This window comes from Tamandua tetradactyla, chromosome X, assembly GCF_023851605.1.
Source record: "Tamandua tetradactyla isolate mTamTet1 chromosome X, mTamTet1.pri, whole genome shotgun sequence".
Classification (NCBI taxonomy): Eukaryota; Metazoa; Chordata; class Mammalia; order Pilosa; family Myrmecophagidae; genus Tamandua; species Tamandua tetradactyla.
In genome coordinates this window covers 98,139,478-99,282,802 of record NC_135353.1, presented here as the reverse complement: position 1 = coordinate 99,282,802, position 1,143,325 = coordinate 98,139,478, and the positions used below count along the sequence as shown (strand labels likewise).

At 38.4% G+C, this 1,143,325-nt stretch overlaps 6 protein-coding genes and 17 pseudogenes across 16 annotated transcripts; 11 read left to right on the top strand and 12 right to left on the bottom strand.

Annotated features, from left to right (window-relative positions):
* Positions 1-4,027: 4,027 nt before the first annotated feature.
* Positions 4,028-5,931, top strand: LOC143670422 (DENN domain-containing protein 5A pseudogene; annotated as a pseudogene).
* Positions 5,932-19,075: 13,144 nt separating this feature from the next.
* LOC143672335 (U6 spliceosomal RNA) lies at positions 19,076-19,166 on the top strand (annotated as a pseudogene).
* A 32,306-nt stretch (positions 19,167-51,472) lies between these two features.
* LOC143670712 (uncharacterized) lies at positions 51,473-52,347 on the top strand (annotated as a pseudogene).
* A 7,481-nt stretch (positions 52,348-59,828) lies between these two features.
* On the top strand, positions 59,829-82,414 carry LOC143671960 (developmental pluripotency-associated protein 2 pseudogene; annotated as a pseudogene).
* Positions 82,415-90,934: 8,520 nt separating this feature from the next.
* Positions 90,935-111,362, top strand: PIN4 (peptidylprolyl cis/trans isomerase, NIMA-interacting 4). Of its 2 annotated transcripts, XM_077146755.1 has the most exons (5): positions 90,935-91,069; positions 95,937-96,010; positions 110,079-110,198; positions 110,601-110,669; positions 110,811-111,362. In XM_077146755.1, exons 1-5 carry the CDS (start codon positions 91,027-91,029, stop codon positions 110,841-110,843), a joined length of 339 nt encoding a protein of 112 aa, XP_077002870.1. In that variant the 5' UTR covers positions 90,935-91,026; the 3' UTR covers positions 110,844-111,362. The 2 variants fall into 2 exon arrangements, with proteins under 2 accessions (XP_077002870.1, XP_077002869.1); XM_077146754.1 differs by lacking the exon at positions 110,811-111,362 and having other exon boundaries at positions 90,938-91,069; positions 110,601-110,782.
* LOC143671540 (general transcription factor II-I pseudogene) lies at positions 96,025-101,326 on the top strand (annotated as a pseudogene).
* Positions 111,363-127,439: 16,077 nt separating the features above from the next.
* ERCC6L (ERCC excision repair 6 like, spindle assembly checkpoint helicase) lies at positions 127,440-184,155 on the bottom strand. The gene is made up of 2 exons (XM_077146775.1): positions 184,068-184,155; positions 127,440-131,456 (listed from the first exon to the last, which is right to left on the bottom strand). The coding sequence occupies exons 1-2, from the start codon at positions 184,133-184,135 to the stop codon at positions 127,754-127,756; spliced, it is 3,771 nt and encodes a 1,256-aa protein (XP_077002890.1). The 5' UTR covers positions 184,136-184,155; the 3' UTR covers positions 127,440-127,753.
* On the top strand, positions 141,974-142,421 carry LOC143671183 (RNA-binding protein 3 pseudogene; annotated as a pseudogene).
* A 32,262-nt stretch (positions 184,156-216,417) lies between the features above and the next one.
* RPS4X (ribosomal protein S4 X-linked) lies at positions 216,418-222,103 on the bottom strand. The gene is made up of 7 exons (XM_077146614.1): positions 222,082-222,103; positions 221,013-221,090; positions 220,384-220,564; positions 219,666-219,763; positions 217,460-217,631; positions 217,030-217,187; positions 216,418-216,593 (listed from the first exon to the last, which is right to left on the bottom strand). Exons 1-7 carry the CDS (start codon positions 222,082-222,084, stop codon positions 216,492-216,494), a joined length of 792 nt encoding a protein of 263 aa, XP_077002729.1. The 5' UTR covers positions 222,085-222,103; the 3' UTR covers positions 216,418-216,491.
* A 48,230-nt stretch (positions 222,104-270,333) lies between these two features.
* Positions 270,334-276,041, bottom strand: CITED1 (Cbp/p300 interacting transactivator with Glu/Asp rich carboxy-terminal domain 1). Of its 3 annotated transcripts, none has more exons than XM_077144903.1 (3): positions 275,908-276,041; positions 271,504-271,628; positions 270,334-270,940 (listed from the first exon to the last, which is right to left on the bottom strand). In XM_077144903.1, exons 2-3 carry the CDS (start codon positions 271,561-271,563, stop codon positions 270,413-270,415), a joined length of 588 nt encoding a protein of 195 aa, XP_077001018.1. In that variant the 5' UTR covers positions 271,564-271,628; positions 275,908-276,041; the 3' UTR covers positions 270,334-270,412. The 3 variants fall into 3 exon arrangements, with proteins under 3 accessions (XP_077001018.1, XP_077001017.1, XP_077001016.1); XM_077144902.1 differs by lacking the exon at positions 275,908-276,041 and adding an exon at positions 274,760-274,893; XM_077144901.1 differs by lacking the exon at positions 275,908-276,041 and adding an exon at positions 274,206-274,326.
* A 15,342-nt stretch (positions 276,042-291,383) lies between these two features.
* LOC143672301 (U6 spliceosomal RNA) lies at positions 291,384-291,484 on the bottom strand (annotated as a pseudogene).
* Positions 291,485-293,000: 1,516 nt separating this feature from the next.
* HDAC8 (histone deacetylase 8) lies at positions 293,001-810,539 on the bottom strand. 2 transcript variants are annotated; one of them, XM_077145822.1, is made up of 11 exons: positions 810,099-810,539; positions 809,485-809,537; positions 807,021-807,151; positions 806,050-806,191; positions 628,159-628,271; positions 624,343-624,420; positions 623,644-623,752; positions 533,072-533,244; positions 530,433-530,527; positions 338,174-338,279; positions 293,001-293,576 (listed from the first exon to the last, which is right to left on the bottom strand). In XM_077145822.1, exons 1-11 carry the CDS (start codon positions 810,207-810,209, stop codon positions 293,554-293,556), a joined length of 1,134 nt encoding a protein of 377 aa, XP_077001937.1. In that variant the 5' UTR covers positions 810,210-810,539; the 3' UTR covers positions 293,001-293,553. The 2 variants fall into 2 exon arrangements, with proteins under 2 accessions (XP_077001937.1, XP_077001938.1); XM_077145823.1 differs by lacking the exon at positions 809,485-809,537.
* Positions 379,841-416,560, bottom strand: LOC143670976 (mitochondrial import inner membrane translocase subunit Tim17-A pseudogene; annotated as a pseudogene).
* On the bottom strand, positions 486,322-494,625 carry LOC143670788 (alpha-endosulfine pseudogene; annotated as a pseudogene).
* On the bottom strand, positions 551,534-561,496 carry LOC143670974 (ribonucleoside-diphosphate reductase subunit M2 pseudogene; annotated as a pseudogene).
* LOC143670210 (pre-mRNA-splicing factor CWC22 homolog pseudogene) lies at positions 670,226-672,227 on the top strand (annotated as a pseudogene).
* On the bottom strand, positions 683,686-687,509 carry LOC143670226 (copine-3-like; annotated as a pseudogene).
* Positions 810,540-816,240: 5,701 nt separating the features above from the next.
* Positions 816,241-1,140,076, bottom strand: PHKA1 (phosphorylase kinase regulatory subunit alpha 1). Of its 7 annotated transcripts, XM_077146159.1 has the most exons (33): positions 1,139,878-1,140,074; positions 1,139,534-1,139,630; positions 1,138,624-1,138,782; positions 1,130,489-1,130,536; positions 1,128,223-1,128,391; positions 1,105,691-1,105,773; positions 1,087,329-1,087,409; positions 1,043,211-1,043,309; positions 1,042,019-1,042,165; positions 1,027,708-1,027,761; positions 1,026,637-1,026,759; positions 996,004-996,099; positions 995,161-995,268; positions 980,388-980,466; positions 975,029-975,163; positions 947,794-947,903; positions 946,697-946,841; positions 886,493-886,571; positions 883,910-884,079; positions 870,417-870,593; positions 868,777-868,868; positions 868,274-868,413; positions 853,430-853,586; positions 852,895-852,974; positions 851,113-851,191; positions 850,829-850,958; positions 841,837-841,938; positions 840,795-840,910; positions 840,637-840,675; positions 827,017-827,187; positions 821,610-821,663; positions 819,296-819,496; positions 816,241-818,522 (listed from the first exon to the last, which is right to left on the bottom strand). In XM_077146159.1, exons 2-33 carry the CDS (start codon positions 1,139,609-1,139,611, stop codon positions 818,349-818,351), a joined length of 3,675 nt encoding a protein of 1,224 aa, XP_077002274.1. In that variant the 5' UTR covers positions 1,139,612-1,139,630; positions 1,139,878-1,140,074; the 3' UTR covers positions 816,241-818,348. The 7 variants fall into 7 exon arrangements, with proteins under 7 accessions (XP_077002274.1, XP_077002276.1, XP_077002277.1 ...); XM_077146161.1 differs by lacking the exon at positions 1,087,329-1,087,409 and having other exon boundaries at positions 1,139,878-1,140,076; XM_077146162.1 differs by lacking the exon at positions 1,138,624-1,138,782 and having other exon boundaries at positions 1,139,878-1,140,076.
* Positions 939,925-940,495, top strand: LOC143671174 (small ribosomal subunit protein eS8 pseudogene; annotated as a pseudogene).
* Positions 966,318-973,173, bottom strand: LOC143670973 (ERO1-like protein alpha pseudogene; annotated as a pseudogene).
* LOC143670844 (thiopurine S-methyltransferase pseudogene) lies at positions 983,129-984,140 on the bottom strand (annotated as a pseudogene).
* On the top strand, positions 1,071,503-1,073,730 carry LOC143671173 (ATM interactor pseudogene; annotated as a pseudogene).
* On the top strand, positions 1,092,151-1,093,846 carry LOC143670972 (E3 ubiquitin-protein ligase Mdm2 pseudogene; annotated as a pseudogene).
* Positions 1,140,077-1,143,325: the final 3,249 nt, after the last annotated feature.

Below are 1,143,325 nucleotides of genomic sequence, written 5' to 3'. Positions count from 1 at the left end.
TTAACAAGGGAAGGGCGAGAGGCAAGCACTAAAAGCAAGACAATAGCAGGTATTGAAGTCTGAGATAGAAGGTGGAGAAAGAGGCTGGCTCAAGGTGGGCCTCATGCAAGCAGCACCTTGGTGGGACCTGGAAGTTTAGAACCTCCTTCTGGCACTGCACCATGAGTTGAGGAAGCTTTTGGAACTAACCCACACTAACCAAACTCGGGGAAAAACCATGTAAAAAGCCTGCTCTGCTGGAATTTTTACTAACTAAAGAGAATATACCCTTCAAATAAAGCTCATAAAGGAGACATCCAGGCTGAATTTAACTCATTCATATTGTCTGGAGTACATAAGATTTTTATGTTTTTTTTGAACTTAGACTGGGCATGATCTCTCAAATTGACTTACTTCTCCACCACTCTCTACTATATTAAACCCAACCGGCTTCATTCATTTATGTAATTACCAGGACCCTGAAGCATTTGAGTTCTTGATTCCCACATTATGGTGTTGTTGCAAGTGGGGTTCTCTGGGAAACAGACTCTGAGATGGAGTTTTTCAGGATGTTTACTAGGGAATTGCTCTAGGGATCAACATCTGTGGAAGGGAAGGGAAAGGAAGGAATCAGGATTAAACAGGAGAAGAGAAGGCAATGCCAGTGCAACAAACCTTCAAGCTCACCCCAGGGCAAGCTCAAGGGCTAAAATGACCCATTAGGGTTATCCTGCTTTGAGCCAAAGGTCAAGTGTTTATACCCCTACTCAATCAGTTATTGGATGTGAGCCACCCCAGGAAGGTCATGACCTTAGCTCAGGTGTCTCTGTAGAGCTGAGGCAATCCCTGAAGGGGCTGACACCTGGATGCTATCCTCCAACAGCTCCAAGCACTCCTGTACAAGTCCTTCCTTGGAGGGGGGTCTGAGCAACGTATTTCTGTGTCCCTCAAGGGATACCTACACCTATTATGTGTTAACTCCCCATTCTCCTTCCCTCCACCCCCACCTCACCCCTGGTAACCTGTCTCTGTGTGTTTGTATAGTCTAGTTATTTCATGTAAGTGAAATCATAATATTTGTAACTTTGTCTCACTTATTTTACTCAATATGATGTGTTCAAGGTTCATACAGGTGGTGCCATATATTAAACTTCATTCCTTTTTAAGGCTGAATAATATTTCATTTTATATATCATGTTTTGTTTATCCATCTACTGGTGGACATTGGGTTAGGTCCACCTTTTGGCTATTGTGAATAACGCTGCTAAGAACACTGGTTAACAGATATTTGTCTGAGTCCCTTATTTCAATTTTTGGGGTACATACTTAGAAGTGGGATTTGCAGGTTATAATGGCAGTTCTATATTTAAATTTTGAGGTACTTCCCAACTGTCTTCCACAATAGCTGTTCCATTTTACATTCCCACCAACAACGTACTAAGGTTCTTATTGTTTAAATAATAGCCATGCTAGTGGGTGTGAGGCAGAAATTTTTGTGATTTTGATTTTTATTTGCCTAATTTCCAATGATATTGAACATCTTTTCATGTGCTTACTGGTCACTTGTACATGTTCTCTGGGGAGATGTCTATTCAAGTCCTTTGTCTATTTTTTATTGGGTTGTTTCTTAGTTTACTAAAGCTGCCAAAATGCAATATACCACAAATAGACTGGGTTTTAACAATGGGGATTTATTAGTTTACAAGCTTATAGTTCTGAGACAGTGAAAATGTCCAAATCAAGGCATGTGCCAGATGGCAAGGCACACAACAGTGTCTGCTGTTCTCTCCCTTTTCTTCTGGTTTCATTGCTTCCAGCTTCTGGCCTCAGTGCCTCCCTCTCTGTTTCTGTGACTTTCTCTCTTGCCTTCTTTTTCTCTCTGAGCTTTTCTGTCTTTTTTTCTGAGCTTCGTTGTCTTTTTCTCTGCACTTCATCCTCTTATAAAGGACTCCAGGAAAAGGATTAAGACACATCCAGAACGAGGTGGGTCACAACTTAAGTTCCTACTCACCAAAGATCCTACTTATAATGGGTCACACACAGGAGTGGATTAATTTTAAGAACATAATTTTCTGAGTTCCACAGAGCCTACAAACCATCACAGATTTTTCTCTTTTTGCTATTGACTTGTAGGGATCTTTTATATATTCTGGCTATCCTTATCAAATATATAGTTTCCAAATATTTTCTCCCATTCTGCAAAGTGTCTTTTTTTTCTTGGTAATGTCCTTTGAAGCACAAAAGTTTTTAATTTTTATGAAGTCTGATTTATCTATGTTTTATTTTCTTGCTCATGCTTTTGGTGCCATATCTAAGTATCCTCTGCCTGATACACAGTCTAAAGATATTTTTTCTGTATTCCTCTAGAGTTTTATAGTTTTAGTTCTTACATATAGGTTTTTGAGCCATTTTTTAGTTAATTTGGAATACGTTATGAGGTAGAGATCCACCTTCCTTCTTTTGCATGTGGAAATCCAGTTTTTCTGGCACATTTTTTGAAAAGATTGTTCTTTTACCAATGAGTGGATTTAGAAACATTGTCAAAAATCAATTAGAGAAAAAAAATCAATTAGCGAAAGAAAGTTTACCAGCAGAAGGGGCTGAGTGCAACAAAATTCTAATTGTGAAATTAATTAACAATTTCTGACTACTAAAAATAGGCCCCCAGCTCAGCTGAACCTCCAGTAAAAGCGGAGGTCGCTGGCTTTTGCCCCGGCGCAGAGGGGGCAGGGCTGACGAAAAAAAAAAAAAAGAGAGTTTTTCTTGGATTTGAAAACATCTGGGCCCTGAAGGAAAGGAGGGGGCACATAGGACCTGGAGATACACAGAGCAATGTACTTGATTAGCAAACCCAATCAGAGCACAGCTCTTGATTGGCCAACCCAAGGAACTGGGGTCCTGCTCTGAAAAGAATTTTTCTCTTTCATTTTGGTAGCTGTGTTTCTATGGCTTGATTGCTCTTTGGATACAGCTGCAAGGCTTTTCGGGCTCCATTGCCCCAGGCATAGGCAGAATTAAGCTTGTTTGAGTGCTTGTCTGGAGCCTGTGTCTTCCCCAGGAGAGGGGTGGAGTTCAGCTCAGATGGAATCCCTCCCTCAAGGTGTTCAGACCCCAGGGTCTGGAAAATTGAAGCGATTAAAATCAGACTACAACCTCTCTTCTGTCTCCACTGCCCCCAGCAGGGAGAGTGTGCCGAAATTAAAGGTACCGCATCACCTTTTGCTGGTGGGACCTGCAGGCAGAAAAGCGCCACATACTGGGCAGGAAAGGAATAACAGAGAGCCCAGAGGCTTCATAGGAAAGTCTTTCAACCTACTGGGTCTCACCCTCAGGGAAAACTGATGTAGGTGACTCTTTCCTCCTGACAGGAGGCCAGTTTGGTCTGGGAAAATCTGGCTGGGGTCTATAATACCTAAGTGGACCCTCCTAAGGGTGGGGGGGAAAGGCACCATACAGGCAGGGCAAGAAACAAGAAAACAAGAACTAAAAGATTCTGATCTGTTTAACAAAACCTAAACTAGAGGTACAGAATAAGCTGAACTGAAGGTCAAAGAACAGATAGACAACAAAGTCATCCAGCAAGAAAATCCTAAGTAAAAAAAAAAAGTGAAAACAATCTCCAGAATAAACTAATTAAGGTAGCTAAATGCCTAGAGGCCAGAAAAAATGACGAATCATTCTAGGAAAATTGAAGATATGGCCCAGTCAAAGGAACAAACGAACAATTCAAATGAGATACAGGAGTTGAAACAATTAATTCAGAATGTTCGAACAGACATGGAAAACCTCATCAAAAATCAAATCACTGAATTGAGGGAGGATATAAAGAAAGCAAGGGATGAACAAAAAGAAGAAATTGAAAGTCTGAAAAAACAAATCACAGAACTTATGGGAATGAAAGGCACAGTAGAAGAGATGAAAAAAAGACAATGAAAACCTAGAATGTCAGATTTAAAGAGGCAGAAGATAGCATTAGTAAACTGGAGGACGGAACATCTGAAATCCAGCAAGAAAACGAAAATATAGGGGAAAAAATGGAAAAATATGAACAGGGATGCAGGGAACTGAATGACAACATGAACCACGTGAATATAGGTGTTGTGGGTGTCCCAGAAGGAGAAGAGAAGGGAAAAGGAGGAGAAAAACTAATGGAGGAAGTTATCACTGAAAATTTCCCAACTCTTATGAAAGACTTAAAATTACAGTTCCAACAGAAGCAACACACAGAACACCTGCATTTAAACAATGACCAAAGGGAGAAGTACATCCAAGAAGCCAGGAGTATAGGCAGCACCATCTGCCAGCCAAAATTGTCCAACCTTTCCCCATCAGTGATTGCCAAAACCGACTCTAAGTTTATGGAGGTCCTCTTGAAAGAATGCTGCAACAAGACCAAAAGGATGCTCGTGGAGAAGGGCCGAGAGGCTGTGGAGCTAGGGCATGGGGAGGTGAACATCACAGGGGTAGAAGAGAATACCGTGATTGCCAGCCTGTGTGATCTCCTAGAAAGGATCTGGAGTCACGGGTTACAAGTGAAACAGGGGAAATCAGCACTGTGGTCCCACCTGTTACATTATCAGGAAAACCGGCAGAGAAAACTCACATCAGGAAGCCTCAGTACCTCAGGAATACTTCTTGACTCAGAACAGAGGAAGTCTGATGCCAGCTCAGTCATGTCTCCCTTGAGAATCTCCCTCATTCAAAATATGAGGCATATCCAGAACATCAGTGGGGAAAGCCAGAGCATGGGTGCAACTGTCCATGGAAAAAAAATTACTTTCCAGACATCTGAAGCAGCTTCTCTCAGAATGTGAGCTTACCAAAAAGTTATACAAGCATTATGCCTTCCTGTGTTGTGATGACAAGAAGGAACAGTTCCTGTATCACCTCCTCTGTTTCAGTGCTCTTGATTACGTTTGCTTCATCAATGTCTTCACAACTATCTTGATCCCATACCATATCCTAATTGTACCAAGCAAGAAGCTGGGGGGCTCCATGTTCACTGCCAATCCATGGATTTGCATCTCAGGAGAACTGGGTGAGACACAGATCCTGCAAATTCCCAGCAACGTGTTAGAGATGACCTTTGAGTGTCAGAACTTGGGGGAGCTCACTACTGTACAAATTGGCCATGATAACTCTGGGATATATGCCAAATGGCTGGTGGAGTATGTGATGGTCAGGAATGAGATCACAGGACATACCTACAAGTTCCCATGTGGCTGGTGTTTGGGAAAGGGCATGTATGACAGAAGCCTGGAGCAAGTTCTTGTTGGGGAGCTGCTGACATCCCAGCCTGAGGTGGATGAGAAGCCATGTTGGACGCCACCACTGCAGCAGTCTCTCAGTATCATCCAGGAGCTTGTTACCACCTCACCCAACAATAAGTCCAAGCTGAACACTGGGCAGATCCAGGAGTCCATTGGGCAGGCAGTCAATGGCATTGTGAAGCACTTTCATAAGCCTGAGAAAGAGCGAGGTAGTCTAACACTACTGCTCTGTGGAGAATGTGGCCTGGTCTCGGCCCTGGAACAGGCTTTTCAGCATAGATTTAAATCACCACGGCTCTTCAAAAATGTCTTCATTTTGGATATCCTGGAAAAAGCACAAACCTACTATGAGACATTGGAGCAGAATGAATTTATCCCTGAGGAAAACTGGCAGAAAAGGGCCCGGAACTTCTGCTGATTTGTCACTGAAATCAACAACACTCCTCAAAACATCAGCAAGGATCGCAAGTTTCAGATGATGGTGTCCTTGGAAGCCAGAGATCACCTCCTACACCAGTGGATTGCCCTGCTGGCTGACTGCCACATCACCGCACACATGTATGAAGATGTGGTGCTAATCAAAGACCACACACTTGTCAATTCCTTCATCCATGTGCTGCAGACATTGCAGTAGTTCAACATCACACTGGAGACATCACTTGTGAAGGGCATTGACATCTGATCTTCCAGTACTTGCTAGCAGCAAGACTGAGAAAGACTCCCATCCTGTAGCTCTGATCCTTCTTCCCAAAGGAACTTAGGGGAGCTGTGCAGGAAGCAGAGAGGAGATGTACACTCTGTAAAAAGAAAACTAGAGGATTTTTGGAATAAATAATCTATTTTAGAGTTTAAAAAAATGACAGATCCAAGAAGTGCAGAGTACCCCAAACAGAATAGATAAAAATAGACGTACTCCAAGACACGTACTAATCAGAATGTCAGATATCAAAAAGAAAGAGAGAATCTTGAAAGCAGCAAGAGAAAAGCAATCCATCACATACAAGGGAAACCCAATAAGACTATGTGTAGATTTCTCTGCAGAAACCATGGAGAAGAGAAGACAGTGGGATGATATATTTAAATTACAAAAAGAGAAAACAGCCAATCAAGAATTCTATATCCAGCAAAATTGTCCTTCAAAAATGAGGAGAAATTAAAACATTTTCAGAAAAAAAATCACTGAGAGTATCTGTAACCAAGAGACCAGCTCTGCAAGAAGTACTAAAGGGAACACTAGAGACAGATAGGAAAAGACAGGAGAGAGAGATGTGGAGAAGAGTGTAGAAATGAAGACTATCAGTAAAGGTAAAAAGAAGGAAAATTAGATATGACATATAAAATCCAAAAGGCAAAATGGTAGAGGAAAGTACTACCCATACAGTAATAACACTAAATGTTAATGGATTGAACTCCCCAATCAAAGGACATACTATGGAGGGGAGAAGGCAGAGTATTCTATATTTACGATACTGAAAGAGAAAGACTTCTATCCAAGAATTATGTACCTAGCCAAATTGTCCTCCAAAACAGAGGGAGAGATTAAAATTTTCACATGCAAATAAAGACTGAGAGAATATGTTAACATGAGACCAGCCCTACAAGAAATACTAAAAGGAGTTCTGCAGGCTAAAAAATAGACAGGAGAGGGAGGTCTGGAATAGGGAACAGAACTGAAGAGTATTAGTGATGGTAACTTAAAGGATAAAAAGAGAAAGAGGGAAATTAATATAGATATCTGACAAATGAAATCCAAAGGATTCAAGAAATGCCTTTACAGTAATAACTTTGAATGTTGACTGACTAAACTTACCAATTAAAAGATACAGATTGGCAGATTGTATATATGCTGCTTACAAAAGTCTCATCTTAGACACAAGGATATGAATACATTGAAAGTGAAAGGATGGAAAAAGATGTTCCATGCAAGCTGTAACCAAAAGAAAGCAGGAGGAGCTATACTAATATTAGACAAAATAGACTTTAAATGTAAAGACATCATAAGAGACAAAGGAGAAAATTATATATTAATAAAAGGAATAATATACCAAGAAGAAATAACAATCATAAATGTTTGTGTTCCCACAAACATTGGCAAAACTGAAGGGAACAATAAATGTTTCAACAATAATATTAGGAGACTTCAATACATCACCCTCCTCCATAGATAGAACAACCAGACAAAGGACCAGCAAGGAAATAAAGGATGCAAATAATTTGATTAATGAATTAGACCTAATAGACATAAATAAGTCATTATACACCAAAACATCAGGATATACATTCTTCTCTAGTGCTCATGGAACATTCTCGAGGATAGATCATAATATGGGGCACAAAATAGGTCTTTATAAATTGAAAAACACTGAAGCACTTTCTCTGATCACAATGGAATGAAGCTGGATATCAATAACCACTAAAGAATGAGAACTTTCACAAATATATGGGGATTAAATAACACACTCTTAAGCAACGAGTGGGTCAAAAAGAAAATTGCTAGAGAAATTAGTAGCTATCTGGAGATGAATGAAAATGAGAATACAACATATCAGAACTTTTGGGATGCAACAAAGGCTGTCTGAGAGGGACATTTGTTGTCCTAAATACCTATATTAAAAAACAAGAGGGTGGGCAATGGTGGCTCAGTGGCAGAGTTCTCGCCTGCCATGCCAGAGACCCAGGTTCGATTCCTGCCCATGTAAAAAAAAGTGCCTGCCCATGTTTTTAAAAAAGTTAAAAAAAAAAAAAAAAACAAGAAAGAGCAAAAATTAAGGACTTAACTGCTCGCCTGGAGGAATGTGAGAAAGAACAGCCAGCAAATTAACCCCAAAGCAAATAGAAGAAAAGAAATAGCAAAGATTAAAGCAAAGTTAAATGAATGGGAGAACAAAAGAACAATAGAAAGAATCAATAAAACCAAAAAAATGGTTCTTTGAGAAAATCAATAAAGTCAATGCACCACTAGCAATGCGGACAAAGAAAGAAAGAGGATGTAACTAAACAAAATCAGAAATGAGAGGGGGATTGTTACCACCGACCCTAAAGTAATAAAAAAAATCATAAGAGGATACTATGAACAACTATATGCCATTGAACTAGACAACTTGGATGAAATGGACAAATTCCTGGAAACACATGAACAAGCTACATGACTCAAGAAGAAATAGAAGATCTCAACAAACCGATCACAAGTAAAGAGAGTCAAACAGTCAACAAAAATCTTCCTACAAAGAAAAGCCCTGAGCCAGATGGCTTCACAGGGGAATTTTATCAAACATTCCACAAAGAACTAACACCAACCCTGCTCAAACTTTTCCAAAAATTTGAGGAAAAAGAAATACTACCTAATTCACGTTCTGAAGCTAACATCACATTAATACCAAAACCAGGTAAAGAAGCTCTGAGAATGGAAAACTACAGGCTAATCTTCCTAATGAACATACATGCAAAAATTCTCACTAAATACTAGCAAATCAAATCCAACAATACATTAAAAGAATTATATACCACGACCAAGTGGGGTTTATACCAGGAAAGCAAGGATGGTTCAACACAAGAAAATCAATTTTACACGACATTAACAAATCAAAAGGGAAAAATCACATGCTCATCTTGATTGATGCTGAAAAAGCATGACAAAATTCAACATCCTTTTCTAATAAAAATACATCAAAAGGTAGGTATCAAAGGTAACTTCCTCAGTATGATAGAGGGCATATATGACATACTGACAGCCAGCACTGTACTCAGTGGAGAGAGGCTAAAAGCTTTCTCTCTAAGATCAGAAATCAGACAAGGATGCCCTCTGTCAGTACTCTTATTCAACATTGTACTAGAAGTTTTAGCTAGAGCAATCAGGCAGGTAAAAGAAATAAAAGGCATTTAAATTGGAAAGAAAAAAGCAAATTTTTCATTATTTGCAGATGGCATGATACTCTACCTGGAAAATCCTGAGAAATCTACAACAAAGTTACTGGAGTTAAATTCAGCAAGGTGGTGGGATATAAAATTAATGTGCAAAAATAAGTAGTAATGTTCTTGTCAACAGATGAGTAGAACATATGGAATAAAAATAAATAATAGGGGGAACAAATGTTAAAATAAATTTAATTTGAAATGCTAGTGATCAATGAAAGGGAAGGGTAAGGGGTATGGTATGTATATATTTATTTTTTTCTGTTTTCGTTTTATCTCTTTTTCTGTTATCTTTTTATTTCTTTTTCTGAATTGATGCAAATGTTCTAAGAAATGATGATGATGATGAATACACAACTATGTGATGATATTGTGAATTACTGATTATATATGTAGAATGGAATGATCAAAATAGGAATGTTTGCGTTTAATTGATTTTTTTGTATTTAAAAAATTAAAAATAAATTAAATAAGAAAAAACCAGTAATGTTTCTATATACAAGCAATGACCTAACTGAGGAGTCAATTAAGGAAAAAAACTTATTCAAAACAGCAACTAAAAGAATCAAGTATCTAGGAATGAACTTAACTAGGGATATAAAGGGCTTGTACACAGAGAACTGCATTACACTGTAAAAGAAATCAAAGAAGATCTAAATAGGTGGAAAGACAGTCCCTGCTCATGGATAGGAAGGTTAAATGTAGTTAAGATGTGAATTCTACCAAAATTGATCTACAGATTCAATGCACTGCCAACCAAAATTCCATTAACCTACTTTGAAGACTTGGTCAAGCTAGCTACCAAATTGATCTAGAAGGGAAAAAGACCCCAAATAGCTAAAAGCATCCTAAAAAATAAGAATGGAGTGAGAGGATTAACACTTCCTGACTTTAAAACTTATTACAAAGCCACAGTGGTCAAAACAGCATGGTACTGGCACAAAGATAGAAGTATTGACCAATAGAATCAAATCGAGAGTGCAGAAATAGGCCACCAAATCTGTCGTCAATTGATCTTTGACAAGGCCCTCAAATCCACTGAACTGGGACAAATAGTCCTTTTAAAAAATGGGCATGGGAGAACTGGATATCAATAGCCAGAAGAATGAAAGAGGACCCTGACCTTATACTCTTATATAAAAATTAACTCAAAGTGGATCAAGCACCTAAACATAAGAACTAGAACCATAAAGCCCCCAGAAGAAATTGTAAGGAAACATCTTCAAGACCTAGTAATAGGTAGTAGCTTCCCAAACTTTACACATAAAGCACAAGTAACAATAAATAAATAAATAAATAAATAAATTGGAATTCCTCAAAATCAAAAGCTTTTGTGCCTCAAAATATATTGTCAAAAATTTGAAGAGGCAGCCAACTCAATGGGAGAAAATATTTGGAAATCACATATCAGATAAAGGTTTGATATCCTGAATACAAAAAGAAATCATACAACTCAACAAAAAGAACAAGCAAACCAATTATAAAGTGGGCTAAATATATGAACAGGTATTTTACTCCAGAGCAAATACAGATGGCTAAAAAAAACACATGAAGAGATGCTCAATTTCCTTAGATATGAGGGAAATGCAGATCAAGACTGCAATGAAATACCCCCATCACACCTAAAAGAATGGCTGCTATTAAACAAACAGGAAACTACAAACGTCGGAAAGGATGTGGAGAAACTGAGACACTTATGCACTGCTGGTGGGGATGTATAATTGTATAGCTCCTACTGAAGAGAGTTTGGTGGCTCCTCGGAAAACTAAATATCGAGTTGTCCTATGATCCAGCAATGCCACTACTCTGTATATACCCAGGAGAGCTGAGAGCAGTGACACAAACAGAGATTTGCACACCAATGTTCATAGTAGCACTATTCACCATTTCTAAAAGATGGAAACAATCCAAGTGCCCATCAACAGAATAGTGGATTAACAAAATGTGGTATATACACATGATGGAATATTATGCAACAGTAAGACAAAATGATGTTCTGAAGCACATTACAAGATAGATGAGCCTTGAGGACATAATGCTGAGTAAAATAAGCCAGACACAAAAGGATAGCTACTGTATGACTTCACTTTTATGACCATGGTAAAAGGTAAAATCGGAGGCTTATAATAAAGAATATAGGGGACCTAGAGATATTCAGAAGCTTGAGATGGGTAAACAGTTAGCTAGTGAGGTTGAACTCAAGTGTAAGGGAATAGAGAGAAGTGAAGGCAGTTCACTAGTGGGTCTATAAGTAATGTTACCATATTGAAGGTGAAAATAATTGAAAGGGGTTATAGAAATTCATGTGTCCCACCGATTAACACTATAAATATAAATAAGTTCTTGCATGAACTACTGCAAAGGTATGAATCTTGTACAAAGATTGTATAATTTGGGGGCATAGGGGGATAATGCTGTTGCATGGTATGGGCTATATTTAACAGGAAAACATCAACAATACCACAGCAATACCCATGGTACATAATCGGGGGAGGGACAGGAGTTAGGGGGAGGTTTTGATTTTCTATTTGGTGAGGGTGTGTTTATTGGCTATCTTTCTCTTGGGAACAATGAAATCATCTAAAATTTATGGACAGTTGACTTTGGACCTTATACATGAGTTCCAGTAGATGGAGGTGGCTGTAATATGCACTGACTGAGAAGTAGATTGGTGAACAATGGCATATACATGTAACTGAATACTGTGCTGCTACTAAAAGGAACAAAGTTGTGAGGCATGCAATGATGCAAATGAACCTATGGGACATTTGGAGAGGCAAAATAAGCCAGAAACAAAAAAGTAAATATTGTATGATCTCATTCAGAAAATGTGTATAAGAAAACTAGGGCCTAGATTGTAAATTTTAATAGCAGTCACATTTATCCCAGAGTAGTAATTGTTATTTCTTGATTTCGAGGGGCAGATTTTTATAATCTGGGATTTAGAGATAAGAACAAAGCCAACCAGGTCGGGATTAAGGTAATTCAGAATACAGAGGTAAGGAAGACATTGCCTGTGTTTTAGAACTTTACCTACTCTTTGAGACAAAAGGAAGAAAGGTTTATTTTGTCCAAAACCTAAATTTTCTGTAGGACATAATCTAATTCAACCTGTCTGGATAGATCATTTGAACAATCCAAACACAGGGAGCCCAGAATAAGAATGAGTGCCTTTAATCCTATATAGCTTAATATAATGCCTGGATACATCCTAGAATATATTAAGCAGATAATCAATAAGTATTGGCAAAGTTCCTTGAGGGGTGGGAGGAAAAAATATGGAACTATTAAACTTGACCACCAGGAAAACCATGGATATTGTGTCAAACATTAGGGACATCCAATTCAATAAGACAAGCCCTTGATCTTGACTATTGCTCTTGTGAATCTTTATGTATGTAGCAGAGAAGCTTAGCCTATCTATAGGTATGCCTAAGAGTCTCCTCCAGAGGACCTCTTGTTTCTCAGATGTGAACTTTCTCTCTCTGAGCCCAACTCTGCAAGTGAAGCCATTGCCCTCCCCCTCTATGAGGGACATGATAACCAAGGATGAAAGTCTCCCTGGTGGCATGGGAGATGACTCCCAGGGATTGAGCCTGGCCCTGGTACCATGGTTCAACAATGCTATCCTGACCAAAAAGGGGGAAAGAAGTGTAACAAATAAGGTATCAGTGACTGAGAGAGTTAGAATAGAGTTGAGATGCTACTCTGGAAGCTACTCTTACCCACCCTTCACCTAGATATTGCTACCTATCATAGTTAGACAAACCCCAATCAAAACCATTCCTGCCACCCCAAAAGAACCTCTAGTGGATGAACCTGGCCCTGGCACTATGGGATCTACAATTCCATCCTGACCAAAAGTGGAAAAAGAAGTGTAACTAATAAAGCATCAGTGACAAAGAGAGTTCAAATAGAGTCAAGAATCAAAACGTGAGAGCCAGGACTTCTGGGCCAAGATGGCGGCTTAGCAATGTGTGTGTTTTAGTTTATCCTCCGGAACAACTACTAAATAACCAGAAACAGTGCAAAACAGCTCCTGGGGCCATGTCAGTGACCGAACACACAGCGTACCCCAGTCTGGACCGGATGGACTGCCTGCAAGCCCCCAAGAACCGTGAGTTACCCCAGCCATGGCAGCTGGTGCCCCTCCCCCACAGGCTGCTTCCCAGAGGGAAAAGGAAAGAGACTTTACCAGCAACAGGGGCTGAGCCCAACCAAATGCCAATTGTGGAATTAATTAACAAATTCTGACTACTGAAAATAGTCCCCCAGCTCAGGTGAACCTGGTCAAATCGTAGGTCGCTCATTTTTGCCCCAGCACCAAGTGGGCAGGGCTGACGGAAAAAGAAAAAAAAAAGGAAGCAGAGGTTTTTGTGGCTGTGTTTCTACAAAGTCTTGACTACCTTTGGATACAACGGCAGGTCATCTCAGGCTACAACTGCCCCAGGCATAGGCAGAAACAAGCTCGCTTGAGGGCTTGTCTGGAGCCTGTGCCTTCCCCAGGGGAGGGGTGAAGCCCAGCTCAGGTGGAATCCCTCCCTCAAGGAATTCAGACACCAGGGCTTGGTAATTTGAAGCCATTAAAACCAGCCTACAACCTCTCCATGGTCTCCACTACACCCCCAGCAGGGAGAGTCTGCCAAAGTTAAAGGTACCGCATCATCTTATGCTGGTGGGACCTGCAGGCAGACAAGCACCACATACTGGGCAGAATAAGAAAAACAGAGCCCAGAGACTTCACGGGAAAGTCTTTCAACCTGCTTGGTCTCAACCTCAGGGAAAACCGATGCAGGTGACTCTTTCCTCCTGATAGGAGGCCAGTTTGGTCTGGGAAAATCCAGCTGGGGTCTATAATACCTACATAGACCCTCCTAAGGGGGGAGGAGGAAGGCACCACACAAACAGGGCAAGAAACAAGAAAACAAGAACTGGAAAATTTTCCTCTGTTAAACAAAACCTAAGCTAGAGGCCCAGATAAATGCTGAACCAAAAGTCAAAGAACAGATAGACAACAAATTCATTCAGTAAGAAAACCCTAGGTAAAAGAAGTGAAAGCAATCTCCAGAATAAACTAATTAAGGTAATTAAATACCTAGACACCAGCAAAAAATAAGAAATCACACTAGGAAAATTGAAGATATGGCCTGAAAAAACAAATCACAGAACTTATGGGAATGAAAGGCATAGTAGAAGAGATGAAAAAAAATGGAAACCTACAATGGTAGATTTTGAGAGGCAGAACATAGGATTAGTGAGCTGGAGGATGGAACATCTGAAATCCAACAAGAAAAAGAAAATATAGGGAAAAAATCGAAAAATATGGGCAGGGATTCAGGGAATTGAATGACAATATGAATCGCATGAATATACGTGTTGTGGGTGTCCCAGAAGGAGAAGAGAAGGGAAAAGGAGGAGAAAAACTAATGGAGGAAATTATCACTGAAAATTTCCCAACTCTTATGAAAGACTTAAAATTGCAGATCCAAGAAGTGCAGTGTACCCCAAAGAGCATAGATCCAAATAGGCATACTCCAAGACATTTACTAATCAGAATGTCAGAGGTCAAAGAGAAAGAGAGAATTTTGAAATTGGCAAGAGAAAAGCAATCCATCACATACAAAGGAAGCCCAATAAGACTATGCACAAATCTCTCAGCAGAAACCATGGAGGCAAGAAGACAGTAGGATGATATATTTAAATTATTAAAAGAGAAAAACTGCCAAACAAGAATTCTATATCCAGCACAATTGTACTTCAGAAATGAGGGAGAAATTAAAACATTTTCAGACAAAAAATCACTGAGAGAATGTGTGACCAAGAGACCAGCTCTGCAAGAAATACTAAAAGGAGCACTAGAGACAGATACGAAAAGACAGAAGAGAGGGATGTGGAGAAGAGTGTAGAAAGGAAGACTATGAGTAAAGGTAAAAAGAAGGAAAATTAGATATGACATATAAAATCCAAAAGGCAAAATGGTAGAAAGTACTAGCTGAAATGGATTAAACTCCCCAATCAAAAGACATAGACTGGCAAAATGGATTAAAAAAAAAGGACCCATCTACATGCTGTTTCTACTCAAAGAAAATGAGGGCAAGGACACAAATGGACATTTACACACCAATGTTTATGGCAGCATTATTTACAATTACCAAGAGACGGAAACAGCCAAAATGGTATCAACAGATGGGTGGCTAAACAAACTGTGGCATATACATATGACGGAATATCATGCAGCTGTAAAGCAGAATAAAGTTATGAAGTATGTAACAACATGGATGGACCTTAAGGACATTATACTGTGTGAGATTAGCCAAAAACAAAAGGACAAATACTGTATGGTCTCACTGATATGAACTGACATCAGTGAATAAACTTGGAATACTTCGTTGGTAACAGAGACCATCAGGAGATAGAAATAGGGTAAGATATTGGGTAATTGGAGCTGAAGGAATACAGATTGTGCAACAGGACTGAATATAAAAACTCAGAAATGGACAGCACAATACTACCTAACTGTAATACAATTATGTTAAAACACTGAATGAAGCTGAATGTGAGAATGATAGAAGGAGGAGGACTGGGGGCACAAATGAAATCAGAGAGAAAGATAGACAATAAAGACTGAGATGGTATAATCTAGGAATGCCTAGAGTGTATAATGATAGTGACTAAATGTACAAATTTAAAAAATGTTTTTGCATGAGGAAGAACAAAGGAATGTCATTAGTGCAGAGTGCTGAAAATAGATGGTAATTAATATTCTAAAATTTCAACTTATATGTGAGACTAAACAAAAGATGTTTATTTGTTACAAAATTTCTATTTTGACTAGTGCATCTCCTAATATAACTTATGTAGATAGTTGGTTGAACAACATAAATACATGGAACCTTGGGTAGGACATGAGATTTTGTTGGTTTGTCCAGAGTGATGCCCCCATGAATCCCAGAGTGATTTGATCAGTGACTGGAAAAGTATTTGCAAGCCCCCTTCAGGGAATGGTGAGAACAGGGGAAAATTCAACTTCCCCAAATTGAATTCTTGATATTCTCACAAGCAGTGTGGACAACCAAAGCTATAGGCTGAGCCCCCGGTCTTGGGGTTTGTTCATATGAAACGTAACCCCACAAAGGATAGGTCAAGTCTACTTAAGATTTAGGCCTAAGAGTCACCCCCAAGAGAGCCTCTGTTTTTTTGCTCAGATGTGACCTTTCCTCTAGCCAGCACAACAAGCGATCTCACCACCCTCCCCCTGTCTACGTGGGACATGACTCCCAGGGGTGTGGACCTTCCTGGCAACATGGGACAGAAATCTTAGAATGAGCTGAGACTCAGCATCAAGAGATTGAGAAAACCTTCTCGACCAACAGGGGGAAGAGTGAAATGAGACAAAGTGGCAATGGCTGAGAGATTCCAAACAGAGTGGAGAGGCTATCCTGGAGGTTATTCTTATGCATTAAGTAGATATCACCTTGTTATCCAAGATGTAATGGATAGGCTAGAGGGGACTGCCTGAAAACGCAGAGCTGTGTTCCAGTAGCCATGTTTCTTGATGATGATTGTATAATGATACAGCTTTCACGATGTGACTGTGTGATTATGAAAACCTTGTGTCTGATGCTCCTTTTATCTGCCTTTCAACAGATGAGTAGAACATATGGAATAAAAATAAATAATAGGGGAAACAAATGTTAAAATAAATTTAGTTTGAAATGCTAGTGATCAATGAAAGCGAGGGGTAAGGGATATGGTATGTATAATTTTTTTCTGTTATTGTTTTATTTCTTTTTCTGCTGTCTTTTTATTTCTTTTTCGGAATTGATGCAAATGTTCTAAGAAATGATCATGATGATGAATATGCAACTGTGTGATGATATTGTGAACTACTGATTATATATGTAGAACAGAATGAGCAAATATTAAGGATGTTTGTGTTTCTTTCTTGTAATATTTTTCTTTTAAAATTAATTTTAAAAATACAGAGTCAAGAGGCTACTCTGGAGGTTGCTGTTACACGTGCTTCAGTTAGATCTTGCTACCTATCATAACCTGCAGAACTTCAACAAGGACCATTCCAGCCAATCCTAAATAACACTTAGGGCAATATATAAGATTCCACAAGGGTTCCATGCCATAGAGTAACTTTCCAGAAACCTACAACCTCCAGAAGGGGCCCTGGAGCAGATATGTCCTGACCCTAGAGGGCCCAGCATGACCAGAACATCAGATAGTTCTATCTCCCTATCCCATATAGTGACAGACCCTTCCAACATGAAAAAATTAGAATTGTCATAGCCCAAACACCCCTAAAGAGAGGGATGGAAAGATCAAAGGTGAGGGTGGCATTATACAGAGAAGATATGATTTAACAAATGAATATGAATGCTGAACCATTAAATTGATATATCTTTTCATCTTCTGTATCTTAGAGTAGCTAGAAGTAAAAACTTAAAATTGTGAAATTGTAACCCATGTCAAACTCTGAAATATGTTCTACAACTAATTGTGATCTGGGCTTTGAAATTTATTGCTTTTTTTGTATATATGTCATTTTTCACAAAAAAAAAGCAGAAAGAAAAAAGTTGATTGTGATGATTAAAACATATTTAAGCCTTCTATCCTCCTGTATTCTGGAGCAGCTAGAAGGAAAAATCTGAGAGAAGCACATGGTAGTCCATGACAAACTCTAAGATCTGTCCTGTAACTACTTGTTGAAGAGAGTTTTGAAAACTGTTGCTTTTTTATTTCTTCGCTTTGTATATATGTTATATTATACAATAAAAAGTAAAAAAAAAAAAAACATTGCAGTCAAATATAAAATAATAATAATAATAATGCAAACTAGGGTATATAGTTAACAGTACCATTGTGATATGCTTCTAATAAATGTAACAAAGGCAGTATACCAAACCTAAATATCAATAAGAAAGGGATATAAGGAAGGACTATGGGATTTCCGTTGTTGTCTTTCCTTTTTTTCTTCTTTTGCTTTATTCTTTTCTTTTTTACTCTTCTTCTTTCTTTACCAAATAAATGGAAATTTTCTCATAAAAAAAGAATCCCTAGGACTTTTTATGAGATATTACAAAGGTTCCATGCACTAGGATTACTTTCTAGAAACCTACAACTTCCAGATGGGTTCCTAAACCAGATGAGTCCTGAATTGCAGAGGGGCCAACCTTTCCAGAACATCAACTAGTTCCATCTTTCTATCCCATGTTATTGACAGCCCCTTCCAACATGAAAAAATTAGAATTGGTATACCCCAAATACCCTTAAAGAATAGAAGAAAGATCAAAGGTGATGGTGGAGTTACACAGAGAAAGTAGGTTTTTAACAAATGAGCATGATTGCTGAATCATTATACTGATATTTCTTTTAGTCTCCAATGTCTTGGAACAGCTAATAGTAAAAACCTAACATTGTGCAATTGTAACCCATACCAAATTCTGAAATCTGTTCTACAACTAATTGCTGCAGTGTACTTTGAAATTTATTGCTTTTATATATATGTGTTATTTTTCATTAAAAAAGAAAAAAGAAAAAGTCAATTGTCATAATTGTCAGCTATATGATGATACTGTGAACCATTGATTGCACACTTTGGCTAATTATAAAATAAAATTTTATTTCAATTTTAGTATATGTGCTGCCAAAGTGAGCACAGAACTCTCTTTTTAAACATTTTTTCTTTTTAAAAATTTAATGTATTTTATTGATATATATTCACTATATCAAAAATTTATATTTTGACTAGTGCATTTCCTAATATAACTTATGTAGACAGCTTAATTGAACACCATAAGTCCATGGAACCTTGAGTAAGACATGAGATTTTGGTGGTTTGTCCAGAGTGATGCCCCGATAAATCCCAGAGTGATTTGAACAGTGAATAAAAAAGTATTTGCAAAGTCCCCTTCGGGGAATGGTGAGAAACGGGGAAAATTAGCATGGTCTCTGCACAAGGATGACACACAAATTCGTGAAGCTTTCCATATTTTTAAGAAAAAAAAAGAAGAAGTAAAAAAAAAGTTCTTGGTTGGCAATTTCTGCTTTCAGCACTTTAAATATGTCATCCCACTGCCTTCTTACCTCCATGGTTTCTTTTCTTTATTAGGTAAGTTGTAGATTTCTAGAAAATTCATGCATAAGGTACAGAGTTCCCATATATCTCACCCCCCATTATAAACACCTTGCATTAGTGTGGTACATTTTTTACAAATGATGAAGGAACATTATTATAATTGCACTATTGACTATCATCCATGGTTTACATTAGGGTTCACTATTCTTGCTGTACAGTCCTATGGGTTTCTTTTTTAACTTTTATTCTGATAATATGATAAGAGATCGGCAATTAATCTTATTGAGTTCTCTTGTACATGACACATTGCTTTTCTCTTGGGGCTTTCATTATTCTCTCTTTACCTTTGACTGTAGGTGGTTTGATTATTATATGCGTCAAAGCAGGTATATTTGGGTTTATCTTATTTGGAGTTTGTTGTGCTTCTTGGATGTGGATATTTATGTTTTTCATTACATTTGGGATGTTTTCAGCCATTATTTCTTTGAATATTCTTTCTGCCCCTTTCTCTCTTTCTTCTCCTCCTGGGACCCCAGAGTGCATAAATTGGTACACTTGATGGTGTCCCACAGATCTTTCAGTCTCTGTTCACTTTTCTTCATTCTTTTTTCTTTTTGAACCTCAGAATGAATATATTCAATGGTCTCATCTTCAAGTTCACTGATTATTTCTTCTATGCGCTCCAATCTCTTGTTGCACCACTCTAGGGAATTTTTTTTATTTCTGTTACTGTGTTATTCAGCTCTGTCTGGTTCCATTTCAAATTTCTATCTCTTTAATGATTTTTTTGTGTGTTCAACTATTGTGTTCTTGATTTCCTTTCATTCTTTGTCCATTTTTAATTTAGCTCTTTGAGCATATATAGGTCTACTTTTAAAAGTCTTTGACTAGTATGTTCAAGCTCTGGTCTTCCTGATTGATATTTTCCAAATCTTATCCTGCACCTTTGCATAAGTCATAATTTCCCATTTATTTATATGTTTTGTAATATTTTGTTTCAACCTGGACATTTTGATATTGAGACACTTAAGTGTCTGTTCCTTATGCTTGTATCCACTTAGTGTTAAGACAGATATTTCCTTGAATGTCAGCAGCTAACAACAACAATAAAAATATTTTTCCAGTCTTCACCAATTGGTGTGTGCAAGTGCTGTCCTCCAAATCTTAGCCATACAGTGTGTTTAGAGAACTGCACAAGGCAAAAGTATAAAGTCCTTTCCAGTCTTTTCTTCAAATGCATATTGTACTGGGCATGTGCATGTGGCCTTAGGAATTCCCCTCATTTGCATGGATCTGAATGGCCCCTTTACTCTGGGAAATAGTGTTTCCTCACAGTCCCAGGCTGTATGTCCCACACCTGAATATCAGGCTGCTGCAGTTTGACTGTTATCCTACAGTGCTCTGTAGGAGATCTCTGTGACCTGCCTCTATGTGCAGGGCAAATTCTGGGGTGGCAAGCCTGCAACAAGCATCCTGGTTCAGTCTTTCAGGTCGCCAACAGGCATACACATGCCCTAGTATGTGACCAAGAGTTGCTCTGCTACCTCTAAAATCAGGACAAGGAACTCAGACTGACAGTGCAGAAATCATGCCAAGCCACTGAGAGGCTGGGGGAAGAGTCAGCAAGGGAATGATGAGATCCTACTGTTTTTAAGTTGCTTTTTTCTTGATTCGGTACTTGTCTTTTTGCTGAACTCCTTTAACTATTTTCCAGAGCTCTGAGAAAGATGATTCTGAAAGCCTTGCTTGATGCTTAAAGCTTTTGTGTGGGGATAGAGCCCTGGGCCTTCTTACTCCATTATCTTTATGATTTCATCCATTCCACCCACTTCTTTTATTCTTCTATTTAGAAAACATGTATTGAGTTCCTACTACATGCTAGGCAGGATGTTAGGTGCTGAAGCTGGAGTAGTGACCAACACAGACACCAAGGCTGGAGCTTAGAGGGACTTCCTGGAAGATGGCGGCTTGGTAAGACGCGCGGATCTTAGTTTCTTCTCCAGGACAGTTACTAGGGGAGTAGAAACGATACAGAAAGCGCCCAAAGCCACAACAGAGATAAAAAAGACAGCGTACCCCATCCTGGAACGGCTGGCTGACTGAGAGAAGCAGCTCGGGTGAGATTGCCGAGGCGCGCGGGCCTCACCGGGCGGGGTGGGAAGCGGCCGGAGTTATTCCCTTCCCCCTTCCCGGGCCAGCTGGGAGAATTGGAGAGGCGGTCCCCTGAAACCAAGGCGGCTGGCGCCCACACCACGCACAGCCCCCCGGACCAACTGAGAGAATTGGATCGGAAATCCCCAGGCCATGGAGAACGGTGACGGGTGGGGGAGGCCCCTTCCAAACCCGTGACTCCCGGGGAACGTGCACTCTCTCGGGCGGGCCGCTGCCGCTGGCGCCCTCCCGCCACGCTTGTCGCCCAGGGCCGACTAGGAAATTCAGACAGGCTCTTTCCCGGGCTGCGGCGACCAGCAACCCTCCCTGCGTTCGGACCCCGGGCCGGCTCAAGCCGCTTCGGCTAGCGAACCCCCCGGTCGGCGAGAGTTTTCCAAAATTTAAGGTCCCACAGCACCTTTTACTGGTGGGACCCGCGGACAAACGTGTGCCACGAGCGCCACCTACTGGGCAGGATAAGAAAAACAGAACCCAGAGATTTCACAGAAAAATCTTCCAAACTTTTGGATCCAATACCCAGGGAAATCTGTCTAAATGTGCAGACGCCAACAGAAGATAACGGATCACGCTCAAATAATTGAAAATATGGCCCAGTCAAAGGAACAAACCAATAGTTCAAATGAGATACAGGAGCTGAGACAACTAATGCTAAATATACGAACAGAAATGGAAAACCTCTTCAAAAACGAAATCAATAAATTGAGGGAGGACATGAAGAAGACATGGGCTGAACATAAAGAAGAAATAGAAAAACTGAAAAAACAAATCGCAGAACTTATGGAAGTGAAGGACAAAGTAGAAAAGATAGAAAAAACAATGGATACCTACAATGATAGATTCAAAGAGACAGAAGATAGAATTAGTGATTTGGAGGATGGAACATCTGAATTCCAAAAAGAAACAGAAACTATCGGGAAAAGAATGGAAAAATTTGAACAGGGTATCAGGGAACTCAAGGACAATATGAACCGCACAAATATACGTGTTATGGGTGTCCCAGAAGGAGAAGAGAAGGGAAAAGGAGGAGAAAAACTAATGGAAGAAATTTTCACTGAAAATTTCCCAACTCTTATGAAAGACCTAAAATTACAGATCCAAGAAGTGCAGCGCACCCCAAAGAGATTAGACCCAAATAGGTGTTCTCCAAGACACTTACTAGTTAGAATGTCAGAGGTCAAAGAGAAAGAGAGGATCTTGAAAGCAGCAAGAGAAAAACAATCCATCACATACAAGGGAAACCCAATAAGACTATGTGTAGATTTCTCAGCAGAAACCATGGAGGCTAGAAGACAGTGGGATGATATATTTAAATTACTAAAAGAGAAAAACTGCCAACCAAGACTCCTATATCCAGCAAAATTGTCCTTCAAAAATGAGGGAGAAATTAAAACATTCTCAGACAAAAAGTCACTGAGAGAATTTGTGACCAAGAGACCAGCTCTGCAAGAAATACTAAAGGGAGCACTAGAGTCAGAACCGAAAAGACAGAAGAGAGAGGTATGGAGAAGAGTGTAGAAAGAAGGAAAGTCAGATATGATATATATAATACAAAAGGCAAAATGGCAGAGGAAAATATTATCCAAACAGTAATAACACTAAATGTTAATGGACTGAATTCCCCAATCAAAAGACATAGATTGGCAGAATGGATTAAAAAACAGGATCCTTCTATATGCTGTCTACAGGAAACACATCTTAGACCCAAAGATAAACATAGGTTGAAAGTGAAAGGTTGGGAAAAGATATTTCATGCAAATAACAACCAGAAAAGAGCAGGAGTAGCTATACTAATATCCAACAAGTTAGACTTCAAATGTAAAACAGTTAAAAGAGACAAAGAAGGACACTATATACTAATAAAAGGAACAATTAAACAAGAAGACATAACAATCATAAATATTTATGCACCGAACCAGAATGCCCCAAAATACGTGAGGAATACACTGCAAACACTGAAAAGGGAAATAGACACAAATACCATAATAGTTGGAGACTTCAATTCCCCACTCTCATCAATGGACAGAACATCTAGACAGAGGATCAATAAAGAAATAGAGAATCTGAATATTACTATAAAGGAGCTAGACTTAACAGACATTTATAGGACATTACATCCCACAACAGCAGGATACACCTTTTTCTCAAGTGCTCATGAATCATTCTCAAAGATAGACCATATGCTGGGTCACAAAACAAGTCTTAACAAATTTAAAAATATTGAAATCATACACAACACTTTCTCGGATCATAAAGGAATGAAGTTGGAAATCAATAATAGGCGGAATGCCAGAAAATTCACAAATACCTGGAGGCTCAACAACACACTCTTAAACAACGAGTGGGTCAAAGAAGAAATTGCAAGAGAAATTAGTAAATACCTCGAGGCAAATGAAAATGAAAACACAACATATCAAAACTTATGGGATGCAGCAAAGGCAGTGCTAAGAGGGAAATTTATTGCCCTAAATGCCTATATCAGAAAAGAAGAAAAGGCAAAAATGCAGGAATTAACTGTTCAATTGGAAGAACTGGAGAAAGAACAGCAAACTAATCCCAAAGCAAGCAAAAGGAAAGAAATAACAAACATCAGAGCAGAAATAAATGAAATTGAAAATATGAAAACAGTAGAGAAAATCAATAAGACCAGAAGTTGGTTCTATGAGAAAATCAATAAGATTGATGGGCCCCTATCAAGATTGACAAAAAGAAGAAGAGAGAGGATGCAAATAAATAAGATCAGAAATGGAAGAGGAGACATAACTACTGACCTCACAGAAATAAAGGAGGTAATAACAGGATACTATGAACAACTTTACGCTAATAAATACAACAATTTAGATGAAATGGATGGGTTCCTGGAAAGACATGAACAACCAACTTTGACTCAAGAAGACATAGATGACCTCAACAAACCAATCACAAGTAAAGAAATTGAATTAGTCATTCAAAAGCTTCCTAAAAAGAAAAGTCCAGGACCAGATGGCTTCACATGTGAATTCTACCAAACGTTCCAGAAAGAATTAGTACCAATTCTCCTCAAACTCTTCAAAAAAATCGAAGTGGAGGGAAAACTGCCTAATTCATTCTATGAAGCCAACATCACCCTCATACCAAAACCAGGCAAAGATATTACAAAAAAAGAAAACTACAGACCAATCTCTCTAATGAATACAGACGCAAAAATCCTCAATAAAATTCTAGCAAATCGTATCCAACAACACATTAAAAGAATTATACATCATGACCAAGTAGGATTCATCCCAGGTATGCAAGGATGGTTCAACATAAGAAAATCAATTAATGTAATACACCATATCAACAAATCAAAGCAGAAAAATCACATGATCATCTCAATTGATGCAGAGAAGGCATTCGACAAGATTCAACATCCTTTCCTGTTGAAAACACTTCAAAAGATAGGAATACAAGGGAACTTCCTTAAAATGATAGAGGGAATATATGAAAAACCCACAGCTAATATCATCCTCAATGGGGAAAAATTGAAAACTTTCCCCCTAAGATCAGGAACAAGACAAGGATGTCCACTATCACCACTATTATTCAACATTGTGTTGGAGGTTCTAGCCAGAGCAATTAGACAAGAAAAAGAAATACAAGGCATCAAAATTGGAAAGGAAGAAGTAAAACTATCACTGTTTGCAGACGATATGATACTATATGTCGAAAACCCGGAAAATTCCACAACAAAACTACTAGAGCTAATAAATGAGTACAGCAAAGTAGCAGGCTACAAGATCAACATTCAAAAATCTGTAGCATTTCTATACACTAGTAATGAACAAGCTGAGGGGGAAATCAAGAAACGAATCCCATTTACAATTGCAACTAAAAGAATAAAATACCTAGGAATAAATTTAACTAAAGAGACAAAAAACCTATATAAAGAAAACTACAAAAAACTGCTAAAAGAAATCACAGAAGACCTAAATAGATGGAAGGGCATACCGTGTTCATGGATTGGAAGACTAAATATAGTTAAGATGTCAGTCCTACCTAAATTGATTTACAGATTCAATGCAATACCAATCAAAATCCCTACAACTTATTTTTCAGAAATAGAAAAACCAATAAGCAAATTTATCTGGAAGGGCAGGGTGCCCCAAATTGCTAAAAACATCTTGAGGAAAAAAAACGAAGCTGGAGGTCTCGCGCTGCCTGACTTCAAGGCATATTATGAAGTCACAGTGGTCAAAACAGCATGGTATTGGCATAAAGATAGATATATCGACCAATGGAATCGAATAGAGTGCTCAGATATAGACCCTCTCATCTATGGACATTTGATCTTTGATAAGGCAGTCAAGCCAACTCACCTGGGACAGAGCAGTCTCTTCAATAAATGGTGCCTAGAGAACTGGATATCCATATGCAAAAGAATGAAAGAAGACCCATCTCTCACACCCTATACAAAAGTTAACTCAAAATGGATCAAAGATCTAAACATTAGGTCTAAGACCATAAAACAGTTAGAGGAAAATGTAGGGAGATATCTTATGGATCTTACAACTGGAGGCGGTTTTATGGACCTTAAACCTAAAGCAAGAGCACTGAAGAAGGAAATAAATAAATGGGAACTCCTCAAAATTAAACACTTTTGTGCATCAAAGAACTTCATCAAGAAAGTAGAAAGACAGCCTTCACAATGGGAGACAATATTTGGAAATGATATATCAGATAAAGGTCTAGTATCCAGAATTTATAAAGAGATTGTTCAACTCAACAACAAAAAGACAGCCAACCCAATTACAAAATGGGAAAAAGACTTGAACAGACACCTCTCAGAAGAGGAAATACAAATGGCCAAAAGGCACATGAAGAGATGCTCAATGTCCCTGGCCATTAGAGAAATGCAAATCAAAACCACAATGAGATATCATCTCATACCCACCAGAATGGCCATTATCAACAAAACAGAAAATGACAAGTGCTGGAGAGGATGCGGAGAAAGAGGCACACTTATCCACTGTTGGTGGGAATGTCAAATGGTGCAACCACTGTGGAAGGCAGTTTGGCGGTTCCTCAAAAAGCTGAATATAGAATTGCCATACGACCCAGGAATACCATTGCTGGGAATCTACTCAAAGGACTTAAGGGCAAAGACACAAACGGACATTTGCACACCAATGTTTATAGCAGCGTTATTTACAATTGTAAAGAGATGGAAACAGCCGAAATCTCCATCAACAGAAGAGTGGCTAAACAAACTGTGGTATATACATACGATGGAATACTATGCAGCTTTAAGACAGGATAAACTTATGAAGCATGTAATAACATGGATGGACCTAGAGAACATTATGCTGAGTGAGTCTAGCCAAAAACTAAAGGACAAATACTGTATGGTCCCACTGATGTGAACAGACATTCGAGAATAAATTTGGAATATGTCCTTGATAACAGAGTCCAGCAGGAGGTAGAAACAGGGTAAGATAATGGCCAATTGGAGTTGAAGAGATACAGATGGTGTAACAGGACTAGATACAAAAACTCAAAAATGGACAGCACAATAATACCTAATTGTAAAGTAATCATGTTAAAACACTGAATGAAGCTGCATCTGAGCTATAGGTTTTTGTTTTGTTTTGTTTCGTTTTGTTTTGATTTTACTATTATTACTTTTATTTTTTTTTCTCTATATTAACATTCTATATCTTTTTCGGTTATGTTGCTAGTTCTTCTAAACCAATGCATATGTACTAAGAAATGATGATCATGCATCTATGTGAGGATGTTAAGAATTAATGATTGCATATGTAGAATGGTATGATCTCTAAATGTTGGGTTAATTTCTTTTTTTCCGTTAATTAAAAAAAAAAAAAAGAGAAGGAGTAATTGGAGCTGAAGGGATACAGACTGTACAACGGGACTGGATATAAAAACTCAGAAATGGACAGCACAATACTACCCAATTGTAATGCAATTATGTTAAAACACTGAATGAAGCTGCATGTGAGGTATAGGTTTTTTGTTTTTGTTTTTGTTTTTGTTTTTTTTCTTTCTATTATTGTTTTAATTCTTATTCTGTTGTCTTTTTATTTCTTTTTCTAAATCGATGCAAATGTACTAAGAAATGATGAATATGCAACCATGTGATGTTATTAAGAATTACTGATTGTACATGTAGATTGGAATGATTTCTAATTGTTTTGTTAATTCTTTTTTTAATTAATAAAAAAAAAACTAAAAAAAAAAAAAAAAAAAAAAAGGCTGGAGCTTACAGCCTAGCAGGACCACTGCTGAGGCTAATTCATTTGGCAGCCATGGAGGCCTTGACTAATAGACCTCATGTTCCTGTTATCTAGGAGTCACCAGCCTAGATTTGAATTTCTCTGGCCATCTCTTTTCCATCAGTACTTAACTTAATGATGCTTTAAATTGCCATTCCACTACCCCACTTCACACTACTTCCCCCCCTGCCATCTTTTCCAACTATGCCTGCTGGACTCCCATCCCAGGTATCATATATACCTCTACAACCCAAGTAGAAATCTCCACTTATACTTTCCTTCACTGAGACCTGGAACTCTCCTGAGAACTCCACATCCTCTCACATTCTTCCACTTTCCAAATACTTCTGCATCTGGAGGTAGAGTGGGCTACCTCCTTACTCCCCACTGCACCTTCCAGAGCATGATTTCCACACCTCACAATCAATCCTTAATTCCACCCCAAGTTCTATCAAAATCTAAGGATCACTTTCAACATTTATATAGAAGACACATTCCATATTCCTGGTTTTCCATTTCATTGGGCTACTCACTTCTCTGATGACATCATTGTCTGGTCCAGTAACCCACTCCCAGGCAATAAGTAGACCTTGTTATTACCCAAAATTGCTGTTCCTCTGAAATCTCAACTTCGATCACAAGCAACCTCACATCTTTCCAACTCTCTCACTCAATTACTCTATTACACTGTTCAACTTCATTGAGACCTCCAGTACTTTGGCCCATTCATTAATTCATTCAACCAATATTTCATAGCCATCTACCACACACCAGACACTGAGATACATCTTTGAAGGAACATAATCCTTGCTCTTGTGGCACTCACAGTCTATTTTTTCCTTATCTCTTGGCCTTTCTCTCTATTTCAATATATCCAAGTAGTTCGACTCAAGCATTTTGATCACTCTTTTGCAAATAACCTCAACTACCTTTGTTCTACTATCCTTCCTCCCACCCACCAGGCATCACCACATCTGAATCAATCCAACTGTTCATCTTCTTTTTTCTCAGGCTGCTGAATGCTACTAGAGATCACACGGATATGCAAAATTGGTGTTCTTTTACTGTGAAAGGGACTTCTACTCCAATAAACAGTTCCTTCCATGGTTGTGCAGTCAGATCTTCCCTGCTTATCTCGTCTTCAAACCTCCACCCTCTTCAGACTCCCCCACTACTTCCTCCTCCCTTCTACTTCTCCAGCAGATGACTTTGCCTCCTGCTTCCCAAAGGAAGTAAAAACCATCAAGTAGTTCTTTACTTTTTGACAAAAAAAATCTATAATCCTTCCTTTCCTCCTTTCTGTCCAGTTCCTTTAACTTCTCCCTTTCAATGAGCATTTATTCAATAAATATAAATTGAGCACCTACTAAGTGATAGGCACTATATTAGCAACTGGGAATATAGTGGCAAACACACCAGTTAAGCTTCCTGTCTTTAAGGGCTTACATTCTAGTGTGAAGGAACAGATAATAAACTTGTAAACAAACAAGCAAGACAATTTCAGATTATAAAATAATATGATAGGATGATATAATAAAATGTAATGGGGAGCTATTTTGGTTAAGGTGGTCATGTAAGGCATTTCCCAGAAGAGGACATTTGAGTTGAGGTAAACAACAGTTATGCTTTGAGCACATTAAGTTTGAGATTTCTATTAGTTATAGAAATGGAAATATCAGGTTGGCATCAGATTACATGAACTTAGGAGAGAAATCAGGGCTAAATATATAAATGTGGGAGCCATAAGCATATAGATATATTTAAAGTCTAAATACTGAATTAACTCAATTAGGGAGAGAATGAAGATAGAGAAGAGAGAGAACTATGAGAGCGTTATGTTGCCCTTGAAAACTGAGAAGTTTTGGTAGAGGAGTAGAGACAGTAAGGAAGACTGAGAAGAAGCAGACAGAGGGAAAGGAAGAAAAACAGGAGAGTATGGTGTTAAGAAAGTTGGTATTTATAAGAGGAAGGGGAATTGAATTTGGTCAGGACACGTGGTGAGTTTCTGGGATGCTGACAAAGTTCTGCTTTTTGACCTGGGTAGTGATTACACTGATGTTCACTTGTAACTCCTTTTACAAGTGTACAAACGTTAGTTTGTTTTAAGCACTTTTCTGTGTATGTATGCATATGCTACAATAAGACCGTTAAAAAAATAAGGACAGTTCTGAGTTATACCATGTGCCAGTTTGAAACTGTTGTGTACCCCCAAAAAGCCGTGTTCTTTAATCCTCATTCAATATTGTTGGATGAGATCTTTATTACTGTTTCCATGGAGATGTGACCCACCCACCTGTAGGTGGTAAATTTCGATTAAGTAGTTTCCATGGAGATGTCTCCACCCATTCAAGGTGGGGTTGCTTACTGGAGCCCTATAAGAGGGAACCATTTTGGAAAAATGTTTAGAGCCCATGCAACCAAAGATCTTTGGAGAAGAAGAAGGAAAATGCCCCCAGGAGAGCTTCATGAAACAAGAAGCTGGGAGAGAAAGCTAGTAGACTTTGCCATGTGCTGTTCCAGCTGAGAGAAAAACCCTAAACTTCATTAGCCTTTTTTGAGTGAAGGTAACTTCTTGTTGGTGACTTTGGCATTTTCACAGCCTTAGAACAGTAAACAAACAACTAACAAATTCCCTTTTCAAAAAGCCATTCCAGGGGGTGGAAAGGTACTACAGTGGTAGAACTCTTACCTGCCATGCAGGAGACCTGGGTTCGAGTCCCAGCCCATGCACCTCCCCCGAAAAAAACAAACAAGCAAACAAAAATCAAAACAAATGAACAAAAATTCAACAAATGGTGCTGCAATAACAGGGCACTCACATGGAAAAAGAATGAAATGTGATCCCTGCCATACAGCATACAAAAAAAAAGCCATTCCATTCCGGGTATATTGCATTCTGGCAGTTTTAAGTAAAGGGCTGCTGAAAAAGATGTCCAGGAAGGAGATAGGGAATTGAGAGCCAGAGGCTGGCAGAAAAACAGGAGAGCATACTGTTAACAGAGCTAAGAGAAGATTCCAAGTTTCCAAATGGAAAGTGGACAGTGGTTTCAACTCATCCATCCCTGTTCTGCTGCATACATTAGACCATGTCTAAGAGCCACCAGCCTGTGTCCTAGAAGTCATGACAAGAATACCTTCACACTATAGAAAAATAAGCAAAGGCACAAACAAACAAAAATAAATATTATTAGGAGGCAAATATATGGTAAAAAGTCTACTCTTCCTAATGAGCAAAGATATACTTTTATAAAAATGATGGTCCATTTGTTATGTTTGCAAAAATTGGGGGAAGAAGAAATTACAGTATTTCAAACTGGAAAGAGTGCCACTCCTTTAAAATAAAATCTAACATTATGAATCAGGAGATTTTAAATGTTCATACCATTTGACTCAATAATCTTACCTCTAGGAATCTATCCTGAGGAAATTATGCAAAGGAAGGAAAAGGCTATATGAATTAGTCTGGAAGCAACCCAAGTATCCTGCAATAAGGAAACCATTAAATAAACTTTGCTAAGTACCACAAAGTAAAAATCATAATTATGATAATGGGGAAGGAAGTAAACTAACATTTATTTATACTTTGCAACACACATTGTACCAAGTGTGTTACCTCATCTAGTTTAATGGAACCACCTCAAACATCTTTTATTGTTACCTCCATTTAAATATGGAGAAACTGAAATTCAGAGAAGCAAATTAACATGCAAGGAAAACACAGCTTGTGAGGAGCAGAACTGAGATTTGAGTACACATTTGTCTGAATATGAAATCTCTATGATTTTTACCCCTTTATACTGCAATATGGAAAAATACTTCTCCTAACATTACCTGAAATATTTTTTCCAAAACATGTAGGATGTTAATAATTTGGAATATATCAAACTAAAAGTTTTATCTACTGCTGGCCATAGATCCTTTAATATATATTCATTCATTCAACAAATATTTATTGGGTATTTACTATGTCAGACATGTAAGTGTTGAGGATACAGCTGTAAACCAGGGATACAAAATCTTTTTCTTCTTGTAGCTTATATTCCCTTGAGAAGAAAGAGAAAACAAAGCAATGTACTAATAAATACCCCAAATTACTTCAGATTTTGGTGAGTACCATTCAGGAAATTAACAGGGTGATATGATAGCTGGTAACTGGGAGAGAGAGGCTACTTTAGTTGGGTTATCAAAGGAGGTCCCTCTGAGGGAATTTTTTAGCTGAGACCTAAAGGATGAGAGGAAGCCAGCCATTCAAAGAGCCTGGAAGGAGAGTGTCCTAGGCAAGGAGAACAGCAAGTTCAAACATCCCAGAGAGGGAAAGAGTTCATTGGTTTCAAGGAACAGAAAGGAGCCCAGCATAGCTGAAGGATAGTGAATGAAGCAGATGACCATGGTAAGGAGTTTGGGCTTTATTCTAATAGCAAAGGAAAGTCTTTGGAAGGTTTTAGGTGAGGCACTGAAATGACCTAATTTACCTTCCTAAAAAAAAAAAAACACTACTCTTGGTGCTGTGTGGGGAATAGATTTGAGTGAGGAGAGAATGAAATTAGAGACCAGTAAGCAGATGATTGCAGCAATCCAGGCAAGAGAAGAAAGTGGCTTTGACTAGATGAAAACAATGGAGATGGAAAGTAGTGAAAGGATTGGGGCTGTATTTTGAATATTGAGCCAGTAAGATAGAGTAATTAGTGGTTTTATGCATATTAAGTCTGAGCTGCTTATCAGACATCCAAGTGGTAACACCAAGTGGACCACTGGATATACAAATCTTCAGCTCAGGGCTGGAGAAAGAAAGTTAGAGTCCTTAGACTATTGGAGTAAAGCCATGAGACTAGATTACCCCACTTAGGGAGTGAGTGCAAATAGAAAAGAGACAAGGGCTCAGGATGAGCTCTGGGGCCATCCAATGTTTAGACATCAAGAAAAAAAACTGAGTTGTGAATTGCCAAAAGAATGGCTCTCAGCTGTGATGTTCCCAAGCCTTCTTGTTTAAAAATACTTTTATTGAGAAATATCCAAACACATACAGTCCAACCACATTATACAATCACTGGCTCACAATATCATCACATAATTGTATGCTCTTCACCATGATTATTTTTAGAACATTTGCATCACTCAAGAAAAAGAAATAAAAAGGAAAAAAAAGAACTCATACATCCCATGCCCCTTACCTTCCCTCTCTATTGATCCACAGTATTTCAAGCTACTCAACTTTAACTCCCCCATTATTTATTTTACTCTTATTTTTAAATTTATTTTTAAAATATTTTCACTGAGAAATATACACACATGTACAGTCAAACCACACTATAAAATCAGTGGCTCACAATATCATCATGTAGTTGTGTATTCTTCAGCATGATCATTTTTAGAACATTTGCATCACTCCAGAAAAACAAATAAAAAGAAAAAAAACTCACACATCCCATAACCCTTACCCCTCCATCTCATTGACCCACAATATTTCAATCTACCCAATTTATTTTACTCTTTGCCCCCCATCATTTATTTTCTTATCTTTATTGTTTTTCACTCATCTGACCATACCCTAGAAAAAAGGAGCATCAGGCACAGGGTTTTCACAATCACACAGTCATTTTGTAAACACTATATAGTTATACAATCTTCTTCAAGAATCAAGGCTATTGGAGAACAGTTCAGCAGTTTCAGGTATTTCCCTCTAGTTGCCCCAATATACCATAAACTAAAAAAGGGATATCTATATAATATATAAGAATAGCCTCCAAGATAACCTCTCAACTCTGTTTGAAATCTCTCAGCTACTGAAACTTTATTTTTGTCTCATTTCTTGCTTCCCCCTTCTTGTCAAGAAGGCTTTCTCATTCCCATGATGCCAGGACCTGGTTCATTCTCGGGAGTTCTGTCCCACATTGCCAGGGAGATTTACACCCCTGGGAGTCATGTCCCACATAGGAGGGAGGGCAGTGAGTTCACCTGCCAAGTTGGCTTAGAGAGGCCACATCTGAAGAACAAAAGAGGTTCTCTGGGAGTGACTCTTAGGCATAATTATAAGTAGGCTTAGCTTCTCCTTTGCAGAAATAATCTTCATTGTGGTGAGCCCCAAGATTGAGGGCTCAGCCTATTAAATTTTTTGTCCCCACTGCTTGCAACAATATCAGGAATTCCCCAGATGAGGTAGTGAACATTTCCTCCTTTTTCCCCAGTCCTCCAAGGGGACTTTGCAAATACCCTTTTATTCTCTGCCAAAATTACTCTGGGATATTATCAGAGCATCACACTAACCTGTACAAACCAACAAGATCTCATGACCTATTCAAGATTCCATGGAATTATGTTGTTCAAGTAAACTGACTATACCAGTTAAATTAGATTATGTGCTATCCAAAATATAAATTTTGCACCAAATAAACGTCTCTCCCTTTGGTCTCACACAAAGGTTGAAGTTTGAAAATATGGGCCATATCATCCTTTACCCAGTATTCTGATTTACTTTAGTCTCCTGTCCAGATCAGATTCACTCATATTTCTAGACATAGTCTGATCACTTTTCCAGCTTCTTTGACATTTGCTAAATGGGTTAATGCTGACTTTCATAGCATCAGTGCTCTAACTTTGAGTCTCAGGTATCATATATATGCCCAAAATTTCAGGGAACCACCGGGTTATATACAAATAGCTCAGTATCTCCGAATTTAGAAATATCAGTTACAACTCCTAAATATATGTGACAGCTGTAAGAGTTTATAATCTAGGAAACTTTAGAATAGGCCCCAACCTGATAATCCATGTTCTCAAATCAGTTCACCCAGTTTTTGTATTAGAGTTAGTCCATATACTTGAGGCATAATATTTGTCTTTTTGTTTCTGACATTTCTTTCAATGTACTGTTCTTAAGGTTCATTCACCTAGTTTCATGCTTCACAACTTCATGCCTTCTTGCAGCTGCTCAGTAGTCCATTGTACGTAAACACCACAGTTCCCCCTTCCGTACTCAGTCATCATACCCTTAGGCCACCTCCATCATCTGTGAATCACAAACACTACCACCATAAGCAGCTAGCTGCAGAACAGATTTCAGAGTTTGGTAAGGGTTACAATTCCACATTTTTAGGTTTTTCCTACTAGCTGCTCACAGACACTGGAAAGTAAAAGAAATATAAATATAATGATTCAGCAATCACACTCATTTGTTAAACCCTACCTTCTCTGAATAATTCCACCATCACCTTTGATCATTCTCCCACTCTTTAGGGGTATTTGATCTATGCCCATTCTAGCTTTTTCATGTTGGAAGGGGCTGTTGATAATATGGGATGGGGGATGGAATTAGTTGATGTTCTTGAGGGGCTGGCCCCTCTGCATTTCAGGACTTATAGTCGAGGGATCCATCTGGAGGTTGTACATTTCTGGAAAGTTACCCTGGTTCATGGAACCTTTGTAGAATCTTATATAATGCCCTAGATGTTCTTTAGGATTGGCAGGAATGGTTATGATTGGGGTTTGGCAAGTTATGGTATGGTGCAATGTCTAACTGAAGCTGATGTAAGAGTTACCTTCAGAGTAGCCTTTCAAGTCTATTTGAACTCTCTCAGCCCCTGATACCCTATTTGTTACACTTCTTTCCCCCTTTTAGTCAGGATGGCATTGTTGATCCCAAGGTGCCAGGGCCAGATTCATCCCTGGGAGTCATCTCCCATGCTGCCAGGGACTTTTACCCCAGATGTCACATCACACATAGGGAAGAGGGCAATGATTTCACTTGCAGAGTTGGGCTTAAGAGAGAGAGGCCACATCTGAGAAATGAACATCATTTACTGAAGAAGCTATGTTTCAGGTGGGTTAGCTTGAATGTCTTATCAAAGATCAGTTGTCCATAGATGAGAGGGTCTATTTCTGAACACTCAATTCAATTCCAATGGTCAGTATATCTATCTTTATGCCAGTATGCTGCTTTGACTGTAGCTTTATAATATGTTTTAAAGTCAGGTAATGTGAGACTTCCCACTTCATTTTTCATTCTCAAGATATTTTTAGCTATTTGGGGCACCCTGCCCTTCCAAGTAAATTTGGTTATTGATTTTTCTATTTCTGTAAAGTAAGTTTTTGGGATTTTAATTGGTATTACATTGAATCTATAAATCAATTTGGGTAGAATTGACATCTTAACATCTTCCAATCCATGAACACAGTATGCCCTTCCATTTATTTACATGTTCCATCATTTCTTTTAGCAATTTCTTGCACTTTTCTGTGTACAGGTCCTTTGTATCCTTAGCTAAATTTATTCCTAAATATTTTATTCTTTTGGTTGCTATTGTAAATGCAATTTTTTCTTTACTTCCTCCTCAGATTGTACATCACTTGTGTATAGAAACACTACTGATTTTGGGGTGTTGATCTTGTACTCTGTCACTTTTCTGTACTCATTTATTAGCTCTAACAGCTTTGCCATAGATTTTTTAGGGGATTTTTGACATACAGTATCATGTCATCTGCAAACAGAGTGAGTTTTAGTTCTTCCTTTCCAATTTGTATACCTTCTATTTCTTCTTCATGTCTAATTGCTCAGGCTAGGACTTCCAGCACAATGTTAAATAACAATGGTGACAGTCGGCATTCTTGTCTTATTCCTGATCTTAGAGAGAAAGTTTTCAGTCTTTATCCATTGAAGATGATGTTAGCTGTGGATTTCTCATATATTCCCTTTATCATGTTGAGAAAATTCCCTTCTACTCCTATTCTTTGAAGTGTTTTCATGAAGAAAGGATGTTGAATTTTGGCAAATGTCTTTTCTGCATCCACAAGGTGATCAAGTGATTTTTCTACTTTGACTTATTGATATGGTGTATTACATTAATTAATTTTCTCATGTTGAACCATCCCTGTATACCTGGAATAAATCCCACTTGGTCAGGGTGTATAATTTCTTTGATGTGTTGTTGGATTCAATTTGCAAGTATTTTGTTGAAGATTTTTGCATCTATATTCATTAGACAGATTAGTCTGTAATTTTCTTTTCTTGTAATATCTTTGTCTGGCTTTGGTGTTAGGGTGATGTTGACATCATAGAATGAGTTTGGTAGCTTGCACTCCTCTTCATTTTTTTTGAAGAGTTTGAGCAAGAGCAGTACTAATTATTTCTTGAATGCTTGGTAGAATTCACATTTGAAGTCATCTGGTCTTGGACTTTTCTTTTTGGGGAGCTTCTTGATGACCAATTCTATCTCTTTGCTTGTGATTGGTTTGTTGAGATTGTCTATTTCTTCTCAAGTCAATGTTGGTTGTCCATGCCTTTCTAGGAAGTTTTCCATTTCATTGGCATTGTCTAGTTTATTAGCATATAGTTGCTCATAGTATCCTCTCTACCTCCTTTATTTATACAGTGGTTATGTCACCTGTTCCACTCTGATTTTATTTATTTGCATTTTCTCTCTCTCTCTCTCTGTTTTTTTTTTCTTTTCTTTTCTTTTCTTTCTTTCTTTTTTTTGTCAATCTAGCTAAAGGCCCATCACTTTTATTGATTTTCTCAAAGGACTAACTTCTGGTTTTGTTGATTTTCTCACTTGTTTTCATATTCTCAATTTCAGTTATTTCCACTCTGATCTTCATAATTTGTTTCCTTTTGTTTGCTTTGGGGTTAGTTTGTTGTTCTTTCCCTAGTTCTTCTAGATTAACAGTTAATTCCTCGATTTTTGCCCTTTCTTCTATTTTAATATAGGCACTTGAGGCAATAAATCTCCCTCTCAGCACTGCCTTTGCTGGATCCCATAAATTTTGATATGTTGTGTTTTCATTTTCATTTGCCTTGAGATATTTACTGATTTCTTTTGTAATTTCTTCCTTGACTCACTGGTTGTTTAAGAGTGTGTTGGTTAGCCTCCATATATTTGTGAATTTTCTGGCCCTCTGCCTGTTATTGATTTCCAACTTCATTCCATTATGATCTGAGCCAATGTTTTGTATGATTCAATCTTTTTAAATATATTGAGACTTGCTTTGTGACCCAGCATATGGTCTATCCTTGAAAATGATCCAGGAACATTTGAGAAAAATGTTTATCTTGCTGTTGTGGGGTGTAATGTTCTGTAAATGTCTGTTAAGTATAGTTTGTTTATCCTATTATTCAAAATCTCTGTTCTTTATTGATCCTCTTTCTAGATGTTCTATTCATTGAGAAGAGCAGGGAATTGAAATCTCCAACTATTATGGTAGAGATGTCTACTTCTCCCTTCAGTATTGTCAATGTTTGTCTCATGTATTTTGGAGCACTCTGGCTTGGTGCATGAATATTTATTATTGTTCATTTTCTTGTTGAATTTTCCTTTTATTTATACATAGGGTCCTTCTTTGTCTCTTTTAATTGCTTTACATTTGAAGTCTAATTTATTGGATATTAGTATAGCTACCTCTACTCTTTTCTGGTTGTTGTTTGAATGAAATTTCTGTTCCAAACCTTTCACTTTCAATCTATTTTTGTCCTTGAGTCCAAAGTGAGTCCTATAGACAGCATATAGATGGGTCCTGTTTTTTAGTCCATTCTGACATTCTATGTCTTTTGATTAGGGAGTTTAATCCATTAACATTTAATGTTATTACTATAAAGGCAGTCCTTTCTTCTACCATATTGTCTTTTAGATTTTACATCTCATATCTAATTTTTCCCTCTTTTTACCTTTACTGATAGTCTTCATTTCTACATTCTTTTCCAGACCTCTCTCTCTTGCCTTTTCCTATCTGCCTGTAGTGCTCCCTTTAGTATTTCTTGCAGAGCCAATCTCTTAGTTGCAAATTCTCTCAGTGATTGTTTGTCTGAAAATATTTTAATCTCCCCCTCATTTTTGAAGGAGACTTTTGCTGGGTATAGAATTCCTGATTGGCACTTTTTCTGTTTCAAAATCTTAAATTTATCATACCACTGCCTTCTTGCCTCCATGGTTTCTGTTGAGAAATCCACACATAGTCTTATCAAGCTTCCCTTGCATATGATCTATTGTTTTTCTCTTGCTGCTTTCAAAATTCTTTGTCTTTAAAATTTGAAAACCTGATTAGTAAATGATCTATTCTGTTTGGGGGATGCTGCACTTCTTGGAACCATAATTTTATGTCATACATAGGAGATGGGAAATTTTCAGTGATAATTTCCTCCATTAGTTTTTCTCCTTTTCCTTTCTCTTCTCCTCCTGGGATACCCACAACATGTATATTCATGTACTTCATGTTGTTACTTAATTCCCTGAGACACTGCTCATATTTTTTCATTCTTTTCCCTTATTTTCTTTTGTATGTGGCATTTCAGATGTCCAGTCCTCTAGGTCACTAATCCTTCTTCTGCCCCTTCAAATCTATTGTTGTAGGTTCCCATCATTTTTTATTCTCTTCTATTGTGTCTTTCATTCCCATAACTTCTGTGATTTGTTTTTTGAAACTTTTGAGTTCTTTATATTTGTTCAACTTCTTTATATCCTCTCTCGACTCATTGATTTGATTTTTGATGAGATTTTGCATGTCTTTATGAACATCCTGAATTAGTTGTTTCAACTCCTGTATCTCATTTGTAGTGTTGGTTTGTTCCTTTGACTGGGCCATATCTTCGATTTTCCTAGTATGACTAGTCATTTTTTGTGTGTGGCATCTAGGCCTTTGATTTCTTCAATTAGTTTATTCTGGAGGGTTTTTTTTTCACACTTTAACCTAAGGTTTTCTTGCTGGATGGCTTTGCTCTTTATCTGTTCCTTGACATTCAGTTCAACTTATTCTAGACCTTTAGCATAAGTTCTGTTTAACTGATCAGAATTTTTTCAGTTCTTGTTTTTCTATTTCTTGTCCTGCCTATATGGAGCCTTATTTTTTAGGAAAGTCTCTTTAAATATTATAGACCCTGGTCAGATTTTGCCAGACCAGACAGGCCCACATCTCAGGAGGAGAGAGTAGCCAGTATCAGTTTTCACTTAGGGTGAAACCCAGCAGGTTGTCAGACTTTCCTATGAAGCCTCAAGACTCTGTGTTCTTTCTTCTGGGGCAAGATGGCAGCTTAACAATGTGCGCATTTTAGTTCGTCCTCCAGAACAACTACTAAATAACCAGAAACAGTACAGAACAGCTCCTGGGGCCACGCCAGTGACCGGACACACAGTGTACCCCAGTCTGGACCAGCTGGACCGGCTGCGAGCCTCCCCAGAACAATGAGTTCCCAAAGCTGCGGTGGCCAGCGCCTATCCCCCACAGGCTGTTTCCCAAAGGTGAAAGGAAAGAGACTTTATCAGCAGCAGGGGCTGAGCCCAACCAAATGCCAATTGTGGAATTACTTACAAATTCTCACTACTAAAACTAGGCCCCCAGCTCAGGTGAACCTGGTCAAAGCGTAGGTCGCTCATTTTTGCCCTGGCGCCAAGGGGGCAGGGCTGATGGAAAAAGAAAAAAAAAGAAAACAGAGGTTTTTGTGGCAGTGTTTCTACAAAGGCTTGACTGCCTTTGGATACAACAGCTGGGCGTCTCAGGCTGCAACTGCCCCAGGCATAGGCAGAAACAAGCTCACTTGAGGGCTTGTCTGGAGCCTGTGCCTCCCCCAGGGGAGGGGTGAAGCCCAGCTCAGGTGTAATTCCTCCCTCAAGGAATTCAGACACCAGGGCTTGGTAATTTGAAGCCATTAAAACCAGCCTACAACCTCTCCTCTGTCTCCACCATGCTCCCAGCAGGGAGAGTCTGCCAAAGTTTAAGGTACCGCATCATCTTATGCTGGTGGGATCTGCAGGCAGACAAGCACCTCATACTGGGCAGGATAAGAAAAACAGAGCCCAGAGACTTCAAAGGAAAAGTCTTTCAACCTGCTGGGCCTCACCCTCAGGGAAAACTGAAGCAGGAGACTCCTCCTGATAGGAAGCCAGTTTGGTCTGGGAAAATCCAGCTGGGGTCTATAATACCTAAACAGACCCTCCTAAGTGTGTGTGTGGGGAAAGGCACCATGCAAACAGGGCAAGAAACAAGAAAACAAGTACTGAAAATTTCTCCTCTGTTAAACAAAACCTAAGCTAGAGGTCCAGATAAATGCTGAACTGAATGTCAAAGAACAGATAGACAACAAATTCATCCAGCAAGAGAAACTAGGTAAAAGAAGTGAAAGCAATCTCCAGAATGAACCAATTAAGGTAATTAAATGCCTAGACACCGGCAAAAAATAACAAATCACACCAGGAAAATTGAAAATATGGCCCAGTCAAAGGAACAAACCAACAATTCAAATGAGATACAGGAGCTGAAACAATTAATTCAGAATATACGAACAGACATGGAAAACCTCATCAAAAACCAAATCAAAGAATTGAGGGAGGATATAAAGAAGGCAAGGAATGAACAAAAAGAAGAAATTGAAAGTCTGAAAAAACAAATCACAGAATTTATGGGAATGAAAGGCATGGTAGAAGAGATGGGAAAAACAATGGAAACCTACAATGGTAGATTTCAAAAGGTAGAAGACAGGATTAGTGAACTGGAGGACAGAACATTTGAAATCCAACAAGAAAAAGAAAATAAAGGGAAAAAATGGAAAAATATGAGCAGGGACTCAGGGAATTGAATGACAATATGAAGTGCATGAATATACATGTTGTGGGTGTCCCAGAAAGAGAAGAGAAGGGAAAAGGAGGATAAAAACTGATGGAGGAAATTATCACTGAAAATTTCCCAACTCTTATGAAAGACTTAAAATTACAGATCCAAGAAGTGCAGCGTACCCCAAAGAGAATAGATCCAAATAGATGTACTCCAAGACATTTACTAATCAGTATGTCAGAGGTCAAAGAGAAAGAGAGAAGCTTGAAAGTAGTGAGAGAAAAGCAATCCATCACTGACAAGGGAAGCCCAATAAGACTATGCATAGATTTCTCAGCTGAAACCATGGAGGCAAGAAGACAGTAGGATGATATACTTACATTATTAAAAGAGAAAAACTGCCAACCAAGAATTCTATATCCAGCAAAACTGTTCTTCAAAAATGAGGGAGAAATTAAAACATTTTCAGACAAAAAATCACTGAGAGAATTTGTGACCAAGAGACCAGCTTTGCAAGAAATACTAAAGGGAGCAGTAGAGACAGATACGAAAAGACAGAAGAGAGGGATGTGGAGAAGAGTGTAGAAAGGAAGACTATCAGTAAAGGTAAAAAGAAGGAAAATTAGATATGACATATAAAATCCAGAAGGCAAAATAGTTGAAGAAAGTACTACCCATGCAGTAATAACACTAAATGGTAATGGATTAAACTCCCGAATCAAAAGACACAGACTGGCAGAATGGATTAAAAAATAGGAACCTGATGGTATCTTTAAAACTATAGCAAGTGAACTGAATGTGGCTGCTGTTGATGCAGACCTCACTTTAGTGGTATCTAAAAATGTGGCAAAGATTATCCAGTTGTATGGTGTAAAATCTGAGCAGCTTGTAAGTGATTTCCCTTACCTGTAAACCTTCATGATGTTTGTTAAAAATTACTACTTATACAATACTTAACTAATTATAAATATTGTGTTTCTTAACTATTAATTTACTGGCATTTTTACTTTAGTGAAATTTGTTAACTATTATATCTTTTAATAACAAATGGCCCTCTGACTCACTGTTGACATATTTTCAGAATGCAGGAAGGTTTTATAAGACTTTTTAAAAAATACATGTCACAAATTATGGGCTAAATATTTTTTTAAAGATATTATTCATTACTGATTGAAGTTCTCCTCTTATGTGACCACTCACTCTATATATTGTTCATGCACTGTTACCAAATGTGAAATTGACTTGAACTGTTAGAAAATAATTGGAGGAAGTAAAGTGTTAAAATTGAGAGAAAAAAAAAACAGGAACCATCTATATGTTGTCACTACTCAAAGGACATGAAGGCAAGGACACAAACGGACTTTTGCACACCAATGTTTATAGCAGCATTATTTACAATTGCAAAGAGATGGAAACAGCCAAAATGTCCATCAGCAGATGAGTGGCTAAACATATATACATATACATATGATGGAATTATGCAGCTGTAAGACAGAATAAAGTTATGAAGTATGTAACAACATGGATGGACCTTGAGGACATTATGCTGAGTGAGATTAGCCAAAAAACAAAAGGACAAATACTGTATGGTCTCACTGATATGAACTGACATTAGTGAATAAACTTGAAATATTTCATTGGTAACAGAGACCATCAGGAGATAGAAATAGGGTAAGATATTGGGTAATTGGAGCTGAAGGGATACAGATTGTGCAACAGGACTGAATATAAAAACTCAGAAATGGACAGGACAGCACTACTTAAGTGTAATACAATTATGTTAAAACACTGAATGAAGCTGCATGTGAGAATGATAGAGGGAGGAGGGCTGGGGGCATAAATGAAATCAGAAAGAAAGATAGATCATAAAGACTGAGATGGTGTAATCTAGGAATGCCTAGAGTGTATAATGATAGTGAATAAATGTGCAAATTTTAAAAATGTTTCTGCATGAGGAAGAACAAAGGAATGTCATTACTGCAGGGTGCTGAAAATAGATGGCAATTAATATTTTAAAATTTCAACTTATGTGTGAGACTAAAGCAAAAAATGTTTATTTGGTACAAAATTTCTATTTTGACTAGTGCATCTCCTAATATAACTTATGTAGATAGTTGGTTGAACAACATAAATACATGGAACCTTGGGTAGGACATGAGATTTTGTTGGTTTGTCCAGCTGATGCCCTGATGAATCCCAGAGTGATTTGATCAGGGAGTGGAAAAGTATTTGCAAAGTCCCCTTCAGGGAATGGTAAGAATAGGGGAAAATTCAACCTCCCCAAGTTGAATTCTTGATATTCTCACAAGCAGTGTGGACAACCAAAGCTATAGGCTGAGTTCCCAGTCTTGAGGTTTGTTCATATGAAACTTAACCCCACAAAGGATAGGTCAAACCTACTTAAAATTAGGCCTAAGAGTCACCCCCAAGAGAACCTCTTTTGTTGCTCAGATGTGGCCTCTCTCTCCAGCCAACACAACAAGCAAACTCACCACCCTCCCCCTGTCTATGTGGGACATGACTCCACGTTGTGGGCCTTCCTGGCAACGTGGGACAGAAATCCTAGAATGAGCTGAGACTCAGCATCAAGGGATTGAGAAAAACTCTAGAATGAGCTGAGACCCAGCATCAAGGGATTGAGTAAACCTTCTGGACCAAAAGGGGGAAGAGTGAAATGAGCCAAAGTGTCAATGGCTGAGAGATTCCAAACAGAGTCGAGAGGTTATCCTGGAGGTTATTCTTATGCATTAAGTAGATATTACCTGGTTATCCAAGATGCAATGGCGAGGCTGGAGGGAACTGCGTGAAAGTGTAGAGCTGGCTCCCAGTAGCCATGTTTCTTGATGATGATTGTATAATGATACAGCTTTCACAATGTGACTGTGTGATTGTGAAAACCTTGTGTCTGATGCTCTTTTTATCTACCTTGTCAACAGATAAGTAGAATATATGGAATAAAGATAAATAATAAGGAAACAAATGTTAAAATAAATTTAGTTTGAAATGCTAGTGATCAATGAAAGGGAGGGGTAAGGTGTATGGTATGTATAATTTTATTTCTCTTTCATTTTATTTTTCTGTTGTCTTTTTATTTCTTTTTCTGAATGGATGCAAATGTTCTAAGAAATGATCATGATGATGAATATGCAACTATGTGATGATATTGTGAATTACTGATTATATATGTAGAACGGAATGAGCAAATATTAAGAATGTTTGTGTTTCTTTCTTATAATTTTTTTAATTAATAAAAAACAAACAAAAAAAAAAGACTGTGCTTTTTCCATGCAGCCCAGCATTTGGTGCTTGTCTATTCACCCTTTCTCACCAGTTTAAAGTGATGCACTGCCTTAAGTTACAGCAGACTCTCCCTGCCAGGTGCGTGGGTGAGACAGAGATAAGGTAGTATGTAAGATTTCATTGCTTCTGTTCTCCAGCCCTTGGGGCCTGAATTCCTTGAAGGAGGGATTCCACTTGAGCTGAACCCCAACCCCATTTCTTGGGGAAGATACAACCTTTAGGGAAATAATCCCTTTCACCTGACTACTTACTTCATCTCTCAGACATGGGTTAGGCTAGCCCTTGCCTGGGGCAGTGCTGGAGCCTGAAAGTGCTTGCACTGTTAAGGAGTTTTAAAAAAAAAAGCACAAAAGCCTTTTTAGAGCCAGACAGCTGCTCCTTGGGTTTGCCAATCAAGAGCTTGAGTTGGTATGTGGCTCTATGTATCTTCAGGCTCTATGTGCCCATTTTTCTTGGGATCAAGCCCTTTTCCAGTATTTTGTGCTGTCCAAAACAAAAAGCCTTTGTTTTTCTGTGTGTTTTTTGTTTTGTTTTGCTTTGTTTTTTCCTTCAGCCCTGCCCACTCTATGCCAGGGTGAAAACTCCTAGTTCCTTTAGTTCTTACTCCGGGTTTATTTCTTCTGAGAGACCTGTTTTCAGTTGTCAGTATTTATTAATTAATTCCACAATTGGAGCTTAGTTGAGCTAAGCCCTTGCTACTAGTAAAGTCTGTTTCCTTCCCCCTCAGGGGACTAGCCTGCTTTGCCCCTGTGGGAGGGACATTGGTCTCGGTGGCTTGGGGCTTACAAGTTCTATGTGGGATTTCAGCCATTCCACCTGGTCCAGACTTATGTACACTGTGTGTTCAGTCACTGATGTTCCCCTAGCAATTGTTCTGTACCATTTCTGGCTATTTTCTAGCTGCTATAGAGGATGAACTAAATTCCACACCTCACTATGCTGACATCTCGCCCCACTTCTCCCCAAGCCTACTTGATCATGGAAACATTTTTGTCACAGTCAGCTTTTTCTCAGCAAAACACACTGAGGAAAATGCTGGCTTATGCTACAGGAAGTAGAAAATGGTGTGCAAGCTCTGATTGCAACCATGCATCACCACGTGCAGGACACGCCTGGCAAATGTGCTCAATAAACATTTGTTGAATGAATTAATGGATGAAAAGTACTACACATAAGTACAATGACTATATGGAAATAAGCAAAAGTGACAGTGGTTGTTAGTAAGGAGATATGATTAGAAACAGCTTCTCCAAATTTTCTGTAATGTTTTGCTATCTTTTTTTTTTTTTTTTTTTTTATTAATTAAAAAAAGAATTAACAAAACAATTAGAAATCATTTCAATGTACATGTACAATCAGTAATTCTTAATAACATCACATAGTTGCATATTCATCATTTCTTAGTACATTTGCATCGATTTAGAAAAAGAAATAAAAAGACAACAGAATAAGAATTAAAACAATAGAAAGAAAAAAAAAACAAAAAAAACAAAAACAAAAAACCTATACCTCACATGCAGCTTCATTCAGTGTTTTAACATAATTGCATTACAATTGGGTAGTATTGTGCTGTCCATTTCTGAGTTTTTATATCCAGTCCCGTTGTACAGTCTGTATCCCTTCATCTCCAATTATCCCTTCTCTTTTTTTTTTTTTTAATTAACAGAAAAAAAGAAATTAACCCAACATTTAGAGATCATACCATTCTACACATGCAATCATTAATTCTTAACATCATCACATAGCTGCATGATCATCATTTCTTAGTACATTTGCATTGGTTTAGAAGAACTAGCAACATAACCGAAAAAGATATAGAATGTTAATATAGAGAAAAAAATAAAAGTAATAATAGTAAAATCAAAACAAAACAACACAAAACAAAACAAAAACCTATAGCTCAGATGCAGCTTCATTCAGTGTTTTAACATGATTACTTTACAATTAGGTATTATTGTGCTGTCCATTTTTGAGTTTTTGTATCTAGTCCTGTTGCACAGTCTGTATCCCTTCAGCTTCAATTACCCATTGTCTTACCCTGTTTCTAACTCCTGCTGAACTCTGTTACCAATGACATATTTCAAGTTTATTCTCGAATGTCCGTTCACATCAGTGGGACCATACAGTATTTGTCCTTTAGTTTTTGGCTGGATTCACTCAGCATAATATTCTCTAGGTCCATCCATGTTATTACATGGTTCATAAGTTTATCTTGTCTTAAAGCTGCATAATATTCCATCGTATGTATATACCACAGTTTGTTTAGCCACTCTTCTGTTGATGGAGATTTTGGCTGTTTCCATCTCTTTGCAATTGTAAATAACGCTGCTATAAACATTGGTGTGCAAATGTCCGTTTGTGTCTTTGCCCTTAAGTCCTTTGAGTAGATACCTAGCAATGGTATTGCTGGGTCGTATGGCAATTCTATATTCAGCTTTTTGAGGAACCGCCAAACTGCCTTCCACAGTGGTTGCACCCTTTGACATTCCCACCAACAGTGGATAAGTGTGCCTCTTTCACCGCATCCTCTCCAGCACTTGTCATTTTCTGTTTTGTTGATAATGGCCATTCTGGTGGGTGTGAGATGATATCTCATTGTGGTTTTGATTTGCATTTCTCTAATGGCCAGGGACATTGAACATCTCTTCATGTGCCTCTTGGCCATCCGTATTTCCTCTTCTGAGAGGTGTCTGTTCAAGTCTTTTTCCCATTTTGTAATTGGGTTGGCTGTCTTTTTGTTGTTGAGATGAACAATCTCTTTATAAATTCTGGATACTAGACCTTTATCTGATATATCATTTCCAAATATTGTCTCCCATTGTGAAGGCTGTCTTTCTACTTTCTTGATGAAGTTCTTTGATGTACAAAAGTGTTTAATTTTGAGGAGTTCCCATTTATTTATTTCCTTCTTCAGTGCTCTTGCTTTAGGTTTAAGGTCCATAAAACCGCCTCCAGTTGTAAGATCCATAAGATATCTCCCAACATTTTCCTCTAACTGTTTTATGGTCTTAGACCTAATGTTTAGATCTTTGATCCATTTTGAGTTAACTTTTGTATAGGGTGTGAGAGATGGGTCTTCTTTCATTCTTTTGCATATGGATATCCAGTTCTCTAGGCACCATTTATTGAAGAGACTGCTCTGTCCCAGGTGAGTTGGCTTGACTGCCTTATCAAAGATCAAATGTCCATAGATGAGAGGGTCTATATCTGAGCACTCTATTCGATTCCATTGGTCGATATATCTATCTTTATGCCAATACCATGCTGTTTTGACCACTGTGGCTTCATAATATGCCTTAAAGTCAGGCAGCGCGAGACCTCCAGCTTCGTTTTTTTTCCTCAAGATGTTTTTAGCAATTCGGGGCACCCTGCCCTTCCAGATAAATTTGCTTATTGGTTTTTCTATTTCTGAAAAATAAGTTGTTGGGATTTTGATTGGTATTGCATTGAATCTGTAAATCAATTTAGGTAGGATTGACATCTTAACTATATTTAGTCTTCCAATCCATGAACACGGTATGCCCTTCCATCTATTTAGGTCTTCTGTGATTTCTTTTAGCAGTTTTTTGTAGTTTTCTTTATATAGGTTTTTGCTATCTTTTTTTTTTTCTGATGATGTTTTGCCAATTCAGTGCATCCATCCATATATCTTTGCTGCATTTAGGGAGACTGTTCCCAGACTCCCTGTAGGAATCCACTCTGCCTGTTCTCTCCTGTTCTTGAAATTCTTGATGCCATTCTTGGCATGTTGAATTTTAATTCCATTCAATTCCATCAACAAATATTTACTCAGTCATCTCCAGGCTACAGAAGCTAGAGAGATGATTACTACATGGGCCACCTGCTCTCAAATTGCTCACAGTCTACAGGGAGATAGTTATAGAAACCTCACTTGAAAGCCATTTCCTCTCTTGTCACTTTTACTTAGCCTGACTGTGTTCTTTGACCCTTGACTGTTTACACTTCCTTACTTCCTGTCAGTTTCCTCCAGCTTCCAGCTGTGGCCCTAGCCCCACCCCTCAAACTACTTAGTCACATGTTAACCAAGCTAGCTAGCATTTGGTTACATTGGAGTTTTCACTGCCAAGGTGACATTTCTCTGAGTCCCTGGTTAAACTATGTTTACAGAAATTTGTTCATTGTTGTTAAATGTGTGTGTGTGTGTTCTTATTGCTTCTCCTTGTTTTGGGAATAGCTCTTAGAAGGTTTTATGGGGTTTGCTGGAAGAAGACAGCTTACACTGTTTCAAATCCTACCATATACTAGGATATCATCTCATAGAGTTTTGATTATTCTACTTGATGCATTCTGGAAAAAAATGAAAAGACACGGGTTATGCAAACATAATAATTGTTTATAGTTTGGGGCAGCTTACCATATGTCAAGCACTGTGCTAGTTGCTTTATTAAATAAATTCATTTATTTCTTTCAAAAAACTCTATGAAGAAAGTACTGGTGTTATCTCTGTTTTACAGATGCAGCCCAAAAATGTTAAATAACTTATCTGTGATGATACAGCTGGTAGGTGGCAAAACGAGGATTTACACTCACATGATTGGATTCCAAGGTCTATATCATTATACTCATTATACACTTATTCCCATATGCAGACACATACATATACTACTTTTTCCAATGTCTTAAGTCAATTAACAATGATTACTACTTGGGTCATACTAACCTATTAAAGCATTCCTAGTGCACATTCACACCATTAAATTTGAAAGAGCAAAACTTTAAGACACCAAAATACCCATTAGACCATGTGGACTTCATATCCCCTTTGGAGAAATATTTTGTTCAGATTACAATAAAGTAACATTTCTAACATTGCCAAAAAATTACTCTCTTGAAAGGTGCATTCTTAGTTCCAGAAGAGGTTAGGAATGTTTGCATATTTCTAATCTGGATTAATCCCTGAAGACCTGTAAAGTGATTTAATTACATCACTTAAGAAATGCAGTTTCTGCAGTTTCAAGGTTTCTACCACTTTGAAATCTTGCCTTGGTATTTCTTCCTATAAATGCAATTCAGTATTAGGCCACATGCTTTGGATGGCATTCAAGGGAAGTCACTTCTAAAGTGATCAGAGACCCTTGCTAGCTGATAACCTCCCCTCCGGGGCAGTACTGTGGCATGGATATAGAAGGAAGCTTTATGAGAAGGTCTTGTTACACTGTTAGCTAATTAAGTAATCAAGGGAGCACCTTAACCATAACAGGCTGGTTGAGAAATAGGCACCCACTCAGTGGGAGTATTGGCTAGGCCTCCCCTTTTGGCAAAAAGTTTGACAATCACTATCAAAATTCAAAATGCTATATCCTTTGACCCAACTAGTCCATAACTAGGTATCTACCCTAAATGTATCTCACATCTGCAAATGTACATTCAATATGGCCATTGCAGTACTGTTTGTCATAAAGACTAGAGATAATTTATAAATGTAAATCAATAGGAAACCAGTTAAATAAATTATATATCTGTACGATGGAATTCTATGCAGCCTTTAAAAAATGAGAAAATTCATGGTGATGAATATACAACCATGTGATGATATATTGTGAGTCATTGATTATATACCAAGAATGGACTGTTCATATGTTAAGAATGTTTTTGTTTGTCAATAAAGACATTTTTAAAAAAGAAAAATATATAAATGTGGAAATGGTGCTTTCTTATCATCTCACAATTGCCTAAGTTGGAGTTTCCCAAAGCACTTGGTAAAATTAAATAAAGTGGAGTTGTTCTAAAAAAAAAAAAGTACAATGTAATAATACCAGCAATTAATAAAGAGCAAACTGCAAATACTTACAAAAGAAGCCAGAAGAGTACATACTGTATTATTCCATTTATATGATCTTCCATATCTTGCCAAGATAGAGTAACAAGGGCCAGATTTACCTTCCTACCTGAAATGACCAAAAAAAAAAAGTAAAATGAAAAAGACTGAATATATGAAACCATGAACTATGGTTTTGAAAATACTAGGCAGCAGACAGTGAGTGATCTGAGAGATGGAAAACAAGCTATATGAGCTCTACAACTGCCCAAATTTACTTTCTCCCCTGCACAATAGCCTGGGAACTCTCACAGCATACAGCAAGAGTCCCAGAGATCTGCAAAGGGTGCTCTTTGAGTATTCAGATGAGTACTACGCAGCTTGGAAGTTGCAATATGAAAGGAGCAGAGCTCAGAGTTCATGTTCCCATATGTTTCAACTCTTACATGTTCAACAGTAGAATTGAAAACCTTCCTAATAGGGGATTAAGTAAAGTCCTCAGAAGGCCATTGCCTCAGTAATGAGGTCAAATTAGGCCCAGACTAGGGTCCCACTTAAGAAATCTTAAAAATAAGCCTCAGTCCAGATGTCGTCATCATCAGCACCTGAGGCTCTAGGACAGAGGAGCCCTTTCTGTTGCCAATGCCAGCCTTGTGGCCTGTGATTACTTCACTCAGTGACTCAACTGTGCCAGTCTCCTCCCATGTCTGCTTTTATTCCATGATCCAGACTCAGCAGTTGTGGCACAGCATCTGACAAACACTGTATTCATTGACAGAGCTATGATAGCTGTACCATATGCAGAAATGAAGCAGCCAACATGAATCATTGTTCATAAAACAGCTTTTGAAAGTTGAGAGCAACACCCCTGGAGAACCAACTGTGCTTGCTTACATTTGGTTCATGACTTAAAAATCAAGTACAGGCTTTGATTAGACTAAGGCTTTGTCTCTGTAGGCACCAGCTTTGTCTCTGTAGGCTAAGGCTTTGTCTCTGTAGGCACCAGCTAATGCAGTGACAGGTCTTCTGCCTGGTGGTGGACTCCTGCCTACTCCTAACCCACTTACCCAGATTGGCACTGTTCCATTGTCTGCTTTGGGAGCTCCTACTCTTGATCCTGCCCTTGCTGCACTCGGGCTTCCTGGAGCAAACTTGAACTCTCAGTCTCTTGCCACAGATCAATTGCTGAAGCTTAATGAATACTGTTGATCCCAAGTTGAATCATGTAGCTGCTGGTATTGTTTCACCAAGTTTGAAATCAAATACCTCAGTTAAAGAAATAGAGGAAGCTATGAAAAGAGTACAAGAAGCACAGTCCCTATTTTCTGCTGCTATAGAAGCAGATAAGAAGGAAGAAAAACAAAGGCATTCAAGGTCAAGATTACATTCTGGAAGAACTCCCTCATCTTCTAGATACAGGTGATCAAGAAGCAAATCGAGAAGATCTCATTCCAAATCAAGGAGTAGGCAACAATCCAAAAGTCCTAGACAGAGAAGATCTCATTCCAGAGAAAGAGGTAGAAGGTCAAGAAGCATATCAAAAAACAGGGACAAAAAGAAAGAAGACAAAGAAAATAAATGTTCTAAAACACCACCAAAAAGTTTTAGTACAGCCAGACATTCTAGAAATGCAAGTAGAGAGAGGGACAATGAAGAAGAAGCAGGAGTGGAGCAAGATCTCCTAAAAAGCCCAGGTGTCCTAAAAGAAAATTGTCTCACTCACCATCCCCTAGGAGACATAGAAAAGAGAAGAAGAAAGATAAAGACAAAGAAAGAAGCAGAAATGAAAGAGAATGATCAACAAGTAAAAAGAAGAAGAGTGAAGATAAGGGAAAAGATTGGGAAAGAAAATCAGAGAGTGATAAAGATGTAAAACAGGTTACAAGAGGTTATGATGAAGAGGAACAGGGGTACAACAGTGAAAGAGATAAAAAGGAGAAGAAACCAACAGAAGCAGATTCCCCTAAAACAAATGAATGTTCTGTGGAAAGGGGAACTTGTGATTCACTAAAAGAATCCAAAGTGAATAGGGATGATCATCATGAAGAAGACATGGATATGAGTGACTGAATATCCTCTACAAAGAATCCAACTGTATACATGCATCAATGTCATTCCTTTATATGATTTCTTAATGTTGTATTTGTTCAACTCATACCTAGACGTGTACAGCTCTGAGTTATAAATGGTTATAAAACTCCTGATATTGGTATTACTTACATCAAAAACTTGTAGGAAATGGTACATGAATAATCGGTTCTTGTCATGGTGAAATCTGATCGAATAACCAAACAGTTTTACTATCTTGGTCCTGCTGATAACAAAAATGAAAAGTTGCATGCATTTACAGCAGGCATAGATTGTTTATGTTATATTATTTCCTTTATTAAGTAAGTTCACTTATAGTATTTCTAGAATTTGATTCATTGCCATAATACAGCCATGTAGGGAATGCACTGATTGCATGTTAATTGTGGCAGGAATATCCTAAATGTTATTAAAATCCTCCAACATGATGGATCTATGTATGGTCTTGTTTGTTGACATGACAAATTAGCATTCTTATAGTTACACCTGGAAATGAACATTTGAAAATAGATAATCCTTTAAGCCTTGTGGGTAAATTATTTTGGATTTTGTTTAACTTGGAAAGGTTATATATGCACTAATCTTTTTTGGTGGCTGATTAGGCTTTAATTACAGAAACAGAAGATTCCAAATAAAACTGTCCTTGGCAGTGAGTGAAGAGCAGCATATATTGAAATAGAGTTGTATACTTTTTCCATAAGGTGTTTGGGAGGATTTTTTGTTTTTTGTTTTTTCCCTGAAAGAATTTATTCCACAACATCAGTGAGTGCTATCTGTCTATCCTAAGTCCATCTCTGAAAGAAAGTTATATTTTGTCCTGACTTTCAATTTTCCACTCTTTTCATGTTATAGGCTCAATGTTGGTAAAAGGGGGAAGTACATTTTAAATTGACCATTCTAAATTGACCTTCATATACTTTTAAAATAAGACAAATCTACTTGATAATGTACTTTTTATTTGATCCCAAGATATATAAAACCAATAAATTTGTGTTATTGTTACTGCAATAGTAATCTTATGCAGTCAGTGATTCCATGTTATATGCAAAGTAGTTAGGTAACTTTCCTTAGTTATAGGAGTTTCAAATTTCACTTTTGTGCAGTAAATACAAAAGTAGGCTACAGTCTGTATCATGCTGATGTAAAGCTTCTGGATTTGTTTTAAAAGACTTTGAAAATAAAACCCTTAAACTTAAAAAAAAAGCCTCAAAAAAATCAAACTGTCTCCAAATACCTTAACTGTATCCCAGAACAAAATTCAAGAATCTTTAAAAGATTACAAAAAAAATCTAGTATACACAACTTAAAATTCACAATGCCTGGTATCCAATAAAAAATTAACATCGTATTAATGGGATTCCAAAATGATGCCCCGGATTCCCTGGACTAATCCTGAGGCCTATGAATAAGGTATGGTAACATGCAACATGCCCATCATTATATAATGTTTACATGGCAAAGGGGATCATGCAGATTAATTAATATTACTAATCAGTTCACTCTGAGTAAATCAAAAGGGAGATTATCCTGGTGGACCCAATATAATCATATTGCACAGAGAATTTTCTCCAGCAGAGGAGAAACTCAGAGTGATCCCATATGTGAGAATGATTCAACACAATATGTCTGACTTGAAGATGAAGAGGTCAAGTGTCAAAAAATGCAGGTGGCCTTGAGAAACTGAGAGGGGCCCTAGGCTGTCAGCCAATGTGTTAGTTTGCAAGCTGCCAGAATGTGATATACCAGAACAGGAAGAGCTTTTAAAAAGAGGAATTTAATAAGTTACAATTTATAGTTCTAAACCTATAAAAATGTCCAAACTAAGCCATCTGGAGAAAGATGCCTTAATTCAAAGAAGGCTGATGGGTCAGGAACACTTCTGCCAGCTGGGAAGTCATGTGGCTGGCATCTACTGGTCCCTTGTTCTGGGCTGTGTGCTTTCAGCCTCTATTCCTGTGGGGGTCCTTCACTTTGCTTCCCCAGGGTTGGCTTTCATCTCTTGGCTTCCCTTGGCTCTCTCCAGGTTCTGGCTTACTTAACATCTCATGGCAATGTCTGCTGGGCACCAAGCAGCTCCAAATATCCATGTCTCTATTCTCCAAGTGTTGGTATCTATGTCAGCTCTGTTATGAAGTTCCTGTCAGCTCCGTTGTTTCTAACTCTCCAAAATGTTTCCTCTTTTAGAAGTCGTAAAACATGACTTAAAACATTTCAGAAACTAAGATCACCCTGGAAAATTATTCTATTATCATCTAAACTTTTAAGTTGATTTAAATTGTTGCAAATGATATAATTTCCTGTAAAATTATATGTATTTAATTTTTAAAATTGGTCTGCTATTGTTTTAAACGTATTTTCTATAATTTGAATATTTTTGTGGTTGATACTGTCATTCATTTGAAAAATACTTGCATAAAAATTTTCCCTAATATTGGAAAATTTACTTTATTCTTTTTCTTTTTAAATGCATGTTTACATTGTATTTCCATTCTAGAATTTATCACAGAGTAATATGTAACATTACAATGTATATTGTTATATCCTTAAAAATTATTTATCTTATCCAATTAAATATTCTTTCATTTTTATACTATAAAATAAGTATATAAACTGAAATTTGATTTCATAAAAAAAAATGTTTCCTCTTTTAAAAGGATTCCAGTAAACTAATCAAGACCCACCTGGAATGGATGGAGTCACATCTCCATCTAATCAAAAGGTCACACCCACAATTGAGCTTGTCACATTTTTGTGGAGATAATCTGATCAACAGTTTCCAACCTACAGTATTGAATCAGGATTAAAAGAAACAGCTTCTCCCCTGAGACTGGATCAAGATTAAAACATGGCTTTTCTGAGGTACATAATAGATTCAAACTGGCACAGCCAGCAAGAAAAGAGACTTCAGACTTAAAGGTGCAACTAAATGAATTCTGCCAGTGACCTGAATGAGTTTGGAAGCAGATTCTTCCCCAGTCTCTAAATAAGCACTTGGGCCAGCTGATATCTTGGTTTTGGCCCCATGAGAGCTTAAGTAGACAATACAGCTGTGCCAACCTGGGCTTCTGACCTATAGAACTGGAAGACAATAAATAACTGGCTGTAGTTCAAACAGTCATACATGAAATTTGCAGAAAAATTTGACCATAATAAAGAAAATCAATTAACAGAAACAGAACAAAAGGACATATTTAGTAGCCAAGGATTTTCAAAACAGCTATTATAAATAAAATACTCCATATATTCAAGAAGGGAGAGGAAAGCATAAGCACAATAAGAAGATAAATGAAAGATATGTTTAAAGATCCATATTGAAATTCCAATAAAAAACTAAGGTGAAAAATGCACAGATGGAATTAGCTGCAGAGTAGACAACACAGAAGAAAATATTAATGAACTTGAAAACACAACAATAGAAACTACCCAAACTAAAACACAAAGAAAAAAAAAAAGAAGTTTGCCACAGTGGTCAAAACAACATGGTATTGGCATAAAGATAGATATATCAACCAATGGAATCGAATAGAGTGCTCAGATATAGACCCTCTCATCTATGGACATTTGATCTTTGATAAGGCAGTCAAGCCAACTCACCTGGGACAGAGCAGTCTCTTCAATAAATGGTGCCTAGAGAACTGGATATCCATATGCAAAAGAATGAAAGAAGACCCATCTCTCACACCCTATACAAAAGTTAACTCAAAATGGATCAAAGATCTAAACATTAGGTCTAAGACCATAAAACAGTTAGAGGAAAATGTAGGGAGATATCTTATGAATCTTACAATTGGAGGCGGTTTTATGGACCTTAAACCTAAAGCAAGAGCACTGAAGAAGGAAATAAATAAATGGGAACTCCTCAAAATTAAACACTTTTGTGCATCAAAGAACTTCATCAAGAAAGTAGAAAGACAGCCTACACAATGGGAGACAATATTTGGAAATGACATATCAGATAAAGGTCTAGTATCCAGAATTTATAAAGAGATTGTTCAACTCAACAACAAAAAGACAGCCAACCCAATTACAAAACGGGAAAAAGACTTGAATAGACACCTCTCAGATGAGGAAATACAAATGGCCAAAAGGCACATGAATAGATGCTCAATGTCCCTGGCCATTAGAGAAATGCAAATCAAAACCACAATGAGATATCATCTCACACCCACCAGAATGGCCATTATCAACAAAACAGAAAATGACAAGTGCTGGAGAGGATGCGGAGAAAGAGGCACACTTATCCACTGTTGGTGGGAATGTCAAAGGGTGCAACCACTGTGGAAGGCAGTTTGGCGGTTCCTCAAAAAGCTGAATATAGAATTGCCATACGACCCAGCAATACCATTGCTAGGTATCTACTCAAAGGACTTAAGGGCAAAGACACAAACGGACATTTGCACACCAATGTTTATAGCAGCATTATTTACAATTGCAAAGAGATGGAAACAGCCAAAATCTCCATCAACAGAAGAGTGGCTAAACAAACTGTGGTATATACATACGATGGAATATTATGCAGCTTTAAGACAAGATAAACTTATGAACCATGTAATAACATGGATGGACCTAGAGAATATTATGCTGAGTGAATCCAGCCAAAAACTAAAGGACAAATACTGTATGGTCCCACTGATGTGAACGGACATTCGAGAATAAACTTGAAATATGTCATTGGTAACAGAGTTCAGCAGGAGTTAGAAACAGGGTAAGACAATGGGTAATTGAAGCTGAAGGGATACAGACTGTGCAACAGGACTAGATACAAAAACTCAAAAATGGACAGCACAATAATACCTAATTGTAAAGTAATCATGTTAAAACACTGAATGAAGCTGCATCTGAGCTATAGGTTTTTGTTTTGATTTTACTATTATTACTTTTATTTTTTTCTCTATATTAACATTCTATATCTTTTTCGGTTATGTTGCTAGTTCTTCTAAACCAATGCAAATGTACTAAGAAATGATGATCATGCATCTATGTGATGATGTTAAGAATTAATGATTGCATATGTAGAATGGTATGATCTCTAAATGTTGGGTTAATTTCTTTTTTTCCGTTAATTAAAAAAAAAAAAAAAGAGAAGGGATAATTGGAGATGAAGGGATACAGACTGTACAACGGGACTGGATATAAAAACTCAGAAATGGACAGCACAATACTACCCAATTGTAATGCAATTATGTTAAAACACTGAATGAAGCTGCATGTGAGGTATAGGTTTTTTGTTTTTGTTTTTTTTGTTTTTTTCTTTCTATTATTGTTTTAATTCTTATTCTGTTGTCTTTTTATTTCTTTTTCTAAATCGATGCAAATGTACTAAGAAATGATGAATATGCAACTATGTGATGTTATTAAGAATTACTGATTGTACATGTAAAAAAAAAATTCTGATATGTAAAAAAAAAAAAAAAGCTGAATATAGAATTGCCATACGACCCAGCAATACCATTGCTGGGAATCTACTCAAAGGAATTAAGGGCAAAAACTCAAATGGACATTTGCACACCAATGTTTATAGCAGCGTTATTTACAATTGCAAAGAGATGGAAACAGCCAAAATGTCCATCAACAGACGAGTGGCTAAACAAACTGTGGTATATACATACGATGGAATATTATGCAGCTTTAAGGCAGGATAAACTTATGAAGCATGTAATAACATGGATGGACCTAGAGAACATTATGCTGAGTGAGTCTAGCCAAAAACTAAAACACAAATACTGTATGGTCCCAATGATGTGAATCGACATTCGAGAATAAACTTGGAATATGTCATTGGTAACAGAGTCCAGCAGGAGTTAGAAACAGGGTAAGATAATGGGTAATTGGAGCTGAAGGGATACAGACTGTGCAACAGGACTAGATACAAAAACTCAAAAATGGACAGCACAATAATACCTAATTGTAAAGTAATCATGTTAAAACACTGAATGAAGCTGCATCCGAGCTATAGGTTTTTGTTTTGTTTTGTTTTGTTTTTACTATTATTACTTTTATTTTTTTCTCTATATTAACATTCTATATCTTTTTCGGTTGTGTTGCTAGTTCCTCTAAACCGATGCAAATGTACTAAGAAACGATGATCATGCATCTATGTGATGATGTTAAGAATTACTGATTGCATATGTAGAATGGTATGATTTCTAAATGTTGGGTTAATTTCTTTTTTTCCATTAATTAATAAAACAACAAAAAAAAAGAAGTTTGAAAAAAATGAAGAAGCCTCAGTGAGTCAGGGGACATCTTCAAGTAAGCGCTATACATATAACTGTAGTCTTAGAAAAAGAGAAGAGAAATGGGGGACAGAAAAGACATCTGAAGAATTAATGACTGAAAATTTTCTAAATGTGTTGAAAACTCTAAAGCCACATATACAGGAAACACAACAAACTTCAGGGAGAAGGAAATTTAAAAAGAGAAAGAAACCCACACACAAATACATAATAATTGAATTGCTGAAAAAGAGCAGCAAAAAGCAGTAAAGAAAAGCAGCCAAAGGAAAAAATACTATGTATAGTGAAGCAAAGATAAGAATAATAATAGTCTTATAAGGAACATTGCATGCCAGAAGAGTATAATGGCATCTCTAAAGATGAAAGAAAAAAATTTAACCTAGGTTACAAAAATGAAGACACTGAACAGGACTTCAGAGAAGATGGCAGAATAGAGTAGCTCAAGATTAGCCCTGCTCCATGGAAAAGTTAGAGAAGGGACAGGAGTGCTACTAAGGTGGTGATTCAGGAGTATAGCTGACCTGGGAGAGCCTTTTACATCACATGGAGAAGCCCTGGTTGCAGAGGCTGAGGAACTGAGAGGCAGAAAGCTGGAGCCTGGCATGGAGGTGCAGAGCTGCAGAGTCCATGGGAGTGCACGGACGGGAGACCTGGACTAGGAAGTAAGCAAGGCCATGTTCCTTGGGCACATTACCCTCACCAGCACAGCCCCATTACCGGCGACTCACCCCACACCACACGCACCTGAACCCCATCACCTGCTCCCATTCCCTGTGCTCCAGGAACCCCCACCCACAAGCCCCCAGTGCATGTACCTGCCCTACACCCCCACTCCAAGTGCAGCCCAACCCACCTCTCCTGCACCCCTCCTGAGCACTACCTCCCCCTCCCTGTTCCCTGTAGGATATTGCCAGCACATAAAGGCTGCAGACACTAACCTCCATACCTAAGCTACTCCTGTCTCACCCCTCACCCCCCCACCCACTCATAGAGTTGCACAGCCTCACTCTGCCCTGCCTGAGCTCTGACCTCTGTGCATCTATTTACAGCACTCCCAGGCCCATGCATGTGCACAGACCCCCAATCACGTCATTCAGCTCTGGGAATCACACTTTACAGAAGTCCTAGAACTGTGCATGCGCACAGCCCTCAGTCACACTTCCCAGCTCTGAGAGAGTGCTGACCTGTGCAGCCAGGTCACATCTGCCCCCAATCCATGAAGGCATAATGCCGACCTGCTGTCACAGCTCTATGCAGGCACATGAAGGCTCCAATGCTGTAGACCAGTGCACATCAGGGTTACACACTCCAGACTGGTGCACCTGCACAGCTACATCCTCCCTGGCCACTGGGTGCCTATGTTCACAAACATCAATGTAACAGCCCCAATCTGCACCTATACCTGCATTGAAACAAATCACTGCACTGAGTGCCCCACACTGTACCATGCTCCCTGCTGCACAACCATTCCGCAAACACAAGGCCTTAGACTACTGAAAGAAATCAACTCCCAAAGTAAATCAATCAAGATATTTACATGCCATGAAGACAGCAGAAGAGCACTAAGCATATCACAATGCATACAGATTTAGCCCTGCCTAATGACCAAATTGAAACTCCAGAGGAGACACAGACACTGGAACAACATCAAAGATGTTCATACAACTCTACTTAATAAAATAAGGGGGATAGCAAATGACATAAAGGAGATCAAGAAGACAGTAGAAGGGCATAAAGAGAAATTTGAAAGAATAAATAGAAAAACAGCAAAAATCACAGAGATTAAAGTCTCCGTGGACCAAATAAAAAACATACTAGAGGCATGCAACAGATTTGAAGAGACAGAAGAAAGAATAAGTGATCTAGAGGACAGGATAATTGACTTTGAAGACTCAAAACAATAAATGGCAAAAAGGATGGAAAAGATTGAATGGGAACTGAGGGAAATGATAGACAAACCAAAGTGCTCAAATATAAGAATCATTGATGTCCCAGAAGGAGAAGAAAGGAGTAAAGGGCTAGGAAGAGTGGTAGAGGATATAATGGGGGGAAACTTCCCAAATCTCATAAAGGACATAAACATAGACTCAAAGAATCCCAACAAACTCCAAACAGAATAAATCCAAATAGGCCTCCCCCAAGGCACATACTACTCAGTCTTTCAAATATTTAAGAGAAGCAGAAAATCCTGAAATTGGTAAGAGAAAAACAACCTACTATGTACAATGGAAATCAAATAAGACTGAGTTCAGACTACTCAACTAGCACCCTGGAGGCGAGAAGGCAGTGGTATGATATATTCAAGATCTTGAAAGAGAAAGACATCCAGCCAAGAATTCTGTACCCAACTGTCATGGTCAGGTTCATGTGTCAACTTGGCCAAGTGGTGGTACCTGTTTGTCTGGTTGGGCAAATGCTGGCCTGTCTGTTGCTATGAGGACATTTCATAGAATTAAATCATGATCATGTCAGCTGCATCCCCAGCTGATTCCATTTGTAATCAGCCAAAGGGGAGTGTCTTCTGCAATGAGTGATGCTCAATCTAATCACTGGAAGCTTTTTAAGGAGGATTCAGAAGAGACAGTCTCTCTTCCTGCATCAGCTGGCGAGCCTGTCCTGTGGAGTTCGTCCAGACCCTCCATCAGAATCGTCGGCTTCACAGCCTGCCTGTGGCTTTTGGACTCTGCGTTCCTGTGGCCACGTGAGACACCTTTATAAATTTTATATTTGCGAGTATTCCCTGTTGATTCTGTTTCTCCAGAGAACCCTAACTAATACACCAGCCAAATTGTCCTTCAAAATTGAGGGAGAGATTAAAGTTTTCACAGACAAAGAAGTCCTGAAAGAATTTGTCAACAAGAGACCTGCCCTACAAGAAATACTAAAAGGAGTTCTGCTGACTCAAAAAAAAAGACAGGAGAGGGAGGTCTGGAGGAGGGCACAGAATTGAAAAGTACCATTAAGGGTAATTTAAAGAATACGAAGAGAAAGGGGGGAAATAATATATAGATCTGGCAAATAAAATTAAAAAGAAAAGATGGTGAAATCAAGAAACCCATTTTCAGTAATAACTTTGAATGTTAATGGACTAAACTTACCAATTAAAGGATATAGATTTACAGAATGGATTAAGAAACATAATCCAGCTATATGCTGCTTACAAGAGACTCATCTTACACACAAGGATACAAATGGGTTGAAAGTGAAAGGATGGGAAAATGTTTCCCATGCAAGTTGTAACCAAAAGAAATCAGGAGTAGCTATACTAATTCAGACAAAATAGACTTTAAATATAAAGACATCACAAAAGACAAAGAAGGGCACTATATACTAATTAAAGGATCAATTCACATAGAAAATATAACAATCATAAATGTTCATGCTCCCAATCAAGGAGTCCAAAGCACATGAGACAGTCATTGGCAAAACTGCAGGAAGTGATAGATGTTTCAATAATAATAGTAGGAGACTTCAATACACCACTCTTCTCTATAGATAGAACAACCAGACAGAAGATCAACAAGGAAATAGAGAAGTTAAGTAACTTGATAAATTAATTAGACCTAACAGACATATATAGGTCATTGCACCCCAAAGCACAAGGTTATACATTCTTCTCTAGTGCTCATGAAACATTCTCAGGATAGATCATATGCTGAGGCACAAAACAGGTCTTTATAAATTTAAAAATATTGAAATTATTCAAAGCACTTTCTCTGATCACAATGGGATGAAGCTAGATCTCAATAACCACCAAAGAATGAGAACATTCACAAATATATGGAGATTAAACTCTTAAACAACCAGTGGGTCAAAGAGGAAATTGCTAGAGAAATCAGTATCCATCTGGAGATGACTGAAAATGAGAATACAACTTATCAGAAGTTATGATAAGTTCAGGGAAAGGCTGTGCTGAGAGGGAAATTTATTGCCCTAAATGCCTATACTAAAACACAAGAAAGAGCAAAAATCGAGGACTGAACAGCACACCTGGAGGAACTCAAGAAAGAACAGCAAACTAACCCCAAAGCAAATAGGAGAAGAGAAATACCAAAGATTGAAGCAGAGATAAATGAATGGGAGAATAGAAGAACAATAGAAAGAATGAATGAAACCAAAAGTTTGTTCTTTGAGAAAATCAATAAAATTGATGGGCCACTAGGAAGATTGACAAAGAAAAAAGAGAGAGAGGATGCAAATAAACAAAACCAGAAATGAGAAGGGGTGCATTACCACAGGCCCTGAAGAAATAAAAGAAATCATAAGAGTATACTATGACCAGCTATACACCAACAAACTAGTCAACTCACATGAAATGGACAAATTCCTGGAGACACACAAACAAGCTGCACGGACTGAGGAAGAAACAGAAGATCCCAAGAAGCCAATCACAAGTCAAGGGTTTCAATCAGTCACCAGAAATCTTCCTAGAAAGAAAATTCCAGTGCCAGATGACTTCACAGGGGAATTTTATCAAACATTCCAAAAAGAACTAACACTAATCCTGCTCAAACTTTTCCAAAAAATTGAGGAAAAAGGAACTCTATCTAACTCATTTTATGAAGCTAATATCATTTTAATACCAAAACTGGGTAAAGATGTTATAAGAAAGGAAAACTACAGGCTAATTTCCCTAATGAACATAGATGCAAAAATTCTCAATAAAATATTAGCAAATTGAATCCAACAGCACATCAAAAAGAATTATATGCCATGACCAAGTAGGGTTTACACCAGGAATGCAAAGATGGTTCAACACAATAAAATCAATTAATGTAATACAGCACATTAACAAATTGAAAGGGAAAAATCACATGATCATCTCGATTGATGCTGAAAAAGCATTTGACAAAATTCAGCATCCTTTTCTGATAAAAATGCTCCAAAAGATGGGAATCAAAGGTAACTTTTCAATACAATAAAGGGAATATATGAAAAACCGATAGCCAGCATTGTACTCAATGGAGAGGGACTGAGAGCTTTCCCCCTAAGATCAGGTACAAGACAAGGATGCCCACTGTCAACACTATCATTCAACATCGTGCTAGAAGTTCTAGCTAGAGCAACCAGGCAAGACTAAGAAATAAAAGGCATCCAAATTGGAAAGGAAGAAGTAAAACTCTCCTTATTTGCAGATGATATGATACTATACTTGGAAGATCCTGAGAAATCTACAGCAAAGTTACTTGAGCTAATAAACAAATGTAGCAAGGTGGTGGATATAAAATTAATGTACAAAAATCAGTAACACTTCTATACACAACCAATGACCTACCTGAGGAGTCAGTTAAGGGAAAAATTCCATTCAAAATAGCAACTAAAAGAATCAAATACTTAGGAATGAACTTAAATGGAACATAAAGGACTTATACACAGAAAACTACATAATGTTGCTAAAAGAAATCAAAGGAGATCTAAACAGGTGGAAAGACATTCCCTGTTCATGGATAGGAAGGCTAGATATAGTTAAGATGTCAAGTCTCTGCAAGTTGATTCAACACAGTACCAATCAAATTTCCAGTTCAACACGGTACCAATCAAAATTCCAACAACCTACTTTGAAGATTTGGAAAAGCTAACTACAAAATTCATCTGGAAGGGAAAGACAACCTGAATAGCTAAAAGCATCATAAAAAAAGAAGAACAAAGTGGGAGGACTAATACTCCCTGACTTTAAAACCTATTATAAAGCCACAGTGGTCAAAAGAGCATGGTACTGGCACAAAGACAGAAGCATTGACCAGTGGACATTTGTGCCCAATGAATGCAAGTGGCTGAAGGATGCACTGACTTAGAAGTAGATTGGTGAACAATGGTGTATACTTATGAATGAAATTTGTGCTGTTACAAAAAAGGAAGAATGTCATGAGGCATGCAATGATGTGAATCAACATGTGGGACATTTGGTAAGACAAAATAAGCCAGAAACCAAACAACAACAATGGTATGGTCGCCATTAGAAAATGCTTATAAGAACACAGGGGCCTAGATTGTAAGCTTTTAGAGCAGGCACATTATGTCTGGAGTGGTAATTATTATTTCTGGACTGTCACTTTCTAAAGCCCTGAAGATAAATGACTCTCTAAGTTTTAAATCTGGAGTTTGCCCTGCAGTTTTTGAAACTGGTTGGGTCCCATAACCCCTGTTTTCCTTCCAATTTTTCCCTATGCAAATGGGGGTATTTATCCTATGACTGTCCCTCCTTTGTACATTGACAGCAGATAGCCTGTTCTGAGTTTTACAGGTCCATAGCCAGAAGGGAATTTTGCCATAGAACAGATCATGCCTGTTACTAACATTGATGAGAGTTCGTACTGTTTTCAACCTTGTATTGTATTTGTATTGTTACTGAAATGGCTTAAGGCTTCCTGATACTGTGATGTAGTGAATATATTTTGTATATGGGAAAACATGTCTTTTTAGGGTCCAGAGGGTGGAACATGTCAGTTTTAAAGGATTATGTGCTCTAGAAAAGCCACGTTTTAATCCTGATCCATTTCATGGAAGCAGCCATTTCTTTTCATCCCTATTCAGTATTGGAGGTTGAAATTGACTAGATTATCTCCACAGAGATGTGACACACCCAATTTTGGGTATTAACCTTTGATTATAGGGTGATGTGACTCTATCCATTCCAGATGGGTCTTTATTAGTCTACTGGAATCCTTTAAAAGAGGAAACATTTTGGAGAAATCTTGAGAGACACGAGAACCAGGAGACAGCCCATGAAGCCAGAGACTTTTGGAGATGAAAAAGGAAAATGTCCCCAGGGGAGCTTCATCAAACAAGAAGCCTGGAGAGAAAGCTAGCAGATGTCACCAGGTTTGCTATGTGCCTTTCAAGTTCAGAGAGAAACCCCGAACGTCATCGGCCTCCTTGAACCACGGTATCTTTCCCTGGATGTCTTAGATTGGACATTTCTATGGCTTTGCTTTAAATCAGATATTTTCACAGGCTTATAACTTATTAAATTCCCCCTTTTAAAAGCTACTCCATTTCTGGTATATTGCATTCTAGGAGCTAGCAAACTGGAATACCATATGACCCAGCAATCATACTTCTGGTTAATTATCCCAGAGAAATGAAAGTTTATGTCCACACACAAAAAATTTATATATTTTTTGTGTGGACATAAATATTCATTGTATTTTATTTTTAGTAGGCAAAACTAGAAACCACCAAAATGTTCCTCAATAGATGAATGGTTAAACAAGCTGGGGTACATCATACTACTCAGCAATAAAACAGAACAAAATATTGATATATGCCACAATTTGGATAACTTCAAGGGAATTATGTCTACTGGGAAAAAAAAGGCAATCTCAAATGATCACATACTGTATGATTCCATTTAAATAACATTCTTGAAATGATATAATTATAGAGGTGGAAAACAGATTAGTTGTCTACAGGAATTGGGGGGGCATTGACTATAAAGGGAATAGCATGAGGGAGATCTTTGTGGTGATGGAATAGTTCTGTATCTTGATTATGATGGTTGTTACAAAAATCTACATATGTGATAAGATGGCATAGAGTGATACACACATGTTATACTGGTATCAATTTCCTGGTATCAGTAGTGTATTATAATTATACAGTACACTATATAGTTATATAAGATGTAACCATCAGGTGAATCTGGGTAAATGGTACATGAAATTTCTCTGAACTACTTTACAACTTCTGTGAATCTATAATTTTTTTAAAGTAAAAAGGTTTAAAAATTTAAAAAGAATTAAGTGTTTAAAGCAAACATTGTTACAACATATTCTGGGGTTTATGACATATGACTAGGTAAAATGTATGACAACAAGAACACAAAGGTCATGGGGGAATGGAAGAACCACTTTGTACGATTCTTATGGTATGAATGAATGGTATAATATCACATCAAGGTATACTGTGGTGGTAGATTGAATTATATACCCCAAGTTAGTAATGTTCTCAGTCTTAATTCACATTCCTGTGGGTGCGAACCTATATTAGTTAGGGTTCTCTAGAGAAACAGAATTAACAGGGAACACTTGCAAATATAAAATTTATAAAAGTGTCTCAGGTGACCACAGGAATGCAGAGTCCAAAATCCGCAGGAAGGCTGTGAAGCCGACGATTCCGATGGCAGCTCTGGACGAACTCCACAGGAGAGGCTCGCCAGCAGAAGCAGGAAGAGAGCCTGTCTCTTCTGAATCCTCCTTAAAAGGCTTCCAGTGATTAGATTAAGAATTACTCATTGCAGAAAACACCCCCCTTGGCTGATTACAAATGGAATCAGCTGTGGACGCAGCTGACGTGATCATGATCTAATCTATGAAATGTCCTCATTGCAACAGACAGGCCAGCATTTGCCCAACCAGAGAAACAGGTACCACACTTGGCCAAGATGACACATGGACCTGACCATGACAGAACCCATTGTGAATAGGACCTCTTGAAGACGTTACTTTTAGTTAAAGTGCAGACCAACTGATTGAGTGTAGGTCTTAGCTACTGGAGGCCTTATAAAGAGAAAGTCAAAGGAAGGATTTGGAAACAGGAAGTAAGCAGGAACCTGGAAGAGAAAGGAGAGGACATAACCATGTGACATGAGGCACAAGTGCAAGCCAAGGAACCCCGAGGATTAAGGAAAGCCAGCAGCAGATGCTATCAATCCCAGGAGGAAGCAAGCCTTCTAGCCTCTGAATCCATGAGACAATACATTCCACATTTAAGCCAACCCATTGGGTGATATTTGTCATAGCAGCCAGGCAAAAAAGACAACTCTGAAGAATTAAAAATGTATACTATAAATTCTAAAGCAACGACTAAAAAACAACAAGAAAGAGTTACAGATAATAGCTAACAAAGGCAATAAAATGGAAACATAAAAAATCTTCAATTAATCTAAAAGAAGACAGGAAAAGAAAAAAGTAAACAAAGAACAAATGAGAGCAATAGAAAATCTATAGGACGAAGGCAGATTTAAATCCAACCATATCAATAATCACATTAAATGTAAGTGGTCTCAGGTCTTCCAATTAAAAGACAGAGATCAAATTAGAGTATTAAAATACCCAATGAAACCCATCCATTTAAAGAAAGACAGATCCAGCTATATGCTTTTTAAAAGAAACCCATTTTTTTCTTTGTTGTTTTATTTGCTGCTGAAACCCTGGAACAAACCAAGGAAACTCACTTTAATATAAAGACACAAATAGGTTAAAAGTGAAAGGATAGAAAAATATATACCCTGCTAACAATAATCAAAAGAAAGCAAGAATGCCTGTATTAACGAATAGACTAAAGTACATTTCAGAACAAAGAATATTACCAGAGAAAAGGTTATTTCAAGAAGATAAAATGGTCAATTCATAGGAAAATATAACAATTCTAAACATTTATTCATCTAATAATTGAGCTGCAAATTACATAAAGCAAAAACTGGAAGAGCTAAAAAGCGAAACAGGCAAATCCACAATTATTGGTGGGGATTTCAATACCCTCTTATCAACAATTAATAGAACAAATAAACAAATTCAGCAAGGATACACAAGAACTCAATAACACCACCAACCAACAGGATTCAATTGACATTTATAAAATACCAATTCTATATAAGTTCTAGAAGTTGCTTTGAAATGATTTTTAAAAATCAGATGGATCAGTGGATGAATATGTGATAAAGTAAATCCAGCAAAGTGTTCATTATTCACTGTAAAATGATGGTGGGGAGAAAACCATTAAGAGGCTGGACCACTAGATGTTGAGACCAATTCCTGAGGGGGGATGATGCAGAAAACTCTTCCCCCAATGTCCTCTTTCTGTCTTGACTAAAGTGGTCTGCCCACTCTCCCAAATGCACTGTATTCTTTCTCCTTGCCTCTGTGCTTTTGTGGTTTGGGAGATCAGGTCCAGCACAGGAAAGGTGATCATATTCCAGATTACTCACAACCAACACATTGATGCTTAAGCTAAAGTATAATTTATTTATATCTCATGGAAGGAGTATGAGTTGATCCTGGTGTTTTTTGGCCAGGGTTCACCCTTCCAGGTCTCAAGGTCCTTGAGAAGCTGACTTAGTTGTCAGTAAGTTGAATGATGAACATACATTCAGAACAAAGTGAACTGCGTATTCTTAGATTTCATTTAGGGAATATCAAAGCCTGAGGGAGCATGGAATTGTTGAGAGGTGTGATGGTTTGGAGGATTTATGAACCCCAGAAGATCATGTTCTTAAAGTTAATTCATTCCTGTGGGTGTAGACCTATTATGGGTGGAACCTTTTGAGTGTGAACATTTATAAGTGTGAAATTCAGAGAAAGAACACAGAGAAAGCCACAGATGAAAGAGAAAGCCACCAGAAACTGAAAGCCATGAAACCAGGAAGAGAAGGGAGAAACCAGCAGATGCTACCACATGTCTTGTTATCTGCCAGAGGAATCGCTGACAGCCTGTCTTCAGGAAGACAGTATTATCTTGATGATACCTAGATTTGGACATTTTCATGGCCTCAGAACTGTAAGCTTGTAAACTAATAAATCCCCATTGTAAAAGCCAATGCATTATATGGTGTCTGATTTCAGCAGATTTAGCAAACTAAAATAAGAGGGTACCAGCTTGGAAGTCAGACAGACCTGAGTTTAAAACCTGACCCTGCCACAGACCCGAGCTGTATGTTTCATAGCTTCTCTGAGCCTGTTTATTCAGTTCTAAAGTAGCAACAGTGATACTTCACAAATCAGGCTGTTGTGAAAACTAAAAGAGACCAAGAAGAGAAAACACCTGGCCCACAGTACAGATTCCTCTCCACTGATTCTGAAACACTGCCTCTGAAAAAAATTTCCTCAGTAGAGACTGGAGTGCTGTCTTCCAGAATCTATAGCTCTTTTGCTTACACAATGCTGGACAAACACTTATGGAATCTTCTTTTCTGAATCCCTTAAGATAACAACAACAAATAGGAAATAAACTGTAGCCCTTTGGTTGTGGAGCAGGTGGGGTGGGGAAATGAGTCTGGACCAAGGTCTATAAACCTCTCTGCCCTGGGAAAAGCGCTGCCAGCTTCCTTTTTCTGGTGTTCCTAGTTTGAGTATTGTTTGGAAGAATCAGTCTGAAGTGATAATTCATAGAAAATACAACTGGCAGCCATTACTGGCTCTGACTCACTGTGTACCCTCCTGAAGTCATTACCATGGTTGCAAAGCTGCATTTTCTCCCCTCTGTTTCCCCTGCCCTCTCTTTAATTTGTCACTCTCCTCCACAGACTCCCCCATCATCTGCCTCCATAGACTGCATGCTGGTTCAGATTAACCTTGCATAGAAGCTGGCATTTTTGTTGTTTATTTTTCAAACATGTATTGCCTTTTTCTTTCCTGAATAAAAATTTAATGATGCATGTCATTTGATGTTCACAGAGTATAAACAGAAGAAAATGAAAATTATCCACAATCTCACATTCTAGAATGAATACAATTTTATATATATATATACATATTATTTTTTCATGGCAAATTTCTTTATTGGATAAGAAAGTGGCTTTCCTAGCTTTTTTTTGTATATTCATCACTATGATCATTTCTTAGAACATTTGCATCAATTCAGAAAAAGAAACAAAGAAAAAAGAAAAAACACTCATACATACCATATCCCTTACCCCTCTCTCATTGATTGCTAGTATTTCCATCTATCCAATATATTTCAGTCTTTGTTTCCCCTATTTTTTTCTATACCCCTTTCACTCCCTTTCATTGATCTCTAGCATTTCAATACACTAAATTTATTTTATTTGTTCCCCCTATTATTTATCTATTCTTAATCCATATGTTTTACTCATCTGTCCATAAGGTAGATAAAAGAAGCATTTTCTGGGATACATAATAGCTTCAAACCAGCACAAGAAGTAAAGGCACATGCTGTGTCTCTTCACCCAATGAATGTGAGGCTAGCCTGCCATTGTCAGCTCTTCCCCTCACCTCTCAGCTGGGTCTGGAAAGTTAGTATCAGGCATGGCGTGAAACACCTCAAAAGTGTGGAAGGTGGCAAGCAATGATTTCCTCAGCACAGGGTGTATTCCACAGAGTTGATTGCCTTCAATCTGAGACAAGGAGTGCCCAAGATATGTCCAGAGGTCACATCAGAATGATATGATAGGAGCTGCTTATCATATCTGAGTTGTGGATGAGTACAATTTCAGAAATACTTCCAAAGCTGACCTCCTGGTTTGCCTATGAAGCATCCCCAAGTCCAGTCAGGTTGTGTGGTGATTTGAAGCTCTATGAACCTCAGAAAAAACATATTCTTAAACTTAGTCCATTTCTGTAGGTGTGAACCCGCTATAAGTAGGACTTTTTGTTGCTGTTCAAGTATTTTATTTCTAATGTCAAATTACATTTTCTAAGTATTTTTATAAAGAGATGAAAAATGCCACAAACAGCTTTGTTTGCCACAGTCCTACACCATAAAGTAAAATACAATCAACTGAATTTATCTATGTCTCCCTCTAATCCAATGTGACTTTTAAAAATTTCTCTATATATTTTATTCTAATTCATTTATGCGAATTAGGGAAAACTGATTTATAACGGGTTGTTTTCTTCTTTAAAATTACCTTCTATAAAATGTTCTAACATTGTGGTGATGGTTGCATAACTCTGCATATACTAAAACCACTGAATTGTACACTTTAAATGGATGAATTGTACGATATGGGTATTATAGCTCAATAAAGCCATTAAAGAAAAAAACATTATCTTCTATATATTGCCTCTGTTTACCAGCAAATCTAGTGCTAAAGTGAACAGTGTTGTAATGTACTATTTCAGGGGCCCAAGCAATCTGTAACCTTAATTTCCCAAATATCAATTTCAAATTTCTGCCAATATAAACAAAATGATTTTTAAAATGGCCAAAAATCATATAGTAAACAGGAAGAAAAATGGATGAGATGAAGATTATTTAACTAGAACTTCATTTATGCTTTCCCCCCAAGCTACAGGGACTCTTTAGACTGGCATTAAACATACACAACTAAAGAGTTTAGATTGTCTCAGGAAAATAATTACATGAAAAATAAATAATCTCCAAGCTATTCATAGTTTAATTGGCTCTTAAATATTTTCAGGAGAGGGGAATCCAAAGCACTTTGTGTTCTTTAAGAAACTGGTATATACAAATGAACTACTATTTGTTCAATTATATCTTGAAGAAACCTAAGAAGTTTTTTTTCTAAAAGTGCAATGCAGATATGCATGACAATCACTGTTCACATAGTGAAAGGATGGAATGGTAAAGACAGATCGAATCTCCTGTAAGTGTACAGTTGTAAGCCATTCTAAATGGCAACAAAACAAAACTCAACATTGACAATCATTTAAAGAAAAAAAGAACCAATCAAGAAAAATGTTGAAAAACAAGAATATCTCCTCTTAAAAGGGAGAAAAGTACTATCCAACATAAAAATGAGAACTACTGATTTGAAAAATCCATCAACAGAGGAGTGGCTAAGCAAGCTGTGGTATATATGTACGATGAAATATTATGCAGCTTTATGACAGAATAAAGTCATGAAGCATGTAACAACAAGGATGGACCTTAAGGACATTATGCTGAGTGAGATTAGCCAGAAACAAAAGGACAAATACTTTATTGTCTCACTGATATGAACTGACATTAGCGAATGAACTTGGAGAATTTCAATTAAGAACAGAGACCATCAGGAGATAGAAATAGGGTAGCTATTGGGTAATTGGAGCTGAAGGGATACAGATTGTGCAACAGAACAGATCGTAAAAATTCAGAAATGGATAGCACAATACTACCTAACTGTAATACAATAATGTTAGAACACTGAATAAAGCTGAATGTGAGTATGATAGAGGGAGGAGGCCTGGGGGCACAAATCAAATTATAAGGAAAGATAGACAATAAGGACTGAGATGGTATAATCTAGGAATGCCTAGAGTATATAATGATAGTGACTAAATGCGCAAATTTAAAAATGTTTCTGCATGAGGAAGAACAAAGGAATGTCAATAATGCAGGGTTTGAAAATAGATGGTAATTAATATTTAAAAGCTTTAATGTATGTGTGAGACAAGCAAAAAATGTTTATTAGGTACAAAATTTATGTTTTGACTAGTGCATTTCCTAATATAACTTATGTGGACAGCTTAATCAAACCACCATAGTACTTGGAACCTTGCATAGGGCATGAGATTTTGTAGGTTTGTCCAGAATGATGCTCAGATAAATCCCAGAGTGATTTGAACAGTGAATAGGGAAGTATTTGCAGAGTCCCCTAGGCGAATGGTGAGAAAGAGGGAAAATTCAACTTCCCCAAGTTGAATTCTTGATATTCTCACAGGCAATGGGGACAGCCAAAGCAATAGGCCAAGTCTCCAATCTTGGGGTTTGTTCATATGAAACTTAACCCCACAAAGGATAGACTAAGCCTCCTTAAAATTAGGCCTAAGAGTCACCCCCAAGAGAACCTCTTCTGTTGCTCAGATGTGGCCTCTCTCTCTTGGCCGACACAGCAAGCAAACTCACTGCCCTCCCCCTCTCTACGTGGGACATGACTCCCAGGGGTGTGGACCTTCCTGGCAATGTAGGACAGAAATCCTAGAATAAGCTGGAACCCAGCATCAAGGGATTGAGAAAATCTTCTCAACTAAAAGTGGGAAGAGCAAAACGAGACAAAATGAAGTGTCAATGGCTGAGAGATTCCAAACAGAATCGAGAGGTCCTGGAGGTTATTCTTACACATTAAGTAGATATCACCTGTTTAAGTTAAGGTGTAATGAAGAGACTGGAGGGAACTGCCTGAAAATGTGGAACTGTGCTCTTGTGGCCATGTTTCTTGGAGATAATTGTATGATGATATGGCTGTCATAGTGTGACTGTGTGGTTGTGAGAGCCTCGTGTCTCATGCTCCTTTTGCCTATCTTATTGACAGGCAAGTAAAACATAAGGATAAAGATAAATAAATGATAGGGGGAACAAATGTTAAAATAAATTTAGTAGATTGAAATGCTGGAGATCGGTGAAGGGGAGGGATAAAGGGTATGGTATGTATGAATTTTTTCCTGTTTTCTTTTTATTTCTTTTTCTGAATTGATGCAGATGTTCTAAGAAATGATCATCATGAATATACAACTATGTGATGATAGTGTGAGTTATTGATTATATAATAAGAACAGAATGATCATATGATAAGAACGTTTGTTTGTATGTGATCATGTACATAAATTAAAAATGAATTAATTAAAAAAAGGAAATGAACTGGAAAAAATGTTGGAAGGAGGGAGTCAAGTCCATTTAGAATTGAAGCAGGTCTGTACAAAATTTGAATAGAGTACAATGATTTCACCTCATGGAGGAAATGACAAATGAAATTTCACAAGTCTTTTATAAATACAATAAAATATATTAATGCAAAAAATCAATACACAATTATAAACAAATACAAAGTTTGGATTTTTCCTTTTAGGTTTATAATAAACTATCAAATGTCTGTTTAATGCATTTACTTCTACAAGCCTTCTCTGTTTAGAAGCACATGCTATACAAGTACCTACATACTTGGTATTCCACACTTATATATGTTTTATTTCCATCATAAGAAACCTAAGACCTTCCCAGTGGTACATTTTGGAAAGCTTTGTTCATATGAAACTTAACCCTGCAAAGGATATGCAAAGGATAGGCTAAGTCTTCTTAAAATTAGGCCTGAGAGTCACTCCCAAGAGAACCTCTTCTGTTGCTCAGATATGGCCTCTCTCTCTCTCAGTCAACATGACTGAGCTGGAGGCCTATTTTTTTTTATTAATTAAAAAAAATTAACTAACACAACATTTAGAAATCATTCCATTCTACATATGCAATCAGTAATTCTTAATATCATCACATAGATGTGTGATCATCATTTCTTAGTACATTTGCATTGATTTAGGAAAAGAACTAGCAAAACAACAGAAAAAGATATAGAATGATAATATAGAGAAAAAATAAAAAAATATATAAAAAAGGAAAAAAAACACAAACAAACAAACAAAAAACTATAGCTCAGATGCAGCTTCATTCAGTGTTTTAACATAATTACATTACAATTAGATAGTATTGTGCTGTCCATTTTTGAGTTTTTGTATCTAGTTCTGTTGCACAGTCTGTAACCCTTCAGCTCCAATTACCTATTGTCTTACCCTGTTTCTAACTCCTGATGGTCTCTGTTACCAATGACATATTCCAAGTTTATTCTCTAATGTCGGTTCACATCAGTGGGACCATACAGTATTTGTCCTTTAGTTTTTGGCTAGTCTCACTCAGCATAATGTTCTCTAGGTTCATCCATGTTATTACATGCTTCATAAGTTTATTCTGTCTTAAAGCTGCATAATATTCCATCGTATGTATATACCACAGTTTGTTTAGCCACTCGTCTGTTGATGGACATTTTGGCTGTTTCCATCTCTTTGCAATTGTAAATAATGTTTCTATAAACATTGGTGTGCAAATGTCTGTTTGTGTCTTTGCCCTTAAGTCCTTTGAGTAGATACCTAGCAATGGTATTGCTGGGTCGTATGGCAATTCTATATTCAGCTTTTTGAGGAACCGCCAAACTGCCTTCCACAGTGGTTGCACCATTTGACATTCCCACCAACAGTGGATAAGTGTGCCTCTTTCTCTGCATCCTCTCCAGCATTTGTCATTTTTTGTTTTGTTGATAATGGCCATTCTGGTGGGTGTGAGATGATATCTCATTGTGGTTTTGATTTGCATTTCTCTAATGGCCAGGGACATTGAGCATCTCTTCATGTGTCTTTCGGCCATTTGTATTTCCTCTTCTGAGAGGTGTCTATTCAAGTCTTTTTCCCATTTTGTAATTGGGTTGGCTGTCTTTTTGTTGTTGAGTTGAACAATCTCTTTATAAATTCTGGATACTAGCCCTTTATCCGATATGTCGTTTCCAAATATTGTCTCCCATTGTGTAGGCTGTCTTTCTACTTTCTTGATGAAGTTCTTTGATGCACAAAAGTGTTTAATTTTGAGGAGCTCCCATTTATTTCTTTCTTTCTTCAGTGCTCTTGCTTTAGGTTTAAGGTCCATAAAACCATGGAGGCCTATTTTTTTTAATTAATTTTTAAATTTTTTTAAAAAAGTATGACAAGAAAGAAACACAAACATTCTTAACATATGATCATTCTGTTACATATACAATCAGTAATTCACAATATCATCACACAGTTGCATATTCATCATCATGATCATTTATTGGAACATTATCATCTATTCAGAAAAAGAAATAAAAAGAAAACAGAAAAAAATTCATACATACCATACAAGCGCCACATACTGGGCAGGATAGGAATAACGGAGAGCCCAGAGACTTCATAGGAAAGCCTTTCAATCTGCTGGGTCTCACCCTCAGGGAAAACTGATGTAGGTGACTCTTTCCTCTTCATAGGAGGCCAGTTTGGTCTGGGAAAATCTGACTGGGGTCTATAATACCTAAGTAGACCCTCCTAAGGGGGAAAAAAGCACCATACAGGCAGGGCAAGAAACAAGAACTGAAAAATTCTGATCTGTTAAACAAAACCTAAGCTAGAGGTCCAGAATAAGCTGAACTGAATGTCAAAGAACAGATAGACAACAAAGTCATCCAGCAAGAAAATCCTAGGTAAAAAAAAAAAAAATGAAAACAATGTCCAGAATAAACTAATTAAGTTAATTAAATGCCTAGATGCAAGAAAAAATAATGAATCATTCTAGGAAAACTGAAGATATGGCCCAGTCAAAGGAATAAATGAACAATTCAAATGAGATACAGAAGTTGAAACAAGTAATTCAGAATGTTCAAACAGACAGTGAAAACTTCATCAAAAATCGAATCTGTGAATTGATATGTTAAAACACTGAATGAAACTGAATGTGAGAATGGTACAGGGAGGAGGGCTGGGGACACAAATAAAATCAGAAAGTAAGATAGACAATAAAGACTGAGCTGGTATAATCTAGGAATTTCTAAAGTGTATAATGATAGTGACTAAATGTACAAATTTTAAAAATGTTTTTGCATGAGGAAGAACAAAGGAATGTCATTACTGCAGGGTGCTGGAAATAGATGGCAATTAATATTTTAAAATTTCAACTTAAGTGTGAGAGTAAAGCAAAAAATATTTATCTGGTACAAAATTTATATTTTGACTAGTGCATTTCCTAATATAACTTATGTAGACAGCTTAATTGAATACCATACGTACATGGAACCTTGAGGAGGACATAAGATTTTGTTGGTTTTTCCAGAGTGATGCCCTCATAAATCCCAGAGTGATTTGAACAGTGAATTAAACAGCATTTGCAAAGTCCCCTTTGGGAAATGATGAGAAAGGGGGAAAATTCAACTTCCCCAATTTAAATTCCTGATATTCTCACAAGTAGTGCGGACAATCAAAACTATAGGCTAAACCCCCAATCTTGGGGTTTGTTCATCTGAAATTTAGCCCCACAAACGATAGGTCAAGCCTACTTAAAATTAGTCCTACGAGTCACCCCCAAGAGAACCTCTTTTGTTGCTCAGATGTGGCCTCTCTCTCCAGCCAACTCCACCAGCAAACTCACCACCCTCCCCCTGTCTGTGTGGGACATGACTCCCAGGGGTGTGAACCTTCCTGGCAACATGAGACAGAAATCCTGGAATGACCTGAGACTCAGCATCAAGGGATTGAGAAAAACCCTAGAATGAGCTGAGACTCAGCATCAGGGGATTGAGAAAACCTTCTCGACCAAAAGGGGGAAGAGTGAAACGAGACAAAATAAAGTATCAATGGCTGAGAGATTCCAAAGTCAAGACGTTATCCTGGAGGTTATTCTAGCGCATTAAATAGATAGCACCTTGTTAGTCAAGATGTAGTGGAGAGGCTGGAGGGAACTGCCTGAAAATGTGGAGCTGTATTCCAGCAGCCATATTTCTTGAAGATGATTGTATAATGATATAGCTTTCACAATGTGACTGTGTGATTGTGAAAACCTTGTGTCTGATACTCCTTTTATCTACCTTATCAACAGACGAGTAAAACATGGAATGAAGATGAATAATAGGGGTAACAAATGTTAAAATAAATTTAGAGTGAAATGCTGGCAATTGGTGAGTGGGAGGGGTGGGGGTATGGTATGTATGAATTTTTTTGTTTTCTTTTTATTTCTTTTTCTGAATAGATGATAATGTTCCAAGAAATGATCATGATGATGAATATGCAACTATGTGATGATATTGTGACTTACTGATTATATGTGTAGAACAGAATGACCAAAAGTTACAAATGTTTGTGTTTTCTTGGTGTTTTTTCAGTATTTTAAGAAAAAAAATTTAAAAATTAATAAAAACAGTGAATTGAGGGAGGATATAAATAAGAAATGAACAAAAAGAAGAAATTGGATGCCAGAAAAAAAAATCACAGAACTTATGGGAATGAAACGCACAGTAGAAGAGATGAAAAAAAAAAAAACAACAATGGAAACCTACAATGTCAGATATCAAGAGACAGAAGATAGGATTAGTGAACTGGAGGACAGGATATCTGAAATCCAACAAACAAAAGAAAATATAACAAAAAGGCTGGAAAAATATAAGCAGGGACTTAGGGAATTGAATGACAACATGAAGTGCACAAATATTTGTGTTGTGGATGTTCCAGAAGGAGAGGAGAAGGGGAAAGGTGGAGGAAAACTAGTGGAGGAAATTATCACGGAAAATTTCCTAACTCTTATGAAAGACTTAAAATTACAGATCCAGGGTGGCCAAGATGGCGGCTTAGCAATGTGCGCATTTTAGTTCGTCCTCCAAAACAACTACTAAATAACCAGAAACAGTACAGAACAGCTCCTGGAGCCACATCAGTGACCGGACACACAGCATACCCCAATCTGGACCACCTGGACCAGCAGTGAGGCCCCCCAGAACCGTGAGTTCCCCAAGCCGTGGTGGCCGGTGCCCCACCCCCACAGGCTGCTTCCCAGAGGGGAAAGGAAAGAGACTTTACCAGCAGCAGGGGCTGAGCCCAACCAAACGCCAATTATGGAATTAATTAACAAATTCTGACAACTAAAAATAGTCCCCCAGCTCAGGTGAACCTGGTCAAGGTGGAGGTCACTCACTGGGCTAATGGAAAAAGAGGAGAGGGGACGAAACGGAGGTTTTTGTGGCTGTGTTTCTATGGAGGCTTGGCTGCCTCTGGATTCAGCAGCAGGACTGCTCAGGCTGCAACTGCCCCAGACATAGGAAGAAATGGACTGCTTTCAGGGCTGTCTCCCACCTGTGCTTTCCCTAGGGGAGGGGAAAAGCCCAGCTCATGTGGAATCCCTTCCTCAAGGAATTCAGACCCCAGGGCTTGGCAATTTGAAGCCATTAAAACCAGTCTACAACCTCTCCTCTATCTCCACCATGCCCCCAGCAGGGAGAGCCTTCCAAAGTTAAAGGTGCCACGACATCTTTTGCTGGTGGGACCTGCAGGCAGACAAGCGCCACATACTGGACAGGATAAGAAAAACAGAGCCCAGAGACTTCACATGAAAGTCTTTTAACCTGCTGGGTCTCACCCTCAGGGAAAACTGATGCGGGTGACTCCTTCCCCCGACAGGAGGCCAGTTTAGTCCAGGAAAACCCGGCTGGAGTCTATAATACCTATGTAGACCCTCCTAAGGGTGGGGAGGGAAAAGGCACCATACAAGCAGGGCAAGAAATAAGAAAACAAGTACTGAAAAATTCTCCTCTGTTAAACAAAACCTAAGCTAGAGGTCCAGAAAAAGCTGAACTGAAGGTTAAAGAACAGATAGACAACAAATTCATCCAGCAACAAAACCCTAGGTAAGAGAAGTGAAAGCAATCTCCAGAATAAACTAATTAAGGTAATTAAATGCCTAGATGCCAGCAAAAAATAACAAATCACACCAGGAAAATGGAAAATATGGCCCAGTGAAAGAAACAAACCAATAGTTCAAATGAGATAAAAGAGCTGAAACAATTAATTCAGAATATACGAACAGACATGGAAAACCTCATCAAGAAGCAAATCAATGAATTGAGGGAGGATATGAAGAAGGCAAGGGATGAACAAAAAGAAGAAATCAAAAGTCTCAAAAAACAAATCACAGAACTAATGGGAATGAAAGGCACAGTAGAAGAGATGAAAAAAACAATGGAGACCTACAATGGTAGATTTCAAGAGGCAGAGGATACCATTAGTGAACTGGAGGATGGAACATCTGAAATTCAATGAGCAAAAGAAAATATAGGGGAAAAATGGAAAAATATGAGCAGGCACTCAGGGAATTGAATGATAATATGAAGCGCATGAATATACGTGTTGTGGGTGTCCCAGAAGGAGAAGAGAAGGGAAAAGGAGGAGAAAAACTAATGGAAGAAATTATCACTGAAAATTTCCCAACTCTTATGAAAGACCTAAAATTACAAATCCAAGAAGTGCAGCATACCCCAAAGAGAATAGATCCAAACAGAAGTTCTCCAAGACACTTACTAATCAGAATGTCAGAGGTCAAAGAGAAAGAGAGGATCTTGAAAGCAGCAAGAGAAAAGCAATCCATCACATAGACGGGAAACCCAATAAGACTATGTGTAGATTTCTCAGCAGAAACCATGGAGGCGAGAAGACAGTGAATTATATATTTAAATTATTAAAAGAGAAAAACTGCCAACCAAGAATTCTATACCCAGCAAAATTGTCCTTCAAAAATGAGGGAGAAATTAAAACATTTTCAGACAAAAAAATCACTGAGAGAATTTGTGACCAAGAGACCAGCTCTGCAAGAAATACGAAAGGGAGCACTAGAGACAGATACGAAAGCACAAAAGAAAGAGGTGTGGAGAAGAGTGTAGAAAGAAGGAAAATTAGATATGACATATAAAATCCAAAAGGCAAAATGGTAGAAGAAAGTACTACCCGTACAGTAATAACACTAAATGTTAATGGATTAAACTCCCCAATCAAAAGACATTGACTGGCAGAATGGATTAAAAAACAGCATCCTTCTGTATGCTGTCTACAGGAAACACATCTTAGACCCAAAGATAAACATAGGTTGAAAGTGAAAGGTTGGGAAAAGATATTTCATGCAAATAACAACCAGAAAAGAGCAGGAATAGCTATACTAATATCCAACAAATTAGACTTCGAATGTAAAACAGTTAAAAGAGACAAAGAAGGATACTATGTACTAATAAAGGGAACAATTCAACATGAAGACATAACAATCATAAATATTTATGCACCGAACCAGAATGCCCTAAAATACGTGAGGCAAACACTGAAAACACTGAAAAGGGAAATAGGGACATCTACCATAATAGTTGGAGACTTCAATTCCCCGCTCTCATCAATGGACAGAACATCTAGACAGAGGATCAATAAAGAAACAGAGAATTTCAATATTACAGTAAATGAGCTAGACTTAACAGACATTTATAGGACATTACACCCCAGAACAGCAGGATACACCTTTTTCTCAAGTGCTCATGGATCATTCTCAAAGAGACCATATGTTAGGTCACAAAGCAAGTCTCAACAAATTTAAAAAGATTGAAATCTTTCTCAGATCATAAAGGAATGAAATTGGAAATCAATAATAGGCAGAGCACCAGAAAATTCACAAATATGTGGAGGCTCAACAACACACTCTTAAACAACCAGTGGGTCCAGGAAGAAATTACAAGAGAAATTAGTAAATATCTCGAGGTAAATGAAAATGAAAACACAACATATTAAAACTTATGGGACACAGCAAAGGCAGTGCTAAGAGAGAAATTTATTGCCCTAAATGCCTATATCAAAAAAGAAGAAAGGGAGGGCTTTGTTACAATAGGGCCAGGATGGAGTTTCTTCACCCTTGGGTTTGAGAGCAAAGAATGTCTCTGAGGAGGAAGTAGATGAGGAACATGTGATAATCACTTTAGTTCCAATAAAAGAGGAACCTCAAGAAGACTATCAAATGAAATCAAGTACTTCTACTGCAGAAGTTAAACCAAAGAAATCTCGGAAAAGGGATAAAGTTCCTCTTCCTCAAACGAATGAGCAATCCAAAGCTTGCTCAAAACCTAAAGTACCAGCATTCCCTTGCCAACCATTTTGCCTCCCATTAATAAGGTACACTGGGACATTTTGTGGAAGTAGTGCCAGCATTTTGAGTACTGATGGCCCAAAAATAGAGGTTTATCTGAGACTCCACCAACATGCTTACCCTGAGCAAAAACAGGATATTCCTGACAAACTGCAGAAGGCCAAGTTGGAGTTACGCTTGAAGAACTGCAAGACAATGACCAAGACAGGAAAGGGTTAGAAAAAGGAGAAAGAAGAAATGACTAAAAAAATTGAAGTAATAACTTCTGCTCAGGAGGCAATGTTGGCATCATGGACAAGAATTGCTGCGAGAGAAGTTCAGCCTAAGACTGTGAATTCATGTTCCATACTTACTTCTGTTGAGATCTTTTTGCTACAAGCCTCAGGTGTCAGATAATGTGGGGTCCATGGCAGAGTTCTCCCTGCAGACACAAAGTGTTGGGTTCACCTACAGTTCCATGCAGGTCAGGCCTGGGTACCTGACACTCCCAAGAGATGATCTCTCTCTTTCTATTACCAGCCTGTACTTTTGCATCTGCATACGTAGAAGACAATATGTTGTGCCCAGAATGTGTGAAGAGGAACAAGAAGTTAATGAAAAGATTAATTTTAATTGGGAAGGGGAAGCGATCTGCTTTGAACACATCACCATCTCTATTTTTGGAAGGGCAATGTTTTAGTAAAAAACAAGTGATGGAGAGTCCATAGCTAGATTGACTTGCATCCAGATGATTAATGTGCTGTGTCCTAAACATCCTCAATGCTGCCTGCTTTTTTGAGTAAAAATGGGAATTTCTGGATTCTGGACTTTGGGTTTACCAAAAAGTGACTGCTACTGCTACTTTTTATGAATTGGGTTTAGTAAAAGGTAATCCTGTCCACGTCAATTAAAACGTTTCTCCATGTGTTGGTTCCATAGGAATTACTGCTAGAGGAGAGCTCAAATACAGTAAAGGTATCCGTAAATATTTTAACATTCTGTGTAGCTATATAGACTATGTCTTTGCTACCTTAAAAGTCTTTATATGGGTAGATCCATAATATTTAAAAACTACTTTGATATATTGTGAAATATTTCTCATTGTAATATTGGCACAGATAGCCTTGTTCAATCATATTGTGTGTGTGCATTTGTACAACGAAATTTCTACACGTGGATCTGTTGTTAAATAAAATTTGTACAAGTGGGAAAAAAAAAAAAGAAGGGCAAAAATTCAGGAATTAACTGTCCACTTGGAAGAACTGGAGAAAAAACAGCAAACTAACCCCAAAGCAAGCAAAAGGAAAGAAATAGCAAAGATTAAAGCAGAAATAAATGAAATTGAGAACATGAAAACAATTGAGAAAATCAATAAAACCAGAAGTTGGTTCTATGAGAAAATCAATAAGATTGATGGACCCTTAGCAAGATTGACAAAAAGAAGAAGAGAGAGGATGCAAATAAATAAGATCAGAAATGGAAGAGGAGACATAATCACTGACCCCACAGAAATAAAGGAGGTAATAACAGGATACTATGAACAACTTTATGCTAATAAATACAACAATGTAGATGAAATGGACAACTTCCTAGAAAGGCATGAACAACCAACTTTGATTCAAGAAGAAATAGGTGACTTCAACAAACCAAAAACAAGGAAAGAAATTGAATCAGTCATTAAAAAGCTTCCCAAAAAGAAAAATCCAGGACCAGACGGCTTCACATGTGAATTCTACCAAACATTCCAAAAGAATTCGTACCAATCCTACTCAAACTCTTCAAAAAAATTGAAGTGGAGGGAAAGCTACCTAATTCATTCTATGAAGCCAACATCACCTTCATACCAAAACCAGACAACAATATTACAAAAAAAGAAAACTACAGACCAATCTCTCTAATGAATATAGATGCAAAAATCCTCAACAAAATTCTAGCAAATCGAATCCAGCCACACATTAAAAGAATTATACATCATGACCAAGTAGGATTCATCCCAGGTATGCAAGGATGGTTCAACATAAGAAAACCAATTAATGTAATACACCATATCAACAAATCAAAGCAGAAAAATCACACGATCATCCCAATTGATGCACAGAAGGCATTTGACAAAATTCAACATCCTTTCCTGTTGAAAACACTTCAAAGGATAGGAATACAAGGGAACTTCCTTAAAATGATAAAGGGAATATATGAAAAACCCACAGCTAATATCATCCTCAATGGGGAAAAACTGAAAACTTTCCCCCTAAGATCAGGAACAAGACAAGGATGTCCACTATCACCACTGTTATTCAACATTGTGTTGGAAGTTCTAGCCAGAGCAATTAGACAAGAAAAAGAAATACAAGGCACCAAAATTGGAAAGGAAGAAGTAAAACTATCACTGTTTGCAGATGATATGATACTGTATATTGAAAACCCTGAAAAATCCACAGCAAAACTACTAGAGCTAATAAACGAGTACAGCAAAGTGGCAGGTTACAAGATCAACACTAAAAAATCTGTAGTGTTTCTATACACTAGTAATGAACAATCTGAGGGGGAAAATCAAGAAACAAATTCCATTTACAATTGCAACTAAAAGAATAAAATACGTAGGAATAAATTTAACTAAAGAGACAAAAGACCTAAACAAAGAAAACTACAAGAAACTGCTAAAAGAAATTACAGAAGACCTAAATAGATGGAAGGGCATACGTGTTCATGGATTGGAAGACTAAATATAGTTAAGATGTCAATTCTACTTAAATTGATTTACAGATTCAACGCAATATCAATCAAAATCCCAACAACTGGTATTGGCATAAAGATAGATATATCGACCAATGGAATCGAATAGAGTGCTCAGATATAGACCCTCTCATCTATGGACATTTGATCTTTGATAAGGCAGTCAAGCCAACTCACCTGGGACAGAACAGTCTCGTCAATAAATGGTGCCTAGAGAACTGGATATCCATATGCAAAAGAATGAAAGAAGACCCATATCTCACACCTTATACAAAAGTTAACTCAAAATGGATCAAAGATCTAAACATTAGGGCTAAGACCATAAAACAGCTAGAGGAAAATGTAGGGAGATATCTTATGAATCTTACAATTGGAGGCGGTTTTATGGACCTTAAACCTAAAGCAAGAGCACTGAAGAAGGAAATAAATAAATGGGAGCTCCTCAAAATTAAACACTTTTGTGCATCAAAGAACTTCATCAAGAAAGTAGAAAGACAGCCTACGCAATGGGAGATAATATTTGGAAATGACATATCAGATAAAGGTCTAGTATCCAGAATTTATAAAGAGATTGTTCAACTCAACAACAAAAAGACAGCCAACCCAATTACAAAATGGGAAAAAGACTTGAACAGACACCTACCAGAAGAGGAAATACGGATGGCCAAGAGGCACATGAAGAGATGCTCAATGTCCCCGGCCATTAGAGAAGTGCAAATCAAAACCACAATGAGATATCATCTCACACCCACCAGAATGGCCATTATCAACAAAACAGAAAATGACAAGTGCTGGAGAGGATGCGGAGAAAGAGGCACACTTATCCACTGTTGGTGGGAATGTCAAATGGTGCAACCACTGTGCAAGGCAGTTTGGCGGTTCCTCAAAAAGCTGAATATAGAATTGCCATACGACCCAGCAATACCATTGCTAGGTATCTACTCAAAGGACTTAAGGGCAAAGACACAAACGGACATTTGCACACCAATGTTTATAGCAGCGTTATTTACAATTGCAAAGAGATGGAAACAGCCAAAACGTCCATCAACAGACGAGTGGCTAAACAAACTGTGGTATATACATACGATGGAATATTATGCAGCTTTAAGACAAGATAAACTTATGAACCATGTAATAACATGGATGGACCTAGAGAACATTATGCTGAGTGAGACTAGCCAAAAACTAAAGGACAAATACTGTATGGTCCCACTGATGTGAACGGACATTCGAGAATAAACTTGGAATATGTCATTGGTAACAGAGTCCAGCAGGAGTTAGAAACAGGGTAAGATAATGGGCAATTGGAGCTGAAGGGATACAGACTGTGCAACAGGACTAGATACAAAAACTCAAAAATGGACAGCACAATAATACCTAAGTGTAAAGTAATCATGTTAAAACACTGAATGAAGCTGCATCTGAGCTATAGGTTTTTTTTGGTTTTTTTTTTTTTTACTATTATTATTACTTTTATTTTTTTCTCTATATTAACATTCTATATCTTTTTCTGTTGTGTTGCTAGTTCCTCTAAACCGATGCAAATGTACTAAGAAACGATGATCATGCATCTATGTGATGATGTTAAGAATTACTGATTGCATATGTAGAATGGTATGATTTCTAAATGTTGGGTTAATTTCTTTTTTTTCCTGTTAATTAATAAAAAAAAATCCCAACAACTTACTTTTCAGAAATAGAAAAACCAATAAGCAAATTTATCTGGAAGGGCAGGGTGCCCCAAATTGCTAAAAGCATCTCGATAGAAAAAAATGAAGCTGGAGGTCTCACGCTGCCTGACTTTTAGGCATATTATGAAGCCACAGTGGTCAAAACAGTATGGTACTGGCATAAAGAGAGATATGTTGACCAATGGAATAGAACACAGTGTTCAGATATAGACCCTCTCATCTATGGACATTTGATCTTTGAGAAGGCAGTCAAGCCAACTCACGTGGGACAGAACAGTCTCTTCAGTAAATGGTGCCTAGAGAACTGGATATCCATATGCAAAAGAGTGAAAGAGATCCACATCTCACATCCTATACAAAAGTTAACTCAAAATGGATCAAAGATCTAAACATTAGGTCTAAGACCATAAAACAGTTAGAAGAAAATGTAGGGAAATATCTTATAAATCTTATAATTGGAGGCGGTTTTATAGACCTTACACCCAAAGCAAGAGCACTGAAGAAAGAAAGAAAGAAATGGGAACTCCTCAAAATGAAACACTTTTGTGAATCAAAGAACTTCATCAAGAAAGTAAAAAGACAGCCTACACAATGGGAGACAATATTTGGAAATGACATATCAGATAAAGGTCTACTATCCAGAATTTATAAACAGATTGTTCAACTCAACAACAAAAAGACGGCCAATCAATTACAAAATGGGCAAAAGACTTGAACAGACACTTCTCAGAAGAGGAAATACAAATGGCCAAAAGGCACAAGAAAGGATGCTCAACGTCCCTGGCTATTAGGGAAATGCAAATCAAAACCACAAGGAGATATCATCTCACACCTCCCAGAATAATCATTACCAATAAACCAAAAATGACAAGTGCTGGAGAGGATGTGAAGAGAGAGGCACACTTATCCACTGTTGGTGGGAATGTCAAATGGTACAACCGCTGTGGAAGGCAGTTTGGTGGTTCCTCAGGAAGCTAAGTATAGAATTACCATATGACCTGGCAATACCATTACTAGGTATTTTCTCAAAGGACATGAGGGCAAAGACACAAACGGACATTTACACACCAATGTTTACAGCCACATTATCTACAATTGCGAAGAGATGGAAACAGCCTAAATGTCCATCAACAGACAAGTGACTAAACAGCCTGTGGTATATACATATGATGGAATATTATGCAGCTGTAAAACAGAATAAAGTTATAAAGTATGTAACAACATGGATGGACCTTACGGACATTATGCTGAGTGAGATTAGCCAGAAACAAAAGTACAAATACTCTATGGTCTCACAATGTGAACTAACATTAATGAATGAACTCGGATAATTTCAATTAAGAACAGAGGTCATCAGGAGATAGAAACAGCATAGATATTGGGTAATTGGAGGTAAAAGGATACAGATTGTGCAATGGGACTGATCGTAAAAATTCAGAAATGGATAGCACAATACTACCTAACCATAATACAATAATGTTAGAACGCTGAAAGAAGCTGAATGTGAGAATGATAGAGGGAGGAGGCCTGGGAGCACAAATGAAACCAGAAGGAAAGATATATGATAAAGACCGAGATGGTATAATCTAGGAATGCATAGAGTATATAATGATAGTAACTAAATGTACAAATTTAAAAATGTTTTGCATGAGGAAGAACAAAGGAATGTCAATAATTCAGGGTATTGAAAATAGATGGTAATTAATATTTTAAAACTTTAACTTACGTGTGAGACTAAAGCAAAAAATGTTTATTTCTTACAAAATTTGTATTTTGACTAGTGCATTTCCTATTATAGCTTATGTGGACAGGTTAACTGAGCACCATAAGTACATGGAACCTTGAGTAGGGCATGAGATTTTGTAGGTTTGTCCAGAGTGTTGCCTCGATAAATACTAGAAGGATTTGAACAGTGAATAAAAAAGTATTTTCAAAGTCCCCTTGGCAGGATGGAGAGAAAGGGGGGAAATTTAAGTTTCCCAAGTGGAGAATTTTTTATATTCTCACAAGAAGTGGGGAACAACCAAAGCAATAGCTTGAGCCCCCAATCTTGGGGTTTGTTCACATAAAACTTAACCTCACAAAGGATAGGCTGCAGCCTACTTAAAATTAAGCCCAAGAGTCACCACCAAGAGAACCTGTTTTGTTGTTCAGATGTGGCCTCTCTCTCTCCAACGAACACAACAAGCAAACTCACCACCCTTACCCTGGCTACGTGGGACATGACTCCCAGGGGTGTGGACCTTCCTGGCAACATGGGACAGAAATCCTAGAATGAGCTGGGACTCAGCACCAAGGGATTGAAAAAACTTTCTCAACCGAAAGGGGGAAGAGAGTAATAAGACAAAATAAAGTGTCAATGGCTGAGAGATTCCAAACAGAGTGGAGAGGTTATCCTGGAGGTTATTCTTACACATTAAATAGATATCACCTGTTTAGTTAAGGCATAACAGAGAGGCTAGAGGGAACTGCCTGAAAATGTAGAGCTATGTTTCAGTAGCCATGTTTCTTGAAGATGATTGTATATTGATATAGCTTTCGTAATGTGACTGTGTGATTGTGAAAACCTTGTGTCTGATGCTTCTTTTATCTACCTTATGGACAGATGAGTAAAACCTATGGATTAAGAATAAGTAGATGATGGGGGAACAAATGTCAAAATAAATTTAGTAAATTGAGATTCTGGTTATCAGGGAGGGGGAGGGGTAAGGGGTATGGTATGTTTGAATTTTTTTCTGTTTTATTTTTATTTCTTTTTCTGAATTGATGCAAATGTTCTAAGAAATGATCATGATGATGAATATACAATTATGTGATAAAAAACAATGTTCATATTGCATGTTGATTGGTTTTATTAATAAAAATTTAAAAAAAAAGAATTCCCCTCTTCGGGAAGTTGAATTTTTCCCCTTTCTCACCATTCCCCCAAGGGGACTTTGTAAATGCTTTTTTATTCGCTGTTCATGATTTGGACAATTTTTGCCTGAAAACCAGGGCCTAATAAATTTACTATGCATGGCATTTGCTTGAGCAGCCAAGGAAACTTGAACAGGTTGTGTCCAAAATTTGAACTCTGAGCTGGAGTTCATACATATTCCAGCTGGTAGTGGAAAGCTGGGACAGCTATGGACTCCTGGAGTGGAGCAAAAGCCTTAACATTATATAAAAATTACACTGGTGGATGGTGGTGCAGGGAAGGAGAGAAAGAGTATGAGGCCCAAATTAAAAAAGCATTCTCTTTAAGCTAACACTAAGTATAAGCTATTCATTGTTTTATGTGCTTTACAAAATATAAATTGTTTCATTCTCTTAACACCTTATAATTTTGTACTATTTTACAGATGATGGAACTGAGCCATAGAGAGGTGAGGACACTACCCCAAGGTCACAGAGCTAGTAAAATAGTTGGTACAGGATTTGAAGCCAGGCAGCCTGGCTCCAGGAATTCAAACTTCTGAAGCTGGTTAGATAGGGAAGGAGGAAGGGGGACGTGATCCTAAGCCCCATAACAAAAAGTTCCTTTTAGTGCGCACATACCTAGCCCTCACTTAGGTGGGCACCTGAAAAGAACAGATGAAAAGTGCATCTCATCAATCCCTTATTAGCATAGCCAAAGGGGGAAGGGCCCCTCCAAGATCTTACAATGCAAGGATCTCGACCTCAAACTGCTTATCCTTTGGAAAATGCCTGCGCTCATCTTCAAGCAGGTACCTTTGCTGAGCATTAACGTTTAACCACTGGCTAGTCTTTGGATTCTTTGGCTGTACATACTGACTAGTCCTCAAGTTCTTTCATGCTGCTGAGTCAAGAACCTTCACGGCATCAGCCCTTGCTCAGGGTCTAGATTTCTCTACGAATTTCCCGGGGTGCTCCGGCATCGAACTTATTAAACTATTTGTCTGTACACATTGACTAGTCCTTACATTCTTTCCTGAGACTGAGTCAAGAACCCTCATGCGCAAGCCCTTGGCTGAGGTCTCGATTCTTCTGAGAACTCCCAGGGTTGTCCAGCTTCACTTCTACATTATGCTGCACCATTATAGAAAGGTTGAAAAATACACAGAAGAATATACAACCATCTCTGTACTAGCACCACTGGTCATATTTTGCTGTAGAACCTTTCTGTCTTTTATATGCAGGTATTATATAGTACATTACATACTTTAAAAAAAACGGAATCATATTCTATAACTTGGTCTGTACCTTCCTTAAGGGCATATCTGTACACACTACCTTACAATCACTATTTTAAATGGCACGTGGTATCATTTTGTATGGCTGAAACATTTATTTAAGCAGAACCCTACTGAGGGACGTTTAGACTGTTTCCAATTTTTCTCCATTACAGAGTTCTGCAAGGGTGATAGACTTTTTGAAAAATTACCTTTTGGACCCAATCGGCTACAGCTGCAAACTAAAACTGAAAACCGAAAAACCTCAAGGGAGGGTAGGTCTTTGTGTGACAGCGAGTGGGACAAGGGGACTACCACGTTGCCTCTTCTCGCTCTCGTTTTGTCTGGCAGCCTCACCGTACAACCCATACCTGGCGCTTAGGGACTGCTGCTTCACTACTCCGGCGGGGAGATGGGGGGCGGGGGAGCGAGGAAACTGATGCAAACAAAGCTGTGAGAAAGACATAACAAAAATCGCCAAGGCGGAGTTTGCCTGCCACGATTCTACTTTTGGGTCCGCCCCCTACTCGGATCCAAGCTTCTCATTGGTCAGACCTCTTCAGGCTCATTGGTCAGAGGGCCAAAGGACTGGGCCTGCCCTAGGCTGTGCCTGTTTCCGGAGCCGCGATAAAAATGGCCAATTGCGATGCTGCTTTCCGGCATTGTTTAGGACATGCCCATGAGGTCCTAAGGGGCTTTGTACGGCAACCTGAACGGTCGAGAGTTCATCAGCAAGTTTCGAAGATGCCGCCGAAAGGAAAAAGCGGTTCTGGAAAAGGAGGGAAAGGTAGAGCGGCCAGACCAAAAAGGGAGAATCTGGGCGTGTGAGGAGCGAGTGGAGGGAGCGGACATGCAAACCCCAAGGTCCGTCGGGACAAAGGCAGCTAGTGGCCGAGGACCCGTAGAGCTGCCATAGATTGTGTCCGGAGCGGCACCAGTGAGGCTGAGAAGACAAGTGGCGGGAGGGCCTTCTGGAGTTGTAGAAACACTTGGGGTACGATGCAGGTACTGTCCTGATAGGTAATAGAAGCCGATGAAGATGGTTCCTCGGAGGTGATGACAGGAGACTATATCAAGGGGTTATTGGGGCTCTAAATGTAATCTTATCAGAAGTCAGCAATCAACCCGAGTCCGCATTGATCGCGTTCCGTAAAGTTCCCTCTAATGCTTACGGAATGATGTGCCTATCATCGGGAAAAGGCTCATTCATCCATTGAACAGAAATGTGTCAAGCGCCATGCTAAACGCTGAGGATATAAAAATAAGACACATGGGGGGAAAAAAGAGGCAGATGAAGCAATATAGAGAGGAGACTAATTAGAAGCATTGATTGGGATTGGGGCTGCTCCATAGTTTGAAAAGGGGAAAATACATCAAGGAGCTTCATTAACTTCTATAGATTTAAATATAATAGCTCTGAAATGTATTAAGAAAATGAGATAGAAATATATGGGGAAATGTTTCCTAACGTAATTGTAAATTTATTATACTGCTCGCAGATATGGAAATACCAAGTTTTAAAAAAATAAATAAGACTTATTTGTTCTGCAAAAAAATAATAATCTTATCTCCCAAAATAGTGGGGAAGGAAGACGCATAGTAATCATAAAGTATTGTGCTGAATGCAGTGCTGAGAGATGCGTACGGGATATTATGAAAACTAAGGAAGTGCTTAGTTAGGCAGGCCCAAATAGGCGGTAGAGGGTAAGGCAGAGCCTTCCTGACAGAGGGTTCATCAGGAGAAGCACTGAGATGAGAAACAGTCTGGTGTGTGCCTTACAGTGTTGCTGGAGCAAAAACTCAGGACAGATGGTGAGTAGTGAGAATGAAGATAGTGACAGAAATTAAATCATACACAGTGCAAAGAGCAGTGGTTAAGAGTGAGGAGATGGCAGCAATGGTCCTGGTGAGAGATGAGGGTAGCCTGAGCTAAGGTAGTGACTGAAATAGAGAAGAAAACAAATTCTATAAATATTTAGGATGTGAAATAGGTTAGACTGGTGACTTATTGGATGGCAATGGGGAGGGACCAGGGATAGTTTTCAGTTTTCTGGATTGGATTTCTAACTTGATGCTAGTTCTGCAAACAAAAATCAAGAATACTAGAGCAGGGTTGAAGTTGATGAGTTTGCTTTTAGATATGTTAAATTTGGGGTGTCTGTGGGATATCTAAGTAGAGACTTTGTCAGGAGGTAGTTGGATATTTGAGTCCAAAGGAGAGGTATAAGCTATACATGTAGTTTGAGGAGTTTTTAACATATAGATGATATATGAGAGTGTATGAGATTACCATGGAGAGTTTACAGAATAAGAAAAGCAGAGGGCAGAGGCTGTGATCCTGGAGCAGGCAGAGAAAGAGGCAACCAGGTACAAGGAATGCAGTAGAGTGGTGTCCCAGAGGCCAGAGAGACCAGAAAGCTTCAAGAAAGAAGATATGGCCTATCTAGCACAGCAAAGAGGCCAAATCAGATGAGAACCCTAAAAACCTCTATTTAATTTTGGAAATGGGAGGTGGCCTTAGGCAAGAGCAGTTGGTTTCTATGGATGGGGAATGTAGGAGCCAGATTGCAGTGATTATAGGACTGACTGGGAAGTAGTAAGGCAGAGACAGGCAGTGTAGACTTTTCTGGAAAGTTTTCATTTAAAAAACATGGAAGTTGGATAGTAGATAGAGGAGGACAAAGGATAAAGGGAAAGCTTTACTTTGTTTCTTCAGAATGGAGAAAACTTGGGAGTGAGTCTAAGATGAAAGAGCCAGTAGAGTTAGGTGAAGGTATGGTGGAGTGAGATTTAGGAGATAATGGGGTCCAGGACAGAGGTGAAACAATTGACCTTTGAATAGGAGAAGGAGCACCTTATACTTGGGATCACAGAGAATGAAGCAAGGATGGGTGTGTTTGTAAAAATTGGGGCTAGGGAGGGGGAAGAGGTAGAGATTATAGAAAATAAAGTAGAAGGCAAGGGTAATTGTTAAGACCGAAAGATAGGGACTGAGTAGGGGTCTTGAGGAGAGTGATAATGGTTTGGAATAGTTATTGAGAGTAATGGGAGAGAGAATGAAAAGAAACAAAATAAAAGGATTACTTTTGGGGCTGAGAGCCTGACTTAGATTGAAGGCCATGGATTTGGAGGAGACACCATCTACCCTGATCATGATTTACCACCTAACTAGCACATGATATGACTGAAAAGAGCTAGATGTTGCTTTGAGTCAGGTTTGAGGTTTTTTGGGGCAATTCTGGTAGAAGGAAAGCAATACAAGGTAATTAAATATGCCAGTGGAATCACAGTTCAGATGTCCAAGCTTGTGGTCCAGACTGGGAAGGAGAAATCTGCTAGTTTGGGGGAACATAACTAGAGAAAATACTGGGGAGAGGGAGTTCTGTGAAGTCCAAGAGCCAGTGTTGTGAGAATGAGGCACAAGAGAGCTGAAAGGACAGGAGGGCATAGGCAGAGACTAAGCTGTGTGTTCTGGGTGGCACAGTTCCATTGCATGCCCCTAGAAACCAGTGGCCTGGAGTAGAGGAACTGGGCATTTGGGAGGGAGGTCCAGAACCGTGAGGTTTGGTTGTTGGATGATTCCTTAACATAGAGAGTTAGATCATCAAGGATGATGGCAGGAGTGAGGTTAGAGAGGAAACCTGAAGCTGATGCCAGAGTCCTCAGTAAATCAAAGGGAGTGAGGTGGCAATCAGAAGATGACCAACATCTGGAAGTGGGGAGGATGGGATAACTGGAAGGCATCATCTTTAAGAGTGAATATTCTGCAAACCCACTTAAGAATTTAGTTCAATAAAACTCTTTCTCAGGCTTTTGATAATCAGTACTTCATGTTTTCAGTTTAGTTGAACCTGCATTGGACACTTGTGTGCCAGGCCCTGTGCTAGGCATTAGAGATATTAAGATGAGTAAGATGGAGTTCTCCACTAAGAACTTTCCAGTGACTCCCTATTACCTATAGGATAAATTCCAAGTACCTTAATGGGGCCCAGAGGTCCTTCATGCCCTGCTCCTTGTCTACCATTCCCAGGCTCATCTCACAGCACTTCCCCTTCATACTTGCTTCAGCTGTACAGTTTCTTGCCTATGCCATGCTGGTCTCCCATTGTGGAGTGACTTCTCATCCTTGTCCTTTCTTCAGCTGATCAGCTCCTATTTATCCAGGAAACCTTCCCTGACTGGCTAAAATGTCCCACTGTGCTTCCACAGCCCTCTGCCCATACTTGTCTCTTTTTTCTTTTTCAGGTTTGACACCTTTATTTGCATATTTTAAATTGTACACTCTAATAATTAAAACCATATGAACAAAAAAAAATGGCACTGTGATTAAACTGCATTTTACAACCTGTAGGATATCTTGAACCAGCTTAGTATTTACTCTGGATTCACTGTCATTCCACCCAGCTTCTTCCTTCACCAACATGCAAGTTCTTTTCCTTCCCTGCCAGTCAGACAGGCAGATGGGAGAGACAGGCGTGGATTTCCATATCAGTAGTTCTTGATTCTTTGATGTGAAAAGGGGCAGTGCAGTCATTTAAACTTGATCCATCCTCTTTGCATCTTACAAAGTTAACGGCTAAAAGAAGTAAAATAAGAAGGCCATGCTTGTGGAATATACAGTGCATATTTGTAGCTCATGCCTCATTACAATTTACCTGCTTGCTTTTGTTCAGTCATTTCTTTGGAAGGCAGTAGATTTTTCTCTTTTATTTCTGTCTTCTTTAATTTCAACTTATCTAATTTCTTAAACTCAGTCATACTAGATTTATCAGATATGGTTGTAGAGGAAGCCAAACAAGGCACATGAATGAGGGAAGTCCGGTCTGCACAGTGGCCGCTGCCATGCCCATAACTCTTTGCACCTAATGTGTTCTACTGAAGTTATCTGTTTACAGATATGTTGATGTATCTGTCATCCCCACTAGAATATGAGTTCTCTGAAGCAAACCATGGCTTCTTTATCTTTGTATTTCCAGTGGCTGGCACTTAGTAGTTACTTAGGAGACGTTTATTGAACTGAACACTTAATCTGGCAATAGCACTAAAGAACATCAGCCTCGTGCAATTGGTGTGCTGCCTTTGATACAGAAGCTGACGTAGTAAAGTGACATAGTGATAAGTTGCTGCAAGTGGTCATTAATGTGAATATCAATTACTTTTCTTAGGAAGACATCAGTAGGCAATGTATCAGTGCTAGGGATTTGGAAACAAACATTCTTTAGTCAAATATATGTGGTGAGAAATCTTATCTTAAGACATATTCTTGGAAATTTTTACTTTTGGGAATTATGAGTGCTTGAAGGCATAGTTACAGTGTTTATTGGAAATCTTTCAGAGCTTAGGGGTTTTCCCTTTGAAAGCAAGATATGAATTTGGGTTCAGAGAATCAGACTCGGTTTCTGGAGCTCTCGTTCACCCTTTAGGACACTTCAGTTGTGTATCCATTTTCAGTGAAGGGTTTATATAGGGCATGAATTTCCTGTTTTAGGAGAGGTGAGTCACAGATTAATTTAGCTTGATGCAGTAAAGTGTTTGGCAGAGTTCCCTTTTGGAGCTTGGTACTCTGATGGAAGTTTCAACTTTTGTTGTGTGTTGGAACTTTCCATAAATATGAGGTGCAGTTTAGATGAATACCTGTCATCTCTTCTCCAAAGGGGGAGCAGCCTCTGGGAGTGACAGTGCTGACAAGAAGGCTCAGGGTCCTAAAGGTGGTGGCAATGCAGTAAAGGTGAGTTACTATTTCCTTTTTTTATTTCCATGTTAAATATAAATAATATGTATTTTAGTTTGCTAAAGCTGACGAAATAGAGTTCCAGAAATGGATTGGCTTTCACAATGGGGATTTATTAACTTACAAGTTTATAGTTCGGAGGCTGTGAAAATGTCCCAATTAAAGCATCAACAGGCAACGCTTTCTCCCCAAAGACTGGCTATCAGCGCTTTGGGACCTCTCTGTCACATTACAAGACACATGGCAACATCTGCTGGTCTCTCCCCTCTCTCCCAGTTTTTGTTGCTTCCAGCTTCTGGCTACAGTGGCTTCCTCTGTGTTTCTGTGGTTTCTGTGTTTTCTGTGTGTCCTTCTCTCTCAGCTTTTTTGGCTTTTCTTTCTCAGTTTCTCTGAATTTCATCTCTTATAAGAGGATTAACACCCACCTGGGGCATGCCTCAACTGAAATGACCTAATCAAAAGGTCCCACCCACAATAGGTTTATACCCACTGGAATGGATTAGCTTTAAGAACATGATCTTTTCTGGGGTACAACAGCTTTAATATATATTGGTGCACAGAAAAGGAAAAGACATTTTGCTTTATAACTCAATGTTAGAGACTAGTCTAACACTGAGGTAAAATCAAGATAAGAAAAAAATTGGAAAATATAGACCAGTCTCACCTATGAATAGTAATTCCTTTAAAATATTTTCTCAAATGCTTTCTCAGAAGTCCAGAATTTCTTCATACTCTTAGTGTTGTTCTTTAAAAATGTACCAAGTAACATCTTCCCAGTAAGTGGTGAGTTATTTCAAGTGCTTAGCTCAGTGTTAAGAGGTCCCTCTGCTGAATAAATAGGCTTAACAAGGGCTTAGGTCTCATTAGGTAGCTCTCACACTGGTGAGCTAAAAGTCAGGGTTCTCACCATGAAAACGGGGGTAGGAGACAATCAGCAAATAACTTCTTAAAGTGCTAAACCTAGTAGTCCCAGAAAAGTTCTTGCCCATAGAAATTATTATCTGCAGACATAGAACTACACAGCTTAGTGTTACATAACAAGGCGACTTCAATGTTTTAGCCAGGATTGGGGAGCCTATACATTGATTGATGTATTCAACAAGGATTTGGTGATACCCGCTCTGTACCAAGTTCTGAGGATTAAAAAATAACAAATAAGAGATGGTCCCTGTCATTACAGTCTATTAGGGAGCAGTTAGGTAAATAAATTTTAGTGCTGAATGATAAGTGCAGTAGTGGAATTGCATCATACAAATCCAGTAATATGTATACACCAGAATATATATATATTGCCTACCTTTCTACTCAAGGAATATATGCCCCAGAGAGAGAGTGAAATGGGAGACTTTAATCTGCTTTTCTTAGCCTCCATTCTTGTATGAACTTCCAGCCATGTTCAGTGGGTTTCTGGTATACAGAGATAAGTTTCCATAAAGCATGTCCCCTAAATACAACCCAGCTACTTCATCTGGTGTTGTAGATTAGCACAACACTGGGAGGCCCTGGAGAACTGACCTTTGTCTCCAGTACGGCATCCTTATAAGGGATGTTCTAGGTTAATTCTGGCTATATACGATTTTCACCTTATATGCAAACTTTTACATTCTAATTTAAGAGATTATTCATCTGCTGCATATGGCTTTAAAGAGGCATCTTGCTGTCTCTGGAAACAAAATTAAAAGTTCATTGTAGCTATAAATGAGGTATATGGAAAGGAGTGGCATGTGATTAATAAGACAGTAGGATTAGGGCTTGTCATTCAGTATTGTATTTTGAGAAGATTGTAGATTAACATGCAGTTATAAGAAATAATACAAAGAGATTACATGTATCTTTTATCCAGTCCCCCCACCCCACCCCCAGTAGTAACATCTTACCAAACTAGTTCAACAGCATAACCAGGATATTGACATTGATACAGTCAAGATACAGAACAGAGAGAAAAGGGGCCGCTAATTGTGCCCTTCCCCTGCTTCCCTGCACACGCTCTTTAGCCATGGCCACCCACTTGCCTCCATTACCCCAGCCTCTCGCTCCATCTCGTGATCAGGTCAGGGCACAGAGAGAGGCCCTTGCCTGGGCAGCCATGTGGTGGTGACAGGAGCTGGTTCTCGAGATGTATGGGCCCCTTGCGCTCTTACCTGCTCGCTCCCCAACTCAATTTAGTCCAAAGCTTCTCCGTAGTGGCCCACATTCACTTCCTTTCAATACCCCTAGCCCTAGCATTGCCTGTAGGGAGCTGGTCTTGGGGATCATGACCCAAGTAGCAGTGTCTTCTCTGCCTGTTGAAGATGACTCTTTGGAGAGCAGGATGGTGGCGACGTTCCTTATGTATGCTCTTGAGTCATAAGTCCAAGGCAGAATTGATCTGCATTACAGTGTGTGAAACAGATGTGTTTGTTGTTGAAACATAGAAAAGACATACTTTTGTCAATACCTGGGAGGATCTTCAGAATGATTTCATAAAATTGCTGTTTCAAAGAAGAAAAGGCTGTAGATATACATAAAATGAAGTCTACAACCCAGACAAATTGGATAAGTGTGGATTCTGTGGAAATCAAGACACCAAAAAAAAGTCCATATGAGAAGATGTTAAGAGACCAGTCAGCTATGGTAGTGCAGGGTCTTCCTAAAGGAGTTGCCCTTAAACACCCTGAGAATTAGGATCTTGCAACCCTGAAATGGATTTTGGAGAGCAAAGCAGGTATTTCATTTATCATTATTAGACATTTCCTGGAGCCAGAGAAGCACTTAGGTGGCCATCTGATGATAACAGAGATGCCAAAAGGTTGATACTGTCTCCGTGTGGAAGTTGTGGGCCCATCAAATTGAAAACTGAACCCCTGGAAGATTTCTGGCATTTCCCTAGAAATGACAGCTGTGACAGTAAAAGAAGAATCAGAAGATCCTGATTACTAGCAATACAACATTCAAGAAAGCCATCATTCTTCAGAAGGCAATAAAGAAACAGAAATGGAAGTATCAGCTGAAGATTCTACTCAGCATGTCCCTTCAGAAATAAGTGGGTACTCAGAAGTTGAGGTGACTATTGAAGACAGTGATTATTCTCCACCTCCCAAGAGACAAAAGAACAATGACCACCATAGCCACCAGCTACTGAACCTACCTGTGCTGGAAAATGAAAAGGGAGAGAGTTCACCTTTGAGAAATGGAATGCTGGAATTACTGATCTATGTAAGCAAGTCCAAAAGTTATTTGAAAGAACATATGTTCATGCTATAAAAGCCAAATGTCCTGTGACAATCGCGTATCCCCTTTTCCAGTCACATGTTGAAGATCTTTATATAGAAGGACTTCCGAAGAAATTCCTTTTAGATGGTCCTCTACTTATAGAATTCCTCTCCTTGAGAGGATATTACTTGCAAAGAAAAGGATTTGTTTTGTGATTAAGAAGCCTGAACTTCTGAATTCAACATGTGAAGATTTACAGCTTATTAAACAAACTTCAGAAATGAAGGAAGAATGTTATGTAAGAATTATTAAATTAAGAAAAATGATAGATCGGCTTTTCTGCAAAAAAAATTCTGAAGCCTTGGAGAGCGCTGAAGCCAAGGCTGTACCTTACCAGAAATTTGAGGCACATCTAATGTTCTCTGTGTGGAAAGTCTACCACAAAACATTCCTTTTAGAAGTCCCTCATGATATGGAATCCCAAGGCTGGAAAAAAATCAAGTGAGCAATTTAATTAAATTTGTTATTAAAAGAGCAGAACTTCTGACTCACAGTGCAACTGAAGTTACTCAGCCAAGAATGAATATACCAGTCAAAGAAGATTGGAATATCAGAATTACCAAGCTACACAAACAAGTGGAAGAGATTTTTTATTTAAAATTTGCTCAATCTCTTGGACTCATAGAGGTAGTAAAAGTACCATACCCTGTGTTTGAATCAAATCCTGAGTTCAAAGCCTTGTCAGGAAGAATCCCCTTTCAAACACCTACCTGGTTTGAAATTCCACGACTTGAAAGGATTGTGCATGGGCGTAATGAAATCAGGTTTATTGTTAAAAAAATCTGAACTAGTTTTCTGTTGGCCTCCTGGAATAGTTAATAAAATAAGTACTAAAGCATTGCAGTCCCTGAAAAAAGAACCATGACGCCTTGGAAGCAATTCAGAGATTCTTGAAATTGAGGTCACTGTGAAAAGTTAATAACAACAATCCTCAAACCTCCACTGTTCGAACTCCTATCCAGACTAAAGGTTCTAATGTCCCCTTCAGGCCTCGAGGAAGGGAGTTTTCCTTTGAGGCCTGGAATGCCATAATCACAGACCTAAAACAGAAAGTTGAAAATCTTTTCAGTGAAAAGTATGTGGTGAAGCTCTTGGCCTTAAACAAGCTGTGAAAGTGCTATTTGCATTATTTGAATCTTTCCTAGAAGACTTTTATGTGGAAGGCTTACCTGAGGGTGTGCCATTCCAAAGACCATCTACTTTTGGCATTCCAAGACTGGGGAGGATCTCAGAAATAAAGCCAAGTTTAAGTTCATCATTAAAAACCCCGAATTGAGACAGCAATTAAGGAGAGCACCTCCTCTAAGAGCCTTCCAAGAAAAATAAATTCATCACCTAGTGTTAATACTACTACGTCAAGAGTTGAAGATCTTAATGTCATTCAGGTAACAATTCCAGACAATAATAATGAAAGACTGTCAAAGGTTGAAAAAGCCAAACAGCTAAGGGAACAAGTGAATGACCTCTTCAGTTGAAAATTTGATGAAGCAATTGGTATGGGTTTCCCCTGTGAAAGTTCCCTACAGGAAAATTGCTATTAACCCTTGATGTGTGGTGGTCGATGGCATGCCCACAGGAGAGTCATTCAAAGCCTCCAGTTACCTGAAAATCAGCTCCATGAGAAGGAACTTAGATTCTGCAGAGCTTATCAAATTTACAGTTATTAGACCATTTCCCGGCCTTGTGATCAATAACCAGTTGGTTGATCAGAGTGAGTCAGAAAGCCCAGTGATACAAGAATCAGCTGAGCCAAGCCAGTTGAACTGTCCTGCAACAGAAGAAATAGAGAGTAATGGAAGCTCTCAGATCAAGCAAGAACCAGTCCCAACGTGGTAGACCTCTTCCCTGCTAGGCTTAAAGTATCAGTGGTTGAGAAGAGCTTTTCGGACCTGTTACTGCCCCAAACTGTGTAATATACTTGTATAACAGAAATACCTTCTATACAAACCTTTTTTCTACCTTTAGATAGAAATATCTACTTTTTCAGCAGTTCTGTGAATTAAAGAGCAAAATGACTGTTAAAAAAAAAAGATACAGAACAGCTGCATCGCCAAAAGGATCCATCCAGTTACTCTTTTATAGCTATACCCACTTACCTCCCACTCCTACCACCACCCCCTCCTTAACCTCTGGGAGCAACTAATCTGTTCTCCATTTCTATAATTTTATAATTTCAGGAATGTTATATAAATGGAACTGTACTATATGTAACCATTTTGGGATTGGCTTCTTTCATTCAGCATAATTCTCTGGAGATTTCATTCAAATTGTGTGTATCAATAGTTTGTTCCTTTTTATTGCTGAGTAACATTCCATGATATGGAAGTACCAGAGTTAGTTTCAACCACCTGTTGAGGGGCAGCTGGGTTGTTTCCAGGGTTTTTGAAGGCCCTATTCAAGGAGGGACCTAAGAATCTTCCAGCTTTTTAAAGTGTCTAGATTTCTTCCACATCCTGTCATTCTCCTTTAGACCCCACTCCTGTGCACACATCCTACCCTGGTCATCATTATGAGCTGTTCAGCTTCTGAAAACCACCTGCTGACCACAGCTTTCCTCCTTTCCCTTCACTTCCTGCCTCGCAAATCCTGTTCTCCTCACGCGGCCCACCCTGTTCTCCCCACTTTCTCCCAAGTTTCATGTTTTTACCCTATTCCCCATATTACCAGTAAACTGAAATTAGATCTAAGGCCTTAATAATTGAATTGAGGTACACTAACTCCTTTTCCTTTTGATCTTTTCACTACATTCACTTGCAAAATTATAACTTCAGAATCAATTCAAAAGTCTACTTTCTTTGCACTTAAACTCCAGTTGTTGGGCCCACCAGAGTCACACAGCCATACCTGCTACCCAGATACCCATATTTATTATATCATTTTAATGATATATTATATGATTTATTATATCATTTTAATCTGTCTTCTAAACCTTTAAGAGTAGGTTATACACTTCCTTATCATCAATCAAAGTCCAAGGGCTCATAAGCCCTAGGTTCACATACCCATCCCAGAATAAAATACCATGGCTAGGGGGATTGAATGCACTAATTCTCTAAGTGTGGGTCATGTGCCCACCCCTGTAGTCAGGGTATAGTCAGCTTCTCTGAAGTCATATAGATGAGTATAGGAAGGGTGGTTCCTAAGGCGAAATCAGGGTATTGTTTCCAGAAAGGGAAGGATGCTGGAAAGATGAACCCACCATATACCCATTCCCCTCAGCTAGCTAGGGGATGTTCAGGGACTAAAATCTAGTTCCGTAGGAACCCCTGCTCAGTGTTGTTACCACTGAATCAACATGCTTGTCCATGTAATTCAGAAGCTATGTTAGAACTCAAAGCTTCTTCAGCTGGTAAAGGTGTTCAGTAATCACATTCTAACCCGCACTTGACAGGCTCTGGGAAAACAACCAACTCAAGGGGCTACAGGAGGCTAGAGTCAAAGCAACAACTGGCTTCACAAGCCAATGGTGAGGTAACCTTTTGCTAAAAAGCCTCTGGGTGGGAAGTGCTAAGATGGGTTAGAAAGGGCCCCCAGAGATCGTCTAGTTAACCCCCTTGTTGTAGAGATGGGAAAACTGAGGCCCAGAGAGAACTCACTTATGTAAATTCATGTGGCTGAGGTAGTGATAGTGTTTAATGGTTAGAACGTGGGCTCCAGCACCTAGAAGGCCATTGTTTAAATCCTAGATCTGCCACTTACTAACTGTATCACTTAGACTGATTTATATCACCTCTCAGAGCTTAAGAGTCCTCCCCTGTAAAATTGAGAAGAAACTGTTTACCTGACATGGTTCTGAGGATGATTTAATAATATGTGTGAGGAGGCCCTTTGTCCCTTTGTAAGTTACCTGGCCCATAGTGACAGGAAAAAAAAAGAGTAGGTTGCATATATCATGCACATTTATCATTTAATGGTGCCATATATATTTCCTAAGAGCATGTATATAATCTTACATTAAGTACAGTTATCCAGTTAAAGAATTTTAACATTGATATAAAGCAGCCTATATTCCAATTTTTTCAGATGTTCCAGTAGAAGCTTTGAAGGTGATTCTAATTTGCAGCTGATATTGAGAAACATTGAACCAGTGTCACGGGTTTGGTATGAGGATTTAATGAGATAATATATGTAAAGCACTTAGCACAATGCCTAGTAGATGTTAAGTACTCAATAACTTTTTAATATTTTTAATATTTTCACAGAGAAAATGGAAACCAGACCTATAGTCAGGAACTTCTTGGCCTTCCAGCCCTCTACCAACAATGTTATCTTCACCCACACTTCCCCTTCTCTCATCTCACCTTTCTTCCTCTAAGGCTAATTAATTAGTCCCTCAAAGAGTGCTTTCGATTCCAGACCTTGCTCCTTCAGTTATCCCCACCCTCCTTTGCTCTGCCTTCCAACTTTCCCTCTTTACTGGGTCTTTCCCTACAGTCTGAAAATATGCCCAGGGATCTTCCATCTTCAAAATACATGCATGACTTCAACCCTTTTCATTTAACCATAGCTCTTTCTTCACATAATTAATTGAGTACCCCCATACTCATTATTTTCCCACTTTCCATTATTTTCTCAGTCCATTACTGCAGTCCGGTTTCTGCCCCTCTTTTGAAACTACTTTTGCTAAGGTCATCAATCAGTTATTGATAAATTTATTCTATGTCTTACCTGATCTCTCTGAAGCACTTAACATTGTTGACCATTTCCTCCTCAAAACCCTCTCCTGCCTTGGTTTCTGTTAATACACCTTCTTCTCCTCCTTATTCTTGGGTCCTTCCTTTTAATTTTCTTTTGGAGTTTTATTTGGTTGTTGCTTAAACATTAATATTCTCCACGGTTGCCTATAACCAGCCTTCTTTCCTCATCCTCTTTTCATTCTGCACAACTTCCCTGGGTAATCTCATCAACTCCCCCCACTTCCATGCTGATCTGTAGCTTGGCTCTCTTCCAAGTTGGAGACCCAGATATACAGTTCCCAGTTAGTCAATTATACTTGCAAACCTCACTGGTACTACAAACTTTGTCTAACTTGTCAAACTGTTCAAACCAAAATACCCATTTATTCATTTATATAATAAAGATGGGATTACCTTTATGTGACCATGAATGCTCATGTGCACCTTCCCACTAATTGAAATAGAAAGTTGCTTCCTCATTGTGAAGGCAGAAAGAGCAGTCTGGAAGCTGTTTTACCCAGGCATAATCAAGGTCTGATGTGCCATCCTTGTCCCCCAACAGACCATCTCTCTAGTATCCATATTGCTTATCATCATCTCTACTGGACAATGCTGTGCACATTCCATGCAAATTTGTTTTTCTGAGCTCTGCTTTTTTAAAAAAAATTTTTTTTTCATTGACATATCTTCACACACATACAGTCCATCCAAAGTATACAATTAACGGCTCATTAAATGCTATTAAAGTATACAATAGCATTACTTGTACATTCATCACCATGATCATTTGTAGAACACTTGCATCACTAAAGAAAAAAAAATAAAAAGAAAAAACGCATATATCCCATACCCCTTACCCCTCCCTCTCATTGATCCTTAGCATTTCAATCTACCCAGTTTTTTTATCCCTTCCCCCCCCAATTATTTATTTATCTCTTTTATCCTTATTTCTTTACTCATCTGTACATACCCTGGATAAAGGGATCATCAGACTGAAGGTTTTCACAGTCACATGGTAATATTGTAAAAGCTATATGGATACACAGTTGTCTCCAAGTATCAAGTGAGCCCTACTTTTTGACACATTGTTTTGTTTGATGTCTTTATATTTTCACTGTAACTCCTCTGGCCAGAAAATTATTCCTTTGGCCTTAGGACACTGTCCCTTCCACCATCACCCTCAAATTTCAATAGTTTGGCACTAAGGACCTTGATTTCTTGTCTCTGAATTTATGAGGGAAGTACCCCAACCCCGTCCTGCCACACATCACCTACAATTTGAAACAGATTCTATGTGAATGAGAAATGGTAGATCCTACAAAACAAATTTTGACAAAATCATTTTAAAGGATGCAGTCTTTTTTTAGACCTTGACTTTATGTAAACATTGGTAAAATTTGAATACTTTTATAGGGTTGAGTACTCCTAATATTCAACAGATGATACATTTTTCAAAGTGGTGAATTGTAGGTGGTAGGGGAGATTTTTATATATGGGGCCTTGTGATGAAGTGCTGGTATGCACGTCCAACTTTATGGTTTGGTGGGTGAAACAACACCCAGCTCATGATAGGCAGCTCAGGGCTCATGGTAACTTGGTAGCCCATGGTTAAGCGTTCAGTCTCTACTAAGGCCCAGTAGCGGGCCAAAAGCTGTTTTTTAAAAGGAGTAATTATCTAAAAAATTAATTTTAAAAATGTGACTATGTGATTGTGAAAACCTGTGTCTGATGCTCCTTTTATCTACCTTATCAACAGACAAGTAAAACATATGGCATAAAAATAAATAATAGGGGTAACAAATGTTAAAATAAATTTAATAGATTGAAATGCTAGTGATCAATGAAAGGGAGGGGTAAGAGGTATGGTATGAATTTTTTTCTGTTGTCTTGTTATTTCTTTTTCTGAATTGATGCAAATGTTCTAAGAAATGATTATGATGATGAATGTGCAACTATGTGATGATATTGTGAATTACTGATTATATATGTAGAACAGAATGATCATATGTTAAGAATGTTTGTGTTTGTTATATTTTTTTAAAAATTTTAAAATTAATGTAAAAAAAGGAGTAATTATCTGCAGCAAATGGTAAGGCTTCACTTCAAAATCCTAAGGGTCTGCATTGTGATTCTCCTATAGGGGCCTGCCAAAGGCTCCAGACAACATCTCTAAATGCCATTGACACTTCTAGCAGCGTTGGATCTGCTGGATCATACGGCCCAAGTGGCAGAGAAGCTTGTACAGCAGCCTGGACGTGTCATAGCGCCTCCTTTTGTTCAGGTCCCCACTGAAAATTAGCAGCTTTTCTGGTCACTCAGTAAATGGGTTGGAGTAGCACACCCAAATGGCATATTTGGAGGCAAATATGTTGCCTCCAAAATCCAAAGAGGCCAACTAGGCATTGTGCCTCTTTCTTGGTTGTAGGAGGGCCAGATGCAACAGCTTATCCTTCACCTTAGAAGGAATATCTCAACATGCCCCACACCACTGAATACCTAGAAATTTCACTGAGATGGAAGACCCCTGTATTTTTGTTGGATTTATCTCCCATTCCCTGACACACAAATGCCTTGCCAGTAAGTCTGGAGTAGTTGCTAATTCTTGCTCACTATGTCCAATTAACATGATAATCATCAATATAATGGTCCAGTGTGATGTCTTGTAGGAAGGAGAAATTATCAAGTTCCCTGGGGACAAGATTATGAAAATAGGGCTGGAGAAGTGATATATCCCTGAGGTAAGACAGTGAAGGTATACTGCTGACATTGTCAGCTGAATGCTGTTTCTGTGGTCCTTACTGACAGCTATTGAGAAAAAAACATTTACCAGATCAATATCAATACATTTACCAAAACACAGTACCAGGTACCAGGTGATGTGTTGATTTGTTCAAGCAGTGATACCACATCTGGAACAGCAGCTGCTGTCACCACCTGGTTAAGTTTATGATAATCAATTATCATTCTCTAAGATCTATCTGTTTTCCACACAGGCCAAATAGGAGAGTTGAATGGGGATGTGGTGGGAACCCCTGCATCCTTCAAGTCCTTAAGAGTGGCACTAATCTCTGCAGTCTGTCCAGGAATCTGGTATTGCTTCTTATCTACTATATTGTTAGGCAGGGGCAGTTCTAGTGAGTTCCACTTAGCCTTTCCTACCATAATAGCCCTCACTCCACAAGTCAGGGAACTAATGTGGGGATTCTGCCAGTTGCTGAGTATGTCAATTCCAATTATGTATTCTGGAACTAGAGAAATAACCATAGAATGTCCAGACCCACTGTGAGACAGACCTGAGCTAAAACCCCATCAATAACCTGACCTTCATAAGCCCTGACTCTGACTGCTGGACCAGAGTGATGTTTTGCATCTCTGAAGTTAATGTCACTCTGAGCCAGTGTCTAATAATCCCCAAAATATCTGATCATTTCCTTTTCCCCAGTGTACAGTCACCCTGGTAAAGGGCCGTATGTCTCCTTGGGGAAGGCTGGGAGGAAGGTTAACAGTGTAAATTTTGGGCAGTATAACAGGGTCTTTCTCCAAAGGTATCCAGCCCTCCCCTCATTCAAGGGGCTCTGGGTCTATAAACTGTCTCAAGTCTGGGAATTGATAAAGGGGCCGTGACTCTCTGTTTTTTGTAATTCAAAATAGAATTCTGTTCACTTGACCTAAAATTCTGCTTATACAGCTCAAACAAGAATTTAGTAGACTGCCCATATATTTTACTTCTATGTACCCCATAATCTACCAGCTAATACCATAAGTCTCTGTGAGTCAGATTATTTTGACTGCTGCTTTAAGTCTGCTGTCCATTATGGTGACCATGCCCACCTTTTCTGTGGCGATTAACTGTCACCACATGGCTTCTGCCAACTCAGGATCCAGTCATCCCCATTGTGTTTAAGGATTCCAGCTCAGTGACAGCACTTCCCACACCAATATCTAACCTACAGAGAAGGGCGACTACAGAGCTCTTCAGGGACAATAGAGCTAATCTCACAAATTTACTTCTCAGAGTCCTTGTGAAAGGTGTGTCCTCTGGACATTCCTGGGGTATGTGAGCAGGTCTTCCATGATAAATCCACTGTAACATTCCAATCTCTCTAAGCCTCTGGATCCCCTCATTTACATTATATCGGGTAGTTCTGGCATTTTGACCTCAGGTAATTTCAACCACCTTTGGATCCATGTTTCAGCCAACCACCCAAACAAGCTGTTACCACCCTTTCTAACCCCTCGAGCTACAACATTGAATGCAGAATCTCTGCTTACTGGGCCCATATCAATAAATTCAGCTTGATCCAACTTTTTATATTCCTTCCGCCATTATCCCACACCCTTACTATCCATTCCCACACATATTCCCCCAATTTCTGTCTCTGTAAATTGAAAAACTCATGCAGTTCTTTTGGAGTATAGTATATTTCCTCATGGGTCACACTTTGAACTTCACCTTTCAGGGCCTGGTGGAGTTTACTCTAGTTATAGGTCTTAAAGAAAAGAGGGGTGGTTGGGGTAGGCATGAAAAGAAATTGAAGTGTCTTTCAAGCCACTTAACTCAAGGTAGTTCATTGCAATTTCATCTGGTGAAACAGGATTAATTGCTCCAGATAGAGGAGTGAGGTCCATTTCCCCGGGAGAGGTGGTTACAGGTGTTGCAGGCACTGAAAGGGTTAATCTCTTTAGGTGGAGGTTGGATGGCAGACTCCTCTGGGCAGACTGGAGGCCAAGAAGCTCTTTCTTTAGGGCAGGTTGGAGATTGAGTGGCTGTTTCATCAGGACAGACCATTATAGGTCTATCTAGCAAAGACTCAGCAGATCCAGGGTTTCCATGTCCCTCCTGCCATCATTAACAACACTTATGTCCCCATCCCAAGTTTTAGGATCCCATTCTTTTCCAATCAAAGCCTTTGCCTTAACAGCAGACACCCTGCAAGGTTGAGAATTTAGTTTATGTTGTAAGTCTACTTGCACAGTACTACTCTGGGTCTGGTTTTCAGAGATCTCAAGTCGCCACAGGAAATAAGATTTTCTTTCAGGGCACACACAGAAACTTTTACATCTTTCATACAGCATTTAAGTTGCAAAATTGAAGCCTTCAGCTCATACCTCTCCCTCATAATTGTATCTAGCACATCTAAGAACAACCAGGCAGCATCATTAAACCACTTAACTCCACAAAACTCTGCTAAGGTGTCAAAACACTCTCACCCACAGCCTTGTCTCATTTAAGGGTACAGTTAGAAGATTCAAATGGTGATATTTTGTGTATCTCCATTGCCAACTCACACCAACTGTCAATGCCATCGTGATTAGTGGAGACAGTGTCATTAGTGCCTGAGTCTAATCAGAGTAGAAAAACAATTGTAAAAACCCATTTTTAAGTTTGTTTTTCAAGAACCAACTGATACCAAGCTGCATTAGTCAGGTCTCAAGGAACTCTACAGGAGAGGTTCACTGACTGAAGAAGCGGTGAAAGTCTCTCTTCTTCCTTAAAAATCTTCAACTGGTTGAATTGAATCTAGTTGATGGATTACTCATTTGTGGTAGACTGCCCTTAGTTGATTACAGATGTAACAGCTACAGATGCAGTCTACTAATTGATGATTTAATACACTAGCCTTCTGGTTTATCAACCAGCCATGAAATATCCTTGCAGTAACAGGCCTTTGCTCACCCAACCAGACAACTGGGCACCATTACTTGGCCAAGTTGATACCAGAACCTAACCATTAGAGGCCTCTTTTGGTAAAGAATATTTCCTACTGAGTTTTTTAATCTGAAATAGCAGCTACCCTCTCAATCTTCACAGCTCTAAGAGACTACATAAATACTCCAGTGCACAAATGGGTTAACACTTAGAGGTTTAAAGACTTGCTGAAGGTCATATAGCAGAGTTAGAATTTGACTCCAAGCTCTTAACCATTATGACGTTTCCTTTTCTTTTACCAGTGATGTACTTTCCTGATACAGGAAATGGGATTGTAGTCCTCACCCAACTGGGCAGACTTCCAGGATTTTCAGTTGCCTGTTGTGCTAATATGATTTTTCACTGGTGGGGGTAATCCAGACTTAATTGCTCGACTATAAGGAGTAATTTGGGCCTCATAATATGTGTACATACTTTTTTCTTATAGGTCAGACACATTCTATGTGAAAAACACAGCAGAATCATGGAAGCCATGGAAAAGTTGAAGTCTGGAATGAGATTCAATGAAGTGGCCACACAGTATAGTGAAGATAAAGCCAGGCAAGGGGTATGGTGGCCTTATTTAAAATTACATTTCCCCCATAGTGGAAACGCAGAAATAGGGATTATTCCTGTGTTCTGCCATTGATTCTAGCCATGTCTTTCTTGGTTTAAAGATCTTGAAAGCAGGAATTTTCAACTTTTAAACAATTGAATAAGGGTCCCCTTTGTCTATAAAATTAAGTATGGCCAAACTGACACAGCCATCTTTAAAAGTCCAGTAGTATTATGTGTTTATGTATTCAGTTTAGGATTAGACCTCTTCCACCAATTTGTCTTTATTGAGCCTATTCCCATACAGCTCAGATGAATAAACCTTATCATTCATGTTAGGAGATTCTCTCATGCTACTGCAGAACTGTTCCATCTTCAGTATCACTTGACATCATGTATCTTTTGGATTTTTCAGGGCGACTTGGGTTGGATGACCAGAGGGTCCATGGTAGGACCATTTCAAGAAGCAGCATTTGCCCTGCCTGTAAGTGGGCTGGATAAACCTGTATTTACTGACCCTCCAGTTAAGACAAAATTTGGATATCATATTATTATGGTTGAAGGGAGAAAATAAAATCATATGAAAGACTGAATAAATTTTCTACATTGTTTATTTCTTTAAAAGGTATTGGATAAGATGGGTCCTCAGACCAGATAAGTCCTGAAATGCAGAGGGGCCAGCCTCTCCAGAACATCAACCAGTTCTATCCCCCATCCCACATTATCCACAGCCCCTTCCAACATGAAAAAGTTAGAATAGCCATAGCCCAAATACCCCTAAACAGTGCAAAAAAGATCAAAGGTGATGGTGGAGTTATACAGAGAAGATAGGGTTTAACAAATGAGTATAAGTGCTGAATCATTATATTGGTATTTCTTTTAGTCGCCAATATCTTAGAGCAGCTAGAAGTAACCTAAAATTGTAGAATTGTAACCCATACCAAACTCTAAAATCTGTTTTACAACTAATTGATACGATGTGTTTGAAATTTATTGCTTTTCTGTATATATGTTACTTTTCACACACACAAACACAGTTTGATTGTGATGATAAATGCACAGCTATATGATGATATTGTGAACTATTGATTGTATGTACACTTTGGATGATTACATGGTATGTGAATATATAATATATATCAATAAAAATAAATAATTAAAAAAAGGTATTGGATAGTCCTTATGAACTATGTCAGTATGGGTTTGTGGGTGTATGTTAGTGTATAATACAGTAGGTATTCAGTCAATAGTTTTCAAAGGAAATCAGGTAGGCGCCTTTTAACCTATATCCCTTTTCCTCTCAGAACAACTATATCAGATTCTCAGCAAATGCCTCATAACTTAATTCAGAAACCATGTCTGGGAGGGCCAAATAGCTCACACTGTTGATGCAACTGAAAATACTCAGCATCAAATGAACAGATTATTATACAAGATCCATATAAGTTCCTGGACAATACTTGTTTTACAAGTTGGCCAACTTTGCCCTGCCAGGAAAGAAGCTATTAGCTCCATGTTTAAAATGTTTAGCATAGTCCATGGCACATAATAGCCATTCAACATTAACTCTTTTTTAAAAAAATGAATGTTTATTGGAAAAACAGGCATTTAGTTGACCCTGGGTTGTTTGTACCAGACAAAGCAGCCACTCACCAAATGCTGGTTAAAGGGAGAAACATCAGCATAAAAAAATATAAGGGACTCTTAATTGTCCCTTCTGGGGCCAACATTCTATGTATCTACATTTTTAAAATTTTAAATGCAAGGGCCATGGTGGCTCAGCGGCAGAGTTCTTGCCTGCTGTGCTAGAGACCTGGGTTCAATTCCTGGTGCCTGCCCATGAAAAAAAAATTTAAATGCAGTATATACAACATACAAAAAAGCATAAGTACTATACTGTGCATCTGCTATACTGCTTCAACAATAAAACTGTCAACACAACTATGTGACTCTCAACAGTGATTCTTTTTTTAAGTGTTCCCTCCCTCAGCTGCATTTAATTTGGCATTATACCCTGTGCTGGTTTGAAAGGATGTATATCCCCTGGAAAAGCCATGTTTTAATCTAAATCCCATTTTGTAAAGGCAGAATAATCCCTGTTCAATACTGTATGTAACTAGATCATCTCCCTGGAGATGTCTCCCAATCAAGAGTGGTTGTTAAACTGGATTAGGGGAGGTGTGTCTCCACCCATTTGGGCAGGTCTTGATTGGTTTACTGGAGTCCTATAAAAGAGGAACCATTTTGGAAATTGAGTGATTCAATTTCCAAATGCTGCAGCACTACAAAGCAGAGAGTCTGCTAGCCAGTGCTTTGGAGATAAAAAAGGAAAATGCCTCCCTGGGAGCTTCATGAAACAGGAAGCCAGAAGAGAAAGCTAGCAGATGACGCCATGCTCGCCATGTGCCCTTCCAGCTGAGAGAGAAACTGACTGTTCACCATGTGCCTTCTCACTTGAGAGAGAAACCCTGAACTTCATTGGCCTTCTTGAACTAAGGTATCTTTCCCTGGATGCCTTTGATTGGACATTTCTATAGACTTGCTTTAATTGGGACATTTTCTTGGCCTTAGAACTGTAAACTAGCAATTTATTAAATTCCCTTTTTTAAACATGCCCACATAGTGGCAACTTCACCTAGAGATCTGGTTTAATGTTTCCTATTTTAAAAAACACAAGCACCCAGCAGGTTATGCCTCAATGAGATTTTCCCCACTGAGCAGACTAGCAGATAACCCATTCCCAGGGATACTCAGATATGCCAGTAGGATATTGTTCTAGTTTGCTAGCTGCCGGAATGCAATATACCAGAAACGGAATGGCTTTTAAAAAGGGGAATTTATTAGGTTGCTAGTATACAGTTCTAAGGCTGAGAAAATGTCCCAGTTAAAGCAAGTCTATAGAAATGTCCAATCTAAGGCATCCAGGAAAAGATACCTTGATTCAAGAAGGCTGATGAAGTACAGGGTTTCTCTCTCAAGTGGAAAGGCACATGGCAAACACAGTCAGAGTTTCTCATCTGGAAAGGCACATGGTGGACACAGTCAGGGTTCCTCTCTCATCTGGAAGGGCACATGGCAAACACAGCGTCATTGCTAGCTTCTCCTGGCTTCCTGTTTCAAGAAGCTTCCCGGGAGACGTTTTCCTTTTTCATCTCCAAAGGTCACTGGCTGGTGGACTCTGCTTCTCATGGCTATATCATTCTGTTCTGCTCTCTCTGAATCTCTTTCATTTTCCAAAATGTTTCCTCTTTTATAGGTCTCCAGAAATTTATCAAGAACCACCCAAATGGGTGGAGATGTGTCGTCACCTAATCCAGCTTAACAACCACTCTTGATTAAATCATGTCTCCAGGGAGATGGTCTGATTACAGTTTCCTGTAATCACAGAATAGGGATTATTCTGACTTTATGAAATGGGATTTATATTAAAACATGGCTTTTCTAGGGTCCATACGTCTTTTCAAACCAGCACAGCTATATAGAGATGTTTAAATTAATAGGTACGAGTGGGCCACAGTGGCTCAGCAGGCAAGAGTTCTCGCCTGCCATGCCGGAGACCTGGGTTCGATTCCTGGGGTCTACCCATGCAAAAAATTAATAAGTACAAGAGTAATGATGAAACTACTTTAAAAACCATGTTGAAAATGGCTTTAAATAAGGTCTATAAATTCTGAAAATCTTAAAGAAAAACTATAAAAAGCTAGAATCCTTGCTCAGGAATTGGCTTACTCAGGATACTAACCTGAGTAATGTTACATGGATGTTATCCACAAAGAAAGGAAGCCAAAGTGCTAGAAAGATGGACTAGAAAAAATAAACGAACTTGTCACACAATGAGAGAGCAATTATGGCTAGTGTATAAGAAAGTAGGGTGGGAATGGGCCTCTGATGATACCAAACCTTTGAGAATTAGCTTTTGACTGGCAACTAAGATTCTGAAAGAGTTGGTAAATGAAAAAACTTAAGGATACACATCTACATTATATATGCAGCATAAGCATTTAATTTTGCTTTGAAACAGCATATTTTTCATTAAGTTCAGTGTTAAAGAACAAACCTCATTCATAGTAAAATAATTGCAAATTAAAACCAAAATGCGATAGCACTTTTCAATGATCAGATTGGCAAAGTTCACAACATTTAATATATTAGGAGGGTATAGGAAAACAGGCACTCTTTCACTAGTGATGGGAATTTGCATTATCATAATCTCTATGGAGAACAATTTGGCAATATCTATCAAAATTATTGACATCCAGGGTTGCATGGGTGATTCAGTGATAGAAAGCTCACTTTTCATGTGGGAAACCCGGGTTTGATTCCCAGACCATGCACCCCCCCCCAAAAAAAAAAATTAACATCCATACCCTTTGACTCAGCAACTGCATTTCTAGGAATTTATCCTATAGATAGAATCACACATATAAAAGGTACAAGGATATTTGTTACACCATTATTTGGCAACAAGTGAAACTTCTATCAATAGAAGATGGTTAATTATGATACATTCATTCAATAGAATACCATGCTGCTGTGATGAAATTTTAAAAAGTGTGATGCACAACTTCGTGATGATACTGTGAGCCATGGATTGTATACTTTGGATGGATTGTATGGTGTGTAAATATATATTAATAAAACTGCATTTTGAAAAAAGTTCCCTTGCTATTAAAAGAACTATTAATAAAAGTTAACTAAGAAAAACACCTAGGGCCTTATCTGAGATTTTACAAAGCTTCCATGCACTATGATTACTTTCCAGAAACCTACAATCTCCAGATGGATTCCTAGGGTAGATAAGTCCTGAAACCCTGAGGGGCACAGCCTCTCCAGAACATCAACTAGTTCCTTCCCTTTTTCCACATTATCAACAGCCCTTTCCAACAAGAACAACCAAAAAAACTAAAATAGTAGAATTGTAACCCATACCAAACTCTGAAACCTGTTTTACAACTAATTGTGGTATGCTTTGAAATTTATTGCTTTTTTAATTATATGTTATTTTTCACAATAATAAAGAGAAAAAAGCATTGTTTCAAGCCATAAAAAAAAGCTAAGAAATCTTTTAAAAGTACAAACTGCACATAATACACTATTATTGGGGTAAAACCATAAATATATATATATATACATATACATTTGTGTTTGTCATAATGTATGCAGACTATTTCTGAGACGAGCAATTCAGAACTGGAATAGGGTGGGTGGAGAATGTTTACCTTATATCATTAGATCAGGGTTCTTTATGGTTTTCTTGTACCATGGAGCCCTTCTCAGAATATTGTTTCTAAATGCAAAAAATAAAATACATAGGGTGGGCCACAGGGGCTCAGCAGGCAGAGTTTCTGCCTGCCATGCCGGAGAGCCGGGTTCGATTCCCAGTGCCTGCTCATGCAAAACAATAAAAAAATAAATAAAATACATAGATCCAGTTCTCCCAGCGCCCTCGCCACCGTTGCCAACAGCTGAGGCAGCGGGAGCTGCTGCAGCGGCCAGCGGCCAGCAGCCCTGCTTTGCAAAGCATCTGGCACATGCCCTTTCTGCTTCCAAGGTGACCAAAAGGAAGGTCATCTCGGCCAAAATAGCAGGAAAGGAGGAGGCAAAGAGGAGGTTGGCGAGGTTGTCAGCTACACCTGCTCCTGCAAAAGTGGAAATATTTTTTTTTAAAAGCCTGTGGGAAAGGATAAATCTTCTAATAAAAAAGCACAACCTCTGATGTGGACTCTGTCAAACCCAACTCTGCAATTGAAATCATTGCCCTCCCCCCTACATGGGACATGACACCCAAGGTGAAAGTCTCCCTGGTGGCATGGGAGATGACTCCCAGGGATGAGTCCAGCCCTGGCACTGTAGGATCAACAATGTCATCCTGACCAAAAGGGGGGAAAGAAGTGTAACAAATAAGGTCTAGTGGTGGAGAAAGTTCAAATAGAGTAGAGAGGCTACTGTGGAGGTCACTCTTATGCAAGCTTCAGTTAGACATTGCTACCTATCATAACTTGCCAAACCCCAACCAAAACCTTTCCAGCCAATACTAAAGAACACCTAGGGCAATAATATAAGATTCTACAAAGGTTCCATGCACTAGGGTAGCTTTCCAGATGGGTCCCTGGACCAGATAAATCCTGAAACCTAGAGGCCCAGCCTCTCTAGAACATCAGGTAGTTCCATCTCCTGGCTCCATATTATTGACAGCCCCTTCCAATGTGAAAAAGTTAGAATGGCCATAGCCCAAATACCCCTAAAGAGTGGGATAGAAAGACCAAAGGTGATGGTGGAGTTATACAGAGAAGATAGGATTTAACAAATGAATATGATTGCTGAATCATTAAAAAGATATTTCTTTTAGACTCCAGTATCTTAGAGAAGCTAAAAGTAAAAACCTTAAATTGTGGACTTGTAACCCATACCAAACTCTGAAATCTGTTCTACAACTAATTGTGGTGCTGTGCTTTGAAATTTATTGCTTTTTGTATATATGTTATTTTTTCACAAAAAAAAGAAGGAAAAAATCAGTTGTGATGATAAAAAAATATTTAAGCCCTCTAGCCTCCTATATTCTGGAGCAGCTAGAAGGAAAAATATGAGAGGATCTTATGGTAGCCCATGACAAACTCTAGGATCTGTCCTGTAACTACTTGTTGAAGAGTGCTTTGAAAACTGTTGCTTTTTTATTTCTTTGTTTTGTATATATGTTATACTATACAATAAAAAAAAGTTAAAAAGTTTTTTAAAAGTTTAAAAAAAGTATCCATATAATATTTCCTAATATGCAAACATAATGTAATATTCTTGAACAAATACAGATAGGATTTACACAGAGATTTCATATCTTCAGGTTTATATCATATTTATACACATGCTTAACGTGTATAATCTAGGGTGCTAATTTCACTAGGAGCAGAATTCATCTATAAAAGGATCCTTAGGACCTGTAAAAATTCATGGAATATTTGAAAATTATCTCTTTACTCATATGTCAGGAATTGTTTCTGAACCTTGGTAAGCGAAATAATTGTTCTTGGCAAAATGTATATATGTGCATTTGTATACCGAGCTACTGAATGAGATTCATTAAACTTCTGTATTAGATTTTTTTTAAAAAGTGCAACCTCAGATGTGGCTTCAGTCTAAGCCCAACTCTACAAGTGAAATCACTGCCCTCCCCCATACGTGGGACATGACATCCAGGGGTGAAAATGTCCCTGGCAGGGTGGGAGATTATTCCAAGGGATGAGTCTGGCCCTGTGACTATGGGATCAACAATGCCATCCTGACCAAAAGGGAGTAAAGAAGTGTAACAAATAAAATATCAGTGGCTGAGAAATAAAAAATAGTCGAGAGCCTACTCTGGAGGACATGCTTATGCAAGCTTCAGTTAGAAATTGCTTCCTGCCATAACTTGCCAACCCCCAAGCAGAACCATTCAAGCGAATCCTAAGGAAGACCTACTGCGTTCTAATTAGCTAGCTGTGGGAATGTAATATACCAGAAATGGAATGGCTTTTAAAAAAACGAATTCAATAAGTTGCTAGTTTATAGTTCTAAAACCATGAAAATGTTCCAATTAAAGCAAGTCTATAAAAAGTCCAAATAAAGGTACCAACAAGAGGTTCCTTCACTCAAGAAAGGCTGACGATAAATCCCAGAGTGATTTGAACAGTGAATAAAAAAGTATTTCCCAAGTCCCCTTGGGGGAATGGCAAGAAAGGGGGAAAATTCAACCTCCCCATATGGAAAATTCCTGATATTCTCACAAGCAGTGGGGACAACTAAAGCAATAGGCCAAGCCCTCAATCTTGGGGCTTGTTCATATGAAACTTATCCCCACAAAGGATAGGCTAAGTCTACTTAAAATTAGGCCTAAGAGTCACCCCCAGAGAACCTCTTTTGTTGCTCAGATGTGGCCTCTCTCTCTCAGCCAACACAACAAGCAAACTCACCACCCTCCCCCTGTCTATGTGGGACATGACTCCTAGGGGTGTAAACCTCCCTGGTAACTTGAGACAGAAATCCTAGAATGAGCATCAAGGGATTGAGAAAACCTTCTCGACCAAAAGGGGGAAGAGAGAAATGAGGCAAAATAAAGTATCAATGGCTGAGAGATTTCAAACAGAGTCAAGAGGTTATCCTGGAGGTTATTCTTACACATTATATAGATACCACCTTTTTAGTTAAGGTATATTGGAGAGGCTGGAGGAAAGTGCCTGAAACTGTAGACCTATGTTCCAGTAGCCATGTTTCTTGATGATGATTGTGTAATGATATAGCTTTCACAATGTGATTGTGTGATTGTGAAAACCTTGTGTCTGATGCTCCTTTTATCTACCTTGTCAACAGACAAGTAGAACATATGGCATAAAAATAAATAATAGGGGGAACAAATGTTCAAATAAATTTAGTAGATTGAAATGCTAGTGATCAATGAAAGGGAGGGGTAAGGGGTACGGTATGTATGAATTTTTTTCTGTTGTCTTTTTATTTATTTTTCTGAATTGATGTAATGTTCTAAGAAATGATCATGATGATGAATATGCAACTATGTGATGATATTGTGAATTACTGATTATATATGTAGAACGGAATGATCATATGTTAAGAATATTTGTGTCTGTTTGTGGTTATATATTTTTTTAATTTAAAAATTAATTTTATGTTCTAAGAAATGATCACCATGATGAATATACAACTATGTGATGATATTGTGAGCCATTGATTGTACACCAAGTACGGAATGTTCATATGTTAAGAATGTTTGTGTTTGTATGTTGTTTTGTCAATAAAAATATTTTTAAAAAATTAATTTAAAAAAAAGTCTCTTGCTGGTGGATCTCTGACTCTGGAAATCTCAAGCTCTCTTCAAAATGCTTCCTTTTTTAAAAGATTCCATTAAAGTTATCAAGACCCACCTGGAATGGGTGGAGTCACATCTTCCTCTATTCAAAAGTTAATACCCACAACTGGGCGAGTCACATCTCTGTGGACATAATCTAATCAAGTTTCCAACCTATAGTCCTGAATAGGGATTAGAAGAAACAGTTGCTCCTAAAAGACTGGATTAGGATTAAGGCATGGCTTTTTTTTTTTTTTTTTCTTCTTTATTAAAATACCAAAAAACACCAAACACAAACATTTGTAACTTTTGATCATTCCGTTCTACATATATAATCAATAATTCACAATATCATCACATAGTTAAGGCACGGCTTTTCTAGGGAACATAAATCCTTTCAAACTAGCACAGGTGCTATGTAAGATTCAATAAAGGTTCCATGTACTAAGGTAACTTTCCAGAAACCTACAAGCTCCAGATGAGTACTTGGATCAGATAAGTCCATGAAATGCAGAGGGGCTAGCCTCTCCAGAACATCAACTAGTTCCATCCACATATCCCATGTTATTGACAGCCCCTTTCAACATGAAAAAGTTAGATTGGGTGTAGCCCAAATACCTGTAAAGAGGGAGAGAAAGATCAAAGATGATGGTGGAGTTGTAAAGAGACAGTAGGATTTAACAAACGCATATGACTGCCAAATCATTATATTGATAGTTCTTTTAGTCTCCATTATCTTAGAGCAGCAAGAGTAAAAACCTAAAATTGTGGAATTGTAACCCATACCAAACTCTGAAATCTGTTTTACAACTAGTTGTTGCAATGTGCTTTGTAATCTACAGCTTTTTTTTTGTATACATGTTACTTTTTTCACACACACACACACAATTCTTCTAGCCTTCAGTGTTTTTGAGTAGCTAGAAAGAGAAATCTGAAATAGTGGAATGGTAACATAACAAACTCTGAAATCTGTTCTGTAACTACCTGTTGAGGTGTACTTTGAAAATCATTGCTTTTTCTTTATATTTTTTTCATATTTAACAATAAAAAGCATTTAAAAAATAAAAAATATCCCTGAATGTTATTTTTTATAACGTTCAAAAAGCTATAAAAAAAAGCTAAAAAATAAAACACAATAAAGGAGAGAAGTATTGTGCTGGTTTGAAAGGATCATGAACCCTAAAAAAGCCATGTTTTACTCCTGATCCATCTGTGGAGGCAGACATTTCTTTTAACTCCTGTTCAATACTGTAGGTTGGAAACTTGGTTAGATTATCTCCACGGAATGTGACATGCCCAATTGTGGGTATTAACCTTTGATTAGAGGGAGATGTGGCTCCACCCATTTCAGGTGGGTCTAGATTAGTTTACCGGAATCCTTTATAAGAGTAAACATTTTTTTTGGAAAGAGCAGCAGAGCCATGAGAACCCTGAGAGCCCACACAGCCAGAGACCTTTGGAGATAAAAAAGGAAAACACGCCTGAGGGTGCTTCAGGAAGCAGGAGGCCTAGAGAGAACAGTATGGACAGATGAGTAAAAAATATGGATAAAAAGTAAACAAATAATAGGGGGAACAAAGGTTAAAATAAAGAGTAGATTGAAATACTAGTGGTAAATTAGAGGGAGGGGTAAGGGGTATGGTATGTGTGAGTTTTTTTCCTTTTTCTTTCTTTTGCTGGAGATATGCAAGTGTTCAAACAAATGATCATGGTGACGAATACACAACTATTTGATGATATTGTGAGCCATTGATTGTACACCATGCATATAATATTTGTATATCAAGAATGTTTGAATGTTTATTTGCTAAGGTTTACAATAAAAATATTTTTTAAAAAATTTTAAAAGGGAAGCCTGGAGAGAAAGCTAGCAGACATCGCCATGTTTGCCATGTGCCTTTCCAGTTGAGAGAGAAACCCTGGATGTCATCGACCTTCTTGAACCAAAGTACCTTTTCCTGATGCCTTAGATTGGACATTTTATAGCCTTACTTTAATTTGGACATTTTTGCAGGCTGAGAACTGTAAACTAGCAACTTAATAAATTCCCCTTTTTAAAAGCTGTTCCATTTCTGGTATATCGCATTCTGGCAGCTTGCAAACTAGAGCAAGTATCAACTCCCCTCTCCCCCCACAAAAAAGTGCAACCAAAAGTGAAGGGGGGAAGCAAAAAAAAAACAAGCTGAAATGGCAACTAAGAAACTAAAGATTTACCAGCAGAAAATGGAGAAAGTGAAAATGCAGAGAGTTCAGCCTCTGATGAAGCAGGGGGGACAGAAGCGAAGTCTGATTAATGTCATATGCCATGTCTTATCAGTGGTCCTTTTCTTCTTTCTTGTATACTCCAGAGGAACATCTTTTTTTTTTTTAACATGGGCAGGCACCGGGAATCGAACCCGGGTCCTCGGGCATGGCAGCCAAGCATTCTTGCCTGCTGAGCCACCGTGGCCCACCCCAGAGGAACATCTTTATCAACTATTTTGTAAATGCAAGTTTCTTAGTAGCTCTAGAAGAAACATTTTTAAGAAGGAGAATCCCATCTTATCCCATTTTTAAAGTGTAAATGCTTTATTTTTTGGCACAATCAGAAAATAGTGGGATATTAAATGAGACTTTGACGTCTTGGAGGTCAACTTAACATTCCAAAGCGTGGAGCATGGTGGTTTTTATATCCTGTAATACAACCCATACTAAATGGTGATTTGTATTCAGTCATGTATTTAATATCGGTTGAACATTTTACATTACGTCTATTCCCATGGTTTTTTTTAGTAGAGATCTTGGGTCTCCCTCTCAGAACTGTGTGCTCTCTAATGTCCTTGGTTGTGGTCATTCAGTTTTCCTCATAACATTATGTGCTGTGAAAGATCAGAAATGCGAGTATGTGGTGAATATGATATTAAATTGTGAATTAGCGGGACTTATGAGGTAATGGCTTATCAACATTTGAAGAAACTGCTACTTGATATCTTCTAAAGGAGAACTTGCCTCCAAATATCAAGCTGTAAAGTCAGTGAATGACTTTAGAAATGAATTACAACTACACGGCTTTTTAGATTTGCACTATGGACATTAAGAATTGTGTACACATACTTTGAAGTTCTATAACTACATGTTAAAATGTACTTTGAAATCTATCATTTTTCTGCATTTATGGTATATTTCACAATAAAAAATGTTTAAAAAACAGATTTGCATACAAATTATTCAGATCTGTGCTGACCTTCAAACAAACAAAATCTCAATTATGAAAATAATACATAGAATTACGAACGGAAATCAATTATACTGAAAATGAATAATCAAAATAAGCTTTTAAAATGATCATAGTGAAGAATACATAACTATGTGATGATATTGTGAGCCATTGAAGGTATGATTATGGTTGGACTGTGTATGGATATTTCTCAATTAAAATATAAAAATAAAATTTTAAAAATAAGCTTTTAAATTTTATTAAAGATAAATATATATACTTTGTTAATATATTAAGTAACAAGATCTAAGGGAAGGAGGTCTAATAACCACAGTGATTTTGCAAATGGTATTTTGAGGTATCTGCAGTAACAGATACATGATTTCTATGAGTGACAAAATTGCAGGTATTTGCTAATATTACTGCAGTTTCTTGCCTTAAAGCAAATGTTAAATCTTAGAAACAGGGTAGTGGGGAGGAGGGGGATATGTAAATTTTTCCCATCCAAACTCAGACACCCTGAATTGTATTCATGAACCCAAGTAAAAAAAATCCCTGCCTTAGAGACTGTTTGAATATTTTGCCGTGTGTTCACTTATTTCTTTTCCAAATAAAAAGTGTCATAGTACACACTCAAACGGAAAGAACATTTTGTTTTCAGTGAGAAATACACCTAGGACTCACTGTTCAGATCACATGGACAGAGTCCTCTAAAGGTTCCTAGCAGGCAAATTAATCATGTCATGGCTTTCTTACATCAGGGAAGAGAGAAATTTATTAGGTGAATTTCAACAAACGTTTGTATGCTTGATGGAAGGGACTGAAAACCCAAGATATAGAGCACAGCCCCTTATAAAGCATATACCCCCTTCACCTAGATTAGGGTGGCCATTAGATCGACATAGGGAAATGATGAGCTGAACTTAGGTGCAGACCTGTGGATTGCTGAATCATGAAATGTTTTTTAACGATTTTAAAGATTTTTAAACTAATGATATATATATTCAGTCACATTACCGTTCCTAAAATATTACTAATAATTGCTTTTGTAAGAGCAAACTTTTGTGTCATCCGTTACCTACTATGTAAATTTTAGCTCCTCTTTTTTCAAGTTTGTGTATATTTTATAATATGCATGAGAATACTGTGCATATACAAGCAACTTACACATGTGAATATTGTAGTAGCTTTTCAGTAGGTAACACGCACTTAAAAATACCTGTTTTGGGGTAAAGGATGATTATGGCCCATATTTTAAAATTTCAACTTTGGTATGAGACCAAAGAGAGAGATGTTTATTTGGTGCAAAAATTTTATTTTGGGTAGCACATTATCTAATTTAACTTGTATGGTCAAATTATTTGAACGGCATAGTTACAAGGGATCTTGAATAGGACGTGAGATCTTGTTGGTTTGTACAGGTTAGTGTGCTACCCCTATATATCCCAAAGTAATTTGGGCAGAGAATAAAAAGGTAATTTGCAAAGTCCCCTTGGGGGACTGGGGAAGAAAAAAGGAATTCCTGATTTCCTCACAAGCAGTAGGGACAACCAATTCAATAGGCTGAGCCCTCAATCTTGGGGTTCACCCCTATGAAAAAACCTAAAGTTGTGGACTAGTAACCCATGTCAAAGTCTGAAATATGTTCTACAACTAATTGTGGTGCTGTGCTTTGAAATTTACAGCTTTTTCATAGATGTTATTGTATACAAAAAAAAAGAAGGAAAAAAAGTCAATTGTGATGATAAAAAAGTATTTAAGCCCTCTAGCCTTTTTTCTGGAGCAGCTAGAAGGAAAAATGTTAGAGGATTGTATGGTAGCCCATGACAGACTCTGGGATCTATCCTGTAACCACTTTTTGAAGAGTGCTTTGAAAACTATTGCTTTTTTATTTCTTTGCTTTGTATATATGTTATACTATACAATAAAAAAAGTTAAAAAAGAAAACAGAAAGAGAAAGAAAAGGAGAGGGTGTGGAGAAACAGGAACACTTATTCATTGCTGGTGGGAATGTCAAATGGTGCAGCCACTGTGGAAGACAGTTTGGTGGTTCCTCAAAAAGCTGAATATAGAATTGCCATATGATCAGGCAATCCTGCTACCAGGTATGTACCAGAAGAAGTGAAAGCAGAGACTCAAACAGATATGTGCACACTGATATTCATAGCGGCATTATTCACAATTGCTGAAAGATGGAAGCAGCCCAAGTGCCCACCAACCAATGAATAGATATACAAAATGTGGTATATATATATGATGGAAAATTACTCAGCTGTAAGAAGGAACAAAGTCCTGATGCATGCAATAACATGATGAATTTTGAGGGCATTATGTTGAGTAAAATAAGCCGGACACAAAAGGACAAATATCGTTATGATTTCACTGATATGAACTAATTATAATAAACAAACTTCTAGAGAAATAATCTAGAACATATGTTACCAGGGGATAGAATGTGGGTAGAGAATGGAGAGCTGATGATTAATTTGTGCAGAATTTCTATTTAATTTGATTGTAAATATTTGGAAATGGATAATGTTGATAGTAGCTTATTATTGTTAGCGTGATTAACAGTGCTGAATAATGTTCATAATTATGTTTGTAAATGTAGTTGAAAGGGGAAGGTTTGGGTTATACGTTACTAGAAAGAAAGAAGACAAAACCATATCAAACAGTGAACACTGTTGTAGACAATGGACTGTGGTTAATATAAAAATGTGGGAGAACAAAGGAATGTCAATTTTGCAGAGTGTTGAAAATAGATGGTGTCATGGTCAGCTTCATGTGTCAACTTAGCCAAGTTGTGGTAACTGTTTGTCTGGGCAAGTGCTGGCCTGTTGCAATGAGGACATTTCATAGAATTAGATCATGAGCATGTAGGTTACATCCACAGCTGATTCCATTTGTAATCAGCCAAAGGGGAGTGTCTTCCGCAATGAGTGATGCTTAATCTGATCACTGGAAGCCTTTTAAGGAGGATTCAGAAGACAGGCTCTTCTTGTTTCGGCTGCTGAGCTCTCCTGTGGAATTCATCCAGACCCTTCATCAGAATCCAGAATCTTCGGCTTCACAGCCTGCCCTGCGCATTTTGGACTCTGCATTCCCGCGGTCACGTGAGACACCTTTATAAATTTTATATTTGCAAGTGTTCCCTGTTGATTCTGTTTCTCTAGAGAATCCTAATACAGATGGTAATTCATATTTTAAAACTTTAACTTATGTGTAAGCCTAAAGCAAAAAAATGTTTATTTGGTACAAAATTTATAATTTGACTAGTGCATTTCCTAATATAACTTATGTGGACAGTTTAATTGAACACCATAAGTACAGGAAACCTTGAGTAGGGCATGAGTTTGTAGGTTTGTCCAGAGTGGTGCCCCGATAAATACCAGAGTGATTTGAACAGTGAATAAAAACGTATTTGCCAAGTCCCCTTGGGGGAATGGTGAGAAAGGGGGAAAATTCAACTTCCCCATGTGGAGAATTCCTGATATTCTCACAAGCAGTGGGGACAACCAAATCAATAGGACAAGCCCTGAATCTTGGGGGTTGTTCGTATGAAACTTATCCCCACAAAGGATAGGCTAAGTCTACTTAAAATTAGGCCTAAGAGTCACCCCCCAAAAGAACCTCTTTTTGTTGCTCAGATGTGGCCTCTCTCAGCCAACGTGACAAGCAAACTCACTGCCCTCCCCCTCTCTACGTGGGACATGACTCCCAGGGGTGTAAACCTTCCTGGCAACATGGGACAGAAATCCTAGAATGAGCTGGGACTCAGCATTGAGGGATTGAGAAAACCTTCTCGACCAAAAGGGAAGAGAGAAATGAGACAAAATAAAGTGTCAATGCCTGAGAGATTTCAAACAGAGTCGAGAGGTTATCCAGGAGGTTATTCTTACACATTATATAGATACCACCTTTTTAGTTAAGGTATATTGGAGAGGCTGGAGGAAAGTGCCTGAAAATGTAGAGCTGTGTTCCAGTAGCCATGTTTCTTGAAGATGATTGTATAATGATATAGCTTTCGCAATGTGACTGTGTGATTGTGAAAACCTTGTCTGATGCTCCTTTTATCTACAGTATAGACAGATGAGTAAAACATATGGATTAAAGATAAATAAATAATAAGGGGAACAAATGTTAAAATAAACTTAGTAGATTGAAATGCTAGTGGTCAGTGAAAGGGAGTGGTAACGGGTATAGAAAAAAATGGGGAAACAAAGGCTAAAATATATTGGGTAGATGGAAATACTACCAATCAATGAGAGGGAGGGGTAAGGGGTATGTTAGTATGAGTTTTTTTTCTTTTTATTGCTTTTTCTGAATTGATGCAAATGTTCTAAGAAATGATCATGTTGATGAATATACAACTATGTTTGATGATATTGTGGTTATTGATTATATACCAAGAATGGAATGATCATATGGTAAGAATGTTTGTATGTTAGTGTTTAAAAAAAATAAAAAATTTAAAAAATATATACATATAAATGTTCTTTCATGAATTATAAATTATAACAAATGTACAACACTATCACAAGGTGTTAATAATAGGGTGGCATATGGGAAAAAGTACACTTAATGTAAACCATGGACTATAGTTAGCAGTAAGATTTTAATATTCTTTCAGCAATTATAACAAAGGTACCACACTAATACAAACTGTCAACAGGGGGGTATGTAAAAATGTTGTAGTTTTTACATTTCTATTCTGTAAACCCACAACTTCTCCAATTAAAGAAATGAAAATAATAATAAAAAAATTATACTAAGTGAAAGAAACCAGAAAAAAAAAAAACATAGGTCTCTGTGGTGAAGGAGTACTATATTGCACATTACATTTCTGAGAGCAGACCAAACTCCTTTTCGGTGTATAACCCAAAGATATAAAATGATAGCATATGTCAAAATAAAAAAGACACATGGTTTTGGAGAAAGTAGAATACTTGTCAATAAAGTGACTCTAGGACAGACTACCAGTGATAATCATAGCATCAAGAACCTTATCTCAGCGTTTTGCTGTATTAATCTGAAAGCAAAAAATAGCACTTTAATATGTGTGTCTTAGATTTGTAATATTGATGACAACTACTGCCTAAACTAAGGCGTTTCCATTATGTATTTGTCAAAATTATCCCAATGAAAGAAAATGAATGGAAAAGAAAATACTTGAGTAAAGTAACTTTATTTTTTTATGTGAAGCATATTATAAAAAGGTGATCACTTTCAAAGTAAAAATAACAATGGCCAGAATAATTTTACAAAAACTTTTCTAGAAATAAAATAGTTCTATTACATTTGTAGTATATCCATAAAAGAAAAGAAATATTAACCTAGTACTCAGAATCTAACAATATATGTATTCCAGGGGTAGGGGTCAAGATAAAGGCAGAACTTCCACAAGAGTTAGAAACAAAAATAGGTTCTTTGAGAGCTTTCTCGCCCTTAAATGTTTCGCACTTCCCCCAAATTCAATTATGGAAAGACAAATTACCTCAAACTCAGTTTCACTTTAAAATGCAGTAAACAGTTCATATACTCAAGTTTTATTAAGTTGCTTATACAAACTTAAAGTCATGAGCATGACTTCAGGATCTGCGCTTTTTATGTCAAGTGCTTTAACTAAGCAGTTGAGGGCTTCCTGTATTTTTCCACATTCTTTCAGTTCTTTTCCACGCATTACAAGAGTCTCATAGTCATTCATAGCCTCCACTGTCCTATCCTGGGGAGAATTAACCAAAGGTTTACCAGACAAAGGCTCAGGGTCACCAACTGAGGCCTCCTGAGCTAAAGCATCAGGCTTAGATGTAGCTAACCAGCTGGACCTATTTTCTGAAGACAGGATTTCTCTGGAAGTATCCTCTTCTGTGTACTCTGAGGCTTCTCTGCTGCCTTCCTCTGCTCCTTCTTCCAGATAATCTCCAGTACCATGTGCTTCGCTGCTGTTGTCAAGTCTTTCCTCCATATCCTCCACATGATCTAAAACCACATTAATAAGAGACCTCCTAGAAGCCAGAGATCTTCTAGAATTTATAGACTTATTTCCACTGTCAGATATTTTAGGTGAAAAGAACCTTCCAGGTAGACTGCCATTATTTTTGGGAGTTGAAGCATCAAATTGTTTCACAGATAAGAACTGAAAGGGAGATGTACTGAATGAAGTTGTGCTGAAAATACCTTTAAAAGAATCACCTTCATCTTCATCATCTGAAACAATCCTTCTAGCTTTACTTCTGATTTTCACATTAACTACTTCTTCTTCTGGTTCATCATCTTTCTCAGAAAACTCAAAACTGAAACATGCTTTGCTGTGCACAAAGTCTTCTCTAGAATTAACTGCAGCACCACATAAGCTGTTTTCTTTATCAACATGCTCCAAAGGCTGACTGGAAAGATTTTGTCCATTGTCTGCTGAATCTTCCAAGAAAAGATTGAAATCACATGCATATTGTGGTGAAGATGCTAAAGGTTCCTGCTCCAACTTGACCTCATTTGCTTCAGCATCCTGCAGTCTACTATGGGATGCTGACAAGTCATCAGTTATTTCAATAACGGGTGTATTAGAGTCTGTATTTCGATTTTGACTTGTTATAGGATTAATGGGCCAGAGATTACAGTGCTGCAAACTCTCATTATCCTTTGGTTGATCTTGATCTGGCTCAAGATCAGCTCTGACTGATTTGCTAAATAAATAACTACATCCTCCCAGAGGGTCCTCCTGCAGTGTCTCCTGCTTAGGCCCATCTTTCAGTGCTTCTTTTTGCAAAGTCTCATTTTCAGTTGTAAAGCTTCTTGCCACTTCCAATAAAGAGTCAGTCCCCATTTCTTCAACACTTCCACATTCTCCGGGTAAAGTAACTATAAACTGAGCATCAAATTTACTGTCATGTGTATGCCTATCATCTTGCAGGACAGTAGGGTTCATCTGTATATTGGAGAGATCTTGTTTCTCACTCACTTCAACCAGATCGTCAATAGTTACACTTGCCATTTGGGAACTGATATCTTCTTCTTGGGTACGATGAATAGTAATAGGAGGTGAAGGCCGAGGCTGCGGTTTATTCAATTTGGGGCATTTCTTTTTTGACTGAGAAGGAAATACAGGTTCTCTTAACCAAGCCTCTTCATTTCCAGTTCTTTGTCTTTCTATCAGGAGCTCTGTATTTTGAGACTCAAATTCAACAAGGAATTGAGCTTTCTGAACCCTTTGTTGAATGTAATGAGATTCTTCTATCACATCAAGTTCTTCATTACCAGATAGATCATGTGTATACATTAAATCATGGTCTGAGATTCCAGCTATCCCTAAAGAGTGCAGATAAGCAATATGTTCATCTAGTTTCTTATCGGATCTCCTCTGAGCAGCATGCAATGACTGAAGCTGCAGCTGGGTTGCAGAGTTCTGAAAATCCTCAATGGTAAAAAGCTCTCTTAATTCTTGTTTACTAAAATATCTGAAAGGGTTCTTCTTGTCACCAGTAGTTTGTCTTACTAATGAGTCTTTGAAAACTTGTCTTCTGTATATTTTTTCCTCTACAGTCCCACAAGTGATGAGCCTATAAACTACAACATTTTCTTTTTGTCCAATTCGGTAAACTCTATCCACAGCTTGAGCATCAGTTGCAGGATTCCAGCTAGGGTCAAAAATGATCACTCTAGTTGCTGCAGTTAATGTTAAGCCCACACCACCTACTTGCGTGGTAAGCAGAAAAACAGAGTAATCTTTATTTTTCTGGAATAAGTTAATTCTTTTTTCTCGTTCCAAAAGTTGAGTAATTCTTCCATCTATTCGCAGGGTCTTAAAGTGCCTATTCTTTAAAAGATGTTCGATAATGTTTAGGATTTGTCTGGATTGGGAAAACACCAGAGTTTGATGCCCTTCATCTCTTAGTCTCTTAAGCAGATCCATTAGGAATATCATTTTTCCAGATTCTTCCATCAGTGTATCATCAGTTGCTTGATCAATATAGTCCACATCAGGGGAATCCTCCCCCTCATTTTCATCTTGAGCAGAAAATCTACGCCCCCCTAGATTCAGCAAACGACAAGCACGTTCAGACAGCAGCCTAGGATGATCACACAGCTTCTTTAAGACACTTAGCTCAGCCAAAGGTGAGCGTGTCTCCATCAATAACTCCTTGATATGATCTAGAGACACAAATTTCCTGTATATTTCTTCTTGTAAAGGTACAAGACGTATCCAAATAATTAAATCATTTTTCCTGGAAAGGGAAGGCATTTCACAAATAGCATCAGCATCCGGATTCTCTTCACTAAGTCTGATCACTGGGTTGTATGACTTTTTCTTCTGTACTTCTTCTTTTGTCCTCCTGAGAAAATAGGGTTTAATGATTGCCATTAAGTTTTCAGATATTTTAAAACCTAAGGCTTTTTCCCCTGGGGTAGCATCCTTTTCTCTTGCTCTAGTAATAGGATTTTCATATTCCATTTTAAAAGTTTTTAATGTTCCTAGCAGGGACCCTTGACAAGCAAAATCAAATAGGGACCACAATTCCTGTAAATTATTCTGCACTGGAGTTCCTGTGAGGAGGATACGATTATTTGCAGGAATAGTACGAGCACATATTGCTGACTTAGTCGATGAGGTTTTTATTTTATGTGCTTCATCAAGAATAACATAGTCCCACACAAACTCTTGGCCATTCAAGCTTGAAAGCTGCTGCCAATTATTGATTAACATTTGGTATGTAGTGATAATGACGCCATTCCTTTGCTGAATCCGACTGAGGTTTCTGGTGCGTTCATCTTTGCTAGGACCATGAAAGACTTTGACTCTCATTCCTGGAGTCCACTTGACAAATTCTTTTATCCACGTGCTAATAAGACTGGTTGGCATGATCAGCAGCACATGATTCACAAGTGCAGCATCAAACATACCAGAAAGGAAAGCAATGATTTGAACAGTCTTCCCTAATCCCATATCATCTGCCAAGATACCACCTTTTCTTCCTTCCTGATATAGGCTATAGAGGAAAGCTACACCTTCCTTCTGGTGCTCAAACAACTGGTTGTGCAATTCTCGATAGAGCAGCAAGCCACAGTTGCACACATCTGTGAATTCATCATCTCCATGTTCAGCCAACTCCTCCAAGGCTTCTTGTATTTTTTGGATTCTGCTCATTACCTTTTCATTGGGAAAAATGTCCTTTGCCAAATTGAAAAGTTTAAGAGCTTCTTCCAGATCACCATTTTTAGTTGCTTCTTTGGCCTCTCTCACATATCTGTAAAAAATATTTTTAAAAATACAGAAGATTAGAAAGGAAGGAAGGAAGGAAGGAAGGAAATTGAACATTTAGTTTAAAAACACTATTTAGATTTCATTTTGGAATCCAAACTACAGTGGGGCTTTTAACATCCTCATTTCAGGATGAAAAAGATTAGTACAGAAGATGCCAATGAAAGCTGGCATCACCTAAGACCCAAACTAATATCCAACAGACACTGCCAGCAACACTTTCAGGCAGAAGTTGTGGGAAATGAATGTGCAAAGGTTAGTGATTCCATAGGATTTTAAAAAATTGTCACTCATAAAAAGTATAGAGACATATTTTTTTGTGAAACAAACAAACCTATACCTGTGGGGGAATGTAAAAAAGAAAGATAGATGGGAACTTCTCAGACTCTATTTTTCTGGATCTCTGTAATGCATTTGATCCTTAATCATTCCCTCCTTAAAATTCCCTCCCCTTACCAGATTCTTATAGGTTCCTCCTACATCACTGGCCATTTCTTCTCCATATCCATCTTGAGCTCCTAGACTTGCTCCCAGGGGGGCTCAGTCCTGGAACCCACTTCTTACTCCTTACACTCTGCTCCAATTCTCCCAGAGCTTTGGTTCCCACCCATGTCCTCATTGAATATCAAATCACTCTCTCCAACCTAGGTATCTCCCTCAATCTTTAGTCTACACTGAGATTTCAATTGCCTTCTGGGCATGTCCACTTGAAACCCTCATGGGCACCTCAAATACATTTGTTTCCAAACTAAGTTCATTTCCCCACAAAAACTTGCTTTTCAGTCTGTCTGGTAGTAAATGACAGTACCAATCACTTAGCTACCCAAGCTAGAAATCTGAAGGTCTCCTTGACTACAACATAAAAATCTAAATTATCCTTGACCTCTCTCCTCTTTTGGGGAGATTCTTACCTCCTACTCACAACAGTCACGCAGTCACTAAATCCTACCAATTTTATTTCCCAAGTACAATCTAATTGTCTCCTTCTCGTCATCTCTATTGCTACTACTGTGGTCTAAGTCACGTTATTTCTTGCCTGGACAATTGGAACTCCTTACTCACTAGTCTCCCTGCATCCACTCTGGTCTCTGCCAATACATTCTCTCCATACAGAAAGCAATATTATCTTCGAACATAAAAGTAATCACAGTACTCTACTGCTTAATATTTACAGTTGATTGAATTTCAACAAGGTGGCCAAGACAATTCAGTGGGGAAAGAAAAGTTTTCACTGGACATCCCCTTGCAAAAGAATGAAATAGGATCCCTACTTAACACCATATACAAAATTTAAATTCAAAATGGATCAAAGACCTAATTTAAGAGCTAAAACTATTAAACACTTTTTTTTAAAACATAACAACATACAAACACAAACATTCTTACCATATGATCATTCCATTCTTGGTATATAATCAATAACTCACAATATCATCCCCACGATCGTTTCTTAGAACATTTGCATCAATTCAGAAAAAGAAAAAAATTCATACATACCATACCCCTTACTCCTCCCTCTCATTGACCACTAGTATTTCCATCTATCCAATATATTTTAGCCTTTGTTTCCCTATTTTTTGTATACCCCTTACCACTCCTTTTATTGATTACTAGCATTTCTATCTACTAAATTTACTTTAACCTTTTTTCTCCCCATTATTTATTTGTTTTTAATCCACATTTTACTCATGTGTCCATATCATATATAAAACGAGCATCAGACACAAGGTTTTCACAATCACACAGTCACATTGCAAAAGCTATATCATTATACAATCATCTTCAAGAAATATGGCTACTGGAACACAGCTCTACATTTTCAGGAAGTTCCCTCTATCCTCTCTGCTACACCTTAACTAAAAAGGTGATATCTATTTAATGTATAAGAATAACCTCCAGAATAACCTCTCTACTCTGGAATTTCTCAGCCATTGACACTTTATTTTGTCTCATTTCTCTATTTCCCCTTTTAGTTGAGAAGGTTTTCTCAATCCCTTGATGCTGAGTCCCAGCTCATTCCAGGATTTTTGTCCCACGTTGCCAGGAAGGTTTATACCCATGGGAGTCATGTCCCATGTAGAGAGGGGGAGGGCAGTGAGTTTGCTTGTCGTGTTGGCCAAGAGAGAGAGGCCACATCTGAGCAACAAAAGAGGTTCTCTGGGGGTGACTCTTAGGCCTAATTTTAGTAGGCTTAGCCTATCCTTTGTGGGGATAAGTTTCATATGAACAAACCCCAAGATTCAGGGCTTGGCCTATTGATTTAGTTTTCCCCACTCCTTGTGAAAACATCAGGAATTCTCCAGATGGGGAAGGTGGATTTTCCCCCTTTCTTGCCAATCTCCCAAGGGGACTTTGAATCACTCTGGGATTTATTGGGGCATTACTCTGGACAAACCTACAAAACCTCATCCCTACTCAAGGTTCCATGTACTTATGGTGTTCAGTTAAACTGTCCACATAAGTTATATTAGGAAATTCACTAGTCAAAATATAAATTTTGTACCAAATAAACATTTTTTGCTATAGTCTCACACATAAATTACAGTTTTAAAATATGAATTACCATCTATTTTCAACACCCAGCAATACTGACATTCCTTTGTTCTTCCTCATGCAAAACCATTTTTAAATTTGTACATTTGGTCACTATCATTGTACACTCTAGGCATTCCTAGATTATATCATCTCAGTCATTATCATATATCCTTCCTTCTGATTTCACATGTGCTCCCAGCCCTCCTCCCTCTATCATTCTCACATTCAGCGTCATTCAGTGTTCTAACATTATTGTATTAGGTAGTATTGTGCTATCCATTTCCGAATTTTTACAATCAGTCTGTTGTACAATCTGTATCCCTTCAGCTCCAGTTACCCAATATCTACCCTATTTCTATCTCCTGATGGTCTCCGTTCTTAACTGAAATTCTCCAAGTTCATTCACTAATGTTAGTTCATATCAGTGAGACCATACAGTATTTCTCCTTTTGTTTCTGGCTAATCTCACTCAGTATAATGTTCTTAAGGTCCAGCCATGTTGTTACATACTTCATAACCTTATTCTGTCTTACAGCTGTATAATATTCCATCGTATGTATACCACAATTTGTTCAGCCATTCATCTGTTGGACATTTGGGCTGTTTCCATCTCTTGGCAATTGTAGATAATGCTGCTATAAACATTGGCGTGAAAATGTTCGTTTGTGTCCTTGCCCTCATGTCCTCTGAGTAGATACCTAGCAATGGTATTGCCGGATCATATGGCAATTCTATACTTAGCTTCCTGAAGAACCGCCGAACTGCTTTCCACAGTAGCTGTACCATTTTACATTCCCACCAACAGTGGATAAGTGTGCCTCTTTCTCCATATCCTCTCCAGCACTTGTTGTTTTCTGTTTTATTTATAATGGCCATTCTTGTGGGTGTGAGATGATATCTGTATTAGTTAGGGTTCTCTAGAGAAACAGAACCAACAGGGAACACTTGTAAATATAAAATTTATGAAAGTGTCTCACGTGACCGTAGGAACGCAGAGTCCAAAATCCACAGGGCAGGCTGCAAAGCCGATGACTCCGATGGATGGCCTGGACGAACTCCACAGGAGAGGCTCACCAGCCAAAGCAGGAATGCAACCTGTCTCCTCTGAGTCCTCCTTAAAAGGCTTCCCATGATTGGATTTAGCATCACTAATTGCAGAAGACACTCCCCTTTGGCTGATTATAAATGGAATCAGCTGTGGATGTAGCTGACGTGATCATGACCTAATCCTATGAAATGTCCTCATTGCAACAGACAGGCCAGCTCTTGCCCAATCAGATGAACAGGTACCACAACTTGGCCAAGTTGACACCTGTCCCTAACCATGACAGTCCACCCCTTGTCAACTTGGCACATATATATATATATATATATATCACCTTAGACCATACTTAATTTCCAAATGAAAACAAATAAGCACACATTTTTCTTTTACCTGACAATACTCAACTGTCCTGCATATAACTGGAAACACATTAAATCTCTCCAGAATAGCGTGCAAATCCTTGGGCAACATTCATTCTTAAACTTGATATCTTACAACTTAAATAGTATAACACAAACAAAACAGCATTACAGTCCTCGTTTCTGTAACTGATCACGTGGTCGAAGTTCATATTTATCACTACCTTCTTCCACTACCCATTCCATGTTCCCTTTCCCCTCAGCAAGCACTTCAGCTGGCCGTGGTTCTTTGCCTGGTGGGGTGACCCAAACCTTCATTCCTGAAGTCTCAGAGCCATTAGTGGTACTGCCTGGATTGTGTTGTTGCAGTTTTCCATTGATTTTAATCACAGGGCATGGTAGTACTAATAGACGCCCCAGGGGATCTCCTATATTCCAAGAAAACTCTTCTTTACCTCCATTATGTAGTTGCAGTCCTACTTCCTTCTGATAGTCAGGGTCAGTTACCCCAGACAATAATGTAATCCCCTTCTTGGTGTGTTGATCCAGAGGCATAAGTAGCCCAAAGTGGCCAGGTGGCAATCTTAACTTCCAGTTCAGTGGTATCACTGTTGTTTCTCCTGGAGAAAGCACACCCCGTTTTGGAACTAAAACTTGTAGACCAGCAGAACTCAGGGTAGCAGGGACAGGAAGCAAAAATTTTCCTAGTGGATTACTAGGAGTAATAGTGAGTGGCACCACACCCATTTCCACCCCTTGGTTCCTGGACCCATGGATCCTGGCTATGGGAGAAACAGCACCATACAGTGGACGCTGATTCAGAGCATACACAGCTTCCTGGAGAACATTACCCCAGCCTTTCAAGTTTTTGCCACCTAGTTGGCACCGTAATTGAGTTTTCAAAAGGCCATTCCACCGTTCTATCAATCCAGCAGCTTCTGGATGATGGGGAACATGGTAAGACCAGAGAATTCCATGAGCATGTGCCCATTCCCGCACTTCATTTGCTGTGAAGTGTGTTCCTTGATCTGAAGCAATGCTATGTGGAATACCATGACGATGGATAAGGCATTCTGTAAGCCCACGGATAGTAGTTTTGGCAGAAGCATTGCGTGCAGGGAAAGCAAACCCATATCCAGAGTATGTGTCTATTCCAGTTAGAACAAATCGCTGCCCCTTCCATGAAGGGAGTGGTCCAATGTAATCAACCTGCCACCATGTAGCTGGCTGGTCACCTCGGGGAATGGTGCCATATCGGGGGCTGAGTGTGGGTCTCTGCTGCTGGCAGATTGGGCACTCAGCAGTGGCTGTAGCCAGGTCAGCCTTGGTGAGTGGAAGTCCATGTTGCTGAGCCCATGCATAACCTCCATCCCTACCACCATGACCACTTTGTTCATGAGCCCATTGGGCAATAACAGGAGTTGCTGGGGAAAGAGGCTGACTGGTATCCATAGAACGGGTCATCTTATCCACTTGATTATTAAAATCTTCCTCTGCTGAAGTCACCTTCTGGTGTGCATTCACATGGGACACAAATATCTTCATGTTTTTAGCCCACTCAGAAAGGTCTATCCACATACTTCTTCCCCAGACCTCTTTGTCACCAATTTTCCAATTATGGTCTTTCCAAGTCCCTGACCATCCAGCCAAACCATTAGCAACAGCCCATGAGTCAGTATACAAACGCACCTCTGGCCAGTTTTCCTTCCAAGCAAAATGAACAACCAGGTGCACTGCTCGAAGTTCTGCCCACTGGGAAGATTTCCCCTCACCACTGTCCTTCAAGGACACCCCAGAAAGGGGTTGTAATGCTGCAGCTGTCCACTTTCGGGTGGTACCTGCATATCGTGCTGAACCATCTGTAAACCAGGCCCAAGTTTTCTCTTCCTCAGTCAATTCACTGTAAGGAACTCCCCAAGAGGCCATAGCTCTGGTCTGGGAAAGAGAAGGTAATGTGGCAGCAGGAGCGGAAACCATGGGCATTTGTGCCACTTCTTCATGTAACTTACTTGTGCCTTCAGGACCTGCTCTGGCTCTATCTCGTATATACCATTTCCACTTTACAATAGAGTGCTGCTGTGCACGCCCAACTTTATGGCTTGGTGGGTCAGACAACACCCAACTCATGATAGGCAACTCAGGTCTCATGGTAACTTGGTGGCCCATGGTTAAGCGTTCAGTCTCTACTAAGGCCCAGTAGCAGGCCAAAAGCTGTTTCTCAAAAGGAGAGTAGTTATCTGCAGCAGATGGTAAGGCTTTGCTCCAAAATCCTAAGGGTCTACGTTGTGATTCTCCTATAGGGGCCTGCCAAAGGCTCCAGACAGCATCTCTATTTGCCACTGACACTTCCAGCACCATTGGATCTGCTGGATCATATGGCCCAAGTGGCAGAGCAGCTTGCACAGCAGCCTGGACCTGTCGCAGAGCCTCCTCTTGTTCAGGTCCCCACTCAAAATTAGCAGCTTTTCTGGTCACTCGATAAATGGGCCGGAGTAGCACACCCAAATGAGGAATATGTTGTCGCCAAAATCCAAAAAGACCCACTAGGCGTTGTGCCTCTTTTTTGGTTGTGGGAGGGGCCAGATGCAGCAATTTATCCTTCACCTTAGAAGGGATATCTCGACATGCCCCACACCACTGGACCCCTAGAAATTTTACTGAGGTGGAAGGCCCCTGTATTTTTGTTGGATTTATCTCCCATCCTCTGACACGCAAATGCCTTACCAGTAAATCTAGAGTAGTTGCTACTTCTTGCTCACTAGGTCCAATCAACATGATATCATCAATATAATGGACCAGTGTGATGTCTTGTGGGAGGGAGAAATGATCAAGGTCTCTGCGAACAAGATTATGACATAGGGCTGGAGAGTTGATATACCCCTGAGGTAGGACAGTGAAAGTATATTGCTGACCTTGCCAGCTGAAAGCAAACTGTTTCTGGTGGTCCTTACTAATAGCTATTGAGAAAAAAGCATTTGCCAGATCAATAGCTGCATACCAGGTACCAGGGGATGTATTGATTTGCTCAAGCAATGATACTACATCTGGAACAGCAGCTGCAATTGGAGTTACCACCTGGTTGAGTTTACGATAATCCACTGTCATTCTCCAAGACCCATCTGTTTTCTGCACAGGCCAAATAGGAGAGTTGAAAGGGGATGTGGTGGGAATCACCACCCCTGCATCTTTCAAGTCCTTAAGAGTGGCAGTAATCTCTGCAATCCCTCCAGGAATACGGTATTGCTTTTGATTTACTATTTTGCTTGGTAGGGGCAGTTCTAGTGGCTTCCACTTGGCCTTTCCCACCATAATAGCCCTCACTGCACGAGTTAGAGAACCAACGTGGGGATTCTGCCAGTTGCTCAGTATGTCTATGCCAATTATACATTCTGGAACTGGGGAAATAACTACAGGATGGGTCCGGGGGCCCACTGGACCCACTGTGAGACGGACCTGAGCTAAAACTCCATTGATCACCTGGCCTCCATAAGCCCCCACTCTGACTGGTGGTCCAGAGTGACGTTTTGGGTCCCCTGGAATTAATGTCACTTCTGAACCAGTGTCTAATAATCCCCGAAATATCTGATCATTTCCTTTTCCCCAATGCACAGTTACCCTGGTAAAAGGCCGTCGGTCTCCTTGGGGAAGACTTAGAGGAAGGTTAACAGTATAAATTTGTGGCAGTGTAACAGGTTTCTTCCCCATAGGGACCTGGCCTCCCCTTCATTCAAGGGGCTCAGGGTCTGTAAACTGTTTCAAGTCTGGAAATTGGTTAAGGGGCCGTGACTCTGTGTTTTTGTAATTCAGGTTAGACTTCTGTTCCCTTGACCTAGAACTCTTTTGTTTATACAGCTCCAACAAGAATTTAGTAGGCTGCCCTTCTATTGTATTTCTAGGCACCCCATGATTTACTAGCCAATGCCACAAATCTCTGCGTGTCATATAATTTTGATGCCTCCTTTGAGTTTGTTGTCTATTATAATACCCACGTCTACCCTGTCTTTGGTGATTAAGTGCTGCCATCTGGCTTCTGCCAACTCGGGATCCTGCCATCCCCATTGTGTTTAAGGATTCCAGCTCAGTGACAGCAGTTCCTACAGTAATATCTGACCTACAGAGAAGTGCAACCACAGAGCTCTTGAGGGATGATGGTGCTAGTCTCACAAATTTATTTCTCACTGTTCTGGTAAAAGGTGCATCCTCTGGACATTCCTGGGGTGTAAGAGCAGGCTTTGCATGATAAATCCACTCTAACATCCCAATCTCTCTAAGCCTCTGGATCCCCTCATCTACATTATACCAGGGCAGTTCTGGCATTTCAACCTCAGGTAATGTTGGCCACCTTTTGATCCATGTTTCAACCAACCACCCAAACAAGCTGTTAACACCTCTTCTAACCGCTCTAGCTATAACATTGAATGCAGAATCTCTGCTTAATGGGCCCATATCAATAAATTCAGCCTGATCCAGCCTTATATTCCTCCCACCATTATCCCACACTCTTAAAATCCATTGCCACACATATTCCCCTGATTTCTGTCTATATAAATTGGAAAACTCACACAGTTCTTTTGGAGTATAACGTACCTCCTCATGTGTGATACTTTGTACCTCACCTTTAGGGGCCTGTTGGGACTTTAGTCTAGTTATAGGTCTAGAAGAAATGAGGGGTGGTGGGGGTGGGTCATGAAAAGAATTAGAAATATCTTCCAAGCCATTTGCTTCAGGGCTTTCATTTGCAGTTTCATCTGGTGAAACAGGATTAATAACTCTAGGGCTAATCCCTTCAGGAGGAGGTTGGGTGGCCAATTCCTCAAGGCAGGCTGGAGGTGGGGCGGCTATGTCCTCAGGGCAGACTATTACAGGGTTATCTAAAGAAGGCTCAGCATGGTCTAGGGTTTCAACCTCACCCCCAACATCATTATCAATCCATATGTCACCATCCCATTTTTCAGGGTCCCACTCCTTTCCAATCAATGCCCTCACTTTAACGGCAGACACCATGCAAGACTGAGATTTCAGTTTACGTTGTAAAGTTGCTACTCTAACAATAAGATTCTGAGTCTGATTTTCAGAGATCTCAAGTCTACGGCTACAGGAAATAAAATTTTCCTTCAGGATACTCATAGAAACCTCTACATCTTTCAGACGGCACTTAAGCTTCTTGTTTGAAGCCTTAAGCCCATCCCTTTCACCCTTTAATGTAGACAGTGTATCTAACAACAACCAACCAACATCTCTATAACTCTTATTCCTACAAAACTCTGTAAAGGTGTCAAAAACATTATCCCCCAGAGTCTGGCTTCGTACAAGCGAAGCATTAGGAGAATCGAATGATGATATTTTGACTATCTCCTTTGCCAACTCAGTCCATGGATTGGGAGTGTCATTCTGATTACGGGAATCAGAGTCCTTAGTGTCTCTGAGCCCAGTCAGAGTAGAAAACCATTCATAAAAACCCATTTTTAAGATTCTGTTCCTTAAGAACCACTCCTGGTACCAAGATGTATTAGTTAGGGTTCTCTAGAGAAACAGAACCAACAGGGAACACTTGTAAATATAAAATTTATGAAAGTGCCTCACATGACCGTAGGAACGCAGAGTCCAAAATCCACAGGGCAGGCTGCAAAGCCGATGACTCCGATGGATGGCCTGGACGAACTCCACAGGAGAGGCTCACCAGCCAAAGCAGGAATGCAACCTGTCTCCTCTGAGTCCTCCTTAAAAGGCTTCCCATGATTGGATTTAGCATCACTAATTGCAGAAGACACTCCCCTTTGGCTGATTATAAATGGAATCAGCTGTGGATGTAGCTGACGTGATCATGACCTAATCCTATGAAATGTCCTCATTGCAACAGACAGGCCAGCTCTTGCCCAATCAGATGAACAGGTACCACAACTTGGCCAAGTTGACACCTGTCCCTAACCATGACAATATCTCATTGTGGTTTTGATTTGCATTTCCCTAACAGTCAGGGAAGTTGAGCATCTTTTCATGTGCCTTTTGGCCATTTGTATTTCCTCTTCTGAGAAGTGTCTGTTCATGTCTTTTGCCCATTTTGTAATTGGGTTGTCTGTCTTTTTGTTGTTGAGTTGAACAATCTCTTTATATATTCTGGATACTAGACCTTTATCTGATATATCATTGCCAAATATTGTCTCTTATTATATAGGCTGTCTTTTTATTTTCTTGACAAAGTTCTTTGATGCACAAAAGTGTAAAACTATTAAATCTTAAGAGAAGATATAGGTGGTATATCTTCATGACCTTGGATTTGGCAACGGTTTCTTAAATACAACGCCAAAAGCACAGGCAACCAAAGGAAAAAAATTTAAATTGTACTTCATCAAAATTAAAATTTTTTTGTTCTTCAAAGGACACCAGTAAGAGAGTAAAAATATAAACAACTAAATAGAACAAAAATTGAAAATCATATGTCAGATAAGGAACCTCTATCTAGAATATATAAGGAACTCTTAAAGCACAATAATAGCTCTGCTCCTCAGTGTTGGCTATTGGTCGGGCTGTCTTTTCCAGTTACCAGGACTCGAATTTCCTGCCATGTCATCTGAAGAAAGGAAACTCTTTGTGGGAGGGCTCAACTTCAACACTGATGAGCAAGCGTTGGAAGACCACTTCAGCAGCTTCGGGCCTATGTCTGAAATGATTGTTGTCAAGGACCAGGCAACACAGCGGTCCTGGGGTTTGGGCTTCATCACTTTCACCAATCCAGAGCATGCCTCAGAGGCCATGGAAGCTATGAATAAAGAGTCCCTGGATGGCTGCCAGATCCATGTGCACCATGAGAGCAAGTCAGCCTGGGGAACCCTGAGGGGCTGCCTTTGGGGGGCATGGGTGTGGTCACAGCTACTCTAGAGGTGTTGGGAACCAGGTACATAGGAGCAGTCAGTATGACAGTCGGCCGGGAGGATATGGATATGGAAGGCAGAAGCCAGGGTGGCTATGACTGCTACTCTGGAGGGAATACAGAGACAATTATGACAACTGAGATGAGGCATACACATATATAATTTTGGAAGCAATTTTCAAATATACCTACAAGAAATTTTCGTCAAGAACATGATTGCTAGGAGGTGTTTTTTATTTCACATTATGAGACCACCACCCTGATTATATAAAAAAACTTCTTAAAAATGTTGGTGAATGTCATCTTTTTAATACTGGAAGGAAGAAATATTCTGTTGTGTTTCATATGGTGTTTAGGATGGCCTTCATGGAGCTGATTAAGAAGATGGAATTTGGGGAAAAAACACAATAATACAAAGAAAAATAAGGGCAAAGGATTGGAATAGACATTTCTCCAAGAAGATATATACAAATGGCTGATAAGAACATAGATAGATGTTCAACATCATTAGTAAACAGGAAAATGCAAACTAAATCCACAATGAGATAACACTTCACACCCATTAGGAGAGCTATAATCAAAAAGTCAGCAGAGAATATCAAGTGTCGCTGAGGATACGGAGTAATTGGAACCCTCATTCACTGCTGGTGGGAATGCAGAATGGTACAGCCACTTGGGAAAACAGTCTAGGAGTTCCTCAAAAGGTTAAACATAGAGTTACCGTATAACCCAGTAATTCCACTCCTGGATATATACACTCAAGAGAAATGAATTTCAGACAGAGGTAAGTGGTTATCCTGGAAGTTATTCTTATGCATTTATATAGACATCCCTTCTTAGTTTAAGGTGTATTGGAGTGGCTGGCTGGAGGGAAGTACCTGAAACGGTTGAGTTGTGTTCCAGTAGCCTTAACTCTTGACGACAACTGTGTAAGGATATAGCTTTTACAATGTAACTGTGGGACTGTGAAAACCTTGTGGCTGATGTTCCTTTTATCCAGGGTATGTACAGATGAGTAAAACATATGGATTAAAAATAAATAAATAAATAAGGGGAACAAATATTAAAATAAATTGAGTACACTGAAATACTAGTGATCAATGAAAGGGAGTGGTAAGGGGTATAGGAAAAAATAGGGGGAACAAAGGTTAAAATATATTGGGTAGAAGAAAATACTAGCAGTCAGTGAGAGGGAGGGGTAATGGGTACGGTATGTGTGTTTTTTGTTTTTTCTTTTTCTTTTCCTGGAGTGACACAACTGTTCTAAGAAATTATCATGGTGATGATTATACAACTGTGTGATCTTATTATATTGTTAGTCATTGATTATATACGAAGAATGGAATGTTCATATGCTAAGAATATTTGTGTTTGTATGTTGTTATTTGTTGTCAATAAAAAGTAAAAAAAATGGATAAAAACTAAAGAACAGGGTAAGGGGTAAAACAAATGGGATAGATTGAAATACTAGTGATCAATGAGAGGGAGGGGTAAGGTGTATGGGATATACATGTTTTTTTCTTTCCTTTTCTGGAGTGATGTAAATGTTCATAAATTGATCATGGTGATGAATATACAAATATGTGATGATATTGTGAGCCATTGATTGTACACTATGTATGGATTGTTTATGTTTGTCAAGATTGGTCAATAAAAATATTTTAAAAAATAAAAGAGATGGTGCCTGCCCTTGTGAAAAATTGCCTGCCATGCTGGGGACGCGGATTTGATTCCCGGTACCTGCCCATGCAAAAAAATAAATAAATAAATAAATAAAAATAAAATAAAAGAGAAATGACAACATATGCCCATACAAAAACTTGTACACATGTGTTCACAGTAGCACTATTCACATTGGCCAATGGTGGAAACAACCCAAATGTCCTCCAATCAACAGACAGATGGATAAACAAAATGTGGTAACCATACAATGGAATATTATTTGGCCATATAAAGGGATAAAGTGCTGATGCTTGCTACAACGCAGATGAACCTTGAATACATTATGCTAAGTGAAAGAAGCCAGTCAGAAAATGTCTCCTATTATATAATTCATTTTATATAAAATGTCCAGAATAAGCAAATTTATATAGACAGAAAGATTAGTGGTTGCCTTAAGCTGGGGGAGGGAGAAGTAAAAGCAAAAGGTAATGAAAATATTCTAACACTGATTGTGGTAATGGCTGCACCGCTCTGTAAACTGTAGACTCAAAATAGGTGAACTATATGGAATGTGAATTATACCTCAATAAAGCTGTTAACAAAAAAAAAATTCTTCAGAGGCCTACAGTTAAATAAACTATAAAGTTTAATAAGCTCCTTAGCCTGGCATTCCAATCCCTCCCTGATACAACTGCCAATCTTTAAGTCTTGCCATTTCCTCCCTCAAACATTTATTATAACCACACCAGACACCTATAACCCTCTATACCCATAATGATACTTTGTAACCTCTAAGCTTAGGCTCAGACTACCCTCTTTTTCCTGGAATGCTCTCCACTCCTTTCACAAAACTAAATTCACTCAATTCATCCTTTAAGGCAAGGATTCTCAAATTTCTCAGAATCTCCTGGAGTGCTTATTAAAGCACAGATTACTGCATCTTACCCTCAGATTTTCTGATTCTGGAGTGGAGCCCAAGAACTTGCAGTTCTACAAATTTCCCAGGAGATACTGATACTTCTGGTCCAGAGACCACACTTTATTTATTTTAAACTTTTTATTTTGAAATTCGTTCAAGCTTACAGAACAGTTACAAAAATAATACAACCCCCCCCAAAGAGAGAACTTCCACTCCTCCCCAGATCCCCAGATCCATCAGTTTTAACTTTTGCCATATTTGCTGTATCATTCTATCTCTCCATTTTCTGAACACTTGGGTGTAGGTTGTATACATCATGCTTCTTGAACACTTAATACTGCCATGTACATTTCCCAAGAACAAGGATATTCACTTATGTGTACTTACTCAGCTCAAGCAATTTGATTGATATAAAACTTACAGTCAATATGCCAATTTTTTTTCTTATGTCCCAATAATGTCCTGCAGTGGTTTGGAATGGTATGCACCCTAGAAAAACATGCCCTTAAAGTTAATCCACTCCTGTGGGTATGAACACATTGTAAGTAGGACCTTTTGATGAGGTTATCTCAGTTAAGGTGTGACCCACCTCAATTAGGATGTGTCTTAAACCTATTACTGGAGTTCATCTTTATAAATAGAATAAAACTCAGACAAAAAGAGAAAGCCACAGAGAGCAGCCAGAAGTTGAACATAAATGGAATCTGGAAGAGAAGGGAGAGGCCTGGATAGGCCATGTGGATTGCCATGTGATAGAGGAGCTGAGGACCAAGGATCACCAGCAGCCAGCCCTAGAATGTCACAGTCTTCAGGGAGAAAGCATCCCCTTGATGATGTTTTGATTTGGACATTTTCCCAGCCTCAAAACCATAAGCTAATAAATTCCCAGTTTTAGCCTACTGAATGTATTTGCTTGAGCACCCAAGAAAACCAAAACACGTCCCTTTGAGCCTTTTCTCCTTTCTTGCTAGTTTCCATCCAGGGTCATATGTTGCATTTAATTGCCATCTCTTTATGTGCATTTTTTAAATTGTGGGAACATATATAAAATATAAACCTTTCTCATCTTAACCACTCTACAGTACTATGTTGATAGTATATACCCCTGATATGATGTGATGACAATGGCACTTTACCTCTGTGATCTTCTCACAAAAACTCATAACCCCAGTCTAATCATGAGAGAAAACATGAAACAAATCCCAATTGAGGAACATTCTAAAAATAGCCGACCAGTACTCAGAACTGTCAAGGTTATCAAAAACAAGGAAAGTCTGAGAAACTATCAAGACCAAGAGGAGCCAAAGGAGACAGATGACTAAATGTAATATGGTTTCCTGGATGGGATGCTAGAACAGAAAAAGAACACTGGAAAATACCTAAGGTTACCAGAATAAAGTATGAACTTAAGTTAATAATAATAGATCAGTGTTTGTTCATTACCTATCAAATTTATCATACTAATGTAAGATGTTAATAATAGGAGAAACTAACTCTGTGCTGTTTTCAATTTTTCAGTAAATCTGAAATTAATTAAAAGTCTCTTAAAAAAAGAAAAATATGCATTTGTGTATCTGCCCATTTTACTAGACTGTGAGGTCCTTGAGGACAGGAACAGGGATCAAGTCTTATAGCAGATACTTAGTAAAAGTTGACTAAACATAAGTAGAGAAGGGGGGAAAGAGGAAGAAGAGTTTGCTGGCTCCAAAGCTTTGCTGTTCCAACCCTGGCGAGGCAGTTTTCTCCCTCCCTGGTGGGGTTTAGAATTAAATTACATTCTTTGTCACTCTGACTTTAAATATAAGGCCTCAGAGATGACCACTGGACTTGTTCACCTAAGTGCCAGACCCTGAACACTATTCTCCACTCTCCCCTTCCTTCTTGGCCCTTTCCACTACCCAGTGTACATCCACCATAACTGGTCTTCTAGTTTGGTCTATGTTCCAGGATTTGGAGGAGAAAATGTGTCACTTCTTTTTTTTATTACTATTAGACTGTTTCCAAGTTCCTGAACTGGTAACCTGCCCAGTATCCTGGACCCCTGTGGAGCCTAGAGTTTCATCTAATTCTAGCCAGGCCTCCTCCCCAAAGACTAAAATGCTGTCCCTGAATCCCAGCTCTGGGTCCGAGTCCCCCGCTAATTATACGCCAACCTTTTAAATAGCAACTGTCTGCCTGGACTTTTTACCACCAGCCTAAGATTCCTATTGCTGGGCTCTACCCATCTACAGAACCCCCCACATTTACCAAACTGTTGCTTGAAACACAGTTGGAGTTGATAGAATTCCTTGGACACCACCACTTTCTGGCTGGATTGAACCACTGCTGTCAGCCAAACTGAATTTCCAGTCCCTGGTCCACCCTAGTTAACAGGTCTAATGCTGCACATCTCAGCTTTTCTCCTCCTCCTGGCCTGCTCCACCAACAAAGTTGGAACTATGACCATACGAGTTTAACTTCTTTCCCTAAATGGAATGAGGGAAGAAAAAGAAGTCTGCTTTTTATAGCACTACTTTCAAGACCAGAATGCTTTCTGCAATGCAGTTTCATTTAGCCACTTACCTTTAATCACTTCCATTTTCCAGGGCTTGGAAGGAAAACATGTCATTCTTACTACTAACATAATCATTCATACATTTAAACACATAGGATCCCTAAGGGTCTGGAGAACTTAGTTAAAACTTCATTAGCTCATTTTTTTCCCCCAAAAAACTGCTCCCCTATTCTCCTTGGACATGGATAGGGAAAAGCCAGGCCTGTTTGGGAGCCAAGAGAACAAGTAAAGAATAACCAGTTAAGGAGAAAGAACCACTCCTCTTAAACAAGAGAGGAAGGAGAAAAAGGGCTAGAACATGGGAGAAATATCAATATCCATTTTTATCAACTTAACGATTTTTTAAAAAGACACTTATAGCTAGTGGGTCCAAGATAGCAGCTTAGTGAGGTGTGGAATTTAATTCGTCCTCCAGATCAGCTAGTAAATAGCCAGGACCAGTACAGAACAACTGCTGGGGCCACATCAGTGACCAGACACACACTGTACATGAATCTGGACCAGCTGGACCACCAACGATCTTACTCAGAACTGTGAGTCCCCCAAGATGTGGTGGCCAGTGCCCCTACCCCAAAGGCTGGTACCAAGAGGGGAAAAGGAAAGAGAATTTTACTAACAGCAAGGGGCTGAGCTCAACCAAGGTCCAACTGTGGAATTAATTAACAAATTCTGACTACTAAAGATAGACCACCAGCTCAGCTGAACCTCGAGTGAAAGCTGAGGTTACTGATTTTTGCCCCAGCACAGAGGCAGCAGGGCTGTCAGAAAAAAAAGGGGGGGAAGCGGGCTTTTTTCAGATCAGAGAGCACAAAACACCTGAAAAGAGCTGTGCCCTGAAAGAAAGGAGAGGGCACATAGGACCTGGAGATACATAGAGCAACATACCAACTCAAGCTCTTGACTGGCAAAACCAAGGAACAGGGGTCCTCCTCTGAAAAGGATTTATTTTCTTTTCTTTTTTGTAGCTGTTTCTACAGCTTGACTGCTCTTTGCATATAACTACAAGCCTTCTCAGGCTCCAAAAGTCCATTAAGTTTCTCTGCGAGGCAAAGAGGTTGGTCAGGTGAAAGGAAGAAATTCCTTGGAGGCTGTGCCTTCTCCAAGAGAGGGGTGGGGCTTAGCTCTGAGGGAATCCCTCCCTAAAGGAATTCAGACCCTACGGTATGGAAAACTGAAGCGATTAAAGCAAGCCTAGGAGCTCTCTGTTCCAACCATGCCCTAGCAGGGAGAGTCTGCTTAAGTTAAAGGTACTGCATCACTTTATGCTTGTGGAACCCACAAGCAGACAGGCGCCACATACAGGACAGGATAGGAAAAACACAGAGTGTAGAGGCTTCACAGGAAAGTCTTTCAACCTGCTAGGTCTCATCCTTAGGGAAAACTGATACAGGTGGCTCTTGCCTCCTGAGAGGAGGCCATTCTGGTCTGGGAAAATCAGACTGGGGTCTATAATACGCAAGGAGACCCTCTTAAAAAAAAAGAAAAAAAGGTACCATACAAGCAGGGCAAGGAAAAAGAAAAGAGCTGAAAAATTCTGATCTGTTAAACAAAAACTAAGCTACCAGTCTAGAATTAGCTGAACTGAATGTCAAACAAGAGACAGACAAAAAAGTCACCCAGCAAGAAAATACTAGGTAAAAAAGTGAAAACAGTCTCCAGAATAAACTAATTAAGGAAATTAAATGTCTAGATGACAACAAAAAAACTAATAAATCATATTAGGAAAATTGAAGATATGGCCCAGTCAAAGGAACAAACCAACAATTCAAATGAGATAAAGGAGTTGAAACAATAAATTCAGGCTGTTTGAACAGACATGGAAAATCTCATCAAAAATCAAATCAATGAATTGAGGGAGGAAATAAAGAAAGCAAGGGATAAACAAAAGGAAGAAATTGAAAGTCTGAAAAAACAAATCACAGAACTTATGGGAATGAAAGGCACAGTAGAAGAGATAAAAAAAAAAAAAAGGAAACCTACAATATTAGATTTCAAGAGGCAGAAGATAGGGTTAGTGACCTGGAGGAGAGGATATCTGAAATCTGACCAGCAAAAGAAAATATATGGAACAAAATGGAAAAATATGAGCAGGACTCAGGAAACTGAACGACTACCTGAAGTGTACGAATATATGTGCTGTGGGTGTCCCAGAAGGAGAAAGGAAGTGAAAAGGAGGAGAAAAACTAATGGAGGAAATTATCACTGAAAATTTCCCAACTCTTATGAAAGGCTTAAAATTACACATCCAAGAAGTGCAGCATACCTCAAACGAATAGATCCAAATAGACATACTTCAAGACACTTCTTGTCAGAATGTCAGATGAGAAAGAGAAAGAGAATTTTGAAGGTAGAAAGAGAAAAGCAATCCATCACACTCAAGGGAAGTCCAATAAGACTATGCGTAGATTGCTCAGCAGAAACCATGGGGGATAGAAGACAGTGGTGTGACATATTTAACATACTAAAAGAGAAAAACTGCCAACCAAGAATTCTATATCCAGCAAAACTGTTCTTCAAAAAATGAGGGGAAGGCAGTGGTACGGACCTTCCTGGCAACATGGGACAGAAATCCTAAAATGAGCTGAGACTCAGCATCAGGGGACTGAGAAAACCTTTTCGACCAAAAGGGGAAGGAGCAAAATAAGACAAAATAAAGTGTTAATGGCTGAGAGATTCCAGAGTCGAGAGGTTATCCTGGAGGTTATTCCTATGCATTATATTGATATCACCTTGTTAGTCAAGATGTAATGGAGACGCTGGATGGAACTGTCTAAAAATGTAGAGCTGTGGTCCAGTAGCCATGTTTCTTGAAGATGACTGTACAATGACATAGCTTTCACAATGTGATTGTGTGATCTTCACGTGAAAACCTTGTCTTATGCTCCATTTATCTACCTTATTGACAGGCAAGTAAAACCTACAGATTAAAAATAAATAAATAATACAGGGAAAATGTTAAAATACATTTTGTAGATTGAAATGCTACTGAGCAATGAAAGGGAAGGGTAAGCGGTATGGTATATATGAATTTCTTTCTGTTTTCTTTATCCGAATTGATGCAAATGTTCTGAGAAATGATCATGATGATGAATATACAACTATGTGATGATATTGTGAGTTACTGATTATTTATCAAGAATATAATGATCATATGGTAAGAATGTTTGTGTTTGTATGTTGTCATGTTTAATGGATTAAATAAATAAATAAATAAAATGAGACAGATGGCAGAGAACAGTGGCTCAATGTCAGAGTTCTCGCCTGCCATGCTGGGGACCAGGGTTTGCTTCCTAGAGCCTACCCATGCCAAAATACAAAAAAATCAAGAACAAAATAAGGGGGAAACTAAAATACTTTAAGACAAAAAAATCACCAAGAATTTGCAACCAAGAGACTGGCTCTGCAAGAAATATTAAATGGAGCATTAGAGATAGAAAGGAAAAAACAACGGAGAGAGGTGTGGAGAAGACTGTAAAAACAAAGAGTATCATTGAAGGTAGAAAGAAGAAAAATTAGATCTGACATATAAAACCCAAAAGGTAAAATGGTAGAACAAAGTACTACCCTTACAGTAATAACACTAATGTTAAAGGATTAAACTCCCCAGTCTAAAGACATAGACTGGCAGAATGGATTAAAAAACAGGACCCATCTATATGCTGTCTACAGGAAACACATCTTAGACCCAAGGATAAACATAGGTTGAAAGTGAAAGGTTGGGAAAAGATATTTCATGCAAATAACAATCAGAAAAGAGCAGGAATAGCTATAATAACATCAAACAAATTAGAATTCAAATAGAAAACAGTTAAAAGAGGCAAAGAAGGGTATTATGTATTAATAAAAGGAACAATTCAACAAGAAGACATGAGAATCAAAAATATTTATCACCGAGCCAGAATGCTCTAAAATACATGAGGCAAACACTGAAAAGAGAAATAGACACATCTACCATAATAGTTGGAGACTTCAATTCCGCATTCTCATCAATGGACAGAAAACCTAGACAGAGAATCAATAAAGAAACAGAGAATTTGAATAATACAATAAATGAGCTAGACTTAACAGAAATTTATACACCATTACACCTCACAACAGCAGGATACACCTTTTTCTCAAGTGCTCATGGATCATTCTTAAAGACAGACCATATGCTGGGTCACAAAACAAGTCTCAATAAATACAAAAAGATTGAAATCATATAAAACACTTTCTCAGATCATATAAGAATGAAGTTGGAAATCAATAATAGGCAGAGGGGCAGAAAATTCACAAATATATGGAGGCTCAACAACACATTCTTAAACAACCAGTGGGTCAAGGAAGAAATTACGAGAGAAATTTCTAAACACCCTGAGGCAAATGTAAATGAAAACACAACATATCAAAATTTATGGGATGCAGGAAAGGCAATGCTAAGAGGGAAACTTATTGCCCTAAATGCCTATATCAAAGGACAAGAATGAGCAAAAACCAAGGAATTAACTGTCCACTTGGAAGAACTAGAGAAAGAACAGCAACCTAACCCCAAAGCAAGTAAAAGGAAAGAAATAATGAAGATTACAGCAGAAATAAATGAAATTGAGAACACAAAAATAATTGAGAAAATCAACAAAACCAGAAGTTCATTCTATGAGAAAATCAATAAGATTGATGGATCCTTAGTGAGGTTGACAAAAAGAAGAGAGAGGGTGCAAATAAAATCAGAAATGAAAGAGGAGACATAACCACTGACCCCACAGAAGTAAAGGAAGTAATGAGAGGATATTATGCATAACTTTATGCTAATAAACTAGACAACATAGATGAAATGGACAACTTCCTCGAAAGGCATCAACATCCAACACTGAATCAGGATGAAATAGACAACCTCAATAAACCAATCATAAGTAAAGAAACTAAATCAGTCATTATGAAGCTCCCCAAAAAGATAAGTCAAAGACCAGATGGCTTCGCATATGAATTCTACCAAACATTCTAGAAAGAATTAGTACCAATCCTGCTCAAACTCTTCAAAAAAATTGGAGAGGAGAGAAAGATATCTAACTCATTCTACAAAGCCAACATCACCCTCATACCAAAGCCAAAGATATTACAAGAAAAGAAAATTGCAGACCACTCTTTCTAATGAATACAGATGTAGAAATCCTCAACAAAATTCTTGTAAATCGAATCCAGCACCACATTAAAAGAATTCTACACCATGACCAAGTAGGATTCATCACAGGCATGCAAGGATGGTTCAACATATGAAAATCAATTAATGGAATACACTATATAACAAATCAAAGCAGAAAAACCACACGATCATCTCGATTGATGGAGAAAAGGCATTTGACAAAATTCAACATACTTTCTTATTGAAAACACTTCAAAGGATAGGAATAGAAGGGAATATCCCCAAAATGATAAAAGGAACATATGAAAAACCAACAACTAACATCATCCTCAATGGCGGAAAACTGAAAACTTTCCTTAAAGGATAAAAAAAAGAGGAAAAATAGGGGCAGTACAATGGTGGCTCACTGGCAGAATTCTTGTCTGACATGCCAGAGACCTCAGTTTGATTCCCGGTGCCTGCCCACACAAAAAAAGAGAGAAAGAAAAAAATAGATCTGACAAATAAAAACTAAATGATAAGATAGTTGAATCAATAACTGCCTTTACAAAACGAAAATTGTGGAATCATAACCCATACCAAGCTCTGAAATCTGTTCTACACTAATTGTTGCAATGTGCTCTGAAATTTACTGTTTTGTATCTATGTTATGATTCACAAAAATTAACAAGAAGTTGATTGTGATGACAGATGCACAGTTCCACGAAAAAATACATAAATAACTGCCTGATCCTTTCTTCTTTAGCTCCCGATACCTTCTGCTTTAGCTCCAAGATATCGTCCTCCAAATTGTACTTGACATCAGGAAGCAAACTATATTGACTGTATTTTACAAAAGAACATGCATTCCATGATTTTCTAAGAAAGGCAAAAAACAAAAATCTTTAAAACAGTCAAATGTGAATATGAATACTGACAGTTAATATTACTATCATACTATTTCAATTCACTATCTTAATGTATTTATCTTTATATTTATGGTATATCATATATTTAGTTGTTTTTTGACAGTTTAGCCTTCCCGTTAGAACTAAAACTCCTTGAAGGCAGCGACTTCATTTCATTCGCTACAAAATGTGTTAACTGAATGAATGAATTCCTGAGAGTTATCAGCACATACTTATATATCATATTTCTTTTGTTCTAGAAAAATAATTAAATTAATTGTATTATAATAGTAAGTTACAAAATAAAATGTTTATTTTTGTAAAATAAAATAAAAAGAATTGCCTTTACAGTAATAAGATTGAATGTTAATGGATTAAACTTTCCAATCAAAAGACACAGATTGACAGAATAGATTAAAAACTATGATCCATTTATATGCTGTATACAAGAGACTTATTTTAGACCCAAAGATACAAATAGGCTGAACGTGAAAGGATGAGAAAAAATGTACTATGTAAGTAGTAATAAAAAAAACCTGGGCTCTGTTACCAACGAAAAATTCCAAGTTTATTCACTAATGTCAGTTCATATCAGTGAGGCCATACAGTATTTGTCCTTTTGTATTTGGCTACCCTCACTCAGCATAATATCCTCAAGGTCCATCCATGTTGTTACATACTTCATAACTTTATTCTGTCTTATCAAGAGATAGAAATAGAGTAAGATATTGGGTAATTGGAGCTGAAGGGATACAGATTGTACAACAGGACTGAATATAAAAACTCAGAAATGGACAGCACAATACTACCTAACTGTAATACAATTATGTTAAAACATTGAATGAAGCTGCATGTGAGAATGATAGAGGGAGGAGGGCTGGGGGCATAAATGAAATCAGAAAGAAAGACAGACGATAAAGACTGAGATGGTATAATCTAGGAATGCCTAGAGTGTATAATAATAGTGACTAAATGTACAAATTTTACAAATGTTTGTGAATGAGGAAGAACAAAGGAATATCATTACTGCAGGAGGCTGAAAATAGATGGTAATTAATATTTTAAAATTTCAACTTATGTGTGAGACTAAAGCAAAAAATGTTTATTTCATACAAAATTTATATTTTGACTAGTGCATTTCCTAATACAACTTATGTAGACAGCTTGATTGAACAACATAAGCACTTGCAATCTTGGGCAGGACATGAGATTTTGTTGGTTTGTCCAGAGTGATGCCCCGAAAAATCCCAGAGTGATTCGATCAATGAGTAGAAAATTATCTGCAAAGTCCCCTTCGGGGAGCGGTGAGAACGGGGAGAAATTCAACTTCCCCAAGTTGAATTCTTGATATTCTCACAAGCAGTGTGGACAACCAAAGCTATGGGCTGAGCCCCCAGTCTTGGGGTTTGTTCATATGAAATTTAACCCCAAAAGGATAGGTCAAGTTTACTTAAAATTTAGGCCTAAGAGTCACCCCCCAAGAGAGCCTCTTTTGTTGCTCAGATGTGACCTCCCTCTCCAGCCAACACAACAAGCAATCTCACCACCCTACCCCTCTGCATGGGACATGACTCCCAGGGATGTGGACCTTCCTGGCAATGTGGGACAGAGATTTTTGAATGAGCAGAGACTCAGCATAAAGGGATTGAGAAAAACCCTAGAATGAGCTGAGACTTAGCATCAAGGGATTGAGAAAACCTTCTCGACCAAAAGGGGGAAGAGGGAAATGAGACAAAGTGTCAATGGCTGAGAGATTCCAAACAGAGTCGAGAGGTTATCCTGGAGGTTATTCTTACGCATCAAGTAGATATCATGTTGTTATTCAAGATGTAATGGAGAGGCTGGAGGGAACTGCCTGAAAATGTAGAGCTGTGTTCCAGTAGCCATGTTTCTTGAGGATGATTGAATAATGATATAGCTGTCACAATGTGACTGTGTGATTGTGAAATCCTTGTGTCTGATGCTCCTTTTATCTACCTTGTCAACAAAGAAGTGGAACATATGGAATAAAAATAAATAATAGGGGGAACAAATGCTAAAATAAATTTAGTTTGAAATGCTAGTGATCAATGAAAGGGAGGAGTAAGGGGTATGGTAGGTATAATCTTTTTTTTTCTTTCCTGTGTTCATTTTATTTCTTTTTCTATTGTCTTTTTATTTCTTTTTCTGAATTAATGCAAATGTTCTAAGAAATGATGAATATGCAACTAAGAGATGATATTGTGATTTACTGATTATATATGTTGTTTTATTTTGTTTCTTTATTTTTTAATTAATGAAAAATTTTTTTAAAAAAAGATGCAATGGAGAGGCTGGAGGGAACTGCCTGAAAATGTAGACCTGTTTTCCAGTAGCCATGTTTCTTGAGGATGACTGAATAATGATATAGCTTTCACAATGTGACTGTGTGATTGTGAAAACCTTTTGTCTGATGCTCCTTTTATCTACCACATCAACAGATGAGTAGAACATATGGAATAAAAATAAATAATAGAGGGAACAAATGTTAAAATAAATTTAGTTTGAAATGCTAGTGATCAATGAAAGGGAGGGGTAAAGGGTATGGTATGTATAATTTTTTTTCTGTTTTTGTTTTATTTCTTTTTCTGAATAGATGCAAATGTTCCAAGAAATGATCATGATGTTGAATATGCAACCATGTGATGATATTGTGAATTACTGATTATATAGTAGAACGGAATGATCAAATTTTTTTTTAAAATGTAAAAAGAAAAAAGTTGGTTCTTTGAGAACATCAACAAAACTGACAAACCCTTAGCTGGGCTGACAAAGATGAAAAGAGATAATCTGCAAGTAAATAAAATCAGAAACAGGATGAGGTGCATTACCACGGACCCCAAGGAAATAAAAAAGGTAAGAGGTTACTATGAACAGCTGTATGCCAACAAACTAGACAACTTAGATGAAATAAACAACTTCCTAGAAACACACAAACAACCTACACTGACTCGAGAAGAAATAGAAGACCTCAATCACAAGTAAAGAATCACAAGTTTGAATCAGTCATCCAAAACCTACCTAAAAGGCCAGATGGCTTCAAAGGTGAATTTTACCAAGCATTCTAAGAAGAATTAACACCATTCCTGCTCAAAGCCTTCCAAAAAATTGAAGAAGGAACACTACCTAATTCATTCTATGATGCCAACATTACTCTAATCCCAAAACTAAATAGACACAATAAAAGAAAATTACAGACCAATCTCTATAATGAATATAGATACAAAAATCCTCAAGAAAATATTTGCAAATTGAATTCAACAGCATATTAAAAGAATCATACACCATGACCAAGTGGGTTTCATCCCAGGTATGCAAGAGTAGTTCAAAACAAGAAAATCAATTAATGTAATATAACACATTAACAAATCAAAAAGAAAAAATCATATGATTATCTCAATTGATGCAGAAAAGGAATATGACAAAATCTGGCATCTTTTCATGTCTCTTCCGGAGTAATAAAAATGTTCTAAAAATGATCATAGGGTTCTATGTACAACTATGATGATAGTGTGAGCCAATGATTGTATATTTTGGATGGCTTATAAGGCTTGTGAATATATCTCAATAAAACTGCATTTAAAAAAAAGAACTAAACACAAAAGTAGACAATAATGGAAGAAATGAGGGACAAAAAGGTATAAAATATACAAAAAAACAAGTAGCAAAATGGTAGAAGTTAATCTTGCACAGTAACTATTTTAATGTACATGATTTAAGCTCCCCAATCCAAAGGCAGAGATTAGGAGAATGGATAAAGAAGCATGACCCAATTATATACTGTTTACAAGAGACTCAACTTAAATTCAAAAATACAACAAGGGAATAGGCTGAAACTGAAAGGATGGAAAGAAATACTTCATGCAAATAGCAAACAAAAGAGAACTGGGGTGGGTATACTAATAGTAGAAAAAAACAGATTTAAAGACAAAAATTAAGAGAGAGAGAGAGAGAACAAAATATACTAACAGGATAAATTCAGCAAGATATAATGATTATCTAGGAATGCCTAGAGTGTATAATGATAGTGACTAAATGTACAAATTTAAAAATGTTCTTACATGAGAAAGAACAAAGGAATGTCAATATTGCAGGGTGTTGAAAATAGATGGTAAATAATATTTTAATTTTTAACTTATGCAAGAGACTAAAGCAAAAAATGTTTATTTGGTACAAAATTTATATTTTGAGTAGTGTAGTTCCTAATATAACTTACATGGATAGCTTAATTGAATGCCATACGTACATGGAACCTTGAATAGGGCATAAGATTTTGTAGGTTTGTCCAGAGTGATGCCCCGATAAATCCCAGAGTGATTTGAACAGTGAATAAAAAAGTATTTGCAAAGTCCCCTTGGGGGATTGGGAAGAAAGGGGGAAAATTCACCTTCCCCAAGTGGAGAATTCTTGATATTCTCACAAGCAGTGAGAACAACCAAAGCAATAGGCTGAGCCCCCAATCCTGGGGTTTGTTCATATGATACTTAACCCTGTAAAGGATAGGTTAAGCCTACTTAAAATTAGGCCTAAGAGTCACCCCCCAAGAGAACCTCTTTTGTTGCTAAGATGTGGCCTCTCTCTCTCAGGCAACACAACAAGAAAACTCACCGCCCTCCCCCTCTCTACATGGGACATGACTCCCAGGGATGTGGACCTTCCTGGCAACGTGGGACAGAAATCCTAGAATGAGCTGGGTCTCAGCATCAAGGGATTGAGAAAACCTTCTCGACCAAAAGGGGGAAGAGAGAAGTGAGACAAAATAAAGTGTCAGTGGCTGAGAGATTCCAGAGTTGAGAGGCTATCCTGGAGGTTAGATATCACCTTGTTAGTTAAGATGTAATGGAGAGGCTGGAGGGAACTGCCTGAAAATGTAGAGCCATGTTCCAGTAGCCATGTTTCTTGAAGATGATTGTATACTGATATAGCTTTTGTAATGTGACTGTGTGATTGTGAAAACCTTGTGTCTGATGCTCCTTTTATCCACCTTATCAACAGATGAGTAAAACATATGGAATAAAAATAAATAATAGGTGAAACAAATGTTAAAATAAATTTAGATTGAAATGCTAATGGTCAGTGAAAGGGAGGGGTAAGGGTTATAGTATGTATGAATTTTTTTCTGTTGTCTTTCTATTTCTTTTACTGAATCGATGCAAATGTTCTAAGAAATGATCATGATGATGAATATGCAACTATGTGATAATATTGTGAATTACTGATTATATATGTAGAACAGAATGATCATATGTTAAGAATGTTTGCATTTGTTGTTATATTTTTTTAAAAATTTAAAAATTAATTTTAAAAAATGATCATGGTGATGAATATACAACTATGTGATGATATTATGAGCCACTGATTGTATACCATGTATGGAATGTTTGTATGTTAAGAATGTTCATGTTTGTATGTTGCTTTGGCTTGCCAATTAAAAATAAATAAATAAAATTTTAAAAATAAATAATGGGGGAACAAATGTTAAAAGAAATTTAGTAGATTGAAATGCTAGTAATCAATGAAAGAGAGGGTAAGGGGTATGGTATGTACGAGGTTTTTTCTGTTTTCTTTTTATTTCTTTTTCTGAATTGATACAAATGTTCTAAGAAATGATCATGATGATGAATATTCAACTATGTGATGATATTGTGGATTACTGATTATATATGTAGAATAGAATGATCACATATTAAGAATGTTTGTGTTTGTTGTTATATTTTGAAAAAATTTTAAAAATTAATAAAAAAAGAAATGATCATGATGATGAATATACAACTATGTGATAAAAAAGGAGAATGTTCATATTGTATGTTGATTGGTTTTATTAATAAAAATATCTAAGCAAAGAAATGTATAAAAAAAAAATTTCAGTATCCTATCCTGCAGAAACAGAAAAAAGAGTCATCAAATTCGTATGGAATGGCAAAAACCCAGAAAAGCATTATCAATCTTTAAAAAGAAGAACAATGTTCAAGGACTCACACTTCCTGATTTCAAAACTTATGACAAAACTATAACAATCAAAACAGTATGTGTTTTCATTTGCTAAAGTTAGAGGAATGCAATATACCAGAAATGGATTCACTTTTACAAAGGGGATTTATTAGGTTACAGCTCTAAGGCCATGAAAATGTCCAAATTAAGGGATCAACAAGAGGATACCTTCACTCAAGAAAGGCTAATCATGTTCAGGGATTCTCTGTCAAATGGGAAGGCATATGGGAAGTCAGCTGCCCTCTCCCATGGTTTTAAATATCTCTCTCAGCTTCTGGCATCTCCTGGGGCACTCTCCTTCTGCATCTCCAAAGTCTGTGTCTCTTAGTTTCATCCCTCTACCTTCTGTATCAGCTCTCTTAAGGACTCCAATAAACTAATTAAGACCCATCTTGAATAGGTAGCCACGTCTCCATGGAAATAATCTAATAAAAAAATCCTGCACGTGGTGAGTCTGCAACACAAGATTGGATTAGAAGAACATGGCTTTTCTGGGGTACATAACAGTTTCAAACCAGCACAGCATGGGACTGGCATGAAAGGAACATGAAACAATGAAATATAATTGAGAGCTCATAAATATCCACATTTCTATGGCAACTTGATATTCAATAAGGGTGCCAAGTCCTCTCAATAGGGAAAGAACAGTTTCTTCAACAAATGGTGCTAGGAAAACTGATGTCCACATGCAAAGGAATGAAATTTGACCCTTACCTCACACCATTTAAAAAAATTAACTCAAATTCATCAATGTCCTAAAAATAAGAACTAAAACTGTAAGACTCAGAAGAAATCAAAGAGGAAAACTGTCAGGACCTTGCAGTAGGCAATGAATTCTTAATTATGTAACCAACCGTACAAGAAAAAAATAAATAAATTGGACTTCATCAAACATAAAAACTTTTGTGCATCAAAGGACATGTTCAAGAAAGTGAAAAGACAATCTGAAAAGAAGAAAATATTTGGAACTCATATATGTGACAAGGGTTTATATATAAAGAACTCCTACAACTCAACAACAAAAAGACTAAAAACCCAATTTAAAATGGGCAAAGGACTTGAATAGACATTTCTCCAAAGAAGATATACAATTGGCCAATAAGCACATGAAAAGATGCTCCATATCATTAGTCACTAGGGAAATGGAGAAAAAAAAGCAAAATGAGATACCACTTGACATGCACTAGACCCTGCAAGAGCAATAAGACCTTTAAACTCTTTCTCTTGTTGTGGTAACATATATACAACACACAACTTACAGTTTTAACCAGTTTCAAGTGTACAATTCAGAACAAGCCAGGCAAGGATGTGGAAAAATAGGACCTGTCATACATTATTGGTGGAAATGTAAAATGGTGCAGCAACCCAAGTGTCCATCAACAAATGAATGAATAAAACAAAATTTGGCATATACATACAGCACAATATTATTTAGCCATAAAGAGGACTGATGCTTCAACACATGCTACAACATGAATGAACCTTAAAGACAGCAGATGGAGTAAAATAAGGCAGACACAAAAAGACAAATATATCATTTCATTTACATAGGAAATACCTAGAATAGACCAATCCATAGAGACAGAAAGAACATTATCAGTACCCAATGGTTGTGGGGATGGGGGAGAATGGGGAGTTATTGCTCAATAGGTGAACAGTTTCTGTTTGGGGTGATGACCAAGTTTTGGCAATGGACAGTGGTGTTCATAACACAATATTGTAAATGCAATTAAAACCACTGAATTGAAAAAAAAACCTCAAACACTGAATTGTACATATGAAACTGGTTAAAACTCTAAGTTTTGTGTTGCATCTGTTACAACAACAACAACAAAAAAAACAGATCCAAGGTCTTACTGCTCTTTCAGGGTCTTGATAACCTGCCATGAAGAGAATACAGGAGGATAGGAAGAGCAAGGCCTATTTCTAAGTTGGTGAAGGCAGTCAGGCTTCTAGTCCCCCTCCTTTATAGTTTTGACCTGAAAGATTTAGTGATGCTTTTGGTTGAACTGAGCAAATATTCTTCTGCCAGAATTAACAGGAAGACAGCATCTTTCTACAGGCAAACAACATGCCCTCAGGAAACAGCTGAATATGCTGCCTAATTAGTCCGGAAAAAGAGCTAATTAATAATTATGCCAAAACCGAAATTATCATTTTTTCTGGCACAGCAGATGTTCTTTGGCATCCAGAAAAATCATACCAGCCAATTCTCCTCAGCAGGAAAAACAGCTGCATTATTTGCAGGAGCATTTAGTAGTTAACATCCTGACTAGTCTAATAGGACAAAATATAACTAAAAATGAAAAATTCTCTACAAAAAAAAACATTAAGTTCTTTTACAATATGTATAGACCCTCCTTACATCCAGCCCCTTATCTTCCAGCCCAAGGTTATCACTGAATTCAGGTATAGAACCCCCAGGCTTCAAACAAACATAATTTGAACAAACTTAGTGCTGTTTAGAAAGAAATCTTGGACCTTTTAGTCCATCTCAGTGAGGAAGAAGATGAGACTTTCCATTAAGATAAGGATATAATTCTAAAATTAAACCATGACTGTGACGGTTAGGTTCTGGTGTCAATTTGGCCAAATGATTATGCCCAGTTGTCAGGTCAGGCAAGCACTGGACTGACCATTGCTGCAAGGATATTTCATGGCTGGTTGATAAACAGGAAGACTGATGTATTAAGTCATTAGTTAGTTGAATGCATCTGTGACTGATTATATCTGCCATCAACTCAGGCATGCCTCCCACAATGACATAATCCTATCAGTCAAAGACTTTTAAGGGAGAAGAGACTCACTGCTTCTTCAGCCAGTGAGCCTCTCCTGTAGAGTTCATCCAGACCTTTCATCGAAGCCGGCAGCTTCATAATCTGCCCTAAGGATTTTGGACTCTTCCATCACACAACTGCATGACACACCTTTATAAATCTCATATTTACAAATCTCTCCTGCAGGTTCTGTTTCTCTAGAGAACCATGATTAACACAATGACTGTTTCAATCTCCTTATTTATGGTTGGTTTGTTGAGGTGTTTTATTTCTTCTAGACTCACTGTAGGTTGTTCCTGTGTTTCTAAAACACTCCCTTTCATCTAAATTGTCTAATTTGTTGGCATACAGTTGTTCATACTATCCTCTTTGATCTTTTTTCTTTTATTTTTGTGGTGCTAGTAGTAAGTAATGAGTCAAGGGGGAACACTACACCTAACTTATTCTATGAAGCCAACATCACCCTGACACCAAAGCCTGATAAAGATACTACAAGAAAATAAAAATATAGATCCATATTTGTAATAAATATAGATGTAAAAATTTACAACAAAATATTCGCAAATCAAATCCAATAGCACATTAAAAAAAAATGATACACCATGATCAAATGGGTTTTATCTCAGGTATGCAAAGATGGTTCAACACAAGGAAATCAATTAATGTCATGTACCATATTAACAAATCAGAGGGGAAGAAATGCATGATCACCTTGATTGAATCAGAAAAGGCATTAGTCAAAATCCAGCATCCTTTCTTGATAAAAACACTTCAAAAGATAGGGACAGAAGGAAACTTCCTCAACATGATAAAGGGCATACATGAAAAACCTGCAGACAGCATAGTATTCAATGGTGAAAGACTGAAAGTGATCCCTCTAAGATCTGGAATAAGACAAGAATGCACACTGTCACCACTGTTACTCAACATTGTGCTAGACGTTCTGGCTAGAGGAATTAGGAAAGAAAAATAAATGGCTCCAAATTAGAAAGGAAGAAGTAAAACTTGCACCATTTGCAGAAGACATGATCTTACATATAAAAAGTCCCAAAAAGGAGGAGGGGCCAAGATGGCGGCTTAGCAACATGTGCATTTCAGTTCGTCCTCCAGAACAACTACTAAATAACCAAAAACAGTACAGAACAGCTCCTGGAGCCACGTCAGTGACCGGACACACAGCATACCCCAGTCTGGACCAGCTGGACCAGCTGCGATCCTCCCCAGAACCGTGAGTTCCCCAAGCAGCGGCAGCCAGCACCCTTCCCTCACAGGCTGCTTCCCAGGGGGAAAAGGAAAGAGACTTTAACAGCAGCAGAGGCTGAGTCCAACCAAACACCAATTATGGCATTAATTAAGAAATTCTGACTACTAAAAATAGGCCCCGAACTCAGGTGAACGAGGTCAAAGCAGAGGTCACTCATTTTTGTCCCGGCGCCAAGGGGGCAGGGCTGACGGAAAAAGAAAAAAAAAAAAAGAAAACAGAGGGTTTTGTGGCTGTGTTTCCACAAAGGCTTGACTGCCTCTGGATTCAGCAGCAGGACTTCTCAGGCTGCAACTGCCCCAGGCATAGGCAGAGGTGAAGCTCAACTCAGGTGGAATCCCTCCCTCAAGGAATTCAGACACCAGGACATAGTCATTTGAAGGCATTAAAACCAGCCTACAACCTCTCCTGTGTCTCCACCATGCCCCCAGCAGGGAGAGTCTGCCAAAGTTAAAGGTACCGCACCATCTTATGCTGGTGGGACCTGCAGGCAGAAAAGCACCACATACTGGGCAGGATAAGAAAAAGAGTACAGAGACTTCAAAGGAAAGTTGTTCAACCTGCTGGATCTTACCCTCAGGGAAAACCAATGCAGGTGACTCCTTCCCCCTGATAGGAGGCCAGTTTGGTCAGGGAAAATTCGGCTGGGGTCTATAATACCTACGTAGACCCTCCTAAGGGTGGGGGGGGGGGAAAGGCACCATAGAAGCAGGGCAAGAAACAGAAAAACAAGAACTGAAAATTTCTCCTCTGTTAAACAAAACCTAAGCTAGAGGTCCAGAAAAATCTGAACTGAATGTCAAAGAACAAACAGACAACAAATTCATTCAGCAAGTAAACCCTAGGTAAAAGAAGTGAAAGCAATCTCCAGAATGAACTAGTTAAGGTAATTAAATGTCTACATGCCAGCAAAAAATAACAAATCACACCAGGAAAACTGAAGATATGGCCCAGTCAAAGGAACAAACCAACAATTCAAATGAGCTACAGGAGCTGAAACAATTAATTCAGAATATACAAACGGACATGGAAAACCTCATCAAAAATCAAATCAATGAATTGAGGGAGGATATGAAGAAAGCAAGGAATGAACAAAAAGAAGAAATGGAAAGTCTGAAAAAACAAATCACAGAACTTATGGGAATGAAAGGCACAGTAGAAGAGATGAAAAAAACAATGGAAACCTACAATGGTAGATTTCAAGAGGCAGAGGTTAGGATTAGTGAACTGGAGGATGGAACATCTGAAATCCGACAAGAAACAGACTATAGGGGGAAAAATGGAAAAATATGAGCAGGGACTCAGGGAATTGAATGACAATATGAAGCACATGAATATATGTGTTGTGGGTGTCCCAGAAGGAGAAGAGAAGGGAAAAGGAGGAGAGGAAGAAATTATCACTGAAAATTTCCCAACTCTTATGAAAGAATTAAAATTACAGATCCAAGAAGTACAGCATACCCCAAAGAGAATAGATCCATATAGACGTACTCCAAGACACTTACTAATCAGAATGTCAGAGGTCAAAGACAAAGAGAGGATCTTCACAGTAGCAAGAGAAAAGCAATCCATCACATACAAGGGAAACCCAATAAGACTATGTGTAGATTTCTCAGCAGAAACCATGGAGGCGAGAAGATAGTGGGATGACATATTTAAATTACTAAAAGAGCAAAACTGCCAATGAAGAATTCTATATTCACCAAAATTGTCCTTCAAAAACGAGGGGGATATTAAAACATTTGCAGACAAAAAAATCACTGAGAGAATTTGTGACCAAGAGACCAGCTCTGCCAGAAATACGAAAGGGAGCACTAGAGACAGATACAAAACGACAAAAGAGTGAGGTGTGGAGAAGAGTGTAGAAAGAAAGACTAAGAGTAAAGGTAAAAAGAAGGAAAATTAGATATGACATATAAAATCCAAAAGGTAAAATGGTAGAAGAAACTACTACCTGTACAGTAATAACACTAAATGTTAATGGGCTGAACTCCCCAATCAAAAGACACAGACTGGCAGAATGAATTAAAAAACAGGACCCATCTATACGCTGTCTACAGGAAACACATCTTAGACCCAAAGATAAACATAGGTTAAAAGTGAAAGGTTGGGAAAAGATATTTCATGCAAATAACAACCAGAAAAGAGCAGGAGTAGCTATACTAATATCCAACAAATTAGACTTCAAATGTAAAACCGTTGAAAGAGACAAAGAAGGATACTATGTATTAATAAAAGGAACAATTCAGCACGAAGACATAACGATCATAAATATTTATGCACCGAACCAGAATGCTCCAAAACACATGTGGGTAACACTGAAAAGAGAAACAGACACATCTACCATAATAGTTGGAGACTTCAATTCCCTACTCTCATCAGTGGACAGAAATCAAGACAGAGGATCAATAAAGAAACAGAGACTTTGAATATTACAGTAAATGAGCTAGACTTAACAGACATTTATAGAACATTATACCCCACAATAGCAGGATACACCTTTTCCTCAAGTGCTCATGGATCATTCTTAAAGACAGACCATATGCTGGGTCACAAAGCGAGTCTCAATAAATACAAAAAGATCAAAATCATACAAAAGACTTTCTCAGATCATAAAAGAATAAAGTTGGAAATCGAGAATAGGCAGAGTGCCATTAAATTCACAAATATGTGGAGGCTCAACAACACACCGTTAAACAACCAGTGGGTCAAGGAAGAAATTACAAGAGAAATCAGTAAATATCTCGAGGCAAATGGAAATGAAAACACGATATATCAAAATCTACGGGACGTAGCAAAGGCAGCTAAGAGGGAAATTTATTGCCTTAAATGCCTATATCAAAAAAGAAAGGGCAAAAACTGAGGAATTAACTATCCACTTGGAAGAACTAGAGAAAGAACAGCAAACTAACCCCAGGCAAGCAAAAGGAAAGAAATAACAAAGATGAGAGCAGAAATAAATGAAATTAAGAACAAGAAAACAATTGAGAAAATCAATAAAACCAGAAGCTGGTTCTATGAGAAAATCAATAAGATTGATGGACCCTTCGCAAGACTGACAAAAGGAAGAAGAGAGAGAGAGGATGCGAAGAAATAAGATCAGAAATGGAAGAGGAGACATAACTACTGACCCCACAGAAATAAAGGAAGTAATGAGAGGATACTATGAACAACTTTATGCTAATACAACAATGTAGATGAAATGGACAATTTCCTAGAAGACATGAATGACCAACTTTGACTCAAGAAGAAATAGACGACCTCAACAAACCAATCTCAAGTAAAGAAACTGAATCAGTCATTAAGAAGCTTCCCGAAAAGAAAAGTCCAGGATCAGATGGCTTCACATGTGAATTCTACCAAACATTCCAGAAAGAATTAGTACCAATCCTGCTCAAATTCTTCAAAAAAACTGAAGAGGAGGGAAAGCTACCTAAATCATTCTATGAAGCCAACATCACCCTCATACAAAAGCCAGACAAAGATATTACAAAAAAAAAAACTACAGACCAATCTCTCTAATGAATATAGATGCAAAAATCCTCAACAAAATTCTAGCAAATCAAATCCAGCAACACATTAAAAGAATTATACATCATGACCAAGTAGGATTCATCCCAGGTATGCAAGGATGGTTCAACATAAGAAAATCAATTAATGTAATACACCATATCAACAAATCAAAGCAGAAAAATCACATGATCATCTCGATTGATACAGAGAAGGCATCTGACAAAATTCAACATCCTTTCCTGTTAAAAACACTCCAAAGGATAGGAATACAAGGGAACTTCCTTAAAATGATAAAGGGAATATATGAAAAACCCACAGCTAATATCATCCTCAATGGGGAAAAACTGAAAACTTTCCCCCTAAGATCAGGAACAAGACAAGGATGTCCACTATCACCACTGTTATTCAACATTGTGTTGGAAGTTCTAGCCAGAGCAATTAGACAAGAAAAAAAATACAAGGCATCAAAACTGGAAAGGAAGAAGTAAAACTCTCACTGTTTGCAGATGATATGATACTCTATGTCGAAAACCCGGAAAAATCCACAGCAAAACTACTAGAGCTAATAAATGAGTACAGCAAAGTAGCAGGTTGCAAGATCAACACTCAAAAATCTGTAGTGTTTCTACACATGAGTAATGAACAATCTGAGGGGGAAATCAAGAAACGAACTCCATTTACAATTGCAACCAAAAGAATAAAATATTTAGGAATAAATTTAACTAAAGAGACAAAAGACCAATACAAAGAAAACTACAAGAAATTGTTGAAAGAAATCACAGAAGACCTAAATAGATGGAAGGGCATACCGTGTTCATGGATTGGAAGACTAAATATAGTTAAGGTGTCAATTCTACCTAAATTGATTTACAGATTCAATGCAATACCAATCAAAATCCCAACAACTTACTTTTCCAAAATAGAAAAAACAATAAGCAAATTTATCTGGAAGGGCAGCATGCCCCGAATAGCTAAAAGTATCCTGAGGAAAAAAAATGAAGTCAGAGGTCTCATGCTGCCTGACTTTAAGGCATATTATGAAGCTACAGTGGTCAAAACAGCATGGTACTGGCATAAAGACAGATATATTGACCAATGGAATAGAACACAGTGTTCAGATATAGACCCTCTCATCTATGGACAACTGATCTTTGATAAGGCAGTCAAGCCAACTCACCTGGGACAGAACAGTCCATCCAAGAAATGGTCCCTAGAGAACTGAATATCCAAATGCAAAAGAATGAAAGAGGACCCATATCTCACACCCTATACAAAAGTTAACTCAAGATGGATCAAAGATCTAAACATTAGGTCTAAGACCATAAAACAGAGGAAAATGTAGGGAAATATCTTATAAATCTTATACTTGGAGGCGGTTTTATAGACCTTACACCCAAAGCAAGAGCACTGAAGAAATAAATAAATAAATGGGAACTCATCAAAATTGAACACTTTTGCGCATCAAAGAACTTCATCAAGAAAGTAAAAAGACAGCCTACACAATGGGACACAATATTTGGAAATGACATATCAGATAAAGGTCTAGTATCCAAAATTTATAAAGAGATTGTTCAACTCAACAACAAAAAGAATGGGAGAAAGACTTGAACAGACACTTCTCAAAAGAGGAAATACAAATGACCAAAAGGCACATGAAAAGATGCTCAACCTCCCTGGTCATTAGAGAAATGCAAATCAAAACCACAATGAGATATCATCTCACACCCAACAGAATGGCCATTATCAACAATACAGAAAATGACAAGTGCTGGAGAGGATGTGGAGAAAGAGGCAGTGATTCACTGTTGGTGGGAATGTCAAATGGTGCAACCGCTGTGGAAGGCAGTTTGGCAGTTCCTCAAAAAGCTGAATATAGAATTGCCATATGACCCAGCAATACCATTGCTAGGTATCTACTCAAAGGACATAAGGGCAAAGACACAAATGGATATTTGCACACCAATGTTTATAGCAGCATTATCTACAGCTGCAAAGAGATGGAAACAGCCCAAATGTCCATCAACAGACGAGTGGCTAAACAAACTGTGGTATATACATATGATGGAATATTATGCAGCTGTAAGACAGAATAAAGTTATGAAGTATGTATCAACATGGATGGACCTTGAGGACATTAAGCTGAGTGAGATTAGCCAAAAACAAAAGGACAGATACTGTATGGTCTCATTGATATGAACTGACTTTAGTGAATAAACTTGGAATATTTCGTTGGTAACAGAGACCATCAGGAGATAGAAATAGGGTAAGATATTGGGTAATTGGAGCTGAAGGGATACAGATTGTGCAACAGGACTGAATATAAAAACTCAGAAATGGACAGGACAACACTACTTAACTGTAATACAATTATGTTAAAACACTGAATGAAGCTGCATGTGAGAGTGATAGAGGGAGGAGGGCTGGGGACATAAATGAAATCAGAAAGAAAGACGATAAAGATTGAGATGGTATAATCTAGGAATGCCTAGAGTGTATAATAGTGACTAAATGTGCAAATTTTAAAAATGTTTTTGCATGAGGAAGAACAAAGGAATGTCATTACTGCAGGGTGCTGAAAGTAGATGGTAATTAATATTTAAAACTCTCACCTTATGTGTGAGACTAAAGCAAAAAATGTTTATTTGGTACAAAATTTATATTTTGACTAGTGCATTTCCTAATATAACATGTAGATAGCTTGACTGAACATCATAAGTACTTGGAATATTAGGTAGGACATGAGATTTTGTTGGTTTGTCCAGAGTGATGTCCCGATGAATCCCAGAGTGATTTGATCAGTGAGTGGAAAAGTATTTGCAAAGTCCCCTTTGGGGAATGGCGAGAAAGGGAAAAAATTCAACTTCCCCAAGTTGAATTCTTGATATTCTCACAAGCAGTGTGGACAACCAAAGCTATAGGCTGAGCCCCCAGTCTTGGGGTTTGTTCATATGAAACTTAACCCTGCAAAGGATAGGTCAAGTCTACTAAAAATTTAGGCCTAAGAGTCATCCCCAAGAGAGCCTCTTTTGTTGCTCAGATGTGGCCTCTCTCTCCAGCCAACACAACAAGAAAACTCACCATCTTCATTGCAACATGGGACAGAAATCCTAGAATGAGCTGAGTCTCAGCATCAAGGGATTGAGAAAACCTTCTCGATCAAAAGGGGGAAAAGTGAATTGAGACAAAGTGTCAATGGCTGAGAGATTCCAAACAGAGTCGAGAGGTTATCCTGGAGGTTAGTCTTATACATTAAGTAGATATCACCTTGTTATTTAAGATGTAATGGAGAGGCTGGAGGGAACTGCCTGAAAATGTGGAGCTGTGTTCCAGTAGCCATGTTTCTTGAGGATGATTGAATAATGATATAGCTGTCACAATGTGACTGTGTGATTGTGAAAACCTTGTGTCTGATGCTCCTTTTATCTACCTTGTCAACAGATGAGTAGAACATATGGAATAAAAATAAATAATAGGAGGAACAAATGTTAAAATAAATTTAGTTTGATATGCTAGTGATAAATGAAAGGGAGGGATAAGGGGTATGGTATGTATAATCTTTTTGTGTGTGTTTTTGTTTTATTTCTTTTTCTGTTGTATTTTTATTTCTTTTTCTGAATTGATGCAAATGTTCTAAGAAATGATGAATATGCAACTATGGGATGATATTGTGAATTACTGATTATATATGTAGAATGGAATTATCATATATTAATGTTTTTGTTCATTTATTGTCAAATTTTTTTAATTAATAAATAAATTAATTTAGAAATTTTAAAAATTCACATGATTGTGTATACATATATATGAGCATAGGAAAATGTGGGAGAATATACACCAAACTGTATGAGAAAACCTTAGATTAGGCAAGTTTCTTAGCTATGACATCAAAAGCACAAGCAAACAAAACAAAAAAATAGATAAATTGGACTTCATCAAAATTAAGTTTTAGAGCCTCAAAGGACACCATCAAGTAAGAAGACAACCAACTGAATCAGGGAAAATATCTGAAAATCATATATCAGATAAGGAACTTACATCTAGAATAATACAACTCAACAACAAACAGACAACTCAATTTAAAAGTCGGCAAAGGATCCAAAGAAGATAGACAAATAGCCAATAAGCATATATAAAGATGCTCAAAGTCTTGACGCTTACAACAATATGGATGAACCTTGAGGGCATTATGTTAAGTGAAATAAGTCAGACACAAAATGACAAATACTACATGATCTCACTGATATGAAGTAATTATAATATGTAAAATAAAAAAAAAAGTTCAACAGCTCAGTCAAAAAGGTCCCACCCAACAATATTAAATCAAGATTAAAGAACATGGCTTTTCTGCGGTACACAACAGTTTCAAACTGGCACAAATGGTAACACTTCTTTATCAGGGGTATAACATATAGATATTGATAAGATGGCATTAACAGTAAAGATGGTGGGAGTGTTGATAAAGATGTATTATTTCATTGTCCTTATTTTAAAAAATTCAACATCATCAGCAATTAGGAAAATGTAAATCAAAACCACAATGAGATACCACTTCATATCATCAAAAAGACAGATAATAAGAAGCACTGGTAAGGATGTAGAGAAATTGGAAATTTCACACTGTTGAGAATGTTGTATTATTCCAGAACAAACAGCACAGGTGAGCAAGAGCAACAGAGCAAGTATAAGAAAACATGTTACAAATAGAGTGAATGTGAAAAACAGAATGGGAGTAAGACAGAGACAGTGAATTTATGACAGAGAAATTGAGAGTGTACATGTATTACAAAGTCAGAGAAAATGTGAAGGGGAATGGGTTTCGAAGAGTGTTTTGACAAAAAAGTGCTGTGAGAAAAGTGTAAGAGGAAGTATATGTTAACAAGTGAGGCAGTATATGTGTTTGTAATACAGAGTGCATGTGGGCAAATCAGAGTATGTGTGACAATGAGAGAAATATCATGATAGAGAATGGGCAGAAAGAGTACGTGACAGAGAAACAGAGAGTGTGCTGGTTTGAAATGATGTATGTACCTTAGAAAAGCCATGTTTTAATCCTAATCCCATTTTGTAAAGAGAGCCGTTTCTTCTATTCCCTATTCAATACTGTATGTTTGAAACTGTAATCAGATCATCTCCCTGGAGATGTGATTTAATCAAGAGTGGTTGTTAAACTGGATTAGGTGATAACATGTCTCCACCCATTCTGGTGGGTCTTGATTAGTTTCTGAAGTCCTATAAAAGAGGAAACATTTTGGAGAATGAGAGCAATTCAGAGAGAGCAGAGCAGAATGACATAGCCACGAGAAGCAGAGTCCACCAGCCAGCGACCTTTGGAGATGAAGAAGGAAAATGCCTCTCGGGGAGCTTCATGAAGCAGGAAGCCAGGAGAAGAAGCTAGCAGATGATGCCGTGTTCACCATGTGCCCTTCCAGATGAGAGAGTAACTCTGATTGTGTTCACCCTGTGCCCTTCCACTTGAGAAAGAAACCCTGAACTTCATCGGCCTTCTTGAACCAAGGTATCTTTCCCTGGATGCCTTAGATTGGACATTTCTATAGACTTGCTTTAATTGGGATATTTTCTCAGTCTTAGAACTGTAAACTAGCAACTTATTAAATTCCTCTTTCTAAAAGCCATTCTGTTACTGGTATATTGCATTCTGGCAGCTAGCAAATTAAAACAGTGAGTGACAGAAAAAATGTGGTAAACACAGAGAAAGGGTGGATGGAAAGATGCAGGTGATGAATGAAACAGAAGGAGAATGAGCAAAAGGGAGGGTGGGTGACAGAGAGAGGATGGGAAAATGAAAGATGGCAAAAAAGAAAGAGTGAACAACAAAGAGAACAAGTGAACAAGAGAGAGAGGATGGGGGCAGAGGGAGCTAGAAGGAAGGTGACAGAAAGTGGGCAATTGAGAGAGCAACTGAGTGACAAAGAGAGAAAGGATAGTTGACAAAATGAGGAAGTAGACAAGAGAGAGGGCAAAAGAAAAATATAGCAAGCGAGTGGGAGACAGAAAAGGTAGATGACACAGAGGGTGGGTGACAGCAAAAGAGTGGACAAAGTGTGAGCAGGTTGGTTAGAGAGAGAGAAGGTAGGCAACACAAAAAGAGGGTGGGGACAGAGAGAAAGAAAAGGGGGGTGACTGCCAGTTATCGATTAATTGCCACTCGGTTCCAAATTCATCCCTCAATACCTGCTCTGCTATAAGATACAGAATTTCCTTAAGTATATCTCGATACTCTAACAATGTTCAACTTTCTTGACAGAGGGCACTGGAGGGACACTGCAGGAAGTACTCTCCTGAAGCTTCTGGGTTTTTCACAGTAGGTCATCAGTGTGGGAGTGAGGACATCCAGTGGCACTCTGCCCCAGATGCCCTCTGAACATGTGGTCCCCTCAATGACCTGGCCTGGCAAAAACTTGTTGCAGCCCTCTCTATGTGGACACCAACACCTGAAGGCCTCCTGCCTGCTCTGTTACCCCAATTCCTTCTGCAGGATCCACCCCCTCTGCTCATCCATGCCACCATTTGCCAACTGCCTGCTCCTCTCCTGCACTCCATAGGGTTGCTTCCTGCTTGCCCAGTGAATCAGACTAGCACTGGCATGGGCCAACAGCAAACTTTGCTTTCCAATGGGCTGAACTACAGCTTCTCCAAGAGGTCTGAACCCCAGCCTGGGGAGAGGGCCTACTTCCTTCCTTGGTACTCTCCCTTATCCCTAGGATATCATATAGAGTTTTCTTATACCTTCTAGTCACCCATTTACAAGTTTAATAATTCTTTATGTTAAACTTGCACTGATTAACACCCTGTGTGGTTACTAACTCCTGACTGGACCCAGAATAAAAAATACAGTAATAGAGAGAAAAAGAGGGTGAGTGACAGAGAGAATGGGTAACCAAAAAAACTCATAAGTGACAGAAAAAATAGACAACAGAAAGAGAATGGTGTGCCGATTTGAATCTGTGGTGTACCCCAGAAAAGCCTTGTTTTTAATCCTGATCCATCTTGTGGAGGCAGCCATTTCTTTTAATCCCTATTCAGTACTGTATATTGGAAACTTGATTAGATTTTCTCCACCAAGATGTGGCTCTCCCAATTATGGGCACTGACTTTTGATGAGAGGGAGATGTGACTCCACCCATTCCAGGTGGGTCTGGATTAGTTTACTGGAATCCTTTAAAAGAGGAAGCATTTTGGAGAAAGCTTCAGAATGACCAGAGAGCCACGAGAACCATGAGAGCCCATGCAGCCAAAGACCTTTTGAGATGAAGAAGGAAAAGCCCCTGGGGGAGCGTCACAAAACAAGAAACTAGGAGAGAAAGCTAGCAGATGTCGCCATGTGGCCTTCCAGCTGAGAGTGAAATCCTGAACTTCTTGAACCAAGATATTTTTTCCCGGAAAAATTTGGACATTTTTATAGGCTTGCCTTAATTTGGACAGTTTCACGGCCTTAGAACTGTAAACTTGCAACTTAATAAATTCCCCTTTTTAAAAGTCATTCTGTTTCTGGTATATCACATTCCGGCAGCTAGCAAACTAGAACAAATGGGTAAGAGAGACAGAGGTAGAAAGGGGGTAACAGAGTGTGGATGAAAGAAAGGGAGAAGGGTGATAGAGGGATACAGAGTAGGGAAGATGATAGAGAGAGAGGGAGGGATGACAAAAAGAGCAAGAGGGCCACAGTGAGAGTAGACACTAGTGTGAACCAAGTGGGTAACAGAGAGAGGAGTACTGGGTGACAAAATGATTCAATGAGTGTCAGAGAGACAAAGAATTGGCAACATTGAGAGAGAATGAGTGCCACCAGGGACAGCAAGTAGGTAATAGAGAACACAGGTGGGTGACAGAAATACTGGGTAAGAGAGAGAGAATAGGTGATCGAGTAAGAGAACGTGTGCCAGAGGGAGAGAGAATGGGCAACAGAGAGTGCAAGTGGGCATCAGAGTAAGGGGGGGGCAACACAGAGAGAGTGAGTGGGCATCATGGAGAACCTGAATGACACTAGAGAATGGGTGATGGAGAGTGAAGACTGTTGTAGAGGAAACCTGTGCTGGGTGTTTGAGTGACAGCGAGTTTCAGAGAGTTCTTTTAGTGAGTCTGCAGGGAAGAAACAGAGAAAGAGATATAGAGGGACAGGGACAGAAAAGAGAAAGGCAGAGGGAGGGAAAGACAGATTGGGTGAGAAGGAGTAAGATTGTGCCAAAGAGCAGAATTATGAGCAATAGAGAAGGGAATATTTTGTGCAAGGGGAGTGGGGAAGGGGGAGTAGATTATGTGAGAAATGGGGAGAGATTGAGAAAGAGTAGGAGAAATGAAAGAGGGATGGTAAGATACAAAGGATCATGAGAGACGGGGAAATGATAAAAGACAAGGAAATTGTGAAAGGGATAAAAGTAGGGATTTTGAAAGTGAAAGATGATGATTGTGAGAGAAGAAATGATTGTTGGGGGAACTGGAAGAGAGAGATTAAGAATGTTCTGGAGAGGGGAGATTCAAGATGGCGGCTTAGTAAGGTACATGCGTCTTAGTTCCTCCGACTCCAAATCAACTAATAGGTGAACAGAAACAGTACAGAACAGCTCCCGGGGCTACAGCAGGGAATGGACACACAGCGTAACCCAGTCTGGACTGGCTAGTCTGACTGCGAAACTCGGCTGCGGTGAGATCCCCACGCGGCGCGCGATTTCCCGAGCAGCCGCAGCTGCGGCAGTCCGAGCTAATCCCTCCCTCCTTCCCGGGCCAGCTGAGAGTATCGGAGAGGCAAGCTTCCCAGCCAAGGCGGCCGGCGCCACACTTTTGTGGGCGGCTTCGAGTCTCGGTTTCGAGTCCGCGGCTACGAGTCTTGGATCAGAGGGCTATCCAAAGTCTGGGCTGGCTAGTCTGACTGTGAGACTCGGCTGTGGTGAGACCCCCGAGCGGTGCGCAATTTCCCGATCAGCGGCAGCTGCGGCGGTCCAAGCTACTCCCTCCCTCCTTCCCGGGCCGGCTGAGAGTCTCGGAGAGGCAAGTTTCCCAAGCCGAGGTGGCCGGTGCCCCTCTTTTGCGGATGGCTTCGAGTCTCGGCTTCGAGTCCGCGGATACAAGTCTCGGATCGGAGGGCTATCCAAGCCACGGTGCCCCCCCCCCGCGGGAGGCTTCCTGGTCCGGTGGGGAATCCCCCAGGCCCACTGTGGCACACGACCAGCCACAGGGTCCCCTCAAGCCGCGGCAGCTGACCCCCCCACTACGCGAGGCCCATGAACCAACGGAGAGAATTGGATCCGAAATCCCCAGGCCGCGGAGATCGGTGACTGGGGGTGACCCATTCCAAACACTTGAGACAAACGTGTGCCACGTGCGCCACCTACTGGGCAAGATAAGAAAAACAGATCCCAGAGATTTCACAGAAAAATCTTACAACCTTGCTGGGTCCGACACCCAGAGAAATCTGAATAAATGCCCAGACGCCAGCAGCAGAAGATAACTGTCCACGCTCAAAAGACTGAGAACATGGCCCAGTCAAAGGAACAAACCAATAGCTCAAATGAGATACAAGAGCTGAGACAACTAATGCTGAATATACGAACAGAAATGGAAAACCTCTTCAAAAATGAAATCGATAAATTGAGGGAGGACATGAAGAGGACATGGGCTGAACATAAAGAAGAAATAGAAAAACTGAAAAAACAGATCGCAGAACTTATGGAAGTGAAGGATAAAGTAGCAAAGATGGAAAAAATAATGGATAACTACAATGATAGATTTAAAGAGACAGAAGATAGAATTAGTGATTTGGAGGATGGAACATCTGAATTCCAAAAAGAAACAGAAACTATCAGGAAAAGAATGGAAAAATTTGAACAGGGTATCAGGGAACTCAAGGACAATATGAACCACACAAATATACGTGTTGTGGGTGTCCCAGAAGGAGAAGAGAAGGGAAAAGGAGGAGAAAAACTAATGGAAGAAATTATCACTGAAAATTTCCCAACTCTTATGAAAGACCTAAAATTACAGATCCAAGAAATGCAGCGCACCCCGAAGAGATTAGACTCAAATAGGCGTTCTCCAAGACACTTACTAGTTAGAATGTCAGAGGTCAAAGAGAAAGAGAGGATCTTGAAAGCAGCAAGAGAAAAACAATCCATCACATACAAGGGAAACCCAATAAGACTATGTGTAGATTTCTCAGCAGAAACCATGGAAGCTAGAAGACAGTGGGATGATATATTTAAAATACTAAAAGAGAAAAACTGCCAACCAAGACTCCTATATCCAGCAAAATTATCCTTCAAAAATGAGGGAGAAATTAAAACATTCTCAGACAAAAAGTCACTGAGAGAATTTGTGACCAAGAGACCAGCTCTGCAAGAAATACTAAAGGGAGCACTAGAGTCAGATACAAAAAGACAGAAGAGAGAGGTATGGAGAAGAGTGTAGAAAGAAGGAAAATCAGATATGATATAAATAATACAAAAGGCAAAATGTTAGAGGAAAATATTATCCAAACAGTAATAACACTAAATGTCAATGGACTGAATTCCCCAATCAAAAGACATAGATTGGCAGAATGGATTAAAAAACAGGATCCTTCCATATGCTGTCTACAGGAAACACACCTTAGACCCAAAGATAAACATAGGTTGAAAGTGAAAGGTTGGGAAAAGATATTTTATGCAAACAACAACCAGAAAAGAGCAGGAGTAGCTATACTAATATCCAACAAATTAGACTTCAAATGTAAAACAGTTAAAAGAGACAAAGAAGGACACTATATACTAATAAAAGGAACAATTAAACAAGAAGACATAACAATCATAAATATTTACGCACCGAACCAGAATGCCCCAAAATACGTGAGGAATACACTGCAAACACTGAAAAGGGAAATAGCCTCATATACCATAATAGTTGGAGACTTCAACTCACCACTCTCATCAATGGACAGAATATCTAGACAGAGGATCAACAAAGAAATAGAGAATCTGAATATTACTATAAATGAACTAGACTTAATAGACATTTATAGGACATTACATCCCACAACAGCAGGATACACCTTTTTCTCAAGTGCTCATGGATCATTCTCAAAGATGTACCATATGCTGGGTCACAAAGCAAGTCTTAACAAATTTAAAAAGATTGAAATCATACACAACACTTTCTCGGACCATAAAGGAATGATGTTGGAAATCAATAATAGGCAGAGTGCCAGAAAATTCACAAATACGTGGAGGCTCAACAACACACTCCTAAACAACGAGTGGGTCAAAGAAGAAATTGCTAGAGAAATTAGCAAATACCTCGAGGCGAATGAAAATGAAAACACAACATATAAAAACTTATGGGACGCAGCAAAGGCAGTGCTAAGAGGGAAATTTATTGCTCTAAATGCCTATATCAGAAAAGAAGAAAAGGCAAAAATGCAGGAATTAACTATCCATTTGGAAGAACTGGAGAAAGAACAGCAAGCTAACCCCAAAGCAAGCAAAAGGAAAGAAATAACAAAGATTAGAGCACAAATAAATGAAATTGAAAACATGAAAACAATAGAGAAAATCAATAAGGCCAGAAGTTGGTTCTATGAGAAAATCAATAAGATTGATGGGCCCTTAGCAAGATTGACAAAAAGAAGAAGAGAGAGGATGCAAATAAATAAGATCAGAAATGGAAGAGGAGACATAACTACTGACCTCACAGAAATAAAGGAGGTAATAACAGGATACTATGAACAACTTTACGCTAATAAATACAACAATTTAGAGGAAATGGACGGGTTCCTGGAAAGACATAAACAACCAACTTTGACTCAAGAAGACATAGATGACCTCAACAAACCAATCACAAGTAAAAAAATTGAATCAGTTATTCAAAAGCTTCCTAAAAAGAAAAGTCCAGGAACAGACGGCTTCACATGTGAATTCTATCAAACATTCCAGAAAGAATTAGTACCAACTCTCCTCAAACTCTTCAAAAAAATCGAAGCGGAGGGAAAACTACCTAATTCATTCTATGAAGCCAACATTACCCTCATACCAAAACCAGGCAAAGATATTACAAGAAAAGAAAACTACAGGCCGATCTCTCTAATGAATATAGATGCAAAAATCCTCAATAAAATTCTAGCAAATCATATCCAACAACACATTAAAAGAATTATTCATCATGACCAAGTAGGATTCATCCCAGGTATGCAAGGATGGTTCAACATAAGAAAATCAATTAATGTAATACACCATATCAACAAATCAAAGCAGAAAAATCACATGATCATCTCAATTGATGCAGAGAAGGCATTTGACAAGATTCAACATCCTTTCCTGTTGAAAACACTTCAAAGGATAGGAATACAAGGGAACTTCCTTAAAATGATAGAGGGAGTATATGAAAAACCCACAGCTAATATCATCCTTAATGGGGAAAAATTGAAAACTTTCCTCCTAAGATCAGGAACAAGACAAGGATGTCCACTATCACCACTATTATTCAACATTGTGTTGGAGGTTCTAGCCAGAGCAATTAGACAAGAAAAAGAAATACAAGGCATCAAAATTGGAAAGGAAGAAGTAAAACTCTCACTGTTTGCAGATGATATGATACTATACGTCGAAAACCCGGAAAAATCCACAACAAAACTACTAGAGCTAATAAATGAGTACAGCAAAGTAGCAGGTTACAAGATCAACATTCAAAAATCTGTAGCATTTCTATACACTAGCAATGAACAAGCGGAGGGGGAAATCAAGAAACGAATCCCATTCACAATTGTAACTAAAAGAATAAAATACCTAGGAATAAATTTAACTAAAGAGACAAAAAACCTATATAAAGAAAACTACAAAAAACTGCTAAAAGAAATCACAGAAGACCTAAACAGATGGAAGGGCATACCGTGTTCATGGATTGGAAGACTAAATATAGTTAAGATGTCAATCCTACCTAAATTGATTTACAGATTCAATGCAATACCAATCAAAATCCCAACAACTTATTTTTCAGAAATAGAAAAACCAATAAGCAAATTTATCTGGAAGGGCAGGGTGCCCCGAATTGCTAAAAACATCTTGAGGAAAAAAAACGAAGCTGGAGGTCTTGCACTGCCTGACTTTAAGGCATATTATGAAGCCACAGTGGTCAAAACAGCATGGTATTGGCATAAAGATAGATATATCGACCAATGGAATCGAATAGAGTGCTCAGATATAGACCCTCTCATCTATGGACATTTGATCTTTGATAAGGCAGTCAAGCCAACTCACCTGGGACAGAACAGTCTCTTCAATAAATGGTGCCTAGAGAACTGGATATCCATATGCAAAAGAATGAAAGAAGACCCATATCTCACACCCTACACAAAAGTTAACTCGAAATGGATCAAAGATCTAAACATTAGGTCTAAGACCATAGAACAGTTAGAGGAAAATGTAGGGAGATATCTTATGAATCTTACAATTGGAGGCGGTTTTATGGACCTTACACCTAAAGCAAGAGCACTAAAGAAGGAAATAAATAAATGGGAACTCCTCAAAATTAAACACTTTTGTGCATCAAAGAACTTCATCAAGAAAGTAGAAAGACAGCCTACACAATGGGAATCAATATTTGGAAACGACATATCAGATAAAGGTCTAGTATCCAGAATTTATAATGAGATTGTTCAACTCAACAACAAAAAGACAGCCAACCCAATTACAAAATGGGAAAAAGACTTGAATAGACACCTCTCAGAGGAGGAAATACAAATGGCCAAAAGACACATGAAGAGATGCTCAATGTCCCTGGCCATTAGAGAAATGCAAATCAAAACCACAATGAGATATCATCTCATACCCACCAGAATGGCCATTATGAACAAAACAGAAAATGACAAGTGCTGGAGAGGATGCGGTGAAAGAGGCACACTTATCCACTGTTGGTGGGAATGTCAAATGGTGCAACCACTGTGGAATGCAGTTTGGCAGTTCCTCAAAAAGCTGAATATAGAATTGCCATACGACCCAGCAATACCATTGCTGGGAATCTACTCAAAGAAATTAAGGGCAAAAACTCAAACAGACGTTTGCACACCAATGTTTATAGCAGCGTTATTTGCAATTGCAAAGAGATGGAAACAGCCAAAATGTCCATCAACAGACGAGTGGCTAAACAAACTGTGGTATATACATACGATGGAATATTATGCAGCTTTAAGGCAGGATAAACTTATGAAGCATGTAATAACATGGATGGACCTAGAGAACACTATGCTGAGTGAGTCTAGCCAAAAACTAAAAGACAAATACTGTATGGTCCCAATGATGTGAATCGACACTCGAGAATAAACTTGGAATATGTCATTGGTAACAGAGTTCAGCAGGATTTAGAAACAGGGTAAGATAATGGGTAATTGGAGCTGATGGAATACAGACTGTGCAATAGGACTAGATACAAAAACTCAAAAATGGACAGCACAATAATACCTAATTGGAAAGTAATCATGTTAAAATACTGAATGAAGCTGCATCCGAGCTATAGGTTTTTGTTTTGTTTTGTTTTGTTTTGTTTTGTTCTTATTATTATTACTTTTATTTTTTTTCTCTATATTAACATTCTATGTCTTTTTCGGTTATATTGCTAGTTCTTCTAAACCGATGCAAATGTACTCAGAAACGATGATCATGCATCTATGTGATGATGTTAAGAATTACTGATTGCATATGTAGAATGGTATGATTTCTAAAAAAAAAAAAAAAAAAATGGTCAGCACAATACTGCCTAATTGTAGTGTAAATATGTTGGAACGCTGAATGAAGCTGCATCTGAGCTATAGTTTTTTTTTTTTCTCTTATATATTTTTGTACTTTTTATTTTTATTTTTGTTTTCTCTGTGTGTTATCACTTTATTTCTTTTTCTGTTGTCTTGCTATTTCTTTCTCTAAATCGATGCATATGTACTGAGAAATGATGACCATACACCTATGTGATGATATTAAGAATTACTGATTGCATATGTAGAATGGAATGATTTCTAAATGTTGTGTTAATTTTTTTTAATTAATAAAAAAATAAATTAAATTAAAAATAAAAAATAAAAAAAAAAGAATGTTCTGGAGAGGGCACACGGGAGCCAGTAAAAGCAACAGGTGTTGGTGTATGAGAGGCAGTGTTGGAGAATCAGTGCAAGCTGAGAGAGGCTCACTTGCTTGCTTAGGGAAAGGGAGGGGAACTAAAGGTTCTAAACCCCATTTCCCCTATTTTCCGGATGAGAAAATTGAAACTCAGGATAGTCAAGTGACTTGCTTGAGGTCACCAAATTAAGCAAGTGACAGAGCCATAATTTGAACCCCAAATGACCCAACTAATTGCCTACCTGTTTTCCTCAAGTCTTCCTTAAGAAAATCATGTTACTAGTCCAAAGGTGTGTTTTACTCCTCTGTAAGAGCTTTTGGTACCAAGGGCACACATTTTAACAACCTTAAAAACACTTTTTTTAGAAAAGGGAGACAGAACTATTCCACCACCCAATTCATTTCTTGAAGCATTTACCATCCTTGGAGCACTTATCAATATGGGGATTGAGTTCTAATCTCTTAGCAGGCAGGCATCCATGTAATCAGCAAGCAGTGTGCACCAAGATTATTTTGGTTCCAAATTAAACATAATGACAACTCCCTTCACAGTGTCAATGATTGAGCTGACAGTCTTCATACCAACAACTAGTATGTTATGTTAAAGAAAGAGCACAGCAAAATTTATATTTTGGGTAGTGTATTTCCTAATTTAACTTGCATGGTCAGTATAGCTGAACACCATAACTACATGGAATCTTGAATAGAGCATGAGTCCTTGTTGGTTTGTCCAGATTGGTATGATGCCCCAATATATCCCTCCCCCTCCCCCTCCCCCTCCTGCAGCAGAAGCCTCAGCATATACCCCCAAGTCCCTCCAACCATGATAAAGATTGCCCTCCCACCACACCCTGGTATTCCTCTGTCCCCACCCCCAGATTTTGGGAAACACAAGTTCCACACAATGGGACCACTCCCTCCTTCTCTCTAGGTCCAATCCACTATCCTTTTCAGGACCCTCAGAGGATGGGAGCTCATCCTGGGAAACAAAGCAGCCCCTAGCACATTATCACCACACTTGGGCTCTACAGAAAGAAAGGGCGCTTAAAAATCCCAGTAAATCAATCTTGGAATAAAAACTAAAATTAGAAAAAAAAATTTTTTTAATCCTTCGAGGCTACCTGTCCACAAAAGAATAGGTTATAATCCCCTTCGGCCATCATATTCATTTCTCCAGTTCAACTTGAGACCGCCTCCCCTATATACTTGACTTTAGCAATAGCACACTACAAATCCGTTAAGGCACTAGGACCCCATTATGCCACAGGAACTTTACCACATACCGTATACTCTCGGGCAAAAATGCTGATCCTTGCACAACAATAGCGCCCCTTAGCCATCTGGTAAATGTTTACTAAATTACTTTAACACATAGCTCAAATGTTTCCTCCTCCGTGAAGCTTTCCCTTCGCTCATCAACCCACACATACCCCTCTGGTCAGCCATTCCCTCCTTTGTATTAACACTATGCCCTGCACGTTATACCCATTATAGCGCTTATCAAACGTTATAACAATGATTAGTTTACCATTCTTTTCCAGTACTAGATCATAAGCAATTTGGGAGCAGGGCCGTGTTTTACTCCTCTCTGTATCCTCTAAGCCTAAGGCTTGGTAGACCAGAAAAACTCAAGGGCTTGATCAATTGAAAACAGAGTCCTGGCTCTTAAAGAGCTCGTACCCGAGGGCTATGTAAACAAAAATGGGGCCATCGGGATATTGAGAATTACTGATTATATATGTAGAACGGAATGATATGTTAATGTTTTTGTTTGTTCTTAATTTTTAAATTAATAAATAAATAATTTTTTTTTTTAATGGGCCATCGGGAGGTCCCCGGACATTAGAAATCTGGTCAAGGTCCACAGCTGATCTCCACGCCCTACTCCGAGGAGAGCGCGTAGAAATATCTCACAAGGTTCCGCCTCAGCAGTTTGGACTCAACGAGGGTTCAAGGACCACTCCCAACACCGGGGCCGCAAGGCGGCACACGCATACCTCAGGTAACTGGCAGCCTGCTCTGGGTTCACGGCCTCCGCTTCCGCAAATACTCTAGATGCCTCCATGATCCTCGGCCGCGGTTTGAATTTCGCTCACTCTCGCCCTGCCCATGCGCGGTGCTCTTAGGAGGCGGGGCCAACCAGCGGCCTAATGGCCGGCCAATCCACGGCTCCGCGCGCCGGCGCCACCGCCTGCGCCCCGCCCACGAGGGTCGCGCGCCTGAGCCTACGCGCGCCGGAGCTAGGAGGCGGTCGTGGCCCGCGCAGGGCGACTTGGGAGGAGCGCTTGATAGGATTTCAAGTCATTTTAGCAGCCCCTAAGGACTTCTTCCACCGCCTACGGGCACCGGCGCCGCAGATATCCTCCCTTCCCTCTTCGAGAAACCTAGCACTGAGCGTGCTTTGAATTCAAATAACCTTGGAGGCGTGATCCCCTGACTTACACATTTGAAAAAGGTCTGAAGGACCAAGTCAATGCTCTTATTTAAGAAATGGTGTTATGGTATATAGTCACCGTTTCTTAAGAAGTACCAACTGAGTTGCAGTCACATTTTCAAAGACAGGGGTCAGGGCTTAGGAAAGTGTGACCATTGAGTTTAAGTGTCTAGTTAGGGCGCCACTAAACAGCAGATTGTGGACAAACAAAAAACTTATATGCTAGAGTTTGGGATTCCTCCAGCACTAATTAGCTTTCCGTATTTGAAACTCATCTGTTGGCCCAGGCATATACCGTATGTCCAGAGGATTTTAAGCTTTTCCTAAAATTCGTAGGTTGTTGGAAATTAAAAAGGGATCTTGGAGAAGATTTCCTGTTTTATCATGTTTATATATATGGCTTTTTTTTCGGGTATGAAATAATATTTGCTTTATTTATTTAATTAAGGTTAAGGAAAAGACCTTGCTCTTTTAAAAATGAGAAGTCTTGGTCTTCTGGAACAGCTAAATACATGCTAGTGTTAACACAAAACACAAGAAGTTATTCTAACAAAACACAAACCTTTTGCTCTTTACACTGACTACTTAAGAAAAACTGTTACCATATATATACGGCTTTAAACCCTCTCTTAAGAGGGTTTTAAATATAATACTATTGTCTCCTTTTTTCAGACGAGGAAACTGAGGTTCAGAGAGATAAAGAGACTGCCTAAGGTATCAGAGCTGGGAAATGGCTGAGCCAGAATTCAATACCAGGTCTGTACTGACACAGATCTGTGCTCCCTCACTGTGTTGGCTGTTGCTGGAAAGAGAGAAGTGGTGGGAAATGAGATTGACACGGTAATTGAAGGGCAATTTGTGAAGGAGATTGTTTACCCTGCTGAAGTATTTCATTGCATCTTTTCCTGGAGGCAGAATTGGACTGGGGTGGACTCAGTGTCCAGGTATCCTGAGTACCCAAAAGATGAGTGTGGTAAGAAGACAGACTGCTGGAGAAAATTCCAGAGAAAAGAAAGGTGGAAGCATAAAATCTTCATCTCGAGCCTGGAGAAGGCCATTTCTAGTTGTGTTTTGGCTTAGGATCCGTCATCATCACTCATATCCTTGAATGGATTGAAAACTCAATATGAAGCAAAACAGGCAGGCCCCGATTGCTGTTGCAGGCAGGCAGCTGGCCCCTCCGTGGGCTCTGGAGAAAAGCTAAAGGGACCCCCCTCAGGATGGTGCCTTGCTACCACCTCCCTGCCTCCCTGTTCCCCTCCTTCACAGCTGGCAGTGATACCCAAAGCCCCAGCTCACTAGAAAGGAAAGACCAACCCTCTTGCTGGCCTGCCTTTTGGCTATTGAATGTTCTCAGCCTCATTTTCACAGAGCCACAGAGCCTCCCCTTCTTTAAATCCACCAAAGCCCTCTAGCTCTGGGTGCTGCCCTCCTCTCCCTCAGTTCCTGCACCTTCCTCTAGGCTCTTATAGGTGACTTCTGGAGCCCCAGCTCACACCCCAGGGAATCAGTGACCCAGGAAACCCCATCCCCGCCCCAGGCCTCTGGTCCTTCTTTGTAAATGGTCACCCTTACTCATCCTGAAAATCAGAGAGGGGCTGAGAAGGGGTAGGTTAGAGTGGGTAAATGGAAAGATGAATTGAGAGAGAACCAAAATATTAGTTATTACTATATACTACTTATTATGTGTCAGGCCCTATTCAGTGTACTTTACATATATTAATTCTCTTCTTTGTTTCCCATTCCACATCTATTCCCAAGTGAGGGCTCCTACCACCACCCTGAGCTTCTCTCAAGGGAATGGGATTTAAAAAGCCCTCCCTAATTATGGTTAATTTTTTTAAATGTGATAATGGTATTGCTGTGGTATTGTTTTTTTGAAGTCCTTCTCTCTTTGAGATACATATTGGCATAGTTTCAGACAAAATGGTATAATGTCTGGGATTTACATTAAAATACCCCGTTGAGAAAAAAAATGAAAGCAGAATAGATTAATAAGATTGACAAAATGTTAATAATTTTTGAAGCAGTTTTCAGGGATTCATTATCCTCTTGCCTCTATCACTTTTGTGCATGTTTGAAAATTTCCATAATTGAAACTAAAAAAAAAAAAACAACAAAAAAAGGCTACATGACCTACTCTGCAAATTACATTGAGTCACCTGCACTCACAGGCCGGAAATACAATAATAGGGCTTTGTGGGGGTGTTCAGAGTGGATAAATGGAGAGATGGATGAGACAGAATCAGAATAATAGCTATTACTTATATAGCACTTCAGTGCAAGGCCTTGTTCTACGCCATTGACATGTACTAAGTTATTTAATCCTCACAACTTTGTTAGATAGTGTAAACTATTATTCCCCATTTTACCCATGAGAAACTGAGGCACAGAAAGATAGAATAAGACACAAATCTGAACAGTTTGTGATGGTGAAGCTGGGATCCAAAGCCAGGCAGTCTGGCTTTTGAGTTTTTGCTCTTAACCACTATCCTAGTTAGCTATGCAGAGTGGCTGATAGGCCAAGTAAAGGTTTCATCCATCCATTTAGCAATGCATTTATTTAATAAATATGTGTTTCATCATTACAAGATGACCAGGCACTGTACTAGGTGCCAGGGTACAGTGGTGAGCGAAGACAGGTCCTTGCTATCAGGGAGCTTTAAGTTTGATGGGGATGGGGGGTATAGATACGAAAGAATCCCACAAAAACATGGATCATTACAAGCCATGAGGAGGGCTCAGAAGGAAAAGCACAGGAAGTTATAAGAGCATATGATGAGGTACCTGACCCAGTTTGGAGGGGCCAGGAAAAGTTTATCTGAGGAAATAGCATTTGCGCTTGGAGCCGAAGAATAAGAAGCACTTTACACAAAAAAGGAAAGGGAAGAGCATTTCAGGCAGAGGGAATAGCATGACCAAAGATGCTGAGGCAGGAGGGAGCTTGCTGCATGGCATGTAAAGAACTGAAAGAAGAATAAGGTAGTTGGAGCAAAGCCTACAATACTAGAGTTGGAACAGCTTTTTGGAGTCCAGCTCAATGCCACAGGCAATAAAACTGTGTCTGGAAAAGAAAGAAGTGACTGGTCGAAGGTCATACACTAAATCAGTGGCAGAAACAGGACAGAAACTTAGGTTCCTTGACTCCCAGCCCCGTGCTTTTTCCAGCACAGATCATGGCTTCCCTGCATATGGGAGGAAGGAAATCAATGGGGTGTCAGCAAAATGCTATTCTTGGGGACTGAAAATGTGAGCAGATGCTTTGGAGATAGAAGAAACTAAGTGAGGTCTTCACGGTCAAGGAGATCAGGAGTGGGTCTAGGGCAGAAAAAACGAGGTAAATGATTAAGATATTACAGTTCAAGGCCCAATTAGGCAGAATTTAATCTGTGCTTCCCAGATATCTAAGTTAGTTTCCCACCCCCCATATTTCTGGCTAGGTATCTTCCAAAGTGGGTGTGAATTTTATGGGGGAGAAAGAAGATCTGGGACTGCGGTTTTTTGTTTTTTTTTTTTTTCCGAGGCTTACTCTTTTTTTTTTTTTAAATAATTTTTAAATTAAAAAAAAAATCAACAAACACAAACATTCTTAACTTATGATCATTCCATTCTACATATATAATCAGTAATTCACAATATCATCACATAGTTGCGTATTCATCATCATGATCATTTCTTAGAACATTTGCATCAATTCAGAAAAAGAAATAAAAAGACAACAGAAAAAGAAATAAAACAAAAACAGAAAAAAGGAAGATTATACATACCATACCCCTTACCCCTTGCTTTCATTGATCACTAGCATATCAAACTAAATTTATTTTAACATTTGTTCCTCCTGTTATTTATTTTTATTCCATATGCTTTACTCGTATGTTGATAGGTAGATAAAAGGAACATCAGACACAAGGTTTTCACAATCACACAGTCACATTACAAAAGCTATATCATTATACACTCATCTTCAAGAAACATGGCTACTGGAACACAGCTCCACATTTTCAGGCAGTTCCCTCCAGCCTCTCCATTACATCTTGACTAATAAGGTGATATCTACTTAATGTGTAAGAATAACCTCCAGGATAACCTCTCGACTCTGTTTGGAATCTCTTACCCATTGACTCTTTGTCTCATTTCACTCTTCCCCTGTTTGGTTGGGAAGTTTTTCTCAATCCCTTGATGCTGAGTCTCAGCTCATTCTAGGATTCTGTCCCACGCTGCCAGAAAGGTCCACACCCCTGGGAGTCATGGGACTGAGGTTTTAATCCCCTCTTTCTGGATGAGAGGCTTGGGCCCTTGGGACACAGGAAGGAGGGGGGAAGGGATAGGAGTGAAGGTGCTGTCCAGCTCTGTGCCACAGGGGCAAGCCATATCCAGCTCGGCCAGCAGGAGGAGCAAGAAACCGAATTTCCTAAGAATCGCTGCTGACCTGGCCGCTGGGGAGACAGATTCACTGGTCACTAGTCACGTGAGCTCAGGAACTGTTGGGAAAGGAGGGAGCTAAGGGTTAGGATTATCTGCAGGGTCTTTGCCCTAAATTGCATAGTCTTCAATGAGTGCCCTAAATTGCATAGTCACAATGAGTGCTTTCCAGGATTTGGGGTTAAACAGGCACCAGAAGGTAGGGAATCCTTAGGACACTGCCACTGCACAAACTATGACAGCCTCCACTCCCTTTGGGCTACCTCATCTACTCCTAAGACCTCACGATTCTGTGCCTCTAGGCTCATCCTTTCTCCTGAGTTTCAGCCCTAGGTGGCCAACTGGCTACAGGACATGTCCTCCTGGAAGCTCAAACACAACCCAGCACTGAACTCATCTCCCACCCTCCCCTCATTCTTCCCCAACTCCAAGATCAGCACTACCAACTGCCCAGTTGTCCAAGTCAGAAACTGGGAGGCACCTTTGAGGCCTCCCTCTCATTTGCTCCTCACATCCATTCCATTAGTAAATCCTGTTGGTTCTACCTCCAGAATATATCCCAAATCCCACCATTTCTCTCCATCTCCACTGCAACCCTTCCGGTCTAAGTCACCATCATCTCTCCCCTGGATGACTCCAGGATCCTCCTGACTTATCTTCCTGTTTTTATTCCCCACACTGTCTAATCTCCTCCCAGAAACTGTAGTGATCTTCCAAAACCACCAATCTGGTGATGTCCCAACCGTGTCTAAATCCTTCACTCTCTCCTCCCTACACACACACACACACACACACACACACACACACACACACACACACACACTTCTTCTAATCTGAACCACTTCCAGACACTCAAATCACTCAAAATTTTGCCTCCAGGCATTCTTACATGCTGTTCCCTCTGCCTGGATGCACTTCCTTTCCTTTTGACCTCACTATCTCCTTTTCACTCCTAGGGTTTCACTCAAGGTCTCCCTTCTTACCTTGACCATTCAGCTCAAGTTGACCCTTGACCATTCCCAACAGTCTTCCATTATCCTACATCCTGCTTTTATTGTTAGATTTATTTAATGGAATGTAGCTGCCTGGTTACCTATCCAGCTTCCCCAAGATTATATGAGCTCTGTGAAGGATATATCTATCTTTTTCACAATTGCCACCTCATATTGCTTAGCACAGTACCTATACATAGTAATTGATCTGTAAAAAATTTGTTGGGTGAAATTGTCAATCTACTAATCCCCAAAAGGGGCAGTGGGCACCATGTTAGAAAGCTAGAATGAGGCAATAAATAGGGAAGGTGGAGGACTGAGCATGCCCATCCCAGCAACTCCTTTTGCCAGCAGTGGCCCTTTCTACTTCTTGTATCTACCTCAAGATGGACATGGAAGTAGCACAGAGGAATCTGATTTATACCTAGCAACTTGACTCCCCTCTTCCATTTCCAACCCAGTTCTTGTGCTGGAGCAAAGACATCGTGCTTGGCAGTGGGATTGAGGGGCTCCTCAGATGCCCTATACCCACTCGTTCCCCAGTTCAAGGAAATCTCTGAGAACTCCCCATGAGCAATTCCTGAGCTTCCCTACCCTCCTCCTGCAGGAGCAGACAAAGCCTCCCCACACAGCTTGTGGGTGCCTCTTCCAAAACCTGTAGTCAAATCTTCTTCCTGGTGCCAGCCCTAGCAGTACTCCCATGGGACACCTAAGCTTAATGTTTAGGGTCCTTTTCCCTTCCTCTTTGTCACTAAAAGAGACAGTCAATAAAAACTACAACCTCTTGTGTGTTGCGGGGGGGCAGCAGTTAAGTTTTCCTACAGCCCTTTGAAGGCCTTGGCCCCCTGCCCAGATCTGAGTCAGGAACTGTGCGTCCCAGAGCATTGGCTTCCCAGCCATCTGCTCTGAGGTTAAAGACCCCAGGGGCCCTTGTGGGATGCTCTGTTCAAATAGCCAAGAAGAGCAGGGGGCGCATGACATAGCAGGAGGGTCACTGGCCAATCTAGACCTCTGAAGACTTGGAAAGAAGGGCCAGATACATAGCCCCAGGGCACATCAAGGTCATGACCAGTCCCAAAACAGACAGTTCCTCCCACAGCCCAGTTCCACTGCCCCAGAGCTAAGCCAGCTTTCAATGGAATTCGTGCTTCATGAACATCTACTGCATGCCAGGCACTTTCCTATCCAGTATTCCCCAGAACAAGGGAGATGCTACTGTGTTTGTTTACCAGTTGCAGGAACCAAGGCTCAGAACCAAAGCAAGGTCATGCAGCAAGTATAGGGCAGATTCCATGAGACCAGGCCCAGGCTGTCAATTTCCAATCCCCTGGTGAATGGTTGCCAAGGCTGCTGGGAAATCATTTTCCTTTTCAGTGAGCAGATAAGTAGCCTGAGGACAATGGTGGCAGGAGATACCGAAAGCCATGCTCCTTCTATGCCTAGGGCACAGCTTGCTCTATCTATATTAAAACATCTTTATCCCTGTGACACATACTATCCCTAGGTAGTAGGAATGGGTCAGGGAATAAGGGCATGATTTATACTTGGAACATTTTAAGGAAGAGACAGGAAAAGACAAAGGCCTCACAGTCAGAAGGTGAGAGACAGCTCAGATGAATGAAGCTGGTCCAAGAAGCCAGGAAGACTGTCAAGCCCTTAAATCTCCACAGCCATGGGAATTTGCATAGACTGAAGAACCAACTCCCAGCCATAGTTGCCAGGGAGCAGATTTGGTGACTTATAAAAGTAGGAACCCTCTGAAACTAACTTTTACTTTACCAGGGGTTGTCAATCCTGGATTTACGTTAGAATCACTGAAGATATTTTAAACAATGAATTATTTACAATACATATATCTGATAAAAGATTAATATACAGACTACATAAAGAGCACCTACAAACCAATAATAAAAAGACAACCCAAAAATATGGGCAAAAGACTGAAACAAAGAGAGGCTAGATGAATGGTCAATAAGCACATGAAAAGATGATCACTATAATTAGTCCTCAAGGAAATGCAATTAAAAGCACAATGAGATACCATTACATACTCATGAGAATGGCTATAATATAAAAACAAACAATATAAAGTATTGGCAAGGATATGGAGCAACAATACCTCATATTTTGCTGGTGGAAGCATAATTTGGTAGAACCACTGTGCTGGTTTGAAAGGATGTATGTCCCCTAGAAAAGCCATGTTTTAATCAAAATCCCATTTCGTAAAATGGCAGAATAATCCCCATTCAATACTGTATGTTTGAATCTGTAATTAGATCATCTCCCTCGAGATGTCTCCCAATCAAGAGTGGTTGTTAAACTGGATTAGGGGAGATGTGTCTCCACCCATTTGGAAGGGTCTTGATTAGTTTCTGGAGTCCTATAAAAGAGGAAACATTTTGGAGAAAGAAGGGGATTCGGAGAGAGCAGAGAATGCTGCAGTACCACGAAGCAGAGACCAGCAGCCAGCGACCTTTGGAAATGAAGAAGGAAAATGCCTCCCGGGGAGCTTCATGAAACAAGAAGCCAGGAGAGAAAGCTAGCAGATGACACCGTGTTCGGCATGTGCCCTTCCAGCTGAGAGAGAACCCCTGACTGTGTTCACCATTTGCCTTCTCACTGGAGAGATAGACCCTGAACTTCATCGGCCTTCTTGAACTAAGGTATCTTTCCTTGCATGCCTTAGATTGGACATTTCTATAGACTTGTGTTAATCTGGACAATTTCACAACCTTAGAACTGTAAATTGGCAACTTATTAAGTTCCCCTCTTTAAAAGCTATTCCGTTTCTGGTATATCGCATTCCAACAGCTAGCAAACTAGAACAATCACCTTGGAAAATGATTTAGCAATTTCAAATAAACTCAAACATAAACCGAATAATTCTACGCCAAGAAAAGTTAATGCTTTTGTCCATAGAAAGTCTGGTATAGAAATGTTTATGGTAGTTTCATTCTTAACAACCCCAAACTGGAAACAATCCAAACGCCCTTGAACATTTAAATAGATAGACTTTGGTCTATCCATACAATGGAATACCAGTTGGCAATGAAAAGGAATGAACTACTTGGATCAGTGGAACAACTTGAGTGACTTTCAAAGGCATTCTGCTACGTGAAAGAAGCCAGTCTCAAAGAGTTATACCATACTGTTTGATTTTTATGTGAAGTTCAAGGACAGTCAAAACAAATCTATGATAGAAATCAGAACAGTGGCTTTTGGGAAGAGGGGGGTAGTTGAATGGAGTGATAGAAATGTTCTGTGTTTCTACTGGGGCGCTGGATACATAGGCACCCACAATTATCAAAATGCCTTGAATTATATAGTTAAGATCCATACACTTGATGTGTGTAAATTATTGCCCATTAAAAAAGAATTTCATGCCCAGGCCTCACCTCTGACTAAATTAAATCAGAATCTCTAAGGGTGGAGCCTGAACAAGGGCATTTTTTTTAAAGCTCCCCAGTGATGCTAATAAGCAACCAGCGATGAGACTCGCTGATTAACATTACCACCACCACCTTTTCCTAGCAATGGACTCTCCCAGCTTCCTGTGTTCCTGAGACATTCAGAAAAAGTCCCTTCTACTACCTACAGAGGTTGACAGGTGGGGACAGAAGGTGAGCAAGGATGGCTCTTGCCAATATATATTGGAAATAATTCCACATCAAAACATAAAGATACTGAGTTGTACCCTTTAAAATGGTTAAAATGATGAATTTTGTGTTGTGTGAATGTCATTGCAGTAAAAAAAAAAAGTTTTTTTTAAATGAGCTTCCTTAGTTTTAATGGTTGCATTTATTCCATAGTAAAGCTATACTTTAATTTATTTAGCCAGTCCCCTAGTGATGAAAACTTTCCCCGGTCTTTTGTATAACAAACATTGTTGCACTAAATGTCCTGGTACAAGCATTTCTGTGAATATGTGTGAGCATATCTGTAGGCTATATTCCTAAAAGTGGAATTATTAGGTCAAGGATTGTAGGTCTTTCTCATTTTGATAGAAACTACCAAATTGCTCTCGCCAACAACATATGAGGGTGCCTAATCCCCCAAATCTTTGCTAACAGTATTTTCTAACCTTTTGATCTTTGCCCCTCTGATTATTAAAAAGTGATATTTAAAAAGTTTTATTTTGCACTTCCCCTGTCAGTAAGTGTTGACTGAGACAAGTCAAGGGCATTCAAGTGGAGGGCAAGTATGTCATTTGGGAGGGAGGAACAGAAGGAGAGAAGCAGTGAGGCAGGTGTTCCTGTTCTAACCCAGGATTAGCTTTGAACAAGTCACCAAGAATCCCAAGAATTTTTAACCGAATATTAGGGACTCCTAAATGTCAGTCTTAGGTTCAAACCTCTCATTTGGGCCCCAGACCCTATAACAAGGCTTCCCTGGTGCCTCACACTGAAAACATCCAAAAGAGAGTTATTAATTCCCAACCCCACTGTCAAACTAGATCTTCCCCAGTCCTCCCCATGTCCATAAATGGCACAGCCTTCCACTCAGTTGCTCAAGCTCCACCCAACCCTAGAAACTAGAAACATTGCCTCTTCTCTTTTCCTCTTCCAATCCATCACCAGGCCCTATCGGCTCTATCTCCAAAATAAATCCTGAATCCCTCCACTTCTCCCCACTCCCACTGCAACCACTCAAGCCTAAACCACCTGGAATTTACCAGTGATTTTAGAACTAGTCTCCCTACAAGGCCCTGCCCAATCTAGCCCTTCCAGACCTCACCCTGTTTGTCAGTTTCACTCCAACCACACTGGCTTTCTTTCTGTTCTTTGAATAACCAAGCCCATTTCCATCTTTGGAAAACCAAAGGCAATTTCCCGTCTTTACATTTGTTGCTCCCTCTGCCAGGAACACTTACACGTAAAATCTTAGCCAGGCCAGCTTCTTCTCATAATTCAGATCTCAAGTCTGTCTCCTGAAAGACCTTCTCTAACCCACTTTTTCTGAAATAGCTATCACCACCACCACCTCATTCTGTTTATGTCTTCTAGAGCCCTTATTACTATTTAAAATCATCTGTTAATTGATCTGTTTACTTCTTTATTGTCTGTTCCTCCTCTAGAACCTCAGCTCTACATTTGATTCTCTCCAGTTTGGGGCATATAGTAAGTGCTTAAAGAATATTTGTAAAGAATGAATAGTTCAATAGTGCTTTTTTATTTTCAAAGGTTTCTTCCGGTCAGAAGCTCAGATTTGGATTGGGGGGGACAGGAAATTCTGGAAGGAAAGGTTATTCTTCAAGTCCTTGAAGGGAACAAAACTGATTTTAGAGACTTGAGGTCTGCTTCTCTACAGATAATTAGCGAAAAAAGTCTTATCTATTCACTAAGTAAAGCTCGCTTTGGAAACACACGGGTAGTCTCCTTTGAGTTATCACGTGTCGCGCAAGCAGTAAAACGGCCTTTCTTTGTCAGTATTCTCTGCTTCAAATTTGTCACTAATTCCAGCTGGCCTCATCCCAGCTGATCTGAATGACCGAATGGTAGAGCGAATACAATTTAATCAGTGGCTCAGCCCCCAAGGGATGAGCTTAGAGGGTGTCTCTGCGGGCCTCCTCTGTGAAAGGTGTTTCAGGGGCCGTGATTTTATTATTATTATATATTTTTTGCACGGAATAAAAGAGCACCCGCAGGGAACTTCGCTCCTGCGGAGCGGAAGTCTGGCAGAGACTCGCTCGAGGGCAGGGGCGGAGGCGGGGCGGGCAGGGGGAGAGAGCAGCCAAGCCGGAAAAGGGACACTACCACGCAAAAGAATAGTCATTGCAATAACAAACAGCCCTCATTTTACCATTTACAAACTGTTCCTGCCATTATCTTGATGCAGCATCACATCAATCTGCGTGCAAGCTATTATTCCCCTGTTACAAATGGGGAATCCGAGGCCCAGAGAGGCTGCAGGCAGAGGAGGCAGAGAGCGACGCGGTGGTCCAGAGACCTCCCTGCAAGCACGGTGCCCTCGGCCCTGCCCGCCAGTCTTTGTGGCCCATGGTGTGCTCGCCGCCCCCCTTCCCTTACCCACCTCCTTATCTCCTGCAGGCAATGAGGCCGGCTGTGCCCCTGCCGTTGCTATGGCATTTCTGGAGTGTCAGAAGTGCCCAGGAAGCATACAAATCGACCTGCGTGAGACCCAGTCCTGTGCAAAACAACTTCCAATTTGCTCGCAATAATTATCACCCCCAGATAAAAGCGTGTACCCAGGCGGGCGAGGAGAGGTTGGGTGGGGGAAGGGAGAAAAGAGAGGAAGGGAGGGAAATAGGGCACGCCAGGCAAGCAGCCAGGGCCAAGGCTGTAGTGGAGGGGCTGGCTGACTCCTGAGAGAGGAAGACACACAAAGTATAATTTTAAGGGCCGTTCATTCATCCAACAAATAATTATTAAGCACCTACTATCTGCCTGGCATTCTAAGAGCTGGGGACACAGTACTGAACAAAACAGTCCCAAATGCCTGTCCTCATGAAGCTTATGTTGTGATGGAGGGAGACAACACTTTTTTTTTTTTTAATAAGTAAACTATTTTCGTTAGTGGGGGTAAAGTGCAGGGGAGAAAAATAAAACAGGAGCGCAAGAATCGGAAGTGTTAGTGGGGAAGGGGTTACAATCTAAAACAGGGTGATGCGGAAAGTCTCACTGAGAAGGTATCATTTGAATGAAGACTTGAAGGAACTGAGCTGGTGAGCAATGTGGATTTGCAACAGTGCTCCAGAAAGAAGAAACAGTAGGTACAAAGGCCCTGAAGAAAAACAGTGCCTGCAGTGTTGGAGGAACAGGAATGAGTCCAGTATAGCTGCAGCAGAGTGAGCAAGAGGGAGTGGACTAGGAAATGAAGTCAGAGGTAACTTAGCAGCAGATCACACAGGCCTTGTAGGGCCTGGTAAGGACTTACTCTTTCAAAGCCATTGCAAGATTTTGAGGTGAAGTGACATGATTTGACTTGTGTTTTAATAGGATCCCGCCAGCTTTTCATGTGGTAAATAGATGGTAGCAGGAGCAGAGGAAAAGCCAGGAGAGCAGTTAGGAGACTGTTGAAGCCATCCAAGAGAGATGATGGTTAGGTAGGTTAGATAAGGAAGGAAGGAGCAGGAAGTTTCCCTAAACCCCATAACAAAAAGTTCCTTTTGGCCCGCACACTCAGCCCCCACTCCCACATCCCCACACACTTAGCCTTCTCTCAGGTGGGCACTTGAAAAGAACCAATGAAAAGTGCAGCTCATCAATCCCTTATTGGCATAGCCAGAGGGGGAAGGACCCCTCAAGTCCTTATAAAGCAAGGATCCCCACTTCTCCTTTGGAAAATGCCTGCCCTTATCTTTGAGCATGTATATTACATTAAAGTTTTAAGCTGTACACACTGGCTAGTGTTGGATTATTTGGCTGTACACACTGACTAGCCTCAAGTTCTTTTCTGCAGCAGAGTCAAGAACCCTTACGCCGCCAGCCTTTGGTTGATGTCTGAATTTTTCCAAGAACTCCTGGAGCTGTCCGCCTTCAATGATGGCTTAGACCAGGGTAGTAGCTGTGGAGCTGGTAGGAAGTGGTGGATTCTGGAGGTATTTTGCAGGTGGAGCCAACAGAATTTGCTGATGGATTAGACATGGGGTGGGATGAAAAGCGAAGTCTACATGCTTAAAGAGCAAAGTGTCATGGGGTGCGGTACGGACTGGAAAGAGTTCGAGTTCTTAGGGACTCGGGAGTCAAGCTGGACTATAACCCTTGCCCTTCCTAGCTGTGTGACCTTGGGTAAGTTACTTCCCATTTCTAAGCCCAGTTTCCTTGTCCGTAGAAATTCAGGGCTGTAGTGAAGATTTAATGTGGCAATGTGGGGAAAAAATCCCAGGTCGATGTCTGGCAGAGGAAATACTCCCTGAGCCCTTACTTCCTTGTTCTTACCTTTCTGGAGAAGTTGGAGAAGCTTCTCAGCAAAGTGGAGATTGGAAGGGGCTCTAATGGATGAGTGTGGCGTTTTTGGTGAAAAAAAGGGGTGAAGGGGCTCATACTTCACAACAGGCAGGAGGGAAATGAAGCTAATGGCCAGGCAGGCCTTAATGGAAGTCCTAGGGGTGGGGAAGTCTGCAGGAGGACACGAGCACCTGGGTGTGAAGAGAGTGTGATAGAAAAGTCATGTGGAAGGAAAGGGGCCCCAACAGGAAGGTATGAGGGGATAGGAGGCCAAACTCCAGCCTCCCCAGTTCTGCCTTGGACTGGGCCGGCCCAGAGGACCTTTGAAACCTTCTGAGTTATGGGATGAAGTTGATTGTAACTATGGCACACAAAATTCCTAGCACATCAAGGACTAAGGTTTTCACTGTGTGGAGTCACAGAGCAAACATCTGGCTTGGCCACTGGCCAGGACAAGCCTTCCCCCCGAGGCATACATGCGCTGATTGCAAACAGATGGTCCCCAAAGAGAAGGCTTTCTAAAAGGCCTCGAGAGCCAACTGGCTGGACTTGTCCCAGCCTAGGGCTTGCCACCAGGGCGCCCTTGCTCTCTTACTCCTCACACAAAAGCATGAATCCCCCTTACACAGGACCCTTAGACCCATGCAGTGGAAACTCCCCTCCAAAACTATGAACCCCAACCCTTCACCTTATGGGTGCTCTGACATCAGACTACCTGGTTCCCATCCTAGTCCCCTTCCTTATTAGTTGTGGGAACATGGGCTGGGTTCTTGACCTTTCTAAGGTTTATTTTCCCACCTCTACAAAGAAGGCTGCAATGATACCTCCCTCCCAGGCTTGATGAGGGGCTCCAATGGGATTACTGGGGCCAGATTAAGATTCAGAGGCTCTATGTACTGAAAAGAATATGGATCCTCCCTCACCCCTCCCCACCCCTACCACTACCATTTTGTGATTCAAAATAAAAATTATACCAAACTGTCGAATGACTGAGAAACTGCAACCAAATTTGGATTTTTCCTGTGGTGACTTTGATCGAGTTCTTTGAAATATCAATTATCAAAGTATTTTCCAAAACACTTTTGTTGCCCTGATTTATGGATTCCCTAAGCATTTTTATTGAGTAATCAGGTCTGAGAGAATATGGATTTGGAAACCATAAAGGGACAGACACATTCTTGTTGGCCAGGATCAGCTAATCCTCAGTAGAGTTTACTGCCTGCTGGGGAATGTTCTGATTATTTTTTCCTTACAGTGAACCCTATAAAGTTGGGACAATAATTAATCCCCTTTTACAGATAGAAAAACTGAGAGACGGGGTGGGGGGAGAACTGACTTGCCCACAGTCAAACAGCTAGGAAACATTGGTGAAGTCTTTGAATCCAGGCAGTCTGGCCTCAAACACCATATGCTTAATCACTGTGCTATACTGTCTTTTCAAACTGTCAGATCAAACCTTTGTCACACTTGTGAGAACCTCAGATTCTGATGTGTTGAAGGAGTGGAATTGGCTCTCAGTAACCCTCCTCACTGCTGGACACCCAGTCCTGAGCCCACATACTCACTGCAAAACACAGGAGTGCTCAAATTGGCAATGGTGACTTCCAGTGTCCCTCTCTCGGACATCTATAAGTGAGAAGTTTGAACTAAGCAAACTTCCAAAGTTCCTTTCACTTCAAGAAGTTGAAGTCCCAGTCCTATCTCAGGCTGTGGCCTCTCACCTATCTCCTCCCATAGGGGCAAGCCACTCCTGGACGGTCCTCACATGCCATTCAAGCATTAGCCATTCTCTCAGAGGTGCATTGAAGGCCTGACTGCCCCCAGAAGACCTCCAGGAGCCTTGGGTTTTCTTTGCACACCCTTCTCACTCTGCCCTACTTAAATGGTGGTGTTCAGCAGGCTTTGCTCAGCCCATACCCTTTCACTCTTATTTTTTTGTTGTTGTTGTTGTTAACATTTTTTATTATGAAACATGACATATACACAAAAAAGCTATACATTTCAAAGTACATTTTTTTAATTAAAAAAAAATTTTTAAACATAACAACATATAAACATGAACATTCTTACCATAGGATCATTCCATTCTTGGTATATAAACAATAACTCACATTGTCATCACATAATTTTATATTTATCACCACGATCACCTATCAGAACATTTGGATCAATCCAGAAAAACAAATAAAAAGAAAACAGAAAAGAAATTGTACATACTATACCCCCTCCCCCTCACCGATCACCAGCATTTCAATCTACTAAATTTATTTTAACATTTGTTCCCCCTATTGTTTATTTTTAATCCATATGTTTTACTCATCTTTTGATAAGGTAGATAAAAGGAGCATCACACACAAGGTTTTCACAATCACACAGTGACGTTGCGAAAGCCATACCATCATACACTCATCTTCAAGAAACATGGCTACTGGAACACAGCTCTACATTTTCAGGCAGTTCCCTCCAGCCTCTCCATTACACCTTAACTAAAAAGGTGATGTCTATATAATGTGTAAGAATAACCTCCAGGATAACCTCTCCACTCTGGAATCTCTCAGTCATTGACACTTTATTTTGTCTCATTTTACTCTTCCATCTTTTGGTCAAGAAGGTTTTCTCAATCCCTTGGTGCTGAGTCCCAGCTCATTCTAGGATTTCTGTCCCATGTTGCCAGGAAGGTCCACAGCCCTGAGAGTCATATCTCACATAGAGAGGGGGAAAGCAGTGAGTTTGCTTGTTGTGTTGGCTGAGAGAAAGGCCACATCTGAGCAACAAAAGAAATTCTCTTGGGGTTGACTCTTAGGCCTAATTTTAAGTAGGGTTAGCCTATCCTCAGAGTACATTTTAACAAGTGGTTATAGAACAAATTTCAAAGTACGGTATGGGTTACAGTTCCACCATTTCACATATTTCCTTCTAGCTGCTCTAAGATACCGGAGACTAAAAAGAAATATCAATATAATGATTCAGTAGTCACACTCATTTGTTAAATCCTATCTTCTCTATTGCAACTCCTCCTTTGATCCTTCTCCCAATCTTTAGGGATATTTGGGCAATGACCATTCTAACATCTTCATGTTGAAATGGAGTATTGACATTATGAGGCAGAGGGATGCAACTGGTTGATGCTCTTAGAGACTGGTAACTCTGGGTTTCAGGGTTTATCTGGCCTAGGAACCATCTGGAGGGTTTGAGTTTCTGAAAAATAAACTTAGTGAGTGAAACTTTATTATAAAGTCTCATATAGAGCCCTGGGTATTCTTTAGGGTTTACAGGAACACTGTTTGTTGGGGCTTGGCATACCATGGCAATTAGCAATATCTTGCCGAAGCTTGCATAAGAGTAACCTCCAGAACAGCCTCTCAACTCTATTTGAAATCTCTTAACCACTGATACCTTATTTTCTTACATTTCTTTTCTCCCTTTGGTCAGGTAGACATTGTAGATCCCACAGTGCCAGGGCCAGGCTCATCCCTGGGAGCCATGTCCTATATTGCCAGGGAGACGTATACCCCTGGATGTGTTGTCCCATGGAGTGGGGAAGGTAATGTTTTTGCTTGCAGAATTAAGGAAGAGAGAGGCCACATCTGAGCAACAAAAGATGTTCTCTGGAAATAACTCCGAGGCTAATTATAGGTAAGCTTAGCTTCTCTGTTACAGAAATGTTTCAGAAAAGCAAGGCTCAAGATCAAGGGCTTGCTACTTATAATTATGCATAAGAGTCACCCCCAGAGACCCTCTTTTGTTGCTCAGATGTGGCCTCTCTCTCTAAGCAACTCAGCAGGTGAAGTCACTGCCCTCCCCACTACATGGAACATGATTCTCAGGGGTGTAAACCTCCATGGCAATGTGGCACAGGCTTCTCAGGATGAGCTGTGATGCAGCATCATGGGATTGAGAAAGCCTTCTTGACCAAAAGGGGTAAGAGAGAAATGAGATAAAATAAAGTTTCACACTGTAAGTACATAGAACCTTGAGTAGGGCATAAGATTTTGTAGGTTTGTCCAGAGTGATGCCCCAATAAATCCCAGAGTGATTTGAACAGTGAGTAAAAAAGTGTTTGCAAAGTCCCCTTAGGGGAATGGTGAGAAAGGGGGAAAATTTAACTTCCCCAAGTGGAGAATTTATGATATTCTCACAAGCAGTGGGGACAACCAAAGCAATACGCTGAGTCCCCAATCTTGGGGTTTGTTCATATGAAACTTAAACCCACAAAGGATAGGTCAAGCCTACTTAAAATTAGGCCTAGGAGTCACCCTCAAGAGAACCTTTTTGTTGCTCAGATGTGGCCTCTCTCTCCAGCCAACACAACAAGCAAACTCACCGCCTTCCACCTGTCTACGTGGGACATGACTCCCAGGGGTGTGGACCTTCCTGGTAACGTGGGACAGAAATCCTAGAATGAGCTGAGACTCAGCATCAAAGGATTGAGAAAACCCCTAGAATTAGCTGGGACTCAGCATCAAGGGATTGAGAAAGCCTTCTCGACCAAAAGGGGGAATAGTGAAATGAGACAAAATAAAGTGTCAATGGCTGAGAGATTCCAAACAGAGTCGAGAGGTTATCCTGGAGGTTATTCTTACGCATAAAATAGATATCACTTTGTTAGTCAAGATGTAATGGAGAGGCTGGAGGGAACTGCCTGAAAATGTAGAGTGTATTCCAGTTGCCATGTTTCTTGAAGATGATTGTATAATGATATAGCTTTTACAATGTGACTGTGTGATTGTGAAAACCTTGTGTCTGATGCTCCTTTTATCTACCTTATCAACAGACGGGTAAAACATATAGAATAAAAATAAATAATAGATGGAACAAATGTTAAAAAATTAAGCTTGAAATGCTAGTAATCAATGAAAGGGAGGGGTAAGGGGTATGGTATGTATGAATTTTTTCTATTGTCTTTTTCTGAATTGATGCAAATGTTCTAAGAAATGATCATGATGATGAATATGCAACTATGTGATGATATTAAGAATTACTGATTATATATGTAGAATGGAATGATATCTTAATGTTTTGTTTGTTGTTGTTAATTTTTTTAACTAATAAATAAATTTTTAAAAAGGAGGGAAAAATAAATTATACTTGAAATGCTAGTGATCAATGAAAGGGAGGGGTAAGGGGTATGGTATGTATGAATTTTTTTCTATTGTCTTATTCTGAACTGATGCAAATATTCTAAGAAATGATCATGATGATGAATATATTGTGAATTACTGATTGCAAATGTAGAATGGAATGATCATGTTAAGAATGTTTGTGTTTGTTTGTTGTTATATTTTTAAAAAAATTAATAATAAAAAAAGAAAAAAGTTTCAGTGGCTGAGAGATTTCAAACAGTCTAGAGGTTATCTATGAGGTTATTCTTACGCATTTTATAGATATCTCTTTTTAATTTATGGTATATTGAAGTGGCTGGAGGGAAGTACCTGAAACTGTTGAGCTGTGTGCCAGTAGCCTTGATTCTTGAAGATGATTGTATAAAGACATAGCACTTACAATGTGACTATGTGATTGTGAAAACCTTGTTTCTGATTCTCCTTTTATCCAGTATATGGACAAATGAGTAAAAAAGTAAGGAAAATAAATAACTAGATAAATAACAGGGAAGGATATGGGGTAAAAAAATTGGGTAGATTGAAATACCAGTGGTCAATGAGAGGGAGGTATAAGGGGTATGGGATGTATGAGTTTTTTCTTTTTTCTTTATATATATTTTTCTGATTAATGTAAATGTTCTAAAAATGATGACTTTATGAATACACAACTATGTGATTATATTGTGAGCCATTGATTGTATACTATGGATAGACCATATGGTAAGTGAAGATGTCTCAAATAAAAATATTTTTTAAAAAAATCAGGTACTTGGTCTTTTAACTTGGGAGCTCCTACTGTTTAAGAGAGTGTCAAGGATTTCCTAGTTGGAAATGTTTACCAGTTCCATATTTTTTCCCCAGTCCTTCAAGGGACTTTGCCAATACTTTTTAATTATTTGCCCAACATACTTTGGAATGTATCCAGGTATTATATTAAGCTATACAGACTTGCAAGACCTTGTTCCCAGTTCTAGGCTCCATGTGTTTAGGTTGTTTAACTGAACTGGCCAGTCAGGTTAAGTTGGATTGTGTGCTACAGAAAAGATAGGTTTTGGATGAAATAAACCTCCCTTCCTTTGGTCTCATACAGTAAATGAAGTTCTAAAATACAGACAATATCATTCATTACCCTGTATTCTGATTTATCTTAGTCCCAACAAAATCAGCTTTGTTCTTATCTCTAACTGAAGCCTGATCTCTTTTTCGGCTTCTTTTACAGTTGCTGTATGTAAGAATGCTTACTTTCAGAGCTGCAGAACTCTAACTCTGAATCTTAGCTGTCACAAAGTACCTAAAGTTCCAGGAAAATACCAGATAACACACATATTGCACAGCATCTCAGAATTTAGAAATAAGACTTAAAGCTCAGGAATAAATGTGCCTGCTGTAAGAACTTACAATCTAGGCCCCAATTTTCTTATAAGTATTTTCTAAAAGAGACCATATAATATTTGTCTTTTTGTTTCTGGCTTATTTTACTCAACAAAATGTCCTCATGGTTCATTCGCCTCGTTGCCTGCTTCATGACTTTGTTCCTTTCTGTAACTGCACAATATTCCATCATATGTATACACCACAGTTCATCCTTCTGCTTCTCAGTCAATGTACCCTTCAGCCATTTTCATCCATTGGGTAACATGAATAATGTTGCCATAAACATCAGTGTGCAAATATCTATTCAACTCCCTGTTTTCAGCTCTTTTGAGTATATTCCCAGTAACAGGACGGCCTATTCATAGGATGACCCCTTCCACTCATTATACCTGGGCGACCTCATCCCTACACAGCTGGAGTTGCCTTCTTTATCGTGATGTACTGTAATACTTTGAAGCTATGTACCTCAGAAAAGGCCATGGTTTTTAAATCCATTCCTTTGGGTGCAGCCCTGTTGTAAGTGACAACTTTTGCATATTATTTAGGGTTCTCTAGAGAAACAGAATCAACAGGAAATATTCATAAATATAAAATGTATAAGTGTCTCACATAACCATGGAAACATAGTGTCCAAAATCCGTAGGGCAGGCTGTGAAGCTGACGATTCCGACGGAGGGTCTGGATGAACTCCACAGGAGAGGCTCGCCGGCTTAAGCAGGAAGAGAACCTGTCTCTTCTGAATTCTCCTTAAAAGGCTTCCGGTGATTAGATGAAGCATCACTCATTAAAGAACACACTCCCCTTAGCTGTGGATGTAGCCAACGCGATCATGACTTAATTCTATGAAATTTCCTTGTGTCAGTTTGAATCTGTGGTGGACTCCAGAAAATCCATGTCCTTTAATCCTCATTCAATATTGCTGGGTGGGAGCATTTTGATTGTTTCCATGGAGATGTGACCCACCCAATTGTGGGTGGTAACTTTTGATTAGATGATTTCCATGGACGTATGTCTCCACCCATCGAAGGTCGAGTTGCTTGCTGGAATCCTTAAAAGAGGAAACATTTTGGAGAGAGTCCTTTTCGTGAGCCACGAGAAAGCCAGCAGATGCCGCCATGTTCGCCACGTGCCCTTCCAGCTGAGAGAGAAACGTTGAACGTCATCAACCTTCTTGAACCAAGGTATCTTTCCCTGGATGCCTTAAATTGGACATTTCTAGAGACTTGTTTTAATTGGGACATTTTCTCAGCCTTAGAACTGTAAACTTGTAACTTATTAAATTCCCCTTTTTAAAAGCCATCCTGTTTCTGGCATATTGCATTCTGGCAGCTAGCAAACTAGAACAGTCCTCATAGCAAGAGACAGGCCAGCACTTGCCCAACCAGACAAACAGGTACCACCACTTGGCCTAGTTGACACATGAACCTGACCATGACATTTTGGTTAGGTTATTTCCATTGAGATGTGACCTTGATTAAGATCAAGGTGGGTCTTAGTGCCTTTTACTGGAGTCTTTTATGAGAGGATACCAAGACAGAAAAAGCTGAGAGAAGCTCATGGAGAAAAAGCCCCAGAGAAGCTAAGGGAGGACCCACAGAAGTTCAGAGAGGAAGTCACTGGAACCAGAAACTGAAAGCAATGAAACCCAGGAGAGAAGGACCAGCAAACACAGGCCATGTGCCTTCCTATGTGACAGAGGTGTCCTGGTTGCCAGCAGCCTGTCTTCAGAGTTCAAGCATTGCCCTGTTGATACCTTGAGTTGGACATTTTCACGGCATTAGAATTGTAACTTGTAAGTTAATAAATCCCATTGTTAAAAGCCAGTTCATTTCTGGTATATTGCATTTCTTAATTGTCTGAGCTCTAGAACCATATCTCCAACTTCTTCCTTAGTGTCTCTCATGTGCATCCCACTCCACCTGCAGTGTGAGTTGGGTGGATGTCTTCCTTCTATGTTCCTCTCCTCTGTTCCTGTCCTCCTGTTTTCCTCTTTTCCAGGAATGGCCCCATCATCCATCCACTTACTTAAGCCAAAACCCCAGGAGTCATCCTTCCCCATATATCATCATTCACCAAGGTCTTTCAATTTTACCACCTACAAATCTCATGAATCCACCCCCTTCTCTCCACCCCCATCACTACCTTCCTAAATCCAAGCCACCACCACCTGGGATGAAGTAAAAGGCTAAGCTGTCTCATTGCCTTCTCTGACCCTTTTCTCTGCTATAAGTCTATCCTCCACCTGACAGTCAGAGTGAGCTTTTTCAAACAAAAAAAAAGTGTTTGATAAGTGGGTGACTCTTGCCCTGCCGAAAGCTCTCCGGTATCCTTACCTTTGTTTTTATTAAAGTCCAAATTCCTGTATAAATCTGATGAGCTGCTGTGCTGTTAGGAAAGAAGTTTTGCAGGATGGATTCTGGAGTCCACATAAGCCTTGATCTTGATGCCAGGTGGGACTTTGGGTACATTTCTTAGCCTCTTTATTTACTCTTCAATGTTCTCATTTGTAAAATGGGATAACAACAGTCCCCTACCTTGCAGAGTTGTCGTGAGCGTGAGAGGGGACAGGGCATATAATGCACTGAACTCAGTGCCCTTCACCTACGCACTTTAAGCATTTGATGCAAGGTAGAGCTTATAAAATTATTATAAATTTATCATTATTATCATAAATATAATATATTAATATATAATATATTTTAAGCTATTGTTGATTTAGTCAGCGAGTCATAATTATGATTGATAATATTAAGGATATTGTTATATTGTATTAGAAGTTTTTATTATGAGGTTATTATTAAATTAATTTGGATTTTATGGTTATGCTTCCAACTTCACCTCCCCCCATCCACCACCTTCACCCCTCATACCCTTGCCTAATAAATTGTTTGTGTTCCTTTAATGGCCACACAGGTGCATTCCAGGCTCTCTCACTTTTTGATCTCTCTCCCTGGCAAGTCTTGCCTTCCCCTTTCTCTGATACCTCCAAGCTCATTTTGTCTTGCTAATTCCCTTCAGGTATCAGCTCAGGCATTGTGTCCTCTGGGATGCCTCTTCAGACCCTGTGCCTGGACCAGTGTAGCTGGCTTGTGCTTCCCTTCTCAGAGCATCTGTCACACCATCTTTGTAAAGATTTTCTTGTCAGACTCCTGAAATTAGGCCACCAGCTTGATGAGGAGCTCTGTGTTATTCGTTGCTATATCCCAAGCTCATAGCACTCTGCCTGGCACATAATAGTTGTTCAATGAAGGAACAAGAGAGTGACATGGTAGCAGACAGCACCACCATCACCACCACCCCTGCCTCCTCTCAGGAGGTCCTAGGCCCTAAGCCAAAACCTAAGCCAAACCTCTTCAAGTAGAAAGCTGCTAACTGAGCACAGAATCAGACTGAACAAAAGTGGGTGGGTAGACTACAGGGTCACTGCAAGAACTTTCTATTTCTGCCCTAGAGGTATTTCTGGGTGGTGAGTTCATAACTCTCTCACTCCCTGTAGACTTAGTGAAGATTTGATCATTAGTGAAGAGACAGGCACCAGCTCTGCCCCTTATTATCTCGGGGATTTGGGACAAGAAAATTCGCCTCCCTGAACTTAACATTCCTCATCTGTAAACAGTCAATACACCCCACTTTACAGGGTCCTGGTGGAGATTCACTGGAGGAACATATGAAAATGATTTGTAAACTGCAAAAGGGCTGTATGCTGAACTTAATGACAATCGAACACAGAAAATGTGTTGCTGTTTGGCTCAGTTATTTTCCAGACCTCATGCAGACAAGGGCCCTTCTGTTTATACAGCATTATCTAGAGCAATCGGATTACCATTGATTGACATTATCCCTTTCTTTATCTTTGGCAGATTCCTAGCCTGCAGCAATGTGATGGTCACCATAGAGACACTTGTCTCATTGGTACCACATTAATAAACCAATCCTTAAAGTGGATTATTTTGCAGATGACTGATCTCATCTATTCAATGTTGATTCTGTTAGTTCCAATTGCAGAAGGTGACATTTTCTGATCTTGTCCCCTTAAGCACAAGCAAAAACTATGGGTTTTATTTTTTGAAAGGAGGAAGTAGAAGGTGTACTTGGGGTAACAGTGAGGAAATAAACAGATGAAAGGGAGGGTTTGTAGAGAACCGCAGGATATGCCTTTCATCCATCCATCCATCCATCCATCCATCCCAGCCAGCACCCACAATATGCCAGTAACTGTGAATAGATCAGTGAACAAAATGTCTTATGGACCCCACAGTCTCCTAGAGGAGACAATTTAAAAAAAATTTTTTTATTAATTTTTAAAAAACTATGACAAGGAACACAAACATTCTTAACATATGATCATTCCATTCTACATGTATAAACAGTAATTCACAATATTATCACATAGTTGCATAGTCATCATCATGACCATTTCTTAGAACATTTGCATCAAATCAGAAAAAGAAATAAAAAGAAAACAGAAAAAAATTCATGCAAACCATACCCCTTACCCCTCCCTTTCATTGATCACTAGCATTTCAATCTAAGTTTTAAATAGACAATTTTAATACCATGTGATAAGTTCTATGATGAGAAGAACAGGAAACAATTTGCTGTGAGCCTCTAACCCTCCCAGAGGTTTTCCAGAGGAAGCAACATCTCAGTTGAGATCTGAAGGAAGGGTAGGAATCAGCCAGAAAACAAATTAGACGAGGGGGACAAGCAGGGAGATGAAGTGGAAGAAAAAATGTTCCTGGAAGAAAAAAAACACTTCCAAAGAATCTGAGGAAAGAAGGGAACAGGGGGCCTAAAAGAAAATCAGGGGCTATAGGAATAGAAGCACCTTGGGGGAGGGAAGGAAGGAGGAAAAGGGTGAGTTTGGTTTAGGACACATTGAATTTGAGATGTCTGGGGACCACCCAAGAGGAGATGTCCAGGTGGCAGGTGACTATATGGATCTGACATCCAAGAAGGAAGTTGAGGTGGTGAATAGAGAGTTAGGAGTTGGGAGCGTCTCTGTTCTCCTTCTATCAAGAGACCAGTTTAGGAGTTTGGACTTTATTCTACAGGCAGTGAGTTGGAACAAGAGGTTTTGGAAAGGAAGTGGCACAACTCAAGCTGAGCTCTAGAAGGATGACTTGGGCAGCAGTGTGTAGAGGAGAGGCTGGGGTTGGGAGCAGAGGAAGTGGCCCATGGCAGAAGTGGCTTAAGGGATGGAAAAGGAGGGCACCCATAAGGGGTACTGAGAAGGTACACTCACAAGACAGAGGGCAGCCTACTGGGTCTCATGGCATGGCACACAGTGATGGGCTGGAACTGGCTCATACCAGCTTGTGAGAGCCAATTGTTAAATTTTCATGAATTTTTGGAGCCACTTATTAAAACCAAGCTGTTATTAAACGTTTAAAAATATATATTAAAGATTTACAATCTTCTTCAAAATAAAAAGTATATGAACTTACAATTAAATAAATTATATTAAAATAAAGGAAAGATGTCATCAGAACTACTTTGACGGAAGAACTTTTACTATATGCATGTCTGACCTCTCTGATACATGAATAAATTACAGACACTAATCCTTATGCAGATACTGTGGTCAAAACATCTACTTTTTTTTTTTTTAACTTTTTTTATTGTATAGTATAACATATATACAAAACAAAGAAATTAAAAAAGCAATAGTTTTCATGCACTCTTCAACAAGATCTCAGATTTGTCATGGGTACCATACCATCCTCTCATAGTTTTCCTTCTAGCTGCTCCAGAACATAGGAGGCTAGAGGGCTTAAATATTTTTTTATCATCACAATGACTTTTTTTCCTTCTTTTTTTTGTGAAAAATAATATATACAAAAAAGTAATAAATTTCAAAGCACAGCACTAACTAACTAAATATGTTAGTTGTAGAACATATTTCAGAGTTTGACATGGGTTCCAATTCCACAATTTTAGGTTTTTACTCTTAGCTGCTCTAAAATACTGGAGACTAAAAGAGAAATCAATTTAATGATTCAGCATTCACATTCATTTGTTGAATCTGATCATCTATGTATAACTCCACCATCACCTTTGATCTTTCCATCCCTCTCTTTAGGGGTGTTTGGGCTATGGCAATTCTTAATTTTTCATATTGGAAGGGTCTGTCACTAATATGGGATAGGGAGATGGAACTGTCTGAAAATATCTACTTTTTTAAAAATAAAATTTCAACCCATGGCTGAGGAAAAAAATAAAAGAAAGAAACCCTAAAAACGTAACTCTCCCTAATTATTTTACTATCATCTATGCCCTTGGGCTCTACTGCAGTGGTGAGGTGGAAATGGTAGCTATAATGATGTGCTACTGCGTATCTGGTTGGCAGCTTGAAATCTGTCACAGAAATTGGCAAACACTGCAAATCAGAACTTAATTGTTTTGTTGATTGCCTAGTGCAGAAATTGTTAGAAATGCAGATTAAACTCAGAAATGTGTCGTGTCTGTAGCCATTACATTGTGAAAATATTGTTTCAGTATTTGAAAACGATTATCCAATTTAGTAAATAAGATATTCATGCCATTGATGATTGAGCAAACATAAGTCTTTGTCATTTCATTATTGTCTTGTTAGTGCAAACAAAATGTCAACAAACACTCTTGTCAGAACTATATTATTTTATCAATTACTAGCACAGGTTAGCTGCAGGTACAAGAGTCTGGCAAAAATCAATGAAAGCATTCTGTAAGAATGAACTGGCTTCTACAACTAATTGTGGTGCTATGCTTTGAAATTTATTACTTTTTAGTATATATGTTATTTTTCACAAAAAAGCAGGGAAAAAAAGTCGATTGTGATGATAATAAAAACATTTAAGCCCCTTCTAGCCTCCTATATTCTGGAGCAACTAGAAGGAAAAAAATCTGAGAGGATTGTATGGTAGCCAAAGACAAACTCTGGGATCTGTCCTGTAACTACTTGTTGGAGAGTGCTTTAAAAACTATTGCTCTTTTTTTTATTTCTTTGCTTTGTATATATATTATACTATACAATAAAAAAGCTAAAAAAATGAACTGGCTATATGGAATTCACAATAAAGTGTATTATATACTTTATAATTTGTAAATTCTGTGGTACACATCATTTACATCAGCAAAACTTGTAAGAAACTTATGTATGCATCTAAATACACAACTTTTTTCTGAAGAACTGGTTGTTAAACATTTATTAGCATACTACTAATTATACATGTTCACTATTGCTAGAAAGGCTAAGAAAATAATGAACACATCACTAGAAAGCCTAGGAAATAAATAGAAAGGCTTTGACTCTTGGGAAAGTTGTTTCTGTTTATTGCCCAAGCAGTATAACATTTTCAGAAATAAAAATGGAAAAGAAATTTTTTTCTTTTATTAATTAAAAAAAAACTAACAACAAACAAACAAAACCATAAGATATCATTCCATTCTACATATATAATCAGTAATTCTTAATACCATCACATAGTGGAAAAGAAAATTTATCCACAAACTCCTGCATGAGCAAATGAAGCCTTTTCATTTTTCACTGCTTTCTTTAGGCTTTGGCATTGATCTTTGTGTTTGGGAAATTACCCAGGCTCAACAGCCTGGGGCACATGAATGGATCCCCCTGATTCAGGGTGGAAAAGTCCTAACTGAAAAGTTAGCATCTTTCTTGGATGTTGTAGTGGTTTGAAGTTGTATGTACTCTAGAAAAACGTATTCTTAAATCGAATCCATTCCTGTGGGTGTAAATCCATTGTAAGTAGGACCTTTTGATGAGGCTACTTCAGTTAAAGTGTTACGCACCTTACTCAGGATGGGTATTCCTATTACTGGAGTCTTTTACACAGGAAATAGAGAAAGAGAGAGAGAGAAAGAGAGAGGAGAGAGAGCGAGAGAAAGAGAGATAGAGAGACAGAGACAGATACTAAGAGAGAGACACTAAGAGAGAGCTACAGAAGTAAGAAGCTGTTCTAGTTTGCCAGGTGCCGGAATGCAATAGACCAGAAACAGAATGGCTTTTAACAACGGGAATTTAATAAGTTGCTCATTTACAATTCCAAGGCCGAGAAAATGTCCCAATTAAAACATGTCTATAGAAGTGTCCAGTCAAAGGCATCCAGGTAAAGATATCTTGATTCAAGAAGGCCGACGACATCCAACGTTTCTCTCTCAGCTGGAAGGGCACATGGCGAACATGGCAGTATCTGCTAACTTTCATGTGGCTCTACAAAAAAGGGACTCTCTCCCAAACTCTTTTAAAGGATTCCAGTAAGCAACTCCACCTTCAGTGGGTGGAGACACACCTCCATGGAAATCTAATCAAAAGTTACCACCCACAATTGGGTGGGTCACATCTTCACAGAAACAATCAAAATGCTCCCACCCAGCAATACTGAATGAGGATTAAAGGGCATGGCTTTTCTGGGGTCCACCACAGATTCAAACCAGCACAGAAGCTGAGGGCAATAAGCTAGGAAGAGAGGGTAGAGACCAGTAGATGCCACCATGTGCCTTGCCATGTGGCAGAGGAGCCAAGGATCACCAGTAGCTAGTCTTTGGCAAGAAAACATACCTTAATGATGCCTTGATTTGGACATTTTCTTGGCCTCAAACTTTAAAATAATAAATTCCCACTGTTTAAGTCAACCCATTTCCTGGTATCTACTTTGAACAGCCTAGGAAACTAATACAGATGTCTTATTTATACCCAAGGTATCATGGAAATTAACTTTCTGAGACCCAACATTTGTCATCTCTTGGCACCTGGAATGCTAAAAGGATGGAAAGCCAAGGACAAAGAAATACAGCTCATACCAAGGTCATAACGTCTGCAAATTACTTTCAAATGGTTCAGAAAAATAGAACTGTGTGTGTACATAGATACATATATAGATAAAACAAATGTGGCGATATGTTAACAATTGTTGAATCCAGTTTATGTGATCATTGTACTAGTCTTTCAACTTTTCAGTATATTTGAAAATGTTTGTAACAGAAATTATTTAAAAAGGAATAAAAGAATTAGTGTAAAGGTGCTAAGGCAGAAGAGTACTTTTCCTGTTCAAGAAACAGCAAAGAGGATGGTGTAGTTGGAAGAGGGAGTCAGGGAGAGAGAAGTGGGAGATCAAAGAGGCCAGATTGTGAGGGCCTGGAAGCCTCGTGATGACTCTGGTTTTCAGTCTGAGTGAGATGGGAGTCATTAGAGGATTCTGAGGCGTGACATGATCTGACTTAAATATGTTAGCAGGATCCCTCTGGCTGCTGAGTTGAGACTGTAGGGGGCAAGGATTGAAGCCAGACCAGTTAAGGGCTACGTGCTATTTATAATTTTGACAAGAGTTGTTGGTGGCTCACCAGTGCAGGGGATGAGAAGCAGTTAGGTATTATTTGGGCAGAAGACAGACACTGTGCTATTTATTTCTTGTTCATTTATGTTGACTACAAAAAATTTTGAACATATACAGAAAAGAAAACATATACAGAAAATGTTCCTATCCCTGTACCTATCCTCCAGCTTCAACAAATGTCAGTACATGGCCAGTTTTGTATGTTGTTCCCCCACCCATTCCCTCACACGCTAGATTATTTAAAGCAAATTCCAGATCTGTTGTCATTTCTTCTGCAAATCCTTCAGGATGTACCTCTAAAAGATAAAAAGATAAGTACTCTTTAAAATATATGTATATATAGTAATATGATTATCACACAAAGAACTTACAATGATATCCTTATTCTGGATGTTTTGAAGATAAAACCAACAGGATTTTCTGATAAATTATATGTGGAGTGTGAGAAAAAGAGAGGAATCAAGAATGTCTTCAAAGTTTTTGGCATTAACTCGTAAGGTGGAATTTGCCATGACATGAAATGAGGAAGGAAGACTATGGATAGGACATTGGGGTTTGGGGTGGAGGGGGCTGGGTCAGGGGAATGAATATCACTCTTTCCATAATGTCTGGTTTAGCAGAAGGAACACAGGATTTGGGTATCAAAAAATCAAGATGGCTTTGTAAATTCTAAAGTACTACATAAGTCTTAGCCATTTGTATTGTCATTCAAGGCTGTGCTGTGCTGTGCTGCTGACTGGAGTGTGAGGCCCAGCCTGTTGGAGGCACAAGGGAAGTCCATAACCAAGAAAGTTCTACTTGCTTCAGTTTGCCTCATCTCAGGGCCATTTCTACCTTCCTGCTGAGATGATCTGTGAAGGTGATTTTATAAATCAAACTAGAAGCCTTAAAAAGTCCTACAGTCACAAACTGTTTTATTTGGAAATTCGTATCTCGTTCCAATGATACAGACCCCTTGCCTAAGTCTGCTACTGCAACCTGGTGTTAGGATGGAAGTTGTCTCCACCTTGGGACTAGCTACCAATAAAAAAAAATCCTGTGCTAGTTTAACAAATAAACGAAAAACCAAAACAAATTGAAAATGTTAAAAAGGAATTCTCCTGGTGATTCAGAGACTGCAGCCAAACACACCCATTCACCAGCTGGCCAAGATGGCCAGCCCACTAGCATCTAGGAAATCACTGCATTTGTGGAAAGAACCAACTTTGAGGTTTCTGATTTTTCATATTTGCTTTGGTTCCTTAACTAAAGTTCAAGACATTTCCATCTTCTGCTGAACTGAGATTTACAGCAAACCAAGAAAGTGCAACACAGTGTGTTGAGTAGGGTTGCAGCAAGAGAATCCACGAGCATTCAGGGCCCAAGCACTCAGGTTTGCTTCTGTCTTGTCCCCTCATCAGTACTACTTCCCCGGAGCTAGCTTAAGTATTTGGAAGCCCAGTTTAGCTCCCCTCTCCCATCGCCGATTTAGCTGGACCCAGTTCTTGAAATTTCTCCTGCTTAAGCAAGCAAGGTTCCTGGGCCCCAGCCACTTGTCCATTAGTTAGCAACAGGGAGCTTTGTGGGGCCAAATCTGGTCCTCAAAGACCCCTAGGCACGCCCCCTTAAAGTTACTTTGGACCTGTTTTTTGACACAGCCAAGTTCCCTGTGGCTCATAACTCTGCCCAGGACCCATCCAGGTGGACAGGGCCCCAAGCTACAGTTCAGGTCTCACCACAGGCCTGAACACTAGTGATGAGCATTTTACATGCCCCAGTAAAATATGCAGGAAATACAAACATGCTTAATAGGGGACAAAAAGATTACTGCTTACATGTTTTGTGCGTCAGATGGAGAAATGCATGCCCAAATTACCTCTGCTAAATTTGTGGCGAGATGACCTGAATCGTCTGCAGGCGAGCTATACATAGCAAATTGTAGGCCATGATTAATTCAGGCTGATTTCGTTCCCCAAGAGCCATTTGTTGGTTTGGCACTTTTTATCACAACTTGGAGCAGGGGGTGCTACTAGCATCCAACTGGTATAACCCAGGGATCATACTAGACAGCTCCTCTATGACAAATGTGTTTCAAAACACCAAGTGTTGAGGTTGAGAAATCTATAAGCAAGGAAGGACACCCTTTACAAGGTACAGGAAAAGAAGTAGTTGAGTTGAGGTTTAAAACAGGTTAATTGAAGAACCTGGAGGGCTTGGGACAGGTAGAAAAGGATCCATGTAGCAGGAAAGTACACCTCTGAGAATGACAGAGGACTACTAGTTCACTTCTTTGCAACACAATTTATAGCGACCCCCATATGCAGGTAGAGATTTTTACCCCGCATTTGGCTGGTCCCAAATTAGGCCAGAAAAAAAAAACGAGGCTACTGATAAAAAGGCCAAGAGGATTATCACTGGCAAAGCAAAAGGGGCTTGCCACGAAAGGACCTCTTGGCTCTCTGGTTGTTATGTAGTTCTGTGCCCTTTTCTAATCCCTGTCCTACAATGTTCTGTGTGACCAAATACTCTCAATTCTGGTCCTACCCCAAGCCCAGGCTTACTGCTATGCCTATGGTCCTTGTTCAACAGTCCCCACCACACACCTGCTTGATTTATGGTACTAGTCCCCTGGGGCCACGCTTTATCCACACTCCCAGGTCTGGTATGTTCTATTGCCCACCACCACCTCTGCCCAACCTATTAGAAACAAGGGAAGATCCAGATCACAGAATACATGAGAATTTAACCTTGTCATCGTATTATAAAATAAAATACCACAAAACCGTAAAAAAAAATCCAGGAGCAATTAATCATACTTTATTATTAATTAGCCACATAAAGAGTTCTTTCTCCATCCATGTCACCTAAAGATCATTTCACCCACTGCTCTGTTTTGCTGCCAGCCTCTTGTCTCTCTCTTCAGCAATTGTGAGGCGGATACCTTTTCCTCGTGGAAGAGAAATCCACGGCTTGTTGCCCTGGAGGAGAAACAAGAATAAAAGTCTGCCAAAGCAGCCAAGCACGTGCCATCTCCTTTAACAGAACTGAAACCTACTTGTGAAAGCATTCAGCAATGAGTTTATCAGAATACAATATTTATTGGAGTTGAGTCAAAGTTAAGTAGTACCCAAGACCTATCATTAATCTCCAATAAAACACAGCTACAAATAATTTAAGAACCAACAAAGTACATTTACTCCATCACTGACACTTTTTACCCACCCAGGTGGATCAGGTCCCCTGTTGATATTGTGCTAGTGAAAAGTGCATGTTTGATACAGCCAGAGTTCTCTGTGAAGCCCCACCCAAGGTTTTGTACTTGGTTTGGCAGAGTGAGCAAGCAGTCCAGGTGCTGCAATCCCACGGATAAATGAATTTACATTTCTGAGCTAAATGAGGGAAACCCAGACTCACTTTGCCAATAACAAAAATGTTGGAAAGCCGGGTGGCAAAGCTGTTGCCGTTGGCATCTTTCACGTGAACCACATCAAAAGAACCAGGATGTCTCTCTCTGTTGGTGATCACACCAATTCTTCCCAGATTAGCACCTCCAGTAACCATACACAGGTTACCTAGGTAGGAAGGAAGAAATGAATTATCTCCAAGTAAGGCCTCATGCAAACTCATAACCCAATTAACACAACAACAAGCAGCTGAGAGACAGAGGCCTAAAACTTAAAAGCTGTCCCCCCTTCCCAACCGTTTACCACATCAAAGACATCTAGCTTTAGATAAAGGCTTAGAAAAATACCCATACCCAGGACTAAATAGTTTAGACAAGTTCTCATGCCTGTGCCTAAAATGGTGGTACAAAGAGGATGCACACATAGCAGAAGCTGCTTACCAGTATCAAATTTTATGAAATCGGTAATCTTGCCTGTCTCCAAATCAATTTGAATGGTGTCATTCACCTTGATGTGGGGATCAGGGTAGCGGATGGTACGAGCATCATGGGTTACCAGATGTGGGATTCCTTTTGTGCCTACAAAGATCTTCCTCACTTTGCACAACTTGTACTAGAAATACACAAGACATTTTTAGTCTAGCTCATATATGCTGTGCTCCAGAGTGAACAAAATAGTTCCTTCAAAGTTACAAGTAACCATTTTGAAAATGTAATTAGTAGCTAAAGGAAACAATCTCATACAGGATTCCTGGGTTTCCCGAACTGTAGCAGACTGTATCCCTGACGGTTTTTCCCACCCTCCGTAAATTTACCTTTATCTTGCACATTGGCATCACCCTCTGTTAGAGTCCAAGGGCATCAAAGGGCCCCACAACTCCCCTAACAAAGACATTCTTAAAAAAAAAAAATTTCCAGGCTGCTGAGCTGGTTATCAGCTCTTCCTCCAATACAAACCACACTCCTTTCCCCAGGCTGCTTTCAAAGCATTCTTACCCTTGAAATTCTACCCACCTCACCCTGATCTCTCCTAACAACTGCCTCTTAATTGCTCTCTGTACATTATGCTTGAGCCTTGTCTCACAAATATCTATTGTATTACAGGCCATCCAATCAAATATTTCACACTGCATTTCAATTTTGGATTTTCATTCATATCCTTAAAGTAAATCAAATCACCATGAGGCCATTGGACATGCCCCTCCAGCATAACAAGGCAGGACAATGAAATTAGGAGCTGAACCTCTCAATTGAATTGACCTTCATTTACAGCCAATAATTCAAGCTTTAAACTTTTGTGTAAAACCATCACAGCAAACTGGATTAATTAAGCAAAGACTGTAAGTTATTTCAAACTGAATGCCTCAAGGATTATCAGCCTCCTCCACCAACAGCTTCCCTTCCCCAAAGTAAAGCTAGACCCACAAACGGAAACATGGCAAAGGGCCAAGTGGATTTGACTAGATTGGATTTTGGGACTTTTAAGGAATGTTTATGGGTACTTCAGGTACCCATAAACATTCCTAGAAATCATTTCCAGAGCCTCTAAAAACACAGTCAGGAAGTCACTGTTCAACTGGAATTCATTTCCGCCATAAAATAGGAAGGAAACAATCTGTTCAGCAATGGAGTGCTACTCAACTATTATCAATTATCTTTATGAAAACTTAACATAGGCTCATTACAGATTTGTGAATTAAAAAAATATAGAATACAAAATTATATATGCAATAGGATCAACAAATCGTCAAGTGGTTATTTTCATGTGAGATTATAAGTAATCTCAAAGTTATGCTGTCCCAGTATTTTACAATTGTCTACAACAACCATGAAATGGTTTAAGTGGAAAATGGTCTTATGTTTTTTTTAAAAAGCCAGAAAACCACCTACAACTGCTGTAATAAATTAGAAAACATCAGTTCCTCAGCCCTATTCTATATATGGCTGAGAGATTTCAAACAGCCAAGTGGTCATTCCAGAGGTTATTTTTAAGTATTATACCTGAAACTGTTGAACTGTATTACAGCAGCCTTGATTCTTGCACGACTGTATAACTATATAGCTTTTACACTGTGACTGTGGAAACCTCACGGCTGACACTCCCTTTATCCAGTGTATGGACAAATGAGTGAAAAAAAAAAAAGGACAAATAAATAAATAAATGAGGGAGGGGAGGAATAAGACTATGGAATGTTTCGGGTGTCCTTTTCCATTTTTATTTGTATTCTTATGTGTATTATCTTGAAGTAATGAAAATGCTCAAAAGTTGTATGTGGTGGGCGGGCAATGATAGCTCAGAGGCAGAGTTCTCATCTGCCATGCTGGAGATTGGAGTTTGGTTCCCAGTGCCTACCCATGTAAAAAAAAGTTGATTGTGGTGATGAATGCACAACTATACAATACTGTGAACCACTGATTTACACTTTGAATGATTATATGCATGTGAATATCTCAAAACTGCATTAAAAAATTTGCTCCTAGTTCTTGCTCAGCAGTAAGCACCTTCTGAAGCATGTTTCCTCACCATGTGAAAAGGGGACAACTACACTTGGCTCCACATACAAAACTCAGCCCATGTACTTAACTCAGGCTATAATTTAGCACCAAGTAATTTTACTGAGCAAAGACCCAGGCTGCTTGCACTTACCTTGGCCTCCTCAGGTGTAATACGATGAACAGCAAAACGACCCTTGGTATCATAGATCAGACGGAAATTCTCTCCTGTCTTGTCAATGCTGATGACATCTGATTTCAAACAGTAACCAAGGTTACCACAATGATCTTTCACTACGCAACGACCATCACTTGAGGATTCCTAAGATGAATGATGGGTAGCTAATCTATTTCAAAACCATTTTTAGGACTCCATTTAAAATTCAAAGTGACCTGAATTCATGATTATATGCAGATTTCATTACTTAGGTCATGCTTTTGTCTGCCTAAAACATAAAACCAAAAGTTTGTGTTTCCAAGCCAGCTACCAGTTACATTATGACCAAGACACCATTTGTTTATCATATTGGCCTCCCACTAATAAGTGTCTTCTGAGTACTTATAATCCCAATGCTACTTAATCTAGAAAAAGAAAACACCCCAGCCTGTTTATACAATTTCAAAGAACTAATAACTTTCAGAAGGATACCCAAAATCCCTACTCCCTTAAATCTAGCTGTAGGAAAAGAACATAACACTTTCTTTTCTCCCCACACTCCACTTTATGTGTAGGCGGACCCTGGCTGTTCTCCAAATTCCTGTAACCAGTCATGGGAAACCAAAAAAGCACATTAACCATTCCATAGAATCACCGTTTTGGAGAGGGAGATAAATCAAAAGGAGCCACCACCTAGTGCCTACTCACTACTTACCCATAAAGCCAGCAGGATAAGTTATATCAGTTCGGACCTTGCCATCAATTTTTATGAACCGCTGCATACAGATTTTCTTTACTTCATCTCCTGTTAGGGCGTACTTAAGTCTGTTTCTTAAGAAAATGATGAGAGGGAGACACTCTCTCAGTTTATGGGGGCCAGTGGATGGACGAGGAGCCTGTAAACCAATTTAAAAAATATTTCGAACCACTGTTAAGTTTCACTCAAGCTGACCTCACAAGTCTTAGTATCCAATAAACAAAACACTCCACCATGGGAATTTAAATAAGAGGTGTTCAAATCTTAGAAAAACTATTTCAGACAATAAGCCCTTACAGCATTTCTTTTAAGGTAATCAGGCCCACCAAAACTAACATTTTGAATCCGGAGTACATTTACATATACTAGATTTTGTGTGGAATGAGGCACAAAAACATTAAAGGTGAATTACAGCTAGATAGCATAGGATCTTCAAGAGCAGATGAAGCCAAGAACAGTACTCTTCCCCTAGCCCCCAAATGAATTGTGGGAAACATTTTAATAGATAACAATAAATATTTATGGATACAGAAATCAGGGACATAAAGGAGACTATGTTCCTTAAGAGTCAAAGAAATGATACTTACAAACACACCCGTCAGTTTGTCCAGCATCCAATGCTTTGGAGCTGCTACACGCTTCAAATGCTTCTTTGGACCACGAGCCTGAAGGAGGGTTTTAGATTGAAATGCTGTTAAACGATTTCAAGTTTTCCCAGAACGTACAAAGTCTAGCGTGGAACTTTCTGAAACGACTAAGACTCGGTTTTCTCTTTGGCAAAATGTGGACAATGTTAAAATCACAAGGGCTCTGGTAAAAGGTAGGGAAGAAAAGGTATAGGCTACCTAGCAAATATCACAGGCTCCTTAAATCGCAACCAGCCCTTCATTGTGTACTGGTGTTTGTCACATTACTGCTCAAGAGCAGCGCTGGGATTTGAACCTAGTTGTGTCTGCTGCCAGAGGTCATGTTCCTTTTCTAGGATACCATGCCGGTAAAATTACCAGATGTATCCGCGCAGCACACAGCTGGAGAGCAACAGAAACAGATCAGAACCTCACCTATGCTCTTAATTGTTAATAAGTAGCATAGTTAAGTTTTCACGATACATATCTGACACGTGTAGGGTGAGATTAAACTGACTTCAGCATAACCACGTGTCAAGAGCGGCTCTTTCGCACACTGAAACCAATCTTCAATTCAAAAAGCGGAAGGAAGTCTCTTTAATGCGGTGCAGGAACTTACTGGCCACACAATATATGTCAGGCCGTACCAAAAAGACAATGGCTAAGAAAATTCCACGTCAGGAGTATCCAGCGTCCTCCCCGGGCCCCGTGTCTGTCTGCCCTTGGGGCCCACACCGGGCTCCAGCCCGTGAGAAATGTCGCTTGTTCCGGGCTCGCGGGCTGCGTGGCCGGGCCAGAGACTGAGGCCTGCCTGTTGGCGTCGCCGGCCTCCCTGCCCTCGCCCGCCAACACCCACCCCCGGGACCGCTAGTCACTGTCGCCCCGGAGACCGCCCGGGTCACCCCTGGAGCTCGTGTTCTCTTCGCCTCCGCTCCGCCACCCCCTGCAGGAGCCCAGGGACCCGAGCAACCCCGGTCCAGGAAGGATGGCAGCTGATGCGTCCCAAGAGCTCGCCAAATACAAGTCTTACCATGGCTGCGCTAGGCACGGAAAGAGGGCCGTCTTCTTCCGGTGCTACAAGAAAATAGAGTCGAAGGCTGCGCGCGCCGAAGCCTCAAATGCTCCGCCCAGCGCAGCACTTTCCCGGAGCGCCGAAACTCAATCCTGCCACCTCCTGGTGGGAGGTCAGAGGTCCCGAGATGAGGATGAAAGGTTGAAAGCGTGGTTTCCTAAAAGCAATTTCCTCCTTCCCTCCCTCTTCGCTGCTTTCACTCATCAGGTATTTGTTGAGCCACTCTCGGGTACCTGATTCTGTACTAGGGGCTGGAAATACATAGACGAGTTCCCCCTGCCTTCAAGGAGAGTGGAAAGTGAGGCGACGAAAGTCGCATGATTTGTATCCATGTACACATGCTAGTATAATCAATAGAATATATTTTAATGAATTTTTAACTTTTTTCTTAAACATTTTGTCTGTTCAGTCTTTCGGGTTTCTTCGAGCCAGCCAGCTTGCCCATACCACGAGTTGCGAAGAGCCAACAACGTTTTTTTCTCTCCTCCTCTGCAAACTATCATGGGGGGTGGGGAATAGGGGGTGGGGGTGGGGTCCCTGCTTGAACCTTGGCACTCTGCCCCTATCTTTCTGTACAGCTCATTTGGCACTTATCATAGAGTCTCAGGGAAGAGAGGGAACATTAGAGATTATCTGGTTATCTAGCTTAAACCTAGATCTGATCACGCTATTCCCGTGCTTCTTAACTGCCCTTGTCTGGTACCCCCTCCCTCCTCCCCAAACACGCACACATTTCCTGCCCTGCTGGAGCAAGTCCAAACTTTTCCTGGCCCATCACCTGTCACCTTTCTCACCTAAGTCACTCCAGGCTATTACTGCTCTGGGAAAGCTGACTCTTCCAAGCCTCCTGCCTTTGAACCTGATGATTCCCCAGGTTGGAACTGCTGTGCACAACTCAACCCCCTTCAGGGGCACCTAATCCTACTCTTTGGAGGTACAGCTCAAATCCTTCTGGCTCTGTGAGCCCCTGGTCCCCTCAGGTGGGGTAAACGTCATGCTTTTCCTGCCCCAGAGCCCTCCACTCGAACTCATTGACAACACTTGGCCCCGTTGGGTTGTAGTAACTACTTGACTTGTCTATCCTCCATTAGACTGTGAGCATCTCCTGCACTTATTCATCTGGGCAGACCCTTTGCCACCTCGTAGAGACTGGGCCTGTATCCAGGACTTGGGAAATACTTGTTGAATGAATGAATGGAGTCAACATTCACTCCTTGTGCCAAGTCCTACTCTACCATCCCTGAGAGAATCTAGCCTGTGTTCCAACTTCTTCCTCCTCTGGGGTCAAGATCCTAATTAAAGGTTATGTTTTACATGTCTCTTTCTCTATCCCCTCACTTCCCACTTATGCAGTCTGCAGAGGAGCAAGAGAGAAAAAACGTTTATTCTTCTCAACCAGACAATATTAACTAGGAGGGCAAAGATTCCTCTCTGTCTAAAACCAGGGTACAGCCCATAATAGATCACTTTATAAATGATTATTGCAAAGAAGGGGCAATTGATTATAGGTAGGGATTAGAGAGAGAGAATAAAGGTTGATGAGACTATTGGAGGTTGATTCTGAAGTTTCCAGTCTGGGGGCCCTGGGAAGATGGTGGTGTACCTAACAGACATGACCTAGGGGTTGATTTCAAAGTGAAAGATAACCATGGGACTTGCAGTTAGAGAGGACAAGAAAAATGACTAGTTAGAGCTGCAGATTTCATTTAACTGAGATCACCCAGTCCCTTAGGGTCAGAGGGGAGGGGGCCTGGTCGCTTGCCTCTCAGGTCAGGGATTGGTTTGGTTTTATATTACAGCTTGTCAAAGGATTTGAGAGAATCAAAGCACCTTTTTTTTGGGTATATTTTTTTCCTCTTTCATATTTTGTATATAGGCACAAATGACATTCTAAAAACAATTTTAAAAATGTGGAAGAAGCTAAGGAAATGACAAACACCCTAAATACATAATCTGTATTCATTTGTTCCTGTTCCTGTTCTCATTCTGATCGGTTCGTGTGCATGCATACTTTTACATAATTTTGGTTCTGGCATACAGACCATTCAGTTTCCTGCTTTTATTATATTAAAAACAGTTTCTGCATTGCTTCATAGGCTTCATAATTATTATTTTAACAGCTATATCATACTTCATTTAGTGGATGTCCCATAATTAATAAAACAAATCCTTTATTGTTGGACATTTAGTTTTTGCACTTCTTGATTATTATGAGTGTTGCTACAGTGAACAACTTCCTCCATATAACTTTTTCCTTCAGTTGAATTATTCCCTTAGAATAAATCCATTCCTTAAGCCAACGTTTGTTGGGTGCCTACTCTATTATGAACTAGGGGTGGTTAAGATCTAGTTCCTTCTCTCAAGGTACATACTTTTTTTTAAAAAAAGAAAGGTTTATTTTGTCCAGAACCTAAATTTTTTTCTTAAACTTTTAATTTTGAAGTAATTTCAAACTTACAAGAGAGTTGCAAAAATAAGATAAAACCCATACAAAGAACTCCAACATACCCCCACTCCCATACCCAAATCCACCAATTTTAACATTTTGTCACATTTGGTATATAATTCTATCTACCTATCTATCTACCTGTCTGTTTGTCCAGCCAACTGTTTGTTTGTTAATCCATTATCTAAACAGTTGCATGTAGGTGGTACATACATTAAAAAATATTTTTATTGAGAAATATCCACAACATACAATCTAACCATATTATATAATCAACACTGACAATAACATCACATAGTTGTGTATTTTTCATCATGATCATTTTAGAACATTTGTATCACTCCAGAAAAAGAAATAAAAAGAAGAATAAAGAACTCCTATATCCTATACCCCTTACCCCTCCCTCTCATTGACCCACAGTATTTCAATCTACCCAATTTTTGCCCTTTATCTCCCCTATTATTTATTTATTATTCTGATTTTTTTTTTACTCATCTGTCCATACCCTGGATAAAAGGAGCATCAGACACAAGGTTTTCACAATCAAACAGTTACATTGTAAAAGTTTTATCTTTATATAATTGTCTTCAAGAATCAAGGCTCCTGGAACACAGCTCAATAGTTTCAGGTACTTCCCTCTAGCCACCCCAATGCATCATGAACTAAAAAGGGATATCTATATAATGTTTAAGAATAACCTCCAGGATAACCTCTTAACTCTGAAATCTCTCAGCCACTGACACCTTATTTTCTCTCATTTCTCTCTTCCCCGTTTTGGTCAAGAAGGCTTTCTCATTCCCATGATGCCATGTCCCGGCTCATTCAGGGATTCCTGTTCCACATTGCCAGGGAGATTTACATCCCTGGGAGCCATGTCCCACGTTGGGGGTGGGGGTAGAGAGGACAGTGAATTCACCTGCCAAGTTGGCTTTGAGAGCGAGGCCACATCTGAGCAACAAAAGAGGTCCTCTGGGGGTGGCCCTTAGGTATAATTATAAGTAGGATTAGCTTCTCCTTTGCAGGAATAAGCTTCATAGGGGTGAGCCCCAAGATTGAGCATTCAGCCTGTTGAGTTTGTTGTCCCTACCAGTTGTGAGAATATTAGGAATTTCCCAGATGGGAAAGTTTAATATTTTCTCCTTTCTCCCCCATTCCTCCAAGGAGACTTTGCAAATACTTTTTTATTCTCTGCCCAAATCACCCTGGGATATATCGGGTCATCCCACTAATCTGTACAAACCAACAAGATCTCACGCCCTATTCAAGATTCCATTATGGTGTTGAAATAAACTGACCATACAGGTTAAATTGGATAATGTACTACCGAAAATATAAATTTTGCACCAAATAAACATCTCTCACTTTGGTCACACACAAGGGGTTGAAGTTTGAAAATATAGGCCATATCATTTTTTACCCAGTATTCTGATTTATCTTAGTCCTATCCAGATCAGCTTCATTCATTTCTCTAGATGAAAGGTACACACATTTTAGCAGGAGAGGGGAAGCTACGAGAAGCTCATCAGAGAAAGCATGGTGGTGAGGCAGGTCAAAACACAGGGCTGCTAAATCGTAAGGATCTTGGACTTTAGTCTATATGTAGACAATGGGGAGCCATTGAAAGATTTTGAGGACAGGATTAGCTCTGTGCTTTGGAAATATAACTGACAGCTCTCTGCAGAATGGTTTGCAGAAAGTGTGAGTAGTTTGAAGGAGAAGGGTCAGAGTTATTTCAAATAGCCAAGCAAGAAACAGGAAGGCGAGTCCCAAGTCTGTGACTGTGGGGATGAAGAGGAGAGGCCAGATTCAAAAGAGATTGCAGAGTAAGTATTGATTGGCAGGATCTGACTAGAAAATGAGGAGTGTTGAGAGGGAGGGACAAGGGGGTAATTAAGATGACTCCCAAGTTTCTGACTCAGTGATATATATTCACAGGGATTGAGCAAAAGGCAGAGGAGCATGTTTGGGAAGAAGATGAGGAGGTCAGTCTGAGATGTGGGGCTGAGAGGGAGGCCAGAGACTAGAGAGGTCTTATAGGCACGACTCTGAACTCAGGTGTATGATCAGGGCTGGGGATTCGGATTTGGGAAGCACATCTGTGGTTAGTTCATGGAAGCTGTTGGAAAATGTGAAAGAGTTGGAATGGCTTCATAGTAGCACATATGTATTGCTGGACAAAACCTTTTTCCAAAGAACCTTGCAATTTGACTACACTTGTGCCAGCTTGGTAACTTTTATTTTTAACTTTGGCTAATGTTATTGTTTTAATTAGCACTTAAAAAAATCACTAGTGAGGTTGACCATTTTGCTATATGATTGCTAACTTGTTCCATTTTCTCATGTGTGAAGTACCTCTGTCCATTTATTTTTGGGGGTCTTGTTTTTCTGATCTGTTTGCATGAGTGCTTTATAGAATACAGAAGTTAATCCTTTGTCATATTTGAGGCAAATACTCTCACCAATTGGCTATTTTCCTTTTAGTTATATTTTTCAGTGTACAAAGATTCAATATTTTTTATAGCCAAATCTGTTGATCTTTTCTCTTGTGATTTTTTCTTGTCATTCCCAAGCTTAGAAAGCTATTGTTAGTCAAAAGATCAGCTAAATACTCAATTCTATTTAACAACATATTTAATTATTTAATCAACTTGGAGTTTTGGTTCTATTCTATTTTTTTCCCAAATGGCCAACCAATTTTCTCACTTGAAACGCTGAATGATCTTTCTCTCCTCTGTCACTTTGTAAGAACTGTTTTAGTATACATGATAAATGAAATCCTACACTACATGGTTCTGTTTCTGTAAGGGTGGGCATAGAAGATGGAGTCTGTGGTGAGTGCGGTACTACAGTGTGTGTCCCCAGCATCCTGATTCAGACTACTAGAGGGAAGGGGCATCCATGAGTGATTGATTCATGGGTGGAGCAGTTCAAACCCCCTTCCTACTCCTCATCTTAAAGAATAGTCCTTCATACCTTGCATTCACTGATCAACTTACTGTCAGCAATCTATGAATCAACACAGTCTACTCCCTCCATGTCTCACATTGCTGGGAGGCAGGAAGGCCAAGTGGAAGGAGCGCAGTTTGAATCTGGCTCTGTGTGATCTTAAGCAAGTGGCTTTACCTCTCTGACCACAGATTCCTTATCCGGAAGATGAGGCTAATCATACTCACTCCTTAGTTTGTTGCAAGAATTAGAGAGGATATATTAAGTACATAGAAGATAGCAGTGACTCAATTAAGGAGTTAGTATTCCAATACCCTCCTGGCCACTTTGGGCTACTCCCTTCTTAAACACACACACACACAACACACACACACATACAGCTTTATTGAGGAATAAATAAATACCATCCGTTTAAAGTATAACATTTCACAAGTTTTGACATAGTTGACACACGCTCATGACCTCCTCACCATAATTAAGATCATGATGGACATGTCCATCACCACAAAAAGGTTCCTTGTGACCCTTTGTAATTCCTTACTCCAGCTCCTCCCACTCCCCATTCCCAGCAATTGCTGATCTGCTTTCTGTCACTATTGATTAATTTGTATTTTCTAGAATCTTATGTAAGTGAAATTATATGGCATGTACTCTTTTTTTTTGGTCTGCTCTCTTTCAGCCAGCATAATTATCTTAAGATTCATCCATGTTGTTGCATGTATTAATTAGCTTGTTGTTTTTACGGCCGAGTGGTATTCCGTTGTATAGATAGACCACATTTTATTTATCTACTCATTAGTTGAAGGACATTTGGGTTGTTTCTGCCTTCTGGCTCTTGTAAATAGTGTTGCTATGAACCTTCATTTATGAATATTTTTTTGAATACCTATTTGCAGTTCTTTGGGATATATACCTAGGAGTGGAATTCCTGGTTTAAATGGTAGTTCTGTTTAACTTTTTTTTTTATTGTATAGTATAACACATATACAAAGCAAACAAATAAAGAAGCAATAGTTTTCAAAGCACTCTTCAAAAACTGGTTACAGGATAGATCCCAGAGTCTGTCATGGGCTACCATACGATCCTGTCATATTTTTCCTTCTAGCTGCTCCAGAATATAGGAGGCTAGAGGGCTTAAATACTTTTTTATCATCACAATCAACTTTTTTCCCTTCTTTTTTTTGTGAACAATAACATCTATACAAAAAAGCTATAAATTTCCAAGCACAGCACCACAACTAGTCATAGAATATATTTCAGACTTTGACGTCGGTTACAACTTCACAATTTTAGGTTTTTACTTCTAGCTGCTCTAAAATACTGGAGAGGAAAAGAGATAGCAATTTAATGATTCAGTATTCATATTTATTTGTTAAGTCCCATCTTCTATGTATAATTCCACCATCACCTTTGATCTTTCCATACCTCTCATTGGGGTTGTTTGAGCTATGGCAATTCCAATTTTTTCTTATTGGAAGGGTCTGTCACTAATTTGGGGTAGGAAGATGGAAATATTTGATGTTCCGGAGAGGTTGGGCCCTCTAGATGTCAGGACTTATCTGGTCCAGGGACCCATCTGGAGGTTGTAGGTTTCTGGAAAGTTACACTAGTGCATGGAACCCTTGTGGAATCTTATGTATTGCCCTAGGTGTTCTTTAGGATTGACTGGAATGGTCCTGGTTGGGGGTTGGCAGGTGTGGTAGTTAGAGTCAGTTGCCAACTTGACCAGGTGAAGGTGCCTAGTTCAATTGCTGTGGACATGAGTCAATGGCATGTGAACCTCATCTGTTGTTGATTATATCTGCAGTCAGCTAGGAGGTGTACCTGCTGTAATGAATGATGTTTGATTTAATTGGCTGATGCTTAAATGAGAGAGAGCTCAATGTAGCACAGCCCAAGCAGCTCAGCATACCTCATCTCAGCACTTGCAGCCCAGCCCAGGCCTTTGAAGAAGCAGAAAGGAATCACCCCAGGGAAAGTTGTTGGAACCCAGAGCCCTGGAGAGAAGGCCAGCAGAGATCACCTTGTGCCTTCCCACGTAAGAAAGAACCTCAGTCAAAAGTTAGCTGCCTTTCTTCTGAAGAACTATACATTAACTAAATAAATCCCCTTTTATTGGAATCCAGTCAGTCTCTGGTGTATTGCATTCCGGCAACTAGCAAACTAGAACAGCAGGTTATGATAGGGTGCAAGGTCTACCTGAAACTTGTGTAAGAACAACCTCCAGAGTAGCCTCTCAACTCTACTTGAACTCTCTGCCACTTCTTTTCTCCCATTTGGTAAGGATGGAATTGTTGATCCATGGTGCCATGTCTGGATTCATCCCTGGAGTCCTCTCCCACATCGCCAGGAAGACTTCCCCCTGGATATCATGTCCCACGTAGGGGGAAGGGCAATGATTTCACTTGCAGAGTTGGGTTTAGAGAGACTGAGGCGACATTTGGGCAACAAGAGAGGTCCTCCAGAAGTAACTCTTAGGCATGCCTATAGGTAGTCTAAGCTTCTATGCTACCTACATAAGCTTCACAAGACTAAGTCTCATGATTGAGGGCATGGCCTATTGATTTGGGTGTCTCTAGGATTTGACACAGTATCAGGGGATTCCCTGATCATAAGGTTTAATACTTCCACAGTCTTTCTCCCCTCCTTCAAGGGACTTTGCCAATACTTTTTGATTATTTGGTTAATATACTCTAGATGTTTCCAGGCATTATAATAATCTATATAGGATTAAAGGACCTCTTTCTCTAGTTTGATTGAACACTATAAGTACTTGGGATCTCAGGTAGGACATGAGATTTTGTTGGTGTGTCCAGAGTGATGCCCCGATGAATCCCAGAGTGATCAGTGAGTGGAAAAGTATTTGCAAAGCCCCCTTCAGGCCAATGGTGAGAACGGGGAGAAATTCAACTTCCCCAAGTTAGAATTCTTGATATTTTCACAAGCAGTGTGGACAACCAAAGCTATAGGCTGAGCCCCCAATCTTGGGGTTTGTTCATATGAAACTTAACCCCACAAAGGATAGGTCAAGTCTACTTAAAATCTAGGCCTAAGAGTCACCCCCAAGAGAGTCTCTTTTGTTGCTCGGAAGAGGCCTCTCTCTCCAGCCAACAAGACGAGCAGTCTCACCACCCTCCCCCTCTCTGCGTGGGACATGACTCCCAGGGGTGTGGACCTTCCTGACAATGTGGGACAGAGATCCTGCAATGAGCTGAGACTCAGCATCAAGGGACTGAGAAAAACCCTAGAATGAGCTGAGAATTAACATCAAGGGATTGAGAGAACCTTCTCGACCAAAAGGGGGAAGAGTGAAGTGAGACTAAGTGTCAATGGCTGAGAGATTCCAAGAGAGTCAAGAGGTTATCCTGGAGGTTATTCTTATGCATTAAGTAGATATCACCTTGTTGTTCAAGATGTAGTGAAGAGGCTGGAGGGAACTGCCTGAAAATGTAGAGCTGTGTTCCAGTAGCCATGTTTCTCGATGATGATTGAACAATGATATAACTTTCACAATGAGACTCTGTGAATGTGAAAACCTTGTGTCTGATGCTCCTTTTAGCTACTATATCAACAGAAGAGTAGAACGTATGGAATAAAAATAAATAATAGGGGGGAACAAATGTTAAAATAAATTTAGTTTGAAATGCTAGTGGTAAATGAAAGCGAGGGGTAAGGGGTATGGTATGTACAATCTTTTTTTTCTCTATTATCATTTTATTTCTTTTTCTGTTGTCTTTTTATTTCTTTTTCTAAATCGATGCAAATGTTCTAAGAAATGATGACTATGCAACTATGTGATGATATTAAGAGTTACTGATTGTATATGTAGAATGGAATATCTTAATGTTTTGTTTGTTAATTTTTTTTAATTAATAAAAAAAGTTAAGGGACTTCGGGAGAAGATGGCGGCTTAGTAAGACGCACGGGTCTTAGTTCCTCCTCCAGAAAAGCAACTAAAGAAACAGAAACAATACGAAACAGCTCCCGGAGTCACGACAGAGACCAAAAAGACAGCGTACCCCATTCTGGAACAGCTGAACGGGCAGGGAGAATCTGCTGCGGTGAGATACCCCAGGGGCGCGCGTTTTCCCGGCCGGGGCGGCTGGCCACTGGGGTCCCCTCCATGCACGTGACTCCCCGGTCTGACTGGGAACGTTGGATAGCGGGGCCCTCCCGTCACGCTTGGCGTTTCGGGCCAGCTGGGCAATTAGGACCGGCACTCTCCCAAGCCGCGGCGGCCAGTGACCCCCACCTCCACGCGCGGTTTCCCGGGCCGACTGCCGTGCAGACAGACGAGCGCCACGAGCGCCACCTACTGGGCAGGAAAAGAAAAACAGAACCCAGAGATTTCACAGAAAAAGCTTTCAACCAGCTGGGTCCCACACCCAGGGAAATCTGATCAAATGCCCAGACACCAGCAGAAAATAATGGATGATGCTCGGAAAATTGAAGATATGGCCCAGTCAAAGGAACAAACCAATAGTTCAAATGAGATACAGGAGCTGAGACAACTAATGCTGAATATACGAACAGAAATGGAAAAACTCTTCAAAAACCAAATCAATAAATTGAGGGAGGACATGAAGAAGACATGGGCTGAACAAAAAGAAGAAATAGAAAATCTGAAAAAACAAATCACAGAACTTATGGGAGTGAAGGACAAAGAAGAAAAAATGGAAAAAACAATGGATACCTACAATGGTAGATCTAAAGAGACAGAAGCTACAATTAGTGAACTGGAGGATGGAACATCTGAATTCCAAAAAGAAACAGAAACTATAGGGAAAAGAATGGAAAAACTTGAGCAGGGGATCAGGGAACTGAATGACAATATGAAGCGCACAAATATACGTGTTGTGGGTGTCCCAGAAGGAGAAGAGAAGGGAAAAGGAGGAGAAAAACTAATGGAAGAAATTATCACTGAAAATTTCCCAACTCTTATGAAAGACCTAAATTTGCAGATCCAAGAAGTGCAGCGCACCCCAAAGAGAATAGACCCAAATAGGCGTTCTCCAAGACACTTACTAGTTAGAATGTCAGAGGTCAAAGAGAAAGAGAGGATCTTGAAAGCAGCAAGAGAAAAACAATCTGTCACATACAAGGGAAACCCAATAAGACTATGTGTAGATTTCTCAGCAGAAACCATGGAAGCTAGAAGACAGTGGGATGATATATTTAAATTACTAAAAGAGAAAAACTGCCAACCAAGACTTCTATATCCAGCAAAATTGTCCTTCAAAAATGAAGGAGAAATTAAAACATTTATAGACAAAAAGTCACTGAGAGAATTTGTGACCAAGAGACCAGCTCTGCAAGAAATACTAAAGGGAGCACTAGAGTCAGATACGAAAAGACAGAAGAGAGAGATATGGAGTAAAGTGTAGAAAGAAGGAAAATCAGATATGATATATATAATACAAAAGCCAAAATGGTAGAGGAAAATATTATCCAAACAGTAATAATACTAAAAGTTAATGGACTGAATTTCCCAATCAAAAGACATAGAATGGCAGAATGGATTACGACCCAGCAATACCACTGCTAGGTATCTACTCAAGGGACTTAAGGGCAAAGACACAGATGGACATTTGCACACCAGTGTTTATAGCAGCATTATCTACAATTGCAAAGAGATGGAAACAGCCAAAATGTTCATCAACAGACGAGTGGCTAAACAAACTGTGGCGTATACCTACGATGGAATATTATGCAGCTTTAAGACAGACTAAACTTATGAAGCATGTAATAACATGGATGGACCTAGAGAACATTATGCTGAGTGAGTCTAGCCCAAAACTAAAGGACAAATGCTGTAAGGTCCCACTGATGTGAACCGACATTCGAGAATCAGCTTGGAATATATCATTGGTAACAGAGACCAGCAGGAGTTAGAAACAGGGTAAGATAATGGGTAATTGGAGCTGAAGGGATACAGACTGTGCAACAGGACTAGATACAAAAACTCAAAAATGGACAGCACAATAATACCTAAGTGTAATGTAACTAGGTTGGAACACTGAATGAAGCTGCACCTGAAATATGGTTTTTTGTTTGTTTGTTTGTGTGTTTGTATCTTTTGTTTTTGTTTTTTTCTTTTTCCTTTATATATATATATTATTAGTATTATTATTTTAATTCTCTTCTCTATATTAACATTCTATATCTTTTTCTGCTGTTTTGCTAGTTCTTTTCCTAAATCGATGCAAATGTACTAAGAAATGATGATCATACATCTATGTGATGATACTAAGAATTACTGAGTGCATTTGTAGAATGGAATGATTTCTAAATGTTGTGTTAATTTCTTTTCTTTTTTTTGATTAATAAAAAAATTTTTAAAAAAATTTAAAAAAAAAAAAAAGAAAAAAAAAGATGTAGTGGAGAGGCTGGAGGGAACTGCCTGAAAATGTAGAGATGTGTTCCAGTAGCCATGTTTCTTGATGATGATTGAACAATGATATAGCTTTCACAATGTGACTGTGTGATTGTGAAAACCTTGTGTCTGATGCTCCTTTTATCTACCATATCAACAGACAAGTAGAACATATGGAATAAAAATAAATAATAAGGGAAACAAATGTTAAAATAAATTTAGTTTGAAATGCTAGTGATAAATGAAAGCGAGGGGTAAGGGGTATGGTATGTATAATATATATTTTTTCTGTTATTTTATTTCTTTTTCTGTTGTCTTTTTATTTCTTTTTCTAAATCTATGCAAATCTTCTAAGAAATGATGAATATGCAACTATGTGATGATATTGAGAATTGCTGATTGTATATATAGAATGGAATGATATGTTAATATTTTTGTTTGTTGTTAATTTTTTAATTAATAAATAAAAAAATTAAAAAACAAAACAAAACAAAAAACCCAAACAAACAAACAAAAATGTTGAAGAGAAGCAGAATTTCTTGTAGGGCCAGTCTCTTGTTGAGAAATTCTTTCAGGTGTTCTTTGTCTGTGAAAGCTTTAATCTCTCCCTCAATTTTAAGGGACAATTTGGCTGGGTACAGAATTCTTGGCTGGATGTCTTTCTCTTTCAGGATCTTGAATATATCATACCACTGCATTCTCGCCTCCAGGGTGCTAGTTGAGTAGTCTGAACTCAGTCTTATTTGATTTCCCTTGCATGTAGTAGATTGTTTTTCTCTTGCTGATTTCAGGACTTTCTGCTTCTCTTCAACATTTGAAAGACTGATTAGCATGTGCCTTGGAGAAGGCATATTTGGATTTATTCTGTTTGGAGTTCTTTGGGTTTCTTTGATGTGTATATTTATGTCTTTTATGAGGGTTCGGAAGTTTTCCCACATTATATCCTCATCTACTCTTCCTAGCCCTTTACTCCTCTCTTCTTCTTTGGGGACACCAGCAGTTCTTCTATTTGTGTGCTTTGTTTTGTTCATCATTTCCCTGAGTTCCTGTTCAATTTTTTCCATCTTTTTTGCCATTTGCTGATTTGAGTCTTCAAAGTCACTTATCCTGTCCTCTATATCACTTATTCTTTCTTCTGTCTCTTCAAATCTGGTGTTGTGTGCCTCTAGTATGTTTTTTCATTTGGTCAACATGGTCTTTAATCTCTGTGATTTCTGCTGTTTTTCTATTTATTCTTTTAAATTCCTTTTTATGCTCTTCCATGGTCTTTTTGATCTCCTTTATGTCATTTGCTATCCCACTTATTTTATTAAGTAGAGTTGTATGAACATCTTTGATTAGTTGGTCCAATGTCTGTGTCTCTTCAGGTGTATTAATTTGGTCATTAGGCAGGACTATATCTAACTGCATTGTGATATGTTTAGTGATTTTTTGCTGTCTTCATTGCATGTAAATATTTCGATTGATTTACTTTAGGAGTTGGTTTCTTTCAGTAGTCTAAGGCCTTGTGTTTGCGGGATGGTTGTACAGCAGGGAGCAGGGCATGGGGTGGAGCACTCAGTACAGTGATTTGTTTCAGGGCAGGTATGGGCACAGGTTGGGTATATTACGCTGGTGCTTGTGAACATGGGTGCCCAGCAGCCAGGGAGGAGGTAGCTGTGCGAGTGCACTGGTTCAGAGGACATAAACCTGGTGTGCGCTGGTCTAAGGTATGGGTCCCATTGTGAGCGTGTGTAGAGTTGTGGCAGCAGGTTGGTGTTATGCCTTTGTGGATTGGGGGCAGACGTGACCCAGCTGTGCAGCTCGGCACTTTCTCAGAGCTGGGAAGTGAGGCTGAGGGCTGTGCACATGCATGGTCGTAGGATTGCTGTAATATGCTGTTTCCAGAGCTGATAACGTGATTGGGGGCCTGTGAGCATATTTGGGCCATGGAGTGCTGTAAACGGATGCGGTGTGCTCAGGGAGGGTGGGGTGAGGCTGTGTGACAGTATGTGTGTGTGCGGGAGCAGCCTAGGTGTGGAGATTAGTGCCCACAACCTTTATGTGCTGGTAACAGCCTGCAGGTAACAGGGATGGGGAAGCCGTGCTTGGGAGGGGTGTAGGAGGGGTGGGTTGGGCTGCACTTCAGGTTGGGGTGAGGGGCAGGTATGTGCACTGGGGGCTGGTGGGGGTGGATGCACGTGGAGTGCAGGGAATGGTAGCAGGTGAGGGGGTTCAGGTGCATGGGGCATGTGGTGAATCACGGTCACGGGGCTGCACAGGTGAGGGTAGCACACCCAAGGAACGCAGCCTGGTTTACTTCCTAGTCCCATGTACCCATCTGTGCATGCCCATGGGCTCTGCTCCTCCACGCCTCCATGCCAGGCTCCAGCTCTCTGCTTCTCAGTTCCTTGGTCTCTGCAACCAGGGCTGCCGCATGTGATGCAGAAGGCTCTCCCAGGTCAGCTGCACTCCCGAATTGCTGCCTCAGTTACCTCCGGTCTCTTCTCTAACTTTTCCATGGAGTAGGGCTAATCTCAAGCTGCTCTAGTCAGCCATTTTCCTGGAAGTCTCTATGCTTAAATTTAAAAAAAATTTATTAATGAAACCAATCAGCATACACTATGAACATTCTTTTTTCATCACGTAGTTGTATATACATCATGATCATTTCTTAGAACATTTGCATCGATTCAGAAAAAGAAATGAAAAGAAAATAGAAAAAAATATTCATACATACCATACCCCTTACCCCTTCCTTTCATTGATCACTAGCATTTCAATCTACTAAATTTATTTTAACATTTGTTCCTCCCATCATCTATTTATTTTTAATCCACATGTTTCACTCATCGCTCCATAAGGTAGATAAAAGAAGCATCAGACACAAGGTTTTCACAATCACACAGTCACATTGCAAAAGTTATATCATTATACAATCATCTTTAAGAAACATGGCTACTGGAACACAGCTCTACATTTTCAGGCAGTTCCCTCCAGCCTCTCCATTACACCTCAACTAAAAAAAGATGATATCTATATTTTGGATAAGAATAACCTCCAGGAAAACCGCTCGACTCTGTGTGAAATCTCTCAGGCACTGACACTTTATTTTGTCTCATTTCTCTCTTCCCCCTTTCCGTCAAGAAGATTTTCTCAATCCCTTGGTGCTGAGTCCCAGCTCATTCTAGGATTTCTGTCTCACGTTGCCAGGAAGGTCTACACCCCTGGGAGTCATGTCCCACATAAAGAGGGGGAGGGCAGTGAGTTTGCTTGTCATGTAGGCTGAGAGAGAGAGGCCACATCTGAGCAACAAAAGAGGTTCTCTTGGGCGTGACTCTTAGGCCTAATTTTAAGTAGGCTTGACCTATCCTTAGTGGGGTTAAGTTTCATACGAACAAACCCCAAGATTGGGGGCTCAGCCTATAGCTTTGGTTGTACCCACTGCTTGTGAGACTATCAAGAATTCTCCACTTGGGGAAGTTGAATTTTCCCCCTTTCTCACCATTCCTCCAAGGGGACTTTGCAAATACTTATTTATTCACTGTTCAAATCACTCTGGGATTTATTCTGGCATCACTCTGGACAAACCTACAAAATCTCATGCCCTACTCAAGGTTCCATGGACTTATGGTGTTCAATTAAGCTGTCTGCATAAGTTATATTTGGAAATACACTAGTCTAAATATAAATTTTCTACCAAATAAATACTTTTTGCTTTAGTCTCACACATAAGTTAAAGTTTTTAAATTGGAATTACCATCTATTTTCAACACCCTGCATTATTGACATTCCTTTGTTCTTCATCATGCAAAACATTTTTAAACTTGTACATTTAGTCACTATCATTATACACTCTAGGCATTCCTAGATTATACCATCTCAGTCTTTATTGTCTATCTTTCCTTCTGATTTCATTTGTGCCCGCAGCCCTCCTCCCTCTATCATTCTCACATTCAGCTTCTTTCAGTGTTCTAACATTATTGTATTACAGTTAGGTAGTATTGTGCTATCCATTTCTAAATTTTTAAAACCAGTCCCATTACACAATCTGTATCCTTTCTGTTCCAATTACCCAACATCTACCCTATTCCTATCGCCTGATGACTTCTGTTCTTAACTGAAATTCTTCAAGTTTATTCACTCATGTTAGTTCATATCAGTGGGACCATACAGTATTTGTCCTTTTGTTTCTGGCTAATCTCACTCAGCTTAATGTCCTTAAGGTCCATCCATGTTGTTACATACTTCATAAGTTTATTCTGTCTTACAGCTGCATAATATCTTATGTATATATGTATACATATATACATAATATACATAATGTATACATCTTATATATATATCACAGTTTGTTTTCCACTCGTCTGTTGATGGACATTTGGGCTGTTTCCATCTGTTGGCAATTGTAAATAATGCTGCTATAAACATTGGTGTGCAAATGTCCATTTGTGGCCTTGCCCTCATGTCCTCTGAGTAGATGCCTAACAATGGTATTGCCGGGTCATATGGTAATTCTATACTTATCTTCCTGAGGAACCGCCAAACTGCCTTCCACAGCGGCTGTATGATTTGACATTCCCACCAACAGTAGATAAGTGTGCCTCTTTCTCCACATCCTTTCCAGCACTTGTCATTTTCTGTTTATTGATAATGGCCATTCTGTTGGGTGTGAGATGATATCTCATTGTGGTTTTGATTTGCATTTCCCTAAAAGCCAGGGAAGTTGAGCATCTTTTCATGTGCCTTTTGGCCATTTGTATTTCTTCTTCTGAGAAGCGTCTGTTCAAGTCTTTTGCCCATTTTGTAATTGGATTGTCTGTCTTTTTGTTGTTGAGTTGAACAATCTCTTTACGTGTTTTGGATACTAGACCTTTATCTGATATATTGTTTCCAAATATTGTCTCCCATTGTGTAGGCTGTCTTTATGCTTTCTTTTTTTATTTTTGTTAATAAAACCGATCAACATGCAATATGAACATTCTTTTACCTTTCATCACATAGTTGTATATTCATCATCATGGTCATTTCTTAGAACATTTGCATCAATTCAGAAAAAGAAATAAAGAAAACAGAAAAAAAATTCATGTATACAATACCCTTTACCCTTCCCCCTCCCCGATCACCAGCATTTCAATCTACTAAATTTATTTTAACATTTGTTCCTCCCATCATCTACTTATTTTTAATCCATATGCTTTACTCATCTGTCCATAAGGTAGATAAAAGAAGCATCAGACACAAGGTTTTCACAATCACACAGTCACACTGCAAAAGCTATATCATTATACAATCATCTTCAAGAAACATGGCTACTGGAATACAGCTCTATATTTTCAGGCAGTTCTCTCCAGCCTCTCTGTTATGCCTTAACTAAACAGGTGATATCTATTTAATGTGTAAAAATAACCTCCAGGATAACCTCTCATCTCTGTTTGGAATCTCTCAGCCATTGACGCTTTGTCTCATTTCTCTCTTCCCCCTTTCCATCGAGAAGATTTTCTCAATCCCTTGGTGCTGAGTCCCAGCTCATTTTGGGATTTCTTTCTCACATTGCCAGGAAGCTCCATACCTCTGGGAGTCATGTCCCATGTAGAGAGGGGGAGGGCAGTGAGTTTGCTAGTTGTGTTGGCTAAGAGAGAGAGGCCACATCTGAGCAACAAAAGAGGTTCTCTTGGGGGTGACTCTTAGGCCTAATTTTAGGTAGGCTTAGCCTATCTTTTGTGGGGTTAAGTTTCATATGAACAAACCCCAAGATTGGGGGCTCAGCCTATTGCTTTGGTTGTCCCCACTACTTGTGAGAATATCAGGAGTTCTTTTGGGGAGCTTCTTATTGGGTGATTCAATTTCTTTACTTGTGATTAGTTTGTTGAAGCTCTCTATTTCTTCTCGAGTCAATGTTGGTTGTTCATGAGTTTCTAGGAACTTGTCCATTTCATCTTCATTATCGAGTTTATTAGCATAAAGTTGTTCATAGTATCCTGTCATTACTTCCTTTATTCCTGTGGGGTCAGTGGTTATGTCTCCTCTTCCATTTCTGATTTCATTTATTTGCATCCTCTCTCTTCTTCTTTTTGCCAACCTTGCTAAGGGTACATCAATCTTATTCATTTTCTCATAGAACCAATTTATGCTTTTGTTCATTTTCTTGATTATTTCAAGACTATCAGTTTCATTTCTTTCTGCTCTAATCTTCACTATTTCTTTCCTTTTGCCTGCTTTGGGGTTAGTTTGCTGTTCTTTTTCTAGTTCTTCCAAGTGGATAGTTAATTCCTCCATTATTCCTCTTTCTTCTTTTTTTGATATAGGCATGAAGGGCAATAAATTTCCCTCTTAGCACTGCCTTTGCTGCATCCCATAAATTTTGGTATGTCGTGATTTCATTTCCATTTGCCTCAAGGCATTTACTGATTTCTCTTATAATTTCTTCCTTGACCCACTGATTGTTTAAGAGTGTGTTGTCGAGCCTCCATATATTTGTGAATTTTCCGGCACTCTGCCTATTATTGATTTCCAGCTTCATTCCTTTATGGTTTGAGAAAGTGTTTTGCATGATTTCAATCTTTTTTATGGAGACTTGCTTTGTGACCCAGCATATGGTCTATCCTCTAGAATGATCCATGAGCACTTGAAGAAAAGGTATATCCTGCTGTTGTGGGGTGCAAAGTTCTATGAATGTCTGTTAAGTCTAGCTGATTTATTGTATTATTCAAATTCTCTGTTTCTTTATTGATCCTCTGTCTAGATGTTCTGTCCATTAATGAGAGTGGGAAATTGATGTCTCCAACTATTACGGTAGATGTGTCTATTTTTCTTTTCAGTGTTTGCCTCATGTATTTTGGAGCATTCTGGCTCAGTGCATAAATATTTATGGTTGTTATGTCTTCTCGCTGAATTGTTCTTCTTATTAGTACATGGTGTCCTTCTTTGTCTCTTTTAACTGTTTTACATTTGAAGTTTAATTTGTTGGATATTAGTATAGCTACTTCTGCTCTTTTCTGATTGTTATTTGCATGAAATATCTTTTCCCAACCTTTCACTTTCAACCTATGTTTATCCTTGGCTCTAAGATGTGTTTCCTGTAGATAGCATATAGATGGGTCCTGTTTTTTAATCCATTCAGCCAGTCCAATCTGTGTCTTTTGATTGGGGAGTTTAATCCATTAATATTTAGTCTTATTACTATATGGACAGTACTTTCTTCTACCATTTTGCCTTTTTGATTTTATATGTCATATCTAATTTTCCTTCTTTTTACCTTTACTGATAGTCTTCATTTCTACACTCTTCTCCACCCCTCTCTCTTCTGTCTTTTCATTTCTGTCTCTAGTGCTCCCTTTAGTATTTCTTGCAGAGCCAGTCTCTTGTCACAAATTCTCTCAGTGATTTTTTGCGTGAAAGTGTTTTAATTTCTCCCTCATTTTTGTAGGGCAATTTTTCTGGATATAGAATTCCTGGTTGGCAGTATTTCTCTTTTAGTAATTTAAATATATCATCCCACTGTCTTCTGGCCTCCATGGTTTCTGTTGAGACATCTACACATAGTCTTATTGGGCTTCCCTTGTATGTGATGGATTGCTTTTCTCTTGCTACTTTCAAGATTCTCTCTTTCTCTTAGACATCTGACATTCTGATTAGTAAGTGTCTTGGAATGCATCTATTTGGATCAATCCTGTTTGGGGTATGCTGTACTTCTTGGATCTGTAATTTTAAGTCTTTCATAAAAGTTAGGAAATTTTCCGTGATAATTTCCTCCATTAGTTTTTCTCCTCCCTTTCCATTCTCTTCTCCTTCTGGAACATCCACAACACAAATATTTCTGTGCTTCATGTTGTCATTCAATTCCCTGAGCTCCTGCTCTTATTTTTCCATTCTTTTCCCTATATTTTCTTTTGCTTGTTGGATTTCAGATGTCCCATCCTCCAGGTCACTAATCCTGTCTTCTGCCTCTTGAAATCTGACATTGTATGTTTCCATTGTTTTTCGTCTCTTCTACTGTGCCTTTCATTCCCATAAGTTCTGTGATTTGTTTTTTCAGACTTTCAATTTCTTCTTTTTGTTCATTCCTTGCCTTCTTTATATCCTCCCTCAATTCGTTGATTTGATTTTTGATGTGGTTTTCCATATCTGCTTGAACATTCTGAATTAATTGTTTCAACTCCTGTGTCTCATTTGAATTGTTGGTTTGTTCCTTTGACTGGACCATACCTTCAATTTTCCTAGTATGATTCTTTATTTTTTGCTGGCATCTAGGCATTTAATTTCCTTAATTAGTTTATTCTGGAGTTCATGTCACTTTTTTTTTTAAATTTTTTTTATTAATCAAAAAAAAGAAAAGAAATTAACACAACATTTAGAAATCATTCCATTCTACAAATGCACTCAGTAATTCTTAGTATCATCACATAGATGTATGATCATCATTTCTTAGTACATTTGCATCGATTTAGGAAAAGAACTAGCAAAACAGCAGAAAAAGATATAGAATGTTAATATAGAGAAGAGAATTAAAATAATAATACTAATAATATATATATATATATAAAAAGGAAAAAGAAAAAAAACAAAAACAAAAGATACAAACACACAAACAAACAAACAAAAAACCATATTTCAGGTGCAGCTTCATTCAGTGTTCCAACATAGTTACATTACACTTAGGTATTATTGCGCTGTCCATTTTTGAGTTTTTGTATCTAGTCCTGTTGCACAGTCTGTATCCCTTCAGCTCCAATTTTCCATTATCTTACCCTGTTTCTAACTCCTGCTGGTCTCTGTTACCAATGATATATTCCAAGCTGATTCTCGAATGTCGGTTCACATCAGTGGGACCTTACAGTATTTGTCCTTTAGTTTTGGGCTAGACTCACTCAGCATAATGTTCTCTAGGTCCATCCATGTTATTACATGCTTCATAAGTTTAGTCTGTCTTAAAGCTGCATAATATTCCATTGTAGGTATACGCCACAGTTTGTTTAGCCACTCGTCTGTTGATGAACATTTTGGCTGTTTCCATCTCTTTGCAATTGTAGATAATGCTGCTATAAACACTGGTGTGCAAATGTCCGTCTGTGTCTTTGCCCTTAAGTCCTTTGAGTAGATACCTAGCAGTGGTATTGCTGGGTCATAATCCATTCTGCCATTCTATGTCTTTTGATTGGGAAATTCAGTCCATTAACTTTTAGTATTATTACTGTTTGGATAATATTTTCCTCTACCATTTTGGCTTTTGTATTATATATATCATATCTGATTTTCCTTCTTTCTGCGCTTTACTCCATACCTCTCTCTTCTGTCTTTTCGTATCTGACTCTAGTGCTCCCTTTAGTATTTCTTGCAGAGCTGGTCTCTTGGTCACAAATTCTCTCAGTGACTTTTTGTCTATAAATGTTTTAATTTCTCCTTCATTTTTGAAGGACAATTTTGCTGGATATAGAAGTCTTGGTTGGCAGTTTTTCTCTTTTAGTAATTTAAATATATCATCCCACTGTCTTCTAGCTTCCATGGTTTCTGCTGAGAAATCTACACATAGTCTTATTGGGTTTCCCTTGTATGTGACAGATTGTTTTTCTCTTGCTGCTTTCAAGATCCTCTCTTTCTCTTTGACCTCTGACATTCTAACTAGTAAGTGTCTTGGAGAACGCCTATTTGGGTCTATTCTCTTTGGGGTGCGCTGCACTTCTTGGATCTGCAAATTTAGGTCTTTCATAAGAGTTGGGAAATTTTCAGTGATAATTTCTTCCATTAGTTTTTCTCCTCCTTTTCCCTTCTCTTCTCCTTCTGGGACACCCACAACACGTATATTTGTGCGCTTCATATTGTCATTCAGTTCCCTGATCCCCTGCTCAAGTTTTTCCATTCTTTTCCCTATAGTTTCTGTTTCTTTTTGGAATTCAGATGTTCCATCCTCCAGTTCACTAATTGTAGCTTCTGTCTCTTTAGATCTACCATTGTAGGTATCCATTGTTTTTTCCATTTTTTCTTCTTTGTCCTTCACTCCCATAAGTTCTGTGATTTGTTTTTTCAGATTTTCTATTTCTTCTTTTTGTTCAGCCCATGTCTTCTTCATGTCCTCCCTCAATTTATTGATTTGGTTTTTGAAGAGTTTTTCCATTTCTGTTCGTATATTCAGCATTAGTTGTCTCAGCTCCTGTATCTCATTTGAACTATTGGTTTGTTCCTTTGACTGGGCCATATCTTCAATTTTCCGAGCATCATCCATTATTTTCTGCTGGTGTCTGGGCATTTGATCAGATTTCCCTGGGTGTGGGACCCAGCTGGTTGAAAGCTTTTTCTGTGAAATCTCTGGGCTCTGTTTTTCTTTTCCTGCCCAGTAGGTGGCGCTCGTGGCGCTCATCTGTCTGCACGGCAGTCGGCCCGGGAAACCGCGCATGGAGGTGGGGGTCGCTGGCCGCCACGGCTTGGGAGAGTGCCGGTCCTAATTGCCCAGCTGGCCCGAAACGCCAAGCGTGACGGGAGGGCCCCGCTATCCAACGTTCCCAGTCAGACCGGGGAGCCACGTGCATGGAGGGGACCCCAGTCGCCAGCCGCCCCGGCCGGGAAAACGCGCGCCCCTTGGGTATCTCACCGCAGCAGATTCTCCCTGCCCGTTCAGCTGTTCCAGAATGGGGTACGCTGTCTTTTTGGTCTCTGTCGTGACTCCGGGAGCTGTTTCGTATTGTTTCTGTTTCTTTAGTTGCTTTTCTGGAGGAGGAACTAAGACCCGTGCGTCTTACTAAGCCGCCATCTTCTCCGGAAGTCATGTCACTTTTTTACCTAGGATTTTCTTGCTAGATGACGTTGTTGTCTACCTGTTCTTTGCCATTCAGGTCAGCTTATTCTGGCCCTCTAGCTTAGTTTTGTTTAACAGATCAGAAATTTTCAGTTCTTGTTTTCTTGTTTCTTGCCCTGCCTGTATGGTGCCATTCCACCCCTCCACCCTTAGGAGGGTCTACTTAGGTATTATGGACCCCAGCCAGATTTTCCCAGACCAAACTGGCCTTCTGTCAGGAGGAAAGTGTCACCTGCATCAGTGTTCCCTGAGAGTGAGTCCCAGCAGATTTTAAGCCTTTCCTACAAAGCCTCTGGGCTCTCTGTTTTTCCTATCCTGCCCAGTATGTGGCACTTGTCTGCCTGCAGGTCCCACCAGCATAAGGTGATGTGGTACCTTTAACTTCAGCAGACTCTCTCTCCTGGGGGCATGGGGAAGGTAGAGGAGAGGTTGTAGGCTGGTTTTAATTACTTAACTTTTCCAAACCCTGGGGTCTGAACTGCTTGAGGGAGGAATTCCACCTGAGCTGGGCCCCACCCCTCTCCTGGGGAAGGCACAGGCTCCAGACAAACACTCAAACAAGCTTAATTCTGCCTATGCTTGGGGCAGTGGAGCCTGAGAAGCCTTGCAGCTGTATCCAAACAGCAGTGAAACCTTAGAAACACAGCCACAAAAACGAAAGAGAGAAATCTTTTTCAGAGCAGGACCCTCATTCCTCGGGTTTGCCAATTAAGAGCTTATGTCGGTACGTTGCTCTGCATATCTCCAGGTCCTATGTGCCCCTCCTTTCCTTCAGGACCCAGACCTTTTCAAATCCAAAAACACCTGTTGTTTTTTTCTTTTTCCATCATCCCTGCACCCTCTGTGCAGGGGCAAAACCCAGTAACCTCTGGTTTTACTCGAGGTTCAGCTGAGCTAGGAACCTATTTTTAGTAGTCAGAATTTGTTAATTAATTCCACAATTGGAGTTTGGTTGCACTCAGCCCCTACTGTTGGTAAACTCTCTGTCCTTTCCCCTCAGAGAAGCAGCCTGTGGCGGAGGTGCACTGGCTGCCATGGCTTTGGGAACTCACAGTTCTGGGTGGGCTAGCAGCCAGTCCAGCTGGTCCAGACTGGGGTACACTGTGTGTCCAGTCACTGATGTGGCTCCAGCAGTTGTTCTGAACTGTTCCTGGCTATTTATTACTGCTCTGGAGGACGAACTAAATCCCACACCTCGCTAAGCTGCCATCTTGGCAAAGACCCTCCACACCCCTATGTTTAACTTTTAACATTCACCTGTGTATGGATATTTAGGTTGTTTCCAGTTTTGGGCAATTACAAATAAAGTTGCTGTGAACATTTCTGTTCAAGTCTTTTCATAGATAAATGCTTTCATTTCTCTCAGATAGATCCTTAGGATTGAAATGGCTGGGTTGTATCGTAGTTGTATGTTTAACTTCTTTAAAAAACTGCCAAATTGTTTCTGAAAATGGTTGTACCATTTTACATTCCCATCAGCAGTATGAGAGTTCCAGGTGCTCTGCATCCTTGCCAACTTTTCATAAAAAAAAAAAAAAATAGATGCATAGTGGTATTATTTTGCATTTCCCTGATGGCTAATGATGTTCAGCATCTTTGAGCTTTTTTTTTTGCTATCCATATCTCTTCTTTGGTGAATTGCCTGTTCAAATCTTTTGCGCATTCTTAAAAATTGGGCTGCTTATTTTCTTATTATTGCATTTAAGAATTCTTTATGTATTTTAGAGGCAAGTCCATTACAATACCTCTCAGAGAGCTTTCCATAACAGAACATAGAAATCGATCTCGTCCTGTTTAGATGTTTCATAGTAATCCACTGTACTGCTATACCATAGTTTGCCTCGCCACTTCCTTATTAATGGCTATTTAGGTTGTTTACAATTTTTTCTATTGTTATAAACAATGCTGTAGATGAACATCCCTGAACCTACCTTTGGGCGACAAGTGCAGGTGTTTCTCTAGGTAGATGTTGAGAAGTGGAATTTATGCAACAAACACATATATAGCATTTATTATATGCTTATTAGATAGATTCATTTCATCTTTACAACATCCCATGATTTTATCCTTGTTTTACAGATGAGCTGAAATCAAGGCACATAGAAGGTAAGCAACCTGTCCAAGATTATACAGCCAGTCAATGCCAGGGTCAGGGTGTTCACTTTACTGGCTCATAGGGTATAGATATTTTTAATTTTGAAAGGCTTGCCAATTTGGCCTCCGGAGAGGCTATATGAATTGCACTCCCACCGCTAGTGTATTAGAGTATTCATTTCCCTTCATCCTCACCAATGCTTAAACCTTTAAAAAATGGTATTTTTTTTTCTGATTATAAAAACAATGTGTCTCATAATAGAAAGGGGGAAATATATAGAAAAGGATAATGAAAACAAAATTATTCTTAAGTATGCCATCCAAAGACAGTTTTGAATCCTGACCTCTTTACTTAACATTGTGTCATGAGCATTTTCCCATGTAATTAAAAATTATTCAAAATTATCCCTTTTACTGCCTACATACCACTCTATTTCTTGCTATATTAAAAATTTATTAGCAATTTTAGATATTCTTTACTGATGTTAGAGGGCCGTTAAACCTCCTTAATCATGGAAATGTAGCCATGCTCCAAAAAAATACATATCAGAATAAAAATAAAAATGAAAAAGAACACCCAAAACATCCCATACCCCTTATTACTTCCATTATTTATTTATTTTCTGTCCTTAATTTTTCACTCAATTGTCCAAACATTGGTTAAAGGGACTGTCAGTAACAAGGTTTTCACCACTCATGATCATGTAGCTTCCTTCTGAATGTCACCAAATGTTGGCATCTGCCACCTGGTCCATTTGAAACTGTATCAAGAACTGTCATCAACCTAAGAGAGCTTTGAGAATGTAAATATACCCCAATGTCAAGATTCCCAAGAACTTGCTGGTCTTTCATTTTGTGATGGGTCACACCTTCAGTCTTTGTCATGGCTGAACCACTGCCCTCTAGGCCTTATCGCATGTTCTCATCCATCTATCTCCTGCTACTTACTTGAGCCTCTTACTCCCCTGGCCCCACAATCTTTTGCTAGCAGCACCATGACTGAACTTGATTTCTTCCCCTTTTCTTCTGGAGGTCAACCTTATAGACCTACTACACTGAACTATTACATAAAGTTGATATAAGAAGCATTGATTTGATTCACCTACAACTTTTGGTGTCTTATATAAGACTATAGTTCAAGACATTGTGTATTTTGTTACCTAATGTCTTTTATTACACATGAATCCAGAAGACAAATGTATTTTTTTTCTTTTCTTTTCTTTTTTTTTTTTTTTTTGGCATGGGCAGGCACCAGGAATCAAACTCCGGTCTCTGCAATGGCAGGTGAGAATTCTGCCACTGAACCACCATCACAGCACTGCCCCAAATGTATTCTTTAATTGGTATAGTTTGTTTTATGCTCCACAGTGGAGCCAATGTAATTCCAGGGCTTATCTGTGCTCTTAATGGTTTAACCTCCTGTGATCTCTTCTCCATATGAGATCTACACATGTCAGTGTGCTTACTTTTTGCCTTAGTTAGTAGGAAACTCAAGGCTAAATGTAGCGTTGCTTTACATTAACCAACTCATTGTAGGTGCCTGATAATATCAACGTTTTGTTCCTTGTCCTTTATTTGTTTTGCTTTTAAATTGTTTTATAAATACACAACTTCCTAAACTGCCTCAATTTCTTTTCAGAATTAAGTGAATATTGAATTGGTTAACTCAACAAACTAGATGCCACACACTGTTCTAGGTTCTGGGTTTACAGCAGTGAATGCAGCAGATAAAGTCCCTGCTGGTGTGGACTTTACATTCTAGAAAGTTTATATTCTCAGAAAAGAGTAAAGCCTTCAGAGGCCAAATACTTGGGTTTGAGTCCTTGACCTTCCACTTACTAGCTATGTGAGTTTGGGCAACTTACCTCCCTGCACCTCAGTTTTCTACTCTGTAGAATTAAGATAATAATACTTCCCTTGTAGGGATGTTGTCAGAAAGTTTCTGTAACATTGGAGGCACCCTATATAAAATAACATGATTTCCTTTTCTTGGCATTTTGCACCCACTTCCACCCAGACACCCAAGTCAGAGACAGGCAGTCAGTCACTATTGCTTGCTCTCCCTTACCCCCATATTAACTCGGCTAGTCTTGTTGAGCCCATCTCTTAAATAGCTCTCGAGTTTATCTTCTTTTTGTCTCTACTGCTGCTTATTTAGTTCAGACCACCATAATCTCTGGACAGGACTATTGCAATCTCTTTACTTGGCTCCCAGGCTCTGTTTTTTTTCCCAGCTCTGTTTTTCAACAGAGCCCCAGAATTATCTTTTTAAAATGAAAAGCAGATTATGCCACCTCATGTTTGTGGTTTTGGAAAAAAATTAAAGTTCTCAATGCCCTCCAAAAACACCACACCGCTTTCCAGATTAATGTCACACCACTACCTTACAGTCAGCCTTTCATCCCATCTTAAGAAATTAACTATAGTTCCCCAAACATGCCATACTGAATTGTGCCCAGATTTACTACTGAGGCCTCCTTCCCTTGAAAAGTCCCTTCTTCTCTCTTACTCTCTCTTGATTAGAATAACCTCCAATAATGCTTTAAGACTCAGTTCAACCATAAGAAAAGGAATCTTGAATATGGCATGAGATCTTATTCAGAGGGCATAGGGGCAAGGACACAAAAGGACATCTGCACACCCATGTTTATAGCAGCATTATTTACAATTGCCAAGAGGAGGAAACAGACCTAATGTCCATTAACAGATGAGTGGCTAAACAAGCTGTGGCATATCCATACAATGGAATATTACACAGCTGTAAAACAGGATAAAGTCATGAAGCATGTAAAAATGTGGATGGACCTTGAGGATATTATGCTGAGTGAAATTAGCCAGGAATAAAAGGACAAATAGTGTATGGTCTCAGTAATATGAACCAACATTAATGAATGAACTTTGAGAATTGAAGTTAAGAACACACGTTACCAAGAGACAAAAACAGGGTAGAGATTGGGCAATTGGTACTGAAGGAATACAGATTGTGCAACAGGAGTGAGTGTAAAAATTCAGAAATTGATAGCACAATACTACCTTATCATAGCACAGTAATATAAGTATACTGAGTGAAACTGAATGTGAGTATGATAGAGAGAGAAGGGTTGGGGACACGTATGAAACCAGAAGGAAAGATAGAGATTAAGACAGAGAAGGTATAATTTATGAATGCACAGAGTGTACAGCAATAGTGAGAGGTGCAGCCCCTTGGAAGGTAGTGTGGTGGTTCCACAGGAGGCTAGGGGTTGGTTTGCCATATGATCTTGAAACCCCGTTGCTCAGTATATACCTGGAGTAACAGTGTGGAGACACAAATGGACATTTGCACACTGGTGTTTGTGGCAGTAATGTTCCTGATCCACAATGAATGGAGGTGGCCTAAGGGTACAGCGATTGAGGAATGGAAAGGGGAACTATGGTGAATGCATACAATGGACTACTGAGCTACCACAAGAAGGAATTACGTTGTGAGGCATGCAACTAGGTGAATGAACCCTAAGAGCTGTATGTTAAATGAAATATCAGGGAAAAAAGACATGTGATCATGCTTCAATCATATGGACTAACTATAATACAAAAACTGAGTGAACTAAAGTTGAGAGCATGGGTTACCAGGTTGGGGCTTATAGTAAAGGGTCCTAGAATGTAAGCTCTTACAGTAGTCACATATATTCAGGAGGTGTAACTGTTAATTCTAAATTCTGAGATACTGAACTGTTTGTATATAATGTGGTCTTTCCCAGAAACTTTGGGTACTTATGTGACACCTGAGACCCACAGGTAGAGCTCTGAAGCTATGAAAGCCAGCAGTACCCCATATAGGAACTGTTTAAAAAGTTGAAAAAGATATGAATGAAACTGATCTGGATAGGACTAAGGTATAACAGAAGATTGGGTAAATGATGATATCATCCATATTTTGAAACTTCAACTTCTAGGTGAGACTAAAGGGAGAGGTGTTTGTTTAGAGCAAAATTTATATTTTGGGTAGTGGATTTCCTAATTTAACTTCTATGATCAGTTTAGTTGAGCACCATAAGTACCTGGAAACTTGAATAGGTAGTGAGATATTTTGGGGTTGTCCAGGTTAGTGTGATGCCCCCATAAATCCCAGAGCAATTTGGGCAGTGAATAAAGAAGTATTTGCAAAGTCCCCTGGGAGGAATGGGGGAAAGGAGGAAATAGTCAAATTCCATATTTGGAGAATTTCTAAACTTCCACAAGCAGTAAGGACAGCCAAATCGATAGTCGGAGCCCTCAATCTTGGGGTTTGCCCCTTTGGGTCTTATTCCTGCAAAGGATAGGTTAAGCCTACTTAAGATTAGGACTAAATGTCATCCCCAGAGAATCTCTTTTGTTGCTCAGATGTGGCCTCTCTCTGTAAGCCAACTCAGCATGTGAACTCACTGTCTTCCCTCCTATGTGAGGCAGGACTCCCAGGGGTATAAATCTCCCTGGCAACATGGGACAGAAAGCCTGTGATAGTCCAGGACCCAGCAACAAGAGATTGAGAAAGCCTTCTTGACCAAAAGGGGGAAGAGAAAAATGAGGCAAAATAAAATGTCAGTGGCCAAGAGATTTCAAACAGAGTCAAGAGGTTATGCTGGAGGTTCTTCTTATGTGTTATATAGATATCCCTTTTCAGTTTATGGTGTATTGGAGTGGCTAGAGGGTAGTACTTGAAACTGTTGAGCTATGTTTCAGTAGCCTAGATTTTTTTTTAAATTTTTATTTATTTTTTAAATACAAAAAAACACCAAATAAATGCAAACATTCCTATTTTGATCATTCCATTCTACATATATAATCAGTAATTCACAATATCATCACATAGTTGCATATTCATCATCATGATCATTTCTTAGAACATTTGCATCAATTCATAAAACGAAATAAAAGACAACAGAAAAAGAAGTAAAATGAAAACAGAAAAAAATTATATATACCATACCCCTTACCCCTCCCTTTCATTGATCACTAGCATTTCAATCTACCAAATTTATTTTAACATTTGTTCCCCCTATTATTTATTTTTATGCCATATGTTCTACTTGGCTGTTGACAAGGTAGATAAAAGGAGCATCAGACACAAGGTTTTCACAATCACACAGTCACGTTGTAAAAACTATATCATTATACAATCATCATCAAGAAACATGGCTACTGGAACACAGGTCTACATTCTCAGGCAGTTTCCTCTAGCCTCTCCATTACATCTTGAATAACAAGGTGATATCTATTTAAAGCATAAGAATAACTTCCAGGATAACCTCTCGACTCTGTTTGGAATCTCTCAGCCATTGACACTTTATTTTCTCTCATTTCATTCTTCCCCCTTTTGGTTGAGAAGGTTTTCTCGATCCCTTGATGCTGAGTCTCAGCTCATTTTAGGTGTTTTCTCAATCCCTTGATGCTGAGTCTGAGCTCATTCTAGGATTTCTGTCCCATGTTGCCAGGAAGATCCACACTCTTGGGAGTCATGTCCCACGTAGGCAGGGGGAGGGTGGTGAGTTTGCTTGTTGTGTTGGCTGGAGAGAGAGGCCACAACTGAGCAACAAAAGAGGCTCTCTTGGGGGTGACTCATAAGGCCTAATTTTAAGTAGGCTTGACCTATTCTTTGTGGGGTTAAGTTTCATATGAACAAACCCCAAGATTGGGGACTCAGCTTATAGCTTTGGTTGTCCACACTGCTTGTGAGAATATCAAGAATTCTTTTGGGAAGCTTCTTATGGGTGATTCAATTTCTTTACTTGTGATTGGTTTGTTGAAGTTCTCTATTTCTTCTCGAGTCAATGTTGGGTGTTCATGAGTTTCTAGGAAGTTGTCCATTTCATCTTCATTGTCAAGTTTATTAGCACCCAGGGTTTGGAAAAGTTAAGTGATTAAACCCAGCCAACAACCTCTCCTCTGCCTCCACCACACCCCCAGCAGGGAGAGTCTGCTAAAGTTAAAGGTACCCCATCACCTTATGGTGGTGGGAAGTGCAGCAGACAAGTGCCACATACTGCGCAGGATAGGAAAAATGGAGAGCCCAGAGGCTTCATAGGAAAGGCTTAAAATCTGCTGGGTCTTACCCTCAGGGAAAATGGATGCAGGTGACTCCTCCTGGCAGGAGGCCAGTTTGGTCTAGTAAAAACTGACTGGGGTCTACAATACCTCAGTGGACCCTCCTTAATGGGCAAAAGACACCATACAAGCAGAGCAAAAAACAAGAAAACAGGAATTGAAAAATTCTGCTCTATTAAACAAAACCTAAGCTAGAGGTCCAGAATAAACTGAACTGAATGTCAAAGAACAGATAGGCAACAAAGTTATGCAACAGGAAAATCCTAGGTTAGAAAAGTGAAAATGATCTCCAGAATAAACAAATTAAGGTAATTAAATACCTAGATGCCAGCAAAAAATAATGAATCATACTAGGAAAATTGAAGATATGGCCCAGGCAAAGGAACAAACCAATAATTCAAATGACATATAAGAGTTGAAACAATTAATTCAGAATGTTTGAACAGACATGGAAAACCTCATCAAAATTCAAATTAGTGCATTGAGAGAGGAGATAAAGAAGGCAAGGAATGAACAAAAGAAGAAACAGAAAGTCTAAAAAACAAATCACAGTACTTATGGAAATGAAAGGCACACTAGAAGAGATAAAAAAATGGTAACCTACAATGTCAGATTTCAAGAGGCAGAAGATAGGATTAGTGAACTGGAGGATGGGACATCTGAAATTCGACAAGCAAAAGAAAATATAGGGAAAAGATGGAAAAATAAGAGCAGGGACTCAGGGAATTGAATGACAACATGAAGCACACAAATATACATGTTGTGGGTGTCCCAGAAGGAGAAGAGAAAGGAAAAGGAGGAGAAAAACTAACAGAGGAAATTATCATGGAAAATTTCCCAACTCTTATGAAAGACTTAAAATTACAGATCCAAGAAGTGCATCATACCCCAAAGAGAATTGCTCCAAATAGACATACTCCAAGACACTTACTAATCAGAATTTCAGAGGTCAAAGAGAAAAAGGGAATCTTGAAAGCAGCAGGAGAAAAGCAACTCATCACATACAAGGGAAGCCCAATAAGACTATGCATAATTTTCTCAGCAAAAACTGTGGAGGCCAGAAGACAGTGGGATGATATATTTAAATTACTAAAAGAGAAAAACTGCCAACCAAGAAATCTATATCCAGCAAAATTGTCCTTCAAATATGAGGGAGAAATTAAAACATTTTCAGTCAAAAAATCACTGAGAGAATTTGTGATCAAGAGACCAGCTCTGCAAGAAATACTAAAGGGAGCACTAGAGGCAGATACGAAAAGACAGAAGAGAGAGGTGTGGAGAAGAGTGTAGAAATGAAGACTATCAGTAAAGGTAAAATGAAGAAAAATTAGATATGACATATAAAATCCAAAAGGCAAAATGGTAGAAGAAACTACTACCCATGCAGTAATAACACTAAATATTAATGGATTAAACTCCCCAATCAAAAGACATAGACTGGCAGGATGGATTTAAAAACAGGACCCATCTATATGCTGTCTACAGGAACCACATCTTAGACCCAAGGATAAACATAGGTTGAAAGTGAAAGGTTGAGAAAAGATATTTCATGCAAATAACAATCAGAAAAGAGCAGAAGCAGCTATACTAATATCCAACAAATTAGACTTCAAATGTAAAACAGTTAAAAGAGACAAAGAAGGACACTATGTATTAATAAAAGGAACAATTCAGCGAGAAGACATAATAATCATAAATATTTATGCACCGACAGAGTGCTCCAAAATATATGAGGCAAACACTGAAAGCACTGAAAAAGGAAATAGACACATCTACCATAATAGTTGGAGACTTCAATTCCCCACTCTCATCAATGGACAGAACATCTAGACAGAGGATCAATAAAGAAACAGAATTTGAATAATACAGTAAATGAGCTAGACTTAACAGACATTTATAGAACATTACACCCCACAATAGCAGGATACACCTTTTTCTCAAGTACTCATGGATCATTCTCAAGGATAGACCATATGCCGGGTCGCAAAGCAAGTCTCAACAAATTTAAAAAGATTGAAATCATACAAAACACTTTATCAGATCAGAAAGGAATGAAGCTGGAATCAATAATAGGCAGAGTGCCAGAAAATTCACAAATATGTGGAGGCTCAACAACACACTCTTAAACAACCAGTGGGTCAAGGAAGAAAGTGCAAGAGAAATCAGTCAATATCTCGAGGCAAATGAAAATGAATTCACAACATATCAAAATTTATGGGATGCAGGAAAGGCAGTGCTAAGATGGAAATTTATTGCTCTAAACGCACAGATCAACAAAGAAGAAAGGTCAAAAATAGAGGAATTGACTGTCCACTTGGAAGAACTAGAAAAAGAACAGCAACCTAACCCCAAAGCAAGCAAAAGGAAAGAAATAATGAAGATTAGAGCAGAAATAAATGAAATTGAGAGCATGAAAACAGTTGAGAAAATCAACAAAACCAGAGGTTGGTTCTATGAGAAAATCAATAAGATTGATGGACCCTTAGCGAGGTTGACAAAAAGAAGAAGAGAGAGGATGCGCATGAGTAAAATCAGAAATGGAAGAGGAGACGTAATCACTGACCCCACAGATATAAAGGAAGTAATGAGAGGGTACTCTGAACAACTTTATGCTAATAAACTCGACAGTATAGATGAAATGGACAATATCTGGAAAGGTATGAACCACCAACATTGGCTGGAGAATAAATAGACGACCTCAACAAACCAATCACAAGTAAAGAAATTGAATCAGTCATTAATGAGCTCCCCAAAAAGAAAAGTCCAGGACCAGATGGCTTCACATGTGAATTCTACCAAACATTCAAGAAAGAAATTAGTACCAATCCCGCTCAAACTCTTCAAAAAAATTTAAGTGGAGGGAAAGATACCTAACTCATTCTACGAAGCCAACATCACCCTCATACCAAAGCCAGACAAAGATATTACAAAAAAGAAAACTAGACCAATCTCTCTTATGAACATAGATGCAAAAAATCCTCAACAAAATTCTAGCAAATCGAATCCATCAGCATATTGAAAGAATTCTACACCATGACCAAGTGGGATTCATCCCAGGTATACAAGGATGGTTCAACATAAGAAAATCAATTAATGTAATACACCATAACAACAGATCAAAGCAGAAAAACCACATGATCATTTCGATTGATGCAGAAACGACATTTGACAAAATTCAACATCCTTTCCCGTTGAAAACACTTCAAAGGATAGGAATAGAAGGGCACTTCCTTAACATGATAAAGGGAATATATGAAACACTCACGGCTTACGTCATCCTCAATTGGGAAAAACTGAATACTTTCCCCCTAAGATCAGGAACAAAACAAGGATGTCCACTATCACCATTGTTATACAATATCCTGTTGGAAGCTGTAGCCAGAGCAATTAGACAAGAAAAAGAAATACAAGGCATCAAAATTGGAAAGGAAGAAGTAAAACTCTCACTGTTGCAGATGATATACTATGCGTTGAAAACCCTGAAAAATCCACAGCAAAACTAGAGCTAATAAATGAGTATAGCAAAGTGTCGGGTTACAGGATCAACACTCAGAATAGCTAGAAGGGAATACCTGAAACTGTTGAACTGTATTCCAGTAGCCTTGATTCTTGAACATAACTGTATAACTACATAGCTTTTACAGTGTTGACCATGTGATTGTGAAAACCTTGTGGCTGACACTCCCTTTAAGTTGTGTATGAACAGATGAGTAAAATACTAAAGGCAAAAAATAAATATATAGTAGGGGGGATAAGGGTCAAGGGGTGTTTTGGATGTTCTTTTTTGTGCTTTTTTAATTCTTATATATTTTTTAGTATTATACATGTACAAAAGTTGAGCGTGATGAATGCACAACTATGTGATGACACTATGACCCATTGATTGTACATTTTGAATAATTATAGGGTATGTGAATATATCTGAATAAAATTGCATTTAAAAAGGAGAAGCTAAGCCAACTTATAATTATACCTAAGAATCACTTCAGAGAACCTCTTTTGTTGCTCAAATATGGTCTCTCTCTCTAAGCCAACTCCAAAGGTAAACTCACTGCCCTCCCCCCTACATAGGACATGATTCCCAGGGCTGTAAATCTCCCTAGTAAAGTGGGACATTACTCCCAGAAATGAGCCTAGACTCAGCATCATGAGATTGAGAACGCCTTCTTGAGGAAAAGGGGGAAGAGTGAAATGAGACAAAGTAAAGTTTCAGTGGCTGAAAGATTTCAAACAGAGTTCAGAGGTTATCCTGGAAGTTTTCTTATTCATTAAACAGATATCCCTTTTTAGTTTATGGTGTATTGGAGTGACTAGAGAGAAGTATCTGAAACTGTTGAACTGTAATCCAGTAGGCTTGATTATTAAAGATGATTGTATAGCTATATAGCATGTAGATAGAGACCACCAAATATTTGCTCATTTGTTTCTGGTGCATTTTGCATCACATAATGACCTCAGGATCATTCACCTTGTTACATGCCTCATGACTTCATTCCTTCCTGTAGCTGCACAATATTTGATCATATGTATACACCACAGTTCGCTATTTTACCTCTCAGTGTATCCTTCAGCCACCTACATCCATTGGACACCATGGATAAGGCCCAAAGTCAACATTCCATGTGTTACATTATCTTCACTTGTTGTACAATTATCAACATTATCAATTTGTCACAATTTTCATTGCTCTGAAGAGAAGAATAATCAATAAACACACTCTCACCAAATAGGAAACTCAAACCTTCCCTTAACTCTTGTCAACTCCCCACAATTATATACCCCTGGTACTGCTGTGGTACTGTTAATGGCTTCCTGTTAAACATAGACAATAGAGTGCAATAGTAGTTTTCCTCTTAAACTCGGATATTATTTACTCTTTGTACAGGAGTCATACCTTTGAAGTAGTTTATGCAAGAACTTATTTATATTTGTAGTGTTAATCACTTGTTTTACATGGCTCTATACAACCCCTTTCAATCATATTCACCTTCAATATGGCAATACTATTCATAGACCCACTAATGAACTACCTTCACTTCTATCCATTCCCTTACATTTAAATTCAGCCTCATTAGCTAACCGTTCACCCATCTCTAATTTTTATGTATCTCTAGGTCCCCTATACCCTATATTATAAGCCTCTGAGTTTATCCTTATCAGGGTCATAAAAGCAAAATAATACAGTATCTATTCTTTTGTGTCTGCTTTATTTCACTCAGCATTATGTATTCAAAGTTCTTCAATGTTGTCATATGCTTCAGGACATCATTACATCATTTTGTCTTACTGTGGCATAATATTCCATCATATGTATATATCACATGTTTATCTACTTATCTGTTGATGGGCATTTGGATTGTTCCCATCTTTTGACAACTGTGAATAATGCTTCAATGAACATTGGTGTGCAAATGTCTGTTTGTGTCAACACTTTCAAGTCTTCTGGGTATATACTGAGGAGTGGTATTGCCAGATCATAAGGTAACTCAATATTTAGTTTTCTAAGGAACCACTAAGCTATCTTCCACAGCAGTTGTACCACTATGCATTCCCACCAGTAGTGAATAAGTGTTCTAATTTCTCCACATCCTGCCCAACATTTGTAGTTTCCTGTTTGTTTAATAGCAGCCATTCTTATAGGTGTGAGGTGATATCTCATTGTAGTCTTGATCTGCATTTCCCTTATAGCTAATGAAAATGAGCATCTCTTCACGTGCTTTTTAACAATCTGTATTTGCTCTTCAGAAAAGTGCCTATTCATATCTTTAGCCTATCTTATAATTTGGTTGTTTGTTCTGTTTTTATTGAGTTGTATGATTTCATCATGTATACAGGATATCAAACCTTTATCCAATATGATTTCAAAATATTTTCTCCCAGTGAGTTGGCTGCCTCTTCACCTTTTTGACAAAATCTTTCGAGGCACAGAAGCATTTGAATTTGAGGAGTTCCCATTTATCTGTTTTTTTTCATTACTTGTGCTTTGGGTGTAAAGTTTAGGAAGTACCTCCTATTAATAGGTCTTGAAGATTTTTCCCTATAATTTCTTCTAGGAGTTTTGTGGTACTGGGTTTTACATTTAGGTCTTTGATCCACTTTGAGTTAATTTTTATATAGAGTGCAAGGTAAGGGCCCTCTTTTATTCTTTTGGCTATTGATATCCAGTTCTCCCATACTCATTCATTGAAAGCACTATTCTGTCTCAGTTCAGTGGATTTGGGGACCTTGTGGAAGATCGGTTGACCATTGATTTGATGGTCTATTTCTGCATTGTCAATTCAATTACATTGGTCAATACTTCTATTTTTGTGCCAATACCATGCTGTTTTGACCACTGTGGCTTTCTAATAAGCTTCAAAATCGGGACGTATTAATCCTTCCACTTTTTCCTTCTTTTTTTTTAGGATACTTTTAGCTATTTGAGGTTGCTTTCCCTTCCCTATAAATTTGATAACTAGCTTTTCCAAGTCTTCAAATTAGATTTTTGGAATTTTTATTGGTATTGCATTGAATCTGTAGATCAATTTAGGTAGAATTGATATCTTAACTACATTTAACCTTCCCATCCATGAGCAGGGAATGTCTTTCCACCAATTCAAATCTTCTTTGTTTACTTTTACCATTGTTATGTAGTTTTCTGTATACAGGTCATTTACATTCCTTGTTAAGTTTATTCCTAGGTACTTGATTATTTTAGTTGCTATTTTGAATGGAATTTTTTCCTTGATTAACTCTTTTGCTATATCATTGCTTGTGTACAGAAACATTACTGATTTTTGCACATTAATCTTGTACCCACCACTTTGCTGAACTTATTAGCTCAAGAAGATTTGTCATAGTCGGAGTTAGAGCACTGAAGCTATGAAAGTCAGCATTACCCCATTCAGCATCTGTTTCAAAAATTGGAAATGTGATCTGACTTCTTCTAGAGATATGAACGAAGCTGATCTGGATAGGACCCAGAATACTGTGTCAAGGATAATATGGCCCATATTTTCAAACTTCAACCTCTGTGCAAGACCAAAAGGAGAGATGTTTATTTGGTGCAAAATTCATATTTTGGGTAGAACATTATCTAATTTAACTTGTATGGTCAGTTTAGTTGAACACCATAATTACATGGAATCTTGAATAGGGCTTGACATCTTGTTGGGTTTTACAGGTTAGGGTGATGCCTCAATATATCCAAGAGTAATTTGGGCAGAAAATAAAAATGTATTTGCAAAGCCCTCTTGGAGGATTGGGGAGAAAGGAGGAAATACTCAGGTTCTCCATCTGGGGAATTCCTGATTTTGTTGGAAGCATTGGGGGCAAACAATTCAATAGGCTGAGCCCTCAATCTTGGGGCTTGCCGTATGAGACTTATTCCTACAAAGGAGAAGCTAATCCTACAGATAACTATGCCTAAGAGTCACCCCCAGAGAGCCTCTTTTGTTGCACAAATGTGGCCTCTCTCTCTAAGCTGACTTGGCAGGTGAACTCTGTACCCTCCCCTCTATGTGGAACATGATTCTTGAGGATGAGCTGAGACATGGCATCATGGGAATGAGGAAAACTTCATGATCAAAAGAGGAAAGACAGAAATGAGATGTAATAAAATATCAGTGACTGAGAGGTTTCAAACAGTTGGGAGATTATCCTAGAACTTATTCTTATGCATTATATAGATATCACTTTTTAATTTATGGTGTATTTGAGTTACTAGAGGGCAGTAACTGAAACTGTTTAACTGTGTTCCAGTAGCCTTGATTTTTGAAAAAGACTGTATAACTATATAACTTTTATAACATAACTGTGTGATTTTGAAAACCTTGTGTCTAATGCTCCTTTTATCCAGAGTACGGACAGATGAGTAAAAAAAATGTACAGATAGAAATAGATAAATAATGGGGGGGGGAATGGGTAAAATAAATTGGGTAGATGGAAATACTAGTGGTTAATGAGAAAGATGGGTAAGGGGTATGGTATGTATGAGCTTTTTCTTTTTTTAATGTCTTTTTCTGGAGTGATGCAAATGTTCTAGAAAAATTATCATGGTGATGAATACAGAACTATGTGATGATATTGTGAGCCACTGATTGTATAATATAGTTGAACTGTACATGTGTGCATATTTCTCAATAAAAATATTTTAAAAACTAAAACTATACTTTTTAAAAAACTTTTTAATTGTGTAGTATAACTTATATACAAAGCAAAGAAAGAAAAAAAGCAATAGTTTTCAAAGCACTCTTCAACAAGTAGTTACAGGGCAGATCCCAGAGTCTGTCTTGGGCTACCATACCATCATCTCAGAGTTTTCCTTTTAGCTGCTCCAGAATATAGGAGGCTAGAAGGAATAAGTATTTTTTTTGTCATCACAATTGACTTTTTTTCCTTCTTTTTTTGTGTACAATAACATATATGAAAAAGCTGTAAATTTCCAAGCACAGCACCACAATTAGTTGTAGAACATATTTCAGACTTTGACATGGGTTACTGGTTCACAATTTTAGTTTTTTTTCATAGGGGTGAACCCCAAGATTGAGGGTTCAGCCTATTGAATTGGTTATCCCTACTGTTTGTGAGAATATCAGGAATTCCCTAGATAGGGAAGTGGAATATTTCACAATTTTAGGTTTTTACTTCTAGCTGCTCTAAAATACTGGAGAGTAAGAGAGATAGCAATTTAATGATTCAACATTCATATTCATTTGTTAAGTCCTATCTTCTATGTACAATTCCACCATCACCTTTGATCTTTCCATACCTCTCATTGGGGTTGTTTGGGCTATGGCAATTCTAAATTTTTGATGCAGATTGCCAATCTGTATCTTTTAATTGTTAAATTTAGTCCATTAATATTCAACGTTATTAATGTAAAGGCATTTCTTGAATTCACCATCGTATCCTTTGGATTTTATTTGTCAGATTTACGTATTCTTTTCCTTCTTTCTTTTTTTTATCTTTTAGTTACCCTTACTGGTACTCTTCAATTCTGTGCAACCCTCCAGACCTCTGTCTCCTGTCTTTTTTTTTTTTTTCCAGCTGGCAGAATTCCGTTTATTACTTCTTGTAGGGCTGGTCTCTTGTTGACAAATTCTCTCAGCATTTCTTCGTCTGTGATAGTTTTAATTTCTCCCTCACCTTTGAAGGACAATTTGGCTAGGTTCAGAATTCTTGGCTGGAAGGCTTTCTTTTTCAGCACCTGAAATATATCATACCACTGCCTTCTCATCTCCAGAGTGCCAGTTGAGTAGTCTGAATTCTGTCTTTTGTGGTTTCCCTTGTATGAGGGAAACTGTTTTTCCCTTGCCACTTTCAGGATTTTCTGCTTCTCTTCAACATTTGACAAACTGATTAGTGTGTGTCTTGGGGTATGCCTATTTGGATTTATCCTATTTGGAGTTCACTGGGCTTCTTTGATTTGCATATGTGTGTCTTTTATAAGGGTTGGGAAGTTTTCCCCCATTTTATCCTTCACTAATCTTCCTAGCCCTTTACTCTTCTCTTGTCCTTCTGGAACACCAGTGATTCTTTGAGTTCTTTGTTTTGTCCATTATTTCCCTGAGATCCAATTAAAAAAATTTCCTTCTTTTTTGCCATTTGGTCTTTTATGTTTTTGAAATCAGTTGTCCTGTCCTCTAATTCGTTTATTCTTTCTTCTGCCTCTTCATATCTGCTGTTGAATGCCTGTACTATGTTTTTTATTTTTTTGACGGCATCCTTAATCTCTGTAATATCTGCTATTTTTCTATTTATTCTTTCACATTCCTCTTTCTGCTTTTCTAGTGTCTTCTTGATCTCCTTTATGTCATTAGTCATCCCATTTATTTTATTTAGTGGTGTTATATGCACATCTTTGATTAGTTGCTCCAAAGTCTGTGTCTCTTCCAGTGTTTTAATTTGTCATTATACTGGGCTATGTCTGTCTGCATCTTCATATGGTTCTTCATATGGTTAGTGATCTTCTGACGTAACCCTACCAAGATATTTACATGCTTTGTGTTTGCGGGATGAATGTGGAGCATGATGTGGGGCATGGGGCAGGGCACAACAGTGTGGTGATGGATTGTGTGCAGGTATAGGCATGGGCCAGGGATGCTATGCCGGTGCCTGTGAGTGTGAGGTACATGGTGCAGGGTTGTGGAGCTGTGGCCGTGGGGCAGGGTGCAGCTCAGTCAGGCCTTGGAGCACAGAAGCACAGGGTGTGGCATGGGGGAAATAGAGGTAGGGCGTGGCAGGAGGTGGATGGGGTGCCTGTGTGGATGCATGGAAGCTGGTATGCAGGCAGGATGTGAATGGGCATGTGGACCGTGGGGGTCATGGGTGTCAAGGTGCAGGGTACAGGGCACAGGGAGAGCCGGGCATGGGTTCATCCTTGTATGGGGGAGGGATCCAGGGGGACCAGGATGTGGATGCATGAATGTGTGCAGACAGGGCACAGGTTGCAGGGGTTGTGGCACGTGGGTCAGGGGTGGGTGATGTAGAGTGGGTGGGTCCCTGGTGTAAGTGTGCAGGTGCAGGGGAGTTGGGACAAGGGTGCATGCATGTGCAGGGTAGGCTATATAGCTCAAATGTACACGTAAGCACCTGCCAGGTGTGGGAGCAGGGCTCTTATCCCAGGGTGGGGCTAGTGTAGGACATGTGGGGTGGGGGTGCAGGGGTCAAGAAGTCAGTGTACAACGTGTTTGTGTCTGGTGGGGATGATGTGTCTGTGCACATGTGCAGGTCTGGGAGTTGGGGCCCTGGTGTACGTTGGTCTGGGGAAACATGGCCCCAGTGTGCACGTGCACAGAGCTCAGGGGCAGTGTGGCAGGTTGTGCATTTGTTACCTGAGGGCAAGAGTGGCTGGATGCTCAGGTTAGCACGTGCCCAGAGCTGGGGGATGTGGCAGGAGTGTGGATGTGCATGGATCTGGGGTGGCCAGACGCTGTTGTATGCATGCTCAGAGTTCGGGGGTTTGGGCCGGGGTTGCACGACTGTATGGGCTGGGGGCAAGTGTCGCCCGGGGCATGAAGGTGAGTGCCTGCTGCCCAGATGTACAGGGGACTGCCTGCAGGGGGCAGGGAAGGGGAGGTGGGTGTCGAGGGGCTGGACACAGGTGAGTGAGACTTGGGAGGGGCAGAGTGAGATTATGAGCTTGTGTGGGAGATGTAGGTCAGGCTGTGGTAGGCATGCATGGTGCACAGGGCTGGAGTGTGGGGTAGAGATGTGTGTGGGGTTGGGGTGGGGGTATTGGAGCCAGTGGGGTCATGAGTGACAGGGTTCAAGCCCATGGGGTATGGGAGAAACCATGGGTTGTGGGGCAGGGGCAGCACACATTATGGAAGCATGCTCAAGGAATGTGGTGTGGCTTACTTCCTTGTCTCCATCTCCCTGACTGTGCACTCCTGAGGGTTCTGGGCTTCTGTTTGGAAAGGGCACGTTAAGCTATTGCACTAGCTGGATAGTCTCCGGTTCTCTGCATCTCAATTCTTCATCATTTGCAACCAGGGTTTCTCTATGTAGTGTAGAAGACCCTCCCAGGACATTTACACCCTGGAATTGTCATCCCAGTTGCCTTCCCATCCCTTCTCTAGCTATTTCTTGGAGAAGGGGTGAACTTGACCTATCCTATTCCACCATCTTAGCAGAACTGGGTCTACTAGTCTTAGGGTGGCCCCCAGGGAGTGATGATCCCTCACTAGAAGGGGGTTGGGACATTCAGGGACAATGAAAAATTGATGGGACATAAAGGAAAGGTCTCCCTCATTAAAAAAATATTTTCATTGGAAACAACAAACAAACATACAAGCATTCTTGACATGGTTACAACCAATGGCTCACAATATCCCAACACATAGCTGCGTATTCATCACCATGATCATTTTTTTTTAATATTTAAGTCACTCCAGAAAAATAAATTAATAAGAAAAAACCCATATATCCTATACCTCTTATACCTCCCTCTCATCGACCACTAGTATCTCAATCTACTCAATTTATTTTAACATTAGTTCCCCCATCTTGTTTATTTCTTATCCATATTTTTTACTCATCTGTCCATACTATAGATAAAAGGAGCATCAGACACAAGGTTTTCACAGTTATACAGTCACATTGTATGACTGTGACACACACAATCACCTTCAAGAAATGTGGCTACTGGAATACAGCCCTACAGTTTCAGGTACTTCCCTCTAGCCACTTGAATATATCATAAACTAAAAAGCGGATATCTATATAATGTGTAAGAATAACCTCCAGGATAACCTCTCGACTCTGAAATCTCTCAGCCACTGAAACTTTATTTTATCTCATTTCTCTCTTCCCCTTTCTGGTCGAGAAGGTTTTCTCAATCCCTTGATGCTGAGTCCCAGTTCTAGGATTTCTGTCCCACATTGCCAGGGAGGTTTACACCCTGAGAGTCATGTCCCATGTAGAGGGGGGAGGGCAGTGAGGTTGCTTGCTGGGTTGGCTGAGAGAGAGAGAGGCCACATCTGAGCAACAAAAGAGGTTCTCTGGAGGTGACTCTTAGGCCTAATTTTTAGTAGACTTATCCTAATCTTTGCAGGGATAAGTTCCATAGGGGCAAACCTCAAGACTGAGGGCTCAGCGTGATGCCCTGATAAATCCCAGAGTGATTTGAACAGTGAATAAAGAAGTATGCTCGCCTGCCATGCCAGAGGACCCGGGTTCGTTTCCCAGCGCCTGCCCAGGTTAAAAAAAAAAAGAAGATGTATTTGCTAAGTCCCCTCAGGGGAATGGCGAGAAAGGGGAAAAATTCTATTTCCCCATTTGGAGAATTCCTGATATTCTTGCAAACAGTAGGGACAATCAAATCAATAGGCTGGCCCAAGGCTTCACTGCTGCCACTGTTGCGAGTAGACTGGCTTTGGTTGTGGAGCAGGAGTTGGGTTGTTCCATCAGGTCTCTTTTGGGCTTCTATTTTCCAAGCCCTTTGGTCAGAGAGAAGAGTCTTTTCTTGTGTGCTTGCCTGTGTGTGTGTGCGTGTGTGTGTATGATTGCTGGTAGTTTTGAGTTGCAGGCTTCTTACTGCCCATCTAGGGGTATATGGGTGATAAAAAGAAAACCAAGGAAACTCACCAGGTTGTTGTTCCTCAAGTCCAGAGGTTCCTAGGTTCCTAGACAGTCCACTTCTTTCCTGGTTTCAGAGTCCGTTTATCATTGTCTGCTGAATAATTTCCAAGGAATTAAGTTGCATTTGGAGAAGTTGAGTAGGGTAAAAAGAGTCTATGTCTTCTTATTTCAGAACCCAAAGTCCTCTAGTATAATTTTAAAATTGAATTTCTTTTATTATGGGTGAGACTGAGTATCTTTTGATATACTTTAAAACCACTTTTATTTCTTTTTCTGTATATGATTTTTTGTGAACTGTCTGTTGATATTATTTGCCTATTTCTATATTGGGCTAGTGGTATTTCAGATATTGATTTGTAAGAGCTGTTTTCATGTTTGCTATGAGTTGCAGTTATTTCCCCAGTTTATTACTCATATTTGACTTTGTTTATGGTATTTTTGTCATGCAGATTTTTTCATATAGTCAAATTACATCACTCTTTTCTTCTATAGCTTTTGCACTTCATGTCAATCTTGGAAAAGCTTCCTCATTTCAAGATTTTCTTTTTAAATCCCCACATTTTTTCTTCTAGTACTTTTATGGTTCCATTTTTTAAAATTTTAAAATTTTTGGTCCACCTGGAATTCATTTTGGTGACAGTGTGAGACAGTGTACCCAGCTGCACCCAAATCGTTTTTGATTAATCCATCACTTCCTTGAAATGCTACCTTTATCATAAATTAATTTCCTGTCTTCATTACTTCTTGTCTAGACCACTGTAACAGCTTCCTAGCCTTACATTACCATACTTCCAGTGTAGTGTACATGCTATTGCCTGATTAATTTTTTTTATGCAAGCTCTGACTACAACCTTCGTTTATTCAAAACCTTCAGAGGTCCTTCCTGATGCCACACAGTTGAAATTAAGTATACACCCCAAACCCACTACACTCTTTTATAGTAATCATTACTTTTTCTTACTGTCATCTCATGAATTGCCATTTGAATTATCTGCATGGATATTTGACTATTGCTTATGTCTTTACTAAATGGGAAGCTTCATGTGAGCACAATGCACTCACCCCATATTTCTGGTGTCTGGCACTGTGCCTGATACATAGTAGGTATTCAAGTCCGTGTTTGTGGAATGATAGATCCCTTTTTGTCTGTAAAATAAAGTTGAAACAACTGCAAAATTGGATTCCAACTTACCATCTTTCTGTCCTCCACTCTTTGAGGAAGTTAAGCTGCTGGACTTGCTGCCCTTCCAGGAAAAGCCGTAGGCTTTCCAATATTTTGTTCCAATCCATGCTGGATTTTAGTTTTTGGTTTGTGCTCAAATTGCTCCTTCTCTCTGCAGTCTATGGCCTACCCCATCCCCATCACCTATCAGCCCTGCTGCCTTAAGAAAGACCAATTCAGCTCTCATGGCTAGGGCTGTGGGTATGTCTGTCTGTGCCACTGGACAGAAAGTCTTCCTTGAGAACAGGGACAGACAGGCACCCTCCAATCTGTCCCCAGGGTGCAGCACAGCTCCTGGTCTCTAGGAGACGCTCTTGGCTACAAATCTCCGTCTGCTTTAGGCAGCAAGCTCCTTGCTGGGAGGTCGTGTTCTTTACCCATGTGTATCTGGGAACCTTGCTTCCTAGTCCCCAGGGCGTGTCTCCGGAGGGACTTTGAGTTCGCTTCAGGAATCGTCTGGTAACCTAATGAATGTGTCTGGTTGTGCTGCGAAAGGCTTGACTTGGTTGGGCAGCAGAGACTTTCCTGCCTTTCCTCCATGCCCACCCCATGCTGGATGGAATTCTCTCACTTCCTCTTCTCCCCCAATAGTAAGCAATTACCATTCCACACCCTTGCCCTCCTCACCTGAGCATAATCCTGGCTCTCCGTGGAGGATGTTCCTTGCCTCTCTTCTCGCTCACAGCCCTCTGGAGAGAATACTGCTCAGCTGGCCATACTTCTGCTCCCACCCCCACCCCATACCCCCACGAAGCACCAGAAGACAGGGTGGTCATGCCAAAGTTCCTGCTCTCCCTCCTCATTCAAAAGTACCTTTTCTCAAGATATCCAGGTCTTTCCCCGCCACCGTCTGCTCCCCCATTGCACTTCTGTCACCCCCATAATTCTAAACATCCCTTTTTCTCATGGAGGCATTGGCCCTGGCTCAGGTGTCTCTCCACCCCACCAGCCACTGGCATTCTGGAGGCTCCAGAGCTCACAGAAATCAGAGGTGGCAAGCTGGGAACCACATCCCAAATCCAGCTTGCTGACCTGTTTTGTTCAGCCAGAATTGGTTTTTTTTTTTTTTTTGAAGGCCCCATCAGAAGAGAGATCCTGGAACTCTCCAGCCTTTTGGTACCTAGGTTCCTTCGACATCTGCCATTCTCCCTTACACTCTATTCCTGTGCCCACCCCATGCCCTTGTCATCCCTAAGAGCTGTTTAGCTTTTAGAGTCCACCTACAGACCACAGTTTCCCTCCTTCCCTTTCATTTGCTGTCTCCCCAGATTGTGCTCCTGACTCTGACCTCCAGGCCTTCGAGCCTGCCCTTTTTTCTGTATCTTCTCACAGACTTCACATTCTTCCCTTTCAGTTTTCCTCATTTAGTCTCACCTGCTCCTCCAAAGCCCCTGGTTCCCTGTTCCCAGACTTAGAAAAACCTAACCATCCACTGTCAGTGCAACCATCCTAAAAATCAGTTGGTTAATTATTTGTTTTCCTACAAACTTCCAGAGATTTTTTCCACAAGCTACAGGACTGATGGTACTAAGGATAAAGACCTGGGCCCCGCCTGGCCTAGAAGGCCGTGTATGCTGCTTCACTTCTTCAGCTTCCTCTCCTCCTATCACCCTCCACCTACCCCATGACCCTGCATGTCAAACCTCTGTTTGTTTTTTTTAAGCCACTGCAGTCCCGTCATGGACCTCCCTGTCCCCAGCCTTAGAAAAACCTGTGTAGTGGCTTTCTCCCTGGCTCATTCTTCTCTTGGCTGACTTCTAATCTCATTTTAAAACTCAGTTCTTTCTATGAGTAGATATATTTGTATGTAAAGGCACAGAGCAAGTCCTGAAATCATACACCACAAACAGATAAATAGTTCCTACCTCTGTGGAGGATAAGAGGTGATCACAATTGACAAAGAACTGGCCAATAGGCACTTTAGTTTTATCTGTAACATCGCTACTTTTTTCCAAGGGGACTGTATTGTTTGTTACTTATGAGATAAAGAAACAAAAAATAAAACCAATTCAACATCAGGATACCTTCCTTAAGCTTCCCAGGCAGATGGAACTGTTTCCTTTCTCTGGAATCTAGTGGCACTTTCCCCTTGTGCTAGAAGTACTGTGCTTTATTGTGATTTGTGCCTATCTCTCTCTCTCTAGATGTGTTCAGAACCCCTTAAAAGATACAAACTTTATCTAATGCATGCTCCCAGTGTCTAGTAAAATGCCTGGCCTGGAGTAGGTGCTCAGTGCTTCAGTGTTTGAGGAAGAATGTCTCTGGGGTCTGAAATATGGACAGAGGAGTTTCAAGACCCTTGTGTTGTGTCAACATGAGGAAGGGGCTGCTTTGGAGCCCCACAATGCCAAGATCCAGTTCAGCGCTGCTATCTTGTCACTTGGCATGCTCTCCTTCCTCAGCAGGTATTATAAGGGCAATGGCTAGAGCCTTAAGTGTTGTACTTAAGAAGCCCAGTCCTGATCTGTACCTGCAAGGTGGAGAGACCCGCACAAAGCAAACAGGATGCCCCTCCCCCATACAGGGCGGGTAAGGGAGGTAGGAATTAAGGGACACTCAGACCACAACAGGGTGCCTCAGGCCAGCTTGGAGGAATTGAGTAACTTGCTGAGCAACTTGAGCAAGGCACCTAGAATCCCAGCTTATCCATGGGGGTCTATAGCTTTTACAATTCTCCAGAGAAATGTGTTGCTCCAGGGTCATAGGATATTTTTTACGCCCTGTTTATTGCCCATTGGCAGAATGGCCAAGGAATGGCTTTCAGGGGTCAATCGGATTGGGGCTGGAGAGTAGCGGCCTTTAGCATGGAAGTGTGTACCAGGGAGTCAAGGCAACCCCTTTAGACTTGGATGTGCAAGTGGCGAAGAGGCTGCAGAAGGGTCTTGACAAGTCTGTCTTCCAAGAATACTGCCCCCTCCCGCCCCCCCCACCCCCCGCACAACCAGTCCCTGAATTCAACCTCAAATAAGACAGCATTCTGTAATCTTAGGATGATGAGGTGGGTGGGGGCTAGGTACTTGAACTCCCGAGGAGATAAGGGTAGTGGCAGCAGCTGCCGGAAGCAGGGCTGCGGAGGTGCAGTAGGAATCAGTGAGCAACCTACTCCTGTCCTTCCCACTCCTTGCATCCCCTCCAGCTCTTTCCCAGCTATCCACCTCCAACTCCATGAGCCTCACAATCCAGACACACTACATACCTTTAGATTTCTGTGAAGAACAACTCCAGTCTGCCCATTACTGTTTAAGTAACTTTTATTTTTTATTTACAGCAGAATTGGTGGCTTTATTCCTCCATCTTTAGGGACACTTGGCATCAGCAGCCAGACGGAAAGTCCGCGGTGAAGTCAAACTCATTCTGCCCCAGCCACAGCTCTGGAAGCTCATTGGCTCGGTCCAGTCCCAATTCCACCACCAGTGACATCAGCACCTCCTCATCCACTGGATCCGAATCGATGATAGCAGGGCTCTGGGCACCAGTGGAGGGAGAAAGTAATCCCGCCCCTCCCGCCTGAGCCCCAAAGCTCCAGTTTGGCAGGGACCCTACCTCCCCAGGTTGGCCGGGAACAGTGGCGGCCATCCCATGATACTGGCTATTAAGTTTCTGCAGCTGCATACTGGCCAGCAGGTGAGGGGCAGGGTGCAGGTTGAAGGGTGGGGGTTTAGTGGGAGGGGTGGCAGTAGGAGAGCTTATTGGAGAAGGAGATCCCGAGGAACTAGTGGGAGCCCCACTAGCCTTGGTTCCATTTGAGGCTACCCCAGGGTAGTGCAGAATGGCCACTGCTTTGCGATCTTTCACCCCCAGGTTAGCGTAGGCCAGAGAGCTCATCTCTTGATTGGCATCCTAGAAGACAGAGAAAATCAAGCCATTGTACACCTGTCCCTGGCTTGTCCCTCGCCATTCATCAGTCCCAGAAGGCTCCTATGAATACTTCATTTAGGCCCAGAGGGTCCCCTCCCCTGGAAAGTTGGACTCTCAGCTTGAGCGTCCTCTTGTTACCACACCTCAGCACTGAACTCATACCCAAGTTCTAGTGCTGGGGGCACCTGCCATCCCGAGTGGGTTTGCTACTTTCATCTCCCTCCCTCTGACTTCCGCCTCATTACTCTACAGAATGATGGGCATCTCATGGTTCCTCTTCTCAACCTTACTTTAGTATTTTCAATAAAATGGTCTTTTTCCAATTCTACTTCTCTCCTCGCTTTCCTGCCATCTTTCAACACTCTTGGAGGGCTCAACATAATCACATTTAGGGAGAAGGTATTCTCTTGACCCCAGAAAAGGCTGTGTTGCCTTCTCTCTGCTGAGAAACTAGATACCACACCTAGGAGGGCTTGGCACATGATCCCATGGAAGTTAGTCTTTCGATGCCTCAGTGTCTTCATCTGTAAAATGGCAAAAGTTACCTCCTTCACAGGTGAGGTGCCACCCTTGACATCAAGTGCAGGCCTCGACATAGTTGGCATTTCAGAGCCTTGGCAGAAATTGGATAAATTGGTAGGAGGTGATGCTGCCAGCTGGAGCTGTTGTGCTGTATGTGAGGGAGAAGAAGTGATAAGGGCAAAAGGTTTCACTGAACAAGAAAGCACTCTCGAAGCTCAAAGCAGGGAAACTCCATATAGCTACAAGGCAAAGATGGTGACACGGTTAGACCCAAGACCAGAGACCACACGTGTAGAGGGAGAATCAAATTGGAACTTTTGCCTGAGGTGGGAAAGGTGCTCTATTCAACCCTACATTGCCAGGAGGGGAGGTACATGAGTGTTTCTCATGCAAGTGATTTCAGAGACCCAAGGTGTGTGTGTTTGTGTGTGTGTGTGTGGGGGGTGGTGGTGATAAAGATGGTGCTCCTCCTGGTACTGAGGGCAGGAATGTCCCTGAGTGAAAGGAGCACTGTTCCAGTTAGAGCACGATTGACTAGAAGGCCAGAGGTGGTGGCACAAGAGAGGAAAGGAACAAGTCCCAAAAGCAAATGTCATGGTTGGCCTCAAAGACCCCCTTTGGGACATGTATGTGAGAGAAGCTGGGCTGATCAAGGAAGTCTGGGACCTGGAGGTAGCCAGAGTCAGAGAGCAGCTGGTGATGCCTCAATTTCCTCCATACCTCAAGGTCCCTCCAAGGCTACTCCAGGCTTAGGCTTTCCCAGAACATCATTCCCAGAGCTCTGAGCCCAACTACATTAATCTCTTTGTGACAGATGGGGCATAATACTTCCAGGAGCAAAAACAGACATAGAATTCAATGGCTTTCCAGTCAGGTAGCAGTAGTTCTGGGACCAGTATTGAGCATTCTTATGTCCATGGGCTTCATCTGACCACTGGCCAAGTCATCATCACACTTGGAATGATTCAAATGGTTTCAGAAGAAAGGTCTCAGGTGCCAAAGGAGAAGAGGATGAGGGAAAAGGAACACCCCCAAACCAGAAAATAAAAAGGTATTTTCCTAGAACTTAGTTAAAAAATAAATAAAACCACCACATACATTAGTGTTCCTAGTCATTTAGAAATATAGAATTTCATATTATGAATACCTGGTGGCCCAAAGGATTTTAAGGACCTTAAAAAGAGTCCTTAATCTTTCCAGTGATGCTTGAATTCTCCCTGACACCCTCCTAGGCCAAGTAGTCATTATGAATCTGTGCAGACAGTTCTAGAAAGTAGCCATTCACTACCTCTGTCTGTATCATCTTTTACTTATTTATTTATTGTGGTAATATATATATAACAAAATTTGCCATTTTAACAATTTTAAGTGTAGTATTCACTGGCATTCATTATATTTACTAGTTGTGCTTCCTTCACCACTATCCATTCCTGAAATTTTTTTTCACCTCAAACAGAAACCCTATCCATTAAGCAATAATTTCCCACCTCCCACCCCCAGTTCCTGTTTATCTCCAAGATACTTTCTGTCTCTGAATTTGCTCATTCTAGATATTTCATATAGGTGAAATCATGTAATATTTGTCCTTTTCTGTTTAGCTTCTTTCACTTAGCATAATGCTGTCAAGGTGCATCCATGTTGTAGCAGGTATCAGAACTTCATTCTTTTTACAGCCAAATACTATTCCCTTGTTTGGATATACACATTTTGTTTATGCCTGTACCGTGTGTGCATGCGCGTGTGTGTTGTGGGGGCGGGGTAGGCAAACAAGAAAAAGACAGCGAAGGAAAGAAAAACGGAAGAAAACAGGAAAAAAAAATCAGTTGCTGCATCCCATCCGCTGCTTGATTGAGCCCCATTTCTTCTCTGAGGCAACCCTAGAATATTTCAAGCCAGTGAAAGCTACCTCCCTCCTTCTAATCCATGTCCTCTTCAGAGCCCTAGCACCTTCAGTATGAAACAATTTTTATGTCCTCAGAGAAATGACTGGGGGTCCTTGCCCATCCATTCCCGTTCCGAGCCAATCTTCCCTCTCCACTATGCCTCCTGGTACTCGCATGTACAACAACAACAACAACAAGAAACAGAGGAGAAAAAAGGAGAGAAACCAGAAAAAAGTACCTCTATTCTGGTATCAGTTCGTGGGGAAGACCATTTTACCAGATCTCCCCCCTCAGGCTGCGAGCTCCCCTACGCGAGACCCTGTCTCCATTCAGATCTGTGGCCTCTCTCACCGTCCACCCCCTCCTCCCACACCGTCAACCGACCCTTACCCCGGGTCGGAGCTTGTACTCCGTAGGCGCTCAGTAAGTGTTGGTGAATCTGTCTGCAGAGGCAATCTTCTTTCGATCAGAATCCTTGGCTCTGTTTACCCGATTTTGTGTCCGCTTCCCACCCCACATCCCCACCCCCACCCCGTCCCAGCCCAATCTAGAGCAAAACTTAGCTGTGTGGAAACGTCCCAACCGCGAGCTGACCGCTGCGAAACGGCTGCGAGAGGCGGCTGGGAAAATCAGAGCAACAAGTGCCTCACCGGTTGGTCCCTCGCGGCCCCTGGCCACCAGTTCCCGGTCCCGCCGCCCGCCCTTAGCTTCGGACCTACCCAAGGGCCGGCAACCCCTCCCGCCTAGATGGGGGAGGGGAAAAGGACAGAGAAGGGAGAGGCAGTTAGGGGGGTGCCGCGCCTTTAACCTGCTGGGGGACCAAAAGTTAAAATGGCACCAACCGGTTCGCTCCATCTCGATTGCAATTTTCTCACTCAGAAGGAGAAATTTTAAAATCCAAACAGCACTGCGGCTTGGCTTGGACGCGCTCTAACAAGACCAGTCAGTTTCGCCACCTGAAAACTAAAGGCCTGTTGTTTGCGGACAGCTCAGCTGCCCTGCTCGCCGCATCCCAGGTGGAGCCGCCAGGGCTGAGGGCGGCTGGGAGCATCCCTGCAAGGTGGGCGCGAGTACCCAGGCCACCAGGGCCCTCGAGCGTCTGTTCCCACAAGTGCTGTACCAGGAACCGATCGTAGAGACGGTATCGCCAGGCGGGGACTGGCGCGGGGGTCTCTGCCTCGGCGGCAAGTTTGGGGCCCCGCGGTGTTCCCGCGTGCGGGGGCGCAGTCCCACACCCGCGATGGCCACTCCTGCGCTTCACCAACACTTACTGAGTACCCACCGAGCATCCGACACGACCCCAGGCCAAGTCTAACCCTAGCTAATTTCCCGAGGTTTGTACTAGGCGTCTCCTAAGAGAAGAGTGAGAGAAGCACGGAGAGGTGCGGTAACTTGCCCAAGGTCACAGCGCTCGAAAGTGGCGGAGCCGGGATTCGCAGCCAGGTCGGTCTGACTCTGAGTCCGACGCTTCACGAGGCAGGGACTCTGCGCTCTGCCTGGTCCTGCGTTCGTTGTTTATAGGGAGAGGGGTGTGTGCGTGGGGGGGTGTGTGTGCGTGCGTGTGTGTGGGCGTGGGGGGGAATGAGGAGCGGCGGTCGACTGGGTAGGAGAGGCAAGTTGCCCAAATTCTCTAACTTCCAGCCCACAATTCCACTGAACTCGGCCCTAAAAGCCCTTTTTGCCTCCAGCCCCCAAGGGAGACCTGAGCTTTGTGCAGCCCCGAAGCCACAGCATCCAGATGCTGTCCTGGCGATTAAGCAAAGTCAGTGGAAGCCAAGCTGGAGAAAGCGCGGGCGCGGGGAGAATAGGTGCTGCCGTCTTCCCTAGCGAAGCGGACACCCCGCAGGGCTGGCGGGCCAGAGGCAGCGGTCCCTCCGCCCCCAGCAGAGCAGCTTTCAAACAGAAAACAAGTCCCCCAGAACCTCCCGCTGGGCCACCGCCTGCTCCCAGTGCCGGCTCTGCTGGAGTCCCCGGCCCCGCTGCCCTGCCCAGCGCCCTGCCCTGCGGCCCAGCTTACCTCTGCGAAGCCGCCAGCCCTGGAAAGAGGGAAGCGCGGAGCCCGGTGAGCCGCGGGCGAAGCGGCGGAGCCCCCAGCCCCTGGCACGCACGCAGCCGCCAGCCGGTCGTACTCGGTGCCCGCGGACGCGCTGGTGGCCACCCGAAACCCGGACGCCTGGGTAAAGCCCGCACCGCCGTGCCGCCGCCACACTGCACAGAGCGGAGCCTAGCAGCCCGGGTCCGCGCCCGTGCCCGCTCGCAGCTTCGGCGCCGGACTCCGGGGTGGTGGTGGTGGCGGTCACAGCGCTCCCTTCTCGGCGCGGGGAACCCGGCTCTCAAGCCCCCATCGCCGCCCGGAGAGCCCTGACGCACACGCACACGGCAGCAAGCTGGCCTCGGCTAGGAATCCCAGGAAGGACAGACCCTCTCTCCCTCCCTTTTTTTTCTTCCCCCAATTTCCACGTCTTTATAACCGGCTCAAGGCTTTATTAGCACATGTCCTGGCTCGTGGGCGAGTTAGTGGCAAAATCTGAACTGGATACTCACGGAGGGCCTGAGCGAGTGCTGCGCCTTCTTCGGCCCTCTTCCTCCTCGCTGGGAACGGCCCCTAGCCGGCGGGCTGCGGGCGGGCGGCCAGGCGGAGTGAGCCTCTTCGCGGCTCAGCGATGCCCCTTCTGCAGCTGTGCCGCCAGGAACATTTTATAGCGGTGGCTGGCGTGTGTGGCCCTTTAAAGGCGCTCGAGCTGGTGCAGTCACCGCGGATCGTGTGAAAGCGAAGGGCCGGCTGGGGAACGGAGTCCGCGCGGCCCCGCGGGTCATGCGGCCCCGGGTACCTGCCGCGGCTCCCAGGGTGGGGCTGGCGGGCCCAGGCAGTGGGCACTCGGAACCCCGACAGGCGCCTGTACTCCTAAAGCTAGCGGGGGCCGGGGCCCAGGACCTGGGCTCTCCCCACCGCCCTGGATGGACTTGCCCAATAAATTCCACTTAGTAATGTCACTGAGGCGAGGGAGAGCTGTTAGTGTCTGTTTTCTGACCTAAATCTAGCTGGTGGCCGGAGCGGGCTTCGGGCGGGTTTGGGGGGTTGAGCGGCGGGGTGGGGGAGAGAGCTGTGGGATCAGGGAATGACTCGGAGGAGGGGCATGTACACGGGCCTGGGTCCGCGGGGCAGGGTCCAGACTTTCAGCAGGGCTTTCCCGGAGTCAGTCTGCCCTCTTTGGGCGACACCATCTCCCTGGTTGAAGGGCAGGGGCCGGGGTCCCTTTCCCCTAAAGTCGCTTGATTCCAGCCAAGGCCACACGCTGGCTTCCCCCGGGGACTTGAGCCGGGGTTGGGTCTGAGGGTTGCTCTCCTGTGGTCACTCAGGGCGGAAGGAGGCTGGCGGGATGCCGCGCGGAGAAATGCTTGCCCTCCGGGACCGCGGGGCCAGGTGCAGCTCACCAGGCTCGCCGAAAAGTCAAGAACAGGCAGCAGGGTAGGAAGAGCTTGCCCCCGGGCTCGCAGGGATTCCTCCTGCCTTCCCACGATGCCAGGTCACTTTATTATGATGATATAATCATCCCCATCTAGCAAGAGCAACAATTTGAGTTTGGAGTACATCTTTCTCGGGTGGGATGTTATTTTACTAATCTTTCCGGGAAAGAGGTCTGGGTTTTCTCCCTCATCTCAATTTGTGTTCCTTGTGGTTAAAACAAGCTCCCATCTCAACCCTTGCAGGAAGGCCACCAAGATTATCCCTTTATCAAACTCTCTTTTTGCCCCCTTTCAGCAACAGCTGGTCGGTTTACACCGTTTATAAAACGAGCTCTTAATTAAAAGTCCTGATGTTAAAAATGGTGGAGGGGGGAACCTCATGAAGTCATTTTCGCTATATATGTGTTCTGTCTTCTTAACTGGATTTGAAGACCTGAAGGTCTTTTTGTGTGTGTACTTGTTTTTCTTTCATTTTTTTTTGAATGCCCTGCATTTGCACTTCTAACAAACAAAAGTTTTGTTTGTAGACGCACTGACTAGCTTACTGACAGAAAGTTGGGGAGCAAACGGAGGAACGAATCAGGGCCCTTCCTTGGCACACGGAGGAAGCTGGGGTGAAAGTTCTGGACGCCAGGTAAACCCATTCTCCAGTCCAGAAAGTTGTCTTGTGCGCCTCCACTCCTTCCCAACGTCCCCCATCCTGCCCCAAACACAAACCGAGGTAGCAATCACATCCCACGCAGCACCGCGGCACTTTCTCACTTTGCCTTAAGACCGTGGGTCGTGTCCAATTTCCCTCTGATTAAAGGCGAGATCTGTCGGGATTGTACAGGTTTGCATGTGAAGTACACACTCAAGTCCTCTGCGTGCTTGCCTGTGGGAACGAGGGGTGTGTTTCCGAGAAAAACTTTATGGTGGAGAAGGAATGGCCCTTGGCTTCCCAACTGTGTTGCTAATTTGGACCCTCCTCCCACCCCCCACCTCCGCCTCACCCCGCCGCCCTCGACCTCCCTTCCCTCCCTGCTCAAGAACCTTTGAAAGTGCTGTGGTAGCGACTCCCCTGCAGGCTCCAGATCCTTGAGGTAAAAATCCGTCCTCCATCTATTGGATGACTCCCAGGCCAATTGTTAGAAAGAGGCATATGTTCTTCTCAGCTTCTGGAGTGTCTCCGGAGCAGTTGCTCAATAGCCAGCCCCCTCCCCCATCCGGACCATTGAAGGGCAGAAAAAGGAGTGCTCTCCGTCACACTTCTCTGTACCCACATGCCAAAAAGGGCCTCCCCACTGGTGACTTCCTGTCATTTCCATTGCCCACCTCCTGGGGAGCAGGAAAGAGAGGTGCTTCAAGCACTCAGCTTTGGAGTACAAAAGCTATACCCTTTCCTTTTGGGGGAGGTGGGTGAGAAGTTTCCTTGCAGAGGCGGGGAAGGAGCAAAGGAGACTTTTGCATTTCTCTGCAAATATCCCCTGGATCACTGACTTTCCCAGTCTGCTTCTGCCAAACTCAGAGCTCTCCTGTGAACTCTTATCTTCAACTTGATAACTTGACTACTAGCTCTCCAACCAAGGAGAGGACAGGGACAGCCACTCAACAAGAGACTTCCGTGCACCAGCCGTCCCCTCATTTAATTTCCATGATAGCCCTGTGAGGTAGGATTTACCCAAGTAGCAGATTTGCCCAAGTTCAGGTAGCAATGACTTGGGGTGGGGGTGGGGGAGGTGAACCCAGGTGAAGCTGACGGCAAGCCCTTTCTCTGGCCCCTACACCACATACTGCCTGGGAGGGTAAGCAGGCCCTCTTGAGTGGTGGTTATAAGTATAGGTTCGGGGGTCATTTGGGCTGGGTTTAAATCCTAGCTCTGCCTTTCACTATCTGTGGTCTCTTAGGCTGTGTGGGTTCATTCTCTGGGCTTCAGTTTTCCCATCTGTTAAAGGGGGTGGGTGTGGGGTGGTGGTAATAATAGTACCTGCTCTGTGGGATTGTTGTAAGTGTTGAAGGTAAGGCTTAGCTCTGCCAGTGCTGGCTGTGTAGTAAATGCTCAATAAATGCTGATTGTTATTATATTGTGATTCTTCTCTCCTAGCACACCTCAGCTCAACACTCTGGGTTCGATACTTGCTGACTGATTAGTTTAAAAACCAGGCTGAGCGTGGATGTAGAAGGTCTATAAACTCAGGAAGGAGAAAGAGAGGAAAATGTGGATTTGTTCTCAAAATCCTACCCTCCAGAACCAAAGGTTCCTTGAGTCATATGACAGGAGTTAAGTTCGGGACCAATAGAAGATCATCACTAACAGCCTGTAAATTTACAGAGGGGTCTCCAGAAACATATATTCAATATGTGTGCAGAAAAGTTAAAAAGCATAAGTCTTTGTTCAAGAATGTTTGGAGCACAGTTGTTTACAATAGTGTAGAAATAGGAAAGCATTCTCAATGTCCAGCCTAAGGGAGTATCCATTGGTAAACTGACACAAAAATAAAATCATCCTGATTTCAAAACCTTTTATTCATGGGAAAACGTCCACAACAAAATATTAAATTTAAAAAATGCTAGGTACAAAGTTGCATATATATGATGCCAAGTGGCAAAGGGCAGAACAGGTGTAAAATTAAATACACACTATGTTTCCAGCTATGTTTCAATATGTGTGTGAAGCAATGGGCAGGAAAAGGCCAAAATGATAATGGTGCCCATAGGGTGATAGGATTATGAGTGTTTTTTTTTTCCTCCATGCTATGCAATATTATTATTCTTATAATTAAGTACATATTTATAATTAATAATAAACTGTATAGATAGTGTGTTCCCATTTTTGTTGAAATTATATGTGCATTAAAAAAATATTGGAACTAAATACACCAAAAAGTTAACAGTGATTGAGGCTAAGTAGTGGAATTATGAGTGATATTTTTCTGCAATATGACTATATTATTCTTACAATGAAAGCAGATTCATAATTTGAAAAGTATATAATCAGTACAATCCCACTTGTGATAAAGTACACATGTAAATAGTGAGAAAATATACTAAAATATTAAGTTTTTGTATTAGGTGGTAAAGGATTATGGGTAACTTTTTCCTCTTTATTTTTCTGTGATGTTATTTTATTTTATAGTTAATATAAAATTATGCTTAAAATGGGATATACAGTATGATCCCTCTTTTGTTAAAAAAATGCATGTGTGCATAGAAAAAAATAATAGAGTACTCTAAAATGTGGTTATCTCTGGGTGGGGGAGGATTATGGGTGATTTTTGTTTTCTCCTTTATATATCATTTCTTCATTTTCCAATTTTTCTGCAGTTATGAATTATGTTTATAATGTGAAAAAAATTAAAAACCCTTTCAATACTGAAGTATTTATGGAAGAAAAGACATGTCTGGGATTTGCTTTAGAATATTCCAGTGGGGATAGGGGGAAAGTGGGTGGGGATAGAGATGAAATAAGATGACTGGATTGATAATGGGGCCTCATTATACTGTTTTCTGTACTTGTGTACCTACTTGAAAATTTCCATAATACATATTTTTTATGTATTATCTCTTTTAGTCCTATGCCAACCCTGTGGGGTCGGTAATCTCCAGTTTATAGAAAACTGAGATTCAAAGAGGTGAGGTAACTTGCCCTAGGTCACACACCTGGGAAATGAGAGAATGGGCTTGACCTAAGTGTCCTCCCGCTGAGCCCAGGGTGCTTCACCAAATCCCAGTTGCTGCTGCTGCTGCTTTGTTTTTTTTTTCCATTCCATTTATTTAGTGCTGCTTCTTTTTAATAATTAAAAATAATTAACATTTTATCTGATTATAAATGTAGTAATTGCTCACTGCACAGAATTTGGAAACTACAGAAAAGCACCAGGAAGAAAACATAATAATCAACCCCACTGAATCCCAGTTAACCCTTTGGTGTCTGACTATGCAGACTTCATCGCAGCTGTGTCTCACTCCAGAGGTAATATGTCCCACAAGCATCTTCTCAGTAAGATGGGTGAACCATTCCTAATGGGGTGTTGAGTGAAGCTGTAGCCATTTGGGAGCCCCCTTCATGGGTGGGGGCACAAGGAGACAGTCTTCTACTGTGTCCCATTCAGAAACAGCAGCCTGTACCACAATTCTCCTTTCCTGTGTCCTTCCCTCCTTCTTTCAGTTTTAAGGAACAGAGGTCTGTTGGGGGACGTACAAGTGGTCCTTCTCCCCTCTTCCCATCTGGAGACCCTGCTCAGAAGCCCCCTTGGGACCCTGTGAGTCTGCAACCAGGCTGAGTGTCCCTGTGCCTCCATTTCCCCATCTGGAAGATGCTAGTGAGAACAGCAGATGGGTTGGTCCCTGCCAGAAAGTGATGAGCTAACGTCTGTAGTGCTTTCCAGCCCCTCGGAGCAAGGTGCCGGAGCCTCCCCGGTGCTGGCCGCTGCCAGCCTGAGCAAGCACCGCCTGGGCCTGGCCGCCCTGTGTGGAGGGAGCGGCTGCATTCCTCTGCTCTAGGCCAGCGGACTTGGACAGGCACTGGCTTCTGCTCCTGTGTTAAAAAAGAAAGAAAGAAAAGGAAAGGAGGAGGAAGAGAAGGTAAAGGAGAAGAAAAGATCCATGACTTGGGGAAGGGGCCTTGAAAAGTAGAAAACAGAAGGGAGCAGAGAGAGAAAATGGCATCCTTGGGCATCCCAATCCACTTCGAAGGTTCGAGCCTTAGAGGTGGGGAAAGTTTGGAAAGGGTCAAGAAGTTGGGTCCCATTGAACTGAATCCCTACTTGATTTCCTCTCATGTATACATAACGGGAAAACTGTAAATAGACAAAAGGCTCTGGCCGCTACACCTCTTACATCCTTAGGGGATGTCTTCATGTCTTTGCTCAGTGGTAATAGGTGATACTAGGGCCCTCGAGGATGTCATTCGGTGTATGCCTCTTCTCTGTGCTACCTGTACATGTAACTTCACGAGAACCTGAGGAAGTCAACCCTATCATCCCCATTTTTAGACAGGAGGGCACTGAAGCACAGAGAAGCAATGTAAGCGCATGGTCGAGCTGAAATTCACACCCAGCTCTGACATATTCCTAAGGCCAAACCCTCTGGTCTGTGCTACCTGTTCCTCTGTTATCCACAGCTATGTTTTTCTTTCTTCCAGTATAGATGCTCTACAACACTTACTGTGGTCAGTGGTCAGTGTGTGTGACCAGACTGAATGCACGGCTCAGTTTGAAGGAAGAGACCCTGAGGGGAGAGCCCAGTTAGGGGCTGTGGCAGGAATGTCCAGGGATGAAGTGCAGGGTGGAAGTGGGGCGCACCCTGGGGGATGGCAAAGATGACTCTGAAAGCTGTTACCCAGGGAAAAGCACAGGGTTCAAAGGCAGAATCAGTGAGAGGTGATGACATAGGGGAGAAAGAGGAGTAGCCCAGCAGGCCTGGTCCTAGGCTGTTCGGGGTGTCAGCAATGAAGCTGGAGGCCTCGGGAAGGTGGGAAGTTTTGTGGGGGAAGAGAAACTCTGCGTTAAGCATGTTTAGTTTAAGCTGTTGGCAGAACATCGAAGTGGAAATTGCTTGCACACAGCCAGGAATATAGGACTGGAAAGAAAGTGTGAAGTTGTGTCAAAAAGAGCAATTGGAAAAAAAACAAAAAAAGAGCAATCGGCAGTATGACTTTTGGCCAAATTGTGGGGAACTTTCCCCTACCTCTCTCCACCGGTACAGAGAGGGGAGGGGGGTGGGGGTTAGGAGGTGGGGGTGGGAACACAGGTTTGAGGAGGGGAGCATGCTGGCTTTTCCCTGAAGCCCTCACTTCCTTTCCCCTCCCCATCGCCTCTAGCCCAGCACAATTATGGATGCCATACTTCAGATCCCTAAAGGGCAGTGTGAGGGGGATCTCAGTTCATAAATTTCTCCATATTAGAGAGTGACGGGGGGCCTCATCTCACTTTGCTAAATACAGTTTGGCTTGGCCTCCAGCAGGCCAGGCCTTCCCTGTTTTCATCTCAGCTTCTAGAACTAGAATCTTCAGACTCTTGTTCACTCTCCCTTTTCTGCCACCTGCCACCCTTAGGCCAGCACCGTGTCTCTCAGCTCAATGTCATCTTTAAAAAGGTGAGGCCATTTTAGTCTGACTCTGCTCTGGAAGCATTAGGCGGAAACCGTGACAGCCGCTTGGCCCTCAATCTCATCTCACCCCCTTCCCCTGCACTGGTCTCTCTTGGGCTCTGAGGCCCTGCCTCCTGGCCTCCAAGCTTCCCAGTCCCATTGCATCTGAGGCTTCAAATTTCTACTCTTCGTCCATTCATAGACTCCAGTTTAGGTCTCCCAGTGTGGACCACTCACCACTTTTGCCTCTCTTGGCCCTTACTTAACTCTGGGTCTGGTGGCTGGCTTGGACCAACATGGCTGGGTGAACACGGTTAGGATTCACGTTACATGCACAACCCAGGGAACTGAAAATATTTCCACTGATTCCATGGCCACAGACCCGTATCCCCCTGGAGATCAGCAATCAGAGCTGGAGAAGGATTGAGATTCTAGCTTATCTCTGGGGGTCAAGGTGGAGGCCCTGCTGCCAATCAAGCAGAGAGGACCACAGGCCTGACTACCTAAAGGTCCCTCTCCAGCCTAGAAATAGAGATAGCACCTCAGTGAACACATACAGTACTTGTGCCGATCATAAGAAGGTGCTCCCTCTGGGAGGACCAATTGGGAACTCTCACACCAGGGTACAATTCAGTACAAGCTAAATTGCAGGCACCCCTGCACAGGGCACAACTTGCACGACCATATCTGGAGACAGAAGGGATGAATCTGCCTCACTGCATGACCCAGATTCCTGCAGTGGCCCAGTGCCCCTGAGATCAACACCTTGGGGGAATTTTATTCCTCTGAGTAATAATATCCATGGTAATGTTTCATGAGCATTTGTTATGCCACAGACCCTGACTGTTCTTGCTGCTCCATACTTATTCTCTCACTAATCTCCATGACAGCCTGAAGTGTTGGGCAGGTGCTATTACCACCTCCCTATTTTACTGATAGGGAAATTGAGGTGCAGAGATGTGAGGCAGTTTGCCTAAGGTTATACAACTTGTGCATTTTCAACTGAGGATCGGAACCAGATAGATTTGCCCCAGAGCCTCTGCTAGTGACCCCTGGGCCTCACTGCTTCCCTAAGTAATGCTTACCGCAGACCTGCCCCTTATAGTTTATAAAGGCCTTTCCCATCTATGAGCAGAGGTTGATTCTCATGTCCCTTCCTCACCCCATGTGAAGTTGTCTCTATTATTATCACTCCCATTTCACAGATGAAGAAAGAAGGCTCAGGGAAGTAGAGGCGAGGTGACCTTGTTGGTCACTCAGCTAGCAATGGGAAATCTGAATCCAGTCCTGCCTTGTTCAACCTCCCTTTCCCATTTTCTAGCTTTTCCCCTGCCCCCACCCTAAAGTTCTGGCCTTTTCTCAATACTAAGTGCCGAAGCTGTTAGGTTTCTTCTGAAACCTCTTACTGTTACAGAGGAGGTATTGCTACAGAGCACGGTATTGCTAGCTGGTTAGAGTAAGAGGGATAAAAGACAGACAGACAAATTGAGCAGAAATAAATGTATTCAATGGAGAGACAGAAAAAGATGAGATGGGGAGAGCAAGCAAGCAAGGGAGTCTGGGAAGAAAAAAAAATAAAGGAAAATAAATTGAACGAGAAAAAAAAAAAAGGCCCTCAGTGGGGGTGAAGCCCAGTTGTAAGTGACCAGCTCTCTGGAAGCAGCGCTGAGCTGGGTGGGGGCATGTGTTTGTGAAGTGGGGGATGGGGGGTGGGGGCTAGACTAACAGGTGCGAGGTCCCAGCTGCTGCCAGCCGAGAACCATCTGGGCCCAGAGCCCATCCCTTCAGCTAGAAAGGAGGTATGGCCCCCGCAAGAGAGTTCTCAAAGGCGATTTCTGCTGGCAGGGATGGGGAAGGAAGCTGCCCTCTCCCAGGGGCAGGGCAGACCCTCAGAAAGCCCAGCAGGGCTTGGCTTGGCTCTGAAGAGCTCCTCTGGGAAGGAGGGTTCCCATGGCCTCTCTTAGTACTTCTCTTGCATTTTCTTCAAACCTCTCCCAAGTGTTACCTTTGGAATCTCTGAAGATGGATGATTCCCTACTGTCTTGAATCCCAGCCTGCCTTACCTCGCCTTGAATGGTCTGAGGGAATTAGTAAATGCCAATTTTTGCTACCATCAGCTGAAATGCAATAGGAATTGAAAAAGTTGGGGGAGGGGGGAGATATGGCTGTCCAGGCCCAACTGACCATCCTCCCACCCAGCTCAAGGTGTGGCCTTGTCTGATGGGGAGAGACTGACCCCTAGTTCAAGTCCTGAGGCTGCCACTTCTTAGCTGTGTGACTTTGGGCAGGTGGCTTTAGCTCTTCAGGCCTCAGTTTCCTTAGATATAAAGTGGGGAAAAATAAGAAGAGCTACCCCATGAGGCTGTGCCAGAGTTGAATGAGATAACGTCTGTGGCTATAAACTCTCAAGTGCTGTACACATGTGAGTAATTACTCTTCCCTGACCCCCTGCTCCCTGGGAGTTCCAGTTCCAAGCCTGACTTCACCTCTTTGGCCCTGCTTTCCCCATTGTCACATATGACTGTGTGGGATATCGGGCCTCCCGACCCAGCAGGGAGAGCTCAGGGCTGGCTGTTATTCCTACACAGTTGTTCGTATGTACCCATTCAGGCCACAAATGTGAGCTGAGTGCCTACGTGGGGCCAGGTCCTCAAGGATTTTTCAGTCTAGTGGGGGAGATGGAAAAGCAGAGGAGGTGCCTTCTGAGGGTCGACAGTCACCATACATCAAGGACAACATTTGTAAAGGTGAGTGCATTGATGGAGAATGGTGCAGAACAAGGTTTGTGAGGTCATAGGTGTCAGACTTGGATGCCACGTTAAGAAATTCAGCCTTAAGGGAGCCATAAAGGAGCTTCTTAGATTTTGCAATGCATTGTTTCTCAAAGTTTGTGCTTTTGCAAATCAAACATTTTATAATGTAAGGAAAGAAAGAAATTCAGCCTTGATCCTGTGGTCACTGAAGGTGACGTGGGCTGATATCCTTGGAGCCTGGTACAATTTGTTACTCAGTAAAGCATGTTCATTACCTTGACCTTCTCCCTCCACCCCCCGCTGGCAGCAAGTGAGCCCAAGGCTTCCTCAAGAGTCCCAGTCCTCCCTCCTGAACCTGGTCCTTCTCCAAAGTCATTTCCTCCCACGCTCTTCCTCATGCCCTCAGCTTCAGGCACACTGGCCTTTGCTGTTTCTCAGATGTGACGAGGTTGTTCCTGTCTCTCGCTCTCTACGTTTGCTATTCCTTCTGCCTGGAATAATCTCCCCTGCTGATAAAGCCACATGGCTTGCTGCCTCACTGCATTCAGGTCTTTGCTCAATGCCACCACCTCAAGTGGGCCTTCCCTGGGCACTCTTTCCAAAATAGTAATGCTGCCAGTCTAAACTCTTACATTGCTTTATTTCTCTGCATAGCAGTTTTCACCACCTACCATTTAGATGTATGAACCTTTTCTCCTCCTATAATGTGCCAACCATGAGGGTAAGGATTTTCATGTTTTGTTCATTTCTGTATCCTCAATGCCTAGTTCACTGCCTGGCATGGAGCAAGCCATCCATAAGCATCTGTTGAATGAAAGAATGGTTGAACCAGAGAGTCTGGGCTTCTGAATGTGGGAGAGAGAAGAGTCACAGGTAATATGGATCAGAGAGTAGCCAAATGGACTCAGGAGTGGAGTCTAAGATAAATTTTATGCCACAGTCCTCAGAAAAGAAGACATGAATGAAGGCCAGACGGAGAGTGGTAAGGGAGAGTCCATACCTCGTGGGCAGAGGGGATAAGGCTAGAAGGATGGTAGTTTCCCCTCCCTCCAGCCTTCTAAGCTGGTTACCTCAGGAGCATGCCGAGGGGCTGATGGGTACTTTCAGAAGAGACAGCTTGGAGGGCAGTTAGTGATACCCGCCAGCTGCGTACAGGGCACTTAGGAGGCATTGAGAAATGATAGTTTCCACCCCCACACCAGTATATAGCTATGATTTTTGGTGGTTTCTCTCCATCCATGTACCTGTTTAATCATGTTTCCACCCCACCCCCCACCCCCAAGCAGTTTCAACTCTCATTCCCACCCTTATTCTGACTTCATCTCCATTTCCGACCAACACAAACCCATCCCCTCCACATCACCTACAGGGTGATTCCCAAGAGGACTTTCAAGAGGTATTTAGGTGACTTTGTTTAGGAGGATAGGCTGGAATTCAGCTGGCTGTCTAGAGCTTGCCTTAGCCCTTGAGAGAATCAGGAGGGGTTTATAGTCGCCACCATTCCATTTGATACCTTACAACTTTTACTGAGATCTTACTATGTGCCAGCCATGAATGCTAGGCCTGCAGAAACTGGGAAGGACTCACTAAGAAAATCAAAGAAGCAAAGATCCAACAATGAAATATCATGTTTCATCTCTTAGACAGGCGAAGTTGAAGTTCTAAGGAGGAATGGAGGCAGCCCCATTCACATAGCGTTAGTGGGCTTGTGAATTGGGGCAACACCTTGGGTAATCAAAATCCATCATCTCATTTTCTGGTCTTATTTTTAGTGTCTATGCCTTTAGATGCAGTGGTTCCCCTTCTTATTCATCACAATGAACTAATAGAACAAATATGCAAGGGTATATCGGTAAGAGGATCTTCACTGCAGTGTTTTTTTTTTGTTTTGTTTTTTCTCATGGGCAGGCTCCAGTAGGTGAACCTGGGTCTCCGGCATGGCAGGCGAGAATTCTGCCACTGAGCCACCTTTGCACTGCCCTGCCATGTTTTTATATGTAAGAAAAATGAATGTCTAGCAGTAGGGGACAAGATGATGCAAATTATAAAGCCTCCATAGAACGTGGCCATATTAAGGTACCAAGTGTGCCATACTTTTTTGGTATGACTGAAATATGTCATAATAAAAAAAATGAATGTTTGCTCTTTGTGGATTGATATGGAAAGTTGTCCAGGGTATATAATTAAGTGGAAAAAAATCAGGTTATAGAACTGTATGATTTCATTTATGTAAAATTCAAATGGTCATATACATAAAATGTCAGCCGCATGGGGACGGGGATTGTTATCTTTGTCCACAGAAGGACACATTGGCACATTGCAACATTGCATGATGCCTAGTAGGTGCTCAATAAATATTTATGGAATAAATGAAAAAAAAAAAGCCTGGAAAGCCAAACACTAAACTAATGATAGTGGTTATCTCTGATGGGTAGAGTCATGCCGGAGCCACTCTCTTTAATATTTGAATGGTTTTACCTCTATCATATATTGCAAAAAAAAAAAAGGCTTTTCATATAAACACACACACACACACACACACACACACGTACCAAATAAGTGGTAAGAAGCAAGGCACTTTGGGCTGACAGAGGAAGGTGCTAGGGCTCTGCCTGAGCTAAATAGAGGCTTCTTATAGGCAACCACTTTGGAGCTGGATCTCACCGGGCTTCTCATTTCAGTTTTTCACGCAGCATTGATCTTTTCGAAATGCAAATCTGATCAGGCCACTTTTTGGCTTAAAACTCTTTGATGGCTCTCCTACCTGCTGGATCAAGTTCAGCCTCCTTCACCTAGGACAGGAGGCCCTTTGTGAGCTTGTCTCTGGGTTTTTTTTTTTTTTTCACCTTCTGCCACTCTCTAATATAAATGTGTATATGTACATATAAGCTTTTTATTATAGAAATTTTAAAACATACTCAACATTTTGCAAATTTCATTTCATTTATCTGCCCCTCCTTCCCTGCTCAAAATACGTTCTCTGCCCCACTGCACCCTGTGGTATATATCAGTAAACCCCAGGTATATTATTTCAACTGTAACTACTTCACTTTGAGGATTTAAAAAATATATAAAGTCTCCATGCTGTTATTGCACTTAACAGAATTCTCGATAATTTCTTAACACCACCTAGTCCATGTTCAAATGTCCCCTATCTTCTCAAAAATGTCTTTTTATACTTGATTTTGCTTGAATGCGTATTGTCTAATATCCTGTGTTCCAACAGCACTGAACTGCTTGTAGTTTCCCACAAGTTTCATATGCCTTCTTGCCTTTATTTATGCCAGTCCCTTTGCCTGGAATGCACCCCCACCATGCCTGGTCCAAGATTCAGCTTGAGAGTCACTGCCTCCTTGAATCCTTCCTGATTTGTTTGCCTTTCCTCTGTGTCCTATAATACCCAAAATATAAGGCTTTGTCTTATTACATCATTCAACCATTCCATAAATATGCGTTGGGTACTTCTGTGTGCCAGGTACTACACCAGGCCCTGGGGATACAACAAGGAAACTGACTAAATGTGCACCCTCCTGAGTGCTTAGGGCAGGAACAGTGCCTAATACTGACATCTAACATGTACTGTACTGTGTGCTTTTCTTCATTACCTCTTTGAACTTTCAAAACCACCCTATGAAGTAGGTGCCAATATTATCCCCACTTGATAGATGAGGCTAAGTCTCAGTGAGGGTGAGTTACTTGGCCAAAGCTCACACAGCTAGTGAGTGACAGAGTAGGGACTTGAACGCAGGCAGTCTGATGGTGAAGTGCATATGTTGCATGCCAAGGCGCTACCGGTCAGCTTTGGGTCCAGCACTGAGCAGGAGGTTTGGGAACCTGTCCTTGGCAAAAGGCAGGGGAGGAGGATCTGCAGGACACTTTCTGTGTAGGGGTTTAGAGAAGTCAGATCAGGTTTTGTCTAGATGGTTATTTTCTTGCCACTGCTTTCTTTTTTCTCCTCCTCCTCTTTCATCCTTTTTTGTTGTGGTGGTTGAATGACAATATTTAATTTTCTTATAAAGAAGTCTTTCTGCCTTAGAAAGTCTTTTAAATATAGAATTGGACATATACTGTTCTCTCTGTGACAACTCACAAATGAACACAGCTGAGGCAGAACCACCCTTCTCAAAAGTAAACTGGTTTGGGTTTTTTCCGTCAGTTTTGAAAAAAATTTTATTTATTTACCTTTTTTTTGACTAGGTAATACATTCACATGGTTCAAAAATCAAAATATACAAAAAGGTACATAGGGCAAGTCTCTCTTGTTCCCCTACCAGGTTTCCCTGCCTGGGGGCAATCAAGGTATCCTACTTTTGTGTGTATCTTTCCAAAGATGTTGTGTGCAAATATGAACATATCCATGTGTGTATGTATGTGTATATATATATATATATTCTTTTTTAAATGATTTTTTTTCTTAATCCTGGAGTTGTAGACACATTCTAAACATCTCTCTTGGTCTCTCTGGCCCTTGTGATAAATAGAAGCCCTGGGTTTGCCTCAGAGGCTCTCTTTTCTCCACCCATTTTCATGGCAGGCCCTCATGAGCATAGTGCTTTAGATTCTTTTCAAAGTGCTTCCATCCTTGATAACTCATCAGTCACTCACTACAGCCCATGAAGTGCGAGAATTAATCATCCCATTTTACAGGTAAGGAGACTGAGATCCAGAAACTTCCAGTAACTTGCTGAAATGCACACAACTAATTAGTGTTGGTGTGTGGTGGGAGTCAAGTTGCAGTGTGTGGCTCGGTCCAGCTTGGACTTTGGAAGCAATAAGAATGTTGTTTACTCCAAAGTCACAGGTTAAAAATATTCTAGTGGCATCCATGTGGGGCAGTGGAAAAAATGAGGGAACTTGCAGTTCCAACTGGGTTTGCTTTGCCGGCTCTGCCACTTACAGCTGGGTGTTCTTGGGCAGGTTACTTCATAGATTGTGGCCTCAGTTTTCTAATTGATAAAGTGGGGATAATGATACCTACCCACCCAGCAGGGTGGCTAGTGACAGAATATAAGCAAAAGTGATTTGTGAAAAGGGGTATGTTCCAGTGCTCATATTGCTGTTATTATTATGGTTATGACTGGTCCTTGCTAGCACATGGTGGGGGGTGGGGTGGGACAGCTGTTTCCTGAAGGAAAGGCTGACTCGTGCTGAACTTAAGGTTTGCCTTGCCCTCAAGTCAACTTATTCCAAAAGACCCTCTAAGGCCTACTGAATTGTAAATCAGGAGACTGCCAACCTGGCTTCTCTTCTTTCTCAGCTGGTGGGCCCCCTGGGCAGTTAGAACAGCCTAAGGGCCTGAGCACAAATTCTTCCTCAGTGGGTGTCTTGGACCTACTTTGAGCTGTAATTTCCCTTCCCTTCCCCCCCTGCCCCCCTCCCCCAGCAGACAATTATTTTTATTTTAAAGTTTGTTTTTCGTATTGTAAGAGTATGACATGCTCACTAGAGAACATTTGGAAAATATCGAAGAGCAGAAAGAAGTATTTTTAAACTATTCTTAAACTTTCCTCCTCCACATAAGGTCACCTGTGGTTAATATTTTGCTGAATATCTTAGTGTTTTTCCCTTCTGTCTCCTCCCTGCCCCCCATGCACTTATGATAATACTGAGCAGAGCAAGCTGTCTTGCTTGTTCTGAGGATGCTGTGCCCACCTATAGGGTATTTCCATTTCAATTTTGAAAAACATGTAAAATCATTGCCAGTTTTATTTACAGGATTTTTTTTTTTTTTTTAATGTGGAACGCTTCACGAATTTGCATGTCATCCTTGGGCAGGGGCCATGCTAATCTCTGCATGGTTCCAATTTTAGTATATGCGCCAAAGCGAGCACTATGGGATTTGTTTTTAACCTAACGTTTGCAAGGAATCCTGAAGGCCAGTGAAGTAAGTGGTGCCCTTCCTTAGCCTGTTCAACAGTTTGCTCTGATACTTCTTGAAGTTAGAGCTGGGGCTTCAAGACTATGGACAAGCAGTGTCAGTTGTGGTGAAAAGACAGTACCCGAAAAGGGCTCCCTGGGAACCTCTGCGTCTTCTGCTGCTCTTCCCCTCTGGGCACCATTCAGATTCTCACTCAGATCCATTTCCATTTGAAAGTAAAATGGAGCACCAGTTATTTACCACTCTTTACCAGGTGACTGACCCTTGGGGCTGAAGCCTTCACCAGTATTTGGGTACTACTATGGGGGTAGAGAGGATATGGCTGGGGAACCTACACCGGACTAAGCAAATCTTTGAGACTCCGAACCTTGGCGGATGGCCTTTTGCAGGTTGGAAATTGGAAGAGTTCTGAGTGTAGACTTCCCTGACGTCTCCCAATCCCGAACTGCCCCATTCAGTCCCTCCCTCCTCTTCTCTCTATATTTTTACACCGCCCCCCGCACTTTTTTTGGTATAAGTAAAACTGCCCTTAAGCTGAGAGTGTAATTAGCATAGTGCACATTTGAAGTGACTGGTGTTCATGGCTGACCAGGATGCTTTTTAATAAAAGTTTGACTATTTCTGTTCTGGGAGCAAGTTCAAGTCTTTTTCACTCCTCCCTCCCCCGCCTCCCAACACGCTCTGAGACCTGGAGAAATACAACTCACCCTACAAAGCGCTGCTCAGATATCATCCCCTTTGAAGATGTTTTCTCCAGCCAGGGTGAGTTACTCCCTCTGAAATGCTCCCCAGGCCAGGGTGTATGTTACTAACAGAGCTCCCAGTGTGTTGTGGTCTGCTTCTTTTCCTCTTTTCTTGTCTTGTATGGGAGCTCCTAGAAGGGCAGGACGCTGTGTCCTGGTCTCCCATCCCAGTCCCAGCAATCCAAGGAGTTTGATACATATTTGGTGAATCAATTTAGAAAATCATAAATTTTGGCTGTCTCCTCTTCCTAATCTCTCTAGTCAACCCCAAATCCCCATTTTTCCATCTTTCCATTTCCCCGAAGGTTATAACACCGAGGCCTCACAATTCCACCCCATTTTGATCATGTGTGCTGGTTTTCTACACTTGATGGGGAAATATCCTTTCCATCCATCGAAATGCCCCTCTGAGATCTGACTCGTCACCTGCCCTTCCCATCACCGAAGCCCCCTTCGGGCTGGAACAGTTCCTCTCCGGAAGCCCAGCAAACCTTGGAGAGGCAGGGCTCCCTGTTCCTCTGTGCTTTCCTGCTGACGGAGGGGCCTCAGTGCTGGGGAGACACTGCTTCTTCCACAGGATCCAGCGCTCTGGATCTGCCTCACAGGCTGGGCCAGGGCAGAGCTTGGAAGCAACAGGATTATTCATGGTACTACAGTGAGAGGAAAACTTCGCAAATGTGTGCACTGTCAGCAGTGGTTTATAATGATGAAAATGGGACAAAGAGGTAATTTATCAAGCATTTTATTAAAAACAAATGAAATAGAAACAAAACCCTTAAAAACAACAACACATTCACTTCCCAGTCTGCTGCTCAGCTCCCCTCCCCCAGGGCTTCACCTGCTTGGTCCCAGAGGCCCAAACTCTGCCTCTCAGCTGTGGTAACTGCCCCTGCCTCACAAACTGGTGACCAAAGCTCCGTGCTCTCCTCCAGCTTCTGATCTGCTTCCTTTAATAAAATAAAAATACCCCTTCCCCAAATCACTTAAAAATAATTTCCAGATTGAAAACTGCATTCATGTTTTTTTTTTTTAAATAAACACTTTAACATTTTGAAATCTCCCTCTACCCGTAGATCTAGGTGAGGCACCTGGGGTGCCTGCCTGCCTGCCTCACCCCAGGAGGCCCATTGCCCCTTGTGGCCCCCTTGGAAATTTTCAGGAAGTAATTTTTTCAAAATTTCCCCTGCAGTCACAAATTCCACAAACTGCTCACATAAACACGCTGTCTTCATTATAGGCACTGCTCCTCAGCTTGGGAAACCTGATTTCTTTCTGTCAACTAGACCACATGCTTCAGATTCCCTGCAATAAGAGAGAAAAAATCCAGATTCAGGTAAAATCTGTGACTTATACCCTAATGAAGCTGTTTTTTAAAAAAGTATTGGCATCTTGGGAACCCTATGACCCCATTATATGAACAAGCCCAGGCTAGCCTGCTGGATGATGAAACACAAAAGCCCAGGTACCCCTGTTGCCTAGCAACACCAGCCATGTGAGTGCAGCAATTGACTGCCAGGTGACTGCGGAAGCTGAAGAAGAACCTCCCGGCTGAACTCAGCCCAATTGCGAATTCAGATTCTTGAGCTAAATTGTTGTTTTAAGCCACACACACAAACAAATTCAGGTAACACATTTGAGAGTTCACACTTCACTAGCTGCACCAAACCCATTTCTTTATCAGGCACAGCTTTGTTAACATTTTCTCTTGTGAGGCCCTCTGAAGTGTGGATTGGGGGCTTTCCCTGCCCTCAGGCCTAAGGTCTTTGAGGGAAAAGTGAGCATTTGAAATCCTATAGGCCTGGGTTCTAGTAAATGAAATTTTGCTCACTTGGTCCTTCATGGTCTTCTCTTTGTGTCACTTCACTCAGGAGAACCTGGATGACTAGACTCCAAACCCTACTGACCACTTCTCTAAAACAAGAATGTTTCCCAGAGCCTAGAAAAGTGCCACAACACAAGGTAGGTGCTCAGTCAGAGGTTGAATAAATGAAAGAAAGGGAGAAAGGACAAATGAAACAAACCAGCATCTTCTTTCCTATCTAGATTTTTAAAAAGAGGTTTTAAATTATCATATAGTAAAACTGACTTTTTTTTTTTGGTCGGTATAATGCTACGATTTTTTTTTTAAGTTTAGAGCGGTTTGATTCATAATCACAAAAACTGGAAACAATTTGATGTCCCTCAATGGGGAAATGGCTAAACAAACTTATGTACATCTATAAAATGAAATATTCCATTACAATTAAAAGAAACCAACTACTGACACATGCAACAGCAGGAATGAATCTTAAATGCGTTATCCTAAATAAAAAAACGTCACAAAAAATGGAAACAATCCAAGTGCCCGACAACAGACAAGTGGATTAGTAAAATGTGATCTATTCATACTATGGAATATTATGCAGCAGTAAGATGAAATGATCCCCTGAAGCACATGACAAGATGGATGAGCTTTGAGGACATAATGCTGAGTGAAATAAGCCAAACACAAAAGGGTAGTGTGATTTCACTTTTATGACCATGGTAAAGGTCAAATCAGAGTCTTATAATACAGAATATAGGGGACCTACAGATACACAGAAGCTTGAGATGGGTGAACAGTTAGCTAATGAAGTTGAATTTAATTGTAAGGAAATAGAAGTGAGGGAGGGTCACTAGTGAGTCTATTTTACCATATTGAAGGTGAACATGATTGAAAGGGGTTGTATAGACTCCTGTATCCCACCAATTAACACTACAAATATGAATAAGTTCTTGCATGAACTACTGCAAAGGTATGAATCTTGTATAAAGAGTGTACAATTTGGGGGCATAGTGGGAAAACTGTTATTGCATGCTATGGGCTATGTTTAACAGGAAAACATCGACACTATTGCAGGAACACCAGGGAAACATAATGAGGGTTGGGACAAGAGTTAAGGGGAGATTTGGATTTCCTATTTGCCAAGGGTGTGTTTATTGTCTATCTTTCCCTTGGAACAATGAAGTTATCTGAAATTAAGAGTGTTGATGGACTGTTGACTTTGGACATTATACATGACAACTAATGAATGGCGGTGGTTGAAGGATGCACTGATGAGAAGCAGATTGGTGAATGATGGTGTACAATATGATCGAATACTCTGCTGCTACAAAAAGGAACGAAGTTGTGAGGCATGCAACATTGTGAATGAACCTGTAGGACATTTGATAAGGCAAAATAAGACAGAAATACAAGAACAAATATTGTATGGTCTCATTTAGAAACTGCTTATAAGAAAACAGGGGCCTAGATTGTAAGGTCTTATAGTAGTCACATTTAGTCTGGAGCAGTAATTGTCATTTCTGGATTTTGAGAGGCTGTTTTATATATGTATAACCTGGTATTTACAAATAAGAATGAAGCTGATCAGGTTGGGATTAAGGCAACTCAGAATATAGGGTTAAGGAAGACATTATCTTTATTTTAGAACTTCATCTATTCTTTGATACCAAAGGAAGAAATGTTTATTTTGTCCAAAACCTAAGTTTTCTGCAGCACATAATCTAAGTCAACCTGTTTGGATAGATCGTTCAAACAATTCAAACACAGGGAGCCCAGAATAAGAATGAGGGCCTTCAATCTTATATAGCTTTAGGTAATGCTTAGATACATCTTAGAGTATATTAAGCAGATAATTAAAAAGTACTGGCAAAGTCCCTTGAGGGATGGGAGAAAAAATATGGAGCTATTAAACTTACCACCAGGAAAACCCATGATACTGTGTCACACATTAGGGACAACCAAATCAATGGGCCAAGCCCTTGATTTTGTGGCTTGCTCTTATGAAGCTTATGTATGTAGCAGAGAAGCTTAGCTTACCTATAGGTATGCCTAAGAGTCACTTCCAGAGGACCTCTTTTGCTGCTCAGATGTGGCCTTTCTCTCTCTAAGCCCAACTCTTCAAGTGAAATCATTGCCCTCCCCCCTAGGTGGGGCATGACATCTGGAGGTGAAAGTCTCCCTGGTGACATGGGAGATGACTCCCAGGGATGAGCCTGGCCCTGGCACCATGGGTTCAACAATGCCATCCTGACCAAAAGGGGGAAAAGAAGTGTAACAAATAATATCAGTGGCTGAGAGAGTTCAAATAGAGTTGAGAGGCTACTTTGGAGATTACTCTTAGGCAAGCTTCAGGTAGACATTGGTACCTATCATAACTTGCCAAATTCCAACCAAATCCATTCCTGCCAATCCTAGAGAACACCTAGGACATTATATAAGATTCTACAAAGGTTCCATGCACTAGGGTAACATTCCAGAAACCTACAACATCCAGATGGGTCCCTGGACCAGATAAATCCTGAAATGCCGAGGGACCAGCCTCTCCAGAACATCAACGAGTTCCATCCCCCTATCCCATAATATCAACAGCCCCTTCCAACATGAAAAAGTTAGAATGGCCATAGCCCAAATACCTCTAAAGAGTGGCCGAAAGATCAAAAGAGATGGTGGAGTTATACAAATGAGTATGATTGCTGAATCATTATATTGATATTTCTTTTAGTCTCTAGTATCTTAAAGCACCTAGAATTCAAAACCTAAAATTGTGGAATTGTAACCCATACCAAACTCTGAAATCTGTTCTACAACTGAATGTTGTGCTGTGCTTTGAAATTTATTGCTTTTTTGTATATATGTTATTTTTCAAAATAAGTTTTTTAAAGTTGATTATGATGAAAAATGCACAACTGTAGGATGATATTGTGAACCATTGATTGTACACTTTGGATGATTACATGGAATGTAAGTATATAATATAGCAATAAAAAATGTCAGAGTCAGAAGGCTCTATATGGTATTATCCATTTACAAGAAAGCAAAATTATCAGGGCAGTAAACAAGTAAATGCTTTCTAGGGCCTGTGGGTGGGGTGAGAGGTTGGCTGGCCACAAATATTTGTGTGTGTGTGTGTGTGTGTGTGTGTGTGTGATGGAACTGTTCTAGATCTTAATTGTGGCGGTGGTTAAATGACTGGATGTGTGTGTCATAAGTCACAGAACTGGACATCAAAAAGGAGGATTTACTGCATTTTAATTACACTTTAATGGAACAAATTAAAAATCCATAGCCCCATTGGAATTAAACTGATCTACATAAAAATATCCCAAAGGATCTAGCCAACTTGTACTGGGAGAAGCCAGCAAAGGACATTTGGGTCCGGAATCTGGGAGTTGTAGACTGAAGGAAATTTAATATAAATTTTACATAAATTTGTATAAAGGAGAATTTATCAATATGAGAGCATTGCCAGGATACAGGATATGAACACCTTAGCAAGAACCCTGGCAGATAAAGCAAAACTGTTGCTAGGATGACTCCTATCAGCATCAATCTAATTGTGACATTCCTTGCTTTGGGTTTTCTTTGTGTTTGTCCTGTTTGGAGTTTATTGAGCTCATTATAGCTTTACCTTTATATATTTCATAAACCTAGCAATATTTCCTCAAATGTTAATTTTTTGGACTAATTTTTCTTTCATCTTCCTTGGGTACTCCAAGTGCACAGAAAATTCACGTCTTAATACTGTCCCACAGATCAGTGGGGTTTGTTCTAATTGTTTTTCAGCCATTTTTTCTCTCTATCTTCAGTTTGTGCAGTTTCTATTGCCTTGTTTCAGGTTCACTGATCTTTTCCTCTATGGTTTCTAGTCTTCTGCAAAAATTATTCAAGCTTTTTTTTTGAGATATAAGGTTTTCCAATTCTAGATCTTTCTTTCCTTTTTTTTAAAAAAATTTTGAAATAACTTCAAAATTACAGGAAAGTTGCAAAAATAACATAAAAACATTCCATCCTGACCAAAGGAGGGAAAAGAAGTGTAAGTAATAAAGTACCAGTGGCTGAGAGAGTTCAAACAGAGTTGAGAAGCTACTCTGGAGGTCACTTTTACACAAGCTTCAGTTAGACATTGCTACCTATCATAACTTCTCAGACCCCAAACAAAACCTACTAGCCAGTCCCAAAGAACACCTAGGGCAATATAAAAGATTCTACAAAGGTTCCATGCACTAGGGTAACTTTCCAGAAACTTACAACCTCCAGATGGGTCCCTAGACCAGATAAATCCTGAAACCTATAGGGCCCAGCCTCTCCCAAACTTCAGATAGTTCCATCTCCGTACCCCATATTATTGACAGCCCCTTCCAACATGAAAAAGTTAGAATGGGCATAGCCCAAATACCCCTAAAGAGTGGGATAGAAACGTCAAAGGTGATGGTGAAGTTATACAGAGAAGGTGGGGGTTAAAAAATGAGTATGATTGCTGAAAAATTAAACTGAAATTCTTTTAGTCTCCAGTATCTTAGAACAAATACAGGTAAAAGCCTAAAACTGTGAAATTGTAACCCATACCAAATTGTAACCCATACCAAATCTGAAATCTGTTCTACAACTAATTGTTGCAATGTACTTTGAAATTTATTGCTTTTTTGTATATATGTTATTTTTCATACACACACCCTCAAAAGTCGATTGTGATGATAAAAAAAATTTATTCCTTCTAGCTTCCTATATTCTGGAGCAGCTAGAAGGATAAATCTCAGAGGATAGTATGGTAGCCCATGACAACCTCCGGGATCTGTCCTGTAACTAATTGTTGAAGAGTGCTTTGAAAACTATTACTTTTTTCTTTCTTTGCTTTGTATATATATATTATATTATACAATTAAAAAAGTTAAAAAAATAACACAAAAACAATACATGAAATTCCAAAACATACCCCCAATCAGGCGTTTTTTGTGACATTTATCATCTATCATCTATCTGTCTGTCTATCTATCTATCTGTCTATCTATCTATCTATCATCTAAACATATGAGAGTAGATTGCATACATCATGCTCCTCTAGTACTTAAGGTGGATTTCCTGAGAACAACAACACTCACTATGTAACCACCTTAAGTACAACTATGAAGTTCAAGAAATTTAACACTGAAATAAAGCACATAGGACATATTCTGATTTTAATTATTCATTGAAATGAAAAACTGAATTTCATTGTTCAATAATTTTGAATTATTGTTCCAATAATGTCCTTTTTTCTGGATTGGAAGTCTTTTCCTTTCTTTCTTTTTATTAGAGAAGTTGTAGGTTTACAGAAAATCATGCATAAAATACAGAGTTCCTGTTTAAAAAGTTGAAAAAGCAATCAGACATCAAGTAGAAATATGAATGAAGCTGATCTGGATGGGACTAAGGTATTTCAGAAGACAGGGTAAAGGATGATATCATCAATATTTTAAAACTTCAACTTCTGTGTGAGACCAAAGGGAGAGATGTTTATTTGGTACAAAATTTCTATTTTGGGTAGTGCATTTCCTAATTTAACTTGTATGGTCAGTTTAGATGAACACCATAAGTACATGAAGTCTTGAATGGGGCATGAGATTTTGTTGGTTTGTCCAGGTCAGTGTGATGCTGTAGTAAATCCCAGAGTGATTTGGACAGTGAATAATAAAGTATTTGCAAAGTCACCTTGGGGGAACGGGGAGAAATGGGGAAATATTCAACTTCCCCATCTGGAGAATTTTTATATTCTTGCAAGCAGTGGGGACAACCAAATCAATAGGGCAAGCCCTTGATTTGGGGGTTGCCCCCATGAAACTTACTCTTGCAAAGGATAGGCTAAGTCTACTTAAAATTAAGCCTAAGAGTCACCCTCAGAGGACCTCTTTTTTTAAAAAAATTTCTTAATTAAAAAAAATTAAGAACAAACAAAAACATTAACATATAATTCTGTTCTACATATATATTCAGTAATTCTCAATATCATCACATAGTTGCATATTCATCATTTCTTAGAACATTTGCATCAATTCAGAAAAAGAAATAAAAAGACAACAGAAAAAGAAATAAAACAATAACAGAAAAAAAAGATTATACATGCCATACCCCTTACCTCTCACTTTCATTGATCACTACATTTCAAACTAAATTTATTTTAACATTTGTTCCCCCTATTATTTATTTTTATTCCATATATTCTACTCATTTCTTGACAAGGTAGATAAAAGGAGCATCAGACACAAGGTTTTCACAATCACACAGTCATACTGCAAAAGTTATATCATTATACAATCATCTTCAAGAAACATGGCTACTGGAACACAGCTCCACATTTCAGGCAGTTTCCTAGAGCCTCTCCATTACATCTTGAGTAACAAGATGATATCTACTTAATGCATAAGAATAACCTCCATCCAGGACAACCTCCCGAGATTCTATTTGGAATCTCTCAGCCATTGACACTTTGTCTCACTTCACTCTTCCCCCTTTTGGTCGAGAAGGTTTTCTCAATCCCTTGATGCTGTCTCAGCTCATTCTAGGGTTTTTCTCAATCCCTTGATACTGAGTCTCAGCTCAAGGATTTCTGTCCCACGTTGCCAGGAAGGTCCACACCCCTGGGAGTCATGGCCCACGTAGACAGGGAGAGGGTGGTGAGATTGCTCGTTGTGTTGGCTGGAGAAAGAGGCCACATCTGAGCAACAAAAGAGGCTCTCTTGGGGGTGACTCTTAGGCCTAAATTTTAAGTAGACTTGACCTATCCTTTGTGGGGTTACGTTTCCTATGAACAAACCCCAAGACTGGGGGCTCAGCCTATAGCTTTGGTTGTCCACACTGCTTGTGAGAATATCAAGAATTCAACTTGGGGAAGTTGCATTTCTCCCCGTCCTCACCATTCCCTGAAGGGGGCTTTGCAAATACTTTTCCACTCACTGATCGAATCACTCTGGGATTCATCAGGGCATCACTCTGGACAAACCAACAAAATCTCATGTCCTACCTGAGATTCCAAGTACTTATGGTGTTCAATCAAACTATCTACATAAGTTATATTAAGAAACGCATTAGTCAAAATATAAATTTTGTAACAAACATTTTTTGCTTTAGTCTCACACATAAAGTGATAGTTTAAAATATTAATTACCATCTATTTTCAGCACCCTACAATAATGACATTCCTTTGTTCTTCCTCATGCAAAACCATTTTTAAAATTTGTACATTTAGTCACTATTATTATACACTCTAGGCATTCCTAGATTGTACCGTCTCAGTCTTTAACATCTATCTTTCTTTCTGATTTCATTTATGTCCCCAGCCCTCTTCCCTCTATCATTCTCACATGCAGCTTCATTCAGTGTTTTAACAAAATTGTATTACAGTTAGGTAGTATTGTGCTGTCCATTTCTGAGTTTTTGTATCCAGTCCTGTTGCACAGTCTGTATCCCTTCAGCTCCAATTACCCAATATCTTACCCTATTTCTATCTCCTGATGGTCTCTGTTACCAATGACATATTCCAAGTTTATTCACTAATGTCAGTTCATATTAGTGAGACCATACAGTATTTGTCCTTTAGTTTTTGGCTAGTCTCACGCAGCATAATGTTCTCAAGGTCCTTCCATATTGTTATATTTGTTTAATTTTGAGGAGTTCCCATTTCTTTCTTTCTTTCTTCAGTGCTCTTCTTTGGGTGCAAGGTCTATAAAACCGCCTTCAATTATAAGATTTATAAGATATTTCCCTACATTTTCCTCTAACTGTTTTATGGCAGAGGACCTCTTTTGTTGCTCAGATTTGGCCTCTCTCTTAAAGTCGACATGGCAAGTGAACTCACAGCCTTCCTCCTTTACTAGGACATAACTCCCAGGGGTGTAAACCTCCCTGGCAACTTGGGATAGAAATCCTCAGATGAGACAGGACCCAGCATCAAGGGATTGAGAAAACTTACTTGGCCAAAAGGGGTAAGAGAGAAATGAGACAAAATAAAGTGTCAGTGGCTGAGAGATTTCAAACAGAGTCAAAAGGTTGTCCTGGAGGTTATTCTTATGCATTATATAGATATCTACTTTTTAGTTTATGGTGTATTGGAGTGGCTAGAGGGAAGTACCTGAAACTGTAGAGCTGTGCTCCAGCAGCCTTGTTTCTTGAAGAAGTATAATGATATAGCTTTTACAGTGTGACTGTGTGATTGTGAAAACCTTGTGTTTGATGTTCCCTTTACCTACAGTATGGACAGATGAGTCTAAAATATGGATAAAAAAATAAACAAATGGGGGAACAGATGTTAAAATAAATTGGGTAGATGATCAATGAGAGGGTGGGGTAAGCGGTATGGTATGTGTGAATTTTTTCTTTTTTATTTCGTTTTCTGGATGGATGCAAATGCTCAAAAAAATGATCATGGTGATGAATACACTACTATGTGATGATATTGTGAGCCATTGATTGTACATCATGTATGGAATGTTTGTATGTTAAGAATGTTTGTATGTTAGCTTTTATCAATAAAATATTTAAAAAAAATACAGAGTTCCAATATACCACCCTATTATTAACACCTTGTATTAGTGTGGTAGATTTCTTAGAATTTCATGAAAGAACATTTTTATAATTGCACTATTAACTATAGTCCATCATTTACAATAGCAGTCACTGTTATTAATATGCTTGCTATTAAATTTTTATTCTAGTAACTCTTATATAACCTAAAATTTTCCCTTTTAACTACACTTACATATATAATTCAGTGCTCTTAATTATGCTCACAATGTTGTGCTACTATCACCATCATCCATTACCAAAACTTTTCCTTTACCTCCGACAAAAATTCTGTACTAATTAAGCTTTGACTTCCATTCCCTAACCCCTCCCCAGCCCCTGGTAACCTGTATTCTAGTTTCTGACTCTACAAATTTGCTTATTCTGCTTATTTTAATGTCAATGAGATCATAAGTATTTGTCCTTTTGTATCTGGCTTATTTCACTCAACATGCTGTCTTTCAGGTTCAACTATGTTGTCACATATATCAGAACTTTGTTCTTTTTAACAGCTACCTAATATTTCCCATGTATGTTTATGCACCACATTTGCTCATTCATTCATGTATTGAAGGACACTTGGGTTGTTTCCATCTCTCAACAATTGTTAATACTGCTGCTCTGAATACCAGTGTGCAAATATATATTTGAGTCCCTACTTTCAATTCTTTTTTTTACTGGAGAAGTTATAAATTTACAGAAAAATAATGCATAAAGCACATGAAATAGAAGTTCTCATATACCACTCTACTATTAAGTTGCATTAATGTGGTACATTTGGTATAATTCATGAAAAAACATTTTTATAATTGTACTTTAACTATGGTCAATTGTTTACAATAGAGTTCATTGTTTATGTTGTACAGTCCTATGCTTGGTTATTAAATTTTTATTCTAGTCATACTTATACAACCTAAAATTTCCCCTTTTAACCACACTCAAATATATAATTCAGTGCTGTTACTTACTTTCAAATGTTGTTCCACCATCATCACCATCCATTACCAAATATTTACAATCAACCTAAATAGAAACTCTGTGCAATTTGAGCATTAACTCTCTATTTTGCCTACCTCCAGCACAGCTCCCAGCTACCTATATTTCAGATTCTGACTCTATGAGTTTGCTTATTCTAATGATTTCAAATTAGTGAGATCCTACAATATTTGTCCTTCTGTGCCTGGCTTATTTCACTCAACATGATGTCTTCAAGGTTCATCCATGCTGCCACATGTATCAGAACTTAATTTCTTTTTATGACTGTGTGCTGGTTTGAAAGGAAGTATGCCCCCTAAGAAAAGCCATGTTTTAATATAAATCCCATTTCATAAAGGTAGAATAATCTCTATTCAATACTGTTATGTTTGAAACTGTAATGAGATTATTTCCCTGGATGATGTGATTTAGTCAAGAGTGGTTGTTAAACTGGATTAGGGGATGACATGTCTCCACCCGTTTGAGTGGGTCTTGATTAGTTTCTGAAGTCCTATAAAAGGAGAATGAGATTCAGAGAGATTCAGAGAGAGCAACACTACAAAGCAGAGAGTCCACCAACCAGCGACCTTTGGAGATGAAGAAGGAAGATGCCTCCCGGGAGCTTCATGAAACAGGAAGCCAGGAGAGAAAGCTAGCAGATGACGCCGTGTTCACCATGTGCCCTTCCAACTGAGAGAGAAGCCCTGACTGTGTTTGCCACGTGTCTTCTCACTTGAGAGAGAAACCCTGAACTTCATCAGCCTTCTTGAACCAAGGTATCTCCTAGATGCCTTTGATTGGACATTTCTTTAGACTTGTTTTATTCGGGGCATTTTCTCGACCTTAGAACTGTAAACTAGCAACTCATTAAATTCCCCTTTTTAAAAGCCATTCCGTTTCTGGTATATTGCATTCCAGCAGCTATCAAACTAGAACAGACTGAATAATCTTTCATTACCCATATATCCACACATGTTTATCCTTTCATCAGTAGATGGACACTTAGGTTGCTTCCATCTTTTGGCAGTTGTGAATACCTCTATGAACATTGGTGTGCAAATATTTGAGTCCCTGCTTTCAGTTCTTTTGGTTATATGCCTAGAAGTGGGATACAGAAAGCAATGTTCCTATTTCTGTCCAAAACTTGTAATTTTCTGTATTTTAATAGCAGCTCTTCTACAAGGTGTGAAATGATATCTCATTGTGGTTTTGATTTTCATTTCCTTAACAGCTAATGATGTTGAACATCTTTTCATGTGCTTTTTGGCCATTTGTGTATCTTCTTTGGAGAAATGTCCACTCAAGTGTTTTGTTCGTCTTTTATTGTCGAGTTGTAGGATTTCTTTTTATATTTTGGATATTAAACCCTTATAAGATATGTGGTTTCAAAATATTTTCTCCCATTGAGTAGGTTGTCTTTTTGCTTTCATGGTAAACTTACTTGGTGCACAAAAGTTTTTAGTTTTGATGAGGTCCCATTTATCTATTGTTTCACTTGTTGATTGTGCTTTTAGTGTAAAGTCTAAGAAATCATTCCTTAACACGAAATCCTGACCTGATGATGGAACTTCCAGGAACATGGCTGAATAGCGCAGCTTGAAATTAGCCCTGCTTCATGAAATAGTTAGAGAAGGGACAGGAGGGCAACTGAGTGATTCGGGAGTGCAGCTGACCTGGAAGAGCCTTCTGCACCACATGGGGCAGTCCTGGTTGCAGAGGCTGAAGAACTGAGAGGCAGAAAGCTAGAGCCTGGTTCGGAGGTGCAGAGCCTGCAAGAGTGCATGGACAGGAGCCCGGGACCAGGAAGTAAGTCAGGCCGTGCTCCTTGGGCACGCTACCCTCACCAGTTCAGCCTTGTGACGGGCAACTCACCCCACACCCCATGCACCCAAACTCCACCATCCACTCCCACTACCCGAGCTCCAGGCGCCCCCACCCCACCAACCCCAGTGCACATACCTGTCCCCACCCCCACCCCAAGTACAGTCCAACCCACCTCTCCTGCATGCCTCCTGAGCACTACATCCTTCTCCTTGTTCCGTGCAAGCTGTTGCCGCCCTCCACACATAAGCTACCCCCCCTCCCCCGCACACAGTGTTGCACAGCCTCACTCTGTCCAGCCTGAACTATGGGCATCCATTTACGGCACACCCAGGCCCACGCATGTGCAAGGGCCCCCAATCTGTCATTCAGTTCTGGGAGCCACACTTGACAACAGTCCTAGAACTGCGCATGTGCATGGCCCGCAGCCACACTTCCCAGCTCTGAGAAAGTGCTAACCTGTGCAGCTGGGTGACATCAGCCCCCAATCCATGAAGGCACAATGCCAACCTGCTGCCACAGCTCTATGCATGCACACAAAGGGTCCTGTGCCTTAGAGCAGCACACAGCACGTTTACACCCCCAACCCGAAGCACCTGCACAGCTACATCCTCCCTGGCCTCTGGGTGCCCACGTTCACAAGCATCAGCAAAACATCCCCAATCTGCAATTATACATGCCCTGTAGCAAATCACCACATGGAGTGCCCCACCCCGGGCCCTGCTCCCTGCTGTGCAACCATCCCGCAAACACAAAGCATTAGACTACAGAAAGAAATCAATTCCCGAAGGAAACCAATCAAGATATTTACATGTCATGAAGACAGCAGAAGATCACTAAGTATATCACAATGCAGACAGATATAGCCCTGCCTAATGACCAAATTAAAACTCCAGAGGAGACACAGACGTTGGAACAACTAATCAAAGATGTTCATACAATTCTCCTAATAAAATAAGTGGGATGGCAAATGGCATAAAGGAGATCAAGAAGACAGTAGAAAAGCATAAAGAGGAATGTGAAAGAATAAATAGAAAAATAGTGGATATCACAGAGACTAAAGACTTTGTTGACCAAATAAAAAACATACTAGAGGCATACCACACTTGATCTGAAGAGACAGAAGAAAGAATAAGTGATATAGAGGACAGGATAATTGACTTTGAAGATGCAAAACAGCAAATGGCCAAAAAGATGGAAAAAATTGAATGGGAACTCAGAGAAATGAGAGACAAAACAAAGCATGCAAATATTAGAATCATTGGTGTCCCAGAAGAAGAAGAGAGGAGTAAAGGGCTAGGAAGAGTAGTTGAGGATATAATGGGGGAAAACTTCCCAACCCTCATAAAGGACATAAATACACAAGTCAAAGAAGCCCAATGAACAACAAACAGAATAAATCCAAATAGGCCTTCCCCAAGACACATACTAATCAGTCTGTCAAATGTTGAAGAGAAGCAGAAAATCCTGAAAGTGGCAAGAAAAAAACAATCTACTACATACGAGGGAAATCAAATAAGACAGAGCTCAGAATACTTAACTAGCACACTGGAGGCAAGAAGGCAGTGGTATGATATACTGAAGATCCTGAAAGGGAAAGACTTCCAGCCAAGAATTCTGGACCCAGCCAAGTTGTCCTTCAAAATTGAGGGAGAGATTAAAGTTTTCACAGGCAAAGAAGTCTTGAAAGAATTTGTCAACAAGAGACTGGCCCTAAAAGAAATACTAAAAAGGAGTTCTGCTGGCTGAAAAAAAAGAAGAAGACAAGAGACAGAGATCTGGAGGACAGCACAGAATTGAGGAGTACCACTAAGGGTAATTTAAAGAATACAAAGAGAAAGAGGGAAAAGAATATATAGACATGACAAACAAAATAAAAAAGATATGATGGTGGAATCAAGAAACGCCTTTTCAGTAATAACTTTGAATGTTAACAGACTAAACTTACCAATTAAAAGATACAGATTGGCAGAAATTTTTTCTGTTTTCTTTTTATTCCTTTTTCTGAATAGATGCAAATGTTTCAACAAATGATCATGATGATGAATATGCAACTATGTGATGATATTGTGAATTACTGATTATATACGTAGAATGGAATGATCAAAAGTTAAGAATGTTTGCGTTTGGTGTTTTTTGGTATTTAAAAAAATTTAAAAAATTAAAAAAAGATACAGATTGGTAGAATGAATTAAGAAACATAATCCAGCTATATGCTGCTTACAAGAGGCTCATCTTAGACACAAGGATACAAATAGATTGAAAGTGAAACGATGGAAAAAGATTTTTCATGCAAATTGTAACCAAAAGAAAACAGGAGTAGCTACACTAATATCTCACGAAATAGACCTTTAATGTAAAAACATCATAAGAGACAAAGAAGGGAACTATATACTAATTAAAAGGTCAATTCACCAAGAAGATATACAATCATGAATGCTTATGATCCCTATCAAGGGGCTCCAAAGTATCTGAGACAGACATTGGCAATACTGAAGGGTGCAATAGATGTTTCAACAATAATAGTAGGAGATTTCAATACACCACTCTCCTCTATAGATAGAACAACCAGACAGAAGATCAACAAGGAAATAGAGAAGTTAAATAATGTGATGAATGAATTAGACCTAACAGACATATATAGGTCATTGCACTCCAAAGCACAAGGTTATACATTCTTCTCTAGTGCTCATGGAACATTTTCCAGGATAAGTCATATGCTGGGGCACAAAACAGATCTTTATAAAGTTAAAAACATTGAAATTATTCAAAGCACTTTCTCTGATCACAATGGGATGAAGCTGGATCTCAATAACCAACAAAAAATGAGAACGCTCACAAATATATGGAGCTCAATTAACACACTCTTAAACAACCAATGGGTCAAAGAAGAAATTGCTAGAGAAATCAGCAACTATTTAGAGATGACTGAAAATGAGAATACAACTTATCAGAAATTATGGGATACAGCAAAGGCTGTGCTGAGAGAGAAATATATTGCCCTAAATGCCTATATTAAAAAAACAAGAAAAAGCAAAAATCATGGATAAACAACACACCTGGAGGAACTTGAGAAAGAACAGCAAACTAACCCCAAAGTAAATAGGAGAAGAAAAATAACAAAGATTAAAGCAGAGATAAATGAATGGGAGAACAAAAGAACAATAGAAAGAATCAATAAAACCAAAAGTTGGTTCCTTGAGAAAATCAAAAAAATTGATGGGCCATTAGCATGACTGAGAAAGAAAAAAAGAGAGAGGATGCAAATAAACAAAATCAGAAATGAGACGGGGTGCATTGCCACAGACCCTGAAGAAATCAAAGAAATCATGAGAGAACACTATAAACAACTATATGCCAACAAACTAGACAACTTAGATGAAATGAACAAATTCCTGGAGACACACAAACAAGCTACACTGACTCAGGGAGAAATAGAAGATCTCAACAAAACAATCACAAGTAAAGAGATTCAATCAGTCATCAAAAATCATCCTACAAAGAAAAGCCCAGGGTCAGATGGCTTCTTGGGGAATTTTATCAAGCATCCCATAAAGAAGTAACACCAATCCTGCTCAAACTTTCCCAAAAAATTGAAGAAAAAGGAACTCTACCTAACTCATTTTATGAAGATAATATCATTTTAATGCCAAAACCTGGTAAAGATGCTATAAGAAAGGAAAATTACAGGCCAATCTCCCAAATGAACATGGATGCAAAAATTTTCAATTAAATATTACCAAATCGAATCCAACAGCACATTAAAAGAATTATACATCGTGACCAAGTGGGGTTTATACCAGGAATGCAAGGATGGTTTAGCACAAGAAAATCAATCATTATTGATTAAATTAAAACCAATGTGATTATGCACGTTAATCAATTATTAATGTGTAATAATTAATAATTACACATTATTAGAGTGGAATATAGCACATTAACATATCAAAAGGGAAAAATCACATGATCATCTAAATTGATGCTGGGAAAGCATTCGACAAAATTCAGCATCCTTTTCTGATAAAAACATTCCAAAAGACAGGAATCAAAGGTAACTACCTCAATATGATAAAGGGAATATATGAGAAACCGATAGCCAGCTTCATACTCAATGGAGAGAGATTGAAAGCTTTCCCTCTAAGATCAGGTAGAAGACAAGGATACCCACTGTCACCGCTATTATTCAACATTGTGCTAGAAGTTCTAGCTAGAGCAACCAGGCAGGACAAAGAAATAAAAGGCATCCAAGTTGGAAAGGAAGAAGTAAAACTCTTGTTATTTGCAGATGATATGATACTGTACTTGGAAGATCCTGAGAAATCTACAGCAAAGTTACTTGAGCTAATAAACAAATTCAGCAAGGTGGCAGGATATAAAATTAATGTGCAGAAATACAGTAACATTTCTATACACAAGCAATGACCTAGCTGAGGAGTCAGTTAAGGAAAAAATGCCATTCAAAATAGCCACTAAAAGAATCAAATACTTAGGAATGAACTTTACTAGGGACATAAAGGACTTGTATACAGAAAACTACATAACATTGCTAAAAGAAATCAAAGGCGATTTGAATGGGTGGAAAGACATTCTCTGCTCATGGATAGGAGGGCTAAATATAGTCAAGATGTCAATTCTCCCCAAATTGATCTACAGATTCAACACAGTACCACTCAAAATTCCAACAACCTACTTTGAAGATTTGGAAAAGGGAACTACCAAATTCATCTGGAAGGGAAAGAGACCCTGAATAGCTAAAAGTATCCTAAAAAAAGAAGGACAAAGTGGGAGGATTGATTAATACTCCCTAACTTTAAAACCTATTATAAAGCCGCAGTGTTCAAAACAGCATACTATTGGCACAAAGACAGAAGCACTGACCAATGGAATCAAATCGAGAGTGCAGAAATAGACCACCAAATCTATGGTCAATGATTCTTGACAAGGTCCCCCAGTCCTCTGAACTGGGACAAAATAGTCTTTTCAATAATTGGGCATGGAAGAACTGGGTATCAATAGCCAAGAGAATGAAAGAAGACCCCTATCTTATACCCTACACAAAAATTAACTGAAGGTGTATCAAACACCTAAATATAAGAACTAGCATCATAAAACTTTTAGAAGAAAATGTAGGGAAACATTTTCAAGACCTAGTAATAGGAGGTAGTTTCCTAAACCCAAAGCACAAGCAACAACAACAACAAAATAGGTAAGTGGGAACTCCTCAAAATCAAATGCTTCTGTACCTCAAAAGATTTTGTCAAAAGGGTGAAGAGGCAGCCAACTCAATTGGAGAAAATATTTGGAAATCACATATCAGACAAAGGTTTGATTTCCTGTATATACAAGGAAATCATACAAGTCAACAACAAAAGAACAAACAACCCAATTATAAAATGGGCTAGAGATATGAATAGGCATTTTTCTGAAGAACAAACACAGATGGCTCAAAAGCACATGAAGAGATGCTCATTTTCATTGGCTATAAGGTAAATGCAGATCAAGACTACAATGTAATACCACCTCCCACCTATAAGAATGGCTGCTATTAAACAAAGTGAAAACTGTAAATGTTGAGGAGGATGTGGAGAAACTGGGACACTTATGCACTGCTGGTGGGAAATTATAATGGTGTAGACACTGTGGAAGACTGTTTGGCGGTTCCTTAGGAAACTAAATATTGAGTTGCCCTATGACCCAGTAATAGCACTACTTGGTATATACCCAGAAGAGCTGAAAGCAATGAAGCAAACAGACATCTGCACACCGATGTTCACAGCAGCATTATTCACAATCACCAAAAGATGGAAGCAAACCAAATGCCCATCAACAGATGAGAGGATCAACAAAATGTGGTATATACGTACAATGGAATATTATGCAACAGTAAGACAAAATGACGTCCTAAAGCACATGACAAGATGGAAAAGCCTTGAGGACATAATGCTGAGTGAAATTAGCCAGACACAAAAGGATAGATACTATATGATTTCACTTTTATGACCAGCATAAAGGTATAATCAGAAACTTATAATATGGAGTACAGGGGACTTAGAGATACATAGAAGCTAGAGATGGGTGAACCGTTAGCTAATGAGGTTGAACTCTAATTTAAGGGAATAGATAGGAGCGAAGGTGATTCTCTATTGGGTCTAGAAATAATATTGCCATATTGATGATGAGCAAGATTGAAAGGGGTTGTATAGACCTGCATGACCCAGTGATTTACACTAGAAATATGAGTTGGTTCTTACAAGAATTACTTCAAAGATATGACTCTTGTGTAAAGAATGTTTAAGTCCAGGGTATAGGGGGAAGACTGCAGATTCATGCTATGAGCTGTGTTCAAAAGGAAGCCATCAGCATTACCACAGCAACAGAAGAGGTAAATAATAAGGGGAGGGAGAAGAGTTAAGAGGAGGTTTAGATTTCCTATTTGGGGAGCGTGTGTATATTGGCTTTTTTCTCTTGGGAACAATGAAATTATCTAAAATTGAGAATGTTGATGGACTGTGGACTTTGGGCCTTCTACATGATGCCCAATGAAAGCAGGCGGCTGAAGGATGCACTGATGGAGAAGTAGATTGGCGAACAATGGTGTATACTCATGAACGAAGTTTGTGCTGCTACAGAAAGGAACAAAATTGTGAGGCATGCAATGATGTGAATGAACACGTGGGACATTTGGTGAGACAAAATAAGCCAGAAACAAAAGGACAACAATGGTTTGGTCACCTTTAGAAAATGCTTATAAGGAAACAAGGGCCTAGACTGTAAGCTTTTATAGCACACACATTAAGTTCAGAGTGGTGATTATTATTTCTGGACTTTGAGAGACTGTACTATATATATAACCTGATATTTAGAGATAAGAATGAAGCCGAACAGGTTGGGGTTAAAGTAATTCAGAACATAGGGGTAGGGAAGACAGTGTTTATATTTTAGAATCAAAGATACTCTTTGAGACCAATGGAAGAAAGTTTTATTTGATCTGGAACTGAACACAGGGAGCACAGAATAAGAAAGAAGCCCTTTAATCCTGTATAGATTATTGCAATGCATGGAAACATCCTAGAATATATTAAGAAGATAATCAAAAAGCATTGGCAAAGTCCCCGGAAGGAAGGGAGAAAGAAAATGGAACTATTAAACCTTACCATCAGGGAATCCCCTGATACTGTGTCAAACTTTAGGGAAACCCAAATCGATAGGCCACACCCTCAATCATGAGGCTTACTCTTGTGAAGCTTATGTAGGTAGCAGAGAAGCTTAGACTACCTATAGGCATGCCTCAGAGTTACTTATGGAGCACCTCTTTTTTTGCTCAGATATGGCCTCAGTTTCTCTAAGCCCAATATGCCCTTCTTCCTACATGGGACAAGACGTCCCAGAGTGAAAGTCTCCCTGGTGAAGTGGGAGATGACTCCCAAGGATGAATCTAGACCTGGCACCGTGGGATCAACAATTCTACCCTGACCAAAAGGAGGAAAAGAAGTGCAATTAATAAGGTATCAGTGGCAGAGATAGTCCAAATAGAGTCGAGACTACTCTGGGGTTTGCTCTTTTACAAGCTTGAGGTAGACCTTGCTACCTATCATAACCTGCCAACCCCCAACCAGGACCATTCCAGCCAATCCTAAAGAACACCCAGGGCAATATATAAGATTCCACAAGGGTTCCATACAGTAGAGTAACTTTACAGAAACTTACAACTTCCAGATGGGTCCTTGGTCAAGATAAGTCCTGAAACCTAGCCCAGACTCTCCAGAACATCAAACAGTTCCATCTCCCTACCCCATATTAGTAACAGACCCCTACAATATAAAAAATTTAGAATTTCCATAGGCCAATCAACCCTAAAGAGAGGTATGGAAAGATCAAAGGTAATGGTGGAGTTATACATATAAGGTAGGATTTAACAATGAATATGAATGCTGAACTATTAAATTGATATCACTTTTAGTCTCCAGTATTTTAGAGCAGCTAGAAGTAAAAACCTAAAATTGTGCAATTATAACCCATGTTAAACTCTGAAATATGTTCTACATCTAATTGTGGTGCTATGCTTTGAAATTTATAGCTTTCTTGTATATATGTTATTTTTCACACAAAAAAGGAAGAAAAGTCGATTGTGATGATAAAAAAAAAATATTTAAGTCCTGTAGCCTCCTATATTTTGGAGCAGCTAGAAGAAAAAATCTGAGAGGATCATATGGTAGCCCATGACAAACTCTGGGATCTGTCCTGTGACTACTTTTTGAAGAGTACTTTGAAAACATTGCTTTTTAAATTTCTTTGCTTTGTATATATGTTATACTATACAATAAAAAAAGTTAAAAAAAAAAAGATCCTGAAGATGCTTCCCTATGTTTTCTTCTAGGCGTTTTATAGTCTTAGTTCTTATATTTAGGTCTGATTCACTTTGAGTTAATTTTTGTGTATGGTGTGAGATAGGGGTCCCCCTTCATTCTTTTGCACATGGATATCCAGTTCTCCCAGCACCATTTGTGCCCTTCACCAGGATTCCACAAATGGTAAAGTCTTCCATAATTATTGTTCAATATCAATAATGGGAAATTGACATTGTTAACAAAGAACATACGTTATTCAGATTTCACCAGTTTCACACACATTCAGTTTTGTTACATATGTAGCTCTTGTAACCACCACTACAAAAAAGATACAGAACTATTTCACCAACACACAAATCTCCCTCATGTTATCCCTTTGTAGTCACACTCCTTCCTCCCCCACCCAAATATCTCTAAACCCTGATAGCCATTAATTGGTTTCTCCATCACTATAATTTTGAGGATGTTAAATAAATGGAGTCATGCAGCAATCAATCTTTTGAGACTGACCTTTTTTACTCAGTATACTGCCCTTAAGATCCAGCCAAGTTATAGTAGTTACCAAGTTTGTTGCTTCTTATTGCTGAGTGGTATTCCATGGTATGGATATACCACAATTTGTTAACTGATCACCCATTGAAAGACATCTGAGCTGTTTACAGTTTTGGGCTATTATTAGTAAATTAACATTCAGGGTTTTCCTTGACTATAAGGAAATATTCAGGGTTTTCATTGGGATAAATTTATGCCTAAGGGTACAATTGCTGGGTCATATGACAGTTGCATGTTTAGTTTTTTAAGAAATTGCCAAATTGTTTTCCAGAATAGCTGTACCATTTTATACCCCCCACTAACAATGTATAAGTAATCTAGTTTCTCAGCATCTCCCACAGCATGTGGTGTTGTCACCTATTTTTCATTTTAGTCATTATGATCGGCATGTAGTTATCTCTCATTGTGGTCTAAATTTGCATTTTCTGAATGGCTGATGATGGTAAACACTTTTTCATGTGCTTATCTGCTGTCTGTATGTCATCTTCGTGTCTTCTGACCACATTCCAATTCGATTGTTTGTTTCTTTACTATTGAATTTTGGCAGTTTTTTTTTTTGGGGGGGTGCATGGTCCGGGGATCGAACCTAGGTATCCTGCATAGAAGGCAAGCATTCTACGACTGAACCACCTGTGCACCCTTGACAGTTCTTCATATATTCTATATATAAGTTTGTGGTCAGATATGTGCTTTGCAAATATTTTCTCTCAGTATGTAATGTCTCTTTTCGTTCTCTTAACTGGGTCTTTTGCAAAGCCAAATTTTTAATTTTGATGAGGTACAATTTATTCATTTTTAATTTCATGGATCATGCTTTTGGTGTTTTAACCACCTAAACTGAAAATTTCTGGATAATTTTGATTCTTCATCTCTTAGTTCAAGCCCCCTCCACATCTCATGAGTTGCCAAGCCTAACCCCAAGATGTCTTTCAAATCTTGTCCCCTCCTTTCTGTTGTATTTTCTCCACCTTCATTACATATTTCATTACTTAGGTCACAGCAACATTCTTTTTTTAAAAAATATTTTTATTGAGATACCTTCATGCACATACAGTCCATCCAAAGTATGCAATTAGTGGCTCACAATATCATCACATAATTGTGTACTAATCACCATGATAATTTTTAGAACATTGGCATCACTCTAGAAAAAGAAATAACAAGAAAAAAAGAAAAAACTCGTACATACCATACTCCTTACCCCTTCCTCTTACTGAACTCTAGTACTGCAATATACCCCAAATTTTTTTACCCCTTATCCCTCCTATTTATTTACTTGTTGTCCTTATTTTTTACTCATCTGACATACCATGGATAAAGGGAGCATCAGCCACTGGGTTTTCACAATCACACGGTTGCATTGTAAAAGCTATATAGTTATACAATCATCTTTAAAAGTCAAAGGCTACCGGAAAACAGCTCAACATTTTCAGATACTTCCCTTTAGCCACTCCAATACACTGTAAACTAAAAACGGATATCTATGTAATGCACAAGAATAAACTCCAGGATAACCTCTCGACTCTGTTTGAAATCTCTCAGCCACAGAAACTTTATTTTCTGACATTTTCTATTCTTCTTTTGGTTAAGAAAGCTTTCTCAATCCCACGATTTGGGTCCTAGCTCATCCACGTGAGTCCTGTTCCATGTTACCAGGGAGATTTACACCCCTGGGAGCCATGTCCCATGTAGGGGGGAAGGCAGTGAGTTCATCTGCTGAGTTGGCTTAGAGAGAGCGGCCATATCTGAGCAACAAAAGAGGTTCTCTGGGGGTGACTCTTAGGCATAATTATAAGTAGGCTCAGCTTCTTCTTTGCAAGAATAAATTTCACAGGGGTAAGCACCAAGATCAAGGGCTCACTGTATTGAATTGGTTGCCCCCACTGCTTGTGAGAATATCAGGAATTTCCCAGTTTAATATTTCCTCCTTTCTCCCCAGTCCCCCAAGGGGACTTTGAAAATACTTTTTTACTCTCTGCCTAAATTACTCTTGGATGTTTCAGGGCATCACACTAACCTGCATAAACCAACAAGATCTTACTCCATATTCAAGATTCCATGTTAATTATGGTGTTTGAATAAACTGATCATATGAGTTAAATTAGATAATGTGCTACCCAAAATTTAATTTTGCACCAAATAAAAAATTCTTCCTTTGGTCTCACATAGAAGTTGAAGTTTTAAAATTTAAACAGTATCATCCTTTACCCTGTTTTCTGATTTACTTTAGTCATATCCAAGTCAGTTTCATTCATATCTCTAGTCGAATTCTAATCGCTTTTTCAACTTTTTCAATAGTTGCTCTATGGGGGACTGCTGACTTTCATGGTTTTAGAGCTCTAACTCTGAGTCTCAGGTGTCACACAAATACCTGAAATTTCAGGGAATGTCCAGGTTATACACAAATAGCTCAGTATCTCAGAATTTAGAAATAGCAGTTTCAACTCCTGAATCTATGTGACTGCTATAAGAGCTTACAGTCTAGGACCCTTTACAATAGGCCCCACCTGATAACCCATGCTCTCAACTTCAATTCTTGGAGTTTATATATTATAGTTAGTCCATATGAATGAGGCATGACAATATTTCTTTTTATTTTTGATATTTCATTCAACATACTGTCCTCAAGTTTCATTCACCTATTTGTAAGCCTCACGACTTCATTCCTTCTTGCAGCTGCTCAGTAGTCAGTTATCTGAATACACCACCATTCCCTCTTCCATTCCTTAGTCATTTTACCCTTAGGCTATGTCCATCCATCACTGCAACATTCTCTTAACTGGTGTTCCAGGCTCTGGAGCTGTCCCACAAACTATCACCAGTTCCATTCACATTCCTTCCACGCTCCAAAACAACAACAACAACAACAACAGAACACTTCAGCAGTTCTGAATGCCTATGAATGAAGTCAAACTCCTTAGTTTAAACATGTCTCATGCACATTTTATTATTTCCACACGCTTGTTTATGTTTGCCTCTGCTGAAGAAAACCTACAGAGGATTCTGGTGTTAAAATTAGACCCTAAAGATTGGGAGAAAGATCAAAGGAGAAGGTGGAGTTATAACAGAGGAGATAGGATTTAACAAATGAGTATGACTGCTGAATCCTTATATTGATATTTCTCTTAGTTTCCAGTATCTTGGAGCAATTGGAAGTAAAGGCCTGAAATTGGGGAAGTGTAACCCATACCAAACTCTGAAATCTGTTCTACAACTAATTGTTGCCATGTACTTTGAAATTTATTGCTTTTTTATAGATATGTTACTTTTCACAATTAAAAAAACTGGGGAAAAAAATCTAGGGTCCTTCCCTTTGTAAAGGTATGACCTGAGTTTGATGAATAAAAGTGAATGCATGGGAAGGGGCCAGCCTCTCCAGAACATCAACTAGTTCCATCCCCCCATCCCATATTATCAACAGCCCCTTCCAACATGAAAAAGTTAGAATGGGCATAGCCCAAATACCCTGAAGAAGTGGGAGAAAGATCAAAGGTGATGGTGGAGTTATACAGAGAAGGTAGGGTTTAACAAATGAATATGATTACTGAACCACTATATTGATATTTCTTTTAGTCTCCAGTATCTTAGAGTGGCTAGAAGTAAAAACCTAAAATCGTGAAATTGTAACCCATACAAAAGTCTGAAATCTGTTCTACAACTAATTGTCGTGATGTACTTTGAAATTTAGTTTTTTTTTGAATATATGTTATTTTTCACAGAAAGAAGGGAAAAAGGGGGGTGCAAGGGTAGTTCAGTGGTAGAATACTCGCCTGCCATGTGGGAGATATGGGTTCTATTTCTGGCCTGAGCACCTCCCCTCAACCAAAAAAATTTTTTTCCAACAAATAGTGCTACAATAATGGGATACTCACATGGAAAAAGAATGAAATGTGACCCCCACCACACAGCATACAAAAAAAAAGTTGATTGTGATGATAAATGCACAGCTATATGATGACATTGTGAATCATTGATTGTGCACTTTGGATGATTACATGGTATATGAATATATAATATATATTAATTAAAAATAAATAATTTTTAAAAAGTGAATGTATGGGAGAACAAAATTCCATGTTGGAAGTCTTCCAACAAAACATGTTCATAGAAGGGAAAGGTGGGTATTGCATTTTCTCCTGCACTGTCTTCCTTTCAAGTTACATTTGAAAACAGTCAACAAAAACAACAGAAATATTTTCCACCAAAAGTTGATGAGAAATGTTGAGTTTGGATAGCAATTAAAATTTAAGCTTAAATAAGCCCATTGTTTTCCTCTACCATCCAGGTTTTCCAGCAGGGTGGCAACATGAGAAAATTCCAAAGGCCAGCAGTGTCTGGGGCCTGGGGAGACACAGAGTACAGAACAGAGAGGGCAAACTCAAATGCCTACAGGGGCTAAGAATGCACTGCATGTGAGTAAAACAGACCAGGGGCAATACATATGGGGCCCTATTGATCTTTTTTTTTCCCTCCCATTTTTTCACTTTGAATCATGACATGAATATTAGAAGTACTTTCCTTTCCTTGTAATTCTCCTACAAAAGAAACCAAAACAAAACCAGAGTAAGTGAGATGATAAATGGAAACTGACACGGCCTAGAGTCAGGGAATCAAAAGGGAGTGGTGGGGCCTAGGGCAAATAGGGATGGACATGCTCACAAATAAAAGGCTCCAGTCATTTATAATTCTGTAGGAATGTGGGCCCAATGTGACCAGATCCATTTTTCAGGAGAAATTGTAAATCAACATTTGTAAGCAAAATTTCCACAGTGCTGTATGTGAACAACTGATTTAAAGTTTTAAATAATATCCATATGTGTGGTCAAACATAACAATTTGTAGACCAAGATGTGGCTTGTGGGCCTCTGGTGTGTGATTTTTTGGTTATCTCTGGGACAGTCCCAGTTCACACCTATGGTACATTGCTATTATTAATAGCACCCGTTTTACTCTCAAATGTCCTGGTTTAAACGATAAATTATATGGTCACCAAGCCTCTGACGCATAAGAGAGAGTACTGGACTGGGACTCAGGAGGCCTGGGTTCAGTTGGTTCATCAAATGACTGACTCACTTGTTTATCCATTTATTCAATAAACATTTATGGAGTGTTTATTTTGTGCCAGGCACTCTGCTAGGTGCCAAAGAGCACTCATTTTAGTCTTTTTCTAATGTAGAGCAGCACTGTTTTACAAAACTTTCTGAGATGATGAAAATGCTCTATACCTGCGCTGTTCAAATCGGTAACCATTAGCCACATGTGGCTATCGAGCACTTGACATGCGATTAGCACAAATGAGGGAATGAATTTTCAATTTCATTTCATTTTAATTAACCTAAATTTAAACAGCCACATGTGGCTAGGGGTGACCATATTGGAGAGCACAAATATAGACTAGTCCCCTAATACTTAATTGTCCCTTCATGGTATTGACTAGGGATGACCCTTATTTCCCATTTCCTTTAACTCCCCCCCCTTTTCATTTCATTAGCAAGTTCTTTCAAAGTTCTACCCCTAATATATGTTCCACATGCATTTACTTTCCTTCACCCTCCACTGCGGTGACTACTACAAATTGCCATTGTTCCTTGCATGGATGACTCCAGTAGCTTCAAAACTGGTCTTGCTGCTTCTGTCTTTCCCCTAAAACCTGCTATCTATACAGTAGCTAGAATATTTTGCTAAAACTTAGGTCCAACCACATCTCTCCTATGCTCAAAACCCCCTAATACCTTCCAATCACATCTAGAATAAAATCGAAACTACTTACCCACAAAGTCCTGCAGGGTCTGGTTCTTTGTCTCCTGCCTCCTCCCATTAACCTCCTTGCTCACTCTGTTCTAGCCACATTGATGTTTTTTGTGTTGCTTGAATACATGGATCATTTTCCCCTCTAGGGCTTCCTTTTTTGCACTTGCTGTTTCTTCTGCTTGCAATGCTCTGTCCTCAGATATTCTCAATTCTAACTTTTCTCATCATTCAGATCTCAACTCAAAAATCACCTCAGAGAGGCCTTATGATCACCTAGTGTGAGTAGTCATTCCTTAGTTTCTCATTTTCAGTCACATCTTCTCAATTTCTGCAATGCACTGAAAACATCTGTGTGTTCGTTTATTTGCTGGACATCTGTCTCTCTTCGCAAGCTCTGACTTGCTGGTTACTGTATTGCTAGCACCCTCAACTGTGCCTGACACATAGTAGGTGCTCACTGAATATTCATTGAAGGAATCAACATCTGTAAAGCTACAGGGTAGTTGATAAACTACTTTCCCATTCAATCCACAGAGGCTTAAAGCTTAGTCCTGGCTCTTGAGGACCTTATGGATGTAGTTGAGATGAACAAACACATGACTACAAAAGGAGAATCAGTGCACAAAAAAGAGTCTCAAATAAGTGCTGAAGACAGCATCACAGGAGTTTGGAAGAATATGAGGGTGATTCCAGAATACTTGGCAGCTAAGCAGCACCACAGAGGGACAGATAAGTGAATTCAGTATTGTAGAAGAGGGGTTTCCAAGAAGTCACCATATGAATATCCCTTTCAGGAATGTCGCATCCACTTAATATCTGTATTAATATTCATTGAGTATTTTTTGACATCAACTTCCTTTTAAAACGTTAATGGCTATTTTTGGCCTCATCTCTCCTAAGCAAGAATAATATTGAAATTAACAGACTTGATGTGCTTATTATTCTTTAAAACATACATTAAATCAATAAATGTGGAGAAAACTATTAGATATAATGTTGCAACACATGTCAAAGAGAGAATGTTAGAAACGGAATATGCTACATCAGATCTATATTACTTTCAGTTGGTGTTTTTATTAATATTTACAAATAAAACCTTTTTCTTACATGCGGTGATCTCCAGAGGTGGGGGGAGGACACACCTCTCTTCTACTCCAGGTTATAAACATTTGAAGAAACAAAACAAAGACTAAGTAAAGGTCCAGTTTGAGGGAACAGAACATACTAAATATGTGACTATTAAAATTAAAGATGTCTGCATGTCCCTCCAAATTGCCTCTCATAAAGAAATACATGAAGTACGTTTTTGGAAACCTCAGTGTACGGATTGCTATTGGGCATCTGGGCCCCAGGCTGCTCTGCCATCATCAGCTTCCAGCATCTAAGAATCTTGGAATATGGCCCTCTCATCCAGTCTCCTTGGTCCATTCTGGCTCACTTATCTGTCTATTCATTTCACAAGCCTTTTCTGATGTTTACAATGTGCTGGGCCCAGTTCTGGGTATGGGGGTCACAGAGAAGAACAAAGCTCAGTTCTTGCTCACAAGCAGCTCTCAGGCTAGTGAGGGAAACCTACGAAGACAGACAGATTACAGTACCTAGTAACAGGGTTACAAAATACCAGCATGGAAGAGTGATGAGGGAAGGAAAAGAAAGAGCATGAAAGGATTCACAGAGAAATTGGCATCTGGAAGGACAAAGGGGGAAAGAATGTTCTAGGCAGCAGGGACAGAGCAGAATGGATACAGGCAAAAGCAAAGTATTTGTGGCCAGAGTACAGAATGAGGGTCAGGGAGGGGGGCAATTCGACTGGAGATGTGGCCGGAGACCAGATCATAAAGGGCCTAGAATGTCACAGTCTTATCCCAGAAGCCATGGGGAGCCTCTGAAAGATTTTAAGGCAGGGAATGGAGGTCTTAACTAATATGATTTAGGGCCAAGGCAAGTTTTCCCAGTGCTGCCTCATCACGGTCAGGTTTGACGGACTCAGTTTCTACCTGGGAACAATGGCAGTACGAAGGATTTTTCAAAGAAAGGCCTTGTGCATGTGTTGATTTAATTTTTAGGTATTGTCAGCTGTACTGCTTTCCTTGGAACGTAGATCCCTCCTGTCTTCAGGTAGCTTTCTCAAGGATAAGTATAACCACCAATTCCCATTTGTCTGCCTCTGACTTGAATTAGAACCTGAGGCTTGGATTAATCCCACTAGGTTTCTGGCATTTACAGGATATCAGCACTTAAAGGATATGACCCTGATGGCTATGGTCTTAGCTTGCAAAGGGAATACTACAATCGCAAATGGAATCGAAGCAATTTCTAAATTGCTAAATTTCTCTCTCCTCCTGTGCCTAAATCTGCTGGCTCCATGTGAAGGGATAGGCACAAGTAGTTGTAGAGGTGACATCACAGGAGTGGGCTAGTTTCCTACCAAGTCACCCTGTGGAGCTGTGCCTCAGGAGTTGTCTATCTGCTGGGCTGGGCAATGCTTCCCAGCCTTTTTGGAGTCACAGCTCTCAGGTTCTTTGGTTTATGTGCCTTCTCCACATTTATTTTTCAGGCAAAAATTTTGGGCTGCGAAACGCAGAATAATGGGAATAACAGTGGTAGGAAGGATGATATAGCCTTCCATCTGTATAATGCTTTAGAATTTTGAAAGACATTTGCTCCATTCTGCTCTACCCAAACACCAGTGAGAAATGGAAGGTGGGATTTGGGGCTTAAACTGGAGACAAACTTTCTCTTGCAGAAAGGAGCTAAATAAATGTTAAAAAAAATGATCATGGGGATGAATACACAACTATGTGATGATATTGTGAGCCATTAATTGTACACCTTGTATAGAATGTTTGATTGTTAAGAATGTTTGTATGTTTAGCAAAGTCGCCATTCTCCCCCTGTCTACGTGGAACATGACTCCCAGGGGTGTGGACCTTCCTAGCAATGTGGGACAGAAATCTTGGAATGAGCTGAGACTCAGCATCAAGGGATTGAGAAAATCCCTAGAATGAACTGAGACTCAGCATCAGGGGATTGAGAAAACCTTCTCGACCTAAAGCGGGGAAGAGTGAAATGAGACAAAATAAAGTGTCAATGGCTGAGAGATTGCAAACAGAGTCGAGAGGTTTTCCTGGAGGTTATTCTTACTCATTAAATAGATATCACCTTGTTAGTCAAGATGTAGTGGAGAGGCTGGAGGGAAGTGCCTGCAAATGTAGAGCTGTGTTCTAGTAGCCATGTTTCTTGAAGATGATTGTATAATGATACAGCTTTCACAGTGTGACTGTGTGATTGTGAAAACCTTGTGTCTGATGTTCCTTTTATCTACCTTGTCAACAGACAAGTAGAACATATGGAATAAAAGTAAATAATAGAGGGAACAAATGTTAAAATAAATTTAGTTTGAAATGCTACTGATCAATGAAAGGGAGGGGTAAGGGGTATGGTATGTAGGAATTTTTTTCTGTTGTCTTTTAATTTCTTTTTCTGAATAGATGCAAATATTCCAAGAAATGATCAGGATGATGAATATGCAACTATGTGATGATTTTGTGAATTACTGATTATGTATGTAGAATGGAATGATCAAAAGTTAGAATGTTTGCTAATGTACCATATTCACCTCAAGGCATATCATGATTATTAGGCTTGGACACAACCAAAAGGAGGGAGAGACTCCTTTTAGCTTCTAGGTGCTTCCTGGAAGAATAATTCCCCAGGACAAATCTCCTAGCAGGTGCAAATTATTAACTGTGCCATCCTGATTGAGCCAGTGGGTAGTGCTAGTCTTAGTACTGTCAATCCTTTTGCACACCCTGGTTTACATTCCCAGCAGTCCCAAAGACCTTTACTTGTGCCAGAGGCATGGTCATTAAGTGTAGAGCCCTGAAGGTAGGGTGTGTTGTGAACATCTGGAAGTGCCAACAGCTGCCAGAGTAGCTCAAGAGCCTGTGAAAAGGAAAACCAAAATTGAGGTCACATTAGCCATTCCTGTGGATCCTGAAGGGAAGGGCCACTGAACCCAGAAATGAGGGGCTGAGGAGTTGGGTGGAGGGATTAGCTCCTTGGAGTAGCCATAAAAAGTGTTCTGCACTGATTCCATGTTTGCTCTGTGATCTTCTAGCACCTGGTCCTGCATAGTTTGCTGTTCCTGTGCTCTAATGCCACAGTCAATATGAGAAGTCACCACCAACCTAGGTTTTCTCCCCTGATCCTCTCCAGTATCATGGCTGCCTGGCTGGAAGTCTGGGAAAAGGTTGCCAGGCTTGCCCTCCTGATTTTGGATTAGAGTTCAGTGTCACTTTGGAGGGTAGGGGCAATGGAAGCAGTGAGTTACAGATACTTATCAATATTGGGAGAGAGTGGCAGGTGCTCTTCCTGTTGCTGCTGTCATAGCTGTCACTGCCACCACCACCAAATGAATTCAGATTGACTTAATGTAAAACCATAGGTGCTGGGCAGTGCCATGAAAATGTTATCTTCATAAACCAAGAGGCATGTACTCAAGCAATTCTGTCTGTTGGAAATCTTGGTGGGGCATAAAAATAACCCTTTTGAAAGTTGAATTTGTAAACTTATATGTGGAAAGTGACTGACAGAAGAGAACATCACCACCTCCAAAGCAGAGAGGCTTCCCAGAACTTGTTTTCCAGCTCACAAGGAGATATGTGCGCCTATGAAAGTCGATTAAGGATCACTGCCTCAGTCTGTTTTAGAGATGTGAATAGAAATCTTGGCTTCGGACTGCCTCTTCTCTGGTTGACTGATTTTTCAATTGATTTGTATTTATTAGCTAATGAAATTAAAGTTGTAAAAATGATAACAGAAACACAATAAATCTCTCCCTCAACTGGCTGTTTCCATGTCACTATGGTGCATTCCTCACTTTGATTACTTCAAAGTCTATTATTTTGTTCTCAATTATTCTGTTTTTCTGGCACTGCAGAAAATCAATTTGTTTTATTTTCTCTTATTCATGCACTCAATTATGCTCTTCGGGCACATTTAATCACTTTGATGTTTTCATTTTATGGTCCGTCTCTAGGCACTTCAGCTGCATGCATTGCTGCCAACGGGCAAGCAGGACTAATTTGCATGTCACAATAGACTTGAAATTCTAACTCAATTTAGAAATCTTTATGAAGTCTCCCTTCAAAATATGTTGCAAAGAGGCAGAAGGATATGGGAAAACCAGGAGCCTCTAAAGATGCTTCTCTTTTTCAAAGGACTGAGAACCTCATGGTGGCCTGACCATGGCTTGGGGATGTCCCTGGTCAGGTACAAACAGAGAAGTCCACACAGATGGGATGGCTGCAGAGTTTCCTCTGGAACTTTGTGGTAAGAATCCCGTGGAGGCTGCTCCTCAGCAGCAAGGCTAGGGAGCTTGGGTCTGATTACTCTGGCATAAAATGACCCTTAGCACTGCTGGTTTTGGCTGCTGTGCTGAAGACAGCACCTGAATCTCAGTTGGTTAAAGGGCCTCTGGGTGGACTGAGAAAGTTGTCAACAGTTAGGCATTCCAGAACCCTGAGTGTTTTACCTTATTTTCTCTAATAATTCTGACCTGGCCTTTGCCACTTGAATATTTTAGGGCTAAAAGCTGGAGGGAAATAAACAATGCAATGGCCCCAGCATGTACTTTTTGCAAACAGGAAACTGCTTAATTAAACACATTAGAGGCCTTTTGACTGCTCTTCAAAAGTTCTTGGTTTTGTAAGTAGCAACCAGCAGCTCCACCAGGCAGAAGGAAAACTCTGCATTTCTTTATCTAACATTTGGGCATGATTTTCAGTTTCTCATGTGAAATTTCAGCTTGCCCACTTGTTTGCTGTGTGAACTTGTACAATCTAATTAACCACCCTATGTCTCAATTCTCATCTGTTAAATGATATTATCTATCTGAGAGACAGACTTGCTTTTCAAACTTCAGTCCTTCTCACATTGCTTTCAAGAGCCATAGTCACATATTATGTACTTGGAAACTTTTCTTTATACCGGCTCTTTTTTTTTTATTTTATTTTTTTAAATACAAAAAAACATAAAGCAAATGCAAACATTTCTATTTTGATCATTCCATTCTACATATATAATCAGTAATTCACAATATCATCACACAGTTGCATATTCATCATCATAACCATTTCTTGGAACATTTGCATCTATTCAGAAAAAGAAATAAAATGAACACAGAAAAAAAAATTATACATACCATACCTCTTACCCCTCCCTTTCATTGATCACTAGCATTTCAAACTAAATTTATTTTAACATTTGTTCCCCCTATTATTTATTTTTATTCCATATGTTCTACTTGTCTGTTGACAAGGTAGATAAAAGGAGCATCAGACACAGGTTTTCACAATCACACAGTCACATTGTGAAAGCTGTATCATACAATCATCATCAAGAAACATGGCTACTGGAACACAGCTCTACATTTTCAGGCAGTTCCCTCCAGCCTCTCCATTACATCTTGAATAACAAGATGAAATCTACTTAATGCATAAGAATAACCTCCAGGATAACCTCTCGACTCTGGAATCTCTCAGCCACTGAGTTTATTTTCTTATTTTTCTCTTCCCCCCTTTGGTCGAGAAGGTTTTCTCAATCCCTGGATGCTGAGTCCCAGTTCATTCTAGGATTTTTTTTCCACGTTGCCAGGAAGGTCCACATCCCTGGGAGTCATGTCCCACATAGAGAAGGGGAGGGCAGTGAGATTGCTTGTTGTGTTGGCTGGAGAGAGAGGCCACATTTGAGCAACAAAAGAGGCTCTCTTGGGGGTGACTCTTAGGCCTAATTTTAAGTAGGCTTGACCTATCTTTTGTGGGGTTAAGTTTCATATGAACAAACCCCAAGACTGGGGGCTCATATACTGGCTCATTTTTAAACATAGCCTTATACTGAGCAACCATATCCATGAAACCAAAGAGTTTGATATGATAGTTATATTTCCTTCTAATACACATGAAAACACACACATTAAACAGTAAACCCATTCCTGCCTCAGGGTTGCTGTTCCTGTTCTTCCCTCAGTCCAGGACATTCTTCAGTCCAATTTTTGCAACGCTCCTTTCCTCAATTCAGTAAGCTCTATCCCCAAATGTTACCTACTAAGAAAAGCCTTTACTTACCTCCCTATCTAAGACAGCACTCTTCTGGATTTATCAGTAGCCAGCAAGAGATATTTATTTATTTGCTTATTGTCTCTATTCCTCATGGAATATGTTTCATGATGGGCAAGGCCTTTATCTGTCCTATTTACATCTAAAATAGTGCCTGGCACATTATAACATCAAATGCACATTTGCTAAATGAAATAAATATTATTAAAATTTTTTTGATTGGCTATTATAAGGTATCCCTTCCATTATACCAAGGTGATGTCAGAGAAGGCAGAGTAGGGAGCCAGGCCTTTCAGCTTCACCTGGAAGCAAAGCCCAACCACTACTGTGTTGTAAAGTCCACATGGGGAGCCATAACAAGAGGCTCCATTCCCATGGTGGTGTCAGTGTCAGTGGAGGCCCAATGGGGATCTTGAAATTCTACCCCCTGGCCAGCAGTAATGAGGTCCCCTTTCCCCTAGACTGAGTGGGGAAACGAGACTCCATCCCTCCCCCTAGACTGAGTGGGGAACCTAGATTCCATTACCTGAAGGTAATGTGGTTGTGCCCCCTTTTAGCAGACGAGGCTTGTTAAACAGAAGATGTAAATACAATCCAGAGTTTCATAACATAGTACCTAAAATGTCTAGGATAAAAATAGAATATCATTTATTATATTAAAAACCAGGAAAATCTCAACTTGTATGAGAAAAAGTCACCAACAGTCATCAACATAGATATGACATGGGTATTGGAATTGTTTGAAAAGAATTTTAAAGTAACAATAATAAAAATATTTCAACAAGTGGTTATGAATATGCTTGAAACAAATAAAAAAATAGAAAACCTCAGCAAAAAAAATAGGACAGAAAAATGGAAATTTCAAAAGTGGAAAATACAATAACTGAAATAAAAAACTCAATACATGGGCTCAACAGAAGAATTGAGGGGGCAGAGGAAGAATCAGTAAACTGGAAGACAATAAAAACAATAGAAATCACCCAATCTGAACAAGAGATGGAAAATAGACTGAAAAAATTGAAGAGACCCTCAGGGAGCTGTGAGACTACGGATAAAAGATCTAACATTCATGTCACTGAAGTTCTAGAGGAAGAGACGAAAGAGAAGGGACCTGAAAAACTACTTGAAGAGATAATGACTAAAAATTTCCCAAACTTGGCAAAAGACATAAATCTACAGATTCAGAAAGCTGACCTAACTGCAAGCAGGCTATACCCAAAGAAATCTATGTCAAGACACACCATAATTAAACTCCTGAAAAAAAAAAATCTGGAAACCAGCAAAAAGAACTGAAACCTTAATTATAAGGGAAAGATAATGACAGTGGAATTCTCATTAGGAAGCATGGAGGCCAGAAGGAAGTGGCACAACATTATTCAAGTACTGAAAAAAAAATAACTGCCAACCCAGAATCCTATATCCAGTGAAAATACCCTTCAGAAATGAAAGGGAAATAAACATTCTCAGAGGAAGGAAAACTAAGAATTTGTTTTCAGCAGATCTATCCTAAAAAAATAGCTAAAGGAAATTCTTGAAATGGAAAGGAAATGATAATAGATGAAATCTTGGAAATCAGGAAGGAAGAAAGAATAGAAAGGGTAAAAATATAGGTAAATACAATAGACTTTCCTTCTCTTGAGTTTTCTAAATTACGTTTAATAGTTGAAATAAAAATTATAACACTGTCAGGTGTGGTTCTAAATGTATATAGAGGGAATATTTAAGACAATTAAAATATAAATGGGAGAAAGAAAAGGACATAAAAGGAAAAAGCATTTCTAAACTTCACTCGAACTTGAAAAATGTCAACAACAGTAGACTGTGATAAGGTATGTATATAAAATGTATATCCATAGTAACCATTAAAAAGTCTCTACAAGGAGAGGTGCTCAAGAAGAACATAGATAAAATGGAATTCTAACAAAGGAATATGTCACCTACAGTAAAGGAGGAAGAAGACAGAGAAACAAAAACAGAGGTAACAAACAGAAAACCGAAAATAAAATGGCAGCTTACATCCTAATTTATCAAAATTATATTGAAGGTAGATGGTTTAAATACAGTAATTGAAAGACAAAAATTGGCAGAATGGCTAAAAAAAAATTACCCAACTATATCCTAGTGACTATATTGACATCAGATAAAGTAGACTTCAGAACAAAGAAAATAACTAGGGACAAAGAGGGGCATTATGTAATGATAAAAAGTGTCAATCTACCAAGAATACATAGCATTTTAAGATATGTGTAGCAAAATCTGATAGTGAAAGGAGAAAGAAAGATCCACAATTAGAACTGGAGACTTCAACACACCTCTCCCAGTAATTACTAGAACAACCAGACAGTAAATCAGCAAAGATATAGAAGAAATCAACAACACTATCAATAAATAAAATGTAATTGACGTTTATAGAAAATTCTACCAAACGAAAGCAGAATACACATTCTTTTCAGTGCCCACAGAACATATACTAAGATAGAACATATCCTGGGCCATAAATGAATCTCAACAAACTTAAAATAATTGAATTTATACAGCGTGTGTTTTCTGACCACCTCCCAAAAATGAAATCTCCAAGCCCATAAAGTTTACTGGAGAATTCTACCAAATGTTTGAATAAGAATTAACACCAATTCTACACAATTGCTTCCAGAAAATAGAAGAGTATGAAACATTTCCCAACTCATTCTATGAGACCAGTGTTAGCCTGATACCCAAACCAGATATCACAAGTAAGAAAACTACAACTAACATCCTTATAATATAGATGCTAAAATCCTCAACAAAATATTAGCAAATAGAATTCAGAAATATATAAAAAGAACTACACACCATGACCAAGTGGGGTATAGTTCAATACTTGAAAATCAAGTAGTGTAGTCTGCCATATTAAAAGGCTAAACAAGAAAAATCACACTGACACACACAAACACACATCAGCATCAACTGATGCAGACAAAACGTCAACACCCATTCATGACAAAAATGCTCAGAAAACTAGGAATAGAGAGGGAGCCTTAACTTCTACCTCATAACGAGCATGTCCAAAAAACACCTATAGCTAACATAATGGAGAATGACTAAATGCTTTCCCTCTAAGATCAGGAATAAGGCAAGGATAGACACTCTCACCATTCTTATTCAAAACTAGTGCCATAAAGCAAGAAAGGGAAATAAAAGGCATAGATCAAAAAAGAAGAAATAAAACTTTCTCTATTTGCACCTTAGAATTTCTAGCGGTGCCTAGGAAAGGAAACAGAACCTGAGTGCTGAGAAATGCATAATACTCGCCCTACAGTCTCTAATTTTTTAGCTGTGTGCAGGTACAGTGACTATATTTTGTAAACCAAAAAACTAGGATATAAGGTCTAACAAAATGCTATTGCCTTTTTCTGAAACAAATGAACAATTATTAATTTTTTGACTATAAAAACAATACATTTGCATGGTAGAAATTTTGAAAAAATACGGAAAAAGTATAAAGAACAAATAAAAATTATCCATAATACCAATCCCATCACAAAGAGAACTACTTGTTAGCATTTTTGGTATATTTCCTTTAGTGCTTTTCTGTGCATATCCATGCACACACACAGACACATACCCCTTACACACTCACGCACATATATTCGCAAAATTGAGATTATATGGTATTAACCATTTTGTATCCTGCTTTTTTCACTTAATATCATTGTCATGAGCATATTCTGTGTCATCAAATTACCTTTAAAAACTTGCCTTCCCCCCACCCCCAGCCAAATGTCAACAAACGGTGCTGCAATAAAGGGGTATAATATGGAAAAAGAATGAAATGTGACCCCTACTACATAGCATACAAAACAAACAAACAAACAAAAATCGCCTTTTAATTGGATGCAACAAACTCTACCATGTCGATGCACCAAGCAAGATTCTGTGCCACACCTCAAATACAACATATCAAAACAGAACACATCAAGTATGTTTCCATAAAACTACAACCCCTAACTCCACAGCTTTCCATCTCAGGTGGCATCTGGGCTGGAAACCTGAGCGTCATCTTTGCTTCTTCTTTCTCCTTGGTCCTCTCTAAAGGACTTACCTCGAAGTTCTTTAATAACTCTCTTGACAACAGCTCTCGGCAACTCCTCCCTATGCTTACTGCCACTGTTCTAGTGTAGGCCCTTGGGTAGGCCCATCTTTGTATTACCAGCATGATCCACCCTGAATATCACTGCATCAGATCATGTCCTAATACCAGAGCTTATAATGACTCACTTTACTGTATCAGATATGGGCTAAGCCTGAAATTCAAGGGATTCTGCAATCTTCCCCATCTCCCCCAACCTATCAAAGTTTCCCTTGCTTATAAGCACTTCTCCACTACTATCTATTCAAATCCTCCCAGCCTTCCAAAAGCAGTCTCCCTAAAGTCTTACTCCCCAAGCTTCTTCTACACAGGATCAGCCGTTTTTAAATCCTCACCTGTCCAACGGGGTTAGCTTTGTCTCCTCGATTATACTTCTCAGCATGCAGGAACCATCTCTTAAATTTCTCTTCTACCTCCCATGGCACTAAGTACATGGGAAGTTCAAGAAAAATATGTGTTGATTGATTTAGCTGGGCTTTAAAGTGGAGACATAGCAATACCTCTTAAAATGTAACTGGTTCAGAATCTCACTTTGAGAGACAGTGCAGATCAGTTAAAAAGAAAATTCTTAGGCCTGGGTTCAAATTCTGAGTTCATCACTTATATGTTATGTATTATGGGTATGTTACACAATGTCTTTGGGCACCAGTTTCCTATTTCATGAGGTAATTGTGAGGATTAAATGAGATCATGTATGCAAAACATCCAGTACACTCTGTTATATAGGCTTTTGTTTGTATGTTTTGTTGTTTAACTTTTTTTATTGTATAGTATAATATATATATAAAGCAAAAAAATAAAAAAGCAGGAGTTTTCAAAGCACTCTTCAACAAGTAGTTACAGGACAGATCCCAGAGTGTGTCATGGGCTACCATACCATCATCTCAGATTTTTCCTTCTAGCTGCTCCAGAATATAGGAGGTTAGAAGGCTTAAATATTTTTTTATCATCACAATTGAATTTTTTCCTTCTTTTTTTTGTGAGAAATAATATATATACAAAAAAGCAATAAATTTCAAAGCACTGCACTATATAGGCTTTTAAGAATGTTAGTTCCCTCATGGCTTTAGGTAGATATTTCAAGTCTTCATAAATGATCTGCCAAGTGTTTTCATGGCTTGTTAAAAGCTACCGCCTAAGTTACTGAATAATTGGGGAGCAGCTTCCATTTTTATTTTGGGACTTGTAAAACTTTCAACATAATATTTTCATAATTTATCTTTCTGTTTAACAAGAACAACAATAACAGCAACAACAAAAGCTTTCCAATTTTTAACTCTTTAGTGACGCAAGAAAGAGAGAAAGAAACTTGGTCATTGGGGAACCTCAGGATGGCAATAGCCTCCTGGAAGGTACCACAGTGAGATGGAGAGGAATAAAGAAAGTGTGGGTGGGTGGGTAGGGGTATGGGATGAGGAGATAAGGGAAGGACATCGCAGAGATTCTCCCCTGAAGTCATGCAAATTGGCTCAGGGCACCCTCCACAATCCTGCTCCAAAATCCTTCCAAGCAGCTTTACAACAAGTGTTCAGTCTGTTCTTGAGACAAACCCTGCCTTTCAATTTATCCTCGTGGCTTCTCAGGAAGCAAGAGAAGGCATGGAAGGAAGCCGAGTTTCCATGGTGTAGAATCCCACCAGGTAAGAGAACTGCTTTAAGCTTCGGGCTCCAGCAGACCTTGGACATGTCCAGACCTGAAGTCCCAATTGCTAGTCCCTAGAAGAATGTCAATCCCAGACTGCAGGCTGCCAGAGGAAGTGCTGCCTACCCCTAGCACAATGGTACTCATGAGATTATTACCAGCAGATGTGGCAAGGGTCTTAGCCTGGGGCTGAGGACTGTAAATAGAGAACTGGAGCTAGAGGCTAGTGATACATTACATGAAGCAGGAGCTGGGTGAACTGGCTTCTTCCACCTTCTGTCCTCTTTTACTTCTCTACTCAGCTTGAAATGCATTTGGCAGCTTCAGATTATAGTACAGTGGGGCGATGTGGGGGTGAAGAGGGGTTGGGGGTTAGGGAACGCTAAAAGGCCTAGGGGTGCCCATGGCTGTCTTCCTCCCTTTTTCAGGGAGACAGGAGATTTCAGGTACATAGTTCAGCTGGGTATACATTGCAGGATGGGAAGGCTTTACTAGAGTCAGTTGGAAAAAGCAGACAGGGGATGAGGAGGAAACTTGGCTGGGCAATGCTGCCAAGGAGAGGAGGGGTACCAGAAAGGCCAAACAGCCTGACTCCAAAGCCCCAGTTCAGACAGAACTGGGTTGAAGTGACTGCTCCACTACTTATTAGGACAATGTTTGCTTAGAAATTACTTGCTGAATGGATGGAGGTTATCTTGGGCAAGTCACTTAACCTCTCTGAACCTCAGTTCCCTCACCTGAAAGATAAACAGTCTAATTATTTCCCCTGCATTATCTCTCCCCACACCCGTAACAGTTTGTTGGCCCATCTTCCCAACCCTGCATTGCAGAGACTGATATACTAAGCTTCCTTCTTTAAGGGTCAGAAAGGGCAGATGTGTATGAGGCCTTCCTATAATCATGTCTTCCCCTCCCCCTACTTCACCTCCTGGTCCCATTCATTCCTTTTTCCACCCCAAGAAAACTGAGGGTAAAGTTCTGGGAACTCAGACCAAGTATACAAACCAACACAAGTGTACAAGCTTCAATACATAGAAATGTACAACTCACACCCCACCCTCACCCCCCACCCCACCCCCGGATCCGTATGGAGTGGGGGCTGCAGCATGAAGCTCTGAGCCCCCTGAGGGCCCCTAATTGACTCAAATGTCATCAGTACCAGAGACTTGGAAAACTTCCTACCTCTACCCCTATTACCCCATGCAGAGCCAGCCAGGCTTGGGGAGCTAGCCCCCTCTGGGGATTGATCAAATCAACTCTGCTTCAACTCTGGAAGGTTCACTGTGAGTCAGTTCCTCTGGAGTAAGTCAACAGGAGGAAAGGCAAACAAATTTGACATATGAGGATGATGCTAGGGTGATTTTCCCGTAGTGGTCATGAGCTAGGAAGAGCCATCCTATTTCTAACCCACACTTCCTGTGAATAACACACATATCTTCAAGATAGCTTGTTGGTACGAGTAGAACCATTTGTGGAAGCAAAACAGAATTTTTCTCTGTATAAAGCTAACAGCTTGAATGGACTCTCCATGATTTTATTTTTGTCTTTTTTTTTTTTTTAACTTCTTGGGAAGACTAATGGACAGTAAAGATAGATTAAGGTGAGGTCTAAACTTGCCTGTCCTTTCAGTCATCCTGTCTCATATGGAAAGCATCTTCTATAAAATGAACCTTCTCAGGTTTGATTTCCATTAGGTTAAAATCCCAGCTTTTGTCCTTCTAAGGGATGTGGTGAGAAAGAGAAAAAGAAAAAAAACAAAAAACCAAGCTCGAGCTCGAAAGCTGAACAAATTCAACTGGACATGCTGGGTAAACCCCCTCTCAGAGATTGGAGTTGAATCCATGACTCCTTCATTGCCATCTCACCTCCCCAAATCAATTTGCACCTCTTTGCTTGTTTGTTTTCTCTTTTCCCCCTCTTTGTTTTTAATGGGGGAGGGGCAGGCAGGTGAGAAATGGCTAGTTTCAGCTTCATTGAAGTTTTTATATGCAAGAACAAATGACAGCTTCATAGACAGATTCAAGAAAATGTTTCAGAATGCAGAAAATTCAGCAGCCTTTTCCACACTGACCATTGTCATGGCAACATACTATCTGATGGCAGCATGCGTCACCAGGCTTGGAGGGGCACATTCTCAGTATTGCAGGTTAGCGTGGCCATTTTTAGCAATGTGTGGACTTCTTTGTAGCCTCAATTCTTCTAAGCTTAGCTGAATTTCTTTCCAGTTCTGGACTTGTGTGCTCTGTTAATTTGCATGGCTGGAACATAATCCTTTGTGAATATGAAAGGCCTGGTTCAATGTAAAATCTGAAATTCTAGTATTCTATAGCCACTCTGCTTGCTGTCTGTCCTCCCTGGCTCTTCCCTGGCCTCTCCTCACCCATCCTTAGCCACCTATTTTCTCCTCACCGATTCTTTCCTACACACAGCATTTCCTCCCCATCCAATAACTGTGTCTCATCTACCAACCCCCTGCATTCTTACCATATTCTTTATAGTTTTTTCCATTTTCTTATTTTAATATATAGCATGCTAGACTCCTAGGGTTGGAGGGAATCTTAAAAGTAATCTAGTCTAATCACCCACTCCCAATGCAGGAACCCCTCTACAATATGTCAATCAAGTGATTATCTACCCTCTCTAGTGACAAAGACCTCATTCTTTCCTGGGCAGCTTGTTCCACTTTGGACAGTTCAGATTGTTAGAAAATTCTTCCTCCTATTGAATGAAAATCTGCCCTTTTATAACACCTACCCATGGGTCCTAGCTCTATCCCCTGAGGCCGCATAAATCCCATCTATTTCCTTTTGTTCTGTGAGTCTTTCAGAGATATGAAGTAGAGATCACATGCCCCCGAGCCTTCTCTTTCCCCCAAAGTCATAGTGCCTCCAACCAGAACTCTTGGAGTCTGGGCTCCAGTTCACTCTCCATCCTCATTGACCTCCTGGAATATGCTCCCATTTATCGAGAGCCCTTTTAAAGTGAGGTCGATACTGCATCAGCCACCTTGGAGGTCACCTTGCCCTGGTGATTCACAGTGAACTCTGTATTGACTACAATTCCAAACTCTCTTTCAGACAAAATGCTGCTATGCCATGTCTTCCCATTTTGTATGTGTCCAGTGGCTTCTGAGGATCCAATTCCTCATTCATATGTTTTCTTCGAGTTAAATTTCATTGTGCTATAGTCAGGTTATTGCTTTAGCCTGTTAGGATCTTTTAAAAATCTTGACTTACAGTTAACTTACACGTTCTCTAATGTCTTCCATTATTTTCCCACCAACCCTCATTCTAGTCTCTTATATCAAGTCTTTTTAAAAAATTTATCCCTCTTTTGGGTTTCTAACCTTTCCTAGTTTTCTTCCCTTTGAATAACCTTCCTTAAGTCTTCTCTTGCTTGTCATTTTCATTTCCTCCATAGGAAATGTCACCACTCTCTGGAAGGTATGTGCCTGGGTATGTATACAGGAAAGCATAAGGGCATACAGATATTTGTGTACATGTGGGTGTGAGCAATAGCTGCAAAGACTTGTTTTGTTTCTCTATTTCTATTGCTTGTCTGTGTCCTACTGGTACTTGGAACCTGAATGGGGAAAAATGGTAAGTTGAAGGAAAAGCTTAAGAAAATTGGCCCAGGATGGGCCTCAAAGGAAATAGGAAATGTGTCCCAGGTCTGAGAAGTGACGAAGGAAACTAGGATGGGTTCTTTAGTGTTAATCAGGGCTGTAGTGCAGTGGGAAGGACTGGAGAAAGGCCAAGACTAGAAGGACCCTGAAGACCTTAAGGGCTACACAAGGAAGGAGGATTTGGTTAGGAAATGAAGACTTGTGGGGTTGGTAGTCACTGAGAGGCCAGAGAGAGGTGGCTTGAAACTATAGGATTAGGAGAAGGCTGAGGATGATGGGAAATCTTAGAAAGGGCGCTAAGCATTGTTGTGAGCATACCCTTAAGAGTCTATGACTCTATGGACTTCAGCTAACAGTTAATATTTTCATATTCTTTAATCAATAGTAACAAAGGTACCACACTAATGCAAAGTGTCAACAATAAGGGGCTGTAAGGGAATGTATTTTTTACATGACTTTTCTGTAAACCTACAAATTCTCTAATTTAAGAAAAAAGAAAAGAAAGAGTCTATGACTTCTTAGTTTAGAATATTTTCTCTGGCCAAAGGAGCCTGGGATATATAGTCCTTGCCCAGGGGCTTTGCTCCTGTCACAGAATGGCTCTGCAAGTGGATATGAGCTTTACCATAATCCTCAGTAAAGACCCACAGGGCATAATGTATTCCTTCAGACTAACTCTAGGGTAGAAGAGGTTTCCCTCTCGTCTTGGATTCTATTCCAATGAAGAGTCAAAAAATAGGAGTACTGGTGTTATCTTGGCTGTTTCATGAATAAACACTGGATTTTCACTCTCCAGGATGGCCATTATGATACCCTTGGCCACTTACACTCTGCAAATAATGAGGAGCCTCCCAAATATGTACACATATCTGAAAATTCAATTAAACAGGAAAACAGATGCCCAAAACACTTAGAAAGTACAGTAGAGAAGTGAGTTGAGTTGTGAAGAAGCAGCTGGGGTTGTGGTGGGTGAAGTTCTATTGAAAAGTTGAGAGCAGTTTCCGCAAACACTAAGTGGACTGTGTGATCAAGACAGCAATGGCCTGATGATAGTCATTCCCCGGAATAATTCCAGGCCATCCTTAGAGAGAGGAAGGAAAGGGCAGCAGCCCCATCTGCCCCACTGCTTGAGACTAGGAAACACACTCCCAAGGGCATCAGAATCTCTGATTATTCATTATAGTCCTGCAGTCTCTCAAGGCTTTATTGGACCATAGAACCATATTGGAAAGATTGTTGTGAGCCTTCTCCCCCTCACTCCAAATCTGTAGCAACTTGAACTTTCCCTCATCTTGAATAGAGTTTTACTGTAGGCCCTTTGAAAGAAAAAGTGCTCTGGGGCACACTTTAGAACTGGCTTTCTCTTGGAGGTACCCAAAGCTGAGGCTTTTGTTTCTCAGAAGGTGACATTAGCTAACCAAATGACAATCCCAACCAGAGTGGTTAATGTAGAATTCCAACTACAAGCTGTCAGGCCAAGAGGTTTCCCTTCCAAGTCTTTTAGCTACCAAAAGACAAATGGTATTTGAGGAAGCCCCCATTGATGGACGACCACAGCTGGGTGGAATAAGGAGGGCAGGACTCGAAGGGTGGTGCTCACCTTTGATGTAGTTGAGGATTTGCTGGACACGGTGGGGTTCATTGCGGTCTGGCCGGCAGCTTGGTGTGATTTCCAGCACATAATCAGGACCATATGCTGTGAAAAACTGTGAGGAAAAGGGAAAGGCCAAAAAACAAATGAAACCACAAAACCTCCAAAACAAACCACATACAAACAGAACAATCAAAAGAACTCATCATTACCAACAAGGCAAGGCAGGTCTTATTGGGCAGTGTGCTGGTTTGAAAGGATTTGTGCACCCCAGAAATGCCATGCCTTAACCCTAACCAAATCTTGTGGGAGCAGCTGTTTCTCTTAAACGTTATTCAGGGCTGTCTGGTGGAAACTTGATTAGATTATCTCTAGGAAGATGTGACTGCTTAACTGTGGGTATTAACTTCTGAAGAGAGGGAGATGTGACCACCCATTCCAGGTGGGTCTTGATTAGTTTACTGGAAGCCTTTAAAAGAGGAAGCGTTTTGGAGAGAGAATGACAGGAGAGCCATGAAGCTGAGAGCCTATGCCGCCAGAGACCTTTGGAATTGAAGAAGGAATACAGCCCTGGGAGAGCTTCATGAAACAAGAAGCCTGGAGAGAAAGCTAGCAGACATCGCTGTGTTCGCCATGCCCCTTTCCAGTTGAGAGAGAAAACTTGAACTTCATCGGCCTTTCTTTGCTTTTCTTTTATTTTAATTTTATTATTTTTAGTTGACAAACCAAAACAACTTACAAACATGAACATTCTTAATATACAAACATCCATGCATGGTGTACAATCAATGGCTCACAATATCATCACATAGTAGTATATTCATCACCATGATCATTTTTTAGAACATTTGCATCACTCCAGAAAAAGAAATAAAAAGAAAAAAGAAAAAACTCATTCACACCATACCCCTTACCCCATCCTCTCATTGACCACTATTATTTCCTTTTACCCTTTGTTCCCCCTATTTTTTATTCTATATCCCTTACCACCCCCTTTGTCATCGGTCTTTTTTGAGTGAAGGTAACTTCTTGTTTGTGCCTTGGTTTGGACATTTTTACAGACTTGCTCTAATTTAGAGATTTTTCACAGCCTTAGAGCTGTAAACTTGTAACTTAGTAAATTCCCCTTTTCAAAAGCCATTCTGTTTCTGGTTATTGCATTCCAGCAGCCTACAAAGTAGAACAAGCAGGGTTAGGCTGGTTTGAAAGGAAGCACGCCCCCTAAGAAAAGCCATGTTTTAATATAAATCCCATTTCATAAAGGTGGAATAATCTCTATTCAATACTGTGTTTGAAACTGTAATGAGATCATCTCCCTGGTTGATGTGATTTAGTTAAGAATGGTTGTTAAACTGAATTAGGGGATGACATGTCTCCACCCATTTGATTGGGTCTTGATTAGTTTCTGAAGTCCTCTAAAAGAGGAAACATTTTGGAGAGAGAGATTGAGAGAGAGCAGAGAATGCTGCAGCACCACGAAGCAGAGAGTCCACCAGCCAGTGACCTTTGGAGATGAAGAAGGAAAACGACTCCCAGGGAGCTTCATGAAACGGGAAGCCAGGAGAGAAAGCTAGCAGATGACGCCGTATTCGCCATGTGTCCTTCCAGCTGAGAGAGAAACCCTGACTGTGTTCGCCATGTGCCGTCTCACTTGAGAGAGACCCTGAACTTCATCGGCCTTCTTGAACCAAGGTATCTTTCCCTGGATGCCTTTGATTGGACATTTCTATAGACTTGTTTTAATTGGGACATTTTCTCGGCCTTAGAACTGTAAACTTGCAACTCATTAAATTCTCCCTTTTAAAAGCCATTCCGTTTCTGGTATATTGCATTCTAGCAGCTAGCAAACTAGAACAATTGCTAAATTCTCTAGCTTATTTTTAGAGTTTCTCCCTGCTCAGGTCTCAACTTTTTTCTCCATCTTTAGCTCTTACTGCTCGCCTGTCCTCTAGCCATGTTAGACTGTTCTGTGCTTCCCCCAAACCATACCATGCTTTGTCCCCCTTGGGATCTTTGCTATTGCTCTTCCCTGGGATCTGCAAAAGCCCTCCAATTCCTGATGCCTGTAAAAAACCTCCCCATCCTTCTGGGCACTACTTAAATGTCATGTGTTTTCACAAAGTTGTCCCTCATTCTCCACCAACTCCCAGAGCATTCTTTTGGTACCTCTCTTATAGCTCTTGTTCAATGAATAGACGGCGCTTGCCTTCACACAGTCACTGCACTGGCTGCTGCAGGAGCTAGAAGGATGTACAGGACACCCTCTGGGGCCCTCAAAGTGTTCACAAGCACATCTTGCCTTGGATAGAGTTTTTTCAACACTAACCTAGACTCCCCCACTGGATTATCAGTGACTTAAAGGCAGGCAGCACCTGTATCTTATTATCTCCTTGGTCCTCATAGACTGTGGCAGCTGTCTAACAGTTTTGGTTGATTTGAGTTCCCTGTCCCAGGAATGCCACACAAAACTAGTTTCTCTACTTCAGTTTTTCTTTTGCTGTAACAGAGATTATTTATTATTATTATTTTTTTTGGGGGCTCATGGGGCAGGAATTGAACCTAGATCTCCTGTGTGGCAGGCAAGCATTCTATCACTGGGACAACCTGTGCACCCCTAAGTTTATTTGTTTCTAAATTCAGAGATTCAAAATAAAGGTTTTTGGGTTCTTTTTTTAGCTCACTAACTGACTCCTTGTGACCTCTGGTAAGTCACACTATCTGATTCGGCTTCTCTACTAGGGCCCATTTGGGGAAAAATACTCTACAACAAAGGCAATCATTCAATTGGGATAAGTCTTTGAACAGGAAATATGCAAAGCTACTATTTCTGCTTAATTTTTAACAGAAATAGTATTTGTATACACTCTCTGGAGAGAGAGCATATGGTCCTTAACATTATGTGCTTTCAATAGTGATTCTGTTGGGTGGTAGTTAAACCAAGGAAATTCAAATTCCATGGAAAAAATGGTACAGAGGGTATAATAAAAAGGATCTCAGTATGTGTCATGAATTTGAAGCCATTCAAAAGTCTCAAAAATAATCCAGGGTTATTGCCATTGTCACCAAATTATCCTCGTTTGAGTCTGGATGTACATCTGGCACCGTGGGAGATGTTGTGGAACAATGTCTAGGGATTTTAACAGTCTCTTTGTGGAATCCATGAGAGTAACTTGATGGTAAGATAGCTTTTGCATATCCATGACAGAAAACTCTACACATTTAGTGAAAGGGAAAATGTCTAATACTGGGCCACTGTTTATAACGCTTTGTGTATGCCTGTGTGTGTGTGTGTGTGTGTGTGCATGTGTGTGTGTGAGTGTGCGTATCAACCTAGAGAGGAGGGAGGGGCCTAGTTCCTTCTTGATGGAATTATTACTCTCTGATGCCTGAAGCCCAGAGTTCTGGAGCAGAAGAGCCCTCAAGTAGAGACTGTGTTTACCAAACCTCATGTGGAGCAGACGAGAAGGGACACCCATGGACGCATCCGAAACTGACCCCCCATTATGAACTAGTAACTTGAGAGGCTTGTATTTTTAGCCAAGGAGGGCCCCTTAGCACAAGCTTAAGGACCTTGTGATCTTGGCTCTGGAAGATGAGGCTTCAAGCACGTGTGGCACTCTCTCATTAGGCAGCTTGTCTTTTCCTCCAGAGGGTGTCCAGTAGTATACTCATTTCATGGGTATGAAAGAAATCTTTAGGGAGAACAACAGAAGAAAAGCAGCTGCAAGGAAGCACTCGTCTGGGAGACCTCATCCTTTGGCATCAAAGGGCTATAAAAGTCAGAGGCAGGGTCCTTAGCTGAGGTGTATGAGGAAGAACTGTACTGCTGATCTTATATCGATAAGACATAATGTGAATTGTTTGTCTGTGGTCAAGTGTTGCGAATAAGTCCTAACTTGCAAGTGCCCTACTGTGGTTACCTGCACTCTCCTACTTTAGTCCCCTCTTTGACCAAGAGCACATGTTTGCAAGATAGTCAGCTGGGGCTAGAACTGACTGCCTGGTCACAGAACTCAGATCTACTGGGAATGAGCCTCTGGTCCTGGCTTCATTAGCACCTGGCTTTAACTGCCACACAATGTGCAAAATAATAAAAAATCAACCAAACAAACAAAAACATTCAGTTGCAGAAGCAGGTTGACTTCAGGTTATAGCCAAGCCAGGGTTCCTAAGCCTCTCCCCACCTTTGCCAACCAAATAGTCCCAGGTCCTGCTGATTTGCATGATTTTGGGGCTAGGGGATTCAGATGGTTCAAGAAAGTCCCTGTTTGATGAGCCAGTTCCACATGGAAGCTGGCTGGTCCTGGCTTTGGGAGACCCTGCTTGGGCCTGAGGGAAGCAATAGGCACCAGGAAGTCATGTGCTGTATCTAAGGCAAAAGGTAGTGCCCTGTTCCCCTCTCTGGCTCTCTCATAGCATTTCTGTTTCTGTATTATATTATACTTTTAGTTTCATGCTTGTTAAATTTTTTCTACTGGACTATGAACTCTGCAAACGCAGAAACTTCTGTCATGTTCTCTTTGCATTCCCTGTGGTGTCAAATTAAACTCATCATAGGTTGTCCTTAAACAAATGCTGAATTAAATGAGTTCACAAAGCACTTAAGTAGCTGTTCAGTTAATTCTGTGAAAATATTTAAAGAGTCCAATAATAATATTAATAGCTTTTCCAGACCCTTGACGCAGTACAACGAGGTAGAAAGAGCACTGGCTTTAGATTCAGGCAGACCCACATTTAATGTGAGTCTTGGCAAGGTTCTTAGTCTCTGTTTCATCATCTCTACCATATAGGGATGATAATACTGACCTGGCTGAGTTGTTAGGAACCAATGAGATAATATAAACAAAAGGGCCTACCATACGGCTTGGAACTTAGTAGGAGTTCAGTAAATGTGAATTCCCTTCTCCTGGAGCAAGACGCCCTTGCCTAATTGATGTCTTATCCATACCCTGAGCTATGTGGACAAGTGCCTGGAGCTGAGATGTAGGAAGAGCAGCCAGTTTCTCCTGCCAGCCTAGGCCTAGCAGTCCCAGTGTCCCTTCCTGGTAACTTAGGTCATTAGCTCAGCCCAGGGCCTGTGGAGAAACTGACTTCTCTTATAGTTTTTCTGTCCTATGGTCCTGCTACTTGTTACGTACTGAAAGGAGTAACAAGTGGAAAGGAAATATGATCACATAAGGCAAAGGAGATGTTGGGGTGGAGGGATTTGGCCAGCACTAGAAATAGCTGGAGGCCCCACCCTGAACTTGCCCTCCAGGGCTGAAGAGGAAAGGAAATGGGCAACCAGCAATCCCATTCCCAGACAGGTGGAGCAGGGGATGAAAGAGGACAGTTGACCTTCAAGTTAAAATACCGGCTTTGATCTCAGTAAAGGAAGGAGGGGAGGGGCTAACCCTTCTCCACCTCTACCTCTTTTTCCTCAACACTTCTCTCAATCTTTTCTTTCTTTCCTTAGCATTTCCTTTTATTGAGGCAAAATTCATATAACATAAAATTAACCATTTTAAAGTGAACAATTCAATGGTATTTAGTACACTCACAGTGTTGTGCAACCACCACTTCTAGCTTTTTTGTTTCTTTTTTTGGTTACAAAATATTTTCATCTCTCAAAAAGAAACCTTGTACTTATGAAGCAGTCACTCCCCGTTCCCCCTACTTCCAGCCCTTGACAAAAACCAATCTGTGTTCTGTTGTCATGGGTTTATTTATTTTGGATATTTAATGTAAATGGAATCATATAATATGTGACCCTTTGTGGCTGACTTCTTTCATGTTTTTATTGTAGTATGTTATCAGTACTTCATTTCTTTTTAAGGTCAAATAATATTCCATTGTATGTATATACCATGTTTTTAATCCACTCATCAACCAATGGACATTTGGGTTGTTTCCACCTTTTGACTAATGTGAATAGTGCTGCTATAAACATGAGGGTACATGTTTGAAGGGAACATTTGTTTGAGTACCATTTTCAATACTTTTGCGTATATACCTAAGAATGGAATTGCTGGGTCATATGGTCATCTCTGTTTAACTTTTTGAGGAACCGCCAAACTGTTTTGCATGGCAGTGGAATGATTTTACATTCTTACTACCAATGTAAAGGGTTCCAATTTCTCCACACCCTCACCAACATTTGTTATTGCCTGTTTTTTTTGGTTATTGTTTTTTGGTACTAGCCATCCTAGTGGGTACATTATTGTGGCTTTGATTTGCATTTCCCTAATGCTCTGCAATCCCTTTGCTTTCTGGGTTTCAGTTTATAAATTTTTGAGGGAACATGGTGTTAGGAGGGGGTAAATGGAAACTATTTGGTGGGACAGAGGATGGGAGTTGAAGATAATGGTTAATTTAGGGTATTCAGCTCCTTCTAGACCCAAGAGTCAATGAATAAGGAATTGTAAATTGTTCAGCTCTAGTTCAGTTCAGTCCTGCTTGATGCTCCTTTCTTGCCCACTCCTCTCCAGCTCTAGCTCAAACAATGAAAACTGCACGCAGTTTGATATTTGGTTGAAAGGATAGTCAGAAGAAGCCTGAAGGTTCCTCCATAGTCCTAAATTTGACCACAGGAAACCAAGCTACAAACCTGAATCAAACAATTTTTTCATCCTTCCTTCAAGATTTACTAAGTACCTGCTATTTGCCAGACTGGGTTAGTCATTGGAGTATAAATACAATAAGACATGTTCAATAGGCAGGATTATTGTAGAACAATGTGATGAGTGATATAATCATAATTCTAAAGATATAAAGGTAATAACAGCTAATATTTATTAAAGACTTGTTATGTGTCGGTCACCTAAAATATGTAAGCACGTTTTATGGATTAACTAATTTAATTTTCACAACTAATTCATTAGGTATTATTATTATTCCCTTTTTAAGATAAGAATCTGAAACACAGAGCAGTTGAGTAGCTTGACTGAGGTCACATAGTGAGTATGTGTGGAGCTGAGATTTGAACCCAGGTCGTTCTGGAGATCAGCACCAGCTTTAGGAGGTGATACACTACCTTAGGAAGTGACTGTGGATGTGGGGTCTACAAAAGAATTATGGAGAGTGGGAGGGAGGCATTCCCAACAGAGCCTGGGCAAAGGCAGGGAGGTGTGGGACAGAATGGAACATTTTAGGTACTAATATTAATTAGGTATGGCCAGAGGGTAGGGCACAAGGAGCATCAGGACATGAGGCTGGGGAGGCAGGCATGCAGGTCATGGTGGGCCCAGTCTGCCACCTATTTTAAGGCATTTGGTCTTACTCCAGACTAGAAGTTCCATGAAGGCAGATCATTGTTTTGGTTCCTGCTGTATTGCCACTTTCTTAAAAAGTGTGTGCACATGGTAGGTGGTAAATAAATATTTGGGTTATGAATGAATCAGTGTCGATACTAGAAGCTGTTTTTTTGGGGGTGCATGGTCTGGGAATCGAACCCGGGTCTCCTGCATGGAGGGCAAGCATTCTACCACTGAACCACCCATACACCCAATGTATTAGAAGGTTTTAAGTGAGGGAATGAACAAATCAATTGGTCATCTTAGGAGGCTCACCGGCTACAACAATGGAGAATGTATTGAAATTTGAGGAGAGGGATGCAAGTGGGAGACCAGTTAAAAGGCTCTTTCGGTGGTTCTGATGAGTGGTAATGAGGGCCTGGACTAGAGTAGTTGTGGGAGGAATATATAAAGAGGAAAATCTAAAAGACAGCATCAAAAGAACTAAACAATGAATTGCACTAATGAAGAGGGGACAATCAATGATTTCCTGCTGCAAAGAAGAAGCATTAACAGGACAAGGCATAAAAGCAAAAAGGAAGATTTGGCGATGGGGTGGGGGGGATAATGAATTCAGTTGGAAGCATGTTAATATAGTGGTCTAGAATTTAGAAGAGAGTTTGGGCCTAACATACATGATATGTGTTACAGATTTGGAAGTTTCAATGACAATAAAGCCAAGGAATTGGACAAGATTACCTTGGTTGGCAGGGAAAGCTTACTATGGAGTGAGAAGAGAAGGGAGGCAAGGAAATAATCATGGAGAACTGCAAGCAGGAGTAGAAACAGTTCCGTAACAATTCTAAATATTGCAGAGACGTAAAATAAGAGGAGGAATGAAAAGTGTCTTATGATTTGTCCATTGGAAGTAGACCTTGGCTGATCAGGCAATTGAGGGTGTGGACAGACCCTCAGCCTGACTGAATGGGTTGAAGAGTTGGAAGGGAGGAAGTGGATGTGAGAATGAAAATGACAATATACTTTTTTTCTTTTTAGGAATTTGATACAGGGCCACTCCAGTACTGGGAGAGAGTGGGTGTTTAAGGTGAGAAGGTCTCAAGTGTACTTACAGGCTGAGGGGAAAAAGCCTATAGGATGAAAGTCAGGAGTGTACTGATAGATATTTAGCTTTAGTTAGGTTTGCCTTTCTGGCCAATAGTCACAACTCCACAGGGAAGGATGTTGTTTTTAATGACTTTTTTTTTTGCATGGGCAGGCACCAGGAATCAAACCCGGGTCTCCGGCATGGCAGGCGAGAACTCTGCCACTGAGCCACAGTGGCCTGCCCAAGGATGCTATTTCATTTGTCTTTTAAAAACCTTTATTTAAATTTTTTTATTGTGAAAAAATAACATATATACAAAAAAGAATAAATTTCAAAGCACACCACAACAGTTTTATTCAAACTGTATTACCCGCAGCTCCAATAATAGGGCCTAGAAAATAGCTAAATACATGTTTTTCAAATGAATGAAATAAAGTGATATTGAGATTCCAAGGATATTCACATCTAGTAGAGAGAATTAGGGTCCTGAAGGATGGGGGTGATTGCAGACAGGACTAGGGTGGTTCCTGTGAAGATGGAGAGACAGGAAAGAGATATTGTCAAGGTTGACTCGAGAGGACTTGGCAATTGGTTGGCTGTGGAGGAAAAGAGAGAGGGAATAAGTCAAAATTGACTGTTGGGTTTTGAGTCTGGGTAAGTGGGAGAATCTCAGTACCACTGACAGAGTTGGGGTAAATGAGCAGGAAGAGCTAGTTTGGCTGGAGGAGGATGATGGGATTGGGTTTGAGATGACAATAAGGGCATCTATGTCTAGATGTCTAGCAGGCAGCTGGAGAAATGTTAATGGTGTGTGGAAGTGAGGTCATGGCTAGGGACAAAGGTAAGAAATTGGGGGAAGGTCTACAGAAGGTAGTAGTTGGGAGAAAGAGTCAGCGAATAGGCAGGAAAAGAGAAATTAGAAAGGGAGAAAGAGAAGAGTAAAGTGAAATCTCATGGATCCTTAGTGATAAGAGTCAGCATAAAGAAGATACTTAGAGGTATACAAAGATACTTAGAGGAATACACTTGTCATGTTGGCAACATGCTCCTGTGGGTAACCTGGTCTTCCTCTCTCCTAGTCAGGAGCGGATACAATGAGCCTTCTTCCATTCACTTCCTATTTGTAATATTTCAAGCAGTTCTCAATTTTTTTTTAATGGTTAACTCATGGTTTACCTTTTCCTAAAAACTTATACTTGCACAAATATTGTATAATTCCACTTATATGAAATACTTAGAATAAGAAAATTCATAGAGACAGAGAGTAGATTAGAGGTTACCAGAATTTGTTTGGGGTGATGAAAAGGTTTTGGTAGTGACTGGTGGTGACAGGAGCACAACATTGTAAATGTAATTAATGCACTGGATTGTGTGCTTAAAAATGGTTAAAATGGCATAATTTATGATATATATATATGTTATCACAATAAAAAAATTATACTTGATTCTATCAGGGTAAGCCTGAGGTTGGTGCCAATCTCTCTTATAGGTCCCTGAGGCTTTACATTGTCTTCAGTCAAGGAGGTTGTGCCAGTGAGTGTAATGTGGGCCCTGACCAGTAAGAGCACTTCTTGTCCTGAATAACTCCATGAACTGAACTCAACATAGCTAAAATGACACAGAACCAGCACTTTGAACCATCTTCCATAATGTGGGCTTGCGTGATGCTTCTCAACCTTTCATACATCACCAATTGCTCCATTAAAGAACCTGGGCCCAATCATGATGGAAACAAAAAAGCTCTCCTTTCTGTGGAAAAATGTCTGCTTGCAGGAGATATGGTTATTATATATATCATTTATGGTACATTTTAAGGACATAAAGTTTCAGTGGTATTATTGGGAGTAAATTTTATCGCCATGGCTTTACAACACAAACAAACAAAAATAATAACTCTATTAGTTGTTGGATTGAACTGGCAGGAAGCAGCACATCAAAGGCGATTGCTAGTAGGCAGGGGGAGTGGGGAATCAGGAGCATTCAGAGCATGACCAAGAGATTAGGGAGAGACAGCCAGAGGCAGATAAGGGCTATTGGAGACAAAATGTTACATGTGGACGTGGACATGAGGATGGGTGGAAAAGTGAATTTTTAGTTGCTGGGAAAGAAAATCTGGTGTCCCATCTAGGCTACATCTGTATCTCACCTGCAGTACTCATCTCATGTCTTCAACACAGAGTAGATACTTAACTGTTTGATGATGAGGATTACATGCCAGTGCATAGCCATAGTGGCAGGAACTGTTTGTTTGAATGAATGAATAGGGCATGGAAATAGTTTTAAGATTCTAGTATTTTAGTGGCATTTTAACTATTGGTAGAGAGAAAAGTTTATTAAGCAAAATAATCAGGTAAACCTGGGAAATATTAGCTTTCTATTTACCAGTCAGTAGAGGATACAGTGATACTGTATAATATTAAGCAAAATAAGCTCAATTATATTTAAGCAAATAATATGCTCAGTATTAATTAGTATTATTTCATAAGCAGAAGTACTTAAAGCCTTCATGGACACCTATGTATACCCCTTCTCTGTATTGTCTAATTAGTAAGGTTCTTATACTTGTCAATCCACAGTAATATCTGTGTATGTGTGCATGTGTGTTCTATTAGGTGCTGAACACTATTCTAAACCCTGAGAGGAAGCTGAGTACAAAAAGCGATAAGGCCTGGTGACTGCTCTCAAGGAGATGAAAATCTAAACAGAGAGGGAAAGAAATAATCACAGGAAAGGCAGAAAATAAATCTGAGCTTAATTGTGTGGTGTTGGCTCGAGTACAATAATATATCCTCATTTGGGTGGGACACTGGATAAATTAGGTGACTTGCCCAAGATCATAGTGCTAAAGTAACAGATGTGAATCTGAACCCATGGCTTTGGACTTTCAGCCAATTGAGCTTTCCATTACACCATAAAGCAATAAGGATGGTGGTTAAAGAATTAGATTTTTGGAGTCATATGGGATGAGCTCTAAATTTTTATCCACCATTTCTTAACTGTGTGACCATAGGCAAGTTTCTTAACTGTTCTGTGCCTTGGTTTTCCTGCTTATAAAATGGGATAATAACAAAACCTACCTTATAGGGTTGTTGTGAAAATAAACAAGTTAATTCATGTAAAGCACTTAGAATAATGCCTGACACATAGTAAATGCTCAGTAAATGTTATTATATGTTTATTATTAAAAGCTAGATATTATTATTATACCTTATCAACTGCACAAAGCAACAATTCTGAATGTAATGGAAAGTAGTAAAACTGTATTTCTTTACAAATGCCCTCTTTCTCAGACATATTCAGACTGAATGAGGGTGAATTTCTTTTTATTGTGAAAAATAACATACACACAAAAAAGCAATAAAGTTCAAAGCACACAACAATTAGTTGTAGAACAGATTTCAGAGTTTGGTATGGGGTACAATTCCACAATTTTAGGTTTTTACTTCTGGCTGTTCCAAGACCCTGGAGACTAAAAGAAATATCAATATAATGATTCAGCACTCATACTCATTTGTAAAACCCTACCTTCTCTGTAAAACTCCACCATCTCCTTTGATGTTTCTCTCAACCTTTAGGGTTATTTGGGCTATGTCCCTTCTAACTTTTCATGTTGGAAGGGGCTGGTGATAATATGGGATAGGGGGATGGAGCTAGTTGATGTTCTGGAGAGGCTGGCCCCTCTGCGTTTCAGGACTTAGCTGGCCTAGGAACCCATCTGGACGGTGTAGGTTTCTGGAAAGTAATCATAATGCATGGAACCTTTGTAGAATCTTGTATAAATCCCTAGGTGTTCTTTAGGGTTGGCAAGAATGGTTTTGGTTGGGGTTTGGCAAACCGTGATAGGTAGCAATTTCAAGCTTGCATAAGAGTAGTCTCCGGAGTAGCCTCTCGACCCTATTTGAACTCTCTATCAGTCACTGATACCTCATTTGTTATACTTCTTTTCCCCCTTTTGGTCAGGAAGGCATTGCTGATCCTATGGTGGCCAGTGACACTGAATGTTAATGGATTAAACTCTCCAATCAAAAGACATAGTCTAGCAGAATGGATTAAAAAACAGGACCCATCTATACGCTGTCTCTACTCAAAGTACATGAGGCCAAGGACACAAATGGGCATTTACACACCAATGTTTATAGCAGCATTATTAACAATTACGAAGAGATGGAAACAGCCAAAATGTCCATCAACAGACAGTTGGCTAAACAAACTGTGACATTTACATAAGATGGAATATTATGCAGCTGTAAGACAGAATAAAGTCTTACAGCTTTATAAGTCTTACAGAATAAAGGCCAGGCTCATACCTGGGAGTCATAGTCCATGTTGACAGGGAGACTTTCACACATGGATGTCATGTCCCATGTAGGGGGGAGGGCAATGATTTCATGTGCAGAGTTGGGGTTAGAGAGAGGCCACATCTGAGCAATAAAAGAGGTCCTCCAGAAGTAATTCTTGGGCATACCTATTGATAGGCTAAGCTTCTTCAATAAATACATAAGATTCACACGAGTAAGTCTCAAGATCAAGGGCTTGGCCTATTGACTTGGGAGTCCCTAACGTTTGAGACAGTATCAGGGATTTCCCCAGTAGTAAAGTTTAATGGTTCCATATTTTTTTCTCCCATCCCTCAAGGGACTTTGCCGACGCTTTTTGATTATCTGCTTAACATACTCTGGAATGTATCCGGGCGTTACATTATTAATGAGGATGAATTCTAAAGAGTTTACCTTGTATTAAAAATCCTAAACCCAGAAAGAAGGGCAGAGAGATCAAGAATAGAAGGATTATAAGTGAAAGTGACTAAGAAAAACAGAAGAGTGGAGGAGGGAAATTGGAAAGGGGTGGGGGAGAAAGAGGCAGGGGGCAGAGGTGATAGAAGGAGAGGAGATAAAATCAGGAATGTGGTAGATTTGGGAGGGGAGGAAGGAGGTATAGAGAAGGAGATAAGAGAGATGTGGGCAGGGTGGCCGTCACTTCACTTGGGGCCTCCCTGTAGTCTGAGGTTTTCATTCAAGGTGTGGTTTTAGGAATTTTGGGGAAGGGCCCTGGCCAAGACTAATACCTTCTCCACATCACTGTTGATCTTCTAATTTCCACTATTAGAGAGAATTCCTCTTTCAAAAATATGTGTAGGACCAACTTTGGTATACTACTGTCTCTGTTAATCAAATGAATATTTTGGAAACAAGCCTACACGTGAAGCTTTTCTACATCAATTTTTCCTTAAGTCAAGGGTGGGGATGGAAGAAGGGAGAGGATAGGAGTATTGCTGGAAAAGTAAGACTTTGAAAACTGATTCTACTGGAGGATTAGGAAGTATTGCCTTGGTTTGATCCCCACGCTTCTCTAAGCAACTGCCTTCTCTCTGTCTCTTCTCTGCTAAACTTCTTAAAACCTCTCTTCTCTTCACCACCTTGATCTCAATTTCTCACACACTCCAATTTACTGCAGTCTGGCTTATTCCCCACATTTCCAAGAAACTATTTTCTCTCTTTGACATCCATACTTTTAGGGATGGCAAAGAGATTTCAGCTTGTTGGCAACTCTGATTCCCTGGTAATAGCAGATTGGGCACTATGCTGAGAAGTTTGAAGCTGTGTTCAGCAGGAAAGTGTGCTATGATCAATGTGTAATATAATCCATAAATGTACATGGTGGGCATGGGAAAGGGGTTGAGGAGGGTGGTGGTGGAATGTAGCCATATGTGCCATACATTTGTTATGTCCACTTTAGGAGAACAAGAATGATCTCCTAATTGCCTAACCTAATGTCTTCTTTTCAGTCATCACTCATCTTATTTGACCTCTTTCCAGCATAGAATGTCATCAATGACCTCCTCTTTCCTCTCCCTCTCTCTCTCTCAAAGAGTTCACACCCTCTGTTGCTGTTTTAATCGCTGCTATGCAGAGATCTACATCTCTGGACCCAGTACTTATTCCAAGCCTCAGACCCATATTTATAATTATTGAACATTTCTATCTGGAAAACTTGAATTCCTGGTACTTGATGCTTAACGAGTTCCAAGAAGAGCTAATTTGGTATAAACCCTTCCAAAAAAGAATGTTCATCTTCTCTTTTTGTTCCTCAGTACCATAGGTAGATCTCACCCTACAATGAACTCCAAATATTTGAACTTATGATCCTGAATGGGTCAGTATGCCTGTGCTTTGAATAGAGGCACTGGATATTATGTTCACAGAAATGATATGGTTTAGAGGACCTCCGGTTATGTGAGATATTATTGCTTGATGAGCAATGATTACCCCTCCCTCCACACTATTTTTCGCTCAGAGAAAAACATATCTAACTGTTAAGAAGACAGAAAGCAGCATAGGGTACTCCCCAAACTGGCAGTTATCTCTCAGGGGACAGACAGACAATAGACAATAAGCTTTAGGGGTAAGATGAAAACACTGATTGATTATCTGCTGAGGCAGGAAGCAGGGTGGTAGAGGCTAAGGGAGATGCTGAAGCAGACATCATCCCTTGAGGAACTTATAGTTCCTTATAGGTACAGTGATAACTACAATGAGATGAATGTCAGAGGTGAGTCATTTCTCTAGGGCTATGGGAATTCTGAACTGGGAATGCTTAATTCTGAGTGTGTGCGGTGGGAGGCCTGGAAAGATGGGAAGGATTTAAATAGGAAGGGAAAGAAGGTAAGAAAGGCAGAAGAAGCAGAATAAGGACAATCATCAAAACATTTATTTATAGACAAAGACTAGAGTACTGGGTCAAAACTGGCACAAGCGTGGTTCTGGAAGTGATTTCCTCATCTTCTCTGGATAACACATTCTTCTTTCATGACGGGCTGTGATAGACTGATGGGCTTGACAGGGGGAGGGGAAAAGTCATGGATGGATTTGATACTATCCATCACAGAGGTTATCCAAGGGGCAAATCAGAGCTGCATTTGCTTAGAACCTATTGATTCATTCACTTTTTCACTCATTCACTCAATACCAACATTTCCTGAGCACTCCTGTGTGCCAGGCTCTGAGCACATAGAGATGAATTAGACACGGCCACTGCCCTCAAGGAGTGGGTGGGGAGACAGCTGTGCAAAGAAGCAATTATAGTGCACTGTGATAAGTGTCATAAGAGTGGCACAGGCAAGGAGTACTGAAGTTCAGAGGGAAAGCAAAGCAAAATCAAGCCATGGTCTCTGAGCCAACCTCCAACTGATTTCCCCGTCTCTCCTCCCTCTCTAAGTTTTCCATCAGAAATTCAGATATAATCTGATCATATCTGAACTTCTGATGGAAAATCATATCATTCTCTCTGCTTGAAAACTGTGGTTGGCTTCCCACTGACTAAGGACCAAGTCCAAAATCCAGAGCAAGATATACAAAGACTTTCACAGTCTAATCCAACTGACTTGTCCAGCCTTATCCCATGCTATGGCCCCTAAACTGTAGCCACATTGAACTGAGAGTCTCTCTGCATTCCTTTTTATCTGGTCAATTCTTCTGCTTCCCTTGAAGCCTTGCTAAATTGTCGCTTCCCTACTGCACCATTCACAGCTCCCCCAGATGGAGTAAGTTCCTCCTCTGGGTTCCCACAGCTTGTTCTAGCACTTATCACATTAAAGTGTAATTGTTTGTTTTTGTGTCTTTCTCCCCCAATAGGCAGTGTTCTCCTCAAGGGTGGGAACTTGGCCTTATTCTTTTCTTTATCCAGGGGGTTCAGTTTGGGCTTGACACATAGTAGGGGCTCCATACATCTTTGTTGAGTGAATGAATGACTCTGACATGAGGCTGCTTGGGCCCGGTGGTATTCAGCAGCTGGCATTACTTAACATGAGAGAAGCATAAAAAATGAAGGGCAGCGAAGATAGCTAAAAAACAGGCAGCTCTAGTGACATTGTGCAAAAAAAAATGCTGGAGAAGGTTGAGGCAATGCTCCCACTCACGCTTTAACAAATGACTCTCGCTTTTGAGCAGTTCTTTTTTGTCTGTTCTCCAATTCACTTTCTAAAACCCAGTCATTGAAATGATTCTAATTATTCATGGTCAGTGGCATATCCAGGAAACACTTAGTTTACAAGCAATTAAAATACACTAAAATAGATTTATGCAGGTTGAACCTGATCCTGCTGGTAAGCAGGGAGTAAATGACATATCTTGGAGGGGTATTTGCTCCCCCAGGTCATTCTTTATCACTCTTTATCTACTGTACTAGTTTGGTGCTCATGGCAAACATCCGGAGGTACCTCTTAAGCAGAGTATGCTCTGAACAGCGCAAGGAGCTGTTTCCGCAGTCATGGACTGCACACTGCAAGCCAACTGTCTTGTAAATGTGCAAGTGCCACCTCTGCCCATGCCCACCCCACCATGGAGGAAAGGCTGGCTTAGCAACAGGCAGCATGGATGTAGGAAAGCTAACACCCCTGGTTTCCATCAGAGGCTTGGTTTCCATTCTGCGCAACATTGGGTGAGACACTTAAACCCCCAAGGCTCAGTTTTCGCACTGATGAAATGGGGACACAAATCTCCACCCTGCTAACCTTAAAGAGTTGTTTATGAGGCTCAAAGGAGGTAATTTTGTGAAAAGCTCTACAGGCTCAACAAATGAAGAGGGTTTCACTTTCATTATATAAACTCTAACATGTGGCTATTGGGCTGCTTTGGTGTTCTACCTGTGGCTAACACAAATCAACACATTTGTAAAGGTACACTTAGGCTTGTCCCCTAATAGTTAGTACATTCAAGGATGATTCATCACCTTGCCAAACACAAACCACCAGTGTTTTAATGTCCCTCTAATGAAGACAGCAGTCGGCAGCTAAACAAACACACCTTTCGGTTGAGAACAGACATGGGGCAGCAAAAGCCTAGCACATGGAAATGTTAAATGGAGTCCAGGTGTCCCCAAGGATCTTGTGCCATCTTCCCCATAGCAGGCTCTGCTTCTTTGAGTTTGACTCTGGGGGAAAAAGGCTTCTTTCTGCTGCTCTGAGAAACCTAGAATCATATATAGCTAAGCTATTTGGTTGGGCTAGGGTGATTGAATTTAGAAGAAATTGAAATGGCATATTTCAGCATCAGTTTTCGAGCTAGGTTCAGAGGAATTGCAGAAAGGCCAACAGGCTGGAACAAGAGCTGGGCAGGCAAGCAAAGGTCATAGAAAAACAGTAAACTGGAGTGATAGTCCACCTTGAAATCTGACCTTAACTTATTAAGGCCTTGTGATACATTAATGTAGGGCAAGTCATTTACCCTACATCTGCAAGAGGATCCTGGGTTCCTTCACGCTCTGTCACACCTCCTTGCCTTTCCACTCACTATTCACTTTACAGAGAACATTCTACCCTCCCTTTTCAGCCTAGACCATTGCTACTCATCTTTCAAGACCCAGCTCAAATTTTATCTCTTTGAAGTCTTCCCTGACTCCCAAAAGGCAGAGTTCCTCATTCCCTCTACAGTACTTCCACAAGTCTTTTTATAGCCCTTTGCCCACTCTGGGATATTTGTTTGCATGCCTTTCTTCCACATAAGCTCTGAGAGCAGCTTTCAGGAGCAAGAACCACATGGTATCTTTCTTCACACAGAGCAGGGCACAAAGGTGGCCTTCACTCAAGGCTGGCTGGAAGAATGAGCATTTGAGTATGCCTGTACTGAACTCATTCATTGGGTCTGCACAGGACCCAAAGGTAAGACTCCAAAGACTTGATGTGATACACAAGCTTTTGTGACACTGTTTTACCTGATAAGTGACTATTACCTTGGTGCTGGTAAGCAGCAATAAACAAGTTGGCAGAAGGAGCCTGACAATGAGCTGATCAGGCATGGCCTTGGGTGGGCTCTTGGTCCAGGCTAACAGCTTGGTCTTCACATTTGTAAACACAAGCTGGACAGCCCCACTCCTCAACTCCTATGTGCTTCTTTCTCAGGAAGTTGCCAAGCAGTACAGATAGCTTCATTTAGTAAGTTTGAAAATCGAAAATGCATATATTACCCTAGGGAAATGTCTACTGGAAGGAGCTGGACCAGGCCGGGGCTCCCACAGCCTCTGGTTCTTCTTCCAGTCCTGCTAATGATGAACTCAATGATTTTGGATACCTCAGCTCATCTCACAAAGCCCACCCCCCAAACAAGGAAAATAATGAATATTGCATGGATTGAGTCAATAAGAAGTCCTATTGAGATCGCTGTGGAGGGGAGAAGCCGTGATTGATGCTGGAAGAGCCTTCAGGGTTTTGTTGATTTAGTTATTTCTTTTTGTAAGTGTGAATCACTCTGCCTCAAGCCCAAATGTGCAGCCCATGGAGAGGAAGGGTGGGTGGGCAGGCACCTCTGGTCTGAGCTGCAGTAGAGCCAGTGCACAGGGCAGCCTAGAGTGAAATGGGATGGATGGGATGGTCAGTTGCAGGCTTGCCAACAGCTGGTCTCCACTCTCTGGTAGGGGCCAGGAGCAACAAGCTCTGAAATTTGTGCTACTAGAGCAGTTTAGTATTGAAATAAAATAAAACTTGTGACAAAGTCAATCCGACACATCTTTAATGATACGCATAATTATTATCATGCTGCACTGTAATAGGCATGAATGGTAAGCAGCTCTCAGGAATGACTGCAATTATGATTAATTTTACAGAGTTGGACCAAATATTTCTGAGGTCAGCCAGGACAGGGGTGGGGATTGGGAATAGTTGGACAGGAGGTAGAGCAGAGAGCTGGTTCCAAGCTATTCCTCTGCTTCTCTTTCCTTTTCCCGCCCCACCCCAAAGTGACAGTTTCCTCTACCTCTTTTGAGGAAGAGAAAAAAGATCTGAAATGGGGCCTGGGGCTTGAATGTCTAGCTCCTTCTTCCAGTCAAAGAGAGGTCACCTTGAAGCTCCTAGGGTTAGGAAGTCTGGGATATTCAGAGAGGCTTCAGGCTACTTACTCCCCATTTTTCCATGAGGCCTGAAATTCTACCAAGCAGCCGTAAGCCTAAAAATATATGCCTAATGTATGGACCTTGTTTGGATTCTGATTTGAACAAGTCATGATTTTTAGTATATTCACAGATACGTGCAACCATCATCATAGTCAATTTTAGAATAGTTTAATCACTGCAAAAAAACAAAACAAAACACTTCATACCCTTTAACTATCATCCCCCTCTTTCCCCATTCCCCACCCCTGAGCCCCTGGTAACCTGTAATATAATTATCTCCATGTATCTGTGCATTCTAGCTATATCATGTAAGTGAAATAATTTGTTTATTTGTGTCTGGCATATTTCACTTAACATGATGTCCTCAAGTCTCATCCACATTGTCACATGTATCAGAATGTCACTCCTTTTTATGGCTGAATATGACTCCTTTTTATTTATCCATTCTTTTTTTGATGGACATTTTGGTTGTTTGCACCTTTTGGCAATTGTGAATAATGCCACTATGAACATCAATTCAAGTGGCAAGTATCTGTTCAAGTTCCTGCTTTCAGTTCTTTTGGTTTATATACCTGATATACAAGTGGGATTGCTGGGTCGTACGCTAATTCTATACTTAACTTTCTGAGGAACCACAACACTGTCCTCCACAGTGGTTGCACAACATTTTACATTCCCCACAACAATGTACAAGGCTATTTGTCTACAACCTAGCTGGCACTTGTTATTTTCCATCTTTTAATAGTAGCCATTCTAGGGGGTGTGAAGCGGTATCTCATTGCAGTTTTAATTTGTATTCTCTAATGGATAATGATGTTGAGCATCTTTTCAGGTGCTTACTAGACATTTGTGTATCTTCTTTGGAGAACTGTCTCTTTAAGTCCTTTGTTGATTTTTAAATTGGGTTGTTTTTCTTTTGGTTTTGAGTTATAGGAGTTCTTTATATATTCAGATATTAAATCCTCATCAGATATATGATTTCCATATATTTTATCCCATTCTGTAGGTTGTCTTTTCATTTCCTTGATCATATCCTTTGATGCCCAGAAGTTTTAAATTTTGATGAAGTCCAAGTTATATATTTTTTCTTTGGTTGCTTATGCTTTTGGTATAAAATCTAAGCATGCTTCACCTAATGCAAAGTCCTGAAGATATTTGCCTAAGTTTTCTTCTAGTTTTAGTTTAAATCTTATATTTACATTGTTACATTTTGGATTAATTTATATATATGGTTCTCATAATTTCTGTTGAAAAGTGGCATTTAAAATTATATAATGTGGTAACTCTGGAGATCAGATTTTCCCTGTCTTCAGGTTTTCTTTGTTTGTTTGTTTGTTTTTTGCTGGTTGTATTTTTTCCTTGACTTTTCTTTTTTTTTGGTGCATGGTCTGGGAACCTAATTTGGGTTTCCTGCATGAAAGGTGAGCATTCTACCACTGAACCACCCATGCACCCTAGTTGTGTTTTTTATTAAGTGACTTTCTGAACTAATTTTGTAAAGCCTGTATTCTGTGTACTGTGTAGCCATTGAAGTCTCTACTTGGTTAGTTTAGTGGTCAGCTGATGACTGGGGAGAGAGTTCTTTAAATTCCTTGAACAAGTAAGTCTAGTTTTTGCTGAGAGGTTCTATATACATGTTGGGGCATACCTTCAACATTCAAAAATTAGGCAGTTAAAAACTCTGTCTTAGCCTTCAGTTCCTGACTGTACAGAGCCTTAAGGTTAGCCAGAGAACGTTTAGCCATAGTCAAGCGCTTAGGCCTTTCTCAGGTCTCTCCAGAGCATGCACACAGCCCTGGGCATTCTCACAGCCCTATACATATGTATGGTATTCTAGATTCTCAGGAATATGCTGGTTCTTTTCAAAGCCCCTATGAGCATCTCATTCCCCAGCTTTTCCTTTTAAGCTTTTTGGTTAAGTTTACCCCAACTATTATCTCTGGCAGGCATGAAGTTAATAATTTGCTTCTGAATATTTTTGACTAATGCCCCAGGGAAAAGGGTTTTTCATACTGAGTTCTGTGACAGGTCAAGTAATCAACATTCTCCAGAAATGAGGCTTTGAAGGAGCTCCAGCATTGTTCTGCCTCCTTCTAGTTGCAGCCAGGCTGCTGGTTTTCACTGTCATGTGAGCTACTGGTTCTCAAGGTTACTACTTCTGATTGTTTCTGTGAATAAAGTTTAATCAGAACACAACCACACACATTTATTTATGTATTCTTTATGGTTGCTTTTGTGTTATAATAGTAGAGATGAATAGTTAGAATAGAGACAAATGGTCTGCAAAGCCTAAAATATTTTCTATCTGATCCTTTATAGAAAACTTGCCATCCCTTGTTCTAGGCCAGTACTGCCCAGTAGAAACATAATATGAGCCTTATACTAATCTAAAATTTTTTGAGTAGTCATATTAACAAAGTAAAAAAAAAACAGATGAAGGTAATTTTAGGAATATATTTCATTTAACTCAATATATCCAAAATATTATCATTTCAACATATAAGCCATATAAAAATTACTAATGCAATATATGATATTTTACATTCCCTTTTTTCTGTACCAAGTCTGAAATTTTGTGTGTATTTTACACTTACAGAATATATCAAATTTGACTTAGAGAATATATCAAACTAACCACATTTCAGGTCCTTGAGAGTCACATGTAGCTAGCAGCTACTATATTGGACAGTATAGCTCTAGACCGTTGAGTAATTCAATGTATGGTTCCTGGACCAATAGCATTGCATCATCTGGGAGTTTGTGAGAAAGGCACAATCTCAGAACCCACTCCAGACTTAGCAAATCAGTACTGCATTTAACAAGCCCTAGGTGATTCACATGCATATTAATATTTGAGAAGGACAGCGCCAAACCACTGTGCTATGCTACCTCTCTTTGGATTAAAGGCCCAGTTTATCACCAGATTTTATTCTAGTATAAAATGTAACCCTCTGGTTAAGTTGTCATTCTATTCACTAGATCTGGGTTGAATTGTCTGAAAATCAATCAACTAAGATGATTGTGAGCCAGATAACGTGTTAGGCAGTGTAGGGGTTGCTGATCTGAAAAGGACATGGTCCCTGCTTTCAGGGAGCTTACAAACTGACAAAAGATGCTTGGAGAATAATACTCTGCACAAGAGGTCTAGTCTTCTTTCACATTGAAATCCTCAAACAACTTCTCCATCTCAAAAGTAAATGTGGCAACTGAGCACAAGATTGCTCCGACAGGCATTCAAATCAAGAGGTTCATGGGACAGAAACAAAGCAATTTCACTCCATTGGAAACTGGCTCACAGCAACAGTCTGAAGCAAACACTCAAGCTTTAGGACATGAACTGAATGGGTTCTTCTGAAAGGGTAGAAACCCTGTGTTTGTATAACTATAAAGTTATAACGTTCATCATGCTCAGATTCAGGAACTGTGCACTCAAGTCAAGAGAAACCTGACAGTCTCATTTCCAGGTTCCAATGAATTAGAATAGGAATTCCTATTTAAAGCAAAGAAAATAAGAAATGAGGAAGTGCCAGTCCTTGTTTCTCTGTGTAGGTGTTGACAAGCTATTAAATCATTAGGCTGTCCCTTGCCAAAAGCAGCAGAATAAATCTTGGAAGTTGACAAATGGTCAGCAGCTATGTGTGTGTCTGCACACTCAGAGGCACACACAAAGGGCACACTGTTTTTCTTGGTTTAACTCTTGGTTGTGTAAATATTTCATCTGACATTTAGATTGGATTCTAAGCTAGTTTCCCACCATGCTCACGGTTTTTTAATCTGCTTTCATCAGCCTATAATAAACTGTCTAATCTGTCTACATACTGCATTATAATCTGTCCACTGGCAAACAGAACAAATGGAACCAGGAGATCCCCAACATACTGTTCTCAGATGTCTGAAGACAAAGAATTGCACCCAAGCTCTGCTCAAGCCAGGAACACAAGCTTTGAGGCCGTTGCTTAATCCCCTTATATCAGCACTTACGATCTTGTCCCAGACTAGGCCAGTGCCAGAAGGAGGTTACAACACATAATTTAGGAATGCCATCCTATTAAGACAGATCTTTGGCTCAGCACAATTGTCTTCTGCCAAAGATGAGGATGGCTATAATCTCATTCATTTTGGATTATATTCATGCTGGCTTCTCTTCAGTTTCAGATTGGTTCCTTCAGTTGTTCAAAATGTAGGAAAACCTGTGATAACCTAAACCACAAACTACTGGCTCAGAAATCTCCTCTATGGTAAGAAAAAGAAAGGAAGTACTGATACATGCTACAACATGGATGACCCTGGAAAATATTATGCTAAATGAAAGAAGCCAGTCATAAAAGATGACATATTGTATGATTTCATTTGGATGAAATGTCCAGAATAGGCAAATCTATAGAGGTGTAGAGTAGATTAGTGGTTGCCAGTGGTTGGGAGGACAGGGAATAGAGATCAATTGCTAATGGTTATGGAGTTTCTATTGGTGGGGGAGAAATGAAAAGGATCTGGATTAGTGGTAGTAGTTGCACAACTTTGTCAATATTTTAAAACCAATGAATTACACATTTTAAGTGGGTAAATTATATGATAAGAGAATTACATCACAATAAAGTAGTTTTTAAAAAAATTATGAGCCATTCAACAGTCCCCTCTCCCACCAAAAAATATTCCTACAGCTCAACCTTCCCAGACTTGCTAATCTTTGTTCTACTTATAGGAGAAAGAAGCAAATGAAAGGCATGAAAGCTGGTACTCAAAGCTAAGGATCTGAACATTCTACCCAGTTTACTGCTACAATTTCTACCATTCATTTGTCCAGTCATTGAAAGTCTGCTATGTACTAGGCACTGGGATACAGCATGGGTTAACCTTATCCTTTCTATTAGAAGCTTATGATAATGGTATTCTTAACATTGACCTTGAGACCCTCTGGATTCATGAACTAGTCTTCTGAATCATCAAAGATTAAAATTGGTTAATTATAATGTTAGTGTTAATTGAATGCCAATTTCTTTGGAAATTGTAATTCATGGATGATATACTTTTCTGAAAGTTTCAACACCTGAAGTGTAAAGTACCAGGTAATTTATACTAATAGTAAAGCAAAATATTTAAAGGACAAAGAAAGATGCAAACTTCCTGTTACCCTAAGATATTGTAAGCAAGAGTACTTAATGAAAATAGTCAAACTGAAAAGGTGACAGCATGTACTTACAGATTTCCTCCTTTAAAAGGAATTGCTTGGTGGGAAGACGGAATAGGAAGTTCCAGGAAACAGTTTCTCCACCAAAAGAACTATTGAACTGGCAGGAACTGACTGAATATAGTATTTTGAAGCTCCAAGAACCTAGTGGAACACTATACAGCAACCAAGGAAGATCTAGAGGAAGAGGCTGCTAAATTCTGGTAAAGTCCAGTGAATTTCACTGTCCCTGCAGCTGCTACTATCCCCCATCCCTTAGCCTCATGGATGAAGCAGTGGGGACTGGAGTCTGGGCTCCGAATGCAGCTTGCTGGTATCAGGGTGGAATATAAGGACCTAGTTCTCCAAACTTCAGGGGTGTGTGGTCTGATCCCAGATCTCTATCTTTGAACAGCTACTTCAGATTTCTTGGAACTCACTCTGATGGCCATTGTTCCAACCCCTCTCAGCCAAAAGTGGCAGAAGAATCTTAAAGAAGTATCTTTCCTCAAAACTATGAAAACAGCTAAAGGACTGCAGTAATTGGGCAAGTGATGAACCAAGAAAATACAGCTTTAAAAGTTACAGGAGAAGCTCTTGGTATCTTTAGTGAATCCTTCCCCTTCTCCACAATGCGATGTGGAGCCAGCCTGCACTCCCACTGTGGGTCCCTGACCCTGTTTCACAGGGATCAGAGTAACCCTGTGGTAGTTAGATTCAGTTGTCAGCTTGACCAGGTGAAGGCACCTAGTTCTGTTGCTGTGGTCATGAGTCAATGGTATGTGAACCTCATCTGCTGCTGATTACATCTGCAGTTGGCTAGGAGGCGTACCTGCTGCAATGAATGATGTTTGACTTAATTGACTGATGCTTAAATGAGAGAGCACCACGTAGCACAGCCCAAGCAGCTCGGCATATTTAATCTCAGCACTTGCAGCTCAGTCCAGGCCTTTGGAGATGCAGAAAGGAATCACCCTGGGGAAAGTTGTTGGAACCCAGAAGCCTGGAGAGAAGGCCAGCAGAGATTACCCTGAGCCTTCCCACATAAGAAAGAACCTCAGATGAAAGTTAGCTACCTTTCCTCTGAAGAACTAACAAAATAAATCCCCTTTTATTAAAAGCCAATCTGTCTCTGGTGTGTTGCATTCTGGCAGCTAGCAAACTAGAACAAACCCTTATACACATATGGAGATGCCTACACATCAGTGTCAATCTATGAGGTAGACTCAAGTCTGAAAAACTGAACCAGAAAATTTGTCTCAGGCTTTCCCTCCCAAAACTTGTCCTGAAGGCAGAGAAGCAGCTTGCAGACAGCTAAAGCAGTGTCAAAAAACAATTAAGTTGTAGCAGCCTGGGGCAAAAGTCTATTCCAAAGGGATCAGAGGGGACTTTCCAACTCTTGCAAACTGTGAGGGGGAATTCCTAAAGCTCAGAGTAAGCATAAACCCTAGGAAAAAGAAGCAGGCTCCATGGCTCCATTCACACTCAGAAAAGATGGAGAGAACCCTGAATTTTGCATTAGCCTCAGGCTAATATTCTTCATAGGAGATCTAAGCTCTGGAGGTCATCAGCCAAAAGAGAGCCAATTTGCAAAGACTGAAAAGAGCTTTTTGCTTTGGTCTGTTTGTTTTAGTTAGCTCCTGGCACATAAGAAAATCTCTGTCATATCACTAGATGAATACAAACTTAAGGAACAGACAGTTTAGGGACTAAATCCCAGAGTTAACACTTTAAAATATTAAAATGCATAGTAAGCAATAAGACATTACATGACAAAGAAAAAAAAACAGGAAATTGTGCCCCATTCAAAAGAACAATATTAAAATACAGAAACCATCAACAAAGAGGACCAGACTTTGGACATACTGAAATAAAACTTTTAAAACTCATCCTTAATACACTCAGAGAGAGAAAGGAAAACACAGAGAAAGAACTAAATGATATAAGGAAAGCAATGAATGAACAATATGAGAATCTCTTTGAGATCCTTAATAGAAGCCAAACAGAACTATGGGAGTGGAAGGTTTTTCATTGAAATGAAAAAGGAAAAATTCCCTAGAGGGTTTCAACAGAAGATTGGAGCTGGCAGAAGAAAGAATCAGCAATCTCGAAGACAAGATAATAGAAATGATTCAGGCTGAGGAGCAGAAAGAAAAAAGAATTTAAAAAGAGTGAACAGAGCCTAAGACTCCTGTGACGTACTATCAAGAGTACCAATATACACATTATGGGAGTCCCAGAAGGAGAAGAAAGAAGGAAAGGGGCAAAAAGAATATTCAAATAAATAATGGCAGAAAACTTCCCAAATTTAATGAAAGACACGAATTACTCAAGAATCCCAAGAACTCCAAACAGGATAAACTCAAAGAGAATCATGCCCAGACATATCGTAATCAAATTGTCCAATGCCAAGGACAAGGAGAGAGTTCTGAAACTTGCAAGAGAAAAGCAATGCATTATGTACAAGGAAGTCCCAATAAGATTAAGTTCTGATTTCTCATCAGAAACCATGGAGGCAAAAAGACAGTGTTATAAAATATTTAAAGTGCTGAAAGAAAACAATTACTAACCAAGAATTTTATACTGGCAAGACTTCCTTTAAAAAATGAAGGAGAGATTAAGACATCCTCAGATAAAAAAAAAACTGAGAGAGTTCATCACTACTATACCTGCCCTATAAGCAAAGCTCAAGGGAGTTCTTCAGACTGAAAGGAAAGGACACTAGATGGAGAATCAAAGCAGTATAAAGAAATAAAGGCCTCCAGTAAAGGTAACCATAAAGGTAATTATAAATGCTAGTATTACTGTAGTGTAATTTTTGGTATGTAATTTCACTTTTACAGGTTCTAAAATGCAAATGCATAAAAAGTAATGAAAAATCTGTAGTTTTGGACAATGTACAAAGATATTTGTAACAAGTACAAAAAACAAGGAGGGGGAATCTCCTGCCAGCATCCTCTAAGAGGAGATTCACCTAGCTGCAGCATGAAAACTAAGAGCATAGGGGAATGGTGAATTTGCACAAACCAAAATTGAGAAACAGGGCAAAACTGAGTCAAAAGCAGAGGCTACTGGGAAGATGGCAGGAAATGATAATTCAAGCTCACCACTGCTCCAAGGAACAGCTAAAGTGACAGAAAAAAGACTGCAATGGCAATTCCAGGGTGTAAGTGACCTGGGAGGGTCTTCTACACCACATAGGGAGGCCCTGGTTGCAAAAGCAGAAGAATTGAGATGCAGAGAATCAGAGACCATCCAGCTAGTGCAAATAGCCTAATGCCCATTTCCAAACAGAGGCCTGGAGCCCTCAGAAGTGCACGTATGGTGAGACAGGGATTAAGAAGTAAGATGAATTGCGCTCTGTGAACCGCGCTGCCCCCCACCCCCCCACAACCGGCGACTCCCCCCAAACCCCAGGCATCTGAATCCCCTCACCAACTCTCCCCACCGCACTCCAATCACCCCCGCCCTGAATGCCCCTGAACATCTGCACTCCACACCCCTGCCCCGCGCACACACACGCTTGCCCCAGCCTGACCCACCTCTCCTGCGCAAGCGCACAGTCTCGCCTGGCCCCTGCCAGACCTGTGCCCAGCCCATCAAACGCCACCTCCCCCCCTGCCCCCTGCAGGGGGTCTCCTGAGCATCCAGGCGGCAGGCACTGACCTTCATACCCAGGCCACACCTGCCCTCAGCCCTTACAGTTGCACAACTCCACCTCGCCCTGCTCTGAGCTCTGCTCACAAGTACATCAGCGTCCGACTGTCCCTGACCAGCCCAGGTATACGAGCACAGCTCCACCACGCCCCCCGTCCTGCTCTAAGCAAGTGCTGACCTGTACATGAGGCCACAACCTCCCCAGCCCACGCAGGCCCAACCCCGCTCTGCTGTCCCTGAGCTCTGCACACATGCAGACCAAGGCCCTGCTCTCCAGACCCACGTACACACACAGCTGCATCCTCCCCGCCAGGCACTCACACATCCATGAACTGATCTCTTGATCCCTGCACGCCACCCCACCCCCACCCCGCACACATGTACACACTTGCCCCAACCCCGCCACAAGCGCCCTGCTCCGACAACTAGCAGGTGCTAACATCCACATCTGTGCCACATAGTCCCTGCCCTGCATGTGCATGCACCCCTGCTCCACCTGCACTGCACCTGCACCTGCAGGCCAGGGGCCCACCCACCTGATATCACCCACCTCTGCACACTCGTCCATCCACATCCTGGCCCCTCTGGATCCCTACCCCTGTGCAAGAACACACCCGCACTCGGCCCTCTCTGTGCCCTGTACCCCACACCCTGATACACACGACTCCCATGTTCCACATGCCCAACTACGTCCTGTGCACCAACTCCCGTGCATCCGCACAGCTCCCCATCTGCTTCCTGCCACACTCTACCCCTGTGTCTGCCATGCTGCACCCTGCTCCTGTACTCCAAGCCTGAGTTGCACTCTGCCCTCATGACCCCTGCACCTCAACTTCACAACCATGCATCCCATACCTCATGCTCACAGGCACGAGGGTAGCATCCCCGATCCACACCTGTACCTGCACTGCAACCTGTAACCACGCTGTTGTGTCCCCCCCAATGCCCCACATCCTAATCCACACCTGCCCCACAAATACAAAGCTTTAGACTACCAAAGGAAATCAACTTCCAAAGTAACTCTATCAAGATATTTACATACCTCAAAGTCAACAGATCAATAAGCATATGAAGATGCAGATAGATAGAGCCCAGCCTAATGACAAAATTAAAACACCAGAGGACACACAGACTTTGAAACAACTAATCAAAGATGTTCATACAACTCTACTGAATAAAATAAGTGTCTGGCTAATGACATAAAGGAGATCAAGAAGACACTAGAAGAGCATAAGGAGGAATCTGAAAGACTAAATAGAATGATAGCAGATATCACAGAGATTAAAGATGCTATAGACCAAATAATAAATATACTAGAAACACACAACAACAGATTTGAAGAGGCAGAAGAAAGAATAAAAAAACTAGAGGACAGGACAACTGATTTTGAACATGCAAAACAGCAAATAGCAAAAATGGTAGAAAAATTGGAATTGGATCTCAGGGAAATGATGGACAAAACAAAGCGCAAAAATATAAGAATCCGTCAATGTCCCTGTGCTGGTTTGAAAGGATGTATGTACCCTAGAAAAGCCATGTTTTAATCCTAATCTCATTTTGTAAAGGCAGCCATTTCTTCTAATCCCTATTCAGTACTGTATGTTTGAGACTATAATTAGATTATCTCCCCGGAGATGTGACTTAATCAAGAGTGGTTGTTAAGCTGGATTAGGTGGAGACGTGTCTCCATCCATACAGGTGGGTCTTGATTTGTTTATGGGAATCCTATAAAAGAGGAAATATTTTGGAGAAAGTGGGAGATTCAGAGAGAGCAGAGAACGCTGCAGCACCATGAAGCAGAGAGTCCACCAGCCAGCACTTTGGAGATGAAGAAGGAAAATGCCTCCCAGGGAGCTTCATGAAACAGGAAGCTAGGAGAGAAAGCTAGAAGATGATGCCATGCTCGCCATGTGCCCTTCCAGCCAAGAGAGAAACTGTGACTGTGTTCCCCATGTGCCTTCTCACTTGAGAGAGAAATCCTGAACTTCATTGGCTTTCTTGAACCAAGGTATCTTTACCTGGATACCTTTGATTGGACATTTCTATAGACTTGTTTTAGCTGGGACATTTTCTCAGCTTTATAACTGTAAATTAGCAACTTATTAAATTCCCCTTTTTAAAAGCCATTCCACTTCTGGCATATTGCATCCCAGCAGCTAGCAAACTAGAACAGTCCCAGAAGGAGAAAAGAAGAGTAAAAGGCTAGGAAAATTAGTGGAGGATATAAGGGGAAAAAACTTCCTAATCCTTATAAAAGACACAAAATATGCAAATCAACACAACCCAAATGAACTACAAATAGGACACATCCAAATAGGCCTACCATAAGACACATACTAATCAGTCTGTCAAATTTTGAAGAGAAGCAGAAAATCTTGAAAGTGGCAAGTAAAAAAACAATCTACTACTACAAGGGAAACCACATAAGACTGAGTTCAGCCTACTCAACTGGCACTATGGAGGTGAGAAGGCAGAGGTATGATATAGTTAAGATCCTGAAAGAGAAAGACTTCCAGCCAAGAATTCTGTACCCAGCCAAATTGTCCTTCAAAAGTGAGGGAGAGTTTAAAATTTTCACAGACAAACAAATGCTGAGGAAAAACTGTCAACAAGAAACTGGCCCTAGAAGAAATACTAAAGGAAGTTCTGCCAACTGAAAAAGGAAGACAGGAGAGGGAGGTCTGGAGGAAGGCACAGAATTGAAGAGTGCCAGTAAGGGTAACTTAAAGGATAAAAAAAGAAAGGATAAAAATAAATAGATTTGACAAATAAAACCCAAAGGATAAGATGGTGGATTCAAGAAATGCCTTTACAGTAATAACCTTGAATGTTAACAGACTAAACTTAACAATTAAAATATACAGATTGGCAGAATGGATTAAGAAATATAATCCAGGTATATGCTATTTACAAGAGACTCATCTTAGACACGAGGATACAAATAGATTGAAAGTGAAAGGAAGCAAAAAGATGTTCCAAGCAAGCTGTAAACAAAAGAAAGCAAGAGTACCTATATTAATACCAAACAAAATAGACTTTAAATGTAAAGAAATCATGAGACAAAGAAGGACACTATATATTAATAAAAGGGACAATTCACCAAGAAGAAATAACAATCATAAATGCTTATGAGCACATGAGACAGACATTGGCAAAACTGAAGGGAGCAACAGACATTTCAACAATAATAGTAGGAGACTTAAGTACACCACTCTTCTTTACAGATAGAACAACCAAACAGAAGATCAATAAGGAAACAAAGAAGTTAAATAACTTGATAAATGAATTAGCTCTTACAGATACATATAGGTCATTGCACCCCAAAGCACAAAGATATACATTCTTCTCTAGTGTTCATGGAACTTTCTCCAGGATAGATCATATGGTGGGGCACAAAGCAGGTCTTTATAAATTTCAAAATATTGAAATTATTCAAAGCACTTTCTCTGATCACAATGGGATGAAGTTGGATCTCAATGACCACCAAAAACCGAGAACATTCACAAATATTTGGAGATCAATTAACACACTCTTAAACAACCAGTGGGTCAAAGAAGAAATTGCTAGAGAAATCAGTAGCTATCTGGAGATGAATGAAAATACAACTTAGAACTTATGGGATTGGCAAAGGCTATGCAGAGAGGGAAATTTATTGCCCTAAATGCCTATACTAAAAAACAAGAAAGAGCAAAAATCGAGGACTTAACATGCAAACCTGGAGGAACTTGAGAAAGAACAGCAAACTAATCCCAAAGCAAATAGGAGAAGAGAAATAACAAAGATTGAAGCAGAGTTAAATGAATGAAAGAACAAAAGAATGGGAGAATTGATGGACACCTAGGTATGCTGACAAAAAAAAAAAAGAGAGAGGATGCAAATAAGCAAAACATAAATGAGAGGGGGGTCATTACTACAGACACTGAAGAAATAAAAAAAATCATGAGGATACTATGAACAACTACATGCCAACAAACTAGACAACTTAGATGAAATGGACAAGTTCCTGGAAACACACAAACAAACTACACTGACTCAAGAAGAAATAGAAGAACTCAAAAAACCAATCACAAGTAGAGAGATTCAAACAGTCATAAAAAATCTTTCTACAGAGAAAAGTCCAGGGCCAGATGGCTTCACAGGGAAATTTTACCAAACATTCCAAAAAGAACTATTACTTTTTTGTAATATATGTTATTTTTCACAAAAAAGAAAAAAAAAAGGTCGATTGTGAGGATAAATGCACAGCTATATGATGATATTATGAATCAATGATTGTACACTTTGGATGATTACAAGGTCTGTGAAAATATTATATATATCAATAAGTAATTAAAAAATAAGGAGAACACATGGAAGGGTATAGGAAGAATGTATGTGTGTGTTATTGAAATTACATTGACATGAAATCAGATATGACTTAGGAAGTTAAATTTTTGCTTAATGGTAGTCCCAAAGAAATTGCACGAAAAAATATATTCAGAAGGAAATGAGAAGGAACACACAATGGTACAACAAGTCAAGGAAAATGGAAGTAGGCATTAATGGATGAATTGAGGGTAAAAAAAAAAAAAAGGTTAAGCCTTACAAAGACAAAATAGAAAAATGGCAGAAGAAAGGCCTGCATTTTCAGTGATTACTTTAAATGTAAATGAATTAAACTTAGAGGGCCCAGCCTCTCCAGAACATTAGATCGTTCCATCTCCCTACTCCATATTAGTGACAAACCCTTCCAACATGAAAAAGTTAGAATGGCCATAGCCCAAACACCCCTAAAGAGAGGCACAGAAAGATCAAAGAAAGATCAAAGGTGATGGTGGAGTTATACAGAGAAGATAGGATTTAACAAATGAATATGATTGTTGAATCATTAAATTGATATCTCTTTTAGTCCCCAGTATCTTATAGATTATCTAGAAGTAAAAACCTAAAGTTGTGGAATAGTAATCCATCTGAAATATGTTCTACAACTAATTGTAGTGCTGTGCTTTGAAATTTATTGCTTTTTGTATATATGTTATGTTTTCATTTTTTAAATTAAATTTTATTTTTTTAAATACCAAAAAACTATGTTATTTTTTTCACAGAAAAGAAGATAAAAGTTGATTGTGATGATAAAAAAATATTTATGCCTTCTAGTCTCCTATATTCTGGAGCAGCTAGAAGGAAAAATCTGAGAGGATCATATGGTAGCCCTGACAAACTCTTGGATCTGTCATGTAACTACTTGTTGAAGAGTGCTTTGAAAACTATTGCTTTTTTCTTTCTTTGCTTTGTATATATGTTATATTATACAATACAAAAGTTGAAAAAAAACTTTGGGGGACATTACTTACTATGCCTGACATATAAAAATGAAGGAACAAACAAAACAAACATGTTGAATTTCTACAAAACTTCCTGTACTTTGCTTTATATTAATGTTACTTTCAAAATAAAATTAAGCCAATATAAAAAAATTTAAATGAATTAAACTCTCCAGTCAAAGGGCAGAGATTGGCAGAATGGATTAAAAAGCCTGACTCAACTGTGTGCTGCTTATAAGAGACTCACCTTAAATTCAAAGACACAAGTTGGCTGAAAGTGAAAGGATAGAACAATATACCAGGCAAACAGAAACTAAAAGAGAGCTGGGGTAGCTATACAAGTGGCATATAAAATAGTTTTTTACAAAAAGTAAAAAACTGTCATGAGGAAAAAAAACTGTCATGAGGGACAGTCACTATATACTGATAAATGGGTCAAAAATTCACCAAGAAGACATAAAAAATATAAGTATTTATGCATCTGTCAAAACTCCTAAAGATATGAAACAAAAAATGGACAGATTTGAAAGGAGAAATAAATTAAATAAATTAATATTAGTAGACATCACACACCATTTTTTTCAGATTAAATATACCATATAAAAAATAAAATAAAATAAAATAAAAACAGCATATGTTTTAAGCCTGGCCCCGGCACCACGGGATCAACAATGCTATCCTGACCAAAAAGGGGAAAAGAAGTATAACAAATAAGGTATCAGTGGCTCAGAGAATTCAAATAGAGTCGAGAGGCTACTCTGGTGTTCACTCCTATGCAAGATTCACTTAGACATTGCTAGCTATCATAACTTACCAACCCCCAACTAAAATGATTACAGTCAATCCTAAAGAACATCTAGGGCATTATATAGATTCTACAAAGGCTTCAGACACTAGGGTAACATTCCAGAAACCTACAACCTCCAGATGAGTCCCTGGACCAGGTCAGTACTAAAATGCAGAGGGGCCAGTCTCTACAGAACATTAGCTTGTTCCATCCCCCTATACCATATTATCAACAGTCCCTTCCAACATGAAAAAGTTAGAATCGGCACAGCCCAAATACCACTAAAGAGTGGGAGAAAGATCAAAGGTGATGGTGGGGTTATACAGAGAAGGTAGGGTTTAACAAATGAGTGTGAGTGCTGAATCACTATATTGATAGTTCTTTTAGTCTCCAGTACCCTAGAGCAGCTAGAAGTAAAAACATAAAATTGTGAAAGTGTAACCCATACCAAACTCTGAAATCTGTTGTACAACTAATTGCTGCAATGTGCTTTAAAATTTATTAGTTTTTGAATATGTTTCATTTTTCACAAAAAGGAAAAAAAGTTGATTGTGATGATATATGCACAGCTATATGATGATATTGTGAACCACTGGTTGTACCCTTTGAATGGTTACATGGTATATGAATATATAATATGTATCAATAAAAAATAAATAATTAAAAAATCTCAAAGGAGTACATGGAGTTATAAAAAGAAGATAAGATTTAACAAATGAGTATGACTCCTGAATCATTATATTGATATTTCTTTTAATCTCCAGTGTCTTGGAGCAGCCAGAAGGAAAAACCTAAAATTGTGAAACTGTCCATACCAAACTCTGAAATCTGTTCTACAACCAAATATTGTGGTGTACTTTGAAATTTATTGCTTTTTTGTATATATGCTATTTTTGACAATAAAAAACAGCATATATTTTATTTTCAAGCACACAATAAATACCAAACTTTTCCAGTGACAACTGTATCCTCTTTGAATTCTTCTCATATAGCATTAGTTATGTTGGAAGCAAGTTGTTTCCAGTGAGGTTTCTGGTGATCAGGAATCAAGGCACAGTAGCCCTAAAAGTTACAGCTTTGTAGCTAAATGCTCAGAATCAAGACATGTTTTACTTCTGAAGTAGAGGATAAATATTTTACCATATCCATTATCAGTAAATTACTTTACTCTGAAATGATCCATTGTTGACTGCTTAATTGTTTTCATAATGCAATTCACTTCAAGCGAAATGAGTACTAACTATAAAACATGTAGTTTTGAATGGACTTTGCATTACTGGTAATATTCAAGGTGAAACAGTAGAACTCTACAACTTATCTTAAAAGAAAGAGCAAGTTCCAGAAGTTTTTATTGTTTGCATAATAGAACACACAAAGCCAGACAAAGAAGTTGCCTTTCACTGTTATTGGCCCTTTAGTCCTTCATCTTTTAAGCACTTATTAGATTTCCTTTTTAAGATTCAGACATTTATTTGATCACAACTGCAATTCAATGTGGATAATTAAATACATTACCTTTACTTTTGATTTTTTCACGCATGTCTATTTTTTATTTTTAACTTTTTTATTGTATAGTATAAATTATATACAAAGCAAAGAAATAGAAAAGAAATCGTTTTCAAAGCACTTTTCAACGAGTAGTTACAGGACAGATCCCAGAGTTTGTCACTGGCTACTACGTGCTCTTCTCATATTTTTTCTTCTAGCTGCTCCAGAATATAGGAGGCTACAGGGCTTAAGTATTTTTTTATCATCACAATTGACTTTTTATTCTTTTTTTTCCTGAAAAATAACATATATGCAAAAAAGCTATAAATTTCAAAGCACACCTCCACAATTAGTTGCAGAACATATTTCAGAGCTTGACACGGGTTACAATTTCACAATTTTAGTTTCTTACTTCTAGCTGCTCTAAAATACTGGAGACTAAAAGAGATATCCATTTAATGATTCAGCATTCTTATTCATTTGTGAAATCCTACCTTATATGTATAACTCCACCATCATCCTTGATATTTCCTTCTCTCTCTTTAGGGGTGTTTGGGCTATGGCAATTCTAACTTTTTCATATTGAAAGGTTCTGTCTCTAATACAGGGTAGGGAGATGGAATATCTAATATTCTGGAGAGGCTGGGCAAGGTTTCAGGATTTTTCTGGACCAGGGACCCATCTGAAGTTTGTAGGTTTCTGGAAAGTTGCTCTAGTGCCTGGAACCCTTGTGGAATCTTATAAATTGCCCTAGTGTTTTTTTGTTATTTAAATTTTTTAATACAAAAAAACACCAAATAAATGCAAACATTCCCATTTTGGTCATTCCGTTCTACACATACAATCAGTAATTCACATATCATCACTTAGTTGCATATTCATCATTATGATCACTTCTTAAAACATTTGCATCAATTCAGAAAAAGAAATAAAAAGACAACAGAAAAAGAAATCAAACAAAAACAAAGAAAAACAAAAAATATACATACTATACCCCCTACCCCTCACTTTCATTGATTACTAGCATTTCAAACTAAATTTATTTTAACATGTGTTCCCCCTATTATTTATTTTTATTCCATATGTTCTACTCACCTGTTGACAAGGTAGATAAAAGGAGCATCAGACACAAGGTTTTCACAATCACACAGTCACATTGTGAAAGCTATATCATTATTCAATCATCATCATCAAGAAACATGGCTACTGGAACACAGCTCTACATTTTCAAGCAGTTCCCAACAGCCTTTTCATTACATCTTCAATAACAAGGTCATATCTACTTAATGCGTAAGAATAACCTCCAGGAAAACCTCTCAGCTCTTTTTGGGATCTCTCAGCCATTGGCACTTTGTCTCATTTCACTCTTCCCCCTTTAGGTAGAGAAGGTTTTCTCAATCCCTTGATGCTGAGTCTCAGCTCATTCTAGGGTTTTTCTCAATCCCTTGATGCTGAGTCTCAATTCATTCTGTCCCACGTTGCCAGGGAGGTCCACACTCCTGGGAGTCATGTCCCACATAGACAGGGGAAGGGTGGTGAGTTTGCTTGTTGTGTTGGCTGGAGAGAGAGGCCACATCTGAGCAAAAAAAGAGGTTCTCTTGGGGGTGACTCTTAGGCCTAATTTTAAGCCTATAGCTTTGGTTGTCCACAGTGCTTGTGAGAATATCAAGAATTCAAGTTGGAGAGGTTGAATTTCCCCCCGATCTCACCATTCAAATGAGACTTTGCAAATAGTTTTCCACTCACTGATCAAATTACTCTGGGATTCACGGGGGCATCACTGTGGAAAAACCAACAAAATCTCATGTCCCACCCAAGGTTCCATGTACTTATGGTGTTCAACCAAGCCATCCAGATAAATTATATTAGGAATTGCACTAGTCAAAATATAAATTTTGTACCAAATAAACATTTTTTGCTTTAGTCTCACACATAAGTTGAAATTTTAAAATATTAATTACCATCCATTTTCAGCACCCTGCAATAATGATCTTCCTTTGTTCTTCCTCATGCAAAAACATTTTAAAAATTTGTACATTTAGTCACTGTCATTATACACTCTAGGCATTCCTAGATTATACCATCTCAATCTTTATCATCTATCTTTCTTTGTGATTTCATTTATACCCCCAGCCCTCCTCTCTCTATCATTCTCACATTCAGTTTCACTCAGTGTTTTAACATAATTGTATTACAGTTAGGTCTTATTGTGCTATCCATTTCTGAGTTTTTATATTCAGTCCTGTTGCATAATCCGTATCCCTTCAGCTCCAATTACCCAATATATTACCCTATTTCTATCTCCTGATGGTCTCTGTTACCAATGAAATATTCCAAGATTATTCACTAATGTCAGTTCATATCAGTGAGACCATACAGTATGTGGTAGTTAGATTCATTTGTCAACTTGGCCAGGTGAGCATACCCAGTTTTGTTGTTATGGACATGAGTCAATGGTACATGAACCTCATCTGTTGCTGATTTACATCTGCAGTCAGCTAGGAGATGTGCCTGCTGCAATGAAGGAGGTTTGACTTAATTGGCTGATGCTTAAATGAGGGACTACAACATAGCACAGCCTAAGCAGCTCGGCATTCCTCATGTCAGCACTCGCAGCTCAGCCCAGGCCTTTGGAGATGCAGAAAGAAGTCACCCCAGGGAGAGTTGTTGGAACCCAGGGGCCTGGAGAGAAGGCCAGCAGAGACCATCCTGTGCCTTCCCACGTAAGAAAGAACCTCAGTGGAAAGTTAGCTGCCTTTCCTCTGAAGAACTAACAAAATAAATCCCCTTTTATTAAAAGACAATCCATCTCTGGTGTGTTGCATTCCAGCAGCTAGCAAATTAGAACACAGTATTTGTCCTTTTGTTTCTGGCTAATCTCACTCAGCATAGTGTTCTTAAGGTCAGTCCATGTTGTTACATACTTCATAACTTTATTCTGTCTTAAAGCTGCATAATATTCCATCGTATGTATATACCACAGTTTGTTTAGCCACTGGTCTGTTGATGGACATTTTGGCTGTTTCCATCTCTTCGCAATTGTAAATAATGCTGCTGTAAACATTGGTGTGCAGATGTCCATTTGTGTCCTTACCCTTATGTCCTTTGAGTAGATACTAGGCAATGGTATTGCCAGGTCATATGGAAATTCTATATTTAGCTGTTTGAGCAACCGTCAAACTGCCTCTCATAGCAGTTGTACCATTTGACATTCCCACCAACAGTGGATAAGTGTGCCTCTTTCTCCACATCCTCTCCAGCACTTGCCATTTTCTGTTTTATTGAAAACGGCCATTCTGGTGGGTGTGAGATGATATCTTATTGTGGTTTTGATTTGCATTTCTCTAATGGCAAGGGAAGTTGAGCCTCTTTTCATGTGCCTTTTGGCCTTTTGAATTTCCTCTTCTGAGAAGTGTCTGTTCGAGTCTTTTGCCCATTTTGTAATTGGATTGTCTGTCTTTTTGTTGTTGAGTTGAACAATCTCTTTATAAATTCTGGATACTAGACCTTTATCTGATATTTCATTTCCAGATATTGTCTCCCATTGTGTAGGCTGTCTTTTTACTTTCTTGATGAAGTTCTTTGATGTGTAAAGGTGTTTAATTTTGAGGAGTTCCCATTTCTTTCTTCAATGCTCATGCTTTGGGCGTAAAGTCTATAAAACTGCCTTCAAGTATAAGATTTATAAGATTCTTCTAACAGTTTTATGGTTTTAGATCTAATGCTTAGGTCTTTGATTCATTTTGAGATAACTTTTGTATAGGATGTGAGATATGGGTCCTCTTTCATTCTTTTGCATATGGATATCCAGTTCTCTAGGCACCATTTATTGAAGAGACTGCTCTGTCCCAGGTGAGTTGGCTTGACTGCCTTATCAAAGATCAATTGCCCATAGATGAGAGGGTCTATATCTGAACACTCTATTTGATACCATTGGTCAATATATCTATCTTTATGCCAGTACCATGCTGTCTTGATCATTGTAGCTTCATAATATGCCTTAAAGTCAGGTAACGTGAGACCTCCAACTTCATTTTTTTTTCTCAGGATACTTTTAGCTATTCGGGCACCCTGCCTTTCCAGATAAATTTGGTTATTGGTTTTTCTATTTCTGAAAAGTAAGTTGTTGGGATTTTAATTGGTATTGCATTGAATCTGTAAATCAATTTAGGTGAAATTGACATCTTAACTATATTTAGTCTTCTGATCCATGAACACGGTATGCCCTTCCATCTATTTAAGTTTTCTGTGATTTCTTTTAACAATTTCTTGTAGTTTTCTTTATATAGGTCTCTTGTCTCTTTAGTTAAATTTATTCCTAAATATTTTATTCTTGTGGTTGCAATTGTAAATGGAATTCGTTTCTTGATTTCCCCCTCAGATTGTTCATTACTATTGTATAGAAACACTACAGATTTTTGAGTGTTGATCTTGTAACCTGCCACTTTGCTGTACTCATTTATTAGCTCTAGTAGTTTTGCTGTGGATTTTTTGGGGTCGTTGACATATAGTATAATATCATCTGAAAACAGTGAGTGTTTTACTTCTTCCTTTCCAATTTTGATGTCTTATATTTCTTTTTCTTGTCTAATTGCTCTGGCTAGAACTTCCAACACAATGTTGATATAAGGTGGTGATAGTGGACATCCTTGCCTTGTTCCAGATTTTAGGGGGAAAGTTTTCAGGTTTTCCCCATTGAGGATGATATTAGCTGTGGGTTTTTCATATATTCCGCTCATTATTTTTAGGAAATTCCCTTCTATTCCTATCCTGTGAAGTGTTTTCAACAGGAAAGGATGTTGAATTTTGTCAAATGCCTTTTCTGCATCAATCAAGATTATCATGTGGTTTTTCTGCTTTGATTTGTTGATAGGCTGTATTACATTAATTGATTTTCTTATGTTGAACCATCCTTGCATACCTGGAATGAATCCTACTTGGTCATAGTGTATAATTCTTTTAATGTGTTGCTGCATTCGATTTGCTTGAATTTTGTTGAGGATTTTTGCATCTATATTCATTAGAGAGATTGGTCTGTAGTTTTCTTTTTTTGTAATATCTTTGACTGGCTTTGGTATGAGGGTGATGTTGGCTTTATAGAATGAGTTAGGTAGGTTTCCCTCCTCTTCAATTTTTTTGAAGAGTTTGAGCAGGATTGGTACTAATTCTTTCTGGAATGTTTGGTAGAATTCACCTGTGAAACCATCTGGTCCTGGACTTTTCTTTTTGGGGAGCTTTTTAATGACTGATTCAATTTCTTTACTTGTGATTTGTTTGTTGAGGTCGTCTATTTCTTCTTGTGTCAAAGTTGGTTGTTCATGCCTTTCCAGGAAGTTGTCCATTTCATCTACATTATTGTATTTATTAGCATAAAGGTGTTCAAGGCATCCTCTCATTATTTCCTTTATTTCTGTGGGGTCAGTGGTTATGTCTCCTCTTCCCTTTCTGATCTTATTTATTTGCATCCTCTCTCTTCTTCTTTTTGTCAATCTTGCTAAGGGTCCATCAATCTTATTGATTTTCTCATAGAGCCAGCTTTGGGTTTTGCTGATTTTCTCAACTATTTTCATGTTCTCAATTTCATTTATTTCTGCTCTAATCTTCATTATTTCTTTCCTTTTGCTTGCTTTGGGGTTAGTTTGCTGTTCTTTCTCTACTTCTTCCAAGTGGACAGTTAATTCCTCGATTTTTGCCCTTTCTTCTTTTTTGATATAGGCATTTAGGGCAATAAATTTCCCTCTTAGCACTGCCTTTGCTGTGTCCCATAAGTTTTGATATATTGTGTTTTCATTTTCATTTGCCTTGAGATATTTACTGATTTCTCTTGTAATTTCTTCCTTGACCCGCCGGTTGTTTAAGAGTGTGTTGTTGAGCCTCCACATATTTGTGAATTTTCTGGCACTCTGCCTATTATTGATTTCCAATTTCATTCCTTTATGATCTGAGAAAGTGTTTTGTATGATTTCAATCTTTTAAAATTTATTGAGACTTGCTTTGTGACCCAGCATATGGTCTATCCTTGAGAATGATCCATGAGCACTTGAGAGAGAGGTGTATTCTGCTGTTGTGGGGTGTAATGTCCTATAAATGTCTGTTAAGTCTAGCTCATTTATTGTATTATTCAAATTATCTGTTTCTTTATTGATCCTCTGTCTAGATGTTCTGTCCATTGATAAGAGTGGTGAATTGGGGCAGGCCACAGTGGCTCAGTAGGTAAGAATGTTTGACTGCCAAGCCTGAGGACCCGGGTTCATTTCCTGGTGCCTGCCCATGTAAAAATAATAATAATAATAATAATAAAAAGAGTGGAGAATTGAAGTCTCCAACTATTATGGCAGATGTGTCTATTTCTCTTTTCAGTGTTTGCCTCAGGTATTTGGGAGTTTCTGGTTTGGTGCCTAAATATTTATGATTGTTATTTCTTCACGCTGAATTGTTCCTTTTATTAATACATAGTGTCCTTCTTTGTCTCTTTTAACTGTTTTACATTTGAAGTCTAATTTGTTGGATATTAGTATAACTACTCCTGCTCTTTTCTGATTGCTATTTGCATGAAATATCTTTTCCCAACCTTTCACTTTCAACCTATGTTTATCCTTGGGTCTAAGATGTGTTTCCTGTAGACAGCACATAGATGGGTCCTGTTTTTTAATTCATTCTGCCAGTCCATGTCTTTTGATTGGGGAGTTTAATCTATTAATATTTAGTGTTATTACTGTATGGGTAGTACTTTCTTCTACCATTTTGCCTTTTGGATTTTATATGTCATGCTTAATTTTCCTTCTTTTTACCTTTACTCATAGTCTTTCTTTCTATACACTTCTCCATACCTCTCTCTTCTGTCTTTTCATATCTGTCTCTAGTGCTCCCTTCAGTATTTCTTGCAGAGCTGGTCTCTTGGTACCGAATTCTCTCAGTGATTTTTTGTTGGAAAATATTTTAATTTACCCCTTATTTTTGAAGGAGAATTTTGCTGGATATAGAATTCTTGGTTGGCAGTTTTTCTCTTTTAGTGATTTAAATATATCTTCCCACTGTCTTCTCGCCTCCATGGTTTCTGCTGAGAAATCTACACATAGTCTTATTGGATTTCCCTTGTATGTGTGGATTGCTTTTCTCTTGCTGCTTGCAAGATTCTCTCTTTCTCTTTGAACTCTGACATTCTGATTAATAAGTGTCTTGGAGTACGTCTATTTGGATCTATTCTCTTTGGAGTACACTGCACTTCCTGGATCTGTAATTTTAAGTCTTTCCTAAGAGTTGGGAAATTTTCCATGATAATTTCCTCCATTAGTTTTTCTCCTCCTTTTCCCTTCTCTTCTCTTTCTGGGACACTCACCACACGTATATTCGTGTGCTTCATATTGTCATTCAATTCCCTGAGTCCCTCCTCATATTTTTCCATTTTTCCCCCTGTATTTTCTTTTGCTTGTTGGATTTCAGATGTTCCATCCTCCAGTTCACTAATGGTATCCTCTGCCTCTTGAAATCTACCATTGTAGGTTTCCACTGTTTTTTTCATCTCTTCTACTGTGCCTTTCATTCCCATAAGTTCTGTGATTTGTTTTTTCAGACTTTCAATTTCTTCCTTTTGTTCATTCCTTGCCTTCTTTATATCCTCCCTCAATTCATTGATTTGGTTTTTGATGAGGTTTTCCATGTCTATTCATATATTCTGAATTAATTGTTTAAACTCCTGTATCTCATTTGAATTGTTGGTTTGTTCCTTTGACTGGGCCATATCTTCCATTTTCCTAGTGTGATTTATTATTTCTTGCTGGCATCTAGGCATTTTATTACCTTAATTAGTTTATTCCAGAGATTGCTTTCACTTCTGTTACCTAGGGTTTTCTTGCTGGATGAATTTGTTGTCTCTCTGTTCTTTGACATTCAGTTCGGCTCTTTCTGGCTCTAGCTTAGGTTTTGTTTAACAGATCAGAATTTTTCAGTTCTTGTTTTCTTGTTTCTTGCCCTGCTTGTATGGTGCCTTTCCCCCTCATGCTTAGGAGGGTCTACTTAGGTATATTAGACCCCAGCTGGATTTTCCTAGACCAAACTGGCCTCCTATCAGGAGGAAAGAGTCACCTATGTCAGTTTTCCAGCAGGTTGAAAGTATTTCCTGTGAAATCTCTGGGCTCTGTTTTTTCTTATCCTGCCCAGTATGTGGTGCTTGTATGCCTTCAGGTCCCACCAGCATAAGATGATGCAGTACCTTTAACTTTGGCAGACTCTCCCTGTTGGGGGCATGGTGGAGACAGAGGAGAGGTTGTAGGCTGGTTTTAATGACTTCAATTTACCAAGCCCTGGTGTCTGAATTCCTTGAGAGAGGGATCCCACCTGAGTTGGACTTCACCCCTCCCCTGGGGAAGGCACAGGCTCCAGACAAGCCCTCAAACGAACTTGTTTCTGTCTATGCCTGGGGCAGTTGCAGCCTTAGAAGCCCTGCTGCTGTATCCAAAGGCAGTCAACCTTTATAGAAACACAGTCAGAAAAACCACTGTTTCCTTTTTCCGTCAGCCCTGTCCCCTTGACGCCGGGGCAAAAACGTGCAACCTCTGCTTTGACCAGGTTCACCTGAGCTGGGGGCATATTTTTAGTAGTCAGAATTTGTTAATTAATTCCACAATTGGTGTTTGGTTGTGCTCAGCCCCTCCTGCTGGTAAAGTCTCTTTCCTTTCTCCTCTGGGAAGCAGCCTGTGGGGGAGGGGCACCGGCCACCGCAGATTAGGAAACTCATGGTTCTAGGATGGGCTCGCATCTGGTCCAGCTGGTCCAGACTGGGGTACGTTGTGTGTCCGCTCACTAACGTGGCCCCAGGAGCTGTTCTGTACTGTTTCTGATTATTTAGTAGTTGTTCTGGAGGACGAACTAAAACGTGCACTTTGCTAAGCCGCCATCTTGGCCTGGAAGTCGCCTCTTCACCTTTTGACAAGTGTTTTAAGGTGCAGAAGCATTTGATTTTGAGGAGTTCCCATTTATCTATTTTTTCTTTTGTTGCTTAGGTGTAAAGTTTAGGAAGCTACCTCCTATTACTAGGTCTTGAAGATGTTTCCCTATATGTTCTTGTAGAAGTTTTCTGTGCTAGTTCTTATATTTAGGTGTTTATTCCACTTTCAGTTAATTTTTGTGTAGGGTGTAAGATAGAGGTCCTCTTTCATTCTTTTGGTATTGATATCCAGTTCTTCCACATGCATACCCATTTTATTATTCATTTATCCATACACTGGATAAAGGGAGTGTCAGTCACAAGGTTTTACAATCACACAGTCACATGATAAAAGCTGTATGGTTAAACAATCACATTAAATATCAAGGCTACTGAATAACAGTTCAACAATTTCATGTATTTCTTTCTGGCTATCCTATTATACTAAAACTCAAAAACATTTATATATCTATGTAGTGAATCAGTAGTCATAATCATTTGTTAAGTCCTAACTTCTCAGTTACAACACCTCTCTCTCATTTGACCATTTTCTCAATATTCAGGGATATCTGGGCCATGGCCATTTGTGTTGAAAAGAGATGTCAATCTTATGGGGTAGAGGAATAAAACTGGTTGATGCTCTTGGAAAGACTGATACCTCTGGTTTAATATATTATCTTTTAAACAGCTCTCCCCCACTATGTTCCTTTAAATAGGAAAAAAAAAGTGTTAAATGTCTCTTCATAGCTTATTTGGCCATAGTTGACATACCCAAGGTTTTAAGAACCAAGCCTCTAACTTGGTCTTCTGAAATCCTTCTTGAAATATAGGTCGTTCTGTTAAAGAAATTCTGGAGCACAAGTTCTATTGTTATTGTCATAGCCTCCAAAAGTGAGGATAGTAACTGAGTTGAAGGCAACTGGGATGAGTCTTCAGCAAACTTAGTATCATTGAGAAACTGTGTAGAGGCAAATCTTCTCAACAAGATACCACTTCCTTCAATTAAAGCTAGGAGAATGCCACCCATTGAAGCTGACCCAACCATGACCACTGGCCCATATCTTGATGCCAGTATGGCTTCTGTTAAGGCACCACTTGTGATGGGGTTCCAGGGATCTTCTTTCCCTCTGACTTGAACCATACTGCAGCCAATCATGGAAAACAGACCTCCCCAAATTGCAGAGCTACCTCCAAACTGTGGAGCCCTGATTTTAGTAGCTGTCAAGCTCCCTCATAGTCTGTGATTTATTCCCACTGGAGAATTGCAAAAACCTTTGATAGCTTGAAAGGTATCATCTATGGTACCCATCCTAATGGCCCCATGATTGTCATCCACAATTTGTCAAGGGCAAGTCTCCCATGTGTACTCCTCTACCTTGACTGCACCTGTGCAACACACCACTTTTAATAAGAGGTAGAAAATATAGACAGAAGATCAATAAGGAAGTAGAAACTTGAATGATACTCTAAACCAACTAGACCTAACAGACATATATAGAACGCTTCACCAAACAGTAGCAGAATACACAGTTTTCTCCAGTGCACATGAATTATTCTCCAGGACAGACCATATGTTAGTTTTCAAAACAGTCTTAATAAATTCAAAATATTGAAATATAACAATGTGTCTTCTCTGCCCACAATGGAGTGAAGTTAGAAATCAATAACAGAGGGAGAATTAGAAAATTCATACATATGTAGAACTTAAAGAACATACTCTTCAACAAACCATGGGTAAAAGATGAAATCATAAGAGAAATTAGTAACTATCTTGAAGCAAATGAAAATATAGCTCATCAAAACTTATGAGGAGCAGCAAAAGCAGTGTTGGGAGGGAAATTTCTAGCTCTTAATGCTTACATTAAAATAGAAGAAAAATGTCAAGTCAGAGACCTAACCTCACACCCAGAGGACGTAGAAACAGAATAGCAATCTAAACTCAAAACAAGCAGAAGGAAGGAAATAACAAAGATTAGAGTAGAGATAAATGAAATAAATAATTAAAAAACAATAGAGAGAATCAACAAAACCAAAAGCGCTTTCTTTGAAAATATCAACAAAATGCCAAACTTTTAGCTAGACTAACGAAGAAAAGAAGAGCCAGGATACAGATTATTATTATTTTTTGGGGGTGCATGGTCCGGGAATCAAACCCAGGTCTCCCACATGGAAGGTGGGCATTCTAACCACTGAACTATCCATGCACTCCTAATGAGGATACAGATTATTAAAATCAGAAATGAAATGGGGGACATTACTACTGACTCCACGGGGGGAAAAGGATTATAAGAGGATATTATGAACATATGCATGTCAACAAATTAGACAAACTTGATGAAATGGACATATTCCTAGAAACATTCAAACTAGTCACAAACTACCTACACCGACTGAAGAAGGAATAGAGGATCTCAATAGATCAATATTAATACAGAGATTGAATGAGTAATCAAAAACTATTTCTTAACTAAGAAAAGCTCAGGACCAGATGGTTTCATAGGTGAATTTTTCTTTTTTTATTGTGTAATGTAACATATATACAAAGCAAAGAAAGAAAAAATCGGTAGTTTTCAAAGCACTTTTCAATATGTAGTTACAGGACAGATCCCAGAGTTTTTCATGGGCTACCATACTATCATCTCAGTTTTTTCCTTCTACCTGCTCCAGAACATTGGAGGCTAGAAAGAATAAATATTTCTTTACCACCACAATTGACTTTTTTGCGTGTGAAAAATAACATATATACACAAAAGCAATAAATTTCAAAGCACAGTACAACAATCAGTTGTAGAACAGATTTCAGAGTTTGGTATGGGTTGTATTTTCACAATTTTAGGTTTTTACTTTTAGCTGCTCTAAGATACTGGAGACCAAAAGAAATATCAATATAGTGATTTAGCAATCATATATGTTTGTTAAACCCCACCTTCTCTGTATAACTCCACCATCCCTTTGATCTTTCTCCCACTCTTTAGGGGTATTTGGGTTTTGCCCATTCTAACTTTTCCATGTTGGAAGGGGATGTTGATAATTTGGGATAGGGAGATGGGTCTGGCTGATGTTCTGGAGAGACCGGCCCCTCTAAGTTTCAGGACTTCTCTGGTCTAGGGACCCATCTGGAGGTTGTAGGTTTCTGGAAAGTCACCCTAGTGCAGGGAAACTTTGTAGAATCTTATATACTGCTCTAGGTGTTCTTTAGGATTGGCTGGAATGGTTTTGGTTGGCGGTTGGCAAGTTATGATAGGTAGCAATGTCTAACTGAATCTTGTGTGTTACTTCCAGAGTAGCCTCTCAACTCTATTTGAACACCCGCAGCCACTGATACCTTATTTGATACACTTCTTTCCCCTCTTTTGGTGAGGATTGCATTGCTGATCCTATGGTGCCAGTGCCAGGCTCATCCTTGGTGGTCATCTCCCATGCCACTAGGGAGACATTCACCCTTGGATGTTATGTCCCACATAGGGGGGAGGGCAATGGTTTCACTTGCAGAGTTGGGCTTAGAGAGAGTGAGGACACATCTGAGCAACAGAAGAGATCCTCCAGAAGTAACTCTTAGGTATACCCATAGGTAGACTAAACTTCTCCACTACATACATAAGCTTCACAAGAGCAAGTCTCAGGATCAAGGGCTTGTGGCTTAGTGGTAGAACTCTTGCCTGCCATGCCAGAGACCTGGGTTTGACTTCCAGAGCCTGCTCATGCCAAAAAAAAAGAAGAAAAAAAGATCAAGGGCTTGGCCTATTGATTTGGGTGTCCCTAATGTTTGATACAGTATCGGGGATTTTCCCGGTTGTAAAGTTCAGTAAAAAAATATTTTATTGACAAATCTTCATACACATACAGTCCATACATTGTGCACATTTAATGACTGATAATATCATCACATAGTTGTGTATTCATCATCCACAGGTGAATTTTACCAAACATTCCAAGAATTAGCACCAATGCTGTTCAAAAGAGTTTGAACTGAAGAGGAGGGAATACTCCCTAATTCATTCTATGAAGCCAACATCACTCTCATACCAAAGTCAGATAAAGATACATAAAGAAAAGACAATTATGGTGGAATAACCCTTATGAATAGAGATGCAAACATCCTCAACAAAATACTAGCAAATCGAATCCAACAGCACATTAAAAGAACCTTACATCATGATCAAGTATGCAAGTGTGGTTCAACAGATCAATTAATGTAAGATACTACATCATCTCAAGTGATGCAGAATAGGCATTTAAGAAAATCCAGCACTAACATGATAATGAACATATATGAAAAAGCGAGGGCTAACATCATACTGAATGGTGAAAAAATGAAAGCTTTTCCTCTAAGATACAAGAGAAGGATGTCCACTGTCACCACTGTTATTCAATTTTGTATTGGAAGTTCTGCTAGAGCAATTAGGCAAAAGAAAGAAATAAAAGGCATCTGAATTGAAAAGGCAGAAGAGAGACTTTCCCTATTTGCAGATGATATGATCCTAAATATAGAAAATCCTGAAAAACATACAAGTAAGGTATTAGAACTAATAAATAAATTCACAAAAGAAAGAAATAAAAGGCATCTGAATTGAAAAGGCAGAAGAGAGACTTTCCCTATTTGCAGATGATATGATCCTAAATATAGAAAATCCTGAAAAACATACAAGTAAGGTATTAGAACTAATAAATAAATTCAGCAAACTGGTGGAGTACGAGATCAACATGCAAAAATCAATAATGTTTCCATACACTAATAATGAACAATCTGAAGAGGAAAGAAAACAAGGGAAAAATTCCATTTACAATAACAAGTAAAATAATCTAATACCTAGGAATAAATCTAACCAAGGATGTAAAGAACTTGGACACAGAAAACCACAAGACTGCTAAAAGAAATCAAAGAAGACCTAAATAAATGGAAGGACATTCCATGTTCATGGATTAGAAGATTAAATATTGTTAAGATGTCAATTTTATCCAAAATGATTTAGATTTTCAATATAATCCCAATAAAAATCTCAACAGCATTTTTTTTTTTGCAGAAATGGAAAAGCCAATCACCAAATTTATATGGAAGGATTAGGGGACCCAATAGCCAAAGCCATGTTGAAAAAGAACAAAATTGGAGGACCCACACTTTCTGATCTTAAAACTTACTACAAAGCCACAGTAATCCACATATTATGGTACTGAGTCAAGGGGAGATACATAGATCAATGGAATTGAATTGAGAGTTCAGAAATAAACCTTCCCATCTATGACCAACTGATTTTTGACAAGGGTGCCAAGTCCATTCAATTTGGAAAGAATAGTTTCTTTAACAAATGGTGCTGAGAAAACTGGATGTCAATGTGCAAAAGAATGAAGGTGGATGCCTATCTCACACCATATACAAAAATTAACTTAAATGGTGTGCTGGTTTGAAAGGAAGTATGCCCCCTAAGAAAAGCCATGTTTTAATATAAATCCCATTTCTTAAAGGTAGAATAATCCCTATTCAATACTGTATATTTGAAACTGTAATGAGATCATCTCCCTGGTTGACGTGATTTAGTTAAGAACGGTTGTTAAACTGGATTAGGGGATGACATGTCTCCACCCATTTGAGTGGGCCTTGATTAGTTTCTGAAGTCCTATAAAAGAGGAAACATTTTGGAGAATGAGAGATTCAGAGAGATTCAGAGAGAGCAACACTACAAAGCAGAGAGTTCACCAGCCAGCGACATTTGGAGATGAAGAAGAAGACACTTCCCGGGGAGCTTCATGAAATAGGAAGCCAGGAGAGAAAGCTAGCAGATGATGCCGTGTTCGCCATGTGCCATTCCAGCTGAGAGAGAAGCCCTGACTGTGTTCGCCATGTGCCTTCTCACTTGAGAGAGAAACCCTGAACTTCATCGGCCTTCTTGAACCAAGGTATCTTTCCCTAGATGCCTTTGATTGGACATTTCTTTAGACTTGTTTTAATTGGGACATTTTCTCGGCCTTAGAACTGTAAACTAGCAACTCAGTAAATTCCCCTTTTTAAAAGCCATTCTGTTTCTGGTATATTGCATTCCAGCAGCTAGCAAACTAGAACAAATGGTTCAAAGACTGAAAAATAAGAACCATAACTATAAAAGTCCTAGAAGAAAACATAGGGAATCGACTCAGGGCTTTATGTTAAGCAATGGTTTCTTAGACTTTACAGTAAAATCATGATCAGCAAATGAAAAAATAGATAAATGGCACCTCATCAAAATGAAAAGCTTTTGTGCCTCAAAGGACTTTATCATGAAAGTAAAAAGACAACCTACAGAATGGGAGAAAATATTTAGAAACCACATATCCAATAAGGTTTAATATCCCAAAATATATGAAGAAAATTAACAACTAAAAGACAAACAACCCAATTAAAAAATGGGCAAAAGACTTGAATAAACATTTCTCCAAAGAACATATATACAAATGATCTAAAAATACATGAAAAAATGTTCAGTGTCACTAGCCATTTGGGAAATGCAAATCAAAACCCCAGTGAGAATTCATATCATATCCACTACAATGGCCACTATTAAAAAAATGGAAAATTACAAGTGTTGGAGAGGATGTGGAGAAATAAGAGCACTGGTTCATTGTCGGTGGGAATGTAAAATGGTGCAGCCACTATGAAGTAGTTTGCCATTTCCTCAGAAAGTATAGAATTACCATATGACCTGGCAATCCCACTTTTAGGTATATGCCCCAAAGAACTGAAAACAGGAACTCAAACAAAGTTGTATTTGTACACCAACGTTCGTGGCAGCTTTAGTAACAATAGCTGAAAGTTAGAAGTAACCCGGTGGTCCACCAGAAGATGAATGGATAAACAAAATGTGGTATATACAAACAATGGACTATTATTCAAACATAAAAATGAATAAAGTTCTGATACATGTGACAATATGGATGGACTTTGAAGACATCATGTTGAGTGAAATAAGCCAGACAGAAAAGGACAAATACTGTATGGTCTCACTAATTTCTAATAATTAGAATAAGCAAATTCACAGAGTCAAACTAGAATATGGATTACCAGGAGCCAGGGTGGTGGTAGTTAATGTTTAAATTGAACAGAGTTCTTTATTTGGGATGATAGAAAAGTTTTTAATGGATGGTGGTGATAGTAAGCCCACCATTGTGGACATAATTGACATTGCTGAATATATGAATATTGTTAAAAAGGGAAAATTCAGGTTTTATATATGCTACTAGAGTTAAAAAAAAAAAAACCAAAAGACTATATGACACAAACTGTCAACCCTAATGTTGACATAGGGTATAATTCATGTCTGATCTATAATAATATTCTTTCAACATTTGTAACAAATGTACCACACTAATGAAAAGTGTTAATAACAGGGGGTATATGGGAACTCTGTATTTTCTGCATGATTGTTCTATAAATCTATAACTTCTCAAATAAAAAAACAAAAGGAATTGCTTTTGTGAATTCAGAGGCTTTATTAAGAGGTGGCCTTTTCCTTTTTGTCTCAATTTAAATCGAGACATATATCTGCTGGTAATAATTCTGGTGTTAGTGCCAGGAAAGCTGGTACAAAGGAACCATTCACTTTTTCAGGCCATGAGTTGGATGGAGAGATACCATTTGGTCCTTGGAGTCAGGCTGGCTAGTTCACAATTTTCACTTGGGCCTCCATTATATCTTTTTAACATGGGCAGGCACTGGGAATCAAACCCAGGACTCTCCATTGTATCTTAACTGGACTATTATATTATAACAGCCTCTGAGCTGTTCTTTCTATCTCCTGTCACATCCTTCTCAAATTCATCCTCTACAGAGCAGTCCAAATAAACTCTCAAAAATAAAATTGAATCTTATCATTCCCTCTTTGGTGACAACTCTTTGATAGGAGAGTCTAAACTCCTTAGCATGACTCTAAAAATGGTCGTTCCATAGCCTGGCCCCAACCCACCTCTCTAGCTATATCTCCTACCATTCCCTATCTTACAATTTCGGTACGATTGTTTATAGATGCACACAGAAACATACATACACCCATCCTTTTATGCAGGCCGTTCTACTCTACTAGAACCGTTTTCCACACTTCTGTGCTTGGCTAACTTTGAAACATTCTTACGTTGGTGGTGGGGTGGGGTCAGTTTCACTGTTAAGAGTGCAGGATCTAGGGCCAAGAGGCCAGGTAAAATCGGGGGCCCTGGTCTAACTTTCTCCCCCTAATCTAGGGAGCTAGATTAACGACAATTGAGATATTGATAGCAACTTTAAAAAGTCCAATAAATTATAGCTAAGCTACTTTAAAATAATTTTATCTTATAAATTTGAATAAGTAATACATGCATGCAGTACAAAATTCCAAAGGTAGAAAAGGGTATTTAGTAAAAAAAAAAAAAAAATTCCCTGCTGTGCTGTAGACACTCGGTTCCCTTATTAGTATTTCTGTGACTTTTTAGAGATAGACTATGCACATAAGAATAAAAATATAATTTTTAACACAATATTAGATACTATACACACTGTCCTGTGCTTGTTCTTTTCATGTAACCATATTATCTTGGAGATATTTTCATACTTTACTGGCAAGCATTGAGACTGTTTCTAAACTTTCATAAAGCTACTCCTTAAAACCGTTTTAACTATTCTTGCAGTGACCCTGATGACCAGGAGGGAAGTTTTGAAAAGAAATCTCAGTTCCTTTATTTTCTGTTTAGATTTAAAAATGCATTGGTTGTGATTTTGTTTTGTAATTACAAAGGCAATCCATTTCATTTGTAGACAACTTGGAAAATATAAAAAAGCACAAAGGGAAAAAAGATCACTCATATTTCAGCATTAGTTTACATTTTGATGAGTGTCCTTCTAGTATTTTATTCTGTTTATACATCCACACTTTAAAAAAGGTCTACTCTCAAATTTGGTGTGGAGATTTGTGATAAAATATAGTAAAGACAAATAATAGCTTATCATGTTTCAGTCACTAAAGCACCATTAAAGGCCTTATCTCATTTAATCTGCATAACAATCCTATGAGGTATGTACTATTATCCTCATTTTACAGAGAAGGAAACTGAGGTACAGAGACTGACCTAGGGTCATACAATTTAAGAAGTAACAAAGCTGGGATGTGATCCTAAATCTATGAGACCCCAAGTCATGCTCCTTAACCACTGTACCATTTTGCCTCTGCCAGGCCTGCAGTATCTAGCAAAATTGAAAATGTACAGATCCTACGACCCAGCACTTCCATTTGCAGGTCTGTGCCCTAGAGAAACTCACACATATGCCCAAGGAGAGTAAGTACAAGAATGTTCACCGCAATTGACTGTAGGGGGGAAAAGTTAGAGGCAATCCAAATGCCCATAATAATGTGAATAGATAAATAAAATGTAAAATCTTTACTCAATGAGATACTATGGAGTAGTTAAAAGGACTCAACTAGATCTATATGGATAGATCTCAAAAATAAGTTAAAAAAGCAGGTTTTGAAATGATATATACCCTATGATATAGTTTGCAAAAATAAAAAAAAATCACTCCCCAAATTCCAAAATGAACTGGAAAGATACACATAAAATTCATGATGAAGATGCCTTTGAGGGGCTCAAGATTTGACTAGCACTGGGATTGAGGGTCACAGAATATTTAGCCTATCCGTAATAATTTTTTTCTAAAAAAAAGTCTTGAAGCAAAGACAAAATCTTAACACACTTTAATTCTGAGTGATGGGAATATGTGCTTTGTTATATTCTTCACTGCAACTATACTGTATTTTAAAAATGCTAATGGCTAATTTTTGCCGAGCAATTTCCATGTACCAGGTACAGTGTTTCTAAGTGTTTCACATGTATTGACTCATTAAATCTTTACAACCACTTTATGAGGTAGGTACTATATTAGCTCCATTTTACGGATGAGGAAACTGAGGCACAGACATGTTAAATAACTTGCCTAGGTCCCACAAAGCTGGTAGGTGGTGGAGCCAGGATCTAAACTCAGATGTATCTGACTCCAGGAACTATGCTTTTATCCTATATCACCTCTATTCTTCTAAACATTCTGAAAATCTAAACAAAACAACACAAAACCAAGTCTGTAAATGCTGAGGGAAAGCAAAGTGGAGGAATGAACAGAACTGTGCAGTTGTCACCTTCTCTCTTTCTGTTTGTTATATTAGCCTGGGAGGGGTGGGAAAGAGGGCTCCACTCTGGAGCTGTGCTAGGCCTATCTCAGAGTAGAAAAGCAGGAATCGCTTTCCTTTGAGGGATGAAAAATGAAAAACTCACCTCTCCCTTAACCCAACACAACACAAACCAGGCAGAGCAAAATGATAGGCCCAATTGGGGACAGTACAGGGCAAACACTCAATTTGAGCCTGTGCGTGAACTGGAAATCACAGAAGTCAGCTACGCTTAGCTCCCAAGCCACAAAAGGTTGGAGGTGGGAGTGCCAGGAGGAGCTGGCAGCCAAGTAGGGTAGAAAAGTGAGACCAGGAGAGAAGAAAACACTTTGGCTTTTTCCTAAGGCTGCTGCTTCCCCTGCCTAAGGAAGCAGGTGCTTGAAGAGCAGGTAGTAACAGAAAAGCCAAAGATGGAGGGGGTGCTGTAGGAGGTGTTTCAGTAGCTTTCTTCCTCCTGTAGCACGTAGTTTTAGAAGAAAGAACCCTATTCCTTGATAAAATCATCAAAGCAACTCCCAGTCTCCAGGTAAATAACAGTCAGGGAAACAGTGGGATGCAAAGAAATGAAGAAAGGAAGTCTGAAAGGTAATAGCCAATCATTTGAGCAACAACAAACGCTGAAAGGCTGTGTAGCAGAGTGATGAAAAGCTCAGACTCCAGAGCTAGCCTGCCTGGGTCTGAATTCTGACCCTGCTACTTATTAACCCTGTTGACTTGGGCAGGCCACCTGTGAAATGGGGATAATAATACAATTGTTGTGAGGGTGCAGATGAGTAAATGCATGTAAAGTGCTTAGAACAGTGCCTGGGACATAGCAATCAATGTACGAGTGTTTATTCTAATTCTTTCTTTTTCTTCCTCATCACCATCACCATCACGATCACCATCATCATCATTTCTGAATATATGAATACCTTCTTGTTTCCAGGCACTTGTGGCAGGAATTGGGAAAGGAGAGAAGAATCAGGCACAGTTTTTGCCATTGCATTTAGTTTAGTTGGAGAGCCGGATAAATAAATGAATAACAATGCAATACGATAAGGTCTTAGATGTGTTGGATATGGTGGGATCTCAGAGAAAGCAATGATTAACTATGGAGGGAAGGGGAGATCAGGGAGGACTTCACAGAGAGATGACATGGGAGCTAGAGTTTGAAGGAAAAGTAGGATTTTATCCAACAGCAAGTGAGAGGAGGGATATATCTGGTAGAAGGAATATCTTGGGCAAAGTCAAGGCTGGAAGCATGGGTCAGGGCAAGGGTAGGGCAGCTATAGCGGGGAAAAAGGATTAGGTCTAAGCTTGAAAGATCATGCGTACTCTGATGATAATTTTGGACCTGTAAGCTCAGGGGGGCTATACGTGTGTGTATGTATTTGAAGTAGGGGAATAACATGATTAAGTTTGCATTATATGTGCAGGTGGCTAAAGGATGCACTGATGGAGAAGTAGATTGGCAAACGACGGTGTATACTTATGAATGAAGGTTGTGCTGCTACAAAAGGGAAGAATGTTGTGAGACATGCAACGGTGAAAAACAATGGTATGGTCACCTTTAGAAGACAGGGGCCTAGATTGTAAGCTTTTAAAGCAGACACATAAAGTCTGGAGTGGTGATTATTATTTCTGAATTTTGAGGGGCTGTTTTTTTATATATAGCCTGATATTTAGAGATAAGAATGAAACTGAACAGGTTGGGATTAACGTAATTCAGAACATAGGGGTAAGGAAGACAGTGTCTATATTTTAGAACCACGCATACTTCTTTGAGACCAATGGAAGAAAGGTTTATACCTGGAAACATCCTAGAGTATATTAAGCAGATAATAAAAAAAAAGTATTGGCAAAGTCCCCTGAGGAAGGGGAGAAAGAATATGGAACTCTTAAATCTTACCATCAGGGAACCCCCTGATGTGACAATCTTTAGGGACACCCAAATCAATAGGCCACGCCCTCGATCATGAGGCTTATTCTTTTTTTTTTTATTAATTAAAAAAAATTAACTAACACAACATTAGAAATCAATCCATTCTACATATGCAATCAGTAATTCTTAATATCATCACATAGGTGTATGGTCATCATTTCTCAGTACATATGCATCGATTTAGAGAAAGAAATAGCACGACAACAGAAAAAGAAATAAAGTGATAACACAGAGAAAACACAAATAAAAATAAAAAGTACAAAAATATATAAGAGAAAGAAAAAAAAAAACAAAAAAAAACTATAGATCAGATGCAGCTTCATTCAGCGTTCCAACATAATTACATTACAGTTAGGCAGTATTGTGCTGACCATTTTTTTTTTTTTTTTTTTAGACATCATACCATTCTACATATGCAATCAGTAATTCTTAACATCATCACATAGATGCATGATCATCGTTTCTTAGTACATTTGCATCGGTTTAGAAGAACTAGCAGTATAACAGAAAAAAATATAGAATGTTAATATGGAAAAAAAAAAGTAATAATAATAAGAACAAACAAACAAAACAAAACAAAACAAGAACCTATCGCTCGGATGCAGCTTCGTTCAGTATTTTAACATGATTACTTTACAATTAGGTATTATTGTACTGTCCATTTTTGAGTTTTTGTATCTAGTCCTATTGCACAGTCTGTATTCCATCAGCTCCAATTACCCATTATCTTACCCTGTTTCTAACTCCTGCTGAACTCTGTTACCAATGACATATTCCAAGTTTATTCTCGAGTGTCGATTCACATCATTGGGACCATACAGTATTTGTCTTTTAGTTTTTGGCTAGACTCACTCAGCATAATGTTCTCTAGGTTCATCCATGTTATTACATGCTTCATAAGTTTATCCTGCCTTAAAGCTGCATAATATTCCATCGTATGTATATACCACAGTTTGTTTAGCCACTCGTCTGTTGATGGACATTTTGGCTGTTTCCATCTCTTTGCAATTGTAAATAACGCTGCTATAAACATTGGTGTGCAAATGTCTGTTTGAGTTTTTGCCCTTAATTCCTTTGAGTAGATTCCCAGCAATGGTATTGCTGGGTTCTATGGCAATTCTATATTCAGCTTTTTGAGGAACCGCCAAACTGTTTTCCACAGTGGTTGCACCATTTGGCATTCCCACCAACAGTGGATAAGTGTGCCTCTTTCACCGCATCCTCTCCAGCACTTGTCATTTTCTGTTTTGTTGATAATGGCCATTCTGGTGGGTGTGAGATGATATCTCATTGTGGTTTTGATTTGCATTTCTCTAATGGCCAGGGACATTGAGCATCTCTTCATGTGTCTTTTGGCCATTTGTATTTCCTCCTCTGAGAGGTGTCTATTCAAGTCTTTTTCCCATTTTGTAATTGGGTTGGCTATCTTTTTGTTGTTGAGTTGAACAATCTCATTATAAATTCTGGATACTAGACCTTTATCTGATATGTCGTTTCCAAATATTGATTCCCATTTTGTAGGCTGTCTTTCTACTTTCTTGATGAAGTTCTTTGATGCACAAAAGTGTTTAATTTTGAGGAGTTTCCATTTATTTATTTCCTTCTTCAGTGCTCTTGCTTTAGGTGTAAGGTCCATAAAACCGCCTCCAATTGTAAGATTCATAAGATATCTCCCGACATTTTCCTCTAACTGTTCTATGGTCTTAGACCTAATGTTTAGATCTTTGATCCATTTTGAGTTAACTTTTGTGTAGGGTGTGAGATATGGGTCTTCTTTCATTCTTTTGCATATGGATATCCAGTTCTCTAGGCACCATTTATTGAAGAGACTGTTCTGTCCCAGGTGAGTTGGCTTGACTGCTTTATCAAAGATCAAATGTCCATAGATGAGAGGGTCTATATCTGAGCACTCTATTCGATTCCATTGGTCGATATATCTATCTTTATGCCAATACCATGCTGTTTTGACCACTGTGGCTTCATAATATGCCTTAAAGTCAGGCAGTGCAAGACCTCCAGCTTCGTTTTTTTTCCTCAAGATGTTTTTAGCAATTCGGGGCACCCTGCCCTTCCAGATAAATTTGCTTATTGGTTTTTCTATTTCTGAAAAATACGTTGTTGGGATTTTGATTGGTATTGCATTGAATCTGTAAATCAATTTAGGTAGGATTGACATCTTAACTATATTTAGTCTTCCAATCCATGAACACGGTATGCCCTTCCATCTGTTTAGGTCTTCTGTGATTTCTTTTAGCAGTTTTTTTGTAGTTTTCTTTATATAGGTTTTTTGTCTCTTTAGTTAAATTTATTCCTAGGTATTTTATTCTTTTAGTTGCAATTGTAAATGGGATTCGTTTCTTGATTTCCCCCTCTGCTTGTTCATTGCTAGTGTATAGAAATGCTACAGATTTTTGAATGTTGATCTTGTAACCTGCTACTTTGCTGTACTCATTTATTAGCTCTAGCAGTTTTGTTGTGGATTTTTCCGGGTTTTCGACGTATAGTATCATATCATCTGCAAACAGTGATAGTTTTACTTCTTCCTTTCCAATTTTGATGCCTTGTATTTCTTTTTCTTGTCTAATTGCTCTGGCTAGAACCTCCAACACAATGTTGAATAATAGTGGTGATAGTGGACATCCTTGTCTTGTTCCTGATCTTAGGGGGAACGTTTTCAATTTTTCCCCATTAAGGATGATATTAGCTGTGGGTTTTTCATATACTCCCTCTATCATTTTAAGGAAGTTCCCTTGTATTCCTATCCTTTGAAGTGTTTTCAACAGGAAAGGATGTTGAATCTTGTCAAATGCCTTCTCTGCATCAATTGAGATGATCATGTGATTTTTCTGCTTTGATTTGTTGATATGGTGTATTACATTAATTGATTTTCTTATGTTGAACCATCCTTGCATACCTGGGATGAATCCTACTTGGTCATGATGAATAATTCTTTTAATGTGTTGTTGGATACGATTTGCTAGAATTTTATTGAGGATTTTTGCATCTATATTCATTAGAGAGATCGGCCTGTAGTTTTCTTTTCTTGTAATATCTTTGCCTGGTTTTGGTATGAGGGTAATGTTGGCTTCATAGAATGAATTAGGTAGTTTTCCCTCCACTTCGATTTTTTTGAAGAGTTTGAGGAGAGTTGGTACTAATTCTTTCTGGAATGTTTGATAGAATTCACATGTGAAGCCGTCTGGTCCAGGACTTTTCTTTTTAGGAAGCTTTTGAATGACTGATTCAGTTTCTTTAGTTGTGATTGGTTTGTTGAGGTCATCTATGTCTTCTTGAGTCAAAGTTGGTTGTTCATGTCTTTCCAGGAACCCGTCCATTTCATCTAAATTGTTGTATTTATTAGCGTAAAGTTGTTCATAGTATCCTGTTATTACCTCCTTTATTTCTGTGAGGTCAGTAGTTATGTCTCCTCTTCCATTTCTGATCTTATTTATTTGCATCCTCTCTTCTTCTTTTTGTCAATCTTGCTAAGGGCCCATCAATCTTATTGATTTTCTCATAGAACCAACTTCTGGCCTTATTGATTTTCTCTATTGTTTTCATGTTTTCAATTTCATTTATTTGTGCTCTAATCTTTGTTATTTCTTTCCTTTTGCTTGCTTTGGGGTTAGCTTGCTGTTCTTTCTCCAGTTCTTCCAAATGGATAGTTAATTCCTGAATTTTTGCCTTTTCTTCTTTTCTGATATAGGCATTTAGAGCAATAAATTTCCCTCTTAGCACTGCCTTTGCTGCGTCCCATAAGTTTTGATATGTTGTGTTTTCATTTTCATTCGCCTCGAGGCATTAGCTAATTTCTCTAGCAATTTCTTCTTTGACCCAGTCGTTGTTTAGGAGTGTGTTGTTGAGCCTCCACGTATTTGTGAATTTTCTGGCACTCTGCCTATTATTGATTTCCAACATCATTCCTTTATGGTCCGAGAAAGTGTTGTGTAAGATTTCAATCTTTTTAAATTTGTTAAGACTTGCTTTGTGACCCAGCATATGGTCTATCTTTGAGAATGATCCATGAGCACTTGAGAAAAAGGTGTATCCTGCTGTTGTGGGATGTAATGTCCTATAAATGTCTATTAAGTCTAGTTCATTTATAGTAATATTCAGATTCTCTATTTCTTTGTTGATCCTCTGTCTAGATGTTCTGTCCATTGATGAGAGTGGTGAGTTGAAGTCTCCAACTATTATGGTATATGAGTCTATTTCCCTTTTCAGTGTTTGCAGTATATTCCTCACGTATTTTGGGGCATTCTGATTCGGTGCGTAAATATTTATGATTGTTATGTCTTCTTGTTTAATTGTTCCTTTTATTAGTATATAGTGTCCTTCTTTGTCTCTTTTAACTGTTTTACATTTGAAGTCTAATTTGTTGGATATTAGTATAGCCACTCCTGCTCTTTTCTGGTTGTTATTTGCATGAAATATCTTTTCCCAACCTTTCACTTTCAACCTATGTTTATCTTTGGGTCTAAGATGTGTTTCCTGTAGACAGCATATAGAAGGATCCTGTTTTTTAATCCATTCTGCCAATCTATGTCTTTTGATTGGGGAATTCAGTCCATTGACATTTAGTGTTATTACTGTTTGGATAATATTTTCCTCTAACATTTTGCCTTTTGTATTATATATATCATATCTGATTTTCCTCTTTCTACACTCTTTTCCATATCTCTCTCTTCTGTCTTTTTGTATCTGACTCTAGTGCTCCCTTTAGTATTTCTTGCAGAGCTGTCTCTTGGTCACAAATTCTTTCAGTGACTTTTTGTCTGAGAATGTTTTAATTTCTCCCTCATTTTTGAAGGATAATTTTGCTGGATATAGGAGTCTTGGTTGGCAGTTTTTCTCTTTTAGTATTTTAAATATATCATCCCACTGTCTTCTAGCTTCCATGGTTTCTGCTGAGAAATCTACACAAAGTCTTATTGGGTTTCCCTTGTATGTAATGGATTGTTTTTCTCTTGCTGCTTTCAAGATCTTCTCTTTCTCTTTGACCTCTGACATTCTAACTAGTAAGTGTCTTGGAGAACGCCTGTTTGGGTCTACTCTCTTTGGGGTGTGCTGCACTTCTTGGATCTGTAATTTTAGGTCTTTCATAAGAGTTGGGAAATTTTCAGTGATAATTTCTTCCATTAGTTTTTCTCCTCCTTTTCCCTTCTCTTCTCCTTCTGGGACACCCACAACACGTATATTTGTGCGGTTCATATTGTCCTTGAGTTCCCTGATACCCTGTTCAAATTTTTCCATTCTTTTCCCTATAGTTTCTGTTTCTTTTTGGAATTCAGATGTTCCATCCTCCAATTCACTAATTCTATCTTCTGTCTCTTTAAATCTATCATTGTAGCTATCCATTATTTTTTCTATGTTTGCTACTTTATCCTTCACTTCCATAAGTTCTGCGATTTGTTTTTTTCAGTTTTTCTATTTCTTCTTTATGTTCAGCCCATGCCTCTTCATGTCCTCCCTCAATTTATCGATTTCATTTTTGAAGAGGTTTTCCATTTCTGTTTGTATATTCAGCATTAGTTGTCTCAGCTCTTGTGTCTCATTTGAGCTATTGATTTGTTCCTTTGACTGAGCCATATTCTCAATCTTTTGAGCGTGGACAGTTATCTTCTGCTGCTGGCATCTGGGCATTTATTCAGATTTCTCTTGGTGTTGGACCCAGCAAGGTTGTAATATTTTTCTGTGAAATCTCTGGGATCTGTTTTTCTTATTTTGCCCAGTATGTGGCGCACGTGGCACACGTTTGTCTCAAGTGTTTGGAATGGGTCTCCCCCAGTCACCGATCTCCGTGGCCTGGGGATTTCGGATCCAATTCTCTCCGTTGGTTCAGGTGCCGCGCGTGGTGGGGGCGTCAGCTGCCGCGGCTTGAGGGGACCCTGTGGCTGGTTGCGGGCCGCAGCGGGCCTGGGGGATTCCCCACCGGACCAGGAAGCCTCCCGTGGGGGGGGGCTACCGCTGCTTGGATAGCCCTCCTATCCGAGACTCGTATCCACGGAATGAGGCTTATTCTTGTGAAGCTTATGTAGGTAGTGGAGAAGCTCAGACTAACCATAAGCATGCACAAGAGTTACTTCTGGAAGACCTTTTTTGTTGCTCAGATATGGCTTCAGTCTCTCTAAGCCCAACTCTGCAAGTGAAATTACTGCCCTCCCCCCTATGTGGGACATGACATCCAGGGGTGAAAGTCTCCCTGGCAATGTGGGAGAGGAATTCCAGGGATGAATCCAGACCTGGCACCATGGGATCAACAATTCCATCCTGACCAAATGGGGGAAAACAAGTGTAATTAATAAAGTATCAGTGGCAGAGAGAGTTCAAATAGAATCAAGAGGCTACTCTGGAGGTTGCTCTTATGTAAGCTTCAGATAGACCTTGCTACCTATCATAACCTGCCAACCCCCAACCAGGACCATTCCAGCCAATCCTAAAGAACACCTAGGGCAAGTTATAAGATTCCACAAGGGTTCCAGGCACTAGAGTAACTTTCCGGAAACCTACAACCTCCACATCTCTAGAACCCTGGTCCAGATAAGTCCTGAGACCTAGCCCAGCCTCTCCAGAACATCAGATAGTTCCACCTCCCTACCCCATATTAGTAACAGACCATTCCAATATCAAAAATTTGGACTTGCAATAGGCCAAACATCCCACCCTGAAGAGAGGGATGGAAAGATCAATGGTGATGGTGGAGTTATACAGAGAAGATAGGATTTAACAAATGAATATGAATGCTGAATCATGAAATTGATATCTCTTTTAGTCTCCAGTATTTTAGAGCAGCTAGAAGTAAAAACTTAAAATTGTGAAATTGTAACCCATGTCAGAGTCTGAAATATGGTGTACAACTAATTGTGGTACTGTTCTTTGAAATTTATAGCTTTTTTGCATATATGTTATTGTTCACAAAAAAAAGAAGGAAAAAAGTCGATTGTGATGATGAAAAAGTATTTAAGCCCTCTAGCCTCCTATATTCTGGAGCAGCTAGAAGGAAAACTATGAGAGGATCATATGGTAGCCCGTGAAAAACTCTGGAATCTGCTCTGTAGCTATTTGTTGAAGAGTGCTTTGAAGACTATTGCTTTTTTATTTCTTTGCTTTGTATATATGCTATAATACACAATAAAAATGTAAAAAAAAGTTGCATTCTATGAAGGTGGAGGGAAAAAACTGGAAGCAGAGAGACTGGCTGAGCGCAACTGATCCTCTTGTTCCCACCCCACACCTTCCTCTCCTCCAGTGCTCCCTATATCAATCAACCATTCATCTAGCTTCCCAAGAAAGAACCTTGGAGTCCTCCATGGCACTTCCCTGTTTCACTTTGTATGTCTAACCCATCAATAAGCCTTGCTGATTCTACCTCCCAAAATACGTTTGGAATCCAGACTATCATAACAGGCTCCTAATTGGTCTCTCTAGTTCAACTGGCTCCTTTTAAAATCTTTTGTCTATACAAATGCCAGAGTGATTAGACATACACATACACACATGCATGCATATGTGTGCATACTCTTCTGATCTTGGTTCTCCCTTCAATGGCTGTCTATTGCACTTGTTCCGACGTCTAAGTTCTTGCCACGACCTACAAGATCCTACAATAACTGGCCCCTGACTACCTCTCTGACAGCATTTCCTGCCCCCGGATTTCCCAGCTCTGTCTTTACTGTCTTTCATTCAGTTCCTGAAAAGTACACTGCTCTATTCTCACCTGGGGCCTTCACACAGGGTATTTTCTCTGCCAGGGAAGCTTTTCTTCCAAGCTCTCTTGCCTAGCTGCCTCCACTCAGCTTTGACCAGAGCTCAGCTTTGATTTTCCTCATGGCAGTCTCCCAGATGCTTCCCCAGATGACAGCACCTTTCCATCATATGCTCTGGTAACTTCCTTTGCTTCTGCTTGGTAGCACTTAGCTCAGTTGCATTTAAATAGTTATTTTGGTAATTAAGTTCTTTAATGTTATCTCCCTTCCTAAAATGTAAGCACTTAAGGGCAGGATTCGGGTCCATCTTCACTACCTGGATTTCTGAGGGTGTGGCACAGAGTAAACACATACTAATTGTTGAATGAATGTGTGAATGAGATAACCACCATGGTCTAGGCAAAAGCTGACATGGGCATAAACTATAGTAGTGATATCAAGATTACTACAATTTATAACTTGTTTCCAAAAAAAGCCTTAATGACTAAACTATATATTAGGATTAAAAAATCTTAGTACTGTTGGACATAGTAAAAATTGTAATTAACTGAAGAGAAATCATACCCTTGAGGTCATAGCACTTACTTAGATAGTGTAGATAGTACAGACTACATTATTTGGTACTTGTTAATACACTGCCTTGTGTAATTTTTTCCTAAATTCATTGTTGGGTGTAACTTCTGCCTCCCCAATAGACTATAAATTCCCAGAACTCACAGATCATGTCTTTTAAATCATAAGAAGCACTTACAACTAGCCTGGGCACACGGCTTTATTTTTTATTATATTACTTAAATATTAGTGCGGTAGTAAGTGCTTATAGATGGAACAAATGTAATTGCACAGGGAAACATGCTGAGTGGACTGAGCATGGTATTGAGACTCTGGAATTGGTGTCAGCTTTGTCACAGATGTCCTAAGAATCTCTAAACAAATTAGTTTATTTCTCCCTTTCTATTCATTTATTTCTTCAGCTGTGTTGTTTCTTTCTTCCCTTAAGGCATTTTGGTAAGACTTAAATATAACCCAGTATTTTGAGAGTTTTGTGAGGAATCAGAGAGCCTAGGTTTTTGAGTCAGAAAGACCTGGGTTCAAAATCTAACTTTCTCACTAACGCTGACTGGAGCACTGACCTTGTGATAGGCACTTTATACACATTGAGTCATTCAATCTTCGCAACCACCCTGCAAAGTTTATATAAAGATCATCATTTGGGGAATGAAAAAAACTGTGCTTCTGAGAGATTGGGGAAATTGCCCAAGGTCACACTGCTAGGAAAAGGATCAGAAGCCCAAATTGTTTGGTTCAAAGGCTCATGTTCTTTCTTCCATGGCACAGGCTCCAAAAGAGGAAAAGCTTAATGTCTAGAAAGAATAACCACCCACATTGGATTGAACAAGAATCCATTCATCAGGGATAAAAATTCTTGCCTTTCTTTGGGTAAACAGGAAACTACCAACCTAATATTTAAGTAATATAAGGTCAATCTGAATCAGATTTTCAAAAGGGATCATGACCCAAGAGATTATGAGTTACTGCACTAGACTGAAGGTGCCACGGGGCTGGAGAAGGGATGTAGCTGTCTTATTTACTTCTGTGTTCTTAGAACAGTGCCTGGCTAAAATAGGCCACTCAATGACTATTTGAGGAATGAATTTACCCAGTGCAGTTCAGGGCTGAAAGATATTATCTTATGTGGCCTTGAATTGTGGCCACTACAATGGTGTATCTTCAGAGAGCAGGCCTGAAAGAATCAGTTACATTGTTAAGGTTTGGAACTGAAGTACAGTTTCGATAAGTTTTAGATTCATAATGAAACAAGAGTCCTTGATGGGAATTTTCCCAAAGACTGGATCTAGACATGCAATCAAAAGGTTACAAAGTGTACATAATTTGCAAATGGTTTATGTCTAACTGCATTCTCTGTCATCTATTCCCTGGTGATTTTCAAGGCAAAAATTTATTACTACCCTAAAGGTTATTGAATAATTTATAGAAATGATAAAAATGTATCTTCTCTTTCTTAAAAAAAAAAGAATAGAATAGGCAGGGGCATATTATGCTGTCAAGGCTGTTCAGGGCAGAAAACTCATATCTTTATTATTGCCTTATAAGGGGTTTAATCAATCATGTTTAGTTTCTACTATAAACCTTAAAATGTGAGGTGCACCTATCTATATTAGCCAGTATCATTAAAGCTCCTATGACATCAATCCTTATATCATAAACATGAGGACTGTGCCATTAAAATGGCAATTTTTGGATTTCAATTCTATAGAGGCTATCCAAGTAGACACCTACATCACTGAAGTTTGAAAGCAAGGCCAGTTTTCCCTGCTTCTCATAAACACAGTTAAGGTTCAGTAGCAGAGACAGACTTCTTAAGAGTTCAGGAAGCTGAGGGTGATGCAGAAAGCACAACTGTGAATAATTCCTAACTCAAAGGCAGAAGTTTTGCTTTGTAAGCTGATCCCTGATAGAGTAGTAATTTATATATGGAAGGAGATATGGGACTTAACATTCAGAAAGCATTTATTGAAGGTCTGCTATGTACAAGACACTAGATAAGCATCATAACTTAATAAGGATAACTTTCAAATCTATCAGGCTTTTTCTTGTCATCGCCTTAAAATATCATGTCCTGTATTTTTTTTAACTTTTTTATTGTACAGTATAACATATATACAAAGCAAAGAAATAAAAAAGCAATAGTTTTCAAAGCACCCCTCAACAAGCGGTCACAGGACAGACCCCAGAGTTTGTCATGGGCCACCACACGATCTTCTCATATTTTTCCTTTTAGCTGCTCCAGAATATAGGAGGCTAGAGGGGTTAAATACTTTTTCATCATCACAATCAACTTTCTTTCCTTCTTTTTTTTTTTGTGAAAATAACATACATACGAAAAAGCTATAAATTTCAAAGCACAGCACCACAATTAGTTGTAGAACATATTTCAGACTTTGACATGGGTTACAATATCAGAACTCTAGGTTTCCACTTCTAGCTGCTCTAAAGTACTGGAGATTAAAAGAGACATCAGTCCAATGATTCAGCATTCATATTCATTTGTTAAGTCCTATTTTCTATGTATACTTCCACCATGACCCTTGATTTTCCCGTTCCTCTTCTTAAGGTTGTTTGGACTTTGGCAATTCTAAATTTCTGACATTGGAAGGGTCTGTCACCAACATGGGGTAGGGAGATGCATGCCCTGTATTTTTAAATGGCAATGTAATCATGAGAAAAAAAAAATCCAAACTCAATATTAGTGCAAATTATATCTGCCTTCTCAAGTGATGGTAAAAAAGAACACTCAAAGATGCTTTCATGAGCTTTTGCACATGCTGTTCCCTCCATTTGGAATTCTATTCCCCTCTCCTGTCTGCCTGGTGAAATCCTACCCATCCTTTAAGATGTAGCTCAAATTTCATCTCCTCTGTGAAACCGTTCTGACACCTCCTGAGAGAAAGAATCATTCTCTTCTATACATGCACAAAACTCATTGCAAGGATCTCTACTCTCACTCTCTCTTGTAATTATTTCTTTTTCACACTATAGGCAGGGAGCAGCTCTGATTCATCTTAGCATCCCCAGCACAGTGTCTATATATAGCCAGCAGTCAGTAAATGACTACTGAAATTCCCTGGCCACTTTAAAAAATTAACCTATTAATACATTACAGAGAACTTTATAGAAACCTAACAAGGCTTTGTGCATGGTATGTGCTTAATAAAAGTTTGCTGACATTGAGTCTAGTAAAAATTTTGTTCCTCTTTGGTCAAGGCTATAGATAGCAATTGTTGCCACCTCCTTAACGGTGCTACCAATCTTAATAGTGCAACAACAGCAGGCACCAGCCCCGCACAGATGACACCCACGTGGTGTTGCAGGTATTGAATCACCCCCACTGGCTCTTCAGAGGGCATAAAATGTCCCATGATTAGTCACTGCTTGGGATTAAGGCATTTGTTGCAGAAGTTCCTGGCTGGATTGCTTTCCTACAGAGGAAAGACACATCCGAAGCCACCTTTATACCTTTCAGCAGACCTGTAGATCATTCATGCCCCTCTCCTTTCCAATTATAATCAGTGATCCAGAGAGAATTCAGAAAACAAGAAAAGGCCCTAAAAAGCATCAAGACGGAGCACAATTTAAATTGTACCTTGTAATCAGAGTAGATTATCCCTACCAGTTTGGCATTACAAATTTTACTGTTTTTTCAAAAGCTCTGTGAGGCACAAATCTAAAAAAGGTTAAAAACAAAACAAAACCAATAGCAAAAACAAAAACCCAAGATTTTTATACAAAACTTTTCAAACTTTGGTTTTTTAATCACAGCCATTTGCAAAATCCTACAATCTTTTCTGTGGGTGTGGGGCAGTAAAACCCCTTTCCTGTTCTGAAATGAAGACGTGTAGAATGAATCTCATTTTGTAGTTTAAAAGGTCTGCTTTCATGGGAAACACTCCTACCTTCCAGGGCTTCAATATACAATCATCGAAAGTTTTTTTTTTTCCAATACAGGTATAAAATGGTCAATTATCCCATGTTAGCTAGAAACCAGTTAGGCAGATACCAGAATCCCTGAGAATTCTAGTTAAAAGAATTGAGATGCTCTTTCTCTAATTTTCCCAGGATCACTTCTATATAATTCATTGATCACTGAGGATATTCTTATTCAGTGTTGGTAGTATGGTAAATGAAGTAGAAGGACAAAGCTAAAATGTTGAATTTAGTTGAAACAAAGGCTAGTCTTGCTTTTAAAATTATTGTTAGAGCTATTTGAACAAAGAAAGAATCAAGAGTCCAGAGATAAGCAAAGTTTCTCAATATAATCCTCTGTTGGCCTGGGAAGGGATGGGTGAGAGAAGGACAATGCCAACACAAACGGAATTGTACAGTGAATAAAAAAATAGGGAGGGCCAGAACAGTGGGTGAAAAGTTAGCTTGCTTCACTTAGACCACCATATTAAAACCAGATGTATCTAAAATTTTGGATGAGAAAAACTCATGTTACTGATAGTGTGAACAAACCCTTTGTGCTTTCCTCCCAATACAGTTTCATTACAGGGTGCCAGAGATTCCATTTTATTTCATTTCACATGTAGCACATTCTCAACAACTTAAACCGTTTCTAATCTTGTGTAATTAGATAGGTCTTGCTACATCCTTCAGTTGAAGGATTTTATGAGCTGCCTGGTTCTGTCTCCCTTTTGTGACAGCTTCTTTGAGTTGGAAACTAACATTTGTTAACATTTCTTCCCTTCTGGCACCTGTCAGCTGGATGAGTTCTGGGAAAAGGAGGCTGGGAAGGGAAGGAATGCAACGTTCCTTCCCCCCCCCACCCCCGTACCCTGGTATTAGGGCACATCTATGTCTCTACGTAGGGATTACACTGTTCTGGAAAGTGCTGTCAAGTACACACTCAAAATAAACAGTGGGCAGATGGGTGAATGGAATGATGAAGTTCTTGCTGTTTTTTAAAATTTAATTTTATCACAAATTTACAGTTCCTTTGTTTATTAAATGTAGAGCTTGGGTGAGATGCTAGCCAAAGATGGAAGTCCTTTAATACAGCCCAAGGTTGACACAGGTAGAAGGGGTCAAGTCTTTGATGAGTTACTGTTGAGTCACTCTGGGCAGAGCCTCAGCACTGGATACAGCAACTACATCATGACTACATTATGACTGCCTTCTCCTTACTTCAGAACAGAGTTGTGAGGAGTCATCAGTTTTCTGACACAGAATTAAAGGCTGTATAATCTCGGGGGCTTTTACTTTAACGTCAAAATAATAATAGCATTTGAAATGGAGAACTTTTCCTTCAAAAGGCTTTAAAGCTACTCCCCCTCCCACCATGAGCTTTCTTAGGGTCAGTTCTTGACTGTTCCATGATGTCTTTGTGAGGACACTGAGTGGCACATGCTCCCCAGGTGTAGACAGGGGAATCTAGAATTAAGGCCGATTTATGCTTCTGTGCTTTGGGACTGGCACATGCTTGATTATAAGAAGGGCCTGGCCTCTCACCACAAAATTCTGTGGTTTTTGTCCAATAATGAGAAAAGACAACTGATAGAGTATACAACAGAAATGGATGAATGACAGGGACATCTGATGTCCTCTGGTACTTTACAGTTTACAAATCACTTTCAGAGTCACCCTTTCATGGATAGGTGGTATACACTTATTTCACCAAAACAACTGGGCTGTGGAAATAAGAGCCAGGATGCTGGCACAGTCATGGAGGTCCTGAATTTCTCACGCTGGGGGTGGGGCAGCAGTGGGTAAGCACTTTGCCTTCCAGGAATAGTACTGCTCTGAGACTCCTCTGTAGACTGACTGGAACGGAGATTAAGCCCTGGGTTCTCTTTGCATTCCATTTAGCAGTTTGCTCATGCTTTCACTACAGATCAGGCTCAAGAATTCCTCTGCCAGCTGAGAATCTGAATGTCGTTTTGGCTGTAAGACAGTATCTTATTTATTCACATAAATCCCCCTCCTACTTTTGTCCCTGATTATTTTCACCGTAAAATGAAAGGGGGGCAACTTATGTGAGCATTTGGGTACTGGACTGCAGCCACCCTTGGCAATCTTTGTTAGTCTTTGAGATTTTCACCAGGATTGACTGAAGAACAGTGACTCACCCAGAGTAACACATAGTTCTCTTTCCTTCAGAAAATCAGTTCCTCATCAGTGCTGCTAAGAAAAACAAAAGACAAGAAAAGAAAACATTACAGTTTAAGGGAAAAAAGTGCTAAGAGCAAAAGATCGTTTTAAACAAAGCTAGGTTTCAAAGAAAGGTAGAGTGATGAAAAAGTGGTTTGTATGTTTTAGATTTCCTTTCCAGTTCCAAATTTGAGGCTTAAACATTTTTTGACCAGGGAAGTTACCACATGAGGAAGTTAGGTTACCTCAGCTCCCGCTCACTTCCTGAAACTTCCCAGGAGCTCTGAGGGGTTTACAACGCAGCACCCTACTCAGAGGGGTGGAAAGGAGTAAAAAAATTGGGGAGGATTAAAAGTGAGTAGGGGCTGGCACAAATGCTGCCTAGGCTTTCCCTCATTCTAGCCAGTTATCTAGAGAGATGTCCCTTTAATTTAACCTTTACTTTATCCCCCAAATGACGAAGCTCATTTTGCTCAGAGAAGTCTCTTCTGGTGGTTACAGTAATTGTTATAAAGCAGAGGAAAAGTGTAGAGTTAAGGGAGGGGAGGTGGGGAAAACTTGAGAAAGAAAGATTTTTCCTTCAAAGTGCAATCCATGAGGAACATATAAAGAGGACTATGTACAAAGATGGGAACCACTGCAATCAAACACAGTCTGGAGGAGCAAGGATTGGCAGCACAGGCCTGGAGGACATTACTTATACTCTTACTATACTCTTCGGGCTAATTGTGTAAATGGGAGTTTCTTCTGCAAGAATGGCCATCTGTAGATACATTTGGGTTTGTTTTCCCACACTATTGGAGAGTTAACACAGCAATACTTTCAACACCTCTGATCAATAGAGAGGAACTTAACTATTTATAAAATGGGAAACTAGGAGAGTAAATATGCCAACCACTTTTCCCTCAAGTGGACTTAGATTAGGTATCGAGGTTTGGAAGCAACTTTAAAGCTCATTCTAGTTAAACCCTGAAGAGGACCAAAGAGGGATTTGCGCTTGGGTTGGGGGAGTGAATTGCCCAGGGTTACATAAGCTAGTGGTTGATGCCGTTAGAAAGGAACCAGGTCTCTCTTCTACTAGGCCCAGTGTTTCCTGTCTACCCTCCTACCCTTCCTCCATCTTCAAATATGCCCAAACGTATAGACTAAGGCAAATCTATGCATTCTTTTCCCAGCTACTTCAATTGCTATCTCATGACAATGTTGGCAGGCTCAGTGACTGAGCATACTCCTGATCATAAGAGAGGGTGTGCTTATTCCCATACTCCTGACCTAACTGGGGAAGAACCACAGTGCCATTTACAGCCTGCCATTGGCTTAATGGTCCTCAAGATGGGGAATCCAGGGAGAACTGTGCTTCCAAGGGTAACAAACACTGCTAGTGTGAAGGAATAGAGCTGTTTAAGAGAGCTTTAATCTCTTCTGCGGACCTTCCTTGGCAGGTTTCAGAAGGGGAGAATGCCTCTCCATTCTTCATTTAAAAAAATGATGTAATTGGTACATACAAAATGCTTAAGGTATGCAAGTTATATTTTGCATGTAGCTTACACATAGGAAATACTTAGTATATATGTAAGTTATGAGGCATGATAATAAAATAAGTACCTGTGAACCTACCATCCACCTAAAGAAATAGAATGTTACTAGTACCAATAAAGCTCCCTGCCTGCTTCTCCCTACCATCACCCTGCCTTTCTCCCAGGGGTAACCACTGTCATGAAATTTTAAGTCATTCCCAGGCATTACTTTATAGATTTACCATATATGTGAGAATTCCAAAACGATGTACTTTTTAGTTTTGCTTGGTTTTGAACTGTACAAGTTTTTCTTGTACAGTTTTCTGCAATTTGTGTTTTAAAAAATGTTATTGTTGTAACACATATACAACACAAAATTTCATGTTTTAACCACCTCCCTGTGCACAATTCAGTGATATTAACTGCATTCACAATATTGTGCTACCATCACTGCCATCCATTACCAAAACATTATCATCACCCCAAACAGAAATTCTGCACTCATTAAGCAGTAAGGTCCCATCCTCCCTTCCCTGTTGCAATTTGTTTTTACTCAAAATTATGTGTCTGAATCTTCGACACTTTGCTTGCAGCTACTGTTCATTAATTTTCATACTGCATAGTATTTCATTGTGTAAGTATATCACAATATATCCATACTATTGTTGATGAACATATGTTATTTGATTTTTTTTGCTATTCTGAGCAAGAATCCTGCTAAACTCTAATTGTAATATGCTTGTGCAAGTTTCTTTGTCTATTTCTAAGAGTATACTCAGTGAGTTGTAAAGTAGTCACATGTTCAAATTTATTAGATAATGCCAAATTGTTTTCCAATTGGTTGCTCCAATACATACTCCTATCAGAAGAATACGTTTTCCATATCCTCAGTATCATTTAGTAATGTTTAATTTAAAATACTTTTTTCCAATCTGGTGGATATAAAATGTAATTGCATATTTAAAAAAATTATTATGGGCTTTAATTTGCATTTCCTTGATTACTAATGAGGGTTATAATCAGTTCATATGTTTATTGGTTGGTCAGATTTCCTCTTCTGTGAAATGCTTATTTCATACCCATTTTTCTCTTGAATTGACTGTCTTTTTTCATATCGGTATATAGAAGTTTGTACATTCTGAATATTAATACATTGTCAGTGTGCCAAATATGCTCTTCTACTTTGTGGCTTGTCTTTTCACTTTATGGTGCTTTTCTGGTGATCAGAAGGCACTTCATTTTAAGGTCATTGAATTTATCAATCTGTTCCTTTAGGGTTGGTCCTTCTTGTCATTCTTTAGAGACACTCTCCCCTATTCCAAGGTCAAAGAGAAATTCTTCCATATCAGTGCTTCTTTGTGAGGGGGAAGTTACTGGCATTTGGGGCAGGACAATTATTCCTTATGTGGGGCTGTGTCTCAAATTTAGTATATCTGGATCCTGGGTACTAAATGTCTTTAGCAAACCCTCTATTATTTTAAGAACTCCCTAAACCCCTATACATTTCCAAGTGCTCCTTGGATGGAGGTACTGTCCATTGAGAAACACTGAACTATATTTTCTTCTAAAAGTATAAAATATTAAATATACACAGAATTGATTTTTGTGTTTGGTGTGAGACCTTTCTCTAATTTTATTTTTTTCTCTATGGATAACCAATTTTCCCGACATCATTTATTAAAAAGCGCATACTTTCTCCAAGTGATCTGCAATGCTACTTGTCCTACGTCAAATTTCCACATAGGTGTAGATCTATTTTTGGTTCTCTGTTCTGTTCCATCAGCCTATCTGTCAACTCCTGAACCAATATTACATTTTTTTAAATACTCTAGCTTCACAATAAATCTTGATACTTGATAGAATAAGACTTTCTACCTCGTTATTCTTCAAGAATGCCTTGGCTTTTCTTGAACCTTTGCACTTAAATATAAATTAAAAAATCAGTTTGTCAAATTTCATGAAAAACCCTCTTAGGATTTTGATGGGAATTACACTGACTGTATTGATTGAATCAGGGAGAAACGATATCTTTACAATATCGAGTTTCCATATCTGTGAACAGGATATAGCTCTCAAATTCAATAAAGTTTTATAATTTCCTTTGTAAAGGGTCTCTGGTCCATTTTTTTGTTAAACTTATTCCTAGATACCTTATTTTTTATTGGTTTAGTATCTTTTTAAAAACAGTTTATTATTTATTTATTTATCATCACAATCGACTTTTTTGGTGAAAAATAACATATATACAAAAAAAGCAATAAATTTCAAAGCACATCGCAACAATTAGTTATAGAACAGATTTCAGAGTTTGGGATGGGTTACAATTCTTGTTTAGTATCTTTTTAAAAACTGCATGCTTGATTCTTGTTGCCAGTGTATAGAAATGAGATTCATCTCGCATTCTCTCTTAAATGTATACCAACCATACTTTTTCACCTAACTCCACCAAAACGGCTCTTGCACTGTTGCTAAATTTAACAATCATTTCTCAGTCCTTTCTTTCTCTCTTTATTAGCAACATATCACACAGTTTATCATTCCTTCTTCTTAGAAACACTTTCTTCACTTGGCTTTCAGGGCAGCATACTCTTTTGATTTTCCACTTACATTACTGATTGTTCTCTCTTGGTATTCTTTGCTGGTTCCTCCTCATTTCCCCAGTATCTTAATGTCGAACTGTTTTGCAGGGATCAATCTTTGGACCTCTTATCTTTCCCAGCAATGCACCCTCCTTTGGTGATCTCACCCATTCTCACGATTTAAAATTTTATCCATATGTTAACAACCCCCACATTTGCAATGTTAGTCCAACTCATTGTGTGGAACTATCCCTATCTTTTTCTAATTATATATATAAAATATACATGTTATATACATATACACTTATATAATGTATGTTATATATATACATATAAACATCCATACCTATATTCTCTTTCCACCTACTTGACATCTCCAACTCAACATGCCCAAACTAATAAACTCTTTATCTTATCACTTGAACCTGCATCCTCCATAGTCTTCTATCTCAGTTGCTTACTTTATCATTCTAGTTGCTCAGTCTAAAACCTTGAAGTCATCCTTCAGCCCGTGCTTTCTTTCAACTCCACAACGAATCTGTAAGAAAATCCTACTCACTCAACCTTCAAAATGTATAAAGATTCCTATAATTTCTTACAATTTACATTGATACAACCAGTATCACCTCATCTTTTTTTTTTTAAAGATCTATTGAGATATAATCCACATCTCACACAACTCACCCATTCATAGCATACAATTCAATGTTTTCTTAGTACATTGACAGGGTAGTGCAAATACAGCCACAATCTAATTTCAGAATATTTTTGTTCCCCATAAAAGAAAACAGTACCTTTTTATTATCAAACAATATATTCATTGTATAGATACAGCACATTTTGTTTATACATCAATCAACCCAAATGTCCATCAGAAGAAATATAGCACTGCAGATCCATTTTTGACTTCTGGTCTCCAGAACTGTAAGGTAATAAATTTGTGTTGCTTAAGGCACTAAGTTTGTAGAAATTTGTTACAGCAGCAATAGGATACTCATACAGACCATGAAAGGGGTCAGTCAAGAAAGGCTTTGTTTTAATATACCATAAATCTGTGTCTGCCCAATGGCATGGAGTTATCATTCTCATATCTCATTCTTTCCCCTTCGTATATTTGGCTCTGATGGTTAAAAGTCCATGGCAAGCAGAGATTTCAGGAAAGCGAATGATGTGGGAACCTATACTTTAATTCATTTATTTGACAAATGTAAATATGTACAGAGCACCCACCATGCTCTAAGCACTGTTGGGATTGGCATACATCAGTGAATAAGAGAGAAAAATCCCTGCCCTCAAGCTTACATTCTAGAGGAGCAACAAAATTGACAAAAATGAACATAATGAATGAGTAAGTTATACAGCATGTTAGAAGGTGATTAGTGATATGGAAAAAAAATAGAGAAAGGATTATTGTGAGTTGCAGAGAGAGAGGATAGGCACTGAAGTATTAAATATGGTGGTCAGGATGAGTCTTATTGGGAAAGTGACAATGAGCAAAGACTTGAAGGAGGTGAGGAAGTTAGTCATGTGGATATCTGAGGGAAGAACTTTCTAAGCAGAGGGAACATCCAGTGCCAAATATTAAAGTGAGATGTGCCTAGTATATTTCAGGAATAGCAGGCAGGCCAGTGTGGTGGAGGATAGAGTAGTATGAAAATGAGGTCACAGAAGTGATAGGGGTCCAGATACTATAAGGTCTTGTAGGCCACTTCAAGGACTTAAGCTTGATATTGGGGAGGACCTTTGATTTTTATGGCAGACAAGCATATAAATAGCATAACACTCATTATTAATAGGAAGAGATGCAGCTAATTAGAGAATAGATGAACTTCTAGATGTGTGAGTGGTGAGATGACTTCCTTCTGAGCCCGACACTTCTACATACATTTGCTTCCTGGATCTTTATATTGGTCACTCAAATTCAAACTGCCCCCAAAATAAGCTCATGATCTTCTCCTCCTAAACCTTTCCTTATCCCAATTAATAGCATCCCAAGGTAGATATCTTGGAGTCATCTCTTGATCCTCCCTCTCTTACTCTGCTATATCTAACTAGACTCCTAATACTGACAGTTTCACTTTAGAAATATCCTCTTCTCTGTTTCCTCTGCTTCACATTGGTTCAAGCCCTCATCTCTCACTGGACATTGTAATCACTTCTATGGTTCTACAACCTGTCTACTTCCTGTACAGTAGCTGCCACAGTGACAAACCTCATTATGTCACTTCCCCATTTAAAGACCTCTCCTGGGAGTTACGGATGGGCTTCTGGGAAGATGGCAGAAAAGAATAGGCTGAGTTCACCACTGCTCCAAGGAATAGATAGAGAAGTGACAGAAAAAGGACAGGGACAGTGATTCCAGGGTGCAAAAATGACCTGAGAGGGTCTTTGACACCACATAGGGAGGTCCTGTATGAAAAAGCTGAGGAATTGAGACAAAGAGAGCTGGAGACCATCCAGCTAGTGCAAGGAGCCTAATGCATCCCTTTCCAAACAGAGATCTGGAGCCCTCAGGAATGCATGGACAGAGAGGCAGGGACTAGGAAGTAAGCCAAACTGCGCTCCTTGAATGCACCACACCCACACATGCTGCCCCAGCCCCAATGCACTTGCACCCTGCCTCCTTGACCGCTGTACCCCGCGGCCTGCACCCCATGCATGCCTGCACCCATACCCCACATCCCTGCCCAGTGCACGTACGCACCCCTTCCCTGGCACCCCCTGAGCCCCACACACTTGCACATCCAAGCCTCGCACCCCTGCAAGCACATCCCTCCACTCATGCCACATTCTGATGTGACCCACACATCTGCACCCTGAACACTGCACCCTATACCCCACACCCCATGCACCTGCACACCCCCCACATCTGTGCCCCACTGGCCCATCCCAGCAAATCTGACCTGCGCCATCCCATTTGTGAGCACCCATATCCCCTGCATTGTGCCCTGAACTCCATGCACCAAATCCCATGCCCTGATTCCCACGACCTCTGCTCTCTGAGTGCTCATCCATGGCCTGCCAACACACCTGCCCCCATGTACCCATGTGTGTTCTCTCGCTCCCCATGCCTTGCCCCCACACAGCCCCTGAGCCTCCTCTCACCATGCCCTGCCTCCGTGTCCCCCGTGCCATGCCCTGCCCCTGTGTTTCAAGGCCTGCCTGAGCTGCACTCTGTCCCCATGGCCCCCACCCCACCTCTGTACAACTCCACACCCCGCAGCCCACACTCTTGGGCAGCAGCATAGCACCCCCACCCTGCACCTATCTTTGTGCCACACACCACCACCGCACTGCAGGGCCCTGCCCTACGCCCCATGCCCGACCCGCAAATATAAAACCTTAGACTACTGAGGGAAATCAACTTCCAAAATAACCCTATCAAGAAAATTGATTGCCTCAAAGGCTACAGAAAATCTAAAACATTTGAAGATGCATACGGATATAGCCCAGGCTAATGAACAAATTAAAACACCAGAGTAGACACAGACTTTGGAATAACTAATCAAGATATTCATATAACTCTACTAAATAAAATTAATGGGTTGGCTAATGACATAAGGGAGATCAAGAAGACACTAGAAGAGCGTAAGGAGGAATCTGAAAGAATAAATAGAAAGACAGCAGATTTCACAGAGATTAAAGATGCTATAGACCAAGTAAAAAATATACTAGAGACATACAACAACAGATTTGAAGAGGCAGAAGAAAGAATAAAAAAACTAGAGGACAGGACAACTGATTTTGAATGCACAAAAGAACAAATGGCAAAAAAGATGGAAAAATTGGAACTGGATCTCAGGGAAATGATGGATAACATGAAGCTCAGAAATATAAGAATCATAGGTGTCCCAGAAGGAGAGGAGAAGAGTAAAAGTCCAGGAAGATTAGTAGAGGATATAATGGGGAAAAACTTCCCAACACTTATAAAAGACAAATATGCAAATCAAAGAAGCCCAATGAACTCCAAATAGAATAAATCCAGATAGTCTACCCCAAGACACATACTAATCAGTCTGTCACATGTTGACGAGAAGGAGAAAATCCTGAAAGGAGCAAGTGAACAGTGATCTATTACATATAAGGGAAACCACATAAGACTGAGTTTGGACTGCTCAACAGGCACCGTGGAGGTGAGAAGGCAATGGTATGATATATTTAAGATCTTGAAAGAGAAAGACTTCTAGCCAAGAATTCTGTTCCCAGCCAAATTGTCCTTCAAAGATGGAGGGAAAAATTAAAACTATCATAGACAAACAAATGCTAAGAGAATCTGTCAACAAGACACTGGCCCTAAAAGAATGACTAAAGGGAGTTCTGTTGAATGAAAAAAAAAAAAAAAAAAGATAGGAGAGGGAGTTCTAGAGGAGGGCACAGAATTGAAGAGTACCGGTAAGGGTAACTTAAATGATAAAAAGAGAAAGAAGGAAAAGAATATACAGATCTGACAAATAAAATCCAAAAGATAAGATGTTAGATTCAAGAAAGGTCTTTTCAGTAATAACTTTGGACTGTTAACAGACTAAACCTACCAATTATAAGATACAGATTGGCAGAATGGATTAAGAAACATAATCCAGCTATATGTGCTTACAAGAGACTCCCCTTAGACCCAAGGAAACAAATAGGTTGAAAGTGAAAGGATGGAAAAGATGTTCCATGCAAGCTGCAACCAAAAGCAAGCAGGAGTAGCTATACTAATGTCAGACTAAATAGACTTTAAATATAAAGAAGTTCATAAGCGACAAAGTAGGACACTACATATTCATAAAAGGAACTATTTACCAAGAAGAAATAACAATCACAAATGTTTATGCTTCCAATCAAGGAGCTCTAAAATACATGAGGCAAACATTGTTAAAACTGAAGGGAGCGATAGATATTTCAACAATAATAGTAGGAGTCCTCAATACACCACTCTCCTCTACAGACAGAATAACCAGGCAGAAGAAAAACAAGGAAATAAAGAATTTAAACAATTTGTCTTTTTCTTTTTGGCACGGGCAGGCTCCAGGAATTGAACCTGGATCTCTGGCATGGCAGGTGAGAGTTCTGCCACTGAGCCACCATTGCACCACCTGAGAACTTAAACAATTTGATAAATGGTTAAACTTAATAGACATATATTGATCGTTATACCCCAAAACACCAGCATATACATTCTTCTGTAGTACTCATGGATATACTGGGGCATGAAACAGCTCTTCATAAATTTAAAAAGACTGAAATTATTCAAAGCACATTCTCTGATCACAATGGAATGAAGCTGGAAATCAATAACCAGCAAAGAAAGAAAACTGTTAAACAACCAGTGGGTCAAAGAAGAAATTGCTAAAGAAATTGACAATTATCTGGAGACAAATTAAAATGAGAATATGACATATCAAATGTATGGGATGTGGCAAAGACAGTGCTGAGAGGGAAATTTATCACCCAAATATCTATATTAAAAAAGCAGAAAGAAAAAATCAAGGACTTAACTGCTCACCTGGAGGAACTAGAGAAAGAACAGCAAACTAACCCCAAAGCAACAGAAGAAGAAAAATAACAAAGATTAAAGCAGAATTAAATGAATGGGAGAACAAAAGTACAATAGAAAGAATCAATAAATCAGAAGTTGATTCTTTGAGACAATCAATAAAATTGATGGGCCTCTAGGTAGGCTGACAAAGAAAAAAAGAGACAGGATGCAAATAAACAAAATCATAAATGGGGGGGTTGTTACCAAGGACCCTGATGAAATAAAATAATTATAAGAGGATACCATGAATAACTATACACCAACAAATTAGACAACTTGGAGGAAATGGGCAAATTCCTAGACACACACAAGCAAGCTATACTGACTCAAGAAGAAATAGATCTCAACAAACCGATCACAAGAGATTCAGTCATCAAAAGTCTTCCTACGAAGAAAAACCCAGGGCCAGATGGCTTCACAGGGGAATTTTATCAGACATTTCAAAAAGAACCAACACCAATTCTGCTCAAACTTTTCCAAAAGTTTAAGGAAAAAGGAACAGTACTTAACTCATTTTATGAAGGTAACACCACTGCTATAATAAAACAAGGTAAAGATGCTATAAGACAGGAAAACTACAAGTCAATCTCTCTAATGAATACAGATGCAAAAATTCTACACAAAATATTAGCAAATTGAATCTAGCGACACAATAAAAGAATTATACCATGACCAAGTGGGGTGTATGCCAGGAATGCAAGGGTGGTTCAACTCAAGAAAATCAATTAATGTAATACAGTACATTAACAAATCAAAAGGGGAAAATCACACGATCATCTAGAATGATGCTGGAAAAACATTCTACAAAATTCAACATCCTTTTCTGATAAAAACACTTCAAAATGTGGGAATCAAAGGGAACTTCCTCAATATGATAAAAGGCATATATGAAAAAACCATAGCCAGCATCGTACTCAATGGTGAGAGAATGAAAGCCTTCCCCCTCAGATCAGGAATGAGACAAGGATGCCCTCTGTCACCACCGTTATTCAACATTGAACTAGAAGTTCAATCCGGCAGGAACAAGAAATAAAAGGCATCCAAATCTGAAAGGAAGAAGTAAAACTTTCAGTATTTGCAGATGACATGATAATACACTTGGAAAATCCTGAGAAATCTATGACAAAGCTGCTTGAGCTAATAAATTCAGCAAAGTGGCAGGATATAAGATTAAAGTGCAAAAATCAGTAATGTTTCTATACACTAGCAATGACCTGAGGAGTCAAAGAAAAAATTCCATTCAAAATAGCAACTAAAACAATCAGATATCTAGGAATAAACTTAACTAGGGATGTAAAGGACCTGTACACAGAAAACTACATAACATTGCTAAAAGAAATCAAAGAAGATCTAAATAGGCGGAAAGATATTCCCTGCTCATGGATAGGAAAGTTAAATGTAGTTGAGCTTTAAATTCTACCCAAATTGATCTACAAATTCAATGCAAAATCTAACAAGATGCTTTGAAGACTTGGAAAAGTTAGTTATTAAAGTCATTTGGAAGGGAAAGAGACCTCGAATAGCTAAAAATATCCTTAAAAAATGAAGTAGGAGGACTAACACTTCATGATTTTAAAGCTTCTTATAAAGCCACAGTGGTCAAAACAGCATGGTACTGACACAAAGACAGAAGTATTGACCAATGGAATTGAATTGAGAGTGCAGAGATAGACCACCAAATCCATGGTCAACTGATTTTCGACAAGGTCACCAGATCCACTGCATTGGGACAGAATAGTATTTTAAATAAGTGGGCATGGGAGAACTGGCTATCAAAAACCAAAAGAATGGAAGATGACCCTAACCTTGGAACCTATACAAAAATTAACTTAAAGTGGATCAAGGAGCTAAATATAAGAATCAGCACCATAAAACTGCTTGAAGAAAATGTAGGGAAACATCTTCAAAATGTAGTAATAGGAGGTAGATTCCTAAGCTTTACATCCAAAGCACAAGCAATGAATGAAAAAGTGGATAAATGGGAACTCCTCAAAATCAAATGCTTTTGCACCTCAAAAGACTTTGTCAAAAAGGTGGAGAGGCCGCCAACTCAATGGGAGAAAATATTTGTAAATCAAGTATTGGATAAAGGTTTGTTATCCTGTATACATAGAGAAAGCATACTACTCAACAACAAAAGAATGAACAATCCAGTTATAAAATGGGCTAAAGATATGAATGGACATTTTTCTGAAGACCAAATAAATATGGCTAAAAAGCACATGAAGAGACGCTCATTTTCATTCACTGTAAGGGAAATGCAGATCAAGACTACAATGAGATACCACCTTACACCTATAAGAAAGGCTGCTGTTAAACAGGAAACTACAAATGTTGGAGAGGATGGGGAGAAATTGGAACACTGATGCACTGCTGGTGGGAATGTATAATGGCACAACTGCTATGGTAGAGAGTTTGGTGATTCCTTAGAAAACTAAATATTGAGTTTCCCTATGATCTAGCAATACCACCACTCATTATATACCAAGAAGCACTGAAAGCAGTGACACAAATAGTCATTTGCCCACCAATGTTCATAGCAGCATTATTCACAATCACCAAAAGATGGGAACAGTCCAAGTGCCCATCAACAGACAGGTGATAAACAAAATGTAGTGTACACATATGATGTAATATTATGCAGCAGTAAGAAGAAATGATGTCCTGAAACAAATGACAACGTGATGAGTCTTGAGGACATAATGCTGAGTGAAATAAGGCAGACCTAAAAGAATAGATATGGCATGATTTCATTTTTATGACCTTGGTAAAGGTAAACTCAGAGGCTTATAATGCAGAATATAGGGAACTAGAGATACACAGAAGCTAGAGATGGGTGAACAGTTACCTAATGATGTTGAACTTAAATGTAAGTGAAATGGATAGACGTGAAGGCAGTTTATGAGTGGGTCTGTAAGTAATATTGCCATATTGAAGGTAAACATGATTGAAAGTGGTTATGTAGAGCCATGTATCCCACCAATTAACAGTACAAATATAAATAAGTTCTTGCATGAACTACTTCAAAGGTGTGATGGTTAAGTTCTGGTGTCAACTTGGCCAGATGATGTATTCAGTTGTCTGGTCAGGCAAGCTCTGGCCTGATTGCTACTTCAAGGATATTTCATGCCTGGTTGATAAACTGGAAGGCTGGTTTAATAAACCATCAGTCAGTTTATTGCAGCTGTGGCTGATTACATCTGCGATCAACTAAGGGCATGTCTCCCCACAAATGCGATAATCCAATTAGCTGAAGACCATTAAGGGAGAAGAGAGACTTTTTCACTTCTTCAGTCAGGGACCCTCTCCTGTGAAGTTCATCCAGAACCTTTATCAGAGCTGCCAACTTCACAGCCTGCTCTATGTATTTTGGACTCTTCCATTTCCATGTTTGTGTGAGATACCTTTATAAATCTCATATTTACAGATATCTCCTGTTGGTTCTGTTTCTCTAGAGAACCCTGACTAATACAGGTTGGTACCAGGAGTGTGAGAAACAGAATGTCAAAAATGGGTTTTTGCAATTGGTTTTCTACTCTCATTAGACTCAAAGACACTAATGACACTGTTTCCTATAGTCAAGATGGCACTGACAGTCCATGGAGTGAGTTGGTAAGAGAGATATGCACAATATCATTTGATCCTGCTAATTATACACTTATACAAGGCAAGGTTCTGGGTGAGAGCATTTTTGACACCTTTACAGAGTTTACTGGAATTAAGAGGTATAATGATATTGGCTGTTTGTTGTTAGATATGCTGGATACAGTGATGAGGGAAAAGGATGAGTTGAAGACTTCAAATTCGCAACGTAAGCACCGTATGAAAGATGTAAAATTTTCCATGTGTTCCCTGAAAGTAAATCTTATTTTCTGTGGTCGCAGACTTGAGACCTCTAAAAACCAGACATAAAGCCTCATTGTACAAGTAGCAGATTTACAACATAAACTAAAATCGCAATCTTACAGAGTGTCTGTTGTTAAAGTAAGAGCTTTGATTGGAAAAGAATGGGATCCTGAAACTTGGGATGGTGACATATGGCTTGATAATGATGGTGATGGGGAGATGGAATCCCTGGAATCTGCAGGACCTATTTTAGATAGACCTGTAATGGACTGCCCTGAAGAGCTTCTTGACCTCTAGCCTGCCTTGAGGAAACAGCTTCCTGGCCTCCAGTCTGTCCAGAGGTGTCTGCCATTTAACCTCCACCTAAGGAGATTAACCCTTCAGTGTCCACTAACTCTATTACCACCTCCCCTGGGGAAACAGCCTTCACTCATCTGTCTGGAGTGACTAATCCTGTCTCACCAGATGAAACTGCAATGGAATGCCCTGAGGTAACTGGCTTGAAAGACACTTCTATTTCTTTTCATGACCCACCCTAACCACCTCTCTTTTCTTCAAGACCTATAACTAGACTAATGCCCCAAGAAGCCCTGAAAGGTGTGGTACAAAGTGTGACCCATGAGGAGGTACGCTAGACTCCAAAGGAATTGCATGAATTTTACAATCTATATAGACAGAAATCAGGGTAATATGGGTGGGAATGGATATTAAAGGTGTGAGATAATGGGGGAAGCAATATAAAGTTGGATCAAGCTGAATTTATTGATATAGGCCCACTTGGCAGAGGTTCTGTATTCAATGTTGTAGCTTGAAGGATTAGAAAGGGCAGTAACAGATTGGGTGGTTGGCTGAAACAAGGATCAAAATGTGTCTGACAACTTTTTGTGTGTTTATTTCATTTAATTTTCATAACCACACTTTGTGGTAGAAGTTGTTATTTTCTCCATTTTACAGATGAGGAAACTGAGACTCTGAGCAGTTAAGTAACAGAGCCAGTAAAAGGTGGAGCATGTCCTTAGGTCTGTCTTGTCTAATCCTGATGATATAATGATTCTACTTTATGGTTTCATTAAACTGAATGTGGTAGTTTGATTTTACCAATTCAGTAAGTGCTTTCTCTCAGACATAACATTAAAGTATAATCAAAGAACATCAACAGCTTTATTTTTCTCCTTAAAAGTTAAAACCACTTTTGTATTTATATAAATGCACCATTTATGTCTGCCTTTCATTCATCCATCCACATGTCCATCAGCAGACATATTTATTTTCATTTTTTAAAATATTTTGCAACCTCAAACCCTTCCTAGGATGAATACATATGTACAACAATATGTCTTATGTCAAAAAGAATTCTAGTAAATGTTCTGGAGCAGCAGCTAGAAAGAAAAATCTGAGATGATGGAATGGTAGCCCATGACAAACTCTGGAATCTGTTTTGTGACTACTTATTGAAGAGTGCTTTGAAAAGTATTGCTTTTTTCTTTCTTTGCTTTGTACATATGTTATATTATACAATAAAAAGGTTTAGGAAAGAATTTTATCAATTAATAGGAATAACAAAAAAATATATGTATTAATTAAAATTGTCTATTTGAAAATGTTATTCAAAATAGTTTCTATGTATTCTGATTTTACATCTGAGTTTTCAATATTTAAAATAATAATTTGAAAATATTATTTAGAGAAACTAATATGGCTATTAAATTGTTAGAATGTGAATAAGTTAATAGTGATAGAGAAAATAAAAAATTATTAAATACACGAATTGCCTGTATTGACTTGAACACTGGCTTTTACAGCTGATGGGTGGTTCTGGGTTTTTAGCACGAGTAATCAACCTAGGGAAGCTGACATTTACTCTGCTCACATACAGAATGCGCTCAGTGGCGACTGTGTTGAACCTGAGTCGTCATGTTTGCCTTTACTGCATGTTAACACGTGAATACATTTTATTTGTAGGTTTTTAAAATCATTTGCTTTAGATGAGATTTTAAATTTAAGTAAAAATGTTCAGTAATTTTTAATTCATTTAAAAGATACAAAGGCTTTAAGGTCTTTACAGTATTCATTAGGCAATATTATCCTATCCCATATGAAATATGGCTATGCACAGCATTGCCTTCGACTTAGTTTGCACCAAGTTTTTTTCCCGTCTTTTTATTATTAAATATTTACTACATAGACTTGATGAGCATTGTCTAACAATTGAAAGATAAAACCTTTTCTTTATTATATACTTGTCAGAATCCATATTTAGTGTTATGTTACATTCTAAAACTTGATATTTTTATATGTAAATTGAAAGCACATTTGAGTAGGTATGCTTATTTATGGTGATATCATGGCTGTTTTTAACTTAATGTAGTTTCAGTTTTCTGGGTTTTACTTCATGAAGCAGATGTGTGTACACAAAAAGCATTATAGAAAACTATTGCAAACCTGCATTTAGAAAGATTTGGGCAGTATATAGATCAAAACAATAAATGCCATAGCTAAACACGACAGCAGTAAAAGCTAGAAGGGAGTCCAGAATCCCATTTATCCAATTTTGAAATCTCAGTCACAATTATACGTATTATTGGCTTAATAAGTTAGGCTCGTGAATGTTAGAAATTTTTATTGGAAAATACTGTGTTCTTTGTGTTCTCACTTAAAACAATATGAACTACCAGCATACTTCTTTCAAATCAGCCAACTTATTTTAATTGTGAATGTTATGAACTCCTATTACAAAGTCATTTATCAGCTAATGAGAAGTGAATGTATTATGTTGTACAATATGTAACATATATGTGTATTGTTATAAAACTCTCTCTATATATATATGCTGTGCTGGTTTGAATCTGTTGTGGACCCCAGAAAAGCCATGTCCTTTAATCCTCATTCAATATTACTGGGTGGGAGCTTTTTGATTGTTTCCATGGAGATGTGACCCACCCAATTGTGGGTGCTAACTTTTGATTAGATGGTTTCCACGGAGATGTGTCTCCACTCATTCAAGGTAGGGTTGCTTACTGGAGCCCTTTAAGAGGGAACAGATTTGGAAAACAGTGAAGAGAGCCACCAGAACCTACAGAGTCAATAGAATGGACAGAGCCCTGGGGAAGCCATTGAAGAAAAAGCTAGCAGATCTTGTCATGTGCCTTTCTAGCTCAGAGAGAAACCCCAAATGTCACTGGTCTTCTTGAAACAAGGTATCTTTCTTTGGATGCCTTAGTTTGGAACTCTTATAGTCTTGCCTTAATTTGGACATTTTCATGGCCTTGGAACTGTAAACTTGCAACATAATATATTCCCCTTTTAAAAAGTCATTCTGTTTCTGGGTATCACATTCCAGCAGCTTTCAAACTAGAATATATGCATATTGTTATATATATATATATGCATTGTTATATATTTATGCATTTATTGTTATAAAACTATATATATGAATATTGTTATAAAACAATAACTATAAAACTAATATGTATATTGTATATATTTTATATATGTGTTTAAAATTTGCTAAATAGATACCTGCATATCAGGTTATTTTACTGATTCATTTACATTAAACATTGAAATACCTTTAAAAAAATATGGCTGACATTAACTGAGGTCGAAATGCAAGAACTGCCCTGGTATTATGTAGATGAAGGGATTCAGAGGCTTAGAGAGATTGGAATGTTAGAGTGGATTTATCATGGAAGACCTGCTCACACACCCCAGGAATGTTCAAATGACACATCTTTCAACAAAACCTTCAGAAATAAATTTGTGAGACTAGCTCTATCATCCCTGAAGAGTTCTGAAGTCACCCTTCTCTGTAGGACAGATATTACTGTGAGAATTGCTGCCACTGAGCTTATTTCCTTAAACACAATGGGGATGAATGGATCTGGAGTTGGCAAAAGCCATATGGTGACAGTTAATCACCATAGACAAGGTGGGTGTGGCCACCATAATGGACAGAAGACTCAAAGGAATAGTCAAAAGAATCTGACTTGCAGAGATTTGTGTCATGGGCTAGTAGATCATGGGGTACCTAGAAGTAAAATAGATGGGCAGTCTACTAAATTCTTGTTTGAGTTGCATAAGCAGAATTCTAGGTCAAGTAAGTTTAATTTGAATTACAAAAACAGAGAGCAACAGTCCCTTAATCAGTTTCCAGACTTAAGACAGGTTACAGACCCAGAGCCCCTTGAATGAGGGGAGTGCAGATACCCTTTGGGGAAGGACCCTGTTACACTGCACCAAATTTACCCTGTTAACCTTTCTCCCAGCCTTCCCCAAGGAGACCTATGGCCTTTTACCAAAGTGACTGTGCACTAGGGAAAAGGAAATGATCAGATATTTTGGGAATTATTAGATACTGGTTCAGAAGTGACACTAATTCCAGGAGATCTAAAACATCATCCTGGTCCTCCAGTCAGAGTAGTGCCTTATGGAGGTCAGGTGATCAATGGAATTTTAGCTCAGGTCCATCTCACAGTGGATTCAGTGGATCCCCGGACCCATATTGTGGTCATTTCCCCAGTTCCAGATTGTAGAGATGGAATTGACATATTCAGCAACTGGCAGAATCCCCATATTGGTTCTGTGATTCATGAAATGAGGGCTATTATGATAGAAGAGGCCAAGTGGAAGCCACTAGAACTGCCCCTACCTAGCAAAATAGTGAGTCAGAAGCAATATCAGATTCCTGGAGAGATTGCAAGATTATAAGACTTGAAGAACGTAGGAGTAGTGATTCTCACGACATCCCCATTCAACTCCCTTATTTGGTCTCTGCAGAAAACAGATGGGACTTGGAAGATGAAAGTGAATTATTGTAAACTACACCAGGTGGTGACTCCAATTGCAGCTGCATTTCAGATGTGGTATTGCTTGAGCAAATCAACATGTTGCCTGGTACCTGTTATCCCTTCTAAGGTGAAGGATAAGCTGTTGCTTCTGGCTCCTCCTATGACCAAAAAAAGAGGCACAACACCTAGTTGGGTTCTTTGGATTTTGGAGACAACATATTCCTCACTTGGGTGTGCTGCTCTGGCCCATTTACCGAGTGACCAGAAAAGCTGCTGGTTTTGAATGCAGACTGGAACAAAAGGAGGCTCTGCAATAAGTCAAGGCTGCTGTACAAGCTGCTCTGCCAGTTGGGCCATATGATCCAGCAGATCCAATGGTGCTGGAAATATCAGTGGCAAATAGGGATGTTGTCTGGAGCCTTTGGCAGGCCCCTACAAGAGAATCACAATGCAGACCCTTAGCATTTTGGAGCAAAGCCTTACCATCCACTGCAGATAACTATTCTCTTTTTGAGAAACAGCTTATGGTCTGCTACTGGGTCTTAGCAGAGACTGAACACTTAACCATGGCCATCAAGTTACCATGAGACCTGAGTTGCCTATCATGAACTGGGTGTCATATCAAGCCATAAAATTGGGCATGTACTGCAACACTCCATCATAAAATAGAAATGGTATATAAGAGATAGGGCTCGAGCAGGTCCTGAAGGCACAAATAAGTTACATGAGGAAGAGGCCCAAATGCCCATGGTCCTGAATCCTGCCACATTACTTTCTCTTTTCAAGACAAGAGCTATGGCCTCTTGGGGAGTTCCTTACAGTCAGTTTATTGAGGAAAAGAAAACTCTGTCCTGGTTTACAGGTGGTTCTGCTTGATATGCAAGGACCACCGGGAAGTGTACAATTGCAGCACTACAACCCCTTTCTAGGATGTCTTTAAACGACAGTGGTGATGAGAAATCCTCCCAGTGACCAGAACTTTGAGCAGTGCACTTGGTTGTTCATTTTGTTTGGAAGGAAGAGGTGCATTTGTATACTGACTGTTGCTAATGGTTTGGTTGGATGGTTAGGGACTTGGAAGGAGTATTGACTGGAAAATTGGTGACAAAGGGGTCTGGGGAAGCAGTACATGGATAGAATTTTCTGAGTGGGCAAAGACCATGAAGATATTTATGACCCATGTGAATGCTCACCAGAGGGTGATTTCCGCAGAGGAAGGCTTCAATAAGCAAGTGGAGAAGATGACCCTGCCTGTGGATATAAGATATCCTCTTTCTTCAGCCACTCCTGCCATTGCCCAATGGGCTCATGAAAAAAGTGGGCATGCCTCCTCCCTATGTAGGACATGACATCCAGGGGTGAAAGTCTCCCTGGCAGTGTGGGAGATGACTCCCAGGGATGAGTCTAGCCCTGGCACCATGGGATCAACATTTCCATCCTGACCAAAAGGGGGAAAAGAAGTGTGATAAATAGGTACCAGTGGCTGAGAGAATTCAAATAGAGTTGAGAGGCTGTTCTGGAGGTCACTCATGCAAATTTCAGTTAGACATTGCTACCTATCATAACCTGCTAACCCCCAACCAAAGCCAATCCAGCCAATCATAAAGAACACCTAGGGCAATATATAAGATTCTACAAAGGTTCCATGTGCTAGGCTAACTTTCCAGAAACCTACAACCTCCACGTGGGTCCATGAACAAGATAAGTCCTAAAACTTAGAGGGGCCAGCCTCTCCAGAACATCAGCTAGATTCATCTCCCTACCCCATATTATTTGGTAGAATTCACATGTGAAGCCATCTGGTCCTGGACTTTTCTTTTTGGGGAGCTTCTTAATGACTGATTCAATTTCTTTACTTATGATTGGTTTGTTGAGGTCATCTATTTCTTCTCAAGTCAAAATTCATTGTTCATACCTTTCTAGAAAGTTGTCCATTTTATCTACATTGTCGTATTTATTAGCATAAAGTTGTTCATAGTATCCTGTCATTACTTCCTTTATTTCTGTGGGGTCAGTGGTTATGTCTCCTCTTCCATTTCTGATCTTACCTACTTGTATCCTCTCTCTTCTTCTTTTTGTCAGTCTTGCTAAGGGTCCATCAATCTAATTGATTTTCTCATAGAGCCAGCTTTGGGTTTTGCTGATTTTCTCAACTGTTTTCATGTTCTCAATTTCATTTATTTCTGCTCTATTCTTCATTATTTCTTTCCTTTTGCTTGCTTTGGGGTTAGTTTGCTGTTCTTTCTCTACTTCTTCCAAGTAGACAGTTAATTCCTCGATTTTTGCCCTTTCTTCTTTTTTGATATAGGCATTTAGGGCAATAAATTTCCCTCTTAGCACTGCTTTTGCTTCATCCCATAAGTTTTGATATGCTGTGTTTTCATTTTCATTTACCTCAAGATATTTACTGATTTCTCTTGTAATTTCTTCCTTGACCTGCTGGTTGTTTAAGAGTGTGTTGTTGAGCCTCCACATATTTGTGAATTTTATGGCACTCTGCCTATTATTGATTTCCAACTTCATTCCTTTATGATCTGAGAGAGTGTTCTGTATGATTTCAATCTTTTAAAATTTATTGAGACTTGCTTTGTGACCCAGCATATGGTCTATCCTTGAGAATGATCCATGAGCACTTGAGAGAGAGGCGTATCCTGCTGTTGTGGGGTGTAATGTTCTATAAATGTCTGTTAAGTCTAGCTCATTTATTGTATTGTTCAAATTCTCTGTTTCTTTATTGATCCTCTGTCTAGATGTTCTGTCAATTGATGAGAGTGGGGAATTGAAGTCTCCAACTATTATGGCAGATGTGTCTATTTCTCTTTTCAGTGTTTGCCTCACATATTTGTGAGCATTCTGGCTTGGTACATAAATATTTATGATTGCTATGTCTTCTTGTTGAATTGCTCCTTTTATTAATACATAGTGTCCTTCTTTGTCTCTTTTAACTGTTTTACATTTGAAGTCTAATTTGTTGGATATTAGTATAGTTACTCCTGCTCTTTTCTGATTGTTGTTTGCATGAAATATCTTTTCCCAACCTTTCACTTTCAACCTATGTTTATCCTTGAGTCTAAAATGTGTTTCCTGTAGACAGCATATAGACGGGTCTTGTTCTTTAATCCATTCTGCCAGTCTATGTTTTTTGATTGGGAAGTTTAATCCATTAACATTTAGTGTTATTACTGTACGGGTAGTACTTTCTTCTACCATTTTGCCTTTTGGATTTCATATATCATGCCTAATTTTCCTTCTTTTTACCTTTACTCATAGTCTTCCTTTCTACACTCTTCTCCACACCTCTCTCTCCTGTCTTTTCATATCTGCCTCTAGTGCTTCTTTAGTATTTCTTGCAGAGCTGGTCTCTTGGTCACAAATTCTCAGTGATTTTTTGTGTGAAAATGTTTTAATTTATCCCTCACTTTTGAAGGACAATTTTTCTGGATATAGAATTCTTGGTTGGCAGTTTTCTCTTTTAGTAATTTAAAGATATCATCCCACTGTCTTCTCGCCTCCATGGTTTCTGCTGAGAAATCTATGCATGGTCTTATTGGGCTTCCCTTGTAGGTGATGCATTGCTTTTTTCTTGCTGCTTTCAAGAGTCTCTCTTTCTCTTTGACCTCTGACATTCTGATTAGTACGTGTCTTGGAGTACCTCTATTTGGATCAATTCTCTTTGGGGTATGATGCACTTCTTGGATCTGTAATTTTAAGTCTTTCATAAGAGTTGGAAAATTTTCCATGATAATTTCCTCCATTAGCTTTTCTTCTCCTTTTCCCTTCTCTTCTCCTTCTGGGACACCCAGAACGCGTATATTTGTGCACTTCATATTGTCATTCAATTCCCCGAGTCCCTGCTCATATTTTTCCATTTTTTCCCTATATTTTCTTTTGCTTGTTGGATTTCAGATGTTCCATCCTCCAGTTCACTAATCCTATCTTCTATCTCTCAAAATCTAGCATTGTAGGTTTCCACTGTTTTTTTCATCCCTTCTACTGTGCCTCTCATTCCCATAAGTTCTGTGATTTGTTTTTTCAGACTTTTGATTTCTTCTTTTTGATCATTCCTTGCCCTCTTTATATTCTCCTTCAATTCATTGATTTGATTTTTGATGAGGTTTTCCATGTCTGTTCATACATTCTGAATTAATTGTTTAAACTCCTGTATCTCATTTGAATTGTTGGTTTGTTCCTCTGACTGGGCCATATCTTCAATTTTCCTAGTGTGATTTGTTATTTTTTGATGGTGTCTAGGCTTTTAATTACCTTAATTAGTTTATTCTGGAGATTGTTTTCACTTCTTTTAGGTGGGGTTTTCTTGCTGGGTGAATTCATTGTTTGTTTGTTCTTTGACATTCAGTTCAGATTTTTCTCGACCACTAGCTTAGGTTTTTTTTAATAGAGGAGAATTTTTCAGTTGTTTTTTTCCTGTTTCTTTCCCTGCCTGTATGGTGCCTCCCCACCATTAGGAGGGTCTACATAGGTATTATAGACCCGAGCTGGATTTTCCTGGACCAAAGTGGCCTCCTTTCAGGAGGAAAGAGTCCCCTGCATCAGTTTTCCCTGAGGGTGAGAACCAGCAGGTTGAAAGACTTTCCTGTGAAGTCTCTGGACTCTGTCTTTCTTATCCTTCCCAGTTTGTGGCACTTGTCTGCTTGCAGGTCCCACCAGCATAAGATGACGTGGTACCTTTAACTTTGGCAGACTCTCTCTGCTAGGGGCATGGTGGAGACGGAGGAGAGGTTGTAGGCTGGTTTTAATGGCTTAAAATTACCCTGGTGTCTGAATTCCTTGAGGTAGGGATTCTACCTAAATTGTGCCTCACCCCTCTCCTGGGGAAGGCACAGGCTCCAGACAAGCCCTCAAGTGAGCTTGTTTCTGCCTTTGCCTGGGGCAGCTGCAGCCTGAGAAGCCCTGCCGCTGTATCCAAAGGTCATCAGGCCTTTGTGGAAACACAGGCACAAAAACCTCTGTTTCTTTGCTTTCCTTTTCTGTCAGCCCTGCCCCATTGGTGCTGGAGAAAAATCAGCGACCTCTGCTTTGACCAGGTTCACCTGAGCTGGGGGCCTATTTTTAGTAGTCAAAATTTGTGAATTAATTTCACACTTGAAGCTTAGTTGTCTTCAGCGCCTGCTGCTGGTAAAGTCTCTTTCCTTTCCCATCTGGGAAGCAGCCTGTGGGGTAGGTGCGCCAGCCACCATGGCTTGGGGAACTCATGGTTCTGAGTGGGCTTGCAGCTGGTCCAGCTGGTCCAGACTGGGGTATGCTGTGTGCCCGGTCACTGACGTGGCCCCAGGAGCTGTTCTATACTATTCCTGGTTATTTAGTAGCTGTTCTGGAGACGAACTGAATCCCACACCTCGCTAAGCCACCATCTTGGCACTTCCCCCCACCCCATATTATTGACAGCTCCTTCGAACGTGAAAAAGTTAGAATGGGCATAGTCCAAATACCCCTAAAGAGAGGGATAGAAAGATCAAAGGTGATGGTGGAGTTATACAGAGAAGGTAGGGTTTACAAATGAGTATGATTGCTGAATTGTTATATTGATATTTCTTTTAGTCTCCAGTATCTTAGAGCAGCTAGAGTTAAAAATGTCAAATTGTGGCATTCTAACCCATACCAAGCTCTGAAATCTGTTCTACAACTAATTGTTGTGATGCACTTTGAAATTTATTGCTTTTTGTATATACATTATATTTCACAAAAAAGAAAAACAACATTAATTGTGATGATAAAAAATATTTATTCCTTCTAGCCTCCAATGTTCTGGAGCAGCTAGAAGGAAAATCTGAGATGATGGTACGGTAGCCCATGACAAACTCTGGGGTCTGTCCTGTAACTACTTGTTGAAGAGTGCTTTGAAAACTATTGCTTTTTCTTTCTCTGCTTTGTATATATGTTATATTATACAATAAAAAAGTTTTTAAAAGGTGGGCATGGCAGTATGGATGGAGGTTATGCATGAGCTCAGCAACATGGACTTCCACTCACCAAGGTCGACCTGGCTATAGCCACTGCTGAGTGCCCAATTTGCCAGCAGCAGAGACCCACAGTCAGTCCCCGATATGGCACCATTTCTTGAAGTGATCAGCCTGCTATGTGGTTGGAGGTTGATTACATTGGACAACTTTCATCATGGAAGGGGCATCAATTTGTTCTAACTGGAATAGACACAGACTCTGGATATGGGTTTGCCTTCCCTGCACACAATGCTTCTGCAAAAACTACCATCCACAGAGTTACAGAATCAGTTATCCACCATCATAGTATTCCACACAGTATTGCTTCTGATCAAGGAATCCACTTCATAGCAAATGCAGTGCAGGAATGGCACATGCTCATGGAATTCTCTGATCTTACCATTTTCCCCATCATCCAGAGGCAGCTGAGTTGATAGAACCATGGAATGTCCTTTTGAAGACCTATTACACTGCCAACTAGGTGGCAATACCTTGCAGGGCTGGGGCAATGTTCTCCAGGAGGCTGTGTATGCTCTGAATCAGCATCCACTCTATGGTGTTGTTCCTCCCGTAGCTAGGGCCCAGGAATCAAGGAGTGGAAATGAGGAGTCACACCACTCATTATCATCCCTAGCGATCCACTAGAAAAATTTTTGTTCCTGTCCCTGAAACCTTAAACTCTGCTGTTCTGCCAGTCTTAGTTCCAAAAGAAGAGTGCTCCTACCAGGAGAGACAACAGTGATTCCATTGAACTGGAAGGTAAGACTGCCACCTGGCCACATTAAGCTTCTCATGCCACTGAATCAACAGTCATGAAAGGGGATTACTGTCCTTTCTGGGGTGATTGATGTTGATATCAAGGGAAAATAGGACTGCAACTACACGACATAAATGAAGAAGAGTTTTTGTGGAATACAGGAGATCCCCTAGGGTGTCTCATAGTACTACCATGCCCTGTGATTAAAGTCAATGGAAAACTGCAACAACCCAATCCAAGCAGGACTGCCAATGGCCCAGAAACTTCAGGAATGAAGGTTTGGGACACCCTACCTGGCAAAGAACCACGACCAACTGAAGTGCTTGCTGAGGATAAAGGGAACATGGAATGGGTAGTAGAAGAAGACAGCATTAAATATGAACTATGACCATGTGACCAGTTGCAGAAACGAAGACTGTGATGGTATGACTATTTCCTCCCTGTTTTGTTATGAGGATGCTTATATTTGTACATAAGCAAGTATCTTGTTTTCCTCTTATATGATATAAGTTTTATTGTTCATGCTATAGTATTTAAGTCACCGGATATGAAGTTTAAGAACGTATGTTACCTAAAGACTTGCACCCTATTCTGGAGAGATGTAGTGCACTTCTGGTTGAACACAAGAGAGTTGAGTATTGCCAGGCAAAACATATGTCTGCTATTGTGTTCTATTTGGAAATTAAGCATGTTTCAATGTGATATGTACAGCTGCCAAGTTGACAAGGGTGGACTGTGATGGTTAGGTTCTGGTGTCAGCTTGGCCAAGTGATGTGCCTAGTTGTCTGGAAAGGCAAGCACTGGCCTGATCATTATTACAAAGATAATTGGCGGTTGTCTGATAATCTGGAAAGCTGCTTTATTAAGTCATCAGTCAGTTGGTCGCAGCTGTGGCTGATCAAAACTGCAATCAACTAAAGGCGGGTTTCCTGCAAATGAGATAATCCAATCAGTTGAAGAGTATTAAGGGAGAAGAGAGACTTTTTCACTTCTTCAGCCAGTGAGCATCTCCTGTGGGGTTCGTCAAGACCCTTCATCAGAGCTGCCAGCTTCACAGCCTCCCTGACAGATTTGAACTCTTCCATTCCTATGGTTTGATGAGACACCTTTATAAATCTCATATTTACAGATATCTGCTGTTGGTTCTATTTCTCTAGAGAACATTAATATAAAAGGTATGAATCTTATGCAAAGAGTTTATAATATTGTGTGTGGAGGGAACTACTATTGCATGCTATGGGCTTATTTAACAGGGAGACATCAACAATACCACAGCAATACCAGGGGTACATAATTTGGGAGGGAAATACAAGAGTTAAGAGTAGGTTTGGATTTTCTGTTTGGTGAAGATGTGTTTCTTGGTTATTTTTCTCTTGGGAGCAATGAAAATTGTCTAAAATTGAGAGTGTTGATGACTATACCACTAAGTGAGGATAATGTGAGACATGGTCTGTTGACTTGGACATTACATGTGATGTTCAGTGGATGGAGGTGGCTGAAAGATGCACTGACTGAGAAGTAGAATAGCAAACTCTGTTGTATCCATAGCGTTGAATATTGTGTTGCTACAGAAAGGAATTAAGTCATGAGGCATACAACGTTGTGAATGAACCTGTGGGACATTATCTGATTAAAAATATGCCAGAAACAAAAAAGTAAATATTGTATGGTCTCATTGAGAAAATATTTATAAGAAAATTGGGGCCTAGATTGCAAGCTCTTATAGCAGTCACATTTAGTCTGGAGCTGTAACTTTTTTTCTAGGTTTTGACAGACAATGCTAAAAATGTATAACCTGGTATTTCCCTGGAATTTTTGGTACCTCTGTGACACCTAAGACTCAGATTAGGAGTCCTGCAGGTCTGAAAGTCAGCATTAAAACATACAACAACTGTAAAATAAATTGAAAAATAGATCAGCTTCAATTAGTGATAAGAATGAATCTGATCAGGTTGGGCCTAAGGTAAATAAGAATACAGGGTTAAGGAGTACATTGTCTGTATTTTAGAACTTGACTGATTGTATAAGACCAAAGGAAGAGAGGGTTATTTTTTCCAACACCTAAATTTTCTGTAGCACATAATCTAACTCAACCTGTCTGGACAGACCATTTAAACAACCCAAACACATGGAGCCCAGAATGGGAAGGAGGGCTTGTAATCCTGTATAGCTTAATGTAATGTCCACATACAACCCAGAGTATGTTGAGCAGATAATTAAAAAGCATTGGCAAAGTCCCTTGAAAATGGGATAAAAAATATGGAACTATTAAACTTTACCACCAGGGAAATCCCTGATACTGTTTCAAACATTAGGGACTCCCAAGTCAATAGGCCAAGCCCTTGATCTTGAGACTTGCCCTTGTGAAGCTTACTTATATAGCATAGAAGTTTAGCCTACCTATAGTTATGCCTAAGTGTTACTTTCAGAGGACCTCTTTTGTTGCTCAGATGTGGCCTCTCTTTAAGCCTAACTTTGTAAGTAAAATCATGACCCTCCTCCCTATGTTGGACATGACAACCAGGGGTGAACGTTTCTCTGGCAATGTGAGATATGAGTCCAAGGGATGAGCCTGGCTTTGGCACCATGGGATTGACAATGCCTTCCTGACCAAAAGTGGATAAAGAATTGTAACAAATAAGGTATCAGTGGCTGAGGGAGTTCAAATAGAGTCAAGAGATTACTCTGGAGGCTACTCTTATGCAAGCTTCAGGTAGATATTGCTATTTATCATGGTTTGCTAAATTGCAACCAAAACCATTCCTGCCAACCCTAAAGAACACCTTGGGCTTTATCTGAGAACACAGGTTCCATGCATTATGATTACTTTCCAGAAACCTACAACCTCCAGATGGATTCCTACATCAGATAAGTCCTGAAACCCAAAGGGGTTCACCTCTCTAAGAACATCAACTAGTTACATTCCCCTCTTCCATATTATTGACACCCCTTTCCAACATGAAAAAGTCAGAATGGGCATAGCCCAAATACCCCTAAAGAGTGGGAGAAGGATCAAAGGAGAAGAAGGAGTTGTAACAGAGAAGATAGGATTTAACAAATGAGCATGACTGCTGAATCATTATATTGATATTTCTCTTAGTCTCCAGTGTCTTGGAGAGCTAGAAGGAAAAACCTATAATTGTGAAACTGTAACCCATACCAAACTCTGAAATCTGTTCTATAACTAATTTTTGCATTGTTCTTTGAAGTTTTTTGCTTTTTTGTATATATTTTTCACACACACACACACACACTCTTTCCTTGGCTCCCTACTGCTTGTAGAATCTGTCCCAATCTCTCCTTCTAGACTCATTTTCCAATATACTTCTCTACCCACCCCATACTCTAGCCACATTGAATTTCTCACTGTAAATTAAGCACATCCTGCCCTATCGCATGTGCCTGAAAACCAATATGTGCTAGCTATTATTAGCACATAATGACAGATTCCTCCTTCCAGGAATGCCCTTACTCCCTTTCTTCAATTGGAAAACACTTATTCACTATTCTGGTCATTTCAAATGCCACCTCCTCTCTGAAGACTTTCTTGATTCTCTTAATAAGTTTCTTGCTGCCTATGTATACCTCTAGCACTTAGTGAATCCAGCCCCTGAAATACTTAATATAATGTATTGTGATGATTTCTTTAAACATTTCTCTCCCCCATCAGATTGTAGTCTCGAGGGCAGGGACCATGTCCTGCTGATCTTTTCACCCCCAGTACCTAGTAGTGTCAATTCCAAAGGAGTACTCAATCCTTACATGTTGAAATAAAGAATAAATGACTGAAATGATTCATAAAAAACATTTATATGTATTATTAAAGAATAAAGAACAGAAGAGGCAGAATTTCATTCACAAGGCAGTTGGCCCAAAGGTGGGAGGGGTAGTTTTTACTTCACTGAGCCACAAAACGACAAAAATTGAAGGTGTGGTTGGGTTATAGTGGGAGACAAGAGTAAACAGGAAGGGTTGGGTGGAGCTAGCTGGGGAAGTGTTATGCAGTCACTGCCCTAAGTCTGGATTTCCATTTGAATGAGTAGAGAGCCACTAAAGGGTTATTAGAGATACAGCTGAAGTGAAGTTATTAAGTTATGAATAAAGACCTGCATTGCAAGGCTGGAAGGAGGCAGCAAAGACAACCAGAAGACAGTCACAATAACCTAGAGCAGACTGGGTAAAGGAAGCATAGGCAGGAGATTTAGGGAAGTGCAGAAAAGGAAGGGGATGGATTTGGTGAATGATTCTGTATGAGAGAAGACACAGAGGTGGTGAGAATTGCTGAAGATTATGAAAAGTAGTGTAGGTGCAGGGAAAGAACATGAGACCAGGTGTTAGGCAATCAGGGTTCAAATATAGTCCAAAAGTTATTCACTATCAACTTAGCCGCTGTGCCTTAGTTTCCTAAGCACTAAAATGAAGAGGTTCCACATTCAAATTATCAGTAAATCCTGTCCCTTCTACCTCAAAAATATCTCTTGAATAATTCTTTATCTTCACTGCCACCATCCTAGCCCAGGCCCCATCAGTTCCTACATGGACCACTGCATTAGCTTATACACTGGTCTCTCTGCATCCAGTACAATCTGGTCTCCACACAACACTCAGCATCATCTTTTAAAAATGCCAATTCAATTTTGTTACTCCTGTGTGAAAACTCTTGGCTCCCACAGCACTCAGCATCAGAGCCACACTTTTTACCCTGGCCAACAAATCTCTCACAAGACTTGGCTCCTGTCTTCCTCTTTGACCTCATCCCACCCCATTCTCCTCTCACTCACTACAGTCCAGCGATACTGACTTTTTAACTTTTTCTTGAGCACTTCCTGCTCTTCTCCACCTTTGCATATGTTGTTCTCTCTGCTTGGAATTCAGCACTTTGCCTGGCAGGGTTTGTCATGTCGTTCATAGTTTATACCTATATTTGGTCCTGCCAGAGAGGTCAGTCCTGGCCTCTGCATCATCTGTTTATTTCTTTGTAGCACTTATCATAATATGTAATATGTTATTTATTATTGTTTATTGTTAATCTCTTGTAGATTACAAGTGCTTAAAGGTAGGAACGATGTGTCTATTTCACTGGTGTTTCTTAGTACCTAATAAAGTGAAAGGTCAAATTTATGAATGAATGAATGAATGAATGAATGAAAGTGACAACAGAAGCAGAATCTACTAAAAATGGGGTCATGAAGAAAAAGGAAGGAAAACAAATTTAAAAAAATTATGAGCATAGGCTCCCTAGTTTCACCCAGTTTGTGCTATAAAATGTTAATAAGAACTGTAGACAGTAAACAGAGGGCTCAGGGTCCAAATCAGGGAGAATCACAGAAGCTGGGACCAATGGAATTCAATTCAGTTCACCAAAAATTATTGAACTCTGACTATGTACCAGGTTTTATGCTGGGTACTCACTGAGGGGATATAAAGGTGAATAAGTTTATAAAGAGTTTATATTCAAGAAACCAGAAACAGGAGATAGGGACATAAAAATGATGATAAAATGCAGAATTTAATCAAACAAAGGGCTCTGGGGGCTTGAAGGAAGAGGCTTAGGGAAGGCTTCAAGGAAAATTACCCTGACAATGAAGTTACAAATTCCAGTTCACAATGAAATAAGATCATAGGTAGTCTCCTATGCTCCTCACTACAAGTTACTTCTTAAAAGTAGGATGAAAGGCAATATATTTTTATTTTTAATTATTTATTTTATTATTATTATTTTGCATGGGCAGGCACCAGGAATCGAACCCGGGTCTCCGGCATGGCAGGCGAGAATTCTACCACTGAGTCACCGTTGCATCGCCTGCAAGGCATTTTTAAAGATGAACTTAAAAAAATATTTATTTTTTATTGATATATATTATATATTCACACACCATGTAATCATACAAAGTGTACAATCAACAGTTCACAATATCATCATATAGCTGTGCATTTATCATCATCACAATCAACTTTTTCTTTTTTTGTGAAAAATAACATATATATAAGAAAGCAATAAATTTCAAAGCACATCGCAACCATTAGTTGTAGAGCAGATTTCAGAGTTTGGTATGAGTTACAATTCCACAATTTTAGTTCTTACCTCTACCTGCTCTAAGATACTGGAAACTAAAAGAAATATCAATATAATCATTCAGCAATCATACTCATTTGTTAAACCCTATAGCGCCACCATCATCTTTAATCTTTCTCTCAGTCTTTAGGGATATTTGGGCTATGCCCATTCTAACTTTTTCATGTTGGAAGGGGCTGTCAATAATATGGGATGGGGGATGAAACTAGTTGATGTTCTAGAGAGGCTGGCCCCTCTGCATTTCAGGACTTATCTGGTCCAGGGACCCAAAAGATGAACTTTTTATTTTTAAATAGAAAATATATACAAAGCAAAGAAAGAAAAAAGCAGCAGTTTTCAAAGCACTCTTTAACAAGTGGTGACAGAACAGATCCCAGAGTTTGTCATGGGCTGCCATACCATCATCTCAGATTTTTCCTTCTAGCTGCTCCAGAATATAGGGAATTTTCTTATCATTACAATCGAATGTTTTTTCTTTTTTTGTGGAAAATAACATATATACAAAAAAAACCCCAATAAATTTCAAAGCACAGCACAACTAGCTGTAGAACAGATTTCAGATTTTGGTACGGGTTACAATTTCACAATTTTAAGTTTTTACTTCTAGCTGCTCTAAAATACTGGAGACTAAAAGAAATATCAATTTAATGATTCAGCAATGATATTCATTTGTTAAACCCTATCTTCTCTGTATAACTAACTCCACCATCACTTTTGATCTTTCTACCCCACTCTTTAGGGGTATTTGAGCTATGCCCATTCTAACTTTTTCACATTGGAAGAGGCTGTCAATAATATGGGGTAGGGAGATGGAACTAGCTGATCTTCTGGAGAGGCTAGGCTCTCTAGGTTTCAGGACTTAAAAAAGATGAACTTTTGACACAGTGTTTTAGAGGGAAAACAAGTTGGTTTGGGAGTCTTGGCCTTGCCATTTAACACTGTGGAAATCTTGGACAATTTGTTCCTTTTTTTTTTTTTCAAAATATTATTGAGGGACTGCTATGTGCCTTGGTCTGTGCTAGCACTTTCACATATGCTATTTTATTGAATCACTTTTGTTTTCTAAGCTTCCATTTTCTCACTTCCCTGTGGCATTAACAGCCTAGATTTCTGGTTCCCAAACAATTGGTTCTAGGTATAGACCTGCAAATACTTCTTTTTGCTTTCAGGTAGCACCCATAGTTTCTGCACTAAAGCACCAGGCTGTTTTTGGTAATACCCTAAAGACACTAGAGTGAACTGTAGTTATTTCTGAGTTAGGGAAAATGGATACAGAAGTTTAAGAAATACAGCATAAGTTTATTTTTGGCTCTGCTGGATGAGAAAATTTTGAAGTGGTAAACAATGGGACCCACCTGCTATGGTAACCCACTGTATATTGTGAAGTGGAGATATTAAGGTGAAGAAACAACCACTCTAAAATATTACTAATGTTATGATAAACTGTAATGTGGGAAATTGTAATATGACTGTCTTGAAGAAATGCTGAAAGGTAGATGGTACCTACCTTTAGGTGACTGGTAAAATGAGATGGGTGGAAAGGAGAAAATCTGTTAGTGTGTCTCCAAGAACAACCATGAGGAGAGTTGTCTATTTCTATATGGTGGCTTCTTTGCTTCTTTAGCTAGAACTATTGCCAATTTATCAGGTACCTTGGTTGAGAAAAAATCTCTGGAAAACATTGAATTCCTTTTATTCCATTTATGTGTTCACCAAGCAGCCTCCTGGTCTGTAATTGATCTCTTAATGGTGAAGGCCATGCATAGAGAAGACTGCATAGGATGACCCTTCAGACAGGAAAGCCTTATGCAGATGACAAAAGCCTTGTCTTGTCAGGCATTTTGCTCATTATAGGTGATCCCCTTGAGGTGTGCTTTATAAATCATGCTTTTGTAAGTTTGACATCATGGATCGACTGCCCAGAGGCTCATCATCTTATGGTGAGACTGAAAACGGGAGCAAAACAAGAAGTGGCAAAACTAAAGAGCAGACTGGCTTGGGATATTCTTAAGCATTGTTTTCCTATGAGGTTTGGCCTGAAGCATCCACTGGCCTTACCCATTAAATTACAGTAATAATAATCCCTTCCATTTGTTCAGTGCTTTTCAAAGCACTTTCATATATACTAATTTTTATCATTCCATCTATTCTACCTTCTTTACTTCATACTGCTTATAAAATCACATTTGTAGAGCAATGGCAAGGTCATAAAAAGAAGCAATAATATTGTTAAGACATGGAAAAAATCTGTCTATGATGGAGCTTGGCAAAGTAAATTCAAACTAAAGAAATGAATGTAGTCAGTCATAGACTAGACTGCAATGTGACCCCAGAATTTGGAGATAGGCTTAGAATAATTCTGACAGTGAAAGAACACAAAGACATATTGTAGATGTGTTGCTGATGGAGACTTGGGAAATACCCAAATGTAATCAAAGTGATCAGGACATATCTGCAGGACTGGAATGTCCTTGAAAAAATTACAATCTATTCAGCTTTACTGTAAACTGTCTGAAGAATAATGTATTATGGAAAGCAGGTGTATATGCTATTTGAAAAAGAGGAATTAGGGTGGGCCACGGTGGCTCAGCAGGCAGAGTGCTTGCCTGCCATGCCAGAGGACCCGGGTTCGATTCCCAGTGCCTGCCCATGTTAAAAAAAAAAAAAAAGAAAGAAAAAAAGAAAAAGAGGAATTAGATAGTAAAGATACGTTACTGTTCATCCAGCACCCCACCTCCAACTATGCAGAGGGGTGGGGAGGGAGAGAAGGAGGTAAGTGCACTTGTGCAGATACCAGAGAGCAGAAGGAGGTGGGTAAGCCATCTATATAGTGGACACAGATACTCTTGTCCTTAAGGATGTAGACTTAATTATGAGGCAAGGACCAGTCTTCTCTATGCATGGCCTTCACCATTTCACTTCCTTCAGTCTGATTCCATGCTCATCAAGTAATCATCTGACTTACTAATTCAGTTTCCTAGGTTCCTTGATCCTGGGAAAGAAATGTTCTTGAAGAGAAAAGAGTATCGTGGATACCTAAAAATGTATAGCTTCTTGTAAATTAATATAGTTGCAATCTATTTGTTTCCCCACTTTATTTTGAAAATGCTCAAATTTACAGAAAAGCTGCAAGAATAATAGAATAAATTCTCATATATTCCAGTTAAATTTACTAATAGTTTACATTTTGCCACTTTTGCACATTCTTGTTTTCTCCTTTTATATATGTGTATATATTACTTGTTTATTTATTATATGCAGATATATAAAATATGTTACTTTTTCTCTCTAAGTCATTTGAAATTAAGTATCATGACACTTCACCTCAAAAAATTTCATCCTGTTAACAGGGACATTTATAGAATGAAACTTTGGCATTGTCAATATATCAATTTTTTCTTTAATGAATTTGCTTTTGACGTCATGTCTAAGAACTCTTCCTCAAGCCCTTGGTTGCAAAGATTTTCTCCTATATTTTCTTCTGAAAGCTTTATAGTTTTACATTGAAGTCTGTGACCTATTTTAAGTTAATTTGTGTGTAAGATAAAGAACAAAGGTTTATTTTTTCATTGCTTATGGATGTCCAATTACCCTAGCTACATTCATTGAAAAGTCCATCTTTCCTACATTGAATTGCTTTTGGATCTTTGTAACAAATCAGTGGGCTTTACTTGAGTGGGTCTATTTCTGGGTTCTCTATTTTGTTTCATTGATATGCATCTATTTCTTTGCCAATATCACACAGACTTGATTACTATAGCTATATAATAATTCTTAAAATTGGGTAGAGTGATTCCTCTACTTTAATATTCTGGTGTGATATTGTTTTAGGTATCTAGTTCCTTTCCCTTTATTTAAAAATTTTAGAATAATCTTGTCTATATCTACAAAAAGTCTTGCTGGGATTTTGACAGGAATGGTGTTAAATCTGTAAATCATTTGGGAGAATTGACATCTTTACAATATTGAGTCTTCTGATCCATGAATATGGTATGTCTGTTCATGTATTTAGATCTTTGATTTCTTCCATAAGCAGTTTGTAGTTTTCAGCATGCAAGTCCAGTACAAATTATGTTAGATTTACAAAAGAATTTTGTAAATCTAACATAATTACAATTTTTTATTGATTGTAAATGGCAATTGCATTTTAACTTGGGTTTCCACATGTTCATTGCTAGTGTATAGAAATACAATTGATTTGTGTATGTTGATCTTACATCCTGTGACCTTGCTGAACTCATTTATTAGTTTTAGGAGTTCTTTTTTGTGGGGGTGGGGTAGATTTCCTGGGATTTCTACATAGACAATATTATCTGTATATAGGGGCAGTTTTATTTTTTCCTTTCTGTTCTCTATGTTCATGAGATACTGCCTGTTGTGGCTTTCAGCTGTGCAAAGCTGAGAGCAGAGATAAAGTCTGTAGTTTAATTTTTTTATAGTGAGTTTTTCTTGTTTGGGTATCAGGATCATACTACTTTCATAAAATGAATTGAAAGTGTTTCTCCCTCTTCTCTTTTCTGGAAGAGACTTGTAGAATTGGTATTAATTCTTTCTTAAACATTTTGTAGAATTTCTGAGTGAAACCTTTTGGACCTGCAGATATCTTTTACAGGAGGTTTTTCTAATTGAAGTAAAATTCACATAACATAAAATTAATCATTTTAAGGTGTATAATTTACTGCCAACCATCACTTCCATCTAGTTCTAAAACATTTTCATCTTTTCCCAAAGGGGTTTCCTTTTAATTTACTCTCTGTTTCTATGGAGTTACCTATGTGGATATTTCATACCAATACAATCATACAGTATGTGAACTTTTGTGTCTGGTTTTTATTTTTTATTTTTGCTTAGCATAATGGTTTTGAGGCTAATCTATGTATCAGTATTTCATTACTTTTCATGGCTGAATCAGATTTCAGTGAACAGACACACCATATTGCATTGATCCATTCATCTGTTGATGGACATTTGGGTTGTTTCTACCTTTTGGTTATTGCAATTAATGCTGCTATAAACATTGTTATAATAGGATCTGCTTGAGTTCCTGTTTCTAATTCTTTGGGATATATAGCTAGGAGTGGAATTGCTGGGTTGTATGGTAATTCTGTTTCACTTTTTGAGGAACCACCAAACTGTTTTCCACAGCAACTGCATCATTTTACATTGCCACTAGTAATCCATGGGGCTTCACATTTCACCACATGCTCACTGTGGTTGTTTGAAGCTGTTATGTACCTCAGAAAAGGCCCTGTTCTTTTAATCCATTCCTGTGGGTATAGACCTATTGTGGGTGGGACCTTTTGATTAGGTTATTTTAATTGAGATGTGACCTGCCTCATTCAGGGTGGGTCTTGATGCTCTTGCTGGAGTTATTTTTTATCCCTGGAGACTTTTATAAGAACATAAAACACATACAGAAACTAAGTGTTCTAGTTTGCTAGCTGCTGGAATGCAACACACCAGAAATGGATTGGCTTTTAATAAAAGGGGATTTATTTTGTTAGTTCTTCAGAGGAAAGGCAGCTAACTTTCATCTGAGGTTCTTTCTTACGTGGGAAGGCTCAGGGTAATCTCTGCTGGCCTTCTCACCAGGCCTCTGGGTTCCAACAACTTTCCCTGGGGTGATTTTTCTCCGTATCTCCAAAGGCCTGGGCTGAGCTGCGAGTGCTGAGATGAGGTATGCTGAGCTTCTTGAGCTGTGGTATGTCATAGTGCTCTCTCATTTAAGCACCAACCAATTAAGTCAAATGTCATTCATTGCAGCAGGCATGCCTTCTAGCTGACTGCAGATGTAATCAGCAACAGATGAGGTTCACGTACCATTGGCTCATGTCCGCAGCAACAAAGCTAGGTGCCTTCACTTGGCCAAGCTGACAACTGAATCTAACTACCACACTAAGAGACAAAATTATGAAAAGCTCACAGAAAAAGACTCACAGCAAACAGCGAGGAACTCACTGAAGCCAAAAGCTGAAAGCAATGAAACCTGGGAGAGAAGGACCAGCAGACACTGGCCATGTGCCTTCCCATGTGACGAAGGTACCCTGAATGATGGCAGCCTGTTGTGAGAATCCAGGTACTGTCCTGTTGATGCCTTGAGTTAGACATTTTCATGGCCTAAGAACTGTAAATTTTAAGCTAATAAATCCCCATTGTAAAAGCCAACCCATTTTTGGTATAATTGCATTTTGTCAGATCTTCAAACCTGACAAAACATGCACCAATGCTTATTTTCCTTTTTCAAAAAATAACAACCATCCCAGTGGGTGTGAAGTGGTATCTCATTGCAGTTTTGATTTGCATTTCCCAAATGGCTAATGATGTTGACAATCTCTTCACATGTTTATTGGCCATTGGTATATCGTCTCTGTAGAAATTTCTATCCATATCCTTTGTCAATTTTTTATTGGGTTGTTTCTCTTTTTGTTGAATTGTACGAATTATTTAAACATTCTGGATAGTATATTCTAATCAGACATATGTTTTCCAAATATTTTCTCCCATTCTGTAGGCTGTTTATTACTTTCTTGATAATGTCCTTTGATGCACAGAAGTTTTAAATTTTGATGAAATCTAATTTATCTATTTTTCCTTTTGTTGCATGTTTTTGTGGTATCATTTCTAAGAATCCATTGCCAAGTCCAAGGACATGAAGATCTGTCCCTATGTTATCTTCTAAGAAAAAATTTGTGTATTGTGTAAGGGAGGGGTCCAACTTCCTTCTTTTGCATGTGGAAGTACAGTTTTCCCAGTATCATTTGTTGAAGCCACTATTCTTTTGTCATTGAATGGACTTGCACTCTTGTTGAAAATCAACTGATTCTCAACTCTACTACAATGCTACATATGTTTATCCTTATGCCAGTACCACAGTTTTGATTACTGTAGCATTGTAGTAAGTTTTGAAATTGGGAAGTGTGAGTTCTCCAACTTTGTTTTTTTCCAAGATTATTTTGGCTATGCAGGGCCGATGAATTCCATATGAATTTTAGGATCAGCTTTTCCATTTTTGAAAAAAAAGCTGTAAGGATTTTAATGGAAACTGCACTGAATCTATCACTTTAGGGAGTACTGCCATCCTAACAGTATCAAGTCTTCCAATCCATGAATGTGGGATGTCTTTCCATGTATTTAGGTATTCTTTAATTTATTTCAGCAACATTTTGTAGTTTTCAATGTGCAAGTCTTTCACTTCCTTGAGTAAAATTTTTTTCTAGCAATTTTATTCTTTTGGAGGCTATTTTAAATGGAAATTTCTTTCATATTGTTCATTGTTAGTGTTTAGATGTACAACTGATTTCTGTATATTGATCCTATACCCTGCAAATTTGCAAAATTAGTTTATTAGTTACAATAGTTTGTAGATTATGATTTTTATACATAAAATCATGTTGTTTTCTTTCTCTGGAAGTTTTAAAATCATTAATTCAATTAAACTATTCAAATTATTTACATTGAATGAGTTTGTGCTCTTTGAGAAATTGGTCCATTTCACCAAATTTGTCAAATTTATGTGAGTAGAGTTGTTCATAGTATTCCGTTATTCCTTTGATGTGTAAAGGGTCTGTGGTGATATTCCATTTCATTCCTGATATTGGTAACTTGTGACTTTCTTTTTCTTTGCCAGTTTTGTGAGAATTTGGTCAATTTTATTGATGTTTTCAGAGAATCAGTTCTTTTGTTTCATATCTAAGAATCATCATTTTCTCTATTGTTTATCTGTTTTCAATTTCACTGATTTTTGCCCTGTATTATTTCCTTCTGCTTGCTTTAGGTTTATTTTGCTCTTCTTTTTCTAAGTTTCTTAAGGTGGCAGCTTAGATTATCGACTTGAGACCTTTCTTTTTAATATTTTATTTTGAAATAATTTCAAGTTACTAGGATAGTTACAAAAATAATGCAAACCCCATACAGTGGGCTCCAATAGAGCCCATCCCCCCAGATAGCCATATCCACCAGTTGTAACTTTTTTGCAACAATTGTCACATCATTCTATCTATCCATCTATCAATCTATCCTACCTGTCTATTTATCTATATATTCATTTTCTAAACACTTGAGTGTAGGTTGTATACATTATGCTCCTTGAACACTCACTACTGCCATGTACAAGAACAAGGATGTTCACTTATGTAATCACCTTATGTGAAGTTATCAAGTTTAAGAAATTTAACATTGATATAAAATTTCTATTTTTTCCATACCTCTCAATAATGTCCTTTTGGGCCTTTTTTTCCCTTATTAGATCCCATCCAGGATCATGTTTTGCATTTAATTGTCACTTTCTTTTCAGTTGCTTTTTTAAATTGTGAAAACATATATAAAACATGAACTTTCCTATCTCAACCACTCCCAAGTATACCATTAAGTCAGTTTAATCATATTCATATTCACAATGTACACTTGCCAACTTCCATTACTAAAACTTTCTCATCTTTACAAACAGAAACCCTATGCTTATTATCCATTAACTCCCCATTCCCTTTTCCCTGAGCCCCTGGCACCTGTACTTTATTTTCTTTCCCCAGGAGCCTACATATTCTCTGATATTTTCTTTGTAGTTACCAGGGGGCTTAAATTTAACATCCTAAATCTAAAACAATCTGTTTTCTTTGATACCAATTTAACTTCAGTAGCATGCACAATCTCTGTTCCTATACCCCTTCATCTTCCCACTTTTATGCAGATCATGTCACAAATAATATATTTATACACTATGAGTCTCAGACCAATATTTTTCATTACATTTCATGTATTTGCCTTTTAATCCTGTAGGAAGCAACATGTGGAATTGCAAACCAAAACTACAAGGGTACTGGCATTTATACTTACCCATGTCACTCCCCTTTACTGGAGATCTTTATTTCTTCATATGGCTTCAACCTATTGTCTGTTATCTTTTACTTTCAATCTATAGAACTCTTTTTAGCCTATGGTACTGGTTTGAAGTTTTTATGTACCCCAGAAAAGGCCATAGTCTTTTAACCCATTCTTGTGGGATTTAATTCATTCTTGGTGGGATCTTTTGATTAGATTGTTTCAATTGAGATGTGACCCACCAAATTCAAGGTGGGTCTTAATCCTTTACGAAGTCCTTTATGAGCAGATAAAAGGCAAAAAAGCTGAAACAGGTCAGAGAGTAACATCGAAGAGAAAATCCTCAGAGTAGCTGAGAGAGGACCCACAGACACCGGCCATGTGTCTTCCCATGTGACAGACGTTGTCCCAGATGCCAGTGGTCTTTTTTCAGAGTCAAGGTATCATCCTGTTGATACCCTAACTGGGATATTTTCATGGCCTAAGAACTATAAATTGTAAGTTTATAAATCCCCATTGTAAAAGCCAATCCATTTTGAGTATATTGCATTCAGCAGCTTTAGCAAACCAAAACAGATTTTGGTACTGAGAAGTAGGGTGCTGAGATGCAAATACCATAAATGCTGGAACAGCTTTATAAATGGGAAAGGGGAAGATCTGGGTAGAATTGTGAGATGCCTTAAAGAAAAGGCCTAGATTGCTTTGAAGTGACTCTTGGTAGAAATATGGATGCTAAAGGTACTTCCGATGAGGCCTTAGGAATGATGAATGTGTCATTACTAACTGGATGAAAGGTAATCCTTGTTTTAAAGTGGAAGAGAATTTGGCAAAATTGAGTCTTGATGTCAGATGGAAGGGATAATTTGAAAGTTGTGAGCTGGAATATTTAGCTGAAGAGATTTTGAAATTAAATGTGGAAAATGTGGTCTGGCTTCTCCTTGCAGCTTCTAGAAAAATGCAAGAGGAAAGCAATAAGCTGAGAACTGAACTCTTGGGTACAAAGAAACCAGAAATTGATATTGTCACAAATTCTGAGTTTTTGAAAAATGAGTCTCCAGAGGACAGTGCACCATGGAAAATTTAACCAACATGGAACCAGCCAGCCATTTCAGGACAAGTCAGGGTTGGAAATGGATTTATCTAGAAAAGATTTGTGGCAAGTCCTGTTGTCTGACAGTTGGGACCTCTGTTTGCTGCAAGAAACCAAAAAACTTCTTATGGGATCTGTATAAATGGAACTACTGCCACTCTGGACTAAAAGGGACAGAAAAGGGACATACTGCAGGAAAAATGACTTCAAAGGCAGAACTATGGAAATTGAGATCTTAAACAAGGAAGCCTTGGGGCCAGGAGTTTGTCCTGGAGTTTGCAGAGGGCAGGCCTTCCTTTCCATTGCACAGGGAGAATGTTACCACTGCAAGGTCTCAGCTGCCTAGGGAACTGAGGGGAGCTTGACTCCCTTGTCGTTCAGGAAGAATGCTGTTGTCCTAGGATTCAGAGAGGGTGTGGTACATTCCCCAGGGATTGGGGAGAGCCTGGTCACCACCCCATTGTTCAGAGAGGTGTGAGCCTATGCCCTGGACATGCAGAGAGTTGAGGTGCCACCCCAATATTTGAAGAGGGTGGAACAGAGAATATGTCAATTTCCTCAATGTTTGGAGATGTTGGAGCCCTCACTCTAGTGTTTGGAGAGAGCAGGGCTGCTGCACAAACCCTTGGAAAGGGTGGGGCTGTACTCTTTCAAGCCCTGAGAATAAAACATCATTCTATAGCTGACTTTGAGACTTAATATCTGCAGGTTTTAGGAACTGTTTGGGAACTTTGACCCTGTTTTCCTTACAATTTCTCCCTAGGGAAATGGGAACGTTTATCCTATGACTGTCCCTCCTCTGTACATTGGAAGTAGATAACTTGTTCTAAGTTTCACACGTCCACAGCTGGAGAATTTTGCCTTAGGACAGACTATGCCTGTAACTGATTCTGTTGAGACTTTTTACTTAATATTGTTACTGAAATGATTTAAAGCTTTTTTGATATTGTGATGGAATGAATGCATTTTGCATATGGAAAGAACTTGTCTTTCTGGGTCCATAGGGTGGAGTGTGCTGGTTTGAAGCTGTTATGTACCCTAGAAAAGGCAATGTTCTTTTACTCCATTCTTGTGGGTGCAGACCCATTGTGTGTGGCACTTTTTGATTGGGTTGTTTCAATTGGGATGTGACCCACCCCATTCAAGGTGGGTCTCAATCTTTTATGGGGGTTCTTTATAAGAAGATAAAAGGCAGAAAAAGCCAAGAGAGCTCAGAGAGAAAGACAGAGAGAAAATCTCTGGAGGAGCTAAAAGAGGACCCACAGTGCTCAGAGAGAAAGCCACTGGAATTAGAAGCTGAAAGCAACAGGACCTGGGAGTGAAGGATCAGCAGATGCCAGCCATGTGCCTTCCCATGTGACAGAGGAGTCCCAGATACTGGTGGCCTTTCTTCAGGGTCTAGATATCATCACGTTGATGCCTTAATTGGGACATTTTTATGGCCTAAGAACTGTAAATTGTAAGTTAGTATATCCCCATTGTAAAACGCATTTCTGGTATATTGCATTCTGGCAGCTTTAGTAAACCAAAACACATCTCTTGTGGGACTGCTCCAGTGGTGACAAAATCCCTCAGCTTTTATTTGTCTGGCAATGTCTTAATCTCTCCTTATTTTGAAAGATGCTTTTGCCAGACATAGGATTCTTCATTAGTAATTTTTACTTTCAGCATTTTAAATATGTCATTCCACTGCCTTCTTGTCTCATGGCTTCTAATAATATCGGCAGTTAATCTTATTGTGGCTCCCTTGTTGCTTCTCTCTTGTGGCTTTCAGAATTCTCTCTTTATCTTTGGCATTCAACAGTCTGATTATAATATGTTGAAGTGTGGGTCTTTGGGTTTATCCTGTTTGGAGTTTGTTGAGCATCTTGGATGTGTATATTCATGTCTTTCATTAAATTTAGGAAGTTTTCAGCCATTATTTGTTTTAATATTCTTTCTGCCCTTTTCTCTACTTCTCCTTCAGGGATTCCTGTAATAAGTATGTTGGTATGCTTGATGGCGTTCCACAGGTTCCTCAGGTTCTGCTCACTTTTCTTCATTCTTTCCTCTTTTTGCTCCTGGGACTGAATGATTTCAACTGCCTTATCTTCAAGTTCACTGACTCTTTCTTCTGCAAGCTCCAATCTGCTATTGAATCCCTCTAGGGAATTATTAATTTCTTTTATTGTGGTCTTCAGTTTTGTTTGGTTCCATTTCATAATTTCTATCTCTCTATTGATATTCTCTTTGCATTCATCTATTATTTTTCCTATTTTCTTTAGTTCTTTGACCATGATTTCCCTTAGCTCTTTGAGCAAATTTAGGACCATTTTAAAAAAGTTTTGTTTGTCTCAGATATGGTCCTCTTCATTTATGGTTTTTAATGCTTTAATGTTCTCCTTTGTGCCATTACTTTCTGTTTATTTGTATCTTTTGTAATCTTCTGTTGAAATTGAACATTCTGACATTTTAATGTGCTACTGCTGGAATTTAGACCCCGAGGCACTTGTTCCTTAAGCTCATATCCAGCTAGCGTTATAAGAGTCTTCCTTGAATGCCAGGAGCTAACAGAAAAAAAAAGAGAAAAGAAAACTGCTTTTCCAGTCTTTATATATTGACCTGTGAGTGCTCTCCTTCAGAGCTTATCTGCACTATGTGTTAGAGAATAATTCGAGGCCAAACTGTAGGGACTTTTCTGATCTTTAATGCGGATATGCCTTGTCTTGGGCATGTGTCTGTGGCCTTAGAATTCCCCCCATTTTTAAAGATATGAATGTCCCCTATTCTCTAGGAAATGCAGTCTCATGTACTGCACTGTACATCTTATAACCCACAATCCCTTACCCCAGGCTGCCCCATTTGACTGCTCTCCCACAGTGTCCTGTAGTAAAACTCTGAGCTCCCTCTCCATGTATGGCAAGTTCTGGGATGGCAAAACTGCAATGAATGTCCAGGTTTTGTCCCTCAGGTTGCCCCAGACAGACTGGGCAAGACAGTATGTGCTGAAGTGTTCCTCTGCTCCCTCCAGAACCAGGATGAAAGATCCTCACTGGAAGTACGGGCTGGGTCTGCATTGAGCCAGTGAGGGGGTAAGGGGGAGACAGCCAGGGTGCCTTGAGATCCTACCACTTTTGAGTGGCCTTTATCTTGATTCAGTGCTCGCCATGTTACTGCAATTCTTTAACTGTTTTCTGGAGCTTTGATAGAGATGTTTCTGCTGGTTCTTGCTGGTTGTTCAAAGATTTTATGTCCTGAAGATTCTCATTCCACCATCTTGATCAGGGAAGGGACAGCCCCCCTTTATCATGTAAGAATTTATTGTTACAGATTTCCCTCTCAGCACTGCTTTAGCTATGTCCCAAACATTTTGATAAGATATATTTTTATTTTATTCAGTTCAATGTATTTTTTTAAATTTTATGTGAGCTTTTCTCTTTGACCCATGGATTATTTAGAAGTGTGTAATTTTATTTCCAATGTTTAGAGATTTTTCTATTAGCTTTCTTTTATTATTTCTAGTTTGATTTCACTGTGGTCAGAGAACACCTCATGCATGATTTCTTTCTTTTAAATTTGTTGAGGTTTGTTTTATGGTTCATGACATGGTTTTTGTTGGCATATGCATGGGTGCTTGAAAATAATGTGCATTCTGCTGTTTATGGCATAGAGTATTCTATAAATGTCATTGATGGTGTTCTACTTTATCCTTTCTTCTCTGTCTAGTTGTCCTATTACCCCCACAATAGGAACAGATTAACTTCTTCCTCTCAAAGAGGGTCAGAGAACTTAATATAGCTCAGGGAAGGATGTAAGCAGGGGTTTCGTTGGCTTCTCAATAGTCTGATGTCTTCAATGGCAGGTCTGCCTCTGCAGCTTCATCTTCTACCATTCCCTAACATGCAACTATTTATAATTCCCAAGACTTTCACTTCTCTGTGACTTTTTACATGCACTATCTCTTTCTGAAATGTCCTTCCTTTCCTTGAGTGCCTTTTAAAGAGGCAACTCAAATATTATCTTTTATGCAGCTTTCCCTGATCTCCTATGGCAACTTGAATGTATCTTTCTTTGGAGGCTGATTTACCAAGAAGCTAACCATAAATCTTCAAAGCTTCTCACTTGCATAGACCCCTTCTAAGAGCCTTGGATGGGTCCTAACACTGTTTTTACAAGGCTATATATATTTTCTAGTTTGCAAAGTAAGGCATTTACTTCAGTTAGACCTGCTCTCTCTTTCTAGTCTGATTTTCTCTCCATCACAGATGTATTGGGTGGGACTTGAGTGGCTAAGAGGAATTTGAGTTGGGGATACATTTAGTTTGAGTTCAGTGGGATACACTAATATAGTATGCAGTCACTTCTATGTATAGAGTTACGTTTTTGCCAATGGTGTAGGAATAGCTTCAGGAATGCTCCCATAACTTACTCTCTTGATTCACCCAGCATGCATACACAAAAGGGGCACAGACAGGGGTGGGATCATGATATGAATGTGTCCTATAAAGTCTGGTCCCAGACATATTGGGTCATAGAGGAGAAACAAGGTTTGAGATGTAAAAAGACAGGAGTCAGTCTTTGGAAAACTCTTCCAATCATCTAACATTTAAACTGTTAAGTGGAAAATTTGGTTTTCAGAGATGCCTTATCAAAATGAAAGCTTTTTCCTTCAAAAATATACTCACTGATGTAGCATACACAACTATAACTGAACCATGATATTTTTATGGGAATTGTATAAAATGGGATATATCATAATATCTGGTTTCAAAGGGCACAAACATCATAGCACTATTACAAACAGCAATTCTGTCTGTGTGTGCAGTCACATGTTTTATGCATCCCATCTATCAATAATAAAAACAAACACTGATCAAACATGCTAGGGAAAAGATTGAATTATCTTTCTATAGAAAATAAAAATACAAAATCATTGTCATATGTAGAAGTGATTAAAGAGTATGCAGCCCAAAAAGTCCAGGAAGAAAGTACTACAGATGTGTCATGCAGTTAATTAATAAAATTTATGATAAATTGTTTTGATTTTGTGATGTCGCAGTATTTTTCAACATTTTAACATCTGAAAATATTTTAGGTTTCTTTTCTCAAAGTATCTCTCTCTTTTTCTAACTTTTTTTTATTGTACAGTATAATATATATACAAACCAAAGAAATAAAAAAGCAATAGTTTTCAAAGCACTCTTCAACAAGTGGTACAGGACAGATACCAGAGTTTGTCATGGGCTACCATACAATCCTCTCAGATTTTTCCTTCTAGCTGCTCCAGCATATAGGAGGCTAGAAGGTTTATATATTTTCTTATCATCACAATTGACTTTTTTTCCTTCTTTTCTTTGTGAAAAATAACATGTATACAAAAAAAGCAATAAATTTCAAAGCACAGTACCACAATTAGTTGTAGAATCTATTTCAGAGTTTGACATGGGTTATAATTCCACAATTTTAGTTTTTTACTTCTAGCTGCTCTAAGAGACTGGAGACTAAAAGAAGTATCAATTTAATGATTCAGCATTCATATTCATTTGTTAAATCCTATCTTCACTGTATAACTCCACCATCAGCTTTGATACATGAATAATATCTTTGAAGTAATTCTTTCAAGAACTAATTCATATTTATAGTGTTAATCAGAGGGACACATAGGTCTATACAACCCCTTTCAATCTTGATCATCCTCAATATGGTAATATTACTTATAGACCCACTGGAGAACCATTTTCAGTTCTATCTATTCCCTTATATTGGAGTTCAACCTCATTAGCTAACCATTCACTCATCTCTAACTTCTATGTATCTATCTCTAAGTCCCCTATATTCTGTATTATAAGCCTTTGATTATACCTTTATGCTGGTCATAAAAGTGGAATCATACAGTACTTGTCATTTTGTATCTGGCTAATTCCTCTGAGCATTATGTCCTCAAGGCTCATCCATCTTGTCATGTGCTTCAGGACATCATTTTGTCTTACTGCTGCATAATATTCCATCATATGTATATACCACACTTTGTTGATCCATCATCTGTTGATGGGCATTTGGTTTGTTTCCATTTTTTGGCAATTGTCAAAGTATCTCTTTTTAAACCTCATTTTATATTCATAATTTCATGTTCTTTTTCTGTAAGAGCCCCTCTTCTTTCACAAATGTATATGCTTTGGTTTACAAAGTCTGGATCTGCCAATAACCTCTATTGCAGGATTTAGACCATATTTTTCCAGAACTGTGGACCCCTTTAGATTGTGAACCTTTCCAGAGCAAGAAGTGGACCTTCACGTTTGATTCTCTAATGCCTGGCAAAATACTAGCACGTAGCTACTTAATAAATGATTGTGGTTGAACTTACAAACCAACAAATGAGTAGGAAGAAGAACAGAGGATATATTTTAATTGGTTAAGGAAGTCAGTGGTCAGATTAGCTAGAATTTGTGAGAATGAACATGGAGGCAAGAGGGGACTAGCTATGTGATCAAAGAATAATAGTTTTGTTTTTTTAAAGAATGATGATTAACTTTCCAATCTAAGGTCACTCCAGAAATAGAAAAGGGTTTCCCACTGAAACAATGAGTCTAAAAGGAAATCAACCTTTTAGTTTCAAAATGGGGGTAACAGGAATATTTCCTTGCTCAAGTATCTTTGCTAATATTCCCTTACTCCCCTCTACTAGTCACTCACTAACTGTGTGACCTTGGGCAAATCAGGTAACCTCTTCGAGAAACAGTTTTCTCTTCTATAAATGTAGATACATGCTTCACAGGGTTGTTGTGAGGGTTAAATGAAATAAAGCTGTGAAATCACCCAGCACAGTATCTAGCATATAGTAGATAATAAATATTAGTTCCTTTCTTTTTAGTTTCTTTTCAGTGGGGCCTGCTAATTCATTTTAAAATGTCAGAGTCTCCTCACACTTCCATGTCCTCCTCCTTCTGTTGTGTTCCTCTAAGTGTGTTTCTTCCTCACCTTGGAAGAGACCCTATCTCCTTACAGGGATGCTTTGCCTCCCTCAGGATTGTTTTCCTAATTATAAAAAGTCTAAAGTTTACAAGGCCATCATGTGATCTAGTAGGAAATATAAACATTTCTTACACTAACAGTGAGGACAAGGAGTCCAGTTTCAATATGTGCAGATTTTGTTACTTTGGCATGTGCTTAGAGCGGAAGCAGGAAAGCAGCAATTAACTGAAGTTCTCTACTTCAGCTCTCAGGTTTTAAATTCACTCCTTTGATTTTTATTAAATGATGCAATTTGAAGAAAGTGTTAGGCATAAAACAGCTGGTGGATGCCTAATGCTTGGATCTACCCCCTGCTATTTTCCTAGTTGAGTTAGGCAGAAATGCTACCTCAATATGAATGCCAGAAACCCTCATTTCAGAAGGTCCTACTTCCTGGAGGTGCATGCTAGTAAGAAGTAACCACGGGATGTTGTCTCAGAAAGGGGGAGTCACTGGATGCAAAGGTCAATAGAGAACATGATGCAGCCAAATGCTTTTGGGTCCGTAAACCAGCACAGCTGCTGCATGGGCTGCCAAATCTGCTATTCAGAAGTGGGCAAAATTCAGGTTGGAAAATTGTTTCATGGGGCATGTGTGTGGACTGGAGCAAAAGAAAATTGAAATGGGGAATGGGGCCTTATCAAGTAACCAGTTAAAACTGAAGGTGAAAGCAAATGAGAGGAGGAGGTTGCTGCTCCCTCTCACAGTTGCCTGCTGCAGCAATCAACACTCCTTTTTTCTAGGTGCAGAAATGAAGGCTTAGAGGCTCTTTATTTCTGTTGCTTCCATTTCACCAACAGTTGGCAGCTCTGTCAGTGGTAGGAATTAGCTCCCAAAACAGGCTGCACTCATTTGTTGTGAACATATTAAGGAAATATTCTTGGTTTATAAGATTCAAGAAAAATGGCATATAGCTAGAATGGTAATTTCCTGAAATTTCTTTCTTTCCTCCTTTTAGATCCAAATTATTTACATTGATTTTTAGCTTTCCTTTCCCCTCATCTTAGGGAAATATTATTTTGTCTCTTGTTCAAACACTCCTGTTCAGCCCTGTTCTGTGCTCCAGATTTTACCTCTTCTTGTCTCTTTCTCTGGAATCTTGAACTCTTGATTATTTCCTTACCTCTCAATTACTTTAAATGTCTCTCATTTTACTACATCCTTCTTTTCTTGGGTAACAAACTTCCATAGGTTGTTCTCCTTAAAACAAACACCTTTTCTTGAACCTGTTGTCCTTTTGACCTGTCTTGGAAAATGAAAGCAGAAGCTTCTCTGCAGGTTCCCCTTAAAATGCTCTCTCTCCATTTTTTTGCTACTTTCTTTCAAGCAACATTAGAACTAAAAATTGGGTTGTGAAAAGCTTTTCAAGGGAGCCCTTCCTCACTCCACTAGGCACTATTTGCCACTCCTTCATTGGTTTCCCATAGCTCTGTGTTCATACTATTATTGTACTTATCAACTTGAATTGTAATTTATCTGTTTACATCATATTTTCACTTATCTCTTTGTATGTGTTCACTCCTGCTACACCATAAGTCTCTAAAAAGAAGTGAATTGACCTTCATCTTGGTGTCCCAAAAGAGAACGTGCCCGATAAATGTTAAGTGGAAGAGAACAGAACTAACAACTGTTGAACCAGAACCATGTGCCATATTTTCTGTGAGACAGATGTCATTATACTTATTTTATAGATGAGAACACTGAAGTTCATAGAGTTCAATGAACTTTAAAGTCAAATAACTATTAAATATCACAGCTGTGGGTGGGCCACAGTGGCTCAGCAGGCAGAGTTCTCACTTGCCAGGCCAGAGACCCGGGTTTGATTTCTAATGCCAGCCCATGCAAAAAAAAAAAAAAAAAAATCACAGCCATAATTCAAATTCAAATCTGTGCAATTTCAAAATCTGTGCCATTTCTACTATGCTGCCTTTAGTATCTTAAACTCCAAGTCCAAGCTCTTGTCCTACCAATTCTCTCATGCCTTTGCCCCACTAACCTCACAGAAACACCCCCACCCAGTCCCCTGACTCCTATTTTCTCTGGTTTATCTGCCAACTCTTGGCTTCACATCCAGCCTAGACATGATTATACACTTGAGCCTTCTTTCACCATCACTTCCAATATCTGTCCTATTGCCACACATGTCTGGGAAAATCACCACTCCTATCTGCCTTCTCTGTTCTTTCATTGTTGATGCAACTATACCACTGAGTGGACTGGTGTCATAAATTCAAGGTTTCTAACTTGAGATGCACTCCCAGGGTGCTGGGTTATCTTTTCACTAGGTCTGGTCAGCCTCCTCTCCTGTTCTCCTCAATTACTATTTCAACATTTCTCTCCACAAGCCCTCTATTATCTCTTATTCCCTCGCTCTTGAACATTTAGGACAGTTCCTTAATTTTTTTCTATCATAAACAAAGCTAAGGTGAGCATCCTTATACATATTTTTTTTTCACTTGAGATTTTTTTCTTAAATAGCAGGAGTCTTAGATAGCAAGAGTTAGTCTTATCTGTTGCTATCATTTTCTTTACCTTCTATTCACCATCCAACCTACTATAGTCCAGCTTCTTTTCCCTCCACTTTATTGAAATTCCTCTCATCAAAGACACCAATAGTTTCTATGTTGCCAGAACTAACCCATACTTGTGAGCCCTTAGCTTACTGGACTTCTCAGCTGCATCTGACATTTCTCAGCATTCTCTCCAACTTTTAAACTTTCTACTCCTGGTTTCCATGAACTACACTGATTTTATTCATATAAATATTAGCTAATACTTACTGAGTGTTCATCGGGCACTATTCCAAGGGCTTTAAATGTATTAACTTATTTAATCCTCAGTAAATTTGAGACTTAGAGAGGTGAAGAGGTGAAGTAACTTACTTGAAGTCACACAGCTGGTAAGTGACAGGGCTTGGAGGATAAAAACTCATAAAGACTAGGTCCACAGTCTATGCTTTTAATCACTGTGCTATATTGCTTATCTTTTAAACATTCTTTTTCACTTTCCTCTGTGAGATCATTTTTGCTGATCCCTTAAACACTGAAATTCTCCAAGGTTTCCTCCTTGACCCTGGGGCCACCTTCCTCTTATAAGTGTGTGTGTGTGTGCATATATATATATACTCTCCTTGGGTAATGTTATCCACTCTCATGGTTTCAGCCACCTTATATGTATTCTTAATACTCAGCTATATATCCAGTCATGACTTAATCTCCTGTGATTCAGATTCATATCCAACTGCATCTTGGAAAATATGCTTGGGAGTTTCATTGGCACCTCATATTCAACATAAAAAATGGCCCACTTTCAGTGCTCCTCCTCCTTGATTCCTACCATAGTAATATCATCCAGCTATCTGAGCCAGAAAATATGGTGACATTCTTGATTTCTCCCTTTTCTTTACTCCCAAAATTCAATTACCTATCATGTTGTACTAATTCTACCTCCTAAAAGTTTCTTATATCTTTCTCCTATTCTCCTTCCCTCCTTCAAACTCTCTTCCTCATTTGCCTGATGTATTACAACAGTTTCAGTCTGCCCTCTCTTAAATCTACCCTGAGTCATCTCATTAAAACTCACATCCGACCACATCATTGCCTGTCTATGACTAAGTACTACCAACAGGTACCTTCTCAGTTCTTTAGCATGACACGTAGAACCTTCTGTGGTTCAGAGCATGTTCTCCGGAATTAGACTGCTTGGACTCGAATCTTAGCTCTGACACTTACTGTCAAGAAGTGGGCAAAGTACTCAATCACTCTCTCAGTTTCCATATTTGCATTGAAATTGTGAGGATTAAATAAGATACCCAGATAGAACACTCAGAAGAATGCCTGGCACACAGCAAGTGTTCAATAATTGTTAGCTACTGTCATGATTATATCTCTAGTCTCACCTCCTACCATTCCCTATCTTAATGTTCTAGTAATACTGCATCACTTATAATTTTCTAAACACGTCATGCTGCTTCATGGCTCTGTGCCTTTCTATCACTGTTTCCTTAACCTCCTATGATTTTACGCTCTTATGTGCCTGGCAGATACTTGTCTCAGTCCTCAGCTCAGACATCATCTTCAAGAAACCTTTCCTGACTTTCTTCTTCCTGCTCCTGCCAGATAACTGGTCTTTTGAGACTTCATAGACGCTGTGTATACCTCTAACTTAGCATTTAACATAGCTGAATGAAGTTGTCTGTGTGTCAGTCTCCCCTGCTAGTCTTTAAGCTCTTGGAGCAAAGGGGCATGTCTTTTTCTTTATCGTACCCTCAGTACTCAGCATACCGGGCTTAAAAAAAATCTTTGTTGAACTGAATTGCCTCCTTGTTCACTGAATAACCAATTAGGTATCCACACTTGAGGTTCACTTTAACAGGAAAAGAATGTTTCTCTTCCTCTCTTTTGAAGATGGTCTTTCCCATTTCAACAAATCACACCACTATCCATCTAATTGTTCAAGTCAGAAACCTTGATTCTTTTCTTTCCCTCACTCTCTACATGTAATTCATGTTTGGTTAATTCTTTATCTAAAATGTATCATTCTTTCCATCTCCACTACCACTACCATCACCTCTCAGTTGAATCAGCCTAACTGTTCTCCATACTTCCATTCTTGCTGTCTCCATACAACAGCCAGAATGTTTATAAAACATACTTCAAATCATGGTACCTCTATTGTTAAAAACCTTCAGAGGCTTCCCACTATATTAAGAATGAGATCTATCTACTTACCCTGGACAACGGGGCCCTGCAGGACCTGGTCTCTGCCTGTTCCATTTCACACTTTACTCCTCACTCACTAGCTCCAGTCACAGTGGCCTTTTAGTACCAGAATATACCAAGCTTTTCTTACCTCACAGTCTTTGGAATGACTTTTCTGCTTAGAACACTTGTCCTCTAGCTTTTTTTTTTTTTTTTAAACTGGTTGACTCCTTCTCATCCTTCAGGTTCTAGCCTTAAATATCACATCTATAGCAAGGTCTTTCCTAGTGACCCTATCTAAATCTCTTTGTTAGTCTCTATCTCAGCACTCTGTGTGCTTCCTTCATAGGACTCATCACAGTTTATAAATATTTTAATTTATTTTTTACTTGTTACATTTCTATCTTCCTCACTGGATTGCAAGTTCCATGAGGTAGGGATCACATCTATACTGTTCACCATTGAAGCTCCAGCTCCTGACACAGTGCTTTGCACATTGCAGCATTCAATAAATATTTGTTGAATGAATGAAGGACTCAATAAATCAATGATTCAATTAATAAAAGGGGTATACATGATATTTATTTTTGTTCTCTTAGGTAACAATATAAATTACACAAACTGATCAACAGACAGCTGGAGCTTACAACTCCAGCTGGTAATTTAATGGTTGAGATGAACTCATCTTGCTCAACCCAGTTGAAAAGTATTACAGGAGACTTTACTCAAGCAAGAACAGGATATACTTTTAGAAAGGCTGGTTATTATGCTTTTAGGACTTGTGAGTGCCTTAAGAGCGGCAACTGTAATTACTATAAGCCGATGGTTCTCAACAGGAGGTGTTCTGAACCTCAGGGAACATTTGGCAGTCTGGAAACTATTGTGGTTGCCACAATTGCAGGGAATGGCATGCTACTGGCAGATATGGTTAGAGGCCAGAGATGCTGCTCAGTATCCTACAACTCACAGGACAGTCCTCCAGTAACAAGGAATTATCCTAACTATAATGTGAACAATGCCAAGGTTGAGACATCCTGCTATAAACCAAAAGAGAAACAGAGTTACCATCTACTTTGTGAAAAATATAGAATGGTCAGATACAGGTGTTAGTGTTCTGGAGGATTTGTAAAACTCAATAATTGAAGCATTAAGTTCCTTGCTTTTCTAATATGCATTTCTGTTCTTTAGAGCAGGTTTTTGTTTGTTAAACAAAAGACCAACTGATACTTTTAGGAAATTGTTAGATTCCTTGAAATTGCTTCAAATATTGTGTGTATATAAGCACTTATCTGGGACTAGGGGCCATCAGATTCTCAAAGAGGTCCACAAACACTCAAAAGATTAAGAATCATTGGAATGGAAAGATCTTTGTGTTGTCTGGATAGATTTTGAAAAATGCAGCTTCATGTTCTGTGTAATGTTAGATATGTGCCAAATTTATATGTATTTTATGTGGTGTGTGATAGAGCTGAAGCAGAAAACCAGACTTATTAGCCTGAGTAGTCAAAGGAGAAAGTTCAGAGTTGCCAGAGTCTTATAACATAGGATCCAAAATACCTGTTTCAATAGCATTTCACTCATCATACCAAGAACCAGGAAAATCCCAACTTGCATGAGAAAAGACAATTAACAGATGTTAATACCAAGATAATACAGATGTTAGAATTATCTGACAAGAATTTTAGGGTAGCAATCATAAAAATATTTCAGTAAGCAATTAAAAGCATGTGAGAAACAAGTGAAAAAACAGAAAGGTTCAGGAAAGAATTAAAAAAAAATATGAAGAAGAATCAAATGGAAATTTTAGAACTGAAAAATATAATAACCAAAATAAAAAATTTACTGGATGGAATAAATAGAAGATGACAGAGAAAAGAATAAGTTAGTTTCAAAACAGAACAATATAAATTACACAAACTGAGCAACAGAGAGAAAGTGGACTGAAAAAAAAAAAGAACAGAGTCTTGGTCTTGTGGGACAAGAACAAAAGGTCAAGTATTTATGTCATCTGAGTTCCAGAAGCAGAAGAGAAAGAAAGTGGAGTTAGGAAGCCCAGAGCCCTCAGGAAAGCACAGACAGGGAGATGGGGAATAGGAAGTAAGCCAAGTCATGTTCCTTCAACGTACTACCTTTACTGGAGCAGCCCCATGACTCACCCCACATCCTACGCACCTGAATGCTGTCACCCACCCCCCATGTGTTCCAAGCACCCCACCAACCCCCAGTGCATACCCGCCCCACATCCCCACCCCAAGCACGTGCACGCCTGCCCCAGTCCAACCCACTTCTCCTGTGCAAGCATAGTCTCACCTCACCCCTCCAGAGACACACCTCCCCCTCCCTGACCCCTGCAGTTGGTCACCAGTGCATAAAGGCTGTGGGCATTCACCTCCATACCCTGACTACATCTGCCCCTAGCCCATACAGTCATGCTACCCCACCCTGTGCCTCCTGAGCTCTGTGCATGTGTACATAAGCTTATGACCCTTCCAGATCCACTCACGCAAACATACCCCCAGTCATGCCCCCCAGCTCTCGGCAAGTGTGTACTTGCACAACTGGGTCACACACCTTTCCCCAGCCCACAAAGGTGAAACCATGGTCTGCTGCCCCTGAGCTCTGTGCATGCACACACCAGGGCCCTACCCCCTAGACCAGTGCACACCAAGGCCCTGCCCCCCAGAACCCTGCACCTGCACAGCCATATCCTCCCCACCACCGCATGCCTATGCATTCGTGTACTGATTTCTTGACCCCTGCATCCCAACCCCCCACCTCAGAAATGTGCACACTTGTCCCCCTCCCAGCACAAGAGCCCTGCTCCCACATTGGCAGGTGCTAATGGGTGAATCTGGGCTACATAAACCCCACCCTGCAAATGCATGCCCACCTGCTCCAATCCCCCCCACACCTGCACACCTGTGCCAAGACACTGCCCACCCAACACCACCCACCCATCACACACACTGATATCAGTATCTAGGGCCCTCTGAATCCCTCCCCCATATGCAGGGACATACCTGCACCCTGCCTGCCCTGTGCCCCAGCTTGTATGCCACCTACCTTATACCCTGATACCCACAGCCCCTATGCTTCACATGCCCACCCAAATCCTATCTGCATGCCAGCCCCCATGCATCTACACAGCCTCCACATCTGTTTCACATCTCGCTCTACCTTTGTGTCCTCTCACCACACCCTGCTCCTGTGGTCCAAGGTCTGCATGAGTTGAACCTCATACCCTGGGCTTCTGCACTGCATTTCCTTAACCCCATGATCTTCACCCCATACTCATGGGCACCAGTGTAGTGTCCCCAACCTGTGCCTAAACCTGTGCTGCAATGTATCACTGAACTGTTGTGCCCTACCCCACACCCCACATCCTGCTCCACATCCATCCTGTGAATACAAAGCTTCAGGCTACTGAAGGAAATCAACTTCCAAAGTAAACCTATTGAGGTATTTATATGCCTCAAAGACAACAGAAGATCACTAAGCATATAATGAGGCAGACAGATATAGCCCAGCCTAATAAGCAAATTAAAACACTGGAGGAGAACAGACTTTGGAACAATTAATCAAAGATGTTCATATAACTACTAAATAAAATCAATGGGATGGCTAATGACATAAAGGAGATCAAGAAGACACTGGAAGAGCATAAAGAGGAATCTGAAAGAATAAACAGAAAAATAGCAGATGTCACAGAGATTAAAGACTCTGTAGATCAAATAAAAAATATACTAGAGACATACAACAGCAGATTTGAAGAGGCAGAAGAAAGAATAAATGAACTAGAGGACAGGACAACTGATTTTGAACACTCAAACAGCAAATGGCAAAAAAGATGGAAAAACGTGAATTAGATCTCAGGGAAATGATGCACAAAACAAAGTACACAAATATAAGAATCATCAGTGTCCCAGAAGGAGAAGAGAAGAGTAAAAGGCTAGGAAGAGTAGTTAAGGATATAATGGAGGAAAACTTCCCAGCACTTAAAAAGGATATAAATATGCAAATCAAAGAAGTCCAATGAACTTCAAATAGAATAAATCTAAATAGGTCTTCCTCAAGACACATACTAACCAGTCTGTCAAATCTCGAAGAGAAGCTGAAAATCCTGGAAGTGGCAAGAGAAAAAAACTACTACATACAAGGGAAACCACAGAAGACTGAGTTCAGAGTACTCAGCTGGGACTATGGAGGTAAGAAAGCAGTGGTATGATATATTTAAGGTCCTGAAAGAGAAAGACTTCTAGCCAAGAATTCTGTACCCAGCCAACTTCTCCTGTAAAACTGAAGGAGAGATTAAATTTTTCAGAGACAAACAAATCTTGAAAGAATGTGTCAACAAGAGACCAGCCCTACAAGAAATACTAAAGGGATTTCTGCCAGTTGAAAAAAGAGAGGAGAGGGAAGTCTGGAGGAGGGCACAGAATTAAAGAGTACCAGTAAGCATAACGTAAAGGATAAAAACAGAAAGAGGAAAAAGAATATATAGATCTGACAAATAAAATCCAAAGATAAAGTGGTGGTTTCAAGAAATGCCTTTTCAGTAATAACTTTGAATGTTAATGGACTAAATTTACCAATTAAAAGATACAGATTAGCAGAATGGATTAAGAAATATAATCCAGCAATATGCTGTTTACAGGAGACTCATCTTAGACACAAGGATACAAACAGATTGAAAGATGGAAAAAGATGTTCCATGCAGATTTTTTGTGAAAAATACAACTTAAAGGTTCAAGAAGGTGAATGAACCACAAACAGGATAAATACAAAGAAGTACATGCCAAGACACATCATAGTCAAATATCTGAAAATCAAAGAACAAGAAAAAAATCTTGAAAGCATCTAGAAAGAAATGATGCATTACATATATGAGAATAATGATTCAAATAACAGTGGATTTTTCTTCAGAAATCACGGAGGCCAGAATGAAGTAGCACCATGTTTTTCAAGTGCTGAAAGAAAACAGCTGTCAACCTGGAATAATATACCCAGTGAAAATATCCTTCAGGAAATCAAGACATTCTCATATAAGGAAAAGAACACAGAAAGTTTTCCATTAGTGGACCTACTAAAAAAGAATGGTTAAAGGAAATTCCTTAACAGAAAAGAAATGATAAAAGCAGTTATATTGGAGCATCAAGGAAGGAAGAAATAACAACAGAATAGAAAAAGTATGGGTAAATGCAAGAGTTTCCTTTTCTTAAGTTTTCTGAATTATGTTTACCATTTGAAACAAAATCTATAATACTCTCTGATATAATTCTCAATGTATATAGAGGAAAAAGTTTTACAATTGTATAATCTAATACCTAGGGCAACCACTAAAAATATATATATATATACAAAGTGACTCATCCTAAAATTACAGATAAATTAAGAAAATATCCAAAAAAAATTGACATAACCCACAGGAAAGCAGGAGAAAGAAACAAAAGAATGAAAAATAGAGGGAACAAACAGAGCAAACAATAATTTGACATACTTAAGCCCTAACACATCAATAATTACATTAAATGCAAATGGTCAAAATACACTACTTAAAAGAGAGATTTGCAGAAGGGATTTCAAAAACACAACCCAATGTTAGTCTGCCCACAAGAAACTCACTTCAAATATAATGATATAGGGAGGTTGAAAGGAGAAAGATGAAAAAAGATATAACAAGTAAACATCAGTCAAAGAAAGCGCAAGTAGGGATTTCCTAAAAACACATATACGCACAGTGGAGAAGCTCAGCCTAACTATCAGAATGCCTAAGAATTACTTCAAGAGGACCTCTTTTGTTGCTCAGATGTGGCCTCTCTCTCTAAGCCCAACTCTGCAAGTGAAATCATTGCCCTCCACTCTATGTGAGACAGGACATCCAGTAGTGAAAGTCTCCCTGGTGGTATGGGAGATGACTCCCAGGGATAAGCCTGGCCCTGGCCCTGTGGGATCGACAACGTAATCCTGACCAGAAGGGGGAAAAGAAGTGTAACAAGCAAGGTATCAGTGGCTGAGAATGTCCAAATAGAGTCAAGAGGCTACTCTTTACTCTTATGCATGCTTCAGTTAGACATTGCTATCTATTATAACTTGCCAAACTCCAACCAAAACCATTCCTGACAATCCTAAAGAGTACCTAGACACCCTATACTAAAATTAACTCAAAGTAGATCAAGCACCTAAATATAAGAACCAGTACCATAAAGCTCCTAGAAGAAAATGTAGAGAGACATCTTCAAGACATAGTAATAGGAGGTAGCTTCCTAAACTTTACATTCAAAACACAAGCAACAGGGCAGGCCACAGTGACTCAGCAGGCAGAGTTCTTGCCTGCCATGCTGGAGTAATGGGTTCGATTCCAAGTGCCTGCCCATGCGAAAAAAACAAAACAAAACAAAACACAAGCAACAAAAGAGCTAAATGGGAATTCCTCAAAATCAATTGATTTTGACAAAGTCTTTTGACTTTGTCAAAAAGGTGAAGAGGCAGCTAACTCAATGGGAGAAAATATTTGGAAATCACATAACTGTTTGAAATCATACAACTCAACAACAACAACAAAAGAACAAACAACCCAATTATAAAATGGGCTAAAGATATAAATAAGTATTTTTCTGAGCAAATACAAAAGGCTAAAAAGCACATTAAGAGGGCAGGCTACTGTGGCTCAGCAGGCAAGAATGCTTGCCTGCCATGCCAGAGGACCCGGGTTCGATTCCTGGTGCCTGCCCATGTTAAAAAAAAAAAAAGCACATAAAGAGATGCTCATTTTCATTGGCTATAAGGGAAATGCAGATCAAGACTACAATGAGATACCACCTCACACCTATAAGAATGGCTGCTATTAAACATACAGGAAACTGAAAACGTTGGAGGGGATGTGGAAAAATTAGGACACTTACATGCTGCTGGTGGGAATGTTTAATGGTGCAGCCACTATGGAAGATAGTTTGGCAGTTCTTTAGGAAACTAAATATCGAGTTGCTTTATGACCTGGCAATACCACTACACAATATATACCCAGAAGAGCTGAAAGCAGTGAAACAAAGAGACATTTGCACACCAATGTTCATAGCAGCATTATTCATAATCACCAAAAGATGGAAACAATCCAAGAGGCCATGAACAGATGAGTGGATTCACAAAATGTGGTATGTACATATAATGGAATTTTATGCAGCAGTAAGACTAAATGATGTCTTGAAGCACATGACAAGATGAGTGAGCCTTGAGGACATAATGCTGAGTGAAATAAACCAGACACAAAAGAATAGATACTGTATGATTCCTCTTTCATGACCATGGTAAAGGTAGTATCAGAGGCTTATAATTCAGAATATAGGGGACCTAGAGATACACAGAAGCTAGAGATGGGTGAACAGTTAGCTAATGAGGTTGCACTCAAATGTAAGGGAATAGAGAGAAGCAAAGGCAGTTCTCTAGTGGGTTTATAAGTAATATTACCATATTGAAGGTGAATATGATTGAAAGGGGTTTATAGACCTATGTGTCCAAGTGAATAACACTACAAATATAAATAAGTTCTTGCATGAACTACTGCAAAGGTATGAATCTTGTACAAAAAGAGTTTAAATTCTAGGTATAGGGGGTGTGCTGGTTTGAAAGGATGTATGTCCCCTAGAAAAGCCATGTTATAATCTAAATTCCATTTCATAAAGGCAGAATAATCCCTATTCAATACTGTATGTTTGAAACTGTAATCAGATCATCTCCCTGGAGATGTGGTTTAATCAAGAGTGGTTATTAAACTGGATTAGGTGATGAGATGTCTCCACCCATTTGGGCAGATCTTGATAAGTTTCTGGAGTCCTATAAAAGAGAATGAAGGAGATTAAGAGAGAGCAGAGAATGCTGCAGCACCATGAAGCAGAGAGTCCATGAGCCACTGACCTTTGGAGATGAAGAAGGAAAATGCCTGCTGGGTAGCTTCATGAAACAGGAGGCCAGTAGAGAAAGCTAGCAGATGATGCCATGTTCACCATGTGCCCTTCCACTTGAGAAAGAAACCATGAACTTCATTGGCCTTCTTGAACCAAGGTATCTTTTCCTGGATGCTTTAGATTGGACATTTCTATAGACTTGTTTTAATTGGGACATTTTCTTGGCTTAGAACTGTAAACTAGCAACTTATTAAATTCCTCTTTTAAAAAAGCCATTCTGTTTTGGATATATTGCATTCCAGCAGCTAGCAAACTAGAACAGGGGGAAAGCTGTTATTGCATGCTATGGACTATGCTTAACAGGAAAATATCAACAGTACCACAGCAACACCAGGGGTAAATAATGGGGGGAGGGACAAGAATTAAGGCGAGATAAAGATTTTCTATTTGGTAAGGCTGTGTTTATTGGTTATCTTTCCCTGGGGAACAATGAAACTGTCTAAAATTGAGAATGTTGATGGACTGTTGACTTTGAACATTATACATGATTCCCAATGAATGGAGGTGGCTGAAGGATACACCGATTGAGAAGTAGAGTGCCGAACAAAGGTGTATATATATGATAGAATATTGTGCTACTACAAAAAGAAGTTGTGAGGCATGGAACATTGTGAATGAACATGTGGGACATTTGGTGAGGCAAAATAAGTCAGAAATTAAAGAACAATTATTGTGTGGTCTCCTTTAGAAAATACTCATAAGAAAACAGGGGCCTAAACTGTAAGCTCTTATAGCCATCACATTTAGTCCAGAGTGGTAATTATTATTTCTGGATTTTGAGAGGATGTTTTATATATATATATAACCTGGTATTTAGATATAAGAACAAAGTTGATCAGGTTGGGATTAAGGTAATTCAGAATACAGGACAAAGGAAGACATTGTCTATATTTTAGAACCTCATCTACTCTTTGAGATGAAAGGAAGAAAGGTTTATTCCTAAACCTGAATTTTCTGTAGCATATAATCTAACTCAACCTGTCTGGATCATTAAAAAAATCCAAACACAGGGAGTGCAGAAAAAGAATGAGAACCTTTGACCCTGTACAGTTTAATGTAATGCCTGGATACATCCCAGAGTATATTAAGCAGATAATAAAAAGTATCAGCAAAGTCGCTTGAGGGGTGGGAGAAAAAATATGGAATTATTAAACTTTACTACTGGGGAACCCCCTCATACTGTGTGAAACGTTAAGGACACCCAAACCAATGGGCCAAGTCCTTGATCTTTTGTTTTTTTTTTCAGTTTAAAAATTTGAATGACCATCTATTTTCTACACCCTGCAATAGTGACATTCCTTTGTTCTTCCTCATGCAAAAACATTTTTTAATTTTTACATTTAGTCACTATAACTGTACACTCTGGGCATTTATAGATTATACTATCTCAGTCTTTATTGTCGATCTTTCCTTCTGGTTTCATATGTGCCCCCAGCCCTCCTCCCTCTATCATTTTTACATTCAGCATACTTACATTATTGTGCTACAATCAGGTAGTATTATGCTATCCATTTCTGAATTTTTACGATCAGTCTTGTTGCACAATCTGTATCCCTTCAGCTCCAAATTATCAAACCTCTACCCTATTTCTATCTCTTGATGACCTCTGTTCCTTATTGAAATTATCCAAGTTCATTCATTAATGTTAGTTCATATCAGTGTAACTGTACAGTATTTATCCTTTTGTTTCTGTCTAATCTCACTCAGCATAATGTCCTCAAGATCCATCCACATTGTTACATGCTTCATGACTTTAATCTCTCTTATAGCTGTGTAGTATTCCACAGCCAAGCCCCTGATCTTGAGGCTTGTTCTTGTGAAGCTTATGTATGTATTGGAGAAGTTTAGCCTACCTTTAACTAGGCCTAAGAGTTATTTCTGTTGAATTGTTCCTTTTATTAATACATAGTGTCCTTCTTTGTCTCTTTTAGTTACTTCACATTTGAAGTCTAATTTGTTGGATATTAGTATAGCTACTCCTGCTCTTTTCTGATTGTTGTTTGCATGAAATATTTTTTCTCAACCTTTCACTTTCAACCTATGTTTATCCTTGGGTCTAAGATGCATCTCCCGTAGAAAGCATATAGATGGGTCCTGTTTTTTTTAACCATCCTGCCAGACTATGTCTTTTGATTGGGGAGTTTAATCCATTAACATTTAGTGCTATTACTGTAAAGGCTGTACTTTCTTCTGCCATTTGCCTTTTGGATTTTATATGTCATATCTAATTTTTCTTCATTTTATCTTAACTGATCGTCTTCATTTCTACACCCTTTTCCACACCTCTCTCTCCTGTTTTTCCTATCTGTCTCTAGTGCTCCCTGTAGCATTTCTTGCAGAGCCTGTCTTTTGGTCACAAATTCTCTTAGTGATTTTTTATCTGAAAATGTTTTAATTTCTCCCTCATTTTTGAAGGACAATTTTGCTGGATATAGAATTCTTGGTTGGCAGTTTTTCTCTTTTAGCAATTTAAATATATCATCCCACTGTCTTCTCACCTCCATGATTTCTGCTGAGAAATCTATGCATAGACTTATTGGGCTTCCCTTGTATGTGAAGGATTGTTTTTCCTTTGATGCTTTCAATACTCTTTCTCCTTGACATTTGACATTCTGATTAGTAAGTGTTTTGGAGTATGTCTATTTGGATCTATTCTGTTTGGGGTACACTACACTTTTGGATCTGTAATTTTTAAAATTTTAACATTCCCCCCTATTATTTATTTATTTATTTATTTATTTATTCATTCATTCATTCATTTATTTTTTTAAATTTTTTTATTAATTAAAAAAATTAACAAACAAAACATTTAGATATCATTCCATTCTACATATACAATCAGTAATTCTTAATAACATCACATAGTTGCATATTCATCATTTCTTAGTACATTTGCATTGATCTAGAAAAAGAAATAAAAAGACAACAGAAAAAGAAATAAAATGATAATAGAGAAAAAAAAACTATATGTACCATACCCCTTACCCCTCGCTTTCATTTACCACTATTTCAAACTGAATTTATTTTAACATTTGTTCCCCCTATTATTTATTTTTATTCCACATGTTCTACTCATCTGTTGACAAGGTAGATAAAAGGAGTATCAGACACAAGGTTTTCACAATCACACAGTCACATTGTGAAAGCTATATCATTATTCAATCATCATCAAGAAACATGGCTACTGGAACACAGCTCTACATTTTCAGGCAGTTCCCTCCAGTCTCTCTATTACATCTTGAATAACAAGGTGATATCTACTCAATGTGTAAGAATAACCTCCAGGATAACCTCTCGACTCTGTTTGGAATCTCTCAGCCACTGACACTTTGTCTCATTTCACTCTTGCCCTTTTGGGTCGAGAAGGTTTTCTCAATCCCTTGATGCTGAGCCTCAGCTCATTCTAGGGTTTTTCTCAATTCCTTGATGCTGAGTCTCAGCTCATTCCAGGATCTCTGTCCCACATTGTCAGGAAGGTCCATACTCCTGGGAGTCATGTTCTACATAGACAAGGGGAGGGTGGTGAGTCTGCTTGTTGTGTTGGCTGGAGAGAGAGGCCACATCTGAGCAAGAAAAGAGGTTCTCTTGGGGGTGACTCTTAGGCCTAAATTTTAAGTAGACTTGACCTATCCTTTGTGGGGTTAAGTTTCATATGAACAAACCCCGAGACTGGGGGCTCAGCCTATAGCCTTGGCCATCCACACTGCTTGTGAGAGTATCAAGAATTCAACTTGGGGAAGTTGAATTTCTCCTCCTTCTCACCATTCCCTGAAGGGGACTTTGCAAATACTTTTCCACTCACTGATTGAATCACTCTGGGATTTATCGGGGCAGCACTCTGGACAAACCAACAAAATCTCATGTCCTACCCAAGATTCCAAGTACTTATGGTACTCAATCAAGCTATCTACATAAGTTATATTTGGATCTGTAATTTTAAGTCTTTCATAAGAGTTGGGAAATTTTCAGTGATAATTTCTTCTATTAGGTTTTCTCCTCCTTTTCCCTTCTCTTTGCCTTCTGGGTCACCTATAACATGTGTATTCGTGCACTTTATGTTGTCATTCAATTCCCTGAGTCCCTGCTCATATTTTTCCATTATTTTACCTATCTTTTCTTTTGCTTGTCAGATTTCATATGTTCTGTCCTCCAGTTCACTAATCCTATCTTCTGCCTCTTGAAATCTAACACCATAGATTTCCATTGTTTTTCTCATCTCTTCTACTGTGCCTTTCATTCCCAGAAGTTCTGATTTGTTTTTTCAGACTTTTGATTTCTTCTTTTTGTTCATACTTTGCTTTCTTTATATCCTCCCTCAATTGATTTGATTTTTCATGAGATTTTCCATGTCTGTTTGAACATCCTGAATAAATTGTTTCAACTCCTGTATCTCAGTTGAATTTTTGGTTTGTTCCTTTGACTGGGCCATATCTTCAGTTTTCCTAGTATGATTCATTATGTTTTGCTGGCATCTAGGCATTTAATCTCCTTAATTAGTTTATTCTGGAGATTGTTTTCACTTTTTTTTTTTTACCCTAGGATTTCCTTGCTGGATGACTTTGTCGTCTATCCGTTCTTTGACATTCAGTTCAGCTTATTCTGGCCCTCTAGTGTAGATTTTGTTTAACAGATCAGAAATTTTCAGTTCTTGTTTTCTTGTTTCTTTCCCTGCCTGTATGGTGCATTTTTTTCTCTTAGGATGGTCTACTTAGGTATTATAGACCCCAGTTAGATTTTTCCAGACCAAACTGGCCTCCTCTCAGGAGGAAAGAGTCATGTGCATCGGTTTTCCCTGAGGGTGAGACCCAGCAGGTTGAAAGACTTTGATATGAAGCCTCCAGACTCTGAGTTTCCCTATCCTGCTTGGTATGTGGCGCTTGTCTGCCTGTGGGTCCCACCAGCATAAAGTGATGTGGTGCCTTTAACTTTAGCAGACTATCGCTGCTGGGGGCATGGTTGAGACAAAGGAGAGGTTGTAGACTGGCTTTAATAGCTTCACTTTTCCAGATCCTGGTGTCTGAATCTCTTGAGGGAGGGATTTTACCTGAGCTGGGCCCCACTCCTCTCCTGGGGAAGGCACAGGCTCCAGACAAACTCTCAGACAAGCTTAATTCTGCCCATACATGGGGCAGTTGGAGCCTGAGAAGCTCTGCAGCTGTACCCAAGTAGCAGTCAAGCTATAGAAACACAGCCACAGAAAAAGAAAAGGAAAAAAAATCCTATTCAGAGCAGGACCCCTCCCTGTTCCTTGGGTTTGCCAATCAAGAGCTTAAGTTGGTACGTTGCTCTGTGTATCTCTAAGTCCTATGTGCCCCCTCCTTTCCTTCATGGCCCAGACCCTTTCAAGTATTTTGTGCTGTCCAATCCAAAAAACCTCTGTTTTTTTTCCCTTTTTCTGTCAGCCCTGCCCCCTCTGCACTGGGGCAAAACCCAACCACTTCAGCTTTTACTCAAGGTTCAGCTGAGCTGGGGGCCTATTTTTAGTAGTCAGAATTTATTAATTAATTCCACAGTTGGAACTTTGTTGTGCTCAGCCCCTGCTGCTAGTAAAGTCTCTTTTCCTTCCCCCTGGGAAGCAGCCTCTGGGGGAGTGGTGTCGGCCACCACAGGTTTGGGAACTCATGGTTCTGGGTGGGCTTGCAGCTGATCCAGCTGGTCCAGACTGGGGTATGCTGTGTGTCTGGTCACTGACATAGCCCCAGCAGTTGTTCTGTACTCAAGAGTTATTTCTGGAGGAACTCTTTTCTTGCTCAGATGTGGCCTCTCTTGCTCTCTCTGAGTCCAACTCTGCAAGTGAGATCATTGCCCTTTCCCCTATGTGGGACATGTCATTTGGGGATGAAAGTCACCTTGGCGGTGTAGGAGATGACTCCCAGGGAGAAGCCTGGCCCTGGCACCATGGGCTCAACAATGCCATCCTGAACAAAAGGGGGAAAAGAAATGTAACAAATAAGGTATCAGTGGCTGAGAGAGTTGAAAAAGATTCAAGAGGCTTCTCTGGAGGTCACTGTTATGTAAGCTTCAGTTAGAAATTGATACCTACCGTAAATTGGGAACCCTCAACCAAAACCATTCTTACTGATCCTAAAGAACACCTAGGGCATCATATAACATTCTACAAAGGCTCTATGCACTAGAGAAACTTCCTAGAAACCTACAATCTGCAGATGGGTCCCTGGAAAGGGTAAGTTCTGAAATGTTGAGGGGGCAGCCCCTCCAAAACACCAACTAGTTCCATCTCTCTAACCCTTTTTATCAACAGTCCCTTCAACATGAAAAATTTAGAATTAGTATAGTCCAAATACCCCTAAACAGTGGGAGTAAGATCAAAGGTTATGGTGGAGTTATACAGAGAAGGTATGGTTTAACAAATGAATATGAGTGCTGAATCATTATATTGATATTTCCTTTAGTCTCCAGTAACTTAGAGCAGCTAGAAGTAAAACATAAAATTGTGAAAGTGTAACCCATACCAAACTTTGAAATCTGTTCTACAACTAATTGCTGCAATGTGCTTTGAAATTTATTAGTTTCTTGTATATATGTTATTTTTCACAAAAAAGAAAAAAAAGTTGATTGTGATGATAGATGCACAGCTATATGATGATATTGTGAACCACTGATTGTACACTTTGGGTGATTACATGGTATGTGAATATATAATATATATCAATAAAAATAATTAAAAAAAGATCAACGGAGAAGGTGGTGATATAAAGGAGAAGACAGGATTTAACAAATGAGTTTGACTCCTGAATCATTATGTTGATATTTCTTTATTCTCCAGTGTCTTGGAGCAGCCAGAAGGAAAAACCTAAAATTGTGGAACTAACCATACCAAACTCTGAAATATGTTCTATAGGTAGTTGTTGTGGTGTTCTTTGAAATTTATTGATTTTTTGTGTATGTGTTACTCTTCACAATAAAACACACACACACATACAATGATTACAGAAATATAAAAACTTATATCCAAACAAAACTGTATTCACATGTTTATTTGTAAGTCAAAAACTGGAAACAATCCAAATGTTCTCCAATGAGCAAATGGGTAAACAAATTATGGTACATCTATACCAGGGAATACTATTCAGCAATAAAAAGAAATGAATTACTGATACATGGAAAAATTTGGATGGATCTCAAGGGAATTATGCAGAATGATAAAAAGCAATCTCAAAAGGATCACTGTGGCAGGTTGAGCTATGTACACCAGGAAAAATATGCTCTTAATCTTAACCCATACTTGTGGGAGTGAGCCCATGGTAAATAGGACCTTTAGAAGATGTTATTTAAAAACAGTTTTTTTAAAAAGAAATCTTCACATGCATACAGTCCATAATGGTGTACAATCAATGGCTCACAATATCATCACATAGTTGTGCATTCATCACCATGATCATTTTTAGAACATTTGCATCACTCTAGAAAAAGAAATAAAAAAGAAACAGGAAAAAACTCATACATCCCATACCCCTTACCCTTCCCTCCCATTGACCACCAGTATTTCAATCTACCCAATTTTTTACTCTTTACACCCCTACTGTTTATTTACTTTTTATTCTTACTTTTTTACTCATCTGTCCATACCCTGGAAAGAAGGAGCTTCAGATGCAAGGTTTTCACAACCACACAGTCACATTACAAAAGTTATATTGCTATACAATCACCTTCAAGAATCAAGACTACTGCAACACAGCTCAACAGTTTCAGGTATTTCCTTCCAGCCACTCTAACACACCATGCACTAAAAAGGGATATCTATATAATGCATAAGAATAACCTCCAGGATAGCCTCTCAACTGTTTGAAATCTCTCAGTTACTGAAACTTTATTTTGTGTCATTTCTCTTTTCCCCCTTTTGGTCAAATAGGCTTTCTCAATCCTATGATGCTGGGTCCTGGCTCATCCCAGGAGTTCTGTCCCATGCTGCAAGGAAGATTTACACCCCTGGGAGCCATGTCTCATGTAGGGGGGAGGTCAGTGAGTTTACCTGTTGAGTTGGCTGAGAGAGAGAGAGGCCACATCTGAGCCATAAAAAAAGGTCGCTGGGGGTGGCTCTTAGGCATAATTATAAGTAGGCTTAGCTTCTCCTTTGCAGGAATAAGTTTCATAGGGGTGAACCCCATGATCGAGGGCTCAGCCTATTGATTTGGTTGTCTCCACTGCTGCAAGAATATCATGAATTCTCCAAATGGGGAAGTTGAGTATTTCTTCCTTTCTCCCTGAAGTAACCTTTTAGTTAAGGTGTAGCCAAATGAATCAGGGTTGATTCTTTTATTTATTAGAGAAGTTCTGGGTTTACAAAAGAGTAATGCATACAATTCCCATATACCACCCTATTTTAATACCTTGTGTTGGTGTGGAACATTTTTACAATTGAGGACAGTACATTTTTATAATTTTATAATTGTGGTTTTAACTATAGGCTATGGTTTAACTGACAGTTCACTGTTTGAGTACTGTACTTCCATGGATGTTAAAAATTTTTTTATTCTGTTGCCATATATACAATCTAACATTTCACCTTGTAATAATATATATATATATATATATAAAATCAGTACTGTTAATTGCACTCCCCATGCTATGCTACCATCACCACCATCCATTACCAAAACATTTCCATCATTCCAAATAGGAACCCTGTACTTTTAGAAATTTTTTTTGTAATTTTTTAAACTTTTTTTTGTATTTATTTAATTTTCTGATATATCATTTGATTAAAAAAATCAGAGGTAAATGAAGGTATACAATGAAAAGGTTTTCTTTCCACCCCTATCCTCCAACCACTCAGTTTCTCCTCAATTCAAACTAATTTGTTTCTTATATAACTTTAAGGAAAAAAAATGAATTACCTCATTTTAAACAATTCATAGTGGACATTTAATTTTGAGTGTGTCTATTCTGCAAAGTGTGTCTGTTCTAGGTTGGAACCCAGGCATGTGGGTGACCCAGCAGACCAAGTGACCCCAAACGGGACCAAGTCCTTTTCTTTTTTTAATTAGAGAAGTTGAAGGCTTACAGAACAATCGTGCATCAGATGCAGGATCCCCAGTCCCTACCCTATTATTAACATCATGTCTTGGTGCGGTCCATTTTTTGAAATTGATGAGACACATGCTTACGACTGTATTAGTAACTACAGTCCACGTTTATCTTTGGGTTCACTGTGTCCTGTAAAGTGTCTCCTTTCTTTTTTTTAACTTTTTAAAATTGTGTAGTATAATATATACACAAAGCAAAGAAATGAAAAAGTAATAGTTTTCAAAGCACTCTACAACAAGTAGTTACAGGACAGATCCCAGAGTTTGTCATGGGCTACCATATGATCTGCTCAGATTTTTCATTCTAGCTGCTCCAGAATATAGGAGGCTGGAGGGCTTAAGTGTTTTTTTAATCATCACAATTGGCTTTTTCCTTCTTTTTTTGTGAAAAATAACATATATACACAAAAGCAATAAATGTCAAAGCACAGCACCACATTTAGTTGTGGAAAATATTTCAGTTTGACATGGGTTACAATTTCACAATTTTAGGTTTTTACTTCTAGCTTCTCTAAAATACTGGAGAGCAAATGAGATATCAATTTAATGATTCAGCATTCATATTCATTCATTAAATCCTATCTTCTCTGTATAACTCCACAATCACCTTTGATCTTTCCATACCTCTCTTTAGGGTTGTTTGGGCTATGGCAATTTTAAATTTTTGATATTGGAAGTGTCTGTAACTAATATGGGGTAGGGAGATGGAGCTATCTGATGTTCTGGAGAGGCTGGGCTAGGTCTCAGGACTTATCTGGACCAGGGAACCATCTTGAGGTTGTAGGTTTCTGGAAAGTTACTCTAGTGCATGGAACCCTTGTGGGATCTTATATATTGTCCTGGGTGTTCTTTAGGATTGGCTGGAATGGTCCCAGTTGCGGGTTGGCAGTTTATGATAGGTAGCAAGGTCTACTTGAAGCTTGCATAAGAGCAACCTCCAGAGAAGCCTCTCGACTATTTGGACTCTGTCACTGGTACTTTATTAATTACACTTCTTTTCCACCTTTTGGTCAGGATGGAATTGTTGATCCCATGGTGCCAGGTCTGAATTCATCCCTGGGAGTCCTCTCCCACATCTCCAGGGAGATTTTCACCCTTGGATGTCATGTCCTACATAGGGGCAGGAGGGCAATGATTTCGCTTGCAGGGTTGGGCTTAGAGAGACTGAGGCCATATGTGAGCAACAAAAGAGGTCCTCTAGAAGTAACTCTTAGGCATGCCTATAGGTAATCTAAACTTCTCTGCTACCTACATAAGTTTCACAAGAGTAAGCCTCATGATTGAGGGCATGGCCTATTGATTTGGGTGTCCCTAAAGTTTGACATAGTATCAGGGGATTCCCTGATGGCAAGGTTTAATAGTTCCATATTCTTTCTTCTATCCCTCAGGGGGCTTTGCCAATACTTTTTGATTAGCTGCTTAATATACTCTAGGATGTACCCAGGCATTACAATAATCTAAACCCTGTACATTTTAAGCCTTAACTTCTCATTCTCCAATTCCCTATCACCACTCTGCCCTAGTAAACTTCATTCTAGAATCTGACTCTATGAGTTTGCCTATTGCAATTATTTAAAATCAGTGGGACCCACATAACATTTGTCCTTTTGTTTTTGGTTTATTTTACTCAACATGATGTCTTCAAGCTTCCCCCATATTGTCGCATGTATCAGGACTTCATTCCTTTTTTTACAGTGTAATAATATTCCATTGTATGTATATACCACATTTTATTTATCCATTTATAGGTTGATGGACACTTGGGTTGCTTCCATATTTTAGCAGTTGTGAAAGAAGCTTCTATGATTATTGGTGTGAAAATATCTGTTCGAGATCCTGATTTCAATTCTTTTGGGTATATACCTTATTTAGTAGTGGGACTGCTAGGTCATATTGTTGTTCTATACTTACCTTTCTGAGGAACTGTCAAGCTGTCTTCCATAGTGGCTGCACCATTTTACATTCCCACTAACAGTGAATGAGTATTCCCACTTCTCCACATCCTCCCCAACACTTGTAGGTTTCAGTTTTTTAGATAGTGGTCATTCTAGTAGATTTGAAATGATATCAGCCATCATTTCATTAGCTTTTTAGCCATTTGCATTTCTTCTTTAGAGAATTTCTATTCAAGTCTTCTGCCTATTTTTAACTGTTTTTTTTTTTTTGTCTTTCTATGTTGAGTTGTAGGATTTCTTTATATATTCTGGACATTAAACTCTTATGGGATGTGTGGTTTCCAAATATTTTCTCCCATTGAGTAGGCTGTCTTTTCATCTTCTTGACAAAGTCCTTTGAAGTACAAAAGCATTTAATTTTGAGGAGGTCCCGTTTTATCTGTTTTTTCTTTCCCTGCTTGTACTTTGGGGTGTAAAGTCTAAGAAACCACCTACAACAAGATCTTGAAGATTCTTCCCTATATTTTCTTCAAGGTGTTTTTATGGTCCTGGCTCCTAAATTCAGGTCTTTGATCCATTATGTGCTAATTTTTGTATAAGGTATGAGATACATGTATTCCTTCATTCTTTTGGATATGGATAAACAGTTCACCCAGAACCATTTGTTGAGATGGTTCTGCCCACGTTGAGTGGGCTGAGCAGCTTGTCAAAAAATCAATTCACGGGTGGGCCACGGTGGCTCAGCAGGCAAGGATGCTTGCCAGAGGACCTGGGTTCGATTCCCGGTGCCTGCCCATGTAAAAAAAAAAATCAATTCACCATACATGGTAGGGTGTGTTCTGAACTGTCAGTTTGGTTACATTGATCAATATGTCTATCTTTATACCAGTACCATGCTGGTTGACCACCGTGGCCTCGTAATATGCTTTAAAGACAGGAAGTGTGAGTCTTCCCATGTCATTCTTCAAAATGTTTATTTTTTTTGTTTTTTGTTTTTCTATTGAGGGCCCTTTATTCTTCCAAACATATTTGACGATAGGCCTTTTAAATTTTTCAAAGTAGACTTTGGAATTTTGATAGGGATTGCACTTTTCCTATAGGCCAATTTGGGTAGAATTGACATCATAATGATATTCAATCTTCCAATCCATAAACTCAGAATGTCTGTCCACCTATTTAGCTCTTCTTTGATGTCTTTTAGAAATATTTTGTAGTTTCCTATGTAAATAAATTTTATGTCCTTGGTTAAATTTATTCCTAAATGTTTGATTATTTTTGTTCTTGCCAAAGGAATTTTTTCCTTGATTTCCTCCCCAGGTTGCTTATTAGTAATATAATACCAAAGCCAGAGAAAGCTACTACAATAAAAGGAAATTACAGACCAATTTCTCTGTTGAATATAGATGCAAAGTTGCTCAAGAAAATACTTGCAATTAGAATCCAACAGCACATTAAAAGAATTATACACCACGATCTGTTGATATTTATCCCAGATATGCAACGTGGTTCAACATTAAAACAATCAATTAATGTAATATGTACAAATGTGAAATATCACATATTCATCTCAATTGATATAGAAAAGGCATTTGACAAAATCCCTCATCCTTTCTTGATAAAAGCACTTCAAATGATAGTAATAGAAGGAAACATCCTAAATAGGATAAATGGCATATATGAAAACCCCACAGCTAACATCATACTCAGTGGTGAAAGACTGAAAGCTTTCCAAGATCTGGAACAAGACAAGGATGAATACTGTTGCCACTGTTATTCAACATTGTGCAAGAAGTTCTACCTAGGGCAGTTATGCAAGAAAAAGAAATAAGGCATCCAAATTAGAAAGGAAGAAGTAAACATTTCACTTCTTGCAGAAGACATGATCTTATATTTAGAAAGTCCTGAAAAATCTATGACAAAGCTACTAGGGCCAATAAACAAATTCAGCAAAGTGGCAGGGTACAAGTCAGCATGCAAAAATCAGTAGTCTCTCAGCTGGGTTACATCTTCCTGTTTCTTAATACGGCTTGTAATTTTTTTGCTGATGCCTAGGTGTTTGATTATCTTGATGTGTTTACTGTGATGGTCAGTTTCTCTTTCTTGCCTAGCATTTTACTGTTGATTGGCTTTGTATTAAGCCTCTTCTTTGACAGTTGGTTCAGCATGTTCTTGATGTAAGCACTGTCCATGTTTAAGTGATCAGAACAGGGCCTGGGACCCACAAAGGGGACATAGTCCAAAAGGCCCTGGGGAGAGGGTCAGGAAAGATACCAAAAAGCCTTTTTTTTTTTTTGCTTCCCCAAACCTGCACTTTTCTGTCCTCCCCAGCAGATGGTGGTTTATGGCAAACTTTCCCTTGCAATCCTAAGGAAGGAATTATTTTTTCAACCTCCACTATGCAGTGTTGAAACAATGGCCATGGGGATCCCTGTTCTGTGCCGGTTAGAACTGTAATTCAGAGCTGGAACCAAGTAATTCAAAGTTACTGATCAGAAACTATGCTTAGCACTTGACCATATTATGTTCCCTTCTTTTCCAGGGAAGGAAGACCTTCATGCCCATCTCTGTCCAGGGCAGTCAGCCATGGACTGTTTCCAAGGTAACCTCAATGGTGGGGGATGTGCATCAGCCACTTCTGTGGGAGCAGTTCACTCAGTTTTTGCTGCAGCTTCTCAGTCTCCCTGTCTTGTTCTTTCTTGGATGCTGTACAATGCTCCCCTTATCTCTGGAGCCCCAGAACTGTTGACTCAGACAGTTTCTGCCTTTCCACTAGTTGTTTTTATAGGAGGAGTCTGTCCTGTAGCTCCCTACTCTGCCATCTAACCCCCCAACATCCTACCTTTTTTTGTACTTGCTACCACTTCTATCTTTATACATTGTATGTCCCAAACCATGATTTTTCTTTATTTTTTATGCATTTTCTTTTTAGCACCTGTAGGAAGTAAGTGGAGTTACATACCAAATAATACACTGCAATAATATTAGCATTTATAATTACCCAAATGGTTACCTTTACCGCAGGTCTTTATTTCTTTATGCTGTTTTGAACAACCATCTAGTGTTATTTCGTTTTAGTCTGAAGAACTCCCTCTAGCATTGCTTGTAGGGCAGGTTTGATGGTGATCAATTCCCTCAGCTTTTGTTTATCTTGGAATGTCTTAATCTCCCCTTCATTTTTGAAAGAAAGTCTTGCTAGATATAAAATTATTGGTTGGCAGTTGTTTTCTTTCAGAACTTTAAATATTTCACCAACTGTCTTTTTGCTTCCATGGTTTTTTTTTTGCCAATTTTAAATAGTTTTATTTAAGACATTGCATTTTCCACTTGCAATACAGTACTAATAAAGTGCAATGTTACATCCTTTCCCTGTGCACATATTCCATAGTCAAGTATTAAGAATGCCCAGGAATTTTGTATAGCAGCTGAACTGCTACAGAATGTGCTGCAAATTTAGGTCCTTCAATTTTTTATTGTGGAACAATGCTGAAGTATGTATGCCAATTGAATTTAATCGACCTCTTCAATGGTGGGTCCAGAAGATGCACCACCAGAAGGAGGTGCTCCACCACCAGGGAAGCCCCCAGGCATTCCTCCTGGCATGCCTCCTGCACTCTGGTACAGTTTGGTAATTATGGGGTTGCAGACCTTCTCCAGCTCCTTCTGCTGATGTTCAAATTCTTCCTTCTCTGCAGTCTGATTTTTATCAAGCCAATTGATGATTTCATTACATTTGTCAAGAATCTTCTGTTTGTCTTCATCATTGATCTTGCCTTGAAGTTTCTCATCCTCAACTGTTGCCTTCATGTTAAATGCATAAGATTCAAGTGAATTCTTGGAAGACACCTTGTCCCTCTGCTTCTCATCTTCAGCCTTGTACTTCTCAGCTTCCTGGACCATGCGTTCAATGTCTTCTTTGCTCAAACGACCCTTGTCATTAGTGATGGTTATCTTGTTCTCTTTTCCTGTGCTCTTATCCACAGCAGATACATTGAGGATGCCATTGGCATCAATGTCAAAAGTGACTTCAATCTGAGGTACACCACGGGGGGCAGGAGGTATTCCAGTGAGTTCAAACTTGCCAAGCAGATTTTTATCCTTGGTCATGGCACGCTCACCTTCATAAACCTGAATGAGCACGCCAGGCTGGTTGTCAGAATAGGTAGTGAAGGTCTGCGTCTGCTTCGTGGGAATGGTGGTATTGTGCTTGATGAGGACAGTCATGACTCCACCAGCAGTTTCAATACCAAGGGAAAGAGGAGTGACATCCAACAGCAGCAAATCTTGAACATTTTCAGATTTGTCTCCAGATAAGATGGCTGCCTGGACAGCTGCACCATAAGCAACAGCCTCATCAGGGTTTATGCTCTTGTTTAGCTCTTTCCCATTGAAGAAATCCTGGAGAAGTTTCTGAATTTTAGGAATGTGAGTAGAACCGCCCACAAGGACAATATCATGGATCTGTGACTTGTCGAGCTTGGCATCCCTGAGGGCCTTCTCCACAGGGTCCAAAGTGCCACGGAACAGGTCAGCATTCAATTCTTCAAACCGGGCACGGGTTATAGAGGTATAGAAGTCGATTCCTTCATACAGAGAATCAATCTCAATACTGGCCTGGGTGCTGGAAGAGAGGGTACGCTTAGCTCTTTCACAGGCAGTACGGAGGCAGCAGACAGCTCTCTTATTCTCACTGATGTCTTTCTTATGTTTGTGCTTAAACTCTGCAATAAAATGATTGACCATTCGGTTGTCAAAGTCTTCTCCACCTAAGTGGGTGTCTCCAGCTGTTGATTTGACCTCGAAAATTCCATCTTCAATGGTGAGAATTGACACATCAAAAGTGCCACCTCCTAAATCAAAGATCAGCACGTTTCTTTCAGCACCAACCTTTTTGTCTAAGCCATAAGCAATAGCAGCAGCAGTTGGTTCGTTGATTCTGAGTACATTGAGGCCGGCAATGGTACTGGCATCTTTGGTGGCCTGATGCTGAGAGTCATTAAAATAAGCTGGCACCGTGACAACAGCATTGGTCACAGTCTTCCCAAGATAAGCTTCTGCAATTTCCTTCATTTTTGTGAGAACCATAGACGATACTTCCTCTGGATAGAAACTTTTGGTCTCGCCCTTGTATTCTACTTGGACCTTAGGCCTGCCTGCATCATTCACCACCACAAAAGGCCAATGCTTCATATCAGACTGCACAACAGCATCGTCAAATCTACGTCCAATCAGATGCTTGGCATCAAAAACCGTGTTCGTGGGGTTCATTGCAACTTGATTCTTCGCGGCATCACCGATCAATCGTTCGGTATCAGTAAAAGCGACATAGCTCAGAGTGGTTCGGTTCTCCTGATCATTGGCAATGATCTCCACTTTTCCATGCTGGAAGACACCCACACAGGAGTAGGTGGTGCCAAGATCAATGCCAACCTCAGGTCCTTTCAACATGGTTGCGCAGCGTTCTGGAACTTTCATTCTCGCCCCGCTCTCCAAATGGCCCCGGGGAAAAGGAGGGTGGGGCCAGGAAGAGCCCGCACGCGGGAGTCCTCAGTCACCCTAGACGTAAGCGGGGTGAGGCGGGCGGCCTGGCTTTGGCTTAGGGCTTAATCAGAAGAGGTGGGATAAGGTTGCCGGCCCTAGGGCGCTTTTAGGGTAATTTGCACAGGGACATCCAGATTCAGGGTTGGAGAGGGCCACCGGCTCGCCGTGGGGTCTCGCCTCGGCTTCTGTGCTGGGTGGGGCAGGTCTGCGCCGACTGAGACAGGTTAGTCCAGTGGGCCTCAGCATCCTAGTTTCACTATGGTAGCTGGAGGTCGGTAGCCTCACTCACAGAGGATCGACGTCTCAGAAACCCAGGGCCTGATTCTGTGTCTCGACCCTAGGTGAAATAAATGACCGCTTCCATGGTTTTTGATGAGAAATTAGGACTCAATCTAATTAGGACTCCTTTGTACAGAGCATGTTGCTCTTCTCTTGCAGCTTTCAGAACTTGTTCCTTGTCCTTTGCATTTGATAGTGTGATTGATATATGGAGGGGTGTATTTTTCTTCATGTTTATCCTGTTTGGTGTTCTTTGGGCTTCTCGAATGTGCTTATTCACATCTTTTGCTAAGTTTGGGAAGTTCTCTGTCATCATTTCTTTGAATGTTCCTTCTGCCCCTTTCTTTCTTCTTTTGGGACTCCCACAATGCATATATTTTGTATGCTTGATGGTGTCCCACAAGTGTCTTAGGCTCTTTGCTTTTTTATAATTCTTTTTCTTTTTGCTCCTCAGCCTGACTCATTTAAAGTGCCTTGTCTTTGAGTTTACTGCTTCTTTCTTCTGTCAGTTCCAATCTGCTATTGAAACCCTCCTGGGCATTTTTCATTTCAGTTATTGTGGTCTTCAACATTTCTATCTCTTAATAAGATTCTCATATTGTCGGTCATTGTTTTCCTGATATTTTTTATTTCTTTTTCTGTATTTTCCTTCATCTCCTTGAGTGATTTTAGGGTCTTTTTTTTAAAGGTTTCTTTGGTATGTCCACTTTTAGGTCTTTGTTGGTGTTTTCTGGATTTCAATCTCTTCCTGTGGAAGGGTCGTCATTTCCTGTTTGTCTTGCACTCTTTTTTTTGGGGGGGGTACACTGTATATTCTAGCATTTGAAAGTGTTAAGTCTTGGATTTATTCCCTGAGATGTCTGTTTCTTGATTTTATAACCAGCTGATGATAAGACAGACATTTTCTTGAGCTTCAGCCCTCCTATCTACAAGGTCTGCCCAAGGTGAATGCAGTGTGCAGGGTTTTCCCTGTCTTTCTGGGACTCTGTTTTGTCCTGAGCTTCTGCTTGTTAATTGTTTTGGACATCCCGTATTTACAGGAGTTTGATTGTTCTCTCTGTTTCCCAGGAGACAGACCCTCCTCTCCCAGGAATTTGAAGGAGGCAAGCCTTTGCTCAGACTTTCAGCCTCTAGTTTGTTATACTCTTTTTGTTGTCTCAAGTTGCTTTGTCCTGGACAGTAAATTCTTGGAGGAGGGGCACACCAGACAGCACTTTCCCTGCTGAATAAGGGTCATAGACCAGCTCCACTGTGCCCTGAGGAGGGAATCAGGAAGGGCACTAAGAGCTTCCTGCATGATGTGCAAAACTGGGCTTTCTTACATTGCGCAGCAAATGTAGCCTTTCAATTACCTGTCTTCCACAACCATGAGGAAATGTAGCATCCTTAAGTCTCTATCACTGCTGCTCCTGTCTGGGGCAGTTTGAAACAATGGTGGCTACTGCCATTGTCTGAGCAGGTTGAAACAATGGCTGCCTTCAGAGCCTGGCCTGTCTTGATCTGAAGTTGCTAATCAAAAGCCCTGATCAGTGATCAGCCATGTCAACCCCTGGTCTTGGAGAAGAGGATTTTGATGTCCCTTTCTGTCACTTGCAGATAGCTAGGGGCTGGACCCCTCAGTGGCCTGCTGTAAGATTGGGGGATGGGTGCTGCTAGCCATTGTGTAGAGAGAGAAATTTACTGTTCTTTATTGTAATATATCAACTTCTTCCTCTTGCTTTTCTCTGGGTTCTGTATAGTATTGTTATGACCTCTGGGGTTTCAAAATAGTTGTTTCAGACAGTTCCTGCCTGTTCAATGGTTGTTCTGGTGGAAGGACTGAGTCCTAGTGGGCTCTACTCTGCCATTTTCCCCAACATAATTCTGAATGGATCTATTTTTTCATATTCATCATCATGATCATTTCTTAGGACATTTGCATTAATTCAGAAAAAGAAATTAAAAGAAAACAGAAAAAAGTTCATACATACCATACCCTTTACCCCTCCCTTTCATTGCACTTGCATTTCAATCTACTAAATTTATTTTAACATTTGTTCCCCCTATTATTTATTTATTTTTAATCCATGTTTTACTCATCTGTCAATAAGGTAGGTAAAAAGAGCATCAGACACAAGGTTTTCACAATCACACAGTCACACTGTTAAAGCTATATCATTATACAATCATCGTCAAGAAACACGGCTACTGGAACACAGCTCAACATTTTCAGGCATCTCCCTCTAACCTCTCCATTACACCTTAACTAAAAATGTGATATCTATTTAATGTGTAAGAATAACCTCCAAGATAACTTCCAAGCTCTGTTTGGAATCTCTCAGCCATTGACATTTTATTTTGTTTCATTTCGCTGTTCCCCTTTTTGGTCAAGGTTTTCTTAATCCTTTGATGCTGAGTCCCAGCTCATTCTAGGATTTGTGTCCCACATTGCCAGGAAGGTCCACACCCTTGGGATTCATGTCACACATAGACAGGGGAAACGCAGTGAGTCTGCTTGTTGTATTGGCTGAGAGAGAGAGGCCACATCTGAGCAACAAAAGAGGTTCTCTTGAAGGTGACTCTTAGGTCTAATTTTAAGTAGGCTTGACCTATCCTTTGTGGGATTAAGTTTCATATGTACAAACCCCAAGACTGGGGCCCAGCCTATTGCTTTGGTTGTCCCCATTGCTTGTGAGAATATCAAGAATTCTCCACTTGGGGAAGTTGAATTTTCCCCTTTTCTCACCATTCCCCCAAGAGGTCTTTGCAAATACTTTTTTTATTCACTGTTCAAATCACTTTGGGATTTATTGGGGAATCACTCTGGACAAACCTACAGAATCTCATGTCCTACTCAAGGTTTCTGGATGGATCTTAATCTTATTACTGGAGGCCTTATACAGAGGCCACAGGGAGAAAGCCATGAGGCAGGAGAAGAATCTGGAAGTCCAGGAAACCCAGAAGAGAAAGGCAAAGACATCATGATATGTAGTGCCATGCTGCAGAAAAGTCAAGGACCCAAGGATTTCCCACAGCCAGCCCCCAAATGCAACAGACTTCAAGGAGAGAGCATCACCTTGTTGAACCTTGAGTTTGGATATCTTCAGGCCTTAAAACTGTGCACCAATAATTTCCCATTGTTAAAACCAACCCATTATATGGTATTTGTTTTAGCAGCTGGGGCATTGAGATAGTCATACTACTGGATTCCATTTATATCACATTCTCCATTTGTCAAAATTATACAGATGAAGAACAGATTAGTGGATTCTAGGGATCAGGGTTGAGGTGGAAAAGTAGAGGAAGGTAGGTTTGGCTATAAAAGAGTAGAATGAGGTAGATCTTTGTAGTGATAGAACAATTCTGTATCCTGATTACAGTAGTGCTTATACTAACATACACCAGTGATAAAATTGCATAGAACTAAATACACACACACATGTATAGTGACTGTATAATTGGTGAAAGTGAATAAGGTCTGTGGTATATCAATGTCAATTTCCTGGTTTTGATGTTGGACTGCAATTATATATGTTACCACTGGGAAAGCTGAGTGAAAGGAACACTGGACTTATTATTATTTTCTGGGTTGGGTTTTTACAAGGGTCTTTTTTTAAAATTTCAAATATTGAAAAGTTCCCTGGGCTCTGTGGGGCTCCCCACACACATAGCCCCCTTTCTCCACACTCACTGCCATCCTTCCCACAGCAAATATACTTCAAGAGGACAGCATGCTTTATTAATAGATAATATTGAATTCTCAGTTTGCCCTGCAGGACTGGAGGAGCTGTCTGCATCTGTAATATTTGGATGGGCAGTTTCTTTTATCTGACACCCAGTCTCCAGCCACATCCAAGCAAACAAGGCGTCTTTCTACAAAGCTGAGTAAGAACCTTACCTTTAGTTCACTATAATTCCTCCCCCTCACACTCACCCCACACCAGCCATAGGGTTAAGGAGTATAGTCAAGAATGTTTTTACCAACTCCAAGCCCTGATTTATATTTCCTGAAATACTGTACCCCATCCCACCTACCTCCAGGATTTCACTGAGATTTCTCCCAACAGTTATTTGGAAAAAAAGGAAAAACAAAAAAGGTTCAAGGTCTTGGTGCTCAGCCCAAAGGCTCCATGCACTGTGACACTGACAGGGAGGGGCTTCTGCCTCTCCAGTCTGTGTCCAAGCCACCTCCTGACCCCTGGATGCAAAAGCAGGGACGGGTAGGAGCTAGCATAGGATGCTGGGGGACAGTGTCTCAGGATATTGTAAGAGCCCTGGGTAGCATCATTCAACTTGGCTACCTGCCAGCTTGCTGGTGACAAGTATTGACTTTTTCTTGGGCAGATCCTGTGGGGTGGGGATGTGGTCATTGGTTACCTGGTTCTTGTCTGCTCCTGTATTCGGCAGCTGCTTATTTTTCATCTTGGCTTTGGCCATGTTGTAGCTTCCTGAGTCAAAGTATTTTTGTCCCTTTCTGAAGTCTCTTCTTGAGGAAGTCAGAGCCTCAGGGCTCTTGTCCTAGGCTTGGGTATTTCACCTTTAACTTTGCCTCCTCAGCTCTCAGGGAGACTACCTTCCCTTTCTTGTGTGTCCCGCTTTTCCTCGCTAGTCTCCTCTGAAGGGTTCTCTTCCTGTTTCTGGAACATAGCAGGACTGGGACTGCAGAGTGTGTGTGGGGGGAGGGTCTAGGAAGTCAACTGGAGAAGGGAATGGGGAGGGGAAACAGGGATCACCTGTGGTGTGCTCTGGCTCCTGTCACTAGGGTTTCTCAGTCCTACTTGTATTATTTTTGCAACTGTTTGTGTATCTGAAGCTATTTCAAAATAACAGCTAAAAATTTAATTGGCTAGGATGGGATAAAAACATTATTGGATGGATTTAATGGATTAGATACTAAAAAAGAAAGGATCAGTGAACCTGAAGATAGAGCAACAGAAATCCATCAAACTGGAGCATACAGAGAAGAAAGATTGGGAAAAAAAATCAAGAGTGCATCAATGACTTATGGGACAATGTTGGTGTCTGAATCATATGCTCAGGTCCCAACCCCTGATCTTGTGGTTGTGAACCCATTTGTAAATTGGATTTTTGAAGGTGTGCCAAAGCTTAATTAGGGTAGACCTTAATCCACTATGGTTGAAGTCCTTATAAGCAAGGAAGTTGGACAAGGAGAGAGAAGCCATGGGGAACAGCCGCAAGCTAGAAATAAATGAAACCATGAAGAGAAAGGAGAAAATGCTACCATGTAATTGCCATGTGATGAAAATTCAAAGGCTAAGGATTGCTGGCATCCATCCTCAGAATGCCACAGTCTGTAGAGAAAGTACTGATTTGCTGACACCTCAATATGGACTTCTCCTAGCCTCAAAACCTTGAGCCAATGAAATTCGCATTTTAAAAGCCAAAACCTTTGTATGATATTTGTTTTAGTAGGCAGGAAACTAAAAGAGACAGTATCATGCAATGTAACATATGTGTAATTGGAGTTCCTAAAAGACAAGATAGAGAGAGGGGATAGGGCAAAAGAGGTGAAGAAATACTGGCTGATAATTTTCCAAATTAGATTTAAAGCAACCAGCAACCCACAGATCCAGGAACTAAGGACACCCCAAGGAGGATAAGTACAAGGAGAACTGTACCTAGGCACATCAGTTAAATTTCTGAAAACCAAAGATAAGCTTGTAATCAAAGGCAGAGAAAAAAGTTACTATATACAGGGAAACAGTGATAAGAACAAGACTGACTGCATTGAAATAATGAAGGGCAGAAGATAATAAAAACTGTCAAACTATAGTTCTATATACAGCAAAAATATCCTTAAAAATGAAGGCATCCAGCTTTTGTACACAAGAAAGAGGATGTGGAATTAATTTCCCCCCAGAAACAACTGAAAAATCGACAAGATTTGGGAAATACCAATGTTCAGACATTGGACAATAGATAACCCAAGACAGTGACTCCTGAGAAGAAAGGGATACAAATGAGGTAAGCGCTACCATCACCCAGACTTTCAGGATTGTGGTGCTAGGAGGGGGAACCGAAACAGAACTTGGCAATCTCACTGAGTAGAAAAGATAGATATTTGAATTCAGAAAGGGCAAGGCAGCTAGAAATTTGTGGGGGTAGAGCTAAGTGGACAAAGAGTACTGGAAATATGGTTAAAGGTACCCTTGAGTATTTTGCTGAATACCAGTCTAAACTCCATTAGAAGAGGTCAGAACAACTTCCATGGAAACAACAATTACCAAAGGTAAACAATTCCTAGAACACACATAGAGCCAAAGTGGAGCGACCTCACTAAATATATGCACCATCAGTAGAGACTTCAGAGGAGGCAGTGACTTTAAAGTGGGCTAAGTTAACCCTAGAGTAAAGGCTATTCTAAATCTGTTCCAAAAGACATTAAGAACTGTCTTAACTTGCCAGGGCTGCTATGACAAATACCACACTAGTTGGCTTAAACAACCCGAATTTATTATCACATGGTTTTGCAGGCTAGAAGTCCAACATCAAGACATTTGCAAGGCTCTCTTTATTCTGGGGTCTGTAGCATTACAGCAATCCTCTGTTACACAGCAATCTTTCTCTCTCCTTGTGAGGTCCTCTGGGTTCTGCTGACTTTTGGCTTCTACTGACTATGGCTTCTACTTCTGTGTCTAATTTCCTTTTCTTATAAGGACTTCAGCCATATTGGATTAAGGCCTGCCCTCATTTATTTTGTTTACCCTTTAACTAATAATAGCATCTTCCAAGGTGTTATTTACAAATGGGCTCACACTGACTGGATTGAGGATTAAGATTTAAAAATGATTTTGTGGGGGACATGGTTCAATCTATAGCAGCCTGCCCTCTGTATCCTCAAAAGACATGTTCTTCCCACATGCAAAATGCATTTACCACATCCCCACATCTAAAAAGCCTTAAAACATTTCTTAACTCCAACAACAAGTCCAAAGTCTCATCAAAATCAGTTATGGGTATAGTACATCCTGGGGCAAAATTCCTCTCCATCTGTGGACCCATGATACCTATAAAATCTGCTCCTAAATTGCAATGGTGGGACTGGCATAGGACAGACATTCCCATTCCAGAAAGGAGAAATTGGAAGAAAGAAAGGGGTCATGGTTCCAAAGCAAGTCCAAAGTCCAGCAGGGCAAACTCCATTAGATTCCAGGCTGTGGATTGATGCTTTGTCCTGAGGGCCTGCTGGAATGGCAGCAACCCCCTTTCCAAGGCTGGGAAAGCAGCTATGCTGTTCCCATACACTAGGGTACAGGTCTCACCCTCTAGGAGGATTTGGGTGATGATCATATTCTTCATTATCATGAAGATGGGGGCATAGGCCCCATCTTCTTTGAGCCCTGCAGTGATAGCCAGGGTCTCTCCAAATGAATGGGGGAAAGTCTACCCTCTTCAAATGCCAGGCTGGGCTCACTCTTTCCAAACTCCAGGATGGAAGACCTGCCCTATGCAAAGGCCACTCAGACCCAGACTTCTGCTTCCATGGATTTGTTCTGGAAGCCATTTTTCCTTTATTTCATCCCATCTCTATCCCCATAGGTTCAAGAATGTAAAGAAAGTGTGTGCACAATGAGGGTTAAAAAAGGAAAAGTACTTTTACAACTGGAAATTCTACAGATGAAAAATACACTATTGAAAAGGGAAATTTCACTGGATTGGTATTAACAGCATTTAAACAGTATAGAAGGTAAGATCAATGAACTTGAAGACAAAGCAACAGAGATTCCAAAATGAATCACAAGAAGAAATATAAGACTGAAAAATAGGAAAAGAGACTCAATGAACTATGGGACAATATAAGTGGTTTAACATAGGCATAACTGGAGTCCCAAAGGAATGGGAGTGAAAGGAGGGATAGAAAAGATAACTGAAGAAATAATAGCTAAAAAAATTCCAAATTTGTTGGAAACTACAAATCCTAGAAATTCAATGAACCCAAAAAGTATAAACACAAAGAAAACTATATGGAAGAACATCATATCAAACTTCTGAAAACTAGCAATAGAAAGAAAATCTTAAAAGTATCCAGAGGAAAAAAGCACATATAATATAAATAAACAAAGATAAGAATTACTACTTCTCATGAGAAAATATATAAGCAAGAAGAGAATGGAATGACATCATTAAGTACTGAAAGAAAAAAATTCCTCCTAGATTCTATACCTAGTGAAAATATTTTTCAAAAATGAAGACAGAATAACGTCTTTTTCAGACAAACAAATGCTGAGAATTCATTGCTAGCAGAATAGCACTATAAGAAATATTAACTGAGATTCTTAACATGGAATGAAAATTATACCAGATGGAAACTTGGATGCATATAAAGGATTGAGAACGCCAGAAAGGGTAAATATCTGGGCAAATATAAAAGATATTTTCTTATTCAGCTTTCAGTTTCTTTAAAAGATAATTTTGGACCATGTTGGGAGTAGGGGGTCCAGTGGTGTTGCCTATATGCTGAGAGTAAAGGAGTGCTGCTGAGGGCAAGGAGGAATTAGGCAGACTACCAGGTTTGGGGTAGAGAGTAAGATGAGTGAGACAGTCCAGACAAAAGGCAGCATAGTCCAAGGGTTTGGGAGAGTATGGCCCAGAGCTGTCATAGCTGGTGCAGTTTTGCCTGAGCATTGTATCATGTGGTTGGTTTATCTGGTCTCCCCATGCCTCCTCCTGGGGCCCATGCAATGTGCCCCTGTTACGAGGCCACAATGAACAACAGGATTGTGGAAAGCTATCCTCAGTTATATGTGCTATAATCTCTGTAACTTCATTATTATTTAATAAATCTTTAAAAATTTTTTTTGAAATCTTGGAATTTTACTTCCACTTGCACTGAAATACAAGAATATGGATTCTGACTTTAAAAAGGGATATTTGAAGACTTGCTTTCTCAAGTCAGAGTTGCAACATCTATGTTTAAAAAAGCAGAAAAATAAGAAACTGAAATATCAGTGAGGTCTCTAGCTCATGGAAAAAAGTGAAATATTTCAAAGAAATTTGGTGAAATTGTAAATAAGAAATGAAAACATGATGAAAGCTATCTTTATATATGTTAATAATTGATCTTACTGTGCTGTATGTGACAGAATGTATTCAAATAGTTTTGAGATAATTCGCCATTTAAGTTGTGGTGTCATTTTTGGACCATTCATTCAGAATTAAAGAAAAAGTATGGAATATTTTAAATGTAGACATAATGAGCTTATTAACAGTCAAAGTTGTTACAGGTTTTCAAACTAGAAATGAAAAGCCTACTGAGGCATCTTACAGGTAAATTATCATACTGTATTTCTGGAGAAATACACACAATAACTTAAAGGCTGAAAAAGCCTTGGACAGTGGATATTGCTGAATACCTACTGGATGAAAAGTTAATAACTCATGGCACTGAAATTTTTTCCAATGGGCAGAAAGTTGTTGCTTTAAAGATTTAGCTGAAAACATGAAAAATTAATTAATATCTCATTTGCATAATTGTAATTTCACCTTACAAACAGGCAAGTCTACAAATGTGCCTGGACTTGCTGCTTTGCTTGTGCTGATCTGGTATCCGCACCAAATAATCTTTGAAGAAGATAATATTTTATGTGAATGCTTGGAAACAAACATAAATGGGATTAAAATATGCCTCCCTTTTCAAACTACGTATCTATTTCAAACTACATATCAATACGTATTGAATTTTCTTCATATGCTTCAACTAGAATACACATCAAACACAATGAATGTACAAAGAGGTATGTGAAATCAAGCACATACCATTAAGCCATATGTTAAAGAGATGTAGAAAAATGTATGACAATACCACTCTTCTCATGAAATTTCTTTTTCTTTTGGAAAATACAGTTATTTCTTTACCAAAACATGCTATTTGTGTTAACATGCACTTGATTAAGTATTCTTATTTTAAATGAATTAATAAATATAATAAAATTTGAAAAGATAATTGACTGTTTAAAGCAAAAACAATTGCAATGTATTGTAGGGTCTATAACATCTACAAAAGTAAAATATATGTCTACAATCACATAAATGAAGGGAAAGGGAAAAATGAAAGAACACTGCTGTAATGGTGTGACATTACATGTAAAGTAACACAAAATATATGAAGGTAGACTGAGACAAGTTAAAATGTATACTGTAAATCCCAGAGCAATCAAAAACATTCAAAACAGTTATTGCAAATAAGCAAATAAAGGAGATGAAATGAAACACTAAAAATTCCTCAATTAAAAAAGGGGCAGGAAAAGAAAAAAGAAAATAAAAAAATGCAGATTGGACAAAGAGAAAACAAATAGGAAGATGGACTTAAACCTAAACTTACCAATAATTCATTAAATGTAAATAGTCTAAGCACCCCAACTAGTAAGGCAGAAGTTGTCAGGTTGGATAAAAAAAAGCATGGCCCAACTATATATGCTATATATAAGAAATCCACATTAAACATTAAGACACAGAGGTGAAAAATAAAAGAGAAAAAGATATGCTACTTAAACATTAATCATAATGGAGTAAGTGTGGCAATATTAAAATCAGACAAAGTAGACTTCAGAACAAGTGATATTATGAGAGATAAATAGGGATATTTCATAATAATAAAAGGGTCAACTCATCAAGAAGATATAACAAGCCTAAATATGCATATCTAATAAGAGAGTTATAACATACATGAAACCCCAAACTGACACAATTCAAAGGAGAAACAGCTGAATCTACAGTCATGGCTGGAGTTTCCCAACTCTCTCAGTAATTAACAGAACAAGCAGACAGAAAATCAGTAGTGATATGGAAGATGTAAACAACACTATCCATCAATCTGAATAATTGACAATGATAGAAAATGCCACTCAATAACACCGTAATACAAATCTTATACAAGTTGCACATAAAACACTCCTCAAAATAGATCATAGGGGGGCAAAACACAAATTTTAATAAACACAAAAAGGATGGAAATCATGCAGAGTATGCTCTTTGAGCAAGATAAAATTAAATTTGAATTAAAATCAATAACAGAAAAATATCTGGAATTTCCCCAAATATTTGGACATTAACTTAAAAATTCACAAAGGTCATATAAAATATTTTGAGTTAAATGAATATAAAACATCAAAATTTGTGGTATACAGCTAAAGCAGTACTTAACTGGAAATTTATAACTTAAAATGCCTACATTTGAAAAGAATAAAATCAATGGACTTAGTTTCTGCTTAAGAAACTAAAAAAGAATTTCAAAAAAATCCAAAGTGAGCAAAAGAAAGGAAATAACAAAGATATGAGCAGAAATCAATGAAACAGAAAATAGAAAAATAAAGTCAATGAAACCAAAACCTGGTTGACTGAAAAAATTCAATAAAATTAATAAACCTGTAACTAAATGAACAAGAAAAAAAAGAGAAATTACCAATATCAGGAATGAAAGAGGGGCTATCATTACAGATCCCATAGATATTAAAAAGTTAAGGGAATATTATGAATAAAAGGGCAAATTCCTTGAAAGACCAAAATGGAACATAGAAAATATGAGTAGCCATATAACTATTAAAGAAATTAATGCATAATTGAAAAATCTTCCCACAGAACAAATGTTAAAATAAATTGGGTAGAGGGAAATACTAGTGGTCAATGACAGGGTAAGGGGTATGGTATGTATGAGTTTTTTCTTTTTATTTCTTTTTCTGGAGTGACATAAATGTTCTGGAAATGATCATGGTGATGAATATACAACTATGCGATGATATTGTGAGCCACTGACTACACACGAAGTATGAAATGTTCATGCATTATGAATGTTCGTGTTTGTATGTTGATTGGTTTTGTTAATAAAAATTTAAAAAAAAGAATTAGAAAAAAATCTTCCCACAAAGAAAACTCTAGGTGTAAATGTTCTTACTGGTGAATTCTATCAAACATTTAAGGAAGAAATAATACAAATTCTAAACAAATGCAATTAAACAGAGGAAAAGAGAATACTTCCCAATAATTTTATGAAATAATCATTGCTCTGATTTCAAAACCAGAAAAATATATTATAAGAAAACAAAAGGGCAATATCCCTCATCAACAAGATGCACAAAAATCCTTTACAAAATTTCATCAAACTGAATCTAGCAATGTATAAAAAGGATGATACATCATGACCAAGTAGGATTTATCCCATGAATGAAAGGTGATTTAACATTAAAAGCAATCAATATACATGTGGGAGATGACATCCAGTAGCAAAAGTCTCCCTGGTGGTGTGGGGGATGATTCCCAGGGATAACCCTGGCTCAGGCACTGTGGGATCAACAATCCTACCCTGACCAAAAGGGGGAAAAGAAGTGTAACAAATCAGGTAGCAGTGGCTAAAAGAGTTTAAATAGAGTGGAGAGGCTACTCTGGAGGCCACTCTTTTGCAAGCTTCAGTTAGACAATTCTGCCTATCATAGATTGCCAAACCACAACCAAAACCACTGCTGCCAATCCTAAAGAATACCTAGGGTGGTTCTGGGAAGATGGCTGAATAGAGAAGCTCGAGATTAGCTCTCACCCATGGAAAAGTTAGAGAAGGGACAAGAGGGTGACTAGGGTGGCAATTTGGGAGAGCGGCTGACCTGGGAGAGACTTCTGCACCACAGAGGGCACCCTGGCTGCAGAGGCCAAGGAACTGAGAGGCAGAAAGCTGGAGCCTGGCATGGAGGCATGGAGCCCACAGGAGTACACGGGTGGGAGCCAGGAACTAGGATGTATGCCCGGCCATGTTCCTCAGGCATGCTACCCTCACCAGTTCAGCCCTGTGACCAGCAACTTACCCCACACCACACGTACCCAAACCTGGTCATCTGCTCCCATTCCCCATGCTCCAGGTACCCCCACCCCACCAGCCTCCAGTGCACATACCTGCCACACCCACCCACCCCAAGTGCAGCCCAACCCACCTCTCCTGCATCCCTCCCAAGGACTACCTCCCCCTCCTTGTTCCCTGCATGCTGTTGCCAGTGCATAAAGGCTGTGGCCACTAACCTCCACACCCAAGCTACCCCTGTTCCCCTGCCCACAGTATCACACAGCCTCACGCCATCCCCCCTGAGGTTGTGCATCAGTTTATGGCACTCCTAGGCCCATGTATGTGCATGGGTCCCCAATTACATCATTCAGTTCTGGGAACTGCACTTGACAACAGTCCTAGAACTGTGCATGTGCATGGCCCTCAGCAACACTTCCCAGCTCTTAGAAAGTGCTGACTTACACAGTCGGGTCACATCTGCCCCCAGTCCACAAAGGCATAATGCCTTCCTGATGCTACAGCTCTATGCATGTGCACAGAGGGCCCTGTGCCTTAGACCACTGCACACCAGGGTTACACCCCCCAGACTGGCGCATCTGTACAGCTACAATCTCCCTGGCCACTGGGTGCCCATGTTCACAAGTATCAGTGTAACACCCCCAAACTGCACCTATACCTGCTCTGGAACAAATTACCACACTGACTGCCTCACCCCATACCCTGCTCCCTGCTGTACAACTATCCCACAAACACAAGACCTGAGACTACTGAAAGAAATCAAGTCCCAAAGTAAATCTATCTAGATATTTACATGCCACAAAGACAGCAGAAGATCCCTAAGCATATCATACTGCAGACAGATATAGCCCCGCCTAATGACTGAATTAAAACACAAGAGGAGACACAGATGCTGGAACAACTAATTGAAGATGTTAATCAACTCTACTTAATAAAATAAGTTGGATAGCAAATGACATAAAGGAGATCAAGAAGACAGTAGAAGAGCATAAAGAGGAATGTGAAAGAATAAATAGAAAAATAGTGGATATCACAGAGACTAAAGACTCTGTTGACTAAATAAAGAATATACTAGAGGCACATAACATCAGATTTGAAGAGACAGAAGAACAAATAAGAGATATAGAGGACAGGATAACTGACTTTGAAGACACAAAACAGCAAATGGCAAAAAAGATGGAAAAAAATTGAATTGGATCTCAGGGAAATGATAGTCAAAACAAAGTGCACAAATATAAGAATCATTGGTGTCCCAGAAGGAGAAGAGAGGAGTAAAGGGCTAGGAAGAGTAGTTGAGGATATAATGTGGGAAAACTTCCCAACCTTCATAAAAGACATAAATATACAAGTCAAAGATGCCCAATGAACTCCAAACAGAATAAATCCAAATATGCCTCCCCCAAGACACATATTAATCAATCTGTCAAATGTTGAAGAGAAGCAGAAAATCCTGAAAGCAGCAAGAGAAAAACATTCTACTACATACAAGAGAAACTAAATAAGACTGAGTACAGACTACACAACTAGCACTCTGGAGGTGAGAAGGCAGTGGTATGATATATTCAATATCCTGAAAGAGAAAGACTTCCAGCCAAGAATTCTGCACCCAGCCAATCTGTCTTCAAAACTGAGGGAGAGATTAAAGTTTTCACAGACAAAGAAGGCCTGAAAAAATTCATCAACAAGAGAGCAGCCACACAAGAAATACTAAAAGGAGTTCTGCTGGCAGACAAAAAAAGACAAGAGAGGACGGTCCAGAGGAGGGTACAGAATTGAAAGCACCACTAAGGGTAATTTAAAGGATACAAAGAGAAAGAAGGAAAAGAATATGTAGATCTGACAAATAAAATAAAAATGATGAGACGGTGGATTCAAGAAATGCCTTTTCAGTAATAACTTTGAATGCTAACAGACTAAACTTACCAATTAAAAGATACAGATTGGCAGAATGGATTAAGAAACAAAATCCAGCTATATGCTGCTTACAAGAGACTCATCTTAGACACAAGGATACAAATAGATGGAAAGTGAAATGATGGAAAATGATTTTCCACACAAGTTGTAACCAAAAGAAAGCAGGAGTAGCTATACTAATATGGGACAAAATAGACTTTAAATGTAAAGACATCATAAGAGACAAAGAAGGACATGTTATACTAATTAAACAGTCAAATCACCAAGAAGATACAACAATCATAAATGTTTATGCTCCCAATCAAGGAGCTCCAAAGTACATGAGACAGACATTGGCAAAACAGAAGGGAGCGATAGATATTGCAACAATAATATTAGGAGACTTCAATACACCACTCCCCTCTATAGATAGAACAACCAGACAGATCAACAAGGAACAGAGAAGTTAAATAACTTGACAAATGAATTAGATCTAATAGACATATACAGGTCATTGCACCTCAAAGCACAAAGACATACATTCTTCTTTAGTGCTCATGGATTCTCCAGGATAGATCATATGCAAGGGCACAAAACAGATCTTTACAAATTTAAAAACACTGAAATTCTTCCAAGCACTTTCTCTGACCACAATGGGATGAAGCTGGATCTCAATAACCACCAAAGAATGAGAACATTCACAAATATATGGAGATTAAATAACACACTCTTAAAGAACCAGTTGGTCAAAGAAGAAATTACTGGAGAAATCAGTAGCTATCTGGGGATGAGAGAAAATGAGAATACAGCTTATCAGAACTTATGGGATGTGGCAAAGGATGTGCTGAGAGGAAAATTTATTGCCCTAAAATGCCTATATTAAAAAAGAACAAAACTGAGGACTTAACTGCTCACACGGAGGAACTAGAGAAGGAATAGCAAACTAACCCCAAAACAAACAGAACAACAGAAATAACAAAAGATCAAAGCAGAGATAAATTAATGGGAGAACAAAAGAACAACAGAAAGAATCAATAAAACCAAAAGCTGGTTTCCTGAGCAAATCAATAAAATTGATGGACCACTAGCAAGACTGACAAAATAAAAAAGAGAGAGGATGCAAATAAATGAAATGAGAAATGAGAAGGGGTGCATTACCATAGACCCTTATGGAATAAAAGAAATTATAAGAGGATATTATTAACAACTATGGGCCATCAAACTAGACAACTTAGATGAAATGGACAAATTCCTGGAGACACAAACAAGCTACACTGACTCAGGAAGAAATAGAAGATCTCAGCAAACCAATCACAAGTAAAGACATTCAATCAGTCATCAAAAATCTCCCTACAAAAAAACCCCTGGGCCAGATGGCTTTACAGGGGAATTTTACCAAACATTCCAAAAAGAACTAACACCAAACCTGCTCAAACTTTTTCAAAAAATTTTTCATTTTATGAAGCTAATATTATTTTAATGCCAAAACCAGGTAAAGTTGCTATAAGAAAGGAATACAACAGGCCAATCTTCCTAATGAACATAGATGCAAAACCTCCCAATAAAATTTGGATTTGACAAGTCGAATCCAAAAACATTAAAAGAATTATACACCATGACCACTTGGGGATTATAGCAGGAATGCAAGGATGGTTCAACACAAGAAAATCAATTAATGTAATACAGCACATTAACAAATCAAAAGGGAAAAATCACATGATCATCTTGATTAATGCTGAAAAAGTATTTGAAAAAATTCAGCATCCTTTTGTGATAAAAACTCTCCAAGAGATAGGAATCAAAGGTAACTATCTCAATATGATAAAGGGAATATATGAAAAACCGATAGCCAGCATCATTCTCAATGGAGAGAAATTGAAAGGTTTCCCCCTAAGATCAGGAATAAGAGAAGGATGTCCACTGTCACCACTATTATTCAACATTGTGCTAGAGTTCTAGCTAGAACAATCAGGCAGGACAAAGAAATATAAGGCATCCACATTGAAAAGGAAGAAGTAAAACTCTCAGTATTTGCAGATGATATGATACTATACTTGGAAGATCCTGAGAAATCTACAGCAAAGTTACTAGAGCTAACAAACAAATTCAGCAAGGTGGTGGGATATAAAATTACTGTGCAAAAATCAGTAACATTTCTATACACAAGCAATGAGCTAGATGAGGAGTCAGTTAAGAAAAAAATTCCCTTCAAAAAAGCAACTAAAAGAATGACATACTTAGGAATGAACTTAATTAGGGATGTAAAAGACTTGTACACAGAAAACTGCAACATTGCTAAAAGAAATCAAAGGAGGAGGAGAATCAAGATGGCAGCTTAGCAATGTGTGCATTTTAGTTCCTCCTCCAGAACAAGTACTAAATAACCAGAAACAGTACAGAACAACTTCTGGGACCACATCAGTGACCGGACACACAGTGTACCACAGTCTGGACCAGCTGGACCGACTGCAAGCCCCCCAGAACCATGAGTTCCTCAAGCTGTGGCGGCCGGTGCCCTTTCCCACAGGCTGCTTCCCAGAGGGGAAAGGAAAGGAAATTTACCAGCATCAGTGGCTGAGCCCAACCAAATGCCAATCATGGAATTAATTAACAAATTCTGACTACTAAAAATAGGCCCAGCTCAGGTGAATCTGTTCAAAGCAGAGGTCGCTCATTTTTGCCCCAGCACCAAAGGGGCAGGCCTGACAGAAAAAGAGAAAAAAAAAAGGAAACAGGTTTTTGGGGCTGTGTTTGTACAAAGGCTTCACTGCCTTTGGATTCAGCAGCAGGACTTCTCAGGCTGCAATTGCCCCAGGCATAGGCAGAAACAAGCTCATTTGAGGGCTTGTCTGGAGCCTGTGCTTTCCCCAGGGGAGGGATGAAGCCCAATTCAGGTGGAATCCCTCCCTCAAGGAATTCAGACACCAGGGCTTGGTAATTTGAAGCCATTAAAACCAGCCTACAACCTCTCCTCTGTCTCCACCATGTCCTCAGCAGGGAGAGTCTGCCAAAGTTGAAGGTACTGCATCACCTTATGCTGGTGGGACCTGCAGGCAGACAAGCGCCACATACTGGGCAGGATAAGAAAAACAGAGCCCAGAGACTTCACAGGAAAGTCTTTCAACCTGCTGGGTCTCACCCTCAGGGAAAACTGATGCAGGTGACCCTTTTCTCCTGATAGGAGGCAGTTTGGTCTGGGAAAATCCAGCTGGGGTCTATAATACCTAAGTAGACCCTCCTAAGGGTGGGGGGGAAAGGCACCATACAAGCAGGGCAAGAAACAAGAACTGAAAAATTCTGATCTGTTAAACAAACCCTATGCTAGAGGTTCAGAAAAAGCTGAACTGAATGTCAAAGAACAGATAGACAACAAATTTATCCAGCAAGAAAACCCTAGGTAAAAGAAGTGAAAGCAATCTCCAGAATAAACTAATTAAGGTAATTAAATGCCTAGACACCAGCAAAAAATAACAAATCACACTAGGAAAATTGAAGATATGGCCCAGTCAAAGGAACAAACCAACAATTCAAATGAGGTACAGGAGCTGAAACAATTAATTCAGAATATATGAACAGACATGGAAAACCCTATCAAAACCCAAATCAATGAATTAAAGGAGGATATAAAGAAGGCAAGGAATGAACCAAAAGAAGAAATCAAAAGTCTGAAAAAACAAATCCCAGAACTTATGGGAATGAAAGGCACAGTAGAAGAGATGAAAGAAACAATGGAAACCTACAATGGTAGATTTCGAGAGGCAGAAGATAGGATTAGTGAACTGGAGGGCAGAACATCTGAAATCTGACAAGAAAAAGAAAATATAGGGAAAAAATGGAAAAATATGAGCAGGGATGCAGGGAATTGAAGAACAATATGAAGCACATGAATATACATGTTGTGGGTGTCCCAGAAGGAGAAAAGAAGGGGAAAGGAGGAGAAAAACTAATGGAGGAAATTATCACTGAAAATTTCCCAACTCTTATAAAAGACTTAAAATTACAGATGCAAGAAGTGTAGCGTACCCCAAAGAGAACAGATCCAAATAGACATACTCCAAGACATTTACTAATCAGAATGTCAGAGGTCAAAGAGAAAGAGAGAATCTTGAAGCAGCAAGAGAAAAGCAATCCATCACATACAAGGGAAACCCAATAAGTCTATGCATAGATTTCTCAGCAGAAACCATGGAGGTGAGAATACAGTGGGCTGATATATTTAAATTATTAAAAGAGAAAAACTGCCAACCAAGAATTCTATATCCAGCAAAATTGTCCTTCAAAAATGAGGGAGAAATTAAAACATTTTCAGACAAAAAATCACTGAGAGAATTTGTGACCAAGAGACCAGCTCTGCAAGAAATACTAAGGGGAGCACTAGAGACAGATACGAAAAGACAGAAGAGAGAGGTGTGGAGAAAAGAATAGAAATGAAGACTATGAGTAAAGGTAAAAAGAAGGAAAATTAGACATAACATATAAAATCCAAAAGACAAAATGGTAGAAGAAAGTACTATCTGTACAGTAATAACACTAAATGGTAATGGATTAAACTTCCCAATCAAAAGACATAGACTGGCAGAATGGATTAAAAAACAGGACCCATCTATATGCTGTCTCTACACAAAGGACATGAGGGCAAGGACACAAATGGACATTCGCACACCAATGTTTATAGCAGCATTATTTATAATTACCAAGAGATGGAAACAGCCAAAATGTCCATCAACAGACAGGTGGCTAAACAAACTGTGGTATATACATATGATGGAATATTATGTAGCTATAAGACAGAATAAAGTTATGGAGCGTGTAACAACATGGATGGACCTTAAGAACATCATGCTGAGTGAGATTAGCCAAAAAGAAAAGGACAAATACTGTATGGTCTCGCTGATATGAACTGACATTAGTGAATAAACTTGGAATATTTCATCGGTAACAGACGCCATCAGGAGATAGAAATAGGGTAAGATATTGGGTAATTGGAGCTGAAGGATACAGATTGTGCAATAGGACTGGATACAAAATCTCAGAAATGGACAGCACAATACTACCTAACTGTAATACAATTATGTTAAAACACTGAATGAAGCTGAATGTGAGAATGATAGATAGAGGAGGACTGGGGGCATAAATGAAATGAGAAAGAAAGTTAGACGATAAAGATTGAGATGATATAATCTAGGAATGCCTAGAGCATATAACGATAGTAAATAAATGTACAAATTTAAAAAATGTTTTTGCATGAGGAAGAACAAAGGAATGACATTACTGCAAGGTGCTGAAAATAGATGGTAATTAATATTTTAAAATTTCAACTTATGTGTGAGACTAAAGCAAAAAATGTTTATTTGATACAAAATTTATATTTTGACTAGTGCATTTCCTAATATAACTTATGTAGATAGCTTGGTCGAACAACATAAGTACATGGAACCTTGGTTAGGACATGAGATTTTGTTGGTTTGTCCAGAGTGATACCTCGATAAATCCCAGAGTGATTTGATCAGTGAGTGGAAAAGTATTTGCAAAGTCCCCGTCAGGGAATGGTGAGAACGGGGAGAAATTCAACTTCCCCAAGTTGAATTCCTGATATTCTCACAAGCAGTGTGGACAGCCAAAGCTATAGGCTGAGCCCCAAGTCTTGGGGCTTGTTCATATGAAACTTAAACCCACAAAGGATAGGTCAAGCCTACTTAAAATTAGGCCTAAGAGTCACCCCCAAGAGAACCTCTTTTGTTGCTCAGATGTGGCCTCTCTGTCCAGCCAACACAGCGAGCAAACTCACAACCCTCCCCCCTGTCTACATGGGACATGACTCCCAGGGATGTGGACCTTCCTGACAATGTGGGACAGAAATCCTGGAATGAGCTGAGACTCAGCATCAAGGGATTGAGAAAAACCCTAGAATGAGCTGAGATCCAGCATCAAGGGATTGAGAAAGCCTTCTCGACCAAAAGGGGGAAGAGTGAAATGAGACAAAGTGTCAATGGCTGAGAGATTCCAAACAGAGTCGAGAGGTCATCCTGGAGGATATTCTTACGCATTAAGTAGATATCATCTTGTTATACAAGATGTAATGGAGAGGCTGAAGGGAAATGCCTGAAAATCTAGAGCTGTGTTTCAGTAGCCATGTTTTTTTGATGATGATTGTATAATGATATAGCTTTCACAATGTGACTGTGTGATTGTGAAAACCTTGTGTCTGATGCTCTTTTTATCTACCTTGTCAACAGATGAGTAGAACATATGGAATAAAAATAAATAATAGGGGGAACAAATGTTAAAATTAATTTAGTTTGAAATGTTAGTTATTAGTGAAAGGGAGGGGTAAGGGGTATGGTATGTATAAATTTTTTTCTGTTTTCGTTTTATTTCTTTTTCTGAATAGATGCAAATGTTCTAGGAAATGATCATGATGATGAATATGCAACTATGTGATGATATTGTGAATTACTGATTATATATGTAGAACAGAATGATCGTATATTAGGAATGTTTGTGTTTCTTTCTTGTAATTTTTTAATTAATAAAAAAACTAAAAAAAAAGAAATCAAAGGAGATCTAACTAGGAGGAAAGACATTCCCTGTTCATGGATAGGAAGGCTAAATATAGTTAAGATGTCAAGTCTCCCCAAACTGATCTACAGATTCAACACAGTACCAATCAAAATTCCAACAACCTTCTTTGAAGATTTGGAAAAGCTAATTAACAAATTCATCTGGAAGGGAAAGAGACCCTGAATAGCTAAAAGCATCCTAAAAGTGAAGAACAAAGTGGGAGGATTAATACTCCCTGACTTTATAACCTATTATAAAACCACAGTGGTCAAAACAGCATGTACTGGCACAAAGATAGAAGCATTGATCAGTGTAATCAAATAAAGAGTGCAGAAATAGACCACCAAATCTATGGTCAACTGATTTTTGACAAGGCCTCCAAATCCTCTGAACTGGGACAAAATACCTTTTCAATAATTGGTCATGGAAGAACTGGATATCAATAGCTAAAAGAATCAAAGAGGACCCCTATCTTACACCCTACACAAAAATTAACTCAAAGTGGATCAAACTTCTAAATGTAAGAACTAGCACCATAAAGCTTCTAGAAGAAAATGTAAGGAAATATCTTCAAGTCCTAGTCATAGGAGGTAGCTTCCTAAACTTTACACCAAAAGCACAAGCAACAAAAGAAAAAATAGATAAATGGGTACTCCTTAAAATCAAATGTTTCTCCACCTCAAAAGACTTTGTCAAAAAGGTGAAGAGGCAGCCAACTCAAAGGGAGAAAATATTTGGAAATCACATATCAGAGAAAGGTTTGATTTCCTGTATATACAAAGAAATCATACAACTCAACAACAAAAGAAGAAATAACCCAATTATAAAATGGGCTAAAGATATGAATAGGCATTTTTCTGTAGAGCAAATACACATGACTCAAAAGCATATGAAGAGATACTCATTTTCATTGTCTATAAGGGAAATACAGATCAAGACTACAATGAGTTACCACCTCACACCTATAAGAATGGCTGTTATTAAACAAACAGGAAACTATAAATGTTGGAGAGGATGTGGAGAAACTGGGACACTTATGCTCTGCTGGTAGGAATGTAAAATGGTGCAGCTACTATGGAAGACTGTTTGGCAGTTCCCTAGGAAAATAAATATCGAGTTGCCCTATGACCCAGCAATAGCACTACTTGGCATATACCCAGAAGAGCTGAAAGCAACGGCACAAACAGACATTTGCACACTAATGTTCATAGCAACACTATTCACAATTGCCAAAAGATGGAAACAAACCAAATGCCCATCAACAGAAGAGTGGATCAACAAAATGTGGTATATACATACTATGCAATATTATGTAGCAGTAAGACAAAATGACATCCTGAAACAGATGACAAGATGATGAACCTTGAGGACATAATATTGAATGAAATTAACCAAACACAAAAGTATAGATACTGCATAATTCCACTTTTATGGCCAGCATAAAGGTATAATAAGAGGCTTATAATATAGAATATAGGGGACTTAGAGATATATAGGAGCTTGAGATGGGGGAACTGTTAGCTAATGAGGTGAACTCCTATGTAAGGGAATAGATAGGAGTGAAGGTGGTTCTCTAGTGGTCTATAAGTTATATTACCATATTGAAGATAAACAAGATTGAAAGGGGTTTTATAAACCTAAATGTCCCACTGATTAACACTCGAAATATGAATTAGTTCTTGCAAGAATTACTTCAAAAATATACTTGTTGTACAAAGAGTGTTTAAGTCCAGGGTAGAGGGGGAAAACTGCTATTGCATGCTATGAGCTATGTTCAAAAGGAAACTATTAGCACTACCACAGCAATAGCCGAGGTAAATAATGGGAGTAAGGACAAGAGTTAACATGAATTTAGATATCCTATTTGGCGAGGGTGTGTTTATTGGTTTTCTGTCTCTTAGGAAGAATGAAATTATCTAAAATTGAGAATGTTGATGGACTGTGGACTTTGGGCCCTCTACATGATGCCTGATGAATGCAGATGGCGGAAGGATGCACTGACAAAGAAGGAGATTGGTGAACCATGGTGTATACTTATGAACGAAGGTTGTGCTGCCACAAAAAGTAACAGTTGTGAGGCATGCAAGGATGTGAATGAACATGTGGGACATTTGGTGAGACAAAATAAGCCATCAAAGAAGAAGAATGGTATGGTCACCTTCAGAAAATGCTTATAAGAAAATAGGGGACTAGAGTGTAAGGTTTTAGAGGCAGACACATTATGTCCAGAGTGGTGATTATTATTTCTGGATTTTGAGAGGCTGTTTTATATATGTAACCTGATATTCAGAGATAAGAAAGAAGCTGAACAGGTTGGGGTTAAAGTAATTCAGAACATAGGGGTAAGGAAGACAGTGTCTATATTTTAGAACCACACGTACTTTTGAGACCATTGGAAGAAAGGTTTATTTGGTCTGGAAGAGAAATTTTCTGTAGTGCATAATCTAATTTAACCTATCTGTATAGCTCATTTGAACAATTGAAACATAGGGAGCACACACTAAGAAAGAGGCCCTTTAATCCTGTATAGATTATTGCAATGTCTGGATATATCCTAGAGTATATTAAGGAGATAATCAAAAAGTATCGGCAAAGTCCCCTGAGGGATGGGAGAAAGACTATGGAACTATTAAACCTTACCATCAGGGAATCCCCTGATACTGTGTCAAACTTTAGGGATACCCAAATCAATAGGCCATGCCCTTGATCTCGAGGCTTACTCTTGTGAAATTTATGTACGTAGTGGAGAAGCTTAGATTACCTATAGACATACCTAAGAGATACTTCTGGAGGATCTCTGTTGCTCAGAAGTGGCTTCAGTCTCTCTAAGCCCACTCTGCAAGTGAAATCATTGCCCTCACTCCTATGTGGGACATGACATCCAGGGGTAACAGTCTCCCTGGAAGCATGGAAGATGACTCCCAGGGATGAATACTGGTATCAACAATTCCACCCTGACCAAAAGGGGGAAAAGAAGTATAATTAATAAAGTATCAGTGGCAGAGAGAGTTCACATACAATCGAGAGGCTACTCTGGAGATTGCTCTTATGCAAGCTTCAGGTAGACCTTGCTACCTATCATTACCTACCAATCCCCAACCAGGACCATTGCAGCCAATCCTAAAGAACATCTAGGGCAATATATAAGATTCCACAAGGGTTCCATGTACTGGAGTAACTTTCCAGAAACATGCAACCTCCAGATGGGTCCCTGGTCTATATAAGTCCTGAAACCTAGCCCAGCCTCTCCAGAACATCAGATAGTTCCATCTCCCTACCCCATATTAATGACAGACCCTTCCAATATGAAAAAGTTAGAATTGCCATAGCCCAAACACCCCTAAAGAGAGGGATGGAAAGATCAAAGGTGATGGTGGAGTTATACAGAGAACATAGGATTTAACAAATGAATATGAATGCTGAATCATTAAATTGATATCTCTTTTAGTCGCCAGTGTTTTAGAGCAGCTAGAAGTAAAAACGTAAAATTGTGAAATTGAAACCCATGCCAAAGTCTGAAATATGTTCTACAACTTAATGTGGTGGTGTGCTTTGAAATTTTTTATATATATGTTATTTTTCACAAAAAAGAAGGAAAAAGTCAATTGTGATGATAAAAAAATATTTAAGCCCTCTAGCCTCCTATATTCTGGAGCAGCTAGAAGGAAAAATCTGAAATGATCTTGTGGTAGCTCATGACAAACTCTGGGATCTGTCCTGTAACTACTTGTTGAAGAGTGCTTTAAAAACTATTGCTTTTTTATGTCTTTGCTTTGTATATATGTTATACTATACAATAAAAAAGTTAAAAATGAAAGAAATTAATTATAGTGAATGAAAGAAAGCAGACAAAAAGTCACATTCTCAGACCAGTAGAGTGGGTAAACAATTATGTGTGGAGAAGTCAGGCATAGGGAGGACCCCAAATAATAACACTCCCACCTGTTTAAGCTGATATAATTTAATAGAGAATAATCACACCAGCCTATAAATCAGAAAAAGAACAGCCTTTTCCTCCCCTTATAACAACAATAACTAATAGACTAAGCACTTAGCAGGCACTATTCCAAGACATTTACAAGAAGTATTTCAGGTACCCTTCAACCTCCCTGGAAGAAGAAACTAATTGTATCCCTAGTAACAGATAAGAAAACCAGTGTGCTCATAGGTATAGAACCTGACCAATATCACATAACTAAGAAAATGTTAGAACCATGGGTGATATTCCAACATTCAGAGTATTCAGTAACAGGCATGGAATCAACACCACCCATTAAGAATGGACACTGGAAATGGTCCTGGAAGCAGGATCATGGATAGGTGAGAGGGAGCACCTGAAGAAGGGCTTGGGTAGCTTGAGAAGCAAGGGGCTCTTGTGGGTCTTGGAGCAATAGTCATTTACCAAGCAGTATGGAAATATTTTTACATTTTAGCAAACATGGAAATACAAGTATGCCCTGCCCTGGGCAGACGCAAGACTCCATCCCACGACTTGACTCCAAAGATCATGCTTTTAACCACTCACACCTCTTTCCTTAAGTGTATAAATTAACCAACAAACAAACCCCACATTATCACAATATCCTGCATTTTCAACTATAACTCTACCTATTTTCCATGTATGGGCCTACTTGGTATAGAACATAATATAGCATGTGTAAAAGCAAGAATCAAACCCATGTGCCATCCCACTAATCACTGATATGATTTTTTTGGCATGGGAAGGCACTGGGAATTGAACATTTATATGATTTTAATAAAAATTTTTTTTCTTTTTATAAGTATAACTGCCCTCTAAAAAAAGAGTGCATTCCTTTGAACAGAAGGAATGTATAACACCATGAACCCTAATGGAAACTCTGGACATATTCATTTCTATAAGTATAATATTGTTTCATCAATTTTAACAAAGGTACCACACTAATGCAAAGTGTTCATAAGGAAAACTATGTTGGGAAATGGAGATTATATGAGAACTCTGTATTTTCTGTAAACCTGCAACCTCACTGATAAAATAATAGTAATAATATGAAAAAAAGAATACCTAGGGTGTTATTTTTATTGTTTTTATAATGTTACTTATGATATGTGAGTTTTTTTAATAAATCAATGACTTATTAAAAAAAGAAATTGGAGGACATAAGTATATCTGACTTTGAGATGTAATATAAAGTTTTAATAATCAAGACATTATGACACTGGCCAAAGGACAGACAGGTCAATGAAACAGAACAGAGTGCATACATGGTTAAATGACTTTCAGTAAGGATGCCTGTGGTAGGCAGAATAATGATCCCTTAAAGATGCCCATCTCTCAATCCCTGAAACCTGTGAATATATTACCCTACATGGCAAAAGGGACTTTGTAGATGTGATTAATTAAAGATTTTGAAATGGGAGACTATCCTGGATTATCTGGGTGGGCCTGATGTACCCATAAATGTTCTTATAAATGAAAGAGTGAGGCAGGAAGAGTCAGAGAAGAAGAATGTGATGAAGAAGTAGAGGTGGGACCATCCTTATTGCTGGCAGGAGGCCATGAGCCAAGGAATTAAAAAAAATTTTTTTATTAACTTTTAAGTTTAAAAAAACATGACAACAAAGAAACACAAACATTCTTAACATATGATCATTCCATTCTACATATATAATCAGTAATTCACAATATCGTCACATAGTTGCATATTCATCATCATGATCACTTCTTAGAATATCCGCATCAATTCAGAAAAAGAAATAAAAAGACAACAGAAAAAAATTCATACATACCATACCCCTTACCCCTTCCTTTCACTGATCACTAGCATTTCAATCTAAGTTTATTTTAACATCTGTTCCCCTTATCATTTATTTATTTATTTATTTATTTTTGATATTGGTAATAACTTTTTATTTGATATTTTGAGAATGCATATAGATTTTTCTGTTGTTTTTTTATTTTATTTTTTTATTAATTAAAAAAAATTAACTAACACAACATTTAGAAATCAATCCATTCTACATATGCAATCAGTAATTCTTAATATCATCACATAGGTGTATGGTCATCATTTCTCAGTACATATGCATCGATTTAGAGAAAGAAATAGCATGACAACAGAAAAAGAAATAAAGTGATAACACAGAGAGAAAACACAAATAAAAATAAAAAGTACAAAAATATATAAGAGAAAAAAAAACAAAAAAAAAACTATAGCTCAGATGCAGCTTCATTCAGCGTTCCAACATAATTACATTACAATTAGGCAGTATTGTGCTGACCATTTTTTTTTTTTTTTTTTAGAAATCATACCATTCTACATATGCAATCAGTAATTCTTAACATCATCACATAGATGCATGATCATCATTTCTTAGTACATTTGCATCGGTTTAGAAGAACTAGCAATATAACAGAAAAAGATATAGAATGTTAATATAGAGAAAAAAAATAAAAGTAATAATAATAAGAACAAAACAAACAAAACAAAACAAAACAAAAACCTATAGCTCGGATGCAGCTTCATTCAGTATTTTAACATGACTACTTTACAATTAGGTATTATTGTGCTGTCCATTTTTGAGTTTTTGTATCTAGTCCTATTGCACAGTCTGTATTCCATCAGCTCCAATTACCCATTATCTTACCCTGTTTCTAACTCCTGCTGAACTCTGTTACCAATGACATATTCCAAGTTTATTCTCGAGTGTCGATTCACATCATTGGGACCATACAGTATTTGTCTTTTAGTTTTTGGCTAGACTCACTCAGCATAATGTTCTCTAGGTCCATCCATGTTATTACATGCTTCATAAGTTTATCCTGCCTTAAAGCTGCATAATATTCCATCGTATGTATATACCACAGTTTGTTTAGCCACTCGTCTGTTGATGGACATTTTGGCTGTTTCCATCTCTTTGCAATTGTAAATAACGCTGCTATAAACATTGGTGTGCAAATGTCTGTTTGAGTTTTTGCCCTTAATTCCTTTGAGTAGATTCCCAGCAATGGTATTGCTGGGTCGTATGGCAGTTCTATATTCAGCTTTTTTTTTTTTTTTTACTGTTCTGAAGATAACCTTTTTATTATATGTAATATTTTTTTTTATTAATTAAAAAAAGAATTAACAAAACAATTAGAAATCATTCCAATCTACATGTACAATCAGTAATTCTTAATAACATCACATAGTTGCATATTCATCATTTCTTAGTACATTTGCATCGATTTAGAAAAAGAAATAAAAAGACAACAGAATAAGAATTAACACAATAATAGAAAGAAAAAAACAAAAAAAACAAAAACAAAAAACCTATACCTCACATGCAGCTTCATTCAGTGTTTTAACATAATTGCATTACAATTGGGTAGTATTGTGCTCTCCATTTCTGAGTTTTTATATCCAGTCCCGTTGTACAGTCTGTATCCCTTCAGCTCCAATTATCCCTTCTCTCTCTTTTTTTTTTTTAATTAACGGAAAAAAAGAAATTAACCCAACATTTACAGATCATACCATTCTACATATGCAATCATTAATTCTTAACATCATCACATAGATGCATGATCATCATTTCTTAGTACATTTGCATTGGTTTAGAAGAACTAGCAACATAACCGAAAGAGATATAGAATGTTAATATAGAGAGAAAAATAAAAGTAATAATAGTAAAATCAAAACAAAACAAAACAAAACAAAACAAAAACCTATAGCTCAGATGCAGCTTCATTCAGTGTTTTAACATGATTACTTTACAATTAGGTATTATTGTGCTGTCCATTTTTGAGTTTTTGTATCTAGTCCTGTTGCACAGTCTGTATCCCTTCAGCTTCAATTACCCATTGTCTTACCCTGTTTCTAACTCCTGCTGAACTCTGTTACCAATGACATATTTCAAGTTTATTCTCGAATGTCCGTTCACATCAGTGGGACCATACAGTATTTGTCCTTTAGTTTTTGGCTGGATTCACTCAGCATAATATTCTCTAGGTCCATCCATGTTATTACATGGTTCATAAGTTTATCTTGTCTTAAAGCTGCATAATATTCCATCGTATGTATATACCACAGTTTGTTTAGCCACTCTTCTGTTGATGGAGCTTTTGGCTGTTTCCATCTCTTTGCAATTGTAAATAATGCTGCTATAAACATTGGTGTGCAAATGTCCGTTTGTGTCTTTGCCCTTAAGTCCTTTGAGTAGATACCTAGCAATGGTATTGCTGGGTCGTATGGCAATTCTATATTCAGCTTTTTGAGGAACCGCCAAACTGCCTTCCACAGTGGTTGCACCATTTGACATTCCCACCAACAGTGGATAAGTGTGCCTCTTTCTCCGCATCCTCTCCAGCACTTGTCATTTTCTGTTTTGTTGATAATGGCCATTCTGGTGGGTGTGAGATGATATCTCATTGTGGTTTTGATTTGCATTTCTCTAATGGCCAGGGACATTGAGCATCTCTTCATGTGTCTTTTGGCCATTTGTATTTCCTCCTCTGAGAGGTGTCTATTCAAGTCTTTTTCCCATTTTTTAATTGGGTTGGCTATCTTTTTGTTGTTGAGTTGAACAATCTCATTATAAATTCTGGATACTAGACCTTTATCTGATATGTCGTTTCCAAATATTGATTCCCATTGTGTAGGCTGTCTTTCTACTTTCTTGATGAAGTTCTTTGATGCACAAAAGTGTTTAATTTTGAGGAGTTCCCATTTATTTATTTCCTTCTTCAGTGCTCTTGCTTTAGGTGTAAGGTCCATAAAACCGCCTCCAATTGTAAGATTCATAAGATATCTCCCGACATTTTCCTCTAACTGTTCTATGGTCTTAGACCTAATGTTTAGATCTTTGATCCATTTTGAGTTAACTTTTGTGTAGGGTGTGAGATATGGGTCTTCTTTCATTCTTTTGCATATGGATATCCAGTTCTCTAGGCACCATTTATTGAAGAGACTGTTCTGTCCCAGGTCAGTTGGCTTGACTGCCTTATCAAAGATCAAATGTCCATAGATGAGAGGGTCTATATCTGAGCACTCTATTCGATTCCATTGGTTGATATATCTATCTTTATGCCAATACCATGCTGTTTTGACCACTGTGGCTTCATAATATGCCTTAAAGTCAAGCAGTGCAAGACCTCCAGCTTCGTTTTTTTTCCTCAAGATGTTTTTAGCAATTTGGGGCACCCTGCTCTTCCAGATAAATTTGCTTATTGGTTTTTCTATTTCTGAAAAATAAGTTGTTGGGATTTTGATTGGTATTGCATTGAATCTGTAAATCAATTTAGTTAGGATTGACATCTTAACTATATTTAGTCTTCCAATCCATGAACACGGTATGCCCTTCCATCTGTTTAGGTCTTCTGTGATTTCTTTTAGCAGTTTTTTGTAGTTTTCTTTATATAGGTTTTTTGTCTCTTTAGTTAAATTTATTCCTAGGTATTTTATTCTTTTAGTTGCAATTGTAAATGGGATTCGTTTCTTGATTTCCCCCTCAGCTTGTTCATTGCTAGTATATAGAAATGCTACAGATTTTTGAATGTTGATCTTGTAACCTGCTACTTTGCTGTACTCATTTATTAGCTCTAGTAGTTTTGTTGTGGATTTTTCCGGGTTTTCGACGTATAGTATCATATCGTCTGCAAACAGTGATAGTTTTACTTCTTCCTTTCCAATTTTGATGCCTTGTATTTCTTTTTCTTGTCTAATTGCTCTGGCCAGAACCTCCAACACAATGTTGAATAATAGTGGTGATAGTGGACATCCTTGTCTTGTTCCTGATCTTAGGGGGAACGTTTTCAATTTTTCCCCATTAAGGATGATATTAGCTGTGGGTTTTTCATATATTCCCTCTATCATTTTAAGGAAGTTCCCTTGTATTCCTATCCTTTGAAGTGTTTTCAACAGGAAAGGATGTTGAATCTTGTCAAATGTCTTCTCTGCATCAATTGAGATGATCATGTGATTTTTCTGCTTTGATTTGTTGATATGGTGTATTACATTAATTGTTTTTCTTATGTTGAACCATCCTTGCATACCTGGGATGAATCCTACTTGGTCATGATGAATAATTCTTTTAATGTGTTGTTGGATACGATTTGCTAGAATTTTATTGAGGATTTTTGCATCTATATTCATTAGAGAGATCGGCCTGTAGTTTTCTTTTCTTGTAATATATTTGCCTGGTTTTGGTATGAGGGTAATGTTGGCTTCATAGAATGAATTAGGTAGTTTTCCCTCCACTTCGATTTTTTGAAGAGTTTGAGGAGAGTTGGTACTAATTCTTTCTGGAATGTTTGATAGAATTCACATGTGAAGCTGTCTGGTCCAGGACTTTTCTTTTTAGGAAGCTTTTGAATGACTGATTCAGTTTCTTTAGTTGTGATTGGTTTGTTGAGGTCATCTATGTCTTCTTGAGTCAAAGTTGGTTGTTTATGTCTTTCCAGGAACCCGTCCATTTCCTCTAAATTGTTGTATTTATTAGCGTAAAGTTGTTCATAGTATCCTGTTATTACCTCCTTTATTTCTGTGAGGTCAGTAGTTATGTCTCCTCTTCCATTTCTGATCTTATTTATTTGCATCCTCTCTCTTCTTCTTTTTGTCAATCTTGCTAAGGGCCCATCAATCTTATTGATTTTCTCATAGAACCAACTTCTGTCCTTATTGATTTTCTCTATTGTTTTCATGTTTTCAATTTCATTTATTTGTGCTCTAATCTTTGTTATTTCTTTCCTTTTGCTTGCCCTGGGGTTAGCTTGCTGTTCTTTCTCCAGTTCTTCCAAATGGATAGTTAATTCCTGAATTTTTGCCATTTCTTCTTTTCTGATATAGGCATTTAGAGCAATAAATTTCCCTCTTAGCACTGCCTTTGCTGAGTCCCATAAGTTTTGATATGTTGTGTTTTCATTTTCATTCACCTCGAGGTATTTGCTAATTTCTCTAGCAATTTCTTCTTTGACCCACTCGTTGTTTAGGAGTGTGTTGTTGAGCCTCCACGTATTTGTGAATTTTCTGGCACTCTGCCTATTATTGATTTCCAACATCATTCCTTTATGGTCCGAGAAAGTGTTGTGTAAGATTTCAATCTTTTTAAATTTGTTAAGACTTGCTTTGTGACCCAGCATATGGTCTATCTTTGAGAATGATCCATGAGCACTTGAGAAAAAGGTGTATCCTGCTGTTGTGGGATGTAATGTCCTATAAATGTCTATTAAGTCTAGTTCATTTATAGTAATATTCAGATTCTCTATTTCTTTGTTGATCCTCTGTCTAGATGTTCTGTCCATTGATGAGAGTGGTGAGTTGAAGTCTCCAACTATTATGGTATATGAGTCTATTTCCCTTTTCAGTGTTTGCAGTGTATTCCTCATGTATTTTGGGGCATTCTGGTTCGGTGCATAAATATTTATGATTGTTATGTCTTCTTGTTTAATTGTTCCTTTTATTAGTATATAGTGTCCTTCTTTGTCTCTTTTAACTGTTTTACATTTGAAGTCTAATTTGTTGGATATTAGTATAGCCACTCCTGCTCTTTTCTGGTTGTTATTTGCATGAAATATCTTTTCCCAACCTTTCACTTTCAACCTATGTTTATCTTTGGGTCTAAGGTGTGTTTCCTGTAGACAGCATATAGAAGGATCCTGTTTTTTAATCCATTCTGCCAATCTATGTCTTTTGATTGGGGAATTCAGTCCATTGACATTTAGTGTTATTACTGTTTGGATAATATTTTCCTCTAACATTTTGCCTTTTGTATTATATATATCATATCTGATTTTCCTTCTTTCTACACTCTTTTCCATATCTCTCTCTTCTGTCTTTTTGTATCTGACTCTAGTGCTCCCTTTAGTATTTCTTGCAGAGCTGGTCTCTTGGTCACAAATTCTCTCAGTGACTTTTTGTCTGAGAATGTTTTAATTTCTCCCTCATTTTTGAAGGATAATTTTGCTGGATATAGGAGTCTTGGTTGGCAGTTTTTCTCTTTTAGTAATTTAAATATATCATCCCACTGTCTTCTAGCTTCCATGGTTTCTGCTGAGAAATCTACACATAGTCTTATTGGGTTTCCCTTGTATGTGATGGATTGTTTTTCTCTTGCTGCTTTCAAGATCCTCTCTTTCTCTTTGACCTCTGACATTCTAACTAGTAAGTGTCTTGGAGAATGCCTATTTGGGTCTAATCTCTTTGGGGTGCGCTGCACTTCTTGGATCTGTAATTTTAGGTCTTTCATAAGAGTTGGGAAATTTTCAGTGATAATTTCTTCCATTAGTTTTTCTCCTCCTTTTCCCTTCTCTTCTCCTTCTGGGACACCCACAGCACGTATATTTGTGCGGTTCATATTGTCCTTGAGTTCCCTGATACCCTGTTCAAATTTTTCCATTCTTTTCCCTATAGTTTCTGTTTCTTTTTGGAATTCAGATGTTCCATCCTCCAAATCACTAATTCTATCTTCTGTCTCTTTAAATCTATCATTGTAGTTATCCATTATTTTTTCTATGTTTGCTACTTTATCCTTCACTTCCATAAGTTCTGTGATTTGTTTTTTCAGTTTTTCTATTTCTTCTTTATGTTCAGCCCATGTCCTCTTCATGTCCTCCCTCAATTTATCAATTTCATTTTTGAAGAGGTTTTCCATTTCTGTTCGTATATTCAGCATTAGTTGTCTCAGCTCTTGTATCTCATTTGAGCTATTGGTTTGTTCCTTTGACTGGGCCATATTCTCAATCTTTTAAGCGTGGACAGTTATCTTCTGCTGCTGGTGTCTGGGCATTTATTCAGATTTCTCTGGGTGTCGGACCCAGCAAGGTTGTAAGATTTTTCTGTGAAATCTCTGGGCTCTGTTTTTCTTATCTTGCCCAGTACGTGGCGCACGTGGCACACGTTTGTCTCAAGTGTTTGGAATGGGTCTCCCCCAGTCACCGATCTCCGCAGCCTGGGGATTTTGGATCCAATTCTCTCCATTGGTTCAGGGGCCGCACGTGGTGGGGGCGTCAGTTGCCGCGGCTTGAGGGGACCCTGTGGCTGGTCGCGGGCCGCAGCGGGCCTGGGGGATTCCCCACCGGACCAGGAAGCCTCCTGCGGGGGGGGGGGGCTACCGCGGCTTGGATAGCCCTCCGATCCGAGACTCGTATCCGCGGACTCGAAGCAGAGACTCAAAGCCGCCCGCAAAAGAGGGGCGCTGGCCGTCTCGGCTTGGGAAACTTGACTCTCCAAGACTCTCAGCTGGCCCGGGAAGGAGGGACGGAGTAGCTCGGACTGCCGCAGCTGCCGCTGATCAGGAAATCATGTGCCGCTCGGGGGTCTCACCGCAGCCGAGTCTCGCAGTCAGACTAGCCAGCCCAGACTTTGGATAGCCCTCTGATCCGAGATTCGTAGCCACAGACTCAAAGCCGAGACTCGAAGCCGCCCGCAAAAGAGGGGTGCCGCCTGCCTCGGCTTGGCAAACTTGCTTCTCCAATACTCTCAGCCGGCTCGGAAAGGAGGGAGGGAGTAGCTCGGACCACCGCAGCTGCCGCTGATCGGGAAATCGTGCGCCGCTTGGGGGTCTCACCGCAGCCGAGTCTCGCAGTCAGACTAGCCAGCCCAGACTTTGGATAGCCCTCTGATCCGAGATTCGTAGCCACGAACTCAAAGCCGAGACTCGAAGCCGCCCGCAAAAGAAGGGCGCCGCCTGCCTCGGCTTGGGAAACTTGCTTCTCCGATACTCTCAGCCGGCCTGGGAAGGAGGGAGGGATTAGCTCGGACCGCCGCAGCTGCAGCTGCTTAGGAAATCGCGCGCCGCTCGGGGGTCTCGCCACAGCCGAGTCTCGCAGTCAGACTTGCCAGCCCAGACTTTGGATAGCCCTCTGATCCGAGACTTGTAGCTGCGGACTCGAAGCTGAGACTCGAAGCCGCCCGCAAAAGTGTGGCGCTGGCCGCCTTGGCTGGGAAGCTTGTCTCTCCGAGTCTCTCAGCCAGCCTGGGAAGGAGGGAGGGATTAGCTCGGACCGCCACAGCTGCGGCTGCTCGGGAAATCGCGCGCCGCTTGGGGATCTCACCGCAGCCGAGTTTCGCAGTCAGACTAGCCAGCCCAGACTGGGTTACGCTGTGTGTCCATTCCCTGCTGTAGCCCCGGGAGCTGTTCTGTACTGTTTCTGTTCACCTATTAGTTGATTTGGAGTCGGAGGAACTAAGACGCATGTACCTTACTAAGCCGCCATCTTGGATCCCCCTTATCATTTATTTTTATTCCATATGTTCTACTCGTCTGTTGATAAGGTAGATAAAAGGAGCATCAGACACAAGGTTTTCACAATCACATAGTCACATTGTGAAAGTTATTTAAATAATCATCTTCAAGAAACATGGCTACTGGAACACAGCTCTACATTTTCATGCAGTTCCCTCCAGCCTCTCCATTACATCTTTGTTTTATTTTATTTTATTTTTTTGTTTCTTATCTTTTTTCTTCTCTCCATTACATCTTGGCTAACAAGGTGATATCTATTTAATGTGTAAGAATAACCTCCAGGAAAACCTCTCTGTTTAGAATCTCTCAGCCACTGACCTTTTATTTTGTCTCATTTCGTTCTTCCCCCTTTTGGTTGAGAAAGTTTTCTCAATTCCTTGATGCTGAATCTCAGCTCATTCTAGGATTTCTGTCCCACATTGCCAGGAAAGGTCCACACCCCTTGGAGTCATGTCCCACATAGACAGGGGAGGGCAGTTAAGTTTGCCTGTTGTGTTGGCTGGAGAGGCCACATCTGAGCAACAAGAGGTTCTCTTGGGGGTGACTCTTAGGCCTAAGTTTAAGTGGAGCCAAGGAATTTGGGCAGGTTCTAGAAGGTGGGAAAATGAGAGAAACAGATTCTGTCCTAGAGCCTCTAGAAGGAATGCCCTGCTGACACCTTGAGTTTAGCCCACGAGACCCATTTTGGACTTCTGAATTCCAGAACTGTAAGATAACAAATTTGCATTGCTTTAAGCCACTAAATTTGTCATCATTTCTTACAGTAGCAATAGAAAACTCATACAGTGCGAAGGCAATTTTTGTAGCTTTTTAAATTGTGTAATATAACATATATACAAAGCAAAGAAAGAAAAAACAACAGTTTTCAAAGCACTCTTCAACAAGTAGTTACATGGCAGATCCCAGAGTTTTTCATGGGCTACCAAACCATCATCCCAGATTTTTCCTTCTAGCTGCTCCAGAGCACTGGAGAGTGTCAAAGCAATTTAATAAGGAAACAAATGGTGATGGAACAACAAGATATTAATATGGAAAAAAAAGAATCTCAACTTCTCATTCCATACACAATCAATTTAAGATGGATCAAAGGCCTAAACATAAAAGCTAAAACTATAAAGAAGAAAACATAAGGTATATCTTCACAACCTTGAAGTAGGCAAAGATTTCTAGAGGACACAAGCATTAACTATAGAAGAAAAAACTTGATATATCAGGTTTAATCAAAATTTAAAAATTTGTTCATCAAAAGATATCACTGAGAAAATAGTAGGGAATTTGCAGATTGTTAAAAATTATTCACAACTGACATATGTGACAACTCCTGTAACCACTAAGAAATAAAGAGCACAACAAAATTGGGCAAAATATTTGAATGTCACAAAAGAAGACATATATATGGTGAATAAGCTCATGAAATGATACTCAATATCATTAGTCATGAAAGAAATGCAAATTTAAACCACAATTACATGTTACTACATATCTACAAGAATAGCTAAAATGAAAGACAGGTAAGTCCAAGTGTTAAGAAGGATGTGGAGCAACTGGAACTCATATATTTCTGGTGAGAGTCTAAAATGGTAAAACCACTTTGGAAACAATTTTTTATAAAGTTAAAGAAGTATGTATTCTATGACTCATTCCTTGCTTGGGTATTTATCCAAGAGAAATGAAAATATGTTCAAATAAAGACATGTGCATGAATGTTAGAGTAGCTTTATTAATCATAGCCAAATGTTCACTAATAGGAGAATGAATAAACATATGGTAATGTATTCACACATTAGATTACTACTTAACAATAACAGGGAACAGACTACTGATATACATAACCTATAGATGAGTCTCAATAACATTATGTTGAATGAAGGAAGCCAGATGTAAAAGAATACCTAACATATGATTCTAGAATAGTAAACCTCAGCTATAGTAATTGAAATCAGAACAGCAGTTGTGATTGAGGGCAAGACTGCAGCTTAGAGAGATGTGGAATTTAGTTCCTCCTCCAGAGCAGCTAGTAAATGGCCAGGAACAGTACAGAAAAACTGCTGGGGCCATATCAGTTACAGGACACACAGCATACACCAGTTTGGACAAGCTGGACCACGTGAGACCCCACACAGAACTGGAAATCCCCCAAACTGTGGAGGCTGGTGCTCCTCACCCAAGGGCATGGCAGCCTGGTTCCCCAAGGGGAAAGGGAACAGACTTTACTTGCAGCAAGGGCTTAGCTCAACCAAGCTCCAATTTCAGAATTAATTAACAAATTCTCACTACTGAAAATAGGTCCCCAGCTCAGATAAACCTGGAATAAGAGCTAAAGGTACTAGGAGTTTTTGCCCTGGCAGAGAGGGGGCAGGGCTGATGAAAAAAATAAAACAAACAAACAGAAAAAGACAGAGGCTTTTAGAGTCAGATAGGACAAAATACTTGAAAGGGGCTGGACCCTAAAAAAAGGGGGGGGGATTACATAGAGCCTGGAGATACACAGAGCAACGTATCAACATAAGCTCTTGATTAACCAACCTGGGGAAGAGGGGTCCTGCTCTGAACAGGATTTTTTTTTTGCTTTGTTTCTATTACTTAACACCTCATTAGATAGTATTGTAAGCTTCTCCTGATCCAACTGCCCCAGGCAAGGGTGGAATTAAGCCGATCTGAGAGACAAAGTAACTAGTTAGGTGAAAGAAGTTAAATTGCTAAAAGCTGTGCCCAGCTCAAGTGGACTCCCTTACTCAAGGAATTCAGGCCCCAGGGGCTGGAAAACTGTGCCAACCTCCAACCTCACCTCTGTCTCAACCATGCCTCCGGCAGGGAGAGTCTACTGAAGTTAAAGGTACCACATCACTTAACACTCGTGGGAAGCCATAAGCAGACAAGCACCACATACTGGGCAGGATAGGAAAAAACACAGAAACTAGAGGCTTTGTAGGAAAGACTGTCAACCTGCTGGGTCTCATCCTCAGGGAAAATTGGTGCAGGCAACTCCTGAGAGGATGCCCATCTTATCTAGGAGAATATGACTGGGGTTTATAATATCTGAGGAGCTCCATATAGGCAGGGCAAGAAATAGAAAAACAAGAACTGTAAAATTATGATCAGTTAAACAGGACATATGCTAGAGGTCTAGAATAAGCTGAATATCAAAGAACATATAAAGAACAAAGCCATCTAGCAAGAAAATCCCAGGTAAAAGAGTGAAAACAACCTCCACAATAAACTAATTAAAGAAATCAAATGTCTAGATGTCAGCAAAAAATAACAAGTCATACTAGGAAAATTGAAGATATAGCCCAGTCAAAAGAACAAACCAACAATTCAAATGATACAGGAGTTGAAAAAACTAGTTCAGGATGTTCAAACAGACATGGAAAATCTCATTAAAAACAAATCAAGGAGTTGAGGGAGGATATAAAGAAGGCATTGGGTGAACAAAAAGAAGAAATCTAAAGTTTGAAAAAAAACCACAGAACTTATGGGAATGAAAGGCACAGTAGAAGAGATGAAAAAAAAGATGAAAACCTACAATGGTAGATTTGAAGAGGCAGAAGAAAGGATTAGTGAACTAGAGGACTGGACATCTGAAATCCGACACATAAAAGAAAATATAGGGAAAGGAATGGAAAAATATGAGCAGGGTCCCAGGGAGTGAATGACAACATGAAGCCCACAAATATACACATTGTGGGTGTCCCAGAAGGAGAAGAGAAAGGAAAAGGAGGAGAAAGACTAATGAAGGAAATTGTCACTGAAAATTTCCCAACTCTTATGAAAGACATAAAACGATAGATCCAAGAAGTGCAGCATATCCCAAACAGAACAGATCCAAACAGACATACTCCAAGACAGTTACTAATCAGATTGTCAGATGTCAAAGAGAAAGAGAGAATTTTGAAAGCAGGAGAAAAACAATCTATCACATACAAGGGAAGCCCCGTAAGACTGTGTGCAGATTTCTCAGCAGAAACCATGGAGGTGAGAAGGCAGTGGTATGATATATTTAAGATTCTAAAAGAGAAAAACTGCCAACCAAGAATCTATACCCAGCAAAACTGTCCTTCAAAAATAAGGGGGAAATTAAAACATTTTCAGATAAACAATTACTGAGAGAATTTGTGATCAAGAGACCGGCTCTGCAAGAAATATTAAATGGAGCATTACAGGCAGATAAGAAAAGGTAGGAGAGAGAGGTGTGGAGAAGAGTGTAGAAATGAAGACTATCAGAACAGTGGTTGCCTCTGAGTGCAGGGGGATTGACCAGAAGGGAACCAGAAAGGAAGTGCAAGGGAACTTTCTGGGGTGATGGAAATGTTCTACTCATTTGTTAAAACTCATTTAACTATATACTTAAAATCTGCATACTTTAATGTATGTAAATTATATCTCAATAAAAATATTATTCAGTTTTGTAATAAATTACTTCTTTAGACTATTAAAAAAAATATGTCTCTCTCCTGCTGCTGTCACTCCCTTCCCCTGCTATAGTGGTATCCCTGTTTCCTTCCCAAAGACAATGATTATCATCAGGCCCTGTATATCCTTTATAACATATCTCATGCATATATACATGGAACATATTATATCGACTCTTTGGCCTTACTATTTTCCCACTTAATAATATATCCTGGAGACTGTTTTATAAAAACAACATACACTTCTATATATATTGACCTAATCCTTTTGAACGGCTGCACATATTTCCTTAAATGAATGAGGCATAGTTTATTCAACCAGCCCTATCATCAGGGGTTTGGTTAAGTAGATTAAATGTTTTTTTCATTAAATTTTGTTAATAAGCCTATCTGAAGGTGATTACACACACATACATGTGTACATACATACATATATGACATGATATGTCTGCTTTATTCTATCTTAGATTACAGGTCCCAAACAGTATTACTAGATTACATAATGTTCTTATATATAAATCCATAAACCTTATTATATGGTGTGGTGATTGTGCCAAATTAGTCATGCACTGGTCTTTTCATGGGACTGCGTCAACTTTGGGCTTTCCTTGTGGTAGAGATAACTGGCCCAGTCATACAGGCAGGCTCCATTCCTCTCAGCTTTTCCAGCTGGGACCAGCTTTTTTTCTGTCTAGGAATACCTCCTTATTCTAGGGCTGGTTGGGCAACATGGCTTCCTAATACCTGGGCTGGGACTAACTCCCTAATCACTGGGTTTATGGCATCATTGGCTTTGTATCTCACGAGGTCTATGCTTGAAGCCTCATCCCTAATTCCTTCTAATATCTATACTGGGCTAGCCTTCCCAACTCCTTTCCTTTCATTGCCAATCTAGTGTTTTCACATGGATACATGTATTTCTTACAGCTGGGATTCCTGGTACTTCCTGCAAAGGATGGATAGATGCTACTGGGGCTATATTGTGTTCCTAGAAAAAGCCTAGATTATATTTTCAATTCTCCCCTCTTAAAGATAGAAGTTTTCCAGTAAGAATGATGAGACATTTATTATTAAGACACTCATTAATCCAGTTGTTCCTTTAACTAACACCTTGCTAGGTACTGATGCAACATGCAGACAACCAAAGCAGAGATGACCAAATGCATAGTATGGACTATATAACTTTTACATGCATGTACTAGGACCTCCTAACCTTTCTCAAGTCTCTCCCCTTCTATATTCCATACTACCAAGTGATCTAAAAACCAAAACTCATCTGTTTTCACAGAAAAAAAGTGTAAACTCTTTATTACCTCATTCAAGGCCCTTTCTAATCTGGCCCAAATTTCCTTTCAAGCCTTAATCCTTCCCTCTCTCTCTCATAAACCCTATGTTCTATACATATCAAACTTATTGCTGGTCTCATGAGGCAGCAGGCCCTTTCCAATCTCTGTTACCACTGCCTAGAATGGCCTTTTTCTTCTTTACCTGCCAAACTCCAAATCAACCGTCAAGATTCAGTTCAAAAAAATCTTGGTAAAACATTTTCCCTACGCTTCTATGTACTGGAATTGAGCACATTGTTTTGTCACCTTGTGAGCTTTATAAGGGGACTGGATTTATTTTGTTAGTCTCTGTATCTCTGAATACATGTCTGAATAGGGCCTAGCGAGTAGCAGGGGCACAGTGAATATTTGTTAAACAGAGGAAGGGATAAATGGATGTGAAGGAAGAGCTCAAAAGGGCTTGATATAAGGACTTTTGAAAAGCACAGGCCTTGAAGACAAGTCTAGGAAGATGCTAGAGGGGTGAGGAAAGGGCAGTTGGAGGAGGGGGATTATTATTCTAGGAGATGGAAGTATAAAAACCCAAAACTGAGAGTAGAGACACTGAGGTGATCAGTCAGGCTGCAGCTGACTGCTGCAATGTCCTGCTTGACCTTTTCACTTAATAGTTTTATCAATTATATTTTCAGTTAGATGGCAGGGCATTTTGTGTAATCCTTTGTATTTCCTTTATAGTTGATGCACATGTCCATAGTCATTGTTCCTATTATCTTATGGTTCTTATTCTGCTCTGTATCATTATTATTTGTATATTTGCATATCTCCCAGCACTTACATCACCCTCCTTCTCCAGCTGCTTGAGGTAGGGGATGAGGTCTCATTGTCTTTGCATCTTCCAGGACACCTAGCATAGTGGCTGGCACAAATGGGTGCCCAATAACTATTTTTTGATCTACCATTTCTTGATCTGATTTCAGAGGACTACAAGGATATTTGTGTGCAACTGTGTATTGTGACACAAAACATATATGCTTACACACACTGCGTAGTCTATTTTTGGCAATTTTCATTAAAGTGTTATCTTATTGTACCTTGAGGCTGTCATTTCAATTTTCTTCTTTGTTCCTTCTTGGATGATCTCTTATACCAGAAGGATATGACAGAAGGGATTTAAAAAGGATTTGAATAAATTTATGAATGACACAGTCAATATGTCTGGGTAAAGTAGCTAGGCACATGCAAATGGAAAGGAGGGACTTGCATTTCAAAAGTGCCTATTATGGGCCATAAACTGTGCTAGGCACTTGGCATATATTATATCTCATTTAATCTTGCTGAATATTTCAATATAAAGACAGAAAATCTCTATCTAAGGCCAAGCCCATATACATTCAGGCACATAGCCTCTCCAGGTACCAGAGGCAGTAGTCATCTTTATTAAAATTTTACCAACCTTTGAACACAGATGAATCTATGGATTTACTATTGCTTCCTAGGAAAAGAACACTCACTCTCACTCCAGGCTTCTACAGTTTAGAACTCCTTTTTGACATAATTTGATCAGTTTTTAAAGTACCAGTGCTTTAAATTATAATGCGATCTGAGATATTCCCATGGCAATAACAGTGAATTTCATTTATTCACAGCACTTACCTTTATATTTCATAAAGTTTCCAAATACTGAATAAAGGTAAGCCAAGTCAAGAAAAGAGATTTCTATTAACCCTGACACCAGCAAATTGTCTCAAATTATAGCGTGCCTTCTATTTGTAGTCTAGACACATTAAATGATTTTTCTGAGAGACATATTACATCTCACCTGTGGTTAGAAGAAAATTGGAAAGAAATTAGTTTAAGTTGCTCTTAATTTTTAAAAAAATAATAGTAACTTTTAAAAGGATAATGCACCCAAATGTATAGCTTCCGCATCTGTCAGGAATCATATATTATAATCAAAGCACCATCTCTTATCCTTGGGAAATGGCTTTAGAAGGGGGGACTGCATGCACTGCTTTGTTATTTTAAGTCACACAATCTAAGGTCTATGGCTGAGGTCCTGAGCAGTGATGACATGATTCCTGCCAGATAGGTGAGAATAGAACGGGTACACTTTTGGATGAGGGATTATCAGCACAGTCACAGGTCCCAGACAGCACTTGTTTTGGGAAAAGTAGAAAAAATGTCTTTGCTTTGGAAAACTTAAAGCCCATTTCACATGGCCAAAGAAAATAGAAAGGGCTCAAATGACACATTGTGCATTTTAGATCATCCTGCCCCAACCTCCATGTGCCACTAATTGCAGGGAAAACACCAGACCTATCTTTGTAGTGATTATTTGTTTCTTAAATTTTACATTAGTCAAAGAAAATTAAGAATCCAGGACTATCATTAAAGAATATGGGCTACATGTTCCCCTATGGGAATTTTAAAAAAGATAGACAAGAACCCAGTTTATAAATTTTTAAAATAGCCCCTTCTCTTCTGAGGCTGGGGGATGAAAATATGCACATATTCCAAAGAGTTCTTTGTGTGAACAGGTGACCCTTTCCCACAGTATCTGAAATTAATTGAGAAATTAAAGTTTGTTGGCCTTTGAGATCTCTTGTAAAAGAAGGCAGAAGGTCTTGGATATTTTGGAACAAGAGTCCACTATTCCGCCAAGACAGTGTGTTATTGTTATTGGAGTGTCTCTCAACAAAACGGTATTGAGTGGTGAGGACGTGATTTTGATTAGGTGGAATGACTCAGCTCTTCCCCTTAAAGAAGAGAGAACTTGTCAGAGCCTTACTTACCTCATGATCTGGGATCTCAGAGGATAGTGTTTTCCCTAGGATGACCCCGGTCAAGTATGTCCAGCATCGAGCCGTGTTGGCAAGGTTGTAGCCTCCTATCAAGAATTGGGAAGTTAGGAAAGAACAGTCACAAAACAGAAGGAGAGAGAAGGTGGGTAAGGAAGGAGAGAAACATGTTTTAATAAGAGGTCTAAAAGGACAAATCCAACTTGCATAATTTCATGTCAACATCCCTTTACAGTATTTTTAAAACACTTAGTAGGCAGACTTTAGCGGATCAGTCAGCACATGCACCAATCAGTGTAGAAATGGGAAGTCCACAGTCTGCAAAGACTAAAGAGACTATCATCTCTGAGCAAATATGCACCTGAAGAATCTAAGCTCCTCAATACCAACAAGAGATGTCAGCAAAATTTAGACCCTTGGGCTCAGATCCCTTAAGGTTTCTGTGATGAATTTTGCAAGAATTCCATGAAATGACTGCTGGGTGTGATCTGTATTTTGAAGCTACTGGTAAATACAGCCAGAAGTCCAGGAAAAAGAAAAGGAAAATTCTGACAGAAACAGACTTCCTTCTTTTAATATCAGCATTCCTTTTCTCCATAAAACACCAGCCTGTTGCAGAGATCAAAGAGATGGAGATGAGAAAGGGACTGTTGATTGACATTCGGACCTATCTCATCAGGTCGTGTCACAGTCACCCAGCAGCCATATTATACAGGCCAATAATCAACATATTTCCTTGCTGAATAGATGTGGTCTGCCATGCAAGCATTGGAACATTGGCCTTAAGCTAAATTCTAAGACTTTAGGGGCAGAATGGAATTATTTCTTACAGCAATGCAGTATGAGGGAAATAGAATCAGGTCTATTTTAGGTAGGGTGACAATATAATTTATTGTCCAAAATGGTACAATTTTAAGACTAGAAGTGGACACTATTAATAATACACTAGGGTAACAGGTATAAACTGGAATATATGGTCACTTTTTTCTTAAGCTACTTGGAAGGTCAGGGATGCTAGGGCTTCTGGAGTATGTCTTTTATAGGCCTCAATGGGATCTACTGAGGCTTAACTTGTCTTTATTAACTGTCTCTATTAATTGTCTTTTTGTTATTAGGGGCTGAGAATTTTCAGTTTCTCAGGGGAAAAAATGAAATAAAAAGATTGTCTTAAGACAAACTTCTTGATAATAAGTTAAATAATACAGGTACTTTAATCACCCCGGACATGGAAAAATCTGAATTGATAAGATAGATTTATAAGGTATGATCATTTAATTTCAAACAGAGTCACTATAGGTTTTATTTAAACAGTAAGCTCTCTCTGATACACATGAAATATGAATTGATTTGTAAAAATTCCATTTCTGTACAAGGATCATCAGTAATATACATGCTATAGAAGAAAAGATATACTTTTATATTCAAAAGCCAAACTTTTGGGCTTACTAAGAAAAGAGGCTTTAGAGAATGATAAAAAGCTCTTTATGGAAAGGCTGTAGCCTCAAACAAAAGTAGAATTCTCACAGATTCATGTGGTGGAAAGGTCTGTTTTTCTCCCTAGTTATACCTGTATCATTATCACCCTCTTTAGTGCCATCAAGGAAAGTAATGCCACACAGTACTTATCAATTTCATCTTTTCCTTGAGTTGCAGTTAATATATTTCTTGCCAGATTTTCACCCAATAAGAGGTTGTCTCTTGTAAGCACCTGTAGTTTTGATCCCTTTAGGATTTGAGGCTGCCAAAGGACTAAGCCTGTCTATTAGTGTAGAATGCTCACACATTTGCATAAGGCTTCCTTCTGATTTCCTCTCATTTGTTTTTTTTATAACAGGTAGGTGAAAATAACAAACAACTAACTGTTCCTTATTGCACTTATTTTAAGCTCAATTTGCTTGACCATATTACTTTAACACAGCAATCCATTCATCCAGTGAAATAAAGCTTGTGCAAAGTACATAGCGAGAAGAGTCTAAGCAAGGCATCTTCAAAGGTGGTTGAAGTTGTAAAAGGTCCTTTTTACACATGTATAAATGCTTCTATTGAATAGCCCCAGCTTTCTGTTGGTGAAGTAATACAAAACACACTGAAGTAGACATTGAAGGCAAGAATACCCAAGAGGCTCTTTAGATCTCTCAATTTTGCTCCTGCTGTAACATTCATGCTTTTGTGTATGCATGTGTCTGTTTTGAATTTAGTTTAGATATTTAATTAAATTCATGTGTTTATTATTTATATACAAGTAGGGTTATAATTTTAGTGTTGTTTTAAAAAATGTTGATTAGAACTGAGAATCAAAGAGAGAGGATGGGTCAAAGTCCACTGGGGTTAACATCTTTTATTCTTATAAAATCTGAAGTAGCCTTTAACCAAGGGACCATTGCTTCAGGAACTGAAACTTAGACTTCAGAATGCCTAAGAATCAATGCATTTTCCAAGTGAGAAGAAGAAGCATGACAGAGTACTTCCTTTATGTTGAACTGTGGAGGTGACAGATTTTATTAACCAAGGCTTATGGGCCACAGGCAGATTAATATTATCCAATCTAAGAAAACCAAATTTTTCTTGGTGTCAATGGACAAAGTGTGGTAGAAGGTCAACAAATTTTCCTGGTAACTTTCCTTTGTACTCACCTCCTCCCAAAATGAGTGTTGCCAATTTCCACTGAAGGACATACTTAAGACACTTGCCAATTCCCACTGGAGTCATGTTAAAGGAGCACATGGGATCCCCAGCTATTGTATCAGCTCCCAGCTGTAAGACTACTGCTTTGGGATTAAAGGCTGTGTATACCTCCTTTAGTACACTGTAGAAAAGAAAAAGGATACAAAATGTTAGAAAAATATATTAGTTTGGTCTGGAGGTGGAGATGGCAGTATGGGGAAGTTGGAGGTATAGTTGAATTAGCAAGTGGTTGAGGGAAAAACAACCTGTCAAAACTCATCATACTTGCGGAAAACCAAATCAATAGGCCGAGCCCTCAATCTTGAGGTTTGTCCCTATGAAACTTATCTCTGCAAAGGATAGGCTAAGCCTACTTAAAATTAGGCGTAAGACTCACCCCCAGAGAACCTCTTTTGTTGCTCAGATGCTGCCTCTCTCTCTCAGCCCACACACAAGAAAACTTATTGCTCTCCCCCTCTCTACATGGGACATGACTCCCAGGGGTGTAAACCTCCCTGGCAATGTGGGACAGAAATCCTACAAAGAACTGGGATTCAGCATTAAGGGATTGAGAAAACCTTCTCAACCAAAAGGGGAAAGAGAGAAATGAGACAAAACAAAGCATCAGTGGTTGAGAGATTTCAAACAGATTCAAGAGGTTATCCTGGAGGTTATTCTTACACATTATATAGATATCCCTTTTTTAGTTTAAGGTGTATTAGAGTGGCTAGAGGGAAGTGCTTGAAACTGTGGAACTGTGTTCCAGTAGCCATGTTTCTTGAAGATGATTGCATAATGATATAGATTTTGCAATGTGACTCTGTGATTGTGAAAACCTTGTGTCCGACGCTCCTTTTAGCTATTGTATGGACAGATGAGTAAAAAATATGATTAAGAAATAAACAAATAATAGGGGGAACAAAGGTTAAAATAAATTCAGTAGATTGAAATATTAATGATCAATGAAAGGGAGTGGTAAGGGGTACGGCATGTATGAAATTTCTCTTTTTTCTTTTTTCTTCCTTTTGCTGGAGAGATACAAATGTTCAAAAAAATGATCATAGTGATGAATACACAGCTATGTGATGATATTGTGAGCCACAGATTGTAACCATGTCAAGAATGTTTGTATGTATGTTTATTGCTTATAAAAGTATTAAAAAACCCTCATCATACTATCCATCTGAAAAGGTTAAATTGGGCTATATGTAAATTATGCCTCAATAAACCTAACAAACACACACACAACTCCTCACCATGGCCTTACCAGGAAACCAATTTACCCTTCTGTTTTAGAACTCAGACTTTTTAGAATACTAAATAACCTTTGGACATAGTGTACACATTTCTAAAATCTGGGAAAACAAGACATGTATATTGAAAAGTTTAAAGATTATTTCTGGTAATTTAAGACTGCAGTCATACTTAGAATTTATCACCTAGTTATCAACGGGGGTCAGAGTGAAAAGCATAGATGTTATCAGCTTACTTTTTCTTTTACAAAAAGAATTCTGGGATATGAAATGCTGTCCTCCCAAATTCCTATGTAACTAGGGTATTATAGAAAAGGGAATCATATCAACTAATACAAAATTATAAAACTGAAAGCATCCTAAAGAACAAATTGTAGTGAGTAATAAAGAACATAATTTTGGGTAGTCAATGCCATCAAATTAACTGTTTTTTTGGCAATATTTAGATGCCTTTAAATGTCAATGTGACAGGTAACATTTCTATGACTTCCAATATTATCATTAATTGGGCACTGACAATGTTCAGAACGCATTCCTAGGAATTAAAAGGTCCCTATTCTCAAGGGGCTTACAATCTAGCTACCAGATGAAACACATAACTGTACTCAAGGTCCTGAGTAACTCCTATACAGAGACATATAAACAAGTGCAAATTATACTTCAGAGCTGAGAAAATACAGAGTCAAAAGGTGAAAAAATGTTGGAATTAATGACCCCCTCATAATCAATGTATCAAATTACACAAGCATAGCAAAGACAGAAAAACTCCAGATACTTCTGAAACTACAAAAGGAATTCTAGGATAGAAATAATGTCCTACCAAATTCGTATGTATCCAGGGTATGGACAGTATTGAAAAATTGTCAGACCACAGAAGCAAAGGACAGTTTTGTTTTCATTTCTCATCCATATAGAGACAAATATTAATTGTGGAAATTAGAGGGTATTATATAAAAACTATGACCTATGCTTCTAAAATCCGGAATACTTGGGCCTATTCTTCCATGCAGGTGCATATGCCTGGGCATCTGAATAGTTAGCCATCATTTATTGAGCATCTATAGATACAGACACCCTATTAGCTTCTGGGAAACAGGAAGGCATGGGCTCTGTTCTAAAAAGGTTTATTACTTAATGGAGAGGAGGAGGAGGCAAGCAAGTCATATGTTTTTCAATCATTCCTTCCCTCACATAGGACACACATTAACTGAGATCCCAACACAGAACTAACTGTATCACATGCTGCAGGAACAGAGATGAATATAGCACATCCCTTATTTTTATGTTGCTCAGAAGAGAGAGGAAGAGACAGACTATGTCAATAAATAACTAAAATACAATCTCTGTAATTATGCTATTTCACTAGTGTTACATAATAGAATCACACAGTATATAGTCTACTTATAATAGGGGCTTACAGACTATGTCAATAAATAACTAAAATACAAAATACAAAAGTGCAAGGGTAGTTCAGTGGTAGAATTCTCGCCAGTCATATGGGAGACCTGGGTTTGATTCCTGGCCCTTGCACTTCCCCAAAACAAACAAGTAAACAAGCAAAACTTCAACAAATGGTGCTACAATAATGGATACTCACATGGGAAAATAATGAAATCTGACCTCACCTTACAGCATACAAAACAAACAAACAAACAAACAAAAAAACCCAACACTAAAATACAATGATAAATGGAGCATAAGAGAATGTACAGAAGGATGGAGTAATCAACTTTTCCAGAGAATGTTAAGAAAGGTTCTACAGAGGTGACTCTTGACTCAGGTCTTAAGGATGAGAAGAACTACCATGAGATACTACTACACATTTATTAAAATGACTAAAATGAAAAATAGTGGTAATATTAAATGCTAGTGAAGATGTGGCACTTGGAGGATCATGCATACATTGCTTGTGGGAATGTAAAATGGTACAGCACTCTGGAAAATAGCTCGGCAGTTCCTGTCAAAACAAAAATGGTTTTACCAAAGACCCAGCAATTCCACTATTGGGCTGAAATGAAGACTTATTTTCATGCAGGAACTTGAATACAAATGTCACAAGAAGTTATACATGAAAGCTCATAATAGTTTTATTTGTAATAGCCCCAAACTGAAACTACCCACAGTCCTTCAACAGGTGAATGATTAAACAAATTGTGATTTATCCATACTGTGGAATACAAGTCAGTAATAAAAAGGAATGAACTATTGATACACACAACAACTTGGATGAAAATTATGCTGAGTAAAAAAAAGCCAATTTCAATAGAATATTGGGTGCAGGGGCAGTTCAGGTGTAGAATTCTCACCTGCCATGTGGGAGACCTTGGTTTGATTCCTAGCCCATCCACCACTCACCTACCCCCAAAAAAGCAGACTATATACTGTGTGATTTTATTATGTAACACTAGTGAAATAGCATAATTACAGAGATGGTGAGCAAATTAATTGTTCCCAGGAATTAGAGAGGATGGGGTAGGATGGGTTTGGCTATAAAGGGGTAGCATGAGGGATACTTGTGGTGGTGATACAGTTACGTATCTTGATTATGGTGGTGGTTATGTAAGACTACATATGTGATAAAATTGTATAGAGCTACACATACATGCAAATGAGTTCATGTATAACTGGCAAAATCTGAATAAGTTCTACCGATTGTACTAATGTTAATTACTTGATTTTGATATTGCACTATATTTATGCAATATGCTGACATTGGGGGAAGCTGGAGTGAGGGTGCACAGGACCTCTCTGTACATTTCTTTGCAACCTCCTATGTATATATGATTATTTTGAAATAAAAACTTAAAAAAAGATTAGAAGAAGTTTACAGTGTGGGATGGAAGCTCTATATGAGGTGAAAGTAGCGGAATTGGAAGCAAGGATCAGGTGGTTATGGGGGGGTTGGGTAGGGGACTAGGTTCAGAGAAGGAACAGCACATGCAAAGGCAGGAAGGGTTGAAACAGAGAGTGGTGGCAGGTGAGGCTAGAAGTAAACAGGGACCATGTCACAAAAGGTCATAGGTACCACGCAGTCTAAGGAGTTTGGACTTTCGTTTAAATAGTATGAGGCACCTTGAACTTATGTGGTTGTGTGTGTATAGGGGGGCATGGTTACATTTACATTTCAAAAAGATATTCTGGATACAGTGTAGGATAGACTGAAGAAGACAGGGAGATTGATCAGGAGGTATTTTGCAACCATCTAGGTTGCAAAGCTGAGGGCCTGAACTACAGCAGTAGGAAGGATGGAGAGCAAGGATGGGGAGGAAGAGAAGGATTTGAGCAGGTATTCCTGGAATAGTTGTTTTAATTAAAACCAGGGAGGGAAAATGAATCCTCGAGATGTTCTGATGAAGAGGGCTCTGGATGGGTACAAAAAAAGGTAATTAGAAGCTTTGAAAAAGGTTTGGTATTGTATACAGAGTGCAAACTTCAAAGTAACTGGAAGTGATGACAACTCATAGAGGACTAAATAGTGGACATTCTTAAAATTCAAGGCTGGGAGTTTTCATTTGATTTCATGGTCAAACGGAAGCCGCTGGAGGAGTATGAGATAAGTACTGGTGTTGCTGGAAAATAATGTTTAGGAACTCTGTTTTGCTGCTGCATTTGGGGAGAGAGTACTGAAGCATTCTAGACTTAAAGGGTAACTGGTAAATTTGGAAAAAAATTGAGAGGGCTAGGTGACAGAGTGGGGGGGGTGCAAAGGAGAAAACATATTGTACACATTACTCAGGAATTCAGTCAGGGGATAAAGGAACTGGATATTTCTTTTTCTGTTGCTGCTTCCAAAACCAGCATTCTTCCCTGTATCTCATCAACGTCTCCTCTTTTGAAGTCAATATCATATGCTTAAATTACTCATATACAGTCAAAGTTCTTATCAATGCAACTACAATTTACTCTTTTACCTCAGTTTAGATCTTTAGCACCTAATTCATAATTTTTCTGTTTCTCCTTTTTCTTGTCATCATTCTCTGCAGTTCAATATTCATTGTCTCATTCACCCACTCACTTTCAAACCTTGATTTAAGCACTTATTATTTCCTATGCTAGGCATTAGAGATACAAAATAATGAAGTCCTGAGGAGCTTATAAGCTCAGTAGGGGAGGAAGACTGAAAAACAAATGACTATGATAAGTGCTATAATATTCATTCAATAATTCAAGAAATGTTAACTGAATGCCTACTATGTACCAGGCACTAGACTGGGTGATAGATGTATTGTTCTGAACAAAAAAGACCATCTCCCTCCCTCTGTGACTTTTTCAATTCTCTGATATCACAGTTTCTTTACCTTTTTTTAACAACTGTGTTGTCATCTGCACTCCACTTTAGTTATCCCTAGGAATGGCCAGACTTTGGGGTCTGATAAGGAAACACCTGGAATTGCTCCAATTCTAAGATCTTGAACTCTGAAGTAGTTTTTTGGTTCACAATTTTCTATTGTTCTACCTCACTCATTGAACTTTCTTTTCATTCTCATTAAAACTACTGCTCCCTGTTTGAATATAACATGGTCGTTCCCAGAAACTTCAGGTATATTATGTGACACCTGAGACTCAGAGTTAGAGCTTTGAAGCTATGAAAATCAGCAGTACCCCATACAGGAACTGTTTAAAAAGTTGAAAAGGTGATCAGATTTCGAGTAGAGATATGAATGAAGCTGACCTGGATAGACTAAGGTATATCAGAATACAGGGTAAGAACACAGGTTATCAGGAGTTAGAAATAGGGTAAAGACTGGGCAATTGGTGCTGAAGGAATACAGATTATGCAACAGGACTGATCATAAAAATTCAGAAATGGATAGCACAACACCACCTGATTGATATCGTCCATATTTTAAGACATTAACTTCTGTGTGAGACTAAAGGGAGAGATGTTTATTGGGTGTGAAATTTATAATTAGGGCATTTCCTAATTTAACTTGTATGGTCAGTTAGTTGAATACCATAAGTACATGGAATCTTGAATAGGACATGAGATTTTATTGGTTTGACCAGGTTAGTGTGATGCCCCAATAAATCCTGGAGTAATTTGGGCAGTGAATAAAGAAGTACTTGCAAAGTTCCCTTGGGAAAATGTGGAGAAAGGAGGAAATATTCAACTTCCCCATTTGGAGAATTTCTGATATTCTCACAAGCAGTGGGGACAAACAAATCAATAGGCCAAGCTCTTGATCTTGGGGTTTGCCCCTGTGAAACTTATTCCTGCGAAGAATGGGCTAAGACCACTTAAAATTAGGCCTAAGATTCACCCCCAGAGAACCTCTGTTGTTGCTCAGATGTGGTCTTTCTCTCTAAGCCAACTCAGCAGATGAACTCGCTGCCCTCCCTCCTATGTGGGACATGACTCTCAAGGGTGTAACTCTATCTGGCAATGTGGGACATAAATCCTGGGAAAAGCCAGGTCCTGGTATCAAGGGATTGAGAAAGCCTTCTTGACTAAAAGGGGGAAGAGAGAAATGAGACAAAATAAAGTGTCAGTGGCTGAGAGATTTCAAACAGAGTCTAGAGGTTATCCTGGAGGTTATTCTTATGTATTATATAGATATCCCTTTTTAGTTTATGGGGTATTGGAGTGGGTGGGGGAAAGTACCTGAAACTACTGAGCTGTGTTTAAGTAGCCTTGATTCTTGAAGATGATTGTATAAAAGATATAACATTTACAATGTGATGGTATGATTGTGAAAACCTTGTGTCAGATGCTCTTTTTATTCAGGGTATGGACAGATGAGTAAAAAAAAGATGGATAATAAAATTAATAAATAGTAGAGGGACAAAGGAGAGAATAAATTGGGTGGATGGAAATGAGTAGTCAATGAGAGGGAGGTGTAAGGTGAATGGTATATATGAGTTTTTTCTTTTTGTTTCTTTTTCTGGAGTGATACAGATGTTCTAAAAAATGATCATGATGATGAATACAGAGCTATGTGATGATATTGTGAGCCACTGATTGTACACCATGTATGGAATGTATGTTTGTGAAGAATTCTCAATAAAGATATTTTAAAAAACTACTGCTCCCTAGTTTTTTCCTATTTTGAAGTCTACCAGCTTCTCTTTCAACCTCACTTGTTTTACTATTCATTTTAGGAAGTATGGTTAGTCATTTAAAAAATGCTTACCAGACCCTTAATTTCTTCACACTTCTGTCATTTTTGTCTTGCCAATGCTTAAATCCTTGGATAAACCTCACTGTCAGATTTTCCTGCTTCTTTTCTTGGGCTATTAAGCATTCCTGGAGAAACCCTAAAGAACACCTAGGGCTTTATCTGAGATTCTACAAAGTTTCCATGCATTAGGATTACTTTCCAGAAACCTACAACTCCAGATGGGTTACTAGGCCAGGTAAGTCCTGAAACCCAGAGCATCAACTAGTTCCATCCCCCTTTCACTCTTTTTCTGGAGTGATGCAAATGTTCTAAAAAATGATCATGGTGATGAATACACAACTATGTGATGATATTTTGAGCCACTGATTGTATAATATGGTTGGGCTGTATGTGTGTGAAGATATCTCAATAAAAGTATTAAAACAAAACAAAACAAAACAAACAAGATTGTGTTTCTCAAGAATCACTCATAGTACCAAGCTGTATTAGTCAGGGTTCTCTAGAGAAACAGAACCAATGGGAGATATCTGTAAATATGAGATTTTGAGCAATAGTCCAAAATCTGTTGGGCAGACTGCCAGGTTGGCAATTCCTATGAAGTTCCTTGATGAACTCCAGAGGAGAGGCTGATAGGCTGAAGAAGAAATGAAAACTCTCTCTTCTCCCATAAAAGGCTCCAACTGATTGGATTAAATTCAGCTGACTGGATTCTTTCCTCGTGGAAGACACACTCTTAGTTGATCATAGATATAATCAGTCACAGATGCAATCAATGAACTGATGATTTAATAAACCTACCTTTTGGTTTATTAACCAGCCATGAAATATCTTTGCAGTAACAGTTAGGCCAGTGCTTGCTTGACCAGACAACTGGGCACCATCACCTTGCCAAGTTGACACCTGAACCCAACCATCACACCCATATACAACCATACCCCCTCATTAGTAACACCTTACATTAGTGTGGTACATTTGTTACAATTGATGAAAGAATGTTATTATAATTGTACTATTAACTATAGTCCATGGCTTACATTAGGGTTCCCTGTTTGTGTTGCACAATCCTACGATTTTTTAAAAAAATTCTTATTCTAGTAACATACATACAACCTAAAATTTCCCCTTTTAGTATATTCAAATGTATAATTCAGTGCTGTTAATTACATTCACAGTGTTGTGCTACTATCACCGTACATTACCAAATATGTATTTTTTCTTTTTTAAAATAATTTATGAAGGCACATTCTTATATTTGTACTATTAATCATAGTTGTCATCCACAACAAGGTTCACTGTGTCACACAGTCCCTTGTTTTATACTCTAACTTTCCTTCTGGTAACATACACAACCCATAACTTCCCCTTTCAACCAAATTCACATGCAATATTCAGCACTGTTAATTACACTCACAATAATGGGCTGCAATCACCACTATCCATTTCCAAACATATATAACCAATCTAATTAGAAATCCTGCACAAATTCTACCTCCCGTTAACCTATATTCTAGATTCTAGTTTATAACTTTACTCATATCGGTGGGGTCATACAATTTTTGTTCTTTTGTATCTGGCTTATTTCACTTAACAATGTTCTCAAGGTTCATGTATGTTTTTATGTGCCTTGGTACTTCATTTCTTCTCACAGCTGAATAACAGTCCATCATATATATGTACCATATTTCATTTATCTACTCATTGGTTGATGGACACCTGGGTTGCTTCCTTCTCTTGGCAACTGTGAATAATGCTGCAGTGAATATCAGTGTGAAAATATCTGTTTGAGTCCCTGCTTTCAGTTCTTCTGGGTAAATACCAATTAAGGGGATTGGTGGATCATATGGCAATTCTATACTTAGGTTCCTGAGGAACTGCCAAACTGTCCTCTATAGTGACTGCATCATTTTATGTTCCCACCAGCAATCAATGAGTGCTTCTTTTTCTCCACATCCTCTCCAACACCTGTAGTTTTATTTTATTTTTTTAAATAGTGGCTATTCTAGTGGATGTGAAATGATATTGTGTTGTGATTTTGATTTGCATTTCCCTAATAGCTAGTGCGGTTGAACATCTTTATTTACTTTTTGGCCATTTGTATTTCTTGTTTGCAAAATGTTTATTCAAGCTTTTTGCCCATTTTTACATTGGGCTGTTTGCTCTTTTATTGCTGAGTTGTAGGATGCCTTTATATATTGTGGATACTAAATCCTTATCAGATATGTGGTTTCCAAATATTTTCTCCCTCTGAGTAGACTGCCTTTTTACTTTCTTGACAAAGTCATTTGAAACACAAACATTTTTAATTTTGAGGGGATCCCATTTATCTACCATTTGTTTCATTGCTTGTGCTCTGGGTGTAAAGTCTAAGAAACCATTGCCTACCACAAGATCCTGAGGATGCATCCCCATAATCTCTTCTATGAGTTTTATGGACCCAGGTCTTATATTTAGGTCTTTAGTCCATTTGGAGTTAATATCTGTGTAATGTGTGAGATAGGGGTCCTCTTTCATTCTTTTGGTTATGGATATCATGTTCTCCCAGCATCATTCACTGAAGAGATTATTTTGTCCCAGTTGAGTGGATGTGGCAGACTTGTCAAATATCAATTGGCCAGGGTGCATGGTGGTTCAGTGGTAAAATGTTCACCTTCCAAGCAGGAGACCCAGGTTCGATTCCTGGACCATGCCCCCCCCCCAAAAAAAATCAATTGGCCATAAATGTGAGGGTCTATTTCATAATTCAACTTGACCATAGATTTGGTGGTCTATCTTTGCATTCTCGATTCGATTCCATTGGTCTATATATCTATCTTTATGCCAGTACCATGCTGTTTTGAACACTGACGCTTTATAGTGTGCTTTAAAGTCAGGAAGTGTAAGTCTCCCAACTTTGTTCTCCTTTTTCAGGATGTTTTTGGCTATTCGGGGCCCCTTGCCCTTACAAATAAATATAATAATTGGCTCTTCCATTTTTGCAATGTAGTCTGTTGGAATTTTAATAGCGATTGCATTGAATCTGCAAATCAAATTTGGGTAGAATTTAATTGGCATCTTATGATACTTAATCTTCCAATCCATGAACACAGAATGTTTCCTTCGATTTAAGTCTTCTTTGAGCAATGTTTTGTGGTTCTGTGTACAAGTCCTTTATATCATGGGTTAAATTTATTCCTACATATTTTATTCTTTTAGTTGGTATTTTAAATGGAATTTTTTTCTTGATTTCCTCCTCAGATTGCTCATTACTAATGTATAGAAACATTACTGATTTTTTCATGTTGATCTTGCATGCCACCACTTTTCTGAACTCATTTATTAGCTCTAGTAACTTTGTTGTAGATTTTTTAGGACTTTGTATATATAGGATCATGTCATTTGCAAATAGTGAAAGTTTTAATTCTTCCTTTCCAATTTGGATGCCTTGTATTTCTTTTTCTTACCTAACTGCTCTAGCTAGAACTTCTAGTAAAATGTTGCATAACAGTGGTGTCATGGGCATCCTTATCTTTTTCCAGATTTTAGAGGGAAAGCTTTCAGTCTTCACCATTGGGTACAATGCTAGCTGTGGGTTTTTCATATATACCCTTTATCATGTTGAAGAAATTTCCTTCTTTTCCTAATTTTCACAGTGTTTTTATCAAGAAAGGGTGCTGGACTTTGTCAAATGCTTCTTCTGCACCAATCAAGGTGATCATGTGATTTTTCCCCTTCAATTTGTTAATGTGGTGTATTACATTGATTCTCTTGTGTTGAAACACCTTTGCATAACTGGGCTAAATTCCGCTTGATTATGGTGTATAATTCTTTTAATGTGCTGCTGGATAGGATATGTATTTTGTTGAAGATTTTTGCATCTATATTCATTAGAGAAATTAGTCTGTAATTTTTTTTTCTTGTAGTATCTTTATCTGGTTTTGGTATTAGGGTGATATTAGCCTCACAGAATGAGTTAGGTAGTGTTCCTTTCTCTTCAATCCTTTTGGAAGAGCTTCAGTAGGATCGGTTTGAAGTCTTGGAATGATTGGTAGAATTCTCCTATAAAGCCATCTGGTCCTGGGTTTTTCACTGTTGGCAGGTTTTTGATGACTGATTAAGTCTATTTGTGATTGGTTTGTTGAGGTCTTGTATTTCACCTAGAGTCAGTGTAGGTTTTTCATGTGTTTCTAGGAATTGTCTATTTCATCTTGGTTGTTAAATTTGTTGGTGTACACTTGTTCACAGTATCTTCTCATGATCTTTTTTTTTTATTCCTGTGGGGTCAGTAATAATGTCCCTCCTCTCATTTCTGATTTTATTTGTATCTTCTCCCTTTTTATTCTTTCTTTTGGTTATATTGATTTTCTCTATTGTTTTTTATTCTCAATTTAATTTATTTCTGCTCTAATCTTTGTACATACTCCCTTCTCCTTTCTTTAAGATTAGTTTGCTGTTCTTTTTTCTAGTTTCTCCAAATGTGCAGTTGTGTCTTTGATTTTAGTTCTTCTTTTTTAATGTAGGTGTTCAGGGTTATAAATTTCCCTCTCAGCACAGCCTTCTATGCATCCCATAAGTTTTGATATGTTGCGTTCTCATTTTCATTCATCTCAAGATACTTACTGATTTCTCTTGCAATTTCTTCTTTGACCCACTGACTTTGAGTTCAACCTCCATGTATTTGTGAATTTTCTATTTCTCCACTTGTTATTAATTTCCAGTTTCATTCCATTATGGTCAGAGAAAGTGCTCTGTTTAATTTCAAACTCTTAAAATTTACTGAGACTTGCTTTGTGACCCAACATTTGGTCTATCCTGAAGAATGATTCATGAGCACTCAATAATGTATATCCTGCTGTTTGGGGGTACAGTGTTCTGTATATGTCTGTTAGTTCTAGTAATTTAGCATATTACTCAAGTTCTTGGTTTCCTTATAGATTCTCTGTTTAGATGTTCTATGTAATAATGAGATTGGTGCATTGAAATTTCCAACTAATATTGTAGAGACGTTTATTTCTCCTTTCTGTTTTGCTAGTATTTGCCTTGTGTATTTTGGGGTACTGTGGTGAGCTGCATAAATATTTGTGATTTTTATTTCTTCTTGGTGGATTGATTCTTTTATTAATATATGATGGCCCTCTTTTTCTCTTACAACAGTGATGCATTTAAAAAGCTACCTCAGCTCTTTTCTGGCTACTGTTGTGGAATATCTTTTTCCAACCTTTCAGTTTCAACCTATTTGTGTCCTTGGGTCTAAGGTAAGTATCGTGTAGACAGCATTTAGATACATCATTTTTTTCATCAATTTTTTTATTAATTAAAAAAATTAACAACAAACAAAACAATAAGATATCATTCCATTCTACATATATAGCCAGTATTTTTTAATATCATCACATAGTTGCATATTCATCATTTCTTAGAACATTTGCATTGATTTAGAAAAAGAAATAAAAAGACAACAGAAAAAGAAATAGAATGATAATAGAGAAAAAAAAGTTATACATACCATACCGCTTATCCCTCACTTTCATTTACCACTAGCATTTCAAACTAAATTTATTTTAACATTTGTTCCCCCTATTATTTATTTTTATTCCATATGTTCTACTCTTTTGTTGATATGGTAGATAAAAGGAGCATCACACACAAGGTTTTCACATTCCCAGAGTCACATTGTGAAATCTATATCATTGTTCAATCATCATCAAGAAACATGGCTACTGGAACACAGCTCTACATTTTCAGGCAGTTCCCTCCAGCCTCTCCACTACATCTTGAACAACAAGGTGATATATACTTAATGCATAAGAATAACCTCCAGGATAACCTCTCAACTCTGTTTGGAGTCTCTCAGCCATTGACACATTATTTTGTCTCATTTCACTCTTCCCTTTTGGTCGAGAAGTTTCTCTCAATCCCTTGATGTTAATTCTGAGCTCATTCTAGGGTTTTTCTCAGTCCCTTGATGCTGAGTCTCAGCTCATTCCAGGATTTCTGTCCCATGTTGCCAGGAAGGTCCACACCCCGGGGAGTCATGTCCGATGCAGAAAGGGGGAGGGTGGTGAGACTGCTCATCATGTTGGCTGGAGGGAGAGGCCACATCTGAGCAACAAAAGAGGCTCTCTTGGGGGTGACTCTTAGGCCTAAATTTTAAGTAGACTTGACCTATCCTTTGTGGGGTTAAGTTTCTTATGAACAAACCCCAAGACTGGGGGCTCAGCCTGTAGCTTTGGTTGTCCACACTGCTTGTGAGAATATCAAGAATTTGACTTGGGGAAATTGAATTTCTCCCCGCTCTCACCATTCCCAGAAGGGGGCTTGCAAATACTTTTTCACTCACTGATCAAATCACTCTGGGATTCATCGGGGCATCACTCTCGACAAACCAACAAAATCTCATGTCCTATCTGAGATTCCAAGTACTTATGATGTTCAATCAAACTATCTACATAAGTTATATTAGGAAATGCTGTAGTCAAAATATAAATTTTGTAACAAATAAACATTTTTTTGCTTTAGTCTCACACATAAGGTGACATTTTAAAATATTAATTATCATCTATTTTCAGCACCCTGCAATATTGACATTCCTTTATTCTTCCTCATACAAAAAACATTTTTAAAATTAGTACATTGTACATTTTTTTATTCAACATAATAACATACAAACACAAACATTCTTACCATATGATCATTCCATTCTTGATATATAATCAATAACTCACAATATCATCACATAGTTGTATATTCATTATCATGATCATTTCTTAGAACATCTGCACCAATTCAGAAAAAGACATAAAAAGAAAACAGAAAAAAATTCATACATACCATTACCCCTCCCTTTCATTGATCACTAGCATTTCAATCTACTAAATTTATTTAACATTTGTTCCCCTTATTATTTATTTATTTTTAATCCATTGCATCTGCCAATGTGTGTCTTTTTTTATTAATTAAAGAAAAAAAAAGAAATTAACCCAACATTTAGAAATCATTCCATTCTACATATGCAATCAGTAATTCTTAACATCACATAGATGCATGATCATCATTTCTTAGTACATTTGCATCGATTTAGAAGAAGAACTAGCAAAACAACAGAAAAAGATATAGAATGTTAATATAGAGAAAAAAATAAAAATAATAATAATAGTACAAAAAAAAGACAAACAAACAAACAGACAGACAAAAAAAACCCTATAGCTCAGATGCAGCTTCATTCAGTGTTTTAACATGATTACTTTACAATTAGGTACTATTGTGCTGTCCATTTTTGAATTTTTGTATCTAGTCCTGTTGCACAGTCTGTATCCCTTCAGCTCCAATCACCCATTATCTTACCCTGTTTCTAACTCCTGCTGGACTCTGTTACCAATGACATATTCCAAGTTTATTCTCTAATGTTGGTTCACATCAGTGGGACCATACAGTATTTGTCCTTTAGTTTTTGGCTAGACTCACTCAGCATAATGTTCTCTAGGTCCATCCATGTTATTACATGCTTCATAAGTTTATTCTGTCTTAAAGCTGCATAATATTCCATCGTATGTATATACTACAGTTTGTTTAGCCACTCGTCTGTTGATGGACATTTTGGCTGTTTCCATCTCTTTGCAATTGTAAATAATGCTGCTATAAACATGGGTGTGCAAATGTCCGTTTGTGTCTTTGCCCTTAAGTCCTTTGAGTAGATACCCAGCAATGATATTGCTGGGTTGTATGGCAATTCTATATTCAGCTTTTTGAGGAACCGCCAAACTGCCTTCCACAGTGGTTGCACCATTTGACATTCCCACCAACAGTGGATAAGTGTGCCTCTTTCTCCGCATCCTCTCCAGCACTTGTCATTTTCTGTTTTGTTGATAATGGCCATTCTGGTGGGTGTGAGATGATATCTCATTGTGGTTTTGATTTGCATTTCTCTAATGGCCAGGGACATTGAGCATCTCTTCATGTGCCTTTTGGTCATTTGTATTTCCTCTTCTGAGAGGTGTCTGTTCAAGTCTTTTTCCCATTTTGTAATTGGGGTGGCTGTCTTTTTGTTGTTGAGTTGGACAATCTCATTATAAATTCTGGATACTAGACCTTTATCTGATATGTCGTTTCCAAATATTGATTCCCATTGTGTAGGCTGTCTTTCTACTTTCTTGATGAAGTTCTTTGATGCACAAAAGTGTTTAATTTTGAGGAGCTCCCATTTATTTATTTCCTTCTTCAGTGCTCTTGCTTTAGGTTTAAGGTCCATAAAACCAACTCCAATTGTAAGTTTCATAAGATATCTCCCTACCTTTTCCTCTAACTGTTTTATGATCTTAGACCTAATGTTTAGATCTTTGATCCATTTTGAGTTAACTTTTGTGTAGGGTGTGAGATATGGGTCTTCTTTCATTCTTTTGCATATGGATATCCAGTTCTCTAGGCACCATTTATTGAAGAGACTGTTCTGTCCCAGGTGAGTTGGCTTGACTGCCTTATCAAAGATCAAATGTCCATAGATGAGAAGGTCTATATCTGAGCACTCTATTCAATTCCATTGGTCGATATATCTATCTTTATGCCAATACCATGCTGTTTTGACCACTGTGGCTTCATAATATGCCTTAAAGTCAAGCAGTGCGAGACCTCCAGTTTCGTTTTTTTTTTCCTCAAGATGTTTTTAGCAATTCGGGGCACATGCCCTTCCAGATAAATTTGCTTATTGGTTTTTCTATTTCTGAAAAATAAGTTGTTGGGATTTTGATTGGTATTGCATTGAATCTGTAGATCAATTTAGGTAGGATTGACATCTTAACTATATTTAGTCTTCCAATCCATGAACATGGTATGCCCTTCCATCTATTTAGGTCTTCTGTGATTTCTTTTAGCAGTTTTTTGTCGTTTTCTTTATATAGGTTTTTTGTCTCTTTAGTTAAATTTATTCCTAGGTATTTTATCCTTTTAGTTGCAATTGTAAATGGGATTCGTTTCTTGATTTCCCCCTCAGCTTGTTCATTACTAGTGTATAGAAATGATACAGATTTTTGAATGTTGATCTTGTAACCTGCTACATTGCTGTACTCATTTATTAGCTCTAGTAGTTTTGTTGTGGATTTTTCCGGGTTTTCGAAGTATAGTATCATATCGTCTGCAAACAGTGATAGTTTTACTTCTTCCTTTCCAATTTTGATGCCTTGTATTTCTTTTTCTTGTCTAATTGCTCTGGCTAGAACCTCCAACACAATGTTGATGGTGATAATGGACATCCTTGTCTTGTTCCTGATCTTAGGGGGAAAGTTCAATCTGTGTCTTTTGATTGGGGAATTTAACCCATTCACAGTCAATGGTTTATGCTGAAGGCAGTACTTACTTCAACTATTTTCAACTTTGGCTTTTATTCATTATATCTTATTTTTGTTCCTCTCTTTTTACCATTTTTGTTACCAGTACTACTAATTTCCATTTCTAGACTCTCCTCCAACCCTCTCTCCTATCTTTACCTTTCAGAGTGAAGAATACACTTTAGTATTTCTTGTAGGGCAGGTCTCTTTTAGATGATTTCTTTCTGTTTCTATTTATCTGTGACTATTATAAACTCTCCCTTATTCTTGAAAGACAGTTTTCCTGGATATAGAATTCTTGATTAGTAGCTTTTGGTTTCAGGACTTTATATACATCATCCTACCTTCCTACCTCAAGGATTCTGATGAGATATTGGCATTTAATCTTATTGTGGGTTCACTGTACATGAAACATTGCTTTTCTCTCTTGTAGCATTCAGAGTTTTTCTATCTTTGGCATTTGCCACGTTATCATATGTCTAGGTGTAGGTCTTTGGGTTTATCCTGTTTGGAGTTTGTTGTGCTTCTTGGATGTGCATATTCATGACTTTCATTACATTTGGGAAGTTTTCAGCAGGTGTTTCTTTGAATATTCTGTCTTCCCCTTTCTCTCATTTTATCATTCTGGGATTCCCTCAATGTGTATATTGGTATGCTTCATGGTGTTCTACAAGTCTCTCATGCTCTGTTCAATTTTTGCATGTGTGAAGAATATAATGTCAATTCATTAACTTTGAGGACAATAAAATAGAAAAGTCACATATTACAGGAATAAAATAGATTAGAATGTTGAAGAAAACTGATAATAGTAAATGCCACTGGTTAAACAGGCAACATGTAAAATTAACACTTGCCACCAAAGGGTCAATGTATATCATGCATCATTTTCCCTGTAATGTCTTGGCTTTTTTTGTTGTTGTTCTTTGGAACATAAAGGCCAATTGACAGCATAAGCCTTATTAAGTATATCTATTACTTTATACTTCCTTCTGAAATTAAAGTTTGAATGGAACATATATTAATAGCTCATACCACACCAATTCTTGTGGAAGTTTAGGAAATCAAGTTTGCATCAGATTTAGGTAAATGGTGGAAGTGATTGCACTTGGCAATATCTAATCAATCAATTAATCAGTCATGAATGTAATACAACACTGGGTGATTATTTCCAAGTGTGAACTATAGGTATAATAAAGGCCAGATGTAGAAAGTTTCTAACTAAAAAAACACACTCAAGTATTAGGAGAACCAACTTACATCCTGGCTTTACTACCGGAGAACAAGATCTTGTATGGGTCATTTCATATAAAGATGATTTGAAAAACCAATTTACAACATTATCTTAGATCCTATCTAAGCTTCCTTGAAGATCATTTGATACTAACTAGAAGGTGGGGGAATACAATTTGAGAAATTAAATGTTAATGTCCATCATATGTATTAAGTCTGAGCTCACCAACAGTCAGTTAAGACAATCCTTCCATTCCTTATGATTTAAGTTAGAAGCTTTTACCTGAATGATTATCCTTAAAAAAACTACAACCTTCTTTTCTCTTACCCAGGATAATATACCTCAACATGCACAGCTGTGCTATAGGATAAAACACAAGACTTGTCTTTTTTGTTGCATTGACTGGTTAATAATTACTTATACACCAGGATTGACTTTAAAATTGATTAAAAAATACTTCAATTCATTAAAGAAAATAAAGCTTAGAAATCACATGCTTAGTCTACAAAGGCTTAACTTCAGTCACCTAGTAAATTTTGAATTGGCTCTCACTAAGTGTAGATTGAATACTTTGTGTAAACCAACAAAGCTAAGCTATTAACTTTTAGCTTGATAGTACAATGCTTATTTGCATGTAAAGTGACAGTTTTATAAACAAATTAATAAGTAAACTTTAAAATCTTCTTGGAAGCAGTGAGGATGTCATCTTCTAAATGCCTTGTAGTAGTAACTGAATGTTTAATCCTGCTGGATCCAACTAGCTTGAGGGTCTCCCCACTGAAAGCCATGATTGCTGCTGGTACAGCTATAGCAAAATCATCTACAGCCAACCTGCTTGCAAAAACCGAATGTGGACAAGAGCTTTCATAAAAATCTACTAACTTTTTGTCTTAAATATCCTCTTTCTAGGCAACTATACTAGTATTATTAATAGGACAACCTTTGGGGTAGCTACACAGTTTTAAAGATGCCAGGAAATATTCCTATTAGGGTCAATTTGTGGTATAGCTGGTTAATACATTTCAAGTAGTTGGTGTTTTTTTGTTGTTGTTGAGAAGGGAAAAAATCAGCAAAATAAGAATATACCTTGAGTTCATTTAGAAGTCAGCATCCAAGGTAAAAGAATTCACTGTTGAACTTGACATTACTCCTGTCCTCTGATAATTACCTACTCACTCCTCAAATAAGTTGGTCTTCCTTTCAAGCGAAATATTCTCCATGAGTCAAATGAATTCTCTACTCTGAAAACCTTGCTGAAACCCAGATCTGCCACAAATTCAATGTACTACAATTCATTCCAATTAGCTTCACAGGCAAGGCCTCAGTAAGGAACTCCTCTTCCATCCTAACAGCACTGATAATTATTTATTTTACTCTTTGAAAGTTTGTGAAGCAGGTGTTTGAACATTAGGCAGGTAAAGTCACAGTATAAACCCACACCTCTGCTAATAAGTTCATTCAAAAATGTGAGGCCAAGCATCAATCCTCATTTCTTAAGCCAGAAGACCAATTCCTTATACTGCTACAAAGGCTACAACGTGGTCTCCATAGGTAGTTTCTTTGTTTCAATCCAACACAAGGCCCATTTTACCTTCTTCTTTAGACAAGGCACTGTTTCAACTGCATTAAAGAAAAATTTCCTTTCTTTTATTTTCTTTAATGTGTCAGTAAGGAGATTATAAATTCATATGTTTTCCATGGCAATTTGGAAGACATAGAAATAGCGGGCTTCTGTAATCTGAATTTCTTGACTAAATTGTGCCAACAAGTTTTCATTTATTTCATTCATTTCATTTATTATCCCAACACTTGCTGCAAAGAAAGCCAGAACATGTGAATAAAACATCTCTTCTCAGGCTTCAGGGCTTCCCAGTGCTGAATGTCCTTGGAAATATCTACCTCCTCAGATATTCAAAACAAAGGCTCAGCTTTCTTATATATCTGCCAAATATCATGGTATTTGATAGGAAAGATGACAAAGTGATTTTCTCTCAGTAGTGGTTCATCCCAGCTTGGCGGGCTCCTGGAAGATCTTGGTGGTCTTCCTGGCCAGGATGCGGGGGATGCGGGTGCTACTGAGGTATGAGGGCTGTAGGCAAGACATGGGCAGGGTGACTGGTGAGGCAGGAGTTGGAGGATGTTCTAGTTTGCTAGCTGCCAGAATGCAATATACCAGAAATGGAATGGCTTTTAAAGAAGGAGAATTTAATAAGCTGCTAGTTTACAGTTCTAAGCCAAGATAATGTCCCAATTAAAGCAAGTCTATAGAAATGTTAATTCAAAGGCATCCATGGAATGATACCTTGGTTCAAGAAGGCCGCTGAAGTTCAGGGTCTCTCTCTCAAGTGAGAAGGCACATGGCTAACAGGGTCAGTGTTTCTCTCTCATCTAGAAAGGCATGTGGTGAACATGGCATCATCTGCTAGCTTTCTCTCCTGGATTCCTATTTCATGAAGCTCCCCGGGAGGCATTTTCCTTCTTCATTTACAAAGGCTGCTGGCTGGTGGGCTCTCTGCTTCTCGTGGATATGTTGTTCTGCTCTCTCAGAATTTCTAGCTTTCCCCAAAATGTTTCCTCTTTTTATAGGATTCCAGTAAACTAATCAAGACCCACCCGAATGGGTGGAGACATGTGTCCACCTAATCCATTTTAACAACCATTCTTGATTGAGTCACATCTCCAGGAAAATGATCTGATTACAGTTCCAAACATCTAGTACTGGATAGGGATTAGAAGAAACGGCTGCCTTTACAAAATGGGATTAGGATTAAAACATGGCTTTTCTAGGGTACACACATCCTTTCAAACCAACACAGGGGATCTTCAGCTACCCACTGTCTGGCCCAACCCCATGTCCCACAGGTGTCCCCGATGCATGTTCATTGTGTTTTCCTTGCCTGATGGGCTGAGCCTCTTCAGGGGTGAGTTGGAGCTGCTGCTGGTCCACCAGGGGGTGAGTGGGAATGGCACCGGCCTCTGTTCACTTTTCATTTTTTTCCTTTTGCTCCTCAAAAGGCATAATTTCAATAGCCCTATCTTCAAGTTCACAGCCAGCTCCAATCGGCTGTTGAAACCCTGAAGAGAGTTTTTAACTTTTGCTACTGTTGTTTTCAGCTCTGTTTGGTACCTTTTCACAATTTCTGTTTCTTTATTGAGATTCTCTTTGTGTGCAACTATTGTTTTCCTAGTTTCCTTTAATTCCTTGTCTATGCTTTCCTTTAGTTCTTTGAACATATTTAGGACAATTTTGTGGAAGTCTTTGCTTGGTATGTCCAAGTTAAGGTCCTTCTATTGATGGTTTCTAATTCTTTATCCTATTCTTTTACATGGGCTTTAATTTCCTGCTTCTTTGTATGTTTTGTAAACTTTTGTTGCACCCTGGACATTTTGAATATTTTAATGTGTATTTCTGAGATTAGATACTGAGCCAGCTGTTCCTTATGTTTGTATCCAGCTATTGATATGATAGAGATTCCCTTGAATGCAAGGAGCTAACAAAAAATGACAAAGAAAAGAAAAATAAAAAAGAAAAAAACCCATCTTTCTCTGTCTTTTCAGATTGGCCTGTGTAAGTACTCTCCTTCAAAGCTTAGCTGTCTTAATAATAAATTTAGAATACAGCCCAAGGCAAAAATGTAGGGTTTTCTCTAATCTTTTCTGCACATGTGTTTTATCCTGGGTATATGCCCATGACCCTAAAAATTCCCCCATTTACACAGATCCAAATGCCCTCCTTTCCCTAGGAAACACTGCTTTCTCATGGTTCTGAGCATTGCACTGTTTGTCTCATGGCCAGCAAAGCTTTGCCCCAGACAGCTTTGATCTGATGCTTCTCTTACAACATTCTGTAGAAGAACTCTATGAGCTAACTTCCATATTGTGCTGGTTTGAAACTGTCATGTACCATAGAAAAGCCACATCTTTCTAATCCAATCATTTATTTAGAATCCTAAATTTTCCCAGATTGATAAGATTTTGTTACACTTTTAGATACCATGCCCTTCAAGAAGCGTCTTTAATGCCTCTCAATAAACCATGGCTCCAATCTTCAATAGAGAGGAATATTTAAATTGAAAGCATCTTTTCTTTTTCTTTTTAATTTTTTTTTTACAGAATCCTTATTATGAATGATCAAGTGGTAAAAATATGAAATATATGGAAGCCATTGCTTGTGAACTCATTTGCCTACTTTAACTGCAGACATGCAACATCTAGTTCATTGCTATAGATAAGTAAAGCTTTTCTTCCTGGACCACATGATTTGGAGCTTGCCCTCTTTACCAGAGTCATAATAGTGAAATCATACTATATCTATCTTTTGTGTCTGGCTTATTTCACCCAGCATTATATCCTCTAGGTTTATCCATATTGTCATATGCTTCAGGACCTAATTTTGTCCCACTGCTGATTAATATTCCATCGTGTGTATATATACCACATTTTGCTTATTCACTCATCGGTTGATGGGCACTTGGATTGTTTCCATCTTTGGTAATTATGAATAGTGCCACTATGAACATCAGCATACTAATGTCTGCTTGTGTCACTGATTTCAGCTCTTCTGGGTATATACCTAATGTTGGTATTGCCAGGTCATAGGGCAATTTGATATTTAGTTTCCTAAGGAACTACCAAACTGTCCTCCACAGCAGCTGTACCATTAGACATTCCCCTAATCCAAAGACCTATTGTCTGAGCCTGTAAAACTGGTTTAGGGGACCTTTTGATTAGGGTGTGTCCACGTATATGTGGCCCCCCCCAATTCAAGGTGGGTCTTACTCATTCTACTGCAGTCCTCTAAGAAGAGAATAAAAGACAGAAAACATTAGAGAGAGCTCAGAGCCAATACAGAGAGCAGAGAGATGAAACCAAGTTAAGAACAGAGGAGCAGAGAAAGAAACTACCTTACTACCTTAGGAGAAACCAGAAGGACCCACAGGAGCTGAGAGAGCCATTTTGAAATCGACACAGGAGAGAAGGGCCAGCAGACATTACCATGTGCCTTCCCATGTGACATAGAAACCCTGGATGCCACTGACCATTCGTCAGTAAAGGTAACCTCTTGTTGATGCCTTAGTTTGGGCACTTTCATGGCCTTAGAACTGTAAATTTGTAACCTAATAAATCTTCTTTGTAAAAGCCAATCCATTTCTGGTATATTACATTCCAACAACTTAAGCAAACTGAAACAAATTTTGGTACTGAGAAAAGTTGGGTGCTGTAATTGCAAATATCAAAAAGAGTAGAAAGACTTTATAAATGGATAAGAGGAAGGTTCTGAAAGAATTGTGATATATTTGATAGAAAAGGACTGAATTGCTTTGAACAGACTGTTGGTAGAAATATGGACTCTAAAGATTTTTCTGATGCAGACTTACACAGAAATGATGAATGTGTATTGCAAACTGGAAGAAAAGCCACCCTTGTTTTAAAGTGGCAGAGAATTTGGTAAAATTGAGTACTAGTGTTGGATGGAAGGGGGAATTTGAAAGTGACAAGCTGGGATATATAGCTGAGGAAATTTCCAAATTAAATTTGGAAAATGCAGCTTGACCTCTCCTTGCAGCCTATAGTAAAATGTGAGAGTAAAGGGATAAGCTAAGAACTGAACTCTTGGATACAAAGAAACCAGAAACTGATAGTTTGGAAAATTCTGAGCTTTTGGAAAGTAAGAGTCCAGAGAATAGTGCCCCACATGAGGATTTAACCAAACATGGAACCAGTCAGCCATTTCAGAAAAAGCCAGGTTTGGAAATGCAGTTATCCAGGAAGGATTTGTGGAAAGTCCTAGTGTCTGATGGTTGTGATCCCTGTATACTACATGGCAAGTCAAATAATTTTTTTTGCAAGATCTGTGTGAATGGAACCGTGGCCAGTCTGAATGAAAAAGGGCAGAAAAGGGACAAATTGAAGGAAAAATAACTTCAAAGGCAGAACTATAGAAGATAAGGCCTGGAGCCAAGAAATCTCAGGCCAGGGGAGTGAACCAATGTATGTGGAGAGAGTTTGCCTTGGAGGCAGAGGGAGGGCCTTCTGCCTAGATATTCAGGAACAGTTTTGGTGCCCCCTGCCTCAGATAGGGTAGAGCACATGCTCTGGGGATTGGGGAGAGCTGGCACACCACCTCATTGTTCTGAAGGAGTTTTTGTATTGTTACTGAAATGGTTTAAGGCTTTTGTGATATTGTGATGGAATGAATGTATTTGTATATAGAAAGAATATGTCTTTTTGGGGTCCACAGGGTGGAATGTGCTAGTTTGAAACTGTCATGTACCCCAGAAAAGCCATTTTATTTTAATCCAATCTTCCTGGGGCAGACACATTGTTGGGTGGGACCTTTTATTAGGTTGTTTTCATGGAGATGTGATTCACCCAATTTAAGGTGGGTATTAATCCTTTCCTGGAGCCATTTATGAGAGAGCTGAGAGAATGTTTAATCCTGCTGGATCCAACTAGCTGAGAGAAGCTAAGAAAAATCCCCCAGGGAGAAGGACCCACAGGAGCTGAGGGAGAAGGACAGCAGACGTCACCATTTGCCTTCCCATGTGACAGAGGAACCCCAGATGCCAGCTGCCTTTCCCCCTAGAAGGTATGTTCTTATTGGTGCCTTAAATTGGACATTTTAATGGCTTAAGAATTGTAACTTGTAACTTAATAAATCCCCTTTGTAAAAGCCAATCCATTTCTGGTATATTGTATTCCGGAAGCTTTAGCAAACTGAAACACATAAGCAGGATAATTTCTTGGATTGCAAGCCTCTGAGAAGTGTCCTGATTTAGTCTTTCAGGCTACCACCAGAAAGACTGGCACAGACATATATGCTCTATGTGTATGCTTGAGGGTTAATCTGCTCCCTCCTGAATCAGGACTAGGGATCTGTCCTGGGAGTGTAGGCTGACTTTGCATTGAACTAGCGAGAGGGCAGAGGAGAAGCCAACCAGGTTGCCATAAAGAGATTCTCCTACCATTCTTAAGTTGCCTTCTCTTGATCCAGTGCTTACCCTATTACTGCAAACCTTTAACTTTGAGAAAGTTGGTTCTGCCAGCTCTTGCTTGTTACTTAAAGCTTCTGTGCAGGAATAGAGCCCTGGAGCAGCCCACTGTCATCTTAATGACTGGAGTTCATTTTTCACACCTATTTATGGTAATATAATATTCCATTGTAAGCATATACCAAATTTCATTTACCTGCTCATCTGCTGGTGGACATTTGGGTTATTTCTACCATCAGGCTTAAAGGAATAATGTAGCTATGAACACTTGTGTATAGGTTTTGTATGAACACGTTTTTCATTTCAATTCTCTTGGGTATACCTAGGGGTGGAATTGCTGGGTCATGTGGTAATTCTATGTTTAACCTTTTGAGTAGCTGTACCATTTTACACTCTTACCAGCAGTATTTGAGGCTTCCAATTTCTCAACATCCTTTCCAACTCTTGTTATTATCTGACTTTTTATTATAGTCATTGTAGGAGGTGTAAAGTGGCATCTCATCGTAGTTTTGATTTGTATTTTCCTGATGACTAATGACGAGTATATATTCATGTGTGTTTATTAGCGATATGTATATCTTTAGGGCAATGTCTATTCAAGACCTTTGCTCATTTCTTGATTGGGTTATACATCTTTTTATTGTTGAGTTTAAGTGTTCTTTACATATTATAGATAGAAGTCCTTTATGAGATAAATGATTGATAAACATTTACTCTCACTCTGTAGATTGCCTTTTCACTTTCTTCAGTGTTCACTGTAGCATGAAAGTTTAAATTTTTTTTTTTTGCATTGGCAGGCACTGGAAATCAAACCCAGATTTCTGGCATGGCAGGCAAGAATTCTGCCACTGGGCCACCATCATAACACCCAGAAAATTCTAAATTTTATTGCTTTTCTCATAGAACCAGCTTCTGGTTTTATTGATTTCTAATTGTTTTCATGTTCTCAGTTTCATTTATTTCTGCTCTAATCTTTGTTATTTCTTTCCCTGTGCTTGCTTTGGGGTTAGTTTGCTGTTCTTTCTCTACTTCTTCCAAGTGGACAGTTAATTCCTCGATTTTTGCCCTGTCTTCTTTTTTGATATAGGCATTTAGGGCAATAAATTTCCCTCAGTACTGCCTTTGTTGCATCCCATAAGTTTTGATATGTTGTGTCTTCATTTTCATTTGCCTCAAGATATTTGCTTATTTCTCTTGTAATTTCTTCTTTGACCCGCTGGTTGTTTAGGAGTGTGTTGTTGAGCCTCCACATATTTGTGAATTCTCTGGCACTCTGCCTATTACTGATTTCCAACTTCATTCCTTTATGATCTGAGAAAGGGTTATGTATGATTTCAATCTTTTTAAATTTGTTAAGACTTGCTTTGTGACCCAGCATATGGTCTATCCTTGAGAATGATCCATGAGCACTTGAGAGAGAGGTGTATCCTGCTGTTGTGGGGTGTAATGTTCTATAAATGTCTGTTAAGTCTAGCTGATCTATTATATTATTCAAATTCTCTGTTTCTTTATTGATCCTCTGTCTAGATGTTCTGTCCATTGATGAGAGCATGGAATTGAAGTCTCCAACAATTATGGTAGATGTGTCTGTTTCTCTTTTCAGTGCCTGTCACATGTATTTTGGAGCATTCTGGTTCGGTGCATAAATATTTATGATTGTTATGTCTTCATGCTGAATTGTTCCTTTTATTAGTACATAGTATCCTTCTTTGTCTCTTTTAACTGTTTTACATTTGAAGTCTAATTTGTTCGATATTAGTATAGCTACTCCTGCTCTTTTCTGATTGTTATTTGCATGAAATTTCTTTTCCCAACCTTTTACTTTCAACTTATGTTTATCTTTGGGTCTAAGATGTGTTTCCTGTAGACAGCATATGGATGGGTCCTGTTTTTTAATCCATTCTGCCAGTCTATGTCTTTTGATTGGGGAGTTTAATCCATTAACATTTAGTGTTATTACTGTATGGGTAGTACTTTCTTCTACAATTTTGCCTTTTGGATTTTATATGTCATATCTAATTTTCCTTCTTTTTACCTTTACTCATAGTCTTCCTTTCTACTCTCTTCTCCACACCTGTCTCTTCTGTCTTTTCATATCTGTCTCTAGTGCTCCCTTTAGTAATTCTTGCAGAGCTGGTCTCATGGGCACAAATTCTCTCAGTGATTTTTTGACTGAAAATGTTTTAATTTCTCCCTCATTTTTGAAGGACAATTTTGCTGGATATAGAAGTCTTGGTTGGCAGTTTTTCTCTTTTAATAATTTAAATATATCATCCCATTGTCTTCTTGCCTCCATGGCTTCTGCTGAGAAATCTATGCATAGTCTTATTGGGTTTCCCTTGTATGTGATGGATTTTTTTTCTCTTACTGCTTTCAAGATTCTCTCTTTCTCTTTGACTTCTGACATTCTGATTAGTACGTGTCTTGGAGTACATCTATTTGGATCTATTCTTTTTGGGGTATGCTGTATTTCTTGGATCTGTAATTTTAAGTCTTTTCATAAGAGTTGTGAAATTTTCAGTGATCATTTCCTCCATTAGTTTTTCTCCTCCTTTTCGCTTCTCTTCTCCTTCTGGGACACCCACAACATGTATATTCATGCACTACATATTGTCCTTCAATTCCCTGCGTCCCTGCTCATATTTTTCCATTTTTTTCCCTATATTTTCTTTTGCTTGCCTAATTTCAGATGTTCCATCCTCCAGTTCACTAATCCTATCTTCTGCCTCTCGAAATTAACATTGTAGGTTTCCATTGTTTTTTTCATCTCTTCTACTGTGCCTTTCATTCCCATAAGTTCTGGGATTTGTTTTTTCAGACTTTTGATTTCTTCTTTTTGTTCATTCCTTGCCTTCTTTTTATCCTCCCTCAATTCATTGATTTGATTTTTGATGACATTTTCTATGTCTGTTCGTATGTTCTGAATTAATTGTTTCAGCTCCTGTACCTCATTTGAATTGTTGGTTTGTTCCTTTGACTGGGCCATATCTTCAATTTTCCTAGTGTGATTTTTTTTTTTGCTGGCATCTAGACATTTAATTACCTTAATTAGTTTATTCTGGAGATTGCTTTCACTTCTTTTACCTAAGGTTTTCTTGCTGGATGAATTTGTTGTCTATCTGTTCTTTGACATTTAGTTCAGCTTTTTCTGGACCTCTAGCTTAGGTTTTATTAAACAGAGGAGAATTTTTCAGCTCTTGTTTCTTGCCCTGTTTGTATGCCCTGCTTTTTCTCCCCCCACCCTTAGGGGTGTCTACATAGGTATTATAGACCCCAGCTGGATTTTCCCAGACCAAATTGGCCTCCTATGAGGGGGAAAGAGTCACCTGCACCAGTTTTCCCTGAAGGTGAGACCCAGCAGGTTGAAAGACTTTCCTGTGAAGTCTCTGGGCTCTGTTTTTCTTATCCTGCCCAATATGTGGCACTTGTCTGCCTGTGGGTCCCACCTGCATAAGATGATGTGGTACCTTTAACTTTTGGTAGACTCCCCCTGCTGGGGGCATGGCGGAGACCAAGGAGAGGTTGTAGGCTGGTTTTAATGGCTTCAAATTACCAAGGCCTGGTGTCTGAATTCCTTGAGGGAGGGATTCCACCTGAGTTGGGCTTCACCCCTCCCCTGGGGAAGGCACAGGCTCCAGACAAGCCCTCAAAGGAGCTTGTTTCTGCCTATGCCTGGGGCAGTTGCAGCCTGAGAAATCCTGCTGCTGTATCCAGAGGCAGTCAAGCCTTTGTAGAAACACAGCCACAAAAACCTCTGTTTGTTTTCTTTTTTTCTTTTTCCCTCAGCCCAATGAGCGACCCCTGCTTTGACCAGGTTCACCTAGGTTGGGGGCCTATTTTTAGTAGTCAGAATTTGTTAATTAATGCCACAATTGGCATTTGGTTGGGCTCAGCCCTGCTTCTGGTAAAATCTCTTTCTTTTCCCCTTTGGGAAGCAACCTGTGAGGGAGGGGCGCCAGCCGCCGCAGCTTGGGGATCTCACAGTTCTGGGGAGGCCTGCAGCTCATCCAACTGGTCCAGACTGGGGTATGCTGTGTGTACGGTCACTGATGTGGCCCCAGGAGCTGTTCTGTACTGTTTCTGGTTATTCAGTAGTTGTTCTGGAGGATGAACTAAAATGTGCACATGGCTAAGCTGCCATCTTGTCCCAAACTTTCGAAAGTTCTAAATTTTGATGAAGTCTGATTTATCTACTTTTTATTTGGTGGTTTACCTCCTTTTTATTTGGTTGAATGAATAGACATTGCTATAAATTCCTGGTTTCATACCTAGGAATCCACTGTCTAACCCAAGATCATGGAGCTAAATGCCCAAGAGATTATAGTTTCAGCACTTATATTTTAAATAATATTCTTCATGTATTTAAAATATATATAGAAAGCTGCAATAAAGGAAAAGAAGTACAGAAAAGATATGTCATACCTGAAACAAATGACAAATTGCATTAAGTCCTACCTTATCAGTAATTACATTCATTGAACATAGATGGATTAAACTTCACAATCAAAAGTTTGATCCGACAATATATTTTTTATAAGAGACTAAGTTAGACCCAAGATACAAATAATTTGAAAGCAAAAGGATGGAAATAATATTCTGTTCAGATAGTAACAAAAAGAAAGCTAGGGTAGCTATACTAATATTAGAAAAAATAGACTTTAAGTCAAAACTGTTACAAGAGACAAAGAAGGACCCTGTATATTAATAAAAGGGTCAATATGCCAAGAAGAAATAACAATCATAAACACTTGTACAGCTAACCACAGTACCCGAAAATATATGAGGCAATTGTCAAAACTGAAGGGAGAAATAGATACCTCCACCATAATAGTTGGAGGCCTTAATACATCACTTTCATCAGTGGATAGAATATCTACACAGATGGAAATGGAGAACTTGAATAATACTATAAATGAACTAGATCTAACAGACAGATAAAGAACACTACACCAACAACAGAAGAATACCCAGTCTTCTCAAAAGCACATAGATCATTCTCCAGACAGGCTTCATATTAGGTCACAACACAAGTTTCAATAAATTTAAGAAGACTGAAATTATATAAAGCAACTTATCTGACCACAATGGAATGAAACTAGAAAGGAATAACAGAGCGATAAGCATAAAATCAAATAATATATGGAAGTTAAACAACATACTCCTAAACCATCAATGAGTCAAAGAATAAATCACAAGGAAAAACCAAGAAATTTATTAAAATAAATGAAAATGAGAATACAACATATAAAAATTTATGGGACATGGTGAAGGTGGTGCACAGAGGAAAGTTTATAGCCTTAAATGTTTACATTAAAAAAGAAGAAAAAGCTCAAATCAGCTCACTGCACACTAGGAGGAAGTAGAAAATGAACAGCAAACTAAACGAAGGTAATAAAAAAAATTAGAGCAGAAATAAATGAAATAGAGAATATAAAACAATAAGAAAATTAACAAACCCAAAGTTGGTTCTTTGAAAAGATCAATAAAATTGACAAATCTTTCACTAGACTGATCAACAAAAAAAGAGGACACTAATAATTAAAATCACAAATGAAAAGGGGCACATAACTATGACCTCAAGGTAAAAATCATAAGAGGATATGATGAACAACTGTATGCCAACAAATTAGACAACCTAGATGAAATGGACAAATGCCTAGAAATAATTAAACTACCTACACTGACTCAAGGAGAAACAGATCTCAACAGACCAATAACAAATAAAGAGATTGAATCAGTAATAAAAAATTTCCCAACAAAGGAAAGTCCAGGAACACACAGCTTAACTGGTGAATTTTACCAAACGTTCAAAGATGAATTAACACCAATACTACTCAAACTCTTCTAAACATCTGAAGAGGAAGGGATACTTCCCAACTCATTCTAGAGGTTGTCTTCACCTTAATATGAAAGCCAGATGAAGATATCACAACAAAGGAAAATTATAGACCAATATCCATCATGAATACAGATGCAAAAATCCTCAGCAAAATATTAGCAAACTGAATCCAACAGCATATTAAAAGAACAATATACAATGATCAAGTGGGATTTATTCCACGTATGAAAAGGTGGTTCAACCTAAGAAATTCAATGAATGTACTAAACTACATTATTAGAAAGAAGAAAAAAACCACAGGAACATTTCAATTTACACAGTAAAGTCATGTGACAAAATTCAACACCTTCCTGATAAAAACACTCAGAAAGCTAGGAATAGAAGGAAACATCCTCAACATGAAAATATATATATGAAAAACCCACAGCTAACAACATATTCAATGGTGGAAGACAGAAAGCTTTCCCTCTCAGATCAGAACAAGGCTATGAAGCACACCATCACCACTGTTATTCAATATGGCACTAGACATTCTAGCTAGAGTGATTATGCAAGCAACAGAAATAAAAGGTATCCAAATAGGAAAGGAAGAAAACTCTCCCTGTTTGCGGATGACATGATTCTATGTACATAAAGTCCTGAAAACTTCACAAAAACCTAGAGCTAATAAATGAATTCAGCAGTCACAGGGTACAAAGTTGACATAAAAAAATCAGTATGTTACTATACACTAATAATGAACAATTAGAAGAAGAAACCAAGAAAAAAATTCATTTACAATAGAAACTAAAATAACCAAATACCTAGGAATAAATTTAACCAAGGATGTAAAGGACTTGTACATGGAAACCTACAAAAAATGCTGAAAGAAGTTCAAGAAGACCTAAATAAATGGAAGGATGCTCCATGTTAATTGATTAGAAGACTATACATTGTTAAGAGGTCAATTCTGCCCAAAGCAACATACAAATTCAATTCAAATCCAATAAAAATCCCAATAGCCTTCTTTGTAAAAATGGAAAAAATAAACATTAAATTCATATGGAAGGATGGTCTGCACTGAATAGCCAAAACCATCTTGAAAAAGAATAAAGTCAGAGGACACACTTCCTCATTTTAAAACTCATTTCAAAGCTATAATAATCAAAACAGCATGGTAATGTCACAAACCAGACTACAGACCTTCGGAATTGAACTGAAAGTTCAGAAATAAACCATCTCAGCTTTGGCCAACTGATTTTTTAAAATAAATATTTTTATTGAGAAATCTTCACACACTGTACAGTCCATACATGGTATAAAATCAGTGGCTCACAATATCATCACACAATTGATGTCTTAAATATTATAATTACAAGGAAATTGAACAAATGTTGCCTTAATTTCAGCTAACCCTTTCTTGTCATTTCTTATTTTATTTTTTTGAATCAACGAAAGTGGAAATTTATTTTTATCTTTGCTAATCCTCCATATTATCTTTTTAAAAAAATATTTTTATTGAGATACCGTCACACATGTACAATCCATCCAAGTATACAATCAGTGGCACCGATGTTATCACATAGTTATGTATTCATCACCATAACCAATTTTAGAACATTTGCATCACTCCAGAAAAAGAAATAAAAAGAAAAAAGAAAAACTCATACATCCCATACCCTTTACCCCTCCCTCTAATTGACCACTAGCATTACAATCTACCCAATTTTTTACCCTTTATCCCCCTATTATGTATTTAGTTTTTTATCCTTATTTTTTGTTTGCTCATCTGTCAATACCCTGGATAAAAGGAGAATCTGACACAAGGTTTTCATAATCACACAGTCACATTGTAAAAGTTTTATAGTTATACAATCAGGGCTACTGGAATGCAGCTCAACTTCAAGAATCAGGGCTACTAGAACACAGATCAATAGTTTCAGGTACTTCCCTCTAGCCACTTCAATACACCATAAATCAAAAAGGGAAATCTACATAGTGCATAAGAATAAGCTCCAGGATAACCTCTTGACTCTGTGTGAAATCTCTCAGCCACTGAAACTTTGTTTTGTTTAATTTCTCTCTTCCCCCTGTTTGTCAAAAAGGCTTTCTCAATCCCATGATTCCAGGTCCTGGCAAATCTTGGCAAGTTTTGTACCACCTAGTGGGGAGGGCAGTGAGTTTACCTGCCAAGTTGGCTTAGAGAGAGAGGCCACATGTGAGCTACAAAAGACTTACTTTGGGGGCGACTTAGGCATAATTATAAGTAGGATTAGCTTCTCCTTTGCAGGAATAAGTTTCATAGGGGAAAATCTCAAGATCAAGGGCTCAGCATAATATTGAATTGGTTGTCTGCACGGCTTGAGAGAATATCAGTAATTTCCTAGATGGGGAAGTTGAATATTTCATCCTAGCCCCTCAGTCCTCCAAGGGGACTTTGCAAATGCTTTCTGTATTCTCGGCCCAAATTACTCTGGGATATATTAGGGCATCATACTAACCTGTACAATGGCCAACTGATTTTTTTGTTTGTTTTAACTTTTTTATTGTATAGTATAACATATATACAAAGCAAAGAAATAAAAATGCAATAGTTTTCAAAGCACTCTTCAATAAGTGGTTACAGGACAGATCCCAGAGTTTGTCATGGGCTACCATATGATCCTCTCTGATTTTTCCTTCTAGCTGCTCCAGAATATAGGAGGCTAGAAGGCTTAAATATTTTTTTATCATCACAATCGACCTTTTTTTGTGAAAAATAACATATATACAAAAAATCTATAAATTTCAAAGCACAGCACCACAATTAGTTGTAGAACATATTTCAGACTTTGACGTGGTTTACAATGTCACAATTATAGGTTTTTACTTCTAGCTGCTCTAAAATACTGGAGACTAAAAGGGATATCAATTTAATGATTCAGCCTTCATATTTATTTGTTAAATCCTATCTTCTCTGTATAACTCCACCATCACCTTTGATCTTTCCATCCCTCTCTTTAGGGGTGTTTGGGGTATGGCAATTCTAAATTTTTCATATTGGAAGGGTCTGTCACTAATATGGGGTAGGGAGATGGCACTATCTGATATTCTGGAGAGGCTGGGCTAGGTTTCAGGATTTATCTGGACCAGGGACCCATGTGGAGGTTGTAGGTTTCTGGAAAGTTACTCTAGTACATGAATCCCTTGTGGAATCTTATGTATTGCCCTAGGTGTTCTTTAGGATTGGCTGGAATGGTCCTGGTTGGGGTTTGGCAGGTTATGATAGGTAGCAAAGTCTAACTGAAGCTTGCATAAGAGCAACCTCCAGAGTAGCCTCTCAACTTTATTTGAACTCTCTCTGCTACTGATACTTTATTAGGCCAACTGATTTTTGACGAAGGTTCTAAGTCCATTCAGTGGAGAAAGAATAGTGGGGAAAGAATAGTCTCATCAGCAAATAGTGCTGGGAGAATGAAGGTAGACCCTTAACTCATACCATATGCAAAAATGATCTGAAAATGGATCAAAGACCTAAAGTGGATCATGTTACTAAAACTATAAAACTCCTAGTAGAAAACATAGGGAAACATCTTCAGGATCTTATTTTAGGTGATGATTTCTTAGTTTTCACCCAAAGCATAAAGAACAAAAGAAATAAATAGATAAATGGGACTTCATCAAAATTTGAAACTTTGTGTATGTATCAAAGGACTTTACCAAGAAAGTAAAAAGCCAGCTTACAGAGTTGGAGAAAATGTTTAGAAACCATACATCTGATAATGGTCTGATATCCAAAATACATAACAGCAAGGACACATGGCTTAATTTAAAAATGGGGAAAAGACTTGAATAGACATTTTTCAAAAATATATATACAAATAGCCAATAAGCACATGAAAAGATGCTCAGCATCATTAGCCACTAGGAAAATGCAAATCAAAACCACATGAGATAGCATCTCACATCCACTAGAATGGCTACTATTATAAAAACAAAACAGGAAGTGTGTCAGAGGATGTGGATAAATAGGATCACTCATACATTATTGTTGGGAATGTAAATTGATGCAGCCAATGGGAAAAATAGTTTGGACATTGCTCAGAAAGTTAAGTAAAAATTACCATATGGACAGGCAATCCCACTTCTAGGTATATACCCAAAGGAATTGAAATTAGGAACTTGAACAGACATTTGCATGCTGATAGTCATAGCTGCATTATTCATAATTGCCAAAAGGTGGAAGCAACAGAAGTGTCCATCAATAGATGAATGGATAAACAATATGTGGTATATACATACAATGGAATATTATTCAGTCATAAAAAGGAATGAAGTTCTGATGCATGCTAAAACATAGATGAACCCTGAGGACATCATGTTGAGTGAAATAAGCCAGAAAAAAAGGACAAATACTCTCTGATCTCACTGATATGAAATAAGCAGTCAATGCATATTCATATATTCAGAAGCTAACATGTTACCAGGAGCAGAGTAAGAAAGGGGGATGGAGAGTTAATGTTTAAGTGGTATGGAGTTTATTTGAGGTGATGGAAACATTTTGGCAATGGATAATGGGGATGGAGGCACAACACCGGGTATGTAATTAACATCACTGAACTGCATATTTGAGAAGGGATAAAAACAGAAATTTTAGGTTGTACATAATTTAATGCACACACATACACAAAATCCATAGACCTACACAACACAATAAGTGAAACCTAATGTAAACAGTAGGCTGAAGTTAATAACATAATTATAACAATTTCATGAATTGTAACAAAGATACCACACTAATGCAAAATGTTAATAGGGACAACTGTTCAGTTGAAGTTATATGGAACCTTGCACTTTCTGCATGATGTTTCTGTAAACTTACAATTGCTCTAATAAAAAAAATCAATTGACTATAAATGTGAGGATTTATTTCTGGACCCTCAATTCTAATCCATTGAGCTACATATCTATACTTCAGTACCACACTATTTTGATAACTGTAGCTTTGTCGTAAGTTTTAAAATTGAAAAGTGTGAGTCCTCCAGATTTGTTCTTTTTTCTTTCAATATTAATTTACTTATTTGTGGCCCCTTGCACTTCCATGTGAATTTGATTATCGGTTTTTCCATTTCTGCAAAGAAGACAGCTGGGATTTACAGCTTCCTTTTGACTAGATGGAACTCATCATCTTACCTCCTCTCTTCTCAATCTCTGCTAATGATACTCCCATCCTTACAGTAATCCAAATTCAAAACTTTCTTCCATTTTCCTGCTCCCCTTTTATTACCAATCTTTCTCTCCCAATTTCTCACCCATCCTGTCCTCTCCACTCCTACCACATTACTCTAACCTAATTTCCCAGTTTCAACTTCCTTCCCTTTTCAACCTATGAAATACACTACCATCAGATGAATTTTCCTTAACAGTTTGATCAAGTCACTCACTTACTTAAAATCCTTCAATGTTCCTCCATTGTCCTTAGATAAAATAAAATTCTTATCCTATAATTCAAAGTCCTATATGATCTAACTCTGTCTACTTTTTCTCACTTTATTTTCCAATAACCCCTTAACCCACATTATTCTTTAGAAAAACAGAACTCTTCATTGTTCATATCACTCACCTCACATTTTCATACAAGTATGGTTTTTTGTGTGTGTCATGCAGTTCTTTGTGCCTGAATATCACTTTCTATATCATATCCATTCTTTAAAGGTTAGCTCAAATTCCACCTCCTCTATGAATAATAATAACAATAAGAACAATACCACTTTATTCAAAACAAAGCTATTTGAACCACTTCATATGTATTTAACTGTTGTGATGATCTATAAGATTGATATTATTACTAGTTCTATTTTACAGATGGGGAAACCACTGCACAGAGAAGTTAAGGTATTTGTACAAGATCACATAGCTATTAAGAGTGTATTAGGGAAAAAAAGAGTGTGTTAGTTTGTCAGGCTGCTATAACAAACATCACAGAATGTATTAGCTTAAACAACAGGGATTTATTGGCTCACCATTTTGAGGCTAGAAGAAGTCCAAAATCAAGGTGTCAGCAAGGCAATTCTTTTACCCCAAAGTCTGTGACATTCTGTTGCTGGCTGCCAGTGATGCTTGTAGTGCCTTGGCTTGTATCCTTGCATCATGTCATATGGCAATGCCCTCCCCTTTCTCTTCCAGGTTCTTTTGATTCTGGCTCCCCCTGTGATTTTCTCTATGTATGAATTTCTTCTGTTTATAAATGAATGAGTATGAAGGCCCTCATTCAGTTGGGCCATACCTTAAGTAAAATAACATCTTTAGGTGTTCCTACTTACAATGGGTTCACTGCCACAGGGGTGTGGATTTAGGAACATGTTTAAATTGAGGTCCATAATTCAATCTACCACAAAGAAGCAGCACGGATTTTCAAACCCAGGCAGCCTGGCACTACAGCCCACATTCTTAACTACCATATAATACCTACTTCCATGATTTACTGAGGTAGTATGTAACAAGGTGCTATGCCAGGCATTTCATACACACTATTTCAAATAGCAGCAGCAACCACAACATTATTGCTTTTTGAATGTTAATCTTCCCAAGAAGGCTCTGATCACATTATTTTCTCATTCCAAAACCTTCAGTGGCACCCCAAATGCTTCAGAATATAGTACAAATTTTCATAGCTAAGAATTCAAGCTTATCATGATGTGGTTCCAACCCACTTTTCCAATCTTCTTTATGACTTATCCCTCTCATGTACTTGACAGTCCAGCAAAGCAAACCACTGCTGTTGTTGGTATACAGCTCATCCTTTCCTGACTTTGAGATTGTTGTTTCCTCTGCATAGACCATCCTTTGCTGTATATTCAAACTTGACCCAGATTTTAAACACACATACACATCTACATTCTTTTAGAGCTATAATAATCAGCTACTGTTTAGGACCCACCTTAAACATTAACTCGTCAATTAACATTGTTGCTGAGGAATTTTTTCCCTTCTTTAAATATTCAGAGCATTTTATCTCTTATGGGTCTTATAACTTTCTATTTTTACCTTTTATTTATTTAAATATGTGTTGATATGAAAATGTAGATATATAAATTTTAAATTCCCATTAATTTCCTTGAGGGGTAGAATCAATACTCTCTATACAGCAGACATTCAATAATTGGTCATTAAATTAATATATATGAATTAAATATCACTTCAGATGGCTTTTGGGAGAGTTTCCCTAAACACTATAATGGTAGTGTTTGCTATACTTCAAATCATTAATTTTTGGTTTTGCAAAATTATAAAATCTCTTTACCGGGGCATGGGAGGGAAGGGAGAGGGGCATCTCATTACACTACATTAGTAACTTCTTTATAAATATAAAAGTACTCACTTGAAATGAGAAACCTGACTCCTCACTACCCAGCAGTCAGATTTTCAGACAAAGTTATGTAAATGAGGAAGACAGGCTGTGCCAGCTGTCTCTATAGAGTGAGCTGGGGCTGGGGGTTGGTATCAGAGGAAGATAAAAGCCAGAGGTGATGACATTAACAATGTTTTTAGATAAAATGAAAATCCCAAGAACAAAAACTTATAGTTATTCTCCTTTTTAAAAAAATTTTTATTTATTTATTTGGCATGGGCAGGTTCCAGGAATCGAACCCAGGACTCTGGTGTGGCAGGCGAGAATTCTGCCACTGAGCCACCATTGCACGGCAATATAGTTATTCTCTTTTATTTTATCCCATCAGCATAGATCACAGCTTCTATTTTGTACCTTTGAGGTAATATAACCAAGAAATCAGGATTTAAGGGATGATTTTGATTACTGAATTATTTTATATATATTTCTTTTTGCTTTCTGGTGTATTGGAGTAGACAGAGGGAAATACCTAAAATTTCTAAATTGTAATCCAGCTGCCTTGATTTCTGATAATGATTGTATAGCCCTTATCTTCTGCCCCTATGATTGTAAAAACCTTGTAACTAACCTTCATCTGTACCCAGTTATCCAGTTTTTCAACTTTAGAGTCTTGTAATCACTAAAGACAGCCCCTAATGTTTATTCATGAAGGGTCTTGGGTCCATTCAGAACTAACCCACCCCAAGTCCTAAGTTATCTTGATGACCGAGATTGACTCTAAATGAAGTGGGCCTGCCAGACATGTACATAGCTTAGCTTTAACCTACAAGTCACCTATACCTCATTCAGCCATTTTCTTACATACATTCTAAGCATGTAATCAATCTGCGCATGCTCAATAATCAGATCGCCTCTAACTACATCACCTGGGGCCACTGTGCTCATTATCCTAAACCCTGCCAATCTTTTCTCTAATAAAACTATCCAAATTACTGCAGTTTGGAGAGACAGATTTTGGGCCGCTAGGCTATCTGCCTTCCTACTATGCACCTAGTAATAAACTCTCTCTTTGCAACCTCAGTGTCTCAGGAATTGGTTATTGAGCACGAGGGGCAAAAGAATCCATGGCCTTTATATGGTAGTAGTCATTCAGTGGTATCACTTTACCTCTAGTAACAAACGGCTGAATATCAGGGCAATGAGATGCCAGAAGAAATGGTATAATTATCTCTAACCACTGACTTGTTTCTCTAGGCAGACCTCTGATAGGTTCATTCCCTGGCATGCTATCAGTAGGTTTTGTCTCCTGGCTTTCTAGCTATCATCTCTATTTTTTCCAACAAGCTCTCTCAGCACCCTCAAGAGAGTCTCTAAATAGTGATTAAAGAAATGAGAAATTCAAAATGGAAAAATCAAGAAGGGTAGGATGCACAGAAAGAGAAATAAAGTTATTGCTAGAACAATGTCCCTTTCTAAGATATACATTTTAAACTTACTGCATTTGATCGGATTCGGGGTGGGGGTGTTGTGTTAAAAGCCCCAAAGTATCAGTAATTAATCCCAAATGGAAGCCATTCAACTTTTCACAGGTATGTTTTTCTAAATTCCTTCAACTCTATCTCAACTCGGCTACTGCTGACTCATTCTGCAAAAACTCAACCTGCCTGTGTATGCAGCATACGGTAAATGCCTCCATGACTGTTGATATCTATTACTAATGGTTCAGGGACACAAAGGATTGAGGGGGTGACTACCTGCTGTGAGCATGATGCCTTCTTTTGTTGGGGGCCAAGAGTGTCTTTTGGACATATCCGGAAGACATTCAATTTCCTATAAGTTTCTTTTTCTGCTTTTAGTATCAGACAAGCCGTACTGGCTTTATGAACATCTATAAACAAAAACCAAAGCAAAACAAAAAGTCCAAACCCGTAAAATAAAGCCCAAATCTTAAACTCCCAAACAAACAAACAAAAACCCACATCCTTTTTGTTGTTTCAATGATTAAGCTGTAGTTTCCTTATACTTTAAAGGGCCGTTTTTCTCTCATTACTGAGTCTATTATATAGAAACATAGATTCTAATTGGCATCTCCTATCACACCTTGTAGTAATTCTATTCATCAATTATATGTCACCTTGGCAACAAAAAGGGCTGTGCACTATTTTTAGCCTATGATCAGTTATCCTTTCCTATATCCTTTTGAAGTAAATCATTCTCATTCACATAGGAGAAAATGAGTCATCCAAAATTAAAGGAATTTACCAGTGGCCTGGAGTGAACTGTCAGAGCTAGAATTAGAACACTAATTCTAATTCGAACCCAATGCTCTCTCTACTAAACCCCAATGTTCTTTGGCTCTCCTCAATCTGAAAGGTGAAAGGCCGCAGCAAGCAGAGTGTGTGTTATACGGGCAGGAGGTGGAGTGGGCAGGGAGGCAGGCTGGCTTTGTGAGCTAAGTTTAAAAAAATGGAAGACATAGAATATGAATCCCAAGATTAGTTATACTAATCACCCTTTATTTGATTTGGGATGGGTCATTTCACTGTTCTGTATGAGGAACACTCATATAGCACAGATTTCATTCTGTTTTGTGTCACATTATTTGGGCATGTCTCATTCATTCTTCTTTGCAGCCTCCACAGCACCAAGTTAAGGGAGAACATGACTTGGAGTCAGTCTCAAATCTAGTATTTGCTTGGGAACTTAGACAAATAGCTTCACTTCTCTAAACCCCAATTTTCTTCTTTGTAAAACAAGAGTGATATTCTCTCCCTCATAGGGTTATTGTGAGGATTAAATGATATAGCATTTGTCAATGTTTTTTCCCAGCACCAGGCATACAGTATGCATGCAATAATGCTGAAGGAATAAATGAATGGCCTTAAATCAGGCCCTGTGGGTATTATGTTAATTCTTTCATTCCACTAGGATACTACTGAGTTCAGCACAGTACACCATAGCAATGACTTCCTGAAATGTACTCTAATGGTCCCTAAAGTCAGAGAGAAATTTCACAGTGTCACTGCCTGGATATACCTGTTTTGGGAATACAGTAATTCATTTTCTGGTTCTGCCAATCTATTGCCTTTCACCAAACACAAAATTCACTTTAAGAAAGGGCAAAACCAAAAGTCGCCTTTCTATTAGATAGAGGTTGGAAGTATATATTATTAAAATTGAAACTGACTTCTCTGATTTCTTAGGCAAAAAATCAGATTGGAAGCCAAACAGCTAGTTAGCCTTTGCAGACCCTGGATAGTGATGGCCTTGGGGAAAGGGAAATAGTTGGACTCATTCCAAAATGTAGTTACATTTGTGTGTATATTTACTGCTTGTGCTTATGCTCTCAGCACTTAATTTTTACTCTCTAAGCTTTGAAGACTTCACAACTTACCTAGAATACAATTTAATACATATAGGTAGAAATATAGGCCTATATCTCTGTTCTTATTTCCTTATCATATTTGCTATGCTCCCTATATAACTGATATCTCTTTTTCAATTCAATTGCTCTGCTTTTAGAACTTAGGTGGAAATAATGATTTGTTAACAATAAACATGCCCCTAGCCCTTCCTTCACCCCTTTTTTTTACCCAGGCGGGCCTCTCTAAGTTTCAAAGCTGAAATCCTGACATATAGTTAGCACCTGGTGCAGCTCATCAAAACATAATATCCTTTTCCAAATGATTGGAAATCTCTGCAATGCCGTCACACAATGAGGTGTGCAAGAAAAGAGTTTGGGGATTGATTTTCATCATTGACTTGATAGTGCATGGTTTTTGTGTGACTTAAAAAGAAATGCATTTTTATTACTTTTAAGTCCTGCACATACAGTAACTCCAACTCATCATATTTAACAGTTATTTTTCTAGGGCAGGATGAATTTTAAACATGCCTATGTGAGCATGTCTGGTGGATCATTTAGGATCAGTGCCCTGTTGCTTGATGAAATCCAGATCACTTTAATGAAATCCAGATGGGAAAACTGGGTCTCTGGCAATGGTTGCCAGATCTTCTCCATATGAAATCTCTCTAGTCTGTATGCAAATTCAAAACTCCATATCCTGGGAATCCCAAACCAATCAAGTGGTGCTCCTCTTCTTAGTTACTGGACTAAACAAAGGGAAGCGATTCATTCTTCCCTGAGGAAATAAGCATTTCTTATATACATCTATCTTGGCACAAAAAGGGCTGGCTAAGCAAATTAATAGTGTAAACAGGATTGCACTAGGGAATGTTTGTCCTACTTAAGAGAATAAACTTTTTATGCACTTTGTGCACATCCACTTACATACAAGTAATAGATATGCTAATTACAAATGATTCCTTCCCTGAGGTGCCTTGCTATGCTGTTAGTCTAGTTTGAATTACTGTAATCCAGTGCTTAAAAGTAATACAAATTCACTTTAAAATATTCCATGTTTCAGACTGGCTTTCCTCTAACTAGGCTGAGTTAGTGAGGTCTGCCTATATTTAAATTGGACAGATACTTTTCTACTTCACCCTTAACATATTTAAAATGGTTCCCACCCCATCCTTCCTCCTCAGGATTCTCCAGGAAGGAGCTGATACATACAAACCACTTCACTTCCTGCTCACTACTCAACTACACTTTCATTGTCTCTAAGTGAACACAGTGCCTTTAGCCCCCTGGCACACACATATACCCTTTCACTTGTTAACTTGTTAGGTGGTTATTTGATACAGCTTTTTAAGACTTTCTTTTCTTTAGTCCTCTTTAAGTACCAATGGGTATGGCTCCTTTCTGATATCACAATGGGTAATAGTACACAGAGAAAAAAAATCCAGCCAAATTTAGCATCAGGCTTTTTCATCAGGTAGTGGACACATGATTTAATTTAATCTCGTTATAGCATATGTCAATAGAACACAACAAGGCAGCTCATCAATCCTCACAGCTGTTAGGTATATAGCAATGTCAGGCACAGTCATTCAAAGCTGTAAGAAATTAAAGCAGAGCCTAAACAGTAGTTTTTCTAGGGAGACCTAAGGGACAGAGCTGCAACTTTGGGAAAGGAAGGATTGGGGAGGGGAGGGGGTGTTAAGCGGTACAAGGTAAAGAACGACTAAAAGGAGTAATATGAATTTTGATGTTAGAATGTTTTATCAAGTAGTAGATGTAGTCAAATTTGGAATTCTTTTCAGAAAATTCCTACATTAAAGGGAATAAATTGTCAAGACTTCCATTGAAGAGCAAGGTCTTCTGGATAGTTTCATAACAGGTTTGAGTGTCAGAACATATTAGATTGTTAACTGTTGGAGTCAGGTGTAAGAATCAGGGAATTTTCTTCACGGGGGAAGAAATTGTTCAGCACTAAGGAAAGAGCAGGAAAGATGGATATAAGAGTGGCAGAAGAAATCCAGAGAGTTCCAGAAGATTGTCCTACTTAACTTAAATGAAAAAAATATACTATATACCCTAAGTTAAGCCAGGGACTATAGTTAATAGAAGAATTATAAAAATGTGCTATCATCACTTGCAACAAATGTTCCATACCAGTGCAAAGTGTTAATAGTCAGTGGTATATGGGAATTCTATATTTCATGCATGATTATTCTGTAATCCCAAAACTCTTCTAACAAAGAAAAAGCAATTCTCCCCCTCTAAAAAAAGAAAGTGTTTGCCAAGAGTTAAATTTAGGCAATCTGGGCAAATTACCCTAAATTCTAAATTAAGTTCAAATTATTAACAAAAAAAGAAACCCTTATATTTACTGTCAATGAAGTGTTTTCATAAACTATAAAAAACACAATCTATGAAGACTTTGCTTGGGGTAGGTCTGGGGGACTATCATTGTGTCAGATATACTGGTGTAGGAGTTCAAGAACTGGTCAGCTAAGACCCTGATGGAGATGGGAAGGAAAAGAATATAAGATCTTTCACTCTAACCACCTCGATTATGGATTAGGTGAGGGAAAGACAGTTCTCCAATGAACCCAAAACAAGTACTATGAATAGGCAGGGAGAATTCATTGACTGAAGGTTCAGGACAACCCATATAGGTAAGCACTGTATTCCCCCTCCAAATTATCCTACATTCTTAGGCACTTTATACCTTTTGAATTTAATATTTTAAAAGATACATCAAACTATGAACAATAAATGGCCCACTTTCATCTCATTTCCACCTGTGGCTAACATTCATAGTAAAGATTAATTTGTGTCTGAGTCATCCATTTTCCAGATACAATAGGCAATTTTACATATGTCACACCACCTAGAGTCAGGATAGAAGCTTATCAAATAGAACAAAAACATATAATACAAATACTTGACTTATATTGGATGGGGTTTAAAGTATAAGGTTTTTAAAATGAATGAGCAGTTTCTGTTAACATTATAATTAGGCCAAAATGAGCTAGTGATGATCAAGGTAGTGTACCTGTGGCCAAGCTGAAGAAAGATAGAACAATTTTGTAAATAATTTTTGTCAGCTCTCAGATTATAATGAAAGTGGGGGAGAAGATGGAAGTTAAGGTTTTAAAATTATTTTTTTCTCAAATGTAACTTTCTAGAGAGTTTAAACCTTTTAAAAAATGAAGAATTTAAAAAATTCATATTGCTTATAGTATTTATATATAGATATGTGTGTAGCTATTGCTTTTGCCCTATCACAAAGCCAAAAGGAATAAACCATAATCGTCATGTTCTCTTTCACTGAGAATCTATTTGCTTCTAAAATTGAATGAAGAGTGTGGAGTCCCAACTAGATGATAAACCTAGATGGCATCATTATAATGAAAGCAAAACCTGTCATTATCAAAACATCTCTTCAAATACCAACATTAAAAATCAGTGAGTGGGCGGTACAATGATGGTTCAATGGCAGAATTCTTGCCTGCCATGCCGGCCCAGGTTCATTTCCTGAAGCCTGCCCATGCGCAAAAAAAAAAAAAAAAAAAAAAAAAAAAAATTCAGTGAGGGGAGAGATGAAACCAAGATATTAGAACAAGATGCTCCAGGGCTCTATCTCCCCAAAGAAGCTTTAAGCAACAAGCAAGAATTGGCACAATCATCTTTCTCAGAGCTTTAGAAAACAGTTAAAGAGTTGCAGTATCAGGGAAAGAACCAAATAAAGAAAAAGGCAACTTAAAAATGGTAGGACAATCTCATGATGGCCTTGACCCCTCCCCCAGTACCTCACTGGCTCAGAACAGAGCTGGTCCTGGCTCCCAGTAAGGTTCCTGGTTCTGGTTCTGGGGGGAGCAGGGAAACCCTTTGCATCCATGTATGTTTGTGCCAATTTACTGGTGGCAGCCTGAAAGAGTGAACCAGGGCACTTGTCACAGGCTTGTCACCCCAGAATTTGCCCTGCATGTAGAGTTGGCACATGGAGCAGCTAGGATACTGTAGGGGAATAGTCAAATTGCAACTGCCTGTGGCCAAGAATGACAGCTATGGACACAGAGTGTAGTGGCCAGGATGGTGAGGAAACAATGTTTCCTAGGGCAAAGGGGAACATTCAGATCCAGGGTAATAGAGGAATTCCTAGGGCTATACACACATGCCAAGGACAATATGTATGCTCAAAAAAGACTAGGGAGGACCCTACACTTTTGTCTTGGGCACTTCTCTAGACTCATTGTTAGGGCTGGATGCTTTGAAAGAGAGCACTCGCACACGCCAATCTGCAAAGACTGAGAGAGATGTTAAATTTTTTTGCAAGCTTCTGGCATTCAAGGTAATCTCTGTCAAAATATTGGCTGGATACAAGCTTAAGGAATAGATGACCTAGGTTCTAATTCCAGAGGAAACACATTAAAATATGAAAACATCCATGGTGCAACAAAAATTATAAAACATACAATGAATCAATGATAGCCCATGCAAAAGAGTAGGATAGAGCATTAGAAACCATCAATGATGAAGACCAGAACTTGGATATACTAGATATTTTTTTAATGGTCATCAAAATACTCAAAGAGCTAAAGGAACACATGGACAATTAACTAAAGGAAACCAGGAAATGACAGATGAACACAAAGAGAATATCAATAAAGAAATACAATTCATGAAAAGGAAACCAATATATGCTGAAGACCATGGTCACAGAAATAAAAAAAATTCCCCAGAGGAGTTCAACAGTAGATTGAAGCTGGCAAAATAGAGAATCAGTGAACTTGAAGGTAACTGAAATTATTCAGTGTGAAGAGCAAAGAGAAAAATAATGAAGAAAAGTGAATAGAGTCTAAGAGAACTGTGAGATACCACCAAGCACACCAATATACAAATTATGGGAGACTCAGGAAAAGGAGATAGAAAGCTGCAGAAAGAATATTTAAAAATATATATATAGGCTGAACACTCCCCAAATTTAGCAAAAGGCATGAATATCTATATCCAAGAAGTTCAAAGAACTCAACAGGATAATCCAAATATACCCACACTGAGACATATGATAAAGTATTGAATGCCAAAAATGATGGAAGAATTCTGTAAGATACAAGAAGGAAGCAATGTGTCATGAACAAAGGAGCCTCAAGATTAGGGGCAAATTTCTCATCATAAACCAGTAAGAAAACATAGGAGTGGGATGACTAACACAAAGTACTGAAAGCAAAAGCTGAAGGAGTTCATAACCATCAGAAAAGCCCTCAAGAAATGCTAAAGGAAGTTCTTCAGGATGAAAGGAAAGGACACTAGACAATAGATTAAAACTGCTTGACGAAATAAAGATCCCCAGTAAAGGTAATGGGGAGGTAGTATAAAAATTGATGGTTGGGATTCATAATGTATAAATATGTAATTTGTGACAATAACTACATAAAGGTGGGGGATGGAGAGGTATAGAAACATAATGTTTGTAAGCAACTGAAATTAAGTTGGCATCAAATCAAATGAGTTTTAATAGATTTAGGATGTTAAATTTAAGTCCTCCCTGGCCGCTGGGCACCCACGTTCACAAGCATGAGTGTAATATCCCCTACCTGTGCCCATACCTGCCCTGAAACAATCACAGTACTGAGTGCTCCATCCCATGCCCTGCTCCCTGCTGTACAACCAGCCCACAAACACAGCTTTAAACTACTGAAAGAAATCAACTCCCAAAGTAAATCAATCAAGATATCTACATGCGGTGAAGACAGCAGCAGATCACTAAGCATATCACAATGTAGACAGATATAGCCCTGCCTAATGACCAAATTAAAATACCTGAGGAGACACAGAGGCTGGAACAACTAATCAAAGATGTTCATACAACTCTACATGATAAAATAAGTGGGACAGCAAATGACATAAAGATCAGGAAGACAGCAGAAGAGCATAAAGAGGAATTTGAAGAATAAATAGAAAAACAGTGGAAACCACAGAGATTAGACTCTGTTGACCAAATTAAAAACATACTAGAGGCACACAACAGTTGATCTGAAGAGACAGAAGAAGGAATAAGTGATATAAAGGACAGGATAATTGACGTTGAAGACTCAAAACAGCAAATGGCAAAAAAGATGGAAAAAATTTGAACAGGAACTCAGGGAAATGATAGACAAATCAAAGCGCGCAAATATAAGAATCTTTGGTGTCCCAGAAGGAGAAGAGAGGAGTAAAGGGCTAGGAAGAGTAGTTGAGGATATAATGGGGAAAAACTTCCCCACCCTCCTAAAGGACATAAATATACCAGTCAAAGAAACCTAAAGAACTGCAAACAGAATAAATCCAAATAGGCCTTCCCCAAGGCACATACCGATTCTCTGTCAAATGTTGAAGAGAAGCAGAAAATCCTGAAAGTGGCAAGAGAAAAACAATCTACTACATACAAGGGAAACCAAATACAACTGAGTTCAGACTACTCAACTTAACACCCTGGAGGCAAGAAGGCAGTGGTATGGTATATTCAAGATCCTGAAAGAGAAAGACCTCCAGCCAGGAATTCTGTACCCATCCAAATTGTCATTTAAAATTGAGGGTGAGATTAAAGCTTTCACAGACAAAGAAGTCCTGAAAGAATTTATCAACAAGAGATCGACCCTACAAGAAAACCAAAAAAAGAGTTCTGCCAGCTGAAAAAAAAAGACAGGAGAGGGAGTTCTGGAGGAGGGCTAGGGTGATTTAAAGGATTCAAAGAGAAAGAGGGAAAAGAATATATAGATCTGACAAAACAAGTTAAAAAGATAAGATGGTGGAATCGAGAAATGCCTTTTCAGTAATCACTTTGAATGTTAACAGACTAAACTTACCGCTTAAAAGATACAAATTGGCAGAATGGATTAAGAAACATAATCTAGCTATGTGCTGCTCACAAGAGATTCATTTTAGACACAAGGATACAAATAGTTTGAAAGTGAAGGATAGAAAACTATCCTTCACACAAGTTGTAACCAAAAGAAAGGAGTAGCTATACTAATACCAGACAAAATAGACATCATAAGAGACAAAGAAGGACATGATATTCTAATTAAAGGGACAATTCATCAAGAAGGTATAACAATCATAAGTGCTTATGTTCCCAATCAATGAGCTCCAAAGTACATGAGACAGACATTGGCAAAACTGAAGGGAGCAATAGATGTTCAACAATAATAGGAGAAGGCTTCAGTTTACCACTCTCCACTATAGATAGAACAACCAGACAGAAGATCAACAAGGAAATAGAGAAGTTAAATAACTTGATAAATGAATTAGACCTAACAGACATATATAGGTCATTGCACCCCAAAGCACAAGGATATACATTCTTCTCTAGTGCCCATGGAACATTTTCCAGGATAGATTATATGCTAGGGCACAAAACAGATCTTTATAAATTTAAAAACACTGAAATTATTCAAAGCACTTTCTCTGACCACAATGGGATGAAGCTGGATCTCAATAACCACCAAAGAATAAGAACACTCACAAATATATGGAGATTAAATAACACACTCCTAAACAACCAGTGGGTCAAAAAAAGAAATTCCTAGAGAAATCAGTAGCTATCTGGAGATGAGGTAAAATGAGAATACAACTTATCAGAACTTAAGGGATGTGACAAAGACTTTGCTGAGAGGGAAATTTATTGCCTTAAATGCCTATATTAAAAAACAAGAAAGAGCAAAAATTGAGGACTTGACAAAGAACAGCAAACTAACACCAAAGCAAATAGGAGAAGAGAAATAACAAAGATTAAAGCAGAGATAAATGAATGGGAGAACAAAAGAAAAACAGAAAGAATGCATAAAACCAAAAATTGGTTCTTTGAGAAAATCAATAAAATTGATGGGCCACTAGCAAGACTGACAAAGACAAAAAGAGAGAGGATGCAAAGAAACAAAATCAGAAATGAGAAAGGGTGCATTACCACAAACACTGAAGAAATAAAAGAAATCATAAGAGGATACTATGAACAACTATATGCCAACAAACTAGACAACTTAGATGAAATGGAAAAATTCCTGGAGACGCACAAACAAGCTACATTGATTCAGGAAGTAATAGAATATCTGAACAAACCAATCATAAGTACAGAGATTCAATCAGTCATCAAAAATCTTCCTACAAGGAACAGCCCAGGGCCAGATGGCTTCACAGGGGAATTTTATCAAACATTCCAGAAAGAACAAACACTAATCCTGCTCAAAGTTTTCCAAAAAATTGAGGAAAAAAGAACTCCATCTAACTCATTTCATGAAGCTAATATCATTTTAATGTCCAAACTGGGTAAAGATGCTATAAGAAAGGAAAACTACAGGCCAATCTCCTTAATGAACATAGATGCAAAAATTCTCAATAAAACATTAGCAAACTGAATCCATCAACACATTAAAAGAATTATGCACCATGACCAAGTGGGGTTTATACCAGGTATGTAAGGATGGTTCAACACAAGAGAATCAATTGATGTAATACAGCACATTAGCAAATCAAAAAGGAAAAATCACATGATCATCTTGATTGATGCTAAAAAAGCATTCAACAAAATTCAGCATCCCTTTCTGATAAAAACACTCCAAAAGATAGGAATCAAAGGTAACTACCTCAGTATGATAAAGGGAATATATGAAAAACCGATAGCCCTATCGGACTCAATGGAGAGAGACTGAAAGCCTTCCCCTTAAGACCAGGCACATGACAAGGATGCCCACTGTCACCACAAATATTCAACACTGTGCTAGAAGTTCTAGCTACAGCAATCAGGCAGGACAAAGAAATAAAAGACATTCAAATTGGAAAGGAAGAAGTAAAACTCTCATTATTTGCAGATAATATGACACTACACTTGGAAGATCCTGAGAAATCTATAGCAAAGTTACTTGAGCTAATAAATTCAGCAAGGTGGCAGGATATAAAGTAAATGTGCAAAAATCAGTAACATTTCTATACACAAGCAATGAGCTAGCTGAGGAGTCAGTTAAGGAAAAAATTTCATTTGAAATAGCAACTAAAAGAATCAAATACTTAGGAATGAATTTAACTAGGGATGTAAAGGACTTGTACACAGAAAACTACATAACATTGCTAAAGAAATCAAAGGAGATCTAAATAGGTAGAAAGACATTCCATGCTCATGGATAGGAAGGCTAAATACAGTCAAGATGTCAATTCTCTCCAAACTGATCTGGAGATTCAACACAGTACCAATCAAAATTCCAACAACCTACTTTGAAGATTTGGAAAAGCTAACTACCAAATTCATCTGGAAGGGAAAGAGACCCCGAATAGCTAAAAGCATCCTGAAAAAGAAGAACCAAGTGGGAGGATCAATACTCCCTGACTTAAAAATGTATTATAAAGCTGCAGTGGTCAAAAAAGCATGGTACTGGCACAAAGATAGAAGCACTTATCAATGGAATCGAATCGAGAGTGCAGAAATAGACCACCAAATCCATGGTCAACTGATTTTTGACAAGGCCCCCACATCCTCTGAACTGGGGCAAAATAGTCTTTTCAATAATTGGGGATGGAAGAATTGGATATCAATAGCCAAGAGAATGAAAGAGGACCCCTATCTTACACCTAATTACAAAAATTAACTCAAAGTGGATCAAACACCCAAATATATGAACTACCACTATAAAGCTTCTAGAAGAAAATGTAGGGAAACATCTTCAAGACTTAGTAATAGGAGGTAGCTTCCTAAACTTTACATCCAAAGCACAGGCAAAAGAACAAAAAAATTGGTAATTGGGGACTCCTCAAAAATAAAATTCTTCTGCATCTCAAAAGACTTTGTCAAAAAGGAGACGAGGCAGCCAACTTAGTGGGAGAAAATATTTGGAAATCACATATCAGACAAAGGTTTGATTTCCTGTATATACAAAGAAATCATACAACTCAACAACCAAAGAACAAACAATCCAATTATAAAATGGGCTAAAAGACATGAATAGGCATTTTTCTGAAGACCAAATACAGATGGCTCAAAAGCACATGAAGAGGTGATAATTTTCACTGGCTATAAGGGAAATGCAGATCAAGACTGCAATGAGATACCACCTCACACCTATAGGAATGGCTGCTATTAAGCAATCAGGAAACTATAAATTTTGGAGAGGATGTGGAGAAACTGGGACATATGCACTGCTGGTGGAAATGTACAATGATGCAGCCACTATGGAAGACTGTTTGGTGATTCCTTAGGAAACTAAATATCAAGCTGCCCTATGACCAAGCAATGGCACTGCTTGGTATATACCCAGAAGAGCCAAAAGCAGTGACACAAAAAGACATTTGCACACTTATGTTCAGAGCAGCATTATTCATAATCACCAAAAGATGGAAACAAACCAAATGCCCATCAACAGATGAACGGATCAACAAAATGTGGTATGTACATACGATGGAATATTATGGAGCAATAAGACAAAATGACATCCTGAAGCACATGACAAGTTGGATGAGCCTTGAGGACATAATGCTCAGTGAAGTTAGCCAGACACAAAAGGACAGATACTGTATGATTACACTTTTATGACCAGCATATATAATACAGAACATAGAAGACTTAGAGATACATAGAAGCTAGAGGTTGATGAACTGTTAGCTAATGAGGTTTAACTCCAATCTAAGGGAATAGATAGAAGTGAAGGTGATTTTCTATTGGGTCTAGAAGTAATATCACCATATTGTAGATGAACAAGATTGAAAGGGGTTGTATAAACCTACGTGTCCCACTGACTCACACTAGAAATATGAATGAGTTCTTGTAAGAATTATGTCAAAGATATTATTCTTGTATAAAGAATGTTTAAGTCCAGGGCACAGGGGGAAACTGCTATTGCATGCTATGAGCTGTGTTCCAAAAGAAACTATCAGCACTACCATGGCAAGAGCAGAGGTAAATAATGGGGTGAGGGACAAGAGTTAAGAGGAGGTTTAGATCTCCTATTTGGTGAGGGTGTGTTTATTGGTTTTCTGTCTCTTGGGAACAATGAAATTATCTAAAATTGAGAATGTTTATGGACTGTGGTCTTTGGGCCCTCTACATGATGCCCGATGAATGCAGGTGGCTGAAGGATGCACTGACAGAGAAGAAAAATGGCAAATGATGGTGTATACTTATGAACGAAGGCTGTGCTGCTACAAAAAGGAACACTGTCGTGAGGCATGCATCAATGTGAATGAACATGTGGGATATTTGGTGAGACAAAATAAGCCAGAAAGAAAAAAACAAGAATTTAGAAAATGCTTATAAGAAAACAGGGGACTAGATTGTAAGGTTTTAGAGTAGACACATTAAGTCCAGAGTGGTGATTATTATTTCTGGATTTTGAGAGGCTGCTTTATATGTATAACCTGATATTTAGAGATAGGAATGAAGGAATAAAGCTGAACAGGTTGGGGTTAAAGTAACTCAGAACATAGGGGTAAGGAAGACAGTGTCTATACTGTAGAACCACACATACTCTTTGAGACCAATGGAAGAAAGTTTTATTAGATATGGGACTGAAATTTTCTGTAGGGCATAATCTAATTCAACCTATCTGGATAGCTCATTTGAACAACTGAAACACAGGGAGCACACACTAAGAAAGAGGCCCTTTAATCCTGTATAGACTATTGTAATGCCTGGAAACATTCCTAGAGTATATTAACCAGATAATCAAAAAGTATTGGCAAAGTCCCCTTAGGGATGGGAGAAAGACTATGAAACTATTAAACCTTACCATCAGGGAATCCCCTGATAATGTGTCAAACTTTAGGGACAACCAAAATAATAAGCCATGCCCTCGATCATGAGGCTTAGTCTTGTGAAGCTTATGTGGGTAGCCCAGAAGCTTAGATACCTATAGGCATGCCTAAGAGTTACTTCTGGAGGACCTCTGTTGTTGCTCAGATGAGGCCTCAATCCCTCTAAGCACAACTCTGCAAGTGAAATCATCGCACTCTCCTCCCTTACGTGGAACATGACATCCAGGGGTGAAAGTCTCCCTGGCGATGTGGGAGATGACTCCCAGGGATGAATCCAGATCTGGTACCGTGTGATCAACAATTATATCCTGACCAAAAGGGGGAAAAGTATAATTAAAGTATCAATGGCAGAGAGAGTTCAAGTAGAGTCGAGAGGCTACTCTGGAGGTGGCTCTTATGCAAGCTTCAGGTGGACCTTGCTACCTATCATAATCTTCCAACCACCAACCAGAACCATTCCAGCCAATCCCAAAGAACACCTAGGACAATTTATAAGATTCCACAAGGGTTCCAGGCACTAGAGTAACTTTCCAGAAACCTACAACCTCCAGATGGGTCCCTGGTCCAGATAAGTCCTGACACCTAGCCCAGACTCTCCAGAACATCAGATAGTTTCATCTCCCTACCCCATTTTAGTAACAGACCCTTCCAATATCAAAAATTTAGAATTGCCATATCCCAAACAACCTCAAAGAGGGGGATGGAAAGATCAAAGGTGATAGTGGAATTATACATAAAAGATAGGACTTAACAAAAGAATATGAATGCTGAATCATTAAATTGATATATCTTTTAATCTCCGCTATTTTAGAGTAGCTAGAAGTAAAAACCTAAAATTGTGAAATTGTAGCCCATGTAAAAGTCTGAGAGATGTGGCCTCAGTCTCTCTAAGCCCAACTCTGCAAGTGAAATCCTTGCCCTCCCCACTATGTGGGACATGACATCCAGGGGTGAAAGTCTCCCTGGCGATGTGGGAGAGGCTCCCAGGGATGAATCCAGACTTGCTACTGTGGGATCAACATTTCCATCCTGACCAAATGGGGGAAAAGTAGTGTAATTAATAAAGTATCAGTGGCAGAGAGAGTTCAAATAGAGTCGAGAGGCTACTCTGGAGATTACTCTTATGCAAGCTTCAGGTAGACCTTGCTACCTATCATAACCTGCCAACCCCCAATCCGGACCATTCCAGCCAATACTAAAGAATACCAGGGCAATTTATAAGATTCCACAAGGGTTCCAGGTACTAGAGTAACTTGCCAGAAACCTACAACCTCCAGATGTGTCCCTGGTCCAGATAATTCCTGAAACTTAGTCCAGCATCTCCAGAACATCAGTTAGTTTAATCTCCCTACCCCATATTAGTGACATACCCTTCCAATGTCAAAAATTCAGAATTGCCATAGCCCAAACAACCCCAATGAGAGGCATGGAAAGATCCAAGGTGATGGTGTAATTATACATAGAAAATAGGACTTAAAAAATGAATAAGAATGCTGAATCATTAAATTGCTCTCTCTTTTAGTCTCTAGTGTTTTAGAGCAGCTAGAAGTAAAAACCTAAAATTGTGAAATTGTAACCCATGTCAAAGTCTGAAATATGTTCTACAACTAATTGTGGTGCTGTGCTTGGAAATTTATAGCTTTTTTGTATATATGTTATTGTTCACAAAAAAAAAGAAGGAAAAAGTCAATTGTGATGATAAAAAAGTTTTTAAGTCTGCTAGCCTCTTATATTCTGGAGCAGCTAGAAGGAAAAATATGAGACGATTGTATGGTAGCCCATGACAAACTCTGGGATCTATCCTGTTACCACTTTTTGAAGAGTGCTTTGAAAATTATTGCTTTTTTATTTCTTTGCTTTGTATACATGTTATATTATACAATAAAAAACTTAAAAAAAAACTATTGAAAGCAGCAAAATGGTGCTGTATATTGGCCAATTTATCAAGAAGATATAATAATTATAAACACATATCCACCTACCAAGAGAGTCACAAAATAAATGACATAAACACTGAATCATCAAAGGGATAAATACACAGCTCTGAATTAACAGTAGATTTCAACATATCATTTTCAATAATGGACAGAACATCTAAATAGAAGATGAAGAAGGAAATTGAGGACTTAGACAATACTATAAACCAACTAGATAAAAGATACATGTCGTGCACATCATCAGAACACACATTCTTCTCAGGTGCACGTGGACTGTTTTCCAGGACAGACAACATGTTAAGTCACAAAAAAAAGTCTTAATACATAAAAAGTTTGAAATCATACAAAGGATCTTCTGTGACCAAAATGGAAGAAGCTTAAAAACAGTGACAGAGGAATGCTAAAAAATTCACAAATATTTGGCAATTAAACAATGCACTCTTAAACAACCAATAGGTCAGAGAAGAAATCATGAGGGAAATTCAGAAATATCTCAAGATGAATGAAAGCAAGAACACAGCATACCAAAATGCATGGGACACAGCTAAGCAGTGCTCAAAGGGAAATTTATAGTCTAAATGCTTACATTAAAAAAGAAGAAAATCTCAGATCAGTAATCTAATCTCATGCCCAAAGAAACTAAAAAAGAAGAGCAAACTAAATCCAAAGTGAGCAGAGGGAAGGAAATAATGATTAGCACAGATATAAATGAAACTGAGAATAGAAAAACAATAGAAATATATAATCAACAAGCCAAAAGTTGGTCAAAAGTTTGATCATTGAAAAGATCAATAAAATTGACAGTTTTATCTAGACTGAGAAAAAAAAGAGGATGAAAATAACAAAAATCAGAAATAAAAACATTACTACCAACCTCACAGAATTGAAAAGGATTATAAGAAGATACTATGAACAATTGTATGTGACTAAATTAGACAACCTAGATGAAATGGACAAATTCTCAGAAAACAACAGTTACCCAAACAGACTCAAGAAATAGAAAACCTCAACAGAACAATAATAGGTAAGGAGATTTAATCAGCAATCATAAACTTCTCAACAAAGAAAAGTCCAGGACCTGATGGCTTCAGTGGTGAATTTTACCATTCAAAGAAGAATACACACCAGTAATTTTCAAAGTTTTTCTAGTTTGCTAGCTGCCAGAATGCAACACACCAGAGATGGATTGGCTTTTAATAAAAGGGGATTTATTTTGTTAGTTCTTCAGAGGAAAGGCAGCTAACTTTCCACTGAGGTTCTTTCTTATGTGGAAGGCACAGGATGGTCTCTGCTGGTCTTCTCTCCAGGCCCCTAGGTTCCAACAACTTTCCCCAGGGTGACTTTCTCCATCTCCAAGGGCCTGGACTGAGCTGCGAGCACTGAGATGAGGAATGCCGAGCTGCTTAGCTGTGCTACATTGTGCTCTCTCATTTAAGCACCAGCCAAGTAAGTCAAACATCACTCATTGCAGCAAACATGCCTCCTAGCCCACTGCAGATGTAATTAGCAACAGATGAGGTTCACGTACCATTGGCTTATGTTCACAGCAACAAAACTAGGTGCCTTCACCTGGCCAAGTTGACAACTGAATCTAAGTACCACAAAAGTCTTCCAAAATTTGAAGAGGCAGAAACACCTCCTAAGTTATCTAGGAGGCCAGCATCATCCTACTTCAAAACCAAATAAAGACATCACAATAAAAGAAAATAGAAGAAAAAAAAATCGTGGAACTGTAACCCATTCCAAACTTTAAAATCTGTTCTATAAGTGCTTGTTAAAATGTACTTGGAAATTTATTGTTTTCTTGTATATATGTTATATTTCACAATAAAAAACATTTAATAAAAAAATTATAGACCAATATCCCTTATCTGAATATCAGTGCACAAAATTCCAACAAAGTCTTAGCATCCTGAAACCAACATTGAAAGGATTATACACCATGACTAAGTGGGATGTATTCCGGGAATGCAAGCATGGTGCAACTTAAGAAAATCAATGCAATATGCCATATAAGTAGAATGAAAGAAAAAGCACACGATCATCTCAACTCAGAGAAGTCATTTGACAAAATACAACACCCTTTTTTCTTTTCTCGCTGTATAGCGAGGGTCACATTTCATTCTTTTTCCATGTGAGTATTTTATTATTTCAGCACTATTTGTTGAATTTTTGTTTGTTTTTTGGGCCGTGCTTTGGGCCAGGAATTGAACCCTGATCTCCTGCATGGCAGGTGAGAATTCTACCATTGAACTACCCTTGTACCCCCTCCCCCATCCCTTTCTTTTTAAAAAAAATTTTGTAACATCTTTATTGAGATATAATTCACATACCATACTATTCAGCCATTTAAAGTGTGCAATTCAGTGGTTTTTAGTATAATCTCAGATTTGTGCAATGATCACCACTATCTAATTCCAGAACATTTCCATTACTCTAAAATGGAATTCTCCATTCCTTGGCAAACACTAATCCTTCTGCATCTATAGATTTGCCTAGTTTGGATGTTTGCTATCAAACAGAATCCATAGGCATGTGGCCTTTTATGTCTATCTTCTTTCACTTAGCAAAGTGTTTTCAAGGTTGATCCATGTTGTCACATGTATCAGAATGTCATTTCTATTTATTCCATTGTATGGATGTACCAGGTTGTGTTTATCCATTCATCTGTTGATTGATGGATATTTGGGTTGTCTCTACTTTTATGCTATTATGAATAATGCTGCTATGGATATTCCTGTATAGGTTTTTATGTGGACAGAGGGTTTCATTTTTCTTGGGTATATTCCCAGTAGTGGAATTTTGGATCATATGGTAATTTGTTGTTTAATCTTTTAAGGAACTTACAGACTGTTTTCCAAAGCCATTCCACCATTTCACATTCCTACCAGCAGCATATGAGGGTTCCAATTTCTCTACAACTTTGTCAACACTTATTATTGTCTATCTTCTTCTTTACAGTCCTGCAGTACATGTGATGTGGTATCTGCCATGTTTTATTTTTAGTTTTTATAATAGTAGAAGTTGTAGGTTCAAAGAAAAATCATGCATAAAATACAGAGTTCCCATATACCATCTTATTATTAACTCCCTGCATTAGTATGATACATTTGTTAAAATTCATAAGGAACATTTTTGTAATTGTACTTATAAACTATATTATGTTTTACGTTAGGATTCACTGTTTCATGTTGTACAATCTTATGTTTTTAAAAATTTTTTTAATTAATTAAAAAAATTACAGTAAAGAAACACAAACATTCTTTTTAATTTTTTTTAAATTTTTTAATTTTTTACATGGGTAGGCACTGGGAATCAAACCCGGGTCCTCAGGCATGGCAGGCAAGCACTCTTACCTGCTGAGCCACCGTGGCCCACCCACAAACATTCTTAATATGTGATCATTCCATTCTCCATATATAATCAGTAATTCATAATATCATCACATGGTTGCATATTCATCATCATGATAATTTCTTAGAACATTTGCATCAATTTAGAAAAAGAAATAAAAAGACAACAGAAAAATAAAACGAAAACAGAAAAAAATGACACATACCATACCCCTTACTCCTCCCTTTCATTGATCACTAGCATTTCAAACTAAATTTATTTTAACATTTGTTCACCCTATTATTTATTTTTATTCCAATGTTCTACTCATCTGTTGACAAGGTAGAGAAAAGAAGCATCAGACACAAGGTTTTCACAATCACACAGTCACATTGTGAAAGCTATATCATTATACAATCATCATCAAGAAACATGGCTACTGGAACACAGCTCTACATTTTCAGGCAGTTCCCTCCAGCCTCTCAATTTCCTCTTGGATAACAAGGTGATATCTACTTAATGCATAAGAATAACCTCCAGGATAACCTCTCGACTCTGTTTGAAATCTCTCAGCCATTGACACTTTGTCTCATTTCACTCTTCCCCCTTTTGGTTGACAGGGTTTTTTCAATCCCTTGATGCTGGGTCTCAGCTCATTCTAGGATTTCTGTCCCACATTGCCAGGAAGGTCCTCACCCCTGGGAGTCATGTCCCATGTAGACAGGGGGAGGGTGGTGAGTTTGCTTGCTGTGTTGGCTGGAGAGAGAGGCCACATCTGAGCAACAAAAGAGGTCCAGCTGGGGGTGACTCTTAGGCTTAATTTTAAGTATGCTTGACCTATCCTTTGTGGGGTTAAGTTTCATATGATCAAACCCCAAGACTGGAGGCTCAGCCTATAGCTTTGGTTGTCCACACTGCTTGTGAGAATATCAAGAATTCAACTTGGGGAGGTTGAATTTTCCCCCGTTCTCACCATTCAGTGTGACCTTGCAAATACTTTTCCGCTCACTGATCAAATCACTCTGGGATTCATCGGGGCATCACTCTGGACAAACCATGTCCTACCCAAGGTTCCATGTACCTATGTTGTTCAACCAAGCTATCTACATAGGTTACATTAGGAAATGCACTAGTCAAAATATAAATTTTGTACCAAATAAACATTTTTTGCTTTAGTCTCACACATAAGTTGAAATTTTAAAATATTAATTACCATCTATTTTCAGCACCCTGCAGTAATGACTTTCCTTTGTTCTTCCTCATGAAAAAACATTATTTAAATTTGTACATTTAGTCACTATCATTATACACTCTAGGTAATCCTAGATTATGCCATCTCAATCTTTATCATCTATCTTTCCTTCTCATTTCATTTATGCCCCCAGCCCTCCTTCCTCTATCGTTCTCACTTTCAGCTTCATTCAGTGTTTTAACATAATTGTATTACAGTTAGGTGGTATTGTGCTGTCCATTTCTGAGTTTTTACATTCAGTCCTGTTGCACAATCTGTATCCCTTCATCTACAATTACCCAATATCTTACCCTATTTCTATCTCCTGATGGTCTCTGTTACCAACGAAATTCTCCAAGTTTATTCACTAATGTTGGTTCATATCAGTGAGACCATACAGTATTTGTCCTTTTGTTTCTGGCTAATCTCACTCAGCATAATGTTCTTAAGGTCCATCCATATTGTTACATACTTCATAACTTTATTCTGTCTTACAGCTGCATAATATTCCATTGTATGTGTAAACCACAGTTTGTTTAGCCACCCGTCTGTTGATGGACATTTTGGCTGTTTCCATCTCTTGGTAATTGTAAATAATGCTGCTATAAACACTGGTGTGCAAATGTCCATTTGTGTCCTTGCCCTTATGTCCTTTGAGTAGAGACAGCATATAGATGGGTCTCATTCCTTAATCCATTCTGCCAGCACACGTCTCCTGATTGGGAAGCTTAATCCATCAACATTCAGTGTTATTGCTGCCCGGGCAGTACCCTCCTCCACCATTTTGCTTTTTGGCTTTATATGTCCTTCTAATTTTCCTTCACTTTACCTTTACTCATAGTCTTCCTTTCTACATGCTTCTCGACACCTCTCTCTTCTGCCTTCGTATCTTTCTCTACTGATGCCTTTAGTATTTCTTGCAGAGCTGGTCTCTTGGTCACAAATTCTCTCAGTGATTTTCTGTCTGAAAATGTTTTAATTTCTCCCTCATTTTTGAAGGACAATTTTGCTGGACATAGAATTTGTGGTTGGCGGTTTTCTCTTTTAATAATTTAAATACACCATCCCACTGTCTTCTTGCCTCCATGGTTTCTGTTGAGAAATCTATGCATATTCTTATTGGGCTTCCCTTGTATGTAATGATTGCTTTTCTCTTGCTGCTCTCAAGATTCTCTCTTTCTCTTTGACTTCTGACATTCTGATTAGTAAATGTCTTGGAGCACGTCTATTTGGATCTATTCTGTTTGGGGTATGTGCACTTCTTGGATCTGTAATTTTAAGTCTTTTATAAGAGTTGGGAAATTTTCAGTGATAATTTCCTCCATTAGTTTTTCTCCTCCTTTTCCCTTCTCTTTTCCTTTTGTGACACCCACAACATGTATATCCATGTGCTTCATATTGTCCTTCAATTCCCTGAGTCCCTGCTCATATTTTTCCATTTTTATCCTATATTTTCTTTTTCTTGTCAGATTTCAGATGTTCCATCCTCCAGTTCACTAATCCTATGTTCTGCCTCTTGAAATCTACCATTGCAGGTTTCCATTGTTTTTTTCATCTCTTCTACCATGCCTTTCATTCCCATAAGTTCTGTGATTCATTTTTTCAAACTTTTGATTTCTTCTTTTTGTCAATTATGTGCCTTCTTTATATCCTCCCTCAATTATTTGATATGGTTTTTGATGAGGTTTTCCATGTCTGTTCGTATATTCTGAATTAATTGTTTCAGCTCCTGTACCTCATTTGAATTGTTGGTTTGTTCCTTTGACTGGGCCATATCTTCAATTTTCCTAGTGTGAGTTGTTACTTTTTGCTGGCGTCTAGGCATTTAATTACCTTAATTAGTTTATTCTGGAGATTGCTTTCACTTCTTTTACCTAGGGTTTTCTTGCTGGATGAATGTGTTGTCTATCTGTTCTTTGACATTCAGTTCAGCTTTTTCTGGACCTCTAGCTTACGTTTTAATGGAGGAGAATTTTTCAGTTCTTGTTTCTTGCCCTGCTTTTATGATGCCTTTTTCCCCCACTGTGAGGAGGGTCTATGTAGGTATTATAGACCCCAGCCGGATTTTCCCAGACCAAACTGGCCTCCTATCAGGAGGAAAGAATCACCTGCATCAGTTTTCCCTGAAGGTGAGACCCAGCAGGTTGAAAGACTTTCCTGTGAAGTCTCTGGGCTCTGTTTTCCTTATCCTGTCCAGTATGTGGTGCTTGTCTGCTGCCCATCCCATCACCATAAGATGATGTCATACATTTAACTTTGGCTGACTCTCCCTGCTGGGGGTGTGGTGGAGACAGAGGAGAGGTTGTAGGATGGTTTTAATGGCTCAATCCCTGGTGTCTGAATTCCTTGAAGGAGGGATTACACCTGAGTTGGGCTTCACCCTCCCCTGGGGACAGCACAGGACTCCAGACGAGCCCTCAAACAAGCTTGTTTCTGTCTATGCCTGGGGCAATTGCAGCCTGAGAAGTCCTGCTGCTGTATCCAAAGGCAGTCAAGCCTTTGTTGAAACACAGCCACAAAAACCTCTGCTTCCTTTTTTTTCTTCTTTTTCCATCAGCCCTGCCCCCTTGGCACCGGGGCAAAAATGAGCAGCCTCTGCTTTGACCAGGTTCACCTGAGCTGGGGGCCTATTTTTAGTAGTCAGAATTTGTTAATTAATTCCACAATTGGTGTTTGGTTGGGCTCAGCCCGTGATGCTGGTAAAGTCTCTTTCCTTTCCCCTCTGGGGAGCAGCCTGTGGGGGAGGGGTGCCGTCCACCACAGCTTGAGGAACTAACAGTTCTGGGGGGGCTTGCAGCCAGTCCAGCTGGTCCAGACTGGGGTATGCTGTGTGTCCGGTCACTGATGTGGCCCCAGGAGCTGTTCTGTATTATTTCTGGTTATTTACTAGTTGTTCTGGGGGACGAACTAAAACACGCACATTGCTAAGCTGCCATCTTGGCCCAGAAGTCCCTGTTTTGTTTTGTTTTTTTTAATGATTTTTATTTATTCTAGTAACGTGTACAACTTTCCCCTTTTAGGTATGTTCAAATATATAATTCAGTGCTGTTAGTTACATTAAAATTTTTGCACCTTTTCTTTTGTAATTTTAACTTTTTATTTGGAATACTTTCAAACTTACAAAACAGATCTAAACAAACTCCATACAGAGATCTTCCACTACTCTTACTCCCCAAGATACCAAGAACCACCAATTTTAACATGTTGGTACCTTTGCCTTATTATTCTTTCTATATATTTATCAATCAATTTTCTGAACACTTGTGTGCAGGTTATATTCACCATGTTCCTTGAACACAATATTGCTATGTACCTTTCCTAGGAACAAGGATATTCACTAAATATCCTTGTTCACGTTAACCACCTTAAGTGGCATTATCAAGTTCAAGAACTTTAATATAGCTATAAAGCTTAGTCTATATCCCAATTTTTTCAAAGACCATATAATGTTCCTTTGCATCTTTTCTACTCTCATGCTATATCCCATCCAGGATCAAGGGATCATGGGTTGCATTTAATTTACATTGATTTTTATTTGCTTTTTTAAAAAAATTTTTTATTAATTAAAAAAAATTAACAGACAAAACATAAAGATATTCCATTCTACATATACAATCAGTAATTCTTAATATCATCACATAGTTGCATATTCATCATTTCTAGAACATTTGCATCGATTTAGAAAAAACAAAAAAGACAACAGAAAAAGAAATAAAATGATAACAGAAAAAAAACAGATTATACTTGCCATACCCCTTACCCCTTGCTTTCATTTACCACTAGCACTTTAAACTAAATTTATGTTTAACATTTGTTCCTCCTATTATTTATTTATTTATTTTTTAATTAATTAAAAAAAATTAACACAACATTTAGAAATCATTCCATTCTACATATGCAATCAGTAATTCTTAATATCATCACATAGATGTATGATCATCAATTCTTAGTACATTTGCATCGATTTAGGAAAAGAACTAGCAAAACAACAGAAAAAGATATAGAATAATATAGAGAAAAAAATAAAAATAATAATAATAAAAAATAAAAAATATATATACACACACAAACAAACAAACAAACAAAACTATAGCTCAGATGCAGCTTCATTCAGTGTTTTAACAAAATTACATTACAATTAGGTAGTATTGTGCTGTCCATTTTTGAGTTTTTGTATCTAGTCCTGTTGCACAGTCTGTATCCCTTCAGCTCCAATTACCCATTATCTTTCCCTGTTTCTAACTCCTGCTGGTCTCTGTTACCAATGACATATTCCAAGTCTATTCTTGAATGTTGGTTCACATCAGTGGGACCATACAGGATTTGTCCTTTAGTTTTTGGCTAGACTCACTCAGCATAATGTTCTCTAGGTCCATCCATGTTATTACATGCTTCATAAGTTTATTCTGTCTTAAAGCTGCATAATATTCCATCGTATGTATATACCACAGTTTGTTTAGCCACTCTTCTGTTGATGGACATTTTGGCTGTTTCCATCTCTTTGCAATTGTAAATAACGCTGCTATAAACATTGGTGTGCAAATGTCCGTTTGTGTCTTTGCCCTTAAGTCCTTTGAGTGGATACCCAGCAATGATATTGCTGGGTCATATGGCAATTCTATATTCAGGTTTTTGAGGAACCGCCAAACTGCCTTCCACAGTGGTTGCACCATTTGACATTCCCACCAAAGGTGGATAAGTGTGCCTCTTTCTCCACATCCTCTCCAGCACTTGTCATTTTCTGTTTTGTTGATAATGGCCATTCTGGTGGGTGTGAGATGATATCTCATTGTGGTTGTGATTTGCACTTCTCTAATGGCCAGGGACATTGAGCATCTCTTCATGTGTCTTTTGGCCATTTGTATTTCCTCTTCTGAGAGGTGTCTGTTCAAGTCTTTTTCCCATTTTGTAATTGGGTCTGCTGTCGTTTTGTTGTTGAGTTGAACAATCTCTTTACAAATTCTGGATACTAGACCTTTATCTGATATGTCGTTTCCAATCATTGTCTCCCATTGTGTAGGCTGTCTTTCTACTTTCTTGATGAAGTTCTTTGATGCACAAAAGTATTTAATTTTGAGGAGCTCCCATTTATTTATTTCCTTCTTCAGTGCTCTTGCTTTAGGTTTAAGGTCCATAAAACCACCTCCAATTGTAAGTTTCATAAGATATCTCCCTACATTTTCCTCTAACTGTTTTATGGTCTTAGACCTAATGTTTAGATCTTTGATCCATTTTGAGTTAACTTTCGTATAGGGTGTGAGATACGGGTCCTCTTTCATTCTTTTGCATATGGATATCCAGTTCTCTAGGCACCATTTATTAAAGAGACTGTTCTGTTCCAGGTGAGTTGGCTTGACTGCCTTATCAAAGATCAAATGTCCATAGATGAGAGGGTCTATATCTGAGCACTCTATTCGATTCCATTGGTCGATATATCTATCTTTATGCCAATAACATGCTGTTTTGACCACTGTGGCTTCATAATATGCCTTGAAGTCAGGCAGCGTGAGACCTCTAGCTTCGTTTTTTTTTTTCCTCAAGATACTTTCAGCAATTCGGGGCACCCTGCCCTTCCAGATAAATTTGCTTATTGGTTTTTCTATTTCTGAAAAATAAGTTGTTGGGATTTTGATTGGTATTGCATTGAATCTGTAAATCAATTTAGGTAGGATTGACATCTTAACTATATTTAGTCTTCCAATCCATGAACACAGTATGCCCTGCCATCTATTTAGGTCTTCTGTGATTTCTTTTAACAGTTGTTTGTAGTTTTCTTTGTATAGGTTTTTTGTCTCTTTAGTTAAATTTATTCCTAGGTATTTTATTCTTTTAGTTGCAATTGTAAATGGAATTCGTTTCTTGATTTCCCCCTCAGCTTGTTCATTGCTCGTGTATAGAAATGCTACAGATTTTTGAATGTTGATCTTGTAACCTGCTACTTTGCTGTACTCATTTATTACCTCTAGTAGTTTTGTTCTGGATTTTTCCAGGTTTTCGATGTATAGTATCATATCATCTGCAAACAGTGATAGTTTTACTTCTTCCTTTCCAATTTTGATGCCTTGTATTTCTTTTTCTTGTCTAATTGCTCTGGCTAGAACCTCCAACACGATGTTGAATAATAGTGGTGATAATGGACATCCTTGTCTTGTTCCTGATCTTAGGGGGAAAGTTTTCAATTTTTCCCCATTGAGGATGATATTAGCTGTGGGTTTTTCATATATTCCCTCTATCATTTTAAGGAAGTTCCCTTGTATTCCTATCTTTTGAAGTGTTTTCAACAGGAAAGGATGTTGAATCTTGTCAAATGCCTTCTCTGCATCAATTGAGATGATCATGTGATTTTTCTGCTTTGATTTGTTGATATGGTGTATTACATTAATTGATTTTCTTATGTTGAGCCATCCTTGCATAACTGGGATGAATCCTACTTGGTCATGATGTATAATTCTTTTAATGTGTTGTTGGATTCGATTTGCTAGAATTTTGTTGAGGATTTTTGCATCTATATTCATTAGAGAGATTGGTCTGTAGTTTTCTTTTTTTGTAATATCTTTGCCTGGTTTTGGTATGAGGGTGATTTTGGCTTCATAGAATGAATTAGGTAGCTTTCCCTCTGGTTTGAATTTTTTGAAGAGTTTGAGGAGAGTTGGTAATAATTCTTTCTGGAATGTTTGGTAGAATTCACATGTGAAGCCGTCTGGTCCAGGACTTTTCTTTTTAGGAAGCTTTTGAATGACTGATTCAATTTCTTTAGTTGTGATTGGTTTGTTGAGGTCATCCTTTTCTTCTTGAGTCAAAGTTGGTTGTTCATGCCTTTCCAGGAACCCGTCCATTTCATCTAAATTGTTGTATTTATTAGCATAAAGTTGTTCACAGTATCCTGTTATTACCTCCTTTATTTCTGTGAGGTCAGTGGTTATGTCTCCTCTTCCATTTCTGATCTTATTTATTTGCCTCCTCTCTCTTCTTCTTTTTGTCAATCTTGATAAGGGTCCATCAATCTTATTGATTTTCTCATAGAACCAAATTCTGGTCTTACTGATTTTCTCTATTGTTTTCAATTTCATTTATTTCTGCTCTAATCTTTGTTATTTCTTTCCTTTTGCTTGCTTTGGGATTAATTTGCTGTTCTGTCTCCAATTCTTCCAAGTGGACAGTTAATTCCTGAATTTTTGCCTTTTCTTCTTTTCTGATATAGGCATTTAGGGCAATAAATTTCCCTCTTAGCACTGCCTTTGCTGCATCCCATAAGTTTTGATATGCTGTGTTTTCATTTTCATTCGCCTCGAGATATTTACTAATTTCTCCCTTGACCCACTCGTTTAAGAGTGTGTTGTTGAGCCTCCACGTATTTGTGAATTTTCGGGCACTCTGCCTATTATTGATTTCCAACTTCATTCCTTTATGATCCAAGAAAGTGTTGTGTATGATTTCAATCTTTTTAAATTTGTTAAGACTTGCTTTGTGACCCAGCATATGGTCTATCTTTGAGAATGATCCATGAGCACTTGAGAAAAAGCTGTATCCTGCTGTTGTGGGATGTAATGTCCTATAAATGTCTGTTAAGTCTAGCTCATTTATAGTAATATTCAGATTCTCTATTTCTTTATTGATCCTCTGTCTAGATGCTCTGTCCATTGATGAGAGTGGTGAATTGAAGTCTCCAACTATTATGGTATATGTGTCTATTTCCCTTTTCAGTGTTTGCAGTGTATTCCTCACGCATTTTGGGGCATTCTGGTTCGGTGCGTAAATATTTATGATTGTTATGTCTTCTTGTTTAATTGTTCCTTTTATTAGTAGATAGTGTCCTTCTTTGTCTCTTTTAAGTGTTTTACATTTGAAGTCTAATTTGTTGGATATTAGTATAGCCACTCCTGCTCTTTTCTGGTTGTTATTTGCATGAAATATCTTTTCCCAACCTTTCACTTTCAACCTATGTTTATCTTTGGGTCTAAGATGTGTTTCCTGTAGACAGCATATAGAAGGATCCTGGTTTTTAATCCATTCTGCCAGTCTATGTCTTTTGATTAGGGAATTCAGTCCATTAACATTTAGTGTAATTACTTTTGGATAATATTTTCCTCTACCATTTCGCCTTTTGTATTATATATATCATATCTGACTTTCCTTCTTTCTACACTCTTCTCCATACCTCTCTCTTCTGTCCTTTCATATCTGACTCTAGTGCTCCCTTTACTATTTCTTGCAGAGCTGGTCTCTTGGTCACAAATTCTCTCAGTGACTTTTTGTCTGAGAATGTTTTAATTTCTCCCTCATTTTTGAAGGACAATTTTGCTGGATATAGGAGTCTTGGTTGGCAGTTTTTCTCTTTTAGTAATTTAAATATATCATCCCACTGTCTTCTAGCTTCCATGGTTTCTGCTGAGAAATCTACACATAGTCTTATTGGGTTTCCCTTGTATGTGATGGATTGTTTTTCTCTTGCTGCTTTCAAGATCCTCTCTTTCTCTTTGACCTCTGACATTCTAACTAGTAAGTGTCTTGGAGAACGCCTGTTTGGGTCTATTCTCTTTGGGGTGCGCTGCACTTCTTGGATCTGTAATTTTAGGTCTTTCATAAGAGTTGGGAAATTTTCAGTGATAATTTCTTCCATTAGTTTTTCTCCTCCTTTTCCCTTCTCTTCTCCTTCTGGGACACCCAGAACACGTATATTTGTGCAGTTCATATTGTCCTTGAGTTCCCTGATACCCTGTTCAAATTTTTCCATTCTTTTTCTTATAGTTTCTGTTTCTTTTTGGAATTCAGATGTTCCATCCTCCAAATCACTAATTCTATGTTCTCTCTCTTTAAATCTATCATTGTAGGTATCCATTGTTTTTTCCATCTTTTCTACTTTATCCTTCACTTCCATAAGCTCTGTGATTTGTTTTTTCAGTTTTTCTATTTCTTCTTTTTGTTCAGCCCATGTCTTCTTCATGTCCTCTCTCAATTTATCGATTTCGTTTTTGAAGAGGTTTTCCATTTCTGTTCGTATATTCAGCATTAGTTGTCTCAGCTCCTGTATCTCATTTGAACTATTGGTTTGTTCCTTTGACTGGGCCATATTTTCAATTTTCTGAGCGTGATCCGTTACCTTCTGCTGGCGTCTGGGCATTTAGTCAAATTTCCCTGGGTGTTGGACCCAACAGGTTGAAAGATTTTTCTGTGAAATCTCTGGGTTCTGTTTTTCTTATCCTGCCTTTTGGTGGCGCTTTTGGCACACGTTTGTCTTCAGGTCCCACCAGTAAAAGGTGCTGTGGTCCTTTAACTTTGGAAAACTCTCACCATGGGGGAGGTTCCCCAGCTGAAGCGGCTTGGAAGAGTGCCATCCAGCCTGGGGGTCCGAACGTGGGGAGGGTCGCCGGCCGCCGCAGCCCGGGAGAGCACCCGTCCGAATTTCCTAGTCGGCCCGGGGTGCCAAGCATTGCCGGAGGGCACCAGCCATCGCAGCCCGGGAGAGTGCACCGTTCCCAGCCGGACTGGGGAGTCACGTGTTTGGAAGGGACCCCCCCAGTCACTGTTCTCCGCGGTCTGGGGATTTCCGTTCCAATTCTTTCAGTTGGTCTGGGGGGCCTCGCGTGGTGGGGGGTGCCAGCTGCCACGGCTTGAGGGGACAGCCTGCCCAATTCTGCCAGCTCGCCCGGGAAGGAGGAAGGAAGGGACTCCGGCCACTTGCCGCCCCGCCCGGGAAAGCCTGTACCCCTCGGCGATCTCACCGGAGCTGGTTCTCCCATACAGTCAGCTGTTCCAGGATGGGGTACGCTGTCTTTTTGATCTCTGTGTGGCTCTGGGAGCTGTTCTGTATTGTTTCTACTCCCCTAGTAGCTGTTCTGGAGGACAAAAGGTGAGGGTGGCAAGGCTGTCGAGGATGGTGGCGGAGGAGCCGGTGAAGGCAGAAGAGGTCACGGTGGTGGTTGGAGAGCCACTGGAGTAGGAGGAGAAAGGGAAGGATAAGATGGTGGATGGAGCGCCGCTGGAGAAGAAGAGGAAAGAGAAGGGCAAGATGGCGGCGGGCGCGCCGGCGGAGAAGGGGGAAGAGGAGGGCTGGATGGCGGCGGGAGCGTCGGCGGAGAAGGGGGAAGAGGAGGGCTGGATGGCGGCGGGAGCGCCGGCGGAGAAGGGGGAAGAGGAGGGCTGGATGGCGGCGGGAGCGCCGGCGGAGAGGGGGGAAGAGGAGGGCTGGATGGCGGCGGGAGCGCCGGTGCAGAAGGGGGAAATGTGGATGTTTTTAGCCACTCTTTTTTTATGTTCTCTCTGCCCTCTCTCTTTTCCTTCTCCTTCTGATTCTCCCACAATGTGTATATTGGTAGGCTTGATAGTGTCCCACAGATTCCTCAGTTGTTTTTTTTTTTCTTCACTTTTTTTCATTTCTTCTTCCTGTTTCTCAGACTGAATGATTTCAGTTGTCCTATTTTCAATTTCCTCAATTCATTCTTCTGCCAGCTCCAATCTGCTCTTGAACCCCTGCAGGGAATTTTAATTTTCTGTTACTGTGGTCTTCAGCTCTGTTTGAATCCTTTTCAAAATTTTCATCTTTTCTTGATAGTCTCTTTGTGTTCATCTGTTGGTTTCCTAATTTCCTTTAGCTCTTTGCTCATGTTTTCCTTGAGTTCTCTCAGCATTTTTAGGAACACTTAAAAAAAAAATTTGTCTATTACATCCCAGGTCAGGTCCTTCTCATTCATAGTTTCTCATACTTCTCCATCACCTGGGCCATCAATTTCTATTTCTTTGTATGTTTTGTAATCTTTTGTTGAAACCTGGACATTATGATATATCAGTGTGTTGTCACTGGAATTCAAACTCTGCAGCATCTGTTTCTTAAGTTTGTATCCAGCTAGTATTAAAAAAAAAAGGAAACACCTTTCCCAGTCTTTGCAGACTGAGCTTTGTGAGTGCTCTCCTTCAGAGCTTGTCCATACAATGAATTTAGAGAATAGTTCCAGGCCAAAGCTAGGCCTTTCTGTGCATGTATCTTGTCTTGGGTATGCATATGTAGCCTTAGGAATTCCACCATTTAAGGAGATATGAAAGGCTCTTCTTTCTTGGAAACAGTTTCTTCCTTTCCGGGGCATGCACTATACAGCCAGTAATCCCTTGCCAGGGGCAGACACTTGACTGATCCCTTACATTTTTCAGTAGGAGAGCTCTGTGAATTGCCCTTTATATGTAGGGCAAGTTCTGGAACAGTCCTGCTGTTCTGTGGACACCAAGCTCTGGAATCCCTCAGGCCACCACTAGGCAGATTGGGCCAGGCACACATGCTCCCAGTATGTGTTCCAGGGTTCCTCAGCTCCCTTAAGAAGCAGGGCTAGGGATCTGTACTGGGAGAGCCAGGGAGCTCTGCTACATGCCTGTGAGGGGGTGGGGGAGGGGCCAGCCAGTATGCCATGAGATTTACTGCTTTTAATTAGCCTCTTTTCTTCATTTGGCACTCACCCTACTACTGTAGTCCTTTAATTATTTTCTAGAGCGTTGAGGAAGATGTTTCTGCCAACTGTGGCTGGCTGTTCAAAGCTTCTGTGGAGGGACAGAGCCTTGACATCGCTCATTCTGGATCTTGATCTGCTGCACATTTTCTTGATAAAAACTCTCAAAAAAAAAAGGACTAGAAGGGAACTTCCTTGACTTAATTAAGGGAATATATGTTAAAACCACAGTTAACATCATACTCAATTATGAAAGATGGAAAGCTTTCCACCTCAGATCTGGAACAAAAACAACGATGTTCACTTTCACCATTGCTATTCACCATTGTACAAGAAGTTCTAGACAGAGCGATTAGGCAAGAAAAAGAAATAAAATGCATTCACATTGAACAGGAAGAAGAAAACTATCCTTATTCTCAGATAACATGATCCTAAATATAGAAAATCTTGGAGAAGAAAGCTATTAGAGATCATAAATGAATTCAGCACAGTAGTGGGATACAAGATCAATACATAAAATTATTGGTGTTTCTGTACACCAGCAGTGAGTAATCTGAAAAGGGAGTCAAAATTAATTATATTTATAATAGAAACTAAAAGAATCAAATAGGTAGGAATGCAAATTTAACAAAAGATGTGAAAGGCATATATGTGGAAAACTATTATTACATTCAAAAAAAAGGAAGGAGCTAAACTCAAAGACCTAACTGCACACCAGAGGAACTAGAAAAGAACATCAAACTAATCCCAAAGCAAGAAAAGGAAAGAATAACAAAGATTAGGGTGGAAAAATAAATGGAATTGAGAATAGAAAAAATGATAGAATCAAAAAATCCAAAAGTTAGTTCTTTTAGAAGATCAGTAAAATTGACAATCCCTTAGTTAGACTGACAAAGAAAAAGACAGATAAGATGCAATAAATAAAACAAGAAATGAGAGGGAGGACAAATTAGATAACCTAGATAAAATGGGCAAATTCCTAGAAACACAAACAACCTATACTGTCTTCAGAAGAAATAGAAGACCTCAACAGACCAATCACAAGAGATTGAATCAGTCATCAAAAACCTCACAACAAAAAAAGCTCAGGAACAGATGACTTCACAGGAGAATTCTACCAATTGTTCCAAGAAGAACTGATAACAATCCTTTCCACACTCTTCCAAAACACTGAAGAGGAGGGAACAGTACCTGACTCATTCTGTGAAGGCAACATCACCCCGATACCAAAGTGAAATGAACAACTAAAAGAAAATAAAATTACAGACCAATTTCCCTTAGGAATATATATGCAAGAATTCTCACAAAATAGAGGAAGTTTAGAAAAGTTAGATGTTAAGACATGGGAATATATAACACATTGAATCTTGTGGTGGACAATGTCCATGATTAAATACAAATACAAAAAAGTACTTTCATGAACTAGAGAAAATTGTATGAAACTATTACAAGAGGTAATAATAGAGGAGTATATGGAGAAAATGTACCCATGACAAACAATGGACCCTAGTTACAAGTAACATTTTAATACTCTTCTATCAGCAGTAGCAAATGTACCACACAAATACTATGGGTTAGTAATACGGGTGATAAGTAATATCAGAGGATCGGGGTTATCTTTTTTATTTTTCCTTCTTTACTGTAGTAATGAAAATGTTCTCAAATTGATCATGGGGTTGTAGGCATAAATATGTGATGATACTGTGAGACAGTGATTGTGTACTTCATATGGGTTTTTTTCTTTTTTGTTTGTTTTTTTGTGCTTATATTTTCTTGGCTTTTCTTTTCTTTTTTTTACTTTTTTTATTGTATAGTATAACATATATACAAAGCAAAAGTTATCAAAGCACTCTTCAAAAAGTGGTTACAGGATAGATCCCAGAGTTTGTCATGGGTTACCACACGATCCTCCCCTATTTTTCCTTCTAGCTGCTCCAGAATATAGGAGGCTAGAGGGCTTAAATACTTTTTTTATCATCACAATCGACTTTTTTTGTGAACAATAACATATATACAAAAAAGCTATAAATTTCCAAGCACAGCACCACAATTAGTTGTAGAACATATTTCAGAGTTTGACATGGGTCACAATTGCACAATTTTAGGTTTTTACTTCAAGCTGCTCTAAAATACTGGAGACTAAAATAGATAGCAATTTAATGATTCAGCATTCATATTTATTTGTTAAGTCCTATCTACTATGTATAATTCCACCATCACCCTTGATCTTTCCATACTTCTCATTGGGGTTGCTTGGGCTATGACAATTCTAAATTTTTGATATTGGAAGGGTCTGTCACTAATATGGGGTAGGGAGATGGAACTATCCTTCAGATGGGTTTTATGGTGTATGAATATAAAAATAAAATTGCATTAATGTTCTAAAAATTATTATAGTGATGAATACACAGCTATCTGATTATATTGTGAACCACTGATTATATAATTTGGATGAACTGTGTGTGTGTGAAGATAGCTCAAAAAACATAAAAAATCGAAATAAAATATAATTACATTAAAAAATTCTCACAAAATACTTGGAAATCTCATTCAAATAGCAATATCAAAAGAATTATACAATATAATCATGTGGGATTTATCCCAGTTATGCAAGTGTGGTTCAATACAAGAAAATCAATTAATGTAATATAACACATTGATAAATCAAAGGGGAAAAACCACATGATCATCTCAGTTTACACAGAAAAGGCATTTGACAAAATCCATCATCCATTCTTGATAAAGTCACTTCAAAAGATTGGAATAGAAGGAAACTTACTTCACACGATAAAGAGCATACAAATCTGATACATTTAACCAAGGGAGTAAAGAACTTGTACACAGAAAACTGCAAAACATTGCCAATTCAAAGAATACCTAATTAAATGGAAGGACATTCTGTGTTTATGGTATTAATTAATTAATATGTCAATTCTACCCAAACTGATTTACAGATCCAACACAATCCCAATCAAAATTCCAACAACTTTTTGCAGAAATAGAAAAGCCAACTATCAAATTTATTTGGAAGGATAAGGGGCCCTGAACAGCCAAAAATATCTTGAAAAGGTAGAATAAAGTTGGAGGACTCACACTTCCCGACTTTAAAGCATATTACAAACCTAAAGCGTCAAAACAGGATGTAGGAGCACAAGGATAGATATATTGACCAATGAAACAGAATTGAGAGTTCAGAGATAGAACCTCACATTTATCATCAATTCATTTTTTTAAATAGATATAGCCTATTTTTTCATTACCTTTTAAAAAATATTATATATTCACATAGCATGTAATCATTCAAAGTGTACAATCAATGGTTCACATTATCATCATATAGCTGTGCATTCATCAGAATTGACTTTTTTCCTTTCTTGTGAAAAATAACATATATTCAAAAAAGAAATAAATTTCAAAGCACACCACAATATCGATTCTAGAACATATTTCAGAGTTTGATATGGGTTACAATTCCACAATTTTAAACCAGACACAATAGGATAGATACAGTATGATCCCACCTTTATGACCATGGTAAAGGTAAAGTCAGAGGCTTATAATCCAGAATATAGGACCTAGATATACATGGAAGCTAGAGATGGGTGAACAGTTACCTAATGATGTTGAACTTAAATGTAAGGGAATAGATAGAAGTGAAGGTGGTTTGCTAGTGGGTCTACAAGTAGTATTACCATATTGAAGGTGAACATGATTGAAGGGGGTTGTATAGACCCATGTGTCCCAGTGAATAACACTGCAAATATAAATAAGTTCTTGCATGAACTACTGCAAAGGTATGAGTCTTGTGCAAAGGTTGTATAAGTTCTGGGTATAGGGGGAAAACTGCTATGGCTACGTTTATCAGGAAAACATCCATAGTACCACAGCAATACCAGGGGTAAAACATGGGGGGAGGGACAAGAACTAAGGGGAGGCTCAGATTTTCTATTTGGTGAGGATGTGTTTATTGGGACATGACAACCAGGGGTGAAAGTCTCCCTGGCGGCACGGAAGATGACCCCCAGGGATGAGCCTGTCCTGGCACTGTGTGATCAACAGTGCCATCCTGATCAAGAGGGGGAAAAGAAATGTAATAAGTAAGGTACCAGTGGTGGAGAGAGTTCAAATAGAGTCAAGAGGCTACTCTGGAGTCACTTTTATGCAAGCTTCAATTAGACATTGCTACCTGCCATAACTTGACAACCCCCAACCAGGACCCTTCCTGTCAATCCTGAAGAACACTTAGGGCATTACATAAGATTTTACAAAGGGGGAAAGGGGCAAGATGGCAGCTGAGTGAGGTGTAGAGTTTAGTTCATCCTCCAAAATACCTAGTAAATAGCCAGGAACAGTACAGAACAACTGCTGGGGCCACATCAGTGACAGGAAACACAGTGTACACCAGTCTGGACAAGCTGAACCGGCTGAGAGCCCACACAGAACTGTAAGTCCCCAAGCTGCAGAGGACGGCACCCCTCCCCCCACGGGCATGGCAGCCTGGTTCCCTGAGGAGAAAGGAAACCGACTTTACTAGCAGCAAGGTGTTACCTCAGCCAAGCTCCAATTGCAGAATGAAATAACAAATTCTGACTATAAAATTAGACCCCCAGCTCAGATAAACCTGGAGTAAGAGCTAAAGGTACTAGGAGTTTTTTGCCCTGGCTGAGAGGGGGCAGGGCTGATGGGGTGACAACAAAAACAGGGGCTTTTTGAGTTGGACAGCACAAAATACTTGAAAAAGGCTGGACCCTTAAAAAGGGGGGCACATACATAAAACCACATACCAATTGAAGATCTTAATTGATAAAACCTGAGGAGCTGGGTTCCTGCCTGTTTTTTTTTTTTTTGCTGTGTCTATACTACTTAACATCTCACTAGATACAACGGAAAGGCTTCTCAGTCTCCAGCACTGCCCAAGGCAAGGGTGAACTAAGCTTTTCTGAAAAAGTAACTAGTTAGATGAAAGGAGTTAAATCGCTAAAGATTGTACCTTCCCCAAGAGAAAGGTGGGGTCCAGCTCAAGTGGAATCCCTCCCTCAAGGAATTCAAGCCCTAGGGACTAGAAAACTGAAGCAATTAATGCCAGCCTTCAACCTCATCTCTGTCTCAACCATGGCCCCAGGGGAAGAGTCTACTGAAGTTATAGGCACCACCTGGTGGGAAGACGTGGGCAGACAAGCACCACATACTGGGAAGGATAGGAAAAACACAGAGTTTAGAGGCTTCATAGGAAAGTCTGTCAACCTCCTGGGTCTCACCCTCAGGGAAAACTGATTTAGGCAACTCTTTTCTCCTGAGAGGAGGCCAGTACAGTCTGGGAAAATCTGACTGGGGTCTATAATGTCTGAGGAGATACTCCTCAAAAAAAAAAAAAAAAAAAAGGCTCCATAAAGTCAGGGCAAGAAACAGAAAAATAAGAACTGAAAAATTCTGATCAGTTAAACAGAACCTATGCTAGAAGTCTAGAATAAGTTGAACTGAATGTCAAAGAAGAGATAGAGAACAAAGCCATCTAGCAAAAAAGTCCTAGGAAAAAGAGTGAAAACAACCTCCACAATTCACTAATTAAGGAAATCAAATGCCTAGGCACAAGCAAAAAATAATGAGTCATACTAGGAAAATTGAAGATATGCTCCAGTCAAAGGAACAAACCAAAAATTCAAATGAGATACAGGAGTTGAAACAACTAGTTCAGGATGTTCGAACAGACATGGAAAATCTCATAAAAAATCAAATCAACTAGTTGAGGGAGGATATAAGGAAGGCATTGGGTGAACAAAAAGAAGAAATTGAAAGTTTGAAAAAGCAAATGATAGAATTTATGGGAATAAAAGGCACAGTAGAAGAAATGAAAAAAAAAAAACAATGAAAACCTAAAATGATAGATTTAAAGAGGCAGAAGAAAGAATTAGTGAACTAGAGGACTGGAAATCTGAAGTCCAATGCATAAAAGAAAATGTAGGGAAAAGAATGGAAAAATATGAGCAGGGTCTCAGGGAACTGAATGACATCATGAAGTGAACAAATATACCTGTTGTGGGTGTCCCAGAAGAAGAAAAGGTAAAAGGAGGAAAAAGACTAATGGAGGAGATTATCACTGAAAATTTCCCATCTTTTATGAAAGATAAAATTACAGATTCAAGAAGTACAGTGTATCCCAAACAGAATACATCCAAATAGCCATGCTCCAAGACACTTACTAGTCAGACTCTCAGATGTCAAAAGAAAGAGAGAATTTTGAAAGCAGGAAGAGAAAAGCAATCCATTACATACAAGGGAAATCCAATAAGACTATGCATGGGTTTCTCAGCAGAAACCATGGAGGTGAGAAGGCAGTGGTATGATATACTTAAGTTTTTAAAAGAGAACTGCTAACCAAGAATTCTATATCCAACAAAATTATCCTTCAAAAATGAGAGGGAGATTAAGATTCTACAAAGGTTCTATGAACTAGGGTAACTTTTCAGAAACCTACAACCTCCAGATGGGTCCACAGACCAGATAAATCCTGAAATGCAGAGGGGCCAGCCTCTCCAGAACATCAACTAGTTCCATCCCCCTATCCCATATTATTGACAGCCCTTTCCAACATGAATAAGTTTGTATGGGCATAACCCAAATACTTCTAAAAAGTGGTAGAAAGATCAAAGGTGGTGGTGGAGTTATATAGAGAAGGTAGGGTTTAACAAATAAGTATGATTGCTGAATCACAGTACTGATATTTCTTTTAGTCTTCAGTGTCTTGGAGCAGCTAGTAGTAAAAACCTAAAATTGTGGAATTGTAACCCATACCAAACTCTGAAATCTGTTTAGAACTAATTGTTGTGATGCCCTTTAAAATTTATTTCTCTTTCTGTATATGTTATTATTCAGAAAAAGGAAATAAATGTCAATTGTGATAATAAATACACAGCTATATGATGATACTGTGAACCGTAGATTAAATACTTTGGATGGACTGTATAGTGTGAATACATCTCAATAAAATTACATTAAATATTGGTGGGGGAACTGGACATGTAAAAGAATGAAGTTGGACCCCTACCTCGCACCATATGCAAAAAGCAATTTAAAATAGATCAGAGGCCTAAATATAAAAGCCAATTCTATAAAACTACTAGAAGAAAATGTAGCAGGCATCTTTAGGATCTTCTGGAAGGCAACGGTTTCTTAGGCTTTACATCCAAAGCACAAGACATGAAAGAAAACAAAAAGATAAATGGTGCCACCTCAAAATTAAAAACTTCTGTACATCAAAGGACTTTATCAAAGAAGTGAAAAGACAACCTACTCAATGGGAGGAAATATTTAGAAAGCACATATCTTATAGGGGTTTAACATAAAAAAATATATAAAGCAAGCTTACAATTCAACAATAAAAAGGCAAACAACCCAACTTAAAAATGGGCAAAAAACTTGAATAGACATTTCTCCAAAGAAGATACATAAATGGCTAAAAAGCACATAAAAGTTGCTCAACATTACTAGCTATTAGGGATATGCAAATCAAAACCACAATGAGATACCATTTCACGTCCACTAGAATGGATAATATTTAAAAAAACAACAGAAAATTACATGTGTCGGAGAGGATGTGGACAAATAGGAACACTTATTAATTGCTGGTAATAATCTAAAATGCTTCTGTCACTATGGAAGACAGTTTGGCAGTTCCTCAGGAAGCTAAATACAGAATTACCATATGACTCGGCAATCTTGCTACTAGGTATATACCCAGAAGAACTGAAAGGAAAGACTCGAACATATACTTGCACACTGATGCTCATAGTGGCATTGTTCAACTTGCCAAAAGATGGAAACAATCCCAGTGTTCATCAGCTGATGAATGGATAAATAGAATGTGATCTATACATATAACGGAGTATTATTCAACTGTATAAAGGAGTGAAGTCCTGATGCATGTGACAACATGGATCAACCTTGAGGACATTATGTTGAGTGAAATAAGCCAGTCACAAAAGGACAAATACTTTCTGATCTCCCTGATATGAACTAATTATAATAAGCAAACTTATAGAATTAGAATCTAGAATATAGGTTACTAGGGGATGGACTAGGGGTAGAAAATCAGGAGCTGATACTTCATTTGTACAGAATTTCCATTAAGATTGAATATAAAGGTTTGGAAATGGATGTTGGTGATGGTAGCACATAATTGTGAATGTAATTAACAGGGCTGGTTTATGCATATGAATGTGGTTGAAAGTGGAAGTTTGGGCCACATTTGTTACTATAGTGAAGGTTAGAAGATAAAACATGGGATTGTATAACATAGCGAACCTATTGTGGATGATGGACTGAGGTTAATAGTACAAGTATAAGAATGCTATTTCATGAATTATAACACATGTATGACACTATTACAAGGTGTTAATTATAGGGTGGCTGTGCTGGTTTGAAAGGATTTATGTACCCTAGAAAAGCCATGTGTTAATCCTGACCTCATTTTGCAAAGGCAGCAGAGAGTTCACCAGGAAACAGCTTTTGGAGATGAAGAAGGAAAACGCCTCCCAGGGAGCTTCATGAAACAAGAAGCCAGAAGAGAAAGCTAGCAGACTTCACCATGTGCCCTTCCAGCCAAGAGAGAAACTCTGAACTTCATCAGCCTTCTTGAACCGAGGTATCTTTCCCTGGATGGCTTAGATTGGACTTTTCTATAGACTTGTTTTAATTGGGACATTTTCTCAGCCTTAGAACTGTAAACTAGCAACCTGTAAAATTCCCCTTTTTAAAAGCCATTGTGTTTCCAGTATATTGCATTCCAGCAGTTAGCAAACTAGAACAGTGGCATATGTGAAAAATGTCACTGTATATAAAATATGGACTACAGTTAATAGTACCATTTTAATATTCTTTCATCAACTGTAACAAGGTTACCACACTAATGCAAAGTGTCAACAATGGGAGGGTATATGGGAATGTATTTTTTACAGGACTTTTATAAAAACCTACAACTTCTTTAATTAAAAAAAAATAATTATTTAAAAATTATCCTAAGTGAAAGCAACCAGACATAAAGTACTACATACTACATATATGATTCTACTTATATACAATGTTAATGTAAATAAATGTATAGAGACAGAAATAGATTATTGATTATGAAGGGCTGGGGAAGGATGGAGAGATTAAAATGTGACTGCTGAGCAACATGAGATTTTTTTATTTTGGAATAATGAAAATGTTTTAAAAATGATTATGAAATCTAAAATTTAAAGTTTAGGGCCATGTATGTCACTAGAAGGGAAGCTAGAGGATGAAACATGGGACTGTATAACATAGTGAAAATGTTCTAGAATTGATTATGATGATGAATACAAAAGTCTGTGAATATACTAAAAGCCATTGATTGTACATTTTGGGTGTGTTGTATGATAAGTGAATGTATCTCAATAAAACTGCTTTTAAAAATTAAAAAAAAAGTGACAATTAAATACATATATGACCTTGGGCTGGATCTAATAATAGACGAGAAATGCCCCAAACAACATTATTAGGCATAAAAGACAATTAGAATATAGACTGCAAGCTTTATATCAATGTTTGATTGATATAAACTGTATTTATTGATTACTATATTTAAGGTGGTTACATTTAATATCCTATTATATGTTCAAGGAGCATGATGCATACAACCTACTCTCAAATATTTAGAAAGCAGACAGAGACAGATAGATGGGTAGATATATGAAAGAGATAAAATAAAACAGCATATGTGGCAAAATGTTAAGTTTGTGGGTCTGGGTATCTATCTGAGTAGGAGGTATGTTGCGGTACTCTGTATGTGGTTTGCATTAATTTTGCAGTTGTCTTGTAAGTTTAAAATTACATCAAAAAAGTTTAGAAATACTCAATAATTAAAGGAATTATGTCCCTTAAATGTCCTTTAGATGATCCTTTGTTCTCATTTTTTTAACTGATATTCGTTGAAAAGCTTATAGCATGGATAGAGAATCTCTATCCTTTATGCAGATATGGTCTTCTTCAATTACCAAGAGCTAATATATATTATGCCCAAAGTTGCAAAATGTAAAACATTAATCTTTGGCTATAGTAGTCTAAAAATCAAACGAAAAGGATGTAAATCTATGATAAGACCTCTGTAAAATCACATGTGACACTATGCACTTTGTAAAGCAGGAAGTCATGATTTTCTCCTTTGAAAATGAATGAAAAAGTATTTACACAATATCTGCTTTTCCAAATTCTAGTTAGGAATTTAAAACCAAAAAAGTAAAATTTGGTAATATTTCTTCTGTTCTCCACCCATAAATTTACAAATTAAATCTCTGGATTAGGAAATTATTTTTCTTTAAGGGTGGGGCAAAAATCTAATTTGTACTTTCACAAACATATAAATACAATGTATTGTTGTCCTACAGAGCATTTTTGATTCATTTGTATATAGTTAAATAGTTTCTTTTTTAGAGGTTTTCTGTAATCTTCCAAGATAAAATTTCCAAAGAAGTAATGGAGACGGTATTTTTTCTTCTTCCTTTTTTCTTGCAAAAATGAAATTTTGTACTTCCATGTGACTTTTTAGGGACAATATAGGTGTTGGTTAAAAGGCAGACAGATATGGGTTCAAACTATGGCTTTATCACTTACTAGTTGCATGACCTTAAGCAAGTCAATCTTTCTAAATTACAGTTTCTTCATTTATAAAATGGGAATAATAATACCTATCATTATAGGTACTGTAGATTGGTATAAGAGTCAAATGAAGAAATATAAATGTTTAGTGCAATTCCTGGCATAGATAAATACTTCCTATAAGCTAAGCTCCTGGGTGCAGAAGGCTCATCTATCCTGTTTACCACCACCAGTGACTAGTACAGTGCCAGTCATACAGAGTAGACAATATTTGTTGAAGAATAAAATAGTTGTATTATATTCAAGGATACACATATATTCAAGGACTTCTACATGAGTAGTTTTAGACCCAGTGTCAGGCACACAATAAATTATGTCACAGTAAATTATGCAGCATGGTGGCTTCTCCCTCTGCCCTTCCCTTGTCCTTCTCCTTTTTCTTGTTAATTAATGTTTAAAAAACTATAGAAAGTGACTTGTGGTGCTTGAGTTTTTCATAGAAAGGCTAGAGTGGCTTGAGAGAAGTGAATTTTGGCCCTAGATCCACAGGTGATCTTGTACTTAAAATAGTATTGACTTGTACTTAAGAAGAAATGTCAGTCTACGGTAAATTTGTGTGTAATAAATGCAAATAATGAATATATACTACAAAGACACTATTATTAGGTATTACAATATTTTTGTCTCTTACTTGTTTGATGTCAGTGGGGCTCAGTATAGATGAATAAAAAGATTACACCTGGGAAGAAAAACTTAGGCCTAAATGAATTATACCTCTAATAACCCTGATGTTGTCTTAGAGAACAAGTTCTTCCTGGGTAGGCTACTTTGGTTAGGTCATTCACAGTAGACTTTGAAATGTATGAAAAAAATCAATTGAAGTGCCATGAACACATTTTTGAAAAGTGGAACATTTCTGTCATAAAAGGTAAGAGGCAAAATATTGAGGTTGGTTTTTTTTTTTTTTTACTTCTGAGGGTCTCTGATTTTTTCCTTAGGTCAGTGGTCTTTAATGGGAAAAAAAAGGCTTCCTTTAATTTTGAGCTATAGAATATAAGCCATAGGACTTAAGATAAACACACCAAAGACCGAATACAGAAAGACTCATATTTTAATGACTACCATTATGAATGCTAGTTCACTAAAATAAAGGTATTTCTCTGGTCTTTTTGATAGCTCTTACTAGCAAAATTTTGCATAGGTGGTGTGCTGATTTGAAAGGATGTATGTACCCTAGAAAAGCCATGTTTTAATCAAAATCCCATTTTTTTCCAATAATAATCCCTATTCAATACTGTATGTTTGAAACCGTAATCAGATCATCTCTCTGGAGACGTGATTTACTCAAGAGCGGTTGTTAAACTGGATTAGATGACGACATGTCGCCACCCATTTGGGTGGGTCTTGAGAATTTTCTGGAGTCCTATAAAAGAGGAAACATTTTGGAGAATGAAGGAGATTCGGAGAGAGCAGAGAATGCTGCAGCACCACGAAGTAGAGAGTTCACGAGCCAGTGACCTTTGGAAATGAAGAAGGAAAATGCCTCCTGGGGAGCTTCATGAAACCGGAAGCCAGGAGAGAAAGCTAGCAGATGACACCGTGTTTGCCATGTGCCCTTCCAGCTGAGAGAGAAGCCCTGACTGTGTTCGCCATGTGCCTTCTCACTTGAAAGAGAAACCCTGAACTTCATCGGCGTTCCTGAACCAAGGAATCATTCCCTGGATGGATACCTTTGATTGGCCATTTCTATAGACTTGTTTTAATTGGGACATTTTCTTGGTCTTAGAACTGTAAACTAGCAACTTATTAAACTCCCCTTTTTAAAAGCCATTCTGTTTCTGGTATATTGCATTCTGGCAGCTAGCAAACTAGAACAGGTGGATTAAAGACTGCTAATGAATAAGAACTCCTGTTAAGTAGAGTCTTTTATAACTCCTCTTCATTAGCTGTCTATTTAAAAATGTTTTCCTTTTGGTGAAATATTTATGCAGTATTATACTCAATTATTGCACAAATTGAATAGTTGAATATATATTTTTCCTAATAACTGATTATTTTTGGGTTTAAAAATCATTTTACTGATGCAAAACAGTTCTCAAGAGAAATTAGTTTTCATTTCACTTGTATGGTCAGTTAATTTAACATGATAATTACATGGAATCTTGAATAGGGCATAAGATCCTGTTGGTTTGTATAGGTTAGTGTGATGCCCCGATATATCCCAGAGTAATAGGGGCAGATAATAAAACAGTATTTGTAAAGTCCCCTTGGGGGACTGGGGAGACAGCAAGAAATATTCAATTTCCCTATCTGGGGAATTCCTGATATTCTCACAAGCAGTGGGACAAACAATTCAATAGGCTGAGCCCTCAGTCTTGGGTCTCACCCCTATGAAACTTATTCCTACAAAGGAGAAAGTAAACCTACTGATAATTATTCCTAAGAGTCATCCCAAGAGAACCTCTTTTGTTGCTCAGATGCGGTCTCTCTCTTTCTGTCTAAGCCAACTTGGCAGGTGAACTCACTGCTCTCCCCTCCCCATGCAGGACATGACTCCCAGGGGTGTAAAACTCCCTGGCAACATAGGACAGAACTCTGGGGATGAGCCAGGACCTGGCATTGTAGGACTGAGAGAGCCTTCTTGACCAAAAAAGGGGAGAGAGAAATGAGACAAAATAAAGTCTCAGTGGCTGAAAGATTTCATCAGAATCAGGAGGTTATCCTGGAAGTTATGCTTACATATTATACAGATATTCTTTTTTAGTTTATGGTATACTGGAGTGGCTGGAGGGAAGTAACTAAAACCATTGAACTGTATCCCAGTAGCCTTGATTCTTGAAGATGACTGTATAACTATATAATTTTACAATGTGTGTGATTGTGAAAACCCTGTGTCTGATGCTCCTTTTATCCAGGGTATGAACAGATGAGTAAAAAAAAAATCAGGATAAGAAAGAAATAAATAAATAACAGTGGGAGATAAAGAGTAAAAATTGGGTGGATTGAGGTACTGTGGGTCAATGAGAGGGAGGGATAAGGGGTAAGGGATGTATGAGTTCTTGTTTTTTTCTTTTTCTGGAGTGATACTTCAGTTTTTTTCTTTTTATTTCTTATTCTGGAGTGATACAGGTGTTCTCAAAATGAACATAGTAAAGAATACACAACTATGTGATGATACTGTGAGCCACTGATTGTATATGGTTGGACTATATATGTGCGGATATTTCTCAATAAAAAAATTTTTTTTTAAAAAACAGAAATTAGTTTTCAAAAGGCTTCTAAAGTAGTTTGAGAGGTAGGGCCTGTCTGTTAAGTAAAACCCTTAACTTCTTTAATTTTCACTAGCGTATCATTTTTTTCCCAGAACAGTATTATTCACTTGGTATTTCAAACACATGTAAGAAGGAAATTACAAGTTTCCTCCATGCACATATGGGCTGTCACTCATATACCCATGGGCAGTTCTGTCAGTGTATGTGGCTGTTATTGTCATTGTTCCATAGTGTATTCAACACTTATTTGAAACAGGGTGTAGGTGATAGCATCAACAGCAATAGCACTACAGATAAATGATAATAAACAGAACAAAACACAGAATAGAAACAAAACCAATCCCATAATCTCCAAATTCACCAGTACTGTGACTTCTCTTGGGACTCTTTTCAAAGGAAATGATAACAGCAACAACAAACAGAGCTCTAGGGTATTTGCAGGGCCAGGCTCTGTTGAAAGATGGCAGTTTCATGTTGTACATTCTACCATCCATTATAACTGCCTTCCATCACTGAAATTGAATACTTTGTAACCAATAGTATGCAGCATTGCAATCTTACAACTGCCCACATGGACAGTGAACAGTGGTCAACTTTGCCTTAAAAAAAAACCTCCCGGCGGGCCGCGGTGGCTCAGCGGGCAAGAGTGCTTGCCTGCTATGCCGGAGGACCTCGGTTCGATTCCCGGCCCCAGCCCATGTAAAAAACAAACAAACAAAACAAAATATAATAAAACAAGAAAATGTTTAAAGATGTTTCCCTTTCTTCCTTCTATCCTTCCTTCCTTCTCTGTCTTTCCTTCCCTTCTTCCCTTTCTTTAAAAAAAAAAAATAAAATAAAAATAAATAAAAAAATAAAAAAAACCTCCCCCCAAAAACACACAATTCTGAAAACTCAGCAGCACTCCCCAGTCACCAAGGCCCCAAGAAATGAAGTTTTAAGAACAAAACAGAGAGATTCAAAATCTACTTACTTTTAACTATACAAGGACAATGCTTTGGGGGTAAACTTGGTGATATTTCCCAGTGGCATGCCCACTTCACAACAGTGCACCTGTGCTGGTTTGAAATGATGTATGTACCCTAGAAAAGCCATGTTTTAATCCTAATCCCATTTTGTAAAGGCAGCTGTTTCTTCTAATCTCTATTCAGTATTGTATGTTTGAAACTGTAATTAGATCATCTCCCTGGAGATATGATTTAATCAAGAGTGGTTGTTAAACTGGATTAGGTGGAGGCGTGTCTTCACCCATTTGGGAGGGTCTTGATTAGTTTCTGAAGTCCTATAAAAGAGGAAACATTTAGAAGAATGAGGAATTCGGAGAGAGCAGAGCAGAACAACATAGCTATAAGAAGCAGAGTCTACCAGCCAGCGAACTCTGGAGATGAAGAAGGAAAATGCCTCCCAGGGAGTTTCATGAAACAGGAAGCCAGGAGAAGAAGCTAGCAGATGATGCTGTGTTCGCCATGTGCCCTTCCAGATGAGAGAGGAACCCTGACCATGCTCACTATGTGCCTTTCCAGATGAGACAGAAACTCTGACTGTGTTCGCCATGTTCCCTTCCACTTGAGAGAGAAACCATTAACTTCATCAGCCTTCCTTGAACCAAGGTATCTTTCTCTGGATGCCTTTGATTGGACATTTCTATAGACTTGTTTTGATTGGGACATTATCTTGGCCTTAGAACTGTAAACTAGCAACTTATTAAATTCCCCTTTTTAAAAGCCATTCCATTTCTGCTATATTGCATTCCGGCAGCTAGCAAACTAGAACAGCTCTTTTCACTCCTTTCCTTCTCTAACAGTTAGTCTCTAGCCTGAGAAATAGGCCAGCATTAAGGAATAACAGGCAGTAAGGCAATTTTATACCATCACAAAATGTATTTGGCTTATATTCTTAATAAAATGTGATTTTTTTCAAGACGTTGAGCTGCCAATGTCAGTGTATGTATCCAAACACATAAATATACTATATACATATAGATTTCCTTGAGATTCTATACTAATAATCAAATATTTAGTAGGGAATACTTTCTGGCTATTAGGGCTGTGAAATGATAGGGAGGATATAAACTAAGAAGTATAAGCCCAACTCTGAATTTCTTCATTGCAACTAAGCATAGTTATGACAAATCACAGTGGGCAAGTAGTTTGGTCATATTGCAATACTTGAGGTCTCTGAGTAGTACCCAGCTCTTTATCAAAGCCTCCCCTTGAACCAACAGCAAGGAAATAATTTCCCCCTACAATTCTTAACTTATAAATGCTCACAAAGTCATCAACACAGCGTTTTAAATAATAGATTAAATAGTATTAAGAGCATTTTACATGGCAATTAGAGAGCAAAAAGGTTAAACATGGACAGAGCAGTATTTCCCCTTTCAAAAGACACAGGATGGGAAATAGGAAACCTTCTCTTTGCCACACTTCGTGTTTATGTGTGTATATATGGAAGGGGTGCTTCAGGTACAAAAAGAATATACTATACCTCTACCATCTCTGTACTGTGACTATTAGTTTCCATTTGAAGGAAGAGATTTGATTACAAGAGCGATATTGATGGTCCTTTACGCTACTTAAAACTGGATTCTACTTGCAATACTTAATCTAGTAGCTCCCATGGAAATTATGGTAAGCTTTTGGGTATCAGGGACTCTTGCCCTTCTAAATTAGTATTGAATAACCTAAGATTTGACTGTGAAATTGTCTGTTACATACAATGTAACCCAAGTTCATTTGGTGTTATTTCCATGTAAAAATATTTTTTCCTTAAAAAAGCAAACTCCTAAGCCTATTTTTAATAAAGAGGGTACGTTCAACCTTAAGTCAAAACCATTAAGTTGCTGTCTGACTAGAGGACAAATTTAAAAAAGCTACAGCAAGGAAAAAATCCATCTTATTTTAAAAAAATGAAAGAAAAAAGGAAAAATAGCAAAAGTGAATCCCACAGGGAGTGGCATTCAGGAACTAGAAATTGGGAATACAAACCAGAGTATCTTGTAAATGAACCAGCAATAGGAGGTCTTTTATATACCACAAGTTAAGAAGTAAGCTACAGAAGCAGTGGGACCATGGAACAAAAACGTTGAAGAGGAGATAGCAGATATACTGAATGATTTTAGAAATGAGCATGTCTAATTTATCTTTTGAAGTAGGCTGTTGTGGCAGAGGTAATAATGGCAAAGGGGCCAGAAACTCTGGTTCCAAGTCACAATTTAGATATAGTTAGAAGCATAATGACTGGGACTAAGTGACATAGTCACTTAGGGCTGGCCCTCAGCAAAACTGTTTAGTTGGCAAAGATTATTTATTTTTTGTACCCCTTTTCCTCCACTGCTTCACTGCTCAGTTCCTGTTCCTCTGAATACTCAGGCTGCTCATGCTCTACCCCTTTGAAAATTTGCTGACAAGAAAGGCTCTGTCAAACTATACATCTACAATAGAGTGGGGGTAAGGATGAGAGATTGCTCCAAATTGCATGTTAAGCCCTATTTCTAATTTTAGAATAAAAATATATGTTTCCTGTTAAGGGAATTTCAGGTATTATTTCAACAAATGGGAGGGATATTTGGGGTATGAGGCTTTCCTGGCTCCCTTGGCATCATAGGTGATTTCCCATAATGCCTTAACCAGATTTGAGTTCTGAAGGAAATCAAAGGAAAAAAATTACTGTACTGCTAATGAAAATCTATAGCCTGTTATTCTGGATGATCAACTGTGTGGGTTGCCAGTGTTGCTCCACTGGGTTTTAAAAAGGGCCCAGGGATCTATAAACTGATGAGGGCCTGGTACTTTAGTAGGCAAGCTGGAAGAATCTATTATAAGTGCTAGCTTCCATATACTATAGCCAACGATCTACTGGGTGTGGGTATTTGGGGGTGGGAGAGGCAACATGGTTTTTGTAAAGAGAAATTGTATATAATCTTCTATGAATCTTTTCCTTGGGGGCTAAACTAACTTAAAATGGTTCTGATTAACTGTAATACCAAAGCTGTTCTTAAAATGAATTACCATGAGATTTAAAAAATATATTTTTTGTCATGTAGTAGGTTTATAGGAAAAGAAGAAAATACAGAGATTTTTTTTTTTTACTGTAGAGGGATAAATAACAGAGTTCCTCAGGGGTGGGTACAGGGAAATCCTCAAGTCTGCAGATAATACTAAGCATTTCCAGGGAATGAAATGCCAAGTTAGTGGGGATAAAGGAAGATCTCAGGTGGTTTTACTATTGGCAGATGAGCTTCAATATGGGCATATATAAGGTGATCCTTTTAGGGAGGGCCAGATATAGAAATCATATTTGCAGGATGATGGGTGCTGACCTTTCAGTTAAGATCCAAGAAAGAGCTCTAGGAAGTACTATGGACAGAAGACTGAAGAGAACAACTTAGTTTCCTGCTATGGCAAAAAAGGACAACAAAATGTTGGGCACTATCAAGAAGGGGATTGAAAGGAAAACAAAATTCTCTTCCTTTTACATAAAACCACAGGACATCTTCATTGGAGAAGTTACATAGGTAGCTCTGATCTGCACATCTCAGGAAGGACAGAACAGAGCCTCAGGCAAACAAAGCAGGGCAATTAAAACCATCAGTGGTAGGCTCCAAAAAGAAGGTCTTTCAGTCTAAAACTATATAGGTAGCCAGGGGATATGATCAAAATCTAAAATCATGAAAAGGATAAGTGCTGCTGATTGATGACTTGGCTCACCAAATCTCTTGAGCTAAAAGGTACCTCTGAAGCACAAAGTTTTTATTTTTTAATAGTTCTACTTTGTTTATACAACTGCCAGTGAGGATGGCCAGCACAGGCTTCTTTGGGAAGTCCCTGTTTCCAACAGAGGTTGGGAGAAATCTGAGCTGAGTGGGGGAGGGATCAAAAGCACCTCAATCCTCATTACTTACCTTAAGAAATGTTTACATGCTGCCATTGTCAGCAGCAAATTTGTGCTGGACCAATCTCAATTTTTTAAAAATATGAGTCCCTTTCCCTGACTCCCTCCTCCAATTTGTAGGGCTTTTCAGTCCCAGTCTATGTGATTTAATACTTAACCATGATGTAAAAAGAACAGATTTTGACTCCAATTTTAACACAATAGATAGAACTCAAGAATGCAAAATAAAGAATTATGGTCAATTCTATAATATTCACACTAGTGAAGAGGAGCACAGATATTCAATAATGGAAAAATGAACAATGCCCTTTCAGGCTAATGGAACCACCTATAAGAAGATTTCTTTAGCTAAGAAAAGCAGACAAAGTATTTCCTAAGGGCATCCTAAAAGTTTTGATCTTGGGATGGCCTTAATCATACTGTATAGCAGGTAGGGTCAAACCAGGAGCATGGCTGTGGCGCAGCCACTTGGATCTCCCAAACAGGGGATGGCTACCCAATCCAATAAGTACAATGAACATTGTACAAGAGCTATATGGGTATATAGTGGTTTTCTTTTTCAAATTGTTCCTTATAAGCAAAATTTGTGAGCTTGAGGGCCATTTCATCCTATAGAAATGCAATCCACTTATTACTGGCTTAGCGTTACTGCTGTACCTTTCACAGATGTGGTAATACTTCTCATCCTGTATACCATCTTGAATGGGCACATTTACACTGTAGTAACGTCCCTTCCCTAGGCCAATATCAGACATATCACCTGTTCCTGTAAAGAAGATAAGAGAAGCCCCATGATGAGTTATTAAAACTTGAAGTAGGATTCTCTAATAGAAATTCAGAACACCAAAAGGGAACTTGCAGAGTGTCATTCAATTAGGAGAACAATCCTGAATTACTTATGATTTCTAAGAACCGAAATTCAGTAAATATAACATGGAGAAGTAACTCTTATAAAGACTGTTGGGAAAGCAGGCAAACCACAAGAAACAGAAAAACTTTGGTTTCCATCCTGCTGGATCAAATAAAAAAGGAGATTAACTTCTTTGCTTGAGTTTTCAAGCTTCTCAGGTTGACATGATTTTAATATATCACTGCAATTATTAGGATTTTAGGAGTTACATAGGATAAGTGTAAGTTAGCTGTCTGTGATAGTCCATAAAAATCATTCTGAAAAAGAAACAACTTTACATTCCTCTTGTCATTATCTCCTCAAATGACCTGGGTTAAAATTTTGCATAGAATAACACCAATAAGATATTAACAGTATGGAATTACCTATATATCAGATATAAGAAATATATAGACAGTTGCTCTATTTATTCCTCAAATGCAATGCTGAACACACAGATCACTTGCCTGGGAAAAATCCTGGGGAGAATTTATGCAGAGACACAGTCATGACTTTGGAAGTGAAACTGAAGGCATCTTCCACACCTATCAGAGAAAGAAATGTCAGAAGAATCACATCAAATATGAAACTCCTCTTTTCAACAACTGAAATCCTAGAAAGAGGCTGTGGGGGAAGATGAGAAGGCAACAATAATGAAGCCTATGTAACAGAGGAATAAAAGTAACAAAAAGCTCTGGTCTTTGATCTCTCTGATTATAGGATGAGGTAGAACTTTGGCCCCCAAGTGAAATTTTGGGGTTCTTTTTCAAATTCATGGCACACTATAACTGTACTTCTTCTTTCCAAGCAATGAGATATCTGGGCTCTCTTTGACAACCTTTTCAAAAGGTGGGGAAGGGCTAGAGATTAGAATTGAGGCATTATCAACAGACTGAATAGAGGAAAATGGCACCATCTTAGAAGTTTCATGTTTTGCTTTGTTTTAGTAGTTCTAGTTTAATTCTTGGAATTTTTGTTTCAAAGAAGACAATGTGGCAACCCTTTGAAAAACATGACCAATACAAACACTAGACATTATACAGTGAAAACCTAATTATAATGTACCCATCTAAATTATAGATTTGATTATAAATGCAGTTCAAATGAAATTCCTTGCATACATATTTCTGGCTAAAACATGGAAGGCTGAAAATAGCCCTGGTTTTATCCCTTAAGAGCAGCTTTATAACAGACTTATAAAGCCTGGAGAAATATGGGGAGAAAAAAATACTTTTCCAGACAGGGGCTTCTTTTTCTATTTAAACAGAGTCAGAAAATGAGTAGATGAGTGGGAGATAAAAGATGTGATTTAAAGTAACCCTGAAAAGTCACTATTTATACACATTGCCACCTCCATGCCTTTCCTCCCAAAATCACATGTACATATATTATATTCAGATAATTAGTCTATAAAATGGAAGACCTATGAGCAAATTCAGGTACTACCCTCTTTTATACTTCAAGCAAAGAAACTGTCTCTGTGTTTATTTAATGCTTTCAGTCTTCATTAGAGGCCAACAGAGACCTTTAAAAAATGTTAACTATATTTGTATATCACAGGTATGTTTGAATTTCCCAAGCCTTATGTTTTGCCATGGGAGACAGTTAAAACCAGTTAAAGGCTCCAGGTATGAAACATGAAGTAAACAAAACAAATTAAAGGAGGATTTCAATTTAGAAACTGAAGTATAAACAAGGATAAATCATAAAAATTCTCGTTATCAATCCTTTATGAGTTCCCAATTTCTCATACCTTGACTAGCACTGGGTATTATTCTTTTTAATCTTAGTCATTGTCATAAGAAAAAAGAATGGTTTGCGTTAATTTGCATTCCTCTGAATATAAGGGTATATGTTCAGGGGGTATTTTTATTTCTCCTCATGGGAAACACCATTAAGCATTATAAAATCACACTTAAAAGAGCAAAGACAGACACAGACAAGTGGAGCATTTGGGCTTGGTGGGAAAGAGGAGTGGTTAGGTAGATGAAAGATGGTGAGCATAGGATAGGATAGGATAGGATAGGAATGGTTAGTGCAGTTACCACATGATGCTAGCTATGGAATCATGGGAGATATAAAATAAACCAAATGTGTAAGGGTTTTGAGGGGTGGGGTGGGGGTCAAGAGAAGGGAGGTGATGAAGAGGGGAAATAAACTGAAATGAAACACACCATAAAAGTTGTATAAAACAGGAAACTCTAAATGGTGTAGAAATAACATTGCAAATAAAAAGAATGGCTTCAGCTGACAGTCTTATTTCATTCTTATATGGTTCAACAGAATTGATTCTATTCTTGAACTCTGAAACAAAGTTTAAATTTCACATTCATTCATTCATTCAACAATTATTTTACTGAACCACTATTATGTGTATCAGCACTGTACAAGGCATTGTATAGGACAGAAAGAAGTAAGCAGCTTGATCCCTGCTCTTGAGTTTACAGTTTCTATGAGAAAAGACATAGACACATTTAAAAGATAACTAACAAGTGAGGATAATACGCAATTAAATATCAAGTCAGGGATATAAACAATATAGGACTTGTGAGGAGTTAGAGAATACTTGGGCTGGAGTGATAAGGGCAAATCAGCTACTGAGCTAATGCATAGAATTTGGAGATACAAAAGGGGAAGAAAGTTAGGAAAAGGTAAAGCAAAGTCAGAGAGGTGGGAATAAGTGAGACATAACTGGGGATCATTGAGTAAAGTAGCCTGGAGAGTAAGTAATGAGGGACAAAGCTGGAAAGATGAAGTAAGGCCAATTTGAGGCAGGCCTTGAAAAATTGGTAATGTGGACTTTTCACTAAAGGCTACTATTTCTAAAAGTGTGGCCTGTGGAACAATTGGGGTGTTAAGATGTAGATTCTCAGACCCACTAAATCTGAGTATCTGGTGCACATGCCTAAGGAATCTGCATTTTAAAATAAACTATCTCCCCAGGTCCTTCCTGAAGCATCCTGAAGCTCTACAGGTTGATTCCTGGGCAACAGAACCATTGCTGTAGGCCAGGGGTTGGCAAACTAAATGGCTAGATAGTAAATATTTTAGGCTCTGTGAGCTACATACAGTCTTTATTGTACATATTTCTTTTTCCTTTACAACCCTTTTAAAAATGTAAAAATGATTCTTCACTGGCTGGCCATACAAAAACCAACCGTGGGCCAAATGTCAACCCCTGCTGGAGGCAATAAGGAGCCTCTGAAGGTTTTTGAGCATGGTTGTATTTTGTATTGGCTGAGTATTCAGATATTCAGTGAACATGGCTCTCAAAGTAGCGTGTTAGTTGTTTTTATCCTCCTTCTCTCTGTGACCTTTAATTTCTGATACTGTTACATGGTGGCCTCTATCCGGAGATGCTCCCTGGGGAGGTTTCCCCCACAGTTTCTTCCTTCTTTTTCTGTTTGGGTAGCAGAGCTGACCTCAACCCTAGCCATAAACTATTCTTTTTCTCTCTTATGCCTCGATTGTGCCAATTTATCTCCAACTAGGAACAGGGAAGCAGAAATCACTGATCTAGGGGAGGGGTGGGGATTACCCTTACCCAATAATTTACTAGATAATTGTTCCTAGGTCAATGGAAATATGTGTGGCAGACAGACAGGATATATTAAAGCCACAGACTGTGGGCCACTGTCACAAAAGCTCTACATTTCAGATGAAAAGCAGAGAGGTGGGTTGGAGAAGTCTTTAGTGGAGTCTTCTGAGAGGGGACAAATGTGCTTAAAAACAATTGTCCGAAATTCTGCTGCTATTAAAAGTTTACTCTGTGTTTGTGCAAGACTACATATTTTAGAATATAAAAAAGTAGCACAGATTCTGATCAGTATATGAGTTACTGTCCCTATTGGTAAAAAATTCAGAATGTTAGTCCAACGTACACCCAATTCTATCTTGAGAGAAGTATCAATGAGATAAAATAAGACTGTCATATCTAACCATAGATTTCAAAAGAACCTATGAAAATGGCCTGGGAGAGGTTACTGAGCATTGGAGTAAACAGTAGGTAAGTTTTCCACTTCTTAACACTCTTTATTGCAGAGCTCTGATGCAGGAGGAAAGGGAGGAAGATATAGGAACCTGGTATTTAAAGCAGCTTGGTGAGAAAAACAGGAATTACATCAGTTAAAAGAATCTATACTCTACATACTTTAGGATTCTCAATTAGAAAAACTTTCAACCACAACAGGCATTTCTCTGTTTACCAGTTGCCCAGAAGCAGCTTTACTGAGAAAAACCCTGCTGTCCTAGCATTGAAGCATCTTTGAAACTGAAGTGCTTACCATCTCCATGGTGCAGATCCAAATCCACGTAGAGGATACGGTCAAATTTCCGTCGCAATCGTAATATTCCCAGGACAGCATCATTGAGATAACAAAAACCAGATGCTTCATCTCTGTAAGAAAACAAGTTGCTGTAGCCAACAGCCAAAAGCAATCCAAGGGAGTCTTTACAGCCAAGGATCTAACCCTTGTTTATTCCCTTACAATTTCCCTTTCTTTAAGATAAAGAAAAATTCACCTACAAAAATAACATAGTAAATGGTGCAAAATGATCAGGGAATGAAATGTTTTGGCAAACTAAGTATTCAGGTTGATTGGTGACATTGTCCATTTAGGATCCCAGATTTTTGAAGAATAAGAATATTATAACTATATTGAACAAATAGAACATATCTCTAATATTCAGGAATAATTTCAAAGAATTTGTAATACAATTATAACTTATAGGACTTTAAGAAAGCTAGAATCAAGAAGGAGCCTTAAAGACAATCATGCTCAGCCAGATGTAGAAGATATTGGAGACTGGATTGTCTCTGTACTAATCTTATGACATAACCTAGTAGTTGTTATTTTGAATAAGTCTTGGCACTTGATGCTCATAAAAACTGGATATGGAATGTACAAATGCACACCCTCTGGGCAGTATAATATGGTTATTTTTCTGTAAGTGTAATTATTAAACAATGGAGATTGACAAAGCCTTTTCTAAAGTTACTTTGTTGCCCTCACTAAAATTGTCTTTATTGGTGTCCTTTTACTTTTTTGCTATTGGTCATACTGTGTCATTTGATTTGTCAGCATTGATCCATGCTTTTGTTACACATCCATTAGGCCTTGTTGAGTAGAGGTAAAAGAATGTTCTTTGTCATCAAGAACGTATTATGTTTATTTTAAGGTCTCACCATAAATGCTTCAGTTTCTTTTGCTTCCATAGACACCTCAGTTACCTAGCCCATTTTTTTTCTAAGTTCTCTCTGATATTTTACTTGAAACAGAATTCTAGGCACAATCATCATTTAAAAAGTCATCCTGGCTACTATGAGACTATAAAGATTATTCTAGTGCCTCATGATGAAAAAACTTCTTCATGAAATCTCTTCTGTAATAACATTTCACTTCTGAACAATGCCCTGGTTCACAGGCTTAATCAATGGGACAGGTACAGGTGAGCAGGGAAGCTGGTAAAAAATGTCACTAGACACTGACTTTGCTTCATGAAGGTAAACTCAGGCAATCACCTAGCAAAAAAATAGCTTGGGTGTGGGTCTGCAACCAGGAAGAATCTAATTAGAAACAAAGATTTGTCCATTTATGAATTCTCTATAAATAAGAGCTAAATACGTGACTTCTATGAGAGTTCTTAGATGCTACTTTCCAATTATGAAAAGCATTACATTTTATAGGTCTACCATCTTAGCATATCAAAAAAGAGTCTGTCCTAAGAGTTAGATGTCCTGTTGAACATCAATAACTTTGGGGGTAGGTAGGACAGAAAACTAAGTATTAGGCAAAAAGAGGATGAGGAATACAAATCAATAGAAGACATGTCCTTCCCTCAGAGGGCCTACAATTAAGTTAGGGAGACAAGTTGTAAGCACAGAACAGCAAAAACCAAAGCCAACCACACACAAAAACGGCAACCAGAAATAAGATGGTACATAAAGGACAATACAGAGAAATTCTATAGACAAAATTGACAAAGCTGACTTATTTCATTGACAATATTGAACTTTATCCAAATCCTGTGCTCCTGAAAGCAGTGGTGGTTAAGAAATCCTCCACCTTTTAGTGTTCCAAGAGATGGCTGACCACAAGGGATGACCCTACAATGGCATATTCTAAGTTAAGACCCATCTCCAGCCTTCCTCATGATTCCCATAAGACTTGCAGATGACTTTCATGTTTCTCTACCTATCAAAATATCCAGCTCTTCTTTTTGAGATATTCCTTACTAATGAATGTTCTCTCCATGATAATAGCCTGAATAATAATAATAATAATAATAATAATAATAATAATAATAAATAAAGAAGATGGCGGCTTAACAACGTGTGCGTTTTAGTTCATTCTCCAGAACAACTGCTAAATAACCAGAAACAGTACAGAACAGCTCCTGGGGCCACGTCTGTGACCAGACACACAGCATACCCCAGTCTGGACCAGCTGGACTGGCTACGAGCACCCCCCAAAACCGTGAGTTCCGAAAGCTGCAGTGGCCAGCGCCCCTCCCCCACAGGCCACTTCCCAGAGGGGAAAGGAAAGGACTTTACCAGCAGCAGTGACTGGGCACAATCAAACGCCAATTATGGAACTAATTAACAAATTCTGACTACTAAAAATAGGCCCCCAGCTTAGGTGAACCAGAACAAAGCGGAGGTTGCTCATTTTTGCCCCGGCACCAAGGGGGCAGGACTGACAGAAAAAGGGGGAAAAAAAAGAAGGAAACAGGTTTTTGTGGCTGTGTATCTACAAAGGCTTGACTGCCTCTGGATACAGTGGCAGGACTTTTCCGGCAGCAACTGCCCCAGGCATAGGCAGAAGTGAGCTCTTTGGGGGGCTTATCTGGAGCCTGTGCCTTCCCCAGGGGAGGTGTGAAGCCCAACTCAGGTGGAATCCCTCCATCAAGGAATTCAAACACCAGTGCTTGGTAAATTGAAGCCATTAAAACCAGCCTACAACCTCTCCTCTGTCTCCAACAAACCCCTAGCCAAAGTTAAAGGTACCGCATCATCTTATGCTGGTGGGACCTGCAGTCAGACAAGCGCCACATACTGGGCAGGATAAGAAAAACAGAGTCCAGAGACTTCACAGGAAAGTCTTTCAACCTGCTGGGACTCATGCTCAGGGAAAACCGACGCAGGTGACTCTTTCCTCCTGATAGGAGGCCAGTTTGGTCTGGGAAAATCTGGCTGAGGTCTATAATATCTAAGCAGACCCTCCCAAGTGTGTGTGGGGGGAAGGTACCACACAAGCAGGGCAAGAAACAAGAAAACAAGAACTGAAAAATTCTCCTCTGTTAAACAAAACTTAAGCTAAAGGTTCAGATAAGGCTGAACAGAATGTCAAAGAACAGATAGACAACAAATTCATCCAGCAAGAAAACCCTAGATAAAAGAAGTGAAAGCAATCTCCAGAATAAACTAATTAAGGTAATTAAATGCCTAGACGCCAGCAAAAAATAACAAATCACACTAAGGAAATTGAAGATATGGCCCAGTCAAAGGAACAAACCAACAATTCAAATGACATACAGGAGCTGAAACAATTAATTCAGAATATACGAACAGACATGGAAAACCTCATCAAAAACCAAATCAATGAATTTAGGGAGGATATAAAAAAGGCAAGGAAGGAACAAAAAGAAGAAACTGAAAGTCTGAAAAAACAAATCACAGAACTTATGGGAATGAAGGACACAGTAGAAGAGATGAAAAAAACAATGGAAACCCACAATGGTAGATTTCGAGAGGCAGAACATAGGATTAATGAACTGGAGAACAGAACATCTGAAATCCAACAAGAAACAGAAACTATAGGAAAAAAATGGAAAAATATGAGCAGGGACTCAGGGAATTGAAAGACAATATGAAGCGCATGAATATACGTGTTGTGGGTGTCCCAGAAGGAGAGGAGAATGGAAAGGGAGAAGAAAGACTAATGGAGGAAATTATCACTGAAAATTTCCCAACTCTTATGAAAGACTTAAGATTGCAGATCCAAGAGGTGCAGCGTACCCCAAAGAGAACAGATCCAAATAGACATACTCCAAGACATTTAATAATCAGAATGTCCAAGGTCAAAGAGAAAGAGAGGATCTTGAAAGCAGCAAGAGAAAAGCAATCCATCACATACAAGGGAAGCCCAATAAGACTATGTGCAGATCTCTCAGCAGAAACCATGGAGGCAAGAAGACAGTGGGACAATATATTTAAATTATTAAAAGAGAAAAACTGCCAACCAAGAATTCTATATCCAGCAAAATTGTCCTTCAAAAATGAGGGAGAAATGAAAACATTTTCAGACAAAAAATCACTGAGAGAATTTGTGACCAAGAGACCAGCTCTGCAAGAAATACTAAAGGGAACACTAGAGACAGATACGAAGACAGAAGAGAGAGGTGTGGAGAAGAGTGTAGAAAGGAAGACTATGAGTAAAGGTAAAAGGAAGGAAAATTAGATATGACATATAAAATCCAGAAGGCAAAATAGTAGAAGAAAGTACTACCCATACAGTAATAACACTGAAGGTTAATGGATTAAACTCTCCAATCAAAAGACATAGTCTGGCAGAATGGTTTAAAAAACAGGACCCATGTATATGCTGTCTCTACTCAAAGGTCACGACGCCAAGGACACAAATGGACATTTACATGTTTATAGCAGCATTATTAACAATTACCAAGTGATGGAAACAGCCAAAATGTCCATCAACAGACAGTTGACTAAACAAACTGTGACATTTACATAAGATGGAATATTATGCAGCTGTAAGACAGAATAAAGTTATGAAGTATGTAACAACATGAATGGACCTTAAGGACATTATGCTGAATGTGATTAGCCAGAAACAAAAGGACAAATACTGTATGGTCTCACTGACATGAACTGACGTTAGTGAATAAACTTAGAATATTTCCTTGGTAACAGAGACCATCAGGAGATAGAAATAGGGTGAGATATTGGGTAATTGGAGCTGAAGGGATACAGATTGTGCAACAAGACTGAATATAAAATCTCAGATATGGACAGCACAATACTACCTAACAGTAATGTAATTATGTTAAAACACTGAATGAGCCTGCATGTGAGAATGATAGAGGGAGGAGGACTGGGGACATAAATGAAATCAGAAAGAAAGATGTTAAAGATTGAGATGGTATAATCTAGGAATGCCTAGAGTGTATAATAATAGTGAAATGTACAATGTACAAATTTAAGAAATGTTTCTGCCTGAGGAAGAACAAAGGAATGTCATTATTGCAGGGTGTTGAAAATAGATGATAATTAATACTTTAAAATGTCACCTTATGTGTGAGACTAAAGCAAAAAATGTTTATTTGTTACAAAATTTATATTTTGACTAGAGCATTTCCTAATATAACTCATGTAGATTGTTTGATTGAAGGTCATAAGTACTTGGAATCTCAGGTAGCACATGAGATTTTGTTGGTTTGTCCAGAGTGATGCCCCGATGAATCCCAGAGTGATTTGATCAGTGACTGGAAAAGTATTTGCAAGCCCCCTTCGGGGAATGGTGAGAGTGGGGAGAAATTCAACTTCCCCAAGTTGAATTCTTGATATTCTCACAAGCAGTGTGGACAACCAAAGCTATAGGCTGAGCCCCCAGGCTTGGGGTTTGTTCACATGAAACTTAACCCCACAAAGGATAGGTCAAGTCTACTTAAAATTTAGGCCTAAGAGTCACCCCCAAGAGAGCCTCTTTTGTTGCTCAGATGTGGCCTCTCTCTCCAGCCAACACAACGAGCAGTCTCACCACCCTTCCCCTCTCTGCGTGGGACATGACTCCCAGGGGTGTGGACCTTCCTGGCAACATGGGACAGAGATCCTGGAATGAGCTGAGACTCAGCATCAAGGGACTGAGAAAAACCCTAGAATGAGCTGAGAATTAACATCAAGGGATTGAGAGAACCTTCTTGACCAAAGGGGGAAGAGTGAAATGAGACTAAGTGTCAATGGCTGAGAGATTCCAAACAGAGTTGAGAGGTTATCCTGGAGGTTATTCTTATGCATTAAGTAGATATCACCTTGTTGTTCAAGATGTAGTGGAGAGGCTGGAGGGAACTGCCTGAAAATGTAGAGCTGTGTTCCAGTAGCCATGTTTCTTGATGATGATTGAACAATGATATAGCTTTCACAATGAGACTCTGTGAATGTGAAAACCTTGTGTCTGATGCTCCTTTTAGCTACTATATCAGCAGAAGAGTAGAACATATGGAATAAATATAAATAATAGGGGGAACAAATGTTAAAATAAATTTAGTTTGAAATGCTAGCGGTAAATGAAAGCGAGGGGTAAGGGGTATGGTATGTATAATCTTTTTTTTCTGTTATCATTTTATTTCTTTTTCTGTTGTCTTTTTATTTCTTTTTCTAAATTGATGCAAATGTTCTAAGAAATGATGAATATGCAACTATGTGATGATATTAAGAACTACCGATTGTATATGTAGAATGGAATGATCTCTTAATGTTTTGTTTGCTAATTTTTTTAATTAATAAAAAAAGTTAAAAAAAGAAAAAAAATAATAAATAAGTCTGTAATTCAGAAAGATGTTTACCTCTCATTGTATGAGTATGTAATGTTTGCCTACCTCTAGATGGCATTCCAAATTAGATTTATAAGATCTTTTAAATTATAGAAACCCTATTCTCATTGGCTTATAGAAATAAACAATTATATACATGGAATATTCCTAAAATTCCAAGAATATAAGGAAATTGAACTTCCAAGATTTTTAATGTGCTAAAAAGATATTCTTATTGAACCAAATGCAAATGTTTTAAGAATTCAGTTTCAAAAAATTTAGGTAAATTTTTGGCCAAGACTATTTTAATAATTTACTAAAAACAGCAATGTCTTCTTTTATTTGTTAATGTTAAGTAAATATAACACAGACTTTTATTCTACTTGGGTATGTTCTTCCTAAACTTAAAATGTTTAGGATTATGAAAAAGTAAATTTGTTTAACCAAATTGAATTATTATCCCAACAAACTTTACTTCAACAGTAATTATGTTTTGTAGTATGTCAGCATGAAGAAAATTTACAAGATATTTCAGTAACTGAAAACTTTGGATGGATGCTAAATTGAGTTAATTAATGTATAGTCATTAGATGCCTAGATCATTTCCAAGTAACAGAATACTGAAACATTACTAAGTATAATTTTACATTTATATGCTTTTCCTTCTTAATTGTATATGCTACAGAGAAGTTATATATATATTTGGGTCGGTTAATGAATTTGTCCATTTTTGCCCCTTTGAGCAGATGTACTATAAGGATCATATATGGATATAGAAAGTTACAGAAGATTCACAGAAAGAGAATTTAATTTGTTGATGTCAAAGCTGGTTAAGGTTTGATGGGTTTATTTATGAGACTTTCAAAGAGAACTTTAATATCAAATATTATACTGATGCAAAACTAGAATGCGGTTTTCACTCTGTTAACATGAGAAAAATTTTCTGGATTATTGGTTTGCTCTTAATAAGAGATTGTAAAGGTTATGCCTTACCTTCTTAGTAATCTTCCTAGATAACAAAGATTCTGTCTTACCAGACTAACCTTCTATGCTTTATGGGTATTTTAAACGTTTTTTTTTTAATTGTGAAATATAGCATATATACAACAAAGCAATAATTTTCCAAGTACATTTTAACAGGAAGTTATAGAACAGATGTTAAAGTTTGGTATGGGTTACAGTTCCATGATTTTTCATTTTTCCTTCTAGCTGCTCCAAGACACTGGCAACCAACAGAAATATCAATATAATAACTCAGTAGTCATACTCATTTGTTAAATCCTATCTTCTCTGTTATACTGCTCTTTCTCTTTAAATAACATATATACATAAAAGCAATAAATTTCAAAGTACATCACAACAATTAGTTGTAGAACAGATTTCAGAGTTTGATATGGGTTATGATTCCACAATTTTAGGTTTTTATTTCTAGCTTCTCTAAGGTACTGTGGTCTAAAAGAAATATCAGTATAATGATTCAGTACTCATACTCATTTGTTAAGCCCGACTTCTCTGTATAACTCCACCATCACCTTTGATCTTTCTATCCCACTCTTTAGGAGTATTTTGGGCTATGCCCATTCTAACTTTTTCATGTTGGAAGGGGCTGTCGATAATAGGGGATAGGAGGATGGAACTAGTTGATGTTCTGGAGAGGCTGGCCCCTCTGCATTTCAGGACTTATCTGGTCTAGCGACCCATGTGGAGGCTGTAGGTTTTGCAGAGTTACCCTAATGCATGGAACCTTTGTAGAATCTTATATAATGCCCTAGGTATATGTTAAGATTGGCAGGAATGGTTTTGGTTGGGGTTTGGCAAGTTATGATAGGTACAATGTCTAACTGAAGCATGCATAAGAGTGACCTCCAGAGTAGCCTCTCAACTTATTTGAACTCTCTCAGCCTCTGATACCTTATTTGTTACACTTCTTCCCCCCCCCCCATTTGGTCAGGATGGAATTCTTGATCCCACAGTGCCACAGCCAGGCTCATCCCCAAGGGTCATCTCCCATGCCACCAAGGAGACTTTCATTCCTGATGTCATGTCCTGTGTGTGTGTGAGACAAAGGTTTCATTTGCAGAGTTTGGCTTAGAGAGAGAAAGGCCACATCTGAGCAACAAAAGAGGTCCTCTGGAGCTGATTCTTAGGCATACCTATAGGTAGGCTAAGCTTCTCTGCTACATACATAAGCTGCACAAGAGCAAGCCTCAAGATCAATGGCTTGGCCTACTGATTTGGGTGTCCCTAATGTTTGGCACAGTATCTGGGGTTTTCCCAGTGGTAAAGTTTAAAAATTCCATACTTTTTCTCCCATCCTCAAGGGACTTTGCCAATACTTTTTCATTATCTGGGATGCATCCAGGCATTACATTAATCTATACAGGATCAAAGGTTCTCATTGTTTTTCTGGGATCCCTGTGTTTGGATTGTTTAAATGATCAATCCAGACAGGTCAAGTTAGATTATGTGCTACAGAAAACCTAGGATCTGGACATAATAAAATTTTCTTCCCTTGGTCTCAAAGAGTAGGTGAAGTTCTAAAATAGAGGCAATGTCTTCCTCACCCCTGTATTCTGAATTACCTTAATTCTGACCCAACTGGCTTCATTCTTATCACTAATTACAAGGTAATACATAAATAAAACAGACCCTCAAAATCCAGAAATTATAATTACCACTCCGGACTAAATGTGACTGCTATAGCAGCTTACAATCTAAAACCCAATTTTCTTATAAGTATTTTCTAAATGAGATCATACAATACTTGCTCTTTTGTTTCTGGCTTATTTTCCCTCATCAAATGATCCGCAGGTTCACTCACATTGTTGCATGCCTTACAAATTTGTTCCTTTTTGTAGCAGCACTGTGTTCAATCATATGTTTATATCATCATTCACCAATCTACCTCTCAGTCAGTGTATCTTTATCACCTTTATCTACTGGGCCTCATGTATAATGTCGAAAGTTAACATTCCATCAACATTCTCAATTTTAGATAATTTCATTGCTCCCAAGAGAAAGATAGCCAATAAACACACCCTCACCAAATAGAAAATCCAAACATCCCCTTAACTCTTGTCCCTCCCCCCATTATGTACCCCTTGTATTGTTGTGGTTCTGTTGATATTTTCCTGCTAAACATAGCCCAAAGCATAGCATTTTCCCCCATATACCCCCCAATTTTACACTTTTTGCACAAGATTCATACCTTTGCAGTAGTTTATGCAGGAACTTATTTATATTTGTAGTGTTAACTGGTGGGACACATGAGTCTATAAAATCCCTTTCAATCATGCTCACTTTCGATATGGCAATATTACTTATAGACCCACTAGTGAACTGCCTCCATGTCTGTCTATTCCCTTATAACTAAATTCAACCTCATTAGCAAACTCTTCACCCATCTCAAGTTTCTGTGTATCTCTAGGTCTCCTGTATTCTGTATTATAAGCCTCTGATTTTCCCTTTACCATGATCATAAAAGTGGAATCATACAGTATTTGTCTTTTTGTGTCTGGCTTATTTCACTCAACATCATGTCCTCAAGGCACTTCCCTCTTGTCATGTGGTTCAGGATGTCATTTTGTCTTACTGCTGCATAATATTCCATCGAATGTATATACCACATTTTGTTAATCCACTTGTCCATTGATGGGCACTTGGCTTGTTTCCATTTTTTAGCAATTGTGAATAGTGCTGCTATGAATATCAGTGTAAAATGTCTGTTTGTGTCACTGCTTTCAGCTCTTCAGGTTATATACAGAGTAGTTGCATTGCCAGGTCATAAGGCAACTCGATATTTAGTTTTCTGAGGAATCGCCAGACTGTCTTCCATAGTGGCTGTACCATTATACATTCCCACCAGCAGTGCGTAAGTGTCTCAATTTCTCCACAACCTCTCCAACATTTTCAGTTTCCTGTTTGTTTAATAGCAACCATTCTTATAGGTGTGAGGTGGTATCTCATTGTAGTCTTGATCTGCATTTCCCTTATGGCTAATGTAAATGAGTATCTCTTCATGTGCTTTTTAGTCATCTGTATTTACTTTTCAGAAAAATGTCTCTTCATATAATTAGGCCACTTTAAAATTGCGTTGCTTGTTCTTTTGTTGTTGAGTTGTGTGATTTCTTTATATATATAGGATATCAAACCTTTATCCAATGTATGATTTCCAAATATTTTCTCCCATTGAGTTGGCTGCCTCTTCATCTTTTTGACAAAGTGTTTTGAGGCACAAAAGCATTTGATTTTGAGGAATTTCCATTTATCTATTTTTTTTGTTGTTGTTGCTTGTGCTTTGAGTGTAAAGTTTAGGAAGCTATCTCCTATTACTAGATCTTGAAGATGTTTCCCTACATTTTCTTCTAGAAGCTTTATGGTACTGGTTCTTAGGTTTAGGTGTTTGATCCAATTTGAGTTAATATTTGTTATATAGGGTATAAGGTAAGGTTCCTCTTTCATTCTTCTGGCTATTGATATCCAGTTCTCCCAAGCCCATTTATTGAAAAGTCTATTTTGTCCCAGTTCAGTGGATTTGAGGGCCATGTCAAAGATCAGTTTACCATAGATTTGGTGGTCTATTTCTGTACTCACAGGTGTGCCAGTACCATACTGTTTTGACCACTGTGGCTTTATAATAAGTTTTAAAATCGGGGAGTGTTAATCCTACCACCTCCCAATTCATTTTTCTTTCTTAGGATACTTTTAGCTATTTGGGATTTCTTTCCCTTCCAGATGAATTTGGTAACTAGCTTATCCAAGTCTTCAAAGTACGTTGATGGAATTTTGATTGGTCCTATGTTAAATGTGTAGATCAATTTGGGTAGAATTGACATCTTAACTATATTTAACCATCCTATCCATGGGCATGGAATGTCTTCCCACCTATTCAGATCTCCTTTCATTTCTTTTAGCAATGTCGTGTATTTCTCAGTGTACAGGTCCTTACATCCCTAGTTAAATTTATTTCTAGATATCTGATTGTTGTAGTTGCTATTTTGAATGGAACTTTTTCCTTAATTGACTCCTTGGTTAGGTCACTGTTTGTGTATTGAAACATAACTGATTTTTGCACATTAATTTCATAACCTGCCACCTTGCTGAATTTGTTAATTAGCTCAAGTAACTTTGTTATAGATTTCTCTGGACTTTTAAAGTATAATATCTTATCATCTGCAAATAATGAAAGTTTTACATCTTCCTTTCCAATTTGGGTGCCTTTTATTTCTTTTTTCTGCCTGATTGCTCTCGTAAGAACTTCTAGTACAATGTTGAATAATAGTAGTGATAGAGGGCATCCTTGTCTTGTTCCGAATCTTAGGTGGAAAGCTTTTAGCCTCTCACCATTGAGTACAATGCTGGTTATGGGTTTTTCATATATGTCTTTTATCATGTTGAGGAAGTTACCTTTGATTCCTACCCTTTGAAGTGTTTTTTATCAGAAAAGGATGTTGAATTTTGTCAAATGCTTTTTCAGCATCAGTCAAGATGATCATATGATTTTTCCATTTTGAATACTTAATGTGCTGCATTACATTAACTGATTTTCTTGTGTTGAGCTATCCTTGCATTCCTGGTATAACCCCCCCACTTGGTCATGGTGTATAATTCTTTTAATGTGCTTTTGCATTCAATTTGGTAATATTTTGTTGAGAATTTTTCCTCTATGTTCATTAGAGGGATTGGTCTGTAGTTTTCCTCTCTTGTAGCATCTTTACCTGGTTTTGGTATTAAAGTGATGTTAGCTTTATAAAGTGACTCAGGTAGTGTTCCTTTATCCTCAATTTTTTGGAAAAGTTTGAGCAGGATTGGTGTTAGTTCTTTTTGGAATGTTTGATAAAATTCCCCTGTGAGGCCATCTGGCCCTGGGCTTTCTTTGTAGGAAGAATTTTGATGACTGAGTCTCTTTACTTGTGATTGGTTTGTTGAGATACTTCTATTTCTTCTTGAGTCAGTGTAGCCTGTTTGTGTGTTTCCAGGAATTTGTTCATTCCATCTAAGTTGTCTAGTTTCTTGGCATATAGTTGTTCATAATATCCTCTTATGATTGTTTTTACTTCTTCAGGGTCTGTAGCAATGACCCTCCTCTCCTTTCTGCTTTTGTATATTTGCATCCTCTCATTGTTTTTCTTTGTCAGATTTGCTAGTGGCCCATCAATTTTACTGATTTTCTTGAAGAACCAACTTTTGGCTTCATTGATTCTTTCTATTGTTCTTTTGTTCTCCCATGCATTTAACTCTGCTTCAATCTCTTATTTCTCCTCTATTTGCTTTGGGTTTAGTTTGCTATTCTTTCTCAAGTTCCTCCAGTTGAGCAGTTAAGTCCTCAATTTTTGCTCTTTTTTCTTCTTTCATATAGGCATAAATATCAGGAATAAGTTTCCCTCAGCACAGTCTTCGCTGCATCTCATAAGTTCTCATACATTGTATTCTCATTTTCATTCGTCTCCAGATAGCTACTGATTTCTCTAGCAATTTCTTCTTTGACCCACTGGTTGTTTAAGACTGTGTTATTTAATCTCCATATATTTGTTAAAGTTCTTGTTCTTCGGTGGTTATTGATTTCCACCTTCAGTCCACTGTAATCAGAGAAAGTGCTTTGAATAATTTCAATGTTTTAAAATTTATAAAGACCTGTTTTGTGACCCAGCATATGATCTACCGTGGAGAATATTCCATGAGCACTAGAGAATAATGTATATCCTGGTGTTTCGGGTGTAATGACCTATATATGCCTATTAGGTCAAATTCCTTTATCAAATTGTTTAAGTTCTCTATTTCCTTGTTGATCCTCTATCTGGTTGTTCTGTCTAGAGGAGAGTGGTGTATTGAAGTCTCTCAGTATTATCGTTGAAACATATATCACTTCCTTCAGTTTTGCCAATGTCTGTCTCATGTACTTTGGAGTTCCTTGATTGGGAGCATAGACATTTATAATTGTTATTTCTTCTTGGTTAATTGACACTTTTACTAATATAAAGTGTCTTTTTGTCTCTTATGATGTCTTTACATTTGAAGTCTATTTTGACCAATATTAATATAGGTATATTTGCTTTGTTTTCATTACAGCTTGCATGGAATATCTTTTTCTATCCTTTCACTTTCTTTTTAAAATATTTTTATTGACAAAACGTAACATACAAACACGAACATTCTTAACATATGAATATTCCATTCTTGGTATATAATCAATGACTCACAATATCATCACATACTTGTATGTTCATCACCATGACCATTTCTTAGAACATTTGATCACTCCAGAAAAAGAAATAAAAAGAAAAAAGAAAAAATTCATACATACCATAACCCTTCCCCCTCCCTCTCATTGACCACTAGTATTTCCATCTACCCAATATATTTTAACCTTCATTCCCCCTATTTTTTTCTATACCCCTTACCATCTGCTTTCATTGATCACTAGTATTTCAATCGACTCAATTTATTTCAACATTTGCTCCCCCTATTATTTTATTTATTTATTTTTTGGTGTACGGTCTGCGAATCGAACCCGGGTCTCCTGCATGGAAGGCAGGCATTCTAACCTCTGAACTACCCATGCACCCTATTTATTTTTAACCCGTAGGCTTTACTCATCTGTTCATACTGTAGCTAAAAGGGACATCAGACCAAGGTTTTCACAATCACACAGTCACACTGTGAAAGTTATATCAATATACAATCATCTTCAAGAAACATGGTGACTGGAACACAGCTCTACAGTTTCAGGCACTTCACCCTAACCTCTCTAATACACCTTAAACTAAAAAGGGGATATCTATATAATGCATAAGAATAATCTCTAGGATAAACTCTTGACTCTGGTTGAAATATCTCAGTCACTAACACTTTATTTTGTCTCATTTATCTCTTCCCCCTTTGGGTCAGGAAGGTTTTCTCAATCCCTTGATGCTGAGTCCCAGCTCATTCTTGTATTTCTGGCCCATGTTACCAGGGAGGTTTACACCCCTGGGAGTCATGTTCCACATGGAGAGGGGGAGGGCAGTGAGTTTGCTTCCTTGTTGGCTGAGAGAGAGATAGGCCACATTTGAGCAACAAAAGTTCACTAGGGGTGACTTTTAGGCCTGATTTTAAGTAGACTTTGCCTATCCTTTGTGGGGATGTTTTATATGAGCAATCCCCAAGATCGAGGGCTAGACATATTGATTTGGTTGCTCCCACTGCTTGCAAGAATATCAGGAATTCTCCAAATGGAGAAGTTGAATTTTTCCCCTTTCTCACCATTCCCCCAAGGGGATTTTGCAAATACTTTTTATTCACTGTTCAGATCCTTCTGGGATTTATTGGAGCACCACTCTTGACAAACCTACAAAATCTCATACCCTATTAAGGTTCCATGTACTTATGGTGCTCAAATAAGCTGTCCACATAAGTTATATTAGGAAATGAACTAGTCAAAATATAAATTTTGTACCAAATAAATATTTTTTGCTTTAGTCTCATACATAAGTCAAAGTTTTAAAATATTAATTACCATCTATTTTCAACACCCTGCACTATTGACATTCCTTTGTTCTTCCTTGTGCAAAACATTTTTAAATTCATACATTTAGTCACTATCATTATACACTGTAGGCATTCCTAGATTATACCATCTCAGTCTTTATTGTATATCTTTCCTTCTGATTTCATTTGTGCCCCCAGGCCTCCTCCCTCTATCATTCTCACATTCAGCTTCATTCAGTGACTTTGTTTTTTCTTGTAGCCACTCAGTATCATAGGATCCTTTTCTAATCCTTTATATTTCTAAAATTCTTTTATTCACTAGGTTGGCCATCACATCCCCACTTTCATTTCTGGTTTTAGTTACTTGTGTCCTCCCCATCTTTTTTTCTTTGTTAGTGTTGCTTTAGATTTTTTAATTTTATTGATCTTTTCCAAGAATTAACTTTTCATTTTTTCGATTCTCTCTACTGTATTTCTACTCTTTATTTCATTCATATTAGCCCTAATCATTATTATTTCCTTCCAACTGCTCACTTTGGTTTTAGCTTACTGTTCATTTTCTTGTTCTTCCACTTGTGAGGTGAGGTCTCTGATTTAATTTTTTTTTTAAATGTAAGCACTAGAGCTATTAATTTCCCTCTGAGCACTGCCTTTGCTATCCCATAAGTTTCAGCATGTTGTCTCTTCATTTTCATTCATCTTTAGGTATTTTCTAATTTCTCTCATGATTTTTTTCTTTGACTCATTGATTCTCTAATAATGTATTGTTTAAGTTTTTAATATTTGTGAATTTTCCAGTTTTCTTTCTGATTTTTTCTTTCTAACTTCATTCCATTGTGGTTGGAGAACATACTTTGTATGATTTCAATCCTTGTAAATTTATTGAGTCTTGTTTTGTGACATAACATATGGTCTATACAGGAGAATGATCCATATGCACTTGAAACATATGTATTCTGCTTTTGTTGGGTGAAGTGTTCTACATATGTCTTTAGTCTAGTTGTTATATACTGTTGCTCAAGTCCTCTATTACTTATTGCCTTTCCATCTAAATATTCTATCCAATATTGAAAATCCTGTATTGAAGTATCATCATATACATATAGAGCTGCCTGTTTCTCCCTTCAATTCTGTTAATGTTTGCATCATATATTTGTGGACTCTGATGTAAGGTGGCTATATGTTCAAAATTGTTATCTATTCTTTTTAATTTACACTTTTATCAATATATAGTGTTCTTAATATATAGTGTTCTTCTTTGCCCCTTATAACAGTGCTTGGCTTCATGTCTATTTTATCTGATATAGTATAGCCAGTCCAGCTCTGTTTTATTTACTATTTATGGAATATTTTTCCCATCCTTTCACTTCAAACCTAGTTGTGTCTTTGACTTTAAGGTGAGTTTCTTGTAAACAGTATATAGTTGGGTCATACTTCTCAGTTGATTCTTCCAGTCTCTTTCTTTTAACTGGATAGTTTATTTAAAATTAATACTGGTAATTAAGGGCTCACTTTTGTTATTGTGTTCATACCCTTTTTGTCCCTCTTTTCTTTCATTACTGCCTACTTTTGTGTTTAGTTGATTTTTTGTAGCAAACCATTTAGAAACCCTTCTCATTTTCACTTGTATATATACTTTAAGATATTTGCTTTGTGGTTCCCATAAGGCTTATATTCAATATCCAAAACTATAACAGTCTTGTTTGATTTCATTCCAACTTAACTTCAATAACACGCATAAACTATATTCTTATTATCTTGCCCCCTTTATACTGTTCTTGTTAAAAATGACATCTTTGTACATCTTGTGCCCAACACTATAGGTATATAATTACTTTTCATGTATTTGTATATTAGAACATAAACAAAATTAAAAGTGGAGTTACAATCCAAAAACACAATAGTACTGGCATTTCTATTTACCCATGTATATACTCCCTTACTAGAGATTTTTCTTATGTCTTTATACAGTTGCAAGCTACTGTCTAGTGTCCTTTTCTTTCAAACCAGAGAACTCCCTTTAGCATGTTTTGGAGCTAGATCTAGTGGTGATGCAATCCCTCAGCTTCTGTATCTGGGAATGTCTTATCCCCTCCCTCATATGTGAAGGACAGTTTTGTCAGATACAGAATTCTTGGTTAGCAATTTCTTGCTTTCAGAGCTTAAATGTCATTCTACTGCCTTCTTGCCTCCATGTTTTTGGATGAGAAATCAACACTTTTTTATCGAGGCACACTTGTACATGACGTGTTGCTTCTTCCTTGCTACTTTCAGTATTTGTTCTTCGTCTTTGGCATTTGACAGTTTGATTATAATGTATCTCAGGTGGATCTCTGAGTTTGTCCTATTTGGGTTTCGTTGAGCTTCTTGGTTGCATATATTCATGTCTTTCATCAAATTTGGGAACTTTTAAGCCATTATTTGTTCATATGTTTTCTATCCCTTTCTCTTTCTTCTCCTTATAGGACTCCCATAATGCATATATTGGCATGCTTGATGGTGGTTCATAGATCTCTTAGGCTCTGTTTATTTTTCTTTATTCTTTTTTCTTTCTGTTCCTCAGACTGGCTAATTTCAATTGTCCAATATTTGAGTTTGCCAATTCCTTTTTCTTCCAGCTCCAATCTGCTATTAACCCCACTATGGAATTTTTAATTTTTCATCTCCAGTATTCCTGTTTCACTCCTTTTTTTGTAATTTACATTTCTTTATTGAAATTCTCATTTTATTTATATTATTTCCTGATTCCTTTTAGTTCTATGTCTGCTTTCCTTTAGCTCTTTGAGCATATTTAAGACAGTTTTTTTTTTCATGGGCAAGCACTGGGAATCAAACCCAGGTATCCAGCATAGCAGGCAAGAACTCTGCCTGCTGAGCCACTGCAGCCCACCAAAGACAGTTTTTAAAAAAATCTTTGCCTGATATGTCCCATGTTTGGTATTCCTGAGGCTAATTGCTTTATTTTGTTCCTTTAAATAGACCGTTTCTCCTGTTTTTTTGTATGTCTTGTAATTTTTGTTGTTATTGTTGAAATCTGGACATTTGAATATCTTAATGTGTTAATTTTGGAAATTAGATTCTCTCCCTCCTCCAGAGTAGTCTACTACTTTTCCCTTCTTATTGTTGAAGGCTATAATATTTTATTGATTTAGTGATTTTTCCAAACTATTTATGCAAAGACTGTATCCTTTGATTATGTATATTCTAAGGTTGTGTCTCAAGCTTGTATTCACCTGGTGCAATTAGAGAGATTATTATGAATGCCAGAAGTTAACAAAAAAATTCCGAATAACCACTCAATCAAACAAAAAATAAAACACCTTTCCCAGTCTTTGCAGATTGGCTCTGTGCTAGCCTTGCAGTCTGAGGCCAAAGCACATGGTCCCCTTTGGTCTTTTCTGAGTATGTGTCTTGTCCTGTGTATATGCTCATTGCCTTATCAATTGCCCCTTATACCTGAATACTGCCCACTACTTTCCAGAGAAATTGCAGGCTTTCCTTCTGGTCTTTGGTACTATTGGTTGTCTCAACTGACAATCCTTTGCCCCAGGAAGCTGTGATTTGAATGTTTTCCTATGGTGTTTTTTGTTTGTTTGTTCTTTGCATAGGCAGGCCCCAGGAATCAAACCCAGGTCTCCAGCATAGCAGGTGAGAATTCTGCCGCTGAGCCACCATTGCCTGCCCTCTCCTATGGTGTCTTAGTGGCCTTATCAGCTGCTTCCATGTTCAGAGCCAGTTCTTGGGTTGGAAACACATGCAAGCATCCTGGATTAGCCCTTCAGGGTACCATCCGACAAACTGACACAAATATTCATGTGCAAATACTTTCCTCCCTTAAAGACCCACACTGGGAGTATGGGCTGGTGATACACAGATGGGCAGGGGGTGAGGTAAGATCCAATAAAGACGTTATATGGCTTTCATATCCCATTTTAAGGTTGCATTTTTCTTAATTTGGGGCTTACCCAGTTACAGCAACCATTCAACTGATTTCCAGAGTTCTGGGAAAGTTGTTTCTGCCAGTTTCTGTTTATAATGTTGCTGCAGAGGGACGAAACCTGGAGTTAATCACTGTGCCATCTCACTGATACCACTTATTGCATTTTTAAAGTGCAAGTTGTGTCAGAGTTTTCATTTGGCTGATTATGTGGATAAGTAGAGAGAACATAAGTAAGCTGCGTATTATTTGAGATAGTTACACTGGACTTATAGGTTTACTTTTTCTTTTTTGCATGGGCAGGCACCAGGTATTGAACCCAGGTCTCTGACATGGCAGGCAAGAACTCTGCCTGCTGAGCCACCATGGCCCACCCATGTTTACTTTTAAAAATCATTTATCATCATTTTGGTTAAATAGATAACCAAGTATTGATTTTTAGTAACCTAAGATACTACCTGAAGTCCCACATGGCATCTGGAGATTCACAAAGGATATGTTCTTTCACCATATAAAAAAGAGGTGCTAGAAATAATTAGGCTTATCTGATATATTACTATTGGTGAGTTGCCTGGGAAGAGTTGTTAAATCAAAAGAGATGCTTAGCACATAAAAAAAATCATACAACACAACAACAAAAGAACAAACAACCCAATTATAAAATGAGCTAAATACAGGAATAGGCATTTTTCTGAAGAGCAAATACAAAAGGTTACAAAAGCACATGAAGAGATGATCATTCTCATTAGCTAAAAGGGAAATGCAGATCAAGACCACAATGAGATACCACCTCACACCTATAAGAATGGCTGCTACTAAACAAACAGGAAACTATGAATATTGGAGAGGATGTGGAGAAACTGGAAGACTTATATACCGCTGGTGGAAATGTATAAAGGTACAGCCACTATGGAAGATAGTTGGCAGTTCCTTAGGAAATGAAATATCCAGCTGTCCTGTGACTCAGCAATGCTGCTCCTCGTATATATCCAGGAGAGCTGAAAGCAGTGACACAAACAGACATTTACACACCCATTTCATAGCAGCACTATTCACAATCACCAAAAGATGTAAACAATCCAAATGCCCATCAACAGACAAGTGGATTAACAAAATGTGGTATATACATATGATGGAATATTATGCAGCAGTAAGATGAAATGACATCCTGAAGCACATGACAAGGTGGATGAGCCTTGAGGACATAATGCTGAGTGGAATAAGGCAGACACAAAAGGATAGATACTGTATTATTCCACTTTTATGACCACGGTAAAGGTAAAAGCAGAGGCTTATAATACAGAATATAGGGGACCTAGAGATACATGGAAACTAGAGACAAATGAAATGTTAGCTAATGAAGTTGCAAATATAAGGGAATAGATAGAAGTGAAGGCAGTTCAATAGTGGGTCTATAAGTAATATTACCATATTGAAGGTGAACATGATTGAATGGGGTTGTATAGACCTATGTGTCCCACCGATTTATTCTACAAATATAAATAAATTCTTGCATGAACTACTATCCTATACAAAAAGTGTATAGGTTCAGAGCATAGGGGGAAACTGCTACTGCATACTATGGAATATGTTTAACAGGAAAACAACAGTATCACAGCCACACCAGGGGTAAATAATGTGGGGAGGGACAAGAGCTAGGGGGAGGTTTAGATTTTCTATTTGATGAGTGTATGTTTATTGGTGATCTTTCTCTTCGGGACAATGAAATTATCTAAAATTGAGTCTTGTCGGACTGTTGACTTTGGATATTATACACGGTGCCTAAAGAATGGCAGTGGCTGAAGGATGTACTGACTGAGGAAACTGGCAAACAATTGTGTATACATATGAATGAATATTGTGCACTACAAAAAGGATCGAAGTTGTGAGGCCTGCAACATTGTGAATGAACTTGTGGGACATTTGGTGAGACAAAATAAGCCAGAAACAAAAGATCAATTATTGTATAGTATCATTTAGAAAATACTTATAAGAAAACAGGGGCCTATATTATAAGCTGTTAAAGCAGTCACATTTAGCACGCAGTGATAATTATTATTTCTGGATTTTGAGAGGCTGCTTTATACATGTACAACCTGATATTTAGATTTAAGAATGAAGCTGACCATGTAAGGATTAAGGTAATTCAGAATACAGGGGTAAGAAAGACATTGTCTATATTTTAGAACCTCATCTACTCTCTGAGACCAAAGGAAAAAAGGTTTATTTATAAACCTAAATTTTCTGCAGCATGTCATCTAACTCTACCTGTCTGGATAGATCATTTAAACAATCCAAACACAGGGAGCCTAGAATAAGAATGAGGGCTTTTAATCCTGTATAGCTTAATGTACTGCCTGGATACATCCCAGAATATATTAAGTAGATAGTAAAAAAGAATTGGAAAAATTCCTTGAGGGATGGGAGAAAAAAATATGGAACTATTAAACTTTACCATCAGGAAATCCCCTGATAGTGTGTCATACATTAGGGACATTCAAATCAATAGGCCAAGCACTTGATCTTGTGGTTTATTTTGTGAAGCTTATATAGGCAGTGGAGAAGCTTAGCCTACCTATAGGTATGACTAAGAGTTACTTCTGGAAGACCTCTTCTGTTGCTCAAATGTGGCCTCTCTCTAAGCCCAACTTTGTGAACGAAATCATTGCCCTCCCGCCTATATGGGATATGACATCCAGGGGTGAATGTCTCCCTGGAGGCATGGGAGATGACTCACAGCAATGAGTCCAGCCCTGGCACCATAGGATTAACAATGCCATCCTGACCAAAAGGAGGGAAATAAGCATAACTGATAAAGTATTCATGGCTGGGGGAGTTCAAATAGAGTCAAGTCTACTCTGGAGGTCACTCTTATGCAAACTTCAGTTAAACGTGGCTACCTATCATAATCTGACAAACCCCAACCAAAACCATTCCAGCCAATCCTAAAGGACCCCTAGGGTAATATATAAGATTCTACAAAGGTTTCATGCAGTAGGGTAACTTTCCAGAAACTTACAACCTCCAGATGGGTCCTGGACCAGATAAGTCTTGAAACCAAGAGGGTCCAGCCTTTCCAGAACATCAGCTAGTTTCATCCCCTACCCCATATTATTGACAGCCCCTTCCAACATGAAAAAGTTAGAAAGGGTATAGCCCAAATAGCCCTAAAGAGTGGGACAGAAACATCAAAGGTGATGGTGGAATTATACAGAGAAGGTAGGATTTAATAAATAAATATGATTGCTGAATCATTAAACTGATATCTCTTATAGTCTCCAGTATCTTAGAGCAGCTAGAAATAAAAATCTAAAATTGTGGAATTGTAACCATATCAAACTCTGAAATCTGTTCTACAACTAATTGTTGTGATGTGCTTTGAAATTCATTTTTTTTGTACATATGTTATTTTTCACAAAAAAAGAAAAAGAAGTCAATTGTGATGAAAAAATATTTATTCCTTCTAGCCTCCTGTATTCTGGAGCAGCTAGAAGGAAAAATCTGAGAGGATCATATGGTGGCCCATGACAAATTCTGGGATCTGCCCTGTAACTACTTGTTGAAAAGTGCTTTGAAAACTATTGCTTTTTTCTTTCTTTGCTTTGTATATATGTTACATTATACAACAAAAATGTTAAAAAAAATAAAAATAGGGACTTCTGGGAGAATGGCCATATAGAGCAACTCGAGATTAGCCCTGTACCATGGAAAAGTGAGAGAAGGGACAGGAGGACAACTGAACTGGTGATTCAGGAGTGCGGCTGACCTGGGAGAGCCTTCTGCACCACATGGGGCAACCCAGGTTCAGAGGCCAAGGAATTGAGAGGCAGAAAGCTGGAGCCTGGTGCAGAGGTATGGAGCCATGAAGCCCACGGGAGTGCACAGACAGGGGCCCAGGACTAGGAAGTAAGCCAAACCATGTTCCTTGGGGACACTACCCTCACCAGTGCAGCCCTGTGAACCCCCACACCCCATGCACCCGAACCCCATCACCCACTCCCATTCCCCATGTTCCAGGTGCCCCCACTCACCCAGTCCCGAGTGCACATACCTGTCCCACAGTCCCACCCCAACTCTTCTGAACCCCTCCTGAGCACAACCTCCCACTCCCTGTACCCTGTAGGTTGCTGCAAGCACATGAAGGCTGTGGGCACTAATCTCCATATGTAGGCTACCCCTGCCCCGTTGCACGTACTCGTGCAGCCTCACTCTACCCCCACTGAGCTCGTCATATCAGTTTATAGCATTCCCAAGTCCATACATGTGCATGGGCCCCCAGTGACATCATACACCTCTGGGAACCACACTTTACAGTAGTCCTAGAACTGTACATGCATATGGCCCTCAGCCTCAATTCCCAGCTCTGAGAAAGTGCTGACTTGCGCAGCGTGGTCACATCTGCCCCCAATCCATGAAGGCATAACGCTGACCTGCTGCCACAACTCTACACATGCATACAAAGGGCCCTGTGCCTTACACCAGCACACACCTGGGTTACACCCCCCAGACTGGTGCACCCATACAGCTACATCTTCCCTGACTGCTGGGCACTCACGTTCACAAGCATCAGTGTAACATCCCCAAATTGTACCTATATCTGCCATGAAACAAATCACCAGACTGACTATCCCACCATGTGCCCTGCTACCTGCTGTACAACCATCCTGCAAACACAAGCCTTAGCTACTGAAAGAAATCAACTCCCAAAGTAAATCAATCAAGATATTTACATGCCAAGAAGACAGAAGATCACTAAGCATATCACAGTGCAGGGAGATATAGCCCTGCCCAATGACCAAATTAAAACACCAGAGGGAACACACACAGACATTGGAACAACTAATCAAAGATGTTCATACAACTCTGCTTAATAAAATAAGTGGGATAGTAAATGACATAAAGGAGATCAAGAAGACAGTAGAAGAGCATAAAGAGGAATTTGAAAGAATAAATAGAAAAATAGCAGACATCACAGACATTAAAGACTCTGTTGACCAAATAAAGAACATACTAGAGGCACACAACACCAGATTTGAAGAGACAGAAGAAAGAATAAGTGATATAGAGGACAGGATAATTGACTTCGAAGACTCAAAACAACAAAAGGCAAAAAAGATGGAAAAAATGGAATTGGAACTCAGGGAAATGATAGGCAAAACAAAACACAAAAATATAAGAATCATTGGTGTCGCTGAAGGAGAGGACAGGAGTAAATGACTAGGAAGAGTAGTTGAGGATATAATGGGGGAAAACTTCCCAACCCTCAAGAGGGACATAAATACAAAAGTCAAAGAAGCCCAATGAACTCCAAACAGAATAAATCTAAATAGGTCTTCCCCAAGGCACATACTAATCAGTGTGTCAAATATTGAAGAGAAGCAGAAAACCCTGAAAGCGGCAAGAGAAAAACTATCTACTACATACAAGGGAAACCAAATAAGACTGAGTTCAGACTACCCAACAAGCACCCTGGAGGTGAGAAGGCAGTAGTATGATATATTCAATATCCTGAAAGAGAAAGACTTCCAACCAAGAATTCTGTATCCAGCCAAATTGTGCCTCAAAACTGAGGGGGAGATTAAAGTTTTCCGAGACAAAGAAGTCCTGAAAGAATTTCTGAACAAGAGACCAGCCCTACAAGAAATAATAAAAGAAGTTCTGCCAGATGCAAAAAAAAAAAAAAAAAAAAAAAAGACAGGAGAGGGAGGTCTAGAGCAGGGTATAGAATTGAAGAGTACCACTAAGGGTAATTTAAAGAATACAAAGAGAAAGAGGGAAAAGAATATATAGTTCTGACAAATAAAATTAAAAAGATAACATGGTGGAATCAAGAAATGCCTTTTCAGTAATAACTTTGAACGTTAACGGACTAAACTTACCAATTAAAAAATACAGATTGGCAGAATGGATTAAGAAACATAATCCAGCTATATGGTGCTTACAAGAGACTCAACTTAGACACAAGGGTAGAAATAGATTGAAAGTGAAAGGATAGAAAAAATTTTTCCATGCAACTTGATTAAATAACACACTTTTAAACAAACAGTGGGTCAAAGAAAAAAAATGCTAGAGAAATCAGTAGCTATCTGGAGATGAATGAAAATGAGAATACAACTTATCAGAATTTATGGGATGCAGCAAAGGCTGTGCTGAGGGGGAAATTTATTGCCCTAAATGCCTATATTAAAAAATAAGAAAGAGCAAAAATCGAGGACTTCACAGCACACCCGGGGGAACTTAAGAAAGAACAGCAAAGTAACACCAAAGCAAAAGAAGAAGAGAAATAACAAAGATTAAAGCAGAGATAAATGAATGGGAGAGAAAAAGAATAATAGAAAGAATCAATACAACCAGAAGATGGTTCTTCGAGAAAAATCAATAAAATTTATGGGCCACTGGCAAGACTGACAAAGAAAAAAGAGAGAGGATGCAAATAAACAAAATCAGAAATGAGAAGGGGTGTGTTATCACACACTCTGAAGAAATAAAAGAAATCATAAGAGGAGACTATGAACAACTATTTGCCAACAAATTAGACAACTTAGATGAAATGGACAAATTCCTGGAGATGCACACACAAGCTACACTGACTCAGGGAGAAATAGAAAATCTCAACAAACCAATCACAAGTAAAGAGATTCAATCAGTCATCAAAAATCTTTTCACAAAGAAAAGCCCAGGACCAGATGGCTTCACATGTGAATTTTATCCAACTAAGAAGTGGATAAAAGAACTTCCAAAAAGAACTAAGGCCAATCCTGCTCAAACGTTTCCAAAAAGTGAGGAAAAAGGAACTCTACCTAACTCACTTTATGAAGCTAATATCATTTTAAAACCAAAACCAGGTAAAGATGCTATAAGAAAGGAAAACTAGGGCGGGCCACGGTGGCTCAGCAGGTAAGAGTGCTTGCCTGCCATGCCCAAGGACCTGGGTTCGTTTCCTGGTGCTTGCCCATGTAAAAAAAAAAAAAAAAGAAAGGAAAACTATAGGCCAATCTCCCTAATGAAAATAGATGCAAAAATTCTCAATAAAATATTAGCAAATCGAATCCAACAACACATTAAAAGGATTATACAGCATGACCAAGTGGGGTTTATACCAGGAATGTAAGAATGGTTCAACTCAAGAAAATCAATTAATGTAATTGATTAATTCGATTATCAAATCAAAAGGGAAAAAAATCACAAGATCATCTTGATTGATGCTGAAAAAGCATTCCACAAAATTCAGCATCCTTTTCTGATAAAAATACTCCAAAAAGATAGGAATGAAAGGTAAATACCTCAATATGATAAAGGGAATAAATGAAAAACTGACAACCAGCATCATGCTCAAGACAAGGATGCCCACTGTCACCACTATTATTCAACATTGTGCTAGAAGTTCTAGCTAGAGCAATCGGGCAGGACAAAGCAAAAAAAAAAAACAAAAAAAAAGGCATCCAAATTGGAAAGGAAGAAGTAAAACTCTCATTATTTGCAGATGATATGATACTATACTTGGAAGATCCTGAGAAATTTACAGCAAAGTTACTTGATCTAATAAACATTCTCTGCTCTCTCTGAATCTCTCTCATTCTCCAAAATGTTTCCTATTTTATAGGACTCTAGAAACTTATCAAGACCCACCCAAATGGGTGGAGACACGTCGTCACCTAATCCAGCTTAACAACCACTCCTGATTAAATCACATCTCCAGGGAGATAATCTGATTACAATTTCAAACATACAGTATTGAATAGGGATTATTCTGTCTTTATGAAATGGGATTTAGATTAAAACATGGCTTTTCTAGGGGACATACACCCTTTAAAATCAGCACCTAGGGATGTAAAGGACTTGTATTTAGAAAAAACATAACATGTTAAAAAAAATCTAAGGAGATCTAAATAGGTGGAAAGCCATTCCCTGCTCATGGATAGGAAGGTTAAATTTAGTTAAGATATCAATTCTCCCCAAATTGATCTATAGATTCAACACAGTACCAATCAAAATTCCAGCAATCTACTTTGAACATCTGGAAAAGCTAACTACCAAATTTCTCTGGAAGAGAAAGAGACCCTGAATAGCTAAAAGCATCCTAAGAAAGAAGAACAAAGTGGGAGGATTAACACTCCCTGACTTTAAAACCTATTATAAAGCCACAGTGGTCAAAACACCATGGTACAGGCACAAAGATAGAAGCATGGACCAATGGAATCAAACAAAGAGGGCAGAAATAGACCACCAAATCTACAGTCAACTGATTTTTGACAAGTCCCCCAAATTCTCTGAACTTGGACAAAATAGTCTTTTCAATAATTGGGCATGGAAGAACTGGATATGAATAGCCTAAAGAATGAAAGAGGACACCTATCTTATATCCTACACAAAAATTAACTCAAAGTGGATCAAACACCTAAATATAAGAACTATCACCATAAAGCTTCTAGAAGAAAATGTAGGGAAACATCTTCAAGACCTAGTAATAGGAGGTAGCTTCCTAAACTTTACACCCAAAGCACAAGCAACAAAAGAAAAAGTAGATAAATGGGAACTCCTCAAAATCAAATGCTTCTTCACCCCAAAAGACTTTGTCAAAAAGGGGAAGAGGCAACCAACTCAATGGGAGTTCCAAAAATATTTGGAAATTACATGTCAGACAAAGGTTTGAGTTCCTGTATATACAAAGAAATCATACAACTCAATAACAAAAGAGCAAACAACCCAATTATGAAATGGGCTAAATATATGAATAGGCATTTTTCTGAAGAGCAAATACAGATGGCTCAAAAGCACATGAAGAGATGCTCATTTTCATTGGCTATAAGGGAAATGCAGATCAAGACTACAATGAGACACCACCTCACACCTATAAGAATGGCTTTTATTAAACACACAGGAAACCATAAATGTTGGAGAGGATATGGAGAACCTGGGACACTTATGCACTGCTGGTGGGAATGTATAATGGTGCAGCCAGTATGGAAGACTGTTCAGTGGTTCCTTAGGAAACTAAATATCTAATTGCCCTATGGCCCAGCAATAGCACTACTTGGTACATACCCAGAAGAGCTGAAAGTAACAACACAACAGACATTTGTACACTGATGTTCATAGCAGCATTATTCACAATAGCCAAAAGATGGAAACAAACCAAATGACCCTCAACAGATGAGAGGATCAACAAAATATGGCATATACGCAGGATGGAATATTATGTAACAGTAAGACAAAATGATGTCCTGAAGCACATGACAAGATCATCCAGATGGATAAGCCTTGAGGACATAATGCTGAGCGAAATTAGCAAAACAGAAAAGGATATATACTTCATGATTCCACTTTTAAGACCAGCATAAATGTATAATCAGAGGCTTATAATACAGAAGATAGGGGACTCAGAGACACATAGAAGCTAGAGATGGGTGAACTGTTAGCTAATGAGGTTGAACTCCAATGTAAGGGAATAGATAGGAGTGAAGGTGGTTCTCTAGGGGGTCTGTAAGTAATATTACCATATCGAAGATGAACAAGATTGAAAGGGGTTGTATGGACCTACATGTCCCACTGATTCACCCTAGACATATGAATTAGTTCTTGCAAGAATTACTTCAAAGAAATGATTCTTGTATAAATAGTGTATAAATCCAGGGTACAGGGGGAAAACTGCTATTGCATGCTATGAGCTATGTTCAAAAGGAAAACATTAGCACTACCACAGCAACAGCAGAGGTAAATAATGGGGGGAGGGACAAGAGTTAAGAGGAGGTTTAAATTTCCTATTTGGCGAGAGTGTGTTTATTGGTTTTCTGTCTCTTCGGAACAATGAAATTATCTAAAATTGAGAATGTTTATGGACTGTGGACTTTGGACCTTCTACATGATGCCTAATGAATGCATGTGGCTGAGGGATGCAGTGATGGAGAAGTAGATTGGCGAATGATGGCGTATACATATGAATGAAGATTGTGCTGCTACAAAAAGGAAAGAAGTCATGAGTCATGCAACGATGTGAATGAACATGTGGGAAATTTGGTGAGACAAAATAAGCCAGAAACAAAAGAACAACAATGATATGGTCACCTTTAGAAAATGCTTATAAGAAAACAGGAGCCTAGATTGTAAGCTTTTAGAGCAGACACATGAAGTCTGGAGTGGTGATTATTATTTCTGGATTTTAAGAGGTTGTTTTATATATATAACCTGATATTTAGAGATAAGAATGAAGCCGAACAAGTTGGAGTTAAAGTAATTCAGAGCATAGGGATAAGGAAGACAGTGTATATAGTTTAGAACCACACATACTCTTTGAGACCAGTGGAAGGAAGGTTTATCTTGTCTGGAACTGAAATTTTCTGTAGGGCATAATCTAATTCAACCTATGTTTATAGCTCATTTGTACACTGAAACACAGGAAGCACTGAATAAGAAAGAGGTCCTTTATTCCTGTATAGATTATTGTAGTGCCTGGATACATCCTAGAGTATATTTAACAGCTAATCAAAAGTGGCAAAAAAAAAATGGCAAAGTCCTCTGAGGGATGGGAAAAAGAATATGGAACTATTAAACTTTACCATTAGGGAATCCCGATACTGTGTCAAACTTTAGGGACACCCAAATCAATAGATAGCAAGGCTTACTTTTGTGAAGCTTATGTAGGTAGTGGAGAAGCTTAGACTACCTATCCCTGGGAATTATCTCCCATGCCATCAGGGAGATATTTGCCCCTGGATGTCATGTCCTATGTAGGGGGGAAGGCAATGATTTCACTTGCAGAGTTGGGCTTAGACAGAGAGAGCCCACATCAGAGCAACAAAAGAGGTCCTCCAGAAGTGAATCTTGTAGTCATACCTATAGGTTAGCTTCTCTGCTACATACATAAGCTTCACAAGAGCAAGCCTCAAGATCAAGAGCTTGGCCTACTGATTTGGGTAATGTTTTTCAACAGTATCAGGGGTTTCCATACTGGATTTTAACAGTTCTGTATTTTTTTTCCCTATCCCTTAAGGGATGTTGTCAATACTTTTTTAAAAAAACTTTTTAAAGTTACTTTCATTCATTTATTTTTAACATGTTTTATCATATAGTATAACATATATGCAAGAAATAGAAAGGCAACAGTTTTCAAAGTTCTCTTCAACAAGTAGTTATAGGACAGATCCCAGAGTTTGTCATGGGCTACCATATGATCCTCTCATAATTTTCCTTCTAGGTGCTCTGGAATATAAGAGGCTACAGGGCTTAAATATTTTTTAATCATCACAATCAACTTTTTTTTCCTTCTTTTTTGTGAAAAATAACATATATACAAGAAAGCTATAAATTTCCAAGCATAGCACCACAATCAGTTATGGAACATATTTCAGAGTTTGACATGGGTTACAATGTCACAATTTTAGGTTTTTACTTCTAGCTGCTCTACAATACTGGAGACTAAAAGAGATATCAATTTAATGATTCAGTATTCACATTCATTTGTTAAATCTTATCCTCTCTGTATAACTGTACCATCACCTGTCATCTTTCCATCCTGCTCTTAAGGGGTGTTTGGGCTACGGTAATTCTAAATTTTTCATATTGGAGGGGTCTGTCACTAATATGGAGTAGGGAGATTGAACTATATGATGTTGTGGAGAGGCTGGGCTAGGTTTCAGGACTTATCTGGACTAGGAATCTATCTGGAGGTTGTAGGTTTCTGGAAAGTTACTCTAGTTCATGGAACCCTTGTGGAATCTTATATATTGCCTTAGGTGTTTTTTTAGGATTAGCTTTAATGGTCCTGATGGGGTTCGGCAGGTTATGATAGGTAGTAAGATCTAACTGAAGCTTGCATAAGAGCAACCTCCACAGTAGCTTTTTGCCTCTATTTGAACTCTCTCTGCCACTGATACTTTATTAATTACTCTTCTTTCCCCCATTTTGGTCAGGATGGAATTGTTGATCCCATGGTGCCAGGCCTGGATTCATCCCTGGGAGGCATCTTCCATGTTTCCAGGGAGACTTTCATCCCTGGATGTCATGTCCCATGTAGGAGGGAGGGCAATGATATCACTTGCAGAGTTGGGCTTAGAGAGACTGAAGGCATCACCAACATTACAAATAATTTTGGGATAGACCAGGGTCACTAAACACATTTCTGTAAACTTCAGGAAATATGTCTGCAGCTTTTCGGTGAGGCAATTATTTTGTTTTCACCAGATATATCCAGCTTCTTAAATGCCCTGGTGAACTGTAAACCACAAAGTCGATCTTTAAGAAAAGCACAGGTGAGGAATCCAAGATGGCAGCTTAGTGAGGTGTGGAATTTAGTTCATCCTCCAGAGCAGCTAGTAAATAGCCAGGAACAGTAAGGATCAACTTCTGGGGCCACATCAGTGACTGGACGCACAGCATATACCCTTCTGGATAAGCTGGACCAGCTGCAATCCCACCCAGAACTGTGAGTCCCCCAAGCTGTGGAGGCCAGTGCCCCTTCCCCACAGGCTGGTTCTAGAGGGGAAAGTAAAGAGATTTTACTCACAGCAAGCGACTGAGCTAAACCAAGTTCTTATTGTGGAATTAATGAACAAATTCTGACTAGTAAAAATAGGCCCCCAGCTCAGCTAAACCTCAAATGAAAGCTAAAGTTACTAGTTTTTGCCCTTGGTGCAGAGGGGGTAGGGATGATGGGGGAAAAAAAAAGGACAGCATAAAACACTTGAAGGGTATGGCCCACCCCCCCCCCCAAAAGAGAGGGGGCACATGTGACCTGGAGATATGTAGAGCAACATATCAACTTAAGCTCTTGATTAACAAAACTGAGGAACTACGGTCCTGCTCTGAAAAGGAATTATTTTTTTTAACTGCAAGGCTTCTCAGGCTCCAACTGCCCAAGGCATGGACAGAATTAAGGTTGTCTGAGAGACAAAGAGGCTTGTCAGGTGAAAGTAATTCCCTGGAGGCTGTGCCTTCCCCAGTAGAGGGGTGGGACCCAGCTCAGGTGGAATCCCTCCCTCAAGGAATTCAGACTGCAGGGTCTGGAAAAGTGAAGCGATTAAAGCCATACTACAACCTCCCCTCTGTCTCAACCACGCCCCTGGCAGGGAGAGTCTGCTGAAGTTAAACACACATCATTACTTTATGATGGTGAGACCCACAGGCAGACAAGTGCCACATACTGGGAGAGGAAAAACAGAGTCTAGAGGCTTCATAGGAAAGTCTCTCAACCTACTGGGTCTCACTTTCAGGGAAAACTGATGCAGGTGATTCTTTCCTCCTGAGAGGAGGACAGTCTGGTCTGGGAAAATGACTTGAGTCTATAATACTTAAGTAGACCCTCCTAAGGAAAAAAAAAAGGCACCATATAGGCAGGGCAAGAAACAAGAAAACGAGAACTGAAAAATGCTGATCCATTAAACAAAACCTATGCTAGAGGACTAGAAGAAGCTGAACTGAATGTCAAAGAACAGATAGAGAACAAAGCCATCCAGCAGAAAAATCTTAGGTAAAACAGTGAAAACAACCTCCAGAATAAACTGATTAAGGAGATTAAATGCCTAGATGCCAGCAAAAAATAATGAATCATACTAGGAAATTGAAGATATGGTTCAGTCAAAGGAACAAACCAACAATTCAAATGGAATATAGGAGTTGAAAAAGTCAGGATTTCGAACAGACATGGAAGAGCTCATCAAAACTCATATCAATGAACTGAGGGAGGATATAAAGAAGGTAAGGAACAAACAAAAAGAAGAAACTGAAAGTCTGAAAAAAACAAATTGCAAAAATTATGGGAATGAAAGGCACAGTAGAATAGATGAAAAAACAATGGAAACCTACAATGTTAGATTTCAAGAGGCAGAAAATAGAATTAGTGAACTGGAGGACGAGACATCCGAAATCTGACAAGCAAAAGAAAAGATAGGGAAAAGAATGGAAAAATATGAGCAGGAACTCAGGGAATTGAGTGACAACATGAAGCACATGAATATATGTGTTGTGGGTGTCCCAGAAGGAGAAGAGAAGCAAAAAGGAAGAGAAAGACTAATGGAGGAAATTATCACTGAAAATTTCCCAACTCTTATGAAAGACTTAGAATTACAGATCCAAGAAGTGCACATACCCCAAACAGAATAGATCCAAATAGCCATACTCCAAGACACTTACTAATCAGAATGTCAGATGTCTAAGAGAAAGAGAATTTTGAAAGCAGCAAGAGAAAAGCAATCCATCACATATAAGGAAAGCCCAATAAGACTCTGAATATATTTCTCTGCAGAAACCATGAAGGCGAGAAGACAGTGGTATGATATATTTAAGATACTAAAAGAGAAAAACTACCAAACAAGAATTCTACATCCAGTAAGTGTCCTTCAAAAATGAGGGAAGCATTAAAACATTTTCAGATGAAAAATCACTGACAGGATTTGTGACCAAGAGACTGGCTCTGCAAGAAATAGTAAAGGGAACACTAGAAAAAGATAGGAAAAGACAGCAGAAAGAGGTGTGGAGAAGAGTTTAGAAATGAAGACTATTAGTAAAGGTAAAAAGGAGGAAAATTAGCTAAGAAATATAAAATCCAAAAGGCAAAATGGTATGAGAAAGTACTGCCTGTACAGTAATAACACTAAATGTTAATGGATTAAACTCCCTAATCAAAAGATACAGATGCCAGAATGGATTAAAAAACAGGATCCTTCCATATGCTGTCTACAGGAAACACATCTTAGACCCAAGATAAACATAGGTTGAAAGTGAAAGGTTGGGAAAAGATATTTCATGCAAACAACAATCAGAAAAGAGCAGGAGTAGCTATCCTAATATCCAACAAATTATGTTTCAAATGTAAAACAATTAAAAGAGAGAAAGGACAATATGCATGAATAAAAGGAACAATTCAACAAGAAGACATAACAATCATAAACATTTATGCACCAGGCCAGAATGTTCCAAAATATATGAGGAAAACACTGAAAAGAGAAATAGACAATCTACCATAATAGTTGGAAACTTCAATTCCACACTCTCATCAATGGATAGAACATCTAGACAGAGATCAATAAAGAAACAGAGAATTTGAATAATACAATAAATAAACAAGATTTAACAGACATTTATAGAACGTTACACCCCACAACAGCAGGATATACCTTTTTCTCAAGTGCTCATGGATCATTCTCAAGGATAAAGATGCTGGGTCATAAAGTAAGTCTCAATAAATTTAAAAAGAATGAAATCATACAAAACACTTTCTTGGTTCAGAAAGCAATGAAGTTGGAAAGCAATAACAGGCAGAGGACCAGAAAATTAATAAATATATGGAGGCTCAACAACACACTCTTAAACAACCAGTGGGTCATGAAAGAAATTACAAGAGAAATCAGAAAATATCTTGAAGCAAATGAAAATGAAAATGCAACATATCTGAAGTTATGGGATGCAGCAAAGGCAGTGATAAGATGGAAATTTATTGCCCTAAATACCTATATCAAAAAAGAAGAAAGGGCAAAAAACGAGGAATTAACTGTTCACTTGGAAGAACTTGAGAAAGAACAGTAAACTAATGCCAAAGCAAGCAAAAGGAAAGAAATAACGAAGAATAAAGCAGAAATAAATGAAATTGAGAACATGAAAGCAATCGAGAAAATCAACAAAATCAGAAAAAGGTTCTATGAGAAAATCAATAAGATTGATGGACCCTTAGCAAGGTTGACAAAAAGAATAAGAGAGAGTATGCAAATAAATAAAATCAGAAATGGAAGAGGAAACAACCGTGATGCTGCAGAAATAAAGGAGGTAATGAGAGGATACTATGAACAATTTTACGCTAATAAACTAGACAATATAGATGAAATGGACAACTTCCTAGAAAGGCATGAACAATCAACATTGACTCAAGAAGAAACAGACAACCTTAACAAACCAATCACAAGTAAAGAAATTGAGTCAGTCATTAGAAGCTCCCCCAAAAGAAAATCCCAGGACTAGATGGCTTCACATGTGAATTCAATCAAACATTCAAGGAAGAATTAGTAGCAACTCTGTTCAAACACTTCAAAAAAATTGAAGAGGAGGGAAGGCTACCTAATTCAATCCATGAAGCCACGTTCACCCTCCTACAAAGCTAGACAAAGATACTACAAGAAAAGAAAATTACAGACAAATCTTTCTAAGGAATATCAATGCAAAAAATCCTCAACAAAATTCTTGCAAATAGAATCCAGCAGCACATTAAAAGAATTATACACCATGACCAAGCAGGATCCATCCCAGGTATGCAAGGATGGTTCAACATAAGAAACTCAATTAATGGAATACACCATATCAACATATCAAAACAGAAAAACCACATGATCTCTCAATTGATGCAAAAAAGGCATTTGACAAAATTCAACATCCTTTCCTGTTGAAAATACTTCAAAACATGGGAACAGAAGGGAACTTCCTCAAAACAGAAAATGACGAGTGCTGGAGAGGATGTGGAGAAAGAGGCACACTTATAACTGTTTGTGGGAATATAAAATGGTACAACTGCTGTGGAATGCAGTTTGGTGGTTCCTCAGGAAGCTAAGTATAGAATTGCTCTATGATCCAGCAATACCATTGCTAGGTATCCAATTAGAGGACCTGAGGGCAAGGACACAAATGGACATTTGCACATTAATGTTAATAGCAGCTTTATTAACAATTGCCAAGAGATGGAAACAGCCCAAATGTTCATCAACAGATGAGTGGCTAAAGAAGCTGTGGTATATATATACGATAGAATATTACACAGCTTTAATACAGATTAAAGTCATGAAGCATGTAATAACACGGATGGACCTTGAGGATATTATACTGAGTGAGATTAGCCAGAAACTAAAGGACAAATACTGTATGGTCTCATTGATATGAACTAACATTAATGAATGAACTTGGAGAATTTAAGTGAAGAACAGAGGTCATCAGGAAATAGAAATAGGGTAGATATTGGGTAATTGGAGCTGAAGGGATACAGATTGTGTAACAGGAGTGATTGTAAAAATTCAGAAACGGATAGCACAATACTAAGTGACTGTAGCACAATAATGTAAGAACACTGAATGAAGCTGAATGTGAGAAGGATGGAGGGAGGGCTGGGGGCACATATGAAAGCAGAAGGAAAGATAGATGCTAAAGACTGAGATGGTATAATCTAGGACTGCCCAGAGTGTACAATGGTAAGAGACCAAATGTACAAATTTAAAAATGTTTTTGCATGAGGAAGAACAAAGGAATGTCAATATTGTAGGGTGTTGAAAATTGACGGTCATTCATATTTTCAAATTTCAAATTCTGTGTGAGACTAAAGCAAAAAATGTTCATTTGGTACAAAATTTATATTTTTACTAGTGCATTTCCCCACATAACTCATATGGACTGGTTAATTGAACACCATAAGTGCATGGAACCTTGAATAGAGCCTGAGATTTTGTAGGTTTGTCCAGTATGATGCCCCCATAAATCCCAGAGTGATTTGAACAGTGAATAAAGAAGTATTTGCAAAGTTCCCATGGGGGAATGGTGAGAAAGAAGGAAAATTCAATTTCCCTATTTGGAGAATTCCTGATAGTCTCACAAACAGTGGGGACAAACAAAGCAATAGGCTGAGCCCTCAACCTTGGGCTGAAGGTTGTTCATATAAAACTTACCTCTGCAAAGGATAGGCTAAGCCTACTTAAAATTAGGCCTAAGACTCACCCCCAGAGAACCTCTTTTGTTGCTCAGATGCTGCCTCTCTCTCTCAGCCCACACACAAGAAAACTTATTGCTCTCCCCCTCTCTACTTGGGACATGACTCCCAAGGGTGTAAACCTTCCTGGCATTGTGGGACAAAAATCCGAGAAATGAGCTGGGACTCAGCATCAAGGGACTGTGAAAATCTCAACTAAAAGAGGGAAGAGAGAAATGAGACAAAATAAAGTATCAATGGCTGAGAGATTTCAAACAGAGTCAAGAATCCCGGAGGTTATTCTTATGCATCATATTGACATCACCTTTTTAGTTCAAGGTGTATTAGAGAGGCTAGAGGGAAGTGCCTAAAAATACAGAGCTGTGTTCCAGTAGCCATGTTTCTTCAAGATGATCGTATAAGGATACAGCTTTTGCAATGTGACTGTGTGATCATGAAACCTTGTGTCTGATGTTCCTTCTATGGACAGATGGGTAAAACATATGGATTAAAATAAATAATAGGGGGAACAAATGTTAAAATAAATTTAGTAGATTGAAATAGCAGTGATCAATGGATGGGAGTGGTAAGGGGTATAGAAAAAAAGATACGGGAAACAAAGACTAAAATATATTGGGTAGATGGAAATACTACCAGTCAACAAGAGGGAGGGTATGTGTGAGTTTTTTTCTTTTTATTTCTTTTTCTGGAATGATGCAAATGTTCTAAGAAATGATCATGGGGATGAATATACAAATATGGAATGATATTATGAGTCACTGATTATATACCAAGAATGGAATGCTCATATATTAAGAAAAAAAAAAGAAAAGCACAGGGATCAATCAACTGCATTTGCTCATATGCATTTGTTGTGTTTATGACCACTGGGCCAGAGATCAGGGATTCCTGTATCATCATTTCGAGATAAACATCAGGTGGTTACTTCACTTCACCTAGGCAATGCCAGATACCTGCACTGTTCAATAACTTAGTTGTTAGTGGTAAAGATTTTGCAACAATGATCTTTTTTTAAAAAAAATTTCAATCTTGGTATCCAAAGCTAGTATGATAGAGTTCCAATAATGCTTAATTTGGACCTTTATAAGACTTTACCAGACATATATTTTCTCTTTTAGGGTTAGCATCACACCTATTATACTTTACTTTCATTGCAGCTATTTGGAACCAGTTAGTAGTATGATTTGGCTTTCCTCTGTTGCTGACATATTATAAAAATAATAGCCAACACTCATTGAGTGATTACCCTGTGCCAGGAACTATATTAAGTACTTTCCATATATTAACTCAATCAATTTTCACAATAACAAAGTAAGATAGGTAATATTGTTATTTCCATCCTACAAATGAGAAAACTGAAGCCCAGAGAGATTAAGTTACTTGTCCAAGGTCACACACAACTAGGAAGTGGCTGAGCTTGAATTTGTATTTAGGCAATCTTGCTTCTCAGCCCACAATTTTAATAACTATGCTAAACAGTTTTGATATAATTCTACCTGTATCTATTGCTGATCTTTTACTCTTATTTTCCTCCAATTCTCCTTCATGTCTATTGCCCTTTCACCCTTTCATTTTTGCAATATTGACAATAAAAGTCCCATTTGTCAATTTTCTCTTACCTCTGCATTTGTCTTTCCCCATTTACCATTTTACTGTTTCTTCTAATTGCTTCTAACCCATTGACCATTTCCTGATTATTTGGATTTTAGAGCTTTTTGGTGACTAAAGTGACCAACCACAGGCCCTTTTAATAGCAACTTTTTCTCTCCAGATCACTCACCTAACTTCAGTCATTTTAGTTTTCAGATTTGGGATAAACAGATTTTTAAAAATCCACACCACCACCAAAGTAAGGTAAATGACCAAAGATCAAATGTGCATGAATTGACTTTGTAGTGGTCCTTTTCTCTAACATACCCAATTTAGCTACTGATCCAGCACCTTTGGATTTAGAATTTATGCAGGAGTATATGTGGAAAAGGACTAGATCAAGAAGGTCCCACGTGTTAATACAAACAAGTCCATTAACTGCATGAAAAACTACCAAAAATGTTACCTAGGAAGTGAAATAAATGATACAGTAGCACAAATTCTACAGTGTTCACCCTCTCCACACCATTTGGCATGATAAGCAGTCACTATTCAAAATAAATGCCAGCTTGCGAGAGTAGAAATTAGGTAATATTTGCCCAAAAATTAATCAAGAAAACTAAGTATGAATTCATTAAGGCGAAAAGTGCCAGAAGCCCATTTTGAGAACCCACGGGCCACATTTCCCTTTGGACAATTACACTATTCATGGTAAGCCAATAGAGAAAATGTAAACCAGTTCTATTTTGCACTGAGAGTAATAGGTAGTTCATAAACAGAACCTAATATTTGGACTATGGAAAAGTCAAGTAGTAAGTGGATCCCTGGAAACTGCTGTAAGATGAATTCAGCTAGGATATAAATTCAGTAGACATTGGTGTACAAATGTCTGTTCATGTTACTGCCCTCCACTCTTCTCAGTATATACTGAGTATTGGTATTGCTGGGTCATAGGGCAATGCAGTATTTAGTTTTCTGAGGAATCACCAAGCTGACTTCCACAGCAGCGGCACCATTATACATTCCCACCAGCAGTGAATAAGGGTTTCAATTTCTCCATATCCTCTCCAACATTTGTAGTTTCCTATTTGTTTAATGGCTGCCATTCTTATAGGTGTGAGCTGATATGTCACTGTGGTCTTAATTTGTATGTCCCTTATAGCCAATGAAGATGAGCATCTCTTCACATGCTTTATAGTCATCTGCATTTTTTTCTTCAGAAAAGTGTCTATTCGTGTTCTCTGCCCATTTTATAATTGGATTGTTTGTTCTTTTGTTGTTCAGCTGTATAATTTCCTTATGTACACAGAGTATCAAGCCTTTATTTGATATGTGTTTCTAAATATTTTCTCCCTGTGAGTTGGCTGCCTCTTCACCTTTTAAACAAAGTCCTTTGAGGCACAGAAGCTCCTGATCTTAAGGAATTTCCATTTATCTATTTCTTCTTTTACTGCTTGTGCTTTGGGTGTAAAGTGTAAGGAGCTACTTCCTATTACTAGATCTTGAAGATGTTTCCCTGCATTCTCTTCTAGAAGTTTTATGGTACTGGCTCTAAAATTTAGTTCAAAATGGCACTATTCACAATTACCAAGAGATGGAAACAATCCAAGTGCCCATCAACAGTCGAGTGGATAAACAAAAATGGTATATACATATGATGGAATATCATGCAGCAGTAGATGAAATGATGTCCCAAAACATATGACAATGTGGACGAATCTTGAGGACATAATGCTGAGTGAAATAAGTCAGTCACAAAAGGACATATACTATTATATTTCGTTATTTTGACTCTGGTAAAGGTAATTTCAGAGGTTACACTGTAGAATATAGCTAAGACCTAGAAATACACAGAAGCAGAGATGAAGGAAAGTCTATCCAAAGAGACTGATACTGAATGCAAGGCAACAGATAGAAGTGATGATAACTAATTAGCATTTTACAAGTAACATTGCCATACTGAAGGTGAATATGACTGCAAGGGGATGTACAGTGCCATGTATCTTAATGATTAAATTCATTATAAATAAGTTCTCACATGAACTATTTCAACAGTTCAGTAGTGGATAAGGAGTCAAAGGTAGAGGGATATAGGGGGAAAACTAAAAATGCATGCCGTGGCAAATAATTAATAGGCAGTTAGAGAGTGCTACTGATCATAGTTTGCTGAACCCCAATCAACTTCACTGCTGTTGTCTTTTAAGAGCACCTGGGGCTTGAACTGAGCCTCTATAAAGGTTTCATGCACTAGGTTTGCCTCCTTGGAACATATAATTCCCAGAAGGTTCCTAGGCCAGAAAAATCCTGAAACCCATAGGGACCAGTCTCGTCAGGGTTATCAACTGATTTCATCCCCCTTGTCTTTCAGTGTGGACACCCCTTCTCAGCATGCAAGAATTGGAATGGACATTCCACAAGGACCCTTAAAGAGTGGGAGAGAGATTAAAGGAGAGGGAGGAGGAATAACAGAGAACATGGGATTTGACAAATTGATATGGCTGCTGAATCACATATTAATATTTCTTCTAGCATCCAGTGTTTTTGAGCAGCTAGAAGGAGAAATCTGAGATGATGGAATGGTAGCCCATGACAAACTCTGGGACTTGTTCTGTAGCTGCTTGTTGAAGTGTGCTTTGAAAAGTATTGCTTTTTTTTCCTTCTTTGCTTTTTATATTTGTTATATTTTACAATAAAAAAGTTAAAAATAAATAACTATAGGCAGCTATAGTAATATTAGATAAGATAGATTCCTGAAATAAAAAAATTGATAATATTTAGTAATATAGGTCATTACTATACCAAAGTTGATAGTTGTAATAACTTTCTACTTGATATTTTGAGAATGTGCAGTGTTGATAGTTAATTAAATGGTATTTAAGATAGTGTTTAATATTTCATGCTTAAGAAAGTCTGATGTCTGTATCTGTAGGTTTTTCCCTTGCTTGCTTTAATTTTAAATTGGTTTATGAAACATATTGTACAAACAGCTTTACAATGATTATTTAGATATTTTATTTAAATATGTCTATGGGTAAGCTAGCTAAGATATCCAATTTTGGTAGTTAAGATTTTCAAATGTTAATTTTTAAAACATTTGTATCTTTACATTTTCCTGAAATCAGGAGAATGTTCAGTAACATAGGTTACTATAGCAGCATTGATATTTGTAATAATTTTCTACTTGATATCGTGAGAACATCCAGTTTTGATAGCTGATCAAGTGGTACTTAAGTTATTTAATATTTAGAATTTAAGAAAATCTGAAATCAGAATTTGTGGATATTTTCCGTGTTGCCTTAATTTTAAATTGGTTCATGGAACTTACCATGCAAACACAGGTTTTATAATGATTATTTGGATATCTTATTTTAAAAATATGCCTACGGACAAACTAACCAAGATATCCATTTTTTAGTGCTTCCAAGTGCATTGTTCGTTTTCTTAAATATATATATATATTTTTAATTCAGTAGATAGGTCATAATGACCTGAATCTATTGGTTGCTTCCTTTGGACATGCAAAGTCTCATTTTTCTGAATACAAGCTTCTTTAATTAGTATATTTTCCCCCCAGATGATAAGGTAGAATTTTCCTGCCCTAGAATATATTTTTATTCAGTTAAATGTAGATTAGCAAATCACACTCTTCACTTGGCTGGTTAATTTTTCTTTTATGTACTCTGCTTTTAGGAAAAGAAGTAACTGAGAAGAAATCATATTTCCAAAAGTAATTACTTAGGGTATATCCAAGGTTCAGTATAGATTTAGTCACTATCCTATTCCTACAATGATCTTACCCATTTGGAATCTAAGGTGCAGAAACTCTGAAACTCTAAATCATTGCAGCAAGATTCAATTAGGTCAGTATACTGTGCCCAGAGTAGATCGTAATATAGTGATATTTTTAAAAGAAGTTAAAGAACATGGGTAAAACAAGGAGTGGGATAGAAAGATCAAAGGTGATGGTGGAGTTATATACAGAAGGTAAGGTTTAATAAATGAATATGATTGCTAAATCATTAAACTGATATTTCTTTTAGATTGCAGTATCTTAGAGCAGCTAGAGGTAAAAACCTAAAATTGTGGAATTGTAACCCCTGTCAAACTCTGAAATCTGTTCTACAACTAATTAATCTTCAAGAGGTTAATTTTTAATTTTCAAAAAGGCTATTGAAGAAATGACAAGCAACTTTGTCTGACTGCTTCAAAATTTGTAGCACATCTTATTAACCAAAATGTGGCACATGAAGTTTTATGATTAGAGATGCTCACTTTACTCCTGGAAAGAACAATGGATGATAGTGTTGAAGTAGCTATTGGTTTTCTTGAGGAATGTGGTCTCAAAGTAACAAAAGTGTCATCAAGAGGAATTAATGCCATATCTGAATACCTTCAAAACATTACCCATGAGTCTGAGATTGACAAAAGATTTCAATTTATGATTGAAGTGTTGTTTGCAGTATGTATGGATGGATTCAAGGACCACCCTGTTATCCTAGAGGAATTTGACCTAGTGGAAGAAGAAGATCAATTCACCTATATGCTCCTTCTAGAGGATGATTATATTCCAGAAAATTTCTTAATGTTTTCAAGATGGATCCTAATTTTATGGAGAATGGAGAGAAGTACAAAGTCATTAAGAAGGAAATTCTTGATGAAGGAGACAGTGAAGCAAACACAGACCAAGGCTCTGGAAGTAGTGAAGTGGAAGATGAAGAGGGAGAAGAAGATGAAGAAGGACAAAAAGTAACTATTCATGACAAAGCAGAAACTAATCTGGTCTCATTTCACTGCACAATTTATCTTGCTATTCAGTCAAGTTTAGATTTTGAAGAACATGCTCACAAACTGCTTAAAATGCAATTTCCTGAGAGTCAAACAAAAGAGCTCTGCAACATGATACTTGATTGCTGTTCCCAACAAAGGATACATGAGAATTTTTTTTTTGCTTATTAGCAGGGCAATTTTTGCATGCTAAAAAATACATGGAATCTTTTGAAAGTATATTTAAAGAATAGTATGACACCATCCATTGCTTGGAAACTAACAAATTGAGAAATGTTGCTAAGATGTCTGCTTACCTTTTATATACTGGTTTACTTCCATGGAGTGTTCTTGAATGTATAAAGCTAAGTGAAGAAGCCACTATATCATCCAGCAGAATTTTTTTCAAAATATATTTCAGGAACTGTGTAAATAAATGGGTCTTCCTAAACTTACTGCAAGATTAGAGGATGAACCCTTACAATCATCTTTGAAGGATTAATACCCCAAGATGATCCAAGAAATATTTGGTATGCCATCAACTTCTTTACATCTATAGGGCTTGGAGGTTTAATGGATGAATTGTGTGGACATCTCAAAAATACACCAAAGTCTCAGTGACCCGGAAACCAGATGTTGAGCAAAATAAATCCTCCCCCTCCTCTTCCTCTTCCAAGTCCTCCTGTTTATAGTCTGACTCTGCTGATTCTGAATCTGAGAGTAGGGATGGCAGTTCAGAGTCTTCTGGTGGGTAAAGCGATTCTTCAACTACCAATAGTCATAGCTCTGCCTCAGCTGAAAACATAAGGAAGAAGGCACAAGGGAAAACCAGAAATAAAGTAGTAGATAAGCTGCTCAGGAAACAATCAACAAATGATAGGAAACAAGAAGAAAGAAGACTAGAACAAAGGCACCAGGAAACAAGAACTAAAAAAAAATTCAGAAAAACACAGAGACAAAATTCAAGAGATCCAATTTGGAGCGATCCCACAACAAAATACACTTCAAACAGAAGGGTGCCATCTGAATGAAATAGTTATAGTAGGGTTATGAATGACAGAGATTAAGAAATGCACTCAGATTTTGAAAAGAAGCATGGTAATCCCAAAGAGAAGAGAAGAGACGGAAGAAATACTTTTTCTGAAACTGAGAAGCACAGACAATGAAGTAAGGACAATGAAAAGTTTAGAAAAGATAGGTCAAAGTCAAGGGGAAAAAATAGAAAACATTCAGGCTCTAGAAGCAATGAAGATAGGTATCAGAACAGTGCTGAGAGATGATGAGAAAAATCTAGCAGATATTCTGAACAGTCCAGAGAATCAAAGAAAAAGCAGGACAGATGAAGAGAAAAGTCTCCAACAAAGCAAAAATAACCCTACAAAATAACATAAACTGAACATGCCTTACATTTGGCTGAAACAAAATATTTTTTACACTGATTATTGAACTTTATAGAGAATTCTTGTACAAAGTACTGGTTTATATTTTGTAATTTTAAAAATATCTTCATTTCAACATGTTTTATAATTGATATATCTCAAGGCCCTCTACATAAACTTATTTAAAGAGAAAAGTTTCACCAGAGAGGGATGAAAGTCTTGCTTATTTTTGTGAATAAAATGATAATAATAATAAAAAAACTTCAAAAGTTTAGATATCACTATACATAGAGGAATTAAATGTGCTCTCTTCCTCCACAAAAAAATAACATTTTAGGTGTAATTGATGGAAATCATTCCTGCTCAGCCTTTCTAGTTAAATAGAAAAAAACACAAAAGCACTAGCAAAAGCAGCTGCTCCAGGCTTAATATATATGTATTTGTATTTTTGCACCTGGTCCTGGAACACAAGGCGAGTGTCTCAAGAGCCAAAGACTTTATGTACTCGCATCCAACGTATGTAATAGACTCCAGTAAATTGGCTGGAGTTTATATTAGGTGTGGATAGGAAGAAATGCCATTATTTTCAGTGAAGGATTACAACTTAAGCCAAATCAGGAGATACAGCAGAAGAATGCTTGTTTCAAAAATGCAGGGAATGTTTTCCAACTTTCTGACTTCTGTGGATACAAATCTAGATTAATTTTTGACATACAAGAAAAATATATGGATGACCCTCAAACATCCAGCTATGGGATAAAATCCCTCTGTAAAGTTTGACTGCATATTACTGAAATGGTTCAAAACATGCATTAAAAATACCAAATGCCTTGTCATGTTACATCTATATTAATTATAATAGTAGATAGAATTTAAAATTTTGAGCATTTTTCTTTAATTTTTATGCAAATAAGTAACTAGCTAAATTCTGAAATCTTACTCATAATAATAATATATACATATTCTACTCACATTTCACCTATAGATTGTGACTTCCTAGCAAAATGGTAATTATTTCTATTTTACAGAACAGGAAATGGGAATTTCATGATTTACATTTTAAATTTATAGGGATGTGTCATATCAAAGACAGGAAGTAAAGGCACTCCTAGGTCTACCTTAACAAGGCTTAGAATCCTTTTAGGCGCTCCTAGAGAATTAGCCCTAAAATATTAACAGTTATTGCTGGTCTCCAGTAGTACTTTGACCTTTCTCTGATGACTCTGTCTCAGGCAGTCTGTCTAAGAGGTGATACTTTATACAATCAACCTGTAAGTAGGTAAGTAGGTACTAAGAATTTATTCTTTGCACCACTTTTGAGCTAGGGGCTGTGGATAACACAAGATTTCACCAATCTTTCCCTTCAGGAGTTCACAATCGAGTTGGATTGAACTGTAAGACAAGACTTACACACCTTAAAAAATGAATAAGATATATATGATTGCTAAATTATATAGTGTAGGCTACACTTGTCTCATCTTCAACCACATAGCCCTAACCTGGAGGCTCAGAGGACTTAAGAGCTCACTTATTCTCATGAGCTCTATGTGAGGCAGGGGAAGAAATCACTATTCCTTGTTTACAGTTGAGAAACAAAAATGATTTACATCTCAGGGTATTTAAGGAATTGGCCAAATACCGCAGAGTCTCTAGCAACCCTATACTCCTTCCACTGTTCCTTCCTCTATTGTACATTTCACTCTACTCATTATAAGTTTCAAAACCACTACCCTGCTAAAAAATCCCTAAATAGGTCCCTTTGCTTATAAGAAAACAATCCTTTCTTTTTAACATAGGATACAAGGCCCTTCATAATCTTATCCCTGTTTACTTCTCGGGCTTCATATCTTACCATTCCCATCAAGTTCCCTATGCTTAACCATAACAAACTTTTTTTTTACCATCCCAAATATAATATGTCATATCTCTGGGTTGTAACATATGTGTAGTCTTCGATGTATAATGATACCTATCTCCTCCCCTACCTAGCGGCCTTTAAGCCTCAGCTGTGAGGAAGACTCTCCTGAAGTTCCACCTTCCTTTCCCAGGCAGAGAAAGTTGCTCCCTTTTTTTGTGCCCAACAGGAGTTTATTCAAACCTCTACCATAGTACTTATCAGAACTGGCTTGTAATGATTACTTTCTGCACCCATTTCCTCCACTAAACCATAAATTCCTTGAGAACAAGGACCATATCTTATTCAATTTTTTTTCTTTATATCTTATTCAATTTTATACCTTCAGTACCCAGTACAGTACTTGGTACATGGTAGGGTCTGAAAATTTGTTTGAATTTTAAAGAATTTATAGGAATGGTAAAATATCTAAAAAATGTAAAAAAAAAAAAGTATTCATATAATTTGTCTTGAATAAAAGAGAAAAGTAACTGTCAGATTATACATTTACAAACTGAAATGTTATAAACAAGAAAAACATTGGAACAAGTCATTAAAAATGGAATGGTCAATATCCAATTGATCAAACTTTAAGGGCCCAATGCCCAACTCTTTAACCCCTCCCCACACCCAAACAGAGAAACAAAGCATGGATTTATATAAAACTGGCCCTAGGTGTGGTGCCATGCCATTAGTTTTCTTTTTATGAGTGATAGAATAGGGAGCTTTTCATTAAATAGGTCCCAAAATGAAGTTACATGTGGCAGTATTGTTGGTAGACACACTAAAATTGAAATGACTCAAGTCAATTGGCAAATTGAGTGGAAATCATGCACTATTGAAACACAGGAATTCACTGATGTGAAACAAATAAGAAGAATGGAAGACATAGTATAAGGCCATGTTTGAAGCTGTTCTGAGTACTACAGCATAGCTATAGACAGCTGGAGATAGCACAGACCATCTTGATATGTGGCATCAAAATGAATCCATGAAGTATAAACAGCTTCTTCAACCAATGGCTACTGCCTCAAATCAATGGACAGGCTTTGAACGTAGAAAGAACTGTTTGGTGGTATATCCATCTTTGTAGTGACAAGCACATGTATAAATGGTGATTGCTGTCAGTACTGTTATCTTCAAATATTGAAGACGGAAATAAAAACAGCATGCAAGAATATCAAGAAAGTGAATTTCTAATTACTGAGCATGTTCAGGTACAGGTTAGATAAGTCATTTTCAAACTTTCCTTATGCAGCAGAATGCTTTTACAACTGAATTTTTTTTTAAACCACGAATCCCAATATAGAAAACAGACGAAATCAGCACTGCTCTGGTTAAAGTGTAAGCAGGGGGTGGACACTCGGAGGATGAGAATCCTAAATATTTGGCCACACCTTTACTTCCTATAAGTTGTCCCTAAGGCACCTCTTAGAAATTTCTGGGATTGGTGCTGTGGAAGAGATTTCTATACGGAGGGAGAGATTAGTTCTCTCTGATTCCAAAACTCTCTAATATGATCATCCTCTGTCAGGACCAATCAAGAAATCAAGATTTATTCCACTTACAATGGAATCCCATAGAAAGCAAATCAAATAACTAAGGATTTGAGAAATAATCTTACCGAGTGGAAACTGGGCTCACTTAGCAGGGAGGTGCATATAACATATGACGTCTGATTCCATTCCTTCCTCCCTTAACATACAAATTTGTACCGAGCACATAGTCTGTTCTATACTCTGGGGAAAAGGATGAAAAGGACAGATAAAACCCTATTCTCTGCTTATAAGAAAACAAAGGTCTAGATTTGTAAGTTTTTATAGCAGTCATATTTAGTCCGGAGTGGTAATTATTATTTCTGGATTTGGAGAGGCTGTTTTATATATGTATAACCAGGTATTCAGAGATAAGAACAAAGTCAATCAGATCCAGATTAAGGTAACTCAGAACACAGTGGTAAGGAAGACATTGTCTATATTTCAGAACCTCACCTACTCTCTGAGAGCAAAAGAAGAAAGGTTTATTTTGTCTGGAACCTAAATTTTCTGTAGGACATAATCTAACTCAACCTGTCTGGATAGCTCATTTAAACAATTGAAACACAGGGAATGAGGGTCTTTAATCCTCTATAGCTTAATGCAATGTCTGGATACATCCTAGAATATATTTAGCAGATAATCAAAAAGTATTGGCAAAGTCCTTTAAGGGATAGGAGAAAAAAATATGGAACTATTAAACTTTACCACGAGGGAATCCCCTGATACTGTGTCAAACATTAGGGACACCTAAATCAATACACCAAGCTCTTGATCTTGAAGCTTACTCTTGAGACGCTTATGTATGTAGTGGAGAAGTTTAGCCTACCTATAGGTATGCCTAAGAGTTACTTCTAGAGGAACTCTTTTGTTCCTCATTGTGGTCTCATTTTCTCTAAACTCAACTCTACACGTGAAATCATTGCCTTCCCCGCTACGTGGACATGGCATCTAAGGGTGAAAGTCTCTCCAGCAATGTGGGAGATGACTTCCAGGGATGAGGCCGACCCTGGCACTGTGGGATCCTGACCAGAAGGGGGGAAAGAAGTGTAACAAATAAGGTATCAGTGGCTGGGAGAGTTCAAATACAGTTGAGAGGCTACTCTGGAGGTCACTGTTATGCAAGCTTCAGTTAGACATTGCTACCTATCATAACTTGCCAAACCCCAATGAAAACCATTCCAGCCTATCCTAAAGAATACCTAGGGCAATACATAAGATTCTATAAATGTTCCATGCACTAGGGTAACTTTCCAGCAACCTACAATCCCCAGATGGGTGCCTGGACCAGATAAGTCCTGAAACCTAGAATGCCCAGCCTCTCCAGAATATCAGTTAGTTCCATCTCCCTATCTTATATTATTGACAGCCCCTTCCAACATGAAAAAGTTCGAAAGGGTATAATCCAAATACCCCGAAAGAGTGGGATAGAAAGATCAAAGGTGATGGTGGAGTTTTAGAGAGAAGGTAGGGTTTAACAAACTAGTATGATTACTGAATCATTATATTGATATTTCTTTTGGTCTCCAGTGCCTTGGAGCAGCTAGAAGCAAAGGTCTAAGATTGTGGAATTGTGACCCATGCCAGGCTCTGGAATCTATTCTACAACTGATTGTTGCGCTGTGCTTTGAGATTTGTTGCTTTTCTGTGTATATGTTATTTTTCACAAAAAAGAAAAAAAAAGTCAATTGTGATGATAAAAAATGTTTTTATTCTGAGCAGTGCAACAGTGGCTCAGTGGCAGAATTCTCACCTGCCATGGTGTAGACCTGGGTTCAATTCCTGGAGCCTACCCATATCAAAAAGAAAACTTTTATTCCTTCTGGCCTCCAACGTTCTGTAGCAGCTAGAAGGAAAAATCTGAGATGATGGAATGGTAGCCCATAACAAACTCGGGATCTGTCCTGTAACTACTTGTTGAAGAGTGCTTTGAAAACTATTGCTTTTTTCTTTCTTTGCTTTATATATATATATTATATAATTAAAAAAAGGTAAAAAAATGAAATTGATCATGGGGATGTATGCCCAACTATGTAGTAATACTCTGAGCCAGAGATTGTATACTTCAGATGGTTTGTATGGTGTATGAATATATCTCAATAAAATTGCATTTAAAAAACCCTATTCTGGGTGGGCCATGGTAGCTCAGCAGGCTGAGTTCTCGCCTGCCATGCTGGAGACCTGGGTTTGATTCCTGGTGCCTGCCCATGCAAAAAAACAAACAAACAAACAAAAAAAACACCCTATTCCCAAGGATCTCACAGTATGTGGGGATGGTGGGGGAAGCAGATGAGAAATATTTAAACAAACAAAAACAGCCCTATTGTAATAAGTGATGTAAAAAAAATGACATCAGCGAGAGGCTACTCTGGAGGCCACTCTTATGCATGCTTCAGTTAGACATTGCTACCTATCATAACTTGCCAAACCCAAACCAAAACCATTCCTGCCAATCCTAAAGAATACCTAGGGCATTATATAAGATTCTACAAAGGTTCCATGCTCCAGGGTAACTTTCCAGAAACCTACAATCTCCAGATGGGTCCCTGGACCAGATAAATCCTGAAATGCAGAGGGGTCAGCCCTTCCAGAACATCAACTACTTCCATCCCCCTATCCCATATGATTGAGAGCCTCTTCCAACATGAAAAAGTTAGAATGGGCATAGCGTAAATACACCTAAAGAATGGTTGAAAGATCAAAGGTGATGATGGAGTTATACAGAGAAGGTCAGGTTTAACAAATGAGTATGTGCTTTATACTGATATTTCTTTTAGCCTCCAGTACCTTAGATCAGCTAGAAATAAAAACCTAAAATTGTGGAATTATAACCCATACCAAATGCTGAAATCTGTTCTACAACTAATTGTTGCAATGTACTTTGAAATTATTGCTTTCATGTATACATGTTATTTAAAGAGAAGGAGGAGTGTAACAGAGAAGATAGGATTTAACAAATGAGTATAACTGCTGAATCATTGTACTAATATTTCTTTTGGTCTCTAGTGTCTTGGAGCAGCTAGAAGAGACTTTAAAATCTGTTCTGTAACTATTTGTTAAAATGTACTTGGAAATTATTGTGTTTTTGTATATATGTTATATTTCACAATAAAAAAAAGTTAAAATAAAAAAAACCTTAAAAAATGACATCAGTAATGTGAGAGAGAGTAATGGGTTGGTGGTGAAGGCTACCTTAGGTAGGTTTGGTCAATGAAGGCTTCTATGAGGAGGTAACATTTAAACAGAAAATCTGAACAGTGAAAAGAAGCAGCCATTCTGAGATGGAGAAGTCTTCTAGGTAGAAGGAATAGTATTGCAAAGACTCGGAGGCAGGAAAGAACTCCCTCGGTCTATTTGAGAAACAGAAAGGTGGTCACTGTGATTGGAGCACAGTTAATGAAGTTGGATGGGATCAAATTCCACAGAGGCTTATAGGCCATTAAAGGGAATTTGAATTTTATTCTCGGTGAGGTGGGAAGCCATTGGAGGGTTTTGAATAGAAGAGGGATAGGATCTGATTTAAACTATCTCTTAGTCTATGAAAGGATACTTGATCATTAGCACAAGGCAAATAGGCCAAACTGCAGCAGGAGAAATTTGTGAGACAGAGGAAATTTGGAGACAGAATGTTGCAAAGAAAGACTGAAGAATTTTATTTAACAGTATAAAGCCAAGTTCTTGGTATGGTTTAACAAGAAGCCAGAAAGGTGATCTTTAGCCCTCTTCCAGCTGTCAGCTTTGACTATTTGCCCTTGGTGTCACAGTCACTGGGAGAGCTGACTCCTGACTCAACTCAGTGTTCTTTTCACTAAATTAATTGCTTCTAATTGCCTAGAGCAAAGCTGTAAAAGACAGCAAAAAGCAGAACTAGAGCAATTGCTTTCTAAGCACTCCTAAAAATTCAATTTACCTCTATAATAACCTACCTGGGCAAGTTTAAGTTTTCCATGGTAAACTACCTTGGCCAGTTTCCTCCTAGCACCTGAACCTAAATCCCCAACCTTAAATCAGTCTGACCACCTGTTTTCTGTGCTCCCACAGATAGGATGACCAAGTGCTGCCTGAAGAAACTACATTAAATGCAGACACAACCCATTATACATTCATGGTTCCCCTTTAAGCTGGGCCTTTAATACTGCTCACCAACCCTTTGACTTCTGCCTGTTCTTTTGTTTGTTTTTTTGAAAAAATTTACTGAGAAATATCCACACATGTACAGTCCAATCATATTATACAATCAATGGCTCACAATATCATCACCTGTTGTGTATTCTTCACCATGATCATTTTTAGAACACTTGCATTCCTCCAGAAAAAGACATAAAAAGAAGAAAGAAAGAACTCATACATCCCATACCCCTTACCCCCCCCTCATTGACCCACAGTATTTCAATCCACCCAATTTTTACCTGTTATCTCCCCCTGTTATTTATTTATTTTTATCCTGAATTTTTTTTTTACTCATCTGTCCATACTCCAGATAAAAGGGGCATCAGACACAAGGTTTACACAATCACACAGTCACATTATAAAAGGTATGTAGTCATATAGTCTTCTTCAAGAATCAAGGCTACTGGAACACACTTAAACAGTTTCAGATACTTCCCTCTAGCTACTCCAATACACCATAAACTACAAAAGGGATATCTATATAATGTGTAAAAATAACCTTCAGGATAACCTTCTGACTCTGTTTGAAGTCTCTCAGCCACTGAGACTTTATTTTGTCTCATTTATCTCTTCCCCATTTTGGTCAAGAAGGCTTTCTCATTCCCATGATGCCAGGTCCTGGCTCATCCCCAGGAGTCAGGTCCTACATTACCAGGGAGATTTACACCTTGGGCATCATGTCCCATGTAGGGGAAGAGGAATCAGTGCACCTGCCAAGTTGTCTTAGAGAGAGAGGCCACATCTGAGCAACAAAAGAGGTTCTCTGGGGGTGACTCTTAGGCCTAATTATAAGTAGGATTAGCCTCTTCTTTGTAGGAATAAGCTTCATAGGGGCAAGCTCTGAGATTGACGGCTCAGCCTATTGAATTGGTTGTCCACATTGCTTGAGAATTTACCAAGAATTCTCCAGATGGGGAAGTTTAATATTTCCTCCTTTCTCCCTAGTCCCCCAAAGGGATTTTGCAAATATTTTTGTATTCTCTGCTCCAATTACTCTGAGATATATTGGGACATCACACTAACCTGTACATAACAACAAGATCTCATACCCTATTCAAGATTCAAGTAAACTGCTCTTCAAGTAAACTGACCATACAAGTTAAATTAGTTAATGCGCTAGCCAAAATAAAAACTTTGCACCAAATAAATGTCTCCCACAGTTGTTGAAGTTTGAAAATATCATCCTTTACCCAGTATTCTGATTTACTTTAATCCTATCCAGATCAGCTTCATTCATACCTCCAGACAAAGCTTTGACTTCCCTTTGTCTTTTTCTCATTCCTTGCAATGGATATTACAAACTTGCTAAGACCAAAGACCCTCTTCTCAAAATTCCATCACTTTTAGAATTAAATCCAAAGTCCTACTAGAGCCTACCAGGACTTGAATGACCTGATCCCTGTCAACCTCTCTGTCCTTTTCTCCTGTCACTGTACCCATCACTCACTTTGCTCCAGCCACACTGGCCTTCTTGCTGTTCCTTAAAAAATAATAAGCTAATGACTAGACAGCTTCCTCATTTTTAACTCTCTCCTGAAATGTCACTTCCTTGGAGAAGCCTTTCCTGATTATTTTATAATAGTACCCCAAGCCTATCCCAGTCATTCTCTAACTCCTTATCCTTGATTATTTTTCTCTGAAGAAAAAAATAACCTTGTTTATTTTTACTACCTGAAATTATTTATTTACTTGCTTAATCCTCTCCCCTCCACAAGAATTGTGGGAAGGGTTCTCTCATCTGTCTTACCCACTGTTGTATTCCCAGTGTGTAGCATAGTCCTTGGCTATTTGTTAAATGAAAGAATGTATGTGACAGCAAAGGAAAAAGTTTTTTCCTTCTATTTCCCTTGATTCTATACTCCACTGATGTCTCCTCGATCTTGTTCCATGGATCATTTCCTCTCCCTCATCAAGGGCTCTTCCTACAAACAAGGTAACTATCTCTCACCACACATTTTTAAAAATATTTTTACTGAGGTATAATTTACACACAATAAACCTAGCCTATTTAAAGTGAATAGTTGGATGAATTTCTAACACCTTTATTTTGGTATAACTGGCATAAAATAAAGTGCGCATATCTAAAGCAAACAATTTGAAAAGTTTTGACATATATATACACTATGAAACCACCAACACAATCAACATACAGAACATTTCTTTCACTCTCAAAAATCTCATTGTGGCCCATGCAGTCTATCCCTCCCTCCTTCCCTGAAGCCAGGCAACCGCCACCCTGCTTTCTAGAGTATTATATAAATAGATTCATACAGTATGGACTTTCATGTATCTGGCTTCTTTCACTCAGCATAATGATTTTGAGATTAATCCATGTGATTGTATTTATTGGAGCTTGTTTCTTTGTATTGCTGAGTAGTGCTCTACTACATATCAATGTACCACAAGTTGTTTATCCATCCACCTGTTGATGGACATCCAGGTTGTTTCCAGTTTTGGTTATTACAAATTAAGCTGCTAGGAATTCTTGTGTATAAATATTTGTATGGACCTATTTTTCCATTTCTCTTGGGTTTATATACCCAGGAGTGGCATGACTAACTTATGTAGTAGGTGGTCTTTTCTTTCTCTGTAACTTTGTAAGAAATTGTTAAAAAGTTTTCCATAGCAATTGTAACATTTTACATTTCTATGAGCAGGATATGAGAGTTCCACTTGTTCTACATCCTTGCTAACACTTTGTATCATCAGTATTAGTTTACTGACCCTTGGTATTTTGCATTTTAACTATTCTAACAATGTGTAGTGTTATCACAGTACTTTTTATTCTCATTTCGCTGATGGTTCATGTTGTTGAACATTTTTTCATATGCATATTGGCCATTCACATATATTTTTTTTGTGTGAACTAGCTGATCAAATCTTTTTTTTTTACAATCACATCAAGAAATAACTTCATCCAAAGAAATTCACGTGGAAGACACAGTTAACATCAATTCATATATTAGAAACTTACATACTTATTATCAAGTATAACATCCATAAAAGCACAAAATAGTCTCTCAGAATTTCAATCAAACTTCTGGCTTACCTCATGAGTCACTATCATGACTATCAACCACACATATGTGGAGACTAGGAGAGATTTACTGAAGATGGCTTTCCTGAAAATTTACAAAATGAAAAAAGTAAAGTTTGTCAAAAGAGAGCAAAAGCAGCAATGGGAATCTGAATTTATTTTGGAAAGTCTGTGTAAGGCTCTACTGAAGTGAACTAGTTGTGAATCCCTGATCTGACTTCAAATTTTTAGGCTCTTAACATCTCAATTCTGAATTCTAACCACAAGATAATGCGACTAGGCTAGTTGGAATACTATTTTCTCAGAAAATAACTTAGTACGGGTACATGTGAGAAATATCATGTCTATTTAGGGTGCTGTCACTCCAATGTGCTTTGTAATTTACCTGATCACATATGATGTGAAAGACAACTTGGTTCTTTTTATTTTCTTTAAATTTGTTTTGAGAACTAACGGTATTTGAATAACTGGTGGCACAATAGAGGAAGGGACAATTTTAATATAAAATAGTATTAGATCAGTATGTGATGAGGTGGAATGTTGAAATTGTGAGAATTTTATAAAATGATAATTTAGAAGTTATGCTGTAATTCAAAAAGGCAAAAAGTGCCAATTACCTTAATTTGCTGGAATCACATTCCTTTTTTTTTTTTTTTTAAAGGGAAACATCTTTAAACATTTTCTTGTTTTATTATATTTTGTTAGTTCGTTTGTTTTTTACATGGGCTGGGGCCGGGAATCGAACCGGGGTCCTCCGGCATGGCAGGCAAGCACTCTTGCCCGCTGAGCCACCGCGGCCCGCCTGGAATCACATTCCTTTTGAATAACAGCAGCTGTTGATGAATCTGATCAATAGTAAGTAAGAATATACCATTTAAAGGCAACAATTCTGGTAAAACCAGAATATAAAATTATGAAAATCAAATCAAGATGACAGTGGTACTAGAAGTTCTGTTATTTGGTCAATGAACACAATGAATGCTCATAATCAGTGGTTCCCAAGTGCCTTGTGCAGGAAGGGGGGTAAGCAGAAGGCTCTGTGAATGTTGCTTTGGACACTGCCCCTGCTCAAACAGTGAAGCCCCTCTTCAATTTGTCTTATAATATACATCGAAAATTGTGAATATATATATTATATATATTTAAAGGCATCCTGTGTTTAAAACAGAAAATTCTAAAAACCTTGGTGACAGTTCTGTGCTGTTTCTAAGCACACAAAAGGCATCTCAGACAATTAAGGCCCCAAACTACTGGGAGAATGATCAGCTTACTTCTCCCCCTAACTGAGAGTATCAAAATGGCTTGTCAGCTAATGAGATGTACTATAAAGTAGAGCAACAGATTACTAGTTAGGTACCTTCAGATTAACAGCAAATATCAGGAGGTCAGGTAGCCAAGAGGGAAGGAATTAACTGTTCACTTGGGCTAGGCAACCATGACCACAAACAGGTCCCTTCTCATCCCGACCTTGGAAAAGAGCTGTTTCTGAGAAGCCAAAGCTTCTCATGGCTGAGAGCTCACTTCCTTTGAACACTGCACAAAACAAGAGGCATGGGCTGTGGGGCAGGTTTTGCAATAGGACTGAAAGTCTAGTCAGCATGGTGCCGGGTGCATACACTTAAGGACATGTAGTAAACATACAATTTTTAATGTTAAAGGTAACTGACCAATATATGAACATGCATGGCACTTGACATAAGCCCTCAATAAAGTCATTGAGTCTATTCTGAAAATGTAATGTTCTCTAAGCAGTATGTTCTGAAGGGTAAAAGTCAGGGTCAAAAAAGGTATGTAAAATACATTCAATCCTAAAGTAGCAGTTGGAAAACCTTTCTTTCAAAGTTACAACAGATTTTATGCATAATATAATACATTCTGGGCTTAGGAAATAACACACCATTAAAGTGTAAAATGTGATTCTGACTAACAGATAACCAGCACCACGAATTTAAAAATCATACTAAAATGGAATATAAAAAAAAGAAAATGTCTAAATGATTCTATTACATACCAATGTACGCAACCTTAGTTAGGAAAGTATAAAAACTGCCTTTTTAAAATAAGTTAAAGTCTTTCATTAGTTAGAAGGAAATGGAATTCCAAATTTCCTCTTCTATGTTTGTTCCCCATTGGTTTCCTGGGCAAAGTAGTCCTAACCATTTTAAATGACCAATTAAAATAAGCCAATAATGTAAAATTGGGGACAAACTATCATCTCAGTATCTACAGAATCCTTAGTGTCATATACAGTTAATGATAGAGAAGGCCAAATCTGACCATGTTTATAATATTCCACAATGAAAATTAAAAATCAAGAAAGTCAAATAAAAATGGCTTTTATTAGTTTCTTTTTATTTATAGATTATACATTTTAAAAATTGAATAAATGCCTTGCCTTCTCACAATCAGTACTTTTCACGAAGTCCTATGCAAGTAGATGCTGTTTTATAAACCATGCAGTTTCTAAACTGCAGCAAAATTCAGGGGCAAGTGAAGGTGTTTTTTAACCCCATGGAAGAGCAGTGAATTCAGAGTTGAAGGAAAACAAATTCAGCATCATCTTATTTAAGAAGTATCTTTCAGTCAAGTATGGACACTGGCTTGTGAAATATAAACTTCCTAGAGCAGAAAAAAAAACTCAGAAATTTGCGAATCACATCATCCTAATAAATTTTCATTCTTTCTATTAACAAATATTCCAGAACAGCATCTGCATCACATGAAAGTAAACAACAAGATCAGCTTTCCTCAGACCTTCTAATCCATTGACCTCACTGCAATTATTATAAATCACTGGCAATCACTTAATTGATTTGGGAAAGATTAACTTGGTACTTTCCCCTCCAAAAGTATAAAAAGAATGCATTGAACAGATATAATCTATGGGGAATTAGGTTTACATCATAAATGTAAACCTACACATTTGTGTAAAGTACACAAAACGGCACAATCAGGATTTTGGGTGAGAGATGGAGCCATTGTTCCACACAGCACAAAGGAATTCTGCTGAGATGGCCACACAGCTCCTTTTATTTTGTAGCTGGTTTCTTCAAAGAAAGAGTTTGTATGTGTTGAAGTAGCCTACCACCTGCTGGGGAACCTCTGCCAACACACACTGAGGAAATGCTTCTTTTGAAGTGTTCTGGAACTGTCTGAAAGGCACAAATTGGACAGTATCTCTAATGGCTACCTTCCCTGATAGGGACTGGAGATTTCCACCATTGCCAACCAGAAACTCTATGGCACTAAAATCAGCATCTCCAATTCCAACAACGATGGTGGACACTGACAAGTTGGTAGCATTAACTATAGCTTGTCTGGTTTCAAGTCTGTGATTCCATAATCAATAATGATCAAAAGCACAAAATATTGAAAATTTGTTTGTTGTTGTGTGGCTGCAGCAGCAAACTTGGCCACATGATTTATGACTGGAAAAAACTAGTTGAGTTTAATCTGAAGAAGGCAGGCCCGATATAATTCTATAATAACTTGGATTCCATTACAATAGGGACTGGATAGATTCAAGTTCATTGGAAATTCATGTGGTACCTGCTATTGTGGAGGTATCTGAGCTCAAAAACCAAAAGCATCATAACCTGGAATGATCAGTCCCACAGACCAGATAGCAGACACATATTCATTAACACCATTGGGGCTGATGAAATGAAGGGAGCCAGGAGATCTTGGATCAGTATTGGAATCAATGAAGTCCAATCCCACAGTAAAATTCTGCTGACATCCTCCCTTGATTTAGTCAAGGAACATGCATTCTATTGCAATCTCACACTGATAAAACCTGAATTTTTGTAGCTTTTCTTCTTTTGCCTCTTTTATCATTTATGCATTCAAATTCAATACGTGAGTTTCTGGAGGCTTCTTATAGTTTTGCCATGGTGGTTTGAAATGTTCCAATGAGATCGTGTCATTGTCATAATCCTAACACTCTATCTTAACGGTTTTGTTCATATCCCATAGCACAGGGAGTTAAGGGAGTTAAGAGAGATTTATTATTATTATTTTTTTGCACAAGCAGGCACTGGGAATCAAACCTGGGTCTCCAGCATGGCAGGAGAGAATAAGAGATTTTACAAGTTCTCCAAACAGGATTCAAGTTGTTTTTAACAACCTCTGTTCAATGAACAATTTCAACCAGATGACTGCTTGTGGAATTCCAAGTATGGATCTGACTTTCCAAATAGATCCTTATTATTTCTCACTTTTCTCACTTCCATTTCAAATAAGATGACTGTATTACACTTTACTTCTTTAGCTGAAATCATAATGCTCCCTGTCCCTGCAGGTTTTCCATTTTTAATCATAGGGTAAGTTAGGTTCTTACTGGAAACATACAAATTCTCCTAAGAAGTCATCATCACTCAGTTCAGTAGTTTGGTTGTTGATACCATAAATCCCAAAATTCAATTTCTGAACCACTTCAAAGTAGTAACCAATAATAAATATCTTGGAAAATTTGGGACTCAAGCAATTCTTAATCCTTTCTGTGTGCTCAACCTCATACTATTGACCACTTATATTCAAAAATTACACACACAAAGGCTCCAACATTGACTTACATTTTTATCCAAAAGACTGTCACAGGAAACATTCAAATTGACCTTCGTGACACACTAGACAGCCATCTCTTGAGGTTCGGTTCCAGGGATGGAGGTCGAAAGAGGGTGGAAACGAAGGAGGTAGAGTTTATGGGGTTGCTGGGCCACCCAGGATTCTTGATCAAATCTTTTGCTCATTTTTGAATTGGGTATTTTATTTTTTATTGAGTTAGAAAAGTTCTTTATATATTCCCTTTATGTGGCTTGCCTTTTCATTTCCTTAATGGTGTCTTTTAGAGAATGAAGGCTTTGATAAACTTTATTTCATCAATACTTTTTATGATTTGTGATTTGTGTGCCCTATCCAAGAAATCTTTTCCTACCCCAAGGTCACTAAGCTTACATTACATTTAGGTGTAAGATCCATTTTGAGGTAATTTTTTGTATGGTTTAAGAGAAGGGTAGAGGTTCATTTTCTTGGCATATGAATATTCAGTAAGATCATTATTTGTTGAAAAGACTATCCTTTCCTTATTGAAGTACCTTGACAGCATTCAAATATCAATTGAACATATATAAGTATGGATCTACTTCGGGACTTTCTATTGTGTTCTATTATCTATGCCTATGCTTTTGTCAATACCATCCTGTCTTGATTATTTTAGCTTTATAGCAAGTCTTGGTATCAGGTGGTATAAGTCCTCCATCTTGAACAATCTTACTCAAGATTGTTATGGAAATTCTGGGTTCTTTGCATTTTGACATAAGTTCATAATTAATTTGTTAATGTGTTGTATTACGCTAACTGATTTTCTTGTGTTGAACCATCCTTGCATTCCTGGTATAAATCCCACTTGGTCATGGTGTATAATTCTTTTAGTATGTTGTTGGATTGGATTTGCTAATATTTTGTTGAGAATTTTTGCATCTATGTTCATTAGGGAGATTGGCCTGTACTTTTCCTTTCTTATAGCATCTTTACCTGGTTTTGGTATTAAAATTATAGTAGCTTCATAAAACGAGTTAGGTAGAGTTTCTTTTTTACTCAATTTTTTGGAAAAGTTTGAGCAGGGTTGGTGTTAGTTCTTTTTGGAATATTTCATAAAATTCCCCTGTGAAGCCATCTGGCTCTGGGCTTTTCTTTGCAGTAAGATTTTGGATAACTGATTGAATCTCTTTACTTGTGATCAATTTGTTTCTTCCTGGGTCAGTATAGCTTGTTTGTGTCTTTCCTGAAATTTGTCCATTTCATCTAAGTTGTCTAGTTTGTTGGCATATAGTTGTTCATAGTCTCCTCTTATGATTTCTTATATTTCTTCAGGGTCTGTGGTAATGCATCTGTTCTCATTTCTGATTTTATTTATTTGTATCCTCTTTTTTTTCTTTCTCAGTCTTGCTAGTGGCCCATCAATTTTATTGAGTTTCTCAAAGAACCAACTTTTGGTTTTATGGATTCTTTCTATTGTTCTTTTGTTCTCCCATTCATTTAACTCTGCCTTGTTCTTTGTTATTTCTCTTCTTCTATTTGCTTTGGGGTTAGTTTGCTGGTTTTTCTCAAATTCCTCCAGATGTGCTGTTAAGTCCTCGATTTTTGCTCTTTCTTGTTTTTTAATATAGGCATTTAGGGCAATAAATTTTCTTCTCAGCACAGCCTTTGCTGCATCCCATTAGTTCTGATAAGATGTATTCTCAAATTCATTTGTCTCCAGATAGCAATTTCTTCTTTGATCAACTGGTAGCTTAAGAGTTTGTTATTTAATCTCCATGTATTTGTGAATGTTCTTGTTCATTGGTCATTACTGAGATCAGCTTCATCCCACTGTGATCAGAGAAAGTGCTTTGGATAATTTCAATGTTTTTATACTTATAAAGACCTGTTTTTGCTGCAGCATATCCTGGAGAATGTTCCATGAGCATTAGAGAAGAATGTGTATCCTGGTGTTTTGGGGTACAGTGACCTATATATGTGTTAGGTCTAATTCATTTATCAAGTTATTTAACTTCTCTATGTCCTTGTTGATCTTCTGTCTGGTTGTTCTATCTATAGAGGAGAGTGGTGTATCGACGTCTCTATTACTCCCTTCAATTTTGCCAATGTCTGTCTTATATACTTTGGAGCTCCTTGATTGGGAGCATAAACATTTATGATTGTTATTTCTTCTTGGTGAATTGACCCTTTAATTAGCATATAGTGTCCTTCTTTGTCTCTTAAGATGTCTTTACATTTAAAATCTACTTTGTCCGATATTAGTATAGGTACTCATGCTTTCTTTTGGTTACAACTTGCACGGAAAATCTTTTCATCCTTTCACTTTCAATCTATTTGTATCCTTGTGCCTAAGATGAGTCTCTTGTAAGCAGCATATAGCTGGATTATGTTTCTTAATCCATTCTGCCAAGTATCATCTTAAAAAATTTTTTACTAATAAAACCAATCAACATACAATATGAACATTCTTTTTTATCACATAGTTGTATATTCATTGTCATGATCATTTCTTAGAGCATTTGCATCAATTCAGAAAAAGAAATAAAAAGGAAACAGAAAAAAATTCATACATACCATACCCCTTAACCCTCCCTTTCATTGATCACTAGCATTTCAAGATACTAAATTTATTTTAACCTTTGTTCCCCCTATTGTTTATTTATTTTTAATCCATATGTTTTACTCATCTGTCCACAGGGTAGATAAAAGAAGCATCAGACACAAGGTTTTCACAGTCACACAGTCACACTGCAAAATCTATAGCATTATACAATCATCTTCAAGAAACATGGCTACTGGAACAGAGCTCTACATTTTCAGGCACTTTCCTCCAGCCTCTCTGTTACACCTTAACTAAAAAGGTGATATCTATTTAATGCGTAAGAATAACCTCCAGGATACTCTCAACTCTGTTTGGAATCTCTCAGCCTTTGACACTTTATTTTGTCTCATTTCTCTCTTACCCCTTTTGATCAAGTAGGTTTTCTCAATCCCTTGATGCTCAGTCTCAGCTCATTCTAGGATTTCTGTCCCATGTTGCCATGAAGGTCCACACCCCTGGGAGTTATGTCCCATGTAGAGAGAGGGAGGGCAGTGAGTTTGCTTGTTGTATTGATTGAGAGAGAGAGGCCACATCTGAGCAACAAAAGAGGTTCTCTTGGGGGTGACTCTTAGGCCTAATTTTAAGTAGGCTTAGTCTATCCTTTGTGGGGTTAAGTTTCACATGAATAAATCCCAAGATTGGGGGCTCAGCCTTTCGCTTTGGTTGTCCCCACTGCTTGTAAGAATATCAAGAATTCTCCACTCGGGGAAGCTGAATTTTCCCCCTTTCTCACTATTCCCCCAAGGGGACTTTGCAAATACTTTTTTATTCACTGTTCAAATCCTTCTGAGATTTATCAAGGCATTACTCTCTGCCAAGTATCTTTTAATTGGTAAATTTTGTCTGTTAACATTCAAAGTTATTACTCAAAAGGTGTTTCTTGAATCCACCATCTTATTTTTTTTTTACTTTATTAAATCTATATATTCTTTTCCCTCTTCCACTTTTTATCCTTTAAATTACCCTTACTAGTACTTTTCAATTCTGTGCTCTCCTCCAGAACTCCCTCTCCTGTCTTTTTTTTTAGCTGGCAGAACTCCTTTTAGTACTTCTTGTAGGGTGGGTCTCTTGTTGAGAAATTCTTTCAGGACTTGCTTGTCTGTTGTGTTAGTTAGGGTTCTCTAGAGAAACAGAATCAACTGGAAATATTCGTAAATAAAAAATTTATAAAAGTGTCTCATGTAACTGTGGGAATGTAGAGTCCAAAATCTGTAGAGCAGACTGTGAAACTGACGACTCCGATGGAAGGTCTGGACAAACCCCACAGGAGAGGCTCACCAGCTGAAGCAGGAAGAGAGCCTGTCTCTTCTGAATCCCCCTTAAAAGGTTTCTAGTGATTAGATTAATCATCATTCATTAAAGAAGACACTCCCCTTGGCTGATTACAAATGGAATCAGCTGTGGATGTAGGTGATGTGATCATGATTTAATTCTATGAAATGTCCTCATAGCAAAAGAAAAGTCAGCACTTGCCCAACCAGAGAAACAGGTACCACCACCTGACCAAGTTGATACATGAACCTGACCTTGACATATGTAAAAACTTTAATCTCTCCCTCAGTTTTGAAGGACGATTTGGCTGGGTACAGAATTCTTGGCTGGAAGTCTTTCTCTTTCACAATCTTAAATATATTATACCACTGCCTTCTTGCCTTCATGATGCCAGCTGAGTAGTCTGAACTCAGTCTTATGTGATTTCCTTTGTATGCAGTAGATTGTTTTTCTCTTGCTGCTTTCAGAATTTTCTGCTTCTCTTCAACATTCGACAGACTAATTAGTATGTGTCTTTGGGAAGGCTTATTTGGATTTATTCTGTTAGGAGTTTTTTGGGCTTCTTTGACATATATTTATGTCCTTTATGAGGGTTGGGAAGCTTTCCCTCTTTATATCCTCAACTACTCTTCCTAGCCTTTTGCTCCTGTCTTCTCCTCCTGGGACACCAATGGTTCTTATTTTATGCACTGTTTTGTCTATTATTTCCCTGAGATCCAATTCAAATTTTTCCATCTTTTTTGCCATTTGCTATTTTGAGTCTTCAAAGTTAGTTATCCTGTCCTCTATATCTCTTATTCTTTCTTCTGTCTCTTCAAATCTGGTGTTGTTTCCCTCTAGTATGTTTTTTATTTGGTCAACAGTCTTTAATCTCTATGATATCTGCTATTTTTCCATTTATTCTTTCAATTCCTCTTTATGCTCTTCTACTGTCTTCTTGATCTCCTTTATGTCATCTGCTATCCCACTTATTTTATTAAGTAGAGTTGTAAGAACATCTTTGATTAGTTGTTCCAATGTCTGGTCTGTGTCTCCTCAGGTGTTTTAATTTGTTGTTAGGCAGGGCTATGTCTGCATTGTTATATGCTTTGTGATCTTCTGTTGTTTGCATCACATGTAAATATTTACTTCGGGAGTTGATTTCTTTTAGTAGCCTAAGGCTTGTGTTTGCAGGAATGATGTGTAGCAGGGAGCAGGGTATGAGGTGGGGCACAACAGTTGGGTGATGTGTTGCAGCACAGGTATAGGCACAGGTTGGGGATGTTATGCTGGTGCCTGTGAACGTGGGTGCCCAGCGGCCAGGGAGGATGTGGCTGTGCAGGTACATGGGTCTGGAGGGCATGGCCCTGGCGTGCAGTTTTTTAGGGCCTAGAGCCCTTTGTGCACCTGCACAGAGCTATGGCAGGGGGCCGGCATTATGCCTGCATGAGCTGGGGGCAGATGTGACCCAGCTGTGCAGGTCAGCGCTTTCCCAGGGGTGGGGGGAGTGACTGGGGACTGTGCGCAGGCAGTGTCTAGGAGTGCCATAAAGATGTACCCATGAGGCGATCTTGGGCTGAGGGCGGGTGTAACCTGGGTATAGAGGTAAGCGCCCACAACCTTTATGTGCTGGCAACAGCCCACAGGGAGGAGGGAGGGGGAGAAATGCTTGGGAGGAGTGCAGGAGAGGTGGGTTGGGCTGCACTTGGGGTGGGGGTATGGGGAGGGTATGTGCCTGAGAGTTTGGCGGGGTTGGGGTGCTTGGAGTGCAGGGAGGGGGGTGAGTGATGGGGTTCAGGTTCATGGGGTGTTGGGTGAGTTGTGGGTCATGGGGCTGCACTGGTGAGGGGAGTGCATTCAAGGAATGTGGCTTGGCTCACTTCCTTGACCCCATCTCCCTGTCATGCACTCCTGAGGGCTCTGGGTTTCTGTATCAGGCTCTGGTTCTCTGCTTCTCAGTTCCTCAGGTTTTGCAACCAGGGCTGCCCTATGTGGTGCAGAAGACTCTCCCAGGTCAGTTACATTCTGGAATCGCCATCTCAGTCACCCTCCCATCCCTTCTCTAACTTTTCCTTGGAGCAGGGCTGAACTCGATCTATCCTATTCTGCCATCTTCCCGGAAACTCCTATAATCAGTCTATTAATGTCTATAAAAGAACCTGCAGAAATTCTGATTGGTAGTGGGTTGAATTTATTGATGAACCAGGGAGAATTTACATCTTAACACTACTGAGTTTTCTAATTATGAAACTTTCTAATCTCTCCATTTATTTAGGTCTTTAATTTCTGTCAGCAATGTTTTATAATTTTCAGTGTACATGTCTTGCATGTATTTTGTTAAATGTATCCCTAAGTAGTCCATGATTTTGGATATGATTGTAAATGGGACTGCATTTTTTATTACATTTTACCAGTGTTCAGGGCTAGTATATGGAAATACTATTGATTTTTGTATATTGACACTGTATTCAGTGACTGCTAAATTCACTCACCGGTTCTAGTAGCTTTTTTGTAGATTCTTTAGGATTTTTTATACATATGATCATGTTTTCTGAAATAAAGATAGTTCTTTATTTTTTATTTTTCTCCCTATATATTTTTTAAAAAATATTAACAGGTTTATTGAAGGAATAAAGAAGAGAGGAAGCTGGTGGGAGAGCAAAAAGGAGAAAGGAGGTAGGAAATTGGCTTCCACCTGGGGAGCCAGCAGGAAGAAAAAGAAAATGGCTCCCTATGCATTTTTTTTTTTTACATGGGCAGACACCAGGAATCAAACCCAGGTCCTCTGGCATGGCAAGCAAGCATTCTTGCCTGCTGAGCCACCGTGGCCCGCCCCCTATGCATTTTTAACAGCTTTATTGAGACATAATTTTTTCATCAATTTTATTCAACCTCATGACATGTAGTTTCATCAATGTCTTTGTTTTCACTAAAGCAAATTTCTGAATCATCTAATGGTTTTCCAGAGCACATCTTCATATTTGCCTAGCTTGTCTGATATAAAGCATCTCTTGCATATGTGTATAATAAAATTTTATCCTAAGCTATAAGTATCTACTTGCATAAGAACAGTTTTTATTTTTAATTTATTTTGTAGCTAGCTATTCATGATCTCTGCAACATAACAATACACTATTTGGCTCTTCTAATTGTGTTAACATATTTATAACATAAAATTTGCCATTTTAATCATTTTTAAGTGTATAATTCAGTGGCAGTAATTACTTTTACAATGCTATGCTACCATTACCACCTTATGTTACAAAAACTTTTTCATAAGCCAAAACAGAAACTCTTAACCCTTGAAGCAATAGCTTCCCATTACCCTTTCTTCCCAGCCCTTGATAACCGTTAATCTTTCTGTCTCTGTGAAATAGCTCATTCTAGATATTTCACATCAATAGAATCATACAATATTTGTCCTTTTGTGTCTGGCTTCTTTCATTTAGCATATTATTTTCAAGGTTCATCCACGTTATGGTATGTATCAGAAATTCATTTCTTTTTGTGGCTGACTACCATACCATCATATAGATATACCAAATTTTAAGCCCCTTCTTTCAATTCTTTGGGGTATGTTCCTAAGAGTGGAACTACTGGGTCATATGGTAATCCTATTTTTATCTTTCTGAGGAGCTGCAAAACTTGTATATTCTGGATAGGAAATCTTTATCATATATATAATTTGCACAGCAGCGGTTATTTTACATTCCCATCAGCAATACACAAGAGTTTCAATTTCTTTCCATCCTTTTCTATATTTTCTTTTCTATATTTTAAATAATAGCATCCTAGTGAATGTGAAGTGGTATTTTTGAGATAAAAATTACACACCATACAAGTCATTCATTTAAAGTAGAATCTAATGATTTTTAGTATGTTCAGAATGTTTGGAGTTGTACAACTATTACCATAATCAATTTTAAAACATTTTCAATACCCCCCAAAGAAACAAGAAATACCATTCCCATTGTCAGTCACTCATCATTTCCTCTCAACATCCCCAGTCCCAACCCTAGGCAACCACTAATTTATTTTCTGACTTTATAGATTTGCCTATTTGGGACAAAACAAAAATAAATGGAATCATAACAATATGTGGTCTTTTGTGACTGGCTTCTTAAGCTTAGCATAAATCTTTTCAAGGTCCATCTATGCTGTAGCATGTGTCAGTACTCCATTTCTTTATTGCTAAGTAATATTTCATTGTACAGAATCTCCACATTTTGCTTATCCAGTCATCAGTTGATACGCATTTAGATTGGTTCTACTTTTTTGCTATTATGAATAAAGATGCTAAGAATATTCACATGCAATCTTTGTGTGGATGTATGTTTTCATTTCTACGAGGTATATGCCTAGGATTGGGATTGTGTCATACAGCAACATATGTTGAGCATTTTGAGGAACTGCCAAACTGTTTTCAAAGTGGCTGCACCATTTTACATTCCAATCATCAATGTGTGAGGGTTCCAATCTCTCTACATCCTTGCCAACACTTGTTATTTTTGTCCTTTTGATTATAGCAGTTCTAGTGGGTGTGAAGCAGTATCTCATTGTGATCGTGATTTGCAATTCCCCGTGACTAAAGATGGTGAGCATCGTTTCATGTGCTTATTGGTCATTTACACATTTTCTTTGGAGAAATGAGTATTCAAATACCTTGTCCATATTATAATTGGGTTATTTGCCTTTTTATTATTGAGTTATAAGTATTCCTTGTATATTCTAGGTAGGAGAGCTTTATCATATATGTAATTTGCAAATATTTTTTCCTAGTCTGAGGTTTCTTTTTTCAATTTCATAAGGTTATATTCTGAAGCACAAATTTTAAATTTTGAATATGTCTAATTTATCAATTTTTTGTTTTATGGATTATGTTTTTGCTGTCACATCTAAGAAATTTACCTAACCAAGGTCTCAAAGATTTTCTCTCATGTTCTCTTCTAAAAGTTTTGTAATTTTAGTTCTTACATTTAGGTTTTCTCTCCATTTTGAGTTAATTTTTGGGTGTGGTACGAGTGTCTAATTTCATCTTTCAGCATGTGGATATTCAAATTTCCCCACCATTTGTTGAATTTTACCATGAGCTTTAAAAAGAAGTGTTTTTTCTAACTTACTTGGAAAAATTTCAAACCTACAGAAGAGTTGAAGAAATAGTACAATGAACAGTCATATACCCTTCACCAATATTCATAAATTATTACTATTTTCCCACATTTGTTTTCTCTGTCCCTATCTTTATAAACACTCACACATTTTTTGCTAAGCCATTTGAAGGTAAGTTGCAAATATGAAACCTCACTCTTAAATAATTAAGCATGCATCTCCTAAGAAAAATAAGGCTTCTACATTCGTACATCTAAGAAAATCAACATTGTTTCAATAATATCACCTAATAACCTAGTGAGTTGACATTTTGGATGACCCACAGTAGATCTGTCTGAATGTTTCTTCATATTTAAATACAGGTAAAACATTTATGGCAAGAATATTTCATAAATAATACCCTGTACTTCTTATGACATCAGGAGGTATAATGTCAGGTTGTCCTGCTATTGACAATACTAAGTTTAATCACTTGTTTAACCTAGTGACTGCCAGATTTTCCTATTATGAATGTAGATTTCCCCCTCTGTAATTAGTAGGCAATCTGTGGGTGATAATTTGAGACTGTGTGAATATCCTGTTCCCCAAGGATTTTTCACTGAATGGTTTTTAACATCCATTTGATGATTTTTCCCAGAATTAATTATTATACTGGGGGCTGCAAAATGGCGATTTTTGATTCTATTTTCTTTCTACATTTATTAACTAGTACTTTGCTGCAAAGAAGATTTTTCTCTCTTTTTGTCCACCTCTCTCTTCTGAGTTTCACTCAGACTCATGAATTATTTTAAATTTACTGTTATAATCTTCATGATTTTAAAAAATATATATTTTATTAGCTTGTTCTATAGAAAAGGCCTAAAAGCAATGTATGCCAATAGCAATGAGTTACACCATGTGCCTAGACTGTGGTACTAAAATATCACTCCCACTAAAAGGAAACAGGGCTCACAGGAAAAATAACTGATTCCAGGGCTGAAGAGGGAAAGTTCTTTGTGAGTGTGAAAACCTTACATGCCAGAAAGCAAAGATGCACTAAAAACTGATGGGGACATGTCAAAAGTACATAGGAGCTTGCTTGTAGGAGCTCTTACTAGTCAAATTTGGGACAATTTAAACATTAAAGAGAAATGCTTTTTAAATTACCCCCCCCCCCCTTTTTTTTTAGGTAGGCCTCATCTCTAACTCCTCTTCCCTCTCTATCTCTATTGCCTTAATTTCCTTACGGTTCATTTGTTCCTCAGTCTGGTCTACTTACACCACTGAAAACGCTAACCGTAATCTTTTGATTGCTAAATTCATCAGACCCTTCTCAGTCTCTTAACATACTCAACTTCATTTTCACTAACAGTCATTTGCCCTTCCATGCTAGGCTTTTTTCTTTTCTCATCCTAATCAAGGACAAACAACCCACAGCCAAGTTCATGGCTTGCCATGGTCTTTCCAGGACAAGCAGCAAAAGAACCTAAAACCCCAGGAGAAGGAGACTCAGTTGAAGAAGAGTCAGGATCCATGTGTTTGTGGTGACATTTTATCCACCTCTGTATTTTCAGGGCTTAACCAGAGCGGAGCCCTACAGGCACACAGAAATGTGACAACTGGGGCAAAACCATAGGCCCCTCTGAGCCTCAGGTTACCCATATATGGGAATGATAATAATACCAACTCTAAGAGTTGTTTCAAGTATATTCATATGCACTTATACTCCAAACTCTAAAGATGATTCAAAGTAAGAAATGAAAGAAATTTATAAAGTTGTCTGTTAGGTATTTCTTTCTACCTCTCCAAAATTAAACTTCCCTTGCCTCTATGTCTCTCTCAGCATTCCTTCCCTTAAGTATGAAATTTCCTGCTTTCTCTATAACCATATTTTCCATTTACTCTTCAACTACCTCTTCCACTGAAAACCCTTCTACCAGGGTCACTTATGATGAGCACTTTTTTTTTTTATTGTGAAAAATAACATATATACAAAAAACCAATAAATTTCAAAGTATAGAACAATTAGTTGTAGAACAGATTTCAGAGTTTGGTATGGGTTACAACTCCACAATTTTAGGTATTTACTTCTAGCTGCTCCAAGACACTGGAGACTAAAAGAAATATCAATATAATGATTCAGCAATCATACTTATTTGTTAAACCCTATCTTCTCTGTGTAACTCCACCATCTCCTTTCTCCCATTATTAAGGGTTATTTAGACTATGTCCATTTTAACTTTTTGGAAGGGGCTGGCGATAATATGGGATGGGGGATGGAACAAGTTGATTTCTGGAGAGGCTGGCCCTTCTGGGTTTCAGGACTTATCTGACCTAGGAACCTGTTTGGAGGTTGTAGGTTTCTGCAAAGTAATCATAGTGCATGGAATCTTTCCAGAATATCAGCTAAAGCCCTAGGTGTTCTTTAGGGTTGGTAGGAATGGTTTTGGTTGGGGTTTGGCAAACCATGATAGGTAGCAATATCTAGTTGAAGCTTGTGTAAGAGTAGCCTCCAGAGTAGCCTCTAGACTTTATTTGAATTATCTCAGCCACTGATAGCTTATTTGTTATAATTCTTTTCCCCTTTTTGGTCAGGAAGGCATCGTCGATCCCACAGTAGCAGGGCCAGGTTCTATCCTGTGAATTATATCCCAAATGCCAGAGAGACTTTCGCCCCTGTGATCAGTACTTTTTAAATCTTCATCTTACTCAATCAGTATTTGACCATGGTGAACATACCCAGGCTCTTCCTTTTGTTTTAAATAGAGTTATTGACAGAGATGTGCCAGAGCTGGCTAGTGAGAGCTTATTAAATATTCAGGAATTTTGCAAGCCCTTGGGAATATGTATATCATCAGAATTGGTCAATGCTATAAATTGGAGCGTTATGTGTTCAGAGAGCAGGTTTACTTCCATGCTATTTGTTATTGTTTCTATAAAATGACACATGGTCACTAAAAAAGTTCAAACTATAACAGAAAGTACAATGACCTGAAATCTCACCACCTAGGAAAAGAACAACATTTTGTTAGATAACTTTCCAGATATCTGTCTAGGAAGAAAAATTTTATTTAATGGAGAGCATGTCACACTGTTGCTTTGTAAACCTTTCTGCAATATGTTATGAGCATCTTTCTATGTCAGTAAGTTTACAGCTAGGTCATAATTTTTTAACTTTTTATTTTGAAATGCTTCCAAACTTACAGAGTTGAAAAAATAATACAATAGAGAACTCCAATATACTCCTCACCCAGATACCCAGATCCACCAACTTTTAATATTTTGCCACATTTACCATATCATTCTATCTATCCACTCCTCTCTCTCTCCATTTAATCTATTTTCTAAATATTTCAGAGTAGGTTGTATGCACCTTAGACATTTAATACTTCCAAGTTATGTCATAATTTTAATATAATTTTTAGAGAAGTTGTAGGCTTTTAATATAATTATTAGATAAGTTGTAGGTTGTCATAATTTTAATGACTACATAGTATTCCACTGTGTGTATCTACCATAATAATTCTCCTATTGTTGAATAGTTTTCATTGTTTTTACTTTCATAATGCTTGGGCCAACATCATTATGTGTAATTTTTAAATATATTTGTACAATTTTCTATCTACTTGGGGTAAATATTTCCAGAAGTAAGTTTGCCATGTCACAGAATACAGCTATTTTTCATTTTGATACACATTGCTAAACTGTCCTCTGTAAAGTCCAAAAAATGTACACTCCCACCAATAGTACACAAGAGTGCCTACTTCTCCAAAGCCTTCTCAATACCATTTCAGTCTTTTAAATCTTTGCCAATCTCATAGGCAAGAAACAAAAATTTGTTTTTTTCATGTCTTTGATTTTCAATGAAAGGAAATGAGCATATTTTCATATGTTACTGTCCATTTGTGTGTCTTTTGACAACTGCCTTTTCGTGCTCTTTTTCCATTTCTTTAATGTGCAGGAGCTTTGCCTCTTAAACTTTTTTAAAAGAATGTCATTCCTTAGATTTCTGCATACTCTTCTTTCTGGTATCCCTCTGACAATTTTGCCAGTTTCTTCTTAGTTTCCTTCTCTGGTTTCATACCCTTTGCTTGCCTCTTAAATGCTGCTGCTCTCTTCTCTTCTCTTCAACCCCATTCTTCCTCAGTGATCCCATCCACTCTTTTTTTTTTAAATTTTTTATTAATTAAAAAAAAATTACAAGAAACACAAACATTCCTAACACATACATTCAGCAATTCACAATATCATCACATAGTTGCATGTTCATCATCATGATCATTTCCCAGAACATTTGCATCGATTCAGAAAAGGAAATAAAAAGACAACAGAAAAATAAAACAATAAAATGACAACAGAAAAATAAAACACGCATCCATTCTTATGATCTTATTTCAAAACTATAATAACATGAATAATCACAGTAATAGTGATATTAAAAAATAGCAAGTATTTATTGAGCACTTACTATGTGTGGGTAGTATAATAAGTGCTTATCTGAAACAGATCACCTATTCCTTAAAATAATCACACAATGCAGGTAATAGCTGAATCTCCATTTTACAGATGAGGAAATTCAGTAAGGAAAGTTTAAGTGCTTTGTTCAAGGTTGCAAAGCTAGTATGTAGAGAGGTGAGACAAACTCAATTCCTGTCTGATGCCAGCTATACTCTATTATATCTCATGACTTTATGCTGTCTACTGTCTACATCAGGGGTTGGAAAACTGTTATCTGTTTTTAAAAATAAAGTTTTTTTTGAAAACAGCCATACCCATTCATTTAAATATTGTTTATTGCTGCTTTGACACAACAATAGCAAAGTTGAACAAGTATAACAGAGATCTTCTGGCCTGCAAAGTCTAAAATATTTACTCTCTGGACTACTACAAAAAAAGTTTATTGATTCCTGATTTATACACAAATAACTCCAAAGATCTACATCTTTAGCACTTATCTGTCTTCTGAACTCTCTACCCATAAGTATTTTAACCTTAACACGTTTAAAACTGGACTGTTTCTTAAAATTATGAAAGTTTCTATTAGTACCCACAGTAATGAAGTCCACAAAAGTTATTGCATTAAAAGTTTATGGTTTTTCTTGTGTCTGGTGCTCCTCTGATCCAGGGTATGGACAAATGAGTAAAAAAATAAGGATAAAAAAAAATAATAGGAGGGGATAAAGAGTAAAAAATTGGGCAGATTGAAATACTACTAGCCAATGAGATGGAGGGGTAAGGGGTATGGGATGTATGAGTTTTTTTCTTTTTCCCTTTATTTCTTTCTCTGGAGTGATGCAAATGTTCTAAAAATTATCATGGTGATGAATACATAATTATGGGGTTATATTGCGAGCCACTGATTGTATAATATGTTTGGACTGCATGTGTGTGAAGATGTCTCAATAAAAATCTAAAAAAAAAAGAGTGTATGGTTTTAATCAACAGAGAAAGCAAATTAATTTTTTAAAAAACATGCTAAAATTAGCATATGACTTCTCCACAGGCCTTAAAAAATTAATCAGCATTTCTTCACACTCAATATAAGTTTATACAAAAAAAGTACTAGACTGTAAGTCACCATCTCCTGCCATTCCTCACCTCAAACTCTATGCTCTTGTCCAGGTATGTGGGATGCATGCTGTCACTCTCCACTTTTATACCATGGCAGTCATTGCTAACTGACCACAGCACTCTTTCCCACTAACTCCAGATGAGGCCTTAGAATCCTTTCTAACACAGCCCTTTATGAAGGCCTGGCTTGAGATTGACAGTGGAAGGTACAGAGAAGGGGTTAGAGTCAAGAACTACTTAGAAGGTAGAATTACAGGATATGGAGATATTAGAGGACTGCGTAATCTAGCTTTTGTTTGGGTAGATGATGATATCTGTGACTGGTAGTTACTACCAATCAAATGTAGTTAGCATATAAGGTAAAACCTTTTGCCATACTTGTAGCTGTACTATACTCAGTTTCTCACTGGTTCTGGAACCTGACCAAGCCTTTGTACAATTCCATGTTCCTACACATGATTTTCCACCCTAGAATGTCATACTTTCCTTGTTCTGCCTGGCAACTCTATTTTTCATGTCTGACAACCAGCTGAAATGTCACTGCCATGAAGCTTTTACTGATTCCCCCATGTGGGTTAGCTATTTCCTACACAGTGCTCCTGCTAGTTCAGAACTCTATTATAACATTAATATATCATACATCATACCATATCTATCTTTTCAGAGGTTAGTGTATGCACCCCACTAGGCTGAGAGCTCCTTAAAAGCAGAGCATATATATTAATTATCTTGCATCCCTGGTGTCTTACAGTATACAGAATGCAGCAGACTGTCTCAAGGTTACACCAGCTACCAGGATAAAGCTTGATATCTAGGCCTCTGTTATCTCCAAATCTTGCTGATTGTACCTCTTAAATCGTTCTTGACTCCAACCCCTTCTCTGTACCTCCTCCTGCTGATCTCAGGCCAGACAGGACTTCATCATTTGTACTTTAATTATTGCCACAACCTCCCCATCTCTACTCATACAGACTTCCTCCGTTAATTCCTTCGTTCAACAAATATTTACTTAGTGAGTGTCTATGGTATTTGACTGTTCTAGGAAGTGAGAATAGCACAGTGTGAACAAAACAAAAATAAATCCCTATCTTCATGAAGCTTTTATTCTACAAGTAGGAAACACAGTAATCAGAGTGACCCATTTGTATGAAGCTCTGATCATGTTACTCTCTTTAAAACCTTCACTGGCTTCCCATTGTTTACAGTCCAAACTACCTAAGCATAGTATAAAAGGCTTTTCACGACCCAGTCCTTGCTCACTTTAGTTTCATTTCTTCCATTTTGTGCTCTAGCAATAATGAAACACACACACCGTGTTTTTTCCCGCCTCCCTGATTTTGCTTTTGCTCTCCTCTTTGCCTGGAATACCCTTCCCTCTCTTATTTTACATGGTTAACTTGCATCCTTCCTTCAGGATTCAGGTCAGATAGCATGTTATGTAGGAAACCTTCTTCTTTTCCTTCGGGTTAGGTGCTTCTTGAAGATGCTCCCATAACACATTGTGCTGACCTCTACTGCAGCATTTCCACAGTGCCTTACCATTGTTTGTTTCTATATCACTTTTCCCTGCTAGCTTATACTTTCAGAGCACAGACTATCTTATCTATCTTTGTAATTCCTAGTATCTCCCCCAGTGTATGGCGTATAACGGGAACTCAATAAACATTTGTTGAATTAAACAATGTTACCTCCACTTGCCATTCTTGTTCATGCCCAGACCACTTTCCTGCACTCCTGACTCATAGCCAATAGCTTACCAGTCATCTCTCTACTTCTCTGGTTCCTTAAAACACCATGACCAACAGTGAACTCATCCTCATCCCTTGAAACCTGTTTTTCCTCTTGTATTCTGTTTATACTTTTTGAAAACTAGCAACTTTGGTGCTGATTTTGATTATTCTGTCTTCCTTTTCCCTGGTAATTCTGAAGTGGCTGTCATGGGACTGAGAAAGTAGACTGTTCTGTGTGGCTGCAGGAGACAAAAGAGCTGGTAAGAGCAGTGGTAGACTCCACAAGGAGGCATTATTTTAGCTCAGGGGAAGAAATAATTTTGCTAACTTTTAGAATGACTTGAAGATCAACTGGGCTGCTCTGGGGGGAAACTGAGCTCCTTGTGATAACAAGTACGCAGTCAGAAGCTGGAGAATGCTTGGAAGTGATGTTTGAGAGGGAATTTCAAGAGCAGACAGGGAGGTGAAAGGTGATGGTAATGGTGATGGTGGTGCTAGATGACTCTTGGGGGTTTCCTTCTGGACTGCAGCATCCATCAACCTGCTCCCCTCAGAGCTACCCCTGGATTAGGACACTTCATCAACCAGACCATTCTTATCCAGCTCACACACACTTAGGTGCTTACTGTTTCTCTTCTGGAGCAGGACCATCTTACATATCTTCTTATCTTTAGTAACTATCAAGGTATCTAGCACATAGCAGGAGCTCAAGAACCATTTGTTGAATTGTATCTTACTATTCAAACATTAAAGACCCTTCTCCTCTCTGCCTCAATAAATATTTGCTGAATGAAGTTACTTTAAATTCTACTTACGTGACAGGGCATCTCATATCATTTATTAATTATTTAGCAAGGTCAGAAGCTAGATAAAAGAAAGCAACATGGACTATGTCTTCCAGGAGTTTATAATGTAGCAAGAGAGAGAAACTATGAAACATAATGTAGCACAAGTTAGAAAGTGCCTGACAGTGTCTGCTATAAAGAAGGTATTTGCAGTGGGCTGAATAATAACTCCCAAAGATATCCATGTCTATTTCCCTGGAACCTGTGAATGTTACCTTTTATGTTACCTTAAGAATGTAAAAGGTATGTTTGAAGCCCCCCAACCCCCCAGAAAAAGTATGTTCTTAAGCTTAAACCATTCTTGTGGGTGTAAACCTATGGTGGGTGGGACCCTTTGATTAGCTTATTCCAGTTGAGGTGTGCCCCAGGTGGGTCTTAATCCTTTTCCTGGAGTCCTTTATAAACAGGATGAATAAGGAGAAAGAAAGCCACAGAAACTGAGAGAGAAAGCCATGAAAACAGAAGAAGCCACTGAAGCTAGAAGCTAGAAGCAACAAAACCTGGAAGAGAAAAGGGATGCCACCATGTGCCTTACTGTCTGACAGAGGAGTTCAGGATTGCTGGCAGCTTGTGTTTAGGAAGAAGGTATCATCTTGATGATACCTTGATTTGGACATTTTCACAGCCTCAGAACTGTGAGCTTGTGAACGAGTAAATTTCCATTGTTAAAATCCAGCCTAGGGCGAGCCACGGTGGTTCAGCAGGCAAGAACGCTTGCCTGCCATGCCAGAGGACCCGGGTTCGGTTCCCAGTGCCTGCCCATGTTAAAAAAAAAGCCAGCCTATTTTATGGCATTTGCATTTTGGCAGCTTTAGCAAACTAAAAGAATGGCAAAAGGGACCTTGCAGATGTGATTTAAGTTATGGAACTTGAGATAGGGAGATTATCCTGGTTTATCTTGGTGGACCATAAATGTAATCAAAAGTATCCTTTTAAGAGGGAGGTAGAGAGAGATTTGACACATAAGAGAAGAAGGACATGTGATGGAAGCAGAAGAAAGCAGTCAAAGAGAGAAGACGCTACCCCACTGGCTTTGAAGATGGAGGAAGGAGCCATGAGCCAAGATGCAAGGAATGTAGCCCTAGAGGCTAGAAAAGCCAAGAAATAAATTCTCCCCTAGAGCCTCTGGAGGGAGTATGGCTCTGCTGAGACCTTGAGTTTTTAGCCCTATAATACTCAATTTGGATTTCTGGCCTCCTGAACATTAACAGAATACATTTCTGGTTTTCATAATACTAAATTTGTGGTACTTTGCTACAGCAGCAATAGGAACTCAATACAGCACACAGTAAATATTTGTGAATAAGTGGGTTTTTAAGAGTTCTGTAAAAGAGATAAAGATTTGGGGGGGGGGTTCTCTAAAGAGCAGAGGAGAGAAATCTTAAAAGCCTCAAAGATGTTTCATGTAGCCATGATTCATTTTTCCCTTGACTAAGCAGGATGGGGGTTATAAGTGAGGTTTACTGCTTGCCAATCATGGTGCTGATAGTTTTTAGCCTCCTGCTGCTGCTGTGGAAATCTACTTGGGGGACTTCTAGGACTTCAGGTTGCCTGAAATGCTGTGCCATGCAGCCCCAATAAGTGAGAGGTAGGAATAAGATACAGCTTACTTTTAAACGGATTCTGACAGAAATTATAATCTGCTGTAAATTATTTAACACTCAATTATATGCCATTTTATGTCATTTTCTAGTTACATCATACATCTGAGTCTTAAATTTTCAACCACATAACAAAATTTTTTAGGGCAGGACCATGATATTTGTATTTTCCGTGATACTAGACATACCTGAGAGGCTCAAGAAATATTCGTTGCCGATAATCCAGAAGCTGAGTTGGAGTAGAGACGTGTTATTTTGTACTTCCTTTTCCAGATCACAACTGGCTAGCTGAATAAATTTATTTATTTATTTAGCAATCATGCATTGATTGGTATCTTACCACAGGCCAGGTCTATACCTGGTACAGGAAATCATTACAGAAGTAAAAAAATAAAATAGCAGTCTATGCCATGGGAGGCTTGGGTGACAAAAACTGCTAACTAAACTAATATAATAATATAACATGATATGCTAGAGGCAAAAACAAGTTAATTGCAATTAATTCTGCCTATAAGAGTCAGGAAGTATACCACTAAGGTATTGATTAAGCTGTATCTTGAAGGAGGAACAGTTTTCCAGGAGAAGGTATGTGTAGGGTATTCTAGATAGAGGGGAAAACATGCAAGGCACAGAGGAGTGGTGTAAAGAACAGTCTACAGCAGAGGATGGTAGGCAATGAGACTAGAAAGGTAGGTGTTTTGGTTTGCTGACACTACCGGATATACCAGATATACCAGAAAAGGGATGGCTTTTACAATGGGGATTAATTTACAATTTACAGTTCTTAGGCCATGAAAATATCTCAATTAAGGCATCAACAGGATGATACCTGGACTCTGAAGAAAGGCTGCTGGCATCTGGGACACCTTTGTCTCAAGGGAAGGTATGTGGCCAGCATCTGTTAGTTCTTCACCCCTGTGTTTCATTGCTTTCAACTTCTGGTTCCAGCAGCCTGCTCTCTGAGCTTTTGTGGGTTCTCTCTTAGCATCTATGGGACTTTTCACTTTTTGAGATCTCTCTGCTTTTTCTGTCCTTTATCCTCTCATAAAGAACTCCAGTAAGATGATTAAGACCCATCTTGAATGGGGTGGGCCACATCTCAATTAAAACAACCTAATCAAAAGGTCCCATCCACAATAGGTTTGCAACCATGGGAATGGATTAAAATAATATGGCCTTTTCTGGGGTATATAACAGCTTCAAAACAGCACAGTTCCTATTTCTCCACATCCTCTCCAATCCTTTTCATTTTTTTTTTTTTTTAAGTAATAGCCATTCTGGTTGTGGCTTTGACTGCATTTCTCTAATGGCTAATGAACTTGAACATCTTTTCATGTGCTTTACAGCCATTTGTATATCTTCTTTGAAGAATTATTTAAATTGTTTTGCCATTTTTTAATTGGGTTTATATTTCTGTTGTTGAGTTGTAAGATTTCTTTATACATCCTGGATATTAAATCCTTATCAAATATGTGGTTTCCAAATATTTTCTCTTATAGCATAGGTTATCTTTTAACTTTCATGATGAAGTTGTTTGGTGCACAAATGTTCTTAATTTTGATGAAGTCATATTTATCAATTTATTCTTCTGTTATTCACACTTTTGGTGTAAAGTCTAAGAAATCATTGCCTAACACAAGGTCCTATAGATGCTTCCCTATGTTTTCTTCTAGGAATTTTATAGCCTTGATTCTTATATCCAAGTTTTTGATGTATTCTGAGTTAATTTTTATATATGAAGTGATGTAGGGGTCCTTCTTCATTCTTTACATATTGATATCCAGTTTTCCCAGCACTGTTTCTTTCCCACTAGAGTAGACTTGGCAGACTTGTAAAAATCAATTGACCAAATATGTTTGGGTCTATTTCTGAACTCTCAATTCAATTCCATTGGTCTATGTCTGTCCTTGTGTCAGTACCATGTTGTTTTGATAAATGTAGCTTTGTAATAAATTTTAAAACCAGGAAATGTGAGTCCTTCAACTGGGTTCTTCTTCTTCAAGATAGTTTTGGCTTTTTGGGACCCCTTACCCTTCCATATACATTTGATGCTGGCTACTCCATTTTTGAAAAGAAGGCTGTTGGAATTATGATTCAGATTGCATTCAATCTCCAAATCAATTTGGGGAGAATTGACATCTTAATGATATTTAATCTTCTAGTACATGAACAAGGAATGTCCTTCCTTTTATTTAGGTCTTCTTTGATTTCTTTTAGCAATGTTTTATAGTTTTCTGAGTATAAGTCTTTTACTCCCTTGGTTAAATTTATTCCCAGATATTTGATTCTTTTAGATCTTATTGTAAATTACCTTTTTTTTTAAAAATTTCCTCTTCAGATTGTTCATTACTAGTGTACAGAGACACTATTGATTTTTGCATGTTGATCTTGTACACTGACACTGTGCTGAATTCATTAACTCTAGCAGATTTGATGTTGATTTTTCAGGATTTTCTGTATGCAGAATCTTGTCATCTGCAAACAGGGAAAGTTTTGCATATTCCTTTCTCATTTGGATGCCTTTTCGTTCTTTTTCTTGCCTAATTTCTCTGGCTAGGACTTCCCTTTCAATGCTGAATCAGAGTGGTAATGGTGGGCATCTTTGTCATGTTCTTCACCTCTGAGGTAAAGCATTCAGTCTTTCACCGTCTAGTATGATGTTAGCAGTGGGTTTTTCAAATATGCCTTTTATCATGTTGGGGAAGTTTCTTTCCATTTCTCTGTGTTTTTACCCAGAAGCATTGCTATACTTTGTAGAATGCTTTCTCTATGTCAATTGAGATGATCGTGTGTTTTTTTCTTTGTTCTATTAATGTAGTATATTACATTAATTGATTTTCTTATGTTGAACTACTGTTGCATAACTGGGAATAGTACCTGTTGGATTCAGTTTACTTGTAGTTTGTTGGGGATTTTTACATCTATATTCCTAAGACATACTGGTCTGTAATTTTCTTTTCATTGGCTTTGGTATTAGGGTGATGCTGTCCTTAGAGATTGAGTTAGGGTTTATACCCTCCACTTCAGTTTTTTGGAAGAATTTGAGCTCTATGGGTATCAATTCTTTTTGGACTGCTTGGTCAAATTCACCTCTGAAGCCATCTGGTCCTGAGCTTTTTTTTTGTTGGGAGGTTTTTTGATTGCTGACTTAATTCTTGTTATTGGTCTGTTGAGATTTTTTGTTTCTCCTTGAGTCAGTGCAGGTAGTTTGTGGGTTTCTAGAAATTTGTCCATTTCTTCTAGGATATCTACTTTGTCAGTGTACAGCTGTTCATAGTATCCTCTTATAATCCTTTTTATATCTGTGGGGTCAGTATGTCCCTGCTTTCACTTCAGATTTTAGTTATTTATGTCCTCTCTTTTTTTACTTTGTCAGTTCAGCTAATGTTACATCAATTTTATTGATCCTTTCAAAGACTCAACTTTTGGCTTTGTTGATTCTCTGTATTTTTCATTTTATTTTATTCTGTCTCTCATTTATCTCTACTCTAATCTTTGTTATTTCCTTCCTTTTGCTTGTTTTTTGTTCAGTTCATTCTTTTTTTTTTCTAGGTCTACCAGTTGTGACGTTATGTTTCTGATTTGAGAGCTTTCTTTTTTTAATGTAAACATTTAGAGCTATAAATTTCCCTCACCAATGCCTTTGGTGCATCCCATAAGTTTGATATGCTGTGTTTTCATTTTCATTTGCCTCAGCATATTTGCTAATTTCCCTTGCGATTTCTCCTTTGACCCATTGTTTAATTGTGCATTGTTAAATTTCCACATATTTGTGATTTTTCCAGTTCTTCCTTAATTATTGATTTCTAGCCTCATGCCATTGTGGTTGGAGAAGATACATTGTTTGATTTCAATATTTAAAAAAAATTTTTTTGAGACTTGTTTTGTGACCTAATTGATGATCTATCCTGGAGAATGACCCTTGTGCACTAGAGAAGACTGTTCATCCTGCTGCTGTTGGGCAGTGTTCTATCTATGTATGTTAAATCTGGTTGGTATATAGTATCATTCAAATCTTCTATTTCCTTACTGATCTGTCTAAATGTTCTATCCATTACTGAAGGTAGTGTATTGAAGTCTCTTACTATAAATGTAGAAGTGTTAATTTCTCCCTTCAAATCTGTCAGTATTTGTTTCATATATTTTGGTGCTTTGCTGTTAAATGCATATATATTTATAACTGTCATGTCTTCTTGCTGAATTGATCCCTTTATCAGTATTAATTACTGTCTTTGTCTCTTGTAACTGTTTTTGACTTAAAATCTACTTTAGCTGATGTTAGTAAAGCTGTCTTAGCTCTCTTTTTTGTTGTTGCTGTTGCATGGGCAGGCACGTGGGAACCGAACCCAGGTCTCTGACCTTAGCTCTCTTTTGATTGCTATTTGCATAGTATATTTTTTCCACCCTTTCACTTTCAATCTACTTGTCTCTTGTAAACTGCATATAGTTGAGCCTCTTGTATACAGCATACAATTAAGCCATGTGCTTTTTAATATTTATTCTGCCAATCTGTGCCTTTTGACTAGAAACTTTACATTTGAAGTCTAATTTGTTGGATATTAGTACAGCTACTCCTGCTCTTTTCTGATTGCTATTTGCATGAAATATCTTTTCCCAACCTTGCACTTTCAACCTATGTTTATCCTTGGGTCTAAGATGTGTTTCCTGTAGACAGCATATAGAAGGATCCTGTTTTTAAATCTATTCTGCCAGTCTATGTCTTTCGATTGGGGAGTTTAATCCATTAACATTTAGTGTTATGATTGTATGGGTAATACTTTCTTCTACCATTTTGCCTTTTGGATTTTATACGTCATATCTAATTTTCCTTCTTTTTACCTTTACTCATAGTCTTCCTTTCTACACTCTTCTCCACACCTCTCTCTTCTGTCTTTTCGTATCTGTCTCTAGTGCTCCCTTTAGTATTTCTTGCAGAGCTGGTCTCTTGGTCAAATTCTCTCAGTGATTTTTTGTCTGAAAATGTTTTAATTTCACTCTCATTTTTGAAGGACAATTTTGCTGGATATAGAAATCTTGGTTGGCAGCTTTTCTCTTTTAATAATTTAAATATATCATCCCACTGTCTTCTCACCTCCATGGTTTCTGCTGAGAAATCTATGCATTGTCTTATTGGGTTTCCCTTGTATGTGATGGATTGCTTTTCTCTTGCTGCTTTCAAGATTCTTTCTTTCTCTTTGACCTCTGACATTCTGATTAGTAAGTATCTTGGAGTACGTCTATTTGGATCTATTCTCTTTGGGGTACGCTACACTTCTTGGATCTGTAATTTTAAGTCTTTCATAAGAGTTGGGAAATTTTCAGTGATAATTTCCTCCATTAGTTTTTCTCCTCCTTTTCCTATCTCTTCTCCTTCTGAGACACCCACAACATGTATATTCGTGTGCTTCATATTGCCCTTCAATTTCCTGAGTCCCTGCTCATATTTTTCCATTTTTTCCCTATAGTTTCTGCTTCTTGTTGGATTTCAGATGTTCCATCCTCCAGTTCACTAATCCTATCTTCTGCCTCTTGAAATCTACCATTGTAAGTTTCCATTGTTTTTTTCATCTCTTCTACTGTGCCTTTCATTCCCATAAGTTCTGTGATTTGTTTTTTCAGACTTTCAATTTCTTCTTTTTGTTCATTCCTTGCCTTCTTCATATCCTCCCTCAATTCATTGATTTGGTTTTTGATGTGGTTTTCCATGTGTGTTCGTATATTCTGAATTAGTTGTTTCAGCTCCTGTACCTCATTTGAATTGTTGGTTTGTTCCTTTGATTGGGCCATATCTTCAATTTTCCTGGTGTGATTTGTTATTTTTTGCTGACATCTAGACATTTAATTACTTTAACTAGTTTATTCTGGAGATTCCGTTCACTTCCTTTACCTAGGGTTTTCTTGCTAGATGAATTTGTTGTCTATCTGTTCTTTGACATTCAGTTCAGCTTATTCTGGACCTCTGGCTTAGGTTTTAACAGAGGAGAATTGTTCAGTTCTTGTTTTCTTGTTTCTGGCCCTCCTTGCATGGTGCCTTTTTCCCCCCACCCTTAGGAGGGTTTGCTTAGGTATTATAGACCCCAGCCGGATTTTCCCAGGCCAAACTGGCCTCCTATCAGGAGGAAAGAGTCACTTGTGTCGGTTTTCCCTAAGGGTGAGACCCAGCAGGTTGAAAGACTTTCCTGTGAAGTCTCTGGGCTCTGTTTTTCTTATCCTGCCCAGTATGTGGTGCTTGTCTGCCTGCAGGTCCCACCAGCATAAGATGATGCAGTACCTTTAACTTTGGCAGACTCTCCCTGCTTGGGGCGTGGTGGAGACAGAGGAGAGGTTGTAGGCTGGTTTTAATGGCTTCAAATTACCAAGCCCTGGTGTCTGAGTTCCTTGAGGGAGGGATTCCCCCTGATTTGGGTTTCACACCTCCCCTGGGGTAGGCACAGGCTCCAGACAAGCCCTCAAATGGGCTTGTTCCTGCCTAGGTCTGGGGCAGTTGCAGCCTGAGAAGTCCTGCTGCTGAATCCAAAGGTAGTCAAGCCTTTGTATAAACACAGCCACAAAAACCTCTGTTTCCTGTTTTTTTTTTTCCTTTTTCCGTCTGCCCTGCCCCTTGGTGCCAGGGCAAAAATGAGCAACCTCCGCTTTGACCAGGTTCACCTGAGCTGGGAGCCTATTTTTAGTAGTCAGAATTTGTTAATTAATGCCACAATTGGTGTTTGGTTGGGCTCAGCCCCTGCTGCTGTTAAAGTCTCTTTCCTTTTCCTGAAGGAAGCATCCTGTGGAGGAGGGGTGCTGGCTGCCGAGGCTTGGGGAACTCATGATTCTGGGGAGGCTTGCAGCCAGTCCAGCTGTTCCAGACTGGGGTACGCTGTGTGTCCAGTCACTGACGTGGCCCCAGGAGCTGTTCTGTACTGTTTCTGGTTATTTAGTAGTTGTTTTGGAGGATGAACTAAAACACGCACATTGCTAAGCCGCCATCTTGGCCTGGAAGCTGGACTATATCAGGGTATTACATTGAACTATACAAAATCACCAGACCTCATTTTCTATTCTAGGCTCCATGTACTTAATTTGCTTAAATAAACTGGCCAAACAGGTTAAGTTAGATTGTGTGTTATAGAAAATTTAAATTTTGGACAAAATAAACATCTTTTCAGGTCTCAAACAGAAAGTGAAGTTTTAAAATACAAACAATATCATACTTTACCCTGTATTCTGATTTACCTTAGTCTGAACCAGATCTGCTTCATTCATACCTCAAATTAAAGTCTGATCTCTTTTTCTGCTTCTTTAACAGTTGTGAATGGAGTAATAGTGACTTTCAGAGTTGCAGAACTCAAACTCTGAGTCTTAGGTATCACACAGGTACCTACTGATCTAAGGGACTACCTGGTTATATACAAAGAGTACAGCATCTCAGAACTTAGAAATAACACTTAAAACTCAAGAATAAATGTGACTGCTATGAGAGCTTACCATTGAGGCCCTAATTTTCTTATAAATATATTCAAAATGAGATTACACAATATTTGTTCTTTTGTTTCTGACTTATTTTGCTCAACATAATTTCCTCAAGTTTCATTCACCTCGTTTGCATGTCTAATGACTTCATTCCTTTCTGTAGACACACAATATTCCATTATACGTCTTCTGCTCATCAGTTGAAGTATACTTTGGCCACCTCCATCCATTGGCAACTGTGAATAATATCACCATAAACACAAGTGTGCAAATGTCTATTCATTTTCCTGCTTTCAGTTCTTCCTAGTATATTCCTAATAATGGGATTGACTAATCACATGGTGAACCTTTATTTAGCCTCCTGTGGATCCATTACATTTTAAAGCTGCATTTTCTTGATCTGGCATTTGCCCAGTTACTGTAACCCCTTAACTGTTTTCCAGAATTTTGAGGAAGATGGCTCTGTCAATTTTTGTTAGCTGTTGAAAGACTCTGTGGCAGAACAGCACCCTGGAGTATCTAAGACCACCAGCCTCTTATCATGTTCTTATTGGTTATTTGTTTATGTTCTTTGGAGAAATGTCTGTTCAGATCCCTTGTCCACTTTTCAATTGGGTTTTTGGTCTTTTTGTTTTTTAGCTATAGGAATTTTATGTACATCTTAGGTAAAATACAGTTATCAGATACACAATTTGGCAATATTGTCTTGCATGGTATGGGGTGTCTTTTCTCTCACATGAAAATATCACTTGTAGCAAACTACAAGTGATGGAATCCTGCCTATCTATTTTTTTTCTTTTGTTGTTTGTGCTTTTGGTGTTGTATCCAAGAAACGACTGCCTAACTCAAGGTCATGAAGATTTACCCCTAGTTTTTTTTCTAAGAGTTTGTATAGTTTTAGTTCCTATGTTTAGGTCTTTGAGCTACTGTAATTTAATTTTGGCATGTGATGGGAGGTAAGAGTCCAACTTCATTATTTTACATGTGGTTATCCACATACTCCAGCACCATTTGTTGAAGAGATTATTCTTTCCCCCATTGAATAGTCTTGGCATTCTTGTTAAAAATCAATTGACCAAACAAGAATGGATTTATTTCTGGATTCTGAATTCTATTCTATTAATCTATATGTCTATTTTTATATCAGTAATACACTGTTTTGATTGCTTTATCTTTGTAGTAAGTTTTGAAATTACTCTTTGTTCTTATTTTTCAAGATTGTTTTCGTTATTCTGTGTCCCTTGCATCTCCATATGAATTTTAGGATCATTATATCAATTTCTGCAATAAGCCCAGAACCAGACTCTACTAGTGAAATCTACCAAGCAGTTAAGGAAGAAATAATACCAACTAGCTATAATCTCTTTTGGTAAAAAGAAGCAGAGGTAACACTTTCTAATTCACTATATGAGGTCGGTATTGGCTTGACACCAAAACCAAACAAAGATACCACAACAAAAGAAAACTACAGATCTGTATCCCTTATGGATATAGATGCAAAAATCCTGAACAAAATACTAGCAAACATAATCCAGCAACATATAAAAAGGATTATATGTAACAACCATGTGGAATACTGAAAGAATGCAAAGGTAGTTTAATATCTGAAAAATCAATCGATGAAATAAACCATATTCATAGGATAAAGGACCAAACCACATGATCATTTCAACAGAATCAATAAAAGCATTTGACAAAATACAACACCCCTTCAAGATGAAAACATTCAACAAACTAGGAATAAAAGGGAACATCCTCAATCTGATAAACATAAAAAACCCACTTAACATCATACTAAATGTTGAAGGACTGTTGCTTTCCCCCTAAGATCAGGAACAACATAAGGATGTCTGCTGTCATCACTTCTATGCAACACTGTACTGGAAGTTCTAACCAGGGTAATCAGGTAAGAAAAATAAATAAAAGGCATCCAGACTGGAAAGGAAGAAGTAAAACTATCTCTATTCATAGATGACATAATCTTGAATATAGAAAATACTAAGCTTTCTACCAAAGAAAATATTAGATCTAATACATGCTTTCAGCAAGTCTGCAGGATGCATGATCAAAATAAAAAAATCAATTGTATTTATATACACTATTAATCAACAATCTGAAAATGAAATTAAATTTCACTTGGTAAATGAAATTAAAATTTCACTTGGAATAGTATCAAAAAGAATAAGACAGTAATAAATTTAACAAAAAAGTATAAGACTTGTATACTGAAAACTATAAAGCACTGTTGAAAGAAATTAAAGATCTAAGTAAATAAAAAGAAGCTTTTGAAATGTAGATTTTCTAGGGGCCTGCTCTATTAGATGTAGGGATAATAGCTCTAGAACTTGATGTTGTGCCGGTTATTACATGAAAGTTTGAAAAAAAAACAGCTGACATTTTTACTGATTTTGGAAAATGCCCTTTAGAAATGTATTTACTTCATACATTTTGGGTTTTTAACTACAATTAGCTAGATGCTCTGAAATGTGTTATAATTCTATCCACCATTTTCCACAGAACTGCAGTTGTTTGAACTTTTGTAAATATCCATGATTGTTGGCAGGTCAGGACAAGGACCGTTTTCCTAGCTGTAACTTTGGCATTTAAGAGCCTGTAGCCTTTACGATCCAGTGTTCTGCTTAATGAGTTGAGCTCTTACTTTCAAGTAAGTTCCATTTTTTCTTATTTTCAGCACTAGTTGATTGAATCTCATAAGCCATTCTGGGAACATGGTATTGGTACTTCTATTTTGCTGCTTTATCAAATGATGTTATTTGTACACTTATGGGTAATTTCTATATTTAAGTGCTGGAATGGTCACAGCAGATCTGCAGGAGAGAAAAATTCGACTGAAAAGTCAAAGGTGAGAGGCACACCAGAGATGGAAAGTAATATGGCTTTTCCAGAAGATGGCCCAAATTTTCAGTATTGTCGTTTTATGTCTCTTGCCCATCCAATTCAATTATATATACATAGTTTAAAATTTTTATTTTCATAATTATCTTCCAATAAGCAATAATCTGCATGTTCATAATAATACATTTAATATTCTACTCATCATCGAGCTGGAAAAAACAGGAATAAAGCACAAATACTATATACAAATACCATACTCTGTATACGTACAAATAAATTCAATATATTAAATATATTCTATAGACTGATTCTTATAATGTAACAGAACAATGAATATTAGATTCAGAGCATATTCATGCAGACTTCCATTGTCTGAAAAGTGATGACACTAGAGTTCCAAAAAACAATTTTCCCTGTCATGAACACTAAGCTTTCTACTTCTAACTATAATCTCAGGGTAAAAGATTTATGTAAGGAGAAAAATAAGATATAAGAAATGAGTCAACAAATGCTCTTAGAGCCACCATATAGAATAACCCAGATGTCAAAGAACTAGCCACACAGTTTAAGAACCCAGCATGTTAGTTCTGGGTTGGGTAGATTGTGTGAGAGAGAGGCTGCACTTGTATCAAGCCATTTGTGTTGTTAAAACTTGCCCATCCAATTCTAACCATCTCTTGGTATCTTGTGTTTCTCCTTCTCTCTAAACAACATTCATAATCCTGCTTTTATGCTTTGGCCTACATGTAAATTCACACAAATCATATGGTGCTACAGAAAATCAGGAAAAAAAATTCTCTGAAATCAGCTCTGTACTTTATGTCAGTGCATAAAATACGTATTGTAAAGTACCTGTATTTTATAAATAGTAAGACTAAGGTAAACCCTATAACAGAAACATTCCTGAAAAGTTATGTGATAATTGACTCTTCGTAAATCAAATCTTGAGTTCACCAAAAGTTAATTTAAGAAACCCAGTCATGAATACTCTTACAGTGAAGGCTCCTTCTAGAAACTGAATACTCCATTCAACCCTTCTATATCTCAGCTTGGTAACCTGCATCTTTTTAGTCCCTGAATTTTTTTTTAATTGGAGCACACCTGTACTTGATCTTTAAGACAGTGCTGAAATCAGTATTAGAATGCAAGTTTTTTCTTTTGGTTGGGTTTAATGACTTAGGAAAGGAAAAAATGAGCTAACAAGTCCTAGCTATGTCATTATAGCTTAGGACAAGTTAATATATTATATACTCAGATGTTTCCATGCCTACTGTCCAATTTCATTATACCTTCTGTGGGCTCCCCTTCCTAACATTTTGTTCATGGCTCCAGCAATCCGGCTCCTGTTGCTGTTAAATGCGTAGCTCTCTTCTGTGAACTGACTGAATGACTTTTACAGATGAAGTCTATACGTTTATAATTGTATTGATTTCTCTATAAAAAAGGGAGACTAAAAAACAAGGAATCATAGTTACTTGAGTTCATATTTATTCCCATCGAATCCTCTTAGAGACTTACAACTTAATGAAGAAACTGGGGTAGGAATCACGAGATCTAGGTATTACTTCTGGCTTCTTTATTCACTGGGAAAGTGTGGTAGTTTGGAGCTATATGTACCCCAGAAATAATGTTCTGAAACTTAATCCATTCCTCTGGGTGTGAACCCATTTTAAGCAGGACCTTTGGATGAGGTTACTTCAGTTAAGGTGTGGCCTACCTTAATCAGAATGGTTCTTAATCCTATTATGGAATCCTAATAAGAGGCTTATAGAGAAAAAGTCACAGAGGGGGAGCATCGAGAAGCTGAAATTCAACAGAACCCAGAAGAGAAGTGAGAGACCAGGAGAAACCGTCTTGTGCCTTTCCATGTGGCAAGCTAAGAACCAAGGACTGCCAGCAGTCAGCCCCAGAATGCCAGTTTTTGGGAAGAAAGCATCCCCTTGATGATGCCTGGATATGGACTTTCTCTTAGCCTCAAAACCATAAGTGAATAAGTTCCCATTGTTTAACTCAACTCACCTCATGGTAGCAACCAAGGAAACTCAAATAAGATAACAAAACTCTACTTCAGTTTTAGCACTTACCAAAAAAGTTCCTAATTTTACCTATCTCTGTCAACAGAATATTATCAGGATAGGTTTAAATAAAGGCATTTATTTAAAAATTCAAGGTATTAAGGTCTAATTATCCAGTTGTCTTTCAAGACCTTGGATACCTGCTTCTCTCTATGTAAAATATGCAAGCAAAATATATACACCTGACTGTGGGAAATCAGAAACCAGTTCCACAGACTTGATTTTCTTTTAACCACCCACTCTACATTTACAGTCCACTTTAAGGGCTCTGTGCCTAGAGTTGGCTCTAGGAACAGTGAGATTGGTTTGTCTATAGTTGTTCACAAACCTTTTTGGCTCCGGTACACCTACACTTGCTTCCCAAAATATACCCTACAGTCTGGTGCTCAATGAAATGAAAATTTTTCCAGAAGGAATAGAATAAAAATCAGAGCAGGTAGAGGACATAGTTCTGTATTTTAGGGTACTCATAACAACACAGTGAGGCAAACCAGTGGAAATAATGCAAATGATCTCGGGAAATTTGTTTGGGCCAATTTTTCAAAGGTGGTGATAAATTAACATGTATCAGTCTACATTGGCCATTTTGGTCTCCCTTATAATTGAGGATATGCTTTTGAAGAGATGTCTGACTAAGGTAAATGGTGCAGCAGTAACAATATTAAAAGCTAAAAGTAACTGGTTTTGTTCAGGAACTAAAATCAAAGTCTTGGTCTTATTAGCATTGTATTCTAACTGCCTAAGCTAGCTAGCCACAGATATTGCCTGAAAGAAAACCAATCTTTAATCAGAAACAAAAATACACTCAAGTACATAATGTTAATAAATCATTTGGTCTTGGTCTGCATTCCTCATTGAGCAAATTCCAAAGTTGCCACCTAATGAGATGCAGAGACCCCTTACTTATCTGAACACGATTTTTAAAGTTCCATAATTTGTACCATTACTCACAATAATTAATTTTATTTCATGTGAAAAACCTGAATTTCAACTATTTATATCACATTTCCTGCGATTAGCATACATTTCTGAGAAATTTTAGTAAATACTGCCATTGTTTATTGTGAAATAAGTCTAGAAGGTCAAACAGACCTCTATAAAGTTGATTGGGATTTAGTATCTACCTGATGGTCGTATATCCCTCCTACAGTAAATTCATTCACAGATAAGAGACTCCCAGTCAAGGCATTAATAAGAGCTTAAGAACTTCCAAGACACCTCCTAGAGGAAGCTATAATAATTTTCTAGAGAGGTTTTTCTAATTGCCTGGAATAAAGTCCACACTTACCACTTGATTCAATCAACCCTGTATGTTTTGTTATTATTATTATATTAAAATACATCAGGTAGGGCGGGCCGCGGTGGCTCAGCGGGCAAGAGTGCTTGCCTGCCATGCCGGAGGACCCCGGTTCGATTCCCGGCCCCAGCCCATGTAAAAAACAAACAAACAAACAAAATATAATAAAACAAGAAAATGTTTAAAGATGTTTCCCTTTCTTCCTCCCTTCCTTCCTTCCATCCTTCCTTCCTTCTCTGTCTTTCCTTAAAAAAAAAAAAAAAAAAAAAAAAAAAATACATCAGGTAAAGGACTAGTGATTTAAAATCCTCTCAACTTACACTTTACCTTACCAGTCTCAAGAAGAATTTAAAGGGCCATTTTTACTAAGTTACAAAAGACAGTATATAGTAGGCATGAAAAATAAAGATTCAAAGAATCTAGCAAAGAAAGCTTAGGATGAGAATGTAGCTTACTAGCTTACAATTAAATTTAATGGTATTAGTTGTATAAGAATCTGTGTGGGTTGTTGAATTACATATTTTTAAATGTGATAAAAAAAAGGAAGCTGAGTTTTTATTTTGGTGATGAAATAGTTATATGAAAGACAGATTGGTGAAGAAAATTTAATTAAGGTAAAGCTGTGAAACAGCATGTGGCTCTGTCCAACTCATTTCTTCCGTTTTCCCCTCTACAGAGCTCTTGGCTCATATTTAAACACAACAACTGAAAATTGTGACTTTCACTACTTCACATATTAGCAAATTAGAAAGCAAAAGATCAATTAGTTCAAGACACAATGAAATTGCACTTTCAATTTCCATTTACGTTTCCTGAGAAAAAATGAAATCAGTGTGAGTTTGGTGATTGTGGACAACACAAATACTTATTCTGAGTGTACTCTACATTAGAAAAAATCACCAATACCACAGACATTTGACCTCTAGCAAGGACCAGCTTCAGGAACTGTTCAGGAACAGGTGCTGGAAAGGGCAATAAAAACGGGTTGTATTTCTCAGGATCTTTGAAATGATTCTATTAAATGGATAGAAAAAATACATAAAATCAATATAGTAGACTGAAAAATATATAATACTGAGTATGATGACCTGTACTCCTCAAAACTCTCCAGTTTATCCAAAACAAGAAACTATCACAGCCAAGAGGAACCTAAGGAGATGTGACAACTAAATGTACTGTGATATCCTGGATGGGATCCTAAAACAGGGAAAGGACATTAGGTGAAAAATATGAAATTAGAATAAACTATAGACTTCAGTTAATAAAAATGTCACAATATTGGTTTATTAATTGTAACAAACATACCATATTAACATAAGATGTTAATAAGGGAAACTATGTGCAGGGGCTATATAGGCAAGTCTGTACTATTTGCTCAGACATGTGCATGGGCCCCGAATTACATCCTTCAGCTCTGGAAACCTGAGTTTACAATACTCCTAGATCCACCAGTGTGCATCAGGTCCTTCAGTTCTGGGAACTTCAGTTTATGGTAGTCCTAGAACTGCGCATGTGCATGGCCCTCAGCCACACTTCCCAGCTCTGAGACAGTGCTACTCTGTACACTGCCAGAGCATATCTGCCCTGAAACCATGAAGGCATAACATCAATCTGCTGCCACAGTTCTACGCATGTGCTCAAAGGGCCCCACACCCTAGACCAGTGCACACCAGGGTTATATCCCCCAGGGCAGTGTACCCGCATAGCTACATCCTCGCTGGCCACTAGGTGCCCACATTCACAAACACTGGCATAACATCCCCAACCTGTGCCTATACCTGCTCTGAAACAAATCACTACACTGAGTGCCCCGCCCTGTACCCTGCTCCCTGCTGCACATCCATCTTGCAAACACAAGGCCTTAGACTACAGAAGAAAATCAACTCCCAAAGTAAATCAATCAAGATATTTACATGCAATAAAAACAACAGAAGATCACTAAGCATATCACAATGCAGACAGATATAGCCTTGCCTAATGACTAAGTTAAAATACCAGAGGAGACACAGACATCGGAACAACTAATCCAAGATTTCAAACAAATCTATTAAATAAAGTAAGTGGGATGGCAAATGACATAAAAGCGATCAAGAAGACAGTAGAAGAGCATTAAGAGGAGTTTGAAAGAATAAATAGAAAAATAGCAGATATCATGGAGATTAAAGACTCTGTTGACCAAATAAAAAACATTCTAGAGGTGCACAACACCAGATCTGAAGAGACAGAAGAAAGAATAAGTGATATAGAGGACAGGATAATTGACTTTGAAAATTCAAAACAGAAAATGGCAAAAAAGATGGAAAAATTTGAATTGGATCTCAGGGAAATGACAGACAAAATAAAGCATATACATATAAGAATCACTGGTGTCTCAGAAGGAGAAGAGAGGAGTAAAAGGCTAGGAAGAGTAGTTAAGGATATAATGGGGGAAAACTTCCCAACACTTTTATTAGAGAACATAAATATATAAGTCAAAGAAGCCCAAGAAACTCCAAACAGAACAAATCCAAATAGGCTTTCCCCAAGGCACATACTAATCAGTCTGTCAAATGTTGAAGAGAAGCAGAAAATTCTGAAAGCAGCAAGAGAAAAACAATCTACTACATACTAAGGAATCCACATAAGATGAGTTCAGACTATTTAACTAGCACCATGGAGGCAGGAAGGCATTGGTATAATATATTTAAGATTCTGAAAGAGAAAGACTTCTACCCAAGAACTCTGGACCCAGCCAAACTGTCCTTGAGGGAGGGATTAAAGTTTTCACAGAGAGCAAGTCCTGAAAGAATCTATCAACAAGAGACCAGCCCTATAAGAAATACTAAAAGGGGTTCTGCCAGCTGAAAAAAAAGATAGGAGAGGGAGGTCTGGAAGAGGGCACAGAATTGAAAATTATCACTAAGGGTAATTTAAAAAATACAAAGAGAAAGAGGGAAAAGAATATATAGATCGGACAAAAAAAAGATGAGATGGTGAAATCAAGAAATGACTTTTCAGTAATAACTTTGAATATTAATGGACTAAATTTATCAATCAAAAGATACAGATTAGCAGAATGGATTAAGAAACATAATCCAGTTATATGCTGCCTACAAGAGACTCAAGTTAGACACAAAGATACAAATAGATTAAAAGTGAAAGGATGGAAAAATCTTTCACACAGGCTGTAACCAAAAGGAAACAGGAGTAGCTATACTAATATTGGCCAAAATAGAATTTAAATGCAAAGACATCATAAGAGACAAAGAAGGATACTATATACTAATTAAAAGGTCAATTCACCAAGAAGATATAATGATCATAAATGTTTATGCTCCCAATCAAGGAATTCCAAAGTACATGGGACAGACATTGGCAAAACTGAAGGGAGCAATGTCAATACTAAGATGGTGGCTTAGCAAGGTGTGGGATTTAGTTCGTAATCCAGAACAACTACTAAACAACCAGGAACAGTACAGAACAGCTTCTGGGGCCACGTCAGTGTTCGGATACACAGTGTACCCCAGTCTGGACCAGCTGAACCGGCTGCGAGCCCCCCCCCAGAACTGTGAGTTCCCCAAGCTGTGGGGCTGGCGCCCCTCCCCCACAGGTGGCTTCCCAGAGTGGAAAGGAAAGGAACTTTACCAGCAGCAGGGGCTGAACACAACTACGCTTTAAGTGTAGAATTAATTCACAAATTCTGACTACCAAAAATAGGCCCCCAGATCAGGTGAACCTGGTCAAAGCAGAGGTTGGTGTTAAGGGGGCAGGGCTGATGGAAAAAGAAAAAAAAAAACAGAAGTTTCTGTGGCTGTGCTCCTATGAAGGCTTGGCTGCCCTTGGATACAGTGGCAGGGCTTCTTAGGCTGCAACTGAGAAGCATAGGCAGAAACAAGCTTCTTTGAGAGCTTGTCTGGAGCCAGTGCCTTCCCCAGGGGAGGGGTGAGACTCAACTCAGGTGGAATACCTCCACCAAGGAATTCAGACACAAGGGCTTGGTAACTTGAAGCCATTAAAACCAGCCTACAACCTCCCCTCTGTCTGTACCACGCCCCTAGCAGGGAGAGTCTGCCAAAGCTAAAGGTACCATATCATCTTATGCTGGTGGGACCTGCAGGCAGACAAGCACCACATACTGGTCAGGATAAGAAAAACAGAGCCCAGAAACTTCACAGGAAAGTCTTTCAACTTGCTGGGTCTCACCCTCAGGGAAAACCAACACAGGTGACTCTTGCCTCCTGACAGAAGGCCACTTTGGTCTGGGAAAATCCAGCTAGGCTCTATAATACCTAAGTAGAACCTCCTAAGGGCTGGGGGGAGGCACCATATAGGCAGGGCAAGACACAAGACAACAAAACCGGAAAAATTCTCCTCTGTTAAACAAAACCTAAGCTAGTGGTCCAGAAAAAGCTGAACTGAATGTCATAGAACAGACAGACAACAAATTCATTCAGCATGAAAACCCGAGGTTAAAGAAGTGAACACAATCTCCAGAATAAACTAATTAAGGTAATTAAACACCTAGACGTCAGCAAAAAAAAAACAAAAACAAAAACAAATCACACTAGGAAAATTGAAGATATGGCCCAGTCAAAGGAACAAACCAACAATTCAAATGAGATACAGGAGTTGCAACAATTAATTCAGAACATATGAACAGACATAGAAAACCTCATCAAAAATCAAATCAATGAATTGAGGGAGGATATAAAGAAGGCAAGGAATGAACAAAAAGAATATACTGAAAGTCTGAAAAAACGAATCATAGAACTTATGGGAATGAAAAGCACAGCAGAAGAGATGAAAAAAACAATGGAAACCTAGAAGGTTAGATTTTGAGAGGCAGAAGATAGGATTAGTGAACTGGAGGATGAAACATCTGAAATCCGGCAAGCAAAAGAACATATAGGGAAAAAAATGGAAAAATATGAGCAGGGACTCAGGGAATTGAATGACAATATGAAGTGTATGAATATGCAGATTGTCGGTGTCCCAGAAGGAGAAGAGAAGGAAAAAGGAGGAGAAAAACTAATGGAGGAAATTATCACTGAAAATTTCCCAACTCTTATGAAAGACTTAAATTTACAGATCCAAGAAGTGCAGTGTACCCCAAAGAGAATAGATCCAAATAGACGTACTCCAAGACACTTACTAATCAGAATGTCAGAGGTCAAAGAGAAAGAGAGAATCTTGAAAGCAGCAAGAGAAAAGCAATCCATCACATACAAGGGAAGCCCAATAAGACTATGCATAGATTTCTCAGCAGAAACCATGGAGGCGAGAAGATAGTGGGATGATATATTTAAATTACTAAAAGAGGAAAACTGCCAACCAATATTTCTATATCCAGAAAAATTGTTCTTCAAAAATGAGGGGGAAATTAAAAATTTTTCAGACAAAAAGTCACTGAGAGAATTTGTGACCAAGAGTCTGGATCTGCAAGAAATACTAAAGGGAGCACTAGAGGCAGATACGAAAAGACAGAAGAAAGAGGTGTGGAAAAGAGTGTAGAAAGGAAGACTATCAGTAAAGATAAAAAGAAGAAAAATTAGATATGATGTATAAACTCTAAAAGGCAAAATGGTAGAAGAAAGTACTGCCCGTACAGTAATAACACTAAATGTTACTGGATTAAACTCCCCAATAAAAAGACATAGACTGGCAGAATGGATTAAAAAATAAGACCCATCCATATGCTGTATACAGGAAACACATCTTAGACCCAAGGACAAACATAGGTTGAAAGTGCAAGGTTGGGAAAATATATTTCATGCAAATAACAATCAGAAAAGAGCAGGAGTAGCTATACTAATATCCAACATATTAGACTTCAAATGTAAAACAGTTAAAAGAGACAAAGAAGGACAATATGTATTAATAAAAGGAACAATTCAACAAGAAGACATAACAATCATAAATATTTATGCACCAAGCCAGAATGCTCCAAAATACATGAGGCAAACATCAAAAACACTGAAAAGAGAAATAGACACATCTATCATAATAGTTGGAGACTTCAATTCCCCACTCTTATCAATGGACAGAACATCTAGACAGAGGATCAATAAAGAAACAGAGAATTTGAACAATACAATAAATGACCTGTACTTAACAGAGGTTCATAGAACATTACATCCCACAACAGCAGGATACACCTTTTTCTCAAGTGCTCATGGATCATTCTCAAGGATAGACCATATGCTGGGTCACAAAGCAAGTCTCAATAAACTTAAAAAGATTGAAATCATGCAAAACGCTTTCTTAAATCATGAAGGAATGAAGTTGGAAATCAATTATAGGCAGAGTCCTAGAAAATTCACAAATATGTGGAGGCTCAACAACACACATTTAAACAACCAGTGGGTCAAGGAATAAATTACAAGAGAAATCAGTATTTATCTCTAGGCAAATTAAAATGAAAACACAACATATCAAAACTTACGGGATGCAGTAAAGGCAATGCTAAGACGGAAATTTATTGCCCTAAATGCGTGTATCAAAAAAGAAGAAAGGGCAAAAATCGAGGAATTAACTGTCCACTTGGAAGAAGTAGAGAAAGAACAGGAAACTAACCCCAAAGAAAGCAAAAGGAAAGAAATAATGAAGATTAGAGCAGAAATATATGAAATTGAGAATATGAAAACAATTGAGAAAGTCAACAAAACCAGAAGCTGGTTCAATGAGAAAATCAATAAGATTGATGGACCCTTAGCAAGACTGACAAAAAGAAGAAGGGAGAGGTTGCAAATAAATAAGATCAGAAATGGAAGAGGAGACATAACCACTGAACCCACAGAAATAAAGGAAGTAATGACAGGATACTATGAACAACTTTATGCTAATAAACATGACAATGTAGATGAAATGGACAACATTCTAGAAAGGCATGAAAGCCCAACTTTGACTCGAGAAGAAATACACGACTTCAACAAACCAATCACAAGTAAGGAAGTTAAATCAGTCATTAAGAGGCCCCCCCAAAAGAAAAGTTCAGGACCAGATGGCTTCACAGGTGAATACTACCAAACATTCCAGAAAGAATTAGTACCAATCCTTCTCAAACTCTTCAAAAAAACTGAAGAGGAGGGAAAGCTACCTAACTCATTCTACAAAGCCAACATCACCCTCATACCAAAGGCAGACAAAGATATTACAAAAATAGAAAACTACAGACCAATCTCTCTAATGAATAAAGATGCAAAAATCCTCAACAAAATTCTAGCAAATCGAATGCAGCAACACATTAAAAGAATTATACACCATGACCAAGTAGGATTCATTCCAGGTAAGCAAGGATGGTTCAACATAAGAAAATCAATTAATGTAATACAGCATATCAACAAATCAAAGCAGAAAAACCACATGATGATCTTGATTGATGCAGAAAAGGTATCTGACAAAATTCAACATCCTTTCCTGTCGAAAACACTTCAAAGGATAGGAATAGAAAGGAACTTCCTCAAAATGATAAAGGGAATATATGAAAAACCCACAGCTAACATCATCCTCAATAGGGAAAAACTGAAAACTTTTCCCCTAAGATCAGGAACAAGACAAGGATGTCTGCTATCACCACTGCTATTCAACACTGTGTTGGAAGTTCTAGCCAGAACAATTAGAGAAGAAAAAGAAATATAAGGCATCAAAATTGGAAAGGAAGAAGTAAAACTCTAACTGTTTGCAGATGATATGTTACTATATGTTGAAAACCCTGAAAAATCCACAGCAAAACTACTACAGCTAATAAATGAGTACAGTGAACTGGCAGGTTAAAAGATCAACACTCAAAAATCTATAGTGTTTCTATATACTAGTATTGAACAATCTGAGGGGGAAATCAAGAAAAGAATTCCATTTATAATTGCAACTAAAAGAATAAAATATTTAGGAATAAATTTAACTAAAGAGACAAAACACCTATACAAAGAAAAGTACAGGAAATTGTTAAAAGAAATCACAGAAGATCTAAATAGACGGAAGAGCATACCGTGTTCATGGATTGGAAGACTAAATACAGTTAAGATGTCAATTCTACATAAATTGATTTACAGATTCAATGCAATACCAATTAACTTACTTTCCAGAAATAGAAAAACCAATAACCAAATTTATGTGATGTTGGCCGCAGTTGTGACCCTAAGGAATGTTAAAGTAAAACGAGAGAGAGAAAGGGATCGGGGGTCTGAACCTTAGCAATAAGAGACAACAGACAACTTTATTTGAAACTAGTTCCTGCTTATATACTGCAGGGTTTATGTGACTAAAATCATGCATACATTTCGTGATAAAACAGAATGCCTACTTTTCAGTATATTACTCCCTACGTACAAGAGATAGCTAACAAGACCTGGGGGTTTAAGAAAAAGCAAACATTCTCTCCCTCTCAGACTGTCCTCCAATTAAGCAGATAACAGTCTCCACAGTTTACTGCTGATGCCACTCTGAATCAGTTGCTCCCAATAAATTCCTCAGGTTTTCCATTAACCCTGGCTCCTACAATCTGAAAGGGCAGGGTGCCCTGAATATCTAAAGGTATCCTGAGGGAAAAAAAATGAAATCAGAGGTCTCATGCTACCTGACTTTAAGGCGTATTATGAAGCTACAGTGGTCAAAACAGCATGGTACTGGCATAAAGATAGATATACTGACCAATGCAATAGAAGAGAGTGCTCAAATATAAACCCTCTCATCTATGGACGATTGATCTTTGATAAGGCAGTCAAGCCAACTCACCTGGGACAGAACAGTCTCTTCAATAAATGCTGCCTAGAGAACTGGATATCCATATGCAAAAGAATGAAAGAAGACCCGTATCTCACACCCTATACAAAAATTAACTCAAAATGGATCGAAGACCTAAACATTAGATCTAAGACCATAAAACTGTTAGAAGAAAATGTAGGGAAATATCTTATAAATCTTATACTATGAGGTGGTTTCCTAGACCTTACACCCAAAGCAAGAGCACTGAAGAAAGAAATAGATCAATGGGAACTCCTAAAAGTTAAACACTTCTGCGCATCAAAGAACTTCACCAACAAAGTAAAAAGACAGACTATACATTGGGAAACAATATTTGGAAACGATATATCAGATAAAGGTCTAGTATCCAGAATTTATAAAGAGATTGTTCAACTCAACAACAAAAAGACAGCTAACCCAATTACAAAATGGGCAAAAGACTTGAACAGACACTTCTCAGAAGAGGAAATACAAATGGCCAAAAGGCACATGAAGAGATGCTCAACTTCCCTGGCTATTAGGGAAATGCAAATCAAAATCACAATGAGATATCATTTCACACCCACCAGAATGGCCATTATCAATAAAACAGAAAAGGACAAATGCTGGAGAGGATGTGGAGAAAGAGGCATACTTATCCACTGTTGGTGGGAATGTTAAATGGTACAACTGCTATGGAAGACAGTTTGGCGGTTCCTCAAAAAGCTAAATATAGAATTGCCATATGACCTGGTAATACCATTGCTAGGTATCTATGCAGAGGACATCAGGGCAATGACACAAACAGATATTTGCATGCCAATGTATATAGCAGCATTATTTACAATTACCAAGAGATGGAAACAGCCAAAATGTCCATCAACAGACAAGTGGCTAAACAAACTGTGGTATACACATACAATGGAATATTATGCAGCCGTAAGACCAAATAAATTTATGAAGTATGTAACAACATGGATGGACTTCGAGGATGTTATGATGAGTGAGATTAGCCAGAAACAAAAGGACAAATATTGTATGGTCTCACTGATATGAACTGACATTAGTGAATAAACTAGGAATATTTCATTGGTAACAGAGACCATCAGGAGGTAGAAATAGGGTAAGATATTGGGTAATTGGAGCTAGATGATACAGATTGTGCAATAGGACTGAATGTAAAAACTCAGAAATGGACAGCACAATACTGCCTAACTGTAACACAATTTTGTTAAAACACTGAATAAAGCTGAATGTGAGAATGATGGAGGGAGGAGGGCTGGGGGCACAAATGAAATCAGAAAGAAAGATAGACGATAAAGACAGATGGTATAATCTAGGAATTCCTAGAGTGTATAATGATAGTGACTAAATGTACAAACTTAAAAAACGTTTTTGCATGAGGAAGAACAAAGGAATGTCATTACTGCAGGGTGCTGAAAATAGACGGTAATTAATATTTTAAAATTTTACCTTATGTGTAAGACTAAAACAAAAAATATTTATTTGGTACAAAATTTATATATATATATTTTTTTTATCTTTTTTTTTTTTTTTTTACATGGGCAGGCACCAGGAATCGAACCCGGGTCCTCGGGCATGGCAGGCAAGCACTCTTTCCTGCTGAGCCACCGTGGCCCGCCCAAAATTTATATTTTGACTAGTGCATTTCCTAATATAACTTATGTAGACAGCTTAATTGAACACCATAAGTACATGGAATCTTGAGTAGGACATGAGATTTTGTTGGTTTGTCCAGAGTGATGCCCCAATAAATCCCAGAGTAATTTGAACAGTGAATAAAAAAGTATTTGCAAAGTCCCCTTTGGAGAATGATGAGAAAGGGGGAAAATTCAACTTTCCCAAGTTGAATTCTTGATATTCTCACAAGCAGTGCAGACAATCGAAGCTATAGGATGAGCCCCCAATCTTGGGGTTTGTTCAAATGAAACTTAACCCCACAAAGGATAGGTCAAGCCTACTTAAAATTAGGCCTAAGAGTCACACCCAAGAGAACCGCTTTTGTTGCTCAGATGTGGCATCCCTCTCCAGCCAACACAACAAGAAAATTCACTACCCTCCCCCTGACTACGTGGGGCATGACCCCCAGGGGTGTGGACCTTCCTGGCAACATGGGACAGAAATCCTGGAATGAGCTGAGACTCAGCATAAGGGGATCAAGAAAACCTTCTCGACCAAAAGGGAAGAGTGAAATGAGACAAAATAATGTGTCAATGGCTGACAGATTCCAAACAGAGTCGAGAGGTTATCCTGGAGGTTATTCTTATGCATTAAACAGATATCACCTTGTTAGTTAAGATGTAGTGGAGAGGCTTGGAGGGAACTGCCTGAAAATATGGAGCTGTGTTCCAGTAGCCATGTTTCTTGATGATGATTGAACAATGATATAGCTTTCACAATGAGACTCTGTGAATGTGAAAACCTTGTGTCTGATGCTCCTTTTATCTACCACATCAACAGACGAGTAGAACATATGGAATAAAGATGAATAATAGGGGGAACAAATGTTAAAATAAATTTAGAGTGAAATTTATTTTACTGGTGATCGATGAGCAGGAGGGGTCATGGGTATGGTATTATGAATTTTTTTCTGTTTTCTTTTTATTTCTTTTTTCTGAATAGATGCAAATGTTCCAAGAAATGATCATGATGATGAATATGCAAGTATGTGATGATATTGTGAATTACTGATTATATATGTAGAACGGAATGATTAAAAGTTATGAATGTTTGTGTTTGGTGTTTTTGGTATTTAAAAAAAAAAAACCGAAGGGAGTGAAATATGTTTCAACCATAATAGTAGGAGACTCCAATACAACACTCTCCTCTATAGATAGAACAACCAGACAGAAGATCAATAAGGAAACAAAGAAGTTAAATAACTTGATAAATGAATGAACTCTAACAGACATATATGGGTCACTGCACCCCAAAACACTAAGATATACAATCTTCTCTGGTGCTCGTGGAACATTCTCTAAGATAGATCATATGCTGTGGCACCAAACAGGTCTTTATAAATTTTAAAACTCTGAAATTATTCAAAGCACTTTCTGTGATCACAATGGGATGAAGCTGGATCTCAATAACCACCAAAGAATGAGAATATTCACAAATATATGGAGATGAAATAATACACTCTTAAACAACCAATGGATCAAAGAAGAAACTGCTAGAGAAATCAGTAGCTATCTGGAGATGAACGAAAATGAGACTACAATTTATCAGAATATATGGGATGCAGCAAACACTGTGTTGAGAGGGAAATTTACTGTGCTAATGCTTATATTAAAAAACAAGAAAGCAAAAATGAAGGACTTAACAGCACACATGGAGGAACTTGAGAAAGAACTGCCCCAACTAACCCCAAAGCAAATAGAAGAACAATAAAAAAGATTAAAGCAGAGATAAATGAATGGGAGAACAAAAGAACAATAGAAATAACCCATGTGCTGGTTTGAAAGGATGTATGGACTGTAGAAAAGACATGTTTTAATCAAAATCCCATTTCATAAAGGCAGAATAATCCCTACTCAATACTGCATGTTGGAAACTGTAATTAGACCATCCCCCAGGAGATGTGATTTAATCAAGAGTGGTTATTAAGCTGGATTAGGTGACGACATGTCTCCACCCATTTGGGTGAGTCTTGATTAGTTTCTGAAGTCCTATAAAACAGGAAACATTTTGGAGAATGAGAGATTCAGAAGAGAGCAGAGAATGCTGTAGCACCATGAAGCAGAGTCCACCAGCCAGAGACCTTTGTTGTTTAGTTTGTTGGTGTGGTGGTTTGAAAGGATGTATGTCCCCTAGAAATGCCATGTTTTAATATAAATCCCATTTCCTAAAGGCAGAATAATCCCTTTCAATACTGTATGTTTGAAACTGTAATCAGATAATCTCCCTGGGGATGTGATTTAATCAAGAGTGGTTGTTAAACTGGATTAGGTGACGACATGTCTCCACCCATCCAGGTAGATCTTGATTAGTTTCTGAAGTCCTATAAAAGAGGAAACATTTTGGAGAATGAGAGAGATTCTGAGAGAGCAGAGCAGAATGACATAGCCATGAGAAGCAGAGTCTACCAGCCAGTGACCTTTGGAAATGAAGGAGAAAAATGCCTCCTCGGGAGCATCATGAAACAGGAAGCCAGGAGAAGAAGCTAGCAGATGGTGCCATGTTTGCCATGTTCCTTTCCAGCCGAGAGAGAAACCCTGACTGTGTTTGCCATGTGCCTTCTCACTTGAGAGAGAGAGACCCTGAACTTCATTGGCCTTTTTGAACCAAGGTATCTTTCCCTGGATGCCTTTGATGGCACATTGCAATAGATGTGTTTAATTGGGACATTTTCTCAGCCTTAGAACGGTACACTAGCAACTTATTAAAATCCCCCTTTTAAAAGCCATTCCATTTCCAGTATATTGCATTCTGGCAGCTAGCAAACTAGAACAACCCATAAAGCCAAAAGTTGGTTCTTTGAGAAAATCAATAAAATTGATGGGCCACTAGCAAGACTGACAAAGAAAAAAGAGAGAGGATGTAAATAAACAAAATCAGAAATGAGAAGGGGTGTGTTACCACAGACCCTGAAGAAATAAAGGAAATGATAAGAGGATACTATGAACAACTATATGCCAACAAACTAGACAACTTAGATGAAGTGGACAAATTCCTGGAAACACACAAACAAGCGACACTGACTCAGGAAGAAATAGAAGATCTCAACAAACCAATCATAAGTAAAGAGCTTCAATCAGTCATAAAAAAATCTACCTACAAAGTAAAACTCAGGGCCAGATGGTGTCACAGGGGAATTTTATCAAACATTCCAAAAAGAACTAACATCAATCCTGCTCACTTTTCCAAGAAACTGAGGAAAAGGGAACTCTACCAAACTCATTTTATGAAGCTAATATTTTAATACCAAAACCAAATAAAGATGCTATAAGAAAGGAAAACTTCAGGACAATCTCCTTAACGAACACAGATGTAAAAATTGTCAACAAAATATTAGGAAATCGAATCCAACAATATGTTACAAGAATTATACACCACGACCAAGTGGGGTTTATACCAGGAACTGAAGGATGGTTCAACACAAGAAAATCAATTAATGTAATATAGCATATTAACAAATCAAAAGGGAAGAATCAAATGATCATCTTGATTGATGCCAAAAAAGCATTCAACAAAATTCAACATTCTTTTATGATAAAAGCACTCCAAAAGACAGGAATCAAAGGTAACTACCTCAATATGGTAAAAATAATATATGAAAAACCGATAGCCAGCATCATACTCAATGGAGAGAGACTGAAAGCTTTCCCCCTAAGATCATGAACGAGACAAGGATGCCCACTGTCACCACTATTATTCAACATTGTGCTAGAAGTTGTAGCTAGAGCAATCAGGCAAGAGAAAGAAACAAAAGGCATCCAAACCTGAAAGGAAGAGGTAAAACTCTCATTATTTGCAGATGATATGCTACTATACTTGGAAGGCCCTGAGAAATCTACAACAAAGTTACTTGAGCTAATAAGCAAATTCAGCAAGGTGGCAGGATATAAAATTAATGTGCAAAAATCAGTAACATTTCTATACATAAGTGATGAGCTAGCTGAGGAGTCAGTTAAGGAAAAAATTCAATTCAAAATAGCAACTAAAGAAAATCAAGTACTAAGAAATGAGCTTAACTAGAGACGTAAAGGACTTGAATATGGAAAACTACATAATGGTGCTAAAAGAAATCCAAGGAGATCTAAATTGGTGGAAAGACATTCGCTGCTCATGGATAGGAAGGTTAACTACAGTTAAGATGTCAAGTCTCCCCAAAACTGATCTGGAGATTCACCACAGTACCAATCAAAATTCCAACAACCTACTTTGAAGACCTGGAAAAGCTAATCACCAAATTCAACTGGAAGGGAAAGAGACCCCGAATAGCTAATAGCATCCTAAAAAAGAAGAATGAAGTGGGAGGATTAACACCCCCTGACTTTAAAAACTATTATAAAGCAATAGTGGTCAAAACAGCATGGTACAGGCACAAAGACAGAAGCACTGACCATTGGAATTGAATAGAGAGTGCAGAAATAGACCACCAAATCTATGGTCAACTGATTTTTGACAAGGCCCCCAAATGCTCTGAACTGGGACAAAATAGTCTTTTCAATAATTGGGCATGGAAGAACTGGATTTTAATAGCCAAAAAAATGAAAGAGGGCCCCTATCTTACACCCTACACAAAAATTCATCCAAAGTGGATCAAACACCTAAATATAAGAACTAGCACCATAAAGCTTCCAGAAGAAATTGTAGAGAAACATCTTCAAGACCTAGTAATAGGAGGTAGCTTCCTAAACTTCACACACAAAACACAAGCCACAAAATAAAAAAATAGATAAATGGGAGCTCCTCAAAATCAAATGGTTCTGCACTTTAAAAGACTTGTCCAAAATGTGCAGAGGCAGCCAAGTCAATAGGAGAAAATATTTGGAAATCACATAACGGACAAAGGTTTGATCCCCTTTATATACAAAGAAATCATACAACTCAACAACAAAAGAAAGAAACAACCCAAGAATAAAATGGGCTAAAGATATGAATAGGCATTTTTCTGAAGAGCAAATACAAATGGCTCAAAAGTACATGAAGAGATGCTCATTTTCATTGGCTGTAAGGGAAATGCAGATCAAGACTCCAATGAGATACCACCTCACACCTATAAGAATGGCTGCTATTAAACAAACAGGAAACTATAAATGTTGGAGAGGATGTGGGGAAACTGGGACACTTATGCACTGCTGGTGGGAATGTAAAATGGTGCAGCCACTATGGAAAACTTCTGGAGGTTCCTTAGCAAAATAAATATCAAGTTGCCCCATGACCCAGCAATAGCACTACTTGACATATATCCAGAAGAAGTGAAAGCAATGACTCAAACAGACATTTGCACACCAATGCTCATAGCAGCATTACTCACAATCACCAAAAGATGGAAACAAACCAAATGCCCATCAACAGATGAATGAATCAACAAAATATGGTATATACATATGATGGAATATTATGCAGCAGTAAGACAAAATGACGTCGTGAAGCACATGACGAGATGGATGAGCCTTGAGGACAAAATGTTGAGTGAAATAAGCCAGACACAAAAGGTTAGATACTGTATGATTCTACTTTTATGACCAGCATAAAGGTATAATCAGAGGCTTATAATACAGAATATAGGGGACTTAGAGATACATAGAAGCTACAGATGGGTAAGCTAATGAAGTTAAACTTCAATATAAGGGAATAGAAAGGAGTGAAGGTGGTTCTCTTGGGTCTATAAGTAATATTACCTATGGAAGATGAACAAGATTGAAGGGGGTTGTATAGACCTACGTGTCCCACTGATAACCTAGAAATATGAATTAGTTCTTGCAAGAATTACTTCAAATATATGATTCTTGTACAAAGAATGTTTAAGTCCAGGGTACAGGGGGTAAACTGCTATTGCATGCTATGGGCTATGTTCAAAAGGAAACAATCAGCACTACCATAGCAACAGCAGAGGTAAATAATGGGGGGAATGAAAAGAATTAAGAGGAGGTTTAGATTTCCTGTCTGGTGAGGGTATGTTTATTGGTTTTCTTTCTCTTGGGAACAATGCATTTATATAAAATTGAAAATGTTGATGGACTGTGGACTTCAGGCACTATACATGATGCCTGATGAATGCAGGTGGCTGAAGGATGCACTGACTGAGAAGTAGGTTGGCAAATGATGGTGTATACTTATGAAGAAAAGTTGTGCTGCTACAAAAAGGAACAAAGTCATGAAGCATACAACAATGTGAATGAACATGTGGGACATTTGTTGAGGCAAAATAAGCCAGAAACAAAAGAACAACAATGGTATGGTCACCTTTAGAAAATGCTTATAAGAAAACAGGGGTCTAGATTGCAAGCTTTATAAAAGACACTTTAAGTCTGGAGTGGTAATTATTATTTCTGGATTTCGAGAGGCTGTTTTATGTGTGTGTGTGTGTGTGTGTATATATAACCCGATATTTATAGATAAGAATGAAGCTGGTCAGGTTGGGGTGAAAGTAATGCAGAACATAGGGTAAAGAAGACAGTGCCTATATTTTAGAACCACACATACTCTTTCAGACCAATGGAAGGTTTATTTGGTTTGGAACTGAAATTTCCTGTAGGGCATAATCTGACTCAACCTATCAGTATAGCTCATTCGAACAACTGAAACACTGGGATCCCAGAATTAAATAGGTCCTTTAATCCTGTCCTATAATCCCTTAATCCATAATGACTGAATACATCCTAAAGTATCAAAAACTATTGGCAAAATTCCTTGAGGGATGGGAGTAAGAATATGGAACTATTAAACCTTATCATCAGGGAATCCCCTAATGTCAAACTTTAGGGACACCCAAATCAATAGGCCATGCCCTCGATCCTGAGGCTTACTCCTGTTAAGCTTATGTAGGTAGTGGAGAAGCTTAAACTATCTATAGGCACGCCTAAGAGTTACATCTGGAGGGTCTCTTTTGTGGCTCAGATGTGGCCTCACTCTCACTAAGATAAACTCTGCAAGGGAAATTATTGCCCTTCCCCCTACATGGGACATGACATCCAGGGATGAAAGTCTCCCTGACGACATGAGAGATGACTCCCAGGGACGAATCTGGCCTTGGCACCATGGGATCAACAATTCCATCGTGACCAAAAGGGGGAAAAGAAGTGTAAGTAATAAAGTATCAGTGGCAGAGAGAGTTCAAATGGAGTCAGGAGGTAACTCTGGAGGTTGCTCTTATGCAAGCTTCAGTTAGACCTTGCTACCTATCATAACCTGCCAACCCCCAGCCAGGACCATTCCAGCCAATCCTAAAGAATACTTAGGGCAATATACGAGTCCACAAGGGTTCCATACACTAGAATAACTTTCCAGAAACCTACAACCTCCAGATGGGTCCCTGGTCCAGATAAGTACTGAAACCTAGCCCAGCCTCTCCAGAACATCAGATAGTTCCATCTCCCTACCCCATATTAGTGACAGACCCTTCCAATATGAAAAATTTAGAATGGCCATAGCCCAAATACCCCTAAAGAGAGTGATGGAAAAATCAAAGGTGATGGCAGAGTTATACAGTGAAGATAGGGTTTAACAAATGAATATGAATGCTGAATCATTAAACTGATATCTCTTTTAGTCTCCAGTATCTTAGAGCAGGTAGAAGTAAAAGCCTAAAATTGTGGAACTGTAACCCATGTCAAACTCTGAAATATGTTCTACAACTAATTTTGGTGCTGTGCTTTGAAATTTATTGCTTTTTTGTATATATGGTATTTTTTACAAAAAAAAAAAGAAGGAAAAGAAGTCAATTGTGATGATAAAAAAATATTTAACCCTTCTAGCCTCCTATATTCTGGGGCAACTAGAAGGAAAAATATGAGAGGTAGCCCACAACAAACTCTGGGATCTGTCCTTAACTACTTGTTGAAGAGTGCTTTGAAAACTATTGATTTTTTATTTCTTTGCTTTGATATATGTTATACTATACAATAAAAAAGGAGTTATATCTCCATTTGCAAAAGTAGAGATAACAATTCTTACTGCAGCAAGCATTCCCAACTGAACTGCATCCTCCACCAGCTGCCAACCTTTCCTGAGGGAGGGAGGAGCTCGGTATGGGAGCAGAGGCAGGCTTTAGTGATTTCTAGCTTAGATACCACAACATAAATTGCTGTCTTAACAAGATCATTTACACAGATAAAGCACATAAACTCCAAATCAGATCTTTTTGTTCTCTTACCCAAGGATAAATGTAATACTTTTAAAAGCAGCAAGGATCATGGATATTATAAGTCAGGGTATGAACTGCAAAGGATAGTTTCTTATTGGAAATATCCAGAGTTAATTATTAAAACACAAATATCATCGTGAGAATCTAATGATTCTAAATATTCATTTCTTCATTCAAATTATAAATATTTATTGAAGACTTATTATGAGCCAGATATTGGACTAATGAAAAAAAATACCTTAGGAAAACATTCTGAACAGATGAAACAGTTTAGATGAACATCAAGGAATAGAAATGTGAATGATGTTATGAGAATTGCATTAAGCAGAGAACATTCTTGATTTAACCTTGCACTCCCTCTAGTGGTCTCTTGGTAATACAACGCTTATATAACGGCCTATAGTTTGGTAACGTCTAAGATGCTGGAACTCTGATGTTCTTTTTTCTTTTTTTTAAATTTTTATTGGAGAAATTGTGTGTTTATAGGAAAATCATGCATAAAATACAGGATTACCATTTATTACCCTCTAACACCTTGCACTGATGTATTAACTTTGTTACAACTCGTGAAAGCACATTTTTATAATTGTACATATTAACTATAGTCCATGGTTTAACTTAGGGTTCACTGTATAGTGCAGTTTCATGGATTTAAAAATTTTTTTATCCTATTATCAGACATACAATATAACATTTCCCCCTTTAACCACATTCAGATATATATATATATATATTTCAGTGTTGTTGATTACGTTCACAATGTAGTGGCTACCATCACCACCATCCATTACCAAAACATTTCCATGGTTCCAAATAGGAGCTCTGTATAATTTTTTTAAAGAAAATAAAAATAACACCCAAAACATCCCATCCTCCCTGTTCTAGTTTGCCAGAATGCAATACACCAGAAACGGAATGGCTTCTAAAAAGGGGAATTCAGTAAGTTGTAATGGTTTACAGTTCTAAGGCCAAGACAATGTCCCAATTAAAAGAAGTCTATAGAAATGTCCAATCAAAGACATCCAGGGAAAGATACCTTGGTTCAAGAAGGCCGATGAAATCTCCCATGAGGAAGCATGAATTAATCTAGAAAGGTTTAATAAACTTATTATTTATTTTCCAAACATTTTCACATTCAATAAGTCAAGTGGTGGGCACTCCCAAAAGGACTGGGAATCAATTTCATCTCTCATCTATCTCTTTCTCTTTTGGTAAGTTCTTTCCCCAGTCTTGCATAGTTTCTTCACATGCATATCTCATCTCTCTCTTCCCATCCATTCCAACTTTCACGCTCATTCATTCACTCAACACATTTTTATTGAGGGTTTACTACATGCCAGTTATAGTTCTAGGCAGTAAACAAAATAGATGAAAATCCTATTCCCATGAAGCTTATATTCTAATAGGGGAGATACAGAAAATAAATATAATTAATAAGTAAATTAAGTAATTTTTCAGATGATCACTACCATGAGGAACAACAACAAAAACAACAACAAAAATTTTTAAAATGAATCAAGGAAAGCTTTGACTAGAAGGTGGTATTTGAGAAAAGGCTTGAAGGAGGTGAAGGGGCATTCTCTAGGGGAAAACATTCCAGGCATGGGAAGAGCAAGGGCAAAGGCCTAGAGGTTGGAACATACCTGGCATGTTCAAAGGATACAAGGAATCCAGTGGCTAGAGAAGGGGAGGGAGGGAGAGAATAGCAGTTTACTGGGGGGAGGAGGAGGAAGGGGGGTATTATACAGGGTCTTGTAGGCCACGGTAAGGACTTGGCCTTTTACTCTCAGTGAAATGGGAAGTGATTGGATTTGACCACTCTAGCTGGTATGGGGAGAAGAGACAAAGAGGGGGAAGGCTAGAAGCAAGAAAACTATTTGGGAGGCTATTACAATAATCCATAAGGAGATGATGGTGGTTTAGACTAGGGTGAGAGCATTTGAGGTAGAGAGAAGTGGTCAGATTCTGGACATATTTTAAAGATAGAATTGAAAGGGTTTTTTTTTGATAGATTGAATGTGGGATGTGAAAGAATGGATCAAGGATGACTCCAACATCATTAGTCTGAAAACTGGAAGAAAAGAGTTGCCATTAACCAAGATGGGAAAGACTGTGGGGGAAAGCAGATATAAAGATTAGTTTTGGACATGTTAAGTTTGGGATATCAATTTGACATGCTCCAACCAATTTACTCTCCATCACCTTCTCTTACCTGTCTACTTATCTACCCTCTCAGATTTCTCTCACTATGTCACAAATCCTTTGATATCTCAATATGTTCTCTGGTGTGCCATTTCCAGTCTTAGTAGAATGTTGCTCTATTTAAACAAGAAACTGGGAATTTTTGACATTTCCCTTAGCCTTAACCCCAATAGTCAAGTGATCATCAAGTTCTGTCAATTTACACCTCCAAAATCACCCACAAGTGTTGTCCTTCCTTTTCAAATACACTGTTACCAGCTTTGTTTATGCTTTCAAAACCTCTTGCCTGAGTATAACAGTCTGATCTTTATCCTTTAGAAGAAGAATGGGTTGAGTGGTCTAGCTGATCTGGGGTCAGGAGATGAAGGTGGAGACAAGGGGCAGAGCTAAATTCAGAGTGTAATTTACTCCCAGTCCTAGTACCTGGACCTGAAAGTGCACATCAGTATTTCATTTAAGAGAGAATGCTGAAGTAAGGGCTGTGAAAGCGTATCTATAGTAGGGTTATGAGATCAAGGTCAGCTTGGATGGTCCCTCAAACTATTTCCTGAGTCAACAACCTTCCCAGTGCATCAGGCAGTAAGTCAACCATGATGCTGAAGATGTAGGCCCTCTTTCAGAACATAACTGGTCTCTCAGCCTTAGGTACAAGGTAGACAAAGTGCAACAGGGAGCAGTGAATGACTGGATGAATGATCAAGGAGTAGGAAATGACACAGAGTTCTAAGAACTGATGAAGTAGGAGGTCTATGGGCGATGACTAAATTTAACTTCAAAGGTTTCTAGGTAAGAGTCCTTCAGTAGATGAGTCTGTGCCAAAAGGAAATCTAACCATTATCTCATGTAGAAATGATCTAGTTAGGGTAATTTATATATCATTCAGTAGCACACTTTTTGTGCTTAGTATGTACCAGACACTATTTCTAAGGACTTTGCACATATCAGTTCATACAATTTTCACAATGTCTTTGTGAGGTAGGTACTATTATTAGCCCTATTTTATAGATGAAGAAATTGAGGGACAGAGAGTTTAATAAGTTGCTCAAGGTCACACAGTTACAAAGTGGCAGTGTTGGGATTCAAATTCAGGTAGTGCAGCTTCAAAGTCCTTGCTCTTAACCCCTGTGTTATGTCTTATGATGGAAGCTAGTTGAATGTGCCCTTGGGTAGTCCGTACTTTGGGTGGCCCAGGTTCCAGCAACTATCCAGGGCAATAGTGGGCTAGAAATTACGAGTGTCATGTAGGGAAGAGTTCTGGACAAGAGGTGTACTGAGTTATTATAAATGAATTCTGAAGAAGCTGTGGAGGAGGACAAATTGTATTATGTGTTGGAGGTGAAAGGGTAGTGCTGTTCCCCAGTACCTGGTTAAGCCATATGGCCTGGCAGGTTGTTTGGTGGTAACAGTGTGGCAGAAAGGTAAATATGTATAAGGAAGGAGTGCCAGTTCGAAAGGATTTATTTATTTATTTACCCTAGAAAAGTCATGTTTTAATCCTAATCCCATTTTGCAAATGCAGCCATTTCTTCTAATCCCTATTCAGCACTGTATGTTGGAAATTTTAATTAGATTATCTCCATGGAGATTTGACTCAATCAAGTGTGGTATTAAACTTGATTAGGTGAAGTGTCTCCACCCATTCCAGGTGGGTTTTGATTAGTTTACTGGAATCCTATAAAAGAAGAAATATTTTGGAGAAAGCTTCAGAATGCTACAGAACCATGATAGAGAGTTCCTTTTGAGAATGACAGGAGAACAATGAGATTCTGAGAGAACAGAGAATGATGACAGAGCCACAAGAAAACCACAGAATGCTGCAGAACCAAGAAGCAGAATTTACTAGCCAGCAACTTCTGCAGATGAAGGAAAGAGCCTCCCGGGGGGCTGGAGAGGAAGCTAGCAGATGACACCGCATTCGTCTCGTGTCTTTCCAGATGAGAGAGAAACCCTGACCATGTTTGCCAGGTACCTTTCCACTTGAAAGAGAAACCCTGAACTTCATTAGCATTCATTCTTGATTCATTCTTGAATCAAGGTATCTGTCCCTGGATGCCTTAAATTGGACATTTCTATAGACTTGCTTTAATTGGGACATTTTCATGGCCTTAGAACTGTAAACTTGTAGCTTATTAAATTCCCCTTTTTAAAAGACATTCCATTTCTTGTATATTGCATTCCTCCACTTACCAAACTAGAACAGAGGGTTCTAAATCCATTCTCTAAAACTAGTATACAAACTGTGGGCTGTGTTTAGAGAACAGATGGCCATGGAACCTGCGAAAGTGAAAGGCCTTTTAGATGAACAATGACTGGTGTGGATTTGGAGTAACAGGGTAAAAGAGATCTACCATCAATAAAGTGTTGTAAATGTGGGAGGATGGCAAATCTTGAAATTCATGGGACAATTTCCTAAGGGTCTGAAGGTAACTTTGATCCGTCTTTGCCTCAGCTGTAGGAATCAGTGAGGTATACCAGTGGTTAGATCAGATGTGGGATATTTAAAGATCCTTGAGACCAGGAGTTTTCTAACTGTGTGGTGCATCAGAATCACCCAGTTTACAAATTAATATTCTTGGGCTCAATTCCTTGAGGGACTGATTCAGGATCTTTCAGGGGTTTATAGACCATGTTATGAAAGACATTCCATCAGAGTATACGCAAAGTTGAAAAGGCTAGGTTGGCCTGTTGGAGTGGGTACAGGCAATCCTTGATCCTAATTGAATGGGACACCTAGGAACAACATAAAACTCTGGGCTGCCCCATAATGGCCATGGATATTTACATTCTACACATGCATCTACATATGGCTGGGGAAAATGACTGTGGCATTCTCAGTCTGAAATTATTTTCATTGCCCCATTGATATTCTGTATTCTGGAATAGGAGGGATGCTTTTGGAAGAGTCCACTTCATCTAGTATAGGCTGTTTACATATCTGTCTTGGCTGCTCCAGGCTATAATAGTTTGAGCTCATGATCACAAGATGCTCATTTCTCTTAAAGAAATGTCTCCCTACCTTGAAAGTGGCCTTGATCACTAACAGCCCTCTTTCCCACATGGATAATTGAACTTGGTGAGGATCAACTGCCTGGAGAAGTGGGTACAGTGGCAGAGATCAAAGCAATCAGGTCCTCCTATGACAGGACAACACCCCTCTACCTCCAGCCACACATGTACCTGGAGGTTGAAGGCTTTAGCCAACAGTACAGGCCAGGGATATGGTAGAAGTAAACAAGATCTTCAGCTACTGGGAGGTCATTTTTGTGTCTGGGAACAAAATTCCTTTTCCTTCAAGAGAATGGATCTTTATTAGGATAGAGAAGATGCAGATGTGGTAGATGAATTGCTGATGTCCTCAGTCATCCGGGGGTATTCCCATTTCAGAAAGGCGTACACCTTATACAACACTACATAAACTCTGGCAGATTGGAATGTATCCAGAAACACCACTTCCACACTTTTTTTGCTTGGCCAGGAGATGGTACTACTGGAATCATTCAGTTACCACCCAGCCCAGAGGTTCTGTAAAGTCACATTAAGTGAATTTATCAAGATCTTGCCGAAGTTGATACCTATTATAGGAGGTGGTACAAGATCTCATTTTGTGGAGGAATGTAGAGACACTGCATTTACCATTTATTACCTTTCATACATTCCATTCATTAGCTTTCCCAATCTAGTTGAGGTTATAGATGCCCCAAAGGTATAGCTCTGTGAAGGCCAGAGCCTTATGGAATTGGTTTAGGGGTATCAGATTAACAAAAAGGATTTTTAAAAAAATATTTTTATTGACAAATCTTCACACACATATATTCCATACATAGTATATAATCAACGGTTCACAATATCATTGCATAGTTGTGTATTCAACACCATGATCATCTTTTAGAACATTTGCATCACTCCAGAAAAGGAAACAAAAAGAAAAACAGAAAAACTCATATTTACCCCCCCCCACTGACCATGAGTATTTCCATCTACCCAATTTATTTTACCCCTTATCTCCCCTATTATTTATTTATTTCGTATCCACATTCTTTACTCATCTATCCATACCCTGGATAAAAGGAGCATCAGACACAAGGTTTTCACAATCACACAGTCACACTGTAAAAGCTTTATAGTTAGACAGTCTTCTTCAAGAATTAAGGCTACTGGAACACCGCTCAACAGTTTTGGGTATTTCCCTCCAGCCACTCTAATACACCATAAATTAAAAAGGGATATCTATATAATGTATAATAATAATCTCCAGGATAACTGCTTGACTCAACAAAAAAGATTTTGAATAGTGATTACACTGAGGATGGGATAATCTTGACAAGGAAGAACTCCTGCTTTTTATTTTCAGAAAAAGTTTCAAAGTTAACGTGGAGGTGATGGACAGTGGTCTGATGAAACCTGCTACCAGCTGCTGTCCAAAGTTTTTATTCTATAGAAGGCCATGCTATCAGGCATAAAGAATATCTGCCATTTTGGCAGTAAGGAGAGTCCTGAATATCAGGACTACCATATAGTCACCCTTACTAATCAGGGGAGGTTCCGCTGTCTCTTGGGAGAGACAGAGCACAGGGATATGGGGTGTGAGGGGGGTGGGCACAGACGCATGTGTGCATACATGCATGGGGAATTGAATGCAGGAGTTATGGGGATGGGGAGCAGCTGTATTATATGCCTAATGGGTTGGATTCTAAAAGTGTGAGGGGTGGGCTGAACAAGGAGTTTTATGTGAGGAGGTACGGTGGCAATGCTGGCAGGCAAACCCTGACAAAGTGAAGGGCATGAGGCTTGAGGACAACAGTGAGTAGCCTTTCAGTCAGGAGAAGCTTAGGGACAAAATGAAAATATAATTGTAGTGGGAAACAGTACCAGTGCTGACTTCAGCTTGATAGGCAGTCGGACCTGCTGGACCAGGGACTTGTCTGAGAGGATGTCTGAAAATATAACCTAGTCTGTATATAATAAATGACTTCTATTAAACACTTACCATGTGCGAGGCTCTTTGCTAAGCTATTTAATGGAATTACCAAATTTAATGCTTGGGGAAGTTGGCAGAATAAGATAAGCTAAGTTCACCTTGCTCCAAGTAACAGTTAGAAAAGTGACAGAAAAACGAATGGGACAGTGAGTCCATGATGCAAATGACCTGAGAACTTCTACACTACATATGGAAGTCCTGCATGAAAAAGCTCAGAATTGAGACACAGAGAATCAGAGACCACTCAGCTAGTGTAAATAGCCTAATGTGCCCCTTTTCAAGTGGAGGCCTGGAGCCCTCAGGAATGCATGGACAGGGAGGGGAGGATAAGGAAGTAACCCAAGGTGCACCCCTTGTACGTGCCACACTCAGGTGCCCACATGTGCCATCCCCCAAACTCATTCTCTGCTCCCCATGCTCCATGCACAAGAACCATGCCCCATGTACCCAAGCACCAACCCCCAGTATTCCAAGCAACCCCACTCTGCCCCCTCGACCCCGGCACCCTGCCATGCCCATGCCCCATGCACACACATGTGCGAAAATACACCCCAGCCCTCACCATGACCAGTGCACACACACACCCACATCCTATCCCCCAAACTGCACCCTGCCACACCCCCATGACCAGCACAGCTGCTCCCTATTCCCACAACTCCTGCATTCGATTCCCCATGCATGTGTGCACACACGCATCTGTGCCCACTCCCCTTGCACCCCATATCCCTGTGCTCTGAAACCTGTACCACACACATGCATGCACATATCCTGAGTCCACATGCACCAGCCTTCCTGCTCTCCAAATCCTGCTGCCCCGCACCCCACATAGCCCCTGTGATCTGTCTCCTGACATGCCATGCCTCTCTGTCCCCCATACCACAACCTGCCCAGGTGCTCCTAGGCCTGCCCAAACTACAGCCCACCCCCGTGTCCCTGTACCTAGTCCTGTGATGTGCCCCGAAACAGCACCACTGTGCATTGCCCCACACCATGTGCCCCATCCTATGCCTGTCCTGAAAATACAAATCCTTAGATGACTGAGGGAAATCAACACGCAAAGTAACCCTATCAGGATAATTAAATGCCTTGAAGTCAATGGAAAATCACAAAGCATATGAAGATGCAGACAGATATAGCCCAGCCTAATGACCAAATTGAAACACCAGAGGAGATAGACTTTGGAACAATTAATTAAAGGTCTACATATAACTCTACTAAATAGACTCAATGGGATGGCTAATGACATAAAGGAGATTATGAAGACACTAGAAGAACTTGAAAGAAAAATAGCAGATATCACAGTGATGAATGATACTGCAGACAAAATTTAAAATATACTAGACACCGACAACAGTAGATTTGAAGAGGCAGAAGAAAGAATAAGCAAACTAAAGGATAGGACAACTGATTTTGAACACACAAAAGAAAGATAACAAAAAGATGGAAAAATTTGAATTGGATCCCAGAGAAATGATGGACAACATGAAATGAACAAAGATAAGAATTGTCAATGTCCCAATAAGAGAATAACAAAGGGTTAGGAAGATCAGTTGAAGAAATAATAGGGGAAAATGTCCCAACTCTAATAAAAGACATATAAGCCCAATGAACCCTAAATAGAATAAATTGAAATAGGCCTACTCCAAGACACATACTAATAAGTCTGTCAAATGTTAAGGAGAAGCAGAAAATCCTGAAAGAAGCAAGAGAAAAGTGACTCACCATATAAAAGGGAAAGCACCTAAGAATGAGATCGGATTACTCAACAGGCACCATGGAAGCAAGAAGGCAGTGGTATGATACATTTAAGATCCTGAAAGAGAAAGACTTCCAGCCAAGAATTCTGTACCCAGCCTAACTGTCCTTCAAAAGTGAGGGAGAGATTACAACAGACTCCATTAGCCGCAAAGAAGTTAGCTCAACCAAGCTCCAACTAAAAAATTAATTTGCAAATCTGGACAGCTGAAAGCAGGCCCCAAGCACAGATAAACCTGGAGAAGGACTAATGGAACTAGAATTATTCAGCCTGGCAGAGAGGGGGAAGGGCTGACAGAAAACAGACAAAGAAATAAACAGTGGTTTTTTTGAGTTGGACAGCACAAAATAGTGGAAAATGATTGGACCCCAAAAGGGGACACATAGAACCAGGGTACATGCATAGCCATGTACCAACTCCAGCTTTTGACTGGCAAACCTGAAGAGCTGGGGTCCTGCTCTCAAAAGGCTTCTTTTTTTTTAACTTCTTAACAGCTCATTAGATAGAACTGTAAACACTCTCAGGCTCCAGCACTGCCCCAGGCAAGGGCGAAATTAAGGCATGTCTGAGATACAAGTTAAATAGTCTGGTGAAGGGGACAATTCCCTAAAGGGTGTATTGTCTCTAAGAAAAGGGGGCAGGGCTCAGCTCAAGTGGAAACCCTCCTTCAGGGAATTCAGGACCCAGGGGCTAAAAACAGAAGGGACTGAAGCCTGCCCTCTAACTCGGCCTCTATCTCAACCACACCACTAAAAGGCAGAGGGTGTTGAAATTAAAGGCACCACATCACTTTACACTGGTGTGAAGCTGCAGGCAGACAAGTGCCACATGCTGGTCAGGATAGTAAAAGCACAGAGTCTGGAGAATTCATAAGAAAGTGTGAAAACCTGCTGGGTTTCACCCTCAGAAAATATTGATACTAGCTATGCTCTCCTCCTGAGTCATGGGACAGTGTTATGGGTGTCCTAGAAGGAGAAGAGAAGGAGAAAGGAACAGAAAGATTAATGGAGAAAATAATCAATGAAAATTTCCCATCTCTTATGAAAGTCATAAAATTACAGATCTAAGAAGTGCAACATACCCCAAACAGAATAGATCCAAACAGACATACTCCAAAACACTTAGTACTCAGATCATCAAATGTTAAAGACAAAGTGAGAATTTTGAAAGCAGCAAGAGAAAAGCAATCCATCACATACAAGGGAAGCTCGATAAGACTGTGTGGATTTCACAGCAGAAACCATGTAGGAGAGAAGGCAGTGGTATTTTTTATTTATTTATACTGATATAAATCAGTATATTTAAGATTCTGAAAGAGACAAACTGCCAACCAAGAATTTTATACCCAGCAAAAGTGTCCTTCAAAAATGATGGGGAGATTAAAATATTTTCAAACAAACAATCACTGAGAAAATTTGTGACTAAAAAACTGGTTCTATAAGAAACACTAAGTGGGCACTACAGGCAGATAAGAAAAGACAGAAGAGAGAGAGGTATAGAGAAGAATGTAGAAATGAAGACTATCAATAGAGGTTAAAAGATAAAAAATAAGATATGACATATAAAATCCAAAAGACAAAATGGTAGAAGAAATGCCTTTGCAGTAATGATGACATTAAATACTAATGGATTAAACTCCTCCATCAAAAGACAGAGAATGGAAAAATGGAATATAAAACAAGACTCAGCTATATGTTGTCAACAGCAGACTCACTTTAGACCCAAGGACAAAATGAATTGAAAGTGAAAGGTTCCAAACAGATATATCACAAAAACAACAACCAGAAAAGAGCAGGAATAGCTATATTAATATCTGACAAATTAGACTTCAAGTGTAAAACAACAAAAGAGACAAAGAAGGGCACTATGTATTAATAAAAGGAACAATACAATAAGAAAACATAACAAACATACATATTTATGCAATGAGCCAGAGTGCTCCAAAATACATGAGGCAAACACTGACAACACTGAAGGGGGAAGTAGACACCTCTACAACACTAGATGGAGACTTGGGAGGGTACAAAAGCAACACCTAAAAACTATAATGTTTCTATATACTAGTAATGAGCAATCTGAGGAGGAAAACAAGAAAATAAAAACTCCATTTACAATAACAACCAAAAGTATCAAATATTTGGGAAAAAAACTGAATAAGGATTCAAAAGACCTATATACTACAAGAAATTACTAAAAGAAATCATGGAAGACCTAAATAAATGGAAGGGCATACTGTGTTCATGGATTGCAAGACTAAATATAGTTAAGATGTCTATAACTGTCTATAACTAAACTGATTTATAGACTAAATACAATATCAATTAAAATTCCAACTGAATTACAAGAAATAGAAAAACCAGTAACCAAATTTATTTGGAGGGGAATACCCCAAATAGCCAAAAATATCTTGAGAAAGAAAAATGAAGTGGGAGGTCTCACACTACCTGTCTTTAAAGCATACTACAAAGCTACAATGTTCAAAACAGCAGGGTACAGGCATGAAGACAGATATACTAACCAATGGAATTGAATTGAGTATTCATAAATACACCCAATGATCTATAGAAAATTGATCTCTGATGAGGTGGTCAACCCAACCGAACTAGGACAGAGCAGCCTCTTCAATAAATAGTGTTTGGAGAACGGGATATCCATATGCCAAAGAATGAAAGAGGATACTTATCTTATACCCTATACTAAATTAACCAGAAATGGATCAAAGACCTAAACATTAGAATTAAGACCATAAAATTTTTAGAAGAAAATGTAGGGAAATATCTTATAAATCTTGTGATAGGAGATGATTTCTGAGAATTTATACCCAAAGCATGAACAATGAAAAAAAGAAATAGATAAATGGCATCTCCACAAAATTAAACACTTTTATGCATCAAAGAAATTTGTCAAGAAAGTATAAAGGCTTCCTATGGAATAGGTGACAATATTTTGAAACCACATATCAGATAAAAGATTTAATATCCAGAATATACAAAGAGATTTCACAATGCAACAACAAAAAGACAAACAACCCAATCAATAAATAGGCAAAAGCCACTTTTCAGAAGAGGAAATACAAATGGCTAAAAGGCACATGAACAGATGCTCAACATTACTGGCTATTATGGTAATGCAAATCGAAACCACAGTGAGATATCATCTGACACCCACTAGAAGAGTCATTATCAAAAAACAGAAAATGACAAGTGCTAGAGAGGATGTGGAGAAAGAGGCACACTTATCCACTGTTGGTGGGAATGTAAAGTGGTGTAACCGCTCTGGAAGGCAGTTTGACAGTTCCTCAGGAAGCTAAGTATGGAATTGCCATATGATCCAGCAATCCCATTGCAAGGAATATATTCAGAGGAACTGAAGACAAAGACACAAACGGACGTTTGCACACTGATGTTTATAGCAGCATTATTTACAATTGTCAAGAGATAGAAACAGCCCAAATGTCAAACAACAGACGAGTGGTTAAAAAAAAGCTGTGGTATATACATATGATGGAATAATACACAGCTGTAAGACAAAATAAATTCATGAAGCTTATAACAACATTGATGAACATTGAGAATATTATCCTGAATAAATTTAGCCAGAAACAAATGGACAAATACTGTATGGTTTCACTAATATAAATAATCATAAATGAGTAAATGCTGAGAGTTAAAGTTAAGAATATAGGTTACCAGGAGATAGAAAGAGGGTGGACATTTGGCATTTGATGCTGAAGGAATACAGAATGTTCAGTAGGACTGACTGTAAAAATTCAGAAATGGATAACACAATACTATGTGATGGTAGCACAATAATGTAAGTACACTGAATGATGCTGAATGTGAGTATGGTTGAGGCAGAAGGGCTGGGGCACATATGACACCAGAAGGAAAAACAGAGGATAAACACTGAGATGTTATAACTTAGGAATGCTTAGAATTGACAATGATGCTGATTACATTTACAAATATAAAAATATTTTTGCATTAAGGAGAACAAATGAATGTCAACATTGCAAGGTATTGAAAAAGGGATGGCATACAGGGAAAAACTACAATCAATGCAAGCTAGGGTCTATAGTCAACAGTAATATAGCAATATGTTTCCACTAAATGTAACAAAGGCATTATGTCAAAACTAAATGTCAACCAGTGGGGAATATGGGGAAGGGGTATGGATTATTTTTTTTCTATTTTTTAACTTTTTTATTGTATAGTATAATTTATATACAAAGCAAAGAAATAAAAAAAACAATAGCTTTCAAAGCACTCTTCAACAAGTAGTTACAGGACAGATCCCAGAGTTTGTCATGGGCTACCATACGATCCTCTCAGATTTATCCTTCTAGCTGCTCCAGAATATAGGAGGCTAGAGGGCTTAAATATTTTTTTATCATTGGAGTAGACTTTTTTTTACCTTCTTTTTTGTGAAAAATAACATATATACAAAGAAGCTATAAATTTCAAAGCACAGCACAATTAGTTGCAGAACATATTTCAGAGTTTGACAGGTTACAATTCTACAATTTTAGGTTTTTAGTTCTAGTTGGTCTAAAATACTAGAGACTAAAAGAGATAGCAATTTAAAGATTCAGTATCCTTATTCATTTGTTAAATCATATCTTCTCCGTATAACTCCACCATCAACTTTGATCTTTCCGTCCCTCGTTAGGGGTGTTTGGGCTTTGGCAATTCTAAATTTTTCACGTTGGAAGGCTCTGTCACTAATATGGGGTGGGGAGATGATCTGATATTCTGGAGAGGCTGGGCTAGATTTCAGGACTTATCTGGACCAGGGACCCATCTGGAGGCTGGAGGCCTCTAGAAAGTTACTCTAGTGCATGGAACCCCTGTGGAATCCTATATATTGCCCTAGGTGTTCTTCAGGACTCACTGGAATGGTTCTAATTGGGGGTTGGCAGGATATGATGGGTAGCAAGGTCCAACTGAAACTTGTGCAAGAGCAACCTCCAGAGCAGCCCCATGACTCCACCTAATATCTCCATGCCACTGACACTTTATTAATTACACTTCTTTCCCCCCTATTGGTCAGGATGGAACCATTGATCCCATGGTGCCAGGTCTGGATTCATCCCCAGGAGTCATCCCCCACGTCACCAGGGAGACTTTCAGCCCGGATGTAATGTCCCATGTGGGGGGAGGGCAATGATTTCACTTTCAGTGTTGGGCTTAGAGAGAGTGAGGCCACATCTGAGCAACAAAAAAGGCCCATCCAGAAGCAACTCTTAGGCATGCCCATAGGTAGTCTAAGCTTCTCCACTACCTGCATAACTTTTACAAGAGTAAGCCTCATGATCGAGGGCATGGCCTATTAGTTTGGGTATCCCTAAAGTTTGACACAGTATCAGGGGATTCCCTAATGATAAGGTTTAATAGTTCTATATCCTTTCTTCCATCCCTCAGGGGATTTTGCCAATATTTTAAAATATCTGCTTAATATACTCTAGGATGTATCCAGGCATTACAATAATCTATACAGGGATAAAGGACCACTTTCTTATTCTGTGTTGCCTGTATTTCAATTGTTCAAATGAGCTATATTGACAGGTTGAATTAGATTATGCACTATAGGAAATTTCAGTTCCAGACCAAATAAACCTTTCTTCCATCGATCTCAAAGAGTATGTGTGCTTCTAAAATATAGACACTTCCTTCCTTACTTCCGTCCTGTTCTGAATTACTTTAACCCCAACCTGTTCGGCTTTGTTCTTATCTCTAAATATCAGGTTATATATATAAAAAACAGCCTCTCAAAATCCAGAAATAATAATCACCACTCAGAATTAACGTGTCCACTCTACCAGCTTACAATCTAGGCCCCTGTTTCCTTATAAGTATTTTCTAAAGGTGACCATACCATTCTTGTTCTTCTGTTTCTGGTTTATTTTGTCTCACCAAATGTCCCACATGTTCACTGACATCACTGAGTGCCTCACGACTTTATTCATTTTTGTAGCAGCACAACCATCGTTCATAAGTATATGCTATTGTTCACTAAACTACTTCTCCATCAGTGAATCCTTCAGACACCTGCATTCATCGGGCATCATGTAGAAGGCCCAAAGTCCACAGTCCATCAACATACTCAATTTTAGATAATTTCATTGTTCTCAAGAGAAAGAAAAGCAATAAACAGACCCTTGCCAAGTAGGAAATCTAAACCTCCTCTTAACTCTTTTTTTTTTATTTATTAACTAAAAAAATTAACAACAAACGAACTAAAACATTAACATGTGATCATTCTGTTCTACATATATAATCAGTAATTCACAATATCATCACTTAGTTGCATATTCATCATTTCTTAGAACATTTGCACCAATTCAGAAAAAGAAACAAAAAGACAACAGAAAAAGAAATAAAACGAAAACAGAAAAAAAAAGATTATACATAACATACCCCTTACCCCGTGCTTTCATTGATCACTAGCATTTCAAACTAAATTTATTTTAACATTTGTTCCCCCTATTATTTACTTTTATTCCATATGTTCAACTCATCTGTTGACAAGGTAGATAAAAGGAGCATCAGATACAAGCTTTTCACAATCACACAGTCACATTGTGAAAGCTATATCATTATTCAATCATCATCAAGAAACATGGCTACTGGAACACAGCTCTACATTTTCAGGCAGTTCCCTCCAGCCTCTCCATTACATCTTGACTAACAAGATGATATCTTCTTTTTTTTTTTTTTCTTAAATTTTTTTTTATTAATCAAAAAAAAGAAAAGAAATTAACACAACATTTAGAAATCATTCCATTCTACACATGCACTCAGTAATTCTTAGTATCATCACATAGATGTATGATCATCATTTCTTAGTACATTTGCATCGATTTAGGAAAAGAACTAGCAAAACAGCAGAAAAAGATACAGAATGTTAATATAGAGAAGAGAATTAAAATAATAATACTAATAAAAAAATATATATAAAAAGGAAAAAGAAAAAAACAAAAACAAAATATACAAACAAACAAACAAACAAACAAAAAACCTTATTTCAGGTGCAGCTTCATTCAGTGTTCCAACATAGTTACATTACACTTAGGTATTATTGTGCTGTCCATTTTTGAGTTTTTGTATCTAGTCCTGTTGCACAGTCTGTATCCCTTCAGCTCCAATTACCCATTATCTTACCCTGTTTCTAACTCCTGCTGGTCTCTGTTACCAATGATATATTCCAAGCTGATTCTCGAATGTCGGTTCACATAAGTGGGACCATACAGTATTTGTCCTTTAGTTTTTGGCTAGACTCACTCAGCATAATGTTCTCCAGGTCCACCCATGTTATTACATGCTTCATAAGTTTAGTCTGTCTTAAAGCTGCATAATATTCCATCGTAGGTATACGCCACAGTTTGTTTAGCCACTCGTCTGTTGATGGACATCTTGGCTGTTTCCATCTCTTTGCAATTGTAGATAATGCTGCTATAAACACTGGTGTGCAAATGTCCGTCTGTGTCTTTGCCCTTAAGTCCTTTGAGTAGATACCTAGCAGTGGTATTGCTGGGTTGTAATCCATTCTGCCATTCTATGTCTTTTGATTGGGAAATTCAGTCCATTAACTTTTAGTGTTATTACTGTTGGGATAATATTTTCCTCTACCATTTTGGCTTTTGTATTATATATATCATATCTGACTTTCCTTCTTTCTACACTCTTCTCCATACCTCTCTCTTCTGTCTTTTCGTATCTGACTCTAGTGCTCCCTTTAGTATTTCTTGCAGAGCTGGTCTCTTGGTCACAAATTCTCTCAGTGACTTTTTGTCTATAAATGTTTTAATTTCTCCTTCATTTTTGAAGGACAATTTTGCTGGATATAGAAGTCTTGGTTGGCAGTTTTTCTCTTTTAGTAATTTAAATATATCATCCCACTGTCTTCTAGCTTCCATGGTTTCTGCTGAGAAATCTACACATAGTCTTATTGGGTTTCCCTTGTATGTGACAGATTGTTTTTCTCTTGCTGCTTTCAAGATCCTCTCTTTCTCTTTGACCTCTGACATTCTAACTAGTAAGTGTCTTGGAGAACACCTATTTGGGTCTATTCTCTTTGGGGTGCACTGCACTTCTTGGATCTGCAAATTTAAGTCTTTCATAAGAGTTGGGAAATTTTCAGTGATAATTTCTTCCATTAGTTTTTCTCCTCCTTTTCCCTTCTCTTCTCCTTCTGGGACACCCACATATTTGTGCGCTTCATATTGTCATTCAGTTCCCTGATCCCCTGCTCAAGTTTTTCCATTCTTTTCCCTATAGTTTCTGTTTCTTTTTGGAATTCAGATGTCCCATCCTCCAGTTCACTAATTGTAGCTTCTGTCTCTTTAGATCTACCATTGTAGGTATCCATTGTTTTTTCCATTTTTTCTTCTTTGTCCTTCACTCCCATAAGTTCTGTGATTTGTTTTTTCAGATTTTCTATTTCTTCTTTTTGTTCAGCCCATGTCTTCTTCATGTCCACCCTCAATTTATTGATTTGGTTTTTGAAGAGTTTTTCCATTTCTGTTCGTATATTCAGCATTAGTTGTCTCAGCTCCTGTATCTCATTTGAACTATTGGTTTGTTCCTTTGACTGGGCCATATCTTCAATTTTCCGAGCGTCATCCATTATTTTCTGCTGGTGTCTGGGCATTTGATCAGATTTCCCTGGGTATGGGACCTGGCTGGTTGAAAGGTTTTTCTGTGAAATCTCTGGGCTCTGTTTTTCTTTTCCTGCCCAGTAGGTGGCGCTCGTGGCGCTCGTCTGTCTGCGGGGTCCACCAGTAAAAGATGCTGTGGCTCCTTTAACTTGCCAATCCGAATCTCGCAGTCGGCCCGGGAAACTGCGCATGGATGGGGGGTCGATGGCCGCCGCGGCTTGGGAGAGTGCCGGTCCAAATTGCCCAGCTGGCCCGAGACGCCAAGCGTGGCAGGAGGGCCCCGCTATCCAACGTTCCCAGTCAGACCGGGGAGCCACGTGCGTGGAGGGGACCCCAGTTGCCAGCCGCCCCGGCCGGGAAAACGCGCGCCCCTCGGGTATCTCACCGCAGCGGATTCTCCCTGCCCATTCAGCCGTTCCAGAATGGGGTACGCTGTCTTTTTGGTCTCTCTTGTGGCTCCGGGAGCTGTTTCGTATTGTTTCTGTTTCTTTAGTTGCTTTTCTGGAGGAGGAACTAAGACCCGCGCGTCTTACTAAGCCGCCATCTTCTCAGGAAGTCTCCTCTTAACTCTTGTCCCTCCCCCCATTATTTACTTCTGCTGTTGCTCTGGTAGTGCTGATGGTATCCTTTTGAACATAGCTCATAGCATGCAATAGCAGTCTTCCCCCTGTACCCTGGATTTAAACACTCTTTGTACAAGAATCATATTTTGAAGTACTTCTTGCAAGAACTAATTCACATTTGTAGTGTTAATCAGTGGGACCCATAGGTCTATACAATCCCTTTCAATCTTGTTCATCTTCAATAGGTAATATTACTTATAGATCCAATAGAGAACCACCTTCACTCCTTTCTATTCCCTTACATTGGAGTTCAACCTCATTAGTTAAGGGTTCACCCATCTCTAGCATCTATGTATCTCTAAGTCCCCTATCTTCTGTATTATAAGCCTGATTATACTTTTATGCTGGCCATAAAAGTGAAATCATACAGTATCTATCCTTTTGTGTCTGGCTAATGTCACTCAGCATTAGGTCCTCAAGGCTCATCCACTTGTCATGTGCTCCAGGACATCATTTTGTTTTACTGCTGCAAAATATTCCATCATATGCATATACCACATCTTGTTGATTCACTCGACTGTTGATGGGCATTTGGTTTGTTTCCATCTTTTGGTGATTGTGAATAATGCTGCTAGAAACATCAATATGCAAATGTCTGTTTGTGTTGTTGCTTTCAGCTCTTCTGGGTATATACCAAGTAGTGCTATTGCTGGGTCATAGGACAACTTGATATTTAATTTCCTAAGGAACCACCAGTCTTCCATAGTGGCTGCACCATTATATATTCCCACCAAGAGTGCATAAGTGTCCCAGTTTCTCCACATCCTCTCCAACACTTATAGTTTTCTGTTTGTTTAATAGCAGCCATTCTTTTTTTTTTTTTTTTTTTTTTTTTTTTTTAAAGGAAAGACAGAGAGAAGGAAGGAAGGATAGAAGGAAGGAAGGAAGGAAGAAAGGGAAACATTTTCTTGTTTTATTGTATTCTGTTTCTCCGTTTTTGTTACATGGGCTGGGGCCGGGAATCGAACCGAGGTCCTCCGGCATAGCAGGCAAGCACTTTTGCCCGCTGAGCCACCGCGGCCCGCCCAGCAGCCATTCTTATAGGTGTGGGGTTGTATCACATTGTGGTCTTGATCTGCATTTCCCTTACAGCCAATGAAATTGAGCATCTCTTCATGTGCTTTTGAGCCATCTGTATTTGCTCTTCAGAAAAATGTCTATTCATATGTTTAGGCCATTTTATAATTGGGCTGTTTGTTCTTTGGTTGTTGAGTTGTATGAATTCATTGTATATACAGGAAGTCAAACCTTTGTCCGATATGTGATTTTCAAATATTTTCTCCTATTGAGTTTACTGCCTCTTCACCTTTTTGACAAAGTCTTTCAAGGTGCACAAGCATTTGATTTTGAGGAGTTCCCATTAATCTCTTTACTCTTTTGCTGCTTGTGCTTTCGGTATAAAGTTCAGGAAGCTATCTCCTATTATTAGGTCTTGCAGACGTTTTCCTACATTTTCTTCTAGAAGCTTTATGGTGCTAGTTCTTATATTTAGGTGTTTGCGGCACTTTGAGTGAATTTTTGTGTAGGGTGTAAGATAGGGGTCCTCTTTCATTCTTTTGGCTATTGATATCCAGTTCTTCCATGCCCAATTGTAGAAAAGATATCTTGCCCCGGTTTAGAGGATTTGGGGGCCTTGTCAAAAATCTGTTGACCATAGATTTGGTGGTCTATTACTGCACTCTCAATTTGATTCCACTGGTCAGTGCTTCTATCATTGTGCTAGCATCATGCTGTTTTGATCACTGTGGCTTTATAATAGGTTTTAAAGTCATGGAGTGTTAATCCTCCCACTTCGTTCTTCATTGTTATGATGCTTTTAGCTATTTGGGGTCTCTTTCCCTTCTAGATGAATATGGTAATTAGCTTTTCCAAATCTTCAAAGTAGGTTGTTGGAATTCTGATTGGTACTATGCTGAATCTGTACAAGTCCTTTACATCCCTAGTTTAGTTCATTCCTAAGTACTTGATTCTTTTAGTTGCTATTTTGAATAGAATTTTTTTCCTTAACTGACTCCTCAGCTAGGTCATTCTTGTGTATAGAAATGTCATTGATTTTTGCACATTAACTTTATATCCTGCCACCTTGCTGAATTTGTTTATTAGCTCAAGTAACTTTGCTGTAGATTTCTCAGAATCTTCCAATATAGTATCACATCATCTGCAAATAATGAAAGTTTTACTCCTTCCTTTCCAATTTGGATGCCTTTTATTTCTTTGTCCTGCCTGATTGCTCTAGCTAGAACTTCTAGCACCATGTTGAATAATACTGGTGACAGTGGACATTCTTGTCTTGTATCTGATCTTAGGGGGAAAGCTTTCAGTCTTTCTCCACTGAGTATGATGCTGGCTATCAGTTTTTCATATATTCCCTTTACCATATTGAGGTAGTTACCTTTGATTCCTATCTTTTGGAGTGCTTTTATCTGAAAAGCATGCTGAATTTTGTGGAATGCTTTTTCAGCATCAATCTAGATGATCATGTGATTTTCCCCTTCAATTTTTTAATGTGCTGTGTTCCATTAATTGATTTTCTTGTGTTGAACCATCTTTGCATTCCTGGTATAAACCCCATGGTGTACAGTTCTTTCAATTATAAAATGAAAAGAATTTTCATTTTATAATTAAAAAATTGTTGGATTCGATTTGGCAATATTTTGTTGAGAATTTTTGCATCTGTGTTCATTAAGGAGATTGGCCTGTAGTTTTCCTTTCTTGTAGCATCTTTACCCTGTTTTGTTATTAAAATGATAGTATCTTCAAAAAAATGAGTTAGGTAGAGTTCCTCTTTCCTCAATTTTCTGGAAAATTTTGAGCAGGATTAGTATTAGTTCTTTTTAGAATGTTTGATAAAATTCCCCTGTGAAGCCATCTGGCCCTGGGCTTTACTTTGTAGGAAGATTTTTGATGACTGAGTGAATTTCTTTACTTGGTTTGTTGCGATTGGTTTGTTGAGATCTTCTATTTCTTCCTGAGTCATTGTAGCTTGTTTGTGTGTTTCCAGGAATTTGTCCATTTCATGTAAGTTGTTTAGTTTGTTGGTGTGCCGGTTTGAAAGGATGTATGTCCCCTAGAAATGCCATGTTTTAATCTAAATCCCATTTCCTAAAGGCAGAATAATCCCTTTCAATACTATATGTTTGAAACTGTAATCAGATAATCTCCCTGGGGATGTGATTTAATCAAGAGTGGTTGTTAAACTGGATTAGGTGACGACATGTCTCCACCCATTTGGGCAGGTCTTGGTAAGTTTCTGGAGTCCTATAAAAGAGGAAACATTTTGGAGAATGAAGGAGATTTGGAGAGAGCAGAGAATGCTGCAGCACCACGAAGCAGAGAGTCCATCAGCCAGCGCTTTGGAGATGAAGAATGAAAATGCCTCCTGGGGAGCTTCATGAAACAGGAAGCCAGGAGAGAAAGCTAGCAGATGACTCTGGGCTCGCCATGTGCCCTTCCAGCTGAGGGAGAAACCATGACTGTGTTCACCATGTGCCTTCTTGGATGACAGAGAAACCCTGAACTTCATCAGCGTTCTTGAACCAACGTATCTTTCCCTGGATGCCTTTGATTGGACATTTCTATAGATTCATTTTAATTGGGACATTTTCTCAGCCTTAGAACTGTAAACTAGCAACTTATTAAATTCCCCTTTTTAAAAGCTATTCCATTTCTGGTATATTGCATTATGGCAGCTAGCAAACTAGAACAGTTGGGTAGTGCATTTCCAAATTTAACTTCATGGTCAATTTCTTTGAACACCATAAGTACAGGAAATCTTGAATAGGGCATGAGATTTTGTTGGTTTGTTCAGGTTAGTATGATGCCCCGATAAATCCTAGAGTGATTTCGACAGTGAATAAAGTAGTATTTGCCAAGTCCCCTTAGGGGAATGAGAAGAAAGGGGGAAATATTCAACTTCCCCATTTGGAGAATTTCTGATACTCTTTCAAGCAGTGAGGACAACCAAATCAATAGGCCAAGCCCTTGATCTTGGGGTTCATCCCTATGAAACTTATTCCTACAAAGGACAGGATAACCCTCCTTAAAAGGAGGCCTAAGAGTCACTCCCAGTGAACCTCTTTTTTGCTCAGATGTGGCTCTCTCTCCAAGCTGACATGGCAAGTGAACCCACAGCCCTTCCGCCCTATGTGGGACATGACTCCCAGGAGTGTAAAACTCTCTGGCAATGTGGGACATAAATCCCAGGATTAGCTGGGACCTGGCATCAAGGGATTGAGAAAACTTTCTTGACTAAAAGGGGGAAGAGAGAAATGAGACAAAATAAAGTGTCAGTGGCTGAGAGATTCCAAACAGAGTCGAGAGGTTATCTTGAAGGTTATTCTTAATGCATTCTATAGATATCCCTTTTCAGATTATTGTGTATTTGAGTGTCTAACGGGAAGTACCTGAAACTGTAGAGCTGTGTTCCAGTAGCCTTGTTTCTTGAAGATGATTGTATAATGATGTAGCTTTTACAATATGTCTATGCGATTATGGAAACCTTGTGTCTGATGCTCTGTTTATCTAGGGTATAGACAAATGAGTAAAAAATATGGATAAAAAATAAAGAATAGGGGGAACAAAAGTTAAAATAAATTGTATAGATGGAAATACTAGTGGTCAACAAGAGGGATGGGTCAGGGTATGGGATTTATGAGATTTTTTTCTTTCTTTTTTCTGGAGAGATTAAAAAATTGATCATGGTAATGGCAGATGAGTAAAACATATGGATTAAAAATAAATAAATAAATAACAGGAGGAACAAATGTTAAAATAAATTCAGTAGATTGAAATGTTAGTGATCCATGAAAGGGAGGAGTAAGGGTATGGTAGGTATGAATTTTTTTTTCTTTTTTCTTTTTTAATTTCTTTTTCTGAATTGATGCAAATGTTCTAAGAAATGATCATGATGATGAATATATAACTATGTGATGATATTGTGAATTACTGATTATATATGTAGAATGGAAAGAATGTTTGTGTTTGTATGTTGGTATGCTTAATAAATAAAATAAATTTTTAAAAAGGAATGTTTGTGTTGCTATGCTGTTTTATCAATACAAATATTAAAAAAAAAGACATAAGAGGATACTATGAACAACCCTATGCCAACAAACTAGACAACTTAGATGAAATGGACAAACTCCTGGAAACACACAAACAAGCTGCACTGACTCAAGAAGAAATAAGATCTCAAAAACCAATCACAAGTAAAGAGATTTAATCAGTCATCAAAAATCTTCCTACAAAGAAAAGTCCAGGGCCAGATGGCTTCACAGGGGAATTTTATCAAACATTCCAAAAAGAACTAACACTAATCCTGCCCAAACTTTTCTAAAAATTTGAAGAAAAAGGGACACTGCCAAATGCATTTTATGACGCTAACATCACTTTAACACCAAAACCGGGTAAAGATACTATAAGAAAGGAAAATTACAGGCCAATATCCCTAATGAACATAAAAGCAAATATTACCAACAAAATACCAGCAAAGCGAGTCCAACAACACATTAAAAGAATTATATACCATAACAAAGTGGGGTTTACACCAGGAATGCAAGGATGGTTCAAGACAAGAGACTCAATTAATGTAATACAGCATATTAACAAATCAAAAGGGGAAAATCACATGATCATACCGAGTGATGCTAAAAAAGCATTTTGCAAAACTCAATATTATTTTCTCATAAAAACACATCAAAAGGTATGACTTAAAGGAAACTTCCTCAATATGATAAAGGGTATATTATGACAAACCCATAGCCAGCATCATACTCAACAGAAAGAGAATAAAAGCCTTCCCCCTAAGAGCCAGAGCAAGACAAAGATGCCCTCTGTCACATTATCATTCAACACTGTACTAGAAATTGTAATTAGAGTAATCAGGCATGAAAAAGAAATAACAGGTATCCGAATGGGAAAGGAAGAAGGAAAACTTTCATTATTTGCAGATAACATAACATGATACTATACCTGGAAAATCCTGAGAAATCTATGACAATGCTTCTTGAACTAATAAACAAATTCATCAAAGTTCTGGGATATAAGATTAATGTGCACAAGTAAGTTATGTTTCTATGCACTAGGAATGATCTGAGGAGACATTTAAGGGAAGAAGTCCATTCAAAATAGCAACTAAACCCAAATTCAGGGAGCTCCAAATGGGAATGAGGGCTTGTAATTCTATATAGCTTAATGTAATGCCCAGATATATCCCAGAGTATGTTGTGCAGATAATTAAAAAGTATTGGCAAAGTCCTTTGAGGAATAGGAGAAAACATATGGAAGTATTATACTTTATCCCCAGGGAAACCTCTGATACTGTCTCAGACGTTAGAGACTCCCAAGTCAATAGGCTAAGCCCTGGATCTTGAGGCTTGCTATTGTGAAGCTTATTTATGTAGCAGAGAAGTTTAGCCTACCTATAGTTATGCCTAAGAGTTACTTCCAGAGGACCTCTTTTGTTGCTGAGATGTGTCCTCTCTCTCTCTGTATGCCTAACTTTGCAAATAAAATCATTACCTTCCCCTCTATGTGGGACACAACATCTAGGATGTTGTGTTAAAGTTTCCCTGGCAGCGTGGGGTATGACGCCCAGGGATGAGTCTGGCCCTGGCACTGTGGCATCAGCAATGCCTTCCTGACCAAAGTGGGGGAAAGAATTATAATAAATAGGGTGTCAGTGGCTGAGACAGTTTCGATGGCATGAAGAGGCTACTCTGGAGGCTACTCTTTTGCAAGTTTCAGCTAGATATTGCTATTTATCATGCTCTGCCAAACCCTAACCAAAACCATCTCTGCTAACTTTGAAGAACACCTAGGGTGGGGAAAACCAAATCAATAGGCTGAGCCCTCAATCTTGGGGTTCGCCCCTATGAAACTTATCCCTGCAAAAGATAGGTAAGCCTATTTAAAAGTAGGCCTAAGAGTCACCCCCATAGAACCTCTTTTGTTGCTCAGATGTGGCCTCACTCTCTCTAAGCTGAAATGGCAAGTGAACTCACTGCCTTCCCCCACTACATGGGACATGACTCCCAGGGGTGTAAATCTCTCTGGCAATGAAGGACAGAAATCCTGGGATGAGCTGGGACCCAGCATCAAGGGATCGAGAAAACATTGTTGAACAAAAGGGGAAAGAGAGAAATGAGACAAAATAAAGTGTCAGAGGCTGAGAGATTTCAAAGTCGAGAGGCTATCCTGGAGGTTATTCTTATGCATTATATAGATATCCCCTTTTTAGTTTATGGTATTTCAGAGTGGCTAGAATGAAGTACCTGAAACTGTAATGTGTGTTCCTTGCTTCTTGAAGATGATTGTATAATGATATAGCTTTTACAATGTGACTGTGATTGTGGAAACCTTGTGTCTGATGCTCCTTTAATCTAGGGTATGGACAGATGAGTAAAAAGTATGGATAAAAAAATAAACAAAGAATGGGGGAACAAAGGTTAAAATAAATTGAGTAGATTGAAATACTAGTGTTCAATGAGGGGGGGTAAGGAGTATGATATGTATGAGATTTTTCTTTTTTTTCTGGAGTGATGCAAATGTTCAAAAAAATGATAATGGTGATGAATACACAACTATGTGATGATATTGTGAGCCAGTGATTGTATACCATGCACGGAATGTTTGTATGTGAAGAATGTTTGTATGTTTGTTAACATTTTACAATAAAAGTATTTAAAAAAGAACACCTAGGGCTTTATCTGATATTATATAAAGGTTCCATGCACTATGATTACTTTCCAGAAACCTAACCTCCAGATGGGTTCCAAGGCCAGATAAGTCCTGAAATCCAGAGGGGCCAACTTCTCCATAAAATCAACTAGTTCCATCCCCCATCCCATATTATCGACAGTCCTTTCCAACATGAAAAAGTTAGATGGGAATAGTTCAATTACCCCAAAAGATTGGGAGAAAGATCAAAGGAGAAGGTGGAGTTATAACAGAGAAGATAAGATATAACAAATGCATATGACTGCTGAATCATTATATTGATATTCCTTTAGTATCAGTGTCTTGGAGCAGCTAGAAGGAAAAATCTAAAATTGTGGAACAGTAACCCATACCAAACACTGAAATCAGTTCTACAACCAATTGTTGCAGTGTGCTTTGAAATTTATTGCTGTTTTGCATATATGTTATTTTTCACAATAAAAAAATATATGCTGTTAAAAAAAAAAAAAAGAAAGAAAAAATAGCAACTGAAAAGAATCCAGTATCTAGGAATAAACTTAACCAGGGATGTAAAAGACCTGCACACAGAAAACTAAACATTGCTAAAAGAAATCAAAGAAGATTTAAGTAGGTGGAAAGTCATTCCCTGCTCATGAATAGGCAAGTAAAATGTAGTTAAGATGTCAATTCTACCCAAATTGATCTACAGATTCAACATAATACCAATCAAAATTGCAAGAACCTACTTTGAAGACTTGTAAAATTTTGTTATCAAATTCATCTGGAAGGAAAAGTAAGCTCAAACAGCTAAAAGTATCCTGAAAAAGAAGAACAAAGTGGGAGGAGTCACACTTCCCGATATTAAGGCTTATTATAAAGACACAATGGGCAAAATACCATGGTACTGGCACAAAGATAGATGAACCGACCACTGGAATCAAATCGAGAGTGTGGAAACAGACCACTGAATCTATGGTCAACTGATCTTCGAAAAGGTCCCCAAATCTACTGAACTGGGACAAAATAGTTATTTCAATAAATGGGCATGGGAGAACTGGATATCAGTAGCCAAAAGAACGAAAGAGGACCTTTATCTTACACCCTATACAAAAATTAGCTCAAAGTGGATCAAAGACCTAAATATAAGAGCCAGTAACATAAAATTCCTAGAAGAAAATATAAGGAAACATCTTCAAGACCTAGTAATAGGAGGTAGCTTCCTAGCTTTACACCCAAAGCACAAACAAGAAAAATAGATAAAGAGGAGCTCCTCAAAATCAAATGCTTTTGTGCTTCAAAAGACTTTGTCAAAAAGGTGAAGAGGCAACCAACTCAATAGGAGAAAATATTAGGAAATCACATATCAGATAAAATTTTTATATCTCATTCATATAAATAAATCATATGACTCAACAACAAAAGAACAAACAACCCAATTATAAAATGGCCTAAACATATGAATAGACATTTTTCTGAATACCAAATACAGGTGGCTAAAAAGCTCATGAAGAGATGTTCATTTACATTAGCTATAAGGGAAATGCAGATCAAGACTACAATGAGATAGCACCTCACACATATAAGAATGGCTGTTATTAAACAAACAGGAAACTACAAATGTTGGAGAGGATGTGGAGAAATTGACACTTATGCACTGCTAGTAGGAATGTATAATGGTACAGCCATTATGGAAGACAGTTTGCCGGATCCTTAGAAAATTCAATATCACTTTGCCCTATGACCCGACAATATGACTACTCGGTTTATATGCAGAAGAGCTGAAAGCAGTGACACATAAACACATTTGCCCACCAGTGTTCATAGTGGCATTATTCACAATTTCCAAAAGATGGAAACAATCCAAGCGCCCAACAACAGATGAGCAGATAAACAAAATGTCGTATATACATACAATAGAATATTATGCAGCAGTAAGACAAAATGATGTCCTGAAGCACATGACAACATGGATGAATCTTGAGGACCTAATCCTGAGTGAAATAATCCAGACAGAAAAGGATGGATACTGCATGATTTCGTTTTTATGACCATGGTAACAGTAAACTCAGAGGCTTATAATATAGTGGACATAGAGATACACGGAAACGAGGGATGGGTGAATGGTTAGCTAATGAGGTTGAACTTAAATGTAAGGGAATAGATAGAAGTGAAGGCAGTTCACTTGTGGGTCTATAAGTAATACTGCCATACTATGGATGAACATGATTGAAAGGGGTTTTATAGACCCATGTGTCCCACCAATTAACTCTACAAATATAAATAAGTTCTTTCATGAAGTACTTCAAAGGTATGAATCTTGTACAAAGAGCATATAAGCTCAGGGTATGGGGAAAACTGCTATTGCATGCTATGAGCTATGTTCAACAGGAAGTCATCAACACTACCACAGCAACACCAGGGTAAACAGCTGGGGGAGATGGACAGGATTTGGGGGAAGTTTGGATTTTCTATTTGTTGAGGGTGTGTTTATCTGTTATTTTTCTCTTGAAAACAATGAAAATTGTCTAAAATTGAGAGCACTGATGATTACACAGCTAAGTGAGGATAATGTGAGACACAGACTGTGACTTTGGACATTACAAATGATGCCCAATGAATGGAGGTGGCTGAAGGATACACTGACTGAAAAGTCAGTAGAATCAAGAGGCTATTCTGGATGCTACTTTTATGCAAATTTCAGCTAGATATCGCTATTTACCATGGTTTGCTAAACCCCAACCAAAACCATTCCTGCCAACTCTAAAGAACACTGAGGGCTCTATCTGAGATTCTACAAAGGTTCCACGCACTATGATTACTTTCCAGAATCCTACAACCTCCAGATGGTTTCCGAGGCCCCGTAAGTCCTGAAACCCAGAGGGGGCCAACCTCTCATCAACAAGTTCCATCCCATCCCATTGTATTGATAGGTTTTCCCAAAATGAAAAAATTAGAACGAGCATAGCAAAAATACCTCTAAAGATTGGGAGAAGGATCAAAGGAGAAGGTGGAGCTATAAATGAGAAGATAGGATTTAAGAAATGAGTATGACTGCTGAATCATTATATTGATACTTCTTTTGTTATTTTTTTCCTTTTCTATTAAATTGATATTTCTTTTAGGTCCAGTGTCTTGGAGCAGCTAGAAGGAAAAATCTAAATTGTGGAAATGTAGCTCAACACAAACTCTGAAATCTATTCTATAGCTGATTGTTGCATTGTGCTTTGAAATTTACTGCACTTTAATAAATATGTTATTTTTCACAACAAAAAAATTATTGCTTATAACCCTGTAAGTAGACAATGCCATTATTCCCAATTTATAAATGAGGCACAGAAAGGTTAAGTAACTTGCTCAAGGTCACATGGCTAGTGATTAATGGAGCTGGGATTCCCTGTGAAACACTGAACCACTGTGATATACTGTCTTCCCCAGTTTGATAGTGATGGGACACACATCTCATTCCCTGGAGGTTAGGGACGGGGGTGCCATAGCTACAAAAGTGTGTCTTAGCTGGTTCCTACTCTTGATGGCTGGATGGGCAGTTCTCTGATGGAGGGGCTGGTGTCTTATGGGTTGGGCATAGTACTCATAGAATGAATTGTGCTACTATGGTAAAGGCCTGTCTATTTTGCCTGATGTACCCGCACAGAACAAATGTGAGTAGCAAGTGAGAATGGGTATAACTTCCATGGCTGAAGTAGGAAATTATCTGCCTTGGTGACAAGATAATATGGATGACACAAGTCCCCAGTCTTCATTTTCATGCAGTTATCTATTTGTTTATAAATGTTGGAGGTGGGGTGGTACAGATAGAGGAAGAAGTTTGGTTGCTTGGTCATCCTGTTACACAGTGCATAGAGGCCTATGGGGAACTAGGATGTTGCAATTTACTGTCATTCACTTTGTCTGATACATAAGAACGTAGATTCTTGGAAATACACCTCTGGTAGCTTTGATCCTAACTGTCAGTTGGGTAGTAACCAAGAGCCAGAAGTCTAGTTCTACATTGTTCTTGCAGACCTTACCAGGATATACAGAGAACATAGAGCTTTATGACTACCATTCACTGCTCCCAAGTGGAAGTCCCCCAAATCAACAACTGTTTAGGGCAATGATCTTTCTGTCTCCTAGCAGGGAATGGCAGAGAAGGCTTAGCTGGTATATGTCCCATATTGGCAGATGGAAGATCAAAATGCCATGGGACAAGAGGGCAAATAACAGAATTGTGGGAGGAAGAAGGGTATGATCGAATTAGAGATGTTGGTCCTAAGTGGCTTATCAGATTGAGAAAAGGGAAAATATTGGGAGCCGAGATGCAGAGCTAAACAAGGTAAGACATCAGAAAAGGCAAGGATAAGAAGTAGCTAGCCAAAGCAAACAAACAAGATGTGACCTAGACAAATCCTGGAGGTTAGGCGACAATATCCTGTGTTGGATTTTTTTTTGCATGGGCAGACACCAGGAAGTGAACGGTGGTCTCTGGCATGGCAGGCAAGAACTCTGTCTGCTGAACCACCATGGCCCGCCCCTGTGTTGGATTTTAATAATCTCCTACAAGTGTGGGATAAGACCCATTTAAGGGAGCCTGGATGGGGCAAGTCCACTGTGTACAAAAGGCAGGATAAAAGGATTCTGAGGTCTGTGAGCAAACAACATAGGAAAGCAAGAGTTATTTCACAGAGAAAATAGAGACCATCAGAGAGGAACTCCATCAATTTGCTAGCAGGCAACCCACAAACTTCTCTGTCACACCCATCACTTTTTCTTTTTCTCTCTTTGGCTTTGCCCAAAGCTACTCACCCCATTCTCTCCTGCCTTCTCTGAGATCTTGTTCCATTGCTTATCCCCTCTCATATTTCATATTTCCAATATTTCCCTTTTAAGCTACAAATATTCTTAAATCCTTTAGAACAAAACCGAAAAACTACCCCTCAACCCTTACTTTCTCTTTGGCCACCTCTTCCCCCTTTCTTTTTTTCTCATTCAAAAGTATGGACAAAGTAGTCTTCCTTTGCTATTTCCTTAATTCTTACACACTTCTCAATGGTTGGGGCTGTGCTCCCATTGCTCTCCAGAAAGTTATCCACTAAGGTTAACTAATGACCACCTTCACCGCTTAATAGGACTGACACTTTAGTACCTATCTGGATTGACCCCTCCACAGCATAGGACACTACTGAGAGTTCTTTTCTTCTTCAAACTCTTGTTCCCTCGGGATTTCTTGACTTCTCTATTTTGGATTCTTCAGTTAGCCCTGATTGTTGCTTTTCAGCTGAACTCACTGGATCCTCTTCCTCAGCTTGCCCACTGTATGCTGGTGTTTCCTGGGGTTCCAGGCTGTACTTCTTTTTTTCCTCATTCTCTATCTTTTCTGTAAGTAATCTCATACATTTTCATGCTTTACACCACCACTTGATATACTAGCAACTCATCTCTGTTTTCAGTTCCAGCTCCAAATCTAAATATTAAATTTCCTTGGGTATTACTTCCACTGCACTCTGCCACTTACTCTTGTTTACTGAAGTAGTATAGTACAGTGGATAAGCAGACAGCTTGAAGAATCAGATTTCTTGTAGTTGAATCTTAACTTGGTCACTTTCTAACCTTGAGCAAGTTGTTTAACCTCTCTGTATTTCCATAGATGTAAAACAGAGATAATTACAGTGCCCACATTTCCAAATGTTATGAGGCTATATGAGAAAAATGCATGTAAAGTAGTGCCTAGGACATAGCTCAATACATGTTAAATATTGTTATTAATTGCTACCTTATTTGGAATACCATTGAAGCAATCCAGAAACCTGAGTCATCTTCATCTTTCACCTCCTCACACATCCACACAATCACTAAAACTTATTTTATCCTTAAAGTTCTCTCAAATCAGCCTTCATGATTCTCCATCACCCAATCTCACTGTCTGCCTTAGTTCATTAAGGTCTTCATCATTTTTCAGTGGGACTACTGATCCTTAATGGACTTCTCTATGTCCAGTCTAAGCCTCCTTCAAACCATTCTCAATAACTGTAGTTGGAATTCTTTTCCTAACACAGAAATCTAATCATGTTAGTGGCTCCCCATTTCTTATAGCACGTTTTCTCAAAGTGAATCAGAATCACCTCCCCACCTTTTCGTTTTTTGAAAGTGCAGATTATAAGATGTCACTCGAATTTACCTAACCAAGGCCTCTGCGGGACACCTAGCAATCTGAATTTTCCAGCTGGGTGATTCTAAAGTACACAAGGCCCTTCATGATTCCCTTCCTACTTCTGTACTTTATCACCTGCCATTAATTACTTTTCACCTTAACCTTCCAGCAATACTGGGCTATGTGTGGTTCCCAAATCTGCCAAGCTATTTTACATGGTGCTGCTTTTACCTATGTAGTTTTTCAAAATGCACTTCATGTTCTTGTCTCCTGACACACTCCTTTGCATCCTTTGACGTGTTCTTTATTGCAATCTTCTTACTGTTAAATCATATTTTACTTCTCTACAGCACTAATTCTCAACCATTTTTCACTACCAGTACCAAACCCTGCCCTGAAATGCTTTTAGACATTTTTTTTCCTAATCAACCACCCTCATGCCCATGAAATTTTAATACCACAGATATACCTTATATCTGGCTGTTCATGTACTGTGGCCCTTTGAAGAGCCATAAATCATTGTAACACACAAATTTTTCACCTCCCAAGAATGAATTTTTGCTTCCTTGGGGGTGATATCACCCCTCTTGAAAAAGCATGCTCTACAGTGTCAGACACTGTTGACTAACTTAGTCTTATTGAGATTTGCCCTCAGTTTCTGTGATGTCTTTTCTGATTCATTTCTTACCTCTCTGACCATTTCTTCCCAAGATTCCTTTGTAGGTTTTTATTCTTCCACCTGCCATTTAAACATTGGCATTCTACAAGGTTCCATACTTGGTTATTTTTCTTATTATTCTATACTTGCTTTCTAGGTGATCTTTTAAAATCTATTCCCTTAGTTTTAATTACCATCAATAATACTGTTTACTCCCAAATTTGTATCTTTGGTGAAGATAACTCTCCTGAGCTCTAGATTCTTGCTATTCCATATATAGTCCACATACTGGCAGCACTTAGGCAGCACCTGAGGACTTCTTAGAAATGTAGCTACTCAAGACCTATCCCAGACCTCCTGAATCAAAATGCTCATTTTAACAAAATCTTCATGTATTTCATATGCACATTAAAGGTTGAAAAGCACCGGGCTGGACCTTATTATCAGACAATAGACATTTTCAGTTTGATATTTCATAAGCACATCAATCTTCAAATCCTACTCTTTGGTTAATGGTAACACACTTTACTCAGTCATCTACATAAGAAATCTAGACCACTCCTTCTTCCTCATCATTTTTTTTGTAACCAGTCACCATTCTTATCTATTCTATTTATTAAATGGCTCTTGAATTTACTGCCTCTCCTATGTGCAAAATTGCTGATTTCATCTGCTGTTGGGTATTTTATTGTAGTAAGGTCCTGATAAGTTTCTCTGTTGACAGCCTCTATCCTGATTTATTGGCCTGACTGCTACTAGAGTCATATCCCAAATATGAAGACCTGATTATGTTACAAAAAATCCTTCAGTGATTCCCAGCTGCCTAAAGCCAAGGTTTTTAACCTTTGGTTCATACATAGGCTTTAGGAGATCCTAAAATTACAGTCCTGACAGTATAACAAAAATTTTGCATGAATGTACATTTTTCTAGGGACACAATATACAGCTTTCATCAGATTTTTAGGAAGGTCCAGGATCAAAAAAGTTGGAGAACTACTGGCCTTAAGGATCAAGTGCAAGGTATTTAACTTCACATACAAGGCCTTGTGTGATGTGGTTCTTCCAGACTTCTCCAACCTTACCTCCAGGCACTTGCTTATAGAAGCCCTTGGTTCCAGCTTTAATGACAGATTTGAGAGTTCTCTCAATGTGAAAACCTCTGTGCCTCTGCACATGCTATTCCTTGAAACGACCCCAAGGTTACACACAAATCTATTAAGTGGCAGAGCCTGGGTTTACATCTAGATGTTACATCAAATTCTCAGCTATTCCACTCTATAGAGGCTAACACCAACATCCTAGGGGTGAAACAATGGCACAAAGAGTACAAAACCCCAAAATCATACCATATATCCTGGGCATGAATCAGATTAATAAGAGCTTAAAAATTCTGATCAGTTAAACGTGAGCTATTTAAAGGTTAAAATAAGTCAAACCAAAGGCTAAAGAAGACCTATAGCACAAAGCCAATCCACAAAAAACTTCCAGGCGAGAGAGAAACGGACCTCCAGAACAAAGTCATCAAGAAAATCAGATGCCTAAACACCAGTAAAAAATTACAAGCCTTAATACTAAGAAACAGGACAATATGGTCCAGTAAAAGGAAAAAACTAAAACTTCAGAAGAGTTATAGGGCAGGAACTACTTCAAGGTGTGATTCGTGTATGGGCAGTGTTTGGGTCTGGGGTGTGGCACAGAGGGGTTATTGTTCATACTATGGACTGTGTTTAGCAGGAAAACATCAACAGCACCATAGCAACAGCAGGGATAAATAATGGAGGGAGGACAAGAGTTAAAGGGAGGTTTAGAGTTCCTATTTGGTGAGGGTATGTTTATTGGTTACCTTTCTCTTGGGAACAATTAAATTATCTAAAATTGACAGTGTTGATGGACTGTGGACTTTGGTCATTATACATGATGCCTAATGAATGCAGGTGGCTGAAGGATGCACTGACTAAGAAGTAGATTGGCGAATGATGGTGTATACATATGATCAAATATTGCACTGCTACAAAAAGAACAAAGTTGTGAGGCATGCAACGATTTGAATGAACCTGTGGGACATTGGGTGAGTCAAAATAAACCAGAAGTGAAAAAACAATTATTGCATGATTTCCTTCAGAAAATTCTTATAAGAAAACAGGGGCCTAGATTGTAGGCTCTTATTTATGGCAGACACATTAAGTCCAGAGTAGTAATCATTATTTCTGGATTTGCAGAGGCTGTTATACATATATATATAACCTGGTATTTAGAAATGAGAATGAAAACTGAGCAGGTCAGGATTAAGGTAATTTAGAGCAGGGGTAAAGAAGACATTGTATTTTAGAACCGCACCAACTCTTTGAGACCAAAGGAAGAAAGGTTTATTTGCCCGGAACCTAAATTTTCTGTAGCACATAATCTAACTCCACCTACCTGGATAGAGCATTTGAACAACTGAAACACAGGGAGCCCAGAATAAGAATGAGGGCCTTTAATCCTGTAGAGCTCAATGTAACGCCTGGATACATCCTAGAATATAGTAAGCAGATAATCAAAAGGTATTGGCAAGGTCCCTTGAGGGATGGGTTAAAAAATATGGAACTGTTAAACTTTACAATCTGGGAATCCCCTGATACTGTGTCAAACATTAGGGACACTCAAATCAATAGGCCAGGCCCTTGATCTTAGGTCTAACTCTAGTGAAGCTTATGTAGGTAGCAAAAAAGCTTAGCCTATCTATAGGTATGCTTAAGAGTTACTTCTGGAGGACCTCTTTTGTTGCTCAGATGTTGCCTCATTCTCTCTAAGCCCAACTCTGCAACTGAAAACATCACCCTCCTCTCTACATGGGACATGACGTCCACAGATGACTCTCAGGTATGAGTTTGGCCCTGGCACCATGGGATCAACAATTCTATCCCGACCAAAAGTGGAAAAAGAAGTGTAACTAATAAAGTATTAGTGGCTGAGAAGTTTCAAATAGAGTTGAGAGGCTACTCTGGAGGTCACTGTCACACAAGATTCAGTTAGATATTGCTACTTATCATAACTTGCCAAAACCATTCCAGCCAATCATAAAGAACACCTAGGGCAATATATAAGATTCTTCAAAGGTTTCATGCACTAGGGTAACTTTCCAGAAAACTACAACCTCCAGATGGGTTCCTGGGCCAGATAAGCCCTTAAACCTACAGGGGACATCGTCTCCAGAACATCAGCTACTTCCATCTCCCTACCTTATATTACTGACAGCCCCCTCCAGCATGAAAAAATTTGAAGGGCTATAGACCAAGTACCCCTAAAGAGTGGGATAGAAAGATCAAAGGTGATGGTGGATCTATACAGAGAAGGTAGGGTTTAACAAATGAATACAACTGCTGAATAATTAAACTGATATCTTTTAGTTTCCAGTATCTTGGAGCATTTAGAAGTAGAAACCTAAAATTGTGGAACTGCTACCCATACCAAACTCTGACATATGTTCTACAACTAATTGCTGTGCTATGCATTGAAATTTATTGCCTTTTTGTATATATGTTATTGTTCTAGTTTGTTAGCTGCTGGAATGCAACACACCAGAGATGGATTGGCTTTCAATAAAAGGGGATTTATTTGTTAACGTATAGTTCTTCAGAGGAAAGGCAGCTAACTTTCAACTGAGGTTCTTTCTTATGTGGGAAGGCACATGGCAATCTCTGCTGGCCTTCTCTTCAGGCCTCTGGGTTCCAACAACTTTCCCCGAGGTGATTCCTTTCTGCATCTCCAAAGGCCTGGGCTGAGCTGCGAGTGCTGATGAGGTATGCTGAGCTGCTTTTGCTGTGCTACCTTGAGCTCTCTCATTTAAGCACCAGCCAATTAAATCCAACATCATTCACTGCAGCAGGCACACCTCCTAGCTGACTGCAGATGCAATCAGCAACAGATGAGGTTCACATGCCATTGGCTCATGTCCACAGGAACAGAACTAGGCACCTTCACTTAGCCAAGCTGACACCTGAACCTAACTACCACAGTCATTTATCATAAAAAGGAAAACAGTTTATTGTAATGATAAAAAAATATTTATTCCTTCTAGCCTCCAATATTCCAGAGCAACTAAGAGGAAAAATTTGAGAGGATGGTATGGTAGCCCATGACAAACTCTGGGATCAGTCCTATAACAGCTTGTTGAAGAGCGCTCTGAAAATTATTGCTTTTTTCTGTCTTTACTTTGTATACATGTTATATTATGCAATTAAAAAGTTAAAAAAAAGAGATACATGAGTTGAAACAACTAATTAATGATGTTCAAATAACTCTCCTAAATCAATTAGGAGATGAAGGACAATGTTTCCAAAGAGATAAAGTATATAAAGAAGATATTGGGTGGACTTCTGGGCCAAGATGGCAGCTTAGCAACGTGCGCATTTTAGTTGTCCTCCAGAACAACTACTAAATAACCAGAAACAGTACAAAACAGCTCCTGGGGCCATGTCAGTGACTGGGCACACAGCATACCCCAGTCAGGACCAGTTGGATCAGCTGTGAGACCCCCCAGAACCATGAGCTCCCCAAGCCACAGAAGCCAGCAACCTCCCTGCCAGGCTGCTTCCCAGAGGGGAAAGGAAAGAGACTTTACCAGCAGCAGGGGCTGAGCCCAACCAAATGCCAACTGTGGAATTAATTTTAAAATTCTGACTACTAAAAATAGGCCCCCTGCTCAGGTGAACCTGGTCAAAGGGGAGGTCACTCATTTTTGCCCAGTGCCAAGGGGGCAGGGCTGACAGAAAAAGAAAAAAAAACAGAGGTTTTTGTGGCTGTGTTTCTACAAAGGTGTGACTGCCTTTGGATACAGTGGGATGGCTCCTCAGGCTGCAATTGCCCCAGGCATAGGCAGAAACAAACTCATTTGAGGACTTGTCTGGAGCCTGCACCTTCCCCACGAGAGAGGTAAAACGTAACTCAGGTGGAATCCTTCCATCACAGAATTCAGACCAGGGCTTGGTCATTTGAAGCCATTAAAACCAGCCTACAACCTCTCCCCTGTCTCCACCATGCCCCCAGCAGGGAGAATCTGCCAAAGTTAAAGGTACTGCATCATCTTATGCTGGTGGGAACAGCAGGCAGACAAGCGCCACATACTGGGCAGGATAAGAAAAACAGAGTCCAGAGACTTCACAGGAAAGTCTTTCAACCTGCTGGGTCTCACCCTCAGGGAAAACCAACATAGGTGACTCTTTCCTCCTGATAGGAGGCCAGTTTGGTCTGGGAAAATCAGGCTGGTGTCTATAATACCTAAGTAGACCCTCTTAAGGATGGGGGGGAAAGGCACCATACAAGCAGAGTAAGAAACAAGAAAACGAGAACTGAAAAATTATCCTCTTTTAAACAAAACCTAAGCTAGAGGTCCAGAAAAAGCTGAACTGAATGTCAAAGAACAGACAGACAACAAATTCATCCAGCAAGATAACCCTAGGTAAAAGAAGTGAAAGCAATCTCCAGAATAAACTAATTAAGGTAATTAAATGCCTAGATGCCAGCAAAAAATAACAAATCACACTAGGAAAATTGAAGATATGGCCCAGTCAAAGGAACAAACCAACAATTCAAATGAGATACAGAAGCTGAAACAATTAATTCAGAATATATGAACAAACATGGAAAACCACATCAAAAACCAAATCAATGAATTGAGGGAGGATATAAATAAGGCAAGGAATGAACAAAAAGAAGAAATTGAAAGTCTGAAAAAACAAATCACAGAACTTATGGGAATGAAAGGCACAGTAGAAAAGATGAAAAAAACAATGGTAACCTCCAATGGTAGAGTTCGAGAGGCAGAAGATAGGGTGGAACATCTGAAATCTGATAAGAAAAAGAAAATATAGGGAAAAAATGGAAAAATATAAGCAGGGACTCGGAATTGAAGGACAATATGAAGCACGTGAATATACGTGTTGTGGGTGTCCCAGAAGGATTAGAGAAGGGAAAAGGAGGAGAAAAACTAATGGAGGATATCATCACTGAAAATTTTCCAACTCTTTTGAAAGACTTAACTTTACAGATCCAAGAAGTGTAGCATACCCTAAAGAAAATAGATCCAAATAGACGTACTCCAAGACATTTACTAATCAGAATGTCAGAGGTCAAAGAGAAAGAGAGAATCTTGAATGCAGCAAGAGAAAAGCAATCCATCACATACAAGGGAAGCCCAATAAGACTATGCATAGATCTCTCAGCAGAAACCATGGAGGCAAGAAGACAGTGGGATGATATATTTAAATTACTAAAAGAGAAAAACTGCCAACCAAGAATTCTATACACAGCAAAATTGTCCTTCAAAAATGAGGGAGAAATTAAAACATTTTCAGGCAAAAAATCACTGAGAGAATTTATGACCAAGAGACCAGGTCTGCAAGAAATACTAAAGGGAGCACTAGAGATAGATACGAAAAGACAGAAGAGAGAGGTGTGGAGAAGAATGTAGAAAGGAAGACTATGAGTAAAGGAAAATTAGATATGATATACAAAATCCAAAATGCAAAATGGCAGAAGACAGTACTACCCGTGCAGTAATAACACTAAATGTTAATGGATTAAACTCCCCAATCAAAAGACATAGACTGGCAGAATGGATTAAAAAACAGGACCCATCTATATGCTGTCTCTACTCAAAGGACATGAGGGCAAGGACACAAATGGACATTTGCACACCAATGTTTATAGCAGCATTATTTACAATTACCAAGAGATGGAAACAGCCAAAATGTCCATCAACAGATGGGTGGCTAAACAAAACTGTGGCACATACATACAATGGAATATTATGCAGCTGAATGACAGAATAAAGTTATGAAGTATATAACAACATGGATGGACCTTAAGGACATTAGGCTGGGTGAAATTAACCAGAAACAAAAGGACAAATACTGTATGGTCTCACTGATATGAACTGTCATTAGTGAATAAACTTGGAATATTTTGTTGGTAACAGAGACCATCAGGAGATAGAAATAGGGTAAGATATTGGGTAATTGGAGCTGAAGGGATACAGATTGTGCAACAGGACTGAATATACAAACTCAGAAATGGACAGGACAACACTACTTAACTGTAATACAATTATGTTAAAACACTGAATGAAGCTACATGTGAGAATGATAGAAGGAAGAGGGCTGGGGACATAAATGAAATCAGAAAGAAAGATAGACGATAAAGACTGAGATGGTATAATCTAGGAATGCCTAGAGTGTATAATAGTGACTAAATGTGCATATTTTAAAAATGTTTTTGCATGAGGAAGAACAAAGGATGTCATTACTGCAGGGTGCTGAAAATAGATGGTAATTAATATTTTAAAATGTCAACTTATGTGTGAGACTAAAGCAAAAAATGTTTATTTGGTACAAAATTTATATTTTGATTAGTGCATTTCCTAATATAACTTATGTAGATAGTTGGCTGAAGAACATAAGTACATGGAACCTTGGGTAGGACATGAGATTTTGTTGGTTTCTTCAGACTGATGCCCTGATAAATCCCAGAGTGATTTGATCAGTGAGTGGAAAAGTATTTGCAAAGTCCCCTTCAGGGAATGGTGAGAACGGGGGAAAATTCAACCTCCCCAAGTTGAATCCTTGATATTCTCACAAGCAGTGTAGACAACGAAAGCTATAGGCTGAGCTCCCAGTCTTGGGATTTGTTCATATGAAACTTAAACCCACAAAGGATAGGTCAAGCCTACTTAAAATTACTCCGAAGAGTCACCCCCAAGAGAACCTCTTTTGTTGCTCAGATGTGGCCTCTCTCTCCAGCCAACACAACAAGCAAACTCACCACCCTCCCCCTGTCTATGTGGGACATGACTCCCGGGGGTGTGGACCTTCCTGGGAACGTGGGACAGAAATCCTAGAATGAGCTGAGACTCAGCATCAAGGGATTGAGACATACTCTAGAATGAGCTGAGACACAGTATCAAGGGATTGAGAAAACATTCTTGACCAAGAAAGAGTGAAATGAGACAAAGTGTCAATGGCTGAGAGATTCCAAACAGAGTCGAGAGGTTATCCTGGAGGTTATTCTTATGTATTAAGTAGATATCACCTTGTTATCCAAGATGTAATGGAGATGCTGGAGGGAACTGCCTGAAAATGTAGAGCTGTGTTCCAGTAGCCATGTTTCTTGATGATGACTGAATAATGATATAGTTTTCACAATGTGACTGTGTGATTGTGAAAACCTTGTGTCTGATGCTCCTTTTATCTACCTTGTCAACAGACGAGTAGAAGAACATATGGAATAAAAATAAATAGGGGGAACGAATGTTAAAATAAATTTAGTTTGAAATGCTAGTGATCAATGAAAGGGAGGGGTAAGGGGTATGGTATGTATAATTTTTTTGTTTTCATTTCATTTTTTTGTTGTCTTTTTATTTCTTTTTCTGAACTGATGCAAACGTTCTAAGAAATGATCATGAGGATGAATATGCAACTATGTGATGATATTGTGAATTACTGATAATATATGTAGAATGGAATGATCACATATTAAGTATGCTTGTGTTTCTTTCTTGTAATTTTTTTAAATTTAAAAATTAATATAAAAAATTAAAAAAGAGAAGATACTGGGTGAGCATAGAGAATAATTTGATAATATGAAGAAAAAAGAGAACTTACAGGGATGAAAGGCACAGTAGAAGAGATAAAAAATACACTGGAAACAAACAACAGATTTGAAAAGGCAGAAAAAGGATCAGTAAACAAGAGGATAGGAAATACAAAATCTTACAGGGTGCATAGGTAGTTCAGTGTTAGAATGCTTGTCTTCCATGCAGGAGACCCAGGTTTGAGTCCCAGAATCATGCCACCCCCCAAAAATTCTTACAGATAGAAGAACAGATAGGAAAAAGAACAGTAAGAACAGTGCAGAGTTTCAGGGAATTGAATGACAGCAAAAAGTGTATAAATATACATGACATGGGTGTCTTAGAAGGAGAAGAGAGGAGAAAAGGGGCACAAAGAATATTTGAAGAAATAATGGTCAAAAATATCCCAATTCTTATGAAATCCATCAATGTACAGGCCCAAAAAGCACTGTGTACTCCAAACAGAATAAATCTGAATGCAGCTATTCCAAAACACATACTAATCAGAATGTCAAATGCCAAAGACAAAGAGAATTCTGAAATCAGCAAGGGAAAAGTGACTCATCACATACAAGGGAGCTTAATAAGACTAAATGTCAATTCCTCATCAGAAAGCATGGAGGCAAGAGGCTGTGGTATAATATAGTTAAGGAGTGACAGAGAAAAACTGTCAGACAAGAATTCTTTATCCAGCAAAAGTGCCTTTCAAAAATGAGGGAAGCACCCTGCCCTCCACGTTTCCCACCTCAGACAAGGGACCAGCTTCAGGGCTGCTTTGGTGCCAAATCCTGAGGGCAGCCCTAGTTGCAGAGGCCAAGGAACTGAGAGGCAGAAGGCTGGAGCCTGGTGTGGAGGCGTGGAGTCCACGGGAGTGCATGGACAGGAGCCAGGGACTAGGAAGTAGGCCAGGCTGTGCTCTTTGAGGCTCTACCCTCACAAGCGCAGCCCTGTGACTGAGAACTCATTCCACACCCCAAGAAATGAACCCTGTGAACTGCCCCGATTCTGCATGCTCCAGACGGCCCCACCCCACCAGCCCCCAGTACATATACTTGCCTCCTAACTCCAGCCCAAGTGGAGCCCAATCAACCTCTACTGCACCCCTCCTGAGCACTACCTCCCTCTCCCTCTTCCCTGTTCCCTGCAGGCTGTTGCCAGTGCATAAAGGGTGTGGGCACTAACTTCCGTACCCAGGCTACCCCTAACCCCCTGCCCACAGTGTCGCACAGTCCCACCCCGCCTGCCCCCATGAGCTCTGCACATCAGTTTAAGGCACTCCTAGACCCACACCTATGCACAGGACCCCAATCACATCATTCAGCTCTGGGAATCTCAGTTTACAGCAGTCCTAGAACTGCGCATGCACACGACCCTCAGCCACACTTCCCAGCTATGAGAAAGTACTGACCTGAGCAGCTGGGTCAAACCAGCCCCCAATCCATGAAGGCATGATGCCAACCTGCTGCCACAGCTCTATGCAGCTGCACAAAGTGCCCCATGCCTTAGACCAGCACACACCAGGTTACACTACACAGACCTGTGCACTCACACAGCTACATCCTCCCTGGCCGCTGGGTGCCCAGGTTAACAAGCATCAGTGTAACATACCCAAACTGTGCCTATATCTGCCCTGAAACAAATCACTGCACTGAGTGCACCACCCCATACCGTGCTCCCTGCTGTACAACCATCCCGCAATCACAAGGCCTTAGACTACTGAAAGAAATCAACTGCCAAAGTAAATCAATCAAGACATTTACATGCCACGAAGATAGCAGATCACTAAGCATATCACAATGAAGCAGATATAGCCCTGCCCAATGACCAAATTAAACACCACAGGAGACACAGACACTGGAACAACTAATCAAAGATGTTCATACAACTCTACTTAATAAAATAAGTGCGATGGCAAATGACATAAAGGAAATCAAGAAGACAGTAGAAGAGCATAATGAGGAATTTGAAAGAATAAAGAGAAAAATTGCAGATAGCACAGAGATTAAAGACTCTGTTGACAAAATAAAAAACATACTAGAGGCATACAACACCAGATTTGAAGAGACAGAAGAAAGAATAAGTGATATAGAGGACAGGATAACTGACTTCGAAGACTCTAAACAGCAAATGGCAAAAAAGATGAAAAAACTTGAATTGATTTCAGGGAAATGATAGACAAAACAAAGCACACAAATATAAAAATCACTGGTGTCCTAGAAGGAGAAGAGAGGAGTAAAGGGCTAGGAAGAGTAGTTGAGGATATAATGGGGGAAATCTTCCCAACCCTCATAAAGGACATAAATACACAAGTCAAAGAAGCCCAACAAACTCCAAACAAATAAATCCAAATAGGCCTTCCCCAAGACATATACTAATCAGTCTGTCAAACGTTGAAGAGAAGCAGAAAATCCTGAAAGCAGCAAGAGAAAAACAATCTACTATATACAAAGGAAATAAAAAAAGACTGAGTTCAGACTATTCAACTATCACCCTGGAAGCGAGAAGGCAGTGGTATAATATATTCATGATTCTGAAAGAGAAAGACTTCCAGCCAAGAATTCTGCACCCAGCCAAATTGTCCTTCAAAATTGAGATGCTATAAGGAAGGAAAACTACAAGCCAATCTCCCTAATGAACACAAATGCAAAAATTCTCAACAAAATATTAGCAAATCAAATCCAACAATACATTAAAAGAAATATACACCACAACCAGGTTTATACCAGGAACTCAAGGATGGTTCAACACAAAATATCAATTATGTAATACAGCACATTAACAAATCAAAAGGGAAGAATCACATGATCATCTCGACTGATGCTGAAAAAGCATTTGAGGGGGTGTGGCCAAGATGGCAGCTTAGCAATGTGCGTGTTTTAGTTCGTCCTCAAGAACTAAATAACCAGAAACAGTACAGAACAGCTCCCAGAGCCACGTCAGTGACCAGACACATGGCATAACCTAGTCTGAACCAGCTGGACCGGCTGCGAACCTCCCCAGGACCGTGAGTTCCCCAAGATGCGGTGGCCGGGGCCCCTCCCCTACAGGCTGCTTCCCAGAGGGGAAAGGAAAGGAAATTTACCAGTAGCAGGAACTGAGCATGATTAAACGCCTACTGTGGAATTGCTTAACAAATTCTGACTACTAAAAATAGGCCCCAGCTCAGGTGAACCTGGTAAAGGTGGAGGTTGCTCATTGGGCTAACGGAAAAAGAGGAAAGGGGAGGAAACGGAGGTTTTTGTGGCTGTTTCTATGGAGGCTTGGCTGCCTCTGGATTCAGCGGCGAGACTTCTTGGGCTGCAACTGCCCCAGGCATAGGCAGAAATGGACTGCTTTCAGGGCTGTCTCCCACCTGTGCCTTCCCCAGGGGAGGGGTGAAGCCCAACTCAGGTGGAATCCCTCCCTCAAGTAATTCAGACCCCAGGGCTTGGCAATTTGAAGCCATTGAAACCAGCCTACAACCTGGCAGGGAGAGTCTCCCAGCAGGGAGAGTCTACCAAAGTTAAAGGTGATGCAACATCTTTTGCTGGTGGGACCCGCAGGCAGACAAGCGCCACATACTGGGCAGGATAAGAAAAACAGAGCCCAGAAACTTCACAGGAAAGTCTTTTAACCTGCTGGGTCTCACCTTCAGGGAAAACTGATGCAGATGACTCCTTCTCCCTCATAGGAGGCCAGTTTAGTCCGGGAAAACTCAGCTGGAGTCTATAATACCTACGTAGACCCTGCTAAGGGTGGGGAGGGAAAAGGCACCATACAAGCAGGGCAAGAAACAAGAAAACAAGAAATGAAAAATTATCCTCTGTTAAACAAAACCTAAGCTAGAGGTCCAGAAAAAGCTGAACTGAAGGTCAAAGAAAAGATAGACAACAAATTCATCTAGCAAGAAAACCCTAGGTAAGAGAAGTGAAAGTAATCTCCAGAATAAACTAATTAAGGTAATTAAATGTCTAGATGCCAGCAAAAAATAACAAATCACACCAGGAAAACTGAAGATATGGCCCAAAGGAACAAACCAATAGTTCAAATGAAATACAGGAGCTGAGACAATTAATTCAGAATATACAAACAGACATGGAAAACCGCATCAAAAACCAAATCAATGAATTGAGGGAGGAAATGAAGAAGGCAAGGAATGAACAAAAAGAAGAAATGGAAAGTCTGAAAAAACAAATCACAGAACTTATGGGAATGTAAGGCACAGTAGAAGAGATGAAAAAAACAATGGAAACCCAGAATGGTAGATTTCAAGAGACAGAGGTTAGGATTAGTGAATTGGAGGATGGAACATCTGAAATCTGACAAGAAACAGAAACTATAGGGGAAAAAATGGAAAAATATGAGCAGGCACTCGGGGAATTGAATGATAATATGAAGCGCACAAATATACATGTTGTGGGTGTCCCAGAAAGAGAAGAGAAGGGAAAAGGAGGAGAAAAACCAAGAAGAAATTATCTCTGAAAACTTCCCAACTCTTAAGAAAGACCTAAAATTACAGATCCAAGAAGTGCAGCATACCCCAAAGAGAATAGATCCAAATAGATGTTCTCCAAGATACTTACTAGTTAGAATGTCAGAGGTCAAAGAGAAAGAGAGGATCTTGAAAGCAGCAAGAGAAAAGCAATCCATCACATACAAGGGAAACCCAATAAGACTGTGTGTGGATTTCTCAGCAGAAACCACGGAGGCAAGAAGAGAGTGGGATGATATATTTAAATTACTAAAAGAGAAAAACTGCCAACCAAGAATTCTATACCCAGCAAAATTGTCCTTCAAAAATGAGGGAGAACTTAAAACATTTTCAGACAAAAAAATCACTGAGAGAATTTGTGACCAAGAGACCAGCTCTGCAAGAAAAACTAAAGGGAGCACTAGAGACAGATACGAAAACACAAAAGAAAGAAGTGTGGAGAAGAGCGTAGAAAGAAGGAAAATTAGATATGACATATAAAATCCAAAAGGCAAAATGGTAGAAGAAAGTATTACCCGTACAGTAATAACACTAAATGTTAATGGATTGAACTTCCCAATCAAAAGACATAGATGGGCAGAATGGATTAAAAAACAGGACCCATCCATATGCTGTCTACAGGAAACACATCTTAGACTCAAAGATAAACATAGGTTGAAAGTGAAAGGTTGGGAAAAGGTATTTCATGCAAATAACAACCACAAAAGAGCAGGAGTAGCTATACTAACATCCAACAAACTAGACTTCAAATGTAAAACAGTTAAAAGAGACAAAGAAGGATACTATGCACTAATAAAAGGAACAATTCAACATGAAGACATAACAATCATAAATATTTATACACTGAACCAAAATGCCCCAAAATACATGAGGCAAACACTGCAAACACTGAAAAGGGAAATAGACACATCTACAATAATAGTTGGAGACTTCAATTCCACACTCTCATCAATGGACAGAACATCTAGACAGAGGATCAATAAAGAAACACAGAATTTGAATATTACAATAAATGAGCTAGACTTAACAGACATTTATAGGACATTACACCCCACAACAACAGGATACACCTTTTTCTCAAGTGCTCATGGATCATTCTCAAAGATAGACCATATGCTGGGTCACAAAGAAAGTCTCAACAAATTTAAAAAGATTGAAATCATACAAAACACTTTCACAGATCATAAAGGAATGAAGTTGGAAATCAATAATAGGCAAAGCGCCAGAAAATTCACAAATATGTGGAGGCTCAACAACACCCTCTTAAATAACCCAACCTTGACAGTGGGTCAAGGAAGAAATTATAGGAGAAATCAGCAAATATCTCAAGGCAAATGAAAATGAAAACACAACATATCAAAACTTATGGGACGCAGCAAAGGCAGTGCTAAGAGGGAAATTTATTGCCCTAAATGCCTATATCAAAAAAGAAGAAAGGGCAAAAATCGAGGAATTAACTGTCTACTTGGAAGAACTGGAGAAACAACAGCAAACTAACCCCAAAGCAAGCAAAAGGAAAGAAATAACAAAGATTAGAGCAGAAATAAATGAAATTGAGAACATGAAAACAATTGAGAAAATCAATAAAACCAGAAGCTGGTTCTATGAGAAAATCAGTAAGATTGATGGGCCCTTAGCAAGATTGACAAAAAGAAGAAGAGAAGGGATGCAAATAAATAAGATCAGAAATGGAAGAGGAGACATAACCACTGACCCCACAGAAATAAAGGAGGTAATAACAGGATACTATGAACAACTTTATGCTAATAAATACAACAATGTAGATGAAATGGACAACTTCCTAGAAAGGCATGAACAACCAACTTTGACTCAAGAAGAAATAGATCACCTCAACAAATCAATCACAAGTAAAGAAATTGAATCAGTTATTAAAAAGCTTCTGTGCTGGTTTGAAAGGAAGTATGCCCCCTAAGAAAAGTCATGTTTTAATATAAATCCCATTTCATAAGATAGAATAATCCCTATTCAATACTGTATATTTGAAACTGTAATGAGATCATCTCCCTGGTTGATGTGATTTAGTTAAGAATGGTTGTTAAACTGGATTAGGGGATGACATGTCTCCACCCATTTGAGTGGGTCTTGATTAGTTTCTGAAGTCCTCTAAAAGAGGAAACATTTTGGAGAATGAGAGACTCAGAGAGAGCAGAGAATGCTGCAGCACCACGAAGCAGAGAGTCCACCAGCTAGCGACCTTTGGAGATGAAGGAGGAAAACGCCTCCCGGGGAGCTTCATGAAACAGGAAGCCAGGAGACAAAGCTAGCAGATGACACCATATTTGCCATGTGCCCTTCCAGCAGAGAGAGAAGCCCTGACTGTGCTCGCCATGTGCCTCCTGACTTGAGAGAGAAACCCTGAACTTCATCGGCCTTCTGGAACCAAGGTATCTTTCCCTAGATGCCTTTGATAGGACATTTCTTTAGACTTGTTTTAATTGGGACATTTTCTCGGCCTTAGAACTGTAAACTAGCAACTCATTAAATTCCCCTTTTTAAAAGCCATTCCGTTTTTGGTATATTGCATTCTGGCAGCTAGCAAACTAGAACACTTCCCAAAAAGAAAAGTCCAGGACCAGATGGCTTCTCATGTGAATTCTACCAAACATTCCAGAAAGAATTAGTATCAATCCTGCTCAAACTCTTCAAAAAAACTGAAGTGGAGGGAAAGCTACCTAATTCATTCTATGAAGCCAACATCATCCTCATACCAAAACCAGACAAAGATATTACAAAAAAAAAGAAAAAGCATTTGACAAAATTCAGCATCCTTTCCTGATAAAAACACCCCAAAAGATAGGAATCAAAGGTAACTACCTCAATATGATAAAGAGAATATATGAAAAGCCAATTGCCAGTATCGTACTCAATGGAGAGAGACTGAAAGCTTTCCCCCCAACATCATGAAGGAGACAAGGATGGCCACTATCAACACTACTATTCACCAGTGTGCTAGAAGTTCTAGCTAGAGAAATCAGGCAGGACAAAGAAATAAAAGACATCCAAATTGGAAAGGAAGAAGTAAAACTCTCATTATTTGCAGATGATATGATGCTACACTTGGAAGATCCTGAGAAATCTACAGCAAAGTTACTTGAGCTAATAAACAAATTCAGCAAGGTGGCAGGATATAAAATTAAGGTGTAAAAATCAGTAACATTTCTATACACAAGCAATGACCTAGCTGAGGACTCAGTTAAAGAAAAAATTCCATGCAGAATAGCAACTAAAAGAATAAAATACTTAGGAATGAACATAAATAGGGATGTAAAGGACTTGTATACATGAAACTACATAACACTGCTAAAAGAAATCAAATGAGATGTAAATAGGTGGAAAGACATTCCCTGCTCATGGATAGGAAGGCTAAATATAGTTAAGATGTCAATTCTCCCCAAATTGATCTACAGATTCAACACAGTACCAATCAAAATTCCAACAACATACTTTGAAGATTTGGAAAAGCTAATTACCAAATTCATCTGGAAGGGAAAGAGATCCCAAATAGCTAAAAGCATCCTAAACACGAAGAACAAAATTGGAGGAGTAACATTCCCTGACTTTTATTTATTTATTTATTTTTGCATGGGCAGGCACTGGGAATTGAAACCAGGTATCCGGCATGGCAGCCGAGAACTCTGCCACTGAGCAACCGTTACCCACCCACTCCCTCACTTTAAAACCTATTAAAGCCACAGTAGTCAAAATAGCATGGTACTGGCATAAAGATAGAAGCAATGACCAATGGAGTCAAATCAAGAGTACAGAAATAGACCACCAAATCTATGGTTAACTGATTTTTGACAAGGCCTCCAAATCCTCTGAACTAGGACAAAATAGTCTTTTCAATACTTGGGAATGGAAGAACTGGATATCAATGGCCAAAAGAATGAAAGAGGACCCCTATTTTACACCCTACACAAAAATTAATTCAAAATGGGTCAAACACCTAAATATAAGAACTACCACCATAAAGCTCTAGAAGAAAATGGAGGGAAGCATTGTCAAGACCTAGTAAAAGGAGGTAGCTTCCTAAACTTTATACCGAAAGCACAAGCAACAAAAGAATAGCTAGACAAATGTGAACTCCTCAAAATCAAATGCTTCTGCACCTTGAAAAACTTTGTCAAAAAGGTGATGAGGGGTGGGCCACGGTGGTTCAGCGGCAAGAACGCTTGCCTGCCATGCCAGAGGACCCAGGTTCGTTTCCCGGTGCCTGCCCACGTAAAAAATTAAAAAAAAGAAAAAAAAGAAAAAAAAAAGGTGATAAGGCAGCCAACTCAAAAGGAGAAAATATTTAGAAATCACATAGACAAAGTTTCGATTTCCTGTATATACAAAGAAATCATACAACTCAACAATAAAAGAACAAACAACCCAATTATAAAATGGGCTAAAGATATGAATAGGCACTTTTCTGAAAAGCAAATACAGATAGCTCAAAAGTACATGAAGAGGGCAGGCCATGGTGGCTCAGCAGGCAGAGTTTTCGCCTGCCATGCCATGCTGGAGACCTGGGTTCGTTTCTTGGCACCTGCCCACGTGAAAAAAAAAAGCACATGAAGAGATGCTAATTTTCATTGGCTATAAAGGAAATGCTGATCAAGACTACAATGAGATACTACCACACAACCAATAACAATGGCTACTATTAAACAAACAGGCAACTATAAATGTTGGAGTGGATGTGGAGAAACTGGGACACTTATGCACTGCTGGTGGGAATGTATAATGGTACAGCCACTATGGAAGACTGTTTGGTGGTTCCTAAGGAAACTAAACATAGAGTTGCCCTATGACCCAGCAATAACACTACTTGGTATATACCCAGAAGAGCTGAAAGCAATGATACAAACAGACATTTGCACGCCAATGTTCACAGCAGCATTGTTCACAATCGCCAAAAGATGGAAACAAACCAAATGCCCATCAACAGACGACTGGATCAACAAAATGTGGAATATACATACGATGGAATATAATGCAGCAGTAAGACAAAATGATATCCTGAAGCACATGACAAGATGGATGAACCTTGAGGACATAATGCTGAGTGAAATTAGACAGACACAAAAGGATTGATACCATATGATTCCACTTTTATGATCAGCATAAAGGTATAATCAGAGGCTTATAATACAGAAGATAGCGCACTCAGAGATAAACAGAAGCTGGAGATGGGTGAACTGTTAGCTAATGAGGTTGAACTCCAATGTAAGGGAACAGATAAAAGTGATGGTAGTTGTCTAGTGGGTCTATAAGTAATATTACCATATTGAAGATGAACAAGATTGAAAGGGGTTCTACGTGTTCTACTGATTAACCCTTAGAAATATGAGTTAGTTCTCACAAGAATTACTTTAAAGATATGATTCTTGTACAAAGAATGTTTAAGTCCAGGGTACAGGGGGAAAACTGCTATTGCATGCTATGAGCTATGTTCAAAAGGAAGCCATCAACACTACCACACCAACAGCAGAGGTAAATAATGGGGGAGGGACAAGAGTTAAGAGGAGGTTTAGATTTCCTATTTTGCGAGGGTGTGTTTATTGGTTTTCTTTCTCTTGGGAACAGTGAAATTATATAAAATTGAAAATGTTGATGGACTGTGGACTTTGGGCCCTATACATGATGCCCGATGAATGTAGATGGCTGAAGGATGCACTGACGGAGAAGCAGATTGGCGAATTATGGTGTATACTTACGAATGAAGATTGTGCTGCTAGAAAAGGAACAAAGTTGGAAGCACACAACGATGTGAATGAACATGTGGGACATTTGGTGAGACAAAATAAGCCAGAAACAAAAGAAGAAGCATGGTATGCTCACCTTTAGAAAATGCTTATAAGAAAACAGAGGCCTAGATTGTAAGCTTTTAGAGCAGTCATATTAAGTCTACAGCGGTAATGATTATTTCTGGACTTGGGGAGGCTGTTTTATATAGATAACCCGATATTCAGAGATAGGAATGAAGCCAAACACATTGGGTTCAAAGTAATTCTGAATACAGGGGTAAGGAAGACAGTGTCTATATTTTAGAACCATACACACATACTTTGAGACCAATGGAAGAAAGGCTTATTTGGTTTGAAACTAATATTCTCTGCAGTGCATAATTTAATTCAACCTATCTGTATAGCTCATTTGAACAACTGAAACACAGGGAGCCCAAAATAAGAAAGAGGTCCTTTAATCCTGTATAGATTATTGTAATGCTTGGATACATCCTAGAATATATTAAGCAGATAATCAAAAAGTATTGCCAAAGTCCCCTGAGGGATGTGTGCTGGTTTGAAAGGAAGTATACCCCCTAGAAAATCCATGTTTTAATATAAATCCCATTTCATAAAGGTAGAATAATCTCTATTCAATACTGTATGTTTGAAACTGTAATGAGATCATCTCCCTGGATGATGTGATTTAGTTAAGAATGGTTGTTAAACTGGATTAGGGGATGACATGTCTCCACCCATTTGAGTGGGTGTTGATTAGTTTCTGAAGTCCTATAAAAGAGGAAACATTTTGGAGAATGGGAGATTCAGAGAATGCTGCAGCACCATGAAGCAGAGAGTCCACGAGCCAGCGACCTTTGGAGATGAAGAAGGAAAATGCCTCCCGAGGAGCTTCATGAAACCAGAAGCCAGGAGAGAAAGCTAGAATGATGCCATACTCACCATGTGCCCTTCCAGCCAAGAGAGAAGCCCTGACTGGGTTTGCCATGTGCCCTTTCACTTGAGAGAGAAACCCTGAACTTCATTGGCCTTCTTGAACCAAGGTATCTTTCCCTGGATGCCTTAGATTGGACATTTCTATAGACTTGTTTTAATTGGGACATTTTCTCGGCCTTAGAACTGTAAACTAGCAACTTATTAAATTCCCCTTGTTAAAAGCTGTTCCATTTCTGGTATATTGCATTCCAGCAGCTAGCAGACTAGAACAGGATGGAAGAAAGAATATGGAACTATTAAACCTCACCACCAGGGAATTCCCTGATACTGTGTCAAACATTAGGGACACCCAAATCAATAGGCCATGCCATTGATCATGAGGCTTACACTTGTGAAGCTTATGTAGGTAGTGGAGAAGCTAGGACTAACTATAGGCATGCCTAAGAGTTACTTCTGGAGGACCTCTGTTGCTAAGATGCGGCCTCAGTCTCTAAGCCCAACTCTGCAAGTGAAATCATTGCCCTACCCCCTATATGGGACATGACATCCAGGGTGAAAATCTCTGGCGACATGGGAGATGACTCCCAGGGATGAATCTGGCCCTGGCACCGTGGGATCAACAACTGCAGCCTGACCAAAAGGGGGGAAAGAAGTGTAACTAATAAAGTATCAGTGGCAGAGAGAGTTCAAATAGAGTCAAGAGGCTACTCTGGACGTTGCTCTTATGCAAGCTTCAGTTAGACCTTGCTACCTATCATAACCTGCCAACCCCCAACCAGGACCATTCCAGCCAATCCTAAAGAACACCTAGGGCAATATAAAACATTCTACAATCAATTAATTCTACAATCAATTAATGTAATACATCATATCAACAAATCAAAGCAGAAAAAACACATGATCATCTCAATTGATGCAGAAAAGGCATTTGACAAAATTCAACATCCTTTCCTGTTGAAAACACTTCAAAGGATAGGAACCCAAGGGAACTTCCTCAAAATGATAAAGGGAATATATGAAAAACCCACAGCTAAAATCATCCTCAATGGGGAAAAACTGAAAACTTTCCCCCTAAGATCAGGAACAAGACAAGGATGTCCACTATCACCACTGCCATTCAACATTGTGTTCGAAGTTCTAGCCAGAGCAATTAGACAAGAAAAAGAAATACAAGGCATCAAAATTGGAAAGGAAGAAGTAAAACACTCACTGTTTGCAGATGATATGATACTATATATTGAAAACCCCTAAAAATCCACAGCAAAACTACTAGAGCTAATAAATGAGTACAGCAAAGTGGCAGGTTACAAGATCAACACTCAAAAATCTGTAGTGTTTCTATACACTAGTAATGAACAGCCTGAGGGGGAAATCAAGAAAAGAATTCCACTTACAATTGCAACCAAAAGAATAAAATATTTAGGAATAAATTTAACTAAAGAGACAAAAGACCTATACAAAGAAAACTACAGGAAATTGTTAAAAGAAATCACAGAATATCTAAATAGATAGAAGGGCATACCATGTTTATGGACTGGAAGAATAAATATAGTTAAGATGTCAATTCTACCTAAACTGATTACAGATTCAATGCAATACCAATTACAATCCCAACAACTTACTTTTCAGAAATAGAAAAACCAATAATCAAATTTATCTCAAAGGGCAGGGTGTCCCAAATAGCTAAAGGTATCCTGAGGAAAAAAAACGAAGTTGGAGGTTTCACGCTACCTTACTTTAAGGCATATTATGAAGCTACAGTGGTCAAAACAGAATGGTACTGGCATAAAGATAGATATACTGACTAATGGAACAGAACAGTGTTCAGATATAGACCCTGTCATCTATGGACAATTGACCTTTCATAAGGCAGTCAAGCCAACTCACCTGGGACAGAACAGTCTCTTCAATAAATGGTGCTTAGAGAACTGGATATCTATATGCAAAAGAATGAAAGAGGACCCATATCTCACACCCTATACAAAAATTAACTCAAAATGGATCAAAGACCTAAACATTAGATTTAAGACCATAAAGCCGTTAGAAGACAATGTAGGGAAATATCTTATAAATCTTATACTAGGAGGCAGTTTCCTAGACCTTACACCCAAAGCAAGAGCACTGAAGAAAGAAACAGATCAATGGGAATTCCTCAAAGTTAAACACTTTTGCGCATCAAAGAACTTCATCAAGAAAGTAAAAAGACAGTCTACACAATGGGAAAATATTTGGAAACAATATATCAGATAAAGTTCTAGTATCCAGAATTTATAAAGAGATTATTCAAAAAGACAGCCAACCCAATTACGAAATAGGCAAAAGACTTGAACAGACACTTCTCAGAAGAGGAAATACAAATGGCCAAAAGGCACATGAAGAGATGCTCAACTTCCCTGGCTATTAGAGAAATGCAAATCAAAACCACAATGAGATATCATCTCACACCCACCAGAATGGCCATTATCAATAAAACAGAAAATGATAAATGCTGGAGAGGATGTGGAGAAAGAGGCACACTTATCCACTGTTGGTGGGAACGTCAAATGGTACCACTGCTATGGAAGACAGTTTGGCGGTTCCTCAAAAAGCTAAATATAGAATTGCCACATGACCCGGCAATACCATTGCTAGGTATCTACTCAGAGGACATGAGGGCAAGGAGTCAAACAGACATTTGCACACCAATGTTTATAGCAGCATTATTTACAATTGCAAAGAGATGGGAAACAGCCAAAATGTCCATCAACAGACAAGCAGCTAAACAAAATGTGGTATATACATATGATGGAATATTATACAGCCATAAGACAGAATAAACTTATGAAATATGTAACAAAATGGATGGACCTTGAGGACATTATGCTGAGTGAGATTAGCCAGAAACAAAATATTGTATGGTCTCACTGATATGAACTGACATTAGTGAATAAACTCTGAGAATTTCATTGGTAACAGAGCCTATCAGGAGGCAGAAATAGGGTAAGATATTGGGTAATTGGAGCTGAGGGATACACATTGTGCAACAGGACTGAATGCAAAAACTCAGAAATGGACAGCACAATACTACGTAACTAATATAATTATGTTAAAACACTGAATGAAGCTGAATGTGAGAATGATAGAGGGAGGAGGGCTGGGGGCACAAATGAAATCAGAAAGAAAGATAGACAATAAAGACCAAGATGGTATAATCTAGGAATGCCTAGAGTGTATAATGATAGTGACTAAATTTACAAATTAAAAAAACATTTTTGCATGAGGAAGAACAAAGGAATGTCATTACTGCAGCGTGCTGAAAATAGAGGGTAATTAATACTTTAAAATTTTACCTTATGTGTGAAACTAAAGCAAAAAATGTTTATTTGGGACAAAATTTATATTTTGATTAGTGCATTTCCTAATATAACTTATGTAGACAGCTTAATTGAACACCATAAGTACATGGAACCTTGAGTAGGACATGAAATTTTGGTGGTTTGTCCAGAGTGATGCCCCAATAAATCCCGGAGTGATTTTAACAGTGAATAAAAAAGTGTTTGCAAAGTCCCCTTCGGGGGATGGTGAGAAAGGGGGAGAATTCAACTTTCCCAAGTTGAATTCTTGATATTCTCACAAGCAGTGTGGACAACCAAAGCTATAGGCTGAGCCCCCAGTCTTGGGGTTTGTTCACATGAAACTTAAACCCACAAAGGTTAGGTCAAGCCTACTTAAAATTACTCCAAAGAGTCAACCCCAAGAGAACTTCTTTTATTGCTCAGATGTGGCCTCTCTCTCCAGCCAACACAACAAGCAAACTCACCACCCTCTCCCTGTGTACATGGAACATGACTCCCAGGGGTGTGGACCTTCCTGGGAATGTGGGACAGTAATCCTAGAATATGCTGAGTCTCAGCATCAAGGGATTGAGAAAACCTTCTCGACCAAAAGGGGATAGAAGGAAATGAGACAAAGTGTCAATGGCTGAGAGATTCCAAACAGTCGAGAGGTTATCCTGGAGGTTATTCTTACGCGTTAAGTAGATATCATCTTGTTATTCAAGGTGTAATGGAGAGGCTGGAGGGAACTGCCTGAAAATGTAGAGCTGTGTTCCAGTAGCCATGTTTCTTGAGGATGACTGAATAATGATTTAGCTTTCACAATGTGACTGTGTGATTGTGAAAATCTTGTGTCTGATGCTCCTTTTATCTACCACATCAACAGACAAGTAGAACATATGGAATAAAAATACATAATAGGGGGAACAAATGTTAAAATAAATTTAGTTTGAAATGCTAGTGATCAATGAAAGGGAGGGGTAAGGGGTATAGTGTGTATAAATTTTTTTCTGTTTTCATTTTATTTCTTTTTCTGAATAGATGCAAATGTTCTAAGAAATGATCATGATGATGAATATGCAACTATGTGATGATATTGTGAATTACTGATTATATATGTAGAATGGAATGATCAAAATAAAAAAAAAGGACAATCTACCAAGAAGAAATAACAATCATAAATATTTATACACCTAACCAGGGTGCCCCCAAAATACATGAGGTGAACATTGCCAACATGAAGGGCAAATACATGTCTCTACAATAATAGTTGGAGACTTTAATGCACTATTCTCACCAATAGAAAGAACATCAGGACAGAGAATCAAAAAGGAAACAGAGAACTTGATAACAGAGTTATCATGATAACTGAACTAGACCTAACACATTTACAGAGCACTGTACACCAAAATAGTAGGATACACATTTTTTTCATGGATCTTTCTACAGGATAGATGACATATTGGGTCACAAAACAAGTTGCAACTAATTTTAAAAGACTGAAATTACACAAAGCACTTTCTCTGACCATAATGGAATGAAACTGGAAATTAATAATAGGATGAGAACAGGAAAAGTCACAAATATGTGGAGGTTAAACAACACACTCTTAAACAGTCAGTAGGTCAAAGAAGAAATTGCAAGAGAAATCAGCAAATATCTCAAGGTGAATGAAAATGAGAATATAACATATCAAAATTTATGGGATGTAGTGAAGGCAGTGCCGAGAGGGAAATATATATAGCCCTAAATGCCTACATCAAAAAGGAAGAAAAGGCTAAAACCAATGATCTAACTGAACACCTGGAGAAACTATAGCAAGAATGGCAACTAATCCCAAAGCAACCAGAAAGAGCGAAATAACAAAGATTGGAGCAGAAATAAATCGAAAACACCACCACCAAAAAGAAGACAATGGAGAGAATCAAGAAAACCAAAAGTCGGTTCTTTGAGAAGAATAAAATTGACAAATCTTTAGCTAGACTGATAAAGACAAAAAGAGAGGAGATGCAAATAAATAAAATCAGAAATGAGAGGGGGATCATTACTACAGACCCCATAGAAATAAAAAAGGTCATAAGAGGATACCATGAACAACCATATATCAGTAAGTCAGCAAAGAGATGAAATGGACAATTTCCTAGAAACACACAAAAAACCTACACTGACTTGAGAAGAAATAGGACCTCGACAAACCAATTAGAAGTAGAGATTGAATCAGTCATAAGAAACCTCTCAACAAAGAAAAGTCCAGGACCAGATGGCTTCACAGATGAATTTTACCAATCATTCCAAGAAGAATTAATACCAATCCTGCTCAAATTCTTCCAAAACTGAAGAAGAGGGAACACTATGTTACTAATTCTGTGGAAGCCAACATCACCCTAATACCAAAGGCTGGTAAAGATTCTACAAGCAAAGAAAAGTACATAACAATTTTCCTAATGAATATAGATGCAAAAATACTCAATAAAATACTTGCAAATCAAATCCAACAGCACATTTAAAGAATTATACACCATGACCAAATTGGTTTTATTCCACGTATGCAAGGCCAGTTCAACATAAGAAAATCAGTGAATGGAATACACACATTAACAAAGGGAGAGGGGAAACTACACGATCATCTCAATCGATGCACAAAAGGCATCTGACAAAATTCAGCATCCTTTTTTGATAAACAAACTTCAAAAGGTATGAATCAAAGGAAACTTCCTCAGCATGATAAAGGACATATATGAAAATTCCAAAAGCTCCCATCATACTTAATGGTGAGAGCCTGAAAGCTTTCCCTCTAAGATCTGAAACAATACAAGGGTGCCCACAGTCACCACTGTCATTCAACATTGTGCTAGAAGTTCTAGCTAGAGCCATTAGGCAAGAAAAAGAAATAAAAGGCATCCACATTGGAAAGGAAGAAGTAAAACTTTCACAATTTGCAGACAATATGATCCTATATTTAGAAAGTCCTGAAAAAGCTATGACAAAGCTACAAGAGCTAATAAACGAATTCAAAAAATGTGGTGGGATACAAGATCAACAGAGAAAAATCGGTGGTATTTCTACACATTAGTAATGAGCAATCTGAGGAAGAAATCACAGAAAAAAATTCATTTACAATAGCAACTAAAAGAATTAAAAAATATTTAGGAATAAATTTCACAAAGACATAGAAGACCTATACATAGAAATTGAGAAAATATTGCTAAAAGAAATCATATTAGACCTAAATAAATGAAAGAACATTCCATGTTCATGGATTGGAAGATTGAATAGAGTTACAATGTCAATTCTACCCAAACTGATTTACAGATGCAATGTAATCCCAATCAAAATTCCCACAGCCTTCTTTTCAGAAATTGAAAAAACAATCATCAAATTTATTTGGAAGGGCAAGTGGCCCCGAATAGTTAAAAACAACTTGATTAAGAAAAACAAAGTTGGAAGACTCACACTTCCTGACTTTAAAACATATTAAAAAGCTACAGTGGTCAGAACAGCACAGTACTGGCATGAGGATAGATATATTGTCCAATGGAATCAAACTGAAAATTCAGAAATAGACCCACATCTATGGTCAATTGTTTTTTGACAAGGTAGACAAGTCCACTCAACTGAGACAGAACAGTTTCTTCAACAAACAGTCCTGGGAGAACTGGCTATCCATATCCAAAAGAATGAGAAAGGACCCATATCTCATACCTTACAAAAAATTAACTGAAAGTAGACCAAAGATGTAAATATAAGAGCTAGGACCATAAAACTCCTAGAAGAAAATGTAGAGAAGCATCTTCAAGATCTTGTCATAAGAGGTAGTCTCTTCGACCTTACACTTAAAGTGTAAGCAATGAAAGAAGAAATAGATAAATGGGGTCTCCTCAACACTGAATACATTTGTGCTTCAAAGAACTTGTCAAGAAGGTAAAAAGGCAGCCTACTCAGGCAAGCAACGGCAACGCAGTGGCAGAGTTCTCCCGTACCATTCTGGAGACCTGGGCTCAATTTCCAGTGCCCACCCATGGCAAAAAAAAAAAAAAAAAAAAAAAGGGACCATACTCAATTGGAGGAAATACTCGGAATCCACATATCCAATAAGGGTTAATATCCTGAATATAAAGAAATTCTATAGCTCAATAACAAAAAGACAAACAACACAATTAGAAAATGGGCAAAAGACTTGAATAGACACTTTTCCAAAGTGGAAATATGAATGGCTAAAAAGCATATGAAAAGATGTTCAACACCAGTAGCTGTTAGGGAAATGCAAATCAAGACCACAATAAGATATCATTTCACACCTACTAGAATGGCCAGTATTAAAAAAAACCAGAAAGCTACAAGTATTGGAGATACAGGAACACTTATTCACTGTTGGTGGGAATGCACAATGGTGCAGCTGCTTTGGAAGACAGTCTGATGGTTCCTTAAGATGGTAAGTATAGAACTGCCATATGATCTGGGAATCCCGTTTTTTGGATATATAGTCAGAAGAACTGAAATAAGGGATAAGAACAGGTATATGTCCATTGATGTTCACAGTGGTATTATTCACAATTGCCAAAAGATGGAAACAATCCAAGTGTCCATCAATGGATGAATGGATAAAAAACAAACTGAGGTATATACATTTGATGGGATATTATTCAGCTGTAAGAAGGAATGAAGTCCTCATGTGTGCAACAACATGGATAAAATTTGAGGACATTTTGTTGAGTGGAATAAGCCAGATACAAACATTGTATGGTCTCATTAATATGAACAATTATAAGGAACAAACTCTAGGAGTTAAAATGGAGAGTATAGGTTACCAGGAGATAGAAAGAGGGGAGGAAATGGGAAGATGACATTTAAGGTATACAGAATTTTTAATAAGGTTGATTGTAAATGTTTGGAAATGGATAAAGGTGATGGTAGCTCAAGACAGTAAATGTAATTAACAGTGCTGAATAATGGATGTGAGTATGGTTGAAAGGGTCATTGTATTACTATAAAAAAAGCTACAGGATAAAACATGGGACTGTATAACAGGGAAACCTGTTGTAGATGATGAATGTGGTTGATTGTACAAATATAATAATGTTCTTACATGAACTAGAACAAATGTATGCCATTATTACAAGGTGTTAATAATAGGGTGGTATGGGGAGAAATACAATGAATGCAAACTGCGGTCTGTAGCTAACAGCAACATTGTAATACTCTTTCATTAATTGTAACAAAGGTACTATACCAAGTGTCAATAATGGGGTACAAGCGGTATGGGATTTTTTTTCTTCAGTGCAATGAGAATGTTTTCAAATTGATTGTGGTGGTGAATGCACAACTCTATGATTATACTGAGAGGCACTTATTGTACACTTTGGATGGATTGTACAGTATGTGAATAAAACTTTTTAAAATGATTCAAAAGATAATGATTTGAATACTAAAGGATTAAGAAGCCCTTGACAAAACTGAATAATCATGCTGCAAAGGACTCACCAGAAGTGAAGTATACAATCTCAAAATATCATACTTATGTACATAGAGCAAGCTTAGCCTACCTATAGGCATGTCTAAGAATCATAACTGGAGGACCTCTTTTGTGGCTCAGATGTGGCCTCTCCCTCTCTATGCTTAACTCTGCAAGTGAAACCACTGCCCTCCCCCTATGTGGGACATGACATCCAGGGATGAAAGTCTCTCTGACGGCATGGGAGATGACCTCCAGGGATGAGCCTGGCCCTGGCACTGTGGGATCAACAATGCCATCTTGATCAAAAAAGGGAAAAGAAATATAACAAATAAGGTATCAGTAGCTGAGAGAGATCAGAGTCAAGAGACTACTCTGGAGGTCACTCTTACACAAGCTTCAGTTAGACGTTGTAACCTACCCTAACTTGCAAAACCCAAACCAAAACCATTCCTCCCAATCCTAAAGAATACCTAAGGCATTATATAAGATTCTATAAAGGTTCCATGCACGAGGGTAACTTTCCAGAAACCTACAACCTCCAGATGGGTCCCTGGACCAGATAAGTCCTAAAAGGCAGAGGGGCCAACCTTTTCAGAATATCAACTAGTTCCATCCCCCATCCCATATTATTGACAGCCCCTTCCAAAATGAAAAAGTTAGAATGTCCATAGCCCCAATACCCCTAAAGAGTGAGAGAAAGTTCAAAGATGATGGCAGAGTTATACAGAGAAGATTAGGTTTAATAAATGAGTATGAGTGCTGAATTAATATATTGATTTTGTTGGGTCTCCAGTGTCTTGAAGCAGCTAGAAGAAAAAATGAAAAATTGTAGAGCTGTAACCCATACCAAACTTTAAAATCTGTTATAAAACTACTTGTTCAAATGTACTTGGAAATTCATTGCTTTTTTGTATATATGTTATTTTCACAATAAAACAAAGTTAAAAAAATCATACAGTTTTTGTTTGAAAACTTAGGCCTGAAACAAAAACAATGTGCATTCTTTGTTGAATGCACATAATTTATTTAGCATTTCATTTTATTAAGACAAAAGAAGCTTATTTTAATAGGTCTTTAGTTAATAAGATAATATCATAATCAAACCCTGCCCCTTCCACTATTTACTTAAAAATTTGGGGCCCCATTTTAAAGGGATTCAGTAAGTGGCCTTTTTACCCAATACCAACTGCCCTCTAATAATAAGAACTTCTTTTATATCTCTTTAACTTCCTTACTGTGTGATAAACATCAGGAACTTAATAAATATTTTTTAAACAAATGGCTGAAATAAATGTCTCCTGTTCCCAGTCTCAGTTTCCTGCAATCCAACCGGCACATTGCAGCTTCACTAAATCTTCTTCACTAAATCCTCACCAACCCTAGGATAAAAAGTTTACTTTCTTGTCATGATTTACAAAATCCGTATAATTTCATCTTGCCCTATTTTCTTTCACACTCTAGCCTCATTTAACTATTTGCAGTTCTTCAAATGTTCCATACTTTGATGCTACTATACTTTTTTTATTCTCTCTGCTTGAAATTCTACATCTTCACTAATGTAGACCATGCCACTTTGTACATAACTGTAGCATATATTGACCACATTGTATTGTTTCCTGCCTTGTTCCAAACAGTTTTTACTATAAAAGTAACAATCACATTAGTGAAAGCATAGGAGAGAAAATGTATGTAGATATGTATGCGTATGCATATAATATACATTATATATAATATATTATAGATATATATATATAGCACAGTATCACCTCCTTAACAAAGCCACCATCACCATTTTGTTGCACCTCCTTGTAAGATTTTTTCCTATGTATATTTTTACATGACTATAATCAGTGCCAACCGACTATGCTTTAGCCACCTGCCCTTAAAAAATAAAATAAAATTTAACATTATACAATAGGCATTTTTTTTTGTTATACAGTTGTCATAACCACCACTTTCAATGGTTATATAATATTACAGCAAGTGGCTATATTGCAGGATACTGTCTAACCATTTCATTATTATTGTATATTTAGGTCTCTCACCTCCTCCCACCTTTCTTTTATAGCTATTATGAGCTATTATTATAGGGCAATTATCATCTTTATACACATAACTTTTTCCATATTTTGGATTGGTTTCTTTCCTTAGAATAAATCTCCAATGGTAATGAATGGTATAAGTTAAAGATTTTCCTTCTTTCTTTCCTCCCTTCCTTCAGCTTAATTTTGATAGAGAAAATATCATATTTAGATTTTTTTCTAATTGTTAGTGATGTTAAATAGTTGATCATGTTGTTTACTGTGTTTCCTCTTTTGTGAATTGTCTGTTCATGCCTTTGCCATTTATGAGTATTAGTGTTTTTAAAAATCAATTAAGACAGCTAAAGATTTTGGTCCTTTGTTATATTTGCTGTATTTCTACCTGCAGTCGGCTAGGCAGAGTGCCTTCTGGAATGAGTGATGTTTAATTTAATTAGCTGGAGGCTTAAAAAGCAAGGTCAGAAGAGTGCTCAGCAGCTCAGCATACCTCATCTCAGCACTCGTACCTTAGTCCAGACATTTGGAGATGCAGAAAGGAATGGCCCCAGGGAAAGCTGTTGGTACCCAGAAGCTGGAGAGAAGGTCAGTAGACATTGCTTTGTGCCTTCCCGTGTAACAGAGAACCTCAGATGAAAGTTAGCTGTCTTTCTTCTGAAGAACTCTAAGTTTTTAACTAAATAAATCACTTTTTATTAAAAGCCAATCCATCACAAATGTTAAAATAAATTTAGAGTGAAATGTTGGTGATGGGTGAGGGGGAGGGGAGGGAGGTATGGTATGTATTAATTTATTTCTTTTTCTGAATAGATGCAAATATTCCAAGAAATGATCATGATGATGAATATGCAACTATGTGATGACATTGTGAATTACTGATTATATATGTAGAATGGAATGATCAAATATTACGAATGCTTGTGTTTGTTTGGTGTTTTTTTGATATTTAAAAATTAATTAAAAAAAAAGCCAATACATCTCTGGTGTGTTGTACTCTGCCAGCTTTGGCAGACTAGAACAATTATACCTGTAAAAGTAATATAACTTTCTTACAGAAATTTTGAAAATGAGAAGAAAACATTTAAAAAATCACCAATAATAATGTCAACCTAACATAACCATTATTATTATTCCCACCGGTCTTTTTTTCCATACGTATTTTTTTTTTTTTACAAAATTGTAATTCCAATGTACGTAACAATTCTAAAAACCTAGTTTTTCATTAACATATATCATAAGTATTCTCTGGAATGCCATCATTTAAAATAATAGCATAATATTCTGTAGAGTGGACATACCATTCCCTTATTGCTAAACAGTCATGTTATTTCTTTTTAAAATTTATTTTACAAATAACACTGATAAACAACTTCATGCAAATAGGGGGTTTTCCCCCACATTTTGAATTACTTTCTTAGGAATCATTCCCAGAAGGAGGATTACTAGATCAAAAGGAATTAAAAAGTATTCATTACCGAACTGCCTTCTGAAGGGGATGAACCAAACCATACTGTCACTAGCAACTTCAGGAGTAACATTTTTCAATTCTGTTAAATAGAGGCTTAAAAAGAGGCTACCTAGTTGTTTCAATTTGCATTTCTTTGATTAGTATCATGAACATTTTCCCATGTTTTCTAGCAATACTTAAATTCTTTTGTAAATTGTCTTCTCATGTCCTTTGCCCATACTTTATTTTTCCATTATACTGTATGAGTACTGTATATAATACAGAGCTGTCACATGTCATCATTTTTATGGAAAATATGCTTTTTCAATCTGTGTTTAGATTGTATTTTTAAAATAGGCCAAAAAACCGTCTTAAAAGTTATTTTGGTTTTTAAAGCTTTACTCAAATTTGTTGATCTTTCACTTTGTGAATTTTTCTATTAATTTTTGATAAATATTCATTTATTCTAGGTTTTAAAATTTACTTCTTTTTATTGAATTCTTCCATCCAGCTGGTTTATTATAAAGATAATGGTGTAAATGTTACAAGCTGTCATAGTATCATTTACTGATCAATTATTTTGATGCCCATTCACTCGCAATGTATCCTGTATAATAAATTCTTATAAGTAATAAGTTTCTTTGAGGGGTATCCTATGACATTATCTGTCTAATCATATAACAGTAGTCCCAGTGTTTTCATTTTTCCAGTTTTATATGTTTAATAATAGTAATAGTCCCTCATTATTCTTCTTTTGCACAATTTTCTTTGAGAATCCCTCTTCTTTAGTTTTAAAATGCAATCATTTGCTGTCTTCCCCCAAAGACATGAACTTCATTAGGACAGGATTGGCTGTTTTCCTGAGAATAGATTACCAAGTGTAGGATTACTGGGTCAAAAGGTAAGAACATTTTTTTTCCCCACTCTTAACACTTACTTCCAAAGTTTTCAGAAAAGGTTGTGTCAGTATCTTTGTAAGCCTGCCAGGACTTGGATATTTTGAAATAAAGTTTTTTGCTTTTTTTTTTTCAAATTTGGTAGGAGAAAAAATATACATTGCTTCAATTTCTGTATCTCTGCTTATTAGTGATGATACACATACGCTTGACATATAGTAGGTGCTTAATCAATGCTTGTTGAATGAATAATGGCTTGTATGGATCAGTACATGTATTTGGAGATGAGGGGTTTAAACACATATTGTAATTATAAGTAAATGCTGGCCAGATGTACATTTGTGGGCAAACCTTTGACCACAAATTCATCTCCAGAGGTTCTAGAGGTGCCAAGAACACCCAGAATTCAGATATGAATTGGGGCAATCCATAGAGACTCGCTGTAAGTTGCCTTCACTGCAGGCATGTCTGGTTCCAGGCAGGATCAGCTGAAAGCTATCTGAGACTGTTAAGATAATGATGTGAGGCTACATGTGCACCTGCACACAGCCCAGAGGCAGCCATGATTCGTTCAAAATAGAGTGCACTTCTTTTGAAAGCAAAATAGTAATAAGAAATCGCAGGTACATGAGTACTCTGCTAGAGACTACACTCAAGCCTTATGTAGTGAATTTAAGTACGTAAGATCTCTATTGCGAAACAGAGAGACCAGATCTGACTTCTAGGATCAGGCATTTTTCATGAAACCACACTACTTTCCTTTCCAACTCACTAAGCCCAAGGGAACACATGAGTCCTTGGTTCAGAGAAGTTTGGTTTTCTCCTTCCATTCTGTAGTGTGAGGGAGAAAGGGTCATTTTTGCCTCCTAGGGATCACTGGCTTTATTTTGAACATATATACAATTTTAAATAGTAGAAAAGATAAGGATGCTGTTTTTTTGTTTTTAAGACCATGTAAAACTCATTACTAAAGCCAAGCCAAACATTGGTTATCTTTGCTCTGTTGCCTAAGTAGTAGATTTTAGTACTAGATATTTTCAAGAATTTCCTTGGTCACGAATTCTGTAAATTTGATAAATAATTCCATGCTATCACCTTAACCTACATATTCTGAAACTGTGCTCAATGTTTTATTCTGAGAAACAAAGTGCTCTTTCCTCTTAACTCCAAAGCACTGAAGATTATCAAGATCATAGCTGGTAGCATGAAAATTACTATCACACACAAAAAAAATTACTATCACAGCTGTTTCATTTCACTCAGAGAGCAGATTGGCAAATTCAAAATTTTAAGAAATCCTCTCCAACATTTATGAAGTACTACAGACATATCAAATGAGATGCCAGATGCTGAATAAGTCACAGCAGTCCTTATCAGAGTACTGATATTTGAAATGTTAACACAAAACTCCAAAAGAACTTTTCCTCTAACTAGAACACCTAAGAACAGATGTTTCAAAAGCCCTTTGTTAAGACACTTTAGTTTGCTACTTTCTTTAGAGATGGAAGCAAAAGTTCCCCTCTTGATTCTTCAGTCCTTTGTTTTAAAACTATTCTTATAAATTTTTCAACTATCTGAAAGTGTTTGCCACTGCTTTCAAGAGCTACTTCTAAAAATCACCTCTTCCGAGGGATCCATGATTAATTTCTCTTTGCTGCTAAACCTCTTCAGCTCACACATATTTTCAATTGACTCCATGATTTATGTGGCTCCCTAATTATTCTAATCGTTCTAATGTTTCTAGTTATAAGTCTCTCGAGGACTGGGGAATTTCCAGAAAGGTGAAAAGGAATTTAGAGAGTGCCTAGTTATATCTTTTTCCTTGACTATTTTACTAATGAAGAAATTGAGACATATAGAGGTTGATCTGTTCAAGCAAAGTAGCCAAGTTAGGAACAAAATTTGGTTAGAACCTAGATGTCTTGATTTTCATTGGTGTTCTTTCCAGTCTATTATGCCGTCTTCTTCTATTTCATTTGCATCTCTTCAGAAAGTCTAGTAAAATGCTATATATAAACAAATCTCTCAACAAATGTCAATAAAATATGCATAAGAGTTTACATAATTGAGAAGCTGACTCAAAGAGTCAGAAAGCAGAAAGCAGAAAGGTAATTTTCTTACTTCTTTGCATGATGCCACCCTCCAGACCAGTTAATTGCTACTTTGCATTTTCCATCCATCAGGCATTGGGCAGCAGTGATGGTAGCCCCTCCTACAGCTGCTGCATAGTCATATATCCCTTCAGTGGCTGGGCAGTCATAACCTTAGGGCAAAAAATCAGAAAAGCTTGTTAAAAGATGAATTTCAGAGAGAAGAGGCATAGGTTGAGGTGTGAAAACAAAATACTCTACCAAAAAGCTACTGTACTGACTAACATCAGGTCTAACTGAAACAGAAACACTTCCAATGTTGGGAAACGATGTTTTAAAAATATTAGGGCTGGAAAGGTTAAATCTTAAAGATTAACTACTCACACAACTTATAAATGGAGAAACAGAGGCTTGAGAGGAACTGTGCCTTGTCTATGGTCACACAGAGTCAGGCCTGGAACCCAGGTCTCTTGACTCCCAAGTCCATTGTTCTTTCTACTACACCATGCTAATTCTCTAGACTATCGTATTGGCCACTTACAGTTTTTAAAAATGCAGCTGTTTAATGAGGGATAAGATTATAAATCTGCACTCAAGTTAAAATATCAGGTCACAGGAAGCCCAAACAGCATTTAAACAGCCAGACCAGATAGAGCTAAGCATTGTTGTTAGGGTGTAGGAAACTGAAAGGTTTTCCTCCAACTGATCCATCAATCACTTTTTCTTAAGTGAGTTATGTGGCCAACCCAAGAGATTTAAAATTTATGGTTAACACATAATTTCTTTCTTTTTTTTTCTTTTTTTATGGGCAGGCATCAGGAACCAAACCCAGGTCTCTGGTGTGGCAGGCGAGAACTCTGTTTGCTGAGCCACCGTGGCCCACCCCACATAATTTCTTAATTAAAAAAATATCAAAAGACCATGGTGCAACCTGTAAAAGATTAAAGTGTCACGATCTACAGATGGACACCATCTCCCATCATTGCCTGGTAAGAACTTTACCTAGCCCATATTCTATGGAGTCCGGGTGATCATCATCTCCTTCTTGGCTGACCTTCTGGAGATGTTGCAGATAGGCATCAGTGTGGAAGGTCGCCAGCTCCTCCATGGAGGCCACTTTTGGCTTAACTATCCTAATCAGAACAGAGAGAACAAAGAGAGGTGAGTGAGTCAGACCCAGAGTATGCCAGAATCTGTAAGCAGGAGCCAGCAGTCTCAGCAGAAAATACAACCCCCAGCTTCTGGTTTCAGTAGGGTGAAGAAATAAGCACATTCTGTTCCTCCACTGCACTGTCTAGTTTTTACTTCCTCACATCTACAGTAATGATTCCATTAATAAGAGGCAAGAGGATAGTTTTTTTCCCCCTGAGTTCACAGGTAGGTAAATATAAGTGAGCAATCATATTTAACTTAAACAAATAATGAAGTGGTCAGGCAAACTCTACTCTGAGTTACAACTTTCATGACAAACCAGTAGGCAAGGATATTTCCATTTGAATCCGTTTCTAATTGGCCTGTGTAAGCCTTTCATTTCAGCTACATTTTTACTTGAAAAGGCAGCTGTGTTGTCCTGAATTTTGAATTTGGAGTCAGATTTGGAATCAGAGAACTGGTTCCTGTCTTGACTCTATACTTAGTAGCTTGATAACCTTAGGTAAGTTATTTGACCATTTTGCAGCTCAGTTTGTACAGTAGGGATGCCTTATGCGACTTAGCCAAAGATTAAATGATAACATATATGAAAATGCTTAGTGGATAACCATCATTATTATTAATATTAAAGGATAAAGAATGAATAACCCAAAATGTACAAGTTTCTATAGTTGGTCCTTCACATCTGCCTCTGTTAGAAAGAAGTGATAGAATGGAGCTTTGCACAGGACTTCTCAAACAATTCCTCACAAGCAGTGACAAGTAGGAGTGAATGAGAGAATGAAGGGAGTAAACCTAATAACAAGACTTACCACCTTTACCATCTTTAATGTCTATCTGCCTATTCCACCTTTCCTCTTCCGGACACCACCACTGCCACTAGCCCTTGCCACTTAAAAGTGTGCACTATAGATCAGTGGTGTTGGCATTACCCAGAACTTGTTAGAATGCAGAACCTTAGCCTCCCCTCAGATCTACTGAATCAGAATTTGTATTTTAACACAGTGATTCATATGCATGTTAAAGCTGGAGTAGCACTAACACAGGCCACAGGGAGGCAGCAGTGGTTTCTCATGTTTGTTCAACCGAAACACTGCCCTGAGTTAACCATGAATTAATATACAGGCTACTACGATCACCAAGAAGGCCAGAAGAAATCCTGTGGTCCAGCCTCAAAAATTAATTATGTAGCCATGATCCAAGGATTCCTGCTTCCTCCTCAAGAAAATATGTCTACACCATCAGAGGTGAAAAATCTGCTCATAAAAATAAAATTTTTACAATTTCTTAGAACCTGTTTCTCAGCTCTAAAAGCTCTTCTAGCACCCTTTCATTTATTTAACAAATACTTACTGAAAGTTTCTCTTCTTAACAGCAAGAAAATGGGACAGATTTGCTTTAATGTGATTTCTAAATGGCATATATAGTTTTGTTTTCTTTTGTTTTTAGAATAGTTTTTTGAAATATTAAATAACATCCATGGAAACCATGTGGTTTTTATGTTTACTAAATTTATGGATTAAAAATGGTTGGAAAACATTCCTAAAGAAGGGTCTTGATAAATGATTTTATTAATAATAAGGATTAAATATGAAAGCCTAATCCACTACATTCTGGGGGATAAATGAAGCATACCACAGTAGCTTGCATAGACACTCATCTATTTGGCCAGAAAATATCATAAGTAATCCTGCAAGTGGCAGGGTTATGATCCTTGCTCTCAATGACATCAAATATGGAAACAGCAAGCTTTTTTTTAAAAAAGCACTTGGTTCTCTGTTGCACTCTGGCCTGGTGTCAGGAGTTTGTATTGGCCTTAACTTGTCTACTTCTGGGGCTCATGAGTTAAAGTTTGTTTGTTTTTTTTTTTTTTTTTTAGGAGGATAGGTCTCTAAAAGTCTTCAGTTGAACTGAAAACCTTATGATGGGAGATATAAAGTAGCCTCAGATTTGGCTTAGAAAACCAGTTACAAAAACAGAATACTAAGTTTGTCCCACCAGAACACCTTTTTCCATCAGACAAGTTTTAGCACTCAAATATATTCACTTCAAAATCTCCACAATGCATCTATCCGTAGGATATTTACCCTCCCAGCAACAAAGTCCTGTTTCTAAGGGATCTTAAGCGCTTCACGCACTTTTTTCAAGGTGTTTTTTAATTCAAGAGCTTCCACTGGGTTCCAGGCAGATGACGAAAACTGTTACATACTCTCATGAAAAGCTAAAAACCTAGTACAATTCTCTCTTTAATTGGCCCCCTCGTGAAGCAGGACGTTAAGGCTATGCAAACTTAGGTTCAGGAAAGGCAACTTACCTCATTTGCTTATGCAGGGCATATGCTTCAATCAAAGAATGTACCATACTGGCCTAGAAACAGTAGCAGCAGCAACGAAAAACAAACAAAAACACAGAAAATTGTTTGTGCTTAATGTCTTTTAAAAGTTTAATATTCTGCGAAATCACATTGACTTCATCCTCCGGGACAAAGGAACCAACTTTGTTTCTAGCTCTCCTCCCTTCTTTTTACTTAATAGTTACATACATTTAGACATTATAGATACAAAATATTTAAATCGGTAAGGCGAAAGCTACGAGCCTTCCTTAAGTCTCGAAACACTTTTCTTCCGCAGCTTCTTTTCCATGACTTCAGCGATCCCCTTGTAGTAGAAACACCATCCCCTCTGTGCTATCCCCTCCCCCGTACCCCCCACCCTACCTTGTCTGTAGGACACCCTGCTGATAAGTGCTGCACTGTCAGAAACTGTAAGGGAACACTTCCTCCATTACTTGATGCAGCTACCCAAATTTCTCCTGAAGATTGCAACAGCTCAAGTATTCTTTCCACTTTCTAATGCTCTTTCGTCAACCGCCCGTCTCACCCTCACCCCCGCCCCTACCCCAACGGTCTTTCATCTCGACCTCTCTTACCCGTTTGGGGACCTTGGCCAGCGAGTCGCATATGCTGACATACTCGGGACTATAGATGTAAACCGGGGGCAGCGAATGCCCACTGTGCGCGGATTCCTCCGGCTCCTCCATCTTCCACTTCCAACTGTTCCGGAGCCAACCGTCCGGATCCGGCTTTTCTCGGACTCAGTCCGGGCTTCGGTTCCTGCTCCTCGGATCGGCCGCAGCGGTGCTCCCTGGTCAACATTCCCTCCTAGTCTTTATATTGGCGGAGGCACTGTCCCCGCTCCCCATTCAATTGAGAAAATAGATGGGCCTCCCCACGTCCCAACCCCTCCATTTAGTGACCACAGTTCAAAAAAGGGGGTTCGACAGATATAAAAGCTCAAATAGCTGCCAGTTGGGGTCAATTTTTTCTGGCACAAATAAGTCCGGTCAAAACTAACCATCCTTGTTGCCCTACGGGGCTATTTGAGATGAGGTCAGACAAGCTCCAAGGCATGCTGGTAGATGTAGTTTTGGGGGGGGGGGTTGACTAGCGGAAGAGCCGGGGCTAATCACCAAATAGTCGTGAATTTGAGTTATAGGGCTAAAACACGCAGCCTCAACTCTATATGGATTATTTCAATCTGCAAGTACATCCGTGTAACTATTTGAAGGCAGAAACAACGTAGCTACCCAGTGCTACATTGTGTGCTACCCAGCGCCCCCTCCCACCCACTACATCAGCTGCATCTTCTAAAGACAGGCTTTTTTCTTTGGTGGGGGACTAATAAATGATACAAACGATCTGACAAGTTTGCATGGTAAATTCTGTGAAGCAGCCTTATTTCATCGCTTTTCATCATTAACTATCCATGTGAAAGTTAGCAATCTCCAGCCTTATTTCATCGCTTTTCATCATTAACTATCCATGTGAAAGTTAGCAATCTCAAAAATTTACCGTGGCAAATCTGACAGCACTTTCCCAAGAGACGGGCAGGTCCTGTGGAAATTGCTTGGTAGATTCCAATCAAGTAATACTATCAAATATACTCCTTGAAAATTCACATGGTAATAATGTAAGCAGATACTTTCAATGACGTTTGGAAATTGCAGCTCTTCGTCCCTCCCTCCTTTTGCTTCTGCTGCTAAATAAGAGCCAGGGAAATATTTCATTTCAGTGTGACGGCCATTTAAGAACATCCTGACGCACTTTTAGAATTACCATCAGTATCTCCAAGTTCCTGGAGGCCCCTGTAATCTGGTACAAGCTGGCCAGTGCACAGGCCCCCAACTCCCATACCAACCTGAACTGACCTACTAACTCCCCTCAGACGATCCAATATCCTTACCTTCTGCAATATCCCAGCTCACTTTCTACTCTTTAAATATTTATTGAGCATTTTTATATAAAGCATTGTGATAGATACCTTGGATATATTATCTCCCTTCATCCTTCCAACAGTCCTATGAAGGTGCTAATACACCCATTTTACAGATGAAATTTAGAGTGAAAATAACTTGCTCAAGGCCGCACACTTAACAATAAGAAAAGCAGGAATTCAAAATTAAGTCTGCCTGACGCTGAAGCCTTTGAAGATTCCCTTTACTACATAAACCTAATTCCTCCCGGATGACTTTCTGTTACATTTAACTTTGTTCTAACCTCCACATTGTATCCCAACAGTAATTAGTAGTCTGAATGCATTGTGTTTCTTCTAGATGTTCTCTAACTAGAATGGAAGTTCTTAGGCTTCTATTCTAGTTTCATAGGCTGCTGAAAACATATACCATGACATGGTCTGGTTTAAACAATAGGATTTTATTTACTCTCGGTTACAGTCTTGGAAAATTGCCAAATCAAGGTATCATATCGAGGTGATGGATTCTTTTGGAAGACCAGCTGCTGGCAATCCTTGACTCCTCTGCCACATGTCAAGGCACGTGGTGGGATTTGCTGGTCTCTCCCTTCTTTTCTGGGTTTCTTTAATTTCAGCTTCGTGCTTCCTATTGCCTTCTCTGTCTGTCTGAATTTGATTCTCTTATACAGGACTCCAATAAGAGGATTAAGACCCATTCTGATTGAGGTGGGTCACATCTTAAGTGAAGTAGCCTCATCAAAAGGTCCTACTTACAATGAATCCACACCTACATTAATGGATTAGGTTTAAGAACATGGTTTTTCTGGGATACATAAAGTTTTAAATCACCACAGCTTTTTTTCATATTTTCACATAGAACTATTCAAAGCATTGAGATCATTCAGTCATTCATCAAACATTTATCCAACATCATCTAAGTGTATGGTATGGCTGGGGATTCAGAGATGAATTACCCTGTGATCTGTGCACTCGTGGAATTTGTATTCTTATAGAGAAAACAATGCAAACATGCAAGAAACCATTAAGCAATGTAGAGTGAGGTAATCAGTGTATGATACTTAGTTTACTTAAGTAAGTATAGGTACTTAATAACTTGTACAGCGACTTCTACAGCAACAATGTGTATAAAAGATTTACTATTAAAAGACTAGAGGCAGTGAGAATGCCTTATGGTTCAGACAAGTGGTAATGATGGCTTGAACTAGGGTGAAGTTAATGGAAACAGAGAGGGAGAAACAATGCACAGAGTAGGTCAACAGGTCTTCCCTACTATATGAATATTGGTGAGTGGGAGAGAGACACAAAAGAGTCACTGAAAACTCTTAAATTTAAAGTCTGGGTGAAGAGAAAGCTAGTAGTACCAATATAAGGAATGAGGAAATCAAGAGGAATGACTCATAGGATAAGGCAGGATGGAAATAGGACTTTGATTTTTGCAGGATTAAAAGTACTGAGTTTCAAAAACAAGTATTGAGTTTCATAAATCAATGACCTAGGCAGGTGAAGTTGGTGATACACACACATAAATGTGGGATATCAGACAGTCATATCTAACTCACAATTTTCAAAACCAAACTCTTGATTTCCCCATCCAAGCCTGTTCTGCCCTTTTCCCGTGTTTCATAGCTCAGGAAAGACACTAACATCTATCCAGTTGCCCAAGCAAGAAATCTGGGAGTTATTCAAGTTCTCTTTATTTTCCCTCACCACCAAATCCAATCCAACAGCAATTTCCGCCACTTCCACCTCAAAGATATTAAATATACCCACTTCTCTCCCTCTGTATTGCCCCACCCCAGGCAGAGCACTATCACCTTTCACCTGGATATCTGCAATATCCACCTGGCCTCTATTTTCACTCTTGCTGCTGGCAATCCATTCTCTTTGCAGCAGTCACAGTGAGATTCTACAAACATGTAAATGAGATCTTGTCAATGGATTCTGCCCATTCCATGGTGAAAATTTGAGTTAGGAAGAAGATTGTAATTTAGGGGGATAGGAAGAGTAAAAGATGCTAGAAAGGAGACAAAAAAGGAATAGTTGGAGTATAAATGTAGTATAGTTTCACAGAAACCAAGGGAGGAGTGAGTTTCAAGAAAACAGATAGCAACAATGTCATGTACTGGAAAAGGGTCAGAGACCCCTTTGGCCATTAGGAGCTCATTGGTACCTTATCAAGAAAAAAAGCAGGCAGTAGGGGAGGGAGCCACATTGTGAAGGGTTAAACCTCTGTGAAGCCTCCTCTTTGAAGCAATTTGATTGTGAAACGAAGGAAAGAGTTAGCATATCAGTCTGAGAGGATGTCAGAGCCCAGGAATGTGTTTTAGGAGGAAGAACTGTGACTGTTTATAGACAGAAGGGAAGGAATCAATAGTGCTGTAAAGTTGGGCCTTCATGGATAGGGAGTGGAAGAGGGCAGAATACAGTCTGGCCAGCTGACACTCTAAAATGTGAACTCTAATCAGATGTCATGAAAATGGATTGTACTATATGTTCTTTCGATCTAGCAACAGATGATTGAACACTTCAACATATTAGTATTGGTTCTGAACTGTATACCTAGTATGGTATACAATGTGACAAGATGATTTATCCACAGAGAAAGAGAAATAGTCCCAGAAGTCTCTCAAACTTTGGCATATTCTTGTAGCAAATCTCATAGGGAGGCTGGACCCCTGCTTATAATTAAGACATTACTCCTATCATACCATAGGTCCCTCACTTCAATTTTCCACATACTTAATACCCATATGAATGCTTTCAGTCACTTGAGATTCTAAAGTACTTAAATTGGGAAGAAAATCCTTTCCAAGGCACTCAATTTACAGAGGACTTGCATTCAGAGGCTGTAGATTGACTCTTGGTTAAAGCTTACTAGCTCGATGATCCTGGGCAAGCTATTTGACTCAGTTTACTCAACTATTATTGCAAAAGTTAAATTTCAAACTTGCAAGGTGAGGTTGGACTGTGACACTTCTTTGGCAATCTCCTCTGCCTTCACTCCTTGGTAGGAACAAGCAGACAGGAAGGAAAGCAAACAGATTAAAAAGGAATTACCACCTTAGCTGCTTTTTTGTGCATTTCACATCTGATCACCAATGTTTCAAACATATTGAAAAGATTGACCCTTGTTTTCATACCACTGCCTAATGTCTTTCCCTCAGAGAGTGCAGTTGTTAAGAAGGTGAACGCTGGAGTCAGAACGCATGGGTTCAAATTCCAGCTCTACCACTTAGCTGTTTAACCTTGGATAAATTTGCTTAAACTCTCATTGCCTTAGTTTCCTTATCTGTAAGATGGGGATGACAATAGCATCTACCTCACATGATGATTGTGAAGATAGAATAGGATAGTTCAACCCATGTGCCTATTTAACAGTCTGGTATTTAGTAAGCACACAAATATTCATTCTATGTTAATAACCATCATGCCAAATATTTGTTTTTAAGAAGCTTCCTCCTCCTATTACACTCACCCCAGACTACTTCTGCAATAGTACTACTAATGGTTTGAGACTAGGACCCTGGATTTTAGACATAGCCTTAAAAGAAAACAGACTTCTGCTAAAAGCAGGGTGACCATATCATATAAACCATATCATATACACTTTTGAGAGTGACAAAGTGTGCTATTAATAATTATGTCAAGGCAACAGGCATGAATGGGGATTGTCCTGAAAAAAAAATGACCTAAAATCACCCAAATTAAATACAAAATGAAGATTAAATTGGAAAATAGTCTATCTCTACTGCATTAGTATAGGTATTAGGTATTTGGTAAGTGCAAAGAAGGATGCTAGAGACTAAAAACAACTTTTTCCCTGCCAGCTGTATAAAATTCCCAGAATACAGTTGAAACCTAGTTAACTAGTGTGCGGATTTGAATCTGTTATGTACCCCAGAAAAGCCAAGTTCTTTAATCCTCATTCAGTATTGCTGGGGGGAGCTTTTTGATTGTTCCATGGAGATGTGACCCACCCGATTGGTTTCCATGGAGATGTGTCTCCACCCATTCAGGGTGGGGTTGTTTACTGGAGCCCTTTAAGAGGGAACTATTTTGGAAGAAGCTCAGAGCCATCAGAGCCCACAGAGCCAGAGACCTCTGGAGATGAAGAAGGAAAATGCCCTCAGGGGAGCTTCATGAAACAAAAAGCTGGGAGAGAAAGCAAGCAAAGGTCCTCATGTGACTTCCCAGCTAAGAGAGAAACCCCTAACATCACTGGCCCTTTCTTTGGGGTTAAGGTATCTTTCTCTGGATGCCTTAGTTTGGACATTTTCATGGCCTTAGAACTGTAAACTTGTAACTTAATAAACTCCCTTTTTAAAAGCCATTCCGTTTCTTGTAAATTGCATTCTGGCAGCTTACAAACTAAAACAACTAGCATGAGACTGTAAAGACATGTTCATCCTTGCTTAATAAACTTTCTCTTATTAAATAAATGGCTAATGGATAGTAAAAACAAGATTTTGCCTAATATTTATAATACTTGGGAGAACAAACTGAAGTACCCACCTCATACTGCAGAAGCATCATTTACACACAATTGAAATGCTAAGTAAAAATCAGTCTTATTTATTCATCTGGATAAGTTCCCTTATGACTTTAATTAGCCTGTTTGAATTTAATAAGCCTAGTTTCAGCATGTGTGTATTTGATAAAATTGCATTTCTTTAATACATTATATAACATATACTATATACTTAATAGTATTCTATTACTTTGCCTAAATTGATGAGTTTTGATTGTACTTATAGTGAAATAGTTTGTAAAATAAAGCCATGAAATAAACTCCAGTCACAAAAACACACAAAGTTTTACTTATTGACACCACATGTGAACTTTATTGATAATTTTTATCTTTATTCTAATTCAAAACAAAAGTGCTTTAAAAAAAAGTCTTATCATGCCTTTTCAGTATTACATGCTTAAAATGAACAAACTATGAATAGAGTTTGTTTTAAAAATCAAATATCACTGTATGGGGATCATAGTGATAGACAATTTAGTAAATTCAGAGATGTGCAGCCATCAGTATCAGTTCAGGAAAATTAGTGTGGGAGGGAAAGGTGGCTTTCCTCTGTGCAATTCCAGATGTACTCCCTGTGGTTGGCGTACACTTGGCAGCCAGTTAAAAGACTTTCAGAATGGGTTATAAATTTCCTTTAAAAGTGACTAGAAAATCATGTAATCAGAAAGCTACCTACTGTGTATTTCCATTTGTTCTAAGAGATGTACTGAAAAGGCTGGCAATCCTCTCTTTGCTTCCACCATCTGTTTTCTATCACTTATTTATAAGAACTCATAGGTTCTCACTGGTTCTTTAAGAATGACTTAGAGAGTCTCACATCCCCACTCTCTGCATTCCTATTCTTGGAGAAAAACCCATAAAATCTGAGGGAAAGGAGGGAAGTGAAGTAGGAAGTTACTTGAATGTAATAGGGAAATTAGTAGGCTTTGTTCTCAAATCAGGAGAAACAAAACCAGGGGAAACATTCTTGAAGCAAGATTACTTATACAAGGGAACAGGAGGTATTAATTCTTCCACAACATTTTGTGTGTCAATCTGATGCCACAGTCACATTCTTCTCATATACAACAATCACATTTACATACTTATTTAGTCAAATGTAGATACAGATACATATGTAGATACCTCAAGACTACTTACATTCAGAAAAATTTCCATGTATGCTTAGACACACACACAAATTGCAGGTGTCTATAAGAAAACAGATGTATGACCACAGATACTAAAATATATGAACACTAGAATTAGGAAGTGAAAAAATATAAGTGCAACAATTTATGAATAGATGGGGGATGGCAGGGAGGTGTGGGATGGTTGGATACTGTAGAAAGTGAGTGGGTGAGTGAGAGAGGAGGTAAACAGAAGAAAAGAGTGCTCAGTAAAGAGCTAAAGACTAGACTGCTGGATTTCTCTGCCAAAGACAGAGGCTTCAATTATACTCTGTGTTGTATGTATTGAAACACTCTTCAGGGGCAAGGATAAGGTGTACAAGGCTCTCTTCAGGGAAGTAATCCACCTCTGATTCCTTTTCTGCTCCTTATGTATACGACACTGCCCAGGCATTTTCTCTTCTTCCCCATTCCTTCCTGGAACTAGGCCATTGGCTCCATTTCTCTGGGTCATTCTCCAATTCCTGCTGCAAATATATCTCTGAGTACCAACAATCTTCATAAAAAATGATTTCAAGTCTTAATATAAAATACCTTAAATAGACTCACTGTACTTGCATTTTAAAAAATATTTCACCACAGTGAGAGCAGGAATTATGTGTACAGATACAGAGAAGGAAAAAGTGGAGACAATAATTCTACAGAGAAACTATTTCATTACTCAATGTGAGGCAACCTGTGAGTGAAGAAGGAAACCATGATCCAATATTCTCATTTTCCAAGAAAAGGCACTGAGAGTAGACATTTCCAGTTTATAGTGGCATGAAATTTGACCAATTAGGGTTACACATTAGAAATAATGTTTCAAAGCATCCACCATTCATACACACAATAAAACCACAGATAATAAAGAGCAACATTTAGAAATAAGTTATTATTAATACCTGCTCCCCAACAAGAGTTAGAGAACTAAGTGGGTAACAGATGTACAGGGAAAAATAACACATGCAAACTTCTATGAACTATAAAAAAGTTAAGGCCAACAATATAACACCTGGTTGAACATACACACCCTGGAAGTGAGCCATAAAGTAAGGGTTCACTTCTTCTAAAGCAGCTAGTTTATCAGAAAAGTTTTTCTCCTTGGCAGGGATGGGATAGAAAGGAGCAGGGTAGAAGCAGTCAGGCAATAGCATTTCAGTTCCATGCACAATCAACTGAAGAAGGGACCAACTGCCAGGAGGCTCCCAGCAGCCAGGACCCAGAGCATTCATTGCATGGCACAGATGCTGTGGGGTAGGAACTCCTGCACATAGGTGGCTGCTGCCTTGGAAAGGTAGGTCATGGTGCCAAACCTGCCACTGGGTGCACTGTCATACAGAAGAGTACAGATGCCAGACGCGGGATCCTTTGCCAATAAGATGTCATCTGCACCTAGGGTTTTCTGTTTAGTTTTTAAGGGTGGGAGAACATAAGGGAAAAGAAAAATTACTAATTCTAGCAATTGAAGTCCTGATTAGGATAACTTATAGCCTCCGCTCCATCCCCCAACTAGTAGTATCCCAGGCTGTTTAGCCAAGAAAGGATCAGGGTTATGCAAAAAGGTGATTATGAGTTTCTAGAAATGTAGTTTCCAGTAGATCCTCAAATCATATGTCAATTATTTTTAAATTATTAATTGTCTGGGATTTTCTTCATTGCAATGAAATTTTGAAAGGTAAGTGTGATACTTAATTAAATGATTAGTAACAGTTAAGAGTCAAATGATAACACTTACTAATTATCCTGGTTGAACTTTGGTCTGAGTCTTTCTGATTTCAGCTTGTATTATTTCATCTTGCATTTGATCATTATTCTCTTCCAAGTCAACTCAATGCAAATAGACCATGAGCTTTCCATGGCTAGAGTCTATGCCTAAAGTGATCACATTTCCTGATTCACAGACTGATAGCAATCTAGAATATTTAAAGTTAGGACAGTCCTAGAAAATCCTGGCTACTTTTAATTTCTTTTGTATCCTATTCCAGTGTAAAACAGAGATCCTCCTGCAGTCTACTTCTTTTGCAAAGAGAGTTCAGATCCACTACAAAAGGAGCTCAGAAAAAGAATTATGAGGAAGAGGACTGAAGAAAGTGACCTCAGCTTCATGAAAGAGGACTGAATCTGGTCAGGTCAGTGTTAAATGTTCTTCTTTTAAAAAACAACAGGTGTACATACCTGTTCTTGAAGGAACAAGTCATTGGCAATATGCACTATCTTTTCCACAGCAATGATACTTCCAATGCTATGAATTTCAATATCTGCCAGCATGGTAAGAACAAGGATGGCTTCAACCAGAAGCTGACGGTACTCTGGCTGAGGTACACGATTCAGGACGGACTCGACATGAACAGAGAATTTAATCTCTCCTGGAGTCATCTGTTTTTGAGAAAAAGAAAATCATTTTCTAAGAGCCCATCATCCAAGAGGCATCAATCACCTATTCTGTAAGGCAGTATAAACACTGTAGCCAAAAGCAGTGCTTCAGCTTCTCGAAAGTAATTGAGTGGGTAAAGTGGTTCATTCTTTTTGGGAGGCAGTCTGGCAATGCATAACAACAGCCATAAACATGTCAATGCACTCTAACCCATAAACTAGTGTTGGGAATTCATCCGAGGAAATAATTCAAAAGATGAAAAAAGCTCTATGTGCAAGAGCATAAGCATGAGTGAAGAATTAGAAGTAACCTAAACATGTGAATGGTTGAATAAACAATAGTGTATCATAGTATAGCAACTTTATGCATTTTTCTAGAGCCATTTAAAATAATAAATATGATGACTGGATAAAAGAAACATTTAACTAGAACTTAAAATTGTACGTACATGATGATTAGAATTGCAAAAAACATCGACATACTGTTAGATTAAAAATGGGCATAAGGAAGTAAAAGGTTATTTTGGGGTGAAGGGAATTGAGCAATAATTTTTGGTAAAACCGTATTTGCTAGTTACTAGCTGTTCTGGTTTGAATTTGTTGTGTACCCCAGAAAAGCCAAGTTCCCCAATTCTCATTCAGTATTGCTGGGTGGGAGCATTTTGATTGTTTCCACGGAGATGTGTCTCCACTCATTCAAAGTGGGGTTGCTTACTGGAGCCCTTTAAGAGGGAATCATTTTGGAAAAAGGTTGAGAACCAACAAAGCCAAGAGAGCCATGGGAGCCATGAGAGCCACCAGAACCGACAGAGCCAACAGAATGGACAGAGTCCCAGGGAAGCCACTGAAGAGAAAACAAGCAGATCTTGCCATGTGCCTTTCCAGCTGAAAGAGAAATCTGAAATGTCATCGGCTTTCTTGAACTAGTCTTTCCCTGGATGCCTTAGATTGGACATTTCTTTAGCCTTGCTTTAGTTTGGACATTTTCACGGCCTTAGAACTGTAAACTTGCAACTTAATATAGTTCCCCTTTATAAAAGCCATTCTATTTCTGGTATACAGCATTCTGGCAGCTTGCAAACTAGAACACAAGCTTTATGACCTTGGGCAAACCACTTAATCTCTCCATATTTGTTTCCCTATCTGTAAACTGGGAACTACAATCCCTTCCTTACCTATCTCATGCAGTTGTGTTGAAGATCAAATTAAACATGTGAAAGTGCTTTGAAGACTTAAAGGTACTATTCAGGTATATCCTATTATTAATTCTATCACTATTTAAAGCTTGCTTTAAGGCAGAGAGAAGACAAAGAGAAGACACAGTGCTCTTTATTAGAGAAAAGGCCTAAAGGCAAGAACGAAGTCCTGAAGCATGACATTAGCTTTCTGTAATCCTCAGTCTTTCTCTGCAACAACCTCAGTGTTTTTGAGAATTTTCTACTGTTCAATCTTACTACACCTAGCTTGCTCACACTAGCTTCTTTGCTGATTTTGTATAAAAGCTATTTTTTTTTTTACCATTTCTGTGCAATTTGGGCAAAAAAACAAAATATAAAAGCACCTGATAATCTATGACTATGGTCTATGGTAGTTTCCAACCATGGTTATATGTGGAGTCATCTGTGGAATTTTTTCAAAAGTACAGATGCTCAGAGGCTGTCCCTAGAGATTCTAATCCACTATGTTGGAGATGGGAGCCCAGGTTATCTTGACATATAGTTAGAGCTAAGGATACTAATTTATGTATTTATGATTTAATGGTCTACAAGGATCCTACTAGAGAAGGGTGGGAATGAGGAGGATGGGGGACATAAAAAGTCATTCATTCTTAGATTTCTAGTCCTTCTTTCTTCTCCAGAGTATTTTTCTGGAAATACTCATATAAACCAGACTAACATAATCAATCATTAAAAGAAGCTGCCTCTATATGGCTAATGTAGTGCATGATTATTTTCTAATATTCCTATTTCTATTTTTTAAAAACATTCATTTCTTCAAATGCATTTTGTGTTCAGTTGATTTTTAAAGCATGGATCTGTTATTTTGAAACGTGATCATAGAAATACTTGAGACAGACAAGCTCAGTGACAGAGATGTCAAGGAGACAGAATCTTACTTCTCTAGTGGTTGAAGAAGGAAGAAGAAAGCCTTCCACAGAAAGCCCGTGACACTGCAAAACAGAAAAAAAAAAACATGTTGTTACCAAGGATATGCTAACAACTGGGAAGTTGTAAAAAGACATTTAGTATTTCTATGTGTGCTTCATTGGGGCATATGCTAAATAATTACAGGCCAGTGAGAGACCCTGTAGACCAGGTGTCCTTGCCACGGGGTCACCATTCCTATGTGTCAAGATGCAGTTTTGGACAACAGGACGCCCAAGGTTCAGGCTCCACTTAGGGGAATGGAATGGGTAGGGAAGATCTACCTTCTGGGATAGGCTAGCTTTCCAAATATTCAGAGGCTACCTGGGAGGATACCATGCAAGGTCTCAGAGCCATTACAAATATGTATTCAGAAAGATTTTTAGGCTACAGAAAAAATACATAAGATATACATTTATCAGACATGTAGAGTATCTTAATTTGCCAAGGGTGCTCTATCAAAGTGCCACAGTCTAGTTGACTTAAACAACAGGAATTTATTGTCTCAGTTTCGGAGGCTACAAGAACAAAACCAAGATGTTGGCAAGACCATGGTTTCTCCAAAGTCTGTAGCATTCTGGTGGTGACTTGCTGGCAATCTATAACTCAAGTCTCTGCCTCTGTCACATGGTAATCTCTCTGCCCCCATCTGTCTCCTATTACTGAGTCCAAATTTTCTCTGCTTATTAGGACTCCTGTCATATTGGATTAAGTTCACCTGGTTCCAATTTGTCTTCACCTTAACTAATAACATCTTCAAAGATCCTATTTACAGATGAGTTTACAGCCACTGGACTGAGACTCAGGTCTTAACATGTCTTTCTGGGGGACATGATTCAATTCATAACTTATAGTTATTATATTTGCTAGTTAAGAATCCCTGACCCCCTTACTCTGCTCTACTTTTGCATAGTACTTATCCTCTAACATTCTATATAATTTACTTATTATCTTTACTATTTATTGTCTTTGTCTCCCTAGTTGAATGTAAATTCTATGAGGAGTGAGACTGTTTTCTATTTTGTTCAATGGGCATCAACAATACCTAGAACAGTGCCTGGTGCATAACAAATGTTCAATAAATATTATATGAATGAATGATATTATTATTTTCCTCCTTTGCTATCAACTTAACTATTAAAAAGTAATGAAAAATACTTTCGAGAAGACGGTGGAATAGGATAGGTTGAGTCCATCCATGCTCCAAAGAACAGCTAGAGAAGGGACAGGAAAAAGACCAGGAGAGTGAGTCCAGGGTATAAGTGACCTGGGAGGGTCTTCTATACCACATAGGGAGGCTCTGGTTGAAAAAGTAGAAAAATTGAGATGCAGACAACTGGAGACCAGCCTTGTAGTGCAAACAGCCTAGTGCATCCCTTTCCAGATGGATGCCTGGAGCCATTGGGAGCGCACAGATATGGAAACAGTGACAAGGAAGTAAGCCAAGCCATGTTCCTTGAATGTGCTATGCTCATGCGTGCTGCCCATGAACCACAACTCTACCCACACTTCACGCACCTAAACTCTGTCACCTGTCCCTCCATCAACCTCCAAGAACCCCTGCCCTGACCCCTTCCCCACGCATCCCTGCCCCACACTCCTGCCTCGCCCATGCGTTGAAGCCTGTCCCAGCCGGACACACCTCTTCCCAGCAAGTGCACAGTCTCAACCTACCCCTTCTGAGACCCATGTACCTGCAGCCAGCCCTTCAACCCCTATCTCCTGCTCCCTGCACCCTGAAAGCAGTCATCTGTGCATCCGGACTGCAGGTGCTCACCTTCATACCCAGGCCACACCTGCACGCAGCCCATACAGTTGCTCAACCCCACCAGGCCTCCCCCTGAACTCTGCGCCTGTGCACATCAGCATCTGGCCCCCCAGATGCGTGTATGTGCCCACTCATACCAAGCCCCCTCAGCTTTGTGTAAGTGCTGACCTGCACATTGGGCCACACTCACCCCCAGTCCATGCAGGCACAATTCCACACCACTGTCCCTGAGCTCTCTGCATGCACACACCAGGGCCCCAACCCCTAAACTTGGACACACCATGGCCCTGCCTCCCAGATCCATGCACTGGCATGGCCACATCCTCCCTGCTGGGTACCCACATATCCATACACAGACTTCTTAATTCCTACACCTCACCCCTTTGCCCCACACACGTGCACATCCTTGGCCCACCCTGCAGCACAAGTGCCGTTCTCCAACACCTGGCAGGTACTCTTGGGCACATCTGTGCCACATAGTCTCTGCCCTGCACAAGCATCACCCCACCCCTGCACCTGTGGACCCGCACCAGGGCCCCACCCGCCTGTATTCTCCCACTCTTGACACACATCCTACAACCTCCGTGACCTGCACCTACACACTCACACATCTGCATCCTGGCCCCCTTGGACCCCTCCTCCTGCACAAAGACACACCTGTGCCCCAACCTCCGTATGCCCTGACTTCTGTGCCCTGTACCCCACACCCTGACACCCATGATCCACACACTTCACACACCCACCTGCATCCTGCCCACATACCAACCCCAGCACATCTGCTTACCCCCTCATCTGCCTCTTGCAATGCCCTACCTTTGTGTCCCCCACACTGAACTCTATTCCTGTGCTCCAAGGCCTGCCTAAGCTGCACCCTGCCCCCAAGGCCCCCCCGCACTGCACATCCACAACCCCATGACCCACACTCCATGCTCACAGGCACCAGTGTAGAGTACCCGACCCATGGTATACCTGCACCGAACCTGTCATTGGACTGTTGTGCCCCTCCCCATGCCCCGCATCCTGTTCCACACCCATCCCACAAATACAAAGTTTTAGAATGCTGAAGGAAATCAACATCCAAAGTACCCTTATCAAGATATTTACAAGCTACGAAGACAATAGAAGATCACTAACCATATGAAGACGCAGACAGATACAGCTCAGTCTAATGACCAAATTAAAACACCGGAGGAGACACAGACTTTGAACAACTAATCAAAGATGTTCATATAACTTTACTAAATAAAATCAGTGGGATGGCTAATGACATAAAGGAGATCAAGAAGATACTAGTAGAGCATAAAGAGGAATTTGAAAGAATAAATAGAATAGCAAATATCTCAGAAATTAAAGATGCTGTAGACCAAATAAAAAATATACTAGAGACACACAACAGCAGATTTGAAGAGGCAGAAGAAAGAATAAGCAAACTAGAAGGCAGAACAACTGATTTTGAACACACAAAAGAGCAAATGACAAAAAAAGATGAAAAAAATTGAATTAGATCTCAGGTAAATGATAGACAAAACAAAGCGCACAAATATAAGAATCATTGGTATCCCAGAAGAGAAGAGTAAATGGCTAGGAAGAGTACTTGAGGATATAATATGGGAAAACTTCCCAACCCTCAAAAAGGACATAAATATACAAGTCAAAGAAGACCAAAGAACTCCAAACAGAATAAATCCAAATAGACCTTCCCCAAGGCACATACTAATCAGTCTGTCAAATGTTGAAGAGAAGCAGAAAATACTGAAAGTGGCAAGAGAAAAATAATCTACTACATACAAAAAGTATCAAAATGTTTTGACATTTTAGACTTTAAATATATCAAACCATTACATATTAAAAATAACATATAAGGCTTCTAATCTAATAGGCTTACTGACATTATTGGACACAACCACCCCATATTCCATATACCCAGTAATATTCTTTGTACAGGGAATGGTGAGCCCTCAAACATATATACAAAGTAGTTATGTTACAGTCATACTCTGAAAGGATGGAATGAAGAAATACGGGGCATTTGTTTTCCCATTTATATTGGGATCCCAAGTCCAAGTTTTTATTTTATCACAAAATACCCAATCTTCCCAATGTATTTAAATGTTCCCTCGTTTATAGTACCACAGTCTGTAGCCTACACCTCTATCATGCATTTTGGCTTTGTATTATAGCTGCTTTTTAAAAACATAGGACTGTATAACACAAACATTGTAGACGATGGCCTACAGTTAATAGCATAATTATAAAAATATTTTTTCATGAATTGTAAAAGATGTTACATACTAATACAAGGTGTTAATAATAGGGTGTTAGATATGAACACTATATTTTATGCATGATTTTTCTGTAACCTACAACTTCTCTAACAGAAAAAGGAAAGAATGAGGTGATGCATACGAAGTCAGTTAGGACATCCCAGGCACATGGAAAATATTCAAATTCAATAAAGGTTATACACAACGTGTAAGGTCAATCCAAAATATAGTCATGCAGTTATTTGCTCATTCAAAAACAACAACATAAATCTATACATTAAACTTCTTGATTACAAGAAGTAATCTTTTATCTTATAGCCCCAGTACCTCATTTGGTATCTTGGGTAGGAGAGCACCCAATACATGTCTGTAAATTGAACTGTCATAATCCAAGTATAATTAGAGAGAAAAAATACATATTTGTCACCACTGTGTTACAAAAGTTAACACAGTGGAAGGAAAGTAAGACCTAGGTACACCTTGAACTCAAGGAACATCACCAGAGTTGATGATCTGAGCAACTTCCCCCTTTCCAAAAGATCACTGGACCTTGTTTTTGGAAGAATATTTCGGTATGCTTGGGGACAAAAAAAAACATAATCAAAAGTTTTGAAGTGCTGAAAGAAATGTTCTTCAGGTCCTTACCAATGGCAATGAAGCAAAAAGCGGAACTAAGAGACTATGAATGAGACTTATAAATGAGCACTCCAGTCTTCTCTGCCCACTAAATCTAAAAAATACCTATTTAGGTGTGACATGACCTTAAATGTCTTTGGCAAAATGGGCCTTTGCAAGGAAAAAAATATCAGCCACACCAACATAGTCTTTTGGACTATTAGCAGTATTATAACTTTGCATCTATTTAGTAATTTTCATTTAAGAAAAATATACATGAGTGCTCCTTATATAAACTCCCCAGATGCTGCAATTGTTTTATTACAGCAGTACTTGGTCTTGAACAGCACATTGCTAAAAACAACATTTCTAGTCTAAAATAACTATAAGGAGAGTTCTTTAGTACCAAATTCAGGTTACTAGTAGTAAATGTATCACAATACCCTGAATTACAATGTCAACTCAACTGTACCCCAAAACAGAAAAGTGATGAGATTTTAAATCTCATTTATAAACAATACTATAGTAACAATAATAATGAAAAGAAATGAAATTATCAAATGCCACCATAATAATAATCAAGTTTTGCTTTTATATTTTCTTCTGGGTTTTGTACATATGAGTATATGACTTTTCCATAATTACAGTCATATCATAATCATATCATGATTCAGCAAAAGAGACTGAGGTTTTCAAGGGAAGAAAGAGATATCCATAATGTATTATGCTCACCTTCTGCAAAATTTTCCATACTTTTTGATAAAATCCAATTGGAACCCTGTTCAGTGCTCCATCCAGCCTTCTTCGGCGTTGCCATTGACCTTGACGATTATCTTTAGTTGTCTGTTGACCATATGTACTGGGAAAGGACCCACTACTTGGAGTAATAGAGGATACAGGTGACTTGGGAGAAGAGGTGGGGAAATAACATAAATTAAAAGTTATCTCTGCACAATGAACACTAAACACAGTTAGATTTATCTCTGCAGAACAATAAATCACATATTAAGTGTAACTCTCAAGATAAAGATGTTACAGTGAAACATAGTAGACTTATATGTTGCTAGCGGCAATGTAAATAGGCATTATTTTTTTAGAAAGCAATTTGGTGATTTACAACAAGAGCCATAAAAAATATTGACAGAATTCCTAATTTTATGAATTTATCCTTAGGAATAATTCAAAAGAAGGAAAAATCTACCTATTTTAAACACGTTCATCAAAATTATTGCAATACTATGACATTTAGAATCAATCTAAAAAAACCCAAAGTTAGGGCATGTGTAAGTAAATTATGATAAAGCAACTCAATAAAATAGCATGCTCAATAATTCTGAAGACTTAGAAATATATAAATTTATAGACATTGTAAGAAGTTCCAAAGCTAGTCCTAAGGGAACTGACTTTAGAAAAGAGTGTGGGAAAGTTCAAGCCTATGGATGTTCTGAAAAACAATGAACATTTTGATTGTAAGTAATTAAGGAGGCTTGTACCTCCAGGAGAACAGCAAGCCAAACAACAGACCAGCTAGAAGTTTAACAGAGTGCAGTAGGAAAATAGTCAGCTAAGTAGAGTCCTCCTGGAGTCAGAATAAGCCTCAAAGGCTACCTGTGAAAAGGGGTCTGAATTTAACTCAGACTGTGGTGCAATTTATTCCACAGAAAACTGTCAAAACAATAGAACAATCAATCAGCTGACAATTTGTGTAGGCTAACAGGTGTAGGTAATATCAGCAGAGGACTACAACTTAACAGAAAGATGAGAGAAAGAGACACAGAGGGCCCTGCAAAACCCACTGTTATTCCAGGATGAAGGTGCACACGTCAGAAGGCTGTGCCTTCTGAGGAACAACATCAAAAGGTTGCACACTGCAGGGCAAATAGACTTCACTGAAATAGTCCATTTAAGTCACCTAATAAATGAACAAGAAAAACAACAGGCCATGGGGGTTGGGGGAATGGGAGTTAGTATTCAGAATTCCTACAATATATTATCTAAAATGTCCAATTTCGGGCTGGCAACAGTGGCTCAGTGGCAGAGTTCTCGCCTGCCATGATGAGACCCGGGTTTGATTCCCGGAGTCTAACCATGTTAAAAAAAAAAAAGTCCAATTTTTAACAAAAATTTATAAAGCATGCAAAGAAACAGGAAAGTGTGAGCCATACACAGGAAAAAAGCAGGCAAAGGGCCTGCTTTTGATCGGGCCAGATGTTGGACTTAGCAAAGACTTCAAAGAAGCTATTATGAATATGCTCTAAGATCCACAGGAAACCATGCTTAAAGAAGCAAAGGAAGGTATGAGGACAATGTCTCATACAATAGTCTCAATACAAACATATGAATGATAAAAAAGGACCAAATGGAAACTCTTGCTTGATAAGTAAAATAACAAATGAAAATGAAATGCAAATTCAGTGGAGGGGGCACAACAGTAGATTTGAACTGGCAGAGGACTGGAATATAGATAAACAGAGATTATGCAATATGAAGGAGAGAGAAAAAAATAATAAAGAAAAGTGAATAGAGCCTAAGACAAATGTGCAATCCCATTAAATGCACTGGCATATGTGTAATGAAAGCACCAAAAGGAGAGGAGATAGAGAAAGGAGTAGAAAAATAATAGAAGAAATAAAAGACATGTAGCTTAGAAAGGAAGAAGTCAAACTATTTTGCTTTACAGATGATATGACCCTGTATATAAGAAAATACTATGTAATCTATTTTTAAAAGCTATTAGAACTAATAAATAAGTTCAGCAAAAGTGCAGTATATAAGATCAAAATAGAAAATTAAATTTTATTTCTAGGCACTAGCAACAACAATATGAAAATGAAATTAAGAAAATAATTTCATTTACAATAGCATTAAAAATAATAAGATACTTAGGAATAATTTAATGAAAGAACTGTAAGGTATATTCTGAAAACTACAAAACATGTTGAAAGAAATGAAAGCACTTGAGCAGGCATTTCTTCAAAGAAGATATGCAAATGCAAATAAGCACATGAAAAGATGCTCAACATCATTAGCTCTCAGGCTTTACAAGTGAAAACCACAGTGCAGTGCTCACTAGTATGGCTATAACAAAAAAGACAGACAATAACGAGTGTTGATGATGATGTGGACAAATTTGGAACCCTCATTCAATACAGTTAGGAATATAAAATGGTGTGGGCATTGTGGAAAACAATTTGGCAGTTACTCAGAACATTAAACATAGAATTATCATATGACCCAGTAATTCCACTCCTATGTTTATACTAAATAAAAGTGAAAAAATATGTCCACACAAACAGCTGTCCATGAAGGTTCATAGCAGCATTATTCATGATTGCTCAAATTGGAAACGGTTCAAATGTTGATTAAGTAATGAAAGCACACATAAAAATAAAATATGTCAACACACAGGAATAATTTTTGGCAATTAAAAGGAATGAAATAATAATACATGCTACTGTAAGAATAAACCTTCAAAACGTTATTCTAAGTGAAGGATGAAATACACTGGGAAAGTGGTTATTTGACAGTTTAGATTTAGAGATAAATACAAAATAGAACAAAAATAGTAGAAATATTTTCCTGAGACAAGAACTGCTCACATTTTAATTCAGGACAAATGCCTAAAGCGTCAATCATCGTTAGGTAAAACAGAAAAGTGCCCCCAAACATTCCTATTGTTTTTTCTTCACTTGCACCAAGATCTCACGCTGCTGATAGTGAGATCAACTCAGAAAGGGTATGTATCTGATAAAGTACAACTCAGACTGCTTTCCAAAGCCAAATGTCAATAGTTTTTAGTTCTTAGATTAATTTATTCTCTACCTATGTTTCCTTTTATAAATATACATAAAAGAGGTGATCAAGGCTTACAATTCATTACAGGATTATTTAGTTATGGATAATATAAATACCCTTATTGTTTTCAATAGTTCTCCGTTTTTGTTTGGTTATCATGTGGCCTAAATCTGAATAGCTTTAGAAATCTGAAATCCAGGCCATTATGAATTATTGAGTCAAGCCAAAGAAAATTTCAATTAAAGATCAGTCTTTCTCCAAACTGTAAGCTTCATGAGGCCAAGTGCCACATCTGTCTTTCACCTATTTTATCTATAGTATCTGGCACAAAGTTGACAACGATATTTACTAACTGAATCAAGAATCAGAAGAATAGCCTACCCAGTGGTTTTCAAACTTAAGAGTGCCTCAAAATCATCTAGAGAGCATGTTACAATGGATTGCCCAGCCTTTCTGATTCAATAGGGCTAGGGTGGGAATCAAGAATTTGTGTTTTAAACAAGTTCCTGGGTGATGCTGCTGCTGCTTAGTACAGTGCCTAGTGCATGGCAGGCATATAGTAGATATAATATTAGCTGAAGGAGTAAATTAATAAACAAGAGCTTAGCATTTACTTAAAAATTGAATTACGTTTTCTGAAATGAAAGAGAGGTTGGAGGTGACCACCATTCTCTCTCTTTTTGAATAAGAAATAGGAAGATCTCACTCCATACACTAAGTTGCTTTAAACTTATGCTCATGTTTGATTCATTTTACTGCTATCATCTTGTATTATATGCTATTCATAAGTGCTTTGAATATATTGTTTTATGAATTATGACATATACTGACTGAGTGAAAAGAAACACTGACATCAAATCTATACCCAGGGGTGACCACCATTGTACTATGAAAAAAAATTGAGAAAACAGAATTTCAAAAGGAATGAGGAAAGGAAACCATTGTTTGTGTTTTAAGAAGTTTTTGTTACATGAGGCATGCAACTAAGTGAATGGAACTTGAGGACAGTATGTTGAGTGAAATAAAGCAGAAATGAAAAGAGAAACATTATAATGCTTCACTAATATGGACTAACTATAATGTGTAAACTCTGAAAATTGAATCCGGGAGTGTAAGTATCAGAGGAAGGCTTATTGTAAAGGTTCCTAGATTTTAAGCTCTTGCAAGAACCATATCTATTCCTGTGTTGTAATGGTTATTTCTAAATTCTGAGATGCTGAGTTCTTTGTGTATAACCTGGCCATTCTCTGCAACTTCAGGTATCTATGTGACACCTGAGACTCAGAGTTAGAGCTCTGCAGCTATGAATGTCAGCATTATCCCATATAGCAATTGTTAAAAACACTAAAATAGGGATCAGACCTAAGTTAGAGATATGAATGATGCTGATCTGGCTAGGACTAAGGGAAATCCAGACTACAGGGTAAAAGATGATACTGACTGTATATTAAAACTTCAACCTCTGTGTGAGACTAAAGGAAGAGATGTTTATTTGGTGCAAAATTTATATTTGTGGTAGCACGGCGTCTAATCTAACATGCATGGTCAGTTTATTCAAACAGCATAATTATATGGACCCTTGAATAGGGAGTGAGAGCTTGTTGATTTGTACAGGTTGTTGTGATTTGCTGATACATCCCAGAGTAATTTGAGCAGAAAATAAAAAAGTATTTGCAAAGTCCCCTTGAGGGACTGGTGAAAAAGGTGGAAATAAACTTCCCAACCTGGGAAATTCCTGATATTCTTGCAAGCATTGGGGACTACCAACTTAATAGGCCGAGACCTCAATCTTGGGGCTTGCCCATTTGAAACTTATTCCTGCAAAGGTGAAGCTAAGTCTACTTATAATGACATCTAAGAGTTATTCCTAGAGAACCACCTTTGTGCTCAGATGTAGCCTTTCTCTGTAAGTCAACTCTGCAGGCAAACTCACTGCCATCTCCCTACGTGGGCCATAACCTCTAGGGATGTAAATCTTCCTGGCAAGGTGGGACATGACTCCTGGGGATGAGCAGAGACCCAGCATAGAGGGATTGAGAAAGCCTTTTTGACCAAAAGGGAGAAAGAGAAATGAAATAAAATAAAGCTTCAATGGCTGAGAGATTTCAAAAAGAGTTGAGAGGTCATTCTTGGGGTTATTCTTATGCATTATATTGATATTCCTGTTTAGTTTTTAGTGCATTAGAATAGATAGAAGGAAATACCTGAAACTGTTGAACTGTACTCTAGTAGCCTTGATTCTTGAAGATAATTGTATAACTATATAGCTTTTATAGTGCGACCATGTGATTGTGAAACCTTATGGCTGGCACTCCCTTTATACAGTGTATGGAGAGATGAATAAAAAATTAAGACAACAATAAATAAATAATAGAGGGGAGAAGAGGTATGGGGTATTTTGGGTGTTCTTCTTTATTTTTATTTTTATTTTTTTGGAGTAATGAAAATGTTAAAAAATTGATTGCGGTAATTAATGCACAACTATATGATGTGTGCCACTGATTGTCCACATTGGATGTTTATATGGTATGTGGATGTATCTCAATAGAATTGCATTAAAAGTTATTGTTACAAGGTGGGGCAAGATGGCAACATACGAGATGTAGAATTTAGTTCATGCTTCAGGGCAGCTAGTAAATAGCCAGGAATGGTATGGAACAACTGCTGGGGGAACATCAGTGACCAGACACCCAGTGTGTACCACTCTGGAACAGGTGGAATGGCTGAGATCTCACACAGAATTCTATGTCTCCCAAGCCTCAGAGGCTGGCATCCCTCCCCCATGGGCACAGCAGGCTAGTTACCCAAGGACAAAGGAAACAGAGTCCACTAGTAGCAAGGACTTAGTTCAACCAAGCACCAGTTGTGGAATTAATTAACAAATTCTGATTACTGAAAACAGGTCCCAAGCACAGACAAACTTGGAATAAGCACTAAAGGAGCAAGGAGTTTTTGCCCCGGCAGAGAGGAGGCAGAGCTGACAATAAAAAGAAGCAAACAAAAAAATCCACAAAGGTTTTTTGAGGTGGACAGCACAAAATACTGGAAAAGGGCTGGACCCCAAGAAAAGGGGAGACACACAGCCTCGGTAGACATAGAGCCTCAGGATACATAGAGCCATGTACCAACTCAAGCTCTTGATTGGCAAACCCAGGCAGCATGCAGCTCTGAAAAGGCTTTTTGCCTTTTAGTTCTTAATAGCTCATTAAATATAACTGCAAGCACTTATCCAGCATCGCCCGGGCAAGGGAGGAACTAAGGCATGTCTGAGAGACAAAGTAACTAGTTAGATGAAAAGGGTTAATTTCCAAAAAGGCTTATTTTCCCCAAGAAAAGGGCTCAGGGCTCAGCTCAAGTGGAGGCCCTCCTTCAAGGAATTCAGGCCCCAGGAGCCAGGAAACAGAAGCAATTAAAGCCCATCTTCTACTACCTCACTTCTGTCTCAACCAACCAACTTCTTGCAGGGAGAGTCTACTGAAATTAAAGGAATCTCATCACTTTAAGCTGGTGGGAAGCTGTGGGCAGACATGCACCACATGCTGGGCAGGATAGGAAAAGCAGAGCCTAGAGGCTTCATAGGAAAGTCTGACAACATGCTAGCTACTTTCTCCTGATTCTGGCTACTTTCTCCTCCTAAGACATGGGCCTGTATGGTCTGGGAAAATTTAACTGGGGCTTATAACACTCTCAATAAAACAAACAAACAAAAAGGGCTCCATATAGGCAGGTAAAGAAACAGAAAAACAAGAACTGAAAACTTCTGGTCAGTTAAACAGAACCTATGCTAGAGGTCTAGAATAAGTTGAACTGAACGTCAAAGAACAGATAGAGAACAAAGTCAACCAGCAAGAAAATCCTAGGTAAAAGAGCTAAAACAACCTCCAGAATAAACTAATTAAGGAAATTAAACACCTAGATGCAGGCAAAAAGAACAAGTTACCCTTCAAATGAGATACAGGAGTTGAAACAACTAATTAAGGATGGCTTGAACAGACATGCAAAACATCATAAAAAATTATTGTTAGACAATTCCTTCCTGACCAAAAAGGGTAAAATAAGCATAATTAATAAAGTATCAGTAGCAGAGAGAGTTCAAATAGAATCAAGAGGCTCCTCTGGAGGTTGCTTATGCAAGCTTCAGGTAGACCTTGCTACCTATCATAACCTGCCAAACCCTAACCAGGACCATTCCAGCCAATCCCAAAGAACATCTAGGGCAATATATAAGATTTTACAAGGGTTCCAGGCACAAGAGTAACTTTCCAGAAACCTGCAACCTCCAGATGGGTCTCTGGTCCAGATAAGTCCTAAAACCTAGCCCAGCCTCTCCAGAACATTAGATAGTTCCATCTCCCTACCCCATATTAGTGACAGACCCTTCTAATAGCAAAAATTTAGAATTGCCATAGCCCAAACAACCTCTAAAGAGACGTATGAAAAGATCAAAGGTGAGGGTGGAATTATACAGAAGATAAGACTTAACAAATGAGTATGAATGCTGAATCATTAAATTGCTATCTCTTTTAGTCTCCAGTATTTTAGAGGAGCTAGAAGTAAAAACCTAAAATTGTGTAATTGTGACCCATGTCAAAGTCTGAAATATGCTCTACAACTAACTGCGGTGCTGTGCTTGGAAATTTATTGTTCACAAAAAAAGAAGGAAAAAAAAGTCGATTGTGGTGACAAAAAAGCATTTAAGCCCTCTAGCCTCCTATATGCTGGAGCAGCTAGAAGGAAAAATATGAGAAGAGCATATGGTAGCCCATGACAAACACTGGGATCTATTCTGTAACCATTTTTTGAAGAGTGCTATGAAAACTATTGATTTTGTATTTCTTTGCTTTGTATATATGTTATACTATACAATAAATAAAGTTAAAAAAAAGTTATTGTTAAAGTAAAACTACTGACTCTTCAAGTAACTAGCTGGCAAGTTACCACTAAAAAGCTGATGAAAGCAGGCCACTGTGGCTCAGCAGGCAGAATTCTCACCTGCCATGCCGGAAACCCATTTCAATTTCCGGTGCCTGCCCATGAAAAAGAAAAAAAACAATGCTGATGAGAAGAGCCTTACTCTATAAGTAGTCATAGTAAGGAGTAATATAAACAAAACTACTTTACAAATTAATTATTTTTCCATAATCAGGAAAAGAGAGCATTGGTAAATGGCAGAGACAGATACACTGACCAATGGAATAAAATAGAGTGTTCAGAAAGAAACCTTCTTATCTATGGACAATTGATCTTTGCTAAGGCAGTCAGGCCAATTCACTTGGGACAGAGCATCCTCTTCAATAAATGGTGCTTAGAGAACTGGTTATTCATATACAAAAGAATGAAAGAGGATCCATATCTCATACCCTACATAAAAAATGAGTTCAAAATGGATCAAAGACCTAAACATTAGAGCTAAGACAATAAAATTTTAGAAGGAAATATCTTTAAAATTTTGTGATAGGAAGAGATTTCCTAGACCTTACACCCAAAGCACAAGCAATGAAAAAAGAAAATAGATAATGGGATCGCCTTAAAATTAAACACTTTTGTGCACCAAAGAACTTTATTAGGAAAGTGAAAAGGCAGCTTACGCAATGGGAGACAATATTTATAAACCACATATCAGATAAGAGTTTAATATACAGAATATATAAAGAGATTCAACAATTCAACAACAAAAAGACAAACAACCCAATTAAAAAATGGGCAAAAGTCATGAACATACACTTTTCAGAAGAGGAAATACAAATGATGAAAGGCATATGAAAAGCTGCTCAACTTCACTGGCTATGAGAGAAATGCAAATCAAAGCTACAATGAGATATCATCTCACATCCACAAGAATGGACATTATAAAACAACAGAAAACAACAAGTGCTGGAGTGGATGTGAAGAGAGAGGCACATTAATGCACTGTTGGAGGGAATGTAAAATGGTGCAATCATTCTGTAAGGAACTTTGGTGGTTCCCCAGGAAGCTAATATAGAATTGCGATATGATCCACCAACCCCATTATTAGGTATATATTCAGAGAAATTGAAGGTAAGGATAGAAATGCACATTTGCACAGTGATGCTTACAGCAGCATTTTTAAATGATTGCCAAGAGATGGAAACAGCCCAAATGTCCATCAATGGATGAGTGGCTAAACAAGCTGTGGTGTATATACGTGATAGAACATTATGCAGCTGTAGGACAGAATAAACTTATATGAAGCATGTAATAATGTGGATGAACCTTGAGGACATTAGGCTGAGTGAAACTAGAAACAAAGGGACAAATACTGTATGGTCTCATTAATATGAACTAATATTAATGAGTAAACTTTGAGAGTTAAAGTTAAGAACATAGGTTATCAGGAGATAGAAAGAGGGAAGATATTGGCATTTGGTGATGAAGGAGTACAGAAAATGCAACAGGACTGATTGTTACAATTAAGAAATAGATAGCTCAGTACTTACTCTCTTATGGTAGCATAAAAAACATAAGCTTACTGCCTGAAGCTGGGGCACATATGACACCAGAAGAAAAGTTAGAGGATAAAAACTGAGATGGTATAACTTAGGAATGCCTAGAGTGGACAACAATGGATGCTTTTTCATGAGGGAGAAAAAAACCAAATGTCAGTAATGTAAGGTGTTGTTGAAAATGGGATGGTATACAGGACAAAGTACAATCAATGCAAGCTACGGTCTATAGTCAACAGTAACATTGTAATATGCTTCCACTGAATGTAACAAAGGCATTATGCCAAAACCAAATATCAACAGGTGGGGGGCATGGGGCAGGGGTATGTATTCTTTGTGGAAGATAAGGAAATATATCCCATAAATGTTGATATGTTACATTTTCATTTTGTCTCAGTATATTTACAGATACTCTTGTAATTTCTTCCTTGACCCACTGGTTGTCTAAGACTGTGTTGTTTAGCCTCCATATATTAGTGAATTTTCCAGTCCTCTACCTGGTATTGATGTACAACTTCATTCCATTATGATCTGAGAAAGTGTTTTGTATGATTTTAACCTTTTTCAATTTATTGAGACTTGCTTTGTGACCCAGTATATGCTCTACCCTTGAGAATGCTCAATAAGCACTTGAGGAAAATGGGTATTCTGCTGTTGTGGGATACAATAATCTATAAATGTCTGTGAAGTATAGTTCATTTATTGTATTATTCAAAATCCCCATTTCCTTATTGATAGTCTGTCTAGATGTTTTATCCATTGATGAGCACGGGGAGTTGAAGCCTTAACTTATTATGGTAGAGGTGTCTACTTCTCCCGTCACTGATGTCAGTGTTTGCCTCATGTGTTTGGTATATATTGGTATATAAATATTTGTGATTGTTATGTCCTCTTGTTGAATCGTTCCTTTTATTAATACATAGTGTCCTTTGTCTCTTTTAATTGTTTTACATTTGCAGTCTATTTGTTGGATAGTAGTACAGCTACCCCTGCTCTTTTCTGATTGTTGTTTGCATGAAATATCTTTTCCCAACCTTTTAATTTCAACCTATATTTGTCCTTGGGTCTCAAGTGAGACTCCTATAGACAGCATACTGGTGGGTCCTGTTTTATAATCCATTCTCCCACTCTATGTCTTTTGATTGGGGGGGGGGTCTAATCAATTAACATTTAACATTATTATTGTAAAGGCAGCATGTTTTTCTACCATTCTATCTTTTGGGTTTTATATGCTATATGTAATTTTTTTTTTTTACCTTTATTGATAGTCTTCATTTCTACACTCTTCTTGAGACCTCTCTTCCTGCCTTTTCCTATCTGACTATAGTGCTCCCTTTAGTATTTCTTGTAGAGCCAGTCTCTTAGTCACAATTTCTCTCAATGACTGTTTGTCTGAAAATATGCAAATCTCCCATTCATATTTTTTTGTTTGTATGCTATATGGTGGGGGTCACATTTCATTCTTTTTCATGTGAGTATCCCCTCATTGCTGCAACATTTGTTGAATTTTTGCTTGTTTGCTTGTTTGTCTGTTTCGGAAGTGCATGGGCTGGGAATCGAACCTGGGATTCCTGTATGGCAGGAGAGAATTCTGCCACTGAACTACCCTTGCACCCTCTACCCCTCATTTTTGAAGGACAGTTTTACTGGGTATAGAATTCTTGGTTGGCAGTTTGTCTCTTTCAGAATCTTAAGTATATCATGTCACTGCTTTCTCACCTCCATGGTTTCTGCTGAGAAATCCACATATAGTCTTATCTTGCTTCTCTTGTATGTGATGGATTGCTTATCTCTTGCTGCTTTCAAAATCCTCTCTTAGTCTTTGACATCTGACATCAGATTAATAAATGTCTTGGAGTATATCTGTTTGGATCCATTCTGTTTGGGGTATGCTGTACCACTTGGATTTGTAATTTTATGTCTTTCATAAGAGAGGGGAATTTTCAGTGATTATTTCCTCCATTAGTCTTTCTGCTCCTTTTCCCTTCTCCTCTCCTCTGGAACACCCACAACACATATATTCATGTGCTTCATGTTGTCATTCAATTCCCTGATACCCTGATCATATTTTTCCATTCATTTCCCTATATTTTCTTTTGTGTGTTGGATTTCAGATATCTATTCCTCTAGTTTGCTAACCATTTCCTATGCCTCTTCAAACCTGTTATTGTACATTCCTACTGTTTTTTTATCTCTTCTATTTTGCCTTTCATTCCCATAATTTCTGTGATTTGCATTTCCAAACATTCACGTTTGTCATTATGTTCACCCAATGTCTTCTTTATATTCTCCCTCAATTCGTTGATTTGATTTTTGATGAGATGTTGCATGTCTGTCTGAATATCCTGAATTAGTTGTTTCAACTCCTGTATCTCATCTGAAGTGCTGGTCTCTTCCTTTGACTAGGCCATATCTTCAAGTTTCCTAGTAAGACTTATTATTTTTTGCTGGAATCTAGGCATTTGATTTCCTAAATTGGTTTATTCTGGAGGATGTTTTCACTCTCTTACCTAGAGTTTTCTTGCTGGATGGTTTTGTTCTGCATCTGTTCTTTGATATTCAGTTCAACTTATTCTCGACCTCCAGCCTGGGTTCTGTTTAACTGACCAGAAGTTTTCAGTTCTTGTTTTGCCGTTTCTTTCCCTCTTATATCAAAGCCTTTTCTATTTTGAGGAGGGTCTCCTCAGATATTACAGACCCCAATTAGATTTTCCCAGACCATACAGGCCTACTATAGGAGCAGAGTATAGCCAGCATTAGCTTTCCCTAAGGGTGAGATCCAGCATGTTGTCAGATTTTCCTCTGGAGCTCTAGACTCTGTGCTTTTCCTATACTGCCCAGTATGTGGTGGCTGTCTGCCCATGGCTTTCCCCTGGCATAAAGTGATGCAGTGCCTTTAATTTCAGCAAACTTTCCCTGCTAGGGGTGTGGTTTAGACAGAGGTGAGGAGGTAGGTGGGCTTTGATTGCTTCTGCTTTTCACTCCTTGGGGCCTGAATTCCTTGAAGGAGTGCCTCCACTTGAGCTGGGACTCATATACTTTTCTTGGAGAAGATAATCCTTTTAGGGAATTAACCCCTTTCACCTGACTAGTTACTTTGTCTCTCAGATATGCTTCAGTTCTGCCTTTGCCTGGGGCAGCGCTGGAGCCTGAAATTGCTTGCAGTTCTGACTAATGAGCTGTGAAGTAGTAAGAAAAGCAAAAAGCCTTTTCAGAGCTTGGACCCTTGCTCCCTGGGTTTGCCAATCAAGAGCTTGAGTTGATATATGGCTCTGTGTATCCCCAGGCTCTATGTGTCCTGTTTTCTTGGGATCCAGTCCTCTTCCAGTATTTTGTGCTGTCCAACTCAAAAAACCTCTATTGCTGTTTTTTTTCCATCAGCTCCACCCCCCTCTCTGTTGGGGAGAAAACTCCTAGCTCCTTTAAGTGCTTAGTCCAGATTTATCTGTGCCTGGGGCCTGTTTTCATTAGTCAGATTTTGTTAATTAATTAAGCAATTGAAGCCTGGTTGAGCTAAATCCTTGCTACTAGTAAAATCTGTTTTCTTTCCCCTCAGGGATCCAGCCTGCTGTGCCTGTTGGGGAGGGGTACCAGCCTCTGTGGCTTGGGGACTAACAATTTTTAATGGGATCTCACCATCTGTCCCAGACTGGTGTATGCTATGTGTTCAGTCACTGATGTTCCCCCAGCAGTCATTCTGTAGCATTCTTTGATATTTGCTAGTTGCTGTGCTGCATGAACTAAATTCCACACCTCAGTATGCTGCCATCTTGCCCCCACTACTATCTATTTTTAAAAGTGAAAAATCTAAGTCTAGTTTTATAAAGAAAGTTAATTCCAAAATTATGTGTTAATCCTAACAAGAAGAATTCAGGGATTCAAGTTCTTATCAGCAGTAAATTATTTTCCTCCTAAAATTAGCAAAATAGTTTAATCCAGAAAAAGGAAAACTATCCACAGATTGACTGATGCAAAGGAGAATAAAATAAGTGAATCCATGGCTTGTTATCTTATTTGTAAAAATGCCATGAGCTCATGCATGTTATATAGGCAGGAAAAACTATGTTAAAGGATCCCTAGGTGTTTCTTTCACCTGACTCTCAGTTGAGATAGACAGCCTACGAAATTCCACCTGAAAAATAAATTGTTCAAATTAACCTCAGGAAATGAAACAAAATAAACTATCCCAACCAAGCCTGATTCTAAAAGGAGGTTCATAAAGCATGATAATATACCAGTCAAACATCTTACCTGCTTTATCTCACATTTCAACTGCCTGAGCCCAGTTCGTTCAGTTTTGGTTGCTCCAACAGCACCAATCTCATGAATAGAAATAGCAGGGCTAACATTTGAATCAGTTGGACGAACTATAACATGACAGATTAGAGAAAGAGAGAGGATAATTTTGTCTATCACATTAAGAAGATTTAGATGTATATCCTCCTTTTATTATTACTTTTTACTTTTCTTTTCTTGTTAAAATTTATTTGACCTTTTATTTTGAACTTAATAAAAAACAACAGATATAATCTTGTAATTCAAAGTGTGGTCCATGGACCAGCAGCATCAGCATCAGCTGGGAGCTTGTTACTAAGATTCATTCCAATATCTACTGAATGAGAATATGCATTTTAACAAGATTCCCCCAGTATTCTTATGTACATTAGGGCTTGAGAAACACTACTTTATAATAAGGTCTGGTGATCTATCCATTTGACATTTCCCATTTATTTGTCCTAAGCCTAAAATTTGATCATGACTCTTTTCATTTATTGTTTTAGGTACTTGATATCAACTACCTCCTTAATTCCATTGCCAAACCACCAGTTTTGCAGGTGGAAGATTTGTTTGTGACTGACTCCTAAATCTATATTAATTTAAAGCTGACAAAACATAGCAGATGTACTATAGCAGCCACACACACACACCTACCACTGTAGGTGCTACTGAATTTCTGCCATTTGGAATACAAGAAAGTTTCAAATTATATGGGTATGCTAAAATAGGAATGTCCTATGGTGGCGACTTAGAATAACATAAGAGGATGAATGAAACAGTTATAAAAGAAACATGACAGTGATCAATTCACTCAGTTGATACATCATTGAAGGAAAAAAGTTTCAGAGATACAAGTAGTTGTCAAATTTTGTTCCAGAAGACAGATTTGTTTTTAATTGTTTTATATACTGGGTTTCTATTTTATCTGGGAGCAAAAAGTTCCTCTGAAAAAAAAACATTTTAAAAGCAACAAGACACTTGAAATGAACACTCTGAAATGGAAATTCAACCTTACCACTTCGCTCCACACCAAACTCTTTACCACTGAGAATGTGATGGAGGAGGCTCTTCATAGCTGAAGGACTGAGATTCATCAGGCTCTCTGTGGCTTCCTCAGCTAGTCAGGAGAAACATTAGGACAGAGGGATTTTTAAATTGCCTGCCATGTTCCCCTGCCATCCCCTCCCCTTTTTAATCTTGCTTAGAATTTCTGAGTAACTTGATTGGAAGACTAGAATTACAAAATAAATTTCTAGCATCATATGCTTAGCTATGAGTTACTATAATAAATGAATTTTCAATTATTTAAGGACTGATTATCCCGTTTATGGACTAATGGTTCCTCAATTTCTTTGTTAACTCCTTTCTACCCCACTACATATGAGAAGAATGAGAGACAACAATGGAACTGGAGGCCATTCAGACAAAGGCAATGAATTTAAGGGCCACTATATGAAGAGGAACTAAAATAATTAAAATGTCTCAGTCTGAATATACAGAGACTTAAAAGAAAATAGGCCTGAATCCATAAAATTATGAGTATTGAGACAGGATAACTTGAACTCATTCATGAATATGAAATGCTTATTAAGAGTCTACTATATGTAGGTTATGATACCTGATCTTGAGAGGCTGAGCATCTAATTGGGAGAGATGGACTATGTAAACAAGATAAGTAACAACAAAATATTGCACTTATTAACTGCCACATTAGAGGTATAGGCAGTAAGTGCTTTGGAAATCAGGGAAGGCATCAATTTCCAAGGATGGGGATTGATATAATTAGTGGGAAATCTTATTGCAATGGTAGGTAGAGGCCAGACTCTTGAATATCAGATCCAGGGACCCTGAGGTTTTGATTTTATCCAATAAGCAATAATGAAACATGATTTTGATGAATCCGTAGGAAGAAAGATCCATAACAGGTAACCAAGGAAAGGTGAAGAACGTTTGGGGGTTTATCCCTTCTCTTTTGAGGTTTATTGTTAAATACCAGATCCTCTTGTAAAACATCCGTTGATACCACAGCTAGAGAGTAATATCATAGTTTTCTCTATGATAACGAGGTAGAATGAAAATCATTTGAAATCAGAAAGACCTGGATTCAAACCCCTCTTATTGATTAGCCATGCCACTTTGGGCACATTACATAAACCTTTCTGAGTTTCAGTTTCCTTATTGGTAAAAGTGGGACACGTTTTCCAGAGGGTTCTTGTAAAGATTAAATTAGATAATGCATGTAGATATAAAACAAAAAGCACAGTGTCTGGTACATGGTAGGTATAAAATCATTGCTGTCTTTCTTTATTAAAAGGGTTATTTATAATATAAATTATGACATGGGTTTGATTTAGGTTAGATTCAAACCAATAAATTTAGCCACTTGCAAGCAGCTCAGTTAAAAGCCTTTTGGGGAAATTTAACTAAAACAATGGCTAAAATTGAGTTTTATAACTCAGTTGTGATTTTGTTTTCCTATGCCATCAATATATTTTGCCATTCATGTTGAAATCAAACAAATACTTTATAATAATCTTCAATGATGGAAAAAAACAGTCTTGTAATGGGTGTCCTTTACATTGTCTTTTTATACATTTCTGCTCTGCAGCTTCCACACGTCCCAATTATCTTCTAACTAAAACTATGTCATCTTGTTAAATATACCTATAGCTAATTTTAGAGTCCTATCAGATAAATATTTTTTAAAATATTTTTTGATATATCTTAACATACAAACATTCCATACACAGTATACAGTCAATGGCTCATAATATCACATAGTTGTGTATTCATCAACATGACTATTTTTTAGAACATTTGCATCACTCCAGAAAAAGAAATAAAAAGAAAAAAACTTATATATACTGTCATGGTTAGGGACAGGTGTCAATTTGGCCAAGTTGTGGTACCTGTTCATCTGATTGGGCAAGCGCTGGCCTGTCTGTTGCAATGAGGACATTTCATAGGATTAGGTCATGATCACGTCAGCTACATCCACAGCTGATTCCATTTGTAATCAGCCAAAGGGGAGTGTCTTCTGCAATTAGTGATGCTAAATCCAATCATGGGAAGCCTTTTAAGGAGGACTCAGAGGAGACAGGTTGCATTCCTGCTTTGGCTGGTGAGCCTCTCCTGTGGAGTTCATCCAGGCCATCCATTGGAGTCATCAGCTTCGCAGCCTGCCCTGTGGATTTTGGACTCTACATTCCTACGGTCACGTGAGACACTTTCATAAATTTTATATTTGCAAGTGTTCCCTGTTGATTCTGTTTCTCTAGAGAACCCTAACTAATACATCTTGGTACCAGGAGTGGTTCTTAAGGAACAGAATCTTAAAAATGGGTTTTTATGAATGGTTTTCTACTCTGACTGGGCTCAGAGACACTAAGGACTCTGATTCCCGTAATCAGAATGACACTCCCAATCCATGGAGTGAGTTGGCAAAGGAGATAGTCAAAATATCATCATTCAATTCTCCTAATGCTTCACTTGTACGAAGCCAGACTCTGGGGGATAATGTTTTTGACACCTTTACAGAGTTTTGTAGGAATAAGAGTTATAGAGATGTTGGTTGGTTGTTGTTAGATACACTGTCTACATTAAAGGGTGAAAGGGATGGGCTTAAGGCTTCAAACAAGAAGCTTAAGTGCCGTCTGAAAGATGTAGAGGTTTCTATGAGTATCCTGAAGGAAAATTTTATTTCCTGTAGCCGTAGACTTGAGATCTCTGAAAATCAGACTCAGAATCTTATTGTTAGAGTAGCAACTTTACAACGTAAACTGAAATCTCAGTCTTGCATGGTGTCTGCCATTAAAGTGAGGGCATTGATTGGAAAGGAGTGGGACCCTGAAAAATGGGATGGTGACATATGGATTGATAATGATGTTGGGGGTGAGGCTGAAACCCTAGACCATGCTGAGCCTTCTTTAGATAACCCTGTAATAGTCTGCCCTGAGGACATAGCCGCCCCACCTTCAGCCTGCCTTGAGGAATTGGCCACCCAACCTCCTCCTGAAGGGATTAGCCCTAGAGTTATTAATCCTGTTTCACCAGATGAAACTGCAAATGAAAGCCCTGAAGCAAATGGCTTGGAAGATATTTCTAATTCTTTTCATGACCCACCCCCACCACCCCTCATTTCTTCTAGACCTATAACTAGAATAAAGTCCCAACAGGCCCCTAAAGGTGAGGTACAAAGTATCACACATGAGGAGGTACGTTATACTCCAAAAGAACTGTGTGAGTTTTCCAATTTATATAGACAGAAATCAGGGGAATATGTGTGGCAATGGATTTTAAGAGTGTGGGATAATGGTGGGAGGAATATAAGGCTGGATCAGGCTGAATTTATTGATATGGGCCCACTAAGCAGAGATTCTGCATTCAATGTTATAGCTCGAGCAGTTAGAAAAGGTGTTAACAGCTTGTTTGGGTGGTTGGTTGAAACATGGATCAAAAGGTGGCCAACATTACCTGAGGTTGAAATGCCAGAACTGCCCTGGTATAATGTAGATGAGGGGATCCAGAGGCTTAGAGAGATTGGGATGTTAGAGTGGATTTATCATGCAAAGCCTGCTCTTACACCCCAGGAATGTCCAGAGGATGCACCTTTTACCAGAACAGTGAGAAATAAATTTGTGAGACTAGCACCATCATCCCTCAAGAGCTCTGTGGTTGCACTTCTCTGTAGGTCAGATATTACTGTAGGAACTGCTGTCACTGAGCTGGAATCCTTAAACACAATGGGGATGACAGGATCCCGAGTTGGCAGAAGCCAGGTGCCAGCACTTAATCACCAAAGACAGGGTAGACGTGGGTATTATAATAGACAACAAACTCAAAGGAGGCATCAAAATTATATGACACGCAGAGATTTGTGGCATTGGCTAGTAAATCATGGGGTGCCTAGAAATACAATAGAAGAGCAGTCTACTAAATTCTTGTTGGAGCTGTATAAACAAAAGAGTTCTAGGTCAAGGGAACAGAAGTCTAACCTGAATTACAAAAACACAGAGTCACGGCCCCTTAACCAATTTCCAGACTTGAAACAGTTTACAGACCCTGAGCCCCTTGAATGAAGGGGAGGCCAGGTCCCTATGGGGGAGAAACCTGTTACACGCCACAAATTTATACTGTTAACCTTCCTCTAAGTCTTCCCCAAGGAGACCAACGGCCTTTTACCAGGGTAACTGTGCATTGGGGAAAAGGAAATGATCAGATATTTCGGGGATTATTAGACACTGGTTCAGAAGTGACATTAATTCCAGGGGACCCAAAACGTCACTCTGGACCACCAGTCAGAGTGGGGGCTTATGGAGGCCAGGTGATCAATGGAGTTCTAGCTCAGGTCCGTCTCACAGTGGGTCCAGTGGGCCCCTGGACCCATCCTGTAGTTATTTTCCCAGTTCCGGAATGTATAATTGGCATAGACATACTGAGCAACTGGCAGAATCCCCACGTTGGTTCTCTAACTCGTGCAGTGAGGGCTATTATGGTGGGAAAGGCCAAGTGGAAGCCACTAGAACTGCCCCTACCAAGCAAAATAGTAAATCAAAAGCAATACCGTATTCCTGGAGGGATTGCAGAGATTACTGCCACTCTTAAGGACTTGAAAGATGCAGGGGTGGTGATTCCCACCACATCCCCGTTCAACTCTCCTATTTGGCCTGTGCAGAAAACAGATGGGTCTTGGAGAATGACAGTGGATTATCGTAAACTCAACCAGGTGGTAACTCCAATTGCAGCTGCTGTTCCAGATGTAGTATCATTGCTTGAGCAAATCAATACATCCCCTGGTACCTGGTATGCAGCTATTGATCTGGCAAATGCTTTTTTCTCAATAGCTATTAGTAAGGACCACCAGAAACAGTTTGCTTTCAGCTGGCAAGGTCAGCAATATACTTTTACTGTCCTACCTCAGGGGTATATCAACTCTCCAGCCCTATGTCATAATCTTGTTCGCAGAGACCTTGATCGTTTCTCCCTCCCACAAGACATCACACTGGTCCTTTATATTGATGATATCATGTTGATTGGACCTAGTGAGCAAGAAGTAGCAACTACTCTAGATTTACTGGTAAGGCATTTGTGTGTCAGAGGATGGGAGATAAATCCAACAAAAATACAGGGGCCTTCCACCTCAGTAAAATTTTTAGGTGTCCAGTGGTGTGGGGCATGTCGAGATATCCCTTCTAAGGTGAAGGATAAATTGCTGCATCTGGCCCCTCCCACAACCAAAAAAGAGGCACAATGCCTAGTTGGTCTTTTTGGATTTAGGCGACAACATATTCCTCATTTGGGTGTGCTACTCCGGCCCATTTATCGAGTGACCAGAAAAGCTGCTAATTTTGAGTGGGGACCTGAACAAGAGGAGGCTCTGCGACAGGTCCAGGCTGTTGTGCAAGCTGCTCTGCCACTTGGGCCATATGATCCAGCAGATCCAATGGTGCTGGAAGTGTCAGTGGCAAATAGAGATGCTGTCTGGAGCCTTTGGCAGGCCCCTATAGGAGAATCACAATGCAGACCCTTAGGATTTTGGAGCAAAGCCTTACCATCTGCTGCAGATAACTACTCTCCTTTTGAGAAACAGCTTTTGGCCTGCTACTGGGCCTTAGTAGAGACTGAATGCTTAACCATGGGCCACCAAGTTACCATGAGACCTGAGTTGCCTATCATGAGTTGGGTGTTGTCTGACCCACCAAGCCATAAAGTTGGGCGTGCACAGCAGCACTCTATTGTAAAGTGGAAATGGTATATACGAGATAGAGCCAGAGCAGGTCCTGAAGGCACAAGTAAGTTACATGAAGAAGTGGCACAAATGCCCATGGTTTTCACTCCTGCTGCCACATTACCTTCTCTTTCCCAGACCAGAGCTATGGCCTCTTGGGGTGTTCCTTACAGTGAATTGACTGAGGAAGAGAAAACTCGGGCCTGGTTTACAGATGGTTCAGCACGATATGCAGGTACCACCCGAAAGTGGAGAGCTGCAGCATTACAACCCCTTTCTGGGGTGTCCTTGAAGGACAGTGGTGAGGGGAAATCCTCCCAGTGGGCAGAACTTCGAGCAGTGCACCTGGTTGTTCATTTTGCTTGGAAGGAAAACTGGCCAGAGGTGCGTTTGTATACTGACTCATGGGCTGTTGCTAATGGTTTGGCTGGATGGTCAGGGACTTAGAAAGACCATAATTGGAAAATTGGTGACAAAGAGGTCTGGGGAAGAAGTATGTGGATAGACCTTTCTGAGTGGGCTAAAAACATGAAGATATTTGTGTCCCATGTGAATGCACACCAGAAGGTGACTTCAGCAGAGGAAGATTTTAATAATCAAGTGGATAAGATGACCCGTTCTATGGATACCAGTCAGCCTCTTTCCCCAGCAACTCCTGTTACTGCCCAATGGGCTCATGAACAAAGTGGTCATGGTGGTAGGGATGGAGGTTATGCATGGGCTCAGCAACATGGACTTCCACTCACCAAGGCTGACCTGGCTACAGCCACTGCTGAGTGCCCAATTTACCAGCAGCAGAGACCTACACTCAGCCCCCGATATGGCACCATTCCCCGAGGTGACCAGCCAGCTACATGGTGGCAGGTTGATTACACTGGACCACTCCCTTCATGGAAGGGGCAGCGATTTGTTCTAACTGGAATAGACACATACTCTGGATATGGGTTTGCTTTCCCTGCACGCAATGCTTCTGCCAAAACTACTATCTGTGGGCTTACAGAATGCCTTATCCATCGTCATGGTATTCCACATAGCATTGCTTCGGATCAAGGAACACAGTTCACAGCAAATGAAGTGCGGGAATGGGCACATGCTCATGGAATTCTCTGGTCTTACCATGTTCCCCATCATCCAGAAGCTGCTGGATTGATAGAACGGTGGAATGGCCTTTTGAAAACTCAATTACAGTGCCAACTAGGTGGCAAAAACTTGAAAGGCTGGGGTAATGTTCTCCAGGAAGCTGTGTATGCTCTGAATCAGCGTCCACTGTATGGTGCTGTTTCTCCCATAGCCAGGATCCATGGGTCCAGGAACCAAGGGGTGGAAATGGGTGTGGTGCCACTCACTATTACTCCTAGTGATCCACTAGGAAAATTTTTGCTTCCTGTCCCTGCTACCCTGAGTTCTGCTGGTCTACAGGTTTTAGTTCCAAAACGGGGTGTGCTTTCTCCAGGAGAAACAACAGTGATACCACTGAACTGGAAGTTAAGATTGCCACCTGGCCACTTTGGGCTACTTATGCCTCTGGATCAACACACTAAGAAGGGGATTACATTATTGTCTGGGGTAACTGACCCTGACTATCAGAAGGAAGTATGACTGCAACTACATAATGGAAGTAAAGAAGAGTTTTCTTGGAATATAGGAGATCCCCTGGGGCGTCTATTAGTACTACCATGCCCTGTGATTAAAATCAATGGAAAACTGCAACAACACAATCCAGGCAGGACCACTAATGGCTCTGAGACTTCAGGAATGAAGGTTTGGGTCACCCCACCAGGCAAAGAACCACGGCCAGCTGAAGTGCTTGCTGAGGGGAAAGGGAACATGGAATGGGTAGTGGAAGAAGGTAGTGATAAATATGAACTTCGACCACGTGATCAGTTACAGAAATGAGGACTGTAATGCTGTTTTGTTTGTGTCATACTATTTAAGTTATAAGATATCAAGTTTAAGAATGAATGTTGCCCAAGGATTTGCACGCTATTCTGGAGAGATTTAATGTGTTTCCAGTTATATGCAGGACAGTTGAGTATTGTCAGGTAAAAGAAAAAATGTGTGCTTATTTGTTTTCATTTGGAAATTAAGTATGGTCTAAGGTGATATATATATATATGCCAAGTTGACAAGTGGTGGACTGTCATGGTTAGGGACAGGTGTCAACTTGGCCAAGTTGTGGTACCTGTTCATCTGATTGGGCAAGCGCTGGCCTGTCTGTTGCAATGAGGACATTTCATAGGATTAGGTCATGATCACGTCAGCTACATCCACAGCTGATTCCATTTGTAATCAGCCAAAGGGGAGTGTCTTCTGCAATTAGTGATGCTAAATCCAATCATGGGAAGCCTTTTAAGGAGGACTCAGAGGAGACAGGTTGCATTCCTGCTTTGGCTGGTGAGCCTCTCCTGTGGAGTTCATCCAGGCCATCCATTGGAGTCATCAGCTTCGCAGCCTGCCCTGTGGATTTTGGACTCTACATTCCTACGGTCACGTGAGACACTTTCATAAATTTTATATTTGCAAGTGTTCCCTGTTGATTCTGTTTCTCTAGAGAACCCTAACTAATACATATACCATACCCTTTACCCCTTCCTCTCACTGACCACTAGTACTTCCATCTACCCAATTTATTTTAACCTTTGTTCCCCCTATTATTTGTTCATTTTTCATCCATATTTTTGACTCATCTGTCCAGACCCTAAATAAAAGGAGCACCAGACACAAGGTTTTTGCAATCACACAGTCACATTATAAAAGCTGTATCATTATACAATTGCCTTCAAGAATCAAGGCTACTGGAATATAGTTCAACACCTGTCAGATAAATATTGACTGAAATGTTGTCTTCCTTTGTTTTATCATGATACTAATCAGTTAGAATACTGACACTATGGTCAATTGATATTGGTGTCCACAAGTTCCACTGCCTGAATCAGAATCCAACTCAGGCTGTCAACTCAAGAATGGTGCACTTTTCAGATCACTCTAGGAGTTAAGAGGACGTGTACTTAGCTAAGAGCAGTTAATTAAGTGGAATTTGGAATGCAGACCCCTCAAGAGGTGGAATTTTGAAGTTGCAGAACCAATATATAATTATGCCATCTATATCAGTCCCTTGAACTATGTAAATAGTCATTGCCTTACATGGGAATAAGATTGCTCTCTGAAACTTCTGAGTAACTGATAAAAATATTTTAGTTTTCTTTCTGCCCTCATCTAAAATTACATAGATCTGCTTTAAAAAGTGAATCCTGCTTAAAATAGTTACTGGATTGGATACCTGAGCATCGAAGGGAGTGGGCCAGTTCTGTTGCCATAACTTGTATGATCAGACCAATTCGAAGTCGAAACATTTCAGCAAAGAGGCCAGGCTGGGTTCGCATATACATGGCTAGATATACCATTATTTCCTGTACACAGAATGGATATAGACAAAAATTATGGTCTAGGTTGCAGTATGCCTATCTTGTAGGCATACAAAGTATGCATATTTAAATTGTTAGATCAATTGAAAACAAACTTTTAAATCGCAATTATGAGTTTAGGCTTTGCAGCTCTGCTTACCTGTGTAAGGATTGAGATGCTCATGTCCCCTTCACTGGCTTCATCTATTAGCTGAGTAAGTGCTTCATAAGGCAGAGGCCTGAGGAAGAAACAGTGAAGAAAGACAGAATTCCTCAAGCATTTAAACCTAAATGTACTGAAAAAAATAAAGAAAACCTCTTCCTAAGTTCAAGTCACTGCCTCAGCATTTCATCATTACAGTAGCATTCTAGCTCAGGCAATCTTCATATTTCAAAGCCTTAGATTACACTGCCTCACCAAAACTGCCTCATATCATCTCAGGACTACTGCATAAACTCATCCCTCTCCTCTCTAAACCTGGATTGTCTCCATCCTTCAAAATCCTATTTGACACATCCCATGCTGTCCTTCAGACTAGTCTTTCATGATTAGTCCTTAACATTTGACAGATAATTACTATGGCTATGATGTAAAAAAAAAACCTAATTTTAACTTGTCCTTTTTGGAAGTCACTTTATTACTTTACAATCACACCTTATAGACATATCGATCATTCATACTTTCAGCAGTTTACACACATACATATGCACATAACCTTTCACACTTCTGACTGTCCTGTTGACACTTAACACTATGAGAACATGGACTATGCCATCATCTATTGGATTGCCCACAGTAGTCACAAAATCGCTATGATTTGTAATAAAAGGTTCTGTTTATCAGAAAAGCATAAGTGGGACTTTACAGGTTCCATGGTGGACACATGAAACTTCTAACACATGATCTTAGGGTTACTTCTTTTCCTGTCTCTCAGAACCTTCACACAGGAGTTTGAACTAGATCCTAGAGGCAATGAGGCAACAGAAATCATGGAATGCACCAGGAAGGAGGTGGTATGCAGACATCAGAAAGCTATCTCTGCTCATTTCTTCCCTATTGTACTCCATATTTGGAGCATGTTTTGTTTACAAAATAAACTTTTCACAACACTGGTTGCAGAAGTATAACTGGTAATATCTTGTTTCAAATTACTCCCTGGTAGAAAAACAGATTTTTTCAGAAACCTTGTGGAAGAATTTAGAATCCCTCTAAAAATAATTCTTAGAAATGTAGTCTGCTTGCAGATTTAAATTTTGGCATTGACACAACATGAAATTAAGCAGATTTAATGAAGATGAACTTTATTAGCTTGTCTAGTGGCAAAAGGAAGACTCATGTGTAACAATAAAACATCCTATCTCAGTCTGTCATTCAATACCCCTCACCCCCACCCACCTCAAGCCCAAGCCTCTCCTGGGACCCTATTCCAATTGGAAGTTGTGGCAGAACAGAGACAAAGACAACCTGATTACAGTATTCTTGGAGGGGTGCCACCTCATTATGCTCCGCAAGTCTTCATTTTTCCCTTTGATGATGACTGCCACCCTCTTTATTCCTTCTTGAGCAATATGGAGTTTCATCATCAGCCCTGTGCTCTAGCCAGACACCTTCTTCCACCTTCTTTTGCCAGAGTCAAGCTGACCTTCTGTGGACACCAATGCCGGTTGCTCTGTAGGTTTGTTTTTGCTTAGTTTTTGAGTGAGAAGTTTGGAAAATTCAGTAAATAAAAAAGTTTGAGTACTACTCTCTGAGTTCCCTCGTTCATTTTTCTCATGCCCTGTCATTACTATCATCCTCTCTATGAGTGTTTCTGATGAAAGCACACACATGTAGGAAGTTCTCATCCATCAACAGATTAGGGAGAGAGAATTGTGATAATCCCAAACAGCTCCTTACAGGCTCAGAGCAGCTTGATCAACTCCAACCAGAAACCATACTCACGCAGAGATAGTCTTTTCTCGAGGTTCTGGAGGGAGTCCTACCGTCAAATGTTTCTGGTGGGAGAGAAGGTCGGTGCAGGCCTAAAAAGAGATAGCACAACACCATTTTCCTTCCCATAATGTTTCACATTTCCATGAAAATTTCTCCTTTCAGCCTATAAATTTTTGATCCCCCTTATTGACAAACTAAACTCTCTTCCCAAGGAAATACCATGAAGATCAGAAAGGAGGGATTTCTAGGAAGGAAAAATGAGTTGTTTTCATTTCCTAAGAGGTGGAAACCATTAGTCTAAGGTAAATTCATTCTTAAGATCTAGAACTCTTATAGCTTATAACACCCCCACAAGCCTACGGTTTTTATAATTCATTCATAAACAAAAAGTTATCTGAATATCAAGAAATTTTATTTGGTAAAGACACTATTTCAAATGAATAGAGGCTATGGTTGCTAACAGAAAACGATTATGAAAACTGACTTTAAAAAGCTTCCCCAATCATATTTGTTAAGTCTAGAATATTTCAAGAATGTTTAGTACCTCATCAAGGGCTTCCACCTTCTTCCTTAAGATCCCAGAGATGTATCGGATGAGGCCCCAATGTCGAATTTCTCCAACTTTGCCATACAGTTCAGTAAGAAGTCCTCTGACTGTAGCACCCCCTTCATCATACAATCCAGTGTCCCAATCAGGTCCTCTGGAAATTTAAAGCCAGGACTACATTAATTATAAGTAAAGCCTCCAGCAACAATCTTTTTTATTTTCCTCATTAAACTTTATTTTAATGGGTCTCAAAATTCTGTGACAGATTTTTGGTCATTGTTTCCATTCAAAAAGTACTGATTTTAAAAACTAACAACTTAAAACTGCCACACGAAAACAAATGGTCCACACAACATTCTTTTCCTTCTGAAGGTTTTAGGATGCATTGTTATCATTAACTAGGCTTTTACTATTAAACTTAAATGGCCAATTGAGACAAAGGTTCTGAGACAGTTCTTCCACCACTGATTAAGACTGGGTGGCAGGTAATACGGGTAATATTCATTTAGTTTTTTGAGCTTTCTGGGAAGACTTGGTGACCTTGTCAACTCCAGGAGCCTTCTTGTCCACTGCCTTGATGACACCCACAACAACGTCTGCCTCACATCACAAAACAGCAAAACGACTCAGAAGAGGATAGTTAGAGAAACTTTCAACACACATGCCCCTGCCAGGAACCACATCACTGATGGCAGCATCACCAGATTTACGGAATTTGGGGTCATCTTCTAGCTTCTTGCTACAATAGCAATCTTCTCCTTCAGCTTGGCAAACTTGCAAGCAATATGAGCTGTGTGACAATTTAGCACAGGTGCACAGCCAACACTGATTTGGCCTGGATGGTTCAGGATAATCACCTGAGCAACCCAGCCAGCTGCTTTCATTGGTTGGTCATTTTTGCTGTCACCAGCCACACTGCCATGATGAACAACTTCTATAGACAATTCTTAACATTAAAGCCCACATTGTCTCTAGGAAGAGCTTCACTCAAAGTCCATTTCAACAGACTTTACTTTAGTTGTAATGTTGACTGGAGCAAAGGTGACCACCATGTCCGGTTTGAGAACACCAGTCTCCACTTAGTCCACAAGCGCAGTACCAATACCACCAATTTTGTAGACATCCTGAAGAGCAGACACAAGCGCTTGTCAGTTGGACTAGCAGGTGGCAGGATGCATTCCAGATCTTCTAGCAGTATGGTTCCACTGGCATTGCCATCCTTATGGGCAACTTTCCGTCCCTTGAACCAAGGCATATTAGCACTTGGCTCCAGCATGTTGTCACCACTTTAACCAGAAATTGGCACAAATGCTACTGTGTCAGAGTTGTAGGCAATTTTCTTAATGTAGGTGCTGACTTCCTTAACGATTTCCTCATATCTCCTCTGACAGTAAGGTGCCTAAGTGGAATACATTATGTTAACACCAACTATTAGCTGTTCCACACCCAGTGTGTTAGCCAGAAGGGCATGTTCTTAGGTCTGCTTATTCTTGGATATACCAGCTTCAAATTCACCAACACCAGCAGCAACTATCAGGACAGCACATTCAGCCTGAATTGCGCCTGTAATCATGTTTTTAATAAAGTCTCTGTGTCCTGGGGCATCAGTGATGGTCACATAATACTTGCTGGTGTGGTTCTAAAATATAGACAATGTCTTCCTTATCCCGTGTTCTGAATTACCTTAATCAGGAGCTTATTGACTTTGTTCTTATCTCTAAATACCAGGTTATAGATATATAAAACAGACTCTCCAAATTCAGAAATAATAATTACCACTCCGGACTAAAGAGCTTACAATCTAGGCTCCTGTTTTCTTATAAGTATTTTCTAAAGGAGACCATACAATAATTGTTTTTTTGTTTCTGGATTATTTTGCCTCACCAAATGTCCCACAGACTCATTCACATCATTGCATGCCTCATGATCTCGTTCCTTTTTTTGCAGCACAATATTTGATCATATGTATGGATACACTGTGTTCATTTTTAAAGAATACATATACATTTAAAAATTACTACAACAGAAGTATAAAAAACAAAATAATTATTATTGACAAAACCACCTTAAGCGAATTAAAAACTGGGAAAAATATATGCAATACTTAGGCTATTTTCCCTAATATACAAAGAACTTCAACAAACATAATAAAATAAATAAAAAACGAAAGAAAATGTGGCAAAAATACTAATGATGTTTAAACATAAAAAAGATGTGCAGCCTCATTCATAATTAGAAAAATGAAAATTACACTGAGATAACATTTTTTTATCCATCAGTTTGGGAAAAATCACCAAATTTGATAATGGTGTTGGTGATGCTTTTGGAAATTGCGGTGACGCTTTTGGAAAACAGGTATTTTCAATATAGTGCTAGATGGAATAAAAATTGGGACAATCCCACTGGAGAGCCATTTGGAATTATCTATCAATATTAAAAATGCCTATGTTAAAACTACAAGAAACTGCTAAAAGAAATCAAAGAAGACCTAAATAAAAGGAAGGACATACTGTGTCAAGGACTGAAAGACTAAATATAGTTAAGATGTCGATTCTACCTAAATTGATTTACAGATTCAATGCAATACCAATTAAAACCCCCAAAACTTACTTTGCAGAATTAGAAAAACCAATAACCAAATTTATCTCAAAGGGCAGGGTGTCCCGAATAGCTAAAAATATCCTGAGAAAGAAAAATGAAGTCGGAGGTCTCATGCTACCTGACTTTAAGGCATATTACAAAGCTACAGTGGTCAAGAAAGCATCATACTGGCAAAAAGATAGATATACTGACCAATGGAATAAAAAAGAGTGTTCAGATATAGACCCTCTCATCTATGGACAATTGATTTTTGATAAGGCAGTCAAGCCAACCCACTTGGGACAGAACACTCTCTTCAATAAATGGTGCCTAGAGAACTGGATATCCACATGCAAAAGAATGAAATAGGATCCATATCTCACACCCTACACAAAAATTAACACAAAATGGATCAAAGACCTAAACATTAGATCTAAGACCATAAAACTTTTAGAAGAAAATGTAGGGAAACATCTTATAAAACTTATAATAGGAGGAGGTTTCCTAGATCTTACACCCAAAGCACTGAAGAAAGAAAGAAATAAAAGAGAACTCCTCAAAATTAAACACTTTTGTGCATCAAAGAACTTTATCAAGAAAGTAAAAAGACAGCCTACACAATGGGAGACAATATTTCGAAATGATATATCAGATAAAGGTCTAGCATCCAGAATACGTAAAGAGACTGTTCAACTCAAAAACAAAAAGACAAACAACCCAATTACAAAATGGGCAAAAGACATGAACAGATACTTCTCAGAAGAGGAAATAGAAATGGTTAAAAGGCACATGAAAAGATGCTCAACTTCCCTGGCTATTAGGGAAATGTGCATCAAAACCACAAAGAGATATCATCTTACACCCATCAGAATAGCCATTATCAATAAACAGAAAACTAGAAGTGCTGGAGAAGATGTGAAGAAAGAGGCACACTTATCCACTGTTGGTGGGAAAGTCAATTGGTACAACTTCTGTGGAAGGCAGTTTGGCGGTTCTGCAGGAAGCTAAGTATAGAACTGCCAAATGACCCGGCAATACCATTGCTAGGTATCTACTCAGAGGACATAAGGACAAAGACACAAACGGATATTTGCACACCAATGTTTATAGCAGCACTATTTACAATTGCCAAGAGACAGAAACAGTCAAAATGTCCATCAACAGAAGAGTGGCTAAACAGGCTGTGGTATATACATATGATTGAATATTATGCAGCAGTAGTACAGAATAAAGTTATAAAGTATGTAACAATTGGGAACAGAGACCATCAAGAGATAGAAATAGGGTAGATATTGGATAATCGGAGCTGAAGGGATACAGATTGTGCAACGGGACTGATTGTAAAAACTCAGAAATGGATAGCACAATACTACCTAACTGTAATACAATAATGTTAGAACACTGAATGGAGCTGAATGTGACAATGATACAGCGAGGTGGTCTGGGGGCACAAATGAAATCAGAAGGAAAGATATACAATAAAGACTGAGATGGTATAATCTAGGAATGCCTAGAGTGTATACAGATAGTGACTGAATGTACAAATTTTAAAATGTTTTGCACAAGGAAGAACAAAGGAATGTCAATAATGCAGGGTGTTGAAAACAGACGGTAATTAATATTTTAAAACTAACTTATGTGTGAGACTAAAGCAAAAAATGTTTATTTCATACAAAATTTATATTTTGACTAGTGTATTTCCTAACATAACTTATATGGATAGCTTAATTGAACACCATAAGTACATGGAAACTCGAGTAAGGCATGAAATTTTGTAGGTGTGTCCAGACTGATGCCTTGATAAATCCCAAAAGGATTTGAACAGTGAATAAAAAAGTATTTGCAAAGTTCCCTTGGGGGAATAGTGAGAAAGGGAGAAAATTCAACTTCCCCAAGTGGAGAATTCTTGATATTCTCACAAGCAGTGGGGACAGCCAAAGCAATAGGCTGAGCCCCCAATCTTGGGGTTTGTTCATATGAAACTTAACCCAGCAAAGGATAGGTAAAGCCTACTTAAAATTAGGCCCAAGAGTCATCCCCAGGAGAACCTTTTTGTTGCTCAGATGTGGCCTCTCTATTTCAGCCAAGACAAGAAGCAAACTCACTGCCCTCCCCCTCTCTACATGGGACATGACTTCTAGGGGTGTGGACCTTTCTGGCAATGTGGGACAGAAATCCTAGAATAAGCTGGGGCTCAGCACCAAGGGATTGAGAAAACCTTCTTGACCGAAAGGGGTAAGAGAGAAATGGCACAAAATAAAGTGTCAAAGTCTGAGAGATTTCAAACAGAGTCGAGAGGTTATCCTGGAGGTTATTCTTATGCATTAAATAGATATCATCTTTTTAGTTAAGGTATAACAGAGAGGCTGGAGGGAACTGCCTGAAAATGCAGAGTTGTGCTCCAGTAGCCATGTTTCCTGAAGATGATTGTATAATGATATAGCTTTCATAATGTGACTGTGTGATTGTGAAAACCTTGCGTCTGATGCACTTTCCTCTCCCTTATGGACTGATGAGCAAAACATAAGGATTAAAAATAAATAAATAATAGGAGGAACAAATGTTAAACTAAATTTAGTAGACTGAAATGCTAGTGATCAATGAAAGGGAGGAGTCAGAGGTATGGTATAGTATGACTTTTTTTCTGTTTTCTTTTTATTTCTTTTTCTGAATTGATGCAAACGTTCTAAGAAATGATCATGATGATGAATATACAACTATGTGATGGAAAATAAATGAATAATTAAAAATCAATAAATAAATAATAGTGAGAACAAATGTTAAAATAATTTGAGTAGATTGAAATGTTAGCGAACAGTTAAAGGGAGTGATAAAGAGTTTAGAAAAAAATAGGGGAAACAAAGGTTAAAATACATTGGGTAGATGGAAATATTAGCACTAAATGAGAGGGAGGGGTAAGGGGTATGGTATGTATGAGTTTTTTCTTTTTATTTCTTTTTCTGAATTGATGCAAATGTTCTAAGAAATTATCATGGTGATGAATATACAACTATGTAATGATATTGTGAGCCACTGATTGTACACCATGCACGGAATGTTTGTATGTTAAGAGTGTTCATGTTTGGATGTTGTTTTGGTTTGATAATAAAAAAAGATAAAAATAAAAAAAAAACTTTAACTTATGTGTGAGACTAAAGCAAAAAATGTTTATTTGGTACAAAATTTACATTTTGACTAGTGCATTTCCTAATATAACTTCTCTGGACAGCTTAATTGAATACCATAAGTACATGGAACCTTGAGTAGGGCATGAGATTTTGTAGGTTTGTCCAGAGTGATGCCCCAATAAATCCATGAGGGATTTGAACAGGGAATAAAAATGTATTTGCAAAGTCTCCTTGGGGGAATGGCGAGAAAGGGGGAAAATTCAACTTCCCCAAGTGGAGAATTGCTGATACTCTCACAAGCAGTGGGGACAACCAAAGCAATAGGCTGAGCCCTCAATCTTGGGGTTTGTTCATATGAAACTTAATTCTGCAAAGGATAGGCTAAGCCTACTTAAAATTAGGCCTAAGAGTCACCCCCAAGAGAACCTCTTCTGTTGCTCAGATGTGGCTTCTCTCTCTTGGCCAGCACGGTAAGTAAACTCACTGCCATCTACCTCTCTACGTGGGACATGACTCTCAAGGGTGTAAACCTTCCTGGCAATGTGGAACAGAAATTCTAGAATGAGCTGGGACTCAGCATCAAGGGATTGAGGAAACCTTCTTGACCAAAAGGGGAAAGAGCGAAATGAGACAAAATAAAGTGTCAATGGCTGAGGGATTCCAAACAGAATTGAGAGGTTATCCTGGAGGTTATTCTTATGCATTATATAGCTATCACCTTTTTAGTTAAGGTGTAATGGAGAGGCTGGAGGGAACTGCCTGAAAACGTAGAGCTGTGTTCCAGTAGCCATGTTTCTTGAAGATTATTGTATAATGATGCAACTTTAGCAATGTGACTGTGTGATTGTGAAAACCTTGTGTCTGATGCTCCTTTTATCTACCTTATTGGCAGATGAGTAAAACATGAGGGTTAAAAATAAATAAATAATAGGGGGAACAAATGTTAAAATAAATTTAGTAGATTGAAATGCTAGTTATCGGTGAGGGGTAAGGGTAGGGTGTATGGTAGGTACAAATTTTTTTCTGTTGATCTTTTTTTTCTTTTTCTGGATTGATGCAAATGTTCTGAGAGGTAATCGTGGTGATGAATCTACAACTACGTGATGATATTGTGAGTTATTGATTATATACAAATGATCATATGGTAAGAATGTTTGTGTTTGTATGTTGTTATGTTTTTAAAATATGCCTATGTTCATTGATTGATTCTACTTCTGGTATATCAGTAGAATAAATTTCTTCCATATATGTGAAATGATGTTTGTATACTATAAGGTTATTCACTATAGCATTATTTGTGATAATGAATAAATAGAAACAATCCCAATGTCTACCCATAGGATACTAGCTATACAAATTATGTAATATTGGAACAATGGAATACTGCATAAGCATTAAGAAAAGATAAAGTAAATCTAGATTATAGAAAGTTTACATTTTTAAAAATGGCCACAACAATTTTCCATTCAATATGCTTATTTTTCTATGTGACTTCAATATTCCTTCTATCAAGAGATAGCATCTGTGTTCCCTCCCCTTAAGCCTAAGAAGAATGATTTTGATTAAGATAAAAGTTATGCTATATGATTTCCGAGTCTAGGTCATAAAAAATAAGATGGGTTCCATGGATTATAGTTAGTAGTACAATTATAAAAATGTTCTTTCATCATTTGTAACAAATGTAGCATACTAAGAAAAGGTGGTATATGGGAATTCTGTATTTTATGCATGAGTTTTTCTGTAAACCTATAACTTTTCTAATTTGTTAAAAACAGAGGGGAAAATTTTCATGATCTTGGTTTTGACAATGGTTTTTGAACATGACACCAGAAGTACAAGCAACAAAAGGATAAACAGATAATTGAACTTAATAAAAATTAAAAATCTTTGATGTGTGTATATGTGTGGGGGGGATATAGGAACTCTGTACCTTCTGCATAATGTTTCTGTAAATTTACAGTTACTCTAAAAAAGAAATTGAAAATATTTGTGCATCGGAGGACACTATCAAGACAGTGAAACAACAGCTCACAGAATGGAAGAAAATATTTGCAAATTATATCTCTGATAAGGATTTCATATCCAGAATATATAAAGAACTCCTGTATCTCAATAGCAAAAATACAACAACCCAAGTTAAAAATGGGCAAAGGCATTAAATTGTGGCAATGAAGATACACAAATGGCCAAAAAGCACATGAAAAGATGCTCAACATCATTAGTCAACATATTGGGGAAATACAAATCAAAACCATGATGAGATATCACTTCACACCTACTAGGATGGCTATTGTTTTTAAAAGATAGAATAAGTGTTGACAAGGATGTGGAGAAATAGGAACACTCTTGCATTGTTGGTAGTAATGTCAAATGATGTAGCTGCTGTGGAAAACCATTTGGTGACTCCTCAAAAAATTAAACATAGAATTACTCTATGATCCAGCAATTTCACTCTTAGGTATAAACCAGGGAGAACTGAAAACAGGAACTCAAACAGATGTGTGTGTACCAAAGTTTATAGTAGCATTATTCACAAGAGACAAAGGTGGGAAAAACCTGCATCTATCAACAGATGAATGGATAAACAAAATGTCGTATATTCATAATGTGGAATATTATTCAGCCACAGAGTAATGAGGTTTTTATATATTCTACAACACAAATGAACCTGAAAACTTCATGCTAAGTGAAATAAGCTAGAAACAAAAAGACAATTATTATTTCATGATTGTATCTAGAATAGACAAATTCATAGAGACAGAAGTAGATTAGCAGATATCAGGGGCCAGGGGGAGGGGATAATGGGGAGTTATTGCATAATGGGTACAGTGTTTCTATTTGGGATGATGAGAAAATTCTGGAAATAATGGTGATGTTTTCACATTATGAATATACTTAATGCCACTGAACTGTACACTTAAAAATGGTTAAAGTAGTAAATTTTGTTATATATAATTTACTGCAATAGCAAAACATATTTAACGTATTTTTTTTTAAATTCTGGGATGGTATTAAGGAAGTCCCCACCCCATTCATGACAAGAAATCTAGAAGCCATAAAGGAAAAGATTGACAGATATACCCGTATAAAAACTAACCTCTGCATAGAAAAAGGCATATAGACAAAGCTAAAAAGCAAATTTTTTGGGCAAATTATCTGTAACATATATAATTACTAAAAGATATCTTTTATATCTAATATCTAATCAGAAAGAAAAATATAAATAACCCAGTAAAGAAATGAAGATTATGAACAGACAATTTATAAAAAGAGTACTAGTCAATAAACATAGTAAACTCCATTTCCCGTTCTGCTCTTAAATCCACAAGTGATACTCGTCAGAATTCCAATTGATTTAAAATCCATGTAGCATAGCATACACAATCTCCTCATGAGGTTTGATAAGCCTGGACTACTAGATTTAGGGAGATTGCAGGGTTGAGTCAGATCTTATGATGAAGTTAGTATACATAGGACTGATGAAGGAAATTCACAAGGTCAAGGAGCAGTAGAGTTGCTAATCAACTGTGGATGAGTCATCTGAACTGGTAGGAAAGTATGAGCTTTACATGAATAATTCCCCTGATTTGCCCGTCTTAACTACCCTTTTGAATCTTCAATTTAAGCTACAGCCATTCTGTTCTTATATTTTTATCTTCTTATATCTTCTTGATCTTTTCATTATCCTGCATTTAGCATTGTGCCTGGCACGTAATAAACACTCAACTTATTTGTTGAATAAAATATCCTATCCCCAAAAAAGGAAAGAAATGAAATCATCAGTGTAATAGATCCATGTCTTTTCTACTTATTAAACAGCAATGTTTGATAGAAACAGCACAGGCTTTGGAGTTAGACAAACCAAGGTTTTAAATCCCATCTCTTCCCCTAGTTATATGACCTTGAACAAATTGCTCAACCTATCTGAGTCTGTCTCCCCATCTATAAAACTGTGGGTATCAACTACCTCCTAGAAAAAGTATAAAGATTAAATGAAGAAATTCAACAATTTTTCTAATCTATACTGTAAAACAAGCACTCGTTATTTTTTGAGGCTACAAAGATAAATAAAACATAGTTACTGACTTTGAGGAGTGTATTCCAGTAGGGTGAGATATACATACAACATACAGCATGAAAGTAAAGCACAGAAAGAGGTGGTGGAGGAAGAGATTTCAGGGATGACTCCTTAGAGGATATGTTATGAGGTAAGTCTGCCTGGATGTGCAAGTCAACAGGGTGAAGAAAAGGGGGAAGGGAATTCCATGCAGAAAGAATAGCATGAGCACAGAAATAAGAATCATTATAGTGTTGGTAGGGAATCACCATTACTTTGGTGTTGCTGTACCATCAATTACAGAATAGTGAAAGATTAGTTTGGCAGATAGGCAGAGGCTTTAATCATAGAGGTTCTTGCATGAAATAGTAAGAATCTTGAATTTTTTCCTCTGTTTAAGAGGAAGAAAAAATTATTTAAATATGGGGGAGATCTGGTAAGATGAGTACATTAAAAAGATCATTCTGTAGAATTAGATGATCATGAATTTACAACCCTAATAAAATAATGGATTCAGGCCCTTGCCATCAACGGTCGCTAAATCATTAGGAAAAAGCCAATGAGGAACTTGATAAGGGATAGATTAGGTTAACAGTTCCTGAACTTACTGATCAATATATTTTTTCCTTTTTTACGCAAATTTATTAAGATATATTCGCATACCATATAATCATCGAAAGTGTACAATTAATGGTTCACAGAATCATCCTATAGTTGTGTATTCATCACCACAATCAATTTTTGGATATTTTCATTACACCAAAAAAAATTAAAAAAAACACCCAAACATCCTATACCCTTATCCTCCCCTATTATTAATTTACTTATTGTCCTTATTTTTACTCATTTGTCCATACAATGGATAAAGGGAGTATTAGCCTTAAAGTTTTCACAAACTGATCACTCGTAACATGACAAACACTAAACAACTAGACATATGGGCCTTTTGATATGATGTAATGGAAGTACACCACACCACCTACAAAACTGTCTTGCCTAAAAAGATTGAACCTGAATCTATCAAGCCTCTAGATCTAATTACCAATTTACAGGATATACAAAGCAGAGAGAAAGCAACATTTTAAACAGTGTAATGAGGATGCAATCAGCAAAATGGAAAATTCTATAGGATAAACAGTGCAGTTTCTCAACAAATAAAGTACAAAGACAAAAAAAAGAGCAACCCAGAGATTTTAAAAGGACTTAAGAGACATAATAAACAAATGTAATACATGGAACCCCATTGGATTCTGAATTAAATAAATCAACTGTAAAAAAATACATGGATGGAATGACTGGAGGAATTTGAATACTGACTAGATGTTTGATGATATTAAAGAATTGTTTTAGATGTAATAATGGCATCATGGTTATGTTTTTTAAAAACTTTTTTATTGTTAAATATAACACATATACAAAGAAAAGAAAGAAAAACCAATGATTTTCAAAGTACACTTCAACAAGTAGTTACAAAATAGATTTCAGAGTTTGTTACAGGTTACCAGTCCACTATTTCAGATTTTTCATTCTACCTGCTCCAAAATGCTGGAAGCTAGAAGAAATTTTTTTTCTTTTTTGTGAAAAATTACCTATATACAAAAAAAGCAACAAATTTCAAAGCACATTGTAACAATTTTTAGTTGTAGAACAGATTTCAGAGTTTGGTATGGATTGCAATTCCACAATTTTAGGTTTTTACTTCTAGCTGCTCTAAAATACTGGAGATGAAAAGAAATATCAATATAATGATTCAGCAATCATACTCCTTTGTTAAACCCTATCTTCTCTGTATAACTTCACAGTCACCTTTGATATTTCTCCCATTCTTTAGGGGTATTTGTGTTATGCCCATTCTAACATTTTTACGTTGGAAGAGGCTGTCAATAACAAGGGGTCGAGAGATGGAACTAGCTGTTGTTCTGGAAAGGCAGGACCCTCTAGGTTTCAGGACTTTTTTGGTCCAGGAACACATCTGGAGGTTGTAAGTTTCTGGAAAGTTACCCTAGTGCATGGAACCTTTATAGAATCTTATATAATACCCTAGGTGTCCTTTAGGATTGGCTGGAATGGTTTTGGTTTTGGTTTGGCAAGTTATGATTGGTAGCAATGTCTAACTGAAGCTTGTGTTAAGAGTGACCTCCAGAGTAGCCTCGACTCTATTTGAACTCTCTCAGCCACCAATATCTTATTTGTATACTTCTTTTCCTCCTTTTGGTCAGGATGTCATTGTTGATCCCATGGTGCCAAGGCCAGACCATAGTTATGTTTTACAGTCCCATAGGTCCTTGAGGCTCCATTAATGTTTTTGTCAGTCTATTTTCTCTCTGTTGCTCAGACTGGATGATTTCTAAATTCCTATCTTAAAGTTCACCGATCCTGTCCTTTATTCTCTACATTCTGCTGCTTCATTACAGTTACTATAGTTTTGAGTTCTAATATTTACATTTCATTCTTCTTTTTATCTTCTATTTCTTTGCTGAGACTTTCTATTTTTCATTTAGGGGTGTTCATAATTGCTGTTGAAGCATTTTTATGATGGCTGCTTGAAAATCCTTGTCAGATATTTCCAAAATCTGCTTTTTTTTCATTCACATTGAGCTCTTCCTAGTTCTTGGCATGATCTTTAATTTTTGGTGGGATCCTGAATATCTGTGTCTTATTTAAATCTTCTGTTTTAGCAGGCCTCCTTTGTTACTGTACCACCAGGGGAAGGGGGATGCTGCCCCATTACTACCTGTTGAGGATAGAAGTTCAGTTTCCCCATTCAACTTTCCTTGATATGGGTGGGGTAGGGGTATGTATTAGTGCTGGACAGGGGTGAAAATTCAGGCTCCCCACTAGGCCTCTGCTGACACCATCCTGGATGGAGGAGGAGGAAAGGTGCTGGTTACCATTCCCTACATGGCCTCTGCTGACATTGTAAGGGGATGTTCTCATTACTGCTGAGCAGTGATGAAAGTCTTACATCTACACTAGGCCTCCTCTGTTATCAAACAAGTAGAGAGAGTGAGGGGCAGCTCATTACCACTGAATGGAAGTTCAGGGTCCACATGTCGTCTCCACTGATACTGTAGGAATGGGGTATTCTTTACACTTAGTAGGGATGAAAATCAGATTCCTATAGGCCTTCTCTGACACCACCCTTGCAGTGTAGCAAGGTAGAGAAGTGCCTACCTTGTTACAAATGGGTGAGAATGAAAGCCTGGGCTTCACTCAGCCTTAGCTGATAGAGGTAGTGCTGCAGTTTTTCTGTGGGTGCTTGGCTGGTGTAGTGTGATTACTGTCTAAATGTTTGTTTTGCTAGGCTGGTTCTCAAGGTCTTTTCTTAATCCTTTGTTTAGAAATAACAGGTTTTCTTTGTGGCTGTTTTTGTCTGTCCTCATTGGTATTTTCAGGTTGTTGGCTTCTCTAGCACCCAGTGTAGGTCATAAGAGGTGAAAAGAAAACACAGGGAACTCGCCACCATGTCATTCCTCAGATCCTGAGATCCTTAGCTGGTCTGCTTTCTTCTCTCTACCTTTCAGAGTCTTACGTTTGTTTTATAGATAATGTCCGGATTTTTAGCTGTACTTAGCAGAAGGAATAGGGTGAAGTGTATCTATTCCATCTTGTCCAGAAAAAGAAGTCCCACTGTGGCTATGTTTTAAGAGATTGCTCATCTTCTAGAAGTGATACTGAAATATTTAGGAATAAACTAATAAAATGTTAGGGATTTTCTTCAAAATAATTCAGGGGGAGGATATAGATGAAATAAGATCAGTCATGTGTTAATTGCTCAGGCTGGGTGATAAGTACATGGGGGTTCATTATCATAGTCTCTCTACTTTTGTATAACTTTGAACATTTCTATCATAAAATGTAAAAATAAAAATCACTCTCCCTCCATTGTAGAGGATGGACTTGAGGAGAACACGATGGAAGTGGGACAACTTGTTAGGAAGCTGTAGCAATAGCCCCAGTGAGAGACAAAGGATTGAATTGGAGCAGGCATGCTAGAGATGCAGAACAATATTTAGAGGTAAAACTGGAAAGAACTGGTGACTAACTAGGAGTAGAGGTAGAGGAAGGTGCTAAGGATGATTACTAGGTTTCTAGCTTGATGATTAGGTAGACATTAGTTCCAACAACAGAGTTGGAAAATTTAAGAGTCTGATTCTATCTGAGTGCTGGCAAATTTCAAGACCTGCCACTCCCCCTTTTCCTTCAGTTCAACATCTGAGCATCTGATAAGAAAGCCTGAACATTCTTTGGTTCCGGGGGGGAAGTACAAATTATGCAAGTCTTGGCCTATTCATGGGAACTTTACCCCCTCACTCACTGATAATAAAACCCCAAATCCAGTCTCTTTTCCCTGCTCTCTCAAGCCATCTCTGGATCAGCTTAGGAGTCTGCCCTCCTCTCCCCCAAAATCCTCATTATGTGAACAAAAAACTTTCACACCTTCTTGATACTCATTTAGCATTAACAGTCTCAATATCTGAACCAAATAGGAGGTCCATCTAGCCTCTGCAGGGTGGCTAAACATGAATAAAGGATGAAGGATGTATATTTGAGTGTGTGTGTGGGGGGTATCAGTAATTGGAGAGAGGATTTCAATTTAGTCATGTTGAGTTTCAGGTACCTAGATGTAAAGTACATAGCAGGGTCACTGATACATAGTAAGTGCTCAAAATGTTAAGCTTCTTTTTCTTACAAACTTCTATATTTTTACTTATTCTGTGTTAAGAGATGATATATTTTTATTTATTTGTAAATTTTATCAAATAATGAAGGACTACTACTAACTACAATTATAATAATAGTTATCAGTTATTGATGACCTATTATGGGCCAGGCATTGTATTAAGGACTTTACAGATACTATATTTTGTTTAATCTTTACAACAACTCTATGAGGTGACTATAATCTGTATTTTATAGATGAGGACAACTGAGGCTTTGAGGTTACATTGTGGGAAGCTTGCTAAACTGTATTCAAATCTAGGTCTCTGAGATTCCAAAGCTCTGCTCTATCTACTATGCTGTAGTTCCTCTCTATGTGAAATTTAAAGTAGATTGATAATATCTATTACTTACTTCATCGTATACAGCATGTAGAGGGTGTCAGCTTGCTCCTGTAAGCTTGGGCTTTCCTTCAACTGTAAAACCAGTGCTTTGAAGTCCACCTCCCCAGACTGGTCTCTAGGAAGATGCATTTCTACACGAACAGAGGGAACCTTTAGTTTCAGAAAGGAAGACAAAAAATTAAATCCACCAGTGCTCAATTTAAATATAGCCCTAGAGTGAGTTATCCTTTATCTCTAGACCTTTTCCATGAGAATTCCCTAAATGTTGATGAAAAGCAAAGAACAAAAATAATGAATCCTTTAAGACTAACAATAAAGCAATCTAGTTTTCTTAAAGCCTAGCTAGAGAAATTTGCCTACTTCAAGATCGAACTAAAAAAACATATATCTTTATCAGGACAGTAGTTTGCTTACACAATTATGAACAGAAACCATAATGGCTAGTTCCACTATTTTCCATAAGGATGGCAGTTTTTTAAAAAGCTGATAGAAATGCCTCATGAAAAAGTTTACCTGGTCCTCCTGTGGAAGATGAGGCAAGTCAAGTAAGTTGAACGAAGGCCAGGAAGACTGAAGTAACTTCGTAGGAAGATACATGTGAATATCTGCAAGAGGTTGGCATTTATGGAAAGGTTCAGATGATGAAGAGAGTAATAAAAATGCACTGTTGATCTCAACAGTGATAACTTCCTAGTTATCATACATTTGGGTCAATTCTTTATAGAACATTAATGAGAAATTTATCCTTTCTCGGTAACAACAAAGAAAATAAATATGAATATTAGAAAATATGAAAAATGTTCAATTAATCAATAAATATAGTTTGAATGGACTGTCTAGAATTTTACCAAGTCTTGAACACATAAGATATTTAATTCTACAAATGTAATTCATACTACAATGGTGCTATCACTGATACTTTGATAGACTATCATATATAACAGAAAGAACTCAATTACATTTTCTGTTTTTTGGACTTCCTGAGGAGAATACTTGGCTGCTAGCAGTTAGGTTTCTCTGTGAATAGGTGAATGGATGATCCTGTATAGGGAATCCAAAAAATATAGTGGCTGACCAACTTGAGATTTTCCTAAGATTTTTACTCATGGTCCATTGTTGAAATACTTACCATTACCTCTAAGGAGAAACTCTCTTGTCATTTGTACCATTTTACAGATACAGAGAGATACAGAGCTCAAATAACTGCTCAAGTAAGTAGCAGAGCTGGGAATTAAGCTCAACTTTCCCAATTCACAATCCAGAAGTATAACTTAAGTTCCTCTCTTTGCATAAGCCCTTTCTCAAGGAAAGCATACTCATAGGGCATGCTTAAGCTTTACCCTATTTCTAAATGTTAAAATATTCTCTAATTCTTATGTTTAATATTTTTGGTTAGTAATGGTCAATTAAGTTTTTAGACAGCAACAGCATGCATCACAATCATTTTCATCACCTGTAAAATGTTAACATTCATGTCCTTTATATGTGGCCAAGGAGCTCTTCTCTCCTTTAATATGCAGCTATCATAGATATATTGAATACTCCTTGGAAATATGACTACTTCTGTCAATGTATAGAAGAAGACATCCTTCACTACAAATACCATGGAGGGTTGTGGTCACAGGGAGGAGAATGGCAAAGTTGGTGAAGAATGAGAACTGTATTAGACAAACATAGCTCTACGTTCCTGGAAATAGCTGTAAAAGTTACAACTGGTTTTAGCGCACCATGATGCACTTACTTAAGGAAGAGTATCTCACTCAGCATTGCATGCTATTTTGCAATAATTTTGTAATGTTTTATCTCTAAATAGAATAACTTCCAAAGGAGTAATTTTTCTAAAGGAAAATATCCTTTTTACTATTCAACTACCTTCATGTTAAAATTCAATATGTTTGTTTCTTGTTCTGCATTTTCTCACATTATTGGTTCAACCACACTATGCAGCACCATACACAGCAAAACTATAACCATTTGCTTAATTTAATAAATATTTATTGAGTGTCTACTATGACCTAGGTACTTGTTCTAGATGCTAGACAAAGCAGTACAACGAACCCATGTTCCTGCTTACATTGCAATCAATCCCTGCCCTCCCGTCTTGGGCTTCATGTTATCCTGTGCTGATTCCAGCAAGTCAAGGCATTACTCACTCTGTACATGCAGCTCCTTGGCCTTGGTCACCAAGGACATTAAATCGCAGGTTGTTTGGACAGCAGCTCGGAATCGATCTAGCCCTCCCTTCTGTGAGGTAGGGGGTAGTTTAGGATGGGGAGCAGTGTGCGCCAAAAGGTGATCTAAATAGCGAGCAACTTCATCACCATAACGAGCTGCAAGGTTAGTGGGGGAGGGAGGGGTGGAAAGAAAAAAAATGAAGTAGTTATTTGAAAATCTACCCCAACAAACAGAATGACTGGCTTCTGGGCCTACAACACAGCACCAGAATTAGGTTGTTTATAGCTCACGGGAGAAAAAAAAGTTGCAGTCATTCTGAAATCTCATAGCTTTAAGATTCAGAGGTTATGTCCATTTACCAGGACCCACAGGTTCTTCAACTTTGCTGAGACAATGGCAGGGCCCCTGGAAGCAGTACTATGGTGGAGCAAGAACTTCATAATCGGTATATGAATATATGTGGGGAAAACAGTGGCAGTGGTGGTAGTGGTGGAGAACAAGGAGGAGAACAGAGTCCTTCAAGTCCCACTAGTATGAGAAGACTTTGGTGGAGAAGGGTGAAGAAAGGGCAGAAATCTTCTACCAAACATTGAGCCTAGTTGAAAACCTAGAGGTCCTACAAATGGCAGCTATAATTGCTAATAAAAGAACACTCTTCATGTGAGCATGGTGCAGAAAGGACTACTGGCCACACACTGATATTTTTAGTCACCTCATCCATTCAATCACTTTTATGCCTACTTAGTACCAGGTATAAATTAGGTGCTGAATTTTCATAGCGAAGAAGATATGGTTCCTACACTCTTGAGTTCACTGTCCCCAATACACATTCTGTAACATTATTGTCTCTGACTATGGATAATGAAAATAAAAAAACATACATATACCCTGTGGAAGCTTATCATTTCAGACGTTACACAAATATCTGCAGTGTTAATAGCTGGAAAAAGAACAGTTTGAATAAACACCAAAGTCTGCAAAGTCAGCCATGCATCATCTCGTTTTGAAGATCTTCAATGATCTCTCCAGAGGTCTTTTTGTGTTCTGATGTGATTAATGGGAACTAGCAAAGCTGTAAGAATATAACGCATATCTAGGAAGAGACTACTGGCAAATATAACCTTGAACACAATCTAGGTAGTTGAAAGGAGGATTATGAAGAATATGGAGAGAAGCTTCTTGAGCCATATAAGGGCTGGCAAGCAATAAACATGCCCATTGTGAGACTACTGATGGATAAATCCAGAGGTGGGAAAGTGATTTAGAATGTTACAATATCAAATTTAGTAATACATATCATTAAAAGATACATATTAAGTCATTCAAGGGAATTAATGTTACAGATGGAAATCACAACTACCTATGGAATAGCAAACATCCTCAATATATGATCATTCTCATCTAGTTTTCAAAGTATTTTAGCTTATGTTGAGAGAAACATCATGACCCTTGGTTATTATTGATAATAGTAAAATAAACTTGCATTCAATCTACCTTTCCAATAAAGAAATTTCAACTCTTTTTGATCTTACAAAAATAAATACAGAGTGAATTAAGTGCCTGCTACCACTTAGTGAGTAAATGCAGAGCCCAAACAAGAAACTAGTTCTTCTGATCGCTAATGTGTTGGTTTATTGTATGTGAGATTATGCTTGCTACCTTACCAAGAAAAGCAAGTTCTTTTTTTACTTTTCTCCAACACACCACATGTGATGGTTAGGTTCATGTGTCAGCTTGGCCAAGCAATGGTGCCAAGCAAGCACTGGCCTAATTGTTACTGTGAGGACACTTCTTGGACTTAAATCATCAATAAGTTGATTGCATCTATGGCTGATAACAGCTACAATCAACTGAGGAGATTGCTTTCAGCAACGAGTAATGTTTCATCCAATCACGTGAAGGCTTTAAATGGAGGAGTGATGATTTCAGCAGTTAGAAGAAAGAATTTCCATCTCTACATCAGCCAGCCAGCTTCTCCAGGGAAATTCATCAGAAACCTTCACTGGCATTCCCAGCTTGCAGCGTGCCCTATGGAATTTGGACCCGTGCATCCCCACAATTGCATGAGAGAATTTTATAAAATCTCAAAATATTTACATATACCTCCTGTTGATTCCGTTTTCCTAGAGAACACTGACTAATATTCCACCCTTAAGACAAAGAAATCAGCTGCCTCAAGATACAGGCTAACAGTCAAATACTAAGATAATGAAAGCAAGCAAACCTTGTTTTAGATAGCTAGAAGAATTATTCTCTCTTTTTTGGCCCTTGCGTCTTTGGAAGGCAAAGAATACAAACTAGGGCAATATTTCTCAGCCGTTCTTAAACCATGGTCAGTATTTAACAATCTAGGGCAGTATTTCTCAGCCATTCTTAAACCATGCCCTTACAATACCTTCTCACTATGTCGTCTTCGTATTCCTAGCAGCCAATAAAATTTTGTTATACTTTACTTATCTACATTGTAATGTGAAAACAATAAGCATATTCGATGGGTTTTTTCAAACTATGCAGGAGCCACCCACCAGTAACTGTGAAATAGTCCTCTACTATTATATAAAAAAGAGCTCTTAACTAAATTTCATATTTTTGTGCTTTTAATGTTAAAAATTAATACTGTAAATATGAACATATATATATAATTTCTCTATTACACAGCTGAAGCCTCACTAAACATCTCTCACTTACCACTGTTTCCTTCAATTTCAAAATCACAAGCCATTTATATACCCAGGAGTGCCAATTTAAAAGTATTATGTATCCTAGAAAAACCACGTGTTAATCGTGATCCAATCTTGTGGGAGCAATTATTTCTTTTTTTTTTTTTTAAAGATATTTATTGAGAAATCTTCATATCATACATTCCATAAATGGTGTACAATCAATGGCTCACAATATCATCACATAGCTATGTATTCACCACCTTGATTATATTTTAGAACATGTGCAACACTCCAGGTAAAGAGACAAAAAAAAAAAAACACTCATATATACCATACCCTACAACCCTCCCTCCTCTCAATGACCACTAGTATTGCCATCCACCCAATTTATTTTCCCCTTTGTCCCCCTTATTATTTATTTATTTTTAATCCATATTTTTAAAATCATCTGTCCATACTGGATAAAAACAGCATCAGAAATGGTTTTCACAATCACACAGTCACATTGTAATCTCACATTTGTAATCACCTTGTTTATCTATACAATCGTGTTAAAGAAGCAAGTCTAATGGAATACAGCTCAAGTGTTTCAGGTACTTCCCTTCACCCACTCCAATACACCATAAACCAAAAAGGGATATCTACCTAATGAGTAAGAATAACCTCCAGGATAACCTCTTGACTCAACTCTCTCAGCCACTGATACTTTATTTTGCCTCATTTCTCTCTTCTCACTTTTGGGCAAGAAGGCTTTCTCAATACCTAGATGCTGGGTCCTGACTCATTCCGGAATTTCTGTCTCACACTGTAAGGGAGATTTACACTCCTAGGAGTCATGTCCCATGTAGGAGGGAGGACAGTGAGTTAACCTGTTCAGTTGGCTTAGAAAGAGAGGCCACATTTGAGCAACAAAAGAGGGTCTCATGGGGTGCTTTTTTTTTTTTACGTTTCTTTCTTTTAAATTTTTTTTTAAGTTGTGAAATATTACATATATACAAAAAAGCAATAAATTTCCAACTACATTTTTTGTATGCTGTATGGTGGGGGTCTTTTTCTTTTTCTACGTGAGTATCCCCTTATTGCAGCACAATTTGTTGAATTTCTGTTTGTTTTGTTTTTTGTTTGTTTGGGAAGTGCATGGGCTGGGAATCAAACCTGGGTCTCCTTCATGGTAGGCGAGAATTCTACCACTGAACTACCCTTGCACCCCCCTCATCCCCCCAGAAGATTTTAACAAGTAGTTTTAGAACAGATTTTAAAGTTTAAAAATCTTCACGTTTTTTCTTCTAACTGCTCCAAGACACTGGAGACCAACAGAAATATCAAAATAATGATTCAGCAGTCATACTCATTGGTTAAATTCTATCTTCTCTGTTATACTCTTCCATCTCTTTAAATAACATATATACACAAAAGCAATAAATTTCGAAGTACACTGAACAATTCGTTGTACAACAGATTTCAAACTTTGGTATGGGTTATAATTCCACAATTTTATGTTTTTATTTCTAGCTTCTCTCAGGTAGTAGAGGCTAAAAGAAACATTTTCAAAATGATTCAGCACACGTACTTGTTTGTTAAACCCGATCATCTCTGTATAACACCACTATCACCTTTGATCTTTCTCCCACTCGTTAGAGATATTTAGGCTAGTCCCTTGCTAACTTTTTCATGTTGGAAGAGGCAGTTGATAATATGGGATAGGGGGATAGAACTAGTTGATGCTCTAGAAAGGTTGGCCCCTCTGCATTTCAGGATTTATCTGGTCCAGGGACTCATTTGGAGGTTGTAGGTTATGGAGAGATACTCTGGTGCATGGAACCTTTGTAGAATCTTATACAATGCCCTAGGTATTCTTAAGGATTTGGAGGAATAATTTTGGTTAGGGTTTGGCAAGTTATGAAAGCTAGCAGTGTCTAAATGAAGCATGTGTAAGAGTGACCTTCAGTGTAGCCTCTCAACTCTATTTGAACTCCCTCAACCACTGATACATTATTACACTTCTTTCCCCCCTTTTTATAAAGATGGCATTGTTGATCCAACGGTCCCAGGGCCAGGCTCATCCCCGGGGATCATCTCCCACGTTGCTAGGGAGACTTCATTCCTGGATGTCATGTCCCATGTAGTGGGGAGGGCAATGGTTTCCCTTGCAGAGTTGGGTTTAGAGAGAGAAATGCTATATCTGAGCAAAAAAAGAGGTCCTCGTGAGGTGACACTTAGGCATACCTATAGGTTGGCTAAGCTTCTCTGCCACACAAATAAGATCCACAAGAGCAAGCCTCAAGTTCAAGGGCCTAAACTATTGATTTGGGGGTCTACAATGTTTGGTATAATATTGGGAGTTTCCCCAGTGGTGAAGTTTAGTAGTTCCATAATTTCTCTCCCATCCTTCAAGGGACTTTTCCAATACTTTTTATTTTTATTGAAAATTCTTCACACATATACATTCTATACATGGTGTACAATTAATGGCTCACAATATCATTACGTCATTGTGTATTCATTACCATGACCATTTTTTAGAACATTTACATCACTCCAGAAAAAGAAATAAGAAAAAATTCATACATTCCATGCACCTTACCTCTCCCTTTCATTGACCACTAGTGTTTCCATCTACCCTATTTATTTTACCTTTTGTCCCCCTTATTATTTATTTATTTATTATTCATATTGTTTTGTCATCTTTCCATAATCTGGATATAAGCAGCATCAGACCCAAGGTTTTCACAATCACACAGTCACATTGTAAATGTTATATCTTTATACATTCATCTTCAAGAATCTAGGCTACTGGAACACAGCTTAACAGTTTTAGGTACTTCCCTCTAGCCACTCTAATACATCATAAACTAAAAAGGGATATCTACATAATACATAAGAATCATCTCCAGGATAACCTCTTGACTCTGTTTGAAATCTTTCAGCCACTGCAACTTTACTTTGTCTCATTTCTCCCCTCCCCCTTTTGGTCAAGAAGGCTTTCTCTACCTCTTGATGCTGGGTCCCAGCTTATTCTGGGCTTTCTGTCCCACTTTGCCAGAGATATTTACAACCTTGGAAATCATATCCCATGTAGGATGTAGGGCGGGAGTTCACTTTATGAGTTGGCTTAGAGAGAGGCTACATCTGAGCAACAAAAGAGGTCCTCTGGGGGTGGCTCTTCCACTGCTTGCAAGAATATCAGGAACTCTCAAAATAGGGGAGTTGAATATTTCCTCTCTTCTCCCCATTCCACCAAGGGGACTTTGCAAGTATTTCTTTATTCATTGCCCAAATCACTCTAGGGTTTATCAGGGCATCACGCTAACCTGGACAAACAAGCAAAATCTCACATCTTATTCAAGATTCCATATACTTATGGTGTTCAATTAAACTGACCATACAAGTTAAATTAAGAAATGCACTGCCCAAAATATAAATTTTGCACCAACTAAACATCTCTGCCTTTAGTCTCACTCAGAAGTTGAAGTTTTAAAATGAGGACAATATCATCCTTTACCCAATCTTTTGATGTACCTTAGTCCTATCCAGATCAGCTTCATTCATATCTCTACTTGATGTCTGATCACTTTCTCAGCTTTTTGAACAGGTTCTTGTATGGGGTACTGCTGACTTTCATAGCTTCAGAGCTCTAACCCTGAGTCTTGGGTGTCACATATACACCCAAAGTTTCTGGGAAAACCATGTTATATAAAAACAGCCTAGTATCTCAAAATTTAGAATTAACAGTAACATCTCCTGAATATATGTGACTGCTGTAAGAGCTTACAATTTAGGACCCTTTATAATAGGCCCCAATCTGATAACCTATGCTCTCGACTTTAGTTCATTGAATTTGTATATTATAGTTAGTCCATATGATTGAGGCATGATTAATATTTGTCTTTATGTTCCTGACATTTCATTAAACATATAGCTCTTAAGATTCATTCACCTAGTTGTATTCCTCACAACTTCACTCCTTCTTGGGGCTGCTCAGTAGTCCATTGTATGTATATACCATAGTTCCCCCTTCCATTATTCAATCATTGTACCCTTAGACCACCTCCATTTACTGTGGATCAGGAACAGTTCTGCCAGAAACATCAGTGTGAAAATGTCCATTTGTGTCCTCACACTCAGTTCTTCCAGGTAGATACTGAGCAATAGGTTTTCAGGATCATATGGCAAACCCATCCCTAGCCTCTGTTGAACCACCACACTGCCCTCCAAGGGGTTAGACCTCAAATTTGCCTACTGAAAGTGAATAGGAACATCTCTATCTCTGCACTTGTTTCTCTCTGTTCATTTTATAACAGTTTTATTCACACATCATACAATCCAGCCTAATTGCACAAATATGCGTCTCCCACCATACTCCGTGTGAAGACATTTCCTTTTCTTCCACACAGAATCCATACCCCTTTCCCAATCTCTCCACCTGCTGACATTTAGATTTGGCATAATGTCTTTGCTACATTCAGTGGCCAGATATTAAAAAGTTACTGTTGAATACAGACCCTAGCTTACATTGATTTACTTGTCCACATAAACCAACTATTTTGAACACCCTGAAATACTGACATTCCTTTGTTCTTCCTCAGGCAAAAACATTTGTTAAATTAGTATATTTAATCACCATCATTGTGCATTCTTGGCATACCTAAATTATACCATGTCACTCTTTATCCTCTGTCTTTCCTTCTGGTTTCATAAGTGCTCACAGCCCTTCTCCCTCTATTATACTCACATTCAGTGTACTTGTATTATTGTACTACAATCAGGTAGCATTGTGCTATCCATTTCTGAATTTTCTCAATCAGTGCTGCTGTACAATCTGTACTCCTCCAGCAGCAATAGCCCAATCTCTATCCTATTTCTATCTCCTGATAACCTGTGTTCTTAAGTTCAATTCTCCAAGTTCACTGATTAGTGTTAGTTATTATTAATGAGACAATACAGTACTTGTCCTTTTGTTCCTGGCTAATTGCACTCGGCATAATGTCCATAAGGTCATCCACATTGTTACATACTTCATGACTTTATTCTGTCTTACAGCTGTGCAGTATTCCATTGTATGTATATACTACAGCTTGTTTAGCCACTCATCCGTTGATGGACACTTGAGCTGTTTCCATCTCTTGGCAATTGTAAATAATGCTACTATAAACATCACTGTGCCAAGGTCCATTTGTGTCCTTGCCCTCAGGTCCTCTGAATAGATACCCAGCAATGAGATTGCTGGATCACATGACAATTCTATACTTAGCTTCCCAAGGAACCGCCAAACTGCCTTCCACAGTGGTTGCACCATTTTACATCCCCATCAATAGTGGATAAGTGTGCCTCCTTCTCCACATCCTCTCCAGCACATGCCATTTCCTATTTTTTTGATAATGGCCATTCTATTAGGTGTGAAATGATATCTCATTGTGGTTTTGATATGCATTTGCCTAATAGCCAGTGAAGTTGAGCATCTTTTTGCATTCTCAACTTCATTTATTTCTGCTCTAATCTTTGTTATTTCTTTCATTTTGTTTGCTTTGGTATAGTTTGATGTTCTTTCTCTAGCTCTTCCAAGTGAACAGCTAATTCCTTGATTTTTTCTCTTTCTTCTTTTTAAATATAGGCATTGAAGGCAATAAGTTTCCCTTTAACACTGTCTTTGCTGCATCCCATTAATTTAGACATGTTGTGCTTTCATTTTTATTTCCCTGGAGATATTTACTGTTTTCTCTTGTAATTTCATTCTTGACCCCTTGGTATTTAAGAGTATGTCATTTAGCCTCCACATAGTTGTAAATTTTCTGGCTCTCTGTTATTGATTTCCAGTTTCATTGCATTATGATCCAAAAAAAGTGCTTTGCATGATTTCACACTTTTTAATTTATTGAGACTTGCTTTGTGACCCAGCATATGTTCTAACCTTGAGAATGATCCATGACCACTTGGGAAAAAATGTGTATTCTGCTGTTCTTGGGTGTAGTATTCTTTAAATGTCTATTTCATTTATAATATTATTCAGATTTTCTGTTTCTTTATTGATTCTCTGTCTAGGTGTTCTATCCATTGATGAGAGTGGGGAATTGAAGTCTCCAACTATTATGGTAGAGGTATCTATTTCTCCCATCAGTGTTGTCAGTGTTTGCCTCATGTACTTTGGAACACTCTGGCTAGGTGCATAAATATTTATGATTGTTATGCTTTCTTGTTGAATTGTTGCTTTTAATAATACATAGTGTCTTTCTTTTTTCTCTGTTAATTGTTTTACATTTTGAGATCTAAATTTTGTCAGATATTAGTATAGCTACACCTGCTCTTTTCTGATTGTTCTTTCCATGAATTATTTTTTCCTAAGCTTTCACTTTCAATATATTTTTGTTCCTTGGGACTAAAATGAGTCTCCTGTTGGCAGCATATAAATAAGTTGTTTTAAATCCATTCTCCCGGTCTAGGTCTTCTGATTGCGGAGTTTAGTCCATTAACATTTAATGTTATTACTGTAAAGGCAGTACTTTCTTTTACCACTTTTTCTTTTGGGTTTTATGTATCATATCTACTTTTTTCTCTTTTTAGCATCACTGATAGCCTTCTTTATTACACTCTTCTTCTTTCTCTGTGCCTTTTTTTTTATTGTTTGTAGTGCTCCCTTTAGTATTTCTTGCAGAGCCAATCTTTTTTTACCCTATTTATCTTTACTGATAGTCTTCATTTCTACACACTTCTCCAGACCTCACTCTCTTGCCTTTTCCTATCTGCCTGCAGTGCTCCCTTTGGTATTTCTGGCTGAGCTGGTCTCCTGGTTACAAATTATGCCAGTGATTGTCTGAAAATGTTCTAATCTCCCCCTCTTTATTATTATTATTTTTTGCATGCTATATGCCTGGGGTCACATTTCATTCTTTTTCCATGTGAGTTTCCCATTATTGCAGCACCATTTGTTGAAAAATTTTTGTTTGCATGTTCTTCTTTCTTTGCTTGTTTTTTTGTTTTTGGAAAGTGCATAGGCCAGGATATGAATCCAGGTCCCCTGCATGGCAGGCAATAATTCTACCACTGAACTACCCTTGCACCCCCTCTCCCCTTGATTTTTGAAGGACAATTTTGCTAGATATAGAATTCATTCAGCAATGGAATATATCATACCACTTCCTTCTAGCCTCCATGGTTTCTGCTGAGAAATCCACACGCAGTCTTTTTGGGTTTCTCTTGTATATGATGGATTGCTTTTCTCTTGCTGCTTCAAAATTCTCTCTTTCTCTCTGACATCTGACAATCTGATTAGTAAGTGTCTTGGAGTATGTCTATTTGCTCTATTCTGTTTGGGGTACACTATGCTGCTTGAATATGTACTTTTATGTCTTTCATAAGAGATCGGAAATTTTCAGTGATTATTTCCCCCATTAGCCTTTCTCCTCTTTTTCCCTTCTCTTCTTCTGGGACAGCCATAGCACATACATTCATGAGCTTCATGTTGTCATTCAACTTCCCGAGATCCTGCTCAGATTTTTCCATTCTTTTCCCTATATATTCTTTTTTTTTTAAATTTAATTTATTTTGCATTATCAAACCAAAACAACATACAAACATGAACATTCTTAACATACAAACATTCTGTGCATGGTGTACACTCAATGGTTCATAATATCATCACATAGTATTATATTCATCACCATGATCATTTTTTAGGACACCCTATATATTCTTTTCTGTGTCAGATTTCAGATGTCCAGTCCTCTGGCTCACTAATCATTTCTTCTGCCTTTTCAAATCTAACATTGTAGGTTTCCATTTTTTCATCTCTTCTACTGTGTCTTTCATTCCCATAAGTTCTGTGATTTGTTTTTTCGTACTTCCAATTTCTTCTTTTTGTTCATCCCTTGCCTTCTTTATATCCCTCTCAACTTGATGATTTGATTTTTGATGAGATTTTGCACGTCTTTCAAACAACTTTTATTAGTTGTTTCAACTTTTATATCTTACTTGAATTGTTGGTTTGTTCCTTCGACTGGGCCATATCTTCAATTTTCTTAGTATGAGACTCGTTATTATTTGCTGGTGTCTAGACATTTGATTTCCAAAATTAGTTTATTCTGGAGGTTGTTTTCACATTTCTACTAATGATTTTCTTTCTTGATGGCTTTGTTCTTTATTTGTTCTTTGACATTCAGTTTATCTTATTCTAGACCTCTAGCATAGGGTCTCTTTAACAGATCAGAATTTTTCAGTTCTTGGTTTTCTATTTCTTGCCCTGCCTATATGACTTTTTATTAAGGAGGGTCTTCTCAGATATTATAGACCCCAGTCATATTTTCCCAGCTTGGACAGGCCTCCTCTCAGGAAGAAATACTTGCCAGCATAAGTTTTCCTTGACGGGGAGACCCAGCACGCTTTCAGATTTTCCTATGAAGCCTCTAGACTCTGTGCTTTTCTTAGCCTGCCCAGCATGTGGTGCTTGCCTGTCTTTGGTTTCCCACCAGTGTAAAGTGATGTGGTGCCTTTAGTTTCAGGACACTCTACGAACTGGGTGCATGGTTGAGACAGAGGTAAGGTTGTAATTTGGCATTAATTGCTTTAGTTTTCCAGTCCCTAGGGCCAGAATTCCTTGAAGGAAGAATTCCACTTGAGCTGAGCCCTACCTTTCTCTTGGGGAAGGTACAACCTTTAGGGAATTAACTCCCTACCTGACTAGTTACTTTGTCTCTCAGACAAGCTTAATTCTCTCCTTGCCTGGGGCAGTACTGGAGCCTGAGAAGGCTTCCAGTTCTATCTAATGAGCTGTTAAGGACTGGAAGTAAAGTTAAAAAAGAAAAAAAAGCCTTTTCAGAGCAGGACTCCTACTACTAGTGTTTCTCAATCAAGAGCTTAAGTTGGTATGTGACTCTATGTATCTCCAGGCTCTATGTGTCCATTTTTCTTTGGGCCCAGCCCTTTTCCAGTACTTTGTGCTGTCTGACTCAAAAAGTCTCTCTTTTTTTTTCTATCAGCCCTGACCCCTCTCTGTTGGGGCAAAAACTAGTACCTTTAGTGTCTATTCTAGGTTTATCTGTGTGGAGGAAGGGGACCTATTTTCTGTAGTCAGAATTTGTTAATTTCACAACTGGAGGTTAGTTGAGCTACACCCTTGCTGCTAGTAAAGTCTGTTTCCTTTACTCTCGGAGAACCAGCCTGTTGTGCCCGTGGGGGAGGTCTGCTGGCCTCCATGGCTTAAGGGAATTACAGTTCTGTGTGGGATCTCAGGCAGTCTACCTGGTCCAGACTGGTGTATGTTGTGTATCCGGTCACTGATTTAGCCCCAGTAGTTTTTTGTACTGTTCCTGGCTATTTACTGGCTGCTCTGGAGGACGCACTGAATTCCACACCTCACTAAGCTGCCATCTTGCCCCACCTCCCTTCTATTGCTACAACCGTTTCTTTTAATCTTGATTTGATACCATAGTGTGAAACTTTTGATTAGATTATCTCCATGGAGATGTGGCATGCCAAATTGTGGGTGTGACCTTTTGTTTAGGTGGAAATGTAGCACCACCCATTCCAGGTGTATCTTGATCAGTTTACTGGAATCCTTTAAAAGAGGAAACATTCTGGAGAGAGTCAGAAATGATAGAAATGACAGAAGCCTCAGGGTTGACAGAAACTTCACAGCAGAGGTGACACAGATGCAGACACATGGAGAACAGAGACACAGATATTTGGAGATGTTTGGAGCTCAGCAGACATTGCCATGAGATGTCAAGCAAGCCAAAACCTGGAGAGAGCCAAGAGAAGCCAAGAGATGAAAGCCAGCCTTAGAGAAACAAAGTGAGGAACCCCCATAGGAACAGAGGCTGAAAGCAATGGCACCCAGGAGCAAGGGATCAGAAGATACCAGCCACATGACTTCCCAGCTGACAGAGGTGTTCCTGACCCATCAGTCTTTCTTGAGTGAAGGTATCCTCTTATTGATGCCTTAATTTGGACACTTTCACTTCCATAGAACTATCAATTTGTAACTTATTAAATTCCCTTTATAAAAGCTGATCCATTTCTAGTATACTGTGTTCCGGCAGCTTTCAAACACACCAGGTGTTACAGTTTGCTAATGCTGCTGGAATGCAATGTCCCAGCAATGAGTTGGCTTTTACAAAGGGTATGTATTAGTTTACAAATGCACAGTTCTAAGGCCATGAAAATGTCCAAATTAAGGCATCAGTAAGAGGATATCTTCTCTGAAGAAAGGGCCAATGGCATCCAGGTTTCCTCTGTCACATGTAAAAACACATGGCTGGCATCTGTTGATCCTTTTCTCCTGAGTTCCGTTGCTTTCAGGTTCTGGCTCTTTCAGTTTCTGTGGGTCCTTTCTTGCTTTTCTGGGGCATTTCTCTCTAAGCTTTGTCTTGGCGTTTCTGTTCTTTAACCTCTCATAAAGGACTCTAGTAAATGATTAAGATCGCCTTGAATTGGTTGGAGCCCAACTGAAACAACCTAATCAAAAGGTCCTGCCCACAATACGACTGCACCCATAAGAATGGATTAAAAAACATGGCCTTTTCTGGGGTACATAAGAAGCTCCATACTACCACAACAGGGAAGAAATCTTCCCTAACCTTCCCGAAGGACAGAACAACCCCAAAATTCCACATATTCACCACAGGGCTATTAGAGTAGAAACCAAAGGTAAGTAGAGGGGTGAAAAGTGAAGGCAAAAAGTAGGAATCTAGGTATATTAAATAGGAGTGAGGATAGTATACTGTGAGACTACAGGAAGCATGAAATATTAAGGGGGATGCTTACAATATTTTGTAGTCTTGTCCAGCAAGACTAGTGCCTTTATGAGGCCCCCTTACCATTACTGCTTGAGTCAAAGTCATTATCCATCCAGTAGCCAGTTTCCAGTTCTTCATAGCTGTCATCATAATCATCACTGTATAGCTTACCCTCAGGCCCAGGGTCCATAAAGCTCAAGTGTGTGCAGCAAGAAGTTGTCAAGAACTCTGATAATTTACCAGTTTGAACCCTAACAAATAGAGGTTAAACAGAAAACAGAAAATTAGAGAAAATCTTTTTTAAAACAACACAGTATTGGTGATAAAAGGATACCTAAAATAGTCTGTTGGGATATTACTAATTTGTATACATCAGTGAAATTTTATAGTACTCCTTGGCATATTGTACAGCTTAAATAGTGCAGGTACCATTTTAACAAAATTCAAAATCTTGGGTTCACAATCCACCAACAGTTCAGTTTGGTTCTCTTCTCCTGCCATATAATATATTCCTAACTATGCCAAACGTCTGATAAAAGTTTGCATTGGCTGCAAGAGAATGAGGATAAATCAACAAATCCATTGTATTAAAGAAACACTCAAAAAGATATTTTGAAAATAAAAGATGGCACGTGAACATTTTATAAACTAGAGATTAAAATTAGATGCTTCCCCACTTATAAAGCCAATTACAAACCAAAAGCAAGGTCATTAATAGTGATTTTCTAAAGATGCCAGCTTGAAGAGGCTCCCAATGGTCAGTTCTTGGATAATCTGAACACCAAAATAAACAATGGCAGAAAAAGATGATGATGCAGGGAATGAAATAAGAATTCATGAATCCATGCTGATATTAAGACTACAAAATAAAGGAGGAAGAGAAAACACTTGTTTTTTTACAGAATTCCAATTAATGCATATGGAATGATAGACTCAAAATCACAATTTTACAGCCCCATTAGTAATAACTAATTTACGCAAAAGCATCAATGGATGTTAACAACATCTGATGAAAGACAGTTGGGGAAAGGATAGGGAGACACCTGGAAGACACCACTCCAACCAAGTGAACAAGGTTCAATCACCAACAATGGTCAAACTGACATCAACTGTGCAAGTTTGAAAAATTTATGTATCCTAGAAAACCCATGTTTTAATCCTGATCCAATTTTGTGGGAGCAACCATTTCTTTTAATCCCTATTCAATATACTGTATGGTGGAAAATGATTAGATTATCTGTGACTCCCCCCATTTAGGTGAGTCTAGATTAGTTTATTGGAATCCTTTAAAAGAGGAAACATTTTGAAGAGAGTCACAAGATAGCCACAAGAACTACCACAGCCCATGTAGCCAGAGATCTTTGGAGATGAAGAAGGAAAATGTCCCCAGGGAAGCTTCATGAAAGAAGAAGCCTGGTCAGAAAGCTAGCAGACATCGCCATGTTCACCATGTGCCTTTCCAGTTGAGAGTGAAATTCTAAACTTCATCTGCCTTTCTTGAGTGAAGGTAACCTCCTGTTGGACATTTTTATAGACTTGCTTTAATTGGGACATTTTCTTGGCCTCAGAACTGTAAACCAGCAACTTATTAAATTCCCCTTTTTAAAAGCCATTCCATTTCTGGTTTATTGCATTCCAGCAGCTAGTCAACTAGAACATCAACTGCTGCCTGGTATGATGCATTGAGGACATATATCACATAGTTAGTATTCCTGCTAAAAACAGACTGAATCTAATGATGAGGAAATAATCAACAAGTTCGGATGGAGGGACAGTCTGCAAAATAGCTGACCTGCATTCTTCAAAAGTGTCGTGAAAGAGTAACAAAAGGTTGAAGAAATGTTCTAGATTAAAGTATATCTAAGAGCTATGACAATTAAATACCAATACATGATGTCTGACTGGATTCTGGATTGCGGAAAAAAGCTATTAAAAATAGTATTATGACAACTGGATAATATTAAACTCTATATTAAGTAATAGAACTGTGTCAAATATATTGCATTTCCTGAATGTGATGATCACATTACATCATATATGAGAATGTCTTTGTTATTAGAAGACAGAAACTGAAGTATTTAGGGTTGAAGAGTTATAATGTCTATAATGAATTCTCACACAGTTCAGCCAAAAAGTATAGGTATATGTGCATATACATACATACATATATATATATTATATATAGTATATGTATCTGAGTATGTGTGGACATATGTATATGTAAGAGTGAAGAAGAAGGCAGGCAGGTAAAGAGGGAGGAGAGAAGGATCAAGAGAAAGAATGCACATATGGGACAAAATGTGAACAACAGGGGAATCATGAGGAAGGGTATATAGATGTTCACTATTATAACTGTAAACTTCTGTAAGCCTTAGATTATTCAAAATAAAAATTTAGGGGAAAAAGAAAATAAAACTACCATAATCTTTCTTTTATTTTTTGAAAGAGTAAGTTTTCTGGTCCACTGAATTTATGAGGTCTAGGCAAAGAACAGGGTGGGGAAAAAACATTAAATTCCTTGGTCCAATCTATCAAATGGTAGCTCTTCTGAGTAGGATGAGATTGTTATTGAAGATATCAGAAAGGCACTCTAAGTCTGCCATTTCCATACCCAGTCTCCAAATTTCATTTCATTTTACTAAAGAGTATGCAGTAGTCACTTACCTTGCCCCACCAAAATAGCCATCTTGCATTTTTCGGAGTGCTGCCAGGATAGTTGAATTCAAGCTGGTTCCATCATCATCTTGAAATGAAGAATATTTAAAACAATCTTTGTGATTTTAACTTTGAAGGGAGAGGAATCTTTCAATTATTTCAAACCAATCATTCTGGAGATGATGGTACAAATGAGTCACACTCTTCATTAAACATCCTGTATTTCAACAATTCTTCTGAGTCAGCATTGCAGAATGGGCAAATTGTAAGGGATGATGACCACTAGACAAAGTTCCTCAAAGACATTATTTTATTTATATAATATTCCCAGTATTTACCACAGGGCCTGATGGTAGAATACTTAATGGCTAATGCTGATAATAGCAACAGGAGAAACCACTTGTTGAAGGTTATGTGCCAAGCTCTGTGCTAAAACATTTTATATATACTATTTTATCAAATGAGCTTTGGTGTGTGTAGGTGTGCAGGCATAAAAATTATGATGGAAATGTAACCCATACCAAATTTTAAAATCTGTTCTATAACTACTTGTTAAAATGCACTTAGAAATTTATTGCTTTTTTGTAAATGTTATATCTCACAATAAAAAAAAGCCATTGATTTTTTTAAAAAATTAATAACAAAGTAGGATAATGATTCAATTTGGGACACAATTTAGAAGATTTTAAAACTAAAATCTCAATCTATTCATTATGACCAGGCCATTGCCTAGTACCACATAAAGAGAAAAAAGATGCATTATTATGAATTAATTCTTTTTTCACATCTTCTGTTTCAGTGGCTAAAATGGATTTGTCTTCAGCTTTTCTTTAGGCCTTGTTACAATGTGAAAATGCAGGATTCTCAAAAGGGACAGGCCTTTGGGAGGTTGCAGATACAACCTTAGTGGCCATCAAGTAAACAACTGGCAACCTTGTTAATAGTGTAATGAAGGTAACCCCTGACTTTTCTGGGCTTCTTTGTTTTGAACATTAGAGACTCTGTGGCCCCTTTTAAGCCATTTATGCAAGCAGAAGCAGTGAAATTTGTTCTTACTGGATCATATTTTTCTTCTTGCAGAGAAAGCCTTCTATTTTCTGCTAGGCACTTCGTTGGAATGGTATCCATATCAATTTGTCTCGGTCACTGAACAGTACTTAGTATGTTATATGGGGAGCTATAAACTTCTGTCATAATAAATAGGTGAACTGCTTTCCCCCACCCCCAAAAAAAAAATTTGGAAGGCTAGCAATTACCTGATTTTTCACGAAGGGAATAATACTACACATACTCTTTCATGTTCTGCTTTTTTCAACTCGTCGATTATAACATGAGCCGTTTTCATGCCAGAACATTTACATCTACCTTATCATTTGCATTAGTGAAAAATGATTCCATGGTGGACACTTACACTGTTTCTGTATTATAGGCAATGTTGTAATGAAGATCATTGTACCTACATCTTTATGTACTTGTTCTATTATTTCCTTCGGATAAATTCTTACAAGTAACATTGCTAGGAATAAGGGAACACTTACTAAAAACTTTTATAGATACTACAAAATTGTCCACTAAAAACAGGACCAGTTATATTTCAACCAATAGTAAAGAAGCTGACTGAAGTTTTCCCACACCCTTAACAACACTGGGCATTAAAAATCCTTTTACTCGGAATAATAAGGGGTGTGGCCAAGATGGCAGCTTAGCAATGTGCACGTTTTAGTTTGTCCTCCAGAACAACTGCTAAAAAACCAGAAACAGTACAGAACAGCTCCTGGAGCCACGTTAGTGACCAGACTCACAGCGTACCCTAGTCTGGACCAGCTGGACTGGCTGTGAGTGCCCCCAGAACCATGTGTTCCCCAAGCCGCAGTGACCGGTGCCCCTCCCCCACATGCTGCTTCCCAGTGGGGAAAGGAAAGAGACTTTAACAACAGCAGGGGCTGAGTCCAACCAAATACAAATTGTGGCACTAATTAACAAATTCTGACCCCTAAAAATAGGCCCCCAGCTCAGGTGAACCTGGTCAAAGCAGAGGTCGCTCATTGGGCTAACGGAAAAAGAAAAAAAGAAAAGAAACAGAGGCTTTTGTGGCTGTGTTTCTACAAAAGCTTGACTGCTTCTGGATCAAGTGTCAGGACTTCTCAGACTGCAACTACCCCAGGCATAGACAGAAACAAAAACCTTCAGGGCTTGTCTCCAGCCTGTGCCTTCCCCAGCAGAGGGGTGAAGCCAAATTCAGGTGGAATCCCTCTCTCAAGGAATTCAGACACCAGGGCTTGGTAATTTGAAGGCATTAAAACCAGCCTACAACCTCTCCTCTGTCCCCACCATGCCCGTATCAGGGAGAGTCTTCCAAAGTTAAAGGTGACGTATCATCTTATGCTGATGGGACCTGCAGGCAGACAAGCGCCACATACTGGGCAGGAAAATTGAAGATATGGCCCAGTCAAAAGAACAAACCAACAATTCAAATGAGATACAGGAGATGAAACAATTAATTCAGAATATACGAAGAGACATGGAAAACGTCATAAAAAACCAAATCAAAGAATTGAGGGAGGATATGAAGAAGGCAAGGAATGAACAAAAAGAAGAAATGGAAAGTCTGAAAAAACAAATCCCCAAACTTATGGGAATGAAAGACACAGTAGAAGAGATGAAAAAAACAATGGAAACCTACAATAGTAGATTTCGAGAGGGAGAGGATAGGATTATTGAACTGGAGGACGGAACATCTGAAATCCTACAAGAAACAGAAACAACAGGGAAGAAAATGGAAAAATATGAGCAGGGACTCAGGGAATTGAGTGATAATATGAAGCGCACAAATATACATGTTGTGGGTGACCCAGAAGGAGAAGAGAAGGGAAAAGGAGGAGAAAAACTAATGGAGGATATCATCACTGAAAAATTTCCCAACTCTTATGAAAGACTTAAAATTACAGATCCAAGAAGTGCAGCGTACCCCAAAGAGAATAGATCCAAATAGACATACTCCAAGACACTTACTAATCAGAATGTCAAAGGTCAAAGAGAAAGAGAGGATCTTGAAAGCAGCAAGAGAAAAACAATCCATCACATACAAGGGAAACCCAATAAGACTATGCATAGATTTCTCAGCCAAAACTATGGAGGCGAGAACACAGTGGGATGATATATTTAAATTACTAAAAGAGAAAAACTGCCAACCAAGAATTCTATATCCAGCAAAACTGTCCTTCAAAAATGAGGGAAAAATTAAAACATTTTCAGAAAAAAAATCACTGAGAGAATTTGTGACCAAGAGACTAGTTCTGCAAGAAATACTAAAGGGAGCACTAGGGACAGATACGAAAACACAAAAGAAAGAGGTGCGGAGAAGAGTGTAGAAAGAAGGAAAATTAGATATGACATATAAAATCCAAAAGGCAAAATGGTAGAAGAAAGTACTACCCATACAATAATAACACTAAATGTTAATGGATTGAACTTCCCAATCAAAAGACATAGACTGGCAGAATGGATTAAAAAATAGGACCCATCTATATGCTGTTTACAGGAAACACATCTTAGACCCAAAGATAAACATAGTTTGAAAGTGAAAGGTTGGGAAAAGATATTTCATGCAAATAACAACCAGAAAAGAGCAGGAGTACCTATACTAATATCCAACAAATTAGACTTCAAATGTAAAACACTTAAAAGAGACAAAGAAGGACACTATGTACTAATAAAAGTATCAATTCAGCATGAAGACATAACAATCATAAATATTTATGCACTAAAATGCTCCAAAATACATGTGCCAGACACTGAAAAAACTGAAAAGATAAATAGACACATCTACCAAAATAGTTGGAGACTTCAATCCCCCACTCTCATCAATGGGCAGAACATTTAGACAGAGGATCAATAAATAAACAAAGAATTTGAATATTACAATAAATGAACTAGATTTAACAGACATTTTTAGGACATTACACCCCACAACAGCACAATACACCTTTTTCTCAAGGGCTCATGGATCATTCTCAAAGATAGACCATATGCTGGATCACAAAGCAAGTCTCAATAAATTTAAAAAGATTGAAATCCTACAGAACACTTTCTCAGATCATAAAGAAATGAAGTTGGAAATCAATAATAGGCAGAGCACCAGAAAATTCACAAATATGTGGAGGCTCAACAACACACTCTTAAACAACCAGTGGGTCAAGGAAGAAATTACAATAGAAATCAAAATCAGTAAATATCTCGAGGCAAATGAAAATGAAAACACAACATACAAAAACTTATGGGACGCAGCAAAGGCAGTGCTAAGAGGGAAATTTATTGCCCTAAATGCCTATATCAAAAAAGAAGAAAGGGCAAAAAATCAGGAATTAACTGTCTACTTGGAAGAACTAGAGAAAGAATAGCAAATTAACCCCAAAGCAAGCAAAAGGAAAGAAATAACAAAGATTAGAGCAGAAATAAAGGAAATTGGGAACATGAAAACAATTGAGAAAATCAATAAAACCAGACGCTGGTTCTATGAGAAAATCAATAAGACTGATGGACCCTTAGCAAGACTGACAAAAAGAAGAAGAGAGAGGATGCAAATAAATAAGATCAGAAATGGAAGAGGAGACATAACCACTGACACCACAGAAATAAGAGAAACAATAACAGGATGTTATGAACAACTTTATGCTGATAAATACAACAATGTAGATGAAATGGACAACTTCCTAGAAAGGCATGAACAACCAACTTTGACTCGAGAAGAAATAGACGACCTCAACAAACCAATCACAAGTAAAGAAATTGAATCAGTCATTAAGAAGTTTGCCAAAAAGAAAAGTCCAGGACCAGACGATTTCACATGTGAATTCTACCAAACATTCCAGAAATAATTAGTACCAATCCTTATCAAACTCTTCAAAAAAATTGAAGAGGAGGGAAGCTACCTAATTCATTCCATGAAGCCAACATCACCCTCATACCAAAACCAGACAAAGATATTACAGAAAAAGAAAGCTACAGACAAATCTCTCTAATGAATATACATGCAAAAATCCTCAACATAATTATAGCAAATTGAATCCAGCAACACATTAAATGAATTATACATCATGACCAAGTAGGATTCATTCCAGGTATGCAAGGATGGTTCAACATAAGAAAATCAATTAATGTAATACACCCTAACAACAAATCAAAGCAGGAAAATCACATGATCATCTCGATTGATGCAGAGAAGGCATTTGACAAAATTAAACATCCTTTCCTGTTGAAAATACTTCAAAGGATAGGAATACAAGGGAACTTCCTCAAAATGATAAAGGGAATATATGAAAAACCCACAGTTAATATCATCTTCAATGGGGAAAAACTGAAAACTTTCCCCCTAAGATCAGGAACAAGACAAGGATGTCCACTATCACCACTGTTATTCAACATTGTGTTGGAAGTTCTAGCCAGAGCAATCAGACAAGAAAAGGAAATACAAGGCATCAAAATTGGAAAGGAAGAAGTAAAACTCTCACAGATGATACGATACTATATGTTGAAAACCCTGAAAAATCCACAGCAAAACTACTAGAGCTAATAAACAAGTACAGCAAAGTGGCAGGTTACAAGATCAACACTCAAAAATCTAGTGTTTCTATACACTAGTAATGAACAATCTGAGGGGGAAATCAAGAAAAGAATTCCATTTACAATTGCAAACAAAAGATTAAAATATTTAGAAATAAATTTACCTAAAGAGACAAAAGACCTATACAAAGAAAACTACAAGAAATTGTTAAAAGAAATCACAGAAGACCTAAATAGATGGAAGGGCATAGCATGTTCATGGATTGGAAGACTAAATATAGTTAAGATTTCAATTCTACCTAAACTGATTTACAGATTCGATGCAGTACCAATTACAATCGCAACAACTTACTTTTCAGAAACAGAAAAACCAATAACCAAATTTATCTGGAAGGGCAGAGTCCCTGAATTGCTAAAAGTATCCTGAGGGAAAAAAATGAAGCTGGAGGTCTCACGTTGCCTGACTTTAAGGCATATTATGAAGCTACAGTGGTCAAAACAGCATGGTACCGGCATAAAGATAGATATATTGACCAATGGAATTGAATAGCGTGTTCAGATATAGACCCTATCATCTATGGACATTTGATCTTTGGTAAGGCAGTCAAGCCAACTCACCTGGGACAGAACAGTCTCTTCAATAAATGGTGCCTAGAGAACTGGACATCCACACGCAAAAGAATGAAAGAGGACCCATATCTCACACACTGTACAAAAGTTAACTCAAAGTGGATCAAAAATCTAAATATTAGGTCTAAGACCATAAAACAGTTAGAGGAAAATGTAGGGAAATATCTTATAAATCTTATAATTGGAGGCAGTTTTATAGATAGACCTTACACCCAAAGCAAGAGCACTGAAGAAAGAAATAAATAAATGGGAGCTCCTCAAAATTAAACACTTTTGTGCATCAAAGAACTTCATCAAGAAAGTAAAAAGACAGCCTACACAATAGGAGACAATATTTGGAAACGACATATCAGATAAAGGTCTAGTATCCAGAATTTATAAAGAGATTCTTCAACTCAACAACAAAAAGACAGCCAATCCAATTACAAAATGGGAAAAAGACTTGAACAGACACTTCTCAGAAGAGGAAATACAAATGGCCAAAAGGCACACAATAAGATATCATCTCACACCCAACAGAATGGCCATTACCAACAAAACGAAAATGACAAGTGCTGGAGAGGATATGGAGAAAGAGGCACACTTATCCACTGTTGGTGGGAATGTCAAATGGTGCAACCGCTGTGGAAGGCAGTTTGGCGGTTCCTCAAAAAGCTGAATATAGAATTGCCATATGACCTGGCAATACAATTGCTAGGTATCTACTCAACGGACTTAAGGGCAAAGACACAAATGGACATTTACACTCCAATGTTTATAGCAGCATTATTTACAATTGCAAAGAAATGGACACAGCCAAAATGTCCATCAATGGACGAGTGGCTAAACAAACTGTGGTATATACATATGATGGAATATTATGCAGCTTTAAGACAAAATAAACTTATGAAGTATGTAACAACATGGATGGACCTTGAGAACATTATGCTGAGTGAGACTAGCCAAAAACAAAAGGACAAATACTGTGTGGTCTCACTGATATGAACTGACATTAGTGAATAACCTTGGAATATTTTGTTGGTAACAGAGACCACCAGGAGATAGAAATAGGGTTAAGATATTGGGTAATTGGAGTTGAAGGGATACAGACTGTGCAACAGGACTCAATACAAAAACTCAGAAATGGACAGCACAATACTATATAACTGTAATACAATTATGTTAAAACACTGAATGAAGCTGCATGTGAGAATGAGAGAGGGAGGAGGGTTGGGGCCATAAATGAAATCAGAAAGAAAGATAGATGTTAAAGATTGAGATGGTATAATCTAGGAATGCCTAGAGTGTATAATAATAGTGACTAAATGCACAAATTTAAAAAATGTTTTTGCATGAGGTAGAACAAAGGAATGTCATTACTGCATGGTGCTGAAAATAGATGGTAATTAATATTTTAAAACATCACCTTATGTGTGAGACTAAAGCAAAAAATGTTTATTTGGTACCAAAAAAACCCTTTTACTCTTTGCTAATCTGATAGGTAAAAAATGATATTACTTTATTACTGGTTAGATTTTAATTTTATAACGTTAAGACTGAGCATGTTTTATGTATTTACTGGCCATTTGCATTACATTTATGAATTGCCTGCTCATGTTCTTTTCCTATTTTTTTCTAATAGATAATCTATCTTATTTTTCAATTGACTTTCAAAAGCTCTTTATGTTTTGGGAGTATTCCCCTTTTTCTGTCCTGTGCATGGAAAATAGATTAATTTAATGAAAATGGACAGCCTCTTAATAGTAACTATTTCAATCTAGGAACATGGTATGCTTCTCTAATAATTAAAACATTTTTCATGTTTCTCATTAGCTTGGTAATTTTTCTCATATAGTATATGCACATTTATTATAAGGCTTATTCACATATTATCTTATCTTCTAGAAAATTAGCCATTTTAATAAGATTTTTTAAATTGTACTTCATATTCTTTTTAAATTTTAAAACTCTCCCATATTTGTTGTTTTATCTCCTTTCTCATTCTCAACATTGTGTTTTTATTATCTCTTTTTTCTTGGCCACAGTTGCTAGACTTTTATCTATTTTATTGATCATTTCAAAGAATCAGAACTTGGTTTTACTTATCAGTTCTATCATTTTTTAAGCTTTTTCTATTTCATTAATTTCTATTCTTATATATACCAGTAGCTTTCTCCAACTTTCTTTTGGTTTGTTTTTGTTCTTTTTCTAGCTTCTTGAGTTGAAAATGCAGATTACATGTTTTCTAATTCTTTTCCTTCTTCTTGTTCTATTTGAAAAAGAAATAAAACAATACAGTTAAAGCTAATATCCCCTTCATTCTCTTTTCCACTTCTCTTTTTTCCTCTCCTTCTCTCGGGAGCTTCTTCATCTCAATTTATTATTTTGTTTTTTAAGTTTAATTACTTGTTTTGCTTTGCATTTAAAAAACTTTTTATTTTGAAATAATTTTAGATACATAGGAAGTTGAAAAATAGTACAGAAAGGTCCTTGTACTATTTATACAGTTTTTCCTAATGGCTAAATTCTACATAATTATAGTAAGTATAAAAATCAGGAATTTGACATTGGTACAATTATGTGTTATGCTGTTTTGAATCTGTTACATACCCCAAAAAAGCCATGTTCTTCTAATCTATTCTTGTGGGGGCAGACCTATTGTTGTCTGGGACCTTTTGGTTTTATTGTTTCCATGAAGATGTGGCCCCTCTCATTTAAATGGGTTGTAATCTTTTCCTGAGCCCTTTATGAGAGAGAGCCGAGAGAGGCTGAGACAGAAATGCCCCAGGAGATGCTAAGGCAGGACCCACAGAAACTCAAAGAGCCAGAATCTGGAGAAGGCCGAGGGAAGCTAAGAGACAAAACCCAGAGTTTGCCCCAGAGAAGCTCAGAGAGAACCCACAGACACTTAAAGAGAGAAAAACACCTTGGAGACTCTGAGAAGACCCACAGAATGCAAAGAAAAAGCCACTGGAATTAGAAGCTGAAAGCAACAGAACCAGGAGCCAGGACCAGGAGACACCTGCCATGTACCTTCCCAGTTGACAGAGTTATCCCTGATGCTAGTGGCCTTTCTTCAGGGTCCAGGTATCATCCTGTTGATGCCTTAATGCAGACATTTTCATGGCCTTAGAACTACAAATTTGCAATCCAATAAATCCCCTTAAAAAAACCCAGCCATTTCTGGAATATTGCATTCCAATAGCTTTACCAAATCAAAACATGTGGGTACATTCCTATGCCATTTTATCACATGTATAGATAGGTTCGTGTAGCCACAACAGCAATCAAGATACAGAACTAATCCACCAATGCAAATATCTCCTTTTTACAGTCACATTCAACATTTCTTCCCACACCATCCCTCTGGCAATCATTAATCTGTTCTCCATCTTGATAATTTTGTCACTTTGAGAATGTTTTATAAGTGGAATCATATAGTATGAGATATTTTGAAATAAGCTTTTTTCACTCCATCTAATATCCTTGAGATCCATCCAAATTGTTGCATATATAGATAGTTCACTCCTTTATGTTACTGTAGTATTCCACGGGCATGGATGAACCCCAATATGTTTAACCACTCGCTCACTGAAGTACATGTGGATTGTTTCCAGTTTGTGGCTATTATGAGGAAAGCTGCTATAAACACTAGGGTACACGTTTTTGAGTAAATATACATATTCAGTTCTCTGGAATAAATGCCCTTGTGTGCAACTGTGGAGTTGTATGGGAAGTACATGTTTAGTTTTGTAAGAAAACTGCCAAACTCTTTTCTAGAATGGCTGTACCATTTTACATTTCCACCAGCAATGTATGAGTCATCTGGTTTGCAGCATCCTCACAGCCTTTGGTGTTATTGGTATTTTTACATTTTAACTTTTCTAATAGATGTGTAAACATCAAATCAGGTTCTTAATTTTCATTTCTCTAATGGCTAATGATGTTGAAAATCTTTTCCTGTTTGTTATCCATTTACATACCAACATTTGTAAAGTCTCTTCATATCCTTTGCTCATTTTCTAATTAGATTTTTTTAATGTTGAGCTTTGAGAGTTCTCTATATATTTAAGTGATGATCCCTTTGTAAGATATGTGGTTTACATATATTTACTCCCAGTCTGTATCTTGTCTGTTCATCTTCTTAACAGGGCTTTTTGCAGAACAAATGTTCTTAATTTTTATGAAGTCCAACTCATTGCTTTTTTCTTTTAAGAGTTGTGCTTTTGCTGTCATGTCCATGAAATTTTCATCGTTTCCAGTCCCAAATATTTTCTTCAATAATGACTTCTAAATTTTTTTATAATTTTGCTTTTTTACATTTAATTCTCTGATGTATTTTTTCTTAATTTCTCTGTTAGATGTGTCTCTGATCCGAACACTGAATCTGCTCTTTAACTACTTGTTGAAGTGTACTTTGAAAATCATTGCTTTTTCTTTCTTTCTTTGCATATATGTTATATTTAACAACAAAAAACATTTTTTAAAAAGTAAGCAATTGAATTTAAAAAATCCTAAATAATTCACAAGAATGCTATTAGAGCTAATGAACGAATTCAGCAAAGTTTCATGGTACAAGGTCAACACGCTAAAATCAGTTGTATTTCTGTATGCCATCAATGAACTATCTGGCTCCTCTACATTTCAGGACTTATCTGGTCCAGGGACCCATCTGGAAGTTGTGGGTTTCTGGAAAGTTACCCTAGTGCATGGAACCTTTGTAGAATCTTATCTAATGCCTTAGGTGTTCTTTAGGATTGGCAGGAAAAGTTTTGGTTAGGGTTTGGCAAATCATGATAGGCATCAATGTCTAACTGAAGCTTGTGTGTGAGCCTCTCAGTTTTATTTGAAATCTCTCAGACACTGATGCTTTGTTACACTTCTTCCCCCCCTTTTGGTCAGGATGGCATTGTTGATGGTGCTAGGGCCAGGCTCATCCCTGGGAGTCATCTCCTACATAATGGGGAGGGCAATGATTTCAATTGCAGAGATGGGAGAGAGAGAGGCCTCATCTGTGCAACAAAGAGGTCTTCTGGACGTGACTCTTAGGCATACTTACAGGTAGGCCAAGCTTCTCTGCTACATACATAAGCTTCACAAGAGCAAGCCTCAAGATCAAGGGCTTGGCTTTTGTTTGACACAGTATCTGGAGTGTCCTCAGTGGTAAAGTTTAATAGATCCCTATTTTTGATCCCATCCCTCAAGGGACTTAGTCCCTTATTTTATTTCTGTGTGCTGTCTGTCGGGGGTCACATTTCATTCTTTTTCCATGTGAATATCCCCTTATTACAGTGCCATTTGTTGAATTTTTTGTTTGTTTGGTTGGTTTTTCATATGTTTGTTTGTTTGTTTGGGAAGTGCATGGGCTGGGAATCGAACCCAGGTTTCCTGCATGGCAGGCAACAATTCTACCCCTGAACTACCTTGCACCCCCAAGTCCCTTATTTATTTATTTATTCTTTACATAGGCAGGCATCGGGAATTAAACCCAGGTATCAGCATGGCAGGTGAGAATTCTGCCACTGAGCCATCATTGCACCGCCCATCCCTTATTTTTTAAAATTAATATTTGAATGGTGTTTTATGGGCTAAAGTTGAAGAAATGCAATATACCAGAAATAAGTTGGCTTTTACAATAGGGGTTTATTAGCTTATAAGTTTACAAGTTCTCAGGCCATGAAAATGTTCAAATCAAGGCATCAAATGGATGATACATTCTCCATGAAGACAGGCTACTGATGATCCTCAGCTATTCTGTCAAGAGGCCAGGCACATGGCAACATCTGCTGGTCCTTCTCCCTTAGGTTTCATTGCTTTCAGCTTCTCGCTGCTTCATCTATGTTTTTTTTCTGAGCTTCTGATTGTGTCCATCTTTCTCAGTTTCTCTGTGGCTTTTTTCCCCCTCTGTTTGCTTTCTGTCATTTATTCATTTATAAATAGGACTTCAGTAAGAGAATTAAGGCCTACCTTGAGTGAGGTGGGTAACATCTCAAGTTAAGATCCTATTCACCAAAAAATCTTACTTACAATGGGTCCACACCCACAGGAGTGGATTAGCTTTAAGAACCTGTTTTCCTGGGGTCCATATAGCTTCAAATAATCACATGTCATCTCCATGATGCTGTTCAGTCTACATAATGAGTTTTTTCATTTCAGTTATTGTATCTTTTTTAGTTTTAAAAATCTGTCTGGTACTTTATACCTTCTAATTTATTTTCTCGGACTCTGTGTATTTTCATTGTTTTCAAGTGTGGTTATAATTGGTCATAAAAATATTTTCATGATGGTTGCCTCAAAGTCTTTGTCAGATAATTCCATCATCCGTGTCATCTTGGTGGTGGTATCTGTTGATTGTCATTCCTCCTTGAAATTGAGATATTCCTGGTCCTTTTATATGGAGTTATTTTCTATTGTATTCTGTAAATTTGGAGTGTCATATTATCTCTGGATCTCATTAAATCTTCTGTTTTAGCAAGCCTCCTCTGACACCATAACTTTTACCATCCTTTCCCTTTCTGGCTACTTATATTGTTATATTTGAAGCAAGTTTCTTATAGATAGTATATTGGTGGGTCATTTTTAGCCACTTATTCCATCTCTGTGTTTTAGTTAGTGTATTTAGACTATATGTATTTAATGTAATTATTAATATATTAGGGTTTATGTCTACGATTTTATTTTTTTTCCTGTTTGCTCCCACTGTTCTTCATTTCTTCATTTTCTTCTTTCTGCTTTTTTGTAGATTACTTGTGCCTTTCTAGAATTTCTTTTTTATTTATCTATTGTTTTTTTTAGTACATCTCTTTGTTCAGATTTTTCAATGGTTGCTCTAGGTATTACATTATACACATGTAATTGTTTATAATCTACTAGAGTTGGCATTTTACCAGTACAAGTGATATGTAGAAACCTTACCTCCTTCTATTTCCTTTGCTTACAATGAGAAGCACATCTGACAATGTTGTGAGTTTTGCTTCAACCTTCAAAAATAATTTTGAAAAATCAAGGAGGAAGTTTATTGTATTACTCATATTATTAATCTTTCTATTGTTATTTATTTTTTCCTGATGTTCCAAGACTCTTCCTTTTATTATGTCCTTTTGACTTTATGAACTTCATTTAACCATTCTTTTTGGGCAGAACTGCAGATAAATTCTTTTGGCTTTCCTTCATCTGGGAATCTCTTTTCCCTTGATTCCTGAAGTATATTTTCACTGGTTGCAGAAATATTGGTTTAGTTAGTTTCTTTCAGCACTTAAAAAATGCTGGGTCATTTCCCTTGGGCCTCCATGCATTCTGATGAGAAATCTGCTATTGTTTCCCTTATAGGCAAGACTTCATTTCCCTATTTCCACTTTCAAGAGTGTTTTCTTCTTCTTTAGTTTTCAGGAGTTTGATGATGATATATCTGGCACAACTCCACGTTTTGAGGTTGCTCAGTTTTTGAATTTGTAAGTTTTGCCTTTTGCTGCTTTTCCAACCATTATTCCTTTGAATATTTTCTTCAACCCCATATTCTTTTTCCTTTCATTCTGGGACTCCTATAACATGAATGTTAGATTTTTTTTGTTATTAGTATCATAGGTTCCTGACGCTCTGTTTAAATTTTTGTCAATTTTCTCCATTGTTCAGATTGAATAATTCCTATTTTTGTGTCTTCAAGTTCATTTTGTCATCTCCATGATGCTGTTCAGTCTATATAATGAGTTTTTTCATTTCAGTTATTGTATTTTTTTCAGTTTTAAAATTCTGTTTGGTACTTTATACCTTCTAATTTATTTTCTTAGACTTTGTATATTTTCATTGTTTTCAAGTGTGATTGTAACTGGTCATAAAAATATTTTCATGATGGTTGCCTCAAAGTTTTTGTCAGACAATTCCATAATCTGTGTCATCTCGGTGGTGGTATCTGTTGATTGTTATTCCTCCTTGAAATTGAGATATTCCTGGTCCTTTTATATGGAGTCATTTTTTATTGTATTCTGGAAATTTGTAGTATCATATTATCTCTGGATCTTATTAAATCTTCTGTTTTAGCAGGTCTCCTCTGACATCATCCCATCAGGGATGGGGGTTGCTGCCTTGTTACTGTTGTGTAGGTGTGGAAGTCCAAGCATTCCAATTGGACTACACTGACACTAGTCTGGTTGGGAGGGAGAGGGGTGCCCTGTTATGGCCTCCACTGATACTGACTTAAGGTCAGGCAGAGATGAAAAGTTTTAGTTATTTACTGAGTATTCTCTGACACTATCATGAAGGGGAAGGCGCTTGGTGAAGGTAGAACTGTAGAGTACCCACACAGCATTTGCCAACAGGGGTAGGAGTGGGGCTACAGTTTATTAGGAGTTATTGTTTAAAAGTTTTCTGTCTTCCCAGGCTGCCTCGATCTTGGTTCTTTGGCTACAGAGAGCAGGCTTTCTTTGCTTTTTGTTTTGTTTTGTTTTGTTTTTGATGTACATCCATTTGTGTTTCAGAGATACCAGCTTCTTTAGCATTCATAACAGGATATATGAGGCAAAAGGAAAACCTAGGAAACTTACCACTACGTAATTCTTCAAATACTGATAGCACTAGCCTGTCTGCCTTCTTTCTACCTTTCAGAGTCTTCATATGTTTATTTTATATACAATGTCCAGGTTTTTTAGTATTTTTTTAAGCTTTTCTTAGGAAGAAGAGGACTAGGGATAAATGAGTCTACTCTATCATGTCTTGAAACTGGAATTCTTTTTTTTTTTAAAGTAAAAGTCTTCAAGGGCATGAAATTTCCTGCATGGTTCCTTGGCTCAATGTCATAGGTTTTGACACATAGTAGTTTCATTATACATCTTTAAAAATTATAAAATTTCAGAGATTGAATTCTGGCATGGAAGCATGAGAAACCCTACAGACCAAGACTCCCCACAAAAACTGGTGAAAATTATTTTTTAAAAAACAACAACTGGGGTGCAAGGATGGTTCAGTAGAAGAATTCTCTCCTGCCATGTGGGAAACCCAGGCTCGATTCCTGGCCCATGCACTTCCCAAAACCAAACAAACAAGCAAACAAACAAAAAAAACCCAAAAATACAACAAATGGTGCTGTAATAACAGGATACTCACACGGAACAAAGAATGAAATGTGACCCTTTAATATAGCATACAAAAAACAAAAACAAAAAACTAACAAACAAAAAACTCAACCAACCATGTAAAATCTCTAGAAGTGGTCCTATGGTCGAACAGCAAATAAAGAAGCATAAAGTCAAAAAAAATCTAAAAGGAATATCACTAAGAAAGGCAAGAGTGTATGGTATTTGTTTGTGACTTCTCCCTCACTTTATTCTCTCAGATCAGTGAGGTGGGCACTCCACTTCAAACTACTGCAGTGAATAACACAAGACTCTTTCTCTCTAGTCCCTAGCTAGAAGGCTATCTTTCCAGGAAGAGCAGGACTTCAGTGTCTCGCATTTGGTACCTAGCTGCTTGTTGCTGTGAACAAAGTTCCAAAGGAGTGCAGTCAAGAGAATGGGCTTCCTTCTTCTGTCCAATCCCCATTCACGAAAAGGAGGTTCTGCCTTGAACAGGGCATACTCAGAATACCAGGGCACTGACAGTTCTTCCTGCAGCTTGGGAGACAGTGGATCCATGTCAGAAGAGTACAGCTGAGAGGACCTCAGGCTACTGTCTACCCATCCACAAAGCATTCAACTCCTACAGCCAGATGGTAACTCAGAGAGAAGTTTGTCATTTTCCTACCCTCAGCCCCAGAACCCTGTCAGAGATTTTGTTGGGGGGAGAAGCAGGCCATAAAACAGATAGCACCTAATATCTCTCCAAAGGAACTGACATCATTTGCAACAGAGTATGGAAAAGCTTAACCTAAGAACACATTCAAGAACAGTGGAAGTTGTGCTGAGAGGCAACTGGTAGGAGATTCATGGATCTAATGAAGATACAGCCTAGATAGTAAGCAGCCTAGTTTATAGGACAGAACTGGGGAAAAATACAACTAGGATGAGTTCTCCTTGGGTTAAAACAAAACCAGCAATGAACTCAGAAAATATTCCTTCAAAGAAGCCACAATTTGACTGGATTAATTTGTGAATTAATGTGAGAATTTAAACAAATCTTAGGAGCTGAGAAGAAAAGTCAGCACAAAAACAAACAGAACAAATCAAGATTCTCAGAGAAAGAACAGAGGAAAGGAAGCTCTCTCCTAGAGATGAAACAATTTGACAAAAATACAATATTAAAAATTATACCACATATCCAAGGCAAGAATCAGATGAAGAAGAGCTGAGAAAATCTAAACGTTAAATACAGGCCATTCTAAAAGTCTAGAATACATTAGACCAAGCATGAAAGAAGTGTTTTAAGACAAAGCTAATCAAAATTAAACCCTAGACAAAAGGAAGAAATGGACATTCAGAGTTAATCATCAAGATCATGAGACACCTACACATCAGCAAAAAATTAAAAACCATACTAAGAAAAAGGAATATATGTTACATGCATCAATTTTAATAACACTTTCACTGTTTTGTAACTTCATTCTTCATATAAGCTTGTTATAGAGGTATGTTTATCTTTCTGTACAGAAGTTAATAAATTAGTTTTCATATTCATAAAAAAAGGAAGATATGGCTTAGTCAAGGAAAAAAACTAAAACTTCAGAGGAGAATCAGAAGTTGGAACAACTAATAAGAGATGTTCCAAAATGTACTAAATAGATTCAAGGAGATGAAGGAAAATATGCATAAAGAGCTAAAGGATATTAAAAAGGCAATGTGTGAGCATAAAGAATTTGAAAGTTTGAAAAGAAATGTAACAGAAATTATAGGGATGAAAGGCAAATAGTAGAGATTAAAAATACACTAGAGGCATACAATAGCAGATTTAAAAGAGCAAAATAAAGTATATGTACACTAGAACCCAGGACAACCAAAATCATATAATCAGAAAAAGAGATAGAGAAAAAAAGAAATTGAGCAGGGTATCAGGGATTTGAGTGACAGCACAAAGCACACAGACATGCCATGCATGTCACAGAAGAGAAAGGAAAAGGGGCAGAAAGTATAACTGAATAAATAATGAGCAAAAATTTCTCAACTCTTATGAAAGACTTGAGTACAATGTACTTCAAACAGAATAAATTCCAAAAGACCTACCTGAAGACATATACTAACCAGAATGTCAAATGCCAAAGATAAAGATAAAATTGTGAAAGTAGCAAGAGAAAAGCAATTCATCACATACAAGGGATTTTCAAAAAGACTAAGTGCTGTTCTCATCAGAAACCATGGAGAAGAGAGGGCAGTGGTACAATATATTTAAGGTACTGAAAGAGAAAAATTGCCAGCCAGATATTCTTTATATGGCAAAACTGACATCTAAAAATGAAGGAGAGTTTAAAATATTCACAGATAAACAGAAACTGAGAGAGTTCATCAACAAAAGATCTGCCCAATGAGAACTACTAACGGGAATTCTGCAGGTTGAAAGGAAGAGACAGGATAAGAGTGGCCTGGTGTAGTGTGAAGAAATGAATATCATCGGTAAGGGTAACAAAATGGGTAAATGCAAAATCCAATAGTACTGTATCCTCAACATACAATTCTACTCTAGTTCAAATCAGAACAAGAATACTATTGAGGAAGAAGAAAGCCTATTTCCCAATTATGGACATGTAAAATATAAGGTAGTAAAGTGACACAAAAACAACAGAGGAATATGGATGCAGAGAACATTTATGCTATTGAAGCTAATTTGGTATGTTTCAATTTGCTAAAACTGACAAAATGCAATATACCAGAAGTGGACTCTTAACAATGAGGATTTATTAGCTTAGAAATCTAAGGCCATGAAAATGTACCAATAAAAGCATCAAAAGGATAATACCTTCTCTGAAGTCTGGTTACTGGTAGGTTTGGGATCTTCTGTCACATGGGAAGGCACATGGTGGTGTCTGCTTGCCCTTCTCTCCTGGGTTTCACTGTTTTCAGATTCTGGCTGCTTTGTCTCTCAGCTTCACTGGGGGTTTCTCTGAATCTCATCTCTTGGCTTCTGTATGTGTTTTATCCTCTTATAAATGACTCCAGCAAGAGGATCAAGATCTATTCTTAATGAGATGGATCATATCTAGTTGAAATAACCTATTCAAAAGGTACCACCTACATAGGTCTGTACCCAGAGGAATGGGTTAAAAGAACATGACCCTTTCTGGGATACAAACAACTTCAAACTACCACACTCAATCCTCTGGATCCCCAAAAGACATGTTCTTTCCATATGCAAATACACTTGTTCCTATTACAATATCACAAAATACTTAAATCATTTCAGTAACAATATTGAGTACAAAGTCTCATCAAAATCAGTTATAGGGTATGGTCTGTCCCGGGACAAAGTTTCCCTTCAACTATGGACCTGTGAAACTTAGAATAAGTTATCTGCTTCCAATATACACAGTCAGAAGAGTGATAGGATAAATGCTAAATTAAACACAGGTCAGAGGTCCCAAACCATTCTGAAAACCAGCAGGACATACTTCATTGAATTTCAAGGTTTGAAAGTCATCTAAAGAATGATGTTTTCTCCCCAGGGCTTGATAGGGTGGTAGCCCCAACATTTCCACTGGCTTACAAAGAAGTTCTGCTCTCTCTGAATACTGGATTGAGGATTCAAACATCTCCAAGCACTGGGGTGATGGCTCTGCTCTCAACTCTACCCTCATCAAGCAGCATCAATGTGGCAAACTCTAGACCCCAACCACCTCAAGCATCTGGGTGGCCAGATCCTCAAACCATCAGAAAAGTAAGGTGGTAGCCAGACTCTCCTCAATCTCTGGGGCACAGGCTCAACCTCTCAGAACATGGGGTAGTGACCAGACTCTCCTTAATTCCCAAGAAAACTGTTCCACCCTCCCTGAAGCCTGAGGCAGCAGTACTCTTCCTGAACAATGAAGAAGAAGGCCTGCCCTCTGCAAAGTCTGGGGAAAACTCATCCTATCCATGTGCACTCTCTCTTAGCCTGAGGTGTCTTTGCTCCAGACCGCAGCTTCCATGGTTCTGCTTTATAGCTATTTTTCCTTCATTCTGACCCCTTTAGTCATAGATGGTGGTGGTTCCGTTCATACAGATCTTGCAAAAAATTTGTCAGTTTCACATGCAGCACAAAGGGGTCCCAACAGTCAGACAATAGGACTTTCCACAAAACTTCCTGGATAACTGAATTTTCAATTATGACTCACACTGAAATGGCTGGCTGGTTCCATGTTCATTTAAATCTTCACATGGGGCTCAATCTCCTGAGAATGCACTTTTCAGAAACTCAGAATTGTCCAAACCATCAATTTCTGTCTTTTTTTGTAGCAAAGAGTTCAGTTTTCAGCATATCCCTTTCGTTTTGCATTTTACTATAAGCTGCAAGAAGCCAGGTGGCATTTACCACATTTAATTTGGAAATCTCTTCAGTTAAATATCCAAGCTCATCACTTTCAAATTCTGCCTTCAATCTGACATCAGAATCAATTTTGATGCTACTTTTAAAACAAGGGCTGCCTTTCTTTCAGTTTACAATGACACATTCAATATTTGTGTCTAAGGCCTTGTTAGAAGTATCTTTAGCATCCATACTTCTACCAACAGCCTTTTATATCAATCTCCTCACAAGTCTTCCAGAATCTTCACTTGACCCATTCATAAAACTGTTCCCAGCTTTATAATGGTATTTGCAATGGCAGCACCTTTTTCCTTGTACCAGAACCTATTTCAGTTTGCTTAAGCTGATGAAATGCAGTATACCAGAAATGGAGTGGCTTTTAACAATGGGATTTATGAACTTACAAATTTACATTTCTAAGGTCATGAAAATGTCCCAATTAAGGCATAATCAGGATGATACCTTCTCTGAAGACTGGTTACTGGACAGTTTTGGCTCTTTGGTCACATGGGAAGTTACATGGTGGTATCTGCTGGTCCTTATCTCCTGGGTTGTATTGCTTTCAGCTTCTGGTTGATACATCTCTCAGTTTCTCTGAATTTCATCTCTTAGCTTCTGTATGTGTTTTATCCTCTTATAAACAACTCCAGCAAGAGGATCAAGATTCACCCTGAATGAGGCAGGTCACATCTCAATTGAAAGAATCTAATCAAAAGGTGCCACCTACAATAGGTCTGTGCCCACAGGAATGAATTAAAAAAACATTTTCTGGGGTACATACAATTTCAAACCACCACAGTATCTTTCCAAACTAGTAGGTTATAGATGTAGGTTGTGATATATAAATTCCAGGGAAACCAAAAGAAAGTATTTTAAAAATATAATAGAAACAGAAATGAGAATGGGATCAAATAAATCACAAAAGATCATCTATATAGAAAAGGAGGTTGCAATAAAGAAAAAGAGAGGCAAAAAGAGATGTGATGTTTAAAGACCAAAGGACAAAATTGATGAAGTTAAGTACTGCCTTTATAGTAATAACAATTAATGTTAATGGATTAAATACCCCAATCAAAAGACAAGTTGACAGAATGGATTAAAAAGTATGACCAAGAATATGTTGTTTATAAGAGACTCACCTTAGATCTAAAGACACAAATAGGTTTATAATGAAAGGATGAGAAAAGATATTTTGTGCAAATAATAAACAAAAAAAAGAACTGGGTGGTGGGCGATGGTGGCGCAGTGGCAGAGTTCTTGCCTGCCATGCTGGAGACCCAGGTTCAATTCCTGGTGCCTGCCCATGCCAAAAAAAAAGAACTGGGGTAGTTATTTGAATATCAGATAAAATAGACTTTAAGTCCAAAGCTGTTTAAGAGATGTTTTAGTTTGCTACTAAACTACTGGAACGCAATATACCAGAAATGGAATGGCTTTTAAAAAGGGTAACTTTATTACGTTACAAATTTACAGTTCTAAGGCATTCAGAGAAAGATACCTTGACTCAAGAAAGGACAATGTCTGTCAAATGGGAAGGCATGTGGCTGGCATCTGCCAGACCTTGTTCATGGTCCCATTTTTTCCAGCTTCTGATGCCAGTGGTTTCCTCTCTAAACACCTGTGGGACTTCACTTAGCTCGTCTGGGACCCAATTCTGGGTTCTGGCTTGCTTAGCATCGCATGGGAAGGTATACGATGATGTCAGCTGGGCTTTGCATCTCTAAATGTCCATGTTCAGCATGTGCTCTCTCTGTCAGCACTCAAAGTATCTCCAAATGTCTGTGTCTTTTGTCAGTTCTGAAGGAACTCCAAAATGTTTCCCCCTTTAAAAGGAGTCCATTAAACTAATCAAGACCCAACTTGAATGGAAGGAGTTACATCTCCATCTAATCAAAAGGCCACATCTACAATGGGTGTGCCACATCTCCATGGAAACAGTCTAATCAAAGGTTCTACCCTAAACAATAGGTCTGGCCCCACAAGATGGGATTAGGATTTTCTGGGGCACATAACAGTCTCAAATTGGCACAAGAGACAAAGAAGGACAATATATATTAATAAAAGGGCAATCCACCAAAAAGAATAACAAACAAATATTTATGCACCTAACCAAGGCTCCAATCAAAAGACAGAATATCTAGATGGAAGGTCAATAAGTAAACAGAGAACTTGAATAACATGATAAATGAACTATACTTAACAAATATATACAGAACATCTCACCCCAAAACAGCAGGATATATATTCTTCTCAGGTGCAGGTGATCATTCTCCAGGATGGAGAACATGTTGGCTCACAAAACAATTGTCAATAAATTTAGAAAGATTGAAATCATACAAAGTATCTTCACTGACCATAATGGAATGAAACTGTAAATCAATAACAGATGGAGAATGGAAAAACTCACGAATACATAAAAATTAAATAAAACTCTTAAACAATCAGTAGGTCAAAGAAGAAATTGCAAGGGAAATCAGTAAATATCTCGGTAAGAATGAAAACAAGAACATAGCATATCAAAACTTTTGGAACACAACAAAGCCAGTGCTGAGAGGGAAATTCATAGCCCTAAATGTTTACCCTAAAAAAAGAAGAAAAAGCTAAAATTAAAGGTGTAACTGCAAACAGTTTTGATGGATGAATAACTCTTAGCTGGCAGATTTTCTCTGTCCGTACCTTAAGTATATCATACCATTCCCTTCTTGGCTCCATGGTTTCTGATGAAATATTGGCAGTTAGTCTTATTGCAGATACCTTTTATATGATGAATCACTTTTCTCTTGCTGCTTTCAAAATACTCTGTATCTTTGGTATTTGACAGTATGCTAACTAAGTTTCTTGGGTTAGGTCTATTAGGATTTATTCTGTGTGGTATACATTGCATTGCTTCGACATGAATATTTATGCCGTTCATAAGAGTTGGGAAATTTTTAACCATTGTTTCCTCAAATATTCTTTCTGACCCTTTCCTTTCTCTTCTCCTTCTGGGACAACCATGATGCATATGTTTGTGCATTTTGTGCTGCCACTCAAATCCCTAAGATACTGCTCATCTTTTTCCTATTGTTTCTTCTGTTTTACTTTATATAAGATTTCAATTTTCCTGTTTTCTTGCTTGCTGATTCTTTCTTTCATCTGTTCAAATCTGCTTCTGTGTGCCTTTAGTATATTTTTAATCTTTTCTTTTATGCCTTTCATCTCCCATAATTTTTGTGATTTTTCTATTTATACTTTTGAATTCTTCTTTATACTCATAGCATATCTTCTTAATATCCTGCATCTCTTTAGCCATATTTTCCTTTATCTCCTTCAATTGATTTAGGATATTTGTTTGAACTTCTTGGAAAAGTTGTTCCAAATTCTGTGTGGACTTGAACAATTAAAAACAAGTTTCATTTTTCCCCCTTAAATGGGTCACATCTACCTGTTCCTTAGTATGGTGTGTAATTATTTGCTGTTTTTAGACATCTCATTATCTTGATGAGTTTACTCTGAAGGTCAGCTTCTCTCTGTTCCTTAAGATTTTATTGTTGATTGGCTTTCTGTTAAATCTGTCTTTAATGCTTAGCCCACATTATTCTAGACATTTAGAACAGTCTCTGTTTATCTGATCAGATTTTTTGAGCACTTCTATATCTGTTTTTATTGTTTGTTTTTGCCCTAGGCATGCGGTGCAATTTTGGAGATGACACTTTTCTGTTCAATTGTTTCATCTCCAGGAGAAGGCTTCTCTTCCTTCTTGGAAGGAAATCTTGATCTGTTTTGTTATGTTTTTATGAGGAATTTTCTCCCCAGTCCTATGATTTGTTTGAATTTTTTCCTCTCAATGTCCCATTTTCCTTGTATTTTCAGCTCTGGGAACCTCTTGTCTTACAGAAGTTATATTTGACGCCTCCCCTCCCCCAACCCTTTACTTCCTCCTGAAGCTTTTCTGTGTCTGGTTCATTCCCTGCAAGAGTATCCCTTCATGGGAAGTGAGATGGGGTTAATCCAGAAACATGGGTCACTCCAGAAAAGTCCATTTTGCATTAGGTGGTCTAGCTAAAAGGAACTAGAATGAGGAAATGCACCATTTTCCAGGCATGGCATCTTATTTTACCTTGGGGACCCTTTTACATGCAGCACTCCCAAGTGGCTTCTGTTCCACCCTGGGTCTATGTGGACTTGGGTCATAGTGTCTGGATATGCATGGAGTACCAACATGCTCTTGCAAGGGCCTCTAAACTCTGTGACTCTGGAGGGAGGGAGGGATCCATTGTCTTTCTGTCTCTCAGGGATTCCTGAGTTGTGTAGAAACAATGAGGCAAGGAAGTGGGATTGGCATTCCAGGACAGCAATTTCCTACCTGGCATTTTTTTCTTTGCCTCATCATTTGTAGAATGATTCTCTAGTTTCCACCATCCTCCAGAATTTACACTAATTGGACTTGTCCTTTTATTGCTGAATATTTGGGGTGTTTTTTTCAAAGGGCCTTATGTCACCATTTTGATTACATCACTGTCAGTTGATTTTTGACTAGGCTGCAAAATCCACTCAATTGAGAAAGAATAGTCCCCTCAAGAAATGGTGCCAGCTCTCTCTCCAGCCAACATGACGAGCAATCTCACCACCCTCCCCCTCTCTGTGTGGGACATGACTCCCAGGGGTGTGGACCTTCCTGGCAACATGGGACAGAAATCCTGGAATGAGCTGAGACTCAGCATCAAGGGACTGAGAAAAACCCTAGAATGAGCTGAGAATTAACATCAAGGGATTGAGAGAACCTTCTCGACCAAAGGGGGAAGAGTGAAATGAGACTAAGTGTCAATGGCTGAGAGATTCCAAACAGAGTTGAGAGGTTATCCTGGAGTTTATTCTTATGCATTAAGTAGATATCACCTTGTTGTTCAAGATGTAGTGGAGAGGCTGGAGGGAACTGCCTGAAAATGTAGAGCTGTGTTCCAGTAGCCATGTTTCTTGATGATGATTGAACAATGATATAGCTTTCACGATGAGACTCTGTGAATGTGAAAGCCTTGTGTCTGATGCTCCTTTTATCTACTATATCAACAGAAGAGTAGAACATATGGAATAAAAATAAATAATAGGGGTAACAAATGTTAAAATAAATTTAGTTTGAAATGCTAGTGGTAAATGAAAGCGAGGGGTAAGGGGTATGGTATGTATAATCATTTTTTTCTCTATTATCGTTTTATTTCTTTTTCTGTTGTCTTTTTATTTCTTTTTCTAAATTGATGCAAACGTTCTAAGAAATGATGAATATGCAACTATGTGATGATATTAAGAATTACTGATTGTATATATAGAATGGAATGATATCTTAATGTTTTGTTTGTTAATTTTTTTAATTAATAAAAAAAAGTTTAAAAAAAAAAAGAAATGGTGCCAGGAGAACTGGATATACATATGCAAAAGAATGAAAGATGACCCTTATGTCAAACTGTATAAAAATTAACTCAAAATGGATCAAAGACCTAAATATAAAAGTAGGACCATAAAATTCCTAGAAGAAAATGTAAGGAAGCATTTTTAGGATCTTGTATTAGGCAATGGTTTCTTAGATTTTGTATGCAAAGCACAGATGATGAAAAACATAGATAAAAGGGACCTCCTCAAAAGGGAACTCTTATGTACTGTAAAGGACTTTGTCATAAAAGGAAAAAGACAACCTATTAAATGGGAGAAAAATTTGGAAGCCATGTACCAGATAAGGGTTAAATATCAAGAGTATATAAAGAAATCCTACAATTCAAGAATAAAAAGACAAACAACCCAATTAAAAAATGGTGAATTTTTAGAAACTTAAAACCTTCAGATGGTTCCTGGGCCAGAAAAGTCCTGTAACCTAGAGATGCCATTCTCTCCAAGAACATAAACCAGTTCCATACCTCTATTCCATATTGTCGATACTCCTTTTCAACATGAAAAAAGTTAGAATGAGCATAACCCAAATATCCCTAAAGATGAAGAAAAGGATTAAAGGAGAGAAGGTGTTACACCAGAGAAGTTAGGATTTAATAAATGAGTATGAGTACTGAATCATTTTTTTTTATTCCTTTTTAATCTCCAGGGTCTTTGAGTAGCTAGAACGTGAAACCTGGAATTATGGAACTGTAACCCATACCACCTTTGAAATTTGTTCTATAACTACTTGTCAAAATGTACTTCAAAATTTATTGTTTTATATACATGCTATATTTCACAATAAAAAATGTTAAAAAATAAAACTAAAAAACAGTGATCAAAAGGAGAGGCGGGACAAGATGGTGGTGTAGGGAGGTGTGATATTTAGTTTATCCTCTAGGGCAACTTGTAAATAGCCAGGAACTGTGTGGAACGACTGCTTGGGAAACTTCCAGGACAAGACCCACATCCTAAACCAGCCTGGAAAGTGTGGAATGCCAGAGTTCACAGTACAGAACTGTGTGTAAATAAATTCGTCCATGCTATGGAGGCTGGTGCCATTCCCCCATTGGCAGAGCAGGCTGAGTCTCCCCCTGATAGGAAACAGAAACCATCTCTACCAGAAGCAAGGGAAGGAGAGCACAACCAAGCTCCAATTACGGATTTGATTAACAAATTTGAATTGCTGAATTTAAGCTCAAAGCACAGATAAAACTACAAATCAAACATGAAACTGGGAGGTCTCACATCAGCAGCAAGGAAATGGGCCTGATGAAAAAAGCAAGGTTTTGTAGTTGGTAGAGCACAGAATACTGGAAAATGGCTGTGCCCCAAGAAACATGACGCACAGAGCCGGGTACCAGTTCTGGCTCTTAACAGGTGAACAGTTTTAGCAGCTCATTAAAGAAAGCAGCAGGCATTCTCAGATTTCAGCACCGTCCCAGGCAAGGCAGAGTTAAGGAGTGACTGAGAGAAAATTAAAATAATCGGGTAGAGATAGTTCTCTAAAGGGCATATCTTCTATAAGAACAAGAGGGACAAGACTCAGCACAAGTGGCTGCTCTCATTCCAAGAACAGAGACACTTTGGGCTTAGATATCAGCACCACGTTCTTTTATTTTTTTTTTATTAATTAAAAAAAATTAGCTAACACAACATTTAGAAATCATTCCATTCTACATATGCATCTACATATGCAATCAGTAATTCTTAATATCATCACATAGATGCATGATCATCATTTCTTAGTACATATGCATCGATTTAGAAAAAGAAATAGCAAGACAACAGAAAAAGAAATAAAATGATAATATACAGAAAAAATAAAAATAAAAAATACAAAAATATATAAGAAAAAAAAACTATACCTCAGATGCAGCTTCATTCAGTGCTTTAACATAATTACATTACAATTAGGTAGTATTGTGCTGTCCATTTTTTTTTTTTTAGAAATCATACCGTTCTACATATGCGCTCAGTAATTCTTAACATCATCACATAGATGCATGATCATCGTTTCTTAGTACATTTGCATCGGTTTAGAAGAACTAGCAATACAACCGAAAAAGATATAGAATGTTAATATAGAGAAAAAAAATAAAAGTAATAATAGTAACAACAAAACAAAACAAAAACCTATAGCTCGGATGCAGCTTCATTCAGTGTTTTAACATGATTACTTTACAATTAGGTATTATTGTGCTGTCCATTTTTGAGTTTTTCTATCTAGACCTATTGCACAGTCTGTATCCCATCAGCTCCAATTACCCATTATCTTACCCTGTTTCTAACTCCTGCTGAACTGTGTTACCAATGACATATTCCAAGTTTATTCTCGAGTGTCGATTCACATCATTGGGACCATACAGTATTTATCTTTTAGTTTTTGGCTAGACTCACTCAGCATAATGTTCTCTAGGTCCATCCATGTTATTACATGCTTCATAAGTTTATCCTGCCTTAAAGCTGCATAATATTCCATCGTATGTATATACCACAGTTTGTTTAGCCACTGGTCTGTTGATGGACATTTTGGCTGTTTCCATCTCTTTGCAATTGTAAATAACGCTGCTATAAACATTGGTGTGCAAATGTCCGTTTGAGTTTTTGCCCTTAATTCCTTTGAGTAGATTCCCAGCAATGGTATTGCTGGGTCATATGGCAATTCTATATTCAGCTTTTTGAGGAACCGCCAAACTGCCTTCCACAGTGGTTGCACCATTTGACATTCCCACCAACAGTGGATAAGTGTGCCTCTTTCACCGCATCCTCTCCAGCAATTGTCATTTTCTGTTTTGTTGATAATGGCCATTCTGGTGGGTGTGAGATGATATCTCATTGTGGTTTTGATTTGCATTTCTCTAATGGCCAGGGACATTGAGCATCTCTTCATGTGCCTTTTGGCCATTTGTATTTCCTCCTCTGAGAGGTGTCTATTCAAGTCTTTTTCCCATTTTGTAATTCGGTTGGCTGTCTTTTTGTTGTTGAGTTGAACAATCTCATTATAAATTCTGGAAACTAGACCTTTACCTGATATGTCGTTTCCAAATATTGATTCCCATTGTGTATGGGAATTAAATATTTGGAAATATGGAAATATGGAAAATATGTATGGGAAAATTAAAAATGTTTAATTTTGAGGAGTTCCCATTTATTTATTTCCTTCTTCAGTGCTCTTGCTTTAGGTTTAAGGTCCATAAAACTGCCTCCAATTGTAAGATTCATAAGATATCTCCCTACATTTTCCTCTAACTGTTTTATGGTCTTAGACCTAATGTTTAGATCTTTGATCCATTTTGAGTTAACTTTTGTGTAGGGTGTGAGATATGGGTCTTCTTTCATTCTTTTGCATATGGATATCCAGTTCTCTAGGCACCATTTATTGAAGAGATTGTTCTGTCCCAGGTGACTTGGCTTGACTGCCTTATCAAAGATCAAATGTCCATAGATGAGAGGGTCTATATCTGAGCACTCTATTCGATTCCATTGGTCGATATATCTATCTTTATGCCAATACCATGCTGTTTTGACCACTGTGGCTTCATAATATGCCTTAAAGTCAGGCAGTGCAAGACCTCCAGCTTCGTTTTTTTCCCTCAAGATGTTTTTAGCAATTCAGGGCACCCTGTCCTTCCAGATAAATTTGCTTATTGATTTTTCTATTTGTGAAAAATAAGTTGTTGGGATTTTGATTGGTATTGCATTGAATCTGTAAATCAATTTAGGTAGGATTGACATCTTAACTATATTTAGTCTTCCAATCCATGAACACGGTATGCCCTTCCATCTATTTAGGTCTTCTGTGATTTCTTTTAGCAGTTTTTTGTAGTTTTCTTTATATAGGTTTTTTGTCTCTTTAGTTAAATTTATTCCTAGGTATTTTATTCTTTTAGTTGCAATTGTAAATGGGATTCGTTTCTTGATTTGCCCCTCCGCTTGTTCATTGCTAGTGTATAGAAATGCTACAGATTTTTGAATGTTGATCTTGTAACCTGCTGCTTTGCTGTACGCATTCATTGGCTCTAGTAGTTTTGTTCTGGATTTTTCCGGGTTTTCAACGTATAGTATCATAACGTTTGCGAACAGTGATAGTTTTCTTCTTCCTTTCCTATTTTGATGCCTTGTATTTCTTTTTCTTGTCTAATTGCTCTGGCTAGAACCTCCAACACAATGTTGAATAATAGTGGTGATAGTGGACATCCTTGTCTTGTTCCTGATCTTAGGGGGAAAGTTTTCAATTTTTCCCCATTGAGGATGATATTAGCTGTGGGTTTTTCATATATTCCCTCTATCATTTTAAGGAAGTTCCCTTGTATTTCTATCCTTCGAAGTGTTTTCAACAGGAAAGGATGTTGAATCTTGTCAAATGCCTTCTCTGCATCAATTGAGATGATCATGTGATTTTTCTGCTTTGATTTGTTGATATGGTGTATTACATTAATTGATTTTCTTATGTTGAACCATCCTTGCATACCTGGGATGAATCCTACTTGGTCATGATGTATAATTCTTTTAATGTGTTGTTGGATACGATTTGCTAGAATTTTATTGAGGATTTTTGCATCTATATTCATTAGAGAGATTGGCCTGTAGTTTTCTTTTTTTGTAATATCTTTGCCTGGTTTTGGTATGAGGGTGATGTTGGCTTCATAGAATGAATTAGGTAGTTTTCTCTCCGCTTCGATTTTTTTGAAGAGTTTGAGGAGAGTTGGTACTAATTCTTTCTGGAATGTTTGATAGAATTCAGATGTGAAGCCGTCTGGTCCTGGAATTTTCTTTTTAGGAAGCTTTTGAATGACTGATTCAATTTCTTTACTTGTGATTGGTTTGTTGAGGTCATCTATGTTTTCTTGAGTCAAAGTTGGTTGTTCATGTCTTTCCAGGAACCCGTCCATTTCCTCTAAATTGTTGTATTTATTAGCATAAAGTTGTTCATAGTATCCTGTTATTACCTCCTTTATTTCTGTGAGGTCAGTAGTTATGTCTCCTCTTCCATTTCTGATCTTATTTATTTGCATCCTCTCTCTTCTTCTTCTTGTCAATCTTGCTAAGGGCCCATCAATCTTATTGATTTTCTCATAGAACCAACTTCTGGCCTTATTGATTTTCTCTATTGTTTTCATGTTTTCAATTTCATTTATTTCTGCTCTAATCTTTGTTATTTCTTTCCTTTTGCTTGCTTTAGGATTAGTTTGCTGTTCTTTCTCCAGTTCTTCCAAGTGGACTGTTAATTCCTGCATTTTTGCCTTTTCTTCTTTTCTGATATAGGCATTTAGGGCAATAAATTTCCCTCTTAGCACTGCCTTTGCTACGTCCCATAAGTTTTGATATGTTGTGTTTTCATTTTCATTCGCCTCGAGGTATTTGCTAATTTCTCTAGCAATTTCTTCTTTGACCCACTCGTTGTTTAGGAGTGTGTTGTTGAGCCTCAACGTATTTGTGAATTTTCTGGCACTCCGCCTATTATTGATTTCCAACTTCATTCCTTTATGATCCGAGAAAGTGCTGTGTATGATTTCAATCTTTTTAAATTTGTTAAGACTTGCTTTGTGACCCAGCATATGGTTTATCTTTGAGAATGATCCATGAGCACTTGAGAAAAAGGTGTATCCTGCTGTTGTGGGATGTAATGTCCTATAAATGTCTGTTAAGTCTAGCTCATTTATAGTAATATTCAGATTCTCTATTTCTTTATTGATCCTCTGTCTAGATGTTCTGTCCATTGATGAGAGTAGTGAATTGAAGTCTCCAACTATTATGGTATATGAGTCTATTTCCCTTTTCAGTGTTTGCAGTGTATTCCTCACGTATTTTGGGCCATTCTGGTTCGGTGAGTAAATATTTATGATTGTTATGTCTTCTTGTTTAATTGTTCCTTTTATTAGTATATAGTGTCCTTCTTTGTCTCTTTTAACTGTTTTACATTTGAAGTCTAATTTGTTGGATATTAGTATAGCCACTCCTGCTCTTTTCTGGTTGTTATTTGCATGAAATATCTTTTCCCAACCTTTCACTTTCAACCTATGTTTATCTTTGGGTCTAAGATGTGTTTCCTGTAGACAGCATATAGAAGGATCCTGTTTTTTAATCCATTCTGCCAATCTATGTCTTTTGATTGGGGAGTTCAGTCCATTAACATTTAGTGTTATTACTGTTTGGATAATATTTTCCTCTAACATTTTGCCTTTTGTATTATATATATCATATCTGATTTTCCTTCTTTCTACACTCTTCTCCATACCTCTCACTTCTGTCTTTTTGTATCTGACTCTAGTGCTCCCTTTAGTATTTCTTGCAGAGCTGGTCTCTTGGTCACAAATTCTCTCAGTGACTTTTTGTCTGAGAATGTTTTAATTTCTCCCTCATTTTTGAAGGATAATTTTGCTGGATATAGGAGTCTTGGTTGGCAGTTTTTCTGTTTTAGTAATTTAAATATATCATCCCACTGTCTTCTTGCTTCCATGGTTTCTGCTGAGAAATCTACACATAGTCTTATTGGGTTTCCCTTGTATGTGATGGATTGTTTTTCTCTTGCTGCTTTCAAGATCCTCTCTTTTTCTTTGGCCTCTGACATTCTAACTAGTAAGTGTCTTGGAGAATGCCTATTTGGGTCTAATCTCTTTGGGGTGCGCTGCACTTCTTGGATCTGTAATTTTAGGTCTTTCATAAGAGTTGGGAAATTTTCAGCGATAATTTCTTCCATTAGTTTTTCTCCTCCTTTTCCCTTCTCTTCTCCTTCTGGGACACCCACAACACGTATATTTGTGCGGTTCATATTGTCCTTGAGTTCCCTGATACCCTGTTCAAATTTTTCCATTCTTTTCACGATAGTTTCTGTTTCTTTTTGGAATTCAGATGTTCCATCCTCCAAATCACTAATTCTATCTTCTGTGTCTTTAAATCTATCATTGTAGGTATCCATTGTTTTTTCCATCTTTTCTACTTTATCCTTCACTTCCATAAGCTCTGTGATTTGTTTTTTCAGTTTTTCTATTTCTTCTTTATGTTCAGCCCATGTCCTCTTCATGCCCTCCCTCAATTTATCGATTTCATTTTTGAAGAGGTTTTCCATTTCTGTTCGTATATTCAGCAGTAGTTGTCTCAGCTCTTGTATCTCATTTGAACTATTGGTTTGTTCCTTTGATTGGGCCATATTCTCAGTCTTCTGAGCGTGGACCGTTATCTTCTGCTGCTGGCGTCTGGGCATTTAGTCAGATTTCCCTGGGTGTTGGACCCAACAAGGTTGTAAGATTTTTCTGTGAAGTCTCTGGGTTCTGTTTTTCTTATCCTGCCCAGTAGGTGGCGCTCGTGGCACATGTTTGTCTCAAGTGTTTGGAATGGATCCCCCCCGGTCACCGATCTCCACGGCCTGGGGATTTCCGATCCAATTCTCTCCGTTGGTTCAGGGGCCGCGCGTGGTGGGGGCGTCAGCTGCCGTGGCTTGAGGGGACCCTGTGGCTGGTCGCCGGCTGCAGCGGGCCCGGGGAATTCGCCACCAGACCAGGAAGTCTCCCGTGGGGGAGGGGCGTCAGTCACCGGCCGTCGCGGCCTGGGGAATTCCCCACTGGACCAGGAAGCTGCCCACGGGGGGGGCCACCGCGGCTTGGATAGCCCTCTGATCCGAGACTCGTAGCCGCGGACTCGAAGCTGAGACTCAAAGCCGTCCGCAAAAGAGGGGCACCGGCCGCCTTGGCTTGGGAAACTTGCCTCTCCGAGACTCTCAGCCGGCCTGGGAAGGAGGGAGGGAGTAGCTCCGGCCGCCACAGCTGCCGCTGCTCGGGAAATCGCGCGCCGCTCGGGGATCTCACCGCAGCCGAGTCTCGCAGTCAGACGAGCCAGTCCAGACTGGGGGTACGCTGTGTGTCCATTCCCTGCCGTAGCCCTGGGAGCTGTTCTGCACTGTTTCAGTTCATCTAGTAGTTGCTTTGGAGGAGGAGGAACTAAGATGCACGTACCTTACTAAGCCGCCATCTTGGCCCCTCTGGATTACCTCTGGGAAGGGACTCATAGCAGCGGCCACTCTCTCCAGCAGCGGAAGTGCGTCAGCACCACTTTCAATCTACAAAAAATGAAGCCCAGCCTGTCTCAAATACACACATGGCAGGCGGTAAAAGGAAGCTGTGTGAGAGACCTGTAACTTATCCAACCTGCAGGTAACAGAGGGCTGAAGGGCAGCTCCTCCCCCAACCCCAAAAAGAGGGTGCCAAGACCCACCACGGATGATGCCTGTTATTTAGGGAATTTAAACCTCAGAAGATAGAATGCAGAATAGTTTAAGGCACAAATATATGGAGGTTAAACCACACACTCTTAGACAATGAGTGGGTCAAGGAAGAACTCACAAGAAAAATCAGTAAATGTTTTGAGGCAAATGAAAATGAGAACACAACATACCAAAACATATGTGATGCAGTAAATGCAGCATTGAGAAGGAAATTTATTGTTCTAAACATCCAAATTGAAAAAGAAGAGCAAAAATCAAAGAATTAAAAGCTGACCTGGAAGAACTAAAGAGTGGCAAACTAATCACAAAGCAAACAGAAGGAAAAAAAAACTAAGATTAGAGCAGAAATAAAACACATAAACAGAGAATCAATAAAAACAGAACAAGAAGGTCTTTGAGAAAATCAATAAAATCAATGGACCTTTAGCTAGGCTAACAAAGAAAATAAGAGAAAGGATGCAAATACATAAAATCAGAATGGGAGGGGGGACATAACTACTGACCCCAAGGAGGTAATACGTAATAAGCAGCTATATGCTAACAAATTAGACAACTTAGATGAAATGGACAGTTGTCCATTTCATCTAAGTTGTTAGTTGTTCATGCTTCCAAGGAAAGCATGAACAACTAACACTGATTCAAGAAGAAAAAGAGGACCTCGACAAACCAATCACAAGTAAAGAGATTGAATCAGACATCAAAAACATACCAAAAACAAAGACCAGGTCCACACGGCTTCACATGTGAATTCTACCAAGCATTAAAGAAACAATTAGTACCAATCCTCTTCAAACTCTGCAAAATTTGAAGAGGAGGGAAAGCTATCTAAATAATATCATGCAGCCAAAATCACCAGAATACCAAGGACACACAAAGGCACCACAAAATTGATAATTACAGACCAATCTCTTTAACGAATGCAAAAATCCTCAACAAAATACTTGCAAGTTGAATCCAGCAGCACATTAAAGGAATTATACACCACGACCAAGTAGGATTTATTCCAGATATGCAAGGATGGTTCAATACAAAAAAAATCAATTAATGTAATACAGCACATCAATAAATCAAGGGTGAAAAACTGCATGATGATCTTGATTGATATAGAAAAGACATTTGACAAAATTCAGTATCTTTCCCTTTTTTTACAAATTTTTAAATTTTTAAAAAATATATAACAACAAACAAGGTCAAATATTCTTAATATATGATCATTCCATTCTACATATATAATCAGTAATTCACAATATCATCACATAGTTGCATATTAATCATCATGGTCATTTCTTAGAACATTTGCATCAATTCAGAAAAAGAAATAAAAAGACAACAGAAAAAAAATTCATACCATACCCCTTACCCCTCCCTTTCATTGATCACTAGCATTTCAAACTACTAAATTTATTTTAACATTTGTTTCCCCTATTATTTATTTTTATTCTATATGTTTTACTCATCTGTTGATAAGGTAGATAAAAGGAGCACCAGGCACAAGGTTTTCACAATCACAGAGTCACATTGTGAAAGCTATATCATTATGCAATTATCTTTAAGAAACATGGCTACTGGAACACAGCTGTACATTTTCAGGCAGTTCCCTCCAGCCTTTCCATTACATCTTAACTAACAAGGTGATATCTATTTAATGCGTAAGAATAACCTCCAGGATAACCTCTCGACTCTGTTTGGAATCTCTCAGCCTTTGACACTTTATTTTGTCTTATTTCACTCTCCCCCTTTTTGGTCAAGAAGGTTTTCTCAGTCCTTTGATGCTGAGTTCCAGCTCATTCTAGGATTTTTGTCCCATGTTGCCAAGAAGGTCCACACCCCTGGGAGTCATGTCCCACAGAGACAGGGGGAGAGTGGTGAGCTTGCTTGTTGTGTTGGCTGGAGAGAGAGGCCACATCCGAGCAACAAAAGAGGTTCTCCTGGGAGTGACTCTTAGGCCTAATTTTAAGTAGGCTTGACCTATCCTTTGTGGGGTCAAGCTTCACATGAACAAACCCTAAGATTGGGGACTCAGCCTATTGCTTTGGTTGTCCCCACTATTTGTGAGAAAATCAAGAATTCTCCACTTGGGGAAGTTGAATTTTCCCCCTTTCTCACCATTCCCCCAAGGGGACTTTCCAAATATTTTTTTACTCATTGTTCAAATCACTCTGGGATTTATTGGGGCATCACTCTGGACAAACCTACAAAATCTTATGCCCTACTCAGGTTCCAGGTACTTATGGTGTTCAATTAGGCACTCCACATAAGGTATACTAGGAACTGCACTAGTCAAAATATAAATTTCGTACCAAACAAACATTTTTTTGCATTAGTCTCACATATAAGTTAAAATTTTAAAATATTAGTTACCATCTATTTTCAACACCCTGCAGTAATGACATTCCTTTGTTCTTCCTCATGCAAAAACACTTTTAAATTTGTACATTTAGTCACTATCATTATACACTCTAGGCATTCCTAGATTACACCATCTCAGTTTCCTTTCTTCTACAAATGAGTAAAAAAATAAGGAAAAGAAAATCAGTAAATAATAGGGGGGGTGATAAGGGGTTAAACAAAAATTACATAGATTGAAATACTAGTGATTAATGAGAGGGAGGGGTATGGGGTATGGAATGTATGTACTTTTACTTTTTATTTCTTTTCTGGAGTGAGGCAAATGTCTAAAAATGATCCTGGTGATGAATAAATAAATATGTGATGATACTGTGAGCAACTGATTGTATACTATGTCTGGACTGTATGTGTGTGAAGCTTTCTCAATAAAAATATATTTTTAAGAACATGAAAAGATGCTCAACTTCACCAGCTATTAGGGAAAGTCAAATCAAAACCACAATGAGGTATCATTTCACATCTATTATTATGGCCATTATCAAGAAAACAGAAAATGATAAGTGCTAGAGAAGATGTGGAGAAATAAGTATAGTTATTCACCACTGGTGGGAATGTTGAATGGTGCAACTGCTCTGGAGGGCAGTTTGCTGGTTCATCAGGAATTAAGTATAGAATTGCTGGATGATCTGGCAATCTCATTACTAGGTATATATTGAGAAGAACTGAAAGCAGGGACATGGACAAATATTTGCACACCAATATTTATAGCAGCAATATTCATGATTGCCAACAGATGGAGTTTCAGTTTGCTGAAGCTGCCAGAATGCAACATACTAGAAATGGGGTGGCTTTTAAGAATTGGAATTTCTTAAGTTAGAAGTTACAATTCTATGGCTATGGAAATGTCCAAATTAAGACATCAGCATGATAATACCTTCACTAAAGAGAGGCCCATGGAATCCCGGGTTTGTTGTCATATGGGAAGGCATCTACTGGTTTTTACTCCCGGGTTCCATTGCTTTTAGGTTCTATTTGTCCTTGCTTACTTCTCCAAGGACATCTTTCTGAGCCCTCTGCGTCTGGTGGGTCTTCTCTTAGCATCTTTGGGGTGTTTCTGACTCTTTCTGCTCTTCATTTGTTTTCATTTCTCTGCTCTCTATATGTACTTCTCTGTGTTTTCTGTCCTGATATATCCCAGATTAATTTGAGTAGAGAATTAAAAGGTATATTCATTTACCCTACCATGGGACAGGTTCTTGGGGATAATGGGGTAAATAGAAAGCCTAAAGATAGGACCTTCACTCATTCCCTTCTTTGTCGAATTGGCAGTATACTTTTAAATCATCAGTTCTTAGTAGTACCAGAATGCCCCTCCCATTCTAGAAAGATCATTTATACTCCCTGGGTACCACCTTAAAACTAACAAACCCAGCTAGTGTTTATTCCCTTGTTTACCCTAAGGGCCTCATTAGATTGAGGCCTCATAGCATCCCAGGGCTAGCCCACAAATAGTTCTTGACTGCATGCAATTTTTAGCTCTAAATCTTAAAAAAACAATTTTGTATCTCTCTTCACCCTTACTCTCAATATTTATTTGCTGTTGAATGGCAGGGACTTATAACTAAGATTCCCATCCTACTCACTTAGTGCTGCCCAAGAGTTTCAAAATAATCTCTATATTAAAAAAAATACCTTAGCAGCAGAACTTATTGGCCTCCAACTGCCTCAAAGTACAGTCTGGCAATATGTTAACTTTGTAAACCAACATATTCCTAATATAAGTGAATTTTGTAGTCATTATTGACATTGACTACAAGTCCTTTTAATATACAAAGTAGATAAACTTTGTATATCTACAAAGTTACAGAAGGTTTAAGAAAGTAAATTTTTTAGTCATTCCTAACTACAAGTCCTGAATGGCTATGGAAAGTTGCAGAAAGTTTGAGAAAGTCCTGAATGAATGTGAAAAGTTGTGGAGAATTTTAAAAATTAAATTTTGTTTGTAGTCACTGCTGACTATAAGAGGCTTTGGAGAATTTATAAAAATGAATTCTGTCTGTCCTAGTCAATGCAGCTCTCTGTGAAACTACTCTTAATGAAAAATTACAGAACATTTTTCTTAACCATCCGAGTACTCTCTCTAAAAGATAAAAACTGTATATCATATTAGAATAATACCTGTATTAATGCTTATGTTAACCATACCATCCTTTACTTCAGAAGACAAGTCTTTTCTATTTAAAGGAAAACTGTTACAAGAAAATTTTTGTCTCAACTTGCAGAAGTAAAGTGCTAAAATAATTTAACAAATTACATAGACAGTGTTTAGGAAGTATTACAATAATTAAAAGAGATTTTCTATCATTCTGTTAGCTAAATTTGCATATAGGTGAAATGATATTCATATATTTAGAAATTGTTTAAAATTCCTAAAACCTTAGCAATGTTCTATCCTAATACTGATCTATATAATGTTAGAAGTCACATATCACCGAACAATCAAATTTGATAGTCAGTTACACTACTTTAAAGCTCCTCTAAAAGTACAAGTTTTCAGCTATAAGTCAGAACTTTATCTTCAACAAAAAGAACTTTAAAGGAGAAATAAGGCAAGTATACAAACTATGTTCTATCTGCTAATTAAGATAACCCTAGTAAGTGCGTAAAAGTAAAACAAGACAAAATTTCTGCTGTAGTTTGTAATTAATAACCCCAATGTAAAACAACTGTCAAATGTGTTTATTTATAAAACAAAGTTAAAATGCTTATAAAAATTAAAGCTTAAAGTGTAAGCTCTTAGAGAAATCACATTTACTCTGAAGCTTTAACTGTTATTTCTGAATTCTGAAGTGCTTTGCTCTTTATATAACCTAGTAGTTCCCTAGAACTTTAATTATTTGTATAAGACCCAAGACTCAGAGTTAAAAGTTCTCCAGCTCTGAAATTCAGTATTATTCCATATAGCAACATGAAATGATACTGTTCTATTTAAGATTAAAATAAATATAATATTGTCTATATTTGAAAACTTTAACTTCTATGTAAGATCAAAAATAAAAAGAGCCAGAGTATTTTAAGGAAAAAATAAAAATATATATATTGGCAAAGTCCCTTAAACTAAAACAAACAAACAAAAACTATTAAACTTTTCCATCTGGGGAGTTCCTTCTATTCCCTCAAGCAATGAGGGATCCTAATTTAATAAGCCAAAACCCTGCCCCCAGTGACTTTAGCTCAAAAATCATACTAATTGCCCTTACTTGAGCTCTAGAATTGCGAAAAGGGGAAAAGCAGCACCTTCCTAGTCCTGCATGCTAATGCAGCAGTGTAGAAAGAGTGACGCTTTCTCCTAACTAAACAACAAGATATACTCAATTTCTTAATTGTGCTGTGTCTGTCTGAAACCATTGTACACCCCAGAAAAGCCATGTTTTTAATCTTTATTCAATATTGTTGGGTGGGATCCTTTTTATTATTTCCATGGAGATGTGTCCCACCCAATTTTGGGTGGGACGTTTGATTAGATGGTTCCCATGGAGATGTATCTCCACCTATTCAAGGTGAGGTCACTTAACTGGAGTCCTTTAAGAAGGAACTATTTTGGAAAAAGCTTCAGAGATGACGGAGCTGACAGACAAGGACCTTTGGAGATGCATAAGGAAAATGCCTCCGGGGAAGCCTTTTGAACCCCAGAAGCTGAGAAGGAAAGCTAGCAAACATCACCATGTGCTTTCCCAACTAACAGAGAAACCGTGAACATGATTGGCCCTTTCTTTTTCTTTCTTAATTCTATTTTTGTAAATATTTTTATGGATAAAACAACCTACAAACATATATTCTTAACATAAACATTCCATACATGGTGTACAATCAATGGCTCACAATTATCATCACATAGCTGTGTATTCATCACCATGATCATTTATTTAAACACTTGCATTACTCCAGAAAAAGAAATGAAAAAGAAAAAAGAAAAAACTCATACACACCATACCCCTTACCCCTCCCTCTCATTGACCACTAGTACTTTCATCTACCCAATTTATTTCAACCTTTGTTCCCCTTATTATTTTATTTTTTATCCATATTTTTTACTCATCTTGTCCATACCCTACATAAAAGAAGCATCAGGCACAAGGTTTTCACAATCATACAGTCACATTGTAAAAGCTGTATCATTATACAATCATTTTCAAGAAACAAGGCTACTGGAAAACAGCTGTACAGTTTCAGGTACTTTCCTCCAGCCACTCCAAAACACCATAAACTAAAAAAGGGGATATCTATGTAATGCGTAAAAATAACCTCCAGGATAATCTCCCGAGTCTATTTGAAATCTCTCAACCACTGACACTTAATTTCTCCTCATTTCTCTCTTCTTCCTTTTGGTCAAGAAGCGTGTCACACAAGCCAGTGCTGATAAGAGGATTTTCAGCCATTCAAACCCTCTGGATTCTTCCCTTCAACTTAAATGAGACAGCCAGAATGTTCTACACCCTGTTAGGCAGGGTCTAACCCCCCTGACAAGCTAGGAGTAGCTACAGAGGACAGACGCTTGTCCCTCAGCACCCCTTAAAATTAAGGGGTGAGACTTCCAGAGAAGATGGCGGCTTAGTAAGACGCGCGGGTCTTAGTTCCTCCTCCAGAAAAGCAACTAAAGAAACAGAAACAATACGAAACAGCTCCCGGAGTCACGACAGAGACCAAAAAGACAGCGTACCCCATTCTGGAACAGCTGAACGGGCAGGGAGAATCTGCTGCGGTGAGATACCCGAGGGGCGCGCGTTTTCCCGGCCGGGGCTGCTGGTGACTGGGGTCCCCTCCACACACGTGGCTCCCCGGTCTGACTGGGAACGTTGGATAGCAGGGCCCTGCCATCACGCTTGGCGTTTCAGGCCAGCTGGGCAATTAGGACCGACACTCTCCCAAGCCGCGGCGGCCAGCGACCCCCGCCTCCACGCGCGGTTTCCCCGGCCGACTGCCGAGCAGACAGACGAGCGCCACGAGCGCCACCTACTGGGCAGGAAAAGAAAAACAGAGCCCAGAGATTTCACAGAAAAAGCTTTCAACCAGCTAGGTCCCACACCCAGGGAAATCTGATCAAATGCCCAGACACCAGCAGAAAATAATGGATGACGCTCGGAAAATTGAAGATATGGCCCAGTCAAAGGAACAAACCAATAGTTCAAATGAGATACAGGAGCTGAGACAACTAATGCTGAATATACGAACAGAAATGGAAAAACTCTTCAAAAACCAAATCAATAAATTGAGGGAGGACATGAAGAAGACATGGGCTGAACAAAAAGAAGAAATAGAAAATCTGAAAAAACAAATCACAGAACTTATGGGAGTGAAGGACAAAGAAGAAAAAATGGAAAAAACAATGGATACCTACAATGGTAGATCTAAAGAGACAGAAGCTACAATTAGTGAACTGGAGGATGGAACATCTGAATTCCAAAAAGAAACAGAAACTATAGGGAAAAGAATGGAAAAACTTGAGCAGGGGATCAGGGAACTGAATGACAATATGAAGCGCACAAATATACGTGTTGTGGGTGTCCCAGAAGGAGAAGAGAAGGGAAAAGGAGGAGAAAAACTAATGGAAGAAATTATCGCTGAAATTTTCCCAACTCTTATGAAAGACCTAAATTTGCACATCCAAGAAGTGCAGCGCACCCCAAAGAGAATAGACCCAAATAGGCGTTCTCCAAGACACTTACTAGTTAGAATGTCAGAGGTCAAAGAGAAAGAGAGGATCTTGAAAGCAGCAAGAGAAAAACAATCTGTCACATACAAGGGAAACCCAATAAGACTATGTGTAGATTTCTCAGCAGAAACCATGGAAGCTAGAAGACAGTGGGATGATATATTTAAATTACTAAAAGAGAAAAACTGCCAACCAAGACTCCTATATCCAGCAAAATTGTCCTTCAAAAATGAAGGAAAAATTAAAACATTTATAGACAAAAAGTCACTGAGAGAATTTGTGACCAAGAGACCAGCTCTGCAAGAAATACTAAAGGGAGCACTAGAGTCAGATACGAAAAGACAGAAGAGAGAGGTATGGAGTAAAGTGTAGAAAGAAGGAAAATCAGATATGATATATATAATACAAAAGCCAAAATGGTAGAGGAAAATATTATCCAAACAGTAATAATACTAAAAGTTAATGGACTGAATTTCCCAATCAAAAGACATAGAATGGCAGAATGGATTACGACCCAGCAATACCACTGCTAGGTATCTACTCAAAGGACTTAAGGGCAAAGACACAGACGGACATTTGCACACCAGTGTTTATAGCAGCATTATCTACAATTGCAAAGAGATGGAAACAGCCAAAATGTTCATCAACAGACGAGTGGCTAAACAAACTGTGGCGTATACCTACGATGGAATATTATGCAGCTTTAAGACAGACTAAACTTATGAAGCATATAATAACATGGATGGACCTAGAGAACATTATGCTGAGTGAGTCTAGCCCAAAACTAAAGGACAAATACTGTAAGGTCCCACTGATGTGAACCAACATTCGAGAATCAGCTTGGAATATATCATTGGTAACAGAGACCAGCAGGAGTTAGAAACAGGGTAAGATAATGGGTAATTGGAGCTGAAGGGATACAGACTATGCAACAGGACTAGATACAAAAACTCAAAAATGGACAGCACAATAATACCTAAGTGTAATGTAACTAGGTTGGAACACTGAATGAAGCTGCACCTGAAATATGGTTTTTTGTTTGTTTGTTTGTGTGTTTGTATCTTTTGTTTTTGTTTTTTTCTTTTTCCTTTATATATATATATATTATTAGTATTATTATTTTAATTCTCTTCTCTATATTAACATTCTATATCTTTTTCTGCTGTTTTGCTAGTTCTTTTCCTAAATCGATGCAAATGTACTAAGAAATGATGATCATACATCTATGTGATGATACTAAGAATTACTGAGTGCATTTTTAGAATGGAATGATTTCTAAATATTGTGTTAATTTCTTTTCTTTTTTTTGATTAATAAAAAAAATTAAAAAAAAAAAATTAAGGGGTGAGAACCCCCTGAAGGAGAAGTTCAGGCAGGCTAGAACAGGGAGAGAGGGGAAAAAGGAAAAAACCATGAAGGGGCTCTTAAGCAAGGACGATTAGTCAAGGACAGGAGGGCCCATGATAGACACAGACTTATGGGAAACACCCAATGGCAACTGACCCATCTGAAGCCAAACAACATCCATCTGAGTGAGTCATCTAAGGAGAAGGGTAGAGCCAACCGACCCACACAAATGCACTATCTACCACCAGGCACCGCCCTGGAAAGAAAGGATGGTAGAAGAAAAAGCCTTGAACAAGGAAGGGGGGGGAAAGTAAGCCTAATTTATGAAATCAAATGTCCCCACATTGCCTATTGCTTCTTGCCTCCCTCAACTCCGTCTTTGGGAGAGTGCCTGAATGTCCTCTTACATGTATATCTAATAAATTTTCCGCATGCTTACTCTAAAAAAAAAAAGTATTTGCAAAGCCCCAATGAAGGATTGGGGTGAAATGTGGAAATATTAAACATCTCCATCTAGGGAATTACAGATATTCTTGTATGCACTCGGGACTATGAACTTAATAGGCCCAGCCCTTGATCTTGAGGCTTGCCAGTTTAAAACTTATTCCTGCAAAGGTGAGGCTAGGCTTATTTTATAATGATGTCTAAAAGTCACCCCCAGAGAACCTCTTTTCTTGTTCAGATGTGGGCCTCTCTCTCTAAGCCAATTTGGCAGGTAAATGCAATGCCCTCCCCCCTACATAAGACATGACTCCCAGGGGTATAAATCTCTCTGGCAACATGAAATATGACTCCTAGGGATGAGCCTGGACTTGGCATTGTGGGATTGAGAAAGCCTTCTTGATAAAAAGGGGGAAGAGAAATGAAACAAATAAAGTTTCAGTGGCTGAGAAATTTCAAATAGTATTGAGAGCTCATTCTGGAGGTTATTCTTATACATTATATAGATATCCCTTTTTAGTTTTTAGTGTATTAGAAAAGCTAGAAGGAAATACTTGAAACTGTTGAACTGTATTCCAGTAGCCTGGATCCTTAAAGATGATTATATAACTATATAGCTTTTACAGTGTGACTGTATCATTATGAAACCTTGTGGCTGACACCCCCTTTATCCACTGTAGGGACAGATAAATAAAAAAATAAGGACAAAAAATAAAAAGAATAAATAATAGGGGGGAAGAGGTATGAGATATTTTGGGTGTTCTTTTTCTTTTACTATTTTAGAGTAATAAAAATGTTCAAAAATTGATTGTACACTTTGGATGATTTATATGATATGTGAATATATCTCAATAAAATTGCATTGAATAAAAGCATCAGTTAAAAGGAGAAAAAAACTGTTTAAAAATTAAACACAAAGATGCAACTGCTGGAGAACATTTGGAGAGAAAAATATACCTATTCATTGTTGGTAGAGAAGTAGAATGGTGCAGCCCCTCTGGAGGGCAGTGTGGTGGTTCCACAGGAGGCTATGTGTAGGGTTGCCACATGATCCTGCAACCTTGTTATTAGCTATACATGTAGAAGGACTGAAAGCAGGGGCGTGAATAGACATTTGCAAGCAGTTGTTTATGGCACCATTATTCACAATTCCCAATGGATGGTGATGGCCTAAGGGTACGTCAACTGATAAATGAAAGGGCAAACTGTGATGTAAACATACGATGGAATACTGAGTGGCTGCAGAAAGGAATGAAGTCATGAGGCCTCATGACACGCAACTATATAAATGAACCTTGGGGACATTATGTTGAGTGAAGCAGAAACAAAAGAACAAATATTGTATGGTCTTACTAATATAAACTTATTGTAATGAGCAAACTCTGAGAATTGAATTAAACAGCATAGGTTATCAGGGGATAGAATCTGGACAAAGATTAAGCAATTGATCATTAAGGAGCATAGAATATTCAATAAAGCTCATTGTAAAGATTCATAGATAAAAAGCTCTTACAGCAGCCATATTTGCTCCTGAGTTTTAACTGTTATTTCTAAATTCTGAGGTGCTACATTCTTTGTGTATAACTGGTTGTTGAACTTTAGGTATCTGTGTGACACCTGAGACTCAGAGTTCTGCAGCTCTGAAAGTTAGCATTACTCCATACAGAAACTGTTAAAGAAGAGGAAAGAAAGATTAGACTTCAGTTAGAGATATGAATGAAGTGGATCTGGTTAGAATGCAGGGTAAAGGATGTATTTTAAAACTTCAACTTTGGTGTGAGACCAAAGGAAGAAATGTTTATTTTGTCCAAAATTTAAATTTTCCATAGCATACTATCTAATTTAACCTGTATGGCCAATTTATTTAAACAACCTAATTATATGGAGCCTAGAATAGGGAATGAGATCTTGTTATTTTATACAAATATCCTGATACACTCTAGAGTATTTTGGGGAGAGAATAAAAAAGTATTTGCAAAGTCCCCTTGAGGAGCTGGGGGAAAATATGAAACTATTAAACCTCCCCACTTGGAGAACTCCTGATATTCTTTTAAGTGTTAGAGACCCTCAATTTAATAAGCCAAGCCCTCCATCTTGAGGCTTGCTCTTATGAAACTTATTTCTGCAATGGAGAAACTAAGCCAACTTCTAATGATGTCTAAGAGTCACCCCCAGAGAACATTTTTTGTTGCTCACATGTGGCCTCTCTCTTGAAGTCAACTCAGCAGGTAAACTCACTCCCTGCCCCACCTACATGGGACTTAACTCCCAGGGGTGTAAATCTCCCTGGCAATGTGGGAAGTGTCTCCTAGGGATGAGCCTGGCCCTAGCACCATCGGATTGAGAATGCCTTCTTGACTAAAGGGGAAAAGAAATAAAACAACATATTTTCAGTAGCTAATAGATGTCAAATAGAGTCCAGAGGTCATTCTGGAGGTTATGGTTATGCAAGCTTCAGCCAGATATGGAAATTGCCACAGTTTGCCATGCCCAAATCAACAGTATTCCTGAATACCCTCAAGAATAACCTGGATTCTATCTAAGACTCCATAAAAGTTTTAGTAAGCTATTTTTTTTCAGAAATTTAAAGCCTCCAGATTGCTCTTATGCCAGATAAACCCTGAAACCCAGAGGTACCAGTCTCTCCAAGACATCAACTAGTTTCATTCCTCTACTCCATAAGGTTGACACCTTTTTCTAGTATGAAGAAGTTAAAATGGGCATTGCCCAGATATCCCTGAAGATTGAGAATGGGATCAAATGAGAGGGACGAGGTGTAACTGAGAAATTAGGACTTAACAAATGATTATGACTTATGACTCATTATACTGATATTTACTTTTAGTTTCTACTGTATTAGGATAATCAGAAGGAAGTTCCTGAAATTCCTGAACTGTAATCCAGTAGCCCTGATCTTTGGTAATGACTGTATAATTATACAGCTTTTATTGTGTGACTGTGTGATTGTAAAAACCTTGTACAATCCCTTTATATTATCCCCTTTATAATTCCCTTTTATAATTGCTTTTCATTTTATTTTATTTTTTTGCATGGGTAGGCACTGGGAATCAAATCCATGTCTCCAGCATGGCAGGTGATAATTCTGCCACTGAGCCACCGTTGCACCACCCACTGATATTCCCTTTATCCAGTGTATGGGTATAAGCATAATAAAGACATGCATGACAAAAAATAATAATAGGTGGGTAATATGGGAGAAAATAGCCCTATGTAAACACTGGACAATAGTTAATGTATTGCTTTAATAATCTTTCATCAATTGTAATATACGTAACTACTATTAAAAAGTAGTAGAATTACAAAAAATTTGTAATGAATTTTTCAGACCAATGCAATTGTTGTTGTTGGTGTGGTATATGAGAATCTTGTATTTTATGCAAGATTGTTCTGTAAACCCACAACTTCTCTAATAATAATTTTTTTAATTATAAAGAAGGACATTTGAAATAAACAGACACAAAAAATGGACAAAAGACTTGAATAGACCTTTCTCTAAAGAGGATATACAAATGCTAAAAATTATATGAAAAGATGCTCAACTATTAGGAAAATGCAAATCAAAACCACAATGAGATGTCATTTCATTTCCACTAGAATGGCTACTATTAAAAAAAGAAAAGAAAATAGCAAGTGTTGGAGAGGATGTAGAGAAAGAGAAACACAATGGTACAGCTTCTGCAGAAGAGGGTTTGGCAGTTTCATGGAAAGCTAAGTATAGTATTACCATACAACCTAGCAATCCCGCTACTAGGTATATACCCAGAAGAACTGAAAGCAGGGACTCAAACAGATATTTCCACACCAACGTTCATAGTGGCATTATTCATAATTGCCAAAAGATGGAAGTAACCCAAGCGTCCATCAACCAATGAACAGATAAACAAAATGTGCTATACATGTAACAGAATATTATTCAGCTGTAAAAAGGAATAATTTTCAGATGCATGTGGCAACATGGATGAACCCTGAGACCATTATGCTGAGTGAAATAAGCCGGATACAAAGGGACAGATATTGTACGATCTCAGTGATATGAAGTAATTACAATAAGCAAACTCATAGAATTAGAATCTAGAACATAGGTTATCAGGGGATAGACTGGGGGTAGAAAATGGGGGGCTGATGTTAAATTGGAATTTCTATTTAGAGTGTAAAGATTTGGAAATAGATGGTGGTGCAGTAGCACATTATTGTGAGTATAATTAACAGCGCTGAGTTTTGTATATAAATGTGGTGGAAAGGGTAAGTTTTGGGTTGTGTATGTAATTAGAATGAAAGTTTGAAGATAAAACTTGAGACTATATAACAAAGTCAACTTTTTTGTGGATGATGGACTGAGGTTAACAGGACAAGTATAAGAATGTTGTTTTATGATTTACAACAAATGTACAACCCTGATACAAGGTGTTAATAATATGGTGATATATGGGGAAACAATACACTTATGAACTATAGTTAACAGTATTATTCTCATATTCGGTCATCAGTTCCAAAAAAGGTACTACATTAATGCAAAATGTCAACAATAAGCAGGTATTAGGAACACTGTACTTTTTACAAGATGTTTCTATAAACCTACAACTTACCTAAATAAAAAAAGAATTAAATAAAAACCATTAGGCTAAGTGAAAGACACCAGACACAAAATACTACATTGTATTATTTCATTTATAAAAAACATCAATATAAATAAATTTATAGAGCCTGAAATAGATAAGTGGTTATTTAGGGTTGGGGAAGTATAGAGGCATTGAGGTAACTGCTAAGTGGTATAGGGTTTTTCTCTTTGGAGTAATGGAAATGTTCTAAATTTGATTTTGGTGATGAGTGCACAACTCTTTGAATATGCTAAAAGCCATGATTGTACACTTTGGATCAACTTTATGTGTGTGAATATATCTCAATAAACTGCTTTAAATAGAGAACTAAAGAAAGGCATGATGACAATATCACATCAAATAGAGACTATCAATAAGTAGAAATTATAAAAACATGCAAATGAAAATTCTGGAGTTGGAAAGCACAATAGCTGAAAAAGTAGTCATGGGAAGGGCTCAAAAACTTAGCTGGTTGAATGAAGAATTAGGGAACTTGAAGCAAGATCGATAGAGATAGTGCAAGCCAGAGACTGAGAGACAAAAGAATGAATGAACGTGGACAGAGCCTCAGAGAAATATGTAACACCATTAAGCACAACAACATACATGTAATAAGAATACCAAGAAAGGAGATAGAAAAAAGAGAACAAATATTCAAAGAAAAATGGCTAAAAACTCTCCAAATTTATTAAAAAACAATATAACTTACACATTCAGGAAGCTTAATGAATTCCATGTAAGATAATTTGAAAGAGATCTACAAACAAACACAACATAGTAACAGCACTCAAGATGAAAGACAAGGAGAAAGTCTGGGAAGCTGCGGAGAAAAATGATGTGTCACTTATAAGAGAACCACAGTAAGATTAAAAGCTTACTTTTTTGCAGACACAATGGAGACCAGAAGGCAGTGGTACAGCGTAATAAAAGTGCTCAAAAAAATGAAACTTTCAACCGAGAATCCAATATCCAGAAAAGCAGTAGTAAAAAAATGAGTGCATAATAACGATTTTTTCCATATAACCAAAAACTGAGAGAATTTGTTGTTAGGAGTTCTGCCCTACAAGAAATATTAATGGATGTCTTTGGGCTGTTTAGAAATGATCCCAGACAGTAATTTGAATCCAAAAAAAAAGAGTACTAGTAAAGATAGTTACATAATTACAAGAGACACTATAAGTGCATATTTTTCCTTTCTTCTCTTATCTGATTTTAAAAGCAACTATATACAAAAATATGTATAGAACACATTGTTGGACATATAACATATATAAGTGTAATGTGTGTGGAAAATATTTGCCAATAACAGGACAAATGTGTGGGAGCAAAGCTGTAATGGACTGAGGAAATAATGACAGACGATAAAGTGGTAATTATAACAATGTACTATTGGGTTTGTAACATTAATAGATGTAATATGTGTCTTAGTTTGCCAGTGTTGCTATAACAAATACCACAGAAGAGGTGACTTAAATGACAGGAATTTATCGTCTCACAGTTTTGGAGGTTAGAAGTCCAAAATCAAAGTGTCAGCAAGACCATGCTTTCTCTGAGGTCTGTAGCATTGTGATGGTGGCTTGCCAAAATCTATAACTCAATCTCTGCCTCCATCATGTGGATATCTCTCTCTGTATCTGTCTCCTCCTACCATGTCCAAATCTCCTTTGCTTATAAAGACTCCAGTCATATTTGATCAAGGCCCACCCTAATCCAGTTTGGCCTTACCTTAATGAATAGCATCTTCAAAGATCCTATTTCTAGATGGGTTCACATCCACAGGTCTGGGGTCTAGGTTTTGAATATGTCTTTGTGGGGATATGATTTCAACTAATAATATGTGTCTATCTCTCTCTCTATATATATATGATAATCATAAGACAAAAGGGGGAAAATGGAATAGCATTATATAGAAGTAATTAAACTAGTATCAATTGATGGCTGATTCAGATACGTTAAGATGTAAACCTAGAGCAACCATTTAAAAATTACTGAAAAATATAGTGTAAAATAATTAATGAAATCAAAACTACATTAAAATGTTAACTCAAACTTTCCCCCTAAGATCAGGAACAAGACAAGGATGTCCACTATCACCACTATTATTCAACATTGTATTGGAGGTTCTAGCCAGAGCAATTAGACAAGAAAAAGAAATACAAGGCATCAAAATTGGAAAGGAAGAAGTAAAACTATCACTGTTTGCAGACGATATGATACTATACGTCGAAAACCCGGAAAAATCCACAACAAAACTACTAGAGCTAATAAATGAGTACAGCAAAGTAGCAGGTTACAAGATCAACATTCAAAAATCTGTAGCATTTCTATACACTAGTAATGAACAAGCTGAGGGGGAAATCAAGAAACGAATCCCATTTACAATTGCAACTAAAAGAATAAAATACCTAGGAATAAATTTAACTAAAGAGACAAAAAACCTATATAAAGAAAACTACAAAAAACTGCTAAAAGAAATCACAGAAGACCTAAACAGATGGAAGGGCATACCGTGTTCATGGATTGGAAGACTAAATATAGTTAAGATGTCAATCCTACCTAAATTGATTTACAGATTCAATGCAATACCAATCAAAATCCCAACAACGTATTTTTCAGAAATAGAAAAACCAATAAGCAAATTTATCTGGAAGGGCAGGGTGCCCCGAATTGCTAAAAACATCTTGAGGAAAAAAAACGAAGCTGGAGGTCTCGCGCTGCCTGACTTTAAGGCATATTATGAAACCACAGTGGTCAAAACAGCATGGTATTGGCATAAAGATAGATATATTGACCAATGGAATCGAATAGAGTGCTCAGATATAGACCCTCTCATCTATGGACATTTGATCTTTGATAAGGCAGTCAAGCCAACTCACCTGGGACAGAGCAGTCTCTTCAATAAATGGTGCCTAGAGAACTGGATATCCATATGCAAAAGAATGAAAGAAGACCCATCTCTCACACCCTATACAAAAGTTAACTCAAAATGGATCAAAGATCTAAACATTAGGTCTAAGACCATAAAACAGTTAGAGGAAAATGTTGGGAGATATCTTATGGATCTTACAACTGGAGGCGGTTTTATGGACCTTAAACCTAAAGCAAGAGCACTGAAGAAGGAAATAAATAAATGGGAACTCCTCAAAATTAAACACTTTTGTGCATCAAAGAACTTCATCAAGAAAGTAGAAAGACAGCCTTCACAATGGGAGACAATATTTGGAAATGATATATCAGATAAAGGTCTTGTATCCAGAATTTATAAAGAGATTGTTCATCTCAACAACAAAAAGACAGCCAACCCAATTACAAAATGGGAAAAAGACTTGAACAGACACCTCTCAGAAGAGGAAATACGGATGGCCAAGAGGCACATGAAGAGATGCTCAATGTCCCTGGCCATTAGAGAAATGCAAATCAAAACCACAATGAGATATCATCTCACACCCACCAGAATGGCCATTATCAACAAAACAGAAAATGACAAGTGCTGGAGAGGATGCGGAGAAAGAGGCACACTTATCCACTGTTGGTGGGAATGTCAAAGGGTGCAACCACTGTGGAAGGCAGTTTGGCGGTTCCTCAAAAAGCTGAATATAGAACTGCCATACGACCCAGCAATACCATTGCTAGGTATCTACTCAAAGGACTTAAGGGCAAAGACACAAACGGACATTTGCACACCAATGTTTATAGCAGCATTATTTACAATTGCAAAGAGATGGAAACAGCCAAAATCTCCATCAACAGAAGAGTGGCTAAACAAACTGTGGTATATACATACGATGGAATATTATGCAGCTTTAAGACAAGATAAACTTATGAACCATGTAATAACATGGATGGACCTAGAGAATATTATGCTGAGTGAATCCAGCCAAAAACTAAAGGACAAATACTGTATGGTCCCACTGATGTGAACGGACATTCGAGAATAAACTTGAAATATGTCATTGGTAACAGAGTTCAGCAGGAGTTAGAAACAGGGTTAAGACAATGGGTAATTGAAGCTGAAGGGATACAGACTGTGCAACAGGACTAGATACAAAAACTCAAAAATGGACAGCACAATAATACCTAATTGTAAAGTAATCATGTTAAAACACTGAATGAAGCTGCATCTGAGCTATAGGTTTTTGTTTTGTTTTGTTTTGTTTTGTTTTGATTTTACTATTATTACTTTTATTTTTTTCTCTATATTAACATTCTATATCTTTTTCGGTTATGTTGCTAGTTCTTCTAAACCAATGCAAATGTACTAAGAAATGATGATCATGCATCTATGTGATGATGTTAAGAATTAATGATTGCATGTGTAGAATGGTATGATCTCTAAATGTTGGGTTAATTTCTTTTTTTCCGTTAATTAAAAAAAAAAAAAAAGAGAAGGGATAATTGGAGATGAAGGGATACAGACTGTACAACGGGACTGGATATAAAAACTCAGAAATGGACAGCACAATACTACCCAATTGTAATGCAATTATGTTAAAACACTGAATGAAGCTGCATGTGAGGTATAGGTTTTTTGTTTTTGTTTTTTTTTGTTTTTTTTTCTTTCTATTATTGTTTTAATTCTTATTCTGTTGTCTTTTTATTTCTTTTTCTAAATCGATGCAAATGTACTAAGAAATGATGAATATGCAACTATGTGATGTTATTAAGAATTACTGATTGTACATGTAGATTGGAATGATTTCTAATTGTTTTGTTAATTCTTTTTTAATTAATAAAAAAAAAAGGGGGCGGGCCGCGGTGGCTCAGCGGGCAAGAGTGCTTGCCTGCCATGCCGGAGGACCTCGGTTCGATTCCCGGCCCCAGCCCATGTAAAAAAACAAACAAACAAACAAAATATAATAAAAACAAGAAAATGTTTAAAGATGTTTCTCTTCCTTCCTTCCTTCTATCCTTCCTTCCTTCTCTCTGTCTTTCCTTCCCTTCCTCCCTTTCTCTAAAAAAAAAAAAAAAGTCAAAAAAAAAAAAGCACATGAAAAAAAAATGTTAACTCAATATGAAAAGAAGAAGTAGGGAAGAAGTAGAGGAATAAAAAATATGTGACATACTGAAAACAAAAGTAAAATTGCAGAAAGAAATTCAACTGTAAAGTAACATTAGATGTTAATGAATTAAACAATACAATCAAATGACATAGATTATCAGAATGGATAAAAAACATGATCCAGGGTGGGCCATGGTTCCTTGGCAGGAAGAATTCTTGCCTGCCATGATGGAGACCCAGGTTCAATTCCCAGTACCTGCCCATGCAAAAAAAAAAAAAACCTGATCTGGTATTGTCTACAGGAGGCACACTTTGGATTCAAAGACACTAATAGATTGAAAATAAATGGATGGAAAAGACATATTGTACAAATCATAACCACAGAAAAGCAGAAGTGGCTACACTCATAAGAAAAAATAGATTTCAAAACAAAAAATGTTGCTAGAGATAAATGGGGATATTTTATAATAATAAAAGGGTCAGGAAGTGATAACAATTATAAACATATATACAGCAAATAACAGACCACCAAAATACTTGAAGCACAAAATGAGAGAAATGAAGGGAGAAACAGGCAAATCAACAGTAAAGTTGAAGACCTCAATACCCCACTTTCAAAAATGGATAGAACATTCAACAAATGGTACTGCAATAAGGGAATACTCACATGGAAAAAGAATGAAATGTGACCCGTCATACAGCATACAAAGAAAAAAAAGATAAAACAGGTTTCCTTTTTCCAGTCAGCACCGTGCGATGGGCATCTCCCAGGACAACTGGCATAAGCGCTGCAAGACTGGGGGCAAGAGAAAGCCTTACCACAAGAAGCAGAAGCATGAGCTAGGAGATCTGGCTGCCAACACAAAGATTGGCCCCTGTTGCATACACACAGTTCGGGTGTGAGGAAGCAACAAGAAGTACCATGCCCTGAGGCTGGATATGGGGAACTTCTCCTAGGGATCTCAGTGTTGTACTCACGAAAGAAGGGTCAGGGATGTTGTCTACAATGTATTCAATAATGAGCTGGTGTGCACCAAGACTCTGTGAAGAACAATTCTCTGCCCTTGGGCTGCAAGGAGGCCAAGCTAATTCCTGAGAAAGAAGAAATTTTAAACAAAAAACGATCAAAGAAAATTCAGAAGAAATATGATGAAAGGAAAAAGAATGCCAAGATCAGCAGTCTTCTTGAGGAGCAGTTCCAGCAGGGCAAGCTTCTTGCCTTCATTGCTTCAAGGCCAGGCCAGTGTGGCCTAGTAGATGCTATGTGCTAGAAGGCAAGGAGTTGGAGTTTTATCTGAGGAAAATCAAGGCCCAAAAAGGCAAATAAATCTTTCCTCCCATACTAGCTAATGTAATAAAGGTGTTTATTGTTCTATGTTTAAAATAATGGACAGAACAACTAGACAGAAGATCAACAAGGAAAGAAAAGCCTTGAACAACACTATAAATCAAACAGACCTAACAGACATCTGCTGAACACTCTATCCAACAACAGAATATACATTCTTCTCAAGAGTACATGGAACATTCTTCAGGCTAGACCATATGCTAGGTTTTATAAAACAAACCTCATTAAATTTAAAGGGAGAGAAACAATACAAAGTATATTTTCCTTTCACAGTGGAAAGAAACTAGAAATCAATAATGGATAAAATGAGAGAAACTCACAAAAATGTGGAAATTAAACACACTCCCAAATAACCAATGAGTCAAAGAAGAAATCAAAAGGAAAATCAGGAAATAATTTTAGATAAATGAAAATAAGCACATAATACATCAAAATCATGGGATATAGCTAAAGCAGTCCTTAGAGGAACATTTGTAAATGCCTATGGTAAGAAAGAAAAGAAAAGGTCTCAAATCAATAACCTACCTTTCCATCTCAAGACAGTGGAAAAAGAGCAAACTACATGAAAGAAGGCAGAAAGAAGGAAATAATAATGATTAGAGCAGAAATTAATGAAACAGAATAGAAAAACAATAGAGAAAAATCAATAAAACCAAAAGCTGATTCTTGGAAAATATCAAGAAAAATCAACAAATCTTTAGCTAGTGTGCCCAAGAAAAAAAGAAAGGACTCAAATTACTAGAGTTACCTATTAAAGGGGAACATTACTGTTGACTTTACAGAAATAAAAAGGATTATAAGGAATACTATGGACAATTGTACACCAACAGATTAAATAACTTAGAAGAAATGAAAAAATTCCTACAAATACAAACTACGAAAACTGACTTAAGAAGAAACTGATACTCAGAATAGACCTATATAAGTAAACAGTTCGAATCAGAAATTAAAAAAAAAATTACTCACAAAGGAAAACCCACTTTGCTTCACTGGTGAATTCTACCAAACATTCAAGGAAGAGTTAGTATCAATTCTTCACAAACTCTTCCAGACAGAAGGGAATGCAGTACTTTCCAATTAACTTTATGAAGTCGGTATTACCCTGATACCCAAACCAGACAAAGACATCACACGCACACAAAAAAACTACAGACCAATATCTTATGAATATGGGTGCAAAATCCTCAACAAAATACTGGTCAATCAAACCCAGCAATGTATAAAAAGAATTATACACTATGACCAAGTAGGATTTGTGTCAGGAATGCAAGGTTGTTTCAACATCCAAAAATCAATTAATGCAATTAAATCATATGCATAGAATAAAAAACAAAACAATATGTTATGTAGAAAAAGCACTGGACAAAACCCAATACTCCATCATGATAAAATATTCAGAAAACTAGAAAGAGAAGGTAATTTCTAAATGATAAAGGGCATTTATAGCCCTACAGATAACATCATACTCAGTGAGGAAAGACTGAAAGCTTTCCTCCTAAGATCAGGAACAAGTCAAGGATGTCCACCCTTTGCCACTTGTATTGAATATTGTATTGGAAGTTCTAGCTAGGGTAGTTATGCAAAAAAGAAATAAAGGGCATCCAGATTGGGAAGGAGAAGGAAAATTTTATCCACTCCATTCACAGATGACTTGATCTTATATAGAAAATCCTAAGGAATACACTAAAAATATATTAGAATAAATAAGTTCAGCAAAGATCAGGATATAAGATTAATACACAAAAATCAATCGCATTTCTATATACCAGCAATGAACTATTCGAAAAGGAAAGAAAACAACTCCATTCAGAATACCATTCAAAAAATAAAATACTTATGAATAAAGTTAACAAAAGAAGTAAAAAATATACTCTGAAAATCGTAATATATTGTTGAAAGAAATTAATTAAAGATCTAAATAAATGGGAAAACATTCCATCTTCACAGATCAGAAAACTTAACATTGTTAAAATGACAATACCTCTTAATCTAACATAGAGATTCAATGCAATCCCTATAAGAACTCCAGTTGACTTCTTTGTGGAAATTTACAAGCTGACTCTAAAATTCATATGGAAGTGCAAGGGATCAAGAATAGCTAAAACAATCCTGAAAAAGAAGAATAAAGGAAGAGGACTCATATTTCCCAGTTAAAAAACTTACTACAAACACTGGTAAACGGAATTGTCTATTCAACAAATGGTGTTGGGACAACAGATGTAAAAGAATGAACTCAAACTGTTAACCCATCATATAGAAAAATTAACTCAAAATGGAACAAATATCTAAATGTAATAGAAAAAACTATAAAACTGTTAGAAGAAAATATAGAGGTAAATCTTCATGACCTTGTATTTGACAAAGGATTCTTACATATGACACCAAAAGCACAAGCAACAAAATAAAAAAAAATAGATAAATTGCACTTCATCAAAATTAAACATCTTTGATTTTTAAAGGACATCATGAAGAAGCAAAAAGATGACGCTCAGAATGGGAGAAGTATTTGCAAATAATATAACTTATAAAGGATTGACATCTAGCCTATATAAAGAAATCTTACAACTCAGTAATATAAAGATAAGCAATCCAATTGAAAAATAGGCAAGAACATGAATAGACATTTCCTCAAAGATACACAAATGGCCAATAAGCACAAGAAAAGATGCTTAGCATCATCAGTCATCAGGACTTTACAAATCAGAACCACAATGAGATACCTCTTTACACTCACTAGGATAGTTACAATAAAAAAATCAGATAACAACAAGTGTTGGCAAGGATGTGGAGGAATCAGAACCTTCATACAATGTTGGTGGGACTCTAAAATATTGCAGTCACTTTGGAAAACAGTTTGGCAGTTCGTGAAATGTTTAAACATACAGTCTGACAGTTCCTCAAACAGTTAAACAGAATTACCATGTGACCCAGAAATTTCACACCTAGGTATACACCCAAGACAAATGAAAATATATGTCCATGTGAAAACTTCACACAGGAATGTTTACAGTAGCCTTATTCATAAAATAGCTGAAAGGTGGAAACAATACAAACGTTCAACAATGGACAAATGGATAAACTGTGGTATATCCATATAATGGAATATTATTCAGCTGTAAAAAGGAATGAAATACTGATACATGCTAGTACATGGATAAACCTTGAAAACTTGATGCTAAACACAAGAAGCCAGTCACAAAAGACCAACCTAGCAGGTAAACTCAAGAAAAGTTCATGATGGGGAAATTAATAGAGACAGAAAATAGATTAGTGGTTGCTTAGGGTGGGGTAGGGTGTGGGTGGTAGAGATGAGGGTGATAACTGGGGGGTAAGGGTTTTCTTTCTGAGGTGATGAAAATGTTCTAAAACCGGTGATGGGTGCACATATCAGTCAATAAACTAAACACCATTAAATTGTACACTTTAAATGGGTAATTGTATGGTATGTGAATCATATCTCAATAAAGATGTTAAAAATATGTAAATTCAAATTTGATTTTCTGTTTCATCTAAGAAATACTTGGAAAAATATTAATTCCTACATGGTCAGATTTTTTTTTTTTGCTGTTCTTTTGTTAACTAGCTTCATGTCATATGTCTGACTATATTGTTGGCATAATTTCTGCTATTAAAAAGACTCATTCTTTGGGCATTTGAAAAGAAAGTGTATTTGGTCTTTTGGGTACAGGAGTTATATATATGTATCCATAAATTTGAAAGTCAGGGTTTTTCATTGTTATATCTTCTATATCTTTAATGTTGTTTATGACTAGTCTTTGATATTCTGATAATTACACTACAGCTTCCTAGTATGACTGTACAGTAACTTTGCCATATTGTCCCTGTACTTTAAGGCTTTCTAAATTTTTGCTTCATACATTTCATTGATATTATTCAGTAGATAACAGTTCATAAGTGTTTTGTCATCATGGTATACTGTAACTTTCACCAATCTTGTCCCATTTACTGGGTTTTGCCTTTAATTCTATTAATTTTGATATTAATATTGCCACCACTGCTTTCTTTTTGTTAGCATTTACACAATATAACTTTGCACATTTCTTTATTTTCCATCTTTCCACCTACTTTCATTTTAGAGATATCATTTGTAAATAGCCTCTACTGGCAAAACACACTGCTGTGGTAAATATGGGCTCTGGGGACTGAGACCTGGTTTGAAACTTGACCTTGTCTCTTACTAGCTTTGTTACTTTGGACAAGTCAGCTTTCTCATCTATAAAATGGGGCTATTAACATAACCAACTTGAATAGTGCTGTAGAGATTTTTAAATAATGAACTGAAAACACTCCACCTGGCAGAGAGAAAGAACTCAATAAATATTGTAGTTATTATTATTGCTATTGTTGTTATTGTTTTTGTTGGGCAACACATACCAAGTATCAAAATTGTGTGATTTAAATCCAGATCTTTACTTTTATTCTAAATCTTAAGCTGTGACTGTATATCTCATATCAATACCCAACTATTGGGTATTTCAACTATGAAATCTCTTTGTCACAACAAACTCAACATGTCCTTTCTCAACTGGCTTATTTCCATAAAATTTTTCTGCTTCTACTAATGGCAGCATCATTTATCTGGTCTCTAAACCTTGGTGTTATCTTGAGTCATCCTTCATATCTAGTTAATCTAACACCTGACCTGCAGGTGTTATTTAAAATGACTCATATCCTTCTATCCCACTCCATTTTTACTACCACTGATTCAGTGCATCCTCTCATCTCCCCATCTGGATTAGTTTCCTTGACATCAGTCTCTCCTCACTATAATGTATATTCTCACCAAACCAATATTCCCTAAACATCACTTTCATCATGTCATTCTTTTCTCAAAAACTTTGACAGGGCCACGGTGGCTCAGCAAGCAAGAATACTTGCCTGCCATGCCAGAGGACCCGGGTTCGTTTCCCGGTGCCTGCCCATGTAAAAAACAGTTTCAGACTTCTGAGAAAATCTGTTTTAAATATCTTTGCTTATTTTCAAGGTCTTAATAATTGACTCCATCTCAATGATCAAATTTTGTTTATCATTATATTCCAACATGCAAGCCCCACTCTATTCACATTGGTTTCTTCTCTGTCCTCTCACAAATCAAGCTCATTCCTGCCTCACTCATGGTATTTCCCACTTCATCTAAAGTACCTTTCCTTCTTCCCTCCTCATACCCATTCCAAAAGGCAGAAAAAGTCCCATCTCAGTCAATAAGCTTCCTTTGACAGCTTGATTTTCTGTACTGTAAAATACTAATCTAATGGTTTAGTATTTCTTTATATACTGTCTTGAATTATTTTCTATTATTCTTGTGTATTAGCTTTACCTCACCAGTTAGAATTTACACTTTCTGAAGATAACTCTGGGAAAGTGGTAATTCTTAAACGGTGTTAAGCGCTTTTAAGATGTGACCAAAACCCCTAAAAGTCTGTCTGGAGGTTGAATGATTCATGATAAGGAATTCTGCTCTAATGAAAAGGAATTTGATGTACTATGGCAGTAGAAACAGGCCTTTGGAAGCAATAACGGAGACACAGAAAGAAGGCAATCACTTCAGTGTTGGCTCCTATCCTCTAGTAATGGAGAGAACAATAAAGTCTTTCACCCAGTTTCAATTAAGCAATGTCAGAAAGCCCAGCCGAAAAGGGAAAGATAAACCAAAATCCTTTTCATTTTTTTTCTGCCAGACACTACTGCTTCAGTTTGACAGGCCTTGGAAAGAGAAGCCTGGGAACTTATCTATAAAGTCTGGAGGCTCCACTGAAGCAAATAAGACAGATGCAGAATGTAGTACTACAGTCTTAAAAAGACTGTATTAATAAAGTTTCCGCAAATTGACCTAAAAATCAATGATGCAAAGTAACCTCCAAACAAGCTACTCTGTTACATTTTTTGTATCACATTACTCAAACTATCTGAAATGTTCTTGTATATTGGTTTATATGTTACATATTTATTGTCTGCCTTTATCTTCCAAAATATAAGATCCATGAGAGCAAATACCTCTCTATTTTATTCATCCCTATATCCCCAATACTTAGAATAGTGCCTGGCACCAAATAGGAGCTAATATACAACTCCTGGGAAAATACCTGATAAAATTTTGAAGAGCTAAACATACAATTTATTTCAAAACTGCATTCATTCCTTGCCTAACATGGTCCTTACCAAGCATGGTGTGTGAGATGGGGAAAGTTATGGTGGGCTGGCCTGTCATCCTCCAACGGCTACAGAGATAAGAGAGGTCTGTTCTAAGCATTTCCACTATCATTTTGTTGTCCAGAGCGAGGTAAAACTGTTGCTGGTCTATGAACTGAGAAAAAGAAATATAACAGCTTAGAACAATTTACTCTTTGATCTATTGTATTTTAATTTCCTCAAATATTTACAAGGGTATATGAGATGTCACAGAGGCAATGATACCCAAAATATACTGCCTAATCCTTCCCAATATATCTGGTGATCAACTGTTACATATGACAATAATTTCTCACATTTTTACAGTGTGCTATAGTCTACAAAATGTATTTAAAATTATAAATTCATTTAATCCTATAACAACCCAATGAGGGCCTTTCTTTTTTAAAAGATGATAAATAAAGCTAAAGAGAGGTTGAGCAGCTTAGCAAAATCATATGACTAGCAAATGGCAAGATCAGGAATAGAACCAACAGTGCATGACTTTTTCATCTATAGATCAGCTGCACTTTCAGATGCAAGATGACAGTGTAGGGGGGGTGGCATTAGGCTTTCTTTCTGGAAAACAGTTTCTCCTCCCAAACATACATGTAATCAAATTTGCTACTGTACTGTGTGGGCTAATAAACAACAGGCTAACAATGTCTATTATCATAGCTAAAACAGTATTGACTATTTTTTTTTGAAGATGATACTCAATTCCAAGCATACAAAAAGGGACCCTTACTCAAAATAAAGAAAACACGTAAGTCAGTAGTGAAAAAAACTTGGAATATTTCGTTTATAAAGGACAAATACAGTCTCATTTATAACTTTTTAAAGCAAAGAATACTTTTGTACATATGCTAACATTTGTAAAATGTCACTGTTTCTACAATGATGCATCATTTGGCATATCTCTGGACTGCAAGTTCAGTTCAGTTCAACTAAACAATTTACTGAGCAACGTAACATGTGCAAAGCCCTGTGGATCTCTTTGACACTTGTCCTGACTCTAGTAAATGTTTTATTTCTTCAATGTTTGTTTTTATTTCCATTCATCTCACTTTCCAGCTTATTCCACCTACCTGTGGAGTGAAAGTAAAGATAGTTTTTCGAATGTCATAGAGTTTTGAAGTTCCAAGGACTCCCATGTGTCTGTAGGGTCGTCCGCTGAGTTTCATTCTACTGTTGCATCCTGAGACAGAATTTAGAAACGGTAAAGTTATTTTTAGTGCACAAATTAAATCAGCAAAGTTTTGTTGTATTAGCTTTATATTTCTTGATTAGACAAAGTTCTGTATCTCAAAGTTAGTGCCTATGATATTTGCAGGGCCACACAAAAGCACTGTGGGGTCTTATAAGAAGAGGAGGTAATTATCTCTGTGCTTAAAGACTTTATACTTGTTTGAAAATATAAGGTACCCCAGAAAAGCTATGTTTTAATTCTGATCCAATCCTGAGGGTACAGACCTATTGTTTAGGATAGGGAACTCTGATTGGATTGTTTCCATGAAGAAGTGACACATCCAGTTGTAGGTGTGGACTTTTGATTATATGGAGTTGTGATTCCACCCATTCAAGGTGGGTCTTGATTAGATTAACAGAGTCTTTTAAAAGGGGAAACATTTTGGAGAAACCTCAGATGCAGATGCTTGGAGAACAGTTGCTCTAGAGTTGACAAGACACAGATATTTGGAGATGCTTGGTGTGCTGGCAGAGAGATCAGATGCTTGACACAGGCAGAGTCCAGAAGACATGACCTTTCCATGAGATGCTAAGCAAGCCAGAACGCAAAAGTTGTGTCCCAGAGGAGCTAAGTGAAGGTCCACAGACACTGAGAGAGGAAACCATTTGGCATTAGAAGCTAGGAGCAACAGAATCAGAACAAGGACAAGCAGACGCCAGCCATGCGCCTTCCCATGTAACAAGACATTGGCCTTTCTTGAATCAAGGCATCTTTTTTCTCATGCCTTAGTTTGGACATTTTTTTGGCCTTAGAACTGTAAACTTGTAATGTAATAAATTCCCTTTATAAAAGCCAACCCATTTCTGGTATATTGCGTTCTGATAGCTTTAGCAAACCAAAACAAATAATAGTCTTCTAAAAAAAGTAATATCATCTAATCATGAGAGGCAAGAATGCACATAAAAATTATTAGTTCTACTTTTGTGCATCAAAGAACTTCATCAAGAAAGTAGAAAGACAGCCTTCACAATGGGAGACAATATTTGGAAATGATATATCAGATAAAGGTCTTGTATCCAGAATTTATAAAGAGATTGTTCATCTCAACAACAAAAAGACAGCCAACCCAATTACAAAATGGGAAAAAGACTTGAACAGACACCTCTCAGAAGAGGAAATACGGATGGCCAAGAGGCACATGAAGAGATGCTCAATGTCCCTGGCCATTAGAGAAATGCAAATCAAAACCACAATGAGATATCATCTCACACCCACCAGAATGGCCATTATCAACAAAACAGAAAATGACAAGTGCTGGAGAGGATGCGGAGAAAGAGGCACACTTATCCACTGTTGGTGGGAATGTCAAAGGGTGCAACCACTGTGGAAGGCAGTTTGGCGGTTCCTCAAAAAGCTGAATATAGAACTGCCATACGACCCAGCAATACCATTGCTAGGTATCTACTCAAAGGACCTAAGGGCAAAGACACAAACGGACATTTGCACACCAATGTTTATAGCAGCATTATTTACAATTGCAAAGAGATGGAAACAGCCAAAATCTCCATCAACAGAAGAGTGGCTAAACAAACTGTGGTATATACATACGATGGAATATTATGTAGCTTTAAGACAAGATAAACTTATGAACCATGTAATAACATGGATGGACCTAGAGAATATTATGCTGAGTGAATCCAGCCAAAAACTAAAGGACAAATACTGTATGGTCCCACTGATGTGAACGGACATTCGAGAATAAACTTGAAATATGTCATTGGTAACAGAGTTCAGCAGGAGTTAGAAACAGGGTAAGACGATGGGTAATTGAAGCTGAAGGGATACAGACTGTGCAACAGGACTAGATACAAAAACTCAAAAATGGACAGCACAATAATACCTAATTGTAAAGTAATCATGTTAAAACACTGAATGAAGCTGCATCTGAGCTATAGGTTTTTGTTTTGTTTTGTGTTGTTTTGTTTTGATTTTACTATTATTACTTTTATTTTTTTCTCTATATTAACATTCTAAATCTTTTTCGGTTATGTTGCTAGTTCTTCTAAACCAATGCAAATGTACTAAGAAATAATGATCATGCATCTATGTGATGATGTTAAGAATTAATGATTGCATGTGTAGAATGGTATGATCTCTAAATGTTGGGTTAATTTCTTTTTTTCCGTTAATTAAAAAAAAAAAAAAGAGAAGGGATAATTGGAGATGAAGGGATACAGACTGTACAACGGGACTGGATATAAAAACTCAGAAATGGACAGCACAATACTACCCAATTGTAATGCAATTATGTTAAAACACTGAATGAAGCTGCATGTGAGGTATAGGGTTTTTTTTTTGTTTTTTTTTTTGTTTTTTTCTTTCTATTATTGTTTTAATTCTTATTCTGTTGTCTTTTTATTTCTTTTTCTAAATCGATGCAAATGTACTAAGAAATGATGAATATGCAACTATGTGATGTTATTAAGAATTACTGATTGTACATGTAGATTGGAATGATTTCTAATTGTTTTGTTAATTCTTTTTTTAATTAATAAAAAAATAAATAAATAAATAAATAAATAAATAAAAAAATTATTAGTTCTATGAGTGATAGAATTTTATAACCAATGTTTATATACTCAATTTCATTACAACCCATGAAAAGCACAAAAGTTATAATGATCATAAAATTCGTCAATGCAAATTATGACTCAATAATGCTGAAAAACCCATATAAGATGCCATTTTACTTAAAGATGGCATGCTAAACTGAAAAACTGGACCAAGAGTATATCTTGATCTCCTTCAATAGTACAACACAGTTTATTCAAATAAGTAAAATATTTTAAAGTTCTTGTGCCTGAAACAGGACATCTTGTAGAACTTTATACACTAATAATAAAATTCACCTGGCAGAGGAACATTTTTGAAAACTTGAAAAGAGAGAAGACTTGAATTTTCAGATGGATAAAAAAGTAAGACATAATTTTAGTGAAAATTCAAATAGTATGGAAGTATACTAATTTTTATAAAAGGACCCCCCTGACAAATTTTTTTTATTTTTCAGGAGAAATCATTGTTACTAGACCTATTACTATGCATACATAGATAGGTAGGCTATATACATCATGTGTCTAAAATATTGTGGACATACACACACACACACACACACACACACACACGTGTGCACACATTCACGTACACCATCCATCTTATTTCCTTGAGGTCAATCTTTTTATAGTTCATAATTCTGAAATTAGAATCTATCTTATAACTGATATCTACATATAATACAGCTGAATTTCTCTCCCAAAAAGTAGTTATCAACAACAGATCTTACAATGAGGAAATAGTTATTTTATTTACTTACATGGTTTTTTCCTTTCATAACATAGGATAACACTACACATATTGTTCTGAAACATTCCCCCCCTCAATCTACATCTTGGATATTCTTTCATGTCAGTATTGACACAACAACTTCTGGTAATTTTTTGTAGTATAACATATATGAAGTAAAGTACATGATTCTTAAATGTCAAAATTGATGGAATTGTACATAGTAAACACACAACCCAAATCAACATATAAAACATTATCAGCAGTGACTGGAAAAGTATTTGCAAGCCCCCTTCGGGGAATGGTGAGAGTGGGGAGAAATTCAACTTCCCCAAGTTGAATTCTTGATATTCTCACAAGCAGTGTGGCCAACCAAAGCTATAGGCTGAGCCCCCAGTCTTGGGGTTTGTTCACATGAAACTTAACCCCACAAAGGATAGGTCAAATCTACTTAAAATTTAGGCCGTTTTTAGGCCTTTTGAATGTGTGATTTGATACCTTACACAGTGTAATGGTCAGGTTCATGTGTCAACTTGGCCAAGTGGTGGTACCTATTTGTCTGGTTGAGCAAGTGCTGGTCTGTCTGTTGCGATGAGGACATTTCATAGAATTAAATCATGATAACGTCAGCTGCATCCACAGCTGATTCCATTTGTAATCAGCCAAGGGGAGAGTCTTCTGCAATGAGTGATGCTCAATCTAATCACTGGAAGCCTTTTAAGTAGGATTCAGAAGAGACAGACTCTCTTCCTACTTCAGCTGGCGAACCTCTCTTGTGGAGTTCATCCAGACCCTCCATCAGATTCGTCGGCTTCACAGCCTGCCCTGCGGATTTGGGACTCTGCGTTCCCACGGTTATGTGAGGCACTTTTATAAATTTCATATTTGTGAGTGTTTCCTGTTGATTCTGTTTCTCTAGAGAACCCTAACTAATAAAACTTGGCACCAGCAGTGGTTCTTAAGAAACAGAATCTTAAAAATGGGTTTTTATGAATGGTTTTCTACTCTGACTGGACTCAAAGGCACTAAGGACTCTGATTCCCATAAGCAGAATGACATTCCCAATCCACGCAGTGAGTTGGCAAAAGAGATAGTCAAAATATCACCATTCAATTCTCCTAATACTTCGCTTGTACAAAGCCAGGCTCTGGGGGATAATGTTTTTGACACCTTTATGGAGTTTTGTGGAAATAAGAGGTGTAGAGATGTTGGGTGGTTGTTATTAGGTATACTGTATACATTAATGAGTGAACGGGATGGGCTTAAGGCTTCAAACGAGAAGCTTAAGCACCGTTTGACAGATGTAGAAGTTTCTGTGAGTATCCTGAAGGAAAATCTTATTTCCTGTAGCCGTAGACTAGAAATCTCGGAAAATCAGACTCAGAATCTTGTTAGAGAAGGAACTTTACAATGTAAACTGAAATCTCAATGTTGCATGGTGCCTGCCATTAAAGTGAGGGCATTGATTGGAAAGGAGTGGGACCCTGAAAAATGGGATGGTGACATATGGATTGATAATGATGTCGGGGGTGAGGTTGCAACCCTAGGTCACGCTGAGTCTTCTCTAGATAACCCTTCTCTAGAATAGTATGCCCTGAGGACATAACCACCCCACCTCTAGCGTGTCCTGAGGAGTTGGCCACCCAACCCCCACCTGAAGGGATTAGTCCTAGAGTGATTAATCCTTTTTCACCAGAGAAAATTGCAAATGAATGCTCTGAAGCAAATGACTTGGAAGATATTTCTAATACTTTTCATGACCCACCCCCAGTTCTTCCAGGAAAACAGTTAATTGTTCATTTTTTTAAATCTTAGTTCTTTTTAAATATAGGCATTTAGGGCAATTCATTTCCCTTTCAATACCACTTTTGCTGCATCACATAAGTTTTGATATTTTGTGTTTTCATTTACATTTACCTTGAGATTTTTACTGATTTCTCTTGTAATTTATTCCTTGACCCACTGGTTTTTAAGAGTTTGTTGTTTCACTTCCGTACATTTGTAAATTTTCTGACTCTCTAGCTGTTATTGATTTCCAACTTCATTTCATTATGATCCAAGAAAGTGTTCTGTATAATTCCAATATTTTCAAATTTATTCACATGCTTTGTGACCGAACATATGGTCTACCCTACAGAATGATCCAATGAGCACTTGAGAAAAATTTGTATCTTGCTGTTGTGTGGATTAATACTCTGTAAATGTTGATTAAGTCTAGTTCATTTATTGTACTATTCTAAATCTTTATTTCGTCATTCATCCTCTGTCTAGATGTTGTATCCATTGATGGGAGCAGTTTGTTGAAGTCTCCAACTATTATTTTAGAGGTGAATGAAACCATTTTTCTAAAATCAAGTCTGTATTTATTGTAGAAAAATAGATCAAAAGCATATAATTGCAGAATCATTGTATTGATGTTTCTTTTAGACTCCAGTATTTTAGAGCAGCTAGAAGTAATAACTTAAAATTGTGGAATTGTAACCCATACCGAAATATGAAATCTATCCTACAACTAATTGTTGCGATGTGCTTTGAAATTTATTGCTTTTTTGTATATATGTTATTTTTTACAAAAAAGAAAAAGAAGTCAATTGTGATGATAAATGCACAGCTATATGATGATCTTGTGAACAACTGATTTACACTTTGGATGATTGCATGATATGTGAATATATAATATATAGTAATAAAAAATCAATACTATTCCTCTTCATGGATTTTCATAGATTACCACAATTTGCAGTTAAATTTTAAAAAAGATTGTAGAAAATATAATATAAACCCATTTAGGTAATATAAGTAATAGTCAATATTTATATGTCAATTTTTAAGTCTGAAAGGATAAACAAAATTTTTCATAATGAGGTGGGATTTGTGTCTGGGTTTATTAGTTTTTGGGTATATTGCTGCCAGAATGCAATACAGCAGAGATATAATGGCTTTAAAAAGGGAATTTATTGCATTACAAATTTACATTTCTAAGACCTTGAAAATGTTCAAATTAAGACACCAACAAGAAAAACTGATACCATTCAGAACACCTCTGTCAGCTAGGAAGTCATGTGGCTTGTGTCTGCTTGGGTTTTTGATTTCTGGACACCTCTGTCAGCTGGGAAGGGACATGGCAACATCTGCTAGCTTTCTCCCCTGCTTCTTCAAATGGCTTCCTCAACGGCATATTTTTCCTGCATTGCCAAAGGTCTCTGGTTGTGTGGCCTCCTACTTTTTTCAAAATGGTTCCATCTTAAAGGACTTTAGTAAGCAACCCTACCTTGAATGGGTGGAGACACATCTCTATGGAAACCACCTAATCAAAAGGTACCACCTACAATTGGATTGGCCACATATCCATGAAAACAATAAAAAAGATCCCATTCAGCAATATTGAATGAGGACTAAAGAACATGGCTTTTCTGTGGTACACAAAAGTTTCAAACCAACACACTAGGGTAAGTAGTTATTAAGCAAGATCTTCATTCATTTTCTTTATTGTTTAACATTTTTACAATGATTAATATTATCGAAGAAAATTTAAGTATATTTCAATTAAAAAAACATTAAAAAACAATATAGCTGCTATTAAACAAACTGGAAACTACAAATGTTGGAGAGTTTGTGGAGAAATTGGAACACTTGTGTACTGCTGGTGGGAACATATAATGGTAAAGCCAGTATAGAAGACACTTTGGTTGATGGAATATAGTAAGGCTACAGAAAGGTATGAAGTTGTGAGACATGCAACAGGGTGAATTAACTTTGGGAACATTATGTGGTACAAAATAAACCAGAAACAAATGAACAAATATTGTATTGCCTCATTTAGAAAATATCTATAAGAAAATTGGTACCTAGATTTAAGCTTTTATGGGAGTCACACTTGGTCCAGAGCTGTAAATATTACATCTAGATTTTGAGAAGCTATGCTATATATATGTATAACCTGGTATTTCCCTGGAACTTTGGGTACCTGTGTGACACTAAGACTCAGAGTAGAAGTCTGCAGTTCTGAAGGTCAGCGTTGCCACATACAACAACTGTTAAATAAACTGAAAAAGATATCAGGCCTCAATTAGAGATGTCAACAAATATGATCAGGTTGGAACTAAAGTAAATCAGAATACAGGGATAAGGAAGGCATTGTCCATATTTTAGAACCTCATCTGCTCTATGAGACCAAAGGAAGAGAGGTTTATTTTGTCCAGAACTTAAATTTTCTGTAGCACATAATCTAACTCAACCTATTTGGATAGATCATTTAAGCAACATAAACACAGGGAGCCCAGAACGGGAATGAGGGCTTGTAATTCTGTATAGCTCAATGTAATACCTGGATATATCCCAGAGTATGCTTGGCAGATAATTAAAAAGAATTAGCAAAGACCCTTGAGGAATGGGAGACAAAATACTGAACTATTAAACTTTACCACCAGGGAAATCCCTGATACTGTCTTTAACATTAGGGACTCCCAAGTCAATTGGCCAAGCCCTTTATCTTGAGGCTTGCTCTTGTGAAGCTTATTTATGTAGTGGAGAAGCTAACCCTAGCTAAGAGTTACTTCCAGAAGACCTCTTTTGTTGCTCAGATGTAGACTCTCTCTCTCTCTCTATGCCCAATTCTGCAAGTAAAATCATTACCCTCCCCTCTACGTGGGACATGACATCTAGGGGTGAAAGTCTCCCTGGCAACGTGGGCCAAGATTTCCAGGGATGACCCCGGCCCTGGCACAGTGGGATCAACAATGCTTTCTTGACAAGAAAGGGGAAAAGAAATGTAAAAAAATAAGGTATCAGTGGCTAAGAGAGTTTAAATAGTGTCAAGAGACTCTGGAGGCTCTCCTATGTAAGCTTCAGCTAGAAATTCCTAATTACCATGGTTTGCCAAGCCCCAACCAAAACCATTCTGTTAACGCTAAAGAAACTTAGGGCTCTATCTGAGATTCTACAAAAGTTTCACACATTAAGATTACTTTCCAGAAACTTACAACCTAGATAAGTTTTAGGCCAGATAAGTCCTGAAACCCACAGGGGCCGGCCTCTCTGAGAACATCAACTAGTTCCATCACCCTTTCCCATATTATCAGCATCTCTTTCCAACATGAAAAAGTTAGAATGGGCATAGCCCAAAACCCCCTAAAGATTGGGAGAGGGATTAAAGGAGAAGGAAGAATTATAACAGAGAATACAGGATTTAACAAATGAGTATGACTGCTAAATCACTATATTGATATTTCTTTTAGTTTCCAGTGTCTTGGAACAGCTAGAAGGAAAAACCTAAAATTTTGGTGTAACCCAAACTCTGACATCTGTTCTATAACTACTTGTTACAATGTACTTTGAGATTTAGTGCTTTTTTGCATGTATGTTATATTTAGCAATAAAAAATGTTAAAAAAAAAAAACATTTAAAAAATTAGGTCGAAAGCAATACACCAAAATAAAGACAGTAGTTTTCTTTGAGTGGTGAAATTATAGGTAATTTTATTTTTTCCTTTTCACTCTTCTCTATTTTCCAGTTCTCTGCAGTCAACATGGACATATCAATTTTTGTAAACAAAATACCTTATAAAAACCTTATAATTTATGAAAACTGGAGAAAATAGGAATAACACATCTATTCAGATTAAGGAGGTAGATTAATTTATAATTTTTGAAGAAATTGAAGGTATATATGATAAAATGGATGTATTTGATTTTTAAAAATTTGAATGAAGGCAAATGAAATAATTATTTAAAAAAATGCAACAGGCTGGGAAATGTATACGTTACAAATCTCATTGGTGAAGCTTACCATAAAATATATTTAAAGAATTGATAAATAAATACATATGAAAATGTGCAGACCCTACTATAAGGCAATAGGAGACACCAGTTCCAAAAAAAGGAGGGGAAAGAGAAAAACCGTATAGCTACACTGGAAATTAAAAGAAATTAAAATAATTTAAACTTATTAAAACTATTACTTCATCAAAAATAAATTATAAAATGCAACGTTGGTGGGGCAATAAAAATAAAGATGTTTCTTTTATGTGATATTGATGATGCTATTAATTGGTTAGTCTTTCTAAGGAATAATCTGGCAATATGCAATAAACACCACAATGTTGTTCCTACTCTTTTATCCAAAATCCAAGTCTGGGAATATACTACAAGGAAATTCCACAAAGGATATTTCTTTTAGTCTCCAATAGTTTAGAGCAGTTAGAAGTAAAAACCTAAAATTGTAGAATTGTAACCCATCAAACTAATATATATACAAAGAAGCAATAAATTTCAAAGCACATCACCATTAGTTGTACAACAAATTTCAGAATTGGCATGGGTTACAAGTCCATAATTTTAGGTTTCTACTTCTAGCTGCTCTAAGATACTGGAGACTAATAGAAGTATCAATATAATGATTTAGCAATCATACTCATTTATTAAACCCTACCTTTCAGTATAACTCCAACATCACCTTTGATCTTCCTCCCACTGTTTATGGGTATTTGGGTTATGCCCATTCTAACTTTTTCATGTTGGAAGGGGCTGTCAATAATATGGGTTAGGGGGATGGAACTAGTTGATGTTCTTGAGAGGCTGCCCCTCTGCATTTCAGGACATATCTGTTCCAAGGACCCATCTGGACATTGCAGGTTTCTGGAAAGTTACCCTAGTACATGGAAACTTTGTAGAATCTTATATACCACCCTAGGTGTTCTTTAGGATTGGCTGGAATTGTTTTGGTTGGGGTTTGGCAAGTTATAGTAGATAGCAAGGTCTAACTGCAACTTGTGTAAGAGTGAACTCCAGAGTAGCCTCTTGACTCTATTTGAACTCTCTCAGCCACTGATACCTTATTTGTTACACTTTTTCTCCCCCTTTTGGTTAGGATGGCATTGTTGATTCCATGATGCCAAGGCCAAATTCATCCCTGGGAGTCAGCTCCCATGTTGCCAGGGATACTTTCACCCCTGGATTTCATGTCCCATGTAAGGGGGAGGACAATGATTTCCCTTGCAGAGTTGGGCTTAGAGAAACTGAGGCCACATCTGAGCAACACAAGAGGTCCTCCGGAGGTGACTCTTAGGCATACATATAGGTATGCTAAGCTACATGTATATGCTTCACAAAACCAAGCCTCAAGATCAAGGTCTTGGCCAATTGATCTGAGTGTCCCTAATGTTTACACGGTATTCAATGTTTCCCTGATGGTAAAGTTTAATAGTTCCATACTGTTTCTCCCATCCTTCATGGGATTTTGCCAATACTTTTTGATTATCTGCTTAATATACTTTGGGATGTGTTCAGGCATTACATTAAGCTATACAGGATTAAAGGCCCTCATTCTTGTTCTGGGCTTTCTGTGTTTGGATTGTATAAATGATCTATCCAGACAGAATGAGTTAGATTATGTGCTACCGAAAATTTAGGTTCGGTACAAAATAAACCTTTCTTCCTTTGGTCTCAAAGAGTAGGTGAGGTTGTAAAATACAGGCAGTTTCTTCCTTCCCCTGTATTCTGAATTACATTAATCCTGACCTGAGCTGCTTTGTTCTTATCACTAAATAATAGGCTAAAGCCCCTCAAAATCCAGAAATAACAATTACCACTCCAGACTAAACGTAGCTACTGTAAGAACTGACAGTCTAGGCCCCAGTTTTCTTATATTAAAAAAAGTGGAATCATACAGTATCTATCCTTTTGTGTCTGACTTATTTCACTTAGAATTATGCCCTAAATGAGATAATAAAATATTTGCTCTTTTGTTTCTGGCTTATTTTGCCTCACCAAATGTCCCACAGGTTCATTCACAATTTTGCCTGCATCACAGCTTCATTCTCTTTTGTATCAGCACACAATGTTCATTCATATGTATATACCATGTGAGCCAATCTACTTCTCAGTCAGTGCATCCTTCAGTCACCTGCATTCCTGGGCCACATGTATAATGTCCAAGGTCAACTGTCCGTCAATTTTAGATAATTTCTCTTGGTTTAGATACTTTCATTGTTCCCAAGAGAAAGATAGTCAATAAACACACCCCCACTAAAAAGAAAGTCCAAACCTCCCCCAACCTCTTGTCCCTCCCCACACTGGTATTGGTGTTTTCCTGTTAAACATAGTCCATAGCACGGAATACCATTTTTTCCCCTATAGCCCGAAATTATACACTCTTTGTATAGGATTCATACCTTTGCAGTAGTTCCTGGAAGAACTTATTTATATTTGTAGAGTTAATCAGTGAGATACAAGAAACTATAAAATCCCTTTCAATCATGTTCACCTTCAATATGGCAATATTACATATAGACCCACTAGTTTACCACCTTCATTTCTATATATTCACTTAGAATTAAGTAGAACCTCAATAGCTAACTGTTCATGCATCTTAAGCTTCTATGCATCTTTAGGTCACCTATATTCTGTATTATAAACCTCTGATTTTACATTGACCATGGTCATAAAAGTGGAATCATATAGTATCTATCCTTTTGTGTCTGACTTATTTCACTCAGAATTATGTCCTCAAGGTTCATCCATCTTGTCATGTGGTTCAGGATGTCATTTCGTCTTACTGCTGCATAATATTCCATCGTATGTACATACCATATTTTGTTAATCCACTCATCTGTTGATGCGTACTTCGACAGTTTCTGTCTTTTGGTGATTGTGAATAGTGCTGCTATGAATATCAGTGTGCAAATCTCTGTTTGTGTCACTGCTTTCAGCTCTTCAGAGTATATACCAAGTACTGGTATTGCCAGGTCATAGGGCAACATAATATTTAGTTTTCTGAGGAACCGCCAGTCTTTTATAGTGGTTGTAGCATTATACATTCCCCCCAGCAGTGCATAATTGTCCTAATTTCTCCATATCCTCTCCAACATTTATACTTTTCTGTTTTTTTAATATCAGCTGTTCTTGTAGGTGTAAGTGGTATTTCACTGTAGCATCCCTTCATGTGCTTTTTTTTTTTTTTTTGCATGGGCAGGCACCAGGAATTGAACCCAGGTCTCTAGCTCTTCCTGTGCTTTTTAGCCATCTGTATTTGGTCTTCAGAAAAATGCCCATGCATATCTTTAGCCCATTTTTAAATTGGGTTGCTTGTCCTTTTGTTGTTGAGTAGTAGGATTTCTTTATGAATACAGGATATCAAACCTTTATCTTATATGTGATTTCCAAACATTTTCTTCCATTGAGTTGGCTGCCTCTTCACTTTTTGACAGTCTTTTGAAGCACAAAAGCATTTGATTTTGAGAAGTTTCCATTTATCTATTTTTTCATTTGTTGCTTGTGCTGTGGGTGTAAAGTTTAGGAAGCTACCTCCTATTACTAAGTCTTGAAAAGGTTTCCCTACATTTCTACTAGGAGCTTTATGGTACTGGTGCTTCTGTTTAGGTGTTTAACCCACTCTGATTTAATTTTTGTATAGGGTGTAAGGTAAGGGTCCTCTTTCATTCTTTTGTCTATTGATATTCAGTTCTTCTATGCCTATAAATTGAAAAGGCTATTTTGTTGAAGATCAGTTGACTATAGATTTGTTCTTCTACTTCTGCACTCTCAATTTGATCTGCTGGTCAATACTTCTATCTTTGTGCCTGTAACATGATGTTATGACAACTGTGACTTTATAATAAGTTTTGAAATCAGGATGTGTGAATCCTTCCACCTTGTTCTTCTTTTTTTTGTATGTTTTTAGCTAGTCAGGGTCTCTTTCCCCTCCAGATGAATTTGGTAACTAGCTTTTCCAAGTTTTCAAAGGAGGTTGTTGGAATTTTGATTAGTACTGCATTGGACCTGTAGATTAATTTGGGTAGAATTGACGTCTTAACTATATTTAACCTTCCTGTTTATGAGCAGGGAATATCATTCCACCTATTCAGATCTCTTTTGCTTTCTTTTAGCAGTGTTATATAGTTCTCTGTGTACAAGATTTTTATATCCCTAGTTAACTTCATTCCTAGATACTTGATTATTTTAGTTGCTATTTTGAATAGAATTTTTTCTTTAATTGAATCCTTGATTAACTCATTGCTTGTGTATAGAAACATAACTGATTTTTTAAAACTTTCTAAATTGTAAAAATATAACATACATACAAAGCAAAGAAAGAAAAAAACAATAGTTTTCAAAGTACTCTTCAACAAGTAGTTACAGGACAGATCCCAGAATTTGTCATGGGCCACAATACCATCATCTAAGATTTTACTTTGTAGCTGTTCCAGAACCTTGGAGGCTAGAAGGAATATATATATTTTTTATCATCACCTTTTTTCTTTTTTATGAAAAATAACATATACTACAAAACAGTAAATTTCAAAGCACAGCACAACAATTAATTATGGATCAGATTTCAGAGTTTGAATGGGTTACAATTTCACAATTTTAGGTTTTTACTTACAGCTATTCTAAGATACTGGAGACTAAAGTAAATATCAATACAATGATTCAGCAATGAAACTCGTTTGAAACATTACCAATTTTTGCACATTAATTTTATAACCTGACACCTCACTGAATTTATTAGCTCATGTAATGTTGTAGATTTCTCAAGATTTTCCAAGTATATTATCAAGTTATCTGCAAATAATAAAAGTTTTACTTCTTCCTTTCCAATTTGGATGCCTTTTATTTCTTTTTCCTGCCTGACTGCTCTCGCTAGAACTTCTAGTACAATGCTGAATAATAGTGATGACAGAGGGCATTTGTCTTTTGTTCCCAATCTTAGGGGGAAAGCTTTAAGTCTCTCTGTTGAGTACAATGTTGGTTATCAGTGTTTCATATATGCCCTTATCATTTTGACGAAGTTACCTTTGATTCTAACTTTTTGAAGTGTTATCAGAAAAGGATGTTGAACTACGTGACGATACTGTGAGCCATTAATTGTACACCAAGTATGGAATGTTCATATGTGAAGAACGTTTATGTTTGTATGTTGTTGTTTTATCAATAAAAAAAAATACTGAAAAAAAAGATGTTGAATTTTGTCAAATGTTTTTTCAGCATCAATCAAGATGATCATGTGATTTTTTTCCTTTCTTTTTTAATGTACTATATTACATTAATTGATTTTCTTGTGTTGAACCATCCTTGCATTTCTGGTATAAACCCTACTTGGTCACGGTGTATAATTCTTTTAATGTGTCATTGGATTCGATTTGCTAGTATTTGGTTGAGAATTTTTGGATCTATGTTCATTAGGAAGATTGACCTGCAGTTTTCCTTTCTTGTAGCATCTTTACCCAGTTTTGGTATTACAGTGTTGTTAGCTTCATAAAATAAATTAGGTAGTGATCCCATTTCCTCACTTTTTTGGAAAAGTTTTGAGCAGGATTGGTGTTAGTTCTTTTTGGAATGTTTGATAAAATTCCCCTGTGAAGCCATCTGGCCCTGGGCTTTTCTTTGTAGGAATATTTTTGATGCCTGATTGAATCTCTTTACTTGCGATTGGTTTGTTGAGATCTTCTATTTCTTCCTGAGCCAGTGTAGCTTGTTTGTCTCCAGGAATTTGTCTATTTCATCTAAGTTGTCTAGTTTATTGGCGTATAGTTGTTCATAGTATCCTCTTATGATTTCTTTTATTTCTTCAGGGTCTGGGGGAATGTTTTTGTTTATTTGCATCCTCTATTTTTCTTTGTCAGTCTTGCTAGGGGCCCATCAATTTTATTGAGTTTCTCAAAGAACCAACTTTTGGTTTTGTTGATTCTTTCTATTGTTCTTTTGTTCTCCCATCCATTTAACTCTGCTTTAAACTTTGTTGTTTTTCTTCTTTTATTTGCTTTGGGCTTAGTATCCTGTTCTTTCTCAAATTCCTCCAGGTGAGCAGTTAGGTCCTCGATTTCTACTCTTTCTTCATTTTTAATATAGGCATTTAGGGCAATAAATTTCCCTCTGACCACAGCTTTTGCTGCATCCTGTAAGTTCTGATATGTTGTGTTCTCATTTTCATTTGTCTCCAGATAGCTATTGATTTCTTTAACAATTTCTTCTTTGACCCACAGGTTGTTTAAGAGTGTGTTAATTATTCTCCATATATTTGGAAAGTTCTCCTTCCTTGGTGGTTATACATTTCCAGCTTCAATCTTCTGTGATAAGAGAAAGTGCTTTGAATAATTTCAGTGCTTTTAAATTTATAAAGACCTGTTTTGTGCTCCAGCATATGGTCTATGCTAGAGAATGTTCCATGAGCACTAGAGAAGAATGTATATTCTGGTGTTTGGGGATGTAACGACCTATATATGTCTGTTAGGTCTAATTTAGTTAACAAATTGTTTAAGTTCTCTATTTCCTTGCTGATCCTCTATCTGGTTGTTCTATCTGTACAGGACAGTGGTGTACTGAAATCTCCTACTATTATTGTTGAAACATCTATTGCTCCCTTCAGTTCTCCCAATGTCTGTCTCATGTACTTTGGACCTCCTTGATTGGAAGCATAAACGTTTATGATGGTTATTTCTTCCTTAATAAAGGAACTGTCCCTTTATTAATATATAGGGTCCTGCTTTGTCTCTTAAATTTCTTTACATTTAAAGTATATTTTTTTCTGATATTAGTATAGCTTCTCCTGTTTTCTTTTGGTTACAGCTCTTGTGGTACATCCTTTCCCATCCTTTCACTTTCAAGCTACTTGTACCCTTGTGTCCAAGATGAGTCTCTAGTAAGCAGCATATAACTTGATTATGTTTCTTAATCCATTCTGCTGATCTATATCTTTTAATTGGTAAATTTAGTCCATTAACATTCAAAGTTATTACTGAAAGGATGTTTCTTGATTACACCATCTCATCTTTTGGATTTAATTAGTCAGATCTATGTATTCCTTTCCCTCTTTCTGTTTTTATCCTTTAAGTACCTTTAGTGGTACTCTTTAATACTGTGCCCACCTCCAAAATGCTCTCTCCTGTTTTTTGTTTTTTTTTTTTTTTTGCAGCAGGCAGAATTCCCTTTAGTATTTCTTGTAGGGCTGGTCTCTTGTTGACAAATTCCATCAACTTTTGTTTGCCTGTGAAAACTGTAATCTCTCCCTCAGTTTTGAAGGACAACTTGATTGGGTTCAGGATTTTTGGCTAGGAGTCTTTCTTTTTCAGAATACCACTACCTCTTTGCATCCATAGTGCAGTTAAGTAGTTCTAACTCAGTCTTATGTGGTTTCCCTTGTATGTAGTAGATTGTTTCTCTCTTGCCGCTTTCTGGACTTTCTGCTTCTCTTCAACATTTGACAGACTGATTACTTTGTGTCTTGGAGAAGGCCTACTTAGATTTACTCCATTTGGAGTTTGTTGCACTTCTTTGATTTGCATATTTATGTACTTTTTCAGTGTTTGATGTTTTCCTCATTATATCCTCCACTAATCTTCTTAGCCCTTTACTCTTCTCCTTCTGGGACACTGATGATTCTTATATTTGCACACTTTGTTTTGTCTATTATTTCCCTGAGATCCAATTCAAATTTTTCCATATTTTTTGCCATTTGCTCTTTTGTGTGTTCAAAATCAGGTGCCCTGTCCTCTAGTTCACTTATTCTTTCTTCTGCCTCTTCAAAACTGCTGTTGTGTGGCTCTAGTACATTTTTTTTCTAGTACATTTTTATTTGGTTTACTGCATCTTTAATTTCTGTGATATTTGCTGTTTTATTTTAAATTTAAAATTCTTTCAAATTTCTCTTTATGCTCTTCTAGTTTATTTTTATTTCCTTTATGTAATTAGCCATCCCATTGATTTTATTTAGTATAGTTATATGAGCATCTTTGATTAGTTTTCCAAAGACTGCGTCTCATCTGGTGTTTTAATTTGGTCATTATGCTGAACTATATCTGTCTGCATCATGATATGCTTAGTGATCTTCTGTTACCTTCGAGGCATGTAAATATCTTGATAGGGCTACTTTGGATGTTGATTTCCATCAGTAGACTAAAGCTTTGTATTTGCCAGATGGATATGGAGCAAGATGCAGGCACAACAGTGCAGTGACAGGTTGCAGCACAGTTATAGGCACAGGTCAGAGATACTATGCTGGTGTCAGTGAGCCTGGGGTGTAGGGCACAGGGTTGTGGAGGTGTGGTGTGGGAGCCTTGGGGTCAGAGTGTACCTTAGGCTGGCCTTGGAGCACAGGAGCAGTGTGCCATGTGGCGGACACAGGTAGGGCGAAGCAGGTGGCTGCATGGATGCACAGGGGCTGGTGCATAGGCAGGAACATGGGTGGGTGCATGGAGCATGGGGGTCATTGGTATCAGTGTGCAGTAAGTGGCACAGAAATTGGGGCACAGGGAGGGCAGGGCACAGGTTGCGGGGGTTGTGGGATTTGGGTTAGGGGTGGGTGATGTCAGGTTGGTGGTGTCATGGCTCAGTGTGTAGGTGTGGGGGAGAGGGTTTGGGGCAGGGGTGCACAGGTGTGCAGGGAGGGCTAGGTAGCACAGACACACATGTGAGCACCTGCCAGATGTGGGAGCAGGCCAGGAGGTAAGGCAAAGGTGTGCATGTTTGTGGGCAAGGGATTGGGGTGCAAGGGTCAAGAGGTCAGTGCACAGATGTATGTGTGCCCAGCAGGGAGGATGTGACTGTGAGTGTGCACGGGTCTATGGTGTGGGGCTCTGGTATGCGCGCATCTAGTGGGCAGAGCCCTGGAGTGTGCATGCGCAGAGCTCAGGGGCAGCAGACTGGGGTTGACCTGTTTGGGCTGGGGCTGGGGATGGCCCAGATGTGCAGGTCAACACTTGCCCAGAGCTGGGGGGTGTGGCTTGGGTGCCCACCACCAGTGTGCATCTGGGAGGCCCTTATACTGATGTACACATGCACACAGCTCAGGGTATACATTATGTGCTGGGGGTAAGTGTGGCCCAGGTATAAAGGTGAGAGCCTTCAGCCTGGATTCACGGATGACAACTTGCACGGGGCAGGGAGAGAGAAGTGGTGGTCGAGGGTCTGGGTGCAGGTACATGGGTCTCATGAAGGGCAGGGTGAGACTGCCCTTGCGCAGGAGAGGTGTGTCAGGCTGGGGCAGTTGTGTGTGCTTGGGAGCCAGGGGTGTGGGGCAGGGACCCGTGGGGGTGGGGACTCAGGGCGGGAGCACTTGGAGTGTGGTGGTGGGGAGGGTAACAGGGTTCAGGTGAGTGGGATGTATGAGGAGTAGTGGGTCGTGGGGCAGGGATGGGGCATGTGAGGGTAACATATTCAAGGAAGGCAGCTTGCTCACTTCCTTGTCCACGTCTTCCCATCCCTGCAGTCCTGATGGCTCCAGAACTCCATTTGGAAATGGAAGCGCTAGGCTGTTTGCACTAGTTGGATGGTCTCTGGTTCTCTGTGTCTCAATTCTTCAGCTTTTGCGTGCAGGGCTTCCCTATGTGGTGTAGAAGATCCACCCAGGTCAATTATACCCTGGGAATCATTGTCCCAGTCACCTTCTCTTATTTCTTTTTTAATGTAGGCATTTAAGGCTATAATTTCCCCTTTTAGCACTGCTTTCACTGCATCCCATAAGTTTTGATACGTTGTTGTTTTCATTTGTTTTGAGATATTTACTGATTTCTCTTGCAAATTCTTCTCTGACCTATTGATTGTTTGAGTGTGTTGTTTAACCTCCATACGAGTGTGAATTTCCCTGTTCTCCAGCTATTATGCATTTCCAGCTTCATTCCATTATGATCAGAGAAAGTGTTTTGTATAATTTCAGTCTTTTAAAATTTATTGAGACTTGTTAGTGACCCAACATGTGGTCTATCCTGGAGAAATGATACATGAGCATTTGAGAAGAATGTATAACCTGCTGTTTTGGGGTACAATGTTCTGTATATGTCTGTTAGGTCTAGTTTATTTATCATATTTTTCAAGTTTTCTGTTTTCTTATTGATCCTCTGTCTAGATGCTTTATCTATTGATGAGAATGTGTAGTGAAGGCTCCAAATAAAGCTGTAGAGCTGTCTATTTTTCCTTTCAGTTCTGCCAGTATTTGTATCATGTATTTTGGTGTATCCTGGTTAGGTGCATAAACATTTATGATTCTTATTCCTTCTTGGTAAATTGTCCATTTTACTAATATATAGTGTCGTTTGTCTGATAACAGCTTTGCATTTAAAGTCTCTTGTCCTATATTACTATAGGTACCTTAACTCTTTTTCGGTTACAGCTTGCATGGAATATATGTTTCCAACCTTTCACTTTCAACCTATTTGTGTCTTTGGGGCTAAGGTGAGTTTCTTTGTAAACAGCATATAGTCAGATCATGCTTTTTAATCCATTCTGCCAGTCTTTGTCTTTTGATTGGGGAGTTTATACCATTAACATTCAGTTTTATTACTGTAAAGGCAGTACATACTTCAGCCATTTTATCCTTTGGTTTTTATATGTCACATTGTATCTTTGCCCCTCTTTTTACCGTTTTAGCTACCCTTACTTATACCCTTCATTTCTAGACTCTCCTCCAAGATTTCCTCTCTTATCTTTTCCTTCCAGCCTGCAGAACTCCCTTTAGTATTTCTTGTAGGGCTGTTCTCTTGGTAATGAGCTCTCTCCGCTTCTGTTTATCTGTGAGTATTTTAAATTCTCGCTTATTTTTGAAAAACAAGTTTGCTGGATAGAGAATTTTTGGATGGCAATTTTTTTCTTTCAGTAACTTAAGTCTATCATACGTTTGCATTCTCACCTACACAATTTCTTTTTCTTTAATTCAACAAACATTTATTAAATGGTCATGTTCTAGTTTGCTAGCTGCTGGAATGCAATATACCATAAGTGGAATGGCTTTTAAAAAGGGGAATTTAATAAGCTGCTAGTTTACAGTTCTAAGGCCAAGAAAATGTCCCAATTAAAACAAGTCTATAGAAATGTCCAATTTAAGGCATCCAGGAAAAGATACCTTGGTTCAAGAAGGCCGATGAAGTTCAGGGTTTGTCTCTCAAGTGGAAGGCACATGGCGAACACAGTTAGGGTTTCTCTCTCAGCTGGTAAGGCACATGGCGAACACGGAATCATCTGCTAGCTTTCTCTCCTGGCTTCCTGTTTGATTAAACTCCCTGGGAGGCGTTCTCCTTCTTCATCTCCAAAGGTCACTGATTGGTAGACTCTGCTTCGTGGTGCTGCAGCATTCTCTACTCTCTCCAAATCTCTCTTTCTCCAAAACGTTTCCTCTTTTATAGGATTCCAGTAAACTAACCAAGACCCACCCGAATGGGTGGAGACACACCTCCACCTAATCCAGCTTAACCACCGCTCTTGATTAAATCACATCTGCAGGGAGATGATCTAATTACAGTTTCAAACATACAATACCAAATAGGGATTAGAAGAAATGGCTGTCTTTACAAAATGGGATTAGGATTAAAATATGGCTTTTCTAGGGTACATACATCATTTCAAACCAGCACAGGTCATATGCCAAAGTCTATAGCATGGAGATGCATAAATGAATAAAGTTCTCTTTTCTGCCCTTAAGGAGCTCACATTCTAGTAAAAGAGACTTTAAAAAACAAAATATTGTACAATAAGTGATACAGAAGAGGTAGCTTCTAATTACAGTGGTGGCACAAGAAAGCATGTTAGATGACTCTCCTTGAATGGAGCAGGTGATATTTCACAAAGAAGATGCTTACACTGGTCTGCAGGGATGCAGAGGAATTTTCCAGGTAAGGAAGAAGGGCTTCCTTGATGCAATGAGAACAACTAAGGTGTGAGGGTCCAACTATGTGGTGCATTTGAAGTATGTTTTATCAGAATATTAGATAAAGAAGTTTGGCTTTCTCATGAAGGTTCATAAAGTCACTGAAGGGTATTGGACAGGGAGTAATATTGTCAGAGTGCTTCAGAAAAGCCCACCCTGTTAGCATTGTGAAGTAACAGAGGAGAAATAATCCTGGCACAAGAAGTCAAGTTAGTATGGTACTTTAGATAAGAACAATGAAAATGGAAAGACAGTGATGTATTAGAGATATAGAAATGAAAGCAGTGGAATTTAGACACTAATTGAATAGAAAGACAGAAGACAGGAGTGAGTCTAGGAAACTTTGAAGATAATGCTCCTGTAATGAACCTAAAAAGGAACACAAGCATAAGAGTAGGTTTGGGGAGGGAGACACAGGTGTCTACGGGACAGCCAAGTGAAGATATACAATAGGCAACTGGATTAAAAGGTCTGGGCTTAAAACAAAGATTTAGGAATCACTGGATTAGGATTACACAAGAGTGAGAACTGGCCTAGTAACTGAGAGCAGCAAGAATAGAAGTCTGAGGTATAATATTTAAGGAATAAATTAAGAGGCTATAAAGGAGGGTTTTAGGAGGGGATCAAATATAAAGAACCAAGGGAATAAAGGATTTAAAGTAGGAGTTGCCAATACTGTGAAGTGCAGCCAAAAAAAAAAAAACAGTAAGAAATGGCTAGTGAACTAATCTGTGCATTTAGAATTAGGGTTTTAAACTTCACAGGAAGAGATTAAGAACTACAAGGTCAGAAGCCAGGTTTTAGTTAAGGAACAAGTGACAAAGTGAGGGCAGGAATATTTTTTCAAAAAGTTTGGCAGTTAGGAAAAAAACAGCATAAGAAGAGAGTTAGGGAACTGTATAAACAATTAGCATTTGAAACCAGCTACCATATTATCAGAGTACAAGAAATGTCCTTAAATTTGTATATATGGTGGTCACTTCATAGTGCTTTGAGTCTCCAAGAGGATTGACTTAATTGTTGGTTTAATATCTGTCTTTTCCTGCCCTATTCAAAGAAAATGAGGGGGAAAGGAAAATAGAATACAAATTATTAAATTTAGCTCTGTGATTATTCATTTGAAATATACTGGATATATTTTCATACATTCATTCAACAAATATTGGATACCCACTATGTGCTTGGCACTGAACAAGATGTTAGGGACACAGAGAAGAAAACATATACAGCAGTGTAAAGTGACATTTCCTAAACCTTCATATAAATAAACCCTACATTATTAAAATGAATACCTCAACATGTTGCATCTCCTAATACACATATAAAGAAGGTGTATGATTTAGAAGTACACAGTTTATTTTTCCTTACAATTACCACATAGCATGAATTTCTAAACCTCTTCAAGTATTTTTATCACTGAAGAACTTCCATTAAAGAAAACCTTCCCTTCAGTTTTCGGAACTCAAAAGAAACAAAGTTCATGGACAAAAACAAAAAATTCCTATGACTATACAGATCAGGCACAAAAAGAGCAACAAAATTCAAAAAGAACTTTAGAGTGGAATTCAAAATGATCCCTTATTCTAAGGCGTACAGTAAAATAATTTCACATCTGTTTTTCTTTATGTTTGGGTTTTTTTTGTTTGTTTGTTTGTTCTTTTGAGAAAATCATTTTTTTAAAACTATTCAGAATTATACATTGAAGTATTTAGGACTAAAGGCGCATGATGCCTGTGACTATCTTTCAAATAATTGAAGATAAAATTGTATCTGAGTGCATATGTACAAAGAGAACACAAAAGATAAAGCAAATATGAAAAATTGGTGATCTGGGTAAAGGAGTTCTTCGTAAATTCTTACAACTTTTTTGTAAGTTTGAAATTTTATGAAAATAAAAAGTTTCCCCCAAGTTGTATTCAGTATTAGAGAAAGTATTATAAGAATAAATATATAAATCTATTCAATTTTTCATAATGCTTAGGAATTTCCTAAGTCTTTGAATTGTCATTGTACCTTTCTACATATCAAAACAGTCAAAATAACAGCATAATACTAAAAATGATTTGTTTCATACCAGTGCATTTAGGTTGCAAGATCAAATACAGTACTCCAAGCTAAATATGAATTTCAGACAAATAACAAATACATTTTAATATAATCCCGTCCCATATATTGCATAAACCACACTTACACTAAAAACTATTCATTTTTAACCAGGCATTCTGTATTTTATTTGCTAAATCTGATAAGCCCAAATGTACGAAAAATTTAGGCTGTTAGTGATGGGTCATTCATGAGCTTCCTTAGAATATTCCTATGAAACACTTGTCCCATGGTCCTTAATTTTATTTATATTGCATTTCCTTTCATAAAACTCTGTTTTAAAAGACAAAATATCATTCACTTAGTTTTACCATCTATTAATTGTATAATCCTAATTTATTCAATATTAAACTTTAATATTTATACCACAGTATCAAAGTATTACTTTTCCTTGCAGTAATATTATACATAGACTTAACACAATTAGAAAAAATGTTTACTTAAAACAATATAATTTTCCTCTTACAAAAGCAGCTTTTTATAAAAGGTTTGGTTTAAGACTGTCATTGATATTATGCTTTGAATGAAATTACACTTTGTGGCCTCTACTGTCCAGAAACAAGCACGTTTTCTCTATCTCTTTTTTTTCAATGAATATTTTGCAGCAAGTTCCTGAAGTTTTCTAATTCTTTCACACTTGGAAAAATTCTTCCAAATGCATTAAATAATGATACTACTTCTTGTCTGGTTGGAAGGAATTCATAACTGGGCCCACTTTCTGGTAAGGTTGCTATCAATTTCTCAGAAAACAAGATCTTCAGAACAGTGCCCGAACTCTGAGTTTGAAGCTTTCCCCATAGTCGACATTTAAAAACAACACAATCCATGAGTCTTGAAATATTTCTAAAGTGCGATCAAAATTCCTCCTTCAATTTGTTTGCTTCTTTTCTATCCCCAGCAAAAAAAAAGAATTTTCATCAAAATGCAAAGGAAATTATTTGATTTCGTAAAGTATTTCCAGAAGTAACATTTCATTTTCTGCATCCTGAACTTTATTTCGAATGAAGAGCTAAAAATCTGAACACTCGAAGAATGGCAGCACTTCAGATAAAGCCCTTTTTTCTACTAAGTAGAGAAAATAAAAGTTCTTAAGGCTTCTTGGACCTTTATCTTTTGTTAAAATGCCATCAAATCACTGTTGGAATGCTGTTAATACTGTGTCCCCATTTCTTTTCCAACCAGTTATCTTGTAAAAGATATCTTGCACTCAAATGCACATTAATGCTTGCATGTAGGCCTGAGATAAGTGTGTAGAATGCTCATTTTTCTACAGAGACCTTCTAGCCAACTGTAAAAAGTATTCTCTTCACTTTTCCCTCAACCAGAAGCCAATGGATTTAAAGGTCTTTTAATTGTCTGTGACTTGAACAGTTTACTTCATAGATGACATTCCATATTGTCCAAGTATCTGGTCCCTTATAACCCGTGCAGTGCTCTGGATTAAAGAGCAAATCTACATGTTCAGCATGAGGGGACTGTGTGTCATCAGCTTCACAGGAGTTGTTTGATGAATAATCATGCTTAGTCCACTGAAGAACAGCATTCTGCATTTCCTCACTCAGAGATTCATCCACGACTCCAAGCCATTCTTCCATGAGATTACTGGTTTCTTCAGAATACTTGTAGCTCACAGATTTAATGTCATCAGGAACCTCAACAGATTGACAGCATTTGGCAACACAGTCCCTTCTTCCACACTGGCTGACATCATTCCAGAAAGGACATGACCTCTTCAGATTTACCTTGTAATATCTAAAGTAGTCACTTTCAAGAAATTTTTGTAGTCTTCGTTAAAGCTTGTAGTTATTAAATCTATCAATGATTTCAATATCACAGGTGAAATCATCCAAGTAACTACTGACTTGGCAGAAGCACCTCTGTACCACTGTTTCTGGGGACTGCTGCCCACTGTGGCCCAAGCCCACCAGCCACATGGTACCCAGGAGGCTAATCAGGAAGCTCCAACGGCAGCCCACGGTCACTCTTGCTGCTCACTGTATCATACCTAGGAGCCTTCAGCACTCAGGTACAGACCGTGCACTGGCAGATGAAGCCGGTGAGGGCTGGGCCCCAGTGGCACCCCACCTCCGGGCCACCTTCCAGTCCCACCCTCAGCTCTCCTGCCTCTCAGTAGCCATGGAGCCTGAGGACATGCTGCGGCGCCCCCGCCCACCCTCGGGCTGCCGATGGACTTTCTTCCCTGCATGCGAGGATGACACGCCTCATTTCCATAGTTTCTGATGAGAAATCAGAACTTAGTCTTGCCGTGGATCCTTTCTATGTGAGCAAATGCTTTTCTCTTGCTGCTTTCAGAATTTTCTCTGCATGTTTAGCATTTGCATTCTGATTAATAAGTATCTTGGAGTAGATCTATTGGGATTTATTCTGTTAGGAGTAGTTGCGCTTCTTGGATATATATATTTATGTCTCTCATAAGAGTTGGGAAATTTTGGGCCATTTCTGTTCTTTTTCCCTTGTCTTCTCCTTCTGGGACACCCATGATGCATATGTTTGTGCACTTCTTACTGCCCCTCAAATGCTTAAGGAACTGCTTAATTTTTTGTATTGTATTCTTTATTGCTATTGTATACCTCCAGTATATTTTTAATCTCTTTTGTTCTGCCTTCCATCCCCATGATTTTTGTTATTTTTCTATTTATACTTTCAAATTCTTCTTTATGCTTACATAATGTCTTCCTAATATCCTTTATCTCTTTAGCCAAATTTTCCTTCATCTCCTTGAATTGATTTAGGAGATTTGTTTGAACTTCTTTGATAAGTTGTTTCGAACTATTTGTCTCCTCGGAAGTTTTAATTTGTTCACTTGACTGGGCCATATTTTCCTGTTTCCTCATATGGAATACCTTCTTGCTTTTTCTGGTTTCTTGTGTGGCTTTTTGTGGAGTCCTTCTGCAATCTCTACCATCCTCCAGAATTTTAAGGAAGTGGGATTTGTCCTTCTATTCACTGAATCTCTGGCAAGTGTTTTTTTTCCAGGGGGGTGGGTGCATGGTCCAGGTATCGAACCCAGGTCTCCCTCATGGAAGGCAAGCATTCTACCACTGAACCACCTATGCACCCTCTGGTAAATTTTTTTCAGGGGATATCTTATGTCATCATGTTGATATTGTCATCTTCCAATCTCTTGTTTTTGCTGAGATATCTCCTACTTCTGTAGTCTGATGTCCCTCTACCTCCCTCTTATAAGGACAATTGTGATTACATTTAAGGTCCACCCAGATAATCTAGTGTAATTCTTCCCATATCAGGATCCTTAACTTAATCATAAATGTAAAGTCCCCTTTGCCATATTAGGTAATATTCACTGGTTCTAGAGTTCCAGAGATGAGGGCCTGGATATATTTGTGGGCCATTATTCAGCCTCTCACAATGATAATTCAGAAACTGTCTGTGACCTTTTTTCAAATAACAGTGCAGTAATTTGTTTAATGTGAAAAGTCCATCACTAAGTTTAATATATAAATTGAGTAAAATATAAAATAACTACTAATTAAAAGTATTAGATTAAGAAATGGATTTTTGTTTTCTATTACCAACTAGTTAATTACAAGACAAAGTATAAACCTAAAAACAAGTTCTCCAGCTATTACTCCACATGAAATTAGTATGTATTCAAAATGGAAACAAAGAAAGTAAAATGTTAGTTAAGTACATACTTTAAATGAAGATAAAATATTGCCTGACTGAAAAAAAAAAAGGGCAGGTCACAGTGGCTCAGCAGGGAGAGCTTTCGCCTGCCATGCTGGAGATCCAATTCAATTCCCGGTGCCTGCCCATGCAAAAAAAAAAAAAAAGAAATACATATATATTTATATTGCTTGGTAACAGTCATACCTTATACACCAAAGGGTACATAAAGCACCTAAAATTAATAAGCCTGTCTAGGATATATAGGGTTGGAAACTTGGATTCCAGAAACTCTAAATTCTTTCTCAAATCCAGGTAATAAAAGTCATACAAGATCAAAAAGAAACCAACAGAAAGAAACCAGCCTTTACTGAATAATGCTTTGATTCTAGCAGGCTAGTCAATCTCCTTACCTAGGCTGGAATAAATGTGGCTGAGGATACGAGCTGGTTGCACTCTGATGGGATGCACCTCAGCAATGGTCTCTACATCAATTCCATTGTCCTTCAAAACAGCTTTGATTTCTTCTGTCTCAGCTAAAATGGAGACTATCGGAAGAAAGAAAACTAGGTCAATAGAAAATTTTCAGTAAGAAGCTAAAAAGTTTTTCTAAACCACATAATTTACTTTGAAGGGAGAAAAAAGAAAAGGGAAGGAAATAAATAATTATGGAGGCACCTTAATGAAACGGTTATCATGCTAGGTATTCAACACTATTATCTAAATGGAAAGGGAAAACGATGTCATGGCTAGAGTATTAGATTCTATTTTTTTAATAAGTACCTATATGCTCCTGGAGAATGCTATATTCAACCAGAATCTGGGATTCCAGTTGTAAACACACAAAACCCATCATGAATTTTTTTTTTACAGCTCTAGTAAAAATTGATTCCCCAGGGCCAGAATGTGAAGACAATATAGAACATCAAAATGACAGAATTGCCCTATAGCTAGAGAATGGTAGAGTACAGGTTGAATTGGGAATAATAGAGTCATCAATTTACAGGAGGTCTTACCGTTGAAATTGTGTGGGGCTGAGGGTTGGTAACACTTCTTTAGACTCAGAGCCCACTGAGCCAGGATAACTCCCTTTTCTTCCTCTTACTCTCATACGACTGAAGTGATAAGCCTATCTATAACTGAGGAGGCCAGGCCAGCTCCTTGACTCTTTTCACTCTTTTTCTATGTGGCTGGGGTTCAACTCAGGCCTCAGCTGGCTTGACACTAAGCACCAGTAGCAAATATGCTCTCTACTCTTGCTCCTTTAGTGCTCCTCTGGAGTGTTGGATTGAGTTTGTAGAAAAAAAAGAAATCATCAATTCGATCATTCCTTACCAGAGGTTTCTATGTTGAGATGTTGGGGCAAGAGCCTAGTTTAACAAAGTGCTACTTTAAGTTACATTGCCATTATCCTTTGTGCATTTTTCTATCTTGGGAATCTGATGGTGATCGGCTACTGAGGTCTGGGGCAGGATATGCAGGATATGGGAATTAAAGAGTCCCCTGGACATAAGACCATCTTGATTACACCTAACTGAAAACATGAAAGTGAAAGACATTCTCCAGGGAAAAGTACAGGAGGAAAATGATAGTGGGCTAAAAACAGTCCAGGGAAATACAACTGGTAATCCAGTCATTCAATCAATAAACAATTTCTAAGCACCAAAATGGATGAGGTATTCTGCAAGGCTGTGGTGATATAGATGAGTAAGTTAGTCTTTTCCTCAAGAGGCTCACAGTGTAGTAGATGTGTTACACAGAAAAAGTATTATAAAATAAACTGCTAGGTAAACAGAGACATGCACAAAATATTATGAGACCATCCAGGAGTGACACCTATCTAGTTTGGGATTGGGGGAGGAGTGATTCCAGAAAAGACTTCCTGAAAAAGGTGACAAGTAAGCTGAGTTTGAAAAGATGAATAACAGTTATTCAGGAGATAGAAGTGGATAGGAATGGGAAAGCCATTCCAAGTAGAGGTTCCAACCTGAGCATAAAGCATGGAGATGAGAAAGAGTATAGTTTTGGGAAATGGAAACCTCATATATCTCAATACTGATGTAGCATGAGCTATCTTACACAGTGGCAAAAAATGAATCGGAAAGGTAGATGGGGGCTAGATGGTCATGCAGGGCATTCTATTTCACTTTAAGGGTCTTGTGTTTTATTGTTCAACATGGACTTCTAAACTGTGTTCTACTGAGCACTGGAATCCTGCAGGGGTCACTGCAGTTGACAGTGGATCAGAGTTGCCTGAAGGAGGGGCAAGTGAACAGCACTCTGGGGCTCCTGAAGCACTTCAACCCCAGTATCGTTGCTTTTTTTTCATGAGCAGGCACCAGGAATTGAACCCAGGTCTTCGGCATGGCAAGCGAGAACTCTGACTGCTGAGCCATCGTGGCCTGCCCTCGTTGCTTTTTGTTTATGTTTTACAGAGTTATTTTAAAACTGTTTATTTAGGACCTCTGATGATCTAGGCACTGCCAAATACTGGGGATAAAAGACAGACATGCTCCCCACCTAGAAAAAATAACACTGATATTGAGGCCAGCTTGGGGGCTGAATAGGGTGTAACTTGTACAGGTGATAGTAAGGTAAGCGAGACATTTTCCAGACAGAAGGAAAACATGTGAAAAGGCTCAAGGGCAAGAGAGAACAAGACAGATCTAAGAATTATAAAATATTCTCTTAGCAGTAACATGGAGGGTGAAGAGGCAGTGAAAGAAATGAAGTTAAAGGGGAACCAGGGGCTATTATGGTAAAGAAACCTATAAACCATGTTAAGGAGGCTGGCAATGGGATCCCCCTGCAGAGCTGTAATCAAGGGTTTAACATGTCCATATCTGCATCTAGAAAAGAACATACTCAGGCTGCCTGAAGGCAGGGAGACCAGTTAAAAAGTTATTACAGTAATCCAAGGGAAAGATGCTGTTTACTTGGATTAGGATGATTACATTGGTACCAGAAAGAACCGGATGGGTTCTAGAAATATTTAGGAGATAAAGAAGCCAAGTCTTGTTGACTGATTGAATGTAGGGGGCGAGAGAGAGGGAGATATTGAGAATGATCCTCAGGGTGTTCATTTGTGCAATTGGGAGGACAGTGGTGCTATTAAATGATATAGGCACAAAGAAGTAGTATGGGTAATGTAGTATTAGGAGGAAATAGCTGATGAATTTTTAGACATGTTGAGTTAAAAGTGCACATGGGACATCCAAGTGGGGCTGTCAAAAACGAAGTTGATACAGATTCAGGATTCATTGCAAAGGAAGAGATAAAATGGGTCTTGGAAATATATAGAGAAGACCTTTAACATGACTTTGAGAAACCTCAGCATATAAGGACTGGGTAGATTAAGAAAAGTCTGTGGGTGGGGGTGGGTTCTTATCACATGGCTTATATTTTCTATGTGGTATAGGAGGTGAGGTCATCTTCTGAGAATGAGGGGAGAATTGAGGAGATAGGAAAAGGGAAGAGTTTGGTATAGAAGGCTGAGACACAGGAAAAAATAATTAGAGTAGGAAAAGCAGTGGGCTGAGGGCAGAATTCTCAGGAACACCAACTTCAAAGAGAAGATGAGAAAGTGAGAAGGAAAAATTACTAGCAGCTTCAAATGAAGCAGAAAGATCCACGAAGATATACACTGAAAAATAACTATGGAGTTTGGTAGTACAAAGGTCACTGGTCATGTAAGCAAGAACGTTTTCAAAACAGTAATGAAGACACTATACTGTAAAGTACTGTAGAATGAATGAATATAAAGAAATGGACTATTGGATTTGAAAAGAAGGAGATATATAGGATAACTAGAGATGAACAGTCAGTGAACTGAAACATTGAACCAATACAGAGGAAAAGTTTGAAGAAAACAGGAAAGAGTAAAGGAAAGAGTAAATTCCTGGAGAAGGCTGGGGAAGTGGATAGGATCAAGCATCAGAAGGAGGAGGTGGCCTTGGATAGGAGGAGAAACACCAATTTTCTGAGACTGGAGAAAAGGAGTCAAGGATGTGTGAATATATAGCTAAGATTGTAGTAGGTGGCGGTAGGGGGTGGTGGTGGTGGTGGTGGTGGTGTTGAAAAGCTAGCAAAGATCAGAATAATAAGATCATCAGGCATGAAGTACCAGGTCAAGAATGAGGCTGAGAACAAGGTGGGGAGGCAGTTGAAAAGAGAGGTTTGCAATGGTGGTTGAGAAGAATGAAAACACAAACTAATGATAAGAACAAGGACTGACAGGAGGCACTATAGGCCTACTTGAGTTAAAGACCAGAGATTTGCAATGGCACCAAAAAGGCATTTGTGTGTTTTTTTTTCCCCGCTGGCTTTGGGTAGTCCAGGTATAGGATCAGAAAGGACAGATTTTGGGATTAATCTGGGGCTATGGTTTTTCTAGTGAGTATAGTAGAAGCATGGTGTACAGGTAATCAAAATATTTAGATGATCAACCATGAGGTACTAAAGGGCAGAAAAGGAGAAAATCAAGTATAATGGGAGGAAAAGAAAGCTGAAATGATATGTGGTAATGACCAGAGTGGGATATTGGAATTTTTTGAAATTTAAGATATCTGAGGTGGAGGAATTCTAAGATTTGGTTCCTGGAGAGGGTGGCTAAATCAAAGGTTGAGGGAAAGTTCACTAGAGTTATGGATATCCAAGATTTTCAAAGTTAAGATGTGAGATAGTACTTAAACAGATGCAAAAATCTCCTGGCAGGAGTTGGGGAAGAAGAGGATGGCTGTGAGCCAAATCTCAAACTCTTCAGTGAATGACACAGAACAACCAGCAGGTCAGTATAGTCAGAAGGCATAAATCTCAAAAGAGCAGAAGCTTTCTCATGAGGGGGAAGAGTAATGGTCTTTTATATATTTGCTATACATACTGCTCAGCAAACACTGCATTCATGATCACATGGGATACCAAGTATAAACCCATTCATAAAACATGTAGGATTATTTTCCAAACTGAGCCAACTCCCAAGTCAAGTGACTGGAGACATTTCAAAGGAGACTTACAGCAAGACTTACTGTACCCACATCCTTGGATACTGGTGTTGAGAGTCAAAAATCACCTTAAGCTTTCTAGCCTAGGAGATTTGGATAACGGGGACATCAATGAGAGAGATCAAGATGGAAAGAAGATCTGCTTTTCTTGGTAGAGATAAAAGGATGGGATGGAGACAAAAGAGGACAGTTTTGAGTTTGAAGTATAAGTGACAGAGATGTTTTATAGGTCTTGGGAACTGAGTAGAAGCCCCCAAATTTAAGTTGATTGTTACGAGTAAAAATAAAGTTTTGGAGTACTCTGCAAATGGATAAACGTTGAAGGCAAATAGGTAATAGTTGAAGCCATGGAAGCAAATTTATTCTGAGGGAGTAAATACAAATGGCAAGAGTAAAACACCAAGTAAAGAACCATTAGGAGGTTAGGAGAAGAAAGGAGTGCTAGCAGAAAAAGCAGAGACAGAAAAGTCAGAGAGAAATTAGAGAAAACAAGGAAGCTACAATGACATGAAAATGAAAAGAGTTTCCAGAAGAAAGAATGGTTAAGAGTGTCAAATTACATATTGGAATCTTCTGATATTGTATCACATCATTCATTGAGTAAGTATTCATGATTAATAGCAATTTTGAAATCAAACCAAAAGAGTTCAATATGTACTTTTTGAAGCCTTACAAAATATAAGATGAAGTTGTAATTTACTGGCCCAAAGATCTCTGGCCCTAACCTGACCTTTAACATAAAGTTTTTGCTGCTGGGAATATGAATACATACCTTGAACCACAACATCTGGTTTTGGTACAGTAGAAAATCTACGATTCAGAGGATCAATTTCTCCAGGAGCTAAAAATCCCTAGAGAAAAATCATAAAAGGCAGATTAAGTCTCAAAAAAACACTAACATTTGAGAGGAAACAACATTCCCAGTGCCCATAACATAACATTATAACATGCAAGAGGGTAGATATACTTTGGAAATAAATGTCTTCACTGTGAAAATGTTTGAACTTCTGGAATTCATGTACAAAATAATTTGGATTTGGAGTTAATTTCTAATGGCTGCCAGAAATTTTCCTTTTGAAACAGTAGGATATAAATTATAAACAGAGTTTTCGGGTTACACACTCCATCTTCTCTGTATGTACATGTGATTTAGATGATCAGTCCACAATTCTTATTATCAAGAATTTAAGTCATTAATCCTGCCATTTTCTCATTTATTCACATATCTGCTATGCTTCCTGCTCAGCAGAAACCTTTTGACTTGAATAGAATTTCTGTCCTTTATGAAATGGGCTAAGCTTATCCATTTTCCCCTTAAGTATGCCACTCATTTCCTCCTTTTTTCTTTGTATTTAATTTGTTCTAATTGAACAAGAAAGTCACTGGGTAAGGATTATTTTAAACAAATCATTCTGCCATTATTGCTAAATTCATAGTAATGTCAACTAAAGATAATCAAACAGCTGTGGCCACAGGAAAAAAAAACATTAAAAAAACAAAAAAAGATGCAGAAAATAAATGGGACTAAGAAACCCCACGTTAGACCCTTTAAGGAGCCTGGGCAATATGTTATTCAAAATAACCTATAGTAAATCTGGAAAACTTTTGAGAAAGGAATCCTTTTTGTGAAATAAAAATAAAGAAGCTAGACATAAAGCCAGAAATTTCCAAGTGCCTCATTAAGGGATGTTTCAACAGAATTTGATATAAGCAGCATTTAAAGAGCCCCATTATAAATGAACAAACAAACGAACAACCATGATGCTCCCAAGCACTTATCATTGTGTCTAAAATTATCTTATCAGTTTGTTCAATTAAAGAATGAAACATTTTGTTGCTGAAAAATTAGTACTGAATTCATTGTGATTAACACTGAAACACAACTACACTCATCAGTAACCAGGCAAGGCTATAAGTTGAGTTTTGAAAGGGAAAGAGCCAAGGACTGCTCTCTGGGCAGCTCTAAGTACAGTGCCAAAGTAGAGAGCAGTATGTACAGTAGGGGCAGTATCAGCGACATGGTTGTCAAGATATAAGAAAGTTTTGTCAGGTATTTGCCAGGCTCCTCATGCTAAGGCAAAGTAGCAAAGGACGTATCATTTAGGTTTAATGTGTTACTCACAAATCTGATTTTTTTTCACAATTAAACAACTTATTTTAAATAAAATACACCATTCTTTTAACATGAGACGAACAACATAAACCTTTTAGACATTAGGTAGTATAGTTAGAGAGGTATGTCTGATTTAGTAAAATGTGTATTAATGAAAAATAGATTTTAATCTATACTGTCATAGTGAATAATCATGAATCTGGATTCATTGCACTTCAAAAGACTATCATTTAAGCAAGATTAACGTAGAGGAAACAAAAAAACTCCCAAACTCAGGAAAAACCTCAATTTTAAAATTTGTAAATTTTTTCACAGTTTGGGAAAAATACTTGGTTCCATATAAGTTTGCTTATTTAGCTAAATGTTTAAATTTGTTTCTTGATTCTCTTACATATAAAATTATTATATAAAGAGACAAAATGTGAAAATTTTGCATAAGGAATCTTTATAGTAAAAGTTAGTATTTTACATAATTTCTTAGATTGCTTTCTTTTTAACTTGCACCTTATTAAAGTATATTCAATGTCAAGTTTTCTATTTCTCTCACATTTCTTTGTTATATGCATTGCATTTCTCTTTTATATATTAATTATACAAGTAATACATGCTGATGGTAAAAATTTTTTACAATTTGTAAGTAAAACAGACAGATATAGTTTGCTTTTACCACTCATTACTCTCTCCTCTCCAAAGGTAGTCAGTTTAAGATTTTAGTAAGAGTTTTTTTCTAAAAAGTTATGTGCATTTTTTTGCATATTCATCATCATGATCATTTCTTAGAACATTTGCATCAATTCAGAAAAAGAAATAAAAAGACAACGGAAAAAAGTTCAAACATACTATACCCCTTACCCCCCCTTTCACTGATCACTAGCATTTCAATCTAAATTTATTTTAACATTTGTTCCCCCTAATATTTATTTTTATTCTATATGTTTTACTCGTCTCTTGACAAGGTAGATAAAAGGAGCATCAGACACAAGGTTTTCACAAGCACACAGTCACATTGTGAAAGCTATATCATTATTCAATCATTGTCAAGAAACATGGCTACCGGAACACAGCTCTACATTTTCAGGCAGTTCCCTCCAGCCTCTCCATTACATCTTGATTAACACGGTGATGTCTATTTAATGTGTAAGAGTAACCTCCAGGATAACTTCTCGACTCTGTTTGGAATCTCTCAGCCATTGACACTTTATTTTGCCTCATTTCACTTTTCCCCCTTTTGGTCGAGAAGGTTTTCTCAGTCCCTTGATGCTGAGTCTCAGCTCGTTCTAGGATTTCTGTCCCACAGAATGCAAAAAAAGTTATATGCATTTTGAACAAAGATATGTGAAAAAAAACGTAAATTTTTTTAGTCATTCATTATATTTTCGTGCTTAATTTTCACTAACACAACAACATACTTATGTACTAGATTTTATTTGTCTCATTTATTTTTCTGTGAATAGATATAACTTTTCAAGTATGTAGTCACTTCCCCAACTTTTATGTCATTCTAAAAAAAACAGCAACTTTCTTAAGACAATGAATATTGCATTTTGTGCCAAACGACCTTTTAATTTCAGGGTCTGGAACAGAAAATAGTGGGCCTGCATGCTTAGCTGGATTATAAGAAACAACAGACATAAGATAGTGAACACCTTTTCTTGTTAGGGACAAAATTGTATCAGCATAGCATTCTCAATCAGTTGAATTAACAGCAATTAATGCTCCTCTCTCCCAAATCCTGTCAAATTTGCTAATATTTACTCTGGAAAGATAAAAAATGCTGCAAAAGTACAATGCCTCCAGGAATTTCAGCATTTGGTTCTTCTGAGTAAGAAAGATTCAGTTCTGTAAAAAACACTTGAATCCCAAGTTCACTGACCTCCACACTAACTGCACTGTGTCCCTGGTCTGCAAACCATCTGATCTCAACTGCTCTTCCACAAAGAGGAATAAATATCCTGAGTTCACGCTTGCCATTAATAAAAGTGTCCAAAAAATGCTTTAATAGCTGATGTCCGTGTTCCTGAAGTAACGCTTGTGACTCACCCACTTGTCTTGCCATTCTTCCAGAGATAGTACTTGGTTTTTCTCTACCTCATTATTGGGTTTTTCTTTAATTTCAGGTAAAGTTCTGGTATCAATCATAGTTTTGTAGATATCTTTATCTCACAAGCATATCTGCAATGTCTCTTCAGCCACTACTGTTTGCTGCTGATAATTACTTTTTGATACTTAGGCAAAAGAAAAGGTGGGTGATCAAAGACAGCATAGTGAGAAGCTTCAGGGCTGTTTTGTCACAGAAGCTTTCAACAACCAACAAGAATTGGCAAAAATATCTTTCCCAAAGCTCCAAAAGACAGTTAAAGGACAGCAGTAACAGGGTGAGCACTGAATCAAGAAAAAGGTAACTTAAAAAATAGTAGGGGCGGGCCGCGGTGGCTCAGCGGGCAAAGTGCTTGCCTGCTATGCCGGAGGACCTCGGTTCGATTCCCGGCCCCAGCCCATGTAACAAAAACGGAGAAACAAAATACAATAAAACAAGAAAATGTTTAAAAGATGTTTCCCTTTCTTCCTCCTTTCCTTCCTTCTATCCTTCCTTCCTTCTCTCTGTCTTTCCTTTAAAAAAAAAAAAAAAAAAAAAAAAATAGTAGGCTCTCATGGTGCTCTTGTTGACCCCTCCCCTGAAACCTTCACTGGCTCTGCACAGAGCTAACACATGGTCTTAGTGTGGATCCCTAGTCTTGGTTCTGGAGGGAACAGAGTAACCCTCATGCACATACTGTGAATATATATGTCTCACACAATCTGACTAATGGAAGCCTAAGGTACAGAACTAGGATATTCACCATAAGTTCCTCATCCTAGAACTTGCCCTGAGTGTAGAAGGCAGCTACCAGAGCTCGCCTACAGAAGGCTGTGGGGGAGCAGTCAAGTCACAGTTACTTGGGGAAATGAATTGCTGGCCATAAGACATATAGTGCAATGCTTGGGACAGTGAGGAAATTGTTTCATAGGGAAGAAAGGTCATTTGCATTCATGTAACCAGGGAATTCCTAGGGCCACATGTGCATGCCCAAAACAAAATGCATATGCATGTATAAAAAAGGATCAGAGAGGCCCCTATGCTTTGGCCAGAGCTATTCTCTAAATTCATTATATGGAGAAGCCCCAAAGGACATCATTCACGAAAGTCAATCTCAAGACTGGAAAAGATGTTTTGTTTCTGTTTCTTCTTTATTTTTTGCTAGTCCCTGCCATCCAAGGACATTTGTATAATAACACTAATAAAAGCTTAAGGAACAGTCACCTAAGAGCTTAAATTTGAGAAGAATATATTAATATATCAAGATATCAACATTTCAGCAAAAGATTACAAAACTTACAAAGAAACAGGGAGTGATGACCAAGGCAAAGGAGAAGATTAAAGTATTAGATACCATAAATGAGTAAGACCAGACCTGCGACATACCAGACAGACATTTAAAAATAGTTTTAAATATGTTAAAAACAGTTTTAAATATGTTCAAACAGCTAAAGGAAAACATGGACAAAGAACTAAAGGAAACCAGGGAAATGACAGATGAAAATAAAGAGAATATCAATATAGAGATGGAAAATAAGAAAAGACGGAAACAGAGTTGAAGACCACAGATAGCAGAAATTTAAAATTCCCTGGATGACAGCAACAGCAGTTGGAGCTGGGAGAAGAAAGAGTCAATGAACTTGAAGGCAAGACAATCAAATCTGAGAAGCAGAAAGAAGAAAAAATGAAGAAAAGTAAACAGAGCCTGAGGAACCTGTGGGATGTCATCAAACATACCACTATACAGACTGTCGGAATCCAAGGAAAAGAAAGAGAAAAAAGGGGTAGAGAGAATATTCAAATAAATAATGTCTGAAAATTTTTCAAATTTAAGAAAAGACATGAATATATACATCAAAGATGCTCAATGACTTCCAAACATGATAAAACCATACTGCAGTATATTGCAATTGAACTTTTGAAAGCCAACCAAGAATTCTAAAAACAGCAAAACTGTCTCTCAAAAATGTGGGAGAGATTAAGACATTCCCAGATAAACAAAAGCTGAAGGACTTATGTTACCACTAGATCAGCCCTACAAGAGATGCTAAAGAGACTATTGCAAGTTGAAGAAAGGACAAGAGACTATTGAAGATCCATGAAGAAAGAGATCTCCTGTAAGAGTAATGACAATCATAAATACTAGTACTTCTATATTTTTTATTGTAACTCCACTTTATACTTCCTACAGGATCAAAAAGACAAATGTAGAAAATGTAATGATGCATCAGTGGTTTTCGACTCATGTAACGGTTTGAATCTGTTGCGAACCACAAAAAAGGCAAGTTCTTCAATCCACATTCAATTTTGCTGGGAGGGAACAAGATGGCACTTAGTAAGGAGTGGGATTTAGTTCATCCTCCAGAGCAGCTAGTAAATAGCTAGGAACACTACAAAACAACTGCTGGGGCCACATCAGTGACTGGACACACAGTGTACACCAGTATGGAAAGCTGGACCAGCAGCAATCCCACCCAGAACTGTGAGTTCCCCAAGCCATGGTGACCGGCACCCCTCCTCCACAGGCTGCTTCCAAAAGGGGAAAGGAAAGAGACTTTACTTAGCAGCAGAGGATGAGCTCTACCAAGCTCCAATTGTGGAATTAATTAAGAAATTCTGACTACTAAATATAGGCCCCCAGCTCAGCTGAACCTCAAATAAAAGCGGAGGTCACTGGCTTTTGGCCCAGTGCAGAGGGGACAGGGTTGATGGAAAAAGAAAAAAAAATAGAGGTTTTTTTTTGGATTTGAAAAGGTCTGGGCTCTGAAGGAAAGGAGGGGACACATAGGACCTGGAGATACACAGAGCAACGTACCAACTTAAGCTCTTCATTGACAAACCCAAGTAATAGGGGTCCTGCTCTGAAAAGGATTTTTCTCTTTCATTTTTGTGACTGTGTTTCTACAGTTTGACTACTCTTTGGATACAGCTGCAAGGCTTCTCAGTCTCCAACTGCCCCAGGCAAGGCAGTTAAGCTTGTGTGAGTGTTTATCTGGAGCCTGTGCCTTCCCCAGGAGAGGAGTGGGGCCCAGCTCAGGTGGAATCCCTCCCTCAAGGAATTCAGACCCCAGGGTCTCAAAAAGTGAAGCAATTAAAGCCAGCCTACAAACTCTCCTCTACTTCAATAATGCCTCCAGCAAGGAGAGTCTGCTGAAGTTAAAGGGATCACATCACCTTATGCTGCTGGGACCCGCAGGCAGAAAGGCACCAAATACTGGCAGGATAGGAAAAACACAGAATCCAGAGGCTTCATAGGCAAGGCTTTCAATCTGCTGGGTCTCACCCTCAGGGAAAACTGATGCAGGTGACTCCTCCTCAGAGGAGGCCAGTTTGGCCTGGGAAAATCTGTCTGGGTTCTATAATTCTGAAGTACACCCTCCAAAGTGGGGGGAAGGCACCATACAGACAGGGCAAGAAACAAGAAAACAAGAACTGAAAAATTCTGATCTGATAAACAAAACCTAAGCTAGAGGTCCAGAAAAAGCTGAACTGAATGTCAAAGAACAGACAGACAATAAAGTCATCCAGCAAGAAAATGCTAGGTAAAAAAAGTGAAAGCAATCTCCAGAATAAACTAATTAAAGTAATTAAATGCATAGATGCCAGAAAAAATAACAAATCATACTAGGAAAATTGAACATATGGTCCAGTCAAAGGAACAAACCAAGAATTCAAATGAGGTACAGGAGTTGAAACAACTAATTCAGAATGTTCAAATAGACATGGAAAACATCACCAAAAATCAAATCAATGAATTGAAGGAGGATATAAAGAAGGCAAGGAATGACCAAAAAGAAGAAATCGAAAGTTTGAAAAAACAAATCACAGAACTCATTGAAATGAAAAGCACAGTAGAAGAGATGAAAAAAAACAATAGAAACCCACAATGTCAGATTTCAAGAAGCAGAAGATAGGATTAGTGAACTGGAGGATAGAACATCTGAAATCTGAAAAGTAAAAGAAAATATAGGGGAAAGAAGGGAAAAATATGAGCAGGGACTCAGGGAATTGAATGACAACATGAAGCATGCAAATATATATGTTTTGGGTGTCCCAGAAGGAAAAAAACAAGGGAAAAGGAGGAGAAAAACTAATGGAGGAAATTATCACTGAAAATTTCTTAACTCTTATGAAAGCCTTAAAATTACAGATCCAAAAAGTGCAGCATACCCTAAACATAACTGACTCAAATAGACATACTCCAAGAGACTTACTAATCAGAAAGTCACATGTGAAAGAGAAACAGAGAATCTTGAAAGCAGCAAGAGAAAAGCAATCCACCACATACAAAGGAAGCCCAACAAGACTATGCATAGATTTCTCAGTAGAAACCATGGAGGCAAGAAGACAGTGGGATGATATATTTAAATTACTAAAAGAGAAAAACTGCCAACCAAGAATTCTATATCCACCAAAATTGTCCTTCAAAAATGAGGGGAAAATTACAACTTTTTCAGAGAAAAATCACAGAGACAATTTGTGACCAAGAGATCGGCTCTGCAAGAAATACTAAAAGGAGCACTAGAGACAGATAAGACAAGAGAGAGAGGCGTGGAGAAGAGTGTAGAAATGAAGACTATCAGTAAAAGTAAAAGGAAGGAAAATTAGATTTGACCTATAAAATCGAAAAGGCAAAATGGTAGAAGAAAGAACTCCCCTTACAGTAATAACACTAAATGTTAATGGATTAAACTCCCCAATCAAAAGAAATAGACTGGCAGAATGGATTAAAAACAGGACCCATCTATATGTGGTCTACAGGAAACACAACTTAGGCCCAAGGATAAACAGGTTGAAAGTGAAAGGTTGGAAAAAGATATTTCACGCAAATAAGAATCAGAAAACAGCAGGAGTAGCTATACTAATATCCAACATATTAGCCTTCTAATGTAAAACAGTTAAAAGAGACAAAGAAGGACACTATGCATTAATAAAAGGAGCAATTCAACAGGAAGACATAACAATCATAAATATTTATGCACCGAGCCAGAATGCTCCAAAATACATTGGGCAAACACGGAAAACACTGAAAAGAGAAATAGACACATCTACCACAATAGTTGGAGACTTCAATTCCCCAGTCCCATCAATGGACAGAACATCTAGACAAAGGATCAATAAAGAGACAGGGGATCAATAAAGAAACAGGAAATTTGAATAATACAATAAATGAGCTAGAATTAAGAGATGTTTATAGAATATTACACCCCACAACAGCAGGATACACCTTTTCCTCAAGTGCTCATGGATCATTCTCAAGTATAGACCATATGCTGGGTCACAAATCAAGTCTCAATAAATTTTAAAAGATTGAAATCATACAAAACACTTTCTCAGATCATAAAGGAATGAAGTTGGAAATCAATAATAGACAGAGTGCCAGAAAATTCACAAATATGTGGAGGCTCAACAACACACTCTTAAACAACCCGTGGGTCATAGAAGAAATTAAAAGAGAAATCAGTAAATATCTCGAGGAAAATGAAAATGAAAACACAACATATCTAAAGTTATGGGATGCAGTAAAGGCAGTGCTAAGAGGGAAATTTATTGCTCTAAATGCTTATATCAAAAAAGAAGAAAGAGCAAAAATCGGGGAATTAACTGTCCAATTGGAAGAACTAGAGAAAGAACAGCAAACTAACCCCAAAGCAAGCAAAAGGAAAGAAATAATGAAGATTAGAGCAGAAATAAATGAAATTGAGGACATGAAAACAATTGAGAAAATCAACAAAACCAGAAGTTGGTTCTAGGAGAAAATCAGTAAGGTTGATGAACCTTTAGTTAGGCTGACAAAAAGAAGAAGAGAGAGTATGCAAATCAGAAATGGAAGAGGAGGCATAACCACTGACCTCACAGACATAAAGGAAGTAATGAGAGGATACTTTAAACAAATTTATGCTAATAAAATTGACAATGTACATGAAATGGAAAACTTCCTAGAACGGCATGAACAACCAACATTGACTCAAGAAGAAACAGATGACCTCAACAAACGAACCACAAGTAAAGAAATTGAATCAGTCATTAAGAAGCTCGCCAAAAAGAAAAGTCCAAGACCAGACAGCTTCACATGTGAATTCTACCAAACATTCCAGAAAGAATTAGTACCAATCCTGCTCAAACTCTTCAAAAAAATGAAGAGGAGGGAAAGCTACCTAATTCATTCTATGAAGCCAACATCACCCTCATGCCAAAGACAGACAAAAATATTACAAAAAAAGAAAACTACAGACCAATTTCTCTAATGAATATAGATGAAAAAATCCTCAACAAAATTTTTGCAAATCGAATCTAGCAGCACATTAAAAGAATTAGACACCATGACCAAGTAGGATTCATTCCAGGTATGCAAGGATGGTCAACATAAGAAAATCAATGAATGTAATACACCATATCACCAAATCAAAGCAGAAAAACCACATGATCATCTTGATTGATGCAGAAAAGGCATTTGACAAGATTCAACATTCTTTCCTGTTGAAAACACTTCAAAGGATAGGAATAGAAGGGAACTTCCTCAACATGATAAAGGGAATATATGAAAAACCAACACTAATATCATCCACAATGGAGAAAACTGAAAACTTTTCCCCTAAGATCAGGAACAAGACAAAGATGTCCACTATCACCATTGTAAGTCAACATTGTGTTGGAAGTTCTAACCAGAGCAATTGATAAGAAAAAGAAATACAAGGCATCAAAATTGGAAAGGAAGAAGTGAAACTCTCACTGTTTGCAGATGATATGATATTATATGTCGAAAAATCCACAGCAAAACTACTAGAGCTAATAAATGAGTATAGCAAAGTGGCAGGTTACGGGATCAAACTCAGAAATGTATAGTGTTTCTATACACTAGTAATGAAAAATCTGAGAGGGAAATCAAGAAAAAAATTCAACTTACAATTGCACCAAAAGAATAAAATATTTAGGAATAAATTTAACTAAAGTAACAAAAGATCTATCCAAAGAAATCTCCAAGAAATTGTTAAAAAGAAATCACAGAAGACCTAAATAAATGGACCAGCATACCATGTTCATGGACTGGAAGACTAAATATAGTAAAGATGTCAAACCTACCTAAATTGATTTACAGATTCAATGCAATACCAATTAAAATCCCAACAACTTACTTTTCAGAAATAGAAAAACCAATAACGACATTTATCTGGAAGGGCAGGGTGCCCCAAATGGCTAAAAATATCCTGAGAAAGAAAAATGTAGTCAGAAGTCTCATGCTACCTGACTTTAAGGTATATTACAAAGCTGCAGTGATCAAAATAGCATGGTACTGGCATAAAGACAGATATAGTGACCAATGGAATAGAATAGAGTGCTCACAATTAGACCATCTCCCATCTATGGACAACTGATCTTTGATAAGGCAGTCAAGCCAACTCACTTGGGACAGAATAGTCTCTTCAATAAATGCTGCCTAGAGAACTGGACATCCACGTGCAAAAGAATGAAAGAGGATCCATATCTCACACTCTATACAAAAATTAACTCAAAATGGATCAAACACTTAAACATTAGATCTAAGATCATAAAACTGTTAGAAGAAATGCAGGGAAATATCTTATAAATCTTATAATAGGAAGCAGTTTCTTAGACCTTACACCCAAAGCAAGAGCATTGAAGAAAGAAAGAAAGAAATGGGAACTCCTCAAAATTAAACACTTCTGTGCATCAAAGTACTTTGTTAAGGAAGTGAAAAGACAACCTACACAATTATTTGTAGGAGAAAATATTTGGAAATGATATATCAGAAAAATATCTAGTATCCAGCATATATAAAGAGATTATTCAACTCAACAACAAGAAGACAGACAACCCAATTACAAAATAGGCAAAAGACTTGAACAGACACTTCTCAGAAGAGGAAATACAAATGGCCAAAAGGCACCTGAAAAGATGCTCAACTTCCTTGGCTATTAGGGAAATGCAAATCAAAACCACGATGAGATATCATTTCACCCCCACCAGAATGGCCATTATCAATAAAACAGAAAACAATAAGTGCTGGAGAGGATGTGGAGAAAGAAGCACACTTATCCACTGTTGGTGGGAATGTCAAATGGTACAACCACTGTGGAAGGTAGTTTGGCGGTTCCTCATGAAGCTAAGTATAGCATTGTCATATGACCCTGGCAATACCATTACTAGGTTTCTACTCAGAGGACATGAGGGCAAAGACACAAATGGACATCAGCACACCAATGTTTATAGCAGCATTGTTTACAATTGCCAAGAGATGGAAACAGCCAAAATGTCCATCAACAGATGAGTGGCTAAACAAGCTGTGGTATATACATATGATGGAATATTATGCAGCTGTAAGTTGCATAATATTATGCAGCTGTAAGTTGAATAAAGTTATGAAGTATGTACAACATGGATCGACCTTAAGGACACTATGCTGAGTGAGATTAGCCAGAAACAAAAGGACAAATACTGTATGGTCTCACTGATATGAACTAACATTAATAAATGAACTTGGAGAATTTCAGTTAAGAACAGAGATCATCAGGAAATAGAAATAGGGTAGTTGGAACTGAAGGGAAACAGATCATGCAATGGGACAGATTGTAAAAATTCAGAATTGGATAGCACAATACTATCAAACTCTAATACAATAATGTTAGAACACTAAATGAAGCTGAATGTGAGAATGATAGAGGGAGGAGGCCTGGGGGCACAAATGAAATCAGAAGGAAATATATATGATAAAGACAGTTGGTATAATCAAGGAATGCAAGGAGTGTATAATGATAGTGACTAAATATATAAATTTAAAAATCTTTTTGCATGAGAAAGAACAAAGGAATGTCAATACTGCAGGGTGTTCAAAATAGATACTAACTCATATTTTAAAACTTTAACTTATGTGTGAGACTAAAGCAAAAAATGTTTATTTGGTACAAAATTTATATTTTGACTAGTGCATTTCCTAATATAACTTATGCGGATAGCTTAATTGAACACCATAAGTAGATGGAACCTTGAGTAGGGCATGAGATTTTGTAGGTTTGTCCAGAGTGATGCCCCGATAAATCCCAGAGTGATTTGAACAGTGAATAAAAAAGTATTTGCAAAGTCCCCTTGGGGAAATGGTGAGAAAGGGGGAAAATTCAACTTCCCCAAGTAGAGAGTTCTTGATATTCTCACAAGCAATGGGGACAATGAAAGCAATAGGCTGAGCCCCAATCTTGGGGTTTGTTCATATAAAACTTAACCCCACTAACGATAAGTTAAGCCTACTTAAAATTAGGTCTAAGAGTCACCCCCAAAAGAACCTCTTTTGTTGCTCAGATGTGGCCTCTCTCTCTGAGCCAACATGGCAAGCAAACTCACTGCCCTCTCCCTCTGTACATGGGACATGACTCCCAGGGGTATGGACCTTCCTGGCAGCATGGGACAAAAATCCTAGAATGAGCTGGGACTCAGCACCAAGGGATTGAGAAAACCTTCTTAATCGAAAGGGGGAAGAGAGAAATGAGACTAAATAAATTGTCAATGCCTGAGAGATTCCAAACAGAGTCTAGAGGTTATCCTGGACATTATTCTTATGCATCAAATAGATATCACCTTTTTCATTAAAGCATAACAGAGAGGCTGGAGGGAACTGTCTGAAAGTGTAGAGCTGTGTTCCAGTAGCCATGTTTCTTGAATATGATTGTATAATGATATAGCTCTCGCAATGTGATTGTGTGATTGAGAAAACCTTGTGTCTGATGCTTCTTTTATCTACTTTATGGACAAGTGAGTAAAACATATGAATTAAAAATAAATAAATAATAGGAGGAACAAATGTTAAAATAAATTTAGTAGATTGAAATGCTAGTGATCAATGAAAGGGAGGGGTAAGGGGTATGGTATGGATGAATTTTTTTCTGTTTTCTTTTTATTTTTTTTTCTGAATTGATGCAAATGTTCTAGGAAATGCTCATGATGATGAATATACAACTATGTGATGACATTATTTATGAATTACTGATTATATGTGCAGAATGGAATGATCATATGTAAGAACGTGTTTGTATGTTGGTATGTTTAGTTAATAAAATAAATCTTAAAAAATGTAAAAAAAGTATTGCTGGGAGGGATCTTTATGATTGTTTCCATGGAGATCGGACCCACCCAATTGTGGGTGGTAACTTTTGTAATAAATAAGGTATCAGTGGCTGAGAGAATTCAAATAGAGTCAAGAGATTACTCTGGAGGTCACTTTTACACAGGCTGCAGTTAGACATTGCTATCTACTATAACTTGCCAAAGCTGAACCAAAACCATTCCTGCCAATCCTAAAGAATTCCTAGGGCAACATATGAGATTTTACAAAGGTTCCGTACACTAGGGTAACTTTCCAGAAACCTACAAGCTCCAAATAGGTTCCTGGTCCAGATATGTCCTAAAACACAGAAGGGTCAGCCTCTCCAGAACATCAACTAGTTCCATTCCCCATCCCATATTATCGACAGCTCCTTCCAACATGAAAATGTTAAAATGGGCATAGCTGAAATATCCCTAAAGGTTAGTAGAAAGATCAAAGATCATGGTGGAGTTATACAGAGAAGGTAGGGTTTAACAAATGAATATGAGTGCGGAATAGGTATAATGATATTTCTTTTAGTCACAAGCATCTTAGTACAGCTAGAAGTAAAAACCTAAAATTGTGGAATTGCAACCCATAGCAAACTCAGCTATCTGTTGTACAACTAATTGTTGTGATACGCTTTGAAATTTATTGCTCTTTTGTATATATGTTATTTTTCACACAAAAAAAGAAAAAATTTCTTCTAGCCACCAGTGTTCTAGAGTAGCTAGAAGGAAAAATCTGAAATAGTGGAAGTGTAACCCACAAAAATTCTGAAATCTGTTCTATAACTAGTTGTTGAAGTGTAATTTGAAAAGCATTGCTTTTGGTTTCTTTTCTTTGTATATTTTACACTTAACAGTAAAAAACGTTTTATAAAAAAGGGAGCAGAGGTAAAAATTTTAAGATAGTAATAATAATAATTGTAACGAACATACATAATCTCTGGAGCTAAAAGCAATAAAATAAATTCATTATTTATTGAAAATATTTTTCTTATGCCAGATACTGGGATAGTCACTGGGGAAATGGGAAAGCCTGGTTTCTAGTGGATGAAGAGTTTACAGTCCAATTGAATATATTAGCAAATGGAAGTCAATCAGTTCAGATGAAGAATGGACTAACCAGCAATATGATAAAACAGTATGAAATCAAAATGCCTCCAAATAAATTCCTTGGTGGTAAAAAAATATATACACACACACATATATAAATAGTTTAATAATAAGTGGGAAAACCTTGAAATTTCCGCTTACCTCTGCCATCAAACTTCCTAAGATGTATAGGGACTGACCCCACATGTGAGGCAATTTGCCCATCGGGACTCGATCCACTGTGTGAGGATTCTGATATTCTTCATCAACCTAAAAGAATTGTGAAGAGGTCATTTAAGGGGAAACAGAATGTTTAAAATATAAGACAATAAAAAGGTTGAGTCAGGATTCAGATTTTTACCCTATAAAATAGTCACATAAGCAATGCACCAAAAAGTCAAGCACTATAACTATAGTAGGGAAGTGCTTATCAAACTGTAATGTACATATAAATCAACTGATGATCTTTTTAAAATGTGGATTTTAATGGAGCAGATCCAGGATGCGGCCTGAAGTCTGCATTTCTAATAAGCTCTCAGGTGATGCGGCCTGAAGTCTGCATTTCTAATAAGCTCTCAGGTGATGCAGCTAAGAAACCACAGTACTCCTTAGCGGCAATTTGCAATGAACACAGGTCATACTTCACTTTCCAAGCCTGATACATTTAAACAATCCCAGATTACTACCCTCAAAGTGGGAATCCCATACCTTAAGAGCTTGTACAGAAAGAACAACATTCTAGTTCTGTCTACTGATACCCACATTATTCTCAACCTTAGGGAGTGGTTTTATTCTTGGCTTGCACCACTGCCATCATTCAGATTGCTTTAAAATTTTATTTTTAAATGAAAAAAAATCATATTTCTGTTGTCCTACACTGAAAGACAAACTTTTACAATATTATTAAAATCAGAAGACTGAAAATTATTTCGCTCAAATGAGGCAATCCTATTGAGGTGTTGTTCCTCTTCTCTTAGCCACGTTTTATGGCAGTGTCAAACTTGCCTTGTCAGGAGGGACACTGTACAGCTCTGGCAAAAGTAGAACTCCATTTTTTCCCTTGATGAGGACTGCTTCAAGAGCCTCTCTATACTCTTGAACCTGCAGATAAAAAGAAAGAAAACACAGATAGTTCTTTTGAGGATATAGGTAAGGTTTTAGCCAAAGAAAATTCTATCGCAAAAGACCTTATTCATCTAATACAAGGGAAAGGAAAAGGAAATAGCAGCTATTAAATGCTTCTTATAGGACAAATGCTGTATGAGGAGTTTACACTTTACCGCATTTAATTTTAGTAAACATCCTGGGAAGTATGTGTAATCATTGCCTTTTTCGGGAAAATTAGTGCTCAAAGAAGTTATGAACTTCTAGAAGATCACATATTAAGTATGTGTTTGAGTCCAGACTTTAGCCCAGATCAGCCTGCCTCCAAAGCACACTATGTACTACCCCAAGGGTACCTTCTTGACTTTAGGATGAATTGGATTTTGTTTGTTTGCTTTCCTTCTTTAATGAAATTTTATTCCAGTATATTCGTATACCAAATAATCATCCAAAGTGTACAATCAGTGGTTCAAAGAAAGTATCATCATATAGTTGTGCATTCATCACCACAAGTTTTGAACATTTTCATTATTTCCCAAAATACTTATACGAATAAAAATAAAAATAAAAGTGAAAAAGAACACATAAAACATTCCATGCCACGCAGTACAATTGTGGCTCAGTGGCAGAATTCTCGCTTGCCATGCCAGAGACCCAGGTTCGATACCAGGTGCCTGCCCATGCAAGAAAAACAAAAACAAACAAACAAAGAAAAACATTCCATGCCTCTTATATCCCCTATTCTTTCTTTTTCTTTTTTTATCTTATTTTTTTACACGTGTCCAAACACTGAATAAAGGGAGTGTCAGCCACAAGGTTTTCGCAATCACATGGTCACACTGTAAAAGCTCTATAGATATACAAATGTCTTCAAGAATCAAGGCTACTGGATTACTGTTTTCAGGTATTTCCTTCTTGCTATTCTAACCCATTAAAAACTAAAAAAGGATACCTAATACTTCAAAAGAATAACCTCCAGAATGATCTCTTGACTTCATTTGAAATCTCCCAAACACTGAAATTTTATATTGTTTCCTTGCACTTATCTCTTTTGGTCAAGAAGGCTTTCTCAATCCCTTTGATGCCAGGTCCAGGCTCATCCCTGGGAGTCATGTCCCAAATTGCCAAAAATGTTTACACTCCTGGGAGTCATGTCCCACATATGGGGTAGGGCAGGGAGTTTACTTTGCTGAGTTGGCTTAGAGAGAGGCCACACTTGAGCAAAAAAGTGGTTCTCTGGTGGTGACTCTTGTGCATAATTATAAGTAGGCTTAGCTTCTCTGCAGAAATAAGTTTCATAAGGGCAAGCCCCAAGATTGAGGACTTGACCTATTAAATTGTTAGTTCCCACTGCTTCTGAGGGTATCTGAAATTCCCCAGATGGGGAAGTTTAAAATTTCCACATTTTACCCCAGTCCCCCAAGGGGGCTTTACAAATACTTTACTCTCTGGCCAAATCACTCTGGGGTGTGTCAGGGCATCACACTACCCTGTAGAATCAACAAGATCTCACACCGTATTCAAGGTTCCACATATTTATAGTGTTCGAATAAATAGATACACAAGTTAGATTAGATAGTGGGCTACCAAAAATATAAATTTTGCACCAAATAAACATCTCTTCATTTGGTCTCACTCAGAAGTTGAAGTTTTAAAACAAGTTCTTTACCCTTTAGGTTGATTTACCTTAGTCCTAACAAGATCTGATTCATTCATATATCTAAATGAAGTCTGATCTCCTTTTCAGCTTTTTAAACAGTTGCTTTATGGGGTGATGCTGACTTTCAGAGTTGCAGAACTCTAGCTCTGAGTCTCAGGTGTTACACAGATACACAAAGTTCCAGGAACTGACCAGAAACTGATTCTGAGATCAACATCTCAGAATTTAGAAAAAACCACTACAACTCAGGAACAGATATGACTGCTGTTAGAGCTTACACTCTAGGAAACGTTACAATAAGACTGTCCCTGATAACGTACGCTCTCAGATTCAATTCTCAGGGTTTGCACATTAGAGTTAGTCCATATTAGTGACACATTATAATGTCTACCTTTTCATTTCTGGTTTATTTCACTCAAGATATAGTCCTCAAGGTCCATTCACCTAGTTCCGTGCTTCACAACTTCATTCCTTCTTGCAGCTGCTCAACATTCCATTGTATGTATAGACCATAATTTGTCCTTTCATCCATCACTTGATGTACCCTTAGACAACCTCCATCCATTGCAAATTGTGAATACTGCTGCCATAAACACCCATGTACCAATCACCATTCATGTTCCTCTTCCAGTTCTTCCAAGTATATACCTAATAACAGGGTTGTAGGATCATATAGCAATCGTGTACTTAGCCTCCTGTGGAACCACCACACTGCCTTGAAGACCAGCTGCACCATTCTACTTCTCCACCAATACTGAATAGGGAATAATACATCCTTCTCTCCACATTTTCCCCAACAGTTGTACCTTTCTGTTTATTTGATAAACAGTTTTAGTTACATATCACATGATAGTTAGGTTTTGCTGTCAACTTGGCCCAGTGACATGCCCAGCAGTCTGGTCAGACATACACTGGCCTAACCATTACTGCAAAGACATTTCGTAGCTGGTTGAAAAATCAGAAGTCTGGTTTATTAAACCATTAGTCAGCTGACTGTAGCTGTGGCTTATTAAATCCACAATCAATTAAGGGGTGTCTTCTGAAAATGAGGTAACCCAAATAGTTGGATTTGAGATAATGCATTTAAGATTTTAAGGGAGAAGAGAGAATTTTCACTGTGACTTCAGCCAGAAAGCCTCTCCTGTGGAGTTCGTCAAGACACCTCATTGGAGTTGCCAGCCTCACAGCCTGCCCTATGGATTTTGGACTCTTGCATTCTCCTGAGTTCGTGAGACACTTTTATAAATCTTATATTTATAGATATCTCCTCTTGGTTCTGTTTCTCTAGAGAACCCTAATATACATCATATAATCCATCCTAAGTAAACAATCCATGGTCCCCAGTATAATCTCTTGGTTATGCATTCACTGCATAATCTAGATGAGGACATTTCCATTCCTTCCACAATGAAAGAAGAAGAGGAAGAAAAAGAAAACAAAAGATTAAAAGATGAAATAAAATAAGGAGAAACACTGACACCAACACAAAGAATCCCATACATCTCCCTTTTATGGCTATCTTATTGACATTTAGCTTTGGTGTGTTGACCTTGTTAACATTTACTGGAAGCATATTCCAATTTAACTATTAACTACAGGCTCTAGTTTGCATTGATCGTATTTTTTCCATATAGTATCCCTTTTTTTTAAATTTTTTTTATTTTTTACATGGGCAGGTACCAGGAATTGAACCCAGGTCCTCTGGCATGGCAGGAGAGCATTCTTGCCTGCTGAGCCACCGTGGCCCGCCCCCATCCCATTTTTAACACCTTGTAAAGTTAACATTCATTTGTTCTCACTCAAGTGTAAAAGTGTTCTGATATTTGTACATTTAATCACCATCATTGTTCACTCTAGGTTTCACTAGGTTTTACATTCCCACTCTTTATCTTTTAACTTTCTTTCTGGTATCATACATGCCCCTAGCCCCCCTCAACCATATTCACATTCATCTTCGTTCAGTGTATTTGCAATATTGTCCTACTGTGCAGGTTTGAAACTGTTATGCATCCCAGAAAAGCCATGCTCTTTTAATCCAATTCTGCAGGTGCAGACTTACGGTGGGTGGGATGTTTTCACTAGATTATTTTCATGGAGATGTGACCCCACTTGTTTTAGTTTACAAAAGGTGCCAGAATGCAATATACCAGAACTGGAATGGCTTTTAAAAAGGGGAATTTACTAAGTGCAAGTTTATACTTCAAAGGCTGTGAAAATGTCGAAAGTAAGGCATCAAGGGAAAGATACCTTGGTTCAAGAAGGCTAATGTTCAGGGATTCTCTCTCAGCTGGAAAGGCACATGGCAACATCTGCTAGCTTTCTTTTCAGGCTCTGCAATGGCTTCACTGGGGTTCTGTTCATTCTGTTGGCTCTGTCAGTCTGGTTGCTATAAAGCTTCTTCCAAAATGGTTGCCTATTTTTTAAACTTTTTTTTAAATTGTGAAATGTAATATATACGAAAAAGCAATAAATTTCCAAGTACATTTTAACAAGTAATTATAGAACAGATTTTAAAGTTGGGTATGGGTTACAGTTTTGTGATTTTACATTTTTCTTCTACCTGCTCGAAAACACTGGAGAACAAAAGAAATATCAATATAATGATTCAGCAGTCATACTCATTTGTTAAATCCTATCATCTCTGTTATCCTCCTCATTTTCCTTTTTTATGAAAAATAACATAAATACAAAAAAGCAATAAATTTCAAAGTACATCACAACAATTAGCTGTACCACAGATTTCAGAGTTTGGCATGGGTTACAATTCCACAATTTTAGGTTTTGACTTCTAGCTGCTATAAGGTACTGGAGACTAAAGAAATATTAATATAATGATTCAACAATCATACTCATTTGTTAAACACTACCCTCTCTGTATAACTCTACCATTACTTTTGATCTTTTTCCCAGTCTTTAGGGATATTTGGGCTATGCCCATTCCAACTTTTTCATGGTAGAATGGGCTCTCAATAATATGGGATGGGGGATGGAACTAATTGATGTTTTAAGAGGCTGATCCTTCTGCATTTCAGGACTTATCTGGTCCAGGTACTCATCTGGAAGTTGTAGGTTTCTAGAAAATTATTCCAGTACATGGAACATTTTTAGAATCTTGTACAATGCCCTAGGTATTCTTTCAGAATGGCAGAAATGATATTGCTTGGGATGTGGCAGGTTATGATAAGTAGCAATGTCTAACTGAAGCTTGCATAACAGAGGCATAGAGAGTAGCCTCTCGACTATATTAACTCTCTCAGCCACTGATAGCTTATTTGTTATGCTTCTTTTCACCCTTTTGGTCAGGATGGGATGATTGAGCACACAGTGCCAGGGCCAGGCTCATCCCTGGGAGTCATCTCCCATGCTGTCGGGGAGACTTTCATTCCTGGATGTCACGTCCCACGTAGGGGGAGGGCAGTGGTTTCACTTGCAGAGTTGGGCTTACAGAGGTCACATCTGAACAGCAAAAGAGGTTCTCTGGAGGTGACTCTTAGGCATACCTATAGGTAGGCTAAGCTTCTCTGCTACATACATAGGCTTCACAAGAGCAAGCCTAAAGATTAAAGGCTTGGACTATTGATTTGGGTGTCCCTAATGTTTGACACTGTATCAGGGGTTTCTCCGGTGGTAAAGTTTAATAGTTCTATATTTTTTCTCCCATCCCTCAAGGGACTTTGCCATTTTTTTATTATCTACTTAATATACTCTGGAGTGTATCAAGGCATTACATTAAGTTATTTAGAATTAAAGGATCTCATTCTTATTCTGGGCTCCCTGTGTTTGGAGTAGTTCTTGCAAGATTTATCCAGGCGGGTTGAGCTGGATTAGGTGCTACAGAAAATGTAGGTTCTGAACAAAATAAATCTTTGTTCCTTTTGTCTGTAAGAGTAAGTGAAGTTCTAAAACAAAGACAATGTCTTCCTTACCCCTGTATTCTGAATTACCTTAATCCTAAACTGGTAGACTAATTAATATCTAAATACTAGGTTATACATATGTGGTAGTTAGATTCAGCTGTCAACTTGACCAGGTGAACGTCCCTAGTTCTATTGCTGTGGACATGAACTAATGGTACGTGAACCTCATCTGTTGCTCATTACATCTGCAGTTGGCTAAGAGGCGCGCCTCCTGCAATGAATGATCTTTGAGTTAATTGGCTGGTGCTTAAATGAGAGACTCAACGTAGCACAGCCCAAGCAGCTCAGCATACCTCATCTCAGCACTCGCAGCTCAGCCCAGGACTTTGGAGGTGCAGAAAGAAATCACCCTGGGGAAAGTTGGTGGAACCCAGAGGCCTGGAGAGAAGGCCAGCAGAGATCGCCCTGTGCCTTCCCACATAAGAAAGAACCTCAGATGAAAGTTAGCTGCCTTTCCTCTGAAGAACTAATGAAATAAATCCCCTTTTATTAAAAGCTCATCTGTCTCTGGTGTGTTGCATTCTGGCAGCTAGCAAACTAGAACAACATATATAACACAACCTCTGAAAGTACAGAAATAACAATTACCAGTACAAACTAAATGTGACTGTTATAAAAGCTTACAATCAAGTCCCAGTTTTCTTATAAGTATTTTCTAAATGAGATCATACAATAATTTCTCTTTTCTTTCTGACTTATTTGACCTCACCAAATGTCCCGTAGGTTCATTCACATCATTGTAGGCCTCACAACTTTGTTTCTTTCTGTAGCAGCACAATGTTCAATCATATGTATATACCATCATTCAAAAATGTACTTCTCAGTCAGTGCATCTTTCAGCCATCTTCATCTACTGGGATTCATGTAGAACATCCAAGGTCAACAGTCAATCAACGCTCTCAATTTTAAATAATTTCATGGTTCCCAAGAGAAAGATAGCCAATAAACACAGCCTCACCAAATAGAAAATCAAAACCTCCCCCTAACTCTTGCCGCTCCCTCAAATACCTATGGTATTGCTATGGTATTGTTGATATTTCCCTGTTAAACATAGCCCATAGTGTGCAATAGCATTTCCCTCATACCACGAAATTATACATACTTTGTACAAGATTCATAGCTTTCCAGTAGTTCATGTTAGAACTTATTTATATTTGTAGTGTTAATCAGTGGGACATTGAGTCTATACAACTCCTTTCAAACATGTTCACTTTCAATATGGCAATATTACTTATAGACACACTAGTGAACTGCCTTCACTTCTATCTATTCCTTGACAATTAAGTTCAATGTTATTAGCTAATTGTTCACCACTCTCAGGCATGTATGTATCGCTAGGACCCCTAGGACCCCTATGTTCTGTATTATAAGCCTCTGCTTTTCCCCTTACATGGTCATAAAGGTGGAATCAAACAGTATCGATCCTTTTGTGTCTGGTTTATTTCACTTAGCATTATGTCTTCAAGGCTCATCCACCTTATCATGTGGTTCAGGATATCATTTCATCTTACTGCTGCATAATATTCCATAATGTGTATATCTACCACATTTTGTTAATCTACTCATCTGTTAATGGCCAATTTGATTGTTTCCATATTTTGATGATAATGAATTAAGCTGCTATGAACATCGGGGTAGAAATCTCTGTTTATATCACCACTTTAAGCTCTTCTAGGTATATACACCTAGTAGGGGTATTGCCAGGTCATAGGGCAATTTGATATTTAGTTGTCTGAGGAAACAACAGACTGTCTTCCATAGCCGTTGTACCATTATACATTACCAACAGCAGGGCATACATGTCCTAAATTTACCACATCATGTCCAAGATTTGTAGTTTCTTCTTTGTTTAATATCAGCCATTCTTATAGGTGTGAGGTAGTATTTCACTGAAGTCTTTTTTTCTTTTCTTTTCTTTTTTTTTTTTTTTTTTTACATGGGCAGGCACCGGGAATCGAACCCGGGTCCTCTGGCATGGCAGGCAAGCATTCTTGCCACTGAGCCACCGTAGCCCGCCCTTCACTGAAGTCTTGACCTGCATTTCCTTTATACCTAATGAGAATGAGCATCTCTTCATGTGATCTTTAGTCATCTGTATTTGCTCTGCAGAAAAATGTCTAGTGATGTCTTTAGCTCACCTTATAATTGGGTTACTGGTTCTCCTGTTTTTGAGTTGTATGATTTCTTTTTGTATACACAATATCAAACCATAATCCAATGTGTGATTTCCAAATATTTTCTCACACTGAAGTGACTGCCTGTTCACCTTTTTGGCAAAGTCTCTTGAGGCACAAAAACGTTTGATTTTGAGGAGCTCCTATTTATCTATTTTTGTTGTTGTTGCTACTTGTGTTTTTGCTGTAAAGTTTAGGAAGGTATGTCCCATTAGTAGGTCTTCAAGATATTCCCCTACATCTCCTAGGAGCTTTTTGGTACTGGTTCTTATATTAAGGTGTTTGATACAATTTCAATTTATTTTTCAAAGTGTATAAGGTAACAGTCCTCTTTCATTCTTCTTGCTATTGATATCCAGTTCTCCCATGCCCATTTATTGAAAAGACTATTTTGTCCCTGTTCAGTGGATTTGGGGGCCTTGTCGAAGATCAGTTAACTAAAGATTTGGTGGTCTATTTCTGCACTTTTGACTTGATTCCACTGGTCAATACCTCTATCTTTATGCCAGTACCATGCTGTTATAACCACTGTGGCTTTATAATAAGTTTTAAAATCAGGGAGTGTTAATCCTCCCACATCACTCTATCTTTTTAGGATGCTTTTAGCTATTTGATGTCTCTTTTCCTTTCAGATTAATCTGATAACTAGCTTTTCCAAGTCTTCAAAGCAGGTTGTCGGAATTTTTATTGGTATTGTGTTGAATCTAGAGATCAATTTGCATAAAATTTGCATCATAACTACATTTAACCTTTCTATCCATGAGCAGTGAATGTCTTTCCACCTATTGAGATCTATTTCTTTTAGCAATTTCATGCAGTTTTCTGTGTATTAGTCATTTGCATCTGTATTTAACTTCATTCCCATATAATTTATTTTTCAGTTCTTTTTTTCCTCAATTTTTTGAAGAAGTTTGAGCAAGATTGGTATTAGTTCTTTTTGGAATGTTTGATAAAATTCCCCTGTAAAACCATTTGGCCCTTGGCTTTTCCTTGTAGTGAGATTTTTGATGACAGTTTGAATCTCTTTACTTGTGATTGGTTTGCAGAGCTCTTCTATTTATTCTTGAGTCAGTGTAGCTTTTTCATGTGTTTCCATGAATTTGTCCATATCATCTAAGTTGTCTAGTTTGTTGGTGTATGGTTGTTCATAGTATCCTCATTTTTTTTAAATTTCTTCAGTGTCTGTGGTATTGACCTTCAACTCATTTCTGATTTTGTTCATTTCATTCCTCAACTTTTTAAAAAAAATTTTTTTTAATTAAAAAAATTTAAAAAAAATTTTTTAAATACCAAAAAACACCAAACAAACAAAAACATTCGTAACTTTTGATCATTCTGTTCTACATGTATAATCAGTAATTCACAATATCATCACATAGTTGCATATTCATCATTGTGATCATTTCTTGGAACATTTGAATCTATTCAGAAAAAGAAATAAAAAGACAACAGAAAAAATTTGTACATACCATACCCTACACCCCTCACCCTCACCCATCACCAGCATTTCAATCTAAATTTATTGTAACATTTGTTTCCCCTATTATTCATCCTTATTCCATATGTTTTACTTATCTGTTGATAAGGTAGATAAAAGGAGCATCAGACACAAGGTTTTCACAATCACACAGTAACATTGTGAAAGCTATATCATTATACAATCATCTTCAAGAAACATGGCTACTGGAACACAGCTTCACATTTTCAGGCAGTTCCCTATAGCCTCTCCACTAAATCTTGACTAACAAGGTGATATCTATTTAATGTGTAAGAATAACCTCAAGGATAACCTTTTGACTGTGTTTGGAATCTCCCAGCCACTCACACTTTATTTTGTCTCATTTCACTCTCCCCCCTTTGGGTTGAGAAGGTTTTCTCAATCCCCTGATGCTGGGTCTCAGCTCATTCTAAGGGTTTTCTCAATCCCTTGATGCTAAGTCTCAGCTCATTCCAGGATTTTTGCATCTATATTCATTGGAGAGATTGGTCTGTAGTTTTCTTTTTTTGTAATGTCTTGGTCTGGCTTTGGTATGAGGTTGATGTTGGCTTCATAGAATGAGTTAGCTTTCCCTCCACTTCAATTGTTTTTTGAAGAGTTTGATCAGGATTGGTACTAAATTCTTTCTTGAATGTTTGGTAGAATTCACATGTGAAGCCATCTGGTCGTGGACTTTTCTTTTTGGGGAGCTTCTTAAAGGCTGATTCAATTTCTCTACTTGTGATTCGTTTGTTGAGGTCGTCTGTTTCTTCTTGAGTCAATGTTGGTTGTTCATGCCTTTCTAGGAAGTTTTCCATTTCATCTACATTGTCAATTTTATTAGCATAAATTTGTTCATAGTATCCTCTAATTATTTCCTTTATTTCTGTGAGGTCAGTGGTTATGCCTCCTCTTCCATTTCTGATTTTATTTATTTGCATACTCTCTCTTCTTTTTGTCAGCCTCATTAAGGGTCCATCAACCTTACTGATTTTCTCCCAGAACCAACTTCTGGTTTTGTTGATTTTCTCAATTGTTTTCATGTCCTCAATTTCATTTATTTCTGCTCTAATCTTCATTATTTCTTTCCTTTTGCTTGCTTTGGGGTTAGTTTGCTGTTCTTTCTCTAGTTCTTCCAATTGGACAGTTAATTCCCCGATTTTTGCTCTTTCTTCTTTTTTGATATAAGCATTTAGGGCAATAAATTTCCCTCTTAGCACTGCCTTTGCTGCATCCCATAACTTTAGATATGTTGTGTTTTCATTTTCATTTGCCTGGAGATATTTACTGATTTCTCTTGTAATTTCTTCTATGACCCACAGGTTGTTTAAGAGTGTGTTCTTGAGCCTCCACTTATTTGTGAATTTTCTGGCACTCTGCCTATTATTGATTTCCAACTTCATTCCTTTATGATCTGAGAAAGTGTTTTGTATGATTCTCTCAGTGATTTTTTGCCTGAAAATATTTTAATTTCCCACTCATTTTTTGAAGTACAATTTTTCTGGATATAGAATTCTTGGTTGGCAGTTTCTCTCTTTGAATAACTTAAATATATCATACCACTCTCTTCTCACCTCCATGGTTTCTGCTGATTCATCTATGCATGGTCTTAATGGGCTTCCTTTGTATGTGGATTGCTTTTCTCTTGCTGTTTTCAAGATTCTGTCTTTTTCTTTGACCGCTGACATTCTGATTAGTAAGTGTTGAAGTACCTCTATTTGGATCTATTCTCTTTGGGGTATGCTGCACTTCTTGGATCTGTAATTTTAAGTCTTTCATAAGAGTTGGGAAATTTTCAGTGTAATTTCCTCCATTAGTTTTTCTCCTCCTTTACTCTTCTCTTTTCCTTCTGGGACACCCACAACACATATATTCATGTGCTTCATATTGTTATTCAATTCCCTTGGCCCCTCTTCATATTTTTCCACTTTTTCCCTATATTTTCTTTTTCTTTTCAGATTTCAGGTGTTCCATCATCCGGTTTACTAATCCTACCCTCTGCCTCTCAAAATCTACCATTGTATGTTTCCATTGTTTTTTTTTTTTCAGCTCTTCTACTGTGCCTTTCATTCCCGTAAGTTCTGTGATTTGTTTTTTCAGACTTTCGATTTCTTCTTTTTGTTCATTCCTTGCCTTCTTTATATCCTCCCTCAATTTATCGATTTGATTTTTGATGAGGTTTTACATGTCTATTCGTACATTCTGAATTAGTTGTTTCAACTCCTGTATCTCATTTGATATGTTGGTTTGCTCATTTGACTGGGCCATATCTTCAATTTTCCTAGTGTGATTTGTTATTTTTTGCTGGCATCTAAGCATTTAATTACCTTAATTAGTTTATTCTAGAGACTGTTTTTACTTCTTCTACCTAGGGTTTTCTTGCTGGATGAATTTGTTGTCTGTCTTTTCTTTAACATTCAGTTCAGCTTTTTCTGGACCTCTAGCTTAGGTTTTGTTTAACAGAGGAGAATTTTTTCCATTCTTGTTTCTTTGTTTCTTGCCCTGCCTATGTGGTGCCTTTCTCCCCCCACCCTTAGCAGGGTCTACTTAGGTATAGACACCAGCCAGATTTTACCAAACCACACTGGCTCTCTGTCAGGAGGAAAGTGTCACCTGCATCAGTTTTCCCTGAGGGTGAGGCCCAGCAGTTTGAAACACTTTCCTGAGAGGTCTCTGGACTCTGTCTTTCTTATCCTGCCCAGTATGTGGTGCTTTTCTGCCTGCAGGTCTCATCAGCATAAGATGATGCGGTACCTTTAACTCTGGCAGACTCTCCCTGCTGGGGGTGTGGTGGAGACAGTGGAGGTTGTAGGCTGGTTTTAATGGCTTCAAATTACCAAGACCTGGAGTCTGAATTCCTTGAGGGAGGGATTCCACCTGAGTTGGGCATCACCCCTCCCCTCGGCAAGGCACAGGCTCCAGACAAGCTCTCAAAGAAGCTTGTTTCTGCCTATGCCTGGGGCAGTTGCAGCCTGAGAAGCCAAGCCTCCATAGAAACACAGCCACAAAAATCTCTGTTTCCTTGTTTTGTTTTTTTTTTCTTTTTCCATCAGCCCTGCCCCCTTAGCACTGGGGCAAAAATCACTGACCTCCGCTTTGCCCTGGATCACCTGAGCTGGGGGCCTATTTTTAGTAAGAATTTGTGAATTAATTCCACATTTGAAGCTTACTTGTGCTCAGCCCCTGCTGCTGGTAAAGTCCCTTTCCTTTCCCGTCTGGGAAGCAGCATGTGGGGGAGGGGTACCAGCCACCGTGGCTTGTGGAACTCATGGTTCTGGGTGGGTTTGCAGCCGGTCCAGCTGGTCCAGACTGGGGTATGCGGTGTGTCTGGTCACTGATGTGGCCCCAGGAGCTGTTCTGTACTGTTCCTGGTTATTTAGTAGCTGTTCTGGAGGATGAACTAAATCCCACACCTTGCTAAGCTGCCATGTTCCTCTACTTTTTTTCTTTTTCTTTGTCAGTCTTGCTAGTGGTCTATCGATTTTATTGATTTTATAAAAGAACCAACTTTTGGTTTTGTTGATTCTTTCTACTGTTCTTTTGTTCTATTCATTTAACTGTGCTTTAATCTTTGTTATTTCTCTTCTTCTATTTGCTTTGAGGATTGTTTGCTGTTCTTTCTCAAGTTCCATCAGGTGAGCAGATAACTCCTCGATTTTTGCTCTCTTCTTTTTTAATATAGGCATTTAGGGAAATAAATTTCCCCCTCAACACAGCATTTGCTATAACCCATAATTTCGGATACACTGTATTCTCAGTTTCATTCACCTTCAGATACCTACCAATTTCCCTAGCAATTTCTTCCTTGACGTACTAATTGTTTAAAAGTGTGTTTGTGCTGGTTTGAAAGGACATAGGTACCCTAGAAAAGCCATGTTTTAATCTTAATCCTATTTTGTAAAGGCAGCCATTTTTTCTAATCCCTATTCAGTACTGTATGTTTGAAACTACAATTAGGTCATCTCCTTGGAGATGTAATTCAATCAAGAGTGGTTGTGAAATCAAGACCATTTGGGTGGGTCTTGATTTGTTTACTGGAATCCTATAAGAGAGAAAACATTTTGGAGAATGAGAGAGATTCAGAGAGAGCAGAGAATGCTGTAGCACCATGAAGCAGAGAGTCCACCAGCCAGCAGCCTTTGGAGATGAAGAAGGAAAATGCCTCCCGGGGAGCTTCATGAAACAGGAAGCCAGGAGAGAAACCTAGCAGATGATACCATGTTTGCCACGTGCCCTTCCAGTCAAGAGAGAATCCCTGACTGTGTTTGCCATGTGCCTTCTCATTTGAGAGAGAAACCCTGAACTTCATTGGCCTTCTTGAACCAAGGTGTCTTTCCCTGGATGCCTTTGATTGGACATTTCTACAGACTTTTTTTAATTGGGACATTTTCTCAGCCTTAGAACTGTAAACTAGCAACTTAGTAAATTTCCCTTTTAAAAAGTCATTCTGTTTCTGGTATATTGCATTCCAGCAGCTAGCAAGCTAGAACAGTGTTATTTCACCGTAAGTACATGGAATCTTGAATAGGGCATGAGATTTTATTGGTTTTTCCACGTTAGTGTGATGTTCTGATAAATCCCAGAGTGATGTGGACAGTGAATAAAGAAGTATACGCAATGCTCCTTGGAGGAATGGGGAGAAGGGGGAAAACTTCAACTTCCTGATTTGGAGAATTCCTGATAGTTTCACAAGCAGTGGGAACAACCAAATCAAGAGGCCGAGCCCTCAATCTTGGAGTTTGTACATATGAAACTTATCTCTGCACAGGATGGAGTAAGCCTACTTAAAATTAGGCCTAATACTCAACCCCAGAGAGCCTTTTTTGTTGCTCAGATGTGGCCTCTCTCTCTCAGCCAACACGACAAGCAAACTCACTGCCCTCCCCCACCCCAAGTGGGACATGACTCCCAGGGGTGTAAATCTCCCTGGCAACTTGGGATGGAAATTCTGGGATGAGACAGGACACAACATCAAGGACTGAGAAAACCTTCTTGACCAAAAGGGGGAAGAGAGGAATGAGACAAAATAGAGTGTCAGTGGCTGAGAGATTTCAAACAGATTTGAGAGGTTATCCTGGAGGTTATTCTTACACATTAAGCAAATATCGCCTTTTTAGTTTATGGTATATTGTAGTGCCTGGAAGGAAGTACCTGAAACTGTGGAGCTGTTTTCCAGTAGCCTTGTTTCTTGAAGGTGATTGTATAATGATATAGCTCTTACAATGTGACTGTGTGATTTGAAAACCTTGTTGTCTTTTAGCTAGTATCGACAGATAAGTAAAAAATATGGGATAAAAAAATAGACAAATAATAGGGTGAACAAAAGTTAAAATAAATTGGTAGATGGAAATATTAGTGGTCAATGAGAGGGAGGGTGAGGGTTATGGTATGCATGAGTTTTTCTTTTTAATTTCTTTTTCTGGAGTGATGCAAATGTTTAAAATATGATCATGGTGATGAATACACAACTGTAATAATATTGTGAGCTATTGACTGAATATCATGTATGGAATGTTTGTATGTTTGTATGTTGTTTTATCAATAAAAATACTTTTTAAAAAGAACTGAAAATTAAATAAACTATGCTTTAAAAACAGTGCATTATTTAATCTCCATATATTTATGGAAGTTTTCATTCTTTGATGGTTATCGTTTACCAGCTTAATTCCACTGTGTTGACAGAAAGTACTTTGAATAATTTCAATGGTTTTAAAGTTATAATGAACTGGTTTTGTGTCCTAGCATAAGATCTATCCTAGTGAATGTTCTATGAACACTAGAGAAGAATGTATGTCTTGGTGTTTTGGGGTGTAATGTCTTATATATGACTGTTAAGTCTAATTCATTTATCAAATTGTTTAAGTTCTCTATTTCCTTGTTGATCCTCTGTCTGGTTTTTCTGTCTATGGGGAAGAATGGTGTACGGAAGTCACCTGCTATTGTTGTTGAAACATCTATCACTCCCTTCAGTTTTGCCAATGTCAGCCTCATGTACTTTGGAGCTTCTTGCTTGGGAACATAGACATTTATGATTGTTATTTCTTCTTGGTTAATTATTCCTTTTACTAATATATAGTGTCCTTCTTGATGTCTTTACATTTAAAGCCTTTTTGTCTGATATTAGTATAGCTACTCTTTCTTTTGGTTACAGGTTGTGTGGAACTTTTTCCATCCTTTCATTTTCAATCTATTTGTATCCTCGTGTCTAAGATGAGCCTCTTGTAAGCACCAGATAGCTGGATTATATTTCTTAATCCATTCTGCCTATGTGTATCTTTTAATTGGTAAGTTTAGGCTGTTAACATTCAAAGTTAGTACTATAAAAACATTTCTTGAATCCAGCATCTTATTCTTTGGATTTTAGTTGTCAGATCTATATATTATTTTCCCTTTTTTTCTTTTTATCCTTTAAGTTACCCTTACTGGTACTCTTCAATTCTGTGCCCTCCTCCAGACCTCCCTCTCCTGTGCTTTTTATTCAGCTGGCAGAACTCCCTTTAGTATTTCTTGTAGAGCCAGTCTCTTGACATATTCTTTCAGTCATTGTTTGTCTGTGAAAATTTTAATCTCTCAGTTTTGAGGGACAATTTGGCTGGGTAGAGAATTCTTGAATGGAAGTCTTTCTCTGTCAGGATCCTAAATATATCTATCATACCACTGCCTTCTTGCCTCCAATGTTGCAGTTGAGTTGTTCAAACTCAGTCTTATGTGGTTTCCCTTTTACATAGTAGAGTGTTTAACTCTTGCTGCTTTCAGGATTTTTTGCTTCTTTTTAACATTTGACAGACTGATTAGTATGTGTCTTGGGGAAGGCTTATTTGGATTTATTCTATTTGCAGTTCATTGGGCTTCTTTGATTTGCACAGTTATATCTTTTATAAAGGTTGGAAAGTTTACCCCCATTATATCCTCCACTAATCTTCCTAGTCCTTTACTCTTCTCTTCTCCTTCTGGAACACTGATTATTCTTACATTTGTGTGCTCTGTTTTGATCATCATTTCCCTGAGATCCAATTTAAATTGTTTTCATTCTTTTGATATTTGTTCTTTTGAATGTTCAAAATCAGTTATCTGGTCCTGTAGTTCGCTTATTATTTCTTCTTCCTCTTCAAATCTTCTGTTGTATTCCTTCAGCTCCAATGTTTCCTGAAGATGAATGTATAATAATATAACTTGTGCAATGTGACTATGATTGTAAAAACCTTGTGTCTGATGCTCCTTTTATCTATGGTACAGACAGGTGAGTAAAACATATGGATTAAAAATAAATAAATAATAGAATGAAAAATGTTAAAATAAATTTAGTAGATTGAAATGATAGTGGTCAACGAAAGGGAGTGGTAAGGGGTATAGAAAAAAATAGGGGAAACAACAGCTAAAATATATTAGGTAGATGGAAATACTAGCAGTCAACGAGAGGGAGGGGTAAAGGGTATGGTATGCATGAGTTTTTTTCTTTTTTCTTTTAATCTCTTTTTCTAAATTGATGTGAATGTTCCAAGAAATGATCATGGTGATGAACATACAACTATGTGATGATATTGTGAGTTACTGATTATATACCAAGAACAGAATGATCATATGGTAAGAATGTTCATGTTTGTATGTTGTTATGTTTAAAATTTTTTTTTTAATTTAAAAAAAGGGAGACAAAAGATCTGTTGTTTCTCTAGTATAGTTTTGATCAGGTTCACACCATGTTTAATCTCTGTGATATCTGCTGTTTTTCTATTTATTCTTTGAAATTCCTCTTTATGCTCTTCCAGTACATTCTGGATCTTCTTTATGTCATTAGCCATCCATTGATTTCATTTAATAGAATTATATAAACATTTTTGATTAGTTGTTCCAAAGTCTGTCTCTATACCAAGGCTTTAACTTTGTCAGTAGGCTGGGCTATATCTGTCTGCATCTTGATATGCTTAGTGATCTTCTATTGCCTTCAAGGTATGTAAATATCTTGATAAGGTTACTTTGGAAGTTGGTTTCCTTCAGTAGTGTAAAGGTTTTTGTATTTGCAGGATGGATGTGAAACAAGATGAGGGGCATGGGCTGGGGCACAGCAGTGTGGTAACAGGTTGTGGTAAAGGTATATGCATGGGTCAGGGACGCGATGCAGCTCCTGTGAGAGTGGGTTGCGGGTTGTGGGGTTGTGTAGGTGTGGTGTGAGGGTCATGGGGGTGAGGTGCAGTTCAGGCAGGTCTTGGTATACAGGAGCAGAGTTCTTTGTAGTAGACACAGAGGTAAGGTGCAGTGGAAGGCAGATGGGGGTGCTGAGTTGATATGCTGGGGCTGTTACATGGGTAGGGTGTGGGTAGGTACATGGAGAGTGTGGCTCATGGGTTTCAGGGTGTGGAGTACAGGGCACAGAAGTCGAGGCACAGGGAAGGCAGTGTCCAAGTGTGTCCTTATGCAGGGGGAGGCATTCAGGAGGACTGGGATGAAGATGCACAAGTGTGTAGGTATAGGGCACCAGTCGCAGAGCTTGCAGGGCATATGTCAGGGGTGGGTGATAACAGGTGGGCAGGACCAGGCACAGATGCACCCATGCAGGGGTGGGTAGGGGTAGGGGTACATGCTTGTGCAGGTCGGAGGCTATGTGGCACAGATGCGCACGAGAACACAAAATGGTTTCCTCTTAAAAGGCTCCAGTAAGCAACACCCCATGAATGGATGGAGCCACATCTCCATGGGACCATCTAGTCAAAAGTTACCACCCACAACTGGGTGGGCCACAACTCCACGGAAACAATAAAAAAGATCCTACCCAGTAATACTGAATGAAGATTAAAGGACATGGCTTTTCTGGGGTACACAACAGATTCAAACTGGGACACAGCTCATTCTTTGTGGGTCTAAATTAGCTTACTGGAGTCTTTAAAAGAGCTCACAGAAAGTCAGAGCCAACACACAGCACGAAGAGATGAAGACAAGGCACAGACATTTGGAGATGCTAAGCTAAGAGATGAAACCATGTCTGTTCTGGAGAAAGCTGAGTGAGAAATCACACATGCTTAAATGAAGCACTGGAAACAGGAGCTGAGAGTGCCATTTTGAACCAGAAGCCAAGAGAATTCAGATGTGTAGAGACAGACAGTAGCTCAGAGAGCAGACCACTCAACCCAGGAGGTGAAAGCAATGAAACCTCGGAGCAAAGGGCCACCAAACATCGCCATGTGCCTTCCCATGCAACTGTTAAACATTGGATGCAACTGGCATTTCTTGAGTGAAAGTATACTCTTGATGATGGCTTACTTTGGACATTTTCAGGGCCTTAGAATCGTAGATTCTCCCCTAATAAATCCTTCTTGTAAAAGCCAATCCATTTATGGTATATTGCATCCTGAAAGCATTAGCAAACTGAAATAGCTATAATTAGATAATATTGTGCTATCTCTTTCTGAAGCTATGCAATCAATCCTGATGAACATTCTGCACTCCTTCAGCATCAAATGCCCAATCGTTGCCCTCTTTCTATAGCCTGAAAACTCCCAAAATTCACTCATCAATTGTGCTGGTTTGAAAGGAAGTATGCCCCCTAAGAAAAGCCATGTTTTGATATAAATCCCATTTCTAAAAGGTAGAATAATCCTTATTCAATACTGTATATTTGAAACTGTAATGAGATCATCTCCCTGGTTGATGAGATTTAGTTAAGAACGGTTGTTAAACTGGATTAGGGGATGACATGTCTCCACCCATCTGAGGGGGTCTTGATTAGTTTCTGAAGTCCTATAAAAGAGGAAACATTTTGGAGAATGAGAGATTCAGAGAGAGCAGAGAATGCTGCAACACTACAAAGCAGAGAGTCCACAAGCCAGCGAACTTTGGAGATGAAGAAGGAAGATGCCTGCCGGGGAGCTTCATGAAATAGGAAGCCAGGAGAGAAAGCTAGCAGATGATGCCGTGTTCGCCATGTGCCCTTCCAGCTGAGAGAGAAGCCCTGACTGTGTTCGCCATGTGCCTTCTCACTTGAAAGAGAAACCCTGAACTTCATCGGCCTTCTTGAACCAAGGTATCTTTCCCCAGATGCCTTTGATTGGACATTTCTATAGACTTGTTTTAATTGGGGCATTTTCTCGGCCTTAGAACTGTAAACTTGCAACTTATTAAATTCCCCTTGTTAAAAGCCATTCTGTTTCTGGTATATTGCATTCCAGCAGCTAGCAAACTAGAACATCAATGTTAGTTCATATTAGTGAGACCACACAGTATTTGTCCTCTTGTTTCTCACTAATTTCACTAAACATAATGTCTTTAAGGTTCTTCCATTTTGTTGCATGCTTCATGATTTTATTCTGTCTTACCTTCCTGATATTCATTTCTATACTCTTCTCCAGACCTCTCTCTCTTGTTTTATTATTTGCCTGTAGTGTTCCGTTTAGTATTTTTTGAAGAGAATGTCCCTTTTACACAAACTGTCTCAGTGTCTGTCTGAAAATATTTTAAACTCCCCCTCATTTTTGAAGGAAAGTTTGCTGGACACAGAATTTTTGGATGGAAGTTTTTCCCTTTCAGTATCTTAAATATATCATACCACTGCCTTATTGCCTCAACTAGTTTCTCATCAGGCTTCCCTTTCATGTCATGGATTGCTTTTCTCTTGCTGCTTTCAAAATTCTCTCTTTGTCTTTGACATTTGACAATTGACAATGTGATTAGTAAGTGTCTTGGAGTAGGTCAGTAGGTCTATTTGGATTTATTCTGTTTGGAGTATGCTGTGCTTTTTGGATCTATAATTTTATGTTATTTGTAAGACATTATTTCAACTGTTATTCTTTCAGCCCTTTTCCCTCTCTTCTCCTTCAGGGACACCCATGGCACATATGTTCATGCACTCCATGTTGCTGTTCAATTCCCTGAGACCTTGATCATAATTTTACATTCTTTTCCCTATCTGTTCTTTTGGGTGTAGTATTTCAAATGTGTTGCCCTCAATTTCACTAATCTCTTTTTCTGCCTCTTCGAATCTGTTGCTGTTGGTCTCCATTGTTTTTCCTCTCTTCTATTGTGCCTTTCATTCTCATAAGTTTTGACATTTGTTTTTCTTTAAACATTTGAGTTCTTATGTTCACCCAATGTCTTCTTTATATCCTTCATCTCTTTTGCCACATCTTCCCTCAACTCACTGATTTGATTTTTGATGATTCTGCATGTTTTTTCAAGTATCCTTAACTAGTTGTTTCAGCTCCTGTATTTCCTTTGAAATGTTAGTTTGTTCCTTTGACTGGGCCATATGTTCATTTTTCCTAGTATGACTCATAAATTTCTGCTGGCGCTTAGGCATCTGATTTTTTTTATTAGTTTATTCTAGACATTCTTTCCACTCTTTTACCTCAGTTTTATTATTGGTTGGCTTTGTTCTATATGGCATATAGAACAACTTAGTTTAGCTATCTAGCATAGCTTCTTTTTAACTGATGAGAATTTTTCAGCTCTTGTTTTCTAGTTCTTGCTCTACTTGAAACCTTTTTTTGAGGAGGGTTTCCCGAGATATCATCAACCCTAATCAGATTTTTCCAGACCATACAGGCCCAGGCCTCTGGAGGAAGGTATAATCATTATCAAGTTTCCCTGAGGTTGAGAACCAGCAGGTTGTCAGACTTTCCTATGAAGCCTCTTGATTCTGTGCTTTTCCTCTTTTGCCCAGCAGGTGGCACTTGTCAGGCTACAGCGCCAAACCAGCGTAAAGTAATATGGGGCCTTTAATTCTCAGCTATCCCTCCCTGGCAGGGGTATGGTTGAGACATGCTGGGGTAGAAGGTGGGCTTAAGATGCTTCTATTTTCTAGCCCCTGGGGCTTGAGTTCCCTGAAGAAGGCCTGCCACTTGGGCTGGACCCCGCCCCCTTTTCTCTAAGAAGATATACCCTTCAGGAAATTATCTCCTCCACGTGACTCATTACTTTGTCTCTCAGGTCTATCTTAACTCAGCAGTTGCCTGGTTCCTGCTGACAACTGAAAATGCCTGAGGCTTTCTCTAATGCACTACTTACAATAGTTTAAAAACAGAAGAAAAATAGTAAAAAGAAATTTCTTTCCAGAGCCAGTACCCAGCCCCCAAAGTTCACCAGTCAAGAGCTAGAGTTGGTATCCATCTCTATGTGCCCCCTTTCCAGTACTCTGGGCTCAGCTGACTCTAAAATCCTCCATCTATATTCTTTTTTATTTTGTTTCATTTTATTGTTTGCCTGTGAGCCATGCCTCCTCTCTGCCAGGATTAAAACAGCAATTGGAACATGGCTGAGCTACCTTCCCTTGCTCCCACTGAAGACTACTTAAAGGTATGCCATGTAGGAGGGGCCAAGGTGGCAGCTTAGTAATGTGCGCGTTTTAGTTCGTCCTCCAGAACAACTACTAAATAACCAGAAACAGTTCAGAACAGCTCCCGGAGCCAAGATAGTGACCGGACACTCAGCGTACCCCAGTCTGGACCAGCTGGACCAGCTGCGAGTCTCCGGAAACGGGAGTTCCCCAAGCCGCGGCGGCTGGCACCCAGCGACCCTCCCCCACAGGCAGCTTCCTGGAGGGAAAGAAAAGAGTCTCTAACAGTAGCAGGGACTGAGCCCAACCAAACACCAATAGTGGCATTAATAAACAAATTCTGACTACTAAAAATAGGCCCCCAGCTCAGGCGAAACTGATCAAGGCGGAGGTCACCTATTGGGCTAACCGAAAAAGAGGAAAGGGGACAAAACAGAGCCTTTTGTAGCTGTTTCTACGGAGGCTTGGCTGCCTCTGGATTTAGCAGCGAGATTACAGAGGCTGCAACTGCCCCAGGCATACACAGAAACAGGCTGCTATCAGGGATGTCTCCCACGTGTGCCTTCCCCAGGGGAGGAGTGAAACGCAAATCAAGTGGAATCCCTCTCTCAAGGAATTCAGACCCCAGGGCTTGGCAATTTGAAGCCATTAGAGCCAGCCTACAATCTTTCTTCTGTCTCCACCACGCGCCCAGCAGGGAGAGCCTTCCAAAGTTAAAGGAGCCAAAACATCTTTTGCTGGTGGGACCCACAGACAGATAAGCACCATATACTGGGCAGGAAAAGAAAAACAGAGCCCAGAGACTTCACAGAAAAGTCTTTCAACCTGCTGGGTCTCACCCTCAGGGAAAACTGACACAGGTGACTCCTTGGCCCCGAAAGGGGGCCAGTTTACTCCAGGAAAACCCGGCTGAAGTCTGTAATACCTATGTAGACCCTCCTAAGGGTGGGGAGGGAAAAGGCACCTTACAAGCAGGACTAGAAACAAGAAAACAAGAACTGAAAAATTACCCTCTGTTAAACAAAACTTAAGCTAGAGGCGCAGAAAAAGCTGAACTGAAGGTCAAAGAAAAGATAGACAACAAACTCATCTAGCAAGAAAACCCTAGGCAAGATAAGTGAAAGCAATCTCCAGAATAAACTAATTAAGGTAATTAAATGTCTAGACGCCAGTAAAAAATAACAAATCACACCAGGAAAATTGAAGATATGGCCCAGTCAAAGGAACAAACCAATAGTTCAAATGAGATACAGGAGCTGAAACAACTAACTCTGAATATATGAACAGAAATGGAAAACCTCATCAAAAACCAAATCAATGAGTTGAAGGAGGACATGAGGAAGGCAAGGAATGAACAAAAAGAAGAAATGGAAAGTCTGAAAAAACAAATCACAGAACTTATGGGAATGAAAGATACAGTAGAAGAGATGAAAAAAACAATGGAAACCTACAATGGTAGATTTCAAGGGACAGAGGTTAGAATCAGTGAACTGGAGGATGGAACATCTGAAATCCAAAAAGAAACAGAAACTATAGGGAAAAGAATGGAAAAATACGAGCAGGGGCTCAGGGAATTGAATGATAATATGAAGCACACAAATATACGTGTTCTGGGTGTCCCGGAAGGAGAAGAGAAGGGAAAAGGAGGAGAAAAACTAATGGAAGAAATTATCACTGAAAACTTCCCAACTCTTATGAAAGACCTAAAATTACAGATCCAAGAAGTGCAATGCACCCCAAAGAGAATAGATCCAAATAGACGTTCTCCAAGACACTTAATAGACAGAATTTCAGAGGTCAAAGAGAAAGAGGGGATCTTGAAAGCAGCAAGAGAAAAGCAATCCATCACATAGAAGGGAAACCCAATAAGACTATGTGTAGATTTCTCAGCAGAAGCTATGGAGGCAAGAAGACAGTGGGATGATATATTTAAATTACTAAAAGAAAAAACTGCCAACCAAGAATTCCATACCCAGCAAAATTGTCCTTCAAAAACGAGGGAGAAATTTTAAAAATTTCAGACAAAAAGTCACTGCGAGAATTTGTGACCAAGAGACCAGCTGTGCAAAAAATACTAAAGGGAGAATAAGAGACAGATACGAAAAGACAGAAGAGAGAGGTGTGGAGAAGAGTGTAGAAAGAAGGAAAATTAGATATGATATATAAAATTCAAAAGGCAAAATGGTAGAGGAAAGTACTACCCAAACAGTAATAACACTAAATGTTAATGGACTGAATTCCGCAATCAAAAGACATAGAATGGCAGAATGGATTTAAAAACAGGATCTTTCTATATGCTGTCTACAGGAAGCACATCTTAGACCCAAAGATAAACATAGGTTGAAAGTGAAAGGTTGGGAAAAGATATTTCGTGCAAATAACAACCAGAAAAGAGCAGGAGTAGCTATACTAATATCCAACAAATTAGACTTCAAATGTAAAACAGTTAAAAGAGACAAAGAAGGATACTATCTACGAATAACAGGAACAATTCAACAAGAAGACATAACAATCATAAATATTTATGCACCGAACCAGAATGCCCCAAAATACATGAGGCATATGCTGCAAATACTGAAAAGGGAAATAGACACATCTACAATAATAGTTGGAGATTTCAATTCCCAACTCTCATCAATGGACAGAACATCTAGACAGAGGATCAATAAAGAAACAGAGAATTTGAATATTACAATAAATGAGCTAGACTTAACAGACATTTATAGGATATTACACACCACAACAGCAGGATACACCTTTTTTCAAGTACTCATGGATCATTCTCAAAGATAGATCACATGCTGGATCACAAAGCAAGTCTCAACAAATTTAAAAAGATTGAAATCATACAAAACACTTTCTCAGATCATAAAGGAATGAAGTTGGAAATCAATAATAGGCAGAGTGCCAGATAATTCACAAATACACAGAGGCTCAACAACAAACTCTTAAACAATCAGTGGGTCAAGGAAGAAATTACAAGAGAAATCAGGAAATATATTGAGGTGAATGAAAATGAAAACACAACATATCAGAATTTATGGGACGCAGCAAAGACAGTGCTAAGAGGGAAATTTATTGCCCTAAATGCCTATATCAAAAAAAAAAAAGGGCAAAAATTCGGGAATTAACTGTCCACTTGGAAGAACTGGAGAAAGAACAGCAAACTAACCCCAAAGCAAGCAAAAGGAAAGAAATAACAAAGATTAGAGCAGAAATAAATGAAACTGAGAACATGAAAACAGTAGAGAAAATCAATAAGACCAGAAGTTGGTTCTATGAGAAAATCAATAAGATTGATGGGCCCTTAGCAAGACTGACAAAAAGAAGAAGAGAGAGGATGCAAATAAATAAGGTCAGCAATGGAAGAGGCAACATAACCACTAACCCCACAGAAATAAAGGAAGTAATAACAGGATACTGTGAACAACTTTATGCAAATAAATACAACAATTTAGATGAAATGGACGGGTTCCTGGAAAGACATGAACAACCAACTTTGACTCAAGAAGAAATAGATGACCTCAACAAACCAATCACAAGTAAAGAAATTGAATTAGTCATTCAAAAGTTCCTAAAAAGAAAAGTCCAGGACCAGACGGCTTCACATGTGAATTCTATCAAACATTCCAGAAAGAATTAGTACCAACTCTCCTCAAACTCTTCAAAAAAATCGAAGTGGAGGGAAAACCACCTCATTCATTCTATGAAGCCAACATCACCCTCATACCAAAACCAGGCAAAGAGATTACAAAAAAAGAAAACTACAGACCAATCTCTCTAATGAATATAGATGCAAAAATCCTCAATAAAATTCTAGCAAATTGTATCCAACAACACATTAAAAGAATTATACATCATGACCAAGTAGGATTCATCCTAGGTATGCAAGGATGGTTCAACATAAGAAAATCAATTAATGTAATACACCATATCAACAAATCAAAGCAGAAAAATCACATGATCATCTCAATTGATGCAGAGAAGGCATTTGACAAGATTCGACATCCTTTCCTGTTGAAAACACTTCAAAAGATAGGAATACAAGGGAACTTCCTTAAAATTATAGAGGGAATATATGAAAAACCCACAGCTAATATCATCCTCAATGGGGAAAAATTGAAAACTTTCCCCCTAAGATCAGGAACAAGACAAGGATGTCCACTATCACCACTGTTATTCAACATCATGTTGGAAGTTCTAGCCAGAGCAATTAGGCAAGAAAAAGAAATACAAGGCATCAAAATTGGAAAGGAAGAAGTAAAAGTATCACTGTTTGCAGATGATATGATACTATACATTGAAAACCCTGAAAAATCCACAGCAAAACTACTAGAGCTAATAAACGAGTACAGCAAAGTGGCAGGTTACAAGATCAACATTCAAAAATCCGTAGTGTTTCTATACACAAGCAATGAACAAGCTGAGGGGGAAATCAAGAAACGAATTCCATTTACAATTGCAAGTAAAAGAATAAAATACTTAGGAATAAATTTAACTAAAGAGACAAAAGACCTATACAAAGAAAACTACAAGAAATTTAAAAGAAATCACAGAAGACCTAAATGGATGGAAGGGCATACCATGTTCATGGATTGACTAAATATAGTTAAGATGTCAATTCTACCTAAATTGATTTACAGATTCAACGCAATACCAATCAAAATCCCAACAACTTATTTTTCAGAAATAGAAAAACCAATAAGCAAATTGATCTGGAAAGGCAGGGTGCCCCAAATTGCTAAAAGTATCTTGAGGAAAAAAAACGAAGCTGGATGTCTCACTCTGCCTGACTTTAAGGCATATTATGAAGACACAGTGGTCAAAACAGCATGGTACTGGCATAAAGATAGATATATTGACCAATGGAATTGAATAGGGTGCTCAGATATAGACCCTCTCATCTATGGAATTTGATCTTTGATAAGGCAGTCCAGCCAACTCATTTGGGACAGAACAGTCTCTTCAATAAATGGTGCCTAGAGAACTGGATATCTATATGCAAAAGAATGAAAGAGGACCCGTATCACACACCCTATACAAAAGTCAACTCAAAATGGATCAAAGTTCTAAACATTAGGTCTAAGACCATAAAACAGTTAGAGGAAAATGCATGGAGATATCTTATGAATCTTATAATTGGAGGCAGTTTTATGGACCTTACACCTAAAGCAAGAGCACTGAAGAAAGAAAGAAAGAAATGGGAGCTCCTCAAAATTAAATATTTTTCTGCATCAAAGAACTTCATCAAGAAAGTAAAAAGGCAGCCTACACAATGGGAGACAATATTTGGAAACGACATATCAGATAAAGGCCTAGTATCCAGAATTTATAAAGAGATTGTTCAACTCAACAACAAAAAGACAGCCAATCCAATTACAAAATGGGAAAAAGAGTTGAACAGACACTTCTCAGAGGAAATACAAATGCTCAAAAGGCACCTGAAGAGATGCTCAATCTCTCTGGCCATTAGATAAATGCAAATCAAAACCACAATGAGATATCATCTCACACCCACCAGAATGGCCATTATCAACAAAACAGAAAATGACAAGTGCTGGAGAGGATGTGGAGAAAGAGGCACACTTATTCACTGTTGGTGGGAATGTCAAATGGTGCAACCACTGTGGAAGGCAGTTTGGCGGTTCCTCAAAAAGCTGAATATAGAATTGCCATATGACCCAGCAATACCATTACTAGGTATCTACTCAGAGGACTTAAGGGCAAAGACACAAACGGACATTTGCATACCAATGTTTATAGCAGCATTATTTACAATTGCAAGGAGATGGAAACAGCCAAAATGTCCATCAACAGACGAGTGGCTAAACAAACTGTGGTATATACATATGATGGAATATTATGCAGCTCTAAGACAGAATAAATTTATGAAGTATGTAACAACATGGATGGACGTAGAGAACATTATGCTGAGTGAGACTAGCCAAAAACTAAAGGACAAATACTGTATGGTCTCAACTGATATGAACCGACATTAGTGAATAAAATTGGAATATGTCGTTAGTAACAGAGACCATCAGGAGATAGAAATAGGGTAAGATACTGGGTAACTGGAACTGAAGGGATACAGACTGTGCAACAGGTCTGGATACAAAAACTCAGAAATGGACAGCACAATACTACCTAACTGTAATGTAATTATGTTAAAACACTGAATGAAGCTGCATGTGAGATTGATAGAGTGAGGAGGGATGGGACATAAATGAAATCAGAAAGATAGATGTTAAAGATCGAGATGGTATAAGCTAGGAATGCCTAGAGTGTATAATAATAGTGAAATGTACAATGTACAAATTTTAAAAATGTTTTGGCATGAGGAAGAACAAAGGAATGTCATTACTGCAGGGTGCTGAAAATAGATGATAATACTTTAAAATGTCACCTTATATCTGAGACTAAAGCAAAAAATGTTTATTTGTTACAAAATTTAGATTTTGACTAGAGCATTTCCTAATATAACTCATGTAGATAGTTTGATTGAATGTCATAAGTACTTGGAATCTCAGGTAGGACATGAGATTTAGTTGGTTTGTCCAGAGTGATCCCCCAATGAATCCCAGAATGATTTGTTCAGTGACTGGAAAAGTATTTGCAAGCCCCCTTTGGGGAATGGTGAGAGTGGAGAGAAATTCAACTTCCCCCGGTTCAATTCTAGATATTCTCACAAGCAGTGTGGACCACCAAAGCTATAGGCTGAGCCCCCAGTCTTGGGGTTTGCTCACATGAAACTTAACCCCACAAAGGATAAGTCAAGTCTACTTAAAATTTAGGCCTAATAGTCACCCCCAAGAGAGCCTCTTTTGTTGCTCAGATGTGGCCTCTGTCTCCAGCCAATATGACTAGCAGTCTCACCACCCTCCCCCTCTCTGCGTGGGACATGACTCCCAGGGGTGTGGACCTTCCTGGCAACGTGGGACAAAGATCCTGGAATGAGCTGAGACTCAGCATCAAAGGACTGAGAAAAACCCGAGATTGAGCTGAGAATTAACATCAAGGGATTGAGAGAACCTTCTCGACAAAAGGGAGAAGAGTAAAATGAGACAAAGTGTCAATGGCTGAGAGATTCCAAACAGAGTTGAGAGGTTATCTTGGAGGTTATTCTTATGCATTAAGTAGATATCACCTTGTTGTTCAAGATGTAGCGGAGAGGCTGGAGGAAATTGCCTGAAAATGTAGTGCTGTGTTCCAGTAGCCATGTTTCTTGATGATGATTGAACAATGATATAGCTTTCACAATGAGACTCTGTGAATGTGAAAACCTTATGTCCAATGCTCCTTTTAGCTACTATATCAACAGAAGAGTAGAACATATGGAATAAAAATAAATAATAGGGGGAACAAATGTTAAAATAAATTTAGTTTGCAATAGTGGTAAATGAAAGCGAGGGGTAAGGGGTATGGTACGTCTAGTTTTTTTTTCTCTATTATCATTTTATTTCTTTTTCTGTTGTCTCTTTACTTCTTTTTCTAAATCGATGCAAATGTACTAAGAAATGATGAATATGCAACTATGTGATGATATCAAGAATTACTGATTGTATATGTAGAATGGAGTGATATTTACATGTTTTGTTTGTTAATTTTTTTTTAATTAATAAAAAAGTTAAAAAAAAAAAAAGATATGCCATGTAGGTAATTATCTCCTACACCTGACTAGTTACTTTGTCTCTCAGACATATGTTAATTCTACCCTTGCCTGCGGCAATGTAGGAATTTGAGAACGCCTATAGTTCTAACTAATGGTCTGGTAGAAAAAAAATCTTTTTCAGAGCTTGACACCAGCCCCCTCCCCCACCACCCCCAATATGCCGATCAAGACCTGCAGTTGGTACCTGGCTTGATGTGTCCCTCTTCCAGTATTTTGAGCTCATTCAACTAAAAAAGCCTCTGTATTTTTATTTTCCCATCAGCCCCACCCCTTCTCTACCAGGGTGAAAATTCCAGGTTCCTTTCACTTCAGGTTTATCTCTGCTCAGAGCTTGTATTCAGCAGTCTGAATTTGTTAATTGATTTTACAATTGGAACTTATTTGAGCTACCTTCCTTGTTCCTAGTAGAGAGTGTTTCATTTTCACTCAGGAAACTCCAAGATAGCCTGCTGTGCCAGCTGGGAAGGGGTACCAGCTTCCATGGCTTGGTAAACTTACAGTTCTGTGCAGGGTTTTGGCCTTTCCACCTGTTCCAGACTGGTGTGCAATGTGTGTCTGGTCACTGAAGTCCCCTAAACAGTTGTTCCAGACAGTTCCTGCACTGGATGACTAAATTCCACCTGTATTGGGATTTTTTTTTTTTTTTTTTTGCATGGACAGGCACCGGGAATCAAACCTGGGTCGCCAGCATGGCAGGCAAGAATTCTGCCACTGATCCACCGTCACACTGCCCAGTGTGTATTGGCTTTTAAAAGCTGCATTTTTACCTACTGAGGTAAGTTTTTAATTAAGGTTTTATTTTTTGCTTAATGATTTGTAGCAGATTAACAATACCAGATAAATAATTATAATTTATGGTAGAAAAAAATATACAATCAGTTACGTTATAACAATTGTTTTGAAAGGACAAATTTGTTCCAATGCATTTGATGTATTAGGGAATAATGTGAGCATAACATGAATTTCACATTTACTTATGCATGATTTTGTCCTAAGGACACACTTAGCTGAACTGAGTGACAGAAGAATACATGTAACATGTACATGCACACACCTCACAAGGACAATGAGCCATACCCATCTGTTAGGAAGCCTTGTAATTTTTATTTCTTGATCATGTATAGTGTGGTGATTTTTGTAGGATCATGCATATTGCAGTATAACAGAACTAACTGTATCTTGTACTTTCAACATGTCTTTATCTGTGAAATTCAAAAGAATTTTACCTTCAACTACTAGTCTCTAGAAGAAATCTCTGTCTACTCCCTCTTAGGAAGACTTTAATTTAGACACAGGATCAGTACACTCATTAACTGAAAGAGGAAGCCATAAGAACATTCTGCTGAAAAGCTCTTTCGCCAGGCCAGCTCATTACCTGCTCTACATTCCCACTGAAGACTCCATCAAGGATAAAGTATGTCCAAAACAATGGCCATTCACATTCAATATTTTCAAATAACTTCAACTCAGCTGGTTCATAGTACAGGCGATTGGGATCCTGGGAAATAAATAAAGTATGTCTCATTCCTCAGAGATCAGACTTACATCTTTAGTTCAGAGATATTACAGTATGGCTTTTCACTACTGATGCACAATTTTTCGATAAGCTTTGTGAAGGAGAACCTTTAAGAAATAAGCAAATGAAAAAAAAAGAGAAATAAACAAATGGCCCAAGAACATAATCCTGGTAAACCCTCACAGTTTGGTGAACGCAGGACAGAGGAGAGAAAAAGTATCAGAATAGTGTAGGGTTATAGACACCAAAATAGGAAAAGAATTTCAAGAAAATGCAGAGATAACAGAAAATATTTCAGGGAAGTAAAGGAAAATAAGGATTGAGAAAAGTTATTGGATTGGTTGTCTAGAAGATTATGATGATCTTTCAGAGCATAATTTTAGCAAGTTGGTAAGGTTAGAAGTCAAATTCGGTGCTCAACTAGAAAGAGGAAGAGAGGAACTAGACCACATGTTCCAGAAGAATTTAAGCTTTCTAGTCGAAAAAAAAAAGCATAATGACCCTTTTCCAGCACATCTAAGCCTTAAAAGATATTTTAATTATCAATGAAATTACTTCTTACTGACTATTCATTCCTTTTAATAATACTTAATTTTCCCCATTGACATATCCAAGGAGACCTTTTGACAAATAGGTCAAAAGGATGCTAATTTTTCAAGATCAACTACTGCTTATAACTAACAAACTGCAAGAAATTGAAGAGGGACCAGGAAAAACTGCACCCTCCTCTATCTTCTTATTTAATTCAGAAAGGCTCTCAAACTAAAACTTGACACCTAAATCAACAAAAGTAGCAAAAATCAGTTATTGTTTCTTTTCTAATCATCTATATATACTTATACTTACATCAATGAAGTAAGTATTTACTCTGAGGCTTCCAGTAACAGTCACCATTTCTACCTTGGGCTCATTTGGGGAAAAGGAACTTACCTCTTTAGGAGTTTTATATCCATCTCGTAGAAAGCGACAGCAACCATAACGGCCCTGGAAAAGCGAGAAAAAAGATCAAAAGCCTTTACATTGGTACAGCCATATAACGTATCAGAAACACGTCTTTTACAACAATTACATGTGCCAACCTATCACCAATATATAGATGGTGCTTACAAAAATCCCTGAAATCAGCCCATCAGCTGAAACTTATTTCAGCAATGTGATTTCAAGTGAGGGCTAAGTTACAGGCTCTTTCTTAAAGCAGAGCCTTCCCATGGCGGTCTACTACAAGGTAAGGTCTTGACAGATTAATTACTAATATATGTGGTTCTGCTGATACTTCATACAGCTCAAAAGAGATCATAGGCATTGTTTTTCTTTTTTAAAAAGTTGGTTTTATTCCTTAATTTTAAGATAATTTTACAGAAGGGTTGTAAAAGCAGTACAGGGAGTCCTTTATATACTTCAAACAGTATCCCCTTAGATTATTATCTTATATAAAAATAGAACATTTATCAAAACTAAAAGACTAACCTTGATGCAATACTATTTTTAAATTTTTATTGGTATATATATTATATATTCACATACCATGTAATCATCCGAAGTGTACAATCAGTGATTCACATCATCATATAGCTGTGCATTTATCATCACAATGGACTTTTTTCTTTTTTGTAAAAAATATCATACATAAAAAAAAGCAACTTCGCCACAATTGGTTGCAGAACAGATTTCAGAGTTGATACAATACTATTAACTTATATTAAGCAATAAACTAATTTCACCTGTTTCTCCACTAATGCTTTTTCCTGTTCCAGTATCCAATCTGGTTGTCATATTTAAATTTACTTGTCTTGTCTCTATAGTCTCCCCATTCTGTGACAGTTCTTTGGTCTTTTCTTGTCTTTCATGACCTTTTTGGCACTTTGGGAGAGTGTTGGGTAGTAATTTTGTAGACAGTCTCAAAGTGTGTTTATCTGGTCTTTCTCATGATTATATTGAGGATATGCATTATTGAAAAAATTAACACAGACCTGATGTGTCCTTCTCAGTGTATTATATCAGGGGGTACATGATGGTCACATTTTATTACTAGTGATGTTAATCCTGATCATTTGTTTAAAATAGTCTGCGGTATTTCTACACTATAATTTTTGCTGTGTAATTACTAAAAATTTTCAGAATATTCAAATATCTTCTTTCTCCTTGAACTTCTGCCCACTGATTTCAGCATCTATTAATAGATCTTACCTGAAACAATTATGATTGCGGTGTTTGTCTAATGGCAGTTTTGTATTCCTACATTCCTTCAACATTTATTAATTAGAATTCTTCTAAAGAAAGATGGGTTCAATATTCTCTATTTATTTATTTAAATATAATACTTATGGATATTTTATTTCCTCTTTGAGTTGTAATAAAATACTATGAACATTTTGTTCAAATTGTCCTACCTTTGGTCAGTGGGAGTATTTTCAGGTTAGTTCCTGCATCCCACTGACACCATCTTTTTTGACAACTTCCTTACTTTCTGGGATCATGAGATGCTCCAGACTCCTCTTCTGTATTACCCAACTCAGCCTGAGTATCAAAGTACTTTCTGCAAGGAGCCCTGATTCCATTTATTGAAAATAAATAAATAATTAGAAACTAAGATATGGGGATGAGGTGTGCTCATTGGCATTGGAATGCCATTGCTTCTAGACCCTCTCAGCAAACGACGTTAGGAAAGATCTGTAGGTAGACACATCACATATTTCTCTCTCTCTCTCTCTCTCTCTCTCTCTCTCTATATATATATATATATATATATATATACATATATTAAACACATACAAATGCACACACGCACACAAAAGTTCATATTGATATCACCTACTCTAATCCAGCATCACAGGGTTCTTTTTAATCTTCCCTATATCCTTATTTATAATTTCCTTCTCTGCAGTTGGAAACCTAGGTTTCATTATCTACTATAACTACTATATATTTACTTAACTATTCAATCCTAGTATACAAATAGTTTCAGAATTTCTAACCCATATTTGAGAAACAAATTCATCAACTAGAGCAAGGGTTGACAAATTTTTTCTTAAAGGGCTTGATAGTAAATATTTTAAGCTTTTTTTAGGCCATAAAGTCTCTGTTACAACTGCTCAATTCTGCTGCTGTACCTTGAAAGTGGCCATAAGCCACATATAAATGCAGTGTGGCTGTGTTTCAATGAAACTGTTTACAAAAACAGGTGCTGCTAGAAATATAAGTAAGTTCTTGCAAGAACTACTTCAAGAGTATGATTCGTGTACAAAGAGTGTTTAAGTCCAGGGTAAGGGGTAAAACCACTATTACATGCTATGGGCTTGTTTAACCGAAAAACATCAGCCATACCACAGCAACAGCAGGGGTAAATAATGGGTGGGAGGGAAGAGAATTAAGGAGAGGTTTAGATTTTCTATTTGATGAGAGTGTGTTTATTGATCATCTTTCTCTTGGGAACAATGAAATTATCTAAAATCAAGAGTGTTGATAGACTGTGGACTTTGGACACTATTCATGATACCTAATGAATGCAGATGGCTGAAGGATGCACTGACTGAGAAGCAGATTGGCGAATGATGGTGTATGCATATGATTGAATATTGTCTTGCTACAAAAAGGAACGAAGTTGTGAGGAATGAAATGATGTGAATGAACCTGTGGGACATTTGGTGAGGCAAAATAAGCCAGAAACAAAAGAACAATTACTATATCGTGTACTTTAGAAAATGCTTATAAGAAAACAGAGGCCTAGATTGTAAGCTCTTATAGCAGACACATTTAGTCTGGAGTGGTAATTATTATTTATGGATTTGGAGAAGCTGTTTTATATATCTATAACCTGGTATTTAGAGATAAGAATGAAGCCAAAGAGGTCAGGATCAAGGTAATTCAGAAGATAGGGGTATGGAAGACTGTCTATATTTTAGAACTACACCTACTCTTTGAGACCAAAGGAAGAAAGCTTTATTTTGTGTGGAACCTAAATTTTTTGTGGCACATAATCTAACTCAACCTGTCTAGACAGCTCATTTGAACAACTGAAACACAGGGAACCCAGAATAAGAATGAGGGCCTTTAATCCTATACACTTTAATGTAATACCTGGATGCATCCTAGAATATATTAAGCAGGTAATCAAAAACTATTGGCAAAGTCCCTTGAGGGGTGGGAGAAAAAAAACTGGAACTATTAAACTTTACCATCAGGGAATCCCTTGATACTGTGTCAAACATTAGGGACACCTAAATCAATAGGTCAAGCCCTTGATCTTCAGGCTTACTCTTGTGAAGCTTATGTAGGTAGCCTACCTATAGGTATGCCTAAGAGTTTTTTCTGTAGGACCTCTTTTGTTGCTCTGATATGGCCTCACTCTCTCTTACCCCACCTCTGTAAGTGAAATCATTGCCCACCCCCCTATGTCGGACATGACATCCAAGGGTGAAAGTCTCCCTGGTGTCGTGGGAGATGACTCCCAGGGATGATTCCAGCCCTGGCACCATGGCAAAAACAATGCCATCCTGACCAAAAGGGGGAAAAGAAGTATATAACTAATAGAGTGTCAGTGGCAGAGAGAGTTCAAATAGAGTCAAGAGGCTACTCTGGAGGTTGCTCTTATGCAACTTCAGTTAGACCTTGCTACCTATAATAACTTGCCGAACCCCAACCAAAACCATTCCAACCAATTCTAAAGAACACATAGGGAAGCATATAAGATTCTACAAAGGCTCCATGCACTGGGGTAACCTTCCAGAAACCTACAACCTCCAGATGGGTTCCTGGACCAGTTAAGTCCTAAAACCTAGAGGGCCCAGTCTCTCCAGAGTATCACCTAGTTCCATCTCGGTTCTCCATATTATTGACAGTCTATTCCAAAATGAAAAAGCTAGAATGGCCATAGCCCAAATACCCCTGAAGAGAGGGATAGAAAGATCAAAGATGATGGTGGAATTATACAGAAAAGGTAGGATTTAACAAACAAATATGATTGCTGAAACATTAAATTGATATTTCTTTTAGTCTCCAGTATCTTAGAGCAGCTAGAAGTAAAAACCTAAAATTGTGGAATTGTAAACCATACCAAACTCTGAATTCTATTCTACAACTAATTGTTGTGCTGTGCTTCGAAATTTATTGCCTTTTTGTATATATGTTATTTTTCACAAAACAAAAAAAAGTCAATTGTGAGATAAAAAAATATTGATGCCGTTAAGCCTCCTACATTCTGGAGCAGCTAGAAGGAAAAATCTGAGAGGATGATATGGTAGTCCATGACAAACTCTGGGATCTGTCCTGTAACTACTTGTTGAAGAGTGTTCTGAAAATTGTTACTTTTAAATGTCTTTGCTTTGTATATATGTTATATTATATATTTAAAAAGTTAAAAAAATAAAAACAAAAACAGGTGCTAGAAAATACTTGAATAGGCATTCAAAGAAGATATACAAATGCCAAAAAGTACAAGTAAAGATGCTTACCATCATTAGCATTAGGGAAATACTATTTAAAACCATAATGATATATCATTGCACACCAACTAGAATGTCTACTATTAAAAAGAAATAGAAAATTGCAAGTGTGGGAGAGGATGCAGAGAAACACAAACACGCATTCACTGCGGGTGGGAATATAAAATGGCACAGCAACTTGGAAGACAGTTTGCCAGTTCCTCAGAAAGTTAAGAACAGAATTACCATGTGAATCAGCAACCCCACTTCTAGGTATAAACCCAAAAGAAGAAAGCAAGGACTTGGACAGATATTTGCATACTGATATTCATAGGGGCATTATTCACAATTGCTAAACGATGGAAGCAACTCAAGTGTCCAACAACTGATGAATGGATAAATAAAACGTGGAATATAGATACAACAGAATATTATAAAGCCATAAAAAGGAATGAAGTTCTGATGCATGTAATAACACGGATGAACCTTGAAGACATCATAGTGAGTGAAATAAGCCAGGCACAAAAGGACAAATATTGTGTGAGTCCACTGATTTAAAATAATTAGAATAAGCAAACTCAGAGTCAGAATCTAGAATCTAGATTACCACAAAACAGGATGGGGATAGGAAATAGGGAATTAAGGCTTCAAACACACATTCTTCCCATCTGGAACCATGGAAATGTTTTAGTAAAGGATGGTGGTAATGGAAGCACAACATTGTAAACGTAATCAATAGCACTGAAATATATATCTGAATGTAGTTAAAAAGGACAATTTTAGATTGCATATATGGTACTAGAATACATTTCTTTTTAAAGCCATGGAAATGCACAACATAAACAATGAGTGTTAATAGTGCAATTATAAATATGTGGTTTCATCAAGTTTAACAAATGTACCACACCAATGCAGGGTGTTAATAATGGGGTGGTGTGTGGGAGGCCTGTGTTTTATGCATGAATATTATATAACCTTACAACTTCTCTAATAAAAAAAATAGGTAGATGAGCTGCAGGCTATTGTTGAACCCTGACTAGATATGTGTAGTTATTTTTGTGTTTGTGTAGCTATTTTTGTCTTTAGCCATACATTATAAATTCAAAACACTATTTATCAAGACTCAGCTCACTTTCTTTCTTTTCCACCCCATTCATTGTTATGTGATTCATTTGTAACACAGTTTAACTCATTTTTCCATTTACCTTTCATTTTTCAACCCATATTATGGTTGATTTTTTTTTTGAGATTAAAACACATTCTTAATTTTAAAATATTTCTAAGGAGAAAATTTCACACACATACAGTCCGTACATAGTATACAATCAATGGCTCACAACATCATCACATAGTTGTGTATTGATCACCGCAATGATTTTTAGAATATCTGTATCACATCAAAAAAGAAATAAGAAGAAAAAAGAAAAACCTCATACATTCCACACTCCTTATCCCTCCCTCTCATTGGCCACTAGTATTTCAATCTACCCAATTTTTTACCGTTTATCCCTCCCTATTATTTATTTATTTATTGTTTATCTTTTTTTTTTAAACTCATCTACCCATAGCCTGGATAAAAACAGCATCAGATACAAGGTATTCACAATCACATGGTCACACTGTAAAAGCTATGTATACAATAGTCTTCAAGAATCAAGGCTACTGGAATACAGTTCAACAGTTTCAGGTACTTCCTTCTAGCCACACCAATATAGCATAAACTAAAAAGGGATATCTATAGTACGGATAAGAATAACCTCCAGGATACCTCTCGACTCTATTTTTAAATCTCTCAACCACTGAAACTTTATTTTGTCTCTTTTCTCTCTTCCCCTTTTTGGTCAAGAAGGATTTCTCAATCCCATGATGCCTGGTTCCAGATCATCAAGGGCGTTCTTTCCAACAGTGAGATTTACAACCCTGGGAGTCAGGTCCCACATAGCAGGGAGGGCAGTGAGTTCACCTGCCTGTGTAGGTGGAGAAGGCAGTGAGTTGGCTTAGAGAGAGGGGCTATAGACCCTACCTTTCATTTATTGTACTTTTTCCTGTATACCATCTATTTTCTGCACCTTGCAATGTTGACATTCATTTATTTGCCCTCATGCAAAAACATTATTATATTTATACATTTAATCAGCATCATTGTCTACTCTAGGCATTCTTAAGTTATCCTGTCTCAGTCTTTACCCCTTATTTGATCTTCTGGTTTCACATATGGCCCCAGCCCTTCTCCCTCAACCATACTCACATTTAGCTTCATACAGTGTACTTATATTATTGTGCTACCATCAGGTAGTATCATGTTATCCATCTCTGAACTTTTACAATCAGCACTGTTTCACAATTTATTCCTTCAGCACCAAGTGCCCAAGTTCTACCCTCTTTCTACCTCCTGATAACCTGTTCATAATTTTATCTCTCCAAATTCACTTAATAATATTAGTTCATATTACTGAGACCATACAGTATTTGTCCTTTTGTTTCTGGATAATTTCACTTAGCATAATGTCCTCAAGGTGCATTCACATTGTTGCATGCTTCACGACTTTATTCAGTCTTAGACCTGCATAATATCCCATCATATGTATATACCACATCTTGTTTAGCCATTTGTCCATTGATTCTCATTTGGGCTACTTCCATTTCTTGTCAATCATAAATAATACTGTTATAAACACCAATGTGCAAATGTCCATTTGTGTCCTTGCCTTCAGTTCCTCTGAATATGTACCTAGTAATGGGATTGCTGGATCATATGGCAGTTCTATACTTAGCTTCCTGAGGAACAGCCAAATTGTCTTCCAGAACGGTTGTTCCATTTTACATTTCCACCAACAGTGGATAAGTGTGCCTCTTTGTCCACATCCCTTCCAGCATTTGTTTTCTGTTCTTTTTTGTTTATAATGGCCATTCTAGGGTGTGTGAAATGATATCTCATTGTGGCTTTGATTTGCGTTTCCCTAATAGCCAGTTGTCCTAGTTTACTGAAGCTGCCAGAAACCAGTATTCCAGAAAGGGAACAGCTTTTTAAAAAGGGGATTTATTAACTTGCATGTTTACAGTTCTAAGGATGTGAAAATGTCCAAATTAAGGCATCCAGGGAAAGATACCTTGTTTCAAGAAGGACAATGATGTTTGGGATTTCTCTCTCAGCAGGAAAGGCACATGGCGACATTTGCTAGCTTTCTCTTCAGGCTTCTTCAATGGGTTCCCCAGAGCTCTGTCCATTCTGTTGGCTCTGTCAGTTCTGGTGGCCTTGTTGGTTCTGGTGGTTCTAAAGCATTTTACAAAATGGTTCCTTCTTAAAGGGCTCCAGTAAGCAACCCCACCTTGAATGGATGGAGACACATCTCCATAGAAACCATCTAACCAAAAGTTATCACCCACAATTGGATGAGTCACAATTCCATGGAAACAAGAAAAATGATCCCACCCAGCTATATTAAACGAAGAATTTCGTTCAATATAGCTTTTTTGGTGTACACAATAGATTCAAAGGGGGACACCAGTGAAATTGAGCATCTTTTCATGTGCCTTTTAGCCATTTGTATTTCCTCTTCTGAAAAGTGTCTGTTCATGTTTTTGTCCATTTTTTAATTGGACTGCTTGTATTTTGGTATTGAGTTGAAGAATCACTTTATAGATTCTGAATATTAAATCCTTATCTAATATGTGGTTTCCAAATATTGTCTCCCATTGCATAGGCTGCCTTTCTACTTTCCTGTCAATGTTCTCTGAGTACAAAAGTATTTAATTTTCAGGAGATCCAATTTATCTATTTCCCTTTTCAATGCTCGTGTTTTAGGTGTAAGGTCTAGGAAACCACCTCCTGTTACAAGATTTATAAGATATTTCCCTACATTTTCTTCTAAAAGTTTTATGGTCTTAACTCTCATATTTAGGTTTTAGATCCATTTTGAGTTAATTTTTGTACAGGGTGTGAGATAGGGATCCTCTTTCATTCATCTAGCATATGGACATCCGGTTCTCCAAACATCATTTATTGAAGAGGCTGTTCTGTCCCAGTTGGGTTGGCTTGACCTTATCAAAGTTCAATTGTCCATAGACGAGAAGGTCTATTTCTGAACACTCAATTAGATTCCACTGGCCGGTATATGTATCTTTATCCAGTACCATGCTGTTTTGACCACCATAGCTTTGTAATATGCTTTATAGTCAGGTAGTATGAGACCTCCCACTTCATTTTTCTTTTTTAAGATATTTTTACCATATTCAAGGCACCCTGCACAGCAAATTAATTTCATTATTGCTTTTTCTATTTCTGTAAAGTAAGTTGTTGGGATTTTAATTGGTATTGCATTGAATCTATAAATCAACTTGGGTAGAATTAACATATTAACTATATTTAGAGTTCCAATCCTGGAACATAGTATGGCCTTCCATTTATTTAGGTTTTCCATGATTTCTTTTAGCAATTTCTTAGTCTTCTGTGTATGGATTTTTGTAATCTTAAATAAATTTATTCCTAAATATTTTATTCTTTTTGTTCCTACTGTAAATGTAATACTTTTCTTGATTTCCTCCTCAGAGTGCTCATTACTAGTATTTAGAAACACTACTGATTTTTGGGTGTTGTTATTGTACCCTGCCACTTTCCTGTAGTAATTTATTAGCTCTACTAGCTTTGCTATAGACTTTTCAGGATTTGTGACATACAGAATCGTGTCACCTGCAAACAGGGAGAGTTTAACTCCTTATTTTCCAATTTGGATGTCTTTTATTTCTTTTTCTTCTCTAACTGCTCTGGCTAGAATTTCCAGCACAATGTGCAATAACAACAGTGGCAGTGGGCATCCTTGTCTTTTCATGATCTTAGAGGGAATGCTTTCAGTCTTTCCACACTGAGGATGATGCTATCCTTGGGTTATTCATATATCCCCTTGATCATGTTGAGGAAGTTCCTTTCTATTCCTATCCTTTGAAGTGCTTTCATCTAGAAAAGATACTGAATTTTGTCACATGCATTTTCTGCATCAATTAAGATGGTCATGTGGTTTTTCTGGTGTGACATATGGATATGGTGTATTACATTTATTGATTTTCTTTTGTTGAACCAGCCTTACATATCTGGATAAACCGCACTTGCTCATGATGTACAATCACTTCAATCTGCAAGTGTTTTGTTGAGGATTTTTGCATCTATATTCATTAAAGAGATTGGTCTGTAATTTTCTTTTCTTATAGTATCTTTGTCTGGCTTTGGTATTAGGGTGACACTGTCTTCATAGAATGAGTTAGCTAGCTTTCCCTCCTTTTCAAATTTTATGAAGAATTTGAGCAAGAGTGGTACAAATTCTTTCTTGAATGCCTGGTAGAATTCACATGTGAAGCCATCTGGTCCCGGATTTTTCTTTTTTGGGAGCTTCTTAATGACTGATACAATTTCTTTACTTGTGAGTGGTTACTTGAGGTCATCTGTTTCTTCTCCAGTCAATGCTGGTTGGTGATGCCTTTCTAGGAAGTTGTCCATTTCATGTACAGTGTCTTGTTAATCAGCATATAGTTGCTCACGGTATCCTCTCATTACCTCCATTATTCCTACAGGGTCAGGTGATTACATACCCTCTTCCATTTCTGATTTTATGTGTTTGCATCCTTTCTTTTTTTTGCCAGCCTAGTAAGGTCCATAAATTTTATTGATTTTTGTAAAGAACCAACTTCTGATTTTGCTGATTTTCCTGATTTTTTTCATGTTATCAATTTCATTTATTTCTGCTCTAATCTTCCTTATTTTTTTCCTTTTGCTTGCTTTGGGGTTAGTTTGCTGTTCTTTCTCTAATTCTTCTAGGTGAACAGTAAATTCCTTAATTTTTACTCTTTCTTCTTTTTTCACATAGGCTATAAAGGGAATGAATTTTCCTCTCAGCACTGTCTTTGCCACATCCCATAAATTTTGATACACTGTGTTTTCATTCTCATTTGCCTCAAGATATTTACTGATTTCTCTTATAATTTCTTCCTTGACCCACAGGTTGTTTAAGACTGTGTTGTTAAGCCTTCATATATTGTGAATTGTCTGGCCCTCTGCCTGTTATTGATTCCCAACTTCCTTTCATTATAATCTGGAAACTATTTTGTATAATTTCAATCTTATAAAATTGAGACTAGCTTTCTGACCCAGCATTTGGTGTATTGTTGAGAATGATCCATGAGCACTTGAGAAAAATATGTATCCTGCTGTTGTAGGGCATAATGTTCTATAAATGTCTGTTAAGTCTAATTCATTTATTGTACTATTCAAAATCTCTATTTCCTTATTGATTTTCTGTCTAGATGTTCTATCCATTGATGAGAGCAGGAAAGTGAAGTCTCCAACTATTATGGTAGATGCGTCTATTTCTCCCTTCAGTGTTATCAGTGTTTGCCTCATGTATTTGGGAGTACTCTGGCTTGATCCATAAATATTTATGATTGTTCTGTCTTCTTGTTGAATTTTTCCTTTCATTAATACATAGTATCCTTTTCTGTCTCTTTTAATTATTTTACACTTAAAGTCTAATTTATTGGATATTAAATAGCTACTACTGCCACTATTTTCTGGTTATTGTTTGAATGAAATATCTTTTTTAACCTTTCACTTTCAATCTATTTTTATCCTTTGGCCTAAACTGAGTCTCTTTTCTAGAGCATACAGATGGGTCCTGTTTTTAATCCATTCTACCAGTCTATGTCTTTTGATTGGGGTCTTTAATCTATTAACATTTAATGTTTCTACTATAAAGAAAGTACATTCTTCTACCATTTTGTCTTTTGGGTTTTATATATCATATTTAATTTTTTGTTTTCTTTTTACCTTTACTGATAGACTTCATTTCTACCCTCTCTCTCCTGCCTTTTCCTATCTGCCTATAGTGATACCTTTACTATTTCTTATAAAGCTGGTCTCTTAGTCACAAATTCTCTCAGTGATTGTTTGCCTGGAAATAATTTAACCTCCTCCTCATTTTCGAAGGACAGCTTTCCTGGATATAGAATTCTTGGTTTGAAGTTTTTCTCTTTCAGTATTTTAAATATATCATATACCTTCCTTCTTGCTTCCATGGTTTCTGCCAAGAAATCCACACATAATCTTATTGAGCTTCCCTTCTTTGTGATGTATGGCTTTTCTCTTGCTGCTTTCAAAATTCTTTCTTTGCTTTGATATTTGACAATCTAGTTTGTAAGTGTCTTGTAGTAGGTCTTTTTGGATCTATTCTGTTTGGGGTACACTTTTGGAGCTGTAATTTTAGGTCTTTCATAAGAGATGGGAAATTTATCTGCTCATTTTCCCTTCTCTACTCCTTCTCGGACAGCCACAGTATGTGTATCTGTGCACTTCATGTTGTCAATCAATTTCCGAAGACCCTGCTCATATTTTTCCCTTCTTTTTCCTATATATTTTTTTGTGTGTTGGAGTTCAGATGTCCAGACCTCTAGTTCTGTAATCTGTTCTTCTGCCTCTTCAAGTCTATTGCTGTAGGTTTTCATTGTTTTTTGCATCTCTTCTACTGAGCTTTTCATTCCTATAGGTTTGGCGATATTTTTTTTCAAACTTTTGAGTTCTTTACATTTGCTTAATGTCTTCTTCATATCCTTCCTCAACTCATTGACTTGATTTTAGATGAGATTTTGCACATCTGTTAAAACATTCTGAGGTAGTTGTTTCAGCTCTTTATCTCATTTGAAGTATTGGTTTGTCCCTTTGACTGGGCCATATCTTCAATTTTTCTAGTATGACTCATTATTTCATGCTGGTGTATAGGCATTTGTTTCCTTAATTAGCTAATTCTTGAAGTTGTTTTCACTCTCTTACCTAAAGTTTTCGTGCTGGATGACTTTGTTGTCTATATGTTCTTTGACATTCACTTCAACTTATTAGAGAACTTTAGTCTTCTCTTTAAATGATCAGAACATTTCATTTCTTCTTTTTCTTTCTTGCCCTTCCTATTTGGATCCTTTTTTTTTCAAGGAAGGTCTCCTCAGATATCATTGACCCCAGTCAGATTTCCCCAAGACCAGACAGGCCCCATCTGAAGAGGAGAGGGTAGCCAGTGTCAGTTTTCCCTGAGGGTGAGACCCAGCAGGTTGTCACATTTTCCTATGAAGCCTCTAGACTCTGTGCTTTTCCTATCCTGCCCAGCATGTGATGCTTGTCTGCCTGCAGCTTCCCACCAGCTTAAAGTATTGCAGTGCCTTTAATTTTGGCAGACTTTCTCTGCCAGGGCCATGATTGAGAGAGAGGTTGAAGTAGTAGGTGGGCTTTGATTGCTTCTGTTTTCCAGCCCCTGTGGCTTGAATTCCCTGAAGGAGGGTCTCCAATCGAGCTGGGCCCCATTTCCCTTTCCTTGGGGAACATATGCCCTTTAGGGAATTAACTCCTGTCACTGGACTAGTAACTCTGTCTTTCAGAGATGCCTTAGTTCTGCCCTTGTCTGGGGTTCTGCCCTTTTCTGGAGTGCTTGCAGTTCTATCTAATGAGCTGTTAAGAAGTAAAAGTAAAAAATTAAAAAGCCTTTTCAGATGGAACCTCTTCAGGTTTGTCAATCAAGAGCTTGAGTTGGTACATGGCTCTATGTATCCCCAAGCTCTATGTGTCCCGTTTTCTTGTGGTCCAGCCCTTTTCCTTTATTTTGTGCTGACCAACTCAAAAAGCCTCTGTTTCTTTTGCTTCCACCAACTCCGCCTTCTCTCTTCTGGGTCAAAACTCCTCTTTCCTTTAGTGCTTGCTACAGGTTTATCTGTGCTTAGGGGCTGTTATCAGTAGTCAGAATTTGTTAATTAATTCCACAATTGGCAATTTGTTGAGCTAAGCCTTTCCTGCTAATAAAGTCTGATTCCTTTCCCCTCAGGGAACCAGCCTACCATGACTGTGGGGGTGGGGCACTGGCCTCCACGGATTGTGAGAGTTATTGTTCTGTGTGGGATCTCAGCTGTTCCACCCATTCCAGACTGGTGTATGCTGTGTGTCCAGCCACTGATATTCCAAACAGTTCCTGACTATTTACTAGCTGTTCTGGAGGACAAACTAAATTCCACACCTTGCTATGCCACCATGTTGCCCCACCTCTCTGCGCTGGTTGATTTTTTAATAATTAATTTCTCTGTATATACAATTCCATGGGTTTTGGCAACTGCACAGAATCATGTGTTCACCAGCACAGTCCCATCAGAACTGTCCCATTAACCTCAAAATTATCCCTTGCAAGACCTTTATAGACAATCTCTCCCCAAAACCAGGGATCTGTTTTCCTATCTATAGTTATTCCTTTCCTTTTATGTAAATGGAATCATACAACATGTCACCCTTTGGCTATGGCTTTCTTTCACTTAGCAAAATTAATTCAAGAATCATTTACATGGTAGCACGTATCAACAATTTGTTCCTTTTTGTTGTTAAGTAGTACCCCACTGTGTAGGAGGAGTGCAGTTTCTTTCTTTATTTCCCTGTTGAAGCTTATTTCTAGTTTCTGGTGGTTATGAATACAGCTGCTATGAATATCTGCATACAGATCTTTATGTAAACATATGTTTTCACTTCTGGAGTGAGATTGTTAGTCATATGCTCAAGGCGTGTTGAAATTTATAAGAAACTACCATTTTTCCAAAGTGGCTATACCATTTTGCATTCCCACCAGCAATGACTGTAGATATTTTAACAGCTTTTCAAATAGACTTTTAAAGAAAATATTTATAAAACAACAACTTAGAAAAATTAAAGATCTCTTTAAATCACTGACACAGATCATGCCAAGGCCCCCCAAAGCACTAAATTTCCTTTAAAGTCAAATACCTAAAGAAGAGAAATGCATGTATGGGCATACCTGAAGCTTGGTAATTATTTCCTGTTTTGTGAGCTCCACCAACTGGCTATCCTCTACTGCAAAGGCTGGGAAGGAAACAACTGAAAGTAGACTAGCATCAACTTCTTTGGATGTTGAAGCACGTGGGAGTATGGAATTAAGGATGGACTAAAAGAAAAGAAGTCAAATACAGCACAAGAGTAAATACCTTGAGATTGTAAAACTGACAGCTTAATTTTCAAAAAGTTACATGGAAGAGCATTTAGAGAAAAACTTAAATATTATCTAAAAGTGAAAGTTTAAAAAACCAATTCTTTAAGTCCACCCAGCCATCATCTTAATTCTGCTCTCAATGTTTCTCTATTGTATGCATAGGCAGCTACTAATGGATAAAGAACACTTTAACATTATTCTACCCACAATCATTTTGCTCTATTAGCAACTATGTAAATACAATTAAGGAGAAATGTAGCTGCTGAGAAGCAGAACGGCAAAGCCTAATTCTCTACATCCCTGGTATCTAAATTTTCCGAGGAAAATTTTGTGTTTTTAAAATTAGAAGGCGGGGCGGGCCACAGTGGCTCAGCAGGCAAGAACGTTTGCCTGCCATGCCAGAAGACCCGGGTGCGATTCCCAGTACCTGCTCATGTTAAAAAATAATAAAATTAGAAGGTGAGTATATAGTCACTAGAACAATAAAGGTATCTAATTTGGGTTTGAACAAACAGAGAAAATTCATCATGCTAATGAGAAGAATCTCATTCTTTCAATACAATAATCCTAAACAAAACTGAAGATAGATATTTACAATTTAGACAGTCTGATGTCCCCCCAAATAACTCTAAAGCCAACCAGGGACAAGAGAAAATTTCAGGGCCACTATCACAGAGAAAACCGTTCCCTTTGGATATTTATAAAAAGGAAATCATCAGGAAAAGAGACTACGGACCCTTGAAAAGACAACAGTGGAGAATTCCATATACTATGGTGGGATCGCTTTATAACCCTGAGTTAGAAAACAGGACTATAATCTGTATTCTAGCCCATGGTATATAAAGCTTACCTCAAAATAGGGTATTTGATAAGACAGATTTTGGTATATGGTAATAAATCAGATTATATACTTTAATTCAAATCTTCATCTTAAGTCCATACTGTGTCTGAATTTGGGTAAAGATAAAACTTCCTAAAATGTAGTGTATTAGTCTATTACCTGGCAGTGTTGTACTTCATCAGCCAGAACATGGATAACTGATTGGGGCCCACCTTTCACACCAAATAGGTCCAGTTCATCTAATGCTTCTAGGGCTGCCTGTGAGGAACAAAGAGGAAAGGTCAACTTCAGCACAATAAATAGGAAGAAAGATAGAGTGTATACACACGGACACACACACATATATATATATTTCTTCTCCATGTGTCCCAGTATCTTCTCAATGCGTATGGTATGATGTCACTTTGGAATATGTTCAAAATAACAGAAAATACAGTAACATTCCTTATTCCCACGCACCTCTATTTTTCTTATGCCTTCTATATTGTCCTAGAGACAGCGTTCATAAGACTGAGGTTGTATCACTATCAAGTATGTCATAATTTAAAATTTAATAATTTAAAATTTTGGTCATAAAATTTTAAAGTTAATTTGAAGGATAATGAAGATAAATTTATTATAAACCATACTTTGGTGGAGAGTTCCAAGAAAGAAAGATACCAGTACATATGAACTTCTAGAGCTGTGAGGCCATAACATATTAACAGAACAACCATTAAGTCTTACCCCAAAGCTTAGTTTCCAGAGAGAACTGAATGAGCTAGAAAGATACTATTTGTGTTTGATCTAAAGATAGTCCCCAAGGCAAGGAATGAGTTTCCAACTGTTGAAATACACAATTTATATATTGATTTCTTTCTTCTCTAAATATATTTCCTGATTATAAAATTAAAGCACACTCTTTGTAGACCATTTCTAAAGTCGAGAAAAATATAAAGAGGGCTGTATTAGTCAGGGTTCTCTAGATAAACAGAGCCAGCAGGAGATAGTTGTAAATAAGAGATTTATAAAGGTCTCTCACACACCTGTGGGAATGGAAGAGTTCAAATACAGAGGGCAGGCTGTGAAGCTGGGAGATCCAATGAAGGGTCAGGATGAAAGCAACAGGAGAGGTTCACTGGCTGAAGAAGCAGTTAAGTTTCTCTTCTTCCTTAAAAGCCTTCAAGTGATTGATTATCTCGCTGGTGGGAGAAGTGCCTTAGTTGACTGCAGATGTAATCAGCTACAGATGCAATAAACTGAATGATGATTTAATGAAACACCCTTCTGGTGCCCACTCCCGCATTTCATTTGCTGTGATGTGGGTGCCTTGATCTGAAGCAATGCTGTGTGGAATACCATAATGTTGGAAAAGGCATTTGTTAAGACTACAGGCAGCACTTTTTCAGAAGCACGGTGTGCAGAGAAGGCAACCCCATATCCGGAGTATGTGCCTATTCCAGTTAGATAAAATTGCTGCCCCTTCCATGATGGAAGTGGTCCAATGTAATCAACCTGTCACCGGTGTCAACTTGGCCAGGTAAAGCTGCCTAGTTCTATTGCTGTGGACATGGGCCAATGGCATGTGAACCTCATCTGCTACTGATTACATCTGCAGTCGGTTAAGAGGCATGCCTGCTGCAATGAATGATGTTTGATTTAATTGACTTGTGCTTAAATGAGAGAGCTCAACATAGCACAGCCCAAGCAGCTCAGCCTACCTCATCTCAGCACCCGCAGCTCAACCCAGGCCTTTCGAGATGCAGAAAGGAATCACCCTGGGGAAAGTTGTCGGAACCCAGAGGCCTGGAAAGAAGGCCAGCAGAGATCACCTTGTGTCTTCCCATGTAAGAAAGAACCTCAGTTGAAAGTTAGCTGCCTTTTCTCTGAAGAACTATACAGACTATACTATTTGTTTAGAACTAACTAAACAAATCCCCTTTTATTGAAAGCCAATCCATCTCTGGTGTGTTGCATTTTATTTGGCAGCTAGCAAACTAGAACACCAGATTAGCAGGCTGATCACCTCACGGATGGTGCCATATCAGGAATTGAGTGTGGGTCTCTGCTACTGGCAGACTGGGCCCTCAGCAGTGGCCATAGCCAGGTCTGCCTTGGTGAGTGGAAGCCTGTGTTGCTGAGCCCATGCATAACCTCCATCCCTACCATCATCCCCACTTTGTTCCTGAGCCCATTGGGTAATAGCAGGAGTGGCTATGGAAAGAGGATATGTTTCAACAGGATGGGTCATCTTATATACTTGATTGTTAAAACCTTCCTCTGCTGAGGTCACCCACTAGTGCACATTCACATGGGACACAAATATCTTCATGTTCTTTGCCCAGTCAGAAAGGTCTATTCATGTATCACTTTCCCAGACCTCTTTGTCACCAATTCTGCAATCATGTTCCTATCAAGTCCCTGACCATCCAGCTAAACCATCACTAACAGCCCATGAGTCAGTATACAAATGCACCTCTGACCAGTTTTCCTTCCAAGCAAAATGAACAACCATGTGCTCTGCTTGATGTTCTGCCCAATAAGAGGATTTCCCCTCACAACTGTCACTTAAGGACATCCCAGAAAGGGGTTGTAATGCTGCAGTGTCCACTTCTGTGTGGTCCCTGCATATCGTGCTGAACCATCTGTAAACCAGGCACAAGTTTTCTCTTCCTCAGCCAACTGACTGTAAGGAACTCCCCCAGAGGCCATAGCTCTGGTTTGGGAAAGAGAAGGTAACGTGGCAAGAGTGGGAGCCATGGCCATCAGGGTCACTTTCTGATGTAACTTACTTGTGCCTTCAGGACCTGCTTGAGCACTTTATCTTATGCACCATTTCCATTTTATAATAGAGTACTACTGTGCACCCTCAACTTTATGGCTTGGAGGGTCAGACAACACCAAGTTCATGATAGATAACTCAGGTCTTATGCCGGTTTGAATCTGTGGTGTACCCCAGAAAAGCTGTGTCCTTTAATCCTCATTCAATATTGCTGGGTGGGACTTTTTTGGTTATTCGTGGAGATGTGACCCACCCAACTGTGGATGAGAACATTTGATGTGTCTCCATGTTTTCAAGGTGGGGCAGCTTACTGGAGAGCTTTAAATGGGAAACATTTTGGAAAAAGCTACAAGAGCCCACACAGCCAGAGACCTTTGGAGATGAAGAAGGAAAACGCCCCCAGGATAGCTTTAAGAAACAAGAAGCCTAGGAGAAAGCTAGCTACATTGCATTGTTTGCCATGTATCTTTTCAGTTGAGTGAGAAATCCTGAATATCACTGGCCTACTTGAAACAAGGTATCTTTTCCTGGATGCCTTAGCTTGGACATTTCTATGGACTTGCTTTAATTTGGATATTTTCATGGCCATAGAGCTGTAAACTTGCAACTTAATAAATTCCCCCTTTTTAAAAGCTGTTCTGTTTCTGGTATATCACATTCAGCAGCTTGCAAACTAGAACAGGTCTCTCAGTAAGTTGGTGGCCCATGGTTAAGCATTCAGTCTCTACTAAGGCCCAGTAGCAGGTCAACAGTTGTTTCTCAAAAGGAGAAGAGTTACCAGCAGGGGATGGTGTGGCTTTACCCCAAGATTCAACCAAAGGGTCTACATTATGATTCATATATAGGAACCTGCCAAATGCTCCAGAAATCTTCCATATTTGCCACTGACACTTCCAGCACCATTGGATCTGCTGGATCACAAGGTCCAAGGGGTAGAGCAGCTTACACAGCAGCCTGAACATGTCACAGAGCCTTCTCTTGTTCCAGGCCCCACACAAAACTAACAGTTTTCCTGGTCACTCAGTGAATAGGCTGGGGTACCACATCCAAATTCCACAGAACCCAACTAGGCAGTTGCACCTCTTTTTTTGGTCGTAGGAGGGGACAGATCAAACTGGTTATCCCTCACATTAGAAAGGATATTTCAACATGTCCCACATCATTGGATACTTAGAAATTTCACCGAGGTGGAAGGCCCCTAGATTTTTGTTGGATTTATCTCCCATCCCCTGACATGCAAATGCCTTACAAATCAGTCTAGAGTAGTTGCTACTTCTTGATCACTAGGCCCAATGAACATGACATCGTCAATATAATGGACCAGTGTGATGTCTTACGGGAGCAATAAACAATCAAGGTCTCCTGTGAACAAGATTGTGACAAAGGGCTGCAGAGTTGATATACCCTGAGGCAGGACAGGGAAGGTATACTGCTGTCCTAGCCAGCTGAATGCAAACTCTTTCTGGAGGTCCTTACTGACAGGTATTGAGAAAGAAGTATTTGCCAGATCAATAGCTGCATACCAAGTACCAGGCGATGTGCTGATTTGCTCAAGCAATGATACCACATCTGAAACCAGCAGCTGCAAATGGAGTCAATACCTGGTTAAGTTTACGATAATCCAGTGTCATCCTCCAAGATTGATCTGTTTTCTGCACAGGCTAAATACAAGCGTTGAATGAAGATGTTGTAGAACTCATCACCCTTGCATCCTTCAAGTCCTTAAGAGTGGCACTAATATCTGCAGACCCTCCAGGAATACGGAATTGCTTAAGAATCACTATTTTGCGAGGTAGGGGCAGTTCTAGTGGCTTCCACTTGGCCTCTTTCTTACCATAATAACTGCTGTAGTTTGCTAGCTGCTGGAATGCAACACACCAGAGATGGATTGGCTTCTAATAAAAGGGGATTTATTTCATTATTTCTTCAAAGGAGAGGCAGCTAACTTTCAACTGAGGTTCTTGCTTATGTGAGAAGGCACAGGATGGTCTCTGCTGGCCTTCTTTCCAGGCCTCTGGGTTCCAACAACTTTCCCCAGGGTGATTACTTTCTGCATCTCCAAAGGCCTGGGCTGAGCTGCGAGTGCTGAGATGAGCTATGCTGAGCTGCGTGGGCTGTGCTATGTTGAACTCTCTCATTTAAGTACCAGCCAGTTAACTCAAACATCATTCATTGCAGCAGGCACAACTGCAGATGTAATGAGCAACAGATGAGGTTCACGTACCATTGGCTCATGTCCACAGCAACAGAACTAAGTGACTTCACCTGGCCAAGTTGACAACTGGACTACATGTGGACTACCACATGTCCATCCCTTGTCAACTTGGCAACTGCCCGCATCACCTTAAACAATATTAAGGTGCAAAAAATTCTCTTCTGGCTGTGGACATGTGAATCTCAAAACAAGTTGTCTGGTGCCAATATGCAAAGGAGGGACAGTCACTGGATCTATAGGGAGAAACTGGAAGGAAAACCTACAGGGCAAACACCATTGGATTTCAAAGTCTGAAAGTCATTTACCCTTCAGCTTTAGAAAGTGGCAGTCCCACCCCTTCCAAGGGCCTATGCAGCAGCCTGCCTCTTTCCAAATCAACCTCAGGGAACATTGAGGAGACCACCTTTTTCTAAACTCCACTCTCTCCAGGCATCAGGGCCACCCCTGGGCTCTCTGCCATTTCAGAGGCACACACTCAACCCCTCCATGTGGTGGCAGCCAGGCTCTCCCCAGTCCCCAAGGATCATGCTGTACCTTCTCAAAAGCCTGAGGCGGCACAACTTTTCCACTGCAATGAGATGGGAAACTCATCCTCTGCCCTCAGGGCAAACTCACCCTCTCCATGTATATGGCTGGGTCCACTCTCCTGGCCAAGGTTTCTTGGTTTCAGACCCGAACTTCCATGGTTCTCACTCTGCAAACTTCAATTTGTCCCTTTTGTGTCCCTCTTTGTCCAAATTGGCAGTGGTTCCATTTACACCAACAGTCTCTTCAAGCACTCCAGGATTTCTCCATCATTATCTTCACAGTTCCTCCAAAATCTTCCTCTTAGCCATCCAAAAAACTGTTCCAACATGTCTGGTATTTGCAAACTGCAGCAGCACCCCGCTCTCCGGTACCAAATCTGTTGGAGTTTGCTAGTTGCCGGAATGCAACACACTAGAGATGGATTGGCTTTCAATAAAAGGGGATTTATTTCATTAGTTCTTCAGAGGAGAGGCAGCTAACTTTCAACTGAGGTTCATTCTTACATGGAAAGGCACAGGGCGATCTCTGCTGGCCTTCTCTCCAGGTCTCTGGGTTCCAACAACTTTCCCCAGGGTGATTTCTTTCTGCATCTCCAAAGGCCTGGGCTGAGCTGCGAGTGCTGAGATGAGGTATGCTGAGCTGCTTGGGCTATGCTATGTTGAACTCTCTCATTTAAGCACCAGCCAATTAAATCAAACAGCATTCACTGCAGCAGACATGACTCCTAGCTGACTGCAGATGTAATGAGCAACAGATGAGGTTCAAGTACCATTGGCTCATGTCCACAGCGACAGAACTAGGTGCCTTCACCTGGCCAAGTTGACAACTGAATTTGACTACCACAATAGCCCTCACTCCACGAGTTAGAGAACCAATGTGAGAATTCTGCCAGTTGCTGAGTATGTCAATTCCAATTATGCATCCTGGAAATGGGGATAAAACCAGAAAATGGGTCTGGGGACCCACTGGACCCACTGTGGGATGAACCTGAGCTAAAACTGCGTCGATCACCTGACTTCCAGAAGCCAGATTCTGACTGGTAGACCGGAAGGGCATTTTGGTGTGTCCTGGAATTAGTGTCACTTCTGAGCCACTGTCTAATAATCCCTGAAATATCTGATCATTTCCTTTTACCCAATGCACAGTTACTCTGGGAAAGGCTGCAGGACTCAATGGGGAAGGCTGGGAGGAAGGTTAACAATGTAAATTTTGGGCAGTTCTCTCACTCTAAGCCAACACAGCAAGTGAACTCACTACCCTCCCCCCTACATGGGACATGAATCCCAGGGGTGTAAACCTCTCTGGCACCATGAGACAAAAATCCTGGGGTGAGCTAGGGCTCAGCATCAAAGGATTAAGGTAACCTCAACCAAAAGGGGCAAGAGAGAAATGAGACAAAATAAAGTGTCAGTGGCTGAGAGATTTCAAACAGAGTTGAGAGGTTATCTTGGAAGTTAATCTTATGCATTATATAGATATCCCCTTTTAAATTTATGGTGTATTAGAGTGGCTAGAGGGAAGTACACGAAACTGTAGAGCTGTGTTCCAATAGCCAGGTTTCTTGAAGATGACTGTATAATGGATATATCCATTATACAATCTGGAACAGCAGTTGCAAATGAAGTCACCACCTGGTTAAGTGTACAATAATCCAGTATCACCCTCCAACACCCATCTCTTTTTTTGCACAAGCCAAATAGGAGCGCTGAATGAAGATGTCATAGGACGTTGCAATGTGACTGTGTGATTGTGAAAACCTTGTGTCTGATGCCCCTTTTATCTACAGTATGGACAGAGGAGTAAAATATATGGATTAAAAATAAACAAATAATAGGGGGAACAAAGGTTAAAATAAATTGAGTAGATTGAAACACTAATGGTCAATGAGAGGCAGGAATAAGGGGTACAGCTTGTATGAGTTTTTTCCTTTTTTATTTCTTTTGCTAGAGAGATGCAAATGTTCAAAAAAATGTTCATGGTGGTGAATACACAACTACATGATGATATTGTGAACCATTGATTGTACACCATCTATAGAATATATGTTTGTTACATACAACAAAAATATTTTTTTAAATATTGGGGGCAGTGTTAAAGGTTCCTTTTGCAAGTGTACCTGGTCCTCCCCTCATTCAAGGGGCTAAGGGTCTGTAAACTCTCAATTCTGAGGATTGATAAAAGGCCGTGACTATCTGTTTTTGTAATTCAAGCTAGACTTCTGTTCACTTGACCTAGAATTCTTCTGCTTATACTGCTCAAACAAGAATTTAGTAGACTGCCCATCTACTGTACTTTTAGTTACCCCATGATCTACTAGTCAATGCCATAGGTCTCTGCAAGTCAGAGTATTTTGACTTCTGCTTTGAGTCAAATATCCATTATGATAGTTACACCCACTTTGTCTATGATGATTAACTGTCCCCACATGGCTTCTGCCAACTCAGGATCCAATCATCCCCACTGTGTTTAAGGATTCCAGCTCAGTGATAGCAGTTCCCACAGTAATATCTGACCTATAGAGAATGGCGACTACAGAGCTCTTCAGGGGTGATGGAGCTAGTGTCACAAGTTTATTTCTCAAGGCTCTGGTGTAAGATGTGTCCTATAGACATTTCTGGGGTGTTTGAGCATGTCTTCCATGATAAATCCACTCTAACATTCCAATCTTTCTAAGCCTTTGGATCCTCTCATCTACATTACAACATGGACGTTCTGGCATGTCCGACCTCAGGTAATGGTGTCCACCTCTAGATCCATGTTTCAGCCAATCATCCAAACAAACTGTTAATGCCCTTTCAAACCCCTCGAGGAGTAACACTGAATGCAGAATATCTGCTTATTGGGCCCATATCAATAAATTCAGTTTGATCCAACTTTATGTTCCTTCTACCATTACCCCACACCCTTAATATCCATTCCAACATATATTCCCTGGACTTCTGTCTATACATATTGGAAAACTCATGCGGTTCTTTTGGAATACAACATATTTCCTCATGGGTCACACTCTGTAACCTCAACTTTTGGGGCCTGTTGGAACTTAAGTATAGTTATAGGTCCTGAAGAAAAGAGGGGTGCTGTGGGTGGGTCTTGAAAAGAAAGAGAAGTGTCTTTCAAGCCAATTACCTCAGGGCATTCCATTGCAGTTACAGCTGGTGAACCAGGATTAGTCACTCCAGACAGAGGAGTGAGTGCTGTTTCTCCAGGGGAGTTAGTTACAGGTTTAGCAGGCACTGAAAGGTTAATCGACCTAGGTAGAGGTTGGATGGCAGACTCCTCTGGGTCGACTGGAGGCCGGGACATTGTTTCCTTAAGGCAGGCTAGAGGTCGGGAACCTCCGTCCTCAACGCCGTCCATTATAGGTCTATCTAACAAAGTCTCAAAAGATCCCAGGGAGTCCATCTCCCCATCGCCATCATTACCAAGCCATATATTCCCATCCCACATTTCAGGATCCCATTCTTTTCAAATCAAAGCCTTTACTTTGACAGTACAGACCCGTCAAGATTTAAATTTTAGTTTATATCATAAATCTGCTGCTCGTACATTGAAGCGCTGTGTCTGGTTTTCAGAGATCTCAAGTTGTGACCACAGGAAATAAGATTTTCTTTCAGGGAAAACATGAAAACTTTTACAAAGTACATATGGCACTAAAGTTGCAAATTTAAAGCCCTCATCTCACTCCTTCCCCTCATTACTGTATCCAGCAAATCTAACAACTAGCCAACATCAGTATAATGATGTTGGCTTAATTCCACATAACTCAGTAAAGATATCAAAAACACTCTCATCCAGAGGCTTGCCTCATATTAGCGTACAATTAGCAGAAACTAATGGTGATATTTCGAGTATCTCTTTTGTCAACTCATCCTATGGACTGTCAGTGCAATCTTGATAACTGAAAACAGTCATTATTGCCTCTAAGTCTAGTCAGAGTAGAAAACCAATTGTAAAAGGCCATTTTTAAGATTCTTTTTCTCAAGAACCACTCCCTCTACCAAGCTGTATTAGTCAGGGCTAGAGAAACAGAACCAACAGGAGATATCTGTAAATATGAGATGTATAAACATGTCTCTCACGCAACTGTGAGAATGGAAGAGTCCAAAATCTGCAAGGTATTCTGTGAAGCTGGCAGCACCGATGAAGAGTCTGTATGAACTCCACAGGAGAGGCTGCTGGCTGAACAAACAGTAAAAAACTTTCTTTTCTTCCTTAAAAGTGTTCAGCTGATTGCATTATCTTGTTGGTAGGAGACATGCCTTAGCTGAACACAGATGTAATCAGCCACAGATACAGTCAACTGACTGTGATTTAATACACCAGCCTTCTGGTTTCTCAACCAGCCATGAAATGACCTTGCAACAATGGTTTGTCCAGTGTTTACCTGACCAGACAACTAGGCATCATCACTTGGCCAAGTTGACACCAGAGCCTAACAATCCAAGGGGTAAAATCACCCCACACAACCAGCATTAATATTTTTATGCATATTTGTATATAGTTGTATACACTTGAGATCCCTCTGCATAAAATTTGGTATCCCAGTTGAAGCAATTAACACTATAGCATAAGTGTTTGTATTGGTGAAACATCTGCATAATGTTCTTTGATATGCCTATAATAAAGTATATTGAAGCAATTGTCAACTGTTGGAAATTTAGGTTGCCTCTAATTTTGTGCTATTAGAAACTCAGCTCTGATAAACATCAAAGATTATAAATTCCTTGAGGTCAGTGATTGTGTTTTTCACCTTAGTTATACCAATACTTAGCACACAGCATGGTATATACCAGGCTCTCAATAAATGATGCTGAACTAGCAAAATAATTATTTGTTATCACTCAGAATTATTTTCTAAGCATTAATTCCCTGAAGTAGAATCATTGAGTCATAGGGAATGAACTTGTAAGTCAGGTACATAATGCCAAATAGCAGGACTTCTCAGAATAAAAGGTAAAACAGAAGAGATGAAAAATAAAACGCAAACATATGACAGCATACTTGAAGAGCAGAACAAAGAATTAGTGAACTAGAGGACAAAACATCTGAAATCTGATACACAAAAGAAAAGATAGGGAAAAGAATGGAAAATATGACCAGGGTCTCAGGGAATTGAATGACAACATGACAGGTATGAATATATGTGTTATGGGCGTCCCAGGAGAAGAAAGGGAAAAGGATCAGAAAGATTAATGGAAGAAAGAATCACTGAAAATTTCCCATCTATTATAAAAGACATAAAATTATAGATCTAAGAAGTGCAGCATACCCCAAACAGAATAGCTCTAAACAGACCTACCCCAAGACACTTACAAACTAGACTGTCAAATGTCAAAGACAAAGAGAGAATTTTGAAAGCAGCAAGAGAAAAGAAATCCATCACATATAAGGGAAGCTTGATAAGACTGTGTGTGGATTTATCAGCAGAAACCATGGAGGTGAGCAGACAGTGGTATGATACATTTGAGATTCTGAAACAGAAAAACTTCAAGAATTCTATTTCCAGGAAAACTGTCCTACAAAAATGAGGGGGGAGATGAAAACATTTTCAGATAAACAGTTACTAAGAGAATTTGTGACTAAGAGACTGTTTCTATGAGAAATATGAAAAGGAGCACTATAGGCAGACAGGTAAAGACAGGAAAGAAAGAGGTCTAGAGAAGAGTATAGAAATAAAGACTATTAGTAAAGGTAAAAAGAGAACAAAAAATTAGATATGCCATATAAAATCCAAAGACAAAATGGCAGAAGAAAGTACTGCCTTTACAACAATAGGATTAAATGTTAATAGATTAAACTCCCCAATCAAAAGACAAAGACCAGCAGAATAGATTAAAAAACAGGACCTATCCATATGCTGACTATAGGAGATATACTTTAGATCCAAGGACAAAAACAGATTGAGAATGAAAGGTTGGAAAAAAATGGTCCACATAAACAATAACTAAAAAAGTTAGCTATATGAATATTCAACAAATTAACTTCAAATGTAAAAAAATTAAAAGAGACAAAGAAGGACACAACATATTAATAAAAAGAAAAATTCAACAAGATATAACAATCATAACTATTTATATACCAAGCCAGAGTGCTCCAAATACATCAGGCAAACACTGACCAAACTGAAGGGAGTAGTAGACTCCTCTGCCATAATAGTTAAGACTTAAATTCCCTGCTCTCATTGATAGACAGAACATCAAGACAGGATCAAAAAGGAAACAGAAATTTTGAAAAATACAATAAAGGAACTAGATTTAACAGACATTTACAGAACTTTACACCCCACAACAGCAGGATGCACATTTTACTCAAGGGCTCATGGATCATTCTCAAGGATAGACCACATGCTGGGTCACAGAGCAAGCCTCAATACATTTAAAAGATTGAAATTATACAAAACACTTTTTCAGATCAAAATGGAATGAGTTGGAAATCAATGACAGGCCAAGGGCCAGTAAATTCACAAACATAGAGATTAAATAAGGCACTTTTAAACAACCAAGGGGTCAAGGAAGAAATTACAAGAGAAATCAGTAAAAATCTTGAGGTAAATCAAAATAAAAACACAACATACTAAAATTTATGGGATGCAGCCAAAGGCAGTTGTCCCAGTTTGAAAGTACTGTGTACCCCAGAAAAGCCATGTTTTCATCCTGATCCAAGCTTGTGGCAGCAGCCGTTTCTTTTAATCCTGACTCAATACTGTAAATTGGAAGCTTTTGATTACATTATCTTCATGGAGATGTGATACCCCAATTGTGGGTGTGATCTTTTGATTACATGAAAATGTGACTCCACCCATTTCAGGTGGGTCTTGATGAGTTTACTGGAATCCTTTAAAAGAGGAAACATTTTGGAGAGAACCTTCAGAGCAGACAGAAAAGACAGAAGCATCAGGGCTGACAGAAACTTCAGAGGAAGCTGACACAGATTCAGACATGTGGAGAACAGAGACACAGATATTTGGAGATTCCTGGAGACCAGAAGACATCACCATGAGATGTTAAGCAAGCCAGAACCTAGAGAGAGCCAAGGGAAGCCAAGAGATGAAAGCCAGCTTGGAGATGTAAAGTGAGGAGCCCTCACAGGAACAGAGGCTGAAAGCAATGGAGCCCAGGAGCAAGGGACCAGCAGATGCCAGCCACGTTGACTATCCAGCTGACAGAGGTGTTCCTGATCCAGTGGCCATTCCTGAATGAAAGTAAGCTCTTGTTGGTGCCTTAATTTGGACACTTTCATTTCCTTAGAACTGTAAACTTCTAACTTATTAAATTCCCCTTTTTAAAAGCCATTCCAGTTCTGGTATATCACATTCCGGCAGCTTGTAAACTAACACAGTAATGCTGAGAGGAAAATTTCTTCCCTTCAATGCCTGTATTAAAAAAGAAGAAAGAGCAAAAATTAATGGATTAATTGTTCACCTGGAAGAATTAGAGATATCACAACAAACTAACCCCCAAAGCAAACAAAAGAAAAGAAATAATGAAGATAAGAGAGAAATAACAGAAACTGAGAATATGAAAATATTCAAGAAAATCAACAAAGCCATAAGTTGGTCCTTTGAGAAAATTAATAATATTGATGCTGCTAAGTAGGCTGACAAAATAAAGAGAGGATGCAAATAAACAGAATCAGAAATGGAAGCGGAGACATAATCACTGACCCCACAGAAATAGGGGAGGTAATGAGGGTAAACTATGAGCAACTATGCAATAAAGCAGATAACTCAGATAAAATGAATAAATTCCTAAAAAAAAAACAGTCAAATTCTGAGAAAGGCATGAACAACCAACACTGACTTGAGAAGAAACAGACGAGCACAACAAACCAATCACAAGTAAAGAGACTGAACCAGTCATAAAGAAGCTCCCAAAAAAGAAAAGCCCTGGACCAGATGACTTCACATGTGAATTCTCCCAAGCATTCAAGAAAGAATTAGTACCAATTCTCCCCAAGCTCTTCGAAAAAAATTGAACAGGAGGAAAAGCTACCTAACTCATTCTATGAAGCCAATATCACCCTAAGCCAAAGATACTACAAGAAATGAAAATTACAGAACAATCTTTTTTCTTTTAGTTTTTAAAACTAAAGTTTTAAAATTTTTATAGATAACTTATCTGTTACAAAGTTTACCCAGCTAAATCACAAAAACATCAACTAAATTTATCCAAATTAGTTTTATTACTAAAACAAGTAAAAACTGATTTATCAATCTTCGCATAGAACTGCAGATGAAGCCGAAAAACAAGGCCTTGTTTTTAAAACAAAATGCATAACAAGCAAGGGCTTCAGGGCTACTGTCCAATTAACATAGATTGTCATATTTCTTCCCCATATACAAATGTAAAGCGTACAAATCAAGGCTTTGACATTCCGAGAGAACACTTGTAATGTCCTGTTTATTTATTCACGAGCAAACATTTACAGTGGGTGACAGTCAACATTATCTCCTAAGCTTTGCTACAATTCAGCACTTCCTTTAGCCCCATTCTAAATCTTGATACTTTCATAATTTTGTTTTTTTAATGCATACTGTTATTTCCTTTAGTTATACACATTCCTGATCATCTATTGAGTATTTATTTTCCATTCCTGATCATCTATTGAGTATTTATTTTCCTTATAAAAATATTTCATCAAAAATAAAGAGATGCTTGAGGTTGCTTCAGTGTTCAAGTTTGCTTGTTTTTCTTTTTTTCCAGCTTTTCTTCAGTTGCCCTAAATATGAGTAATCTTGTTTTATAAATACACTTGACACTGCCACCAAGTCAGGTTTAGAAACTGACTTCCTGAACAGTAAAGCATTTATAAACTCCTCTCCAAAAAAGGGGGTGGTGGTGCTGTAGGTACTGGTGCTGCTGCTGGTTTTAAATTGCACCTCCTCAATAATAATCACTTGTGAAAGTTCTGCAGGACACCAGGCAGATGAAGGAAGTTTAACCTTGTTGCTCCATCAATAGATTAAAAATTTTTGTTTTATGCTTCCTTGTTGAAGACAAAACACTGTGTTGTCACCCACTGCTAAAGTCAGTATATAGTGTGACCTACAGTCATAATTCCTGTCACCTTTCCTGCAATCCGTTGTGCAGCATCTGTATGTCTTCACAAAACATTGGCACTGAGAAAGGCCAAGTACAGAATAAGTAGAGGAAAGTTATTCTGTGCGTAGTTTCATTTCATTAATGCTTTTTTATTTTAAGGCATTGCTTCTCTCAGGTAATGCTTTTTAAAATGGGTCATGATCATGCTTAATCACTAAACAGAACAAGAAAATTAGTTAACAGAAGACTATTACACTATACATATAGAAATATAAGAAAATAATAAAGAAGAGAAGAAATCATTTAAAGCAGACTCGAGAGATCTGTACAGTAAGAAGAGCTTTGGGGTATTTCACTGCATGTTTGTACAGACAATGCATGCTGCTTTCTTTTTCATCTTGAGACTCTACTGGCTTCACAGATTGGAGACGTCTTCAGTGAAGACAAAGACAAGGCCAAGAGTACCACAGATTTGTGAAATTCTCCCCCTATTCATGAGTACTATGTGGTAGCAAACGGTTTAGTTACACCTTGCTCCTATTCTTTGTGTATATAGTGTTTCACTGAAAGCTTTAAAAATAAAAAAGGATCACTCTATTTCTTCCTCCTGTCAAAATCCAGTAGTGACACTAGGGGTGAAAGGTACTTGGAGCCCCCAAGCACTAAGCTGTCAAAAACGATCCAAGACGGGACACTAGTAACACTGTACATGGCCAGGCGGCAGGTGCTGAATCCTTCAGTTGATGGCCTTTCACTTGATGGATGTGAATACTTATGACAGATCCTAAGGTATTCTGAATTCTGGGGGTTGGCACTTAGCATTAGCACACCACCATCTCATCACACCTTCAGTCTGACAAAATGCTATGGAGCAGTAAAATTTATCCCCTGATGACAGATTACTTTCTTGAACTTTAGATGCAGTTTTAGAGAAGATACAGGTCCTCTGGCTCAGAAATGCCTTGGCATCTCACTCTACTCACAATGGATTAAGGCTGGATGGTCCAAAAAAGTGCAGGCAGTATAGTTCCACTGAACAACCTCATCATCTTCTGTATCTTGATTATTTGGTGTTTTGATGGTAGACCTTTGATCTTTGGGTTTTGGTGGCACAGAACCTAGAAATCCAACATTGTCATAAAAGTTATGAATAGCGCTGGGATTAAAATGTGGTCCTTGGGCTTGAAAAAGATCAATTTCTTTGGTTAAGAAGTCAATGTCAATCTAGAGTTGTCTATTACAACTTTTCAATGGCTGCATTTCTTCTAGGGAAGGTACCTGGGATATGGAATTTGATCTTTTCAGATACTTTGGAGTTAGATTATATTCCATTTCATTGACCTCAGATTTTAGTTTATCCAACTTTTTCTTTTGAATCTTAAGTTATCTTTGAAGTCGTTCCATTCTAGCCTTCTGGTGTACCAACAAAGCTTGTGTGTAGACAGCATTATCAGCTCCCATGCTGTTTTCTCATATCACTTATTCTATCCACATGTATAAAGCAGTGTCTGTGAGGTGCTGAATGCTCTCTGTTTCTACATAATGATCAGCATAATTTAGAAGATTTATAAGTTCAAAGGTAGGGAATGCCATCCTTGGAGAGACTGCCGGGATTTGTTGGAAGAAAATGTAATTTTGAAAGTGTACTTTGTATTAGGCTATGTAACCACCACATGATAAGAAGTTGCAGAGTTGGGGGGGTGGTGGTGAATACAGGCAGGGTCCATGCTCACTTGCCCAGACATGTTCCTAGAGGTGGTAGGTGCTCCAGTGTTAGTGGATATGAAGAGTGTAGACTGATTCCACACCACCTGGTCATCTCCTCTGATGGCATTAGCTGAAATATAGACCTTAGGTTGGCTACAGGACATCACCTCATCAGTAGTTAGGGGGGCTGGCAGCTATGTAAACAGTGGGCTGATTTCTATTTAAGGTCTGGCTGTTGAAAGAGGAACTGCTGTAGGTCTGAGATCTGGAGGAACATGAGTTTGGAAAACTGTTTCTTTGTGGGGGTTCAAGTTTAATTTCAATCTGGTTTTTCCAAGGTCTTGTTGAAATATTTTGTATGTTATGTTGGCCATAGACAGAAGATTGTGAGCTACCAGGTGGAATGACTATTGATGGCTATGGAGATGTAGGTGAGCTGATGGGCATGTAAACATGGGAAGCTGTGGCCTTGCTGACTGGGCTGCTGGGCTGAGGTATGTGGCAGAGGGTTATATGTAGGATAAGTAGTCCAGGGACCAGGTTGTGAAGGTTGATAGACTTTTTGAGGGTTCATGGAATTGAACAGAGATACCCAGCCAGAATGCTGTTCTGTCTATCGAGCTGGACCACTAGGAGTCATAATGTAAGGCCTAATATAGATAGAATTTCCCTGTGGACTGTTCAGTACAGGTGGAGGTACACCATGGATGTGCAAAGATGCAAGAATATTATGACTGGACTGGATATTTGGAGCTAAAGTTACCATAATGGGATTAAATCTGGGAGTTTGTTGAGAAAGGTTAGATGTCCCTTTGCTACCTAAGTGAAATCCAAGATGTGGTACTGAATTTGAAGCACCAGATGGACTGGACATTCCAAAAACATTAAAGCCTTGAGGAACTTCAGCTGATGCTGTCTGTGGTTCCTGCTAAAATAGTTCATTATTGAACTGGCCACCTTGAAGTTGTCCATCACTGATGCTGTGCATTAGAGTCCAACTTCCATTTATTCTATTCCCTTCTCTTCTATGGTGGTAGACATTCTGTGAATGCAAGTCCAAATTGAGAGAAGTCATATAATTGTGTAGTCCAGAAATCCCAGAATCATTTGAAAAATTCAAGTCTCCTTCACCATTAATTTACCCGGTAGTCTCCTGAGAGAGAACTGCACAGCAGGTATCCACGTTATTCTGTAATACACACCTGGATCCACAAACTTTGGGTACTTCAGGGAATGTTTGTTGCAGGTCATGTAAAACCTGCAAATCAATTTGTTGGCTTCCTCGGGCTATTTGTATGTTGTCTGATTAGGACTATCTGTGCGGTAGACAAGTTCAGGCCTTAGTGGAAATGGTACTCATCTCTTCTGACCAAACATTTTCTTCAGCTACCACTTCCACCGAGCTGCTGTCTCCGCTTCCCCTGCAGCTGCCAGCTCCACTGCCGCATCCACTGCCCCTGCTACCCCCAGCTGGGGGGTCCCTATCGCCCACCCATGCCGACTGTTCAGCCCCTACTGCCACTACTCAAGGTTGGGGGATTCGGCAGGCTGCCATACCGCAGCTCCTAGTGGACTGCTGGAATGCAAAAGCTGAGCCCCAACCCTTGGCCCCCACCCTCTGGCCCAGACCAATCTTCTAAATGAATATAGACAGAAAAATTGTGAACAAAATAATTGCAGATAGAATCAAGCAGCACATCAAAAGAATCATACACCATGATCAAGTGGGACTTATTCCAGATATTCAAGGCTGATTCTAAGCAAGAAAATGAATTAATGTAAAACATCATATCAATAAGTCAGAGTGGAAAAGTGCATGATCATCTCAATTGATGCAGAAAAGGCATTTGACAAAATTCAACATCCTTTCTTGATGAAAACACTTCAAAGGATAGGAATAGAAGAGAACTTCCTCAACATGATTAAGAGAATATATGAAAAACCCACAGCTAACATCATTGTGAATGGGGAAAGATTGAAAATTTTGACTGTAAGATCAGGAACAAGTCAAGGATGCCCAATGTCACCATGTTATTCAACACAGTGCTGGAAGTTCTAGCCAGAGTAACTAGACAAGAAAAAGAAATAAAAGGCATCCAACTTGGAAAGGAAGTAGTAAAACTCCCACTGTTTGCAGATGGCAGAACACTATATGTCAAAATCTAGGAAAGTCTACAGCAAAGCCACCATACCTAATAAATGAGTACAGTGAAGTGGCAAAGTTCAATAACAACACCCAAAAATCAGTAGTGTTTTTATACACTACTTATGAGCAATCTGAGGGGGAAATCAAGAAAAACAATTCTACTTACAACAGGAAACAAAACAATCAAATATTTAGGAATAAATTTAACCAAGGACACAGAAGAACTATACAGAGAATACTACAAGAAATTGCTAAAAAAATTATGGAAGTCCTAAATAAATGGAAGGGCATACCATGTTCATGGATTGGAAGATTAAATATAGTTAAGAAGTCAATTCTACCTAAATTGACTTTTTTTTAACTTTTTTTATTGTATAATATAACACACATACAAAGCAAAGAAAGAAAAAGCAATAGTTTTGAAAGCACTCTTCAATAAGTAGTTACAGGACAGATCCCAGAGTTTGTCATGGACTACCACACCATCATCTCAGATTATTCCTTCTAGCTGCTCCAAAACACTGGAGGCTAGAAGAAATGTATTTTTTTAATCATCAGTTTTTTTCTTTTTTGTGAAAAATAACATATACGAAAAAGCAATAAATTTCAACACACAGCACAACAATTAGTTGTAGAACACATTTCAGATTTTGGTATGGGTTACAATTCCACAATTTTAGGTTTTTACTTCTAGCTGCTCTAAAACACTGGAAACTAAAAGATATATCAATATAATGATACCCAAATTGATTTATATATCAAATGTAATACCAATTCAAATCCCAACAAGTTACTTTACAGAAATAGAAAAACCAATAAACAAATTTATTTGGAAGGGCAGAGTGCCCCTAAAACCTAAAAATATTTTGAGAAAGAAAAATGAAGTGGGAGGTTTCACATTACCTGATTTTTATTTTTTTATATGCTGTACAGTGGGGTCACACTTCATTTTTTCCATGTGAGCATCCCATTATTGCAGCACCATTTGTTGAATTTTTGTTTGTTTGTTTTGTTTGTTTGTTTTGCTTGTTTGTTTTTGGGGAGAAGTGCATGGCACACTACCTTGATTTGAAAGCATATTATGCACCTACAGTGGTCAAAACAGCACATTAGTAGCATAAAGATGAATGCTACCAATGAAATTGAATTGAGTGTCCAGAAATTCGACTCTCTCATCTATGGACAACTGATCTTTGAGCAGGTGGTTAAGGCAACCCAACTGGGACAGAGCAGCCTCTTCAATAAATAGTATTTGGAGAACTGGATATCCATATCCCAGAGAATGAAAGAGGATCCATATCTCACACCTTATACAAAAATTGTGTATTTTCTTGGATCACAGACCTAAACATAAGAGCTATGACCATTAAACATTTTGGAAGAAAATGTAGGGAAATATCTCATAAATCTTGTGATAAGAGGTGGTTTCCTGGACCTTATACCCAAAGCATGAGCAATAAAAAAAGAAATATGTCAATAGGATCTCCTCAAAATTAAACACTTTTGTGCATCAAAGAACTTTCCCAGGAAAGTAAAAAAGGAGCCTACACAATGAGAGACAACATCTGGAAAACATATATCTGATAAGGGTTTAATATCCAGAATATATAAAAGAGATTCTACAATTCAACAACAAAAAGACAAACAACCCAATTAAAAAATGGGCAAAAGACATGAACAGTCACTTTCCAAAAATGTCACTTTCCACAAATGGCTAAAAGATCCATGAAAAGATGCGAGACTTCACTGGCTATTAGGGAAATCCAAATTAAAACCACAATGAGATATCATCTCACACCCACTAGGATGGCTATTATCAAAAAAAAAAAAAAGGAAATGACAAATGCAAGAGAAGATGTGGAGAAAGAAGCACACTTATCCATTGCTGTTGGGACTCTAAAATGTTGCATCCACTCAGGAAGGCAGTTTGGCGGTTCCTCAGGAAGTTAAATACAGAATTGCCACATGGTCCAGCAATCCCATTACTAGATATATGTTCAGAGGAACTGAACACAAGGATACAGACATTTGCACACCAATGTTTATAGCAGCATTGTTCTAGTTTGCTAACAGCCAGAATGCAATATACCAGAAACTTTTAAAATGGATTATAAAAAGGGGAATTTAATACGTTGCTACTTTACAGTTCTAAGGCCGAGAAAATGCCCCAATTAAAACAAGTCTATAGAAATGTTCCATCTAAGGCATCCAGGGAAAGATACCTTGGTTCAAGAAGGCTGATGAATTTCAGGGTTTCTCTCTCAAGTGGAAGGGCACATGGCAAACACAGAGTTTTTCCCTCATCTGGAAAGGCACATGATGAACACAATCAGCGTTCCTCTCTCATCTGTAAGGGCACATGGCGGACACGGTGTTATCTGCTAGCTTCTTCTCCTGGCTTCCTGTTTCATGAGGCTCTCTGGGAGGCATTTTCCTTCTTCATCTCCAAAGGTCGCTGGCTAGTGGACTCTGTTTCTCATGGCTATGTCATTCTGCTCTGCTCTCTCTGAATCTCTCTCATTCTCCAAAATGTTTCCTCTTTTATAGGACTTCAGAAACTAAACAAGACCCATCCGAATGGGTGGAGACATGTCATCACCTAATCCAGTCTAAAAGCCAATCTTGATTAAATCACATCTCCAGGGAAATGATCTAATTACAATTTCAAACATACAGTACTGAATAGAGATTAGAAGAAAAGGCTGCCTTTACAAAATGGGATTAGGATTAAAACATGGCTTTTCTAGGGTACATACATCATTTCAAACCAGCACAAGCATTATTTATGATTACCAAGAGATGGAAAGAGCCCAAATGACCATCAATGGACAAGTGGCTAAATAACCTGTGGTATATACATAAGATGGAATATTACACAGCTGTAAAACAGAATAAAGTCATGAAAGCATGTTACAATGTGGATGAACCTTAAAGATATTACACTGAGTAAAATTAGCTAAAAACAAAGGGAAAATACTATATGGTTTCATAATATGAACTAACATTAATGAGTGAACTTTGAGAGTAAAATTAAGAACATGAGTTATCAGGAGAAAAGGGTAGAGGATTGGGCATTTTGTGCTGAAGGAATACAGACTGCAACTGGACTGATTAGAAAAATTCAGAAATGGATAGCACAATACTATCTGATGGTAACACAACTGTTAAGTACACTGAATGAAGTTGAATGTGAGTGTGGCTGGTGAACTGTATGACATGAGATGAAAGAGGATAAAGACTGAGATGATGTAAGAGGAATATCTAGAGTAGGCAATGATGGTGATTAGCGGCTGTAAGAAGGAATGAAGTTGTGAGGCATGCAACTAGGTGAATAAATATAAAAATGCTTTTGCATGAGGGAGAACATGAATGTCAACATTGCAACGGGTTGAAAACGGGATGGTATAAAGTGAAAAATACAATCAATGCAAGCTAGGGTCTATAGTCAGTATTAACACTGTAATATGCTTCCCCTGAATGTAACAAAGGCATTATGTCAAAACTAAATGTCAACAAGTGGCAGATACGGGGAAGGGGTATTGGAAAAGAAAAGGGAATGTCTTCATATAGATTATGGTGATAAAGACATGGTTATTTACCCAGGTTGGATTGCATCATGTGTGAATAAAACTGTTTAAAAATGAACAGAGAGAGACAAGTGCTAGAGAAAATTTGAACAAAGAAATGTACGTATTCACTCTTGGTAGAGAGGTAGACTGGTGCAGCCCATCTGGAGGGCAGTGTAGTGGTTCTACAGCACACTATGGGTGGGGTTGTCATATGATCCTGCAATCCCACTGCTAGGAGGAACTGAAAGTGTGGACATGAATGGACATTTGCACACAGTATTTAAGGTGGCAGTGTTGGCAATTCACAATGGATGCAGGTTGCCTAAGAGTACAATGACTGATGAATGGAAGGGGGAGCTGTGGTATATACATACCAAGGACTACCAAGCGGCTGTAAGAAGGAATGAAGTTGTGAGGCATGCAACTAGGTGAATGAAACTTGAGGACAGTATGTTGAATGAAATGTCAGAAACAAAGACAAATATTATCATACCTCTCCCATATGGAGTAAGTATAAAATTCAAACTCGGAAAATTGAAGTTAAGAGCATGGGTTATTAGGTTAGGGCCTATTGTGAAGAGTCCTAGATTGTAAGCTCATATGGCAATCACATATATTCTGGCATTGTAACTATTATTTCTAAATTCTAAAATACTTAGCTATTTATGTATAACTTGGTTGTTCCCTGAAACTCTGTGTATTTATGTGACACTTGAGACTCAGAGTTAGAGCCCTAAAGTTATAAAAATCAGCATTACCCCATACAGCAACTGTTAAAAAGGTGAAAATCTAATCAGACTTCAACTAGAGATATGAATGAAGCTGATCCGGATAGTGTTAGAACAAAATTGGGGTGGTTCAGTCCAATATTCATAACCACGCAGCGAGTTGAGTTTGAAAGGGGTTTACTGCACAGGAGGTGGGGGGAGAGGAGAGGGGGGAAGGAGGAAGAGGAAGGGGGTGGGGGAAAAGGGAAAAGGAATACTTTCTTCAAGAGCCTGAAGAAAAGGTACACCTGCATGTGATGTGTTTCTCCTTTTATACTCTGAAGTTCACAGACCCTTATTGTCCCTGAATTCTTCATTTGGCAAATGGTCTGATTGCCTATGGCTAATATTTTTGTTTCCTTCTTTTTGTGCCTGTCCTGACCTGTTTGCTCCTTATTGGTAGAGTTTGAGCTATAAGTCCTTCTTTGATGTGATCTCTTGCCCTGGGCAGCATTTGGCAAGAGGCATCTGGAGTAGTGGCAAGGAGGAGAGGAAAGGGAAAGGGTTACGAGTCAGTGGACCCTGAGTTTTGGCCTTTGCTGCAGGATGAGGAGCGGGTTGGGGCCCAAGCTCCACCCCCTGGAACCTGTCAGGTAAGACTTATGTAAATCAGAGTACAAGGTAAAGAGTGATATGATTGATATTCTAAAAAACTTCAACTTCTGTGTGAGACCAAAAGGAAAGATGTTTATTGGGTGTAAAATTTATATTTTGGGTAGCGCAATACTTAATTTAACTCATATGGTCAATTTATTTGAACACCATAATTGCATGGAATCTTGAATAGGGTGTGCTATCTTGTTGGATTGTCCAGGTTAGTGCAATGCCCCAATGCATCCTAGAGTAATTTGGGCAGAGAATAAAAAAGTATTTGCAAAGTCCACTTGGGAGACTGGGGAGAAAGGAGGAAATATTAAATTTATGCACATGGGGAATTCCTGATATTCTCGCAAGTAGTGGTGACAACCAATTCAATAGGCTGAGCCCTTGATCTTGGGTTTCTTCCCTATGACACTTATTCCTGCAAACAAGAAGCTAAGCCTTACCTATAATTATACCTAAGAGTCACGTCCAAGAGAACCTCTTTTGCTGCTCAGATGTGGCCTCTCTCTCAGCCAACGCGACAAGCAAACTCACCGCCCTCCCCCTCTCTACATGTGACATGACTCCCAGGGGTGTGGACCTTCCTGGTAACATGGGACAGAAATCCTAGACTGAGCTGGGATTCAGCATCAAGGGATTGGGAAAACCTTCTTGACCAAAAGGGGGAAGAGCGAAATGAGATAAAATAAAGTGTCAATGGCTGAGAGATTCCAAACAGAGTCAAGAGGTTATCCTGGAGGTTATTCTTACACATTAAACAGATATCACCTTGTTAGTCAAGATGTAATGGACAGGCTGGAGGGAACTGCCTGAAAATGTACAGCTGTGTTCCAATAGCCATGTTTCTTGAAGATGATTATATAATGATATAGCTTTCACAATGTGACTGTGTGATTGTGAAAACCTTGTGTCTGATGCTCCTTTTATCTACCTTACCAATAGACAAATAAAACATACAGCATAAAAATAAATAATAGGGGGAACAAATGTTAAAATAAATTTTGTAGATTGAAATGCTAGTTATCAATGAAAGGGAGGGGTAAGGGGTATGGTATGTATGAATTTTTTTCTGTTGTCTTTTTATTTTTTTTTATGAATTGATGCAAATGTTCTAAGAAATGATATGATGATGAATATGCAACTATGTGATGATATTGTGAATTACTGATTATATATGTAGAATGGAATGATCATATGGTAAGAATGTTTGCATTTGTCTTTATGTTTAAAAAAATTTTAATTAATTTTTAAAAAGCCATTGAAGTATTTTAAGCAAAGGAATAGGATAAGCAGGTTTATATGTTCTGGAAAGATGTCTCAAGCCAAAATTGAGATAATGGATCAGAGGGAAGCAAGATGCTGTTGCAATAATCTGGCCTGAACCGTGTAACCACAAGCTGAGTACTGGGAATTTTGGCTAGTTTGAACTGGGATGTTCTATAATTGTTAAGTACACACTGGATTTCAAAGACTTAGTAGGTAATATATCTCATAATTTTTATATGAAAAAAAAAAAAAGAGCCATGCCCAGAGAACCTCTTGTGCTTTGATGTGGCCTCTTTCTCTAAGCTAACTAGGAAGGGGAACTCACTGCCCTGCCCTCCCCCTACAAAAGGCATGACTCCCAGGGGTATCAGTCTCCTTGAGGACTCCAGAGATGAGCCAGGACCTGGCATCATGGGATCGAGAAAGCTTTCTTGACCAAAAGAGGAAAGAAAGAAATGAGACAAAATAAAGTTTCAGTGGCTGATAAATTTCAAACATAGTCAAGAGGTTATTCTTATCCATTATATAGAGATCCCTTTTTAGTTTATGATGTATTGGAGTAGATAGAGGGAAGTACTTGCAACTGTTGAACTGTTTTATATAGCCTTGATTCTCGAAGACTATTGTATATATATAACTCTTACAGTGTGACTGCGTGGTTATGAAAACCTTGTGTCTGATGCTCCTTTTATCCAAGGTATAGACAGATGAGTAAAAAATAAGTTAAAAAAATAATAATGGGGAGGTGATAAGGGGTAAAAAAAATTGAGTAGATTGAAATACTCCTGGCCAAGGAGAGGGTAGGGTAAGAGGTATAGCATGTATGAGTTTTTTCCTTTTTCTTTTTATTTCTTTTTCTGGTATGATGCAAATGTTCTAAAAATGATCATGTTAATGAATATACAACTTCATGATGATATGATGATATTGTGAGCCACTGATTGTATACCTTGGATGAACTATATTGTGTGAAGACATCTCAATAAAAATATTTTTTAAAAAAGAACTTCTACAGCTGAATAACAAAAGGACATACAGCCCAAGTAAAAAATGGGCAAAGGACTTGAACAGCCGTTTCTCCAAAGAGCATATACGAATGGCCAATAAGCACATGAAAAGATGCTCAACATCACTAACCATTACGGAAATGCAAACCAAAACCTCAATGAGATATCATGTCACACCCACAAAAATGGCTACTATTAAAAAAAAACTACACGTATTCTGAGAATGTGGAGAAATAGGAACACTTATTCATTGCCAGTGGAATGTAAAATGATACAGCCACTGTGGAAGAGAGTTTGGCTGTTCAACGGAAAGCTAGGTAGAGAATTAGCATATAACCCAGCAATCCTTCTACTAGGTATATACCCCGAGAAATTGAAAGCAGGTACTCGAATGGATATTTGCACACTTGTGGCCATAGTGGCAATATTCATTTTTGTTAAAAGATGGAAGCAACCCTAATGTCCATGAACTGATGAGCGGATAAGAAAATGTGGTACATGCATTCAAGGGAATATTATTCAGCAATAAAAAGTAATAAAGTCTTGAGGCATATGATGATATGGATGAACCTTGATCACATTAGGCTGAGTTAAATAAGCAAACACAAAAAGACAAATATTGTTTGATCTCTGACATAAACTAATTTGTAATAAGAAAACTCATAGAGTTAGAATCTAGAATACAGATTACCAGGGGATAGACTAAGGTAGAGAATGGGAACTGATTTGTACATAATTTTTACTTAGGTTGATCATAATGGTTTGGCAATGGATGGTGGTGATGTTACCACATTATTGTGAATATAATTAACAGCACTGAATTATAAAGGTGAATGTAGTTGAAAGGGGAAATTTTAGGTAATGTATGTTACTAGAATGAAAGTTAGAAGATAAAGCATGTAACTGCATGAAACTGTGAACCCTGATGTGGACAATGTACTGAGGTTAATAGTACAAGTAAAAGCACGTTCTTTCGTGAATTATAACAAATGTTCAACACTAATCCAATGTGTTAATAAAATGGGGAAAATACACCTAATGTAAACTATGTATGACAAAATACAAATATTTTAATAATCTTTCAATCATAATACAGGAAACTATCATTAAAAAAGTAGTACAATTATGAAAGTGCTATCATTATCTGTAAGAAATATTCCACACCAATGCCAGCTGTTGATGGTGGAGTGGTATATGGGAATGCTGTATTTTATGCATGATTGTTCTGTAAACCCAGAACTTAACTAATAAAATAAAAATTTAAAACAACTCCATGAAATACCAGCTCACATTTACTAGAATGGCTACTATTAGAAAATGAGAAAAACAACAGATCTTGGAGAGGATGTGGAGAAATAGGATCACAAGCGGAGAACCCAGCAGAAGTTGGTGTGAATGTTAATGGATGGGGCCACTAAGAAAAACAGTTTGGCCATTGCTCACAAAGTTAAATACAGAATTGCCATAGGACCCAGCAATCTCACTTCTTTGTTATATACACAAAAGAATTGAAAGCAGGGACTTGAACAGACATTTGCACATGAAGTTCATAGCCACATTACTCACAATTAGCAGAAAGTGAAAGTAACACAAGTGTCTATCAACAGATGAACAGACAAAAAATTGTGGTGTATTAGTTTGTTAAGATGCTGGAATGCAATATACCAGAAGTGGAACAGATTTTTAAAAAGGCATTTAATAAGCTACAAATTTACAATTCTAGTGGTGAGAAAATGTCCAAACTAAGGCCCCCACAAGAGGTTATCTTCACTTAAGAAAGGTTGATACCATCTGGAATACTTCTGTCAGCTGGGAAGGCACATTGCAGGTGTCTGCTGGTCCCTGTTCCTTATTCTATTGCTTCTAGCTTCTGATACCAGTTCTTTCCTCTCTAAGTATCTAAGACCATTCACTTAACTCCTCTAGGACACAACTCTGGGCTCTGGCTTGCTTAACATCTCATGGGAAGGCACATGGCAACTTCTGCTGGGTTTTAACCCTTGTCTCTGTCAGCTCTGAAGCAACTGTTCTCCAAGCATCTGCATCTGTGTCAGCTGAGGCAGCTTCAAAAAGTTTCCCCTTTTATTTTATTTTTTTTTAACATGGGCAGGCACCAGGAATCAAACCCAGTTCCTCTGGCATGGCAGGCGAGCATTCTTGCCTGCTGAGCCACAAAAAGTTTCCCCTTTTAAAGGACTCCAGTAAACTAATCAAGACCCACCTCAAATGGGCAGATTCACATCTACATATAATCAAAAGGTCACACCCACAATTGGGCATGTCACATCTCCACAGAAAAAATCTAATAAAAAGTTTCTACCCTACAATATTGAATCAGGATGAAAAGAAATGACTGTTCCCACAAGATTGGATCAGATCAAGATTAAAACATAGCTTTCCTAGAGTACATAATAAATTCAGACCAGTACATTCTACCCTCTGGACCCCCAAAAAGTCATGTTTTTTTCCATATGCAAAATGTATCAGCTCCATCACAATATCACAAAAGCTTTCAACCATTTCAGAACAATACAAATACCATACAAAGTAAAAAGAGTAAAAACCTCACCAAAGTCAATTAATTACAGGCATGGTCTTTTCTAAGGTAAAAAAAAAAAAATTATCCTCTGCTGCGAGCTGGGCCCTGCTGCCATGCGGGAGCCATAGCAGCCTCGGAGGCGGTGGTGGCGGACCCCGCGGCTCTGTGCTCGGGCACCCCGGCTGTCCCCGTGGCCACAAGGGCAGCCGCCACCGCCTCAGGCCCGTGGGGGTCCCCCAGAGTGGCTGAGATGCAGCAGGTCACGGCCCGCAGCACCAAGGCAGCAGCCCGCAACCCCAGCGCTGCCAGCCTGGAAGATGATCCAGCTGTCAGTGAGCAAGCTGCCCCAGACCGTGCCCACCAACAACCTGTGCATGGTGCGCGGCTGCGGCAAGATCCTGCCCAACCACCCGGTGCTCAACAAGCACCTGGTCAAGAGCCACTGCCTGCAGGACGGCATAGTAAATCCAACTATAAAGAAAGATTTGAAAACTGTACTGAAATTCTACTGTTGTCCAATTGAAGGATGCCCTAGAGGCCCCAACAGACCATTTTCTCAATTCTCTCTTGTTAAACAGCATTTTATGAAAATGCAAGCTGAAAAGAAGCATAAATGTAATAAGTGCAGCAATTCTTATGGTACTGAATGGGATTTAAAAAGACATGCAGAGGATTGTGGCAAGACCTTCCAGTGCACGTGTGGCTGTCCTTATGCCAGCAGAACTGCCTTGCAGTCACACATCTACCAAACTGGCCATGAGATCCCTGCTGAGCACAGGGATCCACCTAGTAACAAAAGGGAAATGGAGAATGCCATGAACAACCAGAAGTTGTCAAAAAAAGACCATTGAATCATTGCTCAATGAACCATCCTCTACAGCAGACACACAAGAACTAGAAACTTCAGAAATAAAGCTGGTGGCTTCCTTTGAAGACTCCTGCAGCTCTAATGCCAGAAAACAGACAAAGTAGCTTTGGTTAAACTACCTGTTATGCAGTTTTCTCCCATGCCTGTCTTTGTGCCTACTACAGCCCAGCCTGTGGCGGTGGGTGTGAATCAGCAGGACTCTGCCATGGGCACGATTCATTTGCTTCCCTTGTCCATAGGAACCCTGATCCACAGCCAAGATTCAGAGGCTTGCTCTCTTAGGGAGAGCCTGCCTGTCTCAAAAATTGTGAATTCCATTAGCGTGGAGCCAATTAGCACAGGTATTCAAGTGAAGTTGGGTAAAAGTCCACCTACTACTTTACAACAACTAGGGAACACATGTCAGAAGAACGGCATTTCTTCCATCAATGTGCAGACAGATCTGTCTTATGCCTCATCAAGCTTCATGCCTTCTGCACAGTAGGCTTCCCCAGACTCCTCTGTATCGTCTTGTTCTAAAACTGATTTGATGTTTGGTTCTCAAGTTTCACTTCCCAACAGTGTTCATACTCAAACACTGTTACCCACTTCCAGAGCAACTTCATCCATATCCACTCAGATGGATGCTTTTTTAGGTGCTGGTTTCCAGTCAGGTGGGATCTCCAGAGAAACTCATACTAGTGGAGTGCAAAGTTCCACTGATGACCCAGTACACATGGACCAAGCAGTAACGTGTGGAGATATTTTTTAGAATGTCCATTCTTCATTCAGGGTTTCTACAGACAATATTATAAGCAACAGTTTAGTAGCAGAGACCATAACTCATGATTTGTTACCTCAGAATGACCCTAAGACTTTAAATCAAGATATTGAGAAATCTGCACCAATTATAAACTTCAGTGAGCAGAACAGTATACTTCCTTCACAAAACATGACAGATAATCAGACCCAAACCATAGATTTATTAAGTGATTTAGAAAACATCTTGTCAAATAACCTGTCAGGTCAGACATTGGATAATCAAAGCCTTTTGTCTGACATGAACACTGGAACTGACACCCAGTTCCCATCTGGCCCAACCCAGAATCCTGGGATAGATTTTGATATTGAAGAGTTCTTTTCAGACTCAAATATCCAAACTCAAACAGAAGAGAGTGAACTTAGCCATATGAACAGTGAACCAGTCTTGGAATCCCTGGACATAGAGAGCCAAAACGGCTTTTTACTTGCAGACACCTCTGCTCAGTCTTACAGTTGCAGGGGAAATGCTAACTTCTTAGGCCTTGAAATGTTTGATACATAGACACAGACAGACTTAAACTTCTTTTAGATAGTATCCCTCATCTGCCTCTGGGCAGTCTTCTGAAACACTCCAGCTTTTCCATGAGCACTGATTCATCTGACACAGACACCTAAACAGAACTGGTTTCCATTAAAAACCTGTCTGCTGTAGAAAGCAAAGTTCAGCTGAACAGTACAGAAACACCGCCCATGAATTCTGGTTTTGAAACCCTGGAGAGTTTGTTTTTCACCAGCAATGAAACTCAGACAGCCATGGATGACTCCCTTCTGGTCGATTTGGCCTGGAACACGATGGAGTCTCAGTTCAGTTCTGTGGAAACTCAGACACGCGCAGAACTACACATAGTCTCCAACTTCTAAAAGTGAAGTCCACATGCAGGATGGCATTTAGTTTTCTTCTGGATTTAGAAAATGGAGATTGGGGACAACAGTATTAACTATTGAGTGTAGTTGTCTAGATTCTTTGCGGTTCTTTTGCCTTTTGTATTTGTAAACATGAAATTTGTGTATAAATGTGCATGTATTATAAAGTGTATGATATTGATCTAAAAATGATTTTTGTGTTGCCTACCATTGCCCCTTCAAAGCTAGTCTTTCCTTCTAAAAAGTAAATGTATTTCACACCTTTAAAAACAATATTAGCCATTTAGCTAAAGCCAAGCTTAGCAAGTACAAACTAACTTTTCAAAAAAAAAGTACAAACTTTTCAAATCTTTAAATGTTTTATGTTGGAGTGTAACATACTTAAATTAAATTGCACCTACAATATATTTTTAACAGTGCTTGTTAGAAATTCCTGTTTCCTGATAGTAACCTATAAAGTGGATTTAAACCACAACACTTAATTGGTTTGAGACTCGTGCCACCTACGGCTTCATCTGCTTTGCCATCTTACACTTCTGACTTGAAGACACAAAGGAAAACTATAGTTGTCTCTAATTTTTGAAAAAGTTTTCATGTAGTCAACTTCTGTATATGAGCTATTACCGATACCAATGTTAAGTGTACAGTACTTTATTCACAAGAGGCTCATGGCTGTAAAATTTTGTGTAAAGGAATAATTGCGAGGAATTATGTGTAAACAGTGATCCTCCCAGTTGAATTAGCAATAAGTCATTCACGGCATGGAAACACTGGGGTGCCCTACGCCCACCCTGTTGTCTAAGTAGTAGTAGTTTAGAGTGTTCCCCAGAGTTGCTTCCCAAAGTGCACCCACAAGCTGAATCTGAGCTTTATTATGCTGTATGTTTACAAAAGGGGGGAGGGAGAGAAAAGGACACTTACACCTAAATTTCAATGTATAACACTTCTACTAAGCTTACTAGGTCAAGAATGAAGTAACCCACCTTCCTTCAGCCACCACTCATCTCTTCTCCTTGAATGATTTCTGAAAGACATCTGTCTAGCAAGGGAATTACTTGTGCCTTGAGGGTAGCAATTACAGAATAGAACCACCTAAAATACAGTAGCCTGTATTTTTGTTTTTCTTTTTTTTAAGAAAGTTATACCAAACAGTCTACTTCAAAGAGAATAAAGAAAGCAAAGACTGTTGTTTCAGTCAACAAGAACTTTTTTTTGTTTTGAGATAAGAACATGGTCAAGTATGTTTTCAGTATTTAGGAGACCATGCTTAATTGTTGGCCAACATTCAGAAAAGTAGGAATCAGTACAGTTTGTAAGTGTTCTAAGTTTACAAAGAAATGCTTGCTCCCTTCTTTTATACACACTTGTGCTAGTGAAGGCTAAATCCTCAAAAGAAAACCTTGCAAGGGGACTAATAATTCCTTAAAGTAAAATGGTGGCATTACTACTAATTCATACTCCTTACATCAGATACAGAGGACATGCTGGCAGTGAGTAAATAGCACACATCCTGGGCAGATGAACTCAACTTACTAGAAGAAAGAGTTTGCTTTGATCACAGTTGCCTATGAAGGTGGGTTTCAAAACAAAGTCTTAACTTAGAATTTCACTATGATTTAGAATCATCACTGCCTTAATGTTCAAACATCTACTGACACTACCCAATAAAGGAGAAATGCATGTTTGTTTATGGCTTTTTTGCAAATATAAATGCTTTGATCTATTTATAGAATAGATCAAATTCTATAAATAATATAGAATTTGAATAATATGCTGTTCTTAAAGAAAAACAAAAAACACTGTTTCTGTGGCAGTATTTGTTAATCTAGCCAAAAAAATTATTTGCAAGAAAATGGAGCACGTAATAGAGTTCTTCATGTACAAGAACTGTTCCCCCCAAAACCTTAGTTACCTGAATTGTTCTAAGAGTATTTCTGTGTTAGTTAGATTCAGTTGTCAACTTGGCCAGGTGAGCATACCTAGTCTTGTTGCTGCGGACATAAGACAATGGTATGTGAACCTCATCTGTTGCCAATTACATCTGCAGTCAGCTAGGAGGCATGTCTGCTGCAATGAGTGACGTTTGACTTAATTGGCTGGTGCTTAAATGAGAGAGCGCAATGTTGCACAGCCAAGCAGCTCAGCATTCCTCATCTCAGCACTAGCAGCTCAGCCCAGGCCTTTGGAGATGCAGAAAGAAGTCACCCCGGGGAAAGTTGTTGGAACCCAGGGGCCTGGAGAGAAGACCAGCAGAGACCATCCTGTGCCTTCCACGTAAGAAAGAACCTCAGTGGAAAGTTAGCTGCCTTTCCTCTGAAGAACCAACAAAATAAATCCCCTTTTATTAAAAGCCAATCCATCTCTGTTGTGTTGCATTCCGGCAGCTAGCAAACCAGAACAATTTCTAAAAACCGAAATTCAGTGGTTAAAAAGAATTCTATCATTAAAAAAAAATTATCCTCTGGCTGTGGACATGAAAAACTAAGAATAAGTTATCTGCTGACAATATACAAAGGAGGGACAATCATAATATAAATGTTTCCATTGTCATGGGGAGAAATCAAAAGGTAAACAGGGGTCATTGGACCCAAACAGTTCTGAAAACCTATGGGCCAAATTCCTTTATATCTCAAAATCTGAGAGTCATTTATACCTGGGGCTTCAGAAAGCAGCAGTCCCACCCCTTCAAAGGGCCTATATAGTAGCCTAGCTTTCTCTCCAAATGCTGGGGAGAACTGCAACACTGCGGTTCAATGGGGGTCCACCTTTTTCTTGGCTCCACCCACTTTAAGTTTTGGGGCAGGACCGGGATCTCTGCCCTCTCTGGGGCACACACTCAACCCCTCCAGAACAATGGTGCATCAACCAGGCATCTTCCAATCCCCAGTTTATGCACTCCACCTTCTCTGATGCTTGAGATGGTACAACTCTTCCTGAGCAACGAAGCAGAAGGCCCATGCTCTGCATCTGGGGCAAAGTCACACTCTTCTCCACATGCATGGGTGGGTCTGCTCTCCTGGCCCGAGATTTCCTAGCTCTAGATCTTAGTTTCCATTGTTCTCCCTCTGAAGCCATTTGTCCTTCAATTTGTCCCTTTTCTGTCCCTTTTAGTCCAGACTTGCAGTGGGTCTGTTCTGAGAGATCTCATAAAATATCTGTTGCTTTTCCATGGGGTACTCAGGATCAAAGCCATCAGACAATAAGACTTTCCATAAAACCTTTCTGGATAATGCCATCTCTAATCCTCACTTATTCTGTAATGGCTAGCTGCTTCCATTTTTGGTTAAACCCTCACATTAGGCCCTATTCACTGGAGCCTCACATTCTGGAAGCCCAGAATTTTCCAAACCATCAATTTCTATTTTCTTTGTTCCTGTATTACTTGAGGTTCTCTGGAGAAAAAGAATCAACAGGGAACACTCGCAAATATAAAATTTATAAAAGTGTCTCAGGTGACTGCGGGAATGCAGAATCCAAAATCCGCAGGGCAGGCGGTGAAGCCGATGATTCCAATGGAGGGTCTGGACGAACTCCATAGGAGAGGCTCGCCAGACAAAGCAGGAAGAGAACCTGTCTCTTCTGAATCCTCCTTAAAAGGCTTCCAGTGAGTAGATTAAACATCACTCATTAAAGAAGATACTCCCCTTGGCTGATTACAAATGGAATTAGCTGCGGATGCCCCTGACATGATCATGATTTAATTCTATGAAATGTCCTCCTTGTAACAGACAGGACAGTACTTGCCCAACCAGACAAACAGGTACCATCACTTGGCCAACTTGATGCATGAATCTGATCATGACAGTCCACCCCTTGTCAACTTGGCAGCTATACTCATCACCTTAAACCATACCTCATTATTAAATAAAAAAACAATAAAACACACACTTTTTTCTTTCACCTAACAATACTCAACTGTCCTGCATATAACTGGAAACACATTAAATCTCTCCAGAATAGATTGCAAGTCCTTGGGTAATATTCATTCTTAAACTTGATATCTTACAACTTAAATACAATAACATGAACAAAACAGCATTGCAGTCCTCATTTCTGTAACTGACCATATGGTTGTACTTCATATTTATCACTACATCATTCCACTACCCATTCGATGTTCTGTTTACCCTCAGCAAGCACTTCAGCTGGCCGTGGTTCTTTGCCTGGTGGGGTGACCCAAACCCTCATTTCTGAACTTTCAGACCCATTGGCAGTCCACCCTGGATTGGGTTGTTGCAGTTCTTCATTGATTGTAAGCACAGGGCATGGTAGCACTAAAAGATGCCCTAGGGGATCTCCTATATTCCAAGAAAACTCTTCTTTACCTCTATTGTGTAGTTGCAGTCCTATTTTCCCCTGATACTCAGGGTCAATCACTCCAGACAATAATGTAATCCTCTTCTTGGCTTGTTGATCCAGGGGCACGAGTAGCCCAAAGGGACCAGGTGGCAGTCTTGGATTCCAGTTCACTGAAATCATTGTTGTTTCTCCTGGTGGAAGCACACCCCGTTTTGGAACTAAAACCTGCAGACCAGCAGAGCTCAGGATTGCAGGGACAGGAAGCAAAAATTTTCCTAGTGGAACACTAGGGATAATAGTGAGTGGTACCACTCCCATTTCCACCCCTCGGTTCTTGGACCCATGGATCCTGGCTATGGGAGAAACAGCACCATACAGCGGACGCTGATTCAGAGAATACACAGCTTCCTGGAGAACATTAACCCAGCCTTTGAGAGTATTGCCACGTAGTTGGCACCATAATTGAGTTTTCAAAAGGCCATTCCACCATTCCATCAATCCAGCTGCTTCTGGCCATTGGGGAATATGGTAAGACCAGAGAATTCCATGAGCATGTGCCCATTCCCGCACTTCATTTGCTGTGAAGTGCATTCCTTGATCAGAAGCAATGCTATGTGAAATACCACGAAGATGGATAAGGCATTCTGTAAGCCCATGGATGGCAGTTTTGACAGAAGCACTGCGTGAAGGGAAATTAAACCCATATCCAGAGGATGTGTCTATTCCGGTTAGAAAAAATTGATGCCCCTTCCGTGAAGGGAGTAGTCCAATGTAATCAACTTGCCATCGTGTAGCTGGCTGGTCACCTCAGGGAATGGTGACATATCGGGGGCTGAGTGTGGGTGTCTGCTGCCTGTAGATTGGGCACTCAGCAATGTCTGTAGCCAAGTCAGCTTTGGTGAGTTGAAGTCCATGTTACTGAGCCCATGCATAACCTCCATCGCTACCACCATGACCACTTTGTTTATGAGCCCACTGGGAATGAAAGGAGTTGCTGGGGAAAGAGACTGATGGGTATCCACAGAATGGGGTCTTATCCACTTGATTATTAAAACCTTCCTCTCCTGAAGTCACCCTCTGATGCACATTCATGTGGGAAACAAATATGTTCATGTTTTTCACACACTCAGAAACATATACCCACATACTTCTTCCCCAGACCTCTTTGTCACCAATTTTCCAATCATGCTCTTTCCAAGTCCCAGACCATCCAGCCAAACCATTAGCAACAGCCCATCAGTCAGTATACAAACACACCTCTGGCCAGTTCTCCTTCCAAGCCTAAAATGAACAACCAGGTGAACTGCTTGAAGTTCTCCCCACTGGGAGGATTTCCCTTCACCATTGTCCTTCAAGGACACCCCAGAAAAGAGTTGTAGTGCTGCAACTGTCCACTTAAGGGTGGTACCTACATATCATGCTGAACCATCTGTAAACCAGACTCAAGATTTCTCTTCCTCAATCAATTCACTGTAAGGAAGTCCCCAAGAGGCCATAGCTCTGGTCTGGGGAAGAGAAAGTAATGTGGTAGGAGTGGAGACCATGGGCATTTGGGCCATATCCTCATGTAACTTACTTGTGCCTTCAGGGTCTGCTCTGCCCCTATCTCGTATATACCATTTCCATTTTACAATTGAGTGCTGCTGCGCACACCCAACTTTATGGGTTGGTGGGTCAGACAACACCCAGCTCATGATAGGCAACTCAGGTCTCATGGTAACTTGGTGGCCCATGGTTAAGCATTCAGTCTCCACTAAGGCCCAGTAGCAGATCAAAAGCTGTTTCTCAAAGGGAGAGTAGTTATCTGCAGCAAATGGTAAGGCTTTGCTCCAAAATCCTAAGGGTCTGCATTGTAACTCTCTTACAGGGGCCTGCCAAAGGCTCCAAACAGCATCTCTATTTGCCACTGACACTTACAGTACCATTGGATCTGCTGTATCATATGGCCCAAGTGGCAAAGCAGCTTGTACAGCAGCCTGGAACTGTTGCAGAGCCTCCTCTTGTTCAAGTCTCCACTCAAAATTAGTAGCTTTCCTGGTCACTAGATAAATGGGTGGGAGTAGCACACCCAAATGAGGAATATGTTGTCGCCAAAATCCAAAGAGACCAACTAAGCGTTGTGCCTCTTTTTTGGTAGTAGGAGGGGCCAGATGCAGCAACTTATCCTTCACCTTAGAAGGGATATCTCGACATGCCCCACACCATTGGACACCTAGAAATTTCACTGAGGTGGAAAGCCCCTGTATTTTTGTTGGATTTATCTCCCATTCTCTGACACACAAATGCCTGTACCAGTAAGTCTAGAGTAGTAGCTACTTCTTGCTCATTAGGTCCAATCAATATGATATCATCAATATAATGGGCCAGTGTGATGTCTTGTGGGAGGGAGAAACAATCAAGGTCCCTGTGGACAAGATTTTGAGTTAGGGCTGGAAAGTTGATATACCCCTGAGGTATATATTTGCCAGCTGAAAGCAAATTGTTTCTGGTAGTCCTTACTAACAGCTATTGAGAAAAAAACATTTGGCAGATCAATAGCTGCATACTAGGTACCAGGGGATGTATTGATTTGCTTAAGCAATGATACCACATCTGGAACAGCAGCTGCAATTGGAGTTACCACCTGGTTGAGCTTACATAATCCAGTGTCATCCTCCAAGACCCATCTGCTTTCTGCACAGGTCAAACAGGAGAGTTGGATGGGGATGTGGTGGAAATCACCACCCCTGCATCCTTCAAGTCTTTAAGATTGGTAGTAATCTCTGCAATCCATCCAGGAATCCAGTATTGCTTCTGCTTACTATTTTGCTAGGTAGGGGCAGTCCTAGTGGCTTCTACTTGGGCTTTCCCACCATAATAGCCCTCACTGCACAACTTAGAGAGCCAATGTGGGGATTCTGCCAGTTGCTCATTATGTCTATGCCAATTATACATTCTGGAACTGGGGAAATAACTACAGAATGGGTCCGGGGGCCCACTGGACCCACTGTGAGACGGGCCTGAGCTAAAACTCCATTGATCACCTGGCCTCCATAAGCCCCCACTCTGACTGGTGGACCAGAGTGATGTTTTGGGTCCCTTGGAATTAATGTCACTTCTGAATCAGTGTCTAATAATCCCCAAAATCTCTGATCATTTCCTTTTCCCCAATGCACAGTTACCCTGGTAAAAGGCCGTCAGTATCCTTGGGGAAGGCTTGGAGGAAGATTAACAGTATATATCTGTGACAGTGTAACAGGGTTCTTCTGCAAAGGTACCTGGCCTCCTCTTCATTCAAGGGGCTCTGGGTCTGTAAACTGTCTCAAGTCTGGAAATTGATTAAGGGGCTGTGACTCTGTTTTTGTAATTCAAGTTAGACTTCTGTTCACTTGACCTAGAGCTCTTTTGTTTATACAGCTCGAACAAGAATTTAGTAGATTGCCCTTCCATTGTATTTCTAGGTACCCCATGACTTACTAGCCAATGCAACAAATCTCTGCGTGTCATATAATTTTGATGCCTCCTTTGAGTCTGCTGTCTATTATAATAGCCGCGACTACCCTGTCTTTGGTGATTAAGTGCTGCCACCTGGCTTCTGCCAACTCGGGATCCTGTCATCCCCATTGTGTTTAAGGATTCCAGCTCAGTGACAGCAGTTCCTACAGTAATATCTAAAGAGAAGTACAACCACAGAGCTCTTCAGGGTTGATGGTGCTAGTCTCACAGATTTATTTCTCACTGTTCTGGTAAAAGGTGCATCCTCTGGACATTCCTAGGGTGCAAGAGCAGGCTTTGCATGATAAATCCACTCTAACATTCCAATCTCTCTAAGCCTCTGGATCCCCTCATCTACATTATACTAGGGCAATTCTGGCATTTCAACCCCAGGTAATTTCAACCAATTTCTGATCCACGTTTCAAACAACCATCCAAACAAACTGTTAATACATTTTCTAACCCCTCGAGCTAAAACATTGAATGCAGAATCTCTGCTTAGTGGGCCCATATCAATAAATTCAGCCTGATCCAGCCTTATATTCTATCCACCATTATCCCACACCCTTAAAATCCATTGCCACACATATTCCCTTGATTTCTGTCTATATAAATTGGAAAACTCACACAGTTCTTTTGAAGTATAATGTACCTTCTCATGTGTGATCCTTTGTACCTCACCTTTAGGGGCCTGTTGGGACTTCAGCCTAGTTATAGGTCTGGAAGAAACAAGGAGGTGTGGGGGTGGGTCATGAAAAGAATTAGAAGTATCTTCCAAGCCATTTGCTTGAGGGCATTCATTTGCAGTTTCATCCGGTGAAACAAGATTAATAACTCTAGGGCTAATCCCTTCAGGAGGAGGTTGGGTGGCCAACTCAAGGCAGGTGGGGTGGCTATGTCCTCAGTGCAGACTATTACAGGGTTTTCGAGAGAAGACTCAGCATAACCTAGGGTTTCAACCTCACCCCCAACATCATTATTAATCCATATGTCACTATCCCATTTTTCAGGGTCTCACTCCTTTCCAATCAATGCTTTTGCTTTAATGCTAGACACCATGCAAGACTGAGATTTCAGCTTATGTTGTAAAGTTGCTAGTCTAACAAGAAAATTCTGAGTCTGATTTTCAGAGATCTCAGGTCTACAGTTACAGGAAATAAGATTTTCTTTCAGGATACTCATAGAAACTTCTACATCTATCAGATAGTGCTTAAGTTTTTCATTTGAAGTCTTAAGCCCATCGCTTTCACTCCTTAATGTATCCAGTGTATCTAACAAAAACCAAGTAACATCTCCATAACTCTTATTTCCACAAAACTCCGTGAAGGTGTCAAAAACATTATCTCCCACAGCCTGGCTTGGTACAAGCGAGGCATTAGGAAAATTGAATGGTGATATTTTGACTATCTCTTTTGCCAACTCACTCCATGGATTGGGAGTGTCATTCTGATTTTGGGAATCAGAGTCCTTGTCCAGTCAGAGCAGAAAACCATTCATAAAAACCCATTTTTAAATTTCTGTTTCTTAAGAACCACTCCTGTTAACAATTTGTATTAGTTAGGCTTCTCTAGAGAAACAGAATCAATGAAAAACACTCACAAATATAAAAAATTGATAAAAGTGACTCATGTAACCGTGGAAATAGAGAGTCCAAAATCTGCAGGGGAGGGCAGGCTATGATGCTGACAATTCCAATGGAGGATCTGGACGAACTCCACAGGAGGGGCTCACCAGTCAAAGCAGGAAGAAAGCCTGTCTCTTCTGAATTCTCCTTAAAAAGGCTTCCAGTGATTAGATTAAGCATCACCCATTGCAGAAGACACTCCCCTTGGCTGATTACAAATAGAATCATCTGTGGATGCAGCTGACGTGATCATGATTTAATTCTATGAAATGTCCTCATCGCAACAGACAGGCCAGCACTTGCCCAACCAGACAAACAGGTACCACTACTTGGCCAAGTTGACACATGAATCTGATCATGACAGTACCCAAGAGTCAGTTCTCAACTTATCTCATTCCTCTTGCATTATTACAAGCTGCAAAGAGCAACCAGGCTGTGTTTTTCATATTTAGTTTGAAAATATCTTCTACTAAATATCCAAGTTTGTCACTCTTAAATTCTGCCTTCCTTCCAGTTCCAGCACTACTTTTGCTAACTTTTCTGCCACCTGAAAACAAGCATCATCTTCCTTCCAGTTTGCAATGACAGATTCATTCTTTCTGTCTTATTGGAGGTATCTTTAGAGTCTATATTTCTACCAACAGTCTCTTTAAAGCAATTCAGGCCTTCTATATAAATATTCCTCACAATTCTTCCAGTATCTTCCTTTTACCCATTTAAAAAGGCATTCCAAAATGTTTGGTATGTCCAAAGCACAGCATCCCACTACTCTGGTTCCAAAATCTGTATTAGTTTGTTAAGAGGCTGGAATGTAAGATAAGAGAAACAGAACAAATTTTAAAAAGGGCATTTAATAAATTACAAGTTTACAATTATAGTGCTGAGAAAATGTCCAAACTAAGGCACCAACAAGAGGTTATCTTCACTCAAGAAAGGCTGATGGCATCCAGAACATTTTTGTCAGCTGGGAAGGCATGTAGCTGGCATCTGTGGTCCTTATTACTAGTTCTGTTGCTTCTAGCTTCTGATGCCAGTGCTTCCTGTCTAAGCATCTGTGGGCATTCAGTTAGCTCCTGTGGGATACAATTCTGGGTTTTGGCTTCCTTAACATCTCATGGGAAGGGACATGGCAACTTCTGCTGGGCCTCTGCCCATGTCTCTGCCAGCTCTGAAGCAACTGTTCTCCAAACATCTGCATCTATGTCAGCTCTGAGGTTTAGGTTTCTTCAAAGTGTTTCCCCTTTTAAAGGACACCTGTAAACTAATCAAGAGCCACCTTGAAGTGGTAGAGCCACATCTCCATCTAATCAAAAGGTCACACCCACAATTGGGAACATCACATCTCCATGGAGAAAACCTAAAGTTTCCACCCTACAATATTGAATCAGGATTAAAAGAAACAGCTACTCCCACAAGATTGGATCAGGATTAAAAACATGGCTTTTCTGGGACACATAACAGATTCAAACTGGCACATGTGTTATACACGGAGAATGTAATATTACTCAGCTGTAAAAAAGCAATGCATTTCTGATAAATGCAATAAACATAGATGGATTTTGAAGACATCATGTTGAGTGAAATAAGCCAGACACAAGAAGACAGTGTATGATTTCACTTACTGAAATAAATGGAATACATAAATTCATAGAGAAGGAAAATAGATTACAGGTTACAGGGAGAGGGAGCGGGGAATGAAGAGTTAATGCTTAATGCATAAAGAGTTTATGTTTGGAGTGATGGAAAAGTTTCAGTAATGGATGATGGTTATGGTAGCACAACACTGTGAATCCAATTAATGTCACTGAATTGTATGCTTGAAAGTGGTTAAAATGGGAAATTATGTTGTATATATAATCAAAATTTAAAAAACATAATCCAATTATGAGGAAACATCACACAAAACCAAATTGAGTGACAAAATAGCTGGCCTGTATTCTTCAAGAAAAAATGCCAAGGTCATGAAACAAAAATAAAGACTGAGAACTGATCCAGATTGAAAGAGACTAAAGAGACTTTAAAATTAAATGAAACATGTTATTCTAGATTGGATCCTGCATCACAAGGATTTTTTAAATTGCTATAAATGACATTATTGGGGCAATTAAAGGAATCTGAGCAACATGTACTATTACTGGGTCTACGGATTAGGTAGTAGTATAGTATCAGTGTTAACCTCCTGATTTTGATTATTGTACCAGGGATATGGAAGTGTTTTTGAGGAAATTCACATTGAAGAATTTGAGAGCAATGGCACATTTGCCTGCAATTTACTCCCAACTGGCTCAGAAAAAAATGTGTGCATGTGTGTTGTATGTGTGTGTTTTGTGTATAAATAGTGACATCAGAGAAGAATAAAGTAAATGTTAACAAATGGGGAACTTGGGTGAAGGGTATATGGAAGGTCTTTGTACAATTCTTGCATCCTTTTTCTAAATCTGAAATCATTTCAAAATAAAAAGTAAAAAATAATTTTAGTGGTTCAAATTTTTTTTAAATCAAATTATCCAAATTAGCCCTAAGTTTCAGTAATATCCAGAGGGAGTGGGGATTTGAAGAAAGTAGCACTCTTATGATATGGATGGTGACGTGTAAAGTGGTAGATTCCTCCATTTGTAGGAATTTATCCTACAGAATATTAATACATAATAAATACTTTTAATAAAACTAAAATTAAAAATTTATTTTTAAAAATTAAAAATAAATATTTATAGAAGTTCACCAGTATACATAAACAAGGATCCACACTAAAGCATTATTTGGAATATTAATAAATGAAGACAATTCCATTAATAGAGAAATTACTAAATTCTGTATTACAACTGAAAAGAATGAACTAGATTTATCTGTATGAAATGACATGGGAGAATGCTTGGTTATGTTGTTCAGTGAAATACAAGTTTGTTGAATGGAAAAAAATCAAGTAACACAGAAGTGTATATAGTATGATTCCATTAAAAAAAAACTTATGTCTGTATCATTTTGGAAATTAAAAAAGATATGAATAGCACCTTCCATGCAGGAGACCCAGGTTTGATTCCAGGACCACGAACCCCACCCCCCCAAAAAAACAAACAAACAAACAAAAAAGGGACAAGAAAAGGAAAAATATTTTATATGTACAAAGTTCTATATTTAGTTTAATTATTAATTCAATTTCATCAATTATACAGTTCAAATTTTCTATGATTTTATTTTTTGGTCTACTTGATCTATCATAACCTGGCAACAGTTTTCGTTAACTTACGTCCTTATAACTTTTTCAGTCTGCTTTGCCTTGTATTTCTAATATATTTTGTTCCATATTCTTTGAAACTACATTCCAGACCAGACTTTCTCATTACAGTTTGTGCCCTCTAAAGTTCTATCTTGCCCCTCTTTTTTCCGTGTAATACTTTTTGCTCTGAATTCTACTTTGACATCCATATGCTTTTTTTGTTCATGCTTGGCAGACTTCAGTTTTCCCTACTCTTTGTTTTTAATCTTTCTGTATCTATTTGCTATAGCAGAGCTCTTATTGGTAGTACATGCTGAAGTTCCTTTTCTCTTTTTTTAAAAAATCAATTTGTGCTTTTGCCTTTAGGGGAGATGAAATATTTATCTATATTTATAAACTATATTTATCATTACAGTTGATGTGCTTGATTCTATTTCTACTATCCAATTTTATGCCTTCTTGCTTTTTCCAGAAGATGAAAGCTGAAATTAAGTCAGTGGCAGTGAGAATGAAAAGAAGGACCCTCTTCTGGAAAGGTAATGATGTTAATGATAATAATGATGAAGATGAGGAGGAGAAGGAGGAGGAGGAAGATGGAAGCAGTGTGAGGGGGATGGAAGACTCAGAGGTGGTTCTCCAATAACAAACTTAGTCAACTTGGTGTATGGAAGGAGTAAGAGCCTCCTTTTATTTGTTTTTACAGTGGTGGAGATGATAAGTGTAGTTTAAGATATGTTTTTTGAAGCCCTTATGAGACATATAAATAAAGATATGGCACAAAAGTTGGACATACAAATCTGGAGTTCACTGAAAAGTTTTCACTTACAGATCCATAGTTCTATGGGAGAATCTGAATTTTGCCTATTGTTTTAAAGAATTAATTAGATGATGGTCCCCGTTCACTTTAAGTCTTTATCTATGACAATTATTAAGGGTATACCAAATACTCTATACTTGACGTAAACAAGCAAGGGAAATTACCTTTGCCATTCCAACTGAACTGGCATTCAGTTCTGAGATCCCTTGGTTGGTCTTGTCTCCACGTTCCCAGATCCCAAAGTCCTTGCATAAAATAACCAAAATATACCATCATTATTAGCAAGTCATAATTACTACTAAACCCTGACTAGATGCACAACTCTTGAATAAAAGACACAAACAGTAGCTAATTTGCAATACATATGTGTACCCACAATGCTTATTAAGGAGATGACAATTAGTTGGGAGACCCCAGCATCTATTTCCTCCAGTAGCTTTAAGTTTTACTGGGGCCTCCAAGAAGTTAGAAGACATCTCAAAATTTATCAAGAGGGCTGAGAACTGGGGCGGGCCGCGGTGGCTCAGCGGACAAAGTGCTTGCCTGCTATGCCGGAGGACCTCGGTTCGATTCCCGGCCCCAGCCCATGTAACAAAAACGGAGAAACAGAATACAATAAAAACAAGAAAATGTTTAAAAATGTTTCCCTTTCTTCCTTCCTTCCTTCTCTCTGTCTTTCCTTTAAAAAAAAAAGAGGGCTGAGAACTGTCACTCAAAGAGGAAATGCTAGCTTGTGCCTGAAAATCTAGAGCAGTTCTTCTCAAACATTTTCATCAAAGCAGGAATTCAAGGAGTCTAGGGGATGGAGCCTAAATAGCAGCCCAGTATTTTATCTTTGAAATTCATTCCAATTTTACTTTCTATTGACATTGACAACGTACCATGTCCTAACCTACACACTTTACATTATTACTGTCCTTAATGTTTACATTTTAAAGATACAAAACAGGTTAAGTGGCTCATCCAAGGTCACACTGCTAATAACTGCCAGATTCAGGATTGTAGTCTCACTCTCAAGCATAATGCTATACAATCCCATACTAAACAAAGATACGATTTTAAATTACTTCTGAAATTTTTTAAATTTTGAAATAAATTTATTTTTATTTTGAAATAATTTTAAATTTTCAGAAAAGTTGCAAAAATAGTACAGCAAATGCCTATATAACTTTGACCCAGCTTCCTCTAATGTTAACATCTACATAATTATGGTACAATTGTCAAAGCTAAGATATTAATACTGGTACAATACTATTAAATAAACTGCAAGCTTCACTCAGATTTCATCAATTTTTCTCCTAATGCCCGCTCTTCTTCAGGATCTAATCCAGAATACATTTTAATTGTCATATCTCCTTAGTCTCTTCCCAATCAGTGACAGCTCCTCACTGCTTTCTGGTCTTCCATGATCTTGACAATTGTTGAAGATTAGTGGTCATATATTTCCCTCAGTTTGGGTATGCCCGATGTTTTGTCATGATTAGACTGACACTATGCATTTCTGGCAAAAATACCACAGACATTATGCTGTGGTCTTCTCAAGGCATCATACTGGGGGTATGGGATATTGGTATGCCTGGTGATAACCTTCATCACATGGTTAAGGTAAGGTAGCATCTGTGGAGTTTTTCCACTGTAATATTACTATTTTTCACTTTGTGATTAATACATATCTTGGAAGAGACACTAAGACTGAGAATGTCTTGATTCTTCTCCAACTTCCAGTCCCCGAATTTAGCATCCGTAAGTAAATTCTGCCTGCAAACAGCCATTAAAGGCTTTTTTTAAAACTGGTTTTATTGAGATATATTCACATACCACATAGTTTATCTAAATTATACAATCAGTGTCTCACAGTATTATCACATCATTGTATAATCATCATCATACTCAATTTTAGACCATTTTCATTGCTCCAAAAGAAAAATAACAAAAAATACACACAAAAAGAAAAAAGAGGGTGGGCCATGGTGGCTCAACAGGTGGACTTCTCGCCTACTGTGCCTGAGACCTGGTTCAATTTCCAGTGCCCGAACATGAAAAAAAAAATCCCAAATACCTCTTACCCCTTATTCCCTTCTATTACTGACCCCTTATTCCCCTCTATTACTGACTCCTGATATTAATGTGGTATACCTGCTATTGTTGATGGAAGAATATTAAGGTATTACAGTTAACTATAGTCTATACTTGCAATAAATAATTTTCCCCATATACCACTCTATTATTAACACTTTGTACGAGTATCATTCATTTGTACTAGTTCATGAAAGAACTTACTTATATATTTGTAGTGTTAATCAGTGATTTATGACTCATAACAACTCCTTTCAATTAAATTCACCTACAACTCAGCACTATTCATTATATTCTACAGGGGTGCTTCAAATGTGATATTCATGCTCCCTCACTCCTTCTACAGTCATTAATTGGGTCTCTTCTTTGAGAAAATAATAGCTGTCCCTTCTCTTCTATTCATTCATTTATTTTATTCAGTTATTTATTTATATTGGTATGATTTTTAGATATTTAACTTATTCTCTGGGTTATAAAAAAAAAAAACTGTAGTCCGGCAGCTGTGAGGCATGATAGCTTAGGGAACTTCTGTGGTTCAGAGTCCTTCCTTTGGGAGCAAAGCCCACAGTAGGCTTAGGGTCCCGGCCTTGGCTGCTGGCCAAAGGGCAACATCTGTTGGGAATGGCACTTGGCCTGACCCCCAACCTTGTCCACTGCATGCACATCGATTCTTGGATTGAGGAGCAAGGGGCATCCTAAATCAGGCTCAGCAAATTATATTAGTCCCAAGTCTGACATAGATGTGCTGATTTCACTTCAGAGGCAATAAAATGCAAAACCTTTTGTGTGATAAAGTTTTCTCCAGAGATGAAATATACAGATTACTTTGTGATGGGGCATGCATCTTCTACCTGACATTTACATGTGATGGCCTACATTGTAAAAATGTACAAATACCTGAAATTTCAAAGTGAGCCTCATGTTCATTATTCACAATTGCCCAAAGGTAGGAACAATCCAAGAGTCCATCAGTTGATGAGTGAATAAACAAAATGCGGTATACGTATGCACAATGGAATATTATGCAGCAGTAAGAAGGAATGAGGTCCTGAAGCATATGACAACATAGATGAACCTAAGAACATAATGCTAAGTGAAATAAGCCAGGCACAAAAGGACAGATATTGTATTATTTCATTAATATGAACTAAGAACACGTATGTTCAGAGTCTTAAAATGTAGAATATAGGGTACCTAAAGATAGATAGAAGTGACAGTAGGGGGAACAGTTACCTAATATGTGCAGAATTGTTAACAAGGTTGAACTTAAACGTTTGAGAATGGATAGAAGTGATGGTAGCTCGTTTGGGATTATAAATAATGGTGATATATTGTAGGTGAATTTGATTGAAAGTGATTGTTTAAAGTCATGTATATAAATAAGTTCTTGTATAAACTACTGCAAGTGTAAAAAATAATGGAAATAGAAAGATATATGGGGAAAACATAGCTATTGCAAATTATGGACTATAGTTGTCAGTAATATTTTAATATTTCTTCAATTAACAGTAATAAATTTACTACACTAGTACTATAGGTCAACAACAGGGAGGAATAATGGGTATGGGTGGATTTGAATTTTATGTTTTGTTCTTATTTCTGTTCTGGAGTAATGAAAAATGTTCTAAAATTGATCATGGGTCAAAAGTGATAGTGGAGTTATACAGAGAAGGTAGGGTTTAACAAATGAGTATGATTGCTGAATCATTATATTGATATTTCTTTTAGTCTCCAGTATCTTAGAGCAGCTAGAAGTAAAAACCTCAAATTGTGGAATTGTAACCTATACCAAATTCCAAAATCTGTTCTACAACAATTGTTGTGATGCAGTTTGAAATTTATTGCTTTTTTGTATATATGTTATTTTTCACAAAAAAGAAAAAAAAGAGAGGGCGGCAAAGGTGGGAGTTAACAAATGAGTATGACTGCTGAATCATTATATTGATACTCTATTTCATTTGGTCTCAGTGTCTTGGAACAGCTAGAAGAAAAAAACAAAAATATCACGGAACTGTAATCCATACCAAACTTGAAAATCTGTTCTATAACTACTTGTTGAAATGTACTTGGAAATTTATAGCTTTTTTGTATATATGTTATATTTCACAATTTAAAAAAAGTTAAAAAAATAAAAATAATAAAAATTGATCATGGGGATGTATGTACAACTATGTGATGACACTGTGAGCCAGTGAATGTACACTTTAGATGGTTTCTGTGGTATGTGAATATATCTCAATAAAATTGGGAGAAAAATTGAAGAAAAAAGATTTACACCAAACTACAGCAGCCCTGTGGTATCATAAGGCAAAATGACAAGTCAACAATGTTTACTAGTATCAAAAATGTAAAGAAAGTTTATTCACTAATTTCAGTTCATATCAGTGAGACCATACAGTATTTGTCCTTTTATTTTTGGCTAATCTCACTCAGCATAATGTTCTCAAGGTCCGTCCATGTTGTTCCATACTTCATAACTTTATTATTAGTGAATAAACTAGGAGAATTTCGTTGGTAACAGAGACCATCAGGAGAAAGAAATAGGGTAAGATATAGGGTAATTGGAGCTGAAGGGATACAGATTGTGCAACAGGACTGAATAAAAAAAAATGTAAAGAAAGAATACATACCCCTTCCTTATGCCTCCCTGTCTGCTGACATTTAATTTTGGCATAATGCCTTTATTACATTCAGTGGAAGTTTATTACAATGTTACTGTTGATTACAGACTCTAGTTAGCATTGATTCTACTATTTTCCATATACCATCTATTTTCAACACCCTGCAATACTGACATTCATTTGATGATACCATCAGCCAATGATTGCACACCATGTATGGAATGTTTGTGTGTTAAGATTTATCAATAAAAATGTATTTTAAAATGTAAAAACAATGTCTGTTGGACTAATGCTTCTGTCAAATATAACTGACCTGAGAGTTCAGGAACTGAAGGTACCTAAAATTTTCAGGGCAGAGAAATAGAAAAGAGAGTGCTACACAGTGAGGGAGCCTTGGAAATCTACAGAAGATCCCCCTTAAGTATTCAGGAGAATACTGATCAATGCATGATTACAAGAAAACTACCTGAAGTAGAGGAAAGAACTAGACAAATTAGAGGGGAAAATGTATGGTGTTCACAAAGGACCAGAAATAGACACTATTCTAAAAAATAGAAAATCTCATAATTCATGTGGCTTTGGATAGAATATTCATGAGTCTTGCCTAAGTAGTGGTGAATAATTAGCCCTAGACTAAATATGATTCTAGACCCATCTAACAAACCATAAAAGCAATAAAGTATCAAAATATTTCCAAATAACTTAACTGGGTCTCAGAATAGACCTTCAGAATATATATAGAAATACAAAAATATGCAGGCCCCAACATGGTAACATTCACAATGTCAGGCATCCATTGAAAAATCATCATTTGTGTAAAGAAGCAGGAAAATAATATGCTATATAATGAGGAGGAAAATACATCAATTGAATACAGCCTTGTAACTGACACAGACATGAGAATAAGCAAGACAAGGACATTGACACATTTATTATAAATGTATTCTACACATTCAGAAAATTAAGTAGATACATGGAAGATGGAAAGACATACAAATCTAACTTCTAGAGATGAAACTACATCTGAGAGGCAATAACTGGATATGATTAATGACAAATTAGACACTGCAAATGAAAGGACTGGTGAACTTAAAAGCATGGCATAGTAACTATCCAAAATGAAACAGCGGAAAAAATAATCATAAAAAACTAAAATTCCAAAGAAAATATACAAATGGCAAAAGTACATAAAAACATGCTCAAGGGAAAAAGCCTTGCAGCTGTATCCAAAGAGCAGCCAAGCCATAGAAACAGAGCCATCAAAACGAAAGAGAAAAATCCTTTCCAGAGCAAAACCCTCATTCCTCGGGTTTGGCAATCAAGAGCTTAAGTTGGTGTATCGAGTCACTGTGTATAAGGCAGGGGAGAGTGATACAGACTCATTTGAAGAAGATCCTGAAATTTCCTTAGCTGACTATTGGAAATGTACTTCATGCAATGAAATGAATCCACCCCTTCCACCGCATTGCAACAGATGTTGGGCCCTTCATGAGAACTGGCTTCCTGAAGACAAAGGAAAGGATAAAGGGAAAACATCTGAGAGAGCCAAACTAGAAAACTCAGTACATGTAGAAGAGGGCTTTGATGTTCCTGGTTGCAAAAAAATGACAGTGAATGATTCTAAAGAGCCAAGTGTCGAAGAAAATGATGATAAAATCACACAAGCCTCCCAGTCCCAAGAAAGTGAGGACCGTTCTCAGCCATCAACTTCTAGTAGCATCATTTATAGCAGTCAAGAAGATGTCAGAGAGTTTGAGAAGGAAGAAACACAAGATAAAGAGGAAAGTGTGGAATCTAGTTTTCCCCTTAATGCCATTGAACTTTGTGTGATTTGCCAAGGTCAACCTAAAAATGGTTGCATCGTCCATGGCAAAACGGGACATCTTATGGCATGTTTTACATGTGCAAAGCTAAAAAAACGAAATAAGCCCTGTCCAGTACGTAGGCAACCAATTCAAATGATTGTGCTAACTTATTTCCACTAGATGACTTGTCTATAAAAATAGAATTATATATTTCTAACTATATAACCCTAAACATCTAGGCAGTTGTTTTGGCAACATGAAATTTATTTTTACTTTTTTACATATGTCAAAGTGAGAAAATATCTTGGTCCATGTGGGTTTCTTCTTTTTAGTGTTAATTTATCTACTTGGGGAGGGCATGGGGTTAGTGAATATTCATTTCCTTTTAAGAAAATTTACTTTTGTTTGTATTTTATATTTGGGTTTTAATGTAATTTGAATTGAATATATAGCTCCTTTATTCCTACCCCTTATTTTAAATAATTTCCATTTTCTCTTGAATGAGAGGTATCTGCTTTTCTTTTTTTTAATATAAGTAAGACATTTAAATATAACTTATTTAGTATGTTTCTTGTAAGGAGATAAAGTTTTCTGTGAAAGGTTTGATATTTAAATTTTAAATACTCTTGAACCTTCTGATCCTTAGTTTCTCTGGTCTTTCAGAGCCTCTTAAAATACTCTTTATAGATGAAAAAGAAATTGGGTATTTACATTTGGTGAACGCAAATTTACCTGGATTACACAATGCATATTATTTGGTGCTATAGAAGTAGAAATGGACTACTTATTTTCTAGCCTCTTTGGTATAGTAAGAGATAGGTAGTGATGATGCTGTCCATTGAGAAGTCTCTGAGAACAGCCATCATTTACCTACAAGACAACTTTTTTTAAAGCACTGTAGTAGAATGTGGAGTTGTCTTTAGAGGGGAGATGGGGGTCCAGCCTGATACATAATTTAAGAATTTAGTGGGAATCGATTGTTTCTCTTAAGTGAAAATCAATTAAGACACTTGGAAGGACTTTTTGGGCTGGGTTACACAGTCCATTTTAGTTGCCTTGGTTTTAGATCTTTGTTTAAGGCCAGATTTAGAAACCAGTGAATTCAGATAGATAAATTCAGAGATTAGATAAAAGAACTGTTCATTTAATAATAGTTGGAAAGGTCAACTTTTCTCTAAATTATCCAGAAATTATGCATTATTTTCCTTCAAGAATGTCAGTGTCATAGGATTCTAAAGCATCTCTCAAACTGTGTAGATTATTGGCTTATTGATTTATATTTACATATGAACCTTCAGCAAAATAGTGGCAATAACCAAACCTTTAGACAAGTGGAATTGACGTTTGATTTAAGGTCCCAGTGTTTTTCTCTTAGATACAACAGGTTGAGGATAATAAAATCAGCTGAACTATGAGTGGAATAGAACTGAGTTAAAATTTTACACAGCAACTGTGTGTGTCTGTTACTAGTAGATTGTTATAGACTTCAAACAAACGAAAAACATGCACACATGACTTACCCGTGTATACATATGTAAGTAGAAAACAAATGGCTGAAAGTATCTGTACTTGAACTAGAGCTATTCTTAAATACAGTGAACTTTGATTAATTTGGAATTCATAATTCACCCAGAACTAAATGGAATACATCCTTTCTAAGGAGAACTAACAGTATAAGATAATTTAATGCACATTCAGAGGGCACGTATGCAGTGATTTTGCTGTTTACAAAACAAATATGTGTAAATGGAATCTCATTCTAAATGCCTATGGATTACTGATATAGCCTTGGTTGTCTAAATTTTTAGGCTTAGTGTTCATATTTATTGATTTACAAATAAGCAACTTATTAAATGCTAAACAAACAAAACAAAAAAACATGCTCAATATCATGCACAATCAGAGAAGTGCAAATCAAAACCACAATGAGATACTATTTCACATGCACTAAAATTACTATTAAAAAGAAACAGAAAATTACAGTGTCAGAGGGGATGTAGAGAAATAAGAACACTTATCCATTGATTATGGGAATATAAAATGGCACAGCAGCTGTGGAAGAAGGTTTGGCAGTTGCATGGAAAGCTAAGCATGGAATTACCATGTGACCCAAAAATCCCACTTCTAAGTATATACCCAAACAAATAGAAAGCAGGGACTTGAACAGATGTTTGCATACCAATTTTCATAGTGGCATTATTCACTTTTGTCAAAAGTTAGAGTACTTGGACAAAAAAACTAAAAACAAATCCATGAAACTGTAGTGTACAAACAGTAAACCCTGAGGTAAATGATTGACTATAGTCAATAATACAATTATAAAAATGTGCCTTTATGAATTGAAAACATGTTCCACACCAATGAGGGGTATTAATAATAACATGCTGTAATGCTTAGGTTCTGTATCAACCTGTCCAGGTGATGGTGCCCAGTTGTCTGGTCAGGGAAGCACTGGTTAACATTTAATGTAAGGCTATTTCATGCCTGTTTGATAAAGCAGAAGGCTGATTTATTAAATCATAAGTCAGTTGACTACAGCTGTGGCTAATTACATCCACACTCACTTGAGGGTGTATCCCATGGAAACAAAAAAAATCAGTTGGGTTTCAGCTAATCAGTTCAAGACTTTTAAGGGCAAAGAAAGAATTTTTACTTCTTTAGCCAGCGAGCATCTGTGGAATTCATCGAGACCTTTCATCGGAGTTGGCAGTCTGCCATACAGATTTCAGATTCTTGCATTTCCACAGTTGTGTGAGATACTTTTATGAATCTTATATTTACAGATACCTCCCATTGGTTCTGTTTCTCTAGAGATTCCTGACAAATACACCTTGGTTCCCAGAGTGGTTCATGAGAAACAAAATCTTAAAAATGACCCTTTACAGTTGGTTTTCTGTGAGAATTACACTCAAAAGCACTAATGACAGTTTCCAATAATCAATATGGCACTGACAGTCCATGGGGGTGAGTTGGCAAGAGATATTTGCAATTGTATGACATCATCAGCAAACAGTGAGAGTTTTACTTCTTCCTTCCCAATTTTGATGCTTTGTATTCATTTTCCTTCTTTAATTACTCCAGCTAGAACTTCCAACACAATGTAGAATAACAATGGTTATCTCCTGATAACCTGTGTTCTTAACTGAAATTCTCCAAGTTCACTTCATTAATGTTAGTTCACATCAGTGAGACCATGCACTTTTTGTCCTGTTGTTTCTGGCTAATTACACTCAGCATAATGGCTTCAAGATCCAACTATGTCATTACATGCTTCATGAACTTTATTCTGTCTTACAGTTGTGTAATATTCCATCACATGTATATACCACAGGTTGTTTAGCCATTCATCTGCTGATGGACATTTGGGCTGTTTCCATCTCTTGGCAACTGTAAATAATGCTGCCATAAACATAAGTGTGCAAATGTCCATTTCTGTCCTTGCTCTCATGTCCTCTGAATAGATACCTAGCAACGGGATTACTGGATCATATGGCAGCTCTATACATAGCTATCTTAGGAACCACCAAACTGCTTCCCACAGAGGTTAGACCATTTTATATTCCCACTAGGAGTGGGTAAGTGTGCTGCTCTCTCCACAACTCAGAGTGAGAAGGGGTGTGTTACCACAGACACTTAAGAAATAAAAGAAATCATAAGAGGATACTGTGAACAACTATATGCCAAAAAACTAGGCAACATAGATGAAATAGAAAAAATCCTGCAAATGCACAAACAAGCAACACAGACTCAGAAAGAAATAGAATATCTCAACAAACCAATCACAACTAAAGAGATTCAATGACTCATCAAAAATCTTCCTACACAGAAAAGCCCATGGCCACATGGCTTCACAGGGAAATTTTATCAAACATTCCCAAAAGAACTAACACAAATCTTGCATAAACTTTTCAAAAAAACTGAGGGAAAATTCTTGCTGGCCATGCCAGAGACCTGGGTTCAATTCCAGAAGCATGTCCATGCCAAAAAAAAAAATATATATATATATATATATACATATATATATATAGACAGAGAAAGAGAGAGAGAGAGAGAGAGAGAGAGAGAGAGAGAAAAGGAACACTATTTAACTCATTTTATGGAGCTAATATCCCTTAAATACCAAATCAGGTAAAGATGCTATAAGAAAGGAAAATTAAAAGGCAATTTTGCTAATGAACATAGATGCCAAAATTCTGAACAAAATACTAGCAAACTGAATTCAACAACATATTAAAAGAATTATACACCACAACCAAGTGGGATTTATACCAGCAATGCAAGGATGATTTAACACAAGAAAATAAATTAATGTAATAGAGCACGTTAACAAATTGAAAGGGAAAAGTCACAATATCATTTTGATTGATACTCAAAAAGCATTAGACAAAATTCAACATCCTTTTCTGAATTAAAAAACACTCCAAAAGATAGGAATCAAAAGTACCTTCTTCAATATGATAAAGGGCATATATGGAAAATCGATAGCCAGCATCATACTCAATGAGAGAGACTGAAAGCTTTCCCCCTAACATCAGGAATGAGACAGGGATGCCCACTGTCAGCACTATTATTCAACATTGTACTGGAAGTTCTAGCTAGAGCATTTAGGCAGGACAAAGAAATAAAGGGCATTCAAATTGGAAAGGAAGTAAAACTTTCATTATTTGCAGATGACATGATACTATATTTGGAAAATTCTGAGAAATCTACAACAAAGTTACTTGAGCTAATAAACAAATGCAGCAAGGTGGCAGGATATAAAATTAATGTGCAAAAATCAGTAACGTTTCTATACACAAGCAATGACCTAGCTGAGGAGTCAGTTAAGGAAAAAAAAACATTCAAAATAACAACTAAAAGAATCAAGAATTTAAGAATGAACTTAACTAGGGACGTAAAGGACTTGTACACAGAAAACTATGTAACATTGCTAAAAGAAATCAAAGAAGATCTAAATAGATGGAAGATATTCCCTGCTCAAGAAGAAATCTGAGAGGATAGTATGGTAGCCCATGACAAACTCTGGGATCTGTCCTAGAACTACTTGGTAAAGAATGCTTTGAAATCTATTGATTTTTTCTTTCTTTGTTTTGTAATATGTTATATTATACAATAAAAACATTTTAAATGTCCTGGTGGTTTGGGATATAACAATCTACATATGTCTTTAGGTTTAATTCATTGATCAAATTGTTTAAGTTCTCTATTTCCTTGTTGATCCTCTGTCTGGTTGTTCTATCTATAGAGGAGAGTGGTGTATCGAAGTCTACCACTATTATTTTTGAAACGTTTATTGTTCCCTTCAGTTTTACAAATGTTTCCTTCATATACCTTAGACCTCATTGATTGGAAGTATAAACATTTAAGAGTTTTATTTCTTCTTGGGGAATTGCCCCTCTTATTAATATGTAGTGTTCTTCCCTATCTTTTATGGCATCCTCACATTTAAGGTCTATTTGATCTCATATTGGTATAGCTATTAATTAATAACTAGCTACTAAATAGATAGTTTTCTACTAAGCTAACACTTACTAGAATAGCTACTCCTGCTTACTTAAAATTACAGCTTACATGGAACATCTTTTTCCATCCTTTCACTGTCAATCTATTTGTATCTTTAGGTCTACAATGAGTCTCTTATAAGCAGCATGTAAATCAATCATATTTCTTAATCCATTCTGCCCATCTGTAGCTTTTTTTTTCAATCTGTATCTTTTAACCAATAAGTTTAGTGCATTAACATTCAAAGTTCTTACTGTAAAGGTATTACTTGAATCTACCATGTTGTCCTTTGGCTTTTACTTTTTCTTTTTTTTAACATGGGCAAGGCACTGGGACTTGAACCGGGTCTACGGCATGGCAGGTGAGAATTCTGCCACTAAGCCACTGTCACACTGCCCTGTGCTTTGGTTTTTATTTGTCAGGTCTATATATTCTTTTCCCTCTTTCTCTTTTTATCCTTTAGATCACCTATACCTGTACTCTTCAATTTTCTGCCCTTCTCCAGACCTCCCTCTCCCATCCATACTTCAGCCGATAGAACTCCATTTAGTATTTCTTGTAGGGCCAGTCCTTGCTGAAAAATTCTCTCAGCCTTTATATGTGTGAAAATTTTAATCTTTCCCTCAATTTTTTTTGTTAAAAAGTACATTTTTGGGCAGGCCACGGTGGCTCAGCAGGCAAGAATACTTGCCTGCCATGCCAGAGGACCCGGGTTTGTTTTCCGGTGCCTGCCCATGTTAAAAAAAAAAATACATTTTTATTTTAAAGATAATCTTACAACTTTTCCATTGCTTTTGTAATATTGTTTTAATAATTAGTACCCTTCTAGTTGCCAATAAAAATCCCACTAGAGGCAACATCTCAGAAATGGACATTTTGATAAAGACCTTAAGGTGGTCTTATGTATTTCAGGGTGAAAACAACAATCTACAGTGTATGCAAGGGTTGGTCATATGCACAAAACTGTTCCCTCCCAATTTGATAGGAAATTTCCAGAAAAACAGGTGAACAGACAGTCTGGTATGTGTTTCTATAGAGGTTGCATCTAGGGAATGTTTATGATCGATTCTTCATTTTTACTTGTGCCATTGTTGAAGATTTTATGATCATTAGTACTAATAATGCCAGAAAGAAAAAAAAGATGTCTGTTGTTCTACTGTGGTAATTTCTATTTGCAAGGCTCATGAATATCTTTGCTCGGAACGAGCAACTCTTTTCTGGTTGGAATATACTAGAATTGTACAATTTGTATAGTCATTCTTCAGTTTGTTCTCATTTCTGCATCACTTTGTTTCAACTTGCTGCCCCAAAATCAATCTCTCCCCTGTGCTGGACTAAGCCACAGAAACAAAGATGCAGTGAATTGAGGATCCTTTACTTGGTGTGATGCTGGGTGATATTGATGAAATGGTTCAATAAGAAGATGGAAATTGTTTGGTGGAGCCTCTTGTAACAATTCAGTGTAGTGAAGGAAAAACCAACACATCCACAGCCACTGTCATTCCTGTCACATCCTAGAAGGCAACATTGTTAACTGTATGCCACTGTACACTTCTAGGTCACCTAATGTGGAGCCGATATGATCTAAACTTCTAACTTAAAAGAAGGAAACAGACCGAGAGAAGTAAAAGTGGCTAGACAAAAGAGGTCAGACTGGAGCCAGAAGTGGACATAGGGGCTTCTGATCCCATCTTGCACCCTTTCTGCCACAATACATTGTCATCTAAAACAACTCTTTACAGGGTCACAGCTTGGTTCTAAGCAAGAGTGTAGTACAATAAATTGATTTATTAATTGCTTGATTATGTATTATACTGGTTACCAAGTGTGGTAGTTAGATTCAGTTGTCAACTTGGCCAGGTGAAGATGCCTAGTTATACTGCTGTGGACATTTGCCAATGGCATGTGAACCTCATCCGTTCCTGATTACATCTGCAGTCAGCTAGGAGGCGTGTCTGCTGCAATGAGTGACGTTTGACTTAATTGGCTGGTGCTTAAATGAGAGAGCGCAACATAGCACAGCCCAAGCAGCTCAGCATAGCTCATCTCAGCACTCGCAGCTCAGCCCAGGCCTTTGGAGATGCAGAAAGGAATCACCCCGGGGAACGATGCCAGAACCCAGAGGCCTGGAGAGAAGGGCAGCAGAGATTGGTTTGTGCCTTCCCACATAAGAAAGAACCTCAGTTAAAAGTTATCTGCCTCTCCTCTGAAGAACTATACGTTAACTAAATAAATCTTTTATTGAAAGCCAATCCATCTCTCGTGTGTTGCATTCCGACAGCTAGCAAACTAGAACAACAAGTCATTAAATGATCATCTCAATTGGCTTTTGAGATATCAGTATTCCTATAACATATAGCCAGCATATTCTAACTACTCAAATGTTTTTTTAATTGCTGACCATGTGCCAGGCATGGTGCTAGGTGCTAGGAGACCTTCATGTTTTAGTTTCCAGGCTGCCGAAAGCAGATTCCATGATATGGGTTGGGTTAAACAATGGGAATTTATTTGGTCATGGTTTTGAGGTCAGGAAAATGTTCAAATCATCAAGGTGATGGTTTCTTCCTGAAGACCAGCTGCTAGTGATCCTTGGCTCCTCTGTCACATGGTAAGACACATGTCAGCATCTGCTGGTCTCTCCCCTCTCTTCCAGGTTTCATTGCTAATCAGCTTCTTGCTTCCCTGGTTTTCTCCCTCTTTCTGTATTCATTTCATTTATAAAGAACACCAGGAGTAGAATTAAGACCCACCCTGAATGAGATGGGGCATACCTTAACTGAAGTAGCCTCATCACAAGGTTTTACTTAAAATGGGTCCACACCCACAGGGATGGGTAAGACTTAAGAGCCTGTTCTTCTGGGGTACATACCGCTTTAAACCACCACACTCCATAAACAGGAGTGACTCAGTCCCAGCCATTTAGAGATTACGGTCTGTCAGGGAAAGCAGGCATTTAAAAAGGAATTTATGAGGGCCATTCTGAAACTCTCCCTCAATTTTGAAGGACAACTTAGCTGGAGAAAGAATTCTTAATGGGAAGTCTTTCTCTTTCAGGATCTTAAATATATCATATCACTGCCTTCTCACCTCTGTGGTGCCTGTTGAGTAGTCCAAACACAATCTTGTGTGGTTTCCCTTGTATGTGGTGAGTCCCTGTTCTCTCCCTACTTTCAGGACTTTGTTTCTCTTGTACAATTAACAGACTGATTAGTATGTTTCTTAGAGTAGGTCTATTTGGATTTATTTTATTTTGGGTTTGTTGGGCTTCTTTGATTTAGATATTTATGTCTTTTACAAGGGCTGGGACATTTTACCCCACTACCTGCTCAACAAATCTTCCTAGCCCTTTATTACACTTCTCTTCTTCTGGGATACTGATGATTCTTATATTTGTGCACTACATATTGTCCATTATTTCCCTGAAATCCACTATAAATTTCTCCATCGTCTTTGTCATTTGTTCTTTTGTGCATTGAAATTCAATTGTCTTCTAGTTCACTGATTTTTTTCTTCTGCCTCTACAAATCTGATATTGTGTCTCTAGTATAATTTTAATTTGGTCTATAGCATCTTTAATCTCTGTGATAGCTACTGTTTTTCTACTTATTGTCTGAAATTGTTCTTTATGCTCTCCTAATGTCTTCTTGATATCCTTTTCTTCATTAGCCAACCCTTTGAATTTACATAGGAGATTTGTATGACCATCTTTGATTAGTTGTTCCAAAGTCCATCTTCTCTCCGGTGTTTCAATTTGGTCATTTGGCTGGGCTGTGTCTGCCTGTATCTTCCTATGTTTTGTGATTTTCTGTTGGCTTCAACGCATTTGATTATCTCGATGGGGTTATTTTGAAAATTGATTTCCCTCAGTTGTATAAGGTCTTATATTTGCTTGAGTTTGCATTGAAGGTCTCCTTTTTAGTTTTTATTTTTTTGCATGGGCAGGCACTGGGAATCGAACCCGGGTCTCCAGCATGGCAGGCATGGAGAACTCTTACTAATGAGCCATGGTGGCCTGCCCTGAAGGTCTCCTTTTGCATTTGGTTTGTCAGCAATTCCCTGCCAAAATAAGGCCAGGGCATCATACAAGGGATACAACTCTACTTGAGGATCTGTTTCAAGCTAGACAGATACACAGTTTGCCAGATTGCAGTTTCTGTTTCTTCACAGAAAATGGCACTCTTGGGCCTTCATTTCCCCTCAGGCCTACTCCTCCACAACTGCAGCAGCCAGGTAAGTGGGATGGAGATCTGGTGCAATTCTAGCCAGGTCTGCTGATCCTGGTGCATGCTGAAAGCAGTCAACCCTGTGGTGCAGGTGGGCAGTGTGCACCTCAATGGAGATACTACTTATGGGCCTGAGGGACTGGTTATCACCAGGCTCCCAGTTGGGTAACCTTGGGCTGAGGGACTGGGTATGTCAGCTGCCCTTATCCACAGCCTTCTGGAAACAACTGCTGGCTAGATGTGGCATGATGCAGAGGCACAGGGGGCAGTGTGGGGCATGGTGCAGGGCATGGCATCAGGCAAGGAGCAACGTCACTGGGTGTGGTGGTGTGGGGGTGGGACATGGAGTATGACACGGGTGCAAAGGACATGGGGGAAAGGACATGGGGTAGTGGTACACAAGGTAGGCAGGTTGAGGGGTGCCAGTGGGTGGTACACATGGGTGTGTGGGTGCCAGGGCAGAGCGTAAGGGCGTATGGCATGGCTAGCTTCCTTGGATACTGACTGCATTTTAAACTTTCACTTCTGTGTAAGACCAAAGGCTGAAATGTTTATTCTGTACAAGTTTATATTTTCTATACCACACCTATTTAACTTGTATGGTCACCTTATTCAAACACAATAACTACATGGAACCTTGAATACAGTGAGACCTGGTTGCTTGGTACACGTTGATGGGATGCCCTGATATAACTCAGGGTAACCTGGGAAGAAGATTTAAAAGTATTTGCAAAGTCCTCTTTAGTGACTTGGAAAAACATGGAAATATAAAACTTTCCCGTGTGGCAAAGAACTGAGATTCGAGCAATCATTGGGGACTGCAAATTTGATGGGTTACAACCTCAATCTTGGAGCTTGTCCTTATAAAACTTATTCCTGCACAAGAAAAGCTAAGCATACTCATGAATATGCCCAAGAGTCACCCCCAGAGAGCCTCTTTTGTCACTCAGATGTGGCCTCCCTCTTTAAGACAACCCCATAAGCCAACTCACTGCCCTCCCCTTTACGTGCGACATAACTCCCAGGAGTGTAAATCTCCCTGGCAACATGGGGCATGACTCTGGGGATGAGCTTGGCTCTGGCATCGTGGGAATGGGAAAGCTTCTTGACCAAAAGGGGGGAGATAAATGAAAAAAAAAATGAAGTTCCAATGGCTGAGAGATTTCAAAGAGGACATTCTGGAGGTTGTTCTTATGGAGTATAAAGAAATCCCTTTCCACTTTCTAGTGTATTCAAGTAGCTAAAAGGAAATATCTGAACTTGTTGAAATGTAATCCAAAACCCTTGATTCTTCAGGATGACTAAATAACTAGAGAGTTTTTAAAAAGGTGTGACTGTATGATTGTGAAAACCTTGTGGCTGATACTTCCCTTATCCAGTATATAGACAGATGAGTAAGGAAAAAAAAAAGACAAAAATAAATAAATAATGGGGGGGTTCGTGGTCAGGTTGATGTGTCAACTTGGCAGGGGGTGGTACCTGTTTGTCTGGTTGGGCAAGTGTTGGCCTGTCCTTTGCTATGAGGACATTTCATAGAAATAAATCATGATCACATTGGCTACATCTATAGCTGATCCCATTTGTAATCAGCCAAGGGTAGTGTCTTCTACAATGAGTGATGCTTAATCTAATCACTGGAAGCCTTTTAAGGAGGATTCAGAAGAGACAGGTTCTCTTCCTTCTTCGGCCAGCAAACCTCCCCTTGGGAGTTTGTTCAGACCCTGAATCAGAATCGTCAGGTTCACGGCCTGCCCTACAGATTTTGGACTCTACATTACCATGGTTATGTGAGACACTTTTATAAATTTTATATTTACAAATATTTCTTGTCGATTCTGTTTCTCTAGAGAATCCTAACTAATACAGGGGTGGATGGGATGTTTTGGGTGCTCTTAATTTTTATCTTTACTTTTACTGGTATTTTTATTTTTTTGAAGTTAAGAAAATGTTAAAAAAACTAGATTGTGTCGATGAATGCACAATACTGTGAATCACTGAGTGTATATTTTAGATGAATGTATGGTATGTGAATATATAATACATCTCAATTAAATTGAATTAAAAAAAATAATCATAAAAGAGCACCTTGACCCTCTCACCTCTGTAACCCCTTGAGGAGAAACAGAACAGAGCACGATAGCTCTTAGTAATACCAGAGGCTGAAGACATTTTCTGCCAGAAGATTTTTGATTGGTTTACTATGAATGGTAACATTAAGAGAAAGAATGGAGTACTCAGGATTTAAAATACAAAAATTTTGAACCACATGTTTAAAGTTCATGCCAAAATGAGTACTTACAGCAGTTTTATAAGCAGCTTCAATGTAAAACACAAGGTTCTGTATGAAATTGACTTCATCTAGGCTGTGGATGATATGGAGTCCTAAGGGAAAAGGGAATAAGAATATAAAGCTGCTCAATTATCATTATAAACTGTATATGAAGTCATGTGACTAACTGGCCCAACTACTCCCAAATAATCTTACTTCTGCTTAGGAATAATAGAAGGCCCATTGATTACTAAACCAAAAAGACCAAGACCACAAATCAGTCTTAGGTTAGAGTCCAAATAAGGGAGATACCAACATATATTAACCTTGAGGAACTGTAACTGCTATTTCTAGGTTTAAACACAAAGTCTCAGCATTCTGATTCAACTGGTAACTAACTTGTAATGTGCTTAAACATACAAACCTAGGTACCTATTAAAAGAAAAACAAATTTCAGAAGCATTGAAGAGAATCTAAATACTAAGAAAAAAGTAGAGTAGATAATAATTACAATTTTAAGAACTTAAAACCATATTTTTTAATTAAAAATTACAGTTATTCTAAATGTAAACTATATAAAGATAGTTATAACTTACACAGAGAGTTCAATGCATGCATTATCCAGTTCATTTTTACAATCCTAAGAGAGGTAGGTATCTATTTTCTTCATGAGGCTAAGAGAGGTTAAATATTTGCCTTAGGTCCTATAACTAATAATAGTGGAAGCAAGACTCTGTTTCACCTCAGAGACTGAGTAGTTAACCAAGAAGTTTTACTGCACCCTAAGATTTACAATAAGATCCATATGAAGATGTCAGTAGTCATCACTTGTGGGATTCAAAGTAGCTTTATTTTCTTCTTTTTTGTACATCTTTGTAATTTTACAGTATTCTACAAAGTACAAAAAATTACTTTTTATAATATAAAAAGTTATATTAAAATCAAAATTCTATTAAATGAGGCAGCAAACTCTGTGATACACATTTAAAATTTTACATAAAATTATGAAAGCCAAAGCACAGAAACTTTTTACAAGTATAAGCTACACCAAGCAAATAAATTTTAAGACATCTTTTCGCAACAATAAATATATTACTGTACATATTATCTAAAACCTTTGTTTAACCACTTTATTCTAAACTGAAAAATCGTTCTTATTTTTCCTTTCCAGCCTATAATACAGCAGAAGGAAGAAGAGAAGATCAAGTTAGCTGTGGAACATAAAATTTTAAGTTTCTCATAATTTTCTGGCTGAAACTACTTTATTGAAACAAAATTTTCAATATCCACTTTGTTGCAAAAATCAGGGTGTCTGTTTATTGGAAATGATTACACTTGCCAGGTACGTGGTTGTTATAACCAAGTAAATAAAGAATTTCCAGTTTGCTGAAACCTGGGCTTGGAGAAAGTCCTGCACAATTTTTAGAAATATGAATAAAGTAGTTGTCAAATGTTTGTTAACGTCAGTTTTCAAATGAACTCCACCTTAAACCTGCAGTATAACTTTTATTTCAATCCACAAACTATTCTTAGGACAAAATGCCCTTTATGTCAACCTTTAGTAACATTCTCTCATGAAAAAATTCAAACTGTACCAAAGAGTATACAGAGTGAAATTCCTCCTCCCACCCTGATTCACACTCCTGCTGAGTCCCCACTCCAAATGAAATCAATGTGACCAGTTTCCTTTGTATCTTTTCAGAAATAAATTATGCATATGGAAATGTACATACAGTCATTCTTTTTCCTTATGCCAAGGGTAATATATTTTTTCTGCACTTTTATTTTTTACATACAACTTGGAGATAATTTCAAATATATTTCCCTCATTTACTTTAAACGCTTACACAGCATTCTGCTGAATGGATGTTCATGTAATCAGTTTCCTATTGCAAGAAAAATTAGGCTGTATCAAATATTTCCTCATCAAAATCAATGTTGCACCAAATTATCTGGGTGTACATGTGCCAGTATGTCATTAGGATAAACTCTGAGAACTATGCTAAGTTAAAAGATTTAGGCAAATTTATTTTTCCAATATTTTATTGTTAAAATTATTAAATAAACAGAAAGAGGAAAGAATTTTACAGCGAATGCCTGTATACCCACCATGGGATTCTACCATTAACATTTCACTATACTTTGTGAGATATCTATCTGTTCTAGTTTGCTAGCTGCCAGGATGGAATATACCAGAAAAAGAATGGCTTTTAAAAAGGGGAATTTAATAAGTTGCTAGTTTTCAGTTCTAAGGCCAAGAAAATGTCCCAATTAAAACAAGTCTATAGAAATGTCCAATTTAAGTCATCCAGGGAAAGATACCTTGGTTCAAGAAGGCCGATGAAGTTCAGGATCTCTCTCTCAAGTGAGAAGGCACATGGCGAACACAGTCAGGGCTTCTCTCTTGGCTGGAAGGGCACATGGCGTATACTACATCATCTGCTAGCTTTCTCTCCTGGCTTCCTATTTCATGAAGCTCCCCGGGAGGCATTTTCCTTCTTCATCTCCAAAGGTCACTGACTGGTAGACTCTCTGCTTTGTGGTGCTGCAGCATTCCCTGCTCTCTCTGAATCTCTCATTCTCCAAAATATTTCCTCTTTTATAGGACTCCAATAAACCAATCAAGACCCACCCAAATAGGTGGAGACATGTCATCCCTTAATACAGTTTAACAACCACTCTTGACTAAATCACATCATCCAGGGAGATGATCTGATTAGTTTGAAACATACAGTACTGAAAGGGGTTATTCTACCTTTATGAAATGGGATTTTGATTCAAACATGGCTTTTCAAGGGGGCATTCATCCTTTCAAACCAGCACACTATCCATTTCTCTATTCATCCAATAATCCAATTTATATTTTATATATTTCAAAGTAAGTTGCAGATATCAGTAGACTTCCCCCTAAATACTTCGCTACATGTACATTAAATTTTTTATTAATTAAAAAAAATTACAAGAAACACAAACATTCCCAACACATGTTCATTCTGCTCTACACATACACTTAGCAGCTCACAATATCATCACATAGTTGCATATTCATCATCACGATCATTTCCCAGAACATTTGCATCAATTCAGAAAAACAAATAAAAAGATAACAGTAAAATAAAACAAAAACAGAAAAAAAAAAACTTTACATACCATACCCCTTACCCCTCCCTTTCATTGATCACTAACATTTCAAACTAAATTTATTTTAAAATTTATTCCCCCTATTATTTATTTTTATTCCATATATTCTACTCGTCTGTTGACAAGGTAGATAAAAGGAGCATCAGACACAGGTTTTCACAATCACACAGTCACATTGTGAAAGCTATATCATTATACAATCATCATCAAGAAACATGGCTACTGGAACACAGCTCTACATTTTCAGGCAGTTCCCTCCAGCCTCTCCATTACACCTTGAATAACAAAGTGATATCTACTTAATGCGTAAGAACAACCTCCAGGATAACCTCTCAACTCTGTTTGGAATCTCTCAGCCATTGACACTTTGTCTCATTTCACTCTTCCCCCTTTTGGTTGAGAAGGTTTTCTCAATCCCTTGACGCTGGGTCTCAGCTCATTCTAGAGTTTTTCTCAATCCCTTGATGCTGAATCTCAACTCATTCTGGGATTTCTGTCCCACGTTGCCAGGAAGATCCACACCCCTGGGAGACATGTTCCACATAGACAGGAGGAGGGTGGTGAGTTTGCTTGCTGTGCTGTCTGGATAGAGAGGCCACGTCTGAGCATCAAAAGAGGTTCTCTTGTGGGTGACTCTTAGGCCTAATTTTAAGTAGGCTTGACCTATCTCCTGTGGGATTAAGTTTCATATGAAGAAACCCCAACACTGGGGGCTCAGCCTATAGCTTTGGTTGTCCACACTGCTTGTGAGAATATCAAGAATTCAACTTGAGGAAGTTGAGTTTTCCCCAGTTCTTACCATTCCCCAAAGGGGACTTTGCAAATACTTTTCCACTCACTGATCAAATCACTCTGGGATTCATCAGGGCATCACCTGGATAAACCAACAAAATCTCATGTCCTATACAAAGTCCCATGTACTTAAGGTATTCAACCAACTATCTACATAAGTTATATTAGGAGATGCATTAGTCAAAATATAAATTTGTACCAAATAAACATTTTTTGCTTTAGTCTCACACATAAGTTGAAATTTTAAAATATTAATTACCATCTACTTTTAGCACACTGCAGTAATGACATTCTTTTCTTCTTCCTCATGCAAAAACATTTTTAAAATTTGTACATTTAGTCACTATTATTATGCACTCTAAGCATTCCTAGATTATACCATCTCAATCTTTAACATCTATCTTTCTTTCTGATTTCATTTATGTCCCCAGCACTCCTCCCTCTATCATTCTCCCATGCAGCTTCATTCAGTGTTTTAACATAATTATATTACAGTTAGGTAGTGTTGTGCTGTCCATTTCTGAGTTTTTGTATTCAGTCCTGTTGCACAGTCTGTATCCCTTCAGCTCCAATTACCCAATATCTTACCCTATTTCTATCTCCTGATGGTCTCTGTTACCAACAAAATATTCCAAGTTTGTTCACTGTCAGTTCATATCAGTGAGACCACACAGTATTTGTCCTTTTGTTTCTGGCTAATTACACTCAGCATAATGTCCTTAAGGTCCATTCATGTTGTTACATACTTCATAACTTTATTCTGTCTTACAGCTGCATAATATTCCATCTTACGTATATGCCGCAGTTTGTTTAGCCAACCGTCTGTGGAAGGACATTTTGGCTGTTTCTATCTCTTGGTAACTGTAAATAATGCTGCTATAAACATTGGTGTGTAAATGTCCATTTGTGTCCTTGCCTTCATGTCCTTTGAGTAGAGGCAGCATATAGATGGGTCCTGTTTTTTAATCCATTCTGCCAGACTATGTCTTTAGATTGGGGAATTTAATCCATTAACATTCAGTGTTATTACCACATGGGTAGTACTTCCTTCTACTATTTTGCATTCTGGATTCTATATGTCATATCTAATTTTCCTTCTTTTTACCTTTACTCAGTCTTCCTTTCTACACTCTTTTCCACACCTCTCTCTTCTGTCTTCGTATCTGTCTCTAGTGCTCCCCTCAGTATTTCTTGCAGAACTGGTGTCTTGGTCACAAATTCTCTCAGTGATTTTTTGTCTGAAAATGTTTTAATTTCTCCCTCATTTTTGAAGGACAATTTTGCTGGATATAGAATTCTTGGTTGGCAGTTTTTCTCTTTTAATAATTTGAATATATTATCCCACTGTCTTCGCGCCTCCATGGTTTCTGCTGAGAGATCTATGCATAGTCTTATTGGGCTTCCCTTGTACGTGATGGATTGCTTTTCTCTTGCTGCTTTCAAGATTCTCTCTTTCTCTTTGACCTCTGACATTCTGATTATTAAATGTCTTGGAGTATGTCTATTTGGATCTATTATCTTTGGGGTACACTGCACTTCTTGGATTTGTAATTTTAAGTCTTTCATAAGAGTTGGGAAATTTTCAGTGATAATTTCCTCCATTAGTTTTTCTCTGCCTTTTCCCTTCTCTTCTCCTTCTGGGACACCCACAACATGTATATTCATGCGCTTCATATTGTCTTTCAATTCCCTGAGTCCCTGCTCATATTTTTCCATTTTTTTCCCTATATTTTCTTTTCTTGCTGGATTTCAGATGTTCCATCCTCCAGTTCACTAATCCTATGTTCTGTCTCTTGAAATCTACCATTGTAGGTTTCCATTACTGTTTTCAACTCTTCTACATCGCCTTTCATTCCCATAAGTTCTGTGATTTGTTTTTTCAAACTTTCAATTTCTTCTTTTTGTTCCTTCCTTGCCTTCTTTATATCCTCCCTCAATTCATTGATTTGGTTTTTGATGAGGTTTTCCATGTCTGTTCATATATTCTGAATTAATAGTTTCAGCTCCTGTATGTCATTTGAATTGTTGGTTTGTTCCTTTGACTGGGCCATATCTTCTATTTTCCTAGTGTGATTTGTTTTTTTTGCTGGTGTCTAGGCATTTAATTACCTTAATTAGTTTATTCTGGAGATTGCTTTCACTTCTTTTACCTAGGGTTTTCTTGCTGGATGAAATTGTTGTCTATTTGTTCTTTGACATTCAGTTCAGCTTTATCTGGACCTCTAGCTTAGGTTTTGTTTAACAAGGAGAATTTTTCAGTTCTTGTTTTCTTGTTTCTTGCCCTGCTTGTATGGTGCCTTCCCCCCACCCCCCACCCTTAGTAGGGTCTGCTTAAGTATTATAGACCCCAGCTGGATTTTCCCAGACCAAACCTGCATTGGTTTTCCCTGAGGGTGAGACCCAGCAGGTTGAAAGACTTTCCTGTGAAGTCTCTGGATTCTGTTTTTCTTATCCTGCCCAGTATGTGATGCTTGCCTGCTTGCAGGTCCCGCCAGCGTAAGATGATGCGGTACCTTTAACTTTGGCAGACTCTCCCTGCTGGGGACATGGTAGAGACAGAGGAGAGATTGTAGACTAGTTTTAATGGCTTCAAATTACCGAGCCCTGGTGTCTGAATTCCTTGAGGGAAGGATTCCACCTGAGTTGGGCCTCACCCCTCCCCTGGGGAAGGCACAGGTGGGAGACAAGCCCCCAAACAAGCTCGCTTCTGCCTATGCCTGGGCAGTTGCAGCCTGAGAAGTCCTGCCGCTATATGCAAAGTTAGTCAAGCCTTTGTAGAAACATAGCCACAAAAACCTCTGTTTCCTTCTTTTTTTCCCCCCTTTTTCAGTCAGCCCTGCCCCCTTGGCGCCGGTTCAAAAATGAGCAACCTCCACTTTGACCAGGTTCACCTAAGCTGCGGGCCTATTTTTAGTAGTCAGAATTTGTTAATTAATTCCACAATTGACGTTTGATTGTGCTCAGTCCCTGCTGCTGGTAAAGTCTCTTTCCTTTCCCCTCTGGGAAGCAGCCTGTGGGGACTCAGCTTTGGGAACTCACAGTTCTTGAGTGGCTCACAGCCGGTCCAGCTGATCCAGACTGGCGTACGCTTTGTGTCTGGTCACTGACGTGGTCCCATGAGCTGTTCTGTACTGTTTCTGGTTATTTAGTAGTTGTTCTGGAGGATGAACTAAAATGCGCACATTTTTAAGCCGCCATCTTGACCCGGAAGTGTACATTAAATTTTGATAATTTTCACCAAATTACTCTGCAATGAGTTTTCACAGTTTACAGGCCAACCAACCTGAATGCCTGCTTCCCTACATCCTTGTGAACAACAGGGTATAATAAAATGTTTTTATCTTTGTCATTCAAAAGAATGAGAAATAAAATGTTGACGTTTAATCTGCAGTTCTTTTCAATTCAATTTCTACTGAATTGCTGGTATATCTGCTACTGATATTTTAAAGAGTATTAAGAAATTAGCTTTTTGCCCACCTGTGTTGCAGGCATTTTTCCTAGTTTGTTTGAATTTTGACTTTGTTTACAGCATACTTTTCTTCTCTAAAAACTTTTATTAAAAGGTTTTATCCAATGTTTCTGGTTATTTTATGGTTTTGTATCTTATATTTAACCCTTGATATTTCAAATCAAATAATTGTGGAAATCTAAAACTAAAAAGTACTATATGATCCATATCATCACATTACAAACTCCACCTGACCCATGGTTGTTAAAATACAACAATAGAAAGGGTGGCAGTTGCTGGACAAGGGTGTTTCTTGTAGCAATTGTGGCCTTAACTTTTTGAATAGAGAGGAATAAAAAGAGAGTGATAGTGTACTTTGGCTTCAGAATCTTGTCACCTCTGAGTGCCAAAATGAGTATAGATTGAGAGAAGGCAAAAGATGTGAAACTGATGCTACTCTCTCTGTTGAAATGGCCTTCCTCTACTCTCCATATCTTGAAATCCTACCATTCTTTCAAGCCCCAGCTCAAATCCCATCTTCTCTATGATACTACCATCAATCCCTTCTTCTGTACTTTCATAGAATTTTATTTTTCTCATGCTTATGAACTTATTTTTTACTCTATACTACAGAAAATATATGCTTAAATTAAAAGGAAGGACCATATCCTATTTATATTTGTAGCCTTTCCTAGAAGTATCTCATATAGTATTCTGAATGGTTTTATACAGTATTGAACAGTAGATATTAGATAATTATTTATTGAATTATTTTAAACAACTCTGTTATCTACAGGAGAGCGACATGGCTTGTTGAAACAATAACAAACCCACAGGACCTGTGGATCCTTTCTCTTCTGTAGATCCAAGGCACTGGTAATAAAACAGAGGGTGAAAAGGTGAAAATACATTCAAGTGCTGGAGAGGATGTGGAGAAAGAGGCACACTTATCCACTGTTTGGGGGATTGTAAAATGGTACAACCACTCTGGAAGACAGCTTAGTGGTTCCTCAAGAAGCTAAGTATGGAATTATCATATGATCTAGCAATCTCACTGCTAGGTATCTATTCCGAGGACATGAGGGCAAGGACACAAATGGACATTTGCACTCCAATGTTTACAGCAGCATTATTTACAATTGCAAAGAGATGGAAACAGCCCAAATGTCCATCAACAGAAGAGTGGCTAAACAAGCTGTGGTATATACATACGATGGAATATTATGTAGCTGTAAGACAGAATAAAGTTATGAAGTATGTAACAACATGGATGGACCTTGAGGACATTATGCTGAATGAGATTAGCCAAAAACAAGAGGACAGATACTATATGATCTCACTGATATGAACTAACATTAATGAGAGAACTTGGAGAATTTCAGTTAAGAACACAAGCTATCAGGAGATAGAGATAAGGGAGAGATAGGGTATTGGTGCTGAAAGGATACAGATTGTGCAACAGGACTGATTGTAAAAATTTAGAAATGGGTAGCATAATACTACCTGATTGTAGCACAAAAATTTAAGTACACGGAATGAAGCAGAATGTGAAAATGATAGAGGGAGAAGGGCTGGGGGCATGTATGAAATGGAAAGAAAGCTAGAAGATAAACACTGAGATGGTATAATCTAGGAATGCCTAGAGTATACAATGATAGTGACCAAATGTACAAATTTAAAAATGTTTTGCATGAGGAAAAACAAAGGAATGTCAATATTACAGGGTGTTGAAAACAGATAGTAACTCATATTTTGAAACTAACTTATATGTGAGACTAAAGCAAAAAATGTTTATTTTGTGCAAAATTTATACTTTGACAACTGCATCTCTTAATATAACTTATATGGACAGTTTAATTGAACACCATAAGTACATGGAACCTTGAGTAAAGCAGAAGATTTTGTAGGTTTGTCCAAAGTGATGCCCTGATAAATCCCAGAGTGATCTGAACAGTGAATAAAAAAGTATTTGCAAACCCCTTGGGGGAATGGTGAGAAAGGGAAAATTCAACTTCCCAATATGGAGAAGGCCTGATATTCTCACAAGCAATGAGAAAAACAAAATCAATAGGCCAAACCCTCAATCTTGGGGGTTGTTCATATAAAACTTATCCCTGCAAAGGATAGGCTAAGCCTACTTATAATTAGGCTTAAGAGTTACCCCCAGAGAACCTCTTTTGTTGTTCAGATGTGGCCTCTCTCTCAGTCAATACAGCAAGCAAACTCACTGCCTTCCCCCTCTCTATGTGGGACATGACTCCCAGGGGTGTGGACCTTCCTGGCAACAAGGGACAGAAATCCTGGAAAGAGATGAGACTCAGCATCAAGGGATTGAGAAAACTCTTAGAATGAGCTGATATTCAGCATCAGGGGATTGAGAAAACCTTCTCGATCAAAAGGGGGAAGAGTGAAATGAGGTGAAATAAAGTGTTAATGGCTGAGAGATTCCAAACAGAGTCAAGAGGTTATCCTGGAGGTTATTCTTATGCATTAAATAGATATCACCTTTTTAGTTAAGGTGTAACAGAGAGGCTGGAGGGAAGTGCCTGAAAATGTAGAGCTCTGTTCCAGTAGCCATGTTTCTTGAAGATGACTGTACAATGAGAGCTTTTGCAAGTGACTATGTAATTGTGAAAACTTTGTTCTGATGCTCCTTTTATCACAGTATGGACAGATGAGTAAAAAATATGGATTAAAAATAAATAAATAATAGGGGAACAAATGTTAAAATAAATTGGGTAGAAGGAAATACTAGTGGTCAATGAGAGGGAGGGGTAAGGGGTATGGTATGTATGAGTTTGTTCTTTGTTCTTTTTATTTCTTTTTTTGGAGTGACGTTAATGTTCTGAAAAATCATCATGGGGATGAATATATAACTATGTGATGATATTGTGAGCCATTGATTGCACACCAAGTATGGAATGTATATGTTAAGAATGTTCGTGTTGTATGTTGATAGATTTTATTAATAAAAATTTTTAAAAAGAATGTACGTTTGTTTTTTGTGTACAATAAAAATTTAAAAATGTCGGGGGAGAACAGCAAGAGATTTGATGGGAAAGCAACTGGGATGGTGATTCCAGGGTATAAATGACCTGGAAGCTTCTTCTATACCACACAGGGAAACCCTGGTTCCAAAAGCTAGAGAATTGAGACACAGAGAATGAGAGATCTTCCAGCTAGTGCACATAGCCTAACGTGCCCCTTTTGAAATGGAAGCCCAGAGCCGTCAGGACTGCATGGACAAGGAGACAGGGTCAAGGAAGTAAGCCAAGCCACGTGCCTTGAACACACTACATGCATGCACTCAACCCCTACCCTGTGACACCTGATCCACCCCACACCCAATGCACCTGAGACTTGTCATCTGCCCCTCTACCATGCTTCAAGCACACCTGCCCTGATCCCCTACTCCTCAAGCATCCCCGTACCATACTGCCACTGATGCATGGATGCCTGTCGCAGCCCAACTCATCTCTCCCAAGCAAGTACAGTCTCAGACAACCCCACCCAAGACCTGTGCACCCACACCCAGCCTCTTGACCCACACCTCCCTCTCCCTACCCACAGCAGGTGGTTACCTGTGCATCTGGGATCTGGGCACTCAAAATCACACCTGGGACACACTCACCCCTAGTCCATACAATTGCACAACCCTGCCCCATCCCCCTGAGCTCTGTGCACATGTAAATTAGCATGTGGTCACCCCGGATCTGTGGACAACCTTACATTCAACCCCACGATGCATACCAGCTCTAAAAGCAAGAAGGCAGTGGTATGATATATTTAAGATTCTAAAAGAGAAAAACTGCCAACCAAGAATTCTATATCCAGCAAAACTATCCTTCAAAAATGAGGAGGGTGCAGGCCATGGTGGCTCAGGAGACCTGGGTTTGATTCCCGGTGCCTGCCCATGCAAAAATACATATATAAATTAAATAAATAAAAATGAGGGGGAAATGAAAACATTTTCAGACAAACAATCACTGAGAGAATTTGTGACCAAGAGACAGGCTGTGTAAGGAATACTGAAGGGAGCACTACAGAGAGATAGGAAAAGGCAGAAGAGAGAGATCTGCAGAAGAATGTAGAAATAAAGATTACCAGTAAAGGTAAAAAGAGAAAAAAGAATTGGATATGACATATAAAATACAAAAGACAAAATGGTAGAAGAAAGTACTGCCTTCATAGTAATAATATTAAATGTCAATGAATTAAATTATCCAATCAAAAGACATAGATTGGCACAATGGATTAAAAAAACAGGACCAATCTCTATGCTGTTTAAAAGAGACTCCCTTTAGACCCAAAGGACAAAAATTGGTTAAAAGAGAAAGGTTGGGGAAAGATATTTCTTTGAAAACAGCCATCAGAAATGAGCAAGAGTAGCTATACTAATGTTCGACAAATTAGACTTCAAATGTAAAATAGTTACAAGAGACAAATAAGGACTATTTATGCACTGCGCCAGAGTGCCCCAAAATATAGAAAGCAAACACTGACAACACTGAAGGGAGAAACAGACACCTCTAACATAATAGTTAAAGACTTCAATTCTCCACTCTCATCAGTGGATACAACAACTAGACAGAGGATCAGTAAGGAAACAGAGATTTTGAATAATACAACAAATGAACTAGACTTAACAGTCATTTCCAGAACATTACACCCCACAACAGCAGGATACACATTTTTCTCAAGTGCACATGGACCATTCTCAAGGATAGACCATATGCTGAATCATAAAGCAGGTCTCAATAAATTTAAAAAGATCAAAATCAAACAAAACACCTTCTCGGATCATAATGCAATGAAGTTAGAAATCAGTAACAGGGAGAGGACCAGAAATTCACAAATTTATGGAGGCTAAACAACAAACGCTTAAACAACCAGTAGGTCAAGGAAAAAATTACAAGAGAAGTCAGTCAATATCTCGAGGCAGATGAAAATGAAAACACAACACATAAAAATTTATGGGATAGTAGGGTGCACAGGTAGTTCAGTGGTTAGAATGCCCACCTTCCATGTGGGAGACCTGGGTTTCATTTCCAGACCATGCACCCCCCACAAAAAAATTATGGGATAGAATGATTTGAACAGTGAATTAAAAAGTATTTGCACTTCTGGAGAAGACGGCGGCTTAGTAAGATGTGCAGGTATTAGTTCCTCCTCCAGAACAGCTACTAAAGAAATAGAAACGGTACAGAACAGCTCCTGGAGCCATGACAGAGACCAAAAAGGCAGCGTACACCATTCTGGAACGGCTGAACCGGCAGGGAGAATCCGCTGTGGTGAGATCACCGAGGAGCATGCTTCCCCGGGCCGGGGCGGCTGGCGGCCGGAGTCCCTCCCTCCCTCCTTCCTGGGCCGGCTGGGAAAATTGGACAGGTGGTCCCCTCAAGCCATGGCGGCTGGCGCCCCCCCACACGCGCGGCCCCCTGGACCGGCTGGGAGAATTGGATTGGAGGTCCCCTAAGCCGCGGAGACAGACGACCGGAGTCCCTTCCACACACGTGGCTTGCCGGTCCGGCTGGGAACGTCAGATAGGCACTCCCTCAAGCCACGGCGGACGGCACGCTCCTGCCACTCTTGGCGTCCCGGGCCGGCTGGGAGATTCGGATTGGCACTCCCCCAAGCCGCTTCGACTGGCGACCTGCCCCCACAGCGAGAATTTTCCAAAGTTAAAGGAGCCACAGCATCTTTTACTGGTGGGACCCGCAGACAGACGAGCGCCACGAGCGCCACCTACGAGGCAGGATAAGAAAAACAGAGCCCAAAGATTTCACAGAAGAATCTTTCAACCTGCTGGGTCCCACACCCAGGGGAATCTGATTAAATGCCCAGACGCCAGCAGAAAATAGTGGATCATGCTCGGAAAATTGAAGATATGGCCCAGTCAAAAGAACAAACCAATAGTTCAAATGAGATACAGGAGCTGAGACAACTAATTCTGAATATACGAACAGAAATGGAAAACCTCTTCAAAAACCAAGTCAATAAATTGAGGGAGGACATGAACAAGACATGAGCTGAACAAAAAGAAGAAACAGAAAATATGAAAAAACAAATCACAAAACTTATGGGAGTGAAGGACAAAGTAGAAAAGATGGAAAAAACAATGGATACCTACAATGGTAGATTTAAAGAGACAGAAGATAGAATTAGTGAACTGGAGGATGGAACATCTGAATTCCAAAAAGAAACAGAAACTACAGGGAAAATAATGGAAAATTTTGAGCAGGGGATCAGGAAAATGAATGACAATATGAAGCGCACAAATATACGTGCTGTGGGTGTCCCAGAAGGAGAAGAGAAGGGAAAAGGAGGAGAAAAACTAATGGAAGAAATTATCACTGAAAATTTCCCAACTCTTATGAAAGACCTAAAATTATAGATCGAAGAAGTGCAGCGCACCCCAAAGAGAATAGACCCAAATAGGCATTCTCCAAGACACTTACTAGTTAGAATGTCAAAGGTCAAAGAGAAAGAGAGGATCTTGAAAGCAGCAAGAGAAAAACAATCCATCACATACAAGGGAAACCCAATAAGACTATGTGTAGATTTCTCAGCAGAAACCACGGAAGCTAGAAGACAGTGGGATGATATATTTAAATTACTAAAAGAGAAAAACTGCCAACCAAGACTTCTATATCCAGCAAAAATGTCCTTCAATAATGAAGGAGAAATTAAAACATTCTCAGACAAAAAGTCACTGAGAGAATTTGTGACCAAGAGACCAGCTCTGCAAGAAATACTAAAGGGAGCACTAGAGTCAGATACAAAAAGACAGAAGAGAGAGGTATGGAGAAGAGTGTAGAAAGAAGGAAAATCAGATATGATATATATAATACAAAAGGCAAAATGGTAGAGGAAAATATTATCCAAACAGTAATAACACTAAATGTTAATGGACTGAATTTTCCAATCAAAAGACATAGATTGGCAGAATGGATTAAAAACCAGGATCCTTCTATATGCTGTCTACAGGAAACACATCTTAGACCCAAAGATAAACATAGGTTGAAAGTGAAAGGTTGGGAAAAGATATTTCATGCAAATAACAACCAGAAAATAGCAGGAGTAGCTATACTAATATCCAACAAATTAGACTTCAAATGTAAAACAGCTAAACGAGACAAAAAAGGACACTATCTACTAATAAAAGGAACAATTAAACAAGAAGACATAACAATCATAAATATTTATGCACCGAACCAGAATGCCCCAAAATAGGTGAGGAATACACTGCAAACACTTAAAAGGGAAATAGGCACATATACCATAATAGTTGGAGACTTCAATTCACCACTCTCATCAATGGACAGAACATCTAGACAGAGGATCAATAAAGAAATAGAGAATTTGAATATTACAATAAATGAGCTAGACTTAACAGACATTTATAGGACATTACATTCCACAACAGCAGGATACACCTCTTTCTCAAGTGCTCATGGATCATTCTCAAAGATAGACCATATGCTGGGTCACAAAGCAAGTCTTAACAAATTTAAAAAGATTGAAATCATACACAACACTTTCTTGGATCATAAAGGAATGAAGTTAGAAATCAATAATAGGCCGAGTGCCAGAAAATTCACAAATGCGTGGAGGCTCAACAACACACTCTTAAACGAGTGGGTCAAAGAAGAAATTGCAAGAGAAATTAGTAAATATCTCAAGGCGAATGAAAATGAAAACACAACATATCAAAACCTATGGGATGCAGCAAAGGCAGTGCTAAGGGGGAAATTTATTGCCCTAAATGCCTATATCAGAAAAGAAGAAAAGGAAAAAATTCAGGAATTAACTGTCCACTTGGAAAAACTGGAGAAAGAACAGCAAACTAACCCCAAAGCAAGCAAAAGGAAAGAAATAACAAAGATTAGAGCAGAAATAAATGAAATGGAAAACATGAAAATAGAGAAAATCAATAAGACCAGAAGTTGGTTCTATGAGAAAATCAATAAGATTGATGGGCCCTTAGCAAGATTGACAAAAAGAAGAAGAGAGAGAATGCAAATAAATAAGATCAGAAATGGAAGAGGAGACATAACCACTGACCTCACAGAAATAAAGGAGGTAATAACAGGATACTATGAACAACTTTATGCTAATAAATACAACAATTTAGATGAAATGGACAGGTTCCTGGAAAGGCATGAACAACCAACTTTGACTCAAGAAGAAATAGATGACCTCAACAAACCAATCACAAGTAAAGAAATTGAATCAGTCATTCAAAAGCTTCCCAAAAAGAAAAATCCAGGACCAGACGGCTTCACATGTGAATTTTACCAAACATTCCAGAAAGAATTAGTAGCAACTCTCCTCAAACTCTTCAAAAAAATCGAAGTGGAGGGAAAGCTACCTAATTCATTCTATGAAGCCAACATCACCCTCATACCAAAACCAGGCAAAGATATTACAAAAAAAGAAAACTACAGACCAATCTCTCTAATGAATATAGATGCAAAAATCCTCAACAAAATTCTAGTAAATCGAATCCAACAACACATTAAAAGAATTATACATCATGACCAAGTAGGATTCATCCCAGGTATGCAAAGATGGTTCAACATAAGAAAACCAATTAATGTAATACACCATATCAACAAATCAAAGCAGAAAAATCACATGATCCTCTCAATTGATGCAGAGAAGGCATTTGACAAGATTCAACATCCTTTCCTGTTGAAAACACTTCAAAAGATAGGAACACAAGGGAACTTCCTTAAAATGATAGAGGGTATATATGAAAAACCCACAGCTAATATCATCCTCAATGGGGAAAAATTGAAAACTTTCCCCCTAAGATCAGGAACAAGACAAGGATGTCCATTGTCACCACTATTATTCAACATCATGTTGGAGGTTCTAGCCAGAGCAATTAGACAAGAAAAGGAAATACAAGGCATCAAAATTGGAAAGGAAGAAGTAAAACTATCACTGTTTGCAGACGATATACTATACGTCGAAAACCTGGAAAAATCCACAACAAAACTACTAGAGCTAATAAATGAGTACAGCAAAGTGGTAGGTTATAAGATCAACATTCAAAAATTTGTAGCATTTCTATACACTAGCAATGAACAAGCGGAGGGGGAAATCAAGAAACGAATCCCATTTACAATTGCAACTAAAAGAATAAAATACCTAGGAATAAATTTAACTAAAGAGACAAAAAACCTATACAAAGAAAACTACAAAAAACTGTTAAAAGAAATCACAGAAGACCTAAATAGATGGAAGGGCATACTGTGTTCATGGATTGGAAGACTAAATATAGTTAAGATGTCAATCCTACCTAAATTGATTTACAGATTCAATGCAATACCAATCAAAATCCCAACAACTTATTTTTCAGAAATAGAAAAACCAATAAGCAAATTTATCTGGAAGGGCAGGGTGCCCCAAATTGCTAAACGTATCTTGAGGAAAAAAAACGAAGCTGGAGGTCTCACGCTGCCGGACTTTAAGGCATATTATGAAGCCACAGTGGTCAAAACAGCATGGTATTGGCATAAAGATAGATATATCGACCAATGGAATCGAATAGAGTGCTCAGATATAGACCCTCTCATCTATGGACATTTGATCTTTGATAAGGCAGTCAAGCCAACTCACCTGGGACAGAACAGTCTCTTCAATAAATGGTGCCTAGAGAACTGGATATCCATATGCAGAAGAATGAAAGAGGACCCGTATCTCACATCCTATACAAAAGTTAACTGAAAATAGATCAAAGATCTAAACATTAGGTCTAAGACCATAAAACAGTTAGAGGAAAATGTAGGGAGATATCTTATGAAACTTACAATTGGAGGCAGTTTTATGGACCTTACACCTAAAGCAAGAGCACTGAAGAAAGAAAGAAATAAATGGGAGCTCCTCAAAATTAAACACTTTTGTGCATCAAAGAACTTTATCAAGAAAGTAGAAAGACAGCCTACACAATGGGAGACAATATTTGGAAACGACATATCAAATAAAGGCCTAGTATCCAGAATTTATAAAGAGATTGTTCAACTCAACCACAGAAAGACAGCCAACCCAATTACAAAATGGGAAAAAGACTTGGACAGACACCTCTCAGAAGAGGAAATACAAATGGCCAAAAGGCACATGAAGAGATGCTCAATGTCTCTGGCCATTAGAGAAATGCAAATCAAAACCACAGTGAGATATCATCTCACACCCACCAGAATGGCCATTATCAACACAACAGAAAATGACAAGTGCTGGAGAGGATGCGGAGAAAGAGGCACACTTATCCACTGTTGGTGGGAATGTCAAATGGTGCAACCAGTGTGGAAGGCAGTTTGGCGGTACCTCAAAAAACTGAATATAGAATTGCCATACGACCCAGCAATACCATTGCTAGGTATCTACTCAAAGGACTTAAGGGCAAAGACACAAACGGACATTTGCACACCAATGTTTATAGCAGCATTATTTACAATTGCAAAGAGATGGAAACAGCCAAAATGTCCATCAACAGACGAGTGGCTAAACAAACTGTGGTATATACATACGATGGAATATTATGCAGCTTTAAGACAGAATAAACTTATGAAGCATGTAATAACATGGGTGGACCTGGAGAACATTATGCTGAGTGAGTCTAGCCAAAAACTAAAGGACAAATACTGTATGGTCCCACTGATGTGAACCGACATTCGAGAATAAACTTGGAATATGTCATTGGTAACAGAGACCAGCAGGAATTAGAAACAGGGTAAGATAGTGGGTAATTGGAGCTGAAAGGATACAGACTGTGCAACAGGACTAGATACAAAAACTCAAAAATGGACAGCACAATAATACCTAATTGTAATGTAATTATGTTAAAACACTGAATGAAGCTGCATCTGAGCTATAGTTTTTTGTTTGTTTGTTTGTTTGTGTCTTTTGTTTTTTCTTTTTCCTTTTTTATATATATATTTTTTACCTTTTATTATTATTACTATTTTTATTTTTTTCTCTATATTAACATTCTATATCTTTTTCTGTTGTTTTGCTAGTTCTTTTCCTAAATCGATGCAAATGTACTAAGAAATGATGATCATACATCTATGTGATGATATTAAGAATTATTGATTGCATATGTAGAATGGAATGATTTCTAAATGTTGTGTTAATTTCTTTTTTTTTAATTAATTAAAAAAAAAAGTATTTGCAAAGTCCCCTTCGGGGAATGGTGAGAAAGTGGGAAAATTCAACTTCCCCATGTGGAGAATTCCTGATATTCTCACAAGCAGTGGAGACAACCAATGCAACAGGCAGAGCCCTCAATCTTAGTGTTTGTTCATATGAAATTTATCCCCACAAAGGATAGGCTAAGCCTACTTAAAATCAGGCCTAAGGGCGGGCCACGGTGGCTCAGCAGGTAAGAGTGCTTGCCTGCCATGCCCGAGGACCTGGGTTCGATTCCCGGTGCCTGCCCATGTAAAAAAGCAAAAAAATTAGGCCTAAGAGTCACCCCCAGAGAACCTTTTGTTGCTCAGATGCGGCCTCTCTCTCTCAGACAACATGACAAGCGAACTCACTGCCCTCCCCCTCTCTACGTGGGACATGACTCCCGGGGTGTGGACCTTCCCGGCAACGTGGGACAAAAATCCTAGAATGACTCAACATCAAGGGATTGAGAAAATCTTCTTGACCAAAAGGAAGAGAGAAATGAGACAAAAAGTTTTAATGGCTGAGTGATTTCAAACAGAGTCAAGAGGTTATCCTGGAGGTTATTCTTACACATTAAATAAATATCACCTTTTTAGTTAAGGTGTGACAGAGAGGCTGGAGGGAACTGCCTGAAAATGTAGAGCTGTGTTCCAGTAGCCATGTTTCTTGAAGATGATTATATAATGATATAGCTTTCACAAGGTGACTGTGTGATTATGAAAACCTTGTGTCTGATGCTGCTTTTATCTAATGTATGGACAGATGAGTAAAGCATAGGGATTAAAATAAATAAGTAATAGGGCGAATAAATGTTAAAATTAAAAAGTATATATACTGGATAGATGGAAATACTAGTGGTCAACGAGAGGGAGGGGTAAGGGGTGTGGTATGTATGAGTTTTTTCTTTTCATTTCTTTTTTCTGGAGTGATGCAAATGTTCTAAAAAACGAGCATGGCAAAGAATATACAACTATGTGATGATATTGTGAGCCACTGATTATACACCATGTATGGAATATTCACATGTTAAGAATGTATGTGATTCATTCTTATCACATTCATTCAATCACATAAGAATGTATGTGATTGTACGTTGTTGTATCAATAAAAATTTTTTTAAATTTATGGGATGCAGCAAAGGCAGTACTGAGAGGAAAATTTATTACTTAAATACCTATATTAAAAAAGAAAAAGAGCAAAAATTGAGGCATTAACTGTTCACTTGGAAGAATTAGAGAAAGAACTGCAAACTAACCCCAAAGCAAATAAAAGGAAAGAAATAACGAAGATTAGAGCAGAAATAAATGAAATTGAGAACATGAAAACAAATGAGAAAATCAACAAAATCAGACATTGGTTCTTTGAGAAAATCAATAAAATCTATAGACCCTTAGCTAGGTTGACTAAAAAAAAGAGAAAGGGTGCAAATAAATAAAATCAGAAATAGAGGAGGAGACATAACCACCGATCCCACAAAAATAAAACAAAAGACAACTGAATTTAAAAATGGGCAAAGGACTGGAATAGACAGCACTCCAAAGATACAGAAATGGACAATAACCACAGAAAAGATGTTCAACATCATTAGTTATTATGGAAATGCAAATCAAAACCACAGTGAGATACCACTTCACACCATGAAGGCTATTATTAAAAATACGGAAAATAACGAGTGTTGATGAGGATGGTGAGAAATTGGGAGTCTCATATATTGGTGTTGGGATTGTAAAATTATGCAGTTGTGGAAAACAGTTTCCTCAAAAAACTAAACACATAATTACCATATAACTCAGCAATTCTACTTCTAAGTATGTACTTAAAGGAATTTAAACTCAAAGAGATACTTAACAACATTACTCATAGCAGCAGTATAATTCACAATACCCAAAAGGTGGAATCAATCCAAGTGTCCACCAACAGATGAATGGTTAAACAAATTAATGATATACACATACAATGGAATATTATTCAGCTATAAAATGAATGAAGTGGGGGGCAATGGCAGCTCAATGGCAGAGGTCTCGCCTGCCATGCTGGAGACCCGGGTTCATTTCCCAGTGCCTGCCCATGCAGAAAAAAAAAAAGGTGAATGAAGTTCTGATATACACTACAACATGAATGAACTTTGAAAACATTAAGCTGAGTGAAATTAGCCAGACACAAAAGGACAAATAGTGTATGATTCCACTTACATTAAATATTTAGAATAAGTTAATTTATAGATACAGAAAGTAGATTACAGGTTATCAGAGGTGGAGAGGGGAGAATGAGAACCTATTGCTTAATAGGTACAGAGCTTCTATTTGGAGTGATGAAAAACTTGGTAATGGATGATGGTGATTGCAGCACAATACTGTGAATGTAATTAATACCATTGAATTGTACACTTAAAAATGGTTAATATATGAAATTTTATTATATATATATATAACATTTTTATGTGACCAGAATAAAAATTCAAAAGGGAAAAAAATCACTGCTTATAAATGGAATGAATCAGTTTTCAATAGGTAAAGAAAAATTTTTAGAAGAATTATAGAGGTAGGCACTCTACTCCCTGCCTTTTATGCATTTATTCATTTACATTTAACAGCATTTAATCAGAAAATCCATTTAACAGATGAGGAAATTAAAGTTCCACTAGAGCAGAGGTCAGCATATTACAGCCAGGGGACCAAATTCAGACCTTCTCCTTATTTATACTTTATCTGTAAACAAAATTTTACAAAAAATAATTTACAGCATCACCCATTCAATTATGTACTGTGTATAACTGCTTTCGCACCACAATGGCAGAATTGGGTAGCTGCAACAGAGATCATATACCCTCAAAACTGAAAACATTTATTTCGATCTTTACAGCAAAAGTTGGCAGACCCCTGCTCTAGATCTACACTGTCTAATACAGTAGCCACTAGCTACATGTGACTTTTGAGCACTTGAAATGTAGCTTTTGAAACTGTGGGACAAAATTATTAATTTAATTTAATTTGAATTCATTTAAATTTGAAAATGAATACTTGAGTCACCTAATAGAAAACTTTAAGTAACTTTGGAATAATCTTTTCATTTGTAAATTTTATGAAATCTAAATTCAGAGTAAGTATTTCCAGTGAAAATTTAGCATCCTAATTGAGATGTGCTGTAAGCGTAAAATACACTGTGGATCTTGAAGTCTTCATCAAAAAAAAAAAAAGTAAAATATCTCATTAATAAATTTCATATTGACTACATGTTTAAATGATAACATTTTGGATATACTAGGTTAAATAAAATGTATTACTAAATTTAAATAAATAACAAAAATATGGTATTGGGAAGAAGTGTATTTACATACTCAGGAGGATCTGGCAAAGATCCTATTTATCTTACAAACTGGGTGAAATTCAGATTCCCAATTCCCTCAATTTAGGAGACATAAAAGGGATATTATTTCATACACCTTCCTTTCCCAGTTAAAGCATATAAGGATATTAACAAAACCATCTGAAAAAGAGGTTCTATTCAATAATAAAAAATAAACATTTGAAATGTGTCTCTTAAGCTAATTCCCTTAATATAATTTACATACCTATAAACAGGATGTCTGGTTTATAATATATTCATAAAAATTTATATTTCTACTAACTGAAGGCTTATCCATATACAGTATGATAACAAGCAATAAACCTTAGCCCTTCTTTTCTCATGTTATCAGGATTAAAAAAATAAAAATACACATCTAAAGAAATTCTATCCCAGATTTTCTACTTTTCAAAGTAAAAAGAATATTAACTAATACCCCTGACTTGTTTCTCAATGTAAAAGAATGTTAACTAGACCTCAGAGTTGCTTCTCACTCTGTATACAATTTGCAAAATGTTATGTTTCCGAGGTTCATCTTTGAGCTACTTAGCACAAGCTATGTTGTCTTCTGGCCAATACCTTTGGAGAAGCCACATGTGCCAGAGCAATTGCTCCACACTTCAAAGGCTCCCGATACTTCTCTCCTTGTACTGACCTGAGGCAGTCATTTGTGCCAAGAAGAGCAGGTATACAGAGGTAGCATCCAACTGCAGGTGTCCCCATTGGTCATCACCTACTACAGTGGCACAGGTCTTGGTATTGTACTTGGCATGGAGGCTGTCCTTGGTACTCTGACTATACTTGAAGGATTCTACTTTATCTACCTGAAAAAAAACAAAACAGGATAGGAAGGATATACAGAGTAAGTAACCTACATACCAGACTTCTCTTGTACTTAACATATATATTGTACTCCTTCTTCAGGCAATTGTAAGTATCTAAAATGCATTGTTAACTCCAAAAATATGTATATTTTTAATTTAAGCAATTTAATTAGAAAATAATACCAACTGAAACCAGCTATATCCTATTCATTGCTTCTCTTACACTTTTCAGATCATTGTTTTGCCATACTGTAGATATAAACTAAAGCTCAGAGTGGATGAGTTAGAAAAGCTTAATAAAAAATAACTGAGTGCAAAAAAAGATGCATTTGTTCTTGAAACAGCCAGGAATTTTGAGGTAGAAATACACAAGAGTAACAGGGAAAAGGTATGATAGAAAGCTGAAATCAGGGGTCAAAAGGCAAACATTGTACCAAGGGCAACCAAAAGAACTTAACTCTTGAAACATATATTTGATTATTTTTGCATCATATATTTGGTAATAACTATTATACTTTTATGATTCACGAAATTAGTGATTTTTAAAACTATTTGGAAAGGTAGGAAAATGCAAATATCTAAAATACAAAAGAAAAGTAGCAAGGACAGAGGAATATAAGGAAATGACAGATATGAGATAATCCAATAGACAGAACACTAATACAGATGTTCAGAAGCCCAGAACTGATTTCTTTCTACTTTAAACTTGTTGTGTTCTATGAATGATTACTTTGTCAATCTGGGCCTCAGTTTCTTCTAATAAAACCTCAAGGAAATACAGCTCAGATTCAATGTGTACAATATGCCTGAAGATCTCTTGAAAAAAGTAAAATGCTTTTGTATGGAAACAGTACATAAACTCAAAAGATAACAGATAGCTAAAAATATTTTCAATACATATCATAAAGGATTAATATCCATAATGTACAAGAACTCCTCAAATAGACAAGAAAGAATAACCTAGAAGAAAAATAGACTAGGACAGAACAGGCAATTCACAGAAGAGGAAATACAAATTTTCAATTTGCACATGAAAGGATGTTTAACTTCACTTCAGGTCAGAAATATCCAAATTACTGCAAAGAGATATAAATCCATGATCCCTTACATGCAATCCTAAAATTAAAACACTTCAAAAAGGTTATTTTCCCCTAAGTTTTGCGCCAAAATTTATTTGGTCGAAATTCTGATTCAAATGGACATGCGGCTATTTATTGTCTTGATTTATTCCACTTAGTGTGAACATGAGCACTTCTTTAGCAAGATATAAATGTTTTGATTACAAAGTATTGTCCTGGACCCACTGGGAATATAACATAATGCATGGTATATGCACTGCGCTATTTATTTTTTTGTCTCTTTTTAATTTTCTTTTACTAGGGAAGGTTTAGGTTTTCAGAAAAATCATGCAGAAAGTACAGAATTCTCATATATTTCCTCCACCCTCATGGTTTTCCCTATTATTAACATTTTGCATTGGTACAGTACCTTTGTTACAATTGGTGAATCAATATTATTATAATTATATTAACTACAGCCCATAGTTTACATTAGAGTTCACTCTTTGTTTTGTACAGTTCTATGGTTTTTAAAAATGTTTATTGATAACATAACTACCCTGTAAATTTTTCCATTTTAACCACTTTCAAATATAAATTCAGTGGTGTTAATTATATTCACAATGTACTACTACTATCACCACCTGTGCTATCTTTTTTTAAAAGTGAAGTTGTGGGTTTACTGTGCCATCCTTTTAAAATCTGAAAAATTCTGTATTCTAAATTTTATCTGGCCCCGAAGTTTTCAGATAAGGGCTTACATACCCGTATCATCCTTTATCCAATATCCATAATTGCATTATAAAAATGATGAAGCATATTAAAAATTCATTATGTAAAGAAAAAGAAAAGACTGGAAGGAAACATTCCAGTGGTAATTGTGTGGTAAAATTATGAGTGACATTTTCCCCCTCAATTTTCTGAAATTAGCATGCATTGTTTGTTGAAAAATATATATAAGCTGCAACTATTCTCTAAGGGATAGAGATACTATTACAATATGCTTTTATTAGAGAAGATGCTGTCAACAATCCCATACCTGTCTGATCATGCAGTGTAGCAGTCCCCTCATCAGCTTCACTACACTCTGCAGAAACAAATGGAAATGAGACTGTTATAACCATCCTTAATGCAAGAGCATTTACTCAGCAACTGCAGTTGGTACATGACCTTTTGAGAACAAGTAACCCTATCCTGGGTTCCTCTTTACGTGGCATTTACTTTAGAGGAACACAGAAAAGCAGACTGCAGCTAAATGTGGAATCAAAAGCTGCAGCTTGTAACTCCTTCAAGTTAAGAAAAATTTCAAACTCCAACAGGTTTATGTAAAAATAAGCTAATTATCTTATAGAGGACATTCCTCCTGGAGAAAAGGGGCAAGTCAGCTCCAAAACCATAAGGTTATGAGGGTATTCTAAAACATTCCCTATGGCTCAGATCATCACTGCTTTCATTTTTTCGTAATTAGCCAAGATTTACTTTTTTTTTTTTGGCATGGGCAGGCTCCGGGAATCGAACCCAGGTCTCCAGCACGACAGGTGAGAATTCTGCCACTGAGTCACGGGTACACTGCTGCAAGATTTACTTTTAAGAGTTTACAGGTATATTTAGCTGGACATTTTTCCCTAGAAGAATAAAGTGAACTTCAATTCAGAATAACTGTAAAGCAGAATTTTTAGTATAACTCAAATCCTTCTCCATGAGAAAAAAAAAGTCACTAACTTCTCAAGTCATTACTGTTTTTCTCACTACGGCCTGACAACTTCTAAAGTAGTTTGTTTTTCAATTCATCACAACACCCTAAAATTCTGATAACCAACTGTGTATGATGACACTAGACAGGTCCATCAGCAAATGCATAGGTAGACAATGTTTTAGAAGAACAAAGCACCGAATAGCTTCTTCATTTCTCTAAGAAGTTTTCTGCTTCACAGTCCAAAACAAATTCAACCAGATTACTTGAGGGAATGCTGGTTCAGAGGTGGTTTGAGGACAACTCTGAAAACTAATCTATTTTGTAAAGCACATCATTCTCTTATTCCTTCAAAACACATTCAAGTGGAATTTTAAGCAATAGGCATGATAAGGGTAAGTACCTATTAAATTATGCTCTATGCCTTTATCAAGCCTTTTACTGAAGGAAAAATATTTTCTGTGGAAGAGTCCCTTTTCTTAAGTAATTTTATCTATATATAGTCCCCTCTCCTTACTGTCAAAGAAATGAAAAGGAAAGAGCAATGTATGATCTTTTAAAGCATGAAGCATATATTAAAAAGTAATGAAAACTGGGCAGGCCACGGTGGCTCAGCAGGCAGGAATGCTTGCCTGCTTGGCTGTGATGCCAGAAGACCCGGGTTTGATTCCTGGTGCCTGCCCATGTAAAAAAAAAAAAAAAAACAAGTAATGAAAACTGATTACAACCCCTACAAGAAAATCTCTCTCATCACTTTGACACTAATGAAAGAGATCATCCTTCTAATATACCCTGAAAAGTACATAACATAACCTCTACAAACCATGGGAAGACTTTATTGAATTATGAAATATTTTCAGTCACCACATACTCACAGGTTTTTACCACTTCCTTTATTTTCAAACATTCAATGAGAGTAGGAAGCAGAAGCAGATGTTTAACAGGGTATATTTAAAAAAAAAAAATCCCAAAGGTACTACTCCATTCCATATATACACTTTTTTTTCAACATATTGAGGGACAATTAACCAGCTGGGGCTCAACGTTTAACATCATTTTGTAAGAAGCTAGCATCCTGGGCTCACTTCACTGGCTTCTTTACTATTTAACTACACTAGTTCACTTCTCCTGCCTATCCATGAAACTTCTTTACCATCTGGCACCCCCTACTCCCATCTAAATTTTAACTTATAGTAAACCTGGGAATCATGGACCCAGTGTATGATTCCTGACTGCCATCCACTTCTGTCCTCCTGTAATGGCCACTATCAGCCATTTCTGTGCTCAAGTTCCAAGTCAAGATGAAACTAACAGGAAGCATGGAGAGTTAAGAGTGGTGAGATCTGTACTTTTTGTTCCTCAAAAATGGCTCTTTTCAGAGCCATTTTTCAAAAATGATTCAGGAGCACAAGTTAGCATTAAATGTACATGTGCATTCATATACCGGCGCTTCTACTCACACCAAGTCACCCTCCCACTCATCTACTCTTTTTGAGGCTATCTATCTGTGAATTGACTATATAAGGATATACAGCTGTATGCAACCTTATCGGTATGGGTATTAATCTCTCTCTCACCAGGTACTTGTACAATCAGATAATTATTGAGCATCTAAAATATGCAAAGCATTCTGCTAGGTTTTTTGGAACATAAAGACAAGGGAGATGGGGTAAATATGTTTTTAAAAAAACAATTAAACTACAACACAGTTTACCTAGCTAGATAACCTTTAAAACCCAACTCCTCTGTGAAGCCTTCCTCACCTCGTCCAAGGGAAGTTATAGACACTACTGCCTCTGTGTTCCCACAGAACTTTGTACTTATCTCCAATATATACAGTACCTACAGTATTTGCTTTAATATATTGTGATTATTTGTTTATATGTTAGTCTCCTCCATTAGACTATGAATTCCTTGAGAAAAGGGAACAGAGACCAGGTTCAGAAAGAGATCTTTAAGTCAGTGGACTAAGCAGATTGCATTTTTTTATGTTTTATTGTGAAAAATAACATATATACAAAAAAGCAATAAATTTCAAAGCATACTGCAACAATTTGTCATAGAACAGATTTCAGAGTTTGGTATGGTTGCAGTTAAGCAGGTTGCATTTTAAAAGGTGTATCCTATGTCTGCAAGTAACTCTCAAATGGCTTATAAAAAAATCATGTATTTATGTGTGTTTCTGTGTGTGTAGAGAGAGAGATTGAGAGTGAGAGTGAAAAGGGGGAATGCAAATATGACAAAATGATAACAACTAGTGAATCTAGATAAGGGGTATATAAACGTTAATTTTATTATTCTCGCAGCTTTTCTGTAAGTTTGAAATTTTCAAAAATAAAAAGGTGAGGTTAAATATTGTCCTCTTTTATCTATTACAGAGGCAGGCACATGACAATTACACAAAGTCTGCTTATACAAAAACAAAAACGTTGAATGGCACAGACCATAAGTGATTTTGAAGTTCTAAGAGAAGAGTCTTGAGAAAGAAATGATACTGTAGAATTCAATAGTCTGAGGGTAGGACCCACAGAAAAGTGAGATGGGTGCTGGACTTTGAAAGCAGGGTATGGTTAAGATTAGAAAGCAGGAGGTATCACAGGTAGAAGAAAAAGCCTGTAAAAATAGGTGGGAGTGTCCATGGCTGCCATGGAGGCAAAAACTCAAACAAGACTGAATCTGAAGACATAAGACCCAGATTACATTTATGATGCTACCAAATTTCAGCTTCATCTCTTTGCTTCAATCTCTTCACTTATTAATTGGGGGAAATAACACCTAATTCACAGGGTTATTGTGAGAATAAAATACTGGTAATTATGTGGAAGTGTGTTATACAATGAAAAGTATTTATACAAATGCTATTTTTAAAAGTGACTACTAAAGGAATAATGAAGACATGAACCTAGCTGTGACCACATTAAAAAAAAGTAGGCTAAGGATAAATCTTAGAGAGAACTGGCTATCAAACCAAAACATTTGAACTTTACTTTGCAGGGAAATGAGAACCATAGAAAGATTGTTGAGAATGGAAATGACATATTTTAAGTATAGTTGTAACAACAGTGTGAAGTGATAAGAGTTCTAGGTTGACACAGACAGAAATAGAAAGGAAGGGATGGATTCAAGAGAAATTATAAGAACCAACAGAACTTGGTACCTTCTGCATGTATCAAAAAGCAAGAGGGACAAGTGAAAAATCACCAAGGGTAGCACTTCTCAAACACTTTTATAGAACATAAATCCAAGAAATTCTGTTAAGTCTGTAAAATTTGCCAAAGCACATTAGTACATCAAAGTCTTCAAGAAATTAAGGAGTAAAGAAATCTACTGTTTAACTGTTTAACATAGTTTCAAAATTAAGTGACCTAGTGTTCCAGGTAACACACTACGGGAAATACTCCAATTAATATTGCCTGGGCGATTGGTAGAATGAGGACACCAATAAGAGAAAAAGTAATGTTTGGTGAGTTGCTATTGTTTAGTAGTTTATTTTGTTTTTATTTGGGAAGGTGAAGTTTTAGACATATAGAGTTTGAGGAGGTATAGAATATGAGGATGCAACTGATTAGCACCTGATTAGTTGTTTTTGTCAATGGGGTTTGAAATAGAGATGAGATCAGAGCCACAAATAAAGATTTGGAAGTCATGCTTATAAAGGTAATAGCTAAAGTCATAATAAAAGATGACTGTCTACACAAAGAAAACAAAACTTAAGAAGTAGAACTAGAGACAGCCAAAGAGATATTTCTTTTGTGCACCTATCTATTCTTTGACTATGTGGCTAAAAGAAAAGGGCATTCGTAAAAACATATATAGACACATATATGCATCTATATATATTCTCAAATGTGACAGTCACCTAAACCCTTCTCCCCTTTTCATTTAGAGTTCTCTTCACTTTTCTGACACTATTTCTTAACAGAAGGGAAATCAAGGTAAGAACTGGAAGGAAGGATGTAAATGATTCAACAATCAATGTTTTTGAGAAAATCCACACAGTAATGGAAGACTGACATGTTCTTATGTAGGTGGGAAATATGGATTACTCTGCGGATTTGGTTCTACGTTCATTTATAAGTCATAGATCAGTAGTTATTAACCCTGCTGCACATCACAATCACTTGGGAGTTTTAAAAACATATTGATGCCCCAAGGCTCCACTTCAAGAGACTTATTTCAATTGGTCTAGGGTAGGGTCTAGTAAGGGTATTTCTTAAAAACCTTCCAAGGGATTCCAATGTGCAGCCAGAGCAGAAAACCACACATCTAGATTAAAGGTTCTGCAAACTATGGCTTGCTGGATATATCCAACCTACTGCCTGTTTCTGCAAATCAAGTTTTACTGGCCATGCCTATTCATTTACGTATAGTCTCTGGCTGCTTTTGTGTAACGACTGCAGAGCTGAATAGTTGAGGGAGAGACCACACATTGCCCACAAAGCACAAAATATTTACTACCTGGCCCTTTACAAAAATGGTCTGCCTAGCCTTACTTGAGATTAACTCTGAGTCAGGTTTGAGAGAAAAATGATTGAAACCGAATATAAAAGCTGTTTTAATTCACAATGAAAGTTTATAGAGATTTTAGAATTCTCATAGAAACATTTCTTTTTAAAAGATGCTTCCTACTGCTATACTGGTTTTGAGACATTTCAAAGTTATTATTGACGTGGTATGAAAGATTTATACTATGTGAAAAATTATTTAATGGAACACTAAAATTTTACAATGGGCAATTTAATGTTTCCCTACTTCTTCCCCCCCTCTTCTTTTAAATTCTTTCTACCTGGGCCACATATGGGAAAATGTCAACTTTGTAGAAGGATTGGGTACCAAGAAGATAACAGATTTCTTCAAACAGCACTGAAAAAAAATTGGTCAAATTGTACTAGGTATGAAATGTACAAATTTAAAAATGTTTTTGCATAAGGAAGAACAAAGTAACGTCATTACCACAGGGTGTTGAAAATAGATGGTAATTAATATTTTAAAAATTTAACTTATGTGTGAGACTAAAGCAAAAAATGTTTATTTGGTACAAAATTTATATTTTGACTAGTGCAGTTCCTAATATAACTTATGTGGACAGCTTAATTGAACACCATAAATACATGAAACCTTGAGTAGGGCATAAGATTTTGTAGATTTGCCCAGAGTGATGCTACAAAAAAATCCCAGAGTGATTTGAACAGTGAGTAAAAAAGTATTTGCAAAGTCCCCTTCAGGGAATAGTGAGAAAGGGGGAAAATTCAACTTTCCCAAGTAGAGAATTCTTGATATTCTCACAAGCAGTGGGGACAACCAAAGCAATAGGCTGAGTCCCCAGTCTTGGGGTTTGTTCATATGAAACTTAAACCCACAAAGGATAGGTCAAGCCTACTTAAAATTAGCCCTATGAGTCACCCCCAAGAGAACCTCTTTTATTGCTCAGATGTGGCCTCCCTCTCCAGCCAACACAACAAGCAAATGCACCACCCTCCCTGTGTCTACGTGGGACATGACTCCCAGGGGTGTGGAACTTCCTGGTAACATGGGACAGAAATCCTAGAATGAGCTGGGATTCAGCATCAAGGGATTGAGGAAACCTTCTCAACTAAAAGGAGGAAGAGTGAAATGAGATAAAATAAAGTGCCAATGGCTGAGAGATTCCAAACAGAGTTGAGAGGTTATCTTGGAGGTTATTCTTACGCATTAAATAGATATCACCTTGTTAGTCAAGATGTAATGGAAAGGCTGGAGGGAACTGTGTGAAAATGTAGAGCTGTGTTCCAATAGCCATATTTCTTGAAGATGATTGTATAATGATATAGCTTTCACAATGTGACTGTGTGATTGTGAAAACCTTGTGTCTGATGCTCCTTTTAACTACCTTAACACAGACAAGTAAAACATATAGAATAAAAATAAATAACGGGGGAACAAATGTTTAAAATATATTTAGTAGATTGAAATGCTAATGATCAATGAAAGGGAGGGGTAAGGGGTATGGTATGTATGAATTTTTTTCTGTTGTCTTTTTATTTCTTTTTCTGAATTAATGCAAAAGTTCTAAGAAATGATCATGACAATGAATTTGCAAGTATGTGATGATATTGTGAGTTACTGATTACATATGTAGAATGGAATGATCATATGTTAAGAATGTTTGTGTTTGTTTGTTGTTTTTTTAATTTTAAAATTAATTTTAAAAAATGTACTAGGTATGGAATTCCAGTTCCAATGACACTGATTTCTAGCAAAACAAACTAACCAACAAACAAAAACCAGAGATCAAAATAGCAAAACATTAACAGTAGGATGTAGGATTTGTGGGGAGAGGCAAGATTACAGTTTAAACATTCCTCTATATTTTCCACATTTTGACAATGGTATGTACCATTTCTACAATTTAAAAAATCATAAAAATATTGATCTATATTTCCTGGCCTAAAGCAAAATTTCCAACTTTTTTTTTGGTGGACCTAAGTATTTATCAATAATGGCTTGAAGGAATAACAGATGGAGGACAACACACTGAAACTTCCCTATTGCCAAAGACTGCAATCTCATAATATGGTAGAGCCCTTAAAAATAAGGAAATCTCAATAACCTAGTTTATAGATGAAGACTGGACCCCAATTACCTAGGTCTCGGGTGGGGGGGTACCACTTGAGAAAACGACTGGTGTAGAGAGACTGTCCCACTAATGGAAAGAATTCACATACATGTTACGACTGACAGCAGAGGACCTCAATATTAAAGACCCAGGTTCAACTCCCCAAGTCTACACATGCCAAAAAAAAAAGAGTCCCATGTAGCCCAGAATATTATTTTCTTGGTTGTTCAAGAGGATGTAGCACCCTGTGTTTCTAAACAGTTCTATGAAGGATGCTTGCTTTCTGAGGGGGAAGTGCCTTAAATGTTGGCTTAAAAGCATATGCTGACTATGACGTTATTTTGCCCAGTGGCAGGGGAGGGGTAAGCAACAGGCTCTGAAACAGTGACCATAGCTATAGACATCAAGGCATAAACAGCCTTTACTTGTCTCCGGATGGGAAAGTCTGCTGATTTGTGTCAGTTAAACTCAAACAAATACCATCAGTCAGTCTCAAAAACAAAATAAAATGAGCTACCTGCTCATCACCATTTTTCCCAATGAGAAAAAAAAATATGCTGGCTATTACAAAATACATTTACTTAGGAAAGAGAATTATAAACTTTAGGAAAGACCCCAGAATAGAATTTCCTACTCTAACTGAACAAACTGTGCCCTCTCTTCCTGAATCAGATCAAGTTTCCACTGCCAACATTTAAAAAAAAATCAGTACATAAAGCTTCTTGGAATGTAATTTCAGAAAGGTAAAGAGAGAGGGGAAAAGGCAAAATACAGTTCTTTTAGCTCCTGGAGATTGTTTCCTTTAATTCTGGATGCTCCCTTTCCTCTCCCACCCCACCCTCACCCCCCACAGCTCCAGATCTCTTCGCATTTTTATTCTGAGTACCTGCTCCAGCTCAAAGGCCTTTGCCTTATCCTCATCTCGATCTGCATTCTTCCGATAAGCCAGGCCCAAACCCCACACAGCCAAGATACTGTACACATTATCCCGGACCCAGGCATCTTTCTGATCATAGCTGGCTGGAAGCAAGCCAGTCACTGGATTCTGCAAGGCCAAGAAAAAGAGGAGAGGGCAGGTGACCTTAGAGTGTTAATAATCAGAATACAGTACCTATGGAATGAGTTACTTAGGGACATTGGCTTTTCGTCTACTTCCCCAGTCCTGAGTTTTACTGCCTCCTCTTCTTCTGACCGAGGACAGGCAAATGTTATCTTGACAAAGAAAAAAGAGCTGGCTGAAGTCTTACAAGTCTGAAATATGGGTATTATTAACAGAAAGGCAGTGTCATAACCTTCCAGTTAGAAAGAGTGAACTACCAACCCAAACACAGCAGTAAAAAGGAGTAGAAAAATATAATTAGCAGTATATACAAGTGCCTCAGACCTTCGCAGTAGTGTAGTCTTAAAATGGCTACATGTTCCTCGACCTCATTTCTTTGGGAGCAGGAGAAAAGACGACGTCCAAACTTGGGGCAGGGTTGAGGGTGGGGGATGGAGAGTGTCAAAAAACAAACTTCAACACGGCTTCCAACTCTGCCCCTGGAATCTAACTGGCTTGGGAGATATAGGAGGAACGCTCAGCAGCCTGGACTCAGCTGCTCTTGGATAACCGTATCTGGATCTGGAACTGTCCCTGCCTTAACATCTTGCTTTTTTTCTACAGGTCCTTTACGGCCTCCCCGGCTACTGGGCGGGAGAACCTGCTACAAATCCATTTGGGGATTCACCCAGGCTCCCCACCCAGGCCACCACATTCCACTAAACTCGGCAATTACAGGCGACACCCCTACACTTACCTGATGGCACAGGATGGTCTGCTGCACCAGCCGAGCATAGCCGTCCAACCGCACCCCCGAGTTACTCCGACTCCTCATGGTGACCCGTTTCCAATCCCTTCGGAGAAACGGCTCAGATGTTGCAAGGGGCCCTCCGTCCCTAAGAAACAAGGCTCCCACGCAGCTCCACCCTCGCTGAGCGAAGCCCGAGTGTCAGGCCCAGGCAGGGCCCCCCCACCGCTCAGGCCACGGACCGGCTGGCTCCCGCGGCCTCCTGAGCCCACCACAGACCAGCGCGAGCCCGGGCCTCCAGTGGTCTAGCCCCTGCGGCAGCGTGTGCCTGACGCCCTCCTTGTCACCCTTACGCCTGTCGGTGTCCGCGGTCGGCTCCCACGACCTGCCCTCCACTCCGGGAGAGGACGGCTGCCCAGAGCTGCGCGCCGGCCGACAGCAGGTTATCAGTCCTGGCCCCGGCCCCTCCTCCACGGTCCCAGAGACACAGGCGGAAGGGGGACGGCGGGGGTGGGGGGAAGGGCAGCGCCGCGGGTCCTGGCAGCTGCACGTTGGGCGCCGGGCTCTGGTCCCAACAGCTCGCGCCCTCCGGGCCACTGGGAACAGGTCATCGTACGCAGTGTGCTTCCGGAGGTTTATTTTCGAAACACTTCGAACCACAGTTTCCGATTTCCACACTTGCTGTGGCCGTAGCATGTTAGGGAAACAGTGTTTTCGTAGTTCTTCTGATTAGTTTTAGGAACCTATGGCCATTTCAAAACTGAAAGGAAAGACACGTGTTTGAATTCAAGGTCTGAAGACTTAGTTTCCCGGGGTCTTTAAAGTATTTTACACTTTTGATTAAAAACTCTAATTGAATTCTTCACTCCCTAGTGTACTTTATTCCTTAGAAACTGGCGACCTGCGGGAAGGACGAGGCAGTGGTGGGATTTGAAGAGGAAAGTGCCCCAGGCGAGGCACTCACGTGGGAGGGAGCAATCCCGGAGGGCAGGCTTGGCAGGAGAGGAGCAGGAGGTGATTGTATAACTGCTTTGGAAGGCTTCCGCGGACACTCAGAGTTAAGACGCTGAGACACACTTGGTTGAAAATAAAGGAGGGGAAGGGAGGCTGGAAAAGAAAACTGCAGGTAATCCTGATCCCTGGCCACAGGGTTATCAGCCGCAAGGGCCCGTGCCTTTGCTCTCTAGATTTACTTCCCCCTGCCCCCTACCCCCCACCCCCCATCCCCACCCCTCACCCCCACCCCCACCCCCACCCAACTCTTGCTCTCTGCTTATGCAGACCTGTTACCACACAAAGGCCAAGCATTCTTTTGCAGGATGAGCTCAATAACCAATTCCTGAGACACCCGGGGTTCCAAAGAGAGAAAGAGTTAATTACTAGGCAGGTGGGTAGGAGAGCAGATGGCCTAGCTGCTCAAAATTTGTGTCCTCGAACTACAATAATTCTGATGTTTTTATTAGCCAAGAAGATAGGTAGGGCTCAGGATAATGAGTACAGTGGCCCCACATGATGTAATTAGAGGTAATCTAATACTGAGTATGTGCAGATTGATTACATGCTTAGTCACAGAATGTATGAAAGAAAATGGTGAAATGAGGTATACGTGACTTGTAGGTTAAAGTCTAAGCTACTGGGCATATCCCGCAGGCCCACTTTGGTTAGATCCATTCTCAGTATTGGGGGTAGGTTAATTCTGGGAGGACCCAAGACCTTTCATTAATAAATGTTAGGAGCTGTCTTTAGTGATTATAAGATCTAAAGTTGAAAAACTGAATAACTGGGTATAAAGGAAGGTTAGTCACATGGTTTTTACAATCATAAAGGCAGAAAATAAGGGCTATACAGTCATTATCAGAGATCAAAGCAGCTAGATTCCAATTTAGAGGTTTCATGAATTTTACTCTGTCTATGCCAATATACCAGAAAGCAAAAAGGAATAGCTATATAATGATTCAGTAATCAAAATCATCCCTTAAATCCTAATTTCTCGGTTACAAGAGCACTTGATCTTCCCAGCCCTGCCTGTTCCTAACTCCTTGTCACCTTCATCTCAGCATGTAGTTTCAAAAGCTTGCCCCCTTCAAGCTTTTGCCTTTAACTTTTCTTAACCTCACCATAATTTTAAAATGTTTTCTAAAAATATTAAAGTAATAAATGCTTATTAGAAATTTTGGAAAATATAGAAAAGTAAAGGGAAGAAAATATTAAAATTGCCCATAATTCCATCATACACACTACCTATTCATATTTTAGTTTATTTTTTCTACTCTTTTTATTCCTTCTGCATAGTCCTCCCTGCCCCCTGCCTCCTGCCCCCACCTGTTGCCCTCTCCACATTGTTTAGAAGTTTGAACAGATTAGGTATGCCAGAGGTACGCTGTCATGAAGAAAAGCAGCTGGCAGATTATCAAGAGGCCTGGCTGGATGGCATTACCTCGGTCAACCTCAGTTCAGGCTGTCAGTCTAGGAGTCTCAGAAACTTGATCTCTGTGTCCCCTGAGTTGGTCAGATTCAGGAAGCTGACTCATGTTATACTGTACATACTGTTGTGCACTTCTTTATTCACCCAAATTTATGTTATGAAGATCTTTTCTTGTTATTGCCTACTATGGTTTATTGAGCCATTAATCTATTAATGAGCATTTAGTTTCTTTCCAGGTTAAGAATTCTTGAGAACCATGATTCAGTGAACTGCATATATGTCTTTTTTGTGAATGCACGTAAATGTTTTGGAAATGGGCATTTAAAATTTTGATATATTCAAAAAGCCATTTAAACTATCTGTACCAACCAGCAGTGTATGCCAGGCGCTATTTCCCCCCAAACCTTACCAATACTTGATATTATTAAACTTTAATTTTGGCCTACCTAATGGGCAAAAATGATATCTTAATTTAATTTCCATTTCCTGGTCACTAATGTCATTGAGAGTCTTTTTATGTTTATCTGTCATTTTATTTCCTCTTCTCATTAATACCTGTTCATATCCTTAACCATTTCTCTATTAGGTTGTCATTTTCTTACTGACATGTAGGATTTAAAATATTAATCTCTTCTGGATTTTAACTTTTTTTTTAATGATGTTTTCCTGTCATTGCTTTGTCTATTAACATTATTCATGGTACTTTTTTAAATACATCTTTTATTTTTAATGGAGTCAAATTTATGAGTCTTTTCCTTTATATCTTATTTTAGAAGGCCTTCCTGCCATAAAATAGTCAATATATAATAATTTTTCTGATACTTTCATAGTTTTGCATTTATCTGTAACGTTAATTCCTTTAAAATTTATTTTTGTAAATGGGTTTATATTCAAATTTAACTTAATATTTTCCTAAACAGTTAACCAATTATATTAACACTATTTACTGAGTTAGTATTCTTTCCCACTGATTTGGAATGCTACCTCTATGATATGCGTGATTTCATTTCTGGGTCTCTATTCTGTTCCATTGATCAGTTTGTCTATTCCTTCACCAATATTACCCTGTTCTTCTGCTTCATGGTAGAAGTTGAAAGATGATCGAGAAATAACTTATTATTTTGAAAACCAGTAAGTAAAGGGAAAGAATCCAGCATTTATCCTGCTGGAAGAAGGATAAGTACACAGAGGAAGTACATAGAGGAAGTTTCTCTTTATAAAAGAATCCCAGCTAATAAATGAACGTGTAATGAAAGAATATTACTATTTTGCAACCTCTAATGAATTAATGGATCTGGCTGTTGGGGGACAACCAGATATTATGTGCCTCCTGATGGGAGAATACATTACAACCTGTGAGCAGTTTTGCCAAAGAA

Excerpts from the sequence above, each read along its gene's own strand:
- PIN4 (XM_077146754.1), top strand. The coding sequence starts at position 91,027 with ATGCCGCCGAAAGGAAAAAGCGGTTCTGGAAAAGGAGGGAAAG. Across the intron at positions 96,011-110,078 it reads GTGGTGGCAATGCAGTAAAG|GTCAGACACATTCTATGTGA; the intron begins GTGAGTTACTAT and ends TTTTTCTTATAG. Across the intron at positions 110,199-110,600 it reads AAGATAAAGCCAGGCAAGGG|GGCGACTTGGGTTGGATGAC; the intron begins GTATGGTGGCCT and ends TGGATTTTTCAG.
- ERCC6L (XM_077146775.1), bottom strand. The coding sequence starts at position 184,135 with ATGGAGGCATCTAGAGTATTTGCGGAAGCGGAGGCCGTGAACCCAGAG. Across the intron at positions 131,457-184,067 it reads CAGGCTGCCAGTTACCTGAG|ATATGTGAGAGAGGCCAAAG; the intron begins GTATGCGTGTGC and ends TATTTTTTACAG.
- RPS4X (XM_077146614.1), bottom strand. Across the intron at positions 219,764-220,383 it reads TTATCCTGCTGGCTTTATGG|ATGTCATCAGCATTGACAAG; the intron begins GTAAGTAGTGAG and ends GTTTGAAATCAG. Across the intron at positions 217,632-219,665 it reads TTACACCTGAGGAGGCCAAG|TACAAGTTGTGCAAAGTGAG; the intron begins GTAAGTGCAAGC and ends GTGTATTTCTAG.
- CITED1 (XM_077144901.1), bottom strand. Across the intron at positions 270,941-271,503 it reads GCACCTCACCTGTGAAGGAG|GATGCCAATCAAGAGATGAG; the intron begins GTAACTTTTGCC and ends TCTGTCTTCTAG.
- HDAC8 (XM_077145822.1), bottom strand. The coding sequence starts at position 810,209 with ATGGAGGAGCCGGAGGAATCCGCGCACAGTGGGCATTCGCTGCCCCCG. Across the intron at positions 807,152-809,484 it reads GCCCTGCATAAGCAAATGAG|GATAGTTAAGCCAAAAGTGG; the intron begins GTAAGTTGCCTT and ends TGTTCTGATTAG. Across the intron at positions 806,192-807,020 it reads CTCCATAGAATATGGGCTAG|GTTATGACTGCCCAGCCACT; the intron begins GTAAAGTTCTTA and ends TTTTGCCCTAAG.
- PHKA1 (XM_077146159.1), bottom strand. The coding sequence starts at position 1,139,611 with ATGAGGAGTCGGAGTAACTCGGGGGTGCGGTTGGACGGCTATGCTCGG. Across the intron at positions 870,594-883,909 it reads CTTTGACTCAAGCAGTAATG|CTCGTTATGGTGATGAAGTT; the intron begins GTAAGGGGGCCT and ends CTAACCTTGCAG. Across the intron at positions 840,911-841,836 it reads GTTTGGTGTGGAGCGAAGTG|TTCGTCCAACTGATTCAAAT; the intron begins GTAAGGTTGAAT and ends GTCATGTTATAG.